Source organism: Falco biarmicus, chromosome 8, assembly GCF_023638135.1.
Source record: "Falco biarmicus isolate bFalBia1 chromosome 8, bFalBia1.pri, whole genome shotgun sequence".
Taxonomy (NCBI): domain Eukaryota; kingdom Metazoa; phylum Chordata; class Aves; order Falconiformes; family Falconidae; genus Falco; species Falco biarmicus.
The window spans coordinates 49,507,981-50,661,413 of record NC_079295.1 but is presented as its reverse complement, the minus strand read 5'-3'; the positions used below and the strand labels follow the sequence as shown (position 1 = coordinate 50,661,413).

At 39.9% G+C, this 1,153,433-nt stretch overlaps 4 protein-coding genes across 11 annotated transcripts; 3 read left to right on the top strand and 1 right to left on the bottom strand.

Annotated features, from left to right (window-relative positions):
* The first annotated feature begins 257,567 nt into the window (after window positions 1-257,567).
* Window positions 257,568-955,855, top strand: TENM2 (teneurin transmembrane protein 2). 5 transcript variants are annotated; one of them, XM_056349859.1, is made up of 32 exons: window positions 257,568-257,714; window positions 323,380-323,488; window positions 416,876-417,167; window positions 461,726-462,001; window positions 638,192-638,275; window positions 715,355-715,564; window positions 769,533-769,767; window positions 782,579-782,817; window positions 821,969-822,094; window positions 832,955-833,160; window positions 841,034-841,229; window positions 844,059-844,160; window positions 864,470-864,664; window positions 870,255-870,455; window positions 871,967-872,152; window positions 900,637-900,783; window positions 912,393-912,603; window positions 916,729-916,848; window positions 918,959-919,220; window positions 919,914-920,181; window positions 921,321-921,464; window positions 923,019-923,268; window positions 926,239-926,259; window positions 930,248-930,480; window positions 932,000-932,154; window positions 932,650-933,524; window positions 940,230-940,405; window positions 941,956-942,191; window positions 946,726-947,022; window positions 947,929-949,543; window positions 952,561-952,691; window positions 953,904-955,855. In XM_056349859.1, the coding sequence occupies exons 3-32, from the start codon at window positions 416,942-416,944 to the stop codon at window positions 954,663-954,665; spliced, it is 8,385 nt and encodes a 2,794-aa protein (XP_056205834.1). In that variant the 5' UTR covers window positions 257,568-257,714; window positions 323,380-323,488; window positions 416,876-416,941; the 3' UTR covers window positions 954,666-955,855. The 5 variants fall into 5 exon arrangements, with proteins under 5 accessions (XP_056205834.1, XP_056205830.1, XP_056205835.1 ...); XM_056349855.1 differs by having other exon boundaries at window positions 871,967-872,179; XM_056349856.1 differs by lacking the exon at window positions 257,568-257,714 and adding an exon at window positions 257,917-258,028 and having other exon boundaries at window positions 871,967-872,179.
* A 29,235-nt stretch (window positions 955,856-985,090) lies between these two features.
* WWC1 (WW and C2 domain containing 1) lies at window positions 985,091-1,059,037 on the top strand. Of its 2 annotated transcripts, XM_056349081.1 has the most exons (23): window positions 985,093-985,576; window positions 1,020,088-1,020,197; window positions 1,026,025-1,026,228; window positions 1,027,928-1,028,004; window positions 1,028,932-1,029,011; window positions 1,029,924-1,030,053; window positions 1,030,614-1,030,760; window positions 1,031,820-1,031,893; window positions 1,037,115-1,037,357; window positions 1,038,804-1,038,893; window positions 1,041,272-1,041,810; window positions 1,046,000-1,046,108; window positions 1,047,875-1,047,955; window positions 1,048,895-1,048,981; window positions 1,049,757-1,049,949; window positions 1,051,311-1,051,463; window positions 1,052,071-1,052,171; window positions 1,052,959-1,053,106; window positions 1,053,815-1,053,979; window positions 1,055,422-1,055,514; window positions 1,056,365-1,056,595; window positions 1,057,646-1,057,767; window positions 1,058,301-1,059,037. In XM_056349081.1, exons 1-23 carry the CDS (start codon window positions 985,458-985,460, stop codon window positions 1,058,365-1,058,367), a joined length of 3,363 nt encoding a protein of 1,120 aa, XP_056205056.1. In that variant the 5' UTR covers window positions 985,093-985,457; the 3' UTR covers window positions 1,058,368-1,059,037. The 2 variants fall into 2 exon arrangements, with proteins under 2 accessions (XP_056205057.1, XP_056205056.1); XM_056349082.1 differs by lacking the exon at window positions 1,020,088-1,020,197 and having other exon boundaries at window positions 985,091-985,576.
* Window positions 1,059,038-1,059,759: 722 nt separating this feature from the next.
* Window positions 1,059,760-1,078,524, top strand: RARS1 (arginyl-tRNA synthetase 1). Of its 2 annotated transcripts, XM_056349389.1 has the most exons (16): window positions 1,059,760-1,059,860; window positions 1,061,586-1,061,685; window positions 1,065,564-1,065,698; window positions 1,066,207-1,066,395; window positions 1,070,067-1,070,178; window positions 1,071,192-1,071,292; window positions 1,071,763-1,071,884; window positions 1,072,212-1,072,332; window positions 1,072,641-1,072,770; window positions 1,073,091-1,073,195; window positions 1,074,114-1,074,292; window positions 1,074,808-1,074,917; window positions 1,075,771-1,075,876; window positions 1,076,929-1,077,101; window positions 1,077,745-1,077,992; window positions 1,078,376-1,078,524. In XM_056349389.1, the coding sequence occupies exons 4-16, from the start codon at window positions 1,066,243-1,066,245 to the stop codon at window positions 1,078,483-1,078,485; spliced, it is 1,770 nt and encodes a 589-aa protein (XP_056205364.1). In that variant the 5' UTR covers window positions 1,059,760-1,059,860; window positions 1,061,586-1,061,685; window positions 1,065,564-1,065,698; window positions 1,066,207-1,066,242; the 3' UTR covers window positions 1,078,486-1,078,524. The 2 variants fall into 2 exon arrangements, with proteins under 2 accessions (XP_056205364.1, XP_056205363.1); XM_056349388.1 differs by lacking the exon at window positions 1,061,586-1,061,685 and having other exon boundaries at window positions 1,059,778-1,059,860.
* Window positions 1,078,525-1,078,668: 144 nt separating this feature from the next.
* Window positions 1,078,669-1,101,745, bottom strand: LOC130153914 (rho GTPase-activating protein 7-like). Of its 2 annotated transcripts, none has more exons than XM_056349386.1 (12): window positions 1,101,661-1,101,745; window positions 1,094,517-1,094,588; window positions 1,092,929-1,093,010; window positions 1,091,424-1,091,487; window positions 1,088,806-1,090,163; window positions 1,088,184-1,088,354; window positions 1,087,307-1,087,466; window positions 1,085,689-1,085,887; window positions 1,083,735-1,083,954; window positions 1,081,761-1,081,875; window positions 1,080,071-1,081,313; window positions 1,078,669-1,079,083 (listed from the first exon to the last, which is right to left on the bottom strand). In XM_056349386.1, the coding sequence occupies exons 1-11, from the start codon at window positions 1,101,683-1,101,685 to the stop codon at window positions 1,081,296-1,081,298; spliced, it is 2,484 nt and encodes an 827-aa protein (XP_056205361.1). In that variant the 5' UTR covers window positions 1,101,686-1,101,745; the 3' UTR covers window positions 1,078,669-1,079,083; window positions 1,080,071-1,081,295. The 2 variants fall into 2 exon arrangements, with proteins under 2 accessions (XP_056205361.1, XP_056205362.1); XM_056349387.1 differs by lacking the exon at window positions 1,101,661-1,101,745 and adding an exon at window positions 1,091,632-1,091,692 and having other exon boundaries at window positions 1,094,517-1,094,591.
* Window positions 1,101,746-1,153,433: the final 51,688 nt, after the last annotated feature.

The window sequence follows — 1,153,433 nt, the reverse complement described above, 5'->3', positions numbered from 1 at the left end:
TGTTACTTTCCATGATTAGTTAGTTTCCACGATCCTTCAAATACTTAGATGTTTATCTGTCCTTTTACAAAGACAGTTCAATTGTTTTATTTGCATTTAATAGGCAAAATTAAGCAAGAACATAGATTGCTGTGTTAGAGTAGCCTAGGGGAGCCTTCTGAAACACTCCCAGGGAATTAACAAAAGTTGATTGAGAAAGGCAAGCTATTTTCATTTGTAATCTCTAACATACCACCCCCAGTCTGTACCTATACTGGAAACTTCTGGTTTCCATAAAATTAAAAGATAGGCTCATTCAAGCCCCAAATTGCATATCTATTACAGAATGCACATGCATAAACCACACAAGAATTGATCATGAATAAAATCTTTGTTGTGTTTCCTGTACATCTGTTTGGAGGAACAGGGAATGGGGAAAAGCTGAAACATATGTATATATATATAACAAAATGAGAAATATGTTTTGGTGAAGTGGGCTAAATCAGACTATCTGCTTTGTTTTGGTTGTTTTTTGTTTTTTTTTTATTTGTGTTGTGAAGATGACCATAATTTGCTTAGGCCTGTGCCAAGGAAGGTTTTACCTTTAAGGTGTTCAGCTATCCCCGCAGAAAGGGCACTTTTTCTGGGGTTCAGAAATAATACAAAAATTAGAAACTAAAGTCTTTTACTATCAGGTTAAACCTGCCTTTAGACTGTAGCATTAAAACCAAGCTTTTTGGTCTAGCAGTCATTCATAATAATCTTTTATTAGATTCACTAGAGGTGTTCTGTCATTTTCTTCAGAAAAATGGGCATCGTCTCCAGTATAAATCAAAATCTTTTTGGTACCGCTTTCCAAATACATTATTTAAAATACTTTTTCTTGATGTAATACAAAGCATTTTAGGAAAAGTGATTCATGTCATTTAAAATGGTAAGAACAAGAAAATATAAAGGCTGATATCAACTGGTGGTGGATTTCTTGCAATTTTTATTATGGTTTTGAGTTATTAATGGTAAGTATGGTTAATGATCAGTGTTTTATATTAAATGCTTAATAGTTGATTAATAATTATGAATGAATGCATAGGTCTGTATAGCAATATGGAAAATAAACACAGGAATTGTTGAATTCAAACAGTCGGGTGGGGTTTTTTTTGTGAAACCTCTGGAGAAGTATCACTTTCAGGTTGGCTGAAATGTTTTGTTTACTGGTGTGAACTGGCTTGAGCCTTCTCAAACAATAATAAATGGCATTGCTAGCAGGCAACCATGGTAAAATGTTTACTGCACTGCTGTGCAGGTTACTGTTCTTTGTTTCCCACCTTGATCTCAATACTAATGACAGTAAGGGAATAAATGAAACATTTTCTCCAGAGTATGTCTAATTATGTTGGATTTTGTGTCCAGGAAAATTAAGATATAATAGTACGTCAGCAGAACTGAACCTGATACCACAGCGACAGTTTTGTTAGTATTGATCTCAGACCTGTATGCAGTGGATTGGGGTGATAGGAGGAATTGAATGAGTACGTCCAGGTTAGCACTGCTTGGCCCTTTGTATTTATTAGAGTGGTAGACCACTGGAGTTGTAATTACTGGTCTGCATCACAAATTACATCATTTTTACTCCTTGGAACTTGCACATTTCAGTGAGAGGGCTGTGAAATCATTTTTTTACGATGCTTGTTAGCACAGCTGTCTGAATCCTTAGCTTACATTAACAGTGATATCAATGAGGCTGTGCTCTTGCACAGTAGTAGCATTTGGTGGTTTATTTACAAGAGGTAAATTCCATTTTCTTGATGACTCAGTGGGTATCTTTGAGAACACATCTGTACTTCACTTGCTTCTTCCTTCTTGCCTCCTGTAATTCTAAGAAAGTTCCAAGTTTATGCTTAACCAGCCTTGTACTTCCAGGTAACTAGAAGTCAGTGGGATTGTGTCCTTCATGCACTGATAACTTCTATTTTAAAAGCATTTATGTAAAACCAGTAGAGATAAATTTGAGAACCCAGAACCCAGCATGCTGCATCAAAAACAGGATGATAACTGACAGCTTTAAAAACAGTCTAAATTTTGACCTCTGAAAATTGTGACATAGTACTTTTTTTTCCCCTTCTGACAACCTGGTATTAAAGTGCTTAAACCTGCCAGCCCCACCTACCAGTCAGTTCTTGCCTCCAACAAGCTCCCTGTAAAGAGGGTCCTCTGGCAAATGTAGTTCTAAACCACAGGAATTTTATTATATTTTTAAGGCACATGATTAATCAGCTATTTCTAAATGAAGGACTAACTAGTTACTTCATGCATTTCTGTATGTTCTTATTTTCTTATTCTTTGTGCTATGCTGTAAAAAATAAATAAATCATGGAGGATTTGTTTGTAGTAAAAAATAACAAAATGTCTTGTAACACCAATCACCTTTCAGTGTATCAGTTCAGGAATGGGATTGTATGGTTCTGTCCTGTGGCTCTGACGAACACAAAATGCTTACTGAAAGAGCACTCGTGTAGCAGAGACTGTGACTTTAGCACCATATTTAGTTGTAGTTCTGTAACTATTATTTAAAGACAAGAATAGCACACCCGTGACTGGGGATATACACAGCTCGCCAGCGCTGGTGGTTTTGATTGCTTTCATTTGAGTGAACGTGGGCTGGGACATCACAGAAGCCCTGTTCTCTTATTGCTTTATAATGCAGGATGCCTGTTAGTTTCCTGCAGTGTAAGAGCAGTTGACTTCCTTCTTATGTTTGGCTTGTAAGATCTTTGGGACTGTATTTTATTATGTGTGTGGGCATGACAATAAAGTGGTAAGATTTTTCTTATAAATGAACAGAGCTCCAGTAGGAACAAAAGGGGAATAGTGTGTGTCTGTGTACTATTCCCTTAATTAGGGCTTCAACCACAAGTTGAAGTCAGCAAAGGTCATTCGATTAGTTTCACTTCCCCACGTTTTTTTCATACAATTAGATGGGTGAAAAATTACTTCTTAAGAAAAAATGAAATCCAAGATACTCAGAAACTAAGGGGTAGGTTCTGCTAACAGGCAGGCAAGCTACTCCATACAAATCCAGTTTTAAGCCTTGCCTCCTTCAAAATTCATGACATTTCAAAATATCTGTAGAAACATTTAAAGTCCCTGCAAAGCCAACAATCTCTTAATCAGGACTAAGTGGCTGCATCTTTTATAAGTTCAGAAGCAAAGCAAAGTTTTTTACTAATTTGGGGGGGGGTGGGGGTGTGTCTGCAGTCTGAAGAAGTTAGATTGTTTCCCATTATACCAGTACTGACAGAATCATGGATCTGCTCAGGCTGGGAAGACCTTGTGGAGCCTGTGGTACATGTTCTGCTCAAAGCAGTGTCAGCACTGAATTCAGACCATGGTACTTGGGACTGTCAAGTCTAAAGCACCTTCAGGGGTAGTGATTCCACAGCCTTGCCATCAAACCTGTTCCAGTGCTGAACTGCACGAAGAGTGATTTTTTTATGATGTCCTTTTGGAACCTCCCCTCATTCAGATTATAGCTGTTGTTCCTCATTCTCACACCATACAGCTCAGGGAAAAGACTGGCTCTGGTCTTCCTGGAGCCTTCTCCTCTCCTGGCTATACCAGTCTCCTTCCCTCCGTCTCTCCCGCTAGGTCATGTGGTCCCGCTTTCTCCAAAAATGTACGATTTTTTGGAGTTTAGAAACTTTCATGACTAAAAAAAAAATAAATTTAAATAAATATATCAGCTCTATTTTCAGAAGGCTTACAATCAGTTAGTTCAGAAGGAAGCTGCAAAACATAAAGATGATCTTTTGCTTGTAAGTCACTTGAAATCTCCCAGCTGGGTCACCCTGCTGGAGTGCGATGATAAGTTGTGGTATTAAAATAGCAGCAGTAGAGCAGAAAGCTTAGGCAGTCGTACAGCCACGCTCCTGTGGCAGTGCGCAGCCAGCTATCTAGGGCTGGCGCAGTACTCTGCTTTTTAAAAAACATTTTTCTTTTACCATTCAACAAAGAGAATTAAAAAAGGAAACAGAGAATTCTGGAAAGAGAGAAAACACATTTCCCATAAGGGAAACCTGCAGTTATCTGGTATGATTCCTTCCAAAAAAAAAGAAAAAAAGCTCCAAGTAACTGATTTCCTCAGTAGCCCTCCTGAGTTCACTTGAGTAACTGGAACTGTGATTGGAAAAGACATTATAACTGCTTAGAATTTTTTTTAAAAGTAAGTTTGTTTCTCAGGGGAATATGGAAATTCATCAGAGAAGGTGCTTTGGCTGACAGTATTTTGCTTTTCATTTTAAACTCTAAACCTTTTCATAAAGGTGTGGCTTTCACAAAGTAAAATAAAAAAAAAAAAAAAAAGAGAACCTTTTCAAATGGTTTTTTTGATGGCAGTTAAGAGTTCTGGTCAGGTCACAGGTGACAGAAGAAGCATTTGATCCAGCAGAACCAGGTGGATGCTCTGCATAGTCACTTGCTTGGAAGATTTGGAGCTGGCCCTGGAGCTTGAATCCACCTGTGTCCTCAGAACCCACCTCAGGTCCTGCTGCTGGTACTCCTGGGTGTCTGTGTCTCTATACCTTACTGCACAGAAACTGGGAATCAAGTTTTTGGTTTCACCTGAATCTGAACTAGAGAAGAGAGAAGTGCAGGACAGGGAGTGTGTTTCTTCTTGTCTTGTGGAAGACACATTGTACCCTGCTAAAAGTTTTCAACATAGGTGGCTTCACAGCAACCCTAGCAATCCCCTCTGAAGCACCAGCTGCAGCTCCCATCACTAGCATCTCTTCATAACGTGCCCTCTACATGAAGGCAAGTAAAAAATCCACAGCATATAGTTCTAAATATTGGGAATTACAGAAATAATATTATTTGCATTTTCAGAAACAGTAATCGAGGTAGTCATATCCATTAACAGTCTTGATATAATACATTTTATTTTTTTTTCTCAGAAATTCTAGCTGTGCCTTGTACTGGGGAACAGGCACAGAAGTTGTACTGTGGTTAGAGAGAGGATGTTATGTTAGGAAAATTTATCCCTACTCGGTGCTGGCTGTGTAGAAAATTGTATAGTTAAAAGCTTTAGACAGGAAGACAACAAAATGTTCCCAGTACTCTGTATATACTAAGTATTCTCATAAAATCTCAAATTTAAAGTCAATAAAGGGTTAGACACTTTTATCATCCACAGTCATTTAGGTTTTGTGCTGAACGAATAAATTATTCCTACAATTTGTTACACTTCTAAAATGTTCCTCTGCTCTGGTTCTAATTCTCATTGAACAATTCTAGTTCAGTCTTCCAAATATTGTTTAAGCAATTGTGCTTACTTGACACCCCCCCCCCCCCCAAAAAAAAAAAAAAAAAAAAAAACCAAAAAAAGAACAAACAAAAAAACCCACATTGCAAGGCACAGGTAAGATGCACAGTAAGACTGTGTAGCTAAACAATGTGGGACTCCAGACTACCTGATCCATGGAAAATCCACACACAGGATATCTTAACAGTAATATAGAGTGAAGTGAAATCTGGGTATTTTTACTGGGGACATGTCATTTATACACAGTTGTTTGACAACACCTGCGACATAACATAGTTAAGCTCACTTCGCTTTAGCTGGCTGTCTTTTTTTGTTTGTTTGTTTTACATTATAGTCCATTCTTCTCACTGTCACACATTCAGTACAGCCAAAGATTTTGGCCTATGATAAAGATACCTATTCCAATAATGAGAAAAAAATAATATCTATAAATTTTTAAAGGCTAATTTCAAAATCAAGGTAGAATATTTAAGAATATTTCAGATTTTTAAAGCAATTTCTTGGGGGGGAAGTATTTTAAGACTTGAGGTCTTTCTATAAAAAATAATTTTGTCCTACTTAAATTTTAATTTATCTATAGTATATGCATAATATAAAATAATTTAATAATAATTGGATCAGAAATTAAAAAAACTTTAACATGGCTTAAGTATCGGAAGATTCTTTAGTATTTTCAAATCTATTATGATGAAATTGAAATGATCTTACAATATGTCATTATTGTAATGGAACGAGATTTTTCAGTGAATATTTGTTGATGTTTTCTGACAGGCTTTATTGAGGAGAACAAATAAAACACCAGTCCGTTGTTTCCATTGTTATTCATATAGAATTTCTAATAGTTTAATAATACATTGCACAATTATTCTGTATAATCTCTGTAGGAATCTGGTGAGCTATATTCCTCCAGGTACAACACTTCATAGGCAGGTTGTCAACTGCTGAAAAATAACAAGTTGACAACAGTTTGAAAAAGGATACTGAGCTAATGGAGCAGTGGCAAAAAAACTTGTGTTATTAAAAGCATGATATATGAGGGGAGGAAAGAATGGGCAGAACAGTGTAACATGAAAAATGAATGGGCATTTCATTATATAGGACTTCCGTGTTTTCAAACACATTGCTGCCTGCAAAATCCTGTGTGAATACTGAAAGCCGTTTGTTGGCACCACACAGAAATGTCAGATGCTTATACCTTTTCTTTGCAAGAAATTTGTATTGATGTCTCTCTGGTAAATTTTCAAATTGCAGAGCTAGACTAAATAAAATGTAATTTTCTGAATAAATTAAGATTTTATGCTGTCATCTGAATTACTGATGTCATCCAGTATAATATAATTTTTAAGCTTCTCTTGAGAGAGCCTCTTCAATTTTACTTACACCTGTGGCTTAATAAAGGACAGAAGGTCTTCCAAAGAACGTAGCTCCCAACGGAACAGTGCTGATTTTCAAGAAGAGGCTCGAAAATTATTTCAGTGTTTCTAGGTAAACCTCCAGGTCTTGTAGTTTTTAATTTGAACAGGCTTTTTGACATGCAGGTATCAGCTACCATGGGGAGCAGCTTTTGTTTTATAGCTCATACTCTTCACCTTGTAACCTTACACAAGACAACTAAAATTGGTTTAATTTTATTTGTTTAGTTTGTGTAACTCCTCCAATTTTCACAACTGGTTTGATGTACAGTTTATTTATTCCCTCTGTTGCTAGAACTAGTGCAATAGTCCATAGTGATCAGTGGACTATAGAAACATTATAATGAATGATTTGGTAAAATACTTGTAAGGGAGCTTTTTAAGGGTTGAAGATGTATTTTTAATTCAAGTATCTTGTCTCCCTCAAGTTAGCATGTTTATATGGAGCTTGTTCAGAACTGTTCAGAATTTACTTTTTTTTTGTTATTGTTGTTGTTATTCCTCTCAACTTTTTTCCACCCACATAATAGTAAATTAATGGATAATGAATGTATGGTGTGATGTCATAAATCAAGCAAATCTGTAGTTGAAACACCTCTTTCGGATAAGCAGAGAGAGAGAGTGATCTTTCACTATAGTAGTTCCTGAATTTGAGCATCCTTTCTCAAATTCAGCACTTCTGCACTCCTTTTGGGGTAAGCAAGAACTGAGCAATCCTTTCTCCATGGGGCATTCGTGACTAACAACTGTGGGAAGTAGACGAGGGGCAGCAGGTCCCTTGGCTGAGCATTTGCTAACTCGCTGGCTCCACCCTGCTGGTGTGTGTACACCAGGTCCACAATGCCTCTCTAGCAAAGCTGTCAGCCATCTACCTACCTTGAGGGTCGTACTCTTTTCTGGTGGCCACCATTTCTCAACCTTTCCCTCTAAATGGCAAACATATTCACCTTCAAATAGCAGCTGGCTAAATTCTAATGCTTTGGCTTCCAAACCAGATTCTTGCAGTGTTGAAAATGGCAGTCTTATCTCCCACATGGATGTCTTGGTAAGGCTGACAGATGCAGCCTAAGTGCTGTCATCTTACAAGCATGTTGTGACATACATGGTTTGAACATTATTTTAAATGTTTTTGCAGTTTCTGAGCAAAAATCTGAGGACAGATTTGGGAAAGCATGGTCACACTTTTCATACAAGACCCTCAAGTTAGAAACCCTTTCCTTCCCTAGACGGAAGCTTTGTGAAATCTTTAATTTTTAATTTCAGATTAATATCATTAAGGATTTAAAATATTTTTGAAGATAGGTGGCTAACTGCTACTGAGAATGGGTATTCCCTGGGGTCCTAACTCTCTGTTTATGTCTGAAAATGTATAAAATACACCAGTCAACTGGTGTGAAAACAATTTGTTTAAGCAAATGGCTAGCAATTATTCATTAGACTTCAAGGCTCAGAATGAAACTTCGCTTAAACACTCTGCAGTTCTATTTTAAACTGGGGAAAAGTCAAATAGGGGCATAGAAGAATAGAAAACATTGACCTCACGCTTTCTTTGAATGTGTGCTTCAAAATTGCAGCTTTTCACAGAAACATCATTCATGTCTCATTAATTTATGAAATACACTAAATATTAACCCAGAATAATCACGCTGGAGATCAAAGCATCAGATTTCCTGGAATTAATTTAATACTGGAAGTTTCTCTGAGAAAAGTAGTGTAAATAACATCCTGAGTAATTCTTTTTTACTAAAAAAAAAAATAAAAATATTCATTACAAATGAGTTAAATTTTCCAAAGAGTATGCTTGCCCAAAAAGTAAAGTTATTCAAGTGTCAGTGACTATATAGTATGGGGCTTATATACCATATTGTATTGTTTTGTCTGAAAAATGAAAGACAAAATCTATGGAAAAGTGAAAGGCTTAATTTGAACATTTTCTAGATTTAAACTTCCAGGGTTTCATTGCCAGCTTTTTTATTTGGTGTGGTTTGGTTTGGGGTTGGGGTTTTTTTTCGATTTTTTTGAATGTAACACTTTTTAAATTGTAACATTTAAACCTTCTAGAACAGGAAAACTTTGAAAAGGAAAGCATTTCAGCTGGAATTAAACTAGCTACTTTGCAAGTCAAAAAATACTTTCATGTTAATTTTGCTGAGAGAAGTGTGGGGAAAATAATTTCAGTTTTATCCAGGACTTTATAAAAACCCCAAACCAAACCCAAATATCCCTACCTTTATGGAACCCTGAAAAAGTAATACAGTGGAGTTGGGCAGGCAATCACGCTGAGAACAGGTAGGATTTTCAAGCTCACAGAGTTAATGCCTACAGACCAGCGTAAATCCTGTTTATCCTCTCAGGTGACGAGCTAGATCAGACAGATTGTATATAAAGATCTTTCCTGAGTCCTGCATTTAACTGGTTGGCAAAAATTGCCTTCCTTGAAAAGCTCATGGTAATTGTAGGGGTTACAAAACAAAGCAAAATGAAGTGATTAGAAAAACATCTAAGAATGAGGTGACTGAAATTAAGTTCAGTCACACGAATCTTCACAGAAACTTGTGTGGTTTGAGTTGTCACTTATGCAAATATATTCAATTTATTATTTTGTATTGTGGCTGGCTTCTATTAGTAAAGTTGTGTTAGTATTCATCCACTGGTTGGGTTTGGTTTTTTTAATATGGAGATATTGGCAAGCTCAGCCACCCTCGAATAAATTCTGTGGTTTGCAGTAGGCATGTAGAAGAATCAGCATCTATAAGCTCATGTATTCCAAGAAATCCACATACTGCTTTAAGTACCTGGAGAACGCCGGTAGTTTTATGTGGTGTGTCAGTATTGCATGCCGTATAAACTGCATGACTTCAGACCTTGCATATCACCCCTTTGTTGAGGATACTGTTGGGTGAATCAAACTGCTATTCAAAAGTGTCTGTGGTGGGTATCATTAGGAAAAGGCGCTACACTGGCTAAAATGCCGTTCAGCATGTAGATTGCTTTGGATTGGTCCCTAGCTCTGTTATTTGGGCACTTCTCTTCACCTGAGTTTCCATGTTCTAAGACAGGAATGCTGACATCGATAGTTGTAATGTGCCTAGAAAATGCCACCCAAGAGGTACGTAACGTTCAAAGACTGACAGATTTGCTAAGGAATTTTGGTCTCCACTGCACGGTTGGACACTGATAGTGAGTGGCATTAGAGAAATGAAGTTGGAGTACTAATAACATTTGTACCAATGGTCTGGTTAGTGTAGTGTTGCATTAAGGAGTTTAGCTGATTTCTAAGTTTACAATGTGTTTATAACAAAAATATTTTGATGAAATGGTTATCTGCTTACATCTTTTTTTAGCCACATCTTGAGCCAACTCAAATATCAGGCACAAAGGGAGTTAAAATATTATGTACTAGAGTTTCTGTTCACATAATTGTAAGTTCCAAAGACCATCTTAAATTAGAAAAGTAGCAACAGTGCTGAGCAGTCATTTGCCCACTTTTTTCAGAGTAAGCTCTGAAAATGTATATATGCAGATGAGTTAAGTCTGTTGAAAAAAAAAATTACTTCAAAGAAAGTTTCACTCTCACAGTTGTCACTCTCGCAGGGTGGCTATTTTGTCCATCAGAGCATAGATTATGCATGAAAGCTGCAACAAATGAGTCCATGTTTTCTTTCTGAGTGTTTGCCCAATCCTTTTGCTCTCATTTGAAGATATTCTCTTTTCTTTGATTTTTCCCATTTAGTTTTGGCAAGTATTAAAAAAAAACCCAAACAAACAAAAAGTGAGGTATCACCATAGAAATGGAGGCTATCAAAGAGTTTTTTACAGTGTTTCATCTCTTGGAGAGTTTTGAGTGAGCATCCTTCTCTAGACCTTTACTCTTGCAAATTAGACCTTGAAAACTTGCTAGGGATTTTGAGACATTTGATAGGATTGTTCCATTGGCCTGAAAATATCACTATTGTTAGATTTGTGGTCCAACAGAGGAAAATTTTCTAATGACCATCAAAATGAAAACTTCCTTTTAACCTGTAGGAAGGAGGGAATAGCTTTGTTACCCTTTTTGTTGTTTGCTTTTTACCAGAGCTAGACCCTAATCTGCCTGTCACCGAATACATGGTGTCAGAAGCTAATGTATTAAAAAAATGGCATTCACTTAAATATTATAAAAATCTATTCTTTTCACAATCACAATGTAATTTACATCCTGTTTTTTCCCTGAGAATTGCTAAAAGTCTTCGTTAGACTCTCAATTAGTCAATCAGTAATGTCCATTTCTGGCTATTTCATTTTTTTTCCTTTCACAGTTCTTTTGTTTCTAGCAGTACAACCCTGAGCACTTTTGATTATAAGATCTTCTGACTACAACTTATGAGCCTAATAGCCATCACCGTGTATTTATGATCCTATATCACACTTCAGGGGAAGTTTCTGTGGCTTGCTGGCTGGCTTTGTTTGCAGTACTCAAAGCCCTGGAGACATCAGCATTTAACTGTGCTTTGAAATTGCTGAAGTGTGTTGTTCCACCAGATTGGGTGGCCTACACAGCAACTCTAATAACAAATGGCTCTGGGTTTTTTTGTGGGGAAGTGACCGCACATGCATTGTGTTGGGGTTGCCTTCTGACTATTAGGCAGTAATTTCTGAAGAAAAGAGCCTGCTGTTCTCTCACTTCTGAAATGAAACATGAGTATAACCTGGAATGAACCCATGTCTTATGTTTTTATTCATTGTTTGTTGACCCTGTGGTCAACCCTCTGTCACTATGATTAATCATTCAGGCTCCAGTTGTCCAAAAAGACAATTCAAGCCTTTTCTGCAAGCGAAAACAGGGGTGGAAGGAAATAAAATAAAGTATTAATGAAACAAAATGGGTTAATCTTTGACATGATAATTTATACCTGGGCTAGCGAACCAACAGGAGTGCTCTTGTATGTGAATGATTAATAGCTGCTACGGTTGCATCTGTGACAAGTGATTAATAAAGTTTGTGATTAGAAAAAATGCTTCCTTTTCTTTTCCTTAAGTGTGCAAATCTTGGAACTCCACTTCTGTCTGCACAGTGGTTCAATTACAACACAGACCTATCTGTAATTCAGTTGTCACTCACCGTTACTTATGCAAACGTCTTCAAAATGAAGTTCACTTGATCTGTTAAGGACTAAAGAACTGGGAAATCCAGCATGTCCCCAAAAGACTTTCTAGCCTATGGGGAAAAAAAATATGTCTGAGATGCAGCTGTTTCTTCAGAAGCATGTAACCTATCCACACAGAATTTGTTATGTATAAAAACGGTATTCTGGGACTGTACAAACTGGTTACCAGGGGCAAATCGAAGCTGTGAAGTCCACCTGTATTTCATAGTTAGAACAATAATTTGCAGTAAATCTTCAACACATCCAGATATAGCTGTGGTTTGTTGGGTTTAGGGGTTTTTTTTCAGAAGTTAGATTGTGCTATGAAAGGTATGTAATCTGAATGGAAATCATTCACAGAGCTGTACATGACAACTAAGTACTGCTTTTTAAATCCATACATTCCCTTCTCCAAAAGTTAACAGTATTAGATGCAAATTTAGTAAAAAAAAATAAAAAATGTTTACAAGGCCCCCTGCAAAATGAAGTCTTTCAGAGCTCATTTTCAAAAGTATCACATACCAAGCCCTAGACTGTTCAGATTCTCATCGAATAATTAAACAGGTGTGTTGACATGCAATTATGTAGGAAGGTAGGAATGGCAGCAGCGATTCAGGCGGGAGGTTCAGTAACCTCTGCATCCAGCTCCCAGCAGTGGGGGTATGGTAGCAGATGCCTGGGGAAACAAGTGTGAGGGGGAAATGGGGCTTTCTTTGTTATACCTCCCCAGTTGCTAGTAATCTGGAGCCTCCTGAGCTGGAATTTGAATTCAGGCCATCATGTTTAATAGCTAATAGCATATTGTGAAGTCATGTAAGCATTTTTTTAACCCATTTCTATTTTGGTCCTCATGGCATCTTGTGGCAGTTACTTTCACAGTTTCAAATAAGAATTGCATGTTTTACCATTTTAAACTTACTGTGTTAGCATTTCTTTGCCTTTCCTTCTAGTTTCTATTTCATGAGGATAATGAATAACTGTTCTTTACGTTCTGTTTACTGTGCGTGATTTTGTAGACCTGTTTCATGTTTCCTTTAGATCATCTCTTTCAGGACAAAAACTTTTAGTGACTTCATCTTTTGTCTCATGAAATCTGTGGCACACATTCTAATTATCTGTTTTTAGATGGGGCATTCAGTATCTGAGATAGATCCATCATGGATTTACACAGCAGTGTAATGATATATCGAGGGTTTGCTCCAAATTTGTTTCTTAATAATTCCAGACATTCTTTTTGGCTGCCCTTAAGCCCAGAACTGGCATTTTCAAAGCAGCATCTACAATGACTACAGACCACTTTCTTTAGCAGTAATAGCCAGTATACATAATCTGAGAGGAGTGTTTTGTTGCTTTTTGGGTGTTATTTTTAATGCTTTGTACATTATTTAATAATTTTCAGCATTAATTTGCATCTTCCAATATTTTACTCAAATGTCAGTAAAAATGATGTTCAGTAATTTTATGTCTCCCTATTTATGGGTAGCATACTTATTTTTCTTCTCTAAAGACATACACTGCTTATCAGAAAAAAGAAAATTTAATCTAAAGCTCCTCACGGCACCCTCTTTGGTTTGTGTAATCTGCAGTTTAGGGCTGTAGATTTACAGGCTTTACACTTTTCTAGAAATCTAATAAGGTTGGACTGTTGTACTGGCACAGAAACCATATTAAAGGCCCTTTTCTGGAAATACCACCTCAGCTGATCATAATTCGTTGCAATAACATGAAGTGAGATTTGTCTTTCATGCACTTACAGATTAAAGTGTATACAGTAAGCGACACTTACTCTAAAGTGACAAAGTAAGTGTCTTTGAGAAATGTGTAAGAAAGCTAACAAATTATTTCTTCCTTCGTAGGCATTAATCTAAAATGCAAGAAAAGAACATTGTCTCCCTGATTTATGGTAATGTAATAGCTAGCTTCAAGGAGAGGTTTTGTGAACAATATTTGTTTTATTTGTTTGTTAATATGTTTTGGTTGTCCTGAAATGTGTTTTCAAACTATTTTTGACCAGCCAGCAAAAGTTATCTTGGTAAGACAAAACATTTCATTTGACATGAAACACAGCATTTTGTTTTTAGTTTTAATAATTTCAGAAGTAGGAATTTGGAAACTATGAAATTGAGAAAGGGAGATCTAAGAAGAGAAAGTTGTTGTTCAAAGTGTGTCAGCTGGTCCAGTTGCGAAGGGTATCTGTGTTGCCTCTGAGGTCCAAAGTCTAATCATCCTACTGTAATAGCACTTTTACAAATAATGATGTTCTCATTATCTCTCTGGAAAAATTAATAACAGTCTACAATTTGAAACACCCATCAGAAAAAAGGGAAGGACCCGAGTGTGAGTCACTGTTCCAATATGTAGCTTCTTAACTAAGTGTAAGAGCTTCAGGAAAGACATTTGAGAGAAGCAAATGTTGAAACAGTTGAGTAGTGTGCGCCGACTTCGTATTTCATCAATAAATTAATCTTCTATTATTAGTTTGTTTTTCTTTTCTTTCCTAAAACAACATGATTTCGACAACATAACCTCATTTACTTTGCAGAACGAAATAGAAGTTTTTGATGCCTTGACCATTTAAATATTAGTTGATCTTCCTTGTTCATTATCCTACTGAGCTGGGGAGAAAACGTTCAGTACTCGGCATAGTGGGCCTTTAGTCTGTGTGTTGAGAACTCCACAGAAGTTTATACCATCATTTGTCATTCGGATTTTCCTTCTGCCAGAAGCAGCCTGCCTCATTATTTTTTCAGTAAGGTATCTTCAAACAAACTGTGAAGTGGTATTAAACCCTTTATGGGTCCGTAAGTCTCTGGGCTCTTTAAGGTGTTTAACTACTGACAGTGATTGTGGAGAAACAAAGAGTGAGGAAGGGTTCCTTCCTTGCCCACCCCCCGTAGTAGCGGCATTATTTGATTTCCAGCATGTCTTTCAAACAAGAAACTGCCAGGAGTATTTCTTTCTTTATAAATAAACATGTGTCACTGTACTTCCAGAGACCATAGTATTTACATTTAGCTGTTGATATTTTAATTAACAATTTAAGCACGTTGTTTGCCCTGCAAGTTCAATGGGAAAATCTCTACAAATAAACAGCAGTTCCCTCTTGGACAATCACTCTGTAAATTAGCTTACTTTGTCAATAAAGCGCATGCCTATCAGCCCCTTCAAGGCAGCAGGGGGCAAGGACGTTCATTTACTTAAGCAGTAGGTTATACTATTAGTGTGTGTGATTGCTGTTAATTAGGATATGTGTAGATGTCTCTGTGCTGCACAGTTTGTAACGTAAAACCTTTAAGTATTCAGGCTATTAATGAAGTCAATAAATGGTTCTATTAGGAGACTTTTTTTTTGTTTTATTACTTCCTCTCTGTTTTGCTATTATTTATTATTATAATAATAATACAGTAGTCAAAACACAACTAAGGGCTATACGGAAACAGTAGAGCAGAGGGTTTGACTTGAAGAATCTGCAGGGGAAGGGACTGTATATACCAGTGTTCATCCTATAATTCTGAAAGAGGAATGCAAGTACAGTCCAGCTATGAATTATAAGTGACTTCCATCATTCCAATTTGATATTCAGTTCAGTGTTTAAATATGCTTTTCATATCCCTTTGACTTGAAATAATTTAAGCATTTGCTTAGTTTTCTAAATCCATCACAAATGGTCTCACTTGCGTTTTCTTGTAAACAAGGTTATGTGAGTATATATTTGAAAGACCAGACTGTATGAATATGCATTTCTAATTTAAATTTTAAAACCAAACGTCTATAGCAAATTCTGATTTAATAATATCTGGGCTGTGCCGTGCTATTAGCTACATATGACCTCTCCCTGACACCAGTAGCAGGGTCAATTCAAACTCTTGTCACAGTAAGCATGTTTTTCAAATATCTAATCTAAAGGCATGTTTCTGTTTACATGGAAAAGATTATTTGAAGGGAAATACTGTTCTACAAAAAAAAAAAAAAAAAAAAAAAAAAAAAGAGTTTTATGTGAAAATTCATCCATTACATGAAAACAAAGTCATGGCATTAGAAGTCTGGCATCCTGACCATGGTAGCATAGTATAAGCACCTTCATGTAAGTTAGAGTTTTGTTTGTCTGAACATCACAGAGAAGGAAAGAAAGGCAGTGCCATAGGTATTTGAACTAGCAGAAAAAAAAGTGTTTTTCTGAGCTTCTGGTGGTCATAATGTCTAAATGAGCTTGGAAATATATGCCCAGACACTCTGCCTTACTGCCTCCCAAGGGAGAATGTGACATGCCCCGTTTTAAACTCTATGGATGCAACCCTAGAAAAGAGTATGATGAAGTGTTTACTACCACCGTGGGTAAAATTCAGTTCTAACCGGGGCTGAGATTAAACCTTAAAGTTTTAATTCTGCCCTTAATAAATGCCCCCAGCACTACTACTCTCAATTTCACTGGAAATGGTGTGAAACATTAAAGGCCACAGTGGACAGAAGTGGGTTTTTATCAGCTTTAGGTCATGTTTTTATAGGAATTTTGAGCTTGGAATTGAATCTATATCAGGATTTTTAAGATGTCACAAAAGCTCTGTGAACAATGAAAATGTTGGAAGGGTGGAGCCAGTTTCCTGAATGTAACAACAATGTTTTGGGAAATTCTGTCTTGTTCTGTGGAAAAATCATTTCTTTGAATAAGAAATCACATTTTCTCAGATTGCTGGTAGTAAAACCCAGAAAAACAAGGGAAGAAAAAAAAAAACCATCAAAAAATGGAAGCAGAACTTCTCCCTTGGAGTTGTGGAGGGCAGACTAGGCTGTTGAGGAGCCTGGTTTACAGGGTCCCTGGGCAGGCAGCCCTGAAGGGCCAAGGGCTCCAGGAAGGCCGGACAGTCTTCAGGAAGGAGGTCTTCAAGGCGCAGGAGCAGGCTGTCCCTGTGTGCCGACAGACAAGCCGGCGGGGAAGACCAGCCTGGCTGAGCAGAGAGCTTGGGCTGGAACTCAGGGGGAAAAAAAGAGATTTTACCACCTTTGGAAGAAGGGACAGGCAGCTCTGGAGGTCTGCATGGATGTCGTGAGGTTATGGAGGGTGAGGATTAGAGAGGGGAAAGCCCAGCTATAACTCAGGCTGGTCACTACCATAAAAGATAACAACAACTATTTTTACAAATACATTAGCAACAAAAGGAGGGCCAAGGACAATCTGCATCCTTCATTGGATGCGGGAGAAAACACAGTGACAAAAGATAAGGAAAAGGCTCAGTTATGGTTGACAGTGGGACTGGATCTTAAAGGTCTTTTCTTTTCCAACCTAAATGATTCTATGAAGTGTCTCCTAGAAGTTGCTAGGCATCAGCCTTAGCAGAGCTCTTTTGAATTTTTCAGCCATTGCCAGGCACGGCAGCAGATGTGTTTGTAGAGGAAGTTTTCCAGCCATCAAGCTTTGCTGAGCTTCTACCTCAGCTGAGCTGCTGAAAAAATGCTGGGCTGAGCTTCAAAGCCATATTGTGGAATTCAGAAGATAAACAGGGCCTCTTTGAGCTCAGGAAGGATGACTACATTTCAGAAGACAACCAAGAACATTAAAGATTCCTGCAATCAGAGTTAAAACTCCATCCCTCGGACCTTGTGTTGAGACTCAGTGCTCAGAAACTGAAGAACATGACCATTGCGAGACAGAGAAAATAGAAATACTGTAAGCCGTCAGTACACTTGAAGAATGTTTTTTAATCTATACTGGTGGCCATTTAATTTCAACAGAAACAAAACCATGTCTTTTAAGACCCATATTTTTAAACAGTAGTTGCTCACCTTTTGATAGACTCTTTGAAGTCACAGAAGTAATTTACTTGCAAGCGTCACTCCACATTGAACTCAGCTGCTGGTGACATGCAGAGTGGCAAGTTTTGGGTTGTTTCTGAAAATCCTTTTCCATATACATATTTTGCCCAATAACTTTGAGTTTCCATAAACAAATGCTGCAGTATTGAGTCAGTGTGATCTACAAAGTCATCTTAGACTATGTATTGTAGCAAGTCCAGATATATCTGTACACAAGTCGTTACAGCATTGATCTTAATCTCTTAAGAAGAGATGTGTTTATACTTTCTGGGATGAGTGGTGAAATGATTTTTACATGGATCAGTGAAGATCTCAATAACTGCCATAAGGCTTTCCCTACTTTATGCAGAAGATGCAGGGACTGTTCTGACAACAAAAGAAAAGAAGAGATTATTGGAAACTGTTCTAGAATACCTTCTAACAACAAATTTCTTAGTATGTTTTCTTTGTTAAGAAATCTGGACACATGGGGAATCATACAGAGATTTTGGAAATTTTGCAAAGTCTTACTGTAGTCTTACCTGTTAGATCAAATACAGGTTGCTTGATTACAACAGTAAGCTAAAGAGTATTTTGTGGTTTTCAGTGTATTATTGACAGTTAAAAATCATAAATGTCAAAGACAAGTAGCTTTGTGTATTCACACAATAAATTAACTGTGCTTTAAATTTGAGGTAAGAATGATACTCTGTTCAAAAAATATTTTTTTTCTTCTGCTGTGGTTTCTCAAAGAGCATCAGTGTTTCAATGAAAACACTTTTCATTCAGCATGGATGCTCATTAAGAAACCACACCAGAAAAAAAAAAAAATAAAAAAAAAATCCCCAGATTGTGAAATAGCATTCCCAGTACTTGTACAGCAGTACTAAATGGGTGAGAAATGGTCCATTGGCTACTTAACTATTTTCATTGCAGCAGTGTAACTCTATTAGAGATGTTTGTACTAAACGTAAATTGTTTGAACTTTGACAGTGTATTAGCAGCTTATAATTTTATCTTTGAAAAACTGCCATCTGTATGCAAATATAAGGAAAATGGGAACACTTGCTCTTATCCAGTATTGTAACTTAGTTCATGCAATTTCCAAGGAAGGATGCTGTAGACAAGATAGCTTTCAAGATCAAATTCTATGTAGCCAAGTTTTCAATCCCTTCCCTAACAAAATAGTTTCAGAACTACAGAAGACATTTCATTTTATCAATCCTGAATATGTATGAACATTGAAGCAAGTCCTCAAGAAATGAATATAGGTGTATTCTTCAGATGAAATGGTCTTAATATGTTTTCCTAATACAGGAAATTATCTTCTTGACAACTGATCTCTTGCATATTTGTTATATTTTCACATGAAGCTTATTTTATTCTTTTTTTGTTTAGACTTTTCTCTTTGCTGACTCCCCATCCTTTGAGTAATGTGTACTGATTTTGTTTCTTTTAAGTCAGAGGAAATGAAGAGATAGAACTGATGTAAAAGACCAGGAGAATAATACTGAGCTGAAGGTTGTTGTAGTTGACTCAGCTGACATAGACTGGTAGACAGATTAATATATGGGTAGGTGGATGTTGTTGAATATTCTTGTAGCATTTCAAGGGCAAAATTTGTCTTTTGTGAAACACTGGGAAGCTGTGTGTACAAACTCACTCAGAAAGGACAAAAGAAGCTTTTGAATAATTACAGAGATGAATACACCAAATGGTTCTGTTTTCTCATGGGTCAGAAGGAGGAGGAACCTTACAGTTTCCAGGAAACTTGTTTGTAAGTTTTGAGCTCCTAAAGGAGTGTAGTTCTTGATTTCATATCCAAATTGTTACAGGTACACCGGTTCTTGGAAACACTGATCAAACAGATACCAAGTTCTCTGACCATAAAACCAGAAAAACTTATGTTAGGATTCTTCTGTATCGCTTAGATCCTACTTCATACATAGATTCCTATGCGGCTCTCCTAAATGCTGCGATGGAGAGATGGGATGCAGCCTGATGCAAGCAAATGTCAATTTATTGTATAGAAACACAGGTATATATATTTCAGAAGTCGCACATTTTAAACAGATTGGTCCTTTTGAGCTAAGCATTGCATACTAGGCAATCCCCGATTGGTGGTTAACTACCATCAATCAACAGCAAGGTGTTATCTTTCCTTGGCGCCATCCGTCCCCCACTCCCCTATGCTCTCTCAGCATGACTCATCATGTTAATTGTTGTCTAGACAAGCTCTAGCACATTCCCCTCAGCTAACTTATTGCCACACATGGTCCTAGTTTCCAGCCCGCTCCTGCACATAAACACTGTAATATTTAAGTTTCTTCCAGATACATCCATGACTTTAGTTTTCAGAGTCATTCTTCCTTTACTACTGCATGCTATCAAAGCAGAGGAAGTTAACATTACATTATCTGAAACACGATTTTCCAAGCCAGATCAAGCCATGAAATCCATTGACATAGATTTCTTCTTTAACTGACCAGTCCCTGATGATTCAGAAGAGTATGAAATATCTGTGATGCTTGATTAGGCCTTAGGTCAGCAAGTTACCTTCAGTCAGCATCCGACTTCAGAAGTCTTTGAGAATTCTGTGCTCAATATGACCCTAGCTAGCTGTTAATATTGATATTTTGGTCTAAAATTGAGTCATGCTTTAAGGCAATTCTGATTTGATGTTCTGTAATTTGCACCATAGTAATGGTTAATCAGAAAGTTAAGCACAGTAAATTAAAAAGCCTTAGAAAGAAGTCAACTCATGCTGTCGTTTGACAAAAATGTTTTACAGATCTCTTATTACTACAAAGGATTACAGTTTACTATTTGCAGCAGTTTGAAACCAGTCAGGAAATGGAAATACTTAACAGCTAACTTCTGAAATACAAGAAGCACCTGCTAATTGTATATTACATCTTCAAATGAAAAGTCACATTTTTCATGTCTTCTCTAACATTTGTGGTATTGAATTACTGACTTCATTTTCTGACCTAAAATAGGATGTCCTGACACATGGTCAGCTTGTGACAGTGATAAATTAGTATTAATGTACTTGTTTGGTGTTCTGTCAAGGATGATTGGGTATGGGCTGTTAAACTTATGATCTCCTGCTTTCACACAGGCCAGCACTCAGAGGGCAAATAGGAACATGGGGAAAAGGAGTTGTAGGTTTGCTTTGCTATATCTTAAATGAGTAACTGAGTAAGGGCTGTCAGAATTTTTTTTAATTCCATCAGAGTTTTGGGTCAGGTCTTCGTAGAACGTGATTCTGGTTATTTCTGCTATGGCAGTAAAGTCATCACACCGTAGAGGCTGAAGATCAGTCGGTAATCATCAGTAAATCAGATGTATTTGTTGCTTTTTATATCAACTCTCCTCCAAAGTTAAGAGTTCTGATTTCAGTCCTCAGGGTTGCTTTTCTTTTTTTTTTTTCTTTTTTTTTCTTTTTTCCCCCATTAAAATAGAAGCAGTATGGAAGAAGATCAGAAAAACAGAACTTGGAGAACCTATAGTTTATGTCTAGCTTTGTCATAGACCTTTTGCAGGAGTTTGCATCAGGCTTTTTCACCTTATAGTAAATAAATGTTGATGAAAAAGGGCTTACAGTCCCAGTTGTTTATTTCTACATGGCATTTTGGCTAAATTAGTTTAGTAGGACCATCTACATTGTGACTGTACATTTCTGTATGAAAATACTAAAAAGGTTGTTATCATCCTGAGGCATGCAAATGTACAACATCAATTTAGTTTCAAGATATTTTGTAAACAAATGTATACAAAGTGCTTAAAAGTCCTTGGAATATAATGTTTCACAAAATCTACAAAGGGGTGTATAATAGTTGTAATCAGTGTAGTATACATATAAGACCATTTTGTATAATATGAAAGCATGTTTTTCTCTTATGTTAGTCACCAAGAAACACTTGTGATAGTTATCAGCTTTCTGTATGTTTATTATTGTGCAACATTAAGTAAACTGCAGAAGGATAAAATCAGTTTTGAAAGACCCATTTTCAGATGAAACCATTAAGTTATGCTGATAGTGATCACTGCGTTCTTTTCTAATGTAAAAAGTCGTTTTGGTCTTGCAGTGTTAAAAGTATTCTCCATTCCCTTTTCCTTAAGGGGGCAGTGGGGGGAGGGAGAACAGAATCTTGCCCTTCATATTCCACTGCTATCTACTTCAAAAGCATAATCAGACCCTTGAAACAGCACTACCACAATTAAATTGTAGACTGGGTAAATAAAGTATATATCTCATAGTCATTACTGAAATTTCTGTGTGTAGCATGTGAAAATAGCGGTGATATTGTTCAACCCCATTTGAGAAGGACACAGCGACCCCGGGAAAGATTTGTGACTCTCACTAGTATTGTTTTGCTAAGTGGTTTAGTCAAGAAATAAACTGTCATCTGCCTGTAGCCTCCAACTTTGAAGCTTACTGATGTTTGTTTGGGATAGTCACAGGGAAATTCTGGATCAGATGTTGTACCATGTAAGCACCTGCCTTTGGGTATGAGGCAATGAGCCGTACTAATCACCAGTGCCGCCCTGCAACACCGGGCCTCGCCGTCTGCAAATAGTGCACCCAGCAGACCTGAACCCCTGTATTTCAGTTCTCTTAAAAGCACTTACTCTTGGCATCACCAAATCAGAAAAGGATTAAAAAGTGTACAACATGTAATTCTTCGTTGGTTTTGATAGATTTTTACGTAGAGGAGGTAACAGATACTTCAGATTTGTCAGGGCTATCACACTAGGAATAGATTAATTCTGGGGAAAAGGTTTCTTAAAAGCACGAAGCAACTTATACATGGAGATTGATTTGTAGAGCTTGCAGGCCTGCTTTACTTCAGCTCCACTGAACTATCTCCATGTATGACATTTTACTGTTCTTGACAGAGAAATGAGTGCTGATGGAAATGTAAATATCTTGGAAGAAACAGAAGTTGTTACAATTTGACAGAGCAAGCTTTAGAGGTGGAAGTGTCTTCTGCCTTTAGGCAGGTGCCCACGCTGCAGAGGGGGACCGCTCCAGGGCTACTGCTTTTCTGGTGCTTTTCTCATTTCACAAAATCGTGCAAATGGAAACGATTAGGTAAGACTTAGTGTTGGCATCTTAAAGTTTAGTTATGAGCAGCTAACTCATCATGAAAAATGTCTACTTAGATTTAAAAAATTATCTTTATAGTGTTTAACATCCTTTCACGCTGCTCAGTGTATGTCATTCAGCTCGTCATTATTCTGATTTCAGTCATGTGGAAGTGCTGAAGTTAAAACACAGTGCAGTCACAAAGATTAGTTGCTTTTCCATCCCCTCCTAAGAATTATGCTTACCATGGTCTCTTTCCAAGTGTACATGTACAACTAAATGCTCTCATGACTCAAATTCTTAAGAGTAACTGAATTCTTCTTGTGGTCCACTAATGAAAAATGATGTATAAATGTGATTCCTCGCTGGAAATGACAGTTGGAGAAATTGGGTCATTTGTTAAGCTAGATCTAGTAACCAGACCCAGACTTATTTTTCAGATGGTATAGAAGATTATTGTGTATCAAAAGAAAAATCATGAAAAAGAGGCAGTGATGGCAGGGGTGACTGTTACAGAAGTTATCATCTTCTGACTTAGAAGGCTGATTTTATTTTTATCATATTGTGCAGTCTCCTCTATCTGGTCTGTAACATCAGTAGAGAAGTTTCTCTCTTCTTCCTCATTGATCATCCCTGATACATGGTTGAACACCTTATTCCTGTAAATCCTTCTGAAGTGTTCCACAGTGGCCTCACCCCATTGTTAGAAAGCTGCTGTGGTGCCTTTGTGTTGGGATCTGAAACTTATCAAGAATGTGCTCCCCTCAGATTCTTTAATGTACATTGTGAGGGGCCCTTTTTATAGTATCTAATGAGCTGTCCCACAAATGTGCTGCACATTGTCATCAATCACTTCAAGGTGCTCCTTATTCACTTTTCCTTTTCCTCCAAGAGACAGTTAGGTGAGAATATTTGAGTCCAGCAAGAAAAGTGCTCTCTATGTAAGCAGCCTTTTTCAAAGCTACTAGAAGGATGCACATGATTTCTCTAAGACACCAGTTAGTTAGCGGGTCCTGCTTATACAAAGAGTAGTGCTTCATGGTCACCTTACCCTTATTGAGGAATTATCTCTTTGAAATTTTCCGACAGGCAGTCAAGCACTGAAGAGCACAGAATTTCATTCTCCAGATGTTGTGTCTATGTTATAACCAGTCATGATGATAGAGGAATTTCATAGATGTCAAAGGCTATAGGAGGTTGTAGTCAACAAATTATTTTTATTGTTGCAGTTGTGTAAAATGTTTGACACATTAGATATTAGCATTAAGTAAAACATAAAAACTCAGAAGGAAACTGTATCATTAATGGAACAATCCTCGTTTCTTCCCAAAATAAAGGTAAAACATGAAGTATTTCCATTTAATACACAGAAAAGTTAAAATTTCAGTCCTAGTTCTGCCATAGAGATTTCATTGTTTGGACTAAAAATTTTAATGTATTGCGGTTTAGATTCTTTCTTTAAAAGGAGGATAATACTTGCCTTGTAGGTGATCAAAGGAACATTTGCTTCTATAAAGGTGTAAGTTGTAGCAAGAACAGTAAAAGGACTTCCAGGCATGAGCTGCTGTTTGTATAGTTTCCTTTGCCTTTTGATGAAGGTAGGCAAAAAAGTGATGGTAAATAATCAGATTAGGGGAACATTTCTAAATCTGTGCAATTATTTGTGGAAATGAAACCATGGTGTGCAGACAGGGTAGTGAATGAGCATCTAACTAAGAGGCCCAGGTGAATGAATTCGACCAATGCGGTTAGGAAACTAAAAAGAAAACTGTCCTTTCTGTATAAGAACTGTTGATCTAACTGATGGCCTGCGTAAGAGTGATATAACTTAGTCAATGAATGAAGAAATGTTTGTCCTACAACAAAGCCCCAGAGCCCATAATTCATACCATTTTGTGCTGTGCCAACTAATATCAGATTTGGGAAAAGAAGGATACAGTCTTCATGTTCCTGGATGTTCTCTGCTTGACACCGTTGGTAGTCTTCTCAAAGAAAACAGGGCTGCAAGTCTTACATTTAAAGGAAAATAAGGCTAGATTCTTGCAATCATGGCAAACTACTAGTGATAAAAGTTCAGCTCTGTATATTGCTTCATGTCAAGGAAAGTTCTATTTTCATTAGTGGTCAATCTTAAAAGATTAATGGAGTTCACTGGATTCCAGATGATTATGGTAAAGATTTCATTTAGAATGGTGGGTCATCCGCTTATTGATGTTTTATCAGGCAATTTAAACAGTTACCATTTTTATTTGATTGTTTAGACCAGCACCATCCGTCCATTTTTCTCTTCAATGAATAGAATATTGCAATGCTGGTCTGGTATTGAACAGCCAGTAATAGGTATATCCAGAGGTAGCTGAATGACTGCTCATTTATTTAATATTTTATTTTGATCTTGTTAAGGTTTGGCACTTTATTTCAGAGATTACCATTCGGCAAGTTTCTAAGAGTTGTGAAATTCTCTGTGCTAAAAGATGATTTGGAAAACTTCCAACCAAGGATTGCATAAAAGGGCTGCCTTATGGATGTTATAGTCAGGCTTCATTTAAGGATATCCTGTATGTTCCTCAGTAGACCTTTAAGTGCTAGTTTTGTCTAATAAAATCCTACAGTTCTGGATAGCTGCTTGTTAGATTTATTTTTCTCTCCTTGCGTAGCAGAAATTAAGCTGATGAAGGATGAGCACAACTTCCTCATGCCGTTGCAGAGATGGTGGACCAATGTTACCTGACAGATGAGGAGAACCTTTGATACATAATAGATCGGTCCTCGCGCTTGATTTTTAATCACTATCTTGCAGTTGAATTAAGTTAAAGCATCTTACGAGCAGCTTTGATGTAGCATAGGTAGAAAACAACCACACAGAAAGGAGTTGGTTGGTTGTTGTGTTATATGAGCAGTTTCTATTTCACATCTTTATCATGTAAACACTTTTGAGGTCCTAAGTGTAAATTATGTGGATGGTTGATACTGCATTGCCATTCAAGCATGGATTATGTTTGTTACATTTATATTGGTGAAAGTACAAAATTTCTTCTAATTGTAGAAATAATCTACACATGTTTCCCTGTTTCAGATTGCTGCAAGGGAGTATTTTATTTTGCCTGAAAAGTGGTAACAGTTGAATTGAAGGCAGCGAGATCAAATGTGAGAAGAATATACCAGCATTATAAATGCCGTTTCTTTTTTTTCTTTTAAAGTGTTACATACATAAATGGATTAGCTAACAAAGACCATTGAAGTGTGGTTTGGGATGCCCGCCTACATATTGCGATATGCATCTTGGTCAACAACAACAACAACAACAAAAAGGGGGGGAGGCTTTAGTCCCTTAGGCAAAGCTAATGTTGATGCTCATTAATTCATGGACCTTGGATAAGGCCCACTTTCCTCAGGGAGGTATTTGTCCTCATTCTTCACTCCTATAGTTTGTATTCAAACTACTGTATCTTTCTGTCACTATGAACAAAGTTACCTTTAAAAAGTCATCTATGAATATCATCATGGAGACTGACTTTTATCTTAACCCTGTAGGTCAACAGTACAAAAAATAAGAGGATTCAGATTTAGGTCTCTCTGACCTTTTCAGACTACATGAATCTGCTTAATTTTTTTACAGCTGAAAATCATTTTGCAGGAGAAAAAAACAATTATTGCAGAACAGATCTAAGGAATGGAATGTGATTGTTGAAAACGGGAATATCCCCCTTCAATTACCATTGTCAAAAGAAGATTATTTCACTACATTGCATTATCTCCATGTGCTTTTTTCACAATATTAGTAACACCATTGTGATTTGTTAACAAAATATTACCAGGAAATTAACCTGCTAGGAAATATTCTGGGGGATTAGTGTGTTGTGTACTGCTGTCGGTCCTTACTGCCTCTGCACTCGTGCAGTACATGCTCAGCTGTAACTGGCTTTTTTTCCTGCCTTCCCTGTTGCACTTTGAATGGTGCTGTACCTCAAAGCCATTTCTTCTTCATTTGTATTCCACTAGATTATACAATTAGCTGGTTGGTGCATCCTTGTTAACCAGATAGATTATTTCCATTTGGATTCCATCATTTTACTGAAAACTCATGAAAATGCAGATTGAGAAGCTTGGCAGATGAAATAAATAAATAAAAGTAAAGATATGTCGCTTATCCATTGGGCACCTCCAACTAGCCTTGCAGCTTCTTCGGGGAATGCTCTCCCAGCATAAAGAAACTCTCAATCAGTTTTGGTTGCGTCTTGTCACAGACACAACAAATCCTTGGGCAATCCAGTTCTGCTTGGCGTTTCATAGTCAAAACAAGCCCTAGTGCACCAAAGGGAGCTGTGCGCGCTGTTAGCCGTCGGTACTGTGTCTCTATATGCTAAAGCATTTACTGCACAACAGTGTAATTACCTAGCCAGGTATATTTGACAGTATAATCGAATGCTTTCTTAAGGCTCTCACAAAAGATTTTGTTCTGTTAGCTAATTCACTGTGCACATTCATCCCGTGATTATCACAGAAGTAGCTGGTACACAACTCCCACATTGCATTAGGTTTCAATAAAGATTGGGGAAGGCGCATTTCTGCTTTGAAGAGAGCCCCGAAAGATAAATGTGTAAAATTTAATAAGTAACTTCATGTCTCCTGAGTGTTGTGTCGGTTCCTTTTGCTGTCCCTTGATTCCTCTACAGCTCATTCAATGTAAAATACAGAGGATTAATGAAATCATGTTCATTAAGAACTTAGAGGTAAGAAGCTGTGAAAAATATTACTTAGTAAATAGGAGCAAGCAAAGACTGCAGAATTTGGTACTTCTGTTGGCTGTTGTTGCCTGACTTCAGCATATGGAAGGAAGAGCAGGGTAGGGAATGTTGCACTACAGTTTCTCACTGTGAATCTACTGGTACAGCTCTGGGAGCGACAGCTACCGAGCTTGGCATCTTCACCAGCCCTAACGCTGCATCCCACGCATCCGCTGCTCCTTGGTCTCTCCCATGAGCAGCTAACTCAGAACGTTGTACTGCTCATGATCAAAGAGAAGGCAAAAAGAGGAATGAAAAGTAACAGAACTAAGGTGAAACGTAGGCATTTCTGGATCGCCTTCTCATTTCTCGCCCTGTGCTGCCGCTGGCCCGAGGCTGCTCGCGGGTGAGTCGCCCCATGGTCAGCTGCGGCTCTGCCGTGACTGGGGGTGGCACAGAGATGCCAAAACTGTCACAATCTCTTCAGGAGCCAGGGCCATCTAGGTATAAAAGCTAGTAAGAATCCATAGGTGTGCAGATTTGTCCTTTGAATAATCCAGTCATTTAGATTTGGTCTCTGGAGCTATTCTAGAAATTGAAACTGAAGTCATTAATGCATATTGCTGATAATACCGTGACTAAATTAATTTGTGAATAGATGTTCAGTAAATAAATAAATAAAATAATAACCTCTATCAAAGGAAAATAACATAATATAACTAATGTCTTCCATGGTATGGGGAACTCCTGGCTTAACCGCTCTTCATAATGTTTTTCTTGAGTGTGAAGGGAAGGATGATTCAACTGACTGGATTAATCATAAATTTCCGCGGTACATTTATGGAAGGGAAAGGTACGTTCCAAGAGCAGGCTGAGAAAAAATTCATGCGCTCATTAATACCTCTAAAGAACAACTCATTAATATCTCTAAAGAACAGTTCTGAGATAGAATGCTAGACAGTTGTTTTATGCCTAAGAATACAATCATATTTATTTATGTATTTTAATAAAATTCTGAATATACAATTCCATGTTTACTTTGAGCATGTATTATTGATATTGGGATATGGAATGTCATTGCATTAGTTCAACTACATTGAGAAAGGCAAAGACTTTTACTAATGAAAGGTATCTATTTTCTTTCAAGCACCTTTATCAGAACTTACAACAAAAATAGTATTACACCTATAATCCTTGTAGCCATAGTTTATCTTAAAAGCAAACGAAGGAACAAGAAACTTTGTGCTCCCTCACTTTCTGAGCCTGAAAAAAAAAATATTATAGTCATGTAGCCACATAATCTGACTTAAAGGAACAGGAATGAAACCAGCAGTCTTTCACCTGCGGGCTGCTTATTCAAATTCACTCCAGCCTAGGAGAGTCATAAAGTGATTACAAGGTCCAGGGGGTTGTGTTAGTTGCCCAGGGTGGCTCTGAGTCACCGCTGGCTTCCATAGGTGCACGGGCACCTTTGCAGCGCCCCCACTGCCTCCTCTTCAGTCTTGCCAGTTTCAGAGGGAAAACCCAAAAAGGATTAGTTTTGGTGGCTTGAATCATCGCTGCAGTTTTAGAGAAGAGCCTGTCACAGAGAGGAATTGCAAAGATATTTTCTCTCTTATTACGTGTGTTTTTACTGAACTTACAAAGCTGCCAAACCAATGACTTTGCTGAGCCCTGAAACTGTGTGTGAGCATGTGTGCACACATGTGCACACACAGCTTTTTTCCTTACAGATGCTGTTTTCCTTATGCTAGAAAGACAGTACAGCTGCTGTGTTGTCATTTTTTTTATCACATTGCTCTATACTTTGATTGCATCTTTTTCAAATGTCTCCTTCTTAGCACAGGAAAAAAAGGCATTTCTAAATGTATTCAGTTAAGGAATTATTCTTGAATCAAATAGTTATTTATATCCATTCCCTAAAGATACTACTGTATATAAGGCAAAGAACCAGAAGTGATGAAGACAGATATTGATTATAACCCCCAAAAGAGCTAGAAGAAAACATCAGAATCTGTCCAGCTGAAATCATACCATATCAGCTCCTGCAGGGTATTTTCATTGCTGCTGCTGTTCTTTCCCTCATTTTTTATTTTTATTTTTTTTTAATTTGTGTCTTGCACAAGTAGAGTAATGATGTTTGGTAAATAATATCTGATATAATTTACATGCTATAAGCAGCAGCCTCTTCATAGTTGTGTCATAACTGTTGTCTCAAAATGGAGGTGGAGCTGTGTAGAGTAATGAGGCTGGGTTAATTAGCATTGATAATATAAAACTGTGGGTTGGTTTCAGGGGTGGTGGGTTGGTCCATGTAGATAAGGTGCAGGTGTAGCTGGTTTTGTTAAGTGGTTGAGAGTCAACGAGGACAAGCAGCCGAGGGAGAAGCAGAGAGAGGAAGAAGCAAGAGAGGAGGGAGTATGCCCTGGATGAGGTTAGATGAGGAGAAGGCAGCAGAGGGACGGACATGAGGAGTGTGCTGGTATGAGATGGTAAAAGACCTTGTTGCAGCTGGCTAGTTTGGAGAGTGCTGTGACAGAGCTGGAAGAATGGGATTTGGGATCTTAATCACTCTCATTTTCCTCTTGTATTATAAAGTCTTTTAAATACTTACTTTGATTTAACACAGTCTGCTCTGCTGCCATAGGATAGATAAAGGGAGCAAGTTAACTTAGTCATAGTAAGGTGGGAAAAAAAATACAGTAATGACATTTAAATAGGCAATGACTTTATGGGCCCCTTTTCATTAAAACTGTTTAGCAGGAACATATACTTTACCTAGAGTACAGGTTTTTTAGTCTTTTTGTACTCTCACATTATCATAGCTAGAAAAAAAATTGGGGAATCATCTCCATGTCAGCATCAGAAGAACTACTACCACAGGTTGCAGGGCTGGCCACAGGTTTCTTGCTGTAGTAGGTACTGCAGTCCACCTTTCGACTGCTTTCTGTCTTTTCTTCACTCTCTGTCCTCCAGCAGAGACATCCACAGTTCCTTGTGGTCCTTTGGAGGCTCGGTGTGGCCCTCTTAGTCATGTGTCCACACTTGTGTCAGTGCACATAACATGAGTGTGTTAAACATTATTAGTACATATTAAAAGTAGTAAGGAACTAGTAGTAAAAGGCAATTAGGCAGATGTTTTCAGCTGCAACAAAGGCAATCTGATGTTCTCCCGGAATGTGAATGCTAGGGATTTTCATGGGGTGTTATATGGGAGATATAGATATAGGTATACACACACCTGGATGGTAGCTGAGGTGGTAAAACAGTAGATAAAGAAGGAAGCTGTAAAAGCCTGAGCATCTGAGAGAAGCTCCTATGAGACCCAGGGCTACCACTTTGTGCATGGGTTCTGCCAGGTGTCTCCTTAGCTTCTGAGAAGAAAAAAAAAAAAAGAAAACCAAAAAAGTTTCTGCTAATGTTCTCTTGTTAACTGGATTACTCAAAAATCTGAGTTCTGTCTAGCCGCTACTCAAAACATGTAGCGGTAACATCAACACTAGCTATCTGGGCTACAAGATTTCCAAAAGAGAGCCAGATGAAGCAACAGTAAGGGGGAAAGGGGGTTGCCTGTACTTCATCAGCTTTATAGCCCTATCATATCTGGAAACCTGGTCTTTTACACTATTTTTCCCAGTGGAGAGATGGAATCAGCAATTGTTATCAGCAGCTGGCTAGGAAAGTCATTGCCATTGCGATTATATAGATGTGCAAGAACTGCTCATCTCCAGCCTTGTTACAGAAATATCCAGTCCTGTGCAACAGTGATGTGGAGCTCCAGGCAAGTTACGCCCTGTCCTCTGGGATCTCAGCACAGGACGTGGCTAAGCAGGGCCACAGTCCTGCTGACAACACTTGCCAAAGTGCTCCCACTGCTATTGCAGTTTCAGATTAAGTGGTTAAAATAAGCTGTTGCATTCCAGCAACTTGGAGTGTGGAGCAGTAATCGACTTATACTGATGCTACGGTAGTTGTGGTTCCTTTTCTTTTTCTTTGTAATAATTTTCATGATTTTGTATTATGCTATACCTGGCACAGGTTCTAAGAGTTGGTAATTCCACTTCTCTAGTTACAGTCTCACATCAATTGAATGTGTTTTGATTGCCATCTTTGGAACAAAGGGATTAATTGTGCAATTGTTTTATCTCCACTTCATCTTGTTAGAGTTGCTGAACACAGAAGGCATAGAACAAATCGACAAACAAGAAAGGCCGAACTTGAGAAGTTACAGTTGTGTAGTTAGAGAAAATTGAATATGAGTGAAAATTCTGGGGCCTGCTACAAGTGTGTAAACAGATTCTTGGCTTTTCCCAGAAACCCGTGACGTTACTATGTGTATACATTGTTGTATCACAGATAGATGCATATGTGCACACACACACACCATTCCCTCCTCTCCAAACCATTAGGAAGTTGTGTATTTACACATATACATACACGTACGGAGTTATAAGCTCTCTCTGTTTTGATTCACAGTCACTCTCATACTTGCAGAGCCCTCAAACCTTGCCTATAGAACACTGCAGAAGTGATGCCCTAATTCTTGGCCCCTCTGTCTCCAGCCTGGGATTTTTCCAGTTTCTAGTCTCTTCCTGCTTGCCAGCTACTGCAGCTTGATTCAAGTTCTCATCTCATCAGGTGTCTTAAGCGCTACGCTGGGCCGTAAGTCCACACACAGAATCCAAGCCCAGAACCTAAGCCCTGTTTAACCTGACTCTGTCTCCAACCTCACATCTTTCCAGAACTTACTGGCTAGTCAAGCCTGCAATTTGCAAGAGAATCACACACCCACAAACACACTGGAGAGCAATGTTACACAGAAAATAAGTGGATGGAGTTTCATAAGACTGCAGATATCTGACACAGGGCTTGGTCAGAAGTATCCTAAACAGCAGCTTTATTGTATGCAACCAGCTTTTTTGCATGTGACTAATATTTTTTTATTATTTTTTTTTTTTATGTTAACCCTCCTCTCCCTCTTCCAATGCTTGCTTTTCCCCAGTTCACTTTGATCTTAAGCATTCGTTTGCATGTTCCAGAAGCTGTGTAAAACATCCTATAAATTTTGCACAGTCCCACAACCCCCCTGAAGTAAAATCAATCATTCCTCTGAGACCCAGTAATCTTGTCTCCGCTCCCTCTTATCAGTTCTTCAGGACTTCCGATGGTCCCTTCAATAGCCCATCATTCAGGGACCTGAGAGTTCTATCCTTGGTATTGCCTTCATTGTCTCCTGTTTCTTAGGGTTTGTGTATCCAGGTGTGATTTATTGCTTTTTCTGTCTCTCATCTTTGTTTTCATGTTGAATAGCCTTTAACTGGGTACCCTGTCAAGCCAGATGTCCTTACATACTAGGTTTGTTTTGGTTTGTTGTTTGGTTTTTTTTAATTTTATCTATTTATAGGAGCAAATTAGTATCAATTCAGATTTAATTTGTTCTTTCATAGTCAAAACAAAGCCAACAGGAAATCATAAAGCCAGATGTATGGTGAACCCTAGCTAATATGGCAGAAATGTGTATGCACACTTCTGATAGAAATTAGCATTGCATAAAGGTACAGGCTCAGTATGAATTAGGCTATGGAACCTTTCTATTTTCCCTGCGTGTCACTGAGCTTTATGTGTATGTCTCACAGGGAAAGAGTAAAGCAGGGCAAAAGAATGTGAAATGCTCAGATTTCGTGCTGGGTGTGTACATATGATTGGACTAAGATCAAGAGTAGAATCAGGCACATGTGTGAGTCCCTGGTCTATGAATTGCAGTGTAAATCAACTCTTCGGCTGTGAGTGGTCTGTGGGACTGAGTGCTCTTTTCTTTGGTTTGTACAGCACAGAATATGGTGCCATTAAAACCAGCCACTAACAACTACAACAGTAGCTTTATATTTTCTGCAATCCTGGTGGCTCCCCTGTATTTGTAGGCAGCCGCAAGGACCAAATGTAAGAGCAGTGAGTGATTAAGCTGAAGAGGAAAGGAAATGAGTTTGAATGTTGCATGAGTGGGGAGATGGAAGGGACGGTGCAAGTGGCTGAAGTGCAATAGGAAGCTTTTCAGTTCAAGGTCATAAATATGAATCTTTCCTAAGCTGGCAGTGACCAAAAGCCCTAACCATCTGAAAGCAACATCACCCAGTAATGACAGAGATTGGAAGCAGGAATATAGAAAGACATGAAAAGCTTTTGAAAGTGCCCTTGCGGGCTAATACTGTTACTTCAGTGAATAAGTCTCTTGAAGGCTGTGAGTCTGTGGCCATTTATCTGGTAGGCTTGCTATTCATCTCCTTTGAGTGTAGTGTAAATGCACTGTATTAGGGTCATGATGAGAGCAAACCTAAAACGTTTAAATATTAGAAATGAGTTAGCCAGCTATACAGCAGGAAAGCACAGACTATTGCAAGCACAAACACAAAGAAAGCAGGGAAACAAAAGATAACTTTTGGAAAGAGGTGGCTGCACTGGGACTTGTGATCTTACAAACAAGTCTGTTAAGGAGGAGGAACTGTTTGATGGTATATAAGACAGCTTGTCTCTTGCAAAATAAGCAGAAAATATTGAGTACTCTTTCAAAAAGACTTCTCTCTGCTTCCAAAATGTTTTACAGACAGAAAAAGCAAGAATGCACAGAAAGAAAATCACATCTAGATTGCTCAAATGTTTAAAATGTTGGTAAACAGGTAACTGATAGAACAGACTGAGGAAAAGTCATGCTGCTTCTGTTTCTGAAGGAGGAAATACTGAGAGGACGGAGAGTAGAGAGGAAAGGGAGGAAAGGGTTGGAATATAACACTCGGAGTATATTTTAGTATTGAGACATAAAATGATCCATATTGTCTTGCCTTAATGTCCCTAAAGAAAAAATGAGATAAGGAGGAAGAGCTTGCAAATAATACTGGCAAAAAGCAGGCATTTGTTTGTATTTCACCACTGAAACGCCTCTCATCTCTGCCTGTGATGAGGGTCTAAAACTGGACTTTAAATCCCACTATCAGTTTGACATTTAGAGTTTGTTTCTTCCTTAAAGCTACACACAGCATTTGGATGTATGAAATCCATATATAAAATAGGAGATAGACTTTTCTTCCTGCCTTCTTTTTGTGTGAAAGCAAGAGAGAATAATCAAAAGGCTTTTAATATTTTTAAGAAACAGTATCTTAGTTAAAACCTTAGAAAAAATTGCATTAGTGAGACTTGTATGAAAGAGGATATGGTGCTTCAGAATATACCGGATGCAGGTCTTACTGTCCTGTTCATTTCTGCTATGTTAAGGAAAGGGATCTTAGTTTAATTCTGGAATGATGGAACAGCCCACATTGGGAAGAGCCTCTGATGGTTGTCTGCTCCATCTTGCTGCTCAGAGTAGGTAGGGCTGAGTTAGCTAAGGCTGTCGGTGTCTTACCTAGTTCAGTTCCGAGTATCTGGAAGGATGGGGATACCACAGTCTCTTTAGGCAAATTATTCCAGTGTTTGAATGATGATGCCAAAGAGGAGTTACTTATACTTTTAATTGCAAATCAAAACTAATCTGGAGAAGGAGCTTAACAATGTTTGAGATCAGAGCCTTTCTCAATTTGCATAAAATTTGGATTTTCAACAAAATATATTAAATCTTCCCCATCATTGCTTGGTTTGAAGGCTCTAGTTCAACTGTGTCAGTAAAATTATTCTTTACAGAGGATGCAAGTTACTCTTGTTTCTCAGCTGGTGTAACATGTAGCAGTGCACATCATGCCTAATTTCAGGGGTGGTGTTGCTCCAGCCACAGAGTACAAGTGGTTGTTACTTTTCACTTACAAAGTTTTCTCACAGAACATGAGCTTTTCTTGGAAAGAAAATTCTTTTCAAACAGTAGAGCTTTTCTAAGCCACCCAGCCGCACACCACCACACCTCACTCCCAAGTATTTTAATACCTTAATTAAAATTTTTGCTGAAAAATTCCAAATTTTTTGTTCAAAGAATATTGGATTTTTTCATATACAACCACACACACACACACACCCCCCATAACAAAAAATTTATAAAAATTTTTTATTATATTTATAATTTGAAGACAATGGTGAACAACTTTGTATACAAAGTAAATAGTTTTATGTATAATTATGAAGAAAAATCCTTCCTGAAATGTGGTATTTTTCCTCACTTTCAATAAATCATATTTAAATGCTTTCATGATGTGACTTTTTTTTTTTTAATTATGAAAATGCTTATGCCTAGAAATCTTACTCCAGATTTTGCAATTATGTAATGAAAGTTATTTCTGTTTAAAAAAACTTAGAAGTACTTCTATGGAACGTCACAGACATACAAATGAATGAGGGAAATGCCTACCGATTTTCAGTGTACTGCCAATGCTTATGCAAGTCAAGGTTTTCAGGGTCCTCACTCATGGAAGATGTCAAGAGAATGTCAGATACCAGTATTCAAGCTATGTAAATAAGGTAAGTATATATTAAAGCTGTTTAATTCATTTAAGTATCAGCAACAGTGTTGTAAAGTTCTATCAGCTCCATATTTAAATAGTCTAGGCAGGTTGAGGCACTAACACAGCAATTTGGTTTTCAGTGACCTAGACACAGCACACCATTACACCACGTAGATCTGTTTGTGGTTGCAGAACGATTGAAAGTGTGAACACCAGAGACATTAATCTTACAAAGCAAATAAGAAGAGCCCTGAATATACTATATTTTAAATGTTCCAATGTAACAGCCACGGCTGCATTGTGTGTGACTTCTGTAAGCCCTCACAGGGTAGCACTTGTCTTCTATCTAGCAGAAGATGGACATGTTCTTAAGAAGAACATTTTATGGTGTATTTACGAATGTGAACAGAGGGATTGATCTCTGTAGGCTTCCACTGTAGAGAAAAGAGAAGCACAGGTTTTATTCAGAGCCAAAGCCAGAATCATTCTCTTGAGAATTCTCTCACTCAGTTGAATATAGAAAGGGGCAGGAGAGACATGGGTTAAAGTCAACGTTTACGGGTATCTTCCTGTTCCATTTTGAAGTAATATATTAAACCATGTAAACTGAGAAGAGGAAACCTATTCCTCAACTACTAGAATCATAATAATGTATTAGTTTTGCCAAGAAAAAGGGATAGGGATCTGTAAAAATGTCGCTCAACTTGAAAGAAAATGCAAAGCATGTTGAAGAAGAGCAGCACTGATGATTTTCTTCCCTGTGCTTTAAATGTTCCCAGCCTTGGGTTCTGTCTTTGCAACCTTTTGACTTTTCCAGAATGTGTTTAAACAGGAGGCTTCATGATCAACAAATAAACAGTTAGTAGAGTTTTTAATTTAATATAACCAGGCTTTTCACAACTCATATTTTTCAGTGGGCCATGTACTCACATTTGGTAAAACATTAAGTGAAACAGCACTCTCAGGTTCTAAGCTTGAAATCCTCAAAACAAAAATTACCACTACTCTGGACTGTTGCCAAGCTAAAGATTTTCTGACATTCTCTGATGTGATCCTTTTGCATGTTTTTCATGCATAGAGTGATCACAATCCTCTTGCCTCGCCTGTGATGGGCCTCTTGTCAAAGAGTTACTCCAATTTCTGTAACAAGTTAAATGGTCATTGAGTCAGAAAGAGAACTACTCCATAGTACAGCTCTACCAGTTATGGCCACAGAAAGTGGCAAGGAACGTCCCTGAAAGCCCACATCTCAGCAGATAGTCCCTTTCCTCATTTTCTGTCTACTTCAGGGACAAAACCACACCTTAAATAGAAGATTAGAAACAATCTCATTTATAGGCAGTGTTGAAACATTTATAGCCAGTGTTGAACAGGAATATTATTGAAATCTTGAAAAAGGTGGAAGAACCTCTCACATAGGAAGTTGTAATCATAAGGGATTGGTAAATCATAGCTGTAATCCAACAGTATATAGCTTGATTTGGCACATCTTTATTCAGTTTAAATAAGCAATTTATATAAACATTTAAATAAGCAATGCATATCACCACTGGCTGGAAAAAGTGCGAGAGATTCTCCTCCCAGTAGTGCGTATCAGTATCTTTCAAAAACTTCAAAACAATCTTGAGAATTTTGTTATGTGGATTCCTTATGGTATTCCTTTGGGTATATCTTCTTTGGAGATGTGCACAACCTGTATTTGCTATTCTGTTTTCTGGACAGCAGCTTTGCTAAGCTTTGAAAAGAGGATGTTAGCATTTTTAAAGCCTTTTTTCCCCTTTTTATTATATGAATCACTGTTCTTGAAGGAGTCAAAGTTCAATCCTCCTGCTGCATTACAATGCCTTTCAGTCTAATATTAGAGAGCGAGTCCCATTTTACTTTGTAATACGAAGCTTCACTTCAGCATTAATTTCATTCGGAAAGCAGCTGCACTTATAATAGATTCCTTTTAAGCAAAATGGAAAATATACATTTATCAAATGACTTTCTTCCAGTAATGCTGCAGCAGTCTTTATTGCATCAAAGTTGTCAGCAATCAGCCCATCTTTCTGAATAAAGATGTGCCAAATCATAGAAGCACGCTTTACATGGAATAAGCAGTAAGTGAATGCTATGATAGGTGGACAGACAGACACTGTCCGAGCTTTTACAATATGATGCGTGGAATTATCCCCACATCACATAGTTTAAGCAAATGCCTATTGGAGAGTATTTCCTACATGGCCATAGCAAGTGACATTATCAAAATAAAAATCATGCTTTTCAGTGTTTTTCCTAGGAGACTAATAACACCTTACTACAAATGAAAGATTGTTAAAATCAGCCTTAAGAGCTTTATCTTTCTCTGCTGAGACTTTTTTTTTTTCATCTAATGTGGTTGTTAAATGACTTACATTTTCAGCAGAACATCAGTTTCACAGTCTGGTTTAGCACAGTTTTGTTCTGTTTGTCTTTGTAACTAAAGCAATGTTTAGATTGCGTTTTTATTTGGGGGGGTTGTTTTTACTGCTAATGATGCTAGGGGAATATGCTAGGTCTAATTGAAATGTTCAATCAAAAATTTGTAAGTTTAATTCTGAATATTCTGTGGATTGGAATATCCATTTTTATGAAAACCCCCTATTGATATACTATACTATTCTTTGGTTACACAGAGTCACTAACATTACTCACTTGATCCTTTTCTGCTGAGCCAAGATTGTGACATGAAATAAAGGATATTGCAACATTTTTCATAGTTCATTCTATGGACTTCAGAATTCTGCAGGGTAGTGGTTTATAATCTCTCCTGTCTTTACATTAAACATCTTCAAGGACAATTATTCTTGCAAGAGTTATGAAGGAGGATTAGGCAGTGCTGATGGAAAGAATGGGAAGATGCTTTCACTTACTCCTGATGTTCAGGTTTTAAAGTTTTGAACCCTGCCTACTCCACAAGCCCAGAAATCCCACTGATCAGACTTACACATTTATGACAAAATCAATCTGAAAGTGTCAAAATCAATTTGAAACTGCTTAACTAGGACAGTGTATCATATTCCTATTACGATTTTTTTCCCCAGATATTTAACATGACAGTATCATTTTGGTTTCTGACATAAAATGATCCCAGGGAAGCAGCAGATGATAAACAGGAACAGATTTGAAAGGGAAATAAAGGGGGAGGAGAAGTCCACTATTCCATACATTTCTTCCTTGCCTGCTCGCCAACCAACATCTAATCTGAGCTGGAAAAAAATCTGAATATTGTAAAAAAAAACCCCAATCTGTAAATAAAAGCATACTGTCAACTAGTAATACATGAATCAAAATAATCACAACTGCATCATAATCTCTAGGTTTCAGAATCCAGTAGTCTGAATATTTCTCTTCGGATTGCTATGTTCACAGTAGTTATGTGGGTAGTAGGTAGGGATACCCCCAGGAAGTCAGCCACTAAAATCAATGGAATTACACTGCTTAGAAATCTTGACAACTAGAGTGGCCTAGGTCTCTTTCATCTCTTTAGAACTGAGAATCCTGCTCTGTTTAGTTTAATGTGTGTTTGCTAAGCCTTGCAACAAAACACTCAGGAATTTCAGCAGCAATTGGATGCAGCCTGGGAAACCCCACAATTAGGCTAAAGCTCCATTACCAGCTCTCTTCTAGGTTGTTGCATATTACAAGGTGCAGCAAATATCATACCCTGTTTTTTCACTTTACTGCGTAAATGAGTAGAAAATAAGACAAGGCAGAATTCAGTTAAACTGCAGTACTTTTCTGTAGTAGTGTAAGTTCCCAAACTGTGTGCAAAGCTTTGGCTATGGCTTCCTCCTTAATGAGCTCCATCCAAGTCTTAGAAATTACAGATGGGGGGAAAAAAATCCTCCCCCTCACCAAAAAGTCTCCAAACCCTTTGGTCATATTTGTGTGAGACTGGCTGATCTAATTCACCTCATCTCCCCAGGGAAGCTACTCTTGACTTAAGAGCATACCCACTTGTGTAGTGTCCTGGTATCTGGTAAATTTTACTAAGCAGGTCCATCAGCAGATTAGGGCAGTCCATAACTGATGTGCAGTGCTGAAACACTACTACACTGAGCTGCAGAAGCTGACTTTTTTCAAAAGCTACAGTGCAGGCTGGATTACAGCTGGCTGGGATAGGGCTTCTGTAATTGTGACTCGCTAACAGCAAGTCTAATCCTCATTGCTTTAATAGAATAAGACAAACTCCTCGAGTCTCTATAATTCATTTAGGGTTTTGCATATGGAAACGATCACTTTTTACATAGTGCATTACATAAGAAAATTAACTATGAAAACACTAAGAAAATATAGAGCAAGGACGCAATTATACCTATTGTTTAGGAAGGTAAAATAGCCTTTTCCTGTTGTATCGCCTAAGTACTCATTCAAGTGAGTGTGGTATATATGGGAAAGGACCACTATGTGTACTTGCATATGAATAATTCTGTGAAATGAAACTATTATTTTACTTAAGACACAAGGGATGTTTTAGCTAAATTACACTAGAGTAAAAAAATGAATGCATTTGAATACTCATAGAAACTGTCTGGTTCCTTACTAAAGAAGATTTATAAAGAAGATGAGGTCAAACATATTGAAAGTGGATTTAACTATTTGTATTTTCTTATGCTTCAGATGTTAACTATTTTTATAGAACTTCAGGAAGATAATGATCACGCTTTAAAGACCGATCATTTTAAAATTTGTAAACACAGCCATAACATGTGTGCATCCATCAAGTAAGTAATTTAGCTATGAGCTAAGAAACCAGTGCTGAATAGTTTTGTATTTGCTCATCATAAAAAGATTCCTTTAAGAGTAAATTGTTAGCTGAGTGAAGTAAGGCAGTTCTCTGTAATAGCTGTCTTATACTTGATCCAAATAAGAAATAGATGAGTAAGGGGAAAAATTTCAGAGGACTTGCATATTTATAACTTGTTTTTCACTTACAAAATTAGGTCTACAATTACGATTAGATCATACTGAAGATCTTGGTGTTCATTTGCAGAGGCTGTTAGTGGACCAGCACATAATTATACGAGGAGAGATTTTCTTATTTGGCTCTTCTTGAGTGCCTACAGCAAAGCTTATCTTAGTAAGAAAAATATTTTTTAAATAATTTCTTAGTTTCTTGCATAGAACTCTGCCACAGGAGACTAGGGTATTGGTTTGTTTATGGTTTGCCAGAGCTTATTTTCACTCGTTCCTTTACCATGAGGGACACAAATAACTATGTTTGAGTTTTCTGTGTGAAAGGGTAAGAAAAGCCTGGATCTGGCTGAAGGAACTCAATGAGACATGTATCGTATCCCTCTTCTTTGTATCCATCCCTTCCCCATTCCACAGGAAGAAGTAAAACAGATTGACCGTGCAGGGTTTTTATTTGGTGTTTCCATGCAAAATTATGGGTTTGAGACAACACAATTTTATGAATAGGAGTTAAAATCTTCACTCTGCCGGTGATGAGTTGTGTAACTTTCCACTAGTTCTCTGAACTATTCTTTGGACTACAATTAGTTTGGGAGGCTTTTTGATCAGTTTAAAACTCTCAGCTTTCTTTTTTTTTTTTTTTCTTTTTTTTTAGCATGCTGAGCTTCAGCAGTTCCCATTGACTTAGGCTAAAATTTCAATCTGTTAGCAGTACTGAAATTTACTATAAAAGCAAGTAAAATTCAACTGGGCTCCAGTTTGACCATAAACATTGAAAATATGTCATCTCTTTGCCTCAGTTTTTCTATTTGTACAATAGGATGTATCTGTTCTGTAGAAAATGCTGGAGGTAAAGATGAAAATTAAGTATGAATTATGATTGCCTGTAGGATTATACGAACATACTTAAAGTGCAAATAATTTAAAAGTACAAAAAAAAAAAAAAAGTTACTGTTTATTTGTAATACAGTTAAAGAGTTTTAACTGTTTTGTGCATTAAGGTTAAGTAATAGCAAATAAGAAAGTCTTTTTAAGAATTATGTGATTGTGCATGACAGCCAGCTGAAATTACTTTCAGGTGTGTAAATTCCAGCTTTTCTTCCCTTCCTTTGTCTGAGTTCTATCCACTAGATGGATTAATTTAGCTTTTCTGTTTGTTGCAAAAAACACAGGAATTAACAGATTGTGCATTTACTTGATAGGCCTCAATTCTTCATCCAGCATGTAATCTGCTTTTTAAAAACCACATATTTCACTTTCTCCACAGTAGAATGACTTTGGCAAGATTACAGTCTTGGGATATGAGTTCAAGGGGGTTTGTTTATTTTATTTTATTTTCTTAATTATTCAGTTCTGATGAGAAAAGGGAAGGAGCTAGGAAGCTTTCCTATATTAATTTTGCCATATATCAATTTTCAAGCAGAGGAATGGAACAGTATACAAATCATCTCCAGTGTAGCTGAAGTTTCAAAGTAGACTAATAAAGCCTCTGAATCAAGTTACTGAGGTCAGGCCACTTCCAGGAACTATTTACATAAATTCTGTTGGAAATATTTGATTCATAAAGTTCTGTGCATATATGTGTCTGGCAGGGGGGCCTAGCTGAGCATTTATTTTCCAGAATGTTGAAATTACTAGATGTTTTGTAAGATAAATGTGCTTCATTCTTACCTGATGTACTTGGTACAGATTTTCAGCTTCAGACTTCTAGAGTTTACCTCTATGGGAAAATGTGGTCTGATTTTTCAAACTTGTTAAGAGATACAGGTGTTGTTGAACTAACTGGGCATACCGCATTTTGGTGCCTGAGAATAAGCTCCTTCTGTAGATCCCCGTTGGCCTCAACTTGCATGTGTGTGTATGGAGATACTTTTTTCCTTCCACAGTGCACTAAAGATTACTCTGTGGGACTACATAAGTGTTTAATATGGTTTCTGTATAGTTGTATAAGTACTTATACGAATTTTACTTCAAATTAAAGACTGAGTGTGAATTTAGTTATTAAGTTCAATATTCAACATTTTTAAGTACTTCTGGAGATAGGTTATTCAAGGTGTTGTGCTGTGGTTCTGAACAAATAGCTCCATGATGTAAGGATAGTCATCTTCATGTTTTCAACTTGGAAGTACTGATAACAGTTTGGTTTACTAGTATATGTCAGAGAGCAAATTCTTTAAAAATACTGTATTTAAAAATGGTGTGCATGACTCTGTTGCAAGTGAGCAGAGAAAACCAGCTAGCTTTTCAGGCACACTGAAATAGCAAGTACACCTGATTAAAAAGAATTGTAGAATATTTTATTGCAGAGAAAATGTGGCTTGGGTATTTCAGGGTATTTGGCTTATTATGTATGTATTGACATTTTTTTCTTGTTTTTTATTATTTCAAATATTTTCAGGTGAATTTTATGCATGTGTCTATGCATTCTTTAAATGTATTCTCCTAAAGAGTATTTTCCTTTGCTATTTCCATGTTATTAATACTGTTTTCCACATATATTTCAGAAGGTATGAATGGGACCTAACAATAGTATCTACTTGAAAGGGATAGTTTTTATACTATAGTATATCTATATGTATGTGAAGACTTGGGCATTTGCTTCCATCATCAAATTAGTTGAAAGACTTTGTAGGGCTCAGGGATACAAGACTGGTTTCTGTTTATTTCACAAAGAATAACTGTGTGGTATTGAAATGCCACTGGTGGTACACATAGCACAGTGGAGCAGGCTTCGGTCAGGTACAGACTGAAATACAAATTATCCTGGCATCAAAGAGTGCATTTCCCATTGATCCATGTTCATGTTGTTAAAGTACTCAATGTAGAAGTCGGCATCAAGCCTCCATGCATCATGTATGTAAATAAATAAGGAGATTCATACTCTGTTAGCTAGATGATTAGCAAGACAGAAATGGTAATTAAATATGCAATGAATTCAGATGCCTTTAAAATATAGGTGAAGTAAGAACTTATCTGCCTCCTGCTTGAAGAGATGTGACTCTTCCTCCCTTAAAGCCCCCCTAGGGCATGATTATATTCATTTCACAATTCTGATTCCTAAAGAGAACTTCTATCAGTGGTGGCGAGAACAGCTGAAACTTTCACAATGCAATCCCTACCCCAACAAACAACCAGCCCAAAAAAGCAGAATGCTTTCAGACAGGGAACAGATGAGATTTGAGATACCTTTCAGGTTTTGTCTGTCTTATTTCACTCTTTCTTCAGTCCCACTCTTGCTCTGATCTCACTGGGGAGCTAAGCCCACAGGGATTTCACTTTGTGATGAAGATTGCAGTTGTCATTTGGAGCTGGGACTCCCACCTTTTTTGGATAATGTGGGTGGATTCCCTTCATCTTTCATGGGGGGAAAGAACTCCACAGCAAAGTCTAACAATCTCACTAACTCCATCTCTCCAGGGCCTCACAGATTCCCTTTGACTGCACACTGACAGCAAATCTGTTCCAGGACTGGGGAGAATAGGAATTAACATTAGCCCAAGGAAAGGGATAACGTAACATTCTTTTAGTCTTTTTCCTTCCATGCTTCTGGTGCTGTGATACTTTTATTAACGTTAAGAAATTGAGAAAGTAGGGATGTAGAGATGAAGAGGCTGATCTGAAGGTGGCAATGAGCAGGGTTTAATGCAAATGTCTGAGCTGTTATGATAGTATTGGCACTGCTTGGAGTTGTATATATTGAAAATCCTTAAATTTTCCCTATATAATAACTTTAGCACATTCCAACATACCTTTTTATTCCTGCAGTGGGATTGAGGGAATGGTTGTATATCAAGATCCAGCTGCTTGTGATGGTTTTGAACCCTGTGTTTTGGCAGGGTCCAAGTTGACCTGCTTTTTAGAGGTTCCCAAAATCACCTACACTGTGTCCTATTACTATGTTCTGTGCCATTCTTTACCATTGTGTCTGGCAACTTTGACAGCATGGGTTTGTTTGGGTTTTTTAAGTTACTGCTTTTACTATAAGCCTAGATGACAAACAAGCCATGTCACTATTCAGATATTAAAGCAGAGCTTTAAAACAACAACAAAACCTTATCTGCACAGTGGAAACTTAGAAACACAAACATTAAAGTCCAGGATTTGAGGATGTGTATTCAAACCTAACCTTATGTCATCCATTTTAAGTGATTTAACTGGTTTGGTTACATGTATACCATCATGCAAGGATCATGTACAGGAAGAAATGTAGACAGGCCAAACTCAATCTTTATCAGCAGAGCTCCAGCAGCTTTTGCTTCCCATGCTGTAAACAGCTAGTTCCTTATAACTGACTGTGCCAGCATGTTGAACCTCCACAGCCACTGCTATGTGGGGGCTTCAAAAGAACAGCATGGCACACACTGCAGTGCTGTCTTTCGATCTGTCCAAGGGATACAGCAGACCTGAGGTGAGCTGATCTAGCAGGCCTGCATGAGCAATTTTTCAGCACTTCCCTGAATTTCTCTGGATCATTAGTCCTGTAGTCTCTTTACTGCATACAAAACACTGTCTGTTTGCACTGACTTAGTTTTGTAAATACTAACACTGGTTTTGTACCTACTCCTAGATTACAGATGATTTAATAATGATTGTCTTACAACTGTACTGAATCATATGACTACTGCTTTCTGAAGGTTACAGAATGTTCTCGTAATGAATGCGATCTGATTTCATCCCGGTGACAGGCACGGCTCCATTTGCTTTTGTGGTATGTGTCTGTGGCACGTTGGCTGAGCTGTGAGTTGTAGCATGGGGACAGTCTCAGAGGCAGTTTTGTGCCCTTATACCCACAAAGTATCATTAATAGCTTCATAGACTGAAAAGCTTTTCCTGGTAGTTACAAGGTTATTGAGTTAAGTCTTGTGATGTCTTGGTGTGGGTTAACCTGGTAGGCAGCTGAGTGCCACACAGCCTCTCACTTACTCTACCTGAGCAAGGTGGGGGATGTGCGTTGAGATAAAGGCAGTTTAATAAGTAAAGCAAAGCTGCATGTGCAAGCAAAGGGAAAAAAGGAGTTGGTTCACTACTTGACCAGCTGGTCTGAACAGAGTTTGGGCTGGAACTCAGGGAAAAAAGGAGAGTTTACCACCTTTGGAAGAAGGGGCAGGCAGCTCTGGAGGGCTACCTGGATGTTGTGAGGTTATGCAGGGTGAGGATTAGAGAGGCAAAAGCCCAGCTAGAACTCAGGCTGGACACTGCCATAAAATAACAACTGTTTCTACAAATATATTGGCAGCAAAAGGAGGGCCGAGGATAATCTGCATCCTTCATTGAATGCAGGGCAGAACATTGCCACAAAGGACGCGGAAAAGTCTGAGGTACTTAATGGTTTCTTTGCCTCAGTCTTTATATAGCAAAACCGGTTATCCTCTGGGTACTCAGCCCCCTGAACTGGAAGGCAGGGATGAGGAGCAGAATGAAGTCCCCACAGTCCATGAGGGAAATGGTCAGTGACCTGCTGCTCCACTTGGACACGTGCAGGTCTCTGGGGACAGATGGGATCCACCCAAGGGCACTGAGGGAGCTGGTGCAAGAGCTCGCCAAGCCACTCTCCATCATTTACCAGCAGCCCTGGCTAACTGGGAAGGTCCCAGCAGACTGGAGACTAGCCAAGGTGAGGCCCGCCTACAAGAGGGGCAGGGAGGAGGATGCAGGGAACTACAGGCCTGTCAGCCTCACCTCGGTGCTGGGGAAGGTGATGGAGCAGATCATCCTGCGTGCCATCATGCAGCACATGCAGGACACCCGGGGGATCAGGCCTAATGAGTGAGGGAGAGGCTGTGGCTGGTGTGTCCTGGGCCTTAGTGAAGCCTCTGACACCGTCTCCCACAGCCTCTCCTGCAGCCACCGGCTGCTCATGGCTGCCCGGGGGGCTCTGCGCTGGGGTCAAAGCTGGCTGGGCGGCCGGGCCGGAGAGCAGTGGGGAATGGAGTCACATCCTGCTGGCGCCGGGCACTCGGGGGGTTCCCAGGGCTCAGGGCCGGGCCCGTCCCTTTAACATCTTTACCGAGGGGCTGGGCGAGGGGACGGGGCGCACCCCCAGGCGGGTTGCAGGGACACCAGGCTGGGGGACAGCTGATGTGCCGGGGGCAGCAGGCTCTGCAGAGGGACCTGGGCAGGCCGGGCCGAGGGGCCCAGCCCAGCTGGAGGAGGTTCAACAAGGCCGAGTGCCGGGTCCTGCCCCGGGGGCACGACAGCCCCCCCAGCGCTGCGGGCTGGGGCAGGGGGCTGGGAGCTGCCCGGCGGGGAAGGAGCTGGGGGGGCTGGTGGCCAGCTGGGCAGGAGCCAGCAGCGTGCCCGGGTGGCCAAGGAGGCCAGCAGCACCCTGGCTCGTAGCCGGGACAGCGTGGCCAGCAGGGCCAGGGCAGTGCCCGTCCCCCTGTGCTCGGCACTGGTGAGGCCGCCCCTTGAACCCTGGGTTTGGGCCCCTCACGGCTAGAGGGACATGGAGGGGCTGGAGCGTGTCCAGAGCCGGGCACGGGGCTGGGGCAGGGGCTGGGGCACAAGTGCTGGGAGGGGCGGTGGGGGGAACTGGGGGGGTTAGTCTGGAGAGGAAGCAGCTCTTCTCCACAGTAACCAGTGACCTGACAAAAGGAAACAGCCTCAGGTTACACCAGGGGAGGTTTAGATGGGATATTAGGAAAAAATTCTTCACGGATAGGGTGTTGAAGTATTGGAACAGGCTGCCCAGGGTGGTGGTATCACCATCCCTGGAGTGGTTTAAAAAGTGTGTTGATATGGCACTTAAGAGCATGGATTGGTGTTGGGCTTGGGCAGTCCTGGGTAAATAGTTGGACTTGATGGTCTTTAAAGTCTTTTCCAACCTAAATGGTTCTATGATTCGGTCATTCCCATTGGCAGGCAGATGTTTAGCCACGTCCTATTCATCATGTATATCAGTTACTTGGGATGACAAGTGCTTTAAGATTCCCCCTTCCTTCTTTTTCTCCAGCTTTTGACACTGAGCATATCATATAGTCTGGAATATCCCGTGGGTCATTCAGGGTCAGCTGTCCAGGCTGTGACCCCTCCCAGCTCCTTGTGCACCCCAGCCTACAAGCTGCTGGGACAGGGTGGGTCAGTGTTGTTGAGCTCTTCAGCAAAAGCTAAAACCTCCTAGTGTTATCAACATTGTTTAGGCCACATACCTGAAATGAGCTGCTATGAAGAAAATTAACTCCTTCCCAGTCAAAACCAGTACAGATCTTTTTCTGATATTTTATTCTATATGAAGAATAACTTGAATCACAGGAATGTTGTAGCTGTGCTTTATTCTGCAGCATAACCCAGACTTCTCACATTTAAATGTTAGACCAGCTTTCAAACATCTACTTTCTTTTCCAGTGCTATTAGCAGAATAGCATAATATACCAAGATACCTAGTGCAGCAGGCTTTGTATTTTCTGTTTTAGGGAAGAGCTCTGAGCCTTGTTTGAGGTTCCTGAGAAGTAGAAGTAGCTTTTACATGAAGAAATAAAAATAAAGAAATAAAGAAATCACAGAAACTTTCAATTCACCCCTGTTGAGCCTGTGTTTCAAATAACTAATGTTTAGGTGAGATTTTTTGCATACCCCAGTCGTCTTAGTAATTCTATGCAAGTTTTAAGCTCTGTGTAGAACTGGTAGTACTTTGTCTCAAGTGCCAGACCTGTAAGTTGCAGCTGAGTGCTATTAATTGTTCTAGAGTTGGGCACAGAAAAATTGTGCTTATTAAGCTAGTGACTAAAAGAAAAAAAACGACAGTTGGTTGTGCCAGCCAATTATTGGGTGTTAGAAGAACAATCTATGTTTGTTTAAGTGATTATTCCATAACATGATGATAACTGAAAGAAATATGAATAATCTTATTTATCTTTTTTATTTGACTCTCTCTCTTTGAAAAAATTAAATAAATGTAGTGGTTGAAGTTCTGAATCAAATTTCTAATAAGCTGTGATTGCTACTCACAGTGACATTTTTTCCCCTACTGGGAATAATTTTATGCATCTTTCCTTTTTCAAAGAAAAGGCTACAACAACTCCTCCTGATTTTCTGCAAGTTACTATGCATTTATTATGATTGTGACATTGAAGTCTATACTCTTTTTTTTGACGTGAAAAAGGAAAAAGTTTAAGTAAAATGTTTCTTTAAAAAAGTATTAAAACCAGAATTCTGACAGCATTGCACAATTAGCTTTTACATTAAGCATTTATGGCAGCTGCAAATTCATAGTGTGGTTTTTAAGCGTTGGTTCTCATGGAGGGGAACTAAAACCAGAATGAGGCAAATTGACATTTTACAGTCAGAACAAAGGATTGAAAGTGTATGGCTTGTATACAACTACTTATAAATTACATATCAGCCCCTTAAAGTAGAAGTGAGCTTAATATCACCTCTTAAAGAGGTTTCATGAAGTTAATTATTAGTAAATTAAGTCCTTCAATCATTCTGAAGGTTGAAGAACATTAAATTATATAGTGCTTACCAAATGATGGCCAAAACTTGACTTATTTTACACTCTGGAGTCAATGACGTTCAAGAGGCTGTGAATCAGGGCAGAGTCTGGCCCTCTTAATAATTAAAGTAGGATAAAAATGAAGAGCTCATTCAGGACGTCACTGTGAATCTGCAAAGCCTTATGGTATAGAACTGCACACATCCAGGAACACAGTGCTGTGCAGCAGTATGACAGAGAGGAGAGGAAAACTCACTCCACTTCAGGGGCCTTCTTGAGTAAAAATGATTTGTATGGATGTTCTGCAGTTTTGCTGTGAGCCTTGGGGAATGCCTTTGATGCACTTGATTAGGGAACAAGATCTCAACCTTGTAGACTCAGTAAGATCTTCACATGTTTAAATACAGATAATTAGTCTCAGTTCTCTTCTTTTTCTTTTTATTTTTTTAAACTTACACCCTCGTGTTCTTTTTTTTTTCCTTTCTTGTACTATTCATTGATTATAAGAGTTTGTGTTATTTCCAGTGCAGTAACCTTTTCTTAATTTATGCAGTATAAATGATCACGTCTAATTTTCATTTTGGAATATGTGATGAAATATATTTTAAAAGAGATTTTACAAAGGAATAGAAAATTCCTTCACATCTCTCTGTGTCATATAATGGAGTTAATGGAATGAAGTGCAGAGGTTCCTAATCTAGCTCCAAACATGCTGACATACGCAATATTATGGCAAGATAGTAGCTGAGGAGCAGCCTAGGCAAGCTGGGAAGTAGGTGTGTCCTCACATAACCTGTAAAAAGTATGAGCTTTTGCTGGGGCGCACATTTGCTACATCTTCTCCCACATGAGCTTTTCAACAGGATAAATGTGATGTGCAGAAGGCACAGTTCCAGTGGCACGGTTCACAACTATGTGCTGTATGTAGGGATGGGGAGAAGTTTGGTGGGTGTAGTTACCTGGGCATAGCCAGCGAGATAGAGGTCATTATTTAGGTTGTCTGAAAGTCATATGATGATCTCTGGGATTCAGTATGTGGTTATCCATCATGAGAGTGCTTCGGCCTACAGACTAATTTTAGTCCATGATTCTTTGCTGTCATAAAAGATGGTGTATTCTGCCAAATACTTACATGAATTCAACTATGTAGGTGGGTAAATATGTGTGGCTGAGCCTTTATTTTCCTGTCATCATGGATGAAAGCTTGATTTTCAGCCTTGTTGAGCATAGTTTTGCTCTGATTACTCAGCTCTAAAGAGGCATAGGTCCAAGGTAAATATTGGCCAAAGCATATTCCACCATATCTGGAAAATGTTCTGATAGTTTTAAATCTCTCTGTTGGCAGACAGAATGATCAGTTAGTGACTGGTTCAAATTATTTAACTATGGAGTTATCTATTTTCTATATCCATAAATAAATTCCCTTTCTCAGAGAGGTGTCAAAAAGGCAATTCACTCGGTTATTTCATGGACTTCAAACCTAAGGAGAAATATATGGAGTATATTAGTCTCTGATTCCTGCTTTTCAGTATGTGGCCATCTTGCATACGGAAAGAAGACGACTGCAGAAAGGTTCAGTAGCCCGGTGTGCTGCTGTCCGAGGGACTCTTTTATGAAGCCATTTCAAAGTGGTTTTGTAGACAATGTACTGTATCTTAACTCTATGTCAGAGCATTGTACAGGGAATGTAATGGGAGTTTATGGTGCATAGTTGTCTATGTGCCAGGATGTGTACTAGTGTTGAGGTGTCAAATCCACAGATCAGAGTCTTATCTTTAATCTCTCTACTCTGGCACAGGATTAAATAAAACAACACACCCCTCTTCCCCAAAAAACCCTAACGAAAACTGCTGGTTGTGTTCCGCTCTGATGCGCCAGTTCAAAATGGCTTTCTGTCTCACTCCACTGGTTTCTTGGAGGTGGGGATTGATCTGTGAATCTCTTGCATGATATGTTTGAAATATTTATCTGAGGTTGAACTGTCAGGTGGTGTCCAACTCACTCATTACTAGGCAGCAGAGGGAGGCTGGGCTGTCAGGAAGTTATCATTTTCATGAGGTATGGCTCTGTGTTGATATTTACGGACAGCAGGTTCCATGCTTTGTTAAACTTTGCAACTGGAAGAGCTAGTTCCAAAGTATTTGCTTTAAATGCTGAAAATGGCAAACTGAAGGTAACCGTAAATTATACCCCAACAATGTCAGCATTGTCATTATTTCTTATAGTCATGGTCTTTTTTTTTCCTATTTCTCTTCACACCTTTATTCTCAGATTTCTTTTCTTTTTCTTTCTTTTTCCTTTTCTTCACTTTCTTTTGGCCTAAGATTTCTTCTCTAAATATGTCAGCGACTGGTTTGCAACCCAGTGTAATTGGTACCTCATAAATGACCTGTCTTTTGTTTCTTGATCTGAATACTCCCTGATCTACCTGAGCTGAGTGAAACATGCCTTCAGGGTGCCACAAAGTTTGCCATGATCAAAGAAGCAAGGACTTTTCTCATGGTGCAACCAGGCACCAATAAACACTTGTCTTACCTCCTACGAATTGTAAATTCAGTTTTGCTGCAGATTATTAGTTAGAAATAAACCATCAGATGAAATCAGACCTGTCATTTTTCCTGTTGTGTGCTTTCTTACGCCAACATTATGCCATGATACAGTACTACTGTCTGTTTTGTGGGAACATGATGCTACATACAGCCAAGACTGAAAGGTTTCATTATGTTTTGGATTCCAGAACAGTGACAGACATTTTTACATTATACAAACTACCTAAAATTGTAGTTCTTAACTCTTTTCATTGTCTGAAAGGCACATCTTATAACTATGGGAAAGGAATGTTATCTTTAGGTCAAATTACTGTGTGCTGAAGCATGACCCAATTTTCAGTTTAATGTGAATCCTATTTTTGGTTCTGAAAAAAAATATACGAAGTATACATTCACTGTGAGGTGCTTATTTCAGTTTTATTAAAGAGCTGCTGATTGTAAGTTATGGGATGCTATAAAACTGAAACTGTTTTATTTAAAAGCATTCTTGCTTGTGCAACGGTATAAAGGTTGATTTTGTCACTGTGTAGATGCTGTGCGAGGTTATTTAGATAGTGGTTCTTCATCTGCAGGTGTTTTCTGTTCTTTCTCTTAAAAAAAGTCCTGAAACTTTTGCATTTTGACAGTTAATCTTTAATTCTTCTCCATACCAATTAACTGTGAACTATTAAAGAAACAATAAGACATGAATCATCAGCTGCAAGTAGGCAGAGAGCTTAATAGTCAAGAGATAGAGCATTTCTTAATCTTATATACACTCAACATCAAAGTGAATAAATCCTAGGTTAAAAAGAAAGGCTATCACGTTCCCCACTGGTTTAGAAAACAACTTACTTTTTTCTCTCTTGTTCATCTGCTAATACAACACAACAAAAGGAAGGACCTGATTCTGCAGTCTTTGATTTGTACAAGAAGCTCTTATTTCTGTATCAGTCACCCTAAGCAGAGTATATTAATAATAGACATTATTCACAGAATACAAATAAAATTCATGAGAACAAACAGCCTACTTCCATAAACGTTTAGTTCTGTGGAGAGTCCTCATGAAAATGAATACTCCCGTTTCAAAGGTATTATGTGTGGTAGTACAACTATTCAATTAAGAGCTTTGAAACCTTTAAAAGATTGTACTAACTATGAGCATATAAATAGTCTTTGGCCTTCTTAGAGTTACTCATCTACCAGAAGTTAGGCTGCAGTTCATCTGTATTGCTGGATCAGTGCCAGACTCTCCTGCATCTTGCAGAACAAAGTTACTAGATCAAAAGACTGAAGACATTTCTGTGGTCAGAACTACACGGGCATTGGGCTGCTTCATCTTCAACTTTTTGAAAATCATTAGTTAGTGTAGTACTTCCTAAATACAGTTAACAACTACAGAAGGTTATATCAAAATAATAGTTCAGATTATATTTAGAATTAAAACGGCTGCCACATGCTAAACAGAATTGGACACTATGCATTTTTAGAAAGCAAACTGTCTTTAGGGCAAGTGGCTGCATTTCAGACAGGGCAAATGCAATTGGAAGAGTTTTACAAATGCAGAGTCTATAAGTTGAGGGTTTTGTACAGAGTTGTAGAGCATTTCACTCTAATAGGGCTCCTGCAATGGAGCTGACTATCAGATCAGTGGGTATGCTCAGCCTGGTTGAAACTTCTTTAAAATTCTAAGTGAAGCAGGCTTAAATTTGGATTTCTTCACCTTCTCATGAGATCGGTAAGCAGAAGTAGGCTGGTATATTCTGGAGATTATTTTTTCTGTAGGAAAATACTTACTCATCAAAAGTGACAGTCTGAAGGAGAAAGGGGTAAATGAAAAAGACTGTTACAAACCTAAATTTGGAAATGTTTTCAACCATTAGAAGATATTGCACAAATAGTTTGAAGAAGCCTCACATCTGTCAAAATGACCCATTTTGGTGGTCTTTGAACATGTGATGGGAGGTGCCTTAGTTCAGAGTAATTTCTTATTTCATAATCCATACTTAATTGCCAAAGTTACATGTTTTACAGACATCTGTGCAAACAGTAACAAAACATTCAGACTGATATTGAAATAGGAGGAAGATTTAATTTAGTAGTTGGTATATCCAAGGATTATCATTAAGTGGCATCCATCTAGCTTCACAAAAAATTGTTAAGAGTTCTAATTTTATGTGGTTTAGATATTTTTAGTTTTGATAGTAAATGTTTCAGACAACCCTAGTTTTAATGCACCTGAGGCCAGTGCTGCTTCCTTACCATTATCTTTCCTTTCTCAGCCATCTTTAGAATAATTGTAAGAAATTCTGGAAGTGTTTCTTTGCTCAGGTATTCCAAGAAAAAAAAATAATCCAAAAAAACACAGAAATAATTAACATACTGCTACTGTTCTTTTTCCAAAGCAGTTTGTTGCCAATAAAATTTCCTCAATACTGCTAAAGCTTCCAATGTGTTTAAATAAATTATATAGGAGAATTAATCAAATTCTACTCTGTATCATTAGGAGCAATGAATAGCTAAAAATCCAACTCTGTTGGAAATGTAGAATTGCTTAATTCAAATTTCAGTATCAACAATGCTGATATAGTGGAAACAAGTAAAAGGTGTTAAAGGGCCTGTTAAGAATCATTATGTGATCTAGTTCCACAAAGATAAAAGAAAATGTTAAGATTGAATTTTATGTCCATTATATTACTAATTTACTGTCATATTAGTTATGAACCAGAATGGAAACATTCTCTTCTGATCAGAATGACAGTAATCAGAGTAGAGGCTTGGAAGGGACCTGAAAAGTTCCTCTGGACTATCCACGATCTCAGGGTAGAATGTTCTGGTCTCATATTTCTTTGAAATGAAACTTCCTTCCAGTTGATAAATTTTCAAGAAACCTATCTATTTAAAAGAACAAAGTTTGTTTTTTCTTTTCTCAAAAATCCCCAATGACCTGTTTCTCCAACAGTCTGAGAATATTTGTGATCACTCCCACTAAAAAACTCACCAACTCTCCAACAGTGTTTCATTTATAATAATCTTCCTTTAGCCTGCAGTCTATCAAGACTTATTCTGAATTACCAGTTTTACTGTTCGTTATTGAGTCAGAGTTCCTTTATTGAAAATATTCAAAAAAAAAAAAAAGTTTTTTCAAAGTAAGGGGAGCTTTGGAAGAGGAAGTTGAAAGGAAGAGTGGCAAGATGGTATGCAGTGTTTGAAGTAAACAGTGTATTTACATCAATTCTTTGCTTTGTGATGGAAATCCAGTGGGGAGAGCACAGGCATTATTTTCATCTTTAGGGCACACATTCTTCCAGGTCCATGACTTCTATAGTAAATGGGGATCCAAAAAACCCTTATTTAAGTTGTCTGTCTCAATCACAACTTTTCTTTTAAGGTCAGTATCCTAAGAGCTTTGTCTACACAGAATGACTAGCAGTTTCAAAGTCAGTGTGAGCACAAAATAGAGTAGGACACTGTTTCTTTTCTTTTACTGTCTGAATGGAAAATAGAAGACTATAGTTGGCATTACAAGATTATGAAAAAGAGACAAGAATAAATCATATGAAGGGATATGGAAGTAGTCAGTGTCCCTATCAATGTACTTTTATATTCTGGAAGGACAATTTCCATAAAACACTGGTAGAAAGGGAGGAGGAGGTGGAGAAATGAGTCCTTCAGGAGGTGGTCTGTGCTGTCAGAAGTTGCTGAAGCACTAAATACTGTTTGGAAAACACACTGAGAACTGGGCCGGAAACTTCCAGACCTAGATAAGAGAGATGCTACATTTTGTGTCAAAACAGTAAAAAGCTTCTATCCTTTTCCATCTTGCTTCAGAGACCTGTAATCTAAACTACAAGTGATGGTGATAACAGTGTTTTACTGGGGATTTTAAACAAATAGAAGGGCACATAAAAGAACACTGCAGACTAATCTGGAGTTACCAGCATTTTTTAAAATTTTGGTTCCCTAAATTTGATGGTTTGCCTTTCTGAGCAATGGGCTTATTCTCTGTTGAACTGTGAAACAAGTATTCTTATAAAAGTCAAGTTAATATTTTATTTATCTGTGGTGTTACTTTTGTGCAAGGAAGTCACAGAACAAACTCAAAGTAACATATTATTCCGCTCCTTAAAATATATAATTATAATAACTTTGCATTTCATTTCTTTTGAAAATTTAATAACAATAACACTCCTGTAAAAAATTTACATTTGAAAGAAGAGTTTTGAAATTTTGATGCATATTTTATACACTTTTACTTCTCAAAGAATACAGAAGTTTAACTTAAAAGTTATTATTTAATCAGAATATCTTCCTCGGTTATTCTTTTTCTTCTTTTTCTATATTTAGGATAGATATATATATGTACATACTGTTCTTCCTTGCATGTATAAAAACCCTGAAAACTCAGTATATTCTTTGATGTTTGGGGTTTTTTTCCTGATTTACTCTCATTTTTACAAATTTATACTGAACTTTTTAAACTTTCCACTGCTAATAACTGTCTGTGCTACATCTTCAGTCTTTTTAAGGGCCAGAAAAAGGTTTTAATCTAGAGAGTTATACAGTGGCTTGGCAATGGCGGATCATTTCTTGTTTGATTTGCTGACTATTTCTTCTTGTTTGCTATTTATGAAAAAAAAATTACTGTTACATGGATTTTTATTTTTTTTTTTTGCATGGAAAGTCCAGCAGTTTACAGGGAAAAGAAAAAAAAAAAAAAAGAATAAGTTTCAGTTCCTTAATGTGTCTTGTAGCTTGGATTTTAAACTCATGCGCTTTTTTTGTGTTGAGGGGCTCTGTCTTACTCCCCAACTAATGTCATAACGTTTAAAAAGTTATTGCATCATAATGACAGAAAAAGTTACTATGATGGTGAATTACTGGCTCTTTATTTGGGGTATTGCTTTTGTCACAGAAAGATTTTCTGCTTTTTTATTGAAGGGTTTACCATCTTGCAATGATACGTTAAGAAACTATGTATTTTAAAAATCAGATGCAGTTATACTTTTCATCAACATTCATGTTACAAGTTTTAGCAGTTTCTGAAGAGTGGTGGTAGACAGTTGGCCTGAGATGTAGAGCTACCTGCTGCTATTCAAGGAACAAAGATAAAAAGCTTTAGCCCATGTATTTCTGAAACGCACTTTTTACATAGTGATGCTCTGTCACTTCTAAAAAATCTGTCATCCTACCTTCCCTTTTCTCCTGGGGTGGTGTTACACAAAGTGCTTGAACTATAATATAATTTGTAATGGGATAGTGTGTGACATTGTATAAGCACTGTACACATTTCCTATCTTCCAAAATACCAGAAAATTATAGAAATGTCATATAAATAGAGAAGCTTAATGCAAGAATTTTCAAGTCACTGAAGAGACTAGGAAATGTCTAGATGTGATGATTTTCTGATTTAGCCTGACAAATCCCCATTTTCAACACCTGCAGTGTTACACATGGATAAAACATCAGTTGTTTAAAAAACCCCCACCAAACACCAAAAAAATTTAACAACCAAATGTAATGACCATGGCGGTTGGAGTTTTTGGTGCAGCTGCCACAGCAGTGAGCACTTCAGCAAGGCCTATAGAATTAGGATTTAGCACAATGATTTGGCAAATGCACTCTAATGCCATTTAAAACTCTGCCATGTCTCCACATCATGTTTTAAAGGAACCCAGTGCATGGCATTACAAGGTAAATATCACCCCATTCCATCATCAACTCACCAAGTCTATGCCTCAGTTATTAATATAGCTGAAAATGCAAAATTGGTTGTCGCTTCTGTTTAGAACAGAAACATACAAAATCAAAAACCAAAATGGAAGAGATGTAGAAGTTCAGCCAGAAGGAATTCTGCTGCAGTTGTCAGTGGAACCAACTGACTCCCATGGACTCCCAGCACATATTAAGTTATCTTCTTGCTACCTTATCATTGTCAGGTGCAGTACCTTTCTTTTGTATTTTCTTCTTTCCTTTTTTATGTTTTCTATACTCATTTCAGTGATGCAATTTCTGGAACAACCCCTCAAATAGCTGAAGACTAACAAATAGGCCCAGGTGTGAGAAAAAGTAATTGAAAAGCAGGAGGATGGAAATTTTTCTTGTTGACTTTCCCAAAAGAAAACATATCGTTACAACTCCCAGAGGGTGTCATTACTTTATTGCCATGTGAATTAGCACTTACTCTTCTCAGCGGGCAATTCACATCTCTGGACTCCTTCTGTGGGTTCTTTAAAAACACAAACAGGCATTGGTTATACAGGCAACTTCTGAGTATTTTGATTATTCTCTGTGCAACTGTAATGTTTAGAAATTACCTGTGCAGTTTTTAAAAGTAAAGCTGAGATTGAAAAGCAGTGCAATATCCCAACCTATTGCTCTTTCTATATTGATAAAAGGAACCTTTCTTACTCTTTGGGAAATTCTGCTAAGAAGAGATGAGTACCCATTCTACTGTATGCTGTTAGCATTTCCTAACCTTTGTTGCTGGCTAACACTTTGAATAGCAAAAGTAATAAGGAAAAAAAATTATTTTCAAATTTGTGTATGTGCATAATTGTGAGCTTGCAAAGGGGATTGAGAATTTAACCATATTCTCGACTATGAGAACTCAATGGCAAAGTCTACCCTTCAGCTTATATAGTTGCAAACTCAAAGTTACATTTCAATCCGCTTTGTACTCGTATGTCAGAGCCTGAACACATAATGAAACACGTGAATTTTAGCCCTCAGGGAGCACTTCCCTGTCTTCTTGGGTCCTGCAACACTTGCTTGTGATGCTTCATTAGCATGAAACTGTTTACAAGCAGTGATTCACTGTGGAGAGGAAGAAGGGGCAGTGGGCTGTGAAGACATCATATGATAAGGGCTAGAAGACATTGACATAGGAGCCGACATACTGGTGTTCCCTCCCAGGGCTCAAGCTTAGTCATTCAGTGAACATGGCTGCAAAGACATGACTGCTAGAGCTTCACTTAGTTTATAAGCATTGCTTGAGAGAAGACTGCTTTTAAAGTGAGAGACACAGCATGGTCCAAACGAGACCGAAGATCTGACATAAAACCTTCTGCACCTTCTCCTTTTAAGGCAGGCATCCCCAAAAGAACCTTGAATCTCTGAGGTGAAGTTCTGCTTATACATCCACTAGAATAATGTAATTGCAATCAGCTTGGTAAGGCAATGATCAGAGGACTGCACCTTGCAGCGGTGCTTATTTCCTCCATGCTTTCAGTCCAGCAACTCATTAACAACGAGTTCATTACATCTGTTCAGGTTCTTAGGAAAAGTCCCTTTATCCTTATTACTTCTGAGGCCTAGTTTTATTCCTTCTTTTATTTAGTAGTTTCCTCCTCTCTGCTTGAACTATAGATTCTATCTGTCAAAAAGTGCAAAAATGATCACCCAACCCCCCCACTCCCTCCAATCTCAGCTGAAAGCAGAGGAAGACCCATCCGACCCCCTCTTCCTTTCAGTGGGATACACCTGTCCCAGAAGCAGCAGCCAGAAAAACGTAACATGGCTCCCCACATTACCACCCATTCACATACACTTTAAAGGAGGATGACATATGATGTACAGCAGATTATAAATAAGCAATAAACTCATGCCATCTATCAAGGAGTGGAACATGAAAAGTCTTGCTAACAGAGAATAAATCAGAATGTTTATGTCCTGTCCATGACAAAGGACTGATCTACAAAAAGGGAAATGGTGAATTTTTGTAACTGTTTGCTTTTCTGACTCAGATACAAAATACACATTATGAAACTGAGCATTTTCTTCCTTTGGGAGAAAAAAATATGATGATATAAGACCAATATATATATATATACACCCATATAAGACAGGTAGAACCAGCTTCATTCCTAAGGATATGCTCTTACCAGCACCAAAAATAAATAATTGTTTGTAAAGCCAAATCATACAATCAAACCAAAGTAGCTTCCATGTTACTTTCATCACAACACATAGCACCTATGAATCTTCATCCAGATTGTCAGTGATGTAATATCAGTATAGATCTATCAAGTTCAGCAAAGGTTCTAGATTAACATCAGTTTAGCTGTGTATTGGAACTGGACCCATAGTAGTGGACTCCCAGACTTTTTGGGCAGTAGATCTTGCAGTAGAAAAAGTGAACCCAAAGTATATGTCACATTAAGTTTTGATCTAGCGCTCGCTCTTCTTTTCAGAAGTGGTTCTCTCGGTCTCCTAATCACAGTGTATTATGTGGCTGCTTCACAATCACACTCCAAATGCAAATCATTTCGTTGTTTCTTAGTGACAGCAAGCCCTGTCAGCAGTAGGTACTTTGAATATGCCAATAAGGTTTTAACTGCTTTCAAATGGTTGCAAGGGATGCTGTTTCAGGAGATTACAATCAGGGCATTCCGTCAGAGGGCTGGTAAAATGCAGTGCTTTATTTCCACCAGCCTGTATGCAATGATCTAATAAGTGATTACAGTCTTTGTATCTTTATGTTTGAGGACTAGGGTAGAGCATTTCATTCAGCAAACAATGATTGTGTCTTCTCAAGGCATATGTGGCTTCATTAATATTAATGAAGTTTGCATGCATGCATCAAAAAAGGTCTTATACCCTATATAATCACTATTTATCTAGGCAAATTTAGCTTCATCATTGTCTGTTTACTAAAAATAAGCTTTGTGGTGTTGATTTATAACATCTGCCTGGTTTGTGTTGCTACCATTGTCTTGATCTCTGAGACGATGTAACCACCTTCCACTCTTTTAAGAGAAGGAAGCTGTGACCTTTACAAAGAGGATGTCCATTTGGCACTTGTCTACCTGTCATTTGCAAAATCTGCAGACAAAGAAGGTGAAAGCTTAGAGATTAACACAGGTGTTCAACATGTTTTATTACCATTTTCCTGTGACTCTAGTTCTACGTTTTAAGTGTAGTGTAAAATGCAATGCATGAAGTTGCAGTGGAGATCAGAAGGGAGCAAATGTTATTCAGAGAACTTTCCACACTACAAGCATTTCTGACAAGCCCGTTCCTTTCATTCAGGTTGAATTGTTGGCTCAACAAGCTGAGCTTTTATTTAATTTAGAATTTACATCTGTAAAGAAGAGATGAGAAAGAGATCTTCCTTTAAAGTACTAAAAAGTGTTCACTGAGATCACAAGTTCTTAATATGTCTTCATATGTAATTGTGATAGGTATATACACACAAAATAATTTACATTCTTTTCACCAGTTTAATTATAAAAATATATTTATAATTAAAATACTCCCTCTTTTAAAATGAAGTTGAATATCAGCCAAAATTCAGAGAGAGGTATTAGAAAATTAAGTGATAGAAATTTCTGCAGTATGGTCAACTGGCTATATATGTAGCCCTTGGCCCACCTAGTGTAAACCAACCCATCAAGATAGTTATCTTAAGTAGCAAACTGTATAATATTGCAGGGAACAATTAGTTGAATCTCATCTGTCATTGCAATCTCATGGGAAAAAGGCTGTATGTAATTCTTGGGTGTATAAATAGAGGAAGACTGAGGTACAATATGTTGATACGTATCTTGTTTTCTGACTCTGAATAAGTTTCTTCATTATTCCACGCCTCAGCTGCCAATATTTAAAAGGGTTATAATATATTGAAACTAACCTCTTCTGTTTCTTGAAGTTCTGGAGTTTCTGGGAGTACAGCTCTGGGAGATTCTACCCTTTCTTAACAAATTCTTTTTAAGCAGGTGGTAAAGCTAGTGTAGTCCCTAAGCATGAGAGGCAGAAAACAGAATTTCTCCTTCAAATTTAAAGGAAGACTTCTGTGATCATCTGCTATTATTTCATTCTTCAAATAAACTTCTTTTAGTCCTCACTTATATAAGCCTTTGTTACACAATGAATAGAGTCTGACAAAATCGCGTGGTCTCTTGGATGAGTTGCTTTGCCTCTGGGTCAGTCAGCTTCAAGACTTCCAGGTTTCCACATCATGGGCTAATTTGTATCATTCCCAATTGTCCCAACCTGAGGCCATTCTTTCAGGGACAAAGGCTTTCCCAGCAGATCATCTAGCATAATTTTAAATGCCTTCTAGCCTTTTCGAGCACTTTGCTCCTTACAGGCCATTTGATTGAATTCCATATATCTTTTAAGTAAGTCTGACTACTTGTTTTAGCTGTCTTTAACAGCAAGACATTTTTCAGTTCATACTATTCTAGCTTTTCATTTAGGGAACAGACTCTTACTATGCCAATCTTTCCTGCTCAGCAGTTTCCTTCTGCAAATTCACACCCTTCTAGTTCTTTAGAACAATGTCCCTTGTATTAGTGTTCTTGTGGATAAACCATTCCTTATGTTACATGCATAACAGACAAAAATCATGTCTTACCTGCCCCCAAATGCCCTTGGTGTTCAAGTGTTCCCTGCAGCATCCTGCTATGAGAAAGCTTTCTTTTAATACAGCTTGACAGCTGGAAACAATTCCCGCTTTCTTGATCTTTGGCTTAGCCTGCTCTTTAGGATGCTTCTATAGATTTTATTGTCTATTCTCCATTAGGCATTTTTAAGAGCACTTTTTGATACTCTGGAAATAAAGCTAGAAACCCCAGCACATGGGTGCTTGGTGTCGGGATGTCCTGGTGCTCAGTTTGTAGATCTGCACACCCCAAGGTGAAGAACACCTGATTCTTACCTAATCATTTTGGAATTAGCCTTGACTCAAGGTAGGTTAAAGTCAAGTGCAAAGAAAACAAGTTTTTCACAGTATCCAAAACCCCCCAGATGTGTATAAAGGATGTAAGTGAAAAAATGAAACCAAGCAAAACAATAAATCACTTTACTTAAAACACACAGCCTAAAAAGTTTTTCCTGTCTTTATCCAAGGATTTTCTTCACACTGTAATGGCAGGGATAAATTCTTTCTACATTATTTGTGTCTTATATTGGTGTCATGATTGATTGCACCTTGAGCTAACGTAAGTCCAGGCTGCTGTGATTTTGCTCTCACACCTGGTCACGTTTGTGCATTGCTCTGGTACTAGTGTTTCTGCACCCCAGCAGGTAAGCCCAGATAGGGAGCCATGCAAATAAGAACCACCTTATTAAAAAAAAAAAAAAAAAGCATCTCTGAGAAACCAGAATCCTGTACTTAAAGGAATTGCTTTAGAATTTTTACTGCAGAAACACTGATCAAAGACTAATAGTCAAATTATATTTCAAGTTTGTAAAAACAAAAGACAAAACCACTGTTCTCATAAATCATGAGAGGGCGACACCTGCTATGGCATTTCAAGGTGGTTACCTAATAGTGTACCTAATGCTTAATTTTTCTGTGTTTTTTCCCAGTCTTTTTTATTTAGTTATTGCTTTACGTTCAGTCAGGAAAATTGGAATTTTGGACTTGTATCCAGATTTTCCATGAATCTAGTTGTTTCCTTTCATTTGACAATACTTGTGAATTCAATAGAATGATTAGAAGTTAAATATCTCAGAAATAATCGGTACAGGCAAGACTACGTATGTAAAAACTTACAGTTATGGAATATGCGCAAATAAGTACTATACGCTTTACATAATCAGCAACAACTAGTAGCTCCAGAGGTCTCGAAATTTTTCAAAACTCGGATGCAAGCAGACACTGCTTTGACTTACAAACTTTGGCTTAATTAATTTTACTAGAATGAGGTCACGTTCCATAACAAACTAGGCGAATTCATTGTGGGTAAGTGCTGCATGCTGTGCCTGAATCCACACAATCACTTTCCAGGTCTGAAAATAGATTCAGCCATGCAGGTAAGCTTGGAGCCATTATTCATCATTACTCTTCCTTTAATAGGACAGAAAAAGAGAACTGAGGGTCTTTATGTATGAGGAAAACACAATTCTTCTCAGGATTATTTACAGTCTAACATACAGTATACGCTGACAAAGGAGTGGCAGAAAAATAAAATGAATCTCTGACCTTTTCTGTCTGCTTTACTTTTTAAAAAATTCTTTGCCTGTTTTCTGGCAGGTCCTGAGCTTCCAAAAAGGTCTTCACCCTTTACGAAAAGCACCTACTACTAATCACTGCACACAAAATCTTGCATGTTCCCTGTTTCTTCTGTCCTTTATTTTACTTTGAGTATTTATATTGCATTCCCTTGTCATTCCACACTTTGGTAGACTGGAACTCTGACCCTTTATATTCCAGAGTTGGTGAGTGTTGACAGTTCTTTCTTGGTTTTGTGTCCATCCCTTTCTCTTATACTACATGAAGGGGACTGCCAGTATTAGAGATTCCACTGTGTTGGAAGGAGACTTAATTTGCAATGGTTCACTTAATGAATTTGAGACCAGTGCCACTTCTAACATATTACTTGAGGATTTCCTTGCAGTTGAGAAAGTTTAGTATTCCAGTCTGTTTTTTCTTGTTGCAGTGAAAAAGGCACAGCCCTGATATCGAAGCTGTTAATATTGAAGAGGTTTATTGTTAATAAAAACATATTAATTTAGGAGAGGTGTGGGGGTCTATTCAATGAGCTTACCCAAAGCTACTATCTCTTAGTCTGATACAAGGCCTTGACAGAGGATTAAATCCTTTGATCTAGTATTGAAACTTACTGCATAGTACTATCATCTTCTCTGAGCATTTTTGGGAGGAATTTACCCTTCCCCCCCCCCCCCCCCCCCCCCCCCCCCCCTTTCTAAGCTCTAACGTAAAACACACTGCAGTTCTTATCAAGACAGCACAGGTTCATTCTGAAATCAATACTAGATGTGAAGTGTCTTTCTAGCCACCTCCCTGTGATTATAGATCCCACTGCTTTTGACAATCTTCTTGACTATGGAGGCTAATGATGCTTGAAAATATTTCAAAATTTAGGCAGGAAAATTCATTGCACCACTGATGATCCTTAAATAAAATAAAACATGATCCTTACATATCGACAAAATCTTTTTTAATCTATAATTTCTCAGTGCTATAGCAAATAGGAATAAGTGGAGCATAGTTTTACAAACAGTGTGGGTTAGCTACTGATACTATTTCTGTAGTCATATGGTAGAAATAAACTCTGACTATACTATGTTATGCAATTTCAAGTGAAATTCCTAGTGAAGATTTTCTAGCAAGTGAAGTCCTAATTGGGTAAGGAAATAAAAGAGGATTCATCATTTGAAGTATTCAGAGCATTACATTTTGCATATTCTTGAAAGAGGCTAAACAAAGTGCAAAACAGTGAAGAAGCAGACCTCGCTGAGGCTGTGGGGGTAGTGCTTGAAGCTCTGAGAAAGAAAGCAGTCACTTTTCACGTGTTGCTTTTGTTCTGGAAGTTCTGCCAAAATGGAAACTGTGGACCAGTTGCTTTGAATCCAGAAAGCCAAGCTTAAGCCACAAGCAAGGTCTTCCTGCTCAGGGCCTCAGGCACTGGGAGACTGTGATGAAGAGGAGTCATCTAACACACGTTTTGGAGGAGGGTGTTTCCCAATGAGATAAGTATTCTTGCCTTGGTCATTCATTTTACAGCTGTGAAAAGAGAATTCAGTCTCTGCTGAATCACTCCAGCCCAGCACAGGAAATCTTGTGCTTTCCTTCAAGAGTTCAAACTTGCAGATAGGTTTCTTTCCAGATTATTCTCAGCAGTCACAGACATTAGTCTACTATTTACCCCGTTGTAATTATTGCAGTGGTGCAGACTATGACACTCAACTTTTGGCTAAACCTTTCTGCTGTTTTTTTTATCTTCACTAAATGTTAAAAAAAATTGATCAAGGATGGGTTTTAATTATAAAAGTGCTTTGAAAAGATTTTTTTTCACCTGTATAATTAGAAGACATTTTTAAAGAAAATTTTCCAGTCAATTAGTCCCTAATGAAGCTCAATTTGTTTTACAAATTAACCTTTTCTCAAAATAACAGGATGATTTAATGCAAGAGTTCTGCTTATTTCAGTCTATACTACAAGTCCTCTCTTCCACAACTGTACATCCCTCCTTAAGTCAGTAGGAGATAGGATTTAAGGTAATAGGTTTTTGTTCCCTAAAGCTTAACTTCAGTCTATATGTTGACTATGTAAACTGGAATACTAAGGCTGTTCCCAGAACGTTGATCTCTGGCTTCGTTCTCGCTCCAAGCCTTGTTGTGCTGTGGTCCTGAAATAAATGTATTGACTTTCCATGAAATTAGGGGTGCCGTACAAAATCTGGTTGCCAGTTTTTCAGGCACTTCACAATTTCGCGCCCTGTTTACTGGAGTCAGCCCTGCCGCACTGCTTAGTGGCCGAGCCTACTCTCCTTTGTGTTTACACAGTTCTGCCTGTGACTTTGATTCTGTCCTTTCTCTGGTGTAAAAAAGCTCAGATTCATTGGAGTTCGACAAGTGTAAGAGAAATTTGTATTGCAGGAAGATAGGACTGTACTTGGCTGTGGGTTATACAGATTTAAGTCCACAGCCCCCACAGCCCCCTCTTGTATACGCTGCAGCTGCAGCATGAGTCTTTCCAGGGGTGTCTGGGGTTTGTGCTGCTTGGCTGCTCTGCCCCACCACCTATGCTGCTTTGTTCTTTGAACTGACTTCCTAGCACAGCTGTCTGTTCCAATGAAGTGGGGAAGTGAAATGTTAATTGGTTTAAATGACTTTTTTCTTTTTAAATAACCATAGTTCATATTTTAAGATAGTACATAAAAATGTTTTGTTTATTATGAGAGCATTCAGTAGTACATCGTATTAATCATAGAGTGAATTAAATACTACAGTTAAAGTCTGCCTGCATCTACAGCTATGCATTTTTACTGCATTTAGGTCAATGCATATGGCTTGTGACTAAGAGAGAAAATCATAAACAAGAATAACAGCAAGTGAAATATTTGCCATTCTCAGCCAAGTTTCATGGCCGAGAAGGGGATTTTCAGAGGCAGTAAGGCCAGTTTAGCATCCAGTTCCTGTTGAAAATGCGTAGAAGTTGAATTCCTTAACTTTCACTTATTGTGCCTGGGAGCAGGTTCTGTTTAATATCACTGCTGAACACTGCCCATGCATATATGAGCCGTAACAGCTTTGAGGTCAGATTCCTCTCTTGATGGTGAACTCATGATGCTCCTTCTGTCTCCCACTGTGGTTCTGTGTTGACATGGAGGAGCGAAATGGGGAAGGACAGCGATGCCGTGCCTCTACTCTGATAAGGTGGCATTTTGGTTCACTTCAGATGCTTTTAATGCTGGAATACTGCTGGGAACTGAGTCTGGAAGAAAATCCTGGGGAAAAACTGATTTTGTCCTGCATTTGAGAAAATCTGCTGTGCATAAAAGGGTCCTAGGACCTGGACTGCTTTACTCATCTCCCATATCCTTACGAAAGACAGTATCACTTGACTGTAGCTGGACAACCAGGTCTTTCCTAAAGGGGTATCACACTATCTGCTATGAAGAGAGATGATGGTTGTAGGCAACCTGAATTCAGCTGGAGTTCAGCTACCTACAGGGAAAATGCTGACTGAGCAGGATATTGAAAGCACCTCGGGAAGCTCAGGTAAGAAAGCCATTCTGCATATTTCTCCAAGTTATTCTGAAGAGAAAGCCACAGCTAATGTTTCTGCTTTGAATTATCCCTTTCTGCAGCCAATGATAAATTTGAAGTGGCTTAGAATAAGAGCTGGCCTTTTTTCATTTACTTTTTTGATTTGTAATGGTAAGCCAGATTTGGGCATAGCTATGAGCAAAGTCTATTGAAGTGAGAAGTCTGGGGCTGGCTAGTAGTTAAGTGGACTTATTTACATTTAAAAAGTTCTGGACAGAACTAATGATTGGAGCATTTGTTTCTTTTCTTCCTGTCTCCTACAGGCATTAGCTTGTGTTGCTAGAGGAGGAAACAAAATGTGGGTTAACAATACCCTCGTTTGGGAAGTGGTTAAAACTGAAAACAGAAGAAGTATTGCAAAACTGACTGATTACAATTTAAAATATTTATCCAACGAATATAGTAATGCCTGTCATCTTAAAGATATACATTGCTTTTATCCTGTTCCTCCCACCATATTCATTCAGGGTGAGATTTCATCTGGCACATACGCCTGCTTATTTAGGGAAAGATGCACATGACGTGCCTGTCTGTCTTAGTATGCAGAGTTTGGTACTTTCCGGCTTTTCCCCCAACACTTTCACATTAGGAAAACTGCTGTATGTCTCTGCATATAAACCGTTCTGTTCTCAGCCGTGTCTGCCTAGACGCCATGCTTAGCAGAGTATGGATTGTATTTAAATACGACCTGACACAGTGTGGCCCTTACAGGTTCGTGTGGCTGGGTATTAGCATCATACCAAGTAAAAGACGGTGGCAACAGGCCAATGGAAACAGTTGCAAGTATATGCAATATATCTGTTTAACGATCTTATCTCTCCTGTGGGATCTTTTCCAATATCTTTTTAAAAGTTAGATTGTTCACAATCAAGGAGGAAAAAAGAGGAACAGATACAGTGCCTTTCCCTATTAAGGACCCAAGCTTCTCCAGCTTCCACTTTCTATTAGAAACTCCAGGTTTTCAGTACTGTGTACATTTTATTCAGAAATAAGTGCACTTTTCAGATTTTCTGCTCAGGGCCAAATATCTCTTCTGTTAAAGGACTGCAGTGAGAGTGGTGCTCCCTTGTTTCCACCCTTTCGGATTGAAGTGACTTTATATGCTGCATGCTGAGCAGTTACAGTTGGGTCAGTGCAAGGTTAGATATTTCACCGTGATTACCAACACTGATTTTTCAAAATGTGAATTTACCATGGCAGTCAAGAATAAACCAGCATGAAATATCATAATTTGTCTCACCAAAACATGCAGTTAAATGGAAGAGAAATATATGTCATTAATTAGGTATAGTTGATTTAGCTGACAGTGGTAGAAATTTGAGAATACTTTTATTATGCTCTAAATTTTCTATGTTCATTCTTCAATGCAAGTACTGTTCTTGGAACTAATTTTCATCTATTACACATTTCATAATACTATTAGTCTGATTAATTAATGCATAATACATCCTGGAGACTAATTTGTTTACTCCTAGCGGCCTCATTAGGACTTGCTATATGAATGTGAGATTAGATTTTAAAGTGAGCCACCTTCTAAAGATTGAATCATATGTCTGCTTTGCAGTAAACTGGCAAATGAAAATCTGGTAATCTATATCCCTTGGTGATATGCAGAAGCACGTTGAAAGTTTTCTGAAGCTAGGTGCATAGCTAGACACTTTTCACAACTTAAAAAAATATATTTCCTTATGAGTGGTATAGCTTGATTTATTATTTCAAACCAAAATACTGATTTATTAGGACAATTTGCCACTACTGTGAATTTGAATGGAGTAGTACATGCATTTTTATTTTGCATTCAAATGCATGCTGTATTCTCAAAGGGTTTCACCTTTGCTATTTTACTTTTTAATGATACTGTCTAATCAGAATGAATGGATAACTCTGCAGTGAAGCTAAACATTCACCCAGTACAGTAAAATCTGGGAGAGTTCCCTTGAGTGTTGTGAATCAGTCTAGATTTGTTGCCTTCTGCTATATAATAATGCCACATTGTTCTAAGTTTTTGACCAACTGACCTAAGAGGAACTTTCATTTTTTAAGCTCTGGGTTTTTTGTCCTAGCATGAGTTCTGAATGTTTTGTAATACTGATGCAAGCAGTGTTAGAGAATTGAGTATCATTACAGAAAGAGCCGGAGTGGTGGCTTCTGTAAGAGTATATATACTTAGGTAACTATATGTAAGTTCCCATATATATATGTGTGTGTATGTATATTTGTATAGTGTATATATTTTTGTAAAAATACCCTACTCATTACTACCTTCCTAGTTCTGAACCAGTCATTAAAGCTGATTTCTATTCTTTCTGTTTCTGTCTGTTAGCTGTTCCAAACAGAAGAGATAGCAGGTCAATGCTTTTCCAAAAGCTTTGTCTTAGGCTGGTATTCTCTGCAGACAGGTAATCTACAAATGTTCTTATGTTAGTTATGGTCAGTAACCACTAGTTCTGAAATAAATCATTACATACAAGTCTTTAATTTCCAAACCTTGGGTTGGAAAACTTCCTAGAACAGGCTGTGTAATGAAACTTCCTGCTTTCTGTCAGCTGTACCTTTCCTACTGTGGAAATACTCTTCACGGTATTGGGAACCTTATGTTTGAGCTCTGCCTTGATTAGGAAGATGTGAATCAACAAAATGAAGAGAATGAATTAACAGAGTTTTTCTTTCATCCCCCTTCACAAAGAGTTCCAGTTAAAATAGCAATAACTTCAGAGGGCTATAAATTGAGATTTAACTCTCTTTATTCTTCTTTCAGGAGGAATATTTACATTCCTCTTCACATCACTGTGAAATCATAGCTGGTGTTAAAGTTTTCAGGCAGTGTCTCCTTATTTCTTTTCATTTTTTTTTCTTCTTGTCACACAGCCTTCCATATCACTGAACAGAGACAACCTACAAATCAGTCTTTATACTGAAATCTTAGCTCTGCTGAAGGAATTAGGAGGTTTGTTCTTTATTTCAGAGTCTAGATTTCGAGTGTTAGCCCTTTATTGGTCATAAAATTCGCCACAAGGATTTGTGCCTTTCATTTATTTCATGGATGCTTACCAGAAACATCTATTGTTTACAGCAGATAAAGTAATCTTTTGATTCATCCTGGTGAGGTCAGCATATTGCTTTAGACATGTATGTTATGTGTTTTAGTAAATATGTTAAGTTTGAATTTGAAAGAGCTTCACCTTTCTGTTGTGTAGCATATGTTTTGACAGGCACATATATGAAACATAGTATCTGAATTTTTTGGTAGTTTTTTGGTGATATATTAATTGAATACACTGTGTAAATCTTTGGCACCAGTACTTTGTCATTGCACTCAAAACAAAATAGGTCTTGGGAACGAATGAAGTGTTTTTTGAATTATGGAAATTCAGTCTTAAGAAGGTGGTGATTAATATAGTTTCCTGTCTTTCAGGGATAATAGCATGAATGCTTTTGTCTTACAGAATTTCTCTTTCCAAGTTGTTGAATAAAGAAGGGTTGACAAACTAATTCTATCTTTCTAAATTACCTCAGTCCTCCTAAATCACTTTGTGAGCCTAGATGTCCTACTCCAGCAGGTGTTCTGTAATAGCCAATACAGAAGTAGTTCTGAATTTGTCATGATTACATGCATAACCCATAAACATGATCTGGTCAACACTATTTTATTCCAATGATTATACTTAAAGTCAATTAATCTAAAATTCAACTAAAATAATTGTGTATTTTATTTAAAACCTCAATTTTAAAAAAGTATTTACTTTTTATAAACTCTGATCCACATTCCTTATAGAAATACATCACTGAATATCAGCTGAACAATAACCAGTTTCTGGCATGTCAATCACTACACTCAAATTGATGGTCAGTTTGTAAAAAAGAAAATTTCTGAGGATTGTCCTGTGCTTGTTCCTCTGGGATATTATGCTTTAGGATCATTATAGAGGCATTTCAAGACTGGAAATATTGCTATTGTGCCAAGGAAATGTAAGGAATAAGCTTATCGCCTAATTACTCAATATGGTTCAAAATCTTGTGTTCATAAAATTCCCTTGTTTCTCACTGTCTGAACTCCAGCTTCAGTGACAGAGAAGTAAAATCCCACCTCTGCTCTGAGGTTTAAATTTCTACTATGGAACTGCTGTAGTATACATATGATCTTGATTTATGTTAACAATGAATTTTGGGACCAAGTTTATACACCTCTGATACATTGGCAGCTACCCAGCAAATACATCAAGAGGTATGTTTGGCTCTTTTAGATGTCAGAGTAGGCGTTGTGGAGTGAAAACTATTTCTCAGACGCTTCTCCGCGACAGCACTGTCGGAAACACTTAGAGTTAAATCTTGATCCCTAGAATGCAATAGAGTTTGGGGTTTGACTTCAGTGGGAAGAGAATGTGCCCCTTAAAGCTGTTAGTGGAGTGCCCAGGACAAGCTAATTTGCTTTGGTAACACAGCTCAGCTATGATAGAAAACACTTTTAATAAAGAACTTAACTTTCCTCTGGTATGGACAGGACTAATGAAACTCCCTTCAGAGCCCATCAGCACCATTCATTTGTAATCATCTGGAGGGGCTGCTGTCTAGTGGCAGGAAACACTGCCCGCTCCTAATGGAAACCAGTAGGATCTGCTGTGCGAGTGGCTAAGCAAAACCGACAAGCTAAGATGTCTTGAGAGCTCTTTTGCAGCAGCAGGTATTTGATGTGATTCAAAACAGGGTAGGCAAAGCTTGCCTTGATGAGTCTTTGGTGCCTGTCCTTATCTGTAACACCACGGGGCCGAGTGAAGTCCTTTACCGCAGCAATAGTGCTGCCTGTAAGTTCAAGTAATAAGACTCTAAAAATATTTCTTCTGTGACTGTTTTAAAGAAGTAAATTGTTTAATATTAAGCACTTGTTTCCAAACTGCCTGAAACTATGTAGAGGATAAGCAAAGCCTATAACTGTCCTTCAGCACTGTTGATTAAAACTTAGATTATTTCAACTGGTTAAAACAGTCTGTCTTGCCATTGATACTCCCGTGACAGACACCAGAGTTCATGTGCAGAAAGCAGTTCTAGAATCATCCAGAAAGCTGTGTTCAGCACTCGGTGCTCTGTGCGGGGCTCCCTGCAAACCATCCGGAAAGAAAGGGAAATTCAGCACTCTTCCTTTTATTTTACCAGTTTTCAATCTGCTATTAAATTACGTTGTATGTCATTATTGAGCAAGGAACATTCTTGTTAAGTGTCTTTGGGAAGCAGGTATTTATGTGTCACCTTCAAACATGTTTTAGCAAGCTGAGGGTTTCTACGGAGATGTATGTCTTGATTGCTAGCCTGTGAAAGGAATATTTAGCACCAGCTAGAGGGAATAGTGCAAAGAGGCTGTAGATGTGTAGTCACTTCGGAATGTATAATACTTATTCTAAGTATAATTTACAATGTTCTGGGAATCTTTGATCTGAAGAATTGAAGGATCCATAAGCAAGCGAGTATAGTGGGGTGTAGCACACTTCTGGCAGTCTTTAACCATTTGTATTGCTTAAAGCCTTATTGTTTCTACTTCTCATTTTGTGTCACTTAGAGTTACCTCAAAGACAGTAGACAGACAGTAAGAATAAGAACTAATAATCTGTTATTTCTTCTCTTCTTCATTTTGATTGACATGCAAACATCACAAATTTTTCAGCTTTTTTCTGCCATTACAGCTAAGAAGAAGGCATGAAACATACATAAAGGCTAGCATTGCAGGGTTTTTCTTCTTTTTTTTTTCTTCTCATTAACATTGCTGATGGAAAAATAAAGTTTGCTCCCCAGCTAATTAGAAGCTTGCCCAGTGTTATTTCCAGACTAGCAGAAGCTGGGAAGTTATATTCCCCTTTGGAAAGAAAAATGCAGTGATTAAATAGAATAAGAAAAAATTTGAATAATTTCTAAAGCAGCATATTTACCAAATCATGGATTTGGTTTTAATATTATGGCAATGTATGTGTATTATACTGATGGAGGTGAAAAGCTATCTGTCTCTAATGGGATGGAGGTGCAAAGGCATGTATCAGAGAAAAGGGAGTGTGCATTGTAACATATACAGTAGTGACCCATGTGATTAATTTCAGGGCACTAGCATATGCTCTTGGAATTTGAAATTACACAACTGACTTAGAAAACCACAGTCAATATTCTGCTAAAATTTCCTGTATTCAGAAGATCACCTGTGCAGATGATGAAAGCATGTGTTTCCAATGGACAATTATTCTTTGTGTTTTTTAAACAGAGGACAGAAAGTTGTAATGAGCATGTACACAGTAAATAGTTAATTTAATAGAGCTTCCATAAACATAATGCAGGATGGTTTCAAGGATAGTCAGCATTACCTCTGGCTGATTTTAGATATGTTGCATAAGATTAAAAAGACTTGATGTTTTCAGTAGCAATGTGTCTTAGGTTACAGTTTTATCACTGCTATCAGAAAAAGTAGTATCTGTTCTCTCCCCCCTGTTTTCCAAGCTGGCCTTTCATTTCAGTCTCCTCCCTCTGCCACTACGAGCATTTTGTATGGCTGAGTCATGCAAAGGATAAGGGAGTTACTGTAGATAAAAAATAATGTGGCATCATCTAATTTCAGAAAGCTTTCTTTTATTCATTTATCTTTTTTCTCATGATAGCAAGGCCTTAGAAAGGCATTGTCAAATGCAAGAATGTTCCTCCCCTAAGTTTGGACATGAATGCTGCCTCTGATATCAAAGGCATTGAATTTTGGCTCTTTCTGAAAGCAAAGCAGATTCCTTTCTATATTCTAGGGCATTTGTATGAAATTGTATTAGAAAACTTGTTGTTTAAATAATCGGTTGGCTTCCCGTCCTAGTTGACTTCATATCATGTTTGTCAGCAGTTGGCTTTTTCTCCTATTGCAGTTTCTAAAAGTTTCAACATATCAACACTTCAAACTGCTCCAAGTTACATTTCATAGTACGCAGCTTGTTTCCTTTGCTGCAGAGCATCAGCGCGTTGCTGTCGGTGGCTGTGCTGGATTCCTTCCAGAAGGTAGGGCACCGTGTGGCTGCGGGCACGGCTGCAGTGCTGCACATCGTGTGTATGTCACAGCACTTGTGCTGTAGTTTAAAGTTGCCTGAGAGCTGATAATCTCATGAGCTTGTTCTGTAGAATTATTCTGCTTTTAATTCAGATCGTATTCTGAATTCTCTCAACTGTCTTATAGTCATTTCACCTAGAAGACAAGGTAACGTAACAAGAGTCCACCCAATATTTCAGCCACAGGGGCGAGTTTATAGTTGAAGGCAGCATTACAAAAAGACTCTTTAAATTCAGACACATTTTGTACAAATTTCCTGACAATGTTAGTGCCTAGTATGGGTCAGACCTGCTGCCGTGCAGACTGCTGCTCGCACTCTCCATGTGTGCAGTCCCTTGAAAGCCACCGCGTGTTTTTGCTGGTAGAAAGTCGTGAGTGTCATGGTTAATCTAGGAGGTATTTCAGCAACGTTGAACACCATCACTGAGCTCTGGGGGAGCTGGGTGGACATCTGAGTAGTTGCCTTCCCTGAAACTGCAGAAACTGTAACAGGTGAATTGCTATGGCAATGAAGGGAAAATTTTCAGTCTGATGTAAATCACTGCAGTCAGGTATAACTGGCTGACTGAAGCCACTGCAAATGTGTCCATTTTCACCAATAAACACAAGACTTTTTCTCAACTCTTGCAGTCCATGTACTAAATTAAGATGACATTCCTAATGGTGCATCTAACAAGAAATATGACTTACGTGTTCTTTTTAATTTTTAAAGAACAGTCAGTTGAATCTGCTTTATTGCTTGATTTGCATTCTTTAATACATACTGTAAATTTTCCATCCTTTATTTATTTATTTATTTGTTTTACATCTGTTGGAGTCCTTTTTTACTCCATGTACTTAATACCTTCACCTCCCTCCAAGGCTGCCTTCTGTTTGTCATTGTGTGCATTGCACAAGGACAGCTTCAGAGGAGCAATATTCCCAGCTTTAAACAAGAACCTGCTTAAAAAATCTCTTTGAGGAAAAAACTTACGTAGAACATCATCCTTTGTAACCACATTAGTAAGAGACTAATTTCTTATCGCCTTTGCAAATTAGGTTTTTGTTAGCATGTTTTTTATTTCTTCCGAAGTTTGTGTTAATGAATACACCAATCTTCGCTAGTAAGAGAAAATCGTAGAAATTCTGTCAGGAGAATTTAATTACACTTAGCAGTAAGTATGCATGTTGACAATAGTATTTATATTTTTTCTACAGATAAACACTGGATGTTGAGGTCACAAGAAATAATAAAGGAATAAAAATGTGATTCTGTTGAGAATGATTTTTCTAAAGATTTTTGCATTTAAGAAATGTGAAGGTAGGCTTGTAATTTTGCTTATCAGCCAGATCAATAATCCATTCCTGAAATGATTTCCAATTTCCTTTACTGTGATGTTGATTTGGGGGAAAGCTGGCAGGAGCAGGAGAAGGAGAGCGAACAGAAAAAAAATATCATTTTTTCTGTCTGCTAGTAGACAAACGATCCTTGAATTTTCCATAAAATTACAAAACTGGAAACATAACACAGAATGTTCACTTTTATTCATTTTCTCAAGTACATGATTTATATAAAAATTTTACAATTTTTTTCATGGCAAAATACAAGGCTTATTCTTCTTACTCAGAAAAAGAATGAAAACACATTCATTTCAGAGGAAGCAAAACTGAGTCTGTATTTTTTTAAAAAGGGACATGATTTTTAAAGAAATCCTCCACCCATTAGTCTGTGCTTCCTGTGTGTGCCAGGAATGCCCTAGTACGATACTTGAACCTAGCTCAGGTTTTCAGAACTCACTAATAATTTTCTGTTCTTCATTCTTCAGACATTGATAACTAGGTGGGAAAACACCTTGATGCCCCAAAATGTGCAATTTTAGGTTATTTTTCTTTCTCCTCCCTCCAATATGAAAGTTTCTCACACTAGGTAAGGGGATTTATCAGTGGATAGATTTGCACATTGGTATCATTTCCAGAAAAATACCTTTTTTCGCATCTGCATGGACCAAAGTTGGCAAGATTAGATTGTAACATAACAGAGATGTTTTTCAACTACAGTGCTTGCAGTGAAAGGAGTGAAAATGCAACATGTGCAGAAACTCCCCAGGCTGCTCAAAAATGTGCTTTGGGTTAAGCCCTTCCCCTGCACCAGGGGTGCTTGCTGGTCTAACAGTGATTCTCAGAAATGGCTTCTTCCCACCCCCACCCCCCATATTCCTACCTGCATTGCAGCTTGTGGAGCTATATGGGGAGAGCATCCTGTTACTCTCTAAATACTTTGGCAATGCTGAGTTTCCCCAAATACTTTTCTGAAGCATTTGCGTACCCTCTTCTGCTCATGCAGGAGTAGTATGTTTCACTTTCTGTTGTTTTCACTTCTACTGAGAAATCATTCTTACTACAGACAGAGATAGTTGCGTTCATTTATAAAATCTGAAACCCTAAATCTTTGAAAAAGCCGTTGGCTAGGACTTGCAAGACATGCAGTTAAATTGTGTTCATCCAAAACCTAAATTTAAGAGGCCTGTCTCTGTCTTTATTGAGTTTGGAACTCATCAGCAAACCACCCCTATGGTCAGACCCTGTCTGGGTACGCACATACCATGCATCTGCTACTCGGGTTCAGAGGAGAAAATTACACGTTAGGCAAGCTATGCTAACCTTTACATCCTCTCGTTTCTTAGCGTCTTTGTTACATTTCACTTTGCTGATAAATCTTTTTTCCTTTCTCCCATTTTTTAATCCTTCAAAGATTTTCTTAAGCTTTAACTCAGTCAAAAGGCTTTGTTCCTTTTTTTCCTGTTTGCCCCCTCCTGGGAGTGCTAATACCCCATGAGCATGTCCAGTTGCAATATTGCATATCTCACCAGATGTGAAACAGGATCAGCGATTAATTGCTGATGAGCTAATGGCTTTGCAGTGGCTTAGCCAGCTGTGCAGCAGAGTGCCCTCCTCACGGGGATGGGTAGTGCTGAACTGAGTCAAGTCCTTTTGCATTCCATTTGTGCCAATAATTTCTTTATCATGTTTTATACATCAACATCTGGAAATAATAGTAAATTCAGATCTGCACATACACGTGACATGTAGATGCAGAGATACAGACATCTAAACAAGGTGATACACTGGAGGGATTGCTGGGAGGAGCATTAGTCTGCTAAGAGTTTGTCTGGACACTACAGCTGGTAACAACAGATTTTTTGCAAAAGGAAAATAGAAATCATAAGTAAACGTTATGTTACTATGAGTAATTTATCTGGAGCTTACATCAGAGAAACATGGGAAGTCCAAATACAAACACTGCAAAAATATTAATAATAAAAAATATTATAAATTAGGTACTACACCAGCATTCTGCTGAACAAAACCCTCCCAAAACAGAAGCTTTGCAGAAAATCCCAAATGCAAGGTGAAGGACAGACTGAAGCATGCAGCCTGCTGATCCGATGCTTCAGTGAGAACAGATGGTATTCTGAAACAGTCCATTTGTGATCATTCCATAATAAAGATTAAAGTTGCATATTCCCCAGCAGAGGTGCTTTCGGCAGCCTGCCAACTCACGAGCAAGTCCTGGGCCTTCCTCTTGCAGCATTTGACTCCTTTTTGTTTTTTTTCAACTTATCTGATTCATATCATTTTTCCAGTGCTAAATCTTCCTTTTAAAAGTCAAGGTAAAGAAAAGGGTTTATATTGCCTTTGTTTTCCTGTTATAATAGTCTATTAACTACAGTAGGAAACCGTTTTATTGTTCCAGACCATAGTCTTACAGTAATGTTTTTAGTCATACACGTGTTGGATCTGTACTCCGTTTCCAAGGTGTGTGAGGTTGATAATTACACAGTGAAAGCAGGACAATCTCTCATTGAACTTGTCCTTGTGAGCTAAGAAGTGTGGGGGTGTTATAACAAGGCAGCATCTGTAACTAACATTCTAATCACAGTCGGGAGTCTGATATAAGTTAATTTTTTTTGTTGTTGTTTTAAAGAAGTTGGCTGCAGACTGTTATTTTACTGGTTATAGTGGAGCTCATACCCTGATAGGCTGTATAGTAGCAGACAACCATCTGACAACCTGATACAGCAACATGAAAAAATAATAAGCTCCTTAAAAACACCAGGTATACAGGTATTACATCACACTTTTAAGCTTAATGTGATCTGAATGTTGATGCATTTCTTGTAAAGCTGGTAACTACATTTTCAAAGGTCCATTCTTTTCTGTTAATTTTTTATACAGCACGTCAGTTTTAGAACATGGTCCATCTATCATCTTCTTGGTATTAAATTTGAAATATCTATATGTATGCCAAAAAAAAGTTTCTAAAGGAACGCTTGAACTATGAATGCACATATCAGTGTAGTATGGTAATGCATAAACAAGCGGGTATTCAGGCCCTGATGCACTCAGAGTTGTTCAGAAGGCATCGAGTTCTTACTGTATTTTGACTAAAGTAGATGTTCATTAAAATTGAAACAAATGTTTGCTTTCACCCTTCCCCATGTACTTGCTGTACAGTAACCATTCAGATGAGGAAGATTTGTTTGAATTCTATAATTCTTATATCACTTGCTGGAATGGTGCCAGCCAGAACTCTATAAGATGCGGAATACTGATACATACATCTAGGGTGCAGTTAAGATTATGTCGTGGCTGTATGGGATGTACATAATACTACGTGTTTCTTTCTCTCCATAAATACTGAATTTCCTATTATGTTAGATAATGAATGTAAGTGCCTTCTTACTGTAAATACCATATATTACCGCTGAAGAGATCTTCTGCCTTCCACTATTATTTCAGAAACCATTAGAGGAACCTTTTTAACATTTAATACCTGGTTGCATTGCTGTGTCAGTTGCAGTGATTGCCTCATCCTTGAGATTGTTGGTTGTGGTGCCACAACTAAGAAACATACGGTAGGAATTTTGTAATTTACACTGATTAATATTTGAGAACATGGTCCGGCATAAAAAAAAATTTTCCAAATAAATATATTTGAAGATCTGAAACAATAAGTAATTAAGAATTCTGGATATTGTCTTTACTGAAAGAGATAAAAGGAAAATAAGTACTTGGCTTCTTCTACAGATGTTCTTGACCAGTATAGCTAAAATGATACCATTCGGTTATAGTGCATGGGTGTGCAGAGTCAAATGTCTTAGATTATGTTATTGGAAACAATTTTGTAGCTTGAATATACTGTGGTATGTTCATATCATCTCTGGGCAGGCAAAGAAATAATTCCAAGTAGGCCATGGCCTTAGAAACACAAGGTCACTAAGTCAGATTAAAAGATCTTTGAAGATAAGGTTTGAGTGAAAATTGTAATGCTTTGTGCTGTTGAAGTAAATTCTGTTCAACACTAATCAGTGTGAATTGTGACCATGTCAATAAAAACAGAATGTGATAATTTATTAGGTTTCTCTCTGTACTGTCATTTTCTCACCTAGAAGAAATAACAGTTACTTTAGGTTAAATGTTTGAAACTGCTCACAACAGCCAAATTTTTTCGCTTTGTCGCCATCCGGAGATCCTTCATAGATTCATTCGATAACTAGTTCTCCATTTATCTTCAGACATCATGTGAAGGGTGCAAAAGTGTGTCATATGAAAACAGACTACATGTAAACTGTGATGTTATATGAAACTAGACTTTGATTCATGATGTCAAGATTCTTGCTGTTAAGTGTAGCATCCACTACAAGTGCTTTCTTTTTTTTTCTTTTTTTTTTTTTTCCCAAGAGCTAAGGGTCCCTAGTAAAATTGCAATGAGCCACATCATGAGAAGATTTGATACATTCTTCCTAACAGTAAAAACATTTATAAATTTCTTTTTTTTCTGTAACACATATATTTCCACATTGTAGTTGGGAAAGACCTGAACTTCAGTCACTTTGACAAGCTTGTTAGCATCACCACAGTACTTGAATTTAACTGGCTTAGTTTGCAAAAGTTGTTGACTTTGGCTGACTTTGCAGTGCCTCAAGTATCAGTAACAATCTTCACGTTAAAGCCAGCACAAGCACTACCCTTCCAAATGGAGCACACTGAAGGTAGGATGAGTCTTTCCTTTCTCCTCTTAACTATGTGGTGAAGTCAAACTCTCACAGACTAGCACAGGCTGAGTACTTTCTAAAGGCTACTCTGATGGTTCCTATGAGTAGGTAAGTACTGCACTCTTCCCAGCTCTTGTGACAATGATAAGGTCATTGTCTTGTAACTCTGCCTAGAGAATGCTAACAGAAGAAAAGCTAGTGGTGCCTCTCCACCATTGCAACCTCTTTTAGTCTGTTTTAAAGTGCTTCTTCCTGAAAAGTTGTCCTTGTCCCTGTAACAGTGTAAATGAGCACATGTTTTGTTATGTGTCCCTGAGATACATCATGAACATCAAAAGGAATGAGAACTTATGTGTCCTGCCATGAGAACTGTGTCCTGCCGTAGCTTAGTCTCTCTGTGTGTCACAGAATACTCTGGTCTACAGGCTGAAACATTTGAATTCCTCCTAGTTATAACCCAGGAGAAATTCTGAAAATACCTGACAGCTCTCTTGGTCTATACTGCTGTAGCAGTTAGCAAAAGTTTCACATGAGGTTAGCACATGAGCTGTGTTACAGAAGCAGTATGTACCTACATATATGCAATGTGTGTACCTATGGGTACATTAATTTTTATTGCCAGGTGTGAAACTTGTATTTTTCTGTTCCAATTCAATTTTGGGGGATCTTCATGGTTTTTTTCTGCTTTTCTTTCTTGTATTTTTAAATCACTGTTACATTTTAGAAATACAGAATGCAGTACTGCAGGATCTTCAGCATTATGCTAGCAGCTAGAAACATTCTCAGTTTCTGGATTTGGCATTCAACCTTTTTTCTCGATTTCTCTAGCTGAGAACATTTGCTTTTGGAGAAAAAAGGAGTCATGTTGGTATCACATTAAATTTTAAGTATGGCAATATTGTTAAATGTAATTCCCAGAGGTGTGTGCAGTGTCTAAAGCCAGCAGTGATCTAAACAACTGAAACCTGGGTAAAAGCATGTCTTTGAAAATAGTGTGTAAAGATAAATAGTTTGACACATGCTCTGTGGTGAATTTAAAATCACTTTAAGAGCAGTAGCAGAAGTCTAGTAGAAACAGGTCTGTTGAAATGGTTTATATTTTTTGAGATTTTTAGTCCTGTGTGTTTGGTTTGGAGCGGGGGGGGGGGGGGGGGGGAGGGAGTCAGTGAAGGCAGTAAAATAAACTGACTCTCCACATCTTCACCTGCTGTTACTCAAGGGGAATGTGATGCTGTGACACCTCCCATACCTTATTTTGACATTCATCTGAGGTTACTCAGAAAAGAGACTACTGGACTATCTGCATCTGGGGGGATGGGGATGAAAGGAAGGTTCACTGTTAAAAGCAATTTTTTCCTGATTGTGCAAAAGAATTGCATCTCTTCTCATGCTCAAGCAGAGTTAGAGGAAGGGTATAAGATGGTCAGAATAAACAAAGTGGCAATACTAAGTGGCAAGAAAAATGTTTGAGAAATGCATAACTATGTGTTTGGTTGATTTATTTATTCTTTTTACTGCCTTATTTAGTATTTCAGTTCTCTCCTCTTTTGACTGATTCATAATTGGTATAATTTTTTTCCTAGTTTACCTCTCATTTTGCATTTTTCTTGATGTATACCTTTCAGTTGCTGATAGATGTAAAAATGATACAAATGATGGAAAGAGACATTTCTCACTGGATTTAGCGATCAGTTAGGCAAACGTTCATAGAAAGAGTACATGTATTCCTTCTGAGGTTTGTATATCTGTGTAAAATCAAGACTGGAATTTCTCTGTGCCTTGAAGTTGACACTGTTTAGTTACATTAAACAAAGTGTTTGCCAGGAACCTGATGTGAAGCTTTCCCCTGTGTGCTTCTTGTTCCTCATACAAGAGGTATGTAACTAACTTTAAAGCAAAGTGTTCTCACTGGGAAGGACAGACCCAAGCTGGCAGTGGGAGATGTCCTTTGGGCAGTCACTAAAACTAGATGGATTTTGTTGCCTTCATGTTTTACACTGTTTGAGTGTTAGCTACTGCAAGATGAATGGCAGTAGAAGCAAGACATTCCCTGTTGCCTCTTTCTTGTGAAAGCTATTAAACAGCTTTTGAATGTGCCTGCATCATTCTTCGTTTGTTTTCTTCTAACCTGGGCTCATTTCTCTCATCTCTGTGAGTTCATTACTACTGTGAGATCACTCTGTGCAAAGACTGATTTAATACAGGAAGGTAGATCTTCAGCTGGTGTAAATCAGCCTTTAATGTTCTTGGGATTTGACTGATTTATACTACCTTATGATTCAGTCTTTCACTCCAGTCTTAAAATTTATAAGCCAAACAATTTATATTGCAACCATTTCACACTAGTTTACATAAAAAAAAAAATATTTTAAATTCATGGTCTCCTTGGATCCAAATTTTTGGGTAAAGTTTTTAGTTATACCCAGGTAAATGACCACAGTCACATAACACAGCAACAGCCTTATTGAACGTATGCTTTTCTAGGCAGATTTTAATTCATGAAGTCTTTTTAAAGTAAAGAAGCATTGTGTTTGCTGCTGCATGCCTTTGTCCGCTGCAGCTAATTACCAAGATGTATGCATAAGAAAAAACATTTCTGTTCTCATCATCCTTCCATGGCTGTGATACATTCCAGGTTGCCACAATCAAGTATTTGTAGCATCACAGTTCATTATTGCATAAGTGAGTTTGATGTCACAGAATCATTGTTTTTTTCCCCGTGCTTCCAGTTGCAAAGAGGAACAGACTGTAATTAGGAGGGAAGTTGCTTCTGTGGTACATGTGCACATGTGTGGTCTTGGAAATTAACAGTGGTAAAAAAGAGAATACACAAAAATAAATAATTTTAAATAGAATTATTAAAATATATGATTTGAAGGTGATGACAGGGAAAATTATTTGAAGATGATGCTATGTGAAAGATAACAGGCAGTTCGTGTACCCAAGGTTAATTTTGTCCTAAAGAGATGAAGTAGGATTAAGAGTATTTATATCCAACTTGAATTAGCTGACAACTTGATTACAGAATATTTTGTTGAGTGATAGATATGATCAAAGATATTGAATTCCAGTGCTGAGGAAGAACAAATCCAAGAGTTGTAATGTGAGAAATAGTGGCGTGAGCCTGAAAACCATGGGGTATTTTCAGGTATGGTTCTGTGTCAGGGTTCCCTGCTAATTTGTTCACCCTCCTCGCCGTTGCGTTGGTGCAAGTGTTTATTGAGTTGCACTATAACCAAAACAACTGCAATTATTACAGTCAGAAAAAAAAATTTACTGTCTTTAGTGGCAAAAAGGAATGTCTGGAAATTTTAAATCCAGTTCCCATTACGGCCCCACAACAGCGCTGCTGGTACCAGCGAGCAGCCCTCGAAGGAGCGGTTGCCAGCCCCTTGCTTGCCTTGTGCTGGATGCGCCGCTGGCGTGGGCATGCAGAGCACTGCGGCGAGACCTCAGGCTAATTGCTGGGGAAAGGTTTCTGGCTTGGGTATTGGGTTCATTTGCAGGTTTCCCTTAGCAAATGGAAAAAATAAATGGGGAGAAAAAAAAAAAAAAAAAAAAAAAAAAAGACCTGCAGAGGCATGGCCCTGGGATGGGAGGTGGCCAAAGAGCGTGGCTGTGCCAGCCCTGCCAGCCCTGCCTGCCCCGTGCAGCTGCTTCCCCTTCCCCCTCTTCACCTCTCTTTTGCCCTGAGGTTTAAGGTTGTATTAAACAGTCATGCACAATCCGTCTTTTGCTTGGACTGCACTATTCCTTGTTAGAGCCGATAAAGGAACTAGAGGCCTGAGAACCAATCGGCTTTTCCCATGTGTAACCAAAGCCTTAGGTTACTAACCACACGGTATCAGGTGTTGAACCGTAGTGCTCCTTACTCGTGTTTACTGCTGTTGTGATACTGTGGAGTTTCCAATACCAGTAATACAAGTAGGTATGCTGTGTAATAGGTAGAGATATTTAGATCTTTTTAAACACCAAATTAAGGAAATTAAACCCCAAAATTTGCATTATTATGGCATCAAACTTGTAACTTTAATATTCAAAAGTCAATGTAAAAAATGTTTGGTATTCCAAACAGCATTTAACCAATTTTCTTCATACTATTCCGTGCTCAGTTATGACGTGACTACTGATGCAAATACTATTTTTTCAGAACCCTGTGAGGATTATATTATTCTTATCAGTGTTAGATATCCAAATATTAACTTTGAAAATGTCAGGAGATACACACCGTGAATATGATTTAATGATACCGAGAAGCCATAATATATTTAATGCCTGATTTTGAAGGTTTAAATTTTAAGTTGTCTTCATTAATGCCAGTTCTTATTTAATTGACATCAGGTTTTTTTAACAGCATTGCCAGCTGTTTTGCCAGAGTTGATGGCAAATGACAATGTCATTTAATTTTAGAAAGTTTTTTGCATGCATTATTTTCCTTTTCCTTTCAATACTTTTTTTTTTCCTTGAAAAAGACAACAAAAAAAACCCAGACCAAAACAAAGAAATGGTATCATGCTAAGCCTTTTTTGGCAATTTAAAGGGTCACTGGTACCACTAATAAACAATATGAGGAAATTTTCCAATATTTTGCACGCTAGCTGAAAGTTCATCAACCTGTTTTCTTTTGGTTCTACAAACAGGATAGAGTCATGTACTGATTTTTACAATCACTTCATCGGGCTTGTGATACCATGTTGAAGCCTTATCAGCACATTGAGAACTGTGTCTCAAAAGTTTAGGCTAGATTCTAAACTCAATAATTTTTGTTAAGGGCATCAGACAATTTCCATAAGGTGGGCTGAGACTCACATTTGATCTCACCAATAGAAACATTGTGGCTGAATGGGCCTTTTGTGTAAAATCAAGACTGGAAATTATTTTAATTACACCTCAACCACTCCAATGGCTGGAAAACTCCATATTCATGTCCAGGTATACTGGAAAATCATGAATATATTTCTAAAATGCTGTAGCACAGTTATTAAGAGTATTATTAATGACATCTATTTCTGTTGTTGTGCTACTCTTGTGACTCTGCGAGTCTCCATCTCTCGTTTTAATTTAAAGTCCCAGCTCTTGTGACAAAGTGATGATGAGCTGTGCCATAGGTAGTTGTTTGGTTTGTTCAGGGTAATGTCTGTTAAGCCCAAAATTTTACTGAAGCCCCACTAGTAACAAATGTGAAAATCTCAGTGGTCAGTTATGTGTATGGTACTAGTGTATTATATAATACAAAAAAAAACCCCAAAACGTCAACAAAATTTACAATGGTAATTAATTTCCCCGACTGTGCAGGAGAATGAGGCATTTGTTAAGGCATTAGAAAGCAGGGAGAGGTAGGCTGGTCAGTCCGAATATGCTGTTGATCAGTGTCCTTAGCATGGGCAGTTTTACTACTGGATTCAATCCCAGAATAATTTGGCTCTGTTTTGTATAACATAGAGAACTTCAGCTCTCTTCTCCTTGCTGTAATAGAGCCTTCCAGCGGCACACTTCTAGCTGGTTAACACTACAGACAAGGAAGGTGCACGTTTCTTAAGGATCCAGCTGTAGCAGGGCATATCACTAAAATGCTGCCTGCAAATTAAGCCGTCAGTATTCCTTCTTGTATATGCTACTAATTTTCCAAGGGTGCAAAAGATGATGAAACTGAGTTTGATCTGTAGTTCCTAGCAGCTAACTGGAGCTTTTCTGGAAGGTTTGAAATTTTAGCAGGATGTAAGATGGGAGCCTGCAGAGGGGGGAAAGTAGGAAAAAGGAAGGTGCAGCAGGTATTGAACAGCAATACAGGCTGACATGAACACAAACTAGTTCAAAGTTAGACCTCAGTAGGATCTTAAAAGTGATGTAGATGAACTCCATAAAAAATCACTATATGTTTCAGTAAGGTTCTTTGAAAATCATTCTGGCATAAAGTATACATTTTTAACACTTCACAGAGAGAGCAAAAGCAGAAGTATACAGCTTTTGAAAGGATTCTTCTAAGGTCAGATTAAAAGATTTCTCCTACTCTTCAACTAATCATACACTTATTTATTAAAAATCTATTTAAAGCCTTCCATTGTTCTCCATAAATATTCATGTTTATTTTAATAAGTGCTTTACAGATTTATTTTAATTCCACCTAAAACCCTCAAGTGGCTAGAAAACTTCATATTCAAATCCAGGTACACAAGCAAATCTGGAATGTATTTCTAAACATGCTGTAGCTTAGTTATTAAGAGTATAAATAATGACAGCTATTTTTGTTGTTGGTTTTGATGGTCAAAAGAGAAGCACAGAAGCTTGCAGATGGGATTCTTTGAAGCAACATTCTATTCTTTAAGAAGCTGTTATTTCAATAAAAACAATGAAATCAGTTAGCATAGGTAATAAAATAATTATAGTAATTTATTTTGACTATTAAGTGTTGAATCCCCTTAGCTAATCATGCACTTAAAGCTGTTACTCAGAGTGCCGTGGCTGCTTTTGCCTTAAACATCATGAATTCTTATTCACTGATTAATCCAATTTTAATAAATTCCTGCTGTGCATTTCTACAAGTGTTACTCTGAACACTATCAATAATGTCATGTATTGCTACCTAAAACTGGTAAAGGACATTTCCCATTGTCCCATCAATAAAAACAGTCATCCCTTGACTTCTTTGTACCTGGTTATAACGGTACTTGAAGCTCACTTGCTTGCAGGCAGAAAGAGCTCATTGCCCTCAAACAAAAGCAGCCTCAGAGGAGAGTTTGCTCACCGAGTGTTCAGAAAACCCTGGGTGTGAGCTGGGTGGGACACGCTTCCTTCCAACATGTGCATCAACAAAAGTGCCCATCTGCCAGTACAGGGGAAGCACGATAATTACTGCCCTGAAACCAGTATAAATTTCATTAATTTATACTTGGTTTCATTTAACTTTGTTGTGGTTTCCGATAAGCCCTTTACATAATCTAAACCAAAACCAGGAAAAGGTTAATTTTTGTCTTAATTCCAAAAATATCGTTACTCTTAAAATAACTCTGGGTCTTCCTTTCTTTTATAGAACAAGAGTCCAGGGAACCCATAAAAAGTCTGATTCTAACTCCTTTTTACAGAATGATTGTATTTATTTACAGAGATCAGAATTTGATCCTGCAGAGTGTTCTTGGTAAAGTATTGTTGCATAAATTAATCTTTATAGATTAACTGACAACAGTTAAACTCTGTCATCTTTAGAGAAAATACCATTTTTTTTGTGTTCTAATATCCATTCCCTTGAACTGACTCTACTCATTTCCTCAGACATAGGACAGTAGAAAGTTCTTCAGTGAAAGCTTTGAAAGACACAGATGAACAAACATATATATGGGGTATAGAATTAAGATACTATCAGCTGGTCTATAGAGGCATGATCCAAAATCAATTAAAATCACTAAAAAATGTTCCAAAGACTTCTGGAGTCTGACAGTCAGGTTTCAGGGGCCATGTTCAGCAAGAGGTACAAACACGACTAAATCCAGACATGTGAACAGTCCCAGTGAGGTTGGTTTGCCTTTGCATAAAGCAGCCTCGTTCCTTTTTTTTAAATCAGAGCCTTACAAGTGAAAAATTGTATCAGGAGCAACAGTCTATATTGAAGTTGGTACTATAATGGTAATTTTAGCAACTGTAGTTTATCTCTCAGGCCACAAAAAACGAGAGCTCTAAAGTAGTAAATCTCAAAGAAGAAAGCTGAATTTTGAAATAAGTGGAAAAGAGATTCCAGGACTGAGGCAATCCCGAATGTGGTTCCTTAGCTGGATGGCCTTCGTGGTGATCATAAGGCTTTGGAAAGTCTGGCAACTTGTAAAAAGGTGTTTGGGATGGCCGTTGGGTTTATCTGTTTGTATTTTGCCTCATAGGGGCGACTATTTGCAGGCAGTTTCACTGGTACTCCTGAGAAGTGCAGGGACAATCTTTCCATCCTCTGAAACTGATAAGAAGACATTGGCTTAGCCTGAATATTTTAAGGAAAAAAAATACAGTTTTGCTTCTGTTAGGTATCTCAACTTTTCACCCCAATTAAATTTTAAATAATCCTTAAAAGTAGAGCAAAAACTGTGTTAAGCTGTGATAGAATTGATAAGTCATTGAAACTATTCTCTATCTGTTTCTAAATACCGACTGACTTAAAACTCAGGATGCTGGAAGACTATTACTAAGGGATTTTGATATCCATATTTCTCTCTTTCTTAAGGGGTGCTTTTTGTTTTCTTTGTAACCAAAAGTTACGGTAGTTTCCGTCAGGGAGCAAATAGGAATGTAAACTCTGCACTGCATCATTTTTTTCTGTAGGAATCTCATTTTACTCACAGTGAAGAACCAAAAATTGCCATCTTTTATGAAAAAGATAAAATTAAACTACTCTGCATAAGATACTTTGACAATTTCTTATAGAACATACTGATGAGTGTTTTGCTAAAAATGATCTTTTTAAAGAAAGCCTTTAAAATATATTTGTTCTGTTTCTGCAAGACTTGAATGGATTAAATATACGTGATATCTTTTTTTTTTTTTTTAATTCTGACTTTTAATACCTATTGTGGAGTTTTCTTCTTTTCTGTCATGCCTCTAAATCAATTATTCACTCACATGTCTTGGTAGAGGCGACGTTGAGGTCTCCTTTAACATGAAAGTGAGGGAGTGGTGTGGTTACACGGTTATTGCCCTCCATGAATGAATTCTGCAATGCACAGTTTGAGATCACCTATAGCATAAAAAGCAAACCAAAGAAATTCTTCTGCACAGCTTTGATAGCCCTTATAAAGAACCTGAAATATCATTCTTCCATCAAAAGTTACTGTAAATAGACTATTAATTGTTCATTTATAATTAATGTAAATAAGGAAATGTTAAGATTTCTTGGAAGTATAAAAAACTCTTCCAGTAATTAGTTTGCTCCAAAAATGGAAATTTAAAGTCTAATCTGGTAAATATAGGTGTGATTAATGTTAGTAATTTAATTGCCTTCATTGGGAATAATAAAAAGTTAAATACATATACAATTGTTAATGACTTTAAAATATAATCCGGTTATTTAAACAGTTTACAGAATGCCTTTAATATTTTTTTATTTAATTTGTAATTTTGTCAGATTAAAAAACAAATATTTACTTTGCAGTAACAATACAACTGGCAAGAGAAAAGTTAGTCATACATTACACCATGTTTTTCTTAAAGCCTCTGCTCTAGAGATCATTTGATGACTCAGAATCACAGATTTCACGTGCATCAATAAGATTGAAAATGCACTCAAAATATTTTATAGAGGGGAAATAAATAAGATTAACAAAAAGAACTGTGTTAGAGATTGCACTTTATAAAGTCACTACCATGTTCTAAAACAGCTGGCTGACCGTTTTTGACTGCTTTTGTTCATTGGTATTTAATTCAAGGTTTCCTTTAAATCTTAGACCTTTATTTCCCATTTTGGGAAATGGGAAAGGCAGTAGGACAAGAAATACAAATTTACAGGCCAGAGAGTGTGTTATTGGGGTGGTCAGTTTAGGGATATCACTGTATAAAATCTTACATTAAAAAAAAATTAGAACGAAGGCACTCTCTGTGTTCATGGTCAGACATTAAAGTGCCCACAGACTTTTTTTCAGTCACCATGAAGCTTTTTCACTCTTAAAATGCAGTGAAATCTGCTCACTTAGAGGCAAGAAAAAAATTCTGTAAGTGATGGATTTAACACACTGGATAACCTTTTCATTAGACAATTATGTGTTTCAGTCCATGGGATATGAAGTGTATATTTTTTGTAGTACGTTTTCAGATGTCAATGACCCTATTTCATGGAATATAAGTCACACTGTGAATTTAAAGATCTGAAGAAAATCAATAGATGAGACATTGAAGACTCTTATATAAACTAAAAATATTTTTGTTTTTTTTTTTTCTCTCTCTTTTTTAACCTTCTTGCAGAAAGCTCAACCCAAACATCAAAAAAATCATTGAAAGACTTGGATAATAATTACTAGTCTTGGATTTTACTGTAAAGAGCTTTTGTATCCTAGCAGTATCTGAAGTCCTAATCCGGTAGGTACAGTACCTCTGGGTAAGACCAGTAATATAAGAGAGTTAATCCATTGAGCAGTAAAAAGTGTTGCTCTACATCAGTTTTAAAATCTCCTCTTACCTTCACAATCAATAAAACCCAAATTTTACAGACACAATTCACATTAAATTAATTATAGTAAGTAACATAATTACATTTATAATTACATATGCATGCATTTGGTGTTAATAGTAGGGGAGACAATTTCACAAATTTACCTTTCACTAGCACCTTAATTAAAGTTAAAGAAATAGACTATCCTTTAGTACGCTTCCCCCCTATAATTCCCACGTATGTGTGCAAAACAATCTCCTGGTTGCTGTCTATTTCTCTCCTTTCTCACAAATGTGAAAGTTCAGGTTTGGACACTTGAAATTTTCAGAGCAACCTCCATTCCCAGAAATGCATTATTAAGAGGTTAAACATACGTTTCTCAGAAAAAAAGACTGGACCACCATATGGACTGATTACATGTAATCCAATGGGTTTAATCCTGAAAAAGATGCCATTTATGAATACTTTAGTGATTTTAGGGATACAATTTTATATTCTAGTATTAAAGCTGTTCAGGATTTGCAGACAGGCAGAGTTTGGAGTTCTCTGCTTAGTTCTCTTGTATGCATGGATATAAACTATGAAAATCACTTTACCTGTGAAACATGAGAGGAAATGAAGAATACAACAAATTGGAACAACAGCCCAAATCGAACTGTCACAGATTTCAAGGACACTTATCCTGCCACTTAGTCAGAGGCAATAATCATTTAACCTTTTTAAATTGACAAAACACCAGCAAAAATGTCAGTTGCTAGTGCAATACAAATTTAAACAGAAAATTAATAAAAAAATAAATCAGTGCAGATATGCAGAGTAAATATTTATCAAAAATTATCCATTCACTTGGTTTCTACTCAGGAAACAGGGATTGTTGAAGGATTTGTCACAGATTAATAATTATATTTATCTATGATAAAGCAAAACTCCAGTTTATGTATGATGCTATTAAAGATAAATTGCTTTTATATAGTAACAGCTCAGAAGTTGTTGGTCATTTCTTACTTTATGTCTTTATGTTAATTTCCAATTAAAAATATAAATAGTAAACAATGAGGAGAACTACAGTTTACAGGAAATCTTTGCTTCTGGAAATATGTTTGTGTTTCAATTAGTGTATTTCTATTTTAATTGATTGATACAGTATTTTTGAAGTAGAATTATACAGATAAATTCATAAGTATTCATCTTAAGGCTGTGTTCAGCTTAATGATATATATGAAATGATTATACATCTGCAAAATTGCTGACAAGTTAATTAAAAAGTTAAAACACTAAAAAAATCAACTAGAACTCTCAGAATGAGTCAGCAACATTTTGGCTCAAAAAATTGTCTCTGCATTACTTCTAATGATGGCTAGTTTAAAGAAACTATTTGTATTTAACTTTCAGGTTTAATACAGTATTGTAACAATTTTGTTCATTTTATAATGTGTCACCCTGCTTCCAGGTACTTCAGACAGGATCTTAGAGATTGTGGGTTTCTGGTGAAAGGCCATTAGAGGTACAAGCAAGTACTTACACAAGGTGCACAAAGTTTAGTGCTGCAGATTCTTCCAGCTGAGTATTTATAATGCAAAACTTCACTTCAAGAATCAAATTGTATAATATGTAAGAAAAAGTTGCCCTAAGTTTTTAAATGCCATAAAGAACAATGTGAGCATCAGGCAAAAGTGCATAATAATAAATGATAATAACTCAATTATCTATGTGAATGAAAAAACTGTCACCAAGGAAGATGAAATAACTTGCTTAAGGTCAGAGTAGGGTTGGCTCTGCTGTGCATCATCACTACATTATACTTCTCACACAACATTTCCTAAATCTTATATGCCCAAGTTACCCACTTCTTCTTATTCCGTTGATCTAATAAAATCTGGATACTTTTCAGTATTGACCGGTTTAGGTGTGACTTAATGGCAGAATCATTACTTTTTTAATCTTGGAGCTGCCAACCCTTACTATTCTCAACTGAAATTCAGTTTCTTCGATTAAGGACTGCCATTACTAATTGTTTTAAAATGTTGCTCGGATGGTACTAATTCAAAAAGCTTAGTTCTTCAGCAATATCTTACAGTTCTGCACTCTTAGTAATTCATTAAAACTTTACGTTCTGAAGCATGACTAAAGCCAGAAAAGGTAAGCTGATAGAAAATCCTGGAACAAAAGCTAGAACTTAAATTTCAGAAAATAGTGGCTTAATGGCTTCCTGCACAGCATATGAGCTGCACATTTATGTCATAGAACCACAGAATGCTTTGGGATAGAAGGGACCTTAAAAGATGATCTAGTTTCACCTCCCTGCCAGGGGCAGGGACACCTTCCACTAGACCAGGCTGCCCGGAGCCCCGTCCAGCCTGGCCTTGAGCATCCCAGGGATGGGGCATCCACAGCTGCTCTGGGCAGCCTGTTCCTCACCGCCCTCACAGTGAGGAATTTCTTCCTAATACCTAATCTAAATCTCCCCTCTTTCAGTTTAAAGCCATTCACCTTGTCCTGTCCCTACAGGCCCTTGTACAAAGCCCCTCTCCAGCTTCCTTGTAGCCCCTTCAGGCACTGGCAGGCCGCTGTAAGGTCTCCCTGGATCCTTCTCTTCTCCAGGCTGAACAACCCCAACTCTCTCAGCCTGTCTGCACAGGAGAGGTGCTCCGGTCCTCTGAGCATCCTCCTGGCCTCCTCTGGACTTGCTCCAACAGGTCCATGTCCTTCTTGTGTTGGGGCCCCAGAGCTGAATGAGTACTCCATGTAGGGTCTCACCACAGCTGAGTAAAGGGTGAGAATCACCTCCCTTGACCTACTGGCCATGCTGCTTTTGATCTAGCCCAGGATACATCCATTCATTCCTTACATCAAACTGATGTGTGCCTGCTAGCAACCGTACCTGAGTTTGCCTACCTATCTCACATGTATTCATGCAGTTCTGGAGGAAAGGTCAGATAAGGATAATATGTCAAAAGGCTATAATTAAGATTCAGAAAGATTAATACCTGTGGTATTTAGTGAAATTGCCTTCTAGTGGAATGCTCATCTATTACTTTGATATTTAACATTTCTGCTGTTAAAATGTTAGTGCTTGTAAAAGTACAAAATTGGTGGCAGACATTTGGTTTATATACTCTTTTTATACCAAAAAAGAACTCCATAGGAGAAGCAATCAGGTAGGGGGGTGTTTCTTAACCTGAAATTCTTATGTGTAAGTCAGTATTTCCACTATAAATTCGTATTTGTTAAGGTTATTTAAGTTATGTCAATCAGCTTGGCAAGTGGTGTCAGTTTTAGGGGGTGGGGGAGAATATACCAGTAACAGTAGCTGAGATATGTGGAATGGTCTCTGGTGAAATGAAAATGATACATCTGTAGGATGAAGAGGAATAAATGTTATTTAATTCAACATGAAGAAAAAGATCTTTTTAACATGATTCAGCACATACTTAATACATAATTGAAAGCAGGTGAGTAGCCTCACTGGAGTTTGTGGTACATAGGAGCCACAGTTCCTCCAACTATCCCAGCTACTACACAAACACATAAAAGCTGGCACACTTCCCAAAAAGTTCAATTCAGATGAGAAGACTAGTGGAAACTGACTCTCAAAAGTAGGTAAAGTTAAAATAGTAACTAGACAGGTATGAACATAATGAAGTCATGACTTTTTTTATTCTTACTCAGTATGAACATTACAAATATTATTTTCTTATTCACATTCCCTTCAAATCTAAGACGATGTACACAGTATGATGCTGAAAATCGTAGCAAAACAAATTTGAAGGAAAATCTACACCATTTTCCTGAATTCTTGTCCATGTTATCTTTAGTTTCTAAAGTAAATGGAAATTTTGCTTTATTGAGAAATAGATCCTGCAAGACATTTAAATGAATCATCCTTTTACAAATGGAGCTGATAATTAAATGAGTCATAGGTAGAGAACTTCAAGATTTACTTAGAAAACCTTCTACATGGCTTTGCTACAGGTATAAGAAGTACAAGATTTTGAGTACTGGCAGTACTAAATGTGCCATATTAAGTGTTGTATGACACAACATATGTTACCATTACATTAAAAAATTCCTTTTAGTGTAATGATAGGATGTTAAACTGCATGCAAAGCAAGGAAATGCAGAGCTATCACTGGCATCACCACTAGAGTAAGTTATATAAGAGTTTACAAGATGACAGCCCAAATTTTCTGTGGTTCTGAAGGGTATAATTACTCTGAACATCATATCACTAATTCATTGGTTTTATTTTGGGTGTATTTTATTTACAAAATTACAAATTTGTTTAGTTCTTGTCATTAACAGCGTGTGTCTGTCTGTCTTGGCCTGGGTCTGACTGTGCTACCAGCTAAACACAGAAGGAGATTTGGATGGTTCAGAATACTTCTCTTTTAACAGAGCTTTCACTAGCTGTCTTCCAAAGATTTGGGAATGTCTCTGTAATCAGTTTTCATGTAGGAAAATAATTTCTTTATCTATTGGTAAAGCTTTAATTCTTTTCTTATACTGGGAAGAAGCATTCAGCCTTCTAAAACTGGAATACAACATTTTATTTTTCTTCTGATTCTGAAAGCTTTGTAAAGGTATGATAACTGCCTCACATGATCACATCCTAAGCCACTGCTATACATTTATTAAACAGCTAAGATGGATATAAATTTGACAAGGTGCTGTAGGAATTCAGAAGAAAGTATCTCTAGGAATGTTTAAACAAGTACATTATTTAGCTTATTAGGAGTTTCATTGTGTAAAGCTGATGGTTGAGTGTTATGTGATAATAAGTTCTTTTTCTGGTCATTGAAAACAGATGTGAAATCAGTAACCAAAACAATTACTTTGATGTCTTGTAAGATTCTCACAAAGCTAATAACTTTGTATTCCCAGCAAAGACAAGGTTATCCCTCAGGCTATTTTGAGAAGAATGTGCTGTTTGTTTGCAGTTGTGCTATAATTGTGCTATAAAGACTTGGGGTCCAGAAATACATTTGGAGTTGGTTTTTTTTCCTTATTTAAGTACATAGTCCTACTGAATCTAATAGAAAAGATTCGCATAAAAGTTTGTGGGATCACACCTCAAGATTTTTGCTGTTTTGTGTAATTACTATGTATATTACATTGTAGACTACACTTTATTCTTCTGTATCTTCAGATGGATCTTGCTGTAATCTGCAAATCTCCTCTGCATGTTTTAAACTAAGAACTGCACTCACTGTTACTGAGTATGTGACTGCACTTTAAACAGTAGAGTATATTTAGGGTTGCCTTCAGACCCCCAGCTGCTACTTTTGCAAGAGTCTTATTGAGTCCACAATTTAATTGACGTGTGTGTAAAATTTCCCATTAAGCATTGTTGTTTCATAACTACTAGACATAGCTTTGTTTAAAATTCATCATAATTAGTTATTCATCTTTTATGGCTTACTGGAAGAAAGTAGCAGGAAGGGAATGTGTATTAAAGACTAAGAGAAGAATGAAAGGAAGGAGAGGGGCTAAGCTGAGAAATGGGAGAGATGGAAATTAGTTTGGAATAAAAGCAGGTGTGTTGTTCAGTATTCTTGTAGCTGGATTCATGGACCATTGTGACTACAGAGGCTTCAATGGAGATCACAGCTGAGTGGGGGAGAAAAAGTGGGAAAATACTGGGGGACGAGGGATCAGCTGGAAAGGGGCCACGGCAGTCCTTACAGCTCAAAGCACACTTGATGTGAAGGCTGCTGAAGATAGAAGGAAGGTTAAAGGATTTGAAGCTCTTCTAGCTGCCACTCATGGCAGTGATTTTGGAACAGAAGGCAGGTATGAGAATGGGACTTAAGGGCCTGCAAACTGTTCTGGACTCTGCATTACCCCCAGAATACAAAAAAGGCCAGGCATGCCTTTTCCTTTCTGTAGCTGACCAGAAAAAAAGATGTGGAGCTGAACCTTTCTGGTTTTGACTTAACACCATGCTGCTCTGGAACTGCCAAATGCACATAGCAAAGCAAGTTACTAAACACCTTGTTGAGTTTTGCTTTAATCGTCAGTGCCTGATGGGAAAATATAAATGCTCAGTGTCATAAATCACTCATTTTAAAAATTGAAAACAATTCTGAAACAAAAAAGGTTTAAGATTCTTTCATTTAGTCTTTGGCAGAATTTCCAAAGAAGTGGGCAGTTCAGTAAGGATTGAGAGAGAAGCAAAAAATTTCTTTATTTTAGCAAATTTAATCCCTCTGAAAAGTAACTAAAATAGAAACTCAAAGTGAGTTTATAATTGTCAGATGATAGTAAGTTCTGTAGGCACACCTGATCAGATAATGGAAATTTTTTTTACCCTTCCCTTTTAAAGTAGAAGCAAGGAATAAAAGTACTACCCCATGCATCATATCCATTTGGAATCACGGATGCTTTACCGGCACATATGTAGGTTTTCTAAGTATGCAGCAATTGCTCTTTGAATTACTTGAGTACTTGCTGGTTTCCCATTGCCTGTATTATCTATTTAATTAACTAGTTGTGTCTCTTGACTTGTTATCAACTTTTTCTTCTACTTTTTTTTTTCTGATGGCAACAAAGGCAATTGCATTGAAGACTTAAGAAGCATGCAGAGGATTTTTGTCACTCATGAAGGCATGATTTGCCTTTGTAAACTGCAGGTATCAAAGCAGCTTTTCTATTCTGTTTGGACACACCGCGTAGTAACAGGGGGATGAGAGGCAGCTGTGCTTCAGACCACATGAGGTAATTTGCAGACACATTTTAATTGCCTTTTAGAGAGCATGAAGGAGTTCCAAATAGTCTAATGAGTTCCAGCAAACACCTGTGAAATGCTTTTAGACCACCATGTAAAAGAGAAATTAAGAAAGAAATAAAGCACAAATCTAGCATGTATATTCTAATGGAGGCTAGAGAGGAAAAATATCTTTCCTTAAGTACTCACCACATTTTCTAAGACAGAAATGAAGAAAACAGCAAGCATTTGTGTCTTCTCATACCAAAAAAAAAAAAGTTAAATAGATAATTTTCAGCAAATGGTCTTTCTGGTACAGTTAATATAGGAGCCTTAGGAGCAGAGGCTTGTTTGAGGTCGCATTGTAAATATTTTCAACGTATACATGCATTTTTATTCATATGTTTTAACTCAGCAAAGTGATTATGGTCAGTCTTAACTTCAAGTGTATGGGTCTGTACCCACTTAAATCAGAGGTGTTCCTAATTGCTTTGGCTTCCTTGGGACTCAAAAGTAACAGTAGATTCTCACTGCAAAGATTCTGCAAATGATTTAATATTCATTATATTTATGTCTCTGTAGTGTTCTGTATAAACATATTTTTATTAGAAATCTGGGTTGAAAACCTCTGATGATAATGAATTTGTTGTTTATGTTTACTATATAACAGTTTAATGGAAATAATACATGAAATCCACAGTGCAGTTGAGGTGGAGCATTGGGTTACATGAGTTAATGACCCCCATTATGCTTCAGCTCTATGAAATACTTGTCACCCCTATCAAGAATTTCGCAAGAGTTTGAATGTGCAAAGATAAGAGCATTCTCAGATTGCTTAGAGAAAATGTTCAGAAATTCAGAAAAATTATGTTAAACCCAAAACAACTGTAAACCCTACAGAAGGTAGACATTGTGGACATTTTTGTGGGGTGGCTTGTTTCTCAAAGTCTACACCAGAAGGATTTGAAATTTTTCAAAAATTTCTTTCTTTGGCCTTTAAAAAATGTCTAACAGTAACTGCCTTTTTGCCGTCAAGATATCCAGCAAGTTGATGGAAGTTATATAAGTTGTACATTAAATATACAGTAGAAGAATATCAGTTTGACAAGGAAAAGTGTATGTTTGACATTTTGCATTTCATCATTTGAACTTGCAAGACTGATTTGTGGCATGCAATAATGTTGTCTTAGGCCTCTTTGGTAATGCTATAGTTCTCAAATGATGAGAACGCTGAATGTTTGGTTTTATAGAGAAAGGAAGGAAAGTTTGCTGTTTGAATGACAAGAATGAAATGACAGTTCATCTCTAGAATAAGACATTGTGCTGTGAGGCTGCTATATCATTACTTCCTTAGCAATGAAAAATTCCATTAAAAATAATCTCTATCTCACACTTTGTCGTAACGTATATTCTTCCTCACTGGCAAGGACAAAACTCTTTAGGGTATATGAGTCGAAGGAAAGGCTTTATATGTAAGATGCATGCTGTTGCTTAGAAGGGATACTAAACTGAGGGAGAAAATGTGGAATATTCATTCCCCTCTTTTGATTAATCCTTCAGGATTAAGAATGTCCTCTTTTTTTTTTTTTTTTTTTTTTTTTTTTTTTTCCCAGATGAAGTTCAGACAGAAGTAGGAGATACATTAATCCATTTTTCATTTCTGACACAATAGAGGCAGAAAAGCAAAAAACCATTTCCTTATGTATAAATTATGCAATGGCTTAGATTTGGATGTTTTTTCTGGAACTATGTAAGTTTCCTCTGTTGTACAGGGACTAAAGGGGTACAATAGATGGTGTCAAGGAAGCTACAAGGTAGAATTGAAGTGGCGTTATTACAGTCACTGTGTTACAGAATTGGCAGCACAGTGTAAATAGCTGCCAAGTGAAGTCATAGGATAATCCAGAAGCCTTGGAATGGCATGGCAGCATGTGGTGACATGAGAGTGGAATTAAGGACATTACATATTAACTACTGAGCAGTCATTCCCTTTCAAATTACTATAAAACAGCAGCACACACTGCAATATCGGGAATAATCCCTTATGAAACCATGGAAACTGAAGGTGAACCTCAACACATTGAGTATCAATACTTCCAATAAAACTTAGAAGAGCCTAGCAAGAATGTGTATTTCTTTCAGAAGTTAAATGCCATGTCCTCTTTTGCATATAAAAAGGTCTCTAGAATTAAGAATGAGCAATGGTTTTTATTTTTGTGGAAAGAAAAAGAAATCTATATTGACTATCGGGCATGATTAAAAGTGTAGAATCCCTGCATTTATACAAAGGTATTTAAGAACAAGAATTTTTTTAATTATAATCAGCTCAAAGAATCTTCATGGAAAAAATTCTTTTAAAATACTATTTTGTTGAAAAATCAATGTTTTATAGAGAGTAATTATTCTGTTGAAGTTTGAAAGGGAACAATTAATCTGAATCACCTAAATTCCATTTAGTTTCAATATTGAAACATCTTATTTTGCTTGCAATATTTTAATATATTTTGTTTCATTTTTTAGTACAATTCTTTAATTAATATTATGCATCCTGTTTTATCATACTTCCAAGTTATTTCCGCTCAGCATTTGAGTCCTTCGTTAAAGTCTATTTAAACCTGACTTTTTAAGATGTTTGCAAAAATACTGTCAGTGATTTCATCATAAAAGCCACACTGAGTGGTATGGAAGTTGCAAATAATCAAAGCAACATAGTAATAAAGATTTGGCTGAGAACATTCAGAGTCCTTTAAGTTAAGGCTTTGGATGTTCCAGATACTTCAAAAACAGTAAATATTGCTAGAAATAATAATAGCTGGGGTTAATATTTTTATACTCATTCTATCCACATCCACCTCAGTTTCATTTCTCTTTCTTTTTTTCTACTTTTTTTGTCTTTTCTTTTTTTGTTTCCTTCCTTCCTTCTCTGTGCTTTAGAAAGATTATAGTGTACGAAGACTCCTGCCTGTTCTTGTTGAAGAATTGAGGAACTGTTATGAAAGATTCCTCTCTTTCATCCATACATTTCTTTTGTTTACCCCCTCCTTCTCTGGCATGTCTGAACATCTTTCGATGCCTTTCCTCTAGATTCTGTAAAGCATCAGAGCATGCTTTGCTCCAGCCATATCCCTTTATATCTTGAAGAATTTTCACCCTCTTGCTCTCATACACTTTTGAAAGGGCTAAACACTGTGCAAACGTTAAAGATCAGTAAAACTCTTCTTCAAAATTTCATTATAACATTATTCTAATTCCAAAGATAAAGAAATCCTGGTTTCCTGCATAAGGAAGCTGAACCAGGGAAAGATGAAATTTCAGCTTTAAAATTGCTATCACTTTGACATAGCCCATATAAGACATTTTACTATGGCTTTTAAAAATATTTAAAACTTACTCATCCTACTGATTTGTGTTAGAGGTTGCCTAATCATCAGCTTTGGAAATTATGCTTTCACTTCTCCTCTCTGATAATAAAACATGTTTTTGAAGAACTTGTCCGAAATAGCATAACCCTTGTGAGTAAAAACTATTCTATGTGCACCAAGGTAAAAGTCTTCTGAAAGGTTTTATTTTCATTACACGTCTGGATGATTCTTGAAGAGAGGAATGTGTCTTGCTTGCATCAGCTTGCTCACCATTTCATGAAGATGAGGGGTCTGGCTCCAGAGTAATCCTGAGATTCTGCAGAAATTCGGATCTACAGGATTCATGGAGCTGGTGGGAAATTTGTAGAGATAAGGTGGTTAACTTCTGATTTCAAAGATGACCCTTATCACTTGTAAAGTACCTGAGGGAGGCAGTTTTGTGAGGTAGTAACCTGATTGAAGTTATTTACTTAAATAAATATGCATTTTTCTTTCCTAGTATCTTCTAGGAGTGATTTGTCTATTATATTGCATACCCTGAAACATTACCAAACACCATTAAAAAACCATTACTTACCTTTGATAATGGTATTACCTCTTTTGAGGGTAGCCTGAAGAGTTCCTTGGAGCCTGAATGTCCTGGAATACTAAGGAAAGCTTTACATTGGTCTGTGTTTGCCAGCAAATTCTCTTTGTGTACGGTGACTTTAAAATTTTGTTTTATGCTGTCCATACTTGGATAGTCCTAAAGAGATTTAAGGGCTTTCAGTTTTAAAATGGTTGATATCTCCTAGTCATGCTTGTGAATAAAAATGGGAAGTTTAGTTTGAAACAAGCTTTCCCTTAGTTTTCCCTTTGAAATTATAGTAGAATCTCTGTCAAGATTTGATAATGGAGAAAAATAAACTTACTTGAGAACAGAGTTAAACAATAGTGGTAAGTATTTTGATATGCAAAAAGGCTAAGTTTTACAGTGCAATACATGGAAACACAGATTTTGCTTGTTCTGGCCTTGCAAGGGACAGTTTGGGCTATGCTATGAAAAAAAATAAATAAATAAATCCAAAACAATGTGATTTAGAGGGTTTCCTTAATGACACCAAGATATTTTGCATGTCTTAGTTGAGTCAGTGTTCAAAACTCGTTTACATTAGTCACTACTTTATAACAGAAGGATAGTCCTACTTCCAGAAATAGGTTGGGGCTGATGGCTCTCTGGAGTCAAAAAATCCCAGCAGATACACATTTTATAGGCATTGCCCAGGCTCTTCGCAGTTAAGCACTGAAGAATTGCTGTCTTATATTGGAAACCTGGTTTAGCAAATCTCTCTCTATTCCTGCTAAGTAGGAATAGAGAGAATTTCTACTTCTCAGGACTCATGAAATGTAGAGATGATTTGGGAGGAGGGAATACTTTTCTATTAAAGGAGGAGCTGAGAAGAGGAAAATTCACCAGTAAAGCCTTAAGTAAGGAAAGTAATCAACAGCCAAGTAAAAAATCTTCAAGATATTGTATACTTCCTTACTGAAATCTAAAGCAGTAAAGGATTTGTAGCATGGGGGTCTTAGGAGTAGAGTATTCATCTCATAGTAAGGTGTAAAAGAGGGAAAACAGATGGAAGACTGTAAGGAAAAGTAATAGTCTGTTATTATTCTGGGTACTCACCTATATAGTTTCTAGTGAAGGGTGCACAAGACTGGAGGTGGGGGGAGAGGAAGGAGGTGTTATACCATGTAATACTGAAGTTTAGGTTGATGTAGACACAGCATACTCTATATATGCATCTTTAAATAGGATAGAAATACTTGATATGTAACACTGCATAATTCCAAACACTTACAGCCTAGTCCAGAGGTTTGTATACCTCCAAAGAGAGTGCAGGGAAACACATCTGTTAGAACTGAAATTATATCATTCTTGATGAAATTTCCGATTGTGGTAAACTGAGAAAAATCTGCATTACTTGTTATGAGCATGCCTCACGTTTCATTTGCTTCTTTATTGTGGTCTACCTACTATGGAGTTGCCCAAAAAGAAATGTTAAAGGAATGTAGTAGGGAAGAGAAAAAAGAAAAAAACCCGCATTTGTCTTGCTTTGTTAAGCCATGCTCTCTACTTGGATTCCCTCTGGCTAGAATGGATTATTCTTTCCAGGGTTGAAGTCTGGCATCAAAGAAGATCCCATGTCCATAGTAAAGATAGGGGAACGGCATGAACTGACTAAATGACTGCTCAGGGTGTCAGTGAAAAGCTGACAGTTTGGCAAAGGGAGAGAGGTAGAAAATGAAGCAGAAGCCATCTGCTTCTCTTCACCGCAGGTGAAACAACCTGGTACAAGTGATAACCATGTTTGCTGGCCTTTGTATGTTCATACCTTTTGTATCCCTACTCCATATTTTTGAGTAATGAGTAAATAATGCTTTTCCCTGAAGATCCACGTCACTGCAAACTTGTCATGGACTCCTGGGAGGCAACCCTCACAGATGCCAAACCCCAGCTGGAACTTGTCACACGCACCATAGGGAAGTTCCTATGGATGCCAAAAACCCAACCAAGCCACTGTCATGAACGTGACTGGGATCCAGACAGGTGTATTCCTGCTTTGGAGAGTGCTTGGATTATACAGACCTCTGCTGACTGTGGCGTGTGAAGCCAAGTGTCAGTCTTCAACTAAAACGGAGCCAGAGAGGTGTGGTTTAAGAACTGCCGTTATACAGTCAATCTACATTAGGAAAAAGGCAGAAATAGGAATCAGGAATCATTCATCATGTTCAGTAAGGAGTTCAATCATCTGAATTTTAAAAAAATAACACATTTTTCTATTAACAACCCTTGCTAGCACAGACATACGTAATGTTTATTACAGTATTTTAGGATGTGAAGCCTCTCCCTCCACATTGTCTTTTTTTAAATGTACTGTCATTCAGGAGAACAAAGTAGATATTACTAAATGCTTTTAGTGAGATCAGAGTAAATGTAGAGCAAATGCTTAGAGATGTTTCACATTTTTATCACAAGGACTGCTTTTTACCTCTGCATAAAATGTTAAGAGCTGTAGTGCAAGCACAGCTGGAACACAAAGCAAGGTGAATTTTATTTTAATCAAGGTAGAAAATTTGAGCTTTCTAAATTACACAGGTAATATTGTAAAAAGTTTGTGAAAGTAGGTCACTGTGCTGGTTGAATTGGAGTCAGACCTCTGCTGCTGGCCTTCCACTCTTTTGGAATGAATCATCAAGAATTTACAAATAATTAATCCAAAGCAAATAATAGCCTTACATTGTCCAGAATGGGAGCCTTGTACTCGTATGGTCTTTATTTGTATAAAATAAGCCGTCCACATATAGTCCTCTACCCACCATTGATTACCTAATTACACAATCACTCCATCAGTAAATCAGCACAACATCTGTGACCCTACATGTCACTGCAGTAGCCCCCTCTGATTCCCCAGGAGCTTTGCCGAGGCGGTTCTGCTGACATAATATATTCATTATCCATTAGATCTGGCACACGCTCTGCAGTGCTCAATTACAATACAATCGAGCGGAGGGCCTGGTGTCAGCCGATGTAATGACTTTCTGATTATCTGTCTTTAAATGATGAATGAAATGAAAATGTACTATTCAAACCAAATGTAAGATTGCTAAAGAAGCTAAATGAAAATTTTACGTATACACTTTATGGAAAGAGGGATGAGGTTAGAGGGGAAGGGTTTGCCTCACATTCAAAAATAAAAAGGTAGGAATCTCTTCTTAAACCACTGTAAAACCATCTGGTGGAACAATGCTGCCTTGAAAGTTGTGGTCTTCTGCCCATGCATTTTATGACCATCTCGGGTGTTTTCAGTGTCCCAATAATTCATTGGAAGGATTTGAATTTCAATGATTTTTTTCAATTTATTTCATCTTTTCCTTATTTGTTGGACAGACTTAGTTACTTGAGTTAACTCTGTGTGTAATAACATTTCTTTATACTAAAGCTGATTATAATAAAGAGCTGTAATAATTAGTCACTTCCAACTTCATTTATTTTTTAATTTTATGATTTATGAAGGGAAAATTGCTCTACCTGCTTTCACTTTAAAATACATTTCAATGTGGAACTTTATATAGCTTACTGTTAGAGGTGTTTGGGAGCAACAGTCCCGGCCTCCATTTTATCTTCAAACAAGAAGATAAAAGATGTTCATGTAGTGCAATACCAATCTGTTAAATCTTAGGTAATGAACGATGTAGATCACTGCCAGATGTGATTTCTTACATCATTTCTTAAAATCACAACTTTAAACAGCATGTAACCGAGTCTCAAAGAGCAGGCTATTATCTCATAGAGTCAACACAACATATCAGGATGGGGAATAATATTTTAACTGAACAGTATCCTTCTCAGTAGACTAAAAACAAAATGAGAGATTTATGTATATGCCAGGACTATAAATAGATGGGAGATTCATAAGCATTCTGCTGTTCAAATAATTACGAAGCAGATGTTTGATGGTACAGTCATTTCTGTCTCTGTTTACATCTTCAGTTATTTTAGTTATAATTGAAAATCCCATAAAGCCACGTGTTGGAGCACTCTTTGAATCTTACTTAAATTATAGCTTCCCATTGTACACCCATAAGTTGAATATTTCAAGCTTTTGAGTGGTGTGCAGCTTTTCTGGGAAATTTAGCTCTATCCTTCCAGTCACACTGTGACCAGTTGCAGAGCTAATTTTTTAATATCTTTTTTTTCCCCAAAATACCATCCTGGAACTTATTTAACACATTTACAATGTGTCCAGATGCATTTATCAGCATCCTGATATCTCCATTCTAGTACTACTTGTAGTACAAAATTATTTTGACCAGACACACACCACGGACAAATTAATTCTGTTGCTTGTAAACATTCTGTGCATATTCAAGTATACATTATGTGAGTAATAAATACAATTGCAATACAGAATGGAAAAGAAGAAAGGCAGTGCTAGCCCTCTGGAATTTTTAAAGATGTCTAGTTCAGTTATAATACTTGATGTTGAACTGCAGCTGAAATAAATTTGTTTTTACAAATATTCTCCTCTTTGGGAAGCTTGAGGGAATGAATCAAAAGAAATATGGGTTCCTTACTGATGCTTCATGATTTATGATTAAACTTTAGATGAAAATAAGTCTGAGTTGAAGGTGTCATCCCAAAATGAAAAATTACCCAAAGATTTTGTTGCATTCAGGTGTGTATTTGTGGTTGAGTCAGCAGCCCCTTCTAGAAGCAGAACCATTGAAAAGATTTGTAGCCACTTAAGAACTTTGGAAACTTCTTAGTCCCCAGGCCCCAGGATCTTATTTTGAGGAGATATTTAATAATAAGCTTTCTGATAAAAAAACAGAGAAATATGCCAATACAACATGAGATAGAGACATGCTGTCAACAGAAAGAGGGACATTCTGCCCTTACAAATACATTAATCGAAACCAAGGGGCAAGGTTGTTCTGGACTGGTCTCAGGAATCCAGATAGATCATACAATCTCATGAAAGGAAATTGTGTAACCTATTAAATAAGAGTAGACCTGCTGGTGAAATAACTTTAACAAACACATTATTATTTTTCATACTGTTCGTAGGATTTTAATCATTATCACTGGAGCATTTTATGCCCCTTTTATTTTAGGTTTTAAAAAATCAAGGACTGGTCTTTTTAAAGTCAGTAAATTCTTTCAGTTGAATTATTTTGTCAGATGGCAAAATAAGTGTCTGTGTGCAAAGATTTACTTTGAATGATAAAGATGTTTCCAACACATTTAGTTATAGTCCAGTCCTGTCTCCCCTCTAAAAAATAAAATAAAATTAAAAATTAAAAATTCCCATTATTTTATATTTTCACTTGGCAGTGGAGCCAAGTAATTTAAATTACAAGCAATTTTTGTTTTCTTTGTTTAATTTTCTCCACTCTTTTCTCATTGGATATCATTGTCAGCAGATGTGAAGATTTGTTGTGTTAGGTTACAAGGCTGGGGTAATGCAGCAGAGTGCCAACCCTAGGCTGTTTCTTAAACACAAGAGAGAGATGACCTCTGGAAGAATAGTGCAATTTAGTGCTGCTCCACTGGATTTACTCCTGTTTGTGCTTGTTAGCATTAGAAGACGAAAAGCCAGACAGCAAGGAGGAAAAAAAAAAAAAAGTGTGAGGAAAGTCAAATAAAGGCAAATGTGCTTGAAAAGATTGTAGTAATTTAATGGCTTTCATATTAGATCAGAAAATTTCAAAGTTTACAATTTAATTGGCATAAATACACATCCTACAATTATTATAAATTGATATTGAAGGCTAAATACAGTATCTTACTGTTTATTCTGCAAATCAGGTGCTGATCTGTGAAAGAACTCTATAGAATCTCATGAACATATAGTTAGTATTTGTTAGTATTTTCATGTTAAAGACCTAGAGTGAATGCATGTGAGAATTTCGTCTTTCTAAGCAATTTATTTCCTCGCTTTTTCTTTCTTCCTTTGTATTTCACACTATAACTTTCCCTTACTGGGACAAGGTGCTGTCCCAGGTTGCCACCCCCATCCCGATGCACACCCTTTGTGCTAACATACCGCCAGTGATATGTTTGAGATAAATTCCATGGAGTGAAATTATGAAATGTAGTGTACACGCCAATTTCATTATAAACCCCAAGTGGTTTGGCAGCAGTGGGGAATTAATGAAGTACAGCCTCAAGAAGAACTTTTCTGCCATCCAGATCCTGACTCTATACCCACAAAAGAGCTCGAGATGTCGCCTTTGTTTTAAAGGAAGGCATCTAGTGCCTGGATTTATCCGAGCCTGGGATACAATTCCCCTTGGGTTTTGAATTACCTCAAGTGATTTACAGCTCATGCTGAAAGGCTCCATTATATTCCCAGGCTTTGTTAGTGGCACAGGCTGAATGATTTAAGATGGTGGTTATCAGAGGTTATTGTGTTGTCTGGATAACACGAGGAGCTTCCTGCTTGTGTTTCCCACTCATGTAGTTTTCTCAGCTTTTTATGTGCAGGGCATATAGATATAGCTTTCAGGGAATAAAAAATAATAATAATAAAAAATAACAGAAAAAAGAAAAAAAAAACATTGTGGCAACCAAGTGGAAATTAGACTAATCTTGTAGTGGTCAGCTGTTATTTCCCCTCCTTTTTGTTTAATCATACACGTGTAGAAATGTACTGCATATATATGGGGGTTTATCAGTTCGCGACCATCTTCCGACATCTTCTGGCATGTAATGCTGCACAAACAGGTAGGCTAAGAAGCACAGTCTTCAAGGACACTCTAGAAATCTTTAGATACCTGCTTTCCATGGTATCAACTACAGCTGCTGAATGACGCTGGGGTCTGAAATACGTTTTTAGTCTCCCATGAGTAGTTGTAACACATACTTATCCATTTCAGTGATATTAGACATCATCTGCTACCCTATTATTCTGCTTCCTAGTGATACAAGACTATTTATGCAAGTAAAAGCTACAACTCTAAAGACTTTCCCTGATCTTTGATAGAATAGTGACATGCACATTACTGACCTACACATGTGGGCACATTCTAGATACCCAGAAGAAATGCATAGGTGCTTATCAAAGAAGTTGTAACTTTCTACTAAAATATACACAGACATTGCTGGGAAACAAACAGGCTTTTAATTAGAAAACTTATATTGCTACTAATTGGAAATACAGATTCACGTCTAATAAAAATAACATTTTAATCTCAAGCCTATTACAGTAGTGATCAGTAATTTTAACACTCAGCAACTGGAAGGCCAATGCTTTTGCAAGCTCGGTGGGTTTTTTTTAGGTGTGTGTGCGTTGTTATTAGCTGTTCTCAGCAATCAGCACATTTCAAAGCCAGGTTTAAAACATTGTGCTGGTGAATCTAACCTTTCCTCTCCTGTTCATATTTGATCACTGGTTTACTTCAGATAAATGACAAAGACAAGTGGGCCAAATGAAGTGTTCTGGTTTCAGTTATAATCTTTTAATAACAATGCCTTATGATTTTCTAAACACAGAAAGCACGTCTCAGTAGCTTACAAAATAAAGCTGCCTGTTTTGAAAGTAGCAAAGATTTCATCCTCTCACTTGGTTGTCAGGTTTTGATTGACAGTGATTTTCCTACAGTTTTCACCTGCTTCAAAGTATCATGGGAAGCATATTATGCATTCCCAACCTGTCAGCTTTGGCTGCCTTACAGAGTGTTCAATTATGGGCTAATCGAATAGCTGCCCAATGTAGGCCACATAATGACTTCCTGATTATCTGACTTTAAATGATAAATGAAATGAATATGTAACATTCTTTTCAAATACAGGATAGTCACCGAGCTGAATGAAAACTGATTTTGTGCCCTTTTGTCTGAAAAAAAAATTATATTTTATTGTAATTCCATTCAACAGTTGTTCTGTTACTTGTTTTACCTTCATTAAGATAAACATGGAACAAGTTATCAGGAAAACATTAGTCTTCATTTGTGTTTTCAAAAAGATGCTGATGGTGTTAAACAGTGTTTAGATTGTTGTCCTTCCACTCTTTACGTTGACTTGTTATAAAAAGCAAGGTCAAATTTATATGATTCGTTCCTATTGGGAATATTTCAATACAAGCTGGCAACGCAACAAGTCTGTTTTGAGTAATGTATTATACAGAAAACATTAAGGTCTGAATAAATTATTTATTGGTGATAGTGCTAGATGTTTTTCATTTCCAGTCTGTGGTATTAGAACTAAGCAACCAACACGGCATTCGAAACCAAATAAACCTCTGCCACCTCACTGGAATAGCATACATTTATTATGCCCAAGTCAGAGCAGAGTCTCATAATGATCTTTCAAAAGCTTGTCAGGGAGATCCTCCAACCTCTTTACCCAACAGCCGATGATGAGCTTTTTTCTGAAGCGCTTCTGCTTAATTTTAGATATGATTGTTGGTGAAAAAGTGATTTGTGAAAAGTTGACTTGATATAAAGACATAAAATAAAACAACTCCTGATTTTTTGACACTTTAGCCTGATACTGGTGGCTTCTAAACCACTAGGAATATCCTGTGGTGTAATAGAAAAAAAGAATACTTGTGGTGAAGTTCAGCTCTTTTTGAACTTTGTTAATTGGCTAAAGCACTGGCAGTCCAGGATGAGCTCCTCGATGAAAGGTGTACTTTGACCTCATTCTGAACAATCCATCCATGAACTCAGTTAACTCCTGTACTAAGTTCTTTCTGATTTTCAGCCTAATGTGATGATACAGTAGCCATGTAAAATTCTCCAACTTGGCTGCAGCAGAGTTGTCTTTACAGTATATTCTTTTTGCCATTATTGTTCTTTTTATGAGGCAGATCATGGCGGGGAGTAGGATCTCAAGGCCTGCTTAATTATTTCCTGACAATGCTCTAGCGATTGAAATATTTGAGAGAAACATCCTCCCCTTTTCACAGGGTAGCATTTTTGGAATAGCCCCTTCCCCTCAGAACTAAACCCCTTTCATGGAGGAACTTGATTAAAATTGTGTAATGGACAGACTGATGGTGATCTAGTCATGGATATGTGTTAAGACACACCATGTCCCCCTGTACCAGATCAGGCAACAGAGGAAAGCTGTGCACACACCCACACCCTACACCCACTGTTTGAATTCCAGCTGTCAAGCATGAAAAATCAGGGTGCCCTAATGAGCAGGTCATTTTGGCAAACCAGCAGGTCTACTTTTGAAATCTCTCCTGTATGATTTTCTTGTCACCCAAAGTTTGCATTTCAGCATGGAGTGGGTACACTTTGCACACTTTAAAATTTTATCACGTAGTTTTTGCTCTATTGCATATTTATATCACAAGAGGAGCTGTGATGTGAGGAGGAATGCATTCAGGAGCAAGGAGCTGAGCAACCATTTCTATAGTGCTTTTGAGAGTAGGTGAGAGCGGCGTGAGCTAGGGTCAGCAGACAGAATAGAACCAATGAGATATTTCAGAAAGCAGGTAGAGAGTCTACAGATTTTGGCAAGAACTTCATCAAGTCAACAACCTACCATTAGGAGATTATAGTCCAGCTCACCTCAACTTGAAGCAGCAAAAGTGCCTTCCTGTGTTGTACAGACCTGTCAGAGTGTGCTTAAAGTTAATGCAGCTTCAGACTCAGCAGTATTCCTGTAATTTTTACCCAGTTATTCTCCCTATTCTGCTTCTACTGGCTGATAATATGTTTTGCCAAATTTGAGAATCAAATTACCTAACTAACACTATTTAAGGTTTGAAAACAAGGTGTTCTTGTGATTTAGTAGTTGGTGATTCAGGAGATCAAAACTCTTGTTGTAATTTTTCCCCACTGTGTCACAAACAGAGTGACATGAAAGAAACTAAAGTGATTTTTTAGGTATCAAATAACATCTAATTTGAAAGGAAATTTAAAAAATATCCCTGATTTAAAAAAGACATAGGGTTGCTAACTGAACTTCTTGGGGCTGTATTATAACAGTCTTTCTAACTACTATCCCACAGTTGGAACACACAACAGAAATAAAAGTAAAGGTACCTGAGCTCTCACACAGTTTAAGTACTTTCAGTTGCCTAAGTTCTCTTGATTTCATACTGCTGTGCTTGTGATTCTTTAAATTAGCTACAGCTGAGCTAGCAGCAGCTAATGGATAGTTGCTGTGAGTGTGGTTATTTCCTTAGTAGATATGAAGTGAGATGGAGGATATTTCTATTTTTTGATTTGGTAAGGTAGTATTTATACATGGAACAAACAAATTAATTAATTAGATCTGTATCCTTTCTTCTTATTTTGTTTCTTCCACCTCTTGTTTTTTCTACGCTAATTGTTATTATGCCAAACTGAGGTAGTTACAGTGTATGTCTATACTGTTGCAATGGTGATTCTTACAGTTATTATGCAGGCTATGTTCCTTGTCTCCTGTGCTCTGCACTTCAGTGCAGTCTAGCACCTAAGTATTTGCCTTGAGGTTTTTTGTTGTGGTGGTGGTGGGGTTTTTTTAACAGATAAAGCACATTTCTATGTAGCTGCTGTGTTAATTTTATCAGAGCTTGAGCTGCCTGCTTAGAAGGGATGTCTGTATGTCACAGCAATGCAGACACCCTTTATCTTTACTCTCTGAAATTCAGTAAAGAAAGAAGAAACCTTTTCTCTGTGGTTTAAAGGGTATTTTGAAAAACCTAAATAGTGCAATATTAAGAAAAGAGAAAGCTAATTCAGTCGGTTCTTAGTTCACCTATTGTAAACACCTCTTAACTGAGAGCATTCTCAAGGCAAGAAAGACTATAAATACAATTCTGAGAAATATGTTTATTCAACAGATGAGGGGAAGAGGAAATCGATCTAATATGCATTCTGTCTTATTTCGAAAGTTGCTGTGGGAAGAATGTGCCAATACATTTTGCTATGCTTTATGATGCATACCTTTTCCTCTCTTTTCCTTTCTTTCTTCCTCTTTTTCTCTAAACTGTCTATAAAGACAAAAAATGATGGGCTGAGGGGGACTCTTAGGTGGGTCTGAGCACTGCGGAGGGCCTCTTAATAAAGACTGGTCACTGCATGATATTGGTCAACCCTGCCTGAAAAGGAAAATAGGCAAACAAAAAGGCAGGGGTGAGAAAAGGTGTAGACTCTAGTTACTAGAGTTCAGGCAGAAAAATAGGTATTTTCTCTGCTTCCTGCCTCGTAACCGCTTTGCTAAGAGCAACCAAGTAATCTAGTCATAGGACTTTGCTATTTCTATACTCTAGATGACATAATATAAATCTGATTTAGGAAAACAACTGTGTTTAGCCAGGTAGCCATTTACACCATTGTTGCTGCATATCCCTTAAAAAGTAAAATCCAGCTGAATTAAATTTTCTGATCTGAACACAGATGATATCGTACAAGTTGTGTTATAAAATGTCCAGTTTTGAAGCTAAAGGAGACAAAGAAAAATGATGGTAAAAACTGATCCTTAGAGAAGAAACCTTTTTTAATACCTCTAACATTCTCTCTTCCCAGCCTTCTGTTATTTCTGCATTATGAAAACCTGTAGATAGTTCAGGTGGGTATTACCCTGATTAACATCTTATTGTGCATTAGAAAGGCTAAGTGAAGATGACGTACAAACCATTCAAGTCCAGACTGAACACAAAAACATGGGGAAATTTTTCTGAACCTGTAGTTAGATTGGTATGTGTGATTGGTATGTGCTCTAATGAAGTTAATCAGCTAGGCAATTTGAGATACATTTTTCATTTTTTAATCTTGATTGTGCAAGAAGCGTAGTTGGTACAGACAAAACAGAATGGAAACATCTGTAAAGGGAAAGATGACCTGTTGTTAGTTCTGCAGAATGAGGGTATATTGCTCCTTGATTATCAAGATTGAGAGATAAAAGGGGATCATTATTTTAAGAGTTATATTTGGCCTTATGTTGACTCTCTATGAATTCAGATGAGTTAAATGAAATACAAAACACACTATCGTGTCTACGTGTAGGACTCATGAATGGTGTGTAGCATAATGACTGACTAGTAGTAGGGGTATGTAGCATGACTGTCAGAGCTGTGTTAGTAAGTTGTGCATTTCTAATTCTAACAAGATAGTTTTTTCTCAGAGCCAATTACTCCATGGAAAATTGAGGTACAAGCAGGAGCTCCTCAAGCTCACACCAGCACTCCTTGAGGGCTAGGAACCAACGTGCAGCAGTTTTTCCAGCAGATTGCAATTGTTTGATTTTTCATATTTTTTCTAGTGTTGGTTAGTATGTAGTGACATGAAATTAATTGTTAACATTTGTGTGGATGGTACACAGAGTCCTCTGTGTTTTGAGGGATGTAAATTGTCTTGGCAGGTTTTGGATTCTCAGCAGGAATCATGCATTTGTAAGTAGGAGGTGATGCAGCATATGAGATGATGGTCTTGCATCCTCTTTGAGAAGTTTTTGAAGAATTTACTCTTGAGAAAGAGGGGGAAAAAGTCACGGCTGTCACTGAGTCTTGATGCATATGATAGTCCTAAGTTGTCTGGTGGTTTTTTAAAACAACTCTTAATAAATAAATAATAATTAAGACATTTCTAACTTAACAACTGAAAGCTGTTTTCTGGGGGACAATAGTGATGGTGGTTTTGATTGGTATTGTGACCAATATGGGTATTCAGTATTTGTCGCTGCACACGTGGGAATGTGTGTGAAATTGCAATGCTGAACTTGACTGAAAATCTCTAGTGTTTTAAAATACAGGAGGCCTCAAAATTCATTATTTATTTATCAAATTAGCAACAACTACCTGAAAACAGCACAGGTGTTGTGTAAGACAAAATGCACAACGCGCGGAGCGGTAACTGAAGGCACGCTCTGTTTTCCCACAGCTGCGTGGGCCCCTGGGCGGGCTGCGGGTCTCTGCCCAGGCTGTGGCCCCTCCCGCCTCCTGCTCTGGCCCTGCCGCTCACAGGGCTGCTTCTCACGCCTTTGCCTTCCCTGCTGGGTACATTTTGTCCTTCCCTGAGTGTTTTACAGGAGCTGCAGCGCCCAGCTGAGGGGATGAGCGGTGACCGGTGACCAGTGGCAGTGCTCACTGGGAGTGGCTGGAGCCGGTCTCTCCTCAGAGAGGGGCAGCTGCCCCGCACAGCTGCCATTGGGCACATGGCGGGATGTTGCCTGGCGTCAGGCCGAGGGTGTGACTTCTTGACATGAGAATCATCATAGACTGAGATAGTAATTGGCTAGGGGACAGAAAATGAAAGCGGTACTGGAAGCAGTAGGAGCAGGTTGTTTAAGAACAGGTTTTGCTCTGGTACTTCCGTAACTGGTGTAAAACTTGCCAGTGTGGGTGATGTTGGCTGGTATAAAAACATACGATAACATCATTCCAGCGTAGAGGAAAGTGGGATGACTTTGAGGGCAGCAGTAATAGACGAGGAATTTCCATCCAGCAGTATGGGATATGGGGTATGTAATCAAGGAATCTTCTATTTCTGCTGTGAGTTTGAAGCCCATCAGCTGGACGTACAAAGGCCTTGGTTACGGGCTGGCCTTGGGGGCCAGCTGGCCACAGTGGCAGCCTCCCACGGGGTGCCAGTGGTAAAACATTTGCTATAGACGGGAAAGTGTTAAAATGACCTTGCCTTGGAGTACAGTTTTTAAAATCTGGGTTTTTCATGTTAAATAAATGGGGGGGAAGGATGGGTCAGATACTGTAGAATGACAATTAGGATAATGGGTAAGCTGTCATGCAAATGAGTCTAAAAGGCCTTTAATTATTGGGCCTGCATAAGAAAGGATCTGAATTTATAACTGCTTGTTATAAATGTATTAAGAATAAATATTGGGGAAAGGAAAAGGACTATTTAACCTGAAGGAAGATGTTGTTCAAAGAACCAAAAAGTGCCACCTGGCCATGATTAAACTGGAGTCTGGCCTAGCTGCTGGAGAATCTAGAGTCACCTTCGAATAGGTCATCGGGGTCAGTGGAACTGACCTATTTTAAGACAGAGTGCTGTCAGTTTACAAAGACTATAACAATGGGGGTAATTGCAATAGCAAAGGATTGTTTCAGTTACCCAGAATTCCTTTTCCAGATGCATAACTGTTTCATCAAATCTTGAGGTGTCTTTTCCTCTGTAAAAGGACACATCTAAGTAAAGACATTCCACCTCCTTTTCCAAAACAGAAGTGTAGCCTTGGAGTATTGAATGTGGTGGGCAATTAGTGGGTAGCGTCTCTGGGAGCTGAGACAGGCAATAAATAATCATCATTTCCATGTGAAGTGCAAAGGACCTGAGAAAGAATGAGCTCACATATTTGCTTCTTTTCCCTTCAACCCTGTCACTGTTGGTATTTGACGTAAGGTAAGGACTATGATCAAAATGTAATGATTATAAGCAACAGCGAAATATATTTCATTGCAGAATAATGTTGGATGGTGGATTGTATGATAAGGTGTTAATGATATTTTGACTACCAAAAATCACTAAGACTGCCACTGGATGTTTTTTTTAAAGGGTGGACAGCATGACTTAATGAAGTTTTGAAGTTTGATTGCCACAGAAATTGTACATGTTCTTTTCTGACAGTAGCTAATGCCAGACATTATTGCACCTAGCTTGTGATAAAGCACTGGTATACATCTTACTGCCTTTGTGCTGTAATACATCAGTTATCTGTGCGGAAGTCATGTTGTGCTCTGTGTAGAGAGCCACTTAGAGAATAAATCTTTTCTATTCTTTATCTGATGGTCATTTGAAAAATGTTTATCCAGGAATATGTTGTTAATCAAAATGTTTTACATAATTACAATACTTGGAAGCAATTTGTCCAGAAAAACGCACAAGCTGTGAAGTAGTTGCATGCAGTAGATTGACATTCCTTAACGTTCTATGCTTCAAATCACTCATTAAAATGGTTCTACTTAAAATTGGAAGAGAAGATATGACTGTTCGTATCTGGGGTATGAAAATACCTGAGTATGATGGAGTTAGTACAGACATAGTTTTAATCTGAAAATTCCAAAATTTTTCAGCCATATATGCTTCCGTATCCTGGTTGGCTTATGAAAGTTTAATAGGTTGTTGACTAATTCATTAAAAGCTTCCATTTGGGGTTTTGGAAATGAAGATCAGTTCAGGGAGGAAATGCAGCTGGTTGTACATATTGCACACTTCCTAGGCAACCCAAAGTAAATCTGCCAAAGCTCAATTTGTATGTTTTGCCTTTAAGACCTTTCTTCAGAGAATGGGATGTCGTCTCCTAGTCCTTTCTAAGACACATACTGAGAAAAAACCATAGTATCAAGACACAGAGAAAAGAATCCCAGAAATCACTGTGATTTCAGATTTTCAAATTAGTAAAAAAAGTTAAGTCAACAACGTGATTTGATGTTTGTTTACTGAAGATAGTGGTAGCAATACACAGGCAGTTTGTACCATGGACGTTTGAGCTGTGTGCTGTTTGAACGTGGGCACTGGCTCTGCCTGGGCTCTATCTGCTGACTCTTCGCATCTGGCAGTGAGTTTGCCCCTGAATAAAGTCAACATTCAAAACAGCACACCCTATGTGGTTATGAGGGCTCAGAACTGAATTCTTAAAAGATCTCTAATGATTGTAGAACAGGATACGTGTTTTAACTTTGAAACATTTGCATACCTTCTCCTTTTATTTTTCCTCTCCTTCCCCTCCCCCCCTTCCTGGATGTACATGATAAATGACAGATTCTCTCGGATAATATTCATGTGGTACTCCAAAATAATTCTGCAGACATGGTAAAAGCTTTTAGAGACTGTAAAACTGATTATCTCTTCTGTAGCTCTTTTCATCTTCAAAGAGCTTACCAACATTAACTAATTAATCCTCACAGTGTCTCTCTGAGTTAGATATCATTTCCATTATACAGATGAAGGAATTGAAGCAAACACTTTGTGACTAGCTTATGATCGCCAAGATGATTGGTGACAGAGATAGAATTAGAATGCACAGACCTTTACTTCCAGGTTCTCTGCTTGAACCACCACACCATTTCTATCTTGACAAATGTACATATAGATATTAGTACACTCACTGTGGCTGAGTTTCTGTTAATGAAATCCTGTTAGGCATTGCTTTAATGGGAAATTTGTTTGATGTCAGACATTTATTTTTTTTTTTTAAACCCCTCTTCTGCAACTTTTTCCTGAATGGTCCCGAGTGCAAGTATGAATGGGTTGCTCCAGAAACAACTCACTTTGGATACAGCTACAGCTAGTTTTAAAATGGTTCAGATATTTACTGAGAATGTTTAACTCTTCAGAAACTAAAACTTGCATTTCTTGGTGTTCACTGAAAAATTTAAGTGAGAAATAACACTTATGATCTGTATCCATTCTGCTTTCTGTGGGATAAATTCCTTTGTAGGCTAACATGTCAGGTGTCCCAGGTCTGCTCTTTGCTGATTTCGGATGCATTAGATGAGCTCCTGGCTGTGCTCCATTACAAGGGAGCCTGATGAGGTCATAAAGAAAGATGAGAAAGGTGGCAACCAAATTGTAGCTAAGTGCAATGACCGTATTTTCAAATCAGATTATGTTAATTTTTTGTATATCCTTATGTGTTCTGATTTTTTTCACCAGTAAAATAGATAATTCCATGGGGGGGAAAAAATTGTTTTGCTGAAATTCTGTTCTCTGACCTCTAAAAGGTCTATCAAAACTCTGTTTTTGTGCAGCCTTGAGGAAATATTTACTAGATATAACATCTAGGTAGGCACATCTTTTATGATGAGGCTTGGGTGTATAGCAAATAGTGTAGAACAGGGGAGGTTTTCATCTGTGATTTTTCACAGGTTTTTATGAGTGATGATATCGGTGATACTTAAACTGAATGAGGAGGATCACAACGTGAACTTCAAGGCAACTAGTGAATGTGATGCTGAACATAGGTCAGTTGGCAATGAACACAAAAGTTACTTTTACAGAAAGCACAATTAAAGCATACAGCAGTGATGGCTGCCCAGATCTGCCTGGAAACTCCACACAGAAAATCCTCCTGCTTAAAAAGTGGAAGGGTTCCATTTTGCTAATGGTGAAATTCCTGTTGTCTCACATACGGAGTTCGTTAGCTGGTGTGCAAAGAGCCACTCTCACACACAGAGATGAGATACCTGCTTATTGCACATCTGTGCAGGGACGGGTGCTGGGTGATAAATCCACAAAGCTAGCACACCTCTGAACACATAGTAAAACATTTACACACTTTGAAAAATTGTTTACAATTTTGTTTAGTCACATACAACACTCATTGGTTCTTAGGAGCCTTGTCTCCATTTAAAGGTACAGTGTTGTTTTTTTTCAGCAGGCATGTTCTGAGGAGAGGGCCTTTGTTAGTAGGGGACTTTATTTGCCTCAGGATGGATATTTTAGTATGCTAATTAGGACAGTTTACACATAGTTAAAGTAATTTTCTGTTTGGTCTCATTAACAATTTGGTTCTCCTGGAGTCTATCTTGTTATGTCCCAGCTTGACCTATTTATGGTGTCTGTGCCTTCTCCCAAGGCCATGTCTTCTTAACTCTTTGTAATGGTTGATTAACATCCTCTGTCTTTCAAATTCTTTCTTGTTTTTAGTTATAGATATTTACTTTTTTTTTTCTAGATTTCAAGAGCAAACTGACCTTCTATTAACCACTTTTATGCATATGTCTGATCTAACACAGAGCCCGATGACTACACTCCCACAGTGGCTAATGCTGCTGCTACCCAGAGTGAAAATATATTGTCTTAAGCAGAAACTACCATTTGACATAAAATTTATTCTGTTGAGTAGAGGTTGCACAATGAGACTGGGAGCCTGGTTTCTTTAAAATCTGAATTTGCCTTTTGGCAAATCTCTGCTCCATGGTGTGAAAGAGCATTGAGATTTAAAATAGTGCAGCAGCACAGTCTGTGGCCTGAAGTATGTGGAAAGATCTAGAAGGCTGTATGACAGGCTGCCGTAGGGGCCTTAGTATGACTGAGGCTTTGTTGGGTTTTTTTTTTTTTTTTTTCCTTTTAAACAATCAAAATACATAAAAATCTTCAGATGTCCAAATCTATCTTTTAGAATGTAAAATGATAAATTTAAATCCTTAAGTTGTGAGGTAATGGTAGGTGTCAGGAGGAGACGTCAAAACGGTTTTGGTCCTTCCTTACATGTCTGTACAGGGTTGGTTTCCTCCACTACATTGAAAATACAGTCTCTTACTTGCATATTTTCTAAGAGTGGACAAAAGATTAAACAAATGTAAATCTCTCAGATTTTAACTCTATGGGAGCAGGAAAGCTATAAGAGTAGAAGAGATTTGTTTATTTTTTTATAAGTGGTCTAAAAATTAGTATGAAACATTAGAGCCTTGTAAGTTAGGGTATTACAAAGTTTGTTGAAGGATGAATCTTTCTTTTAGGATCACCACTTACTGACTGCAAACCTCATAATTACAGAGTAGCAATTGTGGTGTTTAGGCAAGAAGCAAAGATTGGAAAACAAGCCTCATTCCGCTACTCTCAACGCAGTGGCCAGTATATCAAAATACTTTGTATCAAACCCCATTAATCTACACTGTTGCTGTAATGAGATAAACTACATACTAGAAGGCTTAAGTTTTTAAAGTCCAGAGGACAAAAGATTCAGGTGTAGTTGAAGACTCTCCCACCTCCTTTAGGAAGTGTGTTTTAACAGTCCCTGAGACTGATGAGCACTTGGCTTGGATTTCTTTGATGTCCATGAGAGTATTTGCCATTTGAAGAACCCTTTGCCACGAGAACAGCTATTTAGTTGTCTTGGGGAGCAAGTACACAGAGTGGCGAGCAGATCTTGGAATTGTTGGTGCCGTGATTTTACCTCTTTCTGGCTGCCAGCTGTTGAGTGCAGTGGCTGGGGCTGTAGGTGGTCCCTGGCCAGTGTGAGGAGCATCACTTTGCTTTTCCGTGACTATAGAAAACTGTTCTGAGAAGGACAGCACAGGGTGGGGGCTCTGGTGCTGTCAATAAATAGTGCTCAAATTTCAGCAAACATGCTCTTAAAAAAATTAGAAAGTATCAAATTAATATTTAACCAGATTGCTACATTTTGTCTGCTTCATTCATTTTTAATTATTTTATGAAAACACTGTTGATGGAAACAATATTGACAGGGTGTGTTGTTTTGGTTTGGTTGTTGGGTTTTTTTAATATCTTCTGGTAAATGGAAACTTATCTTCCCTATGAACACAAACCATCTAACACGCCATATTGGGCAAATGGTCTAATAAGACAATAATTATTAGGACATGATGCATTACAATTTTATGTTGTTCATAACTCAGCTTTAAGAGATTAATAATGGAGATGTGAGGGAAATGCTGTCTTAAGTGTTTATGATTATGTTAATGTTAAGATGTACTGTAGGAAAGGAAATTACTTTCAGGTAGCTACCCTTTTTGTTTCTAGAGAGACCGTTCTGAAGGAAATGTTCTTTCCACTTTCTGCAAATAATTCTTAAGCAGTTCTTCAGAAATAAAGTGATAGGAGCAACTCTATGACTACAAATCCATAAGAACCTATTATCATCATTCTTATGAAATTAAAATTCCAACTCTTTGGTCCCAAATTATTGGGAAGCAAGAATTCCAGAATCTTAATTCATTTTGGAAATTTCACAGTAGTTCCTTCTACATCTGAAACAAATCCTAATGTGGCAGAACTCTGGTATAGTTTGATCTGTTAATTTGGATTGGCAAAGCCACTTCTAAACAAGAAACTGCCCTTTCAAAAGGCAGAGAAGAATGCTTGGAATATTTTGAGGTAGTATTTAATCACATACTGGAGAAATATAGTAAGGAGAAAGAAAAGCAACAATTAATTGTGGAAATTAGTGAGCGTGCAACATGGTGGAGATTTTAACCTTTTTAACTGGTTGAGGCTATAGCAAAACCATTCTGATAGCAGGTATTTTTTCCTAGCTCTTTTTTCAGTCTTAAGCAAATTCTGAGTATCCTCTCTTCAAGAAGTCACTGCAACAAAAGTGCCTTTTGTAGAAAAAAAATCTTTGCTGTTTATTAGAAAACAAAGCATCTCTTAAAAGTGGTGCTGCATTATTTTGATGCTGTAGGTAGAATGAATATGCGGTATTCATGTTTTTATAGAGTATTTCTGTCTGGTCCTTCTTTGTATCTATGTGTCTATGCTATCTTCACTAGGCTCCATTCTTCTGTGTTGATTTTTTTCTCTCTGCCTCTTCATATCTTTATCATATTTTCTAATCATAACCTGAACCCAGTAACAGTTGAGTTGAGCTTTTAAAATCATGAAGTGAGACAGAAATTAAACAATACAAGTTCACCTACGCAGGATTGCTCCTACTACCAGCAATACCACAAGCCTGATCAAACTTGGAAACTTATTTGTGTTTTCCTCCTGCTTTTAAGTGCCTGCACGCATGCTGTTAATACTCATACCTAATGTGTGAAACACACAACTGTTTATCACAGCCCAGCAGGCAGGATAGAGATATTTTCAAACAGCACTACTGTATCCTTATCTCAATAGTGCTAATATTATCCCCTGCCAAAACAGACATGATATATTGAAGTATCTGTAACCATTACAGGATCTCTGCATATTCCTTGAATTTAGCCTGCAGCAAGTCTGTCATCCATGGTGATCCTGATGTTGCAGCTGATGTTGCAAGAATCGGCTTAAAAATACTGTCAGAGCATTGGTGCTGACTTAAAAGCAGTATAGCCACTACTGACCTGTGAATTGAGACATGCCCATTAAGCTAGACTGCCTGTTTTTCTGCTTTCCCTACCACTTCTTAATATTCTGATAGCAGTCCCTTTTCACGTTTGTAACCATGTGTCAGATAGAGATGGGGTTCAGATCATAAGACCATAAGCTAGCTAGGATCACAGTTAGGGGCCAAATTTACCTAATTTTAAAGATGAACAGTAGATAATGAAATAGGCTGCAATGCACCACAGTCTCTGAGTTTTGGGAAAACTCTTCTTTGTTTTTGCTGACTGGATTAAACCCGACACCATAACACAGGAAAAGGACAAGTCTAATACTGCAAACCATCTTCTAGTTTGCTATATACAGTATTTGCAGACTGCAGTGGTCAATGACACCACAGTTGTGCAGCGATTCGGTCTTTGCAATGTAATGACTTCCTGATGATCTGTTTTTAAATGATAAATGAAAAGAAAATTCTGCCCTCTAGCTGCATACACGACAAAGTTTATTGCCACCCAAACCTGCTTTTTGTTCCTTGGGTGGGTGGGGAGGTGTAGAAGGAAGGTTAAAAACCTCTGTGTTATATTCTTCTCTAACCTGTCCTCATATGGTTACATTATTTGGATATATTCCCAATGTTGTTCAACCTCCCTGAAATAAATCTTCCTAAAATCCAAAGGGGAAAAGTGGCTGTATGGGGTTAATCTCAGGATTTTACAACAGAGTTTAGATCAAATCAAAACCCTTGGCTATTGGTGAACCACAGGGTCTTCTTGATCATGTAAGTCCCTCCATCACCCACTCCAGCATGGCACTTTTGAAATGCAGAAATCTGTCACTTCTGAGATAAACCCTCTAATCCACCTCTCTCCTTGGCATATTCTCTGTTCAGTGGGCAGATTTCTTATATGGATATTTCCTATCACTTTTGCCAGTGCTACCTCTGTGTCATAAGCTGATGGCTTTAACTAGTAATTTTCTGTTTTTCAGATTCAACAGAGAAATCCAAACACCTCTCTCTGAAGTGTTTTCAGAGTTTATCCCCTGCTGAAAGTCTCCTCTCAGGTAATGGTTATGAATGACAGCAGGCATATTGTAAACAAAATTTCTGAAAAATGTTCCTTGCTTATCCAAAGTGCTTGTGAATTCTGTAGTCTGCATTATTCCTCCCAGCAACAGCAGCAGCCTCCTCTGTCAGTCTGCTGGTTAAATATGCATACAAGTCTTTGTTCTGATTATTTTTGTTTAATTTTTTTAATCATGCTTCTACTTTCATGCTGTTGTCCAAATTTTGCAGTTTCATGTCCTTGCTTGTGCTATCTTTTCCTTTTTTGCAGTCATCTGACCTCAATAGCCTGCTTGAATTTTTCTCTCTGTCCTCTCTGAGAAGTCAACTTGATTAGTGCCTTTGGCTGTCCTTACTTCTTTGCCACACCTACTCAACTATTTAGTTAATTTCTCTATTAATAATATTTTTGGTATTCATTGTGTGTATGGTCATGCTAATGAGCTCACGCGCTTTATTTCTGAAATAACTCTCAATCTAGTTCTGGTATGGTTTGTATACAAGCTCATTATCTGTGATTTTCAAAAGGTTTTCCAGTGTAATGGTTACATTTGGATTCTCTGATGGAATGTCTGTATGTTCAAATCCTCAGGGTTGTTTCTGTGTCTACACAGATAAGTGCACCTGAATACACATTTATATGTGCATATATAAATATATATATGTGGGTATCTATATATACACCTGCAATTTTTGTTACTACATTTAAAAATATATAAATAAATGAATATATAGGTATATGTATATATGCATGCCCAAATCATTGAGTGAAATTCTTTCTTTGAGAAGAGAGGACATTGTGATGACTATAAGGCATTTATAATCTATTGATCTACTTCCTGAGCTGCGTTGATAGTTTTGGGCTTTGCAGAATAAACAACATCTATTGTATTATAGCACAGGCTGCAGTCATGTGGGTTTTTTAGATTCCTACTGATGCTCTTGCAGCAGTCTGCTTCCCTCTTCTTGGGCTTCTTTTATGAGGAAGTCTTATTCTTTTGGAAAATAAAAATGGGTATGTTATTCACTGCGCTTTGGCTCCTTGTTGAAAATTAAAGACAGGACACAATCATGAGTCTTTTCAAGTACTCGTATTGATTACTATTACTGTATTGTTTAGATTAGGATGCAGCAAGATGGTAAATTGCTAACCATGTATCAGTGTTTTGTAGTTCCCTGTTGTAAGGAATTACAGAGGAGGTTTTTCCTCTGTTCCTGTGTGATACCCTAGCACACTTTCCACCACCCCTGCCAGATGCTTAGTAGTGTGTTTTATAATATGGTTCTTTTTCACAGCAAAAAAAGGATCTTGTCAGCAGAAGATTATGGCACATATAAATTGGTGACCTGAGGGGTTGTATTTGTCTATAGCTTCCCTTTCCACTTTCCAGTCAGGCGTGTACTGAAAGACCTATTTCTGAGTTTTGAGATTCAACCTAAGAATGCTACTTCCACGATTTCAATGTTGGTTTGGTTTGGTTTGATATTTACAGCTGATCACAGGATTGCTCATGCACACAGGTTATTTAGAAGTGCCAGATGAAAAACCTGCAGTCTGCATAGGGTACAGCCAGGCAAAACATTGTGTTAGAGGACTGAAAAATTTGGACAGTGATTATTCATGAAAATTTAGTAGTTAACTTAGAGGAAATTAACCCACTTGTCAGGGAGAAGATATGGTCAGAAACCTAGAGAAGCACAGAGTTAGAGTAATTGACAATGGAAAATCATAATCCTCCTCTGCCACTTGACTTTTTTCATTTTGTCATTGTAAGTCCCCCCATTGCCTTCCCCCGATGACTGCCAGCCTCTGCAGTCCCAAAGATTCTGGAATTTGTTATGCTAATGAACCATAACCCATGAGCAGGTTGTTGGATCTGGTCTCTCACTTTCTTAGCAGCCACACCTGAAAGGTCATCAGTTTCTAAGCAGGTTTCAAATATTCAGGTGCACTTTTCGTCTATGAACTCAGCTCTTTTGCATGCGTTAATTATTCAGCACTGATAACTAGGGAAGAAAATCAACTTGAATTTTAACATTTTGTATCACAGGTCATCCCTTAAATTGTATTAATTATATTAATTCCTTCAAGTCCTTCAATGAATTGGTCAGGTTGGTCAAGAGGACAACAGTTTGGAGTAAATAGTTCTGTTAGTAGTTTTTAAATAATGTATGTGTTAAAAGGAAGCCAATGCAGTCCAGAGGATATGCCCCAAACAATTGTGTTAGAATATATAGTAGCGATCCACAGGGGATTTTTTTGCATACTGCATATTGACAAGGTGTGTTAATATAGTTTCTCATGAGATGGTAATTATGCTTAAGGAAAACGTAAGGTAAGTTTCAGCAATTCAAAGCCATATTCTCTGTTTCTTTATTGAGATTCAGTTAATTGAAGAGCTCATGGTTTATGCAAAATTGTTACTTCATACCTTTCTTCTGCATGGGAATTCTTTGCATCTTTAATGTCTCTAAATATGATCAGCTCAGTTTGGAACTGATGCCTTAGTTTCAATCCCAGAGTTATTTAGGTTGCTTAGGTCCAGAAGCAAGTTTGGAGGACAGTTAAGGAAGGGACTAGGTAGACAGCTTCTTTTGTCTCTGGAAGTTTCTACTGCTTCTGTCTTGCTTTGCTGCCTTGTATAATGCACAAAAGAACACTTCAAAAAGTTGCATATTTATAGAATTACTTTAAAAACTTGAAGTATATTTTTTGAAAGTATTGTATAATAGAAAAAAATAATTTAAATACAAATGCAAATATTGATATCAGTACCTGGAGGGATTATAAACCAGGATTTTTCCAATCATGAAGACAAAGCAAAGCTGCTGTAATGGCTGGTGTCCTGTGAAAACACTGGATAGAAAGAATAAAGAATTACTGAAGTCATTTTGGCTTTTCAATGGCAATCAATATTTACTCATTAGTGGTGTTGGCCTTCTTTTTTTGGCTGTGTGGTGCTTTTTTCAAGCTGTCAAATAGACCATTTTATAATAATCTTCAGCTAACAGCACTTAGGCTCTGTGGTAAACCATTTGGTGGGCTTTTTTTCCCCTCCTCAAAGTTTTGGGTTGGGTTTCTTTTGTTGTTGTTTGTTTGGTTCTTTGAAAATTTTTTCTTGTGTTTTCCAGTATATAAGTCTTTCAGAAAATATTTTACTTGTGTTTTACTTCTGCAAGCGTACTACCATTGGGGCAGGGCATTTGCTTTCAAGAGATTTGTATTAGTATAGTTCACAGCCAGCTACAAATACTTATAACCTTGAGGTTTCCTTTGGTTCTAAATCAGCTTTCAATTACTATTTTAGTTACACTGGAAAAAAAATTGCTTAATCATTTCCAGAATACAGCAAACTCAGGAGGATGCAGTTATTTTAAGGCATCTATTACTAATTGTAGCTAACTTAATACCATACATTGTTGTTGGCCTTCCAGAATGCTTGTTTTTATAGACTTAATCAGCTAGTGGATTAATTTTCTGAAATTTCACATGGATCATTGCACAACTGTTGAGATATTTATGAGAAAATTTTTGGATTACTTTTTAAATTCTATTCCTTCCTTTTGCAAGAGATAGAGCAAAACCCTGCTATTTGTTTAGTATTATAGTGAATGTGAGATCAAATTTCTGATTTGTTCATTGTCTTTCAAACTTGTGTCTTGAAATTCTCAAATGTCCTGGACATTATTTTTAGCAGGAATATTTGGAATACGTAGAGTCAGTTGTCATATTTTATGACCTCTGTAACCTCACTTGCAATGTAATGTTAAAAACATCGAACAACTTGGGCTGAATTAAGCAGGCAAATTATAAAAGGCTATCAGCATGAAACTGTCCATCCAACTCAATAATTAGACACACATTTTGCTATTGTAACCTTAAAGAAAACCTTTGATGCATTAAAAGTGCTGTATATCTTTTATTTGACACAAATTTTTGTATGTCAGTATGATTCAGGCTTTATTAAAATGTGCATATTTATTAAAAACTTAAGAAATATAAACTGCAATTGAGGAATCAAGTGATCAACACCATCTATCTGTCATGCTTTGCTTTTTTTTTTTTTTTCTTTTTTCCTCCCCAAATGTCTTTTGTGCTTTGATTTTATGATATGTTCAGATAAGCATTAGACATCAGGAGAAATTGAAGTGCAGTTGATCCCTAAGCTTCTCTTTATTATGTTTCCGTAAAAAAACCCAAACAAACAAAAACCCCCTAAACCTCACAAACCTAACAAAAAAAAAAAAAAACACCACCAAAAAAAACAATCAAAAAAGGAAACTAGGTAAATCTCTTTACTCCAGAAAAAACTATTAGCCTCATTCCTAGCACTGCGTTGTGAAAAATTGACCGGAAAGGTGGTATTATGCACACACTTGTAAATTAGTAGCAAGTTTCTTCTTAAAGATAGAAAGGCATAGAAGAAAAGATTTAATTCTAGCGTGGTAGGTAAGATACCTAAAATGAGTATAAAGCTCTACTATGTTATTTAGGTACTGCTCACCAGAAGGAAACAAACTCTATGCAATAGTAACTTGCAGCCAGAAAGAATGTTCTCTTGGAATCTTCTTATTTTGGAGAAGTTTATCAATCATTTTTGAATCTCTGTTTTTGGATTCGACAGCTAGTGTTTTGCTTGTTTTGCCATTTAGCATGCTCTAGCATCATCTCTTTCTTTAGTAATGTATGACTTGATTATGTATTTGTGTCATGATTTTTAATAATTCCTAAAGTTTAGCTATCAAATACTGTCAGATCTTCCTTTTCAGAAATGTTAATTTAAGGTGGAGGGAGAGGTGTTGGTTTGGGTTTTTGTTGGGTTTTTATATTTTATTTATTTAGCCACCTTATGATCCTGTTGCTGTGTGAGTAAACAACAAAAAATCCAACTTGATATTTTAACTTTCCCATATGATTAACCTTTTCATCAGATGAGTGTAATGAAAATCTAAATTAAATAGTTGTTCTTCTCTCCAGCATAATGTCCTGTATTTAATGCCAAACCTATCCTTGTGCCAACATCTTTAACAAAATAGAAAGGGGGCTGCCAGTATAGCTCCATGTTGAGCACTGATGATATTTTTTTGTCATTTTGCCAGTGGACTTCTTAAAAAAAAAAAAGTTGTTGAGTAGTATAATCTCTCTAAGACTCCTGTACCAAAGTCTGCAATGATTATTTTAACAAGTACTCCGCTAAAAGACAGGGCTATCACATTAATGTGGATGCTCCAAACTTTCTAATTTTCTCCCTATAATGTTTTCTTGTGCAATAGCGAGGTATCTTTTCGTGTCGGTAGTACAAGAACTTTACAGATAGATCAAAGGTTGCATTCACTTAATACTAGTCTCTGTTTTAAGTATAAAGAAGCCTGAAGTAGAATATGAAAGCACTGTGATGGTACTATAATCTTGCAAGGTGTTAATCAGAAAATGCCAGCAGAAATCTTGAAAGAGCAAAATGCAAATAAAGAAAATAGGGAGATAAAGAGTTGTGTAGAAGTGCCAGAAGACTGTAGGATATTTTTTTTTTTATTTTTTAAGATCAGGGTAAGTGCAAAAACTTGTTTTGGAAGGTAACCTGCTAGTTTTTAATGAAATAGCAAGCTAGGAGAAAAGATGGGTAGAGCAGATTTTTTTTTTTTTCCAAGAGGAAATCTTGGAGCAACATTGTTCTGACTTATTAGTAGCTGTACAACATCTGCATTTTGACTCTGAATTACTGAAAGTACCTGTTTTTCACCTACTGTTTCAGCAAATATCTGCAATAGTGTGACTGAGTGCTGGGTTAAAACTTGAATAAAAATGATGCTCAGTTGCACAGCAACTCTATTAGTTGTGAGCAGTTTTACGTATAGCATGTAGGTGCATTCATGAACACGCATCTGCACAAACAGGCATGGACATAGGTATTTCTAAACACAGCCATCAGCTTTCTGGAACTTAGAAAGGACATGTAGGTTAAATTTAAAGGAAAAGCATTATATACTTTTGTAATATTTAAGATTATTTGCATTTTAGTTCTTCCCTTTTACAAAGCTGGAAGTTTTCTCTAGTGATATTTATGTATTTGGATATAATTCTTTCCATATGTAAAAACTTCATCACTTTCTGTGAAGTGAAAACTCTGTGTTGTAATTTGTTGCTCCAAAAACTCCTACATATAGCTTAGCTGCAAGGTTGGTTATATCTCATGTTTTTCTTTAGGGATTGTTTACAGAAATATTTTGCTTACTTATCTATTTGTAAATGTGATATCTGCAAATGATGAAATAAATCTTTGCTCCCTTTACAGTACTGCTGTTCCTCTTTGCATTAGTAAAATATTAATGCATAAATATTCTTCAGATAATACAGAATAAACTTTATATCTGCAAATTTTCAGTTGTAGATTAATGCTCTTATGGTCAGTACAGGGTGATGTTTATTTCAGGTGTCTAAAAGGTATAGATTATTGCTGCTGGATAGTTATACCTTGGCCAGAAATGAATGAAAAAGAGACATAGAACTGATGCTGCTGTGTACAGATTATCTTATTGCCAGTAGAAAGAAACTATTGGAAACTGGGAAATCCACCTCAGAGCTGTAGCGAAGACATTCTTCCTTGGTAAGGATCTTGTGATTTATCCAAGAGACGTTGTATTACAATGTACTGGGGCTTTGAGGGACAGCTTGTCATAATCTGTGAGGCCATGACCTAACAGATTAAACAGAATGATGAGTTTGTATTGTCAGAGGAATACTGTCTAGTGGACAAAATATTTTATTTAGGGGTTAGTTTGATGGGATTAAAGCTTTGAATTTATTTACTTGACACACATAAATTTACTGCAAGTCGTTTTTTATTAAACCAGCCACTGGATTGTTAAAAGAATTATTCTAGGGCAGAATAGTTCGTTTAAATGAAGACTGAAGGATCAAAACCCTGAGAATTTATCAGTAAACTCAGTCCCTGCCATTCCTTTGCTCAAAAGCAACATAATCTTTTCTTATTTCATATTTCTTTTAATTTACAGACTATTTGGAAGAACTGGAGGTATATAATCTTGTCTATTTATTCCTTTTCAGCACTAAATAAGCTTGGAAAGCCACAAGGTATCTGAATAATCAGAAATACAAATAATTCTTAAGGTGGAGAGAGATACTGTCTCTTTTGTTAGAACACTTTTGACAAATGGCACAAATAAATAGTATCTATTATTTGTGGTCCTTTGAGTTATTGTTGCTACACAACTCTTCAGATTAAACTGAGAAATATGCTATGAAAGCCTAAATCCTTTTTCACAAATGCAATTTTTCACTCTAATAAAATTACCTACATATTTAAACAAACAGTTTAGTGAGTAACTTTTCATTGCCTTTCCCTTTCCCTGTAATGCTCAGCAGGTGTTTAAGTGTTTTCTTTTTTCACTTCAAACTATCAATGTGAAGGAATACTAATAAATGTGTTAGGTTTAGATAATCCAAATTTCCTTTTGTTCAGCTTTTTAGTTTATAGTTATCTGTGTGAGTTAGAAATCATTACCATGTGCTCATCTTTCACCCAAATCTATTCACCAAGCATCAAAACTCATCAGTGAGATGGAATAATGCCATTTAATTAGTCTTTGATATACAGTTAAATTAGGTCTTAATAAGGGGTAGTGCATCCTAAAATCAATTATCTCTCTCTTCTTAATAAGAGCAACTAATTAGTAGGTAAATCGCCACAGTTCCCCTTTTATCCTACAGTTTTTACAGTCTTCTGGAGGAGATTAGGCTGAGGAAATTACTCCCCAGTAGCTCAGAGAAATTTTAAGGCATACCTCAGAAAATGCTTTGGCAAGCAAACTGTTCCACAGAAAAGAAACAAAAAAAAAAAAAAAAGGGGGGGGGGGGGAAGTCCCATTAAAAAATGCTTAATTTCTTCATAATTTTGTCCAGATCCCTTGTGTCAAGCCAACTACCTGACAAAAGCAAACAGAAGCTACGTGTTGCTCTGCTTGCAGCAATCTGTCAATGTACGGTGAGTGTCTGTCCATGGGTTCACTTCAATGCAGTCACCAGTTAACCAAAATACCTATTTATTAATGCAAAATTGTGCGGCTGCAAACAAAGGATACTTTATGGGCCTTAAGCACAGTCTTTACGGAATATGGCTTTATGTGGATAATGACTTTCTTTTAAATGGAGAATCAGAATCCCAAAGAAGAAAAATAATTGCTACACCATAAGACAGAAGAGCACAGTGGTCATGGGAAAAGTCAGTATTTATTCACAGGTACCAAAACTGTTAATTGTTTTAAACACAAAGTGTTGCATTTGAGATCTCATTTTTTAGCAAAAAATTCCAGCTTCTTCAAATGGAAGTTTCTGCCATTTTTAAATCTATATTCCCATTTACAACAAACTAACTGCTGGGAAAACCTCTTGGGTACAAGGGGAGTATTGCAAGGAGCACTCGGGATATCTTCATGAGCTTCATCTGTCTTAAAATGCTACTAGACTTCTACTGACTTGGGCAGACCCTAATTTCATCCAGTCATGTGGGCTGCTATGCAGTGTATTGCCATAGAGTTGACAAATTTGATGGTGCCTTGTTGAGGTTTTGCTATCAAAAGATGGTGTCGTTCTTTTTCATTAATTAGTTATTTTTTTATTCATGGTCAAACGTTTGAAGAGCACTCAAGGACACGCTAGTGATTAATCGAATGGAGAGGCTTTTATTCATTCTTTTTCTGCTGCTACTACATCCTGCATATACTAGTCCCTTCACACTAAACCTCCTTGCCAAGCATGTCAGAGAGATTTTATAACTGTGAAAGTGTGATGTTATTGCTTCAGTTTCCCTTATGCTTATTGTTGCAGTTTTTCTAGACACTTTCTGGTGTTAGTCATTAATGACAACACAGTGCCCCCGTTTAGAGAGTCTGAGTTTGCCGTCTGTTCTTTGTTTTTCCTCTCTGCTGCATTACTCATGCTTTTTGTGGAAGAAAACGTTCTGAAGGCAGCCATTTCTTCCTGTGAGACTTGATGAAATTATGTATTCTTTGATATCTATTCCTGATTCAAATACTTCTCCCAGTAATTCAGTTCATGATCTTAACAGCACCAGAAAGCTGTAAGAAGCAGTCTTCCTATTTGACTTTTAACTGGTCTGGGATGGGCGATTATTGTGGTGAATATATGAATCTCCACACAGTAACATTTACATTAGCATTTCTGATATTATGTCAATGGTCTTTTTATTGGTGGTTGGCTTAAACAGCAAAGAAAACCAAACATGCTGTCCAGTTTCCTTCTGTGCTCTCTAGCTGTCGATAACCAATACAGAACCTGTACACAACATGTTAATATGCCCTAATATAGTGTGTGTACCAATATCTGCATGCTGTACAAAGGCTGATCAAATGAATCACAAACTTGCCGAGCACTTAGAGTGAGTTCCTCTGATGGGGGGGGTGGGGAGGGGAACCAACAAAAAACCCGAGTGAACACTGTATTCTGGCCTTGCCTTCGGGGCCTCAGATGAATTCTGAAACCTCTTTAGCTTTCCTGACCTCAACAGTGGACAGCTAAGTTGGGGTGGAGATTTTGGTGGTCCACCATAAGCATCTATGTTAAGCCTACTTCTGCTGATAGCCTCACATTTAACAGAACTGAAAGAAATAAAATGAACTTATGGTATGACTTCCTGACTCTGTTTTCTATGGATGTGGGTATCAAGTTTATGGATGGACATGAGTTGCAAGTTTTAAGCTATAATTTTAAAGCATTTACTTTATTTTTTTTTAATAAAAGTTTGAGTGGTGAATTAGACTAACTTGTAATTAGTAATGAATCACTGTGGGCAGTTGGGAAAAAGCTATTAAGTGTGTTCCTAGCATTCTTGTTTGTATGTTCGATTCCACATGTATGCAATTTCTTTAAAAAAATTAGGAATAATCAACAAGCTTTAAAACATAACTGGAGAATGTAAAATAATCAGGAATACTTCCATTGACCTCTACAGATTAGATCTAGCTCATAATTGGGACTAAAAAGTCATCATTTCCCACTCTCCCATTTCCCTAGCTGTACATCTTCTGTGAAGGCCAAGCTGGAACCCACAGGGGTCACAACAGTTTACCTGCGTTTCAGAAACAGCTGTGTCTTCATGACCCCAAAGCAACTTTTTACTATAAATATTTTTTTTTACTTGCAGCAGTAGGTTTGGATCAAATGGTTGACATAGTATTAACCAGCTGTTTAAGCAATAAGAAGTGGTAATTTTGAGTGAAGATGAATGTTCATTGCTATATTTTCCAATTTATTGTGTAGTCCTGTGAGAATTATTGTGCCAGTTTTACATTCTCTTCTGCATGTCTCACTACTTTTTCCATTTTGCAGTGGACATGGTTCAGGTAGGAGCCTTTGTTCTTGCAAAATACTGAAGGGTTCATGTCACGCAAGTCTGAGAAAATATCCAGGTTGATATTTTTGCAGTTAATTTTTCCTTCATGAAGCATAGCCAAAGAGAAATAAAAGTTATCTTTGTCTTCTTGTCTACTCCCTACTACAATAGTAATGCACCATATCTCTGCCAAAGGGTGTGGTGGACTCAGATGAAATTGCCAGACAGGGAATAATTTCATCTCCAAACACCCTCTTACTTTATCACTCCTTTAACAGCTTTTATTGTGCGACCCACAACTCTGTGAAGTGAGATGGGTTCTCCTCAGCAATATCCATCGATTATATGATGCATGTTTTATTTGAAACAAAAAAACCCAAAAATATTGGCTAAACTTGGCAACCTATGTTTGGTGTCAGGGAATTAACAACTGAGCAGGTTTGTTCTATTCCCTGTCTTCTTACGTCCTTAGAGGAGCTTGGACATTTTGTTGCAGTCACCTTGCTATGGTTATATCACAATTTACTGAAAGCAGTTTGACAAGTGGCAGTTTTGCTAGTAAACAAATCAGTGATGCACTTAGAGTGATTAACGGGGGTTGCCAGAGTTTGACATGGGGTTGGTGCCTGAAACAGTTTGCACTGTGCAGACTGTCCTGTTTAGGATGTCCCCACTGGGGGGGCAGGGGTGTGCTGGGGGTGGTGGTGTGTGCGGGGTTCAGAGTTAAATTTACCCTCTGGCTTCAGGTGTAATAGCTGTATAAAATTATTCATTACTTTGTAGGAAACTTTTGGTGTTGCCTGATCCACTTGTATTCTGTGGGTATTATTCCAAAGACTGAATCCAAAATTGAAAGCTGAGGATCCCTATCGAGTGAGATCTTTGTGAGGCAGTTAGTTGTTCATTTGGGTAAGTAAGGGAAAGAAAATGTCAGCACAAGAATAAATCCTTGTCTGCAGTTACGGCTATCACTTGATGCAGAAGGTGGAAGAACAGGCAACTTTCAAATTCTGTGACAAACTTATTTTTATTCTGTCTTTATTTGTTAAATGGATTTTTTTTTTTTTTCATACATTCCAAAGGTAACACTTTGGGCTTGTGTATGTGTTGTCTGCTGTTATCTCGAGGTAACCTTCCAGAGCCTCACCCCAGGAGGCAGAGGCATGCTTAAGAGCAATGATCTGACTTAAAGAAACACACAGATGCTAAATCAAAATGAAATTTGAATCATTAGAACAAAATCTCCCTGACCTTAAGTTCAAATGATCACAGTTGTGATGGCCTATGGAGTTGCTTATCATGAACTTTTCAGAATCCCACTCTTAACCTTATTATAATTCAAATTAAAATGTTATTTAAAACCACCAGGGCTCTTTGCAGGCAGAGACCAGTGACTTTAGTGTCCTTTTCTCTGTATGACTGTTGAATCATGCATCAGTGCAAAGTGAGTATAAAATACTACCAAAGAAGAAAGACTGTTCAAGTATTTAAAATTAACTTGGTGTTGATATAAAGGACTACAGAGAGTAACTTGTGATAGAAATCAACCGTAAGGTGGCTGCATCCTGATCTTTAATATTAACAAAGGGTTGTTAGTTCATCTAGAAATCTGTTTTTCTATATTTGCTACTTCCCCATACACACCTGTGTAATTTGTCTCCCCATTCTGTACCTCCTCTTCTTTGACAATGAGCTGTGCAGATTTAAAGGCTAAGATTGCGATCAGAACCATGAGATACCACAGGTCAAATGTTTTTGCGTATACATCTTTTCAGCAGGAATTTGATTTCTGTCCTCCCTCTCTTCTTTGAGATAAAGCCTTCTAGCCTCTCTGGGAGTCTGGGGAAAAACACAAATGTCAGCAGCTGTACAACAAATTATAAATTTCACCTGCATTTAAAATTTAATTTAAAATAATCTAACCTTGTCTTATTTTAAATACCAACAAGTTTGGCATTTCTTTTTACATTCACTTGAATTTACTTCCTACAATGATGGATGGTTATAAATATTCCTTACTCTATCAGCTGTTAATAATTTTGTTTCATCTCTGTGCTTTGGGGTAAACAGAATCCTGTAAGACAGTAACTGAAGAGTAATTTTTTTGTCCTGTTGCTCACTTGCTACTGCAAGTATTTCATTCCCAGAGTGTGGTTTTTTTTCTTCCTATCACTTCCCACTTATCTCTACATTTCTAATTTTCCTTTGCCCCTTCTCTTCATTTTCTCCTTTTACCTCTCAATTTCTACCTCCTCAAAACACACACCAATACTAGGACAAAAATGAAACAAGGTCCTTCCTTCTGACCTTTCCCTTTTCCTGCCCCAAGCATGGGCATTTGCCCTTTTCCGGAAGCAAAGCTCTTTACAAACCCAGGTGAGGGCAGCATGTAGCAGTTAGAGTAAATTCAAAACTCTTCTCAGCCTTTGTGGCTCCGGCTTTGGGGAGAGTAAGCTCAGCAGCACATCATTTTTACTCGGTGCAATTATAACAATGTGCCACCCTGCTCAGATTCCTTTGCCCTGGGGAGGAGACTGGGGGACCAGGACGGAGGATGACACAGAGCAAAGCTGGGAATGGAGATAGCTGCAGCAAATTATCCACTTAGTTTTCCACCCTCAACAGCCTTCTCTTATGCAAGTGTGTGCTTACCTATGACTACAGCTGTCATACAGCTGGATAAATGTGTAAATAGTAATTGACTTATCTTGACCCATTGTTCCATTTCAGAAACAGGTTATTTAACAAATGAATACCAAATGCTTTCCCCTAATTTATGAATTGTACTGCTACTGTGTGGGAAGTGTTATGACTTTGAAGTTAGAGTTTAATAACGAAGGCACTGTGTTTATGTTACCATCCATTATGGCCATGATTAATACTGGCTGAATACTACACTGCCACACAGGAATCTTAGACTATGCAACTGGATTTTATTTTTTTTCTTTTGGAAATAGTATTAACGGTGTGTTGTACATTGCCCTGTCCTGCTAGATGTCATGAGGACAGTGAGAATACTCTCTCCAGCTGCCATTCCTGTTTTAGCTTGAATGTTTCCCCTAGTGTTGTGGTGCCTTTAGACTTTCATTTGTAGAGAAACACTTATCAGTACAAATGATTTATTCAGCATTTATCACTTCACATTACAACTATGTTATCTGAAGACAGGATTACATAAAGTGCTATCAGATGTGAATATGGATTGTTTTGCTGAAAAGTGGCGGGATTGCATGTGTTTGTATGCTTGCTTTCATCAGATATGGGGAATGCAAAAACAAATGTAGAAGGGCAAACTTATCAGCCGTAGAACTTTTATCTTGCTATGGAATTCAGAAAAAAACCAAACTTTATTACTGTCATTAATGTTCTTAGTTTGATACATTTCCATTTCTGTCAGTAGCCAATTTTATCATCTGAGTGCCAAGACCAGTTACGTGTATACTTTTCTAAATAACATATATTTAGAGCTTGATAGTAATCTTTCCATTCTTGAAGACCTCAGAAATGTTCCAAAGGAACAAGGGGTTCAGGTCTGTTTGCACAGGACAAAGTCTCCCATCAATTGTTAAGCTTCTTTTGCCCAGGCAGTTGTGGCCTTTTATTTAGCTGGGTTCATGTGTCACTGGACACTCTAATAAATATTTTTCTGCCATTGATTTCACATTAACTGCACGACAGTACTGCTTTAAGCATTCTAGGCTTCTACTTTTTTATCTTTTGAGCACAGATACAGATTACACAACTTTCTCTTCTCTGTGCAAGCCACCATTTGTAATGGACGGCATGGCACAGAGAAGGGGGATACACACTTTGACTGGTCATGGGCTGAAAGTTTCTGTCACTCCAATGAACTTTTTAACCTGTCTGTGTATATCCAAACTCAGAAAGGAATTCCTTTAGTCTTCCAATTCTGATGACTTTGATTTCTTTTTTTGCTGAAGCTCTTTCTTTCTTCCTGTGTTGCGCTGCGTGTCGTTTTCAGGGTGTTCTGGTACATAACTGTGAGTTGCCTGCAGTGCAGGTCCTCTGTGCGACCAAGTGATGTTTATTCCTGTTTCAGTAATCTTCAGGCTATCATTGTGTTTGAAGAGGTTTTTACCGAAAGGGGAATTGCAGTCTCATATAATAAGGCTCATTTGGGTCCTGTTCCAAGGGAAATTATTATTCAGAAGCTCTAAAGAAATGACAGACGTGAAAGTATTGCTGTCCTCACTTGTACAAAGTAATTTTCATATATTTGCCCCCCTGACCTTTGTCTTTATCATTGTTGTTGGATTTATCATTGCTAGCTGCCCTGTCTGGAGTTCCCAGATTCCTTTAAATTTCACTCGACAATTTGACCATTTCTTAACCAAGTCTGAAAGGTCAGGGATTACTAACACATTGAAGATAATTTTCTCCATATATTTTAGGTCAGAATATTTCCTTTTTTCCTGCATTGTTAGTACAGGGTTTAGTGAGACAAAATCAGATACTATTTTAACACAGATAATCCTATGTACTATATGAACTATAACAGGCTTGAAATTAAGATTCAAATATTATGGTTTTATTTCTTTTTGTTGTTTGAGACTTAGGTGCGCCCGGTTCTAATTGTGTTTTCACAACCACAAAACCAAAAGACTTTAAAATTTCTAGCTTGCACGACTGATCTGTAGAAATAAGATTCAAGAAATAAAACCATCTACTTGTTGAACTTGCATTACCATTACAGGGGATGGGAAATGGGTTCTGTCCTGCTCCTTCTGCTGCAGTTTTTGTTTTACGAAATGAACAACATAAATGTGCAGGTCTATTTCTTTCTTGAGTAAAGTTTTACATCCTTTCTATGCTTACCTCTCCGTTAGGTTAACACCTCATGACAGCTTCCTGACTTTTTTTTACTTAAGCAAAATTTTTAACTGAGCAAAAGAATACTTCTTATCTCTTGTTTCTATATTCAATTCAGAAATATAATTATGAATGAAATTAAGGCAAATTATGTTTACAATGAAGTCTCAAAACATGGTACTATACTTATGATTTATGTAACACATTTATGCAAAACCTAACTATTTAAAATAATTTTGATATATTCCTCCTGTTTGTTGTCTAGAAAAAAATAATCCATAACTAAGTGGGATACTTAAATATCTCACCTTTAAAAATAAAGTCAATTACTATTGTTTATTTTGGACTGGGGGGTTTTGGTTTAAGGATTTATTTTTTTTTCTAATTGATTGGTTGGGTTTTAGCACACTTGATAACTATTCAAAGCAACTACACAAGAAGTCTACCCATTTAAACTGCTCAATTTTATGCATAACACTACATATGATACTGTTTTCTGTGTATTTCTTTATGGAATATAGCAACAAGCCGCTGAAAAACAAGCTGCTTTTGTCCAATAACTGTAACTACATGGTAGGTTTCTTCCTACCACATTTACCTGTGAACAGTCATAACAATCAAGGTCTGCAAATGGTGCTTCAGCAGATCGTGTAATCTTTGAAGTGCTTATTGCCATAAAATGGTCCCTTTTCTGTGCAAGCATTGCAGTTTCAAATTATAGACAATGAAATCAAGGATATGAAGGACTAAGTATTCTCTCTGTGATCATTGCCTGTGTGGTTGTGGGAAGATTTTTTCATTCATTAGTCAGTACACAATTTGTAGGAAATCAGTGATTTAATGTTCTTTAAGAAATAATTTATTATAAATAAATATAATAGAAATATGATATCTGTTTAAGTGATTGAGTTTGTGCGTAGATTTGTGTCCCAGTTTACAAGCTTTGTGTGTATGTGTGTATATATATGTATAAAATAAGATATTACTTCATTGTTATGGTAGAAATCAAGATACTGTCTGTCTGAACTAAGGAACCACCCCAGAAACATCAGGATTACCAATCTTTTCCAAAATAACTTTGCCTTAGTGAGATGTAATTACCTTCTCTGGTGATTTTTAATCTTTAAATATACTCATCAGATATACATAGCCTCTTCGTCAGTTTTATAAAGAACAAGGTACATGGTATCATAAATTTAATAGTAATCATGTTGACAATTAGTTTAATTGATTTTTTTTAATTATTTTTCCTGTAGATTATTTTGGCTTAAGGTTTTCTTATGAGGTAGGAAGATTCAACAGTGTAAGCTAAACATGAAGACAGAATTATGTTGAACAATGAAGGAACACTATCTCTCATGTCACTGTAATGAAAACAAAAATAAATTCTACTTGCACCTCCCAACTGGCTGTAATTACAGCATTGAATATGATTTATTTGAAGAAATTTGTTTTTCAAGTGATTTACCAATATTAATTATGACAAAAATATTTATGAAACTATTCAAGCAGCTTGGCATAAATGTGCCTCCTCTGATAAAGAGAAAGAAACATTATTACAGAGAAGTTCACATGATTTTTATGGTCTTCCTTTTCAGCATCATTGTTCAGGATTTTTTAAAAAATAGCATTTGTTGCCTTGTATATCTCGTTGATAAATTGTCTTAGTAAAGTTTCGTAATGAACATAGGAAAGTTCATCAGGGGAAAAAGAAAACTCACACAACCAAGAGGAAATGACTGTGAAGAAATAGCACTGAAAGACCTTGAGTTAATAGTGGGAAAACAAATTAGATATTAATCTGCACAGTGATAGACCTGCAAAATGGTCAGAACTACCATAGCAGCACATATAAGTCATCTCAGTTTTGTACAGGGGAAGAAGAGACCCTTTCAGTAAAACTCATGAAATAATAACCTTAAGATACCACATTACTGATAACTCTGATCAATTATAATCTGCTTAGACAAAAGTAAGACAGATAAGGGAGCGGGAGTCAGATTTAAAGACAAATAATGTTTGAGAAAGGCTTGGGAAATACTAGTCTCATTTGACATTTTAAGGGATATATTGTTCATTTATTCAACTACATTGCAAGAAAACTGCAAGCTTTGTTATTATAGCATGAGGATGCTGAAGGCCACATTTTTAAAGCTTTACCATGCTTAAATAATTTAGGCAGACTATGAGTTTCTTAGACAAGTAAAAGATGAGGTGCATGAGAGATACTGTTTTCATATAGTGCCCTCAGACTTACAATTTGCAGCACAGTGTGCAGTTACATGCCCAAGTGCCTTCACAGTTTTCCTTTCGTGTTTTAAAAAGGACAAAACTCATTTAATGTTGAATATCTGGGCCACTTACTTTCTTCTGAACAAAACTATGTAAGTAAAAACCACAATGAAGGCAACAGGTTATAAACACACACACACACATATATATTTTACATATCTATGCACAAATTAAGCTATCATTCACTCTTCCTATATGCAATATGTATCTTGTGCCCTTGCTGGAAATCTAAATCTTTGGAGTGCCATGTAACTGTATTCCCCAAGAGAATGGAAACAAACAAGGTCTGGAACCTATAAAAATCAAAAAAATTTACAATGTCACCGGAAGTATTTTGAGTCTCTTAACAAAGAACATAAAAGATAAGGACAACAGGGGTATTTGTTACCTATGAGACCAAAAATTTCTATAATCTTTTATCAGCAATCTCCTGAAAATAACATTGATTTTTCTATGCTATTAGCAAGAAGATTTAATCTCTTGGCAGCATCTCTGTTAGCTTGCTAGGCATTTCATCATGTCTTCAGTAGAAATGAAACTGGATCTGTTTGAGTCTGTCATATCCCATGCATGAGTTGCCTAGTGTTGTGTTATCAATTATGTTCATTGTAATCTAGCAATAGTAAACAGGAAACTCATTGACAGGGGATTCAGCTTCAGTTGGAGTACCGTAAATTGTTAGGTAAATGAAAATCACAGACAGGTTCTGGAAACATGAGACATGTAGCCATCAGTTCAAGTTCTGTTCATCATAGCAAAATACAGACTAATAAAACTGAGAGAAATGATGATGAATATGTCTGTATCCATTTTAGCAGCCATCCCAAAAAGCTCCTACTCAGTTATTTCAGGAGTGATTGAAAAAAGCTTGTATACTTCAGTGAGATGAAGGTAGCATTAGCATTGTGTGAGTAATTTGTTATGTCAGGTATGAGGGGACCATGTATAAGATATTGTAAACATGAACTAGACCTTAATATTTGAAAAAGCATTAATATGAACAGGAGGTATTTCTCCTGTTCTATTTGGCTGTAGCAAGAGAAAAAAACAAAAAACCTACAGAAGCAAACATGCTTGCTGTGTTTTTCTATTTGAAAATTGAAGAGGTTACAGCATTTTCTCAATCAGTGCTTCTGAAAAGTGAGAAGCAAAAATCTTAAGAAAAAGAAGGTATGAAAAGGCCCATTATACTATGTGAAAAAATATTCTTGTATAAAAACTTGTCATACAAGAAGCAAAGGGGCACAGGTTTCCCTTCTTTTTTTGCTGAAGTGATGTGTAAAGCTGTTAGATTAACTAGTAAGCAGAACATTTTATAGAAATCATTTTCAGACATAGCTGTTGCTTACTAAAATACTGGTTCAAAACAAGCTATGTTATATAAAACAGACCTGTAAAGAACAGAGACACTGTTGATCAGGCTTTATTAGAAAGGGACCAAGATAGAAAAAAAGCTTTGTGTTCATACCATTCTTATAAGAACATGCTTTATCTAGACTTTGAATTTTCATTTTTTTTAAAAAAAAATGAATTCTGACAGTAGAGAAGAAAACATGGTAATAAACACTGGGAATAAAAATCCAAATAGTATCTTATAGTTTTCTACTGCATCTTTCAAATTTAGATGTGTTGAACAGATTGCAAAATTAACACTCCTGTTCTGACCTTTCTTCCTTCACCTAATGTTTTTCTACCTCTCTGGAATGTTCCATTGACTTTTTTTGCAATATTAATCTTAGCCAAAATGAATGAGGCATTTAATCTCTCAGTACTCCTCCCCTTTCTTCTTCACCACTTTCAAATAGACAAGTCTTGTTCAGATTTGTGAGCTACCAGCTATTTTGGACTTTTCCTTTTTGCCCATTAAGTCAAAATGTCACAGTATCTCCCTCAACAAAATGTCTGATCTCAGACTTGCTTCATCCTCATTGTCATCAACTTTACTGATACAGCATTCTTTGCTTTGGCTTCCCTTCAATCCCTAATAAATACAACAAATTATTTGTCTGACCCGGCAATTTGTTAATGTTATCTCAATTCTGCAGATCTTAAGCTGTATGATAGCAGACTCAGCCTTTTCAAGCCCTGTGTTGCTATTCAACTCATTTATTTTTCTTTGAACATGCCCCATCTTTACTCATGGCACTTTCTTTTTTTTAGGTTTTTGGGTTTTTTTTTGCTTCTGAAACTTTGTCTTTTTTTTTTTTTTTAAATCTTTTGATAATTTGGTTGTACTACACAACTTTAATGTAGACAAACAACCTAGTGTCAACAACTCATGCTGGTGCCTTTGTCAGTTTAAGATAGAAAAGGGAAGAAGGATGTTCTCTCCTTATAGAAAGGTTCTATATTCTGTAACTGGAAGTGGTTCATTTCTATGTCAATGCAGCTGAGTTATAATTTATTCACTATAGCCATTAAGCCCCTGGAAAAAGAAAATAGATCAACACAAATTAATTATTTGCACATTTATCAAAATGAAGGACTTAAAATTGCTGCAGATTGAAATTACATAAATCAGTTTCAGAATTTTCCATTGAAAGCAAGGGAATGGACACAGACTGCATTGAAGTATCATGCAGAAAAACTGTTTTTATCTAATGGTTTAAGAGATCACAAAAGAAAACACCTCAAAACCAATACCATTCTACCCTGTCTGATTCTGTTGATCCAGATTTGCTCTAATATTTTTTTAAAAAAACAAACCCATGGTTCAGTGACTTAGTTTTAAACACCCTTTACTTTGTTCTAATTTTCAAATACTGTATCCATTTTCATTACTTTTTGAGAGATGAGGAAAAGATGGGTTGGGCTGAAGCAGGTAAGGTTTCGGTAACAGCTGTGAAGGAAGCAAAGACAATTTGAATATGTGATCAACAATCCTGTTTCACTCTAGTTTCTTTGAGTTTTTGGATCGCATGCATGCATACTCCCTGTCATCTTCCATATCAAGCCCAAGGGGTCTTAAACAATATTTTAGGTAATGTACTAGGCATTTAATTTTCTTTAGAAGAACCCAATTATGCTAGAAATTAATAATTAAAAATTATAAATAGAATAAAGAAGAAAACATGAATATTATATCCTACGGCTACATTTTTAAGCATGGTGTGCAGGGAATTAGGTGCAAAAATCCCATTTATGTTAATGGATCTTGTGTGTCTAATTCCTCATACACTACAGTGCAAATTTACCCCCTGGTGTCTTTGATGGTACAGAGGACTAGCACAGAGGGGGAGAAGAGTGACTGATTTATTTGATGATCTGTCAATCATAATGGCAAGCAGAGAAAATTGCAAAGCTGATTTTAACCTCTGTAGAAACAGCTAGTTAGACCATATGCTTTTTTTCTCTTGCCAGATGTCATCATTCATCAATTTCTCATTAAGAAAATGGCACTCTAAAAGAAAGAAAAAAAAAAAAAAGTAAAGGTTTGTCTATTTTTTCTTTTTAAAGAGTCCAGAAAATCAATCTGTAAAAACCAGGATGATGTAGCCCTTTTCATAAAGGCAACTACTCTGTGCTTTTAAAGTTTGCAACTACAGGTTCAGACTGGAGTGCTTAAACCTGTCACTATCTAGTTTTTTAAAAGGATTTTACATACTTACAATATTTTCAAAATTGGAGACCATAAAAAAAATAAATTTTCCATTTATTCTAACGATCCTTAGTCCTGTAGAGTAATCTAGATATTCAGTGTACCGTCTGAAGTTTTCATTTTCTTTTTGTCTCTTAGAGATGAAGGTCACGTGTATCTACTTAAGCTTATTCAACCTATATGGATAATAGCGGTCTTTTGGCTATTGTTCTGTGTTTGGTACTTAAAAACCAACAAACAAACAAAAATCACTGACAGGTAATAAAAACGTTAAAGTCAGAATAAGACATTATTTGTTCTTATTTTCTTGAAGGTTGTCAAAAGTCAGTGTACAAAGAAAGCCTTTTAGCTAAATTGTCATTTTTTTTACCACAGTGGTTAAATTTAAATATGGTAAAATAGTTCCTTCCCTTCCCCACCCCCCCCCACCCCCACCCCCTTTTTTTTTTTTTTTTAATATATGCTTAAAACATCCTGAAGAACCATAGGACATCATTTTCCAAATGTGACATACCCTCTCTTCTTGTATAAATAACATCAACATGTTGTAAGTGTTTGGTAGGCTGCCGTTAAACAGCTGTTTTGTTATTAATATTTTATTGCCCTACGTTTTCCAAGATATTTTGACTCTATTATTTCAAATGCAGCTTTTCTTGGTGTTTTTAATGGTTTGTGTATATCTCTAGACAGTTTCAAGATCTTGAAGCTGTCACAACATGTTAAGTAGGCAAATCAGCTAACACAGTAGTTTCAAGAAAGATAATTTTCTTTGCATAACTTCAATCTGCATCATTTTGCATGACTTATTAACAGGAACTGACTCATTGACAAACAAGGCATATAGCTTATGGAATAGAGAATGTTTCAGAGTAAATGTCTTTGAAAAGCAAAGCACTGATCAAAATTCTGAATTTCCAGTTGCTGACAGATAGTTCAAAATTTGCAGAGGCTGCTTACAGTTAAGGTTTTATTGGAAAGCTTTCCACAGGTATATTACAGTTTTGATATATAAAATGTTTAATTTTGCAGCTGTCAGATCTTTATGTGTGCAACCTCACTCAGTAGTTCAGATCTAAATTTCTAATGGTCATATGTGGGACTTTAATTGTTTTAACATTTTCATTTTCTTTGTTCATTTACTCCTTCCAGTTCTGGAGTAAGTGGGACAGTAGAGATGAGCGTAATGGTGAAAATGGAGAGTTCCTTTTATTCATATAATGAGACTCCATTCATCTGGTCAAAAATGTATGCTGTCATTACACTGCATTGCTGTTGGCCTCCATCTTTTTTCCTGATTACCCCCTCCTAGGATAAGAGATGATTAACAGCCTGTAATAGTTTAACACTGAGTCTCTGCCAAAGGCTGCCGATTGTTCTGAATCCTGTGTGATGATCAGTTTTCTGATACGAGCTACTATCACAAAGCAGAACACCAAATTCTGTTTGTTTAGGAACTTGTGTTAGACAATACAGCTGTCCTAGAGGTGAAAGGATTAGTGTTTTATCTACTCAAGCAGACCTTGGATGTACCTTTTTCTAAAATGAATTATAAAGCTAGTAAAGATTGAATAGTATTTTCACTTCTTGTGTTTAATACCAAAACAAAAGTTTGAAAGAATCATTGCTGTTTTCTGTCTGGGTTGTCATGTGCTGTGATAGTGACTTAGAAGAGAAGCTAGCTCTTCTCTCCACTTCTTAGCCGATGGTGGCTGTTATGAACACTCATACCAAGCTTTTGTAGCAACTCTCCTAAGTCTGTGTTTGAGAGTTTTCATGAAGAGCAAAGAATAAGCTGCCTGCATGCATTGAAAACAAATAAGAAGCTAAAAGTCAATGCTAAATCTTTGTCCTTTTTCAGGTAATTTCCATATTAACTTCAAAGACTGTGTGCCAGAGTAAAGTCTTTGGGATCAAAATGTTAGCAAATAAAGATTTTGATATTTATATCTCTTTCTGTAACTGTTATTTTGCTTAGCAGGAAGGAGGCAGCTTTTCTCACAAAATAAGATTTATCAGAAGGACTTTGAAGTTTAAAAAATACAAATGAATACATTTGACTTTAAATATTTGAACAGTTAACGTGACTTAAACTGCCTACGTGATGAAACTTTGACAAAAGAGAGGTTATCTTTTTCATATGTTTGCATTTTAAGAATACACATAAAGTCCAGTTTTTTATTGCTGTCTGGGTACAGTGTGCTGCCCCACTGAGACAAAAAAAAAAAAAAAAAAAAAAAAAAAGTCTTTGGATGTTGAGCATTTAGGTTTTGTTGGGTTTTTTTTTTTGCATTATAAAACTTCTCTGTAAGGCCCAGAACAGAAAACATTCAAATAGAAAAAGAGTGATAAAGGGTCTACACCATTTAAAAATCCCTGATGCCAGAATTGTCCTTTGCAGCTGTCAGTAGTTGCACGCCAGATGTAGCAGTTTGGGCTGGACTAGTTTTCGGTCCTCCTTGGGATGGTGCACAGTGCACAGCCCAGAGTTTCCTCTGTCATCCCCCATTCCTGACACAGATCCCAGCAGAGCTGTGGACTCAGCTGTGTGCTCACAAAGATGGGTGGGGCAGAAGAGCACTAAAGGAGTTGTTTGTAAATGACTTACTGAGTTTCATCAGCTGAAAGTATTTAATCTCGTGTATTTACTGAAAATGGGAATTAATAAACTCAGAAAAATGTGATGTGAAAGAGTAGCTCATGAAAGTTTGTGGGATGTTTCCTTCCATTGAGTACTTGCCTAGAGTTCATAATGAATCTGAATATACACTAATACAGACAGGCTTAGCAATCTGCTTTGTGAGAAGATTTTTAAAAGCATTAGGTACTGCTGAGCGCACAAATTCATGTTAATTTAGGAGTGGAGCCCTGCCTTACAATGTTTTATGCCCAGGAATGTGGCCTCTCAGAAGTAACACTGTTATTCAGTAATATTTGTGGTTATTCATCATTAACATTATCAAGGTTTTCATCCTTTCTTTTATGTCTATGTGATCAACAAGTAATTCAGCATATTATTGTGTGTAATAGTATTAATTGTCCTGTCTGATTTAAAGGGATCTGTCATCATCCCTGTTACATATGCTTGATATCTCTCATCAAGTCAGAACAAAGGCTACTGTCTGATCCAGCTCTGGTAGCTGGATTCTAGGCCAGGTCCCTAAATGCAGATTGGAGTAGACAGAAATCTTCATCCTTAAAAATGCATATTTACCACGGGATTTCACAGCAGAAAAGATTAACTTGTACACCAAGTCAAAAAATTTTCTGTCGCTGAAAAATGCACACCAGCTAAGCACTCTTTGCTAGACTTGTCTGTAAATGCATCATTACTAGGAACATCCCTTTCAAATAAGCCTAATAAATACTTAGCTGTATTCTTCTCTCTGGAGAGTAGAGAACAGTGGTAGTTACTCCTATATACATTGCAGGAATTTTACTCCTCCTTGGCCCACCCATCTCTTCATCTTCCTCCAGCTTCTCTTCTTCATAGACCTACCTGTATCCCAAAGGGCCGCAGCAAACAGCACCGGGGAGCTGCTCTCAAAACACATTACCAGGGGGATAGGAATTACTCAAAGTTCCTTTGTGCATAGCTAGACCAAGAGTAAAATAAAGTCCCACGACTTACCACGAGCACCTACACCTACTTACCAGGGCTCGGTAGCCCAGAGGGGCCGGCTCCTCTCTTGCCCAGCAGCCAGCCGCTTTCCCACCCGCATGGCCCGGGTAACGCCGCCACTGGGTAAGGAACACACAGTGCTGGGTAGCCCCACTGAGGAGCAGCTGAACAGCTTCTGCCCGTGTTTCTTATCTATATAATTCTAGTGGGGTGCAGGAAGAAAGGCTTTCCACAGCATGATGAAGAACAGAATGGTGTGAGTAGAGAAGCAGATATGTACTGTGGAGCAGCTAGGGCTGCACACCCGTCCTGGTGGTTTCAGTGAGGGGAATCGCAGCAGGCAGCACCTATGCATGATCAGGCCCACACTTCTAATCCAAATCCACCAAATCATGCTAAATATTGATTCCTTACATTATGTTATGGGGTCTATTTGTAGACCATATTTATGTTCATTATGAGTATTTTATCTTTTTATCTTTTTTTCTTTCCTCAAAAGCAGTGTTTGTGGTGAAAATGATGCTGCAAGTAGGATGAGCTTTTTTTGACATTTCTCTTACATTTTAGTAGAATTCCATCAGTCATGTCTTGAATCTGTTCTGTAAAATATTTACCAAGAAATCAATTTTGTTACCATAAAATCATGTCTGTTACTTTTAAACAATTTTGATAGTGGCTTAAGCAGCAATAAAAGGCATTGTGAAAGCCTTTTTCAGAACTAGAAATTGGTCCAGATAAATTCTATGAACGGAAGAAAGTATTAATACCTTACAGAACTGTTTTCTGTTTCCTAACTAGTTACAATTATTTTCTTACCAAGGTTCCATTTTATCCGAGCTTCATTAAAGGATCCTGTCCAGCAGGATGCTGAGCTTTCTGTCTTTAACTGCAGAAAAGATTTAAACAAGTTCTTAGCTGACTAAATAGTCTTGTTAATGTGAGTCTACAGATGTGCTTAAAGTTGAACACAAATATTTTGCTGGATGAACACTGACATAATATGATAAAATGGAGTCTTAAGTATGTAAGATAGAAAAACAAAACAAAACAAGAAAGCAAACAGAGAAAGTATCATTCCATGAAATATAAAAGTGTAAATTGTTTTTAAGCATATTAAATGCATTTCCCTAGAAATGGCTACTTTTCCCAGGTGAGTTTGACATTGCAAAAAGATGATGGCAGCCAAGGGCTCACTTGTGTCTGTTGTTCCTTGGATTCTCCTCTGAACATACAATGTAGCAAAGCACTTAGGTATGTATCTTTTAAAAATAAATGTGAACACAGTCATCAAAAGAGATGTGATACTTTAATAGAAGAGTCTGGACATCAAAGTTGCACTTGACCTTCAGAAGGTCCTTAGGAGCTTTACTAAATCACAAGCTCAGTTAAAAGATTCTTAGTTGTGGCATTAGGTTGGTCCTGTTGTCCAGGCACAGCTGCAGCAGGAATGGCATCACACTAAACTGGGAGCTGTACAATGACCCGTGGCCTGAGTTTGTCTGTTGGTTCATTCAGGCTTCTGAATAAGGATATGACACGTCATTGCGTTTTGTACTGTGACTCTTACCGTGCTGCTTTCCCAGGTTACTTGCAGTTTGTCTGCCTTAAAATTACTGCCTGGCTTTTGTTACCCGCCCCTGGATTTTTACAGTATGTATTATAGGCAAGTAGGTTGTCTGTAGTCATTTTGATTCTTGAGCATTTTATGAATCAAATTGTTATTAGAGTAGGCGGCAAGAAGAGACGAAAGGAGAAGAAACATAGTTTACTTAAAAGTAATGTGGCAGGCTTATAGAAACATTTGTTAGGCTCTTCATAATCCATCTATGGAAATAGCATGTTGGCTCATTAGCGTAACTGTGCAGTCTATTAGCCTCCCTGTTCCTAAAAAGTTCAGCCCAGTATTGATGTTCAGGTTTATGCTTTATTTTGGTGTGGAGACGTAAGCAGCTGAATTCTGTTTTAGTTCTCTTTTGTTGTCAGAAGGGGGGAAAGCCCCTCAAAGTTCCCAGTGTCCATTGGGATAACTCAGATAGAAAACCAGTTCAAGTAATGTAGCTTGCTGCTTGAATTCAAGAACAGAGAAGACTTTGGTTAATCAAGTGTGAAGTGTGTTCTGTGTTAGGTGCTTATATGAACAGAAGGTTCAACTGAATTTGATTATGTAAAATTTATGAATAAATTGTCTCATTAAAACTTTTTTTTTTTTTCGGGGGGGGCGGTAAAAGAATCAGTATTCTCTTTTCCTGGAATTAGATGTGCAGAGCAAATAAGCATCTCTTATATATACACCAGTCGATGTAACCAAGAATAGTAGACCTTAAGTCGTTACACAATTTTTGATGTCCCATTCCTTCCACTTACTTGCATGCCCACACCTAGAAATATCTAGTCTTTACACAGAGATTAAAGCAGAATCAATATAAAGCAAATAGAATAGCCATTTTCATCTTTTATCCCAACTCTTTTTCATTCTACTAATTTCAATGAATCACTTCTGAAATTATATTCCTGAAAGCAAGAAAGATTTTTCCTCTCACATTATTTTCTGAAGTTCATTGTTCTTGGGAGGTGAAAGGTTCAAAATACTATAAAGGAAAATATCACACCAAGAGTTGTAGATAGAGATAATAAACCTGATGTGGTTTCTTGGTTTGGTTGGTTTTTTTTTTCTTTTAATGCATTTTAGCTAGATATACTGGTACCTGCAACATAAAGATCATTTGATTTTCCATCATCAGTGACTCTTGAGAAACTTTGAACAAACGTGTATGCTCTCACTATCCGTCAAGACTGTTTTGTGATGTAAATTATTTTTGAGTGGAGTTTTGAGATTTAATAAGTCATTTGAGGTAAGAAACTCAGATGCCAGGGGTGATGAAGAATTCTGTTTCAATAAATAATAAATAATATTTTATGGGTAGTTTATGGGGTAGTAGATGCTCATTCACTCTCGACATTGTATCTCAAACTGAGGGTCATGATCACCAGAAGAGTTGTAAGGGATTATGAAGTGTTAGCTGCAGTCAAGAGCAATTAATTTCCTCCTGTGTCAGCAGTGGTTTAATTCCTTTAAGGAGGAGAGAGAAAAGACACGGGAACTGTTTAGTATTTTGAATTGCTCTCTGCAGCTGAATTTCTTCTAGATGGAAAAGTATCTAGTGGACTGACTTAGAGCCATGTTTTGTTGCCTAGCACTGGAGGAACTGGTTTCACATAAAGACACAAAAATGGGTAATGTTAGTAAAATAAATTCCTTGATACACAAGTTGTTTTTAACAGGATATATGGTCCATCATTGGGACACTTTCTGAACCCACAGCAGTATTATACTATCATAGTTTTAGTACTATTAACTGCTTCACTTTTCTTTTTCTGTGTTGGAGATTGATATGCTATGGCTGTCCCTGGTGTTCTCTGCCAGTCCACTTCCAGAATTGTCTCATGCTTTGAGACATGCTCCCCTGTTTAGTAGGTGAAGACTACCTCAAATGTTGTCTCAGGAGAGTGGCACACACCAGCTTAGATAAAGCCAAGTGACTCTCAGGGTGACCAGCCCTGGAATGGTCTTACCTTATTTTTTTCTCCCTTTAAGCTGAGGTTTCTACCTTTTCTGTATAGTGACAATCTAGTGGCTGGGTGTGGAGAGAATTTAGGGTATGAGTATTACAAAAAAATTACTGGGGAGGGAGGGTGGGTGACAGGGAGGGTGAACTACATCACTGTGTGCTTGTAAAAGCACAGTACTAGCCCAAGGGAAGGACACAAAAAGTCAGGGCAGGCTTGTCCAGTGGAATCCTTGCTTAAATTGACCAAAACCACAGTGCAATCTCATGCTCAGCATGTCAGTCCTTATATGCATCAGCTCAGTTTTTTCTTGGAGACTCAAGGGTAATGCAAGGACAGAACTGAGGTTTGCCCCTTAAGGAGATGAATATAGTTTCAGAACTATACAACATTTAATTGCCACCTACAGAATAGCATTTTCCAATAAAGAACACAGAATTGAACTCCTGCAATCCCAGTCTTGTAGGTACTCAGTGCATTGCTTAAAGAAGTAAAGCTGTTACAGACAGAGAACATGAATCCCCTGAGAAAATGAATCTCAAGCTAAACTGTAAGCTACAAGAATGAACCAGCAAAGCTGATTTGAAGGATGGTTACAAATAAATAAATAAATCTACATTTCTAATTTGCATGAGGGATTAATAAAAAAGCCCAACAAACAGCTTTAAAGAGATGAGGCATAGATGCAATTTTATATCTTGGGATTATAAAATTGAACACACAATGGAAATTCATCTAAAATTTTGCTTACATAAGGTGATTCAGTGCTGTGTAATCCTTTCCAACCCACATAATTGTAACTTTGGAAATATAATACTTACAAGGCAAAGATATTCATGTTAGTATTCAGAGCTCTCATATATGTTCCAATAATGCATTTGATTGAGAATACAGTTCAGTCCTTTTTAAAATAAAATAAAATAGCAAGCAAACAGTCCTTGAGGGACACTTGGGATGTGTGATACAAATTGAAAGTGGAGATTTAAATGGACGTATACTGAATCAGATATATTGTTCTTTTAAAGTCTCTGGATTGATCTGTGAAGGACAATATGAAAAATCTTATTTTTAAATGCTTTATTTTCATCCTAAATGAACTTCTTTTTCTATAACTCATCTTGACTATTGAATGAACCCAAGGGTAAAATGCAGATTCTGTTTTAATATTATTTTGCATAATACATTTGCACATTGTGAGTAATGGTACCCAGAAGGAAAGTAGCAGTGTTTAATTATATAATTCTACAATTCTTTCTGTTACCTTTCATATTTGGATTCTATTCATTTGCAACATGTTAACAACAAAGCCATGTTTTGAAATGTATTTGGGCTAATAGACACTCTTACCTTTCAAGAATACTGGTGTTAAGTGTTTGTAGACTTTCAAAAATGCTCTGCAATTTTTGTTTATTTTCCTTGCAGCCAGACAACATGAATGACTACAAATATATATGTATATCCCCTAAACAAGCATATGCATGCATATACATACTTTTTATGCACGAGATTTCTGTGGCAGCAAAGATTTCTTGATACAGTTTGACTAGATAGTTATTTCAGTCACTTAATCAGATTTTGAACAAGCACAAGAAAATGTGAAGCTGTATGAATGCTTCACTTTAAAGCTTTCCATATTTCAGACTAGCCAGTGCTGGCTATGTGCTTTTGCTGGAATATTTGCTGGTAGAAGGTACAGAATGTTGTCTCAGACAATGCTGGGAGCTGAGGATGTCTGGCACCTCACACGCTCCTTCTTTGGTAGCGTCAATGCAAAGACTGATTGTGACTGATGTGATACCAAACTGTTGAGACCAGTGGGACTCCAGTGCAATATACACTGCACCTTGAAGAGCTGATTCAGTAAAAGGGTAAGAATTTCCCTAGTACGATTAGGGTTATTCACGCATGGATGTGCTGAAATTTAAATGTGTTAGATACAAATATCTAAATTTTGTTCTGTTTTTTTGTGTCTTCAGTGAGTGCTCTATATGTGATATAAGGTTTCATAAAATTTTGAACATTTTTGACTAATGCAAGCTCTGAAACTGTTTGCTGAATGGAATCCATTAGGTCTAGGGTCCTCACACACACACTCATGATGTGCAAGTGTATAAAATTAAAAAGAAATTTGTTTTGCACAGTATGGCATATTTCAATTTTGGAAGCATCTAAAGAGTTACTGTAGTCTGATTTATTGTAGAAGCTCTGAAAATCAAGTTTTATATTGTCTTGAGCTATTTCAGTGGTGTTGCTGGCATGACACTATAATCCAAAGGACAGAATATCAATAAAGACAGGATGTAGAGGAATGTAAACAAGTCTTAGAAAAAAACATCTAACGGTTTGTTAAATAGAACACAACAAAACAAGTCCATTATTACTGCAAAAATAGCTCTGAACTTAGTACGTCTAATTATCTGAATAGCTTGGGAAAACATAATTAATCCATCGGCAATATTCAGTATTCTAATTCTGATATTGGATGGTGACGTTTATGTTTATTCATATCTCTATCAATATATTGGCGTCTCCTAAAGATGAATAAACACAAGATTTATTTTTTTTTCTTCTCCTTATATGAATCTTAGTCTGACTGAGTTTGGGAATCCCAATTTCAGTCAAGAAATCCCAGTGTCTTTTTTTAAAAAAATAAAATTAAATATTCTTTTTATTCAATATTGAAGAAGATATTTTTGCAGCTATCACTAATATTGTTACTATTTCAGGAAGCTTTCTCTGCAAATGTTTTGCTGCTTCTCCAAACATGTTACCTTTGTGTGTTGGATGTTTCCAAGTAATATACTTTGTTTACATTTCAGATATGCTAATGTAATGCAAGCATGTAGATGCTTGAGTGACTTGTACAGGGCTACACACTGCACTGCTGATTTCCATGAAATTGGGACCGCATCATAAAAGGTTGATTCAGCAAGTGGCTGAGAACAGGGCTCACATAATCAGGAGCGCTCCTTTTCAAAATCAGGTGTGAATGTAAACAGCATCGAAACCCAAGCTGATTAATCTGGTTCCAAGTGCTCTGCTAATATGCGGCAGGGTAGGTGTTGGAGTTATGTTCTTGAGTTACTGGGGCACCTGTAGCAGGGGCCAGGGCAGATCAGTTTGCAGCTCTCTGGGGCAGCACATGCTGCCAGGGTGGGATAGCCCTGCCGCCGTGCGCTACAGCCTTGCTGAAGCCCAACAGAGGAACACCCAAGCATAGAAAGCCAGCTGTCTTCTCATCCAAATTGTTTGCTTTCCTCCCTTAGACAGTGTGGGCAGGTGTCAGAGTGAAGAAATAGGAAGGTACGGTACCTTTTCTGAAAATATATATAGTTTCCAGGACCATACATTTTTCACTAGCTTTATATATACACCTATTAAACCTCTTCATAAGTCCTTTTAATTCTAGTTGGTATTCCAGGCGGTACAATTTTTACCATTTGCTCTTTCTGTTTCCTATCTTTTCATACTGATAGTATTGAAATACATTGATCTCTTAAAATGCAAACAGATGTCTTTGGTGTTTGTGAATCAAATAGTATTTGGGAAGAAATCAATATTTATGTTTCTCCAAGTTACAAAAAATGCCAGTCAAACCAATGCTCCTCGGGCATGTTTAAAAGTAGTTTTGGGTGCTTTCTTCTGTTTCCACTTTATACTATGCCCCTTTGCCTCTACTGTGCATATGTTATTGAATCTCATTGTTCTAACAGTAAGGAAGCACGAGTGAAAGTATTACACAATAGAAGTTTATTGTGTAAATAGATTATCTCTCACTTCACATTCGGTAATGATTACTTCGGTTCGGCTTGACATCTCTATATACTTCAGTCTTCTAACATGACTGGCTCTGTTGTGTTTTCCCGGAGGTGGGCAAGTTTCGTAGCCCTCAGCACTGTATGGTGTATAATGGATAGACAGTTCAGAAGAGCAGCAGCTCAACAAGGTTCAGCCTCTCCAAAATCAGCCAGCCATGGAGCCATGTGTGGTGATGACACTTCATCTTAGCAAAGTGTTTTCCTGGTGGTTTACAACTCTCATATCCGTAGGAGCCTTATCTAATTGCTCTGCTCAGAGTATCTGTGTGTGTACCTATTTCTTTCACCCCAAATATCTTTGCTAATGGCTAGTCCCTCTGTTTCTCAGTAGCAGAGACAACAGCATACTTTTGCCCTTTGCTCCCTGTGTGATGATTTGTTTTCCTGTGAGCTTTCTGGCAGTTGCATATATGATATCTTTAAATTGCAAACCTCTGTGAGGACTGAGAGCTTGAGGGCATCCAACATTAGAGCAAGCTTTTGTGATTTTATGTCAGGATCTCTCCCTCATCTTTCCCTATTCCCCTTTCCCTATTCCCCTTTCCCTATTCCCCTTTTCCTTGTTTTTTTTTTTTTTCTTTTTCATTTTCCTATCCTGTTATTGCCATTCCAGAAACAATCTCTTTCTTTGAATTTCTCTCATCTGTCCTTTTTGGCACTGTGAATATGACAAGTGTGGTTATAGAACAAGAATCTACACTATGAAATGATTGGAAAAAATAAGCAACCATCTTTACAACAAAGAGAACCTTGAAATTTTTTTTTAACCTGCAGTACTCTGTTAGTAGCTGACTTGAAGTTAGCCTGACTTTTTTAATAGAAGGCCATGTATTTCACTGAATAGATTCCTGAGGGGATTGACTCTATTCACCATTGCTGATATTCTCAATGCATTACCTGACTCTTGTTTCAACCTGTGGGTGACATCCTGGCCACAAAGCAATTAATTCAGGCACACAGTATTTTGATTGTTGCAAAATACATGTTTTCTGTTCATAACCAGCTCTATCAAACTCCTTTCAAATGCCAAAAACTGTATTTCATCCTACATGGATATCTCAACAAGAAGTAAGATTTCTCTTGATCTACTTCTAGTATTGCTTTGCTTAAGCCCAAGGAACTTAACAAGATTTTGGATGTTTCTTTTTAGACTTTGGATTTGCCAGCTGCAGCTGCATGGTTTCAAAAGCAAATACTATAGGGTTTGGGTTTTTTTTCATTTTTTACTTAGCTCTTGTTGTTAGAGTGACATCACATCTTAAAAGTACCATAAGTACAAACTGCATGTCCCAAATTGATACATGGTGATGACAAACAGGAGATTTGTATGGCCAAATTCACATGGCTCCATGACTTCTTTAATGGCAGAGAGTTTCTTTGCTCCTCTTTTAAAAACAAGACAACTTTGAGTCACCTATGTATGTCTGTAACATTTTAGTTTGTAAACACACTGTCATGTATCATCTGCCCTGCTTTGCTAGCCAGCTCCTTTACAGGCTGCCTTTTTTCCACAGAAATAACGTGTGTAGTATGCACCACTCCCCACGCGTTCATGGTAATAAGTTTGGAATAGCTTAGCCATGAGTGTGTTTTTATGATCCTTTTTTGTAACGTAAATATGAATTTATATTACAATGCATTGAAACAGTATCTCATCAATTTTACTCTATTGATCATCTGTTCAGCCTTTGATTTAATTTTGTGGAATTGCCTCTCTCATCTCAGGAAACACATGGACAGAGTCAGCTTCAGGCCCTGTCCATGCATGATGGAGTCCCACTCTGGCTCTTCCACCCTCTCACTAGGAATTAGTAGCAATAACTGTGTATATAAAATTTAACAGATAGAAAGGATTGGCCTGTAGGTGCTTTGGTTGAAAATATTAAAACAACACAACTCTTCTCCACTGAATGAATGTTGTACTATATAACCTGTGCTCAAATAGGAGACAAAGCTTTTTAAAGAGGCAGATTTATTAATTATGGAAACTGTACTGGTGTCTAAATGTAAGGATGAGGGTCTAAATATTGTGGGACTACTGTAAAATGGAAGAAAACTTTGGCAAACTTTTAAAAACTAACATTGTGCACTGAAAAGAAAAGTGTATGTGCGTTTCTCAGTACCCTGGTCCCTGGCAGCAGTTTAAGACTGTGGGACTGAATCTTTTAATCTAGATGATGGATGAATGATGAAAATATGATTCAGTTTAATTTCATTTAAAAGAATGAGTCAGTGGGCCTACTCTAAAAGATCCTCAGAATTAATTATGAAATATGATCAATATAATTTGTTGTTGTTTTTTCTTTTAATCTGGCAGTTTAACTTTAGAAATCTATATGTTAAAATGTTAGCATTTACAGACCCACAGATAATGTGCAAAAAAGTCTAACAGAGTGTGCTCTCAGCTGGTGTTCATATTCCTCATTTTCTATCCGGGGAAGTTCCTTTACTGCCTGTTTGGCTAGTAATGGAACATAATTTTTAAATTAGAAGGCAGCAAAGTTAGTTATGGTTTTACCTATTTGAAGTAGATTTGGTGTTATTTTAAGTTATTCCTGCCTTTTGTGTAACCATGGCTTGGCAGGTCTTTTATATTTCAGATACTGTAAAATTCATGGAAAACAAGTATTCTAGGCTTTGGAGAGGTTTCCTCCCTGAATGACAGAGGCAGGATTTCAGCTTGTAGTGAAAAGAGAAAGTAATGGTTATAGGAATATTTATACTTCCAGATGTTTTAGGGGAACTCTGAAATTCTGCAAGATCTTCTTAACAACAAAAAGTCTGAAGAGTACATTTTCTTTATTTTTATTTTGATAAACGTATCAGTGATATTGATTTTCAAATACATTTTCAAGTGGCTTTCTGTATTGTTTACATTAAAAGAATTTTGTAAATTGAGTCTTCATACCACGATCGTTTTGTGATCAAGGCAAAAAATACTCAGTATAAAAGCTTTGAGAAAAGGCCTAGTCCTTTAGCAGGCTAAATCAGGCTCCCACTAACACTGAGTTTAGAATAACACCTTGGGACACTATTAATATTTTAATTATTTTCCCCCTAAAGTAATATTAATAAGTTAGCATATACAGGAATAATTTTTATTGACTTTCAAAACCAAAATAGCAATGAATAAGCAATATAATGAGAGTTATTTTTAAATTTTGACAAAATCAGCAATCTATTATTAGTATGTACTATGTGTTATTTTATTAATATTTACTGTTAAATAATTTATTTTAGTGTTATTTACATTGGTATTACATGCAAGGTAAAGTTCTGTTATCCTCAAGGATAATATTAGTGTATCCTTGTGTTTCAATGTTTGTGCAGACTTCCATGAGAACAGTTTTTATATATTTATTTTTCTGATATCAAACAAATTAAATTCACCAAATGTCATGGGGGAAAAAATCATAATGCTAACGCATGCAAGCTGTGGATTGTAGAGCTCATTGTTCTGTATGTATCTGAAGATAATTGCTAAAATCTGTTGTCTCCAGGACTGGAAAGGGATACTCATCAATAGGATTTTACATCTCTCAAGAATATTGATAGCAGACCTTTAGTCTTTTCTAATCAGTTTAAATAAAATGAATTAGAAAAAACCAAAGCAAAACAAACTGAGGTGAAGAAAGAAAAATGGAGCAAAAAGAGTGAACTATAGGTCCTTATGTGGTGAATGATGTGGGGCATCTTTCCCAATTGAATGACTACATGTCAGTTTTATATAATGGAACCAGTTCTTTACAGCCTTCCCCTATGCTGCCTTACTAGGTGTTCATGTAACCAGTTGCACAGATGAACTGAAGAGTGGCTGGAATTTTCTTGTGCTTTTTCTTCACAGTAGAGCTTTAAAGTACAACTATAGATAGAAGATTGCAAATCAATATATTGTTATTCCACATATCATGCTTTCTCCTTTCTGCTGATCTCTGAATACAGTGATTTTAGGATTTGGTAAGAACACATTGAAATCAGCAGCAGCACGATACTTGATTTTACATTTAACAGAGTTGCTCATAAGACACTTGTTGCCATACTGTTGTGCAAAGAGAAATCACATGAGCATGGTGCTGGGATCTTTTTTCACAAAAGCATATTTTATTATTCAGTATAGGTTTTTTATACCCAGTAATTATGTACAAACCATTCATTCAGTGTTATCATGATTTTCAGAGCTGCTGAATACATTAATTTTTCAGGGAAACTAAAGAAAACACTCTGTTTTCATTATCTTCCAAAGTATGGCCCTGTGTGCACAGTGGAATGATATTACTGTACAATAGTGTTTTACTTTTTACTCAGATTTTGCTTTTTGCAGTTCACAAGTGGCTCTTGCTGGCTTATGGCAATTGTCCTGCAGGAAGATTTGAGCAGTGATCTGTTTCATAATTGTCGTTCTTTCCTAATTCATTTGCATCTGGGTTAAAGAAATCCTCCTTCTCTCTAAATATTCTGCAGGACATGTAGTTTAAAATCAGATATTGTCATGTTAAAGTGTGAATACCCACAAGTGAATAAGAGCACCAGTTCACTCTCTGCTTTATATCCAATCACATAGCATTTACTTAGCAAAAAAATAAAAAATCCCAAAGCCTCAAAATAAAAAAGAGACTCCACCAGAAAACAAAGGAACTGTCTGCATTATCCTTAGTTACATACCATGTACTTCAAAAACCATCCATAAAAATATCACACTAGAATTAGAAATAAATGAGTCCACATTATCTCTCTTACGGAATTAAAGAAATAGCAGTTTGCACAAAAACGTACAAATTTAAGTAGCATTTTAAACAGATCAGAAAGGGAAAAGCCAACCAGTTTCTTTTATATTGTGATATTCTGAAGATGAAGAAAATTGTAAAATACTTATTTCCTTTTTTGAACCTATGTTTTGTTTTCAAAAGTGACTTGAATAAAAAATATCTACGGTGTGTAAAGGCTTGTTAGTGGATTCTCAAAAGTGCTTATATACTAACTTCCTTTGAAAGAGATGTAGTCTGGAACTCCTGAATATCACTGCCATTGCCTGTGTGTTTCTTCAGAACTATCTTTAAAAAGATCTGGTCTGTGGATATTTAGAAGACTACTGCTTAAATCATTTGGGATGGAAGGAGGGGAAGACTTTGTCTTCTCAGTCAAGTGAATGCTTTTGATTTCTTTCTTTGTGTCAATAAGTACAGTCCTCAGATGTTTGTCTGTGATACAGTTTTCTACTGATTTTTTTCCTGTTTTTTTTTTTTTTGTTTTTTTTTAGTCTTGTTCTTAAAAATGAGCAGCTTGGGGTCTGTCTGCTCTGAAACTGTGTTCAGGATTGTCCTGGTTTCAGTAGAGATAAAGTTAATTTTCTTCACAGCAGCTGGTGCAGTGCTGTGCTTTGGGTTTGGTGTGAAAACAACGTTGGTGACACACTGATGGGTTCAGTTGGTGCTGGGTGATGTTTATACTAAGCCAAGGGCTTTGCCATTTCTCCGGCCCTACCAGAGAGAGGGCTGGGGGGTACAAGGAACTGGGAGGGGACACGGCTGGGACAGCTGGCCCCAACTGGCCAAAGGGATGTTCCATACCGGGATCAGTATATAAACCTGGAGTATATAAAGGTCAGTATAATAAAGTTCAGTATATAAAGAAGAAGGAAGCGGGGGGACTTTTGTAGTAATGGTGTTTTTCTTCCCAAGTAACCGTTAGGTGTGATGGAGCCCTGCTGTCCTGGGGGTGGCTGAACTACCTGCCCATGGGCAGTGGGGAATGAGTGAGTCCCTTGCTTTTCTTTGCTTCCACGCATGGCTTTTGCTTATCCTATTAAACTGTCTTTTTCTCAGCCCACCAGTTTCCTCACTTTTCCAATTCTCCCCCCTCCCATCCGTGTCCTGTCCTCCTGTCCGTGTCCCCGTCCCCGTCCCGTCTGTCATCCCCCCCCAAGATGTGGAGGGAGTGGGTGAGTGGCTGTGTGGGGCTCACACACCAGCCAGGGTTAAACCACAAAGTCACACAGCAAACTTCAGTGTAAGCCTGGATGAGAGTTAGGAAAGTTTGATAACTAAGAGTAGAGCTTCTAATTTTCATGTTCCCAACTGTTAAAGAATTTATAACCACAAGGTGTGTGAGGAAGTTCCCTGGACAGTGCCTAGAGAGTGGGACACCCTGGGACAGAGGTCGGTGGGGATTTCTACACTAGCCAGAAGATGAGGGTGACAAGGGCGTATCTTGAACATTTCCATATGGAATTTAGTTTCTCAATTGAAGGACGAATTTATAGTGACTTTGTCACATGAGAGTGGACAAGGGCATGTGTGCAAGGATCAGCTCCCATTTGCCCTCAGAGCTGTAGTGCGTGGCGGGGCCAGTGTGGCAGCTGCCTGGGTTGATATTGAACCTGGGCTGATGAAGCTGAGTCTTGATCAAAGTCTCTCCTTCCTCTTTTCCTGCTGCTGTCTAACACTTAGAGGCTTGTTTGTTTGCTGTGGGACTTATGTGTAGCCTGGAGAATTAATGAAATAACACCCTAGAAGAAACTTTAAAAATGAAAATTTAATAATTTAAATTAGTAAAAATATTTAATTAGGATATTTCTCTTTTATTATTATTTTTGGCAACTCTTCTGATGCCTAAAGAATAATTCAGAATAATTTCCCTTTAATCAACAAATATCTCTAAGAAAGAAAAAAAAAAAGAAATTCAAATAGTTCTTCAGCAGAATGTAAAAACATTGCATTCTAAGGAAACAAAATTAAACCTCCCAAAATATTTGTCAGGAAAAAATAGAACAGCCTTATATGCCTTCTTTATCAAGTATAGGAAAAGGGGAAATAAACATTAATTTTACTCTGTTATTTTATGGACTGTTATTTAAAGACAATTTAATGATGAAATTGACCTCATTTTCTCTGAAGCCTTCCACCATTACTTTTTCTTTACCATGACCTAATTCTCAAAAAGGAATCATTGTAAACGCTAGGTTTTGCATTGGGGTTTTTTCACACACAAAATAAGCTTATGTTTGTTTGTTTAAAGATATAGTTGCTGAACTTTGGCTCTTTATATTAAATACCATGATGTTTTCAGATTTCCAAATAACAACCTCATTCAAAATTTGAGCAAATACTCATCCAATGTGTTGAAGGATGTGCAAATAATGCAAGGGTAATTCAGTATACATTTGTCTCAGACAGCCATGCTGAAGACTTTCTCGAGTCAGCATGGCTTCAAGCACGTACATCTGTGATTTTTAAGTTTTCATCTTACTGTTTCCTTTGAATTTTAAATCCCTTCTTTCCTTCCCCTTCCTTCTTTCCATTAACAAATAAGGTAATATAGAAAAGTCACCTTTTCTGTGGGTTCTCCGGGATTATTTAGTTAAAACAAGATTGTAATTTCTGCTGAGGCGTTTTAGAACTAATGAAAATTATCAACATGTCACACAGCTGCATTTCAGTTTTGTTTGTCAGAGCCCAGAACAGAATTGATTTTATAAATAGATCCTAAATGTGAGCACAGAATATGCATACTGATGAGTTCATGATAAGACTTTGTTTAGAAATACTTTTACAATTCACCCATAAAGATGAAAAAGAATTATATGTCAAAGAGAACAATGTAAAGCAATTTTTCCCAAAGTCATTTATGCAACTCCATGTCCTTCACAAAATATCCTACATAAGTGGTTTTTGCTTTATGTTCATTGATGAGATAGGAGAAGGTTTCATGTGTATTAGAAAGAAATCACATGCTCTGGAAAATGGAACATCTTGTTTTACTGTAACACAGATTCAATGAGTCTGACAGGTTATTTAGATAAAGTTAATTAAAATCAAATTGATCTGGGCTCCTTTTCCCTACTTAAGTTTTTTACAATCATATTAGTGATGGTGAAGGAGAAAGGAGGGAAAGAGAAATAGCTCTAGTGAGAGGTCAGAGGTTTCCTATGTCCTGGGAACAGTCCTTTTCTGCCAGTGACCTTTCTCAGCAAGGAGGTGTAGTAGTGGCCTGTTCTGATGTCTGAAGAGCAATCACGCTCTGGTGATTTGAGTGGTGCTGCTTGCCTAGTTAGGTAGCTTATAAGATGTTCTGGTTGCACCCCTGTGTAAGCCTTTTTGCTTCATTGCAAACTGGCTGGAGTGCTGGGTCTCCTTGCTGTTCAACTGAACTCTGCAGGTTTATAACTGACAAGCACTTTGTCTTGCCAACCACCCGAGTTTGCATATGCAATAGGCAACTCTGCAGAGTCTGAACGTGGGGTGGCAATACAGCTCTTAGGGTCATGTGAAGGCCCTACTTTTTGTATTAAAATATTCCTCCCAGGATACCATCACTATAAGCAGGAGTTATATTAAGCTGCAGCTCATTTTCTACATTTATATACTCAGCCTGAAGACAAGAGTAAGAAACTAAAGATGCTTCAGCACGCACTTTTTGTTTAGGTGCCCATAGGAAGGTGAAGAGGTTTGTGTGTTACTGTGTGTGTCGCAACCGAGCCAAGGTCCCAAGCTTGTCGAGAATATCTCCTTAGGAAACGTGCTATTCACTGCAGCTGGCCAGAGGCACTCCCATGCACAGGATGGGCACCTTCGTTCACAAGTTGGTCCTGCTATTTAACCCACATCCTCATGGTTCCAGTCCTCACATACCCTCATTTTTTTTTATTTTTTTTTTTAACATCTTGAGTCGTTCTACTCTTGAGAATTTTATTGCATTTTCAGAATTGCAGTACAGCTCTTTTTTTCTAATATTTTAAAGCTTGAAACTGCCTGTCTGTGGAGCCATGACGCAGTCCACAGAGATCCTGATTTGGGGATTATGTTTTGCTTTGAGCAGAGGTGTGGATATTTGTAAACTAGTTTGGCAGCTGGAGCTGTGCTTCCATTCTGAAGGAACTTTGCAGAGGCAACCATCCCCCCATCCTTCTGGGGCTTAACATAGGCAAGACATTTGATTACATCATGCACTGAAAAAATTACTGCAAATGTAGAGGCTCCGTGAGTGCTCGATATGTTTTGCAGAATTTGTTCATAGACTTTAATACAATGGTTTTGCTGGTATCACATTACATTGATGAACATGGCTGTAGTATTTACATTTCTTTCTGCTGTTATCTAGACCTTTTTGCGATATCTATTAGGTGAAAGTACTTCTAGGTTTTGTGACTTGATTTCATAAAATCAGAGCTCTCTGCAGTATTTTATATTAGGTTTTGGCTGGTTGGTCCACCTTGTTTATGAAGCAGATGGCTATATCCAGCTCACCTTGGGTCTAATTTTGAAAACTGGTGGATCAGGATAATTTGGTCCTGGTTATCAAAGCCATTTGTATTGAATGAAAAGAAGGAAAAGTCAGATATATAGCACACTTTCCATCAAAGCTGAAATGTACTTTGCTGTTTTGAATTATAGATCAGGTGTAGGCCCACTATATGTCATCCAATTGCCAAGGTATGGCCTCGCTGAATACATAAAATATGACTTTAGGGAAACTCTGCACATGATCAACCTATAAAATGGCATGGTAGCAGAGCTGGAATCAGGGGTATCATTCTGAAGAGCACGTACAATCCACCTAATGCTGAGTGGCCTCTAAAGCTTGGCTGGCAGTTAAAAGTTATTATCTAAATCAGTGATTGTAATAACTATTTTTGTTTGTGATGTTCAAAAAAACAGTATTTGTGCTATAGAGCAGTTGAGGATATCTCTGAAACAATCAACATCTCATCACTGATAGGAAAGTAAAATTACCTGTTTAGATTCCTAGGTGATTATTTGTATTGAACATAACCAGTATGGCTGATGTTGCTAGTAATAACAAAATGAGCAAAAAATTGAGATACTTAAAACATTTGATCAGAACTGAAATAATGTTTGTAGCATGCATAAGTGTTGCAATAAAGCTAAAATAATTTTGCTGAGGTTTTTTGTTTTAAAAATTCATGCTGCTTGCTCTATTTTCCTTTAGTTTCCATATTATCCTAGCAAGAACAGTCAGTCATTCATTTTTCTTTAAATTATGATTTGTCAACTGTATTCCTCTACCAGATTATTCTGTCACTGTTGTGCTACATACCCCTCTTAAAGTGATTTACCTTTTTAGCAAGCACTCAAAACCAAAATGTATAGGCAAAATATTTTGATTCAGCTGCTCTGCAGAAGTGAGCATTGTCCAATGGCTTTGATTTTGACAAATTAATACTTCTGCCATATAGCTCTAAATATACTGTTGACAACATAGCTGATAGATTAGCCCTTTTCTTAATTCTGTTCCTAAAACCTCATTGCTAGCTAATGTGTTGTACATTAATATATAGAACAAAGGGTGTCAGAGCCTAAGTATTGGTCAAAGACTTATGCAGGTCCTTTTACATCAGTTTGTTTGGAGAGAGAAAACACGTCTTTTATTTTTAAGTTTTTATCTGCATCCTGTTTTTTAAAATATCTCATTCTCAATAGTTTAGGCCTGGGTGAGTAAGAGTAAATAGATGTACTGGTGCAAATCCATGGTTTGATTTCAAGTTGGATTGGTCCTTGAAATTCTGTGCCACAAATTTAACAGAAGGTGCCTTATACAAATTACAGCTTGTTCAAAATGTAGCTGCCAGAATATTAATTTGAACAAAATATTCACAACCCACATTTTTTCCAACTTCTGGATCTTTTGCTGAGTTTTCCAATCTGTTGATTCTATGCTTCTGCGTATTTCCTGATTAACTGGCAAGTTCTTGAAAAAAGCCATCTTAGGGATTCCTTGTGTTCCTCTGAACCCGGGCCGACTTCTGGCTTCTATGTCATGCTCTTTTGAACGTTTGCTTGTTAGTCCAGCACATATATCGGAGTGGTTGGTATGACTGTGTTTATTTGTGAGTTATTTCATTTTAATACAGACTGAATCAATTAATTCTGGCTGATATGCAAGACATCTTTCCAGTCTCACTTAACTGGATCTGGTGGCCTGACTTCAATTTTCCATGGGATTGAAGTGGTTTTAAGTGGCAGATCATGGAAGCAGATGTGACTTTCATGTCTGAGCTGGACATGGCCCCCTTTTGCATTCTCAGAAATACATTCTCCTGCACAATATCTCTGAGTATGGACCTGCTGCTATACCCTGCCTTCCCTTCTGTCCAGGCTTTCAGGTGAGACTCCTAACTTGTGGAGGGCTCACATAAAGGCTGTTTGAGAGTAAACTGAAAGTATAAAGAGGTTAAAGCTAAAGAATAATGTCTAAGTATCCATTGTAGACTGGCAGAGAGACACCTCTGTCTTCTACAGCAAAGTAACAGAAGGTATAACAGAACTTCCCTAGTGTGGGGTCTGTGCAATGGGACCTGACATACAGCTGCTACCTCACGTCTGTGTCCAGTTTCTTATAGCCTCTCACAAAATGACATTCTTAAACAGTTACAAAGTTGAAGATTACCTTAACAGATATCAATATACTGGTTTGATTGTATCTGGATTGCTTCCTAAGGAGAAAATGTTATTTACATTATAACTGTCAGAGAATGGAAGAAGAATTGCATTAACAAATGCATTACATCCATGTGTTTATAGATCCAGATTCCCTTAGGGAATGCTGCCAAACATGATATTCCTCACATTTGGTTTGTAAGTTGCATCTTACAGTAGAAAAATATATGCCATAAACGCATTATTATCCTCATAAATGAGCCCTTGATTAAATAGAAGATTTAAACACATCCTTAAATCTCACTGAGGCCAGGGGGATGTACAAATAAGCTGAAAATTAAGTGTGTGTTCGACAACTTTAATGACTTGGCTATATTCTGTTGCTGGGCCCAGAATTTTAAGAAATGTATTTTTGAAATTATTCTAATGTGGTGCAGTGTACTTATAAAGTAAAAGTCCTTTTTCTTTTTTCTTTTTTTTCTGAAATATAATCATTTCACAGGTTTGATTTATTCTTTCATACTGCTAAGTCTTTTTACTTTGGTATAATGGTGTCCTTTTTTCCAATAGGAATAGGAAATCCATGTGTAGTAGTGCTATCTTTAGGCCAGAACCTGAAATCTTCATGTGTCAAAAGGTGACTTACTGTTAATAGTACCATATTAAATCTGTCTTGTTCTCAGGATAAGGTATTTCTCAGTGTGATCAAAGACAGCAATATCTAGTGTATACATTATGAAAATACTACATGCTTGCGGAGTTTCATTTATTGTACCTTTAGAAACATAAGTTAGTCCAAGTAGCCATCTCAAGACAAGGCTCATAGCTCTTAGTGACATTGTCAAAGTCCCTGGGTTTATCTCTGCTTTTCTTACAGTTGCCCTTTTAAAATCAGATGCTGTGAAGGACATTTCCATAGAAGATATTTGGGGAATGGAAGTGGTTACCAAAGTTAAAGCTTCATGTCGACAACATGAGACTTAGTATCATGGAATGGTGATGCAATTGTCAAAGGTGCTCTAAAATCCAAAATCCAATTGAAGTAATTTTCCACTGTGAGATGAATACTAAAGTTAAGGAAATATGCATAAAGAAATCTTCTTATAACATGTAATTCAGAAAGATTCTTTACATAATTGATCTTTCCACATTGTTTAAATAAGATTTCCATATGTTTAATTAAAATAAAGTCAAGTTTGGAAAAAAAAATATTAAAAAATGCAACATATGAGTTCAACACTAGCTTGTGTAGGAGAAAACTAAACTGAAAATATAAACCCATTCTGACATAAACTTACATTCTACCAGAAATAAAAGTCCGTGTTTTACAGATATTGTGGAAGCCTCTGCTGATTTTCAGTCGTTCAGAACCTGTGCAGTAATTTAAAAGAATGAGGTGCTAATCTGCGTTTTGTATATTTGGTATATAAATATATACCACACTGTCAGGTGTTGCATCTCTGGGGGGTAAAATGTTTCTAAGAAAGAGTCCTGATCTCTCACAAGAGCAATGAAACGATGAAACAGGGTTTCTTCTGTGTTTCTCCTCTGGGTGCCCATGCCCTCCACCACAGTAACTCCTGTCACCCCTCTGTCCCCACGTGCATCACACTACTCCCTACTAGCCACATGCATGTCTGCCTTTGGATGTGTGTCCTGCTCGGCCATGGGCAATTTGTATGGCTACGGCAGTGCAAACATCTGCTCACAAAGGCACAGATTTCAGTTTTTCTCCACTGCTAGATGAAATTTTATAAAACTTACAGCAATATCATTATATTTGAAGCCTCACATTTAGCCAGACTTGGATCTAGAAACATATTAGAGACTTTTGGGGAGGAACAAAGGTGGCTGGCAGCTTTCTGCAGCTAAATGCCAGTGCATTATTGCTTCAGCAGCTGAAACTAAAGAAGGCTTTCCTGCCCTCTAATTAGGAAGTTGTTATTTATAGATGCTTAAAAAAAAAATCAGCTCTAAAAACTTGCGGGGCATCTTCTCTGTTCATCTTCCCAAGTGCTCTTTTCCTTATCTCACTTAAGACAACAGTGATGTATTAACGGAGTCAGCAGGTGACTTTTCATGAATTGCTGGGTAGTTTAAGGTGGAAGGAAACATCTTGAAGCCCTGCAAGGAAAACACATAGAAGCTTAAGGCAACTCAAATTCAGGCATGGAAGGTGTTATTGGGAGCTCCAGTCTTTAGCAATAAGGCCAATGTCTTCTTTTGGTTTATGGTACAAAGTGTGATTCAAATAATTTGAAAAGTGTTAACTGATGAATAAACAGCTTTTACTGGAAGCTTTTAATGTGAATTTTTCGATTGTGTATTGCAAGCAATGAAAATCTTGTAACACTGGAATGCAAAAAGCAAAGTACCTTATCAGCTTTTGTGAAAAATAAACCATATTACATGTATTTACACTAATTGTATAATTAGACATTCAAATTACAGTATGTAAATACTTCGTAATCAGCTGAAATTTGCTTTGAAAAACAAGATAATTCCCTCAACACAGGCTACCTTAAAAGAATGTTAAGTTAGGAGAAACCCCACGAAAATACAATGAGAAAATTAGCCTGCAGTAATGAAAACCTCAATAACTGGGGAGCAATGTGTAATTCCATCATTTCCTTTTGTGCACAGCTATATTTAACAATTCAAAGCTTAATCAGGTGATGTGCTGAGCACAGCAAAATAAATAGGAGTTCTCAAGAGTCTAATTCTAGAGCCTAGCTTGCTTTAAGGATTGGCCTTATTCCAGTGAAACTGGGAGAATCTCTCTTTTCTCTTTAGAAGACCTCTTGCTCTTTAGAAAATCTCATGGAGATACACAGAGGGAGAAATTTAATGTATCAGTGAGCTACATAGTGAAAGCACAGCCAAATATACTTAAAAAAAGGTGGTACCAGGCCTGGGGAGTTTTGCTGGGTTGACAAAACCCTTAATATTTGTTATGGTTATTCCATCTCAGCCTAAACCTGTTCTAGATACAGTGCGTAAATAAAAACATCTCTCCCCATGGAAACTTATTCTTTCAGTGTTAAATAATCAAGCATCAGTTTTGTAAATTGCTGGTTGTTGTTCTTGACTGACATGTTTACTCAGATAATGTAACAGTTTTTCTCAAAGAGATCTACTTAGTGTCTAGATGACATAAACATGGGGGGGGTGGGGGGGGGGTGGAAGAAAGAACTCCCAAGTGTTCTTTCTTTACAGTTCTGCCCAATTCTCTTTCAGGCTTACAGCCTCATTTAATATTTACCCTTCTTTTATTACTGTCTCAATTACAGTCTATAGTTGCCTGTATCTGGAAAAAGTGCACTTGGTGAGTCTAGGAATGGTGCCCACTTCGGAAACACCTTCCGCCTGTGTAGACTGAGCATCATGTATCAGTTATAGCCTGTGCTGCTGCTGCTGCTGCTCTGGGTTTTGCTGGCTGGCATGAGTGGATGTGATAAGCCACACACTTTGACAATGATCCTCCCTAACACAACCTTCCTTTACTTTTGTAAATGTGGCCCTTGCGGTAGTGAAACGAGAGGTGAGGGACTGCAGCTGTGTGACACAGATCAGCATGGCTGCTGTATGAGGAAGCGGTCTTCAGGTCTAGTGCCTCAGAAAGTGATGGTTAGATCCCGACCTGTGTAGGGATGCTTCTTCATTCTTCTGGTACGACAGTAAATGCAAGGAGTAAAGGGTTGGGACAAGCAGGAGATGTTGAAAATTTTGAAAGAGAGAGAGAATGCAGTGAGACTGTCATGAGAGGTACTCCCATGCCAGGTTTTCTTAGCAGATGGAAAGCCTTTAAAATTTAGTTCAGTATTACAATTAGATTTGGAACAGCAATAAAATTAAGCCAGTACAGTAACAAAGACCAGTAATGCTTTACTAAAATGTTTGAACTGTTATATAACCAGTATTATTAATTTATACTATCATAAAATAATATATTACCAGTTATTATTATAATTTTTGGTATGTAAAACCTTTATCTTGTTGGTCCCCAAGACCTAAATGGAGAGGTTTTGCTTTTTGTGACAAAACCGGTTTGTCTCAGACTATTTAACAGACAGGGAACAACTGTATGTTCCTTCGTGGCTATCCACATTAGGCAAAAGAGCCAGTAAATAGGGTGGTCAGGTCTCTTATCTCATTGCCTGAATTGCTGAGGAACCCCTGGCAGGTACTGCAGCCAAATTGGGTTTTCAGCCACTGAAGGGCAGTGTGCCAGACTGTGAGTTTCTTTCCCAAACATAAAGTGTGCTGGTAAAGAAATTTAGCAGGCAATGAGAAATGCTGCTTTACTCAGACTTAGGGTGGTAAGTGGATCAGCATTGTCGCCCAGCTCAGCTGAGTCTGGGCTGCAGTGGGAGCCTGGAGCAGCTGCTCGGCCCCAGCTCCAGCCCCACTGCGAGCCGTGGCTGCGCTTTTGTCCTGGCACCTGGCTTTCAGGTTGCTGAGCATCTGGTTGTGATAGAGCATAAGATTATGTGTAGTAACAACTTGGAAATGTTCAGTAATGGTCATCCTGATCAGCTACAGGCAGCCTGCTCTTGCAGGTTATGGTTACATACTTGCAGGTTATATATTCGAAAGCTTGAATTGGGTAAATTCACTGGTAAATTGAAGTAATCCAAGCGTGGCAAGGGTGCATCCTTTGTAATCCAAATACATGATCAGGATAACCATGAATATACTTTGTACCGAATACATAATACAGCAGCGTAGAATGTAGACTTGCTGTGAAGACAGCTGTGATGAGCAATTTTTGGACTACAGCTGGTGGACACTTAGACTTCAAGATTACTGAGAGTGTAGCAATACCTTTGTATTGTATTGCAAAGTTATTTTGCTTTGTGACTTGAGTGAGGACAACTTTAATGCAAACCAAGGAATGAGCTCTGTAGCCATGAAGTTGATCCAAGTTTTCTAATTGATTCATGGGAAGAAATTTTGGGGAAAGTAGTTGCTGGTGTAGAAGATGACAAGGATAGAGATGAGAGGCAGGAAAGCCTCTGGGCAGCACTGTGATCTCAAGATAACTCACAGAGGCTGACAAGACTAAATCATTCCACTAAAAAGCAGTGTAGTCACTACAACTCATAAAGACAGTAAAATTATTCCTTTGACATTTATAATATTTGGATTTTCCTACCCATCGGTTCTTAAAGAATAACCTTAACTTTATAAAACTAGTAGGCTTTTGTGTGCAATACCTTCATAGCAGTATATGTAGAGACTTGGTCACTTTCCCAGTTCTACTAGGAAAGAACTGAATTGTCACTCTAAGAGAGAGAACTACAATAAAGAATTGCAATATCCAAACGAATCCGTATGGGTTTCCAGGAAACAACAACTCAACCAAACAGTCAAGATGGCAGTGGCTTTAAAAAACCTCTGTCCTTCATTCCAAGATGGAAAAAATTTCCAAGACGGCAGTGACAGTTTCTCCAGTAGCTCAGTTGAAGGCAATTTAGATCATTTGATCTGAGACAAAAGAGCATATTTGAACATACCATAGTCACAGATCCAGGTACAAAGCAAAAAATGTGTCAGCTCTAAAATCCAGTGTAGTACTTCAAGGCTGTGCTCTTAGAGAGATTCTTGCATACAATATATTTCTTTTTATACCACCAGCCAACAAGTACCTAAACTGCAGGCTCCTTAGCTCATCACATACTGGAAATACACATAGCAAAATATTCCAATAGTTGTCAAAGATTTATTTAAAATTAATAGCAATTGAACAGTACAACAGCCAAAACTTACCATACTGTTTTATTTCTGTATATGAAACAGAACGTTCTGGAAGTGCTTATTTATGACCAATACGTATTATCATGTCAATGGGGATAATGGTTCTGTGTAGTTTTTCCCTATCTGAGGGGTTATATTTGATGAAAAATACTCTTTAAGCATGTTAACACCCTCTGTCTAAAGGAAAACTAATAGTTTTCAATCAGATCTTTTTATTAACCCAAATATATGGATGTTTATTAATGAATTTCCCTCAAGCTTTGCTTATTTTTAACAGAACAAAATACTTCTAATGATAGCAATTTGAAAAGTCTGATTCTACTCATAATTTAAGGTGTCTTCTTGTCACATATATGTATATTGACAAATACTGTTCAGAATTTGGATTCAGATCAGTTATATGAAAAACAGTGTCTTTAATATTTCTCCCGGCACCGTTGCTCCATTACCTGTTATTGTTTCTTCATGTACTTAGCTGTCAATGTTGCTGCTGACTAGCTTCTTTAGGGAGACTTGATTAAAATCAATAAGTTATTGGGAAGCGCTCAATTAGCAGCCTTTCACTTCTGTTGGCGATGCCTGCTAGGCCTCCTGTGCTTTAAGCACAATATTTCTGCACAACTTTTCAGTCCAGACGTACACGTTAATCACATTAAGAGTAAAACAAGGAACCCTGCGTATACTAATGTGTCTTTGATTAGGACACATGACTGGACAATGACAGGCAGAGTGGAAGTGGCAGGCTGAAACATTGTTATTATAAGATACCAATCACTTCAGTGGATCAATGAGACAGTAACTAGATCCCCACAGTAAATAAAAGAGAATGAAAGGGAGCCAAGTGCTTTATCCTTTACTTTCAGTTCAGTCTTTTGGATGTCCCCATCCCTTTTGTCTTTTATGCTTGCCCTGGTATACCACAACAGATTGTGGTATAGATTTAATTTTTTTTTTTTCTTCCACTAGGTCAAATTCCACTGTGAAATACAGACTCTTTTTTCAGTGAGATTAAATTTCAGCATTTTGATCTCATGGCACAGCCGTAAGGTGCTGCTACTAAGAATTCGTACCAGTTATTTGTACTATTTAATAATCCCTTTCTGTGTCACTGCACCCACGTTCCAACGCAAAATATTCTTTCCCAATTTCCCTTTATTAACCACACCCTAAACTTCATTCTAACTAAACAAAAAAGGACAAATTACTCAGAAATGCAGTCTCTGTCAAACTGTCAAGCGGTTACAGGAAGACAGCAATTAAAAAAAGCTAGAAGCAAAAAAAAGGCAGAGTTTCAGATCGATAGGCAAAGAAGCAATCAGCTTTCACAGACCTTTGGCTGGCCATGAGATGTTAACACTCTGTGCAAGGCAAGTGCCTGCTTTAAATTTTTGAGCATGCATTTTCTTTCCATGACTCTTGGGAGATGTTCATTACCTGGTATCAGGTCCTCTGTCTCATGAGATACTTGAGTGACACGCTGTTATTTTTTCCAAATTCTAGATTATATAGTACATGTATATAGCTAGCCATACTGGGATGGGGAAAACTGAGTATTCAGAATGAGTTATGCACAGTCCCAGCCAGTTTTCTCCGCAATGATGACATTTTTTTGTGAGTACCTCCTATTACCCCAGACCTGGAGAGACCCACTAACTGCTTATTTGTGGGTGTGGCACAGACTCATTTCAGTAGCATTATTTGGGGGCATTATTAAAAATTAAATTAATAAAAATAAAGGCTTTCAAGCATCTATGTGTACTTGTTTAGCTTATCAAAACATTAGCATTGCCCTGTTTTTGGCAATTTCCAAATGCGTTACTATGAAATGTGTGCCATTTGCTCGCTGTTTTGTAAAGTACTGCAGTGAAACGTTGAGATCAGTATGAAAGGTCTTAGCTCGGCATCTTCATCAGTGCCATTGCACCCCAGCACAGCTGGCCTCTGAGCAATTCCTGTGCATCCCTGCCAGCCTCAAGGCTTTCTGAGGCCCTCAGCCCACCTGCCCTGCTACTTCTTGAGTGCTCTTCTGGCACCTCATGACTGCACTTGCGGGTTTGGTTAAATTGAGGATCGAGTGAAAAGAAAAATCATGGTGCCAGACTGAGGAAGAGCACGTGTCCATTATACCTCCTCTGACTTAATGTAGTTTATGCTGAAAGGCAGTAAAGACAGGGACAGTGCATGGATCTTCTTCCTGGAGTCCCACCCCAAGGGTCTGAAAACCAGCTGCTCCAGGAAGCGTTCCCGATTGCATAGTCTTGACACAACCCAGCTCCCAAAGCCAAAGAAAAGATCACACATTTCAGAGTTGTTGTTGCAGTATAAAAATCACATAGATATGTCTTGGAAGCCTCAGGGATATCCCACAGGTTTTCTCATCGTTGGGGTAAAGGGGGGGGAAGTCACTGTTTTCTATGATGAATTACATTTGCGCTTCTCCTTTAACTGGAATATGTGAGGTTATATGTAGAAAGAAATCTTCTAAGAATTTATGTTCAGTGGAAATGAAAGATGTGTTTTAATTCAGATTTCATACCACTGTCATTTCTTTTGGCCACTTCATACTTCATCTTTCTCACTTGCGTGTTGAACTTCCCTGTTTAAAATTTTAGGATTCATTCTCTGTTCTACAATAACCTCTCCTCCAATAATCTGTCATTTTCCAAACTGATTTTTCTTTCTTCTTCTTTTATTACAATGCAACACTGTTTGTTGACAGTTTTGGTTTCTCACCATGCTTTTTTCCTTCACTTGCCATGTGTATGCCAAATGTTCTGTAACGTACTCATGCTCACAAACACTTTCTCTCTCCCCTTGTTTAATTGCTGTTCCTTCTGAACTCTTCCAATTCTCACCTCCCTATTCAGAGTCCCATATTTCATCTGTGCCAATTTTTATTACTGCCACTTTTATCCATGTCTCCTTCAAGCTTCCGTCACCCTTTGTGTTACTGCAAACTAATGATCAAGTGGGAACTGTATCTGCTCTTTTATTCTTTCCTCTTTCAACACCAGTGTGAATAATCCCAGTCTTTCGGACTGGCCCATGCAACGATGATTGAGCTGTCGCTCAGAGTTGCACCCTGTCTTACCACTGCTATGAAATCGAACTTCAAACCCTGAGAGCATTCGGCACTCTCAGGAAAATGTGAGTCAGTAATTTGCAAAGTGGCTTTGCATTTCATACACTATACAGAAAATACTCTGTAGCACTTATTAATGAGTCAGGATACAGCAATGCCACTACATTACATAATCTTGCATCCCTCGAGATGAATGAATTATGGATACAAAACCATTATCACTCCCTCTTGCCAACATTTTCGCTCTCTCTCATACTGTATACCTGTGACTTGTTGGCAATGCTTTATTTCCTCCCTCCCCCAGTATATTGCAAAACTCCTGTAAGGTTTGCATTTTTATTGTTTTTGTAGAAGTGCTTTAATTGTTTTTCCAGTGAATTCCATTTCCTTTTGCTATTATGCCATTAACCTCTTAAAGCTTGTATTTGTTGCTTTATTCATTTTAATAATTTTAATTTGATGAATGAGAAACAGCATATAATGCAAAGTGTTTTCAAAATCATAGACAAATAAAAGTTATACCATTAAAGTTCTTCTGTATTTATATTGTAATTTCTCATGGTAAAAAATCAGAAGTTCAGAGAAACCACAAGTAAAATGGCCTGTTTTCAAAAGTGTGAGTACTAATCTGAAATATGAACACGTGGTCCAGGCCTCCTTTAAAATTCTGCTTATGATACTGGAAGAAGAATCTTATGAAAATGAAACTTCTCTTATTTATAAGTGAACTAAATTTTTTGACATCTCCAACTAAGACTTGAGACATTCTTTCTTTTAATGCAAATGTCCTCTTTTTCTGATCAAAAAACCTATACACCCTCCTCATGCGTGAAGTTCCTTTAATGGCATCTTTTCAAATGTATCATAGTGCATATTCAGTATAATTTATAAATAATGTGGTGTGTTAGGTCAAATCATCTTATAATGTTACATCAAGAAATGGGGATGTGGCAACCTTCGAGGCAGAGCTCCTGTAGAGACAAGGCACTGTATTAATCTCTTTTCCTTTTTGATTTCCACTCTTCCCTCTCCAGCTTTATAATCCACCTTCACAAGCGTAGTAACTAAAATGAACAGAGAATGGGAATATACCTTTAAAAAGTACGGTGAATCAGTTTCTATTAAATCTCACTGTGTAAGAATGGGCCAGTGAAACTGGCACAAAGTCGGATGAGACAGAGATTAATTCATCTTCTGTCACTTCTGAGAGCAGAGTTCAAACCAATCCAAGGAGGCAAAAAAGTCTTTTTGCATGTGCGCCTAATGTGTATAGTTGTCAGCAGTGAGGTACTTCAAACTGCTCTGCCCTAGTTTCCAGTTTATAGACGCACTGCAACTCCAACTGCTAGGTCTTGGCTTTGGAAACAGCCTAGGAGCTGAACTCAAAAAGTTGTTACTTTTTTAGCAGCGCACAAGTAAGTTAAGGTGCCACTGCAAAGGCCTGGTTAAGGGATGCTTTGCCAGCAGACGAGCTTATTCATCCAAAGACTCTGAAATTATTATTCAGGAGAGGGCTTTGGATGTTGTGTGTCGGGAGGATGTCTGCTTTAAATAAAGCAAGTTCAGAAGAACAAATAAAAGTCATGTTTGTTAACTGGCTACTTGTTGACCACCCTAACGCAACCAATAACTTGCCATGTCAATTTGGCCGTGGAGCATTGACGATTTCTGAACAGCAGGATCGCAGCTGTGACTCTGACCTGTGGGTTCACTTATTTAATTCACTTCTTGCTGCCCTGGGGAGGTCTCCTGTGGCACAGGGTGCCTGAGGCAGCCTCAGCCAGCCTTCGAGTGGAGCAGTAGGGAACGTGGCTCTCACTGCACCTTTTAAAATTGTACAGGTTATGTGGGACCGGACGGGAGAAGGTAGTACTGTTATCAGTGCTGCTGTGCAGCTTATTTCCATTCCCTGAAAAAAAGCACTGGAATGTGTGTATACACAGAGAATATGTGTGTGTATACACACGTGTCCTCCAGGCAAGACCAGGCACTGCCAGTACAAGCAGGAACTGCCTCAACATTGCTGAAATTCAGTTTATTGCAATTTTGTGATAGAATCCTATAGAAAGTAATGCTTGATTACATAGCATTTGATAAAAATGCATTTGATAGAGGTTTCTAGAAATGTTTCTAACACATATAGAAAGCAGTTGAAATATTATTTTAAACTTTTTAAACTACAAGATATATTTCTGTATTACTCCTAAGGCAGTTTGTTAATGTTTTAGAACTAATGTCTATAGATTTAATACTTCACCTTTTTCCATTGTCTTCTGTAGAATGTTTGAATAAAGGCAGAGGGCAAGTTGTCCACTCTTTAACAGAAGCAAAATGGCAATTTAGAAGGAAAAATAAAGTAGAAGATAGGTCAGTAGGATTTAACTGGATGCCATGAGTAGCAGGCTAGCTTTTCTGCAGCAAAGGAGATGAGGCTGAATTTTTTAATTACAGCAATTGTAACATTGCCACTTTTTACAACTCCTACACAAGATGTAATCTTTAATGACAAATATCTCTAATACTCTGTTAGGACATTAGTTCAGTGTTATTTCCAAGAGAAATATGCTATTCACTGAATATCTGTAGCAACTTCCGATAACAATTATTTTGGTTAAAGCAAAAACTGAGGCAAGAAAAATCGGATTTTCACAGCGAGCCAGAGCAGTTACTCTCTCTGTACAGCTAAGGAGCTGACACAAAGCACTGACGCAGCTTTTGTTAATGGTATGTGGGAAGATCGGATGTTGTCTCTATATTTTAAAGTCCAAAGATTCCAGTTCTTTAACAACCCTTTAAGCATGATAGGTATCTTTTATTCTAATTTATATGTTGCAGACATGACAGCACAAAAAAAAGATAAATCTTGCATTTCTATTATTGAAAAAAAATGCAGTTTTTAGTCTGTTAACTGGTTTATGTTGAGCTTGGCTAAGAAGGCTGTGACGAGGCTAAGGACCCAGCAAAGCTCCCAGAATAGGGAAAATGCACAGGATTTATTCATAAGACATCTCTTGGAGCCATTCTTGCTTTATTCTAAGAACATCTGCCTGCCTCTTGTTTTCTTCTTCTTTTTGATATATTCTTCAATGATTACTTTGCTGGATTTCATAGAAGTTTCCTCACCAAGCCTTTCTGGAATTAATTTGTTCTTTCACCAAGAATTGTCAGATTGTGTCAGACAAGTTCAGCAGTGAGTCTGTGTATGTATTTCTGCTCAGGGTTTTGCCTGTAATTTTTCTTCTCTCCATCTGTTAATTATATGTACTGGCTTATAAAGGACTACATTAAAGCATTTTAAAAAATTGCTATGATAGGGGATACTATTAGTCACCATTATCACCAACAGGTGATAATTTTCTGCTCTGTCCCTTCTGTTTGGGGAGAATGGAGGGTGAGTCTGCTAACAGTGAAAGAAAATGCTGAGTAGATTAAAGAAATGTTGGACTTGATTCATTTCTCAAACACTGTATCTCCACTGATTTCACAGAATTGCTCCTGATTTATATAACTGCAACACAGATCAGTCTCTTAAACTATACTACTGTATGTGATTCATTTTGTGTTTTGTCATCCTATAACGTATATTTTGTATTTTTAATAATAAGCTACACATCTTTCAAACCACAATCACATTATATGTAAACTCTTAATTAAAATGTTACCTATTATAATGTAGTGATGTTTGTTAGTATTTTAGACATCTGTATGCTATGAATTGAAAATATGGTGGTCTTAATCTTTTCCGTTTTCTCTAAGACTGGAGATTTTAAATATATATATATATACAGTTTTTTTAATATTACTTGAGCAAAGTATATCATTCCCAGTATACATCAGGAATTCTGACTGATGAGAGTAGAGTTTGGTACTTCAAAAGGTCTGGTCTAATATAATTGATAATATAGAATGTAATACAAATATTTTTAAATAAAAGTAGAACTGCACTTTTCAGAACTAAAGAGATTTCTAAACAAGACAGATTATAAAGAGAGCTTTATGCAATTTTCTTAAGATTCTGTAATTGTTGGAAAATGTGAAAATTACAGATGTGGATAAGTAAGTAATCTAGTGTCGCACACTTTCCTGTAAAAAAAAAAAAAAAAGGCAACAAAAACCAAAAGCAAAAAACCCCCACAAAAAACCAACAAAAAACCCCACCAGACAGTCCCCCTCAGGTTTTACTCTAAGAACATTTGTAGTTAGAAGAGTGGGTATGATCTTAGGCTATTGCAGAAAGCCTCAGAAATAGTAGGCCCATGGAAAGTGTGTTGAAAAATTCTCTTTCTGAAGCCATGGTATAGCGGTCTAGAAAGAAACCCTAAAGCAACTGAACTATGTATGCAGTAACAGCTGTCCAACACGCCAAAAAGTTTGAAGAGTGGGAATAGGTTGGTGATGTATTAGACATCCCCAGTTATTTCTTCATTCAGCTTGCCTTTTACAATAGCATAGCAGGGTTTGCATACACATTTCATTCACACAGGAGCTCGAAGTCCTGAAGGGTCAGATTACCTTATGCTGAACTTGAATTTGACCTTGAGGCTAGCCCTGCTTTCAGTGAGGATCTGGACCAGATGATATCCAGATGTTCTTTCCAGACTGATTTATTCTATATGATAATATAATGCAGAGACTTGCTAATCAGCCTCTGTTGCCCAATTCTACAGGCAACATAATTATTAAGGTGCAACGTCCCACTGAAGAGCTGAGTACATAATGAAAAACTAATGATTAATTCACAAATTCTGTCTGAAATACAAATTGCAAAATATCGCTATGTGGATGTTAATGTACAGATGTTCCCAAACACTTCTTATGTTTCATGAAAATAGTCTCCTGATCCTAAAAGCGCCATAGATTTTAGCATAGTTACTAAACTGAAAGTCTACGGCGACTTTGACCTTAGATTATTTATTATTTAATCACATAGTTAAAAAAAATAAATAAAATCATGTAATGGAAGTGACTGGCTATTGAAACAGCAAGCATGCTATAGTTTGGAAAATCATAAGCAGTTTATGAAAGAGTGATTAAAAAAGGGATACATTTGTAATTGATACTGCTCACCATAAAGAGCTTTGACAGCTCCAGTGAAAAAAAAGGAAAGAAGCTATATTTATTATAAGGATTACACAGAACCAGCATACTGTACTTAAATACTCCTAATCTGACTTCCTCATTCTTTTCTCCACCAAAAAAACCCCCAAACCAAACCAAACCAAAAAGGCACAAAAAAAACCAAAATCCCCAAGAATATTATTCAACAGCTTTGGAAAAGTAAAACTGTACCTGCGTAAGAGAACAAAACTACAGGACGGAGTATTGGGTGGAGGGGATGAATCTGAGGAAGGAATCAGAAAGGTAAAGGCAACCAGTGAGGTGCCATTAGCAAACTATGTAAAAGGCAGGAAGAGACCATGCTTTTAAAATATATAAGAAGCCAGGGAATAACAAAAGGAATTGTCAGTCCTCTGCTTAAGAGGATGTGGAAGGGGAGGGGGGGGGTGGGGGAAGTTATGTAGAAAGCTGAAAAGCTTAATAGCTACTTTGCGTTAGCCCTTCACTAAAAAGATAATAGTTATAGGCTTAATGCACTAATAGTAGTAACATAAAGGTGAGATGAAATCAGGAAGGAACAGGTTAAAAAGTGCCTACCAATTTAAGATGGAACACATTAAAATAACCTCTGGAGAGCCAGGCAAAATTCTCCCTGGAGTGAAGTCGCATCAGTATCAAAGCCATTGGCAATTTAATTAGTGAATTCATAGAGGGGAGGGAATCTCACTGGGGCTGGAAATTAATGCCATAGAATGAAATCAAGTAGGTGTAAGATCCTCATACTCAAATTCCGTTTTTTCAATTCATATCTTTAGGCCCAAGGGAATATTCTGCTGCTCTGAAAATCCATTGTTTAATATGGTATATGGCCCTGACTGATAAGCCTCTGAACCTGGCTTCTTATTTTGGCAGTGGTCGTTATATATGGCCAACAGCCAGTCTTACAGGCTGAGGGGATGCATTCTGCAAAGATGTGGACTTTGAGTGGCAAACATTACATGGTACCATCTCCTACAACAACCAGTCAGCCTTCCAGTCTGCAACAGTACTGTCTGATTGATAACTCGTATTATTTTTTAAAGTTGAGGGACTTAACAATATTGTGCTAAACATACATGAAGAGGAAGCATGAAATCACTGTGGTTGCTGTCCAATTTTTTCTTTATAATTACTTCATAAGCTGCCTTCTGTAATTAAGTTTAAACTGTCAGTGGTTCCATAGCATAGTGGTGTCATTGATAATAACATGTACACAATTATATAATCCTTTCTTCAGGGAAACATCAAAAAATCATGGCCGAGAATACATAATGTTTTTTTTCAAACAAGAGAGCAGATAAAACAGAAATTTCAATGGACTCTTAAACCCCCACATTCTTATTGTTGGTATCCTTCTTTTATTCTTTTTAATCTCTGCAAACAGGATATTTTTGGATCTGGAATATTTCTACATTTTGTTTGTTAAACAATTTTCCTCAGTTAAATTCGGGTTCTGCTATTAGAATGGGAAAGCAAACAGCAGCAGAATGCAGGTAGGATTTTCCTTTCAGAATATTACATGTGTCATTTGCTCTGTGAAAATTCCTCCAGATAGTTAAGTCACCTACTTACTCCCTTTCCAGTCTTCCTGATGTGGAGGAGGTATTAAAATCTGTCGCTCCTTTGGGGGAAGCTTATGCAACCAAGCGCATGATTCTTATGACCCTTTAGGCTGTCTCTGTTAAAATGTTCCGTCAAAGCATGAAGCAGCTGTGTATCAAGCAACGGGAGAAGCATAGCAGCAGCTCAAAAACGTTGCTGGCCCTCCTCAGAATAAAAGAGCACGTTCAATAACGGGAGAATGACGAATTCCTCCAGGCACTCCTCACCCCTAGGGTGCCGGGGGGAAGTCTGCCATGCAGCCATGGTTTGCACTCTGTAGGCAAATCCCCCCACTGATCAGCAGATCACAAGAGGAATTAAGTGCAGTTTGCTTCTCTCTGTTTGTATAAAAGATGATGTAAAGATCCTGGTTTTATAGTATATACACAACACACACAATTACCATATATTTCAATATGGTATATATTGGTATATATTTATCCATATATTTGTAAAGTATCAATGACTGCAGTCTTTTATAGTTTCTGCTGCAACAGCTATATTGCATAAGTGACTCTTCCTCCTTCCCACCCTCAAGATTTCAGGCTAAGACTATTTGTATTCATCTCATCCAACTGTAGAGGCCACATATTGTCATATCCCAGAGTTGTGGTTCTCCTTGTAGATGGAGGAGTTTACGTTCCCTGTCCAAATAACAGAGGAAAAAAACCCACCTTCCAGGCTGTCTCTAGTGACATCGCAGCCTTGTGTCCTCTTCTAAGCAATCATTTCTGTCTGCTTCTCATTCTGTTTGTGAACCCATCTGGGATTACGTGTTAACATAACACACAGTTATATGTGTGCCAAATCCTTTCCAGTATTTCTGTAAGTGATACAATAAAGCTTCAGCTGTACGGCAGTGGCTCGGGACTGGCTGGGACGCTGTCAAAGGTGTGGAGGGACTTGGCCCATGTCATAGTGAGGCTGCCATTTACGGTCCTTGAAAGGTTGTGGCAAATGGGGAAGGTTCTTCACTGCGGGAAAAAGTGAATGTTACGCCCAAGTTGGTGAAAGATAAGGAGAGGGTCGCCCAAGGGAGATCTGGGGGTCCTAGTGAGAGGAAGTTGGCTATGAGACAACTGAGCCCTTCTTTTAAAAGGAGAATTTAGTAGATGATTTCAAGGTGACCTTCTAACCTCAATTTTTTCTATGACTTTTTGCATTTCTCTGACTTTGGTATGCATAGGATTCCCAGCTCTAGCCTTGTATAACCTCATGAGTTCATCTGTCCTCATGCCCCCCTTCAGTAGTTCCCACACAGGCCATTAGCCATGCCAGACCTGTGTGTGCTCCACAGCTAAGCCCGGGGAGCCCCACCAAGGGTCACTCACCTTGTCCCTTGCTGCCCGGCAAAGCTGCGGGGTCCATGAAGCCACCTGTGGTCTTGCTTCTTTGTATGGTTCTGCTGAAAGTGCTGAAAAAGCCTCTGGCATTTTTCTGTCCGCTGCACGTGGAGAAACTGTCATCACCTGCAAAATGGGCTCTGAAATACGGGGGCAGGGGAAGGTTCAGTCATTTGTAGCTCCAGTTGGATTCATCTGTTATTCCTGCTTGCTGATACCATAAATCTTGGCTGTAGACATTCAGCTCTTTTACTGCTACTTGGATGGGCACTTGTGTCGTGTAAGGGGAGCTGGATTCCAGAACAGGAAGGTTTTGAATTTGGTTTGTTTAATGGTTGTTGAATTTGCTGCCAGCAGTACACCAGTTTTTGACAAATGTTATTGAATATTTGGGGAGCGACTGTAGTAAAGCTTACCTTTTTTTTTTTTTTTTTTTTTTTTTTAAGGATGTAAAATATATATATGTGATATTAGATATGTGAGTTACAGGTTGTCATGTAGATAGCAATTTCCCTAGAGACAGAATGGGTGACTGTGACGACAGGGTGACCTGAAGATAAGGGATATCTGCTACCTTGGCACGAAATACTACTAGTGAGCATTTAATGTCTTTCTGCTTTCCCACTTTATTTCAAAAGCAGAATTAAAAGGGATTTGTTGCATTAAGACAAAACCTTTTACAAATTTATATCCCTGTCAATGCTTGGACTTCGTATAACTTCTCTAGTCTGACAGTGAACAACAGTGAGGGCAGATAATTTTTAGGAAATTGCTTTAAAGAAAAACAGAAAAAGAAACCTTGTAATAATTATAAACCCTGATTATGTAAAGTAGTCAGATATGGGCTTTTTTGCTTGGGTTGTGTGTTTCTCTCTTTAAGATGTCTTGTTTAGAAGCCCAAGTGCTGAAATGGGGGAATTTCATTTAACATTTAAAATGAAATCAAATATCTGCTTCCTTATTGCGTAGCACTCTACTTCCAATCTTTAGAGTTAGCTTATTTAGCTTTATATCAGCATTCCTGTCTGCTGTTTGGGTCTTTGAACCTCATTGCTCCCCCTCCTCAGTTCATCATCATAGAATTCAAAATAGTTGACAAGGGAAAGAACTTCAGAGACTACAGCACCATCGTACTTCTCCAACATCAAAGTGAGGAAAGACTCTGAGATGAGCCATCTTGACCAACATGAAACAGGACTTTGACATTTTAATGCATTGACATCATTCTTGTTTAATCTTTTTTTTTCTTCTTCTTCTTCTTTAAAACTTTTTTTATTTAGTACAGTAAAAAAAAGGATATCCAAAGAACACTTATGACTTATACAACCCATAAGTGAGCAGAGGTGTGAAAAGCAGCTGTAGCCCCACTTTGCTTTGAAAAGAGAATCAAATCTACCAAACAAAATAGAGGTTGCCTGGCTGAATGTCACATGTAATGCTCAGTGCTCTGATGTTTCCTTGCTGGCCACTAAAATATAAAACAAATTGATTTATTATATCAGCTTAGCAGTGAATAAGTAGCACTTGATGATGATAATACACTGGAACCTAAAAACGCACAAGCCTTAGGGTATGCCAAATAAATGTGACTTTTTTGTAAAAACTATTTTTAGTAATGACAAAAAAAATTTAAAATCTTATTCTTTGGTATTCTAAATTCATCTTCAGTAAGCTCATGACATTAATACTGAAAAATAGTTCCTTAAATATAAGTAGGAAGGTAGTTACTAGAATCATATTGTCATTATAGGAAAATTTATTTATTTAGAACCTGGGAAATATATGCGTTTGAAATGCAGTTCATGGAAGGCAGGCATTTACAGACTCAGGAAAGCTCTGCTTGTAAAAGAGTTAAATGCTCTGTACAGTACATGTTATAAATTCTCAGCTACTAGAAGACTATCACAAGTAAAGTTTTGTTTTAGCCTGCCTGAGGACAAGACCTCTGCTAAATTCTAAGTCATTTGACTTATTGTGCTTGAATGTATTTTGTTGTGATGATTCAAAAGATGAATATGCAAAATTGGTTTTTATCCTCAATGTGACACTAAGCAGCCTATGTGCTATATTTTAGAAGTGTCAAAGTATTAAGAGTAAGGTCTTGAAATAAAAAGAATAAACTGAATTAAGAAAAATGAAAAAAGAAAGGAAAAGCACATTGGGGTATTTTCCGATGCTGTCTGCAGCATGGCATGATGTTGCGTTGTTACTCTAGGTAGAATGTGAGCAGAGCTATAAGTAAAGATGAAGCAATTGCACCTGAGGAAAAAAAATAGAATTTTAGAATTATTGTAGTCTTAGTGTTTTGACTTGTTGTAATATTTAAGAAATATGTTTTATAAAAATATATCTTACTGACAGTAGGTCTAAAGTACGTATTTATGGACAAAATTATATTTACTGAACATTGAACAGATTGTATTAATGGGCATAGTATGACTGGTGTTATAATTAGATTATTATATTTTATTTATGTTAGGTACCTTATGGGGTTTATTATTAATTTATTTTTTATTAATTAATTAAAGTTTCTTTTAAATAGAACATGGTTTGGCATATATTGAATATGAAGTAAAAAGAGTCACAGTAAAATATGAATCCTTTAAATAAGAGTGTAAATAGCCAGCATAAGTCAGCTTAGAATGTGCAACCTTTATATAAATAACTAAGGTATTTTTTTCATGACTTTGTCTCTGAATGTATGAGAAAATCTCTCTAGCACTGTTATGATAAGTAATTACCTATTGAATCATTTAGAGCTAGCACAGTGAAAGTAGCACATAGTGTACTTACCTGGCAAAACTGATAGGGAATGCTTTATCCAAGTAAGGCACTGCAGAAAACTAATATTTATGCTCTATTTTTTAACAAGCAGCTGTCTTTATCTCACCATCTCCTCATCAGAATAGTTAACTTATATTATCCTATACAGTAAATTAGACACAATGCTGTGTATTATGACAGGCTGAAAAAAAGACATTAAAAGGTTATGAAATTAAGACAACAAAATATTTGAATTGTTAGTGATTACGGAAAAGGATATTACATCTCCTGTTCTCTCTGATGTAGTCAGGAACAAGCAAGTTCTGCTGTATTTCTGAAACAGGCTGATGGTTTGCATGGGGAGAAGACCAGCACGCTGATGTATAGAAAAGTGGTCACTGATTTTGCTTTTAAAAGGACTTAGAGCAAGCAAAGGAGGAAAGTCTTTTCCTGCAGTAATGCAGTGAAGTCTATTGTTGCTATGGTCTCAATTGGGTGCCTGGCAGCACTGATGTACGTGTGAAATGTTTTCATAGCACAAACATATTAGCAACTTACTTGATACCAAGCACAGAAAAAGAAACCCATACTGTTCATGCATATCCTTGCTTTCCTCTTTTTTGTACTATAGTAAAGTGAGGGTGGTATTGGCAGCCAATTTGATGTCAGGTCTTTCTGTGATTCTTTCTTAGTGCTCATCAGGGTGCCGATAGACTAAAGCCATCGAGCATGAAGAGATTTTTCACATCACAGTTGCAGAAGCAAACTACTTCTTGCCAAGCACAGAAAATACCAATAAACATTACATATTCACATTTCCCTTTTGTTGTTTAATAAGGGAAAGGTGTCCTGGTGATTGCTCAGCCACCAAGCAGGAAAAATTACAACTTCTTTTCTTCTCTTTTTGGTCTTTTGTCAACAGAGTCTCCTTTCCTCAGCCTTCTGTTGTAAACTATAGAGAGCATATAGAGTCTCAATAGGAAACAAAATAGGAAAATATGAAATTGCACAGCTCGGTTGCCTGTTGCAAATGAAGGCGCCTCTCGACTGTATGTGGGTTTCTTTGTTAGCTGGAATTGTTTTCCTGATTTTCAGAGGCTTGTTTATAGATTTGGGATACATCTGCTTTCTCCAAACACTCTACTGTAAGATTTATTAATGAGTTGTTTGTGTGCAACCTACATTTTTTTCCTTTGTCTTTTTAATAGAGTTTGGGTTTTCTGCAGTAAGCGCTGCCTCTTCTGCTTTGTCAGGTGGGGTGCGGCACTGCTCTGCCAAGCGCCTCCCAAATACACAGAGTAGTCTGAGGGGCTGCTTTTGAAATAACCATTAATTACGTGTGTGTGTGCAAATGGAAACCTTTGCTTTAAAGTCCCATTTGCTTAATTTTAGTGTCACCACCACGGACTGTCACCCTCTCCTTCTCGCTACTTGCGTTGCAAGTTTCTGCTCAGTGCAAGAAAGAAATTTTGCTCAAGCTTTCTTTTTTCCCCCAGAAGGTGACATAATCCAGATCCTTGTGCAAAATACCTATGGAAATTCCTCCTTCGTTAGGCTTGAAATATCTTTACTAATCTCTAAGTTTAATAATTTACTCTGTCAACATGAATTTGGGTCAGTTCCTTACAGGACACTAAACTACTGCCAAACTACTGTTACTAGCTTAATCTTTTTTTGTGTACCAGCAGTCATCATAAACCAGCAACAATAAATACCATCAGTTTACATAAATACTAATATTCTAGCATGATTTTCTACTTTTTGTTTTGTTTCATTCATAGTAACAAAGAATGACAGTTGAAATAAATATGAAGCCTCCCCATTATTTTGAAAAGTTTTGCCCTTAGTGTTTGTGGTCACTCCGTAATCCCTGTGGGAGGAGTGTACTTGTACTGCTCACTATGTGAGCTGAAGGGAGCAGCAAATATATATACTTTTACTTTCTTTTAAATGGTGACTCCAGGTTAAAACTTGATTTTTTTTCCTAGTACTTCGGGGTTATGTTATAGATGGCAAATTGTAAATGTAGAAAATGAGACGATGTTCCAACAGTGCTGTTCATGAGCAGTGCTCCAGTACTTTACTTAATATCCACTTCCATGTGTTCTTAAATGTACAAGCCAGGCACCACCTCCATTTCTGGAAGACCCTTTAGAAAGTATTACATCTCAATATTTGCAAAAGTATTGATGTACTGTTACTTCTGTAGCAAATGTAATATATTGTGTATAGTTTGTATAAAATTGAAATTTTTTCTTGTTACACCTCTAACAAAAGTATCTTAGAAACACATAAGAAACGTATAGACCAGCTTTCAGGGAGTCATCTAGTGTGCTGTACTTTTCTCAAACTCCAGTTATTTTCCCAATAAATTCTGATAGTAATTTTTTTTAGTATGCTTAGTTAGAAAGTTATCATACAAAGATTATGTACACTAGTTTATGTTCAGGATACTGGGAAGGATCCTTATGTAGCTCCATATTAGACTACAGTTTGATTTCTCTTTTCATTCTGAGATATGAATTTATATGACTGGCTGCTCTGGGAAGTTCTGGTAAAAGTTTTCTAATATATTGCTTGGCAAAATAATCATACTGTATTGAATGAATTCATACATTAGCATGACTCACATACAAGGCTGAGCAGTTGCACAGTTAAGCCAGCCACTTCCAGTAAATAGAATTCAAAATCTCATGTTTATTTTAATTTTTTTTTACTGTATTGCATATGCATATTTTCATCTTTTTCCAAGAAAACATGATTGCTCCCCCCACCCCACCCCACTCTCAAACTGGCAGATAGGAGTGACACCTTCTCAGATGGCTAAAAAAACCACTTTCACATTTGGAGTTATATTTTCCCCAAACTACATCTCTTTCATAAAACAGTTCCCTAGATGTAAATCAGTATGGAAAGACAATGTTGAAAACCTGTCTGGTAGAAAACAGTTAAAGCTGTTTGTCCAGAAGATCTTGTCAAAATGCAATTATTCTAGTTTCGGCTTCTATATTAAATTAAAAAAAAAATATTACAAGGGTAAGTAAAAAAAGGAAATATTAAGAGAGAGAAATTTGAGAAAAAAAAATCTCTGAAACCGTCCTATTCTCTTTCTGAAATAATGTAAGCCTTGTTGAAAGAAGCGCTTTTCATATCCCTGTATACAAAAAGCATTTGGATTTCAGATAATGAATTCAAATCTAAATGTTTTTCAAGATACAGTTACACTGAATCTCTTTAAATTCATTTCTGATTTCTTAAAATGTCTGATTTAGGAAATTATTCTAGTATTTGGCTTAAGCTTTTTACTTTGGGCATTTCTCTTTCCATTGAATTGGGCATGAGGGGTTCTCATGCATCTTCAAATATCCAGGTTTTTTCAGTCCATTGTCTCATATAAGGTGGGATGTTTATCTTGCCATCGTCCCCTCTTTACCATCTGCCCTGCTTGAAGGAGAGCTACAGGCCAGTATCTGGCAATCCACCAGATAGAAGGATGGATTGTAGATTTATATTCTGTATGGGTAAGCATAGCTAATGTGAGGGTGAATTAGGGTGAGCTGTAAATCACCAGACAGCACACCAGATTTACTTCTCTGGGATTACAGACATTCAGATTTATGCTTACTGTTTTGTTTTCAATAGTTAAAGCAAAGAGAAGTAAGGAGGTGACTTTTTACCTTCTGTGAAGTCTTTCATTATACTCTGGTGGGATTCCTGCATATTATTCTTCTAATAGATTTTTCCCGCTGTGCTGAAAAGCAAGCTTGTTAAATAAGATCATATGAAAATACAGGAAAAGCGGAAATTATTCACTAATTTTTTTTTAATTGATGGGTAGAGAGAATCTTTCACTGTAATGCACTTTAGAACAACACTGTGGAGTTTATGACACAATTCCTAACTGAAGGGGAGGTGCAAAATAGCACTGGAGTAGAGAAATCTGTAAGTTTCAGGAAACATTTTCCTGGTCTAAATGTATTATTGCTGGGGATTAGAAACTTGCATTTTAGTCTCCAGTCAGAGACTAAAATTACTTGTTTTCAGAGCCTTGTTTTCAGTTCAGCTACAGGTAAAGGTAATTTGGGGCAGTAAGTGCCATCAGAAACACAGATTTCTTAAACTTGCTTTTTGTTCATTTGCCTTTTGCCACAATGCATGGCATCTTGCAGGGGGGGTTGTGTCCATCTTCACGGTATCAGATAATAGCTTCACAGGATATTTTAGGCTGGAAGGGACCTCAGAAGGTTGCAAGTCCAAACCTCCTGGTTAGAGCAGGGGCAACTCCAAGGTCAACCCAGGTTGCTCAGGGTTTTTTCCAGCCTGATCTTGAAAACCTCCAAGGACAGGGACTGCAAAACCTCTCTGAGTAACCTGCTCAGTGCCTGAACATCCTGTGACCCTGCGAGGTTCTGCTATCCCGATGGAATTGAGAATATGAGAGGGTCTGAACTTTCTTTGCTGAAGTTAACTCAAGTTACAGTGTCACCTCTAACTGAAAGCTTCTCTGCAAGCAAAAACCTTATTTAAGAAAGCAGTTGTATCAGGAAATAGAAGATACAGATCACTTTAATGGAGTCCAGTAAGAACACACCATATAGCAATCAAATCAATTTATGTAGGGAATTAGTTTGCAGTGTGGTTGTTTCACTTGAACTTTACTGGAGATATTCAGATCACCTCTGTAATGAAGTTGTAGCCCAAATGACTAGTCCCGGATGACCTAAGAAACCAGGGACTGAAGGGAAAACACATTCTTTGGTTAAGAGTCTGAATTAAGTGTCTTAACCAGTGAATCAGCATATTCCTTTATAGCAGGAACTCTAATGGGTTCCTTCGTGGGGTTTGGCTTTTGGAAGGTTTCAAGCCTTCTCTTATCAGCAGAATTCGGAACAAATCAGAAACAATCTAAGAGAACTTGTACTAAGAACTGATAAATGTTGTAAAGCATTAGGACAATAGGGGAACGAGGAAGAGGAGTAACAAGTAGCCTAAGAACTATACAAACAAAATGTGCGAGAAGTGGTTTCCATGCTAACTATATTAAAATTATTTAGGAGATGCTTGTAACCTCATATTTAAAAATCATTTTGTGTATGTTATCCTATTATTTTTTCATGCCCTGAACTCAAAATGGACGGACCACTTTCTTATAGCAGGGCCCTCACCACAGTGTGCATTAGGCATGGTTTGAATGAGCTAGAGGCATCCATCCTCAGCGCCAAGTCCCAAAATTCACCCAAGGTGATTGATGAGCAGCCAGTTGATGCAAACCCTTCCACGGGCACATCGTGGCTGTAGCACCACTGTGTGGGTTATCTGCCAAGGTAGTTGTCAACACCTTCACCTGTCAGTAGCCAAAGTTTCTGTATTTCTCTTTCATTTTCAGTCATATTAAAAATTTATCACAAGCATTTAAAGAAGAAAAATGCATTGACTTTTCTGAAAGCAATTTGTTAATTAACATCAAAGGGATGAAATTTGCCTTGCATTGCCTGGTGAGTGGCATTCTTCCATCGTCCTGGTTGCTATGGCAATGAAGGAAGCTCTTGTTCCGGGTCACTCCTATATTTGCACATGAAAGCATTAGAGATTACTGCTGTCTAATCAAGTTATATGGAAAAGTTTAAAGGGAGGTACAATATTTTACAGCCAGCAACCCTCAACAGAATAAAGCACAATAGCTGAGAAAAAGGATTATCTCGTGCTTTTCAAAAACATACTGGGAAAGTTCAAAATGGTATGAAAGCTTTTTTAGCCAAACATCTTGATTTTTTAATGCTATTTTCTAAATGAGGAATGTAGAATCACATTTCTAATAGAGAATTACTGTATGCATTGCCCAATTCCAGGCCTGGATTCAGCATAATGAATAAGGCATGTGCTATGCATTCATTAAATGATTTACTTCTGAACTCGAGATTCATCTGTGTCACAGTCTTTGGTATTATCACATCACTACTGAAGTACAAAAAAAAAAATTGTTACTTTGAGTATAAATTCTCTAAAGCAAGGAGGTCGGGACTGACACCAAACTTCCAATAGGAAGCTTCAGGAGAAGCCCACACCTTGCTGCAGATACTTACTGGCAGTAAGGTCTGCATGCAGCACATGCACACTGTGTTGTTCTGTGTCTTTGAAGGTATTTTGTGATGCTTTAGGAAACAGCAGGTGCATACCATAGCAGAGACTACGTTCCTGGATGAGCTTGTATTTTCATGTATGGATTAGGGGGGTTTCTCTATGTTTCTTTTTTTTTTTTTTTTTTTTCTTTTTGGTGCCAATATTTTATTTCTTTTTGTTGATTATTAGATTTTTCATGACTTGCAGTTTCCAAATTATGTGTCAGTCATATTAAACGCTGTTTAAATGGAAAAGTCTAGAGCTTTCACAGCAGTTATGCAAACAGCTTCGTTGCGGAACAGAACATTAGGTTACCTTAATTCTTAATATTTATGATTTAGCAGTACTGTTCAGAGACCACAACTGAAGAAACATAATGAGTTCTTCAAGTTATCTTTCAAATTCAATATAAACAAGCATATAGCATCCTGTACCTTAATTATATATGAGGATATTCTTGCTATAAAATAGCATTGTTGTCATGGAAGCAATCAAAACTCAGCAACAAGGAAACGGTGTTTGATTGAACAAGGCTGGTTTTAACAATACAAAGTAAAAAAACGTCCATTTTAAAGTATCTGATGAAGAAATGTATCTTTTCAAATGTCAGCTTATTTTTCAGTACTAAACTGGTGTTTTTCAGTAGTAAAGTATAAGATATGTTCTGTGATGCTACAAATGAGTACCACAAAAATGCAGGAGACTGTGTGCATACATATGTCCTTACTAGAGAGGGATTAACTATAGTAGAACATTGAGTTATACATCTGTGTTTGTATATATATAAGAAAGTATCAATTAAGAATTATGTATCATTCTTAATTACATATATACATACATTTATTAATCTGTAACTTATTATCATCCCATACTGCTAGTAGACTCACATCTATACCTCTTGATTCTACTTCTGACCTTTGCTTCTCAGTATGAGATTTTTATGTGTGATTTCCTCCTTAGAATTTTCCTGTGGAGCAGAAATATGCTTATATTCTATATTAATCTGTCTGATCTAGTTGTCTGCTCTGTAACCTAGGTCCATATACCTGACGGTATTTGAGGAGTACACTCTATAAACATGATGCGAAGTGTTAGTCTGTGAGAGTTGTGAGATTGATGTTTTTTTCATGTCTCAGGTCAAATACAAAATTACATATTCTTAATCACACACTTTGTACTCAGTTTATTATATTTTGATCTGCTGTCTTCTACTTTCTACCAAAAGACTTCTTCGTTCCAAAGTTTCTAGGTTTTAAAGTATAAGAAGTGCACATATCCTGTCTTATACATGAGGTATAGAAATTCATCCAGGATTGCATGTGCAACATGGCAGACCACATAGATGTCTATTTTCCTTACCTTAGCATACTGAAGAAATCTGCTGTGTGCCAATATTGACAGCTGAGTAGCCTAAGATGCAGCCGTTGTGCTCTGCAGGCTCTCACGAGGGGATGCTGGTGGCTCTTACCCTCTGCCCAGCAGCAGAGACCCACCGTGGGGGGGGGGGGGGGGGGGGTGTCTGTGCAGCTGAACACTGGTGTTCTCCATCACTTTCCACCTTATCTAACCAGAACTTCAAAATTATTCCATTCCAATACCTGGCAAAAAGAGCATTTTACTGAAGACAATAGTATTCTTTTCAGCAGAGCGATTAAGCACCTCGCTAGATCAGTACTCCCAATATCACTGCCAACTCTAGTGAAGCCATAGTTAATCCTCATGTGCTAATATTTATGTGGAAGGGGACTTCTGATTCATAGTTCTCAAAAATCAAACTCAAGTTAATAAAAAAAGAACAAAATGAATGTAAAAAGGAAGGTTAGCTGTATAAATTTTTCTCTCAAGGTTTAGTGGTGACATTATCCATCTAACAAAAAACCTAAATGACACACATTGTTACCCATTTTTAGGACTCGTTATTTGTAATTATATACAAACTTGCAAACAAGGCTCATCGAATACTGAAAAAAAACCTCACAAACATTTGCATTTGAGAGGGCTTTTCTGTTCTTCACCTTGTGTTTTTAAACTGGGTTTGTTGGTAGAATGACTGTTCTTTGTATAAAAAGGGCTCTAACTACTTACAAGCAGAGATATTCACACATGAGTAGACATATTTTCTATTCTTCAGTTTAAAATTGTTCTGTCTACAACAGGAACAGAAGTGATACCATGATTTTAGCTGACCAATTGCACATCATGAATAATGCAGAGTAAAATGAATAACTCATCAGCAACTCTGATGCTGAGATATGTTCTCACCCAGGGTCCACTAATTGTGATCTGATTCATATAAAGTAGCCTGCTTAAAAATACATTGTGAACAGAAAAAAGAATACATTTTCAACAAACAGTATTTTCAATAATTTTACCAGCTTCGGTCACAACTTTTCGTTTCCATTCAAAATCCAGCTCCTTATGCTGTGCCTTATTTCGATTTGAAATAATAAGTTTAATTTCTTTCCTTATTCCACATTTAAAAAGCACCCATTTCCTAATTCAGCTTTACAGCAAACCTCTCTGTTGGTTACTTTTTAAACACTGAAGCAAAACAGTACTTTATTAAAGTGAAGTAAGTATCAGGACTAGATATTTACTGTGATTGTGCTCCCTTTCTCTGTGTTATGAAGGGGGGGGAAGAGAGAAATATGCTACATTCTCTTTAGCCCTTTTCATGTCCTTTAAATATACAATTTTATATATTAAGCTATTGGCATTTTTAAGAAAATACCATGGTTGTGAATAATGAATAATCGTTGCATCATGTTGCATTTTCGTTTTTATTTTGGAATCATGATTCTACACTCAAAACTGAGTATAGAATGGGCACATTTAATAGGAGACAAAAATAGTATTATTACTCCTAAATCCATGTAAGTAAATTAGAATCGTTACTTAATGAATGCCTTTTAGAAGATACATTGTGAAGGGATGGAACCTGAACAGCTTCCAAAACAAACAGAAAGCAGAAGAGATTTAAAAGTTATTGAGAAGAAAGATGGATTTTGAAATGTAAGGAAGAGAAAGCTGACAGGTGAGGGCCAGGTTTTCCTTTGAGGGACCTTCCGTGAGTGGCTTTTTGAATACTCGTATGGGAGACCGAGCGTGGCCTGAATGCCACCTCCCTTCTCTCTCCCTGTGCAATATTTTCCACAGTTGCAGGACATGGAGAGATTTTCCAGAGGTGTGGGTGGTCTTTTGGGGATTATTCACGGCACCCAACAGCAAGGGACTTAGCTGGTGAGTCTTTAAAGTCTGCTCAAGAATTGGTGGCACGAAGTAGCTTCCTCCAGAGGTCCCTGGGAGTATCAGTGCTTGGCTCCTCTGGCACTGAGGTTGGGGGATCAAAATGTATCTCTTTTCACAGACTTTCCACAGAAATTACTTAAAATGTTTTACGCTCCTTTCATCCCCTTCTGTCCCTATTCAGAAGAGTTTTCACAATGTCGCTGTGGATATAGAAGAAAAAAGAATGAGCGCATGTAGAGACCTTGTATCTGTGCTGAACGACACCAGCCTCTGCTGTCCCATCTTTGCACCCCCTCGTGGGTCCTCCAGCTGGAGCAGCTCAGATTGTTTCATTTCATCTTTCCCACATAGATGGAAATGCTCCCCACACTTCTGGTATTCTGAAAATAAAATGATGTAAGAGCAGTAATGTTAAGAGACCTTGGTGAAAAGTGACAGGTAGAAATGTAAGGATTTCTCCTTCTTCATTATTGTTTTAAAGCTGGTACAGGTTTGCAGCAATGTGAAAGTTCATTCCTAATAGGCAAGCGCTCACATCCCAAGCCTCAGGCTACAGTTAGATATAATTAACACCCTTTGACAGTCTCAGAAGGGAGTACAAAGACCATCTGAGCTAGGGAGGTTGAAAAACCCTGTTTCTGTTGCAGCCGAGATCTTCAAGGTTGAGGCACTTTGCTGAGAGAAGTGTGGAGAAGTCAGCACCGCTGCTGTCTGAGCTTTGTCTGCTGATCATCTGGATATTGGGGACTGTGACTGTGGAATCTTTCAGTAGCCAAAAAAACCCAACCTTTCCCTAATGTTAAGTGCAGGATTAGAAGAACAAAAATGTGGCATATAAATATCAAAAGCATGAGAATGTTCACAGTTCTTATTTAAATTAGTTTTGATTCTCTTAAAAAAAAAAAAAAACAACAACCAAAATAAAATAGAAATGGCACTGTCTTACAGCATGAAATCTTTCTGGCATTGGTGGAGCAGTCTGTTTTCCACCTCTCCCAGTACTCATTGTTTGTTTCAGATTCGTTACAGTAATATTGCTTTTTCCAGTGCTATATTGCTGTGATAAATGCATGCGTATTTTCTTCAGTCTTGATTTTGGGCTTCAAAGAATCGATTCAGACTGGTATTTTTCACAAATAAGCTATTATAAGAACTTCAGAGAGAGAAAATAATTTTAGCTTTCAAGATGAATTGGCTGCAGAGACCAGGAGCTGGACATGTCAGGTGTGGCACCTGTAGTTATCCTGGACTTTCAGAGTCATGTGCAGACATGGAAGTAAGAAAGGGCCTGACTTCCCGAGGTTCTGGAATTCCTGAGGGTTGTTAGCATTTCTGATAATTACATCTGCTTTATTTCTGGTAATTATTTTAGGACTGAATCTTTAGCTTTTGAAAATATTTTGCATTCCGTGTCATTATTGAAAATAATGTACAACTTAGCGCTTTGATTTCCTCTAAATGTTAATGAATTTTGTGAGACAGGCAAACATTTCCAAAATGCCCTGAAAACCCAAAATAGTCTCCAGTAGCTATTTACCTTCTGAAACATGTTATTTGTCTGCTACAAATCAGGTGGACTGTCCAGTTTTCTAAAGGCTTAATGGAATATAATCTCTAATGATTTGCTAATTTTTCTCTCAAGGATTTGGTTGTACTTCCAGCTGTGAGAATGACATCAACGGGAACAGAAATATAAGGCAGTGCTGTGAAGTGACAACTGTTGCTAGACTGTACTAGACATACACATACAGCACATGTCGAGTTTACTGTCAATGAATTTCCTGATTTAGATGTTATTTCACTTATTTTGGTTTCCTTAGTTCATTGGTCTGAAAAGTAGAAGTCAAGCATCCAGCTTTACGTAGTGGGAACAAGAATCCTAAGTCACAAAATACTGCACTAACTTTTGAGGTACTTCTATCTATCACATATATATGTCTCATTTCAGAGGCATCCTCTTTTTTTTAATCTCTTCTCTCTCTTCTCAGCTCATTCCTAATGAAAATTACTAGAAGTACACTTGTGAATGTTAATAAAATACAATATAGTGTTAAGAGCTAATCCAGTTAAATCTCCATTAGACTCTGTAATTCTATCTGTCATTCATGCAAAAGCAGATTTTACTGGCGTATCTTTTAAAATGCCTCAGGTTCATTTTATGCTGCTCCTTAGCTCATAGGCTCAGAATAAAGGAGGAAAAGTGCTGGTAATGTAGACTGAAATGAAATGTGTTTGTTTCTCTCAGCTTTTTTCTATACGCCGTGGCTCACAAACTGCTGTGTATTTGGCACTAAATCCACATGAGAAAGTAGAGTTATATTGTGAAATGGCAGCAGTTACTGCAGCATGGATTCAGGACAAACTCACAGCTGTCAGCTTTTGGATCAGTCAAGTGTGGAGTTAGTGCAGGGAAAATGTTTAGCCTCAAGGGGGAGAAAGCCAGCTGCCATGTCCATTAGCACCCTTTGTTGACCATCCAAGAACACCGGCGGCATCCAAGGCAGCTTTGTCCCAGCTCTCTTTGCTGGAGGAAATTATTGGAAGATGCCCAGTATGTGGGCAGAGAATGGGTAAAAATAAGGCAGAGGTAGACATGCATTTAGATTTTTGAGGTACAGGTTGTTTGGTTCTTTGGGTGTCCTCAAGTAGAGACTTAATTTGCAACTGTCATTTCAAGAAGAAGGGGCTTAATGAAACACGACAGCAGAAAAGACTGTTAGCCCCTTTGTCTTGCATGGTGAATACAGAAAAACAGGCCCCTCAAAAGGATAATCAACGGAATGTGCTAATATTTGAGCCAGCACATTCAAAATCCTCAATTAATTTTGGGGCTGAGGATATTGGGTGCTCAATCTGAGCACTCCAGCTGCACTTGAATTATCCGAGAGTATAGATGCTTGGGATCTCCTAAAATGAGATCCCAGCTGTTTCTGGTTGATAAGTATAAAATTAGTAATCATTTTTGACAATTTTATTTTAAATTAAAAATTAAGTGCTTTCATTCATTATTTCTATTACATCATAGCTCTTGGGAGCCCAGTCACAGATCAGGACCCTACATTATTCAGTACATTCAAGAGCAAAAGATTGTCCTTGTCCCAGAGATCTTACAGGTTAACTATAAAACTATGTATATGAAACAAAGTAAGGGGTACAAGGATAGTCTGAGATACAATCCATCTGCATTGTCTCAAAACAATCAGCAGTCTAAGCAGTGGCAACTTGTTCCTTTGTTTGTAAAGATATTTTTTTTATTTTTTTTTTTAAAGGCAAAGGTTTAAGGGAAGATTGCAAAGGAAACAAAACAGTAGCTCTTTTGGATTAGCCATCGAGCTATGCACTTCACACCCACCGAGTATACAGTGCTGCGGTCAGCATGGAGAGTTATTCTTATACCTGCAGTGAATGGGTGCCTCTGTGTTAGTATTTCAAGACACTAACATTTGTTCTTGTTTTAAAATTGTTAATGGATTCCTTTTTGTTGCTGTTGCTATTCTTCCTGGGACTCCAAGCAACAGATGAAGCATTATTTCTGTACAGTTTATAGTTGTTTAATCAAATAATAACATTTCATAAAGCAAGACAGAGATATAACTATTGATGTCCAGATGAATTCATATTCATACCCAATGAAAATTCTTGACTTGAAGAGTTAAGAGGAATACTAAGTAGAAAAAGGTACAATTGAGACTGTGATGAAAACTCACACAATAATCCGGTGTGTTTGTATTTTATACATAATCTCCTTATATAACTCCCATGTGTGTGTGTGTGTGTACATACAGTTGTGTGTTTTCCTGTATTGCATGAATGAATCAAAATAAAACACACACGGCAACTTTGAGTACTTTGTTCTCCTTTTGTATGCATGCTGCTATTATTCCTTAATTCTTATCATAAGACTGAAGCATTGCATTTCAATCTGTGAAAAAAATACTATTGTTTAAATAAACAATGTAGAGACAGGAATTTGTTTGAGTCATTACAGAGTGATGCATACACAAAGAAAAAAATCCTCTAGCAGGTAACTTTAGTGTGGTTATGTCAAGTCCTTCTAGCGTGGATGGTGCATCCACAGCGCTGTAAGCACATGGCAAATAAAGAGTATTTATATGTGTACTTACTCATGACAGAAGGAGAAATCGTATTGACAATGCAGACAAAGAATTTTTGAAGAGTTGTTTACAGTTTGCTGGAGTAACAGAATAGTACAAAACATACTATAAGATAGTAAACCTATACACTCACCATTTCTGTCAGCATTTTTACTTTTTAATTCATTTTTATTTATGAGACTGAGCCAAAGTCCTGAATCTGATCATCATATTTGGATGAGACAAGGAAACAGATGTGAATTTTTGTATTCAGATGTATCCTAGCTATCTGACTGGATGTCTGGTGGTTATTTTTTATAGTTTTAATCACTTCCTCAAGTACATGACATATTCTTGATCTGGGCCACCAACGTTTTTCCATCTTGGCATTAAGTAATAAGGAATTATTCCTCTGTGTAGGTGCAGGTGCAATGAAGAATTATCCTGACTGCTTATGGCTTTCTAATTCAAATGAGATAATCATAGAAGGTTGTGTAAATCCAGTAACAGCTGAGAATACCCCTAAAAATATCCATGTAAACATCTTAAAAGACGTTCTCCCGTGGACCCCAAAAGAGATTTTTTTAGATCTAGAAGTTTCTTGTAAAGTTCCATTTAAAATATTATATTTACTTCAGACTTTCTTGTCTTCTGCAGGACCCTCTAGCCCTGAAAACCTTTCTTATCCTCCTACACTCCATATTCAGCTTGTTCTTGATTACAGTTATTTTACCACTGTAAGAATTCTACTTCCAAAAATACATATGAAAGCTTTTATTTCTGTGCTATTCAGCAGAAAATAACCACAGCATGGAGGCCACAGAAAATTGTGGATCTCGTTTCCTGCCTATTTGCATTAAACAGTAAAGAACTAAGGCCACCAAACCATTTCTATCCACCTGTGTGTGTATCTTCTCTGGAGATCTGATATTGAGCTTTCTCTCTCTAATAAGCCCTTGTACTGGATTTACGAAGGCTGATCATGTCCACACTCCAAAACAATATTTTGTCTAATTACGTAGGCAAAACCCGACTGAACAGCTTTTACAAGTGTGGAGTTTATCCTAGTAGAAGGAAATAATAAAAGAAAAAAAGCAGTTCTGGCTTTAAATTCCTTGCTTCCATAAGCAAGATGGCCACAATCATTTTAAACTAGTACTCTTCTAGATTATCGAGGCTTTGCTTGCAGTCATGGCTGGTGAGCCTTGAGCCAGTCTCAACCCGTTTCCAGGAATGTGTACCAATGCCATTTGTTTTGGTCTGCTCCTTCAAATTCCCAGCAGAGAATGTTCTCTATTCATGGCCAAGGGGCCAACGAGTAGGTATAATATAAAACTGCCAAGAGAGCAGGTTTCTTTATTTGACCTTTTTCCTTCAGAAATGAGTATTTCTAGATTACCTCTAGCTGGTTGGTCAAGGAGGGGTTATGTTAGAGTCTGTTGGTAGAGCTGAAAGGAGACATTCTGTATCCTTGATTTCCAGGGAGTAGTTGTTATCAGCTCAAGATAAAACAAGTGTTAACAACAGGACAGTGTTTCAATAGTTAGATATAACTTTAGGAAAAGTTATTTTCAATTATTTTATTTGGGTGCACTTTAATAGAATTAGACTTCAATGTTTATTGTGAAGGTACTGTTAATATAACAAATGAAAAGAGAATCAAACTGCATGAAAATGTTTTTTTTAAAGTAGAGACATAGTAAGTGGGCGCACTTTTTTGGTTTGGGTTTTGTTTGGGTTTTTTTTGGCCATTCAACCAACCCTAACAGCAAACCTATCCCTTTCAAACTTTTTAAAATACAGACATTTTGCAGCAGTAAAATGAAAATGGTGATTTTCTTTACGGAGTTTAATTTTCGGCAGTTTCATAAGAATGGATGAATGTTTTCCCTCAGCATGGCTCTTAAGCAACATCATAGTTCAGTTTTAACAGTGCAAGCTTGATTTGTGATATTCGTATCTTTTAATATATAAAGAATTTTTGTGTAAGATCGTTTGTTTTTTCTACATGCATCACTTTGGAACGTTCATATTAGTCACCTTTGGAGCGTGTTAAAGACTTGCCCTTGCTCCACAAGCGCATACCAGCATTTCCAGAAAGTCAAAGCTCTCACCAGCCTTGCCCCATCCAGCAGCACTTCCCCAGCTGCCGTGGTCCTCTCCCACCACTCCACTGGGCTGTGGTTCACCAATTAACGTAGGCGCCACTGCGATGCAGAGGGTTTGCTGCATGAGGCTTTCTGTGACTCCGCTTTTCTGTATGCTTTGTTCATCATTTTGATGAAGTTGGGTAAATTCATTATGTCAGAAAGGTCATGTCATCTGATTTCTAGATCTGCGCACAGATAGGTCTTTATCTAATTACTCCTCTATAACAGGGATGACTTATTTTTAGAACAGTAAGTTTTGGAAACCCATTCAGTCTGGGTTTAAAGATTTTAGGAAATGAGAATGTACAAATTCACTTGGTAGTTCTTTCCAATGATTAATTGATGTTAATGTAACATGTCATTGAATTAGAAAAAGAAAAAAATATTCTGACATGACTATAATAGGAAAATTCTTAGCTTCAGAAACATTAGATATTTCATTCTGTTTAATTTTCATTTAATTTATGACTTGCTGGAAATTTGCTGATAAACTGAATAGGAATTGGAATAGGTTCTAGTAGCTCAAGTATTTAAAGAAAATTAACTGTTCTGTTTACTGTCTAAATAATATTAGAAAAAGGTGGCTGTGGATTCTTTTTGTTGTTTTTCTATTTCTAGGTTTAGAGTTTTGAGGGTTTTCCATTTTTGTTCTCTGTTATAGGAGTGATAGAACTGAGTGATATCTGTGGGGGTGTTGTATATTTTTTTAGGATCTTGTAGACACGTTTTCAATATAAGGATGCACATATTCACCAACACAAGATGTATATTTGGGAAACTGCAGTTTTCACAGAGTCCTTTGAGATTTCAAAATCTAAGTGGAGTGTTTTAAGTAATGCTTAGGTTTTGAACTAAGTCTTTGCACAGGATAAATCTCATTGCCAGAGATGTGGAACTCCAGGTGGAACTCTGGCATACATATAGGAGTGTTTAATAAATAAAATAAAATACCTTTATTGTGTCATTCATAATTTGAAAAAAATATATCGCAGTGTCAGAAAAATTTATTCCCTTACATTGTATGATGCCTTCCTTACAGACTGTTAATTTTTTCATTTGAATGAAAGATATCATGTATTCCCCCAATTCAAAACTTGTGAGACCAAGCAGTTTTGTGGATTTTCTTCATCTTCTCATCTTTTAATAATTTTCTTGCTGTTGTAGAGAAAGTGGTAATATAATGGGCAAAACATTATGGGGAAAGCATATAAAATTTCAAATGGTGATAGAAAACCCCTGAGGAAAAATATTTCCATCACAAAGTGTTCTCTTTTCAAGGGATCTTTGAAGTTTGTCATAGGACTCCACATTCAAAAATCTTCCTGCTTTGTTTCTTTTTTAAATTAATCATTTGAACAGTTTTGGGGGCTTCAAATGTTTACTGGGTGATTATTAAGACACTGAAGTACTGAAGAAGGCTCATGAGGCTACATATTCACCCTCATAGCCTTTTTATATTTTATTTTGACAAACCATCAATTGGAATTTTTAATTCAAACTATTCTCAAATGTTACAGCATTTTTACACAGTATATTATCAAAGTATCAAGTCCTTTGATAAGTGTAATTAAACATGCCAAGTTTGTTTCCATAGCCCTAAGTCTGCAGTTGCTTAGTCTTTCATTATGTTACATGACTTACTTCAGCTCGCTCTATTTATTTACAGCAAAGCTAATGGCAATGCTCCATCCAGTTCCAAATGGTGGTATATTTATCACCAGAGTTAATGATCAACAATTATTTTGGAATAGATAATAAAACAATGGACAGTAGAAAGTGCAATCACAGAGAAATACATGTCAGTTTTACATTGATTATTGATGAGAGGTGTCTGGATAGAACAGTAGTGTTATATATGCCCTTTATTTTGGGAGACAGAACAAGAAATAAAAAGGGCATCCCTATTTCTCAGAAAAAAATATTTTAATGGATTATACGAAACAAGAAATTTTAAGAAAATTAAATGTGGTATAAACTTTGTGGATTTTAATGCAGTTTAAATGTAAGTTTTGCAAGGTTTTACAAACCCATACCTGCCACATAGTCAGTATCGTGACCTTCATCTCCTAACAGAACCTGAAAATACCAGGTATGGAATATGGAAATCCTTGCTTTTGTGTGGTCTCAACTGTTGAAGCTTAAAACCTACTGCAAGTTGTGGCCATCATGCAGACAGCTTCTGCATGCACCCACTATGAACATTTGACTGTGGCAGAAAATTCGTATTTCAAGTATTCTTCACCAATGGTAATAAAAGTATATATCTGTTTTGAAAAAAGTTGAACTTTGGATTGGAACCCAAAGGTTATACTAGCGGCATATATTTTCCCTGTCCTCAAGTTGGCCCTAAGTAAAGTGGTTTTCTTCTTTTTCTAGCCAGGTAACGGAGAGGAAATCTCTAACACTCTTTGATTGTCTTGGTTTTGCAACATATCAGCTTTGTGACACATAGGCTGGCTGATCCTTTTTATTTTCTTTCTCTTTATCTGAGAGCATTGGAATTTCCTATTCTTCTGCCCTTGACTTTGCCAATGGAATACATCCTAGCAGAAATTTCAATTCACAGAGCAAGGTCCTCTTTATTTTAGATTTGTGTAAAAGTTAACAAACTACAAGTATTTTAATAAAGGCAGTAGTAATAGCTCAGGAATAAGGCTTAGACTTAATGTCTGTGCCAGGGAGTACATTAACTCTAGTCAAAAATAAAAGCATGTGAAATGGCATACTACTGACATGAGCTGATTATGATAATGCCCTAGTACAAATTTTTTAAAATCAGATACTATAAAAATATACCATTAACTTTATGTTAATAAAATATTTTGCTTGATGCCTTTTAAATTATTCATTTGAAGTAGTCTAAAAATATAAAAGAACTCTTATTATCATTCAATTTACATGATTACTTTAAGTTCACTTTTTTGGTTTAACATAAACAGAGTATAAAATTCCCATCAAGCTTTTGGATATTTAAAATGTATCATTTTTATGCAAAAATTGGAGCCTGTTAGGTTGTTAAGGTTGTTATTAGTATAAATATAACTTCAATTTCTGATTTGAAAGTATTTTGCACATAGAAATTACTGCGTTTGCTGATTTGACTCATTATTTCTGCTTTGATTATTCATGTGCTGTTTTGAAAAACAGTTTTAAAAAATAAAAGCTAAAAAGCTCTACAAATTGACTTAAAATCTTATGTGCATTTCTTGTAAGTAGCGCAGGAATCAAGGTAGCCACAGAAGGTGACATTTGGCTTATTGGATGAGTGTTATTTGTTAAGGAAGCTGAGCTTTGTGTGTACAGTGGCATTACTCCAAGCGTGAGTAAGGCACTTTAGGACTCCCCAAAGCAATTGGGGAGCCATGAAGCAGGTGTCTTTTCCTGGGATGGAAGCCTCCAGCAGCCCTTGTAGGGAGGCTGGGCGACCTCTCTGCGTTCTTTGCTGGAGGCTGAAACTTGGAGGAGGTGTTACCTGATCCTCCACTGCTCATGGCCATGCGATTTGCACAACTTTTTGTCCTTAATAATCACCGTTGTTTCCCAGAAGTAGTGGCAACCTCTAGACCCTCAGATGATTTTTTTTTGGTTTTTTGTTTGCCCTCATCTATTTCTATGTGACTGTAAAGTTTATTTCCTTAGACGGCAAAGGCAATTTTAACAGCGCAGACTTGTCATCAGACTTTTGAGTCTGATTTCAGCTGTCTTCATGAATACTCAGTCATTTAAATACCATGGCCCACCTGGATTCTCCACCTCAGTGCCGCATTTAAATGTGTACCTGAAGCGAGCCATCCTGACTTAGCAAGCTGCTACCCTGTGTACCCACAAGTACAGGCTGTTGCGTGAACCCAACCCTGTGGAAAAAGGCTGGTAGTTGCAGAAGTCAACTCTCAGCACTTAGTTTTATGGCAAAGAAGGGAATTTTATTCTGAACTTCCTACGGAGAGCTCTGTGCACAAAGGATTGCAAGATTGGGGAGATAAACCTTGGCAACTGGAATAAGGCCATAAAATGAGTAAACCAGCTTTTCAGGCATCCACATGGGATACAGCCTGAAATCAAGTCAGCTCTGGCTTGCCATCAGCCAGCATATGCAGGGGATTCTTGCAGCTGCTGTGCTCAAGCCTTGTTTATTGTAGGAGGTCACAGAAAATAGATGGTTTCATTTCTTATTTCTAAGAGTCATCTCCATTTTCTGTGCTATAGACTTAATCCACACCAAAGCCACTCTGGCTGAGAAACACTAGACAATGTTATTTCCCTCTGATTAGCACTTTTTCCCAAATGGTTGTTTAATCTCCATATCTAGGTTAATTTGAAATAGCAACTGAGAACACAGAGACTTCGAAGAAGGAAAAAAATATATTGCACTGCTTCACTAAAAAGTGAGCTTCACAAAGTAAAGGCATTTGGATGTGGTGTTTACTATTAAAAGGCACTTTACATGGTCGATACCGTTTGGATGAGCACCGTGCTGTCTTAAGCTCTCTTTCTAGAGTTACTATGAAAACTGGACAAAGCTAATATGATGGGAGATTTGCAGGTGGTCATAGAGTCTAATTTTAGGAATTCAGCTGCCGTTCCCTAGATAAGCAGCTTGTGTCACTGAGTATCTGCATACTCAGGGGTAGGAGACAAAGATGATTTTTTAAATGACTCAGTGGACTCTAAGTAAAGTAAGTTAAGTCTCTTCCACCATTTTTATTGCTCTGCAGAGGATCCAATGGGTCATTTAGGTGTTTCTATTGGATATAAGACTAAGTATAAATATTCCTGCCTCCCCTTGTTGCAGTTTGGCCATGAAGCACAATCGAAGCAGCTGATTTTTGGAGAGTCTTTGACTGATGTGCTTAGAGGTTTGTTAGTGAAACAGAACTTTCTTTGACAGAAAATTCGTTGGCTGAAATCACTTAAACCCATTTCATGAGCATGGCTGCTGTACTGAGATAATCCATGTCTTTAAAGTTTTGGTTACCTGCAGGACCTTGTAGACTATAGAACAAAGCCAATAAGCATTGCAGATTATCCTGTATATTTTCAGTTTCATTATATCATTATGTTTCTCTGGATTAAGTTGCTAAATGGTTGCTGGGTTTGATGACAGCCCATACCTCAAAGGTGTCAGCTACTACAATGCAATTTAGAACTGCAAGGTTTAGAGAAAGCTTTTCTCCTGACTTGTAAATACAGAAACCCTAGTAAAAGGATTTTTTTTTTCTAGGTACCATTTTGTAGGCATCCAGGTGAGGAACTGCCAGTCAAGTGCTTGATAGATGCATTTTCTCATTTCCTCAGATTAAGTAGCCCAAACTACAGAATATAAAAGCAATCTTCACTAGCATTTTAGCAAAAAAATGTGTTGTATTACATAGAAATATCAATAAATTTTTTTATCTGGTTACATTTTTGAAGATTTAACAGAACATACATTTGAAAATATTTGATAGACATATAACAGTTAGAAATTTTTCACTAGCTGGCAGTTTGGCACAGCTGTGGTTTTGGCCTTCCTGAGATCCACAGCTTCATACGCAATGTGGACATTAGTATGTCACAGCAGCAAGAAGGCAAAATATGCCTGATACCTAAGGCAGTAATTACTGACAAGAAGTTACAGGCAGAGACAATTCAACGTAATACCTCTTCCAGGTAGTAATTCCTATCAGAAGGGTTAGTAGCAAGTTTGTGTAATGTATGAGGCTCTGAAACTGATAGAGCCCTTTGGGGATCTTTTCTTTCTTTAAACTGCTAACTCATCTTGTGATGCATAGGATCAGGTCATGTCAAACAAACAGGTGATGTGACTTAATGACCACCAGTTCAGCGGCGTAAAACAAAGTGGTTTTCTTAAATTGCCTCTCATTTAACCTTGCTAAAAGTAGTGGTATAGAGAAAAGGAGTGTCCATTATTCAGTTTTTTCTACACAACCAGGCTAATTTTTTATTGTCACAAAATTCAGGATAGGGCTATTAGCTGCTTCCATTATTGTAGAAATTACTTGAAATGTGAATGTGATATTTGCAACCATAAAATCAACGTAGAGATGATTGTTTAATAGATATGTAACAAGTCTGTTGAATCAGCTGGAGAAGTGCTATGACCTGCCAGCATGTATCAATATAGCTCTCCTTTCTCAGAAAATAACCTACCTCCTTTCAAAATTTACACTTCAGGAAGAGTTAGGAAGTACAACTCTTTGGTCTTCTAAATATATCTGGCCTCTTCATTTACAAATGTCAGGTTTCAGTGAAGGGTGTGCCACAAAACCCTCTTCCCTCTGAGTTCATGTTTGTCACTGAGCAGGTGTGTGCCCCTGGGACCTCCTGGGCAGCTTGTGTTATAAAATTGGCTGAGGTGCGAATTTGTCCGTATTGCTTAACTTTTCTGAAGAACTAATTGTGATGGGTCTTCAGGGTTTCAGGGCAGGTGCTGCCTGCCAAGTCAGAAACATGATGCACAGGTCAATCATAAAGCTGTGCTCTCCCAGCAGCTGGTGTGGAGCGTTTTCTGGACAGCAGTTACTCGCTCCTCACCAAAAAAGAGGGAGATGGGGGGGGGGGGGGGTGTCTTTCACAGTACTGACCCTAACACATTCATTATGAGGAGCAACTTATGAGGACTGTATGAGCAGCTGCTGAGGGAACCAGGGTTGCATAAGCCTAGAGAAAAGGAGGCTCTGGGGGGACCTTATCGCTCCCCACAGCTGCCTGACAGGGGCTGTAGGCAGGGGGGGTCGGTCTCTGCGCCCAGGTAACAAGTGACAGGATAAGAGCAAACAGCCCCAAGTTACTCCAGGGCAGGTTTAGATTGGAGATTAGGAAAAATTTCTTCACCAAAAGGGTTGTCAAGTCCTGGAACAGGCTGCCCAGGGAGTTGGTCGAGTAACCATCCCTGGAGGTGTTTAAAAGATGTGTAGATGTGGCATTTAGGGACACGGTTTAGTGGTGGGCTTGGCAGTGCTGGGTTAATGGTTGGACTGGATCTGAAGGGTCTCTTCAAACCTAAATGAGTCTGATTATTCCCTGTGATACCAGTTTGGACCCATCAACAATTCTATCATATCTATTTCCACATTCCATTTTTATCTTGCATTGTACAGATGTCTTAGCTGAAAGTACAAAATGCTAAATTTGGCACTTGTGCACTTACTGCACTGTCTCGGCCAATATGTAACCTTACGTGCTGGAGACAAAGCAAGATGTTATGCAATGAAAACGGGTTTACTTTGGTCATTAGTTTCCAGCTTTAGGGTTGTTTGTTGTCTTTAGTTTTGTTTTTGTTTTTTTTTTTAAGTTTTGTTTAGTTTCCTTTTTAGCTCTAGTTTCTTTGTTGCTTTATTCTCCTTTTGTTTTCACCAGCTCTCACAAGACCCATACACCTAGGTGTGAAACGTTCTGCATTGTTTTGCAGCAACATTTGTCTCTCTGGGAGGAATCGGAGTTTGTTTCACTGGCAACTATGAAATCACCACTGGGTCTGTCATGTGGTTAAGCTGCAGATGGTTTGCATGAGTTGCTTGTTTCAACTGCATGAAATGTCCCTCTGGACTCTGCTGTGATTCTGAGGAATATATGCACTATCAGTCACATGAAAACAAAATCATGTTTTACTTTTCTGTGACATTAATCCTCACTAGCCATAGGTTTAGTTGTACAGCTCAGCTGCTGCTTCAGGTTAGGGAAGGAAGCCTCACCGGTGGGATGCAGCAGTAAGGTATAACGAACCTTTCACAGGCATCACACAGCCTGCTTTAACCTCAGGAGATATCACCGCTGATAGTCAGGGATGGATGGGAATGAAAATCCTCACATAGAAGTTTATATCAAATAGCATACCAGAAAGTAAACTCCCCCCCCCCCCCCAATTGATTGCCAACACGAAAATGTTTCAAATAAATATAATAAACAGGGTTTATTCCTTTACAGTAATTTTTAAAAGATAGTCTCTATTTTTTCAGAAGACTATATATAAAACAGAGGCTGTGGTGGTCAAGGTACTTCAGCAATGTAACATTTTTATATGCAGCCATGCTTGATGTGAAAGCCACAGGCAATGCTGCAGCTTGTTGTTGATGGTTTGTCATTCATCTAGTTTCCCTGGCACAATGTATGTATATGCAAATACAATTTCTTGTCATGCCGCTAGATATTTTAAATGTCAAAAAACTCTAGCTACCCTGTACAAGAGTAGAGGCTTACAATGCTTGCATGCACATCATGGTTCAGAAAGAGACTACAAATCAGCTGAAATTATCGTAATATTTCACACAGAAAATACTGAATACATTGAAAAGGAGAGGTTACTGTCTTTATGAATTTAAGGTTCATGAAAGGTGTTCAGTTATCACATCTGAAGTTTCATATCTAATTACCGTTAACCTAAGACACCAGCACATTGTAGTTAGAGACAGCAGGGCAATGTTTTCAAAAAGTTTGTTCAAAAAAAGATATGGCTGCACTTTCACATATTCTCATTATGTGAGATACTGACTGCTTTTGAGTGTCTACCTACAAATGGCAGGAAGGCTAAATCATTCTGAAAATCTCCCATTTACCTTTATTAAAGTTAAAAAAATCCCCAAATATTGAAGTTAAAAAAAATCCCCAAATATATAATATTGTTATTCATATTCATTATTTAGCTGGCTCATAGATTTTTAAATGAATATATTTTATACTACTTTAAAAAAGGTGATTAATATTTTAGATTCCAGAGATTGATGCTCTAACTAAGTATTGGGATGACATTAAAACGGGATGTTTAGTTTGACTTAACATGCATGGATGGTCTGAAAGTAGGAGAGGTTAGACTGGTCAGCCTCGAGGTAAGTAAGATGATAAAGAAACTACAAATGTATCTGAGGTGAACAGGACTTTGATATGTCAAGCTCAGGTTGTAGATGAGCCACAGAAGCCTATTACTAAAGAGTTGTTTTCATGAAAAAGCAGCAGCTTTGGGGTGAAAAACTGGAAGCCAGCATCATTATAATAGCTGGCTTCCCTGCCTTAAAAAAGTTTACTTTCATCCTGTGGCACAACACTGATATTGTAAGACTGTAAGTCACTTTTACTCCTCAGATTAACATGCAAGACCCAGCCTGATGCTTTCAGCATCAAGTATCATTTGTCTGTATCAGAGGGCGAACCGTGGTCAGTTGTCAGACCTCTGCGATGTTCTGCTGAGAGGATATGAAACCACAGGCTGTAACAGGTTACAAGACAGGAATGTTGCATCTTCCCTGTTTCGTCTTTCTCTACTTGAAAGACAAAGTTACAAACTAAATAGAAAAAAAGAGAACCTCTGCATTTTCCTGTGAAGTAAAAGTTCCTGACTTAAACTTTTTCATTTGTGAAACTGGTGTGGGGTGTGGAAGTCACTTTGAAGTGTTAAGCTTTGTCTTCCTGGGGAGTAACTACATGTAAAGGCAGAGCTGTGATATTGGGTTGCCGAGTGTCGTGCCACCTGCTCTCCGTGTAAGTGACCTTGGGACTGTAACACAGTCACACAGCAGTAGTCTGAGACTTCAAGTCGGAAACTGTTTGCCGATGGCAGCTTTATCTTATTTGTGTGGAAATTGCTCAGGTCTGACATTTATAGCAGGATTGTTGCTCTGCTCAGATCCTTCTCTGATCTATTGATCTGTGCTTTCTTTTCTGCTGACAAAATAGTCCGTACTCATTTATAAATCCTTAAAATTAGCAAAAGCCATCACCGTAATATTTTGATATCAAATATTATATTTACAGATTGCTGAAAGGTCATGATGCCACCAGGAAAAAATATGACCCAACCCCCAATCTTTGCAGCATTCATCCAAAAGCAGAAGTACCTTGTACACAAGCTTACCATACACGCTCACATTCTGATTTTTTATTTTCCCCTTTTGCTAGCAGGATTGGAAAAGTAACCAGATTTGGGGAAAAGTCTTGCACAGTGCTAGAGAATGCAGCTTTTGATTTCACCCCACACTCTTCTGGATGTGGAATATGAGAGGCTGAATCTACCCCTCATTAGCTGGTTCAGCTGGTAAGTCTCCTGCGCTGTACAACCACTAAGCTCAGCACAGGCAGGTCTGTCCTGAAGACTGTTCCTGCACTTCCCTCTTCTGCACCAGACAGAAATGTAGAAAACCAGATCATGTAGATATTAAACCAGCAGTCTGTATGTCTAAAACAATTATACTATGAAATATAACAGTATATCCAAAATCAGTCTGTAATTGATAAAAGAACTGACTAATAATTGCTTGTCAAATGTCAAATTTGTCATGTCAAACGCAGACCAAGTTGACAGTGGCTAAAATTTTCTAATTTCAGCACTTGAAAAGTTTAGTGGCAACTTGAAGTTGTTTTGGGAGCTATAGCCCGTGTCTCAGTTGAAACATGTCTGTTACTAATCATAATGACAGATACATTTTTTTGTATTTTCCAAGAACGAAACCAGAAAAGCACTCAAGAGTGATAGAATGATTTCCATTCTAATTCACACACCTTATCCTTTCACTTCGTTTGGAAAAGTGAAATTTCACACTCGTAAGAGACCAGGCTGTTGGGACTTACAAAATCTGTGCTGATCATGGCGATAACATACTGTGCAATACACAGAACAGTATTTTGCCAAAAGCTTCATTAGCAAAGAGATTTGTTTCATTTATAAAATTTCAGACTCAAGGCACTACTAATGTTCTCTTAAGAGAAGAGATCCTGTTTGAAACACAGCATGGCTTTATCCAAACAGCATGGAGAGTTAAGATGGTAGGAAAAAAGAGAAGTTTTACAGGAACTGTTTACTTATTAAACAAGGCACATAGCCTGACTCAGGTACTCTGGAAATGGATCAGACACGCTGGCAAAAGATCAAGGATCATACAGAAGCTTAATATGATTTGCCATTTTTATATAGGATTCTGTCTCATAACTATTGAAAAGTAGTCCTTGATTGCTGCCATAAAGGAGAAGAATGGTCACTCCCTATGAAGCAAAAATTAACAGTAATATGCAGAAAATATTGGAATTCATGTTGGATGCGAACAAGTAAGAATAACAAAAAAGCCTGACTGCATGAATAAGAACTTCTTATTGCTCTTTAAATAACACTTTTAGAGCAATTTGGAACCAAGTTAGTGTACCGAAAAATGCTTCCTGGAAACAGTCAAAATCATTAAGGTTTTCTGTTGTTTAAACATGTCAGAATTTTAAGGATAGAATGTATATACAAAGGGAATAATAATTAAGGAATTCATGCACAGAAAGAAGAAAAAATAGGGAAACTAACACTAAAAAGAGAAAACTAAAGAGAAAAAATCATGAAAATTAGATTGAAAACGATCTTTAGCGTTTACAATTTCTCTTAGGAACTTACCATTATTTCCAGCTGGTGTTTTTATTAAAGGCTCTGCACAATGCAAAACACTGGGAAAACTTGCAATGTATTTTCCCACTGTTTGTTCCTCCTAATTTAGTTTTTCAGTCATAAACAGAAAACGATGCATAACATTTCCCCATACTTTAGATAGAAGCAAAAATTGATGATTGGAAGAATTCTCATAGGGTATCTATCCTCCACCCTCATTTCCAGAGGATCAATAAAACTAAGGACATAAAAGAATCCAGTGGCTACTATAACTAGTAATAAAAATACTTTTGTGACTCTCAGTGACTTATTGTATCACTGGCTGTCAAGTGTCAGGTGCATAACAATTTCTCTTTTTCTCAGACTAATATACCCACAATCAACACTCGGTGTTTGTAGAGGGATTATACACCTTGCAGATCAGGTGAAACATGCGTGTAGGTCTCAAAAGATGCCATTCCATCTTAAAAAATCAGGTCCAGGATGAGCTTCACCTCGTGTACCTTGGTCTGAGGCATGCTCAGGGACCCCAGCTGTCTGCATTCAGTGACATCACAAACTTTTCCTCCGTTACATTTTCATGTCATGTTTTCGTACATAACTCCTTGTGAATGAGAAGGATGGATTTTGCATGAGTGATGGATATTATTCATCCCTTTGGATAATCCAGGTTATCCTGCCACCTTAATTGTCTTAGATACTTGTGCATTAGTTGTAATTCTGCTGTGCCTACAGTCCATTCTGCTGTCAGTGGAATAGATGTTTTGTTTGGATGTTAAATATTCTGAAAGGTATTTTCATCACCTTGGACTGAATGTGGTAAGTCCATTCTGTGTCGGAGAAGGAAGGACTTTCATAAATAACAAAAGAAGATGTAACTGTGATTTGAATAAATTCTTGGAAAAAAAAATTTGGAAGTACACTTTGTGTTAGCTACAAATTACTTCCTCAGCTCTTAATGTTGAAGTTCAGCTGCATATGGCATTGTGGTTTTTTTCAGAGAAGATTCTCATTCTTCCAGAAAGAATATGTATTAATTTTTAAAGTCATATTTACAAGTAACCTACATAAGACCTGCTGATGCCTTGAATTTTCATAAGGCATTCTTTTATGAATTACAGATTCATAAAATGTCTCAGTAATTGTAGCTGGGGTATTTGAATGTATCATAGCTATTCCTGGTGCAGTGCGTTTTCCATTATAAATAAGGTTGTGCTTACAAGGCCTGTCCCCAGGTAAACTGCAGTAAACAAGATACTGTCTCCATTTGAAAGACATTCAGCTTCAAAACAAAATGGATGATAGAGGCCCGCTTGCTTTTCCATCTTTTTTTCTTTTTTTCTTTTTTTTTTTCTTAAGTGGGACAAAATTTCTTATGCTTTATTTCTCATCCACTCCTAATGCACACCTAAAAACACTGAATTGCAAAATATTCAGAATTTTTTACCTGCATACAGTAAGCAGAATTCTCTACTTGAACATATAACTGAATATATACTGCTAAAACAGTAGCACTCAGGTGAGTGTGATAGCCAAAAATTACTTGTGCTGTTACAGTTCATAAAGCTTTGGGCATCTAATGAGGAAACCTTCATCATGAACTTAATAAGAGAGGAATCTAAGCTACTGAACATTACCAATCCCTTAACTGAACTTTAAAGAAGCATCTGCTTCTGTAGCTGTCTTATAACTTGTACCGGAATGGAATAGCCACACTCATGTATGTTCACTTTCTGCTTAATATTTTCACTTAATATATTTGAATGTGGAATGTGGTTTCTATACATTGTAAACAGTAAATAAACTGTTTATCAATTTCAAACTCATCCTTAGGTATGTTGAGGAAGAAAACTTACAAGATATGAACACAGTAATTTCAATTGCATATGCTACTGTCATCTACTTGCATGCAAGTTAATTTGCATGAGTAGTTTAACTGATCATTGGACTTTTTCAAACAGATGTACATACACTGTGTGTATGTCACAAAAAAATGAAAGTTCTCATTCCAGTTCTTGGAGCACTGAATGCGCAAATCTTCATCTGTTTCAGGTGGCCCAATTTTTCACATGCAAAGATTCATCAGAAACCTCCTGAAGTCCTTAAGTTCTTCTGTAAAATGTCACAGATTAATTTTCTTATTGTACACATTACTGCTCCAAATCAGAATCTCAGAAATTTATCCTTAATAAAATGACACTACAAAATTCAGGTTATTAAAATATTGTGACTTTGGGGGGAGAAAGTGAGATTATCTTTATAAGGAAAAGCAGAAAGCTATCCACTGCCTCCATATTTAGTTTACAGACTTTCTTTCTTAAGATGAAGTATCACTCTCCAAGAAAAAAGATCATTTATCTAAAAAAAAGTAGGAAAAAGAAAAAGGTCAAACCCCCCAGCTATTATTATAAGGAAAGCCAGAGAGAAGGGATCAAATTCTCACAAGTTCCAGAATTTTTATTAAATCTGCTAATGTCTTCTCTATTTAGATGCATATAAAATAAACAACACATCAAATTTAATATATGTATTTGTAACTGGTGATCTGATAAACTTTAGCCCTTATGTCAAATTTATACGCGTTATTCCACCTTTTATAATTATACTGATATTCTCCATTGTGAGACAAACACAATAGGAATCTCATATTATTAAAAAAAAACCCCACAACCTATCAAATTTGTAGAACAATTATTCACTCTAGTTGCCTGTAATCTTCCAGAATCTTTTTTCTTTGTGTGTATAGATACTTTTTTATAAGTACATTAATAAAGAATGAATCTAAACAAGATAAGAAGAGAAAATTGGAAGCCTTCTCAATACATTTTCTTCCCTACAGCAGGAATTAAAAAATAATTTTGTTTCTTTTTTCCAGTTCTTTGCTGTTGCCCAGCCAACACCTGAGGGATCACGAACAAACCTGGGAGTAAGTAATTAAAATTCAAAGCTTCAGCATTCAGATACTTTTTACACTTTCTTTTGCTTCCAACTAGCAAGGAATTTTCCAGACAGGCTTTTAATAAACAGGTGAGTTTAACTGATATATGAATTTTCTGTAACTGGAAAGGATATCAGTGAGAAGTATGGTAGGACTCTTTCATACTAGCAGTTTAAGACCATTAGTTTATTTGCACACTGATGTTTTTTATTGAATCAATTTTATTTAGTGAATAAATAAAATGGAAGATGTAAATGTTGGAAAGGGCTGAGGAGGAGTTAACCAGAATGATGACTAATTTTCACAGCACCTCCTAACACAACACTCTGCCTCAACTACACCTGCCAGAGATTAGCCTGCTGTCTCTTAAAAAGCAAGAGTGATGGCAATTCATAGGCATTATAAGCAACCTGTTGTGCTTAACTAAAATCTATGTGATTTCATTAGGTTGGGACTGAGTTCACCTAACTTTGCTTCCTAAAATACAGGTGTCAAATGGACTTGTCTTCCAGTGGGTGGAGGGTCAGAAGTGTTGTGGAACGCAATTTAAAATTAGAAGAGTCACCTTCTGTAGGTGGCAAAAAGCCTGGCTTCAAAATGCCTTAATTTAGACAACAGCAATGAATTTCCTAATGTTTAACATGAGTCTTCCTCTCTGCAATTTAAGACTGTTATGTTTTTGTGGGAGGTTTTTTGCTTACCAGGAAAATGGAATTTTAAGTGTGGCTTGGATTTGTGGGGGCTTTTTAAATGGTTCATTTCTGAAAGCAGACTGAAATATTGTGAAATCTGATAAGGTACTCTCTGTTATGAAGTCAGCTGTTTTAGAAGAGTCAGTCATGCTGTGCACTGGAGGTATTTTACAAGCTAGAGAAGCAACCAGACAAAGAGTTTCTTGTGTTTAAGATAGTAGTAGGACAGCACACATGTTTGTTCATAAAAATATTTATTTCCTCCTTCTTCATTACTGCTCTAACTCCACTTGAGTCTGGTGGGAGGGTTGGGGAGAAAATGATAGCACAGTGTAGTTAACATGCTCTTGATGCCAAGTTCCATATTTCCACCTTACCGCCACTCTTTTGGAGTATTTGTTGCCATATTTATTTGAGTCAGTATACTTACATGTATAAGCAAGTGATTTCTACCTTGAGCAAGAGTGACCTAATTGGGCATTTAATATTAAAATGGCTTGTAATAGGATTGTGCAAGCTCCTACAAGAATACGTATAATTTCTTGTGTTCCTATGAAGACAGCCTAGCTTTTCTCGGAGAGTATTTGATCTGTCTTTGTGAAATACAATCCTTCAAGGAAGAAAAATGTGGAGATTATTGCTTTTTTTTAAAAAAAAAGTGCTTTCAATGAGGTACATTTTTCATAATAAACATTCAAATGACTCCAGCCTTTCAAGCAATATTTAGAATCTCCCATTATATAATTCCTTGAAGGTAGAACTAAGGATATGGTATAATACAACATTTATTACATTTGTAAGGGAAGATCAAGCAGTGTTCTGTGCAAAAAATACCAGGTACACATTTTAGGAAAAATACCAAGCTGTTTTTCCAAAGGTATGGGTGTCCTTACAAGCTTCATTTTCTCTTCTTACACAGGCACTGAAATTGAATAGTCTTTCTGGGGGCTTTCTTATGCGATGGAAACAGGAGACAACTTTTCTCTGTATGTGTTAATAAGCAGAGGGCAAGGTGTCTCATACAGCCCACCTGGGCTCTCCTGGTGCGTTATTCTGCCTGTAGGGTAGAGTTTGTGTTGGTTGCACTCGGCATACAGAAGCTTCGCTGGTTGTTTGACAGTGAGGCAGAGAGGTTTGGGGCTTTTGGTTTTGGTTGTTGTTTTTTTTTCTATACAGTTGTATCTGTGGATTACTTGGAGTTAGCAAAGGTGAGAATTATGTTAATTTCCATTTAAGACCTCTGAAACCTGGGTTTAGGATGTTGCCTTTCTGTCCTGATGGCTTTCTTTTGCTTGATATCGATTAAATTTCTTTTTTTTTCCTATTCAACATATGTAACATGCTGCTCAGAGAGATTTGGTTTTTCAAGACAATTAAAAAAAAAAAAAACCCAAACAAAAAGCAAAGTGGGAGGAAAATGGTTTTGAAATATAATATGCTAATGCTACTTAACTCCATTTCTCAATATATGAAAGCCTGCCTGCTCCATGAAAAAAACAACTCATTTAATTAGACCCTCATTTCCATGATTCCCATAGTCCAAACATATCCTTTTGCCAAATGGGCTTGCCTTTATAACCTTGCAATCCATCACGGCTGTGTTAAAGAAAGGGATGTTCTAGCTAGAGAAGCATTTTGTGCTCCAATTCCTAGTGCCTACTAAAACAACTTCCATCATTTTAATTTGCTGCCTCTATTTATTTCTTTAGAATGAAACAGGAGCAATGATCCCTACAACAGAGCAGTACAGGTATAATTAGTATTGTATTCAAGCACATAAACTAAAAATTTGAGGTTCAGATAGGAACTTGAGAACTCAACTACCCAGCTAATTACCAAAACGCTTGTCTCCATGCACTGACCAGCTAGGGAACATGCCTCTTTTTTCTTCTAAAACAGATGGTGCTTTCAGCGTACTGTAAGGTCACCAAACTCAAGCTGTTACAAACCAAAAACCAATTCCAAAGTTTTGCAGCTCTCACAGAGATGGCTTTGCCAAGCAACCCACTCTGTTACAATGTGGAGGAACCGGTGTACTAGGCACACTAGCAGCAGAATGTCACCAAGCATCCGGGAGGCTGATCTAAGTCACTCTTTGGGACTGATCCAAGGATCAGAGAGTAAAGGCTTAAAGCCACCTTTAACTTCCCAGGAGCTGAATTGGGCATCATAATACTAACCCAAAGAGCTGGCTCAAAGCTTTATGAAATTGTAGAATATGTGAAATCAAGCTGTGAAGACTTAATCCAGATAATATCACAGTGGTATAACGATGGGCTGGGGCAGCAACTGGGAGATTTGGCAGGGGCTGTGTTGCAAAATGGCCAGCATTTCCTTGTTCAGGGTTATTATTTCTTTGTTAAAATAAAAGATAGGTTGTTAAAATAAATATTTTCAAAGTATTTCACCATATACTGAACAGTGAGTACTGCTGTATACTGAGAAACAAATTAATGAATCAAACATTGCAGCACTATCCACAGGGGCTCGTTTAAAAGCAAATGCATGACAGAGCTGGAAACCAGCTTAAATGCAAATAAGCCAATGTGATGAAATCTGTAATGTTTGATTCATTAATTTGTCTCTCATAATACAGCAGTGATCATTGTTTAGTGTGTGCTACTAATGAAAGACCCTTAAAGACAAGGGTTTCCAACTTTGTAGAGCTTTAACAGAGAAGTTCTGTCACAAAAATTTTACAATCGTGTGAGATTCTTGCAGCATCTGTACTAATTAGTTTCATAAAAAGTAATATTTAATATATATTTTAGTTTTCTTATGATGCAGGCTAGCAGATGGAAAGAAGGAGAGCCAGCCAGCATCATAAGATCTGCTTGCTTTCCAAAGGCCACCAGCAGCTAATATGTTATAGTTAAAAAGAGAAAAATACTGGCAAAAATTAAATCCTGGCTACGTGATGAAATAGAAAAGCACCCCTCCCACCCACCCCCCACCCCCCACCACACAAGTTTAGGTACAGTCTACTTTCCAGAAGATTTTAATCCACTGTAAAAACATGATTAAATGCCCAAAATGCATGGGTGGGGTGGTCAACTTTATTGTTTACCTTTTATAAAAGTTAAACTATTAAATGCCAGTTTTGATCGGTATTCTGGTAATGTATATTGATTCAGTCTCATACAGTAGTGACATCAGCCTCTATGTGTCAGCTCCGTAACTCTCAGCCTATAGCGGTGTCTCTGTTCTCAGTCATTCATGTGGCTACAAGATTGGGGAAGACAGGACAGAAGGGGATTATCCAATTAAATGGCCACTGTAAAGCATATCGTAAAATGTAGCAGTCTGGGCTCCAATAACAAAGAAAATTCTACCTGAGTCAGTCTCAGCATTTACAGCCACAAATACAGAAATTTGCATAGGTTTGTTTTTGTTAGGATTCATCAATATGATGATGGCTTTGATTAGTGAGGCTCTTGACATGTCATTTTTGAGAGGTGGGGGGCACTAGCCTTGCAGCGTACCAGGAAAAAAAAAAAAAAAAAAAAAAAAAGAGAGAGAGAAGTCTTTTGTAGTTTATCAGCAGCACATAATAAAAAATTGGCTCAGCCAGGATTCACATTTTTGAGATTCTTGTTCCAAATCCAAACAACATGCACTAGGCCAATCTGTCTGTCTATTTCCATTCTGTATTTACAATGGGGTGACATTTAGGCAAGTACAGTGCTAATTGCCTTGCAGGTGCCTCTAGGTACTGACATCTACAATTAATCACAAAGCAGGTACACTCTTGATTCAAACATACCAATTTATATCATGTCACTATAGAAATGTGGTATATTTACTAGATTCTGAAGCTACTTTTGTGGTAGGACAGTTTTTGTTCCCTTCTTTTTTTTCAGAGATTGCAAACTAAGGTGTCAAATATTGTCTGCTGCAAACCAGCTGGGTCTAGAGGGCAACTAGAGAAGGTTGTAATGTCATTAGTAATGACATATAAAGGATCTTTTCTGTGGAAATGACTGTCTAAAATCAAATTGTAGAAAATCTGGCCCTGCTGTAAACAAAATTTGGTTCTCATGGCATGCTATATACTGAACCAAAAGAATACACACTTTTTCAATGGCTGGCAACATTACTTGAAAAGGGGAATTGAAGTAGGTCTTTAGAAGTGTATGAATCATGATCAAGATTTTCTCAGTGAAGTTTCCAGAGTCTGCTGTCCTTAAATGTCCTTAGGTGTTGAGTAAGCTGCCAAGATGAAATTTTGGAAAACTAACCAACCAAAAAAAAAAGACCACCCCATGTGCAAATTCATTCGAAAGTAAATTCCATGAAGATCTAATTTCTTTTTTCATCTAGCATTGAATGTGTGTTAAACTTATTTTTTGCTTAAATTTCTTTTTCTGTCTATATTTTTCTGTGTGGTAGCCACTTAGTTTTCACTTTCCCTAGCACCATTTAAAGTGCCTTTCTGCCTGCAGTCCTATCTTACTGTAGATCAATGGTGTTATGTATCTTCTCTTGGTTCAAACTTATTTTGAAATTCCTAGGAAGAAAATAGCTAAGTCTCTAGTCCATTAATAGCGAGTTCTGTTCTGCTAAAGCCAGTGGAAAAAACCACCTTTGTGTCAATGATTCAGAACCAAGACCAAAGAACACTGCAATGTCTTTTGCATAAAGCCATAGCTTTACCTACCTGTTTTACTTTAATCCAATTAAAAATATTTGGGGGGGGCTGTTTCTGGATTTAGGAAACCAGTGCTTCTTGCAATAGCAGCATCTTCTAGCCTAGAAACAGTGACATTTAGTTACCTATTCTTTGTCCCTTTTTTGGATGCATTGTCTCCTGTTCTTTGTGATTAGAAATACAATATCGAGTGGGCTTTCCACCCAGGGCACAATGACGCGTGTGGCTTCTCTCTGAAAAGGCAATCGTGCACCCTCTGGGTAGGCACGGGAGCAGCATGATAAAGAGCTGGGCAATGCAGCGGTTGTGCCTTCCGCCGAGAAGCGAACTGCAAGCGCACTGTTAGCACACTTACACAGTGGGGTGAAACAGGGGGTGGAGGGTTTAAGAGGCAGGCTCGGGAGAGGAACTGCAGAGCTGACTGAAGGCAGCCAGCAGCTGTGGTGTTGAAATAGTCATTCCCTTTAATCACTGAACTGGTTCCACAGTGTCGGCACCATAGGGTTACCAGAGTAATAGCAAGGACATAGAATAAGTTGATCTTGTGCTTCATATGATTTCTTTGGTCTCTCTTCTTTTGTGGTTTTTGTATTATTCATTTCGGTCTATTAGATCTTTTCTAGTCTTTGAAGTCCTACCTAGCACACTGTTTTTTTCTTCAAAAACAATTTTTGCTTATCTTGAGATTCACAGCTTTGTTGTGGCTCTTATGTTGATGAAGCATTTTCTCACGGTTATGTTTATTTCCATTCACAAACCATTGTGGGTCTATTCCTTCACTTCTGAATATCATTCCATTTCTTAGCAGCCTCTTTTCACCATCGCTTTTAGCATGTCCAATCCTTTACATCAGTCTTTTGGATGGTTTAATTCCTCAATTCTTCAACTGATGGTATCAGACCTGTTTGTGTTACTAGGCACAGCCAAAGAATTATAACTTGTATGCGCCGTTCCGCTTCATGCACATGTTTATTAGTAAGCTAGTAATGTAAGAAGTTGCACTAGCCATTGCCTGATGTAGTGTAAAAAAATAACAGTACAATAATTCAAAAATGTGTTATCTCCAAAGAAGGTTGTGCTTATGAACTTTTACTCTCTATTAAAGCTACAGCAGGTGGTTTTGGCTAGCTAAAGAAAACTTTTAAAACTTTCTTTTTTAGGTTATTTTAAGATATCAGAGAAGCTTTACAAATCAAAAGGTGTTGTTGCTAAACAACTGAACTAGATACTTCACAAGTCACCAGAGATTTTATTTCAGCATTTCCCAAAGTGTTTCCTTTGAACAACAAAATGTTGCACCTTTCTTTTTACTCACATTCTATTTTCATGTTACGTAAAGTAGCTTTCACGAGTGACAGTCACTGCTCCTAATCCACAGTTTCTATCCAAGAATGTTTTTGGTTTTTCCTGTGTGTGTTTAGGAAGTAACATAGTTGAAGTATAGCCATGAGAAAACAAAGAAACTGGAAATAACAGAAGAGATTTAAAATTAATAAAAAAGTTGCAGTTGCTTAAAATTTTCCAGCATCACTGACCTGTATGTTTAAGATCTTGAAAGAGAAAGAACTGGCATGGTTGGAAGGCTCAGGTGTGGTCTGAGGGGTGCCCTGGTTACTGCAGTACCCTGCAGACGTGGTCGGTCAGAGCAGTGCAGTGCAGCACTTTCCGAGCTACCCGGGTGTCCGTGAGCACCCTGGCAGGGCTTCAGCCGCCGTGTGCAGCGCTGGCTGAGCACCACTGTGCCCTCACGATGTAAGGGACATTCTGTTAGCTAATGCTGCTGCACGGAGGCCCAAATGGCAGAGCAGTATATTCGTTTTATTCTTGTCAGGCTTTTTAACAATTCTGCACTAAATGGACTGAAGTATATGACAGAAAGGTTGAGTGAGTAGTTTGCTTGGAGCGTAAATAAAACTGGAACATGCTTTAATTCTAAGAAGATTTCTTAAATTGAAGCTGAGCTGTAAACACTCCTGAGAAATTCTATCATGGCCGCCTTCTCCGTAGCCACAGACATTCCTTGACGTAAAGAAAAAGTCCTCTCCCTGAGAACAGTCCAGCACTGGACCAGGTTGCCCAGAGAGGCTGTGGAGTTTCCACCATGGAACTTTTCAAGTCTGGAACAGCCCCTGTGTTGAGCTCAGGGTTGGGACAGATGACTTCCTGAGGTCCCATCCAATCCCAGTTGTTGTCTTCTCTGATTGTAAACCACATCCATTGACCATGCTGCCTTTGCCAGTAGTGAACCATTTAGAAATAATGGTAGCGCTTAACTCTCAGCACCTTTCCATGAAGGAATATCAAAGTATCTCTAAAAGGAGACACAGGTGATCTGGGGGGTAACGGGGACAAGAGGGTGCTGAAGCAGCTGGTTAACGGTTACCCAGCCAGGCAGTTCTAGAGTTGAGGATAGCCAATGAGCCTCCCGTTTTCCAGCGCTGTTCCCTTTACACACTGAACGCTCTGGCACAATTGTAGAGATGCATGAGCTGGCTGAAGGCATATTCCTGAGCCACATGGCATCATACCAGAGACCTAGCGCTGCTAGCAGCTGCTAGCACAGTCCTGTGTCCATGTCCACGCATACTGCTGCTCGGCAGGACTAGTTGGTCTGGAGGCAGCACCAAGGTGGCACAGAGAGACTGGTTCAGGTTCTGGGGCTGGCTGCCTTGGTCTGGGGTGACACGAGTCCGTTGCACCACACTCAGTTGTATGTCCGGGAGTTGCCTGCTGCTTTTCCGTGAGAGGGGCGGCAATGCCATTTGGTGTTCACATCGTAAAGAGGCCAATAGAAATTTTTAAATTCTATTTTACATAAAGTTCTCTGTGAAAACATGGAAACCTGATCAGTATTAATAAGAAAATCTGCTGTCTGTCAGAGAAAGCACGGGAGCCAGTACTGGCCTCTGAACCAGCAAGCTGAGAAGCTTAAACTGCATAAAGGAAACACTTACAAAGTGAAGTCTGCCATGAAGTTCGTAAAACTACATGAGCTGTAGCACCCTATCACATTATCCTTAGTGCCTTTAGATACCTCAGAGGAGTGCACAGGAGCTATGCGGTGACTGTTGCAAAGGCAAGTCAGCGCTCACAGCAGGTGAGGCAGCGTTAGGGTGAGCGCGGTTCGGTGCATGGGGCTTCTGAACGGCCGGTCTGACCCTTCCGTAAGTTGTGTCCGTCATCAGCAATAGAAATTGATCCATGAAAGTAGCATACATAAATAGATCAGTTCTGAAGACTAATTACCAGGATAAGCGAATATCATGGATTATGTTTTGTAATGTATTATTTTATTTCACTTTTAAATACCACATCGCTGATGAATCAACAAGCAGTAGCACTGTCCATTTTCCTCTTGTGTCACATTTCATTAAATTCCTGTGAAGAACCTTTAAGAAATAACAACAGGAACTGCAGAAAACATTAAAAGACATTGTACAGAAAAACCTCACAGACTTTTTAGTTAGTTAACTGGTCTTTCTTTAGATCCGGGTTTCTGCTCCCTCTGTTTTAAGACACATGACTAAACCAATTTGGTCTTTAATCCATAGAACATGCTGTCAGCCTCACCTGTCTGTTTTTGTGTCAGTGCTTACTTGGCTATGACTATAGATGTGGAAAATTGAATAGTAATAAGTCTCTTGCTTATATTTGATATGCGATTTTTAGATGTTTTATGCTATTTCCATATATACATTTGCTGAGAACTAGTCTTTAAAATTACTTTTTACTTATCTTCATGACTCTAGACTTTGAAGTAATACTTCAATGACAGCTGAACTGAGACATTTTAACAGTTTCTGAACAGGGTCTGAACAGACCTCTCGGTATTCTGTACCATGCTAAAGAACTCCTTCCCTCTTCAAAGTTTTATCATGTAGGAGGCTATTAATGTTATGAGTTTAGGCTGAGGCATGAATAAATCCTGAGTCTTACTGATGATGTCATTATAGTGGTCAATAAAATACATAGAAGCAAACGCTTTTCATGCTACTGAGATCAGCTAACCAAATCAGGATACACGAGCAATTAACTCTTTAATTAAGATGAATGGATGACATTAGCCCTCCTTAAACCCTGCTCGTCAGCATTTACAAATAGAAAAAGACGGATGTCTCCTTCCCAAGAAATCTAGCTTTTATTTTTCATTCTTTGACAGCATCTCATTCTTTCCACTTTGTAAACAAATTCACTGATGAACACTGCCGACCGCAGAGATTTAAGCGGCCCCGTTCAATCAGCACTATTTCTCATTCCTCAGAGCTAATGTATATGAATTTAATTTATTTTCTAGGCAAGTTGCATTGAGTGTATGTTTCTAATTAAGAAAAATAAAGGGCTTTTGAAGCCCAAATGTATAAGATCATATGAATTCTATCAGCATGACATGTTAGAGTCCGCATAGTTAAGTGCTATGAAACTTCTTGGTTTTGAACTGGGTTATTAGTTCTGACAAAGGTGTGTGTAAATTGAAGCAATAAAGTCTCTCCGTTCTTCATACTTGCAAATCAGAATAATCTGTCTGGAAGCACACAGATTATGTCTCCCTACATTTAATACACATATTGCAGTATCTTTTCAGAAACATTCAAATTTCCCAGTGATTGAGGTGTTATTGCCCTTCTGTAATCCAAAAAAATTGCAGGTTTCCAACCTATAAAGTCAATTTATTGCTACTTTCTATTTTTAATGATATGTGGTGCATATGCAAGTTGTGGAAAGGAGCAGTCTGTTTTCCTGCTACAGGTATTCAAATAGCATACCACACATATGTAGGACAGAGATTGGAATCAACATAACTCTTGAAAAGAGGGATTTAATATTGTTTTCACTAATAATTCTACATGTGTAATGTTTTGGATGCAGCTTTTATTTATATCGATATTACTGTTGGTAATTTTTGTGAAGCAAAATTTTACAAGGCAATATTAGGATATCGCTTTCTACTTCTGTAACAAGTCCTTTGTTCGGAGTCAGAAATGCTGAACATTTATTTAAACCCAGCCCCTCTGAAGAATGGAAGGTCTGTATAATCTTTCCTCCCATAGCTGCACCATCAACTGGGGAGAAAATAAAGTTCCCTGCATCTGGTATTTTCTGGTACAGCAGTACAGGGCTGCAGCAAATAAGCAGACAAGTTCTTCTTTGAGCAAGACAGATTTTCGCATAGTCCTTGGTTTAACAGCAGTTAAGAACAGTGATGTTTTCAGCTTTCATGTATGCTTACCCACACATGAAAAGCAGAAGTCTAAACGTTTTCCTGAAATAGATTAGCTCTCTGTCCTGACCTGACACATCTATATCCTGCTGCTGATGTCAGGTACATGAAATTACTCAGATAATTTCCTTGCCCTTTTTGTACAATGTTCTGTTAACCACAAGCCCTGTCCACAAGATGACTCTTAGGAGATGCTTTGCTAAGAATATTTTTCTTTCTTTTTATCAAGAAAAAAAAAATGTTCGAGAAGGTGGAGACATGTATATACATTAATAAAGTGGGAAGCAGAAGAATAAAGACCATAGCGAAGATTAAATATACGGTTACACATCATGTGTCTATACCTGGATGTGGAGAAGTTGACAGGAGTCAATGTCTCAGTGGCTTTATACCAGAGGTGTAACAGAGGGTCTTTCCCTTCAGGAAGTCCTTAATGGTTCAGATGCATCCAGAGAACTGGCTTTCACCTTGCTTAGCTAGGTACAGTGAAGGAGACTTGAAATTTTGCCCCAATTTAAACAGTAGAAACAGAATGGCACAATAGCAGAAAAGTATTCTTGACTCCTTTTTCTAGGTTCAAAAAATACGGAGGCTTTAATGAAATCATGTGGCTTTTTGATCTCTGTGACATGGTTACATGTAGTGAGGCTGGGTGGGAGTTGGGGGAAGGATGAGGCAAGGTGGGCAATGGTGTAATTTCTTATGTGTAAGCAGAAGTTCCCATCTCTTCCAGAGTTATATTCCCCCCAGCAGCCCCCCCTGCACAATCTCTAGCCTGCAGGGGAGGGATCCCTCTTTTCCTGCATAGGCAAGTTCTAGTGTTTTTCCTGCTGTGTGACTGCTGCCATGCAAGACTGGAACGTGGGGACACAATCCCTGCAAGCTATTTTTGTCCTGCTGCACTCGTGGCAGAAGGCCTGGTGGTACCTGCGAGATATATGACATTGTTACTTGCAATACCTGGAGCCTGAGGCAGTCACCCAGCGTGTTATCCAGCACTGTGGTCTTCAGTAAGACATTCTCATATACGATCAAAAACATCCTCACTTAGCAGTTTGTAGCCTTGTTCTCTTAAAGAAGAAGGTGCAAAAGCTTCCCTGCTCAGGGAAAAACTGTTACACAGAATGAAGTTGAAATGGTGAGGAGATCAGCTGAGGAGCTAGATGATGACAGGGAAATAGCCATCTGGGGTTCGAGCAGATTTTTTGGCTTCCTGACAGAAAATTGAAATAATGCAGCTATTTGAACTGCCCCACGATTCCCTTACCCTCAAGTCCCATCAAGTAAGATATTCCTTCAAAAGCTTCAGATGATCCAAATCTGCATGTACAGAGAAAGACATGGGGATGTAATTATAAAGGGCACAAGCCCAAACAACACAGATTTTAGAAGTGAACTCTTGCAGTTATTAAAATGTTTTGGCTTCGCGACAGAACACAAATCTGCAATTTTGCCAAAACCTAGCTGTGAGGCCCCTGCGGAGGCGACACTGTCAGTTGTTCCAGCTTTGGGAGCAGCCTGGTGTTCGGGGTGCTGCCAGCCCGGCGCCCAGCGGACGTGGCTCCCTTGGCGGGGGGTACAGTGGGGAATGGCGCTGGGGGCTCTTCTCAGCATACGCGCTCCTCTCTGCTTGCTTCTGTTGTGCCACTGGAATCCAGGCTACAGAACTTTCTAGCAAACTTTTTAGAATATGGAATGCAAGCAATGTTTTATGAGTATTAGTCACACAGGTACTGAAGGAAGGACATAAAAAAGGAGGCAGACACGAGGCAGTACGAAAGCATACAGCTATGCTGCAGTCAGCGAGTGCGTTACAGGCGGTAAAGGAGCACATGCTGCTCTTTATGCGGCTCTGGCCGCTGCTGCTGCTTGTACCCAGGCAAGTTTAAAGTTTAGCTTCACATCTCTGTGTTACAGTCACCTGCTCTTTGATGCACCCTGAGAGCTTGAGTCAAGTCCTGCAGACTACAGTGCAAGTTCTCCGACTCTGTGATCCTAGGTTGGATCGCTGGCTGCATGGGTATGGGAAAACAGCCGAGAGGGGAGGGCACGGGGGCCACACTGGCCCCGTCACTGCTGACTTATGGGGGCTGGACCCTGCACCAGTCTCAGCCTGCAGAACCGCACTGCTGGGAGCCGGGCTGCGCCTTCCCAGCCCTGAGGTGGGCACAACCAGGAGCCACAGCCCGCTCCTGCGCCCAGCCATGCCGGGGCAACCCCTGCACTCCCCTGCGCACGCACAGAGAGGGGCCGGTTCCAGCCCTCACGTGGCCACGGGATCCTGGGAAAGCTTCTTACCTACTGCACAGAATGGTTAATGGCAAGTCTGTTCCTTCAGTCATTGTTTCTGGTGTAGATGTAACTTTACAGTGTGTCCGTATGACAGCTTTTGATACTTTTAATACTTTTTTATAATTAAACTTAGCATCAAGTTCCCATGTTTTAATTATCATTTTAGTAATTTTGGGCATTAGAAGGTGTGAGAGTATTGCATTGGGATGTGAGAATGCTTTTCATCTCCAAGCCAGCCTTCTAGGCTGCCTCTTAACCTTCACGTTGCTTGTATGTTCTCAGGGGTTCTCCTCCTGGGCTGGTACATGTCCAGCTCTGCTGAAATGATGGGCTGACATCTGCATTGATGTGTTAGCATCGTTACTGAGAGCTCAGATATAAATGATGGTGAAGACCCGGCAGCAGGGACGGGTGCAGAGCACGGGCTGGCTCCCCCGGCACGCAGCACAGAGCCCAGCTGTGCTGGCATGGCCGGCGCTGCTGCCCGGTGAGGGGGACTGCCGCCAGCTCCGCTGGTGCCACCCACTTGCAGCAGCAATGAGGACAAAGGAATGATTTGGTAAAATAATTTTCTATAGTCGTTACTTTGCTTTGAATATTAAGCGCTGGTCACCGCTTCTAGTAAGGACCATACCTTCAAGCCTGGTTTGCAGTGTCAGGCCTCTATATCCATATAAGAATGTACATAAAGTGATCAATTTGCTAACTTCCTAGGACACCTAGAATGAGGTGTCTAAAGAACTTAATTCTTTGTTGTCTCAATTTGAAGTCATTCTGCTTCTTAAAGTCTTAAAAGGGAAACAGCTGGAAATTTTATGTGGAAACCTTCTTTAACAAAGTATCATTACTGACAATTAAAGACCAAGATGAGGGTGTCAAAGCCCAAGCAACTGAGGTAGTAAAATCTGTTCAGAAAGGAATGTAACCTATGCATCTGTATCTTAAACAATCTTTGACAATTCCATTGCATGTTGAAGCAGGTACTAAAATGATTTTCATATATACCTAAGCATATGGTGCTATATAGAGATGTAGACAAAATTATTTTCAAATACATGTATATATCTATTGTTATGGGGATAAAAAACCTGAACTCTTCAAATTTTGCATCCAACTGGTTGGGAAATTAGTGCTTAACGTGCTTAAAAGGCACTATTTGCCGCTTACATGTTTGTAAAAAAGTAAAGAGTACATAAAGATGGAAGACACGAAATAAATAAAAAGTCCATTGTGGAAATGGAAAATTATCAGAAAAAAGTTGATTACTTCATTTTACAACTGACAGTTCAGTGAAGTTTCTGTTTTAATATTATGTGCAAGCCAAACTGCCAGGTTTTATTTATCATCTGATATAACTCTAGCTGTAGTCCAGGATACTGGAAAACCTCTCTTGTAGAGTTTTACCTCTTTAACCTCAAATGAAAACTGGCATTCCATCTGGATAGTGTCCAATGTGTCACATTTTGGTAGTCATCAACCAGCTCGCCTTATAAATCAAGAGCACTGATTAAATAATCAAGATTTTTGAAATGCCTTGAGGGAGCTGTACGTTTTTTGCATCAGTGATTAGTATTCAGTGGTAATACTGAAATCTATTTGAGCTGCAGATATAAAGCTGCATTTTGCATACTAGGCGTAATCAGAGAGATTATATTCAGAAAGTGTGCTTCCCCTAAGACAGCAGAAGGTTATGACTTTTGCCATGGCTCCATTGTTAGTTTAAGTGAGCTTTGTCCTTGCTGTTGTACAGCCCTTCATTCACCAGAATAAAACCTTTTCTGCAGCTGTGTACTGGGAAAATGAAAACTCTAGGTAATAACTTTCATAGGGCAGCTGGTTAAATAAAACTCTAGCCCCTTGAATGGAAAGCAATTTTAATTAAAGATCTTTTCAGTTATTAAAACTTAGCTTATATTGTATCATTTCTTTTGTTGTTACAAGTAAGCATTTTGTCACTTAAATCATTCCCCTGAAACACATATTACTGGCAACAAGGGGGACTGGAGTTTACAAAAGAGACAATAGTTACTGGTTGCAAGAGAGACTGGCTATGAAATAAGTTATTTTTCATAACAAAAAATAGAACCTAAGCCCTAAATCCAGTAATGAACTCAAAGGAGTATAGGAATATAAATCGAAAAATACTTTCCTGAAAACCCGTGCTTAGACTGTGCAAAACTTTGCAGGTTGTGTCCGTAGTTTTTACTCCCCTCTTTCTTTCCAATGTGCTGGTCCTGTGTCTCCGGATACCTGCTTGGCGCTGAGTGATGGCAGCAAACTGCACAAAATGTAGCAGTGACCGAGTGCCAAGCTGCCCACAGCCTCGGAGTTCAGGTGCATTCCCCACAGTCCTGCTGCCAGCTATGAGGTTTTCCTGGGCAACACTGAGCATTGGGAGACTCTTCCTCCTTGTACACTCATCTTCCTAGCTGCCAGACTGACAAGTTTTGGCTAAACTAAAATGTATTGTGTTACCCTTTAGGTAGGCTGGACAGGGTATCTTGGAGAGTGCTACATTTCCCCAGGTTTGAGACCCCTGCTTTTGTCTGGATAGCATGCCCTGCTGTTAAGCAATTATATTTAAATTACCCTTACCTCATAAACTTACAAAATAAAAAAATATCCTTGCAACCGTCAAAAGAATGTTTGAGCCTTGCTGCGGAGCCTTGCTGTACATCAATCCATATATTGTATAACCTTGCAGTGTAATGTGTAATCACACCTAATACAGTCTGCATAAGTGGGCTTAATGCATGCTCATCACTGGCCTGGAGGTGATTAGGGATGATGATGTATAATCACTTGGAAGGGGGAAAGGAATGATGATTTGGGGTTGATCTGTCTGACTTCCTAGCCCTGTCCTTGATGGATACTCTGACAGCCTTCCCTATGCATTCACAGCCCACTGGAAGGCAACAGTAGTAGTACCAGTGCTCACCCTGCTACCAGCAAACCTCCAGAACTGAAAAAAAGGTGAGGTTTTTGCCTCACTGCACCAGTTAGCCCTCGAGAGATACTAACTTTTCCTTCAGACTTTGCTTGTACCCTTAGACCAGGGGTCCTCAAACTTTTTAACCAGGGGGCTGGTGCGCGGATGAAGTGGCAGGCAGTCATCTGCGGCTGCTCGGTTCCCCCCCAACCCCCAGGGTGGGGGTGGGGTGGGGTGTGTCTGTAAATACCGGGGATTGAGGACCCTGGGGGGCCGTATCCAGCCCACGGGCTGTAGTTTGAGGACCGCTGCATGCTTAGATTATCGTGACTACCACAATACCATTGCTTTATCTGCTAGAAAAGAGGGCGATGGGGGGCCTGAATTCACAGTCACTTTTAACGCTGGATTTCCCTCTCACACTCCAGCTGCAGTTCTGTTTTCAGCTTTCACACCTCTGCCCGGTTTCTGTATTTTTGTTTAATGGTTATTGGATAAAATGCATTCTATGAGGACAGGGGTCTGTACAGTAAGGACAACTGGACAGAATCTAGCACAGCCCCGTCTTCGTGCACACAGCTGGAATTCCTTACAGCCAGGAGAGGCTGGTGGGAGGGGGCTGCGGCCAGTGCTGGCAACGCAGCTGTGGGCAGGGGGGGCTGAGGGAGGGCTGAGTGACTTAGGCAGGAGCATGACAAATGCACTCCTGGCCGTGCCTGGCCCAGGTGTAACCTCCGCCTTCCTGCCTAGTGAAACCCTTCCCAATCAGGCGGGTACATATTCTACTGAATCCAGCCTGAAGGCAGGAAAGCACCATTGCGCACCCTTCCCTAGGTGTGAGTCTCAATTAAAGTGTGTGAATTTTTTTCCAATTCCTGGATAAAAGAAACTGCATAAAGGTGTTGTTGCTGCATTGTTTTGATAGGTATAAACACATAAAAATATTGATAGAGACACACGCACACAGTACTGGCTAAACCCAGGAAAAGGCTTAAGACAAAAGTGTCATTCTTAATTGCCATTCCTTCTTGTCCCATCCTGGGGGTGGCATTGCCTAATAATCCCAGCTGTGGTCAAATCATATAGTCTTTAAGATCCAGTATCTATAGTGCTTAAGCAGAACTTGACACTGGGTTAAAAAAAAATATAATTAGGATGTAAATATTCTGTAATTTTAAGCATAGACTGTTTCTTTCTAGGTCAGATTTATCGCTAATTCCACTGACATTTAATGTGCTAGAGTATGTGGAATGTGATCTCTGCATGTTCCAGCTGAATGCTTCTTCATTTCATACAGTAAATTGGAGATTAAAGATGTTTGACCCTATCATACCGTACTTGTTTTGGTGTTTGAGGAATATACTGTCCTTCAGTTGCTATGTTAGTGAGTTATCTGTTATTGATGTAGGCTTTGCTTGTCAACTTTTAAAGGCAGCTATATCTTACTTCCCATTTCTCCCTGATATTTAATAATAAATAGCATACCTTGTGAGAGGTTCAGGTGCTTACTTTTTAAGTTCACTGTTATTCAGGGCTGGCAACTTCTAAGCTACTGCAATTACCAATTTCCTCTTAATCAGTACAGTATCTTCTAGTACAGCTAAATCTTCCTCGTCTTTATTTTCATGAAAATAATACTATAAAATAATTTGTCATTGACCCTCATTTCATAGCATTGCAAGTCCCTTTCCTTTAATTAATTTCATCCTGATTCATACTGTTGGCATCAAGAAAAGGGTTGGGACTATTAGCTCTCGAGGTAAGTATTTTTTTGAACTATTTTTGGGGCAGATCTCTACAGACTTGTCATTTTGCTGCCCTGCAATGCCACTTTTCTATGTAGTGGTTCCTTTCCAGCTCCTGTTGGTCCAGTAGATCCACTGTCTCCTTCATAGGTTTGCTGCTTGGTGGCCTGGAAGCATTTCTTACTAGTTTTATGGCTGTGACTAATTGCTTTTCAAGTGTTCGCTCAGGCATCCAAATTTCAGTCTTCTATTTCACCTGAAATATAAGCACTTCTAGTTGGCTTTATTTGAGTCTCTTTATTAAAGACTAAATTTTTGCTTTGCCTTAAACTGTGATATTTTCATTCTTTAGATTTAACAGCTGGAGTTACATCTCGGCATATATAGAGAGGTACAGTACATGGGCAGAGAGCAGTCTTAGCAAAAGAAGGAAAGTTTTGTGGTTTGGTACACAAAAATCAACTTTAGAGATTTAAGGGCTCGTTTGCAGTGTACAATACATTATTAGCTGATCTTCTCAGAAAAATTCCCAGCTGGGTTTGTGAATATTTTGGCAGGAGCAAGTAGAGAATACTGAGCAGAGCCCATTGATGTGGGTATTTTGATCCATGTGCCTCTTAGCTTAATACAGAACATTGCTCTGCTGAAAAATTAGACAATTTCAAGGAAAATAGATACTTATGAATGGATGATTTGCCATGTTTCATCCTCTCCACAGCCAGCATGTTTACTATTCTGTTACTTAGAGAGTACAAAAAGTTCTCTGTGTTCTTCTACTCAGTGATGAACCTGAAATCTCATTCCCTTCATTTAGTGGTGTTTGTATGTAGAAACTTCTGACTCCACTTAAATTTTTTGGCCTATAAGTTCTCACCATTCTTTTGCATTATGCTTTAGTTGATGTATTATTTTGAATAAACATTTTCCAGACTTGATCCTTGCGGTATCTGGAGGACTTTGCCCAGTTCTGGGCTCCCCAGTACAAAAGAGATCTGGAGCTACTGGAGGGAGCCAGGAAAGGCCACTGAGATGATGAAGGGACCACAACATCTGAGGGAAGGCTGAGGGAGCTGGGACTGTTCTGCCTGTTCAGCCTAGAGAAGAGAATGCTCAGCGGGGATCGCATAAGTGTGTATGAACACCTGAAGGGAGGCTGTAAAGGCAGTGAAGCCAGGCTCTTTTCAGGGGCATCCAGTGACAGGACCAGAGGCAATGGGCATGAACTGAAACACAGGAGGCTCTGTCAGAACATCAGGAAATGCTTTCCTGTGAGGGTGACTGAGAGCTGGAGCAGGTGCCTCCGGGAAGTTGTGGAGTCTCCATTCCTGGAGATATTCAAAAGCTGTCTGGGCATGGTCCTGGGCAACCAGCTGTAGGTGGCCCTGCTTTAGCAGGGGGGTTGGACAAGATGACCTCCAGAGGTCCCTGCCAACCTCAGCTGTTCTGTGATTCCATGTGATTGTGTATAATGATGGTTGAATTCACCAGACATGGACAAATGTAATAAAACAAGTTGATGCCACTTTTACGTGAACATGCATGACTATATTAGAGCACCTGCAATTCACAGTAACATATGGCCATGCTGCAGCAGTTAATTTAATAAAATACCAGTTCCTAAAATATCATTTTCTAAAATGAACTTAAGAGATGTGGCATATTGTAACTAAAAGCACATGAAAGCCTTTCACAATGATATCATAAATATTTCTTGTTACAGGAAAACCACTATTTTTTGCTAATACTAGCGATAGCAGAAGCAGGAGGCAGTAACAAATAGGATTTGAAAGAGATGAAAAGGAAAACAACAGAAGTAAGTGGTCTGTGGTTTTTGGCTGTTCTGCCTATTGGTGGTTACGTGTAAAGAATTATCTAAGAAATAATATATTCAGCAAATGACACAACTAATTGAATTATACAAGGATAAAGTGCTCAGTTTCATCAAGGGTTGAACTCCATGCCCACTGAATGGAATTGCCAGACTGTCATGGGCTTTAGATCAAAGCTCAAATAAAACAGTTTGATTAGTGCTGTTTGACCAGTATAACAGCAAGTCCGTGTGAACTTAGTCTCATGCTGTGTTTATAGAATATTCAAACTGATTATAACATGATGACCAACATGCTGTATGCCTTCAGACTAATAAACACAGTGTATGCCAGTTTTAATTAACAAAAACACCCTCTTGTACTTATTTCAAATATTGGTGGATGTTTGGATCTCCTTTTTTAGTTCACAGGATACTCATTTTTATCACTTTGCAAACTGATGTTCTCCATGATAACCTGACCAGGCAAATTGTAAATGTGATGCAATAGGAAGCTTCTTGGCGTAAATGTCGCTGCTCAGGACATGGACAATTCCCAGCAATTCAGTCTCCTGGAATAACTAGGAGAAAATTCCGCAGGTTATATCCAGATAGTATACTGGCCACACATCTGTAACCGAAACCCATATGGGGGAAAAAAATACCCAAACAACTGATAATGTTTATAAAAAGATTGCAGTGATAGAAGACTAAACTTTATCAGTGTGCTCCAGACTGGCTAGTCACTTCTCTGGCAACGCTGCCATAAAGTGGTTTAACGTGTTTCTCTCTCTGAGAATCATTCCTGTAATAAACCACCATACCATTTTGTGCATTTGTGCTCACTTAGCGGAGTTGTTTCTCCACATAGAGAGGAGGGATATCTCACCTCACTTTCAGAACAACTGCACTCCAGCTGGCAAACACTGCTCTAGCTGAACAATTCTGACAAGTATTTATAATAAGCTATTGCAGCTGCTCCAACTCATTCTTTGCTTTTGTATATCAGATTTTGCATTTAGCATTTTCTTTTATGATTTCATCTGTTACACTAGCTAGATTCCTCACAGATTCACTCCAAATAGCAACAACAAATTATACCACCATTAAGGGAATTGTATTATGTTTCTACTAATAATGGAATATTTTTCCACAATTTAGGCCACATAAAGGGGAATAAACAGATACTCTGCTATTCCTTGGTGGCCTTGTTTCTTCTCTATAGGAGGCAGCAAGTCTTTCATTTCAGCACGCTGTCCTCAAAGTTCATGCCATTTGGAGGCTAAGCTGTGGATGACAAACTGCAAAGCTGACAGGAAAACATGCGAGGTTGATACATAAAACAAGCTACGCTGCTCGTGCTGTGACTGTCATCACTGCTTTCAGGAAAATAAATAATACTGCCTCAGTCTGTGCAACCCTCCTTTAGAGTTTCTTCAGCTTACATGGGGAATACTGCAAATTTATTTTGGATAAATTTGGAGTCTAAGAACTGCAGTTTTCTAAAACAAATCCAGAAAAAAAAATCCAAACAAATTCATAAAAGAAAAAAGCCTGTATAACTTGTTCCCAAGTTGAGCAAAGCTAACAGAAAAGTGATGGTCCCTTTCATGAACTGTGAAAAATGCTGTAGATATTTCTCTGGCTTAACAACCAAATGAAAACATTCTCTATTCACCACTTGCTCTGCAAATTTTGCTGCAAGCACCAACAGCTTTACACCAAGAAGACCCAAAGGAATTTCCCATCAAAGCAGAAGCCTGCACCACATGAGCAGGTGAAAATGTGATGGAGAAAGGTGTGATGTCTCTGTGTTTGCTATAAGCTTAACCCATGCCAGCCTTCATCTAATATACAATATTTTGCTTTAATCCCAAACGCCACTGGATTTAGTAGTTGAACATTATTCTTGTAAGAAAGTTACTATTTGGCATTCATGTACATAATGATATGCTAATATATACTTTAAAAAAAATGAGAATTCATCTTGTCTGTTAACATGCTGCAAAACGTACATGTAATAGAAAGGGCTATTTAAAACATCTTTATTTCATTATCTCATTTATTATGTTGTAGGTTAGCAACTAATTAGTATAGATATTTGAAGTTGCACATCGAGAGAAACTAAATTACTGTGCTATAATATAATTAATCATAGAAAACTTTTGTTCAGCAGCTAATCTTCTATTAGCTACTTCTTTGCTTCTTGTTGATACTCCAAACTTTGATTAAGATTTTTGGTGCTTTATTTAACATCATAGATTATTTGATATGAAGTGTCTACCTCCTCTGGAATAACATTCCCAGAAAGATTTGGAATGAAAAACCTCCTGGCACTAGACTGCAACAAGAAATAGCGTATATAAACCACCAAGGGTCAGTGTATGCCAGCAGTCCATCGGTGAAGAACACCTTGGGGTATCGGGCATTCTTCTCATTTATGCCCTTCCCCCTAGTTACTCTCCTGCACTTTCAGATGTTCAGACTATCAAGTATACAGCCACAGCTGAAAGTGGTGGAAGAAAGTAGAAATCCAAACCAAGACCGAGATTCTTGCTAGACCCTTTAGAAACCTACAGCAGAGAGACTGCAAGGGCAGAGCTCAGGGGCATTTTGTGGGTCTCCCTGAACAATCCTCATGTACATGAGAGTGTCGGATAGGCTCTGCACACTGTATCTGATTTAATGATTTAAACACTTCATTTTCCTTTACTCCTACAGTTAGTGCGCTGTTCAGCACTATCTCCTGTCCTTTCATTTACCTGGACAAATTATCTCTGAGAAGCAGAAATATCTGATAAGATTTCAGAAGGGAAAATAAATTATCCTGTAATAAATTTCACCAGAATTATCCTGTTGTTATGATTTTTTCAGGTGAAAAAGTGACAGGATACACAGGTCTATGTTATTTCACCAGCATAATGTATCCTTGAAAAAAAATAAAGCCCCTTTCAAGAAGCACTTGCACACACTTTAGTGTGTGCCTGTATTCTGGCTCAGATCATTTCAACAGTCTTGCTTTTGATAACAGGAATGCAGGAAGCTCTAAGAAACTTTGCATTTACAGGCACTGCTTTCTAGAATCTTCCTCACTGCAGCCCCTCTACCGCAAAGAGATCATGTCGTTTCCTTCTCGTTACGGTTACGGGTTGTGTCGGTCAGTGTTCGCTTTACACAGTCTCTGACATGACTAGAGATTTATCCCACATCTGTACCCAGGTCTGTATTTCTGAAATGGTTTTAAGGAAGATCCGCTCATAAATTCCTTTGGAACTATATGTCAAACATACTCAGTGAGCTATAGACTGTCCTGGTGTGGAAGATGGGACAATACCTTTCATTAGGCAAACTAGCATCGTTAGCTTTTGGTGGTTCAGGATCTGAAAAAGACTTGAATGCCCACATGCTTGTCAACTTTTTCAAACGTTTGCTGGTCTAAGTGAAAATACTATTTCAGAAACAGGCCTTACCTTGCCTACTTTCATCGCCAGTATAATTATAAAGAGGTATCAAATTATGAAACTAAATACGTAAATGCTTGACCTGTATTTTTTTTAATCTATAGGATTTTATCTAGTCAAATGGTTACCAATTGCAATACTTGACGTATGAATAAAATAGCTGAGCAATCCTTTAGAAACAGCAACTAAACAGGATGACAAGCTATTGCCCCGTCATCTGGGAAATGCTGTTTAGTCCATTTACTAAATGTTAGGGTAGTTAAAAAGTGAATTGGTTTTACTGGCATATGGCATTACTCAGAATACACCAACAGACAATAATTAGTTTTAAAATAGTACCTTTTGTTGGGGTAACATATCGGTAAACATTTTAAAATTCCTAGGTTTTCTTTTATTTCACTCTGTGTGTGTGTGTGTGTGTGAGTCTTTCTGTGTAATTTGACACAAATGTCACCTATATTCACACGCTAACTGTGCATTTATGTCAGACAGTTATTTGCAGTTCAGGCTTTAGTGGCCATTTATGTAGTTTTACTTATCATGTCAGCCAGCTTTGACACTATCATATGACTCCAATTTGCTTTAAATAGTGAATAGCAAATAGGCAAGGACTTAAGCAAAGCAAATGCTGTTTTAAGAATAACAAACCATAAACTTACACAGGAGCACTAATGTATGTATAGCAAATGCTTTAACCAAATCCACTTTATGGGGTGTTTGCAAATAGGAGGGAAAAAAAGGTATAAGACAGATTGTCTGCTAAAATAGTATTTACAGCTCAAATAATTATATTAATACCATTGAATGTGGAATTTTGTTACAGGAGATAAAAAATATTTAGAAAGCATAAGCAGTTTTCCTTATTTTATTTGGTAAGTGGATAATATGTTTTCTGGTATGTCTGAAGGGTTTTTTTCCCCCCAGATACCATTATACTGGGATTAATTACAGTAAGAAGTAGGAAATGTTATACGGATTACAATTGTGTACTGGTGAACAGCTTCAGGTATCTTTCAGGATTTTATTTTGAAAATTTTAAAAAAAATTGATAGTAAGGAAAAGCTGTTAAATCTCAACACCCAAAACATTTGTAAAAGCAGTATGATATACATTGTCTAAATGCAAGACTTTCCCTTCTATATATTCTGATAGATTTTTAATTACATTTTGTTCTTATCCAAAATTAAGGTTTGATATTACAAGTTTCTGATGGTGTTCTTTAGGCACCAGTTTTATATATGTACATATAAAATGAAATGCAGAAACATAGAACACTAAGCTCTATTGGGCTATAATACTTTATGGTTAGTGCTGTGTGGTATTTATATAGTAATTTACTACTATTCTTATTTTCTTAATGATGCTTGAAAACAAAAAGCTGCATCATTGTATGAAATACAAAACAAATGTACATTTTACAGATTCAGGAGTCAGAATCAGGAAAGTGTGAGCTCTGAATTGTGGTTACACGGTATTACACTGCTTGATTTCTTTGTGTTTGATTTGCATGGAGATCATCTGTGAATTGTTATGAGTCAACACATTAATGGACTTTTTCTTATTAAAATTCCCAGCGATCCCACCAATCCATCTCTAGTGAGAGCAATGATGCAAACAGTAACACATAGAAGAGTGCCAGAACTTGGTGCAAGTCTCTGGAAAAAAACATTTTTTTGGATGTTGCAGTGACAGCACCTGGGACTTTTCTGTTCCAGCTCTCTCTGCTGGTACAGCGAAGCTGCTCTGATAATAACAATGGTGGGAAACAGTAAACAAAAAAATGCATTTTATGCTTTCCCTTTAAGAAAATAAGAAGCCTGTTCTCCTCCTTAGGCCTTGATCTCACCATGAAATTAAAAATGTGCAAGTCATAATTCTACTTAAAGACATTTTTACTGACATCATTCATGGACGACTACCATGAATAATCATGCACAGGTATTATTACTGTGTATGGTCTCTTATAAATAAATCAATAGTAGTACATGAATTACAGACTTGCAGCAGGAGTAGGGTTTCACAGAATCACACGCCTTAAGGCCAAAGGGGATCATTAGATTGTGTAACCTGACCTTCTCTATAGCATATCGTGTAATTTCATCCATTTACTCTGCACTGAGTCCAATAACTTGTGTTTGACTAAAACGTCTCTTCTGTATTTGCCTTTATATTGAGTTTCTTGGCCAAAAATCCATTACCATTTTTGTCAGGTCTACCATCACCTAAAAGAACTTTTGAGGATTTCTTATAGTATATTAGAAACCTGTCGCTGGGAAGGTGGTGCTAAGTTCCTTTAAATGGCAGCGATTATCCTAGAGTCTATGGTTTTGCATGATCAGTAGTGTTTGTGTTGGGCTTTGGGATTCTTTTGACTGAAATACGCATCAAAAATACAGTACTACCTGCCCTATTTTCTTATTTATTGGGGTTTTTTGTTAGGAAGTTTTAACAGTTTTTTAAGAAACTGGTTACGTTAGTAAAAACTCAATGTTTCTGCCATTTTTGAAAGAAATATTATATGCTTAAAAGGCATTCTACCACCATCCAGATTGTTCCTTTCAATCTCTTCTTATCCTGTATAATTCATAACAACGTCTGACGTGTTCCTGCTGGCACTGTAGCGCGGATGATTAGAGAAAGATTTTTAAACAGGAAAGTGAGGTTTGGGAAAAACATCTATTTGAACAGTGCGGCTGTTGCTCCCAAGGTGGACATTGCCAGGATTCTTCAGCCTCCCAGATGTAAAGGGGCATGCTGAAAGAACGGGATTGTATTTAAACCATCCATCAACTCTAGGCTGTTTGGGATTTGTGTTCCCAGAATCTATTGTCTCTTTGTAGTCAATTATTTTTTTAATAGCTATTGCAAGACATAGCTTCACTTTACAGCAAGGATTATTCTTTGGTTTGTTCAAGGGAATTTTTAGGCTAAACACAAATTATTTCGGATCATTAATATATAAAACTACTTTAAAGCATTTCTGTAAATTTGATTCCTGTAACATGTTCCTTAAGGTATTCCTTACCTTCCTTGTAAAAAAAAAAACCCAAAAAACCAATGACACAAAACAAACAAACAAACAAACAAAACCAACGCCCCCCCCCCCCGCAAAAAAAAAACAACCCAAAGGAATTTAAAAAATCCCTCACAACAACAACAAAAAATAATCAGCAAAGAGCAGATACTCCTCCTGTAGATCTCCTTGTAAATGAAGAGAGGAGGCTTTATCTTGCAGGATATCTTAGTGCTTTAAGAGGATGCCCTGTAAAGGGGATGAAAACTTAAAAATACAGCTGAATCATTTACATTAGGAGCCTGATTCTCTTTCTCACAGTATAGCTTATGTTCCTATAGATATTGAAGTTCAAGCCTGATGGTGTGACTGCCGGTGTCGAGGCTGTTTCTGAATGCACTCTGATCGTACCCGCGCCCGCTTGTATGAGAGACACTGAAAGGACCACATCAAGTCGATGAATTACTTTTGCTGAATTCTTTATGCCTTGCTTCAACAGTCAGATGATATTTTCAACAGCAATATGGAAAACAACGGTAACTTCACACACAAGCTGTGGAGAGCTTTATCTTCACGGGTTAGCATACAAGTTTTAAGAATCTTGTAAAATTAATTGGAGGGGAACGAACGGTTCCTGAACACTTCTCATGCCTACCATTGCTTCTAAGATTTTATTGTGTTACTTATTTAAAGGTGATCATACCTTTTTGGCAAACCTAGTGCTTTCAGGTATTTTTAATAAATTCACAGTACAAAGTATCTGAAGTACAGAGATTTTATAATGAGCAGCAAAAATGAGAGATATTTTAGTAGGCTGTGTAACTACCACTTGACGATTACTTTTAATTGGTGAAATAACAAATTGCTGGTTTATCTCTTTAAGCTTTTGGCCTAGTAACTGCACTGTTTTTCATGAAACATCTCCTTTGGATGTAGCTAGAGTCTTTGTCGGTGGTTTTGTTCACAAACTTATAAATTGCTCTCTGGTATTACTTCATAGCATCACAGAATCATCAAATAGTTCGGGTTGGAAGGGACCTTTGAATGTCATCTATTCCAACCCTCCTGCAATGAGCAGGGACATCTTCAACTAGTCAGACTAGTTAGTAGGTAATATGCTTTTCTGTGTACTTATGAGTGTCTAGTAGCATGCTGCTGATTTTTTACAGCTTTTTGTTTGACTTTTCAAACAAACTAATCTTTTTCAACCAACTCCTAAGCACCACTTCACACGGAAACACTTGCATTGTTATGAATTACAGAGTAGTGTTAGTCCTGCCGGTTCCCTCTCCTCCTCCTCCCCCTTTCCTCCTCCTCCCTCCCCAGTCTTTGCCATGTACAAACAAACGATTCTATTTAAAAAAAAAAAAAAAAAAAGAAAGAAAGAAAGAAAAATGTCTGGACCATATCTTAATGTATTAATACTACTTGTTATGTATTATCATCTTACCACACAGTGATGCCGTTTCCATACAGATTTCTTTCTTGATGTTATACACCCCATCCAGGATGCAGGGTTTATCATTTATTCTCTTCTACTATATAACTGAAGAGCATATAAATATATATATATACAATCTGGTATCCCTGAAGGCAGTGGTGTCCAACAATCTGAGAAATTCAACCAATTGATATTCCTTAGCTTTTTTTAAATGTATCACAGTGAAGTCAGAGAAATACTGAGTTACTTTTTCAAATTATTTTTCACCCCTCAGACTGTTCCAATATTTAAACAGTATTCTGTATATTTTCTAGCTTTTAAATGAGACCATTGTTATTCATAACTATTTAATATGAAAAACTGTCCTCTTGAATTGGTTCTAATATAAAAAGGTGTACATGTACACTGATCTCTTTTCTTTGGCCAAAACAGAAATTATCTTATAAATCATATCCAATTGTTATGGTTCTCGACTTTGAAAAAGTTAGCCTGTATAGAAAACTAGGCTTCATACAACTGCCTCTATACAGATTTTCCTGACAGGGAAACCGTAGCTGACGCAGTCAGAAAAGGTTTTGATAGACCCGAGAAGAATGGATTTTTATCTGCAAAAGAGGACTAGAAACCTATAAAAAAATAATCCTTGAAGACATTATTTTAGTCAGGCAAAAGATTTTTCTCTCTTTCTTTATGCAGTCAATCTATATGAGTGCTGTAGAATTTCTGTGCAGAGAGGGAGTATAAACAAAATTCAGGTGTCCTACCACTAAAGCACTGGCATCTGGTTTGTAGTCAAGTGTTGCAGACCAATTTAATTTCAATTATTTATTTATTTATTTATTTACCAGTCCTTTGAGAGTGTCCTAGGATTTCCTTGTAGAAGGGCTTATTTTGAGGGAAGTAATGCGTTCATTTGTAATCCATGTAGACATTAGTCTGCTAATTCTCTCTTATTAGAGGGGAAATATTAGTACGAGACTAAAGGCAGAGCCAAAAAAACGATGAAACCACGTCATCAACTCTTTCACTTAGAAAGAATAAAAAGAACAGAAAGAATATATACCTAGATATTTTGTTAATATTTATTAAGGACTCAAGCTATCTTTTAAATTTTTACCAAAGTAACGACTGAGTACACATTTCTGGTTTAATGACTGTAAGAGTGACTGTTAAACATTCTTTTAGCTACTCCTTTTTTTGTGGATTTTTAAAAATAGAAATAGGTTTGCTGTTTTGTCAGTGTCCATCACTTCTGATTGGTTATTCCTTGCATGGCCAGATTCAGCCCTTGGGTAAGCGATATGGATTCTTCCAAATGAGGAGATTGCTCACTGATTTGTAGCTGCTGTGAGCTACACTGACCTGTTTCCATCTGCATGTGATGTTTTAGCAGGAGATTAAAAATCTTATTGGACAGGAATACAGACAGACTGAATCATAAGAAAAATTCTATTACCAGATAAATGTTTTTAGTAATGAGAGAGCAGAATACAGTCATGCTGGATGCTTAATCTGAGTGCCAGCCACTCTCAGATCACAATACATTTATATCGTTTTCCATTTCCAAACAATGAGCAATCAGACATTAGCTAATTAAAATGCCTTCAGTGGTGAAAGAAAATATAAAAATACATGAAATTATCAACTAAAAAAAACCAAGTGACTAATTTGTCAGCTTCACCATCACTTTACAAGTAGCAGGAGCCAAGTTATCCCTACACTGCATATCAATCAATTTTACTTTTTACAGCTGATAAGATATTCTCTAATTAAATTATGTTTTAATTGCCTTTGACTTTTAATGCAAGGAAAATGGCAATACACTCTCCATTAAAATACTCCCTACTCATTTCTGTATACTGTGGTTGTCATTATGCAGTTAGCTGTTGTTCCACAGTGGGACTGAGACTCCACATTTTCTCCTTAAACAAGGACCCTAAAATAAATGCGAGGTTATTTTATATATCCTAGTATAATTCTTCTAATCATTGGCAATATTGAGTAATGCCCACTTATACTCAGTTGTCATTCTCAGAGTTATTCAAATAGCATCTTCAGAAACATTTGATTCCATGTGTGACTGCGTTTACAATTAGAAATGCTGGTCCTGGAAAACACAACCTCCCTATTTTTCACACTGAGTTACTTACTAATTATCTTTCAAAACATTTGTTTTTTATAAGACTTTCATGAAGCCCGGAGACAGAAGTTGTATTCCTTTTTTATTACATTAGAGTTATAGTTACTTATAGTACAAAAACGTGCATCAGTAAGAATGTGCCTGAATGGGGACTGTAGATCCACTTCAGCCTCTCAGCACTGCTGTGGTTGTGCACACGATGGCAAGCATGCAAGGGCTGTACCAATTAATAGACCAGATCCACGATGTAAAATTTAAAGAGGACTCTTTTCCAAGTGTCTCTTCTGCATCTGTAAAGCAAAGGGTTGGAAAGAAGCAGGTAATTTCCTGACAGTTCCTATTCAGTTCAGAAAATACAAGGAGCGCTTTGGGGGCTGGTACTTTGGATGATTCAGACCGTACTTCATCTTAATTCAGCTCAGAATTAAAGAAAGGCAAGCAAGCTATAAACAGACACTGCTGCGAGATATGAAAGCAAACCCAGAAGAAAAAAAGAAAAATGAAAAAAACAACAACAACAAAAAAAAGAGACAGCTTCTTTCTCTGGGCTTTGAGATAACCAGACTGGAGGAAAAACTGAAGTACAGCCATACTGCACTTAGCTTACTGTCTGACCCAAAATTTAAATTCTACACCAGCTGCAAAAAAACCATCACCTCAAGGTTGCACATGAAGGCTTCTGTCCCACTGTCACACAATTACTCGACATTTAGCATTCACTCATTGCCGCATGGACCCAATACTATGTCCCTTCCACCTGGTTTACAAATAAAGGCAGAAGCGCTGCAGCTGTATTTTCCAGCCACCCCTTCAATGAACAGAAGGGATATAGCCAATGCTGGGATACTTGATGTGAGCAGTGGACATTTTAGTCCCCACAAGAGTTCTTAATCTCCCTAGGATCCACAGGAAGAAAATTATTTGATATGAGAACCTTTGATTTTACAAGTTGTATTTAACATTTCAAGGCTCATTTGAATCGGCTCGGCTCGCTGCGCTGCTAAAGCATACAGGACAACTCACCCTGCAGAGAGGGAAACCCACAGATGTGTTTTGAAGCCTAAAGGTATACTGTAAAACATCGTGGAAAAAATGAGCTGCCAAAGAAGATAATGCCCAAAATTTTGCTGGTGCCATTCATTTCAGAAGTCATCTGACAGCACAGGCCTGGTGCATCACAGAACCAGGGGGCAGGTGGATCAGGAGCAAAAACCAGTACTGAGACTTCCATGATGCACTGGGCAACTGCTGAAGACAGAAATTCTGTTGTGACCTGCAAACACCTGTAGAGCATGAGTCAATGAAATTTTGTATTGATGCAAAGACTAGTATATCATCAAATTGTACCATGATCCCTTTTCCCTGATGTAAGACATTAAGATGCTAGAAAACATGAGCTTTCTGTAGAGATACGCAGGCAGTATTGCCTACCTCCTGTGCCTTGGCAATGCACTAATGGCTATTGCAAAACACTTACTGCAAGTGTTCAGCCAGGTTTCTGCCCACAGCAGAAATAAATGAATAAATATGCTTTTACCCAGTTGTGCTACCCATGTTAACACATTGTTTCATAACCTCAGTATAAAATACAAAAAAAACCCAACCAAATCTTTTCAAGGGTTATGTATTTTGTGGTACACTGAAGATGGAATCCTAAACAGGAGGTTTTATGCCTTTAGAAAAAAAAAAAAACGAAACCAACCCTGTGTCTTTGTACTACTCAAAGTGCTTGCCTTCTAAGTATAGCACTATAAAAAGAGTGCTCTCTGCAGATCTGTTTTTTTTAACGAAGGATATATGCTGATAATATTGAACTGATCCTGAGGCTTTACTTAGGTGACATTCTCAGTGACCCAGTGGGACAGATTTGGCCGGGGGGGGCATTTCTGCTAACAGGCCTGGAGGATTAAGCTTGCATTTCATTTCAAAGACCAGCACCGTTTTGACAAGACACTTTTATTTCTGTTGGTGGCATGAAGTTATTGCAAAGAAAAGGCATGATATAATGTGCAAATTCTCTTCTCGCGGTTTTTCTTGGAGAGGCCACGTGGGTCAGTGGTCAAAGCACTAAAAAGTCAGAAAATTCAGTGGGAAAAAGATGTATTTTTAGAGGAAATCAAACTGCCTGATGCATAAGCTTATTTCTGTAGAAAGAAGGATTCTTTACCAGTAGGGTGGTACCTCCCCCAGGATGCATAGGAGGATAGTGATACATTGCCTAGTTACTGTAGGGGAAGGGCTGGTCTAGGCTCTCAAAAGTCAGTAAAATTGTCTGTGCTAATTCAAATCGATTGTGGGCCATGTCCTAGATTTATAATAATTACATTTAAAGTATTGTGATTAAAAACAAGCCCTAGTTCTTTCAGTACATATAAATACAGTGGGAAGTAACACATACCTTACAAGGTCTTTCACAAATGCTTTTAATGTGCATGTTTTTAATTTTTTTTTTCTTTTTAATACTAGGCAATACTCTATATCCAGAGGAAGAGGTTGCAATCTACAGGAAGCTGTTAGGTCAAATTTTAAAATTATATAAACTCTAGTATAATTAGGCTGACAAGAAAGATGTAAGCGGTAAGGTAATGAAACTTGCATTTACTGGGTATTCAGAGAATATGCAAAAATCATTTAAATTTACATACTGAGGGGGAGAAAATGTGGTTTAGCAGAGGCAATTAACATGAGAAAGTAAGACAGATGCTGTGCAAATAATTCATAATGAATAATTTCTTTGCTCGATTTTGTGTTTGCAAGTTTTCCAAACAAACTAGTTTTTCTGATGTATATGTTCAAACTGTTTGCTGAATAATATCTATGCATAATTTTTTGTCTGTAATTCATTCATAAGCAGAGCTTTTTGAATATTCAAGCTTTTTTTGAATGGGTATGTAGGTCATACAATACATTTCTCTTTTCCAATTGGAGAAACATAACTTACAGGTTCTGCTATGAATAATCACAATATTTAACAATATTTGCTTCATTATTTTACCAAACATTTCTGCTAGTAAACTCATTTGTTAAAATAATCATGGAAAAAGAGATCCAAACAAAAGCAAATAAATTAGTCTGGCATCCCGTCTTTTGTTTCTCGTTTGAGAAAAATAATTTGTGCTGTCTGTAATTCTGTTTGTCTTCAATTAAAATATAAGAGGAAGTTGAAAATAGAAAATCATAGTCTTAACGATACTCAGGTTTCCTATGGCTGTAGCACTCTTAAATGCAGAGTTCCTTGCCCAAATGGGTGTGCTCCGATTTCCTTCGTATGTTCCTGTAGGCTGGTTTTCTGCCAGCTGTGCAGATCCACGAAATGACAAACCAGCGTTTGGTGGCCAGGGTTTGCTCCCTGAGCTCGCAGTCGGAGTGATGGGTGTGACGGGCAGCTCACGCCTCCGTTTATGTCACGGCTGAATCTGCGTCCGGTCTGAGGCCGAACATGGCATCGGCTTCTGCTGTAGAGCATAAAGGAGAGACTTTTGTGTAGGAAGATAATGAAGATAAATATACTATTTGTTGGCGGTGAGGGTGATTAATCGCAAGAGGCAAACTTAATTATGCCAGTAGTAACAATTGGTGTCATGGACAGACACCAAGTTTTTAATGGCCCGTTGTTAGAAATGTGTTGAAGTTTGAATACAAATGCATTAATGAATTAGTACAAATTGTGTCTTCTTACATAACAGGCATATATTCTTAATTAAATTTAGGGTCATTTTTATTTGGAACGCTGGGAAAGTCAGTTTTTACTCTTTCTGTAAGTGAAGCAGGTCATCAGACCTGAGAGACTGCAGCATTCTTATGATAAATTGTGTATGATGAACTCAATGATGAGTGAATTCCATTTGCAGAATCTTATTAGCACTATAAAAAATGTATTTGATTTTATATATTTATTTTCATTTTGTACATGTTTTTATATTTAATACATTTATATTTCAGAGGGTTTATTCCAGTTTACTATTTCAATAATGGTAATTTAAAAAAAAAAAGTAATCTTGGTATTAGTAAGCTAAGCTTCACATTCCTAAGGAAAGTAGAAGAAATTTAAGTTTGGTTTTTGTGGTACCTTTCTATCCCATTTATAGACTGGCACTGAGGATCCGACAGTCTCAGCTTGCACTTTTTTTACTGAGATCAGAAATTAGCCTGGTAGTAGCTTATGACATAAAAAGTACAAAGAAACCCCAACACCTTCCTAACACTAATAGGACAGGAGAATGCAGCGAACATATACATACAGTTTCACAATTTTCGATTCTACAAACACGTATCAGTGTGAAAGTTCTGCCATTCTCGTGTTTTACACTGAATAATGTGAGAATACTGAGACAATTATTTCAAATAACTGATGTATACCTACCCATATGGCTTTGGAAGAGAATGGAAATAACATAGTAACTTGCTTAGTAAGTCCTGGTGTAGTAGTATGTTAATCAGCAATTACAATTTACAAGTTCCCTTGGGTACAAAGAAATGATGTCTTTAATGAGCACGGCAAACTAAACTATTGTCTGAAAATACAGAAAAATAACAATGAAGTGATATTAAAGCTAGAAGGAAGTTGTACTTCACTGATTTGGCAGATCTTATGTAGCAAATAGGACTTCATGTTTTAAAATAAGACAAATAAAGTAAGAAAACAACAGAAAAGAAAACATCTGTTAAACAAATCTGGTTGAGTATCTGTTCCCATTGTTCCTTGGGTTACTTGCCTTCTCTTACCTTTTCCAGCACTTCAAATTTCAACTTCATAAAACATCTAGCCATAGTAAACAATACAACTATTATGTTTGACATCTTCCTTCCTATTTATCTACAGTTCAGAATAACATGTTTTGGAACCTAGTTGTTTCGTTAGCGATTGCTGTAATACATTATTTTTGTAATCTTTAACCAGACATTGCAGTTTATACATCCCTGCAAATAGAATTCCTGCTTTAACTTCCCTTTCTTCTATGGCCGCCTTCATCTCTTCTTGCACTGCAGGAGTTCTTACTGGTAGGAGTGATAAATGAACATGTTTCTTTGCATTATACATATTTACAGCAAATAAACTGTGTATACCATATCACTTTATAAATCTATTGCCCAGTGTGGTTATAGCCAATGCATTAAATATTGGGTTTCTCATGGAGTGCTTACTGCAGTTTAACACAACAGATAATGAAAGGAGATCAGGCATGAAAATGTCCTCTTTATCTTGCACCTTTCGTCACACAAAGTAGCTGATAACAGGGAAGTTCATCATCCTTCTTTCATACAATATTCAGGAAATCAGGCACTTAAACCATGACCTTCACAGAGAAAGGATTGTGTCATCTTGTTTAGTCAGTAGCAAAAATGGGGCCCTGATCCTGAATGGACTTGTTGGATTTTCTCAGAAGATAAATAAAGCAAGTGAATACTTTTGTGTGCTTGTATGGAATTTCTTTTCAAGTAAAATATTTTGCATTAAAAGAAAAGAGGGTAGAATAAGGCACAGAGTATAAAAATTTATCATGTAAGATGGAGCTAAATTAAGGTTAAGCAAATCAAAAAGAAAACTGTTTAATAGCTTAAAATAACCGCCAGTTACATACCTCTATGATTTCATTATTTTGTTTAAAAAACCTATGCAATAACACAGAATTTATGCTGTTGGAAAAAAAATTACAATCCTTAGAGTTTTATGTTAGTTTATTATTATTTATTATTTCTTATTGTCTTGGTAATTCTCGCATACTAGGGAAATGAAAAAAAAAAGTATTGTTCTATTATATCTTCTAATGCAAGTGAGCCTATGAAAGTTAAAAGATTCACTGATTTATCACAGTATTTTTAGGTACCCAATTCAGCTTTTTCCCGGTCTAATTCCAGAGTGGTCTTACTTAAAAGGAACAAATGCTGTTAGTGAAGTTTGCAATGGCATTTATGTAGGGACAAAAGTATATCACTTAGGTGGCAAACTGTCACAAATTGCATACCCTGTTTTATATATGGTACATTTCTATTTGTACTTTTTCTTTTTTCTTGTTCTTGTAATTCTTTCCCCAATCATTCTTTGCTTTCTTACATGCACCTTCCAACACATGATTTGTCTGCATCCTTCTACATAGTTACTGCTGAAGCAGACTGCTAACTTAATGTTGCTTTTGAGTCAGACGTTAAATCTTGTACTGACTGAATTAATTTCAGTATTATGCAAAATAGCTACTGTGTCCTTTACGGGCTGCTAGTTTCTTTTTCTCTTCTCCTTCTCTGTGTATTGCACCAGATACATTATTCTACCACTTCTTGTGGCTAAAACAAATTAACTGACCTTTCACCTAGACTAGTGTCTACGTTCTGGAACTGTCTGTGTTGTCATTTACCTAAACTTAGTCTCATTTGCTTTTGTGGAAAGTATGTATCCATGATGTACCTCAAAAAGATACTTCTGATATCAGAAATAAATGTTGATTTTATCCTTAGTTCACTTTGTCAGTGAACTCATTGTTACTAACCAGGATGCTCCCTGACCTCCAATGTTTTTTATCACATTCACCTTGTAGTATTTTCTCCCAGAACAAAAATGCAAAGGCATTTCTACATACAGACAACTATGTAAAGCGCATACTTTCTCTTCAATGTAATGGCTACAACCTCTCAGTAATTACTGCAGGAAGACAAGTGAAACTGTTCATCCTCTGTGGTGTCAGAGTCATTAAAATGGCTAAGAGAATTAACATTGTAATAGCTTGCAATTACACTCAATAGCAGTCAGTAGCTTGCAAAACCAAACTAAGGACTAGTTAAGAACTGTATCTTCCATTTATGTTACAACAGTAGTAAGAATGCAGATTTCAGTATTCAGGAACTGGAATCTAAAGTGTGTATTAGAAACCAGTATGACTGGATGGACCAAAAGAAAAGAGACCTGGGTCCTGATCCAAGGGAGTAGGAATCACCCTGCTATTCACTCACTCAGTTTAGCATTTGTATTAGCCGTTTAGGATTACCAGTAAGCACTCAGCACAGTAACTACAGCAGAAACTGCATCTCACCAACTCTTCCAACAGCCATGCCTGATTTCAACACCCGCAAGGTGTTGTCTCCTGCGAGCTGGACTGTTTGAACACAAAAATTGTTCTCAGAGCCCAGTGAATCCCCCTCTTGATCTACCAGATGAGCAAAGGTTCATCATTTGCTTAGAGATGGCACGAGTCCACTGTAACAATAAGCGGGCAGCCATATTCTTCGGAATGCCTGTGAAATATTTGTGGGCAGTGAAGATACTATAGGAGAAAAGGGGTTTAGGTATGTAAGTCCAGAGTTTTGCTTACGTAGAATACACTGTAGACATGCAACATGACAGACAGGTGATATTCCACTGAATTTTCCATAGGGATGGGAGTTTCTTTAGGAATGCCTGTGCATACCAAATGTGCTCATTTGCAGACAGCAATTTCTTTAAAGAAAAAATGATCCTTCTTTCAGTACAACCATGTTCAGTGTCTATAAAATTCTTCACTTTTTTTTTTTTTTTTTTTTTTTTTTCACTTTCCACTGAGCCGGTATTACCTACAAAGACTTTCCATCTTTTTTCCTCCTCTTCTTCTTCCAGAAGTGCAAAGTTGTTGATGGCTTTGAATTGTTCAGAGACGTTCAAGCATATAGCAAGTAGCTTTCTACCTGCTCGGTGCTTCCATTTGAGCCATTTCAAAGACAGGCTATAATTCTTACAAGGTAGTTGGGCTGGCTGTAGAAGGGAAAATTAAAAGAAAAAATATCACAAAAAAACCACCAACCAAAAAATGGCTAAAGGGACTGGAAACTACCTCAAAACACTAGTACAATTTTGACACCTTTGTCTTCTTTTTGTTTGACAAATTACGGACAGGTTCTGGCAATATTTGAGGAGTCCACAAACTCCCTTATTTTAATGTCAGACACGCACCACATTTACTAAATTACCAAAGATGGTAATTCCAGCATATAGAAATTTTGTATCTTACTGCTCCTCCTCTGTTGGTAGCTCACTGCACAATACTTGGATAGTTCTCCCGTACTACTGTGTGATTACTTCCTTGGAACAGATACTCCCATGCGTATTTTTTTATGTTTTCATAATTCAGACTACTGTTCAAAGGATGTATTTCTTACTATGCAATTGCAGGCATAGGATTAAGAATGAAAATAGGGCATCTAAATCAGGTGCAAATAATGATATTCCAGTATATATAATAAATGTGAGGAATTGTACCAATTAATTAAAATAATCCTCTTTACAACGTGTTAAAGCATTTAAGAGGCATTGTTCAGTAAGATAAGCTCTCTCTTCTTTTGGAAGAGTTGAGTCCTGTGTTGTTATGGTGGATCATTGCATATCACGATTTACAGCTTACAGGGTGGACACAATTATGCCTATCAGCTGGTGTGACCTCTTCTGTAATGCCAGCCCGTGAACTTCACCCAAGTAACCACCCCACCAATCCCACAACTTAGAGATGCAACATATCTTTCAGAAAGATTTTCAGTTCTATTTAAAGACTCCAAGCAACACAGAATTCACATTCCATAGGTAAAATGTTCAAGTCATTAATTAGCTGCAGTATTAAAATTTCACCTTCATTGTACAGTGCATTTACATAGCATCACCTTCCCGAAACTGTCTTTAATTATACCTCTTTTGATCAAACTATAGCAATGTGAGTGGTGGAGCAGCTACATACTAATAGAGGAATAATGATATATAGGGACACATTGAAAAATCAGCAGTTCCAGGTTAGCAAATTAAAACACATGCTTAAAAGGCAAAAGGACAAGCATCCAGCATTTACCTCCAGAAAACTACAAATCTGTTTTGTTGTCTCTTTCTTCCTTTCCTTTCAAATCACACTGAAGGTCAATTTTTCAAAGAAAATTGAGAAAGGGAACCACGGCCCTTCTGAAAGTGGGCAAGACGTTCTCGTGTCAGCAGGTTCTGTAAGTGACAAGGTGATTCTGAGAGAGACTCCAAAGATATTGGGCACTGAAGCTAATAAAGCATGTGGGTTCTAGGCTGTGTATCACAGGCCTACCTTTAAAGCATCTCAGGCATGGAGCAGTAACTAATACAGCCAACGGGAAACAGGACGGTGATACGTCTGCAACCCCATTCCACAGGCACTTTACTAAAATCTGAAGAAATACGCTTACATTCACCTGGGATTCACTGCTTGGAACTTGTTCTTGACGGTAGGTGCTTACATTCTTTCCTCCAATGAACTAAACAGAGCTAAAAGATTTAAAATGTGCTAGCGCAGGAGTAGCCTGTGGTCACCACTTACTTACTAATCCACTAGTTAAAGAGTTCTAACCTAAGAAATGAGCTATTCAGTTTGTTATCCACAGCCTCGTGCATATTCAGTCTCATGTCTCCCATTCCTGGGAGAATACCCTCACCACCAGATTAAAGGGATGGGAAGAAACCTCTCTTCCATCGAAGCTGTATCACCACATCTAAAAGAATCCAAGATCAATTTAAATAGAGAACAAAAGGAAGAGAGAGCATGGTTTCCTGTCTTCTATTAGGACTCTCCCTTTAGGGAGAAGACAAGGCTGTCCTTCGAAAACATACATTATTTGTCTCTCAGATATTCTAATTTTCATATAGTTACCATTAATCCTAAGTGTGGACACACAGCCAGTATTCCCACGCTGGTCTTACTAATAATGCCTAGACATGTAGCTTCTGTTTAATTTTGCTTTGATACTCTGTCTGCTACCCATCCACTCACAGCTGTCATCTTTACTACCCCGTAACAGTGGGAGCGTATATTCAGTTATTCACCACGACAAACAAATGCTGTTTACTGCAAACTGCCTTCCAGAAAACAGTCTCCCAACCTGAAATGCAACCCACGTTCTTTTTCACTAGATACCTGACCTTGACTTCAACAGTTCTGTTGAACAAATGAGGCCACCTTAGCAAGGCATCTAGATCGGTCTATGCCATTAACCCGTATCCATCATAACTGACAATCAGCAAATCTTTGGCGTGTGGCATTTAATCAGGCATTTGTTTGTTCTCTCTCAAATCACTGGTATACGAAGTAGCTTTGTAATATTCTGTATATCGCTACTAGAAATATCCCAGCGAGATGAAGGTTTACAGATATCTTTATAGATTGTATGGGCTAAATGTATTTTGTTTTTTGCTAATTTCTGTTTAATCATCACAAGCATCAAGTCATGTGCTTTATGGACTGCTATTACAGACATTCCATTACATTTTTCATTGAAACTTAGGTTGCATCAAAATGTAGTTTGACACGATTTGTTTCCCATCTGAGTGTTAATTCCCAGTCTTTCTTTCTGATAGGGACAACTCATTACTTAACTGCAACAATCTTTTTAATACATCTCTAACATTCATTTTTGCAATCTAGTTTATTTTCAAGCAGAGAGATTATTTCCAGTAAAATTACTATCACAGTATCTCTGTACAGAATTCTCTCTGCAGAATCAAGACATCACCGTGCATATTACATTAGAATTTATACCACAGCATTTGAAACAAGGACACATCTTGAAATCTGTGAAATGTCACAGAAAAAGATGAGGCCATGGAGAAGTTGTGGCCATGTGGATCTTCACCCCTGTGAATAGATGCAGTCCTCAAGCTACAGCATTGCATGTAATTTACCAAGCTCTACTAGCATGCCCAGCTCTCCCCTCTTCTCAATTAACCTTGAAAAGCTGAGAGATACTTCCCTGCTGATTTCTGGATTGCCCCTTAAAACTCCTGCTCTTTGTTGACAGTTACAAAACTACAGTTGCAGTTGGAAAATTAACTCTGCTGTAGTTTCTCTCTAATCAGACATTTGCAGTACGCTTTTCCCAGTTACAGGTAATTCAAAGTGTTCCAGTCTACTTCATTTCTCCACACAGATTTTCTATTTTATGGAATACAGACATGGAGATTGTTATGTTTTAGCAGCACTGTTAGACCTGCTGCTGTGCACTATCCATGTCCAAGGCCCATTTTTGCCGCTGTTTCTGTATACCCTGGTTAATTTAAGGCGCTGCTTTCCTCCCAGCCTCGCCAAGAAACTGTAGAAAGTTTTATAGGTGTGCCTAGCAGTTCGCCCTTCTCTCCTTTCACAATCTACTTTGCCGTAGTGCTCCCTTCCTTGCTGCCATTGGTACCTGCACGGATGTCTGGCAAAGTGGGAGAGGCAATTTAAGGTTAAATAACAGTCGACATTTAATTACACTTTACAGAAAAACCAAGTATTCTGCAGAGTATTTGGAAGTAACACGACACAGAATGTGATGCCTGTGGCTCACCCGTGCCCGTTCACTGACCAGGGGAGGCTGGGGGCCGCCGCCTGCCCTCCCAAGTGCCCATCACCCTCCGCAAGCGCCTCTAACTTGTAGCTGAAGATAGAAGCGATTTTCTAACAGTTTGCTGGGGGTTTCCCACCGCCGCCCCGTGACGAGCTCTGGCCGCCCGCGGCTGCCTTTCCCCGCGTCGCCGGCCGCCCCCCGGGCCTGGCCTGCCGCAGCGGCGACCCGCAAGCCCAGCGGCGCCCGGGGGTGCGGGGCACAGCGCGGGGGGGGCAGCCGCGCCCGCCGTTCCCTCCGCGCCGCCGCCTCCACGGCTGCGGCTGGGCCCGCGCCCCCCCTCCGCTGTCCGTCCGTCCGTCCCTCCCCGATCCTTGTCCCCCGGCCGGGGCGACGGGACGGGCGCCGTGAGGCCGGCTTCGCCCGCCCCGCTGGCAGCGCCGTTAGCCCGGCTGCCCCGGAGGGAGCCCGGCGGCCCCCCCTCGCCCGCACCTCTGCGGCAGCGCTCGGCCGAGGCAGCGCGGCCGTTCCGCCGAGGGACGGGGCGGCGCGGGGCCGCCCGCTATGCGCAGTAGCGACCAGGGAGGCCGGGGCACCCCCGCGGCGTGACACCGGGGGCTGCCGCCCAGGCACCGTCGCCGTCCCCCGCGCCGCCCCGCGGCCGCCCCTCTCCGCGCCGCCGCCCGGCCCCATCCAGCGCGCGGGGGCCCTGCACGCGCGCGGCCGGGTGCCGAGCGCGGGGATTGGCTGGCGGGCCCGGCCGCGGCGCGTGCAGCCGGGGGCCGCCGGGGCTGCAGCCAGAGCGCGGCTGGCGCGGGCGCTGCTGCCGGGGCCGCGCTGCCTCCGCCGCCGCCTCTCGCGCCGCGCCCGCCGGCCGCGGGAGGGAGGGAGGGAGGGAGGGAGGGGCGGGGGGAGGGAGCTGAGGCGGCGGCGCCCCCGCTGCGCTCCGCCGCGCTGCGCCGCGCTCCGGGGGAGGGCCGGGCCGGGCGGGGAAGGGAAGGGAAGGGAAGGGAGAGGCGAGCGGCGCGAAGGCAGGGGCCGGGCCGGGCAGGGAGGAAGGAAGGGGTGTCCCTCGGCAGTGGAGGAATCCGCGCCGCCGCCAAGTTACCGCCCGGAGACGGCGCGAGGCGCTCGGGCTGCTCAACCTGCCGCCGCTGCTGGTAAATGCGCTTCGCTCCTTACTCGCCTGCACGCGCGGGCTCCGTGCTGCTCGGCAGCGGCGCCCGCAGCTGCAGCGTGTCCGCCTCGGTCGCTCCTTCCCCGCCGCCCCCCCCCCCCCCCCGCGCGGTCATTGCCATAGCGGAGTTGACAACTTCTGGCGCGCGGGCGGCGGTGCGCGGGGGCTCCCGCGGCTGCTCGCGCGGCGCTCGCGGGGGTCAGGAGTTGCAGGAGTTGCAGGGAGAGGGTCCGCCGCGCCTCTGCCAGAAGTGCTGCTGCTGCGGCGCTGCCCGCTAATTCGCATCCTGCATCGCTGGTATTTCTTTTATTTTCGTGGTGTTTCAGTGTTGCTTTTGCTCTTTAAACTGTTTTTTGTTGCTGTTGTTGTTCCCCCTTTTCTTTTTCCCCTTCCTGAGGGATTGAGGTACCGTTGTTTTTATTTTTTATTTTTTTCATTTTTTTCAACAGTGTGGAAAGGGATCGCTGATTCAGAAACTATTGTCCACAGTGCGTCTTGGTTAGGAGCAGGCAGAAATAAGGCAGGCATTTGTATTCCGAAAGGGAATTAAAAAAAAAAAAATGCTGCTTTGCATCATTGCTGCAAATTTGTAGGGAGCAGTAAGGGACAACAATATTGCGTTGTTTGCAAAGATAATAAACATAGGTTTGGTGTTTCACGTATAGCCCTGCGATTGAGCTGTTTGGAAATTGCACTTGATCCGTTCCTGGCTGTGGAGGAAGGGGCTGCTGGCACGGACTGCGTGCATTGCTCAGACAATGTACCGGCGCAGGCGAACGCCAGACCAAGTCCCTGTTAGACCTTACGTGGAGTGGCAGTTTGACAAGATACTGCTCAGCTTCTTGCCTACACCCAAACGGAAATTTAAATCAGGTGGCTTAATGGGTGCGGATTGAGCTCTTAACTCTTTATCTCTGAACCAGACTCCTTTTTCAACACTTCTTGTTAGGATGCTTGTAAATTCTGGCGTAAACCTTTACCTCTAGCAATTTCAGATGATTTAATATCATTGATGTCTTAATATGTGCTTTTCCTGGTTTGTGGTTTTTTTTTTTTTTTTTTTTTTTTCCTTATGTGCCTAACTGTTCCGTCCTTTTAACAGGCTCAAAATGTAATGGCAAGTATTGTCTCTGTGTATATCTGTGTACATAAATATTTATACATATATAATGTTTGGCTTGTACTTGTTTAAATTTACCAAATCTTGTATTACATGGAGAAAACAGGTATTATAACAGAACTGAAATGCAGGAACACAGAATTAAAGGGCATTTTGTTTATAATATTCAGTTGTATAGTTAAAAGGTTATGTAAGAGCAAAGAAATTCAAAATGCATATGTTCTGAAGAAGTGAAGCCTAGAGGTAGCAGTGTTGTAGCAATTTCAGAAAAGGAAGCTTGACCGAACCAATATGGAATGCAAAGTGTCAATAACTAAGTGTAGTTATCTAATATCTTCATAGAGCATGGAATTCTGTTTAAAATCCATTGTGTTTAAGAACTTAGTCTGTATTAAGTGCAGAGTTAATGAAAAAGTAGTATCACCTGTTAGTGCGCTTACTTTATGCAAGTTTAATAGTTAACCGTGGCTGTAGGGTCTCAAAGTTTTTCTTCAAACTTCAGAAGAATTTAGAGAGAGAAGATTCTTTCTTCAAGACATTTGTATTATAATTCAAATCAATCTGATTGGAGAAACTGGTGGATCTCCACCTTACAGAACAACGACAGGTATTTTTCTAAGGGGCTTATGTAAGTGCTAGGTAAAGTGAATTTTTACAAGGGGCTGATGACCTAAAGATAGGTGGCATTTCTTGTGTTGTCAAGGTTAAAAATAGATACAAACGATATGTTTGGGCATTGTTTTCCCGTGCACTGGCAAATCAGTAACCAGGTTGACAATTAATTTAGCTTGGCCCATATACTGAGGTTTCTAGTCACTGACTAATAAAAACCCCCTATTCATATATATTACACTGGCGTAGATTGTGTGGTATTCAAAAAGCCGGCTGCGAGGTCTAAGCTTTAATACATTTTGAGAGGAAAACTTTTTTAGCTGTGGTTTCTGAATGTCCTGGCAACATGTAAGAACTCATAGAAGAATTTTTTTTCCAAATGTTAATACATGTTCAACGTATTTAAAGAAAATAACAAAGTTTTGATCCAGATAATGTTTGAATTGCTATTCTGCTTATTTTAAAACATTTCCTACTAAGACAGTGCTTGTATGAAAATTATAATCTTTTAATTCTCTAGATGCTTATTTTTCATGTGGATAACGAAAGTAAAATAGTCGTGTTTCTGTGTCATTAGATTTCAGCTGTTTATGTAGCTTGGGGAAAATTAACACATGAGCATCACTTGTGATGTTTTTCACCAATTAAGTTGAACTGTATTTTCCTTTTTAATATTTCATTCTAGAAGTCAAAGCGCAGCATGAGAAACTGAGGAGGCACTTTTTTTTTTTTTATTAAGTGACAGAGATTAACAGTGGTAGAAGCATTGATTTGAAGGGCTAATAGTTAAATTTCTTTGCCTTTTTAAAGAACATTTTTATTTCTGAGAAGAGCAGTAATATGTATATGTATATCAGCTTGTGATAAATTATGGTCATTGCTTTGGCATTTTTCCACCAAATACTTTTGGTTTTGTTTCTGCAGTCAAAGAAAATGTCTTGTGAGCACTATTACTGTTAAAGTAATGGTGCAAGTTGTCTTAGTGGTCTTGTGCTTAAAATTATTTAGACCAACGTAGAAAAGGGAAAATGTTTGTTCAGTTCAATCAAGGTCAATGTCTAGACTTTCTTGTCTGAGAGGTCGAACTAAACTGAAGGTCAAATTAGATGGAGACAAGGCTCAAGCCACTGTACCCCTCAAGTCAATACACCGATGTTTGAGAAGCTGGTTTGTGTTTGTTTGCAGTTCACTGTGAATTTAATCACTCAATCCTTAATGTTTTTGGCAAAAGGTGCGCGTAGAAGCAGCACCACTGAAGTTCATGCTTAAAGATGAGACCAAAAAATTATTGGACTGATCCTTTAAGTACTAATATTCTTTTATATAAATGGATAGTTCTTGCTTAAAGATGAGACCAAAAAATTATTGGACTGATCCTTTAAGTACTAATATTCTTTTATATAAATGGATAGTTCTAAAAAGTCTGCCCTCCCGCGCCCTGGATCCGTAACAGGAAATACAACCTTAGAATACAAATTAAATTAATTTCTACTAAACTGATTAAGATAAGAGATGGTTTAGTCCTGACTCTCATTTTCAGAAGGTTAGTATTTAATGGAAATGGCAAGATTTTTCCAGGCTTTTTTTTTCTTATAATTTCACAAAATCTTTATCAGGAAGAATAGTTTTATATTGTATTTACAGCGCTACAATAGAAAAGATAGCATTGCTGATACTAAACACATGCAGAACGGGTCCATACTTTCTGACCTGAGGTGTCACATCCCGGAGCCTTCAATACCAACTGAGAGTGACTCATCCTCCTAACTTCTTACTGCACAAAATAGCTCCCGTACAGTGTACATTTAGCTTGTGTAGGAGACGGAGTATGGAATGACTCTGGCTGCATCAGACTGTTCCAACCACAGACTGGACCAAATTTGTGTCCTGCTTGGTTCTGTACCCTCGCAGAGCCCCTTCTTCTTATCCTTGTTCACAGTCGCTTAGCGGAGCAGCTGCAGCGACGTGTAGAATGTTTTCTGCAATTGAATCTCACCTAATCCAGATATGGATTTAAAAGATACTGTTGGGCATTCTCTGTTAGCTGAATTTTGTCTCACAATTATTGGTCTGCGTTGGGATCTCATAATGCTGTTGAAGTTCAAATACATTGTTTTAAATCCACCTTGCTGACTAACTCAATATTATCAGATAGACCTTTTGGATAAGCAGGAAGCGCACTAAGCTTAGATATTCACTTTTTATTATTTTTTGAATAGATTCTTTTTGGTTGAATTGATTGACGTTCAGTGCCAAACAGTAATAAATAGACTACTTTCAGGTTTATTGCTGAACATTAATAACCTAGTAGTCATCCAAATAGGGATGTAATTATAAGATTTTTAGCAAAAAGCTTCACAACGTTGAATTATAGACTTATGTTTAGCTGAGCAGGTTGCAAATGGATGCGTGATGCATATACTGGCTTACACCAGTGGCAGTATTCAGATGTGTTCTGGGGTAATAGTTAAGGGAAAAACTGATCTTAAGTCATGTTTTTTCCTTTAATTCAAGAACAGGTTTTGTAGAAGATATGTTTTGTTGTCTGATGAATGGTAAGCAAATTTGCATTGAGGTAGGGGGTTTCACTTTGGGGTTTGGGGATATTTTTTGTGTGTTTGGTTATTTTTATCTTTGTTTTGTTTTTTTTTTTTTTTTTATGGGTTGGTTTGTTGTTTTTTGTTGTTGTGTTGGTGTTTTTGTTTTGTTTTAACTATAATGCCAGTCAAGTAGTATGGGGAAATTAAAAACAAGGTGTCACCCTTTTTGGCTAATAAGAGTCTTCATTCTGGTTTTGCTCTTAATGGGCTTCTTTGGCTCAGTGTGCACATTAATATATCAAAGCCCTAACTGTAACCCTTCAGAACTACAAATGTGTGTTAAAACTGTATAAAATATAGGAGTAGCTGCTCTCAAAGGATTGTCATACTAGTTTGAGGCACGCTGCAACTGCCTTTGTCTTTAGTAGGAGTATTTAAAGCTTTCAGTTGGTCTCAGTTCTCCAGATTTATCTGTTGGGGGTTTTTTTCAGCCCACCCAGGCAAGGAAATCAGAGGGAGTATATGAGACTATAAAAATCATTAATGAACATATCCATTAAACACTTTAAGAGTATGGAATTAACTTGTATATAAAGTCCTTGTGGAAGGTACCATGTGAAGCGTGTGGAGAGGCAGCAGAGTTGCAGCCCAGTGCTGTACCGGTGCCCTAGCTGTGCCCGCAGCGTGGGCGGGGTGAGCGGGGACGGCATCCAGCTTGATGGTGATGTGCTCTTTGGGGGAAGCAGTGGAAGTGGTAGGAACAAAAAGTGCATCTCTCGCATATCCCTGCTCATGTAAGGCTTTTGTGGGCATGGTGATATCAGCTGGTGTACGTTATTCTGAACCACAGTCTGAGAGACGTACACAGTCTGAGAGACCCAGGGAAGCTTTTCAGTGTGGATACGAGTCCGGGTCTGCCGAATTTTAGTGTAGCACTGTGACATTGCGAGTCATCTTTTTACATCAGTCTGCATATGTACGAGAGCAAATGGAGCCTGTCTCCATGTCTGTACTTCTGTGTTTAGCTATCTGAGAATCTAAATGCCTCCTGGGAAGTTTCACATGTGTTCCCTTAACTCTGAATGTGAAAATCTTTGTTTTTTAAATTACTGTTTTTAGGGGAGAAAATGAGAAAGTTTAGGAAGGTCACTTTTCCTGAACTAATGCAGTTAGGAGCGTTGGTTCTGTTGTGGTTTTGAATGGCTCTGTACAGTGCTACATGTTAACTAGATCGTAGGAGATGTAAGTTTAAAGAGGTACAGATGAATGTACGTAAGTGGAAACTACGCAAATTCTGTTCTGAAGCACTTGTTACATAGTAGTGTTGGGCTGAAGTGTAAAGACATGTAAAAACAGTAAAATATAGAAGGTCCTATTAAATGTAAATAACTTATTTTTCCAAAGCTTTTTGCGAGTATGGATTGCCTAGTGACTCTTCTAAGCTCTCTTTAAATTGTAGCTCTCCACAGTGAAGTAAGCTATGGGAATGGTGTGCTCCAGCATTGTGCTGCACACTACAAAAATGGGAAGCACCTTCTTCAGCAACAACAAAGTTGAGTATTTAGAAAGGTAGAATACTTGATATTGAAATGTGAGTGTGTCACTAGAGACAACATTTTGGAGCTTGAAAATAAAGTTCATTTTACTTGCTACACTTACCTTGCCAATGTTACAGGAAATACTGTGCGTGAATCAGATTCTGGAGGGGAAATGAGATGTTGACTTTACACTAGTTGAAATAAAGTAGCAAACATAAATATTAAATGCATCATAGTATATAAAAATACTTTCTCTAGGGAGGAATGTTACATACTTCACACTTGCAACATTTAATGAGTTTTCTGAACCAAATTATAACAAGTGATATGCAGCTTAATACACTTAGAGAATATAGTAAAAAAAATCAAATTTCATTTAAAATGTCTACCAGTGCATGCTGTTTGCCTAGTTCTGCTGTCTGTGTAGATACCTACTTTCACCATCAGTGAAGAATTAGGCATTTAAAGAAAAGAACTTTTCATCTTAGTTCATATTTACATAGATTTCGGGTCTCGATGTGCATACGTGCAGGTCCTTGGTGCGTTTGGTTTTGGCTTTGTGCCTAGGGATGCTCAGGAGTTGGCAAGAGTGTATAGTCTGGAACACAGAACTTTCTCTTAAGGCATGTTTTCTTGTCTAGGTGTTTATTCTAACTTTTGTGCAGCATTTTGACACAGAGAAAATTTTTTTACCATTACCTGTGGTTTTTGAGAGAGTGCACTATGTCTGTTGCACTAGTTTTGCATGAGAACATACAAATGCAAACATTCACAAAAACATGAGCCCATAAAATGATAGGGGAGTAGTTTTCTCTTCCACTTCAATATAGCTGACTGGGCACTAAAACTGGAAGGATTATTAATGAATCTCACAGAAAAATAATTGTTTTGGCAGACTCCTTCCAATCATGGGGAAGTTTTAGACAAATCCTAGTGTATAGAAGAATATTCAAACGAGTGGAAACTTCATACATGTAACTATAACATTAAGTAAAACACAACAGTACTATGAAAGTGGATCTGTAGTTTTAATAATCTCATAAGAGTTTAATTTGAGTGTTTATATTACGTGTGTACAGTTACCTAAAACATGATTGAGTTTATGTAAATGTTTGTGTGACACAGGAAGGTCTGCTAGCAATAGAGATACAGAAAATTTCCACGGTGAATGGCTTTGATCAGTTCTTTCTGTTTTTGGAACATGTGGCCTAAATATCAGCTAAAGAACAGTGGCAAATGCTGCTGAGGGGAACTGTAAATGTGCAGATCGCTATTGGAAGTGAAGCAACAGAGAACAGATTTTTAAAGAAGGTTGAGTGTTTGGAGATAAGCAGGTGCCTATAAAATGATCAAAACTTCCTATTAGCTTTACTCGCTTTTAACACCCATTCTTAATGTCCCTCTGGACTTTATCCTGCATCTGTAGCTGTGGAAAATCCTTAAGGGAGGTGGGGGGAAACCCCTGCATCTAAGTATTTCAGTTAAGGCACCTTATATGTGTATGGTTGGTACTTAAGTCTTTTCAGGAAAGATTTATGAGAAGTAGACCATCAGGTAGGCTATTAATAAACCAAAAAGCAGGGTGTGGTAACAAAGATTTGTATATAGCCTTGGTCACAGAAGGAGCTAAACCTTTTTTTTTTTTTTTTTTTTTTTCTCCGGAGAAGTCAGCTGGCTTCAGTTGTCTCCCTGCATAGAGACTAACCTAAACCTTCTCCTTTTCCCTTTATCTCCAGCTGCTTGTTGTCAGCATGGAGCAGTCTGAGAAAAAGTCTCTTAGTGCAGTGCTAAATGTGGAGGTCACAGCTTTATTAACCAGTACTGAAGTACGTGGCATTCCAGTGCAAATCTTAGCTGACACCAATGGCCTCAGCTATGGAATAAAGAATAAGCTGTGCGGCTGTCTGTCTTTCAGCTTTCCTACCTGCTAAGGGATGCTGACTGAAATCCAGAACATTGTCACCTTCTTTCTTCTGTGGAACCTACTTGAGGTTGAAAGATGACACGAGAGCGGAGCTGCACAGAACTGATCTTTTCAGAAAATGATGTCAGTGGTCAGGACCGATGCCTGAGTGGCTCACTGTGCAGCAGAACTCGCTGCAGCATTTTTCTAGGGAATCAAAGTCACAGTTATTTCAGTAATCCTTCTAAAACAGGCTGTCTGGAAGGTGGAAATGTCTTCATGGTACTTTGACTGTCTCATCATTGCAGGGCAAAGGAGAGGAGTAGTCTCTTTCAGATCACAATGTTGATAACCAACGTGCCTTCCATTGAGAACTCATCATAACGTCACAGAAAAAAGCTGAAATAGTGAATCCTCAGTGGATTACTGTGGTCGCGGTCTTTCTCCTGATCCTTTAGGATCATTCCCTGCTTCAGGAGCCTGGCTATAAACAGCAGGCTCTTTCTCTCTGGGGCATGAAGAGGGGAGAATTAATGCAGAAAAAGTGTGACCTGAATATTGCCTCACCTGCCCTGGGGTGTGTCTTTTCTCTTTCACAAGTGTTCTCATGGTCTTTGGCTTCGCCACTGCATCACCCTTACTAGGGTGAGCACCTGCGAGACCCCGAGCCCTGTGTTCTGCCTCGGAGCAGTGGAGGGAAGGGCTGGCAGCTCCTTCTGGTATTGTGCTCCTTGTTGTATTACCAGTGAGGATTACTAACTAATGAGTTGAATGAAAGAGACCTTTCCCTTCACTTTCACAAGCAGCTGTCACTGCTGGAGAGAAGAAGTGGCAAGAGGTGAGAAGAACCTGTGGATTGCCTGTGGAGTATTTATTCTTCTATTGAAGCTCTAATTACCTAACTGAAACTCTTCTTCCATCTCTCCAGCAATCCCAGGGGCCTCCATAGGTTCCTGTAGTTCAGCTGGCATTCTGTATCAGCTACCTCCAGGCTTAAATTGCCTTTCTTTTTCCTACATTGTTCCTTTAAAGGAGCAGTAATCACTTCCCCCTCTGTTTCTCAAACCATCCCAAAATACAAGCCTTTAATAGATTGCTCTTTTACAGAGCAGCGTATGCATTTCCTCCGTGCCTCTCACCCTTTGCCCATACCCTTCATTGACTGTGCAGGTATTGGAGTTTACACGTGGTCAGTTCTGTAGATCTTGAAATTGGCATGTCTCACAAGATCAAGGTTTGTAATTCTACCCCAGTTAGTTTAAGGGTGCTGGGATAGGGAGAGCTGTGTCATTCGGTCTGCCTGCTTGGGGAAAGTCAGAACTGAGACTCTGGTACTCCCAACACAGATGTCATTCCCTTCTCTGGTGATGCCAGGCAAAGGAGATAGCCACCGTACGTTTTGATTCCCTTCCTCTTATAGGAAAGAAATGATAGGAGGTGTGGGGTTTAGATCTCTTGAAAAGCTGCTGTGATGGCTGCTTTGTACTACCTCTGTTTGCCACTGGGTTTCTACCTAGCCAGGGATGCCAAAGGGTGTCTGATGATTGACAATGACCTAGCTCCTAGAATGAAGTGTTAGAAGTCCAGCGTGCAGTCGGATTGGGTCAGTCCTGGTGTAAGGCTGAAACCTGGTGGGTAGTGCAAAAATCTTCAAGCAGTTTTCATGAAAACAAGTAATTCATCCCTATGAATTGTAGAGTAGGAGTGTCTTTAAATGAATGGAGGCAGTGGGTTGATTAGCATTGATGATATGCAGCTGTGGCGTTGCCTCGGAGGCAGTGGGTTGATGGACATGAATGATGTGCAGCTGTAGCTTGTTCCTGCTAGGTAGTTAAATAGCTCTGAGGAGTAGGGGTCGGATGGAGGAGTAGTAGCAGTGGGGTCTGACCTCTGGAGGAAGCAGAAACAGCACGGACAGTAGAATCTGACCAATGGTAAAAGCCTAACAAGGCTTTTGCAGCCTACTGGTTTGTTTGTGCTGCAGCAGTTATGATAGTTAAGCCTGAAGTAGCTATGTTTGAGTATTAGGGTCTGGTCCTGTGAGTAGTCATTGTCCTGCTGTTGCTCATGTGACTATGTGTGAGAAAGGATCACCTGCTTAAGGCAGGCTCTGCTGGAAGATGACTTTCCCATTGTCCTCCGTTTGCAGTTTAGTTTAGTTGATGCATTTGAAAAATGGACACTTAGAAGATGGTTAGGTGTCACTTTAGTTTTGCTAATGAAATGCTGTTTAGCACTTAGGTTCTGCTGTGCCAGTATTATGGCCTACTATCATTTATAGCTAGCAGGTTTTATTTTCAAACTAAGCACCAACAAACATATATATGAGCTTGAATTTGTGGCAGTTGAAGTTAACGGATGCCTCGCAATGATTGTAGTGACTTTGGATCAAACCTTGCTTATACATTCTACTTTTTTAGCTGGGTAGGGAGGATAACTTGCTTTGTTTCTAAGTGGTTTTCTTTAAAGGAAAAGAAAAAAGAAGGGGTTTGGCAGCACATGTTGCACGAACAGTTGCCGAGGTTAAAGAAAAGATAATACTTGGTTTAACATTGCTCTGCATTTAGGCAGTGCATACAGAAGGAAAACCAGGGACCCTCCTGGTAGTTCAGGAGCAGCTATGGCTTACTCCATCTGTGTCTCACCTTGTTTTAAAAAAAGAGCCTTAGTGGGCACGGCAGGCTAGAAGGACTATGGCCAGGGTGCTGCTACCTGGGTCCAGGTGGTGAGCCAGCAAAACGACGGATTCCAACCTCTCTTGCTGTCTTCCTCCTCCCTTCACTTACCTCTTTTAAACTTAATTCTTGCACAGCTGTATTTTAAGCTCTAAAACATAAACTCCATGACTGAGGGTTATTTGACTTGATTCAGTCAGTTCCTGAATATTTTGGAGTATAATTCCCCAGATGTGTTATGAACAGGTCTGCCCATGTCAGAAGTCACAGTATGCATGTCGCTGTGTATTTAAAAATAATGCTTTCTGTGTCAGGTAGTTGGCTGGTGAATTTATCCTGTTTATGCCATGACCCTAAAAGGGATCTCTTCGGTTGGATGGTGGCACTTCTGTCTTCCATCCTCCTTTCTCACCGTTCCTACCCTGCCCCCCTCAGCCATGACATTGATGGGGGCATTTTTACAGGTGTAGTTTAATGTTTGTGGTTGACTATTTTATTGCCAGAAGTTACATGAATACTTGGTGCCACTTCTGTAGTGTATGAAGTCTTATTTGTGTCTGTTACCAGTAGATTGTAGCTAAACAATGCATGTTATAAATGAATGTTTATTTCCACTTTGATTACTTTGGAAGTCCATAGGGTTATTATTCATCTTCCCTACTTAGCAGTTATTCAACATATCAGTTTGCTTACATAGTAAATCTGTAATAGCTTTTTGTATTATGGAAAACAATCCTTCCTTTAGTAGGGAAGCAGTGATGCAGGATAAGCTAATGCACTGAAAAATAAGTTTATTCTCCACTTAGAAAAAGGGCGGTTGCAGTCCTGCAGATAAGGGTCTGGATTTGTTGCCTCTGAACAGCAGACAAAATTCTGCTGGTCAGTTCACCCACTCAGTGTATCAGTTTTGTGGAAAGATGTATGTCTTTGGGTTTGCTTAATTGCCCACCTTTTGCTGTCGCCATTTCCCACACACCCCCACCCCCACTCCCCAATTTTTTCAATTAGAAAGTGTTTTGGAAGATGGTAGAAGTTGGATGAGGTTCCAGTAGCGTAGGAGGGAAAGAAAAGTTAATCCAATTTTTAATTTCAGATAAACAGCTTTATTATAGAAGCTATCTTCTCTCTTTGCGATTAGTGTGAACATGCACAAGAATCTTTTGAAATAACTAAAATGGCTATATTATATTTCAAATATATGGTAGCTAGGTGGCCTGTTCACTGATTGATTTTAGCACATTAGGGGACCATATTCTTCTTTCAATCATGGAGGCTCAGGCTCAGTAGGATGATGAGTGCCTGGTTTAGCCCTTCTTTTTAAACTTTAAAGACTGGAATCCTTTGGTGAGCAGGGCAGATCTACCTCACTGGGGTAGTCACTGGTGACTGTGAAGATGTCATATAGTGTAGAAGCACCTGAGCTTCTCCTGGATTAAAACTGGGTGGCAGCACTATAATCTGGCTGTCATCTTTTTTCCCATTTCCTTGCCATCTTTGAAGGTATGTGTTGACTAAAAGCTGAAATTCCGCAATACAGGAGCTGAGCTCCTCTTACTGCTAGGACACACCTGGCAAAGGACTATTTCAGTCGTCTTGTACGACTTAATCCATTATCCCTGTGAATAGTGGAATGCAGTGGCTCACAGTGGGATACAGCGTCTCAACGTGAAGCATATTTTCTGGAAAACTGAGTAAGTTGTACCTTGGAGCTACCTGCTTTTCTTTATTGGTTTATTTATAGATGTCTCTAAATCTGTTTTATGTGAGTTATTCAAGACTTTGCAAGATAATTTGCAGGGTTTTTTTGTGGAGAATAGCTTGTTTAATCATTAGATTGACATATGTGTCCCCTTTCTCCCCTGGCACTTGTGTGTGTGCATTACAGTTAAAGCTCGCTCCTTGCCAGGACACTTCTACCTTCTCTTTTAAGTGTCATGACTTACAACGGCAAAGACATTACACCTACATACGAAACAGTCAGGAACTCTTAACCTGGCTCCTAGATTCCAAACTACTGCTTCAACAACCTTTGGGTTCTGTTCATCTTAGTTTTGAGGTCCATAGGACTTCTCCTCAGACCATCTCATCTTTCTCTTTTCCCATCTCCCAGTGGGAATTCCAGCCCAGAAAGACTATTTGTTCTTTTCCACAGTTACCACAGCACTTTGCTTTGTGTACCCTTTATACAACCCTGCTCTCACTTAGGAATTATTTAAAGCTTGGATCGTTTTCACCAAGAAAGATTGAGGTTAGAAATGATAGAAAACAAACCAAAACCCCAAATCCGCTTTCACATGAGAACAATAGTAAAGCATTGGAATGGTGTCTCTGTGGAGGCTGTGAAATCCTGGCCATTACTGATATTACAGTACAGACTAGACAATATCCGTCTAGGATGGTGGCTTTACTGTTGATACTGCCTTGCAGTTAGGGGACAGGTTGGACAGCTTTGCAGTGGGCATCTCTCCCAGGTGTGTTCTTCTGCAATACACTGGACTTGCATTTTATAATAGGAATAGGTGGATCTAAACAGATGTCCACCAAAAACCCTCCATTTTTTTTTTTTTTTCAAGTTCATTTCTTACAGATTCAGTGTGTTTTTTCAAGTGACTGAACTGGAATTTTGAGTTAGGACAACTGAAAACCTGGATAATTTGCAAACGGTAAAGATGGATTATAGCAGTTAGTGCTATTTGAGGTTAAATAGGTGTGTGTGTATGTGTCTGTGCATGCATGTGTGTGTAAGGTTTTGCAGATTTGATACAAAAATCCTTGTGACTACAAGGCAGGGATCTTGTATTGTTTTTGTTAAACTGTTTTTCTCTTTCAAGGCTTCCTGTCTAAGCAAGCCCTTAATGCATGGAAAGAGGCTAAGATCATGAATAAGAGAGCTGTTTCGCTAAGCTGCTCTGTAAGTGCTGTAGCAACCTTCCAACTCCAGAGCTGAAATTTTGCACTATTAAGTATTTGTATATTCCAGGCGATTCATTTGGCATCATGTCTCTGAAGAATAGCACCCAAATAGCTAATGAGACTTCATCAAATACCGCAAGTATTTGTAACGAAAATGAAAGTGTCCTTATTTGGTAAACAAACCAGATGTGAGAGAAATAAAAGTGCAGAAAAGTAGATCATGCTTTAGATCATACAGAAATACTGTGAGGAGAGGATAATAGGGGCAAAGTCTTCATGGCAGACCCTAGAACGCACGTGAAATTGAGTGAGACGAGAGATTTAAGCTATAATAGCTTTGTGAGGGAATGCCCTGCCTCTCTCCTTGTTTCCCTGCATTGCATCAGCACTGATCTTTTTAAACATGGAAATAGGTGCCCTCTGTGACTACCACTGTATCGGTGCTATGGGACGGCTTTCTGAACTCTGGATTCTGCTGAGCTATCCCCAGATGCCCTAGATACTATTGAGGCTTTCCCTAGAAAAATAAGTGGTTTGGAAAAAAATGACCGATCATCCCAGCTGACATAACCTTCCTGCATGCTTTTATAATATAAATCACAGTGGAATTGGCGAGTAAAATCTTGAATATTGTCTCTTTTAATGCTATCCTTTCAAATTAATGGTAATGATGATTTCTCGGTTTGGGGAGCATGGTAGTGGCTTTCCAGTGACTAATAGCTTCAGTCAGTAATGTAATAGATTTTTGCAACATGATAATGAAAAAATTTCTAATGAAGGTCAGATAGCAAATGGCTACTGAATCATTAGTTTTAAAAATCCGTCAAACTTTGCAATATTTTTTTTCAGGTTTTGTTAAGCAGGCTTTTTCAGCCCTGACGACAGAGCCGTGATCGTTACAGATATTTCAGTGAATGTGTTGGAAGAACAGACCTAGTCTATTAGGCTCTTGAAGAAGAGAATTGATGCTGCTTAGTTTGGTGCGTGATTCAAAGCCCAGTTGGGTTTTCAGACTTTTTAGGTGAGATAGCGTTGTTGAGCCCAACAGTTAAGGCTGGACTGTGTGAAGTCACATTTTGCCGTTTTACTTGTTGAATAGTCATCACAGAACACCCGGTGGCATGATGCAGGTGAATATATCACTGGAAATAGTGAGTGCTTTCCACTAGATGTCTTCACCGTGGGTGACTAAATCAGTAACTTAGTGATGCAGGAGTATCTAACTTCGTGTAGACGCAGGTTTGGATTTGTAAATTTGTAGGTATTTTATTCATAGCTGTTGCAGCACTGGTGTTCTGCAGGGTGTAGTCATAGTTTTGTTGATTTGTGTTAGTTGCTGAAGCTTTTAGTGTTACACAGGTAGAGGACTTCTACAAGGGCATTGGAAGAAACATGCCGTGTCTTAGAACATCTTGTAAACACATCAGTAAATCGTGGATAAAATCAAATGTGTTTTCTTTTTGTAGAATTTTTTTCTCATTTGCATTTGTGAATCATTCATCTGTTTGTCATCAGCCAGTGATATTTCTGTAGTAAGTGAATTCCCGTTAGCTACCTACGAAGTAATTTTTTTTTTATGGCATACTGATTCCTATTGTGACCTACTTATGTTAGCTACAAAACATTAATCTACGAAGCATTAGATAACTGTGATTATTTCTTTGAGTGATAGAAAGTAAACAGAGAATAACAGTTAAAGAAATAGTCTCAAATCTTTGAGTATTGTAAGAAAAATGATGAAACTAGCTTTTCCTGTGAATCAGGAGTTTAAAGTGGGGTTAATGCTACAAAAGTATAGTTCAAGTTACGGCTTGGCAGACAATCTCATATAAAATCCTTGCTGCTCAGAACCTGTTTTGGAGAAAGCACAACACTATATAGGTTGTTGTTTTGTTCCTGTGTTGAGATAATTTTGTTAAAGTTTTGGAAGGATGTGCATGTATATGTATGATTTCATGTAGGAAATTAAGTTTGAAGTTGGAAGAGAAAGTCTGAAACAAGTTCTTATGAAGGAGAGGACTTTAACTGTAGAAGTGTTAAGGAATTAAATAATTCCTGTCTTGTGTGTTGTGCTTTTTCATACCAAATACATAAATTGTTTCCCAGTTTAAGATCTGTATATGAAAACTGGAAAGGAATACAGATACAGATTTTTATTTTTTTAAAAAACCCTAAATCTTCATCAGATACCAAGTCTTTTAATGATTGATCTGAAAAAAAATTCTTTTCAGTATATTGGAGAAGGGGGTTAAGAATTTTTTCAAAATTTAAAACCAAAACACAGTATAGTACAAAGCATAATATAGTACTTGAATGTACTATACATGCATAATTTTTTTAATGGTCTTTTTTTTTTTAAGTTAAAAATACATCAGGCTAGAACTGCTGTGGAAAAAATATATATGTGTACACCTCATTAGGTTGCATTTAACTGCTGTATTAAAACCAGGCAAATAAAGACATGCAGTCTGCAAGTCAAACTTACTGTGTCAGAGGACTAAAAAAACCCCTCTCTCTTAAAACTTTATTAATTTATTTTCTCATTTTCTAAAACATTTGGTTTTTTACTTTGCTTCTCTGTTAAACTTTCACAATCTGCATTTTCGGGGCAAAATCGATCCTAACAGGTTTCTCAGACATCTTCAGTGTAGCAATTATTTTTGTGCACAGTGAGTGTTAAATCCTTGATTATGTTATGGGAAAAATGCAATGAAGTTGTCTAGCACCTGGTTAGAGAAGGAATAACTGTTGTGGTGTTACTGTATTCAGTGTGGTGCTTACGGGGCTTTCTGGGGTAAGGTGGTAAGAAGGAAATTTGTCTGTTGTTCAGCTGCTGCACTGAAGGTAACAAATTCCGAGCTGATGCTGGGCACCTGTGGTTCTTGTGGCCATGCAGAGGGACAGGAATGCGGATTAGGGGGCAGCGTTGGTGGCCGTGCTGGCTCTGAATTGGTTGTGGTCCCAATCTCTGTGATGCAGAAAGCTACAGAACTTGTTTAGTCTGTCGAGCAGTTCACACTGCTTCCTAATGACCAACCACGTAAAAACCAATGGCATAACATGGTGTCATCATCTAATATTTACCATTTGCTGGTGCAACGTGAGCCAGGTATAGGTGCTGGTAGAAATGCTTGGGCCAGTTCTGTGTGACAGAAGGATTCACTTTATTTTGATACGTTGCCTTTATAACATGTGCTCGTCGTAAGAGAAATGGCTGCCGTGCTGCAGCTGTGGGTCTAGCCCTCCAATGGATCTCTGCTATGAAGTACTAAGTGAATGAATTATGCTGATTCAGAAGGGTAGGAATTCCTAGATTTGTTGTAGGAGTGAGTCGTATTCTTCTCTTGCTTGGTGCAACAGTGCTGTCTATCATCGTTTTATTGGGATGGTACCTTGTATGAGAAATTAAAGAGTGGGTGCCTAATACCCGAGGACAGATTTTTCATTTTGTAATCTGTGACAAGATGACAAAACATGAGAAAACATGATGGCCTTTCTGCTTCAGACATATCTATCTGTCTAGGTGCGAGTACCTTGTCTATGACAGCAGCCAGAGTGGAAAAAGTACATGCAATGGTTAGGTATGCCTGGATGTGCCTGTGCATCTCCAAATTAGATGTATGAAGTATTGCAGATGAACTTTTTAAACCAGTGTGTTGTCATAAGTCTTTCCTGAACCGGTTATAAACTTTTGGGCTTGATCTCAATCTGCTGGCACTTTGAATTCTAGGCTTTTGCAAGCTGCATGGAATCGTGAAGCAAGGCTTATTCCATTATTCTCATCTCTGTGTTCTCTAGGATTAGGCTTTGTTTATTGCATGTTCTTCAGAATGAGATATTGAAGCCCAGATGGTTGTACTCTGGTGCCCTTCCCCAACTGAAAATGCAAATTTCCTGTTAGCCGTGATTTCTCTCTGACAAAGGATGTGAAAAGTATAGCAAATACCATGAACAGGCTTAAAAATCTTATCTCACCTGCAGCCAACTCTTTTGATAGATCTGAAAACAATGAGGTATTTCTTCATCCTGGCCACTTGCAAGTATTTTCTAAAATTTGCATAGTAAGCATCTAATTTCAGAGGAGCTTGGCCATAAAATGTGGGTGGCTTATCACCTTGGTTAAAGGTGATGAAGTTCAGAAATAAGAAGTTACAAGATATGTGAATTCTGTGTGTGATTCACACTGCAAGTACTACGCATTTCTTTCATTCTTTCAAAGTTCATGGAAAATATATTCTCAAAGAGACTGTATTTCATAATACTTAAAAAAAAAAAAAAAAGGGAAGAAAAAGAAAAAGCTATGATAGCTATATTGGATTTTTTTAAGTCAGCTTTGATTCCTGCCCCGCAGAATAGAAATGAGCAGCCTAATGCAGAGTCTTCAGAATGCTCAGTAAGTGGTGTTCAAACACCCGGTGTTACATCTAAATATATGGCAAATAGCTCTGCATCAGAATCAAGGAAAATGGATTAAATCCAGTATTAAGTAAAGCACTACAAGATCAGACTTCCCTGTTCTTTGTGTATGAATAGTAAAGGCTAGGTCTACTCCCTTCTTGTAAGTTCTCTATTATGGTCTTCAAAGTCATTACTCTTAGATTTTTTTTTTTTTTTTTTCAGCATTACTGGTGTATTAATCTATTACACTTTTAACCAGTCTATTTTTTAAAAAGAAGGAAGGCTGCGTCTGCACCAGTTCTTGGCAACTTGCATCCCTTTGATAGCTAGGAATTGTGCATACTGTGTTAAAGTGTTTTCTTTTATAGCCTGTGTTTTGTGGAGATCCATTAGTAACCCTCCATTTGGGACGTGCTGCTTCTGACTTTACCCACCAAGTTCACCATTAATTGGAGGACATCTTTGCTTATGTGACTTGAATTCATACAGTATAAATGCCTTAGTGTTTTCAAGTCACTTTATTATGTACGATAACATTTTATTTCTCTTTCATGGCAACACTTCATTCTCTTCAGCTCTTTAATAGCCCATAGAAACAGAGCAGATGACGGCCACGCTCACCATTTGGTTCTTGGTTGCATTGTCTTGCACGCTGAGACTCTCCTCCAGACTTCTGCCGTTCAGTTCTATGGATGAGGTAATCTGGGATAACTGGGGAGGAACAGTTCAGCTTTAAGTCTGTTAAGTTACAACTCTGAAAATTCAGTAAAATCACACATCATAACTGTAGTTTTCATATTTTGTGGGCTAAATTTATTTTTAAAACCTCATGTTTCTTGACCTTCAAATGTCAACAACAGATGATTGCGTTGTCTCCAGGAAAACAAATGTGTATGCTCTCACCATATACAAGAAACTTCACAGTTTGATTTTAGCAAAGTAAATATGAAGTAATTTGATTCACAAACAGCAAAGAAACAAGTACTCATTATTTGACCAAAGAAACTGTACCAAAACATATCCTCTTATGCATAATTTGGAGAAACATATGAGAAAAAGTTTCTTTTTTGGATGTCCTTCCTAGTATTTATGAGACAGATGATCGAGAACCTAACGTTTCATGGCCTCACTATGCTTATTGTTTTAGAAGATTTGAAGGATTGCATTCCCATCTGGTCGTTTGATGGAAACTTTTTGAAGCTTTAACAGTCGGTTAAGATTCTACAACACATCACAGCTTTGAGAGATCTTCCCCAGCATTATTGTGCTATCTGATTGAGTCTGCCTATACTAGAGATTACAGCTGTGATTATATAACCAAGAGATAGAGGCGGATAGATAAAGATGAAAATCCTTTGTATTATTTTGCTTTGATTTTGTTTTGTTGTGGGTTGTTTTGTTTTTTTCTCCCAGATTCGAGTTGAATACAGAAACTTCAGAGAAAGGAGTAGAACACGCAGACTTGGGAAGACAGTAAAATGCAGTTAGAAACCATATAAATTGGGGTTCTTGAGAAGATGTGTCACCTTTACTGTGTATATATCTATATCTATATCTGTGTATGTGTTGATACATAAGCATGTGGAAAGCTTACAATGCAGATGCCCTTTCTGTGAACTCGATAATGCCAGTAAGAGTATTTTTTTCCTAAGAAACATAGGTTCTTCTTTGTTAATTCTTAAACTTTTTTTCTGGCTGTTTTTTATTTGGGTGAAGATGGTAGTGGTAAGTAGTTGCTTTGCAGTAGAAGAATTCAAACTTCATTAGCAAAATGAAAAGCTATCTTCTTTGCCATCTCGCTCTTTATGAAAGTAGGATTTTATGCACAGCAACATTAATTACAATTAACTATAGCATTCTAATTTGTTGACTTTATTTATTCAGAACTCTATTAGTGTTAAACAATTAATGTTAAGTTGAACTTTAAAGTGGATAAGAACGTCATTCTAAGCTGTAATAGCTTAGTGGATGAGCATATTGTCCTAAATTGGCTTAGCTACATCGTTAAATGGTTGCTGTATACAGTGTGCGTAATTATATGATGACTGAATGCCATTAAATGTATCACTCTTTAAAATACACATCACAATATTGTAGCAAATGTTTCTAAAAGTTCCGGTTATGAAAAATTGTTGTTTCAAGTACTATCTTTAAGTGTTCACTGAAAGAATTCTTGATTTACAAAGTTTACAAAAATATACAGGTTGGAGGATTTGGCTTATTACCTAAATCTGGTTTTGCAGGTGCGTTTGCTTTTTGACATTAATTTTCATTTGTTCTGGTAGAAAAATTATTTTTTACTTTCTCTTTCCATACACTTTAACTTATAGAGGATTTGAATTCATAACACATTTTTCCATTTAACATGCTTTATATTATGGTAGGAAGTGGTGTAGAGAAATTGCCAGGCTGTTTAAAAATTCAAATAACTACTTGTTTGTCCTGTGAGTTACATCTGAATTTGTACTTTATTTTTTTTTTTTTAATGCTAAGAGCAGTAAGGACATGATCCAATGATGAAGTAACCAGTTTTCTGAAATAAATATATGCTAGTGCACACACTTTAAAATAAATGTATGTAGGAAGGATATTTTCTCTTTACTTTTGTATTAATGTGTGTGGGAAGGATATTTTCTCCTTACTTGTGCATTACAACCAGATTCATGCACACAGACAGCTATTTATCTCTCCTGTATTTATAAATATAGGCTATTCCTTTCAAGCCATAGTAAGGCAGCGTATGTAGTGGGAGCACTCCAAGGCAGAAATAGTGTGACTGAAAACAGCTGTTGCATCCTGGTTCCCCCACTTGCTCCCTGCAGAAATAATATGTTGCTTATCTCCAGACAGTAGTTGATTATTTTCTCCTACGCTTCCTTGGCTGTTCGTGGGCTCACGGACGAGAGAAGGCAGAATCACAGCACCACGTGCCTCTACTTAGCTCCGAGAGTGAAATAGTGTCCTTTGTAGTCTGTTCGTCCCCGCCAGAGCGCCAGCAGTGGCCTGCACAGGAGAGCAACTAATTCGTGCTCCCTGACCTTCCTGCATGTAAAACAAGCAATATTATCATCCTCATTTGCACTCCTTTATTATTTACTGTGGCGATAAAATTGGAGGTCCGCAGACAGGTTTGAAGTGCTGTTGTCTTGGGTTCCGCACGCGTGGAAGCTGGCAGCGGTTACCGGGAGGATGGGCCTCCAGCGTGGGCACGGCAGCCCCCCGAGGGACCCTGGGGCTCAGGTGCGCTCCCTGCTACTGTGCTGGGTGCCCCGGTGCCGTGGGGCTTCACCCCTGCTCTCGGACCATGCTGGCTGCTCTCCTGCTCCCTGGGGTGCCAGCTCCCCTCCGGGGCTCCCATGCAGGCGCTCAGCCTCCGGCTGCATGGATTACCCTGTGGAATGTCATGGATTACCCTGTGGAATATCGTGCACCAGGGAGTTAAGAGGTGCCTTACCTCCTGCCCCACTTCATAGACTGCCGCAGCCTTGAGAGGGGATTATTTTGTGTTTAACCTGCTATCTTGAAATCACCCTTGAGCTCAGGTCAGGCAAAGGACAAAATGCCAACTGAAAGTAGTCACAGCATCCAAATGAAACGGCATGAGTGTTGCTGCTAAGGGTGTCAGTGAGGAAAAAGATTCGGAATCAGCTTTTCCTGAAATAAATTCAGGAAGTTCTCACTCGCTTTCCTACCATCAGCTGGCCTGTAGGGTCTGTCAGCAGTCTGTCTTGCATCCAGCATGTCTCCAGATGCCTGGTGCAATGTAGCATTTATGGCCAGTCCTGTTGTGAAGTCCTTGGCCTTAAAAGAGAAAGCTGTTTTCTTTCTTTCCAAAACTGGTTTTTTTTTGGGTTTTTTTTTTTTTTTCTTATACCAGAAAATAGTGCAGCTATTCCTATAAATTAATGGGTTTTGTCACTTTCTGGAAGATCCCTGTCTGTTGCTCCATGTTCTGTTCCCTGTACGTACCTGGCTGGTGGTGACTCCTCCCTTCCCCTTTTGGTGATTCAGTGGTTTGTTTCCCAGCATGATCTCTGTTGGTGTGTGTGGGTTTTTTTCTTTTTCTTTTTTTTTTTTTTTTCTTTTTCTGAACTTAGTATTTCTGTGTCTCTTCATCCTTAAACAAATGTAGTTGATAGAAATGTCAAAAGTGGGTGAGCGTAGGTGGCTCATTACTGGCTCCAGACTGAGACTGAGCGCCATGGTAATCACCATTTTTTGAACACCAGGGGCTTGGAGCAATTGACCTCCATCATCTTGCTTTCAGCAGCACAGAAACACAGGGTTTCGGAGGCTAGCCAGAAGCACGAACCAATGGGTCTGAATTAATTGCCATTTTAAATGATACCTTTTCAAATTGTCTTTGGAATCTGAACCTCCTTGGACTTTGTTAGGCAGCTATCCAGAGTGCTCTGTCAGTGTGACCGATGATGTTGAACATCTTCTTTACCATTGTGGTTAAATTGATTATTATGAACCTGTTTGAACAGATCACCCTATGAGTGCAGCTGCCGTCTGTTTTCAGTGATCTATCAAGACCACCTGCAATTAAGCAACTGTCTTTTTGGTCAAGGTTTTAGTGTGGTTTTTTGTTTGTTTTTCTGTTTACAAGTGGCACAAGTGCTCTGCTTTTTCCTTTGGACACATGTAGCATATTTTATAAAATGATACTCTTGAGAGTCAAGATTGAGCTGGTTTTCCCCCATCACACGTATTTGCTGGTCCAAAATCAGTCTGTTGATCTACAGTCAGTCTGTGGTTCTCTCTGTGGATTCATTTTTGAAGGAAAAGGCAGGCTAGATGTGGCATCATGACCCCACGCTCCTTTATTGCATAAGAGGGAGAACTAAGCGTGTGCGCTTGGAGGGAACAGATGTGGACAGTTAATTCTGTTGCCCTGACCAAGTGATTAAGGGAATTAAACCTGGCCCATTCCATTATGCTGAGTGTCCTTACACCCACTCCTGTTTAGAAGCAAAATGCTGCTTAAAGTGAAGAGTTATTGAAAAGCACAGCACAAAACAAACATTATCAATCACAGATGTGACATCTAACCTCTGTGCCTAAACACATCCCTTCATGAATACGAGATTCCATTGCTGTGACCAATTGAGTTAGACTATTCAAAAAAAAAAAAAAAAACAACAGTGAGACATCCATTTGAGTTGTGCGTTGTGATTAGATTTCATGAAAATTGCATCTATTAAAAAGGATAGTAAATGCACACAGAAAAATCACAGTGTGCTTTCTCCATAGTGTTGGGATATATTTTGTTACTGGTTTCAGAGAGCTTTGCTCTACACTTTTCTATCAAGTTTTGCCCTAGGGTGACGGTTTAGAATTTTTAATTTAACTTTGTCTGTCATGACAAATGTAGAGAACTAGACAGCTGGGTGAACTGTAAAAGTTGGTTTAAAAGGCAATTATTGAGTCCTCCACTCCAGTGGATTTAGCAAACCAAATTTTACAAGAACACTATTGATTATGCTTGCAGAAGTAAGAGCGTGGTCTTATTTCTAAAATATGGCCATGCTAATCATTACTAATTTTTCATAATTAAAGGGCCATAATATTGCAGAACTGTTCTCCTGTAATGTTAACAGAACATTAAAGATGGGCTGCAACCTTCAACTTGAAGCTTCGACTTCAATGTTTTGATCTTTGTGTAATGCAGTAAATAGAAGGGGAGAGGTTACCGAGAGCCTGACTGGGTTTTCAAGACCTGAAATGATATTAGTTAAACCCTGAATTCCAATAACTGCATAATGTATGAGTTGCTCTTATTTATTGGGATTGAAAATTGACATGCTCAGCCAAAAATAGATGAAAGGGAGGAAAAGGGTGAAAGTGGATGGCAGGTAGCTTTTAAAGCAGTACTTTATAAAGAATTTTACTACTTACATCAGAAGAGAGAGCGCTGTGGTGTTCCTACTGTGCCATACCCTTGGACATATCATGTGCTGTAGGGTCACCTCAGGCGGGTAGGTGTTCAAGAAATGTGATGGTTCAAGAAAAGCACAACGGCCTCTCCTGCTTCAGCTCCAAATCTGTGAGGATGCAAAACTACTGTTATATCATTACCCTCTCCTTCAACGCTTCCTGCCTATAATAGGCGAGGGCAAGAAAAGATAGATATGCTCTTCTCTCTTCCTCATGCTCTCTGCTTCTCTCAAGGAAAATTTGAGTCCAACCCCATGACTTTCTGAAGTAGTAGCTGCGGCATAAAAAATACATTGCAAAACCTCTGGCATGTTTCTGAACAAGAGCCATGAAACTAGTCTTTGCCAGTTGTTTCATTCTGATGTTCATCACTATCCCAAGCTACAGTAGAAGTGCTGGAACTGCCCGTAGACTGAGGAAAGCATGTTGTAGCTGTTAACTCTCTGAACTGTTAACTAAGTGCTATCATTGAAACTCCGTGGATAGGGGTGTTGGTGTTTGAATTTTACAGAAGCTGATAGCTTAGACCGCTGCTCACCAGGGAAGTATGTTCAAGTGTATTTTTCAAGTGTTGATACATTAGTCTGCTTAATTTTATGGTCCTGTGACTAATGTAATTAGTATTTTTAAATTAATTTCAGGCAACCTACTTAGCATTCTGTATTAGTAGGAATTAATGATAGTACCTATTTTGTGTTCCTACGTGCAATTATTTTGCAAATATTTGCTTTTGTCACTGCTGTTTGTAAACAAAATGAAAGCTTTTTATTTTAATTGAAAACAAAATATGCCTGTATTTCAAAACTAAAATAAGTCTTATGAGAATTTAAAATAGGAACTGTATTTCAACATTAAGAAACTTAAGAAAATAAAACTAATCTTTTTCTCCCCTCCCTTTGCTTGTGATATGCTGCAGAGTATTTAATGTCAACTGTATTTTTTTCAAGACCATGAATCATTTTGGTTCTCTTTTACTATGGCAGTGCCTACAGCCTCATTCTTTTGGGCATATTTTAGACCTCGTTATCATTATGTTATAGAGAGCTGGCAGTTTTGCCTTTTAGAGCTCATGAAGGTGCAATGTTATTTCTGGATCTTTGAATCAAAAACATTTATAAACAAAACTTTATAAACAAAACATTTATAAACAAAACACTTTCAGGTGCAATTTTTTTCTAACATAGTTGGGTTCTTGCTGATTTGGGGGCTCATCTGTTTTGATTCAGGCTATCCCTTATTTCTGCAAGTTTTGCAGCAGCACGTGTATTCTTACATGACCTTTCATCCTACTGCTTGCAGAAAAACTGGTAGAGTGAAGACTGAATTAAATAATGATGAATGGAAATACAGCAGGCTGTTCTCTCTGTTTTTAAATGGAGGATTTGTGAGACTGAATCAGCTCCTTTATATTCTTCCCCCTTCTTCCCTTGCTGTACCCATGGCTGGAACAAACGAGAGGACCCCTTGACTTTCCTGCCCTAGGTCATGAAGAGTGGGCCATGACTACCACTGGTTTCTGACAATGAAGAAGTCTAAAAGCTCTCCCCGTCCTTGCATCCGTTACTGCTTCCAAGGCGGTGGAGTATGCTGCAGCCAGTGGTCCCTGGCTGTGCTCCGAGTGAGAGGACCGGGGTGGTGCACACGTTCTGTCTGCTCTGCCACCTACGTGAAGACTAAGAGCAGGCAGAAGAGCTGTACAGGGAATTGATCAGAACAGGAAAAATCTGAAGCGAGATCAGGAAGTATGACTTCTGGGCGTTTCAGGGGTGAAACAGTATGGAGTTGTTTTCCTTTCTCCTTGTGTGGACATTTAGCTAATATTCTGGGATGCTTTCTGACAGTAGAATAACCCTGTAAGCCTCGCAGTGCCCCGACGGGTGCATGCCTCCCAGTTTCTGCATTCTCTGGGAAGGTGGGAGCTTTAGTGAAGCTGTACGTAATGATTTGTGTAGGAAGATGGAGATACTAGGAGCGTGCATTTGTGTGTGTGTGCAAATGTATTTACTTCTGATAACGTGAGCTGTCATGGAAAAGGTTAAAATTCTGTAGTATAAATTCAGGCATTTTTGGTGTAATTACCAGGTTTTTCTTGATTTCCTTACAAATTCACTTTGAATTAAGTGTCCGGCTGATTTTTACACAAGGATGGTTTTTCCTAACTTTAGTTGCTGTCTTTTGCCGTACAGTTGTTGGTGTGTTCTATTAATCTTGCAATCATTGCCCTTCTGGTGGTATGCTGTTTGATTTGTATCCTGCAGTATGCTGGAGAGAATGATAGAAGGAAAGACAAAATGCAAAGTTGTAAGAACAAGATGAAAGAAGAATTTTGGATCAAATGCTGCAATAGCAAGCAGCATTTTCTTTTTATGTCATCCTGAGTCAAACACAAGATAGAAATACCTGGGATACTTCTTGTCTAATAAACTAAACCATGAAACCAGTGTGGATCTATTAATCTGCTGCAAAGAGTCCTCTCTGCTGGTTATTGTTGCTATACTGGGAAAAGGAAGGAAAAAGAAAAGAGAAAATGCTTCATTTTTTTTCACTGCTGTCATCACTCATCCTAATGAGGACAAAAAAGGGTACCTCTGCTAGGAGCATGATGCTTTCATGTACTCTGAAACCCACCTGCTCACTTCTTAATGAGAACGTAAGGTTTGGAGATACTGTGATCGTGTTAGGTTATTTCTGAAATACATTACACAAGAAATAACTGTCAGCTGCCTATTTGGTAACCATGACTTTTTAAATTCAGACATCTTATGAAATGCTCTTGAAATAAATTTTGGAATCCTTTATTCTGACTGTTTTAGACCTTGTCAAGTGTCAGACATCAGCAGCATCTGTGTCTTGGGGTTTAGAGGTTACATTTTACATAAGCATATTTCACCATCTGCACATATCATATGTAATATATATGTATGTATATGTAAGTAAATATCCAGATCAGCACTGTGGCTTGAATTTAGAAAAGATCTGACAATGCCTTTGAGCAGGCTGTTAGTAAGAGGAAATGATTTTTCATAAGGTATTTTTGACATATCTGACCCATAAATTTCTCCTAGTCTTCAGCTTCTGAGTTTGTGTATGTACTTTGGAGTTGAAGCATCATCACCATCCTATGCTTTGCAGCTGGGGTGTAAGGGGAGTCTAAAATTATTAAGATGAGGTGGATATGGTTTTATTTTGAGATCAAAACCTGTGGGTGAATTTACAGAGGCTTTTTTTTTTGTTGTTGTTTCCTTCTTTTGGAAGTTAGGGCATAATGCATACCATGTTTCATATACCACAAGATATACAGCTTGTGGGTTTTTTTTCTGTACCTATTTGTTACTCCATTTGGTGTTAAGTTTATAAAACATAAGAAGTGCATCTGTAAATTTCAGTGGTTAAAACCTACTTGAAACCGATAGAAACAATGTTACCACCTCATTTGTGGTCACTTAAACAAGAAAAAACATCAGCTTTGGAGCTTTGTCAGCAATTGTAAAGTTCACCAGCTTTCTCAAGTCCTGACTGAATATATTTAAGCAGGTAACATTTTGCTCCAGTCTCTCCAGTTTGTCCATGCAAGCGTTGCCGCTTCTGAAAGCTGGGGGCGGTGGTGGAGCAGACACCCCCCTTCCAAGGCACTCCAGGCTTCTGGGGAAAGAGCAGCGCTTGGGCTCACATGTGCGTTTTTTTCTTCCAGTAAATTTGAGCTGAGCCTAATTAGTATCTTTGTGTCTGTCGGTCATTGAAATTAGGTAGTTCAGGGTTGCTCTTTGTACTTTTGCTTAATTTACTTCATCTGCTTTATAACCTAAGCTTGTGGCTTTCACTGAAACACGTTGTTTGTTTTTTGGTTTTTTTTCCCTGCTTCCTCAATAACAGGGATCTGTTACCTGTTTTTATTAGGGATCTGGCCATCCCTACCCAGCGCGTGGGGCATGTGTTTGTTTGATTTCTGGGTTCTTACATTGTGCATGAGAAGAGGCCAGCCTGCCTGGGGGGTGCAGGTTTACAGGGGCGATCAATTGCCGCCTTAACACAATGTGGTTCAGCTTGATGGAGGAATCGCCGAGGTCAATTTGTGCTGAATAGCTGTCTGTTGTCAAAAATTCATTATGGTCATCGGTCTGCTAATAAAAGCATAGAACAAAGTAATTTTGAGTTAGAGGAACAGATGTAGGCTCATTAGTGTCAAGGAGTTCACCATCAGGAGTTCAAGCTGAGTAATGATTAGCCAATGGAAAGTATGACTTAAAAATCCTTAAAATTCTGTTAACCCTTGCAGATACATACCTTGTGAGGGCCAAATTGACTTGCTGATCTGCAGCGCAGTTGGGGCATGTCAGACTCTACAAGCTACACAAGAGGTGACAGGTGGGGTTAACTGATCCCTGAAGAGACCAGGCTAATGCTGGGTGATGGGCGGAACAAGGGGAGCACATGCTCTTCCCCCCTCCTCCCCCGTTTTATCAAGAATTGGGAGGGAGATGCATACTCTTTATCTCTTTAGTTCTCCGAAGGTCCTTAAGCAGGAGCCACGGGCTTCACCCGCGCTGTGAAAGTGATCTGTCCTGTTGGGTTGAGTTTGTGTTTCATTTGAAGGGAGAGGAGGAACAGTGCTTACATGGCAAGACCTGCGTTTGACAGGGTTGAAAATCAGCCCTTGCTATGGTGGCTATTTAACAGATTTTTAGGCTGATTCCAGATTCCTGACCTCGTGTTTCTAGTACGAGAGCTCTTCTGTTGCCCCTCGAGTGTCTTGCTAGCTGTCCAACATTTAGAAAGAAGCATGCCCTCAGTGCCGGGGCTCCTGAGTCTGAACGGCTCCGTGGTGCAACATCTTTGCTGTGACCTTAGAATAACAGGTAAATGATTACTGTAGTGTGGTAGTTTGTGTCAGAGGGTATTAGCTTCCTCTAATAAGCGAGTTGTGCTGTTGGTCTATGTAGGGGAAGTTAAAAGGGCATGCATGGCATAATGCCTGTAAGTATAATTTTTTATTTTTTTTTTTAGTCACTTAATTCTGTTTAAACCAGGACATCATCTTGGAATCACTGAATGAAGAAACAAATGAAGATTTCTAATATTATTACAGTATATTCCCTCAGGTCATAATAGAAAGATTAGTGTTACATAAAGACTTTCATCATAAAAATTCATATTCTGATGAAAAAGAGATTGTGCTAATGACTTGAAACTACTGGAAGATAGTGCTACACAACGATATGTTACAGAAATGTAACATTTTATCCTTCAACTTGTTTTCCTTCCTATTGCATATTGTTAGTTCACTCTTACATAGATATTTTCTTATCTGATGGATAAACTTTAAAAAGATGTTTGATAGCTATTCATTGGGCAAAAATGCTTGAATTTCGGTAACACAAGCATAACTGTATCTTCTCATCTGCCTTTTAACTGTGATTTAGCTGAGAGTTGAAGCATAGTCAGTTCCATCAATCAACGCTGAATCAAGTCTGTAAGGTTTATACTACAATTTAAGTGTAAAAACCTTTATTTTAAAGCTTGCCAAACTCCACCTCTGAATTTTCTTTCTCCTGTAGCAGCTGATAACATCACTAACACCTAAGTAGAATTGGCACAGTTTTTCTCATGATTTAAGTGATACTGATAATCTCTTTGCTAGAGAAACAGAATGCTCTCAGCTAAGGTCTGAGCATAAAATAAAAAGAATGTTTCAGGTACACTGTTTGGAAATATGTAGGGTTTGTATTAAATTTTTCTTCTATAGGGATTTAGTGCAGAAACTTATTTTGGGCTATACAGGCTATAAAGCAATGATGGAGAGTGACATAGCAATGAGAGGTTTATTTGGTACTAGCTGAAAATGGAAATTATTATAGTTCCCATTATTAAAAACCTGCAAAATAAAACAATAAGTACATAGCAAAATACATTCGCTAAAAAAAGTGTTGTGGACTGCAACATAGATAAATATTCAGGATAGTCGTACATGGAGTTCACTTTTTTGAGAAAAAGGTTATCTTTTAGCCCAGAGATGTGACAAATGACATTATGGTTTCCTCTCCTCCACTGAACTGGTATGTCTGTACATATAAACGTATGTGCAAATATCTTCCTTTTAATGTTTTAATTATTTTTTTCTGGCAGAGTATATACAATGCTTTATCCACACTTGTGTCCCTATGTGGTCATCTACATGGCTTTTTCTAAGTCCTTGATGTTTCACATCTGTGACACCCATCTATATTGATTTATTATACAAAAAAGAATACTTACTATAAGATGACGGTTTTGTAGGAAGTGTCTGTTCTTCAGTCCACTTTATCAACACAGTGCAAATTAATTTTACATTTCAAAAAAGGCCATTTGTTGGCCCAGAATAAAACTGTCATAAGCACAGATGGTGATAAACATCTTTGAAAAAATAAGGCAGATCTTGATCTTTTCCACCTAGTTAGTGAAAACATCACTCCATTCATGCCACTGGTCTCTAGGTCTTCCTCTCCAGTCGCTGCTGTAAAACTGTAGCAGGATGGAAGTTTTATAGGACAGAGATGCCACTTCTCTCCCCCCCCCCCTTCTTTTTCCTATTTAAACTTTAAGTAGGCAACGTGGGAAATGTTAAGTAGGAGGAATTATGGGGGCACTGGAGAAAGTCCTGTGATAGTATTTTCTGATGTGAGGAAGTATAAACCCATTGTCTGCCAGGCATAACAAAAATCAGAAGTTAATTTTAACTGGTAAGAAATTGCTTTACTCTCTCCTCTCTTTTTAATTATTTCTCACTTTTGTGACTTAGGCTTTTCTGACTTCTACATCATAAACTGTTAAATAAAATGAAGAATAACATTAATGTACAGTATTATCATAATGTTAAATAATATTTGGCTCAATAAATGAACTATAATCCATTATATTATCTGTCAAAGATAGGGATGAATGTGTTTTGCCTACAGGTTTGCGTATGGTACTCCAAAGAGTATTTCAAACATCAATATGCCCAGATTTTAAATTCTCTATTTAAATATCTGAATTAGGTAAAAAAAAAAAAAAAAAAAAAGAGTACAACACTATTTTCAAGACATTTTTATAGAATAAACTTTCAACCTAATATTGTATATTCATTATTCCATTTTTATTAACAGAGAGAAGAGAGAGAACTCTGTAAACCACAGTTAGATGCTCAGCTTAGCCCTGTAAGATCACTGCTTCACAAGTGCACCTGAAATCCATATGCTCTGTGCTTACTTGCTGAACCTGTACTGCTATTTGTACTGTCTCTCTCGCCTGTGACATTTTATTTAGTTCTTATCCCTGCTATGCTCACCTTGGGGCTGCTGGGCAGATGGGAACAGACTCAATTTGGAAGGTCACACGGATAGAAAAGCAATCCTGCTTGCCGTTCTGCTTTTTTTTTTGTATGGAGGCTCCTCTTTTAAGGATCCTGCACTTTGCAGAACCACCAGACTGTTCAGTGACTGAAAGGGCCAGCTGCAGGGTGGGTTAGCTCTGGAAAGGTGGAGTTTTGTTCTATCAAAAAGTTGTTGGGGTTTTTTTTGATGATTGATTGGCAGATCTGGCGAATCAGATGGTGTCAGGAATATGCTTCTGGTCATCTAAAATCCGTCTGTGTTTGGAGTAGGAATAAACTTTTCGGAAAATTGCACTGTGGAAGTTCAAGCTTGAGATGTAAAATTGTCAAGGACTTGACAACTAATCCCACTTGTGTTTCTTGTCTCAATAGGACTGTGTATGTGCTGCCTTCCCTGGGCTTGGGGCTATGGCTGCTCTCTGAGGCAGCTGCTTCCAAATGCTCTAGGCTGGTACACACCAGAGCTAAAATAGACTTGCGTGCCCTACTGTAGCTGTCGGAGTTACCTGTGAGAGCGGGCTGTGGCCAGGGAAGGAGTGGTCTGGCAGCACGGAGCTCCTCAAGGATAAGTTTCTATTATTTCTGTGAGGAGGATGCTGTGTTGCTGTGCTCTGAAGCAACTAATACTGGATTTAGGTAATTTAAAGTTAGTACCAGCTACACTTGACTGTAGGCAAACACTAATGAAGTTATTTCCTGAATTCCTGCTCCCAGACAAACGTCCATTACAAATATATAGCTGTCCATAATGAATTTTTTTTCATATTGTATCCTTTTGGATACAATTTATTATATCTCTTTTTTTGGATAGATACTGGGATAAGTTGGGGCTGGAAGATGTTTAAAGGCTGTATCGTACTACATGGTGGACTTGTTTAGGATAATACAGAAAGGTTTATTCTCAGTTGCTTCCTTCTTTTAGCAGTCTCAGTAATACTTTTCTGCATAATTTTATGCTTGTCAGTTGTACTGTGCTGCTGTTTCATTAGTAAAGAAATTACTATTATTCTTGGTACAAAGAGAGCTGAAGTCTTATATGGGTCGTAAATCCTGTTGCAGTTTCTAGAATTCAGACGTAGTTGTCAGATCAAAACATTTGAATTCCACCAAGGTACTCCTCACCTCCTTAACTTTATGACTTCTTTGTTTTTACAAAGGCTGCATATATAGTCTAGTATCATACCAGACAGTTTTTATATTCTTTCACTAAATGCTGACGGTGATCCATATTAACTGATATTTACATATTTTTACTTAGATTTTGGTGATTATGTCTTGTTCACTGTTAATCTTTCTACTAACTAAACAGAGAAGTTTGTGGTTTAATGTTGCTTTATTTTACACCTTATTCAGCTTTTAATGTTTATTTTAAACAAATCCTTTCTTTGCTCAAGCAGCAGTCTAACAGTGTATACGATGTTATATAAATATAAAGCTAGTTAGGTTAGCCCAGTGCAGTAAGCTGTGAAAATATGTTCCATTTTCTGTTTCAACACCGTTTCTTCAAGCTATTAATAAACATAAATGGTATCGTGTTGTATTCAGTAGTATCACAGATTCACTGGCACAATCCAAAATCCTCCAGGAAATGAGTAGGGATAAACACGTTGGAAATACGAAATACTGGAGAACAGTTGAAGTCAACGAGCAGGAAATATTTACTGTTAGATTGTGTGTGTACATTTGCGTAACCTTGTCGATGGCTATCTTGTGAAAAAAGTAGAGCTGTCGTTTTTAAATGTGTGCTGAACTACTGTTTTTCTGAGAGGTCCTTTTGGTTGACTTTAGGAGAAGAACAGCCCTTTACCATGCCAACTTGATGGTGTTATGTCCTTCCTTCTTGTACGCGCTTTTGGAAACGTTAGATTTAACGCCGCAAGCAGCAAGTTGGCCGTCTGCCGGAATGTTACCGTCTGATGTAAGCGGTCGTGGCTGGGTTCTAGGGTGGCCCATGATGGAGGGGCTTGGGGCTCGGTGTGTGAGTGGCTTTAAAGTTCGGTGCTTCTGCCGCCGTCTGTGCTGCCCGTGCCTTTCTCTATAAGTGAAACAGTAATTTGACAGTCCAGTGACATTTGCAAAAGTCTGTACTAATTGGTTGTTAACACTGTATGCCAAAGACCTGTGGAACTTAATTCTTGCCACTAGAACAAAAGGTGCCTCTAGGACAGTTTTGAAAACAAAAGCATGTTTGCACTCTTCCTTCCTCCATTCAGGTATCTTTCTGAATTAGTATGGATAGTGCTTTCTGAGGAAGGAATGGGATTTTTAATATTATTTCTATGCTTAATAGAAAACAATTATTTAATAATTAAATTTTACTACTTGATTCCAAGTGCCATTTTTTTGGTAATATTAAAAGGGATGATGTGATCTCCAAATGAAGCAAAAAATGTGATTTGAGGTTGATACTCGATTCACTTCACAGTACTATGAATTTTACTTTTTACTTTTGTGCAAAACAAAATTGCTTAATTACAGGTAGAATCAAGATTAACCTCTCCCCCCATGATTCAGACCCCCCTCGTGCCTCCCTGCTCCCTATGAAAGTGTTCTTCTTACCGACCTACTCAAGAGGCTTTAGCTGCTCTGTGGTACTCAGCTGGCGGAGAAATGGTGCCTGTTGCTGAGCTCCTGCTGGATGTTCAGGCAGTTACGGGTGTCAAGAATACTCTTTGTTATTTGCAGTTGCCAAGAAAGTTTGAATTTTAACTTTGTAAAAATATTTTCTTTCTTGGTTGGTCATTCTTCACTTCCATAACAGGCAGCAACTAATGGAGGGTATTTCCCCAAGACATTACATTTTTGAATATCTAGAAGAATAAAATCCTTGGGTGGCTCTGGCTTTAATGTAAACAGTTAGGATCTCAGCTACCTCATAGCTTGATCTTTGTGTGTTTCTCCAGCGGTGGAAGTGCTATTCTTAATAGAACTTACAGCTAGTGGCACTCAAATGCCTTCATCTCTCCTATTTTTCCTCTTGTTTTACTTCTTTGAAAGTCCTTTGATCAAGAGAGCATAAAGTTCAGAGTCTGCTGTGAGCTTGCTCTTTCCCCTAATGGAGAGAGCTGGCTATCCTTTGGGAGGAGGACAGAACAGTCAGATTTCGGAGACCTTGCGTAAAATGTTTTCTGGCTCTGAGATGACTCTAATCTACTTGTCTTTTATGCTTAATATAACAATGCATTTGCACAAATATTTTGAAGTTAGCAGAAACGAATGTTTAAAAAGTAAATGTGGATTATTTATGATTAATAATTCTGCACTTTGTTAATAGTATAAGATTATTGGCATCTATTAATGAGGTAGCAAAGAAGAAAATTATATAAATGAGCATTAAATGATTGATAGAGATGTTTACCTGAAAGTTGTGGTAACGTATGTACTTTTTTCAGAATGAAGTTGTTTTCCTGATGAATTGAGATAAAAAATAGCCAGCTTTCTTTGGGGTTGCAAATTAAATATCTTACTGTTTCTGCTAACACAATGTGCTGTATTCAGCTCTGAAAGTTTACTGTACACTTCTGTGGTGCCCAGTATTTTATCTGAGCTTAATATTGTAACGTAGGTTATGCCGTTATAATTTTCATTATAAATGATTATGTAGAGATTTCAGATTTTCAACAGTGAAAGTTCAAGTTTTTGAATCACCTCTAAAGTAGGAGTATATATTTTATATATTCCTGTCAAATGAATACCTATGCATTAATGGCTCATTATGACATTAAAAAGAAATTATATATTTGGATATTTTACATTCTTAGAGTTTTATTTTGTATTGTTCTCTACACTAACCTTGTTAAAAGCAATGCAGTTGTGCGAAGCAGTTCTATTATGGTAATGCATTATGTTAAGTAATACGTATCTATTTGTTTTAGAGGAGTTGAGCTACTGAAGCTGTAGGTAGTTTTTCAGGCTGAAGTTGCTCGAGTACCTATGTATATGGCAGTGTACCAATGCACAGTCCTCAGCCTTGTAATTTTAGAATTCGGTGTCTTAATAGGATCAAATGGGTAATTACATACAGCTCAGTCTGCTGCCTTCACTGACATCGAGTTGCAGGCTCCTCCAGGATTGATTATAGGGGAGGAAGGTGCAACGCAGCATTAAGGGGGGTGGCATGTTTAGGGGTCTTTGTTTAAAATTTCAACAGCACTGAGTAATGGAAACTTGTTTATAACTATTAGTATCAATCAAATTAATCAAATATGGATAGCTTCAGGTTGTGGTGTTTTTTTTTCTTTTCATACTTACTAATGTTTTTACAGATAACTCCTTGTGCTGTTCTTGTTAAGCTGGAAGCGTGAATACTGTCTGGGAGAGGTGGAAAGGCAACAGCCTTGGCTCTGGCACGCAGCAGTCTGGTTTTAGATTGAGGGTGCAAATAGCCAAGTACTGTCATCAGGATCGCTACCACTAACCTTGGCTGCTGCCTGCAGGAAGATCAGGAGCGGGCTAAATGGGCTGCTGTGCCTGGGTTTTTTAGGTGGAGTGTCTCTTGAGCCATGTTGCTGGAGCTTTGGCATGTGCGTGGCCCTTTGGATGGTCAGTACCCACAGGCAACGTGTTTGATCCATGGGCTTTGTCTGAACAACACGTTCCTGCTGTGTATCTGTTTTTAACTTCAGCACGATTTAAGGTGTTCGCTTTGGCAGTTCTCTTCACTGGGATTGTCACAGCAGTATAGGAAGAAATACAGTGGCAAGAGATGACTAAATGGAAAATGGTACTAAAGGGCAGTATTTGGATGCTATTCAGCATCTGAAGCTCAGAAAACTGAGGAGCATTCAGATTCTTACAGAATTTATTGCTGAGTTTCAGCAGTCTCCTTTCTAAAGATGTTTAAATGCTATAGTTGCCTCTGTGTAGGGTTCAGAAAGTTTGGTCAGAAGGAGGAGGGGAACCTGTTTTGTCTGCAGTGGCCATGAACTTGAAAGGCATTTTTTTGTGTCCTAATTTCCTAAGACTTTACCCCAAAAATCATGTCATTAACTGTGTTAATTAATCAGCATGCACACCATGAACTGTTCTTACCGTGTCTGTTCCTGTTCAGGAGAGGACACGATAAGAACAGTTACTGGTAAGAACATGGTAAGAGTAGATATTCAATCTGTAGTTATTCCAAGTCTCTCCCTATCTCTCTGTTCAGAAGTCTTCTGTTCTGGAGGCAGACGTGGGGAGATTTGGAATAACTACAGACTGAATATCCAGACCTCAGTCCTGGGAAGGATATTGGGAATCTTGCAAAAGACTGATTTACCAAGAGATAAGCAATGGGGATGGAATTCTCAGTGTGTGCAGCTTTACAGGAGATGAAACTTGAGCAAGCTTAGTTTTGATATTTAAAGCAGTTCAGAGGTTTGGCTGATAAAGGTGAAGGTGTAGTTGTAACAGCCCTCTTTAGAAAGACAGCTTTTTGCATTGCATGACATTCCAGTTTGAAAAATAGCACTGCCCTGTATCAGTGAAGCACAAGTTAAAAGGATTAAGAACTGGCCAACTGACAAACCTAAAAAATTAGTCATAATAATAGAGTGCAGCTCCACAGGGATCAGCACTATGCTTGACACCATTTAACAGTTTCATCATTGATCACAGTACATGGAACTGTGATAAAATTTGCAACTGACACAAAGATTACCAAAGTGGTAAATAATGAGGGCAGGGAGTAATACAGAATTGTCTCTACTGATCCTGCCTGTATTCAAACATAATGCACTCTGATTCAGTCAGATGCTGAGCTGTACAACTAAAGACATATTAAGTGAAGCTAGTGAGATATGGAAGAATGAGAAACTTCAGGACTCAGGAACTGACAAATCAGCACTACTTTTCTGCAAATACAAGGAAAGGGACCAAACAATCGTTATCTATGTAGACAGAGGAATGGACTGATCTGTAAGCATTAGGATCAAGTACCAAAGACAATTGTGAATCATCCATCTCTCTGAATCTTTACATCAAGACTAGGAGTTCTGCCATAGTTTAACATGGATTATTGGGCTCAAACCAGAAGTAATCAAATGAAATGTCACAGCATATTGATGTACAGGAGGTCAGGCTATATGATCTAGGATTGCCCCTGGACCTTGCACTGTATCTATAAAAAGTGGTAAGTTGACTTGCAAAATTGTTTGACAGTCTTCTCTGGAGAAGCTGTTGTACTTCTTATGGGAAATTACTCGTCCCTTAAATTAAAGGTTGAAGCTGTATTTTTAGGCTCCACTAAAATGGGCTTCTTCCCACATACTAAATTTAGACAAAGTAAATTTTCAATTTTTCTGGCAGAATAAGATGGTAGTCTAGAATGTTGGGGATTTTTTTGTGTTTGTTTTTCCTTTTAAGTTTGAGGCAAAATGTGTAAAGGCTTCTCATATTAAAGGCTTCCCAGACTGAGATATGATTTTCGTGCTGCTTTTGTGGCTTGTGATAAGAAGACTTTTTGGCCTAAGAATGAAGCTTATTTTTGGCATAGGGAGGGAACTTCTTTCAAGACACGGGAGGTAGGAATATTTATTTCAAAATGTTTTAAGAGCAGATTTAGAGTTGAAACCTGAACACCTGTTGTCAGGCTTATACTAATCACCTGTGAACTTATAAGTAGGGTCACACAGTGCTGTGTCGTGATGTTCATGTTCTTAAAGAACAGGGACTGACATTCTGTTGTGGCAGTACTGGAAATGTGGAGGCTCGCTCCAGCCTTTTCTAACGTGCTTTGCAGTGGCAGATATGCTCCACAGATATGTCCCACAGCTCCTGCTGTTTCAGTATTTTATCTTTACTTTGCACTTTCTGTACATCAGTCCCTACGTGGAGCCTTCACAGTACCTGGGATTCAGCAGCATCGTTGAAGGACTGACAAGTCCCAGGCAAGTAAGTCTCAAGCTCAGCAGCACTCACTACCTTTGCAGTCATAGAAATGCCTTCTGAAGAGCTCTGAGAGAGGATCTGCGTGCTTTCCTCTCTTTTCCCAGTTACTTTTCCCAGTATACTTCAGTCTTATGATCCCTCATAGTGCTCAGTAATTCCTAGCATTGGGCGTCATTCATGTCCCCTAACAAGTAGCTGCCAACTCAAGTGTCCTTGCTAAAAGGTTACATTTTCTCCTGTAGTCTGAAATACTTCAAGAATGATTCAGACTTCAATGTAGGTTAAGGAAATATTCTTTAGAAATTTTACAGGGAGTTTAAGTGCCTGTGTCGTATCTTTCTTTAAACTCCTAACAGTTGTGTTACCATCACATCCAGTAGAAAAAGTTTTTTATTAAAGTAGGGGTTGTATTTTTAGATACAAAGATAAAATGATCTCATCTCAGACTTGCATTTTTTTTGTAGTCATTGAATAAAGCAAAAACAAAGGCTGTTGCTTTCACCTTTCTGCATGTTTTGTTTTGTTGTGGATTTTTTTGAAGTGTGGCCTGGATTTTTGTTTTCCAGCCCTGCCAAAATTTTAATTTCCTTTTCAAGTTAAATTGCAGTGTTCTTTCAAATCACCTTCCAACAAAAGGTTTAGTTACACAGCAGCTCTTCAGAGAGTATGTGTGTGGCAGTGGTGTTTGTGGAAGGAGGAGGGAGTGGCAGGGTGAAATGTGTTCTATTTTTATTGGGAGTTAATTTTAATCTTTGGTATAAGTAAATTTCCATTAAATGTGATGAATTGAGCTGCTATGCAAAGCAAAATGGTGTCCCTGCCTTGCAAGACTATTAGCAGAACGAGGGTGTCCCGCTGCTGAAAACCACAGGTGGAATACTGTGCAGGTGGAATACTGTGCAGGTATGCTACCTTAGTAGCATTTAAGTGAAGCATACAATACTAAAAAATGTGCTTTGTTTTCTGTAGAATGCAGAGATGCACAAAAAAGTATTGGAAGCCATAAGTGACATGACAAATACATGATGAGATTAGTATTATGTTCGGAAGAACAGCAAAAAAATACATCCCTCAGGAAAACTGGAGTTGCATAGCGTGAGACTGTAATAGAGCCATGAAAAAGCAGAGCCAAGTAGGAATTTTCTGCTCTCGCTGAATAAGATCTTTTATCTGGATCCAGGCTCGGGCATGTGATTATTATGCTGACTCACTTGGTAAGTCATATGATGTGAGGCCTGTGAATATTAACCCAGGCATGTAAAAATATGTGAGTTTGTCTTTAAGGTAGGGGAACTTGGCACATAGAAGTTGGTAAGAACAAGGCACCAGCTGTAAGATGAAGGTGTAAACTGGGTAGGAGAGGCCAGAAGAATGTGCTTGGTTCTTTTGTGTGAATTAAGGCAAAAAGAGAGAAAATCTTGGAAATAGGATACTGGGAATTATATCTTTGAGAAGAGTTCTTTTTTGTGGTATTCCAGTAAAGAGCATTGAGTAAATCTTTCCCGGAGTGCTTCTGCCTAACATAGCAGCGTGGAGGTGTTTGGAGTGTATTTTGAGAAATTTGTGAAATTCACGCCCAAACTAGGGGCTTGAAGGTCAAACACACCTGAACATCTGAAAATAAGACACACAGCGGGAGTAGTAAGAAGGAGGAATTTCTTTGTTTTACACCTGGAGACCCCAGATGAAGAAAGCAAATGACTTTGCACAGGAGAGCTGTGGCCCATGTCCTAACCGGTGTCACAGTCCGAACTGGTGAACTGTCTCTTATGTTGGCATTTACATAATGCCTGAAAGGCTGAGCACAGTATTTCACTCATGAGTACTTGAAAACCAGAAATAAAGCAGAAACAAACAAAACAGTGATTCACACCCAGTGCTGTTGTGTTTACTGTTGCAAAAATACGTGGTTGAATGTTGAAGAGAATATAGCGCTCTGCTGGCACACAGCTGCCTTCGTGTTCCACTCTTCCCACATCAAGGGTGTGGGGAAGTTAACTTTGAATTACTGCCATGGAGTTAAAATTGTAATGGTTGGTTTTGAAAAGAATTAATAAGTCATACATTTTTCTACTGATGAAAGCTAAATACTTCATTAGCGTCGGTGGGAAACAATACATACTTTTTACTGATACAGTAATTTTTTTAAACCTAAAGACACCATCATGGATTAGTATGATTCTGTGAGATACCAGACCTCACATGAGACGGTCTGATGCTTTGGAGCAGACCGAATTCTTAACCAGGTATGCGTATAACTGAACTGGTTTGGACCGAGATGAATCTTGTCAAAACCAAAACCCCCACCATTTCAATGCAAATCATTGCAGGAATTAAGGAAAAAAAGGAGAATAATCAGGTTTTTTGAAATATTTTAATAAAGGCTATAAAAGATTCAGTCTCTGCATGATTCTCTTCATAACTGAGAGATTAATGTGATAAACCTTCCAACCCCCTGCCACACGCACGCCCGTACAACGCTTTGAGAACGCTTTGAGACAGCGTAAAACCCTCACGCTGAGCGTGGGCATTTGACTATTCTGCAGATCAGGGCTGAGCCAGGAACGCGCAGGATCGTGTGTTACCAGCCAGCACCCTTCCCTGAGCTTTAGGATGTGGCTTCAGCAGGCTTTATGTTGGACTTTACTCGTTAACCTCTCTCCGCACGAGGACCGCCACTGGGTGATTGAGGGCATGCCTGAATGGCATCGCAGGCACGCGACCCACCGTTGGAGGTCAGGATTTGAAGGGCAGGGAGCTGCAAGCAAAGGCAAATAATGTTTGCAGTTATAACAGTGTCACACAATGTTAGATAACGTTGCAACCTCCAGCCAAGCAGAAATGATAGGATCATATAAAAATAGGTCTGGAGATGACTTTAAGAGGGACTCTGGCTCATGTCTTGCCTGCAGACAGGATACAGTCTCCTTAATGTCATTCTTATCAGGTATTTGGCTAAACCATTCTTACAGGCCTCCAACGATGGTGAAATCCATGAAACCTCTACACCACCTGCCCAAGTCAGTCTCTATCGTTAGAAAGTGTTTCATAATCTCGGCGGTCACTTTGGTTTGTGCAGTTCAATTTCTTACTGTTGCGATATTAATAACTACACGAGTATGAATAAAACTCTTGCTTTCCTTTTTGTTTTTGTATTCTAAGCAGCTGAAAGCGTGTTGTCTTGTCCCATCCCCTTCCTCCGCTGTATCAATTCCCCTTTAAACTAAACAATCTAGATTATTATTTTTTTTTCAGTCTGCTTTTATGTAGGTCATGTTTTCTTTGGTTATCCTTGTGGCACTCTTCTGGACCGTGTCTGGCTTTCCTCCTTCTTGAAGCGCAGTGCCGCAGGACTCTGTGCAGGACTGCAACTGAGCAGAGTTGGAAAGATTATTTCTGAGTCTATTTTCTTGTTTATACAGCCCTATATAAATATAAACATAATATATATTTAGAGAGTGAGGAACAGCACGATATTGATTCATGTGCAGCTTGTGATCTGCCACAGCCAACAGCTTTCTTTATTGCAGGATTACTTGTTTCTTATCTGTTTGTGTGCAGTTGAGTATTTTTGCATAAAGGAAAAATCTTGCCCTCTTTCTCACTGTTGTGGATTCTTTTTTTCAGAAACATTTTGCCCATATGTCAGGCTGAATTTTAATTTGAAACCTGTCCAGTAGCGCACTACTTTCTCATCTTTATGTTTTGGTTTTTTTTCTAGATTTAGATACTCCAGACTTGAGTCTGTAAAATGACAGAATAATTTAGTTGGGAGGGGCCCTTGGGAGGCTGTTTGGTCCGGCCCCTCGCTGCAGCTTCTCAGTCAAGGTGTTTGTTGCACTAGATCCAGCACACATCCCTGCAGATCTCGACACAATGCATTCTTGTATTTTGAATGTGATCCCTTAGAGTATTCTGGGATGGATTACTCTGGAAATAGCTTTCTCCCTTTACCCCTTACTTGTATAGCTAGATGGTGCTTCACCAGCTTGGCCCTTCTGTTGTCAGATAGAAGGTCAAATTGTGAAATTTTAGGAAGGAAAGAAACTCCTTTGTTTCTCACTACTACTTTACTTCAGGGTTAAACAAAAGCTTTAGGTAGTCTCTATAAGCATTAACAGGCTCATATTTTAATTTAGCTTTTCCCTGAAGCAGTACTTGGTTGTTAATTGCATATTCTCAGGGCATGGTCTTATTATTTTGAGACACAAAGCAATTTCGGCTGCATTGCGCACCAAGTTGGGGGAAGCCAGCTCCTTTCAGAATGCCAGGTTTTGACATTATGAGAGGAAAGGCCATGTGGAAAAATCATTATTGGTAGTAGTTGTCGCTATAAATCCCTCTATGTGATGAGGTAAATTTGGGAAAAGCTGCAAATCCTTATTTTCCTTGAGTGCCTATTTGTTAGAGGTAAATGGAGAGCTGCCTGATGGCTTTGGCTGAATTTGGCCTTTCAGAGGTGGGCACCGTGTTCTGTGGGTGGTGCACCAAAGAAGGGAGAAGCAGAGCTGTGACTGTGACGTTTCAGTCAGGCGAGCGCTGCAAGGAGAGGTTACACAGCTTTATAACTGCTGGAATAACTATCTGATATGGTTAACGACTTGAGGAAAGATTTGGCCACGTGTGCTATGATTGACTGAGGCAGCGTCTGTGTTAGGATCAGGTCCTGAGGGTGTGGGAGGCTGTGGGACCGGTTTTAATGGTGGTATCGGGCTGGATAACTGAACTCATTTAAAATCAGGATTTCATATTTTTTTAGCAAGTGTTTTAGAGCTACAGAATGGATTAAACCAGCGTCTATCACTGTACTTTTTTTTGTACAAAATGTTCTGTATGCTAAGCATGCAAAAGGAGCTTAATGGCAAGGTTTGATTTTAATTTTTTTCTTTTCTTTTATTTGATAAGGTGTGATTCATCTTTGCCATTCTCTAGTCTAATTAAAGATTAAAAATCTGCAACAGAATACGAACGTGTAACATCATTCTACAATCACAGAATTTTGTAGCAGCTTAAAAAGCATCATTACCACTACCAGTTCTTACCTTGTAAGTTAAGTATTTGGAGGAGTGTGATTACCCTGTATTGCACCATGGTGTGGCCTGCCATGTGCATATTTTTCACAGGCTAGATGGCTTGGTAACATTGCAACCGTCTTGTGTAAGTCCAGTGCACTTGTTGGAAAAGCTTTTAAGTACCTTGGGAAGTTTCGGGGCAGGTCCAAAAAGCAACACCCTTAGTTATGTTCATTATTGTGCGTTCAGAACAAATGGGTCTTTTCCTTTTCTGGAAACTTGGTAAATTCTTGCCAATGCAAGTGATAAATACCACCTCTGTGATGTTACCAGGTGATTTCATGTGAACCAGGGGCATGATGTATCAAGACCTTCAACAGCAATATCTGTAGATTTAGCAAAGCTCACTATTGATGTGGTTTAGGATTGGGGAGGAATGTTCAGAAGAGAAAAGGTAAGTGTTCTACTGACATTGTTAGTCTTCACAGCCTGTATCTTAGAAACACTGTTCTGAGAAGCTTAAGTAGTATTGTGTTTGCAGTGCTCTATTCTAGTGTGGTTGTAAGGAGATCCTTTCATGCTAATGATGAAATACTGAATTTTGTAGAGGAGGTCATCAGTCCTTGTAAATGAAAAGTTAGGTTGGTTTTTTTAATGGCTGAGTGGGCAAAAGAGCCAGAAATTTTTACTTTATTTCCTTTTTCTATTGCTTTTTTTTTTTTTAATGTTACAGATAGCAGTGTTTATCATTCAGCCACCCAGAGAGCCTTTCTACAGACATCATAACAAAAAGCCCCAATAATATTTTCAAAGCAGATTATTTCTAATCTTTCTGCATGACCTTGCCCAGGTGACCTCCTGCTTTGTTGCTTTTTAGTTGGGCACTGCATCATCGAAGCAACTTTTTGCTGTTTAATATGGTGTACGTGAAGTGGCATTGTACCTTTATCTGTGCTTCATCACCGGAGAGAGAAGTAAGGCAGTACAGTGCGCTGTGCAAAGTCTGCCTGCTTTGCGTAAAACACGTTTGGAGAGCAATGTCACTCGGTAATGATATGCTCAATGACACTGCAGCAGACAGGAGCAAAAGAGGAAAAAATACAAACCAGAGGATCTTAAAAACTTCTTTTAGTTTAATTTAATATGAACTCAATGTATAATTATTTAGTATGATTCCCTTGTTTACCAAGTAATTATAGCTTTAAAATCTGTTTGGGTTAGCATTTAGCTTCTCTCCATCCAAGGGGATCATAATATTGATGGAATATGTATTAGCCTGTTCTTGTGAGCAAAAGTAATTAAAAATATATCTTTATTATTCTCGGTATGATAGTAACCTATAATAAATTTTGAAATGAGCTGTTCAAACAAAATATCCAAGTAATGCGCTTCTCTTCCTTTGCATATAGAAAATGAAGTCAAACCTGCTTAGTTTTACAGGGTTTTAATTAAATTAAGGGCTTCTAAAATGACATAAATTATGAAAGTGAAGCATGAGCGGTTTAGTATTGGGAAAAAGAAGTCTTGACACCAAAATTTAAACAGTGTAACACAGACATTAAAGTGGCCTTCAACAATGACTTGAGGATTAGAACTGTGGGTATCAAGAATTAAAGGATTTTAAAGGAATAATCTTTCTGTTTTGATTATTACAAGCTAGTACTGATATATTTGACCTAAAGGAAAAGCTTTTTCCTCTAGCTGTGTACCCTCTAATGGCTTTTATTGTTGTTCTCATTATAAAGAGAATGTCTTTAAATGAGTGCTTCAATTTTTTTTTCTTTTTTGGCTGTAGTAGCATTGGGAGATAAATACAGAAAAGTAATTATTATCCCGAGTTAATAGTACAAACTTGTTTTTAATGTACACACTTTCTAGATTTCAGTAGATGAAGATTTATATTCCAAAACACTGATTGTTGTGAAACATCTTTTGAGGCTTCAAACATGATATGATATGTAAACAAACCAGAAAGCTACCTAATTGTGTTCTAACTTACACTGTAAGTAGCTGAAGGGATAAGGTAGATTCATAGATATTCTTATCTTCCTAAGCCCCTGTAATATATGGAATCTCAAAGTTCTTAAACTGACAGTAATTGTTTTACAATGATGTTCATATTGGGCTTTCTGAAGTGCTTTATTGCCCCACATCTACATATCAGAAATACAGGGGTGCTGTAGGAGAAAATTCTAAATATAAATCTTAATGATTTTTTTTTTATAAGCTGGAAAAATACATGAGGTTGGTTTTCTGACCATTAAAACTGAAGGAGAATTTGAGGCTTAAGATACAATTCTGAATATTCTGAGGAAGGAGAGTGTGCAGTCTATGGTACTTCTAGGTTTTGTGTTTTGTGGGTTTTTTTTCCTTAATAGTAGTGATTTTTTTTTTTTAACTACCTTTGTGAAATTTTTTTCTATAAAATAGGTTTTTGCTGTCTGAAGAACATATACTGTATTATGTGTATTTCAGAAGCATTTTTTTCAATCCTAATGTTTCAAAAAAATTGAATATTGACAAATATTTTAGTATCTCATATTTCTGCAGATAAGTTCATTTGTTAAGCACTAGAAAGAAGAAAAAAATGAGGAACTGACATTATACAAGGCGCTTACTCTCTCTCTCTCCCCCCCCTCCCTTCTCCCAAATATATGCTTAAAATGTCATCGTTGATGCTTCCTTTCTATACTGGCCTTCCAAAAAAAATTGAATGTCAGATATTCTCTGCATTTTGCCTGATAGTCAGGAGGTATACATGCAAATGAAATGATTTTGGAATGTAATCTTAAGAGTGATGACAATTTTGGTATAAACCAGCGTCATCTTTATTAATTTATTTAAAGTATAGAACATGTTAAAACCAGCTTGGTCCTTCTTAAGGTCAGTTTTGACTGGTTCATTATCAAAAAAGAATTATTCTTGTATGTTCATTCATGAGATACTACGTTTCAAATTTCCTGTAACTTTATGTGGTGTTAAACTCATGCACTTAATATTTTTTATGTATTTAAGCAAGTCCCAAATGTGACCACAAGATATTCAGGTCAGGAACTTTGTATTATGTATAGAAAGATGGATGTTTTACTTCAGCAGACTGCATCTTGCTCTTAGGGACAAATGACCTCATGCAAGTGTAGATTCGGTGATGCCTTGGGCACATGCTGGCCAGGGTTGATCATCCAGCGTTAAATAAATACATGCATAAGTCTGATCTCTGCTCGAGGACGTGGACGGATGCAGAGGTGAGGCTCTCTGAAGGCACCATGAACAGACGAGGAGGATCTCCATGGAGCAGCTGATGTCCTCCGTGGCAGCAGGATTGAGGAGATGGTGGCAACGGTTCCCATTGGTGAAGTGCAGCCAGTACTGTACTTCACTCTCCTGGTAGCTCTTGTAAACAGTGACTGAAGCACTAGAGATTTGGAGTGTGTGCATAATCAGGCCTTTGTGTTGCTCTTTTATTTTAGAAAGGGGGGTGGTGGTGGTGTTCATTTTTTTTTTTGTTTCCCATGAAGAGGGCTGTTGTTGATGGGGAAAAAAAAATAACTTCCATGTGAATGCGTAAGAAAAAGTAATCATTGTTTCTAGTGACACAGCAGTTAAAAAGTATCCTTAGTTTGTTTGTTTGTTTAATTTTCTTCCTTGGAGGGAGGTGGCAGAGACCTGAGCATTTAATTGTTATCTTTGCTGATTATGCAGTACCCAGCGAAGAGGAGTGCTCGGTAACTCTGTTTTGCTTATTCTGTGGCTTCCTTCCCTTCCCCCCCGCCCCCCATAATGATATTCAGGCTCTGAAAGGGTTGAAATATCAACCTCATATCTGAAGACAAATTTACATTTCACTCCAAACACCATAATTTAATGAAGGTTTTATGCTGTTGTGGGTACTTAATTATGCTAGAGGCAGAGCTGAAATTTAATATTGTTCCACATGCAGGGAAGATTTACTAGTAGCTTATTTTCAAAGGTCCTCTAAAAGACTATTGCTTATGCAGTCTACTCCTAGTTGTTTTTTTTTTAAAGCAGATTGGAGTAACCCAAACTTTCATAAATAAAATTTCATTTTAATTGCTCAATGAAGATAATGTATGTCTTTTTAGTCTGTGGGTTTTTGAGGAGATATCTGGATTAGCCAGCTTTGCAGCAATGATAATGCAACATTTGCTGCCCTGAGCAGCTAAACCTTGATGATCTACATGCAAACAAATGTAATCATTCAGGATGTGTAATGCTGCTCACACTCATCTGATATATAAATGAAGACGACAATTTAAAAATTATCGTAGAGCACACCTGTTGATGTCTCCTGTAATGGTTCTTCTCTGGCACAGCAGAAACCTGCCTTTTCAATCGTAACCTACTGTGTTCCTCATAATAAATGAGAGTACACTACTCTGAGGCATCGCTTCCTTGGCTTTGAGTCACGGCTCCACCTAACTTTGCACAGCGCCGCAAGTCGGCGGGGTAGGAGATGTGGTAGCTGTTGTTGTTAGGGGTGGGGGGGGTCACTGCGATGGGAGCTTTCTGAGACTGAGACACCAGGGAAATTTCCAGCCTTCAACCCAGTGTGTGTTTATGTACAACGACTAGGTCAACTATCCAAGAACAGTGCGAAGCATTACAAATGTTACTCAAGCAAGCCCGAGCTACGTGACACTGTGTGGGCTCTGGTGGCCGCTGCGTTTGAAATGTCCAGGCTGGAGAGCTCTTGGAGGAGCTGGAGCCACAGCGAGTGTCAGTACACATCTCCTGCATATCCAGCCCAGCCTTTCTTTTCTCCTGGGCCAGAATGGGTCCGGTGGCACCGGGATGGCTGTTATCTTCTGCCCATTGGCCACCTCCACCCCACTTGCTGACCAAGTGCTGCTCACCGCAGGCCTTTCCGCGGCTGCACGCTGGGTGCTGCTGGCATAGGTTTCCTGTGTTTATACGGTTATGCCAAGGTTATTTTGCTTCTGGCACTAAATGAAGCTGTCTTGAGGTATTGCGGGCCAGGGCAACCAGAATGGCTTAGAATATGTTAAACACATACAGGGCAGTAATGTGAAGATATAAACTGGACCTCTAATGGTGAATGTATTTATTAGTAGGATTTATTGCTGACATGTGCACAGTGTAGCTGAGAACTCATTGAAATGAAAATTCATGTGGTTAATGTCAGAAGTTAGTAATTTTACCTTGATTAAAAATAACAATTGCTGCCCAGTGCATCAAGATGCTATATGGAGTTGTCGGTTGTTTTTTTTCTGCACGTGTTGGCTGCTGCTGCTCTGTTAGCCACATAGTGGAGTGGGGTGTCTTGCCTGTTTGTTTTTCTTTGTTCAGCTGGAACTGAAAAAACTGAGTATTTCTGCAGTTCAGACTTTTTCTAATGAGGCTTTTAAACCAAAACCCACTGCCCTTTTTTTTTTTTTTTTGGGGGGGGGGGAGTGGGGTGGAACTTTTTTTATCCAAAGCTATTGTCTGATTTAAATGTGTGACAGTTTCCTGCCTGACAATATTTCTGGTAGTAATTCCCTATCACTAAGAACCCAAATATGACAGTTCCTGAGTCTTAGATGTCCGGTTTCTTGTCACTGGGTAAGAGATTTAGACTGAGTGACTTCAGCTGGGGAAACATCTGCTGTAGTTACGAGCTGATTGCTGGCTTTTGGCTAAGCTCAGCTCTAAATCATTCTGTACTTAAAAGAATCCATTCTGGTTATTTAGAATTGAAATCGTTACGTGGGTACAGAGTTTTACAGCAGGTTGTGTTTTTTTTTCTTTAAGGTGGGAAAACTTTCTGGCAATTTCATATATGTGTCGTTATTTTTGAAATCTGAGGGTTTCTTGGTAGAAGGCATTTTTCAGCACAGCAGAACTTGGAGTCAGTATTTCTTAGTTCACAGTGAGAGTCCCCAAGTTTGGTACAGCGAGGGAGGTGCTATTCTGTTTGGGCTGCATACCCCCTGCTTAAAAACAAATTTACTTTTTGCCTGCTACCAGTTGGGGAAGCAAATAAATTCTCTGCTAAATGTTTGGCTGTTGGTCTAAAACAGAAAGTATATGCTATGTGTTTCAGTTAAAAGAAGCCCTGTAGCAAAATGTGTTAGTCACAGGCAGAGGCCAAGTGTATCATTATTCTGTAGGAACAGCAGTCAAGATAATGAACGGCTAAGGACAGTGGACAATGGAAAGTGAAGCATGTCTTGTCAGTGCGCTGTCAATGGAGTCTGGGCATGCTTTGCATTAGAAAGTGCTGTGAGATTGCAGGGATGTGGCTGATCTGTGGAGAAAGAGTAGAAGGTTGCCTAATGGCTTGTAGTAATTTTAAGACTGATTTAATGCTTTTGCCACAGTAACCAAAAGACTTAAGAAAACAGCTTTTGTGTTTAATTCTTGCCTTGCCTTGAGACAAAGGGTTGTTGTTTCTGGGCTTCCAGTGTGTTTTACTTTGAAACAAAAGAAATTAAAATCCAAAAGAGACATAGTCTGGTATACTTTTCTTTCCGATGAAGTTTATCCCTTATGTAAACAGCTTAGGTGAGAAGCATGTTATATTGGAGTTGGGACTTCAAAAATTACACTGGAGAAGTGGCAAATCTCAAAAACAATATTACGTACATGATCAGCCTTGTAAATACTGAGCTCAGGGTTCTGCCGCTGTGTTGCAGCTGTTAAGAATCTTTCTAAAATCAGGACTGCAGAGCCAGCATTCCACTAGTGGGAGAAGAAAAGATAGCAGCACACAGGCAGCCTTGCAACAGAGAATAAACTGGTGAGTCTGGAAGATAAAAGAAAGGTGGTCAACAAGTAGAAAGGGGAGAGTAGCAGAGTGCTTATTCTGCAAGCTAAGAGGATGTGTTGTTTGCCAGCCATGCATATTATCTACAGATCTGGAAAAATTTGGAAACTGAAGGGAAATATAGTAATATTGTATTTTAACAGGTCACAAAGAGGTAGCAGGAAGTGCTGAAAGAATACCTATTTGAAAACCGATTTTAAAAATATATATTAATATTATCATACAGATTGCTGGAGCATGTAGCATGTTTGTCAGCTTGCCACTTGTCTCAAGTAGCATACTCGTCAAAACAGTAACGACATTATTTATCTCGAGCGTCTAACTTTTCAAAATGTGTTTGCACATTATTACAGTTTAAAACAGAAAACAAAACTACTGCACAATGTAATTTCTGTTCTGCTTAGAGGCAGCAGAAAGGAAAATAACTTTAGCCACATTTCCCTGCAGATGTTCCACTTGAATATAGAATGATATGGTGCACAACAGATATTCGTGGAAATAGTATTTGATGGTGCCACCTATTGCTAGAAAAGCAGAACTAAAATGAGTGGTTTTGTTACGTGTGTGTCTAAACAGCAGAAAAACAAATGGTACCTGGTCATCTTTTAATTATTTCAAGGTCATTTTAGTTCCGTGCATATAAGTTTGACCTTGGTTTTACGGCTATGAAATGGACTGTATTTTTTAAAAATGGATTTGTCATACGGCAGCATTAGAAATGGTGTGGTAAGTTTCTGTTCCAGAAAGCTTGCAACTATTGGCGCGTGGTTGTATTTTGGCTAGACCTATTAAGGCTGATTATCCACCCCCCACACCCTTTAACCGATAACATTAAAATCCACTAGAAGATTGATAGATTGATCCTAATAATCCTAAAACTGCCTTAGGTTTAGCAAAACACTGAAAGTTAGTTTTTTCTAGTGCTTGAGTATTACAATAAATGTGAAGAGAATAAAATGTTTTTTAACATGCATCAAAAAATTCTATACAAAGTAACTGGCTAATGAAGAAAATTATTTGAAGACAAAGACTTAGTGATCTGGATGCATCTTAATACTTAGTATCATTATCAGGACTTTCAGTTAGCAAGCATGAAAGCTGATTTCTCCACCTGCTCTTTAAAGGATGATGTTTGTTTTATTATAGATGTCTAATTAATTGTAATGGTAAGAATAATGTAAGATTTATGGGGGCAACCTGAGATCAATATTAAGTTTTAATTGTGGTTCTTGGCATTACTGATCCTTCTTACTACTTCCGTCCTGTTCATCTCTACTAGAGAAACACCTTGCCCTAAAAAAATACACATTTTTGGCTTATAATCTTTAAGGGAAAGAAAGCATGTCTTCTCTGTGTTGTTTTCCTCATGAAGGATCTAGATGGCAAGGTAAGAGCAGGAAAAGATGGAGCAGCTTAGGAGTAATTTGTTCTTTCTCAGGTCTAGGCAGGGGAGTTTATTGCAGCTTCACACAACTAATATTTTTTGGCTGAAGCTGGTCCTTCCTCAAAGACAGACAAGTTGCCCCTGCTGAGCTTCTGAAGAACTAGATTGTCACAAAGCTTAAGGGAATCAAAGAAAGCAGCTCTCAAATTTATAGGTATCTGTAGACCTAAAGAAGGTCCAGAAGGAGAAATAAAGGATGACCTACCCATCTCCTGACTGGAGAAATGATGTGGAGAAATCTGACTTCATCATCCTAGTTAAGCTCAGGGCTGAAATCTAATTTAGCCAAATGGAAAGCCTTTTGTGAATGTTTGATTTTATTTTCTACCTCCACCCCCTTCGAATGATATCTGACTTCCTTTTTTCCTAGTTGCGTCTTGGACCTGAATTTGACGTCACATGTCTTCTTTGCCCCTTTCTCCATTGATTTCTCTAACAAAACCTGCTTCAACATCATCTTTTTCCCTGTATATTTGTGTTTAGCCCCATTGTCTTTCTCATTCAGAATGCTGTGGCAGCCAAAAGCAGCATAAAGCCTTCAGCACGTACATCTCACAGTGTGGAGAAGAGGAAGGATGTAGCTGCCTAATGGTTTACTTCATGGATGGATTTTGTCGTGCTCTCTTCTTGAATTTCCATGCTGAATCTCTTCTGCAGTCTCTGTTGCTATACATTTAATCTCCTATTTTGTGCTACCCGTTCTCTTGGTGTTCCTTAGAATTGGTCTACATATTTTGTTGTTTTCCTGTTCATTCATCTCCCTGTCATCTATCCACAGAATTAGAGCATCTGAGCAAAGCCAACAAAGTTTAAATTCTTGGTGCAAATTTTAACCCCCCCTTTATAATTTTCCCTAATGCACATCCTGTTGATGTAAAAAGGAAAATTATTTTCAACGGTTAAATTAGATGTCTTTACAGGACTCGGTATGCCCTCTTCGAATGTGGTTTCACGTTTAAAAACAGTTACACACAAAAAGCAGGAGCCAAGGCACCTGGAACTGGGTCGGGTGGGTGATCAGGGGGGTCACCAGAAGGTGCGTCAGCTTGGTGATGGGAACGGTGCTGGCCGCAGTGATCTGAGTACCTCTGTGTTGGCTGTCTTTGCTTACACATGGAGTATTTTTTACAAAAAATGCTGATGAGAATCATTTAGGCAAGGGGTATTTGCATTGTGTTTGGTGCTTCGTTGACATTGTCTTCCGCAAACTGTGTGTCTGTGGCCAAACACTATTGTACCGTGGAAAAATTTGGGAACTGAAGGAGGAAAAAATGCTCCCCATCTAGTTCAAGTGTGACTTTACTAAAAGAAGTTATCCCTTTGTAGTGACCTTGTGTCATCTGAAATGGAATATACTAGTGTATGTTAAAGCCATACTTTAAAAACTTTTTTTCACCGAAGTGAGGGTTTCTGATTTCTTTTTAGTTGTGATTTGGTTTATTCTTTTAACTAAAAAGCAAGTGAAATTGGAGAACACTGCAGTCTATTAACTGGTTTTTGTAAATGATGGTGTAAATGACTTAACACCAAATAGTAATCTAATACCCCCTTCAATCCAGTGCCGGTATTGTTATCTTGTAATACAATACTAACATTTGATTATGTCTGCCATTAATGCATTTAACAGTAGGTGACAAATTTTATTAAGATAAGAAGGGCCTCATACCCTTCCATTTGCCCTGGTGTAAATCAGAAGTTACTGCCTTGAATCGAAAAGATTTGTTCTTGTATGAGAACTTGGTGGTGTAAATTAGGAAAGTCAAGCCTGACATGTGGTGATGTACCAAATTATATTACAGGATATTTAAATTCTGTCTCCCACTGTGAACAGCAGGATACCGTTTTTATCCTTCCTGTTGAATGCAGAATCACTTTTCCATTTATAAATTGAGCCTGAACAGAGTCCTCTCAGTATTGGCTGTTCCTCTGTTACTCCACATACAGAATATATTAAGACACCTGTTCATCCTTGTAAGGCAAACAACAAACAAACCAAAATACTTTCCTGTAAACAAATTGTTCTGTGATTAGTGGAACTAATGAAGCTTCACTGCCTGCAGATTTCTGTCCTTCATCCTGGATCCCCTCAGCAACCCTCCCACCAGAAGGATTACCAGCTTCTCTCTGCTCATATTCCCTATGATCTTCCCCTTGTCCTTTTTCCCTATAGTAATGCCAGTTCCTGTTTTCTTCCATCCTTTAAACCTTCTTGCAATACCTTCCATGTTTCCTCCTGCCCCCTGTCACCATCAGCAGCCATTCTGCCTAGCCCTGGGTGACTCGGGTGCCAAGTGGCAGTGGTCAGCTAGCAAACAGTTATTAGCCTCAGATTTCTCTTCTCGGGGGTGATGCTAATTCAAGCCTCTTGTGTTACTATCTGACAGATTTTTCTCAGAGCTCAGGGGAATTTAATACCTTCGAGATGACTGCCCTCTGATAAATTTCGTAGAAATGGATCAACAGATGTTACAAGCGTGTCTTTATTCCCTCCTCTTTGTTCCAGTGATTGGTCTTTGTTAGACTAATCTAGATTTATTTTTTCTAAATATAAGTAGGTTCTTTCACCTACTTTGCTCTCTTGTTTGCAAATCGAGTGCGATGGTGTCTGGTTTCAGCTGGGATGGAGTTCATTATCTCCTTAGGAGCTAGTAAGGTGCTGTGTTTGGGCTTTAGATGTGAGACTTTTCAGTTCCTCAGGCCTTGCTAGCAAAAAGGCTGGAGGGGCATGAGGAGCTGGGAGGGGACACAGCCAGGCCAGCTAACCCAAAGTAGCCAAAGAGGTGTTCCACGCCATGGGATGCCGTGCTTGGTATGTCTGCCGGGGGGGCAGGTCATTGCTTGGGGGCTGGCTGGGCAATGGTCAGCGGGCGGTGGGCCGTGGTGGCATGCACCACGTGTTCCTTTCTTCCTTTCCCTCTGGATGTTACTCTTTCCCTTCCCCTTTTCATTATAACTGTTATTGTCGTCATTGTCATTATTGTTATTTCATTTTTGTTCTGTTTCAACAATTAAATTCTTCTTATCTCAACCCTTGAGTTTTACGTTCCCTTCCAACTGTCCTCCCCATCCCTCTGGGTGAGGGGGGGAGTAAGCGAGTGGCTGCGTGGGACTTAATTACCAGCCGGGGCTAAACCATGACAAATGGTTACCACCTGGTAATGATATTACTAACTGGATAGAAAGCAAGCACAGATCAGGAAAAGTGTGCTTAGCCCCTTACTCTTTTTAAGGGCATGTATGCAACTTCCTTTAATAAACTTCTAGATCTTGCACTTGAGGACAGTATGAAATGATGGCCTTTAAGCAGAGCATAAAGAAGAGGAAGATGCATAATGAAAATTTTTAGGTTAAAAAGAAAAAAACAACAAAAAAAATCACACAATTACAGCATATAAATTATATTGAAATGTAAATAATAATGGAATGTATGAGGCTGAAAGGAATTTCTGGAGTCCTACCAGTTCATCCTGCTTCCAGAGTCCCTCTGGAGGTCTAGTCCAGCTCCCTGCTCAACCAGGGTCACCCTGAGCAGGTTGCTCAGGACTCTGGGCTGTTGGGTTCTGACTGTCTTCACAGATGGAGACACCACAACTTCCCTGAGCAACCTCTTCCAGCGTTTGACCACATGCACTGCCAAGCAGAGTTTAACCGGAATGCCTCTCAGCCTCTCCCCATACGCTGTAATACATAGAAAAGTGCATGGTGCACAATTGTGTCCTGAATGTAATTTGACCACCATAGTATTAAGGAGTAAATGTCACCGAATAAAGGCTCTTACTGGAGAAAGAACAGTTTGGAATAATAGCCTACATGTGAACATTTGCTTTTCTGATAAAAGCAGGAAAAGGTGTAAAAATCTGAGAGCGTCGCTATGTGAGAATAAAAATTGGATGACAGTCTGTCCTCAAGATGGTTTCTTGAAGAGTCTTTGCAAGTAGCATGATAATGTAGAAAATATTTAAAAAACTTAAACTCAGCTGACATTCAGCCAGAATTTGTTAGCCATAGCTACATAAGGTACCATGCTGGTATTTTTTTTTCATCATGTTACGAATGGTTAATCATTGTGTTTATAAAGTTTTGTACTTTGTGTGTCATATTTTTTTTTTACATCAGCAATACTTGGTTTGGATTACTGAATGCCTAGGTGCAATTCATGGTATCCTTTTTTAAACCATGTATGTTTCAGAAGGTCATTTGAAATTCTGTACTCTGAGATTTAGTTACTAATTATATTTTCTAGAGGTTTGCTACCTGGAGGTTGACTGGCCTACGTATGTATGGCTGCTGAAGGTTACCATTTTCATTGTAAAGGGGAAATTGTTCAAACTTGTTACCTATTATTGTTTTAAGATAGCAAAGCCAGGAGCAGTCAGTGTTCTTTTAAGCTCTACTTTATTCAGTGGCTATGTACAGATTCACTGTCTTAGCTTTTAATACTTGAAAATCCTATCTAAGTATATTTATGCTCACTTAGGTGCTATCCCAGTATTCAATATCTGAATGCCAATACTCTCAATTGAGGCCTTTAAGCTTGTTTGTTGCATTGGGTCTTTTCTGTGTTTTGTAGAAATGAAGGCATGCATAGTATTTTTTTATCAATGTGTATTTAATGAAAATGTTTGTAAGTTTTAAAATTGTCCTGTTTTCTCAGTACCGAGCACTGGCAATAGAAAGCTGGGAGCAGAATTATTACACTGTGTTTGGCAAGGGTTTTTTTTTTGCTTAACCTCACAGCACCAAATCTCCTGGTGAATATGAAGTTGTTTTCTTATGCATTACTTTGTTACTTTCCCAAAGGTGTATTAAAAAAAAAAAAAGCAGTAAATACACTTAAAGAAAAATAAATATTTAGACTGTAATGGTTTACCATATAAAGATGCTAAGCAGAAATCTTCGGCAAATGAATAAACCACAGTGAATCCTGTGCTGGTAAAGAAAGTACATGTGTCTTTTTAGGCACTAATAAACAAATGAATTTTTTTCCATTAATGAGGGAGTACTGATAAGCCATAAGCATTTATAGATATGTGAGTTTTCTTGCTGTGTTGTATCAAGGTCTTGGCTTAAGCCCTAAGCTAAGGAGTTGACAGGTATTGTAAGAGGCAAGAACTAGAAATAATAAACAGAACCTGCATAAAAAAAGCAAATGTGTCTTTACCTACAGTTTGTGAAAGTAAGTTGGTGTCAGTCTTATGATAAATATAACTCCTACCTAAAAGGCAACTGGGAACTTGCTTCTTAATTCTCTGAATATTTGGTGCTGCTTACTTTGAAATCATTTTGGTAGCAACATCTTATCTGTATGCCACATTTTTTTAATGATTTTTTTGTTGTTTGGGTTTTTTAATGAACTTTGAAGGCTCTTGCCTTTTCCACTTTCATAGCCGAGAGATGATAGGACTCAAAAAACTGTAATATTAAAATATTTTATGATTTGGAAATATTGTATTTTTATTTATGTACATCATTCTGTAAAGGTAATTAGGTTTAAAAAAAAAAAAAAAAAGACCCAATAAGAAGATGTATGAATTTCTCTAAAACTGCTTAATGAGGCCTAATATAAATCTGAATTTCAAATCACATTAAAGTTGTCGTATGGCCTAATTTCAAATGACAGTTCCGGCTTGCCACTCAGTTGGCCTTCTATTTTGTGTCACAAATTAACCAACCATGTGGGTTTATGTCACTGTTTTATTAGAGCAGTGCTTGCTTAAAGATGGGGAAATTTTGCTGCAGTAGTTTTGTTAGAACACAGGTCACATTTTGGGAAGGGGGAAATGAAGACAGTCTCAGGCCATGTTTAGATATTTTAAATATGGAAAAATATAGAGGAGTGAAAAATTCCTTCTAGTTTTCTGCACTTCCTAACAATTCTGTCGAGAGCCAAGTGCGGTTTATGCTCATTAGCAGCAATGTATCAGCATGAAGGTGCTACGTTGCACTTCTGCAGCCCTGGCCATTAATGGGTGACTAGGACTGTGTGTGGCAGAGGATATATTTACAGGTGAAACAGTTTTTGAAAATGTATGGTGATTGTGACACTTTGTGAAATAACATTTGCTATCTGTAATTGAAGAAAGAAAATCTACTAAAATCATGAAAGGACAAAAAAAGCACCTCTGAACTGTGCGGGTTTGTTGTGGGTTTGTGGGGGGTTTTTTTGTTTGGTTGTTTTTTTATTTTTGTTAATGTGGTGTTTGTTGAAGGAGATTAGCATCTCATAATGCCTTTTTTGTTTGTTTTTTTTGTTCTGTGGCTTGATTCTGTGCGTCTAAGTCATACCTTGTTGTGGGTATAAATAAATAAGGCAATACATAGTTTGATGCACTGACTTAATGTTCTGGGGTTGGATTAATAGTCTGGGGAAAGGTGAAAATATAACTTCTTGTCTTCGTTTGCCAGTGCAAAAGGCATTATCAAGATGAGCTTGTAGGTATCAAGCCAAATTATTCTTTTCTGGCTCCGTCTAGTGAGAGAGAGACACGAAAAGGAACAAGAAATAGAATATAGGCCATAACGGTGCAGATCGATGGCCGTAAGTGGATACCTGGGGACAGTAAAAGAGGCAATCATAATTGAAATGCCACTTACTCTTTCCCAGGCTTTCAGCCCTTTTGGTCCTGGGACTTCCTGAGCAGGATGTGGTCTCAGCTGCTTGGGAAACCTCAGTGGGGTTCTCTTTCTGTGGATCTTTCTTGCCTTTGCTTAAACCCTTGTAAACCTGTGGCCTCTCCAGCATCCTCCAGCGAGCGTGCATTTACTGTGTAAAGAACTGCCTTTTTTAAGGAGGAGGAAAGAAAGAAAAAAAAAAAAAATGTTTTGAACCAGACTACTGCTAGTTCTGTTTGATGTCCCCTGGTTCTTGTATGGAAAGAGTCAAGAAGGTCGGGATAACATACCTTGCAGCTTTCTCTGTGGCGTCCTTTCCTCTGAGTGCTATGACTTTGTCAAAGGGGAATACATTAAGTGCATTGCATGCTGTTTGCTGCATTGCTGTTCTCAGGGCTGTTCGTGGGGTGGGACAAGGAGGTGCTGCCCTGCGGCTTTGGGAGGGGGAGCCTTCCTCCTAGCTGCCCAGGCAGGGGAAGGTGATCGCTGCTGTGTTGCTCATTCTCATCAGATCTGATCAAAGCACACTGGGATTTTGACCATTTAATGTAAGAGAGCTGTGAATTGTGGTGTTCTTGTTATTGTGGTCTAGACAGTTTGTAGGAATGTGTGCCTGTGCAAGGTTAGGTACCAGGCTTTCAAATACACATGCCTTCAACAACTCACTTTAGCTGCTCTTCGTGTGTAGAGAGGGTTGTGGGTGGGTGGATGTATCCCTCTGGAAAAAAAACCCCACCATATATTTTTATTTATATGCATATATTTATGTTTGAATGAGAGAGATGCTTTCCTGGAGTTACTTTATTCATCCCTTTTAAAAAGACAATATACTGGTTATCTCAGCGTGCATGTAACTAATAGCTCTTATCCAAAGACAGTGCTTGGAATTGCAATTACTATTGATTTTCTATAAAATACTGTTGGAATAGTTCTTCATTTATTGGAATGCTAGGATTTGCTTATATCCAGACCAAATTATACTTGTACTTCTAGTGGTGCCTGGTGATGGTGCTTTGAATGGTTGCAGTTTCCTTCATTCCACCAAAACCATGTTTCTCAATGCTTGAAGCTGCTTCAGGTGCCTCTGCGTTAGCAGCTGGTGCAATGCAAAGAAGCAGAGGCCAGGACTTCCTTTGCAGGGTGTGTTGCAATTTAAGGCTGAAGATCTATTTAAGGTGTCGAACCAGCCATAACCATATGCCAGGTGCTGCTCCTAACAGTACTAAATGTCTGATAGAGACATTCCTTCCCCAGCTGATATTCCCTTCACTTTCTGGTAGCTCTCCTTTCCTTCATCCTCAGGTGAGCTGTGTTTGGCCTGACAGGGTTATTCACTACTTCTGTTCCCTCTCCCCCTCCCCTCGTGTCTGCAGCTTTGCTTAAGTAACTGCCTGTTGCTGTTTGAATCTGGTTACCGTGATGCCCATCTTTCAAGCTTTGCAAGTGGTTCTGAAAATTAGGGATCTTCTGGCATTTTCATGGTGAGCTTTATTCTTTTCTCCATTTTATTTTGTCCTTTGTAATTGAAAACTCTCAGCGTAAAGTAGGTAAATACAGTCTTATATTTATTTTCATGCTTACAAGCAAAGCTCCTGATTATTTTATTCTGGTTATTATCTACTTGATTGTTTGTTTGTATCACTTCAAGGAATCCATTGGACTTGGTTGAGTCACAGTTAGCTGTGGTGTTTGTACATGCATGTGTGTACACTAACACTTTGCACTTTTTAGTAATTGCACAGGTTTATGCTGTAGTCTGTACTCTAGAGTGACACTGATTAATGTCTTGCTTAATTGAGCTACTTTAAAAAGAAAAACTAAGGCAAAACTAAATCGAGAGAGAACGTTTTTGTTGTTGGTCATACAGATAGAGGCTTTACGGAGTCACAGGCTGTGGTGGGCACAGCCCAGAGTGTTTCTTGTGGTCTGCTGCACACCAGCGTGCTGTCCATGAATGTCGCTGAGGCACTTTGCCTTCTCCATCCAGCTCCTTTTTCTTCCTCTTGAGAAACTAATGTATTCTTCACAATTGGTCTGTTTCTCACTCTTCAAACCACTGATAGATGTTTTCTGTTTACCTACGCTTTTCCAGTCCTTTGTTTTATTTGCAAACAAGAAGTATAATTTTTAGGTGTTAAATACCTGCTGTCCTGTTCTTGACAAATTTCATAAACTTTCCTTTCAGGTTTTGGTGTTTTGTTTTTTTTTTTTGTTTTGGTTTTTTTTTTTTTTTTTTAATTCATAGGAAAATATATGATTTAGTTTCTCCTCTAGATTTTTGGGGTCTTTTTCTTTCAGGTTCTTCCCCTTTTCGGTTTAGGAACTCCTAATAGCCTGCAACAAGACAGAATCTTTGAAGTTTTTTATCCAGGGGTTTGTAGTCTATCTAAAGCACTGTTTTGTAACTAGATACAGACTATGGATAAAACACCCAGCAGTGGTGTTGAATGATATATTTTATTTTTTTTTCACTAAGCATAATTTTGCTTTATTAGTGTCAGCTCTCCTGATTCGTATGCTAGGAGAGGCTTCTTCCTGCAGGGATGGTACTACAGCTGCTGCTTGTTAAGCACCAACTTTTAGTGTTACTCCATTGTAGCATTTTTAATTCGTTTGTGGAATCATGGTCTCCTTTGTGTTTTGGATGACCATATTGCTTCGCTTGAGCTTCTACATTCTTTCTCCTTGCTCTTCTGGATACATATTTCAGTAGATATGTCACAAAGGCTGGTATATTTTTCGTTTTTACTTCTTTTCTTTTTATTTGCATTAAGGTTGCTGTGTCTGTGAAGATGTGAACAAAGTTACTTCTCTGGTGTATTGTGTTTTGTATTCTGCTACGATTCAGCTGCAAATTTCATTCTCTGCCTCTTAGAAGTAGTGCTATTAGATTTTTGCCATGATCTTTTCTATTACCACCAAGGACTGCATTCCCATTCATGTTGAATTTAGTCAGTATTTCTCTTGAAAATTTAAACCATTGTCTTCAGCTATTACTAATATTCATTAGAAAAAAGGATTATTTTTTTAAGCTAGAAGTTTGGAAAGATGTCAATTATCAAGTGGTACAGAACTTACATACTTGAGAAATCTGTAATTTCTTTTTTGTAATTTCATTTCTTTTTTGGTTCTACAGCTGTAATATTGAAAATCTTGTGTTTATAATTTCATGACTGTTAAAAGCTTTATTATTATTATTCATTACCCTAAATTCAGTCAATTTCCATTTACTAATTACCACTCTCTCACATCTTTTGCTGGCTAATAGGAAGAAAAAAATCTTATTTTTTCTTTCAAGTTTGGCCTAAAGCTCATAAACCTAATTTCCATTATATGTATCAATGTCAGGATGAGGAAGAACATGTCTTGAAAGTTTTATTTGTCAAGGGTGTTAGATTTTGATCAATATCACTTTCAGTAATTGGCCTCTCTGTTAGATATCAAATGTATACAAACTCTAGATACTCCCTGATCTTTTGGAATGTTTGTTATTTTATAAGGCATTACTTATATAAAGTTTTTTGAGGATTATAATGCTGTACATTGAATATAAAGTTTGCACTGTATGTTCAATGTGAGTTGATATTAAGTACTAGATTTCTTCATTTTTTTAAATGCTGTGTACCAGTTTTACTTGCAAGTGGACTCTCTGCAAGCATCTCTCTGTCTTTATTGAAACATGGGCTCCATTAGAGTGCTATTATTCAAATTGCCAAAAAAAGGGGGGATGCGAGGTGGGGAAGAAAAGCAAAAGGCTCAATAGGCAAAACTAAAATCTTGAACTTGAATTTGTCCTGGCCTTTGCGTGGTCGTGTGACGATATCTTTTCCTTAGAATGCTTGCTTTATGCAATATTTTGATCAGATGTTATGTAAGAACAAGTTAAATCTTGTGAAGCCAAGCATGGTGGTGTTTTTTAAGACTGCTGGTTTGTTTTGGGATTATTTTTTTTTTAATTTATTTATTTATTTTTTGTTTTCTGCTGGGGTGAAATCAATGAAACAGAGTTCAGGAGGAGGCTCATCTTATATAAGTGGTTGCATGTTGTCTTCTGCTACAGTTCCGCTATCAGTTGTGAGCACCTGACCAGGACATTCCTACGTGCTCATTCCTGCCATATGCACACACCCCGGCCCCATGTGCTGGCACTACATGCTTACATGGCAATACGCTGAGCCACATTTAAAGAACTGTTGGAGACTAAAACTGTGGCAGGAGGAGGCAAAGAAAAGACATATCTTGTCATAGGAGGAGATCAGGTTTGTCAAGCAGACCTGTCTTTCATAACCCCGCACTGGCTGGGCCTGATCCCCTGGGTGTCCTGCACGTGCCGTGTGATGGCCGTCAGGGTGACCTGCTCCCTAACCTTCCCTGGCACCGAGGTGAGGCTGACAGGGCTGCAGCTCCCTGGATCCTACTTCCCCACATTCTTGTGGATGGGTGTCACTTGGCTAGCCTCCAGTCTAGTGATTAAAAAATACTAATACTGGACTACAACATAAAGTATGTACCGACCAGACAAAATACATATTGTCTGTGCTGTATAGATTTTGCAGCTCCCCGGGTTTTATATGGTTGCAGCCGTGATATTCCATTGCTGTCATTACTGCATGTGTAATCTATAAACTCTAAGAAACACAACTCATTAATTAATCATTAACTAGGGCAAGACACGCAACAGCATGAAGTGTGCCAAATCCCCTCTCAAAGTTTTTACGTATTTGACTCCTTGTAGATACCATCTCGATAGTACTGGCAGATTACTCTATAAGGACCAGATCTTGCAGCGTATAGTAAATTTATGGATTTTTGTCTCGGTTACTTCAGTGGCACTCAAAGTAATTTACAGCCTTTCTTTACATTTAATTAACCCTCTTTGTACTCTCATTAGGCACACTGTTACTGTGGTTACTCACACTTGTGTGTATTAGCTGAAATTTCAATGGCAACATGGACTGTGGCCTGAGTGTGGTGTTCCAGGGACCCGCTGGAATTTTTGGATCTACCAAGTGCCTCATTTTCCCTAACGCTGGGAAGTGTGACAGACACGTGCAGAGTGGGCAGTGGTGGGGCACCTGCGGTGGGGTAGCCCTGCCTGGTGTGGGGCAGCATCAGCCTCTCCTCACAGGCCCCAGCGGCCCTACTAGTGCCCCTGCACCCGCATCCTGTACGATTACCAAGAATGTAACTGGCAAAATTACCCTTTTTACTTTATTTTCAGTACAAAATTAATTCTTATTTATCCTCTTCACTGATGAGTTGGCCGTTTGATGGCAATTTTTGTCATAAATTTGCGGTACAGCTGGGAAGGAAATGGATGGTTTTGCAGCTACTAGAAAGGTATTCTCCTGTTCTTCCTGCTATGTACAAAATACTCATCTCTCATCATTAGGTGCTGATAAATTAGAAGAGATACAGAGTCTCTCAGGCTCCAGGATGTTTAGTGTCAGTGACAGGCTGGTACATGAGACATGCCTTCTCTTTTGAGAAATAGTGTAGTCTATTTTCATGCTGGTTGCGTAGTATCTGCCAGGATTATCTTTAAATAATCTGGTATTATTTGTTATGATAAGAGAAGTCTGAAAGGAACAACTCCATCCCATCTATTTTATGCTTCTTTTCTTGCTTGGTTTCACTTATTTGCAAATTCTTGTAGATGTATAAAAATATTTCTCACCTGTCTTCTTACAGAAAGGCACATCAAGGTGAATAATTATTTGTTAGAATTTAAAGAGACATTTCAATTTATCAGACTGCATTTTTAGCCGGTCTTGGTAACAAGTAGTTTACTGAAAAACCCTATAATGAAACATGTTTTTGTTTGTTAATTAATTCACTAAGTGGAATTATTTTTTGGTGGGCTTTTTATTGAATCATAGCTAAACTGTTTCATCTTTCTTTGCACCTGACATGTGAAACAGGCCAAAAGAGAAACTGCAAACAGTAATTGTAACACTGCTGCATGTTTTTTTACAGTAAGAGGAGAAAGAAAATCAAATGGTTTTAAATCTCCTGTGAGTCTGAAGAACTCTGCACTTTAGTCTCCTCCTGAATTCGTTTTTGCATGTTCTTTTGTCTCTTCCCTACAACCTGCTGCATGGAGGAGATGAGGGCAGCAGACCAAGGAGGGCCAGGAGTCCTCCTGGGGTCTCGGCAGGAGCACTCTGTGCTCCAATTAGTTTGGCTTTCGAAGTCAAAATACTTCCTAACTTTAGCTGGGAGTGGCCATGGGTCTTTCTGTTAGCTGACAGCTCCGCATAATCACTTTCAAAATCCTATACAAGATGGTCTTTCTTGAGGATTAAAGTTGATCCCATGCAGCCGGTTGCCAGTTTTTGGATGAGCCTGATTGGGGCGGATTTTAGCTCTCACAAATTACTTAACGTTCTTTTTCTTGGTAGATTATCAGTGTTTGTATCTCAGTTTAAACTGATGCTACTCTTATGAATGTTTCTGTTCCAAATTCAGCAGTTGCTGAAATAGCGATATACAAACAGGGAAGGTATAAAAGAATTAGCAATTTTAAGCAAATACTGTAAATGGCACAGAATTACCAAAGCAGAAGCTGTGTAATAGAAGTGTAATTTGCATCGAGGCATAGGTTGAAAGGACTATACAAAAGAAAGTAACCATAATAGTGAAAATAAGGAGATTATGAAAGTAAAGACTGCATTCCAACCCCTAATTAGTGAGGTTATCTGTATTTCAGCTTTTTCATTTGTGGATTAAAAGCACTGGTATTTTTTCACATTGATTCATATTCTTAGACGATCTCACGCCATGATTCTGTCCTTAAAGATTTTACATGATACTAATGTACAATGTGTATCGAATTCTTTGTCTTATTTAAATAATTGATGCTTTATGGAAAGCTGTTGGCCTGAAATACAATTATGCCTATTCATTTCCAGGGAGATAGACCTCAGCAGTTAAGTAGTGCTGTTCATCAAGCTTCTTTTTTAGCCAAAAATAAGTACCATTAATTTAAATTCAGTGAAAGCAATAGATAAAGCTGGCAGTGTTAAATACTCTTGATGTTAAAAGAAAATTGCTTTAAAGTTACATGTGTAACAGTACAGAGCATTAACTTGTCTTTACAGGGTTTTGTATGTATTTGTGAAATATTTGTCTCTAGTGTTGATGGTTTGCTTGTCTGTTCCCACCTCCAGCCTGTGGAGATTCAGTATTTTTTGAGTGGGTGGTATCAGCTGTTCAAATTTCTTTGGCAGCATGACCAATCATTTCTTCCCCATTATTTCTTGTTGTTCGATTTTTATAATGCAAGGAGAAACCTATGGTTTTTCCAAGTCATCTTACGAGTAGTTGTGGCTCTGCCTGGATCGTTTTGTTGACCAGGTAAAAAATAAATCAATTGCTGAGGCTATGGGCATGTTGGGCGATATTTCTTTTGAGGATAACAAAAATTCTGAAGAAAATGTGGGAACCAACAGGTAGCATCAAGTATTATGTACTGAGAAAGGAAAGAATAAATGGACAGAGGAAGTAATAAGTGGCCTACGAAGTGGTGACATCTAAGAGTACTTTAAATTAACCAACTTGCAATGAAGATACCTAGAGTAAAAAGGCTATCATGTCTTTTCTTTCTTTGGGAATTAGGTAGAGAGGACATGGTCCGTTCTTATCTGCTAGTTTTAGCAGTGTAAAAATTAAATGACAGCGATCTCATTGTTTGAGTGTCTACATTTGCAGCGGGGAGGAGGGAAAATGAGAGGCATATGGAACGATGCATCTAGAGATTATCTTTTACATCCTGGAGTGGGCAGGTTGTGTTGCCCTTTCGGTAGTTAAAAACTGAAAAAGATAAGAACCAAAATACTTTTAAAAATCTTTTGCTTTATAACTAGTATTTTACAGGGGGGTTTACAGTTTACAATTTTTCTGAAAGTTAGTGTGGTTTTTTTTTTTTTTCGTTTGACAGATCCTTCTTGCTTTTCATTGCCCAACACATTAAGAATTCTCTCACCTGATGAGCTAAAGACTCGACCCATAACGACTGCAAAATAGAGCGTTGCTGACCTCCCTTTTCAGTGAGTAGTCACAACTTGTATGTTGTTTTGCTCTGAGATGTGTTTATATTGTCGTCCGAAGTGCTTCCATCTATGCTTGAAAAATGCCTTGAAAGATCTCTGCAGGAAAGTGTTTCTGTAGAGGAAAGCAATTTGTCTCAGCACTTTCCTTTACAGAATCTACTTCAGCCTTTTCCAGCCCAACTGAATTACTTCAGAATGCTGCACTAAAAGAAATACGCCTTTTCCTACCTATATGGATTTTCATTTGCTGGAGTTGCCCACCCTGACAAATTCAGGATCAAATGAGGATCTTAGGAATGTATTGCTTCTGGCATCAAAATTTTCCTCACTCAAGTGGGCCTTTTCAGATTCTTAACAAACACTGTTTTTATGAATGGCTGCATATCATAATGTTGTACATTTGCATACCCTATAATATATGCTGTGCAAAGAAAAAGATGGAGAGAACCACTTTTCAAATTAGCTGTTCTTTTGTGGTACCTCTAACTGCTGGACAGAATGCTCACAAGACACCCCATAATTTAATTAAATGTTGTACATATGCCCTGGGAATTCATGTAATTACATAGAGCAACACACTTATCCCAGTGTGTCCAGAAGTAGGCTGCCTTGCTTAGTAGTAGCTCAAGGGTAAAGGAAAAATAATCTTCATTTGATAGATTCCCATAAAAATTTGACACTTTTTAAAAAAATAATTTTGAGCTTTTTATTTTCTTGTGGATTTTGATTTTACTGAATACAGGTAAATATTTGTGATAGATCTGAGAACCCTTACTCAAGCCATTTAATTCAGTGGCAGTATTTCTTAAGAAAGTACTTCTAGATTGTGCCTCTTGTAAAATAAATCTTTTAATTAGAGTTGGTTTAAGATAACATTCTAAACTGTATCACATACCTTTCAAAGCATGGCAAAATTGTGGGGTTTAGGTATGGCAAGCACTGAATTCCAAAGGAATTTTCACTCACGCTGAAAAAATCAACACATTCTTTTGCATTGTTAGCAATGGGTCAGTTGGTTGTCATTATATATTTTCTGCTAAAATGTTACTTTCTGACCCCATGACTCCGTGTTTCTTCAAGTTTTAGACCACTAAGATCTGTGCTCCTTAGGTATAAAGTAAATTGTTCTGAGTGCCTGAATCTTTGACTTTTCAAAATGTATGTAGTATAAGAAAATTAAAATGAGGAAAACAGAAATGCTGCATATTGGGAAAGAAAATCCAGTGGGATTGTGGAGTTATTTTTGTGGGTTTGGGTTGTTGTTTTTTGGTTTTTTTTTCTTACAAGTCTGAGTTTCATGACAGTTTTCTACCCATTCTGTATAACTAGAAAAATGAAACAGGAGATTCCTGAAAACTGTTTTTACTTTTATAAATGTGTCTATATACTTTATGTAAAAGTTCATGTATTTGTTTTAAGGTATCTTTGTAGCCCATCTTCAAATAGTTAAAGAACAAATTGACAAGTACTTCTCACACTAAATTTGTGCAGAACAAACATTAAGTGATAAAAGGTGTTGGTCTAGAAGCTCTCGCTTTTGCTCTGTATCTCAACTGCAGTTTGTCAGGAAAAGGTTGCAGAAATAGGTCCTCTGTGAAAATTTCAAAACACCCTGATAGCTCAACCTCAAATCCCCTGCTGTAGTCTTAGTTTGTTTGGTTTTCTTGCCTATTTTTTATGAGGGAACCTGAGTAACACCAAGTGATCTCCCAAGGTCAGACAGCAGGTCAGGAGTAAAGCTGAATGTAAAATTGCATTCATAATTCCCTGCAGTAACTGAGGTTGAGAATGTGTCTATTTAAACCTTTCATAATGGTGGCTAGATCCTGTATATTGCTTTTTCACATTGCTCTGGAAAATATTGAGGCCAGGAAGGATTTTCAGGTACTGAGGAAAAAAAAAATTCCTTCTTACTGCTCCCCTTCACATATGGCTGTGGCAGTTACCTGTGGGTTTGACTGGAGTCAAGACACATGCTAGGAGAAGAGTGTTTAATGCAGAGATGTCCGTTAGGAGCAGAGCCTTCCTTCACTAGCAGGGAAGTCATTACTTATGAGGATTTCCACCAATTCCTCCAGCTTAGACAGGAGTCCTCACAGACCTCCAGGATGGGGGAAGAACATAAGTACCACAAGAAGATCACACACAGTATATTGCTTCAGCTGTCGTGCGGTTTTATTTTGGGGGGGCTTAGGGGTTTTGGGAGATGTTCTGTCTTTACATGCCACAATGAATTTTCCTTAGCTGTGGGTTTGGGGTTGGGAATTTGTCCTGAGTTCTGTCCCAGGTGCCACTGGCATCTCTTGTTTTCAGCTTGTTATAGGCTCTGGAGTTGACTATGCAGGGATCAACCAGTACCGTCCGCTCTTTGCTTTCCTCATTAAATCTGTGTTCCTGTGGATTTACTGCTGTGATGAAAAAGTGCTGTTAACTTCTCAGTTACTCTCCTTTTGTACTGTTTGCCCAGCCTCTGAGCCCTGCCTTATGATTTTTTTTTCTTTACACAACTGACAGAGACTTGCCATCAGTTTCCAAACAAATATTGAGACTCATTTCCCTCCATTGTGTCCTTCTCCAGCATCTTCTGTGTTGTTCAGGGGCTGATGCTGTCGATATTTCAGCATATTTGTTAGGTTTACTTTTTGTTTTGGGGCTTTATTTTTTTCCTTTTCAACTAAGGCTGCTATCATCCCATCATGGTGGATCAAAGCCTTTAGAAAGTAACTACGTTAAAGAAAAAAAAAAAAAAGTTTAACTTCTTGAACAAAACCATCCTGGACTTTTCCTCAAGGGAAGAGTCAGTTTCTTAGTTTTACACACCTTGACTGTAAATTCTCTTCTTCTGTGCGAGTGGGAAGAAAACAGCCTGTCAATCACAGCCATCTTCAGTGCTCTACTCCTGGGTCTGGAGGGTGCAAAATCTTTTGCACTTTTAGGGCTGCCACTCTGCATTAAAAAAACCAACATATTCTGTATGGTTTGAAAGCCACCTATAAACTCACGTTGGTATGAAGAATCAAAACTACCTGCTGAAGTAACTCTCTTTTTACTATCAAGCTTATGTGCCTCTCTGCCACGTTTGATTTGTTTCCAATTATTTTTAGAGGGAACAGAAGTATACAGAATGTTATGAAACGTTCATGGATCTTCTTCTAAGTGACAGCATCAATCACCAACACTAATGCTCTGGGTTTGAGCCTATATATCAAAGACTTGTTTGCCTGGTTTCTGCCAAGTTCCAGGGCCACTTGTGCCAGCCACACGTACCTTCCTATTCTGCAATATGTTCTGGCCAGCTCCTGGGAGGTACCTTCAGTGAGAGTTAACAGGAATTTCTAGTGTGCTTGTGCTTATTGCTGTTCATAATTGTTCACTCTAATAAAAATAAATGAAAAAAACAACCAAAAAACCCCATCCAACCAACCAAACCCCAAACCAAAATGCAACCACTAGAAAACACCCCTCGCACAAACCCTCAGACTCTGCTTCCATTGAATGGATTCACTTCCACATTTCTTTGTATCTTTAAAGATACAAGATATCATTTGGCTGAACTAGTAGTCAATAGATGTGAGGAGAAAGTCTATATTCTCTAAATATGTAGTGTTGTAAACAATTTTGTTTTTAAGTATGCTGTTATACTTTCCTAAAGCAAATTATTTCCTTTCCATTGATTTTTTTTCTATACTTGTGTTTTTGAATAGTTGCCTTTTATTTTCTAAGCAGCAAACTCACAATCAGAGCTTGATAAATATTTGCACTCAGAAATGGAACCACAAAACCAATGTAACTTCTGCTATTGACTTTTTTTTTTTTCTGCGGAACTATTTTGGCAGCAAAGGCAGAATACCATCCTGTGTAAGCATAAAACTTACTTAAGAGTGAATTACTCTAAATTATAAACTTACCGATAAATCAGTATTCCTACAGTGTTGTTATTCCATTCTTCACCCTTTGCCTAAAATCTGTACCCCAAATAAGAAACAGTACATTGGAAAATTGTTTTGGTTTGGGGTTGTTTTTTTTAATGAATTCAGTAAAATAGACGTTTCCTGGAATTACAAGCAGTAGTTCAGCATGATGAAAGAGCAAGGATATATATTCAATTAAAATGGATTGTTGTAATATGAATGATGATTACAGAATTGGAATTAAGATGTTGCCCATGCTTTTGTAAATTATGCCATATGACAAAATAATTGTTCTACTAAAATGAATTTAGTGGGAGATGAGGCAGTATTTATTTACATTTCTGTCTGTTATGGAGTTTAGTAGAATATTAGTGAGGTTTGACCTGTTTAGTTTTAGGAGCAACTTTAAATTTATCAGGACACATGCCCACACATTGGCCTTAGCACTGCAAAAATACTTCTTGGGAGAGAAATTTATTTGGCGGTATTTCTTAAGACCCAAGATTTGATTTGAGGAAATAAATGAAACGCTGTCATTTCTCAAGTCCTGCATGAATAGATGGGAAATTGAATCTTATTTTGGATAAATTCAGGCCTCTGTCAGATGTATGGAAGATGGGAATAATTCAAGCAGAACAGTAAGTCTAGGATGATTTGCCAAAAAAAACCGCAACAGCCAAACCTGTATCTTAAAATATTTTTAGTGGACTCTAGATACAAGTATTCAGATTGAGAGGCTGTAATGAGAAAAACTAAGTGTATAAAACCACAGAATTACCACTAAATTTCAAGTAAGAATGTACTTACAAAGAACTAGATGTTTGAAATTCTGGATTTTTGACTGATTACTGTGTAGCATACAATGTTGAATGTTGATAAATGCTGATAGTATTTTGTGTTTCATAAGGATTCTGTTGGAGTCAGGTACAGATTTTACTAACAATAATCATCCTGTGCCATGAGGTTGTATCATTCATATGCTTCAATGGGATACGAGCTTCTGTTTAAAAAAAGAGACTGGAAAAAAAATCAAAACAAAACATCTTTGAACTTTAACCTTTCATTTTTCTAACTAAGGGCAGGTTTTAATATATGTCATAATTTTAAAAAGGAAACTCTTATTTATAAATTTGTAAATTTTTGGCCTATGGGAATATTAGACTGTGGGTGAAAAGGTGGGAAGAAAATGCTGTAGATACTCAGGCTGACCTAGAATGCCAGCTTAAGGAAAAGATTAGGATAACTGTCTGACTACTTAAAGTGAGGCTGAAATGGAGAGATCTTGGCTAGAAACTCTGAAATGGCATTCTATGGCTGTCCTTGGAGAGGCCAAAGAAAAGAGTTAGATCTCATCACAGATGGTGCCCTATGAAATACTGCTGTGTAACCTGCCACAAGCACTGAATAAGGGTATCTGACATGAAGGAAAATGTAAAATCCTAGCTGCGGTGCTCTTGGTAATCTGCCTTTTATTTCCGGTTTTAGCCATTCTTTCCTGTACTGAAAACTCAGTACTAGCAATTCTAGATTTTTGTGGAAACTGAAGTTTCTGAATTCTTACTAGGAAACTTGGTGTTCTTTCAGAAGGAATCCTATGTGCTTAAAATGATGTAGTCCTTCACGTTTGATGATGAAACCTGACCTGAAATATTTCAGAGCTGCCTTGTGAAAAGGAAAAGGTTCGCAGTCAGCATCCTTCTTGGAAGGAACCCTGTTTTTAATTACTTTGTGACTGGAATTTGAGGTAGTGTGACTATGTAGGTGTCTGATAAATGTTTTTGGTGGAATAGAGCACACGTGAGGAATGAGTGGATAAAGCTGCTGCATTTCTGTTCCATTCATTGCAGTCCAGGCAGGTGCCTTTGGCCTTATGAACAACTTATTTTTGTGTATTTAAACAAAATGATAAAAAAAGTCTTTAGGAGAAGGGATTCTTATGTGACTAGATATTTTCTTCCAGGATTTTGCTTTGCACTGTTTATGTTTATAGAAATAACAGGTATAAACTGGCTCATTAGGCTTTAAATGCCTGTTATAAAATACACTCCAGTTCTGACTCAGTCTGAAATCAAATCAGAAGTTAATTTTTAGTCGGCAAGCTACATCTGCTTGGATAGGATCTTCAAAAATCAAGTTTTATACAAAAAAAAGCAGAAGTAGATAGAGCTAAACTGCCATCCCAGCGGGAAAACAAAATGTTCAGCGTTTACAGACATTTTGGTATTGGGAAGAGCTACCCCCTTCAGTACTCCATCTGACAGCTATGTATATTTGCCACTGAAGCTGGGACATGAATCAGTTACAATAAGCCTGAAAACAGGCTCAGATGTCATCTTGGAGATGGCTGCTGTTGACTGCAGGGAAGGAGATATTAGAGTGAGCAAGATACCTTGCAAGAATAAATCAGTTTTGCGTAATAGGGAGTCTTCCAAGGGTGCTAATAATGCAATAGAAAAACATGTCACTAGGGCATCAGGGAGTGACAAGATTATGCCATGCTGTATCAGCATTGCAATTCCAGCAGGTATATGAGGCAAGGTGATTCATAGCACAAATAATTTTTGTTCGACACTTTTATCCTTCTTCAAAATTTGAAGTTGTTTGCAAGGAAGGCTGTGGTTTGCTAGTTGTCTTCAAGCTGTTGCTTATTCTCAGTTTCACTGTGTCTTATACAAATTTGTCATTTACATAAACATTTCTCATAATGTTAGTAGGTTTACAGTGCCCTGAAATGGAAAAACATTATGACTACCATTGTCTTACATGATCTATTATAGAAAAGCAAGATATACCTGACTTTCAAAGTACGGGTTTCAGCAGAATAATTTAGAATTATATTTTTGGTATTATAAAATCAGTAGAAAGAGATTTTTTTTTTTTAACTTAGCACCTGCTCACCTGTTTTACTGGCAGATGGGCATAACTTTGCCTTTTTGAGCATGTACAGCAGAAGCAGCTTTACTTCATACAGGTCTTTACTGACCTAGCTTTTTATACCTCCTGACAATCTGGTCTGTCCTTGTACAACACGAGGTTAATTACAGTAATGTGAACATGTACATTAAAACAATCTGCTTACTGGTAGAGATATTTTTTGTTTTACAAGATTGCATCTCTCTTCTTATTTTTTAATATCAGCTTTGTCATAACTGTAATGTGGCACATTTCATGGACAGTTGAAGTTTCCCTCACTTTAGCAGAAATCTAGCTTATTATGCAGATATTTGCTTTTGACAATGAGCATCTGCAGCTACTCAAGATGTAGAGATGCTAGGGTATGTGTCTAGGCATCTTCATTTGTTATGCTATGTTGTCCCAGAATAAATATGCAGGATATATTGCAGTAGAATAATCACAATGCAAAAAAAGCAGCACGCTGGTGTTTTGTTATGCACTGGCTGGCTGTGCTGCTGGTTATAAAGCAAGTAGTTAAATCCAAGTGGAAGGAATTTTTCTTTTCTTTAAAAAAAATATTCTAAATATTTGCTTTATCTCATTTTTTTTATTCAATCTCCTTAGCAACAGAAACATCTGTTTCTTTTTTCTTAGTCATTACATTCAAAGAAAGTAGCTGCTTCAAAAATAATGAAAGCAATTTCTATGAATTGGGTAGCTATTAATTGTTGCCAAGATGTTTTAGTGTGATAATAAGACATGCAACAGTTGGCTTTTTTCTTTAATTGAAATATAGCTATCTAGTTAACCTGTGCTGGTTAGGTGAGCTATAATCAGCTCTTATGGTACACTTGTGTGATTTTCTGCATGACAGAGACAAGAGTGAGCTTAACTATTTCTGGTTTATTTAGGAGATACTTAGTATCAATGTGTGGATTGTTGTTGCACCTAATGTTTTATTAGTTTGCAACTTCAAAGAAAGTTGGTGAAGAGTTTGCCTTGAACATAGAGGACTAAATATGCATGACCTTACGAATATAAATTTTCGTATGTCAACCTACAATATGAAACAGGATCGTTAATTCAAAATACGGACCTTGGTTTATAGTGGTTCTCTTTCTCAAATTACTGTGTATTTTTCTGTGGCTTTTTATAATTCAATTTAAAGCTGTTTTTTTGGTTTAAAAAGGGCTTACTGTTCCATAATCTCTGTCTGTGTGGCTAAGAGTGCATTCCTAAACCAGAAGAAATTGGCACATTTAAGTGAGATATAGAAAGAAATGAGCTAGGACTGCAGAATGGGGATATGAACTAGTCCCTTGAAGCCAAGAGAAGCAGACTTACCTTTGCAGTGTTGAGAGTGAAGGACTTTTGCTGTTACCATGGTCAAGTGACTGTCATTTAGAGCTAACTGCACATGGATGGACCTGCATACGTGCTTGAAAACCAGTGCAAAGCATGAAACTTGTTTATTGATAGTGTTAACTTACTGAGCCCATCACGTGGAGATTAGTAACAATGTTGGTGGAAAAAGAAGTTCAGATGGGTGAAATTGGAAAGGCTTCTCAGTTGGAGCTAAACAAGGAAGGGCTAGCAAGAGTAACAAGCAGGGGTCTTACAGTAGTGTATGCTATTTACAAAAGGAATTTGTAGGTGTTGATGCATCCACTGATGGATGACGAGAACACTTAATGATGGACACTGTGCAAAAAGACTAAGTACCCAGTGCTGGGTTTGCCTTGCTCTTCACAAACAAAGTCTAATTCCAGACCTGTATGTGTACCATCTTGGTCTGAGGAGGAGAGGTGTAGCCACACTGATAAAAGGCGAATATTATGCCTTTTGTACATGACGGCCAGCCTAACCTCAGTCCCTGGAAAGATCATGATTGTACATTTCAAATCCCCTAGCAAACATGTCAAGCATGAGAAGGTAAGCAATAGTGCGGATTTACTGAGGAGCTGCGAGTGTTTTACCAATTTGATTATTTTCCACAAAGAAGTGAATGGCAATGTCAGTCATTTTACACAGTAGTACCAAATTCTTCTTTGAGTGCATTTACACACTGAAGCCACACAATAGGTATTCTTGGATGCTTCTGCAAAGTATACCAAATTCTTCTTTGAGTGCATTTACACACTGAAGCCACACAATAGGTATTCTTGGATGCTTCTGCAAAGTATATATGTATCTTGTAGATTTTCTTCTGTGTGCAGTTGTTTTTTTGGGGTTTTTTTGGGCGGCAATGCATATTCTCTTATCATTTGTAATGCTGTCTGACTATAGTATGTATGTGTACAGCAGGAAGAAGGCCTTTGACTTGAATTTTACTCCAAGAATCAGCAAAAATTTGAATTAGAGGAGGAAAAAGTAAAGCCTACTGTTATGTTACAGTCTTTAATCATGCTTGTACTCTCCCTGATGCTTTCTTTTTCTTTGTCTCTCTCCAACCCTAAAAATAATAATTCTTCATGAAACTACTTCTGGCACATGTAGGTGGCAAAAATGGTTTTGAGAAGCTTTACCAAAGAACCATCTGGAGCATGTATAAGGGCCAAGAACACTGAGAACTTCCTCCATGGAAGAACTGATGAGCTGGGTGGAGCAGCGAGCAGTAAACTATGGCTGTAATCCTTTTAACTGGCCAGCGCATCAGACAGACGGGCAGGCTGCCCAAATGCCATTTCCCTGGGAGTTGTAGACAGCAGGCCATACTCCCCCTTAGGTTTTGCTGAAGCAGTAGTAGAAGCCATCTGCACTGAAGTTAGATGTGCAGAGTAGTCCAAAATACAAACATTAAACCGTTTCTGATTCCTCTTTGTATCCATCATATGCTGAAAGTGGAGCTGGTTATCAGAGCTCCTCAGGGTGAGGTTGCTGTAGGTGAGCAAAGAAAGATGGTGTGGGGAAGGCTGGGAGGGGAGAGGCTTTAGTGAAGAGTGGCACCGTTATGTATTCATCCTCCTGTAACTTTTGTGGATGGGGGAAGAGGAAAGGTACCTGCAGGAGGACCTCAGAAGGGACCTCATTAGTAGCCGTCAGGGACGGCATTGCAAATCTGACAGGTATTGTTGCAGGGAAGGGCCTTCCAAAAGTACCAAACCCTGGTGTCTCGCTGTGTAGGCAGGGAGGAATCACAGGCAGCTGCAATGGATATCTGCTCCTCTGTAGGCAGGGTGTTCTGCCTGATGCTTGCTGCTAAAGTAGATGGTTATTCCCAAATGTTGAGTTTATTCAGTTTATTCCAGGTGAAACAAATATCAATCCTATAAAATAACAGTAGTTAAGTACTTGTAAACTTACTGCCAGTGTCATATTCTATAAAAGTAATTAGAACGGGTATGTGAAATCTGTGGTCATGTGTTTCATGTGCACTTGCACATACCGTTCATTAGGTTAGCTTCTGACTCTCTTCTAGCTGAAGTGTTGGAACAGGAGGCCTTTTCTTGGAAGCAGGAGATGGTGTAAATAATTTCACAATAGCTGCATACCAGGCAGTGAAAAAATACTTTGTCAGAGAAATAATTCAGTCATCAGTACAGTTATTTGCTGGATGCCCTAATTCTGTAGGAATGTCTGAATGGTTATGACTGCGAAGTGGAAAAAGTGTAAGTTGGTTTGAGCTAGGAAGAGCAGGAACTTCAGTTACCTGATGTGTTCTCTGCTGACCATCCAGCCATTTCAAATATGAAAGGGATTTTTTTCCTCTTGTTGCCTCTTCCCACTTTACCATTCACTGAAAGGCAAAATTTCCCTGGGCAACAGCTGTCTGTGTTTCCTTGATTTTGGAAAATCATTGCTTACATGTTGGTGCTCTTTCTAAATACATGTAGATGATTCCTATGGAGTATTTCAGATTAAACCGCACATTTTCTTTCATGCTTTGTGTTTAGATTTCATGTGCAAGCTATCTGTTACTGTCCATGGGTTTGTGTACTTGCATAGGGTAGAATTTATTATAGAGGAAAATGACTAATTCTTTTATCATTAAAGTGGAGTGCAAAAATAACACTGGGTGAAAAAGAAATAGCAAGCAGGGTGCTTGACGAAGATGGCATTCTCAGCAGCAGTGCTTCCATATAAGTATAATGGATATTAACTTTTCAAATACTTCCATAGCAAATGGGTGCCTTTTTAACCTTCTCGGGAAATTACCCCTGAAGGTAATAGCTGATAATTCTGCAGCTCTTCGTAGTGTCTATCCACAAGTTGATTTTAAAGACAGAACTCTCATGAAGAATATTTTTTTGATATTCAAAGAATGAATCCCAGTCAGTTTAATGCTAATGTGAATAAGACACAAATTTTCATGTTTCAGGTTCAATTCTGATTTAACTTGAAATTGTTACAGTTGGTAACAGAGAGGAGAAAATATACGTGAAGTTAATATTTTTTGTTATGATCAAGGTGTTAATAACTGGACTGAATATTCAAAATCTGGGTTTTTTTCTGAACTGTTGTCATAACTGCATGAAAACTATGTTAATATAATTCACTGAATCAATATTCTTGCAAGGACTGTTTCATCTGTGGTTTGTTAGCAGTTTTGGGGGGGTCAGGAGGGTAGTTTTTCTTTTTTGGGATTTTCTTGTTTGTTTGTTCATTTGTTAAAACTAGCCTAAGAACAACCTGAAATAATTCCCTGAGGTTGGATCTAGGTTCTGTCACTAGGTTAGAACATGTGTTCTTTGTCTGATAAAGTGACACTGTACTGCTGTAACAAAAAAAAAATATATTTCAGAAAGGAAGTAATGAAAAGTAATTGTCTTCAAATGTTTTGCAGTTACTGCACTAAGACCTCATACTTATTTTGAGTTGAGGGTAAATTTCCAGTAAAACTACTGCATAAGTTAAAATTACAGAACCCAAAGTTACTTAAATAATTGATTTTTTTAACCTTCCTATAATCATTATTCATTACTGTGACAGATCAGTCACTCACATACCAATACTGAAAGCCATTTTTAAATATATTTCAGGCATACTCTTAAAAAAAATCACATTTTTTAAAAGAAATTTATAAAAAAAACCCACCACCACCTTCATAGAACCTACTGTTGTGTGGAATCCATTGTGCTCTCCAAAGATGTTTAGAATCTGTGGAAAAATACTTTTCATCCACCAAAGGAAATAGGGTATTTGACAACACACATTTGTCTACAAAATGCAAAGCAATATCTGATGAAATATGCTTTGTCAATAAAATAAATTGCCAAACAAAATGTAATCCTTCCTCAAAATACGTTTAGCCTACACAGTGAAATAAGCTACTTCCACAAAGTGCATTTTGTTGCTTGAATTATTTTGATTTGCTGTCTATCAGAATCTGTAGATAAAGTGTGTTTTTGTCAGACGCTGTGTATCAACCTTATTTTATTATATATAGATAAAATACATTTAATTTGAAGGTAGACATTTGATAGGACACCTTAAACTGGTATTGGTTTAGCTGAAATGATAAACTGCAGACATGTACTGTTTGTGGTGTAAGAGGCTTGCTTCTCTTCCTAACTCTGCATATAAATTAACGCTTCTGTGGTTTGTAATTCAGACACTGTTGCTGTGACTTAGGTGTATTAAGTTTTCCTGTGGGAATAGCTTCTGTGAATTGTTCACTGTACTAAAGCAAAGTACGGGAATTGTTTGGCCAATTGATGCAAATGTCAGTCCTTGTTCAAATGGTCATGCTTTGTCAGTTGCACAGCTTGCATTGCCTATATCCACATGTGAACCATAGGTCTTCAGCTAAGCCTTTCCCTGACCTTTGTGGAGCCATACCAGATTGTCAGAGTAAGAATCTGCAGTATGGGAACAGGGAATGTCTAAGATGAGAAACAGTTCTTCAATTTCTAATGAATTAAGTTTTAATTCTGTTAGAGGATACAATGAATTTTTCTTTTTCAATGACAATTTCTTACTGGCCTCAAAATTTTTAGAATATCTTTACTGTGTATATGCAAAGCTACTTTTGCCCTTATGTAGTTGTCAAGAAAGGCATAATTGATTGCCAAAAACTGAAATGTCTGTAGAGAAATACAAGGCTCCTATTGAGTTTTCAAACATTAGTGTATGTTGAAGTTTGTACTATGGGGTCTAGAGTTAAGTTTTGTAACATAGTGTTCAGACAAAACATTACAGTTTCCTGTTTCGTGGTTCTTGTTAAAGTTAAAATCACATATGAGGACTCCAAATTTTCATGTAAAGTGGTGAAAGTTGTTACTTTGGAGACTATCTTTGTATCGATCTAAGAAGTGTTACTTGCGGTGATAAGTAAATGTGCAAATTGTTCAGTCCTAATTTGGAAATACAGAACTGAAGGTGAAAGCAAAGCAAAAGTCTCCAACCCAGGTGAAGTATTTGCTGAATTAGAGTGACTGATGGTTGTTTTTACTCAGAAAAAGTTAACAATATCATTGCTGTCACTGCTTGCTTTCCTGGTTGCAAGAGTATTAAAAGGAGTATTTACACTCTGAAGAGTGTAAAGGCTTTGGTTCACCAAAAGAACTGGTGTCTACTGAAAAGTTAAATTTGCACTAGAATATTTTGAATGAGTAAGGAATTACTTGTGAAATTAAAGAAAAGTTGAGATTTGTTAAAAATAAATGTATTAGGCTAAACAGAAAGTAATGCTAAGCTTTTGCATCTTGTGGAAACAAAAATATAAAGTGCTTCAAGTGGGAAACACGTTGCAGGTCTGTTTCTTTACCGTCTGTACAAGTATTTTCCCAGTTTCAGGAACAACTGCATGGGTAGAAATGTTTATTTTTATCATGTGTGACAAATTAGAAATTTCTTTTGTTTTAAAATGTTATTTCATGTACAATAAATTAGAAGCTCTATAACCATGAAATGCATGTGTACTTAGAAATGGGCAAATTGGATGATTAGTGTTATCTGAACATTGTGAATATTACCTGAACATTGTGTAGTGTTATAAAAAGTGCATGCCTCCTTCCTTTCTCCTTCAAACCAGTATGCTTCTGTTGTTAATGTTCAAAGAATGAAGTGCGTCTGCCTGAATTAAATCATTAATGTGATATTTGTTCAGTTGTTTTTACCTTAATTTGGAGGGCATTATTTCTTTTGTCCCTTTTGCTCCCATGTTTCTGAGCTAACACAATAATCATACATGATAAAATACACATTAGGTTGGGACATCAAAAGGATTTGACAGGGACCTCACTTGGCAGGAAGCAGACACATCTATATATGATGTGTAGGAGCTGTTTTTCTCTGAACAACTTCATTGCTGAAATAAGAGATGAGCCCAAGTACCTGAGGATAACTTGGGTAAATGTCAGAGCTGTTGCGTTTTTCTCTATTTTAATGTAAATCAGGATTGCTCCCTCTTTCCTCATGTGATTTAATGCAGTAAATCTTGATAGGAGCTGTCTAAAGATTAATAGCTGTTGTAGAAGAAACTATGTAATGGATCTTTAAATGATGTTTTTGAATTGTGTATCATTTCATATTTTTTACATAATTGTGTACAGCACAACTAATGAAATACCAATTTAAAAAATACTCTTGTTTTTTTGAGTATGTAGCTATTGAACATCAATCCATTCTTTTTAACTTGTTAGTGCACCAGGTGTTCTAGAGCTCAAGTGTGAAAGTGGCCTGTTTAATGTGGTTCCTCTTCATTGCTTAAATTCCTGTTTGGTCCTGTCATGTTGCTGCTTTCGTTGAAGATACTTATTTAGACATAGGTCAAATATCTATCTCTATTTTTGCATGTGTCTGTGTGGACTTTGAAGACAAACTTCTTATAATTGCCCCTTTGCAACCCGATGCTGAATTTTCCCATTTACATCTTGCCATGGATCTGGAGCCAGGTTATTCATGTAGTGTTTTATGCTTCTTGAAAGGAAAGGTCCTTGAGGGAGTTAGTCATATGTACTCCTTCTAGCTCGTTTCTGTTTAGGGACAGTAGACAAAGAAGGAAGATACTTAAGGACTAATAATGAAACATGAGAAGTTAAAAAATTAACTGCTTCACTGGGAGAACTCAGAGCCTATTGTGTATGTAGGGAAATACTACTGGAAGAATGAGGACCCTCTGCAGGTGTGAATGTGAGAAATAAGAAGGTACCATAAAAATGAGTAGTGATTAATATGCAGATAATACTTTTTCTACATGGAATGCTAGTTTGGTTGCAGACAGGAAGAAGTGAAATGCACAGAAAATATTTAAGTCTTTGTTAAGTTCCTGGAAAATGTTCTTTCTGTGCCACAAAAAAGAAGTAAAACTGGATGAAACGGTATAGTAGTAGAAATAGTCTAAGTTAGCTTTTGCAGCCCATTGCTTGAGTTTAATGCTAAACCTTCATACTGACATGGAAACTCAATGATTTCACTTTCTTTGGAAAGTTCTTATCAAAGAATGTGTAAAACAGGCTCACTCTTACTCATGAAGCCAGCAAAAGTAGGCATACAAGTCATAGTTATGTTCCTTTTTCTATTGAGTGTACAATTCACATTCAGTTTTGGAAAACTGGTGATTTCACAAAGCTACTTCTTGAGTGGTAAGCTTATAGTTATGCTTCCTACTTAATATATTCTGCAGTTTGGAAGAGCGGAGTACTAACAGACTTCAGGACTGAAAAATTGTTCTTGTGGCATTTTTAGCTTCTGTGTGTGATAACGAGGCTTATGAGATGGCGTTTTCTGCACCTCTGTCAACTTCTTCGACCTACATTTTTAACTTTTTCACTTCAGGATGACAGAGAACTCTTAAATGCTTGAATTACGGGGAGCTCTCAGAAGAGAGAACAGATTTCAAAATGCATCAGCTCTGGAAAAATGTCCTTCTGTGAATGTGCCTTGTATGGCACCAAAATCAGGTCAAACACAGACATATATCTTACATTATCAACAACTGCATTTCATTACTTTCATTGCTCACCGAATTAGTAGTTTTAGCTGAGAAATCAACAAAGCAAGGTTTCATAATCAGGGAGTTTAAAAACATACAGGTGTTTTTTTATAGTTTACACATCTTATTTCTAGAAATTGTAATACCAAATATTTTTCTCAAAATGGTTATGTTGAGTTTTCATGAAAAAATAACATAAATACTGGGAAAATTAGGTGAAAATCTGTATGGACCTGATAAAATTTGGTGAGGTTGTAGTGTGACTGTAGATAATTCTATATCCGGTCTCTGAGGCAGTTTCTTGTAGGCTGCACTATATATTTGCACTTAGATGAAGAAATAAAGTATCAAATTCTTTCCCATTGTACTGACATTGATTAGAGATAAACAATATTTGAATTTAATTAGTTTTAAGGAGGCCTAATAATTGGAAGCAAAAAATGAATGATATTTCAGTTCCAACGTTCAGAGTACATAGAAAATGCTGGAATTGTCACTAGGTTACATTGTATACTTAATTACTATTTAAGCACTCTAATTGTTTTACAAAGAGAAAGGAAATGCATGTTCATTTGGGTACATTCATAAGGTGGCATTATGTACAGAAAAATGAGTACGCTCCAGGAGTAAAATGCTCTACATAAATTTTTAAAATAAGTTTCTGAAATCTTGAAATGGTGAATATTAAGACAGATTTATACACACTGCTTTAGTGGGTTTTAACAGCTGGCTGAAGTGATATAAACCTTTTTTTTTTTTTTTTTTTTTGTCTGACGTCATTCTGTGTTTCATGTGCTGGCTCAAGGCTTTCACTGTCAGTTATTTCCCTGTGGCAACAGTTTCTTACACTTAGGTTCTTTTCTTTGAAGGAAATGAACCACCCTATTTCTCAGTGATAACTAGCTATATCTTCTGTTGATCATTGATAACGGCTCCATGAACTGTAGTATTAAGAATTGCTAATCCTGGGCATCGTTGCTGAGAGTGAGTGAAAAGCGAGGAGCAGTGGCTGTTGTTTAGTCTCTGCCTCCTGCATCATTATCATATATTCATGTAGTCCATCGTCAGCCAGTCCAAAATCTTTTCATGCCACCTCTAGGTAATGAGGATAAATTAACTTATAAATCTTGGTTGCCAAGTGAACCAGGATCTTGCATTTGTTTATGAGGGATAGAAACCACTTGTGTTATTCGGTTTCAGTTCAACTGCACTGTTGCCATGCCCTTTTGTGCTGGTTTTGGCTGGGACAGAGTTGATTTTCCTCACAGTAGCAGGTATGGGACTGAGTTTTGGATTTATGCTGAAAACAGTGTTGATAACACAGGGATGTTTCCTTATTGCTGAGCAGCGCTGACACAGAACCATGGCCTTTGCTGCTGCCCACCCTGCCCCACCAGCGAGGAGGATGGGGGGCACAAGGAGCTGGGAGGGGGCACAGCCAGGACAGCTGACCCCAAGTGACCAAAGGGATATTCCCCAGACCATATGACATCATAGACTCAGCATATAAAGCTGGGGGAAGAAGGGGAAGGAGGGGACATTTGGAGTGATACATTTGCCTCCCCAAGTAACCGCTAGGTGTGATGGAGCCCTGCTGTCCTGGGGGTGGCTGAGCACCTGCCTGCCCGTGGGCTGTGTGGAATGAGTCCCTTGCTCTGCTTTGCTTCTGTGCGTGGCTTTTGCATTGCCCATTAAACTGTCTTTGTCTCAGTCCACGAGGTTTCTCGCTTTTCCCTTCTGATTCTTGCCTTCACCCCAGTGCTGGGGGAGCGAGTGAGCGGCTGCATGGGGCTTAGTTGCTGGCTGGGGTTAAACCACCACACCTTTGCAGTTCAGGTTTGTAGAGGAATGAAGGCAGTGGGTTGATTAGCATTGATAACATACAGCTGTGGTGAAGGCAGTGGGTTGATTGACATGGATGACATGCAGCTGTAGCTCGTTCCTGCTAAGTGGTTAAATAGCCCTGAGGAGAGTGGGTCAGATGGAGGAGCAGCAGTGTGGTCTGACCTCTGGAGGAAGGAGATACAGCACAGATGGTAGAATCTGACCAATGGTAAAGCTTTGTTGTAGCCTACTAGTTTGTTTGTGCTGCAACACAGGTTTTGCATATGACGTTGCATTTCTTGTTGACCTGTCATCTTAAAAGAGTTTTTAGGATGTATCAAGCAAGTAATGCAGCTGAGATTGATGAGCACATTCACATGAGCACTAAAGCAATGGAATTAGACATCTGTGTTTGGTTTGTGTTTTTCTTGTGCACAAACATTGTTTTAAATTTGCAGAAGTCAGTTTGGAGGGTTAAGATATTCCCGCTATTGCCTCATCTCTGTATACTGAAATTGTTGGAATTAAGTATTTTTTTATTAATGTTCATAGGCTTGTAATGTAAAATGTTTGCTTAAATAGCTATATCTTACCATTTACTGCACTCAGAGAGATTAACTGATGGGAAAAGAATGAGATGTGAACATTTGTAGATACTAGCAAAGCATGTAACAGTGCTTTAGGGGTACAACATAACTTGGATTTGTGTGGTATTTCATAGAAAAGCCATGGTTATTGAGCAAGCAGAGGTGTTTCTTGGAGCTGCCACTTACAGATTAGAAAAGTTCCTTATTTTCAATTAAAAATTAGTCAGTTATTGAATTTGTTTATAGTGCTGTAAAAGTAATAACATTTCTGGATGGACTTGTCTCAAATTTTGCACTTAAAGGAGGCCTTTTCTCAAAGTCTTGGATAGGATAGGCATTGAAAGATACTGCGTACATACTGCTATGGGGTTTTTAGTGTATTTTTCATTACTTTAAGTGTCAGAGTCACTTCGGTCACTTAAACAATTCTGCCAGTTTTAGTTTTGAGTAGCTTTTCTCTGTAGTTTATTACATTGCTTCTTCCTAAAGCCTTCAGTCTGCTCTTCTAATCTGAGCTTTTCAATATGATGGTTTTATAGTTGCTTTGGACATGAACAGTGTTGACATGGGCAAGCTGGTTTTGCAGTGCGAGTCCCTACTTGCTCAACAGTGGTGGGCAAATAATTGGATAATATGGAAATTGTCTTATACTGTAATTTTTATATGAACTTTAAAAAAAATTTCTTCTTTCCTGTGACTGTGATGTTTTTTTGTCACAAAAGTTGTCAGGGACCAGTGGTCCTCAAAGCAATGAAGCTTAGTGCTTTGGCTTGCTGCTCTGTCTGAATAGGCTTCCAGTATCCATTGTGGATACAGGAATTATATGCCATCAAACTGGCACAGTGATAATACATGCCTTTTGAAATTCTCTCTTTCTGTATTGTACATGACATGCTTCAGTTGCTGCAGTTTTATAAAAAAAATAAACTGTGTTGTGGTATATTTGTGGCTGTTTTTTTCAAATGGCTTTTTTTTTTTTTGCTTTTCTATGTGACCATGTGTAGGAAGGGGGCCTGGAGAGCTGTGCCTTGTGACATAATGCGTGTGAATTCCCCTAACTTCCCTTATTTCTCCATGTTAATTGTCAGAGTTTATTTGGAAAGAGCTACCAAACCTAGGAATTATAGGCAATAAAACTAAGAGAGAACGAATATGGAACTTTTTCTGTCAGTTATGGGAGTCTGACTACACTGGCGTAAAATTATGTGATAGTTTTCCTAATATAAACCTTAGAATGTGTGGTGGGAGACAGTATGTTAGTGCTGAAATTCTGAGGCAATTAAATATGTTTCTGTTATATAAATATCCTTAACGTAAAAGGTTGGTAAAAAGTTGAGAGAATGTAAAATATTTATGGAAATAAAATGATCCTTGATAGAGCTGGGAGGATTCAGTTCTTGGGAAGGGCAATTGCAGTCCTAATCTGTAACACAAAAAGAAGAATAATTTGCAAAAAAAAAAGTCATAATAAATGTTCATTTAATTAGTTTTGCAGAGGAACAAAATATAGGAGAAAACATTGACATTAAGGAAAAAAGTATGATTTTAAATTAAGCTCTAAATGAGAACTGCAGTATTGATAAGTTGAACAAAAGCAACTGTCTAAGGATTCAACAAGCAATGTGTACAATTTATCAGAGTAAAATAGCTTTATGCAAACGTGTGTTTTGACAAATTATTTGAAGTGAGCATTATGAATGCTTTTTTGAATTGAGTAATATGCAAGCCTTCTTCCAGGAGTTAATATATCACCTGGAAAAAGGACCCAATAATCTCCATGCAATTCTTGACTATATGAATATAATTGCAGAAAGACTAAAACATAACCTTAAAATCAAGTCAGGGAGCTTACAAGGAAAATTAAACAACCAGAAAATAAACGGATTAGTAGAAGGGAAGAACTTAAATACGTAGGAATGGAAATAATTATTGCAGCTAACATAAGGTTGCTTATTGTATTAGTTTTATGATAATATGAGATTATTACGTACCGATTAGTATAAATGCTTGCTTATTTTTAAATAAGAAATCTGATCTGAAGGAGTTTCATTGACCTTATGTGCTGATTTATTGCCTGTTGTATTCCTTTAAATGTGAGAATATATGAGCAGTCTGATGCAAGCCTGCAGTTAAATTCTTGGGGAAAAAAATTTCTTAAAGCAAGCAAGACATTTTAGTAGTCCATTTTTAAAATACAGGGAGAAGTTAGCACATGGTACCACTTTATTCTTAAGTGAAACTTTGCATTTATCTTTCTATTCTGAATGCTTCAGTGCAGAGTGTACAGCAGAATTCTATGCGCAAGAGTTATTAAAAGTATGCTCAGGATTTATGATAAATTTAGAGCAAAGTCATGCCAAAGTCATGCATGTCAATGTGGTCAGATTTTTTCCATGATACCAAAGTCTAGATTGTCTGGATCACAAAGGAGAAAAGATTTATTCGTCTGTATGATGGGCTTAGAAGCTCCTCTGAGTTTGTTCTGCTTCCGACGAAGGGGGCATGAGAGTAAAAGCTATCAAGTGATGCAATAATTGTGTGATTATTCAAGAAGGAATTTCTTTTGTTAGGGAGACACAATATTTTTTTGATCTCTAAGGTATTTTTAAAATGTCATATCATAATCAGCCTATCAAAACATTCCAAAGTTACGTGTATATAACAACACCTGCAGTTCTGGTCCTTGCCATTTTGGTCTAGTTTTTTAAGATACAAAACCCTGTCAATATTTTTTATGTATAGGAGAGTCCAGATGTGTCCCCTGCATAGTCCAATGGATGACATGTTCAGGTGAAGCATCTCAGTTTGCATCCCTAATTAAAAATGAAATTTGGCCAACTCAAAATCAACTTCCTTATAATATGGATAATTAAGCTCACGGCTGCAGATGAGAAATACTCAACCAAACCAAGACATTTTTGAAGGTAACATATCTGAAATACTGCCGTAGTAAAAGGAAGCAATGAAATAACAGCTGCCCTGGATAATAGAAGGGAATGTTGCTTGAACTCTTGAAAGCAGGAGATATGTGAAATAGTTATTGATGTGAATGGGTAATTGATTGATCAGGTAATAACTACCCTAATTTAAACCTGACAAGGAAATTGATAGTTGATATTGTTAAATATCCTCTAATGAGGCGGAAAAGGGACAAAAGAAATGCTAGAGTTGTATGAGTATGGTATGAGAGTTGCTTTGATAAACAAATGCAATATGGAATGACTGGGAAACAATAAGAGATGATAAAAGGTACAATTTTCTAGTCGTTTTTCAGACTATAAGCATTATGTCTAGCATGTACAATGGAGGAAAATGAGGGAAATTACTGAAGCTAGGAAAACATGGCATTATCCTTTATTTGCAGTGAGATTGCGTGTGCCCTACATTGTTATTACATCCTAATTATTTTAAATGAGCTCTATAAAAGCGTTATGTCATTCCTAAATTTCTTGGGAAGTTTAAGCATCTGGGTTCTATGAATTCTTTGTTGTGTTTTGTTCAGTGTTTTTGTTTGTTTTTCTCACATCAGATACATGGGATTGGCAAATAATTAATAGATTTAACACATTTAACAGTGTCAGTATGTAATTTCCACTTCTAGGTAAGTTCTTGCATAGATCCCACTGTGCATGTGGAAGAGGTTATAAAAAACCCCACAACACAACAAACTAAATTCACAGATGATTTTTTTTCATTACATTATAGTTGGTGTACTTCTAAAATACTTAATTGAAGGTAGCAAAATGAAGATGTAGTTACTGCTTTTTGCAGTTGTCTAATATATGCTCGTAATTTGGTAATCTGCTCTCCTGGGCAATTAATAATGTACTTTATTCCCTGAACTCTAAGGGAAAACATCAGAAAATTGTCAGTAAAGTACCAGACTATGTGTATTAGCCCATAAAGAAGGGGAAATCAATTTATGGTTTAATAGCTACTGAAGATGCATTCTAAAAATATTCGCAAAATTAGTCTATCAGCAAATTTTTGTTTTCTGGATTTTTTTGTTAATGAAAATAGTTTAAAGACATATTCAAGTTAAAACTAAATATAATCTGAATTACAATAAAAACATAGTACTCTATTGCATAACTTTATGACTAAAAAGTCTGTGCTACCTCATAATTTGTGCTTAGATGGCAAAATGAAAAAGAACAGCCCTCTTAATTAAGATTATCTTCTCCTGTGTGGTTAGAATTTATTTTTTTTTCCCCTCAATGTAAATTCTACTTCCCTGAAATTGAAGTTTTGTGAGTTTCCAAAATAACTCAAAGCTAAGCTGTGTTTTTTCTGAGATAGAATAGTTAGCATGTATCACACTATAATTTTTTTTTAAAAATGAGTGCTTTAGAAAAATGAGAATTTTGAGTGGTTCTTTTAGGGTACTCCACTGGGGCTTAACGTAATTAAGAAACACCATTGTGATACAGATAACACTCTGTTATAATAGTGGCCATTATGGAGGTAGAGTATGCTAAATACAAAGTTGTTAAGCTCCAACCTTATGTTCACAGTAGAAAGATTAAATAGCATGAAGGCAGTACGTATACATACTATTTTGAAAAATTATTTGATAACCATGAAACGATGCTCTGATGGCAAAGTTACTGAAGATTTTTGTGTGTCACAACTTTACAATTTGGATTAAGAGTCTTAATATTTTTAGGAGTTTTATACAGAAATTTGTGTGCAAGAAGAACAAGAGGTTATAGATATATTTCAGAGGACTTTTACTGCAACAATTCTAATTCTGATCCACAAAGCAGTGAGTTTCCACTGTGCTGACTTGCATATATCCTGTGACTATTCAGAAGTAAATGGGGAGTAATCACAGCAAGTATGTAGAAGTCTTTGCGGGATACTAACCTGAAGTGTTTTCTTAGGGCAGTAAAAACACCTAGGCTATAAAGTGCCATTAAGATACTGTTGAAGACCCAGAGATTGGGCTCTTTATGCTTCAGGATTTTTGTACTGATAAAGTGATACTGAGTACTTCTAGGGGCTGTCAGTGCGGAGCATAAAGCCAGCTAGTTGCCATTTTCAGAACTGCTGGGCAGATGAATATCCTTCGACTTTTGCCCCATTTCAGGATATAAAAAGCTTATATAAAAGCCTGAAGATGCCTTTGCCAACTTAGAATGAGTGTAGTTCTCTTGTAAGGTTATGTATTACTGTGTGAAAGATCACATTGCTGTCACTATTATTTTCTTCTGACTTCTTTAGGAGAATGAGCAGCATGTGCCTGGTTTGTGCTAGATTTGTTATTGCACAAAGAGGCACTTAACCAAGTTCTGGGCGCAGGCAGAGGCACTATTGCCACAATCCTTAGTCACTATGAACCTTAGGCATAAACACAGTGCTGCCACACATACATGCAGAGAAGCAGAATCACAGAATCATAGACTCATTTCAGTTGGAAAAGACTTTTAGGATCATAGAGTCCAACCATTAACCCAGCACTGCCAAGGCCACCACTAAACTCTGTCCCTGAGTGACACATCTACATGTCTTTTAAATACCTCCAGGGTTGGTGACTCAGCCACTGCCCTGGGCAGCCTGGTCCAGCGCCTGACCACCCTTTCCATGAAGAATTTGTTCCTAATCTCTAATTTAAACGTCCCCTGGTGCAACTTGAGGCCGTTTCCTCTTGTCCTGTCACTTGTTACCTGGGCGCAGAGACCGACCCCCCCTGCCTACAGCCCCTGTCAGGCAGCTGTGGGGAGCGATAAGGTCCCCCCGGAGCCTTCTCCAGGCTAACCCCCCCAGTTCCCCCCGCCGCCCCTCCCAGCACTTGTGCCCCAGCCCCTTCCCCAGCCCCGTGCCCGGCTCTGGACACGCTCCAGCCCCTCCATGTCCCTCTGGCTGTGAGGGGCCCAAACCTGAACCCAGGGTTTGAGGGGCGGCCTCACCAGTGCCGAGCACAGGGGGACGGGCACTGCCCTGGCCCTGCTGGCCACGCTGTCCCGGCTACGAGCCAGGGTGCTGCTGGCCTCCTTGGCCACCCGGGCACGCTGCTGGCTCCTGCCCAGCTGGCCACCAGCCCCCCCAGCCCCTTCCCCGCCGGGCAGCTCCCAGCCCCCTGCCCCAGCCCGCAGCGCTGGGGGGGCTGTCGTGCCCCCGGGGCAGGACCCGGCACTCGGCCTTGTTGAACCTCCTCCAGCTGGGCTGGGCCCCTCGGCCCGGCCTGCCCAGGTCCCTCTGCAGAGCCTGCTGCCCCCGGCACATCAGCTGTCCCCCAGCCTGGTGTCCCTGCAACCCGCCTGGGGGTGCGCCCCGTCCCCTCGCCCAGCCCCTCGGTAAAGATGTTAAAGGGACGGGCCCGGCCCTGAGCCCTGGGAACCCCCCGAGTGCCCGGCGCCAGCGGGATGTGACTCCATTCCCCACCGCTCTCTGGCCCGGCCGCCCAGCCAGCTTTGACCCCAGCGCAGAGCCCCCCGGGCAGCCATGAGCAGCCGGTGGCTGCAGGAGAGGCTGTGGGAGACGGTGTCAGAGGCTTCACTAAGGCCCAGGACACACCAGCCACAGCCTCTCCCTCGCCCACCAGGCCGGGCAGCTGCTCGCAGCAGGAGATCGGGGCTGTCAGGCAGGGCCTGATCCCCTGGGTGTCCTGCACGTGCCGTGTGATGGCCCTCAGGGTGACCTGCTCCCTAACCTTCCCTGGCACCGAGGTGAGGCTGACAGGGCTGCAGCTCCCTGGATCCTACTTCCCCACATTCTTGTGGATGGGTGTCACCTTGGCCAGCCTCCAGTCAACCACCAGGACTGCTTATAAAATGGTAAGTGGTTCAGTGAACACTTCTTCCAGTACCCTTGGGGTGGATCCCATCCAGCCCTAGAGGCTTGTGTGTGTCTAAGTGGCATAGCAGGTCACTGACTATTTCTCCTTGAGCTATGGGGCTTTATTCTGCTCCTCGTCCCTGCCTTCCAGCTCAGTGGGCTGAATACCCAGAGAACAACAGGTCTTACTATTAAAGACAAAGGCAAAGAAATCATTCAGTACCTCAGCCTTTTCCTCATTCTTTGTCACTAAGCTTCCTTTCACATCTATTAAAGAACAGAGTCTTAGTTCTCTTTTGTTGTTAATTTATTTATAGAAATTTTTTTTTTTTTCTTTTACAGCAGTAGCCAGGTTAAGTTCTAGCTGGGCTTTTGCCTCTCTAATCCTCACCCTGGATAACTTCACAACATCCACGTAGCTCTCCAGAGTTCCCTGCCCTTTCTTCCAAAGGTGGTAAACTCTCTTTTCCCCGAGTTGATCCAGCCCAAGCTCTCTGTTCAGCCAGGCTGGACTTCCCCACTGGCTCGTCTGTCGGCACATGGGGACAGCCTGCTCCTGCGCCTTGAAGACTGTCCAGCCTTCCTGGAGCCCTTGGCCCTTCAGGGCTGCCTTCCCAGGGACCCTATCAGCCAGGCTCCTCAACAGCCCAAAGTTTGCCTTCCAGAAGTCCAAGGTGGCAGTTCTGCTGCTCATCCTTCTTACGTCTCCCAGAATCAAAAATTACCATTTCATTATCACTATGCCCAAGACAGCTACCAACCATCACATCACCCACAAGTCCTTCTCTGTTCACAAACAACAGGTCCAGTGGGAAACCTTCCCTAGCCGGCTCACTCACCAGCTGTGTCAGCAAGTTCTCTTCCACACACTCCAGGAACCTCCTGGACTGTTTCCTTTCCACTATATTTTATTTTCAACAGACATCTGGTAAGTTGAAATCCCCCATGAGAACAAGGGTTGGTGATTGTGTGACTTCTCCCAGCTGCTATAAGAATATTTTGTCTGCCTTTTCATCCTGGTTGGGTGGTCTATAACAGACTCCCACCATATCTGCCTTGTTGGCCTTTCCTCTGGTTCTTACCCTGAAGTGCTCAACCCTGTTGTCATGATCGTCAAGCTCCAGAAAGTCCAAGCACTACCTAACATACAGGACGACCCCACAGCCTCTTTCTGCTTGCCTGTCCCTTCTAAAGAGTTCATAGCCATCCATTGCAGCACTCCAGTTGCGCGAGTCATCCCACCGTATTTCTGTGATGGCAACTATGTCATAGTTTTCCTGCTGCACAATGGCAGGGAAGAGCTGGTGAGTTTTATTTACTCCTATGGTTAGACCACTATAGGGTGTGGGGTTTGGTATTGGTTCTTTAACTGAACCACGTAAATGCCAGTGTTATTGAAAAATTAATTGTGCTTATTTTAGTAGTATGCCATATATGTAAATTTTAATAGAAATACTCACGCAAGAGAAAAAGAGGATGTTCTTAGAGCAAGTGAAACAACTTCAGTGATGAAACACATGCTTAAATATGCACATCATTGGGAATTACATGAATGGGGGAAAATTGTGGTGATATATCAGTTACTTCTGTCAGCCCTTGGTCTGAAATAATTTTCTTCTATCAATGCATTTTTTCAGAGATAATGACATCTCTTGAACCAATCAGTTCCTATTGCCAGTAGCACTTAGCTCCTGTTAGCACTCTGTGGAACCATCAGATCAGATCAAGTGAATTAATCTGTGACATGCACAGTAAAGAACAGCAGCATTTATCATCTCTTAGGTCATTCCTCACAGCAGCATTCTCAAAGCAGCAGTCTCTTCTCATAGCAGGACTTTTCACTAAATAAGTGACCTTGATGGCCCATATGTTCCTCCTTTATTTGTTTCAGATGTATAGCTTTCAGAGCACATGACGATGAGGCTTGCACAGAAGTGGCATTGAAAGGTATTACAGTAGTGATGACATAGCAGAACAAACTGCTAAGAATAGCTAGGAGGTGGGTTTGGTTTGGTTTTAACATTTGGAATGGAATGTCCTGTTGGAACATGAATTCTTGGTACTGGAGGTCAGAAAATTCAGGCCATAGATAAAATGACATATCTTCCAAAACTGCAAGAGTGGGAATTAAAAAAAATCAAGAAAACTTTCTGAACATAGTAGAAAATACTACAGGTATGTTAGCTGACTTGGAAGGAAGGTAATATACTAGAATACCTAAAATAATGAGAACTAGTTAAATAGGCAGAATTGACATTGACTTGAAAAAAAAAAGTTTTTTTTTTAAAAAAGCATCTACTCACTAAGAAAGTTTTGTATTACTTTTGCTCAGCCTTGTAGCTGGGGAGCTTTTGACAGCAGAGGGTGAGGGAAGTTTATTTAATTAAGGATGTTTATCCTTGGGTATTAATATGATGAAGCTGGCAGTCTGTCCCTGTTTTCCCTGCTTTTGCCTCTCCCTTCTTGTCCTTACTCACTTTTAGACTTACTTCTTCCAAATTTGACAAAAGAGTGAATGTCCTAAAGAAGAATTCTACCAGGCTATAGGACAGACGATCCTATAAACTTGAAGGAAGACTGCCATTATTTTGCCCATTGCTGGAAAATAGAAAATTTGTAAGAACTTTCTTGGAAATTCTCTTCTTTTCTATTCTCTCCTTCTCTTTATGTGGATTTTGTTTCGGTGGATCTTTTAAGGCATCCTTTCTGTGGTGGAGGTTTCAGACATGTGGCATCACTGTGCCTGAGCCCATGATTGCCCAAGGTCAGCATCCTGTAGCCTGCAGCCATGCACAGCCTGTTCAGAACCTGCATAAAGAGACTTGCAGACCCAGAGCAAGGAAAGGATGTGTACCAACAGGGTTTGTTTTGTGGGTTTTTTTGTAAAAAAAAAAAAAAGTATTGACACTGTGCCACATTCTATACATGCAGTATATATTTCTTTTGGATGATGCTGTGGTATAAAGGCTTCTTTATCCACAGGAACCCTGGAATCAAGCCTGTTTTCCTGGATTACAAGCTTTCGCTGGATTTTTTTTTTTCCCCTTCTTTTTTGGGTTTTTTCCCTTGTTCTTGGAGCATTTATAATGTTTTCCTCTCAAAGGAAATGCCTGATTTTTCTCAACTGGAGAAGAAGAATCAAGTCTAATGTGATTATCATGATAGGAAAATCTGTGATTATAAAAGTGTTCAGTACCATTTGTGCTTAATGGTCTGCTCCTCTTAATGATTTCCTTTAGAAAAAAAAAATATAAAAAGAACAAAAAAGGCGTCTGCGTGAGTGTGCATAAGTTTCAAAGACAGAAATCAAACTACACTGTAATTTATTTATTATCTCCTATATTGCAGATGATTCAGTTGCAATGTATCTATCTCATTAAAACTATGCCTTTTGATAGAAATTTTAACATTTTAAATATAATGCCAGAATATAAGTTGAGGAAAACCTGTGGTAAAGTTACTATTGTTCTTGAGATTCTTTCTATGTTTTTGGCTTGTTAAGCAGGACTTCAGTGCAATGAGAAAGTAATGGACTTCTTTGGCATCTGTTGTTATACCTGTGCTTTTTCCTTACATACGTCGTATACAATGTCAGTATCTGTCTTTGTATATATTCCTTAACTCATAGGCTTTATTTCAGTCTGATGTCTAAACTAGGTGTTTAGTCTTTGTATTTATTTGCTCCTTCTTCCTTACTCAGCAAAAGTTTCATTGTTTGTATAGTTGCTCCTTTGATATGAAAGATGAAGGCAATCTGCAGCTTTTACAGAGCACTCTTGTATCTCACTCCTTAATGCACATCTCTGAATGCAGGTGAGACTCACAGAGCTGATAACTCTCTTGACCAGTAATGATATCTTATATGATTGGCCTTATAGGAATACCTATCTTTGTAATGATTTAATTATATTTTTGGTTAGGGTGTGTCAGTCAAGTGATTTGCTACTCTAATGTCAAATATTTGAATACTAGTTCAGTACCCTCTAAGTAGATAATGTCAAAGTAGCAGACTTGTAATCAAGCTGAATTGAACAAATTATCAAAATCAAGATGTCATTAAGTCACTCTGAAAAGGGACACTTACAATTCAGTTGTAAGTAAAAGAAAAACAACAAACCCACTAAAATTAGGCTGCACCAATTTTTGTAGTATAGCCTTTAAACAACACACTGCATTTGTATGTGCTTTGTTTGATTCCTGTGTTTGGGTGTGTGGGGTTTTGTTGTTGTTGTTGTTTGTTGGGTTTTTTTCTAAGACAGAGAATCTCTTTGACATTTGTAAGCTTTGTATCAGGGCTCTTAACGTTTGATGGTAGTCTGGCTGTTGCCTTTTCCAGGCCTCTGTTTTCACCCCCAGTTGCCAAGTGCTCAGAGATGAGAAATAATAGAAAATAAATGTTTCTTTCATATGTAACTATCTCTGGCCCTCATATTTCAATAACGTATGAAACACTGTGGCCTTTGGTATAGCTGTAGCTCGAATTTAACAAAATATTTAAGTGCTTTAAACCAGGTAGAGATGCCTGTATTCTGCAAAATGCTGAAACACGGTCTCAAGTATGTTTTCAGCAGGATGTTAACTCTGTTTGCGAGTTAACTGTTGTTTGTATGCTGAATAGAGTTTGATATAAATACTGGCAGTAATTACAGTTTTAACAAATGGATATATGATTTTGAGTGGGCTGATGCTGTATGGGTAAATAATAATGAAAGCAAATTGAGAAAGAATGGTGCCTCAGCCTGAATGGATGCAGTTGCTGTCATAGTTAAAGGAACCAAATGGAGCTGATTTATTTTGTGAGAACTTGAGAAGTGACATTGTTGTCAAAGTTTCCCTATACTGATAACAGCAATTGAAAAACCTTGCGTTGAGGCACCTACAGCCGAGCCCTTCATTGGCTGAAATATGAACAGTGCAGGTATTTTAGTAAAACTAAATCTAACTTGATTTTCTGCTCGTGAGCTTCTCAGATCTTTATTAAATGTAGTTATGGACTTTCTTCAGTAGTGCAGATAGCCTGGATTAGGCTCCTTGTCATGAAGTTGAGAGGGACATTCATTTTCTCTGTAATGTTTTGCAGGTTCGTAGTGATTCATCCCTCATGTGCTACAACAAAGGAAATAATCTTAAATGGTGTATACTGGGTTTAAATTAAATATGTTGGACATTTGTTTGAGTCAGGACATTTAATGCTTGCTTATTTTTCCTAAGCCTCTTGATGGGACTAAGCAGTCAGAGAGTAAAGGCTGTAAATACCAATTCTCTAATCCCAGCAGGATTTGCTTGGCCCTAACATAGGGTTCTCGGCCAAATGGCCGACAGCAGTTTAAAGGAAGCTATATACATCAAAAAATTTACATATATAAGGGCAGGTCACAGTTCGGGATTATTTTTAAATGTGTTTTGGGGTATAAATTATATTCCAGTTATGAGTTTGACATTTCAAACATATGATCAGTGTCTCAGGCAATGCTAAAATCACTCAGTCCAAGTTCAATAGAAAGAAGGAAGGAAGAAAATTGTGCCTAAAGAAGTCTGTGCTCTGCTGTCCAACAAACCTGATGCTGATGGGTGGTAGCTCCCGTGGGTTGGTATTTTTCCCTGCGTCAAGCTTGCCCAGTCTGCTTAACATCACTTCTTGCTGAGCCCTGGGCATAGATGTAATTGATTGTGCTCAGCCTTTTGCAGTTGGATGTCACCAAGTATGACATGTCCAAGAGGCCGTATTCAGTCAGTACCTGCTGTTGAATCCAGCCACATAATGAATCTTTTATTTCATTAGTGGATACTCAAACAGCTGTGAATGAGTGTATTGTCCTGTATGCCAACAACATGCTGTTTAAACAGTATTGAACAATTCTTGTGACTTTATGATTGTATTTGTGATTTTGCTTTGGTATGGCTAGGTTCATTTATATAGAACCATTTCATCAAGCAAACAAAGCATATGTTTGGCCACTTAAACATTTATGTATAAAATACTGAGGTTCATAACTAGGTCAGAATTGGCCTATAGTCTGTAAGTTGTATTCCCCATTTCAGGAATATCAATATCAAGCAGTTCCTGGCTCCTTGTATCTTTACAGAGATAAGTTCCCAAACATGTCTGCCTTTGAGCTGCTGCAGTATGTCTTAACAGCATTGATAAACCTAGGTATAATTGACTTCTGTCTTCTTTCTGCTATTTTATAAGTTTGAACAAGCAAGTGTTCATATATCCTATTAATTTCTCATAGATTAATTTCTGCAATAAAGGCGACACTAAGTGCATGGTCAAATGGAAGGAATGGTTAAATAAAGGGAAAAGCATCTAGGTATCAGGCCTAAATCAAGTAGTACCTGCTGATTTTGTTAAGGGTCTGATCAACAGATTCTGAGTTTTGACCCATCCTTGCTGAGGAAGGCAAAACAGAAATTCTCATGGTGCAAGAGTCAAGTAGTGACAACATAACTATCTGAAAAACTGACTCTCTTGCTATCAACTAGAAACCAGTTAGGTGAGCAAAGTCTTCATCATTTCTGTTAAATTTTACGAACTGGCCAATCCATATATCTTGCTGAACTCACTTTAAAAACATGTTGAGGTAAATGCAGTTGCCCAGAAAGGGTCAAGAAGACTACATGAAATAAAATAGCTTCTCTGTTTGAGCTGCATGTAAAAGAATTCACCCTCCTCCTTCTCATCGATCCTTTATGCCATTTACACATGCAAAATGACTATGTGAATTACTAAGCAATAAGACATGAATTCTTGCATTTGGAGTAATATTTCTTTTTTTGATGAAAACATTCTTCTGCCTTACAGGAAGATATTAGTCTCCCAGTTTCCAATGCTGGACGTGCATGGTCATGGACTCCCAGGAACCCATGAATGCCAGATTTCTAACTCTATTCTCTGAAAGCAGAACAGATAATCTGCTCTTCTGTTTTTCAGAAGAAGCATATGCACAGCACAAACCCCAGAAGGTTATATCATTGCCGGGGAAGCACGAAGTCTTCATTGACCATATGGCCCTGTGGGGACTTGACTGTTTTCCCTTGGATTATCTGTACAACTGTACTGCTTGTCCCACCATAAATTAACCTACCTTTTCTGAAACTTTTCCAAGTATATATATTCCTAGATTGAAGAAGAATTCTGGTAACGATATGTATTTTGTAATGCCTGCTTCCTTCCATGATTCTGAGCTTGTTGGCACTTCTTTAAAAGAAGGATCAAGTAGAAGCCCTCAGGCACATCCTGCCAAGCCTTTGATGCTACTGTCTGTCACAATCTGAAGAGCATACTGACATCCCTTTAAAGCAGGCCATGAAGAGGATCCCACACCTCTTTTTTCCCAGTGCTAGTCATTCTCAGATAGTGACATGCTTCCTTCCTGGCAACAGTGGCTCCTGCTAGCATTAAAAATTTACCTGGGGCAGTTGCTCTGAATATCTGTGGTTGTTTGAACATGACTTTTGAAGCTTCTTTTACCTCATGACTCAATAACCAAAGAGCATCTCTGTTATCCTGAGAGAAAGGAAAAGGTACTTAGCGTGGCGTTTAGCCTGAGTCTTAAGTCAGTCAGTATATAGGTTCTTCTACTGGGTATTTTTATTAGTGATCCTTTTGTCGCATCTCTTCCAGTCTTGAAGACTGTTGAGAGACTGTCAGGTTGCCCGTTTGCTTGCCTGCAAACAGAATATTGTTGGGTAATGAGCTGCATGTTGTAATCTCACTCTGTGAGTCCCACTACTCTTGTTTTCTGGCATAAAACACTGTATAGGAGCCGGTGACCCAAAGCTACAGCCTGGGAATATCTGGATGGCAAGAGGGGCCAAAGTCATTGAAGTTTACTGAGTATTGTGTATCAGTGGCATCCTGTAGTCTGGATTGGGTGGTACCTTGTGCTTCAGTTGCTGTACTGAGGCAGATCTCTTGCTTGAATGAGAGAGCAACGTGCAACTGTAGATTTTAGAAGGGCCTGAATTAATCTGTACTTCTTCAATATGAAGCTTTGCCAAAAAATCAAAATGTAATTGGAGATTTAGTCTTGGAATTGCCAGTTTTCCTTTATGACTCACTCTTATTTACTGTCCCCTGAAGAACAACCTGAAACGGACTTGCCATTCTCGCTTGTCTCTCTGGGCCATTGACACCCCAAGCGCAGACACCCTGCAACATGAATGCCACACCACTTCATCTGGTTCCTGGAGTGTGGCAGAGCAGAATGAGGTGCTCTGCCTCAGCCAGCTGTTCCTGCTGTCCCTGGCAGTCACCCACTTGCCAAACTTGCACTAGACAACTGTCCTTTGAAATCAGCAGCCATGCACTGCATATAGGCTGCTGTTTGTCCGAGCTTATAGAGCTATATTGCATATCCAAAGAAAAACGAATCATCATTTTTGAAGCACTGATAACTAAGACATGCCCGTTCTCTGAACCACCACTTGCTCAAGGGTGTCCCTATCCTTTTTTCACAGGCAGTTGCTGTGTTCAAGGTACATTTTCTCTTTCCGGCCTTCCATCCTTTCCTGCGTGCTTTCAAAGAGGACATAAGGTCGTGTTGATTGATCATGCTCTAGGAAAACATGTTGGATTTTAAAACTCAGGATAGTGCTCTTCCCTGAACTGTTACTTGTATAGACCAACTTACCCTCTCCAAGTACTTTAGTGTGATATGCATTGTATTCTTATGGGGGTCTTAAATACAAGAATCAGCAAAGGGGTAACCTGTGTGGCATAATTAGAAATACAGTTATACTTGCTGTTGTGACATTTGAAGAAGTGTGAGTACTGCTTACCTAATAAAAACTGGCAGCCCTGCTCTTGCTGTATTTGAGGTCTGTTTTACTTTAAATCAAACTGAAAATAAAATTGAGGTATTTGCCTACAAATATCCACAAGTATTTAAATTTCCTACAAATAGGAAGATGAAACTTCAGCTAAATTTCAGTGGCCTCACATTTAAATGTATATATTTTTTTAATTTGAAAGGGAGGGTATGGTCCATTCCTTGTAATGAAAAATACTTAAAAAATAATTTAAAAATACACCTGCTTTAAAGGATTAGGTTTCCAGAAAGAACATAAACTAACAGCATGTATGCAAATAAACTTATTTTCTAAGGGCCATGAGCTTTCTTATTAAGAATTAAATTAATTTATCACCTTTATTTAATCAGTCACCACTCTGTTGTGTCAAAGATTTTCTCGTTTTATTGAAGAAATATCTGTGTGAAGGTTTGTATACCTAGTTACTTTGTATGCATAGTCACCTAATTTGGTTAGTAATATCTTCACATAGAAATGTTCAAGAGAATTTTCTTTATTCTTTCTGGAGTGTTACAAACAAAAGTGCTCAAGGTAATATTTATGTATCATAAAGTTTCTCATACCTACAAGGATTATTCCAACTCCCCCCCCCCCCCCCAAAAAAAAAAAAAAAAAAAAAATGCTTTCAGGGAATCTTGATAAAGAGAATTACCTTATTTTGGAGCCTTAAAAAAAAAAAAAACAAAAAACAAACCCATAAAAACCCCAACCCAGAAAACAGTAGGTATTATTGTAGACACAACATAAACTCATTTTCAATCCTAAAAGAAGTACTGTATATTCTGAATGAAGATTGACTAGCATGGTAGTATCTCTTTAAGGTTATTGTGAAGAGTAAGAATGTATGAAAATGATTCCCCAGGGCTGCTGCTTGTCTCCAGGTTCCTATAACAGGGAGATGATCTCAATCTGCCTTCATGCTGTTAAAATGATGCATAAGCCTACCAGCATTCTCAAATGATGGAGTATTATTGCAGCCTCTTAAAAGTTGGGCACTGAGATAATTTGGCTGATGTTGGAGAAAGAATGTACCATAACCCCTGTGGCTCAACTTTCATTGAATAAATATGGCATGCTGCTGCTTTTGTTCTCCTTGTGTATGGAAGAACAATTAACATGTCAAAAAAGAAGAATCACAGAATGTTCTGGCTCCTTCCTGTAAAAGTGCAATTCCACACTGAGCTCTGTTTTTGAAGTTATTGAGCAAGATTCAAGTTTTTATCTTCAAAACATCAGAGGTAGTCAGTCTTGTGCTTCTTATGGAAAGATATGTTACTGAAGTTGGAAGAACTAATGAATACCATGTTACTTTAGCACCTATCATACGTTTTAAGAAAGGGACAAATTTTTATTGCTAGATGTAAATAGTATTTGCACTGTGACTACAGCGGTAGAGTTGTAAACAACAAAATGGTTTTTGTATGTATAAGATGGCTATGATCATTGTTTCCTTTTGGTTTAATGAAATAAAATTAAGCCTCATCAGTTACCCACAATAACTTGTGGAGACTTGTCAGTGAGCTAAAGATTTCCATTTCTCTCTTTGGCTGTAGGAAATATAGTAGGAGAGAGATTAAAAACTTTAAGACTTGATTACAGATTTATGTATTTTATGTATTATGTACGGCAGTTATGACCGTAACTAATTTTTTTAAAGTAGGAAATTATGACTTCTTTCTGTGTGTTCTCTTTTCCCCCTCCTTTTTTTTAATGTTTTTATTTTATTAGCCCCTTACCCGTTACTGTTGAGGGAACTTTGCTTGTGTGTCCAGTACTATAAAAAAGCTATGGTGAATCATATCTGTTTACAGTTTCTAGAGAAGTTTGATTTTTTCATAGTTCATAGTTTGAAATCTGCATGTGACAAGCTGTGAAGAGCAGATTCTTTAGGTGTTTCTGTTGAAAAACTTGTTAATTTTTGTGTGTATGTTTGTGACAGTGGAAAAGTTCTGCATTTCTGAGGATATGGAATCTTAAATTCAGTGTAACATAAAATCAATAGAAAGCAACATTTATAACTTCTTATTCTCTAAGTGAGAATGAACAGTGATTAGTTGTTCCTAGGGTGGTTTGAATTTTGTTGTCTAAACGAGATTCAGCTTGCCAATATGCAACTAGTGATTGGAAGCTAAGTGGTAATGGATGAGAAGCAAGCATAGGTGCATATTAGTATGTTTTGCATAAGGCAAGTGAATCAGCCTGGTTTTCGTGATTAGAGATTTCTAAAGCAATTTTCAAATAAAATGTTTATATAAAGTCCTATTTAAAAAAAATAATAGGAAATTAAAAATCTTGGCATTTGCAAAAAGGCAATTGTAGGTCATAGGGTGCAGTCACCAAACATTTATTGCATCTTTAAATAACCTGTGCAAAATGGTAACAATATCTAATTTGACACAATAGCAGTGTTGTAAGACAGTATTTCAAATAGAGTTTGTGTAACTTTGTAGCATACTCTTTTCTTTGATAACACCTCCCTGTCTTGAAGCATACTTTCTAAATCGTTTAGGAGTTCAAAGACAGTTTTCTTCTGATATAGATTATAAGATATATATTTTTTTTAAATCTTTATTTGTACTTGTGTCTGACAGGACAACACTGAGAGTCATAATTGCAATAAGTGAGAACATAACTTTTAACACAAATGTGCATGTATCTTGAGAAATGTTTGTTACTTCTTAAGGGTTTTCTTAGTGCAAGTGCAGCATACAGGTGACTGCAAAATGCCTTTGAGGCTGTATGTTGTGTCTTGCTACAGGTGAAGCTCAAGTGCATAGTGCCATGAACAGAGCAAGAGATAAGCGAACCCTTAGTTTATATTGTGCTGTCACTGAAAAAAACCCAAGATAAATATGTGCCTTTGTACTGATAACAAAGTGTCAATAACATTTACTCAATCTTTATCTCAACTGCTATGATGTACACTGATTCTTGGGCCTTACTCTTTCTCTGGCCCAAGTGCAATTCTGAAATCCAATAGTTTTGCCTAAGATGAATTGGGTAATGGTGAATTCCTGTGGCAACACTATAACTTCTGTTTTGTGAGGAAATATTTCCCATTGTACCATGTTTCAGTCTGAGGAGGAACATGCGATGATATAAACATGATGGATAAAAATTACTTCATCTTATTTTAGTAACATCCCTTTCTGCATCACATGCATGGTAAAAATCAGGTTCGGGAGCCTTCAGAATACAAAGCATTTGGAGATATTGTGATCATATGCTGTAAGATCCATTACTGCATGATCCACCGTGTGTCCAGATGGGTATACTTTAAGACTGCAATACAGTGCTTTAGAACAGCTTCGTGTTCCCCTTGCGTCCTGCTGTACTAATAGTCCTGCAGTTCATAGTGATCACATACTTCCTTATTTGCTTAGCAGTTTTTTGACAGTCCGGGCAGGTTCATGCCACTCATCCAAACTGTTCTTCTGAAATTGAGCCTGAAAACTCCCAGCCTCATAACTGTGCCTCAAAGTGTTGTGCTTTCAAAGAGCCAGGGTTTTGCTTCTTCATTTCTAGATGAATGTAAATTCTGAAGAGCTTCCTCTAAAGTCTGATCACAAATTTCTGCCTCACTGGATTTCTTGACTTACGTATTTCCCACCTTTGATTGCTTGGAGGGCAAATCTTGCAGCTGTTGGCACTGATTGGTTTCTAAATATAGGGAAATCTTGCTGCAGGAAATGTTGAGACAGATCTGATAAAAGAAAAGGCAAGAAACTCCTCTCTTATCAGAAAATGGTAGTTGAAGGTCAATTTTATGTGGGCTTCTGTAATTCATCTAGCTGCTACAACTTAGATGAAAGATTAAATTTACCGTTTCCTGCGTAGATCTCAAGTAATCAGTCTTTGGGTGAAGAATTAGACCAGATTTTCGGAGTTAGTATTTATCTTTTCACCTTTGATTAAGGTGCAATGCTAAGTAGCGTTGTAATTCCTCTGTGATTCAAAGGGTGAGTAAGACTGGTGATGACTCCTTTCCGTTTTCCCCGTAAGATCTTGCATGGCTGCATATCATTGAGCACTCACTTTTAGGGTGAACCCCTGTGTCATCTGTTCTCATTCGCCGCAAAGCTTTAACTCTGCATGAGTCAGTAATTTACAACTTTTTCCTCAGCGTGCTTTTTCCCCTCAGTTGAAGTCACTGCCCTTGCAGCAAATGTCTGTGGGGCTAATATTGCAGAAATGTTTAGTTAAGTGTGAAATCATTACCCCAATGTGATAATTTGACAATCTGTTGTGGCAGGAGAAAATCTTCTGTGCTAGCCCCAGTGGCTATGTTACATCATGCGAAACATGCCCTTCATACTGTGGCTTCTTCTCTGTGTTTCAGAGGTCTTGTTTTGCAAGTGAGAGACACCATTTATTCACAAAGAATAGATCAAAATTAAATTTAGATGGTTTATATATAGAAACCCACAACAATCAGGAGTTACTTTAGCCATGTCACAGCTTGGAAGCTTGATTACAATTCTTTACTTGACCACGAAACATCATCCCTTTATTTATCTTGTATGAGGGAAACAGAAGAATAAATGCATAAGTAACTAAATATTTGAGGACAGAAAAATATTCAAAAATGAGCCTATTGCATGAGGACTAGAATCTGCTCCTTCCTGGGTGTGGGAACTGTGACAGCAGTATTTTCTTCTGTTGCCTGCTGTAAGGGACGTTCACATCCAGCTTTTCAAACACAGAGACTTTTGAATTAGGAGCTTTAAAGCAGCTCGCTGTAATGGATCAGTGCAAATCAACCACTTTCTGGGAAATATAACACAAAGCTTACTCTAAGGGTTTAGAATGTCATGTAGCTTGAATTGGTGCTCAGGACAATTTTGATGTGTGTGGCCTTATGAAAGGTAGCCTTAATCAGAAAGAGGTGTCAACTCTCTGAAAGATGACTGGGATGAGAACTAGAAGATGAGGATTATGGTAAGGACTGAGGAGCTACTGCTGTTAGAAAAGCAGAAAATCCACGCACAGGGTTGATCTTTGGCTTTAACATTAAAGCTTGAAATTGGCTATCGTTTGATTAGAAATAGGCTTTAAAAACTGATACTGGTGATCTATGTGTTGCTACTGAGGAAGAGTAAAGCCAAGTTTTAAAAAAATCACTGGAATTTTTTATGAGACTGCTGGAAAATATTTAGATATGGTTCTTCATTAAATTGCTTGTTTCCTGGCTTTTAAATGTGGTGATTTTTAATTTTTTTTTAATTTTTTTTTTTAATCTAAGGATAAAGCAGGCTATTTTGTACTGTAATTTAAATGTAAATTCTTGTTTTTATTTTTCTCTTTATCGTTCAGTCACATGCCTTTTAAAAATATATTAGGCTTTCAATCCCTAATGCAGTTTCATTTGTTGGAGAGTAGAGGTACATTCTGTCTAAAAAGAAGTATAATACCCTCATAATTGAAGCAGTAATACAGACTAGAGGAGCAAGACTCATGGAAATGGTGCTATCCAGGTGTTTTTCACCACAAATTTCTGTATTTCTTAGTTCATATTTTTATTTAGAGAAATAAAAGGCTTCTCACATTTGCAGGGAAAAGGAGGGAAAAGATGTGTATATGTGTCTATAAATATGTATATATGAAAGACTCAGTTAAACTAGTGACAAGCATTGTGAATGAACTTCTAAGTAAAGCTTAAAATCAGGCAGTCGTGAGTGCTACCATTACTCCTTTCACATTGCCTTTTATCTTCCTTTTTTTGTCCTCTGCCAGAAATGTTTGGTACCTAATACTAGATCTTAATGATTTATTATTAGATAAAACTCTTTAATGTCCATAATGTTTGATGGTTTGTCATGACTGCAAAAGGCATGCAACACTTTGATTTAGTCACAATTTTGATCTGCTTCCTTTTTTGTAAATTTGTCCTAAACCCCCATGCAGTCCTTTCTGTGTATGTTTTTCACCCCCAGGAGCAAATGTTTCAGTGTTCCTTTTTCTGTTATAAAGATCAATGCCAGATGCCTGATGCTCATGAGCAATCCTATTACAGCAAACCAGTATTCACATACACCAGAAGAAAAACAGTGAAGGAAAGAAACAAATTAAAGTTTAGAGCTGGCAAAGGATTACTACAAACAGCATAGAAGAATAATTTGAAATATTTTTTTTCTTGTAAAATAATTACAAGTATCATAAAATTATTCCTTTAATATGATTTAAACATGGTATACATTTAATTTTGATGATCTACTTGCAAGTAAATTTACAAATGCTAGAAATGAGGATGCTTCTTTCAGTCGCTTGTGTCAATTGCAGGATAATTGGCTGATTCTTCAGAGGACTTGTGGGAAAAGCATTGGAGTACTGTCAGCGTTCGACTATGCTTTTTTATTTCCTTGCTCTAAAGTACCCATAATTCAGCATAAGTCGCAGGCTCTAACCACAAAGATTATTTTATGCTAAAGAGCCTCTAAAAGCAAGGTCAAAAAGCTGCTGTGTGGACTATGTGGAAATGTCAGCTACAACCTGTGTGAAAGCTGAAGAAGAGAGTGAAAATAAATGTTAACTAGATCCTCTTGCTGCATGTAGCATGCTCATGTTGACAAAATGAATGCATTAATCAATGAAACTATACATATGAACTAAGATGTATCTTTATTTTTACGATGTCTTGTGCTCTTAAGTGACAGTGATTGTTAATACAGCTAAAAAAAGAAAATATGCATCTCATCTTCAAAGCCAGATCTGTGCCTTGAAGGCAGACAGGCACCTACAGAAAATGTTGAGGTGTTAGGTGCTTGTGTACATGCAGTATGGCAAGAGCACGTTGGGTAAAGGTTACAAATCCGGACAGGTACTCTTGTTTTAATCTAGGCTCTTGTGTCTGGTGGAGATGGGGGTGCGGATGTTGCACAGCAGTAGAGAAGACCATAATAAAGTGTCAGGATGAATTTTTGTCCCTACTTTTATCTGTTTAAGACAGACCATTAATGTTATTTTAACATAGTGTTCTGTGGTTGAATGTTCTGTTACGAATGCAATTGAAATACGCTGTGATATAGCGTACGCTGGAAGAATTTGAAATGGATGGATAAGCTTGGCTACTCAGAAATAATCTTTCTTCCATTCAGAGCTGGAGAAGAATACTGTTAAATAAGGCCTTCATTAGCTGTTAGCTAATTTGGGACAAAATACTGCACTTAATATTTAGTAAATGGAAATGAAGGTGTCTCATGCTGATTGATTTTATTTCCCTCATCCATTTTGCCTGTTGCTCAAGCTGTGGCATTTTTGATACCAGCTAATTAGGTTCATTCTCTGTAGATGGACAGCCAAAGTGACTCAGCAGGGCAGAGGTAAATTACTTCTGTCCATCCTGCCATGCTCGTTAGCAAGTCATGAATATCCTGATAATGTTTTCTTATTATTTTATTTTTGTATGTTTCAGTATTTTCTTCAGAGAAATTGTGAATTACAGACTAAGAATTAGCCTACAAGAAGGTTTTAGATGTGTTGGAGGTGATTATCTTTTTCCTTGGAAATACCCTGTAAGCTAGCATTTTGCCTAAAGTGTTCTGATGTTCTAATACCTATACTGATGCATCAAAGTACGGCAGCTTTCTACAAAAACTCTTTGCGAATGTTTGCCATGTGAAGCCCATTAATATCATTAACTTGCCTTAGAATAAATTCTGTGTTTCCTAACAAAGTTTAAAAAAATGAACTGTTACAGAGTTAATACTGGGAAATCTTTGAGAACTAGAATCCTTTGGAACCAGGAAAAGGTGCAAAGGCAGGAGATGACACAGGTCATTCCTGTCTGTGTTAGTGACTCCAGGAAAAGAACAAGTTGTCCTGGTTCCAGCTGGGATAGAGTTTTATTAGGAACATAGCTAAACAGATGCATTTCAGGGACAAAAGTGACACAGTGTTTTTTAGATGTAATTTACATACACCAACTGGTCTTACAAACGAAGCAGTAGAGGCCATGCTGTTGATTTCTTTCTCATGAGAGGCTTTTATGGGTTTGTATTGTATTTTTCTTTAGTGTTCATCTAAAACAATTTCAATGTCTTGGACACTAATCGTTCAATAAGCAGCGGCTGTTCCAAATGAGTACCACTCCAACAATGTTAGTTTACATTTAACATTTCTTCCCGCATCTTGATAGCTAACTAATGATGATGTTTGCCAAGGACTTGTCTTGATTCTTCCATGTATTACCTTAAATATCAGTTGGGTGAGGAAAGCTGTAATGGTGCCTCAGATATTTCGCTGTACTGAGATACGGGTTTGTTTGTGGTCCATGGTAGCAATGGTAGACTTCTCTCTGACGGAATTTCCTGTGCACTTTAATTAGGCAGAGGTATGAAGTTAGCTGGTGCTCAGTGACTAATCACTGGTCCTCAGCATATAGTTACCTGTGAAAAAATCACATTCTGTTGATGGGATTTCATTATACCAAAGAATTTTTCTTTGAAGAAGGTTTTGGTTTTTTTTTTCCTGTTTTTTCAAGTGTGACTCAGTAAATTTCCAAAGCAGGTCTGTGTAATACTCAACCATATATATACACATACAGGTCTGTCTTAACCAGCATTTGCATGTCTGTTCAAGGCCTGCCTGATGGTCTTTAAAGGTGATGAGGGGGGTTGTTTTAAACTAAATGTAAAGCCACCTGAAACTATGAGCATAAAACATTTAATCAAACTTAAACGTCTGGTATGATAGATTTTGCAGGCATAAAACATATTTGTGTGGTTGCTAGTTTACATTCATGGGTAGAAATTTCCTTTGTTTGCTTGAAAATACAGGGGGGGCTTTGTGAAATTTTTTAAAAATGTAAGTTGTGAGATTTTTCTGTTAGTTAAATGTTAACTATTTCCAGAATCCTAACTTAAAGAAGTCCTAACTTCAAGAAATCCTAACTTCAAGAATCCTCAGTGAAAGTACTTTTTTGCACATCTCGAGCACGCTGGTAGGTGCTGATGGGTGCACATCTGCTTCAGAAATCCCTGAGTAGATGAAACATGGTTTCCTACAAACTCTTCAACTAATGGCTCTTAATATTATTAATCCTAGGTTGTTAAACATCTTGCTTACTCAGGGGTAGATCTTTCTCCTCTTTTTAAGAGGACACTGGGAAGAGCAAGAGAGGTCCACACAAAGTCACAAAACATGTAAAGCTTTGGATAACATAATTGAACTGCAGATACAGAAATTGAAATGGCTACTCTGCTCTGCATGTTTCAGTAGTTTGAAAATACTATCTTGAGTATATATTGAGCAACATATTTAGGAAATACTAACAGAAAGATAACTGCATTTTTTTCCCACTTAATCTTTATTTATCTCAGCACATAACCAACAGTAAGTATTGTGTTGGGTTTTTTCTCCCAATTTTCTTTGTTCCAGCAGGATTGATGAAATCTGATGAAACACTGCTCAGCCCCATTTCAGTAGTCAGCTTCTGAAAATTGCTTTGGTTACTAAATACCTGACATGAACTTTTCCTTTCCCAGATGGATTAGATTATCTAGGCATTGGGTTCCTTGTGAGCATTGAATTTTTCAGCTGATTTCCATCTTGATTTTAATGTTTTTGTAACAATGAATAAAGTTGGTTGAGCTGAAAATGATTGATATGACCAGAAGGATGTTTGAACCTTGGAGGGGTTTTTTTGTTTTATTTTTTAAGCTTTTTTTTGTCTTAAACTTCTTACTTGGCTGTATCAAAAATGTCTGCTAGAGTTAATGAAGGAAAAGTGAAGCTCTACTGCTTATCATATTAATACAGTTTTGGGTTTCCCAAGAGAGAATTTCTCATTTGTCTCAAGGTGTTTTTTGTGTTGTACTTAAGTTGTCTGAATGATAAATAGTGCCCTAGGTAAGTTGCAGACTGTATATGTAACAAAAAAGTAATATTGCATTTGAAAGTTTTCTGATAAAGTAGAATCCAATTTTACATTGAAAAGCTAAGGTGAATTTTAACCACTTTTTTGCTGAAATTTCATCAGTCAATCTGGGCTTATTAGGAAACGATAAATTATTCATTTAAAACTTCAGTGATTAAGGACTGACAAGATTATTTTATCAGAACTATTTTTTTCAAGTAAAGGTAGAAGTGATCCTAATATATTTCTGCATTATTTGGCATAAGAAAAACTTCAGAATAATTCCGAAATCTAATTGTTTGGGTGCTAGCTAACATTAGTATGAAATTATTTCAGTCATCAACATGTTTTTAGGTAACTTATTTTAATTGGTTCCACTTTGCAAAAAGATGCTGTGAATAGAGCTTTACTAGTATTTCTGACTTAGTTTTACCTACAGCACAATTATCTTCATAAGACTATGACATTCCGAACGTGAACTGTATCACAGATATAATTTTGCAGTAGCTCCGAAGAAAGCTACTCATGCCACCTGCACTTAGTTGGATGGGAAGCTTAATAATTGGCTCATAAACTGATAGTTCTGCATATCAGTGAATGACAAAATATTCTCTAGTGATCTGACAGCACATATAAGAAAGCATAGGGCAGGTTAATAAGGACAAAATTCTTCCATGTGTGCAATATCTAAATGTATTTCTCACAGCTAAAGCCAGCAAGAGAAGGAATATAGTAGCTGTTTTTACAACACTTAGCAAAAGAGCTGGGGTCAAAACCAACTTCCACTTCCTTTGCTACAATGGGGTGTATGTACTGAAAAGGAGTAAATGTGATGTGTGATGTAAAAATACTTACTTTTGAGCTTGAACAAAAGTCATCATCCTAACCTATTCTTTATTACCACTGTGTAATAAAAGCACTTACATATCTCATTAACAACATGCAAAATTTTTACATATAATTACACTTACTTTTCCAGGTTACTTACCAATTGTTCTGTGTAACTAGCACAAATTTGTATTAATAAGTCTAAATTCTTAATATGTTTAGAGCAGAAACACCTGGTAATGGAGAGGTCTTACAGGATTGTTGATTGCAAAACAAGGTGTGTTTCTTCTTTGGCATATTTACAGAAATCTTTGCTTTTGGAATAACAAAGTGGTTGACAGAAACACTGGGTACAGTGGGGAGAACTGAGGTTGGGAAACACTTCAGTTCACTGGGAAACATTTCAGTATTTTACCCTGGCTGACTGCCCCTGGGACTGGATGAATTTCTTCTCTTACAGCCAAACCCTAGAGGCCAATTCACAGCCCTTTCGTGCCAATGAAAAGACTCCTGTAGTGTTTTGGATCAAGTCTGAGATCCTGCAGGGTTGGTCGTTAGGCGAAGGGGCAGGGATGTGCTCAGTTATCACCCATGCTCAGGAGCAGTAGGGACCTTTTGGACTCCTGAGTCTTTAAACATCTCTCCATCTGTTCTGGTGTATGGAGATAATAGCTTGTCTATTTTGTGGCCTGAAGGGGGGAAAAAGTTGTTGCAGGTGCACACCCCAGCTGCTGGTTCCATGTGGTACCTGCTTGGAGCCATTGTAAATGGCAGCGCCCGATTCACTAACAATGGAAACCAATGAAATGTGTTTTTTTAAAAATAATATATTTGTATGTATTTGAAATGTTAAAATAAAAGCAATAAATTCAAGCTAGTATTTCAGAAAATTTCAAAAGTTGCATACGTTATCTGTATCATGAACAGATATGATGCCTGCATCATATAGGATTCATTCAGAAGGGTTTCTATCTGCTTAATCATTAACAAGGCTTTTCTCCAACAAAAAAGAATGTGCTTGGTTCGTCTTCCATGTTACTTGGACTTATTGTCATTTGCTGTTTAAAAGGAACAAAAAACAAAACCCAAACCCCACCAAACAACAAAACAAAAGCCTGCTCCCAACCAAAAGAAAGCAGCACAGAAAAAGGTTACAGTTCTGATGTCCATACAGGCAGTGTACGTATATCAGATAACCTTTCACATTCTGTAGCTTGATTTGAAGGTTCTTTTATCAAATTATTAACATATACATACTTTAAAACTGTGAAGTTATGGAAATGTCTTTCTAATATAGTTGTTCTTGAGAGTTTATCTGAAAAAAATATTTTTAATCCCTATTTTGGGACTTCGTTGTAATTACTACTACAAACTACACTTTGGTGGGGAGGTGAGGCAGGTGATGTTTCTTTGTTAGGCCTTTCATATTGCGCCATTTGCACCCTGTCACTTTCACATTTTATAACTTCTCATTCAGTGGCAGAGTATTGTCATTCTGCTGTTAGAAACCACTTGTAGAAGGTATAATGGACCTGGAAAAAAAATCAGCGCTGTACAGTCGTTCCCCACACACGCTTCCCTTTCTCCCCCCAAATGCTCGTGGCTCTGGCTGCCGTAATTGTCCACAGATCGCTGCTTTGAGCAAGGTACCCGTTGTGTCCAGATGCAGTTCCAGGTATAACATTGGGGAATTTTGTTGGTTATAGGTAAAGGTGGAAAAGGGAAGGGTCAACACATGTGGGTGATTGATTTGGCAATGTGGGAGGAAAAATGAAGATAAAAAAAGGGAAATGACAGTTCCTACAGTTGGTGAGAGCAGAGATGCATACTTACATGATAGCTTTCTGACCAGATTCAGTATGTTTAGGCTCTCTTGAGTTAATCAGTGTTATTTCCATTCCTCCTTTCACTCAAATAGCTTTGGCATTTGTCTGTCTCTCTCTCCAGATGGGTCATTTACTTTTTCCACCTGCTGCTATCACCTGGTTTTTTAATTCTTCTGCTTGCAATTTCATGCCTACCTCACTCCTACATTTCATTCTTCATTAGTTTGCACCATTGTAGAGAAACTCAAAAGAAGTTTCTTATCTCAAGCTCCAAATAGTCTGAGCAAGAATATAAGATACATATTATGTGCCACTTTTCAAGGACACACTGTACGAGTGGCTCACTGTAATCTGTTCTAGAATGCTTAAGTTTTAAAGGGCGCGAAGATTTTGATAGCTGATTGTGTTTCTATATGTGTGTATTTGTATTTCTAGCACATTTGATAAAGTACTGTTACACAACTGCCTCTTGACTTCGGTTTTAGTCTTTGAACCGATGTTTTTTAATACTTTGTGATGTAATTCCATAGCAATCTATGTGTATTGGAAGAAGGTACCCTTTCTGCTATACTAGCTGTCACCTCCACCTTTGTATCTTCTCTCTACATGTCAGTCCCTTCATGTCTGACTCGTTTAAAACACTTGCCCTAATTTCTGAAACTTTCCTCTCAACTGTATTTAAAACTATACGTTTTTAGCATCCTCCTCTTTTCTTCTCCGCTGACTTTGTTCCAGTCTTCATCTTATGTCTGACCCACTTAAGTCCCTGTGACTTTTTCCATGCTACAGCTTATAATTGAAGCTGTTTACTTCACTTTGTGACCAAAATACCCATGTCTTTTCAGATCTTTTTTCAGACAGCAAGATCCTTCTATACTTCTAAGTCAGATTCATCTGTAGAGAACTTGTCATCAGTGCAGCCTACTGGCCTCACCGAAATCACCTGCACCTGATTTCCAACAGCCCAGTTTGTGCTGAAATAGAAACTCTTTCATGTTATATGCTTGTATAATATCAAAAAGAGTTGCCATTTGGTAAAATTTATGGTAGTAATAAATAGCTTTCTGGCACCATACATTTTCTCTTTTTTTTTTTTTTTTTTTTTTTTTTTGACACCATGCTGCTATAACTAAAATTGTAACCTATATCATCTACACTGTGTGATGAAGCTAGGACCTGTGTTCAGCAGGGCTTATATTTTTTTGTCTTAATAAACAAACCCTGTATTTAACAGAATATTTTTTATTTTATGGCTCTTACAGAAAGGTAGCAACCATAGGGCAGGAAGAAGAGGGGAATTTTTACATGCCTCGTCTTGTTAGTCCATTACTATGTTTTAGCCCATTCTCCCAGTGGGAAAGTGTGAAGTGTAAGTGCAGGCAACAGAGTTAAGCTGGAATGTCCTGCAGAGATTCACTATCACAAAGGGTAATACTGCTTTATCGATCCTTTCCATACCATCTCCCACAGTTGTGTTAAGCCTGTAGCAAGTACAACCTTTACAAAACAAGATCAAGAGATATGCCTTACCATTTAAGTTGAATACTGGCTTTAAAATAGGATAAAAGGATGTTTCTTAGGCATGACATATTGTTGGCATTTTAGTATATATATGATAAAAAATCCACAGAGTAGAAGTTCACATTTATTGGAATAATTATTTATTTTTGAGCTCTACATTTGTTGATGTAAGTGATAGGGCCAACTTCTTTTTATATGAAGTGTAACTTTAAAAAGAAAAAGTATTTTCGACTTTGACCAAACAGCTTTCCTAAAGAATTCAAATTCTCCCCATATTCTGTGATATGCAACTTTAGTCATTATTTTGTTATTTGTACTGTAAGAGTGAACAGCAATTGTCTAAGATGTAGCGAAAGGCCATTCAACACATTTTCAGAAATATTTTTTGTGTTAATCCCACTTCTCTGTTACACACAATTCCATTGCTGCAGCAGTTGCAAAAGATGCTTATAAAATTTTTCACTAGTGCTTACTTAGAACAGTAGTACCCTCATCTTTCAAAAGCATGCTGAAGGGTTTTCAGTTTAGTAGTGGAGATTCTCGCTTCAAATGTTGGCCTGTACTTACAGAGAAATATATTAATATGATAGATCTTAATTTCTATTTTGAAAATCACCAGCAAAACCTGAAGTGCTGTAGATATGACTGGATGCTGAAACCTGTTATTCTGTGTCTTACTGCCTGCACAGTACCTTCAGATGATTGAAGCAGAACTGGGGTCAGAAAAAAAACCAAATGCAATTGGAAGACACTTCAGCTCTGGTGCTAGTAGTGCTGTTCTGTTGTGTCCTCTCCCCCAAAGCCCAAGTACCTTATCTCTAGAACCAAAGGGTATTTGTCCTTGAATGCAATGCACAGGCTTTGCTTTGTAGCTTTTGCTCGTGTGCTGCTTTGCAGGCATTCACACCTATGGAAGGAGCTATGTTACAGCTTTGCCTTGATGGTTCAGCCAAGCCTAAGTGCCCTGTGCTAAACTTCCGTTTACCTTAAAGTTATTTCAGTGACTGACTTGAAAAGAATGCTTAAAAAAAAAACCCAACCAAAAAAAAACCCCACAAAAACAACCCCCCAAACCCCCAAAACAAGAACATTAAAAAAAGACAAAAAAAAACCCAGCAAAAAAACCACCTCAAAACAACCAGCACCCCCCTGCCCCCAAGACCATTTCCTAGATACCAGTGTATCTTTATTTCTCCACTTTCTTTACTAGAATAATGTTACCACTTGTATTCTTGAACAATGTGCAAGCAAATATTATGTGACCTGTATTGTAAGGAAGTTAGGGATTTTCCTTGTTGATGATGTGGAAGCAAGAATACAAAGACTGCTGGGAAGTAGCAGAGTTGCAAATAAAACTCAGATCATCTCAGTCAATCCTGTGTCTTGTGATTAAGATGTTTTGTCCAGATGAGAAATTCAGCAAGTAATTGGGAAGCAGCCAGTAGTAACCTTTAGACAGGAGTAATAGGAAATACCTGTTGGGAAAGAGCGTTTCAGGTAACGCCTTCCTACTCTGCTTTTCAGGATGCTTCAGTCTTAGACTCTTCTTGCCTGTAAGTTTTTGTTAATGTTAATAAACTTTGAAATCCCTTGTATTCAATTTTAGATGTAATAAAAATAGTGAGGTAAGTGTGCAGTGATCCACTGAATGTGTTGTTTACATAGATTACTATTCACTATCAAAGCAATAGGATTGCAAACAGGTCAGTTGGTCTGATTTCACTGTCATTGAAGTCAGACTTAACACCATACTCTGTTCTTTTTGTTTCATATGGCATAGGTGTACTTTTAGAAAAATAAAATGTTCAAGATGAAACAAGTTGTTATAAAAATCAATTTTGAGGGCAACCCCCAGGTAATAATGATTTTTTTCCATTATTTTTGACATTGAATAGATTAAAAATCTTCTGTGGTATGCATATGCTACAAGAATGGAATTCACAGAGCTTACAAAATACAACCTATGCTATGAAGGATCTGATAAAATAATAGCAGAATTCTTTATTTCCTTAAATAATTTTAACACAATCTTGAAGCTACATAGAGCTTCATTGCTTTGAAGCTTCTGATTCTGTGGTAGTAATGAAATGATTAAATCAGTACTGAAGTATCTACCTAATTATTATTGTTGGTGTATTGTATGAAAAGAATAATGTTAGAAATATTTTATTTCTATGTTTAAGTAAAGAAAATATGCACCTTAATAAAGCTCTTCTTTTTTTTTTTTATGGTGGGGATTGCAGGTCTGATAAATACTAATATAATTAATTAAAGTCTGAGGATGAATCCAGGCCTGAAGGGTGTACTGGAGAGATATTTGCTTGAAATACAACATGTAGGTGGTAGATAAGTTCCTTGCTAATACAGATAGTTGAAACTTTTTAAAGGGTGGTTGATAGCAAAAATCAAAATCTGTTTATAAATAGACTACTAGCAAGTGTGGGTACTTATGTGAAAGATGTTTCTGAGAATGTACTCATTTTTACCAGTGTTTATAAATAACAAATGTTTGTTATCTCTTTCTAAGTTTGTTTATCTACCTGTGAAATGTAATCAAGAATATTTACAGAGGTGGAAAAAAGGGTGGTGGGCTGTTTGGATTGGTAAATTGCAGTGGGAACAGTTGTAGCCTTTGCTATTGATATATTGAAAAATTATGGGTAAGCCAGTTAATAAGAATGTACCTGAAAAGTAAAAATAAAACAGGCTTTTTGAAGTTACCAAACTTTATATAGACTTTGGGAAAAAAACCACTTTGTGGTAATTTTAACAAAAACAATTAAATTGCTGCCACTGTATTAAAAGCAGTTATACACTGCAGCATAGTCACAATATAGTCCAGTTGCTCAAATACATGAATTCAGGTCTTATGAAAAAAAATTACTGTATTATTATATATGCGTTTGGTAATGCACAGTAATGTGCAGTACTTTCTTGATCTCTTTGGAAGCTTTGTACCAAGCCATTAGTTTTTTTCTAGTGTTAGAGGAGAGCCGTGCATGAGAGTTATGTTGCTAATCCATGGCTGGAAATTATTCCACCTTAATGTATTTGGTGTATTGTACATATACACGTAGAATATACTGCACATCTTGTGTACTTCACTTGCTTTGTGAAAGACAGTAGCTGGGACTAAGTAGTTGACACCAGGAATTTTATCCGTCCTGTTCCCAGGCACGTTGTTTCCCAGAAGCTCATCGCCATCCCCTTGCAGTCTTGTAAGGGAGATGCTGTGGTGAAAGATGTCATTTGCGAATGGGCAGATACTGAAACCAGTGCATTAATCTGTACTTCTGACCTTCTCTGTCCTGAAAAAAAAAGCTTTCCAAGTGAAGATCGTGGGCTGAGATGAATAATTCCAGCAGACTGAAGACAGCACGTGTTCTACAAGTTAAGCACTTCTCTCTATGACAGTTGTTCCATGCCACTGACAGTGCTTCAACTGTGTATTTAAGAAGCAGTGGGGTTTACATGGAGCTAGGGTTTGGGGCTTGATTTTTTATTAATACTTATAACATTAAAAAGTGTTGATGATTATCTGATAAATTGAGAGGTGGTAATCACTGGATAAATGATATACTTGTGTTTCAGAGAAGCATTCTGAATAATTATTCAGTTCTGATATTCTGGTTAATTCCAGTTTGGGTTTTTTCCATCTGAATTATTTATAGCTAGCTCAAGGCACATCCTTTAGAGATATTCCAGTCTATTGTGTATATATTATGCTTTTAGGTATGAAAGGCACAGATACATTAATAATCCTTTAAATCTGTGTAAGAAGTATTCTATAGCCATATATTGAAAGAATGTTTTGGGGTTTGTGATGTGGTGGCTTTCAGAGAGGTATGTGTGTGTATTTGTATGTAAAGGATTGCAAAATATATGTCAGGTAAAGGAACTGACACATGTGTACATTTAAAGCTCATGCTGACCCTGAGTCAAACTGCTTTTGAGATTTGGAGGGGGAAAAGAAGTTCTGTATTATCATTTTTGCACAGCTTTGCTATTTGGTTCCATTAGGGATTGGAAATGTGGAAATATTATGGAATTGTGGCTGTCAATCTGAGCAAAACCTAGTAGTGGTGAAAATCTCATTAGCCTGTCTATCAGGTGAGATCTAAAACTGAGGTCTTGACCACTTGTGGTCATTAAAGAGCTCACTCACTGCTCACAGGAGTAAAGGTGTTAAATGCAGCGTCTTGGATAAATTCCAACTTGTGAAATTAGATTTGGTCTAAATTCCCTACCAGTTTAATTCTTTGCTTCTTTTTCTTAACTACAGTATAATAATGCTTTAGGTTATTAAACAGCTTCTCACTTGTATCTTAAACATGTCTGCTTTTTATTGATAGGAAAATTTTTATAACAGTGTATCTTATACCTTAATGAAGTAATACAGGAAAAAAAGGTGTAAGCAATCTTAAGTGGAAACTACAGTGGTAAAGCTTTAACGTGCAACAATTTGCTCATATATTGCCCAATATGTATATGCTGTGTTCATTAGGGGGCTCTTAATTTTTAAGCCAAACCCCACAGGTTTGTAGCAAGGCATCCTATCGCTGTGGTGGGGTTAATGCAGAACATCTCTGTAGCATATAATGCAATCTTACTCTCAAAACACACCCGTCCAGCTCATAGCATGTAAAAATGTATAATGGCAAGATCCATGTCACTCTAGAATACATCCATTTCCTAATGAGATTCACTTGTGTATCCTGCATTGCTCTCTAGGTCTGCCCGCAGAGCTGAACCGTTGGCTGCTACAGCCATCTGCAGCTTGGAACCTTCTGTAATCCCTGCTTAGGGGTGTCTGTATAAATTCTGTATCTGTAGAGATTAAAGATGTATTTGTTCATATATGTATTTGTGTCTACATAGTAACAGCAGTTGTTCTCTCTGCCAATTTTCCTTCTGTGTGTTCGTTCACATTTGTTGTACCATGGGGCTCGGAGACCAGCGGTACCTAACCAAGACATGTAGCCCTTCTCCCTGTGAAGGAGAATGAGGACAGCAGCAGCTCTTGGTATCTTCCAGTAACCTCACAGATTACAGTCGCACTGAAGAATCTTTCCAGTCCTCAGAGTAAGGCAGTCATAAATTATCTTTTTCCCACCTTTCAACTCCTTGGCCGATGGCAGTTAACTGTAGATGGGAATTCTTAGAGTGCAATCTGCACTCATTCATTTGTGTTTCATCCAATGTCTAAGGACTTCACCAGTGCTAAAGAGGTTTCGCCACCCTAGGTGTCCCATAGCAGTCTCAGGCAGAATCCTATTTATTTGGTACAGCGGTGAGGAGCAGCTTGAGCTGGGTGCCTCCGGAGAGGGACCCCGAACAAAGAATTCCCTGGGCAATCATACCTTTACCATCTGTTTTCCCACCCCTCATGCAGTAGTTTGGTCTAATAAATATATTGGGTCTGGGGTCTCCATGTTCTTCACTGGGTCTCTTCATTGTCTATGGGGCTGCCATTTCTTCTCTTATTTCTGAGGCTGCAGCTTCTGCTAACAGGGGTGCTGACCTTCCTTGCTTCCTTCTCTTGAGCTCTGGGGCCTCCCTTTACTTAAGCAGTCAAAAATTTAGCCTCTGAGTTGCAATTTCAGGGATTGCAGCCTAAAGCTTCAGCAAATTTGGCTGTCATTGCTAAGCAATTAACTCCAGTTTTGGTCCAATACTCCTTAACAACCAGCTTTTGGTGTGAAAGTGTTCATGTATTGGTAACACTGTCTTATTTCAGACATGGAGACCTGTCCTCTCCTCTGCCAAGGACTAGTGGAATAAGAGTACCTTGATTTCAGCTGCTTCTTTTTTTCTGTACCTCAGATAAGTTAGACCTATAGGAAAAATCAGAAGCAGCGTATAGTGAAGTGATGATTTACAAGTGGAAGAGCAGAATTACTGTGTTCAGGACTGAGGGAGTGGCATAACTGTGTGTCCTGGTTTTGTCTGGGACAGAGTTGATGTTCTTCGCAGCAGCTGGTGCAGTGCTGTGCTTTGGGTTTGGTGCGACAACAATGTTGGTGACACACTGATGGGTTCAATTGGTGCTGGGTGATGTTTATACTAAGTCAAGGGCTTTGCCGTTTCTCGGGCCCTGCCAGCGAGAGGGCTGGGTGGCACAAGGAACTGGGAGGGGACACAGCTGGGACAGCTGGCCCCAACTGGCCAAAGGGATGTTCCACACCATGGGACGTGGTGCTCGGTGTATAAACCAGGGGGAGTTGGCCGGGGCTGCCGACTGCTGCTCGGGGACCGGCTGGGCATCAGTCAGCGGGGGCTGAGTGCTGGTATTGTGCATCACTTAGTTTCTTTTCTCACCTCCCTTTGGATTTTGTTCCTCCCCTCTCTCTCCTTTTCATTATAACTGTTATTGTTCTTCTTACTATTGTTCTTTCATTTTTATTTTATTTCAGTTATTGAATTGTTCTTACTTCAACCCTCAAGTTTTACATTCCCTTCTGATTTCCTCCCCATCCCTCTGGGTGAGGGGGGAGTGAGCGAGCGGCTGCGTGGCACTTGACTACTAGCTGGGGTTAAACCACAGCACTGTCCCCCGGTATGCATATGAGCAAAGGGAAGAGCTGTCTCATTTCAAGTACCTAGAAACGTACCGAACCCACATCTTTAAGCATCATCTTGCATTTCATATCCACAGTTAGCATTTCAGGCATGGGCACATTAAAAGGTTATTGCAGAGAAAGTCAGGTTGTTTTCGCAAGTCATCTGTTCTGTGGTGACTGACTAATCATGTTCTTAGATATCAAATGTTTTTGTCACTTAAGGGCAAACTACTTCAATTTTTTTATGGAGTACAGGTAGTCACACAGTCATATCAGACTGTTGATGCAGCATGTTTACACCAGAATTTACTTTCCTTAGTTTGATTTTCTCTTTCCATTAGTTAATATGAGATGGTGTTTTCTTTCCTGTTACCTTGTTTTTTTTAAAAAAAGCCACATCCTCATTTTTCGTATGCTGCCTATTTCCTACATCCATCCAAATACTCTTTGTTTAGACTAGTTCTAACCTCTGAATTATGCATACTCAGCTTGTCATTCAGCACAGCACTTAGAACATTTCAGTAGAAATTACGTTTCTAAGTCCTTTCCTCAAAGACTTATTTCTGGAACATTAGAGTATGCTTTGAAATCCAGTGAGAATACACTATAGAACCAGGAAGGAAACACATAGATAAGTAAAACATTATGTATGAGCATTTGTTGTTAATAGTAGTAATTTTGCAATACTCATGGGAATCCATACGGTTGCTCCTCACATGTTTGCAAAATTTTATCTGTTTCCTTCTTAATCTTTCTTCTTTAATCTTGAAAGGTGTGCTTACAAACATACATTGTATATAACATATATTTTCTTCGATATGTTACTTTCTCCCCATCCCTTTTTACTTTAATGATATGGTAAAGCAGGCAAAATATAAGTCAATATTATTAGGAGAGCTATAAAAATATGATTTATTTATTTTATCAAGGTTTTACATTTATTTGCAATTCAAATACTACAGTTATCAAGTGGAGCAAATATTTACATTGATGATATATAGTTTATAAAATTACATGTATTTTATGTCTGCCACTGATCAAGGTAGTACAAAGGCTTTGTATTGTGAATGATGAGGAGTGCCATTTAAGACAGGAACGATGTGTCAGTAGAGTTTTGTCTGTGTTTAAGTGTTTGCAGGGTCAGCACTTAGATCTGCTTCTCTCTCAGACTCCCTGGGGCAGGTAACATTATGAAAACAACTTATTCCACTCTCAGAGGATTTTCAAGTCCTATCAAGGAATGCAAAAAAATTATCTTTATTTCAGTACTTTGCTTTTTTGCAGTAACTCAAATTTTTGCCCAAATTACATACATATTTTGGCATGTAACTTATTTAATTAATACTTTGTCTTATTAAGGCATTGTCCAGTAATACCTACCTCATGCTGATATACCTCAATCGAATGGGAACTAGTTTCTGTAAAAAGAAAGCCACATGGAATAAGAGCCTATTTCCTTTCTTTGAGTTTGTGTATGCCTCGCTGGTTTGGTTCAAGCATTGCGCAGGTGATGGGTATCAAACAGAAAAGAATCTAGCACATTTCTTTTTATTAGTATTATTACAAATGGGGCTACTTTCATAAAAGAATTTGCATGCTTTTATATGGATGCCAGCTTGCTTTCTTCTTTCTGCATGGCAGTTTGAGTTACCTTTTAATTTTACTTTTAATGTTTGAAACAAACAGGAGAATGAAGTAGCTGGTAGCTGGGGGGTTTAGAGATGGGAAGAATAAAAGGTCAGTGGCTCCTTTTTGCCTTGGCATGGGTGAATACTGCATGTCGTGACAGGTGCTGAGCTGGTTCACTAGCAAAATTGAGAATTACGGTACTTTTATTATACAGCAACCTGGCTACTTGGTATGCATCTCAAAGATATACTGGAAAACTAGGGAAACCAGCAGTCAGGTCTCCCTAAATGCAGTGAGAATTTTACTTTTCTGAGAGCTGGAAAATATGTCCCTGAATCTCTGCCCAGCCAGGAATTAATCGTAAGGGATCTCTGAGGAGAACTGCAGTCTCCTTTCGTAGGATCAACTCAGACCTTATGCCCATATTTTGTTGCTTTTAAAACTGGTACATTGTTAGAAAAAATATTTTCTTAGTCATTCCCTTTCCTATTTGGTAAGCATAGGAAATATAGTGTAAGATTTAGGAAACTGTAGGATATTTAAATCAGTGAAAATTTGTCTTGCTCGGGCATCTGTTCATTCACAACAGCTACAACTAGCTGTGGTGGGTTTCAATCTGCAACTCAAAAAGCTTCAAATTTACCAAAGGAGGTTTGGTTCTGTGCTTCCAGGGGCTGTTGTGTTACTGCTGATGTATAAATCATGTTGTCTACAGCCAAGCAAATGAAAATGTTTGCATATAATTTTTCAGGTACTCTGTTGGAAACCAGGTTTTTTTCAATATATTATTGATTGATTGATTTTCAATAACTGTCTCCTGATATATTTTTGTTCAACTGTCTGTTGCAAGAAAAAAAATCCTTTTTTTTCATTTAAAATTCCAGGCTATATGCAGGGTTTATTTGTTGAGCAAAACAATCTTATTTAAGCTAGTCTATTTAGTCTACCAGCTACAAGTTAAAATCGTATTGCCTTCCCTAAATTTATGAATAAAATACTGCCGTGGACAGATTTTTCAGCTATGATTTGCTAACACCTCTGAAAGCATAAAGATAAGTTGAATGTTAAAGGTAAGCAGAGTTTAAAACAAAAATACACTCCAAAACATAATAATAAAGTCTTTACTATTTTTTCATCATGTAAATCTATGAAGGTGATAAATGACAGTGTTACAACATAGGAATAATATTTCCAGTAGTTCCAATGCTAAATGATGGAAAGATGTTTTTATTAATTTTGCTAAATTTAATTTAATGTCCGGTACAGGAAGTAATTGACGATATGCTTAAGACAGTGAATAGTGCTGCTAGCTTAATTGGGACTATTAATTGATTTAAATTTCAAGAATATTCAAAAAATCAAGAGATATGTAAATTTTTATGTGATAGCATCCCTAGGCAGAAATAAAATAATTTGGCAATAAATTGTCACTTTAAAATGATGTGGTATTGAATAGCTAAACAAATTTGTGAAAATCTGGGAACTAACTCATTAAGACAAGAAAATGGAAATCTGAGACAAACCTGAAGTGTATTCACATGACTGCATGGCTGCAGAATTGGTGGGGTTGAAAACAAAATAGAAAAGAAGTTTTCTAGGCACCAAGAAAAGTGAGTCCTGTGAAACACCACTACAAAACTGCATTCTTCTGCCTTTAATCCTGGCTTGAGCAACTAGACACCATGTGTTGATGATTCCTCATTTAGTCCTCGTTTGGATCTAAAACACATCTTAGTTACACGAGATATTATGACACCTTCTCTTTAAGTACATCAGATATTAGCAGAAAACCACTAGGAGTTGATTTTTGAGACTTTGCTCTTTACTCTTGCGTGAGAAATGCTTTGGTTGTAAACAGCTTGGAAGAACCCTTATGTAAGTCTTCAAGGCAGGGACTGATTTACTCAGTAAGCCTGAATCTCTGGGAATTTGGCTTCTATTTTACCTTCCTTGCAATCGTTCTCTTGTTTTGATGTGCACTTTCCAGTTGCGTGTGTCAAATCCAGTTGGTGGTCTGTGTTGTGTCCCTGCTTGTACTCTAAACCTTCTCATGGTTCTGCTCCATATGAAATCCAGCATTAATTGGTATTTGGTGCTTAGGCAGACCTGTGGTTAAATGTGTAAGAAAATGGAAGTGTCTATTGTTTGTAAACAGATAATTTCATTAGATTAATGCTATTCGGTGCTGATGATGTTAGTATTCTTGCAATGCCTGCATTACTTCAAATTGCATACCTCACTGTGAACAGGTATTCCATGTTAGCAATTTCTGCTCTTAATATTCTCTTCAGAAAAAGTATCAGAGACAGTACAGGTAGAATAACTCTAAACTCAGATCTTGATTTCTGTTAGTAAATGAAATTAGTTAAATCCCTAAATGCTTGGTCTTGTTTGTCCTTACAGGAGATTGTACTGACCGTACCGCTGAAGCTTGCTGTTAACGATTTTGACTGTAGAACTGTGCAGTCTCAGGTCCACTGAAATGAAGGCATCTCATAGTTTTTCTGTGCAGAAAAATTCCCATTGAGGCAGAAATTCCAAAGATCAAGTAACTAAAGTAATTAGAAGGTATGGCTAGATCTCTCCCCCTCCAAGTTTTTGTATACATAGGGTGAATTATAAAGGTGTTACGTTATTTCACTTCTAGAAGTAGTGGAAACTGAAGGATAAAGGTTATGTCTTGGTTTTGCTATAACATCTGCAGACTAGGGTACCTGTTGTGTGGTTAGTCACTGAGATTCTTTGACTGATTTGGGAAATATGGCTCAAAGATTAGATTATGTGATGTAGCTTGTCAGTATCAGAGTAGTGAATCCCAAGTCTCTTCATTTCTTGATTGCACAACTTAGACATGGATTCAACAGGCCAACCGAATTATTTTAGCGCAGAATGGCAATAATGATAGGCTAATTTAAAACATATTAAATAATCATTAAATTCTGGGAATTCCATCGTGCTCGCAATCCATGTTTTCTCATCAAAACCTGAAATGGAAATTACATGGAATAGAGTGCCATTGTCATTAATTGCCAGCCTGTTAGGACAGTAGCTATTTGTGAACTGTGAATGGATGGACCAAGAAAGGTTTGAATGTGGCTGAGTTGCAAAACCCCACCTCAGGGACCATGTGTGGCGTTAAAGGTTGCTGGAGCTTCATGCCATCCCACCCATTCTGCTTCTTCTCCTGATTACTAAAGCTTTCCAACTTCTGTTTCTTACTTCCTTGCTACCCTCTTCAGGAGTTTGCCCCTTCTCGCTAATAATATCTATGATAGCACAGTTTACCTGGCTGCTCTCCACAGCAAACTGGCCACAGCATTTTTCTTTAAGTCTGTGATGCTTTCTGACCATGTCCTAAACTGGTGGTACTGTTCCATTAGATAAGTAACTACTATATGTTGTGTTGGATAAAAAAGTATGGTGGACAGCAGAAGGGAAGGCTGTATCTACATTTTCTGGGTGCAGGACACTAAGAAGGAGGAGAAGACGTGGCTCTGGAGCACCCTCCAGGTGAGCAGGTGCCTTTTTCTTGTGGTAAAACCAAGCACGCTTGTGTAAGAGGAGCTTACAGATCAGTGCAACTGTTGTAAATATTTTTTTTTATATTCAAAACCCCTCAAAATTTTACCCTGTTCCTTTTTATAACACGCAGTCTTTCTAGTGTGCTCACAGAAGCTGCACAAAGGTGCATTTCAGAGTGCAAACCAATTTCTGTCAGGCTCTTGGGGACTAATCGCAGGGTACATGTCTTCTAGCTGGAAACAACAAGTCAGGACATACACTTTCTGCTCATCTGGTAGCCTTAGAGATGCCTGATTTTTTTTCTTCTTTTTTTTTCTTTTTCTTTCTTCTCTTATGGTAAGCCATAAGCCCCTGGGCAAACTAAACACACAGACAAACTGCTGCCTTTGCTGGCATGATGATTGTGGTTGGGTTAGGTTGCAGTCACTGATGCTCTCCATTGCACACTACTAACAGGTTATGTGTTAGTTCAAGCTTGATCCAGGGGCTTGACTTACCTTCAGCCTCATGTAATCACTCTTGGAATTAATAAGAGCTTAGATTTAGTAATGACTGATATCCACCTATAAAAGAATTGTCAGTGATTACGCAGTCTGGAGGGCGATAGCTGAGCCTTGCCTCTTTGTCAGGCTGGCTTGTATCTGTTACTGTCAGGGGTCTTTTCCAAGTTGTGTAAACCTTACCTTTAAATTTCTTTTATGTCTATAAAATACTTAATGCTTATTATAAAGCTTGTGGAAGGAAGCATGCAGACAGAAAGATTCACGTGGTGATTTTTCTCTCTTACTACAGTTTTTTTTTTCTATACTATTCCTTGTACTACTCTGCCTTATGATGACTTAGACAAAACCGTGGGATGTCATCATGTGTAATGCAGTTTACACAGCTTTAGCCTGTATCAGATGATGATAATTTTAGTTAGGAAACAATTTGCTTTTCTAGAAAAACACACAAAATTATGAATGCTGATTGAGCATTTTCCTCTTCTTTAAGCAAACAAAAAAATCCCTTATATAAACAAGGTTGATATACGATACAAATTGTAAAGATAAGAAATTTCCTTTCCCTTCTCTTGGGGAGTATGTACAAGCAGATCCTGAATATTTGGCATTTAGCCTGATGTTTAAAAAGGCTCCAGAACATGTCAGAAAGTATTTAATAGATGATGGCTGATGACCGGCTGCCAGTCAAATGTACAAAACCCAAACCGAGCAGGCAGTAAACCAAGAGACTCAGTAGCTGTATCTGCATCCTCTTAGATTACGTTAGGCTAAATTCTAAACAGGAGGAGGAAAATAGATGTGATGGAATGGAACTTAAAAACTAACAATTAATTGTTTGAGGGACTTCCTAATTGTTTCCTATGTGTGTCTGGGTAGTGCAGCAGAAATAAAATCCTAGTTCAGAACATGTAGTTAGAATAGAAAATTGGATTTATTTTAACCATAGTTTTGATGCCTGTGGAATGAAAATAAGTCTGTGGGGTGTCTGTGATTTGAGGGGAGGGGCAGGAGGGTGATTTTCAGGCAGTAATGGTTTTTCAGTAATTATGAAAGGACTAGGATAAGTTATCAAAAAAAAAAAAAAGCTGGTGTTTTGAAAAATAATAGGATCTGCTATTAAATTGCTGCTCTACAGTGGCTTACGTTTTAAGATAAGAGAGTTTACCACATTTAAAAATGGTAGGGGAAGCATCCTGAAAGCAAACATATAAGTTCGTATTTTAATAGTAACAGCGCTGGATTGTCCCAAAAGTAATTCTTGTTTTGATTTCTCCTCCTGCTTTCCAAGATGTGGCATACCTTCTCATGGATTTGTACAGACTATATTTGTCCTCAGAAATGTAATATTATAAGATAAAAACCAGGATCACTAAGCATAACTTGGACAGTGGTCTGGGGACCAACCTGACCTAATAATTTTCAGGATGTCTTAAATGCTAAATAATTCCATTAATTTATGGTCCTTACAACATGTGTAGCATCTCTTATAAGGTTTCACAACAAAGAACTTGCTTTAGCTACAGTGGCAATTCAGAAGGAAACAGGGTAAAGATCTGATGCTCCTAAAGGGTTTGCAAGGGGTATTGTAGCTGTACAGTTTCTATCAGATGCAGTATTATCTTCAGGTTATTTTTGTGAGAGGTTTGTTTGTTTTGTTCTTCTCGTGTGCCTGTGTGTGTGTCTGTAAATGTCGGGGCATCATTTATGTATGCCTGTAATACCTGAGGGGTCCCTGGTTTTTGTCCTCCTTTCCTGCTCACTTCTACTGACTTTTATGTTTAAATATTGAGTATATTTCAAGGATTGCTGGATCAGAGTTTTTGAGACACATCAGTTAGCGATCAGAAAGCCAGTTACAGCTGATGCTTTGCTGCCAGGCCTGTTAGGCTTCGTGTCTTTTCATTGTTAACATGCTTATGAAATAAAACTAAATGTTTAGAAACTTGTAATTGGTCTTTCTCCTCTACAAAGAAGTTTTGCTATTGCCTTTTAAGGGAGGGTGGCATATTGCTCCCTCGGAGGCATAGTGGAACGATGGAAGGTGTCAGTGGTCAGGAAAAGGATGATCATCAATTGATACCAGATGTCATGGGGAAGATACCTTTGAAAGACTGATACTGGTGTACTGCTCCAAAAAGGCTTCAAAGTGCCCGACGTTGGAAACTGTAAGCTCTCTATATGCTTACAATGAGGTGCATAAAACATAAACCAATATTACTTTGTATCGTCACTGTTTTACAAACTACTTTGTCATACCCACCCCGAGCTCCAAGAGAAAGCTTGTGGTCCCAGCTGTCTCATTGATCATGTGCCACTAGTTGTTGCAGCACACACAATTGAATTGCTTTTCCCTCAGGGAAACAATGTCTCCAGGTGTGCTAATAATAAAATTAATAGCTTAGAGAAACTGCTTGCCACAGCAGCCATGGCTCTACAATGAGAGGATCGATTCCAGTGTTTAACTGTCCTAATTCCATAGTGGATACCCGACTCAGCCACCACTGAGATACGTTCAGTCTCACAGTTAATCAATACATCCCTGATTTAAAACAAAGAACCAAGATTCAGGATTAGAAGTCTTTCTGAATAAAAGGATGTAGGTTAAAACTGTCAACACCCTTCAACTATTACCATAACATAAAAGTTAGGAGTGCTTCAGCCAGTGCTTCCACAGGAAGTAAACATGATACTACTGAATATATCCTACTCATTTTGTGAAACATTAGCTTGTAAATATTAGAATGTAAAATGGCACTTAAATCATCTCGAGCTGGCATTTTGTAGAGCTTCATGAATTTTGATTGTAATTGATAATATTACTTTAGCGTGGATAATGTATGTAGTCATACACCCTAGTTATTACTCTGTCACATAGGGCTGCTGCCAGTAGCCACAGAGCTGACTGCCAGCAATGTGTCTTGAGGGGCACACATGCTTTTCATATTGGATTTTGAGGAGATTTCAATTCTGAATGTTTATAAATGTCAAGGTTTGGCCTGTGTATGGAAGAAAATACGCATTCTCCTAAGCTGATAGCGGGAAGTGAATGAGCATTAGACATTATTGTATGGGACAGGGGGCTGAAATGTCAGTGACAGCTTCTTAGTTGCAGGAGGAATGGGAAATTTGTTGAAAATCACAGCGTGTTTGCCAATGCCTTTTTAAAAAAAAAAAAAAAAAGTTATAATTTGTTCTAATGACAGCCATTACTGTTACTTGTCTTGCTTATACCCTTAGATGATTACAGCTCCACCGCTGCTATCTGCCACAATGTAGTCAGTTCGTGAGGGCGGCAGCCGAAGGGGTCTGAGGCGCTGCTGTCAGTCATTAGGCATGGCGGTTCCCTGCAGCGGGGAAATAAATTCACCTTCCCTCTCCCTCAGATTTCAGTGAAAGGAATCGAAATCAGCTCTCCCTGTTGCATTCAATATCACCGGAGGAGTGTGCCTTCATTTGATTCTTTAGAGTTTAAGAAATCTAAGGTGAACCATTAGAAGTTTGAGAGTGCTGCCCTAATCTGGTGCAGGCTTTGTGTAGGTAATGGGCAATTGGAGATGGTATCAGACCTGGAATAAATAAAGGAGTTAAGGAAAGGCTTATGAACATGAACAAGTAAGTATTAAAATGCTGTTCATAACCTAGAAAAGGTCGATGTATGTGATATGAAAAGCGTAGAGTTCCTTTCTTTGCGTCACTTGGCAGAGAGGGGTAGGGAGAAACCTCTCCTGGAACCAGAGGGTAACTGAGCTGTGAGCTGGACCCTGAACTCACCTCCCGGCAGGTCTGGCCACCAGTCTTATGCCTCAGCCACCCTCCGGGGCAGCGATGTGACTTGGCAGGGAAAGGTGAGAGAAATGTGAAGATCCCTTAAAAAAGCGTGCTTAAATGAGGACTTCAGCCACCCCCTCTTTCCACCAGCTGATACCAGACCACTTGCATGGCGGGAGGCAGCAGCGCTGGGGGGCTGGGGGGTTCACCAGCCTGGGAGGCACACACAGCCCTCTGTCTCAGACCTGGTGCTTTTTTCTCAAGACTCTGGCCTTTTTTTGCATATACTACAACAGATGTGAGAGGGGCCTGTGCTTCTGCTTTCACCAAGCATGTCTCAGTGACTTTGCTTCACAATAAATTGCTTTCATTTTTTAGTCTCTTAATGAATGATGCAATGTCCAGAGATAAAATGTCTTAGGATAAATAGTTTCAAGAGAGTATCTAAGGCCATGACTGGATCACTAATTAGCTGGTGGTTCTTCTCTTCTCTCTGTCCCAGTGTCACACACTTTGTACACAAAGGTTGAGGGCAAGAGATAAAGATAAATTTGTTAAGCAGCAACAAACTTTTTCCTAAATGGGGAGCATGGCTCAGTGATGAGGGCAGGTGGAGTCTGAGCATGAGGCTATATGGCATGTTTCTGAGGCAGTTAACTTGAAATGATTGCTGGGAGCTCATTGGTAGGAATGAAAGCAATCCTTTGTGGTTTTGATTGTTTGAGTACATAAATTTGTTAGGAAAAATGTGCTTTGAGTTATTTAGATACGCTGCTGGACACAGGCTTCCAATGGGGAAGCTCTTAAAGGTGCAAATTGGAGTTTGGTCTGTTCCTTCAATGCCTTTGCAAGTAGTGGGGCTGAGAGTCTGAGTAGTGTTATGAGATCTGTAGGATTGTGTTCTGGAAGAAGTCCAAGAAATTGTTTTTTTTTTCTGAAGAACAGAGTTCAGATGGGAGATTAAAGAAATCATGCTTCTCCTACCATATGAGGGTGTTGATCTGAATGAGGCTGGGGAAAAACTTAGAGGTCCCACTGATGGAGACCCTTTTCTTTTTTGCAGTGGTTGTCATTACAGGTGGAGTTTTTCATTGATCTGTGAAAAACTTGGATTGCTTTTTCAGTTTTTTCTTAACAGCTGCAAGCATGCAGCTCTTTATTTATTAAAACCTGTCATTTTCAAGAAATGACTGTATTCTACAGTAGTGTATTTAAATTGTCTGTTCTTCTGTGTTCTGAACTTGTGCACTGAGGCAGGAGTCCGGTTGACCAACTAATACATCATTTGCCTATTTAGAAGTGTAAAGTAAGAAAAAAATTCCTCATGCAGTATCACAACAGCTATTTTGTCCTTGGTTATTTCCATTTTCATTAGTTCTTTTCAGATCACATGCATTAATGAAATGTTCTCTAAAACTATGTCAGGTATGGCATACCCTTCCAACATATGACTATAAGTTTCTTGCTCACCCCAAGATATATTGCTTTTTGTTAAACAATAATATGCCTGTTAAGCATCCTAGTTACGTGAGTATAAGTTTTGTGTTTGAATTTCTTTGCGTAAGATCAGGTGGATGTTTCAGAAGTGGTAAGTCACACAGCAGTAGAGCCTTTTGATGGTATTGGCCTAACTATTTTTTGTTGCATTAGAAGATGCCATTGAGTTTTTTATTGTGTTTTAAAGTATATTCAGCTTTAAGAGAACTAGTTGCTTAAGCTGCAGAGGAGCATCAGTAACTGAATAATAAAGAGACACCATTTAGTTTTCATTAATATTACACTTACTAGATGAAAACAATGAATTTTTATTAAATAGACTTGTATAAGAAGTCATTTCGATTAAGATGCTGTCTTTTTGTATAATGGATGTTGGTTCCATACAGAGTAACAGATGAAAATTGCCTCTAGAAAAAAATAAAAAATGCGTAGAGAGAGAATGAAGCAAAGGTTTTTCTTCATGGCTTGCCAATACTCGCAAACATGATTTAACAATTCTTTTGTCTGCTTTTAATTTTACAGAATTAAGGGTTGGGTTGAGGTCATGATGTATATTTAATTTGTTAAAGTAGTTCTTTAGATGTTCTGCTTTACACCTAATCATTACGCTTATGTTTTTGAAAACAAATTTCAACTAAGTAGGGAGTTTTAATATTGTAGTGTAGTCTTGAAAGATGCTAACAGTATGTTTAAAATCACAACAAAAAACCCTAATGAGTTGCATTGGTACATTAGGATTGAGAGTAAGAATCAGTGTGTGAGTGTGCTTGGAAGTAGGTGTCAGAGAAATTCCAAAAAAAGGATAGCACATTGTATCATACACATCTGTAATGAACTCTATCAAGATTCTCGTCATAAATTGCAACCAGAATTTTCTGTGCAGTTGAGCTGGACTTAGGCTAGCTGGCAGGGGAGGAAGCTGAGGGAGCTGGACAGGCAGCGGAGCGCAGATGCCAAGCTCAGAGGATATGGGGGGGATCCCTCTCGGTCTCAGTTCCCTCACTGCAGTCCAGAAAGTGTGCTGCTTTGTGGGCTCTGTGGAGTAGGAAGAGCAGCTGGTGCAGCTGCTGGTGCAGAGATGTAAGTTCAGTTCTTACATTTCCAGTTTAGAGGAGGCAGCAGCTCTGCAGGAAGCTTTTTCCTACTCACTCTATCCATTTCTTGGTACCCCCTCTGCATTCACGGGGCCTCAGTTAGGGCGGCAGAGAGGGGACCTAGCTCGAGAAAGTTCATCCTAAATTGCCATTATTCCTGTTGTGCAGATATCTTCTGTGTGCAGCTGAGAGAAGGGGGTGGAGAGGGGGAAGCAAAAATCTGTACTAAAGCTCTGCTGAAACTAAATAAACTCTCATAAGGGGAAAAGGCGTGTTTTCTTTAACCCTTAGGCTATCTCCTTGATAAATTTCAAAGGTTTGCTGTGAGCAACAGAGGTGTTAGTACTTCCTAAGTAGCTTGTAAAATGTGAAGCTAAGCCTTGAATTAAGATGTTAAGCTTTGTACAAGTCGTCTTATCAATCCTTTCAGTAACATCCCAGTATAACTTCCCAAAATGGAAAGTTTTGATTTGTGATGGCATTAAAAAGATAGTGCCACACAAGTGCAGATTCCTGTCTTTAATTTTTTATTTTTTTTAATAATTTATTTAACAATAACGTAAGTGTCTTTTGTAGTGTGAAAGAACAAGTGTGTTGTATATAAAAGCGCATTTCCTTTCAGACTCGAGCTCTTGTAAGGAGAAGGTGCTGTCAGGGATTAATTGTAGTCATATTCAAACTCCCATCTCTTAAAAATTAATTCGACAAATGAATCCAAGATAGACAATATTTGCAGTCATGCCTATAAAATGTGGCTTTATGTTACCATTCAAAGTATAAATATCTATAAGGTACAGTTATAGAACACAGGCATGGAAAAGAAATATAAATGTATAATAATTCAAAGGCTGTGGTCTTTATTATCCTTTTAATGAGTAGTTGAATTACACTGAAAGTTTATAAGCCTTCTGTGAATATTTTGCTTTTTTCCACACTGACTGTTTAGTCTCACTTGACTTCAATGAAATTATGGGAGGTGAATCTGATTATTAGTTTTAATCTGAAATACTCTTTGATCAGTTTTGCCAGCTTTACTCTTTCTTGTGAGACAAACATGTTCCTGAGCATGGCTGTAATACTTTTATATGCTTGGGGTTTGGTTTTGGTGTTTTTGAGGGGGTTTGGTTTGGGTTTTTTTGTTTGTTTGTTTGTTTGCTTTTTGTTTTGGTTTGGTTTTTTTTGTTCTACACTTCCCTGTGCTGGAAGGTCAGGACTTAGGAGAAGGAGGAACTTCTCTCCATCCCTAATTTCTTTGCCAGTTGTTTTATCCTGTGATAGGCAAATGCTATTGCTGTATAGCACATCATAGCTTTTGTCCATTAAAATTAGGGGATGTGTAATACATACTGTGTGGAGTACAGGAAAAACAGCATTGCAAATATGGATGCTCAACAGGCAGAAATCAAAGCTGCTAGGTGTTGCTGCACTAAGTTACTAGGAAGATTCTTTTTTAGACAGTCACAGAAAGAGAAAAATGTACAATTAATTTTGAAAGAATAGTAATATTTATTAGATGATGTACAAAAGACAAGTCTGGCATTTATATTCCTAAGGTGGTAGAACATCAGCATCTTAGAATCATTTATGTAAGAGCTTTAGGTCATAAATGTGAAATAAACCTTCTCTCTGTCATTAATACCAGGTGATGTCAATCACATCTCTCATGCTAATAACTACTATAAATAGAGCAATTACTACATAAGCAGTCAATTATAAACTGTTGCATTGTGCAAAAAAAAACAACCCAGTACACTGGCTTGCTGTCATTTCCAGAAAGGGTTTAACCTTTTACTAAAAAGTAAGTGATTATGATTCAGTGGGAAAGATCTAGAAAAGCTGCTAAAATGAAAGAACAAAGTGGTGTTGCTTACACTTGCATAGGAGTTAGAGATTTCAGTGTTCATTTGCTGAGTTCCGTGTCATTCTAAGATTATTTAGATTGAGATGCTATGTTGACATGGAGATGCCTTGTCTTTGCAAGGCCACAGGGGCCACAATTACGCTTTGACTAGTGAGAGGAAAAGAGTTTTTGGAGAAAAATGTTCACAGCTGCAGTTTAGTTCCTCAAGCATTTGTTCAGCAGGGTGGCACACCACCAGGCATTACAGGGCTGACTCAGCTTTTCAGCAGATGTGGATTGTTTACAAACCTCTTTTTTTCTTTTTTTTTTTTTCCTTTTCTTTTAATTCTTGGGTGGGTTGTTTTTTTGTTTTGATTTTTGGGTCGGTTGGTTTGTTTGTTTGTTTTGTTTTGTTCCTGAGTGACTTTCCTGGTGTGCCTTAGAAGAATTGAAGCAGGCATGAAAGTTACTGAGTTATGACCCACAGCTGCAGAAATTAGCATTCTTATGTGTAAATGTTAATATAATACACCAAAATAGAACTGACTTCTCTATTATTTAATATTTCTGCATTTTATATTGATGTTACAGATAGATAGGGTCATGGTAACTAGTTCTTACTGTGTTCCAGTGACACAAGTTTCTTCACTCTGTGTTGTAGAATTAAAAACAACTGGTTTATGTATTTGAAACACGCAGACTGTGATTATAGAGGATTCATTAGACATGTTTGGAGACCAGAGTGTCAGTGCTCTGCAGTAGAAAACTTCAAAATAGACAGAATTTTCAAATAATAAAATGTGGAGCAATGGTTGAAACTGGAAAGAAAGAGAAACGTAATAAATACTAGAACATTAAATTAATCTCCTAGAAATAAATGGTAAGGTCAGTTAGGGAAGAACTTTGTTTACGTGGGCAGACAATGGAAGCAATGACATCAGGTGTGTTTTTAACTAGACTCAAGAACTTTTGGACAAGTTTACTTTTGATAGCGAGGGAGTAGCCACGTGTCCTCTGCTTTCATCTGTAAGTCTCAGTGCTGTGATTTTTGAGGTCTGTTAATTGACTACTCTGCTTTTTTATTGAGTTGGGACTCTGTACATCTCAGTTAATACTCTGTAATGAATACAGTAAATGTATGTGCATCATTAGTAAAATCTGGGAAGAGAGATTTGATACCTCTTCATACATAATCAGTGATTCTCAGGTACTTAACAGTCTGTTTCGCAGTCAAAACAAATATGTTGTTCTTGTGTTAATATTATAGAAAGAGCTCTTCTGTATCCCCATTTGGATGTGCGTTTAAATGAAGAAGAAATCCTCACTGTATTATTTACATACACTGCATAATATATAAGCAGCACTCACTGTTGAATAAGCTGAATATAATTGACATTGTATGTTATTGTAGTTACTGTAGTCATAACAGTGCTGAAACTTTTCCTAACAGCTTGCTGTCATTGATGCTTTCTGAATAGGCTGACTTGCCTTACTGGGGAAGGCTCTTCTGCCTTGTAATTGAAGTGTCTGTGTGAACTGAACAAGTTTTCCTTCTGGAAATAAACATTGTACAATGTGAGACACATTCCTAAAATTCTGTATAAGGAAATACGAGTAACTCTTGATCATCTGTGGTAGCTACAGATAATTATAACTACTCTGTGGTGAGCATGTAACAACTCGTTAAAAGCAGTAGCGTTTAAAGGGATCAAATGCTTAGAAGTGAGCTCTTCAATTGAATGCATCTTGAGACTAAAACAGGCTTTGAAAAAACCACGCTAGGCAATTCTGTTTCTCGGATGCAGAGAAAAGCGAGGTCAGAACCTATATGGAAGTTAGAAATCGTGTAATACCAAAGAATAGGGGTGTAATACTGCAGGGTGGAAACAAAGTCTGGCTCCTGCGTTGGGAGCTGTTTCATGTAATGCTGCTGTGCAAGAACACAGCTTTATGGATAGGAAATTTAATTTTCAGACCTTTTATGTATAAGCAATATAGTTCTTAGGAGGTGAAACGAAAGGGGGAAAAAAAGAGATCTGTTTGTTGTTTAAATTATTATTCAAAATGTTCGAGTTGGTTGTTTTGAAAAATGCCTGAAGCGAATGAGTGAAGAAATCTTTGGTGTTTAATTACACAGTACTGCCACCTAGCATCCACTCACAGCTGTGATGTGTCTCTACACTGACAACTCCGCCACTCTCAGGCTTTTACTGAAATTTATTTTTCTGTTGAACCTTGTTATGAGCTTTAAAAATATAAATGTCTATGCTGAAAAAAAAAAGATATTTCTTATGTAGTAAACCTCAGATATTAACATGAAAATCTTTTTGATTCAGACAAATGGTAACAGGAGTAGTAAAAGCTTTTTTTTTTGTTAAATAGATATAATAATTTCATAGCTAATATTAACGGTTTCCAAGTTTGTTTTCGTAAATGCCATGGTGATAAATGTTACTATTTTAGCAGCTCCCAACATAAAATGTTGCATTTTCAACTAGTGATGTCCTTCCAAAATCAAACACAAAATGGAAAATGAAGAAATCTCCTCACATTTTTAGTGCAGATACCCCAGTTTTACATGTTCCTAAAAAGGAAAACAGGGTCACAGTAATCAAGACATGACTGATTCGGTGTGTGGAAGCAACTAGATATTTTATATATGGAAATGTGTGAGATTTTTTGAGGTATTTCATGCTGACATTGAAGACAGTACCAGCTTTCTTAGTTAAATATCCTTTTAGTATAGCACAGTGTGAAGTCTTCCATAGTGTTACTCTCAAGTGTAGTGTGATGTTAACATACCAATCAAAAAGCTACTTTAACTTAATTATCTTTTAGTGCTTTGTTCTATTTTATTTCGCTTTATAATATGTAAAAAAAAAAAATAATCAAAGAAATACCAAAATATCACATTTAGATTGATGTTGTGTTTAATTAGTCCTTTATAGGATGTAATACCAAGTGTTAATCAATAGACATGCCAGAATAACTTCCAATACAACCTTGTAGAGTTTGTTAAATTAATTCTTATTAAAATTATTGACTTGTTGTGACTTAACTAGGGTTGTAACTGGAAGAGTTTTTCATCCTATTTAGGAGGTTAGGTTCTACTGCTCAAACTGCAGATAATAGTGTAATGATTGTCATCTTGAAACATAAAAATCAATGTGAGATACTATCAAAAACTGCCGACTGTCACAAATTATGGAAATTATTCAGGGTTTTAAAAATACTGCTAAATAGTCTTTCCTTTTATTCTTTATAACATATTCAAGCGCAGCTAATCAAGAGAATGTCTATTAAAATAAAGCAAATATCAAGTGGTGCTCATATAGTTAGGGACAGCTCTTAATCTGTGATATAATTTACAAATATTTTAGGAGAGATATGAAATAGTCTTCTTTTTAGTAGTATTAAAAATCAAATATCTTAGTACAAATTATATAGCAGGACTATATTGTAGTTAACACTGTGCCCTGTTTTCTAGTCAATTTCATTTGTTTATGCAATAAAGAAAGTGGAATGTGAAGGTAATGACCATATATGCACCTGTACCTTTCCTTCACTGGTAACATCACGAGAATTGGAAAATTTTAGGTCATTCTATAGATACGTATTCCATCTTTTCTTTTACTGTTTTCACACTGTTATGTCAAGGGGCAAAAATGAGAGAAAGAGGAAAAAAAATGTTAGTTGTCATTGGGGCTGTGCTTCAGTTAGAGGTTATTTATAGCAAGTTTGTTTTTAATATTTGATGTACACAGACCTTTCCATCTCAGTCAGGTGTAAATCTGAAAAACTCCTCTGCTATAATTGCCTTTGGAGGTCTATGGGAGGTTTTAAAGCCTCCCATAGATTCTGAAAATAATCTGAAGAGAATATTATCTATATATTCAGATTAAAAATCCATCAAGTGATAAAAAAGTTGTAGGGTTTTTAGTAAAACTACATTAAATATTTGCTTGTAGAAATAAATATCCAAATGCATGAAATGCATAGTTACAGAAGTGAACAAGATATATTTGATTAGTCCATATAAATTACTACGTCATTTTCTTTTCCATGCGCCCTGTCTGCAGAATTTATTCTCCCATCTTCTTATGTTCCATAATGAAAAGTGTTCTGCATTTGAGTATTTGTGTATGTCATGTGTAAGGGAAAACGAGCAAAACCTTTGGATTCTAAAGAAAACTAAGCTAAAGCTTGCAGGTGAATATTCACCAAGTTGCCTCTGTGTCGGTCGGTCCTTGTGCCCTTGGAAGTACTTTAAAGCAACTAATTTCAAGTTTTGTAATGAAGCATTACAGGTTCTGAGTCCAAATCTTGCATCTCATTTTGCATTTCCTCTTCATCATCTATGTACACAGGGAATTGCTGGCAATTCTTCATAATGGTCTTTTAAAAGAACATAAGATTTTAGAGATTAAAAAAACACAGAATCACAGAACAGTTAAGGTTGGAAGGGATCCCTGGAGGTTATCTTGCCCAAACCCCCATTATGGCAGACTTTCCAATTTTATTTTCTTTTTGGAGACTATTAAGAAAATTAAATCCATTTCAGGCATGTTCAGTCCCCACATGACCAAGTATGGGTTCTAGTTGAAGTTAAAATGAGCAAATGGAAGTGGTACTTCATACAGCAGGCAGCCTGGGCTGTGAGCCTCCATGCCAATACATAGTGTGGCTGCAAAAAAAATTGATGTAGGCTCCAGAAAAGACTGAAAAGTACTTTCAGCTTGAGTTACCTCACATCAGTTTGAGTAAATCCTGAGCTAAAAAGGCTCTGAGTTTGGACGTATCAGACCTACATCTTCTCTTCTTCCTTTTTCCTGGATTTCTACTTACTGCCACTGCTGCAAACAGAATGCCAGGTGAGATGGACCTGTCAGAAACACTTCTGTCCTCCACTGGGACTTACTGAGAAGCAGAAAGTAGAGGGGAGAAGGGGAGGAGGCCCCGTGCGTGGGAACTGCAGGTTTCAGATCTTGGTAGAATTGCCAGCTGCCTTAATTTTAAATTTCAGTTGGCTGTGCTCTAGCAGTGTCCTGTAGAGAGATAATTTGGCAAACTTTCCATTGCTGATGATAGGACAACCAGATCGTTTTGCTGTAGTTTAAATATATTTGAAGTTTAAGAAATGGCAGGGTCTTATACAGAACTGTGGACTAGGATGTGTTACCAATCTCTTCCCTGAGTTTAAGTTTTCTTAGATTATTATGTAAGGCAATGGAACAGTTCACAACTCTCCACATTTTAGATTTTCAAATGTGCATACACTCGAGTTTGCAGATACAATGTGAGCATGGCATATATGTCCAGTGGTACTGAGATTTTATTGTTCACTGTTGCTCAGACATTTAGAATCAGCTGATGTGTAACTGTACTATGATGCCCTGACTGAAATTCCAAATGGTGTATTTAAATTTTAATGCAAATGTATTTTTGGCAACCAAAACTTTTACTGGTATATAACTTTGTGTTTTCACCGGAAAAGAGCTTTCAAAGTGATGGTGCTAACCCTGCTTGGGGGCAGAAACTGGCAGAATTCTCAGCTGATGCAAATCAACATATCTCCATCAACTCAGTGGAGGTGAAGTGATTTATAGGAGCTGTAGAGCTGATAATCATCATTATCTTTGTGTGAAGAAGATAAAACTGGCTCTGAAGATCTACACAGTAGATTATGACATTATTTGAAAAGTGTTTATTAACCTTGCACTATTAAACAGAAAGTAGCTTTTGGTATCTGTTATAAGAAAAATATAAGATTTATAGCACTTGAAAAGGAAACAGTAACTTTAACCTTCTCATTAATGTTACTTATAGCTTAAAATACCTATGCCTATGGTTTTGTAATTATTTGGAAACATGCAGTTGTGTCCGTATTTGGATTCAAACCTGCAAACTGTGAGCATTAACTCACCTGTCAGTAATTCTTTGAACTGCTCGAATGATGAAACAGAATTTGTTGGAAGAAAGCCTCTTCTATCAGCATTAGTGCTATATTCCAAAACTTAGGGTTTATTAAATTCTTTCTAGTACAAAACAAGGAAGAATTGTGGCTACAATGATTAAAATCACATTAACACATTAAACACAGGCTGCTTTTCTCCGTTACAGTGTCAAATTCAATCCTCAGTGTGAAAACAAAGCAAAACATAATTTTAGTTAAATGTTTGTTGAGTAAGAAAAGAAATAATTTCCTTTGTAGACTCTTTAGAAAGAGTTACATGTTAGCACTGTCAAATACTGAATTATAAGTGAATTCAGTTTAAAGTATGTGAACCATACGTTCTTAGAAATTTGCCTGAAAAGACTCATTATAAAACTAATGCCATGAAAAAGCACTCCTTTTCAAACTGGGTAAAGCACCTGAATACTTTCTGTAAGTGACTGCACATATTTTGAAAGCATTCTAGTATTACCTAAAAACTTTCCAAAGTACCTTTCAGCCACTAAATTTCATATTTGACACATCTGTGTTCCTACAAGAATTGCAGTAATAATCAGATCGGTTAACTATACTTTTTTAAAGATTGATTTTAATGCTTTTATTGGTTTGAGGCAGATAAACTCAATTGGGCGTGAAATCTTATTTATTTTGGGACAAAAGGGAATTTCTTGGTAGAAAAAAGCTTACCTTCCGGGGAGGAAAAGTCTTTAGACTTCGCTTTTTAAGGCATGTTCAGCATACTTAAAAATTCATAATTTTGGTCAGCATTACTTGTCAGATATAGAGTTTGGTCTATTAGTGCATATTGGATCCAGGACAACTGCTGCAATAATTATTGAATGGTACTGCAGATAGGGGAATGGTGTATTAGTTATTTTTCTTTTATCAACCCATTTCTCCAAGTGACTTTTACTGGCTAGTAAGGATTACTTCAAAGAGTTGCATATAAATATACACAGTAGAAACTCATTAATTTTCAGTAATTTTGGAAATGCACATGAGGAATAGCTGAATTTTGAAAATCTGTGCTGCTGCCCCATGCTGCATTCATATATAAAGAGAATTGGAGATTGTTTCAAATGCAACTCCACCTAGAATTTGTGAAACCAAGAGAAATGAAGGAGTAGGATTTCCAGAAATGCAGATGGGTTTGGGGAACAGTGAAAATTAAGAAGCTTATAAAAACTGAGAGACAAAAATGGGTCAAAATCAAGTAGCTGAAACTCAAGGAACGTTAATGGAAGTTCTGATTATAAATGGAAAAAAAGAAAATCTTACAGTATTGTCAGTATAGTGCTGTGAAATGTGTGTACCATACCCTGACCTCTATTGATTTCCTTTTATTTCTTTTCTTTTAAAAAATCTTTTAGTTTTACCTGCTGCACTACAAGTTTTGTAGCTAGCTGTCCATTGAGTCTCTTTTGGGCACTTTTAGTGTTGCTTGGTTTGATTTTTGTCACACACTGATCTAGAGCTGCTGCCCCAAATACTTTTCCATTGTTGGTGGTCTGTCCTATATTACTCGTATTACACTTATACTACTTATATTACGCTCTAATGTGAGTCAGAGAGGTTTGGTTTAAATGTGGGGCTTGAACACAGCATTTGTAATCTATGGTGTGTTTGTTTTGTAGAAATTATGGGTGCTTTTCATGATATGACAGCTTGTTTTTCCATAGTTAAGTTCTTTCTGGGAATGATACAGAAACATGCTTTTGGTCCTGCTATAATTACTTAATAAAAGTGAGGATTATCCGGGTTCTACATAGATAAGTAGACTTATCCTTAGACTTATCTGATTTCTGGAATTCTTAGGAAGTATGGATGAATCTCTATATAAAGAAATAACTTTTAAAAGCATTCTTATTCTTCATTTTAAAAAAATCTAATTAACTGATATGTCACAATTTCATGTTGAATTACGGTTTTTACATCATACCCATTTGAAGCACTGATCTGACCATCTGTCTGGTGATGTACTTGCACAGTATCAGAACTAATATTAGTGCAGTCTAAATGGAGTCATGGAACTATGGACCAATTTGTATTTCATTTTGATCGCTCAAAACTCAATTTCTAGATGGGACATTTCCTAATTCTGTAGTCTTGATTATTGGAAAGTATTCCAGTTGCTTCATGAAAGTTTTTAAACCTGAATATAAAAACATTTCCAGTGGCTAAAGGACTTAAAGAAAGGCAGGTACCTAACATTTTTCACCTCTGCAAAATAGAGGGGAAAGTTTGCTTGTTCAGGCTAGAATTTCTCAGAAATAATATTATTTCTGAAAACTTAAGCCAATCCAACTGAAAGACTGAGGATTCCATCAAGATACTCTGTGAGTATATAGATTTCCTTGAAGATATTTATAGGAAATGGGATAGCTAGTTTTATTCAATACTTAAGAACTACTATTTTTGAATAAAGGTTATTCTACCAACATAAATTCAATTACAATTTAGGTCACTACAGGTCTTTCATTTGGGGAGCTGCCTGAAGTCTTGGGCATTGAGATTTCTGTGTTGTAGAATGTCTCCTCTGCAGACCTTGTAACACATAAATGTAACCACCAATTCTAAACTGCAAGTAGATAAACCTGATCTGCAAGCTGCTCTTAAGGAATTGTATTTCTTTTTCTTGCGTTCTTCTTTGCATTTAATTTTTTTAGTGTGTAACCGTGCTATTTTGCTACTTTAAAAAAAAAAAAAAAAAAGTTGAAAGTTGACCTGAAGCTTAAAAATGAAACTGGATTTTTTTTAAATTTTTTTTTAAAGGTTTTGAAGGAGCAATGGGTCATGCAAATTGTTTTGTCCTTGATAATGTTTTTTATGAGAATGAGGAATGGGACTTTTAGCCAAAGTAAATAAATAGCGTTTTTATTTATTTGGAGGAATACCCTATGTAAAAATTCAAGCAAGGAAATCTGTAAATTGTGTATGTATATCAGACCTTGACTAACGCTTAATTTTCAATCAAAATTGTGGAGCGGGATAGTCTTGTTAAATTGCTGAAGCTTGATTTCTGTTGCTTCTGCTGTCAGTTGTTAACTCTTAATGTGCTTGCTCTGTCTGGTGGTTGCCGTTCTTTTAGCTTGCCTTTTAGGAAATGGGAATGAAACAGAGTGATCTAAAAGGAAGCACCTTGCCCTTATGGTAGCAGAAATAATTAAAAAAAAAAAAAAAAAGATTATGATATCTTTAGTAGTGTTGGAATTGAAACCAGTATAGTGGTTTATTCACAGATTCTCAGTTTGGTTTTTAGACTAATTGCATATGATTGAACAAATACTTGTTTTCTTTTTCTGGTTTAAATTCTAGCTGCTTGTATAAGCACAAAACTCTTGTCCATAGAAAGTTGGCTGTATGGTTCAGGGAGCAGCTTTTTCTAGAATGAAGTCAGTATGAATTACTAATAAAGGAGGTATTATTGCTGCCTAATGCGCTATGTCCAGGTACGGTCTCCCATGTCAACTGTTATTCTGTGTTACTGGGAAGACAGAACTGGAGTAGTCCAGGGTCCTTCAAGAGTTTCTGCCTTGCATGAAATCTTTACGGTAGTGCTGTAAGAGACACCACTTTTAAGTGGCTTCAGCTATGCCACGTACAAAATACTCAAACATATACAGTCTTAACCACTGTTTGTGCAGAATTTGCTTTTGAAGAGGAACGTATGCATACCACTGAAAACGACGTCAAGAAAGAGATTTCTTCTCTCTGCGTTACTTTTTGCCTTTTTTATTTTAATAATTTGTAAAAGTTCTCATGCAAATTAGAAATTACTGACGTAACTTGGACAACTGAGTAAATTGGTAACGGTATATGGATCATTTTACCTGTAGATCATTGTGTGTCTCGGTATTGACCTAAATTTACGATCTGAGGGCTTTTAATATATATGAAAAGCTTTGTCAGGTATCTTTCTAATTCCATTTCCTAGTAAATTAGGTTAAAACTGTTCATAGTTTATTGATTTCAGTTCAGGGTAATAAAGCATGTATAGTGTTTGTTTCCAGTTTCCTTCCTGCTCTGAGAGGTACAGAGATAGGAGACAGTTTTTCTCACTGCCTGTAAGGCAGAACAACCTACTAAGCTAAGGGAGGCTTTAAATAGCAGGGATGCTCTGTGACTTTGCTCTTCTCTGCCTCAGTAACTTTATTTATGAAAATATGGGATTGCAGTGCTTTGATTTGTGAATAGGAAAAATGCTTTGAAGGGTAGAGCATTAGTAAAATAATTTGTGAAAGATGTAGTAGCATGTTACCTACAGTAGTTGTCCAGGGCATTAAGGTGAATGTGTGACTACTTTTAAGCCAGAGGTGTGTGTCTGGGTGATCAAGTTTCATGAACATAGAAATACATAGCTTGAAATTCTGGATCTGTCAACATTAATGGCTACTCGTCTCAGGCATAGCTGCAAAAAAGGCAGGTTACAAAAGAGAGGGTTAATTAGGACACTTTATTGACTCTGCACATCTGAAGAACTACCACCACTAATTCATGTAATAAGTATTTCTTCCTTCACAATTTCTGCTAGCAGAAATTGTCCCTAATCCTCCACAGATGGTCTGCAACTCTTTGAAGAACTTATAGGAAAGTTAAGATGCTAGGGAAAAAGGTTGAGTATTTAGTCAGTTTGCTTGCTTTTTACACTAAGCACTCACAACTCTTTGATGCAGTTACCATAGGGTGATGCTCTCTCCAGACATCAATTGCATGTTGGATTTCCTCAAGAATAAGGCTGTGCGGTGCGTAAAACCTGGAAAATAAAATGAACAAAAAACCCCAGAAAATTTCAGTTGGTTTTCTGATCTACTCAGAGGACATCAGTTTTTCCTTTGACAGTAACTAAAAAATACCTCTAGTAGCAATGGATGAACTCCTTTCTGATTCACCAGGACAGCTAGGTGGTCCTGGGGCACCAAACCTTTCCTGTATTAATCCCAGTAATGCAGTTATGACCATTCTGTGTGTATACTCAGACAGAGTAGCTTGTGTTCTCCACGCCCAGAGGATGACCCCTGCTTTGAATTAAATACAGTAGCCCACCCCCCAGTATATTGGCTAAAATTAACAAGCCTTTTGCAGTTTGGCAGATGGGATTTTACAGGAAGAGAAACCACCATTAACTTCTGTGGGGTCATGGGTTCATACCTACTATCTGTGCTGTATTCTGCAGTGGAAATAGAAATTGAAGGATTTGGTAGGTAAATTACTATAACAACTTCAGCTTTTGATTTTTTGTTTTGTTTGTTTTATGACAATCTATAGATTTTCAGGCAGAAAAAATGTGTCTGACTACACACAGCTTAAGTTGGTCATTGGCCACATATCTATAGGATAGGCACAGATGTAATCCATTGCTTGCTGGGCTGCCAAACCGACAAAATCCTCAGTGGAAAAAGAATATGTCTGCATTGATTTAGATTACATGGATATGTGGCTGTGACTGGTAGACAGTTGGACTCTTAGGTGTTAGGGTTACAGTTCCTTCTCATACATTGTTTTCTTTAGCGTTATGGTGGTGCCATTATAACATATGGCAGAGTTGTTTTCTTTTGGGTTTATTTTCATATTTTTAAAGGACCACATCAAAATTCAAAATGACATGTTTGGAAACACATGAGCTTGCCGTAGTGTCACGCAATCACAGACTGGTCAGGGTTGGAAGGATCCTCTGGAGATCATCCAGTCCAACCCCCTGCCCAAGCAGGGTCACCTAGGGCAGGCTGCACAGAGTAGTGTCCAGGTGGGTTTTGAATGTCTCCAGAGAAGGAGACCCCACAGACCCTCTGGGCAGCCTGTTCCGGTGCTCCACCACCCTCAGAGTAAGAAAGTTTTCCTCATATTTAGAAGGAGCTTCCCATGTTGCGGTTTGTGCCCATTGCTTCTTGTCCTGTCGCTGGACACCACTGAACAGAGCCTGGCCCCATCCTCTTGGCACTTGCCCCTTAGGTATTTGTAGGCACTGATAAGATGCCCTCTTGGTCTTCTCCAGGCTAAACAGGCGCAGCTGTGTCAGCCTTTCCTCATAAGGGAGATGCTCCAGTCCCCTGTCTATCTTTGTAGCCTCCACTGGACACTCTCCAGCAGTTCTCTGTCTCTCTGGAACTGGGAGCGCAGAACTGGACACAGCACTCCAGATGCAGCCTCACCAGGGCAGAGCAGAGGGGGAGGATCACCTCCCTGCCCCTGCTGGCCTCGCTGCTCCTAATGACCCCCAAGACACCACTGGCCTTGGCCACCCGGGTACACTGCTGGCCCACGGACAACTTGGCTGCCCACCAGATATCCCAGGTCTTTCTCCACAGAGCTGTCTCCCAGCAGGTCACCAGCCTGTGCTGGTGCCTGGGGCTGTTCCTCCCTGGGTGCAGGACCCTACACTTGCCCTTATTGAACATCATTAGGTCCTTCTCCACCCAGCTCCCCAGCCTGCCCAGGTCTCGCTGAATGGCAGCGCAGCCTCCTGGGGTATCAGCCACTCCTCCCAGTCTGTATCAGCCACAAACTTGTTGAAGGGATACTCCGTCCGTCCATCCAGGTCATTGATGAATGAAGAAGACTGGACCCAGCACTGACCCCAGGGGAACACCATGAGCTACAGGCCTCCGGCTCAAGTCTGCGCCATTGGTCACAACCTTCTGAGCTCTGCCATTTGGCCAGTTCTCAGCCCACTTCACTGTCTGCTCATCTAACCCACACTGCCATGTATGAGGCTGTTATGGGAGAGTGTCAAAAGCCTGGCTGAGGTCAAGGTAGACAACATCCGCTGCTCTCCCTTCGTCTACCCAGCCAGGCATTCCATCGTGGAAGGCTATCAGATTGGTCAGGCATGATTTTCCCTTGGTGAATCCATGTTGACTGGTCCCGATAACCTTCTTTTCCTCCACATGTTTTGAGATGAACTCCAGGATGAGTTGTTCCATCACGTTGCCAGGGATGGAGATGAGGCTGACTGGCTTGTAGTTTCCTGGGTCCTTCTTGCCCTTTTTGAAGACTGGAGTGACACTGGTTTTCCTCTAGTCCTCAGGCACCTCTTCTGTTCTCCATGACCTTTCAAAGAGGATGGAGAGTGGCTTAGCAATAACGCCTGCCAGCTCCCTCAGCACTTAGAGGTGCATCCCATTGAGGTCCATGGATTTGTGGGTGTCAGGCTTGCTTAAGTGATTTCTAACCTGATCCTCTTCAAGTGTCTTGTATTTATGATAGAGCGTGTGTTTGTTACTTTTGTTAAACTGTATGTTTAATTCCTGTAGATTTTTTTTTCACTCTAGAACTGCATTTTGGGCATTTTCTGTTCCTTCAGATGGTCTGTATTGTGAAACTGAAGAAGCGACAAAGCCCACTCTACTTTCTCCAGCATACCATTTCCCTGTGACTGTCTTTTGTTCTGTCACCAGCATGACTGCGCAAGGACCCCACTGCTGCGATGTTTGCCGGACCTCTGCAGGCCGCACATGTGCAGACATAATGTAGCATCTGCCTTATTGTGCTGCTGAAGCTTTGAACTCAGGTTTAAACCTGCAAGCTCAGATGCATTTTCAGCTTTAAAAAGTTCTGACTTTTTAAGCCTGTGTGCTCAGCTTACAAAGCTTTTATCATGTATTCACTTTACAGCCTTGTTTCCTAAATAAATATACATGTGTGTTGGTTTTTCTTTTAATGACTATGGAACTTTTCCTAAATCAAAAATGCCATAGACTCACAGGCCATCAAGGCTGGACAGGGCCTCGGGAGCTCAGCTGAGCCAGGCTTCAATGCTGAACTGAGACCAGGTTGCTAAGGGCTTTGTGAGGCTGGCTTCAAAACACGCAGAACTCCACAGTCTCTGTAGCAACCTCTCCCAGTGCGTATTTGTCCCCATAGTGGTTTTTACCCGCCTCATGTCTGATCGGAACTTCCTGTACTTCACTTTGTGCCCATGGTTTCTCACTTGCCCTTTGGTTCCACTCACTAAAGACCCTGGCTCCCTCTTCTTCATAGCTTCTGAGGAATAGGAAGGTCCCTGCTAGGTCCCAGTTAGCCAAACAAGCCCAGATCCTTCATTTCTCCACGCGGATTGCATGCTCCAGTCCATTGAGACACTGGTGTCTTTCCCTGGGCTTGCTCCAGTGCATGAACATCTTTCTTGTTTTGTTGGGGCAGAACTCGATGCAGTATTGTTGGCATCTGTAAAGTACTGTTAAAAATAATGATATAAAGAAATAATTTACATGGGTAGATAATACAGCATTAGAAAAAAGAAAGCATTTTAAGGCTTGTGTTTAACCTTTAAAAAGTTGGGTATGACGACAGAATTCTAGTTTCACAATGTAATTTTTGTTAAATTGCATTATTTATTTTTGTTCTCTGTACATAATAGAGAACATCTACTCTGTACATATATTAATCCTTAGAAGAAAAAACTAAGTTTTGGACCTCTAGTTACTTTTCTGTTTTGAAAAATGAAACTATAAATTTATCAATTCCACTATTTTTAGAGAATAAGTAATTTTAATAGAAATTTTTAAATATTTTTAATTCTGTGTACTGTGGATGTAGAACAGGATGTCCGTATAGCTGTACAGATAAAATAGCTACTTGGTTTAAACAAGCATCTTCACTGAATTTGCAAATTTTATTTTGCAAGAATCAGTGCTACAGCCAAATGTCATAGATGAAACATTTAGTTTAAATTTGCTTTAAATCTTTCTTGCCAGCTTCCCTTAGGTTTGATCTGTATCCTTGTCATAAAATGCTGGTGGTTTTGCCTGGAAAGTTTGATTATGGCAGTTGAAGAATGTAGATGGCTCTGCTCTGGATATGTGGCAATCTAGGCACCAGATGGCAAAATTGTGGGTGCTGGCTTTAATGCAGTGAGCTTAGTCTCAAGAAGAAATTGGACATTGCAGCTTTGTTATTGTTCTTTCTGTAAAATGGCAATGGAAAGAATGGACAAAATGGATTTCGTAAAGATCCGTTGCAGTTTTAAGAGTGTTTTTAAAGTGATTACTTTCTCGTGACTGATCTCGCTTTCTAAAACTCAGCCACGCGGGGTGAATAGGAGATGGTTGTTTGCATGTCCCATGCGGTAGCTTATCTGAGAATATCCCCGTGGGAGCTCCCGTGTTCTGTGCTGGTACAGCTTAGGACCTTGCTGTCCCCAGGTGCTTTCAGGCACTTCCCACTAGGTGGTTGGATGGAGATCATACACGGGGCTGAGAACTGTGGCAGCTGAGGAGCCAGGATGGGCTGGCTTCTGACGACTCAGCCACATGAACAGTGACTGTTGACAAAGTGACACAGAGGAAACCTCTTATCCACCAGCAAATGCCAAGCTTGCTGTGGAGACACCTGCAGATAGAGGATAGTAAGCCAAATAACAGTCCTATCCAAGGAAGGATATTCAAGTCTGCAGAAGGAAGTTGCAGCGTAAGCACATATGTTGGTTACATGTACACTGCTAAATGACTAGGTAGCTAACATGTCTTGAAGCATGTGCCCTTTTCTGTAGAGTGGCTTTCCTCCAGAGAGATGTGGCCTTTTTCTTTGTGATTTGGAGATGGAACAGAGGGTGGAGTAATGTCTGCACAGTGACTGGTATTATGAGATATTTGTGGCTTCTTGTGGTCTTGGACCAGTTGATTTCCTAGAAGTTGTTTATTGGTTTGGTTTGGTTTTTTAACTTATTAAAAGGATTTCCATTAGTCAAGATAACCCTTTCTGTCCTCTTCTGCTATGATAATATGCAAGCAAACCTTGCACTGCAGTTTTGGGTAAACCATCTTTCAGGGTGACAGGACCTCAGTTCATTCCCTGCCAACCCCTTGCTGTATGGACGCTGGAAGTTCACTCCAGAGATTTTGAGTTACAGTTGGTCATTTCATATGATGGTTGCATTCATTTTATCCATTGCTGTGAGGTTTATTCGATTTTTATAAAGCATTTAATTTTCCTTTATTGAAAGATGGAACAGCAGTTGAGATGTAGTTAGCTGAGAATTGTGCAGCCTTCTTACTTCATTATGCAGAATTTCATTGCCATCTGAGACAATCTAGAATTTCAAATGTTTCAGAAAATACTTTTATGGAAGCTGTTGGGATAGAATGTCGTTCATTCTGTGCGCCTTTACATGATGTTCCATTGTCTTCCATTCATATTTGTTTTTTCCCTTTAACTTTTTCTTAGCTTACCTTGAACCTATAAAACAAAGGATCATTTTAGGAAGTTGTTGTTTCTGATAAAATCTGTGCGTTTACAAAGGCAGAGAACTCCCAAGGAGTAAGGCTAATAATTATACACAAACAAAAGGGCTCTTCCCCACCTTGCCACCCCCGCCCTGAATAGAGGGCAGTATCAGAGCCTAGGTGAGTGGGTTATTTATTTGTGTAGTTGGGAACAGCTGTCTGGATTGAATTGAGTAGAACTGAAATTCTACTAAATACTACTAGGCATTTTAAAATATTGTTGCGTTTTCTTATGATGATGAGTTTATACAGACTTAAAAATAGTCTCTAGCAAAGCCTTCTTCAGAGAATATTTTGGTAGGTTGACAATGCTAGCAAGGAGAAACGTATTAAAGCATCTTGTTAATAAACATAGGAAAATTGTTAGTATCAATTTGAGGTAGGAGATGTTCCATGGAAGCTTTAAAGAAAGGAGTGTTTCTTGGACAGAGTGAGAGAATGATGTATATTTAGACTCAAAAGCACGTGGTGTTCTCAACTGAAATGGTACGTAAAGTTCCTAAACTAATAATGTTTGATGAGTTCCGAGAATAGTCTTGTAGAGGTTTGAAAATCTCTGAGAAAACTCCTAAGCAACATGATCTTCTTACAGTAGCATCCTCTGATGAGATGTACACAGGAGATCTGCTTGATCTCAGATTCTGGAAAAGTTCCCCCTTAACAGTGTATTCATCTGTTAAGAGTAAAGAAGAAATGAAAGGTGTGTTCCTGACGGTTTTCTTTTGGCTAATCTTTTACCCAGTGGTACAGCTTCTGTTTTTGCCAGCAGGAATGAAGGTGGCCAACACGTGTAGAATTACAGAATGTTTTAAAACAATACAGTGGAGAAGAATTAGGAAGGAACTGTCTTAAAATTCTTGGCATCGGACATGCTTGGGTACAAGAAAAGCACAAGTCATAGGATCATAGAATCATTTAGGTTGGAAAAGACCTTTAGGAACATCAAGTCCAACCATTAACCCAGCACTGCAAAGTCCGCCACTAAACCATGTCTCTAAGCACCACATCTACTCATCTTTTTTAACACCTCCAGGGATGGTGATTCTACCATATCCCAGGGCAGCCTGTTCCGGTGCTTGACCACCCTTTCCATGAAGAAATTTTTCCTAATATCCAATCTAAACCTCTCCTGGCATAACTTGAGGCCATTCCTCTTGTCCTATTGCTTGTTACCTGGGAGAAGAAGAGACCTACCTCCACCTGTCTACAACTTACAGGTAGCTGTACAGAGCGATGAGGTCCTCCCTGAGCCTCCTTTTCTCCAGACTAAAGAACCCCAGTTCCTTTAGCTTTTCCTCATCAGACGGGCTCCAGCCCCTTCCCCAGCTCCGTTGCCCTTCTTTGGATGTGCTCTAGCACCTCAATGTCATTCTTACAGTGGGGGGCCCAGGTCCTTTCATGTCAGCTACATTTCTCCAGCTTCATAGCAGTCGTGTTTAAAATCAAAACCCTTGAGTCTAATGTGGAAGCACAGTGCCCAGGAGTTCTCAGAGGTAGCTGATGGATTAGCCTGGGTGTGAAGGGAAAGGCTTGTGGAAACAAACAGCATTCAAATCCTTAACTGAAATTACAGGGATAAATAAAAATGAGAAAAAGGAAAGACAGAGGAGCCTGACAAAAGAACGGAACACAGGAAAATGCTGGTAAAAAATTAAATTAACTAATTACTCAGTGTTGGTGAAAGCAAAAGGGAGGGGGAATGGCTGGAGCACAACTTGTGCTCCAACCAGCTTGATGTTTGGCTCCATTGCTAGTAAGGTTAAAAATACCATTAACTTAATTAAAGACAGCATTCAGCCTAAGGAATAGAAGGAAAAAAGAGCATCACCAATAGACAATTAAATAAAGAAGTTGTCATTCATTGCATGGGCATTTAGCTATATCTCACTCCTGTAAATGTTGATCAGTTTGATCAAAGACTTAATCAAAATTATTTAGATAATTATTTCCTGATTCAAAAGTATTCTCTAGTGATAGGAAACTATTACACATAATCGTTAAAGCATGCTTAACCACATTGTGTTAATTATGAGATGATAAATTATTCTACCTTTCTTCATTAACAGCTTTTTAGCAGTAGATAATAGTATTGTTTGTTCTTACTATGCAGTAGAAGAGTAATAATGTTTTTTAGGCAATTATTTTTAGCAAACTTAGTCTTTTGAAGTGGCCAGTTCATATTTGATCTTTAAATCCATTTTTTGAACCTTTCAGCTACAGTAATTTTAAGTATTTATATTGATAAGTTGGCTTGTTGTATTTTTCTGTGGTGAACTTGATTCTTTTTTTTTTATCTGACTACATAGAATGATAGAAGTATGTAGACAACAAGTACACTGTGAGCAGGAAACCAAGAACTGGAAGTCAGGGTTCCTAGTGTGCAGCAAACTTGTTGTATGACCTCAGGTGGGACACTCAGCCTTTTGGCGTTTAACTTCTTCTGTAGAAAAAGGATAATACAGTTTTCTCTCTCATGGCTGTCCTGAAACCTCTTGAATATTTGTAAATAGCTTTGAGTTAGGAGTGGAAATATATTTTTCCCAGAAAAAAACCCCTCTTTTTATTATTATTATTATTATTATTATTTGGGCAGTGTTTGGAATGGGGGGGATATTAATGCCTCATTCAGAAAAAGAGGAAAACTGCTTTCCAAGAGGAAAACCTTGAAAACTTCACATGGCTGAGAAACCCCAGGATACAGAAATATTTTTATCCTGTCACTTTTCTTTACATTTGCAAACTCTCTACTGTTTTATCTCTGTGTATCTAGGAAGAAAAGTTAGATGTCATTTCAGCCTCATTTATATAGAAGTAGTGATGTACTTAGTACTAATTTGGGTGGATTTATAAGCCCTTCTCTGAAAAAGGAGTTAAACTTTTATTTGTAAGTGTGTGTACTTTTTTCATTGCTTATTTCAAATGTTTTTACAAAACATGGATGTCTTTCCTCGTCAGTGTGTTGCAATCTGCTTCTAGTGGCTGGAGTAACATCTAGGATGGGATTCAACATGATAGTTGACGTACTCTTCTGATGACCAGCTACTGAAATATGTAGGATGCAAATAGTATTTTAATGAGTTTAAAATAACCTTTCAAGAAAAATCATGGAAATATACACTATGGGCTAATCAAGGTACTACATTAGGTTTGTGTGATGAAAGTTTAAAGGCCAGTATTTTTCTTCCTGCTCTGGAATCTATCAAATGTGTTTGTGAAGCTTGCTGTTTCTCATGTTGTTGTCAGAAGGTGGAAAAGCACATAGTTCATAGGAGGTAAAATGAAAATGAAGACTTGGTTGGTTCATAGGTGCCGTGCTCTGCTTCAGACCATTAACGGTGGCAGATGGTTAGTTAATAGGGGGATTTTACTGGTACGGCTTCTGAATCTGTGGTGATCCCCGACTCATGAGGTTCATAAACCAGAAGCCACAGTAATATTTAAAAATTTGTATCTGAGTTTGTCACTTGATTTTTCAACTGACATAAAGTGCCTTTAAGAGAACAACTGCCCATTTATCCCCTGTGTCAATGCATTTCTGAAGCCTCTCGGTACAGATAAGAGGATGTGCTTACATATGTCAACCCTCACTGCCCCACACTCAGTGGAAAATAAGGGGTTAATCCCTTAGCAGTTAGTGAATGATGTGAGACTAAGACTGTTAGAAAGCTGTCTAGTAGCTCCTGGGCTTTTCAGCAGTTCTTGATGGCATGTTATTTTCTTAATGGGATGTTATTTTCATAATAGATTTAAACAGTTCTGGGATTTGTAAGAAGTTCCTGGAGTACAGAAATCTCAGAATATAGTCTGGAAATAAAATTATGTATATTTAAGTAGATAAAAATACATATATGATATAAATATTTGGCATAGTGTTTGATTTTGTTGTTGTGTTTAAAATTTTGACTGCCCTTAGTCTGAAGATATTTCCTATACTTTCAGTTTTCTAAAAAAAAAAAAAAAAAAAAAAAAAAAAGAAAGAAACAGGAAAAAAGGTGGTTTTGTCTGCACTAAAGCACAACACAGAATGCCTATAAGCACTTATGTCTTCTATTACTTAAACCTGAATCATTCATCAAAACTGTTCTGAAATAGCTATTTCACATGTCATACTAAATAAGTCTAATTTTCAATACAATAGTAAAAGGAAAATCTAGTATTTGGAGAGGTAAAAAAATAGAATATGAAAAATATGAAGAAAGACTTATCAGTGGAAAATGAGGTTACATTGTTACACCACATGGACTGTCCAAATATACTTCGATTTTTTTGCCCAAATCAAAACCAGCACACTTGTCATCAACATTATTTCATTTAACAAAGTGTATATGCTACAGTAGTGTTTCATTAAAATTCTGCATTTTATTTATCACCTTTTTTAAAAGGCAGAGGTGATCCAGAAGTAGAAATGTACTTTTTTACTAATATTAAAATCAGCAAAAAATACAGCAGTTAAATAACTCTTTTATTTATTCCAAAAAAATTTGTACTGTGCCAAAGCTGAATTACTGAATTTTCTCATTTCAAAAAAAGTCTTTGCATAAAATAATGAACAGCATTTGAATCTCTAAATCACAAGCTTATTTCCAATTGTTGTTGATGAAAGGGAGCACAGGCTTTTAAGAGACCTGTTTGTTAATGAACAGATTGGTACATGGTGTACTACTACTTTTTTTTAAAAAAAGAAAAGAAAAAAAAAAAAGATTGTTTCTTATACTGTGTGCACTATTGTAATGTTTTGATCTATTGTGCTAGGTTATTTAGGGGCACAAAGTAAATGTGAAGTGCTTTGTTTCCTCTTGAACTTCCAAGTGATTACTGCATTCTGTCTGTTGTGAGTGGCAGTTCTAATGGTCTAATGGTGATGTATGCTGTAATAGTCTAAGGGATCATTAGAAAACGCAAGAAATAAGCACATAACTTAAGTAAGATCAGTGTATGAATCAACTTCAAATTTAAAAAGAATTTTAGCGTAGGCTTCGCTAAGCCATTAAAATTCATTTTGAGTACTCCCTGCATGCCTCCTATTGATTTGACTTTGCTAATGCAAAAATAAGTGGTCAATTTTTTTAAAAAACCCTAAACAAAACCCTGTCTTTCACTTCTCAGATGCTCAGTTTTTTCTTCTCTATCTCCCTGCCCTCAGATCTCTCGCTCGCTCCTCTCCCTCCCACCTTTCCCTCTCCCCTCTCTCCCCAGGACACAGTGGTTTAATGCCCTTGGACTACCCCACATTACCACATACACTCTTGATACCACTGCTGTAGTCATGTCCTGGTAAATAGTTCTACATATGAACACAAGAAATCTTATATTGGGTGAATAGCACGTCCAAGGTTTATTAGGCATGTGTAACTTGAGGCGCATACAATATGTGTCTGTATGTCTGCAGCAATTGCAGCATGTCCCGTTTATTACTTTAGATTTACTCTCTGTGGAAGATCTGGATCAGCTGAGACTATGTACCTTTGAAACTCGACCAACCCTTTTGCAAGCCGTAAATACCTTATTCAGAAAGTTAGATGGGGGTCCTATTAGTGAAGTCAGTTAGTGGTTATACGACTCTGTAGTATAAGTGGGTCACTATGAGCAGCCTCAGTGCAATCCTTTGAAACAAAAGGAATTACTAAATCAGTTACTATTTAGGTCAATTACTCAAAATAAACCATTCCTAGAGTGCCCCTGAGACAGGCAAGTCAAAGAGTATCAGGAATTTTTAAACTCAAATTGAATCTTACTGTTATTCCTGCTTAACCAAAGCTATCACATTTTACCTTCCCAGGAATACATTACATAAAGATTTGACTGGCTCACAGGGAAGGTGGTTAGCATTGAATTGAAACAGTATTTCATCTATTCAAGAGAAGTATGAGGAAAATGAAAAACAAGTTTCTAGGAGTGTGTTACAACTTCATGTCATTGTATTTTAAGCCATGTATGGTGATCCCATTGTCTGAATTTTAAGAATGGTTTGTTGATGATGCTATGGAACTGCTTTTTACCTGACTTCTATTCATAGAAATCCCCAAAGCAGAGATGAAAATGAGAAAGAAATCTATGAGTTTGGGGTTTTTTGCATTTAGGTAGATGTATTTAGTCTCAGATGCTTGGGATTTGTCATCAAGTAATAGGAAAAACAAGGAATAAAAGTTAAAGTACTCTAATAGATATGAACATGTCATTAACAGCCCCCCTCCCCCCATTTTTTCCAAGTTATGTATAACATTTTTAACCACCTCTTAAAATGTAGTAAAGTACCAAAAAAATTGTATGGCATAGTGTTATAAAGACCAAGCTATTCACCAAATTACTATGATGTCTGATTCTTGTAACAGAATTTTCCTTAAGAATGGTCAAAGTAAAGCTGTTGGGACATGCTTATCATATTTCTACATGTATTTTCTTGTGTTAACCTGTTGGGCTTGTCATGGTAACGACACTACAGACGTTGCGCATTCCATTCTGCATGTGAGGGTGACCGAGGAACATTACTTCACATTATCAACAATAAAGCATTGTCTTACCATTTCCTTTTATTTTTGTATTTGTAGGGTAATTGCACAAACCTCTACAAAGGCATGTTTATTGGGGAAACAATTTCAAAAAATCTTGTCTGCCTGAGAAGATGCTTTAATAAGCTAATGTCATGGAAATACTCAGAAGTTTTATCTCAGTCATAGTAAATCCTTCTTTTAATTACAGTAACAAGGAATTAAATGTTCTTTCAGAAACAATAGAAATCAGGCCAGACAGCTTAAAGTTTAGCAATCATGAAAACAAAAGGCTGTTTGTTTTTCTGAACTTATAGACAATACCTTCATATGGAGTAATAGGCTTTTGTATTGAACAGTAGCGTGAAGACATCCAGCAGGTAATTGGCAGATTTTGCTCAATACTGTACTGTATTCATCTGTTTCTGTGTTTTATAATTGTGATATATTGATATCTGAATTTGATGAGATAGTATTGAACTGGGATCAAAGAGCCAGGCATTGTTAATCTAAACGATCATGTATCTTCTCAAACTTCAAGCAAGTGTTTGTTCCACCAGTGTTAACTTGCTTTACAGTTAACATGCTTTACAGTTTAATAAATATTACACGACCAAATAATTTGAACTGAAAAATTGAGATACAGAGAAGTCAGCTTAGCCACTAGATGTTCAGAGAGCTGAGAAACAGGAGTGTCTATTGAGTCTTCCTTTCTCTTTAATCTAAAAGTATAAAACTAACCCTTCCAGTTTTAAGTGCTGAATGTCTTCTGCCTTTGTTTAGGCTTTTTCTGCATGTGCTGTTTTGTGAGGGTTTTTTCCCCTCTCAGAAGTGTACCATCATAGTTAAAAAAAAAAAAAAAAGCAGAAAAAAGTAGGCATGTTTACACTTTTTATTGCTCACAGATTGTGGAGTACCTGTGGGTGGCTTAAAGCAGCTGTTTCTTCTGGTTACCTAACTTTCTTTAAAATACAGAAAAAAAAACCCAAAACCAAACAAAAAACCCCACAACAAGTCTAAATGTCAGAGTCTAAATGAAGCCAAGAAACCTTTTCTCAAATTCACTAGTTTCTCTGGCCAAGTGCATCTATTCTCTCTTAGGGACATAATTAATTCCAGCCAAAAAGCAATGATTTAGCCAATACTAACGCTAATATTATGACCTCTTCTCCTATGGGTGCAAACAACTACAGTAAAAGATGATTGCCCTCTGGGTTTTTTATCATTTTTTGCTGGAGTTTGTTACTTTGGTGGCAGAGGTGGCAGAGGCGTTGTACTGCTCAAGTGCTGTGGTGGTTTAAATGAAGACTCTGGCCTGGGACTGGGTGTAGGTGGTGTGCAGGATCCGCTCCCGTTCTGCTGGGGGGGCTTTGGAGTAGGCACCTGAACTGCGAGGGCATGGTGGGAAAGAAAAGGTCTTCAACTGCCCCAGCTAAATTTGCCAAAACCATTTCTTCACGTCCTTAGCCATGTATAGAAAAGCAAAGATATTTTTTTTCCGGTTTTTGCTTGTTAGCAAACCTGGACGGTTTTTGTGTGAAAAGATTTCATTTCCAGCAAAAGTTTTGTCACAAGGATTTCTCAGGACTAGTACAGACCTGGGCATAGGATGTCATGGGAGAAAGACATACACACAAATACTGACTCAAAATAATTAGTACCCCAGTGGTTAGGGTGCTTGTGCTTAGTGTATTTTTTGCTTTCTACAGTATCTTTCATTCTGCAGTTTATGCATGATAACTGTGCATATATTAAAGTATATATGCCACAGTAAGGGTGTTCTAATTAAGTAGACTTAGAATCTACCTCTTTCTGGTCCAGTAAGCAAGAATATATTCACACAATTTTGAAGACCTCCAACTGCTGAGATGGACAAACCGGTCATCTTGAGGGACTGTGAAGAAGAGCATTTAGTCATGTTCTGTGGTGCGCAGAGCATCCAATTCCCAAAGCATGTTCAGAGAATCATAAAAATGCAGAAATGTCGAGGCTGGAAGGAGAGGACCTCTGGAGATACCAGGTCCAACATTCTGTTGAGAATAGGGCCTTGGATTATGTTATCCAGGGGTAATAAAATCAGTTGCTGCTGCTTCTGAACACGTTAAAGAATAAAGTACACCTTTGTAATGCATTAACGCTGAATAGGAATAATCTCTATGCAACTCTCCTGCATGCTTCATTCTTAATTGCAAGCCCTCCTGCAGGAAGAACGGAAATAATTAAAGCTGGTTTGAGTCTGCTTTTCTTTGTACTGTTGTATAACAGGAACAAATATTATTCTTTCGGTTCCGCATTGTTATCAGTGCTCATTCAAAAAATTAAAAGATAACAGTGTTTTTGTTTTATCATTATTTTTTAAACTCTTCAATGAGATGATAATTTAGATAGAATTCAATTCTTTTAAAGCATTTGATTTTCTCTTCCCCCCCTCCCTGCTCTTTCAGGTAAATTATTTCAATTTCTGATGTTGTATCGTGTGGGTCTTCTCTTTTTTCTCATCTGCACTGCATTGTTCTTCAAGGATAAGTTGGGAAAAGTAGACTAAAACAAAATAGAGCAGCAGCATTGCTCATCTTTTGTTATCCTTTCCTGTTTTTAGGTGACAGTGACTGACCCCAAAGATAAGAGTAGGCTTTTCTGAAAACATCCTACCTGACTCAGAATAATGGATATAAAAGACAGAAGACACCGTTCTCTGACAAGGGGCCGGTGCGGAAAGGAGTGTCGCTATACAAGTTCTTCACTGGACAGTGAAGACTGCAGAGTACCAACTCAGAAGTCTTACAGCTCAAGTGAGACCCTGAAGGCGTATGATCATGACACTAGGATGCACTACGGGAATCGAGTTTCTGACCTGGTTCACAGGGAGTCAGATGAGTTTCCAAGACAAGGTATGTTTAAAGTCAGAACTGGTTTATTTTACAGTAATCCTTGGTAGACAAACTCTGTGGCTTGTTAAAGTATACCAGTGTTACAAGGAGTTTTAATGAAAGAACTATAGGAAAATGGATGCCATTTTATGGTTACTTCACCTGTTTTGTGTTAAATTAGGAAGTTCTTCCTCTTCTCAGATTTCTGATACTATCAGAATCCACTGCTTGTAAATGAGGCAAACCAGCATCCACCGTTCAAAACACCTGATAAACACAAATGCTAGTGACCCTTAACCAGATGTCGGCTGCCATGGATCTCAGGGCTGGCCAATAAGCTAACCTTGTATTTCATTTCCTAGGTTAATTTTACAAATAATAATGGCATTTTCACCTACACTTGTCTGTCTTTAACAGAGTACTTGTACTGAAAAGATAACTAAAACACTGTTATGGTAAAACCCCTTATGCCAACATATATTAATTATTAATCAGGTGCCTTGGAATTCCTTTGCTGTTCTTAACTGCTGTGTAATCATAATGTGGGGATGGGCATGCTGTTTCCTTTGACTTGATTTTTGTCTTTGTTTACCCTTACTGCTTACCCTTTACCTCATAAAAACTGGAAGGAGGAAACCCGTCTAATTACTTTTATAATTGGTTATAATATGTTATCACAGCATTGAGATCCTAGAACTAATATTTGAAATAACCTGCCTGTGTGAACTTGTAAGCAGGGTGCAGTAATCGTTTTTTTAATAAAATGTTCCTCCCTTTAAATACCTGTTACGTTCAATGAATTAATGAATTAATAATCTAAATGGTTTTAGTTGAAAAAAATGTGATTATGCCTTTGCACTATACGCGCACATAGTTTTACTCTCATTCGGGTATTTACGTGTCTCCATAAATCATAAGTGTGTTGAAACCATTAGTGAACATTGCTTCATAGGAACAGTGTTTAATCATCTGGTTAACTTGACCAAACAGCCTGATTAAACTGTGACTCAGTCAACAATTAGCAATGTTTTTTTAAAAGAAATTACTTGTTTAGTTTCAGTTGAAGAATCAGATATGGTTTATAGTAAGCAAAATATAGGCAGTTTTGAGGTATAGATGTATAGCCCTTTGTTCCCCTCTCAAGGGAAGGTAAATTATCTAGTATATCTTTAACTGAAAAACTTTACTATTTTATAATGTGCTTGTTAATGGCATATGATAGTTCTTTACTACACATTTCTAATATTGTGACTCAGGAATTTCTAAGTTATCACACTTCCCTGTGGAGATCATTCAGTGAAAGGGCATTTTTTAAGCTTGATATTTTGACATATTGACATAAACAATGCTTGTTTTAAGCATTCTGCCAGCCGTCGGCATCTGTTTTCACCTTTAAATCAAAATATCTATTAATTAGCATCACTGATTAAATCCTTGTTTAATTCCTTGTTTCTGTTGCATTTGTGTACAGACATTTGGAAGTGTTTGCATTGTACTTGGTCTATCAAACACCCGGTTGTATTTTCTGAGTAATCTCTGTTCTAGTAGGGTTTTTTCTTTGCTCATAGGTATTTACCTAGAGATAACGCATCAAACCACAACTAGCTCATATGAGCTACTGGAGCCATTTTCACTGTGGTTTGTTCAGCCTTTGTGTACAGGAGTCATCTAAATATTACTTTTCCCTATCTGGATGATTGATGCTTCAGCTCAAGTGCCTCATTTTAGTTTCCAAGTCATTATTCGGCATTTCATGAGGGTGTTCTTTTTCTCTTGATTACTGATTTGACAACTGTTCATCCTCCTCCTGCTCTTAATTTGTTCTTATCTGCCCTCTTTATGAAGGGGAGTGCAAATTGTTGGTAACTGAATTGAAATGCTCACATTTTTATTCTTTTCATTATTCCCCCCAACCCTGCTAGTCTCTGTTATGTCTAGATGAATGAAGTTTATTTTAGAAAGCCAAAGTAATTTTTTTGGTTAAATAATATGAGCAGTAACTCTTTATTTTCCTGTTAAGTTTAGAAAGCAAATTTCGTTCGGAAGTAAGTCTGTATGGTGAATCTTTGTGTTTGAAGGTTCGGTATCTTTCTGGTTTTACAGTTCCTCTACTCTCATGAAATTTGAAATGATGTAGCAAGTAGATCTAGATTAAGACTTGGTACATGTTCTCACATTCTACATTAATATTATGTGGATAAAAATGTGGTTCGTGTAGTAGGAAATACTGTTTATTACATCTTATGCGTGTGGTTTCCAGCTGCAGAAATCTAGGAATTTACACATGTAAATTTATTCCAAATTTGTGTGGGTGTTTTGATGGGATTAAATTCTGTAGGAAATAAGCATGTTTAAAACAGTCTTTAGAGAATTTTTGATTCTTCTATTATAAAAAAGCTTGACTTTTTTTTAAGCAATTGTAGATACTTTCCTCAATATCTTGCCTCTGCTGTTAGTAAAGCTATGTGCACTTGATTTATTGAAAAGTATCTGGTTTAATCATGGCACTGGAAATGCTCATAGTTGGTTTTAACTGCTGCCTGTTTGTATTGTTGCTCAGTTTTGGAAACCTGTTAAGCATAAGACCAAGTTATACTACTTCCATTCTTGCTTATGATGGTTCAACAGTGAAATGATAATAACAAAAAAATATATTCAGAGCTCAGAAGTCTGAAACGGATCTTTTTGGTTTGCTTTAGTATTTTATTGTCCTTCTGTTTTCACTTGTTTGTTTCATTCTTCTTGAAAAAGCAGATCTACAAAGTATAAATACATCTCTAAGCTAGTGTGAATAAAGCATTTCATGGGAAAGTTCAACGTTGATGGAAGTTTAACTCTGAGAATCCAACCTAAAAGCTTTGCACTCATGCATGTCTTGAAATAAGCTTTTTGTGCTAATCGTTGACAAATGCGCCTACCTAAGAAGGTTCCTCTTTGTTTTAGATGCTACTTTCTGGTGCAGTATTTGGAAGCTTTGCTATGAAGGCGTGATGACATGAGTGTATATTACCTGAACAACCTTAGTCTGGCATTACTTCTACTGTGCTTTTCCTAAGATGTTTGCCTGTAATTTTTCAGAGTAATAAACTTCCCCTTTTAAAGTCTGTTTTTAACATATCAGTAATATTATTTGTATAAAGTAGTTCAGAATAGGTATAGTATTTCTGTGTCAAACTTATTTTCTGATCATCCTCAAAGCAGGAGTTCAGGTTCTTGGCTAAAATGGCAGGTCCAATGCATGTGTGAGCTATTAATTTGTCTTAGATTTTCCATAATATAGATAGAAATGTATCTGTAATTCAATACCTGCACTGGATATTCATTAGTCAATCGATCTGAAAAATATCATCCTTCAGTGGAATTGAGAGAGCATTCAAACATTACAGGATTTATTTAAAGTTGTGGAGTCCTTTTTGAATGCTGTATTTTAAGATGAATAGGAACTTTTATGCTTCCTGCTAGGATATATCAAAAGCCTGACAATAGTTCTGACACCTCTGAATATTTGGAATATTTTACAATCTTCTGGTTATTCGTGAATTTCTCTACATGCCATGTATTTTTCCACCAAAAAGAACCAATTATCAAACTGTTTTTTTAAAAATAAAATAAAATACTTTCTTTCTGACTTCATCCGCTGACACAGCATGGTGAAAGTAGTTGTTTTTTTAAGACAAAAACTGAAATTATGGAAAACCTTTCTTCAAAGAGGTTGCTTTGAAAGGCAACTTTTCTTCAAGTATACTTTGTAACCAAATTGTGCTAAAAGAATACCCTACTGAGTTGTTAAGAGTTTTAAACTGGGTTTCGAAGGGGTGATTGCAAACCTTACTATTCCAGAGTTCCTCACTTGGCATGCATAGCTCATGGATTTTGTGTTTCTGTTTGAGCCAAATGCCAGGCTTCAGCCGATGCAAAATTTATTAGCCAGTAGTTATACTGAATTGACTGCTTTCTCATTCTCAGGTCAGATCTAGTTTAGTAGTAAATCTCTGCTGTGAAATGTTAGAACAACTAGACTATATGATTGAAGTTATTAAAAATAAGTCTGAACCCCACAATCATACTAAACTGCACCCAACAGCCTTCTGAAATATTTTGAATATTTTTACCGCAGTTGAATTGCTTTCTGTATGTCACAACATGCCTTTTTGTGTGGTGAGATAATTTCAGTAAAGAACAGCCGCCAATACGTTTCTGTATGTCAGCTCAAATTCTATATTTTATTCTTTTGTACTTAAAAATGTGTGCTTCTTGTATCCTGTTTAACACTCTAGGTATGTTAACAGGAATTAGAAAAAATTAGTAATTATGTTTATAAGAAATCCCTTATAACGTTCCTCTAAGATTGTCCAGTATTTTTATTAACATCAAATAGAAAATTAAGCTATTGCAGTAGAATTCTCAGAGGGGCACTTGCAAAGTGTTATGCGCTTGTTTTTCGTTCACATGGAGTTGTGTTACTGTGCCCTGCTACTCTTGGGTATTTCATGCAGCATCTTTTCTTCATATATATTGAATAGGTTTCTTGATGAAAAAAGAAAAATATCAATAACACACAGACACACACACACACAAAAAAAACAACCCCAAACCCCCAACCAACCCAAAGCAACCCAAACCATTTTGATGAATTTCCATTTTATTTTTTACAACCTACTCTAGGGCAGCTCTGATTCCTGAGGAAAAACTTACGTTGTTTTCTGTTCTTGTTCTTCCTCCCATCATAAATCTGTCACCAAATAATTTACTGAGACACGTTTGAAGAACCACAACACAGTAAGAACATTTTATGGGAGAGATAAGGCGGGTTCAGGACTAAAGTTATCGTGTCCAGGTATTCTGTGTTCAGCAACTGATGTGCTGCTGTGCAGAGGGGATAGTTGCTGTTACAGGTCTGCAGACTGACTAGACTTTGTCTTACTTCCCAGTAACACCAAGATGAGATTCTGGTCATCTTGTCATCCAACATGAGTCATACTCCACTTTTAGGCCCAAATTATTGTGTCCCTTCCAGATCCCACTGAGTTTTATTAATTTTAGTTTTAATATTTCCTTCTAGAACCTGTGACCTTTTGAAAATTAAATGTTTGATATATAGATTTGGATTAAAGACATTAAAGAAATCTTTTTCTTGTATTCTGACTAGAGTGGGAGCACATTCTTAGTTTTCCTTTGTCATGTTAGGTTTTGAGTGGCATTCTGCAATATGTTGGTTTTCAGTATGTCCATACACTTAAATAATCAAATAAAATCTGAGGTGCAGGCAGGTGGCATAAGCTCAAGGAGGAAGCCCTTAACATGGAATCAGATGTAGGGTAGTTTGTGTGGGGAAAAGGGCCTCAAGGCAAATTTCCTGTTGGAACTGGTATACACGTGTAATTTGCACTGCTGCTGAATCAAGATTTACTTTGGTTTTAATGGTTACCTGAGAGATATATGATCCCAGCATAAAATATTTATTAAGGTGAGACAACTGCATTCAATTTCTCTTCTCTAGAAAGCACAGCATTAGTGAGAAATAAAAGATTATATTATAATATGTATACCTTATTAAATGAAACACAGATGTTGAATAAAAACTCCCTCCCCTTCCTTCTCCCTCCCCAAATCATAAAAGATTATATGGGTCTTACTGTTAAGTGATTTAAAAACATGAAAGCACTTTTCATCTGTGCTTTCATCTCTGTTGATATTGTTAATAATGGAGCTATGTAGCAGCATTACTAGAATAGCAAATGAATAAAAGTACAAGCCTTTATAGCATCCTTCCCCAAATAAGCTTTTAGGAAAGGAAAATGTAAGAAAGTCTAACCCAAAATCTAACGTGCCTCCTTTCATTTATACTCTAGCAATCAGTCAAGTAGCCTTTTGAGCTGTAATATTAAGATCTGCTGATAAATAGGCATTAAATTAAAACTTTGTGTATATTAGAGCTGGCTTTTCAGGGAAACATCATGGAATACGCTCTCACTTTTTGGGGTACTTCCAAGTAAATACACATAAATTGTTTTCTCTTGCTCTTTTGTGTTTTGTTTGGGTTTGTGGGTTTGGTTGGGGTTTTTTTTCCTTTTGAGCAGCAAGCTCCCTGATTTGTAAATGATAATTGAAATCAGTCATTCTGATAATCTCTTACTTTCCACTTCCCTTTCATTCCCCTTCCATCCTCCTTTCTTGGTGTTTCACCATTTTATATCTTCACACATTGTGACTTAATTTGCCGGGTGCGGTTGGCTGCTCAGGCTGGCTGGAGCTAACCGTTGAGAAGTCAGGTTATCTAACGTAGGCTTGTGGAATGAAGGTGTAACTCTTGCTCTCCTACCTATTTGGCTAGCTGAGACAGCTTCTAGATCAGCATCTTGGCCATCGGGGTCATCCTCTGAGAGAGCAGGTACTGAGTTGACAGGAGGTGTATTCCAGCCCTCCAGTTCAGAGGAGCCGTTGCAATGCAGCGTGTTGAAATATTTAAAATGTCATTGCTGTGGAAAGAATGTAATCAGCTAGCAAGCTAAATGCACGGTGTAATCAGGTACAGTATCACTGGGAATCTGCATCTAGATGAACATAATAAAGATAAGGTTGGAGCTGAATGAAATACTGTCTTCTGAAACTTTATATAAAGAAGCTATGATGCTGACACAGGACCCCAGTAATAATTAATATGACCAGTGCTGAAAAACACAGTACTATTCTAATATTGATATGTAGTTGTAGAATAAACAAACAAACAGCTAGATATAATATGTGAATTCTGTGTACACACACAGTTTCTCTCAGGGAATAATTTTTTATTCTTGGCATTTTCTCTCTAGTGACCATTATTAAAAATCAGCATTTGTTTACATTTTAAATTACAGAATCAGAATGCAGGGATTTCCAGTGCAAATATATAGGTATGTATAGACTTATGCTCCCTTTTTTCTGAACAGTTATTTAGCTTTCACAAAGAGCTTCTGCTTTTTTAATACTGCTGCTTTACTGGACTCCTTGTTAGTTGATGATTAAGTTAAACTACCTTCTATTTTTTTTAAGCATTTACAAAGTTGCATGAGCATTATGTAAACTAGATATAAAAGGATAACTTCTAAAAAGTAGGCATAATCAACTCATGTAGTTAGCACCCGCTGTGAATAAAAGAAATTTTTTTTTAAAAATGTAGGTCTACACTAGAATAGGCTTAGTAACCATTTTAATGCAAATAACTTTTCAAAAGCACTTCAAAATTAATAGGAATTATATTTTCTATACTTAATAGTTACAAATTTGTATCAGGCAAAAAGATCTTCTGCTTCAAAATAGAGGAGTAGTGCTTGCTCACCTTATAATACCAAGGCCCAACAGAATGTTGAAGCAAACCTATTCTTTGTGTACATTTTCCCCCTCATCCCTTTACTTGGTTACGTAATAGAAGTCTAAGACTTTGGATACTGAAAATAATAATTTTTGATCATATAAATCCTTCTCCATTTCTTTATGCATGAGCATGTGCACACCCTTCCAAGATACCTGTTCTATTTAGGCACATCTTTCTGGGTGCTTTTTCTCATATTAAAATCCTTTGTACAGGGAAATAATGCACTCCAAGGAGATGAAATTATAATTTTCTTTTTAAAATAAGAAACTCTAAATGAAAATACTTATTTCTTGATTAATCCTACAAAAAAATTGGCTAACTTGTGTAAATCTGGAAATATTCCACCTTCTCTGGGTTTTTGTCTTCAGAAGGATCTGAAGTTTAATGTAGATATTTTTAGCATGTATTTTCCAGCGAGGAGAGTTTGGAAAGGAGGCTGATTACTTGTGAGTGTTCCCAAACTGATGAAGAGACTCAGATGCTTTTCTAATACACCTTTTACCATGAAAATCTCAGATTTAAAAAGATTTTATGCTTGATCTGGGTTTGAATTGGGTATCTTTGTCCCTGCATCTTAGGCATGTACCAGAAAATTAAGTCTTTAGAAGTCATGTAGTCCAGAATTTGCGTTAGTGAATATTGTTTTGTTTCTGCTGTGGACTTGGGAACCCTTCTAAAGCTTGTTTTCTGGTAAAGAGAAATTAGGCCATTTGGTTCTCCTCCTCCATTCTCATAATACAGAAAAATAGAAATGTTTAAATAAAATGGAAATATATACATTTTAAACTGACAAAAGTATTTATTTTGGATTATACATTGTTGAATGGTCTGATACCAGATGTTTTTAAGGTCCATGTCCTCAGGAGAATAAGAAAAGGATTAGACATTTTTATATTACTGGAGCGTGTGGAAGATGGGTTAAGCACCAGAGTGTATGCACTGCTCCAATGCACAAGGCAGTTTTCAGCTCAGGTAAGTTGGGAACATGTTTTACGTGTTTATTGTGTTTATTCTGTAATTTCCTTCTACACCTTTTTTTTCCCCCATATTCTTTTCAATTACATTACTGTTGCTGGGGACTAAATTCTAGACTCAATGGACAACTGGTTGTTGTGTGGTAATGTTTATATTTGTTCCTCTTTGTTCTCCTAATACCTCCAATGGACTACGTGATTTTTAGAAGCTTTTCAAATACTGTGACTGAACCCAAATACGCACAGTTTACATAGTAACGAAAACATAAGGAATTTTTCAAACAAACAAAACCCACCTGAAGCGCATTATCTTCCATAGAGAACCGTGGATGTTCTGGACTTGAGTCAAAGTGCTGATGACCAATTTGCTTAAAGCCTATCAAAGGGAATCAAAATTAGTATAAAAAGAAAACAGCAAGCAAGCGTAAGTGGGTAAGCAGGGCCCAGCATTTTTTATTCTTTTTGTTGTATATTATTTGTCTTTGGATTCAGCGTTTAAGGTCACAAGGCCTACCGGTTATCTTGTTCGGCCTGATATCTGGTTGCTCATTAACTTTCATCAGATTATTTCTACATTGACCTCGGTAATCTGTCCTTGAATGAGGCACTTTCTGGTGTCTTGAAAACATCAATAGGCAGAAAATCCATTTTTTTCACCGGTGGCCAGCGTCTGTGGGAAGTCAGCCTCCACGTTAAAGCAGACCCTAGCTTCTCTTTGGATTTTGGAAGGTGGCTTCAACTGCTAGCCATTAGGTCTGTCTGATGATGACTTTTCTGTTTTATTAGAACACCCATAATCCTCTTCTTTTTCTTTAGATTCAATTAGACACTGTAGTTAAGCCAGTTGTGTTTTCTGTGAGCTCTGTTTATCTAGCTAGGTAGAGATTTTCAAGCATCTGCCTCCTAGTATCTTCTGTCATGAATTCAGATTTATTGCTCATTTCTGAACACTCTCCTATCTTTTAGCTTTTCTCTAAAAGAAGCAAAATGTAACATAGTAATGCCATGTATGCTTCAGTGATGTGGGTAAAGACATGTTGAAAAGCCAGTGACATGTATAAAGAGAGCCCTTTCGTGCAACTTCCAGGTTTGTAAATCCAATCTTTAGATGAGCTTTTTTTTTTTTTTTTTCTGGTAGCAGTCAGTTTCTGTTGTGCTTTTGGTCCTTCAAGGTTCCTGTATTTTTTCAGAGTCTAGATATCTGACTAGACAAAGTAGCATGCAGATATTTTTATATATGGCCATTTTTTATATGAGTGCTTAGCTGGAAGTGTCTTACAGTGAATGCAAAAGTACATGTCTGTGAATGTAGACCATATTGGAAACAGAGATTTACTGTCCCAAAGTGTAATGCTTACTCAGCCATCTGATGAGATTTGAGCACTAAACAGTTTGAGAGGGATGCATAAAGCTGTTTTATTACAAGATGCTGTTATGAATTGTAGCAGCTTTCCTTATGGTATACTGCTGTTGCCAAACAAGCTGCATGAATGTAAGCAGTTTTATTTGTAATTACTTGCTTACATTTCCTTAGAATATTTGGGTTATAGCTGTTTGTGATTCCTACTCCTCCGCTGGTGGCAATCCCTACATCCTGTTTAATTCAGAATGAAAAGATATCTTTTAGAACTGTTTGGAGAAAAGCCTCTCTGAGGAACGCTAGTTCTTATACTTGATACAGAATGGGTCTCAGATGTTTGTATGTGTGTGATAGAACCTTGTTAAAATGGATGCAGAAGGCTTATACAGGAAAACTCAAAAAACCCAGTTATCTTTCTTCTTAATGCAGTGAAAATTAAAGTAAGAGATTTCATTTTAGCTGAATTGAGCAAGTCCAGAAAATGGAGAAGGGAATTACTCATGTAGAGAAACGTTATGGAAAACACAGTTGTTAAGAACTATTTTCTAAACTTTGGTCAAACTGGATGTTACAAACTGAATTTGACACTTGAAAATGTTTTTGCCCTAACACCAATAGCAGTGCCTGTTGTCTTATGATTCTGTTCTCTGAGCTCTGTGTAACTGCTGTTGTGTTCGAAGATGCTAGTTAGCTCTGTTTTCCTTAAAACAATCAAATATTTTCACAATTATTACTCTCACAGGGTAAGATATTTGCTTGAAGTACATTGCAAGAGAAGAACAGTTTGATCATCAGTACTGAAATGTCTTTTCAGTGTAGCATGTCCGGTGTAGTTTTGAAAGTCCAACCTTGATCTTCTGTTAATTACCATGCAAGATGCTTCTTCAGCTTAATAAAAAATTTTCTTGGACAATCTTACCAATATCCATTTTGTTCTATTCCTTTCTTGCATTGCTTCCTTTATCCAAGTTATCAGCCCAGGTATCCCTTGCTACTCCTAGTATTGTAAACATCTGTTAGCTGCACGCATGTCACTTTTATATTCCTTCTTTTCTTATCAGCTCTTTTATCCACTCTTAAGCTCTGAATCCTGGTGGTTGCTGTCACTGGGTTTCTTCTCTAGGTGTATGTTTTCATTCTAATCATGTGTGACCTAAACTTCATGGAAAGTTTCATGTGTGGTGGGTTTACACAGAGAGCTACAGCTGAGGTTTTTTTGTTTGGCTGTTCCACCAGCTGTTGTAGAATGTAAAGAAATGTCAAATGTTAAGAAAATTCAAACAAATATCCAACATCAGTAGTATTTTTCCCACTATTGCATGTGAAAAAGGTAGAATAGCATTTGGTCAGTTTTTACCTAGAAATAAGCAACTTGTGTGCTGACTGCTGGCCAGAAACAAGTTTAAATTTTTGTTATATGAAATAGTCAGTGCACAGTCGCAGGATGACTCATTTCAGTACAACTTTGTTTCTTGAATACATTAATCATTTCAGTTTGTGTAAGTATTGAAGTAGAAATTATCGGTATTTCAGATTTTGTGACTTAAGCCATAGGCAATGTTAAGTCCAATAATTAAAAAAAAAAAACAACCAAAAAACCAACAACAACCAAACCCAACAAAACTATCATGTAGAACAAATTGCATTAATTTCACTCCCTCAAGCAGATGGCCCATTCTGTGGTGACTGGTCTAGCACAATATTCTTGTTCTTTTGTATTACTTCCAGTACAATACTGTGATGTAAAGATGGCAGTTTAAGATAACATATTAAATATTATAAATATAATATTGGCATATCAAATGATGTAGTTACAGGGCTTAAAAAGCTTTACATAAGTAATATTCCATTTAATTTCATCGCGATATCCAATTGTCTCTTGGAGTTTTTCTATCCGGAAGATTTCAAGCATCTGAACAGTGTGAAAGCAAAGCTAAAACGGTGCTTAACCTCTGTGAGAAGCTATTACCTTCAATACACATTACTGTGTACTACACAGAAACTGATAAACTGGACACCATTCTTGTTTAAGTAATCACACCAACATGTTGGAGAGGTGGAAACAGTAGTGTTAGTCAAACAGTTTCTTGTTTTGGGAGTTTGGGATTTTGTTTCTAATGAGTCTGCTAAATTTGGTGCAGTTATATTTTGGCACTAATTTTAAAATCATGATAGTGAATAAAATTCTATGTATGAATATGGAACTAAGTGTGTATGCTCCTATTATTTTTTTTCTAAATTCTTACAAACACAAAAATAAAACTTGTAAGACATTATTGCCAATATCTGCTTCAAGCACTGAATTTATAAAGTAGATTGTTAATAATATGAGAAATGATACATCACAGCTGTAATGCTATGTCTTCCAAAGTTAATGAACAGTTACAATTTTCATAATGAAAAATTAAAATAAGGTTAAAGTGGTTTATAAGACTGCCTACAGATCTAGCAGCAGTCTAATTAGAAGAAAGAACATTAAATTTGAGGGACTTGGAAATATGTACTGTCTAGTATTGATAGAAGACTAAAATCCAGTACTTGTATTTAGGATTGTTTGAATGTGGATGCTTCAACCAGAACGCAGCACAGAAAAATGAAATGTTATTTGCTTTCTGAAATCACTGTGTACACAAAGATTGTGGTTTTAGATGTCTTCAGTACTTCAGTTATGTGATTCTCTCTTGTTGACTCAGTGCAACAATCTCTCATCTGTGTTTGCCTGTTTCTTTACCATTTCTTAAGTAAAATGTACCTTTGTGCTTGGTTTTAGTATTAACAAGGTATAATGAAACTTTAGTTACTGTGCATCAACTATTCTGGGGTAATTGCAATAAAGCAGCATAAGTGAGGTGCTGGCTTAATATATAAGGGTCTTTTTGAGTAAGTCCACTACCCACAACTGTTTGCCTTTGGGATACGGTATTTTCGGAACTGACCTGAAACTTCTGACTTGCGTGCTAGTGTTCAGCTTCAGACCACAAGAAGCTGTTGTGACATGTTTTCCATGTTCTTGCATTGCCCTGAAAATCGGTGCAGGGGTGGGATATCTGCTTGAACATTCTGAAGCTGTGAAACTGCCTTCTCTTCCCACAAGTGTTTGCCCAGGCGGGAGGTTGGGGAAATTCACATGTAGGGAAGCTTTGAGAGGTTGACAGCATAGAAACTGAGACAAGCATTGTAATACTGCACTTCCCTGAACTTGTTTTTTCATTTTGTGTAATCCAGAATGACTGTAATTGAGAGTATATTTGGAATAAGCAGGCTTTGTGGTTATCAAATATGTCAGCTTTGCTTTTTATGTTTATATGTCGGCTTTGTAACTCTTATAAGCTGTTATTGCATGACAGACTCCTCCATCTTAAATTCAGTCTCTTAAATTCATCTTCTTCCTTCATTTTTTGACAGCATAACAATGTTATACCTTGATCCAAGTATATCTATCCCACACAGGGGGTTTTCTGTGTGCCATTTTTTCTTTGTGGACATCACTATGCTAGGCAGAACAGTCCTTGTTAATAAAATTTCTCTGAAGTATTGTTTTAGAGTGAGTTTTCTGTTGATCTGTGTGTTTCCTCATTATTTCTACAGCTTGCAAAAACATAACGGGATAGGATTTATCCATTTTTTCTTCAGTATTTCTTTTAATGCTGAGGGTCTTAGTATCCAGTTTAAGAAAATGTATACCAAAAAAAAACCAAAAAAAAAATTCAGAAGTGTGGCAACCTATCCTCTTACCCTACAGATGTGATACGTATAAAAGAGAGACTTCGGCATTCCAAAATATGATGATTGTCTGTAGAACAAGATGGGGTATCTGTGCATAGGAACAACTTAGAATAAATACAATTACTTGGCATATTAAACAAACCCAAAATTAAGAGGTGATTTTCACAGTTGTAATATTGTGTCGTAAAATATACAAGTATTGTTTAATAGCACTGAGTCAGTTATTGAATCTAAAGTATCAATTTGCTCAGCTGTGGAGTAGTGGGCTGGGAGAACAGGAATTTAGTTTAGATTCAATTTTTTTTTCCTGAAAATTTTGATTTTCCTGGCATATAGGGGTTTTGAATGCTGTTCCAAGAATATTTTACCCCAGCATCACATATTTTGTATCCTCATTGTTTAAGCTATAGTTGGCAAGGGTGAAGTTGACACTCTTTTTCATAGAACCATAGGATGGTGTGGGTTGGAGGGGACGTTAAAGACCATCTAGTTCCACCCTGCTGCCAACCTTCCACCAGGGCAGGGTGCTCCCAGCCCCGTCCAGCCTGGCCTTGAGCATCCCAGGGATGGGGCACCCACAGCTGCTCTGGGCAGCCTGGGCCAGCGCCTCGCTGCCCTCACAGTGAGGAATTTCTTCCTAATACCTAATCTAAATCTCCCCTCTTTCAGCTTAAAGCCATTCACCTTGTCCTGTCCCTACAGGCCCTTGTACAAAGCCCCTCTCCAGCTTCCTTGTAGCCCCTTCAGGCACTGGCAGGCCGCTGTAAGGTCTCCCCGGAGCCTTCCCTTCTCCAGGCTGAACAACCCCAACTCTCTCAGCCTGTCTGCACAGGAGAGGTGCTGCAGCCCTCTGAGCATCCTCCTGGCCTCCTCTGGACTTGCTCCAACAGGCCCACATCCTTCTTATGCTGGGGGGCCAAGGGCTGCACACAGCACTCCAGGTGGGGTCTCAGGAGAGCCCAGCAGAGGGGGAGAATCACCTCCCCCAACCTGCTGGCCACGCTTGTTTTGATTCAGGCCAGGCTTTGGTTAGCTTTCTGGGCTGCAGGCACACATGGCTGGGTCATGTTGAGCTTCTCATCGACCAACGCCCAACTCCTCCTTCTCAGGGCTGCTCTCAATCCATTCTCTGCCCAGCCTGTACTTGTGCTTGAGGTTGCCCCAGCCCACGTGCAGGACCTTGCATTTAGCCTTGTTGAACTTCATGAGGTTTGCACGGGCCCACCTCTCAAGCCTGTCAAGGTCCCTCTGGATGGCATCCCTTCCCTCCAGTGCATCAACTGCACCACACAGCTTGGTGTCATCAGCAAACTTGCTGGGAGTGCACTCGATCCCACTGTCCATGTCCCCAACAAAGATGTTGGACAGCAGTGGTCCCAGTAAGGACCCCTGAGGAACACCATTCATCACTGGTCTCCACTTGGATGTAGAGCCGTTGACCACAACTCTGAGTGCAACCATTCAACCAATTTCTTATACACCAAGTGGTCCACAAAAAATTACAATAGTTAGTATATCTGCCAGGCACAGGAAGCACTTCTGTGCTTGTCTTCACACCAGAAATGTGCCCACATTCAACGAGTGGCTCAAACTGATAAGAGATTTACCTTTAGATCCTCTTCATATTACTTAATGTTCTACAAGCGAGAAAATATAGTAGCATATCAAACGGTGCTCTTACCAAAATGCATAGTAAATTTCCACAAAATGATTGAATAAATTAAGCCCCTGGACATGTTTACAGTACTGTTCTTCAGAATAGGAATTAAAATCTGTGTGTCTGGAGGTCACATGACTATTTAGCAAGGAAACAGACTTGTAGTTATAGGTAGCACCAAGTATGCTTTTTTAAAAATAAGAAGTATTGTACCTAATATGTTTAGCGCCTACATTTAAGTCCAGCAGTATAATTTACTTAGAGCTATGCTTATACAGTATGTCTGAAAAAATGCCAGATTGTTCGGTTTAAATTAATTTTGTTCATATGTAATGAGATGTTTAAAATGAGTACTTCATTTATTGTTTGCTCATGTGAAAGAAATTCTCCCCTGCAGAGATGACATATGTAAAAGGCCTTTATCACTTCAACTTTCAAGACGGAGGGTGAAGTGGAGCTAAATCTCTGCGCAAAATTTACCTTCCTACAGCCTTTTTATTAAAAGATATTTTTCTGTTGTCAGCAGCTCCGAGAGTATTGTGATTTAATTCTGCATATGATCTTAGGCAGCCAGAAACCTCCCCCCCACACACCCGAAAAAAACCCAAAGGAAATCTGTTAGTAGTTTGAGCAGCTAAAGTCTAATGAGTAGACACTGCTGCGTAGGAGGGCAAACTGTGTATCCTTATCATTTAACTTCCTCCCGTTCCACTTAAAAACATCTTTGTATGGACTATCTTAAATTTCTGATGACTCAAGGTTGTAAATTAACATACAGCATAATCTGAAATGCAGATGAGGGGAGAGAGGGCACTTGTGGAAAGTGGCTTCTTGTCTTACTGTCAAGGAGACTGTTATGCTTGAAGTTATATATTTCTGCTGAAATCTGTAGATATTTTTGGATGTGCAGGTGGTAGAGTATGTCTGTCATTTCTGGTTCTTTTTTCTCTCAAGGAATTCTTCGCAAGAATCTTTAGATTCTTGGCAAAATATTTTGAATGTATTTGTGGTTTTTTTTTCTTTTTTTTTTCTTTGCCATTCACCAATCAGTTACATGAATGCCTCATGTTGGTTGTCCTTTCTTAAGAACTCCTAAGCTGTGCAGAATGATACTGGTAAATAAAGGCTTCTAAAATCCCAGGAAAAAAAAAAAAAAATCTAGTGAAGCTAAATGAAGTGACAGTATCTTCACTGTTGAAAAGGCAAGGTAAATTTTGAGATACGAGGATTGATGTGGAAGAGCTTTACCAAGATAAAAAGAAGATGAATAAGGCTGGTCAGGAGCAATGCTGAAAGAGGGATAAACAAAGAAAGGTATCAGTATGGGCTTTAACTCCGGACAGAAGCAGCAAAAAGAGAAAGCATTAGAAGAATTTTTGGACGTAGCTCTTATCTGGAAAGTCTTATGAATAAAGTGGCTGTCCCAACCATGGAGAGAAGTGGATATATGGCTTTGCAAAATAACCTGGAAGGAGGTAAAAGGAAAAGCATGTGTAAGATGGTATCAATTGGCATTGCTCTGTACAGCTGGGTAGCATCCGCTGGTGGTGATGATACAAGATTGGGTTTTGCTTCTTGCCTGCATAGGCAAATGGCTATGGGCAACTTTAACACAGATCTGTTGGAAGCAAAAAGCATGGCTGTAGCTGGGGGCAGTACCCTGAAGCTCATCAGCAACATCCGTACTTTCAGTAACACAGGCAGTTACTGCTGTAGCCTCACCTACCTTCAGACTCCTGTTGGACCCTCCTCTTCTGTTATCTGCGGTATTTCTCTTTTGGGAAGTGGAGACCAGGAAAAGGGATTGTGTATTTTACAACCTGGGAAGCGTTATCTGACAATGTCAGGAGAAGTACAGAAGGGGAGGGTGTCTTCCAGAGGTTTCCATGGACCAAGCCCAGAGGAGGTTATGAGTGGTGAGGGCAAATATAATGGATGTTGACACTTCTCATTCTTTCCTCTACTGTTGTTGCTCAGTGCATACGGCACCGCTGATGCTTAAGGATGGCTGAAAGGTATGTGGTTGCCTTTATTTACCTGAAGGTGACGTGACTGTGCTGTGTTTAGCATTCCTTCCTTTCTTCAACTTGTGTTTCTAATTTAACAAGTGCTAACGGGCTTTTTCAAATGATCTTACTGCCAGCTCTCTTAAATTGTCATTTGGCTTTTTGTGTTAATTTGGAAAAAAAAATAGTGCAAAATGCCTTTACTAAAACCGTAGGAACTTTTCCTCTGGTACAGAGCCTTTTTAGTAATTCTCAGCTTCAGTATTGTCCTTTAAGAAGCAGTATTTACATTTCTAGCCTAAATATCTCAGCTGTTGTTAGGAAAGCCTCTTAAATCCATATTGCCATATAGCAGTTGTTTAATGTTTCAAAACCACAGACTGACTGAAGGAAAAATCAATGGTGCAACAGTTACTCGCTCCAAAATGCAGACAGCAAGTCCATATCTATATGGGCTACCTCATGTGCATGATTTCAAAATAACCCTATGCTAAACATACAGTTGTCACAATAAAACATAGCTTTTAACATAGCAGGCTTTGTCCATAAGTGCAAGAATGCTCTAACAGATGATAAGCAGAGAAAGCAGGGTCTGAGGGCGGGGGAATGGGGAACAACCAAACGACTTGCCCACAATCTGCAGCTCGCACGAGTGGTGTGCTGAGAGCAGTTTTATGGGGTGCCTTGGCCTGGGCTGGGGCTAGGTGAGTGGCTGCTGGCAGCTTGGAAGGGAGTTCCACCTAAGTAGAGTTCAGAAAAAAGCTTTCCTTATTAACTGTGAATTGATTAGACCATTAAATAAGAATTGAGGAGGAATACTCACTGTTGAACAGAATCGTATGTTTTACTAACACTGTGTGTTTTTCCCGTCTATGTCAACCAACAATGCAGTATAGAAAATTGAGGAATTAAAATATCAAAACATTATGAAGTAGGTATGATGATTCCACATTCCAAGTCATTGTGTGTTTATTTTGTAGGATAGATATAGCCAGGGGTGCTAGGCTGGTAAGTGGCTAAAATGCCAATGCATTAAAATGCTCTGAATATGCAAGTTGATCTGCTAAAGTAGCCCATAGGGGGAACATCAATTTGAAGACAAGGTTTTTGTTTTCATAGCCAGGTGAAGTTTCAACCCATCCTGCTGACGAGTGAAAAGGCCGTGATGTTTATATTATTTGGATATTTTTGTTTGTTTGTTTGTTTTTCAGAACAATTCATAGTAAGACTTTCAAAAGCAGTTTGGATCAAACAGTAAATTGGAGACTGGAAAAAGAAGAGTGGAATAAACAAAGCAAAATGTCACAAAACAATGAGTAATCAAAATGCTGTGTATACTTTTACATCAGTATTTTGTCACTGTGTTTTATCAAACCTCAAAGGTTCAGTCTCTTTTAAACACACTTTATGATCTGGGAGTGTGTTGTTCTTTAGCTGGATAGGGACTTTTGTGATCACCTGACACCCTTTTACAGGGTTCAGGGGGGTTTATTTGTTGTTTAAATGTCCAAGCGTGTTTAAAAATACAGTATGAATTCACATATAGTGATAAGCAACATAAAAATTAAGTTTGTGAAAGTGCTGTTGGGACTGGAAGATTGTACTGGTCAGTGGGTAAATATTCCCCCCCCCCCCCCCCAAAAAAAAAAAAAAAAAAAAAAAAAAAAAGCAATTGCTGCAGAATATATTTAAAGATGTTTTTTGGAGAACTTCAGTGCAGATCTAAATTAATATAGTACTGGTACTAAAAAAATAGAGATACCTGAGTTTATTGGAGGCAGAGTTAGTGTGTGGTGCGTTACTCGGCGCTCTTCTCTCAAGCTCGGGGAATGCTGAACTCAGTAGGCAGTGTCTGCATAGACTGCTATGGAGTTTGAATTGTTCCTGTAGTATCATCTTTTCCCAGGTTTTTTCCCCACTATCCATATTTGTCGTGTCTGTGACATCTCTGTAAGACTACTTCAGAGCCTGAGGTACCTCGCTGCTGCAGCGCCTATAGCTAGAATGCTACCTTTTTTTTTTTATATATTTCTTTTTTAACCCTTAATAATTAATAGCCATGGTAAATCCGAGTTCACTGTAAAAAGCAGCCATTTTAGTTTTTTCAGTTTTCATTATGACGTTATTAATGCTTGCTTATAATGATTTCGTGACTCTTTGGCCACCATTATTTTTAATTTATTTGAACACTCTGCTCACTTTACGGTTCTCCTTCATTGGGACTGCGTATAAAGCAGCTGTCACTTGCTAATACGAAGTGAAATTTCATGTCAGCAGGGCAATGATATGCTAAACTTGGGTTTATTTGTTTCAGAAAGATGTAATATATATTCTTAGGTAATGTACAAACATTTGAAATGTGTTAATAATGGAACTTTTATATAAATCTGTGAGATGCAGATGACATTTTTCTGTGAATTAGGACTGTTACATGCTAAGAGTAATTTTTCAGCTACAGTTCCCCAAAGTACAGTTTTTAGAAACATCAAAATGCATTCATATCATAGTTTCATTTATATAATTGTGGGGTTTATTTATTTTATATGAACATCATTCTTACCTTCAGAAAAACAAAGATGATGGTACTTTCCAACAATGAGCATTTATTTACTTGGAATGTAAATTTTACTTTCAAAGCTCTTTGATTAGAAAGAAAGAAAAGCAAACTGAGTATTATGAAATATAAAATTATTCAGTACTGATTTTATTAACCAGTAGATAATCCAGGGCACTTTAAGGTGCAATTTTTTTTCATCTTTTTAACAGGACTTTAAATTATAATGAACTTGTCTTGATGTGCATGTTAATTTGTGGTGAAAGGTGGTAAATGAGGAGTTACCCAAGATTTAAAGTCTAAGGAAAACAACTTGAAATTCATCTACTTCATCTTTTATGTAGCTAAGAGTGATATAAAATGGAGGAAGACAAAGACTCAGTTGAATGCTTAAGAGTGAAAAATGTATACGTTTTAAGTAATTCAGTTTTTTTTCCTGAAGAGAACAAAGGCTACAATTATATATGTCATCCTGATGTACCAAATCCTATTTAAATAATTATGAGATGTTTGGATTTTGGGTTTTTTTGTCTTACTCTAACTCACATATTATGCCATTGGGATAAATTACGTTGGTTCATTCCCATTTTACAAAGTGTGTGAGAAAAAAGATTAAGTGAGATGCTCAGGGGCATGAATAACACTGTGAGCAGAAAAAGGGGAAAAATATCTTTGCACTTAGATTAGTAACCCATTTTTATTTGTATTAGCTAGTATTTTCACTGTTGGTTTTCGCCTTCCTTATCTATTGTGTATGTAGCGTGTATTCTTAACTAATCAAAAATTATTTTAATTTTAAGCAAACTTTTCTGATTAGTGAAACTTCAACCCATCCATCACAAAGGAGAATTTCACTTCAGCTAATTCTGTGTCTTGCCTTCATCTAATTTTGTGGTGTTTCTGGCAAATACATAGTGCCTTTATCCATCACATAAATGTAATAATAATTTAGAAAACAAAACCAAATCCCCAAACTTAGAGTGCTTTATTTGTTGTTGCAAAATAGAATTTAAAAATATGAAGGTGAAGTCAAAAGCATGCTTTTACTGGGTTTTATTAACATAGGAATTACTCCTGTTCGAGCAGTTTGACAGCTTTATTAATATAATTTATTTAATAAAGAAGTCTGACACTGCTGGATTGGGGAGAACAAAAGATAGTTAAAGAAATAGGAAAAGTAGGCTTCAAGAAACAGAATAGTGGAGGATGAGTGAGTACTCTGAAACCTTAGAGATGAATGGTAAAAATAAAATAAGAAGGGGAGGAAAAAATGAGCTGAATTTGCCAAACTTTTTAGAAGTCATCTAACTCTCATTTATGAGCTGGAATAAGATCTCAGAAGTCAGTGATAGCCGTGTCTTTCATTGTCAATCAAAGCTCATTTTCTTACTGTGGTGACTCCTCAGAAAACATAAATACTACTTGACTGAGCATGTTTTAAGAAGACTTTCGCCTTACCAGCTAAACCCCATATTCACTGCGCAGAATCTTTTCCAGAGGTAGGATTTTTTGTGATTGTCTGAGTAGTACTCTAAATGAAAATTTACCACAGTCCTTATTACAGTAATGCTCTCTTACTTATTAGCGTCCTGTGGTGTCAGGAGATCTAATCATAAATCAGCATTCCATTGGGAAAAGGCAGCAGGCAAAATGCAGCCCCTGAGCTAATAAGCATGGATGTCCTTGCATCATGAAGGAAAAAAAAAATGTTTAACATGGTGTGGATATGACCCTTTCACACTTGTAAACCCAGAACAAATATTTCAGCCACCTTCTTGGTGTAAATCTGAAGGATTTTCATTATTCTAGCAGATGAGTGCTTTTGTGGGAGAAGTGCAGAAGGAAAATTGTGTTTCAAGTATGCTGTTGTGGTCACTTCATTCTTTGCAATACGGGTATTGGTAACTCACATTGCTTGTGCCAGAGCAATTTGCAGTCCCATGTGCAATATTTACAGTGTTTAGCAAAACATGAAGTAGCTAACACTTCCAGGCTGGCTTATTCAGATTATTCCAACCTTCTAAGTAATGTAAATCTTGTACTGCATTCATTAAAACCCTGAAACGATGATTTCTGTGTTTCTGAAATTCAGGGTACATCTCACTGTCAAAAATAAGTATTCCTTTTAGAGAATTATTTAGCCAACCTTCATTTAAAACATAAAGTTAAAATGCAGGGTTTGAGTTGTTGTGCTTTGCCCAAAAATCCTTCTCAGTCTTCAGGCAAGCACTCATTTAAGAGCTCTGTTTTTCTATCTGTAGCATGGAGGGTAATGGAATGAGTCTCTTCTACGCGTGATTGTTCAGTGTGTTTGCAAAAAATGATGCCACTTAAATATGGGCAGTGCTAAATATACATGTATAGATTATATGTGTGATGGCCAGCCTCATCTGTCCGTGGAGAACAGGAGTTTTTTACCCACCCATTTATACTGAGAAAGCAAAAAAACGTGTGTTACCCTCAGGTAACTGTAAAGTGCAGGATAAAGCCTTTAGAAATCATGGAAATTTAGAAAAAAATGCATGCAAGGAGTATTTTAAATTCCAGGTGATTTTCACTGTACATGGTTAATTAAAACAATCCCATCCATACATAATCTGAGTAATTTAAAAATCTGTTCGTAAAAGTTGAAACTTTTTATAGGGAGACAATGCTTGCAATTATTGGTGCCTCCAAGAAAATTAAACTATTGGTGTATCTAAATGAAGGCACTGAGAAAAAAATACTCATAGGAGTTTAAAATAGTAGTTAAACTGCATTAATTCACTTTGTGGGCACTCCTATTCAGAATTTTAGTGACCTTACTTTGGTTTCATTAGTTGATTTTTGGAAGCCATTACATCAAAGTAAAGCCATTACATTTCTAAAAATTGGAGTTTGCATAGGTATATTTATTAATCTTCACATTTTCTAATTAACATTTCTAGATTTGTGCTGTTAAATCCTTACCCAGACCATTTATATAGATGATTCAGATTTATAAAGGCTTTGGCTATCCTTAAGGTAGTGCCCCTCTGCAGAAGTCCCAGTGGAAGTCGAGCTCCTGGTCCCCTGTCACAGTCGTGGCTGCAAATGATGTTCATCTACAGAACTTATACCGCAGAATGCGGGGGGTGAATGTTTTGTTCAGGAGCTTCCAAATAATAATGATAAATTCTGAGTACAAGTAGATGCCCTATGTAAGTAAGCACTTTAATGGCACTGGTTTGTGAAGACCGTATGTGCTGACCTATTTTATAAGACATTTTATGATTTTTTTTTTTCTGTTCAGAACAGATGTAGCAAAACTAAGAAATCTAAACCAGAGTCTTCTGTCATGCCCTTTACATTGTAATTTACCATTAGTTTATCTTTTAGTCTGACAAAAAAGCTTGTTATGATTCCAGTTTGGAGGTGCCATTAACAAATTTAGGTCCAAGGGTCACTGTCCATCTTCAAGTCATGTACATGAAGCAGAAGGAATCAAGGCCCATCTGATACCATCTAGATCCAGTCCTACGTTAGTTTTGATTTGTGTGTAATACAGATTTAAATTCACAGCAGCCATTGGCCTATTCTTCCCTAGCCATGAAACTGCATCACAAAGAAGTTATGTTTCTCGTTGAATACTGAGCTCCCTTCCTTTTATGTCTTGAGACATATCCTGCATGTTATAGGTGTTTATGTTGTGGATCATTTTTTGTGTTTTCTCATGAACTAGACTTATGCAGCTGCTTTTTCCAGTCTTTCTTACGCTGGGATTGTATTTTTCTTGTGCTTACCATTTTCTGATGGACAGGGCTTAGGACTGTTTCAGTCCTAATGATGAACGTGATGTAGTTGTTCACAAAATGACTTTCCACACCACGTTGCTTTTAAAATGTATGCATAAGGTGTTGCCAGTTAGAAAGTTAGCCTAAACGTGACCTTTGGGTAAATGGTAAATCTGAGTAAAAGCTAATCTAATGGAGTCCTTATTTTTTTATGCCATGGTTTATTTGAATTCTAAAGCAGGAGTGAAGGCTTACATGGTGCCTGGTAATGTTCCTCCCAGACTTGAGAGGATGGCAGGTCAGTGGGAAGAGAGCCAAGCTTCATGCTTCTGCCAGCTTCATGTGCTTGCAGTTTCAGCTGGACTGTTCCTGTCAGGATCTCTTAACAGAGCAGATATTGTCATACATAAATGGGATTCAAATCAAATAGAAATTACTTTAGATTTTTTTTTTTTTTATCACTGTAATTCAGAAAGCTGAGTCCCTATAAAGTCCTATTAAATTTTGAAGTCTTTTTTCATGTATAAGCGTTACTCCATTTTTTTTATAATGGGAAAATGTTTGGGGAGATAACACAATAAGCTGTAACTGATCAAGCAATAGCAGATGAGGATTTTGTTTCCTAGTTGATTCACCTCCCTTTACCTTTTCCAGACAGAGAAATCTGTTATAGGTGGCTTGAGGGTAGAATGTGGCTCATTGATAGGGAGGATTTTGTGGAATTTATGGAGGGAAACTGAAAATGTGCTTCAACAAGTGGGGGAAAACAAGGCGCGTAAGGCAAGTAGACTGAGGTGTAGGAGTAGATGTGTCTTTACTTGGCTCTGTCCAACCGTTAATAAGTGCAGATTTCAGTCCTACTGGACTTCAATTAATAGCTCTTTGCTGTGAGAAGTAGACTCACTAAACAAGTGATTAAGAACTCGAAAGGAAAAAGAGCTAATCTGGCAAATATTATCTCTGTAGGCATACAGAAAAATAAATGCTTTGTTTTAAGAAACACACTACAACTGATTTGTGATCTTCCTTGATAAAGTAACAGTCTAGAGAGGTCATTTTTGACTCTCAAAACGAGTGTTGTACTGCCATCATTACCGCTTGTGCTGCAGTTCACAAGGCTTGTTTCCTAATTTAATTTTACTTAGAAATGGATTAAGCTATTCTTAAAGTTAGCCAAATGGAATGAAAGAGATATCATGCTCTTGTATTTCATAGTGTTACCAGGGTTCACCTATAGTTATACTAGAAAAAAAACAATTAGAAACCTTAATAATTTCATCTTGATGCAATCTCAACCACTGAAGCTTGACTAGTAAACACATAACACTGTATTTTTTATAACTGAAGATGATGTTCTGGTTGCCTGGCTTTATAGCTAAAGTAAGGCAAGGCTCCAGGTAGGCTATGTTCACTCTAACTGCATCATGCAAACGAGATGAGGGAAATTTACCCCTATATGCTTTTTCTTTTACAATACCTTTAAAATTCTTTTAAGAGGAGAAAAGATTTTATTTATTCTATTAAGAGACTGTATGGCGTGTTTTCTCTTTGTGCTTCCTTTTTTTGCAAAATATATTCCCTGTGCTTTTTCATATTTAGAACATGTTTCAGTTTGAAATGGAAGCCTAAAGGTTTTTCTGACGAATTGCTGGGGTCTATGAATTTGTATGGTTCGTTTGTGCTCTCCATAGGAAAGCTGAATTTGCTGGTGCGTAATTTGGTTGTGTTGGAAATGCAGTTATATTTTAAAGTGATACCTAGTCCGTGTAATATTTTTTCTATCAGTGTCAATGTATTTGGAAGACTGAGTCTCTGTAAGGTTGAAAAGAGTCACTTCAGGAAATAAAAATAAATTGTATGTAGAAGTTTGCGAAGGGAAGCTTCAGTGGCTGGTGAAGGCTGTTAGAGAAGTACTGAGGGGAGGAAAGGAGCTGTTTAATACTGACTTTTCCTGTAGCCTAACAATTTATTCATGCAGTGGACCTTGCAAGCCCAATCCACAGATGCTATTTTCTGCTCCTTACTGAATAAAACTCAGTGCTGGGTCCTGAGTGTAAAGATTAATTAGTCAGTGAGTGTTAAAGGTCTGTTAAAGCCATTATGGCGTATGTCCACAGAGACAAATAGGGGCTATAAAACATTGTGTTCGAAACCTAATTTTACATGTGTATTTTTCATTAATAATAATGATGGTAGTAATAACTATAGTCTTTTCATCCTGAAAGCTCTCAAAGGACTAAATGCATAGTGCAGTGCATACTGCGTAGGAAGGTTCATGCTTTCCATCAGTGAAACGCAGTCCTGAAGGCATCTTTCAAGGTACGTCGGGCTCAGGTTATTGCTGGCCGCTGCACAGCCAGCTGTGCAACGCAGATCATCCGAAGGAAGCTTTATTTTAATCCAAAAATAGCTGTTTCTGGAGTGGAGTGGACTAGGATATGCGTGTCAGTTTGTTCAAAATGGCAACCAAAGAAGTGCGTATTGTTAGATACATTTCACTTTTTTTAGTTTGTCTTCAAAAATGTATTCTTCCAGTTGGTTGCCAGCTTTCAAATGAGCTCTGAGTTAATCCAGTGTTGAATGTTTGACTTTTTACCAGAATTTTTTAGCTAATCTAATAATATTTAGCTAGTGGCATAGATGGGAAGAGCTTTTTGTAAATATAAGCATATGCATGAGTTGAAAATACTCTTGCTCATTTCTCTGGACTAAGCTGTGACTCTTCTGTGCATACTGAAAATGAATGTCTGCATTACCAGCAGCTTTAAAAGTGAAGTTCTCCTCTTTGCATGTTTTGCAGACTTCAGTGGGCTTTTGTGGCATTCTTGTGTATGTTTTTTTGTTTTGGTTTGGTTTCGGAAAACTGGTTGGTGAAGCTTAAGTCGATTTGGATAAGTGAAGTAGCAGATATGGCCTCTCTCTTACATTTGTAACTGTTCCAGTATGTAAAACTAGAGTTGGTTATAATACACGTAAAAGTATTCCTTCTTTTCTCTCAACCAAATGACATTTAAACAGGGAAGGAAGTCCCTATAGATGCTTCCAAAGTATGTTGTGGATTTGTTTACCCCATTATGTCCACCTGTGTGGAACTCGTTTGATTACTGTAAGCCTCATTTTCAAAGCTGACTATATAAAGTCTCTGTCTGGTTACAAATGAAAGAAATTGTCAACATGATTGGAAGGAAACTGCTTCTTCTACTTTGGACACTTGTGTTGTCTAGGATTTTCATCACAGTGCCATACTTGGATCAGAAGATAACAAGATACAATGTATCTTAAATGTAGGAGAAAAAAAGATGACATTGTTCATATCAAAGCAATGGGCTGTCGGGTCAGATTCCCGGATATTTTATGTCAGAATGCTTTCTGGACTCCTTGTTACACATTGATATCTTAGGTAATTTTAAATGTTTGTTGGTTCTTTCAGTAATGGAGGGAAAGGCTTGCATTCAACAGTATGTGCGTAAGTGTTCTGGGGGTTTCTTCCTCTCTTTTAATTTGTCTACCTCCTGCATTTTTTAATGGAAGTTTGTTCCTTTAGGAGCAACAGTAAGCTGTTGTGTTGATGTCAAACATGGAAAGCATGGACAAGAAAAGGAAAGATGATGTTTTGTTGAACAGGCTGCCAGTGCAAAAAAACACATAAAAATATGTAGAGATGATAGTTGCTTTAGTGTCTATGTTAAATGAAGCTATGATGCAGTAAGGGAAGGCTGTTCTTGGAAGGAAGATGAAAGACAAAAAGTTTAAAATTTAGTGGCTCTTACCAGATTTCTAACTGCAATTCCATGATTAATAACTAATTATATGAATATTTTGGAGCCTCCATGGATAGTCATACTGGAGGCTTCAAGAATTTAGCACTCTCTCTAAAGAAATTGAATTAATCACTCACTTTAGCAATGTATTTATATTAGCTAGTGAATGAAAGAAGTTAAAGGGCTAATAGATCTAGTGAGTGAAGCACTTGCTTCTCAGCTGTAGGTCAAGCAGCAACTGCAGATCTCTGAGGAGCACTTATCCTGGAGACAACTTGGTCTCAGCGTGCTGAAGTGACTGACAGAGCCAAGGGTATGACTGACAGCTGTATTTTTTGGACCTCATCAGAATACCTAATGCTGCTTGAAGCCCTATCCAAATATTTCACATCTTGTAATGAAAGCTCACTAACAGAGGTATAATCTCTTAAAATAAGATTAGTTTGTAGAAACACACTCTATTTCTAAAATAGCATCAAAAAGAATTGTTTATTTTAGGGTCTAGTTCTTTTTTTGAGTATCTAATTTTATTCATATTCTAATTAATTCAGTTGCATAGGAATTGTGAGTGCTACAGAAGACTTTCAGTAATTCAGAATATTTCAGATGCCTCATTTGCCTTTCAGTGCGGCAGTCTATCAACAGTACACCAGAATAATACGTGTATTAAAATTAATACTGGTGCATGACATTTTTTCAGATGTATGCCCATAATTCCTTAGTCATGTGTATAATAAAAGTCCCTCACAAATATTCAAAATAGTTACAAACAGTTGCAATTTGGGCCAAATATTTTAATATACATTGAAAGGACAATTGATAATCAAAAATTGCAAAATTGGAGAATGCTTGTTCCTAGTCATAATCTTTGATTTAGTTTTTGGCTTTTTCAGCACTTCCCCATTTTGCTCAGTATTTCTTGCAATTCATGTGTTTGTATTTTGATGTAAATATATATTGCTTACTCATGATTAGAAAAGCCAGTGCAGACTATTGACTTTCAAGATGTGAATCATCATATAGAGCAGAGAAGGAAAAGTGTTCACAATATATAGGGCAGGGTCAAAATGTGTTTGCAATTTGCAAACAGTAAGTAAGAACAGTAAAAGCTTTTAACAATAATTGTTTCAAGGAAAAAATAATGTCTTGGTAATCTCAGTCACTGGGGACTGAGAAGAAGCAGCAATGGTCTTTGCAGATGGACAGCGATACCGCATTGTGGCTTTTTTGCCTTAAACTTCTAAATCGCCATTTCAGCCTTTTGCTGCAAAACTAGGCTTGACTGTTTCATTATTTACATGTAGTATGAATTCGGTTCTTGTAATAGTAAGTCTTCTCACCATTTCATTGTTTCACTGCATGCTTTTTTATAGATTCTAGCCTTTTCATTTTTATTGGAAAAATAAAAATATTTAGAATACGACAAATTAAGCTAATTTTTTACTGTTGCTTTTAAAATCTTAATGATGTATGTATTATTTTATAAATTACATGAATGGCTCATGTCTAATGTTAATAATAACACTACCATTAACAAAAGAAAGTGGAGTTTTGAGTAGTGAATCTTGTATACCTCATGTATGGTTATTTCAGAGGGATTAGAGACTAACAAAAGGCAGAAACAATATATAATTTAATGCATACAGTATGGCTAGGAAGTAAAGTGCCAGAAGTGGCATCTCAATTTAGACAGAAATTTGCTGGATTCATTCTAAAAACCTCCACAAATACTACAAATTCAGGCTGTGAATATAACATTGTAGGGTAGCAATTTATAATACCATATTTTTTTTTATGGCGCTGCTGATTAGCAGTTTCACTGTGGTGCCTTAAAGCTCGACTTTTTGTGAAGTAGACATTTTATGGAATAGCAATGGCCAACAATTACACACGCCATAGTTTTTGTCGTTTTCATATGGGTATCATTTATTAACAGCAACATCTAAATTAGCATTTCAGAGATTTTTCAGGCTAGATTCTTTTAACTGCTCCTTCTCACAAAGTCTTAATCTCCTTCACAGCACAGACCTGTGAAGTATAGGAAATGACTACGGGGGAGCATAGATATGCCTTCTAATGAGGGTGGTCGCGATGTGGACTTCCTTGGAGTGACAGCATCCCCTCCCCTCTCCCTCCCCCCTCCCCCCTCCAAGATGAGACATGAGCCAGGCAGCAGAGGGGTCTGTGCGGCGAAGGCGCGAGGTGCAGGGTTGCAGTCAGAAGCGGCTTGTGCAGGCAGCAGAGGGAACACGAGGCTCGGCAGTGGGCTGGCCGAAGCCACGAGGGCTCACCTGTTCCTTCGTGGAGCTCTGTGAGGACCAGCTGTCCTGAACGGGTGGGACTGGAGCTCACAGAGGGACCCTGTGGGTGCGCGGGTCCCTGCGGCAGCGGGGTGCAGTTACCAGCTCAGCACTGGCTCTGCCGTCCTTTGTGTGCAGACCCAATGCCTGCATTGCTGCATCAGTGATAACCAGGCGAAATATATGTCTTGGCATCAGCCTCCTTTAAAGGGTTTAGGTGCTGGGGCCTCCTCGTGGCTTTGGAATCAATCTTTGACCTATGTCACGGTTGTTACAGTAGGTATTAATACAAAATAATAAATTTGTGTAGTGTTCAACTTTTCTGTAGCTGTCTATCAGAAAGTTCTAAAGTGGATTTCTTTAAAGACTCCCTGTCTCCTGAGGAAAAGGGGATAAGGCAGTGTGTCCCTGGACAGGATCTATGACTCATTATGTCAATCAAACTCCACTTCAGAAGGGAATAAAGAGATTTGTATCTCAAAGCTGTGCATAACGACTTCTTGGCTTTTCATTTCATATTTATGAGCGGTTTACTTTGAAGTGTTTATCAGGCAATACGCAGAAACATGAGAGAGCATTGCCTGAAACCATGTTCAAGTGTCTAATCTGTTAAATGCTTGCTGAGCAGGCTAGTTCATCAGTGCATGCAATGCAAAAAAGAGGAAAAAAATAAACTTTCTGGGTTTTTGAGGTTTTGAAGCAGAATCTTTATATTAACAATATAAAAAGGATTAATAATGCCAAGCATTTTGAAATAAATGTAATATATGAGACTTACAAAAGTTGGTTATGTTCTGTGTTAAGTAGATAAATAGTTCTTTGCTTGAAATGGAGCCTGACAGTACTTAATACCAAAACTATACAGTGCCACATCTGCTCTTAAGACAGGAGTATACAGTGACCACAAGATTCGCACTGTTAATTTTGAAAGCTTGAGGCATTCATAAAAGCAGACATCTGTAGGGTTCTTTTCCCCCTTCCAAAAAGGGCAGTGTGCTGATAACAGAAGTGTTAAAAACTGAAAAAAGAAGAGCAGTGGCATTAGCCCGCAATGGGAACAAATTTTTCAGCAGTATTACCCATTAGCTGTGTGCTGTGCCTGCAGTGGAACTCTGAAGAGGCAAGTATTGTTAAATAGGTCAAAGATAAAAAGCCAGCATTTTAGGTAAAGTGGAAACAAAATGACAGTGTTTTTCTCATTTGAATATAGCCCCAGTGGATTAGCTAGGAAACAGCATGTGCCTGATGATCATTGTTTCAGTTGCCTGTTCACAAATTTTCTGCTGCCAGCCCTCTGAAGTCAAGCTCCACTTCTGGCTAGATGTGACTCCTCAAGCCAGTCCTGGAAAGGAGGGACATGGAGACCGCAGTGGTAGCAAGAGCACTCCAGCTTCAGCCCCCAAAACCACATTGGAGAATTATGGGGTCAGTGCACAGTATTTACTTGGGTGAGCAGTTGCTGAGGACGTGTGGTACATGGTGTCCACGCACGTTATGCTGCATTTAATTTTAAAAGCAACTTTACTTTAGATCTCATTTTCAAACTTATTCTTAGATATTAGTAATTTTAAAAAGAATCAACAGGAAAAGTATTAGTGCAATGCTTGATTTTTACCAGACCATCTTTCATGCCATTTTATGATCTTGTGTAAATCATTTCTGCTTAAAAAAAAAAAAATAAAATAAAATGTATCTTTCCCCTCTACAGAGATAGTTGACTTTGAATGACTTGATTTGTGGGTCCCCCATTTTGAACTTCCTAAAGTTATCCCTAAAAAGTCTTAGAGGACCGCAGCTGATTAGTACTGTGCACTTCTGATCATCTAGCCTTTTGACTTTCCAGATCAAAAATCCTTGTAAACCTTTGGGTTGTCTACTGCTTTGGGTTGAGGTTCTTTCTTTTGGCTTCCCCTTTGCAGGGTGAAATGACTTTCTCCTTGATTATATATCCATGCACATTGTTTGCCAAACTCCCAGTTGGGGAAAAAAAAAGTATACCAAAAAAACCCCAACCAAAACTATAAAACATATGCTGTGGTCAGTTTCCATGACCAAAGTAAGTTGTAGGAGAACTTAAATCAAGGGTGGTTTTCCAACATGTATCCCTGCTTCCAGCTCTGCATTAAAGAGATGACAAAGAAAATAGAGCAAGCAAAAACCTTTGAGGACCACAAATCTGAAATTTAAATAGATGTGCTGGCAAGTTCTAATATGCTTAGTAGAATCAGAGGTTCATCAGTCTAAAAGTGATGGATAAATCTGTGAAGTCCCCAGAGCCTGTCATGGTAGCTTAAGCTGTCTGAAGCTACTGGCCAGCTTAGCTCATGTGCTCTATCACACCAGTAATGAGGAAAACTTTTTTTTTTTTTTTTTTTAAGATGGTGACTGAATGACCACAGGCACAGAGATGTGCAACAGTACCATGCAGCCACAGTGTTTCTGTCAGTATTCACATAATGGGAAGACTGGAGCAGAATGGGCAGGCTCTCTCATCTTGAGGTATCCTGTAAGCAGGAGATATATTTTTTTTTTCCATCCCTAGTCTTCAGTGCTGTCCTTACCTTCATACCCCATAGTCCCTTTCAAAACAAACCTGCTTTTTGGTTAAACAGTGCTTGTGACTCCCATATAGATGAAGAGGAGATACATGAATTAGCCTAAAATGCTTCTTTGCAAATGGTTGGTAGGTTAAAATGTGTGAACTGGTCTGGGGATTAATAAATAATCCAGTCTAATCTCCCTCTTGTTAAATCCAAAGAATGCTATAATTGGAGTCTGTAAAGTAAAAAAGAATAATAATAAACTTTAAAAAAATAATGGCATCGTATGATGCTTAGGTATACTTGACCTTTATCAGTGAGATGTGAATTTATCAATTCACCTGATCTGCAAGGCACTTATGAAGCAAGTAAAGGCACTTACAAAGTGAGATGACGTGTGTGTTAAAAATAGGCAGATAACACAGCCTGCACAGTAACTCTCTTTCAAATGAACCAAATTCTGGTCTGGCTGTCTTTATAGTATTTACTGTGTTATTTCCTAACAGTAATGCCTCACTAACGTTTTGGGTTTAGACTGATGATTTTTAATGCAGAACCAAACAATTGAGAAGGGCTAGGTAGTAAAATGTTTTTTATTACAACTGGGTTTTCTGTAGAACAGTTGACCTAGTGGGGGAAAAATCAGTTTTTTAAAATCAGTTTTAAAAAATCAAGGTTAACATTTTCCCACACATTTATCAAACTGCTTGTTTTAGTTGAGGTATCTCGATATCGCCTCTTGGGAGGACGCACACCACTACCTGTTAAATGCAAGGCTGAAGGTGATGGCTGGAGCTTAACTCGCTGCTTGGCACATACGCATCTCCGTTCCATCATTAACCAAATGAAAGTCAGTGCCAGAACTCCTTCACACCTTAGACGAAAATGGAAGGGAAAGGACAACAGAAGGGCAATAACTGGCCCTATTGTTAAAATGTAGTTTTATAAAAACAAAGACATCATTTCAAACAGCAGAAAGTTGGAATAGACATAATCTATAAGCTATTTATTGGCACAGACCACCAATCTTCACTTCTCTTCATTGAAGGAGAAGGGAAAAGTAATCTACATTAAAATTAAAACACTGGAACTGAAATTCTAAGCCACTGGAACAGACAGAAATTTAGATAAAACAGAGAAACAGACTGCGTTAGCCAAGCAGAGCGGTGCGGCTGGGGTAGAAGGGCACATTGGCACAGCAGGGACCTGCCAGCACAGCGGCCCTGCGGCAACAGGCTGAAATGATGTTGCACCTGGGGATACAGTGGCTAGCAAAAAGAAAATCAGAAGAGCAGCAGGTTTTGTGCGTGTGCAAAATGCCACTGTAGGGAAGGAAAAGAGGTGCATGGACGGAGATAATGTTTCTTCCTTCCATTGTACTGTGGAAGCCTGGTAAAAAACGAGTCGGTTCCAGTGATGGAACTGATGGGTTTGCTGCACTATTGCCTGTAGCATTGCAGCTGTTGTACATGCCTGAAGGGCCGGGATGCACTCAGTTTCTGTGTTCAGAATTGTATATGCAGTCCACAGATTATAGTCGTTGGTAGATAAAAGAAATCCTGTATTAAGGGTGTATATTTCATCTGTAGCAAAGTTCAGGACCAATAGCAATCTGAATTGGTGCCAACAGTTCCATTTATAATACCACAACTGACTGGCCGTGAAAATAACTAATTATTTTGCTAGGATTAAAAATGAAAAGCTGAAAGCAATTTATAATTCAATCAAATAAATAAAGACGTTTCCTGATCTCTTCATAAAATGAACACAAATGATGAATAAAAGAAAATGTGCTTGTGTCTGTTTCTTAGTAGGTATACCATCTCAAAGAGCCTAATCTGTTTCCCTTGATACTGAATTATAATATCTTTTTTTTTTTCAAAATTTCAGTGCTCAAAATAATCTAATGTCATTATTCTTTAAGTTAGGCATAAAGTTGTATAGATTTCTTCAATAAGCTTTTTTAATTCCTATAGTGCTCCATTTAAATTGTTTGAATTTTTTGGGGAGCTCTTCTTTCCATTTTAGATTAATTCCTTTATCAGTCCCCAAAGTTATTCTGATTGTCCACCTAGCAGAATTAGAAATGCAGAGTTAAAGGCTGGCATCTCTGGCATTTCTAAAACCTGTTATGAGCAACATCATTCAGAATGTAAACACAGAGGTTCTAAGCAAATAATGGTTTAAACTTCTTTTTTTCTACTGTACAGAATACCATTTACATTGCCATTATTTCTAGGTGGCATGATGTTTACAGTGAAGAAGCACCTTGTGACTAAACAGCTGACAGCTGCTAGTGCTAAGAAATCTTTATATGTGCCTGGGGACCTTCGTAAAATATAGAGTATCCATGTTCCTAACTTGTGTAGCAAGGTGTAAAAGAAAACAATTAAGGTTTTGTCTGTGATGACAGCTGATTCAGGTTTTCTGAGAGTTCCCAATTAAACAGGTATGAAAGATGAAAGCTTATTACCTGTGACTTCTACTGGTTTTTTGAGCACAGTTTATTTATCAAGTCATGAGCAGTGGTTTATTTTTTACTGCTTTTTAAATCTTGATTGAACAGTATAAAAATAAGAAAAGGCTTTTCATTAATTCAGCAAATTATCACCAGCTAATTTATCCCCTGGTAGTTTCCTACAGATTTTCATTATATATATACTTATGGCCAACTGAGGTGTATTGGGTTTGGGGTTTGCATTTTTTTTTTTTTTTTTTTTTTTTTTTTATGGAGACCAAGGAAAACTCTCTATCCTTTTCTGACATAACTAAAATGCTTTTACAACAGGAGACCAACATCTTCATGAGCTAGATTAGAATGCAAATGACTTGTATGATTTTTTTAGTGGTAGAAATGGTGATTTTAGATTCTGTGGTCTAATTGTTGTACGTCTTTGTGCCAAATGAGCCTAACTGCACTGCAAACATGGACAGTCAATACAGATACTAAATGCTAGGTCTATATGGGATAGCACTTTATTCTCTCCTCCTGCTGTCTTGAAGTTTGCATTTTCCATGGAGCTGTAGTTGCTGTTACTTCATAAGAAAATACTATGCTAGTGTGACAGGAGATACTGTCAGGTGTTGAGCAGGTTGTTTAACATGAAAAAGCAATTTGAAATTAATTATTTCTGTGCTCTTTCATGGTAGCTATCACTTTATGTACACAAATGCAGTATATTCTTAATCTTTCTTGTGCTTCTGTGATGAATTTTATTTAGAAATTCATGATCTCTAAAAAGGAAACAGGCCTACACCAAAATTATTCCATTGTTTGAGTCATTTTGGACTGGAATAGAAAATATGCATTTTAACACCTTTTCATAAGATTCTATCAAAATAAAAATAAAAATAAACACCCAACCCAAACCCCCTCCAAAACCCACTGTTACTTTGTTGGTGTTTGGAGCGGAGCTGGGAAGTTTACAGCAAGAACGTTATTACTTCCCACAATGCTTCACATTCTGTTCTTTCTCTGCTGCTTGTAAAAGAAAAAATAATAGGGACTGTATTTTAGACATTGATAACCACATTCTTCTTGGAGTCTATCACAGTACATAGCTGTGAGCAGGTACAGATTTTATCCCAAAAATGTACTGTCACTGCAAAGATTCGTTAGATCATTTGGATAGTTGTGTTGGCACAATGTTGTCACCTTACTTTACAGATGAAAAGAACAGAATTTGTGCTTTTTTTCCCCCAGTCACTGTTTTGGGGGGACGCTTCCAGTCTGTTTTTTCAGTATGTGGAATTTAGTTTCTACTAGTGCCCAGTGCAGCACAACAACCTAGTTGTTAACCTTGTACTTTTGTGAGTCCCTTTTGGCATGAGTAATGTGGCACAACTGATTTCAGGATGCTAAAACATCTACTGTCATATCTGCAGAAGCGTTTCCAGTGTGGTTCACATAGGAAAAAAGTGTATGGTTGTAGTTTAAAATAGAAAACATTTCTCAACTTTTCTTGTCACTTTAACAAAAAGTGCAGAAAATCAGATTAGAGTTGGTTTAGATTACTGGCCATATTCATTGTGTCGCTAGACACTAGGTAGCCCTAAAAAGAGTAGATTTTCTTCCCTTCTGCTGGAGGTTGCCCAGGAAGCCACCATTGACACGGACATACTTATGCAAATGTAGGTATGCATTGTGCTTGTTTAGCACACAAAACCCTGGGGATTTTTTAATTTGATTTTGATCACAAAGCAGTCATTGCCTTCTAAATGATAGATGGTGCATTTCATTAGAAATAAGTAGATACATGGAGAGGCCTGAAGTTGCTTTGAGAAAGGAAGACCTTATTTGCATGTTAATGTGTCGTGTATACTTGAGTTTACACACATTAATGATGGTAACACCTCAAAACTTTGATAGATGGAACTATTTAGGTTGATATTTGCCATGAATTTTGTGTGCTTTGGGTTGATTTCTTTGGAGACCAGGGAGTGTCTGACTGGTTCTGGGAATGATACTGGAGAAAGGGCATTGTTGCCTGCAGGAAAAGCATCACATGCCCACTGTATTGATCAAACCGAAGCATATCCATCCCTTGAATCAGAGATTCCATGTTGGGAAAAATCTTTCCCCGCTGTCTGTCTGTGCCTCTCTGCTGAAATATGGCAGAGTCACAGGAGGTTGGCTGCAGGACCGGTAAGAGCTTGTGTGTGAGCCGGCCAGTGCCAGGGAGGCGCAGCTCTGAATCTGCTTTCAGTGGCACCTAACGGGCAAGGAGGAGGAGGACAAGTGCACCTAGGCAGGGCATGCAAGGGTGAAGCAGCAGGGGAATTGCTTGGAGCATGGAGTACTTTTTTTCCCTGTCTTCTCCAGTTTTCAAAATGGACAGATCTATAGGAACAACACATCCCTTCGTAATGAATGAAGCTGTTCTCCTTTTAGTGGTTCTTGGAGCTTGGATAAGTTGGAAAGCTTACAATAAAAGAAAGACTGCCTACAAAAATAAAACATTAGTCTGAAGAATTACATTTTAACCTGGGCTGTATTGGGTACATAATAAATAGGAAGCATGCTTTCCACCTAGCTCTGTCCTCTTGTCCTCCCAAATCTGATTTTTTCCTTAAGCAACATCAGCATTTGAGGAGCAAACAATAAATGCATACTTTGCCCTAAACCCACGTATCATTAAAAAGAAGTTAATCACCATAAGGTGATGCCAGAAAGTTTTTAGATGGCAATTGTTCTGCCAAAATTATCCTGTGCTCTGGAAGGAGGCTCTTCTGTTCTCCCTTTCCTTAGTTTAAAAGCTATAAAATGGGGATGATAAAAGCTTACCTCACAAGAAGGTGGAGAGAAATAAAGTAGTGTTTGAGATGCTCTCAGAGACACTACATTCAGCACAACCATAAAAAATTTGTATGAAGTAATTAAAAATACCGTATTCTCTTTTTCATACATAAAGACTGAATGAGGAAGGTTAAAAAAAATATTTGAGAGTAACTCCACAGTCACTTCACTCAAGGAGGAAATTCTACTGAAAAAACAGTATATGATCACATAACTGAAGATTCTATAATATTGTGAGCTAGAGTGACATCTCATTAGATGCCTGGTTTTATAAACCTAATGTGGTTTTATTAAGTGGATATGAATCTGCTGGTTTAATACTGTCAGCAGAGTTTTTGTCTAAACAGAGAAACATCCGTGTGTGGTGTTAGGCTTGTGCTGTGCTTTAACCCAACCGGCAGCTCAGCCCCGCACAGCCGCTCACTCCCCCCACATCGGGATGGGGGTGGGGATCAGAAGGAAAAAATAAGAAAACTCGTGGGCTGAGACGAAGACAGTTTAATAGGTAACGGAAAAGCCACGCACGGAAGCAAAGCAGAGCAAGGGACTCATTCCCCACTGCCCACGGGCAGGCAGGTGCTCAGCCACCCCCAGGACAGCAGGGCTCCATCACACCTAGCGGTTACATGGGGAGACAAATGCTATTACTCCAAACGTCCTCCACTTCTTTTCCACAGTTTTATATGCTGCACATGATGCCAAAATGTTTGGGGAATATCTCTTTGGTCACTTGGGGTCAGCTGTCCTGGCTGTGCCCCCTCCCAGCTCCTTGTGCCCCCCATCCTGCTCGCTGGTGGGGCAGGGTGGGCAGCAGCAAGGGCCGTGGCTCTGCGGGAGCACTGCTCAGTGATGAGGAAAACATCCCTGTGTTACCAACACTGTTTCCAGCACAAATCCAAAACACAGCCCCATAGTAGCTACTGTGAAGAAAATTAACTCTATCCCAGTGAAGACCAGCACAGCTTGGGGATCTCCAGGTCAGAAAGAAGCAAGGCAAAAAGAGGATTATAAAAAAGGCAATTAAAGGATTTTGCTGTCATTGATGACAGAAGCTAGAAAATATATTTCTTATTCGAACCACATGTTGCAGTGTGTGTATGGATTTCTCTTTGCTGCTTCTGCTCAGTTTGCTGCAAAAGGGACTGAGGCTGCCAGAGTTTCACTTTTGAGAAAATAATTGTGCTGCTGTTGAATCCTAAAAATTGTCTGCATACTGCAGAATTTCACATTGTACGTGTACATTCTAAATTTTAGGATTCCCGGATGGGGTTTGTGTGTACGTATGCACATGTGGGCTGGGTGACAGCATGTCAGAGGTGGCCCTCAGGACCTCACTGGCATTCCCAGACTTCCCAGTAACCTCTCTAAGGCATTTTCTGATGTCTTTGTCACAAATGTGCTCTATGAAAGTAAGATTTATCATCATTAAGTGATTAAAGTTCCCATTCGCATAGTTATAAAGTGTTTAGCTTTCCTGACTGGCAATACCTGGAATTTAATAATCTTAAATAAAATATGTTATCTGCTAATAACCTTAGTAGGCGTTAACAGAAACATATAGGAGGCCCTGCTAGGGTTAACCCCCAGCTATAGATTTTAAAACCTAGAACAAGGTATAGTTTTTTCATTATTTTTATTTTCTATCTTCCTACTTCTCTGGTATTCTTAGTGTTTGATCAGTGGAGAGTTTGTTCCTCACTACCAAAGCACTGTCATTAGGGAAAGACGGTTACAGAGTTAGGAAATAGGAGTGTGAGGAGACTTCACGTAAACGGCTCAGTTTACGTAGTAACATGGGTGAATGTTTTAAAGGGGAGGGAAAGCTAGCCTGTAAACCTGCTGTAGGTAGGTGAGTCTCATGGCGAGAGTGGCAAGTATCTCCTCTTCTATCCCTGCCATCCTGACCCGTGGCATGTTTCCTTTCCAGTGCAAGAAGAGCCTATCTTTTCCATGTGCTTTTCTTTTTGAATTTGCGCTTTCTTCAGAAATGGAATATTGCAGTCATTGTAATATCAATGATGTTAAGAGAGAGAATTTTCCAGGCATGTTTCATGCTAATATTAAATTTGTCACAAAGTCTATTCATTGTGATTATGTGGTTAAAATTCCTGTGTGTTGCACAGAAAAGATGATTCTGATTTAAGTATATTTAAACCACCCAAAAGATGCAGTACATTTTATAATGATATATTAAGGAGGGAGAGGGGGACATTTATAAAAGAAAGGGCTAACACTAATACAATTTTTGCAATAATAAATTCAAAAAAATAAAATAACACACAAGTTTCAAAAATGCAGGAAGACAGTAGTATATCCCTCAGCTTAGGTTTGGCGTCTCGGGAAGATGAACAAAAAGGGTAAATGTTAAAAATCTGTACATAAGTGGATATAAAAAAAGAGACTGTAATCATCTATTCTCCCTGTCATTACAATAAATGAATGCATAAAGAATTAAGATAATTCTTAATTATAATAATGCAAAATTCCAGTTTGTTGAAAAGAATGACCTCTTCATATACCACAGATGGGAGCTAAATTGTGGTACTCATACCAGCAAAAGTGATTATAGCTGTGAACGTAATAAAAATTTGAGAAGGGATGGAATGTCTTAAATAAATGTATTCTTGTTATCCTTACTTCTTGTAATTGATTATAGTAGCAAAGAACATGCGAGTTATCCTTTTGATTTTAGACTTAGCCCAGTTTTGAACTGCTGATCCAGTGTTGAAGGCAAATTTATCATATCTGTGCATTACTGGTTTCAGATATCTTCCTCGGAGGCATCTTGTAGTGATCACAGCTGGATTAGATTAATCTTCAGAAGGGCAATTCATGCAATTTATAATTACTCAAATGAGACCGCTGCCTAGAGGTTAGGTGAAAATAACCTTTGCATATATGGTAATGCTTTTTAGTCTTAGCTGAGATAATGAGTAGCATTGTACATTGTTGAATTAAACACACTTTTAGTAAGTATTTATATACTAAATAAATAATAAATCTATGTAAAAGGAAATGTGCTCAAAAGATAATAATGTACTAATTAAAAGGAAAATATCTTTTCTACTCTATTGAGAGACTATTCACAGCATGTTGATTATGGGCAATGATGATCAAGTACATAACATATTACACTTCTAAACTGGTATACTACTGGTCTATTTTTGTATGAGAGACTACATACACTTTAAGGGAGCAGCTGGTTTTAATTGCTTTTCTTTAATGAGAACGATCCAGTGATTTCTGCAGGTGGGGCTGAAAGGACTGGGGATGGAGGCTAGTAAGCTCTGTTGCATTAAAAAGGCAGAAAACCTAGTGACATTTTCTTTTTTGTGGTGTGTTCTTTGAGAGAAAGAGGTTTCTTTCTTTTCCACCAATAAGGGTCTGATGTTACTTATCTCTTCACTTAGCATCACCAGCAATGTAGTAGAAGCTACAAGAATCTGAAAGAAAACACCCTTAAGTTTTAAATGTGCACGAATGGATTCTGCCTGCACATTGCAGTCTTACTTTGCAAGTGAAGTTTCAGTAAAACGCAGTTACTTTCAACTCCAAGCAAGCCCTAGAGATAGACTACGCTGTGTAACGCTGTAAGAAGCCATCCGTCTGCCTTGCCTGCTAGCGCCAGTAGTGCGGTTTAGCTCATGGACCAGATTTCTCTCTGTGAATACACAGCGGTACAATTCAAATTCCCAGCACATGGCAAGCAACAGGTACTGCTGCCCTCCTTCCTTCGCTTTTCTTCTGGGAGGTCTTGATTTGCTTAACCTCCTTATCCCTTAAAGAGCTGTGAGGAAGATACTTCTTGAAGGAGATGCTAAATCTTAAACTCAGATCAGCCTGTGTCTATGGGTCTTCACTCCAGCTCATCAGTGCTGTAGTTTCTGCTGGCAGTGGGGGCGAGGAAGGCTGCCTTGTTCTTGGTGACCTTTCTGTCATCACGATCCCATATAGTGTATTCTCACAGTATGAGTGGGTATGAAATAAGTCAGATTATTTTTTTCTTCATTATTGGTAAGACTATACTTTATTTACAAAGTAAGAGTAGGGTTCTTTCTGCTGTGAATTATTGGATAAATGATTTCCGTGCATGCAGAACTGCATTTATCATCTATATGAATTTACAAGTGTGGTCTACTAATGCCATTAATACCTTAATGCATAATAGTGGCTGAGCAAGTGTGATTATTATATTAATGAAAGCAGTTCATATGCTATTCAAGACGTGGTGGGCAGTTTCATTTTAGGGAAATGAGGTGTGTGGGAGAACACGATCCAGATTAAGAAAAGGTCTGGGGAGCATAACCTTAGTGTTTCTGTCTCCTTTTCCTCAGATATTACAGTAAGCTAAGGGCTATGAAGTTATCAGGTAGTATAATAGATAGATAGATAGATAGATCTGAAAAATGCTTTTGCATTTTTATGTATGTATAAAATCCATGTATGTACATAGATGTGAAAAACTTCTCCAAAATGTTCTTATGTCATTATCCATGGGTACCCAAGGACAAGTTATTCTGACGTTGTATGCTGTCTTACAGAACACTGTCAAATAAAATTTCACAGAAGCAAACACTGAAAATTAATAAATTAATTTAGAGTCTACCAGAGAAGAATATGTTCTTGCTAGAGAGGGAAAGCTCTAGAATATTTCAGGTCTATCATCAGGGTGCTTGAAATTTTCTGTTGTAAGACTGTAAGGAGATTTTGGAGAAGCAGCATAGAAAATCCTTTCCCAGAGGTTCTAAAGCAGATTCCATTTGGGCTTTTAAGTTTATCTGATCGACTCCTCAATTTTTTGAAATTTGGTCAGTTCTCAAATCTTTTTCTCCATGTTTCTGGAAGATGCCAAGTTCTCAGATAATAAAATGCAAAGGGATGAATGATTTCTGTGAATACTTTATTTTCCTCCCACTTTCAGTGCCTTTACCATTTTCCTCAGACAAATAAAGTAAGAATTTCTCTCAAGGTTGCTTTTTTGCATCAGATGTTATAGTCAGATTTTGACGTCAATACAGGATGCTAATCAGAGTGAAATCATCTGGGCTTGTAGTGGCTGTTAAAATCTACAGAATATCATTAAAATGTTTTACTGTGTATGTAAAACAGGTTAATTAAGCTAATATATTCATAATTGGTGTGTATTTGTAGACATCTATGCCACCAGCAAGCAAGAAAACTTGACAAACTTCACTTTCATGATGAGTTTGGTAATTTTGACATGTGTCTAATGTTGACATGCACTCTGCGTAGGTCAGAAATTGTGGGGCTAGCGGGCTTCAATTCACTGCATTTTTTAAATATATATTTTCTATTTTGACTTTTTTTATGAGTCTTAAGGCTAGTTTGCTAATACGGCTAGAACAAAACTAATCAGTTGAGCTGGCTTTGTTAGAAGTCTTCTACTGATGTTATACATGATTAAAATTTGCATTTTCATAACTTCATCTGGAGCTCTTATTAAAAAAAAAAAAGGCAAAAAATCTCTAGAGTGAAGTGCACTCGAGAAGCTCATTTTTTGGACTGTTCAGTTCATCACTTTAGACTAAACCACAATATTTCCAATTAGTAGAATAAATATTAGAAGGCAGGTTAAAATGTACTCCTAACTAGGTGGGTTCAGGTTAATTTAGTGTCGATGAAAGAGAACTGGCTTTTTTAATGTCAGACTTTTTGTATTCTTTTTAAACATTGCCACTAAATGCTTCATTCCTTTAGAAGCATCCAGTCGGTGATACCTCCTTACCTGATGTTGTTGGCTTCTCTTGCTGCTGGCCAGTTATGGCTTAACTGGGGGTGACAGAGAGCGTCTCCCTCTTGCCATGCTCAGTGTTGCTGTCTAGCCATTGGATGAAGATATAGCTCAGCCTTTCAAAACCAAATTATTATTATTTTTTTTTATTTGATAAGCTCTAGGAATAAATGTTAAGTAGAGCCCAGCTTTGCTTTCTGTAGGTGTGAGCGTACATCCCATATCCAACAAAATGCTTTAACAGCTCGGTGTGAGGCTGGGGAAGGCTGATACAGCTAGGTGAACCAGATAGATTTAATACTGTATTATATTGTGGAATTTGGAAAAAAAAAAAAAAATATATAAAAAAATCAATCCAATTCATATCTTAATTAATAGAAGACAATTAAGTGTGTTTATTATTTAGTGTATGAACTTCCAGTGTGTAGCTGAATTGTGATAGATACATAGAGGAAAAGGACAAAATATAAACCGGTTTCGGACAAAATAAAACTACTGTTTTAGAAACACAGATCTCGTTTCCCTGTGAATGAAGAAATTAATTAAATAATTGGCAGTTATCCTGTCAGCAATTTCACTCTTTGTTCTTCATTTTCAGCTAATGTAATGAAGCTAAAATCACTTTGCTTTTCAAAACCTTTGAAAGCCTTAGAGACCAATGAATATTTCCCTATATTTTTTACCATCCTGTTCATTACTGTAGGAAACAAATACATAAGCAGAAATCAGCCAGCAAGTCTATACTTTCTGAGAACCCTGGGGGACTCCGTGTGCTTTAAAAATGTATGAGACTGTCCACTGAGTTGTTATTAACTGCTAAAGGTCACATGTTTTGACATTGTTCCTGAAAGTTTTGTCTTTAAAGCCAATGACCTCCTGATTTTGGTATCAATGCACGCTTTCTTCTTGAATATGATGAAAAAAGGTAGAAAACAATTACAATGATTCTGAGGTCTGTCTTGGTTTCTATAGCAGACATCAAACGACCCATCTCACCAAATGTAAAAATGCAAAACTGGCGACGAGGTTTCGTGTCACGTCGCTGGTAGGTTTGTGTTCTTTCAGGTGATCCTTATCTGTAAACTGTTTTCCCAAATAATTGCTTATTTTCTATGAAATAGGAAACTGTGTGAAAATGAGAATTAAAACTCCTGTTTCTGGGAAAGACTTGTGCATGAGAAAATTAGCTTTGTAAGAAAACCTTTTTTCATGGAACCAAATGCTCAACTTCAAAGCTTACACTCTGGTCCTACAAATATAAGGTTAGATACATAATAAAGCAAGTCATGTCATTAGCAGTTGTCATGAACTTTACGTTAACCACATAGCTAAGTGATTAATATTTTGGGACCGAACGAGTAACTTAAAATTCAGAGACCTTTACTACCTTTGTTTTGTGTATATTATCCATTTTAACTATGTTCAGTACGTTTTAGGTAAGTCTTCCTAGACCTGCGCACCAGAGTGCTCTCTCTGTAACTCATTACAAAGGCTTGGCATACAGCATAGTATGATTTTAATTTTTATTTTTTGAATTGCCCTTCTAGGAACAAACTTCACCCTTGCAGAGCTAGGGATCTGTGAGCCCTCCCCCCATCGCAGCGGCTACTGCTCAGACATAGGAATACTCCACCAAGGCTATTCCTTGAGCACCGGCTCTGATGCTGACTCAGACACGGAGGGAGGAATGTCTCCGGAGCATGCCATCAGGCTGTGGGGAAGGGGGATCAAATCCAGGAGAAGTTCCGGTCTGTCAAGTCGTGAAAACTCAGCTCTCACACTTACTGACTCCGACAATGAAAATAAGTCAGATGAGGAAAATGGTAGGCCTTTTTCTTCAATATATTCTTAATGCACATGTATGAGAATGTGATCATACTGAAAAATACATGAGTATTCTTTAAAGTTTGACTGAGGCTGCCTTTTAATGTTGAGGGTGTTTTAGCATCAATATCAGGAAACTATTACATGTATATCTTACGATAGATATTGTGTTTTATCTTAGAATTTACTTTTCACACAGTGATCTTTCACAGAAGTTTGTGCTCAGAGTACATTAAACTTGAGAATCAAAAAGAAATCTGAAATAGTTTCTCATATACTATTTTTATAATCAGCTTGAAGTAATATTAACAATTACAACATGCTAGTAGCTGTAAAAATGGTACTAGTTGTAACAATCAGATCTAATTTTTTGTGGTTTTCCATGTTTTTGAAATTGTAAAAAAAATAAAATGTATTTGCTGTTTGCTTATTGGTAAGTACTGGGGGCTTTTAGAAAGCAAAGCATGCATCAGACTGAGGCAAAGCAATTCTATTTGGTACTGGTTATTCAGTTCATAGAAACGAGACTTTAGACAGTGCAACAATAATTTCTGGCAAAACACCTAGACATTGGTTGATTCTTAAAGTAAACTGCAGTAAGTCAGCTGTCCTTTCAAATGCCTTTACCCAGATTCACGTTCTTCGTACGTATCAGTTAAACATTTTTACCTGGGCAATTTTCTGGGCTCACATATTTTTAAATCGAACTGAAGAGGAAAAAGAGGAAAAATGGATTTGCAGGAATTTATCCTCCATCCTGCAGGGTGATGAAGGTGCAAATTCAGCTTAGTTACAAAATGAACTAAAGGTTTTGATAGTTGCCATTCTGAGAAGGTGAAGAGAAATCTTACCATTATACCCTGAGAGCAATTATTCAGGCAGCTGATCCTAGCTAATGAAACCAGCTCTCTGCTACGCATACTACTTGTGATAAAACTTAATTTGTTACGTTGGGTGCCTCTCAGAAGAGGATTTTCTTAGCTGTTTATCTTAGGCTCCTCCTCATACTTACTGACAGTTCTCTAGGTTTCAGCAAAATGAGTGTGCCAGGCACTAGATACACAAGCAACAAGGCAAGAGTGAATTAAAGTTCTTGTATTGATAGAAAAAAGTTCAGAAAAGTGCAATTGATTTTGTTAGTAACAGCAGTCTTTTTTTGTTGATTTAAATTGAATCTTCAAATAATATCTCCTCTGCGTAGACATAGCAGGATACATTTCTTTCTCAAAGCCAAAGAGGAAGTGTGTATTTACTAATAATGGTGTCTACAAGGAAGCCAGTATTTAAAAAAAAAAAAAAAACAAAACAGTGACTGAGTAATTGATTTTTCTTTTTTCTTTCTTTTCTTTCTTTTTTTTTTTTTTTCCTACTACTATTCACAGAAAATATGACAACTTACATTGACTTTAGTATAGTTTTGATAAGGCTACTGTGCATAACTGCAATTAAAAAACCTGACTAATGACATTCTGGCGTCATGGAACGATTTGGATTCATTTCTGTAGCATGAATTCCCTTCCCTGAAGGTGATTGTCTCCATTTCAGTGGAAGCACAGTGCCACACCTTTTGTCTGAGAAAATTTACTCTCAGGACCTACTTTCATAATACTGTCACAGACATTGATAAAAGAATGAATCTGTTTGCTTGCATCTTGTTTTCTTTCTTATAATGAGCAGATTGTTAAATAATCGGAAATACAGTGCAGTGAATCCATTGTGAACAGGTCATTTTTTCTAACAAAGGTGTTTATAAGAGAAAAAGGACGTGATCAAACAGCACACAAGAAGCAAACCAGTATGTGGAATTCATTTTTCCTTGGAAAGGTTTTTGTAATAAGGGTTTCTGTATGTTTGGTTGTTAAAAAAAAAAAAAACGAAACAAAACCTAAAAAAAACCATGCAAGTATGAAACAACTATTATATACAGAGACGTGTTAACTTCAGTAAACTTTTTAGTCTTACTCTCCCACAAATCCTGGTTAGCTCAAAAATCAATGGTTTTTCACATCACTGATTTTATGAAGTTTTGGGATGCATTATCATATAGATTGACAGTTGCCCCACTGGTTCAGCACCACAGTGTGGACACTTACAAAACCATCATTAATTTCTCACGCTTGTGCCCAGCAGTGGTTTCCTACATAATAAACACACTGTCCTTCAGAAGCAAATCGATAACCCGCCTAGGTATTCATCTTGAAGGGGAAGTCACAAGAAATCTGTACTTCAGGAGAAATGTGCTCTGTGATGTGGTTTCGGATTTGCAGGATACTAGCATAAAACAAGACGTGTCTTGGTATGAGAGTTTTATCTATTTATGCCTAACCTTGCAATAGCGAAGGGAACTCATGATGCATAGACAACTGAATTTATTTAAAGTACCATTGACGCTTTTTCCCCAATACAGTTCAACTGTTGTGTTATAAAACAGTCGTTCAAGTCTGAAAGGTGATTTTTTTTTCATTTATATCAAGATGTTATCGCAGTATCTATCATTGTGCTTTAAAAAAAAAAAATCAAACCCTAACTTTCACTTTTCTTGTAAAATTAAATCTGTTTTGTACTTTTAGTACCAAAAAAAAGTAGCATAGACAGAGGAGGCTTAATTTCTAAAAAATGCTCTAACAATATGATTTTCCTCCCATTCAAATCTATTTGACAAACCTTATGACCATTTTCTGCACTTCTAGATTAAGTATGATTTAATTTTATCATAAATTAGAATTCTGTGAACCTTGAAACGTAGCTGGTTTGAAATGCTTATAGATAAATTGAAATAATGGAAACACTTTGTATGAGAAAAAATGGAAATAACATATAAATTCGATGTTTTACTTTGTATACTAAAATTCTTCCTAAGAAAACACTTTATTGACAATCCAGTTTGAAAAGCAACACTTTTATTTTCACAAGTCTGATTAGTTTCTAAATTCTTATTAATTCACAGCTTTTACTACTGTCTCGATCTGGCCGTCTCTTCTGTAGAGATGGCAACGTGAATATATAACAGCACGTGTCACCAAATTGTTATTCAACATGATGTACTGAGTTGTGACATTTAAGTGAATAAATCTTTTTGTGATACACACAAATGTAAAAAGTCAATTAGCACTATAGAAACAGAAATATCAGGTCTGATGTCATATGCCAGCTTTGTAGAGATTTATTTGTGGGGACTCGCAGGTACGAAGTATAGGGGACATACGAGAATTCCTGAATGCTTATTTTTCTTTTCCTTTCATTAAATTCTGTAGGTGTTTACTCCAAAATATCATGGAAAACTTTTCAAAAGTAGTGTTTGTCATCAATTGTTATGTGTTCTTTCCGAAGCCTACAATATTCTTCTTTCCAGGGTAAAGCTTAGGTGCTGGTTATGTTTGGGTAGTGACCTTGAAGCAAGTACACTTCCAGGGCTTTAGTATTATTACTATTATTTTTAAAAGGAGAGCAGTTCTTTTTATTTTTATGTTGAAAATTACATTCTTCTCAAAAATACAAACTATTCTTTTAGTAGTATTCTACTGTTGTAGAATAAAGTAACTTTCCATTTAAAAATCCATGAAAACAGAAGACTCATAATTAAGAAGGATTTATGCACAGGACACTTTTGCAACAGATCTGTAGTCTTCTCTTTCCCTGGCTTCAGGGTTACCGAGTGACCAGTTACACAGGCTGTTAGGGAGGCAATTAAATTCAACTGACATTACGCAGATGACAGTGAAAAGCAGAGCAAACCAGTAATCCAGAAGAGAAGACATAATCCTAGATGGAAGAACGGAGAAGGGAAAAGTAGTGTGTAAACTCAGAGCAGATCTCAGTAATATTTCTGAGTGCTGAAATCAATTCATAGACCCAAAGAAAATCTGCAAGGAGGCCTTTCAGTTTGATGTGAATCTAGGTCATGTTAATTCTCCTGTTGTAAAAGAGAAAACATCTGGAATTATGCTGGTGACATATTTGGTTTTTGGTAGAAGGTCGTTACCTGTAACACTTTTTGTATTAGTATTGTTATTTTATATAATGTATAACATCACTAGTAGTATGTGACACAACAAAAAATGTTTATCATGAGATTTGTTTCTGTTTTACATTTGTGTGTCAGAAAAACAAACATGTCTTGGGGGAGGAGAACTCCCAGGACTGAAATCATGTTACTAAAATAACGCCAAACCAAAAAGATGATCAAGGAATGCTTTTATCTTAGTAGTAGGATTTCTGAATGGAGTGGCAAGACAAGGATGAATGGGAAGGAATAAAGCAATCTCAAACTTCAGCAAAACAAGGGAAGTGTTCAAGGTCATGCTGTGGTAACCTGTGTGTCTGTTTTAAAGAAATCCCCAATAAACCACTGTGATTTTGATAGCTCTTTGTAGGTAATGCCTATGGAAAGCAAATAATTTTGAATGTACAGAACCGTTTCTGTGTTGAGAGCCCAGCTGTACATTTTGAGGTGTGGAAACGTGGTGCATTACTGGAATGAACCTGGAGAGTCCTGACACTGAATCTGGTAGTGCCATGCACTTTCCCTTTCCTTATTTCATCTCCTTTTCTTCCGGGGGAAGACCTGCCGTACTCCACTGGAGCCAGCCTGCCTCCAGCACCAGGTGTGAAGGTTCAAGTCACGTGGAAAAGTGGTGTAGGATGCTTCACAGATATTTTCAGGTTCAATATCCATCAATATTTGCTATGCTAGACATATTTTTGACAAGGAATTCTGTTATTTTTTTACATTTCTTTGGGGTGTGGGGTTTTTTTGTTTGTTTGTTTTGTTTTTTTACTGTAGTAATTAAGGCTGAATACCAGACAATACCATGTCTGCATATCCCTTATTGGGGGGTGGGGTGGGGGTGGGGGGAAGTGCCATGAATAAGGTAACATGAAACTGGGCAAATTGTAAGATAAAATATAAGATACTGTATCTATGTCTTGTACTTCTGATTGAATCTTATGAAAAAACAGGGAAATTACATTTTCTATTCTGCTTTTTCCCTGCTATGAAATTTTCAGTGGTGATTTCATATACTAATTTCTCAAATGCACATGTAAAGTAAATCTTAAAAAGGCAAACAAAAAAAAATATCATAATTCAAACTGACCTCATATTTTATTGTTGCTTCAATTTTATGAGCAGTATAATCTGAGCTTTTCCTGGGATGCTGTTGAATAACAGACTTAGACTTACAATAGAAAAGGAAAGATATTATTGCATCGGAGGAGTTTACAAAGAGGCACCAGACAGATGGCAGCCGAGGAGTTTATTTTCTTATTTTTACTGTTTTAATTTTGACATGTTGTTCTCAATATTTTATTACTTTAATTTTTATTCAGCTTTTTATTTCACACTTCATAATTTGCAGAGAAGGTTATGGTGAAACTGTGATTCTAGTCTAGAGAAGATTTTGGTTTTGTTGTATGCATGCTAATGTCCCTGAGTGTCCCCAGTTTGAAAGGAGAAGGTTTTAACATTCCTAGTAATAGAATTCTGTTTGGGTTAAAGAAGTGGGAGATTAAGCTTCCTTCCTAAATATTCCCACTAAGAAATATTCACTTTTTCCTTTGGGAAATCCTTTGCTTGTTAAAATGGGGTGTTTAAACAATGGTGATACAGTAGAAGCAGATCTGTATAGTCTTTAATTGGGAGGGGAGGGGGGGAAGTCAAGATGCCCTTCTCATTTTGAGGCAGTATATCTGTGTTTCGTGTACCAGGAGAAGCAGGGAAGCTGTAGCCTTACTGTGTATTACATTGGAGAGTGCTAATTTCAGCTGTTAGTTCTGGCTGGGAGCGTTGCACCCATTTCCCTTCCAGGTCCACCCAGGTAGCTTGGAAATGGTAGGAGGGATAGACAGGAGAGAGGAAGAGCTGCCGTGGTTGTGGGATCTGTTCATAGCTGGCAAAGTGTCCAGATGGTCCCATGGAAATGATGAGATTTAAATGAAATGACATATACTCAGAAAATGGAATCGCGTATGTCATACATCAACTAGACTTCTTAAGAAGGAGAGCTAGGGAGGTTAGCTCGTGCATGGGCATGCTTCATCTCTTCTTTAGGAAGGCTTGTAAAGTACTTTGCAAATGACAAATTTAGAAAGTCATTAAGCATAGTATCAAAGCTCGGTTGCTTAAGTGGATCCAATTTTGATGTGCTCTCAAAACCTGAGGGCACTTCTGATAGGAAGTGGTTTCCTAATGAGGGAATTGACTAGCAGGAATGACTTTTAAAGGCTTAACTACACATCAACTACAATTTTGTCCAGGTAAATGTCTTATGCATTCGGTGCAGGGGGAGGCTAGGTGATGGGGTTAAGGACCAAAGATGGATATGTAGTACTGGCAAACCTTAAAGCCTTGTGGAAGGCAGGAATATGAAATGACAGTGTATAAAATCTTAAACATTTGTTACAATTTTAATATAACCCAATAACACTGCAGTGTAGGTTGGCAGGGTGATGCAATGGAAGTAATGCTAAACATACAGGTATGTTGAAAGAGCTAAATAAATACTATCTGGAACACAGTGTTTGGTGATATCCTAGAGAGTAAGGATGCAGACATGGCAAGTGAAAGCTCTTCTTAGGTGGTCTAAAAAGGTAAAAAAAATGCCATCATGATATTTGGTTGCTTGTAGCTGCTATTCAATAAGCAATTTGGCAGCCATTAGGTTTTACATTCAGTTCAGTGCTGACCAGAGCAATGTACACCAGGATCTCAGGTTTTAGTCTCCCAGAGGTATATGTATTTCTAGCCCTCATGATTATACAAGAAATTGCTGGTATTAAAAAAGAAAACAAAAACAAAAACAACCAAACAAAAAACCCCAAACAAGAAACCACCACCAGAAAAAAACCCAAACAAACAAATAAAAAAAAAATCCCAAAAAAACAAACCAAAGCCCCCCCCCCCCCCCTCAATCTATAAAAACTCCAGACCTCTTATGCATGGCATGGTGAGGTCTTATATCATGGGTGTTCGTCATTTTCTTGTCTATTCACTTGAGTCAGGGCTTCTGTGACTGTAAAATTTGTGAATTGCCATTTCTCCAAGGTGTTGCCGATTTCAGCTCAGCAGCCTGTGCCACGCTCTGGCTGGGGCCAGGATCGTTGTGCTGTTTGTCCACACAACATACAAGGAGCTGGCTGAAGCTTGTCCTGGTTTGCAGCCTCTCTCTGCAGAGTGACTTTTTTCGGTTATATGAATGCCCCCTCTATAATTGCATGAATCAAGGCAACTGGGAATGGAGACCTGGGAAATGAAATCCAGTATTTAGCCAGGAAACTGAGGAAAACAGAAATACAGGCTGGTGCATTAGGGCTACCTGGGAAATACTGCAGCAGCTGGGTTCATAAATTGCTGAGGCTAGCTGCCTTTTTCCTGAATTCATAGGGAAAGAGCTTTTGCATGCAGCTGTATCTACCTCATTGTGTGAAGGTCACGACATGAAGAACTTTAAAAAAAAACACCTCAAAATAACCATGAGATTTTTCAATTAATATTTTAATTATGAGCTTTTCCATCTACTAGAGAGAAATGATGAAACTATGTTAAACAAGAACTCCATTACAGCACATTCTTCAGTTTCTCAATTTTTAGTTTTAGTAAAGCAAACTTAGATGATACAGGTCACCCAGGTAAGCAAGCGGCAGCGCCTTTGTTCAAAGTGGAGCTGAGTTAGAATAATGCCTTTTTATACTTTTCTATAACAGAGATGTGTATCTGATAATGTTAATCCAGCTTGGTAATAAATGCATTGTGAAGGGCTGATGAGCGATAAAACCTTCGCAGGCAGGTTTGCCTCTATGTACATGGTGTTTAACAAAATTTGTCACGGTGAAACAAAAAAACATATGTATTTCACATTTGCCTTGTAAACTAAAGCACGCGTCACAGGAATCCATACACTGAAAATATTTTCTGTCTTCCCTTTCAAAAGACTTTGAAATTTTACCAAAAGCCTCCTCTAAATTTGTCAAGGCAGATACTGGCACCCTCTCTCATGTAGCATATCCTACTATTAATAATCTTCCTAATTACAAAGACTTGGATATTTCACTGATTAGTGCATAATCAGGTCAAGGTACATACTGTTTTTTCTAGTTAACCCTTCATTTATGCAACTTGGCCTGAGTCTGACCAATCAACTCTGATAGTCCATTGAATGCCTGTTTGCTCTATGTGTAAAACTACACACGTATATGATTACTGTATCTAAATATTTCATTTGATACGCTTTGTGTTTAAATTCTGCACACGGTTCTTTTCAAGTAATCCGGCAGCTTGTTGTAGACAATGTATTTGAATCGATTGTTCATGTGAGGTTGAAATGTAACATTTTGTTCAGGTAGAATAGAATTAATCCTCAGTTAGAAAATGGATAGGCAACTATAGCTTAGCTCTATTAGTGCCAAAGTTTTTAATATGCATCTATTCGAATAAAGAGAACTTGTCGAAAACTAAATAATCCCATAATTACTGAGTTTCAAGAGAGATTATTATTATTATTACTTTACTCTTTTATTAAGAAAAACTTTTTTTCGCTTAGCTCTTAAGTAGCAAATGATAAAAATGTGCTGTAAGTTCCATTCCTTAGATCAGAGGAGAGGAAATCTGATTCATGAGTCTGAGTTTTAAGTTTGTACCAATAAAGTTTTTTGTACGTTAACTTTTTGCAGGAGCTCCTGGCAGACTTGGACCTTTTCTGTGGGATACTATAGGAGCAATCTGGAAATCAACTGTTTTTACTTTTAATTTCATTATATTTCACATGGATTAAAAAGAGCTTTCAGCTCTGTTTAAGCTTTCCCACATTCTATGACAGTCTCCTTCCTTGCCACTGATAAGGGAAATACTTATATGTATTTGTTCAGTCTTTCTGTAGCATTTGAAATTGCTGACTCTGACGTTCTTGCTTGAAGAAGCTATGGGGATGAGTGGCAGTGCTTCAGAAAGGCTGACATTCTGCCTTTCAAATCGAGTGAAAGATTTCTTATGAGCAGCTGTTTGTCCACATCCAAAACACTTGCCTGTTAAGTCTTAGGCTCGCAGACCTCTCATCAATGTTCTTCAACGTCTCAAAAGCTGTTGGTAGCACTACAGAGACCATGCTGAAATCTTAACCATATGTGAACATGAAATCCTATCTATGATTAAAATAGAGGACCAGTTTTCCAATTTATAGTTTGGCTATCTGATGGTTAAATAACATGAGATTAGACTACAACCCATAAAAGGGAGCTATGATGATACTGGAGAGAGGGAAGCATTTTGAAGAACTTGCCTTTTTAGAAAAGTGTCCTGCTATGGAAGGCTAGTTATCATTGTTCTTAAAAATAACTGCCTACATTTTGCAACTTGCTGTAGGAATGCTTTCCATGTAATAGGTTTACGTGAAGCAGTTGCTTTAAATGTTTTTCCAGGCTGAATAATTTATCCTATTATAATGTGTTACTGTTTGTCACCAGAGGGTGCCATTGCTGTGATCTTCCACACTCTTGTGCTAAAACCCACTGAATTTTGGAAGCGGTACTGCTTCATAAGGGTACCTCTTCCATTAGTGGTGTGAAGCAATGGCAAGAAAAAGTGGTTTTATGGAGAATAATTTGCACACCTAGCAGCGGAGCTGTGTGTAGATTCAATTCCTCAGCTGCTGTTGCTTTCAGAAAATCAAGCTGTAGTTGGAACAACCAAGTCCTAAAAAGGGTCTGTTGCCTAGTTATCCACTTGGCTTTTTTACGTAAATACATTTAGCTAACAACACTTAACACTGTATTGTGTACTAACTCTACATAACTCATTTCTTACCCCAAAAACAACCTCAGGTTTCTAGGCGCTCGGTACTGAGCGGTAGAACAATGCTAGTGTCAGAAGAGGCAGTTTTACTTGCAAGTGAAGTAGCATCAAGAGGTATAGTTACTAAAAAATACGTTGCTGATGCACTCTGTGCTGGGTCCTTGAGGCATCCAGTTGAAGGTCCCTTTCCTACTAGAAAAAAATTGTAAGTGCCTTAGGCCTGTACATACTGTCAGCTGCCCGCCCCAGCCTGTGGCTGCACACTCGTCATCCCCCCGTGGGTAGGTGATGGGATCTGAGGGAGGGCGTTACGCCAGCTGGACTCCACGGAACTTGGTTGATTCATGGAACATAGCAGAGGTACAGGTCATTCACAGAATACGTCAGATTGTATTTACACAATATGAACTCTTATTTATACCTTCTGTCCTTTGGTATTTTCTTTGTGCTCCCAAATATACCATGTAGCTATCCAGGTAAATGAAAGAAGAATATGAGGTTATCGAGCTTCTTTTCCTATAGGCTAAGATGGAAAAGGAAGCTTTGGTAGGTTTTTTACTTTTGAATTTTTAAGAAACATCCTGGTGTTATTGAGGGCCTTCAAATAACATCTCTGGGATACATTTTACAGCTGAGCAACAATTCAGTGGAAAGGATGACATTTGTAATTTCTGAAGTTGTTATAAATACCTTGGAAGTCACCGACTGTTCGAGTGGTTCTAAGGCTTTCCAGTAGCGCGTTGCTGATACAGAGAGGAAGACTGTTCAGTTGATGGAATTGTATTTGCCAGGAAGTTCAAGACGCCTGTGGAAACTGATAGTTCCTTGCCATGTTTGCCCTATTGAAACTGAGATACCATCTTGTAAGAAGGCATAATATCATTCAATTATAACAACATGCCTGTAGGCAAGGCACAATATGTGAGCATCATTTGTTTGCTTAGAGCCATGACTGTCATTCAGAAATATTGAAAGGTAGCAGTTGGATTTTTTCACACAAATGGTTAAGGGACTTTTCTCAACATCAAATTAGCGTTCAAGAGTGAAAATATAGCTTCTGTTTCCTCAGATGCTGAGCTGTAAGAATGAGTAATCACGATTCCTGGGGGATATAGTTGTGGGTTTGTTTTTTTTTTAAAAAAAGAACCACACTTGAGTGGTACTAGATAAGAAATGGGTTTATCAGTTTTCCATAGATATTTCTATGTAGTAAACTTGAAATAAGATGAATTACAGTGAAGTTACCCCTCTTTCCAGTTTTCTTTCAAAAGAGGGGAAATATTTTAGAAAAGTTGTGTGCTATTTTTGTGTCTCCCACGTAATGCTATAGCTTTAAGCTCTATTACACAGAATGAATAGGGAAAAAAAACCCAAGCGAATGAATGTAACTGCTTAACAGAGTGGAGTTTGTCTTCTGTAGCACACTTGGGTTTTTTTCTTTTAAACTTACTATTCCTAATTAAAGCACATCAGTAACATCCTAAAATGTTGTTTCTGAATGTTCTGTACAATGCATATGAAGAAGCTGTGGGGTAGGAAGGATTAGGTAAAGGCTGAAATTGTCACCTGCAGTGCAAAAAGATGAGTGAAAACAAGTAGTGGGACATGAGGTGCGAAGGAAAGAGGAGTCCAAGGATGTTGCAGAGAACTCCTGAAAAGCTTAGCTTTAGGGCAGCCAGCAAAACAACACACCTGCGCAAGGAAGTAGTAATCTACCATCAAAAATGTTTTCACTTACCGTGTGTGTAATCTGCTTTTCAAAAAAACCCCAACATGCTATAGCAATACGGAGAATAAGTTTTGATGGTTTTCATCTATATATAAATGCCAATGTTCCCTTTAATAACCTATTTGACTATAGCAAACCTTCTAAGCTGTTGACCTTGAAGGCTTAATGCATCAGTGAATGCCCCAAGATTGCTAGGGATTGAATACTTGTATTTGCATTACGTGTTTGTGAATGAGACAAACATATGGAGTTTGGCTTTCTTTCTCATTTTTACACATTTCATAGTTATTTCTAAAACTAACAATATATGTAAATAATTTAGTTCATTTCCTTCCTTTGCAGACTTCTCTACATTTTCATTTTATTATTATTATTTATTATTATTGTGAAATAATAAACCTTATCTGCCCCGTTCGGTCAATATATCCCTGGGTAGCTGCTCAAAGACTCCTTGAGTCTCAATCATCTAGATTGATTTGTCGCCTCTAATTTTCTGGCTAATTACTGCATACTTCAAGACCACTTCTATTGTGATACTTAACCAGGTTGTATTCTTTGAGATACTTTTATTTCTTGACCTGTAATTTGACTTCCCTAAGAGTATCTGAAGATGGGTACCTGTATGGAGGTTAATTCAAAATTTTGGGATTGGATCGTGCTCCAAGCCTGTCCTCTGTCTGTCTCAATCAGGACTCATTGTCCTCTCCCCTGTGGACTCTATATTTGTGGACTTAATGAACGTTCTATACATAACGGGCCACTGTATCGGCTCTCTTAGATGACAGAATGTCATCTAATCCTGTCAAATTAATATTTCTGTTTTTAATTTAAAAGCAGAATTTCTCCTATGTTTTCAGATTTTTGTGTGGTTTGAATTAATTCATTACATTTTACTTTCCTAGATATCAGGACAGATGAAGGCAGCCTAGTGTGATTACAATTACGATATTTTGTGTGTATCTTTTTTTTTGAGAGAGAAAAAAGATAAATACCTGTGCTCAATGTTAGAAGACTGACGTATGACCTCAGCAGGCAGACATTAATAATCAGTGTTTTCTGTCTTATTCTCAGTCCAGCTATTTTGCTTAAGACCCTGAGAAAACATTGTGGGAGCAGTCGGTACTGCCACACTCAATTGAAGGCTAGAGTTGCGGGGGGAGGACCTGAACAGAATTCTGAGGACTTCACAGTCAGCATCACTAAAAAAAAAATATTGTACATGGTGAAGTGTAAAGGAGGTGGACCAGGTAGCTGTACACTTTCTACAGCTTTGATCAATGCCCTGGTAATTTTTATTAACCTTTTTTTTTTTTTTTTTTTTTTTTTTTTATATTTTATCTTTTACTGGTATTTTTCACCATATTTTTCCCCCGTAATTTTCAGTCTTGGTAAAAATATTATGGCATTTGCTATTCTTTGACGGTAAGACCATTATTCTCACTTTCTGCATTTTTAAAAAAAATATAACATAGTGCTTTGAGCTTAAGACTTTAATGTGGTTCCAGATAATCTCCTAGTTTTGTTTGACATGTGATGGCTTAAAAGCACTCTTTATAAAGCAGAATATTAAAGTCCGAATGTGCAAAGTGAGGGTTTGGGGTTTTTTTCCCTATGTATGATGAATTCTTTGCATGGCTTAAAAAAATAGAGGAACGGGTCATCTTACAGTAATAATGACCATCTTAGAAAAACGATCTGAAGAAATCAATATTTTTCTTTTCTCTGCTTTTGTCCCTTCTTATTTGAGTCTAGTTCAGGAAATAACCCCATGTTAGAAATGCTTCAAATCACTTCTGTGATGACAAATTTTGACACACTTTCAAATATTGGTTTTATGTATTTCCTTTTTGTTAGTTGTCTTGTGCCATATGTATTGCAATAGTACTCTCGTTTTTCTTAGCATGAAAGAAATTGTGGTTTTTTTAACAAACAAAAACTTTTCAAACAATTTTAAATGCGATTTGAAGCTCCTGAAGTCTTACTTGAGCTCTACTGTTAGTACTGTTAGGTCTCAGAGGAGTAAAACATACTTGGTAACTTCTCCAGAAAGATCCTCTCGAAAGAACATATTAAAGATGAAATATAAGGATTTTTAGATCAAAAGTATAATGATTTTTTAAAATCTTTACTATGTGATAAATTAATCAGAAGGTATTATAAAGATGTACAAACTTGCACAAGGAAAGAGAAGAGAAAGTAGACAGTGACTTTGAAATTAGTATAGATATAGACCTAAAAACATACTTTCAGAAGTTTGTTATAAACCAACAGACAAGTGCCAGAGCATATGCACTTGTTGGAAATCTGAACTGTGTTAGGGTGAGTGTGATGAGAAAAATTATTGATATGATCACAGATACTTTATCAGATATTTTATTGTATTTACAGAGTTTCTAGAATGCTCTGGCATAAAATAATCAGGAGGGATGCAATGACTGTTCAGAAGCATAGCGTTTGCCTTGGGTGTCAAGTCTTCCTATGCACTATAAGCTGTATACCAATCAGGGTGGATAAAACTATACCTTCTTGTAATTTCTTTAGAGGGGAAAAAAAAAAAAGTTTTCTTAACACTGAGAGAAATTTAGCTAACAGATAACACTATGTATATATACAGTATTTTGACAGGAATTATAACCAATAGACTTGACTCTGTAATTGTGAAAAAAATCTGCTATTTAATAGACTTTCATACAATGAGACATACATATCCAAGGGCAGATGCTGGACCAAAACACCTAATACTATGATAATTTCTGTTTCACATTTCTTATGTGAGAACGTATATGACTCATCTGTGCTTAAAATGCATTTGTGAATGGATTTGTCATTTGGATAGTAAATAATTTTTACATCAGAATACAAATATAGTGAAACTTGTTCTAACAGATCAGCTGCCACAAAAGCTAGCAGCAGGAAAGGGGAGTTTGTGTTGTAGCTTTCCATATAAGCCTTATCTGCCTGTCCCTCAAAAGAAAGATACACTGTAATTAAATTCATAGTCTTCATTGCAGTTCATCCAATTTTTCAAGATCTATTTTACTTCTTTATGGAAGGCAAGGTAAATTCCACAACTCTGTGAGCTGTTATGATGCTTATGTAAGCACAGTATCCTGTACTCAAGTTTAGTAAATCTTAAAATTCAAAGGAATTTTGCAGGAATTGGAAACAGAAAGCTTGGGTCTTCAAGTCCATTTAAATTTTAAATAATACTAATGGTATTATAAGGATTCTGAGAAATAATCAGAGAAGTAACTTCATTTTTATTATTATTCATCAATAATAATGAAGGAAAGTTTAAGTTGCATGCATGCAAATTGTGAATTTATGGCAATGCTATAAAAATATAATAATTTTAGATATGGAACCTAGAATAAACATGCACAGTTCTAGCAATGGCAAGTGTACTAGCTTGTAGGCCATGCTCCAATGATTTGTGCACAAAAAAGTATTCATCAATCTGGGAAATTTACAAACTGGGTGAAATTAGTTCTGTATACAGTGGTCTCAAAATAGTTGACACATCTTTTATGGAGTTTCTGAAGGGTGAGGAATGAAAATAACAAAGGTAATGTTTTTTACAGGCTTTTTCTTATGCTATTGAAACATAAAGTTAAGTAAGTGAATTCTGACAATTTTGTACAAGAATTTCTATGAAAGATCCATCCCGTTAGGTGAATCCATTTCAGCTGCTGTTATTAAAGAGATGTTACAAAGCCCTTGCCACGCAACCTTTATTTAGCAATAGCATATCATCATGCAAGGTAAACACGTGCTCGAGTACTCCAAATCATACTCCAGATCAAATATCTGGAAGAAAAATTATGTCATGGTAATTTTTTTATGTAAGGATTATTATCTGTCACCCATGCACGCTCTCGCATGGGACCATAACAGGCAGCACATGAACTGCGTTCACACCACGTGCTTGAGTCAAACCTAAAGCAGCGCCTAGCAAGCCTCCGAGCATTCCTGCTTTTTATGTCCTGATTAAGGATGCCCTTTGAGGGGGTGATGGTACTGCACAGCCCCTCGGCTGGTGCTGTCCCAGCGTTGCGCTGCACCTTGTCTCTTTTTCTCTTGTTCTGCATTAGAGGAGAGGTGCCTGCGACGCTCTGTACCAGGCTGGGCTGGTACATCACCTGTGACTCAGAACTCCCGGTGCAAGCAGCCGTGTGTGCTGGAGCTGAACCCCGGCTGAAGTATGTTTATTTACAGGTTAGGGGGGCGCTTGACAGACTGGCCAGTTTGAAAGTTCAAAACATGACTCTACTGGATCCGTATTCATTAGCAGTAAGCATCCAGGTCTTGATTGTGATTTGGTGCTGGCTGTGCGTGCGCAGGGCTGAGCTGCCGGCTGCCGGGGCTGGCTGGGAGGGTGGGGGCTGGCACCAAAGTCAGTGACTTTATCTTCCCCCATTTTTCTCACTCTTCCTCGGTGTTTTTCTGCCTCTTGTCCCCCTCTCCCAAGAGCAAGGCTCTCATTTGCTCCCAGCATAGTCTATGTTATGGAGACTTACATTCCTCTGGACACCTGTCCTGCTTGTTCTACAGCGCTCGTTCCTGTGGATTTTACTTCTGTCACGTCTTCCCCTGTGCCCCGTGTGTCCAGCTGTATCACAACCCTCCTCTTGTCCCCTATGAGGTTATGTATTATCTATGTACTTAATTTAACAGGGCTACAAAATGCTTCTGCGCTGTTGCTGCTGTGCTTCTCGCAGTGCCACGGTGTTAAATGATGTTCATACGCTGTTGCAAGTCATCCAGGTGTTACCCAGATCCCTTCTGTCCAGGTGGAGGGCAGGCATCCCGCCTAGGGGATACACCAGCCTCTGCTTTGGCTTTGTTGTCCCCGGACAAAAGAAAATTTTAAACAAGATTAGCCAAAAATGCAACTTCTAAACCATTTTTTTTTACATCATTGCAACCTTCATGTAACCCATTTGTGCCTGTAGCATGCAGAAAAGGGAGCAGTCACCATGGTGAGCAGGGGCACAGGGGCTGCCCCCCACCATGTGAGACCCTGTGAGTTAGGAGTCAGGCTCTGGTTTGGAAGCTGCTTTGGGTAATGCTTTGATTAATACAGCTGTTATAACAGCAGAAAAGTGTTGTACCGATAAATCAGGTCTGTAGTATTCATAGGTCTTGGGTGATAAAACCTGGCTTTTATTTACGTTTGGGTTTTTGCCACTTGTGGTTTTCCGCCATGCCTTTGGCTATATATAGGGTTTATTTTTGTTCAGCTCTGTTGTAAAGTAATGAACATAATATGCCCCAGAGTCCCAACTGAAGCTTGACGTGATTTAAATGAACAGTAATGCTCACCTTCTGAGTCAGGACCAAGCTGTGCAGTATGTCTGCGGCGGCAATGGCTGTGTTACCTTATTGCCCCCTCTGACCGATGAGGGGCCGGCAGCCCATTGATTGCTGCTCCTGGGCTTCTCTCCCACCTCACACCTGGATTTGAAAGGGACACTTGGTGACATAACAGGTAGATACATAATCTATACTTTTATCGGTGGGAATGAAATAATCATTTTGGTTTGGACACAGGCGAGTTACTGCTTCTGTTGACTCGAAGGCTATTAGCAAAAAAGATTTCCCTAGAAAATAACTAGACAGCAAAAATGAGTTGGCCTTCTGAGTATTTGAAGTATAAAATATGCAAATTACAAGAACTTGGCATACGGTCAGGCTTCCACTTTTTCCCTTGATATATAGAATTTGTGTGATCTGCTTGGTCCAGTTCTTATTTATGGTATATATTTTTACAATTTGTGAGTGCCTTCCTTTTTTATTTTCTTTTTTTTAATGTGAGCATTTTATGACAGTAATTCTAAGTCCAGTTTGGAGTATTATGCTTCAGACATCTGTCTCCTTAAAACTTGAGTGAAAATACAAGATGCCTATTTGAATAACACGGTGTCACCAACAGTGCTTGAAAGCGATGCAAGAGGTGATGGTGCTTCCTTATGGTTCTTGCATCGTACATCGTGTAGTACATTTGTGCATGTGTGTGGGTAGTTCTTTGAAAAAGAATAATAAACAGGTCCAAGATGTGATGTCAGATCTAGTTAATCAGTGTACTAGAAATACATTACCCTAAATCTTGGTTTGGAAAATAGTAATCAAAGTCTTGGGTTTCTTTTCTTTCGGGGAGACAGATGGCATATCTGCTTAACGGCAAATATCCAAAAGAATTTTTTTTTAAATCCTATCTTTCAAAACATGGCAATCAGAATCATCTTGGAAAGGAACTATTAAATTTAATAAGCCATATGTTCAGTGAATTTACTTATTTAGTTCAGAGATGTAGACATAAAATTCACCTCTGTGTCCTTTTGTGAAAATTAACTGCCTTATTCTCTGCCACACAATTAAGGTATTTAACAAAGTTCCAAATGTGCAGTGTATTATTAGCCAAATACAGCAACTACTTTTCATGTTGCTAAAATAAATGCATTTAGGTGAACAGTCTGCAGTTTACCAGAGTTCCCTCTGTGGAGTTCAGCATGTTTGAAGATCAGATTGACTGGCAGCTTCCTTGGTATACATAAAACAGATCTAAAATTATTTCAAATAGAAATTCTCTGAGGATTGTATCATCTTTGCCGTTCTGTTGTACTGAAGATGCAGATGTGCCAGACTGTTCTGCAGGATTATAAATGCATTAGTGAAACCCTAATACGCTCTCTAACAAATATATGCAGTGCAAGAGGTTTTCTTAGCCATCTTGTACCCACTCATTTTATTTATTTCATGTAATTGGCATGTTGTTCTGCTTTTATAGCTTGTTAAAATGAGATGTGAAAATGGCTGTAGCTAATGGCTGCCGGAAAATCTTTTCCCATGATAGGTAGGAAGAACATTTCAGAAAAAATACATTGCAAGTTTTAAAGCACAGTGCTCTCCCAGTGAGAAGCAGAGATTTAACAAGATGGATGTAATGCATTGGTATGTATAGTAGAAGCAACTTTTAATGACCTTGGTTATATAAACAAACATCATATACAAATGCCCAACTTTTGGCATCCTATTTAGGTGCAAAGACAAAGGTGTAAGCCAGGGCTCCTTTGCCTTGTGGTGCTAGTTCTGAGGCACAGGTGCGGTGTGGAGAGTCTGGTGGTAGCAGAGGTTTTATTTTTCCTTTCTTCCTTTAGAGGAAATGATAAGAAAATACCTGGAATGAAGTTTTCCAAGCATCTTCCTTCTCTCCCTTTCTAGCAAATAGAGTGTGTTCCTTGATAGCATTTTTCCCACCTCTCCTTATTAGATGCAAAGGCTTTGTCACCTGATGGTTCCTTAAAATCTGGCACTTGCTGCCAGCCATTAGGCAGCTGTGATCCAGAGTGGGAGTGCAAAGGAGTGATTTCTCTTGACTTTTCTGTGCAGTCTGACCTATATTCCCTTGCTCCACGAAAGTCTGTGTGTTGATCTGTTCTAGCACTACCCTTTCTTAGAGAGTTTGGTTTCTTGGTTTGCCAAGGACCAGGTCCTTCAGCAAAGTTTGTGGTTCAGGAAGGGGTTTTCTTTGTTGCTGCTGTTTGGGGGTTTGGGTCGGGGGTTTGGGGGGGTTTTTTGGTGTTGTGGGTTTGTTTTTTTCATTGTTGTTGTGTTTAAATTCCCCGCTAGTATAGCAAAATTGGAAACATGCTGCACAGATTTACTTTTTATCCTTCAAGAGTCTGCTGCCTTTGTATCTCCCCTTGGGTTGTTAAACCATTGGCTATTGGTGTGTTGGTGAAACCTGCCTGGAAAGGTTTTTGCTGAAGGAATCTGGGAGAAATGGACTCTGTAGATTGATGTTTTTAATGAAGTTATGTTTCCATATTATGGTCTCTCCACCCCACCCCACCCCACGCCCCCCACCCCCCCTTGTTTCTGTGTCTCTATGAAATTACTTTTAGCTGGACATTGACCTTCGGTTTTAAAAAAACTCAACTTTTCTTCAAAGGAAAATTGTCACAGCCCTCTCCTCTTCTGGGGGCTTTAGTCAACCAACAAGTTGCTTCAGTTCTAGGGAATCCTTTCCATAAATTACTGTGGCAGTGAACTCCTTCAGCTTACCCGACATGATAAGTAAAAACATTTTTCATTTAGAGAGAGATAATTATTATGTAACACACTTTGTAGCACTCACTCCTTTTCCCTTCTCTTTAACTATAAATATTTCCCACTTCCTACTGTCAAAATATAAATCTATATGTGGTTTGTGCAGAGAAAATCAGGACTCAGGATTATAGTAAGAATTGGAAGATAAAAGCATCTAATTTTGCTTGCCAGCATGTCATTGTGTTTTAGAAAAAAAGTGCTGTAAAAGAATACAAGAACCACTGCACAACAGCTGATTTGAGTGTGATTGCATTTCATATCAGTCGTTTGGAATTTCTTAACGATTGTTGTCTTTGTTTCTCTGTGTGTACAGTGCACTTGGTAGTCTGATGACTGTTCTGAAAGGAAAAGAAGGACCTATGGCCCTCCCAAACTCCAGAGCACTCTGCACCAATGTGTCTTCTAGAACAGATAGATCCTGCCCCCAGGAGAATTTTTTTTAATTCCTAGCACTAGATGATGATAGCTTGCTAGCAGAAGCACGAAAAATCAAATGCCATCACATATTTTAATAATGCACAGCATAAACTATATTTTAGCTTCACAATTAATTCAGAATAGCTTTAATAATAAATCTCCTACCCTAGGATGTTTGCAGTTCTAGTTGTTAGAAGTCGTACTGAAAGAGTTCACTGCATGGGGACTTGTATGTAGCAGTTATCCCAGTGCAGGCAAAGGCTACAAGGGCAGAAACAGAATAAATTTTCATTGCCTTCCTCTAACAAGGCCACGTAAAAGTGGCTTTATTTGCGATTCTTAAGCCACTCAAATTAGACCTGTGCATTTATTCCGTATTTATTAAAAAAAGCAACTAATGGAAATAAGTTCAAAACTGAAACTGAGTCAGCGCAAAACATGAGGCCTGACAAACCAAAGTCATGCAAAACCAAACACTGTAGTTTGTCGGTGCCTCTATGGGTCATTTATGGTTTGGTTTTATTACTGTAGTGGCGGGGCTCATTACGGACCAAGTGCAGCATGTAGTGGAATATAGGTCTAACGTAACTCAGAAAATGTAGGCTTGGCTCCAAGGAGCTCTGACAGGGTGCAGGTGGGCAGGGGAGCGCACTGCCCTCCCCCAGGGCCAGGGCACTCCAGCCCCTTGGGGCGGCAGCAATTAACACCTCTTCATTCTGCTGTAGCAATGAGCTGTTGAGGTATGATTAGACAGGAATCCGTACAGGTGCCCAGTGGATACATTACTAGTTTTAAAGAAAAGCTTTCTTGTTTTTCTCCTGGATTGCACTGTAGATACTGTCAGATTGCTTTCTGTGATTTGAATTGCTGTCAGGAGAAACACACAGTATTTCCTGTGATTCTTATCCATTTCGTCTTTTAGCTGTAGTGACATTAAAAAAAAAATATGATAATGCTGCACACCATGATTTTAAGCGGCCTTTTCAGTCTTTAACAGCTCATGGAAAATGAAAGAGGATTTACTTTCAGGATTTTGCCTTAGAAAGTGGAAGACAGCGGAGGAAGTCTGGTGTAGCCGTGGTGTCCCCTGTCACTAGGGGTGTTACACTGCCTTGCTGCCGGCTCACCATTTCATCTGGAGATTTGCCAGGCTGGCAAAATCTGGTGGTGCTGGTCAGCACAGAGGCACAGGAGGCTGTTTTGTTGCTGTTTGGGGGATGAGCCGCCCACTCACTGCCCCCAGGTGGGATGGGGAGAGTCAGAAGGGAAAAATAAGAAACCTCGTGGGCTGAGACAAAGACAGTTTAATAGGTAACGGAAAAGCCACACACGGAAGCAAAGCAGAGCAAGGGACTCATTCCCCACTGCCCACGGGCAGGCAGGTGCTCAGCCACCCCCAGGACAGCAGGGCTCCATCACACCTAATGGCTACTAGGAAAGGAAAACGCCATCGCTCCAAACATCCCCTCTTCCTCCTCCTTCCCTTTTATTCTATTGCTGAGCACAAGGTCATATGGTCTGAATATTCTTTGGGTCAGTCGGGGTCAGCTGTCCCGGCTGTCCCCTCCCAGCTCCTTGTGCCCCCCAGCCTGCTCACTGGTGGGGGGTGGGAAACGGGAGGGCTGGACACGGTGTGAGCACTGCTCGGCAGAAGGTAAATCTCCCTTTATCATCAACTCTGTTCAGGCCACGGGTCCAAAACACCGCACCATATGAGCTGTGATGAAGAAAATTAAGTCCATCCCAGCCAAAACCAGTACAATGATGAAGGGAAAAACAATTCTCAGATTAACTACGGATGACAATTGTTTTGACATATATCGAATAAGCAGTGACGTTAGCATTGTATAGAAAATATGGTGTAAAATGCTGAAGAGAAGCCACATTTAATGAAGCAAGCAAAAAAATTTTATATTGCCAGGTGTCTAGGAACCTGTGGTTTGTTTCACAAGAAACAAAGAAATCAAATTGTAAATTGGAAGAAAAATAAAACTTTCACTTAAAAAAAAAAGTGTACCTTGCAGAGCACTGGTTTTCTGGCTTCTTTTACAAGAGAAAGTTTATTTTGATACTTCAAAAAAATAATGAAGTAAGAAAAGTTTTTCCATTATTAAAATATCTTAGAAGTTGCTGGGAAAGGGCTTGTTTTTTTCTGTATACCAATATCAATGTTTTAGAAAAAATACTTGCGGTGTAACATTTGATTTCTAGAAAATATCATAGCACCTGCTAGATGTGTTACAGAGAATGATCAACTGTTGTGTGCCTGTTCCAGTGTAAAATATTGGTAAGATGAAGTATATCAAACACATTTATCTGCTGCAAATCAGTTTGTCTCAGAAAAGACTCACTTAAATTTTATGGAGCCTAATTTTGTTACTGATACACCTTCTGAAATCTATCTGATCTACTGTATTTTTCTTCCCCGATAGGTCAAATGAATCATCCTTTTCTTTCTCTTCCAGAATGGACGGCAAAAATAAAGCCACCGTATGCCATTTGTGTATAACTGGCATGATTTACTGCACGTCTGAATATAAAATCATAAAACTTACAGGACATGGTTAATACATAACCATCAAAATAACAGAGTGCAATTCTAAATTTATGAGGCTGAACTTAACACTGAATATCAAATAAGAACCACATTGATTTCTGTAGCGCATGGCTTAAAAACACATTAGGTGGCATAACTGCAAGACAGTACATTGATTTAAGCGTAAAATGCATAGCACTCAATACTTCACCACCTAACGTTTCCCAGTAATGAACAAAGCTGTTGTATATTGATGAAAGGAAAATTATTTGTTTTGTTAGATTATGGTACTCAAGCAGATGCCTTGCTTTTAGACTAGGTAGGCATAATTTGAATCGCGCTTAGTAACAAGTGACGTTGGGCACCTTAAAGAAAGAGTACGCAGTGATCTTTGCATAATGTGTTTTAAGAAATATGTATTTAGTCTGGCCTTAATGGAAGTCTGAATTCAGGCACCCTCATTTCAGGGAGAGTGCTTTGGCAGGTACAGAAGATTCATGGCATTTTGGAGGCCTCTAATCGCTTTTAAAATGTTAAACATTTGCCTTCCTGAATCATGGCCAGAGAGTAAGTCTATAAATCTCTATAACCCTTGCTCACTGAGTTTTGCCAAAATTAACTCTGTTTACATCGGGAAACACACTTTTGCCTTGTTTTAGGCCCCAATACACAAAATGCCTCAGCAAGTGAAGAGACTCATTGACTTTAGGCTAAGCTCCCCAAAAGATTAATTGGACTGACATTGGCAATTCATCTAGATTTAATCTTAAATAGGAAATTCTACGTGGGGGTTGAAATTGGGTCTGTTGGACACAGTTTCCTCACCGTATCCAGAGTGGCATCCTTGTCCTTTTTAACACTTCTAGTGCAAATGGGACTGGAAAGCAGCTCAGTCAGTGGCTTCAGTGAGCGTGGTCCCTGGCCACTGCCAGGAGGGAGCAGCCCCCCAGCCGCGCAGGAGAGCTCTGCTCTGCACCTTCGGGGAGCAGTACAGCAGGAGTACGTCAGGGATGAAGGGTAAAACTACTTGGAACATGCACTCATGTATGTTAGATACGCTTACACGGGCACGTGCGTGCACACGTAAGGATCTCAGAGTTGTTCTGTGTGTGACTACCCCACGTTAGGTCTGTGGCAGCTTGCAGGATGTGCCCTTCGGATTGTGGCAATTTCTTAGCTGAAGTGAGCAGATCCCTGACCAGAGTCTGTGTTGCATACATGAAAATGTCACAGGGGTGCTACTTTTGTCAGAGTTTTAGAAGCAAAAATTGGGTGCAGTCTGCATTTCAGTCTTGCCTGTGTTTTGGGTCCCTTTCTTTCTTTATCATACAAAGTTTAAGTATTAGTCTTCATGACATGCAAAATGGACTGCGATGTTAGAGAATAATGTTTTTAATCATCGCTGACATTTTCAAAGAAGATTAAAATTTAATAAAATTAATTGTCCATTTTTGAATGGCTCACTTTGCAGTTAATCATACACCTTTAGCTTCCACTACAGACATATATTGCTTTCCTGCGGTGGGTTTTTTTTTTTTTTTTTTACCTTGAAACTTACCTGCAGTAATTACAATCATTGATTAAATAGATGGTTATAATTTTTCTTCAAATTAATGCAGTGTAATTGTAAATTATGCTTAGTGTGAAATAAACCGCTTTTTTAATCTTGTTGAAAAAGACCTTTTCTAAACTTCTACAAATATTTTTTCTTTCCTTTCCTTTTAAAGAAAGATCTCCAGCTTACTAGAAGAATATAACTTACTGGGGTTATATTTAATGGCAAGAATACGTTGCTTTCATTGCTGTGCATCTCTAGTAATATAATTTGAAGTGCTAGGGCCCTTTGCATCCATTTCTGAATCCATTATTAGTTGATTAAATTAACTGGCTGGATCAGTACAGTGAGAAGAGACACAGTAATGATATTACAGAATTAGTATGCTATGATGAATTGTCAAGAAAAGTAACTGTGACAGCCCTGTGGCCATATGCACTTAGCCATGCAATTTATAGTCATTTGAAAAGCCAAGGACTTTTCAGTTTTGGTTAGGAAATTTGTTCTTGCTTTTGACAGAAGTTGAGGGATATGTGTGTATTGAACAAGAGGGGGTTTACAGTGCCAACATGAAAAGAAATCAAAGGCTCTCTTCAGCTGCTAGCATTTGGGTGATTTGCAAAGAGTAAGCTACAGAAAAGGATGACTTTTATTGTAGCTGTGCCAGCTCTTTTAAATAGATTACGATATGATAGTGCATAGTATATGACAGTGCAGTTCCTTTACAGTTGTAGAAAAAGTATTACTTAGGGTAAGATAAAAGTGAATGCAATCTTGTATCGCAATTTCAATAGTTATAGAGTACCACAAATTTTGGTACAGCAGCAGGGCCTTATAGGATGACAGTAAATACAGCTGGGTTTTATTCTTAAAACTGATTTGAGGCTATTTTAAATGTCGTCTTTTGCTTTTATGCAAATATTTGTAAGTAAAGTAAAGACTGCCAAACACCATCAAAATTGCTGGTGGTTACAGTAGGTGATCAGCATGGAAAAATTGACTCACGGCCAACATTACAGCAATTCCCACTCTTATCAGCTCGCCCGGCTGAGTTGCTGGACACTTGGAATTTGAATTTATTATCTTGCCACTTTAACATTTACCATATTGTGGGTTGGCACTCTCTGTAATATCCTTAATTATTAAAGCCAATTCTACAAATATATTTTAAAGTAGTAACAGGCAGAGCCTGAATATAAAAGCAAGCAGACTACACCAAAAGACAACAGATCGTGTAGTTAACTCTTTCTTTTTGTGAGCCTAATAAATGGTATATTGGTAGTACTATGGATATATTATCTTTCCTGAACATCGGACTAAAATTCTTGTTGAGCTTCTTGAAGTGAAGTGTTAAGACGTTTTTGTTAATATTGGTTATGTCAGTTAAAACTCTTGCAAAAGAAGCATGGAATACTCTGTTATATCTTTAGTAGTTATATGATGAGCTGTAAAAGGAATTCTTAATTTTATAGCTAACAACTACATAATTTCTGATCCCTCCTGGGATCTCTTCCTGGTACATAGGCACTGGAGACACTTCTTCAGACTTCTGTATTTGCTACCTGGCAGCCAGATTGCAGAACTGCTTTTGTCTTCATGTCAGCTCCAGCAGATTTTCCTTTGTGCATGTTGATAGGCAGCTTTAGGAACAAATACAGGGGTTTTTTTCATTTTCATAAAAAAATATCACATTCTAATTTTAAGTTTAGAGAAACATTTCCATAGCTGTGCTCTGAAGCAGACCTATGAAGATTACTTAGTCCATAGGCAAGGCATACCAGTTTATACACATGATGAAGACCTAACCACTTCTAGTCATCTTTCCCTCTGTTTTGCTCTTTGTCATTAGGAGGTTTTTCTTAATGTTTAATTTAAGTCTTTTTTACCACAGTTGCATCCCACTCTTTGTTGTTTGTTTTTTAATGAAGAATGGATTGTTCCTTCTGCTTAAGATTTTCTCTCCTCATGTAATTATTAGGTTCATTTCAAATCTTGTGTTTGAGTCATATACAGTAAATTGTTAGAGTTAATACATTAAGCAAAACATGTAGTATAATGTAGTCATAAAAATAATGTTCTCGACACAGTTTTCAGTAACGTGACCTAGCAAGAGTTTTGTTATTTTACTCGTAGAAGTCCTTAACACTAGTAAAGTGCTGAATTCTACTGTTAATGCTGGTGTTAATTAAGAAATTATTTGTATACTTATTTAGTTATAGCAAATAGTCCCTTGATCTCAATGTAAAATAGCTCAAATACTCAAACATTTAAAAGTTAGTAACATCCAAGTGTATTTTTTTAGATTAAGGTAATGTATTTGTTGGCTAACAAAATGAGTTCTTAGGGCTATGTATTTTTTCGGACTGACCTGGACAGAATCTTCCCTGAAGTTGGCACCTAATGATATAACGGTGGTTGCTGATGTTTTGGTTTTGCTTTATCTTTTACCTTTACCTTATAGATATATTACAAAAGAGAGTCTGGTAAGCTAGTGTTTCCATAATACTTGCATCTGTTTAGCTCTTCAGATGTGCATCAGTGCATGTTTCAGTGAAGTTTTGGCTTGGTCCTGTGCTTTATTCCTGGATCATTGTGAACTGTGAGCTGCTACTTGCATGCAGACTAGGTAATGAACATTACCGTCACACAGTAATTTCCTAATCTTTCTGATCTATGTACTGATAAAAATTAGTATTGCATTACTCTCATGCTTATTTGCAACAGTAAATTGTGAATATGTTTTAAAAGAGCCTAACCAACTAAACAACAACAAAAAATCCCCACACATAAATTATAAGACAACATAATATTTCTTTTGAGTTACTCTTTTTGCCATATTTACAGCATCGTTATTTTAAAATACTTCTTTTGGTATTACAATAGAAGAAACTTCCTCTAAGAATAGGTGCTCAAAAGCGGCCCTTATGAAATAAAGCCAACTTCTGTTGATTTCCCAGCATACCAGTGAGTATAGGACTAGATCCAATATTTAAGCTAAGTAGAACTGAAGAGATATATGAGATGAAAATAATTCTGTTTTTTATTTGCCTTGCTGTATGTGGCAGGGAGTTTTTATGATTTGGGTGTTTGATTTGGGGTCATGTTACACTTGGGTGAACTGGAGTGATTGAACTTGGGCTCTGATCTCTGAGTCACCCAGCACCTTAAGAAGATAAGGATTTAAGATCTTGCTTATAAGTGTGTGTACATAAGCGCTTGGTCCCCTTCATGGTGCGCAGCCTGGCTTCTGAATATTTGTGTTTGATGGGAACTTTCCATAGATGGAGACCACCAGCTGGAATAAGCAAAAGATTATTTTGTTTAAAAAGAAAACAAAAGAAGCTCTTTTAGTAGAAGCTGTTAGGAACATGGTCAGTGGCAAGCAGGGAGCTGTGGTTCCGTACCACACACCTTTTCCGTATTGATGGTTGTGCCTCGACCCAGAGAAGGGCTTCTTAGCTCTCCAGTGCCTGGACCACTATAAATATTCCTCCGAAACAGCAGCAAGTCTGAATGATCTGAAAAATATTGCCCAGAATATTTTGTCACTGTATTCTGTATTTGGAATCTAAAGAGCACTTAAACCTGAGCAGGATAACGATAGTTGCACTGAAGAGCCCACTCTTGCTGCCCGTGGAAATGAATGCCTTTGATGTCCGTTCACTGCAGAGAAACGCAGTAAGCAGCTAAATGCCTTAATGCATTCTGCCACTGAGCGATCTAAAAGCTTCCATGTGCATCGTGGAGCTTGTGCAGTAAGGTTTTCACTGTCAGCAAAGGAAAATGAATGCCTTTAGCTTTAAAGTTTAAATGCCTTGCTCAGCAGGGAGCCCAGAGAGATTTGTTCAACTGAAATGAGCTTATAATAAGGCTTTCATCCTAAGATAAGTAAGGACAACATTCAGTAGCTCTGTACTCCCTCACCAGAAAATACAAATAGCTTTCTCTATGTGTTATGATGCTGTTATTGTCTTTCATGTGATATGTTGCAATTCACACTAATAGACATTTTCCATCGTAGACTGTGGTAATGCCGTGTTGTAACTACATTTTATTTAGAAATGTAGAAAAATAAGAGTTGCAGCTTACATATTAATTTGTTTGTTTATTTATTTTAGCCCCAAAAAAATGAGCATTAGGGTAATATCTACAGAAAGACTGGTAATAGCAAGACATTTAAAACCATTTAATTGTGCTCAAACTTTACCGAGGTTCAAGATACATTTAGAGGGAGTCATAGCAGAAGAAAATCCACCAGTGGCTATTAAACATGAAACACCCCTCCTGGCTTAGGCGGTTCCGTGCGCTGCAGATTGCTTGAGGCTGAGAGAGTGTGCAGGAGCTATCGCTGTGCTTGCTGCTGGTGGAGGCAAGAAACCAGCCTGGATGGACCATTGGTCTGACCTGGTCTGGCTGTTCTTATACCCTCTACTCCTGTATCTGCTGATTTTCTAGACCCACCCCAATCATAATTATTTCTTATGCAATCAAGATGCGGTTTTTGACCTGCAGGTTTCAGTTGATTGTTCAAATAGAATTTATGACTGGAGTCTCTGTCCACTCTGTTTTCTTGTGGGTGGTGTTTGTTATAAGGGTTTCAGAGTCCCTAATAAGCTGTTAACAAGCTGTCAATTATAGTACTCATGCAAATTAGTGAAACAGACAGTGAGGGACTGATGTGTACAGTATGCTATCTCAGAGGATGTAAACTAAACCCTTCCAATTTTCATCACTGTCATTGCCGACGCCGTCTTCTTAATGTCTATAAAGCATTCATCTTGTCTTTTCCTTTATATCATGTTTACAAATTGAATACAGTAGTTAAATATCAATTAGTACAGGTCATATTTTGCGTTAAATACCAGGCACCTAAAAATAGAACAATGACATTTAGATACCAAGGACTTCAATGAATCTATCTTCATGATGGTTTAAATGTGTTATTTACAGTTTGCGGTTTTTTTGTAGTTCACTGGAATCATCTTGTTTTCATTTCCACCACCACCACCACCACTCCACTTTGTCTTTTCTATTCACTTGTTTTCAATACATCTTATTTTTGCTTGGAAATCCATTATTTCTTGGACTCTCTTTTTTAACTCTTCCCCAAGGATCGCAAGCCAGGTATAAGTCTCCATACACCAGTCATCAAAACTTCCGTCGCTGCTTATTTATTTATTTTCGAAGTAATTCTCAGAAATGAAGTCTCATAGCTCATACTTCTTATCTTAGTCATGGTTCCCTCAGGAGCATGCTATGAACTTAATCTCTTTCCAATTCTCCATCAAAATATCAACATAAATTTATTTGTGTCCCCCTTGGTATTCATTAACTCTTGGAATACTCACCAAATGTCATTTCGTACCCTGTGCTACTAGACTTGGCTGCGTAAGCACAGATCATTTTGACCTTACTAGTTCCAGTTAAAATTCAAATGCTTCTTTTTTTGTGCTTACCACTGCAATATTTTTTTTCATCTGTTTTGAGGAAGTGGAACAAAGTAGCAATTGGTTGACTTTGCTGTTTGACCGTTGAAAGTGAAATTACTGATGGAATACAAGTACCTAACATCTGACTGTGATGTTTAGCAAGATTTCTATTTAGTAAAAATGTCTGGAAGATTTTGAAGGGAACTGTATAAAAGAAAAGCTACTTTTCTGGTGAATTTTAAAGCTAAAATGATCATCAAAAGCCTTTTAAGTTGTGAGTTTCTCTTAAGTATATATGCATTTTTTAACTGAGGAGGGGAAAAGGTAGGTAACCCTTGATACAACTGTGAGCAAAATTAAGTCCATTCTTGATTCTTAACTCAACTGGAAGTGAAAAAAAAATTTATAGGGGGCTGCATAAATAAATCAGATTTTGAAATGCACAGTTCTGTCTCAGCTTTGTAAGGTTCTCTTGAACAACCAGTTCTCTTTCGTGGGCTTGTGCCAGGAGCTATCTAGATCTTTTGATTTATGTATGTGTTAAAAGGACAGTTGGTGTCCTCAGCTTAAGTCCACGTTAGGGAACCATAGAACAATTTAGGTTGGAAAGAATGGCTGGAGATCATCTAGAGGTCTCTATCTCACCCAGAAGGTGCTTCATTCATCCCGCCTTGTACTCCCCAGCATTTTATGGACTGTCCACTGTCTTCAGCATTGTGATTGCAGAGGAAGGTCCTAGACATCTCGGTGAGTAGAATGGTCTGATTTCCTTTACTCAAGCCTGTCAAGAGTTGCGTGACAGCTGGACCAGAAGGAAGTGATCTTTCACCATGTAATATTTGGCTTTTGCATTTCAAATATTTAAACCTAGTTCTAGGAGTGCATAGACATCTATTTAACTAGAGTTACATACCCTTCACCGAGTGTTCTGCAGAAACTGAGTGGGTTACGTGCCTACTGACTTGATTCTGCTGCATTAATATCAAGGACTGTTTTCCTTCTGTGAGCTGAATGGATTCAGGATCAAGTGCTAAGTAAAGTTAAACAGGCATTCATATTCATTCAGGAGCAGTACAAAGTATGTATTCAACTTGGTGCCATCATTTTCCTGTGATATCTGGTAAGCTTATTACTTAGCAAGAGCTATTAGATGAAGTTAGGTTCACAATTACAAGGGGACCCAATCAGGCTTCTGCTTCACAGAGCATGTATGACTGTAGGAAGCTGATTAGGATATTTGTAGGATATTAGTGGGAGGCTGAGGAGTTGTCATTCCCTTTTCTGCAAAGATGGTTTTATTCAAAAAGCTATCTAATTGGATAGATAATTGATTATCTGAGAAACTGTATTTTCAACAAAAAGCTCTCACCAGTCTGATAAAAAGCTTGTCCTTTACAGATTTTTGGAATATAAGATATAAGGACAGATGTCTTCCAGTTATAATTTCCCAGCTGGAACTCTGTAAGAAACAAGAGAGCATCATACTGTCAGGATGTGTTCAAATTTACATATTTTTTTTTAAATAGTCAACAACAACTGGCTGCAGCATCTGGCATTACTGTACATTTTTAGAATTGTTAATTCTACCAACTTTGGGAATGTTCAATCACATCTACAGGCAAAGGTTCAGAGGATTTTGGTTTATTTTTTTAAAATCTCTTTAATCCAAGCATTGCCATTAAGACAATGCTTGTGGATTTCTTTTTCTGTAAAACAAAGTGAAGAACAGGCAGATCTGCTTCAAAGAAAAAGAAATCAAGATTATTTTATAAACGTGTATGTTAACCACATAAAATTATAGAAATAGCATTACAGACTAAAACCAATACAGATTCTTACTGCTTTTCTTTGTGCATAAAAATTTACTTCATTTGTATTGGTTCAACTGTGCGTTTTGTATTTAAAACAGGAACCTTAGGGTTGCTGGTGTTATGTTTTGGGGCAACTGAAAAGGACCAGGAGTGGTGATAGCAATGTTCATGTGTAGAAAAAAGCAGCGGGAATTGTGTGTCTCCCCTCCTCCCTCCAGAGAACCGGGGCAGGAAATCGGTGGCAACACTTTACCCTGGTCTCGTAGTGCTACAAAACTCTTGCTTGCAGTAGGAATGAGTTTAATTTTAGCTGGTTTAATGTTCAATCAGCCTCTTGAAATGCTTTCTTCAATTATTGCCACTATGGGGTTTTGGGGAGGGGTGGTGTTTGGTTTTCAGGGTGCTGGTTGCAATGATTTCTGACCCTGCTAATGAGTTAGAACTGCACGTAGTGCACAACATACTGGAACTAAGCCTATGACTGCGTAGGTCTTGTAGTACTCTGCAAAAAAGAGATCAAATAATGCTTTGTTGGGGCATTCTGCTTCTCTTTGGAGTAATCCAGTCTCCCAATCCTGCTTATGATGAGTCTTTGGGGTATAATGCTGCATATTCTTACATTCTATATTCCTGTGTTACCTGGATACTTTTCATGCTTATTAGCTTACCCATTTTCATATCCAGCCATCAAATATATAGTTGAAGGCACAAATTGAAAGGCCAGATTTGAAAGTTTGGCTTTTTTTCCCCCCACACACCTGTTAAAGCATCAGGGCTGATTTAAAATGTCACATGTGGAGTCTGATTACCTTGCTGTAAATCAAAAGTAGCTGCATTCAAAGAAACGACGTTATGAATGGATGTTAAAATAACTAATAGCAAGCATCAAGAATGTTCTCAAAAAATGAATGTTACAGTCTCCCTCTAATTTTGCACAGAAGAGTACTTATTTCATAAGCCATTTACAAAAAAATACGTGAAGTTAACTTGACTACATTGGGGTTTTTGCATGTTTTACACTTCATGGACGTGGACTAAATCAGCTGTGCTAAACATACTTATTAGTATTCAATTTATTTCTCAGCCTCTTTTAAGGAACCATGCAAACGTTTGGGCTTCTTATTCTGTTTTGATCTCTTAGTGGAAAAGTGTATCCGCATAAGTAAGCATGCACTGAACAGCAATAAATCATTATTTCTCAGATGACCAATATCAGCGGGAATCTCATATACTTCACTGCTGGAGTTGATTTCTAAATTCATTGAATAATTATTGGTGCTACTTTTCATATGTGACAAACATTCTTCTCTCTGATTCTGGTAAGTCTTACAGTGATGTTCACACACACACACCCCCCCCAACATGCCAGGGTTGTTATTCTTAGGATGTGGGAAAAGGAAGGATTAGGAACCAATGTACCTTTTAAAAGATCACCTTACAAGATATCAGGAACTTCGTACTATGTAGTTTAACAAAAAATCTGATACAGGTTATTTTAATTACTTTTAAAATTTTGTGGTTTATCTTGTCAAGATGCATGTATTTTATTGCAATGTTAATATTCATGTAATGTAATGAACTGTTTCTGTCATGAAAAATAATGTTGTCAATTTTAAATTATCATAACAAAAATGCAGTGGGACAGGATAAAGTGCCTCTACTGAATACAGAATTTGGTGAAGCTCCCAGGGTTCTAGCAACAATTATGCAGATGGTACTGATCAATGGTCGCATTAAATTTTATCTTTAGCTGCAGATCTAACACCAATTGTATCAGTGTATTTTGGAGAACAGCATTTTTTTTTAATACTTTCTGGATGAGGAAAGCAATCTGGCTGCCTGCGGACCTGCTCTACCCACACAAGCTGTGTTGTGTGTCAGCGGGGTTATGGAGAAGAAGCAAGAGGTGGAGAAAGGTCCCTGGAGCTGGTGCTAAGGCGAACCCAGCAAGGATCTGAGGCATGTTGATTCACTTAGTTGAAGTTAATGTCACCTCAACAGCACCACTGATGATGCAATATCACGCAAATTGGGGGGGGGGGGGGGGGGGGAGGAAGTGATTGATACTCAAAAAGTGATTGATACTCAAAATAAAATTAATAGGAAAGTTATTTGTAATTTTTAAATAGACCTATTATACATGTTATTTAAGTCTACAACACCTTTGCCTGTCAGGACAGTACAACAAATAATGGTTTCTTCATCAAAGGGTTAATAGAATATTTAAATAAAATACTGCAGAAATTCTCTACAGCAGTGAGACATGAATTTGTTAGAGGAGGGAAATCCTTTAATAGCTTGTAACTTAAATAGTTTGCCACCAAAATGAATTTATTGGGTATTGATTGGCTCCCAACCCAGTTTTAGTACTGATTAAATATTACAGCTTCATTTCAACCTCCCTGCTAGCTTTTTCCTCTTTTCTTTTTTAATTTTTTCTTTTTTTCTTTCTTTTTTCTTTTTTTTTTTTTTTTCTCATATGGAAACCTGGGTAATTGGCTTCAATTAATTTTAGAAGTTACATTCAGGATAAAATAGGTGCACCGAGAAAAGCCAGTCTGTTTGGAATGACTTTTCTTTCTTACTTGTAGAAATATTGTTGTTTCCTTCTTAGCCCATGGCTGATGCCTTCCAACCAGAGATAGCAATTGTGCTAAGATTTCCTCTTCTAGAAGCTGCTGCACTCCAAATAGCTCCATATTTTTCCATTTTATTTACCATATTACCTTTTGCTGGTATCAAAGCCAAATCTTTTGAAACGAAAGGAAAGTTTAATTTTCTGAAGGCTCAAAAATGTTGTACATTTCAGGATTTTAAATTGACTTCCGTAAACTGAAACATTCTGGAGTTGGTTTGTCATCAGTTAATGTGTCACCCTCCTGAGTGACAGAGCTGAAATGCTTCAGAGGATGCTTGTTCCTGGGTTTTATTATCTCTCGCTCAGCTGTAGAGCCCATGTTGATAGCATCACTAGCCTGTATGCAACTAACTCATTAAGTAGCAAAAAATAAATCTTGTTTTATTTCTCAGACTGTTTATTGAATTTCCAAATGCAGCTTTCTAGTCTCTCTTTGGGAACAAACAGAGAAAAGAGAAGATATATACATACATAAGTATGTACTACATCCACACAGACACATCCTTGCCAGCTTCAGGCACGTTGTATCAATTAACAAAATTGAAATTAATTTTGCCATCTCACCTTCCAAAGCCCTAAAGCCTACAATGTCAGGAAGGTGAAAATTAGTCTCCACACTGCATAGCCAGACCACACCCTTGGTAATCCAGAAACTGGAGACCTTCTTGAGCTTTTAAATAATAAAAGCATACTGCATCTTAGTGTTGATGGGGATTGATCTTAATAAAATGTATGATTAACTAGATTGAGCTGAAATTCTACCAGTCTTGGTAAGGCTGGTTAATGATCCTGAGTACATAAAGTATGTGTCTTTTCTTCTTTGAGCTTTCTTTGTGCAAATGCATCCTCATTTGAAACACTGCTTTGGCTGTATTATACTTTATTAAAAAGTGGTAAGTACACAGAGATGGAACTGAGCTTCTTTTTCTTCTTTTTTTTTTTATTTTTAATAATCTGTAGAAGGCATGGATGTGTTTATTAAGAAAAACTGTAATTGTTAAAACATTAATTGAACCATACTTCAGTGTATTTGCATTTGATGGTCCATTAGGTTAATAATGACACAAAATGAATGTCATCGTTTGTTTCTTGGGAATTCAGGATAATGCGGGTATATTTTTTTTCTTCATCTGCTGTTCAGACTCCAAGATACACTTTTTAGGGTGGTTAAGCCTTCTGGTACAGGTGAAATAACTCATCGACGTTCCTATCGTTCTTTTTAGAAGAGGGAAAGGAGAGCAACGTGACTTAAAATTTGTTCTTTTTGCCCACAGATGATTGAACTGATCACACTGCTTTAGTGTTGCAGTCAGCTCAGTGGCTGACTATGCACAGATACCTGGCTGGGTTTGTGTTACCAACACCAGCTCGTTGAACCAGCTAAGAAGCTATATGAGGTGGCTAACAAAATCAGGAGCTAAATAGTCATGATTTAAGGCTTCAGGTTTAGTGCTGTGCTGTGCTGAACAGCTGTGTTTTACCTCTTCATGTGCTGTCATTCTGGGGGACTCTGTCTTCAACCAAATATTCTTGCATCTGGATAATATGGGACAGGTTAGCCTTACTGGCTGTGATCCCAAAAAGGTTTTTAAAATTATACTTTATAGCACAGGTTTGCAGGAAATTTTTTTAAACCTTCAGATACATCGTAACACGCGTCCGCTTCTGGCCACAGTACCTTGGTGATCCCATGCTGTGAGAAACTTGTATCTGTATAATTTTTATTAGATAGAATTGAAATATTGGGGATTCAAATAGCATTAGCTCATAGAATTTATATATATGCATTTATTGATGCCTTTTGCCTACGTTTCTATGACTGCATTTCCATTATACGTTTAATAGATTACCCCTAGATGTGGATTGGAAAGAGCTCTGAAGTAAAAGGTTAGCCTTACTTCCAGCAGCTTACAGCATCCCCTAAAGGGAGCCAGCCTTCCCAGGCAAGGTCTGTTGCTACTTCTTCCTTTGGCCCCAAAGTAGCTGCTAATAGGTTGTGGGATTTTTGTTTGTTTAGCTTTTGTAAAAGAGAGAATGAATATTTGCACATTCCTTTATTTCAAGCAGGCAGATAAACACATATCATGGCATTTCTTATCTCCTTTACATACAGCCGTATTGCAGACACTCAGTGTTCCTGGGATGTTCAGGTTTGTGATACTTTTGGAAATAAATCTGGCAGCATTTCTTCGTACATCTTTTCCAGTAACAGCTGCAGCTTCTTTGCCTGTTGTGTTTTCCTTCTGTGATGGGTTGCAGTCAAGTGTAGTTATGGGAGATGGCTGCTTCCTCTTGGAAGTGTCGAAGCCAAGCAAGTTTGGCTAAGTTTTTGCTGTTCGTTTTTGCTCTTCGTTTTTCTTCCTTTCTTTCTCATTCTCTCCTCTCATGTCTTTTGGCAGTGTGCTGTGGGAGCAGTAGCTATAGCAAAGTCACTATAGAGGAAAAAGGCAGAAGCTGCCATTACCAAGTATTACGTAGTTAATACCGATGTACTTTTCTTTGACCATGAACGTTCCAGGTGTTAGATCTGTCCTGCAGTTATAGGAGTATTTGTGGGTTTGAATGGAAGCTCAGGGTCTTTAATATTCTCACTTTTCTGTGGGTAGGACTAGATGCCCCATAGTGGATGCAAAACAACAGACCTGTGAGGCTGGTATATCCTGCAGGCTCCGTTCTTCACCGGGTTCCTCATCCCATGGAGAGAGAGGGATGGCGCGTGCCTGTGGCCGTGCTGAAGGGCAGCCGGTGTAGCCCAGTTGCCCGTGGGCTGCTGGTGGGACAGAGTTTTGCTCGCAGCAGAAAGCCGTGCTGGGTGTCTGGGCTCAGCCTGGGCGGTGTGGAAGCAGTGACCTTCAGAAGGGCACGTGCCCTTGGTGGCTGACATCTAGGGCCGTGTCAAGGTTGAAGGCAGGCACTGCTGCAGATGGTGATTTGCAGTCCCTGCTAGAAAGGCTACTTCACTCAAAATTTAATATCGGATGCTTTTAGCTCTGGAGATGTGCAGTTCAGCCATCTGTGTAAACCAGGATGATGACCTTCACGAAACCCGAAGCCATTAGTTAATTCAAACAAACGTAAATGTTTGACCAGTCATTAATACCACAAAGGTTGAATAGGTGAAAAGAAAGGAAAGGAGATTAGAAGCTTTATGTGTATATAGAAATCACCAAGTTTAGAATCTTAATGGTATTTAAATGGTTCATTTACATCCAGATGGAAAGATACTTCTTCTTTATGCATGATTATAAAGTTATTGCAACATACTGATTTATACCTGCAGGCACAGGTCTCACAGACAGCACCAGGTTCATGGTGTTTTTCATTGCTAGAGGTCTGGATGGTTTAGTTTTGCATTTTTTTCACTGAAAATACAAATAATATGTACAGAAATCTTTATCAGTGACTAGGGTGTCTCTAACGTTGCTGCAGTTTTTAATCCAAGAATTAAGAAATCCAGTTGTGTTATTTTTTTTACTTACATAGTAAGCTGATTATATATGAAAAAAAAAAAAAAAAACCAACCTATTTAAATATACTGTACCAGAAGACATGAAATCAAACTCACCTTCTGGTTCAGATTTAATGGTTTACATCAAGGTAAAATTTTCACAGGACTTAAGTGAGATTTTTACATACCATCAGATGCAGACAGGAATTTCAGACTCCCACTAAAATTGGTCCATTTCCAGAATGAAGACTGCCAAGTCATGTAAGTGCTTCAGAGTATTTTACCCTGTTCCTTCCCATACTTCAATTGTTCATGTGCAGTGACTTGCCTGAATAAATCTATTTGTGTGAATTCTCCTTTTTTCCAGAAAGATCTCTGTCAGAGGGCTATCTCTGGTCCGGTACCATTATTCCAAAGCAACTTCCCTCTTCCCTGCATAGCATAAAGAGGAAATATCTCTCCAGAGCCATGGCTTCAAAGCAGTTTGGACATATAGGAGCTGCCCTCCTTCCCTGTGTAAGCTCTGCCCTTTTTCACGCAGCTCTCCAACAGGGCAAAGCCAACAGTCTCCCTTTTTTCATGGTCACACATGTGCTCAGCTCCCGCTCTGTCACCAGTGCAGGCTGAACTAGACCAGTGGGTCTGAGCTGACCTAATGGCAGCAGGCAGTGGGTGTCAGGGAGCCCTCGCTCCCAGGGAGCCCCTGAAGCATCACAAGCCCCAACTTGCCTCTCGGGGTGGCCGTTCTCTGAGCTGGCGGATCAAATAGGCTGGATTCATCTCACGGTGGAGGAGGAGACGCCGCCTGTAGGTCTTCACAGCAGACCTCATGGGATGGGAGCTCCCAAGGCAGAGGTTTGGAATAACCGGTCTGTAGACTTTGCCATTTTAAGGTGGGCAGATACTGCAGTGATCCATGACTGGGAAAAGGCCGCACAGTTTCGATGACAGTGATGAAGGTATCTGGAAATTTAAAACAGCAGCTGCCTTTTACCTGCATTACTCTTGAAGATTTTGGCGACATAGATGATGTGATTACATAATGACTTGTAGAATTATTTTTTTTTTCTACGGTTCAGCTTAGTGTTAAAAAATTGTCCTTGATGTCCTTTAACTACTGTCTTTTTAATGCCAGTAATTCAATTAATTAAATAAATTATGCCTCCTAAAATAATTTTTTTCATATTAACATTGCTTTGCAACTGAATTTTAATAAATGTTACGTATTTTCTGACTTCACAAAACTAGCAGCCTAATGATAAGGAAATATCTTGAAAAGCCTCACAGTATTTAGGAGTCCTTACATTTTTTAGCAAGCTGTTTTCACTGTAATCGGTAAGTTACATTCTGCCTTTGATTTACTTTCTCTAACTACATTGATTTCTGTAGTCTAATATATATTTAATTCGCAGGGATGTGATTGCAACTAATATTATAGAGCTTTTAAAAAGCAATAAATTCCAGAGCGCATTTTATAGATTTTTATTATTTTTTCTCCTTCAAATATTTTAACCACTGAGGAAGGTATAATTTATCTTATTGTTGGACTTCCATGTGTTTGTTTCTTATTGTAACTCAAGTTGCATTGAGATTGAGTGGTGTGTTCACATCTTCCAGAATGTGCTCCAGCATAGTTCTCTATTTGTAAACTGTTATCTAATTTATAAACTAGATTGTAAAGCAAAATGTGTTGTCTTCCTTCCCTTTGAAATTCAGGCTGATACACAGTTCCTACAACTCTGCATAACTCAGTTGACTTCCAGAAGTTTGGTATGTACAGCTAATGTGGCCCTTCCTTGTAGGGAAGGAGAGCAAAACTACAGATAGTCAGAAAATAATTTGTCCTTTAGGTTGTTGTTTGGGATGTCACCTACAGGGGGGAGTTTATTCCCAAATCTAAAGAATGGTCAGAGAAAAGTGGAGGGAAATGTTGAACTACACTATCCAGGACAACTCTAACCAGTGTGGATATCCAAAGCCATGCCCTAAGGGCAGCAGGGAAAAGCAGCGCTTTATAGAAGGGACTTCAGAAGCAGGCACGCCATCTGAGACCGGTTCAGCGTACACTATGGTGTTTCTTCAGGGATGGTCATGGATAAGTGATTAACCTTCTTCTACCCACTCCTGCTCTCAAATGACAAAACCCAGGCAGGTGCACGCAGGGCTGCCATGGATGCCTTCCTGTGCCTCTCTAGCCTATGGTGCTGCCCACAGCTGCCACGTGGAAGGGTGTGGAGAAGACGAGGCCAGCCTGTTCTTCAAGGTGCGCACCTGTGGGACAAGGTGCAAGAGACACAGGCTGCAACACAAGATGTTTCAACTGATATAGGATAAATTTTGTTCAACATGGACAAATCCTGGAATAAGGGCTCAGAGAGGATATGGACTCTCCATCCTTGTAGATATTGAGAACTTGACTGGGCAGGATCCTGAGCAGTCTGGTCTTACTGGATCTGCTTTGAGCTGGGGGTTGGGTTAGATGATCTTCAGAGATCTCATCCAATATAAACTATTTTATAAATCCAGGGTAGCATTTGTACCAGCCGGCCTGTTTTGCTTAGTTTCAGAATGAGGTTTCAATTTCCTTAGTTCTGGCTTGTAATGCTAGTCTTTAGTTTTGACCATTCATACTGCGGTGGATCTAACAAATACTGTGAACTTGGCAGGGTATAATTACAATTTTATAGAATTGTACTGAAATTTTCATTTTGTAATTCACATCTCTTAGCAATAAGATAATGTATGCCTTAGATTGTAGATTCTCGTTGTATGTGAATTTTTATAGCTGTGTTGATAAATAGTGTTGACATAGGCTGAGTCTTTCCCTCTTAAATCCCTATGAAAGGATAACTGAAAGAAAGTTAAATATCCCTATCTGATAGCAAGAGAGAGTTCCCAATTGGGGGGCTCGAAGGAGCTTTGGAAGGAGGAGGTTTGTGATTTAGCATGACTAACGCTAATTCGGATTTATGGAAAGAGATGAGGAAGTCTACGCTAAGCAGAGTGGCTACACATGGCAAATGTACTAGATCAGTTATTGCCAAGTATGGTAGAGAAACTGAAGAAAAAAGTGGCTTAGAAATGTCTTTTCCCGTCTCTGCTTATCAACATGAAACATCTGCTTCAGCTGCACTGGCTCCCACTGACAGTCAACATCACTGATACGGTGAAATTCCTACTTACATGCAACACAACAAGGCTGCTTTTCCCTGAGCTGCATTGTAATAATTTATTATCATGTGCATGTGATGTAGGGTGTGTTGCAGGTTAAAATGTAAATGGTTCCAGTGCGCTTGGATGAGCATCGCATATGGAAATTAGCGTTGGCACAATTAATTTTTGTTTGTTATAGTCTTAATGTTGCTAAGCTACGGAAGGAAATGGATCACACTGAGGAAATCTACAAGTTGTGACTGTTTGCACAGAATCTTCTTAAATGTTACACTAATCGTGTGCTATAGTTTAGCATTTATTTAGTGTAAATAAAATGAGTACATTTTTTAAAGGCACCATCTTAGCTTTGAAATATTCCTGTCTTTACTTGTTTTGACAATACTTGTACCTATAAATAGCAGAACGGCTACTCTTAGATCAGCTTCTTCATCAAAGGAGCTTCTTGGTCAGACATGTACAGACGTGAATCTGATCAGCTCCTGTACAGCACGAAAGAACAATACATTTTTGTTTAAGAATTGCAGTTACTTCCATTTATATCTAAATAAAGTAGCTTCGCAGAAAACGCAGCCCAGATCTGTCCCCGCGAATAAATACAAGCTGAAATACCTCGTGTTAATAATATTGCTTTCTAAGTTGAAGTGCTTAAGTTATTCCCCCCATGAATTCCCAGGGCAGCCATGGATTATTAGAGCTTGAAATATAACAGTTAAATGCTTATGGTTTCATAGGCTGATGAGATGGCTAACACTGTTCGGAAGAGGAAAGGTGAAACCCTGACCTCGGGCTGGAATAGAAGCAATCTACAAATTCTTCTCTTGCTTTCTCTCCCCCTGCCCTCAGAGCGAACATCTCCTGATACTTCTGTAAAAAAAAAAAAAAAAAAAAAAAAAAAAAGAGGGGCTTGCTTTTCCTTGGATTTCTCTTCTTGCATTCACTATAGATTTAGTTTTATTTGCACAATAAAGCAAGTCGATTTGATGTTGAAGACTACAAATATTTTAGGGAGGGAGCGAAGGACAGAACTTTGATGATGCATTTTTACTTAATCCTCCTTGTTTTGAACTGTTTATGAAAACATTATAAAATCTTACTATAGATAGCAGAGTTTGTCATATGATTGTAAAATAAGTATAAATGCCTAACGTTTAAGAGTAGTAGTAAATGCATCAATTGTGTGAAATAGTTGTATTGTTTATACTTCTGAACAAAAGCAAGATTTGAGCCTGAAAGTATAGTGCTTGTTCTGAAAACCTCTCGCCGTTCCCAGGTCAAGATGTACAGTTTTCTTGCACTGCAGAGACCTGTAACTTTGCATTTTTCTGCTGCTTCAGCTCGCTTGGCCATGCCTTACTTTAGAGGACAAGGAGTAGTTTGAACAGTAACAGACTTTTCACCTGTATTTCCTGATTGAGAGTTTCATAATATGACAATTCTAAGCTAATGAGTAAAGTCTAATGAAATAGATACGATTGTGTTAAATTCTACAAAAGTATCGTTATCAGGCTTTAATTTTATATGTTGTGTAGAATATATGGGTTTCATTTCAGGGCATATTAGAGGAGATACTTAGATGGTATCTCCTCCAGACATAATTAGAATTATACTTAATATTAAAATCATGTATTAATTATTTCTAGGCAAGGTACTTCATTCTAAAATGGATGCATTTTTTTTAGCAGTGAAAAGCTATTACTCAGCAAATAAGGACTTGAAGTAAACCAAGTATTTATCATATAGCGAAGTATTACGAATCAATTATTTAAACCGTTGATATATTTTAAATCTATGAATATAATATCTTCACAGATGATTTATTTTACAGATGCTTAGACATGCCATTCGATATCACATGGAAGTTGGAGTCGGAAATCAATTTGTGGCTTTTAAATTTTAGATAGTTCTAATTTCCTAGAAGGAATAAGAACCCATATGTGCTAACAAATACATAGGTGAAGAGTTCTTGACCCTAAGGATGCAAAAAATCAGTACATGGTTAGCACATGAGATGACTCAGTCAGAGCCAGTAATGAACCCACTACACACACCGCATGGTTTCAATTACAGCTTTATATGACTAGACGGCATGGTGCCAGAAACAAAAGATTGAAACAATTTAAATGATTCTCTTCTTCATGGTTCAGATACTTGAGCCTCTGGTTTCTGTTCTCTTATTAATGTTCGCTTTTATCTGTGCGGAACTCAGACTTGGGAAATAGAAATTACTTCTTGAATATGTAGAATGTCATCTTGTTAAAGGACGCTATAGTATGATTCGGTAATATATCACTTAGTTAATTATTTGCTGTGCGATAGTTGCCTTCAAGGTTTATGTGCTCAAGGTCAAGAACTATTTCTGGAAATTGTCTAATTTGTCCCAGTCAAAATTAGAGAAGTTTTCCTAATAGACAGTTAGCAAAATAAAGGTCGTAGTCCCCTCTTCATATAATTACTTAGCGGTTAAATCATTTACACCTCCAGCAGTGTCATCTCTTTGCCACCTCCACAACATGAGGGAGGGAGGCAAGCGCTTGTGTCACTTTGTACGATACTGTAGGCTCTGTTCCTCTTGTTGAAGATGCCTCGCTGTCCGGTGCTCCTCTGAGAAATGAAAATCATCGTTGCTGTAGGCTGTGGGGATCCACTGGCCAAGCCTCGTGGCAGGGTTCCTCGCCGCTCGGGCGCCAGGCGCCAGCTGAGGCACTGGGCTGTGGTTTGCCTCGTGCCAGGGCAGCAGGCAGTGGCAGCAAGTGGCTGTACTGCTCCGCTTCAGCCACTGCATGTTACTTTGATGATGAGTTATGAGAAAGTGTGGAATTGTAACATCTTTGTGGGCTCTTTGCCCTGAACGACTAGCTTTTTCAAGCTTATACATCACCTACTTCTGTTGGTGTGAAGGGATACTGAGGTTGCATAGCAACTGATTTTTTGGCATCGCCATACACTTTATGAAAGAGACTGTGTGCGGAGCCATCTGTCCTAGGATGCCCGACAAAGAGGGACATCGTGGCATTCAGGGTATGCAGACGCGTCCTACGGGCCTCTTCTATACGGATTCATCTCTATTACAAAGCCAATGGCTGAGGAATGGAAAGAGAATGAATCACTTTATCAAGCACTATTAAACGTTTTCTAAAGCCTTTGAGCCTTTTAAAGGAAGCAATGCTTTCTAATATCCTCAGATTTTTTTCTTTTTTTTTCTTTTTTTTTTTCTTTTTTTTTTTTTTTTAATACAGGCTGTTTAGGCATAATAGATTTTCTTTTGTAAAGCTTATTAAAATGGAAGAATAATACAGTCAGGTTTCCAATTGCAACTCAACTGAATTATTGTTGTAATGATTAGCGAAGCAGGATTTGTAAAGTATTTAGTACTTTTCTTAAAATGAGACCATCTAATGTAATTGAAGGTATGCAGATGTGAGTGGAAGGTGTGCCTTGGTGTGTAGGTTGCTAGATTTTGCTTTACGTAAAGCTTATTTTCTTTGTACAGTTGGAACAAATGAATTAAAAAATACTGAAAAGGTAATTCCCTACTTTCCACCTGTATTAGCATTTTAAAACATTTGCTTTATATGATAAGCTGGTTTGATGCCTATTAAATCTGGTGATACATATTTGGGTTTAAAAAGTGATATTAGATTGTATTTCATCAAATTCATTTTGTCAGTCATTTCGAGTTACTTCTGTTTAACTGCCACCACTATAAAGGATTGCATCTTAAGGATTTTATAGGAATCGGGCATGTTTTGCAGTACTTCCAAAGCCATTCTCAACATGCATTCTATTACCACTGTTGCACTTGTTTGTCTTCTCATCCTGGAAGGTTCGTCTGTCATACGTAACCTATCTAGCATAAGCATTTGACATTTTTGAGCTAGCCTTTTTTGGACAATTTGCATCTTAACCCCATATAAAATTATTCCTCTCTTGCTCCTAGAAAGTCTTTGTTCCTTAAAATACTTCCCCACCCCAGCAGTTAAATATCATAAATGCCTGGATAAATATGGGTTTGGGGATGCAGTGTATTGTAAATGTTAATGCTGCCAAAAATAATCTAGTCTTTTCAATATCTGATTCCCATTTTATTAACCTTGCAGCAATATGCCTTCTTTTTAATATTGCATTTCTTTTTCCTTTTTTCTTGTAAGACCAGACCATAACCTGACATCTAAATTTTTTCAGTCTTCATTTCTTCTGTTCTTCAGTTATCACAATTATCTTTTAGTTGCTTGAATTCAAATCTTGACAATCAGTTCCTTGAGCTTATTCAGCTGTTTCTTAAATTGACATCTATCATTTTTAAGTACTGTAACTTCAATTTTATATGAATTGTTGTGTCTTGTAGTGTGGGATCTGGATGAGAACTGTGTTTCATCTTTGCTAATTTACACTAGATCCAACTGATTTTTTCTTGTTCTGCTATGTTAAACATAAAATAAGTCATTTAACTATGTGGTTCCTTCCTTTCTGGAAAGTAGTTTTGACTTCTGAAAAAGTTTGAGACTGAAAAAACGTAAGGTGAAATGACTGGTGGATCCTTGTGGAATAGGAAGTGCTTTTGGACTTAAGGCTTAAACCTTCATATCAAACTTAGGTCTAAACTTTCTACAAGTAACCTTCCTTTCACAGTATTTGTCACAGGCAGGCAAAAAAGTTCTACATAAAATACGTAATTCTCAGCTTATCTATAACTTTGGGGGGAAAAAAAGACACTTAAAAAAAACTTTATAAAGTAAATCATCGGTTTAATTTTTACTAGAAATATCAAATTAAGATAAAATTGATTCATCTGTACTTCCTAAAACAAAAGAGAAGAAAATAACAGAGAAACAAGTCTCTTTGTTCTGTGTGAAAGAGAATACTTAATCACACATCAGCAGAGAATTAAAAAACATAGCAGTACATTAAAGTATTCTTTTTTTTCTTCACTGAAGAAATTAATTGCCAGCAATGGAAAAAACTACAAAGTGCTGTTTAAAAATAAAAAATACATATCTTAAATTTAATAAACAGGAGCTAGCACAGCTAAAATGAAGCTCCAAGATTCAACTAGCAACTGGCAATTGGGTGTGGGTCTCATCAGCCTGAAATACATATCAAACAACTGTCTTGGAAAACCTGTTTGGAAAGAGTAGTTCTACATCATGATTTTTTGAGAGAGACCCATCGCAGAAAGGATTTGAGCTGCTGCAAATTTACCCCCAAACACAAGAAGTAAACAAGTGCACATTTTCTTAACTTTCTCTTTTTTGTTGCTGTTGTTGCTTGGTATGGCTTAAATGCTTATTTCTAACGTGGTACGGCTATTTTTAGCAGCATAGTAAGGGGATTTTTGCTCACTGTCATACTACATGGAGTCCATCAGACTGTAATAGATTGGAATAATCAAATCTATCCTAAAATTTTGTGCCAGGTTAGCCTATCTGAGATGGCAGTGTAATTGTCCTGAACCACCTTAATACTTGAAAATAGTAGTATATTAACAGAAAAAAGTATGGTGAAATGGAGCTTTATGTGTTGTTCACAGGCTGGATGACTAATGGGGATTCACCTTTCTGACTATTTTAATCTGTTTCTCTTCACTGAGCAACACCCATCAGCTTTCCAAGGTGGGTTTTGTGGTCTTCTGTCAATATTGTTTATAGCAAATCAAAATTTTATTGTATGGTTTAGTTTCAAGTACTTATTTTAAGCCAGCAAGTGAGATGGTTTTGACTTCCACTACTCAGGGCTGGTAGCAATTGATGAAAAGAGAGATTAGATTACTGCATAATGATGACGTCTTCAAAAGCCCTGGAGTGACTGAGGAAGATAAGTCCCACGGAAAATCAATGAAACTTAGGCTCCAAAGCCAGTTAGGCGAGTAGAAAATGTTGCTCTAATGACCTAAATGGTCGCGCTTTCTCATGGTCTCTCAGTTCGAATATACAAGAGAGAATGGGTCTGTGTAAAAATATCCGGCATCTCTGAACATTTTTAGGCTGAGTGCTAGGTATATATCCGATTACTGTCTCGTGTTCTTGCCTACCTTAAGCAGCAACGGGCTAAAGAATTTTTAATGTAGAAATTGGGGGGGAAACATGCGAAAAACCCAAACCGAAACAAAAAATACCCCTTTAAAGGAAGTAATGGCTATTCAGATCGCAAAGAACAAGTACGTGTTTTAAACCACAGACGTTATTAGCTAGTTGTATTCTTTAAGTTCTTGGCTTTATCATCCCTAAAAGGTTGCTTTTTTGATACTGATGCTCATTTCATATATGCATTTGATGTTTGTTCACCTCATGCAAAAAATGTGATTTTCTCCTACAACTTGCCAGGCATCACAGATTTCCAATTTCTAGGCGGTGGCTTTCAGTTCAATCCCCTTAATTATTTATGTGGTTATTAGGTTGCTATTCTGTGAAACCTTTTGGGAATCCGTTGTTCTCCTTTCTGGCCTCTTACGTATGAAGAATACGTGTTTGCTGCTGTTGGTCCGACGGCACAGCATTCAGGGCATGAGGAGGAGGGAGGGGACGGAGCCAGATTTCAGTCCCGGTAATGTTTTTCAAGGGCAAAATGATGACTCATGCGTACAGTGCTGTACAGCGATACACCACTTGTTACCTTGATACCCATCTCTGTATCATGAGGTGTTCCTTGAGCCATACTCCGGTGTTACAGAAGCTGAACAAATAATGGCTTAAAGATTTATTTTCCGTCCTATGATCAGATGGTCTAGCACAGAAACTGCTACTGGTCTTCCATGTTCTGCCAATTTCTCCCTTTTTCTTGTTTTATAAAGTTCATATATTTTTGTACCACGTTGAGTTTCTGTCATACCCAGTGGCTATTTGAGAGTACGTCAACCGATGACATACCTGACACATGGCTCTGACAAATCTGACACATGCAGGCGGAATTTAGTATCAGAGATGTAGGAGCAAGAGCCATCCTTTTAAAGGTACATAATCTTTTTTTTAGCAGGCCTTGTAGCAATTAGTGTGACTCAATGACAGAGTGACACATCATTCAGCTGAAGCTCTAACTTCAGTCAAACTCTGTTTAAGGCAAAGGACAAAGGACAGACTGGAGAAGCCTCACAGATCTGACCACTGTTCATGTAACACAGATGCCGTCTCTAAGCAAGGCAGATGTGCACACAGTAGCTCCATTTAGCGTGTCTGGAGCACATGACATCAGACTGTGAGAACTGAATTTGTTCGACCCTAATAGAAGACCTTGTTTCTCTTCACAACTACCTAATGGAAGAGCGAGGGGAGCAAGCCTCAGACGTGTACAGCCATAGGACAAGAGGCAAGAGCTGCAACGTTTGATGTGGGAAGTTCCAATTCAATACAAGGAAGACATTTTTACCAGGAGGGTGCTCAAGTACTGGAACAGGTTGGCCAGATAGGACCCCATCATCCTTCCTTGAAGAAACTGAGAACTCCACTGAATGGTGTCCTGAGCATCCTGCTGTATTTGGACCTGCTTTGAACAGCCGGTTGGACTAGACGACCTCTGGAGCTCTTTTCCAGTCTACAGGTTTTTATGAATCTTTGGTATATCCACGTATTTGAGGAAGGTTAAAGTCTAGATTTACTTATACTTGGCAGTGTGATCTTTTGCTGCTTTGGGTTAGGTTTTTTTTAAGCCTATATTTGAACTCATGCTGTGTGATTTTCTTCCATTACAATACCACAGGAAAGCTCAGTGGGCAGATATAATACAAATTCATTGGTTTCTCAATGGGGTAGAAACAAGGAGATGAGGCCCTTGCTGAGTAACTAGCTCTACTGGAATACCGGAGTTTGCATAAAAAAGAAATGCCCGTATGTGGGATGATAGTAGTCCCCGTTGTGTAGGAGTTAAATAGTATTGATATTAATGAATAATTCTTCTTTTAGCATCACTTTGGTGCTATTACTACGAACGCTCACATTACAGACTGGAGAGGGCGACAGAGTTATGGGGAGAGATTTGTCCAAGGCTGCGTGAGGCTGTCGTTGAGTTGGGAAATAAAGCTGCGAATCTTGAATTCCAGCTGAGTGTACTGCCGCTCAGAGCATTCTCTCTGTCCTTGGTTCAGACCAGCTCGGTGGCAGAATGAAACAACTGTATTTTCTGGCAGTGTTTTATGTATTTTTGTGCTGAACGTTCTGAAATGATGCTTCAAACAATAGGGGAAAGTGTGTGCAGCTACACAGATCAAACTAAAGAACTTGATGCATACAAGTAAATCTTATCTTAATTGCAGCTTGCTTGTCAAGGATGGATGCTTGAAATAGAATATTCAATGTCTGTTCAGGCGTCTTCTTTTTTTGCCTAGCTTGGTACATTGACCTTCTTATTCCTTTTGTTATGAATTCAAATTCAACTGGGATATGAATTGTTGTGAATATTGCAACGAATCTCATGATCTAGACAGTAGAAATCATTCTGTGTCATTACCAAGGGATGAAAGCGTCATAATTCTTTGTTTTAATCTGTGTGTGAAGTCAACTTGCTCCCTCAGTATTAGCTATGATACACTTGCTGTTATTGCATTGTTGCCCTTCTATAAAGTTTTATTTGCAGTTGTAATAAGGATACATGTGGTTACAAAAATGGGCACAAAGTGGAAGAAAATTTAAATAATTTTTTTTTTTTTTTTTTTTAGAAGAAATGCTTGAGCCTTTTCTTTCTGGGTTAAAAATTATCTTTATTTTTTGTTTGTGGGGAGAAAATTGTTTTGGGGGCAACTGCAGTCTATTGTTTCAGTAAAAAGGTGACTGGGCAAATACTTCTGGTGAAAGTAGGGATTCCTTTTTTATGAAGAATGTAAAAGCTAACATTTGTTGAAATGTAATGGTTCATTTGAATGACCAATTTTCTTAATAGTGGGTGGTTTTTTTTGCTAAGATCACAAAATGATTAATAGGTTGATCCAGCCTGCATTTATATTACATTCTAAGTCTGCATTATATATTCTCCCGTGTCAAAGAGCTAAAAGTTCAAATTGGACTCATTTTCATTATCAAGTTAGGGGTGGGGAACTGTAAATTATTCACCTCCACTGAGGACACCAGATTTATAAATCTGTTCTAAGGGAAGTGAAAAAAGGTTTCTAATATGTCTTGAAGATACTGATTCATATCATCATTTCAGTATGTGGAGTTTACAGCCAACAGCTGTTTTCAGGATAAGGCTACATATCCTTTCACCGTTCATATTCCTTTCACTGGTATCAGCAAGAGACAAATTTCTTGAAAAGCAAATTCTCCTAAAATGTCTATAATTCTGCTTTTACTGGAAATAGGAAAAACTAGTTAAATATAGTAAGAGAACCAGTATGGGTAGTCTGTGTGTGAGCAGGTCCTATGATCCATAACATGATCCTCTGTAATGGCACACCTTACAGTTCACATATGTAATGGTTTTCATGTGCCTTTATGGGGTTTTATGTACGTATAAAAATATGTGCTGTGAAAGTAGTAAGAGGACGAGCCTCATTTTGACAGTTCATAAGTCCTTTTAAGAATACCTGGAAGAGAAGAAATTAATTAAAATCAGAGTTTGTATGTGTTGTCCTTCATTTCCCTTGAAACATTTATCCTATTTTGTCATAATTAAAGCATAAGTTAAATGCTCTGTGTTCTTGAAAATCAAGCAAGCGAAGCACGCAGATCTGGTTTTCACCATGTACATTTTCTGACCAGCTGTCATCGACATGTTTAAACTGCATTTCATGTTGGGTTGAATTGGAGATTTTATTCATACATAGCAGTGAGATCCATTAGGCTGAATTCTGAGCTCAGATTTTTTTAAGACTTTGAATAATTCTGTTGATTTAATGCAGAAAATTCAGAGTAAATTTGACCACATGTGGATATTGTAGAAGTGTCCAAAGCTATGTAGAGAGGATATTTAACAGAACGATTAGCTCTGAAATAAAAACAAAACAAAAAAGACCTTGTTTTTTCTAAGGTAAGGTGAGCTATGAATTTATTCTTACATGCGTGATATTTTAAATACCTGCCTATTCAGCTTTATGAGACTCACTTAACTGTTCTGTTCCAGCTTTGAATATCAATAATGACATGTTTCCTGACATCTGGGTTAAGGTGAAGCTATTGTATCTGTCAGTTAAGCTCTTTTTTGTCAGCCTGCCATGCTGATAATTTTGTGTGTATGGTACAGCCATTAAGGTATTCTCTGTCCTCTGACAGAATGAAAATCTAGGTTTCCCATTCAGTATGAAGGCATTTTTTATCTTCTGCACAAATATGTATGATAGAATGCTTCTGATGTATAAACTGTATCCCAAGACATCCGCTGGAGACAATGCCAATTTGCCTACACATTTGCCTACAAGAAAAGTAGGAAGCATATGCCCTTTCTTACAAGTGATTTATTTTTTTCAAACTTTATTCCTAAGTACAGCAATAACTATTTATTTAGCAGATATTATCGTGAAAAATTCATTAGAGTGACAATGTTCATGAGGAAGGAATGTCATAAGTGCATTGAGAGGTATGTCATAAATAAATAAAATACTTGTGTCACTTTATCCTTGTTTTCAATGTATTTCACTTCTTTACAGCTTGAATGTTAAATTAGTGACATTTAAAGGGTGTTCTCCCATAGCTTGTGGCATCTTGTAGGTTATTTGGTTTAAAGTAATTATGCCTCATCACACATTTATGTTCCAGTCAGAGATTCAAACACTATTGAGCTCTACAGTATATGAATGATTGCAAATTTTCAAAAGAGGAGAGTTTTTGAAGGTGTCTGTGTGTTAAGTTAAATTTTTGAATTAATAGGAACATCAAAGATACAGCATCTGGGTCAGAGAAGGACCTCAACAGAACTGCTGTTTGAAGCCTTTCATTCTTGACCTCCAGGACTGTAATAAACTTTTAAATAATTTTCAAGGGCACTTCAGATACTCTGTCAATTAAACTGCCATGCAAGCCCTTTTCCTGTTGGCCTGTAGCCATTATTTAATATAGTCATTAAAATTTAGTTTTAGGAGATATTGTTTGGCACATGAATCTTTTTCATCAAATACCTTTCCCTACAAAAAAAGCGAAAATAAAGGGAGGTAGAATATTTATTCAGAAAAAAAAAATTACTGTGCTTGTTTAGGGGAGCATTTTGAAAGAATATACCTCTTGGTCGGTGACACTGTGCTTATGCATTCAGGTGCTTAACCTGCAAAGGCCAGATGCGATGAAAACCTGCAATGAACTTAGGAAGACAGGTAATACCAAACAGAAAAAAAAAATAATAATAAAAAAAAAATCGTGAATTCTTTTGCCATTCTGGAAATCCTTATATAGAGCATGTAATGCTGTAGACAAAGTCTAAGCTAGGCCTGCTGAAGACTTAGTTGTTTGGAGATCTATTTCCACTATTGCAAAAAAGAAGATTGTGATGAAACCAGAATTCTCTCTTCTGAAAGAAAAATTTTTATATGCAGTAGTGAAGGGCAGAAGGCAGCTTTGTCTCACAGGGGGCTGTTGCAAGAAATTATATTGACCGAAGAAGAGGAGAACTTGAGTGCTGTTCCTTGTTCTGTGGCTGTTGTGACCTTGGGGATATTATTTAGTCTTTTTTTTCCCTTGTCTGACCTGTAGGATGGCAGTAATAGTGATATCTGCCAACCACAAGAATGGTTTGAGCTGTAAGACATTTGTGTGTAAATTTGGTCAGTGTCCTTCAATGGAGCGTACTATTTATCTACACAATATAATTATCATTGGGCATAGCTAAAGGCTTCAAACACCATTTGCCATTGAGGGCTGATGTGCCGATGTGCTGGTTCCTCTCATAAGCCTGTAGTAGCTCTCTACGATATTGTAACTAAATCTTCAGTTCACCTTTGTCAGGAGGTAAAATTACTTCATCTTCAGTTCAGACACTGATGACACTATCCAAACAAAGAGGTGGGGACATTTGGTAACATCCCAGTGATGTTACCTGTGCTCCACTTTCAGCAGGAATTGGGTTTTAATGAGGGTCCATGTTGCATGGCCAGATAGCTCCATCCAAACAGAGAGAGAGGTGATTCAGTCATGAAGAGACTGAATAGTGTCATGTGGGACAGCTGAGATACATGGTTCAGCAGTTGTTCTTCTTGTCCTCTGGGGAAAAAACAAACAAATAAAACCCCAACAAACAAATGAACCACACGCACCCTGACAACACTGGCATTGTCTTGCTTTCAAGATTTAGCCTTAATTTCTCACCACAATTCACAGCATGTATGAAGACAGGTCTTACAAGCCTGTGCTCTGCCTTATTATCTCGGTAGAGTTCTTCACTTGAACTTAATGTTTGTGTTTATGAAGGCCACAGTTTCTAAACTCTAAAATCGATGAAGCTGTTCCCATGGTTCTGAAATAGCAACAGCTGATGTCCGGTTCATTTGGGAATGGGAGTTTCACATCCTTTCTGGCTTTGGCAGAGCTTTAGGGAACTCTTGGACCCTGAACCCCATTGCACTGATCTCCTGAGGTAGGCTTCAATGTTAAGGCCCCCTGTTTTATTCCCTGCACCTTACAGTGAAATTTGTTTTGCAGGATAGCAGAGAATATAGTCAAGATACCAAGATTTGTGTCACGTTGTTGTGCAGTGCTTCCCTTAACTCTCCCTCCTGTACACAGAGACTGATACTTGGCTCCTACTTTCTGGAGTAAGTTTAACCTTCAGTCCTTTGCTACACAGAAGAAAATCTGCTTAACACTGGATACTCCAGAGTGCTTTTTTTTTTTTTTTTCTTTTTTTCTTTTCTTTGCTACTCAGTCAGTCAACTGGTTGATTTTCAAAGAAGGAGAGTACGAAGAAGTGTCACTTTGTCCATATTTATGTATTTATTACTACTGGCATTAATATATCGCTTTGTTTAGTCTGGTTCACAATAGTCTGTCTCTCAATGAAGTTATCTTTCCTGAAGCGATTAGGTTCTGCATTCTGCTGCTTATTGCATCTTGAAAAGCACGATATAAATTCAAGTCAGGGACATTGTACTCCAGTTAAGGGACTGTGAGGATCGTAAAGAAAAATGAGAGGTATAGCAAATGTGTTTCCAATCTCTGTAGTACATATAATAGTGGGCTTTATTCTCCCATTGTCAGAGAGGATCTCATTAGAGTTCAGACTTTCCTGTTCCTGAAAAAGTTCTCACGTTGGGTACTTTAAAGGAAAGAGTTCACAGAGTTAAGATTTAAGGGCATAGGCTGCCTTCTAATCCAGGGAACTGTGATCACAATGGACTGAAAAGTTCATAAGCTGTTTTGAAGACAGTAGTAACGTGTACAATTTGCTTTACTCAGAAACTTCTTCACGATGCAAGTGCACCTGCAGAGCTGGAGAAGGAAAGAAATTTTCCATTCTGTTGTCATCTCCTGGCCTCCAAAGGCAGCTGCCTAAAAACAACAGATGTGATCAGTTGTAACCAATATATATATTTTTATTTTTTCTTTTTAATAAGAAACATCTCCAGGACAGGCTGAGGAGCTTAGGAGCACAAAACCCTCAATCTGAGTTAACCCAGTTGCAGGGAATTTTAGCCGCTGGTGCGTGAGGTGGCTGGAGCTGTCTGTTCACAACCGTCAGGACCCATACGCTCTGTGTTGAGCCCTTCTGCAGCGGCTGCAGGGAAGCCACGCTCATCTCTACACCTTGGAGAAGGCTTCCATAGCCTTCCGATTGTTTTGCTAGCTTGCACCCATTGCATGGGCCAAAAGTTTTAATAAGGGTGTTATTACATATTTTAGAAAACCAGGAAAAACTAATGGAGACATCTGAAAAATGTGTGTTTGGATCTTTCGTTCTAAGCCTGGCAACTGGAAAAAATAAATTGTCCCTTAGAATCTTCCTCCCAAAATTGTTTCAAAGAGAAACAGATGTTCCCAAACAGCACAGGTTTGAGTCCTTAAAATATTGTGTTGTAACATGTCAGTTAATACATAGAGACATAAACAAAACAAAACAAAAAAAAAAAAAAAAAAAAGGAAGTGTTGGTGGGAGTTTCTGGTTCAAGTTCAAGTAGGCTTCTAACTTTGGAAATTGTGTCTTCAATTTTTATCGCTGAGTCTACTGGTTTTTTTGCTTTCTTTTTCTGTTCCCTGTCTCTTCTATTGACCTGCTGAAATGGTTTATTCATAATATTTTTAAAATTTTATTTCTTAGAATATTTTTAATTTATATTCTTGAAAAGGCCAAAGTTTCATTCTTAAAAACCTTATTTTTAATGTTCAGAATTGTTAAAACTCTCTATCCCAAACCAGAATCACCTTTCCCAGGTTGGTGCAGGTTGGTTTTAGAGGGAAGATGCTTTGTGCTGGTGCCACCGTCCAAGAGACTGGCTTTTCCCAGGATCCGAGAAGCAGCTGGAGCACCGGCATGGCCCACGGCCTCCCAGTGCAGTGCGGGCACTTGGCCCACCCGAGGGCATCTTCATCAGAGCTTCGTGCCCAGGTGATGCCCCAGTTAGAGGTAGAACCAGAAAGAAAGGTGGAGGCTGCTTACCTTTAGGCAAAGGAAGCGCATGCTCGGTCTCTCTGCTTCTCCCCTAATACATTAGATCTTTTTTCCTTGGAAATTTCCCACTAGGCTTTTTTGTTTGCTTGTTTTTCTCCACAGTGATATCAGAGGTACCGGGTTCAGGGCCTATGGAGAGATCCACAGAAGGATTGAGACCCCTCTTTTCTCTTTCCTGCTGTGTTCTAAATTTATAGTTTGGAATTGGTTCAGATCATAACGCAGCAAAATATTACCAAGCAAGCTGGGTAGCTGGGGCTTTTCATTTAGTTTGGCTGTTCTTCCAAAAAACCTTTAAAATGTCCTTTTTCTCCCTATCACAAGCAACTTTATCAGTATGGTGTTTATTTTTCTCAACTGAAAATAAAAACAAAACCATACTTCTTTGATCTGCATTTAAAATTGAATATTCTTAAATTGTTCTTTCAGATCTTACACATACCATTATGTGTAATGGTAATTATGCATATTGGCAAACTCATTAAACCTTTCTAACAGATTAGAATTAAGAAAAAGAAAAAAAAAAACACCAAAAAACCAAAACCAAAACATTGAAATTGGTCAGATGTGGAGAGGCCCAGCAACTGGAGAAATTAGCTCGAGCCTGACATAGTGAACACTTACCATATGTTTGATTTTAAGGAACATTTTGATAGTTTCCTAAATGTATTTATTTTAATTCACAGATGGGTATCATACATAGCCAGTGTGAGAATAATCTTTGAAAAATCTGTTGCTTTTTAAAATCAGATTTCTGAATTTGACATATACTGACAACACATTAGACAGAATCCTGGAAGCTGTTTCTGGGAGATTAGGTCTTCTTGTTTTAATACGAAGAAAATTTTTTGAATTCCTAATCCAGAGTAATTTTGGGTAACTGTTAAATGCTTCTTAGGCTTATAGTGGGTTATCTGATTATTTACTTAGAGATAGCTGGTCCTCCTAACTGCAGGATGGCTATCTGTGAAGAGATTATTTCATTGATTTCTGAATTTCTAAAGGACAATTTTCACTTTTTTACTCGTGGTTTAATTACCATTTCTTGCCATAACACCTTTAAAACAACAGCAAAATTGGGGGGGGAGCTAATCTTGTTTGTTGTATGGTCATAGCTGCTGAGGTGAGTTGTCCTGAATATGCAAAATAACATGAAATATGGCAAGCTTAACTCATACTAGAAAGCAAGTAGTTGCTTCTGCCTTCTGGGTGGCATGAATGTTGGCAGTGTGAGCTGGAGCAGATTCTATTGTCCATTTCTAATAAACATGTGACAGTCTACTAGGATATGTCGCTTGTTTTCGTCATGAGTGAGACAGATGGTTGTGCAAACTGGGTAGCTCTGCTGGGAGTTCTCCCCATGTAAAATGTACGCATATATATCATTTGCATATAAAGACAGATGATATAAAGATCTTCCTTGCTCCATATTTCCTAATACTGCAAATTAGTCTTGAGTAGATCTATCCTTTTAGCTAAAGAAATGAAGTCTCAGAACATTACCGTAAACATTGTGTTGGTCAGCAAGTGTCAAACTCATTGCTATTGGAAATTACTTCTGTTGGTAATTACTAAATACAGGGAGAAGAGCCTGGAATGAAACCAAGATTGACATTTGGGCTTAATAATATAATGAGGCTTTAATAAGCCAGTAATAGACAGCCTCACAAAATGAAATGAGCAAAGATTACAAACACATAGATCACTTCCTTGGATCTTAAATACAGAAATTGTATTAATCTGTATTGATAAAAATTAATTGCTTATTTTATACGGTCCAGATGTAATTATAGATCAAGATAACATTTCTTAATAAGGCAACATAGCCTTTCAATTTTCAGATCTTATGTACTATGCAACCATGACGTCAGGAGACCTGGAGCACAAGTTCTATTTGCTGCGTTATTCTGGCTTTTTCCCTGCCTCTCCCCCCTTGTGCGGTGCTGATGCTCTTTCTGCCTTGGCTGCACTTGCTCTGAGTGGTCTCTGGTGTCATTATATTTAGGCCTGAGTTAAAAAGTCTCCCTGTTGGAGGTTGATGTCACAGTGACGTGATGGCTGTATCAGGCCTCCAGAAAGTTTGATTTTCAAGTTTCAGTTTATTAAACTGAGCACAGGAGCAGTCCAACTACTTCACTGCAAAAGCCGTACGAGTAAGCGCAGTTTTGTGGCTGGAAATCAGCTCTGTAGGCACAACTTTACCGCAGCCCCTCCAAAGGCAGCGATACTGCAATTCTCCCACACAATGGATCAGTGTGACAGGGTCTTAAATAAGCAAAAATAAGAAAAATGAGAATGGGAAACTTTTTTTATAATGCACTGGTTCTTCCCTATTAATTTCTGAAGGTCACCCGTCAGGGTTTTTTTAAGGTTATCTTATCATACTGGGTTTAGTGTGAAATATGGGACTACAATGTGAGCTTTAATTAATATTTTTAAATAACGCTTGTTTTTTTCTGGCCAAGAATCAAGTCTTCCAATTCAGGTCATCTGCTCCGTAGGTTTTCGTTTAACTGGGTGGCAACCAATGGGCTTGCAGATCGGCTTATCCTTTAAGTGTAGCTCTTGACAAACGGAAGAGGTCTTTTTAAAACAAAACATGTCCAAAATGTAGGTATTAATTTATACTAAATGGGTCTAAGCAGAACAACAGACAGATGCCCTACACAGGTTACTGAAGATCCTTTTTCCTCTGTGTTGCTCAGCTTCAATTTTCTGTGCAGTCACTGTTACACTTCTTTTCTGATTGCGGTAGTATTTTAAGCTTTCTGCCAAAATAGGTGCTAAAGATCTTTTGTGGAACAGAATGTGAAAGAAAAACAACACTTAGAGGTACACTAAAGAAGAAAAAGATCATAGCCAATACTTTTCCTTTGCTGGTCTTGGAAAAAACCCTTTTTTGTGCATGTTAACCTCAGTACACGGTGTGCAGGATGGATGTGAGTGTTATGGTGAGGTGGTATATTTCATAAGGCTGTGTCTGGAATTTTTGGCAATATGTATTTTACATGTAACACTCTTGATTTAGTGTGTTTCCTACATTTTTAAAAGCTATATCTGAAAAAACAGGTAAGATGTATCCTGTATTAAAAAAATAAATTCCTAGTTAATGTAATTTGGATTACAACACATGGTTCCAAAATTAATGTAAAAAGTGCATATTCATAGTCACGCATTTATTTCACATTCCTATTAGGACATCTTCATTGAGAAACACCGAAGATGTGTAACAAGGAGAAAATAGGGATTTTTAACATGACCGATACTTTTTTAAATTTGTAGAATTAATGTATACTTGGTTTTTTCTAACGTCTTGTCAGACCTCTCTGACTTCATCAAATAAATTGAGAGACATGTCCTGGGAAAACAAGAAGCTTAAGAAAAAAGAAGTGATGTGATACATGAAATGTACTTGTGAGAGAGGAGCAATTATAAATCACTGTTTTCACAGAGCTTTTTGCTTTTTTTTACTTGCCTGAACATACAGCTATTTTTTGTCAATGTTGTAACTAGCAACCTCTAGCATGCTGAAGCTGGCTTGATGGATTGGAGGTAAAAGCAGTGATCAACTAATGGTAAAACGGATGTATTTTAATGATGTTGGGAATATATAAAACTGAATATATTGTTGGCACAGGTCACAAATGCATCTCCTGTTGCTGTTTTCCTTGCTTTATTTTGTTTTTGTGGAAAATTCTGCATTGTTTCTTCTCATTAACATAACTGGAATAAGTTTCATATCACCATTCCCTATTCCCACTTGACTTGACATTTTCGTAGTTCAGATGAGGCTCTAATAACCTTTCTGAGCTCTGCTTGCTCTAATGATGTCCATTCAATAAATGAGATTTGAGCACTGCTGCCATGGTAAATAGTATACTTGTACCTAATTACAAAAAAAAAAAAAAAAAAAAAAAAAAAAAAAAGCTGCCATGAGAATGAATATTTAGCATTTTCGGCAAAAATGCAATCAAAATACAATTATTGATAGCAAGTACGGTTGCCTTGGTAGGTTGGTTTTTTTTCTTTGGAGCTTGATTGTTTTGCTGCACATCCCTATTTACCCTTTTGTCTTAATGTGGTGGTGGTCCAGTAAATTCGCTAATGTGATAACTCAGTTTCCTGTTGAAATTACCTTTGTCTTCCATAGCATAAGAAAATGGTGTCAGGAGGTTTTTTTGAGGTTTAGCCCGGCATAGTTTATGACTATAACTGCAGAGCATTGCAGAAAGGGTGATGAGACAGGCTAACACGCTGCAAGGTTTGCTTGTAGGGGTCGTGGATATATCAACATTATGGGTGTCACTAGTAAAAAAAGGAAAGGGGAGAGAGAGAGAAACAAAAGAAAAACTTCCCAGTGGCCAGCTGTGCAGAGGAAAGGCAGGGGCGCCCAGACCAGTGCCTTCTCCAGTGCAGCAGGTGGTCCCCCTCCATCGACCTGTCCCACAGGGACTAGCTCGTTCATGTCAGGACCCGCTCAAGCATCCCTGTGCTTGTTCCCACTTCAGATGCCCTCACTAGCTGCCACGCGTGATGTGACCAGGGCGGGTGTCGCACACCCTCTGGCTGTTAAGCTTCACGTGGGCACATTATGGATCCTGCTTCTCGCCTATTTAAATGACCATTAACTACCTTGTTATTCGTTAAGTCTTGTTTTCCCCTAAAAAGAGAAGCTACAAAACAAGGCACAGGAAAAAGGGGAGGAAAGAAGTAGTGATTTTCATGCCATGAGGAATGCAGCATAACAGCAATACCAGGCTTTGCAGCTGCAAAGCCATGAGAATAAGAGGACAGGAATGTCAGCCCGGGAGCAGGGGGAGACCTCTGCCCTGCAGCCAAGGATGAAGTCGCAGGACACCTCCAGACCAGCAGAAGGACAGCCCGTAGCATTGCAAAGGGTAAGCCCCATCGGGCCCGCTGGAAGAAGAGACCAAAAATTAGACTAGCCATGACAGGCAAGATACTCTAAAGGAAAATATAGTACTCCTGCACAATTATTTTTACTCTTTTTCAGTAATTTATAGTTTTTTTTCAATCCTTTGCCATGCTTTACTAAATGATGGCTTGAGGAAAGGCAACAAAAGATATTTTTACTGTACAACTAAATGCAGGGAGAACCTAAATGGCAAAGAATACTCCTGGAGAGAAAATGAGAGACTAGATGCTCCATCTGTGAGGATTTTCTTGTTTGCCACAGCAATCGCTCAGGCCTTTTATTTCTGCTGTTCTGTGTTTGTAAACTGGGAACTTTTTGCAAATCATTCAGTTGAAGCAAAGAACCCTTTAGCCAGTGTTTGTTTCCAAACAGCGGGAGCTGGTGGTAAGCATGTTGGTAACCTTTACGGGATCCTGGGGAAGCACAAACGGAGCGTTCACTGCGTGGCAAAGACACTGTGTAAGATACCCGGGGTATGGAGAGAAAGTGCGAAAGCATGCACTCCAGGCGTCTGAGCTGCAGGACACCCATGGTGCCGCTATTCCCTGCTCCCTGTGTTACTGTCGTAATGAGAGCTAAACGCAGGGAGGCTCTTACTTGGAGTGAGCGGCAGATTCAGCTCTGATGCACGAGGTGCCCCCTTGCCCCCATGGCCCCATTTGCCCGGCTGATGAGAGTCTTGCATGTTGCACGAGCCCCTGGGCAGCAGCTCCAGGGCACGTGCTCAGCCCCGCAGGCTGGTCACACTGCCCTGTGGCTCCGTTCTCCTGTGTTAGACAGCGCTTATACCTTTATTCTGGGAGCCCCAGCATTCATGGGAAGGTGCTCTCACTGTGCTTTCCAAATCAACAAAATGCACATTTACGTGGGGACTTTTCTAGCTCTGTTTGCTCTTCAGCCTCTCAGAACACCACATTAATGACATGTTGAGGAGGCAGAATGCCTCCTGTCCCTGCAGTCATGGAGAATTTCTGTAAACACTGGTTTTCTTCATATTACAAGATAAGAGGAAACAGACTTTTAAACCTACTAAAGACCACATTCCCTTCTGACAACTGCCCATATTAGTGAACGACAAATTGATAGTGAAAGCACCCAGCTGGGTGTAGGTCTTCACACATTTGGCTGCATGTGGAAATTTTGCCCCAGAATGGCTTGGTTTGCACCCTAGAGGAAGAATTTGATCCTAAGTATAATGATGTGAGTAGAAAACCTAGGTCTTATCTCAGCAGAATCGTTGCCAAGGATCAGCCGATTCCCATGGGAACTCCCAACCAGAAGAGCACCAGAGTGTGGAGAACTTGGTGTGGAAGCAGGTGGGAGGCTTCACCTTCTGCTTGCCATGGACACCGTCAGTACTGGGGGTGGAGGGGATGGTGGAGTATGTTCAAATTGTGAATTCCACGTATGGAAATAACCAGGGTAGGCACGATGTGGGGCAAACCCGAGCATGTTACCCTTTCGATCTACAACAGCACTCTCTGAATTTTGGTGGTGTTAATTAATTTGGGCTTGACTGGCTGTGTTTGGGTAGAATTGGGACACCAACGGGCACCTAATTATGTGAGGATCTCAAAAGGTATGGCAATATTAAGACAGACCTGAAATGGTAAGTAGTATTTCTTTGCAAAGAGAAAGACTCGGAGATAATTTATATGTTTGTTTAATAGAAAGAACAAAGCATTTTTAACAGTCAATGAATTAGTATCTTGTTTAGAACACAACTGGTTTTTACACCCTCTGGCTGGGCATGGCAGCAGCTTCTCCCACTGATATTTATATGTTAATAAAACAGTGAAATAATAAAACAAAGCCACAAGTGCATTTTTAACTTATATTGCTCATACTAGATCCTGCTCACAGACAGTTAATGTTTTTTTCCCTCTCCAGCTTTGTGCGTTGAAAGATAGTTATAACAATAAGAAGAAAGCTTCCTTAGATTTGTTTTTAGTAAGTTATGTTCACCTTTTAAAAAAAACACTGTATAATTTGTTAATCTGTTTTCCCTGCCAAACTGGCTGTCTTACTCAACAATAAATTGAATGCAAAGTTTCCCCCAGGCAGAGAGACAGAATACCAACCCCTGGAAGTCTGGCAGCTTAATTGACATTTGGTGGTAGCCTTAGGCAGAAGTTAATTTGTACCCTGTTTATATATACACATATACTTTTCATAAAGCATGCAGGCAGTACTGCAGATAAATTAAGACTAATTCATTTTGTAGTTCCCAGGTATGCACTTGTTGAACTGACGTGAAGTCATTTCATTTGACGAGTAAAGGAGTTCCTCACAATTAGCCAGGTCCGTCAGCCTTGCAGGGGCGGGGGGCTCCCAGGCAGCTGTACGCCCCTTCCAGAGCATTAGTTTTGTTCCCTTGCCATCCAGTGAATACAGCAGTCTCGAGGAGTAAAGCCAGGGGTTTCAGACCTTATTCCCAGATGTCCCACCGACCTCAATGCTGCTATTTATGACTGAGAGTTACCAGCCAGGCTGTTAGGGGAAGTGTAAACTTTATTCCTAAGAGCAGAGCGATGTTTGCCTAGCTCTGGGTTTCAGGCAAGTGCTGGGCAAGCCTCCTTAAGGGTGCGCAACCCACGGCTGGGTGAGAATGGAAACATCAGGCCCTTAAAACAAGCAGGAGTAGTTAACTAGTAGGATTGTATAACCATTATATAGATTTCCATCCCATCAGTGCTAGAAGGTTGGAAGTTATCAAATTAATATTCATGTAATCGTGTAGAAACGTTATTGTGAAGAAGACCAAGGGGTGCTAGCCCAGCCGAGCGCCCCAGCCTGCGCACCGGGCGTTAAAGGCAGGGTCTCCTCTTCGTAGCCTTTGTCTTTGGGTTTGCACGGTGGGTAAAAAACTGGCTTCTGAGACAACAGGAGAACTTTTTGAAATTATTTTATTTAAATTAGATTTTTAATTGTGTTCTCTTTCTTTTGTCTGTGTACGCTGAAGTCATTGCATGAAATCCAAGCTCCGGCAGTAAAACTTCTGACTTAGCAAAGGAATGATTTTGTTCAGTGCCAGCTGTGCAGTTGGTCCATTTCTCTTACTTTACCAGTCCTTCATATATATCTAGTGGTGAAAGTTCTGGCTTTGTGAAGGTGATCCATTAGAGCTATTTGATTATACTTATCACTGCTGTAGGCAAAGAAAATATTTATGAAACTAATGATCTGAAGTGCAGCATTTGAAATAGATGCATACGATTATAAAAACCGTATCAGTCACCCTGGTAGGGAAAAGTCTGTAAATCAAAGCTCAGGTTTTCCTGTAGTTAGTGAGACTGTGTAATTCTGAGTATGGAAACAACGGGAGGGGAAAAAAACCCAAACATATTTTTTCAAGTTCTTCAATGTACGTACCATTGAATATGGCACCCCGAAGTGACAAGCAAGCAAGTGCTTTGAATTGCCCTAGTTCTTAAAGTGAACTTAGTTTTTGCTTTGATTTCACAACACATATTATCTTGTTTTGAAAAAATTCTGTGCCAGAAAACTGTTTTGATGATACAAATCATCAGCTACAATAAAATTCTTTAAGGAAGTCATCGTGCGGGTTGGGTTTTTTTGAACCATTCAGGAATTACAAAAGACAGGTATTACAGGAACTCAGTAGTAGCATTGCTTTTACCCGGACGCAAGTCATGGAGCTGAAAATCTGCTTGATGATCAGAGAGTCAATAGTAGCAGATAATTTCTAGCCACCTGCTTGTAGGGAGAGTCACAGGAAACCAGGTTACACTTAAAGTGTGTTTGGCAGCTGGGGGGGTTGGGGTCTCCCGCTGAAGGCAGCAGGACCAGGTGCCATTCCACATGCAGCATCAGGAACTCAGCTACAAAGTGTTAACTGCATCACTACAATAAACCACCCTAAGTTCTCCTTCCGTTCTTGCTTTGTGTAACTCGCACGCTCTGATTATCACAGCATTTATCAGCAAACTGTTCTCGTAAGGTGGCACAGGACACAAGAGGAGCCGGGCGGTACCTACAGCGGCTGTGGCGTCGGCTCTGCTGTGAGGGCTCACTGTGTGTAGCCCTTTTCTACACAGGATACACAGGCCAGGGTGGCACAAATAGGTTACTCTTCCGAGTTCATGATGTCGGGGGATTTTAGTTGCTCCTCACTGATGCTGTTTGCCAAGGAAATGTGCCAGCAGTGCGTGTTGTAGCATGTTAGATGCACGGAGAACTACCCACAGCAAATCACCTGCAGGTAATCTGCAAAACCCTTCTATGCTCTATTGCTAAAATTAAGTTTATGGATAATTTATCACCTACTTGTCTCTTGAATAAATTACACATACAAATGAAGACAAAAAAACTATTAACAGGTGTTGCTTTTCGCTCTGGCAAATAGGCATGTGAGACTCTTATCAAATATCTCACAGACTGTTCTATTTAGCAGCTCATGATTGTGAAGAAGTGATTCATTCTTGTAGCTATTGTTTTTGCAGTAAAAACATTAAATATTCTTTCACTTCCATGACAACTTCAAAATTATCTATTATATTTGACATGTCACAACAAACTGATTTATTAAAAAAAAATAAATATCAGAATTTAGTTTCAGTGAAAATGTAGCTGTGGTTAAAAATTTCACAGTTATTTTGCTTTCAGATACTGTCATTTGCAACCTTCCAATGTATCTTTTATATAAAGATGTTACATTATGTTGTCAATATGATAGTTGTGGGTTTTTCCAGTTTCCTCAGTTTCTTCTCGAATAAATATTTTCAGGATATTGTTGTGGACTTTTTCATGCTTACAAATACGCGGATTTACCAAACGTAAATACTGGCAAAGGATCTAAATGGAATGAACTTTGGAAATTGCCACAACAATAATTGCCCCGTTGATTTTGTATTAAACTGCACACATACATTTTGTAGTACTGCATTAATAAATACATATATATATTTTAATTCTGCTTTTATAAAATCTTACTTTCTGTAGATATTCATGTGCTTCCCCTGAGAGTTTGCTTTAACTCCTTGGTCCTGCTCTAGGTCTGTCATCTATGTTAAAAGGCTGTTTGGAGGCCCCGAGGCGTGTTGAAATCTGCATGTGTTTTATTATTGTGCAGTCTAAAGATGAGAAACACAAAGGGAATGCCCGAGATTCTAGAGGTAGGCAGAAGATTGAATCCCTTTCTTTGCTGAAAACTTGAGACGTTTTTCTTCAGTTTGAAGATTTTAAAGAGTCTTTATATTGAAAGATTTTTTATTATTATTCTAATTTGATTGCCTTTGGCCAGTTCAGGTGTTTGAACGCTGCTGGACTGATGCTGTTGCCCCATGCAGTGCAACTCCGCCGTCTTGCTCCTTGCCAACTGCATACGCTAGTAAAATGCACTATTTCAAAGCTCTCAGCAAAGTTAGTACAACTGTTCAAGTGTACATTAACCCTCCCACTCACTCATTTCATTCCAAAATGTCAAAAATCATGGGGAGCTTAAAAAAAATAATTAAAATATATGCAAAGTTAATGATTAGTTTTCAAAAATTGTTATACTGTCAATGGAGCAGAGTAAAAAAAAGCGTACCAGCTTACACAACTGGAGCAAATGGCCTTAGTTTAAAGAATGTTGATCTTCCTGAAGTACCTTACACCATCATGTTTTCTTTCCAGGAAAAAACAAAAACAAACAACAAACACAACACAAAATCCAAGCAAACATTAACCAAATTAATTTATTAGTGACTAATACTCAGATTTTTAAGTCATTAACTTTTTCTTGTATGTGATTTTTGTTTGCATTTTGCATTTCACTCTTTTTGTGTTTTGAGAGAACATCAGTTTGGGTGTTATTTCTTATTTTTAATTCCTTTGCTCTACCAGGATGATGCTATGTTTGGGTTTGCAGTAGAGCAAGGGAATCTCACCTAAGATGATTCTATCAGACAAATCAATATCTTTTAGAAACTCTAAAGAATTCCAGGAGAAGTACTATTAATTCTCTTCACTTCAATAAAACAAGTTACCTTAAAGGTAGATTAGGTATTTCCTTTTCCAAAAAAAGTTTTTTACACAAGCTTTCTGCTTGGATGATTCTGTCTGCCCAATGCCATAATGTATAAACGTTCTGTTGATGGCTTCCCTTCCATGACTGTATTTAGATCATTCCTGATTTTTACAACTAATCTTTTTATAGCCCTTTAAGTAGACTGTAAAGCTAGGTAAAATTAGAACTGTTTACATCAGGTTTGATGACTCAGTTTTCTATTAAATAGACAGAAATAGAAATGTCAGGGTATGATACTTTTGACAATCTGTTTCATGGAATTCATTCAAAAGTATAAAGTGCATTTTATTTTTAGTTTCTTATTTTGATGTAGATTTTATAATATAGCTTAATTCACAAGTGGATGAGTAGATAGTACATGATAATCACACTTACTCAAAGTAAATATTTTTAAGCAAGAGGCATTGCAACATCTTTCAGAAAATATCTTTGTTATATTTTAATGTATGCAGGAAACCTGAAATTTTAATTTTTTATCATAAATCATTCTTAAAAGGAATCTGGAGATATTACATTTTTCCATGACTTAAAAATGTCATGCACTGATTTCCTATAGTAACAAACTTTTGTTAGCACCATCTGGGTGTTCAAGGTGAAATAATGTAATTACATATTCAGTACATCATTCTCTTATAGCACATTCTCAAATACAGTGAATGTTGTTAGACTGAATCTAAGCGTGTATCATCTCTTTTCAGTATCACTAGAGTTTTGTAAAGATTCACTAATTTGCTGTATTGTAAATGTGCTATATAGTATCCTGTGGGTATTTGAATTTGATAATGAAATACTGAGCTGAGGGTAGTGGGGGAGGGGGAGACTAGCAGTTTAAAAAAAAAAATCCAATTATGTGTCATTTGTATTATTGCCAATATAACTGTTATGAGTAGGATTTGAAGCTGAGCCCATGCAGTATGCTACAGTAAAATATAGCTAATACATTTATGTGAGAAAAGTATTCAGACAGTTTAAACTGTGCTGACGTTGATAATCATAAAGTTTCTAATAAAAGAGGGTTTAGTGTGGTAAGATTTCCTGAGCAGGAGTTAGTATAATATTTAGAAGTAGGGATTTGTCTGCTGAGGGGTTCGTGAAGCTTCTTCTGTAATGTAGCTGTAGTTCTCAAAATCGTAGTAATCCACAAGTGTAGAATCATCTAGGATTTTAATAAGAAACATAATACCAGGATTAAATCTGTCTTCATTCTTCAAGGGATGCATTTTCAAAAACAAATCAATGGTAACTAGCTGGTAAAAATACTAGTCAATATAACAGACAATGACTGTGATCTTTAAAACTAAATCTTGGTATGTTTCTTCCTTTATTTCATGATTATTTGAAGCTCATGTAGAGACTTATGCAGCCAATGTTGTCCCTTCTTCATGTAGGGAGGGAGATTTCTGTTACGGTGCATGGGGGGCTATCTGTCCTGTCCCTAAAAAAATTCCTGCCTGAAACCTGGATGTAGATGTTCTCTGTCTGTAAAGTGCTGTAAGTGCTTTGACTTCCCTTAGGATACTAAGTTTTAAAAAAGCAAAATGTCTTATACTAAGTGCAAAAGCTGCCATAAGATTAATGCAGTTTTAGGGTTGAGAAATTAAACAGGCCAGTGTTGGAGAATTCTAAGCTAATAGTGTGTTTAGCCTGTAACAGAGGCCCCGCACATATAACTATATATATATAACTATATATATATTTATATATATAACTATATCCTGTGTCCCTCTACAGTGTGTTTCTCAAGTGTCAGCATCTGAGATACATAAACTAGTTGTGTTGCTTCCTTCTTAATATTACACAAGTGTGAAATCTTTGTAATGTTTGTCTTAACTGCTCAGTCTGTCAAAGGAGGCACAAGCAAGGCAAATAAAATTATTATTTATTTGGGACTGTATATTATTTAAGCCAAGGATTATGCACAATATCCAGAGAAATATACTGCGGCAGTCACCTTGAGTGGGGGTAAGGAATGGTATCAGTTTCACGTACGTACCATTTCCATCAGGCATCATAATTGGGAATTGAAAACATCTAGGCAAGGAGAAATTATAAATTTTGCGCACACACCCCAAATTCTGTTTGCTCACTTTTTCCTCCTAAATAAAGGAAGAAATCCCACCAAGAAATCCTGACTGCAGAAGGCTGGAGCTCACGTAGCTCTTTAGGTAGAAGACCCCAGGCTGCGCACATTGCTGTACTTGCTGTGTGTAGACAGCCTTACACAAACCTTACACTTACAAGCCTCACAGCTTCAGCTCAAACTCTTCATAACCCATGCACATTAAAAGAATTTTCTCTGTATACATGGTTAGGATTTTCTCCTTTGTTGAAAGGATAAGTTTGCCCCCGAGAGGCTGGGGAAGCCTCTGTCCCCGCAGGTCCCAAATCAGTGACGGGAGGATGCCCCGGGCATCCCTCTCAGCCACCCGAGCCAAACCTGGGCTGAGCAGTGCCTGGGGGCAGGTCACCTCTGGAGATGCCTTCTGACCTGAGCAGTTCTGTAATTCTTGTATCTCAGTTTTGCCAATGGAAGAGCAAGAAAAAGGAGGATTGCATAATTAACAGTAAAATAAATCAGAATCCAAATCAAGTGGAAACATTGCAGTTCTTTTACATTGCCACTGTAATATGCTAATTGGCCTGTACCCAGTGAGATCTGCCCTATTTATCAATCTTAGTTTAAAGTCATTGCTTTTCTACGTGCTTCTCCATCGTCTCAATGAGCGACACTTTTTTATCTCAAACTGGTGACTTCTGCATTTCTAGTAATGTTTTTATGGGTGCTAGCATGAATAATACTGCTTTGCAATTCCTAGTCCTGTGTCTTTAGAAGGCTGTTCCATCACATGAAAATAACATCACTGGGCATCTCTGTCATCTGTAAAGACTGAGCTGGGGAATCCTCTCCCTAGAGGTCCCAAAGTTTTCTGTCTCTTTAGGCTCTACAAGATCTTTTTTCAGAGGCAAAGAAAATAGATTTGCATGGGACTTAACCCTGTGGAGTCCCTTCCCAGTTTGAGAGACAACTTAATTTCCTTCACCAAGACAAATGAAAGAAACAAATTTCAAAACAGTAGAGTAGGATCTCCTTTTACAAACAGCTCGTTGTTTTTCTGTTGTTGTTGTTTTGTTGTCGCTGTCTTTTAGTTTTGAGTACACTGAGTATAGCACAGCCACTGCAACCATTCCACAAGCTTTCCCACTCCCTCTGGCCTGGCTTTTTTTTTTTTTTTTCTTTTTTTTCTTTTTTTTTCTTTTTTTTTTATCTTTCCTTTACTCTCCAGGAGGAATTGGGACAGTTTAACCGTCTCACAGCCACAGCTTTGTGACTCGATGTCCTCGGGGTTTGCTGCTCCGGGCTGTTTCAGAAGCTGCTCGGTGTGGGCTGTCGTCACAGGGTGCTGGGAGAGCTCCAGCAGTTCTCCTGGATACCTGCCTGCGCTTTGTACAGTTATTGTTCTCTTTAATCACAAACTCTGCAATACTGACTTCACGTGCTGGATGGTGTTACCTACCACGTCTTCGTGTGAAATGAATCCATTACAAATCACTTAAGTGTGTAGACCATATAATTTGTTTTCTATTCTTGTTATCAGTTCAGGGAAAAAGGACTCAGGCAAAAATATCACAGAAAATGCACTGTTGTTAATGACATTGCTGTCTAGTTATGGGAAGTGCAGAACCTGGAAGATCACTGATGTTGGTGAATTTAATGTCTCGTGCCCAAGGTCTGAATTGAGGTGTGCACGACAGGTTATGTTAGAAATGGACCATCAGGTACAGAGTGCTGATTTCTAGTATTTGTTCTTAACAGTTACCTTTTCTTACGTGTTGTAACACCTTCACCTGTCTAAGAAATAAAGCTAAAAAATGCTGCAAGCAGGAGCAGTAATGGGAGTAAAGTGAAAGTGAAGAACATGAGTTGAGAAAGGCAAAGGATTTAGAAGATTGACAGAGAAATTAGTGGTCTGAACAGGCACAGAACAGAGGTAGGAGATAAGGCAGAAAAGGAATGTAGTTATGAGGCTGTACTTAGTACTCCATAACTTAGTATTGATGAAGTAATACTTTCTTTAGAAGCAATTATTTGTATGTATGAAAGTGTCAGCAGCTTGTGAGGTACTACAGGCGAATTTAGTGTACTGCTGATAGGAGTTAGTGTACTAAATTAGCCAGACAGAGCTGTATGCAAGCTGGTGTGACCTGTTTCTGCATTTCTTGTGGGAATTAAAACAGAGGAATAGTTGTAAGAAAATCTTTGGCCCCGGCATTGCTTTCATAATCAGCTCCCAAGTAATGGGGTATATAAAATACCAGCTCACAAGGGAAGAGAACAATAAACAAGATTTGTGTGTGTCACTTGTAACCATAGCTGTCAGGAATACTTTTTTCTGATTTCATTTCTGCTTCTCATTTTGAAGAGATTAAGTCGTCGTTAATATGTTGACATCTACTGCTTTATTTATTTTACTCCAGTACTTAAGCTACAAATTTCATCTCTCCTTCATCGTCTGTGTTGTCTACAGTGAAAACACTATTTTATAAGAGACCTTTCTGTTGTGTAATGCATTTCTGTATGGATTTCAGGACAGATGATTGAAAAAGTATCAGCTTACCTACTGTAATATAATCTTTCATAGGTGGGAACCAAGGTAATAATGAGTTGCAAGTTAAACTAAAAACATTGCTACTGTTTCTAGAATGTGTTGATTTAAGTTGCAAAATCTTAATAAATTATAATACTGTTAGAGGTTTACAGATTTAAAAAACCCACAAGCTATTATAAGACAAAGTGGAATTATGCAGCAGGACTGTATCTTGCATTTTTGGTTGGGGGATGGGTTGTTTCTGTGATTTTGTAGGGACTGTTATTTTTTCCCTTTTCCTGTTGCAGGCTTCAGAGTAGTGAGTAGTGTAGGTCTTGTTGCCTGGAGTTCTGTCCGTTGGCACATCACTGATGATGTTTGCATGTTTCCTCGGCTTGATGGTGGTAGAATAATGAATTGGGATAGATCAAATTCTTTGAGATTATTATTGGGTGAAAATAACTTGAAATACATTTTAAGCATCTCTTAAATTAATCAAGAACTCAAAAATAGCTGATGAAAATACCTTGCAATCTCCACATATGATTTAATAATCCTTAATGAGAAGTAGGTCCTTCGTTAGACACTATGTCTAGCTAATTGAAGAAATCAGTTTTGAATACACTCCAGAGCACATGAATGAGCGAGCATGGCCTATACATGAAGATGTTTATTACTTATTGATATTTAAAAGTTGCTAAATTAATCTCATTTAACTGACTGTGCACAGCCAAAACAGTGTTATGGTACTTGTGCTGTATAACTCGATGGGGGTTATTTTGCTACTAAGTAAAATTTGAAAGTTCAGTGTATTTCTTGACTTCTTTCCCTGCAGTTCATCATTCCTGTGTCTAATTCATCATGGTTACTTAGATATGCAGAACCTAAATACTACACAGCATTGTTTTTTATTTTTTTATTTATTTTTTTTTTTCCTGAATATGAAGCTTGTCTTAAAGCTTTAGTATGAAAAATTGTGCATCCTGCAGGACAGAATATTTCTTTAACCTGTTGGTGAGAAGCAGTGACTACAGGCTCCAGCTCGGCACAGGATTGTGGAAATACTGGTTAGACACACCTGAGAAACACCCACACATGCAATCTCAGGTTAACATCAAGATTTTATTTTTCTTCTGTGCCCATGCTTTTGATCAGAAATAATTGCCTTTGTGTTTCCTTTCCCCCTTGGTTGTTTTGTTTAATTGAATTCCATTTCCTTATTTCTTCCCACAACCATGTAGACTGGAAAGCCCAGTACATACTGCAGTATGGGGTTGGGTGTGGTATGGACATTTCTACATTCGTATGATTGTGATTCCCCCGACAGCCAGAACCCTGTGGCTCTGAGGGACAGGGTGACTGAGCTAGCAAATCCTAAGTCACAAAACGAAGAATTTTTTTAAACACGTGTGCACATGCTCTTTGCTGGGCTGGTTTACCTATCATTTGACCCGTAGTTTCCACTGGGAAGAGTCCTTGAACTCCTGATGTGAAAATGTAAGGTCGAAGAGCCAAGAGGAAAAAGCAATCAGGTTTTTCTCACCTCCCGCAGGAGTGGTGGGCAGGGGCAGGCCCAGGTGAGTGCCCACCTCAGGCTTTGGTGGCTGCCTGGATCATGCACTGAACCACTGGAGGAGGTGGCAGCTACGTGTGGCCTGGCCTGGTCTGCTAAGAGTAGCTGAAATTATGATTTAGAGAAATCTGTAGACTTCTCAACCTTTACTTACAATTGGTTTATTTTCTGCGTTTCTATTGAACAAGATACTTTGGTTTTGCAAAACCAGAGAGGGATGACTCAGCCCTGGGGTAAGAGGCGCATCTGTGCCTCTGGACTGATGGGTGCCACCCATGTCCCCTCCCTGAAACTGTCATCCTGCAGGCTCTGAAGTGGGCGAGGAGGGGCTTGGGGGACTGTCGCTGGCTCTTCATTCACGCCAAGATCCGCAACATGTGAGAAGTGCATCACCACCGTACCCTGAGCACGGGCACCTTCAGTGCCGGCTTTCAGCAGCGTGAGGGAGGCGCGGAGCTTGGTGACTTGTCTACAGGTTCTTCCATGAGAGATGACAGGATCTCAGCGCACCCCACAGTCATCTCCCAGTTACTTCAGTGTGCTTTGTGTAGTGGTTTCTGACAGGCAGTTTGTCAAGGGGAACTCCTCACACCAAGATTTTGAAGGCAGGGATAACCATTAACACCATTGCAGATGCTTCTTGTAGAACACTTGCACAAATAGTTAATAATAAACTAAGATGTATTGGGGAAACTATCACAACGGTTAAGCAAAATTTGTGACTACCGCAGGCAGTCTGGTATTTCCCTGTTGAAAAAAAAAAATGTAGAGGTGAGGTTGAGAGTTTAATCACATACAAGCAGTGGTTAAACCAAGATGCTTATTAAAATAGAATATAATTAACCTGTTGCAACAGTGCTCGTATCGAGCCTTATTGAAAAGCAAAACACTGTAACACAAAACAGTGCAAGAGTGAGAAAAACAAACCCCTGCTTATCCAGGGAAGTGCAGTGACCACACTTGCTCATGCAGGGAAATTGGGCGGCAGCAATGTTTTCCTTTTCTTCATGAGTGATTGGTACCTGAGGTCACATTCAAGAGCTGCATGTGCTCAGGGGAAAGGAGCCGAGCAATGAGCAGGCTCCTCTGCAAGGTGCTACCTTCCTTTGCCTGGAGGGGAATAAGCAGGTGGTGTTAATTACCTATTAATGTGCAAAGATTCTTCCTAGAAGGAAGAATTGCCAGGTCAATGTGATGCCTTGCTTCCCTTTCTGGTGCAGCATGAGGAAGCGCCGTTGCGTGGAACAGCTGAAAAGGTAGGCAAAGCAGGCAGCTTTGGCCGCTGAAGGAGTGTTTTTGAGATTTTGATGGGGCTTCCTCTGCCCTGCCGCTAATTGTCACTTCTAGCTGGCTCCTGTCCTGCTCTCATTATCTTGGCTTCCTTCTAGCCTTGCCTTGGCCTATTAATGCTGCTACTTTTCAGGGTTTCTCTCCTTTGCCTTCTCATGGCTATTTCCCTCTTAAATAAACCTCTGCCCTTTCTTTGAGAAGGAGGTCAGAGAGGAGTGTGGAGACCAGTGCTGGCCCTCTCTCTTCCCCCTCTCCTGTGCTGTGCTTCTCCCAGTAGCAACGTGACTTCAGGTGTGCTGTGACGGACATTTAGGTGTCCTGGTACAGGGAGGTATCACTGGTTGCTTGTTATGCTGCTTTTTTTTAATTTCATTTTCCATACATACAAATACATACATACAAATGTTGGGTGTTCTTCTGAGGTATGGCTTAGCAAAGGAGGGCCTCTCCTTTGTGCAGTGAATGGGTTCTAAAGTTACTCGATTCTAAGAAAATACCCTGGTGAATACGAATAGCAATGGCAGCAACTGGTAGTGCATGAATTATCTGGTATTTTTATTGACATGTAAAGCAGAATAGTGCCTGTAATTCCTCCCGCCCTCACACACTGCCCTCGGATTCAAGTTACCATTTTTCCAGCCCAGCTTTCATCCACGTGACAATATGAAGTACCTGCAAAGCTTTGTGAGAAATTGGGGAAAAGTTTCCCTTCTGAGATCCCAGAATAATATGGACAGTGAGTGTTTCCCAGTCCTTATTTGGATGTATTTTTTTGCAAGTGTTTTATTTTGGAAAGTCCTTATTGATCCCGCAAAAATAATGATGGACCCTCTGTCGAGGTTCTTCTGGTACTGGTTGCTCAGATTACTTATAAGTATGTAAACCTGACATTTTACGTGAACTAGGGTTTGTGAGAAGTCTGAACCAACTAGCTGTAATCATAATAAAGCTGTTTTCTAATCTGAAGTGTTTTGGCAAATACTAATTTACTTTGGAAAATAAATAAATAAACAAAAATAATCAAGCAACTGATTTCCTGATATCAAAATTGCTTCATATAACAAGAGTCAAGGATTCTCTTGAATACAAGGGATTTTAACAGTGCCTAGCTTGGTATTAAGATAAGTGTTTATATTCAAATGCAAAAAGAAGAGTTGCTCTTAAAGCTGCCAGTTTAATGGTTTTGTCTAATTGATTTCTTGTTTAATTCTTAGGAGGAAGAAGTGATTGGCTTAGGTTAATTCAGAAATCGTGCAAAATGTTACTTTTTGAAATCATTTTAAGATTTTACTTTCACATTTCTCATTAGCGTTTTGAAAGTTATACGTGCTCTTGATTCAAAATTAAGCAAAATAATGAATGCCAAGTTAAATTTGTTACGTTTGGGCCTGCACCTGTTTAATCATTCAGTCAGGAGATTTATGTGGTTTTTACTATATTTAAAATCATTATTTCATTGTTAATGTGACTAAAATGTTATTAAAACACAGTAAGTTGCTAGAAGTCCTTTCAAAAGATATTATTGGACCTTTAAAATAAAGGGAAAAGTAAAAGAAGTTGGGATTGTGCTCTGCTCGTTTCATTTCAGCGTAGTGAAGCCTGATACTGCTTTCAAGTAGGAAAATTGCTACTTGTCTCTGAAGAAGTTTCTAATACTATGAGAAGATCACCGGTGATAATGTTCCACTATTCACAATTTCTAGTACAGTGCCAAGAACAAGGAAAGGACAGTGAGATGGTGATTTTAATTACCTGTATAAATTAAACTCTTAGCTAGGGTCCTGTGATTGAAACTCATTACTCTCTGTTGTTTGGTTGTGAGCGTAAACTACAACCCAGTTAAATTAGAAAGGACAGCTTGATAGATGTTCACAATCTGAGGCTTTCAGAAGGGGAAAACACCTCTCAAACAGTGGAACACGATCTTGTTGGCTGTGCCTGTTTGTCTCTAAACCAAAACATGCTATTGGATTGAACATTTGCGGGGGGGGGAAGTTCTATGTCGCATAGAATGTGATGTAGTGGAACCTTCAAGGAAGTAGAATGTCTTGTTTTTTCTGTCTGCATGGAATTGTGCTATGTGTTTTTGTAAAAGTCTGGACGTGACCTTCTTGAATTGACAGAAATGATGACCCATTTGAGATGTCTCCAAACTTCACGTTGGTCAGCATCACATCTTTCTGTGTCATAGGAGCATGAAGCTCTGACATGTACCCTAGTTATCTTGTACCCAGTAGGGCTGGCCAGGCCATTCTTAGGGGTTTTTTCATATGTGTTTTTTTTTAAATATAAGTGCTACAGAGTGGTGCTGGCTTTGCCACCAATGTGTTCCATAAACCAGTACTGAACAAGTTCGCCTGGGTGGCTCCAGGGGTATACTGCACATCCGTAAGGATGTACGAGTGTGTAAGTACTTAGGGCATGTGACTGTTAGAAACCTACAGAGCTCCCCCTGCAAAACAAAGCAATAAAATAGACTGTGACCCCTAACAATCCATGGAAGTGTACACTCTTGTTCAGCTGGCAAGCCTGTCACTTATTTCAGTTGGCTAAGGAAGTCATCTGTCACCGTGGTCTTGACTCCTCTATGGGCTCTATGGGTCGGGTGGTTTCACTGTAGGGTCGATGAGGTCCATTTCTTGCCATATGTAGCTTGAGAACTACTGTGAGGTCCTTGCTTGTGCACAATTACACTGTGGATAGGTGTTACCTGTATGTATGGACAACACGCTGGCGTTGCAGATACAACATGGGATTGCACACACAAGTCATTGCTTTGAAAAGAAGCAAGATGTTGGCAAAGCCTTCTGCCACTAGTGTTATGGGGTGACTCGCACGGGCAGAGAGAGCTCCTCTCCTCCTTTCTCTCTTTCTCAGACCTAGGTCTTTGTCGACACCAAACTTTTAGCTCATCGCTTTTGTCATTCAAGTTGGAGGAGAATCACTTAAAAAAAAAAAAAAAAAGAAAAAGAAAAAAAAGCTGATTCCTTCCCTAGTATCTTTCTGCTGGAGACTAGTACCAATCCTTGTTATATGGTTGTAAAGGTATTTGAACTCCAGAATTCCTTCTTGTTAGACAAAAATGTTGATAATAGGTGGCTACACTCAGGGATCAGTTCATATGGGGTTCCTCTGCATGCAGGGTCCTCATTAAGATGCGATGACCACATTTAAACCTTGATCTTTGCTGGATATTGATCAAAGGAAGTTGCACCAGGCTTCTTTAGTTTCAGCCCAACAACAATAATTAAAAAATGTAATTTGTCACTCTCCTGAACACCTTTGATATGCCAAGCATATGTTTTGCATATGATTTTTATTTGTAGTGGCTTGAATGATGTAGCAATTTACTCATGAAATAAGTAGTTCAGAAATAATGAACTCCAAATACTTCTATAAATAAAAAGTACTTGGTTGTTTATGTAAAATGTTGATTTTAATGCTTTTTTCCCAGTCTGCAAACTTTCAAAGAACTTTTTTTTTTTTTTTTAATCATAAGAATCTCTGCTTCCTCGATGGATTCATTCTCAATCCCATCATCTAAAGTACTTCCATTTCAGTAGTCTTTTAAAATATGCATTTATCCTAGGCTTATGGGTGGGTTTATATATACAATCTCCCTCATATTCTAAACAACCTCTGGTACCCACTGCGTACTTTAAGGAATTAAATTCTCCTATGTGGATATGTACATTTTAAGGTAATGCTGGATATGTAGTTAAAAGAAATGGTTCCTAGAAATGACAGAGGAATTCATAATATCTAGTAACCGTAAACAGCTCAATATTGCAATTGTACATCCAAGAAACCTGAGAAATAAACTAATATTTTAAGTGCAAGGCCTATTTATGGCATTGCAGGAATGATGACAATAATTGCAGCAAAGAAAAATAATGGAGCCTATTATGGCTATAAACCAGTTGCAGCAGGAGTCATGGTAATATGCGTATGATGATACTTTGGGAAACAAAGCACCATTGTTTCTGTTTGAGTTTTAAGATTTTCTGACCGATGCTAATATAAGCAAGTAGCAAGGAAGACTGTGACAAACAAATGAGGCCCTTAGCCTGAAAACATTTACATTCTTCAGCAGGCTTGCTTAGCTCTGAGGAGTGCAGCCACGTGCAAACCTGGCTTGCAGCAGGGTTGCCAGGTGCTTTAGCAGTCAGGCCTCAAGTCTAGCAAAACAATTAAGCACATAGGGTTTTCCAAGCATTTCTGCAGTCCCTCTGCAGTTCGTTGTACACTCTGAAGGTTAAGCATTGTGCTTCTACACCTTGCCGGATCAGAGTGCCTGGGGTCTCTGTCTTATTCTTTCTCAGCCCTGTTGTCTCAAAGAACTTTGTAGCTATGTGTCTCTGTGCAAACTGTCCAGGATTTATCCTGCGTGGTGCTGTTCCAGCTGGAGTCTTCAGTGCACCAGTCAATAAAGCTAAAGAACATCAGCTTTCGTGATAGAGTTCATGGGTATTTGGATATAGCTACCTTGGCTTCCCGTTCAGTTCCTATTGTGCCCTGGCCTGAGAAACGTTTGTTGCACAATTTGTATTTGGAAATGGTGCATTGGTTCTAAACCCACTCCAGAAAAGCATATACTCCTTCGGTTTGTATGTGTGTTAGCCGTGCAGGATTATCTGAGCAGCAGGTTTAGGTTCGTCCTACATATTGAGGTGAAAATAAGAAGTGGGAAACATCTGACATTTAGGAGCAGAAAAGAAAATATGAACTTTTTAAATGCTAGCATCCATTGAGAGAAGGCAAGCTGATCTTTCTATAAATAATCTGAAAATATTTTAATATTTATTTAATATGTATTTCTCTGAGTTTGCTCTCGTGTGCTGCTTTTCTGAGTTTTCTACAGCTGAAAAATTGTACATTCAATGAAAATAGATTACAGCACTTGTTAGTATATGCTTTACAGACCTTGTGGATTTTTTTTGTAACCCAAGTGATAACTATAATTTGTCACTAAATACACAACATGCACTAATTAATGTACTGTAAAGTCAGTTACTTTCTCAATTGACAGTTTTCCAGGAGAGATGATAGAAGGTAAGGGAGGCCTATTTTCACTGTGTATTAGCTGCACACAGCAGTCTGTGCTGCTGTACACCAGCATTCACAGCCAAGTCCTGTCTTCACCCATTGCAGTCTTGATTCTCTTCTTCCTTTTAGATTCTTGCTGTGTAATTTTTATTAGACTTTTGTGCATACTTCTTTTTAGAGAGCTGGAAGATAATGAGGTTGTTCATAATTTCATTGTTGTGTGAGTGCTATGTCTAATAGTGAAGCTGGTCAATCTTGATCTCAATTCTAACGTGGCTTTTCTATCTGTCAGCTACCCAAGGAAGACCTACATACAATCTCTTTTGGAAGTTTTCACCTCATTCTGTTGCTTCATGAAGAATTTATTCATTTTATAAAGTATATCTAAGCAAGGCATCAGTAATTTATGAAGTTTCCATCATCATTTTTGTAGACTGAGGGCATGTGGGAAATACTGTTTGTGCCACTGCAATGATGCCCAGAAAACAAAACTGAATACACCTAACAGGCTGTGTTACAGCTGTTTCCTACTGTACCATTTCTGGCTGTAGTTCAAATGCGGAAATCCTCTGAAAGTTATTTGTGCTTGTAAATGAAATTGAGGGGGGCAGGGGGGGAAGAGAGGGGTGAGTTTTTACCTCTTACTATACATTTTCCTTCATTTAAGGGCAAAGTTTGGTGGATCATTTAGTGCATTAGTGACTAGAATAGGGAACTTTGTATGCTTACTAGTCTGTAGCCATTGTTACAGCAACATCAATGACTCTGTTGCCTCTGCCTCTTTTTGTAAGTTATTGAAATCCAGACAAAATGTCCTGCGTGGCCAGGTGATGCTTTGCCATGCCTCTCTGTGGTCCAGGGGGAGATCTGCGGGGGTCCCATTTCCCAGCTGAGCTGTACATCTCCCACCTGCAGCTCTGGGGGCTGGGCTGGCAGGAAATTATTTTATGTGGATGGAGGAAAGACAATACAGTTCTGATGTCAATTGTAATTGGACCTGTCTGGCGTGGGGTGTACTAGTTTTCACAAGATGAGCAACTGATAAATTTGATTGTTTTTTTTATTGATTCCAATAAATTGGAATGAGGTGTGTATTTGTGCAATTTTCAGTTTTATCATAGTGAGGAGGGGAGGAAAAGCTAAAGATTCCTTTGGGACAATTAAACATTTGTCTTTAGTTAAGTTTCCTGGAATAAGTGTTTGAAGCCATTGATTTATAGGTGTGTTCATGTACTGGTTATTGCCACAGAGTCAACTTAAAAACAAAATTAAAAATTAAATATATATGGTCCGTTTGCTTCAATTATTTGTTTACATGCTATGGAAGACATGGAATGAAATGGAAATGCTATAACAAGATTATTGCCTTGAAGATCTGAGCATTCTGAACTGAAGTAGGGAATTGGCAGAGTGTAAACTATGAAACCTCATGCATTTTAATTTTAAAGGGCCAGTGCACAAGTATTGTAATTTAATTTTTTTTGTTGTTCTCAAATCTAAAAGGTTAACTTTAAGTTACTGATTATTAGGTGTTTGCCACAGAAAAGCTATAACTAGATAATTAGATAATAATTAGAATAATAATTAGAAGGGTTATTGTTCTCCAACCGAAAATTTAGGCACTTAGTTATCATTTACTGACATTTCTTTGGCAACACTGTCAAACTCCTACCTGCTCTCTGTAGGCAAGTGATTAATATGCAACGTTTACAATAGAGCTATTTTAAAATGTAACTTAAATGGTATCTATAGCACGCTAATGCTAAAACTTCAGAATATTTACTTGCTCTGAGCCTGGACTTTACTACCAGTTATTTTTGTTGCTGAAATCAGTTAGAATACAAGCAAGTACACATTTTCCATTAAGCTGGTGTTAGGGCTTCCTTTCCTTTGATTCACCTTGACTATAAAAAACAGAAATGCAGAAGAAGTTGTTTTTGGATCAGGTTTGCATTTGAATCTGAGACTGAAAAAAAGTATGCGTGAAAGCCATCTGTTTATAATTGAAACAACAATATATTCTTAATGGCAATGGCCACACACTTTACCTGGATTATACTAATAGAGATTTTGAGAGAGCAGGGACTTAAGGGAAACAGGTTTGAAAGCAGGGACATTTATTCTCATAAAGAAAGCTTGTAAAATCTCAATTTGTATAATTCATTTTACAAATTGAAATAAAAAATCCTAGTGAAAATAAAGCCCGTCATAAAAAGATTTCTATGAAGCTTCTATTATTTTCATCAAAATTTAAGATACAATTCTAATGCTCATGTGTTCTGGCTGTGCATCTATGTAAATAGATGCCTTGAAAAAGTCCTGTATCCATAGAAATATCCAGATAGGAACTGTTGTTGAGATTCCAAAATACCCATTCAAGCTATCCTGTAATATCTTTTTAGAACATATATTTTGCACTAGATTGTGATGTTCTAACAAGTTCCACTTGGTGCAGAAATCCCTAACTATACATTAAAAAGCTTATTGAGAGAAAAATTCTGTAAAGTGCTCAGAGGTGATCTTGTGTTTGTGGCTGAATGAATATCCTTGGAACCACTGATCTTCAGTTGACTGAAGGGGGAAATCAGGAGCGTTAAAGAATTAGCTAAGGGTGCTTGGCAGTTTATAGGTTGAATACTTGTAATACAGATGTACCCACTGTATGCATTGTATTGTTCATGAGCGTTGCAAATAAGTCATATACATTGTATTTTTAGTGCAGAAATTGTGTTCAGGTCACAAGTTTTCAGCATCATGAATTGTTTTGAATGTGATTGGGAGAGGTGGGGGTGTGGAATAATTTTGAGGCATTCATCCCAATGTACTCATGTTTTTCCAGTTTCTTGTTGCAGCTTTTTCTTTTAAAGAAAGAAAGACCAGAGTATATGGCCAAGGAAAATGATACTCGCATTCACCTTTCCCACCACCTACATGTATGTTTTAAGCTATAATAATAGAGGCGTTTTATGTGTGGGCTGGCACTTCAGTGTAAGTTGGTGTCGTTTCATTGTATTTGTACTTACTAAGGTGTTGGTGCATACATTTGTAGGTCCTTCCTCTGCTTACTAGGATACAAACTGGAATTTCAACATACTTTCTCTTTGAATTACTTGTTTTCTTCCTTAATGATGTTTTTTCAACATCAGGATTTTCTTAATTAGGCTTTACCAAATTTATTTATATCGATTTCTTTCAAATTTTAATAGCAGGGAGAAGAAAGAAAGTGATCAGGAAACAGCCTTAAAGTTTTTATAAGATTAACTAAATACGGAGTAGTTTAATTAGACATGGTTCTAAAAACGTGTAAATCTATGCAGAAGAACTAAAACAACTCTGACAGAAAATAACACAAAGCATACGATATGAAGGTTAAAGGCTTAATGAAAGGATTAAGCCCCTCCTAGGTGCGTTCTGTAGGCACCTGCCCTATGTTTTACGAGCTCTGCTGTTGAGAATGCACTCCAGGTTGCCCCCTGCTAGAGGATATATTGTGTGGAAGCTGGGGCTGTCATTTATGTATCCGTTGGATATATAGTCTCATATACATAGAATATATATTCTCAAATACATATAAATTTATATGCACATACACTCTTTTATACATCCATGGGTCCACAAGGACGTCAGAAGAGCACAGTCCCCCTCTCAGATAACATGAAGCCACATTTTCCAGGCAACTTTTGACATTTTGGGTTTCAAACCTTGTCCTGGCATTCTGGATTTTTACACTCTCTATGTCTCTTGAAGGTGCCAGCCAGCCACACCAGTAAAGCTGGCAGCCTGGCTTTCCCAAGGGCTTCTCTTATTCAGGCTTCCTGCAAGTTCTCAGCTAGACTTCCTGGAGACTTTTCTGGAGTATCCCCATTGCTTGACCGTTTTGCCTTCTTTGCTTCAGGAAAAGTCAAAGCCTTGTCCCTCTCTACTGAAAACTAGTACAGCCCGGTTGATTGGACTGTTCTGCATTTGTATTCGAGGCTGGATTCTCATTCTGTGTTACAAATCATGTATACAGTGTCATCAAAAGAGATTGTCCATCGGCCTTACAATGAACCTTATGAAGGGAGACTACTGCTCTTTTTCTTGTTCTGATTTCTATGCCTGAATTTATTTAACGTAGCTCTTGCAGCAATGAATAGTTCCCTCCCCCTACAGTTAATGTTACGTCATTTCTCATTAGCTTCCAACGTCAGAAACCCAAGTGGATGTTGCTTCTAAGGCTGAGTTAAAGAAATCATCTCTGTGTAGAAGTAATTTTCTATGCTCACTTTTTGGAGTTTAAAAAGTAAACAGCATATGTCCAAGAGTGTGTGGGAGGCAAAAAATGCATACACTTAACAACTTGTGCACTTCACAAAGCATGGACTAGCTAGCTGCAGAAACACAGTACTGATACTGATAGTATGTGCTTGACAGAAATTTGTAGGAAGAAAATAACCTTAATAAAGTCTGTGGTTAATTAACAGCCTAATGGAATTATACTAAAATAGTTAATTCATATAAAGCAAATGTCATATTTTAGCTTAAAATATTTTTCTCTATATTTTACACATGTATTTATATCTGATGCAGTCCTCTCACTATTACTAAAAAGATCCACTCCTGTATTTACATCCATGCTTGTCTTTGAGCTCAGACATCTCAGAACAAATGCTTTCACAAGATTGAGTATATGTGCAAGTGCTCATTTAAACTGTGGGCAGAGATATGATTTTTTTTCTTCCATCCTTTCCTTTGGTTTAATCATGTGAGTAAAACTAACTTAAGCGGAATTGGTGTGGTGTCGGTTTGGAAGACCACTTTCAGTCCTTTCCATTCACGCCCACCCAGATGTACTCCTTTCAGTAATGCCCATGTTTGGTTTTCAGCCAGCAGTTTTGTTATCACTCAGAAAAAAACTTCCCTGAGATACCAGGCTTGCAAGAATTATTTTTTTTTTTTTCAAAATTACTTTATTCCTAAATGTCAATCACAGAATGTCTTTGTTTATAATCTTTTAAAACCGTTGGAAAGGTTCTGTGTGAATGTAATGATAGGAGCGATTGGAATGGTTATCTGATGTGATAAGGATGCTTTTAGCTCCTGTTTTGGGAAGGTCTCAGAGCTAGCGTCAGCAAGCCCACACAGAGGCTCTGTGCCATCTGCTGCTAGTGCAGGAGAAAATGGGGACTGGAGGCTGGATTAGGTGCTCGGCGAAGATTTCTCTACTATCATTACTGTAACATCAGACTGGACCTTCACATAGCCGAGCAAATCATTAAGAGATTTGCATGTTTAGCAGCAGGAGTCGGATGGACCGAAGGCAAAAATGATGAACCCCCTTTGAACCAGCCAACCCCACCTCTGAGGGGCTTGTCCGGAGCATCTGACTCCTCTGCCGCAGACCTTCTGATAATCAGCTCCACCGACGCCGTACAAAACCTGACTTAATGACTTTCTATATCACATTCACTTGGTGTACATTAATGAGGATTTTTTTAGTTGTGCTCCTGCTATTTGTCTCTTTTAAGACTACTTTCAGTGTTTTAGCATCATGTTCAAAAGGCTAGTCAGACTTCTGTGCTCGCAGCCTCATTAAAATTCTGTTCTGCACATCCTCTGACTCACACTTTATAATCTATCAGAACACCTGTTTTCTTTACAATGGCCACAAGGCAGCTCAAAACACTGTGGTATTTAGCATTTAATAATGAGCACAAGATATGTATTTTTTGACACTTAAAATTTCCTTTAGAAAAGTATATGGAAAAAATCCAGGTTTGAATGAATTATCTGAATTCTCTCGTCTTCCCTCCCCTCCTCCCTGTGTTTCATTATTTGAATTTTGACAAAACTCAATAATTCTGTAGCAAAAAGAATTCCTGCGTGACATTAGGTAATGGTCATGACTTGAACTGTGGCGGAATCCACTTGGCGATCGCTTTACCTGCAATATTAGCAATTTTTAAATTTGTTAAGGCAGGAAGCGATTGAGATTTGTGTGTACATTTAAATAAGAGCCCTTCACAAACAGTTCATTGTAACTCTACCCCAATGAGGATGCTTAGAAGCTTAAGTATATTGTTAACATCTGTCTCTTTACCATGTCATTACTTAAATCAATAGTGGGCATTGCAAACAATTTTTCTTTTAGTTGCAGGCTTTTAGAATTGTAGTATTTAGCTTAATATTAGCCATTTGATACAGAAGCAGTTTGAGGGCTCAGCATGGGGTGAAAAATGTGATCTCAAAGGGTGAAAGCTTGTCACTGTTATGTAAGCGAAGAATCATTTCCCAGTGGATATGAAATGCCATATCTTTAGTGCCCTAATAGAGGACATACTGCAAGTTGATTATTGTAATCCTACAGTGTTATCTCATCAGTGAGTGGATTAAGGGAGTTCTTTCTGCTGAGGGGTCAGAATAAACATTTTCATTTACTCCCTGCTGTGTCACAGACAAATAGAGGTGTTATCTAAGAAGGTTCTACGGCACATGGTAAACAAAACTATAGTACTGTAGCAGTGATTCTTCTTCTAGCTTTCCCGTCATAGAAAGTGGAACACATGCTGAAACTAAAGTCACGAACCTGTCATGAAAAAGGAAAAAGGGATTATAGTACTTAATGAAGAAGCTTGCATTCCTCTCTAATTAAATTAGCTCACCTTGTTTCAGGTGTGGGATATTGAATGTCATTGTTAACAGGGAAATGAGTTCACTGTCTGAGTTGGTCCAAGAATCAGGGATGTTGTAAAGTATTGTAAAGGAGTGAATTGAAAGGATGAGATAAAGAAAGAAATGTGCAAGTGGAGTATATAGGTAACACAGGCAGATTTAACATTCTGTCTGTTGAAGAAAAAAATTTCCAAGGAATCCTATGCTTAGAAAGGCCTTGTGCTTTAATTGCTTACTGCATATACTCTTCAAGGGAATTTTCATAAAATAACATGAAGAAATAGTGATTTTTCTTTTCCAGCTGAACGTTGTTCTTTTTGAAAACTGCTGCTCCCGGGATGAAACCTCCTTCTCTGAACAAAATGATTGCAGGGTACATTTTATTACAAGAACTGTTCTTGGTAAGCCAGCAGCCAAATTGTGTGTGGCATCAGGGCACCGGGAGGATCAAGGGTGGCAGCAAATGCAAAGGGAGAACCAGTATCACATTAAAGTAAAAGACCTGGAGGTACCTAATGCAGAGGGTTTCTAAGTCTTGTAAAGCAGGTGTCAGCTTAGCTCTGTGGTCTAAATCACTCTGTAGGTACTGCAGGGATTTTATAAATGGAAGAACCATTCTCTTAGACGACTGTGGAGTTGTTGGCTTCCAGTAATTCTCAGAATGGATTTCTTCCCTATATGGATTATATGTCTAAAAATGATTTCTAAAATAAATGGGCAATATTCATGGAGAAAACTTTGAGAAAAAACATGACCAAACCTGCAAAATTGCTACAGAATATTTCAAAGATTCCATAATCTGTAGAGTGTACACCCATATTTGTTCAAACACAGTGTAAAGTAATGGATGGATATCATCATATATACTGAACAAAGTATACAGAGGAAACAGCTCAAAGTTGACATTTCTTCTCTATAGAGGAAGAGATCTTTAGCGTAATCACCTTCTTTGGGGAATGTACAGGCTCATGACCTTTCACTTCTAAGATGCATGTTATCCTCCATTACCTTCTTGCCCTCCAGGCAGAGGTCTACAATAACGCTCTCTTCCAGCTAGGCTGATTTAAGAGCCACCTGCCTAGTTTAGTTCCTGCTCAGCTTCTCACTCCTGCCCCCTGTGACGGTTCCTCTGTTTGTGCAGGTGAAATTGCACAGGTGATATTTTCAGATCAGTTTATAAATGACACCTAGTTTGGTGTGTTTTGTTTTGTTTTTTTGGTGGCGTTTTTGTTTGTTTGCTTGTTTGGGCTTTTGGTTTGTTTTGTGTTGTTGGTTCTTGTGTGGGTTTTGGTTGTGGTTGTTTTTTGGTTTTTTTTGTTTTGTTTTTAGGCTAGAGCATTTACTTTGCTTAAGTCAGACCCTCAGCTAATAGGTTTGCAGTTGTCTCCCCTTCTCCTGCCACTTTCATCAGCATAAATAGCTGAGTGCTGCGCGGGGGAGAGCTGGCAGGATGGGCAGGGATGAGTGGGTGAGAGAGGAGGAGGGCAGGATCTGTTTACGCTGGGTTCACCACAGCAAAAATTACAGCATGGAACTGCACTCTCAGCAGACAATTTGATTACTGAGGCAGTGCTCCAAGCACATGATTTATCCATGTAGCTCAAAACAGACGTGAATAGAGCCAGTGTGCTAATGCAAAGTAAGAGTTTCAAATAAAGGTTCATTAGATGTGACAAAATAGAATATAGTCAGAATTAAACAAAACATGTGAGTGTGGTATAAAAAAGTGAACTTACAACACTAAATAGAATAAACCATAAAGTACTAGTTACATGACATACTAAAATCTATTTGAATGTGGTTTGCCACATGACAGGTTTCATTATATCATTCATTTGACAAAAACAAAGAAGTTTTCTCCAGAGCCTAAAAGCAGAAGTATTACCAAGGTCAACGTGTATTAGATTTGCTAGCGCAGCAGAGCATAGCCGTGACCGCTGGGGCTGGTGAAGCTCTCAGGACACCACACACGTGTTACTGGGGAAGTGCTGAGGCTCCAGCAACGACTGGCACAATAGTTCACTGTGTAACTTCTGTATCTGATGTAGGAAGCAAAACTTCACCTAAGCCGATCTAGCTGCCAGCTCTTGGTCTTCCCAGTTCCCATCAGAGCAATGCTTATGGAGTACTTGTGTTGGCATAAAACAAACCTTGTCAAGATATCTCTGTGTGAGATTTATGCAGAGTGAAATAAAAGTGTGACATGGACACCTGATGCGTGAGTCTTCCGTATGAAGCATGACACTTGGCAACAGAGATAGTGCTGAGCTCTGCAGACCTGCCAATTCGCACTCCTTTGGAGTGACTCAGTCATTTCTTCCTGTTGGTTATGCGCAAATATCTGGCTAAATAGCTCCTGAAGTTAGAGATTTTTTTTATGCAATGAAACATTTTTCTAAAGTATTTTTTAACAGTGCTTCTTTAGACATATGTTTTCCTTCTGTTCTTTAATCACACTGTTAGCCTTTCAAAACAAAATCTATATGCATTTTGAACATGAATAATTAAAAGAATACATTCTGCTTTTGCCTCCTCTTACAGAAGCATAAGATGATTTGGATCTTCTGTTTTTTGTTAAAGCTCACAGTTCTACTGGAGAACTGGGGACCTAACCTTTACTGCAGGTTAGCTCCTTCTTTTTATCACCCAAGTCTTTATTACAGAATCATTCAATCGTTTACATTGGAAAAGACCTTTAAGATTGAGTCCAACCATTAACCCAGCACTGCCAAGCCCACCACTAAACCCTGTCCCTGAGTGCCACATCTACGCATCTTTTAAACACCTCCAGGGACGGTGACTCAACCAGCTCCCTGGGCAGTTTGTTCCAATGCTTGATGACCCTTTCAGTGATGAAATATTTCCTAATACCCAATCTAAATCTATCCTGGCACAGCTGGAGGCCATCTCCTCTCATCCTGCTAGTTCTTTACCTGGGAAAAGAGACCCACCTCACTACTAGAAACACAACCGTATGTAAAGTCAAGAATTTATTGTAAATGTAATTGAAATCATAACAGGCTACTAAAAAATTACTGTTAGGCCAGATGTAGCTGTTACAGAAAAAGAAGGAAAGGAAGAGGAGAGAAAGCTATTACAGGAAAAATCTCAATAACAAACATTAAATAATACCAGTCTCAATAATAATGCAATTCAAATTGGTGCATGCAGTACCTAGCATCTACCCCTTCCTTTCTCTATGTTGTGCAACACTCCCACTGCCCTGAGTCCCAAGGCTGCGGTCCTCAGCCTGCGAGGGAGGTTTTGGTGAGTCGTTCATGTTGCAGGAGGGGCACGGCACTGCTGGAGAGGAGTTCATCTTTCTCTTTTGCTGGGAAGAGCATGGTGTTTCTGTCAGTGGTTTTTCATCCTCCTCACTCTGTCATCACGTGGGGCTTCTGTTAATTTTCTGACATGCTTTTGCACCTTGCTCCCTCTTCACTGATCTGCAGCTCTGTGTGACTTCTGCATTTACTGTATATGCACTGCAGTATAGACTTGTTCATTGTTTTCCTTGTTACCCTGATGAACAGTTTTGCCCGCCTCCCAGGTCTGTTCTTTAACTGACCCCTGGAGCATTTGTAGTGCTGGGGTTTCCCCCTGTGCCCCTCTCTTTGCGGTCACGCCTGCCTGCAGACAGAGAAGCACGCTACCTCGTTACACTAGGGCCAGAAATGGTGCTGCCCACACTAACCACTTGTCATCACAATGTCTTTAAATAATACAGCTATTTCACATGAGTATATAAAGCTAAGGAAAAGTAAAACAAATTAGGCAATAGCCGCTTGGTTATTACAAAAAAAAAAAAAAAATAAATCATTGTTAGAGCTAAAAGCAAAGCTCCGTCGAGGCCAGGACAAGTCCAGACAAGGGCTGGCGCGGCCCGAGGCCCGTGCTGTTGGGTAGCATAAAGCCTGGTGCCTTCACAGGCACTGGCAGTGCCTCTTTTACTGGCATCCACCACTACACTATTAAACAAGTCAGCAAGACATCTGCTGTCTGATCTTGGTACGTTTGTCCATTGCTTCTGTCTTCCCTACACGCATTTATTTAAGCTGATGATAGCATGGATGACAGTATGAGTAATAACAATGTGATAAGAATATTTTTCACAGATTTTTGCAGAGATGGAAAGTGAATGTATATGTTTCTTTAAATACAAATAATTCGTGAATGGAGACTGAGGTTAATCCTTTGGGTGCAGTGAATGTAAAAACAGTAAAGGAAAAATAAGTTTGAAATTGCAAAAATGCCATGAAAAATTGCTATTGATCATCTGAGTGGCTCTTTCAAAATCTATCACATTGAAGTTACAAAAGGAAAATCAGTCATGTTACAAGGAACATTATGTCAATATGGTTGTATTTTATAATCCTAGTGCTGCCATAACTCTTTTGTGCCGTTTGTAGCTAGTATCTATAGCCATGTCTACACAGCTGTTTTAGGGGCCAATCTTTGTCTTGTAATTTATTACCATGGGAATTTTACTGTTAGCTTAGGAGTTCCGTGCAACCAGTCAAGCTTCTTTTTCTACTAGTCATGATAGTGATTATGTCATAGGACTATTTAACAAATTTCTCTCTCTCTTTCTGTATTAAAACTATAACTATGTAGATTATTAAGTGGAAAAATCTAAGCCTTAGAGAGTTTTCAGTGGTAACATGAGGATTTATATAGTTTACCGTTTTTACTCTTTGTACTATTACTGCGATTGTAATTGTTTCTGTTTGGTGTTTCTGTATCAAGCAGATTTGAGAGTTCAGCTATTCCACCCAAGTGACAGCGTGGTGCCGGGTTCCACGGGGTAACAGTGCATTAACGTCAGTTGTTCGACAGCCACCTTGCAGTTTATTCAAGTGTCCCAGTCACTTGGGTTGGGTATATGTGTAAACAGGAGTATTCATCTGAACTCCCCATCTCCTCTGCCATCATATTTCCTATTATTAAGTAGCGATCTTTACCATTGCCTAGGCACTCTGACAGCACATCTATGCAATGGGTTATATGGGACTTTTTCATACTGTTACCTGCCTCCCCTCTCCAGGAGTTCAATCTCCCACAGTGGATTAACATTATCTAGCAAATATTACTGTACATCACAGAATCACAGCTTCTTAGAATGGTTTCAGTTGCAAGGGGCCTTAAAGATCATCGGTTCCACCCCCCTGCCCTGGGCAGGGACACCCTCCACCAGGGCAGGTTGCTCCCAGCCCCGTCCAGCCTGGCCTTGAGCATCCCAGGGATGGGGCACCCACAGCTGCTCTGGGCAGCCTGGGCCAGCACCTCACCGCCCTCACAGTGAGGAATTTCTTCCTAATACCTAATCTAAATCTCCCCTCTTTCGGTTTAAAGCCATTCACCTTGTCCTGTCCCTACAGGCCCTTGTACAAAGCCCCTCTCCAGCTTCCTTGTAGCCCCTTCAGGCACTGGCAGGCCGCTGTATGGTCTCCCTGGATCCTTCTCTTCTCCAGGCTGAACAACCCCAACTCTCTCAGCCTGTCTGCACAGGAGAGGTGCTGCAGCCCTCTGAGCATCCTCCTGGCCTCCTCTGGACTTGCTCCAACAGGCCCACATCCTTCTTATGCTGGGGGGCCAAGGGCTGCACACAGCACTCCAGGTGGGGTCTCAGGAGAGCCCAGCAGAGGGGGAGAATCACCTCCCCCAACCTGCTGGCCACGCTTGTTTTGATTCAGGCCAGGCTTTGGTTAGCTTTCTGGGCTGCAGGCACACATGGCTGGGTCATGTTGAGCTTCTCATCGACCAACGCCCAACTCCTCCTTCTCAGGGCTGCTCTCAATCCATTCTCTGCCCAGCCTGTACTTGTGCTTGAGGTTGCCCCAGCCCACGTGCAGGACCTTGCATTTAGCCTTGTTGAACTTCATGAGGTTTGCACGGGCCCACCTCTCAAGCCTGTCAAGGTCCCTCTGGATGGCATCCCTTCCCTCCAGTGCATCAACTGCACCACACAGCTTGGTGTCATCAGCAAACTTGCTGGGAGTGCACTCGATCCCACTGTCCATGTCCCCAACAAAGATGTTGGACAGCAGTGGTCCCAGTAAGGACCCCTGAGGAACACCATTCATCACTGGTCTCCACTTGGATGTAGAGCCATTGACCACAACTCTGAGTGCAACCATTCAACAAATTTCTTATACACCAAGCGGTCCACCCATCAAATCCATATCTCTCCAGTTTAGAGACAAGGATGCCATGGGGGACAGTGTCAAAAGCTTTGCACAGTCCAGGTAGATGATGTCAGTCGCTCTTTCCTCATCCACCAAAGCTGTAATCCCATCACAGAAGGCCACCAGATTTCTCAGTCATGACTTGCTCTCAGTGAAACCATGTTGGCTGTTAGCAATCGCCTCCTTATTTACCATTTACCTCAGCATAGTTTCCAGGAGGATCTGCACCATGACCTTGCTGGGCACCAAGGTGAGACTGACTGGCTTGTAGTTCCCAGGTCTTCCTTATTTCCTTTTTAAAAAATGGGTGTTATGCTTCCCCTTTTCCAGTCCATGGGGACGTCACTAGACTGCCGTGACCTCTCAAATATGATGGACAGTGGCTGAGCCACTTCATCCACATCTTCCCTCAGGACTTGCAGATGCATCTCATCAGGTCCCATGGACTTGTGCACCTTCAGGTTCCTTAGATGGTCTTGAACCTGGTCTCCTAGAAGAACAATGGGTGGTTCTTCATTCTCCCAGTCCCTGCCTTTGTCTTCTGCAACTTGGACAATGTGGCCAGAGTGCTTGATGGTGAAGACCGAGGTGAAGAAGTTATTGAGTACCTCAGCCTTCTCCATATCCTGGGTAACCAGATCTCCTGCTTCCTTCCGGAGAGGGACCACATTTTCCCTAGTCTTCCTTTTGTCACTGATGTACCTATAGAAGCTTTTCTTGTCCTTGACGTTCTCTGGCCAGATTTAATTCTACCAGGGCTTTAGCCTTCTTGATCCCTGGCTACTTGGATAGTTTCTCTGTATTTCTCCCAGGCTACCTTGCCCTTGCTTCCACCCCCTGTATGCTTCCTTTTTTGTGTTTGAGTTTATGCAGGAGCTCCTTGTTCATCCATGCAGACCTCCTGGCTTTTTTGCCCATCTTCGTCTTTGTTCGGACATATTGCTGCTGAGCTTGGAGAAGGTGATCCTTGAATATTAACCAGATTTCTTGGGCCCCTCTTCCCTCCAGGGCCATATTCTGTGGTAGTCTACCAAGCAGATCCCTGAAGGGGCCAAAGTCTGCTGTCCTGAAGTCCAGGGTAGTAATATTGCTGTGCACCCTCCTAGCAGTCCTAAGGATCTTGTACTCCAACATTTCATGTTCACTGCAACCAAGGCTGCCCTTAAGCTTCACATTTCCCACCAGCCCTCCTTGCTGGTGAGAATAAGGTCCAGCATGGCACCTCTCCTTGTTGGCTTCTCTGTCACTTGGAGGAGGAAGTTATTGTCAATGCATTCCAAGACCTTTCTGCATTGCCTATGCCCTGCTGTGTTGTCCCTCCAACAGACAGAGGGGTGGTTGAAATCTCCTATGAGGACCAGGGTTTTTGAACATGAGGCGACTCCTGCCTATTAAGGCCTTAATCTGCTTGGTTTAAAAGGGTAACCAAAGAACCAAAAAAAGTGAAAATAAATATGAAAATCATGAATCCTACAAGTATTTAGAGTCTGTTTAATAAAATTTTCAAACTCCTTACAGCTATACCTATTATCTAATGAACAACATTGAAATATTTTGTATCTTTTTTTATGCTCTGTACACTCACGTATGTAGATATGGTGTGAATGTATGTGGGTTTTATTAGGTTTCTCTTTTTCTCCAGAACAGTTCTTATCTTTGACCCTTCACTAAACATCCACCATCCACAAGAGTCTGATAGCATAGAACATTCTTACCAATCCATGGAATTAAACTGTGTGAGATTAGTCTTGGAAACAGTTGTGGCCATAATGAGAACAGAGAAATTTGTTTAATTTCCTGAGCACAGAACCTTTTTGCAACAATCTTTCTTAGGACCAGTGGAAGAAAGCATGGGAAAATTTGCTCTGTGGGGTTTGGTGATGATACTACTGTAGAGCTTATCAACCAGCTCTTTTCCATCATTCACAGAGGCTTTTTGGGTTTAGGTTTGGCTGGGCGCTGTTCAGGGTTGGGGGCGTGTGTCTGTGTGTTTGTGGTTTTGTGGTTTTTGGGGTTTTTTTAAACACATTCTTCATTTGATCCAGTAGGAGGAAAATTAAAGCACAATGTTCGGCTCATTAAGTTTCAGTCATGCACGACTCATTTCTGGAATAAAAGCTCATGCACTTGGAAATATTTGAAAAAAGATGTGAATGTAGAAACTTAAACAGTTCCAAAGTACAATGGAATTGCGTGAAAGACCAAAATCCATTTGATAAAAAATAGTAGGTTCCACGTGCCAGGAAACACTAGGAGAGCATGCAAATGCAATTGGGTTTTTAGGCTTTCCAGCAAGGTGTAGAAAGATCTGCAGCTACGTGAATCCAAGGCTATTAAATACTTTTAATACCTACTAAGAATGTGTTCCTGTTATTCTTTGACAGCTGTATAAAATCAGTCTTCTGACAAATTCTTCTCCATTTTTTATTTAGATAAAAAGTTCAATAATTAAACTTTGCCAATGAAAGTCAAATTCCAGTTAGTGAAAGAGAAAGAAAATGCAGAAACAATCATTTATTACACAATATAATACCATTTCATTTTCATAGAAAGTGAGTTTCATTATCTTAAAACTTAAGCTATTACTCTTTCTCCAGACATTTAAATGAATAAATGTTTGGTCATAACAGAAACACTTTTTAAAATTTGTTTTATTTAAGTAAAATTTTTTCTACTGTGGTTTTCTCTGTGTTCTTTAGGAAAAATTTCCCTGCTAGATAAGTGAAGCATAAGAAATTGGCCTTTCTAGAGATTCAGTTAATTCAGTATTTTGCAAGGAAATGGCAGAAATAGCACAGAAAGCAGTGAGCTGCTATGAGTTACTAGACCAAGCCTTTTCCTAAGCATATACATGATGGCTCGCGAAAACAGGTCTTATCAAAGATTGTCTTTAACTACTGGTGGGGTTTTTTCAGCCATAGCGAGGTTGATTAACCCTGCGCTGCAATCCCATATGTTTGTACCGTGTCAGGAAAGCCATTGAAATTAAAAGAATTAGATACTGAATATTAAATATTTTTAATACATTAATGAAACTTTTTAACGAGTTGTGAGGCTGATGAAAAAGGGAAGAACACAAAGGTGCAGGTTATTAGTATTCTACACATCAATGATGTAGGTTTTCTTTGAAGTCACCTATTAAAAAAACAGAGCTTGTTGCTTGAACATGTTCTCTGAAAATAGATACATTCTGCCCTTCCAAGACTTCTCCTATTTTTACATAAGTAAAAGCTTGAAGGAAAATCTGGTTTGCCCATTCATCATCCCTGGTAAAAATGTTTCTTACAGACTCCTTCAGGACAGCAGTTGCTACAACTCTATTGATGATACAGTAGGTAAATTTTAGCAATGAGCTTATGACCGAACTTTTTAGGGCCAGAAAGCTTTTTACAAGAAATAGCAACTTGTGCTTCCCTCAGATTGCAGTCTCATGACTTCACTTCTCACTGAGGCAGCTGCATAACTGAATTTGACTCTAAATGTATTGGCAAAACTTTCATCACAAATACACTAACACAGACCTTTTATATTATGTTGTAATACTTCAAAATGCCCAGTGATTATTTTCAGTTTTGAAAGCAATGTATTTGAATGAGAGTCAGGTTTAGTACTTTGTTGGAAAGATATCAGCTATCTGTTTGTACTTCCCTGAATGCAGCAACTTGTTAAAGCCAAGTGACTCTTTTTTCCCTAACAGTTTAAACATTTGTCTAAGTATCTACATGTTCTTGCCTTTTTTCTTCCTAAGTAAATACTGTAGTTGTGAAATGTTTGGCTCTAACTAGTCATTTATTTTGCAGATCAAAGAAACAAATCAGTAGTGGTTCTTTCACTCCTTCACACTATCAGCAGAGCACAACTAGATTAATATGTGCAGAAGACACAAATGTAAAATGTAACTATTTGCAAGCATTTTAGCTCAAGTTAGTTGGCAGCTGAGAGTGCAAACCCTGTCTTCCTCAGCCAAACAAGTCTTGAATCTTGAACTAAAGTGACTAACGGGCATCGTGTTTGTCAGCAAAGGGGCGAGCTCAATGCTCTTCACAGTGAAGTTGCTGGTGGTGACTTCTGCCATGGACTTCAAAGGAGAGTGATTCCTAAGGCAAAGCTGAGGAAGGTGTGGTGTGTCTAAGGGAGTGTGAACTAGGAACCCTGAAACTCTTGAGTCTGGTGTACCAAAATGCAAAAAACCAAAACCACCACCAACAAAAAAACCTATATGGTTGTACTGTATCACGTCATCTACATCTGTCTTGACTGGTTCTTGCTTATCTGTGTAATCATGAAAAATGTAGTCATCTTGCACCTCAGACTTCTGTCTGTCTCGGTGGTCCACTTGTATGTAGGTTTAATCAGAACTGTACTGATTTCCTTTGTATCCCTATCGCTGTTACAAAAGCAATCTTTAGGGTTGTGAATAGCAGTTTCAGTATGTTCTAGAAGTCAACCCATAATGTTTATTGAAGAAGGAACAGTAATTAAAGGCAGAGGGCACAGCTATTGTAGTTGGCATTAATATGTTTATATCTGTAAATAAACAAATTTAAGTGAAATCAGATTTTGCCCCTGAATATCAGTGTGAATAATATTGTGATGCTTTAATTATGAAAGTTAGATAAATGTATAAAACTAATATGAAGTATAAATTACTGTCTCAGGATAAATAGATACTGAATAACTTTGTCTTCTGTTGAATATTTAAAAAATGGAAAACATATATTGGTAGAAAAGGTGGTATCTATTTCAGAAACACCTTTTGTACTAATGAACGGCCTAACTTCAAGCTGAAATGAAGAAATTTCATTGAAAAAGTGTAACGCAAAATTGTGGCTTCACTTGCCATATATTATCTAGCCTCTCTCTGTTTTATTCTGGTTCTTAGAACTTGCCTTTTATTATCGTTTTAATCATCTTGATCAGTATTATTATAATCACAAAATGTCAGCCTGAGGAAAGTGATAATCTAGTAGTCATTATTATGTTTCAATGTCACCTTTGTCAATTCATGCTTAGCTACTATTTAAAATTTCGGTATCAATCCTGTGATTAGGTATCACTTGTGATATGGCCAGTATTTACAGGTTACAATAAAACAGCACTTCAGTATTCCTGTTCAAATTAACTTCCTCATCTGTAGTTATTCACCTGTCTCACACTAATCTTTTTTTTTAAAAAAAAAACTCATTCTTAGTTCTAAATATTAATATTCTGATAGATAAATAGTTTTGTATCATTAAATGACACTGTTAACTCTCCCTGGCGGTTTGGAATAATTTTCTGTTTGTGATCAAAGACAGATATAAATGTAGTATAAATTTTTAAGCTACTTTTCAACACACTATTATGTTTTAAGTATTCTAATATTCCAAAACCTTTCCTAGAAATGACCAGCAGAGATACTAATTTGATGTTCTCAGCATCTGCTTAAGAAAAAACTATTTCATCCCTTATATTTTATTCCAAACACATTTGAAATGAGATAAATTTAGCAAGATTATTCAGAAATGTTAAGGATTATTCAATACTGGTTTGCATTCTTAGTTTCAGTGCAATAAAGATAAACTATTAAAAAGAGGGACCAGTTAATGCAGCATAAAAATGATGCATGAAATGTGACATCTTTTTAACATCGAGAGAAAACACTTCCCTCCATTGAGTGCTTTACGCTAAATGCAAAATATTGACACAGCCCTATTATACCAAACAATAGACTTCTTTTAGAAAGATAATTTTATAGAAGGGGTAGTATCATGTGATCTTATTAATATTTATGAAATATGATAACAGAAAAAAGGGAATTGGGATAGCACTGCTATCTTTATAGACCCTATCCATTTCAGCTTCAAAATGTTTTTCATTTCACACATCAGACACTAATTAGCAAATATCTAATTAGTGTTAGAAGAGTAATCGCTCATGGGAGTTGTTGAGGCTTTGAGCTTTCATGCATGCAAAAATAGTGCCACTTTAGGTACATTTGTTAAGGTACAGTAACTTTAACTTTTATTTTTCTCTGAACTGTGTGAATTAAAATAAAAAGCAAAATTAAGCTCCAATAATTGGGGGTGGGAAAATGATGGTATTGATAGAGTGAGGCAAGATCCAGAAAGCTTAAAATACAGGTTTTTTGAAACTTCTGCAGATGCTGGCAAATTCACCATACAGAACAGAATATAATATTAATTTGATTTGTTTTTACTTTCAAGGTGAAAAACTATCTGTAATGTTCCTATTTAAAAAATACATAACTATATATACCCAAATCAGTTGAACACACAATACAGCTAAGGATGGAATAATCAAAATGCTATAGGAATTCTACCATTTTGAAGTTCTATAGTACAAGCATGTCATGTTGATAAGTTGTTATGATAGTTAACTATTAAGTCATGTGGGTTTTATTTTGCATTTTTCTTTTATGAGAGAGAAGAATTCTATATAAACAAAATCTCCCTTACTAGTGATTTTGTCACAGAGCAGATAAATGCATTTTGGCTAAAGCCATAGATAGTCCTCGGTATACAGCATTGTGTGTCTGTCAGCATCACAATTACAAACATGAAGGAGGAACTAAACCCAGCTGGTTTTCATTCCTGGTTTTCACTCCTGTTTTTGGCAACACTTCTGAGTTCACTCTAAAATAATATAAGCAGAAGCCCAATATTGAAAATAACCTTACTGTAGGAAATGTATGAAAATAACGTTAATGATAAAATACTTGTATGCTGTTTAAATATGCAACAAAATACTAAAAAGTGCTGGAGGACTGAAGAATTAGTCTTTTTTCATTCTATTGAATTTGATAATGCAACCCCTTTTGCTCAACTTTCTGAAAATGAAGTGTCTGTCATATCTGGGTGCCTTCTAATTCATATTCATAAACATTTTTCAATAACTGTTTACTATCAGTTTAATTTTAAAAATAATGTGGGTTTAAAATGTAGCTTTTGGATGGATAGAGAAAAAAGCAATTCATCTGTGATCTCCACTAAATTGATTTCCATTTCAGTGGAAATGGCTTGCACTGAAGTTTCAACTGTCCTCAGCAGAATGTTTCCTCCAAATGATGCAATATTTGCACAATATCTCATACTATCCAGAATCTGGTTCCTAAATATTAGAGAAATTGAGTAGTCTATTTTGTTGAAGGAACTGAATGGAAAACAGATGTAAATGAAGAGCATAAAGGCTGGATGTACTTAACTTTTTTTTCTGTTCAGGCAGCCAGATCTGCATGGGATTTACACCTGTATCCCAAGTTTATTAATAAAGCCATCACTAGGTCAACAACACCTACTATACCACAGGAGAAGTGACTATCAACCGTTTGATCAAGTGTCAGCTTTTTACAAATCTTATCCATTATACTGCTGAGCAAAGTATTTATTCCCCATAATCAATCCCAGTGAACTCTTAATTTCAGTTTTTTTATTTTATGTTGCTTTCTGTCTTAGCCTCTTTTTAAAACCACTGCATGTTCCTAATATGTGGGTCACTGAGTAGCGCTGAAATTTTTAATTGTGAATGAAAATGTGTGAAACATCATGCTTAGGTTATAAAAACTGTCTGAGGACTTACTTAATAAAGATGTTGGAAAATGAAAGTTTAGAAAGAGACGTCTGGAAAATGAAGCGTATTTAGGAGATGGTGTTTCTCTGCACTGAATCTGTGAAAATGGAAAAAAATGAGTGCGTTTTAGGGAAGCTTCCATGCATGGCTTAACGGCATTACTGGGAATGGACTGATTTACAACGGTATGGTCTGCTGATGTTCCTTAGAACTTAAGGGGGCATATCAGCACATCTTTTTCATCATCAAAATGCTGCACAAATAGTTTGCAAAATGGCAGTTTTCCATATATTGTGACTTTTCTAATTTCAACTACTGTTTACAATAATGATAGTTAGCTATAGCATGCAGCTTGTAATCAGTCAGTTGCAAACCATTTCTATAGAAAAGGTTAGTGTCATTATCTCCATTTACAGATGAGAACAATGAGGAAGAGGGAGGCACATGACTTGAAGCAAATTTGAGAATACAACCTACTTTTCCAAACTCCAGTTTGTTTCTCTAGTCACTTCTCCCCACTACTGTTATCTGTACTAGAAGTAAGAGTTTCAGAACCCTACTAAAATATTAAAGAGTATAGTGTTGGTTTCAGATAAACAATCTTGCTTTACAGGTTTTTCCTTGTTTTTCAGGCTGTAGTTGGTCAGGAATTGCTACACAATAGATAGAATACATAATGCATTCTAGCATTTTGAAATTTATTTATTTATTTATTAATCTGTGTGTTTAGTTTAAATTTAGTAGACGTATGGAAAAATTCAGCACAGGAGGGTTTTCTTTTGTTGATTAATATTTTTTTTGTGGTTGTAGTTGGGTTGTGGGGTTTTAGTTTTGTGGTTGTTGGGGAGAGTCTTTTATTTCTCTGGAATTCCTCCTGTTTGTCAGAGCAGGGCATGTTTGTCAGGACAAGAGTTTTGTCATACGTTTGCAGAACGCCTGTCTTGAAATACCAGTCAGAGGTGAAAAAAGAATCAGTTGATAGCGGTACTCTATAGGACTCTGTCTTTCTTCTTTCCTCAAAGACTAAGCTAATCTTTCTGTCAACTTGAGTGTCCTAATTTATAACGCAACACCCTTAGGCTTTATTCCTGCTCCCCTTCCAAGTAATTGACATGTCAATGAAAATGCAAGAGCAACCCCCCCCCTCCCCCTTGGGTAATAGGATACTGAGACACTGCTCTTATCTTCTCTTCAAAGGATCTCTATAAATGCCTTCAATTGATCCATTCCTGTATGCCATCTTTTAGATTCTGTCAATCCAGGAGCAAGGTGTGTGTGTCTGCGTGTTTTAATTTAAGCCATTTTTTTTTTTTTTTTTTTTTTTTGGTGATCAACGGGAGATGTGCTACATACACAAAGATTTATTGTTCTGTATTGATTTTATATAGCAGAATAATAAGCAAAATGAAAATAGTCAGTGTTGTTGAACCATTATAGTAGTCAAATCAAAAATAATAATAAAGAATACCTTCATTAGTAATGTTTTTTTCAGTATTTATAAGAAGTTTTTTGTGAAGTTAAACAGATGGTATCAAGGTTGTAAACATCAACTTATGGTAGGTTTTGCAGGAGTTTGACATCTGTCTCAAAAAATTGATGGTATTTCCACACAGCCTAATTAGCAAGGTCAAAAATCAAAGATGTGTATATAAAGCAACCGTGAACAGATCGTAAGTATGAATTATAAGCAGATTCTTGATATCCCATGATGATATATTTGTGTGAAAACTTAATCTCCATGTTTTTTAATTTTTCTCATTCCTATTGTAAAAATTTATTAAAAAAAAAAAGGTATTTTGTGCTTGACACGGTGACATAACATACTTAAGATAGGGAAGCAAAACCATTTTTTTAGGTTCTTTATTTACTCTATTTCCTACTTCTTAGGTTACAGTCTCCTTGTGTTATGAACCGTTCTCTGTTGTAAAAAGTGACTCTGTAAAAGCATTTTCCTAAATTTCAAAACCTTTCTTAAGTCACTTTGGGGTGTGGTGGCTTCACTAGGGAAAGAAATTTCATTCCTTTAACTCGGCTTTTCAGTTTTGATTCTTGAGAAAGTTGGTTTTTTAATAACCTGAATATACTTAGAATTTTTCCAATCTATTTATGTTAAAACAACAACAAAAATAAGTAAACAATTTTGTCTTCCAGAGTTCTTTAAGCTACAATTAATATTATTCAGCTTGTAGAGATTATGTGTTGCCACATTATTTCTTAAACAAAAAACGTGACATATTCCAAATTAACAGAAAGCTGAAAAGATCCAACCCAAATGCTTCTTTATTAAAAAAAGAGGTAAAACTGAGTCGGGGTCATGAAATAACAGGTGTCTACTTAGTAAAAGGTGATAAACGTGGTAAAGAATCCGGAGCAGCTGAATGTTGTCCTGGGAGGCACATTTTCCATTTTCAAAACTGCAGATTTTAAGTCTGGATTTGATTTCATAAATACATTGGCCTGCCACAAAGTATAGATCACAACTAGAACAGGTAAGCACAATTTATGTAAGCATATAAATCAGAGAATGTAATTTTAAGTACCCTTTCATGAATGAGATTTGTCTTATGATGTTTCTATTAAGCAGATAAATATCATTGATCCTCATAATTTAGAAATGAGGTAGCATTAGCAAACACACATTATATTTCAGTAACAGATTTTCAGGCTTGTCAGTTTAATGTTAGGATCTTTTCTAAATCAGTAGGAAGTAGTTCCTGATCTCCCACATAATTTAATTTCTTTACGTTCTGTTTCCTCTTCTGTAAAATGGGAACAATAATACTATATGAAAATTCAATATAAAAATGCACAGAACAAGTTTTTGCCACTTGTGAGATCCAAAATGGATATAGCCAACTGTGTTGTGCTGTTTTTAGGAAAAATTCTCCCTGTGTTAAACTTCTTTTATGCAGTATAACCCACTGAAGTCATGAAACCATCCAAATATTTTTTATGATGATGATTGAATCCCAAAGCTTCCCAAGACTGTAGGTAACTGTGCTAGCAACAACAGCTTTAGTTAAGCTATAGTTATTTCAGTTTCTTCTACAACCAATACAAAACCAGAATTAAACTCTTTTGCAGAAATATATATGAAGTATGACAATATACTCAACATAAAAAGACTTTTATTTAAGATATGCAAAACAAAATTAAAAAATAAAATTCTAGGTCCGTATTTAGCCATATGATAATTAGATTTGCAAGAATCTGTATGGCTTTTAAGAGATTATCTAATTTATTTATTTCTCTACTGTAACACTTTTAACGTATAGTCTTAAATAATGTTCTTATTCCAGACTATAATGTAAATGATAGTGTACCAATTTTATTATCCCTGGATATGTTTACTTGCTTGATCAGAAATACAACCAGGTGGTACCATTTTCTCATAACAATTTTACTTCCCTTTGAATGAGAATGGGTCTTTGAAGTTTGTGAAAGGCATATCCGTATGGAATTCATAGGACTTCATGTTGTGATACAGCAAGGAGACTCACTAGAAATTGCCTGTTTCAGGCTGATGATGCAAAACTAGACATCTGTTAAATTAACATCTACCTAACATTTTTGCCTTTCAGTCAAATGCATTCAAAAAAATTAAATCTTTTTTAGCTGTCAAAACAATCTGTCACAGATATTTATTTTTTCATATAATGGATTACTTAAGGAAAGTAGTATATGACTGAATGAGCTGCACCTCTGCTGCAGCTTTCCCCTATCTGTACTACCTATGAACTACTGGAAAATGTACATACTTAAGTGATTACTTTTGAAAATATAAAGAAATAAAGTAGAACTCTATACTTCTTAAACTATTGGATGCCTTTCTAATTTGCGTTTCAATCAAAAACCAGAACCAAAATTCTAATGTTACTTTTGGTAAAAAATTTGGAAAATGTCACCCTGCCTTTTTGTCTTAAAACAGTCCATAAGGTGATAAATACTTCCTTGCGATAAATCACAGTGTGAACAAGTCTGCTTTCACCTACAAGTTTATTTTTTTGCTTAATTTTGGACATCCGTTATTTCTGACATAGAGGAGGATATAATAATACATCATCAATTACTATTACATATAATTTTAATAAAAACTGCAATAATAGATCCTAATAATGACAAAAGCAAAAAAGCCTTCAGTGCAATATATAGCGCTGCATTGTGCTGGATCCTCATTCCATCAAAATATGGCTTGTGTGTCTGGGTGACATACTCGCTACGCTTTCATGTGCCCCTTTCAATCAAGTAGCAGTCTGCCCTGCCCTATTCTGCAAGACTACTACTGCAATTCTTTAAGATTAAATTCATAGTGAAATCCTGGCCTCATTAAAGTCAATGGGCCTGCTACCTCTAAGTCAGTGAAACCTAAATTGACTGCTTGCTGTACCGTATTTTCTAACAGTTAAGACACACTAGAAGTCCAGTGTTACAGCTCTTTAAATTATTTCTTTCAGATGAATTTATTTGTATACATTTCTTCTACTTTTAGGTTTTGATTTATGTACACTTGAAAAATGGGGCTTCATTTTGCCTTGCTTTTGTTAGTCCCATAGCACATAAAACCCATGTGTGAATATGAGATATTTTGCTCTTGGAATAGTCAGTAACTTTGCAGACGGGTGAGATTGGAAGTATTGAGGATGTGACATACTTCACCACTGGGGAGACAAAAAATGTGTCACCCCCACCACTACAACCCTTCAGGGAGCATCTTATGTTCCTCATTCATGGTGTAGTTTCAGATTTAGCTTCAAAGCAGGAAAATCATTGTATAAAAATATTGCAATAAGTCACTGTATTTCATTAATTATTAATAGATAACTTTAAAGTGCCCCGGAAGCAATCTCTGTGGGTTTCCATGTCAGTATATCTTCAGAGAGACAGCATTTGAACATTGAGAACATATGGGGACGCAGACTATGGAAATCATTCACTTAAATGTCACTTTTATCTTAGATTTGTCATCTAATTTTAATATGTTGAATGCCATGAATATGTTTAATTGTAGTTTGCTTTACAGTGAGCTGTATTTTTTACTACGAACTGCAGCCAAAATACATACATGTTAATTATAATGTTGGGTTTTTTTAAAGCTAGTTATTTTATTTTTGCTTTGAGAAATATGCAATGTATAAAATATAACAGGCTGCAGAAACTGTTTTAGGGTTTTGGGGATAGTTTAGATACAAGTTTACTCTAGTAAAGACTTAATTACAGCTAGATAGATGGTGCTAGTATGAAAAATGAAAACTTTTAAGATCACATTGTAAACTAGTGTACATTCCTAGAGCACTGTTGACTTCAGTGGAACGTAGAACATTTTAGGATGTTGGCACATAGGAAAAAGATAAATAACCCAGGCCACACTGGAGCATCACCAGCCTGCAGCACCATCTGTTTTCCCATACCCAGTCACAGCAGTCCTCCTTTCCAACCCCCTCTTCTCACCCCCAGTCCATTAGCAGGACACAGGCAGGCTGTCGGGTTTGGGGCTGGTTGTGTGCGGTCGGTACGTGCACACCAGTCCACCAGGTCTAACAGAACAGGCAGGTTGTGCCTAAAGTGTTCTGCCAGCAGGGACAACAACTTTGGTACCTGTTCTGTGCTCATATATTTTGTGAAACTTTTAGGAATTTCAGACCTTTGAGGTTCACACAAATTTGTTGTACCTGGCTGACTAAATATTTCAAGGAATGACTGACAGAGAAGCACATTTTCTCAGAGACAGAGTAAAAATGTACCAAAGTTCATGTTTGTTTTCTAAAGTCATTGGTCTTTGTTACAGAAACTAGAATTTCCTTTTTCCTCTTTATTATTGCTATTGTGTCTATTCTTTAAGAGTCATAAAATACTCTGATTGTATGATGATTTTAAAGTATTGATATTTTAAGGTGCAACAGACTGTTGCATGAGCCTTGCCTTTTCTGGGCAGAGGTAGATTGGCTATAATCTTTAGTAAAGATGACAATAATCATTACAGCCTCGGGGCTATACTGGAAGTCCACTATAGGAGCAAGGAGTGTAGGTATTAACTTTTTTTTTTTCTGCACAGCTTATTAAAATGAAAACTCTGCTTTTGTTTGATATGCTGATAACAATCCCTCTTTGTTTGTTAGGGACATCCTTATTATGTCAGAGCTTCATGCTGATCTGACATGGCTGTAAGCTAATCAACGGAAAGTTGATCCTAAGATCCCATGATGCAAGCGCTGCCAGTCTCCGTAAGAGTGGAGGGTCAGTGCCCAGCCATACATGCTCCTACCCTGGGCTGCTGCTGTCATCCCGCCTTTCTCATTCCTTCCCCCCATAAGTCTTACTCTGTAGCTTCATATCCTTCCCACCTCTGCAGAAGGCAGATAGCTGGCTTTCCTGAAAACTCCTCTGGGAAATGGATGGTGTTGGGTTTTTTGCCCAAGTTAAAACGGAGAACATATCATTCATAACTGCAGCCGAACACTCACTGTTACCTACAGCTGGAATTACCTGTGTTCTGAGCAGCAAGCTGCACCTAAGAGGTATATATATTTTCACTGGTTGGCTGCCCATAACCACCAGGACAGACCGTATAGGATGTGTTGTCCTTTAGCCACTGGCAGGCCAATCAATGGAATTTTTTTTGTTGACTACAAAAATGCGTTGGCCCTGTTAGGAAATGCTATTTCAGCTATTATAGGGTAAAACCCATGCAAATAGTAAAGCCCAAGAACCTCCAGTGTTTAGATGGGCGGGTAGTGTGCCTCCAGGCATAGGTACAAAACATCTGAAGAGTAAGAAAATTATTTTAAAGTGTTTTTTGCTTAAAATAGGTTCTTGGTTTTCCCTTTATCTCTCTCTTTCTTTTATTTTTCTTATCTTTTTTTTTTCCTCTTTTTTTTTTTTCTTTCTTAAATGAATACTGTTCTGAAGAAGCAGATTTTGGGAGCATTGTACTGGGAACAAAAGGATTCTTTCAAAGACTTGTTGCTCAGTTTTGTTTACAGGATTTTTCTTTTCCTGAAGCCTTCTAAAGTCTTCTCAATTATTTGCTTCCCTAATGTATTCATATTTGCTAGAATAAAACCTTGCTCAGTTTCGAGGAGGACTGTACCAAGTGCAGTGGTTCCCAGTCTTTTCAGGGTGAAACACTACCTGAGAAAACTGGCAATGACAATTCTTTCCCCAGATCCCTCTCAGTGTCCTCCCATTCTCACCAGGACTCCTGCTACTTCCTCACTTCTTCCCCTGTCTCAGGATTGCTGCAGCTGCTTCCGTGGCTGTCTGTGCTGGGACTCCTGCATCTTTCTCTTCGACCTCACCAGCTCGGCTGCCACCCAAGCTGAGCTAGCAGGTCATGATGCTAAGTCTAAATGATTCGGGCTGCCTCTAAACAGGGCTTTTAAAGGCATTTCAGAACTGTGCTTCAAGCATTTCCTTTTTTAGCATAGTTTCCATGCATTCTAACTTTTAAGGTGCCGTGCCATGCCTTTCCTGCCAGGTACCCATAATGTCGCACAAACATCATGCTTTGGCAGGTGAGGAACAACTGCACTTGTGCATATGGCATTAATAATAATTATGATCATCATAATCTTTGGGAATACATTAATATTTTTTCTCACATATGTATTAGGTTAACACTTAGCTAAATAATCATAATTAGCAACTTGAAAATTTTGTCTAACATTAGTTATTAGGCTCTTAAATGGGTCCTATGAGGTATCATTACCACCATTATATAAACAGAAAAAATTGACCACATCAAAGATGATTGTCTTTCCCAAGTTCCAGCAATGAATTACAAACTGAGATGTGATTTGATCTCCAAAGCTCTATTTCAGTCATGGGTATTGCATGCTTTAACACACTGACTCCCAGGAGTTCAATGTAACTTGCCTGAACAATAAAAATATTATTGTTTACATTCTATTTTCTAGTCATCACACAAGAAATAGGTTGTCAGTACTAGCCCTGTGTTTTTTGGGGGTCCCTATTGCAAACAGAAAAATATTTTTTCTATATATTCTATATATTTTTCTATATATTCTATAACTATATTAGTAACTGCAACCTTAGGTGTTGTTTTCTACTTTGAAATAAAATTACCGAAGCAAGATATTACCTAAAAAATGAAAAGCTATGTTAGAATGCTGTTGAAAGTTAACCCAAATGGCACAGAAATGTCATACATAGTTGATGATAATCATGCTTCTGTGTAGAATGTTATTTTTGTATATTGCTCTGGTCTGTTTGTAACCATTAAGAAGGGAATTATGCATAGTAATGTGTCTAGATTCCAAGGAAGTTATTTGGCCTGTACATTATAATTTTTATTTGTTTTTTGGCTGCAGGACAGCATATGGAGTCATTATCCACTTAATAAACAAAATAGATGCAACCTCCCTTTCCACTCGGTGAGTGTTGGTATGGGAGTAGGCAGCATCTGTCACCTGTGCAGGCAGACTGAGGTGCAAGTTCAGTCGGGGCTTTCACGTCTGCCTTTATCCAAGAAGGGTTGTTTGGGTTTTTATTTGACTCCCTAGAATAATAATCCTTTCCTAGGAACACGTACGTAGGTGATGCAATGGGAACATCCCTTTGCACCAGTAAAGAGAGCATGCTCCTGTCCCTTACGGCCCAAATATATGTAAGGCTCGTCAGCATAAAATGGATGGGATGTAGCGTGTTTAGAATCTGAGATACGCATATGCAAAAGTATGAAAGATACAACTGAGGAAATAAGCTCAATGTACTCTAAGGTCACAAGGGAACTGCCTGAGGTAAGACTCCAGTAAATGCTTTGCTTGAAGACTGAAACAGTCAAATATTGAGTGAGGTCTTTGTAGCCAGAGCAAAAACATTTCCATGTTTGCGTATTGTTCTTTGGAATATGTATGGATTCTGCGTGTCCCTGTCTCCCTCTGTTGTTCAATTTCCTACTCATTTTTCATGTGCTTTTAAACCGCCTTTTTGGTCTTGCTGAATTATTATTGAGTGGCTAACAGGGCAACTAAATTTTAATAAGGTGTTATTTGATTATAACTTAATTTAAAGCTTTCAGTTCTGATTGGACTCGTGTAAAAAGTAATTATTTTTTTTTTGCATTCAGCAGCGGTGTAGTTAAAAATTCACTGGAATCCTGTGCTTAAATATGTTAACCTAAAGTGAAGACTGTGCACCTTAATTTTTCACATTACTAGCAGCTATCAGTTGTGCTAATTTTGGGGTTTATGCATGAGCAAAGCCCACAGCCTATATGTGGCTCTCTAAGGAAACAGAAGATGTTTCTTCAGGCACCCGCAGCACCAGCCTCGTCATGCTGTTGACTGGGGCAAGGCAGGGTTGCCATCAGCCTTCGTCCTTTGGCATCTCTTTTTGATCAGCGAGCGCTACCGAGATGTTCTTCACACATCACAGCCCCAAGTGGCGTCCAGAGGCTCTCTGCTCGCTTCTTTCTGCTCCTCTTTCCCTCGCTGGGACGCTGCCAGCCGTGGTCTGGGCCCGGCAGTGCCCCCCTCTCCCCCAGCCGCCCCCCGCAAGAAGGCGGCCCTGGCAGGGTGCTCAGGCGCACCGCCACACCGCCCAACCCTGCCCCAGTCCGCCGCCACCCGGGCCTTGGGCTTGCTCCTGTGGCAGAGGATGGTTTCAGGGGTGGGGTCGGTTTTATTTTTTCGGTTGTTCCAAAGACAACCTGGGTGCTGGGACCCCCCCTCAGCCGGGTGTCAAACGGCGGGGCCGAGCGTCCTGGCACCTGCCCGCCCCGGCTCCCCTCCCCGCGGCGCTGCGAGGCGCCGCCCGAGCCGGCGCTGCCGCCCGCCCCGCAGGTGCCGCTTGTGAGGGGGCTGCGGGCGGCCCCCGCCCCCCCGCGCCTAACCGCCGCCCGCGCGCCCAACCGCCGCCCTGGCCGGGCCCCGCGCGGGGGGGCGGCGGCGGGGGCTGCCCCGCACCTCCCAACCCCCGCGGCCGGCGGCGCCGAGCGAGGCGGATGGCAGCGCGCCGGGGGCTCCCGGCCCGCCCGCAGGTGCGTGCTTCGGCTGAGGGGGCGCGGGCCGCCCGCGGGGGGGGTCACGCCGCCGGCTCCCCGGGGGCCGTTCCGCGGGCGCAGCGGGCCGGGGCCGCCCCCCGGGGGGTGAGCGCGAGGCGGCCGCGCTGCCGGGCGGGGAGCGGGGGCTCCGCCCGGGCCGGGCGCTGGGCGCGGCTGGCGCTCACGCCTCGCCGGGGGCTGGGGGTTCCGCTTGCGGCGGCGTGTCCCCGTCCGGGCTGAACAGAGCAGCCACCACCTCCCCCTCGGAAAAGAAAAAAAAAAAGAAAAACCCACCCCCCAGAGTAGAGCTCGGGGTTTCTTTCTTTTATCCTTCCTCGTCTCCTGGCTCGAAGAGATGCCGAGCCCTGACCCGCTGGGGCGGGGCCCCGGGCACCCTCACCCCGGCTGCGTGGGGAACGCGCTGCGGCTCCGGCCGTGTCGGCGGGGAGCGGAGGCAGCGGAGCCACAACGCGCCGCGCCCCTGCCACCCGCACGGCTCCGGCAGCGGCGCGGGGGCAGCGCGCCGTTCGTGGAGGGAACAGCTGGGGCGCGGGCACCCCCCTGGGTCCTGTAGTAGATACCGGGTGTCGCACCGCAACTTGTACCTGCGGAGTTGGCGCCGAGCGCAGCTCCAGTGTGGCGGGCAGGGTGGTGCGGTGCCCTGCGCTGGGGGGTGCGCACCCCCGCTCCCGCCCGGCCAGAGGCTGCTCGGTAGCACGGCGCGGCGCTCAGGGCCGCCTCACGGGCGGCGCCGGCGGGGCGGGCGGGCTGGTGTCCCCGCAGCGCAGTTGGCGGCATCCTCCCACCGCCGAGGGGAGAGTAGGAGAGAAAGGAAGGAGAAGGGAAGAGGAGAAGGCAAGGGAGGTGGCAGGCAGCTGGCCCTCGCCCACCCTGCTCTCCCGCGGCCTGGGGCTCGCCAGATGGGGGTCACTTCATGGTGTTTTGAGGGACCTGAGGGTGGCAGCTAGCTCCAGGAACACGGGGCCACAGACTGGTTTTGCATGGGCGTCATTTGGATAGGTATGTAAGCAAAACACATAGGTGTCTTTAGTGTCGGGTGGCTTAGCCCAAACTAACATTTTCTTCCTGCTACCGTTATGGTCAACATTTATTTTGTCTTGGGAGCTTTAAGCACCAGCAGATGCTGGAAGTGTTTCGGTAACTCCCTTGCAGTACTCTTAAAGGACTTCTTGACAAGCATAAAGAAATGTTTCCATTCTGGTGAATACCAGAATATGTGTTGGAACTACTAAGGCTTTGAATCAGACATTACCTATAATGATAGAATGGGTTTGGCCAAAACTTATCAAGCTGAGAAGTATTTTTAAAATGAAATTCACAGTACTATATGTTTCTTCACACTTGCCTCCACCCCCCATTTGTCATCAATTAATGCTCTGTGAATCAGGTTAACAGAAAATCTGTTAGTTGAGACAAAAACTAGGTGAAATGATAGAGATAAGCAGGATAACAGAATGTTTAAGACATCCTTTATGACTTATGCTTTGCGTGAATGCAGTCATATTCTTTATATATATAAAAAAACCCACAACAGCTTAGTATTGCTTTACTTCATTATAGTTACTCTGAAGCCTTAATCAGCAGAAAATCAATGATGAATAAGAAATAGGGTTATATAAAACTCTATCAGAGATCAAAAGGTTTTCCCGTTGAGGTCAGTAAGCACCGTTTTAATGGAGAAAAAATGTGGCATTTTGAGGGGGGAGGGGAAGGCTAAAAAACTGCAGTTTGTTCTTGGGGTTTGTTTGTTTGTTTTTTCAAATATGTTGATATTCCTCCCTGATCTCTTTAGTAGTTTTCAAAGTATCCTCACAAACCAGCTGTTATGACTATGTTCCCTTCATAGGTGGGATACTAAGTCACAGCGAGAGGAAGTATTTTTAAAAGCACTAAAAAAAAGAAACCAGGAGGTTCATGGAAGGGGGAAATGGAGGCTATTAAGCAATTCAAGCATTATAAGATAGTCCCTTTGTGGTCTTTTTTTTGTTTTTTCCTCCCAAGATTGGACCCTTTAAATGTCATGCTTTTGGTGGAGTACATTAAGATGAGTTCCAGGAAATGTGTGTGGTGGCTCCGTCATGTTGTATAATGGAGTTCGTATCTATTCCTCGTGGCTTCCAGAGGTTTTTTTTAGGTATTCAACATGTGAAATTTTACCGTTTTATTCCAGATTTCACAAGTAAGAATCAGATTATTGTAAAAGAGAGTTGGCTGATAAGTAAAGTTTAGTATTGCTTTTGTGATTGTCACAGGAGAGAGAAGGTCAAAAAATGGCAATGGCTGTAATAAACCATTTGGCTGAAAAATATTAAAAGTAAAAATAGTTAAACTTCTTTATTTATTAACTACTTTTTCACTTTGTCAGAAACTGTTTTCTGGAAAGTTTTTGCTCTGATGTCTCTGCTTTCATAAAGTTGAAGAACATTTCAAATAACAGCCAGGTAGTTCAACAGTGGGTTTAGTCAGCTGAGTGGAAGAAATGACCCAGTCTCAGTTGAGTTTCCATGGAATCAAAATGTGTATATTCTAAAGAAAAAAAGATACAGGGGAAAAAATAGACTTATTATTAAGTTTTGTTTATTTTTAAATACAGTGAGTAACTTGCTATGGATATTTTAAAGAGAATGAACATGCCTAAAAAAGCTGCATCTTGCTATTTATAATGTGATCTGGTTGCGTTTCAGAACTGTGGAACAGTTGTCTTAAAACTCAAACTAAAATGTGCATTTAAATATTATTTTTTTAAGTTTTAATAATTTCTAAACTAATGCCATCTTTGCTTTTTATAGAACTTTTATTATACATATGCTTTTTTGAACATTTATGTCACTTTTTAACAATTTTCTTAAAATACTATGTCTTAAAGTTCTCAAGAGTCAATCATGTCAAGTTCTTGCTGTTCTCAACATTCTGATCAGTACTTTACATTTACCAAATTTTTTTTAGTCTTTTGCTTCACTATGCGTTCTCTGTTATTGGTGTGACAGGGATAAAGACAGGAACAGCTGTTCCGGTTCATACCAAAGGTTCATCAAAACCAATATTCTATGTCTGATGAGAGCTGATGGCATGCCAAGAGAAGTGTTTTAAGGGTGCTTTTATATGCCTTGTCAAGCCTTCTTGGTAGAATTTTACTCTATATTCTGAACCACAACAGACGGATAGTAAACCAGACATTCTTGAAACTACCCACCCTTTTTCTTATGTACTCATTTCCTGGAGTCATATTATAGATACAGCATAAAATTATTTAATAAAAAAAAACCCCAAACCCCTCTTGCCTCATGTTGTAAGCAGGACTCCACACATACGCAGGCAGCAAGTAGGGTTTGTGCAGGTTTTTTTTATATACTGTTACAGCATTGCTTGTAGAGCAGGCTTTCCAGCATTTCTTACATCATCGCTACTGTGGTAACTTGGTGTAAAGTTAACTGCTCATCATGCATCTGTTAGAAGCGTGCAGAAATAGAAGTCTTTGGCATCCTCTAGGATGCCTTTCAGCTGACCTAGCACACTTGGTGGACTTGAAAATTTTGTTTCATGAGATAAGTGGAATTTTAGGTGTTCTATTATATAGTATATGACTATTCTACTTAATCATTACAGGAAGCAGTTTGAAACATTTGGTGAATTGTCAGGTGTTACTAGTAGAGTAGGACCTCATCCTGTAAGACCTTTGCATTATAAATATGAAAACTGCAAAACCTGTACATCAGGACGTGAGAAAACAGGGGCCAGTTGTAACAATTAAGGCTTTTGTCGCTATTTTCCATTCCCTCTGCTTTGCCCTGTATTAGAGATTTTTCTGTTTTCATCTTGGAACTTGGTTCTTTAATAGCTGTACTTTTTTCCCTTTTTTCATTTTTTGGTCATGTCTTGAAGGCTTGTTTTCGCTTCTTAGGGAAGCCTTCCCATCTGAGAGAGTTTTAAGTTTCCTTGGTACATGCCACAGAGCAAGCTCCTATTCAGGCAAGTCAGCAGGTCTTTGGACCCATAACAACAAATAATTTAAGGAGGGTTCTAGACTTTGTTCTTTGCTTCCACACTATCAAGGAAATATCCTTGTACCAAGATCAGCTCACAGAGCATGTTTTTTGATGAGCCCCAAATATTAAGGAACAACAGCAGTGGCCTTCTAATTTGTTGATATCCTTCTGCTTTTGTCATCTGTATCATAGCTGTAAAAGCAATATATATAGCATCTGGAATTGAATTCACAGCAGAAATAATCTCAGAATAGAAGTCAGCCTGAATATAGGTCAAGTTAGTGCATAGGAAGCCAACACATCTTCAAAGCTATGGCTCAGAGAAGTACTGAATGCTCAAGGGTATACTTAAGGCACGAATGTTGCATATTAATTCAGAGGACTGGGCAGTAAAACTAGGCTTTGTTCAGTTTTTAAGTGTGTTGCCCAGTGCTCTAAAATAAATTGTACGCTCTGTGAAGCTATGTACTCTTATTGACTCAGTGTAGGTTTGTACTTCATGTAGAGAACTTAAATTATCTAGTAGTGAAGAAAATCCTTTACGAGCCATACAGCTCTCTCCTGGAAGGTGGCCTTTGTCTTTTCAAGCAGAACATATCTCTACAGTGTGAAAGGAGCTCTCCGGCCACATTAGGAAGAAATCATGGCAGGCAAACCCATACCTTGTAGATAAGTTATTCTTTCCATCCCTAATGTTAATTGAGGTACAGGAGCTTCACATGAACTGGCTGACATTTAGGCACAGATGAAGGTAATCAGTTTACTGCTATTTTAAAAAATGTAAATCATCTGTGGAAGATACTTCAGGAATTGTTTGACATGCTGATGGCAGTCTTAAAAGACCTTAGCTTGTGAGGCAGTATTCAGAGTGATAGCAGGAGCAAAAATTTTAAACAGAAATGTACCAAGCAGGCAGTAGTACAAGTTGGTGCCACAGACATCTGAATTTTGAAATGTCATTTTAATGCATATTCCTCTATGATTTTACAAGTGAATACAATGGAGGGAATTAAATGTCCTTTGAAATTAGTACTCCCAAATAACCAGGAACATACTGATTATCTCCTGTTTTAGTTTTTCTGTCAAGCAAAATTTACAAAAGTACTGATTTCTATTCATTCATGAAATTACTGATTTCATAATATATTAACGCTTATGAAATAGTGAAAACTAAATATTAACTATGTAAACAAATAAGAACTTAGGTATTAGTTATTATCACTTATTGAGTTGACAGTGATAAGAATGAAAGATTATTTTCCATAGCCGCTAAGAAATCCATGACTCAGAGCCAAATTACAAGCTGCTTCTACTGGAGAAGCTTCTGCTGCTATTTTCTCTTTGTTTCCTTTGCATGGCACTTAGTTATTTCTTCTATCGTGTAACACCAGCAGTCACAGATAAATTTGTTCAGCCATGCATATAGTGACTAAGGTTGTAGTGTTTGGACCAAGTGGAGGCCATAAATGCTTTTAATTTATATTGATGCTATCATATGTATTTAGTTTGCTCAAAAAGCAGTATTTAAGTGGTTTTATAATTCATACCAGCGATAGCATCACATGTGTTCCTTCACCCTGCCAGGATGTAACACGTAGCTTATGCTTGTGCAAGGTCTTTAACTTGTGCCTCTCACAACTAACATAATGTCTGATGATGATACTTCTTTTACTGTACCATTTTCATTTCTTGTCATAAATGGAACACTGGGATGTTAAGTATAGACAATATAAGATACATGGGATTTTCTTGTTGCCTCTGTTCTAGCCGTTCTGCTACTCTGTTGTATTTCCTCTGAGCAGTGAACAGGTAACAGTCATGGGTACAGTGGTTGGGGAGGGATGAAGGGCCTCACAGTGCTGTTCTGCTTTTATAGTGGGTATGTAAGAGAAAGATCCAAAGGTATTATTGAAGCAAGGTTTGTAGAGGAAAAAGGTGGTATGTTTTATTAAACCAACCGATATAACTGGAAAAAGAATAGATGCTTTCAGAGATGGTCCGTCTTCAGGTCTGAAACAGAAGAAACAAAACCAAAAGGTTGGAAAAATTAGTTCTGAGTTCATGTCATCCAACTTGGTAATTGGCAAAGGCTTTGCTAGATGTAAAATACAGGAGGATATTGGTAAGTGAAAGTGGTCGTTTAGCTCTTTTGCATAGCCAGAAGCTTTCATTTAGCACCAAACAATATGTAGTCAATGAGTGTTTCTGGCAAGTAGTCCCATATAGACATGAGTACTTCTGCAGTCTTTGGCCACTTTATTTCCTCATAGTTTGCCGTCATGATGCTCCATGTTCTTGATAATGCTTCCAATGTGTTTTCCTGGCAGCAGGTTGTGGGGAGGGAGATTCAGCATCATTAAAACAATGCAATATGTTGAATGTTTTTAGCTATCCTATTGCTATGCAAGTTTTAAGTTGCAGGCATGGACTATGTGTTTGCATGCAGTCTGATGAAATTCTAGACCTAAAACCAACAGAATGATCCAGACTTCTAGTAGAGTAAAGAAGTAAGGGATCGGGAAGTTTTCTGTTACTAAACTTGACTTGGCTTCCCCAGGTAAGATTGAGGGAAAACTCTGTTTAGTTGTTTTCTGTGTAGTGGTGAAAGTATATATATATATATAAAAAAAAAAAAGGGCTGGAAATCATTTATTTATATCTCTGCGCAAAATTATATTACTCGTACATTTCAGTGTGTAGTTATTTTGTAATGTTTTATGGTGTGGTGCCTGTATGCTACTGGAGTACTCCTTGAGGAAGCTTACATGGAAGCACATTTAACAGAAGTAAAATACAGGTTTTGCATTCATGTTGGTCAAAGACCTAGCCTACTGTGTGGAAATGTGGCCGATTTATAGAATAGCTTACTTCCATAGGACAATAACTTGCTTTGCTCACTGGAGCTGTCAGTGCTCAAGCAATTCAGTGTCCACACATTTTTAGTTCAAACATGAGGTTGGTTCTTGTGGAAAAGAGTTTTAGTGTAGTATGTAAGCTTATGCTTAGTTTTACCCACACAGTCTTGTATGTTTAATGAAAATAAAAAAAATGCATGCATGTTCTGAAGTGTTTTGTTGACCTTTGATATAAATACAGGGTTTTGATTGCATTGTGAATTTGTAGATAAGCACATAAGAATGAATAAATACTTCCAGAAGTATGTATATATGTGTTTGCGTCTTTTAAAAACTGTTGTCCTGAATATAATCTAGTACATTGTAAGATACGTGGAAACTGCTTATCAAGACTTCTATAAGAAAAGCAATTTACCAATAAGGGTGAGAAAATACAAAATGGAATGGGAAAGAGATAGGAAAGATCTCTTCCCTAATTGTTACTCTTACTGATTTCATGTTAGGTGTGCACAGGCATGTGACTATGCACACACTGCATAGACAGAGTAAGCTTCTTCAAGGAACTTGAAACTTAACTTTTTTTTTTTCCTTTTTAAAAGGTAGCTGGACCCTTCCATTAGAGAGAGTATTTGCTAATAATATAATAAAAATACTCTGAAAAAATTTGCAATAACTGAACACTTGGTTCTCTATTTGTCTTTCCTCTTCCTGTCCCCCTGAATCTTCAGGTGGGTGTTTATTTCCTTCATGTCTCGAAGAGAAAACTGGAGGCCTTTAAAATAGCTACGCTGCTTTGATTCGATTCCTTACACCAACAGAGCAAGGAGAAATACTTGATGTAAACCATCACACAAAATGCTCCTTTGCTAGGTCAGCTAATGCTGTATTGATACACATATGGAGAGAGGTTTAAAAGCCCAGTGTTCTTATGAATATTTTTCTGCTTATGGTAAATTTTACTCTTAAGCTCATGTGGTGAAGGTTACTCAGGAAGATTAGTGAGAATCTTATTTTAATCGATCCGTATTTATGTAAATGTATTGCCAGTCCCCAGGGGATAAAAAATGAAAGGTGAACATCGAAGCAATCACAAGTTTAGCAGGAAGTGTGGGGTTTGGGACAGTTTGCAAGCTTAAAGAGTTGTTTTTCATATTTTACTTTACAAATACGAAAACTGGAGTCTGTCTGCCCAGAGCTTAATGTGACTGGTTGTGGTGAGATTCTAGAGGTTAACATTCATAGAAAAATGTCGATGCTTTTAAAATTGGTTATACAATAATGATATATATGTACTCAGTGTTGAAGGTGGCCACTGATTCTCTGATTCATGGGATTACATTCATGAACTCGTGTCCATAACCTTCTCTCTGGAATTGGGAAATCCTTACAAAAGAGGTTACTGAGTTATGCAGAGCTGTTAAAACATTTTTTTAAAACTAGCTAGGTATCTTAAGACACAGATGCTTGAACGTAGCACTATGTGACTAGCATAAGCTAATACTGAAATATGCTATACAGTTGAGATCTAGAGTCAGATTTCCAGAATCTTACACTACTGACATAGTCCTTCCTTTTCCCTAATAGTGTTGAGGTGCAAGGATCCAAGCAGAGGCCAAACTAAGATGCTGCAGCAAAAGGAAAATATATGTTCTTTTTCAGGTTTTTACGTTTCTACTGCCCTCTTAACCTCGCATCTCCATGTAATAGCCAAGTGTGATTGTGGGCTTGTGTTGGTTCTGCAGAAAAATATTATGCTTTTTGGCCAGCTGACCAATTGCCAGTTGGCTAAAAGCTTATTTACCTTTACCTTAAAAGAGTAAAAGGTATAAACAAAGTAAAGTACAGAAGCTGTCCTAATGTTACAAATGGTGTCTATATATAGTTAGAAAAAAACACAAACCAAACAAAAAAAACCCAAACAACACCCACACACACCCCCATCTTGCATGAAAATTAACCCTATTTGTATAAGGACTTAGCATGTGGACCTTTTCTAGATAAGTAGGAATTTACAATTATTTTTTTTTTGTCTTGTAACTGCTTTTTTAAAAATTGGAAATCTGATTGTCTCTCTGATGGGTGCCTTTAAAAATGTTAGTTCTGGGTCATGTTCTTTCTTCTACTACTTAGTGCAACTTCATACAGAAATAACAAGATTAATAGAAGAAAGTGTCTGTAATACCTCTCTTGTTTTGTTTTTTTTTTAACACAGATTTATCAATGCTAATATGTTTTGTTGCTATGAAAACTCAGTTATCAACATTAAACATTTGTTCAGTCATTTGTTTATCAGTGGCAGTTTGTTAGTAGTTATAAGTAGAATTCCATCTGCCAGTTAAACTATATTGTAAATTGACGTAGAATTAGCAGCTCCTGTTTTTTTGGGGGTGGGGGGAGGTGTCTTTCCTAATGAATATATGAACTTAATTGCACATAAATGCATCTCTGGAAGATGGGTGAGGGGAATCTCAGGTATACCACACACAAGTATGCCAATCAGGCGAAAACAGGCACACATTGTGATTATCTCAGTTTTCAAACCTGGAAGAGACAAGAATGTGTTGCTAAATGAGAGAGGCAGTATGTCATGCTCACTGAGATAAAAACAGAAGCTGCCAGACACTTTGGCTTTATTCTACGAATTCTTTGCTTCAGAACTCTCCTATCTTTTCTTCATGCTTATTCTCCCTCACATTCTCATTCTTTCTCTTTCTCTCATTGCTGTCTCGATCTCTCTCTTATTGTTCTCTCCCTCTTTTCCTGTCTTTGATGCACATACGTTGTCACATTTCATTGACTCTCCCCTCTTCTCTGTTCTTACACTTACGCCTAGTGGTGCTTTAGCCAGAGCTTGCAGCCTCTCAGGCGAGTTTTAGTCATGTGTGAAGCTCAGTTTGATCGAGCGCTCCTTTTCTGCCTTTTCACTCTTGCAAAAGATTAAAAGGTGGCGTCACATCGCTCCCCTGCTCTTTCCCGCAGGAGGGACTTAAAAGGGACAACAAAAACTAATCACTTTCAATAAGCGTTTTCTTGCAAAAAAGGGACTTAGCTGTGCAATTTGAGGCTGGTGGTGAGGATTGGGAAGGCTAGAGGATGCTTCATACTGCTAACAAGGGAAGGAAGCCTTCAACTGAAGCAGGTAAGAAGTGCCTGAATCCGAATGTTTTATGGAGTGGCTTGGTCAGAGCAGTAGATTTTCAGCGTTTTGTAACTGAGGCAAGCAACTGCAGCAAGAGGCAGCATCGGTGTTGTATCAGATTCCTTTTGTTTAAGATGTAAAGTATGTGCTATAAATTGGATTAGAAACGGGTTTGTGAAGATGCTGTATTCACACTGAATGATTGTTTTTTTTCCCCTTTATGTATCAAAATAAATCAGAGAACCGGTTTTTGTGCAAGCTGGACTTTGCTTAAGGTTAAATTCAATGCTTGAATCTCGGTATGAGAAAAGCTTTTGAGTCTTGTAACCTTCGAGGAGCTTGGCATTCAGCAATTTGGTTGCAACAGCTGAAATAAAATTTAATTGTAGTTATTTACTGTTTATTTAGTAAGGTAAAATCTAGCATTGAGTTTAGGTCTAGGTGAATATGGTTTGTTTGCCTGGCATTTCATCGGATGAATAGCTATACCCTTTTAGGCATACTGTAAAACCTATTTCGTGTTTATGTTTTGTAAATTGAGATTAAGTAGCATCCTGAATGAAATACGTGACTAAAACTCATAAACTGCATCTGTGTTTAGTAAAGCAATCACCAAATTAGAATAATGGATTTATGTCAGTTGTCAAATGGAGTTAACTCTGAAAGTGCTGTCCACAAGTGCACTTGGATTACAATAAAGGGCTTTCTGTTTAACAGTTATTGAAAGGAGCTAATTTATCACGCAAAGCCTATGAACTTAAGTCCTGTGATAATATAAAATTATATAGCTTAAAGTGTCTGTGGTTTTGGGAGACGTGCCCTTTTATTCTTTATAAAAATGCATTGAGGCTCTGTAGGGATTCCAAAGGCAAAAATAATTTTAATTACTTTTTAAATGTTACATGCCAATAAGTGCATTTTATTCACAAATGGAATATTGAGCTCTTGGGACCTCTGTTTCTGGTCTTTGCTGGCTTTGGTGCCTTTTTTTCTCTCCCTGCATTTCTGCACCTATATTTTACAGTTGCTCTCTGTATGAGCAAACTAAGACTCTAAACAGAAGGAATGGATTCTGAGCAGCAGTGATGCTCTGAATTTTCGTTGTCATACTGAAAAGTGAACAAGCAGTTAAGGATAGTTAGACTATTATTAGGGATTTAAAGGGAAGCAAATAATATTGCAGTGATCAGAGTTATTTGTAAAAGTAGAGTACTAATTAACTGGCTCCAAAAGCAGAGCTATGAAAACCTAACTTCATAAGCTGTCATAGAGTAAACATTGCTAGGTAGATTTTAGTGTTGCAGACCTACAAATGAGCATACTGCAGATAGAAATTAATATGTTTACTTGAGAACTTTGGTCTTTATGCAAGTTTACCCTCATGACTCAGTCCTGCATGCAGGCGTATGAATGCGCAGTGCTATGTACCTTGCAAAATTCAGTGGCAGTGCTTTCTGTGTACATTTGCAGTAGCTGATTTTACAAGATAGGCAGTGACAAGCCACCACACAGCTGAATGGGATCAAGCCCCCAGGGAAGCAGAGTCTCCCATCGGTGTAGAGGGACTTCAAGCGTTGCTACTTTATCTTCAATGGTAGTTAATCATACATATTCATCCTTATATAAAAGGATAGATTTTTTTTCTGGGGACTTAAAATCAGACAAAAGAACTTGTAAATGTTGTCACTGATTTATAGTGGACATTTTTACTTTTTAACTATAGCTTTGCTGAACTTGATATTGTTTATTATTTGGCATTGCCATTACACCTCCTTTTCACCTTTCAACATGCTTCTGTATGTTCTTCCAAGCTCTTTTTATGCTACAGATCTGTTTACATACAAGTGCTTGGGAGCAAACTAAAATTGAGAGTAACTTGTCTGACTGAAATGGAAGTCATGGATGTAATGTGGTACTTCATGTAATATTTTGTGACTTAAATAAAGTACATCTGAGTTAAATGGTAGGTGACTTTTGATATGAATTAGCCATAAAGAATTTTTTCGTTATGAAGTGGCAGAAAATTAGAAGGCTGAAGACGAGCTAACTTGATCTGTTTGAGCCCAGATGCTGGATCTGAATTGCAAATCGTTTATCTCTCCTTTTGGCATTTGCTAACTCTGCCCTACTAGATGTTAAATGGGTGATTAATAGAAATAGCAGCATTTTACTGATGTTCCAGTAGATGTTGCTGGAGAGCAAAGTAAAGATTACTTCATAGAGGAAAAGAAATGCAGTGACATTACAAAAGCCAAAGAAAAACCTCAAGGCGAATGGTTATACAGGCTGTTGGTAGTTTAATAATAATAATTTTTTATATCATCATCCTAGGTTCTAGTCAATCTGAAAACCTGAAAAGGTACACCTGCTGAAACAAGGCCCACATCGAGGCAACTGTATTTTTTTAAGGTTGTTAGTTTTCACTTGACACTTTTAACATTTTATCACCAGTGTTAACATTGTTTCACATGCATGTTTTCTCAGAGGAAGAGCTGAGAGAGTATACCTAGAAGTTGGGGGGCGGGGGGATGTTTTGTTTTTTAAATGCATTCACATTGTGCAAATATTTAATTATAAATTAAGAAATTAAATTCATGCAACCTCAAAATTCAAATTCCAATGCAGTGAAGTTGCTTTCCTTTGAGAACAGTAAGCTTACCAAATCGACACATAACATAAAAAGCAAAACCCCACCCTCTTTCTTAATGTGTAAGTTCTTTTTTTATTTGTACGTATATTTTTTTAACTACGATCAGCTGTGAGTTACCATCTTCTTATGTGCTTAAATTCTAAGAGAAATGCTATGATGACTGTCAGATTAATAAATTGTAGAGTAAGTAATGCCAAATGCATGGGTAGAAAACTGTGATGTCCTATGTGAAAACTACTGTTTTATTAATTAATCTGAAAAAATGATAAAGCAGTCCCAAAGGAGTGGAGAATTCTAGTATATAGGCACTAACTGATGCAATTTCAGGCAACCACTGACCTCTATCTGTGGGAATATTTATTTTTGGAGATGATTGTCAGCACTAACTGATTTCAAATTCAAAACAGCAATGTGTGTTGTGTTGTTTTTTTAATCCTAGCTTTTCATGTGAAGTAGGATAAACATGCAAAACTTAGAGCAGTCATAATAAAAATGTGATTTCTCTCCATTCAGCTGGTTTGCACCTATTTATACCTTAAAAAAAAAAAAAAAAGGAAAAACAAGAATTAGCTGAAAACCTTCTAGAGACTTCAAGTTTTTAGACTTAAAATACATGAATTTTGTAATACATAGCAGCATGGCTTTATTTAGTTTGCTACTTACTGTAAAGGAAATTTCAGTTTCTGCATATAATTGGAAAAAAATGCAGACAGAAAAATGTGTGGCAGATCTCTACAGACATCTCCCATGTCATTTGAGTTGTAGAATATTTACTGTAGTTTGGTTTTAGTATTTTTGTGGATTTTTGCAGATACGTGCACCAACAGTTCTTTAATCTGACGAGCTTTAGGTTGATGCTGTTTTCCCATATAGATTTGCTATTACCAGTAGGGGTTTTCTTTAATTTTCTGCTTCTTTAATTTATTGTTGAATTTGTGCATGCTTGCAACTGTGTACGTACTAAGGTTAATTCCTTCATGTTCAAAAAACTGTTTGCGTACTTTGTATACAGAAGTGAAATCTTCCTGTGTTTCATGAGTATAGTTTAGGAAATGTCAATGCTATAAATATTTATTGAATAGTCATGTGTAGTTTTTTGTGGTTGGGTTTGGCTTTTTTTTTTTTTTTTTCTATAACTTATAAGTTCCTAGGGCTTTAGAGACAATTAGCAATTAATATTGAACATTGTACATCTCAGCTGGGCATGACCAGAAGTTTATGAGCACTTTTCCATTTTCACAGTTCTATGTCATTCAGAAAAATAAGTCTGACTGTTACCAGTGAGAGAATATTACCAGATTTCTGTTCTTGTACCTTCTCTACTTCAGTTTACTTTCAGACTTGTCAGTTCAATGAAATGGTATGTAATTTAGTTTAAAAGATTGTAATATGTCATCAGTTTCTAAAGAGAATTCCCTGTTGAAAACATTGGCAAATTCAGTTTAAAGGCTTATGACACAATATAGCCCTAAGGAATAAACTTTTATTTTTGTATTTCTCAGTCTTCAAAGTCATGAAGAGAAAAGCGAGCATACTTGTATAGTGGAATTCTGTTTATGAGTATGCTATGAAAAGCTCAGAATAGCTGAATAGGGTAAATAATTCTGGCCACAATTGAATCTAGTGCCAATTTCTCAGTAGCAGCAATATTGTATTTCTGAGTTTGTCCATGGATGCTTATGTATGTATAAGCAAACACATAAATCCAAATCTATGTATTCTAATTTAAGCACATTTCAAATTTAAAAATACATACATAGTGTCATGTTATTGGAACAGAGGGGGAATGGATGTCTAGGAGTTTTTGCAGTAAGTTATTGAAATATAAAGCTGTAATGTGTACATAGGCACATGTACTGCAGATAATAATTTAGTGACTTATTTGGGAAGCTTGTTTCAAATGCATCTATATGATTTGTTCCATCACTGTGGTGGTTTCATTAATACTTAATATAAGGTGAATAAACTATTTTTTAAAAAAAACAACCAGAAATGGGATTTGGCAATGAAATTATCTTAAGGTTGTTACTTCTAAAGGAAAAGACATGGATATATATATTTTCCTCATTTATGCTGAAGTAACTCCTGAGTAACTTGAAATAGTGGATCTAAGTTCTCTTTTAGCTGTATGGTGTAAGATATGTTTAGGTAATACAGTTCTTACTCTGTGTGCAATTTTTGAAAGGTATGGGGTTCAGTTGCTATCTATAGCCTGTTGATTTAATAAAATTCAACCTGTACCTCATAGCTGATTCCAAATCAATTAAAATTTGTATCCTGTTATCACGTGCAATATGATTTATAACAGTGTAAAACACTGCATTAAAAAAGTTTATCCCCCCCACCCCCAAAGTTGAAGGGGGGGCGGGGAAAGTAGCTAAAAACTTCTTAGCTAAAGCTTTTTTAAGTAGGACATTTTTTTCAGTTCAGTCTTCTAAACTTATCTTTGTCTGAGATTCTGGAGTATAAAGTCATGTGAAAGTATCTTACGAGTGATCCTTCTCTATAAAACATCAGCAGTATTAGAAAACCCCTTGAATGTTTTTTGGGCATTTTGATAATGAAACTTAAAACAAAGTATTTTCAACTGGAAAATATGCCTTTAAATTTTCACGTTTATTTTGTATGTATTTGTGGTAATGTTTTTTGTTATACTTGACCACACAGTATTACCAAGGAATGGCTCATAACAACATCAGTTATGCTAGTGTTGTTATGGAGGAACACAGTCTTTTCTGTTCCCCTTGTTTATTACTGGATTAAGGTCTGTTTTGAATAGATTTTAGTTGACAAATTCAACTCCTTCAACCCTTTCTGTTTGGTCCAAATGTCAAACCCAACACAGGCTTTTGCGCGTTGTTTTCCGTGGCAGCAAAATGGAGACAAGGAAGCTGCTGCAAGATGTTATCATTTGGTGGGGGAGGAAGTGTCGATACTGAGTTGAGAGACTTGTCTTCTCTCCCTACGTGCAGTAACCCCTATTTTTCATTAACTAGGAGCTTCTGGGTTTGTGGCACTCCCTCCCCAGTAGGCATTCATGCTTAAATGAAACCTGGATTGTCTCCATATTTATATTGTTATTCATACTCGTAGCTTAATTATATACATAACAGATAAAGAAGACTATGGTGTGTTTGGGTTGGAAGAAGGACACAGCGAGGAAAAGGAAGAAAATAGCAAGAGATTCTTCATGTCTAGAAAACACAAGAAAGTAAATGTTTCTAAGAACAATTTTTGATTGGAGTAAAAACCCGAACATCAAATACTACATACAGGTTTCACTAAAGGCAATCTATTGTGACATTGCTCTAGTATGTGTACATGCATATAAATAATGTATATGTGCTATACATATATACATACAGTCTCTAGAGGTCAGTAGAATGTAAGGAATGGGCAGATGTTCAGTTTCCTAATGTGAGACTTCAAGATGCAGCGTATCAGTTTTTGCCACCTAGAAAAGATGAATATGTTGCTAATGAAATTTGGAAGTGAAGTAATTAATCAGAGTTAACAAAGAGCTGAATGAAAGAGAATCATGTCTGTCTTGTTGCAGAAATGAGTGTAAATTATTTGTTTTGGGCAAATTCCTGATAAATGCTCATTTACGTTGTAAGAAACTTGACAGAAATCCAAACTATGATTACTGTATTATAGTTCATTATATTGCATCTCCTCACTATCTTTTTTGAGAGGATCTTTTAGAATGACTGAAATTAAAATTGAAATGGTCTTTTGAGACAGCATATGTCAAATGCTAAGCAAATCAGGACTACAGTGCAGGCAACACTTGGGTTTTTTTTCATGTTTACCCAGTTAGTTTTGGCCAGCCTTAACAAATTAATCGTTTTATGCTTGTTCGCCGCCTTCTAAAATGAAATCTTCTGAATAAACTGATCACTTATGGTTGAAGGTTCTATTTTATTTTTAAAAACTGTTTTGATAATTTCTTATTACAAGCTGCAAGCTTGTGTGGCTTTTTTTTTTTTTTTAATATTCCATGAATTTATTTTATTTTGGTTTGTTTTCTGGGAAACTAAGCAGATGTAGAACTTTTATCTCTGAAGGAGCTGATTTGAATTCTAATTTATGCTGCGAGTGAAAAGGAGTTTTGTGTTTCTGGTGGTGTTTTATAGATCTAACATCAAAATTTAAAACAACTGTAATTTTATCCTAAAGAATTGTTGAAAAAGATAGGAAAGGGAGTTATAGATGGAGTGTGAGTTGATACAGTCCTTTCAAGGAGATCTGCATTAGAGCAGGCAAGCAAGGTATGCAGGTTTTAAAATTTATTCTTTATTTGTGTGGTTCACAGTTTTTGTGGTTTGGATGCAGAGTTTTGGATTATATATTGAAAAAAACTTAGACTGTTCTGAACAATAAAAGTGTTTGAGCTAGCTGAATGAGAAAGTAGATTATTTTTTTTTAATAGGTTTACTGATTCCGGAACACGTGTGAGTACATTGTTTTATGTTTCCACCCTTTCTGGAGGAGAATGATAAACTAGTTCATTACATTACGGGACTGATTTTTGTAGTCGGTATCAGACCAATAAGATGCTGGAGTCGAAGTCCACTGTAGTGAACACAGAAATAATAAGCTTTATAAATCTGGTGGCAGTCTGCTAGCAATTCAGTTATGTGTTGATTCATGGAGGTGATTCCATGATGGCAACTGCTGGGTGTGTTTGGTTTCAGTACTGTCTAGATTGTGGGGTTTTCTTTCTTTCTTTTTACTAAAATCATATTTTTTCTTCACATTTGTAAGAAACATCTGAAAAGAAAAAAAAAACACTTCTAGAACTTACTCATACTCACCACACATTAAATCACCAACCACTGATCAAATGTTTTTTCACCTTTAGTCCAAAAAGAAAATGTAATAGTTCTTAAAAAGTGCAACTGGGTAGTATGTATCCATAGCATACCCTTTCTTGTTCAATTTGATAAATGATTGTGCTGCAACATAAGTCCTTTTAAGGCATACTTGCATGGGAAAATGGACTAATGTAGCTTTAGCACTCGCTGTGCACTGCTATGGTTACGCATGGCTTTTAGTACCTTTCAAGATGCTTGCAGTTGCTGCCTAACCACACTACCTACACTTGAAAAAAAAATTTGATTATAGAGTCAGGCTTTGTTACACTTGCACATATATATTGTTGTATAAACAGTGCAGTTAGGCTGTTAAATTTATCCATATCTACAGATCCTTACAAATTATTGGTTTGTATGGTCTCTTTTTCTCTTTTAAAAGAGGCTATGTGTGTGGCATTTGATACCTTTGTTCTGTTCATGTTGCAGTTATGTTTTGTATTGTAAAATATTGATAGCACTATTCCTGTCCTAGACTTAGTTACGTCAGCAATTCCCTTTTTACTTGGCTTCCAGTTATTTCTGTTGTTTGCCTGGAAGGTATGCTTCAAAAAAATCTGTGATGTCCCTAGATACTTTGGAAGTCATCTTTCAAAACAGTGTGTGGAACATTTTTAACAGTGAGCTAAGCAGGGTTAATTGCTGCAGAAGCCATCCTGGTTTTCTTCCCCCATTGTTCTTTGAGTGTACTGAAAACTTTCTTTAAGCATTAGATATGACAAAGCAAAGAAGATGTGGAAGTGGAGCTCAAACTTCAGCATATCTGCTTTTGGAGGAGTGGGAACACCATCAACTCTAAATTTTCATGAACTGTATGCTTTTAACATAAACTGTGGCGGTAATGAAAGATGTACTTCATTATTAATAAGTTCTGATAAATAGTGAATATACATGGTCATTTTCAAAGTCTGGTGGCTCTCCACGTGAACAGTACAGAAAAGTTTAAAGATTAGCCTGGTCCTGGTATGTGTACTTGCAATATCTGAATATATGGAAACGTCACCTCACAAAAGAAGACTGGATCATGTGCCTGCATGGAAGAGGTCTAGGTGTGATGCCTTTGCACAGCTAAATATAACGGTTTCTGATGCACCATTGCTTGGCCTCCTAGCGACAGACATGCTGAGATGGGATGCTGCTGAGAAGGCAGGAGACTTGTGGAAAAGCCTGTGTTTTCCATCCATTGTAGGGAAATGTACAGTCAATTTGGCGTTCCTATATGTGCCTCCTTACTATTCTTCAGGGAACTGGTGAGGTGGGGTTTTTCAATAAGCTGGTGAGTTCCCACTCAAAGGAAATAGTACCTCACTGAAGTATGGGACAAGATGATGTTTTTATAATGAAAGCCAGGCTTAACTCTGTTTCCTTTGGATGCCTTGCTGCATTCTGAGAGTGTGACTTAGTAGGCAATTAATATCAGGAGAAAACTATCTTGTCCCCTCAGAATGTTATGTTGTGGCCTTTAATACAGGGTTATTTCATGTGCTGGAATTAATGCTGAAGAGCCTGATCTCAGAGTTTATGTAAGACTGAAGACCAATTGAAGCTGATAAAAACAAGAGAAACATTACCTCTGTACGTGGATGTTTATTAAAGTTCAAAAATGTGGCAAAGTTGTCAGAGCTATTGAAAACAAATGGTGAAGAATCAGTTTCCTCAGTTTGAAATGACTGCAGGCTTTTGGTTTTAGTTGGTTTATGTCCATATATTTTATTTTGCTTACCTGTTGTGTTTATATGCTTATCAGCTCTCAGGCATGAAATGATTATACTGTAATAGCACTAGTCCTTATATTCAGATACAGTGGCTCTTGCCTACCTCACTGAGAGTTGCATGAATGTTTGTGGGGGCAAAACTAAGTCCCAGAATTACCACTTATAAAAAGTGCCTCTGTTTTCATTGGGATTTTTTTTTCATCAGAATTGTAAACAAATGAACAGTGGCAAGTGGGGGTTTAGGTCCAGCAGTGCTTATGATGGGTATCTAGGTGAGGCATGTTTTTGGTTTCAGGAATGTAAGGAGTGGACAGGATCTTCTGTAGACTGTTCTTTATGCCCCCACTCAGTTACACAAGAGAGTGGGGAATAACTGGATACAGCAAAAATACAGATAAGATTCTGTGTTAAAAGCACCTAAGAAAGTATTCAGCACATCAACCTTTCAAAAAAAGTGTGTTTTTCAAGAATAGTGAAGATAAGTGGGCAGAGTAAGTATGTATTTTACACCCTACACTTCAAGGCATGCTATTCAAGAAAGATAGGATCTTTTGAATCTACAGCCTGTTATACAATCCATTTATAGGTAATTATAATATTAATAAATTGTCTGTGTGATTATCCTATGATTGTGGAGAACTTGATTTCATGACTCGGTCTCTTACAGTTCTCTGTTCAGTTTTATTTCTTTGTGACAAGAGGTGCATGCTTAGAAAACAGGACAGAAGTGCTCGCCTTCTAAAACAAACAGTACAGAACTCTGAGTGATGTGCAAACTTGAGTAACCACGACATTTGTACGTAAAGAAATCTGAAATGACAGTAATAACCAGTATCACTGTAAAATTACAAATTATTTCAATTTAAGTGGTTTCATTTTTCTACACACATTTTAAAGTCTGTCACCATAAGCTGCTGACTTCATCTCGAATGCATTCTGCAGTCTTGACAGTTGTTGTGGATTTGTTAATACTAAATCAGTAATTGTTGGCTTTGAAGAGGGATCCAGCATCTTCAGCAAGAGCTTATTAAACTGTAAAATATGGATTGCCTTTACCCTAATGGCCTTTGAATCCTATTACCATCCCATTAGAGAGTGTGGGATTTTAGTAATTCTGTTGTTGTTTCCAGTGGGCAGCAAGTACAATGGGGAAGGGCAGGGGTTAATGCAATTCGTCTCCTGTAATAGTGTAACAGTGAGTCCTTTATCATGCAATGGGAGTCTTTTCCTTAATGCAGGGAGAGTGTCTTCAACCAGAACTACCCCCACCCCCCAAAAACCACAAAAAGACCCTTGAGATTTCCTTCACTACCTCCACTTTATAAACAGAATAGAAATGAGTAAGTTGATAAATAAGCAAGTGCCAAGTAGGCTGCAGTCTAGAAAGGTTTTCAATCGCCATTGTTATGCCAAGAGGTCTATTGAAATACCTCTTCAGTCAAGATCATGATATTTTTCATTATTTAATTGCATCGATACTGTAATATTCTGATTGATTTCCAAACACATGAAAGCACCTTACTCCTTTCCTCAAAAATGTATAGTGCAAAAAGTGTAAAGCAAACAGGAGGAAGACAAGTGGCAAGAGTGAAGCTGTTGTACATGGAGTGATAGTTGCTTATTTTGATCTGTATAAATTACCTCCAGCGATAGTATGTCTTAACAGAGGAAAGATTATTTAAAAGTTCAGAGTAGGAAGGAATGGGAAGCCTTAATAGTTACTAGGTGGGAGTAGAAAAAGTCGTGTAGAGTTTCTGTCTGCCTTCAGTAGTGAATGAGGGCAGTATGTAAGTTTTTCAGCACCTGGTATGATTATTTTTTTTTAAGTGTTTCGTGGAGATTTATTTGACAGCTAAATTCCAAATGCTAGAGGCAACTTGCTTCCGATTTCAGAACAGGATCAAAAAGGGGAAGATTTCAAACCGATATTGCAAGATAAGTTGAGAGGGACTTGTCAGTGTAACTTTTCAGATAAACAATATCTGATATACTGATGTGCATACCATATTGAGTTGGGAATAATTTGATTCATGAAATGCTTCTAGCTAATACTTTTTAAATAAAGACAAAAGGGATTATTTTTCAAGGCAGTTACTTTACCATTATTTATTAATTTAAGAAATAAAAGCATAACTTGCAAGGACTGCAGTCTTCATAACTGTTTTTTCTTTTTCTTCAATGCTTATGTTTGGTTCTACCGTAGCATTGCCAATAATTACAAGGGTTTGCTTTATTATGACTAGATAGGATCTTGCGTGCAAGTAGTAAGAAAGGCCTGAAAGCATCAGCTAGAAGAGAAATTGACTGCTTTTTCTTAAAACACAATTAGTAATTGTCATGTGAGTAGCTTTTTATGTCCTACCTGTACTTATTCATGCCTCCTGCATGTTTGATAACAGCACCCAAGAAAGCAAAAGAGACACATCTTTACAGAAACACTCGAGTTTGAGTGCTCTATAAATATTAATTAATTTATCTTTGCTGTATTCCCTTGGTTAAGTTTGTGAGGCCTCGCATTTGTTACGCAGGCACACTTGCTTACATGTGGACAGGTGCTTAGATCTGTTTTCTGTCACTGGTAGTACTGGGTCATGGAGAAAAGAGGTTGGGTAGCTCCTTGTTGTCTTGCATTTGTTACTTCCCAGAATGGAATATCACGATTGCTCATCCTTCCTATGAATGTTGGAACGAGAAAGCCTGGATTCATATGCTGTAAGAATTACACCTAGGTAATCTGCTCACTTAAAATATAAAATCAGTAACCCAGTTTCTTCATTGTGGAATAGATAGGTTGTCTTCTCTTTTACAAGAAACAGCGAAATTTAAATGCCTTACAGTATGTTCTACAAGTAGGTCAGTGTTATAGCTGGAACCGTATCAAGTGGTTTGTCAGCAAACTATTTTCCCTGCTGAAACCACCCTCTTCTTGATTTACATTGGGTAGAGTCCGTATGTCTCAGTAGGTCAAAGCCTTGTTTTAAGTTCTGAGCAAACGTGGGAAGGGATCATCCATGCATTCTTGAGTTAATAATCTAATTATAACCTACTTACATAAAGATGTAGTATCTGAATATTTTAAGGTTTTTCTTGCTTATGAGCAATTTGAAACAAGATACTACTAACAGAAATGTGCTTCCTTTAGGAAAGGAACAGTAGGACTGTTCTACTAAATTTCAGAATGAATCTTTGTTCTGATCAGTAGGACCTGGATGGTAATGATAGAATGAGAGAGTATATATTACATTTCTTTATTTAAATTTTGTATTAATTTCAGAATTTTGCTACATCCTTTCAGAATATACTCAGTAAAAAAAAAATATAAAAAAATCAGTAAGTAGCAGTACTGGTACAGTTCCTAATTACTTTGTATACTCTGAAGTATACCAATGATGGAGGTCCATAAATAAGGTTTGGCAATACAGGTGTTGCAAAAAATTTTCATTTTAATCACAAAATTGTAATGAAGAGCAACGTTGCAGGAATTCTGCTGGCACTTTTGTGCAAGCAAAGATGTGCGTGACGACTGTCACAAGAGGAAGGAAGATTCTGATTCTGGAATGTGCAGGTACAGGCGTAGCGTAGTGCATGCACAAGAGAATTAAGTGGGGTGAAACAGGACCATCTGACAACTAAATGTTTTTTTTTTTTTTCAGGGAGGTAATGACCAGTAAATATATTAATTACCTAACTGCTGTTGTCTTTGGACCCTTTAGCCGTAATCCATTTGGGGTTTTTTTGGTGTGTATCTAACAGTATGGTTCAGCCGCTGTGTTTACTTGTGATGTATCAGTAGACTAATACGGTTTGATTACTTCCTGTGATACAACCAAGTTTTAATTTGAAAGCCTTACTTCACACTGGATTATGTTTTGTAGTGCTACACCTTGTTAGGAATATAGCTAGTAGAAGGCCTTTTTTACAAGAGGCTTACCATTACAACTTTTCTACACTACCGTATTTTTGTTTATATGCTTCTAAGGTGCTGGTTTAGAATGTAATGTAAACTGGAAAGTGCTAGCATGGATTTATGTTTTTTGTTGTTTTTTCAAATGCAAGTTTTATTTTCATTTAAATGCATTGTGATTAAACAGATTAAACAAACTATGTTTTATTTAAAAAACAAAACAAAACAACTTTAAAACAATTAGACTTACTCAGTTTTGGTTTTGCATTGGAAAGCTGACCTTGTACATGAGGTACTAAGATTAATCTGCAATTAAGATCATATTGTTTAAGTATTTACATATGCAAGAGAGGGGAAGGGGGAAACAACAAGCAAATAAAATGTCTGTGGGAAAGAGCTCAGTTTTACCTTGACAAACAACTTTGGCCTTTTAGCCCAAATGTAATTATAAGAGAGGTGAACCTAATAAAGCATGCAGTATTTTCATTTTAATCTGTAAAATAAAAGTGCAGTGCATAGGGGAGACACTCAGGGAAGGTTGAAGTAGCTAAACGTGAAAGTAAAGAACTGCATAGGGATGAATGAAACAACTTTCATGCAGGTTTAGTAGTCAGTTGTTAAACTCGGGGCTAGTAAATTTGGAGGAAGGCTGCAGTCTAGTTTCTATAACATAGTAAAGTAAAATAGTGTATCCAGCTGTTGAAGATCATTGATTCTACTTAGTAATTGTTCTTTTGAATTGAAATTTGATCCTCTCTGGACTCTAACACTTCTATTTTACTTGAATTTGGCTCAAGAGGAAGATAGCTATATGAAAAGCTAGTCTAGTCCTTTCAAACCAAAGCAAATGTTGACTGCTGGAAGGGGTTTTCTACAGCTAATGTTATTTTTCTGTATACTTCTGTTACTAAGCAGTTCGTTATTTTGAATGGCAAAAAATGTCTTTCCAAGTACAGTTTCAGTTGTGCAGGTTTGAATGAAGAATCGAGAACTAAAATGCATGAATGCTATGTGCAGAGGACTGTAACCTGCAGCATCCTTTTATATTTAAAGAGCTAGATTATGCCCTTTTGAGTGTACTTGGTTGAGTAATTGTGTCTGTGTAGGACATGTAAGCTGAGCAAGATAGTCTGTTCTTGTTTGGATCATGGGTTTTATCTTGGTCATATTGGAAATAGCTTCCTTAAAAGAACTAATTTGGAAAGGATAGAGGCGTGTTACAGGAAGCCAAGTAACCTGAAAGATGGAGCTTAATATCTAAAAATAACTATAAATTAATTAATTCTTTCTTGCAATTTTCTGATATTGGTGCACCGCATGGAGAAAAGCCAAGAAGCTAATTGAGTCAGGATTAGCTTTGTTCTAACTGTAATCCAGCAGATATTTCTGTTATTTTTCAGAAAACATCTGCTAAGCAAATGTCGGGAGGCCTGGCAGTCTGAAGGGTGCCACTCGCCTCCTGCCTCCCACCCGCCACTGCCTCCAGCCGCGGGAGCTGCAGTTTCAGATGAGCACTTGAAGAGTCCATCCTGGGAAGTTTGAGAGAGATCTTCTTGCAGGGATGTTTATTTGAAATGCAGATGTTTTGAGGGCAGAAAGTAATCATCCTGTCTATATTTCTATTATTAAGTAAGAAGCGGTGATTAGTTCTTGAGATTTGTGTGTGTGTGTATTGGTGACCAGCTAAGAGTCCTTTTGCAGTGATTTGCAAATTGTAGTCCTGCTGATTTCAAGTTAGCTGAACAGTGCGATCGGACCTTTTAGATAATTAAGGCCGGCATGGCAAAGGACAACAGTCTCTGTTCATGTTTTTCCATGTCAAGCTCCAGTAATTTTCAACAGGATATCACATTTTTTGTTACAGGAACTTCAGGACTGTTGCCTTTACCAGCCACACTTATCCAAGTGCAACTTGTTATATTTCATGCTAAAATATTCTTATGAGCTTGCATAAGCAGTGAGCCTCTTTCGACCTTGCTAGAGGAACTGGTATTACACATTGTGATCTGAATACATTTAATGTTGTGAAATGCAATATCCTTTTTGCAAAGTAGGAAAGCTTTCTATGCAATCTTGGCATTGTATTTCAAACTGGTACTAAACTGCAGGCTTTGTACTACGTGTTTGCAATACCTGTGTATTAAACTAGAGCTATCCAGGTATCAATAATTCTGTGTGGTGCCTTATAATGAAAAAAGAATCTCTCATCTACATCAACAAAAAGCCTATGTGCACCAGAATGTCTGCTTTTTTAATTAAAACATTCAGTTTAATTTGTGAATGATTTTGTATGCTGGGAGCATTGGTATTTGTTAGAGACACAAATGACGCTGATGGAAGCAAGTGTCTGATTCAAATTGAAGATTTGAATATCCTGGACACTTCTGACTCTGTTAAAGCCAGGCATTGCGTATGGCTTTTATGCACTGGGTGCCAACGTTCTGACCGCCAGAACGCAGGAAGTGGAAGAGTCACTGTTGATTCCCCCACTATAATCTTTCTCCTTCCCCCCCCCCCCCCCCAAATATATTTTAAGCAGGCGTACTGCTGCAACGTCATTGTAAAACAATGCCCTAACATGTTCCATTTACTTCCTTAACAGCACAAGTTAATAGTAACCACTTAAAAAATATTTTTGGGTGTATATGGAGTGGTACATACAAATTAAAAACCATATTTATAAGATAAGAATGGAGGGAACTAGCATTTTCTTTTGACATCGAAGTAGGCTAATTTGGAGTGTTTATCCCACTCAGCACTGTATGGAGTTAAATCCCTCTTTTGGCGTTTAAAATACAGCATTTTCATTCTTCATTGAATTTTAAATGCATCTTTCAACTAGTAGGGAATTAGTTTGTGGTTTTGTGTGTATAGGCGTTGGGATCATATGTAGCCTGTTTGTCCCCTCTGTCGTGTTTGCTGACTATAACGTATCAGTGGCTGGCTTTATACCGTAAAACAGAACCCCTGCAGTCGTACTGGCACTACATTAAATTTGAAGGGAAGGTGCTCTTTGTGTATATCTTGACCTGCATGGCTTAGTAGTACTTTCTTCTGGTATATGTTGCCTTTTGTCTGTACAGTACTTGGCCTTCAGGAGATAATCCGGTGTATCTCTGGCTTTTTGCAGAAAGGCTGGGTTAAAAGTTGGGAGCAGTACTGCAGTCACTGCAGTACATGTCATATGTATTACTACCAGTTCTGGTGTGATTCTGTGGTGTATTAGATTACTGATACAGTCCTGATGAAAGGCATCCCTTGTCTCCCTGACACAGACTGGGGGGGTGGGGGGGGGGTGGGGGGCAGGGAGGAAAAAGCAAAGAACCCCCAAACATGGGCATCAGAACTACCAGTTTTTCTGCATGTTGTGATTGTAGGAAAGCTTCACATGTCTGAATCTAAGATCTAAGGGGTTCTGAAGAACGCCAGAGTATTTTTTTTTCTCCAACTTTGTTTTCATGTGGGTTGTTTTTCTTTCCTCCAATGCTTTGGCACCACTTCCGTATGTATCCAGCTACTAACTGTAGGACCTTGCTTTTTTTGCGTAAGTGGATTTCACCTTGCAGCAGTAGACTCATTAGCTATTTTGTTTGTCTGTTTAGGAAACTGTATGCTTCTAGAGGTGGTGGGTTTTTTTAATTGAACTTTTTTAACATCAAATTAGCAAAAATAAAAGGTATATTAAAATCATTAGAAAGAGTGAGTTCCTGCTTTTACGTGAGCTCAATTTTCTCCTGTGCTAAGTCTCCTGAGATTTGTAGACAGTCAGTGCCAAGATAACATTGGCACCGTTTTCTTATTGCCATGGTGATCTTCAGCTCTGCTGAATACTCAAGGGAGACTATGGTATTTTAAAGCAAGTAGTATTTTGGTAATTAAAAAGGCTGGAAGGAATAATCTTTGTAAATTTTGCCAGCTTGGGTAAATAAGGATAATGAATTATGTCTGAATAGCAAAGTTATTAGTCTGCTTTACTTGATTAGTACAGAACGGTGAGAGTGGAGCGCGGCAGGGTGCGGGGCAGGTAGTGTCCCCAGCGTGCCAGCAGCGTGCGGGGCCGCCGAGCGGAGATTTCATTTCGCAAATTCTCCTGCGAAATGGCGGGGAGTGGCGGGGCAGCCGCGGGAGCAACGCGGCCCATGTTGGAGGGCGCGGGCGAGGGCTGCCGCCTGTGCTGGGAATTCCAGACAGGAATACATTCCAAAACATTTCCCAATTGAGTCTGTTGCTTGAAAATTGGACTCCTCCTTTGTATGCTGTTTTATCGCATACAAATTTTGCGTGTCACTGAAGGCAGTGCATTTTTCAGACTTTCCACCGTGCTCTCTGCAGTGGCCTAGTTTCCAGCTGGTGTGGTTACAGCATGAGTCAGCACTTCGGGCTGGCCTATGGCATCCTCAGATATTCCCTCTGCCTTCAGTTTTTCTTTCTTTCTTTCTTTTTTATGACCTTTTCAAGCATACCAGTCAGTGCACAAAGGCAGTCTAAAGCATGCTGAAAGGAAGGATAGTAAAGACACCTGCTATGCTAATATGTGTTGTTTTTTAAAAAAAATAATAATAAAAAAAAGTTATTAAACCTTTGTACTCACACGATTTCAACTTGTTATTTCAGGACAAGTTAGCCTTTCAGATATAGTAGCTGTTTTTTCAAAGCTGGGTGTTGTCTTTAACATTCACGTAGAAAATGCTTTTGGCAAGTAAATAAGCATTTAAAATGAAGCCTAAATTGTTTTGTTTTAAACTTCTTGGATATTTTATCAACAAATGTATCAACAAAGTGTCCATTCTTTTTAACTGCCTCTATCCACATGCATTTGCGCATTGTTATCTGTTAATACTGCTTGTAAATTGGGGACAGGAAGGCATTTTTAAATACTACTTTCATAATATATAAAATTTAAGTTGAAGCTGCAAACAAGGAAAAGAAAGTGGGATTCTCCTCCAGTGTACAGCTTAATCAGGTCACATCTGAAAGACTCCCATTATGCTTATGAAGTGTTAAAAGATATTCAGTCTATTTTGTATGTTAAAAACCAATTTCCTTATCAGGCCAGATTTTAAGGCTTGCTGCAGCAGAGCTCCCTCCCACTGCCCTGGTGACTGTAGAAATGTATACATGCAGTTACTTCAAAATGGGATCGGTGTACGTACCCCTCGTCACAGTAGTTAGTTTAAAAACTTAAAAAACTCCTAACTGGAGTGGTGCGTGCTGTTGCTCTAGAAGGAAATTCCTGCTGGAACACGTCAAGCTGGGGACATCGAGACATAGCTGAGCAAGTCATTGCTGGGACCAGTATTCAAGATAACTCTTGTGCCTCTCCTCCCTGCAGTTCCATGGTGATACTGTGAGGTGGATTGTGAAGAAAACAGATTTGAAAGACTTGAGATTAAACAGGAAATCTGTGCTTGGTGTCAAATAGGTACATGACTATTTACTGCTTTCCTTTCCTGTGTCTGTCAGTAAAAACAGCTGTACTCAGGACACAGACTATTCCTTCCTTTGATGATCTTCATATTGGAGCTATGGAACAGCAGTGCTACTGGGGAAGGAAAGGTTCGGTAGCTTTGCACGTTCTCCAGCATGATCAGCTAATGAAGAAAAATGTTGCCTTGCTGGGGGGAATACAAAGCAGGTGTTGTGTACGTGTACATGCACCCACCCTTTATCCTTTGTTCATCAGTAATCCTCCTGATTCGCATTGGACGCTAATGCCTGTTCCGATTCGGTGCCAATATGTGTAACAACACAATTTCACTTTTGGAGAGGTAGGTGGATTTGGACAGCTCTGTATCAATTCCTGAGAACACAGAGTAACTTTCCCCAAATGGTTCAGTCTCTAATTAGTGGGCACAGAGCCTTGCCAAGAAATGTGCTTCTGGCAGAGCTCTACTTACTTTCACTGGGTGGGTCAGGATTTTCCTGATTATTGTTATTAATGGACTTTATATGTGATTGATTTTGTTCAAATGAATGTAATCCTCTAGTTTGTTTTTTCATATTAGTGTAAGTGAAATTAATCTTTGGTGGGGTCATCTTTTGAGATTTGTTTGCTTGCTTTGTGGGTTTTTTGCTTTTGTTTCAGAGTTCGTTTTTTGCCTTTCATTTTTATGTATTTTAAAATGTTTTAATGAAATCAGTTGGTTAGGTAGATTAGAAGCATACCAGCTTTTATATTTGCATTTGGTTTTTATTCATTAAAGACCATAGCCTAACCATGCTCTAAATTTACCTTCCTTTAAAAAGGCTAAACTTGTTACTTACCTGGCTCTGAGCAAGGATTACAGTAAATAAACAAGCAAAAGTCTCTGCATAGTTATTTTTAGCTTAACTATACTTTTTATTTCAGTTCAAGATGAGAACTGCAAATAGCCTAAATTAGTCTGTAGCATTTATACCTTGTTAAGTTTCCTGCTTTGGAATATATGCAGGAAAATGATTATAGGTGGTATTCATCTAGAGGCTGATGAGTTTGTTATAATTATGAAGGTAGATATAATGAGATGAAAACATCTCTTTCTTTAGGCTCTCTGAGGAATTCCTTCTCTCCATATTGCTGTTGGGTTAACTATTTTCTAACCAAAGAGTTCTTCAGCCTTCACTTTGTGATATTTTGGGGAGTTTCCTCAATTACTGTGTAGGAGATTGATTGGCAGCTCTGGTATTTACCATTTATAGTTAATAACTAATTAAATTCTATATGCACATGGGCGGATAATAAAGACCCCTTAGCATCTCATTTATTAAGACACATTTCCAGTGTAATTATCATTTTACCATTATTTAGAGTGCTTAACAACTCCTCTGTGTCTGTTGAATAGTTTTCTTGTTCCTTATAAAATATAGACTGGACTGAGATATATCTCAGCTCTTCATCTTGTACAAAGTTACAAATTAGAGTTTTTAGGTTTGGTTTATGCTTTTATCTTTCAGAAAGTAAATTTTTGTTGTTGCAGCCTGAAGTTTTTCAGATAATTTGGTAATTCTTAGACTGTCTTCAGATGTTTAATAGATGGTATGAAGCATTTAGCTGACGAAACTGGAACATGTACATGGGTTCAGATGGTTACTACCTGTACAGGGAATACTGTTAGCAAGGCATCTGGGAGAATGAGACTACGAATATTTACTATTTGATAAGGAATGCTGGGTTTCCTTGATATCAGTGTAAGAGTAGATTAAAAATTGCTCTTTTTTTAAATGATGATTTTTGTTTGTGTGGTAATATTTTATTTTAAAGCTCCCAAATTCTTTATTACATCTCAATTTTAATTTTGTATTTTGGGGTATTGATCTTGATGATTGATATTGTATGCAACCATGAATCTTAAATACTTTTAGGTTTGTTGTCAAGTACAATCTCAAACAGTTCAACTTTTAGACCTTGAACTGCTGCTGTTTTGTCTCCAAAGCCCTCCCTTCCCCAAAGGATTCTCTCTGTATATTTTTTCCGTGTGCATTTATTTATGGGTTAGTAATGTGTATGTTTATATACAATTGTTCACATGTAATCTGCTTGATTATGTTTGAGACCTGGCTACGATACCCTTATTTTGATGTGAGGAGAGATCTGGACAAATTAAACTGAGACTGGCAGAAGGTTTCCATTGTTACGGTTGATGAACTTGAAACATTTTTACGATAGGGTTTGCATATAGATATTTCTATACATTAGGGAGATGTGTATACATAGTCATACCTACATCCTGAATGCGCAATTTCATTAATCTTTGCTGCAGTAAGATTGTTGCGATTTCCACCTCTGTGTGTTTTTATTTTTCCTGTTTCCTTTTTCCCCCATGCTTCTTCTCAAGTCCTTTCATTCAAGTTCAGCTGCTTTCTTACTTATTTTCTGTGCGCCTGCAACTTGAAGTACAGCAGAACAGATATTCTTCCCTTCTGTCCCATGCCTTTTGTTACTGTCATTTCACAAAGGTTTGGTTGACTTTTATGTTGTGATACCTATTTCTAAAGGAACACAGCATTTGGGGATCTCTTCCTGCTATTCTTTTGTATATCTCTACTGTACCTGTAGAAGTGGTAATTTTTCGAGTCTCATGCATCGTCTATTTCGGTATGAACTTCTGTAGCAGGTGTTTCACCTGCGATTGCAGCATGGCTCTATCTTTGTCTAATGTAGAGGTATTCAAGTTTTCAAGGAAGAAACAGCACGAGTTCTTCCCTTGCAAGAAATTGTATTTTCCCTTAACTGTATCCCTACGCACTGCAGTCACATTTTTCTGAAGCTTCCCAGAAATTTGACCTAGAATAGAATGGTTTTGACAATCTTAACTATGTAGATCGTTAGTCATTATTTACCTTCTATGCTTGTAGTACCACCAAGCCACAGTTTGCAGCCAAACACAGGCCTTCTGGCACAGAAGGCAGGTTTACCTTGTTCACAGAAAGTTGAGGTCCTGATCCGGATTTTTATTAAAGTAATGGTCGGAAGAAAAGCAGGAGACCTTAAAAGAGAGACCAGTCAAATATCCGAGTGGGTTTTTAACATGTTTTATATGAGACAGCGATTCTTGGGCTAGATAAATTTCTAAGTAAAATACAAACAATGTCTACCTTCTTTGGTTTATTGACTTTCCAACATCCCTTTTCCTTAATTCTTGAGTCGCTTTTGATGTGAAGTGATGATATGCCATAGACAAAGGGAGAGAGTAGGGTTGTTTCGGTGGTCAGTAAAACAGTAAATGTGTATTTGCTTTACAGGCCTAGAATGAGTGTCTACTCAAGGTAGAGTTAATGCTTTTATAGTACGTGAAGTTTTTATCAAACCACCTAGCGGTGCTCACAGTTTAGGATGTGAGTAGGTGTGTTGAGAGTGACTTTGCAGTAGTAGAGGTTTTCTCAGCCATTGTCAGTTCACCTGGGGCTCTGGGAAAATGCATAGCAAAAAAGGATGTAGTATCAATGTTTGTGAACTATACTCTTCCATATTTGCAATCCTTGAAAACAAAAATAATTGCCAGTGGGGCTGGGGTGGATGTAGCTGTGAGAGTAACTTTGTGCAGGGCTCCTCACACTGTTTGATTTTTTTGTGGTAGGCAAAAGATTACTGTCGTTTAATCTATCTCATTTTCTGTTATTACAGCTACTTTCTGCCTATGTATCTTATGTGATTTTTTACCTTGACTGATATTTTCGTACAGGCCTTGGTTTTTGTCAGTAAATACTCAACATCTAGAATAGAGTTGTAGGGAAGTGTGTGTGTGCTGATTTGTATTCTACCATGTGAACAAACTTGCATTATGTTTCTTTAAGTGGTAGGGATGGTATGACTTACCTATTGCATTCTGGGTTGATCTGTAATAGACTTTTTTTTCAGTAGGCTGTTACTTCACAAAGGCCTTTTCTATAACAGCTCTCACACCTTGCATTAAAGGTCCCTGACTAATTTCTCTTAATTGCTTAGTCGCTGAAGACCACTTTTTTACGTAAGTGACTGAACATAAGATAACTTGTTTTGTAACATGCATAAGCATCTGAATCTCATTGCTGTGTTTGTGTTCTTGAGTGTTGGCGAAAAAGAGAAAGTAATATTTTTCAAAAAAAGCATGCTTAAGAATTGGAGACTGCTATAATGCAAGAAGAGCTTGTAATGTGCTCCTAGTGACAATTAGTGCAGAAACAGTTACCCATTCTCTACATTTTATATGGGAGAGAATAAAGGTTCTACTTTTCTCTGTATTTCTGTATCTTTTGTTTTCAGAGACTTCAGTTTACTCAAAATTTTATGATACGCAGGCATATTTTATAGATTTGTCGCTTTGATCTTTTAATCATTCTTCCATACTGTGTTGTCTTTGTATTTTAAGATGTTCTGGTGGCAAAAGTCCTTGGATTGTTAAATAATTTTTAAACTAAGTCTGTCTTGTGAGAACCTGACAAGCAGAGATTTACAATAAGCCTGCATTTCTAAACCTCCAAATTTGTCTTAGCTAGCTGTGCAACTTCTGCTTCAATGTGCTTTTATTTTTATATTTTAATTTATTATTTGGTAGCAAGGGCGTTTTGCACAAACTTTTAAGGCCTGCTTAAAATAAACTAAATGCTGTGAAGACCAACCATTCACATAGCCAGCAAAGATGAAAATTTCATAGGAGAGTTCTCCTGTCCCTGCCAAAGTGACCTTGGTTGGTGGAAAGATGACAGAGTGCTTTCCTGGCTGCGCCTGACAGCAGTGCGATAGCAGCACATTTGACAAATCGCTCACATTAAAATGGGGGGCACTTTCGGCAGCACTGGCGTCCCTATCCATCAGTCCTGATTACTACACAAACGTCAGCCATGGCACCGAGCACATTTGTCAGAGGGAGTAAAAAGCAGTTGTTAGTAAGAGCGCTACCTGTCAGTAATGGACTAAAGCTTGCCATGTTCTGACTTGCAGGAGCCAGCAGATTTGCAAAATGGCTTGACCAGTACTTGGAGAAAATGCTTGCTCTTTGCAGACTTCGATGGGGAAATTAAACAGAATTAAAAATTTTAGGTATGGATGACTGAAAAGTTTCTGGAGTGCTTTGGCTGCCTGAAGCATATTTCAGAGACTGTATTCGATAGAATGCTTAATGCAGAAGGGAATCAGAATGCATACTGTAAAAATTCTTTCAGACACCTAGTTCAGGTGATTTGCAGGGGTTTTATGCTAACTGAGAAACTACAGAATAAGAATTAATTCAAAAATACAGGTAATTAAAGAATTGGATATGGATTGATATTTTCAGTTGTAACTACTTATTCTTGTATCTTTCACCCATCTTTCTTGAGGGCTTGTATATGCACATCCAACCATCAGAAAGTTAGAAACTCTATCGTAAAAGGCAGATTTCTGTATCATAAAAGATAAGTAAATATGGAACAGATATATTTTATTGGAAAATAGGTCTAACTTAACTTAGAGTGCTTGTTTAGTTTTGTCAAGAAAGATGTTTTGAATATTTATTTCCAGAATTCAACTTCGGATATCAGCCGGTGCTGCTTTGTTTTTCACCTTTAGTCTTCTTTCTTCAAAACCTAAATCGTTCTTCCTTCAACACAGGTCAAGTAAACTGTAGCAAAAATAAATGCATGTATAGCTGAACTACGTGCAGTATAGTGGATACACCAAACTTCACATGCAGATTGAGAGAGTTAGTACTTTTATTTCTGTCTCTAAGCATCAATGAATGATTGACATATCAGAAGGATTCTCTCTGTCTTGATTATAAGAATGTCCATAATCCATAAATAAGATTATGAATACCTTTAAACCAAGTGAACAGTATGGTGATTTCTTCATATGTTGGTCATACGCATAGTTCTAGTCTAAGAAGTAGAAGCCAAGGAGAGCATTTACTGAGTATTTTTTCTCTCATGTGAAGTAGAACAATTTTCTGTGGCGGCTGATGTGACTGGTTTGCTTTTACTTGGTTTTACTATTCTCTATAATTCATAAAGGATAAAGCTTCTAAAGATTTCTGTATCATAGCTAAGGAATTTGACAGAAAGATTATAATTTATAGTATTATTATAAATAACTGTGAATTGTGGTTTCTATACAGACCAACGAATTTTATCCTTATTCAAGAGGGTAGGACTATCTCATAAAGAAAAGCAGAACTGTGGTATGACACATATTGTCATATATATGACAATTCCTGCCATTCCTAAGAGATAATTAGAAACAGAATTATTCTGTTCTTCACTCGCTCGTTAGTCAGTATTCAGTGGATAATAGATTTAATAAACCTCCAAATATTTATTCCAGAAAGAGTGAGTAAAGTGTTTGGGGGTTTTGGGGGAATTCGTACTTTATATTTCTTGTAATGCCAATACTGTTTTCAACACAGCTTTTTCTACACAAGAATTTCTACTTCATATTTCAAATCTTTCATCTTGACTTGAAAAAGAATGCAAAATATGTGATGGAGAATACCTCACAGTGAATGAATGCAATATTGCAACTAAGAAATCTCAAAAGCCATCAATTGCTAATTTATCTGCCCATGTGGAGTTTTTGTGATCCCTTTTGTTGTTTTTTTCCCCCAGAAGTTTCACCTCACAGTTGTCCTACCCTAATTATTACCAATTTAAACAACAAAGCCTTTTTCTGAACACTGTAGATGCTGACAAAAAGCCTGGGGGAAAGCTGCATTTGATTCTTAGCTGAATGTAGGTTCTTGTGTAGGAAACCTTCTTAGGTATTAGTTTACTTTTTGTGGATGGTTAAACTTGCATTCATCAGGAAAGAAAAAAGGAAATTCATCTGAAGTGGGAAAGACATTTGTATTTCTGCGGATCTCCTGGAGATACTTTTGAGTTTGTATTGTGGGTTAACAGCTCGGTATCCATATGTCATTATATACATTGGCCATCTTTGAATGAATATTCACATGTAATTGATTGTTGTGCGTGCTCTCTGTTTTAGAGTTTAAACTCCTCTTCTGCTAAAAAGAAATTATCAGTTTCTTACATTGCACAATACACTCGGAGATCTCTCACCCTTCTTCCAGTACTTTAAACTACATTTAGAGCATTTGATGCAGTGCAGGATTTGCTACCAAGTTGAAACAATGGGCGGATGAGTTTGAAATATGAGCGTTCTTCTTTGGGATCTCTAGTTAAATCAAACAGAAACATTAATCTGGATCGTTAATAAATGTTTCTGGTGTGTTACCTGAGCACATCATTGCTTACTTGCTTTATAAACTTCTTGCTTTGGGAAATAGTAGCATGTTTATTTTCACTGTCTTAATGAAATTAAGAATGGATTATTAGACTCAATTTTTTTATTAAAAAGTAATTGCATTGTATTTCAAAATGTAATGATAACTCTTTTTTTTCAGTTAGTGACAATCCATTGAAACACATTGTTCTAAGCCTTTCTTATACCTGCAGATGTGTGGTAGTAATTCTGTACCAAAACCTCCAAACAGGTGGGTTTTTTTGTGTTAGCTTTACTATAAGGCTCTCATTAAAATTATATCTTGCTGGTGAAAAGTGATTACATAAGATTATTTTGAGCCTATGGAATTAAGTGAAAGATTTTTTAGATATTATGTATTTCTCATTTTATTTAAATATATATGCATGAAAATGTAATTTTCTGTGCTTCTGCATTAATAAAAACATGGCTTGAGGAGATAAATGTACCTTCCACTATCATGGCTTTATTGCTCCACCAACACTCTCTCTCCCCCACCCCCTTCTGACTAGGTGTATCAGCTGTATCTGTATTTACATTAACAAATGTAGGCCATGTTTAGTTCACCAAGCTGGATAAAGAATGTCTCTAAATGTTATTAATTGTTGGAATTTGCACACAACCAAGAACATACAACATACAGTGTTCACTGAGCTAAGCAAAATCTGCACTTAGCTCTTTGAATTTGATCTTCTTCCAAAACAGAGTGAAAAGTCAGGTTGTTTTTAAATTTTCTGGAAAATGGAATTTGTCGTAACATTTCTCTGCCCAAAACACACCACTTTGGGTAAGAAATGAAATTGCCAACAGTTTCATGACTACTGGGCATGAACCCTGAGGAGTCTGTCAGATTCTCAGATCAGCTGGTGCCTTAGGAAGGTAAGGTGGAGTTTGCAACCTGCAGGCATTTTTGGAGTTTTTCTCTCTTAAGGCAGCATGGAACAGTTTGTAAGGCAAATTCTGGCAGGCTGTCATGGAATCTGTTGAAAATAATGAACTGTGACAGCTGGGTTTTCCAACTAACTCTAATCTTCACTAGCAAACTCCTCTAGCAATATTTTTACTGCATTCCACCACATACTGGAATACAATTACAGAGATATATGAGGAACAGCTAACTTAATGATTGTTCTGTGGACTGTTAAAGAAGCCCTGAGGTTTATAGATTATAGCATCATTATGTCTCAGAAGTTAATAAGGGAGGGGTGTGGTCAATAGACCATTTCAAAGGCTTTTAAAGTAAGTTCACTAGTGCAGCAAGGAAACAGGATGGCAGTCTACGCTTTGAATTTTGTTAATGTCAAGTATTCATATGGCAGAAGAGGAATGGAGCTGTATGAAACTGGTCAATGCTATGTAAAATAGGGGGATACTTAGAACTTTTCTGCTACAGTAATGGGAGGAATCTTTTCAGGTACAAGCCTTTGTGTTAATGAAGTTCTACTTCATCTACTATCGATTTTTTTCCTTATACATAGTTTAGAGATGTTTCCATTTGCATACTTCATCCCAGTTTTGCATGTGTTTTATATATTTGCATACTCCTCATAGAATGCATATAGGATCATCCATTTGCATGTGGCACAACCAGCAACAGTGTGCTAAAACGTGAGGCTACGTTCACTCAAATGTCAAAACTAGAGAATTAGGCCTTAGCCGATCTTTCTTTCATTAAATCCATACATGTCTGCTTTTTCAGACTTTTCTATTTATATTAAAATTTCAAGGAGACAGGAAGGTATCGAATGTGTCAGAGTTCACTGCTAAAAATCAATATTTTGTAGAGGACAAGCCCTTTTTTCAATATACTACGCTTTGAACACGCACTAGTAGACTCATGAAAATTTGCACGCTCCTGTTACGTACATAACATTTTTTTGTTTCCTTGAAAGAAAGGTGCCTTTCTTGGAGGTCTCATTATTTAGTTTGGAAAATTCACTTGTCCTTTACCTTGCTAGTGTACTTTTCTTTTTGTAATAGGCTGACTGAAAATAGTGAAGCAATAGTCTCTGTAACTGTATGAGTTCAACTCCTCTTTAGGGTTGATGAAAAATACTGCTTGCTTATGTACAGAATTTCATGCTGTGTTCGAAAAATTCCTTAAAGGACTACTAAAGCAGACAGAGAAAATGCATGAGACGTTCCAAGCAACAGGTATATTCTCTAAACTATTTACATACTGGTCCTTAGTCACATTATATTAATTTTCCCTTTCTTACAACAGGGTAAGTTTATACTTTATGAACATGGTGAGTTAAGGAAGTTGCTAATGCTTTCTTTTTCTTGTACAGGTTGACCTACCTGATTAGATAATAGTAAGACATTCTTCACTTCAAGATATTCTATACTTTAAGGGGGTAAAATCAATAAATGCTTTATTAATCTGTATTTTTAAATGTATATATATGGAGGAAATCTGTCAAATTTAAGGTCCAGTGCCAATTTTGCTCTATTTTCATACTGTTCCAGTTCAAGTGTTATAGTACATTTTGTTAAAAAAGGGTAGGGGAGAGGCAAAGAGATCTTCAGAGATGACAATTGCTAAAAGTGGTGTTTGCAGTGATGGAAAATACAGCAGTTCCCCAAAGGAAAACCAGCCTTACAGTTATTTTATTATCTGTATATACACATCTGAACAGCTAGAGAAGAGCTTGAGTTGGGAATCATCACTTTTTGTTGATGATTGTTTTTATTTTATCTCTGTATTTTGAACTGCTGCTAACTTGCCCTTATCCTCCCCCCTTTCCCCCCTTTCCCCCCTTTCCCCCCTTTCCCCCCTTTCCCCCCTTTCCCCCCTTTCCCCCCTTTCCCCCCTTTCCCCCCTTTCCCCCCTTTCCCCCCTTTCCCCCCTTTCCCCCCTTTCCCCCCTTTCCCCCCTTTCCCCCCTTTCCCCCCTTTCCCCCCTTTCCCCCCTTGTATGGATATCCCCCACTCTGATAAAAGAGCATATTCTGGAAAAAGTGAAATGAAATTTCATTTTAATACTGACTACTTAAATATTCAAAATTAGTATTTTGCTCATCTTTCCTCTGATGTGAATTTGATAGACTTTTGGACATTTGGGGTGATGTACATTGCTGTGATAAGGTGTTGCTGGCTGTGGTATCCTTAACATTTGTCCTTGTTGAATCGCTACTGAAAAAGTCAGAGATTTTACGCAAAAGACTCTGAAACAGGTTTCAAGCAATATTTCCAGAAAAGAGATAATTGTAATCTTATATTTAATATAGGAATATTATATTGATAGGCTGTCTGTTATTAAATTTATGGTAACTCTTTGGTGCAAAGAATATCTTTCTGCATAATGAAAAAAACCTTATTTCCTCCTCCTTTCTGGTCAGATAGGTTTTTTGCTGTTGTGGTGTTGGGGGTTTTTTGTTGTTGTTTTTTTTACAACTACTTCTGTTCTAGTGAAGTTACGTGCATTTGCCCATCACAAAAGAGTCTGTGTTTGTCTTTATTTTGCCTAGCTTATATTTTTCATGCCATCAGGTCTAAGATTACTAAATTTAAATTAATTTTTTTGTGAGAACAATAAGGAAGTAAAATGTGATTGTTAGCTTAATAGAGTAATAATCTGTTAAGGATGCAGAATTACTTCTGTGCTGGTTTCTCTTCCCATTTGTTCCTTATTCTCTATTAGTTCTTTTCCTGACCATGTTGTAGGTGTATGTTGAAGGAAAAGGATACCTATAATATTATACACAGCAGTTGTAGTCCTTAAGTTACAGAGCTTTCTGAGTCTGTACAACAGCAGGAACCTGGTGGATGAAGTTATCTTGCCAATGAGTTAAATGACAAATCTTTACTTCAGCAGATAAGAACTTTGCAATTCAGTGAAGTTAGATATCGTTGTGGAAGTCTATGCTCTTTGCCAGTGTTTCAAAATAATTCCCAGTGGCAAACTCTCTTAGCTGCGCTGCTGCTTGGATTTGGCAGACTGGTTGTAGTGGAAAGGTGCTGGTGTGCAGTATGGAGTTAATGGAAGAGCCTGGAAATGTAGCATACAAATCGAGGTTACTCTTCATGAGCAATGCCAAACAGAAGGCTGTTCAGGATTGAGAAAGCTGATGCCTGAGTTTTTTTGTAAATGTTATCATGATAATTCTTATATAAATCATATATAAAGGGGCAGGTACCAGAAGAGTTACTTCATTTGTGAAAGCAGTGATGCGACTACAAGTTGGCTTTGCTATTAATGTGGAGTCATGATGGAGATTTTTTCAGTCTCCATATGATGTTACCTTTGAAATCTTGCTAAATTAAATATTTTCTTTAATAAAGGAAGATACTGTATTTTTGCAAAGCTCACTGTAGTACCTGCTCTGGAGATTGCTCAGTGGATGGAACTCGCCAACAAATGACATTGCTCCTGCTTTACCTGGAATAGCAAATGTCATTGTAACTGAGGCATCCTGGTTGAGTTAAAGGAGTCATTTGCACCTGGATGAGCAAACTATGACCAAAGATGAGTTACAATAAATACCCTCTTTTTCTTTTTTTTTCTTTCTTTTTCTTATTTACTTACACAAACTTACATCTCAAGAAATTGCAGGTGTTTAAAATGTGAAATTGAGGGGCTTTGGTTTTGCTTGACATTTAATAAACTAGTAAGGAATAATTAAATAGTTGGGTACAAGTGTGTCTCTAAATAAGCATTAAAAAGGTAGGGTGAGAGAAGTTTTTGCAGGTGCAGCATATTTCATTTGGTTAACAAACATCTATCTGTAACCATATGAAAATTCAGTTTTTCTAAACTCTTGTTGAAAACTTGTACCAGCTAACTTAAATATGAATTAGGTAGTAATTTGATTATGAATGAGAAGTTTTGATACTAAAGCATTTTAGTGCCCAGTTTAAACATAAGCATTCACAGCTGAACTTTGGCAGCAGCAGAGTGTAAGGTGCCAGCAGGGGTGACTTGCCTGTGGTATCAGAGTAGGGCAGGAGGATGTCACATTGACTCGTCTGAGACTCTGGATTCTGAAATGACATACGTATTCCCTATAGATAGGGTACTTGGCTGTGCAGTTTACATATTCCCTGCCAGTAATCTGAAAAGTAGCCATGACATTGGCTCCAGAGGGAGTTGCTTGGCAGCCTTCCCTATGTGCATGTGTGAGAGAGAGGGAAGGTGCTGTAATTAGTGACAATAGAACGTGGAGCGGGAATACAGAGGGAAAGGCTGAATTTTATTAAATTAAATGTTTTCATCAATAGTTAAGCAACATACCACTGTGAATTAATTATGGAAAATATTTGTTCTTCTACAATACCCTTGCTATGTAAATACTACTAACAATAGTAAAGTAAGTTCTATGTTAAAGACAGTTATGTATAACATTGCTATGAAATAAAGGTATATGAAAACAGAATAGTATAATTTCTACTCGATTTATTTCTCTTCTCAATACTTTGAAAATGAGAAAGTAAGCTTGAGACTCTTTGCCTTTCAAATATGGACACCACGGACAGTTATATGTATTAGATATGGAAGAGTTAAAGGGGGTTTTTGTTTGGTTTTGGGGTTTGGATTTTTGTTTTGTTTTCACTTTAGGCATGCTAAGTAGTACATGGGTGTTTGTCGATGTTTCCCCTTAGAGAAGTCCTAAAAATACAATCTTATTCATGACAAAAGCTGGCAATGATTTTCATGGTAGGAAAATGGAAATGGCTTGTAGGCTAATTTAGCATTAAAATATATATATTTTAGATTTAAGGACTGTTAAAGCTTTGGTAGTGATGTCATTGCATGTATGCTCAAATGTTCATCTTTTTTTTTTTTTTTTTTTTTTTCCTTTCTGATTTTTAAATACAGAGTGCATTTTATTAAAGTAACATTTTCACGGCAGGCCATGTATTTTTATGATTTCACTTCCCAAGCTATATAATGCTACCCAAAGGCATGCTGTGCTAACCTAGAAATTCACTTTTTATGTCTTGTTGTTCCTGAATAACTAGATGAATTAATAATAGCCTGAAAGTATATCAAAAGTGTGCTTAGGTTGAGCAAGGTAATGATGTCTACATTTTACTTGAAAATTTTAATTTGTGAATAAAGCAAATAAGTTGTAGCTAGGATGTTTTATAGCAGGACTTACGCAGGCTTCACATGTGCAGACTGGGTGCACAGCACTGCAGGAGAAAGGCGCTTTGCATCTGCTAGTGGTCTTTTCAGTGCAGTAAAGAAATGGGGTACTCATCCTTCGGAGAAAGTGTCTTTACCTTTGCATGTAGTTCTCCAAAGTAGTCTTCTATAGGTGAAAAATAAGTATAATCAAGTACTTAATTTGTGTGTGTGTGTTCTGAAATCAGACGGCATTACTTGCACAGCACTAAACTGCAAATAGAGTTGTGACATGTTTTTGTATGACCAGACCATGTCAACGAGCTAAGCTTGTTACAAAATATGGTAAACACCATTGAGTGTTCAAAGCCTCGACTAGGCTTTACATGGGATAACATGGCTTGTAGTAACTGTGCATTTGCTTATTTGGATGTTAGGAACTGGCTTCCTTTTCAGGCAGCCCCTTCCTCACTGCCTGAGAAAATGGAGAAGGTCACACACGTGGAACATCAGAGCGTCTCAGTTCTGTTCGGCACCCGATGTTTCGGTTTCTGGGATTTCCCATCCAGGCCAAAGTTATTATTTACCAGCACAACAAAGACTCCCTTAATTTGTGACAAATAGTATAATACAAACCAAAAATTCCTTACTACTGATCTCTGAGTGTACTTACAGATGTGGAGGGAAGCTTTTTCAGGATATTCTTGAAATAGTTGCTGTCTGTGCCTTTTGGAAGGATGTATTCCTCTTGGTCTGTTCAGTAACAATTTAAAAAATGTGGCACATCATCTGTTTCCCTGTCACTTCAAAATAAGTTTGAGATATGCAGGGGAGTGGGGATTGCTTTCCTTCTACAGCTTCTCCAGCAAGTCTCATTTTTCTTCATGTTTTCCCAAAGCAGCTTTTTCTTCTTTTCACTTGAAAATCTCCACTGTAAGAACTGTCATAAATAATATTTATATCATAATATAATATACATAGAGTATTTTTAAATACAGTGCATGTTTTGCAGTATGCATGATTGAAATGTGCACTTGGATTTTATTCCCTCTCTTTGAGCTGGGTTAGATGTTTACTTGTTGATTTACTGGGTAATTTCTGAAAGACTTATTGTCAATTTAAAACAACAACAACAACAATCTCTGTACCACATCTCTTAGGATAACCAGCTCTGAAGCTTGTAGTCCTTAAAGACAGAAACACTCTACAGACAGTGTCTTTCAGGAATGACTTGTTAGTCCTGCCTTAGGCCAGGCATCTTTTAATTGTCTTTTCATGGTAAAAATTAGATTGCTATAAAACATATCATCTGGTATGCTACGTTGAAATCCTTTCCAAGAGTACCACATCCCTTTTATCTAAAGAAACAAATTTGAATTGGTTCTTAATTCACTCGTAACAAATCTGTGTTGACTGTTGCTTATCTTCATTTCTTATCTTCACAAAATTCATGTTTAGCAATTGGTTCCATGTCATTTGATATCAGAGTTAAGCCGACAGGTCTATTAATTTCCTTTTCCTCCCTGAACCCTCACTTTGTAAAGGCAGATACTGCTTTGTGTTCCTCCGAGACACTTCGTCCTCTCCGAATGTTCTGAGATGATCACTAATTGGTTAGAGATTTCTTTTTTTTTTTTTTTCTGAAGTATTCCATTCAAAAGATAGGCTCAACTTTCGTTATTCTCAAAGTGAATGTCAGTGATACCAAAATATTCTTTAACTCATTGATTTTTTTAAAGATAATATTGTTGTGCACAATTTTTATTTCAATTATAAGTTTTAATTGTGATGCATTGCCTTTTTGATGATAAAAGCAAAGTCTATGTTTAATAATTCATCCAGTTTTAGCACCACTTTGCTTCTTCCCTACCCTTGTAGTTCAGGGTTTTTTTTTTCCTTCCTTTCCATTTTCTGGCTCATGTTGTGCTTTACGTTTCTCATATGATCATGAATAAAAGTAGGACATATAACCTTACTCTTTTATTAACAGAAATAGCATAAAAAATCCCAAAGAAATCTGGAACAAATTAATATATAAATTGTCAAGATTGAAAAGGGATTCCAGTAATTGCAGTTCATAACACACAGCATGAATGTATCAATTCTTCTGTTACTGCAGCTGACTTGATTTGATGTATATCCAAAAAAACCCTGAAAAATTAATTTTTACATGTTTTTCACATACATGAAATACTGTGTTATCCACAGTGGGGTTTTTTTGTACTCGCTAAAAACTTTGGTATGCAGTAAGAATAACTTTAACGGAAAGAAATAAACACTAGAAAATTATATTTTTTGAATTTGTATAGTCAAGTACAGAACATATGCATTTAATCCCCTTGTGATTAAAGCACTTAAACATGCACTTATCTTCGTATGTGGTTTTTTTCATTCTCTGAAATGAGGCTGCTGCTGCTTATGCTTAAAACCTTTAGCAAGGCCATATGAAAGAAGAGGGTTTGTTAACTAAATAGTACTGATTACTCCATTAAAATTAACTTGCATACAATGTCTTTGAATTTATGTCCTTATCGCTCTCATTTTTCAAATTTAAAATATTAAAGGCAAAAACATCTGCAGCCTTTAGAGTAAAGCAAAACAAAATAAACCTTTCATCATAAATATCGTTACTTCAGTTGTATTTTTCCATCCAGCTAGTAATTGAAGACAAGTAATATAACTCATGCAAAGGAGCAGAAGTGTTAAAAAAAAAATCACACTAGGTCAGCTGTATGATAGTAGTTTTAGGGTCATATTTTACAGATGTCTATTTGCTGTTTTTTAAAACTTACAATTTGTAATAAGCTTTGCATGCGGTTTCAGTGAGGTTTTACATGGCTCGGTTATGTGTCATACTGTACCCATTACTAGTTGAAATGTCTTTATCTTTCTTTTCCTTTGTTGTAAGGGTATGTTTTTAAAAAAATATCCTCAACAGTACTTGAGGACTTGGTGAGTGCCAGTTAGGCTTTGAGAAAGTGTTTTTGTTGTGTATGGAATAAGCATGATTTGTCATAGCGTCTTATCAGAAAAATATGTAGCATTTATTTTATAAATAATCTTTCAGCGTATTTACAAAGGAGATGTAAATAACTTATACTCATTTTTGACAGCATGGTTAGGTTTTTTTAAAAATCCATTCACTATGAAAGTTTTTGCATTAAGTTCTTAATATGGTTTTTAAAGTGTCAGTTTTTAGTAATTATATCCATGTGCAAGCTTATAAATGCAGTCCCTATGCTAGCGCTTTTCTGCAATAACAGTCTGAACATGTTAGTAATTTCTGTGTGGTTTTCCCCTTAATTATATTTTTCAGTTAGTCATGTTTATAATAATTAGTAAGGGTCTTGAAGTATCAGTGGTAAGAGCAGACTCTTGAGTAGATTAAACCAATATTTTATCACATGCATTCATGCAACTCCTTAAGCCGTACTATGGATTTTTTCTGTTCTTGGCCTATTCTTTCTTGCATGCTCTAAAGTTTTGCCTCAGCCCTGCCAACAGCACTGCACAAGGCCACGCTGTAACCTGAAGGGCTGAACTGTTGGGGTCTTTAGCTGTTTGCTAAAATCGGCTGATGTTCTCTATTGAACTGTGGCTTCGTATTAAACATTTAATTATGCAAGGTGGGTAAGACATCTGAGCACTAGCTGGAGGAAGTTAATCTCATGCTAAAAAAGTTTTTTCATAACTTTCCTTTTTATGGAATTTCCTCATGTTTAAGCAAAGATGCCTAGGGAGTAAGACTTCAGTTATGGTGGGGCTTACTTTCCTTGTGCTGCTGTACGTGCCTGCAGGTAGCAGCAACTCAGCATGATGATGACTGTTTCAGTATAGCGAGAGGCATATGCAGCAGAAGAGGTAGCGGACTCGTTTTGTACCACTCAGTTTCCTACATAACATCAAGTAATACTGATGGTGCGGGGAGAAGAAAGCAGTCTGGTCTATATGCCACTCAGGCACCAGATTGGTCTTGGAAAAATACTCCAGATCATGATGTGTAAACAATGGTATCACTGTTAGAAACCTCTTGGTCGTTCTCTTGTTTTGCAGTCTGAATTGTGGAACCATGCTCCTTAGGCATTCCACTTCCCAGCAGCTTGTGGTTGATAGTTTTATCCCATGTTCCTATCCAAAGCCTTAAATATTTTCCATAATGGTTTTGATTAAGGCCTGGAAGTAGATGATGTTTAAAGGTCCCTTGCAACTGAAACCATCCGATGGCTAGTTGTCTGAAAAGAGGTTCTTTCAGTTGTCAGTCCTCATCTCACTTCTGTTAGCAAGATACGAAGGACTTTGTCAGGAAACTGCAGGGCAAGGAAAAGGGCTTCATTCTCTTAAAACAGGCTTGTGCCCTTATGTTGTGGTGTCAACAATCAGAAATTCTTACACTTCGAGCAAGAATCAACGGGGTGAAAGAAGAGCACCGCTTTTGCCCTAAGATTTTAATCCCTGACGGTAAAATTGTAAATGGGATACAATTCACAGAGGAACAGAAATGACCACAAAATTTTGTAGACCTCTGTAAATCTTGTTACTTTTTCATGGCTACAACAGATGTTCGGTGGGGAAGTAACTTGTCTAGCCTACTGAATTTTAGAATCACTGTGTCATTTGGCAGAGCTCAAATGTCATTGTAAGGAAATAAACAGGAAGGTGTACTACAGAGAAGCAATATCGAATGAAAATTGGCTAAGAGGATATAAATGTAATTAGTGGAACACATTTTCATGACTAGTAAAATTAGCACCCATTTATACATGTTATACACTTGAACCCTTGTTGACACCTGAGGCTGGGAAAATATATCTGCTAATCAAAACATGTAATTATATCCTATGAAGCTGAAGTAACGCACTGAATCCTTGCTCTTCATGGTGTTAATGATTTGGGAAACTCATTTACCCGATCACCTCAGTTTGTCCTTTCTTGCTGTATTTCTGTTCCCCAAAATAGTAAGGTCAGGGACATGCTAAAGCAATTAAACATTACATCTATGGAAGAGTGAACATCGCATAGATTGTTAGATAGTATTGATATCATTAAAAAAGGTGCTCTCAACAGTGGGGAAAAAAACCTACCACCCTCTGGTTGTAAAATAAGCAAAGCAAGATAAATTAAGTATTAACTTGCTGGAGAATTAAAATTCCTACAGACCTGTAGTATAATTGGGGAGTTGATAACTTGTAATTTCCCACTGGCATGGCCTTAAGTAGCTGTGTTCAGACTCCGTATCTACATTTAAATGAAGAAGATGATGGTCTGACACAAAACAGAAAGAGGAAAAAAGTATAAATGATTGTTTATGTAAGAGTTTGGGCTTATGCAGGAGTATTACTGAGGAAAAATGCTTACTAAGCTTAATGATATGATAACAGATTATTTTGTTTTAAAGCCCAGTTCTAAAGTCGCATTGTGGAGAGGTGAGAGATGAATAGTCTTAATGTAGAAAACAATTTGTCTGCAAATAGTAAAGTACGTCACTGTCAATGAAAGTTATGCTGCCATAGCCATCAATACAGTTCTTTCTCATCTTCTGTTTTGTGTACGTAGTTAACACAAATTAGAACTAGGAGGGGCGGTGATGCAGTGGGTCATGGATGTAATTGTTTTGTGATGAAAAGTAGAACCAGAAATTAACCCATTCACAGTAAGACTGAAATAATCTTTATCTTTAGTTCTTGCGGTTTGACAGAATCTTCAGGCTAGTTAAATCATAAAGGTGATTGTAAAAAGGAGAAATGTTTCTGCTGTAGTACAGATGTTATCAGTCTTGATTATGCAGCTCTGGCAGGTACATCTGAATAATCCGTCCTAAATATTCTTTTTAATCACCCTGTTTTTCATATATCTAGCTGTCTTAAATGAACCAAACCAAACCAAAACCCCAAAAAAACAACTCAAAAGACCAAGGAGAGTTTGGAACAATGCTACTTTACCATTCCTCACTTGCATCTTTTTTTAGGCTGTGACATTCAATGAGAACATTTTCTTTCTATTTCTGAAAGCCAAGATAATTACAATTTAAAACCAAATGAACACAGTATACATAAATTTATTAACCACGAGATCCTGTGAAGAACACTGTAATATAAAAAATGTATTAACTAGTACAGATACATTAACATATTTAGTATTAAGATGATTCTTAGAAAGCTGGAAATGAGCAGAAAACTTACTACTTGTAATATTTGAAGGTAAATTATTTCAGCATCTTAGTTCTGTTGATGTAATCTTCCTTTGTATCTTAATTTCATGTGAGGAAGACTGCAGCAATATTTACGTACTGAATTTGCTACATGCAGTGTATTTACTGTACTGTCCTAAATTTCCTGCTTATATCCACTAATCATATCTTTAAGTGAAGACTCATGGAACATCATAGGTGTTCTGGGAAAATCCACACCTTAAGTCCTCAGAAATGATATCAAAATACCTCCTGTGCATACCTTGAAATAAAATCGGGCAGTCTAAATAAATAGAACAGATGTGATAATATATAATACTGCATTCAGTCTGTATGTATGCGTAGATAGTCTAGCACACAGATGTTCTGTTAATTACTGATATTTATATACTGGAATTGTAGTAAGTGTTCTCTCAGTGTATTCTCTGTGATGGGAATGTATGGCAAATCCTGTGTATTAGCTGTCACAATTACTCAACAGGTCTGTGTTAACCCCATAACAAGGTTCCACTTCTCCATTTAGAAAGTTGTTAGGATTTTTGTGTATGAATTGAAAATTCTGTTGCCCTTTATGTGCTTCTTACCTCAAACTGGTGATACGTTATGGAATCTGAATACCTGTGAAGAGTGGCCTTCCTTGCACGTTCGGAATCCAGGAGCAAAGCACCAGGAATTTGGTGAAAAGTAGTGGAAGTGGCTCCCTGGAAGTTTCTGACATATGAGGGTGTAGGCTCAGCCACAGGCCTTGAGTTCTCGTCATAGTGAAACGTTGTCTGGGCTGAATAACTCATACCTTAACACAGCCAAGGGTTGTTCATGCCTAGTGACATTTAAATTTAACATTTTTCCTTGCTGTATCAATTTATATTACCCAGTCATGCAAGAACTTTTTTTTTTTTTTAGCAAGGTTGTTTTTGTACTCTGTTCTGCAGATTAAAAGAACAAAGTGTCCAAAGCACGGGTTTAATCCGCATAATTCTGTGTTTAGCTTGTACTTAATGAAGCAATTTTGCAACTAAAGCACTTGATTCCAGTATAGAGTTAGCAGAGAGTAGATGCTTTTGGATACTAGCCAGAGGAAGACCGTTCTGTCTTGTATTCACTCATTTAAGTTAGGTAGACAAGATCTCCCTCTGTACACCTGCCGTGCTTAGTTCTCTCCACTGACTGTACAAAATAGGGGGGAGGTTTGTCCTCACTGTTGAGAGTTTGGGCATGGTGTAAGTTAGGTAAAGAAAACCCTACCCATGGCTTTTTTTAATGCAAGCTGGAGATGTTGACTAGTAAGTAACGGCTTGAAAGGGTTTTGTCAGTGTCAGCTTGTAAAAGGAAAGGTCATAAAGGTAAACTTTGACACACTTGTTTTTGAAAAGGCTACTTCAGCTGTAACATTGCTTACTTGCACCTTTCAGAAGTAGCATGTTCCATCTTGTAGTTGTGCCTTATGTGAAGTACTGTTGTTATAGATGTGATTTTCCTAATGGTCTCTATGTACCAAATGATCATCTAGGGTCTATTGTTACTAAAATATAGGATTTGATATGTAGAGACGTAAATAGTTGCAAATGCTTGTGGTGAAATATTAAGACTGAGTAATTCTAAAACAGCTAAGACAAAAGTCCTTTCAGTTGTGAAAGACTAATTAAAATCTGAGTGCCATTGGTTGCTTCATTAACAAATGTATGAATTGTATCATGCTATGCTGCTTTCTAAAATTGTTATGTCCAGAGTCAAATTGGTGCATTTGCAACTTCCTCTATAAAGCAGAAGTTCTGGTTTGTCATAATAGCTAACCTCTGTTCGCTCCCTACTTCAGCAAAGTGCTGGGTTTATAATGGAAAGTTTCTCTGTATTGGACTACTGTCAGCAGTTATATAGACTTTATGAACAGTAAACATTATTGCATACGGTAAAGCTTTGGGTTTAAATCATATTTTCTAATATATACCTTTACTCCCAGGTGATTGAGTATCTTTTAATGCACCACACAATAACCCAACTCGTTACACAGCTCATGAGCCACGGGTGACTGGTGACATCTTTAACATCCCAGTTTAATGACCATTCAGTCTCTAGCTAGCCACAGAGGTACTGTGGTAAAAGAAATGCCAGTTGGGGGGCGAAGAGGGTCCCCTGTGGAGAGTTGGCCATGTCACGACAATCACACCAATATGGCTACATGCTGTGCTCCCTTTATTAAACAAACAGGTCATATTTATAACTTAAACCGACCGCTCACATGACTTTACACACAGGTGATTGGATAAAGGTCTCTGGCCACGTGGGGTCTGTGTCGCTGACTGGTGAGCATGCTGCAGGCGCCTGATCAGAGTATGCCGGTGAGAGTGTGTTGATGCCGTGGTTCCCAGGACTTGCTCCACACCTGGCTTCTTGTTTGTGCATAGTTTGTTTTCCTTCTCCCACTGCTTGTTCCAAGGACAGTTTAAAGTTGCTCTGCAGCTTCAACTAACAGGCCTGGGTTGTCCAACCCAGACAATGGTAACATATATCCACGGTCCTTTAAAAATCCCTCTACAGGGGTGGTTACTGCTGGGCTGAGGCACGGTCTGTTGACTGTTGAGAAAACAGGTTTCTAGCGACCTGTTCACTCACTTGAATTGTCTTTGTCTGTGCTCTTGTACCTCCATATAGCCGCCTAGGAAGTCTGGAATACTTTCCTATTACCTTTCTCTTGTCTTTCCTGTGAACTCATGAACAGAAATCAGTGGTCAGCTTGCTGGCAGTGCTTAGGTAACATCTGTCTTTGGAAGAGTCCTGTTACTGCATGTCCTCATTATGCTTTGTCAACAATTATATAAAAAAGTCTGTCATACCGTGCGCATAAATCCCTTGTTCATTTTAGTGCACCGTATCTAGGAAATACATTTTAGTATGCCTGCTTCTAAGGGTAAATACTGTGTCATCTTCTCTTATTTGGAGATATTATATACATTGAAAGCAGAAAAATATTTTTTAAAGCAACTCTTCCTTTTGTCAGACTGATGTACATTAGCCTAATGCTTAGTGCTAAAAGAAAATCTAAAAGAAAATTACTGGCATGTGAAAGGTCATTTTATGATGTTCTTAGATTTATCTCCTGGCATATTTTTACATTACCTGGTGATCTAGAAGTTCCGTGTAGTATTTTATACATAAAACATGTTTTCTATCCTAAGGTGCTCTTTGAATCCACTGAAAGATCGTGATGCGTTCAGTGTTTGCGCCCAGCCCAAAAAGAAGGTAGAGGCTTGTACCGAGGGCACTGTGCGAGGAGTGTCAAGGAGAGGACATATATGGCCTGTATATAGGGCAGACCCCCTCCCCTGCCTCATTTTAAACAAAGTCTTAGTCTTTGAATGGTATCTAATCGTATATCTGAAAGGTGTGCATTGTTAAGTGTATTTGCCTTGCAGGAATAAAATGCTCAGCTACACCTCTTACAGTCTGAATGTATTTCTTCAGGATAGTCCTCTCTGTGTCTTGGTCCTTGGAGCTTTTGAGGGTGGTGGGTTTTTTTCCTAAATCTAACAGAATTGTAACCAATTATGTTTTCTCACCTATGCAGCTGTCTTTTCAGGTATGTTGACTTTTACTCAAACCTTTCCTGCAGTTTTTTTTAGTTTATTGCTCCATTATATGCCAGCATGGAGTGTGCAATGAACAGGCAGAAACTACCTGTGTAGTTTCTTTTTTAGCAGTTTTTTCACCAGGAAAACTAGCAGTGAACATGAGGCACAGGTTTTCTGTGAACATCTAAATTAATTTGGTGTATAAAGAGAGCAAAAGAGGAGAACAAGGGAACAGGATGTCTTGTTGAAGTATTTGCTGAACTTCTGTCAGTCACTGTGATGGCTAAAGTATTAAACTGTTGCACTTTTAAACAAACAAAACCAGAAACAGAGGTGGAAGGGATATGCTGGCTCAGATCCACAGAAAAGCATGTATACACGTGCTGTGCTAAGTGCTCTTTCAAATAGTTCTTGCTTCTGGAGCAGGATTTGGAGCCCTGAGTAAAGTGCTCAGATTCCTTGTGCAGTGGACAGTCAGGTGGTTAACAAGTTTTGAGGATCGCTATACTGAGCAAGAACTTGCTCAATAGTAAAACTTGGGTTTCTATTTACACTTAAGGTCATTCTGTGTGTATTTGGTTGTTTATTTGATTGGGTGTTTGGAATCCTTTTTCAGACCAATCATCCTCCATCCAAAGGTGCTATCCCTTGAATATTTCCCTGATCTATTCTTGGAAGCAGTCAGTGACAATGGCTTTACAAATTTCTTTGCAATCTGTTTCATTTGTTAAATAACCTCCTGGCTGGAAGATATTTTGGAGCGTTCAGTATTGATCCATCTTGCTAAAATTTAAGTCATTATTTCTTCTACTCTTAATGGGCATGTTGAGCGATTGATCCCTAATACAACTGCTTTTTTCCTAACCAACAGTTACAGGCTTCTCCAATCTAAGCAACTCTTTTACAACTTTTGTTTTATGAACACCTTAATGTTCAAGTTATTTTCTTCCACTTCTTCTAAATTAACTACATCATTAAACTTCAAATTTGAGACACGTTCTTCAGCTGAAACCTTTTTACTTTTGGTGTGTAATCATGTACGAACTTCTGTTAATTACATCCAACAGTACCTTCCTTGCAATGTTTCTTGGTGTTCAGTTTGTGGCTTTACCTTTACACCTTCACTTGTTCCTGCAGTACACACCAGCCTAATTGCTTTCCTTTACATACCTGAACGTAGATATCTTCTGCCTCACCTCTAATCTAGAATTTGTTTAGCTGCATTTTATCTTGCTTATCTCAGAGTATTTATTCCATTTGTAATATAATAGAGCAAAGATGTAAGTCCTGGTTTACTTTTACAGAGTGTTATACATGTTGAGGGGAAAGGGCTATAGCTAGGAGGTACCACAAAATGCTTCTTTTCCACTTTTACTCTTTTGTAGGTGTCCAGAATGGCAACTCTAGGTCAACCAATACTGAATTAGATATAGAATATATAATGGTTACTTTAATGAGTCTCCCATTGGTAGCAAGGTCTCAGTGCATAATGAGTGGTAAAAGGTGAAATCTTTTTCATTTTAGGCGACTGGCTAAGTTGACTTGAAAGAGGCAGAGTCACTCCATCCCTGATATGACTCCTTGACAGTCAGATATTTTGTTTTATTGGCAGAGCGTTGCTCCTGCATTAGTTTTAAATGCTTGTACTTCGTCTGTCTGTTCAGTGCCTGCTCGAGCTACTGGAGAGGCACAAGTTCTTTTCGTGGAATACTGGACCTTACTACTTTCTCCATGCTCTGCCTTGTGTGCTTCATGATCTAACTGGCTTTCTTCTTCCTTACCCTTCTAGGCAGACTAGCAAACTCAGGAGCAGCCACTCTACCACTAGTTTTAGACAGGTTTAACTGTCTTTTGTTGTGGGGATGAACAGGGCTGTCAAGCAAGAATAATGTTATTTTCCCTCATTTTCTCACTTTATAAAAATAATAGTAACTCTAAGGAAATGGGTTTAATCTTAAATAAATAGATTCATAAGAATGTTAAGTTTTATAGAAGTAAGTTCTCTGTTTTGGATGAGATATTCCTGGTGCAAAACATTAGAGAAAAAAACAAGCAAAACACTACCAAACCCACACAACTCCACCCCACCACCACCACACCCCTTCCTCCACCCCCCCCCGCAAAAAAAAAAAAAAAAAAAAAAAGCTCTTGTGGCTTATTCAGGAGTGCCCAAAGCCAGTGCAGCAGATTGCAGAACTGGGGTAGTGTTATGGGCGCTGTATTGCTCTTAACTATTTAATCTGGCACCCAGGCCACAGCTGATACAGTGTCCTAAGAACAGGGATTTGAGGCACAGAGATGGATTTTTCCTACACTCTCAGAAAGCGATTTGACTGTAGTTGTATTTTTGTGCTGCTTGAGCTACAGTAAGAAATCCAGCAGAGCTGTTTGTCCAATATCATTGTTAACTTTCGAAGTACTGTTAGCAGAAATAGTAACTACATCTTTATTTAATCTATTTTAGGTCTGTGTTTGTAATTTTTCAAGTCTTGCCCCTCACCAGTAGCTACCTGGGAATAGATTTTCTTCTGGGTTAATGAAGTCTAATTGCATGTCTCCTGATATCTTGCCAACCTTGCCTCTTCCTATAAATTGCTCTGATATGGACACTGATAAGATAATGAATTTTACCACATCCACAATCATATTTTCTAAATAAGTGTGTCAGACAACGACTGTTAGAACAATGAAATGAAGGAAGAGATAACTTTGGCTTAGTATTGAAAACAATACACGCTGAAAATAGACTTGTGAATCTGTAAAAAGTAAAACATCAAAAAAGAAGCTAAGGATTTTTATCTAGAATATGTCAGCAATGATAAAGGCAATGCTGAGTTTCTTCAAAAACTGATGAATGAGAACTATTTAAACAATACCCTCTGCGGGTGCTAGAGGAAGAGACAGTTCCATGAAGTAACCAATACACGAATATATGTACTTTAGGAGCTTCTTCTAGTGGAAAAACATGTACTTCTGTATACTTGCACCCGAAAAAGAACGTTACTGCTAAGCTAATAAAAAAGAGAGAACTAGAAACATCTGGTTATTTCCTGTAAAGCTGGAAAACATAAAAATTATCATTTATATATTTTTGAATTTTTTTGTTGATGCTTTTATTTCAATGTCCTTCATGTTCTACACATCCTGCTAATTAGTGTAGTTTCTGTGAGTTGATCAGATGTACTGACAAGGGTCGGTCCTGTTTAATTGTAGTAATCATCTTAGTCCTTTAGTACAGTCAGCCACCATCATTTTGCTCTCAGACTTTCACAGTTCTGGATAACCTGTTACGTCATGAAGTCAAAACATAGTCTGCAATATGTTCACAGATACCCAAATTCTTAATGCAGTTATGTGATGCAATGAAGTGCAGCATTTCATAGGCAGAAGAGATTCCTTTTGAAATAGTAAAAAGCCCCTGCTCACCTGTTCCAATATTTTTATCAAGCTAGTTGAGGATATAGGATATAAATGAAACTTTAATTCTCTCATTTGCTTTATGGTTTCTGTTATCTGGGACCTTAAGAATCATAATACAAAAATAGCTGCCCTTGAGAGGGAGTTGAGGAGTGTTGCTAAGATGCAACAGTCCTTTGTGTACTTCTAATTTCAGTTTGGTCTGTCAGAAAAGCAGTCTACGGTGCTATGAAACAACGTCAGACCGGCTATTCCCGAACTTCTGATTGATGTGTCTGCATGCTGTGATCCCATCTCTGACTTCTTCTTGCACCCTTACTCTTAACTCTAGCTCTGTTTCTAACCTCCTCTCATGCTAGAGTTGGCAATGAGACGTTGTTTCAAGGTAGTTTGATGTCTCCTGTTCATATTCTAGAGCTTTTTCTCTTAGTTTTGAGACTACTTTGGTCCATTTATTGATTTGTTCTTTTTTGCATGGCATAAATGGACAATGATGGACACATAAAAAATGGACAACAATTGAAAATTTTGTTTTCATATAAGGTCTGTTTTCAAATGCCAGCCTGTTTCAAATACTATTTTCTGTTAACCTCAACTGGTGCAGGAAATATTCAGCATTTCTAAAATTTATGTCACTACTTTGCCTTTTTCTTGCTTCCTCTTTAATGAAGGCTGAAACTTTCTTCATTCTGGTCCCTTTATATGCACAAGGGTTTGATGTAGCTTAACAGTGGATCTACTTTTCAGACTCCCTCCTTCATCCCACAGCAGGCCATGTGTAGCATCAGATGGCACTTATTTTGATCAGCTAAGGTATTTGGAGATAAGCTGCCTGCGCACGGTCTTATGCTTATGGTGTTTCCATGATAATAACTGTGGAGGGAGGGAAAACCATATTTATACTTTTTTCCCAGTCATTATTTGTCATTGTAAGTGAACATTCTTTCAGATAATATAGTTGATAACACAGTTAATGCTAAAAGGCAAGTTTGGCATAATCCCAGTTTTAGCCTTTATGAAATATCACAACACTAACACAGAGCAAGATGCCGTGAAGTTTTTAATTGCCAGGATTTATAAGAAAATACTTCAGTATGCGCTGATCTTTTACTATATAGAGAAATAGTGAGGTATGCTGTCATCATTTTGCATGTGTGTGTAACAGAGGCCAGAAATTCGTCTGGAATGTTTTGTGGGGAATCTGGTGATTCTGTGTAATAGCACTGTCTTCTGCTATGGTTTAGATGACTTTTATCTACCCACCAGAGGCTATTTCAAGATAAATTGCCAATGTGCACTGTATCTTTTTACTCAGTCACTGCTAGGTGCAGAGTGCCTGTAGTATTTCCAGAATAGCACTTATGATAAGGAAAAAGTAGGCATAAATGGGCTGCTGAGAATTTATTGTTACTCCTAGTTCTGTTGATGAGGAGCCTTGCCAACACAGTGACTCAACTGCCTGTTTAGGGAACAGGTAGAGCCTTTTCTAGCCGGTGTTTCTCCTCCTCAAAGATAAAAATAAGAGTTGGTGACTTAAGGATAGAGTGAACAGGAGCTAAGACAGCCTGTCACTGCTGAATCTTGTCCTGACAGCTGCCTTAGCAGAATGCATTTGATAAACTGTGATTGACAAAATACTTGAAAACGGCAGCTTAAAACTGAATTTGTGAGCATGTGAAAGTAGACAGGATAAAGTAAGAACAGTCTTAGGAGCACACAGAGCTGTCATTGCGCACATAACTCTCTTTAAAATTGAAAAATAGAGAGCTGTAGGGCAACCTAGACTATCCTAATATAACTATCGAGATTATTACTGTAATTGAGCCTTCATTTGTAGCTAGGTCATTACACAATATTTTGTGCTTGTTTATTATACAAAATCTAATGCAGTAAATTAATTCAGTGGTAGAGAAGGGAAAAAAAAAATATTCAGCTACTAATTGTTCTGAACTTTTGGAGTCCATACATACATTTTGAAGTTTTATGGTTCGTTTTGATACTGAAAAAAAAAAAATTGACAACAGTGGACCTCATTTCCCTGACTTCACATTTTTGGTTTGAGAACAACTAGAAGTTTCCACTTACGGCAAATTAAGCTGGGAATTCTCCAAAAAGGCAACCCTTCTAACACATCCTACACGATTTGGGTCATTCAGAGGGCTTTTTTCTTAGGTGGGTTGTCTTTTCTATTTCAAATCAATATTGGCTCCTTAATTCTTTACTAGTAAGTTTATATGCCATTCCAGAAGGTTATGGAAATGCATTACACTACTCCTGTATAAATACTAGGATGATTTTCAAAGTACTTTCACTTCTGCAACTGAATTTTATATAAGATACACAGAATACTGCTGGTATTGCCAACTGCAGAATGCTGTGGCAGTAAGCAGAGAGCACAGTAGTCTCCTTTCCTTTGTTGATTCAAGACATTTTACTGCACTACCAGTTGATGCATTTGTTGGTGTTCATTCTGTTTCACATTTGCATTTAAATTCCTGTGAAGGAAAGATAAGATAGAGGTAAACAAATGATGCTTATTTGCTCTTCAATTGAGCTCCTATTAGACATGTGACTTTGAGAGAGAACATTGGGGGAGAGAATTCCTAGGTATTCTTTACAAACCATCATATGTCCATTCAGTCTCCAGCAGATTTCAAAAGGACATATCCCTGAGGTTTTAATGAAAACATAAATCAACAGGGAATAACTAAAAATACCCTTAAAATGAAAAGGAAACTAGGTCACCCACCACATGACTCAGTATACGTAGCTTAGATAGAATATATTGCAGTGTTTTTCGTATCATAAATATCCTTCTGCTACATGTAGAAAGTATTTGCTATGTTTATTTACTCTAAAATGTTATTCCTTCTGAGTCATTGTGTCTAATGCTTTCTCTCTCTAACAGTGCAGAGCATGAACTTGTAATATATTTATGTATGTCCAGGCAATTCTTATGGCTCTTCTATGAACTTGTTTGTGGAAGCTGGGCAGTTGTTAAGGCTAGGTTCTATCTATCAGGAAACAGAGGAGTATATTTATTACTGGCCTACATTGTATGCAGAGGGAAGCAGTTACCTTGATGCGTAAGGTAAATGTACACTGTTACATAAAAGAGCTGACTTTCTCTGAATTTTTGAGTGTGTTACACCCTCCTCCTGTACTTTGCTGTTCCATTCCCAGGGAAAACTTTATTTTGGTGAGCTGGGAAAACAGCTGTGTGCTGAGGTGGTTGTTTTCTCTGTGCCAAATGTCACCCAGGGTAGTGAAGACACAGAAAAATTTCCCAAACAATCTCATGATTCTGAATGGGTGGGAGAGAAAATGTCAGGTGAAATTGATAATTGTTGAAGAAATACGATGGGCTCTGAATTGTCTGTTGTTATTTGGGAAAATTATGTTAGTGCAACAATGGACAATCCTGTGAAAGGATATCCATACAAAATTAAAATAATGCACACAACCCCCTTCTTACAACAAACAAGAGGAACCAGTGGGAAGTTTATATAAAGAACAAAACAGAAGACATCATCACTGCCACTGTATAAAGGTGTGGGGTGTCCGTACCTTGAACAGTATGTTGAATTCTCATTCTTCCATTTAAAGAATGATGTAGTAGAACTGTAAAAGGTAAGAGCCAGTGAGATGGGTTAGCCAAGATTGGCACAGTTTCCTTTTGAAGAGTGACTTTAATATTCTTCAGTGTTAAAAAAACCAACCAACAGCTGGTGACATGATTGGAGCCTGCGCAGTGGTGAGTGCCACAGAGAATAAGGAATGATTGTTCGCTGCTTTTTCCCCATACGGGGAGTATGCAACATCTAATTAGCAAATGGTAAATCCAAACTGAACAAAAATCTACTTCATATAACATTCAGGGAGGTTGCTGGACTTCTTTTCCATGGACTTTGTAAATTGTCATTTACACGGGGTCAAAGCCAGACTTGAGAAACCGATGGGAGAAAAATCCAAGCAGAGCTGTTGAATAAAAGTCTGAGAGACAACATCCAAGAGTTTCTGACGCTGTTCTGAAGGATTATTTCATATGTGTACTATAGTTTGATACTTTTCCTTACCCTACAGATGTGATAAAAGGTCTTTGATCTGGCTCACGACAAGTTGTACTTACATTCTTTGTCAAAGATTAGTGAGAATAATTTTATTTAAAAGCTATAGGGCAATCTCACTATAGAGGCTGAAGAGAGAGTTGATAAAATTTGAGATTTGAGATTGAAATCTTGTCCTTTGTAAATTTTTTTTCCCAACAAATAACACAGTAAGACAGTACGTTTGTCTGCTTGTCTTCTCATTAATTGCATGTCAGTTCTTCAAAACTGTTTACAGGCACAGATGACAAATTAGATTTTACCAACTAAATTACTTGAAAACTAGAATATGATTTAATTCCATTCCCCCCCCCCCCCCCCCCCAGTAGAACTTGCTGTAGAAGAGAGATCGGTAAGTAAAAGTAGGTCTAAAGGTGGTTGAGGCTCATCAATTAATTAACTTGCCATAACAATTGAAAAACAAACAGTAATTCTTAACAACAAAGAACATAATTGTATAATGAGGAAGTCAAATGCTGAAGTTATTACTTTAAAAACTGCTTTGTTTTGTAAGGCATTATTATTGCTAGAACATAGATCTCAATCTCCAGCCCCCTCAGAACATAACTGTGTGTATTTGTTTCAGTGTTTATATTTTTAGGGGCTTCCTTGATTTTGAATGAGCAATGAGCTACAGTGTTAGAGGCATATGGGGTGTTGTGGGGCTGATAGTGTTCAGGTCATAGAAAAATTACCTGCTGTATCAGTAGGATTAAAGGACACTTTGATCCTTTTTACCTTTTTTGGTGCATATGTCTTAGCTTTGCGCTGTTCTTTTGACAGAAGAAATCATGTTTTGGTGGTTTGCTTTGTTTGTTTTGGAGGAGAGGCAGGGTGGCACAGCACCCAATATGTGGTTACAATAATTTAGTCCTATCAGAATTGCATGCTTGTACCGGAAAGCCTTCTTTCCATTGTTTTATGAATCCCTTAATGTTTATTTCACAGCTGTCACAGTACTCCGTTCTGCTGACATTAGTTGATAAATTAAAACAAGTGCAATCTCATCAAGAGCAGATAAGTTTGGTTTATTCCCTTACAAAAGAAGCGCAAAGTATGAGCAGATAATTTTTACTGTAGAATTTTGGTTGACTTACTCTGTCTTTACACTTTCAAGCTGAAAAAGTACAGGATCATAGAAGGATAGAATGGTTTGGGTTGGAGGGGACCTTAAAGATCATCCAGTTCCACTACCCTGGCAAGGGCAGGGACACCTTCCACCAAGGCAGGTTGCTCCCAGCCTCGTCCAGCCTGGTCTTGAGCATCCCAGGGATGGGGCACCCACAGCTGCTCTGGGCAGCCTGGGCCAGTGTCTCACCGCCACCAGAGCAAATAATTTCTTCCTAATACTGATCTAAATCTCCCCTCTTTCAGCTTAAAGCCATTCACCTTGTCCTGTCCCTACAGGCCCTTGTACAAAGCCCCTCTCCAGCTTCCTTGTAGCCCCTTCAGGCACTGGCAGGCCGCTGTAAGGTCTCCCTGGATCCTTCTCTTCTCCAGGCTGAACAACCCCAACTCTCTCAGCCTGTCTGCACAGGATATCAACATGTATCCCACAACAAAGAGAAAAATCTTTCAAAGGTATTCTTTTTAGTATTTAAATTCTTTTTAGCCATCTCCGTACAGATTTTATTTCCAGGGATTTGTGTACTGCCAGAAGTGATGAGGAACAGCATGCATGAGCGCTTTAATTGGAATGTGCACTGGTTGTAGTGCAATGCAGATACCCCCCTCTAAATTTAAACTTTGCACCTGAGCACTTTTGTTGTAAAACATTAGTAAAACAAAAGAATGTGAATTTTGTCATCGTATTTATGTAGGGATACAGTGTTTAGTGATCCCCTCAGATCTGAAAAAGTGATACTTTCACTAGGAACTGTTTAGTTTGTACTTTGGTGATTTAAATTCTGCCTGTTACCTGAATTATTCAGGTATTGGTCTTTCCAGGCATTACATTTTTGATCTAAAAACATAGTCATTGGAACAAGGCTGAATTAATAGTAAAGTGTTATTTGGGAGTAAGACTTGCATGGAAGAGGTGTTAAAGAAGGAGAAAGCAACCTTAGAGTACCTGTAGTTGCTACTTGAGACGGAAGCTTTTCTTAATTTTTAATAAATTATTCCCACGAGAATTGTGGCTTGTGGTTTTATAAATTATGGGGATATTGACCTGTAGCTGAGTCATTGACCTGTATGGGGATACTAACCCTTTCCTAACAGCATGAAGTAATAGTTGTTAAATTGACCCTTACAAAACCAGAAGGAAAAAGCATGAAGAGAAAAAAAATGTTATGAAGTCTCATTTAGAATTTTTCTTTTTATAGGAGTCAATGATGGTGTTGAATTAAGAGGCAAGTATGAATATTTCAGTCGTTAGGGCTTTGCTTTTCAGGGGCATTTGAGAAGATTCATCCAAATTACCAGTGATTTAGTGGCGTGATTTTTTAGTGTTACAGTGAAATTGATTGAAACTCCTATGTAGACATATGCATTTGGACTTCAGAGGGCCTGTATTTAGTGTTTTTTTTTAAATAAGACAAGTAGAAACTAATTAATTTGACTAAATAAATCCATTCAAATTTTATTTTCAGTTCACTTTAAGTTCCTAAGTGTAGAGAGGCTTCTGCAGAAAGAAGTGGACACATCTGTGCATTCTACTAAGTGCCAATCTGAATTATGCATGTCCCGGTGATTCTTATGGTACTAGTACACCCTAATGCTTCTATTAGTCCACAGGAAATAAAAATACGAAATGAAAGTATTTCTCATTTCAAGTCCTGTACTGTTGTATCTAATGTAGCTAATTGCTTAGTTGATTCTGTATAAAAGACATTGGCAATGCACTTTGAAAATCCAGCTCCTGGTGCAGTAGATCTGTGGCTGGTCATGTTTACTAATATTTAAGATGTCAGAAATAGCAATGTGAGTCAAAAATTCTACCGACTCTCATTTCGTAACCTTACCTTGGGTAGTCTGAGGAGAGAGAAAATGGTGTATTTGCTGTTGGGGTTATGGAATTATAATAAGCTTCAAACAGACTTGTACTAATACTGGAGCATTTTCTTTTGTAGTGTTTGTTATTCTTGCCTGAATATTTGGTGGTGTGCTAACATATTTGTGTGTACTTGCAAAAGATAAAATATGTCTTGTGGATATTTTGTGTTGGAGAATAATTCTGTTTGAAAGCTGCTAGTATATTATGCAGGTAAAGCTTTTTAATTTTAATTGGCTTGGTGAATGTACTTCAGAGCAAAAAATGAATACAACTTCTGTAAAAGACAAAACAAAACATTGGATATAAAATGTGCAATAGAATGTAGTAGCGTTAAACAGCAGATAGTAATTCTGCCAAGAAAATACAGGAAAAGAGAAAATATGTGGTGCTTTTATTGCAGAATAGTTCATATTCCCATACTTTTGTGCGTGATTTTTGTATTACTTACTTTTTTATAATTTCTTCATAATCATTATTTCCCACCAGAAATGCAGCATGTATAGGTTAAGAGTACCACATGTGTTACATCTGTCCAGTAGGCTTGATCCAAAACGTTAGGGTAGAATGTGGTGAACAAACAAAACCAAAAAAGGTTATTTGAGGGAAACGCAGAGCTTTGACTTGCCCAGCCCTGAGGAAGAGAGTTCTGTCAGTTGTTACCAGTTTTGTCCTGTTCCTCAAAACCCTTAATGATCAGTAATAAATCTTGAGCAAATAGCAATGAAAATGTGCTAAGGTGCTAACAGAGGAGCAACTTCTGCTAAGTGAAAGCGTTCGATAGAGAGGAAATCAGAGAACACTGGGGGAAGCCTCAGCCATGTAGATGTGACAGGAATGGAGCCGTGTTCATTACTGGATGTTTTTGTGTGAATATTGGGAAGGAGGGGAAGCAGCTTGAGAAATTAAGGGTATTTGTTTGTAAGACCTTCTCTTAATGTTTCTGAGGTGGTAGTTTATAAAAATAACCCATAATTTTTACTTTTTTTTTTACTAGTAAAAATTGGGTTATGCCACTTTGGTAAATAGAAAAGGGAAGATAAGAACAGAGCTTGGGCTCTGGTCATACTTAAAATTCCACGGCTGTTTTCCAGATGAATGATAAAAGAGAGGCATAAGAATTATGGGTGGAGAAAGTAAGCCTTTTAAAATGCGAAAGGTTTCAGTACTGTAAAAAAGCCCACAAAACCTAAACAATGTGCTGTCATCTTAGAGGGTCGAGCATATACTGTGTGATCGGTGGCCAAGCGTTTAGTGATGCCTGTTGGGAAATGTTAAAAATTGAAATGCCAGGTTACCTGACTGAACTAATAAGGTTGAAATTTTGTAGTTCGTAGTTGGGAGCATCCATTCAAGCCGGACTATAAAGAGGGAAATTCCAAAGGAAGAAAACAACTGGGAATGGGGTGGTGGTGGTGAGGGAGTTGGAAGGGAAAAGAAAGAAGAGAGAGGAGTGATACTTGCTCTTGGAGAGGTAACAGTTACGGGTCGTTGTCAAGCCAGCTCGAAAGAGGAACCATGAATGAAAAACAACATGATGTTTGGTGACCAGCCTCTTTGTTGTGAGAGACATGTCCTGTGGGGCCCGATGCCCCACGGTGAGCTTCGGCTGTGTGGCACCGCAGAGTGCGGGGCCGGAGGGAGTAACTACAAACTTTCTTTGTCAGCCTTCTGTTTGGGGGCACGACATAGTGTAGGTCTCATCAGAGTGCCAGGCCTCATGGGAGACTGTTGGGGTGTGAGGGAAGTGGGGTAAATGTTGAAAAGTAATGGAATAGTGAAATAGAGCATCAGTTTCTAAACAGGCTGCTGTGAGGAAAGGAGAAGAAAATGAGTTTGCTGAATATCGTGCAGAAGACAAGCAGCTAGGCTGGATATCGTATACCTCACAAGAGACTGCTTTAGGGATCGCAGTATTTGTTTTCTCCCTTTTCAGAAAGTGTTGCAGGTATTTATACTATTATTTAAAATTAGCTGTATCGGCATTGATTTTTAACTTCAGCTGGGTCTTGAGACAGCAAGCCAAAACCTGCTACTCATTCGTCTTTGAAAGTAACGCATAGAAAGCGGATTTCTTTCTCTCCGCCACTCCCTGTAGGAGCAAATAGGCCTGTGGACATTGTGGGGGGTTCTGGTTTGGAAGGATGTATAAGAGCAAGGCACAGCAAATTCATACAGGTTCTGTTTCTTCCAGCAGTGTCTGATAGGGACTAAAATTAACTTAGTGATTGAAAGAGTTACTTACAAAAGATATTTTTTTCCTAATTTTTGGCAAGGCCAAAGATTGTAGGTCATAGTCTATTATTTTCTGTCTGATAATTGCAAAATCCATTACTGTCCCTTTGAGATGTTTTTTATAAAAGACTGTACTAAATCTGAATAAAAGCCTAATAAGTAGATTAGTTAGAACAATAGTCCTCATGAGGATGTTTGATTCCGAGTGTAGCTTCTAGAGATAACCCTAAATGCAATTAGGTTTAACTCCCTGTGAGTGTCAACGAAGGTAATAGTGGTGGAGACTTCCCTTTGAATGACACTATTTTAAAAGTATCTCAACATTTAAATTATTCTTTCCTTTGGGCATGGGTAACAAACTTTTTTTTTTTTTTTTAAATAGTTAGAGAAACAGAGCTTGGAAACTTATGTTTTAGCCATTAGTTTTAGATGCTTCACATCAAAAAGCTTCCTTGGGGGAAACAGTTTGTTGTCCTCATCTGTACCCTTTGTAGTTGTAAGGATCAAATGTCCCAAGGTGGCCACCGACAGGTAAAAAGGGAAAATAGCACATTCAGTAACATATACAAGTCTAAAGAATAATGTGATAAAATATCAATAGATAAACTGTTGATGAATTAATTCTGTTTTTTCCTCTTGAAAAAGAAATAAAAGCAAAACTTGTATTAAAACAAGAATAGAGTCAGTAAAGATTTCAAAAAATTACATATTATAGGGTATGATATAACAGAAACTGTAGAATTGCAAACTACTAAATTTGTTTAATTTAATTGTAAGTACCATAGAAGAATTGCACTGTATTTAAGAATGTGGTCCCATTTTCACATAAAAGAAGAAAAAAAAAACCCAAAAGCTTAGTGAAACAAATCCATACCTTCCATTTTGATATATTCCTGTGTATGCATATGTTTACTTATATTTAATTTCTCCTGTTTTTAAAAGATGACAAATATAAAAAATAATCTAATCAATTTTTACTATTATATTTTTGGGAAAATTGCTGGTGACACCAAAATGAAGGAATTTGCAATGATTTTTTTTTTTTTTTACTAAAGTTTTTGTATTAATAGTCATTGTGCTCCGCACTTCACATACCTTTGCTTCACTTACATATTGTTCTTGGAATTACCTTTCAGTGGCGCATTCCTGAAAAATCTTTTACTTTTCTTCCTTGCTTTCAAATCAAAAGTCTGTATCATCAAAATCAGAAATGAACTAATTAGACATGAGCCAAAATACCTGAAAATGACTTAAGGTCATAACACATCCAGTTTGAATTTCACATGTGGCGTTTTATTAAACTCTCTTTTTTATTGTTTGTAAAAGTATAACTTGTCCCTTAAAATTACTTTTTACCTCCAAAGCCAGCAATGTGAATGAAACTCAGGAGCTGCTGTTCTTTCATATTGTTTCTGTTGCAAGCATTTTAGGCCCAAAATATTTGTGTTCCTAACAAATAGCTAATTTGTTAGGAGCTAATTTATTGCCTTACATCTTTAGCGTGTGAAATGGTTTATTTTCTGTTGTTTTGGTCAGCTGTTTTTTTACCTTTAAGTGTCAAAGCATTGTCTTTTTTTGTTGTTGCTGTTTGCATGTAATAAATTACGGTGGTATACAGAACATATTTTCATTGTTGATTCTGGCGAGTCTTGGGTGCAAGGTTAAATTATTATCTTGTAACAATTACTAAGGATTTGAACCTGAGATGTACAAAGTAAAATAATTTCCCAGTGAAGCCTTAAAGGCAGTGAAGAACAAGAACTAAAGTGACCATATATTAATTATCAGGCTTCTTGTCTTTGGTTTGTGCAAGGAAATTCATGTAAACAAATAAAAATAGATTTTATATTTCCTGTTTACTACATCTGAAAACTCTCCTGTAACGAGATTCAGTAACAATTTTCAGTTGATGTTTTGCTTTTCAAATGGAAGAGGACTCCTTAATTACGTCATGTTCTCAAAATGTAGGTGTATTTGAATTAGTTGTAAAACCAAAAGAAGTCTGGGGTTTCTTTAGTCAAAGAGAAGAACCATGCTGAACCAAAGGATTCTTTCTCTGTGTGTGTATATATTAAAAACTGCCTACCTAAAGCTGGAGAGTTTTTGTGAGACAAAAAAGAAAAAAATATTGCCATCCTTGCAACACTGCAGTTCCATTGGTTCATGTCAGAGATGTAGCAGAGTGAGCCTGACTATTTTGATAGTCCATGTACAACTCACCATGCTGCTGCAATAAACATGTAAGAAGTGATTTGTTACGTCAAAAGTGTCCATTTTCCTTATGTATCTGAAGAGTCTTTTGAAGATAAAAATTATCTTTTAGAAGGATGTAATGATGCATACTTGGCTACAGGAATAATAGATAATACACTGAAAATAAATTAGTATGATCCTAAATACCTACTGTACAGCATGTATGGAGATTCGCATGGACTTCAAGTTAAATTGTAATGCACATGTTATAGCCAGTTTTTTATGTCCTCTGTCCTTTTACTGGTTAATGATACCAACCGTGGGTACATGTACCTCCTGCAAAGCAAGATTTCACCAGTACTACTGCTACTCAAAATGCGTTTTTATATGTCATTGAGAACAAGCTAAAAGAATCCTTAATCTCTAAATAACAATGAGTAATGTATTTTTTTATTATTCAGAAATGCTTTGGGTGGGAGGAGGTAAAACATTGTTGGCTGTGTTACACTACAGGTGAATGGAATGGAAGAAAAGGAGAAAAAGAGCCATCTCTAAAATGTATTTGTTTTATTTCATTTAGATTTTCACACACACCTTTCTGAGAAATTGAAAGACAGACAGACAAGCTGGCAGCAGCTGGCTGAGACAAAGAACTCTCTAATACGTAAGGTTTTTATCTTGCTTAAACTGTATTCCTTGTAATCTTAGAACCTAGTTTAGAATTTGTGGGTCTTGCAATGATTAATCTAGTTTTGTTTATGTTCTGTTTATTATGTGTTGTGAGATATTTTTCTGTGTTTGTTTTTTTCCTCCTGGGTATTTATATTCTGTTGAATAAACCTGATCTCTCTTTCCTACTTATTTCTATTTCATTGTGTTGAGTATTACCTTCCTGGTTTGATTGAACAAAGTAAAGCTGGGGTTTTATTTGGAGTCTTCACTGGGTGGTGAAGGAGCTGCATTTTCCTTGAACTGATGTTGCTTCATGGGATAAGGCTTATTAGATGGAGAGGAAGATGCGTGAGAGGTGTCAGAGCTGGGTACGCATAGGCATAATTTAAAAGCAATATGGTACCTGTATCTAGCAGTATTTTCACAAAGGTAATTACCGGTGTTTTAACCCATTGCTAAAAGCTTGCATGTGATAGATGTCTCTTCAGCAATTGGACTTTCTAAAGAAAGATGTAGTGATAATTCTGTTCATCTTTAGTCTTGATTTGAATTCTTTTGACCTAAGAATTTCAGATTCAGACAGTGACATTTAGTGTGTCGCTGAAGTTTTGTAGCTTAGGTGCTGTGCAAAGCAGTCTGGGGGTTTTGTTTTGGTTTTGTAGGGAATCACCTCATTGCTAGACAATTTATTTAAAAAAAAAAAAAAAATCACTACTCCCCACGCACACATATCTTTTGTTTCCCTGAGAGCAAAACTCCTTTGAGAGGAGGAGGATGTTCAGAAAAAAGCTTGCAATGAACTTTTTAGCAAAAGAAGAATTTAACGAGTTGTAGTAATATAAATTCAAAGACATCTTAAGGAATTTTAGTGCAAAGGTAATGATTCAGCAACATCTTCCTTTTGATGTTTCTTGAAGTCAAAACTTGGTTTCCATTCATTGGATATGTACACTTATACTAACTATAGTATCACTATGTGCTTTTACTAATTTAGCAGGGCCCACTTCATAAAAAGTCCTTTGCCCTCAACACTGCAATTTTTGCCTTCTATTTGATTGCTTAATGAGATGAAAGATATATTTTGATATTTCATTCTTTTCTTCAGTTGCAACTGTGACCTACTATGTACATGAAAGGCACCTTTCCATTTGGGATTTTCATTTAAGCACTTAAGTAAATGCTTTGCAAAATTAGGGCCCTAACCAGGAATATTATTCTCCTTGTTTAATATTTAAATAAGACATAAAACAGGGTTTTCTTGTCACCCCCAATTTGATTTTCTGATATCCTTCTTTCCATAATTGCTTGATTGTTGATAAAAACTATTGAATGACACTATGCTTTGAATCTCAAACAGTGTCTTAGAAAATACTGGGGCAGTTTCTTATGTTGGATTCTGGAGAGTACTGAGCATCTGTGACCATTTCATAGTTAATGCCCCCCAAGAATGCTTAGTGTGTTTTCAAACTGGAAATAAAGACTGTTGTTTGTATTTCCATGCTTCTTAGATGAGTGGGAGCCAGAGCATTTGGTAGAGCAATTAAATTTCCATAATGCTGTTATATAATGGTAAAAAATGTGCAGGGTGGTATGTGTATGGTTGGTAATAAAGATGAAATTAATGAAGAATGTAAATGGTCTTGTATATCTCTCTGCATTTCTGAAGCACTCATGATTACTTGTGTTGCGGAAAGGATTTTGGCACAGGTGCAATGAATGAGTTATGCCATTTGGGCCGTGCTAGATCTCAAAAAACAATACTTCTGTGATGCTGGAAAATGCACTGAAAAGTTTTGCCCTACAAACTGCATGCATCTGAATAATGTCTTTTCTCATTTGAAGCTTTGAGGCTTTTCATCAAATGTTGTTTCTCTTAGATTTAGTTGTTTTCCCTGACAACCTAATACCCTTCTCAAATCAAACAAGTTTGTTTCATATGTTGCTTTTAATATTTGGTATTGCATTTGTTCAGAGCTCTAGAAATTAAGAATGAGAATGTATTAATAACTATAACAGCAAGTCAAGAATATTTTAGGTTAGTATTCTCACCTCTGGCTTGACAGTAACATGCATGTAAGAAAATAACTTGAGAAAAGCAGTAGAAAAACTTGGTATTTTTTATGAGTCTAGTTAGTTGTACATGCTAAATCTGATGTATGTCTAGCAAAATAGTTGGTTGTATGCTCTAAATGTGATAAGAAAAGTACAGTGAGCTTATAGATCCAGATGTGCTGACTGGCATTGATGTCAGCCAAATCTATTATGTTAATAGTTTAAGGGAATTGACCAAACCCAAGCTTTATCTCTGTTCCTTTTAAAAAGTGCCATAGGATTTTTTACATCAGTCTGGATGGTGCCAAGACCAGACAGATGGCACTAACCTTGGTTTAAAGCTGAGAGTGCATCCAAATAGTGTTGCAAAGCTTTCAGTGTGCATGTTGTGTCAACAGAAGAGGGTTTTTTGTATCACCATAAGCAGAACCCTCAGACTTTTCATTTTAAAGGTACCCAATTATCAAGTGTGCCTATTTAGTGGGTGGGTTGCTTTGCAGTGTTCTAATAAAACGTTAGGTTTCTTGATCTGCTTTGCTTTGCTTTGCTAAGGAGAAAGATGCCACTGATGCAGGCCAAGTAGTAATGGAAAACAAGGAGGTTAAGTGCTGAACTTATGTTATAGTGGTATTATAGTGGCCAGTGCTTCAGAAATGCAGGCAGAAGGATTGTTGTCAGATCCATGTTTAGACTGTGGAAGAAAAAAGGATAACAGCATTCTATAGGAAAATATCTCCCCTACTTAGTGTTTGGAGTAGACCTAAATCTCACCTTTTCTGACAACTTCTTCTCTGGGAGAAGAATCCTTAATAGATGTTAAAAACAAACACACACACACACCCCAAAATCTACCTCATGCTAAGCATCCAGAATGAAAAAAACACAAACAAAGGAATCAAACCACCCTGGGTTTCTTTTTATAGCTGTAAAATAATGTAACAAAAGCTCAGAGGTTTATCAAAATCATTAATTAATGCTTTTAAAGCATTCACATAGTGTAATGTTGAGCAATATATAAAAGCAAAAGAAGAAATTCAAGTGTTCTGCTTAAGAGTATGATTTGAATAGGACACAGAGAGGCCTGTACTGCTCGTTAAATAATAAAGATAAAATGATTGGTTCCTTATATAGTGTGTGCAAGGCAACCTGAACATTAAGTGCAATAGAAGACTTAACAGGGAGGGAGAAAGGAGGGAGTCAAGTAATTAAAAATATGTTGAAGGGCATTAACACCAGTTACAGCTGTTGTCATGTGGTTTAATCATCTTTCCTGTTTGTTTCAACATGATGATCTTGAGTAAACTGTGAACATATAAAACTGGACATTGTAGTGGAGTCCATAGTTTCTGAATTAATGTATAATGCTGTCAATACCAAAGGGAGATTTGAATGATGCTACTTAAAAAGCTATGTATTAGATATGTTGTTGCAGCAAATGTCCAGCTCTCTCAAAGACCTATGATAATCTGTGATCTGCAAGTAAGTTCTTAAAGTAATTCTGGGATGTTATCAATTGAAATGTAATGTAATGAAGATAGGGATTGTGCCTTTTCTGAGGGAAGAAAATGGATTGGATTTTATCCTGTGCTTATGAGATTTAGATACAAAATGCAACCGGTTGTATGGGAATTTAATTTAGAAGGATGATCTCTCTGTGGCATGACATTTGAAATAATCAGTGAGAAGGGTAGACTGAAATCCAGTAGTGTTCAGATATAAGTAAGTTCTTTTACTTTGAAAAGTGTAATTACATACTGTGTATGGATACTGTTTATAATGTGTTTATAATAATTCTGTTTAAATCACAGTAGTGAAGAATTCCATTCAATGCTGCTTTTAATGTGGCTTTGCGTTATGGAGAATTATATGAGTTTGCATTTAATTTTTTGGGTTTCCATTTTAATGGAAATTCCTTCAAAAATGCATGAGCAAAACCTGGTTTTATAGTGGGATTTTAGCAATGATTTCTTTAAGTAGCCAAGTCCAGGTAGTACAATTGCTCTTCATGCAACATGCTGTTTAATTAAGAAACTATCAACCAAAGAATGTGAACTGCAAAGCTGAAGTGTGTGATAAAATAAAATAATGAGAATGTAGGAAATTCTGAGAGGGAAGTAAAACTCTTGTGTATTGGGTCCTAGAAGAAAACAAGCTGCCAGTTCCACCAGGTGCCTTTCCTAGGAGCAGACTTAACACTTATTACAGAATTTGTCTTGAAAATACCGGTATTTGAACTAAAGAATTTGCAGATTTGCTTGAGAAACAAAACAGATTGTGTGTTGAAAGACTGAGCTGCTAGCAAAATACTCGATCATGTCAGACTTATACAAACTGATCTCCTGTGTATTGCACCATGTCCTAGAAAACTGGAAGCCATGAACACAAGAACTTATATTTTAAGGAGTTTTGTGACAGCTTATGAAAAATAGCTTTTCCAGTTTTTACATGAAACTTCTACCTTAAAGAAGCTGATGAAATAGGTGGTAATTTTTAACACAAGCAGTGACAAAATAAACACCATCTGCTAGTGTTGACTTATTCCATAGTATTCTCATGCTGGGTGATTTTATTTCACTTTTTTTCAGTAATAGTTAATGACACATCTGCTGTGTGGTAGAGGTGCATTTTCAGTGATTAAATATGGATGTAAGTTTAGGGAAAACAATAATGAAACTTTTTCAGGGAAGTGAAGATAATATTAAACTACTAAAAGGAACTTGCAAAATATATAGCTGTGTTGATGCCTTTTTTTTATTTTGGTCTGATTAATATTTTCGTTCAAAATAATTTTGGATCAAAAATGTTAAGCTTCTATTTATTCTTTAAAAATACCTGGCTGTCATGGAAAACTTCTCATTTAGTCTTTTACCTAACCAAAAATCTTTCTACAATGACTTTGTCAGTCCTCTAAGCAAGCCGCGTTTTTTCTGTCATGCCCATAAATCTGGGGCTTTGAAGACAGAGCAGGTTCAAGTGTCGGGTGGGATCTGTGTCAGGTTTGTTTACACAGGAGAAAGCATTTAAGGGAGCATAATGTGCAGTGCCATCATTGCAACTACGGAACAAAATAATAAGGTTTATCTCAAGATCCACTTGACTACTGTACAATAAGAAATTCTACATACATGCAGAGTTGTTTACTTTTATAGAGTATGTCTTTATTCTGTAAAGCTCTGTGAAGCTATCTTTCCTCCCCGGCAAGGCTGTAAGACAAGATGTAATTATCTGGTGTCCTTGGGTTATTCAGACAAAGACATTATTCCATAATTTGTGGCATTTGGTGGTGTGGCATGTTTTCTTCCCTTTGGTAGAGCTTGGTAGTCCTGTTGTCCCTGAAGAGCAGTCTCTTCCCAAGTTACCCCGGTATGTCCTGCCTTTTCCTTCTCCGAAGTCTTTGTTGTGGGAATTCCTGTTTAGCACTTTACTGCAGGGGCATTAACATAGTCGTCCACTATGCAAAATCCAAGCAATTGGGCTGTTAAACATGTGTTTACCATGCTAAATCATATGTCCCTATGCTGTTAGCAGTATAAGTAGATTTTAACAAATCCACAAAACTAAATGTCTGTATCCCCATATGGATGGGTGGATATTTAATTTTAAGATTTTGACATAGAATTTAAAGCCATGGATTTGGAAACCGTAGGAGAAAAAGCCAACAACTTCAGTTACTTTAGTAGGTGAAAAAAACAGTATGGACTCCACAGAGACATTCATTTAGACTCTTTGTCTAAAACTTTAAAAATCTCACATGAAAACAAAATTAGTGTCTTCCCTTCCTGTCACCAAGGTCTGCATAATGCTATGAAATCCTTGTCCTCCTCTTACGGTTTCATAAAATGTTTCGACAAGTTATGCAAGTAAAACTGTATACAATATAAAAAGAAAACTACATCAGGAAAAAAACAGAGTATAAACAATTTTGAAAGGAATTGTGATTTGTTAGTTTGTTGGGAGTCTTGAAACATACAGTAATGAAATGAAGCTTTACATTACCTCCTTATGAGCACTGGCAACAGAAATATTGATAGAAATATGTTGAAGGGTAAACATCTGTACCTGTAGCTGTTTTAATACTTTTATTCAAAATTCATTCGATTTATTATTTTAGTAATGAATGCGTAGAAAAGCAGTGCCTGTGAAGTAATATGCAATTAATGTTAATTCTTCTGATAAAAGAAAAAAAAAGAGCAATCTGACTTAGTGGATTTTTGTCTTTACATTCTGCATAGTAATTAAAAATTGGAATGAGAATTCACACGAGTTGCACTAGATGTGTGTTGGGTATATTAGATAGTGAGCATCTGAAGTCATCCCATGTTCCTTAGCAGTGATAAACAGATTTACATAAGTTAAATACTTACATTTCAAACCTTTTGACTTGACCTGATCTGTGCAAACATTGCATTTATGAATTATCAAACCTCTTTGAAAGACAGCCTTATGTATTTGTATTATCATTTATGTTAATCTGAAACATTTCTCAAGCTGCTGTGCATGAAGTTAGGATGAAAAATCCCTTACTTATTCATACCCATATGTATGCTGTGAAACTTGAATAAGAAGGGAGACAAGAAAAAGTGATTTAAATATACATATATATATGTATTTTTAATACTAGTGCCATAATTCCGTAGTTTATGTTTACTTATATCCACTGCTAGGGTAAAAGTGGAGGGAGCCTGACCAGTGATTTCTTTGTGCATGTACGTAGCTTGCTTTTATAAGCACTTTCTTTTGTTTGGATTATGAACTGGGAAAGCTATGTGCTTTATTCCAAACTGGATCTGTGTCTGGGGCAAAATTTTTATAGTCTTTAATTGATTACAATATACATTACATGATACATTACATTATTTTTTTTAATATGGAAAAGCAACAAGGAAATTATGACAGTAAATTATTTTAAACATGTTACTTGCGAACTCTTCCCTGTATTAAAGATTTTTATATCAATGATGTGTAACTACATTTAGAAGCTGTCAGAGGAAGGCCAAGCATTTTGATAGAAAGGTAGATAGCTTATTGTATCTGAAGAATTAAATGTGTTTGAGATAAGCAGAGGTGAAAAGCCAAGACATACAGCACACTGCTTGATATCCATTTCCTTACTGGGACAAGTGGGTTCAGTATTTTCAACCAAGTTCACCATATTTCTGCTGCCAGTAACACTTACAGTTATATCTGGTAATACATTTTCATGCTTCTTCAAAATGTATTTCCTTAAACAGGATTGTTAGACGTTGGTATTTGATCACGATATAATTGTTTAGAACCTGAGTGATGGTTCGGTACAGTGACTGTGCCTCAGAGACAGGTTTTTATGTAGCGTACATGCCTACAGCCTGGCCAGACTTGATTGTACTTGGGTTATATTTTTATTTAGAATGAAATCTATGTTTCCTGGTCAGAGTCTGGAGTAAGAAAATACTGTGCTTCACATCCCACATGGCTTGAACTACTTTGTCCTGATTAATGAGAAAATTGAATGTGATGTTAATGCCAGGAGGCCCCCGAAAGGACTTGCTGAAACACTGATGTAATCTTTTTGTGACTGGTTGTTTTTTTGTTTTGTTTTGTTTTGTTTTTTTAATATAACATGATTTTTATTTGATTAAATAACATGTTGAAGTGGGAAATTGAGTGTGTTTTTGAAAACTAAGTGATCTGCAACTAGGAAAAAAAATCAGGTGGCCTCTGTCTCCTTAGATACCAGAAGTCTTCATCCGTTAGCTATCTAGCTTGCAAAATCTACACTCTGAGTGCTGTAATGTAATCATTGTTATGGCAGAACTGTACTGCTCGCTTTCTTTCCTCTTCCCATGCAAAGGATACTTGGTGATTCTCAGGATTAGTTGTGGATGTTGCCCCTGAGTTATGATTCTGAAATTTGACTGGGTATCATGTGATATCATTGTCATTTTAGGAAACTTATATTGGTGCTTCTTTTAAATAGCAAAACCAGCGTGTGCAACCTTCCTGACAGCTTATTCCACAGTACAGACTGAACAGCCACGTTGTAATTCACGAAGTGCCTGGTTTAGTTACTAGAATTGATATATTCAGAGTGATAGAAGTCATCTCTTCTTTTACCCACTGTAAGGCCTCATTCTCTTTAGGGAAGGCCTTGTCAAAGGTAACAGAACTGCACTGACAGTAAAACTTCTACTTGTCTTCTACCCTGAGCATTAAGGTTTGGATCCTTCATTTCATAGATTTGTCTCAGAACCAGCTTCATTTTAGGTTGGTTTCCGAACATTGTGTCTCATTAAAAGTTAGTTCTTTAAAAAAACTGCAGGTTCCTTATCTTCAAGGCAGTATTCAATAGACCTGCAATCTCTTGAATACAGGAAGAAATTAAGACTAAACCAGGAAATTAAGACCAGAACGGCCGTGACTGTGCGGTAGTTACATGTAGTAAAGGCTCAAGTACTTGTACTCTGCAACCAGAGGCAGGATTGAAATAAGAAAAGTATGTTTCAGCGAGGTTTAGGTGAATCTAAGGAAGATAGGTAGGATTGACATGTATTGAGTTCTTCATTTTCTAAGTCATGTCTGTGATATGCATTATTGACATCCCCTTTAAGGTGGCTCAGAGTTGGTCAAATTTGCAGTGTTAGGAAGCAATGTCACTTCAGGTATGCATAGTTGATCATATTTTTATTTAGAATGAAAGCTTTGTTTCTCGGTTGAAGACTGGAGTAAGAAAATACTGTGCTTCACATCCCACGTAGCTTGGACTACCTGGTCCTGATTAACGAGAAAATTGAATGTGGTGTTAATGCCAGAGGGCCCTGAAAGGGCATAGGTATGCAGAGTGGTTAATACTGCTACTCAAGTAATAAAGTATTAGTAATTTGAAAAGTAGTAAAAATGTTAATTATTACAAAAAAAATTAAATTATATCTGTTTTCCTTTACTGTGTTTTCAGATATGTCCTAAATCTGTGGTGGTAGTAAAAATCAAATTGTCTCAAATTTAAATGTGAAGGAATGGGAAAGGACAGAAATATATTTTTAAGTATGAGTACAGATACACTGAATACATGTGGAGATTCATTCAGACAAAACCTGGAATCGATAAAATCTAAGCAGTTGAGCTGCTTCCTATGAATTAAGAAATGTTATATAAAAACAGCTAAACAGCTGTCACTGTTCACCTTCAGGGATTTTAGGTGAAATCATTCCTGAGCAGGAGCACTTGGGTTGTAGCTGGTTTGGCTGAGGATATTTTAATTTTGCATTTTAGTTATGAAGTTCAACGGTTCATTGGGTCTTTACAGTGGTTTAGTTCTCCAGAGTGAGAAGCTGGGGTGGGAAGAAGTATTTGGACTGGTGAAACCTTAGAATAGTTCTGTGGTAGTTGGAGTAGATTGTTGGGGTACAAACTATAGGGTACTATAGCCTCAAACCTTCCTGATGTGATCATTCCTCCATGATTTAACTTTATTGTAACAATATAAAAGGACTGAATTTGATGTACTGAGGCTTCGAAGTAAATTTTAAGCTGGGGTTTTTTTTAGAAAATTTAGAAAAATTATGTTAACAAGATGGAGGCGGCATAATTATAGAAGGCTTCTGCCTCTGTTTTCCTTGTCAAAATTAATATAGAAATACATATTTTTAAAATCTGTATGCCAAATATGTGTACCTAGCTGAATTCCTTAGTCTGCTTTTAATTAATTTAAATGCAGTCCTAAATTTGGTTCCTTGACCAGGTCATGCTTCTGAGTATTATTTTATATGACAATCAAATCAGCATTTAGAAATTCCCTTTCCTTCACCGTCATTGTTCTCATTGTAGAAATACCTACTTCAATATTCATACTTTTTTCTAACCTCAGCCTGAGGTAGGAATTCCAGGTGAGAGTTCATGGAGTTCCTGTTAAATTAAAGTTTTCCAGAAGAATTGGGTGGTATTAGGTACTTGGACTTTTTCAAGTTCCCTCTGAAGTGTTGTCTGTTATCATTCACTTTCTGTTACATTGTGGATCTTGAGAAATTGTAATTTCTGAAATGTGCCTTTTTTTGTTCACCCTGGAGTGTGTTGCGGTGACTTGACTTCTCATTTGCAATGAGTTAGCCAGCTAAGGTTAGTGTTGGTTGTATTTATAGAATTTGATTAATAAATACTGACCTAAGTGAGAGTATAACCTCTGGCTAGACCACTGGAGTGTAGAGTGTCTTCAACCTCTGGAAAACTGTGCTGTTTTTAATAACATGTGTTTCCAAAAAAACCTGCCAAAAATAAACTTAGTAAAGACGGGGTTGTTTATTCCAAGCCCTGTTGACACAAGGAGTTATTAAGCCTCCTTGTTGAGGAGGCATGTAAGCACAGGATTCTATGGAAAGTTATTATTTATACACATTCTATAGGTTTAAAAGATACATTATGGCTTTTTTTCCCTACACGCAAGTCCTTTGCAGTGAGCTGTTTTCTGGAGTTATAAGGGCTTCTATGTTTAGTTTTCCTTCAGGTGCTGTTACTTGCAGAAGTGCCCTACCTAATATAGCAGGGATTCCCCCGAGAGAGTAATACAGGGCAAACCACTGTGCTGCTTTTCTTGACATAGTGACCTACTCTCCTTTTATTTTTCCCACATCTGCCGTGGATTTATACTGGCCAAGTTTAAGTCTCTTCGCATAAACATAAGCAAACTAGAAGTATGTTTAAACCTGACTCCCAAAGATGAATAGTGCAGCATGTGTGGTTTCACCTGTATCATAAGAACTAGAGATATGTGTACAAAAACTTTATTCCTACAAGCACCCTCCCTGGTGTTAACATCAACTGAGATTTGCAATCATATACTTTTATCAGTCACAGATATTTCTTTTGTCTTTTTCAGTTGCATCCATACATTTTTGAAAATGAGGGTAAAGCAGAAGCAATATTTTCTTAAAACTTTAGATTTCCTTTTTGTATTTGGTTTTGGTTTATTTTGTTCGGGCTGTGTAGGAAGCCATTTCATAGAGAGAGAGGAGGAGGTCCTTTTAATTGCACTGTTTAATGCTTTGGAGCTGAACAGAGGCAAACCTATAATATCTATTTCAGAAAATGAAAAATAATTACTTGTACTTGATCTTTTTGAAGATATGCAATTTCTACATTTAATCTGGAAATCCTGCAGTTTATTAAAATATCTACTTAGTTTTCTTCAACTGTGTACATACAGGTGTTTCCTAAACACTGTTCTTGAACTAGATTCTAATTAGCTATTGAGGCTGACTTTGAAAGAAACAAAACAGAAAAAACCAAACATATTTTGTACAAGGTTCCTACTACATACAATTGGAAAACTTTGAATGCTTCAGTTATCTATGTCTTTTAAACTCGTAATAGCAAAATATGAGAGAATTTGAATCCCTCTAACTTTTCCTACTGTACTTTAACTTTGTATACATTTGCTACAGGTTCCCATTTGCTTATAGTTAGACTTCCCAACAGAATTTCTTTAATTTATAGATGAAAAAAATTATGTATGTGCACATGACAGGGGTGTGTGTGTATTTGTAGTGCATCAAGAAGGTTATAGGCATAGCTGTGTCTCTGTGTAATACCTATTATTACATGTACAGAAATAGATCCTTGAATTATATTTATACCCAAATTTTGAAATACAGTGGAATAATGGGCACATCTCTGTGTCCGTGATCAGTGGGGCACAGGTCCTGCGGACTCCAGCAGGGCCAGCCCTTCAGCTGGTGTGTGCGGGGGTGGGGGATGGCAGCGGAGCAGTGTTTCATAGCTGGCTGTGGGGCTGTGGTTACAGAGGTACAGTCAAGAGGCCTCTAACATGTTGCATGTTTGAATGAAACACACCGTTTCTTATTGTGTAGTAGACAAAATGATTTCTTTAAACCTTTCTTTGCTTAGTCTACTTAAATTTACAGCCATTATTAAGCTAAAGGAGCATAGCCAATGAAGGTTTTGTGCAGAAAGATTATAGGTCACGTAATGATAAGAGACAAATCTTTTTGAAATGTAAAATTTAATAATAATAATTTGTATTTAATAAAATGAATCTTTTCAGGTAACATCTCAATCCATTCATTTTTTGAAGTGTCGTGTATAGAAGATCTTTTTGTCTTGCTTACTGTAATTCACAGGACTTGAATAGCCATATGTCCTTATCTTAATATCCATCTATCATCTGTTGCACTGTGGTGCAACCCTTTCTGAGCCTTCTTTACATTTGCAAGAAAGTCAGATTGTACAAACAGCATAATGTATATTGCTTTGGGTTGGTGTTTTTTGGGTGTGTGTGTTTTATTTTGTTTGAAACACTAGTCTGGTTGGTATTCGGATGTACTGTGTGAAGCTGTGGCTAGAACAGCTCAGCTTGCCTTACCGGCTTAGAGTAGAAAATGCAGGTACTACTCTGGAAGTGTTATCATTTAATAAAAGCGTGACAGATGACTGCTTATTTTAGTTGGAGGGGAATGTGTAATGTAATTTCAATTTCCTTTTATAGACACATCTGCAACGGGTTCTATTCTTCTGTTGTTTTTGATAGAAAAACATACAGAATGTAACTTTCTCAATTTCCAGAATGATGTTAACTTTTGAAGTTAATCTCTGTCAGTTTTTTCTCTTTACTCCAAAGTAACAGTATGTCTCTTTTTTCCTTTGTCTCACGTGGCAACTATTACTGTCTGTGATGTGATAAGTTAATTATGTTACATTTCATTTTAAGGGATATTAGCTGAAAATAAACAATTTGATTTCATAATCCACATCTTGGTCAAAAGTCAGGGTTCTTTTTTTTTTTCTATTTCACCATGCATTTTTAGATTCCCCTGTATCATCTTATAGCTGGGTATTCTCTTGCAAAGCTCAGCTGTCTACTCCTCTCCCGGCAGTGCATCTCACAAACACACACTTAATGCTGCCAGCAGACGCGTGGCTGTGGTTCACTGCACTGTTAATTCTTAATCATCAATTTGTTGAAGTAATGTTTGAACCTGTTGGCTTAAACATAGTTCACTTCTTAAGTATGTTAATCAAAAGGTTTGATTGAAGAGGTATTAGTAAAATTATATTGCTTTTAAACTGTTGCTTCTTTATAACATAGGGGTGTAAACCCAAGTTTTTCTTCTATAATGGAAAGAGGTTGCATTTCCAGAAACTGGGGGGCAAATACACTGAAAAGTGTTACGCTGTAGCAATAGGATAGACTGATGGAGCGTTTGGCTACTGAGAACTTAAGAGGAGCAATGACACAAGCTGTGCATGCTTCCTAAAGAGGACAGAATAGTTGAGAAAGATAAATTTCCAAGATCTTAGCATTCCTGATGTGTTCTTTCAGTTCTTTGATGAATATTATAAAAAATTAGTTTTCAAGTAAATTATGCTGTTCAACAGGTACTTTGCTGGAGGTTGGGGGAGAATAAAATTTGTGGTAAGCTCATGCCACCCTGTCATTACTAGAACGACTGTCCTACGTGGGCATGTTTTTGTTAGTTGAAAACCTACATCAACTTAGTATCCAAATGATTGTAAGCATAAAGGAAAACTGTGTTTCAAGTGAATTTGCATTTTAAAATAATAAAGATGTGCATGTACTGTATGAATTGTTTACGTATGCCTCACAAAATCCACCGCCTTCACAGTACTTTGTCGTTCTTGTTGCTAGGTATATTTCATACTATGCCAAAGTTCACAGGTGGTAGTGTGAGCAGATGTTTACTGTTCCAAAATGCACATGCAAGTGAAGGCAAAGGGCTGTAAATCTGGGCTGCAGCACAAGTTGTGCTTTCCTGAGTGACCATGCTAAGAGGCAAAGTGTATAATTAATCTATGCTAAACATGCACAAGATGTAGAGGAGTAAACTGAGTTCTAAACATACTCTAGCAGCTGCTTCAACATAATTCCTTTTCCAATAAGCCGAAGAATTCATTGAAAGGGAGTCCAGCATACACTCTGTATTGGATTCTTTTCAGCCAGTCAAGAGACTCAGCAGTTAGTACACTAGAGGCAAAATTAATCAAAAGCTAACAGAACTGTTGAAAGAAAGCATTTTATACTTAAACCAGTACCTAGGGATTTTTTTTTAGCTAGAAATATGACATACATGGTTCTTTTAGTTCAGTGTGAAAGCAAAGTACATAAATCAGTAGGATTCTCCTGGATGCATTTAAGGACAGCATCTGCCCACCCTGTATAATGCTGCCTAATGTAGTTTGATCTGCAGTTTTTCTGGTGCTCCAGAAGCCTCTGAAGCACGTGATATTTGGTTCCCATGAGTCTTAACTGTCTGCCAGATCTCAGTTATCCCAAGGTGTCTTGTTATTGCAGCTGGGTCAGGAGATAGTTTTCCTTGGCAGATTTTTTTTTTTAATTTTTTTTTTACTTTTTTTTTTTAATTTTTATTTTTATTTTATTAAAAAAAAAATAAAGCCAGTTAAGGTTTGACAGCTAGAGACATCTTTGAAAGAATTTTAAGTGTATCTTCATAAGGCATGGAATGGTTAAGAGACAAAATGTACTTGAGTAAAATATCCTATACTTGTTCATATGGTAAAATTGGAGGATGTCATGTTTGCTTGCTGTGTTTACTGGTGGCGAGAATTATTTATTCTATAAATTTAAAATTTGGGGTGGGTTATTTTATTTTTCTGTTGTCTTGTTTTGTTGGGTTTTTTTTCAAAGCACCATGGTAAACTCTAGCAGCTTGATTGGGGTTTTTTTTGAGAGAGATCCCAGAAGAAATGGAGGAGGCAGGTCCTTATTTTTAAATCACATTTTTCAAAGTTACTGTATGAAAATGTCTATTTCCTTAATATATGTTTATATCCATGTATGTTCACATTTCTTTCCCCACCTCATCCCCCTTGCATATCACATGTAGATTGGGAGAGTCAGGATTACTAGCAGACTTCTTGTTAATGAAAAGCGGTGACACTTGCTTTATTGTTCATTGAAGGCTTTCTTCTGACCAAGATAAATGACATGCTTGGGGTTACTGGGAAAATGTGATTTCATCATTGAGTGGGGGAGCGTTGAAACAGTCTTCCTGATTTACAAATAAGTTATGAATGTGCCAGATCTGACAAAAAGAAACATTTATTCTCCTGCCTGAAGGTCTGATGCTGAAGTCACTTGAACATTGTGCCTTGCAGTCATCTATTTCATATAGGTTCCAGTAAATAACAAATGTTTAAGTTCTAGAAATAATCTCCATTATTCATGTAAAATCACATTGCATAATTTGTCTAAAAAGAATCGTAGTGTACACAGAAAAAGTAGCTGAGTCTACGTGTGTGAGAGGATCTAATATGCTTGTGACAACAGAATTTAGACTTCTTATGTCATCAGTAGCAAAGGTAAGGGCTCTAAGCTCGTCTCTTCCTCTTTCTGCTCCTATTTGAGGCACCACAAATAGGAATCGGAGGTTACAATATGTGGGTATTCCTATAGAGAATGAAAATGAGCAAGAAGTTAACCTTACCAAACTTTGAGGTTGGCTCTTGAGATTGGTGTGTTGGAACAGATGGCCTCGGGAGGTCCCTTTTAACCTTAATTGTTCTGTGAGTCTGTATTAATATCTCAATGCATAATTCTGTGGCGTAGAAAGAAGATAATTAATTTGTATAAGTCCTGTACTTTGTTTCCTGAAGTCATAATAATCTTGACCTAAGTGTAGGCACTTATGCCTCTGAGTCTTTTGATATCATTTTTGGAACTGTACATCTGTTCAGAACCCGGATTATTGCTTGGTGCGCTGTATCGCTGTGGGTTATTCCACCGACATGAATAGCAAAGTAGTGGAGAGCTACCATTCTGCAGTAAGTGATGCCTGTATCCAAGATTTCTGATATTTCCTGGAATTGATCTTATATCATCAAAAAATCTTATCTGATCACAAAGTTCTCTGTTGCAGATGAGACAGCAGTACTTGAACTTCTGCGTTAGTTAAACGTTAAATTGTAGGAGGATGCCAGATGAGAAACAAGTGTTTTTCCTAGGTTGGCAGACTGAAGGGTGGGCCTGTTGTGGGGTCCTGTTGCTACTTGTAACAAAGGGTTTGTTGCCTTGTAACGTGATGTCAGTTCCGTGCTTAAATAAGAATTAAAACACTAGAAATTACCCTGTAAGTAATTAACAAGGTCTGAATCCTCCTGTACCTCCCATGTGTATTTGAGAGAATTGACTGTTCTTTCTCTGCATGGCATATATTTGGTAAATCTACAAGGTGCAAGGAAAGGTCAGCAGTAACAATTGCTTTACAAACTGGCGGACTGCCAGCACAGGATCAAAATTTTAGTCTCAGAATGTTTTGTGTAAATTTGCAATAGAGAGTCTGCTGCTGTGCTAGGTTTTACAAGACTGTAACAAACTGTTCTCTTCATTCCTCTATTAGACATGTTACTTCACATACCTGAATGTAACAGGATTATGTCAAAAATCACACATTTCTTGTTATTTATCGGACAACAATGCACAACTGGTAAATTGTCCTGTTTTTGTGCTTTCCAAAAGTGTTAAAATGAATGCCTAGGTATACTTTTGGAATATGTTACTGAAGAGATAAATTTGTCCATGGGAAATCAAAAGGTTGGCTGTTCTGCACATGTTCTTCACCATTACATTAAGAAGGTTTTCTTAGGTTTCAGGGTTTGGTGTGGCTCTTCGTAATGTATTTTATGGTTTCATTGTTATTCATTGCAGTTTCTTTTCATTTTCATTGAAATGAGTAGCTATGGTTACTGTATGGCTACTGCAGTCCCATGCAGTGAGGCTTTGAGGGTTTTTAATTGTTGTGTGATGTATGTTTTCAGACTGTAGTAGGAATTCTTCAGTTTCCAGCCCTAACTCTTTATTTCTTGGCAAAATAAAATCTGATCACAGCAGTTCCATAAGCCTGCCTGAAACAAGGGAATTAGGTAAAAGTTGAGGTTTGAATAATGATGTTAACCCTTTTGAGAAGAAGCATGCGTGCTTTTGGTCAAGGGAATAGAATTTGGAAAGAGAAACTGTTTTAGTAAACACTGTCATGGTTGCAGGTGACTATGAAAAATGGAAAATTTGCTCAAGATAAATGCTGTAGTGGTTACACTACAGCTGGCCAGCATGTTTGGGAGAACTCAGATGACATCTGACGGGGAAAAGACATAAGAGAAAACTGTAGTAAGACATGAGATATTTCTCAGTGCTGGGTAAGCTTGCTAGGTATTCACCAAGATAAAACTGGACATAAATTGTTGGGTTCATGTTCACCATAACCTAAGCAAAACAAGTGTTATGCATACTGTATGCAAAGGGGTTAGAATCAATTGTGTGAGCTCCTGTGTCCCGTTTTATATTTTGTTTACAGAGCCATGAGATCTATTTAAAAAGAAAATTGGGAATGTTACTTAAACCGCTAGGGCTTCTCAGCATTGCTTTATGAGCAAAGCGGCAGCAAACATCTAGTATCCATATGGGGTGCCTGATAACAGTGGCTATTTTCCAGGATTAGACATGTTCTTCCGTAGCGAGTGTAAGGCCACTATTCTGTGCCACACCGTTCTGTGCCGTTGTTGCTTCTGGCGTAAGGTGGCATGGCAGGGAAACAGCGTTTATCTGAGACTTGACAATAGCATGCTAATGTCTGGCTGCCAGACCAACTTGTCTGAGCTGCAGGAGTCTACATTTAAATCAAAGTCATTAGGCTATTTCACATTAGAAAAGAAGCTAGTAATTTCAGTGAATTTTATAATATTTTCACACTGTGTGTGTGCGCTCATGCAAAACTCATACTCATCTGGTTACTTTTATATAATTTTCATACATATTCCTGATTTTTATTGAAAAAAATACCACCTTAGTAGTTAGTATACATTATTTCATTCTTGTTCCCTAAGCAGTAGCTAAAAACCAGCAAAATGAAACAATGAGATTAACTTGCTTCTTTCTGATAATGGCTATTTGCTGATTTATTGGTAATCAGCAAAGCAAATATTAAAAAGTGTAATTGTTGACAAATAAGCTAAATTATAGTTTTGATGCATCGGTTCCTATGTAGTGCTTTGCTGCAGGCTGCCTGATGGATGCCTTCACTGTACGTTCTGGTTGTGGGTTTTTTTAACAAATGCAATACAATGAAAAAGGAAGAAATTGAGGAAAGGAGATACATGTAAGCTGAAGGGACATAAATAAGTTTGAGTTCACGGGGGGAATGACTGTTCAGAAGTAGGACATGTTGGATGTGGGACATTTTATCAAAGGTAACGGTTACAACAGCTATTGAAAAGAACACAAAGCTGACTGGAACAAATAATAGAAGGATTTTTATAGTGTTAGAAAATCTTGCCATTAACTGAACACAATATGCAGGAGCAAACATATGGATCAGTCTCATTAAGAACAAAGACAGTTGCTGGAGATGAACCTCAAAGGAAGAAGGGAAGTGGCATTTCACTTCGGGAAAGACAAAAGAATAATGGGGTTAAATTAGAGCAACATCACATTATCACACTGGTGGAGTTTAGACAAAGACAGAGTGCACAATAGTGGGTCTTGCTCTGCCTGGAAAAACAAGCAAAAGAAAGGACTGAGTCTGTTACAGGCATAATAAAGTTTTGTTTGCTTGTTTTTCAGTGTTTCAGTGTAGCAAGTTCTTTCCAGTTTTTGTGCTATGAGTCTGTGCAGCTTGGGCAGTGTTGGTTCCGTAGATGGTGCTGCCACACGGAATACCCAGAAGAACCCCTCAGCACTGAGTGTAATGAATTTGCTTTTCTTTTCCTTTCCTTTTTAAAGCATGTTGGTAGCTAAAACTTTTATATAATCTTTAGTCCTAATTCCTCCAGCTGAATGGCTCGATTTTAAGTGATGGACTGCAGGCATTCAGCTGTCTTACATGCTCTGCTTTTTCGTTACAATAGTGTGGACATGTTGGTAACCTGTATGTTGAAATGTATCAGCTGTCCTTTTTGCTGAAATTCCCGTTTCTGTGCCTGGCTGATGGCACTTTGCTATACAGTATATATACGCTATGCAGGGAATATGAGTGCATAGAGCATTCGTTAAGTGGCACCTTTAACACAAAGCACAAAAAAGCCCATGTACAGGTTAGCATCTGAATTTCGACTGATGATAACTCTGTACTAATTGGTTATCTGGATGTTAGTAAACAAAACAGGGAAAAGAAATAAGAAGATGAAATATAGGAGATGTTTCTGTGTCGTTTGTTTGGGGTTTTTTTCTGCTTCCCTTCAACAGGTCTGTGAATGCTGTTAGATGTTTGTAGGGGCACTGTCTTGGTTTGCTGCGTGATGTAAGACAGAATTTCTCAGACAGGTAGGCTTCTGTTTTTCACCTTGATCCCTAAATCAGGCAGACAGGTACTCTTTATCATCCTCTGGTTAAAATAAATAAATCAGTCACGGCTTTTTCTTCATTGTGCTTTTGAGCTCCCTTGTCAACAAGTCTGGTTATCTTCTATGCTGTGTTCCTTTCTTTTGTTGCATCCTAGTTCACTTTTCGTCTTTCTCTCCCATTCCCCCCAGTTGTATTCCCCTGCATCTTAAATAGTTCATTTAAGTAGCAGACTTCCAGAGGAATCTTGATATGATCTCCCATTATGGAGATTCCAATCTGTTACAGAACCACAATTCAATCTGTTAGCTAGATAAGACTTCAAGAAATTTTTTAGGCTTTAAGAACTTTGTTATAAAATGAATCAATTTAATATGCAGCTAACAATACGGTATAATATTTACAGTAATGTTTTAATAAAAATGTGATTATATGCCAAGGCAAGGTATTACTGAGGTGATAATTTAAAGGACCCAAAGATAAATTTACAAATTGCAAAGAAAACAGAGTTACATCTAAGCCTTATAAGAAATGGATGTTTTAATATTAAAAAAGAAAACAGGAGAATGGGGGAAAATAAATCCATTCTTTTAGGTGCTGAGATTCCTGTGATGTGCAAAATCACTTTTCTGTAGCCATGATCCTGTTGTAACATTGTACTACTGGGGTGCTGCATGCGGTAAGACTGCACTGTGGAAAATAAAGCAGAAATAACACCTGATTAGAAATATTTATAACACTGGCATAGGATCTGCTACCTGGCCTGAGATTACATTGTGACTGTTAGGAATGATAAAACTGGGTGGTTTTTTTGTTTGGTTTGGGTTTTTTGTTTGTTTGGGTTTTTTGTTTGTTTGTTTGTTTTGTTTTGTTTTTGCAAAATGTTATTTATTTATTTTAATTATAAAAAAAAAACCAAAAACCAAACCCCCAAAAAAACCACCAAACCAGTAACTTGTTGTTTTGGGAGTATTAAGCACAATAGGAGACTAACAATGTCAAACTTGATCAGAAAAAGTCTCTAAATGTCACTTGTCATCTTTTGCGAGTATAGAGTTGACATGATGGTATGTGAATGTCTTAAGTATGCGTTAAGAGATTAACATTTTATCATTTTGCTGTCTTAAGAATTAGTTGGTTATGTGGTTACATTGTCCCTAGCACATGAACAGATTGACAAGACAAACAAGTATTTAGATAAATAAACTTTATTAACCTTGTGTCAGAGTCAAGGACGTTCACAGTCCCTGATGAACCAGAGAGCCTGGAATCAGTAGTTTATCAAAATTCTGTTAAAAATTACAACTTCTGGAAAACTTCTAAACCAGATTAATCCAGAATCTGTTTCGAATTAAAAGGAAGCAGAAACAGAATATATCCATAATGAAGGCGAAGGCCAAGTCCTCCGATCTGTAGCCCAGAGTAATTGCTGAAGGTTAGCTGGTGACGGAGCACGAGCCTGGGAGGCGTGCGGTTCAGAGCAGGGTGCCAAATGATTGATCCTCGCAGAGAGGGAAAAATAAAGGAGTTCAGCTCTTGAAGTGCTTGTCTTCATTGTAATGCTATCTTGGTCATGAACATAAGGCCGCTCTGAAGTTACTCTATCCTCTCTCATGTTGCCCTCGCTGCCATGTATGCCTAGTATGTCTGGCGTAATGAAATGAGCTCTTCTAGGATTCCTTTCTGGTGGACTGATGGAGAATGTTGTCTTTCCAAAGAATATATGGAGAATTGCAGGGAAGATGCAGGGAAGCATTGGATGCCAGATTTAGGGAGTAAATACACTTTTTTTTTTTTTTTTTCTTTCTTTTTTTGTCAATTCAGTTGGAGCAGTTTAAGAAGGTATGGCTTCGGTCACACCTTATCCCTCGTCAGGAGGCCACCGCTACATCAAGCGTGGGGCACTGAGGAAGTATATGAATACTTGAAGTTTACTTCTGTAACTGATGAGGTTAACTCAGATGAAAGCACATTAAAAAAAGATAATCTCTTTTGCATATGTTATAATACATTATTGTTTTTAATGTATTTCAGCAAGTTATATGACTTGTCTATCCTGCATCTAAATATGTCATAGTTATTTTTCCCAATTTACTCTGTACCTACGGCCATTGTTATGCAGCAGAGCTAGAGCTTTTCTGCATAAGGGCACCGAGCTTCGTTATCGTCTGTTAAGTAGAATGATAAGCTTCATTTTCTTTATTGATTCATGAGACACTTTTTGAAATATTGTGATTTCTGTTCAAGCAAAAAATATTTCGATGACCATGTTTGCCATCCTCCTTATAATTCTGTCAATATGTATTGTGAGTTAGAAGGAAAAATGGGTAGTTGTGGCTGGGTCAGATAGCAGGAATTTACAGAGAGCTCAGTGTTCTGTGTTGCATCCAGCAAGGTCTGTCTTCCTTTGAAGCAGGAATGACCTCTCTGACTGAATACCAGGGAAGTTCAAAACCCTCTAATTTTCCTTGAAATCTATTTTTATCATGATCAGGGTGGGCAAAGTTAAGAAGTACAAGACTGACAATCCAGAAAGGAAAAAATGCCTTTACAGAATGGTGCAGATATTTTGTAGCAGAATTTAAGTGCCTCTTTTGGGGGGGCTTTGTCATTTTTATGGTGTGCAGCATGTTACTGAGGAATGCCTAATTATTCAATTCAATTTCAAATTGGAAATTCTAAAATAAATTATAATAATTTATGAATACCACTGCAAAATCATAACATTTGATTGGCATCAGTGACTGTTACTGTCATCGGCAGTACCATTAATATTGAGAGAAAAATGTACACTTAAGAAGAAGAAAATACCTCAAATATGAATTCAGAAGCATATATAAACTGTACAAGTAAGTGTGTGTAAGTATGTATATGTGCACTAGAAATATTTCATAGGAAGCCACGTGAACAACCCAGGGTATCTGGGTGAATTAGATAAAATCACTTTCCATAATTCATATTTTAAACTTGAGGACTGACCTACAGTACCAGAAACAATTTAGAGATTCTGAGAAAAATTAATGTAATGTCCATTGTGTGTAATGCCAAATGCCATTAGGACTTTTTTGAAAGTGTGTACAAAATCTGTTAGGTACAGTTTAATATTGCACTTCTGCTAATACTCTATGCTGCTCCCTAAAATAAAAATTGTTACAACAACTCCACTACAACAATAGTTGATGCACCGATCCTATGTCTATCCCAGATCCCTCTTTGGCTCGTAAAATGTCCCATCTGGAATTTGTGCTTGGATGGGAGAAAAACAGGAGCAGAGAAGAAATTGCTTTAACACTTAAAAATTTTAAAGATTTTTTCCAAGGTCTCATACTGCGAAGAATAAGAGCATTAAAGAAGTTAGGATGTTAAAAGATTTTCAGTGCTACCCCTGCTAAATCTGTCAATCACGTTGATTCTTTTCAGCTTTTTGCAGTTCTGTTGCATATTAAGAAGATAATATTTACACATTTTATATGATCCATCAACTGAGATGTCCCCATTGATTCCAAAAAGGTATTTGACCCTCAAAAAGCAATTACTGCTACTTAAAAGACAAGTGTGGAGGTGGTTTCATGAGTAAAATAACATTTTAAAACATTATGAAGTGGAGATAAGAAGGCAGCAATAAACACACATTTTAAAGACATATATTTTTAAGCACTTGTCAGAAACGTTAACCTGGTGAGATGTGGAAATGTCAGACGCATTACATGTGCAGGACGTGCATTTGGCATTTTGCTGTCAGCAGGGGAGTTCTTCTACAACTAATTCCTCAGGAACCACACGCTGAGTCTGTCTGCAGGAAGGAAGAAGGGCTAGGGGTAGAAGCAAGTATTGTTTATTTCGTGGAGGTGTATTACAGAATTTTTTTCTCTTTAAGGGAAGATCATGAGTTGTGTTGATCATGCTGTATGATAGTTTTCAGGAGTTGGAATAAAATCAGTGTTTTATGCAAAACATGAATCAAACCATGCAGCTCACTAGACTTACAGGTACAATTGGGCAAGTACTAGTATGCTACGTATAAAATGGGTTAAAAATCTCTTTCCTTGCAAATCACATGTGTTTAATAAAAATTACCTTCTGCTGAATTATTGACTGTTGTAGGGGGAACCTATATAGCATTATTTGATTGAGGTCTCTTCTTGGGCGTAAGAAAAGAGGGGTGGGGGTGGGAAATTGATTCCCTGGCTTTGCAGGTTTAGTTAATTTCTCTCTTCTCCCCTCAGTTCTGCCAGATAAAAAAGAAGACACCTGTTTGCTGCACTATTGAGTTTAAATGGAAATGTTGGCCCCCATGACATGCACTGTCCCAGCAGTACTGCTGCTGATGTTAAGGTTTTTCAGCTATGGGTGTTTACTTGGCCACTACTGGTATAAGGAGTAATCTTAAGAGCACGGTAGGGAAATGGAATTTTAGGTATGACTGTAAACTCAGAACCAAATCTCCTGCAGGATAGTATCACATAAAATCAATATATTAATTAATACACAGAATATAGTGGGTAGTTTAAGTTTATACACCAGTGTTTCCTATAGAGAGCTTCATAGGTACACCAGAAATGCAAAGATTTATGATTTTTTAACTTCTTTTTGACTCTAAACACTGGAATCAATATTATCCAAATAGAACAGTAGTAATAAATAGAGGAGCCACATGGAATGGAAAGTCAGATTCATAGCAGATAGTTTCCTCTCCTTATTGCATTTTTTCAATTTTTTAATATTTGTTATGGCATTTGATAGAGTTTTGGTTACTGCTGATAGATGCATGTTTTTATAATATGGTCAGAATGCAGTGAAAAATAACAGATCTAGTCTATGTTAAGAAAAATTATATTTGACATTTTAAGTATGCCTTTGTTTCAGGTAGATATGGTTTTAAATTTCACCCTGCATGACCAAAAATTATATAGACTTCAGACTTGGAAAAATGTCTTTTACAAGTTAGTGAGATGTGTTCTGTTACTGTTTGTTCTCATCAAGACAATGTTTTCTTACATGAATAAACTGCAGTAATTGAGTGCATCTTGTTGTTATGAATCCAGAGAAGACAGAAATGGAAAGGACTTTTTCATTCCATTTAAATAAAAGAATTCTGTCTCACTCCTCTAGAAAGAAGTCAGAACATTTTTTCACAAACCTTTGTGGAATCATAGTATTTTTAAATAGGAAAAGTTATTTCTGGAACTCAAGATCCTTAATTTTCTTTTAAAAGTGTGTTAAGACCCTTAAAATTCTATTAAAAATGTATAGTTTCCCTCATGGACAATTGTTCCATAAATTTTTTTCAGGATCAGGCCAAAATTCTGATTACTGTCCATTGCAGCTTTGCTGACAGCAAATTGTCGCAAATGCTGAACCACATTGAACCTCTAGCAGCAGTCATTGTTGGACGTTAAGTATTAGGCAGCAAGACTGTATTTCTCGTTCTGTGCCCTCAGCTGTAGCTTACTACACAGGGAAGACAGAAGTAGGAGATAGTGAAGTTCTTCTTAATCTTGAGAATTAGTTCATTAGTAGATGAAGGATAAAGCCTTCTTTTCAGAGGTTTCCAAAGCACGTATTCAAAACTTAGTGGACTACGTATGATTGTCGTAAAAGCTCAGTCATTCCTGTCTTTCAACTGGGAGAGCATAGGTGGGCCATATTAGTAAAAATGGTGTGTTTCTTCATGAAGTCAGCAGTGTGTTGTCAAGCACTGAAATTTTTCTTCAGCTGAAATCCCTTTTAGTGAGTGCCTTTGGTCCCCGTACACCAGTATTGCTGATCCCACCTCTGCCACGCCAGCATACGTGGAAAGTAACAGGGGTTGTGATGGCTTATTGAGGTGCTTTATCAGATTCTCTCTGTGAAACCTACACTGAGTATCTCTTAAGATAGGTGCATGTCAGCATGTCAGCAACCATCCAAATGCCCCCTTCCTAAGGTGGTACTGTATTGTTTTCAGTCTGTGCAGCACTTCTTCCCAGATTTGTATCTCCATGTTCTTACTACCATCTTACGTACAAGAGTGGCTGCATAGTGAGTATGCCTTCTAAGGCAAAGGTGACTCAACAATGATGTACTTAATTTTTATCTAGTATGTTGCATTTATAGATTTCTGAACAACTAGGAGTTTTGTACCATTATGCATTCAATAAAACTGAGCAAAGAAGAGTGCAGGACAGTGAAATACCTGATGAGAAACCCCAAAATTAAAATGATGGTGGAATGTTACTGTCCATTTCCTATCAGGGAGACATGGGGGGGGCGGGGGGGGTATTCTGTAAGGACTAACTGTTGTCGCTCAACTTGGAGGAAAAAAACCACCTTTTTTTTAACAGGAAAAATACTTTACCATGTCTGTGTTATTAACTGAAAACGAATCAGACTTTCAGTGTAATGCAATAATTATTTGTAGCCTTAGTAAGGAATAGAATTAATGAGTTAGAAAAATACCTTAAAAGATATCACAAATATCCTTGGGCTTATTCTTACATTTTCTTAAATGGAAAACAGTAATGATTATTAATACTTCTGATCCTTTTGTCGCATGAAGATGTCACACGATTCAAGCTCAATTGTGTAAAAAATTAAATGTAAAGCTAAAGATTATGACTAAATTTTTTCACTGCGTCTGAGCAGAGAAGGATATACATATACAATGACAGACAAGAGGATGTGGGGAAAAGATGTAGTAATCACATTTTATTTATAAATTTGTGGTTTCATGGAAACACATTTTAATTTTTTAAAAAATTGAAACTGCACAATTTTACTTTAGTTTATATTCTTTCTCAAATGAAACCTAAGCACCACTGTAACTAGTGCACTTATCAAGGAAAAATAATTCAACAGCTGTAGTTCTTCAGTGTGCTTGGGGCTAGCCTGAGGACCTTACTGTTCCTCTGAACCATACTTTGATTCCCATTCTGTCTGTTGGGTTGGGAAATGAAAGTCATATTGACCATTTAAACTTCTGGATAGAGAAAAGTCTTTATTCTTTGGTGTTGTAAGGAAGAGAGTATGACAGTTTTAGGATGCTTGTAGGGAATTTCCATGACACCTCTAGATCCTTTCACATTTTTTATCTTGGTGTTGAAATTTCTTATTGAAATCTTAATGTTAGTTACAATGTGTAAATATGATCAGAGTTCTATTAAGAAACAATTGGTAATATATAGGACTAGACTTTTTTTCAGTAATTGGTTCTAGTTGTTTTGGTTTGTTGTTTTTGAGAAAAATATTTAGCACTTCATTTGAAGGCAAAAGACTGTACCAGCTTACAGGCAGGGTGGCTTGGAGGTACATTTCTCCCATAATCTCACGTAGTAGATGATTTGTGGTGAAAAGAAAAAAAAAAAAAGGTGTTAGCTTCTTTCATTCTCTTCTTATTTTCCTCATTGGAAATATTTCAACATTCTGATACAGCTTTATGCCTCTGTGGTACCAGAGGTATCTGCATGAAGTTTTCACTTAGAACCAAGTTTGAAACATCCAATAGCGATGGTTAATAAACCACCAGTGATACTATGTGGCTGTCTGTATTTTTCATATTCATTACCAAGTGTTTGATTAACCCCCTGTAGAGCCCTTATCATTCTGTTTAAAGAACATTACCATGCATAGGAAAAGTTATGGAATGTCACAACTTCCGATCAAAACTCGGTATAATAAAAGCTCAAGTTGTTATACGGTTCATCTGTTTTCCTTTTACAATAAATTATTAAAATATCTTGGCTGAAGAAGAAATCTGCTTTCACTTCAGTTTTTTTTTCCTCTTCTGTAGTTCCATGATAGTTCATGGTAGTCCCAGAGCTGAGATGTTTAAACATGGACTCAAGCATAGCTTAGAAAGTTGTGCAAAATCCTCAAGTTCCATAATACCATTTTGTAACTCCCATACTGATGTATCAGCACTGCAGTGCACCAGTGCCTACGTGCTACTAATGGGAACTGAGCACCAATGGAGAGAAGGTACAAATGGAGAAGTATTTTGAATCCTTTAATGATAAAAAATAGTGTCATTTTCCTGAAGCTTTCTGTAACTGTTTCTGAATGATGGTCTGAGTCAGCGTTAATGGGATTTGAAGATGCGATTCCATGGTGCTCTAATTATTTTAATCCTGATTTTCAGACAATGTTTTATTAATAGATTGTGTTAAAAGCCTGTTAAGTTACTCTTAAGTGTGACAGGAAGAGGGGGCTAATTAAAAAAAAGAGACAGACAATTATTGTTTACACTGAAGATTTCATGAAGTTTTTTGGTGGGAAGCATTATCATTTAAGACATTCAGTGTTGGAGTAAAGGACTTCAGTGAGCACAACTTATCCCTAGTGCTTGATCTTTCACTTTTTTGTGCTTATGTGTCGAGTTGTCTCAAGTTATTTAATAGAACACTGGCCCAGCTTCTTTGTTCCTCCAGCCTCATGGTGCTGGTATTTGTTTTTTCCTTCCTTAGCTTTGTCTTTCTGCAACTTAGAATTTGCAGCGTTCAGCTTACCAGATGATCAGTAAATGTCAAACAAATCAAAGCGTTGCTGCCAGCAGAGCTATTGAAGTGCTGCATTCTGAATGTGGCTTTTTTTAATGGATTCCTGAGAGGTCGAAATGGGAAGTGCCAATGTATGAGCATCAGGGATTCATAGAAACGGGGCCTCAGCATTTCATTTTTTTTGTTCTCCATGTACTTATCTGTGCTTTCCTTACCTTGGGCAGGTGTGAACACCTGCCTATGCTCACGTGTATAATCACCCTAGAAACTGTTAACATGTAATGTAATTTTAGTTTTGCTGGGAATGAGCTTATCGTATACTTGGGAAAACATTTTGGGAAAGCATAGCCTAAAACTTAGAGGAGACATTTAGCTGAGTAGCGTGTATCCTTCAGAAACAGCAGGGCGTATTGCAGGCTCTGAGCCTCCAGCATAAGGTGTCACTAGCGGTCCTCCGCTTCTCCCTCTTCTCCTGCATTTCTTTACCCCTTCATCTTAGTGACGGCTGCTTTCTCTTTGCTTGTCTGTTGGGCTGAGAAGTATTGCATGTGCTACTTGGGCCATATTTTCTTCCTCTTGCCAATCTGTACTTTTTTTTTTTTTTTTTTTTGATAGGCCAGCTGTCAAGCAGCACACTCTTCAATGTAGTCATACTTGTGTGTGCCAGCCAGAAGATGGCAAGCACAGTCCCATCGGTTCTGCCCAGCCAGGAGATGTGTCCTGTAGGGCAACCCCCTTTCCAGTTCTGTGAAAGGTGACGTAATTGGGACTCAGCAGAGAAAGAGGGACAAGAAAGGAATGGCACTTACTATTCTTTACATACAGTGTTCTTTAAATTCATGGGAAATGGCTTCTACGTTGTTTTTTTTTTGTACAGTCATTTCAAGATTAACTCCTTTTCCTCTCCCCTAGCTCTCTCGATTCTTCTTTCTCTTTTAAATTGCATATATAATTTTGCTTTCCCCAAGGTCACAAACATACTAGTCCTAGGAAGTTCTAGTATAAAGAGACAAGGTTTTGACCCACTCTGCAAACATGATTCACGTGTTTTACATCTCACTTTGCAACCTGTCTGCAAAGTGACAGATAAACAGTTAATCACAGCTTCCTTACTAAAAAGTTGGTCAAATCAATTGGAGCTAAAATACAACTTTCGGTATTATACTGTGCTGCTTCCTACTCTGATTTATCAGAATAGTTATATTTACATGTCAGATACAGAAATAAGATGATCCCCAAAATCAGGCTTGCTCATCTGTATAATCATTTTTGAGCATTTTCTAATCAGCGATGCTTTCTGCATTAGCATTGATGATTTCCAGTTGCACTGATAGGTTTGTTCTGTGTTTGTGATTAATAAGCTGCTTGGAATATTTTTTCCACTTGACTGTGTTGAATATGTTTTCACTTGTACATAAAAAAGCATTGTTACACAGGTTCCAGAGAATGTCCTGCATTTGTCTGTTCTCGGTGATTTCATATTCCTGGAAAACACGTGGAAATCATGGGTTTCTGAGGGTATGTTTCACTACTCTTTGCTATTCTGGTCTCCACTTGCATACTGGGATGGAAGAACGTTGTCAGAATGCATATTTATGATTGCTGGATAAATGTTCATGCTCGGTGTGTCAATGGAGAGTTCTACCAATCCTATTCTATTTTTTCTGCAGCTGACTGATATGCGTATGCAAATAGATATGTAGATGAACTCTCCAGCTCTCACAGTAAACATCCACAGCGAGGTTTATCTACTACAGACATAGAATTATAAAGCTTTGGGAAATAAATTTTACCCACAGCCTGAGATTAACATCTTGGCACTGGTACAGTGTCATGTGTATGCCCAAACTCCAAAGGTGATAATGAAAGGAGCTGGTTTTGTATCTGCTGTTTTAGCAGATCTGCCTTTACACACAGCCAACATGCCTTTGGTACTGCAGGGAAGTTAGGCAAGCAATGGAACAGTGCCTGTCGGAAGCTTCCCCTCCCAGGAAACCAATTGACAGAATGGCCTAAAAATACACAGGGAAGTCACTAATATGGTATCATGCTAGCAGGGAGGTTACTGGAGAGAAGAAGCCCTCATCTTTCAATGTATAACACTAGTAAACATGCAAATTAGCTGTTTGTGTTTAGTCTAGATGATTCTGTGGCTGTCATCTTTCTTTCCATCAACAAGGTTAAAATATATGTATAGTCAAATAACAGGTCTAAAAATACGGAGAATTTTGAAGTGCAGGTTATGGGCTAAGTCTGACTATCATAAGCTTGTTTTCCATAAATGGATTCTTTTCGGAGACCTTTTTATTTTAAATCCTTAGGCTACACCCGCATCCTTTTAGAAAAAGTCTTTTTGTGGAGCTACAAGGATTGTAACGCTGAGGCTTTCAAATAATCGGCTCCTTCTAGGAGTGGGAGCTTGAAGCAAAATACAAAATGAGGAGGTTAGTCACATTAACAGAATAGAACATATGTGACTCAGTAGACATAAATAGCGCCAAATTCAACAGGGTAATAAAAAGTAGCATATGCTAATATGTTAGACATTAAAGGGAGGTGGCACAAGTGACATGCTAAGGCAGATTACATTGTTCTACCGTTCTGTAAGTTCCAAATAACCTCTGGCCCGAAGACTTAAGATTTTTGCTATTTGAAAATAAGAAAATAAAGATAGAATTCATCTTCTCTGATTTGTGCTAATATGAAAGGTATGCTGTAAATCAAAGTTAATCATCAGTAAAATAAGACAGACACTTACACAGTGATCCTTCCTGCATGCTTCATCTTAGGATGGCATGGAAGAAAATTCCCTGTTGCCATGTGTATTATCTCTGTTCATTAACTGCAGAGGTAACTAGTTGACTAGTTAAGGTTAGATAACTATTTTTTAATTGTCAGAATTAGTTGAAGCCCATCCTAAACATCTAAGTGAAGACAGAAGAGTGTGTTTCATTTGAAATTCTCTCACTAGGGAATTGCTCTGCTTTGTCTTTTGGCATCAGTTCTCTTGCTGCCACCTCTTCTCCAGGCAGGACAAAGGGCACTGGGAGACCAGAGGTGCTAATTTTTAGCTGCTGTCACTGGTAGGCTCCTTGGACACATAGCCCCAGTTTGGATATTCCCAAGACTTGTCTGGCTTTGCAAATATTCTCAAGAAACCGGATAAGAAACAGTAACCCTATTTGTAATCTTGCTTGACTTGGCTTTTATGTTTGATAAGTTTAACAATGACAAATAAACAATTTCTGAAGCAACAGCATTGCTGACCTAGAAATGGAACTATAAAAGTGAGGAAATAAAATACATTATTAAAATACTTCTGGACAACAGCATTTATCATGGTTGTCACTTAAAGGTTTGTTTGTTTGTTTGTTTTTTGAAAAAAAATCTTGACCACAGAAGTTGTATCTTGATAGTACTTCAAAAAGTACTGTGCTGGGGCACGGTCTCCACAGTTATGCCTTTCAAAAGAGAACTGAAGCTGATGCAAGTAAGTTCTTTTGAAGTAATTTTTTGCAGCTTGAAGACAGCATAGAGGCAAATAAACATTCTTGAGTTTATCTGAAAGTGACTCTCCTTGAGTTTTGCTGGGAATTCTTCGAAGAAGTATTTTCGGTGGTTTGGTTTTGCTTTGTTTTTCAGCTGTTTACCTTTTGGGTCCAGAAGTCAAATTGTAGTTAGGAACTCTTATTACATCATAATTGAGTTTGTTGATTTTCTGTGTCACTTATGAAAGCTTTGTGACAGAGTCTGTACCTGCCATCTAAGTAAAACAGGTGGCAGTTTGGGAATACAGTATGGCAGTAGACATCTGTCTGTCCCAGGTGCACACTGGAATCAAATTTAGAGGTCATGTGTTTATGGCACAGCACCTGTAGTATTGTGTTAGGAAGCACATTGCTTGGTGTGTACCACCACTTTCTGTATTAGTGGCACTTACGCTACTTTGTAAGTTACTCCCATGTTATGCCAAATTTAACAATTTTTGTAACAAAGTAGCACTATGCATGCTATGAGGAATTTGAGTTGATGGCATCCATGGAATTTAACTTTATTTTGTCATGATATATATTTAATTTTAGATTCATACACACTTATGTTTTGATGGATTCATACACACTTACGTTTTGATGAATATGTAAAGATTATTCTTTAGTGCCAGGGTTACTTGTTTTTATAAAATACATGTAGTTTTATATCTCATACGATTAGTATTCATCTCAAGCTCTTCTATTTGTAGATTTTATTGATGACTATACTTTACATCGTTAGGGTTTTGGAATAACTATTCTAGGCTTGTAAATTTAAGCATCTTAGATTCTAGATGAACAGCCATGCATCCTGCAAGGCCAACTTGTGTGCCTGTGCTTTGCAGGAAAGCCGCGGTGGGACGGGAGTTGGATGCCTTAGTGCGCTCCGTGCTTCCTCATGACTAACTCAAGGCAGTTTTGTGAGAAGCCTCCAGAGTGTTTGTTGCTCTTTCTGTTCACGCTTCTGAGTTATCTAATTCTTGCCATATTTAGCTATGGAAAATCTCAGGTGTCTAACTGGAAGCAAGTATTAATGGTGCTTAACTGCAAGTCGTGTGTCTGTTATTGCACCTGGTTCTAAAGAGCTAACAAAGCAATCGTCCGGTCTTTGGGGTCAACTTGAAAATGACGCCTGGTGGATATTGCAGAAACTAGTATTTACTAACTGATTGGTATAGAGGGCAAGAATTACATGCACTTAATGATTGATTATTTTTTTTTTAAAACCAACCTGCACACCTTTGTATTCCTATTAGGTTATGATACTTGAAAACTAGTTCATGTATTTTTTCCTCGCTTACTGAGAGTAGCAAAGAGGATTCTTACTTGTCTGTGAAGACTCAGGTCACAGAGAAGGGTTTTCTGTTTTTGATAGAACTAAAAAAAGTAGGCTTTAGTGAGCTGCCACTCAACTGTTCACTTCCCAGCTTGTACTGGTGCTTGGAATTATTCCACCACCTTTGGAGAACTCTTTTTCCCTGCACAACATCATGAGGCCTCTGTGGGCTGTTCCTTGAGTTTAAAGATTCCTCTGGATTGAAATGCTGCAATTTGTTCTGTCAGCCACTCCCGCAATTCAACACCAACCAAAAATACACTGACAGAGTACTCTCTCTCATAGTCCAAGTCTCTGATGAAGATACTGGTTGATATGGACTCCAGCACCCCTGCAGTACTTTGCTTGCTGTTGGATGCCAGCTGGACAGAGTCATTAATTCCTGCCCTTTGAGCCCAGCAGTTCAGCCAGTGGCTGGCTCACCAAAAAGTCCATTTGTCCAAACAGTATTTCTTCAGCTTGCTATTGGGAATGCTGTGGGAGGGAGTGCCAAAATGTTCGCTAAAAACTAAGTGCAACATTGGTTGCATCCTCTTTGCCTCCATAGCCAGTCATTTCAATGTAGAATGTAATTATTTTGGCCAAGCATGATTTGCCCTCTAGTAAATCCAGGCTGACTATACCCCTGATTATCTTCTGGTCAGGGGTATTCTTGGAAAAGGTTGGCAAAGAGAAACAGTTCAGGTTCTTGCCAGGCATCATTCTGGGTGAGACTGATCAGCCTGTAGTGCCCCAGGTTCTCTGTCTTGCCTTTCAGAGATGAGCACACTGTTAGCGAAGGCTTGCCTCCATGGCAGTGATTTTTCACAAGGGAATGTCACCTAACGGCAGTATCCATCAGGGTTTTTTCAGCGCTCTTGGCAAACCCTGTCCAATGCTGTGCATCTGCACCTCCTGGATGTAACCATCATGGCTGTGCCCCGGGACGCTCTGTCTAGCGATTCCTTCACTACACCAAAGCCTGCTCTCATTGTCAGTCCAACCTTTGAGCTGCCTTCTTCGGCTTTCTGAGGATCCTAAATTCAGTAATTTTTTGATCTCTTCAGACTGGTACTGTGTGCACTCAAGTGGTAATCCTTCTCTTTCTCATCCTTGCTTTTCCTCTGTAAATCGATGGTCCTTTTTCCAATCATGCATGCTCTTCTACTATGTCTCCATGATCATATCACAGATTTCTGAGTGAACTTAAATTTCCTCCTGATTATTGCCCAAACTCTGCACAGCAGCAGACAGAAAAGTGTCTGAATGCCCTCACTTCTGAGCAGGAATGTGGAAATTGTCTCGTTATTTTCCCTCTTGCATTCCTCCTCCACTTCCAGCTCCTCCTCCTTTGCTTTTGAGTTTCACTCCACGTTGCGTGCTTGTACCTGTACAGCTATGTTAATATATTCACTGACAGCTTTGGTAAAAATTTAGTTTTACAGATGTGTATAAGCATATATGCATGTATAACGTTCTACTGTGTTACTTCAGGTTTTCATTTTTTTCATTGTAAGCCTTGGTTTATCTACAAACAAACATATAGCTCATATTTGGCTGTCTGAAAAATTTCAGTTGCAATTGAAAAGCATAAATATTATCATCATATAATCTTGGCTATGAATTTCTCAGGCAGGTGTCAGCCATCGCTAGTCAGCATGCCTTCCCTCTGCCCTAACCAGCCAGAGCCGCTGGGTTTGAGATGTGTATCAGAAACAGTGACAGGATTCCCAACTGCTGCTCTGGAGCCTTTTAGAACTTAGTTAGATCACTGGGAATTAAGCTTTGAAAGTCCAAAGGAAAAATTGTATTTTAAAGTCTTTCAGTGCATATCAGAACCTGAAATAATTCTTTGCAGTTCAATAACAAATAAATATCCCTGCTTTATAAACCGACTTTGGGGGGGTTGTTTGTTTATTTCCTCAACTTTCCCTTTGAAGCTTACCACTTGATAGATTAGCCCAGTGCTAAAAAAATGCCCTTTTTTTATGTGTGGAAGCTTTGTAATTGCTGGAGAAAGATTCTTAGTGGCTCATAATATACATATAATCAGATTAGTTTTGAATTCTGTCTCGGCTAAGAATGTAGGAGTAATCCAATTCGTGGTTGTTTACCTCAGCTTTTGCTGATGCCTCAGAGGGTGCAAGCGAGCACGGCCACATCAGCATCTCAGTAAGGAGGGCAGCTAGATGCGTGGTGCAGAAAAGCAGTAGATTACAGCTGCTAAGCAAGACAACTTTGAAATTACTGAGACTAATCACAATGGGTTTAGTCTATAACTCTTAAAACTCGAACACCTGGTTGTGCAGTTAAGCTCCTAAATATAACACAATTACATAGTAAGAAATCTTTTCCAAAGCTGTAAGTGTATGGCTATCTCGGATACTTCAGTTGATTCCATCATGTAGGGCTTGTAACTCCTGCTCTTCAAGAGAACAGCTGTCACGTGGTGGAAGTGTGCGGATTTCCAGTATGCTTAAGCAGAGATTGAACTACTGGAGTTTCTGGACACTGTGGATGTAATATGGAAGAGTGGATAAAGACCAAACCCATGGGTTCTCAGGGTCTTTCAATAACACCATTTTCTACTACTTTCACCTTTCATGAGATTTACTCCTCTATGATAATAAGTAATTACGAGATTGGAGGGAACTCAAAAGGTCAGTTACAGCTTTTAAAGTATTTTATTTTATTCTCCAACTCCTTCAAATGACTCCCAGACTTCATTGTCGTTGAAACAATTTAGCAATTCTTTCTTTTAGTCATTCTCTCTCATCTTGCCCAAGCAGTCTTTCATTGTGTTTTGTTATAGTCTCAGCTTCATCTGTTGTAGCACAATGGGAGAGTTCATTGGTTCAGGTACTGATCTCATAATTAAATTAAATTATGTTCAGAGCAGAGGAGAGACAGACAGGAACTAGTCGTTTTAATATGATAGTGTGTATATATAATAGATCTAAATGAATTTCATATCATAAGTATCTAGTAATCATTAAAGATTCATCCTGCCTTCAGTAATAATCAAATACAGGTATATTTATTAAATGAAATATGTGTGAATTAGTATGTGCAGTACTTGTATACAATGAAGTTTAATGCCTTTTGGAACTTACATATTGGGAATCTTTTCCCACTATTCTGGTGTTACATCACAAGGAATATTTTTATATACTTGAAATATTTTTATAACTTTCTGTCTTTGCATGTTTTTGTAAAACATTTAATGACAGAATAGCTCTCTGGTTCTCGGGGTGTGACTGTGAGGTGTTCATAATCTGCTTGATACAGGTTATACCTGTACTAGCAAAGCATGCAGTATATGGTCTATTAAGACTTTAAAAAACCAAATATTTTCATATTCTTTATATTATACCTGTTTGCTAGAGTGCCAACAGGTCCTTTAGTTATAATCTGTATTTAATTGTAAACCATGAAGGTTTTTAATTTTTCTTGATCAGTAAGTTTTAAAACATTTAAAATTTTAGCTGCTACCAAGTGTTTGGCAGTATAGAAACAAAAATCGAAAAATACCAAGTTAAAACATCATGGGAAAGATCCACTTCATTGTGTTTGTTGTTCGTTAAAAGGTAAAAGAGGTGGTAAGGATAAAGAGTTTCATTGTTTCAGTTTATTTGTTATGCCAACAAAAAAAGTCAGGAGATACTTAAAATAGTCTTTGTGATGCAGTGGGAAGGGAGGTTCTGTAGCAGAATTCTGGTTTTGAAACTTGGTTAGACTGCTTGGATAATTTGATGTTATTTAAATGGGATTTTTAAAATCACAGAAATCAATTGGACTGTATTTTAAAGGTACCAGCACTACAAAGGAAATTACTGAAAGGAACCAACCTGTATCCAGCCTAGCAAAATTAGTTCAAGGTGTCCTGGGGTATTGCTAAATGGAAATGGTGGTCATGGTGTCACAGCACACAAAAATGGTATTAATGTTTTCTTTTTTGTTCAGAATGGAGGGAAGGCTGTAAAGGCATTTTGTAATGCATAGGAAGATAACTGTAAATGGTATAACTTCATAGACACTGGTTAGGATACTTGATGTAAAATCCCTTCTCCTCATTGACTAAAGACATGTCCTGATTTTCAGTCTGCTGGAATTGCCTTGTCTGACAGCGGGGGTCTCTTTTAGTAATCCAATATCTCTTTTCTTACTGAAGGATAAATTAGATCTTAGAAATAGTGATGTCTGCACAAGTTCTAGATGTGGGAAGCATTTTGGGGATTGGGTGAGGAGTCAGGTTTTGTGCTGGTTTTTTTTTTTTAATGAAGCCAGAGAGATGGAGTGATCTGCTTGATAATAAAGCTTAACTTCAATGCCAGCTCCATGCTGTTACAGCATATTACTAAACAGCAAGAAATGTGGCACAGATGTTGTGGCAGCCATATTTTACATCCTCCAAAAGGTCATGTCGCTTGTTATTACGTTCAGAATCAATATTAAGTGAGCGTTCCAAATTTCAGCTGTCAGTTGAATTTATTGCTGCAAACCAAGGCTGAAAGGTTTTCAACTGTGATTCGAGCAAGCTTACAAATTAATAATACAGAAGTATGCGTGGTGGAGCAGGTGATCCGTGTTCCAACAGAAAAGGAATTTTGATTGAAAATCACCAAAATCAGAGCTGGGATGTTTATTCCATTCCCTCTACTATAGCGGACCCGTGATATCTGCAAGAGTGTGTTGTAATGGTCACTGCGAGGGAAGGTTTGCAAACATTAAATTGTGTGCTGTGCCGCAAGATGCTGTGTTTGTGTGTGTGGTTCCTTGCAGCATCTACCTCGTGAAATACTTGGATCTCTGACATGCAAAAGTCATTCGCAAATTCCGATGTTCTGTGCATGTGGGACAGTTTTGCTGTTTTATCTTTGTCTCTGGTAACAACAACGTGAAGGGGTCCGAGTGCATGTGCCCAGCAGTGGGCTGGGCGAGCTGCTGCAGTGCCTGTGAGGCTGAGTTAGCACCTGGGTTTCCTCTGGGGGAAAGAGAAATTGCAACCTCAAAACACTTTTTGGACCAGAAAAGTTAACGTCATCCAGTGAGGATGGTCTTGTGGGAAGGGTTCTTGTGCTTTTCTGTGCTCACAATTCAAATCTTTCCTGTTTTGGAAGATACTGATATTTCTTAAAGTTTCTAGGTATTTGGTATTTTTGATGCTGCTTACAGCATCAGATGCTCAGAGAACAGAATGAGGAAAACCCCTTGTAGTGTGGAATCTCTCTTGTTTTCAGTAGGCATTAAAGCGACTAGCTAGATGAAAAGCATGATTTTAAATCTGATCTGTATCTCATGTTTTGTTCTTTCTTCTCCATATTCAGATAGTTCCATTCTGTCGGATTCACATTTGCTTAAGTGCTTTCCCACAGTAACTACAGTATCTCTGTGACATACTTTGTTGCTTTTCTTCCTCCTCTTCCAGAAATAGTAGATTTTGCTTCTGAGATATTTGTGAAGGAATTTCCTCCATTTTAGAGTACAACTGATCAAAATTACAGCTAATCTGCAGAATTTCTGTAATTCTCTTACATTTCGCTTATATTTGACATTCTTCATCCTGCTTAACGTAGGTTCTTCAGATAGGTTATCTTCAAGCTAAACGTGGGAAAAGAAGGAAACGTCGGCAAAAAAGCAGTCAAGCTGAAATGAGAGCAAAAAGAGGGAAAACATGTCTCCACATCTGCCTTTTGTGTACCTTTTCGCTCAGATTATGGGGTGGGTGGGTTTTTTTTTCCAACTTTCAATTTCGAAATACCTTCTCATTTGTGCTAGTGCCAAGAGAAAAGCAACAGTGCAGAAGTGTAAATACTGTTGTACCCTTCTGGCTTCAGTAGATATCCGATTGACAAAAAAAAAAAATTAAATCATTATTTTTCCTTTAAAATCATTGACATACAGGGAAAACATAACGTCAGTTTATTCAGTAAAGATTTTGGAGAAATAAGGGGTTAAGATGAAGGGGGTTAAAGACTAAAGTGAGGAGCAAAGGGGCAAATATATTAATATGCCAAAGGTATTTTGCTGCACCGCTGTGTACTATTTCTGGACAAAGCATAAATCAGGGTCATTTAAAATAGACTGTGAGGTTTACAGAGCTGATTGAAGTTATCCTCAGTCTACCACATGACTTATTATTGCAAAACAGAACTAGATTCCAGCTTTCCTGCTGCAAGGAAGATCCTTTCTGTCACATATCTTGTCTCTTGTCCTCACTGCCACTGCCATTCTTATTCTTCTCATTGTTTCTGTTTCCTCAGTAACAACTATAGCTATTTGCATTTGCAATGGTCTTTTGAGACTACAAGCCCTGAAAGGATCAGACATTTGTATGTACCTTCAGTTTTAGTGAAATGGGATTTTCAAAGCCATTGTAAAAATCCACATATTTGTTTTCTTCTAAAATGCAGAAAGGAAGCCATGGAGACAGCAAAACACAATCATTTTTTTGTTGATTTTTTTGTTTCCTCAGAACATGTCTGTATGGCTGAGAAGTTCACTTCAGTGCTTAAGTTTAAATGGTCAAACCATAGCATAAACTGATTTTATCTAGTCCTGTCAGCTTAAATCTAGATAAAAACTTCTTATATCCTTTTTTCTTTCTGTGTACCTCAGTGAAGCAAATACTTCAGGTTGCATGGCAGCCAAAATCTGGCACATTAAAATTTACAGATGGTAAAAGGCATGTCTTTTCATCTGCCAATGTGTGAATCAGATAGCACAAGCAGACTTCAATCCACTTGACCTCAATAGATTTGGCACAGCCTTCTTTCCCACTCTATTCCCAGGCTTGTTTGATAAAGCAAAGTCAGTGATGCTTCTGTGTGAAGAGGAAGTGTAGCTTTTTATATCTAAGGTAATTAAAAACCACTTAATAAGTATTTATAGGAAAGTTTAATTTTTTGTGTATGTGCAGTTGAATTCTGTGTATGCCAGGGAGTGTATGTTGGCAAGTTTAACGCACTGTCTTTTCTAGAAGATAATACAAACTTCTAAATAATTTACATGTCAGAATCTGAGATCATCAGGTACACATTAAAATGGATAGAACATCTTAATTCTACCAAATTAAGTCAGAGTTGTAAAGCTAAAACTATAACAATATCATATTATTCTATTTGTGTTGGCAGGTTGTACAATGCACGTTTAACCCTTTAAGCAGACTTACTGACATGACACCCTATTATGAAGCTACAAAAAGAAAACTTTGTTGTGTTTTTTTCTTTGTTTAAGAAATATTTTGAAAGAAATTCTGTGGAAACCCTTTATTCTGGGCATGTTTGGGTTTGGTTTTTTTTTTTGTCTGTATGTTTAGAAAAAAAAAAAGTCGTCTTAAGCACCGGAGGGTAAGCACATAGGTTCCTCTAGTTTCAAAGGACTCTGCACACCATAGTACATTCTTAGAGTCCTTAAATTCTTTTCAAAAAGGTCAATTTTTCATTCAGCAATGCACATCAGTCTCTATAGTCTGACATCCAGATTTGTGTTAAGGAATTCAAATTTCTAAGATGTAGACTTTTATTTGATGGAGCCCAATAGGGTGCTCATATCATGTAGAGCAGTAGTTCTCAAAATTTAAGAATCAGCATGCCACATAAAAATTCAGAAGTACTTATTATACCACCTGTAAGATTTTGATTAGTTTAATTATAAATCTTTCTTGTTCTGATTTTTACTAAGTTGATACAGGCTGATTGCAGCTCACCGGTAGCGTATGTAATACAGCAATATTTTGTACTCTAAAGTTTGATAACTACATTTACAAAAAGATCTGTCTGCCTGGTTTGGACAATTATATATGTTGGTAATCTGCTCTTTTTTTCTTATTGTTACTTAAATATCTGTAATAACAATGCTATTTTACTAGATCAGTGTCGTACCTAAGTGGCAGTAGGATCATGAGCAGGAAATTTTAAGAAAATGCAACTAAATTGCATTGCAAAAGGCAAAAAGCAGAAGGACTGTCATGTTTGCAGTCCTGGTCATGTTGAATCTAGGGGCAGGAACCAGAGTTCAGGCTGCTTCCTCTGTTTGTAGAGTTCTTGAGGGCAAAAGTCTTCTCCTTATGCCAACCAACATCTACCTTCCTGCATCTCCTCTTCTGTGTAAGAGCTATGTTGTTAATCAGTCCCCCGACCGTCTCCAAGCAAAACACCCATTTCCACCTGTTTCTGCACAGTCCTGAGGCTAGGAATTCCACCTCATCATTGGTGATGGCTAGTTTGTGTTTTGGTCAAACCATTTTGGCGTGGGACGGAATAAACACGACTAGGACTGAAGTGGTGTCATTCCAGTAGGTGCTGGACTTGAGTCAGGAATTGTACATCAACACTTTTTTTTTTTCCCTCCACTTTCTCTTTTCCCTCCTCTTCTAAATTTTCTCTGAAGAGAATCCAGGTACCACTTTCAACTGGGCTCTTTAGGTATATTCTGGAAGCAATTTCCAGTTTTATAGGTTTTTCTGAGAGCTAAGACTTGAATAACCCAGAAGCCTGTTGTTCACAGTAGCATACACTGCTTCTTGGTAGTTTTTCTTCCCTTCAAGAGTTCTGTGATTAAAGATAATTCTTTAGGAAGACTTGATAAGTGTGACACTTAACGTGGTCAGATTTGCAAAAGGCTTTCAAGTAAGGGATTCTATACTTGAATAACTGGAGAACGCACAGGTTTCAGAAAAATTGTGTCTTTTACTGCATGCCTCCGTGTTACATTCCCAAAAACATAATGAAACAGAGGAAAAAAACCTTGTATGATTAATGTCAACACTTGTGACTTATTTTTGTAGGCGAGGGTTTTTTTGTCGGTTTTTTTTCTTGTGCTTATGAGTTTCAGTGTTTAGACTCATCTGCTCTGAAACTTCTGTCTCTTGTAACCCACTCCCCTGCCATTGTCTAGCATCATTATGACAGTAGATGGGTAAGGGAGATCATAAATTTATGGGAACTTGTAGCAACTACAGAATAATCCAGAAAGTTCACACATGGATGACAGATAAACAGAAGAATTCCAGTTCAAAATTTTTATCTGGAGGGCCAAAGTGAAGAGCATTGCAAAAAGGTTACATTCTTGTAGCAGCATGTACATGAATTTCTATGATTTACTCTTTTCTCAAAGCTATGTGATTTATTTCCTTGTTCAAATTCTTTCTTTTGCTGTCCTTTTTTCCTCCCGTGCTGACTAATTCTGTCTTACTCCTTCCACAGGCTTTAGTTGGTCGAGACTGGAGAATTTTTTGGGGAAGCCTAAGTATATACTTGTCCTGTTGATATACTTTTTTCTAGACATACTTGCTGTTGAGGACAAGATGCAGTGTTGATGTGGTGTTCTGGAAGTTCCTATGTTTATATATTCCAATGTTAATTTTAAGTATTCTGGGTTTTTTTCATTTTTTTGTGGAGTTTTTGTTTTCTGTTTTCTCAAATTCACTCAATGTTTTCTCAACTAAATCACACAAACATTCTGCTTTTGACGATTCGGCACTAGACGTTCACCTCATTCCTTGAGGTGTTTATACGCCCCATTCTAAGCCAAGCCTCTCGCAGCCTGTGCTGTGGCAGTAGTAGCTTTGCTGCCAAAAGCTTCACCGCTGTCAGCCTACTGAGAGCAAGATGAGATTGCTCATGGTTCCCTGTCTGTAGGAAAGGCAGAGATCAAAGATCGCTGGGAGTGTTTGGAAGGAGAAAGGAAAGCAAATGGCCTTTTTTCAATTATAATTTCACCAAAAAAAAAGGATGCTAGACAAGAAAGAAGAGACAAAGGGTTTTTTTTACTAGAAACAAATAACTGGTGGAAAATAAAGTTGTCTCTTCATGGGGGAGTGAAATCTAGTGCTAGCTAGGACACTACATTGGAAATGGTCAGTTACCATTGGTTGCAATTAAACAGGAAACCTAATAGTGTGGTGGTAAATAAACAAATAAATATACGGTGTACAGGGAGGAGGGAAAGAGATCTATCAAAACCTCTAAGAAGTGTCTGGGGACAAAAGGGAAACAAAGTAAACTTACTGCCAGAAATGTTGTTATTCAGAGACAGTCCAAATTTTTTTCTGCCCCCAGATTACGTTAAAGGACTCAATAAAGCAATTAACATGTGGACTATTTTTCTAAGTCACTAGAAGTTTCAGCATCTAATTGCCCATTATGTAAGAACTGTAAGCCAGCAGATAAATTGCAAATTGTTGATGCCCTAGGATAATTGAAAACACTGTGGTCGTAGTTGTGTTTATTTTAAAGTAACAAGATTTAAAAATGTATGGACATCCCTTTAGTATGACTGTGTCAAATGATTCTGATTACCTTGGTGTTACTGGTTTTTGATCTTGTTCTAGTGAATTAGAACTGATGCCATGTCAAAATGGACTGCTCCTATAAAAGACGGGGGAAATGACAAAGCAACCATTAACTATTGCAAGTATAGCGTGAGAAATGTATTAGTTAAGCCTAATTCTACTGTTTTGTGCAGTTAAAAAAGACCGTGATAAGTACAGATGGAAAAATTTGTCAGTTCCAGAGTTTAAACAGAAAGAACTATTGCTGCATCAGCACCTAGAAAAACAAATTATGTGTATATAGAGATAGAGATAAAAGAATTAGCAGTCAGTTCCGGATAAGAAAACAGATTATACCGCCCAGCCACAGGTGGCTCTTGCAGCCGGAACAGGTATACATACAACTCAAGATCTCTTTTTTTTCATATCATATCATAAAGCGAGAAAAATAGTTTACATTTTGCTTTTGATCATCCAGGATTAGTCTTCTATATTTACTGGCCCTTAAGGTGTTTTTCTTTTGTCTAGTCTCTTTTTGACCTCAGGTAAACTCTGACACAATATGTTTTAGGAAAGAATTCTGCTACTTAGCTATCCGTACTGCTGGGAACCCCTGATTTTATTTGTTTTCAATTTCTCACCTGCTATTTTTATTTGAGAGGCCCCAAGTTCTTCCATACCTATGCAACCTCAAGCAGAAGACAAAAAAAGCTATAAGGAAACACAGGTTTTGTCCAAAATTATTAATGGCTGTTTTACAATTAAATATCCAGCTACTGTTTCTTACATAAAATGAATATTCTATGTATTTATATAATAGATATGCAGTATTATTATAGCAAAAACATGCTTCACAGGCATATATATATTTTTCATATATAAAACATATGATATGCTTATATAATACACATATATACATCTTGTATGCTTTATATTTATATGTGCATATATGCATAGTGTTGCCTATGAAAAGAATGGTTTACAAATACATTAGGGCACATCCCTGAACACTGTCAGTTTGCATTATGCGGGCTTTAGCTGTATGCCCATTCACATCTTAAATGCTGTTTTTTTTCTGAGCTGGTTCCTAAATAGTAGGACAGTGTGTAAAGTACAGCTTTCGCCGAGATAAGCATACTGAAGCCTGAGAAAAAGGAAAAGGTCCTCAATTAAAGACTCTGTAGACCAAATAGTCTAGAAAGGTCAAGGGCTTTTAATTCATCTGTATATGGTAAGTCTGCAACAGGTTGCTCTGGATCATGGGATTTAGTGGTTGTGGTGGAGAATGTTTCATTTCAAAGAGATTTAGACTGCAGTGTTCTGCTCATTGCAGTGCCTGCCATTTGTGAGGCACTGCAGAAGTTCCTTGTGTCCTAGAGTCCCAATTTTGCCTGGGATGCAGTTAACATTCTTCCCAGTAGCTGGTATGGTGCTGTCTTTTGCATTGAAGAACATTGTTAGTAACAAGCTGGCTCTTCAGTTGTGGCTGACCAGCACTTACATGAAGTCAAGGACTTTTCATCTCCTCACCCCACCCCACCGGCGAGAGGCTGGGGGGCACGAGAGGCCGGAAGGTGACACAGCTGGGACAGCTGACCCCAGCTGACCCAAGGGACATCCCAGACCACATGACCTTGTGCTCAGCATATGAACGAGGGCGAAAGCCAGCTGGGGGCTGCTGCTCGGGGGCTGGCTGGGCATCGCTCAGCAGGTAGTGAGCAACTACATTGTGCACCACTTGCTTTGCATATTCTAATTCTTTTATCGTTGTTATTATTTATTTTCCCCTTTATTTATGCCCAGTTAAACTGTCTATCTGAACCCATGAATTGTACTTCCCCCCCCCCCCCTCCCCCCTCCAAATTCTCCCCCATCCCGGTGGAGGTAGCTGCGTGGTGTTCAGCTGCCTGCCAGGCTAAACCACAGCACCTAGGTACCGGTCGTAGAATTACATTTACTACTTGAGACTTTCTTCCTTCTGAAGCAGCGAAGAAAGATTGTGTTCGCATTCTTAATATAGCACTTCATTACAAGAAGTGCAGTAATTTTTCCTACATTAAAGACAAACCAGTCAACTCTAGCTGTCAGATCTGATGGGGACTATTAAAAATACTCTTGATTTCTGTTAGGAGGGCTTTCTCGTAGTCTTCTGGTCTCTGCATTTGCATCTAAATCGTGTTCTACCTGACCATCTTATTTATTGATTAATCCACATCAATTTAGGGGTTTAGGAGTAGTTTTCTTATTGGTTATGTTTAAAGACATTTTAAGAAATGTTTGATTTCTCCAGTGCATTGCTTAGTCTTTCTAATATGAAGAATGTACTCAAAAGATGACAGGTAACTTCGATCTCGCATCAGCTTTTGCAGCAAGTTTAATTCCTAACATATAGTTATGGGATAGTAGTACCTTTAATTAACAAATACATTTAAGTTTTGTTGAATACTTGAACAGATACTCCAGCATCCACAGTTCTTCTAGGTCACCAGTGAGAAGTGCAATGTCAAGTTCAGCTGCCAGCAACTTGCTTTGCCTTGAGCTTTCCTAAAACCCTGCATAGGTTTCTCTGACCAGCTGAGACAGTGGTGATTACCTTCTTTTGTTACTTTCAGGTGTTACTTGCATTGTAAGCTCCATCTTAACTTAAGATTCACTTCTTTCATTTTTCTCATGCCTTCTATATTGCTTCTGGTTTTTATTCATTGTCTTGGTAAATGTTTAGCAAAAAAAGAGCATCTCCACTGCATGCTTTCAACTTTGTGTTACGGAAGTCTTATAATTTATTTTTTTTTAAAAAAAATGTCTATGGAACAGACTCTTGTCACAACAAAGGGACACTTTATTTTTGCTTTGGTCACTTTAAACTTACCTCTGCATTGGAACACAGTGGTGTTAATACTTCAGTATAACCTACTGATTTTGAGTGGGAAGCATCTGACTTAATGGAATTTGGTGAAGAAATGTTTTTGAGCTCCACGTGCTGGTCACCCAGAGAATCTCCTCCGCATTACCTGTGAGTTTGATAAGAAGCTTGGGTCTCTCTGAGTAAGTGTTGGTGTGTTCTAGCACAACTAGTGGTATGTGAACAAGGTGTGTGCCTGTCACCTGTATTCTCAGACACAAGAACAGTTGCACATACTAACTTTCAAATATGTTATAAGCGTTCATCAGCTCAACAAGTGAAAAATAGGAGACTTTTGAAGTAATGGTTAACATTTGTTGTAACACCCAAAGTCACTCTGTGACTTAACATTTGGGCTTGAATTGTATACTGTAGGTCAGCTGATGAAATCAGTTGATTCCTTTCTGCTTCTCCTTATTTTTCTTGCATCTTCAAACAATTGAACTTCCAAATGGCAGAATACTAATGGAAAATTCCCACTTACCTTTCTAAAGTATGCGTCATCTTACAGGTGTGATAGCACATTCAGAAGAGGCACAGAAAGCTTACTTTCTCAGGTTCTGAAGAGCATCTTCAACCTTCCTAAGCCAAGTATGTGTGAACAAGTGTATTGGTTTACTTGTTGATCCAGAGAAGTGCTGACGGATGTTGTGGAGAACAGAACTGGCATACAGTTTATTCTGAGAAATACATTATGAGGACAGACACTTACTCGAAGGAAAAAGCAGTCAGGGGAATAAGGTATATTTTTGAAGTAGCTCAGAATGGCCTAAGTGAATCATGGAACCATTACATTCCTCATTCAAGAGCTAAGGGACAGGAACTAGTGTAAACACATACTTTTTTTATTTTTTTAAACAGTTATTCCTGAAAGGTGTCAGTACTCACACAGCTTCCATCTTCGCATGCTATTTTGTCATCACCTTTGCTTCATCAAGGCAGCTAATGTACAAGTTCATGTTAATGTTCCCAGCTATGTCAACTTTTCATCTTATGACCTTGAGGGTTGCTGCATTATTTATTCATCATGTATACATGATTAAGTGCTTTTCAGTGGCTGATCCCTGCCCTGGTGGGCTTGTGGCTACATTAGACATAGGGACAGCAAGGAAGAGGACAGATTCCCAAATTACCTAGGAGCTTATATAATTGATTTTTGGTTTCATAGCAGAGTATCGGAAGGAGTTGTTTTACTTGTTTCTCCATTTCTTTGGTTTTGATAAGTGGTTTTTGGAAACATTTGTCAGTGACAAAGGTTTTAAAGGAAAATATTTTCCTCTTAAATAGGTGTTACCTCGCTGTATGTGGCTTTTTTGTCTCATAAAGGTGCAGGTGTGTTGGGTTTTTTTTACCTCAGTGCTATTCAGCAATGTACAATGTGAGTTATGCAAACTAAGGCCTGTGCAAACTAGACAGTCTGACTTTGCACCTACCAAACAGACAAATGTCTGAACACTGTAAAAACAACAACCTTCCAAACATGAGGAATAACTTGTTTTCTGTGGGAGTAGAAGAGAACAGAAAGAGCAGAGTGAAGGATAATTTAAAAAACAAACAAAAAACAAACCAACCCAACCAATAGTTGTTGCAAATGATTAAGATCCAGTGCAAGATGTGACTGTTTAGTTTTCTGCTGAAATACGTGAGTTGCTTTCTATGAGGCAGAGTAATAGCAATTTTTTAAACATAAAATGAAAATTCAATATTGACAAAGAACCTGGAGTTGTATTCCTCATTTGAAACGTTCCCTATGAATATTACAGTAGTTCCAACACTTTAGTATTAAACTTCTTGAGCTGGACTGAATCAAAGTTGTCCTAATGGTTTGAGTTCTCAGGATTTTGAGAGAGGCAGATGAATTCAGCTTAGCATTTGCTACTGGTAATAAATCCCAAATAAGCTTTTATTAGTACTAAAATAAAATGAAATCCTAATTATTAAATTTTAGGCCTAGAACAGTAAACTTGATTAAATTAACAGCCAAATCAAATTTAATTAATCCCTATATTTAAAATACAGGAGTATAGCCAACTGCAACCATAATACAGTTGTTCTGTACCTTCTTGGGGCTGCCAGACAGCAGTATAGGTTAGTGTTATCTTAGCCGTGCACATTCAGACAGACTATGGTGTTATGCTCAAAGGTGTACACATATAGAAGCAAGCTGTGAACTGTTCACGGAATAGTTAGCCCTATCTAAAAATAAGAATTTATTACTAGAGCAAGAAACTTGAACTTGTACTTATAGTGCATATGAAACCAAAACATATAAAGACAGTTTTGACATTACATTTTGAGTTGGTAGAGAGAGATTGCAATATGTAGGCAGTAAACATTCTCGGTCGTAAGCTGAGAATGATGCAAAAGAAGGGAATAAGTCCCTAGAAGCAAAATAAAATGCAGATTTGAGAAGGTTGAGAATTACTGCATTAGTTATACTGAGTGCCACATATATAAGTTCCTCTCCCGTATGTGGGTGGTGGATGTAGGCATGCAGGTCAGATCTCTGGCAGACAGCAACTCCCAGGAACCAGTAATCCTCTCTGTCACTCTTCTCTAAACACTATTGTTCATCTGAACCAAAACGGTACTAAATGACATGCTGCTGGCATTTAAAATATAAAGATTATCAAAAGATCTTAAGCTAAAGACTGGAAAAGATTGACAAGTGCAAAAGCACACATCATTCAGGATTCATTCCTCTAGGCGTTCAATCATGCACTATTTTCTATTAAAAGAACAAAACATAAGTTGACAACATGACGACAGGAAATGGCATGGATAAGCAAAACAAATGAAGCCCAAATTACCAAGGTACGTACACATTAATAGTGAGATCAAGAGGAACTGTGAAAGTATTTCTATATAAATCTTAGAGGCCTATATTGAGAACAGTTAAACATTTTTTGAAATTACAGTATCAGTCTCTTTGTAGGCAGATATGGGAACTGGCTTGACGTAAAGGAAAGAAACAGGGGGCTTTCCAGGTGAATCATAAGGGGCCAGGCTTGGGAAGGACCACCTGTGCACAGTGGGATTGGAACAAAGGACCTAAACGGCTCAGGAACTGGAAGACTAGTTCCTTCTGCATCCCAGCCAGACCGGTAAGCCTGCTTCTCAAAGTATAGTTAGAGATGTGTTGCATGTTACTGGAGAAGCAATTTTCTGACTTACAGTTTCAGGTCATGATGGGGTTGTAACTACCAGGAGGTTCTTTTGGCCTTTATCATGGTTTCACCTTAAAGGAGATGGAGAACTAGAATATTTATCTGTGTAATCTTCTTCAACAACAATGTACAGCACAGTCAATTATTTTCAAGATCTAGTTTTGAGCAGAAAATGAGTTGCATGCTAGTAGGTATAGAGTAAGGCCTGAATAGAATAAGGCACTTTTTTTAAAAAGGGATTTGTTGTTGTTTTTTTGATTGTGAACACTTTTGCAGAGGTAAGCAAGGTAAAATATGCACATATTTCTGATGATAACATCTCAGTATAAAGCCTTTTAGAGAAAAGTATGCCCTGTGTTTTTCTGAAGATTTTATGCCAGGAGAAGAAATGGGTAACTGCGTTCTGTTACCTTCCCATCTTGCTACCAGGGATGTCTCTGTGCAGTACAGGCTTCAAGTGACTGCAGTGCTAAGTAGGGCTTGTCAGACAGCTCGTTGTCAAAAGTTTGAACTTTGATGGTTAAAACCACCTAATCCAAATGCAAACAGGTTTCTCTGCTTCTTCTAGGATGCAGGGTGAAATAAACAATTATATTTTCACACTTTTTTTCTAACTGTGACACTAACAGCACTTTATCATTCATATGGTTCCTAATGAAAATATTAGATTTAATACTTTAAAAGAGACTTTCTTCCTGGGGGACACTTTTCAGTATCAAATCTCTTATCTTTTATTATGTGTCTAACAACTCCTTGCCGTATAGCTAATTATGTAATAGAGCTCGTATTCAAATTAAGTAGTCTCCCCTCTTGCTCTGCTCTTTAATACAGGAAAAATAAGGGGCCACGACAAGGCTGTAACACTTCAGAGTATATCCAGTATATATGTATCCAGTATCTGGCTCCCCATGTCGTCTTTTCAGCGTAAGTTTAGTGTGACTGTGACCACCGTTCCCTGCTTTACAGCTTTGAACAGGCTTGTTTTTAATATACCTCTTACCAGCTAAGAGTCAAGACATTGCAAATGTGAGATTTTGCTCAGATGATTAATGAAATCAAGTAATTTGGCTACAAAAATAATGCCTGTTAAATGCATTCTTTGAAAATTTAGAGGTAACAAGGTAACATTTTTTTTGCTGTCAATTGCTGTTCCTGTAGGAAAACACATTTCTTTCGGGATATTTTCCAGTTATTTTTTTGTAGTGTGTGTATATATATTTATGAAGCAAAATTTGTCATGATGAAATGAAGTATGACATTAATACCGAAATATTATTAGAAAAAAATTAAGGTGTTAATAAACAACGCAGCACTAGGAAGATAGGACTGGTCAGGTCTTCTCTTCATTAATCCACAAGGCTGTTTTGCATCCTTGACCTAGTCGTGTTCCTTTTTATGCAAAACTAAGGCAGCAAAATAAGCAAAATATACTTACCAGAGGGATACAGAAATAGCAGCACTTGAAAGACTTTTTAAAGCAGAAGAATGGAAACAGCGTCAGTACCTTTCAAACTAAAGTACCATTCTACTGCAGTACTTCAGCTGAAGAAAGGAAAAATATTTTTCTTCTATAAAGGGAGGAAGGACAGCAATTCTCCTTTCTGAGTAGAGTTGGTTGGAAAATTATGAAACCTCTTCAGTTAGCTGCCCTTTATGCTTTTGAATTATACTGTACAATCTCTTTGTTCCCACGTATTTCCAAGAGCTGCTACTAAAGAACAAAATCACTACTTCTGTTTCGTATTAACTGGTTTGTTAGTAGTGAAATCCAATGGATGTATTTTTCTGTGATAAGTCATGAAGGCAGTGCTACCAAACTTAGGTCAGAAGTTACGGCATAAATTTATGGCTTATACATGAGACGTGTTTCATTGTAGTCCACCTTCGATGAATCTTCCTACGCCTAGACTTCTTAGACATCCCTGCTTTATTGGTATAGGCAGAATAGGTTTTTTAGTGCAGAAAAGCTGCACATTATGTCCTCTAACAGAAGCTTATTGTAAAGGATAATCTTAAATTACTGAGGTAAGGGAAATGGGTGACACCAAGGAAAGAAAGCAAATGGATCCACTACATACGGGCTTTTCTTTCCCAGTCACGCCATCTCTCTTTAATTTTGCAAGGCATTATCAAGAATCTAGCTAATGCAAACAGTGTAACAATCAGTTAAAAAAAAAATATTAAAAATTAGGATTTTCCTTCCTGAAAACCAGGTTTGTGGCATTCTTTGTACAGATAGTTGTTATGTTTATGCTGTCCTTTACAGAGGTATCTGGAGGAACACTGTGTTCGTCCTTTAAAGTTTCAGGAGGAATTTTGGGTGAGCGAAGTGGAATCATTGTGGTATAACTTTAATTTGCCTCAGTCAGCCTTACAGATATAGAATGAGATATCTAAGTCTCAAGGGTTGTAAATAGCTGCAGAAATGTTGCAAAGATAATTTATTGTTGTATCATAATTAAAACTATAATTAACAAATAAACATTTTGCTAATAACATGCTAACATTTTCTGAAAGGTAATATAATCAGAGACTTCACTCTTATTTTTCATACCCTTTACAGTGGTGTGTTTCCATTAACATAGATGGAAAGACTTGTAGGTTTTTTGGGGTTATATATATATATGTATATTTTTCTCTTCATGGCTTTTTTTCCCATTAGTAGTAAACATTCTGTCTGTAGTGGCTCTCTGCAGACCAAAGATAGAATACAGCCTTTTTATGTACTTAATTTTAAAATTAATTTTAATTAATTTTCTGTTAAGTTTTACTTAACAGAAATAGAAGGACTAAGAATCTGTCTTGCACTACAATAATAGTATTTCAAGGTGGCTTAGTCAACTGACAAGTAGAAATTACCAGTCCCTATTAAAAAGAAAAGTGGGGTTTTCCAAAATATTTTTTACATTATTGTAATTTGAAACAGTAGAAGACTTTGATAACAAGATGCATTTGTACAGCTACTGCAAACAAATTGGTGAAACAGATTTTTGTGTGATACAGTATTACCGGATTTTTCACAGTTTATTTAGTTTTAAAAATATGATTCTTCAGTGAAGCCACTTATACCTTTATTATTAAGGTCTTTTATATTTCTAAATTCCTTTGATTGTAAGCAAGTTGGAGCTCTGGGAGTGTAAGGCATATCTATTAAACATTTTGGCTTGTAGTAAATATTTTTCAAAGGCTTTGTTCACCCACAACATTCTGAAAGTACATGCCAATAAAAGAGCACCATCCTCTGACTGCATGGAGCTGAGCTTTGTAACAAAAGAAGTGATCTGGAGTAATTAGAAGAGGTGATAGAAGGACATATTTTGGCTCCAAAGTCAGGGCTTCATTTTTAATTAAAAAAAAAAACATTAAACTTTTCACGTTTAATTTAAGGAAAGAGTAGAAGGCTGGGATTTATAATCCTAATGATTCTCTGTCAGTGCTACATGATGTTAGTGACATGCCTGCTGTACAGGCTGTGGATGTATAGAAACATTTTACTAAAAATGCCTTTCTTTTTGTTACTGAGGAAAAAAAGGAGAAAACAGCTAAGGCAGCAACAACAAAAACAACGCATTAGGCATGCACTACTAGTCTAGCTAATTCTAGGGGTGCTATTAGCAGACATTTAGGCAAATCTATTAACATTTAGCATCAGCACAAATGCAATTGCATTCCTGCTTTTCATGTTTCTGGCAAAATATGCATGGCCATTCAAGGGAGGAAAAGGACATTGAAGCCATTTGTTAGGTAGTTCAGCCTAAATGGGGAAAGAAGTTTTAGTGGAATTGTTAAATTGAAAAAGAAATTTGACTCAAAAAATGTTACTTAAAAAGGGAGCCAGCTATCTTAAAGAATAATGCTGATCAAGTGTTTGGTTGTCCTTTTCTGTGCATCACCACTGATTTTAACTTTTAAACAAGTCTTAAGCTTGTAACATACTGTTTTGTTAACTTTTTTTTTTTCTTTTTCTCTCCTTGGAATCTGGGAATACCTTTTGAAAAATGTATCCAAAGTAGTCTCTTTGAGGTACATCCACTGTGCAGTTCAAGTTAAAAATATTTGTTTTGAATTTTTTTCACCTTCTAAGATATACCAGACAACTCTACAGCAGACCTGGCTGAAGGGATAGCTACAGTAATTGTCTTATTTTTGACAGTGACAAAGGGCAAATGCTTTATTATAAGTCATAAAATATCAATAGTGTACACATATTGCAATGTGGTGCTGTAAATAGGAAAATTCTAACTAACGCTAGCTTAGGTTTTTTGTGGGTTGACTGATATCATAAATTACATGATAGAAAATTCCTCTTCAACTTTACAATTAAAATAAAATATCTTGAAAAAAGCTGCCGTGGGTTCTAACTATTACGATTTTTTTTTAAGTGCTGAAGTTTATTGTGTACCTTTTACTCAAGGGCTCAACATTATTTAAATGCCTGGCTGTATAGTCCTTATAAATATAGCATCACTGATATTACAGGGGTTCCCTGTTAAAAAAGGAAAGAAGCAAATCACCATTATCCAGCTATTTCTATTGTTTTTAAATTTCAGTTTGTAGTTTATTGGTTATCTTGTTCTTTGAGCTATTCAATTTATGGCTGATATTAGGAAGGAGAATTTGTGAACCAAAGTAGAAGAGGAGTCCCTATATCTACTTAATTATTATAGATACTTCTGGTACCTGCTCTGCCCACTCCCCTCCTCAGTTCCTCTGATGGCGTTAATGTGGCCTGTAGCCCCTTGGAGCCCCCAGAGGTGTTGGCGATGCCTGCTCTCTGATCAGGCCCTTCTGTGTTTTCCAACTGCGTAAAACATTAATGCATGGAGAAAAGATTTCTGGTGAAGTGTGGCATTAGTCCTTTTTCTATATTGAGCATTGTCTAAATTAATTTTTAGTGTTTTTCTCTGTCTCCCACGCCAGTATGTGGGTAGGCCTGATTTTCATCTCCATTTCAGGACTGTATATTGAGTTTAGTCGTACTGAACCAGTAGAGTTACAGCAAATGAAATACTAAGGCTGGTCTAATGTTTTTCTTATGTTGGTTTTGAAACACTTCTTGTACTAGGGTTGTGCTGTTAGAAGGTGTAAGGTCAATTACAGTAGAAAGTCATGGGTTTGACTGATTTTACAGCTCTGTGCTCTTGTTCTGTCCTTTGCAACTTCACTGTTGTGTTTTCAAGTCTTTCCCCCCAGTGCCCCGGCATCCTTCCATCCCTGAGGGAAGTGTTATAATTCAAGATAAACCAGGCCTCAAGAGCTGTGACCTGGCGTGGCCTGTGGCTGGGAAGGGTGACACCTGTGTGGGTCTCTGTTGCTTTCTCCCCCCAAGCCTTGGCTGCTTGGTCCTTCCTCATACCTGCAGGGTGTCTGCTTGGGGATGCGACTGCGGGGAGGAGGAGGTGGCACCTGATGCAGGGGACACGGGGGGCAGAAGCTCAAAGGTGTGCTGGTCGGCCTTTGCCGGTCCCAAGTTTCCTGGAGCCACTGTAGAATAAGTGGTGTTGGCAGCTGGGGACAGAGGTGAGGACTTGGAGAGGTCCTGAGCTGAGGTAAGGGGCCATGTGCTCCCTTCACCTTCTTCCATCTGAGCTTCCCGGGACGAGCCTCCTGCTTGGGTGTTTATTCAGCTCTTTGGACTTCTAGGCATAAAATTCCTGTAGCCATTCTAACATATTTTTTTTTCAGTAAATGCACTGCATGTGTTTAGTTATTTAATTCCTCTAGTAGTTGCTTTGTTTTATGCTACTTTTTTTTAAAAAAAAATAACTTCTCATTCAGTGAGGAAGGCAAGAATCACATTTGTATGAACCAGAAACTTTATTATACCAGCACATATTTTGTACTTAACATGTACATATTTAAGTGATTATTTATATAAAATGTGTGAGAATAAATTCTTCCTCTGTTTGTCTGTTGAGGCTTAAATTCAGGATTCTGAATTTTTCCACACGCAGCAACTAATGATTTAAATTGTATTGGTGGCAGCTTCAATCCTGTCACTGCTCAAGTGCTGCTACAAAAATACACAACCATGAGATAAATCCCAGATTGTTACTTAAAAAAAAAAAAAAAAAAAGTAAACCAGGTTTAAATGCTTCATTTCTCAATTACGTATTAATCTTTTATAGTGAACTGCTTAAATGTAAAAGAAGAGTAAATAAAGTATTCTTACAGAATTCTTTAGTGTATCTCTAAGATTCAAATTTAATCTGGAATATTAATGTTACATTTATGGGTTTGGGAGGATTTGGGACCTTTTAAAGCTGTCTTTTAAATTTTTTCCTCTACATGTTGGGAAGGCATAGTGAGCTTCTGTTGAAGGCAGCAGAATCTGAAAATGTTCAACAGTATCAAGCATGGTGCTAGAAAGAGTGCAAAGTCTTTTAAATGGTCATCATAAAAGTTGATCTAGAAGTCCCGTAGTTTTTATATTATGTTTTTCTGAGGCATATTTCACGTAGGAGCTGATTTTCTTCCAGCACATCATAATTTATTTCAAGGATTGTGCTGACAGCATCATAGAAACCTCAGAAATTGAAACCCAACTTACAGCATGGTACTGAAGTGATTGCTAGTTTTAAATTCTTTGGAGAAATAAGAAAAGACTTTGGGGAAAAATACTAATAACAGTGAGAATGCAGTACATGGGGCCCTCCCCACGCTGCTGGTCTCAGCTCTCAGTTAAACCTCTGCACGTAGGTTAATTGTTGACAGAGGGAGCAACAGTTTGAATTATCACAATGCCATAATGGCTTTCAGTTGCTCGCCTGAACCTACTGCTCGTCTACAGACAAAAAAAAATAATGTTAAACCAGTGATTTTCTTTTGGTAGAACCCAATGTATAAAACTTTAACTGCATGGAAGGTTTGAGATGTCAATTTGATTCAGTTGTTTAGATCACTTGGGGCCTGGGCAGACAAAAAGGTGGTGGTGTTGCTCTGTGTTGTAACGGCAGTTGTAACGGCATTGTGTACAGAGAGGGGGGTCAGACGCTGGCGCAGGTGCCCTCAGGAGCCGGCCGATGCCCCACGCCTGCCAGGGCCTGAGGCACCTGGACAGAGCCCTCAGCAACGGCCTCGGGCCCGGCCAGCCCTGCCCTGCCCAGGCAGGGGGCTCGGCCGTTGCTGTAGGGCCCTCCGATGGGAAGAGTCTAGTCTCTTATTCTTATGTTTAAACCAGAAAACAAAGGTTGTGCTAAATTCTCCAAAAGCAAGTTCTTTGACCACAGCCCCCAAGAAATGTTTACTCTAGGACTTGGAAGATGGAACCACCCTCTTCATGTGCAGTAACGTGGCTGACGCCATCCATTGTTAAGTGAAACTGTTGAATTTGTGGAGCACAGCAATGATTTCTGCTACGGCTATTTCTTCCTTGGTTATTGAAAGTAGATATGCAGTTTTGTATCGTCAGTACCACACATACCAATACAGCCATGAAACAGGTAGCCAGTGTCCCTGTGTGTCCAGCAGGAAAGCTGTAAGTTTTTCTCAGCCTGTGTGATGGGTCATGTAGCAACATCTTAGAACCAGCTGGGAGTGCTCCTCCGCTTTCAGTCACCCTCCTAATAGTGACAAAGCAATGCAATACCTTTAGCACATCGTGTTTTAAATAACTTAAGAAACAACAATGATTAACAGGCTAATGCAGAAAAAGAATCCCTTAGTCACTTTTAGGTTGCAGAAAAGCTATAAATGGGCTCGTTCCAGAAAAATGTTGCCGGTTTTAACTTCTTTGTGTAGATACTTAAATGTGAATGTTGCTCTGTTAGAGGTTGTTGAAGTTGATGAAACAAGCCGAGCTTTAACTTAAATCAGAACCAAACCCGTGCCTTATTTTGTCAACCTAAATATTCTAATACCAGCATAGTCATGCAGTCACTGATGTCAGCTTTTCCTCAGTGATGTACCTGTAATATTGAGCATAAGACCATTTTAATAATGAAGACTTTTCTGCCTGCTGTCTTTGAGCTAGCTGCTGTGCTAAGTCTGTGGTACTGGCAGAAGATAAATATGCATGAATAACTTCTATTAAAACTGGGTACAGAATGGAATGGATACTATCAACATTTTCAGTCCCAATAATTTCTGTAGGAAGGATATAGGAATTCAAGTAGCTGTTGATTAGTTTGGGTTTTTGAAACTATTCTCAGGGGCATCATTACTCTTAACAAAATTTTAATCAAGTCTTTCAGTGGCAATATTGAATTTTAAAAGTTAGTAGTTACTGGTTACAGCGTGACTTCGTTAGTGTACAGGAAAATCATTCTGTGGTGATTAACATCTATTCGCATCTTGGAATGCATTATGGGCTCTAAATTATCATAGAAATTAATGCAATCTTCTTAAAAGGGCTTAAAATATGGTAATAGATACAGCATACTAGCACCTGCAGCTCAAGGTACCAAAGTTATTAAAGTTGGATATAATTATATTTATTTTGCAAGCATCTAAATGAGGGGGAGAATGAGAAACAAAGTTTAATAAAAATTAAAAAGATAGGCACTCCATTTGACGTCAATTTAGATTTTTTAATATTTTTTTTTTTATTTAACAAGTATATTGCTATTTCTGATGCATATGAATTACTTTGTCCATTTTAAAGTTCAAAACCTCTGGCAGAATTGTGACTCCTTGTACCGATTTCACGGCAGTGAATTCAGACAGGTGGGTGGCTTGTGAATTACACCAGTAAATCAAGAAGGAGAGAAATTTGTTACACAAGTTTAATATTTCAAGGTTGCTGCTTCTTACCTATGCACTTTGATTGTATTTCTTTTAAGGGTCACTTGCTGATTAATTTTCTAGTAGTCCAGCAGAACATGTAGTATGAAAAGCAACATATGGCAGCTGCTTGCAACTCTTCTGGTTTATACCTGTGCAGGTACCCTGTAGGAACAGGCCAGCAGAGAACAAATCAGCGATACCTGAAAATGAGCCGGTACGATTAACTTGGGGCTGCTGCACCGCAGTCCTCTGCTCATTTAGAGATGCAGTACATGGATAAATAAGTAACTGATCTAAATTTGGCTCCAGCTCCCATTGTGCAATTAAACTGAGGGAGCTAGCCAAGAAATAAAAGTGCTGTTTTGCACAAGTTTATAATTTTTTTCCCCAATGTAAAAGAAAATAAATATATATGTGTTTCTGTTGAATATCTGTGGCATAATAAGTAAATATCTCCTTATTCCTTATCTTCTTATTCTTTAGATGTTTTATTGAATGAATCCCTGCCTATCTTTAAGATAACAAGAAGACATGCTGACATTTGATGGGAGTGTTCATTGTGCATAAAGTGAAGCGTGTACAGCACATTAAGTGCAGACTTGGAATGCCAAGAGAGATTTACAGATAACAAAAATTAGCAGAAAATGCTTCTTATTATCAGTAAAGAAAAGCTGGATTTTAAATGACAGCCAGATGCTTGTTTACTATGATTACAATGTTAATAATACTCTGTTCACAGTTGCGTGTGTGTAGCAGCTACTGGGGTCATGGGGAATTCTGGGGGACTTTAACCCCTACCTATTCCCACTCCCCTTTTTCTTCTTCTGAAGTAGCATGAGGAAGTTTACTCACAGTGCCAAACAGTATGAAGTAACTTTTAAAATGGAAGCTATTTAAAGAGGTCTTTTGTTTGGCTTGGGGTGGGAGGAAAATACGTGTGTTTTGCAAGACATAGTGTAGGAGAGCAAAATCTTTGCAATATCATTAGATTATCATTCATCAGTACTTTTGTTTGAATTTCCTCAACAGTTCCTTCAGCACTAGATGCTTTTAAGCATCTGTTGACATTGTATGATGATCTTAATGAGGTTGGAGAACAGGTTTTTACTGCATAGGAATTAATTCAGAATCTTTTTGTCCCATTTGGAATGAAGTTAGAATTACAATTTAGTCCTTATGTAGACATCCCTTCTCCAGTTCCAACATTTGAGATTTACTTTAGCTTTAAGTTTGAGACTAAAAGTATGTAGTGGAGGGCAAAATGGAATTTAAATGAGGGGCTTAAAAAAATACCAACACACCACACCCACCAACAGAACAAAAATCCCCAAGGAAAGTTAATAAACAGTGTAATTACTAATTCATTCAGGAATAGGAGTAATGGTTTTCTAAAGTGAAATGACCACAGATTGTCAGGGCAATAATAATGGTATTTGTATCACTTTTAATTGGCTTTAACCTTTCCCTTTGTGTGGAACTATTAAAAAATTAAAGGGAAAAGCATTTAGAGAGGCAGATTTATGTTAGCTCATGGTTTGTACCATTTTATAATGAGGTCAAAGCAATAAAGACTCTTAACAGGTCCTAAGGTCTGGACGATGAATGACTTGTCTTCCACTGCTGATTCACAGTGTTGTGCTCCAGTCTTTGAGTTGCTGTTTAAATATGGAAAAATAAATTTCTGCAGTTAGGAGCCATTCTTGAATTATTTACTTTTTCTCAGGAATATGTATGAAAACGTATTTCAATAAAAATGAAAGAAGTTTTGCTTCTTGGCAGGAGGAAGATTGAAGTGGTTGGATTACAGAAAATGTTTTTTAGGTGTGGTTGATTTTGAAATAAGTAAATAAAAGATGTGTGGACACATGTGTTCATATCTACTTAGGTTATTCACGCATGTCTCCAGTAAATTGATCATAAATCATATGTAGTAAGGTTATAATAAGAATTTAGCAATTGCTGAATATGCGGTTTTCCTAATGCAAGGTTACACATGTGGTGGGTAAGTAATTGGTAGTTTTAGTGGAAGCGTAGATAGCAATTATTGCCTATTGATCTTTCCTTAATAGCTTCATTTATTAAAGGTGTTTGTTTTATTTGGTTTGGTGGGACTCTACAGTGCATCAAGCTTATAATTGAAAAAAATCTTTGGGATTTTTTGGTCTTATTTTAGGCCTTAATTTTTGCTTGTTTTCTTTTAGTCCATTTTGTTCCCTTGAAAAATATTTGAAGTAAAAATTGGAAAGTGGACAGGCAGTGAGTCCCCTGGTTCACATCCACATGTGCGTTAAAGTTTATATACTGAGCTGCAGCATCTAAAAATAGAATTGGTGAAGATATGCATGATTGCTGACTGTATTCCTAAGGGAAACTGGAGTTGCTTAAGAAGGAATATAGCTCCTCTCCAACTTCGGAGCACTATGAGAAATAAATCCCAGGTAGTTACCTTCCTTTCACTAACAATATCTTCCCATATCATTCATAAGAGAAAAAACACTGTAAGAATAAAATAGGTGTTACTTTCTCTGACAAACAGCTGCGTTGTTGGTCTGAAAGTTTTATTAACAGCTCACATTTATATATTTTTATGATACTTTTAAAATAGTGAATTATGAACAACTGAAAATACCCTCCAGCTTAATTGAGAACCATTATGTCTAGTAATTGCCAGTGATTTCAGAAACAGCCGTTGTTCTCTGGCCTATTAACATAATTTGAATTTTTTATTGCACTTCATAATTATCTGTTGGAGTTAACAAACAGGCCCATTTACTGAAGTGTTTAAGAACAAAAGCCCCAAATGGACTGGATTGTGATGTATTATTTCTATTAACCTACCTTGCTGGAACAGTTTTGTACATCACTTTCTGATGGGGTCATGACTTCTGATAGAAGAGGAGTGTGAATTTTCTAGTTCTCATTTCATTAAGCATAGGTAAAACAATATCTTTTAAAATTGTCTTTGACTCTTTCTTACATATCTACTCCATTTAGTCCTCAGTACCCCTTTAACATGATCTCCATGATAGCTGCAGAGAAGCACTGTTTCAGCCTATATATTTAACACATTTCATCTCTTTGCCATGGCGAGTTAGCAAAGACAGAAGAAGCTTGACCCCTACATAGATTATAATATTTTTAGATCAAGATTCCTTTTTAGTTCTGTGATTTTTAGTGAAAACAAGCTCCTTATCTATCACTTAGATTTCTATGTACTGCAATGAAAGAAATCACTGAAACTCCGTTTGTTATTACTGAAGCCAACACACGATCACATACAGCATACCGTTGTTTCTGATACAAAAACCTGCAGTGACAGAAAGATTTCCTAGTTGTTTCTATTTCTGTCATTCTTTGTAGAAATCGTGTTAAGGAGGTTTTACTTCCTTGAGCATTTAGACCTCAAGCCTTTAGGTAATCTTCTCAATTAGTCCCTGGGGCTGTAGAGAGACGGGAAGGTGCAATTATTTTAGCAGCTAAAATTGCAGGTTCAGGTTAAAATTAAGGTTTTAAACAATCTGGTATTGAGGGAAAAGAAAAAGGATAGGAACAGAGAGAAACTGTGTACTTTTGGATGATGGTGAGGATAGTGAAATATGTGATCGACTTTTCAGAGAGAATTGTAACTAACTCTTGCTTTGTAACCCTCTGGCAGGTGATGCGTCAGACTGTGTACACTGCTCCTCTCCATATCGATCCTCTCTGTCCTACTGACTTCATCCACATTCCCCTAAAATCCGTCAGCTGTTGTGTTCAGGCTTGGTAGGAAAGTCAGAGAAAATTTGGAGGACAGAGGACCCAGTGGTAGGGGCAGGCAGGAAGGGGACAGCCCTCTAACCATTTTGACCTCAGTCAATGGCTTATTTAGGGTGTTCAGCTATCAAATAACTTCACCCATCATTTATTGCCTCTTTCTATAGCAGAAACATTTTACATTCACTTTTACATTCATAATCAGAAAGCATGTACCGAGAAATTGGTATAAAGGTTGGGAAAAATATGTTGGTGATGAAAAGGCAATCTTTTCTATGAGCAAAGAGAAATGGTTCATAAGCAGGTGTAGGGGTTTTTTTGTTTGTTGTATTTGTTTTTATTTTGGAGGAAATACCTTTCCAATAAATTGGCAGAGCCCAGCTGTACATCTACATTCCAGACATAAGCTTTCTGCAAGCTCTGAGTAACTTCCACAAAGCTGAGAGGACTGTACAAATACCATGCATGCCTTGGCCAGAGGCAGAGTTTAGATTTGAATAAGCTGAGAGCTTTCTGAGGATTAAAATGGCATATTTTTTTTTCTTCAGGGATGTTTTAGATATGTGAGGTGGAATGAATGGAAAATTTCTTAATACGTAAGTGTTCTATCATTGAAAATGATAAAATAAATGTTATATAAGTGTGATTCTTCGTGCTGTGGTGTAGGAGGCATCTTTTTTAAGGCTAGGCAAGAAAATCACCCATTATCTTTTGTCATTAAGCCACAACTAGAAATCTGGAATTGTCATACTACCTTTATGATAATTTCTACTGTGGGCTACTGGCTATTGTTACTGAAGTATATACTTATATCATGTTTGTACGAATCAGGATAACTGGTTTTCCCTGCAGGAAACACTTTTTCTCATCTCTGGCTTACAGTTTTGGTGTTTTTTGGGGTTTTGCTTTCAGGTTTTTTTTAGACATCAATATAAAATAAAACATGCATGTTCCTTCTCATGAGTAACAAGAATTTTTTTCTGAAAATAATGCGAATGTCAACTCTTGGTAAGGTCAGGGTTAGGACACCACATACCTTAGTATGTGGACACATATACTTGTGTGGGTACATATGTATTTGTATGTGTTTTTATAATATCCACATCTGTGGTATACACCTAACTCATGTATTACATGGATATTTATTTTTTTTCCTATTACTTGCACCAGTATAAAGGAAGATCTTTAAACCGGGGCCTGCCTCAGAAGGGTTACCTACAGCAACCCCCGAGTGAGGATAAACAGCAAAGTTCATCTTCTTATGAGGCTAATGTTCTACAATGTTTAACATTTCTTCTTTTATAATTAAACTAGTGCATTCTTTAATTAAAAGATAGTGAAACGCAACCACTTTTGAGTTGTATCATGCATTATGTTGGGATAACGTGTAAGGGTTTTCTAAATACTGCACAGGATAGGACTGGTGATTGTATACCCCCTGTAATATGCTTGCTTTATTTTTCAGTCAGTCTTTGACTCTGTTATAGGTGTTTTATGTATTTTATCATATATGCTATAGATTGAGAAGATATTAGGTCTCATATTAAAGTAGTAGCAAATGAGCAGGGATGTTCCTGCCATGCAATTTTACAAGGTGTTAACTACAGACAAATTTGAGACTCTTAAATCAGACATCCTTTTTAATAATCTAAGCTGTCCTTATACTTTCGTGATCACTGTAAATTATTGACCAGAAAAAGAACTGGTATTTTTTTGTCACTTTCAAAAGCCATTAATTTTCTAGCATATATGTATAGCAATTTATTTTCTCTCATATACATATGTGGTAGAAAATATATAAAATAGTGTATATTATATATATGCTAACATATGTATATGCTATTGAGCTTAGTGGAATTCGAATATCTGACACCTTTGCATTGCTTAAAAAGGGGAGGAATGGATAATCTTATTAATAAGAACAGTAACATAGCCACTTTGTTTGTCTCTCTGTTATTAAAGGAATATGTCCTCTGTTACTCTCTTAAGAGATTATTAATTGTGGGATCTTAGGGGTTGATCTGACTTTTCTTTTGTTGCTGTTGTACATCATTGGATTTACTCTATGTCGATCTAGCTAATAACGCGATTAAACTGATTAAATTGTTGTCGGTCTGTATAGTTCTAGCACATAAGTGCGTGCATCAGGTATTTAATTGCTGTTCTAACTCTGAAGACAGTAGTGTTATGCTCTGTCATTATACATGATCACGTGGTTAATTTTGCAATCCATGGCGAACCTGAAAACTTAACTATCATCATGCACAGTAGAGAAGTTGCGTAGGTATTGTTCGTTAGCCCACGTCCTACTGTACAGAAACAAGTCAAAGTTTTAAGAATTTTATTTACTAAGTGTTGTGGACCATAAGTGACTGTTGTTTTAGTTGTACATGAGGTAATATTAGGTATTGCAAAGGAAGTCGTTTCTGCACATTTCTCGCCATCACTACTTACACATGATGCCAGGGTAGTGGCAGAGCTGTGCAAGGTGTGACCTGGGGTTGCTGTGGCGTTGTTTGTCTGGGTGTGAGATGGAAGCTGTCAGTGTATTGAACATAGGAACAAGTTTTTAGCTGGGAGAATTGATTTTCTTCATACTTTTATTTGTGACATGCATTTATAAATACAGCAGTTGATCTCCTCCTTACCTTAAAATTCAGCATAAATGAATATTTGAAATAATTATCCAGAGTTAAGAAGTTCAGACAAGTTAGAAGTTGCTTTTATGGTGTGGAGACCTGACTTCAAGGGTGAAAAAGAAAGATTCCCAGATTAGTTAAGTACCTTTTAATGTTCTCTGTCTCCATTGATAGACTGAATATTTGACAGTGAAAGCATATACAGTTATATTCATTTCATCTTCCCTGACTGTTTTCTTCATAAGCCTTCAGCTGAGTTTAGTTATGACTTATAGCTCGAGCATGGCATTTAGGAAAAACAGAAAAAGCAGTATAAATGTAAATGTGAAAAGCTGCAGCTCATTCTGTTTTTGAAATTGTTGGTGTGAAAAGAACTCAACAGTGTTTTATTTAAACAAGGTCTGCTTCAACCTTGATTGACTTGCAGTAAATTGCCTGGTACGAGAGGCAAAAGGAAGTGGATAGAAAAATGGCAATCAGCACCAAATGTTTCACATATTGATTGACAAGCACCAGAGATGTGCTAGAGTAAGATAAATTGGCTAACAGAGCCCATCTTGACAGCTCCTGAGATGGGAAAATTGTTCCTGTTAATTTGCTGCTGGGACCTTGTCATTTATGGGGATATATATTTGAGTGCCTTCTAATGGTGTAAACAAACTTTGGATTCTTAAGTAGCATATTTCAGCTTCAGTTGCTTTAATTCTTCTCTGTCCATGTGTTTCTGAGCTGCAGTTATAAAGTGCTTTAGGACTGGAAAGGTGAGAGAAACTGTCATTATTTTAAAGATACAGTTCATGCTGAAATAATAGTACATTCAAGCTATTTGGTAGCCTGTTTGATTTTTGGGGGGAGGGGGGTTGCTTTACCAAAAGGCATGGAACAGAGCCCACTTGTTTTAGGGGAAGAACGTGTATCTTTATTCCTTCTTTCTGGCAACTTTAACTGTAACTATAATGAAAAGATTTCTTACCTTTTTAGCATATCTAATTTTGTGCTTGCAAATGCCGTTAAATCAGGTTACAGGTTTTCTTTCTGCAGAGTGCAGAGTGGAGCTCCCTTTTCCATATAGTAGTCTTTCATGTCTGCAATTTCTTTTCATTAAAAGGAAATTTTATCTTTTTAATTTCCTGTTCTGTTCTCCCAGTGTGCCATTAATTATGGTGATACACAGCAATGGTCAAATAGTTAATGGTCTGATAGCTGTTAATGTTGCAATCTGCCACTCGGGAAGGTTTTATTTTGGCTAAATCTTTTCACACAAAGTGAAATTTGACATAAGCCTTCTCACTTAAGAAATCAACATTTTTCAGCTTTCATATAAGCAAAGTGAGCAGATTCCAGTATTCATTTAAGGTGTGGCCCACAAACAATAAATGATATTTTCCTTACTTCCATAATTTATGGTTTTTCTTTTTTTGAGTCTACTTCCCCAACTCTGAACTTTACAAAGGAGGGAATATTTCAAACCTTGCTCAGTACAGGGGCTAAACAAAATTTTATCTGCACTTAAATTGCTCATTTGTAAATGGCTTGGCAGGTTGTCCATAATCCTGGATTTGGATAATTTCTGTATTTCATGTCTTCTTCAGGGAATAGTTAGCTCTGCTGGAAGACATCAGAGAGATTTTAATGGGCTAAATAGGTCTAGTTCCTTCTTAGTGATGGTATTTCGTTCTCCCCCTTGATTTTGAACTGCAGCTTAGCTCCGAGCTGCATTCCTAGATCTGAGCAGAGTGAACCATCCTGAATTGAATGAACAGCAGCAGCCTGGTATTCCAGTCGGGAAAATACCGCTGTTGGAGGAGCTTCTCTCTGTGCAAAAGCTTCTTAAGACTCTCGGGTGAAATGCTGGCTGTGTTGAAGGCAAAAATACAATTTGTATTGACTTATATGGAGCTGAGATTTTGCTGTGGTTTGCTATTAAATGGTGGAAGTTAAATGCTTACACGCTTTTGTGCTTTGGAAAACCCTGCCAGTGACATACATGGCTGAAAAGTAAAGCCTTTAGGTTCCTTGTACACCCAAAATTTCTCCTACTGTCAATACCAGTTGTGTAAGAAGTGCAAGATTGGATCTTGAGAAAAGAAACCACACAAAGCAAGAAAAATGTAAATATCAAGATAATATCATGTAAACGTAAGTATCAGTATCAAGAGTAATGGAAGATTAATTCCCATCATACTGATGCTTTACTTAGTGCACCTTAGTATCTCCCAGCACTAAAATACAAACATCTCCAGAGTGTATCGCAGCAGTTGTTCAGCACTGATTCAGAAGTGCATTCTACACATATTTAGAAAGCAAATAGGAACACCATATTTAAACTGTATGTGTAACTAAGAAAAGTAGACTTTAATAACCTGAAGCAGAATTAGCCAGAATATAGTACTGGCACCGTACTGTATGATAGAGCAGATTTTAAGAATAGTAGTTAAATTATTTAGCCATTCACAGCATACTGATCATGTGACGCCTTGTGTTCATTTCACATTTGTTCACCAGAAATTAGAGCTGCTTTTTCAGTAGGTTGCAAAGAGTTAACACAAACTCTCTAATCATTATCCAATTCCCACCAGTTAGTACTATCTATGTATGACTTTCACAGAGTTTGTTGAATAATTACAGGTCTGAGTTTTCTCATGTTTGTTCAAGATAGTGTTATTTTTCCCACCTATTAGTGACTCCAGGCACTTGAATCACTAAGTGTTGCAATGTTCCTGGAAATAAATTTCTCTAATAGAAATAAAGCCAACATCATTCAGGAGGATTTGTAGTGAAGGTGGCAAGAGTGGCTGTTTAACGGTATTTAGAATTTTAATAAGATGAAAGGAAACGAGAGGTGTTTGAATAGTGGAAACAAGTTTGTAGCACAGCATACTCTGAACTCTCTGTGTCACTAGAATAAAGATCAAATCAAGTAGATTTATCTATGGAAGTAGATTTCATAGGGTGCCTGGTAATTACCTACCTAGGGCTGAATTACAACCCTTTCATTACTGGAATTCCCTGGCGTGAATGCTTAGGTGATAAGATTGATAAATAGGAAAATTTTTTTCTTCCCAATTTTTAAAAGCTGCACATGTTATTAAGTTACTATAAAGGTCGAAATTCAGTTGGATATGATGATGGTTGTGAATCTTCCAGTAAGTTTCTTCTAAATACATTCCTAATCTTAGAATGTTATTTTTGTCCCAGAAGGAACAGGCAGTTGATGAGTTGTTATAATTTAATGTTAGTTAGAGTTAAGGAGGTCAGCAGGTCCTTTTTTAAGGGAATTAAGTTAATGCAATTCGTGTGAGTTAATGCTCACGTAGATTTGTCTGTTTCTTCTTGCTCTGATGTCACTAGCTAAATCAGAGGAACGGTAATATTAGAGAAGACATTTTGACTTTATGAGTGATGGGAAAAAATCATTGAAACAAATTACTATTTTCCAGCTATGAAGGTATCAAACATATGCCAAGTAATCAGCTTGCTAGTGTAATAGGTTCATGAAGGAAAAGGGTTTTCTAATCTTATTCACTGATGTTTTTCCCAAGACAGCAACAGCTTTTATAAAATGAGGCTTATAACTTCTCATTACAGAATCTAATCTGCCCAAAAGACATTGAACAGCTGCAAAATCCTAACATCTTCTAGCTGTAAATTGTTTTTATTATTTATCTTTGTTTAACTAAAAAAGAAAGGGCCCTCAGATGATTTAACAAGGCAAGAATTAAATGTCATTAGCTTTTGACAGCAGCAAATTATTCCTTTACATACTGAATTGGTTTAGATAATTTTTAAGTCATGACCATCTACTTATTTTTAATATCCAAATTCCATAAAACTGATATATTTTGTAGATGGATTGCTTAGGAAAATTAATTTAACTTTAATGCTAAAAGTCAAAAGAGAAGTGATTGATTTTCAAGTTAGTCTTATTCTTCTGCATAGATTTTAGTGATGATAGTATCTTGCATTGGTACAGTGATTTTCATATTCAGGGATTACACGTGCACAGTAATTCAGGAAATATTAACCACATGCAGAGGTCAAACAGTTTAATGAAGATAACAAAACTTGAACAAGCTTGTAGAACGGATCTGTAATAAAAAATAGACACCAGGACTTGCTGGTGGTTCTTCTTTTGTCCCTTTTCTATTATGTACAGTTCTCAAACTGTATTCCTGGGTGTGCAGTACATGGTTCTACATCATAGGACAGGGAAGAGAAACATACTGAATATGAATATATTTTAACATTGGACTTTTTTCTTTTTTCATTTTGTAACAGAAGCTGGTTGCAGTTTTAAATTTTTTCTTTTTTTCTATCACATGTAATACAATTTCTTGCTGTGCCAGCAAAATTTAACTGTAACTACAACAATGCTAAACCAATGAGACTTTATGCATTACTGTCACAAAGAATGTAGGATTATTTTCTTTTGTTTGGGATTTTCTTATTTTATCTCTACCCCCACCCCAGGATTGTTTGGTAATAATAATATAAATTATAATATGTACCTAAGAGGAAATAGCCTTGAGTTTTAGGATCATTTTATTTAAACAACATTTCAGCTTCTAGACTATTAAAATTCTATACCTACATAGTAAGACCATGATTTCTAGCATTACTTCTAAACAAATGCACTGTGTTTTCTTGTACAATGTGAATGTAAGAATCTTTCAAGACTATATTTTATGTTGTATCAGATCATCCTATGTTACTGTCTTTCATATTTTCATAAAGGAGGTAAAGATTTTGGCAGGAACATGTTAATTTCTTCAGTACCCTTTTCCTGAGGGCTTTGGTCCCCTAGAGTTCACAGGAAGGCTCTAGGAAACTGTGGTGTGGTTGAGAGAGGAGTTAGTTCTGTTGCCTGCTTGAGAGGGGAGGGATGGATGTTGCTGGCACCGTTTGCCTTCAGTATTATCTTCGGGGATCTTGCCAATGAAAATGCCTTCACTCACCCTGACCACACCAGGAGTGCGTACGCTGATGGTGTGATGGAGCCATGCCTCAGCAACGCTGCCGCTGGGCTCCCGCTGCTGCGGGGAACTGCAACACAAACCTTTCAACATTTCAGCTGCCTTGAAATGAAAAACCCACCCAAAAAAACAAAGGAAGAAAGGTCTTGGGGCATCAGCGGCCCAAGTGAAGCGTTCCTGAAGGGAAGTAGCTCCAGGGAGCAAAGGGGATAGTCACACTTGCATCTGCAAAGAGGTAGTTGTAGACACAACTATCGCGCTCTGCAAATGGTTCTGCCATTTCAAAGGTTACTGGGCAGAGCATAATCTGCAGCGTGTGGGTGCAAACAGCACGGCCGGGCTGCATGCTCCATGCAGAGCTGCGCAACTCTGCTCCCGGCGGGGCTGCTGGCAGGAGATACACATCCTTCCTTACACCGTGATAGAAACTGCCTTCTGGGACATATTCTTGCCTATGCCATTGGCACATAATTATAGTTATTTTTTACTGTCTTCACTCTGTGGGTGCTCTTGCTTAGACTGTGCACTTTTTTGCGTAAAGCATGCTTCAAAAAAACTAAGCAAGGCACGTAAGATGTCGCTCATTTTCTTAAATGGGAAAGATAGATACCCACAGCACCAATTTTGTCTTCACTAGTTCATTGTTATGTAAATCCCAGGTGATGACTTACTGTGTCTAGATCTCTTCTTTGGCATTCTCTTTTAATTGTTTCAAAGCCACCTTCTGGCCTTCCCTTGTATGATATGATGGTACCAATTTCATCCTTAGTCACCCTGACTGTTGGTTTTGATGCAGAGAAATACCTGAAAACATCAATACACAGGTCTGTGCAGGGGTATCAGCCCCACGCTTGTAGGAAGACCATATTTTCTCCTTTGACTCTTGTGAAATAGACTCGGTAAAAACCTTTTTTTCAGCTTGGCTGATTTTGTTAATTTGTTACTTTCAGAGAGCTAGGAGCTTCTGAAGCAGTGGAAGGACCTTTCTTCAGCGATAGCTCTGTCGATCTGTCCTTTTTGTGCTGTTTTGAAGCTTGTTTGCCTTAGAGAAAAAAGATGCAACAGGATTTTATAGGCAACAGAAAACAACTTGATGCTGACGAAAATGATCACAAATTGCCAGATTTCTTTCCCTCTTTTTCGTGCTTCCTTCGTTTTGGTCTTCGTTTCATCTTGTCACCCTGAAATGCAGTCTGGTGAATAAAGGGTTAACTGAGTCCTCTTTACAAATAGATTAGCATTGCTATTTGCTAGATGAGGTAACTCTTAGGTGGTGTGTCTTGCCTTTCTCCCGAGAGCTGGCAGTACCTGGGGGAAGATGGCTTTCTCCCTGAGGAAAGCTTTGCCTGCTGGGGCTCCAGGCTGGCCTCCAGTGCGCTGAAGTGCAAATGCTATTTTAGCATCAAAAATAATAGATGCTGTTCCAATCAGAAAATGGGTGATTTTTCCAGTTGTCAGGTAACTGTAGTAATTTCACCAACTAGAAAATACTTATATGCTTTATGCCAGATATGACAATATATATTTAATTTATTAAATGTGACTCTGCTTGAGAGTGCCGCGCCTGTTGGCGAGGTGGGATTTGCACACATAGCTGAAGAAAGGGTTTTTTTTCTGGCAGAAGGCAATTATTCTGGGGAGGAATGAGAGTCTGCTGAATGTGCTATACCTTGGGAAAGTTTCACCTTCATCAGCTGCCTGTTTAATTTATAGTGCTTTGCACAGCAAAAACATGCATCTTACATTATCTAGTTGTTTCCTGACACATTTAGCAGCATTTCTCACTGTTTAAAGTGAGTTTAACATTGCTGACAATGCAGGTGCTTCGCTTAGGCTGGCTTGGAAATGTAGGGAGAATGATGTTGTACTGGAGGAGGAGACGGGTGTGGGTGTTACCCCTGGCAGCAGGGTCCTGCCAGCGGCCCTCCTATGGATTCCATTCAGCTTTCCAGTTGTTTCCCGAGGTAAGGAAGCAAAGCAGGAGGAGAGCTGATCCTTCTGTTTTACCATCTCTAGTTAATGCCCAGCCGACACCATTACTAGATAGCCCAACCTGCATGATTTTAATAAATACAAGCAACACAGCAACTGCTGTTAATGATACTGCCCATCACGTAAGGCACTAACATAATTTTATAGGATTACTTTATATAGGGTTCTATACTTTGTGTTGGTGTAACATGAGTATCAGCTTCAATCAGTAAATGTCAAAGTCTTAATTGCCAATTAAGTGGTTTACAGTTTCTGTTCTGATGGCATCACTTATGGAGAAACAACTCATCTCCTCTCGGTTTTTACTTCCCGAGCTTCCTGCATTAATACTTGAATGCTACGACATCTTCCAAACAGTTGTTAAAAAAAAACACACAACCAAAACAGTTATCTTAAAGTTTCCCTCCTTTCTGCAGTCTAACGTGTTGAGGACTGCACAGTGGGGTTTTGGCTTGTGTAGATCTTTTCGGAGTCCTGGCTGTATGATCAGAGCTGTAGAACAATGCCGTAAGTGACTTTATTGATAGCAATTTACGTGACTAACTGTAGTTATTGCAGATCATTTATGTTTATTCTCTGCATGAATACTAGGTAGCCTAACTTAGAGAAGTACAAAATAGTTATCACTTCAACTTGATTATGAAGGTTACCAGCTGTTTAAAGCTACTGAATCTTAATTTTCCTTGTATAAAAGCCTCACATAGGAACATGCCTTAATAAATGTAATTTATCAGCGAAGATATGCTGTGTAGTATATGAAATTCTCACTGTGATGTGCTGAAAATGTATGGGGCTGAACAACCTACACAGATTTTTGCTACATATGCGATAACCTTAGAAATGACGTTTTCCTGATGAGGAAAGCTTTAGAATTCCATTGCAGGTACAGTAAGCTTTGAGATCTGTATTTACCAGCTCTGGGTTTCAGATATTTTCTAATGTCATTAGTTTTTATATTGAAATGGATAACTTTATGAGGGTGGGATGGCAACATACAGGTTGTGATCTTCCCCCCTGACAAAGATAATAGCAAAATGGCTATTAAGAGTCTTGACTGATCCTTTAGACCTCTTAAAAAAATATTCTTTTTTGGGGGTATTATGTGTATCTGTGTATGTATATATGTGTGTGGGTAAATATAATTAAATACATATATAAATATATATACTGTTACATTTCTTATCTCTTGTTAGGTCGTAATACTATACTATGTTACAGATAGATGAAAAGTTACTTAACATACTCTTCAAGATGTATTTTTGTAACACATATTTACACAGTGACTGCTCATGTGTCAAAATTCTTACATTCTGAGGGGTTTTGTCATGTTTGTTCTCTGTTTCTTGTCATGCCCTGTGGTGGAGCAAAGCAGCCAGGTTTCACACACAGGGGCTTTTGTCACCCACAGAACTCTGCAGGTCCTTTGCAGGAGCAGAAAGAAGGGAGAGTGCGGAAAGTGCATCTTAAAAATCCATCAGTAACTGATAAGCAGCTTGCTTCTTTTCTTTGATTGTGTCTCTTATTTATGTATATTCATGCTAGGAGTGATTGCAGGCTGTCTCATTCATTTATTTTTTTTTCCCCTCCGGTATCCTGATGATGGGTTTCAGTCTTTTAGGCTAACAGCAACCAGAGTATTTCTTTCCCAAATGTGTTATTGTGATTAAATGAACAGAACTCTTCTTAGCTGTCATAGAAGTGTCTGGTTTTGAGGCAGTCTTCTGTGTCACCCCTTGCTACATTACACTGTGACCACACAAAGCAGGGTCACGCTGGTAAGCTTGTGCCTTATTCAACCTCTGGCCCTGAGGCTGGCCTTAACGATATTAAAGGAATTTCTGACACCAGTGTCTGATCTGCATCCTCAGATTTGTGGATGTGAAGATGGTTGCAGAGCTGTGGCATCATTACCAGGCACAAGCGTGGCCTGATTTTTGAATGTAGATTCTACAGCAGATCAGTTTTTAAGCCTTAGGGACTTAAAGTGTTGCAGTAATTGAGAAATGGTTTCATAAAAGTTCCTGGGCTGATGAAGAAAGATGTGACTCTGGTGGGGAAAAAAATACGGAAATAATAAGTCTGTGCTGTCTCATATATAATCTTAGGGGACAAGGGAATATAAGTGATAAGAGGTTAAAAAAGGCCTTGCAGAATGAGGAAGCCCAAAGCTATCCCAAATCAGAATGCCCTTCAGAAGGACTTATCAAGTTTCTTCCTTCACTCTTAAGTAGTAAGATAAGATAAATGGCAGGAGCAAGTGGGGGGTGGGGGTGGTGGTGTTTTATTCTTGGCTGCTTGCTTTTTCAAAAAAATGCCTTACAAATACTGTATTCAGCATCTGTACAAGCCTTTGCCATGCATGAGTATATGCAGTATGAACTTGCATATGAACAGCTACTGGAAGAAGAACTAATATTAACTTCTACTGTTGAAATTGTAGTATATCAGCTTTAAGAGCTTGGTTTCCCTTTCAAGCATTTGTATCTGTTTTACGTTTCTTTGGGTATGTTACACAATTACATGATTGCTGTCACTAGAAGTAACCAACCATTACATAGGGTTGCTGTCAATGCACAGCTAGATAAAAAACTTATTCGTAGAAGCTTTATCATATTAATATACGAAGAGTAGACACAAATTGTGTAAACTGTTTACATTATGGATTTAACTTTTGAAAACAGCAGTGTAACAGAATACTGATGTCACCATACTTCACAGTGTGTTGTAATACTGTAGGGTATTGCAAGTCCCCTTGTGAAGTGATGGAAATTTAGAATCGTTTCAAGAGGTGGGAGGTTTCAAAATGCAACTGTTAAGGTATCTGCAGACACACGGGATGGTCTGGCAAGAAGCTCAGGTTTATAAAACCTGTAAAGCTTAGTCTGTTATTCTGAATGGTACATTGAATTTATTTGACCAAGATATTAGTATTCAGTAGTATGAATCAAGCCCATTATTTCTAACTTAAGAGTATATAGTAACAAATAAATTGCATTTATCGTGCTCTTTAGAGCCTAACTGAGTGTGTTCTCTTCTCTTTGGTAGTTTCACAACCATTCTTTTGACTGTGGTACTGCAAATAGTTACCCTTTAGATTCATTTCCTAAGGCAACAAAGCTTAATAGTGTCTCTTTCTGTTCCTCTTCAGTAATTTTGCAACTCACTTCCCACCAAATTTTATAAAATGTTGGGTGTCTTAAGATACTCTGTGTGTTCCAGGGGCTGGGGTGGAGAGCCATCCAGCGAGAAGTTGCTCTACCAGAGCTCGGCTACTGTAGACTGAAAGGCTGTACTGGGAGTTTAGCGTTTAGTAGATGCCAAAAATCAACTTGACAGAAAGATCAAGAATGCCTAAACCACAAGAAAAGTTTTAATCGTATTTGACAGTTTATTAGGAAATCTAACCACAGGACAGATTAGCAATAGGTTCTGTGGCTCACAGACATCTATGTTTTTCAATTAACATGTGCTCATGGACAAATCTTCCTCAGGAGCCAACTTCCCACCAAAATGATGCAACGTTTCAACAACTTGATACCTCTGTTTCCTCTAAGCTATAAACAGAGCTGTAGTAATTAGACATTTTGCATTGTCTTCAGGGATTTGGGCTGTATTATTGCATGAAGGTAACAATGTGATTACTTTCCTGGCAAAAGAATTTGTGGTTTTTTACATTTCTCAGTGTATTCTGCAAAGATGTACCTAATTTTCCCTGAAATACCCTAACCAGTTTACACAGAGGGGAAAAATCTTTTTCCCTGCATCTCATAACCTCACATGGCCACCATTTTTATAATATGCTAATGTATTTCCATATGATACTGTAAAAACAGATTTTGAATTTATAAAGCTTTTTTTTTTAACTTCTTAATGTTGAAGCAGAGCCAGAATATGTGAAAATTAAATACACACAGTGGGCACAGTGTCACATTCCTGTCTGAGCTGTGTCAAACCTCAGCCTTTCTGCGTGTTTCCAACACATTGCAAAGAAATAACTACAAACTGGTTTTGCTCAGTCACCTCCCTTGAATGTTTAGGGTATTCACCGTAGTATTTCGTAACAATAGCATAATCATGAAGAATGACAGTAACTATTCCTGTCATCAGTATTAGAACTATTTCCTTGTAAATGCAAGTCCACAATGAAAATATTCAATGCATATTGAATTTTCTCTAGCATAAAAGATGGTAAATGGGGGTTACTACGGAGCAGCTTACACCCATTTCTGTCATATGATAACTGGGTCATTTAGTCTAATCATCAATGTATTATCCAGTGTTAAAAATATAATAAAAAATAAGCATAATAGTCACTTGGCTGTCTCCAGGTATTTATTTTATTTCAAACTTTTTGAAGGTAAGAAAGTAGTTCATGCTATTTGCAGTGAAAGTTGTTTTTTTTATTTATAATCTATCCATACCTCTGGTTGATTGCTGCTCCCCAAATATAATTTATATGTGATGGCTGGGATTTTTTAATTTTCTTGATTTTCTTCCCCACCCCCACCCCCCACCCCCCCCCAGGCCCCTGTTTTGGAATTTGTTGTGTGACTCTAGAAGATTACCTATGGTATAAGCCTTGGTATCATTCCTATAAAGTGAGGGGTTCTTGATTCCAAAAATGAAGATGAAGCATATGAGAAAGCTAGTGTGTATTTGCTCTGCTACTTTTCTTTAAGAATGATGGAAATAGGGATGCACCACTTTATGTGATTTTGTTGTGGTTTAACATTTATAGCTAGCATGCAGCAGATCTCTCTATGCCTCACAGACTTTGGAAGTATATCAGAGGTCATATTTTCCTATGTATAAATTATTCATGAACAGTTCCACCAATGCACCATATAAACTTGCAGAGATCAGAATGCATGTTTCTCTTCTTCCTCGCATCCCTATATCTGGTCATATTCAAAGAGGCAATGCAAAAAAATAACCCAGAAACCCCCAAACCGCAAACCTGTCTTCATCTGTGTGCATTTGATGGAATGGATTGATATCAAGTTATGAGAGGAAGGTTCACAAAATCAAAGAATAAATAAGTATCAACATTTTATTTTTCTTGGCTTGATGCCACTAGTTTAGTTGACCAGAAATAAGTTGTTGCAGTGGGCTGAGGTATGTTATACGCAATAAAGATTGGGTGTCAGAGTTAAAATTAATCTGTCTGGTAAGCTAGGCAGGAAATTCTGCCCTTACAGTACCAGTGCAGAAAGAAATGGGAGTGAAAGGTCAGGAAAGTTTAGAGTTTTCAGACCAGATTCCAGCTTAGCTCGTCTCTACAAATTGAATAATTCCATTTCACTTCTCTGGTCTCTTATGTGTCAGATTGGTGGGCTTTGGAAAGAACTACAACACAGGAAGAACTTAGCTTGGAGGTAGCCTTCATATGGTTTGTGTTCTGTGCCTCTGATACACTCCTGTACTGGAACAATTTCACTGGCTTAAAAAAAATTTATAAAATAAAATTTGAACACTACCGTTATTTTAAGAGATGATTACAGACATGTGTGTGTTGTAATTCCAGGAATCAACTCATTATACTCCCCTTTTTCCCTGGTCTTATTTAGCCCCCAAAACCCCTATTTCTGTGAAAATCCTGCCAGTAAAATCCATAGCTGATGCGCTTGCATTTTGCAGCAACTGGGTGTGCAGCTCTGGGCCTTCCAGCGCTGGCTGTGCGTGTGGGTGCCCGCGCTGCCCGTGGGTGCGCAGGCACGCTCTGGCACCCAGCGCCTCTTCACCAGGGGAGGTACAAGCTGATGCTGTGGAGGGATTTTTGGAACGAGTTCATACCATAGCTGCTCGCAATGCCTTGAATATGATACAAAGGGACAGGTTCATACCGGTGGAGAGATTTTGTGGCTCCACGCAGCACTTATCCTACGTAACGATGGGTGGTTACAGTGCAATTACTTGGCTGTTTGGGGTTTTTCATTACATTCATTGCTGATCTTTGATCCCTGTGTCCTCTTTCCCAGGTCGTCCCATTCCACCTACATCCTCGTCTAGCCTTCTCCCATCTGCTCAGCTGCCCAGTTCTCATAATCCTCCACCAGTTAGCTGCCAGATGCCATTGCTAGACAGCAATACGTCCCATCAAATCATGGACACCAATCCTGATGAGGAGTTCTCTCCTAATTCATATCTGCTAAGAGCGTGTTCAGGGCCACAGCAGGCTTCCAGCAGTGGTAAGAAAATTGCAAACATACGGAGTTTGTTTGTGACATGTTTGTGCCAGTCTTATGAATTTTTTTTTTTTTTTTTTTGCAAATGTGTTCTTCCATCACCACAAAATTGAGAGCATTGACGGGAACAGGGCAAACAAAAAACCTTGCTGTTATGTCTCACAGAACATTTTTTGGAAACACCATACATCATATATGTTTTTCCTTTGTTTCACTATAAGAGAGCTTTTTGGTTTTAGGGGTGGTTTTAGCAATGTAAAAATATTATTGAATTCTTGTCATCAGAGGGACTTATTTTTCAAAGTAGGTTTTCTGCTTCTTGATGCACCTTTTAAGAGAGGTGCACGCACAATGGTTCTGCATAGGCTAGTCCACTAATGTGTCATATAAGAGATGAGGTTCTGTATCTAAAAACGTGTGTTGCTTCTGCCATTCTGTGTCTGTTCTTGTTTCATAATCTGTCTGATTCTCTACTCCCAATGTCACATTTAACTAAGATACTTCTATTTCTCAGCAAATTAATTCTTGTCTTTCAGGCCAGTGTTTTAAAACATTTGCAGCTTTGCTATCAGTCATATAATCTGTAGTGCTTAGGGTGTTCTTTCTTTTCTATTTTTTTTTAATTTTTAATTATCAGATGCTGACTTTTCATTATGACAGCCAAAAATTGAGGAATGAAGATGCAATGCCTTTTTAGAAATACGGGCAAAACAAAAGAAAGTTATTACAGCTCCTTACTTTTTGCCTTTTTTTTTTTTTTAACATCGATATCTGTTGTGCAATTCTTGTCTATTTAACGAAACACTACAGGTTTGTATTGTATATGCAGTTTCTGATGTGCTCAGGGTCACTCCTGTAACATTACGCATCTGGACAGTACTGGAGATGCTATGTGGTGTGGAACTTTTGGCCTTGGTGCGTGCGTACGGTACACTGGAACGGTGCCCTTTAAACAGTGCCTGGTGGTGTGTGTGTGGGGGGGTCAGACAGCGAGCAGAAGCTGAAACATAACACTCAGAGTGGATATAAAGGAAAACTTTTTCCCTAAGCATTGGATTGAAACAGGTTGCCCAGGGAGCCTGTGCAGTCTCTGACCTTGGAGCTTTTCAAGAACAGGTTGGTTAAAACCCTGAGCTGCTTGGCCTGACCTTGGAGCTGCCCTTGCTTGGCAGGAGGCTGGGCTAGGGACCTCCTGGGGTTCCTTCCATCCTAAATCATCCTCTAACCCTATGGTCCATTACTATATTAAAATATAATTACACAAAGAAGTAATAATTCAGGGACTGAGCATGCTTCCTTGCTACTTGAGGTTTGCGGGTGGAAAATTATTATACCAGTTTTGAGGAGTTTTTTTAACAGGTTCAGGGGTGTCTGAGGAGCTGCAGACCTCAACATCTGTAATGGGCAACTCAGCAGAAAAGGTAGAACTAGGGGCAGGGAGCAGATACAATCTATCTGTGATGGGTTGCTATAGCTTCTGTAAGGGTTGTCCTGCCTTAGAAACATTTAAAGAGTTCCTTGAAGAGGTCAGCCATTTCTGAATAAGGGTGATGTAGTTGATGAAGGGTCTTTGTATTTTCAAGGGTCTCAGCAAAATCCGTCACTAAGTGCTGTCAAGGAAACTAAAACATGCGGTAAGAGAGAAGGTCCCTGCAAGGGGGTAGTTATTTGAATGACAGTAAACAGAAATTGGAGCTCCCCAGTGCATTTTCAGGAAACATGGAGATTTTTGGAGAAGATGGTGAGCTGGTAGGTAAGAAAGGGAGCTGGTGGCAGGGTGCTAGGGATGAGATCAGTCTGTGGAGGATCACAAAAGGACCTTGTGAGTCCAAGTAACAGGGCAATAAAATGGCAGAGGAAATTCAATGCAGAGAAATGTTAAGGTGGGATATTAATGGAAGCAGCAGCTGTGGTTCACTGGTTAGTGATGGACCATTACCAGTCAGGAGTGAGTTGCTGGGGCGTGCATGCTTCGTCTCGGAACTCAGGAGCAGGTGAGTGTTGGCAGCTGAAGAGAGGAATAAACAGAGAACATTTTCTAAAGGATGTGGTAGATCAAACAGTTTACAAGGGTTTGAAGAGGAGTGGGAAAAGTAAATGGGAGAGAGATGCAATGGGAGAGGGTTGCTAAGTAGAAGAAAATCAAGGTCAGGGAATGTGAACTAAAAAAAGAGACTTGGAGGATACTTGAATACTTGGTACTTGGTATTTATAGCCGCTGTTGGAGGCTGAGTGAACCAGCATGGCTTTTCTTATGAAGCCAGATGAAGGAAGGTGCAGTAAAACATCTCAAAATTTGATAGAACTTTTGTGTTTCATTTAAAATAATTATCACTGTTTCCTTAAAAGCTTTGTTTTTCACACCTGTCACTGTGGACTGACCCAAGGAACCTTTTTGACATGCTTATGACCTGAGGAAGCTTTTTGGCATGCTCAGATATGCTTTTCTTTGTTTATAAATAGCTGATTTGTTTATTCTGTATTTCAACATTTTTTACACCAAATACTCCATTTCCTTCTTTAATAAACAGGCATATAATATCTAATGACTTCTAATTTTCAGGGTATAAGAAGCAGCTGTGTCTTTTCTTGATTTTTTTTTTTTTTTTTTTTTTTTTTGCCATATACACATGCATAATTGTTTGATTGTCACTGAGAGTGTCCTATAGCATGAGCTCTTCTGGACTTAATACAGCCTCTGGAAACTCATAAGCATTTTTTAGCGATGTCTTTTTTTTTTTCCTGTAGTTCTCACAATTTTTCCTTTAGAGTGTTCATAAGTCTATACTACAAATAGTGACATAAAACATAAATTGGAAAAGCTCACCCTTTTTTTGTGGCTCATCCTTATTCTTGAAAGATTTTCAGAGTAGCTTTGACCATCCACATGATATGGAAAGGTAAACTATGCTTTGGGTTTGTTTTTTTTTTTTTTTTAATTATTTTAATATTTTTTTTCCAAAATCTATTTTAGTTTCTATGGAAACTTAGTAAAATACATCTGGACATTTGGGAGAGAGTAAATAAATTTAAATATTTTGTTTAAATTTGGGGTTGGGTGATAAAGGAAGATTTGAAGATACTTAGACTGCAGGCTTAGATTCCAGATAATCTTTGATCGTTGATGAATCCTCGCTAGCACTTTCTAGGTGGTTCTTTAAACATTTGTATCAGTTTTCAAAGTACATGGTGAAAATGAAATATTTGCACAAGTCTCGTACTGATTACATATAAGTGTCCTCTTGTTTGTCTGATTGTACACTTATGCTTGCTTCAACCTCTACAATTACAGGATAGCTCCTCAACGAGTTTAAGATGAGTCTTCTTGGATATGAGGTGATAGTCATCCACATGTACTGCCCTGTGCCCTTCACGATAGCCATTCTTGATATATCTGGAAAACTCATTTGCCTAAAAAAATTACCTAATCAAATCTTCCAACAAATGAACAATCTATTGTTGATTTTATGAAGGCCTTTAATCTACAATAAATCTTTGTTAGAACTCATCAGAGCTACCAGTTTGAGAGAAATGTGATTATAGCACTCTTAAAATGACATTACATCATCAGGGTGATTGGTTTATCATTTGGAGAAGCGACATCAATCATAACTAGCATAACCACACAGTAAATGAATTCAACCTTTCTGCTGCAGAACAATGACACAATAATTGCTCAAAATCAGACTTAAAATGAAATCAGAAAATGCGCTTTCTTTAAATATGATGTTAACCTAATGGAATATATTATTAAAAATCATGTTTGAGGAAATTCTATGTAATTAAAAATATGTGAAAATGTATTCCTTTTTTCTCTCATTAGAACCTGATTTCAGTTGCAGAATCATTTTCTATGCAACAGATATTATGCTGTTTTTAATTGAACTCCCATCACTTACATTCCTCTGCTTGTATTTCTTAATATAATATGCAGCACAATTATATGTGATGAAGGACAAGAGGTTTTTGAAATCTGGTGCACCTGCTGATAGTATTTTGAAAACCACAAATATTATAGAAGGAAATGAGACCTTTTATCCATTAAAAGTTAGTGGATTATTTTTTTTCCCCCTTTTAAAAGAAGGTCAGTTCCTGTGACACTATTTTCTGGTGTGGTTTCTTAACAGCTAACAGTAGGAACGGGTTTATTTCTTTTCCCTGTATACATTGTATGTATTTTCTTTCTGATAATATAAGGTGACTCATCTTGTTGGAATGCCATTTTAATGCTTCAATCATGATACAATGTAACAGGCTGTTTTTCAGTCTTGCATAGAAAAAAAGATAAGGGGCTTTGTTGACAGCACCTTTGCCTTTGCTTTTTTATATAGGTTTTATTCCTATTAAACCAAATTTTGGAATCCCATCAGAAAAACTGTTTGTGGTTTTGGGTTTCAACTTCAGTAAACCCCCTAGGATATATGTATTCACACAATAGTTTGTGATATAATGCATCCATAATTGGATACATTCATCATCTTCAGCCATTCTAACAATGAGAAAGTAGATGCGGAATGATTTTTTGGAGTATTTTGATTTTGGGAAAATTCTGATCTGTGGATTAGATATTGTCATGATTCCCAAGAAATTACTGAAGTTTAACTGAAAGGGCGATCGTGCCCAGATTTTCAGAGTTGATGTGTCTTTTTGGCTCAGAGACAGTGATGCAAAGCATTTGGCTCAATGTAACAATATTTGCTCACAGAGTAGTTTGGACACTGCTTAGAAGACAGGGTTTGCTTTGATTTTTTTCACAAGCAGTTGTTGGCAGCGAGGGGAGAGGAGTGGAGAAATAGGTTGGCTTGAATGAAGTAATTGTTGTTGTTGTTCAAAGTTGTCCATGAGAGCTGAAATGAAGAATAAGACTCCTTATGCTTATGACCCTGGTTTGTGGTAGTAATTATGCAGTAATATTTTGTAAAATATAAATATTCATTATATTCAGGATAAATATCTAGAAGGATCTCCTGCGTTCAACAGATACTACCTGTGTATAGGATTTCATTATTATTAATGTATAATTACCACCAGCGCCTTGCAGTTTAACCCAGTATGTATTTTTTTCTGAAAGAAGCGAGAATTTTCATTAATGCACTGCAGCTGGAGGCCTTATTTTAGATCCTCTGCTGGGAGTGCTTGGAAGTGTGTGTTTTATAACCCGTGACAGTCTAACAGGTATTTCCAGTTTCTAGTCTGAAATGCAAACCTGTACAGAGGATAGTAACCTTTAAGAAATAAATCAATCCTATAGAAAAATAATTACATCTCCTTCAGATGTTAGGTATCACCCCCTACTGAGTGGAGAAAGTAGTTTCTGTATCTGCCAACTGATAGAAAACGAAGTAGCAGCAACAGAATTCTAGAATCCATAGCATTTATTACTTTTTTTTCTTCCTCATAAAGGATTGACTTCAGCTTACTTAAGAGACTAAATAAAAGAGTTTGGATATCTCAGTAGGTAGCACCTTCATCTTATTGCCAGAAAAACATGGGTTTAAACTGTAGATAACAAACCTAGGCATGCATAGCTGGCCCAGCATGATACCCCGTTGCTGGAGGAACTGTTCCCCAATTAACCAGGCTCAATACAGAGCATTAAACACTCTGATGGGAGTTCACGAAGTTCAACAAAGGGAGACTGGAAAGTCCTGCCCCAGGGGAGGACTAACCCCGTAGCAGTCCCTGCTGGAGCTGACCAGCTGGCAGCAGCTATGCAGGAGCGAACCTGGGGGTCCTGGGGACACAGGCTGGCATGACCCAGCAGTGTGCCCTGGGGACAAGGCGGCCAGCAGCCCTGGGCTGTGTGCAGGTGAAGGGGCACCATCCTGCTCCTTTGCTCTGCACTGGTGAGATACGTTTGGGGTGCTGGGTCCAGTGCTAGGCTCGCCAGTACGAGAGGTGGACTTACTGGAGCATGTCCAGGGAAAGGCCACTAAGGCAGTCAAGGGCTTGGAGCATCTAATGTCCTGGGAGAGGCTGAGAGCTGGGGCTGTTCAGCCTGAAGGAGTTGAAGCTCAGGGGGAGCTTAGCCCAGTGGGGAAGAGTAAGGACAAGGGAGACAGGCTCTTCTCAGTGGTGTCCGCTGACAGAACAAGAAGCAATGGGCTTAAGTTGAAATACAGAAAAACCAGTTTAAACATGAGAAGAAACTCTTTTTACCATGAAGGAGATCAAGTATTGGAACGGTTTGCTCAGAAAGGCTGTAAAGTCGGCATCCTTGGGAAATACTTAAAACTACCCACTGTGACGGCTTCAGCAGAGAGTGGCTTTCAGAGGTGTGGGAGACCTGCAGGTTCTTCATGGGGCACAAGGCTGGCCAGGACTTGGTGAGAAGGTTTATGTTAGCTCCTTGTGCAGCCCCAGCGGAAGGTACAGGTCACTCCATTCCAAACTCAACACTCTCAGAAGTTTTGTAGTTTCCCAGTATTGGCCCTTATGATAGTGAGATTTAATTCTGCTCAGATCCAAAACAACTTTCCTGTGGTGGACTCTTAAGTCCATGGGCATTATTTTTCAATCCACTCTGTACAGTGGCATCAGGCTTGTCTTGCTCATGTACTGTTATTACAGGTAGTAGAGGTCTTGCCCGTGTACTTGCACAGAAAATGAGCATAGAATACTTGATCAATATTTATTTATCATTTTACAAAAAGATTTTTTCATTTGGAAGTCCTTGTTCTAAACTGTTTCATTGGAATTGAAATCTTCCTCACCTTGCCAATATTATAATTGGGGCAGGGAGAGGGGATGCTCTTTTACTCTGGTGTTTGTTTACTTTTGGTTTTGTTTGTTTTGGTCTCTGCACATCATGCAGGGAGGAACAGTAATCAGTAAGAAAAGTTTTGGCCTTCTCTACCTTTACTTTTCTGCCCGAACCGCTGTATGCATTTGTTAAGATTTAAGCAGCACATCTTTCTGAAAGCTCTTTCAGATGAAGTTGTGCTTAAATCAGCAACAGTTAAAAGCAGTTAAGGTTCCAGGGTTCATTTTTCTACATTATTTTGTATGCTTTCTAATATCCGCCTTTGAAAGGCGGCCCTGTATTACATCTGTGTGTACAATTATGGTGAGGAACAGCACTTCCTATTCAATATATTCAAAGGGAAATAGCATAAACAGCTTTTTTTTTTTTTTTTTCTAATGTCATTTTACAACAGTGCCAGAAAGAGTAGCAGATTGATCATTTTAATTTTTATTTCCAAATTAAAAGTATATTATGTGTGTTTCTTTCTGGGTCCATGTCGTCGTCGTTGTTGACAATTTCAGTGCTATAGATTATTTTCTATCTTGGCACCCATGGCTGTTATGCACTGCCCCAGCAACAGACAAAAGCAACGTTAATTTGAAGAATTCTATCCTTACTGTTTAATGTGGCTGAAGAGCATGAACAGTGCTATTATTTCTTAGACTTCTCTTCAGCAGATGTCCAATCGCCAATATAGATTCCTCTATTACAGCAGATAAGATTGAATTGAAACTAAACCCTGTTGGTTTCTAGTGTTGATGATACAAAGACTGGCCTAACGTTGAGATTTTAAACAATGGTCTCTTTCTACACGTAGTGTTTTAAACAGTGTGTGTGTTTAGCAGCGAGGGCTTCAAAGAGCTTGTTTTGTTTTGTTTTGTTTCCAATTTGGTTTTAATACTTAAATTCTTAAAATCCTTAATGGCCAGTCACATCCTAATTCTATTGCATCTCTTGAGCACTAGGTCTAATTTTAAAGCTTTGGACCCAAGTTAGAAATGGAGGGAACAGCATGAGCTATGTGTTTCCATTGAAACTGAAGGGTGTACTTTTCCTTAAGTATTAGCTCCATGTTGCTGCAACTATTACTGATATTATTGCTGATGATGATCTCTGCAGCCTATGTTGATAATGCCAGCAGATGTCTGAATTTCAGCCAGAAGACGTGATTCTAGATAGTAAGATACTGCAGAAACATTGTATTTATAATTTTATGAACTCATAATCGTAACAAAAACCCTCAAACAGAAGGTTCTGTGGTATTAAAAATGATAATGTATTACAAAAAGCTATGGAATTGAGAACGGTTTCTATTTCTGTTGCTTCTGTATTTTTCTTAAGCTCACCATGGTTTTGAAAGCTGGGGAGACTTTTCTACAGCTGTTTTCACATAATTTTAGTGTAAAGCTTGTACATGTGTTGAAGAGAGAGGCTCTGTAGCAATAAAAGCAGCACAGCAAAGCAGCTGCATTACTGACTTTCAAAGGGTCCATTTCTCCAGCACGTTACTCTACTGTTTTCTGATGGCTCCCATAGTTGGGAAACAACTTAGTAGTTTTTTCTCATTACCGATCTTATCTTGTCTCCTAGCAGCTAGCTGGAGATCACCAATAAATGCCATGCTTTTGATGCTTAGACTAGCTACTGTTGCTTTATGCCATTGTGCCAAGAAAATGGGTGCCTAGACTTGACACCTTGCTTGAAAACTGAAAGGCACTGGGGTCTTTACAGCTGTAAGCAGAAAACCTTTTTTTTTTTTCATATGCTGAGTCCAGTTGTTCTTTGTGTGTAGGCAAGCCTAAAATTGTTCTTGATAATGCTATCTGCTGTAAGTCATGACGTGTGGAAAGAATTTCTCAGAATTTCTCTATTAATTCTATTTTTTGATAAAAGTTTTTAATCTTCTGAACCACATCTCCTATTTCATTGTCAATGACATAGTCCTAACAACTTCCATAGTTAATTCTGCTGCTGTTTGTATGGAGCATTTAGAAAACATTTCATGTTTTTAACTGTCACCAACACAATTTGGTAGTGAAGAATCAAGCGTATGTAAGCCATATGTGCTTCACGGACTATAAAATAGAGAACCTAATATTTAGCATTTGGGGTTTTTTTCAGATATCTTTGCAGTATTTGTACACAGGAAATTCTCTGGGTTGTTTGGTTGGTTGGTTTTGTAATAGCAAAAAGTTCAGTGTCTTCATTCTCTCTCTCTCTAAATCCAAGTAAGTGTTGTTGCAAACACTTGAAGGCAAGGAGACACTTTTCATCTGAGTCAGTATCTTGTCTGAGAGATTTCCTGATTTTGATAAAACAAAACCATACACTTCTGCTTTATTTAAATGATAAATTCTGCATTTATCTAGTGCTTAATTATTATTCCTGGTTATATAATTACCTGAATAAAGTTAAGGTTACATAAAGCCTGTTTCTAATACGTTTATAAATATTAGCAACTTATCAAACAAATCTGTTAATAAATCTCATCTATTGATCACATGAGCATCTCTACAAACTGAATTTATTTTCATATAAAGCATAAGTCAATCAATAGAAATTAGGACTTTTTTTCCTTTAGAAGGTGTCCAGTCTTATTCTAAAAACTAAAGGAGATGGAGAACTCACCACATCGCTGGAGAAACTGCTAAGTGGATATTAATTATTCTCACTGCTATTTTTTTACCCCATTCATGCTTGACTCTTTGCCTGACAGTTCTCCCATGCATGTGTTTTGTTATCCCTTCAGCAGAAACAGAAAGAAATCTGAACTATGTCATTTTACTCTGAATATTTTTCCCTTTCTGTTTACCTGCAGCAGCCCTATTGCCCTATGGGATTCTGTACACTAAAAGTGTTTGCACATACAGCTTTATTGATGAAACCCTCCACTGAAAACACAGCTCATCCAAGCAAAATATTCTTTCCTGTTACTTCCTAATCCAATTCCTGAAATGCATTAAGTTATGTGAAGAGGACTTCTTTGCTTGCATCACTGGATCTTCTGCTGGGTTTTGCTGATGCATGCTTTTGTAGACCAGGATTTTATCTTATGATTTCAACTTTAGCAACCCTGTGCAGCTGCTTTTACAGTGCAAATGTAATAAAAGCATGTGGTTTCTCCACTAAACAGCTGCTTTATTTTGATGCAGTTTTACAAACTCCTGTAGAAGGAGCATGATGGAGGTGCATGCCATGGAGTTTACGCTGGGAGGCTGAGCAAATGTTCAGAGGCTTTGATGTTGTGGGATGCATTCAGAGCTGAGCATGGCATTTCAGCTTCGTTCTGCCTGTGGTGATGCTCTCTACTTGCATCATGTCTGTCCTGACACCTTGCCTGTGTATAGCTGACACTACGCCACTCCAAGGACTGAGGAACAGAAGGAGTTTGAGTGCAAGGTTTGAACTGACCAGTTCCTTTGTTGGTTGTGTTTCCTAAGTTGTTTGTAATAATTACATACTGCAAGTACAGATGAGGGGTTATTTTTTCTCACATAAGCTAATCAACCAAACAGTATTGCCGCCTTTATTACATTACAAATATACGCAATTTATTTTTCTGCCAGATTCTTGCACAGAAAAAACTGAAGGCTTCGAATATTTGTGGAAGTTAATTGCCTGAGTAAATGCTTGGTTTTTCACATAACTAGGCATCAAGGCATAAAGGGAATCCTGTTCCATTTTGCCAGCTCCCCAAATGCTTCCACAGCTCAATCTGTGGCATTCACATGTGAATTTCATCTCACTCTGTATCATTTGTTTGGTTTCTGTGTTTTCTTCCAGTCTGTGGCGATGCTGCACTTGCTCCCAGTTCCCTAGGTTGCTTTTATTGCAGTGACCTTTTTCATCTACTTAGGGTGCTATTTGTCATTCAGCTGTCCTTCGGTCCCTGCCTCACCCCACCAAGGTATTGCCTGACTTGGCACTCCTTTACAATAGTTCCCTTCTATTTAATGCATTTGTGTTGGATATCATAGGGCTGTAACAGTGTGATTTTTCAGTAATGGAGCTTTTCTTTCCTTTTATTCAGGTCGGATCTAATGATTTGTGAAAAAAATAACTAAATGCATACATACAAGCAGAAACGTAACAGTATCTTTATGATTGTAGTGATATCTGGTACTTATCTTGGCTCTTACAAAAACCTAGTAAATTAAAAGGAAAGAGAGTTGGTGACTTAGTATGGAAGTTCTGTTGTTTTGAAAAGGCTCCTTGTCCTTGATGCTTTGTTAATTTAGGAACAATAACTAAAACACCAGAAAAGGAGAACAACTGTTTATAAATGATGAAAAGCAATGTGTGGGTATAGAAGCCTATATATACGAAACCCCTAAAAACTGGGGTCTCTTACTTTGCTGCCAGATCTTTCAAAACCTGCCAAAGAGAGACTGGTTGACTGAACTGCCAACTACCACGCCCCAAAAGTTCATTTTTAATAGCAGGTAAGTTCAGTGCTCAGTACTGAGTCTCATACTCCCTAAGAAAAAGGTTTATGACCTTGTTATTTTGAAAGTTCCTTCTTGGTCTTGAATCTCCAAACCTGCGAGCTGGTTGTTGGGTTTTGTAGTTTAACCACAGTCAGCAACTAAGCACCACACAGCCACTCACTCGCGGCCCCCACCCCGGGAGGGGGACAGAATCGGTGTGGTAAAAGTGAGAAAGATAAAGAGACTTTAATAGGACAGAGCAAGAAGAAAATAATAATAATGGTAATAATAATGATCATCATCATAATAAAAGAATTGGAATATGCAAAGCAAGTGGTGCACAATGCAATTGCTCACCACCTGCTGAGCGATGCCCAGCCAGCCCCTGAGCAGCAGCCCCCAGCCGGCTTTACTAAGCTTTCCCTCTCGTTTATACGCTGAGCATGATGTCATGTGGTCTGGGATGTCCCTTGGGTCAGCCGGGGTCAGCTATCCCGGCTGTGTCCCCTCCCAGCCTCTTGTGCGCCCCCCCCCCCCCCCCGCCTCCTCGCTGGCAGGGCAGGGTGACAAGATGATAAGTCCCTGACTTGATGCTAAGTGGTGCTTACTCTAATTAAAACCATCAGAATGTTATTGACATAATTCTCATTCTCAATCCAGAATGCAGCATGGTACCAGCTACTGGGAAGAACTCTATCCCAGCTGAAACCGGGACACTAGTATATAATAAAATGGAAAGTCACAACTGCAAGTTCACATGATTTGCAATCTGAACTTTAATGCTGCACACTGAATTAATTAAATCTGTAATGTGTAGGCCATGGTAATTGTTCTGAGTTCTACAACTCACTTCTGCTGGAATCAGTGGGAATTTTGCACACCAAACACCAGGCTGACTCCTCAGCTATGTAATGAAGTGTGAAAAGTTCTGCCTAACAAAACACAGCGTTTGAGTATTTTTGTTAATATTTATTCCCACAAACAGGTGGATAATTGTTTCACTTGACACAAATCTGTCCATTATAGGGACTAGGAAACATGAAAAGGTGTAAAATCTTTGTAAGTTTTCGAGCTCCAGATTTCTGAGAACATAATTTACAAAGTCAAGAGAAGGGAGTTTGGGGAGCTGGAGCTCCAGTGGTGAATGATGGCTCTGAATTACTCTATCAAGTGCTGAGAATGAGGACTGGAACTGGGGTAGTTTGGAAGGGCATGTGAATCCTTAGAGACTCTGCAATACAAGTTTCATCAGCTCCTGGCACCTTCGTTTCCAGTGTCGCTGAAAACTTGCTACAAAAGCAAAAAACAGTAATGTGGAGGCCAAAAAAATAATAATAATAATAAAGGCACTTGGTGAAGCTTATGTGGAATGAAAGAAGAAACTTGGACATTTTTAGAAACTTGGACTTTTTCAATTTGCAATTTGGTTAGGAAGAGCAATATGAATTACTCTAAATCTTGAACAAAATATGCGGTAGGGTTTTTTTCGTTTTAAGTTTCAACCTTCTTGTTTAATTTTTTTTTGGTGTGGATAGAAAAAAAAAAAACAGACACAAATCCTTAAAATGAAAGTTGCAAGCATTTGCTTAAAAATCTTCCAAATGAAATGGTTCATCATTTCAAAAATTAAACAATTATTATTTCTGCATTTTCCAAATCTCTTCTCTCTTCCTCTGTTATCATTTTCAGCTAAAAATGTAGCACAATTTAATTAGATATTTGTGAATACTTTGTCTCCTTGTGGTCTGAAGCAGGCACTAGGCAGAAACCTGTTAAAGCGTAGTTATTTATTCTAAAATCAATAAATTTAGTAGACATGGTATGGCTGGTTCAGTTATACTGGCAGTGCTCAATGCAGCTGGAGAAAAGGGCAGAGAGACAACCAGACCACCATGAAGAAAAGGAGGAATTTACAAGACTGAGTTTCTGATTTTGATACTGACTTTAAAGCATGATGAGATTATGGAGACTGATGTATGTGAAGAGGCTGAGAACTGGGGGTTCTGGTAATGCAGAAAAGCTGGTGAGGAACTGTACTTAATAAAGCTAATGGGAGGGAAAGGCTCAAGACTGGCTAGAAACCGAACTTTTAAAAAGTGTACTGTCAGCAACTGAAGCCCAGTCCCTCTACACAGGTAGCACAGCTATTTCTTCCAAATCACTTACAGAAAAAAAAGCTATATAATACAGATCACTGGAAATCATCATCCAGAAGTGTATAGATGGCTACAAAACTTACGTCTTCACTACTATTCCAACCACAGACCAGTTCTTGTGAATATCTTTCTTTTTCTTTCTTTTCTTTTTATTGTTGACAGCTGGAAAGATTCCATGTTCTTCAGTTCCTCTGAGATCATGCCAGAAACACAAATGCATTAGAGAATCTTGTTTCATTTTCTTTTTTTGGAACAATTTCCATTAATATCCTGCTGTCACAAAGCAACTGGTACTGTTTCACAGCTCTTTATCATGGCAGTTTTATTCTGGGGAGCTACAGCGATTGCTCATGGAGACCCAGAACCCCAACAGTGCAGCTGACTCTTCTGATAGCACCTGCTTAATGTTTAACACTTAAATCTCCTTGAAAAAATTAGTACTGGTGGATCCCACTGGATCAGCAGCCTTTGCTTTCAATGGTTTCTTCGTATGATAGTAATGGTAGCTTTACGGAATAGCATTTCTTTGTAGGATAGGCAGAATTACTTTGAATTTCCAAATTCCTAAGGGGTCTGCAGGTCCCAGTTCAGTCTCTGGGTAGCTGTTTGATGTTTGTTCTCTCCAGGAGGCTGGGCATTGTTTGGTTCGAAGGGGGAGGATGCATGTGGTTTGGGTTTGTGGGGGGTTAGCTAGATGTTTAAAGCTATACATTAAATACTTTTACATCTTTCTGGGAATTTTAATTTTGAATTGTATTTTAATAACCAGTCTGTTAGGTTCATTTGATTACAAAAAGTACATTGCAATTGGTTTGTTTAAGGTATTAATGCTCTATCGACTTCTATTGGAAGGATCTACAGAAATATCACCATTACGTTTCAGTCTGGGCAAAAATTCTGCAGTTTAATTGTTTTTATTCCCAGAAAATGCTCTCAGGTGGTTTTATGAGAAAGCATCTAAAAAGTCTGACAAAACTGTAGCAAAATTCCATCATTTCATATTTTGGTTTAAGTATAGTGTTATCAAAGAACAGAAAAAATAAAATAAAAATAAGTAAGTAGAAAAGAGAAAAAATAACTTTCCTCTCTCTACTTTTTCTAACCTCTCTGTGTGTTTCCCAACACCAAAAATCTCTGTATCTCCCCTCATTAGTCTTCAGTTTGAGCAGCAGTTACGCTTCTGTTCTTTTTTTGAGATAAAAGTTTTTATTTTCTTACTGCAAAGGAATCACAGAGGAAATGTCATAGGTGGAAGCAGTTAGTACATCCCAAAGGAACCCCACCATGAGAGCAGGATTCTTGGCTTGCTGGGCCACCGTGCTCTTAGAAATTTTTCTGTATGTTCTGTATGAAAGTTCTGTATGAAAATATATACATATTTTCATAAGATTTGATGCTTTCTCCATCTACAATTTGCATTTTGAAATCTGTTAAAGACACAAAACATTTTTTATTTAATGGCATAGTAACAATATGTGAACATTGCTAATTATTCCCATGAGTAAAATTCACAGCGATGGACACTGCTTAAGGCAGACGTAGAGCTGTTGTGGATGAGTGATGTAGGGACTCTCAAAGAATCACTGTCAAAGGTATTAGCAAAAGTAGGTTTAATATGAATTTAAGTGCAGCTTAACAAAGTTTGATGGCAAGGTTCACTCTATCACTGGCTACATGGATGAAGCATACAAAGAAATACTGAACTAGAATCAAGCTAGGATGATGCACGCTGAGAGCGGAGGTGCGAAAGGGCAATGGGGGTGCTCCTGTTGGGAGGGGACCCCCTTGCTTCCTGAACTGATGGAGCTTAGGTGTGGCTCGGTCCAGTCTTAGTCTGGTACTTGAACAACGGTTTATGTGTAAAGGAATTAACTAAATGGAATCATTAGTATTAATTCAGTGTGTGATGGGTCACCAAGAATCTGTTGAGATTAAGGGGTCTCTCCACCTTGGGTAAGGAAGGATCTCTTGGTCTCGGGTAGGGAATCTCAAACCTTGACAGGTGTCCCAGCTGAAGGGGGCAATCACTGGTGTGCGGTCCAGTTGCTATTTCGAGAAAGCTGGAACTGGACTCCTCCCAAGATCTGTCGTTGGTAGAAAGGTCTTTCTGCCTTGAGGAGCAACCCTGAGGGGTGTCCCAGCTCCCGAGGAGGTCATCACCATGCAGCTGCCGTGCCTAGCAGGGAGAGCTCAGGGAAGGCTCACTTATGCTGTCACACTTAGGGGATAAAGTGGTTGGCTTATAGTCAAATGGCATACAGTGGGAAGGTATGGGTGAGACCCCCTGTACCCACAACTTTCTTTCTTCCTTGAATAATGACTCTTGGAAAAACCACCTGCTATTCATGATTTAATCTCATGGTCAGTGTTCCAAGCCCGTATACATGAATTCCCACTGGGTCACTGCTCCTTTGTAGGTTTCCTGGAAGGTATTAGCCAGCTTTCCTGGGCCCCTCTTCCCTCCAGAGTATTAATCTGTGTTGTCGGAGGATGGTTAAAGGCTCTCTAATGATGCCTTGTTTGTACCCTATTCATCAGAACTCAGGTAATGAAACTGTTCTACTTTTATTAGTTCTTAAATCTTGTTTGAGCCACCAGCTTGATGCCTGGTGCTATTTTTAGTGATTTTCCATGTGGCAATCACTGTTTCACAACTACAAAATGTAAACCAACAAAAGGATGTGCTCTGTAGCTGCATTTTCATTGCTAAGCAACTTGAAGTAAGAATGTTAAAAGCACTTATACTTGACAAGTGATCCATATCAGAATATGGTTAGTTCTTCTGTGTCTTGCTGTAAACTTTAGGATTTTTTTGCAGAATTTTTTGTGCCACGGTTCTTTAGCTGAAACTGTTCAAAGCTTGCTTACAGGATTTTAAAAAGAATAGATAATCAAGGTTAAACTAGCAGTTACTTATTGGGCGGTCCACTGCAAACATTACATATTTAGTCAATGCATAGAGGCAGTACTGTGAAGAAGGTTTGGAATTTAGAATCAAACTTCAGGTTTCTGCACTTGCATTTATCTCTGATGAATCCTTTTCATGACACATTTGAGATTCGACACCGATAAAAACTAAATCACCAGGAAAATAAAAAAAAAAAAGTTGAATTTTCACAAAAATGAGACAAGTAGAAGAAATATAATGCTGTTGCTTTTAATGATAATAAAGTTAGATTGCTTTTTGAGTACTGGAAGAGCTCCAGAAAAGCCATTGGTACTCACTTTGGGAGTAGTTAAATACCAGTGACTCAGAGCGACATATAGCTCTGCTGTCATTATAGAGAATTGTTATGCCTCACATAGGTATTATTGGGCTAATCAATTCATCAGGAACTTGCATAGAATTAAAACTGCATAGTAAAGATTTCAGGAAATAGAATTGCTTATCCACTTACAAACACAATGCACAGCTGATTAAAAATAATAATCTTTTAACGGAGCAAATTAAAATGGGAGCAGATTTCTAATTTAACTTGGAATACCCAAGTTTCTTCCACAAAAGTAATGGAATTTCACAAGTGAAATTTACTCACATGTTTTGGATGAGCATCAATATGCTCAATATTACATTAACCAGCATATCACATGATGAAGTGTGCATTTTGTACGCTTCCTCTGGAGATTTTAAGGGGATAACCTGACAGCTGTCAGTAAAGCAAAAATTATTGTTCAATAGAAAAAATGAGCATTACAAAGAACAGTGTAATTAACACCTACGGTTATGTGCTCCAGAAAATTGATCCAATGGACAAGATACGTATGCAGGGGATGAGCTAGCAATTAAATAGGCACACATAAATATTGCCTTTATTTCATAAATAATCAAAATCTTACAGCCCTTCCTTTTTAAGGTGGTCATTAATTTAAAACTTAATATGATAGACTGTTTTGAAGGAATTGGAAAGAACCATCCCACAGAAAACAGAAAAAAAAAAAAAAGTGTCCTGTAGGATGGTTACTGTGTTAAAACATTCTCACTGTTAAACTTGCCAGTTAAGAATATGTTTGAGGAGCTGTTGTGGTTTAACGCAGCTGGTAACTAAGTGCCACGCAGCCACTCGGTCACTGCTCCCCACAGAGGGATGGGGAGGAGATCTGGGAAAAAGGCAAAACTTGTGGGTTGAGGTTGAGATAAGAACAACTTGTAATATTATTTTAATAACAACAACAATAATTGTAATGAGAAGGAGGGAGAGAGAATAAAATCCAAATGGGGGGAAAAAAAAAAAAACAACAGACCAAGTGATGCACAATACCAGCGCTCACCCCCTGCTGACCGATGCCCAGCCGGTCCCCGAGCAGCGGTCGGCAGCCCCAGCCAACTCCCCCTGGTTTATACACCGAGCACCACGTCCCACGGTGTGGAACATCCCTTTGGCCAGTTGGGGCCAGCTGTCCCAGCCGTGTCCCCTCCCAGTTCCTTGTGCCCCCCAGCCCTCTCACTGGCAGGGCCGGAGAAACGGCAAAGCCCTTGACTTAGTATAAACATCACCCAGCACCAACTGAACCCATCAGTGTGTCACCAACGTTGTTCTCACACCAAACCCAAAGCACAGCACCGCACCAGCCGCTAAGAAGAAAATTAACCCTATCCCAGCTGAAACCAGGACAGGAGACTTTGAGGATGATTCTCCAGTATGACAGACTTTATGGCGCTGACCTTATGTGTGGCCGTTAGCTTAGGAAAAAAAGCTGTTTGTTTTGAATATTTGAATATGCACTATTTTTTTCATGAGGAAAATCATTCAGTCTCTGTTTTTAAAACAGTAACCGCTGTTTATAATCCCATTGTTAAAGTATTACAAGGCTATTACAGTATTTTGCTATTAGTAATATTTCAGCAGATATTATTTAATAGATAGTTGTATTGCTAGATGTGTTTAGTTATCATCCATATCCAGCCTGGAGACCTGTATAGTTTATAGGTGATTTTCACATCGAACACATATATACAGGTGCACAGGACCCCTGTGAGCCCTGATCTCCTTCCCCTTTATACCAAGTGGGCTTGAGCTGCGTTACCCAGAGTGGGAGAAACACACTCTGCTGCTCAGTTTACTTCTCCTGTATTTTGTCAGTGCTCGGCAGATGGTGGAGACTGTATGTCTAAGTTAATGGAAACAAAAATTGCCTGAGAAATACTATGTCAAGAAACATAAAGTCACGTAAACTTGAAATAAAATAAATCAATTAATACAAGCCAAAAAATGAAGGAGAGCTGGGTGATGATTGAGACATTAGTGATGGCAGGACTTTGAGGCGCTCTTAAAAATTGTGTTCTGTGCCAGATTTCTCAGGACTTCCAGCTGTCATTTAATCACTCAAATCAGCTTCTGGAGTTTTAGAGGGTCAGAGGAGACAGAGTTACAGTTCATTTTGAAAACGTGCTGATTGTTCAGGTTACCAAAAGAAGCTCTACTCTTAAAAAACCTTACTCCACAATATTGAATAAGTGGAGATACGCAGTTTTCAGTTTTCTGCCTGAAGTAATCTTTGGAGGACTTCTCTTTTAATCTTATGCTGTTCTTTGTTGATGGGAATAGAATGTCTTATAAACCAGATTTTTTCATGCCAGAAATGGTGTGACATCTTATACATGTTTTATTTCCGTTGTCTGACGTTGGCTAGAAATTATATCTTACACTTGGTAATATAACCTTGAAATTCATTAGTCTGGTAGCTGGGAAATGTACAGATGGTGGGTTTGGCAAGCCAGTGTTTTTGGTAAAGGTCTTCTCTGTTTGAAGTCAGTGATTTGATCGTTGATTTATTTAGCACTGGTTTATTGTAATTTAAATGAAAACTTGATTAAGCAAGCTTTGATTAAAATTCCATACGATGAATATAAATGTTGGTAAATTATAATTACTCTCAGAATTGCTAAAGTATTGAAAATGCCTAGAATGTCTCCTATTACCTGTCTGGCTTCTTTTTTTTTTAGCAGTTCCTTTCAGACTCCTCCACTGTTTCTCAAAGTGTGTGTTTGTCTGATAACAATCTGTCCTACCAGATTATCAAGTGGCTTAATTACATACAGCCTCTTCAAAACCCAGGAGCAAACCTCAAATTTTAACAACGATATATATTGGTTCTTAGAAATTTCTGCTGTTCTCATTTGTCAAGTGTTTGAGCTCATTCAGCATCAATAAATGTAGAATCAGGGCTATAAATTTTGGGGTTTTGATATTTAAGTTTAATGATGGAAAGGAGAGCTAGAGGCTTACTGAAAGAGAGCCAACAACCTTGATTTTATTAGAGAGGAAGGTTGAGCAGAAATATGGAAATGTTGTTTGGGGCAGCAGGGGGCTGAAATAGAAAAGGTGCAGGGTGCATTTGTAATGCGTTTGAAGTTACCTCTGAGGATCAGTGAGTGAGTAAAATCCTTACACAGTGAGTACAACTTAGAGATATTTACTTTTATAGCTAGCATTGACTGAACCTGTATCAGCTGCAAATTACTTCTGTATGTGTTGCTGTACCCATACACTCATGTCCATGCTCACCCATTATAAAGAGATAACGGGCAGTAGACATACACATTTTATACATATATATTAGTATGTGTATGAACAAAAATGAGGGTGGAGAAATCAGTTGTTGTGTTTTTTTAAAAAATTAGGAAGAGTCTGGGTATTTGAGAAATTCTTCTGGACAAAAGCAAGGAAAAGGGCATTATCTGTAATTAGAAATAATAATGTATAATTGGTTCATTTGCCATATTTCTACAGTTCTGATTTAGTTGAACAATGTGATCATTATGCCACCAGTTTTCAATAGAGGTGTCACAATGAAAAATAATTGCAATATTCCACAATATTAACTGTACCCTAATTGCAAAAGTTTTGAAATATAATTACCATGAAAGCTAATGCGACAGGGAACATTAAGCATAATTAGTGTATTTTAAAAAAGGGAAAAACTGTTAGAAGCTTGTTATTGTCTCATAAGGTAGCTTCAAATTAGCTGGATGCAGAGCACTTTCATCTAGGTTTTCTATAATTTTTGTTATTAGCACAGACTGTAATAAATTTATTTGACATAGCCCACACCTGCTAACCCTGCAGGAAAGCATTTCTAATATGCAAGGGTCCCAGCTTTCTCGCAGAATGTCACAAGCTCCTAGGAGACAGCACTGGGTGAGATTTAGGTGTGGGTTGGTTGTTTTAGGTTTATTTTTATTGTGGGTTTTTTGTTTTTTATATATAAGCAGTTAGTCACGCTGCACTGCTCAAATTCCACTGTGTTTTAAGGAATTTCTGCAAAAAGATATACAAAAATACTATTATGAAGCACTTCAAACAAAGCATTCATTACACATCACAACCCCGTTCCGAGAAAATGTATAGTGTATTAATTATCTATTTTCTTTACCGAACAGCTACATGCTTTCACATAGAGCATGAAAGTTCACCCATATGATTAGAATGGTTTTTTTGAAGTAAAGAAAAAAAATATATTGCAGGACTTGGCTATTAGAAATGTCTCTGTGCCCACATAGCAGGGATAGGATCTAAGCCATAAGCAGCAACGATGACTTTTTGGTAACACTTTGCAGGTAAAAACTAATGTTTTTCTGGTTTTGCTGTGTTTCAAAATTACTGAAACATGTTTTAGAATAAGTTAGATCCAAAGAGAAATATACAAGGGAACACCATTAGTTTAAGTATTGTTAGTGGACACAGTTTTGAGACAGACTGCTTGGCCTTAGGTTACTGTTAACCATGTCTATTTGCTGCTATTGCAGATATGTTACAGATTTCTTTTTGGAAGGAAATCAGGTCATACATTAGATAAATTTTTGGATTCCCTACCACAATTCATTTTTCCCTAGAGTCATCTCAGGAGGAAAAAAAAAAAAAAAAAGACCTCTGATGCTAATTTTTGGAAGCATAATTTATGAAAAACTTTTGTTTTCAGTTTAACTCCTGTGATTTTTATATCTATCTGGTGCCTCTCTATCAACAGCTAATGCTCTAACATTGCTACTATGACAATTTAAGGTCTTATGGAAACTTTTAAGGAAGGTTCTTGTTTTTCTCCCTCAAAAGTAATTCTAATTTAATTCAAGCCCAGGACAGAGTTTGTTTCTGAAGAAGAGGTAATGGAAAGTTAGAAACTGAGGACAGATGTTAAGGTATGGAAATCCAAATGATGTTTACAATGTGCATTGTGGAAGTCAGCCATTTAAAAGCAAGTAGGAAGAATAGGAACCTGCTCTTCCTTTCAAAAGGTAAACTGATTCATTTATCCAACCTAACCCCATTTACAATAAATCTCTGTCCTGCAAGCCTGAGGTGGGTTTTTTAAGTTCTGTTAAACTGTGGACATGAAAATCCCTTTTTCTGTCCACAATCTTTCTGGGTGCTTTCATGGGTACTTCACTTATGTCTTGAAGTGCTACAGTAATTTGAAACATTTGCAGATATTTCTAAACAGCCATTTGGTGTCTATGTTCTGTAGGTTATCAAGTCATACTAGAATACTTCCAGTTAGGAGACAGTGCTGCAGAGCTATTGAACCAGGGGGCCAGGACCCAAGCGAGATGCAGGAGTGTGGGATGTAACGCTCTGAACCGATGGCCAGCCCACGGAAAAATTAAGTTAGGTAATATTAGGAAGCATGCTGTGTTCCCACTGATATCCATTACACTTACATAAGGAGAAGAGATTACAGACTGTTCAGTATTTTGTTTAAAGAAACTTAGCCACCCTAATTTTTAATTTATAGTGAAAGACAGCAAAAGCTATTGTACCTGAGGTACAGAAGAGTATGCTTATGCTATCTAAAACAAAAAAACATAAGCTCTAATGTGTAGGGCCGGAATACCTTTATTCCTTCATCCAATTGGATATATCCCCAGTTTATTTTATTAGTATGACACTTACACTGTTTGCCTCGGCATGTAGAAATCCAAACCCCGTTCAAAGGGCAGGTCTGCACAGCTCCTTGCCACCCGCCTCTGCCCATGCTCCTACCTGCCAGCAGCTGGGATGCCACAGCATGAAGATGCGTTCAGGTTAATCAGTGGTGCTGACAAGCAGCAAGCCTCAGATCCAGGCTTCTCCAAAGTGCCTCCGTTTCCGAGTGTCTCAGTAATGATGCCTATATTGAGAGCCTTTTCTTTTGATTATTCACCAGTGCTGAGGCTAATGGGCAAAATATTGCCTTCATTTAGCAGCACAAGTCAGCTCTGTCTTGGCTCAAAGTGAGCTGACTGCTGTGTGCAGCCGCAGCTGAGCATCCCTGTCCCTCTAGAAAAGGAACTGACTGACATCACTTCTACACAAGACTTGACACCTTTTTCTTAAAATCCATTAGTGTTTCTAAAGTAACTTGTTTTCATAAAAGTGATACACAGCTTCATGGTATTGCAAGTGCAGCCTGCGTGTGGCTCCTGCCAAAGTGCAGTACAATATTGGCCAAATATCACATTTGGTAAAGTAAGAGAGTCTTTATAATGACTTAAAGAGGGTGCCGTAGCCAGCTGTGAAAGAGTTCATATACAAAGGCTATTTCATTCTTAGTTTAGTGTCTCATAAAAACACATTATTATCCAACTCCCTTACTACTAAAGTACTTTACAGATGCCATAATTTATAATTATCAATATTCTATTATTAAATAGGGACTAATCTGCACAGTGAAATATAATATTAATTCAGAATTAAAATATTACTGTTTAACAAACCAAACTACTCAAGAATCAGTAAAACTGTAGAACACCTGGTGTGTGTGCGCACACATGTGTCTGAATACACCATTGTGCCAGTAATGTTTTTTTCTGCTTGTAAAAATGCATGAGGTCAATGGGGTTTCTAATTGTATGTGCTTCAGTCACAGGACCACTGGCAAAATGTTTATCCTTCAAAATGTGTTAGATGCATTCGCTAGAATTTTTATTACTTTTTTTCTTTCTTTCCCCTCCTTCAAACTATGATTAAGAGGACTCAGAATGTTCTTTGGAGGGCTGTGGAATACTTTTTTTGTTTGTTTTGTTAATGTTTTACTTAAAAGCCTAGGTCTTCCATAAATAGTGCTTAATAAAGCAAAGTGAAATAACAGCACATGTAATGAATTATACGTAATCTCTCACATTTTTCCAAGCACCTCCATGTGGTCTGAGAACTCCTTACACTGCTTCCCCTGACTTTGGTAGGACATCAGGCTGTGGTCTGATAGCATGCGCCATGGGCTGTGCGCTCCTGTCGCTGCCCCCACAGCGTATCATCACCAGAACTCCCAACAAAAGCGCTGCCCCATGGAGATGACAGGAAAATTAATCTCACCCCCAGGGAAAAAACCTAGTGCTTAGTGCACAGGCTGATAGCTCCTGACACAGATTCCCCCCAGCTGCACAAGCATTAAGCACAGTGCAGGAGAGGGTGGACTTTGGTAGCAATCCAGAGTTAATCCACTGTTGCCCAAGGAATCCCGTTGCTGGTCCATACTTTGGGGGGCATTTTCATCTTTGCTCACCACAGCCTAAGATGGCACTGCTTTCAAAAGCCTCAGCCCTGTTCTCCCCTGGCTTCATGCTGCTGCTGCTCTCCCTTCCTTTCTGCCAGCTCCAGAAACCATCTAGCCGTTGGGACCGTTGGAGTGCTCTGACTGGCAGCAAGGCCAGCCGGGATGGCAAGATCTGTTTTCGGTTGGATTATCATGCTGGTTTTCCTCAGAGCACGCTGGTGGTATCACTTGCCAACAGAAAGCAAAGAGGCCTAGGGGTGGGGGGGCTGGGGCTGAACTGCCTCTTCTGGCAGCGATCTGGACTTTGTCAAAACCAGCTGGAAAGCTGCACTCTTACAGATACTTGTGCAAAGATGAGCTTGTAATTACCTCTGCTTTGGGTCTGCTGTCAACGTCTCCTTTGCAGTATGTCATACTGTGCTGAGAGGTGCTGCTCCTTATTTGTCTTTTCATGTGTAAGTCTAGACCGTTCCTCATTGCTGAGCTCTCTGGGCCACGTCTCAGAAGCACACGCCTCTCGCCAGGCCTGTCTCTGATAAAGGACTCTGTACTTTATCCCTTCGCTTCTATTTTTTGCCTTTCTGCACTGTTTGCTTTTGGGTTTGTTTTTTTTTTCTTTCTTCCCACCTCCTCTTATTCTCCCTCTTGGTGATCAGTTATCATTAAACAGTGCAGTTCTTCCTTATTGCAGCCATGGCTGGATCACAGAGCCTTTTGCCAGCAGGTACAAAACAGAAGTGATCACCTTTCCCAAACAGCTTAGGGTTCTGCTTCATTTGTAAAGATCAGTTCTGATGTCTCTGTTCTTTTGCAAACGACTTTAAGCTATGTGTTTTGCAAGACTTGCATTGATTCATTATTCTGTGCTTACTATTAACTCCTGGGCTTAAGTCCTCTGTTATTTATTATATAAAACATTATTTCATTAACTAGATGGAAACAGATGAGAAAGGAGAACAGAGCTGACAGGCAAATTTAAATATGTATTCAATATCCAAAATCAAGCTCTAGATTTTCAGGAATTAATCCCCATTCAGGTTCCTGTATGAAAAAGAAGGATTTCTTCCTTGTTTTCCTTCACTCTTCAGCATGTATGCAAGTACTCATGCATACACAGAAGCATGTCAGTACTAAAAAGTGTAGTTGTTTTTTTTTTTTTTTTTAATAGACTGTACCTAGCATAGAGATTGGGCCTGTCATTACCACCTTGACAAAACATTGTGCTTGGTACTGTTCAGCATACCTAGATAGGAGACTTGCACGTTCTTGCCTTTTGGAATTGTCTTTGAAAGTGAACTTTATCAGTTGTGGTGCTGAGAGCTCATATGTGCAGAAAGATTGCTTTGGTGGGGAGCGTCTGCAAGACGTGGTGCCTGCAGAAATGCTGCAGCACTACTGCCGCCTTCTTGCATTCCCTCTTGGGGAATTTCTGTACAAACTGAAAAAAATGCATAGATCTGTATTTTGTTCTTGATATATTAGAGGTGGGTTGTGGATTTTTAACTGACTATATTTTAGCTTGCTCAGTGGTTTGGAACAGAAAAACGGGCTGGGGGGGGGGGGGGGAGGGGGGAATCCCCTTAGATCTGTGAATCAGTCACCTACACCTGTTGTTCCCCATGAAACTTTTACCAGTGGGTCACTGGGGATGTTCTTGTGCGCAGTTCCCAGACGAACTAACTAAAACTTAGGCATCTGAATCTTCTTCCAGCTCCCCCTTCTTTTGTCCCTTTGCTGCATCGTTTACATTGAGAGGGTATTAAAATAAGATGCCAAGCCCAGCTTGCTTCACTGTCTTTGTTGAGCAGGGAGAGTACCTTCATTAATTAACAGAAGACTTAGTTTAGTCATAGTAACGCTTGTGATTGAGATGAGTCTTAGCCCCTAAAACATACCAATATAAGGGGAATATCAGTAACTAATATGCGCTCTGTGCTTCACAATGTATAGGAAGGCACGTTCCTTTTCTCGTTAAGACTTTCAACTTATTTTTCATGTAAGTTTAGTCAGACATTTCTTGTTGGGGTTTACTGCCACCAATAGCTGTCCATTTTTTATTCCCACCAGCTGTGTGTTTGAGTAGCATGCAGCAAAGTTTATGACTCACTTCTCCTTGACAGATCATAACAGCCACAATATTCTGCCACATAGCCAACAGCAGCAAGCAGATGATATTAGCTCTTAACTCTCCAGAAAACTCTGTTGAGTAATTAAATGTTAAGGCTCTGATGCCTATCATTATTCAGTGCCAAGACCCTTTACAATACAGGTTTGCTATATTCAGGTAATGATATTAGAGATGATAATTTATTCTGGAAATGTAGCTATCTGAGAAGAATGAATTTACTGAAATCAGAATTTCATTTATAAGCTGGCTTTTCAGGACTTTTCTCCTAATTCTGACATTCACCATGCAGGAATATTTATTTAGTTTAAAAAATCCTCTGAATGTAGGATAATTGACAAAGAGTGATGAAAAGAACAATATTTAAAACTGTGGCACCAGTAGCAGTGTGTAATATAATGCAGAAATCTGCCTTCATTCAATAAGGACAAATGATCAGGCAGCATTTCAAGCTTTGGGCATCGTTTCCATGTTAATCTGCTCTGCTTTGGTGTCAACGTAAAATTGAGATCAACTCACTAGCTAACAAAGCAGCTCAGGAAAGTTCAAATAAAAATTCAAACTTATAACAAGTACAGCACTGCTGACAGAAACTGTGAAGTCTGTTTTCCATCAGTGTATGTACATAGCTCATTTAATATTTTTGTGGTGAGAAATAATAAGGATAACGCTCAAATAAATTAATAGCCGTGTGTTATTTGGTAGCAGCCACAGCTCCTGCTCACCAGCTGAAGCTGTAGCGCTCTGTTTGTCATTAGAAATTTTCTATTTTATAACAAGATGGCCAAAGAAAAGAAAACACACGAGACTTAAAGAGATATTAAGGGTTAAAGTTGCAACATCAAGCATATAGGAGCTTGCTAATTGTCAGAATTAAGGCCGTATATGCAACCTGAATTTGCCCAGTGTTTTACACAGTAATGCCGTGTAGAGAAAGCTGGAGCACTGGTGTGGCCTCCTCAGCCCCAGCAGCCTGGTGGCCAGCCCCAGCATGTGCCCCAGGGTAGCAGAGCTCTCTTCCCACCATTGTCGTGGTGTTTTTTTTCCAGCTTTCCTATTTATTTGGTACACAGTCTGCTTCTCTATCCAGTCCCAATTATCATCTTCCTTGCTCACCTTCTAGTATTTCTTAAGAGCTGACTTCTACTCTTTTCCTGCTCTGGCCCCGTGTGGGCTTTTTCTGTCGGGTTTTTTTCCTTCCTTCCTCAGTAGTTTTCAGTCCCTCTTCCCTTTGCTAGGAATGTGTCTCTTTTTCTCTTCTCTCTTTTAGGACTATCTTTCAGTCTTGTTTCTCCCAGTACGTTGATATGGTGGTCTCTCGTTGCCTCCATCACCCTGACGGACAGCTTTCCATTTCCCGGCTCCTCATCTGACCTCCGATCTTTTCTAGCCCTCAGTCCTAGACTTACCGTTCTCTGACTAACCAGAGACAAGTCGCAGCCCCCTTCAGGCTTGCGTCAGTGTCCTGTCCCTGCAGCCTGGCATCCCTTGGCAGCTTCTTCTGCAGGTTCTCACCCCTGTGTTGCATTGCACAGCAGGATCCGTTGTTTCTGCCCAGCGTGAAATGCTTTGGGAAGTGCACAGTGTGCAGCAGTGTCTTCTTCAGCACCGACATCGGGAAAAGTTTTGCATCACCACCAAGTCTTGTGATACCATTAGACTTCTTGGACAAGGGCTGACTGTGAATGGAAATCCAGGTCTCTGACTTTTACTCTCCTCTCCATAATGCTGGGTCCTCCCCGTCTCTTCTGTGGGTGGAGGTGTAGCAGGACTTGCTTCCAGAGGACTTCACTCCATGGCGGAGACTGCAGTCTAGGCTAGTAATGGGAAGCACTAATGTCGCCCCTCCAGGAGATGGCCATAGCTCTGCCCCAGCATCGCCCTGTCCGAGACCCTCGGACTCTGTGGATTCCACACAACCAGGTGCCCCTGTCAGCTGCAGTTGGTGGCTGGTGAGAAAGGAGTGCTGCTCTTTGAGCAGGTGGTAGCAAAAGGTTACCCACGTCCAGTCTTTCCTATCCATGCCGTCGCTGCCAGCAGAGATGCCTTGCTGGTGATTTCATCACCAGTCCGTGTGAGCAGAGACACTCACTGTAAGGCAAGACAGTGCAGAGGAGAGTGCAGGGCTACTATTAGCAGCTCCTAATGATTCTGAGAGCAGTTGTCATCGCGTGCGTTGAAAACTGTGCTATTAGTATGGTATTACTGTATTGTCAGTCATAAATGTAAGGTTTATGATAGCCTGGAGCCCTTATTGCAGGGGAAAGAAGAAAGCCCTCCTTTGATCCAGACAGGCAACCGACTGCAGACAGAGTCTTTGAAAATGTGAAGTTTTCAAAGCAGAATTAAGATGTGTACATGGACACAGGGATGGCAAGAAACATTTGCCTGAGACAGTCACCGCACTTCCACGTGCCTTATCTGCGCTGCAGAGCACAGGGTATTCTAACTGCTCAAACAAAATGTTCCTGTTTTCTTTCATACAGGCAAACCAAAATACTCCTGCTGTCTGTCTGCCAGAAAAAGTGTAAGCCTTTTGCTTGACGTTTTCCAAAACAAGACTAAGCCAAATGTTTTTTGTAGAATGCTGACCAGGCAGTTTTGGGGGTGTTCTAAGGAAGAAAAACTGAATATTCAAGGAGGCAATACAGGACAACATCAATAACTAGTGGAGTTTGTAGGGCATGGGATGTATGTACAGATGGAAAATTGTCAGAAATGTTGTGGATGTGTAAACTTAGGTATTTCTGGTTTTGTTCAGATTCTTTTATCAGTTTTATTAATCTTTAGAAAAATGGTGTAGGAGCAGCTACACTGAAATAAATCTTTAGTTACAGCTTTAAGAATAAGACAAATTAAAAAATCACTCTGCAGAAAATAATAGAATATTTACAAAATAAATAATATTTTTTGCTTGGAATAATGATGAATAGATCCAATATTTGGAACAGTTATATTGCATATTGAGGTTTCCTTTTTAAATATCTCTAAGACACAAGTAAAAATTACAGTATTGAAAATAAAAAGTATCAGTGCTGTTCAGTTGTAAACAAAAAGGGTGTTTATGTTACTAGAATACAGAATAGTTGTGAATGGAAACCTTATGATATGAGGCAGATTGAGCAGAAGCTTGCATTTCTAAAAAGAACACTTGAAAGAACAATATTATGTCTTTCATAATATGAGATTAACACAGCTAATTCTGAATATCCAAAAGTCAGTTTGGCATGCAAGATGTTAGGTGTTTGTCAATATAATTGCCTAATAGCAGAGTTTTGAAACAGTACCTTCCACTAGTTTTAGAGAATCTCCTGAAGGACTCGAATGCATCAGCAGTAATGCCATATTACATTATTTTAAATTTTTTCACCTAATGTTTAGAGACTATATTTCAAATAAGAGTTGCATTTCAGACTTGGAGACATAAAATGTCTTCCTGTAAGTTTCCATTCTTTCCCATCTCCTTTCCTCTCTGCCTGTTTGATGGTAAGAGTTGGAAATGTTAAACTTAGGAGAGTTGAGTCAACAGGGACTGTAAAGCTGGCCACTGCTGTCATTTGGAATTGCAGTCTGTGGCATGGCACCACCTCCAGGCACCGGGAATACACGATTATTTAAATGCACGTGGTATAGCGGTGGTTCTGTTAGAGCTATCATGTGTAATTACACTGACTGAATGTGTTTGTGTGTAGCTGTGTATGTCTGTATATGCACATTTTGGGGCTGATACGGTTTTGTGTTGGGTTTTGTTCACATCATAAAATTGCTGGTGTCAGGATGATGTGTCTGCAGACAGCCCCAAGTATGGGTCAGAATCACAAATGGGATGTCTCCCCGTTTGGCGGTACTGCGGAAATTTTTGTTGCTACACTGTGTTTTAGAAACCGATCACTAATGTGTAGCTTTTGATAATTTCATCTGTATTTGTGAACTTTTCTGTATTAGAAGATACTTAACCGTCTTAGGTGTCTCGTATTCTCATAACAAAATAAAGTTTAGGATCATCTAATGGTATCAGTAGAATGTGGCGGTATTACTACCAAGGACGACTGTGAGAAGTGCATTTTGGATGGTCTCTTATCAGATCTATGTGAGTAGTCGTTAGGTCACAGTTTGGATGAAATGAGTTGATATTTTTGCCAAGGCTAGAATATGCATAAGATTATTTAAATGAGCTTTGAAACCTTAACTCATCTGGCAAACTGCTGTGGGGTGCTAGAAAATGTTAAGGGGAAAAGGAGAGGAAATTCTGAAAGCAATTAGAGGAACCTTTTGACAGCTCTTTTCAGCAGATAAAAAGCCAGCTTCTTGGGAGAGCGAATCTCCTGGCATTAGTTTCAGTGTCTTATGGACAGTTGTGCTATGAATATGCAAATGCAGAATGCAGGGGAAGGCTTGTTGAGGTACTTGTGGATTATTCAAAATTAAAACAAGATTACCAAGAGTATAAATAAGACTTTTCCATCATATCTAGCAGTCACATGTTTTTGAAATTGTTCAGTATTTTACTTTGAAATCTAGTTTCTTGAGCAGTCAACCCTGTGATCTGAGTTTTCCATATGCATATTCATGTGTGTGTTTACATATTTGTTTGTTTATTGCATCTGGTACTTCAGTAATGTGTAATTTCTGTTTCTTCCTTTTGTCTGGAGGCCTCTCATATTACATTTAGATTGTATCCTTTATCATCCCAAATTGACATTTATGGTTTTACTGCTATTGTTTGCCTAGCTCCTCTCTGGTATGGATCAACAATTTGTTTTAATCTATGTCACTTCTCTTATCTCCCTCTACACAGAGATGCAGTCATTTTGCACTAGCGTACGCCTACGGAGATTGTGTTAGCAACAGTGTGGTGGCTGCCCCCTCCCCTCTCCAAAATGCCGGGGAACCTTAATTGCTTTTCCAGTTCGTTTATAAGAACGCAGAGACAACAGTATGCATGAGACCAGTTTTGACAAAAGTAATGGTATGCCAATGCCTATGAATAAATAAATCCGATTTACATAAGGGAATACTGTGGCAATAGAAGGGAAGTCATAGAATGGAAGCAAATGATGCTTTAAAGGTGTTATTCCTTATTCTTTGCAGGGAGCTGAGTAAAGTCCACAGTGCTGTAGGGTATAGGCTGCTTTACAGGTATGGTTGTCCTTGTTAACAATATTTTATGTTTTAATTTTCTCACATTACTAGCTTGAAAACTTTGAAGTATACTACAACATACAAATGAGAATTAAACAAGAAATGTTTGAATTTCCAGAAGCCTCAGGAAGCTGTAATGCTTCCTGTGGATTTTTTGCTTTCTAATAATCATTGTAACAGTTTGTGTTCAATTCCTTCCCTAAATCTGTTCAGTTAAAAGCTGTGATGTGGAATAGTTTAGTAGGTAAGAAATACTAGCATAATCTGTGTGTAGTGACAGATTTGGAGCTATAAGCAAAGGAAACCAGTCAGATTTACGTACTGAGTAATGAATATCTCTCTCTCTGTTGGAAAGAAGGAATAATGAGAGCAATCAGAACAGCCTAGCAGAGAGCAGGCATGGAGAAAGGGTTCTGCAGTACTCGATAGATCAATTTAGGTATGAAGGCTGATAATGGGAACCTAATAAAATAATCAGAGGTCAGCAGGGATATAGAAGCAAGATGGCTAGAGCTCCTGCCTGCTCCTTTTGTCCTGTCTGTAGCCCAGTGCCTGTGACCCGCTACACAGCCTCCGAGTACCTCAGCGACCCTTCTGTTTTGCTCGGGGTAAATTTCATGCACCATGAGTTCACCATTTGTTACAAACCATGATGGTGGTGCACAGTGCCTTCTCAGGAGGAAAATGTGCTGCGCTGTATGGAAGAGTGTAGTGTGGAAGGGAAAGGTTGTTTGTATTCGTGTACATCCCGGGATAAATGCCACCTGATTTGTAGATGGCAATCACCAGCTTGGTAGGAAACAGTACTGATGAGTATGGAGAGGAAACCTGTGTCAAAATTCAGCAGAGAAACAGAAGTGTCATAAGGAAGTGCAGTGAGCATTTAAATTGTTTATTGAGTTACTTGGTGATAGCAGCAGCATACATGTATCTATGTAGATATTAAGAGAAACAAAGAGAATATTCACCTGCCTGTTTGCTTCAAGTCTGGAAGCTCTACCTTCGTGAAACATCAAAACAAGTGAACACGTTTTGTGCGTTTCCTCCAGCGGTGTCCTTGTCAGTGACAGTTTCCCACTTGTATTTCCTTCTCTCTTCCCCGCCCCCCCCCCCCCCCCCCTTATTTTCTCATGTAACGGTTATTGTTGGGTTTACTTCATGAAAATAAATACAGTTTTGGAGAGTACATGATGTTTAGAAAGAAAAATAAAAAGGAAATAGGTTTTCCTTTTTCAGAGGTCTCTGTTCTGTGGCATGGGAGTGAAAGCAGCCCAGCAGTATGCCTGTGTGAGCCTGACAGTGACAGTGCCGGGTAGATAATTCAGGGACCACAAATAAACAATGAGCTATTTCTAGCTTTTATGAATTGTAAGATTCTTTTTTTTTTTCCACATCCCCCATAAAAACTGATGCAGACAGCATGCCTGTCTCTTACAGTCTTATCAAATGTGAATAAACAACGCCTGTAGCACTGTAGCTCTTTAATTTATGATCTAGAGAATCCTTATTCTGTTTTTACTGTGCAATCTCTCCTTGACCAGCAGCTTTGTTTGCAGTTGCACTGGGATTCTAATTGCTTGGAGTTAGAAAACCAGATGCGTAAATTAATAATGTCTGAAGATCAAGTGTATTATAGTTGCATCCGAACTAGTTAGTATGAGTCTTGTGAATTACCAAAAAATGAGAGCAGAAGAGTATCTCCTCTTTCACTGAAGAGTTATGAAGGGTTAGAAAACTGAAGACAATGTATTATTGTGTATCATTTATGATGGTAATGTAAGTACTTAGGCTGTGCCTGTGCAATGCCTTAGTTCTTACTTTGCTCTGTTGATGCTCAAGTTCATTTGAGCAACATATACCAATAACTGGCTTGACTCACGGGTGAAAAGAGTAATATATATATATATATATATATATATATAATATATATATATATATAATATATATATTGCAAAATAGCTGAATTGGACAGGAAACACTAACTTCATTCACGTCGTTTACATCCAGCCATAAACTGTGCTTACTGTAATGTCACAGGACTCCTCCATTTGGAGTCGGGGATCCCTCAGTCTCTTTGACAAGGTAGGGTTCTTTTGGGGTGAACCAGAGGGATGCTGAGTGACCAGATGTCTGCCACCCGGAGAGCTCAGAGTGCCCCAGCCTGGCCTCGCCTCCTTGCTGGGCACCAGCTCTGCACCGCGCTGCCTGCACTAGGAAAGCTGCAGGAGTGACAGATGCTGCACAGCCACACCTTCCAGGGTACGGTGATGCTGAACTATCTGCAGAGACGTTCAGTTCAGTATCACCCAGCCAGTAATCTGACCTCTGCACAGCAGATGTGTGTGCAACCTTTTTGAAACAACCCTGCATGCTTACAAAATATATGGGGCTTGATCAACGGATCTGTTACTGTAACCTGGTGTTTGGATTTCCCACCCAATTGTTAATATATGCCAGTAGAGAAATATGTTGCTGCCTCTTTTTTGGCAGTGTAGGTGGTCTCACAACAGACGTGCCCAGCTATGACTGCTAAAAGAATGCCTGTCTTTTTGAGCAGTGGCAGCGTACCTGCTTGTCAGGTCTGAAACCAAAGGGTTGTATTCATGGCTTCCTGCTGTGCTTGGGGAGGGAATCACAAGCCACCTTTTGGCTACCTGAGCCTTTGGGTAAGTTTCTTTCCTTTATTAGTCAAAGGCATATCACTTCAGCAAGCCAAATTCTGTGCTTTGCCACCTGATGGTGACACTACAGTCAGTGCCTCTTCTCAACTGCTATAGTCAGATATGTGCACGTGTCTCACTACAACACTGCTACAAGAATTCATAGGAAGAGTTAACTGACTGACTTTTAAATACTGACTTCACTCAGTCAGTATTTAAAGAGACTTGAGTGTCAAAAATGTGTGTCTGCACACGTGTAGTTTTCCCAGTTCTTAGTTCTCTAACAGAATCAGTAAGATTTCGTACCTAAGTTCACATTATATAGGTAGAGAGAACAAACCTTTCAGGGGCGTAGTCCATAAAGAAGTGGTGGATTTGTGTTCCTAATCCACAGAAGGAAATGCAGAGAGCTCTAGGGGACTTTGGGAACACATTTGGCACTGTGACCCTAGATACCAGACAGGGGGGCATGTTAAGGTCCCCCATAGTTCTGAGTTTCCTCTTCTCCCAGTGAGCATCGATCAGCTCTGTCTGCAGCAGAGGATGCTGTGAGGTTCACAATCTAAATGCTAATCTAAGTTTACAGACAACAGTTGTGTTATGTAGACATTTTAAATCTTTTTGCTTGTTTCATGATGCTAAGCATGACTGAGGCAGGATGGATGCAGGATAGCACGTAACACCTTGCACACAAGGTGAGTGAATGATGCTGTATTTCCGAACTTGGCATATGCGTGCATGTTAACACAAGGTGTGTCGTAAGTCAGCCAATGATTGTCTTTTGCTTCCGTAATAAGGATGCAGCATGCAATCACTTAATGTCAGAGATTAGCAGATATGCTGCAGTTTTATTTTCTTCCATTGTTAGGCATTTGGAACATTGTGCTGGAATATCTACTGTATTGCAGTTATTTTCATTGATCTGTTTCCAGAAATTCATCCCTCGGCACAGTTTTCTTCTTGGAGTTCATTTAGGTAGCTTATAGTCAATAATTAATAGAAGAATTTCAAGTTGCTCTTGTGTTTGTCAATACTGAATTGCATCTCCTATCCCACCACCTGTTACATAGCTTTACCTCCTTTTGAAGAACGACCTAGTATATTCTGTTATAACTATTTTTAAGAAAACAGAATAACTTTTAGGTGTAGCAAGATTTGTTCCCTATATATCTTTTCAATTTTCAAGACCTTCTTTGTTAAGCTCTACTAGACATTTTCCATTCCATAAACTTTTTCCAGATAATGAAAATACTTAATTCACTGTATGATTACTACCTTTTTCTTTAACAACCATCTATTCCTATCATCAATTACTGATCTACACATTTAAATCTAATTTTAGTTGGCATTACAGCTCCTGTATTGATACAGAAAAAGAGCTCCTTGATCTCCAAACTTCCCACTTTTTCATTGTTTATATGCTGATGCCTGTGATATATCTCTCCCATATGACATTATAGCTGATTTTAATTATTCTTAATTCTTATTGGTTGAGCACCTTAGCCATGTTGTTCTCAAACTTGCTCAGTATTCTCAGTTTTAAGAATTTGTAGGCCCTTTGATGTGTTTCTCTGATTATCAGTGGTGTACCAACTATGTTGTCTGCTCTAGCTTAGTTTATAATGTATCTTGAATTTTGGTCTTATACAGAATGCAATTTAAAAGGAAAAAAAGATTGTTGAATTCTGAATATTAGTATTTAGGAATTAAATTAATGCAATGCCTAATATTTTCCCTGTCTGTATGCTGAGGGAGAAGTACTATTGGAGCAAGTCACTGAAGTTAGCGAATGAAGCCGTCACATTAGTTGATCATGATACTGTTTCCTTATCATTACATCCATTGGCTTGCTCATGTCTGTCAAGTATATGAATTTACAAACCCCATATTTCGTGGCCTTCTAATATAAAACCTCATTTGGAACATGGAGTTCCTGCTAGATTTATTTTCCATAATATTTAACCTAATTTATTTGTGTTGTGGAACAATCTCGTGGTGTTCCTTGCATGTTTGACCTGTTACTGAGAACTGCTGTATCACCAGCACAAACAAAATCTGGTATTAACTCTTAGACCATGAAATATTTCTGTTGTTCCAGTCTACAATTTCTTCTCATAATGAAACAACGGCAGTGACAAACAAGAGAAGCGATTGCATTCTCAGTTTGACACCAGCAGCTGTATTAGACTCTTTGCTTAAGTTTGCATTTCATTTAACCGTAGAAGTCGTGCCTTGAAATACTGTTTGGAAAATTTAATTATTTTTGCTTGCTTCCTGTAATATTTCAAGTTATGTGAAAATGAATCACAATGGGGGTCATCAGATGCTTTTCTAAAATTTGTAAAGCTTGTAATGGGTAGATATTGCTTTTCTTGTGTTACACCATTTATTATCCTCTAGTCATGCCGTAAATCCTTTTATTTCTTCCATTTTGACTTTAGGAGCTCTGTGTTGCTTAAATTATTTTATATAAAACTTACTGTATTTCCTTCATCGGGTTTGTAATTAATCCTCTGTCTGCTTGTTGAGAAGTTTGGATTGTAAGCAGCTTGACACCACCCGTTCCGGGTGATACAGGACCCCAGAGCACGCTGACCCACAGTCCCATGTAGGGGATCCCATTTGATGGCTCCCTGCGAGCAGCTGCGGTTGCAGCAGTGCGGCATTGCGCCACGGTTCTGCTGCCCAGGCGGTGCTCCTGCTCCTGCTCCTGCCTCCCCACCTGCTGCCCCTCGCACCTGCCCCTTCACCGCCCTCCCGGCAGGAGGCTCCTGGCTGCTGGCAGGTGGGACAGTTCTGGATGCTGCCTGCATGTCCCGGCAGCAGCGGCAGAGCCACCGGAGGGCTGGAGGCTCCAAGCAAAGAAGCGAGCGTGGGGCAGGGAATGCTGGAAGGGAAGGAGTCGGGGTAAGGGTGGCAGGTATCAAACACTGGCTTCTCAGAACACTGCAGCGAGGAGGATAGAAGTCCTACAGGGTCCTTATAGCCACCATGAACTTAATATGAATTAATGTTGAAATGTCTTTAAGGAAAACTAGAAGATTTGTATGTGCAGCATATATAGGTATGTAACTTCTGGAGAGAAGAAGAGGGGAGGAGAAATACATTTTGACCCTAGGATTTTTTTTGCATATAATTTCCTACAAACAACAAACTGGAAGGCATCTTCTAGCCTAAGGAATGGAGTTCTCCCTGGTGGGAATACATGCCTTTGAGTGGGGAACACAGATTATGCACCAGGAAAGGAGGAAACCAGGTAAAGGGCATTTGTTAATCCTCATCAGAAACATACAGTCGTGATCAACTGAAATATTGGAGGCATATATAGTATTCATAGTTTGCCCCATCAATGCAGTTTCTGTGTTCAACCCTCAATAAAATTCCTTTTACTATCCAATTAGTTTTTATTTTATTTCTAGTGAAGATTCGTAATATTAATTACCAACATAAAAACAAAGATGCAGTGCAGTGAAACAAATGGATGCATTTTTATGTTTAGATTAAAACATTACTTGTAATTGTTTACAGTGAAATCTCCTTGCTGTCACAGTGGTGTTAACAGGGTTATAAACTTTTAAGTTCTTAAAAGGAAACAGAAAAGTATATTATCTCCTAGCTATGGTTTAATCTACCATTAGTTACCCAAATATTGCTGCATTTATACTGTATCGTCTACTTATCAAACATCTACATGACTCCGTAACTATTTCCAAAACAAAAGAGTCATAGTTTCATTGTTTACCCACTGTGAAAATAGCCCTGTGTTAGTAGTATTAGAAATCATTAGCTCTATTAAGTCCGTTATCAGCTATGCTAGCAGCTGGAAATATCCTGCAGCTCAGGAGGGCTCCAAAATGTTCCCCAGTCATTATATTCTAGATCACTTTGTTTTCCTGTACAGTGAAAACAGATTATAATCACATTCAGCCACAGGCAAAAATAGAAGCTGACAACACTGGTAGAAAAAGATTTATGAAACTTTTCATTGCTGGAGGCAGTATTTTGTAACAAGATAACAGCATTGTCCCTTAGATAGGAGCGTGAGTGAACGGTTCAGCTGTGTCTATCATCTTGGTGCACTGTGTCTCAAAATGACACAGTTATCACACCATAAATGCAGCCCAAAGCATTACACATGTCTATAAGCAGGATCCATATTAATTGTTAATGCATAAAGAAGAGACAGATCTATTTGTGTTAGCTTAGGAAAGAACAATCTATTTTTTGTAAGAGTATAGAATATATAGAAGTATCGATTTTGTCTTGTCATTACTTGCTTTGAGTAGGGTTGGCTCCAAAGATGGTATCTTGAAGTGTTTGGGTTAGAATAATTCTTTTATCAGTCTTTGCTCTTGGTTAAGTTGAGCCTTCAAACAGGATGTCTAGGTGGGGGGATTAAATTAATTTCTTTAACATGGTTTAAGTTCATGGGTTGTTTGGGGGTTTATTGTCCTTAGTGGAAGAAATTTTTTGCAAAAACTGCTCCTTCTTGAGAAAGACAAATAATTTAGTTTTGCAGGAGCTACAGTGTTGAAAGAATAATGATGAGTCCATGAAAGTATTTTTTTGATTTACTGTTCCCCAGTTGTATAGCTATTGGCTCCCTGTCTTTAAAACCCTCGGAAATAGTAATGAGGTTTAAGAAGTAGATGTCATAGGGCTTACCGGTAATGTCTTTGAGTTTGGCAACAAGACAGTATTAGTAGGACTAAGGGAAAAGGTGTACATTACACAAACAGCTGCACATTTGTAGCACTAATCAAAAATAGACGGGTGTGTATTTGTGCATAATCACAGGTGTAGGTACGTCTGTGGCAGCGGTACAGCTGTAGAGCTGTGCCTGAAGCGTGTAGCACAGCCTACCCTGCTCAATACCGCACTCCTGCCCACGCAGTTCCCCTGCCCCGTCCTTGACAGCTCTCCTGCCCGTTTCCTCCCTTTTAATTTACCCCCTGTCTTGCCTGCAGGGAGACGCAGACTGCCCTGGAGGAGCACCGCGCCTTGCCTTTCCCTCCTTTTCCAGCTCGCCTGCTCTCATGGTTGCCCATCTCCCTGCAGCTGCCTCTCACCCGAGGAAGGTGCAGCCACCAGCCTCTCGGGCAGGGGGCTCCTCGGGTGCCTTTGCCACCCGGCCCCCCTCCCGGCAGGGTCCCTGTGCCTGCCCGGCTCTACCACCCCACTGCCCCCTCCCAGCAGAGTCCCTGTGAGTCCCTGGCTCGGGGCCAGCAGGATTGATTTGCTCCACCTGCTTCGCGTTAGTTCCTGAGCAGGTAGGGATCATTTCCGTCTGTCAGGGATCATTTTGGTATATCATCAAGGTGTGGTCCTGTGCATTCCTGAATACCCAGCACCTGTACACGCCCAGATAACTGTGTGTACCTAACGCATGGTTAACTTGATATGTATCAATTCCATCGCTTCAGAGATTCTACTTTGCCCATGTTTCCTTTCTCGTTGATCATCTAGGGTAAATTAATATAGGACTGACTCCAACTGAACCTGTAACTCTCCCTGCTGTTCATGAAAAGAGCTGGAATCTGCATCACTTGAGTTCCTGTCTAGAGCATCATCTGAAATATTTATAGCTAAGACCCTAGAAATGTTACAAAGATGATAGCATGCCATCTCTTTTTATGCAAAACCGACTTTGGTGTGACATGTCTGGAGCAGTAGGAAAGGTTAAAATGTTTATTTTGCCAGCTGACCCAGGTGAACAAATAGGTACAGAAGGATTGGAGTGGGAATTGTTCTATTTTAGATGATGAATCAGGTTTTGAAACAGGCTGGGAGCAATTTGGTCCTATGCAGGGGTGTCAGAATTCCTACCTGTTATGCAAGATGTTTGAATCTTATGCAAGAATTGGAGTAACAGTTTTAAGCAGAATTATTTGCTTAGGAAAATATTGTGTCTTTCTGTGTTCAGCTGTAAAGATACTCCACACACATGGGGAAATAAGGGAAAGAAGAGTATGGCATTTAGGGAGGAAAATTCTGAGCAGTTTTTTTATTTAACTAGGAAGGAAGATTGTATGACATTAAGATGAAGCATCTGATTTTGCATTTCTGTCTCACCAAAAAATTGTGGACCTTTATGTTATTTGCAAAAGCTTCTCAAAATGTGTAGGACAAGGTGTGCCAGTGAGTGGAATTTCATATTTCAGCGGATGCTACAGAAAGGGGTTTCTTTGCTGTACATGTTTAAGGATACTGTCTTTAAAGAACATAAATCATACTTGCCACTAATTATGTATTTCAGCAATGGAATTATAATAAATCCTTTGTGGTGCTGTGAGATGTGGTTCATTGTTTGCTTTTTTTTTAGTAGGAGTTTAAGATGGATTGTCTTGGAGGATAGATTGTAAAAGATGATGAGCTGAGGGGTAAGCCTCCTGAACTATTGTAGAAGTGGCAGGACAGGAAAAGAAATAAAACTACAAAAGGAAAGTGTGAAAAAAACCCACAAGCTAAAGACAGTAGGTAGCAGAAAGAGAGGGATGAGAAGGAACGGAGCAGTGGTATTTAATGATGAGTTTTTCAGACACTTTCAGAGCTGGGCACTATGAGCCAGTCTCTTAGAGCAGAGCGGTGCTGTATTGGCACATACTGTTTCGCTCCGTAAAAGGCATTGCACCAAAGTGCTGTTTTTCTCTGCCCTTTTTTATTCCTTTCCCTTCTCTTTTTCCACCTCTGGAAGGCTTTCTGTGTCACTAACATCACAGAGTTCCTTTTCCTTTCCCCTAGCACCTGCACCACCACAGCCGTGAAGGCAGATTGTCCCCTCCCGACCACGGGTGGCTGTCCGCGGTGCAGATGGGCAATGCTCATGGGCAGCATTTCCACAGCACCTGCTCCTGAGAAGATCTCAGGCTGCTCATGAAACCTTCCTCTATTTCCCAACCCAGCGCCCCTTTAGGGTCTGCGGTGTGCTTTTCTGTTTGATAAACAAGGAGTATGAAGCAGGGGCATAGGGTGGTTCAGTGACACCAGCCTTGCTGCTAGATTCCGTGCTCAGCTACGGGCTTATTCCATACAAACAACATCTTCCCTTGAGTTTTAAGCTAATTTTGCTGTAGCTTGGCACAGCGGCACAAAGTGGCCCGGTGGCTGAGGTGGTGACCATCTGAGTTGGTGGCTCCAAAGTGCAGTAAAGCCACGGCACCTTTTTCCAAAGGCAGGGGGTGCACAGCTCGCATCAGGCGCACAGTGGTACCCAGCGTGTACCCACCTTATTCTTCACACAAGTCTGTCACTTGCTCCTAAATTTGACTCTGAGGCTGCTTTAGCAGTAGGTTCCCTCTGTTCAGAGGGTATTTTGCTGCCAAAACATATTTTTAATGAGAGGACCAGCTGTTCTCCCTCAGGACCAAGCTTCCACTTGTTCCTTAGTTTGCTTCTTAATTGTCTTATCACTGATGAATAATTTAATAATTTTTTCTTGAGTATTTCATAAATTCAGAATTTTTTGGAGTCTCAGTTAATAAAAAGACAACATACAGCAACAGAGAATTAGTTCTCTTCCCCTCCGTTTGTGGCACAGCTTGCCGTATCTCCCTAAGCTTGTATCAAACAATATGCAAGTAAATTGAAATAGTGAAACCTTATCAAGATGTCTATCAGCATCCTACACAGATGTGTAGTTTGGGTTTTATTCCAGACTACTTTTTTTATGATGCAGAAAATATGCATGGAACAGTCTTTAAGCGTTAACGATGATTGACTTGTGTGCCCTGTAGAGAGTAGCTTTTTGCTCTTACATTTCTGTTTAAAATGTACCAATTAGACATTAGCTTAAAAATGTAATCCTTTCCAATGGGTAGGCCTTGTGTTATGTATCATTTGGAAAATCTGTGATCAGCTGTGGGGTTTTTGGTTGGGTTTTGTTGTTTTTTAACAGCTAGCTCAAAGTTCAGGCAGAACAATGCTGCATTTCTAGATCTTTAGCCAGTGTAGAAGTTGCCCCGTTTGTTTCTGCTTACTGAAATACATTGTTCAAATACTCTGCATGAAAAAACCCACAAACCAAACCTGTATGAGATAACAGTGGGTATTAATATGCTAATAAGATAACAATGCGATAATACATGGGTAACTTTCTGTTAGCACCCACTGGAATTAGTTTTCACGTGCTTTAATTTGTTGTGCCTGGAGAAGTGATTGTGCCAGATGAGGAAGCCCTGCTGTAAGAAGAAAAAGACCAGGTGGAGACCAGGGGAAGAAGTCACACAATTCAGTATTAATTCATTGCTCCCTGTGGTTCTGTTTGTGTGCCTGTAAAATTCTGTTACCGCCCTGACCTTATGAGGCTTTGTTTATGGAGCACCTTAAAAAGAACACAGGACAGACATTTCGGAGCATGCTAAGTATTATCGTTATTATTACATTGTGGTTGTTCTTATTGATCGATTCAGTGTACGTAACTGACTTGCAAGCAGTTTTGACAGATAATACCTCCATAGTCTGTGTTTCCAGAGTACAAAGTTGCTGAATTTTACGATCTCTCTCTACACTGTGTATTACTGTTCAGTTTAACATCTCTTCTGCCTTCCCATGTTAGTGAATGTTTCTTTCAGAAACACTCACTTAAAATAAAATGCTTGCTATCTGGGCATCCATATGCCTTCCTGCCTGTGTCAAAGATAACCATCATTTTTGAGAGTCGTGTCTGATGAAAGGTCACGCGTGTTCCTGATCCAGGTGCCATATGTATGTACCCACCTGTGATACCTTTCTGAAGGTGTAGTTTGATTTTTTGTTATCGGAATAAATTTCCTCATTAGTGAAGTTGTCTGAGTTGATAAATGAGTGTAAATCCAAATCTTTCACACATACCAGCAGCAAGAAAATTACTAAAAATGAACTGACATCATAATGATTTATTTTTTTTTAAAACTGGTAAGGTAAATGTTACTGGCATGGACAGTCGCAGCTACCTAACAGCAGCAATTTAGCTAGATAAGGTTTATTTTCAAAAGTAATTTTATTTTGGTTCACTCCATGTTAAGTAGGGACACCTAATAAGTATCCCAATACCTAAAACTATAGAGAGCTGTAATTTATGGGTAGTAATATAATGAAAATAACTTCCACTTAAAATGCTAGAGATGCTTAGGAAAAAAATATTCTCTTGGCTTTGGAATTTCTTAAGCTTGACTTCTTCTCTATTTCTGAATGTTCCCTGGAAAATGTGGTTGATAAAAGGTTCTTGCAGAAAAGCCTTGGCATGTTGAGCATGTCTCTATAGATAGCTATGAAGACTTAGCACAGATTTTTCTTGCATATTAATTTAGAAATAGGAAGACTGTCATTCTGTATCGTAGTTGTGATATCAATCCAAACCAATGCTTTTCAAATACTGAATTACAACTTAGTAGATATTAAGTTACTAGTATCTTGCCAAATCGATGCAAATGGGCTCCCTCTTCCAGTGGGGACATGAGAGGTGGAAACAATGACCGGTCCATGAGACCGCTTCAAAGCACATGGACAGTGGAGACTCTTGATCCAGGTGTATCAAACTAAATCTAGTCCGAAATTACCACCCTACACCATCCAAACAGCACGTGATGTAGAAGAGGTTGTCTAGGACCTTCTGCTCTCATCTGCTGATCTGTTTGTATTGTGCCAAATTACTTGGTGGTTTGCTTAATAGCCTTTACATATAACACACATAATCATCAAGAGGCTTCCTTTCTATGCAGAAGACTACTATCATGCCACTTTAAGAGCCCATAGGATGTATTTATTTAGTGTCTTTTTCCCTTCCTTTCTGTGGACTCTTTCCTTGCCCGGTGTCTCAGAGAAGCAGAATTCTCTGACTGGCTTCAGAATCCTCTTAATCTCCTTTTCTTCTCTGTCATGATTTCACAAGTCAGCTTCAGTGTCAAAAAGTTTTGCCCCTTGGTCTGTGGGTTTTCTGAAATTTATCTGTTGCATTACAGCTGTAACTGCCGTGAACCTTTTCTGTCCAAAGGGTTCCAGCAGTCCACACGCATTTTAAAGCGGAGGTTTCAAACGTAGGTTTTTATTACTTCTCATCATTAGAAAAAAGCTGTTAGCAATTTTTGCAAGGTGGCAGATGTTTACCCAGAGGTTTTAGCCAAACTGCAATCTTGGTATTTAACTACTCTCTAGTATCTTGTGACTTTAGTTGGATAAAATATTGGGGTCATCCTCTTTCCCTGTTTTTAAATTCTCCTTTAATATTGCCACTATCATCATTATGAATACAGCATTGCACCTGAGAGCTGTTTTCTCTCTTTCTTTCACAGTACTAAACTCATCTTAGTACTGTAGCGGTCTCAGACATTCTGAAGGAAGAAACACTATCTAATTCAATTATCACAGCTACTTTTATACCTTAAATAGAAAATGGAATCTGTTCCCTCATTGCTCGAATAATGCCATGTTTCTATGGCTCTTTACTTGAGTCTCTTTGCATTGCTGATCTTTTCAGAAAAATAAAATCATGGCCTTGAGACAAAGAAGGACAGGTAAAGATGATGTTGATCTGAGTACCTGGGGTGAAGCTTGTGCTTTCAAAAATGTATGGCGTATAGATAATGGGTAGGACTGTGCTATTCGCGCTCCCCTTGACACTGGGAACAAGAGGCATTGCTGAAAGACATTGCAGTCCCTGCGTTCTGTTTGTTCAGTGTTTGGTGTCTGCCAGTATGATTACACAGTCTTTTCAGGTTGTAAATGCAATTGCCTTCTGCATGCTGGAGAAGTAAGAACGCTGCTTATTTAAAGTGGCAGCCCAAAGCTTATAGTGGCATCATAATTGTGGTATCTAAGACAGGCTGGGTAAACTGGGCAGAGGATGTCAGATAAGCGAGCCGTAGGGTCCAGGGTATGAGCAGTGACAGCGTTTCCTTTTTCACTGATTGTAAGTGATTAGACAGTGTATGGTATTAAAAAAAAAAAAAAAAAAAGCCTTTATCTAAGAGTCTCTTCAAGCTCACATGATAGAGAGTTGCACTGAGGTTTAACCACTTGAGGATTAAGTTTCTGCAAGATGTTGGTAATGCTATTTAGATAAGACAACACTTTGTCTTCTCCAGCTAGTCAAAGTTTTCAGTGGGCTGCTTCATTTCTTCATTTCTTTGCTAGAGGGCATTTTTCTAGCTTGCAGTCAATTTGTTCATGGTGAACGCAGCAGTAGTTAAGAATGTGATGCAGTGTTGTTGAGAGGATGGTGGGACAGCCTAAACTCGGGGATGCCTCAGCACGACGGTGTTAGGCTGTTCATTCCCCTGGGCTCTGAGCTGGCCCATAGCCAGCCGCAGCAGTTGGGCTGTTGGTGGGGGGCTGTGCCCGGGGCAGCTCACCTTGCCCCTCAGGCACTGGCAGGAGCTGGCGTCAGGTGGGTGTGCAGAGGTGTGCCCCCACCCCGGGCTGGTCTGGGCTCACTCTGCCCTACAGCCGGAGCCCTCGACCCCTGCGCAGTGCCCTGCCATCCCCTGCGCCGCGCCGTGCCCTTAGCTGCCACAGTAGGCATCAAGGACAGCAGTGTGCCAGGCACCCGTGCGGCACCGAGGCTGGTGGAGGTGGGTCTGGGATTGACCCCTGAAAGCCTGTCATGTCAGACAGCATTTTGAGACGTTCTAGCCCAGCTGCAGCACCCAGGGGCAAAGACCGATCCTTTCCATAGCTGAAACCCTCCTGGACTGATTTTTCTGTTTTATCATGTGTGATGGAGCAGGGTACAGCTGTTATTTGGGTTTGGGTTTTTTTCCCCCTTCCTACATTACAAACTCTAAAACTTTTATAAGAACTGCTGGCTTCATGTTGGCTTATTTGCTGCCGAGTGATAAACGGTGTGAGGGCTTTCATACACCACTTTATGATATCCAGTATTTCTACTCGTTAACCCATGGATCCATCTTCTCAATCACAGAAGCTGTCTGTGGCAGCTGAGGTTAACCTCTCTGGTGCCTTGAAAAATCAGGCAACTTCAACAGGGCTTCTTATTTGAATGATTTGTGACTTTTTTTTGTCTGATAGCAGCCAATAAGGAATTCAAACCAAATCCCACTGACTGTGGAAGAAATGCCAGTCATGTAGTATTGCAGCTTGCAGTACCCTGGAGGCAGACAAATAGTTGTTTCTTTGTTGTACTTATTTGTATCTTGCCTGCTTTTAAAAAGAGATACAACCTCTTAAAAAGTCTGATTCAATGCAATATATACGTTGCATCACATTTGCTTTTCTTTACTACAGCATTATGCAACATTCCTCTTACTTTTTCCATATAGTCTACACAAATTATTTTTACCTGTTCTACATGTTGGGAAACAGATGGTCCAACTAGTAAATAACTGGCTTCCCAGGAGCTGTGAAATTGAATTGTCCCAGGAAGCTCCTGGAGGAACCTTGTAATTACTGGTATATGTCAGTAAGTCTTCATGTTAACGATTCTTATAGATCAGTGTTTATTTCTGCCATTTGATTATGAAGTGGTTGGGCCTAAAGGAAAAAACATATTTAATTATTATTTTCATGCTTTCTTTGAACTAAGGGAGTAATCTGAAAAAAATGCTCTAACCCTACAAACCCATGGAAGATCATTGTAGTAAGATAGAGCTGGATTGGTTTTTTTTTTCTTTTAAACAAGAAAGTTAGTGTATTTTTGTTGATACTGCTGTTGAATGTACATTGATGTGCAGTATGCATTGCGGTGAATCATCCCCAGGCAGTGGTATAAGATGGAACAAGAAAATAATTCAGCAGTTGACAAAAGTTAGTGCTGGTGGGAAGTGATGATAATACTGCCTGAGAAACAGAGAAATTACTTCATGCTGAAAGCCATGTTCAATATATTTAGTTTCATTAACAGTTCAGCTGCCAAACTTCTCAGTGGTGAAACCTGACATTACAGACTCTTAGAACAACAGAAGGATTCAAAATCGTTACTCTGCTGATAGACCTTTCCTTCTTAAAGGATCTGCAGTACCTGGAAGGCTGATTTATAAAAATGCTCACCCTGGCATTGCTGAGATCTCAGTCTCCTGTTAGATGTTCTCTCTGACTCAGTTACTTTCAGTAATTTATTTTGAGACACTCTTTCTCATATATATATATATATATATATATATATTGAGGTTAGGTTGGGTTTTGGGGTTTTTTTTTGTTTGTTTTTTAAAAAAATATTATTTTGGACTATGTGTAATGTTCTGCGACGTTTCTGAAATAATCAAGATAATGTGTTGCATTAAAACACGTGTGACTAACATTTCTTTTGCTGCCTTGGAAAACGGCTTTGTGTGCTAGCTGCCTGGGCTTTGTAAAATCCAATGTACGGCTGTAACGGCTGCGGGGATGACTTTCTGTTGCACCTGACCCCAGACTCACAATGAAGTGGAAACTGCAGTACAGTTATTTTTATGTCACTATGAAAATTCTCAGGCTCCCCTTTGGACCACCCAGGGAAGCAGCAGGTTTCAAGTTGTCCTCCATTCGGGAAAATGTCGCCAGGCTTACACTACTGGCCTAAATATTGCTGTTGAGAAGTTTCTGGATGTTGTTCAGAAAAAGGTGTGGCTCCGTCTTCTCTTCGGTGTGATTCTTAGTGTGTCAAGTTGTATAAGCTTTGGAGAAGATTTGTGTAAGTCTCTAGATAGGGCTCAACTCTTTCCCACTCTGCAGAGCAGCATTTAGCATTCTGCACTAAAATGGTCCGTGGTGATGATGACTGTAATAATGAATTTCATTGCTTAGAAATATGTGCGTATGCTTTTCTTTTTAGTTCTTCTTTCAGCAGTGCCTTCTTCAGACAAAAGGCATATATCTAAGCTGAAGAAGATAAATACATCCTTAGTCGCCCTGAAATATGTTTTATATCTATTTAATTATTGGAAAACTAAATTAAAACGCTGATTGGAAAAGATGTGAAACGTGTGGATTGTTTTTCAGTTGGAAAGAAAACTCTTTAACTTCTCTGTGACTCATTTTTATGATATATAAAAATGGAAATAGTATGCCTACATTTATATATATATACGTATGTAAAAGTATCACAGGACACATAAAGCGTTCTTACTAAAACGCTGTGTTTTGCCATTGACTAGCCATTATTTTGTGCAGCCAGTGCACCTCATGCGGTGTGATAATAGATGTATTTCAGCAAATACAATTAGCACATACTATTTTATAGGGCAGTGGGGTTTAACCTTTTTGTCGGTGACCCTCACTTCACAAAATCGGTTATATGACTGTAATGCCTCAGGTTAGACTCCTGGTGAAGGGTCCTGATTCTTTGCCTTTGCTTGCATGGGTATGCACACTACGTTTTCACAACCAACCAACCCATCCAGCACAAAGACCCGATCTGCCGTTTCTTTGGCTCCAGCACTGCTGGGAACAAGCTGACATTGCTGTTCCAAGCGGGATGATTCTGTCTAGCTGCCCTTGGACATCCGCACAGAGCATCTCAGCACCTCTGGTTTTGGGAGCGTGACGGAGCAGCAATCGTGCTGTGTGTACACAGCAACAACTCCGGTTGGCAGAGTTAATTTGGTGGCTGCTACTGCTGCCTCCCGTGCGATGAACTCGTGCCCCGCGGGCTGGGAGCCGCAGACAAAAGCACCGTAGTGGCTCCTACTGCAGTAGTATCTGATTGCCTTGTAAGTGGTAGGGTAATTTACCTTCAGCACTCCCGCCAAGGATATGGATAAAGACACTTATAGATAACAAGTGATTTGTCCACAATAGCTCAAGGGTTGGCTCAGTCAGAGTGGGATATAGGAACTATGACAAAGTCCTAGACTTTATCCATGAAACCGCCTTTCGCCTTTTCTGTGATTATCTGGATATTGTGGGTAAGCAATGGGGTATTTTGTGTGTGGTTGCTTTGTTGTTTCTTTTTTTGCCACAGCAACATTTAATTTTCTACTCTAATATTGTGCTGAGGAGATGGCTGCAGTGCACTGGCAGAGACTGATAAGTGACTTACAATTTTATACCACACAGTTACTGAATTTTCAGTTTGAAATGTACAGTCCGGGATGACAGCCAGTCATTCGACCTATTCTTGCCTCAAACACTTTAAAAACATGTGGACAAAAGAAGGAACACCTGGCAAATGTTTTGGGTTTACGACAACAAGAGAGTGACTTAATTATATCCACAGTTATGAGTGAGATAACTTGCTTCTTTACAGCATATGTTGAAAACGTTTTCAGAACATTTAGATTCCATTTAACTATGGCCTTGCACAAAATAATGTAGAGAATTAAAGCAGACGAACAGAAGAACTGGAGCAGACATAGGGTAAAGCAGAGCCCTGGTCCCACCCCGGCAAACTCAAATGAAGGCTGAAATCCGAGGGGGTGGGGGTGGGGGGGCTGCCCATGGAGATGGCAGCTCCTGGTGATGCTGCATTATATTCCTTATATTCCTGGGTATTTCAGTGCTTTCTTTGCTCCCTGACTCTGAGTAATGTGATCTGCCTTTGAAGATGAATTTAGCTTGGAAGGTGGCCCTTTGGTTCTGTGCAAAACCTGTTACTCATTGTGATAGCAGATGATGTAATTTCCTTGAGAAACCAGTGTGGTAGAGTTATTTGAATAAACAACTGGGAATGCTGAAGACTGGTTAACACTGATTTTCTGTGGGTTTACTTAATTATTTTTTTCTTTTAGCACATCAGCTTTGTTATCTTTATGTGTTCACTGTTTGTATTGTTTAGAAGTTTAAGGAAATAGCTGCATCATTGTTCATTTCAGAAAAAGAATATATGTTTGTTGGGTTTTTTTCCAATTCTTTTGTGGAAAGGATTGATGAGGAGGTGTTTGTTGCATTTAATCATGGCACAGAGGATAATTCAGCACAACTAAGATACAATCTACGTTACTTTTTTGAGGTAGTATTGACAAAGAACTGGGATGCAGGGAAGCGATTGCTTTGCTTAGATTAGACATGCTGCTGATTCTGCTTTGAATTTTATCTCTGAGGTGGGAGATTAACTTGTTTTCCTCAGATCATTGTGTTGCTGGGATTTAGTGCATGTTAAGTGAGTGTACCAAAGCCTTGGAAGAACTTTGAGAAATAATTTGACCACGTTAAAGCAGATTTGCAGTTTCGCTTTGTGTTTCAGGCAACATTTGAACTGCAAAAGTAGCTGAGAAGTGATGGTAGGACGTGTGTGCTCAGCAGCATGCGGCCATCACTGTTGCCTGGAACACTGTGGCCTCAGGTGGCTTTCCCTGATCCCTGAGGTTGCCAGGCTTGGGACAGGATAATGTTCTGTTACGATGCAGCGGCACAGGCTCCTGAAGGATCGGCAGCGGCCACCCATCACACAGCGCTGCCCATGGCACCCCTGCTTGTACCCCGCGGTGTGCACAGCGGGGCACCAGCCACAGGGCTCTGCTTGGGGCTGCACATCCTTTACACTCTTGTGTATGCAAAAGAAAAAAGTGTGTAGTGACAGAATTTTGCTCAGGGTTGGTTTTTGACGGGGTGGTTTGTTTTGTTTTTATGGAGTCAAGTGCTACATTGCATCTTGTTTTAGCTGAATTCTGCCTCTGTACTAGCCTAATTTGTTCGATTGTTTCACTGGATAAAAGAATGAACAGAGTAAAGCTTCTTTTTTTCTCTTTTTTTAACATTTTACTTCAGATTAAACCCAAATAAGTCAATTGGATAGCTTGTGATTACGTCAAAGACATGTAGATCAGACTTTGTATTCTCAGTTTACTTAATTAGAACACAGTTTATCCTCATGCAGCTTCTAATTTGAAATGAACATTGCTGATACTCTTGACTGCAGTAAGATCTCATGGAGAATCACATGTGATGATCAGGTCATCAGGCCCTGATTTTTCAGAAGTGCTCAGCATAATCAATGTGTACTGAAATTCATTACAATTAGGTATGTTTGTCTATTTTTGAATTTAAGTCAATTTTAAAAGTAAAAAAAAAAAAAAAAAAAAAAAGCCAAAATATGGAGGGTACCGTTATTTCAGGTTTCCAGTTCTCTGATCTTCATTGTGCTTTTAAGAGACTTTTCCTTAAATCCTAAATGTTTGAGATTGTATAGTGTATTCTGGTGAAACTCGTTATTCATGGAATTATTCAGAAGAGGCATAATTTCCTCAGTATTTTTCCCAAACCAATAGTGGCAACCGCTGTGTCAAAAATCAAATCTCTTTCCTGATTCAAAAAGCCAGATGTACTCCATCAAAACACTTACTGTATTTAAGCTTCTAAACAGTGAAGCAATTTGCCAGAGGCTGCAGAGCATGTCATGTCGTAAGAGACGTCGTGCCAGTCCTGCAGGCTGCTGATCCTTCATTACGGGACAAGTGATTTACTTTTCTGAACTTCAGAGCTCAGCAGATTTGCAGGTACTGCTGTTGAAGTTTTAATTTAGGCAAAGATGCTCACAAAGAGGCACTCAGATGTTCAGATGTGAATCCAATTTTATATCCCTGGCAAGTTCAATAGTGTTCAGCTTCTGCTTTTGATTCATTTAAACAGATTTATGAAGAAGCAGCATATTAAGCTTTTTTTATGTCTCTCATATATACACACGAGTGTGTGTGCATGCTCCCTTGTTAGTACTTTTTATATATATAAGCTTTTATATGTTTTAATATAAACTGTATAATATCTATATAATGTTGATATTGGTATTTGTTTTATCATTCTTTATTAAATGCTACATTCATCTTATGCCAGATTTCTGAGGTTTTGCAGCTGAAGTATATGTTCAGTTACTTCTGCACAGCTTATTTTGTGCAGTACATTTTATTTGCTGTGTGGGAGCCGAGTCTCGAGGCAGATTAAATTAATTTGTGGGAACTTGAATTCAGTTCTTGCTTCCTTAACCTTACAGAAATTCTGTTCATTCTTATTGATGTGCAGTTGGCTCCCTTCTACGAACAGCCTCTGTGGTTTTGTGGCTGCAAGATTCGGAGTCTTTATTTAGCTGGCCCTACCGTGTCTCTTGGTGCAAAACCTTTTTGTTTATGTGGGTATGACTTTTCCTTATTTTTCCTGCAAAAGGAAAAGCTACATCCAAAGTCATTTGAGAAAATATGAACCATGTGAATCTTTTGAAGTAATTTTTAACACAAGGGCACACATTTGTACTTGATAACTCATAAATATCCACTTATTGAAATCCAAACACGCTTTGTTTAAAGCCAGTACACAGACAGGAGAGTAATTCCACTTAAGCTTCTACACGTGTGGATATTGTCCAAACACATTTTCTTCCCACTGTGTCTTACTGCACATGCTGTTGGGGAATGGCACAGGACCTAGCGTGGAACGGGCATCTGATGTCCTAGGAAGTCCGAGAGGGGCTGTTAGATGTAAAATTTTCTGCACTAAAGTCTCTTTCAGGCTTAGGTGGGACATGGCCGAGGCAAGGATAGCGAGGAGAGCAGCACGTACGGCCCAGAAATTTAGATGTGTTCATGAAAGGTGGCTTTGTGTTTGAAACAGTTGACACTATCACAGGGTGAGCCTTCAGGCAACAGACATTCTAAAAAGATAAAAGAAACTTCTGTGCAGATTTAAAGCCACACATGAAGGATGCAGAATTTATTATAATTCATTTCTTAAAGTTTCTTGTCATAGGACAACTTCTACTTCCCTTGCACAAGGCCCAGGAAACCTGGCTGTCTCATCTTCATTGGCCTGTGCTTCCCCAGGCCCACAGAAACACGTAAGAAAATTAATGAACATTGATAAGAAAAATAACATAATGAAAATTCTCTGCACAAAAGCCCGTCCCCCTCCTGTTCCTGGGCTGTAGTGGTGTGAGGGGCACGTGTTTCCAGTACTTCTCCCTGGGGTAGAGTGCCGGGAGAGGAGCCAGTCCCAGGGATGTTGCATAGAATCATGGAATCATTTAGGTTGGGAAAGACCTTTAAGATCATCAAGTTCAACCATAAGCACAGCACTGCCCAGCCCCCATTGGAGCCTGTCCCTACGCCCCACGTGTGTGCAGGTCAGCAGAGGTTGTTGATTTTTGGTGGGGGTTTTTTTATTATTATTTTGTCCTTAATTAACCTATCGTTAATTAATTGGTTCAGCAGGTTTTCTATACTACTTTGTTTCATATGAAAATAGATCAGTCTAGCTGCAAATGGTTTTCCCCATGATGTTTTCTTTTATTTGATTCATTAACTACAGAATGTGCTTCAGTTTCTAAAAACAAACATACATCATTATAATTATAATTTTGCTAATATTACTTTTTCTGATTATTGTTCACTAGAAAACTACTGTTCAATATAATGACTAAAGTATGCCGTTCATAACACACAGTATTTGTTTTCTTTAATCTCTTTAGCTATTTTTGTTAGAAGTAAATTATTGCAACATGTGGAGTTGCAGTCAAAATTATTTACCATTCTGCATTTATGTTTAGAAAAGTGACTATGCTAGAATGACATCTGCTTATTCTGGTTTTTTCCTCATGTGGTTTTTTTTTTAATCCACTTGCCTTATTGATTAGAAAAAAAATATTTTCATTATCAATGCAAACATGTCAGTACTCAAAGAATGAGAAAAGTTTATATCCTTTATCTCTAAAAGACATAATCATTTTTCAATGAAAGAGGCTGAAAGAGTAGCATAATTTTCAGATCTTGGTGTGAGTTTGTGGCATTGCTAAATAGAAAATTACAAGTAAAATCCTGATCACATGGAAGAACATGAAAGATATCATTTCATTGTTGCTGCTTTTTCATATTTGGAGTTTAATCTTCTTTCACAAATACTGTTCGTTAAAGCCTGATTGGTGAAACACAGTGAGTGAAAGCACACTGAGAGCTCTGATTAAGTTTTATAGAACCCTTAAAGACTGTATTCTTAAAAGCTGGTTTTAATCCATTAAGGTTCATCTCTTTAAAGTCCCTGATGGAAGCAGGGATGAGCATGTTCCTCTGGGGGGATGTACGGAACGGTCAAGCTGGACTGCTGTCCTAGCTCTCCCACAAATGAGCCTTTATCCAGGAAGAATCTACTTTATAAATAAATATTGTTAAATCTAAATATAGTCTTCATGAACATCCCAACTGTGAGACCTTAAATGCTGTTTTATATCTCTGATCTCTAATAATCACTGATGCGATTTAACCATGGTTTAATGCCCACAGGTGCTAAAGGCGTGCAGGTTCAGTCTCCCGCTTGCAGGGACAGGGTTTTTTTCCAGGCAGTTGTCCCTTGAAAATGCCAACAAGAACAGTATCACCAGCACACATTTGTGATTTATTTTTCTTTTCTGTTTTTAGGCCCTTCAAATCATCACAGCCAGTCAACGCTGAGGCCACCTCTCCCTCCTCCTCACAACCATTCACTGTCCCATCATCATTCCTCTGCCAACTCCCTCAACAGGAACTCGCTCACAAATCGCCGGAACCAGATCCACGCGCCCGCCCCGGCGCCCAATGACCTGGCCACCACCCCTGAGTCCGTGCAGCTCCAGGACAGCTGGGTGCTCAACAGCAACGTCCCACTCGAGACCAGGTGGGTCACGTGGACCAAACCCCCCCAGCGTTGCCACTGCACCGTGGCAGAGAAAACCATTTGGCTGGTTAGGGGATGGGGTTTCTTTCACTTTGTGTCTATGATGCAGCGCTGGGGGTTAGTGACAATTGAATACCCACTAGGCCTGGATTCGCTTTACTTCGGGAGGTAGGCAGGTGAGCATCACTCTTTTCACATGTCCTATTTTAAAGCCTTTTATTCATTTGAACCATCCTTGCGTACACAACTCGTGGTATTAGTACAGCGTATTTTATGGCCAGAGTCAGGGACAGCTTACTTATAATTCATATTGACTGTGTTGCTGAAAAATTATATATTTTGCCTTTCCTGAAGTCACAAATAGAGGCTCATTTGAAATTCTGCTTTTTGTGAGACCCTGAGAAACAATCCCAGATTCAAGGCTGATAGTACTCGAATTTTAATTTATATTTCATCCAGCATGCAAGCTCATTTTAATCTTTTCTGTACGTGTTAACAGCTCGATGCCCGGGGGGCAAACAGTTGCATATAAATGAAAAGGTGCAACACTTAGGCCTGCCAGATAAATAAATAAAAAAATGCCTGACATGCTGCCTTTCTAAATATTCTAGTTTGTTGTCATTTGGGGTATGGAATGTCAAACATATTTAACTTGCGCTTTAAATAGCAGAGCTGGCAGAGCTTATCTCCCAGCATTTAAAATTAGCCATTGTGCTGCTGAAAAAAGTTCTTGGAAAGTAGGGTGCTCTCGCCTGCCCGGAGAGCTGTAAACATGGTGCACAGGCAGAGGAGCTGGGTTGATTGTAATGCTGGCTCGTGCCGTGCTTTTGGCTGCTCGGTTGTCCCAGCTTCTGAGGTGTTGCCTTCGGTTTGCAACCTTCTGGAAATATCATGCCTCTCTGCTGGATTACACCTAGAGTAGCTAGGTGTGTTGTAGTCATACCACCGTTCAGTCTCAGCCCAGCCCCTCCCCAGAATCTGGTTAAAGATTGCCTTCTGGTTTGGAGCTCTGCAAGGAGTTGGCATGGCTGGACTGGAGTTTACAACAGCTAGGGGGACTGTTACTCAGTGGGTACTCGCTGGCTGTAGCACTATGGAGAGCAAAGGAGACCAGACAGAGCAGGGAGCTCTGTGTGTGTGCCGTGTGTGCTGCTGTGCCATCCGGCAGCGCTCACGAGGGACCTCAGCTGCACTGCCCTGCTTTGCTGAAATGGTGGGTGACATGGGTGCCGTGAAGAAGGGGGGTGGGGCTGAAAAACAAATGCAAGTTGTCCAAAACCTGAGATGTAAAAAAAAAAAAAAAAAAAAAAAAAAGGAAAGGGATTCTCGCTTAGTGAAGGTTTGGAGCTAACTTTGGCCAAAACAAAATATCCAAGAGTGAAGCTCAGCTCTTTAACTGCTGCTTATGTGAGAGCATGTGCTACTATTTTACCTCCATTTTGGTATTCTGAATTTGGTATTTATTGCTAAGAACTGCAAGATAAAAAATGTTGGCCTTATTCAGCCTGGGCCAGTCGTTGCTGTGTGATTTACTGCCCAGGATTATAACATAGTTTTCATTCTAGTGTAGAGTGACCTCCTACTGTTCCTTGTCTGTCTGGTTTCATATCAGTTTGTTCTTGGGTACAGCAGTACCTGAAATGTGTTATTTCGGATGGGTTAAGATCGTCCCAATCTACTAAACACTTTATATGGAGGGAATTCCCTGGGATATTCACAAAAGAATTGTAATACTGGCATCCCTGAAAACCAGACATGGGCATTTGCCTGCCTGTTTTTCTTTTACTGTCTGATTTTTGTGCCTATTCCCTGTCAGTGGAGATGATCCATACCATTACTAACTTTGGTTCTTTTATTTTTTTTATCATAAAACCTCTGGGAAGATATATATGTATTCGTGTTGATGAGAAAAGGTTACTTTATGAATACTGTTATTCTTGGGGGTTGCGAGGCACCTGGCAGTTAATTGGAGCTTTTCCATAAATAGGTTTGTCATAGGCAAGCATTAAGATATTAGAAAACATCCTGACAGGATTGCTGTGTTCTGAGACTATTCCAGAGTTGCTTCAGGATCGATTTTTCTTCTTTTCTGAAATTACACACCTGACAGGACTTGATGACAGGTTTCATCACAAGAATATTAACTGAGAAGATGATTTTTTCTTTCTGGTTTGCAGTGAGTTTTGCTGAGATTGATGCCTGCAGAATCATTAGAGACTTTCAGAATTAGTCTGTAATTCTTTCACTTTTAAAATGGTATTTCATCTACGTGGATACCGGTAGGAAAAAAACAAACCCAACCAAAAAAAACCAACCAACCCAAACGAAACCAAACCCACAACTAAAACCCCCCCAAAACCACAACAAGTTTTTGGTAACTCTCTGGTTCGGCCTTTACCTCATAGCTTTAGCTTGTTGTAAAACACTGTTCCCTCTTATACTGCCTATTCACAGTGCCTCTTTCACACTCTAATGTTTTTTCTTGTCAGTATATTAATCTCGGAAGCAGAGTGCTCAGGAGACAATAACAGCACCTGCTTTATCAGGAAAGTATCACAACTTTTCCCTTTTCAGTTGCCTTCAGTAGATTCTGCTCTCAAGTGGAAATAATGTGCAAGTGGTCACATTACTGATTATGAAACAAAAAAGGGTACCTGAGCTTTCTGAAGGGAATGCGTTCTGTCAGCACTATGGAACGCAGATCACAATTTAGATTCCAGGTGCCTCTTTGTCTAACAGTACCGAGCACTGAAATCATTGAATAATACAACGTGTGTCTGCGTGTTGTTATGTTTTATCTGGTGGGAATGTTATTCCCATCCCTTCTTTCTTTTGCTGTCTCAGGCAGTTTGGGTTAAATTCAGACTGTTCAGAGACAGCCTGTTTTCCACATACATTCTTTCTCCACCTCTTCTTTCAACTTTGATGAGGAGGGTGATTCACATGTGTTTTATGTTCTTTCTGATATGAAGTAAGCTTTTACTTCTTACACATGTTTTTTATGTACCCTCTTCAGGCAACTGTACCCCAAGCCTCCATGTACCCTTTGTGGTTCTGTGCTTTTAACATAGTTGTGCTTAGCTCTATTGCAGTAGCTTGTTGCTTTTAGCGGAGTTACAAGATTGCAAAATGCTTATACAGAGTTGTTAATTATGCTTCTTTAGAAACCTAGAAGCATAGAATGGTTTGGATTGGAAGGGAACTTTAAAGATCATCATCTAGTTCCAAACCCCTGCCATGGGCAGGGACACCTTTCGCTAGACCAGATTGCTCCAAGCCCCATCCAACGTGGCCATGAACGTTTCCAATGCTGTGTGCTTGATTTTAGTGTGCTTGTTTCTGGCTCAAGGCAAACAAATATGGACTTTATCTGCCCTAGTCTGCTGCTTCTTTATGGCTGCAACAGGCCTCCAGGCTGGGTACGTAATTGTTCTGTTTTCTATGAAATAAGGGTCCATAATGGAAGGGTTGAAATATCTTTAACTAAGGATGCAGTAACACATTGCTGTAGCATTTTTATGGTGCTATTTTTATGGTTCATTTCTGCTGTACTTAGCTGCTTTACCTTTAGGCTCGGAGCTGCTGTTTAATGCTCTTTAACTTTTATTGTCCTCTTGCAGTCTGTTTCAAACCATCTCCTCCTCCTCCTTTCCAAAGCACTGGTTTCTGTGTTTCCCAGTTAAGAGGTGTTCCTTTATTGCTTCTTTAATCATTGCTTTCGAAGAAGATGAACGATGAAAATACTACCTTTGAACATCCCAGTGTGGGTCTCATTACTTCCAGACAGCTAGAGAGGCAGCGCTCTGCTTTAAAGCTTGAAATGCTTTGAGGGCACAGGGAGAAAAGTATGGCTGTGCCAAGAAGGTTTGCATCGCTCTGCGCTGCAAGAAAGAGTCCTCTCTGGTAGGGGAACCTCACATGGGGCCATCTGCAGGCGCCCATCAGAGACGGAATGACTCATAAGTGAGGATAACAGAAGAGCTTTCATGGATGGATGTTAGACTGAGGTTGCCTAATGCACCAACACCTGTTCTGGTACTTCATATTGATAGTAATTTAGTTGGTACCATTCTAATGAATAATACTTAATCCAGGAGGAAAAAAAAAGACAAAATTAAATAGAAATGAGTCTTATTCTTTAGTCTCATAATTCATCTCATACTTTGAAATATTTTCAGTCCAAATCTTTTAGTTGCAAAGGTAATTTGTATGTTTGTCTATACTTACTTTGAGCTTGCTCACAAAGATCCATTGCAAGGCTTCAAGGAAGACTGTGACATACTAATGCTTCTCCTGTTCTTCTGGGGATTACAGGATGGGTTTCTTCAGATTTTGTGGACTGTATTAGAAGAGCAGTGGTCCAAGTCTGGGGTCATTTAAGCAAAGTTCAGTTTAATGATTGAGCAGTCAGAAAATTAGCCTTATAGGAACCCCCAGGATGCTCTTCAACATATTTGCCTGCTCCTGGGGTTCCAGCTATATTTCTTACTTCCCAGTCCAATTCCAGCAGTGCATAAACTCAAAGTCATGGGGCATCATAGCAGGGAAACATCTGTGCTCAGCATTTTTGTAGCTGCAGCCTTTCAGGCAGTGAAGGAATGAATGCAGTACACAGCCACTATGCACAGCTACGGCCTTGTGGCAAAAAAGCCAAGAATAGCGTACATGAAGAGCGGGATTTAGTGCTGAGGGGTTTTGTGGGTTGGTTTGTTTGGGGTTTTTTTAGAAAGAAATTCAATATCTGAAATTCTGTTAATACTGCATTCAGCTGGTGTGCCGTGTTAGGGTGTCAAGCTTAGCTGCAGAACTTCTGAACTGAATATGTAAACTTGAAGTTTCTGAATGTGTAGAAGTTCCAAGTTACAGCCACAATTGTCTGTCTGTTTTCAATGATATCTCAATACTTTGGTATCTTGATACACGATGCAAAATGTTCTGGAACAGAGGAGTGAAACGAAATTTATTTATTTATTGTTAATGCAAATTTCTAGGATGAATTTGGCATATAACAACCAACTAATTGCAATAATGAAATAACTCCTTACTCTAATTTTGTTTTGTCTTACCGCTTAAACTATATGGCCACAGTCACATGTGCTACAGCAGTTTAGCCATCTGAGTTTGAGGGCTGGAGCAAGAACCTACCCCTCCTTTCTCTTGTTCGTGCATGTGAAGGTTGCAGGAAGGTTGTGTGGACTTTCAAAAAAAATGGCATCTGCATAAATAGATTCTGGAGCTATCTGAAAATCAAAACCATTTTAAAGAGTCAAGTAGAGCACAGTCAAAAGCATCCCCAAGGACTGTGTGCTTGGAGGAATTCCAAAAACGTAGAAAGGTCATTTTTAGCAGGCTTCTATGGTATTGTTTTCATAACAAATGTAGACTCTTGATAGCAGAAAAAAAAGGGTGAAGGAAAACGCTATAAAAGCAGGATAGATAATGATGGTTCAGAAAATCAGTCTAGATATACTCCCACTCACATACACATAAGCAAGTTTTCACAGATTGCAGATAACTGTGTTTTCATGATCTTGTTGGTTTGCATTTTTAAGTTTTGGGTTCTGCAGAGTGAACAGGCAGCGTCAGTGACTGTACAGGAAGAGGCAGGTATGTTTAGGGCATTACTTTTTAGTTTTTTTTAAAAATTAATCTCAAATGATGTGATTTAGTTTTCAATGTTTTAAATTTACAGGTAGACTGATAACAAAAGTAATTTAGAGATTTGAGTTCAGTATTCTATTATTCTATTCAATTATTCATTGTCTATTATCTATAGACTTGCAATAGCACTGTTTTTTGGTTGTTCAGTGAGTAGTTGAATCAAGAGATAGTGAAGAGCTTACATGTATGCCCTTTAAAATAGAAGTGTTTTGAAATTATGGTCATTAGTTGATGTAGAAAGCTAAAAATGAACGAACCTATTGAAATGCAAAATACTGTTGTCATCATCACCACTACGGGAATAACAAATGTAGTCATTATTGGATTTCATTACTTCGACTACGTTATGCAACGTACTACTCAAAACTTTACAGCAGAAAAGACACAAGTTTTCCCACCTAAGAAGGGAAATCTAGAGTTTGAGCTGATTCAGAGCTGTCTAAATATTCCTATAGCTGCATTATTGATCCTGCTCCTATTTAATGTACATACATACGCTAAGTAACGGATTTTTTGTGTTTGTGTCTGTACCTATTCCTGTTACTCTTCACCAGGCATTAACTAGCATTTTCGTTGCTGCATTCCTGGAGCATATACAGTAGTGCAGGAAAGAAATGCATGAATTTAAAGGGCAAAGTGATTATTTGCCAGGTAACTCGCTCAAAAACTAGCTAGGATTTAAGCTGACAGGCTGAGTGAGTGTGCTCACCACCTGCTCCAGGGCACTCAGAATCTTTTTCCCTGTCAGGAAGGTAAGGAGTGGCCCCTGGAGCTCCCTGGGGTCACTGAGCTGCCGTGTCTCACCAGCTCCATCAGCACCAGCCATCTGACCCACTACATCCTTGCTGGTCCTCCCAGGTTTTCCCCGCTCAGATTCTATGCCTTTCCGTGTTGTGTTTCCCTCTCAAATCCAATCCCCACCGCAGCAATCCTTTCGCTCTCCCTATTTTACACCTCAGCTTCCCACAGACTGTCTGACAGCTGTCGGGACTTTGAGCTTTGTGAGCAGCCTGAGCCTGGGCTGCATGGCTGGGACGTGCCAGAGCCCAGCCAGGAGTGCAGCAGCAAGACCCCGGGGGAGCGTGCGACTGGGCTCACCATGGGGATGGAGAACAGAGAAGGTTATAAAAGTTTATCCAGTGATATCTCTATCAACATCTTCCAGGTGAAAAGCGGGTTGGCCTGCATAAAGGTATCCAGTACCTTTCTACAACGTTGGTGTGGTACAATACGGCTGGTTTGCCTTTTTTCACCCACTCTATTTTCAATTGCAGCTTTGTGAACATTGCCTATTTGGTTTTGTTTAATAATATGACAGATCAGGGTGCCCAAAGGCTGGCACCTGCCTTTTTGTACAACATCCTACCTTCCTGTCAGGCAGCTTTCAATTACCGTGCTTTTGTGCATTCGACCGTGTCTTTGTGGAGAGCGTGGCGATGGCAGTGACAAGCTAGTCTGGTACTTAAGGCAACATCCGTGACACTGTGCTTTACACTCTGCATTTTTTAGAAGACTTTGCCTGGGTAGGTGAAGAATGCAGCTTTTAAGGAACAGTGACCCTTTCAAGAGCTGGGCAGCTGGTATTAGTGCTGCGCTGGAAACTGGTGACTGCCACAAGGTTCGAAGTCACAGCACAGTGGATAGAAGTGTCCCACTGCTATTGATGTGTTTATTCTGAATTATTGTTTCCATGCCTAATAGTGTCCTGGGTTCCTGCCCCATGCATGGTGATATGCACAAATGGATTATCTGCAGCAGGCTGAAATCCACTGCGATAGTGTGCTGTCGTGACAGCTGTCCTCTGCTTGCCATGGGCATTTGGGTGGCAGGGTGCGCATGGGCACACTTGTGTGGAATGGCCAGTTCAGTTATGGAAGTGTGCTTTTAAATAGCCTTCCACTGAAAAATCTATCTTACTGAGTTTAGTCTGTAGACTTGACATGATCGAGACCATTTCTTGTAACTATAAAATTTAAACACATACAGATAACATTTCAAACCTTTGTCGCTGACTTTAGTACATTTGGGAAAGTCCCTTTGTTCTAGACACTAAAAAGGGTAGAAACTTTTGTGCAGTTTTACCAGCTCAGAGAGCTTTCAGCTGTGTAAACCTGGCTGAAATCCTGTGTTTCTCTGCAAGAACCTGAGAGCAAGGGCATGCAATTAAATCTAATTTAGGGAAAAGGCTGAGGCGCCCTTAGACAGGTAACCAAAGCTTGCACCAGTCTAACACTCAATTTAGCATAAAAGGCATGAGAACAGCGTGAAGTTTTCTTCATTCTTGGAGGGGGGCAGGTGGGGTGGTGTATAAAAGTTGAAAAACTGCCATAAAACTTCACTCTCTGAATTTAGAAGCCACTTCGAGGCTTCTGCTGTCATAAAATGACTCATGCCTATTTTTTTGGAGGACTTAAAAGACTACAGATTATTTTTCTTTGCCCAGTGCAAGCCAGCATGTTACATTCTTATTTTATTGGGGTTTTTCTGATAAGAATAAGTATCCAATGAAATTATACACTGATGTGATTTTACCACAACTTGAAGGTATTTTTTTATGTCCTAGAACCACTACACTGAGCTGTTACTAGTCTTTTAGTATGTATCTTTTCTATTTAATAATTACTAATAAAAACCTATGAAAAAAACTGAGGAAAGACAATTTAAGCATTACAGCTCTCTGTATTTCTTTTCTTCATACAGAATGAACAAGATAATATGAGAGAAAGAAGAAATTCATGTTAGAAAGCATCTCATTCTTCTTTTCTATTACAGGTTTTCATTGCAAAACTCAGTTATTATTATTTTTTCTCAACCGATTCTTGCAGTGTGCTGCCATGACAATCAGGCTAGAAAGGAGGAGCAGAAAAAAAGATTGTTCTCTCAAAGAATATGGAAGTTAATACAGTCTCTGTCAGACCACTATTCCCTGAACACAAGAGGTCCTTTTGACCTGGGGGGAAATAAATGCTATAGAGAGAGCCCTGAATTAATGAGGAAAGCAAAATACAGCTTTTTCCATTTACCATTAGCCCACAGACCTGTGTACAAATGTCCTCTCACAAGCTCAACTTTCACAGATGTCACCTTTCTTCTGGCATCAGTGATGAGGTCCCCGTCTGTGACCCAGCACATCGGCAGCACACGCTGCTTAAAACAAAGGGGGACACGTCTGACAGCCCGCTGCAGAAAGCTGCGGAGTGCTGGAGGAGAGCACTGAGCGAGCTACAGGGTTAACTCATTTGCTGTGAGCAGCTTGCAAGCTCCTTCCATAGCTTTCATGGACACTTAAATTACTGAGTCGTCATATACTGACAATCATTTTTTGTAATTTTCCAGCGTACAGATGTCTTCATAAGGCACAGAAATTAGGGAGACTGGGCTGAGACTTGGCAAATTTACTCCCATGTTTTCAAAATATAAATTGGGTTCCGATCTAAGTCAAATTATGCTAATTGTGAGGTAGAAAATATGTTTTTCTTAATAGTGTTTTATAGGTGAACAGGTAAGACACGAGAATATACAGGTGTTTTTAATTCTAATATGGAATGCATTTGAAATTAAGTGAATGGGTACAAATAAGATAATTTCTTTTCATAAGAAGTCATTGTACAATACCTCCCAGTCTTACTGCTGCGAGACTGTAATTAATGTTGATAAATGATCATGTTCTCTTTGTGCAGGTTGGGCCCACAGACAATTGGTTGTAACAGAGCATGTCAAATCCCACGTAAAAATATAGCTATAGATCATTGGGTTTAGGAATAGAGTTGAGACAAGTCAATTTATTTCCATTAGAGCTGAATCTAGACTTAAATTTCTGGGGGTCCAAGTATTTTGTTACATCCTCAGTCTTCCTGGTGCGCTTTACTATAACTTAAGGTATTTCTGCTAATCCAGTCTCCAACTTTCAAATGCAATTTTCCAAAATGGCTTGGTAGATATTTAACATATCTTTAGTTAAATATATTTTTAAAACTTTTGCAGGCAGGATTTCTGTACTTTAAGATACTGTGCTATCTTCCAATAGTTGCAATTTGTCAGAAACGCTCATATGGAGACAATAAATTTCCAGCTTTCAAAATACATGGGCAGGACTCGCAGGTGTGACAAAATTCAGTTTATTTATATGTTATTTTCTTCTTTTTTGCTTTGGGAATGACACCATTCCATGTATCCATTTCAATCAGCCTTTTTGTGTTCTATCAAGTTCTGATCAGTTTTAATAATGCAACAGAGGTGATGTTTGCATGGATAAGTATCTTGTTTTCTTTCTATACTGTATGGACCTCAAAGTGGATCACAGTGAAACTTCTTTTCTCCTACTTTTTTTTCTTCTCACATGAAGCAGCATATGATTGACATGTTCTATTAAAACGTATCTAGATATTCATTAATTCAATTTTAACAGGAGCAGAGTTTCAGTATATATTGGAGTTTACTTTAACAATGCTTTATATTAAAATTTCTGTTGGTACTGTAGCTGCCTTCTCAGCTAAAGAGGACATCAAATTCCTGGGTTTAAAAACCTTGACATTTCAGATAAAGATGGTGCCAAGGACCGCAATTTCCAGTTTGATTCTGTAAGATCTGCTTTTGAGCAGGAAAAAGGAAAGAACTGTAAGAACTGTTTGTTGTGGACTTAGGTCCGAACCTGCAAGGGCTCCTCACGCCACAGGGATTTGGGAGAAGGGGCTGCTGGGCTGAGGCAGACGCAGAGTTAGCCTGAACGGGAGAGCCGAGCCTTCCGACTGCCTTGGTCTCCCCAGATCTCCCTCCCTCCCACATGCTCCGTGTCGCTTCAGTCCCTAGTTCCTCTCATGGAAGTGGTATTGCGTTCCCAACACCAGAGAGCAAGCAGAAAGTTTCTGCTTCTGCTAATGAGTGTTAATCAAGCTTTACCCAGTCAAAAGGAATAGACGTGCCAGTAGACCTAGCCTAACACAACCAGCCTGGTAACATCATTTTCCCAACAGTTACTTTAACTAAACTGTTGTAAAGTAAACAAACATTTAAAGTAAAGTGTTGGTGAAATCAGACTTTCATTATTTCTTGCTTTCTTGTAACTGGAAGGTGTGTTTTTTTAGGCTGGGCAGTTTGGAGGGGGAAACCCTTTCCGCATTTGCCTTTGCTGTGTTTTCTCATAGATCATGTACAACATGCAGAAAACAAGCAATTCTAATGTCTTAACGAGCCTCACTCATAAGGAAAAAAGAAGGGCAGAATGTTTCTGTTCAGTCACTGGTTGAAATATTACCTTTTTATTCTACTTCTTTCTTTGCTTTACAAATACTGCATTATAAAAACAAAACAAAACCACATAATTAATCTGCATGAGATAGCTGGGCTTTGAAAGTCTCTTCTGACTGTGTACGTATGTCTGAAGTTTTTTTCTGCAGTGTCCAAAGCACAAAGAAAAAGTTGTGAGAGGCAATACTACCACTATCCTAGGAGACTGAAATATTTTCTGAAACAAACTACATCCTGATCCCTGTTGTAAGGGATGTACAAAGTCATGTGGGGTTTAAAACCAAAAAAGAAAAATAAAGGCAGTGTCAAACAAATTCTTTTTTTTCATGTTCATTCATAGTTTATTAATGACTGCATTAAAAACCCAAACAAACATAATTTCAGAGTCTCTATTCAAATGTGAATGTTTAATCATAGAACTGGGGGACCTAGCCAGCCTTCCTTTTGCTGTCTTCTACCTTTATGCAAATTGTAAGCAATTTATTGTGCTCTGGGTTTTACTCCACAACAAATGCTTTAATACTCTTTAAAATCACTTCAATTATGCCATATAATAAGTATACAGTAAACTCTGTGCTTGGAAGTATGCATATGCATGATGAAAATGTACTTAGGAAACACATTTCAGTTTCAAACTTCCAAATCATTGTTGTAATAAACAGTGACTGAAATTGATTCTAAAGTTCTAACAGGTGGTTAGAGTGTCGTACTGGATTCTGATCTGAATCAAAATGTAAAACATTTTTACATCTGAAGTACAACTTGGCTTATTTTAGGATATTGCTTTGAGTTTGGAGATCACTGAGTATTTTCATTCTCATTGATTTCGAGAAGTACCTGTTTCTCAGAGATGGTGAAGGGGCAGGATATGGAACGGATCTCTAAAGCGTGTTTGTCTAAAACCAAATTGGCCTTCCTGAAGGCCACGGTTGTTATGCTGTGCTTCCCTTTGGATCATTTACTGGGAACACGCTTGTAGACAGTTCCTCCTGACAGTGAGGAGTTAATCCAGTGAAGCTGGTGTTCTCGTTTGCTTTCTCCAGTTCTTCTGTCTGCAAAGTGTTGGCAGCATTTTGTGAGATTTTGTTAGGTGTATACTTTGTCCCTTATTTTCTTCTTAACAAATGTTTGGGCAGTTGAAGTATTATTTTTTTTTTCCTTTTTTTTTTTTTCCCCGCTGAGTCGTATCCTTTTGGCATTTGTCTTAGTTGTTCAAACCAAACCTGTGTACCATCAAAAGAATAATGATTAATTATAATACTGGCAAGATCTTTTCTTACAGGACTATGGGTTTTGTTCTATATGTTCTCAATGCTTTTTGCTGGCAGCTTTTTCCAAGAGCAATAATGAGACTTATAATTTTTATTTTCTTCTTAGAATATTTGTTGGGTAGTGAATCCCACAGGGAAATCATGTAAACCTGTGAACTGAGAAAGGATATTTTCTTGTAAAGTTAAGTGTTTTGTTATACTAATAAATGTTACAGGTATTTTGTAGTGGCATTAGTTGCTTTGTCCTCATCAAACACAGGCCAAAAGGAAGTGATAGCAATGTCACCTCTGATACTACACTGCTCGCACTTCTCACAGGTGCAGTCTCAACGTGCTCAAAGACACTCCATCAGTTGTACTGGTGTTTTAGCTACTATCTGGTTAAGTTCTATCTAATTACAGAAAGGATGAAACAGATGTCCTGACACTGTGTTTTAGTGATGGTTGTTAAGCTCTGGTAGAAAAAAGACTATGAGAATTTTCATCTCCCTGTTTCTTCGTAAAAAAAATCCTTTTTCCTTTTGGTTGAATTTAACACGCTATGGCAGCTGGAATGGAATAGGAATAGTATATATTCTTCCTTAACTACAGTTCTTGCCATTTTCAACTATGTTCCATTTTGTGTTTTTCAGGCATTTCTTGTTTAAGACGTCTTCTGGAACTACTCCACTGTTCAGTAGTTCTTCCCCTGGTTACCCGTTGACCTCAGGAACAGTTTATACTCCACCTCCCAGACTGTTACCTAGAAATACATTCTCCAGGAATGCGTTCAAGCTGAAAAAACCCTCCAAGTATTGTAGCTGGAAATGTGCTGCTTTATCTGCAATTGCCGCTGCAGTCCTGCTTGCCATCCTGCTAGCATATTTCATAGGTAAGGCTGTGTTTTCTCTGTCAAATCACATGGCTATGTCAGCAAAAAAAAAAATTCAGCAGAAAAAAAAGGATGGTCAATCTCTTTCACAGATTTATGCTCTTAATGAGCAAAGAAAATTATTATTCCTCGTATTGAGTAATGAGAAAAAATAAAATGTTCAGGTCCCGTTCACTGTCATAAGAGCAGTGGAAGCAAGAAATCAATTCAAGATTCTCAATGTGCATTGTTAACTTTAGGTGTCAGATATGCATTTCTTATGGTCCAAACAGAAGGTGATAATGATTTTTTGATGCACTATCATATGTTTAAAAAATATTTGGAAAAAACCCTGTGATAGGTGGTGCATCCATATAAGTAACAGAAGGTACTGACATTTGAATTCAAATATTACCATCACATGCTGCCTTTGGATAAAAACCACAAAAGCATTTTGATTAATAAGTCTCGGTCTATATCTGTCTGTCTGCCTAAATTCCAGGTGGTTTTAGATCAAAATAGTTAGGTAATTCCATTTTGTGGGCTGCTGTTTTCCATATTCCACAGGTTCTCAGAATTTTCTAAGAACAAATTTAGAATGGGAACTAAATGTTGTACTTATTTCCTGTGATTAATATATTAGTACTGGCCACACCATGTCCTAATTCTTTCTGTGGTTTTTCAATATTTTTTTAACATGCTTCTGTTATTTAGTCTTTCTTAATTTTAGTTAATTTCTGATTCCCACATGCCCCCCTCCCCCCTCCTTGTCTGTTGTTTTGGAGGTTTTCCAAAGTGCCTACACAGCTAGCTGTGCATTTTGCACCATTTACAGTGGCTTCAACGATAAGTTGGTGGCAATGACATGCTGCACAAACTCTCTGTCTTCTCTGAGTAAATGGCAAAATTATGGTAGCTTGTCGATATTTTCTGTTAATACTTTCCAGACCTATTCTGTGTGGTGTTTAGTTTGTTTCTGAAACTGTTCTCATATATAGTTCTCAAAAGACCTATATATGATGTACTGAATTCTCTCCCTATTCTCTGCGTCTGAAGAGAATAATTTTTTAGGTTGTTTGGTTGTTTGGTTTTTTTTTTTTGGGGGGGGGGGTGTCCCATATAATCTGATTTAACAGGATAGGCAGTGTTTTCTAAGGAAACCCCATTTTTCATACTAATGAGCTTTCATATGTAATTAATGTATACAGTAGTAAGAGAGAGCTGACTGGCTACTTTAATGCTGCTGTCTCTTTAGGCCAGGCCTACATCCCAGCATACTCAGTGCTCAGAGCTAACTATCCTTCAGTATTTCTCCTGCAGGAGACCTCAGAAGAATAACAGGCTTAGTTTGATATATAAATAAAAATATTGGAAAGCACATGATTTATTGAACTTGACAGTTATCATACAACAGCTTTCTGTTTGAGTGATTATGCACACGGGAAATGATATTCTGCAAGTTGAATATTTTAATCATGCACATAACTTTGAAGTGATGGATTATGAAATATATTTTTCCTTGGTATTTAGGTTACTGTAATCTAAAGCAAAGCTTTGCAACATGGTTATTTCTTGATACACTTTCATACACTAAGACAAGAGTGAATGTCAGCCAATGCATCGACCCTTAATAATTGATGAATGATCTATCATCTCAAGTAATGACGTGATACATTTTGACAGAAGTTTTTTGATGTCTTCTTTCCTGACTAAAGAATGATGAGCACAATAGAGTTGGCTAGGAACACAGGAAAGCAGGTTTTAGGAAGAGAGTGTTGGTTCAAGGATTAAATAATAAGCTACCTGACAAGCTTCGTGCCATACACAGTAAAGAATAAGTATATTGAAGAGTAGCTGTCAAAACCAGAGAATAGGTGCAATTAATCCTGTGAATAAATTTGATGGATCCACTGTGATCATAATTTAAAGCAATGGAAAAAGGAGAAAACAAAAGAAAACTAAAAAGTAGTTGCATTGCCTTAGGTGCATGAGAACAACAGGAAGATAAAAGGGATGTGCTTTGGTTAGGCCATTCGTTAATTTAATTCCCTCACTCTCAGGAAATCTCGTATGATTCATTCCACATGACAAAGAGCAGGCATAAGGCCATCAGCTATAAGCTCATCCACCCATCAAAGTGCTGGGACTTGCTGTCTTCCGAAAGCACAACTTAAGGTGCTAAAAAACACAGACACACACACAAAAAAACCCCTAGCCAGAACCCCCCAAAACAACTACAACCTGAAGCACCTTTCCTTGTTCTGCAGTTCTCTGGAGGATTAACTTCTGGGTATGTGCAGAACTTGAGTCCTGGGAAAACTAAATATCCTTTCTCATGGGGAAGGAGCAGCAATGCAAAATAGCGGCTGTCCCGCTCTTCTGCAGCTCTTTTGGAGCTCCTGACCTACTACTCCCTGAACTGCTGTGAAGACAAAGTAACTGTCTTGCTCTGTCAGGAGGAAAAATGTTTTTCTGTTTTCAACACAGGTGACCAGAATAATGTTCAGATCAGACCGAAATCCCAGTTCTGTCCTAATCATTGAGACAGTGGGAAAGTGAGAGCTGTTAATCTACCAGGAGAGCTGGCAGTCTTGGGACGAAGAAAGATGTTAAGTTCCCCCAAGACATGCAGGAGGAAGGGCAATACCCCATATTGCAGTAACTCCTCCTGATGTATTTTGCTGTCAGATCTTCAGGCTTAGGAGAGGCTTTAAAGGTGCTGATGATGGTTTTCTGCCATCCACAGAGAGTATTTCTTGCTCTCCACCATAGCAGAGGTTTTATCACTGGGGATACGTTAGTTAAAAGTAATAGTTACAGAAAAAGTCATCAAAATTTGCAGCAAATGATTCTGCTGCTTAGGTCTGTCAATACATCTAGGCTGTGTGAAGATGACCATATCAATGTTAATTAAGATTATTGCAGGACTAAATGAAAAAGGCAATCCCTGCCAGTATAAGGTAAATTATATCGAAAGAATGCTCTGAAGTTCTCATAGTCTTCAGGATTTCTAAATGAATTGTCCCATAATAAAAGAGATGGGGGAATTGATAGGGATAGATCACTGAAAACTTGCTGTCTACACATTTAAACATGGGACTTTCAGAGGGCTGCCAAAGATTATGGGGTGGCATGAAAAAAAATTCTAATAATGGGCCATTTAAAGAGACAAGCAAGAAAATTATCATAAGAGATAGAAAATAATAAATATTTTAAAAATCATTTAGGTGTTGCTGTTGCCTTTCTGATAACACAAAAAAATAAAAATACAGTGAATGAAATGAAAGGGCAGCATGTTTAAAGCTTTAAAAATAAATTCACAGTGCATAATAACCTTTGGAACTTTGCCACACTACATAGTTAATGTTAAATAAAGATACTACTGAGATTTTCAGAAGTTAAAACATTTGTCAAAATAATTATAATATGCCTTGTTAGAAGGAAAACTTGGAGTTTCTTTTCTTTTTTAAGATACGTGTAGACTGATGGTTTAAACAGCAAAATGTCATCAAAGTTTGGCTGTTTACGTAGCCTTTTCCTTTATAGAGCAGACAGTACCATTGTATCGGATTTTCCAAAATCTTCCTCTGAAACTTACCCTGGCTGATGTCCGGGAAAAATTCCTACAGGTCTGGGTGGCACTGGTCTGCTGTGTTGTGGCATGTGTATGTGCAAAATATGCTTGGTTTTGTATGGGTGCGGTTTACCATCTTAGATGTACTGTTCTATACCTGAATTCCTTTACCCTGATGGAGTTTCTGCAGAAAATTTGACACACATCAGTCACCAGGCTGAAAACAAGTCAAGTAAATTTGGGGTTATTTGTTAAAGGGATAGACATAGGCAAAAAAATTCTCAGATTGTTTTCATGAAAAAGAGCTTTTTAAGATGTTTCTGTGGCTGAGTGTTATACTATTTTTGACAGCAGAAAACAGGAAAAAATCACTTCAGTTAAATTTTTTCTTACACTGTATACAGAATGCTTATTTAATGCCAGGTTTATCACTTCTCCCCTGTTTCTTCAGTAGCCATGTGGAAATGCAATGCAGAGCATATGTTGCTAGTATTGCACAATGTTTTGGTAAATTCCAGCATGCAGTACGTAAATACAATTGTCGACAATCCTGAGACATACGTCATTTCACAAAGCCCAGGAGTTATTCCTATTATCCAGGGGTGACATATAAAGAATGTAGAACCAGCCATTCAAATTAGGACATCCTGAAGACATTGGAGTGGTGGCAAAACCCAGTTACAAGAAAGTAATTTATAAAGTGTCAAAAGGAAAGCATATACCACACATACTGTCTTTGTCAGTATTCACTTAAGGGGTTAAGGGAGTGATGAAAGCATTTGTCATGTTAAGTGAGTTTTTAGCTCTTAGATTCATGCCAAACTTGAAGAGGGGGAAAAAACAGAAAATAAGAAAGAAGGAAAGAAAAAAGTCACCTTGTGTTTTTCACAAAGTAATTGCTGCCAAACTTAAATACCGCATTTTTGTAAGCCTTTACACTGCTCTGATTTCTGCCAATCTAACTCTGAGCATCAAAGAACATTTGACCATCAACATGTCAGTATATTAAAAATGTTGTAATTTAAAGTATTTAGAATTTCCCTTGGAAAAAAAATAGTATCTTGAGACTCATACTGATAACTATTCGAGTACTTGATACTATTTTATCTACTCCTATCATGTGCAAGAAGATAAAGGAAAAATAAAAGGAAAATGACAGAAAGAATATGCTTGCACTACGTTTTTAGTGCATATGTTGCACATGAAAACATTATTACACATCTATTTTTCAGTGTTATTTGGCTTTAAAGGCACAAGGTTTTCTGCCTAAACTTAAAATTATACATTCATTTCTGTGCTATAGAAAAGGCTGAATTGCCAAAGGGTCTGGCAGTTAATTAAGAAAATGAAAATGTCTTTTTTAAAAATTTATTTTATTCCCTATATATATTTAAAATCAGAGCCTGAAAAATAGCTGTGAACAGAACATAAGGCAGATAGGCAAATAAACAGTTAATTTATTTGGTTATGCATCTTATACCCACAAAAGTATTAGTTTCTGTGACAGTCAAACGATAAAATGTATGGAGTTTGTGAAAACTATTAAGACTTGGAAGTGGAAGTCTCATCTTTATTCTGCATCAAATATGTGTATGTACCACATCTGCATAAAATTGTATTCTTCAGGTGTTGATATCAACTTGAATTACTTTATTCCCACATATGACTGAGGTATTGGCTAATTTAAGTGCTTGTATGAAGTTTCTTGCTAATTCATAGTTGCAGTTTCTTCCATTCATAAGTCCAGTTGTCTTTTTTACCGTAATTCTACAGAGCAGCATTCTCAAAACGGTTCGCTCAAGTATATAACTTATGTATCAATTGATTTTTTCTGAGTTGTTTTTGACAAATGGCAACCTAAGTTTCATTTGATTTCCTGTGTCGCATTTGTTGTTTTTGGCTTGTAGAGTCAGGAAACCACCGACTTTGTCTTGTCCACACTTCACTGAAATAAAATATGCCAGATATTTTGAAAACCAAGACTGAAAAAAGGGAAAGCCATGCAAAGATGGAACCTCTGAGAGGTAGAGGTCATCTGGCTGCCAGTCACTGCTATCAGATTCACTCGAAATCAATGTAAACCGAGGGAGCTCTGTGTCTTGCAAGATTAGCTGATGACAGAAGGTTCTGTTCTTAAATTTGCATTGAAAATAGGTGTCAGTTAAGGGGCAATAATTAAATTTTAGAATGTGCCTGTCATATTCTAAATGTCACACATTCAGTGATTCTTATTGACTTATATCAGTCAATCTGAGAGAGAAAAGAGGAGAAGTAACTCAGTAAGCTTGTCTGCCGCTACTGCTGAGAAGAGAGGCTTTGAGCCTTTCAGGGAAGAGCATCTGTCCCCATTCCATAAGAAAACTATGCACTAGTGCTGGGAATTGTGGAGCCTGGCTCCAGGAACTTTAGATGTGGCTTTCCAGCCTAGCAAGTGTCCTGCTTCACAGTTCAAAGCTGTGAGAGATTCCTTCAGCAAAGGAAATAATTTTCCTAAAGACAAAGTGCTCCAGCTGCTGTATATGCATAATGCCACAAAGAACGGGAGGACTTTTATGTGAAGTTACTGAGGTATAGTTTGCCTGTGCTTTTCCTGAGTCAAAGAGAAATGCTTGATTTACAGATTTGTTCTCAGAAAGCCCAGTGTACCTATCGTTTTGCCTAGCAGAGCTCTCGGAGCTAATGGAAGAAGCCGTCTTTCAGTGTGAAAGGGCAGCATGATCAGCCTGTTCCATTCTCTTTGACTTTGCTGAGGATTTTCATACCGTAAACCTCAGCACTTGAAACTAGACTGAGGCTAATGTTTCCATAACACACAAAGTGCTATCACGTGCTTAGCACTTGAAATGGAAACCCATTTCTGTTTAGCTACAACGCTGAACAAACTTACTCTGAAACCTTGGAAAGAAACAGGAGGCACAAGAGGATGTTTTCTTTTGGGGTGTATTATTGGTGTTGTGTTTGGGGGGGACACATTTTTATGTGTTTTTTAACGCATATTAATGCACAACACAATCTAGGATGGGTTGAGAAAACACTTTTCACAGATGCTGGTAGTGCTCCCCAGAAGCTGTTAAAATATATTGCTGTGAACTTGAGTCAAGTAACATCACTGCCTGGCTGATGCTAGCTATATTATCTGATGATGCACTGCTCAAAACATGTCGTGTGGTAGAGGTTAGCATCACAAAAATGAGCAATGTGATGTAATAGGGTAGCAATGGCTAACCTGGAAATTTTAGTGTGTTTAAAATTAGTAGTTTAGTACAATTATTATTTATACAGTACAGGTTTGGGCTTTTTCTACTCAAACCTGCAAGAATGGCTTCCTTGGAGGTGCTTCTGCTCCTCCTCCCCCAGCTCCAGTTGTGAAGTACATGCTGTGCTTCACATGCATTGTCATTGTCCTACCATGCACAAACTAGAAAATACCCTGGCTTTCATAATGGCTGTGCAACGGCGCCTATTCTCACTTTCATCAGTGCAAATACTGAATATTATGATTTTTATTTTAATTTTTTTTAGTCTAGGTTTTAATCCCAGAATCACAGGTATGAAGTCTTGTCAGGGCAAAGAGATAGCAGAGATAAGAAGATGCAAAACAAGTCTAGCAGCAAGTCAGGGGAGAAAATGAAGAAAAAGCTTTGAGATACTTTAGTGAGACATGCTTTATAACCTAGCCCAACATACTGAGATGAGACCATTTTTCAGGGGAAGGGTGAGCATAAGGGATATTGAAGATTAAATTTTGCTAATATGATGCCAAGTCAGAGATACCTATCAAATAAAACTGTGGTCATTCTCCCTGAAAAGTCAATGTTCAATATCAGTGTAAAATGTCTCATTTCTGTCTAGGGAGACATTGCTCTGTTAGCAGCTATTTATATTGAGATCACCAGTTGATAGTTTATGGATTCATTTATATTGATTATTTGTTGCTGTGCTTCTTTGTTAACTCACTGTGCTGTTTTGCATTTAACACACTTCTGGATTTTATTCATTTAAGTGTAGAAGTACATGTTTGCCTTTAGGAATATAACTGTTGCTCAGTGGGGTAATAGCAGATTGAAAGATGTGACATGGATTTTCTAAGTGTGGGTAATGCAGCTCTGACAACACTATTATGAAAGCCATGAAAAAAACCCAAATAAAGAAAACTTAAGCATACTAAAGAAAGAAGAGAATATTCAAGGAACTTGCAGGAAGAAAAAATATAAAAGTGGGAATTAAATTCAAGTTGTGAAAATAATAAGACAGGGTAACAGACTACAGAAATTATGGAGCAAAAGAAGTTGAACACTAGGAAGAGAAATGACACATCACTACAAAATGACAGAAAACTTTGCTCACCATATAATATAACATGGTGAGATTATCTTCTTTCAGTAATTTAAAAAACTGTTTATGAAACAGTTTTCAGATTCATTTCAGCTTCTGCCTATTCAGGCTTTAATTCTACGTAGTCTTGAAGCACCATGCTTTGAGCCACCTGCTCATGTCACTAGTTGGATAAAAAAAAAATCCAGCTATCTTATGTGTTCTGTATGTCCAGTAATAAAGTTGTTGCCTTGCCAAGGTCAGTGCATCTGAATAGCACGCCATATTCATGGGGTGTTGTGCCTTGTTATTAATGCCTTACATGATAGCCTTGCAGTTAAAATCAGGAAAAACAGTGTCTTCCATGACAGCCTGCCTGATCCCTGGGACAAATTTGCATTCCAGATTTATGTTTACAGGTTTATAGGATAATTCAGGTTGGAAGGGACTTCTGGAGATCTCTGTCTTCTGCTCAAACCTGAATCATCTCTGAAGTCCAGTGTGGTCTTGAAGACCTCCAAGGACAGAGATTGCACCACCTTCCTGGGCAACCTGTTCCACTGCTTGATTGCCCTCATGGGGAAAAAGTACTTCGTTATGTCTTGAACCTTGCTTCAATATATATTGTCTGTCCTCCTCTGGCCATGTACCGGTGTGAAGAGCCTGGCTTTATCTTCTTGATGACCTGCAGGTATGAGTAGGCTGCTTTGAAGCCCCCCACAGCTATTTCTCCCCCAGGCTCCATAAACCCAACTTCATGAGCCCCTCCTCCCAGCGCAAGTGCTCCAGCCCCAAACCATCCTGGTGGCATCTGCTGGACTTGCTCTGGTTTATCGATGCCTTTGTTGCACTGAAAGGCCCAAACCTGCATGCATTGTCCTAGAAGCAGACTAATGAGTGCAAAGCAGATGGGAATAGTCATCTTCCCCAGTCTTCTGGCCATGCTTCTGTTCCTGCAGCCTGGGATACTGCTGGCCTTGTTTGCTGCCAGGGCATGTTGCTGGCTCATGTTTAGTGCTCAGTCCACTGCGACCCCAGGGCCTTTGATGCAGAGCGACTCCCCAGCCAGTCAGTCCCCAGTTTGTGTAACTGCAATGAGTTATTCCCATTTCTAGTGACTTGAGGCATTTCTGCCTGAATGCATGCTAAACCCTTAAGATATGTAGTCCTTTGACTGAGTATGAGTGAGTGTTTGTTTTCCACAACAGAATTTGACCATGATGGGGATAGGTGAGCCAAAGCCTATTTTATGTACCAGATTAAGGGGTGTAGGAAGGAGAGGTTCCTTTTTTGACAGATGCATGTATACTTTCTTAATATTCAGGGAATTCTGTCCTACTTCATTCCTCATTTTTCTGACATCAGAAGCTTGAATTACAATGCCAAAATGAAGAATGTAGTTGGTTAGAAAAATCATGTTTTGGCTTGTATGTTGAGCAGATTTGATAATGAGAGAATCACTATTGAGCTCTACTGTGTGATTATTAGACACTGTTAATGTGTTTATCTTGGCTATTACTAAGTAATTACTAGAAAAGACAAGCATTTGTATTAATATAGCTTCTAAACACAAAAGGAATTTCATTCTCTTATGTTGATCTTGCAGAACCTTACCTAAAACTTTAAATATGCTCTGGGTTTAGTTTGTTTTCTTCTCTGGAATGGCCAGAGTTATCCCCCTGTGTTCTGTTTAATTTTTAAAAGGTAATATACATAATGCATAACAGTGCTGCAGTTAATTTAATTTTAAGCTTTTTTTAATTTGCTGGTTGGTTGATCAGCTGATTTCTTCCAACATTCTTCTTACTAAATACTTTCTGAAGAAAGCCACAGAGTAGAAGATGTGTTCACATACTAATGCCAGTGTGGCGGAATAGGTTCCCCATTTGCTGTGCTGTTTCTGCAGCACTTTATTTGCCTTGCGGGAATTGACCTGCATTAGGCAAGACTCTTTGAAAGGTCAATCAGTCTATTGCATATGTGCTGCTTGTACCTGGATGCTAAAGGTTGTTTTGCTTAGGTCTGAATGTACTGCACTATTCTTGCAGTGACGTTTTATGTTTTGTATGTTTGTATCTTCTCTTTGCAGTGTATTTATTTCTCCTGCAAGAGACTTCCTACTTTCTGTAAGATGCAGATGACTGCACATAGCTAATATAGTAATCGGAGGCTGAAGAGTTCTTTGAAGAAGGCAGGAGATTATCAGAAGGCCCTATCCACGTCTCCTTCAGCAGGAGCCAAGGCATGAACTGCTGAGTCTCAGTATCCCAGTTTGGCTGCGTAAACCAGCTTGAGCACTGTTGTACCAACAGCAAGTGCAAAGCCAACCTGCTACTATCAAAAGATTTGGCAGCGTAGCTGGAATATTCTGTGTAGTCAGAAGAACAACATTACAAATTTTCAAATTTTAATCAGGAAATTAGTGCTACAGCTATGCCTCCTAAATATGGAAACCATGAAACCCATGTGTAGTTCTAGGGGAGCTAGTCTGATCCAAGGCTTGCGGTTTATCAGCAAACTCAGGTTTTGCTCCTGGTGGTTGAAATCAGTCCTCACTGAATTCGACTTGTGAGGGTAACGTTTTGTTTGCAGAAGAGATACTTCTTCCATCAAAACGTACTATTGCTAGAGGATTTCTGTGTTCAGTTATGAAAAGTCTTTAAAGGAGAGGAAAATAGTTCTTGATATGCTGAGAAAATTAATAGATGCTGGAAAAGTCTTGGGAGTGCATAGCAAGTGTCTCAAGGTAATATAAGGGTAGATATGAACTTATGACATCTTTGCTGGTCTGTGGTAAATGCAAAATCAAGTGAAATAGAAGTTAAATAGTTTCACAGCAGGCATGCTAACAGTTACCAGAGAAAGGCAATACAACACTGTAGTCCCATTTACCTCTGCAGTAATGGGTTAGCGTGCCTATATCATATAAGGTCTTTTCCAAGGAGAGAACTGTACGTGTTTGTAAGAATGTGGTGCAGAGCTGGGACCTAAAAATAGACAATTGTGTTAAAACTGGCCACAAGGCAGCAGAGAGCATAAAGAGAAGAGATGCAATTTAGGCCTGTAAGATTTATTGAGCCAAAAGTTTATTTCACCTGTTATTTCTTTCTTCATGTATGTCCCCTTCTGCATCTTGAGACTCCATTAATCACTGAAATGCAAAACTCCAACCACATGAGAAAAAAGAAAGAAGAGCCCATAATGGAGCCTGCTCATTAAGAAAAGCTCAGGGATCTGATAAGTCTTACTTTTGCATGGCAAGTTTTAACTTCTTCTTTTTCTTTTTTTCTTTCTTTTTTTTTTTTTTAACATTGTTATGTCATTTTAACTCTTAAAATAATGTTATTGTCTTTACAGCCAGAATAAATGTCAATGTTCTCTAACATGGGTCAAGGTTTGGGGGCTTGTTCATTAAGAATATGAGGGTCTTTTTCAACAAAAAAAATTTTCCTGCACCTCTGGAGGCTTACTGAAAATCCTCAAATAAATAATAGAAAAACAGTGATTTAAAACCTAATTTCTAATACAAACCAGACCAGGCTGTCTAGATGAAGAATAAGCTTCAATAAATGGGAGACAGACGCAAGCCTCTTCAGTATGAAGAGTAGCGAGGATGCAGAAATAGAAATCGGTTTTTCATTACATGAGGGATTATGCTTCGGTCTGAAATGCCAAATATTCTGTGGACCGCAGCTGCACTTTCTGTCTGCTGTTGTATTAGCTGGTAATAGTAAAACAATGATGTGATGGTGGAGACAGCTATTTGTTCTCAGAAATACAGAAAAGTTGTTTTCCTTTCCTTTGCTTGGATTGCCATATTGTACTCCATGGCGTATCTTAAACCTCTATCCTTTTGCAGCAAATGGGCTACAAATTAAAATATACATTCTCCTTGAGCACCACCTGAGGATGCACATACAGCTGCTGATGTGCTCCCTTAACCAATTTTTCTTCTGTCGTTCTGACACTCCTTAGTCAATTCAGGGACTCGTTATTTGCTTGCACGCCTGGGTCACTGTAATTGCCTAAGCAGCCACGGGCAAGTGCTGCCAATTAGGCCTGTAGCTAAGGATGTGTGTTACTGTTACTGAAAGCAGTGAATTTATAAACATTCAAGAAAACAGCAAGATGCATCTTGCTACTTGATTGGTTTTCAGTCATTTGCTCAGCGCTGCCTACTCTGATATTAACAGCGAGACTGGAAATAGTACTGGTTTTCAGGATGTACTTTGGTGAAGGGTTTCACTCAGTCTCATCATAGAATATTTGTAAAGCAAAACTGCTGAGGTTGAAAAGCTGTGATTTTCATCTCTTAGATTTTATATGGCTCTCTGACAGAATGAGTTTTATCTTTTGCTCTGGGACAAATAAAGGTTTAACAACATCTAATACAGGCAGTTCTCTTCAGCTTTAGATTTTTTTACTTTTTTCCAGTCAAAAGTCTATGCATGTTCTTGCTATAAACATCACTGTGAAAATAGTCTGCTTAACTCTATTTCACCATGCAATGAAGTATTGTTTTAATATGTTGCTGAACTTTTTAAAGTGAGTATTCATAAATCATTCGTCTTTTCTCCCATATTTACCCGTAGAAAACTGTAAATTGTGAGAACAGAAAAAGGCTTTTAAATGCGGTGCAATTTGCTTACCATTGATTTGAAACTCTTGGAATACTAGACACACAGCAGGTAAACAGAAAGAGTGGGAATTTGCTTTGCTTTGCTTTTGGGTGCATTTGAAAACGTTCACATTTGAGTGTGGTTTCCATGATCTGAGGAACATATATTTAGCATGGAGTTGACCGGTTTTGAATTCCTGGATACCAGTTTCAAAGCTGTCCACATCCCAACCTCCATTTCTGACCCAAGTGTTTTGCTGATGGGTGGTCCCCAGTACAGTACAGCACAGCTGAGGTCTGGGTCATTGGGCAGGTGCAGCCTGCTAGAGCAATCCATGCAGTCCCTGCGCTCATTCTGGCAGCATCTTTTTCAAGGGCCCCAGTGACACGGGAAAAGAACGATCTGCAGGTTGTGGATTGTGCTACAGATCCTCCCCTGCCAGGCACTGGCAGCTCTATGGCCAGAGCCTTGGGCTGCCAGTTCACATGGTGGAAGCCTTTGCCCTGTACCTGTGACCAGTGTGCACTCCGACATTTCCCAGGGAAGGGACAGCACATGGCCTTGGACTGACTTCATAAAATCCATCCTATTTTTTACCTTTTGAATATGGAGCCTTATTTTGAGCACAGGTCTTAGCTTTTCCTGATGGAAAGGTCCAAACCAAAGCTCAGGGCCCAAAGCTTGGGAATTGTAGGTCTCTTAACACATGGATATTTTTTTTTTTCAGCTGTCAGCTGTCCTTTACATACTTTCAGCAGATTTCAAGTGCTCTCCATTACCAGCTTCTGCTGTGTGCTACAACTTGTATACTCTGACAACCTCAGAGTAGTTTGAAAAAGAGGTAATGATCACATATGCTGCGTACCTGGCTTCTTTCTTTAGTATAGTCATGATTTTTGAATCTTTTTTTTTTTTTTAAAAATATATATATATAGTTGTACAAAGCAGTTTCCTAAGTTCAGTATTCAGGGGTTTGACACATGGGTGAATCACTCAACACAGCAGAGCACCAGGAAATTTCTGTGTGGATACTTTTAGCCAAAATTTGCAAGTTTTCTTACTCAGTTTTACTGTGGGACCCCAAATCCCTCTTTTTTTATATACAAAGGACTTTTGTATTTCTCACGAGGCAAAACAAGCCTCAGGTACCGAGGGGTAAGATACCGGGTTTGGGAGGTGGCAGTGATTCGGTCTTACTTTGCACAGTAAGGTTGCTCATGAAAATCTTAAGGTGAAACATTCACAGGTTTGATCAGAGGGCAGGAGGAAGGCTTTGAAAGTAAGTTGATTCTTTTGAACAGTCATTGTTTAGCTAGTCTCAGCCGTAAGGGTTAGGCACACAGGTACTGGTTGGTACTGGTGAAGGCATACAGTCATGTGGAAGATAGCTGAAACTTTGTTTCCCTGAGCTGGAAGTTTAAGCACAATCATGTCCTTTTTTGGCTGAAGGAAAATACGAAGTCCTAGATGCTTTCTCCTCATCCTGTAGAGCTGTGAGCTTCTTCCTACCCTCTTTTGCTGGCGTATCTTTTTGTGAAATATGTTTTCCATCAACATGCATGTGCACTATTCAGCATGTGTTCAGTCTATAGTAAGCTGTTACCTATCAGCCAGCTGGGGACTGGGGGGGCCTTCAAAACCCGTATGTGTCACCTTCATGAAAATATTCCCTTTATCAGCTCAGGAACTGGAAGTCTTGCAATTATTACCCCCGGTTTTCAGTAATTTAGTTGTCCTGCATGCCATTTACAAATTGAGACATTATTCCTTAGTATAAAATGCCATTTCAGTTTGAACTCTCTGACTAGTGTGGTAAGATAAAGATAATATTATTCTATGATAGTTTTACCTTTTAAAGCTTTTTCTAAATATAAACAGAGTTCTTCCCTAAAGCATTTTCTTGAAAGTCAAAGGTCTGGATTGAAATGGCAAGCTTATAATAGAGTTTGGGCTGTAGATTATGGAAAGGCCAAATTTGTAGTAGAGTGAATTATATTATACATGTCTCTAGTCTGCTTATTGTTTGTGTTTATATGTATAGATGCCTACAAATTGAACAGATTACCACATATATATTATACTGATCTCTTTCGCTGCTTTCTGTTGTGTTACTAGATGCACTTACAACACAAAAGACTATGTACATATGTCTTACTAAAATAATATTACTATAAATTGACAGAAACAATGACAATATTTCCCCTATTTTTTAGGTTGCTTAGTTTATGCATTTGTCAGAATTTCACCCTAGGCCCATTCTTGAAAATATACCATGTGTATCTTTCTGATGTTTGTTGGAAATGCACCTGTACGTAAAGTTGGGAATGTGAAAATTAATCATAGGTTGTGTAGGCTTTTCTGCAGCAAGGGAGACATTTACAAAAATAGCTGAGGCAGTAACTGGAAATACCTTCATTTTCTTTGCTGAAATTCAGTTTCTCAAAGTGTGCAATGTTTTGGAGTACTCTAGTACATATTCGCCACCAACACTGATAATTAATTACAAAATTATACTCTTTTATAATGAGAAATGTGACTTAGACCCATTGTTGCTACAGGGTTGGCTGTAGTTCCAGTGCAGCAATTTGCGTAAGTTTTACTAGAGCATACCTAAGGTTCATTGAGCACTAAATCTAGACTCTCCCAACAGATCTACAGATAAGCTGGGTCTGCAGGAAACTGCTGTTGCCTGTGTATGTTTTTGTGAAGGAGGGCACTAGAGAAAGTCCTTAGGCAGAAGCCATTTAGGGCAAAGCAGTTTGTCCCCAGTTATGAAGTTGGGAAGAATCCCTCTAACTCTTATTTTGACAGTAAGGTTTGTTTTAAAACCAGCGGGCAAAACTGCAGCTGAAAGTATTCTTAGACACCTCTAAAGCTTTAAAGGAAAGTTTTCTCTCTGTTTGGCTGGCTGAAGGTTAGATGCAATCTCCTGCGAACATGGAGTAAGGGGGGAGGCAGGGGGGCAGTGCAGATTTTTCACTTCTTCTTCTCTTAATGTAGGATCATCTGGATTTGACCATCCATTTCTTCCCTGCCCTTGGCAGTGGTGCAGGCACCACTTCACAGTGTCTCTCTGGCACCATCAATCTGTTGTATGAGCTTGCAAGTCAGAAATTGGCTGGGATGCCATGCTAGGAAAACAAATAGCACTAGTGTCCCAGCCAAGGACTAACAGATGGGGCTAAATTCTGCTATCCTCTTAGTAAATCTGGCTAGAAAATTGATAGCCAGCTTTTTCAACTTAAATGGAAACAAAGTTTGTAATCCCAGGTCTACAAAAGGAATTTAACGTACCACCTCCTAGCACTTGCCTCTGTGGTTGAAGTTAGGGTTGACAGATTTCTTTTAATCATAGCATTTTATTTTTTTCTTCCTCCCCCAGCAAATTGTATTTCCTTATGGGCATTTTAATTCTTGCCCGTCTGGACATCTCTAGATGACCCAGATATTGCTGGTGTCTTTCAAGAAAATGCAGTATTAATTATGCACTTGGATTTTACTGAGGGAAAACACATAATCTGTGGTGTTCTCTTAATTAAACAAGAGTTTGTGTAGAAGCCAGTAGTCTAAATTTTAAATTCCTTAAGAAAAAGTGAGCATCTTATTTAGGAGCAATAAAAATTTTGTAAGTTTTATTTATTTGTAAAGGAATAGCTGCTGTGATTGAAATTAAACATGGAATCATGCTGCTTCTGATTAATTCTAGCACAGAGGAGCCAAAAAGAAAGGACTTGATCTTTCTGTAAATAGGCTAAAATAGCTTCTGGGAAGGAATGATAGTTGGAGGAATTGAAAAGGCAGACAAAAGTTTTATTTCCTGTCCAATGAAATTATTTATTCATTTTAAAAAAAATAATGCTTGAAGTTAAGGCTATGATTCACTGTTTTCTAGAATTGAGATGTTAATGCTTATACTTAATGCTAAGATAGTTTATAAGCACTTTACTGTGGGGAAAGTAAATGTTATTATTCCTACATTCTAGATGACTAAATTGAGTTTCAGTAATGTATATATTTTACATTACTGTAAAAAATGGATCTTAGGTCTGGTTTTGAGTGTATGTTTTGGGTAGTATCTGTCTCTATATTCTGGCATTTAATAGTAATGTAATAACTAGATCTAGTGAAGAGCTTTGGGTTTCAGAAGAAAAACATAGCACAAGGTGGTAAAGTATGATAGACATGCCATGCCTATTAAAACAGCAAAGCACGATAGACAATTTATGCCTATTTCCAGGTAGTTTATTGATAATCAAGCAGCTTCTTCACCCAGTGCTGAAATGATAACACAAGATTCACTACACTTGCTTTCCAAAGAATCCTATATGTTCACAGCACATTTGGAGCACTGTTTTAACATTGTTTTCCCTTACAGTAGGCAAAATAATTTGTTCTAGCTAACATCTCAGTACTTTTATTTATGAATAACTAAGATTTTGTTAGTCATTTTAATGAAGTATATCAGTATGCTGTTTAAGATGGGTTCTGATAGCCTATTAAAACTTAATATGAGTCAGCTAAGCTTTGGGGATTTGTGTGTCAGTGTTTTTCTCACTGTCCTGCTCCACCTAAGCACTAGTTCCCCAGCTAGTTTGATTTTCCCGGGTAACTTTATGCAAGAAGAGGGCTGTAGCCTTGTGTGCTACCAAGCAATTAAAATCTTCCTCTGGTCTTTTAGGATGCAGGGCTTGCTCTCCCAGCACAACCTTATCTATCCATCTTCATTTCAGAACCCCAAATTATTGTCCCTGTGGGGCAAAGCATTGTGTTTCAGGCTGTTTGCTGGGGAAACACTGCTCCTTGGAGAGGTGCAGTTGTTTCTGCACTTCTTTTCTTCCTGTAGGCCGAGCAGAGGGGAAATAGAAATCAGCATTCCCCAGCTCTGAGAAGGCTCAGGGGCAAGCAAGCCCATGACTTTAAGTAAATCCAGTTGTTGTTGGCAGGATATCAGGTATGATACCCTTTGCCCACACTCAGTGCTAAGTCACATTTTACCATTATTTTAGCTGAGGTATATTGTTTTTCCAGAATAGACAATGATAAAAGAGCAATTTCTTCAGAGTAGGAGTGAAGCTGGACCACTTGGGGAATCTTTCAGTGCTACTCGTATTCTGAGAATAAATGGCAAATATCGGATTCTGGGGCTATCAGTCTAGTCTTTTTTATTAGCAGGACAGTCATCTTAAAAATAAAATGAATTTAAGTACAATCTCACTTGACAGAAGCTGTAACAAAATAATGATTAAATATTTTACATTAATGCTCTGTTCTGAATGGAAGAAGACAAGTTTTATTCTATTTCCCATACAACTTGATGAACATAACTTTACGTGGCAAGGAAAAGGAGCAGTGTGTTATTTCTGCTTTCTGGTTGATTTTTTTTTGGAGGGGGTGCATCCCAGCCCCCCAGTGAAGCTTTCGAAATTGCTGTGTTTGCACAGTAATATGCCTTTTCCCACCTCTGGTTTACTCATCCATCTTCTAATGCTGATACTACACACTCCTCCTTTTGATCCATCGTGTGTAGGAGTTCTGTTTTGTTTGTGTTACTGTTAGTAGCGATAATGTGGTTCCTCACTTAAGAATCCGCAGGAACCTTGAGTCTGATTCCAAGGAAAGTAATTTGTATGTTACTACTGAAAAAAAAAAATCATAGTCTTGCAAAAGAAACAAAATATAAGGAGATGTGAATGTTAGCAGTATCTATTTGTTTGTGATGTCAACAACTCTGTTTGCCAGCATTCCCAAATCACTTTTAAAAATTTAAATAGTGGTTTTGTGGAAAAGACAGTGAATATTTTGGTCTTGACAGTAAGATCATGTTTTCATCAAAATAACCTGATACAGATTGATTAGGAGAGATGTAAAGCTACTTTAAATATCTTGTGTTTCTGCAATACAGATTAGTAAAACTTAGATTTGTCTTTCTTGATTGTTAAAGTTTGACTCTGTAGAATTTTGTTCAGTTTCTTGATAGCTTTTTATTCTTTGATTTCTCTGTGGAATTAGTATAGAAAAGTACAAATTTTGTTGTTGATGTATGTCAATTGAAACACAGCTGGGAATGTCTTATTTTACTGCTTTGAAGATTGCTCTTTAAGTGTTTGTATTCGGGTGCAACAGCAATGGTATGCAGTGTATTGTGCTACTAAAAAATTCAATAGCTTCAATCTACAGCATTCATATGCCACTGCCTGAGCATTTCTGCCAATAGGTCACAAGTGCAAAGATAGTCAGAGTCCTTCTCCTTCCTGTCTTTTCCTCATCCTCTCCACAGGTTCCATATATTTTGTCAGTTATCACCGCAGCAGGTGCTTTATGGCAGATAGAGGCCCAAAAACTGTGAATGGAGTAGCACATAATTTAGCAATTGATTTACAAAGCAGACACTAAAGGGAAAAATGCTTCTCTCTCTGATATCAGCAGGCAACCACGGAATCACCAGCCTATATGAATGCATACTACAGCTATCCATGAGGAAATTTTAAGGTAAACTAAGCTAAGCAGCACGCTGTGGCTAGCAGCTGGAAGATGTCGAAGACGGGTAACAGAGCGGAGCCTGTTCCAGTGTCAGGGTTAGTCACAGGGGCTGGATCCAGGCCGCACAGCGCCCGCCCGGCCATCCTCCCAGCACTCCTGGGCAGGCCCTCACCAGCCGGTCCTGCTTCCCTGTCACAGTCAGTCGTCCTTTGCAGGGCTTGTGTCAAGGAAACTCTTTAGTAATGACAAAATCAAATCTGTCTTTTGGGAAAAAAAGGAGGAAAACCAATGTTGTTATGCTTTATCTTCTCACTTGTGGCCAGCTCAGTCTCCAGCACACCAGGGCCTTAGGTACACCAGGGTAACGTTACTGTGGCCGCTTGAGGGCTGGTCAGATTTTGAATTGCAGCATTTCACAGTGTTTCTGACAAATCAAACGTGAGGATATTTAACACAGGCTGTTAATAAAGTAATATCTTAGGTGTCTACTGCATCAATATTTGCTGAATCACGCGCAGCCCTTCCCACATTTATTGTATGTGGGTTTGGTTATTGTGTTTCTGACATGGCAGAGACTAGCTTTCTCCCATTTTTCTTGGGAAACATGGAGAAATTGGGAATGATTGAGACAAAGCCCGTGTAGTGCTGGTGCCGGCGTGCAGGCCAGCGGGCGAGGTGACAGGGGGCCCCGCAGGCGAGAGGGCGGCGCCCCGGCATGGCAGGAGGCCACAGCAGGCCGCAGCAGGCCTCACAGTGCGGGCAGGAAGCCATGACGTGTGTGAGGAACAGGGCGGGTGACTAGGAACATCTGCGATGTCAACCTGGTGCTAACAAAGAAATTAGTTTCCCAGCTCACTAAACATTTGTTTTACCCAGAACAGATAAGGAGCCCCAGAGGCTCCAGCAGAGGGGATCTGGCCCTTTTTGTAGATGAGTGAAGACCCAGGCTTTCCTGAACTCTTTCGCTTTTCACAGTACTGAGCTTAGGGCTAGAAGCTTTAATTTAAAGTCTAAATCATGCAGAAGCTGATTAAAAGGTACTGAGGGAACAATCTTGAGTTAAGACTACAGGGTTTAACCCCAGATTTCTTTCCTTAGTCTAATTATCAATTAGACACGTTCCTGTTGACACTGCATTCTCCCTCATTTCACAAAGCTGACAGTGGCTGTACTCTTCATATGCAGAGTTAAGTTGATTCTTGGCTCTTACAAGGGAAAAATGCAGGTCACTTTAGTGTAAACCAGTCTTTCTTGCAAATACTAAGGATTTATTGCCATTTATCTAAAGATATGACAAAAACTGGTGTGGACTAGCCCCTGCACTTTTCATACAGTCCCACTGCATTCTTCCATGAAGAGATAAGTTCCATTTCACTGTTCTGCATGCAGCTGTTGAACTTCAGTTAGACAGCACCATGCCTGGCACTCTGGCAATGGGTCCATACTAAGGTGTAGCAGGCATGGGGTACTTTGTTGTCCATAGTTGGTCACAGAGCAGAAAACTGGTGCTGTGAAGAAGACCCAAGCCCAACATGCAGTGCCGTAGGGTATGTTCTTTCCTCCAACTCACTGTGGGGTCTGTTATGGAAATCAGTGGAAACCATAAAACATGTGACAAGTGGCCATGTAACACTTAAGCTATTTAGGCATACTTTTATTTTGATATCTACTATAATGAAACCTTAATATCCTTGCCATTGAATTTACATGACAGATCTAGTGAATAGCCTAGAAAATGATACCACTAATTAAGAGGTATCTTAAGGATTGGGTGCAGAAACAGGTAAAATGTATTCATTATGGCCCCATTCTGCAAAATTTATTCCCGCAATTATGGCCATCAATGCTGCCACAGCTATTCTCAAAAGTAAAGTCTGCATTTGTAGGTAAGATTTTGGAGGCTTGTTCCCAGTGTTCTGATATTTTAAGGGTTGCTAAGATACAGACAGAAAGGTAAGTTTATTTAATACATTTTTTTGAATGAATTTTATAAAATATTACTGCGATCTGTGGTTCACTAGGTTATATCTGAGGCTTTGCTGGAGTGGAATTGTCATGAAAAATAGTATGGACTTGATTCATGATTGCATTATTCCTTTTTCACACTGATATAGCTACATTGAAAATAATTGGCTTAGACCAATGGGGCATGAAAAAGATGCAGGGATGAATTTGGCTCTGTATCTTGAAATGGAATATGTGCCGTTTTCTGTTCAGCATTTGCTGTACCTTAAGAAAAATCATAAGGCAAATTGCATCAAATCACACTATTAAAAGAAACATTTTCCTGTTCTTTGCAGTAGAACTGATCTGAAACATTTATGTGTTCAGAATTTTCTCAAAAGCACAATCTTTTTCTTGTCCTGTATTTAAAAATTGATAACCAAGGGGAAAAGACTGTTGAGTTATAAAACCAGTTTTTTTCTTGTAATTGTGTCATCCACTGGTAAAACATAATTGAACTCAAGGTTTGCATTTGCAAATGACCTTGACTAAAGTTTTACAATTCAAAGAATTCATTTAATGACTTAGACTGTCTAGAACACCAGAATTACTTTATGGGGCAAAACCTGTGTAGCTCCCACTGAGGACCCTGTATACAGCAAAGTCAGAATGTAACTCTCGCTGCCTCTTATGGGACGGTTTTAGGCTCTGTTTACAAAGAAAATCAGTATGGGGCAGCAGTTCAGAGTAAGGCTGAGTGATCTTAGGAGTCTTATTCTTGCCTGTGGCTTGAAGAACTAGCTTGTAAAGTCTCTGGATGTACCTGGCTTGCCAATCTCCTGGAACCAGTAGCCCTTTATTGGCTCCAGCTTTGGGAATAATCTTCGCTTCATTGCTTTCTGCAATATGGAGGCTGGTTTATGTCACGAGGATGACATTTCTGGGTTGTGCATGCTGCATATTCCGAGCACTGAAATAGTTCCTACAAGGGCAAAGATGACTGTAACATGTGTGCTTTGGTTGTTGTAATTCCCTGGTTTACACTGCTGTGCTATATTGGTTATGGAAGGAATAAATAATGTATTTCTGTCTGTCAGCCCCCTTTGCTCCCTTCTCTCCTCTCCTCTCCTTTCCCAGATGGAGGCTGCAGGCTCAGGTTTTTCCCTCCATTCAAGTTTTTAAACTTTATTGGATAATTTTGAGTGCAAGGGGAGGGAAAAGAACAAGAGAATGATTACATACCTCTAAGTGCCTGAAGATGAAAATCCTGTCTTAATTTCTCACCTTTAAGCCACTATTCAATTTCTTCTTGAGTAAATACTTCCCTAGAAGCATTGGTGACAAAAGCAGTTGTCTGCATGGATGTCCCCTTGTAAGCATGCCTTAGATTTTATCCCAGTCGTGCTTACCCAGGTTGCGTCTGAGTATAGTATAATGCACTTTGGAGAGTGAATGTTCATTGCGGATTTGAAGTACAATCACAAGTTGATTGGAATAGATGTTGTTCTTTCTAACAAGTTCTTTATAGTTTATTCTTTAGGGATCTTTTAAAAGGCATAAGTCATTGGCTTATAATTGCTATTCAAGGTAAACTGTCTGGCTGTGTCTGGCAGTACCCTTCCCCACATTCCTCTTTTCTGCCTTTAACTCCCTCACTAAGTTGTATCTTCCTGCGAGTATACTCAGGTAGGATGACAGAAGAGGGAGAAGAAGAAAATAAAAATATTTTCTCTCTTTAGGAATACTGATCCCCAAATAGGGTAGTTATTCGCATAAATTTTGTGGGTGCAGTTAAAACCCATAGACAAGAGAAACAGGTACTAGTTGTCTGCTATAGTATCATTGCTCTGGACAGGGATGTATATACAGGCACAGGAAGGGCAATGAAACAGCAGAAACCAATATGCAGCTCACTGACTCCCTGTGCAGTGTGAAGTAAATGCGTGCAAGCGCTGGGCTGAGACCGCAACCACCTCAACACAGTTCTTCCAAAGGACTTTGGCTGACATGCTCTGCTTCCTCTGGCTGAGGCTCCTGGTTTGATAGCCAGCCAGGTATATGTCCCAGTAGTTTTTAAGCTTGTACCCGTCAATCAGCTGTATTCTAAATGGACCGTGGGTGTGGACAACTGGTAGGTAGGGAATTTAATCTTTTACCTCTGCTTGCTGGAAGAAGAATTGCATGGCATTATGAGTGGGGAAGCATTAGTAGTTTCCTAGCTGGCACATCTGGGTTATGTTAGCAGTGCATAATCTGTAGGAGATGCAGCTCCATGTAACTACATATGTCCCTGGGCATCAAGGTATCTTTTTTTAATTTATTTTTTAATTATTATTCTGCCCTTTCTGGATATTTACAGTTCCGCTGTTTTGTAAAAGCAGAGTTCTAAACAAGGAACCTTGGTCAAAATGTAGTACCTGCTTACTGTAGTCTCGCTGTTAGTCTCCATGTCCCTGCAGAACTTAAATGATGCTGTGAATACACATATTTCAGCACCATCTCGGGTGTTTAAAGGTATTAAACATGGCTAAGCAATGGGCATTAATAAAAACTTTACTTGAAGGGAAGGATGTTATAAATCATGCCTTTGGATTTCCTCCTTTAGGGCAACCCATGTTTTAATGACCTCATTGGAGTTTCGTAAACTTGACAACCTGCTAGATGCTGATTTCTGGATTTCTTACTACACCTCCTGGTTGAGAGTTCGTGTTTGTCATAGTCTGCTCTTTATCTCCATATCTCATATAAATGCTTTAAAACAGGTGAAACTCAATGATCAAATAAATGCTTCCTTTTTAACCTGGCAAAATATACATAATTTAAGAAATAATTTAAAATGGAACTTCCCATTATTACCAGTGCTATTGTGAGAACTGGGCTGAAAGCCATACAGTTCCTTCCTTGCCAAAATGGGGCATAACCAAGCTTTTTTAGCAGGCTTTTCATGAGTGTCAGTCCTTACATTGAAAGCTCCTATCCTGTCACCTGTTTTTAAATGCTTCAAATTTAGGAAGCCTGCTGCAGGTGGTATCAGTAGTTTTACTGATCTGAAGCCTTGGGCAAATTCATTTGAATTGCTTTGAAACTGCATATTCAGAATTCAATAAAATAAGAGGGTCTGATGGTGCAGCTGCAGCATATCCCCTCCAGCTGGGTAAGCTGAGATGTTTCAAGGCCCTGGACTAGCAAAGCCTGGGTGTGATGTATAGATTATACAGATAGCTGCCAGGGAACAGGTTTTGGCAGGCTGGGTGCAGCAATACCCCCTGCCAGCAGACTTGGGAGTAACAGTGGCTTTCATGCTATGTGGCATCTTTTGCTGGCTTTCCTAGACAGAAATTTGTTGGTGCAATAGTGGCGGCAGGCCAGTGGGAGGGGATTGCCTCAAGGGTAAAGGGATGGAATGTAGGAAAAACAATAAAATCAAAATGCTCCAGTTGTTTTGAAAGTGATTGGCTATCCTGAATGCCTTGGTATGGATCCAAAATGATCTGCTCCGTGGGCGGGTTTCGTTAAATTGCATTCAGAAATCATATTTGCCCTTGGGCAAATACCCTTGCTTTTATGCATACTAGGCAAGTCACGTGCATCAAAATGGAATTCACATGGTGCTTTAGTCAAAAAGCTAATGTCAGTCATCATACCTTTTATGCATATCCAGTCCCTTGGTTCTTTATGCCCATTTAAATATGCAGAAGTGCTTTTTTTTTTTTTTTTTTTTTAACCTTGCCTGTAAAGCACTGATATATAGATATAAAGATATTGGCCATGTAATTTATTGCAGTATAGACCCTTCTCTGCATATGTATTCAGCACCTACAAATATAAATTAAAATCATGAGGCATAAAATATTTTGGTTGTTGGGTTCTGATTTTCTGAGATTCCTGCTGTTAAACTGTGGAAGTAATTCCTTTATGGGCTGTGCATCCATGCTTTCCAAATAACTACTTCAGTAGCAGTACATGTCTTATCTTTGTAGTATTGTAGTGCTGGTATCCTTGTAAGCTTCACAGTTCTGGCACAACCAGCACAGTGCCTAAAGGTGAGATAATCAGAGAATACATGCAGGGATGTTATTTGAGCACCGTATCATTGGACTGCACAGTATGTCCCTAGTTACTGAAAGGGCTACCGTGAAATTTAATTTAGAATTTTACAGACACATTTTGAATTGGAAATCTCTGTAATAACTTTCCCTTTGCTCAGCCTTTTAACTGTGAAATTCAGTTGGGGAGTTTTGAAGCAGCAGGTAGTGTCGCAGCACTCTAGAGGGATTTTGCCAGAATTCAGCTAAAGTGCTTGCAAGTGTCATTTCCATATTTAACTAATTTCAGTTTTTAATTAGCTCCGTGTGAAAAATGAGAGTTCATGCTGAGCTAAGCTGTCAGCATAGAGTCTTGTTTCCTTTCTAGCCTCTCAGGACAATTACTGCAGCATCCTCTGTTTTTTTCAATGAGAGTGCTTAGCCACTGCATGTTCAGTCCTTCCCATTGTTCCCTGACAGGAGTCTGTGAGTGTGTTGTGTCTAGCTTGCTAAAATGGAGAAGATAAGTTCTGAAAATATTTCACATACAAAAATTGGGTTAGTATGTTGAAAGAACTTTGTGGGTTTGACTCAGAAATATACAGGAGAATTAATGCATTCCTTCCTCAGACCTCACGGGTACTGTGCAGTCAGTTATGCTGTTCAGAACAATATCTGATCATTTCAGCTTCATTACTTACTGCATTGGGTAATACCATGTGTTAGAAAGCACAGTGTGAAAGTGTTTTTTGTCATGGTGCTTTCTGCAACCTGAGTGCTAACAATGAAGTGCCCCAGAGACTGTTCCGTCCCAAAGGCCTGTGGTCCTCTATAAAGAGAACTGCTTTTGCATAAAATTCCATAATGTAGTATAGGGATGGAGATTTGTTAATCCTGCAGCTGAACTGAAAATTTACCTCTGAGGACTTGAATGCAAATGTTAAAATACTTTTCAAGAATGAAGTGAGAGCTGCAGTTTCTGTAAACTCTGCAGAAATCTGGGATGTGAACAGTTTTCTGAAATAATGTGAAGAACTGATAGCAATCCCGAGTTACATTTACATGACAATCATATAATACCATTGTTATTTTTGAAAGAATGCAGTCATTAAATTGTCAAAATCACATTTAAATGGAAAAAATGGTGAAATAACTTAGTAGGTGTTATCACAGGGTGTGGGGGGTTTTTGAACCTTTCCTAGAAGGCGAGATTTCTAAAGATTTATGAATAGGTTTGGTAGTGTCTTCATTTTAATTTGTTTGTATTGTAGTGAACTAAAGATTGTGTGTATTTTATTTCTCACTAATTAGTATGGACAGCCACTTCCAGTAGGCAGAAGCAGATTTTCTCTATTAGACCATAAAATCAAATGCATCTTTTTCAATTTGAGATGGATGGGAAAAAGTCTCAGCTGTAGCACTTTCCAGGTACTTAAATGTTAGAAATGTTATGAAAGAAAAAGATAAATACATTGCAGAAACTTGTCAGATACAGTGACACTGAGGAGTTTCTAGTAGTTTTTCTTTTAAGTTATCAAGGAGCAGTTTGATACCTGCTTCCAAGTTGAAGCAAGTTCTTGAAAGAAAAGAAAAAGAAAGAAAAATAAATTCCATAGTCAAGAGTGAGGCTAAAGTGCTAGATGGATTTTCTATATTGTTTAGGGGGGGGGTTGTGTTTGTTTATTTGTTTGGGTTTTATAAATACAGTATTTACTATTTCATCTGTCAAAGAAAAGAGAAATATAATCCTGGTTTGATTGTTGGCCAGCTGGGTGTTACAGACACAAAGCAGAACTTGAGCATTAGCTGTGAAGTACTAAGGCTTAGTTTTAGCTACCATGTATTGGGTTTTGCCCTTTGTAAAACTGTCTTCTTTTTGAAGGAGTTCCCAGTTATTTTATTGGTATTAAGTAATATTGTTACATATATTAAAATTTATTATATTAATAATTTAACATAATTCATTTATACTTTACAAAGTGTATGTCAGTGAAGCCAAAGGTTTTTGTGGGTGTGTAATCTACTCATATTTTATTCTGTGATTCATCAAATAATTGTATACAGTGATGCATATGCTAATACATTATCACTCATGTCCAATTCACCCTGCAATTTAAACTGTTGACTTTGGAAGGTAAAGTTTTTTATGGATTGCCTTGCTGTTGCCTTTAGAAAACACTGTGTTTTCAGGCATTGTTATGATATTCACAGTCTCAAATACTTTAAATAAATAGATGAGTTCTAAAGTGAAGCTCTCTCCACTGAAGTCAGTGACAGTTATGACCTTGATTACAATGGGCCTTGATTTTAAACAGCTCTAAACTGCTTGATGATGAGCATTCAGCACTGCTGACCTCAGACAGTGAAATTGGCTTCTGCACCATTTTATATGCAAGACAGAAAGCTTCATTACAACGATCAGGTATCAGATGCTCTGTACAATAAGCCGGCTTCATTTTTCTGTTGTGGACAGCAGCTCCATCTGTAACAGTGATTTGTACTATCTCTGCTGTGAATATCTTGTTATATCAAGAAGATCAAATTGAGCTGGTCTTAAAAAACCCGTTATTATAAAAGGCAATTTAAGACAGAATAAAGAGAAGTAATACAAATATTAATATTTAATTAAGTGTATATTATGATGATGTTCCTTAGATGAATCTGGACATAGGTATACAAATTAAATAGAATTGTCTTCCATTACGCATGGTGCACAATTCTTGAAATGGACTTATGTAGACTGGTGCACTATCATGATGTTTCTTGGGACTTAAAATACATATGTGAGCTTTTCTTCATTCCTATATTGGCTGATGAAATTGTATAACACAATGATTTGGTGATGCAACTGATAATCACATATGAATACACACACAGAGAAATTCCATGTAAAATGTGTATTGCTGCAGTCTGAAAACTTGCAAGTCTGCCTCTTCAAAATAAAGCGGTGATCTGAAACTAAAATCCTGGCAGCTTATAAACCCTTCATTGATTTCTCTGTTTTCTCATGTACTTCCATATTGGTGTGATCACACTGAAATCATGCCCTCACTTGCAGCTTGTGCTTCCTTACCTGCTCTAGAATACTAGACAGGAAGATGAGAAGGCATGGATGCAGAAGGGCAAGCTTTTAGTCTCTACTTTGTTAGAAAAATTATTTTTCCTGTGAAGACAAAATAAGCAAGCTTCAGACTTTGAAACCTGCCAAGAATAAGACAGGTGTAAGATTAAAAATAAACTATATCCCAGTTATAGTAAACACATAATGGGAAATGCTTAATAGAAATCATGTAAGGACAATAGAAAAAAAAATCTCAAAAATGTAACACAAGTCCAATTTGATAATTGCTTATTTTTAAAGAAAGTTACCATTAAGAAAAAAAGCCTTCAAAGGAATATGAGTTACAAGACTGTAACTGACTGGTTGTATAAGATATTTATCAAATAAAATCTGTATATCTGATTTTCTTATATGTTTCTGTTCTGGATCAGTAGGACATCTAATTCACAATACATTAGTAACATCAGCTTGGCAAGGCATATAGAAGGTCTCAATCTGCCTAGATACTAAATTTAATCTGTACCTTCATCTTAATATTATGATCTGATTTAGGCTACATTTATATGTACCTTTTGAAGAGTATCGTGAAAGAAGTATAAACAGTTTACAGTGTTGAAAATTAATGAGAAAATTTGGGAGAAGAAATCATATTTACATTTCATCTTCGGATTTATTTCCTCTTTGTAATAAACTTTTAACTCCAATAATTACATTGTGTACAGAGTAAAACTTCAAATTTTATCATTCATGCAAGGTTTTACAGACAGGTGATTAAATGAAACTATTCTGTATAATTTCTATTAAGGGAAGAATATAATCTGTGATTAGAAATTACACTTTTTCGCACTGTGGTCAGAAATTTGGCCTTGCATAATCATGCAGTTCCACTTCATTTAGTATATGCAAAGGAGTAATAAAGGTAAAAACTATTTTCTTATCAATATGGCTAACAATCAGAGGTTAAGTCAAGGTCTGACTGCTTTGAAACAGTTAGATTATGAAAATCTTGTTCAACATTTTTGTAGAGATTAGGGTGGTTGCCATTTCAGAAGATGAATGTAGTCCAATAAATGTTTGACATGATATCCCTTAGGGTTACAATCACTATTAACGGTAAAGCCGTTATTCTAATTCTTGTAAGTTCAGGCATCAGTGATTTAAGAGAGTATATTTGTGTCTGTATTCCTTGAAACACTAGTTTCAAGTCTCAGCTAGGTTATTCCTCCTCTTGCAAACAGAATAAAGACAAGCTGAGTACTTTCCTCATGATAATGGTGTCTTTTAGGTGTGAAATTAAAATTGGATTCAATTTACTTTTTATTAACATTAAATACTCAAATTTCTCCAAAAAAAAAAAAAGAAGTTTTTCCGTTGTGTTTTAGTCAAGAGCATCCCTTTCTGCTATTCCAAGCCTGTTTGAAAAGTGGTAGTACTTTGGCAAGGCTGGTGAAGTGGATACTCTATAGTGTGATTTGGGACCTTCCAGGCTGAAAGATGCTATATTAGGTAAATAAAAATATAAAAACTTTTCTTATTAGTTACAGCCATCTAGTTCAGATGCAAGACCAGAAAGATTGCAGCCTTGACTCTTAAAACTGCTGTATGAAGTGAGTTCATTTTATACAGTCTCAGGACCCGATTAATCTTGTGCCAGTTTTCTACGCTCCGTACAATCTAAGGCCTGTCATGAGAACAAATGAATAGTGCGCTCTATTCTGCTTCTCTTTAAGGTCTTTGTCATGAGATTCCAGATTCTGAAGGTAGCATGCAATGCTGTTACCCTTCTTGTGACAAAAAGATTGCTCAACGTGGCACAAAATCAAAACATTTCAGTAAAGAGGGCTGAAATGAGAAAAGTCAAAAAGTCTAAACCCAGGGATTTTTTCTCAGTCCCGGTCAGAATGGTGACTGGGGAATAACAGCCACCCCAGCTGCAATTCTTGTTCCTGCAGGCTGAAGCTCTGCTTGTTACCCTTGGGATTGGGAGCCAGGTCTTCACACCCCCGAAGTAACTGCAAGTGTGTATAAGCTTTTCAAGTATTTTTGGAAGTAGAAAGACTGAAGTTGGACATAGAGGAATGAACTTTCAAAGCATTGCATGGCAGATAAGCTCACAAATCACATTACTACTAATGGGATTTGTGGGTATATCTTTCATGGCGTGCTTTGAAAATTCATTCTGTTCAGTTTATTGACATGCACAGGGAAAGGAATCAGTCAGCTTGGAGGGGGGGTGTGACCAATTAAAAAAAAAACTGCTTTTTTTGGGTCCCCTATTTTTTCCATGTGAAAACAGTGGCAATGAAACATCTTATAGGCCTCCTTCCATCTCCTTTTTCATCTTCAATAGCATTTATTCTAAAGGAAGCAATTAATAATTCCTAGCAGAAGTTTTGCTGCTGATGATAACAATGCACTCATTCATAGATCCTTTATGGTATTTCTATAAAATGCTTCTTGGGCTGGATGCTTTAAAGCAAAAACCCTGTTCTAAACAGTTTATTGTCTAAAAGAGTTTACATGCTGAGGGTGAAATTATGCCTAAGGGTTGCTTTTTTATGTTTAAGATTGTGTGAAGTCAACTTTCCTTTCCATTGTGTTTGCAAAAAGGCACAATATCTCCTGTGTCTCCCTGGTGAGCGGAAAGAGCGTGCCTGACATTTCTGCCGTGGAGGGGAGGCACCGTGCTTTCCCCTCTTACACAGCAAGCGCTATCCATACAAAGAGTGCAGAAGCAAGTCCAAGGGTCTGCCTATGTTTCCTTCAGCTTATGTCCCAGAAAGTGAGGTGCCAAAATTCAAGTTTTTCTGTAACTGTGTTTATAGGATCTCTCTTGGACTAGGGAATCACAGAGCTATATTCTCGCTGCGGCTGTGAGAAGGCTAGCAGGAATGGTAGCCTGACATTTATTACATTTGTTGTTTCATAAATTTAATGGATACTCCATCCTCATGGCTTTCCTTCGGCAGTCAGAAAATACACTCTGTCTTTCTCTTTGGAAAGTTATAGGTTGTTGTTACATTAAGTAAAACTACTGAAGAGCTCAGGCCCGGTTAACAAGAGTATGAACTTGTAGATGGGTAACACATAGAAGCTTGTATGTGGGTAACAATATCAGCTTAATTCAGTTGATGGAGAAGTGAGAAAAAAACAAGTTACAAGATATAAAAATAGGCAGCAGTGCCATTATAGTTAATGGAGTTCTCTATTGTCAACATTGTAAACTAAATAAAAAAGGGACTCTGAGAAGTAAGAAGTCTTGTTCAAAGTTTTGTGTAGGATAAGTAAGGCAGAAAAATGGGTCTTTATTGTGCTCTTTAGCCATAATAGAGGCAAACCTACTGTTTCAATGAAAATAGCATGATCTGTTAATTCTTAAAGTTGTGTGTTTCGGTAATGTTTTAAATGGAGTTCCCAAATGAACTTTTAATTTGAGTTTATTAAGAAAATGTAGTGCATGACAAATAGCATACTGATGATTAAGATGATTTACTGAGAATGAATGACCTTGAAAGCAAGACATCTATTCATTGTTGAGCTTCAGTGGTCACAGTCAATAAGCAGTACTTTTTGGATACATTCTATGACAGTAATATTAAATTTAGATCAAGTGACCTTTTTTTGAAATACTACTTTAACCTTTTCTACAACAGGTGAATGCTCACAAGTAGAGGAGACAATATGATCAGGAGTATATTCAAAGGTTTTACATGAGGTCTGTAGGATTCTTAGTCATTAATATTACAACACAAGTTCATAAATTCTCTAAGTACTGGTAGTCTAGAAAATGTTTTTTTCACCTGATCTTTAATCTGTGGTATCAAATGTAAAAGTTAAATTCTTATTTCCGTGTCCCTGAGATCTCCACAAGTAATTTGAAAATATACGTCTCATAATTATAAGTGACTCAGCTATTAATTAAATAGAGTATTTCCTATTGTGCTGGTGAATAATTACACTAGGTTGAGAAACCTGCACAAACTTTGTGGCATGTCAGCAATTGCTATTTTATATACTACATTCTCAGCCTATTTAGATGTACTGAAGCTTATGCCCTGGGGGACCTAAAAATCACACTGCTTCTAGGAAATGCTTTATGACATAAAAATTCAAGGGTTTGCCTCTCATGTGTTGATCTAAACATTCCTTAGATTGTCTGGTCTGCTGGATAGGTAGAGACATCTGTGGTACAGTGTATGGGATAAAAATGCATCAAACACTTCAAGAAACATTGGGACTAGTGGATACACCAAGAAGCATCATATACATGTAGGAGCAGCTGTGTTGGGTCAGATAAAAGTCAAATAATCCATTAACTTATCTCCAGCATCCAAAAGTGGATGTCTTGTAAGAACAATCAAATCACATATGCACTTTTCCTTACTGATCTTCCAAACTCTTGTTCTTCTAGGTCTTTTCTGGGATGAGGGGAGGTAGCATAAGAATATTCCTTGCTTTGTTCGCTCTTCACATACTGATTCAATATTTGACTTACTGGAGATTTTCAATTTCACCAAAGTTTCCGTTCAGTTTAATCACAGTCGGCTCAGAGCTCGTTATTTTATATATGGATTAAGGTTACTCCTCTCCAGTGTATGTTATTTTGTCTTAACCGGGTTTGAATTTCATCTGCCATGTTATGGCCCAGTCACTGGGTTGCGTTATGTCCTTACGCAGCACTCAGCCCTCCTCCTGAATACTGCAGTACCAGCAGCAGACTGTGCCACCACCCTGCATGGACTGTTCTCTGTTTGGAATGCTATCATATCATACATGAGAGTTTTGGACTTTTTAAATACTACTTTAAACTTTCCTGTGGATAATATGTCAATAGTGGCAGACATCCACCCAGCAAACCATGTGGCTTTTGTTTTGCTTTTAGAAAAAGGCCTGGGAATGTAGTGAAATTTTGAGAGATCTCTGGGATTTGGGTGCCTTCAGGAGGACTCTGGCATCCTTGTCACAGTCACACTGGGTATTCAAGGAAAAATAGAAAGTTCTAGCAGTTAGTCCTGTATTTTAGGAGAGACAGTGTTGCTTCTCTAGCAAGGAAAGTTGCTACTTGTTCACATTATTTTAAGACTGCTTCTTTCAATTAACAAAGACTGATACTCTTTGGTAATGATTTTCCAAGCACTTTAATGTATGTTAAAATGGATGAATTGTGGATTAGAACTTCCTGGAGACACTGTCCCTTTCTGCTGGTAATAGAGTATGAAAGGGCATTAGTATAACTGTGAGTGCAGGTCCTTGGATGTAGCAGTTTTCTTCGACAGAACTGCCTGAGCTGTCGTTTAATACAAGGAGTCATGTATTCCGTTCTAGCTGCATACTGACAGCGCTTGTACTCCTCCTGCTGCAAATGCGGCTGCGGGCTGGCCAACAAAATTATCGAGCAAAGGATGGTGTCAGCCTCTGTAAAACATCTACAACTTACTGAAACCTGACTTTGTCAGGTGTGTTTGTTGTCAAGTCCAAATTTTGTGGGAGAGGACTTTGACCGATTGTCCACGATGATGAGGTCCCTTGTACATAAATAATGCTTGCAGAACTGCCCATCCGACAAAGCCTAGTTGTCCTCTGTGTTCAGCGTCTGTTAATCATAAGACGCGTTAGCAAAATGTGGATCTCAACTGAGATTTAGTTCAGCGGATTCTGATCGTGCGTATGTTTGTGAACTGCCTTGTAACCTCTTCAGATGTGAAAGGAGCTAGGGAAGGCTTTTTGCTTTTCTTGTTACAGCTGTGCAATAATCCGTGCTCTTCAGACAGAGGCCTGAAAGCACTAGTTAGAATCACATGTAGTGTTTTCAGGCACAGAGCAAGTTTTTCCCACGCAGTTCCTCCATTGTGCTCTTCTGACTTTCAGATGCCTGCTACTTCTGTCCTGGGCATCTCTTGAGGAAAGGAGATCAGTCATGATGAATTGTGCATTCATTTTGTAATGGGGGCAAGTAATCACTAAGAAATAGGCTTAACACACTCGATTCACTTTTGGCTTGGGTTGAACTTGAACCTATTTCTCCAGAGGAATAATAGTAAAACATTAAACCATTATGTTTCTAGTCTTTTAAGTAACTTATTTTATGAATAATAATTGAGTAAGATCAGTTTCTGGTATTCCTGGAATTCTGTTGCATGACCAAGAACTAGTAACTGGTAAAGAACCATGAGTCTCCGCTGAATAACATTTAATATAAGCAAGCATGGAATAACACTTAATTATTTTTATAATTTTTGGGGATACATTTACTCTTTTCAAGTTATCTGGGTTACCCATATATATGCACCCAGAAGTGTCAAACACTACATTTCTTTTGCTTCAAATATTGTGGTGCATTCATATGAAATAAAAAATGTGCAGATAGTTCTTTGATTCTATATACTATGAAATGACAAGCTGCTAAAATTTAGTAGGTACTTTTTGTTTCATCATCTGTGATTCCTTAGGCCTAATTTGGAAATCACACTGATGTTGCTCAAGACGAAGTATATTGGAATAACAAGAGTTATATCATTGTTCACCTCATGAGCGGATGGAAAGGAAACTTCTGGTATTTCCACTCCACTATAATACAATAGCCTACGTATAGCAAATGTACTTTTAGTGCTTATTTGCTAATGCTGTTCATGATGTAATGGACCAATTTATTTTTTCACTTGAAAAAAGGCTGGCCTGCTACAGTTAAACATAATATGACTGGATGTATCCTGACCAAGTGAGATCATAGTTTGATGGGTTCATTTTGGATGACAATAATTTAGGGTTTAATAGGCATGACAACTTGGAAAATTGATATGTGGAAACATTCTGAATTTTGTTCACTGTATGATTTGCTTAGGGTATACTGAATTTTCTAACAGGCAGGTGGTGCGTGTCTTCCAGGCCTCAACTGGGAAGGGGGAAAATGGTGGATAGTTAATCTGCATATTTCTCCCTTTAAGAAGGAATACCACAGAGTAACGGGGGTAAGTGCAAACCCTGATTCTGCCCTGCCTGTTGGCAGTCACTGAGTTGTACTGCAGGGAAATATCCAGCACATGAAGACACCAGAGGTCTCGAATTTTAAAAATATGTGGTCTAAAGTAACAGGAGAGCACAAAGGGAAGGCAAAGAGCTTTCTGAGCTTGGAAACCATTGTCATTAGACTAAACTCTGAATGGAGTGAGCATTGGATTTGTGGCCAGAATGAGAGAAGACTGAATGAAAGAGGAATGGGGGGACACTACTGAGTCTCAGAGAACATTTAAGAAAGTTTTGCATGGAAGTTTGACCATGTTTTGTGGAATTGTATCCCTTTTGTGATTTCTTAAAATAATATGTGATTCATTCTAGCTATCTCTATCTTATATAAGTCTTAGATTGATCCTTGACAGCTGTACCACCTGGAGTGATGAACTAGTTCTCTGCTTTTGTTCTTGATGGGCATGCAGGACCAGCTTCCAGGTGCTTTCACTCTGTGTGTGTGTGTGTTTGTGCCTGTGTGTGTTGCTGGGGTGGGAGTGAGAGGTTGATTATTATTCTTTACCTAAACCTCCAGGATTTCACTTCAAAATGTATAGTTTCTATAGTCAATTTTTTTTAGAGATTATGAATACACAATTCACTGTCCTGAGTTACTAGATGTTAGTGTTAAATTAAATGAACCAGAAGATTCTGACAAGCTCAGTGTTTGAAAACCAGGTATCAGAGAAAAGAACTTAGAAGCTATGCTTAAATGTTGAGGCAAAAAGCGCAAACTAACCCAAATAATACCTATAAAGCATACGTAAGTGCTCTGTAAAATGTGATTTATGAATACAGCATATATGTAACAGATAAAATGGCACTTTTTTGTTTTAAATCTTCAGAGATATGTTTGAGCCTGAATAATCTATAAACCATATGTGGAACTCTGGAAATGTGTTCAAGTTGGCTGTTTTGGAAAATCAGCGCTTATCTTAACGATCACCTTTGGATCTAGCACAGTATACCATCCTAGCTATCTGGTGAATATCCTTTGGAGAAAATGGGGCCAGTACTGTAATAGCTGATAAAAGTGTGTCCCTGGGGAAGAAGGCAAAGCCACAGCATCACAGATTATTTAGTTGCAGGTTTTTCTTTAAAAAAAAAAAAAAAAACCAAAACAAACCCCACACAACAAAAACCCCCAAAACAACAGAAAAAATAGGAAACAGGCACAAATTTACTGACCTAAATTTCTCTTCTGACATACGTACTCAACTTCTGAGTATGGATCCCCAAATTTCTAATTAAATGGGCTTCTACTTAGTCCTTTGCTGGAGGCATTTTTGTTTGATTAACAGAACAAAAGGTTAATCATATAAATTTGCCATCTCATGGTGTTCTGAAGCAGGGGACAACAGGTAGCTCCTTGTTCTCCCTGCTCAGCTGCCAGTCAGGTTTGCTGTATGCAATGCAAACACGGAACTTTCCCCTCAGGTCCCTGTGACATACTTTTCTGACGTATTCTTGGTAGAAGGTGAACATTCCTCATGTTTGTGACTTCAGCTGTCTTAGTGGAAGTTTGTAGATCACATAATGGATACGTGAGCTGTGCGGGAGATTGTCATCTTTTCTCATCTCTGTAAGGGACCATAGCAGACATGCAAATCCCTGTCCTGTTAGGAAGGAGCTCTAATTGCTCCCACCTAATGTGTATCTATGATTAAAACACAGAGCAATGGAGTTATTAATGAAATCATGGTATACTTGGAAGCAGATGGATCAGTTTTCCTTACTACCATGCTAATACTTTTATAATTCCTTGTCTGAATTTACCTGGTAATTATGAGTTAGGAACTCTAATTCTCTTGGACAGGCTATTAGTTATGAATTCCTTATCCCTTTGTTGTAAGGAATGGTTCACACTTGAAGCAGCAGATTTTCATCTCTGCAGGTGACCTACATTTATGGTTACACTTGCAATAAAATAAAAAAAATAAAAATTGCGACTTTGAATAGACACACTGAGAGTATAAAACACAAAAGTCTAATTCTCCTCTATGACTTGTTTCCATTTCATGGTTCTGAAATTCGCTTAATCTTTATGCGCTTTTTGCTTGCGGGGTTAGGTCCAGCTAAACTTTGTCTTTGGAACCCTGGTGTGTATCTACCGTGTGAGAACTGCTGACAGTTCAAATGCCACAAGCTGCCCTGCTACCTGGTGTCCCCCCGCCCTCTCACATCTACAGCACAGATGATGTCTCTCACTCGATGCGGAGGGCCTGTATAAGCTAGCAACTCGCTTGCTGTTTTGTTTGAGCTTCATGTCTAATTTTTCAGTTTCATTGCCATACTGAAAAGAAAACTAGTCGCTTGAGATTAAACTGTAAAGCCTTTAAAAATGTTTGTTTTGGACAAAACAAGAGTTGTAATTGAATAAAACATTTGATCTCACATAAATTTTTTGTGTATTTTCCAGGAATTCTTTCAAATTCAAATAAACTCCAGGAATTCCTCCAAACATTCCCTAGAAACACATTTTGAGTAGGTTCTTAGCAAAACATCCTTTTCAGGTTCATACTTGACATTTTTTAAAATACCAGATGCTTTAATATATTTTCAATTTTTTTTTTTTCTGAATAGAAAAACAAATTGAAAATTCAGCATGAATGCAAAATCTGGCAACTGCCCTCTTCACATAAAATGTCTCTGGATTTTAGTTACTATACTTAGACATCTGCTTGGTCCGTAGGTATGTCTAGGGGAAGGTGATGTTATGAAAGCTGTCTTGCTTCTCAGCTGCTTTTGTCAGAAATACGGAGGGTAAAGTCTGCACAGATTGTGTGCTGAGATAGATGGATTCTGGGGATGGGGTTTGCTTTGTTTTGTTTTCTTGGGGTTTAGGATTACGTACATGAATCGGTCACATCTAAATGGATCCCCTGTGTTCACAGATTATCCAAGTGATGTCTCAAGCACTGTAAATTGCAGTTCCTGTGACAAGTCACTTGCCTTACCTGTCCATAAGGTTTATTCTCTGATCGCTTGGCTGTGTGGCCACTGACGGTCCATTTGTAACCACACCAGCTCTTCTACAGATGCTTGTAACTGGATGCTGAATATCTGCTAATCTCAGGTGGATCTGACACTGCATAAGTGAACAGTTGCAAGGATGCCTATAATCGTATATTTTTTCTGCCCCTAAACTGACAGTGAATCCCCTCAAACACCATTTTAGTATGTAACTGAAAGTTCCTATGTGAACAGGAGGAGTGCTGATAGTGGATGTGAAGGAAGTGAATAAGAACAGCTTTGTGGGCTTTCCTGTCACTCCCTCACCACTCGTCGGTATTGGGAGGATGCCACAGGGATGACATGGTGAAAGTACGGAGATGTATTCAGGTGGCTTCTGTTTATACAAGGTGAAGAGGCACATAAATCCACAAGCTGAATGATTCAGCCCTGTCAGGTCTCATGCGTTATGCCCAGGACTTACCCAGTTAGCACACACACACACCACACACATCCCAGCGCCTGTGATGCCAGCATGGTGGTGCGCGGGCTCTGCCACGGTGAGGGCTGGCCACGGGGGCACGGCAGCGGTGTGGCCCAGCCCGCTCAGGGTCAGAAAAAATTGTGAGGGCGAATGATTGGCAAAGAGTGGGGTTTGTTGAGAAGGTTTAACCTACAGAATGCTAACAGGGGCTGTTAAATCTGTTGATTTAAATAAGTTGTAATAAACACAAAATAATTGCGTTACAATGTAATTAGGATGCACAGGGCTAAAGTTAATTTTATAATCAACATATAAATTATCACATCTAATTTAAACTCGGAGCCAGCGTTTGCAGCAGCACATTGTTTCCCGGAGCGCATCCCCCTGTAGTGTGTGCAGCACAAAGGCCGTCAGTCTGAGGGCAGCGCTGACCTCAGGGTATGCTGGGCCCCGGGCGTGTTTCCTTTCATGCGTCACTAACTTAGAAGATGCACTGTCAGGAAGAAGACAGATTTATGTGAGCCATCATGGCTTTCTTTGGGGTTTGGTTCGTGGGTTTGTTGCCTGCCTTTTAGCATTTTAACATTCCTCTGAGACGAGTCGCTTTACCGTGGTTTCCAACAGATGCCCAACCACAGTCAGCCGTAGTCTCTCCCCCAACAGTTTTACCTGTGCGTGGCCTACTGATGTTTCCCGGCTTTGTGTCTCTGGCAGCGATGCACCTCCTGGGGCTGAACTGGCAGCTCCAGCCGGCGGACGGACACACCTTCAACAACGGGCTGCGGCCAGGCGGGCCGGCGGGCGCAGAGGATGGGCCAGCAGTGCCAGCTGGAGGCAGAGGTGAGGCTGCGGCGCGGCGGGCGCTCGCACAGGGAGGGGTGGCGAAGCGTCACTTAAGGCTGGGTTGGGCATGGCTGGGGCTGTCTGCGCTCTCCTGCTGGTGGTGGTTTGCTGCTCAGCTGCTCACCTGCGGCAGTTCTTATTCTGGCCCTCTATGCATTAGGATACAAGTTAGGTAACTTCTAGAACCTCATCTACTAATGAACACGTGCTCTCTCAGACGTTAATCAAGAAACGTTCAGTCAAATAACGTACGTTTCTCTGGCTGTATGTCCCATTCCAGGTATAGCTTAGAGATCTCAAAGAGAAAAAGCCTGACTCGGTAGGAGTCTGCTTGAGATGTCAAGGACTTTGGTTTCCAGCCAGAGCCAAATCCCTGTTTTTAATTCTTTCTCAGATGTCATTCTAATAGAAAACATCAAAGACAGAAGAATTTGACCCATAGTAAGTAATCTGTCCTGTGATTCTAGTATGAGCAGTGTAGGTAATAAACAGATTCTTTTTCTCCTAAAGAAAACTGTTCCAGTGGAGGATGACAGACGGGGCAATGGGAAGAATGTGGGAAAATCTAGAAATAGAAATACTTTCTTAAACTGAGAAAGAATATATTAAAAGTACAGAGAAATTACATGCCATGAAAAGGATTTTAATCATTTAAATGGAATGCTTTTTAATGGTGAGGTTCAGGTGTTTTCTTTGCTACAGCACGATAAGGCTTTCCCTGGTTATTACAAAAATTATGATAAGAAGACAGAACAGAACATTTCAATTAGTCAAAGCACCTCACAGGTCTTAGTGTACAGTGAGGGTGGGATGGGATGACTGAAACAGAAGTAAGAGCTCCTGCTATTGCTCAGCAGAAGAGTTTTGTTTCAGAGCTGAGCACCATCTTGCTCTCAGGACCTGTGGCTCATGTTAAACTTAACAATTGATGAAGCATTAGAAACAAGTGCTAATACAGGATACTTGCATTGGACATACTGGAAAAGAATCAATTAAAATAGAGCTGGGAAAGGAAGCCGAGTTGTTCTTTGGTGTGCCCGATCATTTCATGGATTCACTTCTATTTTCAATAAATGATGCTGCTGCACCTCAGCTTCTTCACATTTACTGTGGAGGGACTAATTTTGACTTTCTCCTTTTCATGGAATCCTGCATCCTAGTAGCGGCAAAAAAATGTAGATTTTTCAGACAGTTGTTTGTCAGCTTGTCTTTCATCTCTGACTGACTGTAGGTCAAACCGGATGAACAGCACATCCCTAAGTACAATGCAGAATGTTTATATTACTGCTGAACTTCTTCCAGATTGTGCACAGGTGAGAGACCCTATGGTTTTAGGCAGGAACCTGAAGAGCTCAGGTCTGCAATTATGGTCACTTAGCAGACAACTGCAGTGTTCAACACCTTTCCAAATTCCCTCCCCTGCAGCTTTTTGTTGCCATCTCTGTGCAAATATAGGGCAGTAAGACTGTTGAATTGGAATGTGCTCATCTGCCTGGGGCACTTCAGTGCAAATTCTGGCAGTTTATCCCAGCCCCACTCTAATTAGCTTTGCACATTTGAAGAGGCTGAGATGCTGGCTGTTTTGGGAGTGGTAACCTCCTGTAGAGGAGACAAGGAGACAGAAGTGCTAGTTATGTCTTCAATTGCTGCAGTTAGCTTTCCTCAGAGTGTGCTGGAAAAGTTTACTCATTCTTCTGACATTTTGTAGAAGGTTGCTAAAGTGTTGATAATCTGGGAGGAGGGGAGAGAACAATATTTAGGCAAGTAATCTTCCACAGGGGAATAATATGAATGACAGGTTTGGGTGAACACAAGGAATATCTAAAAGACAAATTCTTACAGCTGGGAAGGGTGAAAAGTTTTTTACCTCACCTTTGCTTTGTTATGTCCAAGTTAATATTGCTATCCCAGCAGTTTTTAGGAAAGCCTCTGACAGCTTTTAACACAACAACCATTTCAGGGCTCAGGGCTCTGGCTGTGGAGAGTGACCTTTCTATAATTGACACAACTCAGGATGAAGCCATTCTTTTCAAAACACGGGTCTCCCAAAGAAACCTTTAACCCCTTGACTGAGAACGGCCACTTAAACCCAAGCTGTGCCTACTCAGCAAGCAAGGCATTTTAAAGTAAAGGAATTTAAAACAGGGGGGGGGGAAGACAGATTTTTCAATTGGATCTTCTTGTTCCTTATTAAGAGAATGAATTTTTGTATGAAATAATAAAACTGCAATTTAAGAGGAATGTAAATTACTTTGTCACTGCATTTTCCTATCCAAATAAAACCAAAATTCACTATTAAGATAACACAGTTGCAGGTTTTTGTAATTACACACTACATCTCATTAATACTGGGGATGCCTGAAAGGAGTAGGCATGTGTAACGGGTAGAAAAATCCTCAGTGCTGCTGTAAAACTGCGATTGAAGTCCACCATGTTCTGACTGTAAGCAAGGCACAAGATAGGTTTTCAGATTTGTCTTTAGGCTTTGGAAGTTGTGCTGAACTAGGGATTTAGAATAAGAGACAAAAGTAAAGAAATACTCCTTTCTTAACACAAATTACAAGGTAGTATCCCATCATAGTACATAAAACCCCAAAAGCTGATGCTGTCATGGAATTGTGGAGTTGTTGCAGGGATTGGATAGTGATGACATAAAAAAGAAAAAAATTTTCTGAGTGTGAAGCCCATTTGTCTGTTACAGTTGCATAAGGGTTAGAATTTTGGTGCCAGCAAATCTAAATTGTGTGTGGAGGTGGGGGGAGGCAATTTTGGGAATAATTACTTCTTCACAAAGAAGTGAGTTAGATGACTTTATGGGCTTTTCCTGTGCCTAGATTTTTAACCTATGCCAAAAATATATTCTACATTTTAAATGATGTGGTAGGCTAGACATACATACATCGCTATAAAATATGTGACTATGTGTGTGCTGTTTCCTTTCTAAATTGACAGAATATACTATAAAAGTCAACTTTAATAATTTCAGAGGACACCTGATAAACTAGCATTTATGTGGAAATATCCAAACTAACTTCAGCTGCAAATCCAAGTAAAGAATGCTTCACCACAGAGATTTTGTGGTGTGCTTACAAATTTAGCAGATTTTCTACTAAATCAAAATTTACACAGTATCTTTTATCTTGATTATTTTGTATAATCTGTAATACTATAAAAGTAAGACGTTGTGGTCTATGATCCTAGAAACCCACATTTTAAAAGACACCAAAGATAATTATGGGCAAGGATTGTGGACCTGAACGATCACCTCAGTTACCATAAATATACTGACTGAGTGGAAAAGGTAGATTTGAATTTGTGTTCTGATACTCTCATGATCCAGGGCTTGTGTCTCTTTGGACCAACTGGCTTGATCCAGGTTCATGCTCAGTTTAAGAGATACTTCACTAAGGCTACCACAGTGTGTGGATTTCAAAAAGACAATTACAGTTAATTAAATGGTAAAGTATTGAAGTGTCATGAAAAATACTTGTTTCCAGTTATCAAAATCAGCTTCTTTCCAATTATCAAACTCAGCATTTTAAATATAATGGCAATAATGAAATGAAGAAAGCTAAATTTGCTGTTAAATTGGATACGATCTTACTTGCCTGCGATGAGAGAGGGGAAAAATGGATTTTACTATTTACTAATCTAGCAGAAATTTGCTTTGAATAGATATGGCAAGCTGAGCTCAGCAGCCACTGTGAAGCCATATAGGTTGTCTTCAGCTCTCTCCAAATGATGTCGAGACCTTGGCCAGATGCTGCAGCTCTGAGGCACATTTTGGTTTGCACACAGAAATTATTATTTTCTAATAGTTAAGATATTTTATTAGCAATCCAGCAGACAGGCACTGTTCAAGGAACAACAAAATATATAAATGGGAAGATTTGCCACCCTTAAGTATTAATGAATTGGGGTTCAGATGCAAATAGATAGGCCCTGGCTTGACTGCCTGTGACAGTGGTGCTGTGTCCCTGATGAAACCTAATCCTGCTCATCAGATGGGAGAAGGACTCCAAAACAACTGGAGGGAACTCTTTGTCACTTTGCAAAAGATAAAAAGATTAAAAACTCATACCTCATTAACAATGTAAGCAACATGAGGCTTTTGGTTTCTACTGTTTCCTTTCAGACACCTTGAAACAGGTGATCAAAATGTAATAACAATCAATGTATTTTAAATGTCACTTCAGTTACCTTCATTCCACTTAATCAAGACCTGCCATCATTTTCCAGGTGGATTAATCTTATTAAGTAGTTACGTGGCTAATGTAGTGTAGATCTTAATTAACACGTTAGCAAGCAGAAATATTAATATGGATGCTGTGAAGTCTTGCAGATGTGGTCATCTGGAAATATACTAGGATATAGGACTCTCTTAGCAAAAGCAAAGTATTTGACTTCAGTTCAACAGAACAGAAGAGGAGTTTTACTTCTGTGATTGTGTTCGTGGTGACAGCATGAGTTTCTGTATTCAGAGTTAGGTGATGAAGTTTATTATAACCCATCAGAGATGATTGTTGTGTTGATGTGTAAATTCATGCTAGTATGCATTTTTTCTTTGTGAAATGCAGTGAACTAGTAGATCTTAATTTTATTTCAGTTATAATTTGCTTTTGATTCTGAAAACATTTGAATCTTATGAAGCCATGCCCCCATGAGTGTGAAGATGTGCCTAAATTTTTAGGTGTATCAGGGTATTAAGGCATGTTTATTAATTCCACCTGCAGGGCCAGATAGTTTGATTGCAGCCGAGCCAGAGCAGTGGTCTTAAGCAGACGCTCTCTTTGCAGAATTTCTTTCCTTTCAGCACAAAAGAAATATGGGATACTGACCAGAAAATTGAGACTGTGATTTTTATCTCAGAAGCTGTTTTACTGGACTCCTGAAAGCTCATACAAATTCTCAAGCTTCCTTCCTCCTCACTCGACAAAATAGAGCTCATTAGTACCTTAGCATCTTCAGCATAACTGAAGTTCAAGATGTGTCATAGCAACTTCTCCAGACAAACTCTCATTTCCTGGCTTTCTCCTTTATTGTAGCTGTGGGAATTTGTTTTGCATCAGCAGTCAGTCTATTGTACACATTTCAGAAAGAATCTGTTTCCACTTGGGTCCTAGGGCACTTAGTAGTAGATACTTTGAAGAATAAGTTCATATTGGAAGTGATCAGTGTGGTAATAGTACATACCACTGATTTGTCCACTGAAGAAATTTGTATAGAAATGACATTTTCTACTTTCTTTGTTTTCTTTTTTTTTTTTTTTTTTTGCCTGACAGTAAGAAATGTCTGGTCATTTGAGTAGCAGATTTACCTTGAAGAAAAAATCCAGCTATCATTGAAAACTATAGTAATTCCCACGCATTCTTTTTTGGCAAAAAGTCAGTGGAGCGTGTTTTTATATGGAATGGTTTTCTTTACACAACTGAACCATAAATTTCTTTGGAATTCCAAGTCATCTGTGAAAATCCCTAACTATAAAACAAGCAGCAACACAAAAATATTAGATAACAACATAAGGAAAGCTATGTCTGCAGCAGTGATTTATGGGAAATGCAGAGATACAGGAAGAAAAGTGAAATTCTCTTTAACCAACATTGGTGGTATTTATTACTTGCATTTAATTTGAAATTGTCCAGATTATCTTGGTAGTTCATTATGGATCTGTTGGAATGTTTTTTCTGCTAGATATTTTTCAAGAGTATTATCAAGACGCAATTTAGTCATCGCCGTTATAAAGGCACACAGTCAAAGCACTGGAGTTAATTGCTATTTAAATGTGATGTCTGTAGTGTGACACTGCTGGTAGCCAGATTTCATTTTTAGTTTTTAATTTTAACTACAGTATGGGAGAGGAGCCTATAATAAATACTCAAGTGAATCTGGTTTCAGTGTAGATACAGTTCTGCCTCCATAGCTGACACTGCCTAACATCAGTTAAATGAGAGGCTGACTGGGCATGTCCTACCCGCTGCCACCTTGAAGCTGACCTCCAGCGCAAAGACGAGGCCCACTGACAAGTTAGCAGGGGGAGTTTGTGTTGCTGCTGTCATGTATCGCCTGTTTGATAGCTTCAAAGGCAAATATACTTGAGTGCTAAAGCAGTCTTTTCAAATGTATATGCCAAAATAGTAATTCAACTGGGTAAATAACACAGCAGTTTAAATGAATAAGTGTTATTTAGTTGATAAATATGTGTTTGACTGAACGATTGAAATGGCTCCCCTGGGTAAGATGAGGAAGTATGCTTTTAAAACTCTGGTTTTAGATGTTTGTAGAGAGGAAATCACAGGGAAAAAATATCAAGTATCCATGGGCTTATGAAATAAACAGACGAAACTCTTAAAACATCACCCACAGCAGAGATAATGATGTTGGGATTTATTTGTTCGCAATCGTATGAGTTGTTTGGGTTAGTCTTTCTTCCCAGATTTGTTGGTTTGTCACATCTGTAACTTCACTTAAATGCAGTTTATGTTCTCTGAATGTGATCTGCAGTGGTCCATCAAAATGGAAGAGCTTCTAAAAGTAGCTGGAGGGGAGTGAGTCAGGTGGCAAGATACATTCTCTGCATTAGGAGGTGAAGACGGAAGGGAGCTATAAAAAAAATGTTTAAAAGTCTCTGGAGACAGAGTTCATAAGTGAAGCTGTTACTGCAGAAAAAGACATCACAAATATAAAGCTAGGATGGTGTTCTGCTTTTCAGGTTTAAAAAAATAAACTTAAGCCTATTACCTAAGAAAAGAGGTTCAGTGGTCGTATCTACTTTGTATTTAATTTCTGTATTTCTAACCTGGGGAGGAAGGAACATGAAGAAGCCAGTGTTGAGACACCTCCTATTTTTATGTGACTTCTCTGCATTACTGATCTTCAGAGTGAGTAACTCAGCAGGAATTTATGAGAGTATTTTTCAATAATGCATAATCTATATGCATTACTATCTCTGATAGTTTGCTGGACTTAAAACTTCATAAGCTGTTAGTTAAACTTGCGAATATAAAACTTTGATTTTAGTACAACTTCACGGGTTTCTCAATTTTGTTATTTCAGCGTTGTAATGTAGAGCCATAAAAACAGGATGTCATGTAGCAAAATCTTAAAAGCAAAAATAGGTTCCATCTCAGCGTGCCAGAGGTGAGGCAGCAGGTGTTTCTCACAGATGTGGCACAGGCTGGATATAGAGCAGAGCCATGCCATACTACAAAAATACAGACTGGAAAATAAGGGGTCATCCAGCTGTTCCACTTGTTCATCCATTCTTCACTTGTGATAGTTGCTCATCTAACCTGCTCTTAAAATCCTCTGCTGTGTTGAACCCCTGCAGCTGTCACAGTTCTGTTACCTAGAACGATTTTCCTGAGACACTGAGATGTTTCAGAAGGGAGTGGTTTGGACAGCTAGAATCCAGATCATTTATGTTGCATAGCAAAAAAAGACCATCTGTGTGAGATAATGCCAAACTGAAGTGAATCATTTTAGTATTAGGATCCTGATTCATGTCTCTAGGCTGATTGATAATTACAAATTCAATTGTCTTATCTGCAGTTTTCATCAATTTTTAAACTAACAACTTCAACATTTTTGTGAGAAATGTAAAGGAGTGGTTTTTTTCTAGTAATCTTTTGTTGGGAAAGTTTGACATGCAGTATATTTGTTTAACTGTGAGGTGCATGCTGAAGTAGTGTGAATTAACTCTTTGTAGCTTAATCGGTGTAACTGAAGATTCCTGACTTCTGAAAAATGCCCTTTCCTGGATAGAAATACAGACGAGAATTTGGAAAACGTAAGGAGGCTAAGGCTAAATTCAGCCAGAAATATTAAAATTTGAGCCTCCATAAGAGTGAAATTTATTTGCAAAGTTAAAATTCTAGGGAACATATACCTAGCGGACTTGGAAGCAATGTAATTAGCACAAGTCATTGATGGTGGTGTTTTGGAGCTGCTTCAATAGCCAATGAAACCATCATCTCCAACAGAGACTCTGGTGGTCTTACTGTTTGCACTTGCTTGCACTGGCTACAAGGGAGGTACAGTGGCTGAAGAAATATTCAGTATAATTTCTGCTTGATATAGATGAGAAACACATGACTAATTTGTAAAGCAGATGTATGCATGAGGGCATTCTAACACTATGTCACTTCTTTTAAGTGTTCTGACAAGGATCCATTTTTCTAAAACTTACTCTGTTCCATAGACTATTGATGTGTGTTAGTAGGTGTTTCAGTACTTAATAGCCCTCATATGTGTATGTTTTTATACATATATGTTTGTGGCATGAGGTAAGTGACTATAAGGTGCTTATTTTTTAACTAATTGGAATATTGGGTTTGTGCTGCTGATACAAGCCGTATCTCTGAATTTATGTGGTCACTGCTTCACTGAATTCTAGAACTGTATTAAAAAGTACAAGGTATTATATATATACTGTATTAAAAAGTATAAACATAAAGTATTGCTTAAAAAGAAACAAAACAAGAGGCAGATTCCAGCATCGGGGGGAGGCTACTGATTTCAAACAGATCTAAACTCCAGATTCCCCCCCATTTTACATGTGGATTTCAGAAATAGATTACACTTAATTCTGTCTGTCAAAGATTTGCACTAGCGTCCATGGGCTGGAGCAGCTTTGTAGTAGACATGTAACTAACCAAACTGAAAAAACTTATAATGCGCATAATTCATTGAGTATAAGGTGTCTCTGGACAGAGAATACTGGAAAAGTTACCGATCTATTAATCTTCCCACCTTTATTACTTATACAGCTTTTATTGTAATAATAATAGGTACTGTAGTACTTCCTGGAAATGGCTTTTTCTTTGACTGTTTCACCTTGACTATGGATATACTGATCCTGAAGAACAAGGTTCTTTAGAGTGTATCAAGGAATCTGTTCTCCGATTAGGTATCATTGATGTTCATTTAGGTGTGCACAGCCTGCTTCCAAAGAAATAATTTACAGCATACTTTTTAAGAATGTTGAAAAAAAATCATCATTTATTACCATAACTTGGAATTGCGAGGTGAAGTAAGTGCAATGTTGTACTCAAAGGAGATAAAGGGGCCCTCAGTCTTATGCTGACTTCCCAGCTCTGCCAGTGATTCCAGTACAGCATTCAACAGGTAATTTCATGTGCTCTGTGCCTGGTTTTCCTGTCTATGTGGGAAGAACTAATTGAGATTCTAGTGAGATGGTGCCTGACTTCATTGAGGTAGGATCTTGGAAATCTTCTGTTGCAGCAGTCCATTAGAAATGAAATAATGTTGTTTTTATGAAACTTTACATGTTTGAATCTGATTGATACCTGTGTTCTTGGGCAGCTCTAATGGTGTGTTGCTTGACATTCTCAGCCATTTTTCCTTTCTTTGCAGCCTCTCTTTGCAGTTTCTTCTGCTTTCTTTTTTTCTTAGTGCTGTTATTGTAGACCTATTAACATAGAAAATGAAAAAAACAAACAAGTTGCCAGAAACTGTATAGCAGTTGGTATTCAGAGCATTCTTTTACCATTTCAAAACATTGCCAACATAATATCTGTTTCATTATGTACCAGTGTAAGTGCTGCTAACATAGATAATTTGGAATCTATAATTGAAACGATGCTATTGCAGCTCTCTCAATTAAAGATAGTCAAGACAGAAAAGCTGTTATGTACTTACCTGCTGGAATTATATGTCATTCTGTGTCATCCTGTTACATTCATACAGTTCTGGAATATATTTCAAAATAACTTGCCATTTATCGAAAACAGCATTACACCATGAAAAAAACATGAAGTAAACATTGTACTGTCAGGTTGTATCAGGTGTCAATACCATCCAGTTTGTATTAATAGTGATATTACTGATATCTTTAGATTTTTGTGATTGTTAACAGGTATTTTCTGTGGTTTTCTGGTCTTTACAATGTCTGTTGTAATAGTTTTTAAATTGATTTCTCACCATGTTGTTTGGGAACATGGAACACAAAATCAAACATTGCTACATACTGTAGCTTGAAAGCACTGCTGACTCTTCATGTATCACACTCCATGTTTAAAACACATGTAGCCTCAGAACCATCCTGTTCACCTGAGAACAGAAGGGATTTGCACCATGTTTGAAAGGTTGACTGGGGCCAGAGCACTCAACCAGAAAGGTCTTGTATCTTGTCTTCAATAATGCATGCTGAAGAACCATCATATGATGGATTCTACTAACCACAGCACGAGGGAGAAACACTTGTAGATAGTCCTTGCTTCAGGCAGAGAGAACTTAAAAGGTAGTGCACCGAGTTGTACTTTCTTTCGAGAAGAAGATCCATGTTAAGAATACAGAAACTGTCCTCTAAATTCTTTCCTGTGCATTTCATTTCTTCTGTCAACTCTCTGGTCTATGACCTGGAGTTTATTGGACTACTTTACCATATAAAAGAAAGGTAATAAAAATTTGCAGTCAGTTCATTTAGGTTGAAGCTACCTCTTCAGTTCACCTTTCTGATAATTTTTTTCTATCCCGGCTTGCATACAAGATGCAACTGAAAAGAGCACAGGGAGGTTCGTATGTACTTAATTGACTCTCTAGTGTTACTATATTTGATCAGTAAAGAGAAATCACAGAATTAAAGGGTTGGAGGGCTTAGAAGATTACAGATGCTCCACAGAAAAAAATTCACAGTTTTCCTACTTCAAATATAGGGGTCAAATCCTTATGTGTATTGATTGAAACAGCAGGCAGATTGCATCAGAATAAGGAAGGAAAGTTACAGTTTGATTTAAAAGGTGCCATTGCCACAGATGTTTATCTTGAATAATAATTTTTTAAAAAGCCTGTATTAAAAGCAGTTATCTTATTTGATTTATATTTGCTTTCATTTTATAGGACCATGGGTCACTAGGAATAGCAGCATAGATAGCGGAGAAACAGAAGTTGGCCGCAGGGTCACCCAGGAAGTCCCCCCTGGAGTTTTTTGGAGGTCTCAGATCCATATCAGCCAGCCACAGTTCCTGAAGTTCAACATATCCTTAGGGAAGGATGCTCTTTTTGGTGTTTATATAAGAAGAGGACTCCCACCATCACATGCCCAGGTACTTTATCAATGTATTTGTTAGCTTTAAATGTCAAAATGCAAAAGTTGAGAGCATCTGTGTTACATTCATGTTGGAGCTTACGGAGCTGAAGTTTAGGGATTCCTGGAAATTACTTAATTTGTGATGTTTGACTGAACACTCTGATATTAAATTTCTAGGTTATTACATATCTCAACAGTACATTGATAAAAGAAGTAATTGATGATGTTCTTGCCATTCAGGTTTTTAAGATAACTTGCAGCCTGGCATTCAAGGTTTTAAATTTGTGACAAAATCTTGGCACCCATTGTGATAAACCTATCCAATTATACACCAGTCAAAAATGATGAGTGGTGTTGGTCAAACTCACACTGTCAAAGCACTGTATGCAGCTGGATGTGTTAACGTATAATTTTCTATTGTCATAAAAAGTTTTAATCTCCACAGGCTGTTGGAATGGCATTGTTGGGGTATGCAGCAGACTTTGGCATCACTGCTACCCAGCCACATTAGAGAACACAATGCGATGGCCATGTGTTTGAGAGCTTTACATTTACTGGTTTTCCCCCAAGGATGGTATTTAGATATAATATCTGACTCAAACATGAGGCAAGTCTTGCAGGTGGGAAGCTTCAAAGATGAAAACACTACATTTTTACATCAACCCTGTAGTATGGAGCTAAGGGCTGTAGGTAAATATAGTTTTAAAGTTAGTGAGACAAAACTTAAGTATCTACTTCTGTGGTAGGTGTTTTAAATTCTTTGCTGTGAGAAGATACAGCTAAATTTTCTGTTACAGAGAGAAATTTTGTTATTATATTGAAAACTCATTAATGTGAATGAAAGGATTCCCATTTACTTAGATTAGAACTGTAATGAGAACCAATATATTTCAAGTTACACATACTAAAAGGAAAGAGTCTCCATTCATTACAGTGCAAAGGAAGCAGAAATAGCAACCAGTTTTTGGAAAGGACCCCTTCCTTCATGCCTTTTCTTGCTGCTAAGTACAGGTTCATCATTCTGAAATTACCACCTAATTAAAAATGCCTGATTTAGTATATGATTTCCAAAAAGGAAATGTAGGACTCCATGATCCTGTTTGGGAAGGCCTCATTCAACATTTCTAGATGCCTTGCCCTGATTTACAAAGAACTGTTACTACTATTTTTTCATTTGCCAAAGCAAACTGCAATTACAGAAATGGTTAAAATGCATGATGTAAGCTAAAAGCCCAGAGGCTTTAACATAATTGCATTGCTACATATTGCCATATAGAGAAAGGTGTTCATGCTGCCTGCAAGGAGATAACAACCCTAAGTGAACTGTGTCCCTGCGCATGCACCAACTCATGGTACAAACAGTGAACCAACTAATTTTCTGGGGAAAGCTACACCGTACATCAACTGAATTTTGAGTCTGCTTCCCAATGTGAGGCAAATTTATGGAACTATTCTGCATTGCCTCTTGTTCCTTGGTGTTTATTCTTGCCTTTAGTCTGAACCGAGAACCAAAATCTTTAAACAGAGTTGGGAGGAAAGAAGAGGTTTACATGGGTTAATGGTCTCTCCTTCTAAGAATTTGTGATCAAGGAGCTTTGACTATCCAAACTCTATCAACTTATTGTAGTATGCTGTTTTAAAATGTTCTGTGAGTTATTGAATAGATATATCTGACTGATAAGAAATAAGATCAGCAGTCCCCAAGACAAGGAGGGGAGGGCAAGTAGTCAGTTTTCCATATAGCTAGAGGTCAGCACCTGAAGTTCTGTACAGACTAGATAAACTGGGGAAATCGTAGAGGGCTCTTGACTAATTTTCAGCCATTTCCAGATATCTCTGCAACACAGAAGTTATCCACAGAGAATATGTTTCAGGGTGGGAGGCTTTCTTAATAATGTTTTGATTTTGGCTGTAACACTTCAGTATGTTGTCTTGAGGGTGAAATTATGTCTATAGATCTTTAACTGTTGCAGTGATGTAATGGCATAATTCATTGACCACGTCTCGTATAAGTCAGAATTTTGGCGCTCACTTCCCTTATCATCCCACCATGAAAAAAACCCCACAAATTAGTTGAGGAAAGCAAACAAAAGTATAAATCATGAAGTGAAAATGATTTAGGGCAACCAAAGCTCCTACACAATCATCAAGGTTTTCTCTAAATGCAGGTTAATTATAATTGTCAGAGTAAGACATGATGGTGGTAGGCCTGTACCTTTTACAAGAAATCCAGTTGGATGTAACTGGTAATAAAAAATATTTTTTTTTAATTCAAGCTGAACTCTAATTTCTATGGCACTGCGATCAAATGTATTTGTTCTAGGTTTCATTATGATGATCTCATCTGAGAAGGCCATGATCAGGCAAAATTTCTTTTCTTTCTTGCACTCTTATCTTCTGTTGATAAGATATAAGTTTTGTGACCTTTCTGTCAAATTAAATAATGAGAAATATCAACTGTTTCCTCCTGAGCTGGGTTCCTCCCCAGAGAACCTGTTTTCTAGTCTTTAAAGGAATCTATGCCAACCCACTTCCGTAACTGAAGTTAATGAAATCCACCAGTATATTCTGCAGAATTCTTTTTCCATATCCATGCAGGGTCCTGGTGCTTGTCAACAGGGTGGTACAGCAGATGATCGCTTGGCATTTTTGCCCAGCAATCAAAATTCAGCCAAGCTGCTACCAAGAGAAATAATTTTAGAAAAAGAAAGGCAAGCTGTTACAGACCTCAGTTAGTGAAAAGAAGCCTTGTTCTGACAAAAAGGAGCACAATGGTTTTGTAGTAATGAAAATAGTCTGAAGTTGACACCAGATAATATTTTAAAATTGAAATTTAAAATCCTTGTTTCTGCAGGTTAGGGACATGAGCTGTAAAGCAGTGAACAACTCCACTTGACAGTTCATCACTGATCAGTGCTGATATGTCAAGCCAAGTAAAATCCTTTGTGGGAGCAAGTCAATAATCAGCAAATTAGGTACATGATTAACCTGAGACAACAAGATGCAGTTCCTGTCTGAGAGCCCTGCTGAGATTTAACCTTCTCACTATTACTGTTTAGCAAATATTCCAAATGCTTGGTTTAGTCAGTCAAACTGATGTAGCTGTAATCTTGTCTAGAAGCAGCCTTGTGTGCCATGTGCATGGGGAACGGAGCTCAGGAGGAGAGGTAAAAACGCAGTTTTGAGTGGCAAGCAGACTACAAACAGGAATGTGTTGCTTTCAAGCAAAATTCTTCCAGCCTCTGTAGTACTACATAGAAATAACGAAATGCACATTGTAGGCTTGAATGAGCAATAGAAAATTAGTAGAAGATAGTCGTATTAATAAAATTGATAATGTATAGAAAATGAACTGTAAATGTCAAATAATGCATGAAGTGACTTTACAGAGATTACAGCAATTATGATGTTACTACATGTTGGTAGAACATTCCAAATGACGCATGAAATAAGGTAACCTTATAGAAACATCACTGTGATGTGTGGAGAAGGCTGTACATGGAGTTGTAGTGTTTTCATTTCCAGCAGGGTTTTATACTTACAGATTTTTCATGTCAAAATTAAAACTGTTTATTAATGTCATTTAGAACAGTAAATGGCTTTATTTGAAACAACTTGAATAGCTGGGAAGCTTTGGTGTTACCTTGGTTTTAGGCAGTGCTCAAACACATTTAGGTGCTCTGACCACCTTAAAGTTACCTGATGGCAACTGTGCTGCATTGTACTAGTTGGGTTGTGTCACATTCAGATGCTGAAACAAAGCTGTTGGCTGTCACTGTGGGTATCAGATGTTTCATGGATGTCTTTTAATGAATAATTACCAACTTGATTTTATGAAGAACTAATTTTAAAGCACTTTGCAAACAAGTTTCCCTGACATATGTTTCTTGGCTGCTTAAGTCTTACAGGCTTTGGCATAAAGACGAATGCTAGCCACAATGCCAAACGTGGGTTTTCCTCCTGCCCCCTTCCATTTGAATATGTATCCATTATTAAGACAAGAGCTGTAAGAAATCTTTCTTTTCAATTCCTAATTTCAAACACTGTTAGGGATTTTGTGGAGGCATGCAAATAGTTTCAAATCCAAGAAAGAAACAAAGATCATGCAGGCTCTCTGCGTTCTCAGCCTTGACCCTGCGAGCTCTCCTTGCTTCACCGTGCTTTCACAACCAGTTCGCTTCCCGCATGCACCGCGCTCAGTCGCTCTGTGCTACATGGATGGCATTGTACAATGGAGTCACTACTGTATAGCTAAAGTTCCAAAACTGTTTTGCTGACTCTCCATGGTTGCTGGAAAAACAGTCCTTATTAGCCTATGAATAAAATGCATCAGAGGATAGAAAGCACTGAATGGAGAAATTATAAAAACAAATTGCCCAGAAATAACTTAGTATGAGATTTAGGTTTTTAAATAAAAGTATGCAGTAGGGTTTTGGTATGCTGTGTAGTAAAAATAAACAAACTCGCTGAAAATGTGATTTTTGTAGTTTGTTTAGAGAAGCAGGCTGGCAAATCACTTGCTTATATGGAGCTTTAATCATAGTAAGTACTCCCCCCTGCAAAATTGAACTCTGAAGACGTAGTCATTTGGGATTTCTGGTGCATTTTGCTTCTGAGCAGTTTTTGCCATTTTTGTGTGACTTTTGGTATGAAGCCACAGAATGTAAAGGATCATAAGCAAAAGAGTCAGTGAAACTGCCAAATTACTTCAGATTTAGTTTGGTTTGACAGATGCATCCCCTAATTCATGTGATTTAGTTGTCTTTTCCTTAGCAGTTGTGTGTGTAAAAATTCCACAGTTGCTTCTTAGTGATCATGAAAGTACTTTCATCCTTTTCCTAGATGGGTCTTCTAACCTATGTGTATCTGTCAATAAGAAGCTTTAAAGCAAGAGTGATATCTTCAGCACAACTTTATACATAAAATAATTAATCATCCAAATGCGGTAAATCAGAAAATCAACAGGGCCACAAGAAGCAAAATGATGATTCAGCCAATCATGTGAAGAAATCTCTGGTTACAAATTCACAGTGATGTCTTGGTGACCCTTCAGGCAGGGTTTTTAGATTTTGGGGTATATGTACATAGTACTTGCTGACACATGAAGATCTGTACACCCAGGGAACCACCACCAGCAGGTACATTATCTTCTTTTTTCAAAGATATTGAATTCAAAGAGGGATAAAAATGTATTGTTATATTCTGTATCAGTTTGCACCAGTACTTCACCATTCATAAAGTTAATCAGGTTTATTCATTTTCTTTTGCCTGACCGGGAAATACTTCTTCATAGTTTGATTAAAGAGGGGCAATACCGATCTTAACTTTACCAAAGTTAAAATTGTAGACTTATGGGGAGTCATGCCAAGGGACCTGTTCTCACTAGGTCACAGCCCGTCATTGTGAAAAAAGATTCTGCAGCTAAAACTACTTCAAGCAGTTTCAGCCTGAATACTCTTCCCCTTCGATCTTGCCAACTGCTGAGCCTTCTCTACTATATGAGGTAGAATCAGCATCAAACAGAGGGGAGGCAGAGGAACCTGCCAGCACAAGCAGAGATGAACAGCATGTTGCCAGTGAGAAATGTCAGCTTTTATTGCTACTTCCTTAGTTGACCCTTTGTGAACGATTGTTCTGAAGAGCAAGATTTCTTTTCCCAAGATGTTGCCCAAGTAATAACATTTCCCAAGGAGGTGATGAGTCTGTCCTTAACCTCTGACTGTTAGACGATAGGTTTTACCAGTGTTTCCAAATGTCATTGATTTAAAAGATAGATATATGTGTGTTTGGCACCTCTGATGCTCTGAAAGTTACTGGCATGCCAGAATTCTCCAAATCTCTGTCATGCATTGGCTTAAATGTACTAATTTACCTGATTTACCTTCTCTGCAAAAATCCTGTGTGACAAAAAAGATCAAGCAGGTGGCAATCTGATACTAAGTTTGGTGAAACTTTTTTATTCCACTTCTACTCTTCTGCACAATTAAAGGCATAGGAAAGTGGATAATGCACTTATGGTGACAGTAACTTCCAACATTAGTAGACCTGGGCTCAGATTCCTACCCTGCCCTGGATTTCCTTTGTGGCTGCATATTGGTGTCAGTTCCCCGAGTTTAACAGGAAGGTAATAGTACTTCCATACTTTTCCCTTTGTTGTAAGGCAAAGTGTATCGAGAAGTCTATATTGCTCATATATAACTGTTACAAAATTTCAAATAGAAAGGCAAGCTTTTATACGCCAGTTTTAGATAGTTGTGTAGCACGGCACTAAAGTGTTAAATCAGTTCCTCTCTCTGTCTTTTCAACTAGAAGGGAGAATCTTCATTATTTTGTCGCATATTTGGTATTATTTCCTAAAACTCGCTGTTGATGAGTGGAATACAGTATACAAGACAGCCCTCTGTGGATGTTAAGTCTGTCTAGGATGCAAGATTACAGTTTTCTATTTAAACTGAAAGCAAGTGAAGGTGTATGTTTTCTCATAGCTGTCTCAAGCACAGGCTGTATGTGCTAGAGATAACGTAGGAAAATGCAATGAAACTACTAGCAAGCAAGCACATACTATTACTGTGTATTATTGAACACATACATCTTTCTTTAGACATGTCTATCTATCTCTATCTACTCCTACATAGATAAATGTGTCTAAAAGAAGATGTGTTTTCATAGGGGACTTGTTATACAACTATCAAAAGATTAGATATATTGTTTTTGTTGTTTCTTAAGGGCTTCCCTTAGATAGGGACTATGAGAGCTAGTAAGTTGAGCATAGCATCAGCTTGAAACCTCCAGAATCACAGACATTAAAAGGCAGAAAAAAGCTTATTAAGACAGCTAGTCTGGCTGCTTTGTTATGCAGAGTTATTCCCTGTTGTAGATTAACCAATATTTCTTCCAGTCCTGTTTAATTGTGTGATCCAGTGGCATCTCCACTGGGAGGCTATTTACTGAGCTTAATAGATGGGAAACTTATCTGACATTCATCTTAAATTTCTTTCCTTCTTTTTTTAGTTTCATGCCATTAATGGGGCCATCCCTCTTATACTCTAAATAATCACTTGCTCTGTTTGATCCCTTTTCCAAAGATTAATGTAATGTTCTACCTTACTTGGAAACCATCCAACCAGAAATTCTCAGTTTTCCTTAATATAAGTTCAATTCCTTCTTGATTTGTGTTATTCCTTTCCATGCTCCCTCTGGTTTTTGTATCCTACTTCCCCCTGATTCTCCCACATACAAACTCAGGTAAGCAACTCTTACTCTGTAATGTAAAACTTGTACAGGGTATTTTTATCAGGTGCTGAGTTACCTAACATTAGGCAAACACATTTCCCGTTTGTGCTGTTTATGTTTGTTTTTATGTTCTAGAGGCTTCCATTCAATTATAAGCCTGAAGCTACATCTGAGACTTCTGTTCCTCTTGCAGCTAGAATGTATTGTTGGCGATTGCTTAGAAGAGGGGGTGTGTCTCATAGGTTGAAGGTTTCCAGCTTTGAAAGCCGTGTAGGAACATAAATTTGATGGGTCAAGTCACTGATTTCAACTTCTTTCTCAGAACCCAGCCTGCCAAGAAATACCATGCGTACATTTTTGATCCCCTATGCAGAGCAAAGATGCATAATTCTGTGTCACTGTTTGAGAAGGGATAAGACTGATAGAAGATCTGTATGTTCCATGGTCAGCTAGAAAATGTTAGTTTCACATTGACATATCTTCCAGGAATATAATTTTATGACAAGGTAGAAGAGAAAATATACTGTCAGATTTTGAGCTGAAATACCATTCTGTATTCAGGTCTGTTTGTTTGGGGGTTTGTTTGTTTGTGTTCTTTTTTTTTTTTTTCTTTTCTTTTTTTTTTTTTTCTTCCCTTTTTTTTTTCCACCCTGCAGTATGATTTCATGGAACGCTTGGATGGGAAAGAGAAATGGAGTGTGGTGGAATCCCCACGGGAACGTCGAAGTATTCAGACCCTTGTTCAGAATGAGGCTGTGTTTGTTCAGTACTTGGATGTGGGTTTGTGGCACCTGGCATTTTACAATGACGGCAAGGACAAAGAAGTGGTCTCTTTCAGTACAGTTATTTTGGGTAGGTATCTCGTTAAGCTGTGCATTTTTACTCCTTGTTTATACCTTTGCTTACTTAAAGTCATAATACTTTCTTACAGCCTTCAGTATTCAGCCTCTTTGTCCTTGTGGTGTTGTGCATTTTTTTTCTCCATGATACTCTGTCAAAAAATCTTTAATGGGGTGCTGATTTTCATTTCTCATTGCTCTTTTTAAGATTTTGGCATTCTCATAGATCTTGAGTTTAGTTCTGGAGAACAGGAGTCAGATGAGTTCAGTCTGGGTGGAAGCATTCCCCAGTTAATGTTCCTCTCCTTTATGTTTTGTCAGTTTTATACTTATTTGCTTCCCTGGAGAATCTTCTTTACACCTAGGTGGTATAGTATCCAACAACAGGAGAGCTGTTTAATCTCAGTAGAAAGACAGCACAAGAAACTGACACCTGCAAATGAGGTTATTGTTTGCAGTCACCCCAGAGATTAATTGAGTCAATTAATTAGCCATATGCTGTTTTACAGCTTACTACCCGCCTAATAGTGGGTCATCTCCTCAACATGGTAGTATCAAGAGCAGAAGAACATCTAGCCTCTGATCTGAGAAACCTGCAGTTCTGTTAGAAGAATAAGGTTACATTTAGTTGAAAATCAAACTGAGTCTAAATTCTCCAACCTTTATTGGAAGATTTGATGAACTTGAAGCATTTAATGAACTTTGCTAAATATCTTGTCACAGTGGCATAAAAAAAAATCTGAGGTAGGCTATGTGGTATTCTGTCCTGACTGGTGAAGTGTTAAATGGCACTATATTGTATAAGTCTGTAGTTCCTTTTAGTTTAGGGAAATAGAAACTGCAAAAAAGTCCAAATGAGTTTTTAAGCTTGATGCAAAATAGGTGAAGATCTTTTCTGGTCTTGCCTGATTGATGATATGAAGCTTAATTTTTTCCTCTTACACTAGTATAAAATTAAATTAGTTGGCTTGAGTCCCAAGGGTATAGGATAGGAAATACTGTGTCATTAAGTATAAATGTAATTGTTTCTGTTAACCTCAATCAAAATAAAAAAAAAATATTTTTCTTCCGTATGTTATATGTGGGTTTGTAAGAGTTACGAGGTGCTATGCTTATTGATATATATATATTTGCACATAGAAGGCTTTTTCTGCTTCTCCAAAAACAAGAACGTTTGTGTTTATACCTTGTTATGCCCCTGTTGTGCTTAGAAAACCTTCAGGTATGATAAGCTGTCCTTAAAAGAGTTGCCTGGTCTAGGCTACAGATTTCAAGAGCATCAAAGGTCTAATAGTCAGGTAGCCTACTTGATAGCGCAATAATAGTAATTGGACTGAAATGTAGAGAAAAGTATAGTGTTTTATCCAGTTCAGAGGTTCTTCTGCACACACCTAGTATCAGCCGTTTCATAATCAAAGGATCTGAGATAGGTGCAAGTTTCTCTGATGTGGAAGAGGAGAAAGAATAAGAGAAATGATGCTAACTCCCAGACAATATTAAATTTACCATGAATTTGAATACATAGAAAATGCTTTTGTGTGCCATGAAGCAAAATAATGAATAAATCTATAGACAAGCTTCTTCATGAGTCAAATTGATATCTTTGAGCATTACATTTCAATTTTTCCTTTCATTGTTTACATGAATCATTTCAAGAGGCCCAGCTAATGACATCTGTTTGAATATTTGCTTTTGAGTTTTTTTAGTGCCCTGCAACTGTGAAATTAGATTTAAAGTTTTGCGTGAATCTTTTTCCTCTTTTCCATTTAATTTGACAGAAAAATATTTTGTACAGTTGCGCTACTTCCAAATCCAAAATTCATTTTCTGTGTTGTACAGCTGCTGTTTGTTTGGTGTCTGGGACTGACAGAGCCATTTAGTTCAGGGCCACAGGTCCCACAACAATAGGGAGTAATAGTGAAGAGTAGCAACATTCTGATTAGATTTTTGTTCCAATAATTCAGTGTTGAAAATATGTTTCACTGAAATCCAACAGCTTTCAAATGAAAGCGATTTTAAGAATTAATTTCAAAATTGGGATTTTATTTCTAGGTTGTTATTATGCAAATTAGTGTATATATTATACAAATAGTAACAGATATTGTGGAAGATAAGTATTTTGGTACAGCTGAAATCATCAGGCTGGTGTGCTTACTCTTCTCAGATTATTGAAGTCATCGACACTTCAGTCAGTCACTTAAACTCTTGTGTTAAACCTTGTCCTCTGTTTTTACAAACCTCTTCTTCATCCCTTTGTGTAGCTACTTGCACCTCTTTCATTTTTGGGTGGGTTTTTTTTAGGCTAAAGAATATTTGGTAGAGCAAAAAGCTCCTCTGTCATGTTCAGCAGATATTTCTGTCTGCTCAATTAATGAGGCTTTAAATGTCTTTAGAAGGAAAAGATACACTCCTTGGGATAATCAGTTTCACATGGAAGAGTGGTTGTGCACGATCAAAGTCTTACTGCAAAAAAGGGAGACTGTTGATTTTCCTGAGGAAGCATTATGTTTGCTCCGTTACACGAATACAGACATAGCTGTAGGGATCTTAAGAGGCCGTCCTCTCTGCCTGTGGAACAGGGGACTTGAGCAGTATCAGAAGACTTTGAGTTCTGATGGTGCCCACAGGTAGCCGTGCTTTAGTATTGTCGCTAGATCTCTACACTTACTCATGCCGCTGTAAAACTCGGTACCTTTCTGGTTCACCTGAACTTTGTGGGGTTAATATTATTAGGGATTGTTCTTCTGAGCCTTGAAGACAAAATAAACTGAGGAAACATTAAGCAAAGGATTTGTAGCCTAAATAGGAACCATCTAATGTGCCTGTGATGCTTGTATTTCAGATTCAGTGCAAGACTGCCCACGTCATTGTCATGGGAATGGCGAGTGTGTATCAGGTGTCTGCCACTGTTTTCCAGGATTTCATGGAGCAGATTGTGCTAAAGGTATCATTTTCCCTATGTTTACAAATAACCACAGTGTGTGTTTGTGATGTATGGATCTACAGTGCCTGCTAGTTAGCATGGGTCCAACCTGGATTCAAATAGATCAATATGGAGTTTTTTCTTAGATCAGGTGGAAGTATTATTATGTTGCTGATGAGCTTCCATAACTACAACTTTTTTATTGTCCAAAGTAGTATGCAGAAATGGCAGAAAATATTTATTTTCTCTAGAAGTGGATGAATTATCAATGCTTTCTGATAATCATTAACTGGTCTGCAACAGAATACTGTTTATCTCATCGATAGCACGTAATGTATATTCTGGCTTGACTGAGCCTTATTTCTAGTACATAGCATCTTTCTTGCATATACAATTGCTCTTTGACCAAAGGAAGTTCACCTTTCTTAGGAAAGTAAGTAGGACTTGATAAAGTCTTAAAATAAACCTTTCCTTCAATGTTAATTGTAAATTTTAACAACCAAAACTGGGAGATGCATGATTATCAAGGATTAAGCAGATATCTAAAAGACAGCTTTGGATTGGCAGTATGTGTTTACTAAGTTTTTCTGAGAGTTTGGGATTGCTGCCACAAGGGAAAGGTTCATAAAGGAGGAGCTTTTTAGTTTATACAGCGAGTAGCACATATGTTGTCTAAGGTCAGTGACTTGGTTTTATTCCCTGCTGTTCCTGAGCACAGTCATAACGTTTCAGTTTGCTTCCTTCTCAGTTTGTGTGATTTAGGCACACTATCAATGTCATATGCTTAAAATTGTTTTCCATAGGGATAGGGTTATTAGTGTTCAAAGGGGGAAAGCCTGGTGTTTGAAACCTTTTTGAAATGCCTTGAAGGGCCTTAGAAATGTGCTCATTTCTTCTTTGACTCCTGATCCAGTCCCGAGGACAGTTTGTTATGCCCCACCTCTTTCACTGGTGTAACAGGGTGGCATCCAGCATACCTCCGTGTGTCTATGAAGTGCTCCGTGTACTGGAGTGAGTAATTTCCATTCTGTGTCTCCTTAAGGTGCCCCAGTACCAACAAAAAGCCAACCCCAAGCAAACAAACAAAAATGCCAAAACAAACAAACAAACAAACAAAAAAAAAAAAAAAACAAACCAAAAAAAACCAAAACCGAGCCCCCAAGGGTCTTGGAAAGCTACTGATGTTATTTCAGTGCTAGCCCTACTCATTTTAAAGACTGCTTCAAATACAGCATGCATGTTGTTTCATTACCTGAGAAATTAAGACACTTGGCAAATATATAGAGGAGATATCTGTATATTACAAAGCAAATGGTGTGATATTGTGTACCATAAATGCACACTGACAGTTATATGCATTTCTGTGGTGTTAACATGTGAAAGCATGCATGCAGTGACTATGTGCTTCACTGCCACCCTTCACACATACATGGCCATTAAATCAATTCATTTACATTTTGAGTTGTGGAGCAATCCTGCATTGTGTACTGAACCTCTCTGTGACACTGTATTCTATGTTAATGCTAGAAAATACTTCGTTCAGGCTATGTCAGATAAATAGCTTTTTTTATAGGGTACTTGTCAAACTGTGTCTGTCAGGCTTCTCCTACTGCTCAGTACATTCCCTCCACTTCCTGCCTTGTCCTTTCTGTGTTGTCTCTTTCCCCTCAAAAGCAGAAATGGTTTCTTGGAAGCTTCTTTCAACTCTTTTACTGTTTTCTTGTCAGATGTCATGGTATTTCTAAAGAACAAAGAAGCTTGAAAAACTCCATAAAATGACAAAACGGGTGTATTGACAGAATTCTTGTGTTTCTTTGCAAGCACATAGCTGCACATCTTTATAATATCAGACATAGCCAGAAGTGCACGTCTCAGTTAAGGTGTAAGGGCTGTATGCCTCACCCATTTCACAGGTACTGTCATGCCTGTTCTCATGACCACAGATTCTTCTGCTTACTTGAATGCTGATTATATGTGAGAGCAGTTTCAGAAGACAGAAATCAATATTGGGATTGTGTGCATGGTAAAAGAAAGTAAAATGAGATAGAGAATTAAAGCTTTTCCAGCGTATTATATGTATAGACACACGTTTAATACACATTTACGGTAATGTTAAATTTATATTTAAGTTGTCACAAGTGTGGAAGGATAATGATTTTCTTTCCATCTGATTTTTTTATTATTTCCCTAGCAACACATCTTTCAGTGTCTCAGTTCTCCACTGTAAAATAATTCGAGGCAAGACTCAAGTAGAGAAATGTGGAGAAAATGTGAACAGGCTCTTCAGATGACTTTTAGAATTTGATTCATGCAATAACACAGCAGTCTAAGAGCATCAAATTTGTTGAAACCCAAGTTTGATTCATATGTAGCATGGTCCTGTATACCAGTGATGACCCTGTTAAAAGGCTGATCTTAAGGGCATCAGAGGCAACAAATCTTTAGAGGAGTCATCTGCAAACTATTTGCAGGCAGTGCTCAGGTACCCCCTCTGTTTACTCCATTCATGTAGTTCTAAAAGATAAAAATTAAGGAGATCTATGAGAGACAGCACAGGTTTGGCTTCAGATCCATTAGCTCCAGAAAAATACCATGAAGATTATTACAAAGAGATAAACTTTTGGCCCAACCCACAGGATGAAATACAATTTTGTACCCTGAAGTGGAGAAAATTTCACCCTCCCAAACACTGTTACCAAATACTGGGAGGGGTTATTTCTCACTCTTAATCTGTGGAAATAACTTATTCTCAGGTAGTTAGTATCAACAGATTTACTCCATCCTTGCTCAGGCAAGATTCCCTTTGAAATCATTTGCAGTTTAGCGTAATTCAGAATTCCATCTAACACACAAAAAATGTAATGATACATTTAACCTCATGTGGATAAAACATGGCATATAAAGAAAAAGAAAGTCTGATAATCAAAAGGTAATTCAGTGGGTGGAGTTGTATCCTGTCAAAGGAAATATGTATAGTTAAAGCCAGTGGAAGATTTGCTGTAAATTGAACTTCACTGTGAATAACCTCCTGTCTACAATTGTCTGTAGGAGTTATTGATGCTGTGGCCAAGGATCAATTAAAGAATCAGACATGCAGTTATTATGTTATTTTGGTGTGTTGTCACTTTTTTTATATTCATCTCTATTTTTCTGTAATCTCTATGACATAACCACCCAAGTATATCAAGATGTCCTTCTTATTTAGTGTTCCTACTGTTAATGTCTGATAATAGTTTGGTCCTTCAAATGCCAAGTTCTGTGGTAAATCTGCAAGCAGGCATCCTTTGTCATGTCCTGCTTTTCACCATTTGTAGAGTTCAGTGTTACAATAAGTTGGGTTCCTAGACGTGACTCAGAGTTGGCTATAATTTCATTTCTTCTCATAATATATTTGAAGGGCATGCAACTCTTCCACTTCTTTAACAAAAATACTTCCAAAGACACTGTCATACAGTTTTGCAAATGTTCTCAGGGCCTCCTTAAATTTTGCATTTTAAAATACTAGGATTTGCATCACAAGCATATTTAGTTAATCTGAAAAGGTGAAACAATGTACCATCACATGGGATTTCTACACTGACACGATGAGCATAGCCTGTTAAGAGATGGTGTCCAATTTGTAAAAGGAAAATTGAGTCAAGTAGCTCATGTCAGCTGCCATGAAGTTGCCATTTAGCAGAAACTTTCAGTTGATTATGCAATGTAATAAGAAACATGTTTAATATTTTAATCTAAATTGATTGAAGGCTTTTGGATTTTTTAAACCAGATTTGTACCATGTTTGATCAGTTGACTTTTTAATCTGATTTTAAGAACTCTAATGTTTCAGATTTATGTTATTCGCAGTTTCTTTTCCTGTGTGGGTTTTTCATTATTTTATTTTCATTCTGTTTGTTTTTGGCTTACTGGCAAAGGACGGCGCCACTTTAATAAGTATAAAAAGAAGGGTAGGTTTTTTTAAAATTTCTTTTTTATTTCTTTTGTGACATCTATTTAGTTTGAAATAGTTACTAAGCTGTAAAGTGTAGTCTATCTCTTTTTAAATTTATTCCAATAGATTTGCTGTTTCTGATGATTGACCACACCACAATAAGAATTCTACCACTGCCATTTTCTTTGTTATGTGCCTACTGTTAATCTCTGTATAAAAATGTAAAAAACTGTCAATTCATTAGGTAAGTAAGGTATAATTTCTAGAAGTAGCAGCTCTTGCTTTTTCTCAGTTGTTATTCAAATTTCAGTTGTTTGGGACTCTTCTTCCTCTGAGGTTATTCAGAGGCTTATTGCTTGGGCAATAGTGCATAAAGTAATGGTGTTTTGTCCAGTGAATACTCTGCTTGCCACTATTCTCTTAGTGCCATGTCCAGAATGCTCCCAGGGGCTTAAGATATTTTGGGACATATTGCAGTGGGGAAAATGTGGATTTTGGAGTGCATCTTGCTGAATAATTCAGTACTTGGTTCATTGCTGTAGGGCACGTGGCCCACATGAATGAATGATGTATGTGAGTTAGTATTTCCTCACTATGTAAGGAAAACAGTATTTGCTTTCATAAACTGGCTAGAAATTTTAGAAACTGAAAATAGTGCAGGCACACAGAAGCTCACTGGACTTCAAAGGGAAGGGTGAGAGATGGTGCTGAATAGCCGTTCTCCTTTGCCTGTCCTGCACATGTTGGGAGCCTGACAGAAAAGGTTGGGCCTGTGGTGAGGCAGCACTTTGGGACTTTTGTGGCACAATCAAACTGGTGAATATGTGTCTTGCACTATTCAAGTGACTCACTGAAAATTTATGCAATGACAGATTATAGATCAGACAAGTGAAGTGGGTTAGATCAGACATGATGGTACCCAAAGCAGATTGGTTTGGCAGAGAAAAGAGCAGGAGAGGAACAATTGTATGGGAAATATGTGACGTTTATGTCATTATGAAGAGATTGTCGTGAGTAATAGTATTTGTTAAAACTGATCTATTGTGGTTAGTGCTTTACAAGCAAAAAGAATACATAAAACCAGTGCCTACTCCAGGAATTTACCATGTTAGTGCAAACTGAAAGGGAATGAATGGGAACCAATTGATAGATGTGGAGATAAAAGGAAAAAATGGGATAGGCTGTGTTATAGACACACTAGCAGTGTGACTGGGTAACACTGTGGTAAAAGGCAGTTTTAAAGAGGGATAATGGGGCAGATGGATAACATCATGTGGATAATGGAGGGCAAATGGGCCCTCAGAAGGAGACAGAGCATAGGGAAGAGCTCAGAAAAGCCTTTTTAAATTTGACTTACAAAAGTATTGTAAATCACAGAGAGGTTGAAGTCGGAATTCTAGCAGCAAGCAGTCTGGGGTGAAGCAGGTCTGTAAATGAAGTTGGAGCATGAAGTTCATGTTCCATGTGATAAGAGGAAAGTACCTGAAACAGAACTGGGAAAGAAGAGCCACATAGCTGAAGGTTAGATTAACTGATTAAGAACATGATTTTTGCAGCACTGTTGCACACAGACATCACTGCAGAAGACTGAATTTATCAACAGTGGAGAAAAAGGTGTTGATTTAATGTAGATTTTATTTGCTGAAAGCTAGGGCAAGAATTCTGACAGAGAAATGCAATGCAGAATGAATCTGTAAGACTTTGTCAAAGCCTTAATGTGAGGCAAGGAAACAGATGAGTCAAAAAAACATCCAGATTATGAAGCTTAATGACAGGTAGAAGGATGGTATTGCCCGCTGTATATAAGCAAGAATGCAGGGGAGGGCAGAGAAGCAGTGGGTTTGAGAGAAATTAGAGAAATAACAAGTTTATTAGCAAGCTTTTTATGTGCTCATAATCATAGCATCTCTTATCACTTACACAGTGCTCATTAAAAAAAAAAAAAAAAAAAAAAAGGAAAGAAAAAGAAGGGTGTTCTTTTCTTTGGAAATACCGCACTCATGACTTGTCACCCACACACATCTCATATCCTTTCTTGCAGTTGACAAAAAATCAGCATGTTCAGCTTCTCTCTTAGTATCTCTTTCAGGGTGGGTTTGTTTTTGGGTTTTGTGTGTTTATGTGTGTATGTGTGTCAACTTACGTATGTGTTGCAGCAGCAGCACAGCCCTGGCTTGTCACTCAAATCTTCCCTCACAGTGGGTGGAAGCATCATTTTTGATACTTGAACAGACAAGGCTGTCTTTGGCAATGCTCCTCTCCAGCAGTTCCCACCTCTCTGACTCAGTACCTTAAAATGCCTTTCTTATAAATTTTCTTCTTGTTTTCCCAGTCTCATATTTTATTAGCAGATATTTTTCATTCCTGGAAAACTGATCATGTCCTCTCTTGCCTTCAAGTGAGTTCTGTGTACAGGGCAGTGCTTGCCTGTCTGCACTCAGTTTTCAGAGTTTCATGGAACTGCAGTATGCTCTGGAAAGGGTTTTGTGCCATCAGCTCTGCCTAAAGTAATTACTGAATAAATAAATGGACATGTAACCTATTTTTACAATGATTGACAGTCATTGCTGTCTATCAGCTGCTACCTTGCCTGCATGAAGTGAGATCCCACAATCAGAGAATCATTTAGGCTGGAAAAGACCTTTAAGATCATTGAGTCCAACCGTCAACCCAGCACTGCCAAGGCCACCACTAACCCATGTCCTTAAGCGCCATGTCTACACATCTTTTAAACCAGGGATGGTGACTCAACCACCTCCCTGGCAGCCTGTTCCAATGCTTGAACACCCTTTCCGTGAAGAAATTTTTCCTAATCTCCAATCTAAACCTCCCCTGGTGCAACTTGAGGCCGTTTCCTCTTGTCCTGTCACTTGTTACCTGGCACAGAGACCAACCCCCCTGCCTACAGCCCCTGTCAGGCAGCTGTGGGGAGCGATAAGGTCCCCCCGGAGCTTTCTCCAGACTAAACCCCCCAGTTCCCCCCGCCGCCCCTCCCAGCACTTGTGCCCCAGCCCCTGCCCCAGCCCCGTGCCCGGCTCTGGACACGCTCCAGCCCCTCCATGTCCCTCTGGCCGTGAGGGGCCCAAACCCGAACCCAGGGTTCGAGGGGCGGCCTCACCAGTGCCGAGCACAAGGGGACGGGCACTGCCCTGGCCCTGTTGGCCACGCTGTCCCGGCTACGAGCCAGGGTGCTGCTGGCCTCCTTGGCCACCCGGGCACGCTGCTGGCTCATGCCCAGCTGGCCACCAGCCCCCCCCAGCCCTGACCCTTTTCCACTGGGCAGATAGTAGCTTTGATCCAGTGTCAGGTAGACAAGTAGAGCCACCATAAAATCCACCACTCTTAAATCTTTCTAATTAGCAATTTAAACAGGAGCCAAGAGCAGAAGAGGTGACTGGCTGAATTCTTTCTGTTTGTTAGTGATCAGGGCTCCAAAAGGGACTCAAGGCACACAGTCAGTACTGCGGCAAGGAGTGTGATGGGAACCATCATTTCTGGTCTGCAGCTTTTTGTATCAGTCCTCGTGAACTCATTTGGAGGTTAGAGATAAAATCAGGGCTCTGAGGAGTGTGGACTCCAGAATTCTACAACAGATATCTTTTTAAATTTGTGTTACAATACCCGTTATTTAGTGTCCTAACATTTCATTACGCTTTAAAAAATATGTACCTGTCCCTGTAGTACATTGCAGGTTAAATGTGAGGATTAGCAGATGTTTGGAAGGGAAATGCTATTAGTAACAGAATGGTGATGTAAGGGTTCTGAGATTACTCCCTAGCCTGCACCAGGCTAGAACTGATCCTTCATATCCTTTTCATTCTTTGTAAGGGAATATTTACAAAATTGCAATAGGACACAGGAGCTACTTTTAGCATTGTAAATATTTCAGGAAACAGACTTTAAAAATATGGATTTCAACAAAAAAAAAACCAAACAACTAACTTCTCATTATTCTTAAAGCTTTTATGGCTTCTGCTGATTCCAGCACTGAATTCAAAGTTATAAAGAATTTATCTACAGAAGAGCTTGTCCTGAGTAATTTCAAGTGGGGATGCTCCTGTTGTTTAGAAGCATGTCCATCCTCTGTATATTACAATCGTGCCTTTACAGGGCAGCAAAAATGCCTTAACATTTTTTTAAGATATTTATTTAATGTTGTTAAATATACCAAATACTTACATCTAGTATAGCAATTTAATTACCATTTGTTTTGTATATTAAAATGCCAGTAAACGTACAGCCAGATTTGTGCCTGTGCATTGCATTGCCCTTTCATATGTTTCTAAATGCACATTGCAGCATATGAACTTGAAATTCTGTATGACTTCTTTTCCCAAAGAGCATGCAGGATAGTGGTGCAGCTGAAAAGATAGACTTATTTCTGTAGGAGAGAATTTCAAAGACACAGCTAAAAGGATTAAGAAAAAGATGGGGAATACTGAGGAATTCAGTAATGAAGGAAGAAGGAAATAACTTGAGAAAAGTTGTTAATGCCACTGCTGGACAAAACATGATAGGTGAAATAAATGGGCATGTAAGTCATTATGAGTCTCTGCTTTCAGTGAGCACTAGCACATCTTTATCTGATGACTCATTACCCAACCTGCCAACACCAAGACCAAGGACAGAGCCAGAGGCAGTACTGTAGCTAAGGCCTATCAGCTGGAACCAAGTTTTATTGGCTTAGTATGATAAGGAAGTTTGCTTTGCTTATGTCCAAGATGGAAAGCATATGGAAACACAGTAAAATCTTATTAATGGGTTTTTCTTCAACAGCATTATAGTAATATTTTCATACTTATTAAAAGCTGGGTATATTCATTTGATCTCTCACAGCTGCTTTCAAAGCCTGCTGTATTATCAGTTACTTCACTTTATCTTTCTTCCCCTCTTATACATGTGCAGCAACAGCACATCCATTTGCACAAATATTTTCTGTTTCAATGGGATTCCAATAAACAGAATATTTCAAAAGGTTCCCAGTGCAGCAAGGCGGTGGACGTGCATACAAATACATGCAGGACGCAAAGCATTGTGCAGCTGAGTTTCTGGCAAGCTAAAAATTTTTCTTCTAATCTTATAATACTTCCATTGGTGGCTAAGAATCTCTTTGCTCTAGCTATACTCTGCTGAGCAGAATTGTGCTTACTGTGATGTATGCTTTGTAATTTGTTTTTGTGTTTAATTGGTTAGCTTATTTAATTGTGTTGCAATCTATGTTTTGTTTCTGGATTGCATTGTCTCCATGGACTTGTACTGGTATTTGTTTATTTCATTAAGTTCAAAGAGTTTGTCTTTGCAGTTGTGTTGGGATCATCTTGGAGTCCTTGCGATGATGGTAAATGTCATTGAAGCAACTGTGATTAAGTAGTACTGTAAATCATGTTATAGAAATACAGCTGTTAAGAGATCCTTAGACATTTGCCATCCCTGAATAACAGAAACAGCCCTGAGTCACAGTTTCAGATTTCAGCATGCATGACTTTTTTCATATCTATATTATATCTAGATTTGAATCTGTAATTTAGATCTTTTCCTATATTTAGACCCTGTTTGGGTGAGATTAAATTCAGGTAGCTATCATGGCCCTTCCCTTTCTCAGGCAAACAAAAAAGATTCTAATTTGAACATAGAAAAAATGTTTAAATATCTGCAGCTAATGTGGAAATGTGCAATTAAACACATTATGATTAAAACCTTTTCTGGTAAATTCAAAAAGACAAACAGCAGTAACTAAAATGAGACCAGAGTAGTCTGGGTTTTAAATACCCTGAATGCTGCAGCCTGTGGGCGCAATCCTACACCTTCTGCACTGCTGTTTAGCCAGAGCTAAACCATTACCAGAGAAGTAATAGTTTTTACACCGTTCACTTGGAATGGTGTAAAATCTTACCAAAAATATTTGAAGAAATATTTCACTTTTTCATTCATTTCTTTTTCTGGGTGCATAAATTACTTTATGCTGTTAGTACTTCTCTGTTATGAATCGTAACACATATGTTTGGAAGATAATGCTCGTATTTGGTGTTTGTCCATAGTGCTGCTTTTTGTGAGCTTGAAGCATTATCTCTTTGATTCCTCACTGGCTCTTTCCACTGAGATAGCTACTGAAACCTCTGAAATGGTTTAGTTTTCCCTTTCTCCTCAGTTTTTCTAGTGATGAAGTTATCAAGACATACAAATGAAGATCTACATGCTTTTCTCTATGACATGTTGATTTTAACATCTGTTTATTTCCATCTGTTGGTAGAAAGTAAAATCTATGTCTGCATGTTCTAGTAGTTGTATCAGCTTCACTGCTTGTTTCTAATGCAGGATTTTCACGGCTCTGATTCTGTTACTAGTTCCCACAGAAAAATAGTTCTGGTTTGCAAAGCAGTGTTTTCAGGACATTTATATCCACCATCAACATTTTCCTCTAGTGCCATGTATCATGCAGAGAGTTGAAAGAAATTCTTCCTTTTATTTTTTTTTCTTTTTTTCTTTCTTTTCAAAGGCACAAAATATATGACAAAGTGATCACTCACATTCTCCTGTGGTAAACCAGAATCAGTGCCGGGTAACTTCCATTTCCCTGGATGCACTGATATATATGAAAAAAAATTGAACTATGCTGCTCTTTAATGACATAGTAGATAGGGAGGGCCCTAACTGGATTGGCTGCCTGTCAACCTTCCATTCTGCAAATCATCTTAGTGTACTGCATGGAGAACTGCAATCTTTCTCGTAATACAGGTAGTAATAGTCACAGAGCTTCTGCAGTAGTGGAGGGGGAGCAAACAGGCTGACAAAGTGCTGAATCCAGAATGTACTGACAAGAGAAAGTCCTCAAGACATTTGAACCCTGGCACAGCTAGTTGATTTTTCAAGTGTCTAGCTGAACTCAAACATCCTCTTTTCTGTCTGTCCCCAATTTGTAGTTTGTTTTATAGCGCTTGAAAATATTTTTTCTATTCAGCTGTGGCTTTTCCAGTGAGACAGTATGGTGGCCTTTTTCTCTCCCCCTCAGGACTCCAGTATCTTTGGAGAACATCTTTGTTGATGGTTATGTAGATAACCTAAGCTCATCTTCGTGCTAGTAGTAATGGGACTTCACCCCTTTCAATCCACTACTAAATTAGTTCAAATGTATCTGACATTTGCTTAATTTTTATTCTTACAGACTGCATTGTCATTGTTATTAAAAATATTATAGGGGTCTATTCATGAAACAAAATTTTCTTGTACCAAGTGACCAACCCCAAAGAGTTAATCTTAAAAATTTGCTGTGGTTTTGGAAACTGCTGCTAGATAGTGTAGGAAAACATATTCATATTTCTTATATTTGTGTAATAGTTGTAAGCAAAGCAATTATCTAATGGAAATAGGCACTTTGCAGAATGGTGGAAGACGGAACAGCAAGTGTTGTCTTTTTGACAGATAAGGTCACTCTGAAGGCTATGAGAAAAACTATGACCTTTCTGATAAATTTTGGCCAAAGCAAAAGTTTGCTGAGTGTTCAAAAGAATGTAAATATTCATTGTGCAATTAATGCTTCTCAGTCACTTCTATAAAAATCCTGCCATTTTTTTTTGTAGAACAGCTTAAATACTTATTGATTGAGAACTTCTCTAACTCCCAAAATGGAGGCAACCCCCTAGCTCTACAGGTATTTTAAATGAATTGAATTAATCATATCCTTAAAAGTCTCTAGTGATCTTCGTTAACTTTCCTGGGTTTAATTAAAACATCTGTGCGCTTTTAATTTATCGATTCATCCAACTTATATGTCATGTTTTTAACACACCCCAGCATGCTCTGCATCATTTTTAACCCGATTTCCACTTAACTAAAGCAATTAAATTCACCCCGGATTAATTAAAGCATCCATACTTTAGTGCTTAAGTCAGCGTGTGCTGCTTTCCCCAAATGGTTTCTGAATGTCAGAGATTTGACACACCTGATGGGTTTTTTGTCCTTCTGGAAATTCTTCTGTGAATCTCTTTCTTGCTTACTAATGTGCAGTTTGACAGAGCTAGACAAGGGAGCTTGGCAAGGCTCCGGTTGGGGCAACCGAAGTAAGGATTGCAGGGCATGACTACTATGAAGGGCTGTACATTTCATCTTAATACTGACCTGGTGCCTGCAACCACAGAGCAACACTACTGTTAAATCATTTAAATTATTTGTGTGGTCTGTAGTCAAAGTAAACAGTTCATGAAGTAACACATAAAGCTTATAATGTTAGTAACACTTAATCATAGTTGTTCATTCTTCTGCTTCTGGGTGAATTTCTCTAAGGTGACTTCTGCTTGGAAAAGCACAAGGTCTTAGAGCAACCTAAAAGATGTTCTAGATCTTCCTAATTGTCACTCTTCTTAAAAACATTTCAGCCTGATGGAAGTTAGTGATCTCAGAAGAGCAGGCAATCTAGTCAAACACCATTTTTCCTGGCCACGCAAATATCATGTCCGTCAGGGATAAAGAACAGATGAGAGAAAATGGTCCTGGATTCATTCAATCTCCCATTCCAGAATGATTTTCTTGCTAAGTTGTCTAGAGGTGGGGCAGCTTCTTGCCAGGAAAGTAGCATAAAAATAGCATAAACTAGTAAAAGTGAAACAGCGTAAACTGTGGAGTGCTCTTAGAAGTTATTTCAGATTTCCATATCCATAAATCCACTCCAATTAAAGCTAATAGGCATGCAGACAAGTAGTGAAATGTGTGCCCAACTGATTAAAAGAGGTTTAAACATAAAATATTAAGGAAAGTGTTGTCAAACAAAATGGTTCTATTTTTTAAGAGTACTCATATATTTACTGTCTCCTAATTTTTAGAAATACCTTAAAGAAAAACATTTGGTATAACAAGGGATGTATTTGTTATGTCACGGTACTGTTTTATTTAAAGTAATGTTACTGTAAAGTCTGTAGCCCACATTTTGATTCAGGTTGTCAGAAATTAACGACTTAAATAACTGGGCAGATTTTCTAAAATTCAAATGTTTGCAATTCCTTTGGGTTTAGTAGTATTGTGGATTTTAAGCCATTTAGAAATTAAGATTGTTTATATCCAGATAGGTATAACTTCACTTTAGAAGGTTGACTGTAGGCAAGGACCTGGTTGTAGCTTTTGGAGTGAATCTAAAGTTATTCAGGACTTTGGCAAACAATTGTAGTACAATTCAGCTCTAACATCAGTAAAATACACCTTCACCTGCTTACATGTTAATCTAATTTGTCTATCGAAGGGAAAGTAGCATTTGTAGATTAAATGCTACATATGTGTCACCAAGATAAAGGCCAAAAAAAGAAAAAAACACTAGTACAATGTGATCCTATACATATTTTTGAGATATTTGGAACCAGGCAGTTGTTGATTACATTGGGTTTGGATCTTTCCTATATTTCTCCTCCAGTTTGGAGCAGACCTGGAATTCATTTATTGGTTTCAGATTAGACTGTCATAAACAGTAATCCATCTTCTTTATATACTGGCAAAATCATGCATAATCTCTCAGCAGTAGCAGCTTAATCTCTGCTCAAAGTCCAAGTGTGAGCTATTACAGAGTCTAAATTAATTATCCCCTAGAGGAGCTGCACCCAGGAGGTTCACTGGTGAGGTTCATTGGTAAGAAGTTTGACCTATATCTGTCTTCAGTACAGTTCCCGGTGGTCAGTGAAACAAAGAACTTGATTTCTATTATGCTAGTGTGTATTTCACTTTTTTTGTATAACTAGGAATTTGTACAACTCTGTCCAAACAGCATATCAAAACTGCCCAGTCTGTAGGCTCAGATGGTTTTTGAGAGACAGCTATAGAATGTTAATATGGTTGTACTAAAGACTTGAGAAACATTTGCTCTGTTTCATATACATAATGACTTCCCCCAAATTTAGGGACACTGGGCTGACTTGCACTACTAAGTACAGAGAAGAATTGTTTGAGCAAAACCAGACGCAAAAAATCTGGAAATTATTCTTGATGAGAAGACTCAAACCATGCCCACATATTTGAAAGTAGAACCAAGTTTTTGCCCGACCCCAAGCAAACTTTGTGTAAACCTCCACAAGTGCTATGCATGCCAGCATTAGTGCATACCCTCCCCTGCTGGATCATACTAGTTACACTAGATCAACCGGATGTACATGACCACATGTACAGAACAGGTGATCGTTATGCAGTTTTGTAAGTGCATATGCTGGCAGGCACTTTTCTTTTAATCTGTGTTCTTTAGCAAAAGTTTCAGGACTGAAACTCAATTCCTCCTCCTAAAGAGGAACATCTACACATGAAAATAGTATTTATTTCTCTTAGGTCTGACAAAGTTCTGTACAGTTCATTAAGAGCTGAATATATCTTGTGTGCGGGAGTATAAACAGTGTATCTTCGGAATGTTTTTTTCTGAATGTGTTTGTATAGAGGTTATATTACATAAGTGAAGCTGTAATGGCTCAGACGAAAATTCCATTTTACCCAGGATTTCAGCTCTGATGGTGGCATACAGCAAGTAGTTGAGGAAGAGAAAATTGTACCTGTCTTTGCTTCTGCAGTAAATGCTTTTGGATAACTTGTTTAGGACTTCCTATAGTAGATGATGTCTCCTTGTGTTTAGTAGCTTTTGTGGAATTACATTCCACAAATCTGTCTAATTATGTTTTCAGTCAGGGAAAGTTCTTCCATGAGTTTTAACTTTTCAGATAATCTTGTTAAAATTGGTTGATGGAACAGCAGTACTTAGGGTGATGTAAGGGCACTTTAGATGGTGTCCAAGTGCTCTGTTACTGCAGCCTAAAACTTGCACTTCAACACTCAGTCCTAATTTTCCTTACTGCTTACATTGTGAATAGGCAGTCAAGCTCATCTTTTATGCACGCCAACTTGTTGTAAGAAGGATCTGATTTATATGCAAGATCGGGGTTTACAGGCATTATGGATACAACCATTCTGGTACTTACTGAAAGATAGTGTACCCCAACAGGCTTGATGCAATTTTGTCCACCCAGAGCAGTGACTCCCCTCACCAACTAGCCATGAGCATCTCACCACAAAATTCTGTGGGACATACGTTGAAAAGTTTTGACTTGCAGTGGGGTGATTCCTGACAGCTTATCTGAGCTCTGAATAAGCCTGTAGCTGGCACAAAGGAAGCTAACCTTCTTATGCCCCATTTGCAAAGTTACGTTTAGATGTAAATCTGAACTGCCTGCAAAGTAAGACCAATATAAGGTCATTGCTTGTGACCTGGTCCAGGACAGGGAAGTATTGCAGATGCAAGTTCAAAAACCTGTCAAGTCTGCATATTTTTGTGCCCAGAAACTCAAATAACTTTCAAGAGAAGTATACCAATTTGTCTATTTTATGAGGAGGAACTGAAAAAAAGTCTGCAGTAGAGAACTGACAGCCTAGATCCTAGTGGTACAGGACTCTCTCTGCACCAGGGTAATGTTTGCTCTACAGCAAGAGGAACCAAGCCAGAACTCTGCCTTCAAATCCTGTTTGGAACTTCAAGTAGCAGGGGAAGGCCTCTCAACCAAGCAGCTGTGTAACTAAACCAAGTTCTGCAACAGCCTCCAAGAGTTTGACTCCTCAGATATCCTTTACTGGTTTCTTGTCATGCTCTAGAAGAACACCTCTGGTGAGTATGTAACATGTGAATACCATAAGGGCGGGTAAAAGGAGTGTGTACACAGACTGCAGCTGGGATGCTTGTGGGTTAAGTGTCACTGGAAAAAATGGTGGCTTTTGATGCCAGACCATTTGGGCATTATCCGTTACCATCTCCCCTCCTAGTCCATGCGTAACAGGCTGTTATCAAACCACCTTTCCTCATGCATCAGGGAATATTAACATTACTCCAAAACACCTATCCAAAGATATCCTTTAGAGAGAGGACTTTTAGAAGGATGTTTCTCTGGTCTTTCCTGCTTAACTCATGGTCTTAAATGTGTGCAGACTACAGGACCCAAAGGCTGTAGTATCCATTGATCAGCTGAGACCCATGTTAAGAACTTAGTCTGGTTTTGTTTGACTAACAGCAAAGGGCAGAATCACATCATCAAAACCACATTTAGGATTAAATATTAAAATTAAATATTACATTAAAAATTAAATAAGTGTTGTGCTTATTCAGATTTACTCAGAAGCTTAACTTTCGTTAAGCACCTTTGTGTTTAACTTACTTGAGCGTTGCCATAACTACTCCTGAAGACCTCTATCCACTTTTTGACAGTGCTGGTGTGTAGTATGCGGTTGTCTTTATGCAACCTGTCTGTCCACAGAAATGTGATGGGCCTTGATTGTTTCATTACATAAACCAGCCTTCCTTCACACTCCTTCAGCAGGCTTTGACCAGTCAGTCCTGTCCTGGAATAGGGGCCACCCACTTCACATAGGGAAAATAACCAGTCCAAGATGAGAACTAAAAATGACTCTTGAGTTGTTTGCCTATTAATTGAAGCCACCTGGATGTAAAATTGGAGTGGACTGGTTTGGGTCTCACACTGCAGCAATATGGTAATTGTAGCAGACCTCTTTTTAGACTGCCTGCTTCTGTTTTCTGTGGAAGAGCAACTTGATTCTGTCTCTGTTCCTCACTTGGGACAGCCTATAAACCTGTAGCAGAAACATTAATGGAGAGCTGATTATTTACAGCAATGACAAGCCAGCTTCTTACAACCTACATTTGCTTGCATTCTTGCTTACATATTTCTCCTGCAGTCTTACTGACATGACAGTCTTGCAAAGGCCAAAATCTGACCGAGAACCTCTGTCATTTTTCGTATTCTCAGGGTGATGTTCCCGTTACATAGTTTGTAGAATAACCCCAGCAGAGGGTTGTAGATTAAACTTTGTGGCTTTACGTTGCAAGTGTCTTAATCTTAACTATATTCATTTCATCCCTAAGGTTAAATGACAGATTGTCTCATTTGTCCAAAGTCAGTTTGGTGTCACTAACATCTTGGCGATGTGTACTGCGGGGCAGACCACTGAAGGCAGATTACTGTTCAACTTACGTACAAGCTTCACAAGGACTGAATAGATCTATGAACCATAGCAAGGCCTCTGACCTGGTAGAAATATGAAGAGAGGAATGAAAAGCTGTGGCATGGCTTTCAGGTTTAATTAGATTCCTGAAGCACCATAGCAGAGTACAGGAGAACTAAAAAACTGTGGGAGCTCTTTAGCCCAAGACCCAGCACCATCTAGTAATCTTTCTTCTGCTGTGCCAGTCTCTGGTGTCCCAGAAGTTAAACCCAGCAAATTCAGATCAAAAGTGGGAGCTAAGAATGGCCTTCCCATAGACCAGTTCCAAATAGCAGATGTACACCTCTTTTAGCTGGACCACAATTGCCCATTCCTTAATCAGACTTCGGGGCAAGGCGAGGAAAGAAGCTCCCTTACAGCAGGTGGCTCCAATAGCTGTACCTGGCTAGGTCTAGAGTGGTTGCTTGGGGTTTTTTGGTTTTGGTTTTTTTTTTGTTTATTTTATTAATGGATTTATTTCTGCTCAGTCCCTCTTGCAGGGGACTGTGCTGTTAACATAGAGTTAGTGCCTTCATTTGAGTTTTGACTCCAGAGGAGAGGTTTGCGGAACAGTCGTCCTTTCAGGTGTTGAGTGCCACGTTGACCTGTAAAACAACAAAACAGAAAAAAGCTATTCCTCACTTGTATTCAGCTTGCAAGTCAACTCTTAACTTTTTGTCTTTATAACTACTTGAACAAATGTGGTTTGAAGAAACTGTCTACTGCCTACTTGATTCATTTAGCTTTCCTGGGACCTTTTCCTTCTATGCAGCTTTATCACAGCATGATGAGGAGATTGATGGGCAAAAGCAAGCCATATGCTAGTGTGTCCCAGTGCAGCTGGAGAATCCACACTGAGCAACTGTTAATAATGATAATACTGAGTCTCTGCAATGGGTTGGAAGCATGTAGAGAATTTGCATCTAACAGTATTGCTTCCTTCTGTGGTGGACTTGAACAAAGGGACTGCAGGCTTAACCACCACATACAGGTGCCTTGTTCTTGAGAGATACTTTTGTGTTGAGGTCCAGATAAAGGGATAGTGTCTCTACAACTTGTCAGGGTGTGGAAGGTGACACCAAGAAACTTGCCACTCATGATTATTCTAGATCTTCAGGACAAGCTGTCTTCTGATCACAGACTTCCAGAACCTCTACACCATGGCAAGTAAAGAGAGCAGGACTGAAGTGACTACCTTTCTTACAGTAATTTGGGAAAATTTCTCAATCTCAGCCCAAACAGGACTTTTGAAATGGAGAGTTATGGACAAAGGAATTGTTTGTGCCCCCACGTCTTCGTAGCTGGGGAGCAGAAGTGTTCCTAATTTGACCCCTTTCTTTATGGCTCACCTTTATGACTTGCAGTAGCAGCAGTTAGCATAATTAGACAGTGAAGAGCAGTGTGTGCTGAGCAACTACGATAGACTCCATGATGTAATGTGTGCAGGCAGGAGTAAGAGTCAAGTATGGCACTCAAGCTGCTGCTAGATCAGTGTGTTGTATATCATGGAAGGGTGTTTGATGGTGACGTGCAAAGGGATGTAAAATAGGCTGTCCTAGAGTGCAGTATGGACATCATGGATATTTGTCTGTATTGTAATTCAGTCCAGCTGGTTTAGTAAACTGAATTCCGAAACCAGCTGCAAAAGGCAAGATCAATAGAACTTTTAGCATAAACTTTTTCAGTGAACTCAGTAAAGCATTTGTGAACATGTCATATCTGAAATCAGAAAGTTGCTACTGGAAATTATATTTTATTCAGATTTGTATTAATTTTTGGAGTGAGGAAGAAAAATAGTGAGAGAGAATGCCAGGAATTAGGTAAAATTAAGTCCTGTTTCTACCAAAAGATGGACAATATGGCCCTAAGACAGAGGAGGGGTATCAAGAAACCCCTGAACTTCAGCGTACTGGTTTTGTTATTATTCTACTGTAGAAGGAATAGTCTACAAAAGATTATGCACATGAAATGTGGCCCATCAACCTGTAGTCTTAATTGAAATAATTCTCAGCACTCTAAATTTTAGCTCAGGTTACAAATCTGAATTAATTTTTTCTGATCAACTTTTTCCCATTTCAAATAACAAAACTCTTGAAAAAATCTATCCTGAAATGTGTTTTTGCAGCAGATCAATGGAACAGCTAAGATTAATAAGGGTTACAGGACTGAACAGTGGAGAAGTTGTATAACTGGAAAATTACACATTTCTTTGTAGGAAATCAATTACTTGGGTTCTTCTTGATCATTCAGGTTAAAGGCATAATAGAAGCAAGAAGACATTAGGACCTTTCAATGATCAATAGTAGCTTTTGAGTATATTTTTGGCACTGTAAAACTAGGTGTTAGTTTCTAATTACTTTGAAGGGTGAAAAGACAGGGAAATACTTTTCTGTCTTCATTAAACTGCATCAGAGGGAAGAGCACAAAAGTGTACTTTTTCTCAAAGATCCACTTCATTACTTCCATTTTCTGTTATTCCTTATTTTTTCCATTTCTCTGGCTGGTGACCACACATTCAGTCTTCAGCAGGCATATAAATTCAGATTGCCGTGTTCACATGGGAGAAGTGGGCATATAGGAGTGTGAATATGCCTTAGCATAACGTTTATGTGCAACTGGCTTTTAATAAACCACTTGTTTCTTTCCATTGCTCTGCATATGTACAACATCTGATTCCTGGCATTCAAGACCTGCTGACTACCTGTATTATTCATAGGCTTCATTTAATTTGCATAAATTAATATTTGCTCAGTATGTGTCTTACCCCCTTAATAATACAAGAGGGTGGGTTAAGGGTTAATGGTGCTTTCTTGCCAATACACACAGGGGTAAAGCAGTCACTCTGGGATTTGGGAAAACAAGGTTCAGCAGGATTATTGGTGGCAAAGTGCATTTGTTGTAGATGAAGGCTTGTGTTAGATTCCTGTGTTCAAGATTATTACACTGAAAAAACCAAATCAAAAGGTCTAAAAATTTTTGGGGACATTACAATAAAAAGGTATTATGGAAGAAGAAAGATGCTATATAATAAAATGTTCTGGGGACTGAATGTTTTGTGTTCTGCTATCTATGAAACTTAGATGTTACCTAGTGGAACAAAGCAGAGTAATGTTGGACTCAAATCTGTTCACATTACTTCATTAGTTACCCCAAACACCATCAATAGTCTATAAAGAATAGTAATTGTATTCTCAGAATGCCCAAAATGTATGCTTTATTAAATAGTAATCAAATGCTTTCTTTGGGAAATTAAGAACTGAACAACTACAAATTAGCTTAGATTTTTTTTCCCCCAATAAATTAACTTATAAGTATTTGGTAGTGGAACTTTTGTGCACTTACATGAATACAGGTATAACTCTGTATGCCATTTTTCTTTCGTTCAATTTTCCAGCTGCCTGCCCAGTTCTGTGCAGTGGCAATGGTCAGTACTCTAAAGGCACCTGCTTATGCTACAGTGGCTGGAAAGGTCCAGAATGTGATGTACCCATCAGCCAGTGTATCGATCCCTCATGTGGAGGTCATGGTTCCTGCATCGAAGGGAACTGTGTCTGTTCTGTTGGCTATAAAGGAGAAAACTGTGAGGAAGGTAGGACATTTTCTTTCTATGTTGTGAGTTTGTTTTCTAGGTTTTGGAGTTATTTAATGGGTAGAAAAAAAAGGAAAGAACAGAATAAAAATTTGAATGTAGAACTACTGTAGCAGATTATTGTAGAAGAGGGTAAAAATGTAGTCCATCACAATTTTACTGATCTATCAAAGTTCAGACAAAACTTCTGGCCTTACGTATACATTGTTTTGCAGTATTAAGAATGCCTGCCACATGCAAACCTGAATAATTCCTTTGTTGAAGAATGATGATAAATCTTTTCATATGGATTATATTGAACAATTTAGATGTGAAATGCAGAGGAAAAAGGAGCAGCGGTAGACAAAATTGTGTAGCTGCAGCTCCACACAAAGCAAACTTATCAGTCAGTATGAAGACAAAGTTGATGAAACAAATTTGAAAGACTTAGGTATCCATGTTACTGACAGATTTAATGTAGGGGAAATTACTCCTGTCAGCTGCAATCATATGGGATTAAAGAAAGGTAGATGGCGCAGACAAACAATAACTGTCCTTTAAGTACAGAAAAGTTCTTTGTCTTGAAAGCGTCCAATTCCTTGTGTACGTAGAATGAGCAAATCTTAACAAAACAACCCAAGCAAAATGTGGTCATAGATCAAGTTTGATACTGGTTTTATTCACAGCGTTTTCTGTTAGAATGCACAACATAAATTGGACTGGTATTCTTTTTAAAATATGTTAGTATGATTTTAAAAGGGCATTTAAGTCCCCAGACAATTGCTAAATAGACAGTTCAGCACATCCTCCGAGCAGTAACAGTTCAAGCTGCTTTATGATGACATTCCAGAACTGTTTAATCCTCCAGAAGGAGGAGCGGTTTCAGGGCTAAAGTGATAGGACCAGAGCTGCATGGTTTTAGGGCTAAAGAGGCCCTCTGGAGTATTCTGAGTGGGATGCAGAGCTGTCCACCACAGGTATTGATTTTTATCTTACCCTACAGTAAACAGCTGTTTCTCTCATTAGAAGACAAAGGAAGGCAAACTGCAGGGATCTAAACCACTAAAGGTTTGAATCTTTGAGTGTGGACTGCAGTCACTGCTTTTTGGACAAGGTCTTGCATTAGTCTGAGTGAACTTACTTTGCTAAAAGTAAAAGAAAAAAAGCAAAGATTCCCCACTAGTGGGACTGGCAACACTGCAACTTTGTTCAATTCATTCCTGTCATCTCCTTCCAGGAAAGCTTCACAACACTGGTCATTAAAGCTCTAATCCAGAACCCAATTAAGTCAGTAGAGTTTTCCCACTGTTTTTAATGGGTTACATTGTAAGCTGTATCTGGAAAATGCTGTAATGTCCTTTTTGTCCTGAGTGTATGACAATAGGAAATATTTTAAAATTATCTGAAATGCCTTCTTGTAGTTAGCATTCTCATCAAAATCAAAGGTGGAAAAGACTGTCTTTAGCACGCTGTAAAGTATCCAGTCTATCCCCCAGGAATGCAGAAGCTCTATTTCTGGTACTAAAGTGCAACTGTTTGTTTAGTCTAATATAAGCTGTATAAACTTCATCATGTTTTGTACTGCGTATAAACGCTCGTATTATTAGAGAGACAATGGTAGATGGCCTAAAATGATCTTTCTTTCATTTGATTCTGTAAGTCTTACCTTGTAAGCTGTTCCTCCCTCACCTTGATTGTAGTTTCCAGCTACTTGCATGGAATTCTCTCTTCTCTCAGTTGTCTAGAATGGTTGTGATATATCTGGATTAGACGTCTTGAATCTCCTAAAGATGAGTTTATGAAATGGGTGAAACAAACGCATCACCAGCTGAGGTGATGTGAAAGGATATATGTTATTTAATCTACACTGTGTTTGAAAGGATACATTTTTTTCTTAAAAAAGATTAATGGATTACAAAGGCAGGAGATACTGACTGCAAACGTGGAAGAGGACAATAACATGACAAGAAAGGTCAAAAACATTTTGCATGCATCATTTTGCAATAAATAAGACAATAAATTAATTTGCAAATAAATAAAAAGCAACCATCTTGTTTCTACTCTAAAATTCCATTTCTTCAGTACATATTTCTGACATTAATTTGAGAGCTATAGGAAAAAGGGTATAATATGAAGCAGTGTTTCTTTAGTTGCAGGTAATCTGATCTTATTTACGGTTTTTGCATGAATTAACATTCTACCATTCTAATGGTAGAATGAAACAAATAAATATTTCTGTATTTATGTATAATCGATGAAATCTCCTCTATTGATTTGATCTTCCAAAAGGAATGGTGAAGGTTGATTCATTTGCTATTTTCCAACTAGGATATTGAATTAGAGCAAGTGGGTCAGCATTTTTTTCTTCCCGTTAGCTATTTATGTCTGATATTCATCATGGTCATATTGTTCAAACAATTTACCTGAAATGAAAGTGGCACCAAAATCAATATTTGTGATGCACAATTTTTGCAGCATAAACACTGTTGTTCTATTAACAAATTTGCACACAAGATGAAGTGGCATGTTTGTCAGGCTTCATTCAATCTAGTTTGGGGGGAGACAAGTGAAATTGCCAAATTAGGTTAAGTTAAGGGTGGTTTTCATGTCATTTTCATGGTCGAGTAATTTTTCAATGACATTTAACTTCGTAAGTGTAATTCATGGCTCTTTGGGGGCTTTATGGTACATATTGTTCAGAAAACTCCTTGACCTCCTTTTTTGTCCTTAAGGATATAAATTGCTTTCAGTACCTTTTTTGTCAAATCTACAGAGGACCCAATACTAAATGAGCTCTAATGATCTGAGCTGCCAAGGGGCTACAAGTTCTAACATACTTACTTGCTAAGGCGCATTCTCCTTTGTTTAAATACCAAAGAAGCTTCATTTATAAATCCTTATTAAATACCATTGTAAACCCTTCTAAGGACTTGGGGCCAGAACCTTTGCAGCATTAAGTCGTTGTAGTTCTATTGCAGGTAATCATGTTATGCTAATTTTAGCAGCTGAGGATCTGGCCCAAGATGATAACTCTAAGAGCATGTATTAAAATAGAACGAGATTTGAGTTCAAAGTAAAAACTCTCTTCAATTTAAACTGTGAAACCTATTACTTTAGCCATATGATAGAACAAAACAGCTATAAAGTATATTTGTCTAGAACAAAGGACAAAGGTGGTTAGTGTGTTATTCTACACAACAAGGGAGATTGGGGGCTTAGGGCTATTGATAGGCTTATTCAGTGGAAATAAGTCTCGGCTGCATGAATAATGTAATTCAGGAGAGAGGAAAGACAGTTAAGTTAAGCAGCACAAGGTGGTGTTTTTCATCTGGTCCACATTGTTTTCATTTGAGAAGGAAAATGATACATTTCTGACATTGAAAGTACATTAGGACTCATCAATATCTCCTTATGTTAGCTGTCCTGCCTCATACAATGTGATACCCTTTTAAAATTTCCATTAAAATATCATCATCTAGAAAATCATAATAAACTGAATTTAGGAGAAAAAAGTAACATTCATCCTACAAGTATATTGATCTAAATGTTTGTATTCTATATTTCTTTATTCAATCAGATTGTTTTATCACAGCTCTGTGTATATCGGGTTCAACAAAAATGGTACGAAAGACACATTCTAAACTTTGGACAGATTCTCATTTTGTTAAACATCAAGGAGGAGTAATAGTCCAGGACTAGAATTCTGGATAATTTTACAACAATTTATGTTTTTTATCTATTTTTTTTCGAATCTTACCTGAGCTGAATCACAAAACAATCTTGGTTTACCTATAAATATGAAATTGCATTGTAATATTTTCATGTCCAATTAACTAAGCATCAGATCTTAAGAAAAAAAAATAAATAAAACCAAACAAACAAAAAAAAAGCCACACCAAAAAAACCAAAGAAAAAATACAACCAGTGTCGTCATTAAAATGAAAATCTTATGAGGAATTTTACAGTAATTTATTTCTGTACTACTGTAATCTGAATTAAAATCAAAACTATTCTGATAACTCATGTTATTGCATCTCTAAATGTGCCTGCCTCAATCCTCTGTGTTGTATCTAATCTATATACTTACTTTAACTGTTCTGCAACGGCATAAAATAATTTGACAAGACTCTATGTTTATAGAAAAGTTGAGATTTGAAAGATCAAGTATTGTTCACATAAGGTAGAGTGAAAATGTCTCTGCCTTAATTTAGAAGGATCAATTTGGAAAAGATGAGAGATAAATCACTTTCATTATAAACTCAGATCTTCCTGGAGCTGCAAGAGAGAATGCCAATCATTCTTGGTCCTTCTGTTGTGAGCTAATATATACCAGTCATGAGATGAATTCATTTTATTTAGGACATGAATTTGACCTTGGCCCTCAATTCCACAGCAAAAGACGGTTGGTAGCGCCTCTATATTGGTATTTGCGGTACAGCATAGTATACTTACACAAATTCATGATATAAGATAACAATTTGAAAAACCATAATGTTACTGTTAAAGTTTATTTGAAAGACAGCTCAAAACATTCCTTTATTTATCAGGACTGAAAAAGCAACTAAAATTTCATTGGATGATTTTTCCATCATAATTGTTTTCATTTTCTTATATGGTTGTTTCTGAATTGAGAAAAGATTAAATCCATCTCTATACCTGGTTTTCTTTATTTCTTTAAGAGAAATTATCTGCTGCTTAGGATATGGGTTGAAGTAACTAGGACTCTCAATTTCACAGCTCAGCTACTAATGGACTACGAATCAAATATTCAGAAGTGTCTGAATAATTTAGGAGTCTAAATAAAAGCCACTGATACTTTGACTTCTAGGTATTTAAAGTGGCTATCACAATGTTACTCTCACAATGCTCTAACATTTCAATAGTGATAATAACAGTATTGATGAAGATACTCCAGAGAAAAATATCCTTTCAAAAGTGCAGTTTATTCATTATTTTGTTATTTAAATACGATGCTTCAGTCCTTGGAACCTGAATGTGTTTCAGAAGAAATATCCCTGGCTGAAGGCTTACCTGTGGAACACTTATTATATATACTTTGGTGTTATTGTAGTTGGGCCTGTAGCGATTGGACAAGGGACAATGGTTTCAGACTAAAAGAGGTTAGATGTTAGGAAGAAATTCTTTGCTGTGAGGACAGCGAGGCGCTGGCCCAGGCTGCCCAGAGCAGCTGTGGGTGCCCCATCCCTGGGATGCTCAAGGCCAGGCTGGACGGGACTGGGAGCAACCTGCCCTGGTGGAGGGTGTCCCTGCCCAGGGCAGGGGGGTGGAACCGATGATCTTTAAGGTCCCTTCCAACCCAAACCGTTCCGTGATTCTATCATTTTTAAGTCTGTGCTGCTTCACTACAGCATTCCTGCAGTAAGCTTTCATGTTCAATCACACCCTGTTTCATTTGGAGCTAGCAGAAAACACAGCTTACTTCGCACTTTCTCATTCTCAGACCAGGTGTTAATATAACTTGAAGAACTACATCAATTTGCCTTATTTATCACAGTAATACAAACTTTGCAGAGCGTGCATCTACATGTTTTCTGAACATCACATTGTGTGAACTGACCTTTCTCTGCCTTGTTTTTCTTTTCTTTTGTAGTTGATTGCTTAGACCCAACGTGCTCCAACCACGGAGTCTGTGTGAATGGAGAATGTCTCTGCAGCCCAGGCTGGGGTGGAATAAATTGTGAGCTTCCCAGAGCCCAGTGTCCAGACCAGTGTAGTGGGCATGGTACCTACCTGTCTGACACAGGTCTTTGCAGCTGTGATCCCAACTGGATGGGTCCTGACTGCTCCGTTGGTAAGAAACATATTTTTTCTTGACTTTGCAGTTGTGTTCCTGTTTTGTTAAAATATTAATATCTGTGGCAAGCTTGAAATGCAGATGGTTCAGTTGGGAAGAAGTGTGTATATATCTTGAATACTGGGTTTTGTGACATTCTTAATTTGGGACTGACAGCTGGGAAGCAAAGGGAATTGTGGGTTAGGAGTTTGTATTTTATTCTAATACAAATACCTTCATTTGGACTGAAACAGTTACTTAAGTGCTTCACATCAGTTTCCCAACTGTAAAAGAAAACTTCTGTTATTTATAAATGTGTTTATAACATTTGAGGAATGGAAAACACTACAGCAAAGTGCACTTGTGGGGTTGACTTTACTGCGCATCAAAATGCTACTCCTTTATGAAAAGCATCACAAACCAGAAAAATCTCTTTGCAAATAAAGGGTATTATTGCCTTTTCAGCTGTACATAGAATATTTTTCAAAAATAATTTTAGAGCAAGAAACATTAAAAGCAGGCACAAAAGTGTAGGCTAAAAAAATTAATTCTCTCCAAAGCTACAGTTGTAAAACTTGATTATTCTAACAGAAGGAGCTAAAGAGGGAAAAAAAAACAACCAAAAAAACCCCAAAAAACCAACCAACCAACTTTTTTGACAAGACAGCAAATGTTCTATTTGTGGTAAAAAATACTGGAATTTTGCATCTATATTGTGAGATGGAGCTGTAGACTATAAACAAGCTTCTAAAAATAATATTTATAGTTTTCACACTTATTCAGTTATTTCTTTAGATTAATGCCTTAAAATACCCCATCAGCGTAATGAATACTGAGATGTGTTTTTTCTGCTTCGTGCATCAGCAGCCAGAAAAATGAATGAATGGGAGCTTCACTGTCAATTTCTTTGATAATGCATAAGGCAAAAGACCCCTCTGCTGTTCCACAACTTCAGCTGGCAGAGAGCAGCAGAAGAGTTTTTTGGGTGAGACACCAGATAACTGACCCAGTTAGTAATAGGTATCCAAAAATCTCTCCCTTGAAAGTGTCTTTTACCCATCACTTCTAGAGTCTAAGTGACCCTGAATTGTCACCATTCTCTGCTGAACGAGTTTTAGGTGAGTTTGAGTCTCGTTCTTAGGAAAACAGTGTCTGGATCAAAATCACCAGAGGTCCAGGTTTGAGTAAAACTGAGTTCCCTGCTCCCCTTCCTCACTGCTGGCAAGTGTTGAGGAAACTACCTCTGAAAATCGTTTGCATCTGACTAGAGGATGCAGTTCTCCGGCAGCCTGTCCAGTATATAGTAGCTGATTTTATTTAAACAACTTTTTAATATTATTCAGTTTGTTTTTAACCACAAGGTAAATGCCGTTTTGACCTGACTATAAGCCGGCCAGCTTTTGACACACTACAGTTTTCAGCAAAAGCGTACCTGTCCTATCACTTTTCCCTTCATGACTAGGGTGCTGCTTCTGCCCCATCGCTGCTGCCACGAGCTCGCTATAATCTTTATTCTTTTCTTCTCCTAGAAGTGTGCTCTGTAGACTGTGGCACCCACGGGGTGTGCATTGGCGGAGCGTGTCGCTGTGAAGAAGGGTGGACGGGAGTGGCGTGTGACCAGCGTGTGTGTCATCCCCGTTGCACGGAGCACGGAACTTGTAAAGATGGGAAGTGTGAATGCAGAGAGGGCTGGAATGGGGAGCACTGCACCATTGGTAGGCAAACGACAGGCACCGAAACAGGCACATATTGCTTTCTTTTCATAAATCGTAGAAACATAGTTACTGTTGTGTATTGTAATAGGCTGTTCCTTTAAGGACCCTAGTGCTATCAAATACTGTCGCAGACACAAAATGTGTTGGGTGAAATGCAGATGAGCCCTTGGAATCATTTTAAATCAGCAACAAACTGATTTGTAGAGGAAAAAAAAAAGCCGACAACAAATTCCACAACAAATGAACATTAGTAAGTAAAGATGTAACAAATGGTCCATCACGGTATCATCTGAGCCAAGATTTTCAAACTTAACTAAACATTCCTTTGTGTGAATGGCATCTTTTTTAATTTCCTGGTCTGATGCATCAGTACTCTCCTGCTATTATACATCACATCTGAAACACATCACCACCATCACCACACAGAGCAGGGGTCAAGTTGTGGAGGAATAAGTGTTCCTGGTGTTACAGAAATAGCTCTCTAGCATTCTCCTGTGTTGTGCAGTGACAGTGGGCATGGTGTTTGCATATAGACAATCCCAGCATGGGAGGGCCCTGTCGGTACTGCAGCATGCTGCTGTACCCTTTCCTAATAGCGTGCTGCTTAGTACAGCATTGGCATCATGCAGAGTGCCGTGACTAACACGATTGCATCTCAGCTGTGATGTGTCAGCCTGGGAAGTTCAAAAAGGTTATACTTACACAAAGCAATGATGTTCTATCCTCTCAATTACCCGGCTTGAAAATTTATTCTGAAGAGGAATTAATTGTTCCTAAATGAAGTTCTTTATTTTGTCTCTACAAGCAGTCAGGTAGTGTCTTTGGATTATTTTGTAAAGTTACTGAAAACAAAGGAGAAAAGTATTATTTTCCCTATCCTGTAATCAAAAATTGGAAATTCTAAGTGATCACATCTCTTCTGAGAAGTCTAGTAAGATTCTCCGGAACGACGAGTATCCAACTGCTGAGACAATGTAAGATTCTGGCAAGTGTGCTTTCCTCCAAAGAATTTTTGGAGGACTGTGAGGTATACCTTGAAAGAAACTTAGTGAGTCCAAATCCAAGGTCATATTGTTTTAATTATCTTAACGTTGTAAATCTAACGAAGAAAAGGAGTAGGTCAATTGAGATTTTCATGGCAATCAGGGACCCTAATGGGACAGTCCTATTACAAGTGAATTGTTATTTCTTTACTTAAAAGTATGGTGAGATTCTTGCATCCCTCAAGCTGTTTTTCTTTTTCATTCCCCTCTCAATTTCTCCCTGGATATACAAACCATCTCCGATACACACATGAGTTGGAAACTAAAAGTATACTCTTATTGGAGAGAAGAAAAAAAAAAGACAAATAGATACGTATTTTGGGGGCATATCCTTTGATGTTGTGGTGCTGCATGCTTCCACCACACTATGCTAATACAATATAAATCAAAGCTTTTATGACTGAACACTTTGTGACCAGCATAGGTGCAGAGTGTTTTTTCACAATTGCTTTCTGACTTCCATCATATCAACATATCTCTGCTAGATTAATCCAGGCATTTTGTTTTCCTATTAAGTACTTCCCAGATCTTTACAAAATGCCTAGTATATAAATTTTTCTTGCATTAAATTGTGGAATAATTGCTTATTTTAAAAGCCGCTGGTTTGTGCAAAATCTGTTTTGCTGTATAATCTTTTAGTAATATGCCTATGTTTAGAGGTAATTTGTGTATTTGAAGTCTTCATTACTGTGCATACAAAAAAATGCCTTGTATTGACATCTTAAAAGAATTCTGAAAATTACCAGCTGAACTAGTGAACTCTGAAGTGAGATTTTTACTCTAATTTTCAGAGCTGTGAAATAAATATTTTCCCTATTATTGATGTATATAATCAATTCTTCTTTTCAGAGGAAGGGTGATACTGCTAAAGAAGTTAAAATATGCATAAGCTTTTTTTTGTTTGGTATGTATTAGAAAGATTTCCTTGAAACTTAATGCAGGCCTGCCTGTGGCAAAGATGAGACTAGGGCAAAAAATTTAGGTTTACCCTTCTAGTTATATTAAATTTGTGCAGTCTTAAGTTGCGTGTTGTATGTAGACAGATATATATATATGATAGGCCTGTCTAAGTAAAAATTTTCATATGCTCATATCATGAGGTGGGATTGTGAGGCCATTTAAAAAAGCACAAAGCAGTTCGAAGGGACAGCTCAGCTTGATCCCAGTGGTTCATGTTACGTGGGGCTGAAACAGAGAGAAAGTTTGGAGGGTAAGGATGGTAAAAGTAATTTTTGCCAGTATTTGTGCAAAAAATGCCAGACGTTCCAACTGCAAAATTTGTCCTTAAACTGATACTTTTGAACAAGGATGAGTTGCTCAAGGTGTTTTAATGTTAGTGTGAAGAACTCAAGTGTACTTAAATTTTACAGAAACTCATTTTAATTTAAAGTACTCCTTTATGGTTTTGCTTTCTACTGAAAGGTTGACAGACCATTTAATGTCAGAATTACTAGCTTAGTGTCCACCTACAAAGATAATATTTGGGAATGCAAATTTGATGTATTCCAACTGAGATTTTTAAATTGTTTTAAAATTATTTTTTTATTTCAAAGCTATTGTTTTAGTTCTATTTGGAAGGTACCTGGCAAACTGCACAGTGTTTATCCAAAGGCAAAGCCAGGCCAGAGCAGAGTAAAATTGCATATGAGAGGTTGAATCCCTCGCTTCCCTGTACATAGTTTGAATATTTGAATACCCACATTAAGTGGTTCAAGAGCAATGAATGGCCAAGCTTACCTCACAAGATATTTGAGAAATACTCTGTATGGACTTCAAGCAGAAAAATGTGAATCCCACAGGAGGGTTTGTTTACTTTGAATTTCCATTTATAGCTACACCTAGTCTGAAATCTCATGAAGTCAATAGAAAAACTTGATTTGATTCGAGTGACTTTAGGCAAGCCCACTTAGAACTAATCAATCTAATTTGTGAGAAGCCAGGTTTCTGTATACAAACCAAAATAAGATTTCTTTTGTTTGTGTTTCATTACCAGTTTCACGTGCTATATTCACATGGCAGTGGAAAAGAAACCATTATAGCAACCTGTAGGTATCCAAGTTAATTCAGGATATTTTATTCTATTTAATATCAAATTAGGCCTTTATATGTAGTTGACAGAGTGCACACTCTTTGGCATTTCAATGCTGAGTATCTAAGCTCACAAAATTTAACAAAAATGCAGTTTCTTTCTGCAGTCTCTGCATTTTGGGAGAAGCACTCTGAAAAATCTCCCAGGATGCCACTATTAGCTCAGTGTTAACAAGCTGTGCAAAGCGGCTTTTACCTATGTGCAGCGATAGAATTACATATAAAAATCAGTGAATGTAAATTCCAAGTTTCACAGATTTTGATAAATCTGTATTCAAATAATATAAAAAAGAAAGGGGTGGTGTCTGGTCTTGCTCAAATGCTGTACGTATCAGAGCAGAACTCGATGCCAGGCACTACATTTCACTTTGCTACTTCAGGTAAGAAGAAAAATTGCTTACTGGAGTGATGATAAAGAAAATTAATCTTTTCCCAGTACAAAAATAGACCTGCCAGGATATGTTTATTAAGTGATTACTATTCATTGATTGTAATTATGGAGGAAGTTATAACTAAATAATAGAGGGTAATCTACATGAGGAAAAAATACTGGGAAACTAATAACAAAGCAAAAGACTAAGATACAGCAGTTGCTAATGCTGAACCAATTTCATGCCACAATTTTATGATACAGGATCTAGCTTTTCCTTGAATCATCTGAGTGTTGTTAAAGCATGCTGTTATAAAACAGATCTGTTACTTTCACTGAAAATAATACTTGGATGTTTACAACTTTTGTGGAGTATGCTCCCCATATAAACTGTCAGGATAGTGTACTAAGGACAGTGTGATATACACAGAGATCTGAAGAAACAGTGAAAAATACAAATTTAAATGTGTAATTCCATCTGTAATTCATATCCCTGCAGCATGAAATACGACTGTTATTAAGTCATTGGTAAAAATCTTACTGTGAGACCAGTGAAACCAGGATTTAATCTAAATATTTACGAGTAAAATTTAAAAGTCTGCAAACATACCTTGTAAGGTGCTCTCACCAGAAGACGATGTTTTCTTTGTGCCCCCCCGTCATATTCCTAAAGCCTTGCTCTTAGCTGCTCACATCCTACATTAGATGTTGATCAAGCACTCCTACTTTTAGACAGAAAATGGCAAAAGTTTGTAATCAAGGGTATTTGGTAATATGGATACTCTGCTGCAGGTTATGATCCAGACAATTCATATATTTTTCTGTTGGCTTTATTTACTGTTTTTCAATGCAAATGAGTGTTGAAAGCCATAGAAGCTGGACCTCCAACTATCTGCTTGCTAGGCAAAACACAAACAGGGGTGATGTGTGCATCTCTGCAGACTCTGCTTAGAATCATTTAGGTTGGAAAAGACTCTTAAGGTCATTGAGCCCAACCATTAGCCCAACACTACTTCCTGGCCTTAGTACTGCCTTCCAAAATCCAGCTCCAGAGGTGGGGATCTGCTGCTCCCTTTGCCCCATTGAGTCCTTCACCTCTGTACTGAAAATGTCAAATGGTAGGACATTTCCTTTAATAAATAAGGAATTTGGAAATCTGTATCAGCCCTATACCCTATCTTCTGTGTTTTCAGCCCTTGAATAAAGAAGAAAGATTTGAAAGAACCAGGATCCTGCCACCTACATGGTGGGAAATAACCTAAAATTTTCAGATACATAAAAATGTGCAGGAAAAAGAGAGGACTTTGTGTCCAGGATGGTTAGGATAAGAAGTTCAAGTTACAATAGAGGAGATTTTGGTTAGATGTTAGGAAAAACACTGTAAATGGAAACCCGAAGTAGGTTGTCTGAGCAAATTGTGGAATCCTCATCAATGGAAATTGTAAACAACAATTTAGACAAACCTGTCAGGAATAGCAGAGAGGTAATTAATTCTGCCATGGAGCAGCAAACTGACTAGAAAGCCATTGAGCTATATGAGCTCTCTCCCAGTCTGATTTTAAATTAGCTTAAACAGAAGCATTCCTTTGAAGTATTTTGTAATGGCCTATGTTAAGATTTGTACTGTCATCCCCTTTAAGGATCTAATGCCACTCTTGGAAGTAGAATTGATTATTTATCCAACCAGGGAGGCTAACCTGTGGGTTCTGTATTTGCAGAGCAATGGGTTGCTAATGTATATATTGAGCCACTCTGAAACATCCAAACAAAGAGCAAATAATACACCCAGTAGGTAAATATTTCAAATCCCCTCCCTTTAAAGCACCAAGGCTCACCCAGCTGAGAACTAGATGGATATTATTGCACCTCTGTTTTTACTAAAATGAATGTTTACTAATTTTTTTTTTCCTCCAAGTGTTTTGCAATGACCGTGACCTTTCCAACTGTTAGACACGTTTATATTTTTTGTTGACTGGAAGGAATACCATGTAAAGTGTAAAGATCTAGATTTTTACCTTATCATGAAGTCAATAATTGATAGAAACATTAACAATGCAGCATTGTATTATCTTTGGATACAGCAGGATATTTTTGCCCCCTGATAATGCTCTTTGTGTCAAAGATTTTTTTCTTCTACTACTGATTTTTCATGTTGTAATTACAACAGTAATGATTCAAAGATGAGGCAATTTTCAGGAAAGATGGAAAGTGTGTGGGAGGAGATAGTGGAAAGCCATCGTATCTGACAAAGAGCAATTTAGAAGGCGCTAGATATATTAGATTTCTCCAATGCACTTCTAACTTAACATTAATCTGTAACAGTTTATAAGCTATCAAGGCATAAAAAAACCTCTAACAACGATGATAGAAATTTAGATTACATGCTCTCTTCCTCAGAGGGAGGAACACATTTTTTCATTTCATTTTTAAAATGCACAGAATATTTGGGTCATGGCCACTTTTCATTATGATGATACAGAAATACATTGGTAATGTATATGATGACATGACCAAAACTGTTAGAGACATCGGCTGTTCCTGTATCTGCAGATTCAGGTTCATCACCTGTATAATACAGTTATCCTGTTGTCTTTACACCTGGTAGCAGGTTTCCTGAGAAGCACGTCTGTGATGCAGTCTTTCAGTTAGGTGGCATCAAGCTGTCATTTGGAGTGCGGTGGGGTGCTTTCCTCCCGTGCGTGTCTTCAGTGAAACAGAAGACTAGCAGCCACCTTACAAAGTAATCTCAGAGATTCTTAACTATTTCTGTCATTCTCTGCACATAATTTACATTTTTGTTTCTGTCATGCAAGCGTAGAGAGGCTCCTAAGGTAGGAGTTTTCCTTATAAAGTGACGTTTACGTCACCTATATTATATTGTATCGTGTTATGTTTTATAACCAAAACCAAGGAAATGTACTAGGTACGAGTCAATGAGACAAGTGGTTATATAGTCCAACATCACTGTGCTTCAGTAAAGATGCATGTTCCTGGTAAATAAGCAATTAGAAATGTCTTCCTGGAAAGATGATGCTTTTTGTCTTTTCCATCTACATTTGCTGTTGGGGTGCTTTGTTGTTTTTTTTAAACATGTGTCTTTCCTTCCACTTCCAAAACTTCTGAATTAAATCTCTTGGTTGTAGAGTCTCCAGAGTACGTGCAGTGTAAATAGCCCTTGTTTTGGATTTTTGTTTCTATTTTGTTACTTTGTAAATTCCTATCCCAATAACTAAAATATACTTTTACTTTTGTGTATCATGGCTGAGTAAACTTTTTAAACAATTTTTATAGCACTAAGCAATCCAGAGCTACCACATGCATCCTCTTACTTTATCATAGCTGAGACAGCTGGCTGTATGTATTTGGAAGGAAACATTCTGTGCAGAGATTTGTATACAGTGAGAGTGGTTTGACTTTCAGGGAGTTTAGAAACAGAATTCCTTTTCATTTGCAAAATTTACATAGGGCAGCTGGGGATTTTTTTTTGGCTAAAAGGCAAGCTTATTCGTGAGGAAGAACTTTCCTGTTTGCATTCTTTGCTGAGGGCTTCCTGTAAATGATTGAAATATGCCTCAGTGCAGTGTCAGAACACTTGAGTCTCTTTCTTCTTTCTCTTTATATAGGATATTTGCAGCACATGACCTTACTACTTCCCTTTCTAGCCCCCAAAAAATTTAATGAGTGTGTTTTCAGCAAGCTTCCTGCATTTTGTCTGGTGCTTCAAAGATGCACCCAGCAGATACCGGTGAATAGCTGCCCAAACTAAAATCACATTTCTTTTTTCTCCTTTTGGAGGGGCTTCTACATGAGTTATATTGATTTTCTGGCCAATTCTTGAACTCTTAAAAGACCACAAAAAGAGGGGTAGGGCAGTCAATCAGGCAGCTGATCTAACTTTTGAAAGGGCAGCGCTGATTTTGCTGTTCATAGGAGTATTCCCAGCATCAGGCAATCTTCTCTTCTTCCACAGATAATGTTTTCTGTGTTATTTTGCACCCTATGGTGTCAAGCACAGCTTCAGCAAGTGAGGAAATTACGTGGTGTTACTGGACACAAAACAAGAGAGGCACGGGAATGCTTGTGAGAGGTCAATGACATAGATTGTACAGAGATAGAAAGGTACTACCAGATATTAGGAAATATTTATGTGTATACATATATATAGTATTTATACTTGCTAAGAAACAAATACAAAGGAGAACTATCTCTGCCCATCCTTTTGAGGCCTGCTGCTAGTGTTCTTGTTAAAGATATCTTTTCTTTATCGCTTGCATTCTTGCTTATACATTCTCAAGGTAGAATTCTTGTATCTTCAATATCAGTTCCACATGATCTTTCATGCTTGAAGATGCAAATAAAGCCAAATGTGTTTTGCCTGACTGCTGCAAACTATGGAATAAGGCTTTACCTTTTCAGTTTCTTGTCAATTCAGTATCAAATTAACAGCAGGATGCATTAGAAGTTAGAGGCTTGTCTTCCTAAGGTATTTGTTGCTTTCAAAATTCTCTATTTAATATTTTCTTAGTTTAACGTTGTATTAAAAATATTAATGTCAGAAAGAAAAAGGGAAAAAATGGTCTCCGTAGCATCTCTGAAGTGTCATTTCAGGATTTTGCTGTGTGATCTATTTAGGGCTTTGGGGAAAAAATGAAACTATTGAAAGCTTTCTCTTTAAACTGTCAGTTATCTCTTATGCAGTAACTACTCACTGAGGATGAAATACAGGCTGATGTTGAATATTGATACATACTTCTTTCACTAAAAGCCCTTACTTTGGCAATTTTTTAAAAAGATCTTAAGGACTGAACACGGGGACTTGTTCAGGGTACCAGTTATGAGGTGGCGTGAGCCATTCTTCCTGAACAGAGTTTTTACAAAATTTATGTTATTCGGCTGCTTTCTCTTGTTCTTTCTTTCCATCTCTATTCTGACCTGCTTATGAAATGCTTATCAGGGTAACCTCACTTCTGGAGATTATTCTTGTGAGTAGCCTCAGTCTGTTTCATTTTAGATACAGTTATTCTATACATATAAAAAGAAGCAAAGTTTTCTTTCCAACAGAAATCATTATGTAATTTAGTATATCTCATTTGCCCAAAGAAATTACAAACATCATTTAGGTAACTGCAGTGTAAGAACCAAATACAAACTTGAGTGTTCTTGAAGGCATCCAGGTCTGAGGTTGTGGTCCGTGTTCATCTCTATATGTTCCAAGGGCAGACAGAGTAATACTGGGGTCATTATCACCTGATTTATAGCTGCCATGAAAATTGTAAGTGTGTAGATTTCTACAGTTTCTAGCACATACTGCTATAGTGTTTTTAGTGATATTGTTGATTGACATATAACCATCCATCTCGTTCTGTCAGTTGTATTCAAAACACATCCGTGCTGTGATAGATCCTAAGCAGTACTGGTGTCTCATTAATCTGGCAGCAGTTCGCAGTCGTAGTACTAAAAGCCGAAGGAAAAGTGGGACATGAGAAATTAAGGTTACTGTATTTATCCTCATTCTCTCTCCATTCAGTAACAGGATTAGAGCAGAAAGGATTCATTGTCCAGCTTTTCCTTGACAATTTTCAAATCTGAGAGCTGACCCTTAGCACTGGGCACTACACACTTAAAATATTTCACTCCAGACAAGTACATCTCTTAAACAGTTGAGCAGTTTTCATGGAAAGTAGTAACTTTTGCTTTCACAAAGACTGGAGTGTGACATGAATCATAACATTATCCCTAATGAAAATTTAGGCAGAGGAGACATGGCTGTCTGCTTACCCATGTAAAGCTTTTCTCCCTCTCATTCTCCTAAACTTTTACTCCCGCCTTACTTTAATCTGCCAGTTCTATGGCCCATGACTGATGTCTAACATCTGGGACTCGCTGCCTTTTCTTGTGCTGTCTCATTGGTTATTGGGAGCCATGCAGTGAGTCCCAGATGTTCAAGTCTAAAACAGTTTCTGCGTTCTCTCAAACACAGTTTGCAAAATGGCACCTAAGTGCTACCCAATTCCTTTGTATTTTCTCTGTTGTATGATGCCCTTTAAAATGCTCTGGGTTTCCTGCGTTCTGTAATTTGAGAGCCATAATTTTGACAAACTTCAATCAATGTCAGGTTTTATTGCTTTTTCCTAATCCCATTGTACTTTTAGTTTCTGTTCAGAGTTTTTAACAGTCCAGTGTGGAGCAGGTTGATCAACTCAGTTTCAGTAGTCTGTGCCCTGCTTCTAAAATGCTGTAAAATAAGATATCATACCCAACAGCTGCAAGGAAGGGCTGAAGTATTTATTCTTAAATATTCTGGAGTGATTAGGGTAGACTGAACTACACGAGCTGATAGTTATTCATACAACTAAATTGTACATATACGCTTTTAACAATTTAGTATGTTTTTACAGAAACCCATATAAAGTAAAAATTCATCTCTTCTGTATTTTTTCCAGTTAATTATAAAATTTCAGACGAGATTTTTTTAAGGTAGATGTTGAAAGAGGAAAGTTATTTATGAGTGTGACAAATGGGTAAGATTCACAATGCCTCTAGCCCACATATGTTTTAATTTGGCTCAACACAGTGTTTTAGGCCATTGAACAACTGAGCTGAAGAACCACAGTGCATCAGGATGCAGTCCTTGCGCTGAACTGAAAGAGTAGTAATAATAGCTTTGTTATCTAAGAAATAAATATAATGGTGTCATCATGTTTAAAAACTGTTCTTTAAATTAAAAACTAAATCAGTTTGTAGTGAAAATTATTACTAGGTTGTGATTTTAGGCTGGAAATGATACTAAGAGGACACTTACCTAAAAGACCAACTTAACAGCAACAAAAATAGATCAGTTTAGGAATAACATGTTTGCCTAGAACATCATGACTTATTGATCTTAAAAGTAGTAGTGCTTCATATACTGTGATTTTTCCAATTCTTAGGAATCAAAAGGGACTGCTGAGCTTCTTGTGGAAGTCATTCAAGTTGTTGTGGAAGTCATTCATTGTTGAAGTCATTCAAGAATAGCACTGAGCTATTTTTGTAATTCAGCACGCACAAACGTAAAACCCTAAATGTCCCAGAAGATGCTGATTCTCCTAAAACCAGAGACACGTTAGTACAGAGAGAAGTGACTTTCTGTTTTAATCACTGGGAATACCACAGAGTAGAACTTAGTTCCTAATATAGCGTGTTGCCATCCACTTTTCAGCATATTTTAAGTATAAACTGATCTGACTTCTTTGCTTTCCATTTAATAAAGCAAGGCAAAATGTGTATATGCTGTGCTACAGATCACTTCTCTCTGAAATTAATAAAGAAATTAGCATTCTAGCATATAGTTTTACAATGGAAGATAGCGTGCCCAGAATTAAACATTTATAGGAAAACAAGTTGGGTGTCTCTCTCCCTTTTCCCTATTTTCTTCTATTTTAAAATTGCAGAATCACTTGCATTTGAACAAGAAAAATATTATGGAAAGCAAGCAGCTGTGGATCATTATTTACTGCTGAAAAGTGAAATCACAATATGAATTTGTTAAATGTTAACAGATTCTGGTTAGTTTAGTTCTACTCCTTACTTTTGTTCCTTCCCCCTGCCCCCCAAGAAATTAGATAATTGTACAAGAAAAGTAATGGTAATGTGCCTTTTCTTGTTGCAAAAAAAATTGAAGAGATGTTTTGGACTTAAGACAGAAGATCACTGCATAGCAGTTTGTTAGGAATATGCAATGAAGGTTGACAGTGCTCACCATGTAGCATTGTTAACAGTTAAATTTGGGGGGCAGGTAGTGGGAAGTACAGTGACACAGATTTTTAGGTCTAATTCATCTTTTTGTTGGCTTTTTTGGAAACTAGGGGTAAAATTGCTTTTTGATACTGCCTCCCTTGGATCGTTATTAATTAATTCTTTATCATGAAGCCAATCCATATCTGTCTTCATTGTGTCCTGTGAATGTTTGAACTTTTTTTTTTTTTCAAAATAAGTCAGAAATATTGATTTAGAATGGAGAAAGCCTTCCATATTTAGAGAACGGGTTATTAGAGTCAAGGTCAGTCTGTTTGTGAAAGCTGAGAGGGCATCAGTTGCTTGAAGGAGATACTGGCTGAGTGTTACCCTGTAGAAAATGTTAAGCTTGTATAAACAGGTCTGTACTCATTTTTTCTACATTATTCCTCTACAGAGATGTTTATGAACCAGAAGCCTAAACAATGCATATACTGTGTTACTCTTGCATCTATAGCTAGAAGACTGAAAGGGAAAATGAAAAAAAATCTATATAGATGCCTAAACATTAGCTTGCCGTTGCAGCTTTCCTTAATTTAGATCCAGAGGGGCCTGCAGATGTTACTAGTTTTATGATTTCTCATTGGGATCTTTTGTTATATATTCTATACCAGTTTTGATTGCTTACATGCTGAAGAAAAAAATGAATCAAAATCCGTCAACTCGCCCCTTAATTTCAAACAGTAGTTTGCAATACTTTATCAAAAGACTTAATTACAAATGAAGTATCACTCAGAGAGCAAACTTTGTGGCTACACTGAAGTGTCCCCTGAAATTGTTAATATTTTCATACCACGTGAAATTTTGTTAAAATCAAATGAAGACAGTGCTTATTAAAATCTAATGATTTCCCCATTCCTTTTAATCTTTCAATCAGAGAATATGATAAAGTCTGTGTTCTTTGACCAGTATTTTTATTCTTAGTTACTGTGAAATCCTTAAAATCCTTATTACCTAATTTAGAAGTGTTACTTCATGGAAGGATTTAAGTATGAGATGCTTTATAGAGGGAAATATTTATTCAGCAGAATTGGGGTAATTTACATATTTGCCTTCCATTTAAGACTGCATCTGTTTGTTCAACCTTCATAGTTACAGTTCCCCCTAATACACAAAGAGGTTTTGTCAGCATTTCTGAGATAAAATACTGTATTTTAAAAAATTTCTCGCAAGTTTTATATATCTCATTACTTAAGGTGAATGTTCCTATCGATATTAAATGGAAGCTTTCTTAAAAGTTATTTGCAGAATGTGCCCCTAGATCTTAATTACTTGATGTGTTTTATTGCTCTAGATAAAGATGTTATAAAATGTGAGGAGAGATGTCATTCAAATGTGAACAAATGGCAGTGAAGTGAAATGGCAGACGTCTGCTCCATTCAGTGTTGCTTCTATTTTTTTTGTCCTATGACTAAAAATTACAGGTTTATTAAAGATAAACTTTCACAGGGCTATTGCTACTGATCCTTTACTTGAATTAGGTAACTTCATTTCAGCTTAGGCAATAATTAAGATTAGTAAATTGTTTCATTCAGAATGAGAAGCAGGTATGCATGCTGGAAAATACAAGCAAAGGTCCTCAGTTTATTGATGTGTACCTTGAGGGGAAAGGTTATGTCATTAAACTGTAGGATTGTTTTTCCAGTGAGTGATAGCCAGTTAAAAAGGAGTTTTGCAAAAACTTACCAACTGCTTACAGAAGTTATTGCAGTAAATTGGATGTGCACTATGCCTGATTAAGCATATTCCCACGTACGTATTTACTCAGAAACCTAAAGCTGTTCCAAAGTTCACTTTGCTTGATTAAGACCCGTGGAGGTCTCATAAACTCAACAGAGTCAAACTGCATCAGTCCTCAGGTGAGAAGACCTTCAGCTAACATTCTGGTGTTGTGTTGCAAGGTGTTCTTTTGTTAGCCGGTTGTGGAATAGAGTGGGGAATGATGGAAGGCCTCTGCGGGCTGCGTAAGGGCAGTACTTCTCACTTTCTGCTGTGAATGGAGGAAATACGATGATGCAGTGGAAAAGGCTTCTATATACTACTTGGTTTCACAGCTTAGAAAAAATTGTTGATGTCTAAAGGAAAGCCTAATAAATGTGTGTTTCTAGAATGTTCCATAGAATGTGGTAACCGTTCAACTGCCTATAAGAAATGAAAAATGATACTATACCCCAGTGAAATTATGGGAAACAGGCAGAGTAAGGTAACCTAAGTTACAAATTTTTTTGGAACACTGAGGGTAAATAATGCTGGTCTTCAGAGCCATCTCATGTTCTGGTAATTTTCCCCTGAACTTGTCTAAAATAATTAATTAACTGGGAAAGGAAACAAGCTTTGTTTCTTTGATGTGTGTTTGATATGTTTAGAGATACTATTAGCTACTCGTGACGTATTTGCAGTGTCGCAAAGAATCATAGAATCATTTAGTTTTGAAAGGACCTTTGAGATCATCAAGTCCAACCATTCACTCAGAGATGCCAAGGCCACCACTAAACCCTGTCCCAAAGCACCACATCTGCGCGTTTGTTAAACGTTTCCAGAGATGGTGATTCCACCACCTCCCTGGGCAGCCTTGTCCAAGGCTTGACCACCGTTTCTGTGAAGAATTTTTTCCTAATCTCCAATCTAAACCTCCCCTGGTGCAACTTGAGGCCATTTCCTCTTGTCCTGTCACTTGTTACCTGGAGAAGAGACCGACCCCCCCTGCCTACAGCCCCTGTCAGGCAGCTGTGGGGAGCGATAAGGTCCCCCCGGAGCCTTCTCCAGACTAAACCCCCCCAGTTCCCCCCGCCGCCCCTCCCAGCACTTGTGCCCCAGCCCCTTCCCCAGCCCCGTGCCCGGCCCTGGACACGCTCCAGCCCCTCCATGTCCCTCTGGCCGTGAGGGGCCCAAACCCGAACCCAGGGTTCGAGGGGCGGCCTCACCAGTGCCGAGCACAGGGGGACGGGCACTGCCCTGGCCCTGCTGGCCACACTGTCCCAGCTACGAGCCAGGGTGCTGCTGGCCTCCTTGGCCACCCAGGCAATTGCACTAAAACTTTAATAAATTGTCCTTCAGATTTCCCATAGATCTTAGATTTGTTTCTTTTTGTTTTGTTATTGGAAATTCTTTTTTACTGGTCTTTGTTTCTAATCAAATTAAGTCTGCTTTTCCCTGTTTTTTTTGTTGTTGTTGTTTTTTTTTAAATTGAAGCAAATATCATGAAAATATATAGTTGTGCACCTTTTCTCCTGACATGAACCAGTGAGTAACATGTATTAATCCAATATATTGATCGTACAAGCCTATTGCAGCTAAGGCAGAGCGATCTCTAGGTTCCTTGGCTGCATCTCCAACCTGCTTAGATAGCGTTTCTCTCCCCAGAAGACGCTCTCCTAGCGAACAACCTCGTTATTGCTAATAACATCCTGCCTGTCCCAGCGTGGCTTAAAAACTGTCAAATGTAGATGCCAGGCAACCAAGTTCAATGCCTAATTGGTGCTTGTGATGGCTTCAACAGAGAAATGGAAAAGAAATACTCTGTTTATAAGCAGAAAGACTTAAGTGTTTGTTCCAGAGAGTTGAGGTCACTTCTAGTGAGGCTAGGGGAGGAGCAGAGCTATATGTTACCTGATTGTAGATATTTTTAATGTAAAGCAAGCAGAGCTTAGAGAGTCCTTCCTCTTTCAGAGTTCTTAAAAGTGCAGATTAAATAGTCTCAGCTTCCTTGGGGGTGAAATGATGAAGATGATCTCCCTAGTCAATCAAAATCAGTTTCCCAGATTTATTTAGTATTTAAATGAAGGCAACTGGCTATGTTTGAAGGATAATGGGGGTTTTTCCATCACCACTTAGGCAAATAAAGTAACAAAAAGAGAGCTATCTTACACTTCACCTGTGCCTGCAGGATTATAAAACAGTTTATTTATGAAAACATAATTTTTTTTTCTGTAGCTTTTATTAGTTATTTGTGCAGTTGGTAGATATAGAAATTGGAAAATTGCATGATATTCATGAGGCTTGCATATACTGAAAAGTGATGCACAATGGATGCCTAGCACTTTAGTATTAAAGGTATGTTGATAAAATATATTTTATGTAGTGAAATATTCATCTTCTATCCTGCGTCTGCCAAACAGCTCAGCATACACAAATACATAACTCAGAACACATTGTTTATGTAGATTAGTTTGGTTTACATACATTGCCTGTGTGACAGAATACTGCTCCTATGTCATGGGCATTATTTCATCCTTTACATTTGTGCATATTTAAGCTCTATAAATTCTAGCTTTAAAAAAATGTGAGGTTATTTATTTTAATATTCAAATATCCATTATTTTTTGTCACTTCTAATCATATTTTACTGTCGTGAAGATTTAGCATTACTGCAAGCCAGAAGGATATGAGAAGCATTTAGTGTATGTTATCAAGGCTTTTTTCATTCCAAACTATCCCTCAATGCTCCTTAAAAATTTTTTTTCTTCAAGTGCTTTCTTTTGGTATTCCTTTGGGACAGCTGAAATGTTTGGTCTCCATAGTCTGAAACCGTACGTGTGCAGCCGTTTATTGGATTCCATGTAATTAATACTTTAAGAAGATCAGCTGCAAAATATAATACATCTCTCTATATAGTACTTTTCATCCTGAAGGGATTCCGAAGTTCTGTACCACATTTAAGGGATAGAGGCTCATAGAGCATACTAATCTGCTACACAGTAAATGGAGGAAAATGTGTACTTACGTTAAGGTTCATATTTATTCTTCTGCTAGAGATAACCTGCACACTTAGACAGGATCTGCATTTGCATACCTGAAAGTTAATTGCTAAATTATAAATTCTGTGCAGGCATTAATATCTGATGAATAGAAAGTAATTATATTTTAATAATGTCTGAGAAAACTGGGATTCCCTGCCCTGAGAGTTGTGAATTTTAAAGCTCTGAAACTGAAGGGATCGTAGGTAAATCAGTTTGGAAGGATGTCAGGAGGTCATCTAGTCCAACCTTCTCCTCAAAGCAGGGTTAGTTATGAGGTCAGACAGACTCAGGCCCATAGTTTTTAAAGCAGACTTTCTACAGTCCTCTGTATTGTACATCGATAGGCTGTCACTCACCACTCCGCACCCTAGCTATGCATCTTCTATAGCACAGTAAGCAACATAAGTAATATGTAATATCTGCTTGTTCTCACTACAGGACCCTACCTGTGTATGCATGTGTGTGTGCACACATCCCATTCCCCCACATCCCTGAATTCAAACAGGATTAGAAATACTGGTGTAAACTACTGTTAAGTGGTACTGGCATAAGGGAAGCAGCTCTGGTCACTGTAAGTGCTGGCTTTGCTTACTAGAGCATTTTGGTTCAGTTAAACTCCTCTGCTTTGTAAAGCTATTTGTGTGTTAAAGGAGTTATGGTCAAAGAAATCCAATTTGTACTGGGAGTGAAAGGGGATCATATGGGATTTATTTTTATATATGTGTATGTAGGTTCTTATTTATAGAGTGAAGGAATTCATCCCTTCTGTATGCCCTGTGTGGAGGATTTGTGAAGTGAATAGAAGTATTCTGAAGTAATGACTGAACTGGAAACTGTGAGTATCTTCCCCAAAAATGTCAAATTGCATTAGGTCTAGAAAGTTTGTGTAGTTTTAGTAGGACTTTATAAAAATGTCTGGAAATGGGAAATTTGGTGCTAGTGGTATTTGGCTAGAATGGATACATCCAAGGGTTGCTTCTTCGTGGCATGGTCGCGCTGATGCCAGTCTGATGAGAGGGACTCTCTGTTTCCGAGTGATTAGTTGCCTTTCAGACAGGAGAAGCACTAGTCATGTGTGGCCCTTTCAGGAGGCAGGAAGGGCTGTAAAACCACCAGCAGCAGTTTATAGTCAAGGGGTTTCACCATGCTTGGTAGTCAGTTAACACATAGAAACCAGAGAAAACCCACACTTTTCTGAAGAAAAGCCTCTGTGAATTTTAACTATTATATGAAGGGCCCAGGTGCAGCAAACTGCCATGAACCTTGAGGCTGTACAGTAGCTGACTGAAATCCATGTAATTCTGTTGAATTTGATTGAATTTTGCCAGTGTGGACTAGTTTGTGCCGTGGCCCTCAGCTGATACAACCGAGAAGGATGAAGAGTCAGTCTGGTGAGCGAGGAAGGTTGTGATCCCAAGAAGTCTAGCCACTTCAGATTTGACAGTTGATTCTACATTACAGTGTGCCAGTTTCTCTCAGGCAGATAAAATTTTCAGTATTTTCAGGATACCTTGTATCGACAGGGCTAATGCCAAGGCCTGGTCTGTAGTGTCAGCTTTCACGTTCCACACAGCAAACCTCTTGGTGGTTCTGGTGTTCTCCCTGTTTCTCTCTTGCATTGCTTCTGCAGAGTCCGGAGCCTTATGATTATTTTGTGTTAGGCCATCATTTGATGAATGTTGGAAACAACTTTATTGGTATCAGATCTGATATAGAGGCCTAGATTTAGATGTAAATATGTGAGCACAGCAGAGGACAATGTTTCATGCTTATTACATATATCCTGTTTGTAGGATAGTTTTAGGTCTATGTAAGTCCTAAAAAATTCCTCTAATGTTTTATTATTATTTATTATATTTATTTATTATTATGACCTTAGCAGAACATGTCTGATTTAACTTGACTTGGTGTTTACCTTCTCTGCCTCTGCACTGAAACTGTGTTGCAACAAATAATGTTGCTTAAACATATTTTCTGAGCAGTAAAGCTAGTGATTGTGATTTTCCTTTAAAATTTAAAGTAGAAGAAAGGCTGGGTGGCATTTGTCTCTTGAGAAAAGCTAACCAGTGTCCATGTCTCTTCTGCTGACCCATCAAGGCGTTCATAGAGAAAAAGAAAATATCTGCCTTTCCTGGAGGGTTTTCAGTCAAATGAGAGATCTGGGAGCACCCTGTACTACCAGACAAAGCCACGGTAGCAACAAGAGATTCTGCCTTTTTCAAGCCTGATCTTCTACTTTTTGTATCAGCAAGGTCTTAGATTTGTGATAATATAATATTTGAAAATTAGGGCCTGCATTTTGGGATTGTGATATATACAGGGAATTTAGAAGTTCAGATCTGAGGAGGTGAGGGATCGGGCTTATCTCTAATTTTATCCAGGCTGCATTTACAACATCATTAAAGTGGGTTCAACTCTGGATAAGCACAGCACCATTCCAGCTCCACCAGCAAGCCTAGTCTGCCTGGGAGCGTGGGATGGTGTAGCAGCATCCTTTGTTATCTGGGCTCTGCATGAAAACTGCATAAGGGAACATGGAACTAGAAAATCCTTTAAAACCACATGAATTCATTATTTCCTCCAAAGTTAGAATAGGATACTACAGGTACTTTAGTAATCTGGGTACAGTTCTGAGTTTATACATTGTCTTAGGTGTACACAATAGTAAAATTAGGGCTTTGCATTGTTTTCTGTCTGAAACAAGGAACAATTAGACCATTTATGTTGAATTTTATAAATTTCAGTTAGCCAAATGAAACTGAGCTTTTGAAATCTCATGTCTGAGATTTGACAGCACAATATCAAATATCCTTTTGCCAGATACAGATCTCACGTAACATAAGAATTACATTGTATTTTTTCCTCTTTGTCTCTCCCTGTGACGCAAAGAGGGTAGAATGGGTAAGGAGTGAGGAAATGTGTCACAACTTTTTGCATCAGCATATGTGAGATTCTTGAAGCTTTGTAGTTAATATCTACAAGTATACCAACACTTAACCAAAAAAATTAATCAAAAAGTTCAAATGCATATTTTTGAAAAGCTATGACTGCCACATATTTCAAATAATAGAAAAGCAAATTGCATTCTGTGCAAGGAAGTTGAGTGGTGATTACCATGTGAATCCTAATTTTTATGAACAAATGACTGAAACTGCCTGCCATAACACTGATTAATGTAGGGATTTTAGTTATTACATTGTAATTAGGTTATATATTCTTTTAAATATGGGGTCAGTGTTTTGCTTGTTACTCTTCAATTGACTGAATTTACACTTCTTGTCTGATAGGTCACTTTATCATAACACTGCCACTAAACTATTTATATAGACGTTATTTTAGAGATAAATCCAACTTGAGAAGGCTTCTTTCTTAGAAATGCAATTACATATTACAAAGGATGATGCCGGTTCTTGTTTCCGATATCAGAAACATTAATACAATAAAAGATTATGGTTGTGGTACTGGTTTTATGAATGCAATTTCACCTGGAATTATATTCTAAATGGATTTTGTTACAGTAAGATTAATTTGAAAGAACTGGCTATCTTAAATAGAAATTTTACTGCATCTTTTATGTATCTTTTTATTGGATATATGAATAGGAGTTGAATATGAGTCTTGTTTGAAAAGAATACACTGTGTAACTTGAATGTGCTGCTAGGGTTGTATTTTAGCTCTTGCTCAAAATCTCAGCAAATAATCTGCTTAGGATATAGAAGAAACTATGTTGTAGCTATACTGTAGCTTTTGGGCTGCAACAGTGTCTTTACTTATGTCCAAATGTTTTGTATAACTACTTTGCTTATGCTGGTCCGCATGCAGAACTATTGTCACCTGATCGCTGATCAAGCCACCACGCAGAGTTGGTTTCTGTGCAGGATGTGATGCTCCTCGTGTTCAGGTTAGCAATGTAGGGCCATGCAGGCAGCACACTGCCCACGCGCCGCACCACACTCGTACAGTCCCTGACCCCTGCCTGCAGGCTGGGGAGGATGTGGGGTTTCTGAGGTGGCACAGGATCGGGGACATCCCACATTTTGCAGGACTGGATCTGGGCTCTTGGTGACAGCAGAACACTTAGATTCAGCATTGCAGAAGCTTCTCTGTCTAATGACTAAAGTTCCCATCAATGCAGTCTACCTTCATTCTTGAAACTGTCTTTTTTATATATATAAATAGCCTAAATTCTTGGGCTCCAATGAAGGTCTTTGTCTAAACCCAACCTTCTGAGCAGATGTGGGTTTTTTGATTGATCTGTTTGGTTTCCTCAAGTCTCAGGACAGTGTAGCGCAGTGTCACCCTCTTTTCCCTGCCCAGCTGTAGGCAGCTTGAAGAGGGGTCACGCTAAAAGCTGGTGATAGCTGGAGAATTCTGTTGGTTGTGCACAAGAGGGAGACCTCGAGGGTGTGTCTCCCCCCAAGGAAGTAATGGGAGCCCACCTGCTTGAGTCACTGAAAATGAAGTTGGATGAAATGCAGTGTACTGCTGGGAACAATCCCTTGTTAACAAGGCCTGATGCTTTGACATTCATGGGGGGTTTGTTTTCAGTCTCATATTTTTGTGACCTCTATTGCAACATGAGCTTTCCTTTGTTTTGCGGTTGTTTGGGGTTGTTTTTTTTTTTTTTGGTGTCTATCTTTTTTATAGCTTTTTTGTCTTCAAAAAGATGCAAGTGACTTTTCTTGAGACTTTCTTTTTAATACTGACAGTTCCCCTTTGTGTGAGGTTTACTTCTCTTCTAAACAGTAACATATGTTTTTCTCACTTTTTCCTCCTCCTTTTGGAAAGCTGGATGTTCTCTGAGTTCCTGCCTTTACATGTGGAAGACAGAAATTGCATAAATGCATAGTAGGTAGAATTTAGAAGGAAATTCTGTTATGACATAAATATCCCAGGCAATTTAAGGAACCTTGCTTAATATTCATAATTGTCTGCCTGCACAGAAGGTGGGATTCATGATTCTTGAAACTTCTTCGCCTTTCCATTATTTTCAGCCTGTTCAATACATAAAATTGTAGCCAGCCCATTCTTTACTTTAAACTCAGGCATGTGTTCATCTCCCCCAGCACATCTGCACACAGTTATTTATTTCATACATTCCTTTCATATCTAGCTTTAAAAAATATTTAGAGCACTGGATAATTTTTTAAAAAATGTTTTCTCTGAAAAATAAAAAGGAAAAAACCCCAAAGAAGCAAGGAAGCCAGTCAGAGCATCTTGGTGACAAATGCTCCAGTGCCACAGAGAAGCTCCTGCTCTGTGTGAGCACTTTCTGGACATGCAAGCATCACCGCTGTGAGCACTGAAATCGAGCTTTTTATTACACTGAAAGGCTGGGTTAATTCTTAACAATTTGTCAATCTGTGTGACTATCCTGCTTTGAAGACATGCGCTAGTGCTTCTGCATGGCTCTCTAGCCTGTTTTGGAACACCCAGACCCACTCAAAGGGACCTCGCCTCTCACTCAACAATGCTATATTGCTTTGACATGTTTAGTTACGTATTTTGGATTTGAGTTTATTTAAAAGTAAATAGTACACTGTAGAAACTAACTTGTGGGTGCCTACCATAATTCTATGTGTCATTTTTATTTGTATACCCTTCCTTTGGCTTTAACTAAGCCTTGCAGGCTTTGAAATTGAAGGATTAAAAAATAACAATAGCAAATAAAAAGCATAATTTTATTTTCAGTGTTGCTAGGTACCTTGTTCTATGTACCTCATATATTATTTGCTAGATAGCCATAGGCATACCAGCAGCTCACTGGAGGAACGAACAGAAAATATGAAAACAGTGATTATCCTCTAAAATCCAAATTAAACTAGCTATTATCATTACTACTTTTATGTCATTTCTCTATATTCTGCAGGTACACCATATCCCAGACTACTTTTATTTGCTACAGTTCTGTAGTTAACAGCTGTAATGAGAAGAGAAGGATGTAAATGCAATTTAAATGTTCCCCTTGAAACGCAAGTGTATTCTTTGAGCAAAAAAACCACTCTGCTTTACAACATACTCTTTACTGCAGGGCATCTTCACCCGTAGGACCACCTGGTCCAGCATCAATTGAGGTTAGTGAAAAGACTCCACTGGCTGCCAGTGGACTTTGTATAAGGATGTGTAAAATGAACTTAGGCAGAAAGATAAACAAGAGAGAGTACATTCCAGGCTATAGGTGCACTACATGTGCACTACATGGGGAGAGGTGCTGGGAACCCATTCTATGTGCTTGAAGGTATTGGTTGGAGGAATTTGGAGGATAGATGGCTGGTAGACACCTTTGGATAAGGACTTGGAAGATGTAACCTCTTGATTTACATTGTCATTTTCCATGTACAAACTGAGTAGAGGCTAAAACCATTTCCACTCCTCTTAGCGGTTATGAGATATCACCTAGAGAGATTTCACATTTTTCACCCATGTCCCCTATTCCCCTTTTTCCTTTAATTATACTGAGAGGCTACCTATTCCATCAGAGTTTGAAAATTTTAAAAATAACAATGTTTCTCTAACTTCTCTTTCCCTGGCTGCCCTCTTCTTTCCTTCTTTCCCAGAATGATTACTCCTACCTTAAGTGGGAGTCCTGATCATTATTAAGGTTTAGACTGAAACCACAAATTAATTGGACAGTGTGTCTTTATATTTGGATTTACTTAAAATGTTTGTTTTGGAGCTTTAAAGTAGTTTATGCAAAGAAAAATCTGCATATGCCTGGGTAGATGGGTTCACATGTATTTGTATACCTGGAGTTTGTGAGTATCAGTGAAATGAAAACGAAGTCTGTGCAGAATGTACCCAAAATTGGATTTGAATTTTTGGTGTACTGCCTAGATACTGGAAATTAATTTGCTGAGTTCAAGTATGAATTAATCACCTTACAATTTAGTCACAGAATAATTTCATTGTAGATGAAACCTGTGAGTATTCTCTCGTAAATATACCCAGCACTATCACTTTCTTAGATACAAGCTCTGTCCATATTGATTTTCTTTACTATTCATAATGATTCTGCAGACTTTCTTGTTAAATTCAGCTTTTCATAAATCTCTTGTAAGTTTTGAGAATATGAAATGATAGAAATAGATAAAGCTTACATAGGTCTGGAGGAAGCAGTAGACTTAATATTGTTCACAGTGACCTCGGTAACAGCAATGTTTGTTGTTTTCTAGACTCACTATTTATTTTTCTGTTGTTGCTATGCAAAACTCCTTAATGTGTATTGTTATAGCATCTTCTTGGCCCTATCGTGGACTGTGGCAATGTGGAGCTCCAAAACCAAATAACAGAATAAATAGCAGAATCTAGTATTTTAAGCTCTTTTTGTCTCCTAGATTGTAAGGGCTTTCAGACAGAAGCTTTCTTTTCCTATTTTGAGTATCCAAAGGTCTTGAACCTTTTTGATCCCTCTCCAAGAATATTGGTAATGTGACATAAGATGAATGTAGTAATTGTGTGTGTATATAGTAGTAGTTGACTGAATACTCCTCATCATATTGACATGTTCTCATTTCTCGCAGTGTTTTCTTAAATAGTGTCCTGTTCTTCTGATACTACATTACTTATCTAGCATCAATACTAGATCCTAATACCCATAGTCAAGAGACAGAGATCTAATTCATTCCTAGAAGTAACTCAACGATTTTATAGCACAGATACCAAGGTAATTTATTTTTTTTCTTAAGCCACAGTCTTCTCATTTTATTATTCAGTAATCATTTGTACTATGTATCACCACAATTCCTTTCATTTTAACATACTGTCGTGATACATGCATAGGAATGGATAAGCTGAGGAAATAAATGTAAGTGAAGGGCTTTCAAGTGCTAAGAAACAATGTAGATATGAAGGGGGCTAGTGTCCTTGTCCACGTGGGAACAGATAAATATGCTGAATCTTTGCTTACCAAATTGTAGAGTTATAGAGTGTCCTCAAGCCCTTGTGATCCATGAGATTCAGCGTTCTTGTGCTACTTACCAGTGTAGATGTGGTATGATATTAACATGCCAAGAAATAAGCTTTTTAAACTATGAGCAAGTTAAGAATGTAACGGCCTGTTTGAACAAAGAAAAGAGAAACACCGTGAAATCTATTCATGAGTTTGTTCTGTCACTCCAAGTTAGCTGGGTAGTTGGAAAAAAAAATAAGAGAGGAAATAAATTCAGGCATTAAACACTAGTCATAGTGTTTCAGAACTGCAAGATTATAGAGATTGCTCTGTTCAGTGAGAATGCTAAAAAGTGTTTTGGGATCTCATACATACAAAACACCAATTTACATCATTCTCTATTAGATTCAGAGGTATAATGCCTTTATTTTCTCCTTTTTCTTTACCACTGTCTTCCAGCATTCACTTTACATAAATGCTGGGCATTTTGTCTGTGTGTGGTATGGAGAGGAATGAATTTTAGTCTTTTGATTTTGAAACATTCTCTGACTTTGATGATCCTTCACAGTACTAGTCACAGACTTCTAAAGCTAAAATGCAAAACGTACTGAAATCTTTCTTGCTGTTTTAATTGTGAATGCATATGTATCTGTACTAAAACTCCCCGTTCCCAGTCCCGCAGGCAAGCTGGAGACTGAAAGAGAAGGGGGGCTGCATTAGTGTTTCACCTCTAGCAGCAGCAGCCTGTGCAGAGACATTGCTAGAAAAGTGTGAGATGCTTGAACTGCTGTTGTCCATACTCTGCCTGCTCTGTGAATAAATAGGTTGTCAACCTAGCTCTTTAAACAAGCACTTTCTTCTTCTTTAACCTAGCTTTTTGACATTTTCCATTAAGCATACTGTAATAGAAAAGATGAGTAGAATTTCTCTACGCACCTGGAATAGCAACCTGTCTGCTTAGCATGAAGGGCCCTTTTCTGTGCTGTGGCTGAGAGCTTCATACCATGGTGGATTACTTCTTAAGGTTATATGTTGATAGCCCTTCCCTCTGTGACTACTTTACTCTCTCTTTGACTAGCTTACTCTGTGAGTGAATTGATGTACAACACCCAGGAGGCTATACACTGCTCAGTGGGAGCTAGGACTGCAGAATGCAAGCAAGCTTTAACAAAGCACTTAGTGGTAGGATATGCTTTGTACAGTGTGCGTTTCCAGCAAAGACCACATGTCCAGCTGTGAGCACTGAGTGTTTGCTGAGAGTCTGAAGGTTCCTCAGTTAGGCACTTTGTGACCTTCTCCACTGTCCAAACCCATTGAAGGCCATCAAGGCCTGTTAGCCACGTGCAGCTGCTGTGTGTGCAGATGTTCATCGGTACTAATCACTGCATACATGCACATGTAGGAAGATTTAAATAAAGGTATTCAGTGCACTGCCTAAGCGTAAACTTTTTTAGAAGAAAACTTGTTATTAATAGATCATAATGGAACTCTGTTGTCTAGTTGGCCAACACATTGTTAAAACAAATTTTGGTCTAACAGACTATAATGCTATGTAAATATTTGCTTGAAGAAAAACAGACATAAATAGAAATGCATATATGCACACATGCATGTATAGAAACACATAACCATGCAAAGTACCTAAATAGTTGTCCATTACTTATGCCTGGTTTGAAAGTTAATACATCATTAATTTAACAGATCTTTTAAGTAAGACATTGTTGCCAAAGTACTTGGATCTTACCGTAGTCTACTGTTGTTTTTTTCCCTTCCTTCTGATATTTATGTTATTGAAACACAAAGTCTGTCTTTGGTAGGCCACAGTTAAATAAACCCTATGGAGGTAGCATAGTGTTTCCTAGCAACACCATGTCTATACCAGTGATGCTTGCTTCTCTCTTTAAGCTAAACGCAAAGTCATGTCCATTAATCCCCAGCTGCACGTAAAACTTTTCAAAGCTTTCGCTAGCTCCCTACTGTTCATGTTTTCATCTTGCTCATATGCTGCAAAGCAAACTGCTTCAGTGATTTAATTCTCTTCAGTGCCTCAGTGTAAAGCCAACCGTGTGTGTATAGTCACAATTACTATTTGTTTTTCATTTAAAACAAATAATTTGTCCTCCTGTATGATGCCTCCCTTCAAACATTATCATTCTGGTCATTCAAACAACCTAACAAATGAAAGAGATAAAATAAACGCCTTGAAAACATATTACCTGTGCTGAAAAAGTAAGTGCAATTTTTTATAACTAAGATATGTAATTCCAATATAACCTTACATTTAAGTAAAAGGTGCACTTTATTTTTTTTAATACACAACAGCACTGAAAAAAAACCTCTAGGACTTGTTTCTATCTGCTGATAGCTTTCTGTGTAGAATGAACTGAATGATCTTGGCCCTGTTCACAGAGGTCTGGTGTCTTACTCCACAGAGCTCTGCTGGAGATCAAGCTGCTGTGCCAGTGCTAGAAATGATGCAGGTTCAGGCACCTTGGTAGGACAATGCACAGAAACTTTGGTTGCTGGTATCTATAAAGAATCTTTTCTGTGGGACAGCTGAGGTCTCAGAGGTCTCAGTCCAGCACCTTCCACCAACCCAGCATTCATTACAAAAAAAAAAAAAACAAGGGGGGGGGGGGAACTTTCAGAATTACATTGAAAATTAATGTGGCTGTGAACTACTTAGTCCTATTAAAATTTAATTAATAACTATGAATGTATCAAGTAACAATCCAATGAGGAAAAGTACAAGTGAATGCTTACATACTGTGGTACCGGTTGTGTGAGTACCAGGGATACAAGGCAGCTCACTTTCCCACACCGGGGGGCAATTCCTGCAGCAGTGTGAAACCAATATGGGGTCAGAGGAACTTCTGTAACATCACCTGGCTGCAGCAAAGGCAGCTGGGAAGAGTAGGAAGAGACACAAAGTCAGAGCTGTGACTTTCTGAACAGGTTTACAGAAACACGCAGGCATCTAAATTAGTGATTTCTGGAAGGCTGTTCAACCTCTCAGCCCTAGCAGGAAAGCTGCGCTAGTTTGACAGTTGATCCTATTCCCAGTCACCTGCAGAGGCCAAGGGGCACAAAGCTGACACACTGTCATCTTAGTCCTTCTCCAGTGCTACACATCTGAAGTGGTGCTGCTCAGCCAAAGAAAACATATTTATTTGCTTTCAGGATATTTCCCACTGCTGCCTTCCTCACAGCTGGTGAAAAGAGTATCCACACTCTGGTAGGGTGCCTGTTAGTTCCTTGGTGCTCTTAAAATGCCTGGGGAAGGGAGTGGAGTACTTAATTAATAGTCACAGCCTGGGGTCACGGTGGCAAATGCAAAGGACTAACCCAGCCAGGCGATGAGATCTGAGAGGGCTGCAGCAGGTCCCTGCAGATCTTGATGCTGACAGTGACCACCCATCACTGCTGGTGGAGGGGATAATGAGAGAGCATGAAGCTTTGTGAGCTGTTTAGAGATTAAATTTTCTGCCCAAAACTGACAGCAATGAGATTAATTGTTCTGTCCTCTGGTGGTTGTAGGGATGGCACGATTAGACTGTATTTCCAACCCAAATGAGAGAGCTTGTGAATGATTGGGATCCAACATCTACTGTCAGTATGGCAACACAGCCTTCTCCTCCTGCTCAGGCTAATGAGGAGGTGCTATGAGAGGTCTGCTGCAGGACTCTCAAATCTTCTGTTGCCTCCACGGGCAAATACACATGCTTGTGTGAATTGGGTGTTGATGGATTTGATTGTATATACCAAGGCTGGAATTTGGTTTTCTTACCTTTTTCAATAATGAATATTCAGTAAGGTACAGTAGTGCCTCCTGAGACTCATTTAGTTTCAGGAAAAAGTAGTCAAGGTATTCTGTTACCTTGGACATTTTGCTAGAAATGTAAGCCCCTTGGCTAATTAGTGGTTTTGTTTCTTATTCAGCTCTTACTATACAATGTTGCTTCATTTCCATAGTCAATTCGAAATATGCATCTTTAGTGGGGTATCTCTTCTAACGTGTCTTTCAGAAAGCATGAAATGTTACATCATAAGTAAAGTTAGTGTTAAATAAGTATTTTAAAAGACCAAAATTACTGTTAAAGGAGGAAAATATTGTCAAAACTTACTTGTTTAAACTTTGTTTAGAGAAATTCTGAAGAATTATGCCGTGCACAATATAAAAGGCACTCTGAACATTGACATGCTTTTTGAAGAGGACATTGTCCATCATATATGTGTATATGTATATACATATATGAAATGGGGGAAATACAAGGCTGTGATCTTCTGTCAGCAGACACTAATTTCTAGCAGGTCAAGGTCTGAACCTTTACAGGGTTCTTAAAATGTGTTATGGCTGACGGTAGGACTCCTCCTGCCTTTTGGCTTGAGGTAAATCCACTTCCCTGAGGCATGCCCTTCCTTTACTCTCCTTCTCCATGCCAGGGCTGTGGCTCTGGGCCAGGAGAGCGTTTGTTCCACCAGCAGGAATGAGCCTTTTTGTCTGCACAGTAATATTGTCAGAAGTCTGAGTGGCGCTGTGAATGAGTGTGTCTTGTACTTACCTTCTCCATTTCTTCAACCAGATGGCTGCCCTGATTTGTGCAATGGCAATGGGAGATGCACGCTGGGTCAGAACAGCTGGCAGTGTGTCTGCCAGACCGGCTGGAGGGGGCCTGGATGCAACGTTGCCATGGAAACCGCCTGTGCTGATAACAAGGATAATGAGGGAGGTGAGCAAAAGTCTTTCAGTTCCCAGTCCCTAAAGAACGGCGGGTTATACACGCTTTCTTCGTGAGTCATTTTCCTTCAGGAGGACTTTGTCATTGTTGTCAAGTGGTGGTGTTACATTTCTTCTGAAACAAATGAGACTGAGCAAGCTGTGGCCTTGTGGAGAGATGTGGTGACCCACAATGCCTGCGTCAGGAGCGGACGGGCAGGCTCAGTCCCACCCTGCATCCCACTGAAGCCCACGGTGGGGAGCATGGCCCAGTAGACCAGAACTTCTTCCTATGGGCTCTTGGCACATGTGAATTGCAAAACAACTTACTGTACCCATGTGCACAAGCATAGCAGCTGATGGAGCAGGATATTTAGCAATACTTTTTCTGCTCACTGTTAGAGGCCCGGGTCACACTTTCATGTGCACAACCTGTGGGAATGGTTGTAGCTTGCTGTCACGTTGCACAGTTCACATGCCCCACTTGGACAGGCTGATGGAGGGATGCTGAGTAGTCATCTGTGGGAAGACTCTGACATCCATCTTCAATTTTCCTTCTCCTTTATCAGACATATCCCTATTAAATATAGAATTTGTGTTCTGTGTTTACCTTCAAAGATGGCTTTAGTTTATCTTGTTTCATAGAGCCTTCCATGGTGTATTAGGCTATACTGGGCTGAAAGCAGTTCTGAGAAGTTGTAGCATCTAAACAAGATTGCCTAAACTATCTTCTTCATTTGAAATAGCTTTCTTATTCCTTTCACTACAATGTCTTTAGTAAGTCATGTAGATTCTTTTTCATGAGCTTCTGCTCTTCATTAAAAATCAAACATCAGGCACATCTTTCTTCCTTGAGACTCCTTAACTTTTCTTTGGCCAATAATTAATCTAAAGAGCACATCTCTTTGCTGATTAAGAAATGTTTTACGCTTTTTTCTAAAACTGCAAAAAAACATCTGGCTTATTTGAACAGCTGCTTCTAGGGTAAAATTTTGATTAGGATGAGTGCTTTAATTTTGTGTAAGATTTCAGGGTATAGAAATTGTTGAGAAGTCCCAAACTGAGGAACAGGTATATTTGGTTTTGATTATGTGATATTAACTATGTCTGAATAGCATCCACTAGTTTTAATCTGTAAATCTTCTGTTGGTTCCTTGGTTTCACATGTGATCAGTGCTTACGGAAATATTTTAAATGTGCTGGAGCCAATTCAGTTTCAGAAGACTGGAACTTGCTTTATAGCTTTACTGAATTGTGAAGAGCAGAATCTGACTACCAAATTACATTAGTTGGCATTTAATTGTACAACAAAACCCACTAAACTTCTGTTAATATGCAGTGTAAGAAACTAAAAGGTGAACTGCTTAGGTGTGCCAATTTTACAGGCTCTGAAGATAATAAATGAAAAACTGAAAATGGATGTATCATCAGGTTTTCCACAAAACAAGGAATAAGTTTGGAAAACATTATTAGAAATACTGGAATAAGGTGCTTGTTTACCTACCCAAGACAATATTTTGCACTTGTAAAACAGACGGGCAAACAGGGGAAAAATGACCAGTGAGACCATTCAGCTGTTCATCCCAATTTAAAATCACAACATTCATGGAAGACAAATAGTTCATTGGAGTCAAAGAATACATAGAATAAATATGCCACACAACAGACATAATTTTAAGGTGCGTGGTTTCTGATTTACCATAGTTGCGCCTGAAAGAAAACTGTTTGGTCTAGCTGAAGGCTAGAAAGATTAAGAGGAGAACTCTTCAGGTGTTCTCAACACTTGCAGGTGGAAGTAAGTTTTTTTCCAGAGGCCAAAGGGGTTACTGCTCATTGCTTCTTGTGAGCATATAGGTAGTTTGAAAATCTATGCCTGTTCCAAGGTCCCAAAGAACCTGAAAAGTCCACTTGACCTGCACATTTTCACATAGGGATTTTATGATAAAGATAGAAATTAATCTCTTTGTTTTACGACCTTTAGCTCAGTACTTTAATCCAACAATCGTTACTACTCTTTAGTAGTCTCATCCATATTACATTTCTGTAGAGTTTTTCTATAAGGCAGCTTAGGTGTTCAACACCTGTTCACCTAGCCCTTTCTCCACACGCTTGCAAGGTATACCTGAAAAACCGAACACTTTGATTCAATTCAGCCAGGCTGTGCTTTGTACAGGGTGCAGGTGGCACAGGCTGAGAATTAGCCACAGGCCATGTGGCGCTGCAGCACTCTTCGGTCTCTGGCATGTCTTGGTGATTTTGGCTGTTTCAGTTTGCTTGATGGTATTTTGAGTTTCAGGTTACTTTCAGATGGCATGGGATCCTTTCCAATATGCGCTGGAAAGACAATCATTGTCATTCCCATCAGTTTGTCAAACTGTCGGTCAATAGAGCTACAACAAAACTCAAAACTGAATATAATGTCACTTAATACTTAGTCTCTTAGAGTGCAGTTCTGCCTTTGCCTTAAGCTGTACTATTCTTTACGTGTCTGGTTCACTGCACGCCTGGCCAGGAACACGTCCTGTGACCTAGCTGTTTATTAATGCTAACAGGGAGACCACGGGAGTGTGCAGGAAGGCAGAGGAAGGGAGGGATGCATGCTCTGTTCTTCAGGCTGCCCTTTATGTAATTGTAGAATCATTTAGGTGTGAAAAGACCTTTGAGATCCTAGAGTCCAACCGTTAACCTGTCACTGCCAAGGCCACCACTAAACCCTGCCCTGAGTGACATGTCTACACTTCTTTTAAATACCCCCAGGGATGGTGACTCAACCACCTCCCTGGCAGCCTGTTCCAATGCTTGAACACCCTTTCCGTGAAGAAATTTTTCCTAATCTCCAACCTAAACCTCCCCTGGTGCAACTTGAGGCCGTTTCCTCTTGTCCTGTCACTTGTTACCTGGAGAAGAGACCGACCCCCCCTGCCTACAGCCCCTGCCAGGCAGCTGTGGGGAGCGATAAGGTCCCCCCGGAGCCTTCTCCAGACTAACCCCCCCAGTTCCCCCCGCCGCCCCTCCCAGCACTTGTGCCCCAGCCCCTTCCCCAGCCCCGTGCCCGGCTCTGGACACGCTCCAGCCCCTCCATGTCCCTCTGGCCGTGAGGGGCCCAAACCCGAAGCCAGGGTTTGAGGGGCCAGCGGGATGTGACTCCATTCCCCACCGCTCTCCGGCCCGGCCGCCCAGCCAGCTTTGACCCCAGCGCAGAGCCCCCCGGGCAGCCATGAGCAGCCGGTGGCTGCAGGAGAGGCTGTGGGAGACGGTGTCAGAGGCTTCACTAAGGCCCAGGACACACCAGCCACAGCCTCTCCCTCACCCACCAGGCCGGGCAGCTGCTCGTAGCAGGAGATCGGGGCTGTCAGGCAGGGCCTGATCCCCTGGGTGTCCTGCACGTGCCGTGTGATGGCCCTCAGGGTGACCTGCTCCATCACCTTCCCGGCACGGAGATCATATTGTGACTGTGTATATAAAGAAACAGGTAAAATTAAGATTTCTCCGTAGGCAAAGCTGAAAACTGTAATATGGGAATCAAAGATTCAGCTAGTTACCAGAACTCCATATTTCACATAAAGTGCAAGATTATTAAAAGTTAAAGAAATCGCCTCTCCTCCCAGTCATTCTTTTCATTTGAAACTCAGCCATGTTTATTTGCAGCAGAATGTTGAACTCATTTGCTGCCCCATCACGAACATTGTTCTGTTAACATAAGCAAGTAGTTCTGGACTAGTAATGATGATGCAAGCTGTCTTTCAAAAGGCATTAGAGTAGCTAAAAATACCATTTTTTTGCCTAAATGAGGTCCTTGCCTGAACAGCTGAACCTCCTTCCTTCCTGTCCATCTATTCACGTTGTTAAAATGCAGTTGCTTCAGCATGTCACTGAAACAGAACTGTCATTTTCTGTCTTCCCTTCTTCCCCATGCAGCAACAGATTTAACATATTTTGGAGCTCTTCTGCTGTTCAGCCATTCTTATTATAATTGTATCTCACAATCAGATTCAAAGGCCTTGGGCCAAATCTTCATTTCATGGATGTCAAGAAGAGCATTGCCACTGACTCCGAAGGGATTCCCATTTGTCCTGTTTTGTCTTATTATCTGCCACTATGCGAACTCTGTACCATAGTTCAAAAAGAGAAAAAAGGAATATTATACTTAATATTTTCTTTCCATTTTAGATTAATGCCTTTTAGTTGGTTTATTCCTAGAAGAGGCAGATGTGCCCCTGTCTTGTTGAGACTTACAAATCTTCATTTTAAATGAGATGTCAGTGTGTATTACTCACATAAATAAAATGGGATTCCAGAGCAGAAAGAAGGGTCCAAAGCTGTTTTCTCCTCTTAGGGCTGTTAAGTAGAACTGTGCATGATTCGAGGTAGCACTGGGAAATTCACCTGTATTTGTCCTTACCATCACGTGTCAAATCTAGATATGGGCTTAACTGGGTCTTTGTTACAAACCTGTTTAGGGTTGCTCTGGTGCATAGGCTACTTTGCTGAAAAAACTTGAGTCTCTTATTTATCTGTTTATTTACTTATCTTTAAGGAGGAAATCTAACTGAAAGGTAAGGGGCTTTTGTCATTGACTCACTTCTAAGATCTTTTAAAATTGTAAAATGCTTCTGTTTTCCAAAACATGTTTGAATTGCCTAATTTACTCACTGTGGCCACTTCTAAATCTAATCCCTTTCCTTAATCAGTCCCTCAGTAATCTAATAGTTATTAAGCATCTTTTGGAGGGATTAGAAATAGCTTTATTTTAAGACCCATAATTGTGATTACAATGTATAATCCCCCCAATAGACATGTATAACCCATTTAATTCACCGTGGATTTATTTTAGGAAATTAAAGGATCATAGATGATATTTTGAGGAATAAGACAAGGTACCTTACTTTTTTAGTTTGTATTTTTTTGGACATATTGCATAAGGAAAACCCTACAGTGGCTATTTATACCCATCTTTTTACAAAAATTATTTTGTAATAATTTGCTTGTTCCTAAATTGGAATATATTTTTAGTATCTCGGAACAGTCTTCATAAATTGTGTATGTTTAACTACATTTCACCTTAGACCTTACAGTGCCTTCAAGTAAAATGGACCATGTAATGCATAGCAAAAATCGTATTTCCTTTCTACAGAATAGTTTCACTGAATGTTAGATGCAGTTGATACCAGGAGCTCATGTTTGAGGGCCCTTTGTCCTGAACTCAGTGGGATAATTTGGGAGAGGTGTCCAAGTACAGACTCTGGCCTTTGCAGCAGCAGCCCTGGGAGAAGTCCATACTGCCCACTGATGTTGTTCTTTCTAGGCTTTTCTTTTCCTTCTTCCTCTCTAAGCCCACCTTTTGCATCCATTCAAATTTACTCTCCTCATGTTTATAATTTTTATTGACAAGACGAATTATGTAATTTCAGAGAAAGAAAAGCAGGAAATAGCCAAAATTTTGCTGAACTGCTTTGTTTTGGATTTGATCAGGATGGAAAGGATAGGAGGAGGCAGGTAAAAAAAAAATTAAAAGCAACCACTGCTAATATCACTTCACAGATCACATTTCTTCTCTAAATGTAATCATCTAGACTAAAATTGGGTGGGGAAGGAAAAGAAGCAACCCATAGCAGTATAGAATACTAAGGTGAATTGAAGGAGGAATTCCTTGTTATGCAAAGTGGGACATTCTTTTTAAAATACATTTTAATTTATTTCCACTTGGCTTTCAAAAGAGAGTTGTGCATATCTCAGAAGGCAAAATTTGCCCTTCAGTTTGTTACTATATAGCTGTAACCCCACCAAGAAGTACAGTTGGCGGTAATTCTCTTTGGCACAATACATTGAAGATAATGAATGAGAGAAAGCTAGCTATCTGCTTCAGTATGACTTCTCTTCAATTCACAAGAAAAATACATTTCTAGAGAAGTTCACTGTCAGGACAGTGCACTTGACTGATTGAAAGGCTGTTTATTTGAGTTGTCTTAGAAAACTCATCTCTGAAATTAGACAGAAAGAAAATAGAAAGAAAAGAGAAGTGTCTCCCTGCAATAAACATTTAGAAAAAAAATGCTTTTAGAAAATTACAAATCCTGTGACTTGATACTGCATCAGGCTCGTGACATTTAAGATAATACAAGTATTTCACAGCACAAAGGCAAATCATGTAATTTAGCTTGCCTCAACAAGCCTCAGCAGGGGTCTCTAATTCAGCACAGACAAAAGACTTTATGAAGTTCTCAATATAAATACCCAGAATACTCATGGCACAGAAAAATACATTCCCAGAGCCTGTACAATAGTCAGTTTTAGAACATTAAATGTAATGAGTAGTTGAAATCTATTGTGGATGGGGGCCAGAGTGACTCATGTAAGCTCAAGTATAAAACCTGTATCAAAACTAGACATTATGTAAGTTTGACAAGAGCTAATGAGTATGCTTGTATGTGATTTTGTTAAAACTTCACGTCAGCCTCTAATCGCCTTTACACACATTAGCCAGCTTATCCTTACACTGTCCCTCATGGGATATGTTACTACAATCACATGCTCTTATAACCCATGGAGAAGCGAAGGCAAGAATTCAGTGACTGCAAATTTTTATGATTTAAAAAGCCATTGGTTGCTGTGTAGGTATCTATGTGTACACTGGAACCCAACAAACAATTATTTTTTTGAGGTTATTTTCATCTTGGAGCCCTCTAGGTCAAGTCTGCTCTAAGCTATGTGTGGTTTGAGGTTGGAGCATCCAAAACCCACCAGTATTCTCAAGTTCAGAAGGAGCACCAAGCGCTCAGCGCACAGCTGGAGCTACACCTGCAGTAGGTGATGCCAGCTGGAGTTGGGTTTTCCCAGCTGCCAGGGCTCTGCGCAGCACAGGGACCCTGAGTGGGCAAGGGATGTGGGATTCTTGCTCTGCCGATGTCATATTCCAGGGTACTCATCAGGGTTTGGGGTTGGGGGGGGGGGGGGGGGTGGGGGCATTCAGAGGCACACCCAGCTTAAAAGGAAGCCAGTTTTCTTCTGCTTTACCACAACTTGGGATTTACAATCCAGGTTTCCCTTGAAAGGCAGCTTTGGTTTAGGATTATGGTTCTGAAAATACTCTGTTGTGCTCACAGTTTGTTATATGAGCCAGTGGTATAATGGAGATCCTGACAGGTTACGGAGAGGCTTTCCAGTTTGGCTAATTGAGGAACAGGGCTGGAACAGGATTAGAAGCATTTCCTTTCTTGTTAGCAGCAGGAACTTTGGAGGAATTATTTTGAATGATGTATGCCAAAATAGCTAACAGTAATTAGATCAAACTACAAAAGTTAGAATTTGGGTTATATATTAGATAAAACTTCCTGGCAGGAAGATACACTGGGCTGTGGAATAGCCTGTCTGTGGAAACATTTCTGCATGCAGTTTTAGAGCTCAATTAAAATATTTCTGTGTTGGCAGAAAGGCAGCCTACTCTTTTGATAATCTGATAGAGCATCTCTAATTCTTTCACCTTGGGTATATTAATACTACACATAATTAAAATCGGATCATGATAAATTAACTAATTTGCCCTCAGAGTGATCAAAGGCCCTTTTGCCCTCAGGGTTCATAGTAGCTGCTGTTCCCCCTCCTCCCCGCCTCCATTTTAATCATCAGTCTGAAATGTTTATTGGAAAAAGAAAAATTTCCAGGAATTATGCTCTGAAAGTCATCAGCTCCTGAAGCTAGTGAAGTGTAAGGATGCCCTCTACTGAGCATGTGCTCAGAAGTTTTGTTTTGGCAACAAGATTTTCCCCTGCTGGGTACAGAAAGGGTTTTCTCAAGCAGCTGGATGTCAGGTCAAAGTTGACTCATTGTAACGTGCATCATGAATTGGACCTGAAGGACAACCTGCAAGTGTTTGATGAAGAGTGGAAGCTAAAGAAAATTTACTTGTAGGAGTTAAAAAAAAGCTGAACAAACAAACAATAGCTCCATCATCAACTTTCCAAAGAAAGGTGTAGCACAGCTCTAGAATCCGTCACCTGCGTGTGATGAGAAGTACGTTCAGTGGTGAGGGAAAACTGATGATGAGGGGTTCTAAGTACATTGGCACTGAAATAAATCACTGTTTCTACTGATAGCTTTTTAGGCCTTGTAATGATGATCAAGAGAAAGACAATAAGGCCATCTTAAAATATGGCATGCACAAGCAGATTATTCTATTCTACATGTAATACTTTAAAATTTTCTTTTTGCTGTGCGGTTAAGTCAGCCAGAAAGCTTGTGGAACAGTTCACGGAAAGTCAAGAAATGTGTGTATCCATTAGCAGAAGTGAAGTCTTCAAGAGGAATACCATGTCACTTGCTTTGTTTCTGAAAAGATTAGGGAATTTGGAAGAAGCACGAACAGCAATGGAGAGCTAATTCTATGCTGCCAGTTTAAATCAGATCAAAATTTCCGATTTCTTTCTTCTCAGTTAAGGCCAAGTTGGGTCTTCTTTTGGTCCCAAATTGTTGGAGGACGTTCAACACCATCTTAATTCCCTCTAGAGTCTCGTTCGTTTAGCTTACAGAGTTTCAGAGGGCTGCCGACTGGCCATTCAAAACTCTGATGTGTACACTGTGAAAATCAGCAATGTCTTGGTGAGGCTAATGGCGAGGTATTTGTCATTGAATTAACTGTATAAATAATTCAGTGTACCTGAGGAAATCTGGAAGACGACAAGCTCTGAAATATATATTAAAAAAAAAAATACTAAATTCTAATTAAAATTCATGCTTATGGCAGAGTTTTCTCTTACAGAAGGTACATTTTTTTTTCTAGCCCTTTTTTTAATCAACTAAGTCTAATACAACTAAATAATTCTGTAGCAATTTACTTCATACGTAATGCTCTGATATGGCTGGAAAAATGGGCTGATAGTAACCTACTGAAGTGCAATGTCCTGCACCTGGGGAGGAACAACCCCAGGCACAAACGTATGCTGGGAAACACTTTTTTATCATGGGGGTGACTGAGCACTGGAGCACATTGCTCAGAGAGGTTGTGGAGTCTCCATCCTTGGAGATGTTCAAAAGCTGTCTTGGCATGGTCTTGCTCAGTTGGCTTTTGGTAGCCTGGCTTGAGCAGAGGGGTCGGACCAGATGACCTCCAGAGGTCCCTGCCTATCTCAGCCATTCTGCAATAATATTTCCAGATAGCAAATTAAGCAAACATAAATAGTTTTTCATACATAGTCAGAGATTTCAGAGCAACAAAATGAATAATAGCAGCAAAGCAACTATGAACGCAAATAGTATAGCAGTGTCTAAGTTGGCATAAGGTAAAAATATCCTAACTCCCAAATCCTGCCATCTGGGAATAAATTAGTATGGGGGAATATAGGCATATATTATAAGTAATAATGTTCCAAACAAGTAAATCGTGTATATTTATGTTGCGGTATATGCCTGTCTTTTCTAAATATTCCTGTAAGCATCTGAAACTGTGCATGTCTGAATTCGCACAGCTGCATGAAAGCCTTCCTACCTGAAAGGAATCATACACAGGTTTCTCCCTGGTATTGAATGGAGATGTTTCTAGCCTCTCAGGTCCTGAACTGGCAATTCAGAGCAGTTTGATTGCCTGCTTGATTGTTTGTGAGATAACGGTGAGATTGGCAGTGACAGGGTAATTTACTGAAGATTGCGATGTCAGACTATATCCAAGGGGGCTTGTGAGCATAAAGATGTGATTCGCATGACTGACAGGACGCTGAGAGATTGATATGCCAATTGAAAGTTCATGGTGTCGTCAGAAGTGTTTGGTCACAGCATCCCATAATCTGCTGCATGATGAGGTCATTACAGACATAACGTATGCTCACCGCTAATAACAGGTATGGCAAAAATACAATGCAGCTTGAACAGGTAAATGCAAATTTGTCAAAGGGAGTAATTTATATCCTGTGTTTTGCTTCTGTTATTTCTAACGTGTTGATAGAATTCTCTTGACTGGTGGTCGTCTGAGTAAAAGAACTGAGCAGACTGAACAGTGGCAGCTTTAAGTTCATAGTTGTAGAGGTGTCACACAGAAAGAACACAAGATGCTGAGAAAAAGTTCTCAGAGCTTAATAGGAAATCTGCCTTGAGTTATAATCTGAAGCTAATGATGTCCTTACAATGATTATATAAAGTGGGTGGAAAATGGGCTGTAGCAAAAAAGAAAATTCCTACTGCCACGTTGGAAAGGATTTCAAGACGAATGAAGCTCTTAATGTGAATAGGCACCTGACCTTCAAGCAACATATAGCTCTTGCAACGAGGTAGTTTGTCTGACTTAAATTTCCTTAGAGGGCTGAATGAAACATTGTCAGCACACCTCAGCAATTTTGTTTTTAAATCAGCAGCAGCCATTTCAGCCACACGCTCAATCCATTGGGCATATAAGGCTAATTGTAAAATAAGAAAGATTTTTATAGGTTTGGGGTTTCTGTTGTTGTTGTTTTTCCAGGTATCACTGTGTAGGGTAATGCTGGTTTGTTGTGCATTTGAAAATCTTGAAAATACATGCATCATGATCTTACTTTAAGGTACTTTCGTCAACTAACCTGCTGGAACGTTGTGTCTTGTGTATGATACTCAGTGTGTGCCCCGGCCATATTTGTAATCGAAAATCACGTTAAGATGCCTTGGGGAGTCTCTGAAAGTTTACAGACCTGAGTAGATTGCAGATTGAATGCATGGCTCTTGCCAGAGTAAATGAACAAATGTTTCTAAATGGTTAGAGATGATAATATTTTCAAGTCAATGGTTATTAATTTCTAAATTACAGTAAAGTCCATTGAGAGAACATATTTCAGTTAAATTATGATACCAAAGGAAAGGATGATGCTAGAAGTTGTTACTGTATGTGCTAAAAATAGTCAGTTGTAATTTATCTAAGTATACAGATCGATCTCCCCGTTGATGATTCCATATTAATTTCTGGTGTTTAAATTCCAATTTTTCTTTAAAATACTTCTTAATAAATATTCTTGATGGACAACTTAATATGTAGTATGATGACTGAATCCACCAGTTTTGTGAGTGATCCTTCCTTATCCAACCATGTGAACAAATTCTGATTCAGATATCTATGGAAGATGGGAGTTCCAGGAGCACTTCCCTATGTATTGCCAAAATGGGTACAATATAATTTTTATTTTACTTAGGTAAAAAGAACTTATTCTGTCACCCCATCTCCCCAAATGGAAGAAATGAAATTAAACAGTATAATTCTCAAGACTCTTATAGCCCAGCAAGGAAATGTAAAAACTTCGTAAAACAGCTGGAAAGATTTAAAAGCAACTCACAAGATTAAAAAAAAAAAAAAATCCTTAAAGAAATAATCCTGTACTCCTTCCACTATTCCTGCTTTCTAATTTCAAGCCTTAACAGATTTATTTGGGATTGATTCTCATCTAATACTGGTTTAAATTAATTGAACCAATAATGGTGTTTAACCACCAATGTACTTGAGAAAAACTCATCCTCACAGCATTATTGGTTCAACTACCAGTTTTATGACATTGGGATGTTACAAAGAGTAAGCATTAATATTTTTTTCCTAGTGCCTTTAGATGTCCATTAGGTATTATTGCTTGATAGCAGAGTGCAGCTGGCTGAACCTTGATGATTCTTACCTTTCAGACGGCTTGGTTGACTGCCTAGACCCAGACTGCTGCCTCCAGTCTACTTGTCAAAACAGCCTGCTGTGCCGGGGCTCACGTGATCCTCTTGACATCATACAACAGAGCCATTCTGGTTCACCAACTGTGAAGTCATTCTATGATCGAATCAAGCTCTTAGTGGGGAAGGACAGCACTCACATCATCCCGGGAGAAAATCCCTTCAACAGCAGGTAGCAGCTATAAATATGACACTGTACCTGTGCGGTTGCATTCTATGGGAGAATTTCTACCAGACATTCTATTCATGTTTTAACATGAGATGCTGCTTTCAGGTGCTTCATGTGTTTGCATTTTAGGCAACATTCCCACTGACAGCACTCTGTTGTGTTTTATGATGTGACCTTTATTTTATAACAGAGTTTTATTAGCATTTTAAAATATTGGCAACACCTAGAAGGTTCCTTCCACAGAGTAGGAGCTTCCAAGGTCTATATTTTATGAAGGCTGCAGTCTAGAAATGCAGGGAAAATGCAAAGTAGTTTCCAGTTAGAAAGGGATTGCATTTTTTTTAGTGTTGTTAACACAAGTTTAATAATGGAATACCATTTCAAATTATTCTAAAGATACGCTAACTTAGGAGGGGTTTATTCCTTATATGAAACTGTTTTACTTGCTGGTTTACTTGCATCATCAATACATCTGACGAAGTTTCCATTTTCTTCTTGGTTTTCTTTTCCTATGTTCTTCCTATTACTATTTATTATATATTTATAATGACTCTAAAAGCTAGCACATCGTTAATTGATATTTGATGCCTTTGTATGCTTACAAGAAGAGTGGTGTTCTTATTTATATATATTATTTAAATTTGTCTCTGTGGAAAGATGCTGAGAAATTGATGATATGTCAATTATGTTCATATTGCCAGAGTTAAAATTGAAGCTCTGTAAAAATAAAATGGGGGAATTCTTGCAATTTTCTGCAACGTTGCATGAAAAGGAAAACAAGACAAGAGATAACCTTACTAATTCATGAGGCTGAATAATCTGTTCAAAAAGGAATACGGGCTACAGCATAAAAAGCATACAGTCCGCAAACTGGTTGGTACATGCTGCTCTGTATATGTTACCGTCAGCAGAATTTCCTTGAGTGACGAGCAGCAGGCAGTTTCCTCTTACACAGTGTATGCAAACCAGTGCTTGAGCCGTTGCCTCATTAAGGCACTCAGAATGAAAATGAGTGTACCCCCTGTATCTCTATTCCACTATCATCTGATAACGTTTAGTTGTGTTATTAACGTGATCCAACACTTTATTCCTAGATCTTGAAGTGTTTTACAAAAGCAGGTGATTATCATTCCAAATTTCAAGACAGATAGAGTGATATGCAGATATTTGTGCACCATCCAAGAAATATTAGCAAATATATTTAAAATAATCAAGCTGTTTATGTATAGATATGAGTTGGAGCCTTCAAAACAGTCAAAGAATTAGAGCTTTAGAAAAAGTGGGAGCTGGGCATTTCTATCCCCAAACTCCTTTGAAAAAATCTCATTGGAAATTATAGATATTTTTTTAAAAAATTATATTTTCTAGGGTTCCTGGTGGCAGAAGTCTTAGTTCTGTTTTATTCATCTGAAGTATGTCACGTATTTTAACATATCTTTGCAAATGGCATATTAATGACATTTTAAAATTGGCCTTAGCCTCTAAGTTGTGAAGGTGCTTTTGGGAATTCTACAGCTCAACTGTTATTTTTTATACCAATTTTAGGCAAATCTAATGTATAAAGTCAAATTGAAAGTTTTACAACTAAGGTTTTTGACTTTTAAAAAATACCACAGGGTTAGATTCCAAGTTTCACGTGTACTGAAGCTGCTGTAGTCTCAAGAAGTGGCTACCATGAGAGATAATGGCTTCTTTCTTTTCTTAGCTCAAACTCTCATTCCATTGAAAGAGGTGAAAAAAGTGGGACAAAATAGTGGTTATGATTTTTTTTCCCAGTACTAGTATAAGTAAAAAAATATTGTTTCCTACCCTGCTAAAGCAGTAAATAACAAAATGTACTGATTGCAAAATTATTGAGAACACACTGATTGTTTCTGTGCAGAAACAAGATAAAATTAAGTTTTCAGGAAAAGCTACATGTTTTTACACATTTAACTTCTGTGATTAATAAAAAAGGACTTAATGTATCCGCTTAATTTGTCAGTTACAGTTTTAAAAGATTACCAAAAAAAAAAAAGATTGCCCAGTGTGTGACTATTAGTCAATGCATTACTTCTTATAAATCCAAATTTTAGCGATAAAGTTTTAATATCCATCTTGTTCTGTATTCTGGCATTTTAGAAATAAAAGGGAAGATTATTAGCTAAATGTTCTTGTTCAAGTATTTCCTGAAATATTAAGACTGAAAGTAGAAAAAAATTGTCATGGACATTATTAGTTCTCTTCTGCCATATGATGATTTCTTTCTAAGTCTGCTACTGTTCCCCTGTAGAGGCTTGAGTGACTATCTTCCTACGACTACTTCTGTGTGTTTGTAACATAAAATAATTAAAGCTAAATGAATAATGCCAAGACAATTATCTTGGTCCAATGTATTCCCCAGTAGATTTTCTCAACAGGTATCGATTTCTATTACATTCCATATTCGGTTACAAAATGTTGATTGTGCAAATTAAAATTTGACCAGAAAGGTCAAGAAATGGTTAAAAGCTCTAAAAGAAAAGGAACAGAGATGGGTCATTTTGATTAATTAGGTTTTTTATGTAACATTGAAGAAAATATTACACCTTGTTCAGAATAAAAATATGAAGAAGTAGTTGTTAAATAGCCAGTATAATGCAGTTGGAAATTTACATCATAGCACCTTGAACATTTCAGAGTTAGTAGAAAAGACCTGAAAACAACCCCTGCTACTCCTAATGAAAACAGATGTTCTCTGATTTAGGGCTGATGCAGGCGTTCTAGCCATCCCAGTATTCAACTGCATTTTGTCAGTTTTCAGCAAAAACCAGCTCAGGTTAATCCCCTTGTCCTACAGCTCCGACTGCGTCCAGCAGCCTGTGGTGCCGGGATGCTGTGGCGGTTGGTGTGCCTGGAGCTGCTGAGGTTCAGGCACGGCTCCAGTCCTACCAGCACCAAGTCAGTTCAGAAACAGGGCTTTTCATTTTCTGGTGCTCTCTGTAGCTGCCTATGAGAGTTGGTGGCTCATGCTGGAAGCACATACTGCTGAAGCAGAAATCTTTTCACCTAGGACCACGGCAAAATGAAATGTTGCTATCCCTGAGATATGGGTTGCAGCAGGATTTAACTGTCTCCCTGTTTCCCAGGGAGGTTTTTCGTGTTTCCAATGCAGAAATGAAAGCCATATACAAGGAGCTTCTCCTTTTCCATTTCCCTTTTACCATGCAGCTTTCCCCGCTCACCAAGCTGCTTCTCTCCGGGTACAGGGAAGAGGGAGGGGAAAGGAGCCAGGGGATGGAGGCTCCTCCCCAGCCGGGAGAGGAGAGGAGAAGGGCAGGAACAGACTGGCCATGCCAGAGGGAGGAAGAACAGGGAGAAGTGGGGTTGCTACTTGCAGTGCTCTGGAGGCTGAGAAGGCAGCCAGGCAGGCAGCGGCAACTTCTACCCACTGTGCACTTCGCAGCAGCAAAGCGCTCTCCGGAGAGAAAGAGAAGAGGCAGTGCCTCTTACAGGAATAATCCATCTTCATCTCCCTTAGGTTAAGCTAACCTGTTGGCTAAGAGAACTTTTTCTTTTGCCTGTGCGCAAAGCTGGCCTTAAAACCAAATCCTTTCTCCTGTTGACTAAGTGAAAAAGCAAGGGTTATGAATCAGGACCAAATGCAGCATACAAACATCAGCCACTCCGAGATGAAGGAACATGAACCTTAATTTGGAAAATCGGCTGTGTAAAAAAGGGGTATGGCATTACACCCTGTTTTTGAAGTGTATTAGACATCCACAGACACGCTATTGTACCCAGGGAGGGTTTTGAGAAGTGCCCAATCGTGATTTCAGTAGGACTTCAGGGTCACAGTTCTGGCTTGGCTGAATGCGAGAGAGCGTTCTGCTCTGCAAAGCCTCATTAGACAGACAAAGCCTCATTAGACAAGGAAAGCGCTACCACCCAGTCTGTATACACAGACCTCACTGCATAGATAAGCAGTTTCTTGATTTAAGTATATAGAGGGATCTGGGCAATATTGTGGTATCTTCAGTAATCAAGCAAGCTTTGGAGTAAATTGGATTTAGAGTACATGAGGCATAAGTGTTCCACTACTCGGTTTATAAACAACGTAACTTTGCTTTGTAACTAACTTTTATACCTTTAATTATCTTTCTTTTTCAGTCTTGTGTCTCTCATAAGAGGCCAAGTGGTGACTACAGATGGAACTCCTCTAGTTGGGGTCAATGTGTCATTTGTCAAGTATCCAAAGTACGGCTATACCATCACTCGTCAGGATGGCACGTGAGTTTGCTTGCTTCATTGAGTCCCTATTTTGTATGTAGTATCTTTGCTGATTAACAGATGGTGTGATCTAATGGAACCATGTGGTATCATGCATCGCATTCCTCCCAGGGCAAAGAGCTATTAAGTAAACAGAAAAGTAATTTTTCACATGGTATTTTGAATACTAACCACAAGTAAACATGAAAAAGCTGACTTCTGATAATGACATGTTAGCAGGCAGACTCCCTTCAAATAAATTGCTCTGTATCTGTGAAAACATTTGTGGTCTACAGTAATATCCAGCTAAGACCAGAAATATTTTATTTTGAAACGCAAGGCAGGCAAACACTGCTAGGGAAAAAAAAAAAAAAAAGTAGTGTCATTATAGAATAGTATATTTAGTTAAAAGTTCCCTTCTGCTTCTCTTTCCTTTTGAAGATCCACTATCTTTTGAGTTTCTTCAGGGTAGAATGTAATCAAAAGATTCTAATTGAATATATTTAGACAATTTCCTGCTGTGCAAAAAAAGTGCTTTTTCCCCCTTGTATCAGCTGATTTGAAATGCACACAAATGCAGATAAACAAAATTCAATGTGTCATGGTTTATCTAGTTTACTGACAGTGGTAACTAAAACAGTATATCTGTGACACATGCATTGTAAACATTTGCCATTTTATCTTGATCTTGCATGCAAACAATTGAATTGAAATAATTATTATGAGTCAACTGAACTATAGGGAGTATTTAATTTTCACATTTCCCAGAATATTATTATGTTATAATAAAAGTATAATGTTGTTGATTTCAGTGGTTCAGTATTACAGTAAATGGTGAGCTGAACTATATTTAGATTTGAATAGATTATTGAAATTATTGACTAGTTTGTTATGTTGCCAACATTTACATGAAACAACTGATACCTGCTTCTGTCGTCAGACCAATCTTGAAGTATTCTACTCATTTAGGACTTTTTTCAAAATGCCTGCACAGCTCCATGTTACTGCTATGGTTATGTAGGTAATAGGGAATAAATACCTAATCTTTCTGAATAATGATAAATCAGTTATCCTGGGGATAGGAAGCAGCAAAACTTTTCATTACTATTCTCTTCTGCCACATGTCCCGTTCTGTCCTTGATGGACAGTACCTTTTAGGAAAGGGATAATTCAGTGTTCAACTCAGTATGAACTTGGCTTCTCTGCTGATTCTATATATGAAGATGACTTGTAATAATAAGTGTGGTGATTTTTGTTTGGGTATTTATAATTATTTCATGCAGATTTTATAATATATAGGAACAAGGTTTGGCCGGGTGACTTCGAATCATTGCTTGTCTTGGCTGGATTTCAGTTGTTTAGTTGCCAGAGGTTCGCATCCCATTACTGATAATTTGAAACATGACACTTAAAATGTACTGTCATGGTTTAACCACAGCTGGAAACTAAGCCTCACACGGCCGCTTGCACACTCTCCCCCAGTGCGATGGGGGAGAGAATCAAAAAGGTAAAAGTAAGAGAACTCATGGGTTGAGATAAGAACAGTGCAGAAACTGAAATAAAATAGAAGAAGATGGAAAATAACAAAAAGAGAGAGAAATAAAACCCTTACTAACAAAAAGTGAAAATAAAAAAAAAAAGAAACAGAAGCGATGCAAATGAAAAACAGTTGCTCACCACCTGCTGAGCGATGCCCAGCCAGCCCCTGAGCAGCAGCCCCCAGCCGGCTTTACTAAGCTTTTCCCCTCATTTATACGCTGAGCATGATGTCATGTGGTCTGGGATGTCCCTTGGGTCAGCTGGGGTCAGCTGTCCCGGCTGTGTCACCTCCCGGCCTCTTGTGCCCCACAGCCTTCTCACTGGCGGGGCAGGGTGAGAAGCTGAAACGTCCTTGACATGGTGTAAGTGCTGCTCAGCACCAGCTAAAACATCAGCGTGTTACCAGCATGCTCATCCCAAATCCAACACACAGCTCTGCACCAGCTAGCGTGAAGAAAATTAACTCTGTCCCAGCTGAAACAAGGACATATACCTATTGCTATAGGTGTACCTATATACCTATTCCATTAGCCAGGAATGTTATTACTGGAATTATTCAGTCTTGTCACTTCTAAAGCCCACATTTTTCTAGGTTTGACTTGGTTGCAAATGGCGGAGCATCCCTAACGTTGCACTTTGAACGGGCCCCATTTATGAGTCAGGAAAGGACAGTATGGTTGCCTTGGAATAGCTTCTATGCCATGGACACTCTTGTGATGAAGACAGAGGAGAACTCCATTCCTAGCTGTGATCTAAGTGGTTTTGTCCGTCCTGACCCCGTCATCATTTCGTCACCACTTTCAACTTTCTTCAGTGATGCTCCTGGCCGGAATCCCATTGTACCAGAAACCCAGGTAAGAACTGTGTGAGTGGAAATGGTATAGAAATCAGTGGTCAGGTGCTAGTGCTGACCTGAGTGCTTACCACAGTCACCATTTGTCCCCTGGAACTGCTGTAGCAAATGCCTCTGCAGAGTTCATTCTGACAGCAGGCTTTATAATGAGGTCTGCAGCAGATATCCCAGATTCATGTCACCCAGACACATTTATCTTTGACTACGTTGCACCTTCTCGTTATCATACAATACACCTCTCCATTTCAGTTGACAGCTTAGGTGTTTCAGGAGGATTTTGCAAAGGCTTGGTGTGTGGCACTTGGTGCAGGCTGCTTTCTTGAATGTTATTTAGGACAAAGGAAAACTCTCCTGGTACTATTGTTTCACTGCTTTATTCAGTTACCCTTTATACTAACTGTTAGTAGAAATTGCAGGTTCCTATGACTGTATTTCTTATGTTCTCCTTGCATATAACTTGCAGTAGAACTACTATTTGCGTTTTTACCAGCAGTGGGCTCTTAAAAAGAAGCTTACACAGCTGCCAAATAATTATTTGTCCAGAAATGTCAGCTGAACTGCATCACTGCACTGATTTGAGGATAACCATTCCCAGCAGTAGAAGTTCATAAGTTCATAAGAATATGCAAGGCAATATTATTCTAAAAAAATAACAAAACACTAATATAAAATGTTTGATCTTTTTCCTATTCAGGTTCTTCACGAAGAAATTGAGATCCCTGGCTCTAGTATAAAGCTCAACTACCTGAGTTCCCGTACTGCTGGATACAAATCCTTACTTAAGATCACCATGACTCAGTCACTTGTGCCGCTGAATCTAATCAAAGTTCATTTGATGGTAGCGGTAGAAGGGCATTTGTTTCAAAAATCATTTCAGGCATCTCCCAACTTGGCATATACATTTATCTGGGACAAAACAGATGCATATGGTCAGAAGGTTTATGGGTTGTCAGATGCTGTAGGTAAGTCAACATATATAAGCTCCAAAACTTTCCAAATAACACCTGTAATTCTTAGTAAGGAAACTGCAAAGATTTTTTACGGAGAAGCAAATATAGACTAAACAGTTCTTGTCTTCCTGACCCAATTTGTGTTTGTATTATGTTTCTTTTTACACATTAAAGATCACATTCAAAAGGTCTAAACTCCCTCAACATGCCTGTTTCCTGATCGGTAGCTGACTTAGATGGTTTAGACCAGACAATGGGAAAAACTGGCCACAGGAACTTGGGTGAAACCTAGTCCATCACTGTGTTTTTATTTCCTTTCAGCTAACAAATGAACCTCATGCAGGACGAGCCAGCCTTCTTTCGTGCATTTGGGTTTTCATGCATGCCGTTATTATAGCCTCTTCTGGTATAATACATTTGAAGTGAAAATAGTGTTTTTCTAATGCTGTTCAGTCTTCTAGTTCGACAGCTATTTTTAATTCACTCGATTCTAGTGGGTGGGAAAAAGAGTGATCATCATAATATTTTTTTCATTTTCATTTGAGTATCAGAATAATTGTGATACAACAATGCTAAAAATGGACATCAGAGCTGTGCCAGTGTGGAAAGAAAAACTTATTTTAAAAATCTTACTTCTTTTCTGTTTTTTCTAAAATCATCTTTGCTATAGTTTTTCTTTCTTACGTTATTGCATAGGATATTGCTTTCCTGAGTAATGCTTGCAGTGCATGTGTGCTTTTAAGCACACAAAGTTTCCACTGCTTCTTGGTATATGATATGTAAAATGAACACACCAAATAAATGCTGTGAACGTCTGGCAAATTAAGAGTTTGATCTTGTCCTGTTATCTGATAGAATAATTTTATTATATTTTTAAAATTATATTTCTCACTCTCACCAAACCAGTCACTTCCCAGTGCGAGCTATTCAAACAGAAATGATCAGATCCCTGCAGAGTACATGTGAATGAAGTTTCAAATTTGTGTCTAGTCAAAGGTCTGAATTTAATATTGTAGAATAAAAGAGAGGAATATAATCAGTCCATCTTCTTGAGGGGGCTGAGGAACTGGAATGCTGAATGATTTGGATGTGCTCTGGACGTTTAATTCAGTGTTTGTTCAGCAAGTATATTAGATTTTATTTTATTTCAGTTTCTGTGGGTTTTGAATATGAGACTTGCCCCAGTCTCATTTTATGGGAGAAGAGGACAGCACTGCTGCAAGGATTTGAACTAGATCCTTCAAATTTAGGAGGATGGTCTTTGGATAAACATCATGTACTTAATGTCAAGAGTGGTGAGTTAGTTAAATCCATGTGTTTTCTGTGCTATATGGAGTTTTGTCTGTGAACACCTTTTATTTGCATTATATTTACACTTTTAAAAATGCAATTTCTCCACTCTTTTTGTTTCATCTTTAGCTTAGTAAGGTATGAGACATGTTTCAGTTGCCAGAAATTTTTTTTAGAATTTCAACAAAATTTTACTGTTCTGCACAGCATGGCTTTTCTTAAAGTCCAAATCTTTATCCTCTATTCTGTTATTCGTTTATTCCCTTGTAATGTCTTTCTGTCTTCCTTCCCTGTTTTTCTGATATTAACCGCATCTGTCCCTGGTTCCTTTTGTTTGACCTTTTTCCCTCTAATATGAGATGGGGCTTAAAAGGAGTATGAGTCTGTGATGAGATACTGTCTCGTTTGTCTTTTAATTTTGTCATCCGTTTGTTTTTTTCCTCACATCTCTTTGTCTTTACATATCCTAAGCTGAACGTTCCTGATCTTCATATTTTACCAGAGACTCTTAGGGAGCGGAATGCTTAGCATATATTTCTTTGATCTCTGCCAAGTGTTTTCTACAGCCTTCTTGCTGATCCCCACATTAACAAATTGCAAAGTATATTGTTGCTCAAGAAATCTAAAGTAGTGTTCAGAATAGGCAAGATCAAGCAATTGGAACACACTTAAAGTGCTGTGCAGCGGAACAAACACTGTAGAGAGAGCCATTTGGATAGTGCGTGATAATCACTGTTGTCACCAGTGGGGAGCCAGTGACATTAGGATAGTACACCTGTATTTCCAATAGAACACAAGGCTAAAAGTTTATGGCCAGATAACTACAATCTTTGATGGCATTGAAAATGGTCACTCTTGTCAGAGAAACCACTCCCTTGGAGCAGGAGTCTGCTCTTTGAACAAATATTTTGAAAAAAAATCTGATCTGAAAGGCATTTCTTGAAGCCTAATAAAGATCCTTACCACTAGCTTCCCTCTTGCCTTTTATCATTGATCCTTAGGAGCCCTGCTAGGAGCTTCATCTCTTTCCTATCTTTTCATTTTCTGTGCTGTCATCTTCTTTGGCTTCTCCATTTCTCATTTTTCATTTTCCATGAAAAACACGTGAAAGACTGAGAGGTGGAAAGAGAACAGTGAGGTTGACGAAATTTCAAATAAACTGTAACATAGGAAACTAGAGTGAGAAGATCCAGGGATACAAATAAGGAGCACCTCTTCCCCACTGTTTGCCTTCTCACCTCCCAGTTAATAAGGCAGTTGAAACCATTGTGCCAGGCCAGAGAGCTGCATGGCAATGTTTTCTTCACAATGAATACCAAAGGACTCAGGGCTTAGGGCTGGGTCTGTGGCTGTGTGTGTGTGTTTTAACAGAGAATATTCACTCCACCTTTATTTTTACTACTGCAGAGACCTTTCACTCTTTTTTGCACCGTTGAAGAACCAAATGCTGGAGTCATTTCAGTGTACAGTCCTTAACAGCAGCTGTTGAAAAGAGAACTACCTGAAGTCCCCTGCAATGTATGACAGTAATAACCACTTCTTCTCCTCTTTATTGTTAGGTATATTGCACAAAGGCAATGGAGAAAATCAGTTTCTAACTCAGCAGCCAGCTGTGATAACCAGCATTATGGGGAATGGGCGCCGAAGAAGCATATCCTGTCCTAGCTGCAATGGTCTGGCAGAGGGAAATAAGCTTTTGGCCCCTGTAGCACTGGCAGTGGGTATTGATGGAAGTCTCTTTGTTGGAGATTTTAACTATATTCGGCGTATCTTCCCATCCAGGAATGTTACTAGTATATTGGAGCTGAGGTAAGGTGTTAATCTTAGCACTTCATTTCTGTAGCCTGTGCTCAAATCAGCCTTTACCATTACTTTTTATAATTTTGTAAAACATTGTCACTTTCAACCTATTTAAATTCCAGTGGAGAAATGGGGCACAGAAATGCATAGTTCAAAGTCTGTAGCTTATCAGAGCAATGACTATAAAGAAGAACAGAAGAGTACAAACCAGCTTGTACAAAAAGTACAAACCATCTTCTTTCTTGTTGGTGATCATTTGATACAATCTCCCCTCAGTACTATATATAATTTAGTTTTGTCTGAAAACTACAGAATTGACTGCCTGTAGGTATTGAGCCGCAGTGATAAGCAAAGGTGTAACAACAGTCTTACGAGTTTAGAAGGAAGGTTTTCCTAGAAATGGTTTTGAGAGCCACTTTCCCATGCTCATAAGTCTGTTTCTGTAGGTTGACGAGTGCAGTTAAGATTGACATGCAGAGTCACTTTGCATCGTCAGAACTCTTTAAGACTGTATCTCTGTCCCCCCGTCCTGCGCCCTCCCACCTCCCAACATTAAGATTTGGTCACTTAATAGGGAAGGCATGAGTGTAGAGTGTACCACTTCACCCATTTCTGTTCCATCTCCTTTTTTCATTCTTCTAGGAGAGGCAAGAGCTATTGCTTCAAACCATAACTCATGTAACTGGGCCTTATAGTTACAGCTCTGTTGAGTATTTGCAGAAAAATGAGGAAAAATAGCATTGGCTGTCTTCTGATACTTCTGCAGCCCACATCGGCGATAGTACTAGGGCTCCTGTAAATTGGATATAGCTGCAAAATACATTGAGTGAATCTGGGGCATTAGCCTTGTTTTATAATGATATGGCCAATAACCAATTCCTCTGCTTCCACTGTACTTTTAAGTTTTAATTAGTGGGGAAAAGTGCAAAATCATTGGACTGCTAGAGAATAGGAGGCCTAGCTCTATTTTACACCTCTCTTCCATTCATGTCATTCTGTTGATGTCACTATTGTGGATTCTGATTTTATATAAGAGAAAAGAGATCCGATTCAGGCCAATTCTACTCTGAAAACACTCTCTTGACACCTACCTCATACACCATGAGGCTGCCTTATTATATTTAAAAAAAAAAAAAAAAAGTCATATATCATCCAGCACTTTCTGATGGCAGCTCACTGTAAACCACAGAAGGTAGCTGGTATGGATGTGTGACCTGCTATAAATATTTATATCAATATACGCTATAACTCTGTATTACATAGAATATGCTGATTTTTTTTCCTAATTTCATCAGTTCTGTTTAGCTTTCTAGTAAATAGGACTGCAGCTTTATAGGTGAAGAGCAATGTTTTCAAATTAGGATACTTAATATAAGGCATTTATATGCACCTCACTTCCTAATATCAGCCAGTGACAAAAGTTTCCTAGCACACCTGATATTTGAAAGTGTTGTCTCCAAGTTAACAACAGTATTAGTCCGAGTACTTTGCTTTCTCTCTAGGTAAAAGAGAGCTTGGGCTTTTCAGCACGTGGGGGAAAATGGGAAAGGACATCAATAAAAAACTAGATGATGGACTTTTTAATCTGCTTTTGTCCACTTTCTCTTTTCTTTTATGAAAGTCTGTTTTCCATAGCATACTTTCTTTAGCTTCTGGTATAACCATTAACAATGAAGAGTAAAGCTATTGTATTTTGAGTGCTGTTGAACAGCTGCAAATGACTTGACACGCAGATTTTTTAGGATTTGCAGTGATGTCTTTGCCCCCTGTTCCTCTAAAGGGAATTAAGGTCCAGTCCAGCAAACATCATCTGTAGTAGTAATTCGGATTCATCGGTCATCTTAAAATCTGTATGAGTTACATGGGTAAGAGTTTGAAGATTTGAGCCATTTAAGTGTGAACAATAGCAGAGTCTTCAGCTAGTATCAAGTAGCTTGAATAACATTGCAAATAGTAGGTCCATATTTATTACAAACCAAATACATCACTTTATTTAGATTTTACAGCGGATGTAATTTTGGTTTTACATAAGCCCATGTAAATCTTAGATAACCTTATTAGTCAGAATATCCCAGTGTGCATATTTTCTTCACCCTGTCCTTTATGAAGGTACCTGATCTGAGTGACTCATCAGAATTTTGACTCAGGAGTGTTGCATGCCACACTTAACATTGGTATTGCAAGTTTGGGGCTGTGCCTTGAGTGCTGCAGCTCAGGAGTAACGCACCTCTCTGTTTCGTTCAGTGGATATTCCTAAATGGAAATGACATAAACACAGTGAAACACTGTGGTGTGGAGAAGGTATTAATTTATTCTTGGAAGTAGAGGACACTTTTCCTTTGACTTTGTGTCTAGACAGTAAATTAGAGATCAATCAACGCTATAAAACTCCTATTGTACAGTATCTTACTGCTCACTTACAGGGTGGGGTTTTTTCCCCTAAGATTTGCTTTGATAGTCTTAAATAGATACCAGGTAGCATCCAAACTTACTTTAAGCAATTAGAGAGTGGGAGGAGAGAAAAATAAACTGCGTAGTAGAAACTTGTTTAGAAATAGCCTGTTTAATCAAGTCAAATTTAATTTTTATTAAAGAGATTGCCCCCAAGTTGCAGACAATACCCAAAGCCCAGTGCTTCCCCCTTCCTGGTTCTGTATTCAGAAAACTGCCAGTTTCTCTTGCTCCTGGCCCACAAGCTACACATATTTCCATGCAAAAACCTTTCCAATCGTCCAGCAAGTTTCCTGTAAAATATATGGGGGGTTGGGGGGTGGGGGCATGGGTCTCCTACTAGGGAACTAGCTTGCAATTCTGTCACTCCCAGTCCCTCTTCATCCGTAAACCAAGCTAAGGCTAGTGCTGAAAAGAGGTATCTTCTCCTGTGTCCTTTTGTAAAATAAAACAAATACTATGTTTGCTTTACCATCTATTCTTCAGCTAACTGTTTGTTCTTTTTTCTTCTGTTCCCTTTCTATAAAGAAATAAAGAGTTTAAACATAGGTAAGACACGAGCTCTTTCCCATATAATTTGATATGGTTTGTTTGCTTCATTGTGTTTGCTTTTTGTGTTGTGCTTCTTGTGTAATGTTATGTTCTTCATGTACCACATATAGAAACATTTTTATGTGCTAATTGTGTGTTATGAATATGATAAGCATTAGCAATTATGAAATGCAGTCAAAAAGCAACCAAATAAGTTCTGACAGTAATTAGAAATTTCTAGTAGAATGCAAGTATAATGAACCCCAAGCTAACTTCTCTATAAACACTTCTCCCTGCTGTCTATAATTGGTCTAAATGGTTGAGGTAAACTACAACAGCAGTTTTACAAATGCCAGAAAGGTTCACAAAAGCACTAATGACTGCAAATAGGTCAAAAACTCATTTTCCGGTCATTAATGATTTTCTGAACCCTCTGTCCTTTTTCATAATTTAGTGTCTGTTTTCTTTCATCAAATACATTTAACAGTCAGTCAACCTGTGGGGCTGGTTGTATGCAACCACTAGATGCAGTCACTGTAAGATTCATGAGGGAGAGGCATAACCTTTCTGGATGTTAGCAGAAAAGATTTTTAATCATCTCACCTGAGCACTGGATGCATCCTTCTGGATGGCAGCAGCATAGGAAATGCTCGTACCTTCTTCCATGCCACACCTGGGATGGGGAGGATGTTCCCCCGGGAGAATATCAAGGGCAAGAACAAAAAAGAGCTGTTGTAAACTATTCCATAGTGTGCTGTGCATCACCCTTTTAAAGCCATACTTTCCATTTCTGTAATACCAGTTAGATGCAGGAGATGGTCTGGACTAAACAGTATAATTTCCCCTTCAAAATACAATTTGGTATAGCAGGTGTAACGCTACTACATTTTCTTATCTGGATTAATTCATTCACAATTTGCTAATGATTATTGGTGATGCTGGAAGCTCCTTGTTTGTATTAACTAAGCTTAGTTAATTTTCCAGGTGCTTAGAGGTTTGCTCTGGGCAGCTTGTCCTTTTTGTTAAATTTCAAGAAAAGCTGTTGTTGCACTGTCATGAATTTGATACGCATATGAGAAGATCAGGGAGGACAGGTTGATCCTGCCTGCACTCCCTGTCAGGCATCGGGCTCCTGCACAGACAGAGTAAGGCTGCACCTGGTGGTAACTGCTGCATTTGCTGGGGAGGGCTGGAGGCAGAGACTTTATTGACAGAAGCCTCTGAGCGATGCCGAATGTTATGGAAAATCTTTTGAAACAAGGTACATTCCCTGGCTTCCTGTAATTTGAATAAAAGATTACAATGGCGTAGAGAAAAGAGAGGCAGAGGTCTTCAGTTGCTCGGGTGCCGCTTTGAGAAATATTTACTACTCATTTATAAAATACATCCTTGTTTGAGCTCATAATCTCGCTGTTTCTCTGGGGACGCGGTGAGTGCATGTCACCTTTCAACAGTCATTTTCTGCCACAGCCCCCCAAATGTTTTATGTGGAGACACTTCCACTCTCTGTCCCCTTACCGAGCTCGGGAGAGGGTGAAGGGGTAAGCGGCAGGGCTGCAGCGCCGGGGAGTTGCTCCCTGGTCTGGCAAAAAAGCTTGTGGCTGACTCCTTGGCAGAAGTCGGGAGAGAGAAGAGAGGCAGGGCAAGCTGCACGGGCACAGCGATGACTGCAGAAGAGGAGAGGGAAATAAGCCCATGTTCTGCCATTGCTTTTTACGCTGCCTTATCCCTTATCGTACCTTATCCCGTCCTGGTAACGGGGGACATACCTGGCGCTAGCTGTGGGCAGAAGGGGAGCAGGGCCGTGCTCACTCAGGAAGGCAAGCACAGGCCAGCAGAATCACATCGAGAAAGATGCGAGGCCCCTCCGGTGTCACGGAGCGGCTGCTGCTCCGTGTCAGGCAGGTGGGCAGCCCCCCCAGCAGCTCCCACCACCCAGACCGAGCCCAGCCCCTGCCTCCGGCAGCAAGCGGCTGTGCCAGCACAGCTCCGGTCTGCACCGGCCTCGGGACCCCGTTGGCCCAAGGTGGGGGGCTACGTGTCTTAGGAGGGCCAGGCAAAGGGCTCTCCGAGCTGGAGCCCAGCAGAGAGGCAGCAGCCAGCCTGCAGCTGCAACACACCGTTGTCGGCTCATCTGCCACTGTTGCAAAGCCCTGAGCTAAATTTGGGTGGGTTTGTGAAGTAGGGCGCAACGCTACCATCACAGCAAGGTTTGGCCTTCACTGTGAGGGAAAAGCATGGTGGAAGAAGAGAGAATTCAAACCAGTGACAAATGTGCAGGTGTTTGTGTCGCTCAGATACACAAGAGACTGAGGAAATTTGTAAGTGGAAAGAAATCTTTTTTCGTGTGGCAACAAAAAGATTGAGCCTTGTTTTGGAGGGATGAGAAGGAATGTGATAAGGGTCTAGTCAAGAGGTGCAGTCTGCTGCTGAAGATAAGGAGAGGAACTTGGGGAATAAAGAGATTGTGCTCTAATTTCAAGCATGTCACTAGTCTCCCTGCATAACTGTCTACACCACTTAACCTCTCTGTGCCTCAGTTTCCTCCTCTGTAAAATGGGTGTAATACCCATCTTTTTAAAGTACTTCGAGATCCATGCATGAAATAAACCTGCCAAGTATTTTTTGTTTATTGTATTTTTTCATCTCTAATTTCTACACTCCTAGACTTCAGCAGATGGTATTACCTCTGCCTACTGAATTTTGATCAAACCAGTCTCCTTCCTACTTTCTACAGTTTTAAAACAAACTATTGATGTAAAATCATGACATGTCAAAGACTGGCATAGAGGAAGATAACTGTAGAAAGTGATATTTTGGGGCCTACTCATTCCTCCAGATCTGGTCATGACCATATGAACACGGTTGTCTTTGTGCTGCTGATAATCCATCTGCCGAAAGTGGCCTTATAGTTTCAAGCAAGTCTGATCAAGAAATGGCTTATGTCCATCATAACTTACCTCTGTGTATCCTCACTCTTGGAGATGGGCACTTTTGCCACATGTAACTAGGAGTGTGGATATTTGGAGGCAAATATCTCTGGTTACTGGTAAGTAACCTTCATTTTTTTTCTTCCTGTCTTCATTTGTCTTCTATGCTTTGAAACCACCATTGATCTTATTTACGCTCACCCATAGGCTCCAAAGGCTGGAAAATTCACATCATGCTTAAAATCCAACTAAATTGAGTTAAACTAGCCAGGCAAGATTTTGAAAATATTTCTGCACTGCAGTTCTGTGTGTGTGAATGTATATATATCGCAAAGATTGACATTTCTCAATTTGCAGATGATTTGCTAAAGTAGTTCCAAAATGTGACAAGCTGTCAAAAAGCATATATTTCCGAAGAGAAGTAGCTTTCCATATGAGCACCCATTCTAATCACAAGCTGAGGACCAGTTTTTCAATAACAGAAGGTTTGGAGTTAAAGTCAGACACTTGGGGTCCCTGTTTTGAGTTATACAACCAACTTCATCTGCCGTAAATGAGATTCTTGATAAGAATGAATGAGAACAAATTTGCTTCAGGAATAAATTTGCTATGCCTCTGCCTCCTATTTATGCAAGGACTCACAAATCTTGTGGCATAAGTAACTCGGAAGCTGATTCTTTGATCTTACGCCTATGACTTCTGCTTTCAAGGGAAGTTAAAGAAGATGGTGGGAGGAGGGGCAACAGGTAGAGATAAGCCAGAGAATTGACCTGCAGCAGATCTGAAGGGCTGAAGAGGGAAGTCTGCGGTGCAGCTTTGGCTTACGGGGCTCTGCTGTGCAAGGGTTGGTGTAGCAGGATGAATGAGATTTAAAATTACAATCCTTCTGAAGCACTGACCAGGTCCTAATCAAGTTAGCTCCTCAGATGGTAGTCCTTCAGACCCCACCTCTGCATGAAGGTGTCAGACTTTCTTTCCAGATCTCTCTGTGCCTGATGAGTGTCCAAGCTCTGAAAGCCTGTGAAGTTTCTAGACTGCTCAGCTGTTTCTGTTTTATGCTTTCTTTTTCTCTAAAGCAACAATCCCGCTCATAAATACTATCTGGCCGTGGACCCTGTTTCAGGCTCACTGTACGTATCGGACACCAATAGTCGACGCATATACAAGGTCAAGTCCCTCACTGGCACGAAGGACCTAGCTGGTAACTCGGAAGTGGTAGCAGGAACGGGAGAGCAATGCCTGCCCTTTGATGAAGCCAGATGTGGGGACGGAGGGAAGGCAGTGGACGCAACCCTAATGAGCCCTCGAGGTAAAGTAGGAAAAGAAGCTGGAGAAAATGACTGTCTGAGGCTAGACTGGATGTGGAAATAATTATCTGGCAATTAAATCACTCCTTGCTCGGTAATTTTTATTCTGGGCTTTAATTACAGTGGATTGGCAAGTGTTCGTGCTTTGTTTAGTTAAAGCAAACTTTATTACCCCAACACTAAATGCTGCAAAAGGAGAACAGAACACAAATTAGCAGGGTACTGCTCACTCCAAGAAGCAAGCATGTAAGCTGGGGAACAAATTACTGTTTGAGATATGGTCTTTGGGGAGAAAAACTGCCTGCTGTGGCTTTTTTCCTGAAGTTTTATTCTATGTATCCCCTTTTTCTTCAGCAGCAGAGGAAAAATGAAAGGATCTTTGCCCTTCCTAGTTTCTAATTTTTAACAAAAAAGTTTTCAAGATGATGTAGAGATTTGGGGATGTGTTCCTTTTGAAGATTTTTTTTCCCCATTGTTTCGTCTTAATTGTAAGGATGAATTAAGCAGGTGTATTGCCAGGTGTTTCAAACATCTTTGGGGTTTATTTCAATGGTTGAAAATAACTAGATGATTGTAAAATCAAATAAAAATGAAAGGTCCTGTTTCTTTGTATAGGTAATAGTTTCAGTTCGTACATCCGGAGTATATCAACAGAGCTGCTTGCATGGTTTAAGTTAGGTCTTGCATAGAAATTAAGAAAATAAAGCTGTATCTTCTCTTGCTGCCCAATAGGATGAGCACTGCAACTATTTGAAGACAAAATTTTTAGATCAATATTTTATTTTCAGCCCAAGAAATGGACAAGGCAGCGCGCCAAATCAAAGCGGGAAAAAGCCTGCCCTCCTTCACAACAGGCAGCAGCATCCTTCTGTTCCGCCAAGGGAGCACCCTTTCATTCTGTGCCTTTCCTCTCTAAGGACTCCCAATGTGACAGGCATTGAAACTTTCATTTTTTTCTAGGCTGAAAACCCTTGTGCCTTCATCTGGAAACACCAGATGTTCTTCCCATATTCCTTACTGGAACAGGCCAAAGAATTAAACAACATCCTGAAAGAATATATTGTCCACTTATTTTTTCAAGATTTTTAAGCCATTTTTTCAAGATTTCTAAAAATTCTGCATCCTCTTTAGATCCTTCCGACGAAGAAAGCGACACATCAAATTTCTGAGATTAAAATTTAGGAGATAATTTTTCTTTTCTTACTGGTTTATGTAATGTATCCTACAGAGTTTGAATTTAGAAGTAAACTGATGCATTCTGCTGGCTCTCTGGCATGTTTGGGAGATTTCTGTAGGTTTTTTTTCTTTTAAAGCCTCAATGGATAAACCTGCTTGGTGCCATTTATTCAGCAGAACTAGAGGTACTTGGAGGGTTCCAGGACCTCTGCTCAGCTTGGAAGGGAGGAAAGGACAGGGGAAGTGAACAAATGTCACCATCTTGTTGACTTGTTGATAAGATGAAGCCTGCCTTGAAGCTAGGAGCCTAACTGCTTCACTGATGCCTGGGTTTTATATTTGCAGGAATTGCAGTGGATAAGTATGGCCTCATGTATTTTGTCGATGCCACTATGATTAGGAAAGTGGATCAGAATGGAATTATATCAACCCTGCTGGGCTCCAATGACCTAACTGCTGTTCGACCTCTCAGCTGTGATTCCAGCATGGATGTCACCCAGGTAGACTCTTAACTGCATTTATTTTTCTCTCTGCCGTAGAAGAGATGGGCATCTTTTTTGGATGACTGCCTGGCCACTTAAGAAATACATTGTGCAGCACAAGATGATAGCATATTTGATTCATTACTGAAATGAGTGAACCATCCTTTTACTGTGGCTAACACAGGTTATTTATGCAACTATAGAGAAATAAGGTTGAGATAACGGGAGTTATTGTCTTAATTGCCTGTTTTTCTGTAATTATTGTAGAGCTTGCACAACGTAGCGTTCATTCTTTGCACAGAAACACAATTAGCCAAAGTTACCACTGCACGTAGCTTTAATATTTCCGAAAAACAAAGTCATTGCTTGAAGTAGTTGCCGTTCATGACTTGGTTTCATGATTTACGCTGATAAACCCCTCACTAATTTTCTGTTGTTACACATGGAATTTTAAACACTGGAAGTGTACTGTTCAGTTATGAGTTTTACAGTAATAATTTGTGCAACTCATAGGTACGGCTGGAGTGGCCTACTGATCTCGCTGTCAATCCCATGGACAACTCACTTTATGTCCTAGAGAACAATGTTATTTTACGGATCACAGAAAATCATCAAGTTAGCATTATTGCTGGACGCCCCATGCACTGCCAGGTTCCTGGTATAGACTACTCTCTTAGCAAACTGGCTATTCATTCTGCACTTGAATCAGCCAGTGCCATTGCCATCTCACACACAGGAGTTCTTTACATCAGTGAGACAGATGAAAAAAAAATTAATCGGCTACGCCAGGTAACTACCAATGGAGAAATATGCCTTCTTGCAGGGGCAGCTTCAGACTGTGATTGCAAAAATGATGTCAACTGTAATTGCTATTCTGGGGATGATGGGTATGCCACTGATGCCATCTTAAATTCACCATCTTCCTTAGCTGTGGCCCCAGATGGTACCATCTACATAGCTGATCTTGGAAATATCCGCATTAGGGCTGTCAGTAAAAACAGGCCCATTCTTAATTCTTTTAACCAATATGAAGCTGCATCTCCAGGAGAACAGGAGCTGTATGTCTTCAATGCTGACGGGATTCACCAGTACACTCTCAGCCTTGTTACCGGGGAGTACTTGTACAATTTCACCTATAGCAGCGATAACGATGTCACGGAGGTGATGGACAACAATGGCAACTCCTTGAAGGTCCGTCGGGATGCCAGTGGGATGCCCCGCCATTTACTGATGCCGGATAATCAGATTGTCACGCTGGCTGTCGGCACTAATGGTGGACTCAAGCTGGTCTCAACACAGACCCTGGAGCTCGGATTAATGACATATAACGGAAACAGTGGTCTCTTAGCAACGAAGAGTGATGAAACAGGATGGACAACATTTTATGAGTAAGAATGTTTTTGGCTATATTAAGCGTACATTTATTTTTCAAGCGGTAGTGAGTAAGCCCTAAACTGACCCTACTGAAATTGGTTGTAGGCTTGTCACTGATTCCGAGTAAGGCCGTTACACCTCAGCCTAATGTGATACTGGGGATGATTTAGTGGCTTCTCGATTTCATCAGTTTTGCCGTGTCCTTTGGGTGGGTACTGAACCACCCAAATTCCTGCCCGCAGTCTGAGACCGGTGGGGCAGCTGGCCTCCAGCTCCAGCACGAAGGACTGTGTGCCACGTTCTGAAACGCGTGTTTGATTTACCAGTTTGGGCCCCGCTCTTAGCCGTCAGCAAGGCAGCAGATAACCCCATCCCGGCCAGGCCCCAGCGCTCCGCAGCCCCTGCCGAGCTGCCTCTCTGGGAGCCCTAATGCTGCAGCCTCCCGTGGAACTCAGATTGTGTATTGTTCTGTTCAGACTCGTATATTGCTCGTGGTTGTTAAAATGTTGACTAACTTCACTGAATGTTCATTCTTGAGACAAGTGAGGAAGTGAGCTCCCCAGCTCTCTGTCCCAGCCCTGGTGTGACTTCGGTAATTTGTCGATAACCCAAAAGCACACTGGTGTGTGAGCATGTAGAGTAAAAAGACAGAACTTCGTCTTTAAATGTAATACATCGGAGATGAAGTTCAGAAGTAGACTAAAAAGCTAGAAAAACTAGTCAGAATTTTATTAACAGTTATCCTATTCTTCATAGTCTTATTGCCATTTATTGATCAAAACAGATTTAAAAATAGAAGGTAAACAATGTATCCAAAATACATATAACTTTTAAGTATGGCAAGTCTGATGCCACGTATTTTGTTTGAATTAGTTAACGATTACTAAATGCCATTTCTCAAAGTAGCGGTTAGTAAGTACGACTAGGGCTTTCTATTTCATTTGAAATTGTAGGCTTATTTTTAAGGTGATGACAAACACCGGTTTAGATTTATTAACGCCTTGATTTGGGCCGCCGCTTGCTTTCTTTTTGAGAGAAGACGTAGGTCAGGCAGAAATGCAAAGGACTGTGTTCACCATCGGCTCAAAACACACGCAGAGCGGCGCCGCTCAGCAGCTGCTGGCCGCGGTGCCTCGTTCCGTAGCAAGGAAAGCAGCGCCCTCTGGTGGTCGCCTCCGCTCCTGGCCCTGGCGAGGTTTTCACCCAGACTCTGGGTCGAGATGTGGAGGGGGTTTTCTCCTTCGTATTTTGCAAAGACTATTTCTTTACCCCACATTGGCTACAGAAATAATCCAGTTATGGAATTCCTGAAAGATGTTACCTGCGGATTACAAGCTCAAGTAAAAGCTTTTTTTTTAGTTAGCAGTAAAATCGCACGTTATCGTTGGTGAGCTACGGGTCCCCTTCTAGGTAGGTTTTTTGGTTGTTTTTTCCTCAATAGCTAGCTCAAGATTTGGATCAGAAGTCATATAAACTAGCTATTTCTCAAAACACCAGTAATTAACTGTAGAAAATTTAATAGCAAAGTAATTTAAAACTCTACAGGAAAATCAATGAAACATTAAAAAAGGTCATCAGAAAGTTGCAGGTTACAAAACTGGTATAACTAGTGGCTGAGAATCACATGAAGGACTAAATTAGCACGATTTATTAGAAAAATTTTACTGTAATTCCTAAGTAAATACAAAAGGTAGATGCTTTGCTGTCTTACTGAGGTGCATCTAAAAATATAACAATGTATATATAGTCCTGACATGTCAACTAGATGTTTTTCCAAGATCAAATAAGAAATGATGCACAACCCTTGCTTCAGATCAGTGGAAGTTAATTACCATATTTAGGTTGAAATAGTACAGCCTGAGGTACTTGCCTTAGATAATTAGTAACTTTGATGAGGCAGCAGAAATAACTTACTTTCTCCCAGATTTGTACATACATTCTCATAAGCACAGAGCCCATAGATGAGAGGACAGCATAGACATTTTTTTGCATGAAAAACGCATATACTTTATAATGCATGTATAAAATAAACTAGACATGATGACTGTTACCTAGGTTAGAAAAAAAGCCATAAAATGCCCTTCACAAAGGTATTAAAAGAAGCTGTGTGTCTGTAGGTGTTTGTGGAAAACCTCATGTGAGGACTAGAAGTTAGCTATGTGCACTCAAGATACTCATTAGAAAATACCAGAAAAAGAGAGAGGCATCTCCTTGAGGCTGATCCTAAGCAGCTGACTCACAGTAACTCCTTAATATGCTTTGTAATCTCATGTGCCCCCGCAGCTGAGGGGTTTATTAATAAGATTACAAGAATTTACAAACCTAAACTATCACAGACCACAGTAACTCAGTACTGGGTTTGAGTTTCTATTTGTTCTTCAAAGCCAGATCCAAGGGGAAAATTCTGTATTCATCATTATGCCATGCATTTGGGTAGCTATAAGTTAACATCAATTAAGATGAAAGAAATACTTAGCCAATGATAGTTTTTATAAGGACAATAAAACAGTTTTCTGTGCCACATTCGTACAGAAATAATAAGTATACCCCAAATTGTTAATATGGCAGCAGAACTGGAAAAGAACAAATGTCTTCTAAGTAGTAAAATACTATATGAGCTAAAGTTCTTATGAAAAATTTATTTCAGTGCATTTATATCAACCAGACATTGAAGTGCCATGCTAGCTTGTTGGGCATATTCCTTTCTTTTATCTGAAACTGTACTCTGAAAATGCTCACAAAATTCAATTTGTGCAGCATCTCTAGGTATGCATGTGTATAGGCAGAGAAATGCATACACGAAATATTTTTATATGTGTACACATCCCATACTTATATATATAGTGCATGTGTATATGTGTGCAGTTTGTTTGCAGTAGGAGCAGGCAAGGCTCTTAAATACTGTAGCAGCTACCAGCTGGCTCACGTGCGGTGGTTTAAGTTTGGGTTTGAGCATGAAGCACAGCTCTTTGAAGTGGCTCCTCAGTGGCAGTCCACTTGGTCTTGGGAGCATCCTAAAAGTGTGCTGCCATTTTCTTCTTGAATCAGCTTTGGGTTTTATAAGGGAGAGCAAATAGGGATATATGTAAGTGTGTGTGGATCTGGACCTTGCCCTGCTCTATGTTAAGTCAAAAGCTGCTGTTACTCCTTCTGCAGTACGTGTGTAGCACTGTCCTAGCTACTCCCACCCGCAAGCTGTTGAGCGGCACACGTCTCAGACCTCACGGACCAGAATGCTAGCTATAAAAATACATCGCAGGAGATGTAGAGGTGCCATAATACTGGGCATGGGAGAACAGCCTTCAGTGCGTTATCACAAGCCTGCTGAAGGGATGCACAGCTCAGGTATCTGTAGCTGAGAAGGTGACAGAGAGGTGCTCAGCTGTGTCCCATGGTGCGGTCGGCTCCGAGCCACCAGGCAGCCGGGCACCATCTCCAGGCTGCAGGCAGAGCCAACGAGCAGCTTCAGTGTGGGGCGGGGGGCAGCGGCTGGTCTCACCCCGAGCTGTCCTGGGAACTTCGGCCTTGGAAAGCTTTGCCTGCTTGGGCGGGCTTGGTCCCGGTTACCAATATATTAGCGAGTTAGCAGTGGTCACAGGGAGATGCTGTTTTTTTAAGATACTGGGATTAAGAAAGGATCACTCCACTTGTAATTTTATTGGTAGAAAAGCTTGGGATGAAACCTTAACTGAAGGAGAGAAAATTCTAACTGAAAGCTTAGGAATTTCAGTGTACCCAGACCCCTCCTGATTTGAAGATACAAAGGTTACCTTATCAGATCTGACTCATCTAGCCTGATGCTGTGTCATAGACTGTGATAGCGAGTGGCTGCTTCTGAAGATGATACCAAGAAGTCCCAGGTTGATTAATATATTTTCCATTGCAAATTTTTTTCTTTTACTTCATTAGACCCAGCTTCATGTCATTAAGAAGAAAGATACATAACCATTTAATTCCTATATAGCTTGATTCTTATTATTCATATAAATGTCTGGGTGTTCTATTTTACTAAGCACTTGCTCTCACATAATACATAAATTTAAAAAAAAATCTCAAAAAGATGTCACTTCTAGATTTTGTAATACATAAAAGGTTTCTCTTTTATTAATTTTACAGTTTTTAGCCTTAAGGTATTTTTAAAAATAGGATTTCATTGATGCAATGGATAAAGTAGAAATGCCTTCATTATACATTGGTGTTGCAGTGTGTATATATTATTTGAGTAGTGGATTTTTGATATATCTAGCTTGTAAACTAAGTGGTCTGCAGATCTTCATATAGAATACTTTTGTATGTATCAGTTTAAGCCTGTCCATCACTTGCTTATAAACCCTTTTAATCTCTGCCATTGCTGATTTCAAAACCTGTTACCAGCACTGGGAAACATGGCAGGGGGCAAAGCACTGATTTCTAGAAATAACAATAGAATGTTTTAATTTTTCTGGTTTGGTCTCCGTACAGCCTCATCCGTGTTTGCTTTTTAGGCTGCCCTTGTACTTTGAACGGAGATTTTCAGTGAGTAGCCCACAGCAATCCCCTGGAATTTTTCCTGGGTTAATTAAAAACCCAGCAATGTGAATGAAGAGTTTAAATTAATATCTCATTTGCATTGCCTAAAATATATTTGCTGATGGGGAGTTTCACCAACCATTTTTCTGGACGTCCACCAAGCTCTGTGTAGTCATGCTGAAGCCACTCATAGATTTTTCTAGTTTGTCCTAAATGACATTGTCTCTTCTATAATACTTGACACCTCAGCACTCTCTTCATCACTCTGCTAATCACTAAACACACCAAGGAAGTCCACATACAGACTCTTAGGGCATATCTCATTATTAACTTCTGGGATTTTGAAACTGTCCATTTTTTGCACTTTTTGTTTCTTCTTGCTAGATGGATGCTTGACTGGATCAAATTCTTCCCTCATCTATACTTTATGAGTATTTTTCAATTCTAGTTTGTGAAGACCGTTATATAGACTTAACCAAAGCCCCCAGAGCCCCTTTCATAGATTATCTCAACAGAATATCTTTTATCCAGTACCTTAAATTATATATAAAATATATATACATATGTATATATGGGTAGAAACTTGTGAATTTTACTAAGAAGATCATGCTGCTTAATCTTTATTTGATCCTGCAATGCTTAAATGAACACAGTATATTATTGGTCCCTCTTAGGTCACGTGAAGCTTTGTTTTATTGATCTACTTCTTTGCCTAATGCTTCCATTGGTTCTGGTAAGGCTTGTTGCTCCACAGGTGATTTTTTTCCTTCCTCCCCAATATTCAGTTGAATGGGTGCAACCATTTGCAATGGAGCTGAAAGGCATATTTTATATTTGTCTTAACTGAGGAGCCAATTTGTGTATTAATTTTGGAAATACACTATACAGTTCAGGTGGCCTACTTTGAGGTTTCTGAGTGATTTAATTGTAAAAAGTCATGTTGAAAGCACTGATTTTTTTTCATCTTTACAGCTAACCACGATGTACAAAGAACTCAGCTAACTCTGTGATACTAAACGTGCTCCTCTTCTCTTCTGTTACTCTCAAGCAGTGCAATGGATTTACCAGTTCTCTTCCAGGCTTCCTGCTCCCTGGATTTCTACGTTCAAAGGATGACCAGTTGGTTTCAATCTCTACCTAAACTTTTCCCTTTATCTACACAGGACATTTTTTTCTTGCCTTTCTGCTGATTAGAAGTATGTGCGCTTTGGTAGCAGCTGGGTGAGAGACACTTGCACAAGTAGAGAACTGCGGCAAGCAGAGTGTCAGACTGGAATACTGATTTTGTTTCAGGTCCCCATTTCTTGCCCTTAAGATCCGAAGGATTGCTTCTTTAGCATAAGTGTGCACTCAAATATAGCATACTAAAGGAAAGGGAGAAACAGTCTGATTTGATTTCAGGCAGCATTCCTTCTTTCCCCCCTCCTCAGGCTTTATACCTCTAAATAAATTTCACTCAATAAACTCATGGAGAGCCCTTTTTCTTTTTTTCTTTTCTTTTGGGTTTTTTTTGGTTTGGTTTTGTTTTTTTTTTTTATCTTTATGCCTCTGGAGCACTTAATTCATCTTCAAAGGTATATTCTGAGTGCTGACTGCTGCCCTTTGTGCAACTCCAACCTATCCTGTACTTTAACTTCTCATTATTCTTCTTTATGAGCCAAAATACTGACCCCAAAATGCAGTTCGATACCACAGATAAGATCTAAATGAAATTATTGTTTTCAAGTTTATGTCTTTTTTAATCTCTTATGGCAAGTTTATTCCTTGATATGTCACTTAAGGCCATACTTAGTAGTTTCCACTGAGTATTCAATTGCAAATGTGCAGTGTATGCAATTGATATTGTAGTATCCATCATAAGTCCACTTCCTTAGAGTGAAACGCAACTATTAAAATGCAGATGAATTTACTAATTATAATTGTTTGAGCCAAATATCACTCTGTGTATCTGTAATAATTTAATTCATTAATAATATAAAAGATGCTAGCCTGGATTTGCACTCATGTAGTTGAGATCACTATCTCTGAAAATTATTATTTCATCATTATAGACTCTTTCAAGAACAGAGAAATAGGTATGGCCAAGATGTTCTTGAAAATCTGTTTCATTCTGGGGTTTTTTGCACAAATGTGGTGCATTATTAATACATTGGGTATTGAAATGAACATATATCCTCATGCTTTTTTGCTCTCACTAACTTTTCTATTAGCTATGATCATGAAGGGCGTCTGACCAATGTAACACGTCCCACCGGAGTGGTAACTAGCCTTCATCGAGAAATGGAAAAGTCCATTACCATCGACATTGAGAATTCTAATCGGGATGACGATGTCACGGTCATCACAAATCTCTCCTCTGTGGAGGCTTCCTATACAGTTGTTCAAGGTACCAAAGTACACTTCTCAGCACATCTCCTAACCACACACACAACTTGAGAAAGCAATTCGCAAAAGATTTGTGCCATTAGTACACTTATGAGCAGGGGGAAAGCGTATAAGTGTTGCAGGAAAAACTCCCATAAAGCTCATTCCTAAGTGACAGGTAAGAGACATTTCACAATCACGCTTTCTGTCAAATACATATGGTCGTTACCTGCTGGTGTAAGTTAGCCCTTCTGTTACCTCTTGGGTCAGGGTCACTTTACCCACTCGCATATTTCTCTGTACTTCACTGCAAAATTGGTTCTGACTTCAGTGCCACAGAGATGCAGTCTGCTGAGCGTTGGCTGTCTGGGTAGAGATCCTTGTGGAGAGAGAGGATTAGGTAGAGTCCCACTATTAGAAATTAAATCTTCCAAATTAATACACTGCCATTAAATAAAATGTAGAACCGTCAGGGCAGTGGATGCTCTTGTGCCACAGTTAGCACTTCCGAGGACAGCGTTACAGCCCCAGCCTGGCAGGAGAGATCAGTAACAAAGTGGTTAAATGTTTGCACAGAGCTTTCCAGCACCGCCCAGGCATTGTATCTGATGAAGCAAAAACAGTCAGGTATCAAAGAGAGACTGAAAGGAATTTGACGAGTGATGGGTTTTTTTTAAATTAAGATACAATGTCACTGGAATAAGAATATCATCATTGAACAATAGTATCCTCCTGACATAAATGTCAGCATTTATAGACTATTATACCGTGACACGTCTGGTTATAAAGCCTTTATTTCTCTTATACCAGATGATTAATTACATAGATGCTGTCCTTCTGTCAGACAAATTGTGATGCTTTGGTGACAGTTGCACACTGTAGCGCTCCATCCTGGCTGAGAATCGGCTTGGCTGTGTCAAACAGCTGGAGAACTACAGGGTCATAAAAGTACAGGCTGTTTTTGTAACTCTTCTCCGACAGCCACAGGGCTGGGTGGGCGCATCAGGCTAGTGCACCTCTGGTGGGGTGGCAGGGAGCCAGGCAAGCAAAGGGCTGTGGCTGCCAGCTTGCACACCTTGAGGATTTAAAGCCAAACTCGAATTCTGTACAAAGCCTCTGCTTGGAGACAGTTTTTAAACAGAGGGAAGAAAAAAAGAAGAGGCGCTTACCTCTTCCCACTCTTTTTTTTTTTTTTTTTTTTTTTTTCCCCTGTCCTGGAGTTTAATGGTTTGTTGTTTATCCAGCAGGACAGTTTTCAGGAGTTTTTGTTCATATTAGAAATAAATTACATGGTTGAACACATATCACTGTGCATTTTGATTCATAATTAAGACTAAAGGGAAAACATAATGAAATAAACACAGTATCTCTCTGCAGGCTCACTGCTACACTACTGTTCTTTACATGAATCAGTAACATCTGTAATTTCCACCATAGTACCACGTAAATGGTAATTGCAGGCTGACTTCATTTAACTTCAACAGGAGTGCAATAAAAAACCAATCAAATTAAGCTATATGTTTTCTTTATGACTGGAGTAGCTAAATTATTTTCTTTTCATTATTGCTGTAGATCAAGTGAGGAACAGCTACCAGCTCTGTAATAATGGTACTTTGAGAGTGATGTATGCCAATGGCATGAGCATTAGCTTTCACAGCGAACCTCATGTCCTGGCTGGGACTGTGACTCCCACCATAGGACGATGTAATATTTCTCTACCAATGGAAAATGGTTTAAATTCAATTGAATGGCGTCTGAGGAAGGAACAGATTAAAGGCAAAGTGACTGTGTTTGGAAGAAAGCTCAGGGTAAGTAGAACCTGTCATTACAATAACAAACTTTTCTTCTGTGGGCAGAAAGTTAATTTTTCAGTTTGAAGGACATCTTTCCTAGTTTTGCTTGTTTTAAAAATGTACAGCCCTGGGATTGTCTTTGGTATGATGATCTTTTCTTTGTGAGGTCAGTTAACTGCATGGGATTATCTGCTGCACACAGCTACAGGAGCTTCATTACTGAAAGTATTCCAAAAGAGGGTGGCAAAAATACCCAGAATATTGGTGCAAGTCACTTTGCTTCTGAAGGTAGAGAAAAAAAAAAAAAAAATGAACTGCTCGCCATTTGTAAAAATGCTATGGCACACTTACCACAGTTAGTCCTGGGGAGAAAACACAATTACAGCTTGAGCGGTTACGTTCTGCTTCTGTAAAATCCCCCTACAGATTCATTGAGACAGGCATATTGTGTTTATTCCCTTTCCCAAATGGCACGATTGGAAAATAATTGCCATAATTACAAAGTCATAAGCATAGGATAAGAAAGACACTCAGGTCGTGTAATCCATCCCCTGCCAAATTAAAGATCTGCTGCAGCCGAATTAATCCCATTCTGTGTTTAGCTGGCCTGTTTTTCACCCCTTAAGTATCTAAACTTTCGCTGACTGCCTCAGTGTATACAGTTTTGGAAGGGCTTTGAGATACTGGGCAGGAAACAAATGTAGCGCTGGTTAAGGCCTGGTTCTTTTAATAATTCTTTCAACATCATTGGACATGAGATACCATTCTGTGTGTTCAAGATGAAATACTAAATGCAATATATGTAAACAATTATTTAGTAATTTACAAAAATTATAAGACTCTGATGTTAAATTTTGGTATTTTCCTATTGCATAATATCTAATTCATGAAGTCTTTCCTTATTCTCACAAATGCTCAGGATGCACATTGGGGAGAGGGGGAAGGCTGGACAAAAAATGGAATGAGATTAGCAGCTAATCCTTAATGACTAAATTTCATGGCTGTGTAATGGATTTTTGATGTGTTGACCTGCAGAAGTTGATTATAAGTAGAAAATAGATCAGCTCTGCATTTTGACTAGGTGTTCAAAATAAAAATAAATAGGACCCTGAAATGAAATTGCTGTAATCCTAACTCTCAATACTAAAAATTTAATAGAGGTACTTGTGGTAATTAGCTGAAGTTAAACACGTCTTAGAGCTGAAACCTTGCCTGAGATGGGTTTTCTTGCATCATGTTTATGCAAATCAAAACACTGCTTTATCTAGCAACACCTCAACATTTAATTGTCTGGTGTTAGTTCCTGTAACAATAATCACATATCCATTTAGCTCTTTTAAATGAAAATCACTGTGAGATTATAACAGGTTGAGTGGACTGAAAATGAAATTTGAAAATGAGGGAGAAAGCATGGAATTTATTTGCATCTCATTTATTCTAATTCATCTTCATAAATTCTTTAGTGAATGAAACAGAGCAAGTGCGTTGGAGCATTGGGGGGAGCAGGTGGCAGACAAGGTAGGCTACGGCAGCTGGGACAGCTGTGGCACGTAGCCGTACAGATGGGGGGGCACTGCTGCAGAACGAACGCAGCGCCGGCACAAGCAGGGAGAGAGCATGCGGAGCCATCTCCTGAATCCCCAATTCAGAATCGAGCATGACTGAAAGGGATTGTTACTGTGTGCAGTTCACTCATGAGTACTTACTGGAGCCCATGCCCCTTCTCCTCAACACTTAAAGGTGGCTTGTAAGAAAGATGGGGACAGAATTTTTAGTAGGGCTTGTTGCGATAGGACAAAGCATAATGGTTTTAAACTGAAAGAGGGAAGATTTACACTAGATATAAGGAAGAAATTTTTTACAATGTGGGTGGTGAAACACTGGGACAGGTTGCCCAGAATGGTGGTAGATGTCCCATCCCTGGAAGCATTCAAGATTGGGTTGGACAGGGCTCTGAGCAGCCTGGTCTAGTTGAAGATCTGATTGCAGGGGGAGGTCGGTCTAGATGACCTTTAAAGTCCTTTCCAACCCAAACTATTCAACTGCTCATCATGCTGTGGGCACGCCTGAGCTGTACATGTCAGCCTCTGTAAACATGTCTGGACAGACTTCATTAAGCCAAGAAAGGAAGACCTGCTCATCACCGTTATCCCACTTACAGTCCACAACTACTTTGTGCACCATCTATTCAGTGTCTCGGGATAGTTTCAGATAAAGTCTTGGTAAGATTCTCTTCTGAAGATTTTTTGGTGCGGCATCATGTTAGTGATTTTTGTTTCAAGACCTTTACCCAAGGCACAAAGGGCTTGTCCCTGCAGCCACGGGAGAACCAGATGTCCCTCTAAGTAGTGGAACAAAGGGGAAAGAGCTTGTTAGGTAATCTTCAGTCATGATACTTGTAATAGTGTTATTAGCGTTGCCAGGAAGAGTGGGAGTTAGTAATTTTGTTTGGGTTTCTATATAATTAATATGACACTACAATTACACTTAGACTCTCTGGTTTTACTTGTTTTACAAATTAAAATGATGTTACTGAATTATCCAAGCAGGTGCTTCTTTACTCTCCAAGTGATGTTTGTGTCTGTGCCTAGCTCTTGTCTGTGTAAGCATTAAAAAAAAAACCCTAATACTTCCATTTTCTATGACAAAAAAGCGAATAACCTAGTTTTTGAGGAAAAGGAGGGTACCTGGAGTCAGGCTTTCCGACACACAGGTTACCGTTGCCGTTACTGTAATGGAGAGAAGAAACCCCAGAAATCCCAACTGCTTTATGAAACTTCTGAAATTAAAAAACAAAACCAAAAAACCCCACCCCAACCAAAAGCTAAAATTCAGTTTGTAATCTTTATGAAAGTCTTTTGTTGGCTTTTGCCTTGAAGGCAATCTGCCTGTCCTTAGGAAATTGGGACCTTTCAGTCACTGACCCTTTGTTGCAGCAAAATGTTGGGAAGTCAGAGCTCTCTTCTGCTTCCCTACCGGCTCTGTGGAGCGGGGCGGGGGTGTCATCAGGATGGAGCCTACGCTTACAGAGCTAGAGTAACCAGTTCAGGAAGTACTGATGCCAGGTTTGGTGTCCCTCGCTTTGTTTCCATTACACTGGGAAAGCAGGGTATGATTTACTGTGCCAAGGTGTTTTAAAAATAATACCCTGTCTTTTCCTTGAGTCACAGAAGTTGTTGCTGGGATAACCTTCAGGAAAACTTACAGAAAAGAGCTTTTTCTAATAATTGCCCACTGAGGAAATGCAAACTGTTAAAGAGCTAAATTTTATTAATGGAAAAAATTAAGATAATGAGCGATAATTTGAAATAATTATTTCTTTACAAACACAAAATCGTGTTAATTTTAAATTTGCTTCCTGTATAACTGAATTCCTGCAGAGTTGGGTGGGATGGGAATTGGGTTTACCCCTCCCAGCGAAAATATCTCAGAATAACTTTTATGTCCTTGAGAAAGGCTCAGGGTTAATTTGCATACTGTTTGATGTGCAGTTTAATTTTGGATAAGAGAAAATGTTGCTTAATCAAAGCTACTGTAAAATATAAGCTGGAGAACAAATCCACAGAAACTGATGAATACTTTTTAAGTAGTCATTGCTCTCAAATTATATCTAATTTAAAGACTTCTACTTTATTAATGATGCATCTACAATTAAATTACTTAAAAGCTTTATCAGATTACAGCATTAGCCTGAATTCTGTGGCTTAGCCTCCAGTGTATATGTTTGTGTATCTCTCATTATAGCACTCTGACTAGAAGCCTCTCCATTTTTATTCTTCTGTTCCTTTATTGCTGTTTTGCTCTTTTATTAAAAAATAATATCGAGCACTGAAACACTTCATGCTGTACTTTGATTTGGAAATTGTAACTGAAAACAATGGGAAAAAAAGAAAAATTATTTAACCTAATTATTTAGCACTTTTCTTTCTCAAAACTAGAAGTCCATCTTTCCCAGCCCGTATGATCAGGATTTTTAATCAGAAGAAATAAAACCTATGCCAAGTGGTCGGGTCCTGCTGAGGGATCTATTTGGAAAGTAAATGATGGAATCCTTAAATGAATGAATTCATAAGCAGGGCATTGCAGCTACAGAACCTAAGTGGCTAAACCTCAATGAAGGCACAAAATTATAATTTCTTCTGTTTTTCTTGGAGTCATTGTAAGGAAAAAGGCTAAGAACTACTGATGGCAGAAGTAGAAAAATTACTTCCTCGCAAAAGAATTTGTTTCTCTGCTAAGTGCTAACACTCTGCACTTTAAGACTCAGGCGTGCTGCATGTCTGTTCTGTCAATAAGGGGAGCCTTTCTCTGTAAGATTACAGCTCCCATGTTGCAAAGAGATGGGAAATATCCCAGTAAAACACTCAAAGTTCCGTATTTAAATACACTGCGAAGCTGATAGCAAAAGCTAGCTAATAGGAAGACATCCTACACTTTTAAAAAACGTGGGGAACTCGGGTTCTCCGTCGTGCATGCTATTTGCATGCTGAAACCGCACGGAGGTGTAGTGCCTACTGCTCACTGAATGCAGCCTTCCTTCATTCCATAGGTGCACGGAAGGAATTTACTGTCCATCGATTACGACCGGAACATACGCACGGAAAAAATCTATGATGATCATCGGAAATTTACACTGAGGATAATTTATGATCAGCTAGGACGGCCTTTCCTTTGGCTGCCTAGCAGTGGCCTGGCAGCTGTCAACGTGTCTTATTTCTTCAATGGGCGCCTGGCGGGCCTTCAGCGGGGTGCCATGAGCGAAAGAACAGATATCGATAAGCAAGGCAGGATCATATCGCGCATGTTTGCAGATGGGAAGGTTTGGAGCTACACCTATCTGGAAAAAGTAGGTGATGTGGTTTTACCTTCTGGCATTAGCTACAAGGAAGTCAAAGTACTATTTGGCTTCACTTGAAACTCTGTGTGTAACATACACACAAATTATCTAAAATTTTATGTATTCCAGCTGTTAAGAAATACCTGGTCTCAAATTCCTTATTTTTCAATTAGTCAACTAATTTGACTAATTTTTAATGGCAAATACTTTGTTCAAGGTGTGTATCTTCTGATACTTTCCCAAAAGCCATTAGGCTGCCATATAATGGTATAAACTACCACAATGAAATGTGCTTTAAGACCAGAAATGCATGACTAAACCTGACAAAAGGTCAAGGTAGAAACAGGTAATTCATCTGTAATAATTATTTATAAAATGAAAATAGGGTAATGCATTTTTACTTAGTCTAAGACACTTCATTCATAGAAGTGTCTTAAATACTTCAAAATTGCATATTGTTTCCCCTTTCCCTTCTTTGAACCTATTGTTTCAAGCAAACAAGAGCTGATGTTCTCGGCTTAGTTTCTCACATTTTTCACAGTAAGAGTTGTGAATTGCAACTGTTAGTGGAAAGGTAAATCTAGTCATTTATCACACCCCTCTGCATCCCTCAGTAAAAAAAGAAAAGGAAAAAAAAAAAAAAAAGTCCTACTAAAGGGAGGGTAGCTAATATGCTAGCTAGCCAACCTACACTCCCTCTGGAGTGTCAGCATATTGATTTCCAAGTAGCAGATCCTTTCATGCGGCAATCTGACAATATTCCCGGGCAGCTTTGTGCCCCTAACTAATGTATCTAATTCTCTTTTTATTTATTAAACAGCAGTGCCTCTGCAGTCAATTTTTCTTTTCTTTAATGCCCTCTCAGAGGTCACATGCTGAAAGCTAGTAACTGTGTATTCATTTTTCCCCCTGTAGTCCATGGTACTACTGCTTCAGAGTCAACGACAGTACATCTTCGAGTATGATTCTTCAGACCGCCTTCACGCCGTGACCATGCCTAGCGTGGCTCGGCACAGCATGTCGACTCACACCTCCGTTGGCTACATTAGAAATATTTATAACCCTCCTGAAAGCAACGCATCCGTGATTTTTGATTACAGTGATGACGGGAGGATTTTGAAAACATCATTTTTAGGCACTGGCCGACAAGTCTTCTACAAGTATGGAAAGCTATCCAAATTATCTGAAATTGTTTACGACAGCACGGCAGTTAATTTTGGATATGATGAAACTACAGGCGTCCTAAAAATGGTGAATTTGCAAAGTGGAGGGTTTTCCTGTACAATCCGCTATCGCAAAATTGGCCCTCTTGTTGACAAACAGATCTACAGATTCTCTGAAGAAGGTATGGTCAATGCGAGGTTCGATTATACGTATCATGATAACAGCTTTCGAATCGCAAGCATCAAACCCATAATTAGTGAGACGCCTCTTCCAGTTGATCTTTACCGTTATGATGAGATTTCTGGCAAAGTAGAGCATTTTGGCAAATTTGGAGTTATTTATTATGATATCAATCAGATTATTACTACAGCGGTTATGACACTGAGTAAGCACTTTGACACCCATGGGCGCATTAAAGAAGTTCAGTACGAAATGTTCAGATCCCTGATGTACTGGATGACTGTACAATATGACAGCATGGGAAGGGTAACTAAAAGAGAACTGAAACTTGGTCCTTATGCCAACACGACAAAGTACACCTATGATTACGATGGAGATGGGCAACTGCAAAGTGTAGCAGTGAATGACAGGCCAACCTGGCGTTACAGTTACGATCTGAATGGAAACCTTCATCTCCTGAGTCCTGGAAACAGCGTCCGATTGATGCCTCTGCGCTATGACCTCAGAGACAGGATTACGCGCTTAGGTGACATCCCATACAAAATTGATGATGATGGATTCCTGTGTCAGCGAGGCTCAGATGTGTTTGAGTACAACTCCAAAGGACTCTTAACGAGAGCTTATAACAAAGCAAACGGGTGGAGCGTTCAGTACCGTTACGATGGACTCGGCCGAAGGGCTTCCTGTAAGACTAATCTGGGGCATCATCTACAGTACTTTTATGCTGATCTTCACAATCCAACAAGGGTAACTCACGTCTACAACCATTCCAATTCAGAAATCACCTCTTTGTACTACGATCTGCAGGGCCACCTCTTTGCAATGGAGAGTAGCAGCGGGGAAGAATATTACGTCGCCTCTGATAACACGGGCACTCCGTTAGCTGTGTTCAGCATCAATGGCCTCATGATCAAACAGCTTCAGTACACGGCGTATGGGGAGATTTATTACGACTCTAACCCCGATTTCCAGCTGGTCATTGGGTTCCACGGAGGGCTGTATGATCCTTTAACCAAACTCGTCCATTTTACCCAAAGGGACTATGATGTCCTGGCTGGACGCTGGACATCTCCTGATTACACCATGTGGAAAAACATTGGTAAAGAACCTGCTCCTTTCAATCTGTACATGTTCAAGAGTAACAACCCTCTCAGCAACGAACTGGATCTAAAGAATTATGTAACAGGTGAGACTTCATTATGTTTCTTATAAATAACACTGCAGTTTGGGAGTTAGTTGATTGGGGAAAGAAATCAGACTTCTCTTTACGAGCCAATTGCTGAACGCTCCCATCAAGTCTGGCCATCTTCCTTTTTGTGCTGTGAAAAGGGCTGGCTAGTCCTGATTCTTTGATACTGCTGCTTCCTGAATGAAGGGCACTAAATGAGAAGCCATAATGAGTTATGGAGGCAGGTAGGAGGAAAATGCCTTAATATTCCATTTCAGCACAGCCATAGTGCTCTTCCTATTGAACTAGTATGAAGATGAGTTCATTCTGATTTTGTACAATAAAAAGCAGTGTCACCTACAAGAATCACCAGCAGGTTAGTTGCAGAATCGGGAACCAGAACTCCTCAGCATCTCTTCCCCTTAGGGCTACTTTCAGAATTAACTGCTAGCGGAGCCCATGGGCACATTACAAATTAGTACCAAGAATGGATTTAATTAAACCTCTTTCTCCATTTAACTTTTAATATGCAAACAGTCTTTAGTATTTAAAACAAAAATCTTGATGTTTTTGAAAATTATTTCCTCCTGAAAGACTTAAGAAATTTTCTGGAATGTGTAGAGCTAAGAAAGAGAAACAATAAAATAGTTTTGATTGCGTATGTTAGAATTGGGCAAAACTTGTAACCCCTTCTTAATCAGTAATAATTTTTCACTTAAGATCACACAGTACTTGAACTAGCTGCTGGCAATTTCTAAAAAGAAAGGTAATTAATATGTCTTCAGGAAAAGCTTTTTTCAGAATTGAATATGCAATATACAGTAATTAGAGCAGTGATATCATTTTTAAAAGGAGCTATCTTAATTTCAGCAGTAATTAGAATTTCAAGAAAAGTGTGCACTTTCTTCAAAGAAAACCATAGCAAGTTTCATTAGTATGTTGGGACCTAGATATATGTGCAACACCCCATAGTTTCTACCGTAATACTTTGCAATTTGAAGATAGTGTGAAACTTCTCTGATAGTACAAAACTACTGGGGACTAAAATTACCTTGGGATCAAAACCTGTTGTCCTAAATTCAACAAAATTCCAGTTTTCATACAGCACTGTTTGATGTAGATTTTCTGTGTCATCTTACAATATTTTGCTATGTTCTGAAATTGCATTCATTTAATTTATCCATCCACTGGATGAAATCTAGGAGGATATATTGCATTTTGGTATAATGCACACCTTATAGTCTGTAAAAATACTTCAGTGGTGATGAAAATATTTGTTGCTGTATGGAGCACAGATTAGCTTGCACAAGAAGAGATTATGGTGGCACTTTGGCTGTCATAGTTTAAAAAAATACAAACAGAAAAAAATACTTCCCCACCCCAATCCATTCTTACTGTTAACCCCTGGCGCTGCTGTATTCACAGCTGAAGAGGAATTCCTGTAGTAAGGCCAGTGCTGCAAGGCATGTTGGCTAAGCAAAATAGTAACTACTTGAAATCTAGGTCCTCCTCTTTTTTTTGCAGAATTAGGGCAGCTGAAGTGAATTGTTCAGGAGATACCGTTATACTGTAAGATAAATGGAAGCCTTAAAAAGGAGCAGTAACCATGTGCTGGCCAAAGCTACAGGGAAAAATATGGTCAGGACTGTGTGATGGGCGATACATACAAATACCTTCATAGAAGCAGAGCATTTCACTTATTTCAGTGTCAGAATGGCTCAGAAAAGGCGACTTTCGCTGTCAAATGTCCTCAACCAAGAAGCATTACACTTTTTATAATGTAACATAACCTCTGCTAAAGCTTTGGGGGAAACAGGCTTTGCAAGAGCGAGCAGGTGCCATGTTGTGGCTGAGCATGTCCTGGGGGTCTGTAGGTGTTCAGGTGGGTGCTCTGCAGGTCTCTGCGTGCCCGTGGGCAGCAAGCAGAGCCCGCTGTGCACCTGCGTGCTGCAGACACCATGCTTAGAGTGGCCTAAATTCAGGCAGCGACCCCTGCATCGAGCGTGCCTTGCCACAGCCATGTCTCCTGTCAAATGTGAAGTTTGGCTCACGCAGAGAAGCAGCAGTAGCAGCGTCAGAAGGCGTTGTAGGCCAGCAAGGGGAGAAGGCTACTTGCAGGAAAAGGCAGGAGTGATGTTTGAACAGGAGTCCTCATGAACATAGGTCCAAATCCAAGTCCAAAGCACAAGTGCCTGTGCTTCCACACTGCTTCGATCTCTGCGATGGCCAGAAAAGAGCAGCAGGAAGCATAAATGTAAAACGGGGTCATGGGGTTTTGGTAGGGTATTTTTTTGCTTAAAAACTTTATTTTGATAACTAAAATACATCATTAGTTCTTAATACCTGCTGAGTGAGAATTACTGTTATTCATTCAGTGGCACAGCTTTTTCAACTAGATATGAAGCCAGAGGTTTACTGGTCAGAGCTGGAAGTTCCCGAAGCTCCCCCCAGAGCTGAGCTGTAACCCACCCATGCAAGTCTTACTTTTCCATACAGCCTGGAGGCATGGGAAGGACATTCATGGTGCCTAAATTTAGACATCTGAATTACAAGTCCAGCTTCTCACTGCATTTAATGGAGCCTCCCGAGACCTGATGACAGCTAATAGAAGTAGGACATAGAAGAGAAGCCGTGTATTTTCCCAAAGGACTTTCCAGATGGTTTTAGGAGTACTAACCTGATAAAACATCATTTTACAATACAGTTTGTAGGCTACAGTAGCCACAGCAGAAGGTGTCAGAAATGGAACAAGTAGTACGTATGGTAAAATGTTTGGATAATCCATGTGCTGTCATGTAAGAAGAATGGAAAAGGTGGTATATCCCTGATGAACTATTTAGGATAAATTCAAAGCAACATGTGCCTGTTCATGGTGGATTACTACAATTCTGCAAAGTGCCACACTGTAACATAAATTATGAGTTTCACTGCTACTTGAAATTAAAGAGGTCAAGGATGGATTTCCTCATATTTTTATTTCTTGTGTTTATTATCCACATTTATTTCTCACTTACCTGCTTACTTTTGATTTTTAGATGTCAAAAGCTGGTTGGTGATGTTTGGATTTCAGCTTAGCAACATTATTCCTGGTTTCCCTAGAGCAAAAATGTATTTTGTGTCACCGCCATATGAGTTGTCTGAGAGTCAAGCATGTGAAAATGGACAGGTAAGCAGAAACATGAAGTTATTTTTCTTGATAAATTTGCCCCACTTTACAAATATAACTGCTGGCTCTTCTGTAGTCACAGCAGAAGGCCAAGTATTTATTTCAGTGTAAAATGAAGTGAGTAGCTAGGTTTTATACCAATAACATATGCTTTTCTTGCCAGCCTTTGTTGTTATCATAATTACAGTGTCATTGGTTTGTCTTTTATTGAGTTCTTCCTTGATTAACAAGTTGTAACTCGATTAACTTGATTAGCAATGACAAAGGCAGACTTTGTCAGGGTAATTTATCATCTGTTGTACCTTTGGTAAAACCATCCTAATAACATGTGTGTTGCAATAAACTTAGGTTGGTACTTGCTGTACTGCTACGGAATGGTTCTGCTTCTCACCCTGTAATAGGATTCCTCATCGTTTCTGTCTGATGCTTTTCACAATTAGAGGCTTTGGTTCGCTACTCCAGTTACCACAGTTAACTTCAGTTACAGTATGCTTACTTGTCAGGTTAAGGGTGGAAAAGGGTATGTGCTTCAATGTTTATAATAAATTCCAACCCATTTCATAAACTTAAAAAGAGTACTAGGCCAATTTCAAACTTAGTCTTTGCTTGGCTTACTTCGCTTTTGTGGTAATAGAACAGAAATTATCATATAAACCTAGACATACCACGTTCACAGGCTTTTAAGTAATTTGAGGGTCTAAATGCCCTCTTCAGGAATTGCTTTGGAATTTTGGAACCCAAATCTCATTGGTTTTTAAAAAGCCTTACATTCATAAGCATTTTAGTCATAGATACTGGTTGAAATCTCTGGGCAAAAGTGTTCCAAAGTTAAGTGCCATCTTTTAATAGATGGATTCTGTTTGTTTCCAACTCTGATGAAAATCGTGCTGGGCTTGGGTCTTACTTATTCTTGTAATGGACACTATATAGTTTCCCAAAATTGAGATTTGTGGTACATATATGCTACAAAGGGTGATGAAGGAGAAATATTTTTTCCTATCAGTAATACCAAAGAATAATTTGCCAAATGAGTATTTACCTGATTCTAAAAAGGGTATGTATATGGTGGTCCTTCCATAGCACAGAATTTTTCACTGCATGGTTTTCCTTTAAAAAAACAAAGCAAAGATTAGCATTAGTCTCTGAAATTAGTATTTTCAGCTCTGTATCTTCTTTGGTGGTTTTTGTTTTACTTTGTTTTGCTTTCCCCAGCTAATTACAGGAGTTCAGCAGACAACGGAAAGACACAACCAAGCTTTCATGGCTCTTGAGGGACAGGTCATATCTAAAAGATTACATGCCAGTATTAGAGAAAAAGCAGGTCACTGGTTCGCAACAACCACTCCTATCATTGGGAAAGGAATCATGTTTGCTGTGAAGGAAGGCCGGGTAACCACCGGCATTTCCAGCATAGCCACAGACGATAGCAGAAAGATTGCCTCTGTCCTTAATAGTGCTCACTACCTGGAAAAAATGCACTACAGCATTGAGGGGAAGGATACCCATTACTTTGTCAAGATAGGCTCAGCTGACAGCGACCTTGTCACCCTCGCGATGACCAGCGGGCGGAAGGTCCTGGACAGCGGGGTCAACGTCACCGTCTCCCAGCCCACTCTCCTCGTCAATGGCAGGACTCGAAGGTTTACCAATATTGAGTTTCAGCATTCCACCCTGCTGATCAACATCCGCTACGGACTGACCCCCGACACGCTGGACGAGGAGAAGGTGAGAGTGTTAGACCAGGCTCGGCAGCGAGCCCTGGCATCAGCCTGGGCCAAGGAGCAGCAGAAGGCACGGGATGGCCGAGAGGGCAGCCGCGTATGGACAGACGGAGAGAAGCAGCAGCTTCTGAACACGGGAAGGGTTCAAGGTTACGAGGGATATTATGTCCTGCCCGTGGAGCAGTACCCAGAGCTAGCAGACAGTAGCAGCAACATCCAGTTTTTAAGACAGAATGAAATGGGAAAGAGGTAACAAATTAACCTGCTGTCATCCTGTGCTGGATGAATCAGTAGTCATAACTGTTATCTCCTCTCCTAAGGAGATGAAGACCTAAATGGGGGCACTAGGCTGAGCTACTCTGGGATAGTAAGTGGCAAAAAAGCTCATATTTTTTGAGTTCAATGCTACTGTTCAAGTGATTAAAAACCACATCCTGAAGTGGACTAAAGCCAGACTGAAAACTCTAACCATACAAATTAAAAAGTACCCCTGAAATATTACCCACTTGTTCTGGGTCTAAAGAAAAACAAAAAGAAGGCCTCGTATTGTATTACCTCACTCCATTCACACGTGAGCAAACTAAGAAATCCAAGTGGGCCACTTTCACTAACCAGCTGATGAAACACAGATGATTCAGACTGCTTGTTTGATAAATATCCAAGAGGTTTTCATTTAAAGCAAAATACAGGTGCATTTAAAACATGACTTTGGGGTGATTTGTGTGTAGCAACTGGAGGACAATGAGAATGCAAGTGAGAGCGCACTGGAAATAGTAAAGAAAAATATATTTAAAAGTAACAAAACCACACTTGCACTCTGACCCTCCACTTGTCTGGCCTGAAGCTTAACTTATTCAAAGAGGGCAGAGTGTAAAGTTACATTCAAAATGGTGGCTATAAATCACTACAAATAAATTTCATACTCTGTTTGTCTTTGAAGATTTCCATTGTGGACAGTATAACACAGTTACAGGGTGTAGTCTGTTTAGATTCAGTAGTTTGTTGGTATCAGTTCCAGTAGAGCTGTGGGCATTGTGTTACACTATTGCAAATGGGCACCACGTCAGATCACCCTGTACATACATCAGCCAGAAGGCACAATCACTGTTTCAGATTTAAAAATTATTAGTGTGTTTGTTTGGTCGAGAAACTGAGACAATCACATTACAGTCACCACAAAAAAATACAAAAAAAAAAAAAAAAAAACCCACCCAAAAAAAAAAAAAAAAAAGAAAAGAAAAAAAGAAAAAAGTCTAATAAGAACTTTGGTACAAGAACTTTTTTGTAATATACATGTATGAATTGTTCATTGAGTTTTTATATTAATTTTAATTTGCTGCTAAGCAAAGACTAGAGACAGGCAAAGATAATTTATGGCAAAGTGTTTAAATTGTTTATACATAAATAAAGTCTTTAAAACTCCTGTGAATTACTTGTCTTCCATTGTTAGATCTTTTAAAAATGAAAGATTAGTGTCTTACTGTCACCTAATGCACACGGCATCTTACATGTCAGAATGGCTTCTGTTGTTGCACTGTGGGTTCTACAGAGGGCTGGTCCTTTGCTCTCTGGGTAAGCGAAGTCCTACGCACGCATCACCTGGAACTCCGCTTAGGACACCGCAGAAAACTGGTAAATGCTTTAGAAGTTCCCCCTCTGCAGCTCATGACTAGCAACCCTCAAACTGCTGTGTTTCAGTCCTGGAATTATTTTAATCGCACTACAGTAACCTCCAAATGGTTTGAAAATGCAGTAACGTAAGATTAAATGGAACATGGAAGGCCGTACTGCGAGCCAGGAAGGCTCCATGAAATCTGTCTTCTGTGGGAGATTGCTTATTTCTGCCACAGTTAGGCATCGCAGGTAAGATCAAAGACCCTTTCCCCAGCAAACAGTCACACATGATGTTAAAGGGGAACCACCCATCAGCCAGAGCCCTGCTGCTTTCGTCTCATTTAAGTATGTAGCTAGGGAGCTCTACTTAATTTTGAGAACAGTTTTGCCTTTGCAGTTTTGCAAATGAGGTTTTTAATGACTCATGATACCGATAGAGATGCTCGAGTTGATTATGGGCATTAATTCACTCTGGGGCATTTTTAAAGCAGAACAGTTCAGTGGCTGTGTTGTGTAACACCTAGAGCACTCAGAAAGTGCATCTCATTTTTGCGGTGCCAGCAAGAACCGTCCTGTTCTGACCAGGGCGTTGTGCCTGTGTTTGCCCCACGCAGCACACGCGCTGGAACCCCAAGCCCCATCACTCATCCTCTGAAGGAAGAGTCTGGTACATTTTCAGATGAAGTCCTGTATGTCTATCACTGCAGATGTTTTTCTGTGCTGATGGACTTGAAGTGCCGTTATGTTATCAGACTGTTCTTTACAAGGGAAACCTCTTAGAGTATTGTTACTTTTTTTTAACAGAGGCATAAACCATGAAATCACAAGGTGGAGGCGCTTTTCACTATCAGTTTTTTCTGGATTACCCTTGCCTAGTATTGGTAAGCTTCTTAGGTCATGTTTTGGAATGGAATTTTTCTTGCAGTTGGGAGGGTTGAAATGAGAACCTGTTGCACAGTCCCTGACGCCCTTCATTCTGTTACCATTCTCCTAAAGCTGAAACTCTTCAGAATGAGATTCTGCTGCTTCAAAGGGAAACTTAGTTAAGCTGAAAGTGAAGTACCCTTTTTAATATTAATTACTATGGGAGGAGATGTAGCAGATTTGCAGGGGATGCACTCCCTACCTAGCTCCTTTGCAAGTAACATACACATCATCAGCATGTTCTTAAACACAGCTTTTGAAAGCGGCCCAGTCACACTTGCAAAATACTCACCAGGGACCATCTAGCCAGGGCTACCCGTGGTTCCCAGGCCTGTCTGCAGCTTAGCACAGGTCCCGTGGAAAGCCCCAGCAACAGGCTTGAGCTCTTAGACCCAACTAACTGTTGTGCTGGACCTGACCAAGGTCATTCCCAGCGTGACCTGGTGGCTCTGCCACTGGGGTTTGTGTTTCCCTGCGGACTCCTTGCCGCTTTAACCATGTCTCAGCAGGGCGCTCCCCCAGCCTGTCCTTCGGGCAAGTAAACTGTGGCACGTCCAGCTGCTTAGAAAACCCTTGTGTGGTGCATCGCGGAGATGAGAAGAATTCCTGTAGTTTGTAATTATGACAAAGAGGTAGGTGCTGTCATGTCTGGAAAAACCAGCGGACTCTGAGAGGCCATACTAAAGAGCTCTTTTTCACATAACAAATGGGGAGATAACTGGCCTGATGTGGCCGTGGCCAACCGCCAGCTGCCTCCTCTCCTGTGGTCCCACCTGAGTTTCCCATTCGCTGAGGTATCTTGTTCTCCCTTTTCCTTTCTACAACCCTCCCTTCCCTCAAACTGGTATCTCCAGTCCCTCTCAAAGCCCTTGCTTTCCCCCTCTCCTCCTTGCTACACTTTTCTGTTTGGAATAGACGACCAACCGACAGCAACGCCCAGGAGGCAGGAACTGGGCTCCTTCATATGGGAGAGCAGCGAAGCAGTGGCTTTAACAGTGACACTGTGGGGGGCTGTGTCCCCAGCAGCATGGCGACCAGGGCAGGCTGAGGGCAGCCGTGCAAGGACCTGGCTGGAGGAGCGCTCCTCGCTGGGGGAGGCGCAGCGCATGAGCCAGGCCAGCCGTTAGGTTTGCCCTTGTAACTCACCTGAGCACAAGCAGAGGTGCCTGCAGAGCGAACACCGCTCCGAGAACAGGCCTCTGTTTGCAGCTAAAACCGGGTGAAGAATCGGCATTAGAGTACGTTTCCATGTTTCCCATTGGATTGCTGTAACTGAAGGGATTTGGTATTTATAACCTTGCATTTCAGCTTGAAAAAAACTGTTCTGCTTCTTGACTTAGCCCAAAGCCTGGGACGTGGCTGGCAGTGTAGGCGCGTGTCTCGGCACACCCTGCTCCTCACCACCACTGGTGTGTTCCCTCTCGAGGTTGCACTCCACAGCATTCGGCCACGTGATGGCAGTTCTGCCCATGAGACGCTCAGAGCTACCAGCCTTTGCCTCCCTGACCCTGCAGTGCCATGGCAGCCTGCCTTAGTGGCCTCGCTGTGTCCCAGATAAAGGCACCAGCAGACGCTCCTCCTAAAGCTGGGCCAGGCCAATGGATCCACAATACTCCCATGGGAACAAATGTGGGGAAGGAAGCGTTCAAAGCCCTTTTTTTTTCCCTTTGCTACCTGCACTGCAAGGGCTGACACACCTCCCACTGGGCTCCAAGAAGGTGCAGAACCTGCCTGAAGCCTGCATGGGAGCCGGGCTCCGGTACCGTTCGCTTTCACCTCCCATCCCTTGGGTAATGTAGCCACTCAGAAGGTTCCTGCCAGAAATGACTGTGCCAACAGCATTCTACCTCTGTAATATTACCCTGTAAGCCCCTGATCATTGTGTAGCCCAGCTTTATCATTTCTGGAGGAGCTGAAGAGCTAAGTACCCTTGTCTCCTCTGGACATGACCGTAGCACCTCCTGCCAAGGCCCTCTTTTGTCTGTTGGTCAAGAGCTTCCTGCGCAAATGAGCACCAGCCTTCCTGGGAATCCAAGAAAACTACATCAGAACTGAGTGCCAGTGAATAATTTGCATTAACTCTTTTGTACTATAATTTCGGCCAGGTTGACCCTTTTGCCACCAGCATGCAAACACTTCTAAAGCGCTCAGTGATGATCAAACCTGGGAATATGTTTGACATTCAGCTTTGAGGCTACAGCCCTAGGAAACTCCAATGGTATTTTGTGACCCTGTTGTACTGTCCTGCACTCATCTGGTGATCTTGCATGAGAACTGCATGTTAAAGTCACTCATATACTCAGGTGGCCTTTGTTTCCACTGTGCATCGGTTCAAAAGCGAGCTCTTGCCTTTCCAGCTAAGGTAGGATGGCCGTGCAAGTCCTACACCGCCCAAACATTACGCACAAGGCCCTTAATCTTAGGACACACCAATTTATCTGGAAGACAAGACCTTCTATAGCTGTAATTTTTTCTCTAAAGAAGAACTAAGAGTAGCTGTCCCCAGGCAACCCTGAATGTGGGAATGGGGCGTTACTAGCAGATGTAGAGTCTAACAGGCTCCATGGCTGGAGCTGAGTGGGACAACAAAGAGGTACTGGGACCCCTCTGCCTCTGAAATTTCCCGCCAGCAAGGAACGTTCCTTCCCGACCTCTACAGGTACAGCCTGTGGCGTAAAGGTTTCTTATTCACAAGGATCACTTAGTTTAAACCTTATTTGTTGTAATCCGGCATTCCTCTGGGCTCAAACTCACTTTTCCTCAGCGGCACCAAGTGCCGAGGGCTGCGTGCTTACAGAAGAGATTAAGATGGGGCCATCACTTGCCACAGTGCAGTTGCTGAGGCAGGTGCAAGACATGTTACTTGCCAGATACCCGAATTAGCAGAGAGAACTTTGGGCCCTGCAGTCCCTTTCAGCCCACGGAACCCAGTGCAGGAGTGCTGGCTCTAGCAGGTGCTTCCATGGGGCAGGGGCTGTCACAAGAGGTTCCTGGTGTCGGTAGGTATAAGTATACCTGCAGTATAAGCTGTAACGGCTTGTTTAGGTCCGTAATATCTAAATTCTCTCTCCCTTGCCATGTATGTTTGTCATCTCCCTAACAGGCAGAGTTTTATGCAATGCTTGAACATGACCAAGAGCTCTAGAAAGGCAGCTACTATTGCCACTGTCAAAGCACAAACTCCCCTGTGTTGATAAAGCCTTTTCTGCTTCTGCCTAACCCAACGCAGCCGTGCTGGGCAGCTCTAGGGTCACAGTCATGAACGGTGCGTATCTACAGCAGCATCCGATGGGTGATTACCTGAGCTACTAGGAAGAGCAAGCGGTATTTAACAAGCAGCCGCGACTGGGTCACACAACAGGCATCGCAACATGCTTTGCAGCACCCTCACAGCTGGACCCATCACACTAATGAGCTAAGCTGGTAATTTTAACCTCAGCTGGTCGAGAGATCACTATGTCAGCTCAGCCTCATCACCACCACCCCCCAAATTAAATAGAAACTGAGAGGTGGAAGCATTGGTGTGGTGTGTTCAGGTACCCAAGGCAGGCATTCAGCCAGATGACCCAGGCAAGGAATGAGAAGGCAGAGGCTGGACCCTGCCAGCCTTTCCCACACATTGTTTGGGTGGCTGCCTGCGAGCACCATGCATGCTGCAGGCCAGTCAACTTCTGCAACCATTGGCTCCAGGAGCCACTTCTTAACCTGAGGAACGTGTGGTTTGCATCAAGGCAAGAGCAAGTGCTCCCGCAAGTGCTTTGCACCTACCTATGTGCTTCATTGGCCTGCAGGTGCCACCAGCCCTGCCCAGACTTCCCTGCCCCTCCTGCAGCAGGAGTGAGGTATTCCACTTTCCAGAAGTTCTGCAGTAGCTCTTCAAAATACTTATTTAATGTTAACAGGTTAGGCTTTCCCTTATTGCCTTGTTCACTGAAATATTTGTGTAGCATCTTAGCCTCTACTAAGGATTTAATAGTTCTGGGGTTAGAGTCAGGCTACTTCTGTGGTGCTTCTGAGCCAAGGGGGGCGGGGGGAAAGCAAGTAATAAAGTAAAATGTGGTAAAAACACCATGGGAGAAAGCTGTGTGCCAGCTTTTAGAGAGAAGCAAGTGAATGCAGCCAATTTATAAATCCTTAACAAATAGGATTTACAATGGAAGTGGCAGTTAAGCCATCATGAGTGCAGAAGGTGGCAGGCAGTATGCTGTAATGCTATCTGTGCTGTGTTACAGCAGCTCAACAGCATTGCTATTGGAGAAATTATATTTACAGAAGTTTTACATCTTTAGATAACAGCTTCTGGCAGGCTTTAGTTTAATTTTGTGGTAGCATATAAAAGGAAAATCTGCCAGCAGACTTGTGTTGGCCATACTGCTGCCTATACTGCTAAAGGCCAGGCCTTGTGACTGCTTCAAACACCTCTCCCTCCCCAAACTTCGTTAACTGAAGCCATCATCTAAATGAAAGTAAATTACTGAGAAACATTATTCAGTGCTATAAATCAGGAATGCCACTATTTCATTTCTAGTGGTCAGCAATAGTTGATTACTCAGTAGGTGCTTCTTGAAAAATCAAACCTGTTTCATCTGTCAGAAGTTCTTCCTAGAGATAAAAATCAAATTCCTGTTTGCCTCTGTGGGCTATAGTGCTTTGTGAAGACATCCCTGCCTTAATGCCTTGGTTTCTGCCCAGGTGGCAAAGGCAGGACATTAAAAAGCCCATCACAAAGCACCTGAGAGTATTTCCACACCTGACACAGCAGAGGGCCTTTATTAAAAAGGGGGGGTGGGGGTGATGGGGCTGATGGGGCTGGGTTTGGCCTCCAGCTCCTTTCTTTAGGTTTTGCAGAGCCATGGGATGGGTGAGGTTAAGCCACTGCTAAAAGCAGGGGCTCAGAACCATGTCCAGCTGGGTTTTAAACATCTTCAAGGATGGAGACCATAAACTCTCTGGGCACCCTGCTCCACTGCTCAGTCACCCTCACGGTAAGATTAGTTTTCCTTATATTTAACCAGAATATTCTGTATTTCTACCTGTGCCCGTTGCCTCTTGTCCTGTCACTGGGCACCACCAAGATGATCCTGGCTCCCTTGTCGTTACTTCTCCCCTCCGATGTTTGTGCATGCTGGTAAGATCCCCCTGTGCCATGTCCTCTCCAGGCTGAACAGTCCCAGCTCTCTCAGCCTCTCCCCCGCTGCATCAGCTGCTCTAGTCCCTTCATCATCTTAATGGCCCTTAGCTGGGCCCTCTCCACGTGTGTCTGTGTCTGTCTTGTACAGGGTCACCCAGAACCAGGCTCAGCACTCCAGACGTGTCACTAGCACTGAGCAGAGGAGAAAGATCCCATCCTCAGCCTGCTGGTGATGCTCTGGCTAATGCAGCCCAAGATGCTGTTGGTCTGCTTTGCCACAAAGGCACGTTGCTGGCTCACGGTCAACATGTTGTCCCCTAGGCCCTTACTGGAAAGCTGCTTTGCAGCTGGGTGGCCCTCGGCGTGTGCCGGTGCTTGGGGTTGTTCCTCCCCAGGGACAGGACTGCACTTCCCTTGGCTGAACTTCATGTGTTTCCCATCAGCCCCGTTCTCCAGCCTGCCCCCCTGGACAACAGAAGACCCTCTGGCTTACCAGCCGCTCTGCCCAGAACCTCACCCTGTTGCCAGGACCCTTAAAAGGTAGCAGGGAATGGCCCGGCAGCGCCATCGGCCAGCTCCCTCAGCTCTCAGAGTGCATCCCAGCATGTCCCAGGGACTTGTCCATGCCCCGAGTATTGTTCCCTCACCTCACCCCCTGCCCCTGAGGGTAAGTCCTCCTTTTTCCTGACTCTCCCTGGGCAAGGTGAAGGCAGATCTTACTGGGAAAACCCTGAGGCCGTGAAGGCATGGAGTACCTTGGCCTTGTCTGTGTCACCAAGTGCCCCACCACAGCTGGGCAGAGGGTTCCTGCTGCTGTGCTCACCTTGGCACAAACACAAAGCGCCTGTGCGGCCGCATTGCCCCACGCCGAGCCTCACAGCAAAGCACACAAAGCAGCTTCAGCGGTGGGTGGCCGGGAGCCACCGGGAGCTCAGCCCAGCTGTGGCCATGCCGGCCTTCGCTCCTCCCGGATGGGCACAGAGCGGAACCGCTGGGCGGTGCCGGGCACCGTGGGCAGTGCGGGTAGGGCTGGCAGTGCCGGGCATCGTGGGCAGTGTGGGTAGGGCTGGCAGTGCCTGGGCACCACGGGCAGTGTGGGTAGGGCTGGCAGTGCCGGGCATCGTGGGCAGTGCGGGTAGGGCTGGCAGTGCCGGGCACCAGGGGCAGTGCGGGTAGGGCTGGCAGTGCCGGGCATCGTGGGCAGTGCGGGTAGGGCTGGCAGTGCGGGTAGGGCTGGCAGTGCGGGTAGGGCTGGCAGTGCCGGGCATCGTGGGCAGTGCGGGTAGGGCTGGCAGTGCCCGGGCACCACGGGCAGTGCGGGTAGGGCTGGCAGTGCCGGGCATCGTGGGCAGTGCGGGTAGGGCTGGCAGTGCCTGGGCATCGTGGGCAGTGCGGGTAGGGCTGGCAGTGCCCGGGCACCACGGGCAGTGCGGGTAGGGCTGGCAGTGCCGGGCATCGTGGGCAGTGCGGGTAGGGCTGGCAGTGCCTGGGCATCGTGGGCAGTGCGGGTAGGGCTGGCAGTGCCGGGCACCAGGGGCAGTGCGGGTAGGGCGGGCAGTGCCTGGGCACCACGGGCAGTGCGGGTAGGGCGGGCAGTGCCCGGGCATTGTGGGCAGTGCGGGTAGGGCTGGCAGTGCCGGGCACCAGGGGCAGTGCGGGTAGGGCTGGCAGTGCCGGGCATTGTAGGCAGTGTGGGTAGGGCTGGCAGTGCTGGGCATCGTGGGCAGTGCGGGTAGGGCTGGCAGTGCCGGGCACCAGGGGCAGTGCGGGTAGGGCTGGCAGTGCCGGGCATCGTGGGCAGTGCGGGTAGGGCTGGCAGTGCTGGGCATCGTGGGCAGTGCGGGTAGGGCTGGCAGTGCCGGGCACCACAGGCAGTGCGGGTAGGGCTGGCAGTGCCGGGCATCGTGGGCAGTGCGGGTAGGGCTGGCAGTGCCGGGCACCAGGGGCAGTGCGGGTAGGGCTGGCAGTGCCCGGGCATCGTGGGCAGTGCGGGTAGGGCTGGCAGTGCGGGTAGGGCGGGCAGTGCCTGGGCATCGTGGGCAGTGCGGGTAGGGCGGGCAGTGCCGGGCACCAGGGGCAGTGCGGGTAGGGCTGGCAGTGCCGGGCATCGTGGGCAGTGCGGGTAGGGCGGGCAGTGCCCGGGCACCAGGGGCAGTGCGGGTAGGGCTGGCAGTGCCCGGGCATCGTGGGCAGTGCGGGTAGGGCTGGCAGTGCGGGTAGGGCTGGCAGTGCCCGGGCACCACGGGCAGTGCGGGTAGGGCTGGCAGTGCCGGGCACCACGGGCAGTGCGTGTAGGGCTGGCAGTGCCGGGCACCAGGGGCAGTGCGGGTAGGGCTGGCAGTGCCGGGCATTGTGGGCAGTGTGGGTAGGGCTGGCAGTGCTGGGCATCGTGGGCAGTGCGGGTAGGGCTGGCAGTGCCCGGGCACCAGGGGCAGTGCGGGTAGGGCTGGCAGTGCCGGGCATTGTGGGCAGTGCGGGTAGGGCTGGCAGTGCCGGGCATTGTGGGCAGTGTGGGTAGGGCTGGCAGTGCTGGGCATCGTGGGCAGTGCGGGTAGGGCTGGCAGTGCCCGGGCACCAGGGGCAGTGCGGGTAGGGCTGGCAGTGCCGGGCATCGTGGGCAGTGCGGGTAGGGCTGGCAGTGCTGGGCATCGTGGGCAGTGCGGGTAGGGCTGGCAGTGCCCGGGCACCAGGGGCAGTGCGGGTAGGGCGGGCAGTGCCGGGCATCGTGGGCAGTGCGGGTAGGGCTGGCAGTGCTGGGCATCGTGGGCAGTGCGGGTAGGGCTGGCAGTGCCGGGCACCGCAGGCAGTGCGGGTAGGGCTGGCAGTGCCGGGCATCGTGGGCAGTGCGGGTAGGGCTGGCAGTGCCCGGGCACCAGGGGCAGTGCGGGTAGGGCTGGCAGTGCCGGGCATCGTGGGCAGTGCGGGTAGGGCTGGCAGTGCCGGGCACCAGGGGCAGTGCGGGTAGGGCTGGCAGTGCCGGGCATCGTGGGCAGTGCGGGTAGGGCTGGCAGTGCCGGGCACCAGGGGCAGTGCGGGTAGGGCTGGCAGTGCCCGGGCATCGTGGGCAGTGCGGGTAGGGCTGGCAGTGCGGGTAGGGCGGGCAGTGCCTGGGCATCGTGGGCAGTGCGGGTAGGGCTGGCAGTGCCGGGCACCACGGGCAGTGCGGGTAGGGCGGGCAGTGCCGGGCATCGTGGGCAGTGCGGGTAGGGCTGGCAGTGCCGGGCACCAGGGGCAGTGCGGGTAGGGCTGGCAGTGCTGGGCATCGTGGGCAGTGCGGGTAGGGCTGGCAGTGCCGGGCACCACGGGCAGTGCGGGTAGGGCTGGCAGTGCCGGGCATCGTGGGCAGTGCGGGTAGGGCGGGCAGTGCCGGGCACCAGGGGCAGTGCGGGTAGGGCTGGCAGTGCCGGGCATCGTGGGCAGTGCGGGTAGGGCTGGCAGTGCCGGGCATCGTGGGCAGTGCGGGTAGGGCGGGCAGTGCCGGGCACCAGGGGCAGTGCGGGTAGGGCTGGCAGTGCCGGGCATCGTGGGCAGTGTGGGTAGGGCTGGCAGTGCCGGGCATCGTGGGCAGTGCGGGGTAGGGCTGGCAGTGCCCGGGCACCACGGGCAGTGCGGGTAGGGCTGGCAGTGCCGGGCATCGTGGGCAGTGCGGGTAGGGCTGGCAGTGCCGGGCACCAGGGGCAGTGCGGGTAGGGCTGGCAGTGCCGGGCATCGTGGGCAGTGCGGGTAGGGCGGGCAGTGCCGGGCACCAGGGGCAGTGCGGGTAGGGCTGGCAGTGCCGGGCATCGTGGGCAGTGCGGGTAGGGCGGGCAGTGCCGGGCACCAGGGGCAGTGCGGGTAGGGCGGGCAGTGCCGGGCATCGTGGGCAGTGCGGGTAGGGCTGGCAGTGCCGGGCATCGTGGGCAGTGCGGGTAGGGCTGGCAGTGCCTGGGCATCGTGGGCAGTGCGGGTAGGGCGGGCAGTGCCGGGCACCAGGGGCAGTGCGGGTAGGGCGGGCAGTGCCGGGCACCACGGGCAGTGCGGGTAGGGCTGGCAGTGCCCGGGCACCACGGGCAGTGCGGGTAGGGCTGGCAGTGCCGCGCACCAGGGGCAGTGCGTGTAGGGCTGGCAGTGCCGGGCATCGTGGGCAGTGTGGGTAGGGCTGGCAGTGCCGGGCACCAGGGGCAGTGCGGGTAGGGCTGGCAGTGCTGGGCATCGTGGGCAGTGCGGGTAGGGCTGGCAGTGCCTGGGCACCAGGGGCAGTGCGGGTAGGGCTGGCAGTGCGGGTAGGGCTGGCAGTGCTGGGCATCGTTGGCAGTGCGGGTAGGGCTGGCAGTGCCCGGGCACCACGGGCAGTGCGGGTAGGGCGGGCAGTGCCGGGCACCAGGGGCAGTGCGGGTAGGGCTGGCAGTGCCGGGCATCGTGGGCAGTGCAGGTAGGGCTGGCAGTGCCCGGGCATTGTGGGCAGTGTGGGTAGGGCTGGCAGTGCCGGGCATCGTGGGCAGTGCGGGTAGGGCTGGCAGTGCCGGGCACCAGGGGCAGTGCGGGTAGGGCTGGCAGTGCCGGGCATCGTGGGCAGTGCGGGTAGGGCTGGCAGTGCCCGGGCACCAGGGGCAGTGCGGGTAGGGCTGGCAGTGCTGGGCATCGTGGGCAGTGCGGGTAGGGCTGGCAGTGCTGGGCATCGTGGGCAGTGCGGGTAGGGCGGGCAGTGCCGGGCATCGTGGGCAGTGCGGGTAGGGCTGGCAGTGCCGGGCACCAGGGGCAGTGCGGGTAGGGCTGGCAGTGCCGGGCATCGTGGGCAGTGCGGGTAGGGCTGGCAGTGCTGGGCATCGTGGGCAGTGCGGGTAGGGCTGGCAGTGCCGGGCATCGTGGGCAGTGCGGGTAGGGCTGGCAGTGCCGGGCATCGTGGGCAGTGCGAGTAGGGCTGGCAGTGCCGGGCACCAGGGGCAGTGCGGGTAGGGCTGGCAGTGCGGGTAGGGCGGGCAGTGCCTGGGCATCGTGGGCAGTGCGGGTAGGGCGGGGCAGTGCCGGGCACCAGGGGCAGTGCGGGTAGGGCTGGCAGTGCCGGGCATCGTGGGCAGTGCGGGTAGGGCGGGCAGTGCCGGGCACCAGGGGCAGTGCGGGTAGGGCTGGCAGTGCCGGGCATCGTGGGCAGTGCGGGTAGGGCTGGCAGTGCCCGGGCACCAGGGGCAGTGCGGGTAGGGCTGGCAGGTCCCGGGCATCGTGGGCAGTGCGGGTAGGGCTGGCAGTGCGGGTAGGGCTGGCAGTGCCCGGGCACCACGGGCAGTGCGGGTAGGGCTGGCAGTGCCGGGCACCACGGGCAGTGCGTGTAGGGCTGGCAGTGCCGGGCACCAGGGGCAGTGCGGGTAGGGCTGGCAGTGCCGGGCATTGTGGGCAGTGTGGGTAGGGCTGGCAGTGCTGGGCATCGTGGGCAGTGCGGGTAGGGCTGGCAGTGCCCGGGCACCAGGGGCAGTGCGGGTAGGGCTGGCAGTGCCGGGCACCAGGGGCAGTGCGGGTAGGGCTGGCAGTGCCGGGCATCGTGGGCAGTGCGGGTAGGGCTGGCAGTGCGGGTAGGGCGGGCAGTGCCTGGGCATCGTGGGCAGTGCGGGTAGGGCTGGCAGTGCCGGGCACCACGGGCAGTGCGGGTAGGGCGGGCAGTGCCGGGCATCGTGGGCAGTGCGGGTAGGGCTGGCAGTGCCGGGCACCAGGGGCAGTGCGGGTAGGGCTGGCAGTGCTGGGCATCGTGGGCAGTGCGGGTAGGGCTGGCAGTGCTGGGCATCGTGGGCAGTGCGGGTAGGGCTGGCAGTGCCGGGCACCACGGGCAGTGCGGGTAGGGCTGGCAGTGCCGGGCATCGTGGGCAGTGCGGGTAGGGCGGGCAGTGCCGGGCACCAGGGGCAGTGCGGGTAGGGCTGGCAGTGCCGGGCACCAGGGGCAGTGCGGGTAGGGCGGGCAGTGCCGGGCATCGTGGGCAGTGCGGGTAGGGCGGGCAGTGCCGGGCACCAGGGGCAGTGCGGGTAGGGCTGGCAGTGCCGGGCATCGTGGGCAGTGTGGGTAGGGCTGGCAGTGCGGGTAGGGCGGGTAGTGCCTGGGCATCGTGGGCAGTGCGGGGTAGGGCTGGCAGTGCCGGGCACCACGGGCAGTGCGGGTAGGGCGGGCAGTGCCGGGCATCGTGGGCAGTGCGGGTAGGGCTGGCAGTGCCGGGCACCAGGGGCAGTGCGGGTAGGGCTGCCAGTGCTGGGCATCGTGGGCAGTGCGGGTAGGGCTGGCAGTGCCGGGCACCACGGGCAGTGCGGGTAGGGCTGGCAGTGCCGGGCATCGTGGGCAGTGCGGGGTAGGGCGGGCAGTGCCGGGCACCAGGGGCAGTGCGGGTAGGGCTGGCAGTGCCGGGCATCGTGGGCAGTGCGGGTAGGGCGGGCAGTGCCGGGCACCACGGGCAGTGCGGGTAGGGCGGGCAGTGCCGGGCACCAGGGGCAGTGCGGGTAGGGCTGGCAGTGCCGGGCATCGTGGGCAGTGTGGGTAGGGCTGGCAGTGCCGGGCATCGTGGGCAGTGCGGGTAGGGCTGGCAGTGCCCGGGCACCACGGGCAGTGCGGGTAGGGCTGGCAGTGCCGGGCATCGTGGGCAGTGCGGGTAGGGCTGGCAGTGCCGGGCACCAGGGGCAGTGCGGGTAGGGCTGGCAGTGCCCGGGCACCAGGGGCAGTGCGGGTAGGGCTGGCAGTGCCGGGCATCGTGGGCAGTGCGGGTAGGGCGGGCAGTGCCGGGCACCACGGGCAGTGCGGGTAGGGCTGGCAGTGCCGGGCACCGTGGGCAGTGCGGGTAGGGCTGGCAGTGCCGGGCATCGTGGGCAGTGCGGGTAGGGCGGGCAGTGCCGGGCACCAGGGGCAGTGCGGGTAGGGCTGGCAGTGCCGGGCATCGTGGGCAGTGTGGGTAGGGCTGGCAGTGCCGGGCATCGTGGGCAGTGCGGGTAGGGCTGGCAGTGCCCGGGCACCACGGGCAGTGCGGGTAGGGCTGGCAGTGCCGGGCACCACGGGCAGTGCGGTTTGGGCGGGCAGTGCCGGGCACCAGGGGCAGTGCGGGTAGGGCTGGCAGTGCCGGGCATCGTGGGCAGTGCGGGTAGGGCGGGCAGTGCCGGGCACCAGGGGCAGTGCGGGTAGGGCTGGCAGTGCCGGGCATCGTGGGCAGTGCGGGTAGGGCGGGCAGTGCCGGGCACCAGGGGCAGTGCGGGTAGGGCGGGCAGTGCCGGGCATCGTGGGCAGTGCGGGTAGGGCTGGCAGTGCCGGGCATCGTGGGCAGTGCGGGTAGGGCTGGCAGTGCCTGGGCATCGTGGGCAGTGCGGGTAGGGCGGGCAGTGCCGGGCACCAGGGGCAGTGCGGGTAGGGCGGGCAGTGCCGGGCACCACGGGCAGTGCGGGTAGGGCTGGCAGTGCCCGGGCACCACGGGCAGTGCGGGTAGGGCTGGCAGTGCCGCGCACCAGGGGCAGTGCGTGTAGGGCTGGCAGTGCCGGGCATCGTGGGCAGTGTGGGTAGGGCTGGCAGTGCCGGGCACCAGGGGCAGTGCGGGTAGGGCTGGCAGTGCTGGGCATCGTGGGCAGTGCGGGTAGGGCTGGCAGTGCCTGGGCACCAGGGGCAGTGCGGGTAGGGCTGGCAGTGCGGGTAGGGCTGGCAGTGCTGGGCATCGTTGGCAGTGCGGGTAGGGCTGGCAGTGCCCGGGCACCACGGGCAGTGCGGGTAGGGCGGGCAGTGCCGGGGCACCAGGGGCAGTGCGGGTAGGGCGGGCAGTGCCGGGCATCGTGGGCAGTGCGGGTAGGGCTGGCAGTGCCCGGGCATCGTGGGCAGTGTGGGTAGGGCTGGCAGTGCCGGGCATCGTGGGCAGTGCGGGTAGGGCTGGCAGTGCCCGGGCACCAGGGGCAGTGCGGGTAGGGCTGGCAGTGCCCGGGCATCGTGGGCAGTGCGGGTAGGGCTGGCAGTGCGGGTAGGGCTGGCAGTGCCCGGGCACCACGGGCAGTGCGGGTAGGGCGGGCAGTGCCGGGCACCAGGGGCAGTGCGGGTAGGGCTGGCAGTGCCGGGCATCGTGGGCAGTGCAGGTAGGGCTGGCAGTGCCCGGGCATTGTGGGCAGTGTGGGTAGGGCTGGCAGTGCCGGGCATCGTGGGCAGTGCGGGTAGGGCTGGCAGTGCCGGGCACCAGGGGCAGTGCGGGTAGGGCTGGCAGTGCCGGGCATCGTGGGCAGTGCGGGTAGGGCTGGCAGTGCCCGGGCACCAGGGGCAGTGCGGGTAGGGCTGGCAGTGCTGGGCATCGTGGGCAGTGCGGGTAGGGCTGGCAGTGCTGGGCATCGTGGGCAGTGCGGGTAGGGCGGGCAGTGCCGGGCATCGTGGGCAGTGCGGGTAGGGCTGGCAGTGCCGGGCACCAGGGGCAGTGCGGGTAGGGCTGGCAGTGCCGGGCATCGTGGGCAGTGCGGGTAGGGCTGGCAGTGCTGGGCATCGTGGGCAGTGCGGGTAGGGCTGGCAGTGCCGGGCATCGTGGGCAGTGCGGGTAGGGCTGGCAGTGCCGGGCATCGTGGGCAGTGCGAGTAGGGCTGGCAGTGCCGGGCACCAGGGGCAGTGCGGGTAGGGCTGGCAGTGCGGGTAGGGCGGGCAGTGCCTGGGCATCGTGGGCAGTGCGGGTAGGGCGGGCAGTGCCGGGCACCAGGGGCAGTGCGGGTAGGGCTGGCAGTGCCGGGCATCGTGGGCAGTGCGGGTAGGGCGGGCAGTGCCGGGCACCAGGGGCAGTGCGGGTAGGGCTGGCAGTGCCGGGCATCGTGGGCAGTGCGGGTAGGGCTGGCAGTGCCCGGGCACCAGGGGCAGTGCGGGTAGGGCTGGCAGGTCCCGGGCATCGTGGGCAGTGCGGGTAGGGCTGGCAGTGCGGGTAGGGCTGGCAGTGCCCGGGCACCACGGGCAGTGCGGGTAGGGCTGGCAGTGCCGGGCACCACGGGCAGTGCGTGTAGGGCTGGCAGTGCCGGGCACCAGGGGCAGTGCGGGTAGGGCTGGCAGTGCCGGGCATTGTGGGCAGTGTGGGTAGGGCTGGCAGTGCTGGGCATCGTGGGCAGTGCGGGTAGGGCTGGCAGTGCCCGGGCACCAGGGGCAGTGCGGGTAGGGCTGGCAGTGCCGGGCACCAGGGGCAGTGCGGGTAGGGCTGGCAGTGCCGGGCATCGTGGGCAGTGCGGGTAGGGCTGGCAGTGCGGGTAGGGCGGGCAGTGCCTGGGCATCGTGGGCAGTGCGGGTAGGGCTGGCAGTGCCGGGCACCACGGGCAGTGCGGGTAGGGCGGGCAGTGCCGGGCATCGTGGGCAGTGCGGGTAGGGCTGGCAGTGCCGGGCACCAGGGGCAGTGCGGGTAGGGCTGGCAGTGCTGGGCATCGTGGGCAGTGCGGGTAGGGCTGGCAGTGCTGGGCATCGTGGGCAGTGCGGGTAGGGCTGGCAGTGCCGGGCACCACGGGCAGTGCGGGTAGGGCTGGCAGTGCCGGGCATCGTGGGCAGTGCGGGTAGGGCGGGCAGTGCCGGGCACCAGGGGCAGTGCGGGTAGGGCGGGCAGTGCCGGGCATCGTGGGCAGTGCGGGTAGGGCGGGCAGTGCCGGGCACCAGGGGCAGTGCGGGTAGGGCTGGCAGTGCCGGGCATCGTGGGCAGTGTGGGTAGGGCTGGCAGTGCGGGTAGGGCGGGTAGTGCCTGGGCATCGTGGGCAGTGCGGGTAGGGCTGGCAGTGCCGGGCACCACGGGCAGTGCGGGTAGGGCGGGCAGTGCCGGGCATCGTGGGCAGTGCGGGTAGGGCTGGCAGTGCCGGGCACCAGGGGCAGTGCGGGTAGGGCTGGCAGTGCTGGGCATCGTGGGCAGTGCGGGTAGGGCTGGCAGTGCCGGGCACCACAGGCAGTGCGGGTAGGGCTGGCAGTGCCGGGCATCGTGGGCAGTGCGGGTAGGGCGGGCAGTGCCGGGCACCAGGGGCAGTGCGGGTAGGGCTGGCAGTGCCGGGCATCGTGGGCAGTGCGGGTAGGGCGGGCAGTGCCGGGCACCACGGGCAGTGCGGGTAGGGCTGGCAGTGCCGGGCACCAGGGGCAGTGCGGGTAGGGCTGGCAGTGCCGGGCATCGTGGGCAGTGCGGGTAGGGCGGGCAGTGCCGGGCACCAGGGGCAGTGCGGGTAGGGCTGGCAGTGCCGGGCATCGTGGGCAGTGTGGGTAGGGCTGGCAGTGCCGGGCATCGTGGGCAGTGCGGGTAGGGCTGGCAGTGCCCGGGCACCACGGGCAGTGCGGGTAGGGCGGGCAGTGCCGGGCACCAGGGGCAGTGCGGGTAGGGCTGGCAGTGCCGGGCATCGTGGGCAGTGCGGGTAGGGCGGGCAGTGCCGGGCACCAGGGGCAGTGCGGGTAGGGCTGGCAGTGCCGGGCATCGTGGGCAGTGCGGGTAGGGCGGGCAGTGCCGGGCACCAGGGGCAGTGCGGGTAGGGCGGGCAGTGCCGGGCATCGTGGGCAGTGCGGGTAGGGCTGGCAGTGCCGGGCATCGTGGGCAGTGCGGGTAGGGCTGGCAGTGCCTGGGCATCGTGGGCAGTGCGGGTAGGGCGGGCAGTGCCGGGCACCAGGGGCAGTGCGGGTAGGGCGGGCAGTGCCGGGCACCACGGGCAGTGCGGGTAGGGCTGGCAGTGCCGGGCATCGTGGGCAGTGTGGGTAGGGCTGGCAGTGCCGGGCACCAGGGGCAGTGCGGGTAGGGCTGGCAGTGCTGGGCATCGTGGGCAGTGCGGGTAGGGCTGGCAGTGCCTGGGCACCAGGGGCAGTGCGGGTAGGGCTGGCAGTGCGGGTAGGGCTGGCAGTGCTGGGCATCGTTGGCAGTGCGGGTAGGGCTGGCAGTGCCCGGGCACCACGGGCAGTGCGGGTAGGGCGGGCAGTGCCGGGCACCAGGGGCAGTGCGGGTAGGGCGGGCAGTGCCGGGCATCGTGGGCAGTGCAGGTAGGGCTGGCAGTGCCCGGGCATCGTGGGCAGTGTGGGTAGGGCTGGCAGTGCCGGGCATCGTGGGCAGTGCGGGTAGGGCTGGCAGTGCCCGGGCACCAGGGGCAGTGCGGGTAGGGCTGGCAGTGCCCGGGCATCGTGGGCAGTGCGGGTAGGGCTGGCAGTGCGGGTAGGGCTGGCAGTGCCCGGGCACCACGGGCAGTGCGGGTAGGGCGGGCAGTGCCGGGCACCAGGGGCAGTGCGGGTAGGGCGGGCAGTGCCGGGCATCGTGGGCAGTGCAGGTAGGGCTTGCAGTGCCCGGGCATTGTGGGCAGTGCGGGTAGGGCTGGCAGTGCCGGGCATCGTGGGCAGTGCGGGTAGGGCTGGCAGTGCCCGGGCATCGTGGGCAGTGCGGGTAGGGCTGGCAGTGCGGGTAGGGCTGGCAGTGCCCGGGCACCACGGGCAGTGCGGGTAGGGCTGGCAGTGCCGGGCACCACGGGCAGTGCGGGTAGGGCGGGCAGTGCCGGGCATCGTGGGCAGTGCGGGTAGGGCTGGCAGTGCCGGGCACCAGGGGCAGTGCGGGTAGGGCTGGCAGTGCCGGGCATCGTGGGCAGTGCGGGTAGGGCGGGCAGTGCTGGGCATCGTGGGCAGTGCGGGTAGGGCTGGCAGTGCCGGGCACCACAGGCAGTGCGGGTAGGGCTGGCAGTGCCGGGCATCGTGGGCAGTGCGGGTAGGGCTGGCAGTGCCGGGCACCAGGGGCAGTGCGGGTAGGGCTGGCAGTGCCGGGCATCGTGGGCAGTGCGGGTAGGGCTGGCAGTGCCGGGCACCAGGGGCAGTGCGGGTAGGGCTGGCAGTGCCCGGGCACCAGGGGCAGTGCGGGTAGGGCTGGCAGTGCCGGGCACCAGGGGCAGTGCGGGTAGGGCTGGCAGTGCCCGGGCATCGTGGGCAGTGCGGGTAGGGCTGGCAGTGCGGGTAGGGCTGGCAGTGCCGGGCATCGTGGGCAGTGCGGGTAGGGCTGGCAGTGCCGGGCACCACGGGCAGTGCGGGTAGGGCGGGCAGTGCCGGGCATCGTGGGCAGTGCGGGTAGGGCTGGCAGTGCCGGGCACCAGGGGCAGTGCGGGTAGGGCTGGCAGTGCTGGGCATCGTGGGCAGTGCGGGTAGGGCTGGCAGTGCCGGGCACCACAGGTAGTGCGGGTAGGGCTGGCAGTGCCGGGCATCGTGGGCAGTGCGGGTAGGGCGGGCAGTGCCGGGCACCAGGGGCAGTGCGGGTAGGGCTGGCAGTGCCGGGCATCGTGGGCAGTGCGGGTAGGGCGGGCAGTGCCGGGCACCACGGGCAGTGCGGGTAGGGCTGGCAGTGCCGGGCACCAGGGGCAGTGCGGGTAGGGCTGGCAGTGCCGGGCATCGTGGGCAGTGCGGGTAGGGCGGGCAGTGCCGGGCACCAGGGGCAGTGCGGGTAGGGCTGGCAGTGCCGGGCATCGTGGGCAGTGTGGGTAGGGCTGGCAGTGCCGGGCATCGTGGGCAGTGCGGGTAGGGCTGGCAGTGCCCGGGCACCACGGGCAGTGCGGGTAGGGCTGGCAGTGCCGGGCACCACGGGCAGTGCGGTTAGGGCGGGCAGTGCCGGGCACCAGGGGCAGTGCGGGTAGGGCTGGCAGTGCCGGGCATCGTGGGCAGTGCGGGTAGGGCGGGCAGTGCCGGGCACCAGGGGCAGTGCGGGTAGGGCTGGCAGTGCCGGGCATCGTGGGCAGTGCGGGTAGGGCTGGCAGTGCCTGGGCATCGTGGGCAGTGCGGGTAGGGCGGGCAGTGCCGGGCACCAGGGGCAGTGCGGGTAGGGCGGGCAGTGCCGGGCACCAGGGGCAGTGCGGGTAGGGCTGGCAGTGCCCGGGCACCAGGGTCAGTGCGGGTAGGGCTGGCAGTGCCGGGCATCGTGGGCAGTGCGGGTAGGGCTGGCAGTGCCCGGGCACCACGGGCAGTGCGGGTAGGGCTGGCAGTGCCGGGCATCGTGGGCAGTGCGGGTAGGGCTGGCAGTGCCGGGCACCAGGGGCAGTGCGGGTAGGGCTGGCAGTGCCCGGGCACCACGGGCAGTGCGGGTAGGGCGGGCAGTGCCGGGCACCAGGGGCAGTGCGGGTAGGGCTGGCAGTGCCGGGCATCGTGGGCAGTGTGGGTAGGGCTGGCAGTGCCGGGCATCGTGGGCAGTGCGGGTAGGGCTGGCAGTGCCCGGGCACCACGGGCAGTGTGGGTAGGGCTGGCAGTGCCGGGCACCAGGGGCAGTGCGGGTAGGGCGGGCAGTGCCGGGCACCAGGGGCAGTGCGGGTAGGGCTGGCAGTGCCGGGCATCGTGGGCAGTGCGGGTAGGGCTGGCAGTGCCTGGGCATCGTGGGCAGTGCGGGTAGGGCGGGCAGTGCCGGGCACCAGGGGCAGTGCGGGTAGGGCTGGCAGTGCCCGGGCACCAGGGTCAGTGCGGGTAGGGCTGGCAGTGCCGGGCATCGTGGGCAGTGCGGGTAGGGCTGGCAGTGCCCGGGCACCACGGGCAGTGCGGGTAGGGCTGGCAGTGCCGGGCATCGTGGGCAGTGCGGGTAGGGCTGGCAGTGCCGGGCACCAGGGGCAGTGCGGGTAGGGCTGGCAGTGCCCGGGCACCACGGGCAGTGCGGGTAGGGCTGGCAGTGCCGGGCACCAGGGGCAGTGCGTGTAGGGCTGGCAGTGCCGGGCATCGTGGGCAGTGTGGGTAGGGCTGGCAGTGCCGGGCATCGTGGGCAGTGTGGGTAGGGCTGGCAGTGCCCGGGCACCACGGGCAGTGTGGGTAGGGCTGGCAGTGCCGGGCACCAGGGGCAGTGCGGGTAGGGCTGGCAGTGCCCGGGCACCACGGGCAGTGCGGGTAGGGCTGGCAGTGCCGGGCACCAGGGGCAGTGCGTGTAGGGCTGGCAGTGCCGGGCATCGTGGGCAGTGTGGGTAGGGCTGGCAGTGCCGGGCATCGTGGGCAGTGCGGGTAGGGCTGGCAGTGCCGGGCACCACGGGCAGTGCGGGTAGGGCTGGCAGTGCCCGGGCACCACGGGCAGTGTGGGTAGGGCTGGCAGTGCCGGGCACCAGGGGCAGTGCGGGTAGGGCGGGCAGTGCCGGGCATCGTGGGCAGTGTGGGTAGGGCTGGCAGTGCCGGGCACCAGGGGCAGTGCGGGTAGGGCGGGCAGTGCCGGGCATCGTGGGCAGTGCGGGTAGGGCTGGCAGTGCCGGGCACCAGGGGCAGTGCGGGTAGGGCGGGCAGTGCCGGGCATCGTGGGCAGTGCGGGTAGGGCTGGCAGTGCCGGGCACCAGGGGCAGTGCGGGTAGGGCTGGCAGTGCCGGGCATCGTGGGCAGTGCGGGTAGGGCTGGCAGTGCCGGGCACCAGGGGCAGTGCGGGTAGGGCTGGCAGTGCCGGGCATCGTGGGCAGTGCGGGTAGGGCTGGCAGTGCCGGGCACCGTGGGCAGTGCGGGTAGGGCTGGCAGTGCCGGGCAGTGTGGCCGCTTGTGCGCACCCCTGTGCAGGGAGCACCCCTGTGCAGCAGAGTGTGGGTCCGCTGTGCTTCCTACAGCCTCTTCCTCTCCATATGGTTTGGCGCAGGTAAAGGCAAAATATTGTTTGCAGTCATATTTGATATGTGGTAACATAACTGGAAAACTCACTGTAACTTATAATCGATGCCTGTTTGCCTGAGGGTGCGGGTCCAGTTTCTCAGGTGTGTAGTGTGCTTCCACCAGCCACGCTGGCCGCCTGCAGCCCCCGGCAGGTATTTCAGCCGCTGCATAACCCCAGTCCAGCCATCCATACCTGCTCTGAGGGGTGAAGGCACAGGCAGTATTAAACACCAGCTGGGCAGGCTGGCAGCAGTCTTGTGGCTTTTTTTTATAATTGGTTGCAAACAGGTGCTGAGGTACAAACAGACTGTCTCCTGTTCTTACCTCTGCTGTCAAGAGTGGTTCCAAAGAATGTTTATCGATATGGTGATAGGCACTTTATATATATAAATATAAAAATATATACATAAACCCTCTGACCACTGGCTGAGGATGAATGCTGCGGACATAGGTCTCCCCTGGCTTCACACGAAGTCTCATCCTCGGTACTACGGGGCCTTTGAGAGGAGAGGTGGGTTGGTAGCCACACCAGGAACACTCAGGGCTGTGCTACCAGTGCAGCTGCAAAGCAGCACTAGGATTACTAAAGCATGGAATAAGCAGTCCTTGGAGTCCTAGCCACTTTCTAAGTATTTTCTAAGTGAAACCAGGCTGCTTTAAATGGACAGTTGTTTCTTTATTGTCTCTGATGTATGTAGTTAAGTAACAAGGTGGGGTTTGTTGGCTGTGGGGTTTTTTCTTTCTTTGCTGCTGCAGCTGTGAGGCCGCTGTGCGTGGGGCAGGAGCAGTGCTCTGGCCGCACAGGGCTGCGGGCGAGCTTTCACCCGGCAGCTCCATCTCTGCTGCACGGCCACACGGCCCTTCAGCCTCTCACCCCATGTAGCATGGGGGATAAATCCCTGTGGTGCTGCTGCAGGTCTCGGCACTGCCTTGCCACCTCTGGATCTCAAATTCAAGTCCATATCTGACCAAAACAGCATGCTGCTGAGTGAGATGCCCATAGGTGGGAAGGGAAAGCCTGGGAGAACTTGCTTCTGCCTTTGAGTTACTTTGCCCTTCACTGGTACAAGTGGTCTTGTCCCTTTGGGACCTGCGGTGCCACGGGCAGTGATGGCACTGGTGGTGGGCGCATCCCAGCGCTGCTCCTGCACTTGGCAGCTGTGGGCACGCTGCCAGACAGACTGCCAGGGAGAGCAGCCGGCTCATGGGAGCAGCCTTGGCGTCCCTCACTGGGCCACTCCCCACTTTGAGGGGGGGGGGCACCTGTCCCCTCACCAGACATTGCTGCCAGCTGCTGCCCCCAACCTGGCTGCTGGAAGGGTTCAGTGATGCTAACGGGAGGCAGCAGTTTCTCAGTGCCTCGTGCTAGACAACAGCAATCCCACCTGCAGCGCCCTGTTGTCACTATCGTACTGCAAAATGAGCCCCAACAGAAAAAAAAAAAAAATCGTATCCATCAGGTTAGAAACAAAATGTCTGTTGGCAAAACGAAATATATTTTGCTCCCCCTGCCCTGGGTCAGGCACATGTTGCCATCCTGGCGGTGCCAGGGCAGCTCCAGTCCACAGTGGTGCCTGGCCAGCTCGCTGTGATGTGGCATGACGATGGCACAGCGGTGTTTTTACAGCTCCAGACCAATTACCGCTATCAGTGCACATGGACACGTTGCCTTTTACAAGTGTGTGCACGTGCAGGCTGTTCCCTCCCTGCGCACAGCAAAAGGCACTCGTCACACTCGATAAGAACCAGCTCTGGCTGTGCCATGTCCTGCGCACCCCCACCACCCTGCATGGTGCCACAGGACGCCCCCGCGGGGCTGCAGGTGACGTGGGGTTGGGGAGTCGCATGCCACGCTGGCAGAAATGCGAAAGTTCACGTTTCCAGGCCAGAAGGGTGGAGGGCTGTGGCGGCTCTGTGGCTGGTGAACTGACAAATGACCATGAGAAATGTGCTGCTGGGAGGAGGTCTCCCTAGCTCCTGAAGAAATAACGGGCCAGTAGGAACGACATTAATACTAAAGCAATTGATTTTCCTGTCATATGTGTTCTCTATGACGGGTTGATGGAAATTTCTAAACTTTTTTTTTTTTTTTTTTTTTATAACCGAGATTGTTTGACCCCATGCCTAACCACCACCCGCAGCAGCAGGTGGAGGAGCTCAGCACTGGTGCTGTGGCCTTGGTTCCTGCCGAGCTCGGCAGAGCCCCACACAAGCGGCTGGGTGGGTGGCTGAGTGGCAGCTGCCAAGAGCAGCTGTGGGTGGGCACAGGGGGCACGCTGGGATCGGAGACTTTCACCATTATGGGAGCAGCTCCAGCAATGCCGGGGTGGCCTCCTGTTTAGGTTAAGCAGCTCCCAATTAGTGCAGGATAGAAAACACACATTTGGCTCCTAGTGTACATTGCAAGGGATGTCCACATGCTTGGGGAAGACGGAGGCCCAATCTTCCCAGCAAAGTCAAGGGAAGATTGCAGTGCAGTGTTTCCAGTGGGTACACAAGGGTCTAATAAAACAACAGAGATAAGGGGTTATTGGGGGGGGGCGGGTGTCGGAATCCTGTTCTGTTTGTAGGTGAAAAAAAATCTCAGAGCACCCAAAGGTCATAGTTAGGAATTTATTCTCTCGCTGCAGGCTTGTTTGCTGAAAGATAAAGATCTTTGGTGCAGGTGTACAAAGTGCTAAGAATTGTGAAGGCAACCTGGACTAAACCCTGGCTGAGTGACGTGCTTGTGGCAGTCCTGACAGCCCCGGGAATTGCCAGGACTGCCCTCGCAGGTGTCCTGCAACGCACCCCGCTTTTCCGAGGCGAGCTCAGCTGACGGAGGGTTTTCCTGCCTTTGGGGGTTAAGGATGCTGCTGAGTTACAGCCAGCCTTGCCTGTGGCACGGGGTGGCCGGAAGATTTGTGCTGGTGTAAATATTGACCCGTGGCTCAGGAGAGCCCTGATTCAGCAGTGGCTGGGGACTGTCCTACGGACCACAGGACCTTGCCATTTCCAAAACAGTTCTGTGTAATGGCCTCACCATGTACTCACTCACAGCTCCCAGTTACGGGCAAACTAATTCTAAACAGAGTAACTACAAGAAAAAACCCAACCCAAACAAACAAAAAAACACCAAAAAAAAATCACACAAAAAAACCCCACAAAAAAAACCAGAGGAAAGGATTGGAAAATAATTATTTCAGACCTGGCAGGCTGTTGCTTGAGTGTGCAGTCATGCAGCTGTAGCCCAACGAGCAGCTGGTTACTGTAAAAGCCTGAGAACTCCTGTGTCGTGTGAGGTGGTCAAGGCTTCCAGGCTCGCCCCTAGCTCTCTTGCCTTTACCTTTCAACCTTGCTGCAGCTGCCATGTGACGTGTTCTTGATTTTTTTTCCTTAGATACAAAATTTTATCGTAAGTGCTCACCAAAGCAAGTAATGTATTTACTGCTTAACAAACAAGTGTGGGGGATTCTGCTCGAGTTTTTCAGTGCTGAGGGTAGCGTAAGGAACTGTGTTATGTTTACTAATGCAGTTCACGATGAACAGCATGACAAAGGTAGCTTGAAATTTAACATTAGAAATCCAGATCTGCTGCCTGAGATCTTGATAAAAGAAGGCTGAATTAAACTGTCCTCTTTGTCAGAAACATTAATTTAGTTTGATTGACTTATGATGAGTGGGTCTTAAACCTTCCCATGCTTATTTTCCAGCTATCCTTTTTATTTTATTTAGTATTTAAACTTTCTTTATGGATCGCTCTTTCTCTTCCGCCCTCTGCCAGCTTCAATGCCAGCCCACTGAAGAAGCCTGTTTGGTTTAAGTAAGTTTGGTGGATGCTTCCCTGTGCAAGTGCCAGTGTCTGGTGGGTCACACTGCAACCTGGCATGAGGGGATAAAAGCAAAAATAAGCAAAGCCCAAAGGAGAGGTGAGAGACCAGGTGGCTTGTCTAGAGGAGTGGCCGTCCTTCCTATACACAGCTGTGCCAGGGTGGCTGGAGCTGTTGGTAAGGCTGAGAACAGAAACAAAAGCTGGAGGGATTGGAGCTTCTTAACCCTGTGTCAAAGTGCTGCCACCAAAGCCAGCCACCGAAGGGCTTGTGATCTCCTCATTCAGGAACCACAAAGCTGTCCCAGTCCAGTTTCCTGATGCTTGGTGTGACCGGCGCTTCTGTACATTTTAAGCTTCTCCTTCTATGTAGGAGTCAGATACGAGAGCCTTTTTACACTAGAGTAGTTATGTTCAAGAATATTTGCTAGCAACTACTTCAGTGTTTTCTCCCCCACATAGACACCTAAGAATGTATGAAACCATAAATCAGAAAACAATAAAAGATGAGAAGTGGGTTTGTTTTTAATAAAGCGGAATAGTTGTACCCTCTCCCAATATACTTTGGGTAACTACTGAAATCCCCTGGGGTTTGATCAGTGCTCCCAGCTCTGCTCCTCAGTAATGTGAGGTGGGAAACAGGAGGAAAACCAAAACTGTCAGAAATCAAAAGACCTTAACTATAGCCTAAAGGGACAAAGTATCCCGGAGCTTTGTTTTCCATACAACAAAGTCTAAGAGTTAAGCAGCTTTGTTGGATTACTAAGGATGTGCCCACGTAGCAAACCAGACCAGAGTAGCATCTTCCTGCTTGGATGGACTTTGAGGGAGAGCGATCAGCACGTTTCCTAAAAAGCAATTCCCAGGTAAATTATTTGTTCCAGACAGTGCCCAGTTAGGGCACAGTTACACAGGGACATGGTGGTAGACTTGGTAGCACCATGTTAGCAGTTGGACTTGATCTTAAAGGTCTTTTCCAACCTAAATGGTTCTATGATTCTACAACATCTTATTTCACAAACAAACTAGTCGGGGACCTCTTGCAAGAGGCCAAAGCTCAGCAGAAATCCAGCCAGCAGGCTTCCCTGGGGTAGTGGGAAACCCAGCCTGCTGCACAGGTCCTATTCAGCAGTCACCTTACTAGATGAACCTGAAACTCTCACCATTCCTCACATTTCACCTAGGCTATGCGGCGCTGTGTGTGAGGCAGCATTGTACCAAACGCCGCGTGCGTACAGAACAAAAGGACAAAAAGGACAGATGCTTCAGCTGGAACAAGGGGTGCAGGGACCAGTGGCACACTGGGCAGGCGCAGCCACTACCTGCCAAAGCAACAGGACAGCTTTGCAGATGTCAGCTGCTTTTTGTTGCCTTTTTTTTTTTTTTTTTTTTTTTATTTCTGAAGGCCTCCAGCAAATGGGTCTTTTCAGGAGCAGTTTGAAAGAAAACAATGAAGCAGCTTTGCCAATGTTTACAGAAAGTTCCTTTCATGTTGGGACTGGAAAGTACAGCACGTTGTGTGCACTCTTCCCTGTCTTGTGGGCACCTCTGTCCTTCCCACCAGGCTGGAAACGGCTTCTGAAAGCAGGAAGGCTTTTTGGTTACTTCCAAAATGAAATGTTCCATCTTTGCAAACCTGTTTTTGACTTCTTAAAAAAACTAAAATGCCATTTGGAAACTGAAAAAGAAAATTGACATGCAGTTTGGGGTGGGCAGGGTGGGGAAGAGGTTTTCTAGAAGGATAAGGTACCCCTCCACAGAAATGCTAGGATTGCTTGAAGTTGAACAATGCTGGAGGTTTTAACCAACGTGTGGTCTTTCAGGTAAATGCAATTGTTCCCTGGCGATTGAATTTAAACCCATTTTTTCCTCCTATTTCATTTCAGATACCTGAAGATATTGGCTAAGAGACCAATATTGTGCTCTAATAGCTTTTGACATCTGTGTTCTCGTTATTTGCAGTCAATTAAGAATAGAACTTTCAGTGTTGAGTGCAAAAGTACAGACTTTTGAATGTATTAGGGGAAAAAAAACCAACCCAAGCAGCAAGCAACCAGCTGCTCTGAAACAGAAACCACCAACAGAAAATGTCTGCTGTTGTTACTGAATACTTTGCTACCCAGCCCATTGTGGGCTCTGCAAAGCTGGATGGGACAGCGGTGTGCAGCACCTGAGGTCGTGCTGGAAGGGTTGACCCCAGGGCAAAAAAAAAGAGGTTTCTGCAGACTTTGTTCTCTGCTCTGTTCTTTTTGACATAGGTAAGAGCTTACCTATGAACCAAACCTTCCGTTTCTTTGCTCATGAGAAAACAATCACCTGTTTGTTTATTGCTTTACAAACAGACTCTGATAACACTGAATTCTTTTGTTGTGACTGTAAGTGTTAAAAGGGAGTAAGTTACCATAGGCACATTCCTGATTACATTCATAAATTCTTATGGTTCAACGAGAGGGTTTTTTTCTGAGTTAAGCTGAAGAAAATTAAGATCTTTTTACTTGAGTCAGAACTACCTGCAAATATTTTCCAAGGTATTTATTTGAAAAGCGATTATCAAAAAAATGACACAATGACTTCCTTCATAAACACAGTTGATGACACCCGGAGAAAAAAAGATATTTAGTCGGCTTCTTCACATACAGCCTTTCTTTGTATAATCTACACATGTCCTGAAAATATGAAAAAAACATTTTAAAATGAAACATGCTTTTTTGGAAGTATCTCTGTGCTTGAACATAGGACCACAAAGACAGGATACACATTAATTTGTTACCATTTTGTTATTGGCTTCTTCTTGTAATATTTAAAAATGTTAATTGTTGCTGATTTTTTTCCTGTTGTTACAGTTCCCACTTTTAAATATCTTAAGTACTTTGCTGAGTGTTTTACCATTATCCACAAAATTAAAAGCAGTAAAGAGAAAATGACAGCCGCAGTGACTAGCCCAGTGCCCTGCAGAAATCCATTGCACACCACTGGCTTTGGCCCAGGACTCCCAGCGGTCCTGGTGTCTGCTCACTGGAGCGGCACTGCTCCCGGTGCTCTGAGGCTTTGCTTCCAAAAGAAACCACAGGCTTTATTTAGAGTGTGGACAGATACAGTATTTATTCCCTTATTCTTGCTTTATTATAAATTTTAAAGCCTTGTGTATGGTCCTGTTCATAAAGCCAACACATGCAGTGGCCCCCTCTAAGTTAGGCTTCAGATAAAATGGGGTTAAATCAGGCTATTTTCCAAACGCCTCACTTTCAGTTTTACTTGTCTTCATTTTCTTCCCTGCTCAACCACTTCACCAGCCAACTGCTACCGCATTCTGATTTGGCCTCTGGAGAATTAGCAGTTCTGACTCCCAGCAGGTTGTCAGAAAGCCTGAAAGAAGTTATCCTTACCCTCAAAAACTGGCATGGAAATGAGATGTTATTTCTAATTGTCTTTCTTGCTTTTACTTCTCCTCTCCAGCCCTTCAGGGCTCCCACCTTCCCATCCTCCAGTTTCCTTTTCCACCCCTGTGCTTGGCAGGGATCCCTGCTCCATTCTGCTGTTTCAATAGCTGGAGCTCTACAGAACTTCTTGCTTTTTCCCACCCTCGACAGTTGGAAACTGGTGTCGCTTGGTGCTCCCCAGGGGAAAAATGCCACCTCACGCAGAACGCCCCTCATCGTCGTGCTGTGCAGGTCACCCGCGTTAGCTCACGGCCCGATCGTGTGCCGGTGCATGGGCTTTTGTTGTGACATTTTGTCACGGGCAATCTGTTCAGGCCTCAGTGACCGAGGTCTGGGGACAAAAGGCAGGGGAGGGCATGTCCCCACAGTTCCTTCTATACTGCACCACAGCTACGCTGGAGCTGTGCTCTGGTGCTGGCCGCTGCCGAGCCACAGCAGCAGCTGCTCTGAAGGGTGACGTGCCCCACGGTGCCGCCACCATCGCCCAGCCTCAGGCTTATGGCTGCCTTGTGCTACCCCAACCTCATTTTTATAATCCTGCCATCTGGTGATGGTCTCACTGCAGCTGCACACCCGGCTGCAGAGTCCTTCCACTCTTTTCACATGAATGGCGAAGCCACCGGCATGACCCCCTGTGGGGCCCGGCATGGGCTGTTGGCTCACTGCCAACCAGTGGGGCCCAGCCATGGTGGCCTGGCCCAGCGGGCAGCACACCGGGGCACCACACAGCGCAGGGATGCCTGCAGTTGGGGAAGAGTTTCTGCGGTTGCCCGTGTTAGTGCGGGCACTCTGATACCCAGCGGCCATGGCTCCAGGCGCACCAGCGGACCCTGACCTTGGGCCAGCCTCGCCCTGCCCTCCACCTTTTGAGCTGCTCCTGGGGGGGGCGAGCCGAGCCCCAGGCCCTTAGGTGCGAGACAGCAGTTATAACCGCAGCCCTCCGGTTTTGGCCTGGTAGCTGCCGCCCTGTGCCCGCCCCGGGCACCCCAAGCCCGCCGCCCCCCGCCCGGGCCCACGGCCGGTGCCCCCCGCCGGGCCGCCTGCCGCAGGAGGGGCCCCGCCCTCCCCGCCGACAGGGGGCGCTCTCGCGCGTGCGGCGGCGGGGCGCGGCGCAGCCCGTAAGGAGGCACCCGCGCCCGGGGCGCCAGTGGTGGGCGGGGCGGCCCGAGGGGCGGGGCCGTGGGCGGGGCCGCCCCGGGACACGCCGGGCCGCCGCCGGCGGAGCAGGAAATGGAGGCGTAAGGGGCCGGGCGGGCCGGGGCTTCCCGCGCCGCAGGGCTGACCGCGGGCCGGGCCGCCGCCCCCTCTCGCACCGCCCCCGCCGCGGCACGGGGCCCGCCTCAGCCCTGCCCGCCTGGGCCCGCCTCAGCCCGGCCCGCCTCGCCTCGCCTCGGCTTGGCTCCGCGCTCCGCCCCCGCCGCGGGGCCGGCATGTGAGGCTGCCCGGCGGCGGTGCCTCTTGCGCGGCTGGGCCGGCGCGGCCCCCGCACGGCTCCTCGCTGCCCGCGGGAGGGGAGGCCAGGCCCGGCCCTGCCCCGGGGCCGGCCCTCGCCGCCGCCGCCCCGGAGCGGAGCGGTGGATGGGGCAGCGCGGCCGGCGGTGGGGACGATGCCGCGGAAGGAGCTGCCGCTGCCCGAGGGCTGGGAGGAGGCGCGGGACTACGACGGGAAGGTGTACTACATCGACCACGGCAGCCGCACCACCAGCTGGGTCGACCCCCGCGACAGGTGGGCGCGGCGGGGCCAGGGGGCGGGCAGGGCCGCTCCGGGGCCCCCTTCCCCCTTCCCGGGCAGAGGCGTGCCCGCCGCCTCCGCTCCGCGCGCCTGGCCCGCCGGGTCGGTGGCTGCCGCCGTCCCCGGCTCCGGCCCGGCTCCGCGGGAGGAGAGCGCAGCGCACGGCCCCCGCCGCCTTCCCCCGGGAGGGCAAGGGGCGCCCGGCGGCCCCTGGGGGGGGGGGTGCTGGCGGCAGGGCGGTGAGTTCGGTGCTGCTGTGTCCCCTCGGCTTCTTACCGCGCTCCTCCGCGCCCGGCGGGCCTGCGGTGCGCGCTGCCCGGGGAGCGCGGCTGGCGGGGGCGGGCAGCCCCCCTGTGCACCCGGCAGCGGCGCTGCCTCAGCGGGGGGGGGGGGGGGGCGGTGAGGTGCAGGGGGGTCGTGGCGTCTTTGCCCACCGCTGTAAGCCAGTGCCAGTGGCCCACCTATGCAAGCCACGCTGCCATGACGGAGGTCACTGACTTGGGGGTGTTTCTTATCTCCCCCGTCTGCCTCCTGCTTACGGCCCGCTCTTGCTGCCACTTGCTCTGCGGAGCTCTTTCCTAATACCGCTCACTTCAGAAAGTAAAGAGAAGCAGCAGAGGGTCTGCTGTTCGGGACCCGGGTGGTTTGCCCAGCCACGCTCTGACCTAGCACGGTCTGGTTCCACACAAGGCAGTGACGGTAAGGCAGCGTGTGGCAGCTCAGACGCTGCATCGGTGTTGAAATCAGAGGTTTCTAAATTTCGCATTTAATGCTTTGTTAGCTGAAGTTCTGGGACGAAGCAACTCAAAAATGCGTCTTGATGAGCTGGAAATGCCAACAATCTCAATATGCAGTTTGTCGTTGGTAAATTTTCCCCACTTCCCCCATCTGACTGTGGGCATGCCCCTTGTTATGGGGCAGCTGGTGTGATTTCTGAACTTGCATTCCTTTTCCCCTTGGCCCAGCAATCGGTTCCTCAAAGGGGCTTCCACTGTTGGTGAGATGTCAGTACTTTGCCTTCTCTCCAGTTCTCCTTCGGTGTGTTTTTGTGAAGCATGGAAGTGAATGATTGTCCAGTTTTATAAGATTTCAAGGAGTGTTCTGCATTCCAGGAATAATCCCAGTGTGTACTATATGCAAATGTAACCTGCTGCCAGGTGGGGGTTTGGAACTCGTTTTGGGGCTTCTGTTTCAGTAATGTGGTTGAGAAGGGCTAGTAATGCAGGTGTTTAAAGGTGTGGGGGTTTTAACCACCGTAAATTTCAATGCGAACTTACATTAATGCTTGCCTGGCATCATCGTTTTGTTACAGAGATTGAAGAGAAGTGAGAAATCAAATGGGCCTAATACAGGCTTATAAAAATTCTCATATGTCCTTGGTTAGCGATTAAAAAATGACAGAATTAACTAAATGGGTGCCTTATTTACACATGTACTGAGCTGTCACAGAGCCACTACCTGCTCACCACCATTAAAGGAGAATATTCAAACACGTACTGATAACTCTTATCACATGACATATTTGTTGTGCACATAGAAATACACCTGAATACACATGGCCCTGACTGAGCTTTGCATCGAAGTCATCTTCCAGTAGTGCTACCAAGAAAACGAGCTGTGTTGGACACTCTCCCTGAAAACCCTCAGGTTTTTAAACAGTTTATTGGTCCAAAACTAAAACAGCTATGTGACACAGCACTTATCCATCACCTGGGGGGCCATGTGCTTGTAAGAGTTGAAACCCTGCTCTGACAACCAGGAAATAAGTTTCTCTTCCAACTAATTACCACTGTCTATGAAAACCAGCTGATGGGGAATTTCAGATCAGCTCAAGTCATGACTACTCCCTGCAGTAGTGAACTAGGTTTTATACAATGTTCACTGAAATTTATCAGTGTAATTTAAATATTTGTAAGTTTAGTCTTCTAGAAGTCATCTATAAAATTGCTGCAGCTCAGAGGTTGATTTCTGTATTTGCTACAGTGCTCTGTGTGCTGTGCTTACACATGCTTGTCTTTTACTCAGCAAAAAGCGATAGATACTAGGAAACGTGCGCGTAAAACTGGAAGTGTGAGGGATGTGGAGGAAGATGTATGTGTTGGGGCTCCTTCTGAACCCAGTTGCTTGTCAGTGAGGCTGCACCTTTGTGATACCTCATGGGTTTATTCAGGCAGCAGCAACTGGTAGCTAAAGATAGGACAAGAGGTTTTTAAACCTTCCCTAAATCTTTCATTCTAGCTTAATTTAATGGAAGTAAACATAAGCAGGGATACCATCTAGCTTCAGGGCATGGGCTTGCCCTTTGTTTTTGTGACAACAGTTGGTGTCAGGGTTGTAGTCCTGCTCCCTGAGGTTGGTTCGATACGCTGCTAGGGAAGCAGGCCTGGCTGCGGGTGCGTGCAGCGGTGTCGGCAGCAGGGAAGGGGAAGCGGGGGGTCTAAGGTGAGACCTCAGCAGGCCTCGGACAGTGTGAAATCCAGAGTTGGGCTGGTGAAGCTGGTGGGTTTTCCACCTCTCATGTGATGCATGACACCAGTCCTGCAGATGGGCTATCGGTAAGCGGTGCCATTAAAGTTTGCCACCACGAAGTCATGGGCACCTGGTAGCATCGCTCCTGTTAAGCTGACTTGAGTGATGCTCAGATGCCTGAAATCTTCAAGCAGCTCTTGAATCTTAGAGCACTCTTATCTTGTAACTTTTAAGGGTATACTAGACTTCAGGGAAGTCCTGGGAAGCCTCTGGATGTTAGTGCATTTTGAGATGCTGTCTAAAGTTAAATAATCTGGAGAAATTTGTGATTTAACTGTTGCTGTACCTGTGATATGGTGTAACAGAAAAGTCTCGAGGTACCTTGTAAGCAAGAATTCTGGGTTAGAAAAAGCTGTAAGGCTGTTCTGGTGACCAGGTGGGGGTGCAGAAAAATTCAATGGATGCTACTGTAGTTTTCCTTGTGTAAAAGGAATCTCATGTAGCTGACTTCTTTGTAGATTTGTTTGAAACTAGGTATTTCAGGACTCGGATACAGTGTAATGGGAGATCAGTCCTTACCGAGCTAGGGAAAGAAATTTGTCATTCCTAGTTTTGAAAGCAAACATGATCTTTCAGGTATGCACCACTACATACCATTAAGTAGAACATGCCAGCGAGTTCTCCCAGTTGCTTTCTTAATGCAGAGGGTGCGTCTGCACTCTTAAGCTCCTGTGCTGTTGACCAAACAGAAAGTGAGAATAGTGTCTCAAAACATTAACACCAGCTGCTGGCTGTCCTTAAACACTACTGTGAACACCACACAGAAGCGCCCCGAATGAGATTCCTGCTCTCGTCAGACATGAGGGTTAGCGGTGGGTATCTGGCTTCCAGTGGGTATGCTGTCCTTGGGTTCGTTGGGTTTAGAAGCTCTACTCTCCCTCAAACTGTCTTGGAAAATGATAGTTGTGGCTTGGTTTTTTGGGGTTTGTGGTTTGTTTTTTTTTTCCTTGCCTTTCAATTCAGAAGCTTCCTGAGCACTGAGGATTTGGGGATGCCTGATAATCTGCCCCATTCTCCAGTGTTTGTGTTCTTGTGCTGTGCTCTTCCTATTGGCATGGTGGTCTAAGCAGTTTTTTCTAGATTGTTTTTGGTGGAGCTGACTGAACTTCTCATTTTACCCCAATCACAGACTCCTGTTGAGGGTGAAAGCTAGTGAAGAGGAACACTTCTAGCTTAAATTTGGTGAAGGTACTAAACAGCAGCAGGCGTTTTCAGTTTTGGTGGGCAGCAGTTGATGGCCCTACATTTCTTGAAGGCTGTTATTGATATAAAGGGTTGGAGGTGTTTATTAAATGAAAGCCCAGATTCTGCAGTTGCTCCCTGAAATCCCTTCATACTCTATACGGAGGTTTCTCTAGTCTGAACCTCCAAAGTAGAGCTTTTGTAAAGAGAATTAGGGAAGAGATCTGCCAGGGTTCAGGGCCAATATGTGCTTATGTATGTTTTGTCACATGAAGACCTTATGCATTTAAAATAGTTAGGGCCACCTATTTACTCGGGAAGGTTCAGGTTTGCTGACACTGAGGATCTTACTGAAGAAAAGCTGGGCATGTCATATAGAGAGCACAATCGTCTAACCTTGCCCCTCTAGATCTGCCTTCTAGGCTTGGTGTGAAATACTGCAGAGTATTTTTTTCCTATACATTATTCTAATCTTCAAGGTTTTAATCTTCAGTCTGCTCTGCAGAAATGTGAGCATCGTGCTAAAATTTCATGTGTAACTGCCCGTTACTTGGATTGTGTGCCTATAGCATACCTATAATCACTGATATAAAGCTAAATATAGTTAACTTAAATGTGGGAGTTCTCCAGAATAAAAGGGGCTAGAAGAAGGGAGGGCAGTGAAAGGCAGCAAGAATAAAAGGAGCTGTGCTTTTCTGTAGATGAAAATCAGTAAGCATAAGGAGAAGAAAGAAAAAATTCCCAGAGATGGAGCATTTATCTTCCGTAGGTGTCTCTTTCATCGCTGGCAGCAGCATAGGTCATGCAGTTGAAGGCTGCTAGTTTGATGCCTGCTGTTGCCTTTCTTTACTGATAGCTAGGCAAACACCCTCTCGTATATATGTGAATCTGCTGCTTTCTCATGTGTATACGTTCCCCAAAATAGCTGATTATTATATAAAGAACAGGCAGTTCAGCGTGTGCCCATGGAAGCTATTGATAACCATTTTACGTGAGTATAGAAGTAAGTGATGGAAACGTAGTCTTCATAGCCATCTAAGTGCTATCTCTGGGAACAGGTGTCTTAATGTGTAGGACTTGTGCTGTTCTTAGGTTGGGTTTTTTTTTCCCACAGTAAATGAAAATGAATTGGTTTATATAAGTGCTAATATGTAGGGAGACAAGGACAGCAAGTAAGATTATTGTGACACTTGTATTTTTTTTAATGTATTTATATCAAGAGTCTTTCAAGAGGAATTAACACAAGCTGCACCTGTAATTGGAAAAAGTGGATTGGAACTGAAATCAATCAGACCTCTTAAGTTACAAAAAATCAGACTTCGCTGTTTTGTTTTTTGTTTTTCCTGAGACTCCCCAGACAAGCCTTGTGGTAGGCTGTATGGGCCGCTTTGAAGGCTGCATGGACTGCCTTCAGAGCCAGTGCGATTCCTCACTTGTGTAAACTCGCTTTGTACTGGGGAAGGTAGCTGGAAACAACAGGTATGATGCTTTGTAACAAGGACATCACTGCTAAAGGTGTGGTATGCGCACGTGTGTGGTGTCAGAGGATGTTGGCAGTGACTTTAGAACTGCTAAAAGCACCATCTTACCTTACTTCCCTGTGGAACATGAAAAAAAAAAACTGAAGCTTTGTTCAGCTCAGCAGCTTTTTTAATGCGTCTTGGGGAATTCTGAGTCTTAAAAGATCAGAATTGCTTTTGAAGAAATCTCTGTAAATCACACTGTTTAGAAATATGTAGGTTGAGCTTCATCTTCTGCTCTGGCAAGGTCATTTTACTCGCAAGATTAGTCCTTTAATTTTGCCTCGTAGACTGACAGCTTGTGAAGTTAGTGACACTGCCACGCACTGGAAGCTTACTTGGCAAGGGGATCAACAATTTCATCCCTATGTAGGTCATGTATTTTCATATCAAGGTAGTTACCCTGATCTCCATCCAGTGGAATGGCAGAAAATTGGCTGGTAAATCCCAGAAGACGTGGGTGTGGTGGGTGAGAGATGGCTGCTGTGTTGGTCACCTGGGGTGGGTGTCTGGTGGTGTTGCTTATGGGGCACCTTAAGCTGCTGTTAAAGTTCTGTATCTGCGCAGGGAGTGAGGTCCAGAAGCAGGTCTGACTGAAAAATGTCGGTTTAGTGTCTGGCTTTATTTTACAGAAGCAGTTGATGAAGACTGTGTATGCTCATGCAGAAATTTGTGCTGGCACAGCTAGGGCTGAGCCGGAGGCTGGGAGGTGTGGGAGCGGGGCTAGCTCTGGTGGCAACCCAGGAATGCTGCTGAAGGTGTGCTTGTGAAACCTTCCCCAGGCACTTGACCTGGTCAGGCCCTCTGCCAGCCCAACCAAAGAGGTGTTCCCAGAGCTAGAGGTGCTTAGCTTTGTCCCACGATCTCTGAGTTTTACAGGGAGAGTGGATTTTCACTTGCTGGAACCCAGATGAAACCAGCAGTGGGTACAGAGTATCTCCTAAAGTTTTAATTTGCACTGGTGTCTTCACAGCTAGCGCAGTTATGGGAAGATGAGTTTGCAGCAAACTTTTCCATGTCTGAATCTGATTTAAATTACTCTAGCTTGTGCCAGAAAATTTATTGGAAGACATGGGAAGACTTGTCCAAAAAAGTTTACTGAAATAACTTGTTCCTGAAGAAGTGATGCATGGCTGAGGGTGGTCCTGTTACTGACCTGCTATATCACCTTTTCAGACTGGGCTCTGCTCTTATCTCCGTTACTGAAGGAATCTATTAGTAAATGATTGATTCATACTCCGGGCTCCTGAAGGTGACTGCACGTTGCCAAGGCTAGCCTTGCACTCTGCTCAGCATGCCAAGGAGCGTCACCACCCCACAATGCGTTCCTGCACATGTTACGGAGACTGCTGATCCGCCAGGATTGAGATGTTCTGGGCTTGACTTGACACTCAGTTGTGTCAAGTGTGGGAGAAATTCAAGTCTTTCTCAAAGAGGGGGAGAGATCATCCAGCTGGCTTGGGAAAGCCTTGCTGATGTTCTCTCTTTGCTGGGGCTGGCTGCCTGAACCTGGTGGCCTTGAGTGCCTCACCAGCAGGGTAGGTGGTAGCTGAAAAAATAAATTAATAAAGGGTGGTGGCAGCAGCTAGGCAAAGGCAGGTGGAGGTATGTAGACTAGTGCTTCTATATACACATATATGAGAGCTATGTAGATCGACCACTTCCTTGGAGAGCAATACTTCTTATGCTGGCTGGTTGTCATTCATGAGACCTGTTTAGTAAGGTTACGTGCTTTGCTTGTGGTAACGAAGACTTAGCATTAACTGCCCAAATAAAACCCAGAGTTCCTGTTCACAGAGCCTAAGGTTACTGCCCCCCCCCTCCCTTTTAAGCTACATGCATAGATAATTGGCTGAACAAACAACAGACAAAACTGCTCCCAATAGAATAATAACTGCTTTTCACTGCCACTCATGCAGTCAAGTGACAGCTGGAAGACTCTCTGGATAGTCACAGGAGGTTTGGTGTGTAACAGGAAGATGCAGAGAAGCCAAATCCTACAGCTGTCAGCGTTCTCTGGTTTTTCATGCTTTTGGGTGGATTCTGCTGGCTTGGTTTGTTCTCTGTTTATACTTGTACTTACAGCTTCCACCCCAGCCACGATGTTCTGCAACGTAAGTACCCAACACATTTAAAAAGCAGATGAATTGCTTTCTTAATCTTATAGAGGTGCTGTGGGGATTAATTAGTTCTGACAAAGTGCTTTCTGGCTGAGATGTCAAGCTGATGTTTCAGGACTAATGGTATTGTTCAGTGAAACTAGTTTTCCTCAAATGCCTAATCACTGTTTTAGAAGAATTTACTCTGTGGAGGAAATCTTTATTGATTTAAAGCACGCAATGAACAGTATTGATTTGCAAGAGGCAGTCATTCATATCTGCTCTATGTGGAGTTGAGATGCAAGGTGGTCACGTAACTATTTTGAACTAAAATGTAAATGAAACTATTGCTTAAATGATCCTGCAACGACATGCAAATTTCTCACAGGTGAATTACAACTGCCTTAATAGCCTTGTACTCAGAACAAGGGCAGTCCCCTACTAAGGAAAGGGCTCTCCGCTATGTCATCCCTCACAACCCTGCCACAGGGAGGATGCCCTGCAGAGGAACAGCAGTGGCCAAAATAATCTTCTGGACCCTTGGAGCAGCACGGGACAATATAGGTAGCCCCAGAACTGCTCTGTAAAGGTGGGCTGTGCATAACTGCAGCTAATTTTGCTTTGCCCAGCACAACTTTTGATTTCATGTGGCATCTGAGCCAGCTAAGCCTCTGCAGCTGCTAGAAGACATGCTGGTGGCCCAGCCGTGCAGGCTATCTGTCCCCTTGCCCATGCGGCTTCCCAGCCATCCAGTGCATGAATCCTGCGGGATGTCCTTCGAGGGGCTCAGGCAGCTTGGCACCACGGGTTGGCAGCAGCAACCTGTTGGGCCGTGGCACCTGACCCCTGAGTGAATGGGAAGAGTTGTCTCATGGACAGCTTCATCCTAGACACTTAAAGTTCTTGTAGTTGAACTGTTTAAAAGATGGAGTATCTTTCTGAGCTGCTTATCCAAATTACTTCAAAGGGAAATTGGGTGGGGATGGTAATGGAAAGTATTTGACTGTCACGTGTGGTGCAGCTCTTCCGATTATCCAGTCTGTTTCCTGTGAAGTATCTTGGGTTGGTGGCCTGTCTTTGGGTGGTGCTGGGTCAGCCAGTCTGATTCAGGCTACAGAGAAGCTTGTAGTAACCCCATCAGGAGGTGGAGTTTATCATACTCATGTGGTAGAATTGGCTTGCTCTGCAGCTGCTGAAATGCAAGGGAGGAGGTGCGTGGGTGGGCGTGGGGAAGCAGGCAGCACCCCAGGAATGGGGCAGCGCTTGTCCCGGGCTGGCAGGGATGGAGCTGTGCTTCTCGTTGCCCGCATTGCAGCGGTGCACCTGGGTGTCTCATGGTGCTCCCAAGCTGGAACCTCTGCGCGCCGCAGTGCTGCTTTCCCCTGAGGGGAAGTCTTCAGCCTGTCTCCTGCCTGCTCCGTAGGGCTCCTGTGGTTCACCAGGGGTTTGTTTGGATGTCTGAGGGAGCATGTGTGTGCCGTGCTTCTGCATCTGACATCGCTGATCTGGGAGATGTGACAGTTCTACTGCAACAGTGCACACGGGCTAAGGTCTGTGCTCAATTAGTGATGCTGCTCTATTTTTTAACAGCTGTTTGATTGTTGCAGGGCTCTTTGGACAGGCCTTCGCTGTTCAGACCTGACCTTTGTTCAGAGTGGTGCCACTTCTCTTCCTCAGCAACTGATGTGACTTTGGTTCAGTCTTCTGGTTGCTGCTTATGGCTTTTGCTGTTTTGAGAGAGGTGCTCAGCTAGCCAGAGACTTTTTTTTTTAGAAGGTCTCTGCTGCTGCAGCAGCTTCTGTGTTCTTTTTAGGGCTTTTCCAGCGGCTCCCTATGACTAGTGGAATGGTGCTAATGATGCTGCTTCATTGACTGCTGTTGCTCTGAATAAATCCCCATACAGCGGGGATGGAACCTTTCCTCAAGGGAGTACTTGGTATGAAAAGGAAGTCTTTTTAAGGTAAAATGGTAAGGCTTATCAAAATTGGGATGACCTATACTGTATATAGTGTTCCAGATGAGTTTTTTCTTATTGAATTCTGTATAACATTTTTCTGTTGCAGAGTTTTGGCATGGTTAAATTTGAAATCAAATAAGCACTTGAACAGGCTTTTTTGTTGGAGCATGTATGTGGTGATGCTTGGGTGTATTTGATTAGTGGTGTGTGTTAACCCTGCAGAGAATAAGGAGGTTAGACTCTTCTGTTCTGTATATTATTCCACATTTCTCAACATCTGATCTCTCCACTCAGTTGTCAGTTCACCCACTTGTTTAGGTTTTTCTGAAATTCCTTGAAGTTATCTCTACATCCAGCTAATCCAAATAGCTTGTCAGCCAGCAAGGCAGTAAGCCAGACTTGCAATTTGTCTTTTCTTGTGTCACTAGTATTTCACACCACAAGATCTAAGCATCAAAGTTAAACAATCTGTTGCCTTGATGGGATACTGACTATTTAATTTTACGTGGACACATACATAGAAGGCTTTAGGCTGTTTAACAGCTAATTCTTAAAAAATAAGCTTTCCAATATTCTAGACATAGGCGGATTTGTCAGGTGAAGAGATCTCCTTACAGCCCTCAGTGAGTGTTATTCTGCCTTATTTTAACCCATATAAGCAGGAAGGGGAAATGTCATGGCTGCCACCATGTCCCGTGGCTTTCTGTTGCGCCAGGGTTTTGCAAGATGTCTTAGATTCCTAACTTGCCTGTTTTTTGCTTTTTAAATTTGAATGTGGAAGCTTCCAGATTTAACTTAAATCCAGTTTGTCAAATATCAGTGTGATATCTTCTCAGTTGAGGTGGTTTATAATTCTCAATAAAGGCAGATATATTGTCATATGTCATCTGTTAATTATTCATAGACCATTGTACAGCATTGCCCATGCAACTGGCTGGCTACTAATTAAATTTAGAAGATATTTTCCATCATGGTCTTTGCTTGATGCTAAGAGAAGCATAACCTGAATATAAACACTTTCTTGAAGCACATGTTGTTTGCTTGCCTGATCTCTTATACTCCTAGGGCACTACTCCTCACTTCCTTTTTAAGATTTATTTTTAGGAGAAGAGTGTGTGGGTGGAAAGGGAGGGGTATGTGGCCAAGGAACATGGCTTGGTCATTTGCGAAAGGGTTGCATGGATAAAAATCTCAGTTTGCAAAGACAAATTTGCAACTGAACTGGTCACACAGAGTCCTCCACTTGGGCTTGTTTTCGCACATCCTTTGTGAATGCCACTCTTATCCCTAAAGCAAATTTTCTGTGTTGAATTTTCTCATCTTTATTCTCTATTTGTCCAGTAGTCTGTAGCTAATACCCCATAGTGCTTCCTGGTTTATTTTCTATCTGCTTCCCAGACGCAGGCTCTTGCAGTTTTGGATGGTAGTTCTGAACAAGTTGTCTTGCATCTTCAGTAGCTTCAATGGCTGGTGGTCCCTTTTAGTCTGGCCACTATGGGTTTTGAGTCAGGTGCTGCAGTGGTTCTTCCTTCCCATCAGAAAAAGATCCCTTCATTATCAGAGGAAGGCATGACTGCAGCTGAATAAACCAGTTCACAGCCTGGTTTAGACGTGTGAACAAGCAGTTGACTATTTGGGGGTGGGAGGACTTGTGTCAGGCCATGTCCCATCATGTCTCCATGGCTGCTGCCAAAGCCCTCGTGCTCTATCGCAGGGCAGCAAGATGGGGGCTGGGACTCGACGGCTGCTCCTGTTTTCTGAACAGAGCCAAGTGATACCAGGCCCTTGAAAGAGGAAGGCAGCTGGTGCAGTGAACTCATTGATGTTTAGGGTTTTGCTGTGCAGTAACAAAAGTGAGAACAGTCCAAGTGGTAATTCATAGCCGTAATCATTCTGCTTGTAAATCAGCTTGTGACAGTTGCTTCTGATGGGGTGCTGCATGTTGGTAAGAGTTGATTTACAATCAGATTTATCACAGAATAGATTTGCAGTGAAATAACCTAAATTAAACCATTTCAACAATGACTTTTAAAGGCGTTATTGTTTGAATTACTGCCCTGGAGTAGCTGGGCAGATGTGTGGCACCACCTCTCTGAATGGCAGTAGTGCCTCTTAACAAATACATCGTTGAAGACAGTCTGAAATGCTGCTTTGATCCAGCTGTTTTGTGACCAGCCTAGATACCTGACAAAAGGTATAGGGAATAATGGAGTTATCTCAGTATGAATGAAGGATTTTACAGTAGGTGTTTTATTATTTATGTTGCTTCCTAGATGCTTGTGGAAAGGTTTACTTTCCCTTAGCTAGTGTCTTTGCAGTCAAAGGCAAACTGTTGACCTGTCATTTCTTGCCTTTGTGTTTCCAGCTCTGATGCTCGGAGCGCTCCTTTTTGCAGTGATTGTTGCTTCTACTTTCTCCCTCACAAGCTGTATAACACTGTTACTTAGGTCTCTTATGGCCATGCTTACAGGGTCTTTTAAGCCTTTCATAAAGTAAGCATTTTGCCTGATGGGTGAAGGAGGTTTACAGAGTGGGTGGTTTGTTTTTTTTTTTTAAAAAAGGCAAGAAATACACTGTAGATAATAGATTCCAAAAAATGCAAATTTGTTTAAGCAACTCCTTAAAAAGAAGGGAGGGAGGAAGGAATTGAAGATTAAAACCTGTGTTTATATACATGTAGAAGCTGGAGGCAAAGCAATCCATTCATAAATATACAATAGGATTTATGTCATGGTGAGAAGTGCTACATGCATATTCATGTGTAATTTGCAAATCCTTTAGCGATTAAATACTTTACTCCAAACTCTAGAACTAAATAACCTTCTTGTTGAAATGAGATGTCCAAAGGCTCTAATGCTTTTCCAGTGGAGGGAAAGGCTGGGTGGTGTAATAGATCTGATACTCTAATTTTCACTCTATTAAAAGATTTTTCGTGTGCTTTGGGCATTATTTTATTAGGATAATCAGTAAGTCTTGAACAAAACATGTGATGTAGAGACTTGCAAGAAATATTGTAAAGCTTATGCTAAGAACAGCACATAGGCTTGGAAATTTGTTAGGATGTTTTTCTCAACAGATTGTAATGTCAAATACCTTTGTGTAAACTTTCATATTCTGTAGGTAAGGAAGGATGCAGATGAGCAATAAAGCTTGGAGTGTCGGTGTCTGAAAGTAGCCTTTGTACAAGTGAAGTGAATTGGCTTTTTAAAGGATGTAGCCTCAGTTCTTCTTATAACTGACATACAATGCTGATGCTTTTGGTTTTCAAAAGCTTTGAAGTATTATAGATGAGTATGTACCTTCCAACATCATGAATGGGAAAAATACTGCTATAGAATAATGTTTCCTGCAGCTTGGGTTGTTATGGCCGGTGCAGTTTCTGGATAGGGTGAGGTGATGCAACTGGTTTATCTTGCCCTTCAGTCATTGCACTAAATGATACTCTGCAAACGGACAGCAACTGACAGGTGTCCTGCTGAAAAAAGAATTCAACGTATGCCTCTGATACTACTGTGATAAGATAAGGTTGGGACTTGTCATGTGATTGTGTTATATGCTCTGTGCCTGCCTTCATCTTCCTTGGGATCCTTTCCTCTAGATTCACCAGCTGCTTTGCTTGCACAGTAGACTGGTGGCCAGGTAGTATTGGACTTCTGTGATAGCAGGTGTTTCTGTATCGCTCTGGTCAGTTAATAAAGAACCACAGTTTTTTGTATTAAAATTCTGCTCAGGTCTTAAAACTGGACCTAAGCATATTCAGTTACATAAACCTAAATTCTCTGTTTATGCTTTGGGAAAGTTGTGGTTTATCCTTGTATCTGGACCATCACAAGTTGTTGCTTACTGCACTCTTCCCTGGTGTTCCTGATGGCTTGTTCTGGAATTCCTCATTTTGTAGCTTTAGGAGCTCTTTCTCCTTTGTGCATCAGTTTTGCGTTGGGAAGAATATAAAGTACATCCATGCTGGATGGGAAAAGCCAGCAAAGTTCTTGCATTCTTTCTTCCCCGCTGAGGTTAGTCCCTCCTTGAATGCTGTGTTGTCTGATTTGGCTTTCCTGCTCCTGTTCTGGGATGCTTTAATTCAACTGACAAGAGAGCAGGGCAATGCACTCAATTAATTAAGGACTATGTGTACATTTTTCTGGCTGGCACAGGTGTAACAAATTGCCCTTTTAGTCCTGTTTACTTGTTTTATGCAGTCAGTCACAGGTAGGTTCTGCTGCTTGGTGATCAGAGAAGAGCCAGCCCTGGATTCCCTGTTGCTCCCTTGTGTTGTGATCAGGGAGGCAGGTAGCAGAGGTGATGTCCCTTTGGTGCTTGGGGGCTCTGACGTACAAAGCTGTACTTCAGTTGATTTGAAATAAGGTTTGCAGGTAACGGAAAAGTTGTTGCTTTTACAATGAGCCCTGAGACTTTGTTGTTGTCTGCCATGTCAGAGTATCAGTGTGTCTAAACTGGTGGCTAGTCACATAAGGGGATGAAAATGCAGCACTGGGTACTTGAAGAATATGAATTGGTGTAGTTCCATGGAAAGGGCAAAACAAATCCAGTCCTTAAACTGACCCCAGAGTGGGTGATTTCTTGGCTTTATATGGTGGACACTTTGTTCATCAAGCAGTTCAGGTGCCGATGAGGGAATAGCTGATGCGTGAGGCATGATGTTTCTGATTACTGTGAGGCTGTATGAGCTAGTTTTATGCCCATATTTTGTATGATATGTTAATGAGGAAAAATAGAAGGGATGAATAAATTAACAAACCTCACTTTTTCGATGAGCGCTGCTCAGGTACAGGCTGGATGGAATGTGAATTTGATCCCCCCCCACACACACTCCCTGTTAGTAACCATAAGTGGTTGCCGCTGGCTCCCTCTCAAAAGAGCACAGTGAACCATTGCTTACAGTATTGGGACCACTTATGCATTTGCTGGTGTAAAAGGGTAAAAAGCTTCACCCTAGAGCTTGGTTGTGGCTGGAGTCTATAGTTTAATCTTGCCTTCGTGCAGTTAGCAGTCTGGCTGTGGGCCTGAGCACAAGCCCCACTGGCAGGGCTGCAGCAGGCTGAGGAGCTGCCTGAGCCTTCCTGCCAGGGGAGGTGGCTGTTCCTTCAGCCCTCTGGTGCCCATCCACCTCCTCACCAAGCTTGCTGGCACACAGAAAACTGCTCCCTCTTTGTCTGGGCCCAGTTTCTGCTGCTGCAGTAAGCTGAAATGGCCCAAGGACTGTCTTTTGCAGCAGTGACCTGCTGGGTGGGAGCGACCTTCCTGCAAAACATGGTTCTCCTAGAAGTCACAGCTTGCTCCTGAGCTGCAGTCCATGCAGTTGTGCTGTGCTTGCCTGGCACTGCAGGTGGTGAGCATGGGTTCAGCAAGGCAGCTGTGTCACTTGTAGTTTGTCTTTCAAAGCAGACAGCGTAAGTATCTGATGCTTTCTCAGTGCCACGCTGTGGGCTGTAATTCCATCTGCTGCGACATTGTGAAGGTGACACCTAAAAAGGTATGTGCTTCTTTCTGGATGTCCTCCCTGCATCTGCTGCATGCATAGCTGGAGGTGCCATTTTACCTGCATGTTGGCCTTGCTCAGCTCAGGCGCCTAGCAAAACACTCACTATTTTTCTCCGAAATGCTCTTAGAGTAGTTTTGAATGTCATATTTCATTCATCCTAAGCACAGCAGTTTCTTCAATATCGCTGTCCTTTGTCTTCTGTGGTCTGGAACAGTAGTAGAAACATCTGTTTATGCCATTGATTTGGCAATTATTAAAAGGACATTGAATAAAGGAGGTTATTAATGGAAAGGAGGAGTGTTCAAAGACCTCTGCCAGTAAGCTCTGTTTTCAATAGTTCTGCAGATTCATCACTGATTTTGGAACTTGATAGTAAGTTGATTCTCTGGATCAGTCTGTAGGTTAACTTAAAAGACACCAGACAAGGGCAACAGGAGTATTTATTTTGTTTCCCAGAGAATTTCATCTTGGTCTTTGTGGATGAGCTGAACTGTGAATAATGGTTTATTTAGCTGAGCAGATGGGAATAAGTTGATACACATGTTGAGAATTCTGCATTGATGGTGTAGATCAGCGTTTGAGTAGAAATGAATAAAATGGATGATACAGTGAAACTATTTCCTGAAAAATCACTAGCATGGGAGTTTGCATTTCATTCAGGTGCTGATGGTGAAGTAGTACTTAGTTAAGCAGCAGATTTCAAACCTATAAGCTCTTGTGATAGCTTGCTTAAGACCAGATGCACAGTGCTATAAGGCACAATGTCAGATCCATTAAACACACATCCTTGACTTAGAGAAGGATGAAAATGAATAGCTGAGATATTTTAGGTAATTGCCTTGAGCAACAGCGATGGTTGTATTCCAACAGCTCCAGTAAGTTACAAACAAGCTACAGCTGAGGCTAGATCAGGGAACTGATAGTTTGCACAGTGCCTGGCGTAATTTTGTTGGGAGAGCAGCACACATGGTGTGTGCAGGCTGTACTCCTTGGTGTCTGCCCTGAGCTCCCTTACAGGAGGTGTCTGCGCCCACAGAGGTCTGGTTCTGGTAACACTTCCCACTTCCCCGGCTGCTTTAGTTTTACCTGAAGTATCTTACCACGTATTGGTTTTCACTGAGTAAGCCTTAAAACAGGGTTTCACTCATTCAGCTGCTTCTTACCCTTTGGCAGCTATAAAAACTACAAAAACTGATAGTTATGGAGAAAAAAATGTTATTGAGCGGTCTTGGAACAAAATGGTATTTTACACGGTCTAAACAGCCACTCTCCCCTAGGTTTTTCCTTTTCTTGGATGGGTGGAAGAAGGGAAAACCTCATGAAAACATGTGATAAGCTGGACAAGGATGTCTTTAACAATGTCAGCTGTACAGGATTTGGATTGTACATACGGAAGACTGTCTTTGAAATACATAGTTTTTCAGAACCTTGCTCTCTAATTTCAAGGAAAGGTCCTCTTTATGGTAACTGGAGATGAGAACCTAAAGGTATAGAGAGACATCCTGTTCTGCAGTTTGACATCTCTTGACATATGGGCATCTCCTTGTGGAGGTGTTAGGTTGCAAATCTAGTAGCAGTGATTTAAATAGTCAAATTTATCAGTACTTTATTTTGTGAGCAAGGTGGATGCATAAAAGAGTTGAACATAGCAGTTGAGTTGCTAATTAACTTGGCTCTTAAGTATGGCTTTTTGGAAAGTAATGCTGCCTTTTGTTCCATTCCTCCCAGAAAGGCAGGGTGTGCTCTGGCTGATGTCTCTGGTGACCTGGGGCATGAAATGCCCCACAAGAAAATCACAGGAGTGAAACGTGTTGTGCCTTAAAGTGCCTGCAGATCCTGTGACTTGTTTGCTGGGGTGCTCTATAAGGAGGGCGTATTTTGTGAGGAGAGCGTATGTGTATCTATACCATCTCCTTTTCCTGGTTACATCCCCTGCATTGAAAACTGAAAAAGAGAAAACATCCTGTTACAGACGAGCAGGTGCTGGGACTTGGTATGGTATAAAGATAGATGTGATTCCCTACTATACCTTGCTACATTGGTGTGGTGTTTACTAGATGTTGACCATCTCCCATTTTCCAAGATGAACCTGAAACTCTTAAAGAGTTTGTGCCTTCTCCTGCTTCCCCTGACTTGAAGGGCAGAGAAACGTGAAAATGGAGGTGATTTGGCTTGACTTGTTATGAAGCCCCTGAATAATATTTTGCATCTTATGCACCAAATGCTTAAAATCCTTCTGTTTTGCAGTTCATGTTAAGTAATCAGGCTGAACAGCAATGCATAGAAGGTAAAAATGGAAAATCCAGTGCCGAGTACATCCCTTTGAAAATATAGCGTAGGGTATAGGTATATGATTCCTTGGTGTATATATATATAGGGCTTTCCGTGGGATGGAGACATGCTGTGTAGACTAAGCCAATTGCATTAGGGGGGATGGAAGTCACCTGCAAGTAATGTTTGGATATTTAGAGATCTGGGAGGCTGAAGTGGAATCCTCAATGGCAGAAACTCTTAAAAATTAGGAGTGCCAGAAGTGTCATATAAACCACAGAAGACAGCTATTGCTCTCAGTTTTTATATGAAAAGCACCTAAAAGCTTTGTTAATACGTACAGGAATAAAAGGAAAAGCCAACTGAAGTGCTGAGCGCAGGCAGAGCTGTGTGGCCCGGTTTAGCCTTGCCAGCGGCCGCTGTGTGGGTGCCACAGCGTGGAAGGGACCCGGCCTGAGCTGCAGCCCGGGGGCCGCTGGGCGCCTCGCGGGGGGCACGCTGCGCAGGGCACAGGCGTTGTGCTGGATCTGCCCGCCATCAGTGGGAGCAAAACTGGGCACTGGTAAATGGAGACAAAATGACTGAAGCAAAGAGATGGCACCTCTGATGAGCCACGGTGTTGTCTGTCTGGCAGACACCTAGGACTGGGATCTCCATCTGGTGTGGGCTGGGCCGCCGAGGAGCAGCTGCTGCCATAGGAGCCAAGGTCCCTGCCTGCCGGAGTGCCGGGGCCCTTCTGCCGGGATTAAACCCACAGGCAGCCGCAGTATGGCCGGCAGAGCCGCTGGCTCTGGTGGTGAGCTCTTTGTCTTCACAACCCATCACCTGCATGGCTGCTTTTTCCTCTCTAACGTCACTCGTACAGCCTCAGGATATGGCTTAAACGTTGTGCTGTACTCTGCTTTCAGATGCTCGGAGTGGTAAGAAACAGAGTAAGGATTTTAAACACCATTGGGGGAGCAACATGTGCAACTGGGGGTCACACGCAGCCAGCCAGACTCTCGCAGGGCTCAGCTTTGTATTCAGATGCGCTGGCCTGGGAGCTGCAGACATTCCAGATACTTGTGTTCATTTTGGCTGTATCCAGGCACGCACTCACAAAGAGCAAGATGCGTGCAGTGAAGTATAAATCCCATCCTCTAATGACTCAAAGCACTGTTGTGTGCGCATACATGCTTAACAGATTGTATAATTAGCTGGCTTTGTAAGCAGGCAGCATGTATGATTCTTCAGTAGTTATCTAGAAATCTTATGTCGTGTAAGGAGTGTATGCAGGTCCTTAAGCTTGTTGTATCCACGCAGCAGTGACTGCTGGGCAGAGGAGAGGGGGCTGCATCCCCCGTGCCCGGAGGAGACGGGCTTCCCAGGCCCAGTGCCATCACCTCTGCCTTTCCCCTGAGCCCCGGGCTGGCAGGCAGCTCTTCCCCCTTGGCTGCCAGCGCTGCTTTGGCTGGCTGCTCTGGGGGTGTGGGGACAGAGTGGCAGGGGCTGTCCCCAAGGGCAGCCTCCATGCAGCGCCCTTGAAGACGGGCTTGCCAGATCGCGTAGCCGCCTGCTTTAGCCTGCACAACGTGAGCTATGACTAGAGCCCTTCTCTTGGCCCACAAGTTTGGTTAAAATCATGGAACGGTTTGAGCTGGGAGCGGACTTAATGATCATCGAGTTCCAACCCCCCTGCCATGGGCAGGGACACCTTCCATCAGTCTTCCAGGCTTTGGCTTGGGCTGCAGCCTGTTTTTATATCAAAGATTTAATTCAGAAACGTTAGTCCTGGAGGTCGGGAGCCTGGTTGCAGAGTTACCCTGACCCTGCAGCACTGGCAGTGCCGGGCCTGCTGGCAGAGCAGCTGCTGCTGCGGTGCTGTGCCTGCTTGCCCTTGGGAGAGGTGTCGCTCCCCTGGGAGCCGGCTGCCAGCGAGGAGGAAGGCTGGCGGAAGGCTGGCATTACTGCTGCGGAGGAATGCGACAGGTTGTGCCGCTGTCCAGGAGACGCAGAGGGTGGGAACGCGCACCAGGGCCCAGGGCTGCGTGCTTGGGATTTCACTGGAGCCTGGGAGGAGCCGGCAGGGAAGCGAACATGACCTTGAAAATCCTTATCAAGATGAAAAGGTGCAGTCAGCGAGCGCATTCCTGCGCTGGCCACGCTGCGCACAGTGTGCGGCCTGGCTGGGCTGACAGCGGGCGCTGCGGCTGCAGAGCCCCAACAAACAGCTCCTTGTCATGTCTTCAGGGGAGCGCGCCCCGCAGCCGGCACAGGCGTCCCTCGCTGCCCCGCAGGGCTGGCGTGAGCGAGGGGGGCGTAAATCTGAGGGACCAGCTTCTAGGCTGACAGCTTCTATGCACTTCATTTATAAGTAATAATGAGTCTGAAGGCAGCAGCAAGGCGAAGTCTGGCAGCTGGAGAAGATGGGCCACTGGAGGGGACCAGTTTTAATTATGATTCCATGGCAGATGAAGCTCATCTACGAGTTTGGTGCCCAGAAATCTGGTGAGCAGCCAGACAGCTCATCACAACCAGCGAGAGAGGGGGTGCAGTTTTCCCCAGCGCTGCTTCTGTTCCTAACACTCCTCTGTCGCTGGCATGCTATTGACTGCAGAGTCCCCCTAACCCTGTAGGTAAATTCACTTGGCAGAAAAGTCTGGGTGCTCTGCTGTAGTGTTACTAAGTGGAGGCAGTCTGTGGAAGGGCTTGGAGGGTGCAATAGGTGAGGGCAGAGCTGCTGGACTGGGAAGAGGAGCAAGGAAAGGGTGCGTAGGGTAGAAGGTGGTAGAGATGCTTTTTGTGGGAGCAACAAACCATTAGCCTGGCTCAGTCGCTGATGTCTTTGTGCTGCAGATGAGACACAAATCTCCCTCTCTCCCCTGTACTAGGATATGTCCTTGTACAGTCACATGCTGATTCAGGTTAAGAAACTGCATCGCCTAGAAATTAATCCTTTTTTAAAATACTTTTTGGGTGCATTTAATCCTGAAGTATGTCCCAGGACAGCATCATGGTACAGATAGAGAACTGTTGTAGTGCAAAAAAGAAATCAGCGCTTACTACTATGACTATGAATATGTGCTGCAAAATGATAAATGCTTCATTCCTGAAGAAATTGAAGTGCTGTTACAGCTTGACTGTGACAGTGGCGCTTTTATTGCTGAGACTGCTGCAGCTTGGGGAGCAGATACTTTAAAATGCATTGGGCTTTTTTAAATCCTCTTGACAAGGATAGAGTAAAAACATGTATCTCTCTCTCTCCATGGCTATATGAACTTGCTCTTGCATGCTGTGTGTTTTTTGTTTGGGGAATTCAAGTGTTCACTAGTGTCTTTTAGATAATTCCTTTCTAAATGCTTAGCTTAGAGCATGTGGGCAAAAATCTTGTCTTGCTTATCAAATTCAGATCCTTTCCAGTTTTAGAGGGTCTAGATGTGTGCTAGGAATTTGGATGTGTGCTAATGATCTTGGGAAGTCTGCTTGTAGCTACTGTGGAATGGTGTGGCCTCTGCTGAGAGAGGGAGCTTGGCTCACTCCTGCTGGCTGGGGCAGTCCGTGTGCTGTAGTATGTGAAGACTTGTCTCGCAGTTGGACGAGCTGAATCAACTGGTTGAGGAGTGTGATGAGTCTTGCTGTCACCTCCGATGATCTTGTGGAAGTACTGCTTGGTCCTGTTGAGTGGCGGAGGTGTCGGAATTGATAGACTGGTGTGTGCTGTGTCTAGCTGGGTTACAGAGAATATGCTGCATGTCCACAGGCTGCTCCTGGGCGAAGCACAGGATGGCATGAACATGCCATTTCTCTCAATACTGGTGGACTTAATAGCCAGCTGCTTTGTTGGTCCGAGCTTGATGTCATAACCCCAGCTTTTGTTTACTGTGATAGTTAAGATGAATGCAGCATCTTTGTTTTTTTCTTACCCAGCTTGAAAGGCTGGGTTGAAATGCAGCCTGTTTGTTGTGATTCACCTCCTTTGCTTCCTAACATGGAGCAATTAGTATGGTGGTAATGAAGCTGGTGTCTCTGCTGTCATACCAGCCAGGAACTTGAATGAAGTGCAGAACCTTCAGAGATTTTAAGCTAACTTTTTTTTTTTTTTGTCAGGCTATCATAATAAACCTTGAAAGCACTAGTAATGGGACAATAACCACCAGGCATTCTGTTACAATTAAAATTGAGGGAGGTTAAATGCCAACCCACCTACTAATACCCAGCGCAGAGTTTGTGACCTGGGTTTCTGAGGAGTGATTTGCTTGCAGGACCACTGGCTTGCTCTCAGCTTGGCTCTAGCAGAATGTTGGTTGTCTTCTCACAAGGACCTACATCTCAGTCACTTAACATGGATGTAGGAGGTCCTGTGTGTTCTTGTTAGCTCTGCCACTTCCAACGGCCAGTACTGTTGAGGTGAAACTCTTTCCTGTACTATTGCATTGATGTCGGTAAGGTTATAAATGTCGTTACCAAAGCCAGAATTTAGTCTTCTTGGGTTACTCTGATTGTATTGTATTTTGTTTTATGAAAAGTTGCAACCTTTTGCTCTTTCCTGAGAGGGAGTGCTATAAATCTGGACCTTTTTTTTTAAATGTGGAAGAAGATTGCTATTTTTTTCCAAAGTTTGGAGGCATTGCTAGCAGAGTTGACTCTCTGGAAGGGTGAGAGACTGACTATGGTGAAAGATGGTTTTTGTAACAGTAAGAAGCTTCAGCACACCAAAGTGAAGATATATGCTAAGACCATTGACAAATTATTTCTTTTGTCTAGAATATTTCTGATTATGAAATGTATTTCTCATACATTTCAAAGTATGTTTTATTGCTTCTGAAGGGAATTAGGGTAGTTTACTTAACTTTCATGTCAGGACTTGATAATCTTTCAAGGTCCAAGCAAGTTTTACACATCTGTTGTATAAAGAAGTAGGGATGGGATGAGTAGGAATACAGTGATATCAACAAGGCATAAACAGTCTAAGGTGTTTTTTAGTCACCTTCACCGGAGTGTATTGGAAAGAGGAAGGTTGTTCCTTTGGAAGAAGGTTCCAGTTCTCCTTTCTCATACAATAAAGTAAATTAGTAGCTAAATATTAGTAGTAAGACTATGTAAGGTGTGTCTGCGGCACATACCTAGACCATAAATTGTGCACAGCAGTGGTGAAGTGGTATGTATGCTGTTTCTTCACTTAGTGGAAAGAAATGCTGTGCATTTTGATCTGAGGAATAACTAAAGAGCTTTTCATTCCTGATACCTCTGTAAATGTGTACTGGACGTTAAAAAATAAAAAGTATGGTACACTGCATTAGGTAGCAGCTTGGTTAACTACCTCAGGCCAAACCATCTAGCAGTCTTCTCCACAAGGCCTTTACAACAAAGTAACTGTCAGTCACTCCGTGGTAAAAGATGACACTTTTACACACATGCATGCTCATGTTTAAAGATGCCACCTTGCAATTTTGGCAACCAATTATAATTTGTGATCAGGATATCACTTATTGCTTGTTCTTAACTGCTGAGCCCTTCTGCTTACATCCTCTTTAAACAATTGATACCGCTTGGATCCATGAGCTTGTGTTCATAGAGATCCTCAGATAATACTCCCTGCGATGATATTTGAGTTGTAAACATTCTTGGGAAATGAATTTTTCATAGGGAGTTCTCCCTTAAAATCTGAAAATGACATGTTGCTTCTGGGATTTGTCTAAAATTTTTTAAATTTTGAGTAAGACTGAAATGCTTCTCCTGGGCAGGAGACAAGGCAGCCCAGTGTAATGAAACGTACTGAATTCCAGAGTTACTGTCCCCTTTGTCTCATACACCAATCTGGAATGCTTTAGGAGAACTCATTTATTTTTCCTGTGGCTGTGTAAATTCTGTGCAAAGAAGAGGGAAAGGGTCTTCTATGAGCCCGGTGTCCCCGGAGGAGACAGTTGGCTGTGGGCTGGTGTTTCAGGAGGGAAGGGGCAGCCCTCCTCCAGCTGCAGGCGCCCTGGGCGCGGGGGTGTCCCTCGCCACCCCCAGCCTGGCAGCTGGGAATTGCAAGGGGTGCTATGAGTAGCTGCCCGGTTTCAAGATACCATGGTGCCGGTATGTTTGGCTTTGCCTGTGATTAAGTCCACGTTTGTCTGGAACCTGAAGAAGGCTTTCACCTTAGTGGTGGCACTGGTTCAGGGTCTTGAAAGTAGAGAATACCAAAACCACGGTCTTTCTCCCAGTTTGATCTGAGCTGTGGTCCCTGAGTCTCTGGCCTGCGCCTCTCTGCAGATGGACTGTTTTCTGTCTTCCTGAGCCGAGTGCTGGGATTGCAGATCTTCGGCAGGCTGCTTGTGTCGCTTCGGAGCTGGCAGAAGGACTGGCAGTGGGCTCTGAGCTGCACGAGGTAGTTGGGGAAGGGTAATGCAAAGAGCAAGTGGCATAATAGCTTCTGTGTTAACACAAATTTAATCTGTTTGCAAAATATATTGATAGTGGATCATTTAAAATAAACGATGTTTGTAAGAGTAAATCAATTAAACTCACTTGGTGATGCAAATCTCATTTTTGCTGTCCTCAAATGAGCGAACAAACTTCAATAGTTGTTGATTTCTATTGACTCCCTTGCAATGTGTGAAGTACTGAGCTATGTTTTGTGCTTTGTACAGTTCTGTCTATAAACACAGTTTGGAATATTTTTTTTTAATGGCTTAACTACATAGTAAATCAAGGCTTTGTTACTTTGGATGAAAAGTTACTAAACCTATTAGCTTTATACTCGTTATCTTACGCTTCTAACTCTTCACATCTCCTAAATCCTTACTATTCTGAGGTTGTTCTAGACATCTGTTCTTGTTTTGACATTTCTGTTTATTTTTATACAGTATGACTTTTCAGGAACTGAGGAGTTATTGCATCAACACTAATAGCCACAGTAGATAGTAAAGCTGATAACTGTGAACTCCAGCTGCTTATGTGCTTCAGCAGTCGCTGCATCCATGAGCCGAGTGCTGCCTAACCTGGGCTTTCTCCTCTTTGGAGCAGAAGTGAGGTGCCATGCCTTCATTTCCAAAGGCTGTCCTCAGTGCTAACCTGTAAGACTGAGTCTGTTGAAATACTTCTGGCTTGCTTCTCTTGAAGAATGTGGCATGGGTTACAGTTTGCAGGGCAATGCTTAAGTACGTGTTCTGTATCTGGAATTCACAGTTGCTTTGCAACTGGAGGGAATTTTGTTGTTCTGTGTTTTCCGCTGCTTGACATCTTGACCAGGCATCTCCTCTGATTCTTACAGGCAACCAGAAATATTCCTGCTCATACCTGGTACTGCTGAGTTTACAGCAGCATTGAAGGGGGCCCATGTCCTCCCTGTGATGGCACTTGGGCTTCTTTGGGGTTCGCTTCACTTTGTAGCTTCCTATGTGTAGCTGGATTAAGCTCTATCTGGACAAGATCTCCAAGTTGAAAGGCTGCTGTCAGATCAGAAAGCAGTTAAGTAATGTTTGCAGAACTGACCTAGGTATTGCATAAAAGCTAAGTGGCTGCATCCGATCTTAGGGCAAAGAGCAGAAGAGGCTGTGGTGATGGTTTGCTGCTTGCCTAGACTATGTGCTGCAAGTGATGGAGGGCAAAGACCCTGCTCATCTTGCTCTTTGGGACTGGGAACATCAAATAGCTATATAACTCAGTAAGAATGTTTATAATGCAGAAACAGTGAGCAGGCAGTCCTACTGAAGCGGCTGTGCAGTTAGCAATTAGCCCAGTGCTAGTGGGAGGTGAACCAGGGGGCAGCATACAAACCACGTGCATGTAAAACCAGCCTCCTGTGCTTCCCTTGCCCTTTTTTAAATACATTTCCATACCAGCAATGCTTGGTTTGTATATTGGGTAGACTAGGGAACCTGGATGAGTCTAGTGATGCTGTCCTAGAATTGTCTATTTTCCCACTTCAAATACGATGTGCATAAAGGGCACAGGAGCTGGTAGTGTTGCAGGAGGTATTCGCTGTCATATTGCTCTTTTTCACAGTAGAACATGCTGATGAGAAATACAGCAACATCTGTTGCTTCTGTTAGAATTAAGGTTTTCATTCACCATTCATGAAGTGAAAATTCAGTGCCCGATGAAGTCTGTGGGGTAAACCACAAATCTGTTCCTCCTTACAGACATGCAAACAGTCAACCCAGTGCTCACTCTGCTGCCACTGCCTGTCTTTGCATGCCATTGTCCATGGGATAACGTGTTCCTGAATGTGAAGGTACAGCAATCGTTCAATACTTCCCTCATTGCCAAAATCTCAAATATTTATCTTTTTCTGACAGTAGCTATTGGTTCCCTGCTACAGTAGCTGTATTGTGGGGGGGGGGGGGGGGGGGAGTCTCTTATATACCTCTTTATCTGGAGGCATCTTGCCAATGTAAACTGCTGCCACCCACACTATAGGCAGCCTTTCAGAGAAGTAGGAGTGCAAGCTGTAAGAACAGAGACAAGCCTTCCAGTTCATAATCTCCCAAATATGTCAAGAAACTAGTCTAACTACTCTGTCTGGATGTTTGGCAATTTACCCCTTACTGTGAAGTGACCAGTCCCCTTCTTTGAGAACAGTTGAACCTCTGGGTGAAGGGAGAGCTGACTTGGGTTTAGTTAATCTATTCAGGCTGTGCAGGTGGCAAGCTGCTTCTCATCCTAGAACTGAAGTCAAGCTTAAAAAAAACAACCTCAGCTATTTAAAACTAGAGACATTTGAATTACTTGCATAGTTAAATTCCAACTTTTGCATGCTTTTAATTTAGTAGTGCTGCACTCTTCTCATCAAACTGTACCTTACTCTTTTATATTGTTTCTGCTTAATCAGTTCAGGAAAGTATGCAGGATATACAGGCTGGCAGGCAAGTTAATGTTGTGAGAAGCCTCAGCTCCCATTTCCTGACTTTTTAACCTTGAACTATCCCAGGAATTTTGTATTTGAGTGATTAAGAAGGTATGACTGACCTCCTGCCTCTCTCCTGCTAGCAGAACCAGTTTGTTAATCTCTGGGAATGATCTAAAAATCTGTAAGTGGTTTTTGATAGTCTTCTTGCAAATAGCTTAGTAGTTCTTTGCTTCCAGGAGTAAATGATCTGTACTGTAAAGAAATGCATGGGCAAACAGACTGTCACTGTGTGCAAAGTAGAGCTTGTAAACATGCAAGCATTTTCAGAAGTAGATAGAACAAGCAAGCAGCTAACTTAGGATGAAACGTACTAGGCATGCTTGTTCTGGCTGGTGGGGTGGTAAATTGTGTATTATATAGCTCAATGCTTCCATGAATCTGTTTGAGTAACAGAAATGTATTACTATTAAAGGTATAAATGTATTTGTTTGGAATGCTCAAAATACAGGCTGTTGCCTGACTTCAAGTGTCTTTGGTGTCTCCTGATCTGCTTTGTGTAGCACCTACTTGGGCAGCATGTGACTAATTGCTGTCTAGAAAGAACAATTTGGATGTTACCCACTCATGTGAAAGAAGTAGAGGGTCTAAATTGGCAAATTACGTACAACTGAAGATCACCTTAGTGAGGTGCAGGGGTTGTTCTCATGTCCTGGCCAAAGAGGGCATCACTGAGTTCTTAAGTGTCAGTAAAACTGATTAAAATTATAATAGCTTGGAAAATAAGCCATGTGTTTAGATGTTGGGTTCGCTTATCACAGAGGTGGCCTAGTGCATGGAGTGTCAGGGGCCAGGAGGAGACACCAGATGAAAGAGATCTTTGGGAGGCTGAGAAGATGCTCAATAACCATGGCAGCAAAGGAAACCACTTCTGAAAAGAAAACAGCTCTGCAGTCTGAGTTGCTTGAGATGTTGTGTTGGCTTTTTTAGGGCGTTGCTATTGGTGATGTTTACATTGTAATTTAAGTAAATTTGTTTGGTTTACAGCAACAACTTAAAATAAACTGTTTTTCTCAGACTTGATTCCATTTCTAGTGTCAGGGGTGTAATTCTGTTCTTAGTTATCCTTTATCACAGCAAGGCCAGGACCAGGCTGCAGTGCTGTAGCTACTGACAGTCATTGAAATGATATCTCTTTGGGGTAACTACAAGTTTAGGGTGACTGTCCCTTTGTGTGGGTTTTGGAATAACATCCATCTTCCAAAACTTTGAAATACCGTATTTGATCTCTCATCAGACTCCTTGAACCATAGTTAAGAAAAGATCACAAATTTGAGAAGCTTCTTAAAGGCTTCTCCTTGTCACCTGGGAAGCACGTTCCCATTCATAGTTCTTGTCTGTTTATGGTGGTCCTGAATGAACTTCTTTCTGCTCTGCCTGCTGTGGAGGTCTCCCCCTGTAAACCCACTGCAGCTGCTGAGGTTTTGGCACAATTGAGGGTGCTGTTTGGCCAGAGCTGCCTGTTGTGTCACGGCTGAGGACGCTGGCTGCTGGGGATATGTTCTCATCACCTTTTCCCTAAATTGCAGTTGGAGTGGGAATCCAAGGGAGTGTTTAGTCGTGCCCAGGTGTGCGGTGATGGGGTGAGGAAAGCTTTGCCAGCAAGGTCGTAAAACGGGGCCTCTTTACTGCCACACCTTCAGCCTCCAAAGGCAATTCTCCCTGCTGTGAGGGAAGATGCTCCCAGGGAAAATAGTTACTATAGTGATGAATAGCCCTGGTGTGTTTGAGGGCTGGATCACCAAGTTGAGTAATAAATGTGTAGGAGTCTATTTTTGAAAGCTTTTGCGAGGAGGAGATTGCTGTAGTCCTAGAAAATTTGTCTGCAAAGTGATAGGTTTTTCTATGCTAAAGTTTAAAAATAATCATCTGTCTTGAGAATGGGATGACCTCATTAAAAACAAAGAAGCTTGTATGTTATTGTGTCGAGCCTCCTGGCAGTGATTCTTGCAGCAGCCTTCTGAGTTACAGTAGGAGCTGGACCTATTAACAGGTTCCTCAAAACTCAGACCCACGGGGATCTTGTGTGCAGCTACCCCAGCACTGCAGCTGGAATCGAGGTGCTTTGAGCCCATTCTCTGCCCTGGTCTGTGTAGCACATCTTGGCTTCTCTCACAAAATGCTGGGTTTAGAAACTGTTTGGTTGTGTAAGGGAAATGGTGGGAGTAGAAGTATCTGCCAGGAGTCGTAATTTGTTACCTTGCCTGACGTCTTGCCCATGGAACCTGTATGCGACATCACCCTGCACTCACAGGTACACAGCGAGTGTTGAAGGGGAGAAACAAACGGAGCTGTTAAGCTGTTAGCTCCGGTGGCTAATGCTGTAGCTCTGTGAAGAGCTGACATGAAGGTCCTGAGTGATCCAGGTACTACCTTTGTTCCTTCTGCTGTGAGCTGCTGCTGTCAGTACAGTAAACTGTAGGAAATCCCCCGGTCTGTATTTTCACCCGTATAGAGTCATGAAGGATTTTGTGTAAGGCCATGTGATCTGTACTGAACTAACTAAAATAAGTCTGTACTGTTTGTATGGCTTTACTGTGTTAGGGGGTTTTGAGGAACCCTGCAAACATAGGGATTAAGTGGGTTTATGTACAGCATAGAAACTGGCAAACCACTGTTGGTTTGTAAATGCTTAAACGCCTTGGTTGACCCAAGCACTCTGCTGTCGGCACATATACGTACATGCACATACGTACTTAGAGCCATGAGCGTAACTAAAAAGCTGCATGTGGGCTTGCTAGATTGCTGTAGGCCGCCAGTTGGCACTGAAATCCAATAATTTCAAAAATAACATTTCCTGGTTTAAGAAGTTCAGAACTGATTTCTGTTACCTTTGTAGTATTAACTCCAGATTCCTAAGTGGCACAGTTCACCCATCTCCTGCTCCCGTCAGGAACCTCTGTACAGCCATGTTTAACAAACCTTCTGTCAATCAAAAACTTGTTATACAAGGATTATTTGCCTTCAGTTTCCTGTGTAATGAGGTTTTTGATTGACAACAGTGGAGTTGAAGACTATAGAAAGGATTTCTGAATCTGAGATGAGCAAGTTTCCATTTAATAGTGTTTGCACATGATAACATTGGCTTCCAGTTTTATCTGCGAAAGAAGCTGAAGGTGATAGATCAAAAATAAGAAATATAGAAACCCTTCTCATTTAAAAATGATGTGACTTACAAACTAGAGGTAGGAATCTTAACTTTGTTTCCTGCTGTGGGAGCAGGATTTGAACATCATTTGCTGTACAAATACTTGAGCTATTGGGGGCAAACGTTTTGCAAAGATGGAAGTGTCTCGGTACGCTTGCTGGCCGGTGGGTGGGCAGTGGCTTTTCCCTCAGCCTGCTTCTGCCTGAAGACCAAAAGGTACTTCTTGGGTTAGGAAGCTGGGTGATGCTGTTATCTTCTACCTCTGTTACCAGGATTAGTTTCTGAAACTGTGTCCTTGACTTGCTGTGTGCGGTGGGTGCTGAGGGTACCCAGTTTCCAGGGGTCCTAATGAGCAATTGCGCTTGCTCATGTAAATTTGTATTTCTTGAATGAAATCAGGTGAAAAAATAACATATTGGAAACTAAGAAAGTATGATGGAAATTGATAAATCTAGGTTGATGTGTCTTTTTCAAAATGTTCGCAAGTGTTCCTAAAAATGACCCTGGTTAAAACTTAGGTCATGGGGGAAGGACAGTCACAGGTAGGATGAACATGAGGTACCGGTGAGTTGGTAGGAGATGAACACGTGAGTTACTTCTTGGTGAGCTAGAAGGCCAGAGTTAGGTATGATGTACAGATATCTTCTCTAGCTCAGGATGGCTTCTCTTGTGGAAACTCCACACCAAGTTTAGCCTCCAGCTTAGAAGCAGATGGAGTGCTTCAGGGGTAGTTCTGGTCCGCAGAGCAAAGCGAGCGTGGCTGGAAGATTTAGACTAACTCATGTGTCTGAAAGTGTAGTCTCTTAACGCAAACAGTTTGGGTTTAATAAAAAATGCTATACCTACAGACATTTTCTGCATTGGGTTCCCTCTTTGTGACTGGAGATCAGCAAAGTCAGGATTTTCTGAACTTTTGGGTACCTTGCTTTCTTTTGAATGCTGGCTGCATGTATCTGGAGATTTTCCTAATGGAGAAGGGTAAGGAATGTATAAACCATTTTGTAGGTTTCCTTCCTTAGTTATAAGCGCAGTGGATGAAGAGGGTCCGTTCTTCTAGATTGCTGCTTTGAATCTAGCCTGCAGAGCAGACCTCTTATATGATAACATGGTTTGACTGAGTTGATGAGATTTTTCCAAGGCTGATAGGGGGCTTTGTGAATTGCAAAGGAGATGTTTCAAAAGAAATAGTTCTGTAGATGTGCCCTAGCTTTAACTTCCCAAATGCAGAAACAGGCCTGTTTTATGCAGAAATAATATACTAACTGAATCATGTTTTGCTGTGAGAAGGAAACTTTACCTTTTGCTCGTTTAATCTGTCATGCTACTTTGTGAGCGTGCTTAGGGAGATGCTTGATTTTAGACCCCTTTTGGAATATTGATTTGTTTCAGTCTTCATAAAAACCCCTAAAATCATATCTTAAAAGAAGGAAAAAATAATCTCCTTTTCCTTTTTATGCTTTATTTATATGCTGACTACAACACATATTACATGTCTTTTCTCTGTAATTGTAGCATTGCTGCTTTGTGCCGGTTTTTCCCACAACAGCAAGGAGCAGGAGTTTAGAAGAGTAAGTAACTTGGTTATGAAGCTGCAGTTATTTGGGGAAATAGGTATACAACATATGTTGCCTGTAACAAATGGAATTACTCTTTAATTCTAAAACTAATTACTCTTCTGTTAGCTAGTTGAATGACAGATTTCTCCTGTAATGAGTACTTACTCCTCTGTACGAATGGAATGGTTGCAAGGTTGCGAGCAGCCAGGGAGGACAGCACTAGTCCATGCTTGGTGGTGGGTGCTCCTTGTGAGATATGCTGAAAATAGGAATCTCAAAGGTGAACATACTGTCAGTTTATAAGCTCTACTAACTGGCAATTCTCCAGCTGGCTTGTGTCATTGCTGTAGCAGACTGATCCTGCCTTGCTTTTTCTCCCGTTTTTCCAAAACTCCAACTGAAAGAACTGGCCGGATGCAGTTCATGCATTGCACTTCATGTGGGAAAATAGGAATATGCATCCTTCAATTGCTTGTTTCTGGCTTCCTATCAAGTCTGACAGTTCCTGAGCACATCTAGAAGGAATTCAGCTGCTTCTAGCAAAATAGGAATGGACAAAAGCTGAGCAGAAGCTTTATGAGTTTGGACCTTCAAAGCTGGCACTACAGTGCCATTCCCTGATGAAAGTAGTCTGAAGTCCTGGAGCTGACAGTGCAGCTCCATGGTGGTTATAAAAAATAAAATAAAATAAAGAAGTTTGATTTTAATCTTAGCTGTGATTCTTGAGCAGAATTCTGCTGCAGAAAATACCACTCAGTATGTAATACCAAAGTACATTTTATACCTGCAGCATACACTCACGTAATGTACTTTAAGTATGGGTTTAATTACTGCTCCAAGTTGAGGGATGTTTGTTTGGATCAATCGCCAAAAATGGTGCGCACTGTAGCTGGGAAATGGGAAATGCATGGTTTCTGGTTTAATTAATCTGTAGGGCTGAATGGAAGCTGGTGCGCAAGGTTAGAGACTGTGCAAACCCAGGATGAAATTACACCTCCTCTTACAAAGCTCTCTATAGAAGTAGCAAACCAGCAATCATTCACAGCAATATTTTCAGTGTTACTAATCAAATGATGCACTGGAAAAGACCACTTGGACTTTGCGTGGCCTAGATAGCACACACTACTCCTGACTTTAAATGTGTTTTTACAAATAAATACCAACCTTTCCTCCTTTTCCTTGTCCCAGATGACATCTAATAAGCGCTAAATCTAAGCTTTATCATAGACTACAGGTGAAAACTTTTCACTGAATTTTTTTAAATATTTGTCCAAGGAAGAACAATGCTGTGCTTATCAGGGCAATCAAATAATTACTACAGCACAAGTCCTCACCAGTTATGCTGAAGTATCATCATGCTGGTTTTCCTGATGTGTGTGAAGTTGAGACCAGCCCTTGACAGCTTTTGAAAATCAGCTTGATTCTGAAGTTGCAAGAAAATAAGTGGAGACCAGTTCTTGTGGTTGTCTTTTTGCTTTATTTTTCACAAATGCATGGCTGTCCTGAAGACACTGAGGTTTTTCTGCGTTTGTTTTGGTGGGCTTGCAGGAGAAGGTGCCCTCAGGAGCATCTCTATGGGTGCCAGGACAGAGAGGCCACTGATGTGCCGCTCCCTGGGGTGGGTTGGCACGTGTGCTCAGGCATTGTGCAGGCAGTGGTCTGCAGCACCATGCTGTGCCCACAGCAGCTCAGCTGGTGGCCGTCCCTGCGGTGTAGCACAGCAGAGGTGCTGGGCACTGGGCAGGGCCAGCTGTGTTCCCCATTACCTGTCGTTGTCCCAGCATGTCTGTGCCCCTCTGAGGGATGGGAGCAGGTCCTCCATAATCCAGTGTTCAGCACTGCTCCATTCCTCTCCTCTCCCTGGCCTGTGTCCACATGAACTGCTAATGTTGAATAAAAGGAGATGCCATTTTCAGAGAGGTGAAGGTGCTAATCCTAATGTTTTAAGTTAAAATGGCCGACATGTTTGCAACAGCACTTTCCATCTGTAGTATCTCTAGAGAGTTGCTTGTGCCTGACGTTGCTCTGCATTTTTACCCTTGTACATCTTTGACTTGATCAACTCGGAGCAGCACATACTGGGTACTCAGGCTGGGGAGACAGCTTGGTCCACAGGGAAAAACATGGGATAAAGGATAGCAATCGGAAGTATTGAGATTCTATTTTATTTTCAGGTAATCTCTATTTTCTAGACAAACATGCTTTTGGTACACAGTCTAGATTAAAAATAGTAAAAATAACCCTTTCAGTGAAAATTTGTTGAGAAAGTTGCACAGTTCTGTGTTGTGAAGCTCATTTTTTTTGCACTGCAAGAACTCTAAATTAAATTGAAATTTTCTGAGAAAACAGTAGTTCAAGCACGCTGTAGATGGCAAAGGCAATGTGTTAAAAGTGAAATGCAACAGCAGGTAAGTAGAGATCTCAGTGGCTTACGTAGGCCTTACAGAAATGTTCCCACCTCGTTCTTACTGTGTACCAGACTTCCAGGTCATGTTTTGTGGGAGAAATTGTTAGTCATTAAACACTGATTTTATGTTGAACCTCTTATGGTTGGAGGCTTTTTCCTCAAATTCCCCTGCTCGCTGATGAGTGACTGTAAGTTATTAATATGGGGCTACCAGTTTGTTGCTGTGTGTCTGCAGATGAAGCATGCTCAAGTGTGCTTAAAACTTAATAAAACTCTTTATCTGCTAGCCCTGCTGAATTACCTTTGGATATGAAAGACTTTCCACAAACCTGTTCAGTCTCTTGCAGTGGGTTGGAAACTTGTCCTCTTAGCCACCTTACCTTCCTGGGGCATGCTGCTCGCACGTGGCACAGTGCGATACAGCTCCATGGCTGCTTTTATGACCCAGTTGCTCATAGTATGTGCAGCGTAACTGCTCGAGAGGGGCTGTGGTGGTTCACAGATGTCCCGTGCCCTCTGCCCAAAGGTAGTTCAGGCTCATGGGCCCCAACGCGAAGTCGTGGCCCTCCTTCCAGGTACGCCGCGTGTGGTGTGGTGGGGCTGTGGGCCTGTGGCATATTATGCTTTTGGCAGCTGGCTATGTGAGATACCTGCCAGCTTAATCCTTCCTGCCTTGTGCCTCCCTGCAGTGCTGTTGTCGGTTAGTAGTTTTGTTAGCACAAGCTGAACCTCGTTAGAGTCAAAGGGAGGAAAGGGGTATGGTTGTGGTGACTGAAATCTGTGGGGTTACTCAAGGAGTAGGTACTCTAAGCTTTTTTTTTTAGCCTTACAAGCCTTCAGGTCATTGCTGGATGTGGTCTCTAATAAAAAAAAAAACCTCATCAGAGCAGTATTGCGGAAATACTTCCTCATTTGGACAGAGTGGGTTACACTTTTTTGTGATACTGAGAAACTAATCTAGTTTGTCATTAATGAAACAGAACATATTGCAATGCAAATGAGTGGAGTTACATGACAAGTGGTCCCACAGTCCTCAGCACTTGCTATTGATTCTGCAGTCTTAATTATTCATGCTATGCAAATTGCATTTCTCATCTTGCTCCTTCTTGTCTACATATTTTTGATACAGGACTTGCCTGCAAACAGTCATCTTGTTCTTTCACTTGAGAGACGAGGATTGTTTCTGGCAAAGTTCTTAATGTTCCTTTGTTGAGTGAATACTGGCCGAGCCAGGCAAGGCTCGGCAGCTCTGTCAGAATGAGTTCATCTTGCTGTAACTTCAGATGAAGAAAGGGAAGAGTTTTTGCAGTATTATTTGATAAGAACAAAAGCTTTAAAATAGTTTTCAACTTTCTTTGTTTTCTACAGTGAAGCCCTTGTGGTACTTGCTTTCTGGTCAGTTGTTTGGAATAGACATATGGGACTTCGTTTATTCATCCAAAATATTATTTTGCATTTCAGGTATACTAAACCACTAACCTTTGCAGACTGCATTAGTGATGAATTACCATTAGGATGGGAAGAAGCTTATGACCCTCAGGTTGGAGTTTATTACATAGACCACAACACCAGTAAGTGACACATTATTGTATTTTTGCGGAGTGATTGTTTTGTGCCTGTGTTAAAATATACTGAACACAAAACCACAAAATCGCTAACAGTGTGTTTTAGGGTAGATGAGCTCTGCAGCTCATGAAATCAGATCCTGTCCTTCTCCATTGTACAAGTTACTTCTCTCTCTACAACAGGAATTTGAAACCTTTTGGTTTGCAGTCTTCAGATCATCAGTCATGTTCAAGCTAATGCTGTGGGACACACCTCTGCAAGATTTGGCTCTGCTGAGGAGTCTGACTAGGTGACGATGATCTGGAGTTTGTTCTTAGCCTGGAATGTGTCCTTGTGGCAAGACCATTGGAAACAGTGCAAAGGTCTTGTGTTAATTCTCCTGGCAGGGATAACACGAATGACTGCCTGAGCTCCCTTTGCTGCAGGGGTTTGCACTGCCTTTACTCAAGAGGAAGCTCTCGAGTAGGCTTGGGATATCCTGAGAGGTGTGCAAGTTGGAAAAGAGTTTAGTTCAGGCTATTAATGTTTTTATATTGTATCCTCAAACTAAGCCACCGCTTACTCTCTTTGTTAGATTGCTTGATAGACCAGAAGTGTTAGGCTTTATAAGCTCTTTCAAATTATAAGAAAATACAGAATTTGATATATCAATACAGACATTGTTAGGAAATGTGTATTGGGTTTTGCTAGAACAAATCCCCTTAAAGTGATGAAGAAAACAAATCAGTGACTATGGTTCTCTTTACAGAACAGTTCCAATTGCAGTCCAGAAGTTCACAGCAGAACCATTCCCAGGCCTTTCTGGAGGCGTTTGTAATTCATGCAAAGAGAAGAACTTTTTAAAGGCAAAAGTGCCCTGAAGTTGTGGTGTGGTTTTTGGTTTTGTTTTTATTATTTGTTTTGAAATTTTCTTCATGCCCTTCAACTGAGAACTTAAGCTGGTTTTTTTCCCTGCAAGTTACAAGATCTTTTTTGAAAATAAAAATGTTGAAATCTGTTCGGGGGGGGGGGGGGGGGGGGGTGGTTGGTGGTTTGGGGAGGGGGGTTTCCTTTCTTTTGGCTATCTTCATACCCTTCCCTTTTTCAGAAAAGCCACGTTTTCACTTGGCCTGAGGCTAAAACCTGGAAGGTGCAGTAACTTCTCTTGGGTATTAAAAAAGCAAAGTGAAAAAAAACTATTCTTAAAAAGCAGACTGACTGCCTTCTGCAATAGAAGGATCAAATGTCTCCAGATGTGAAGGTGATACAAATATTTTTTTTTTAGAGCTTATGTCATCCCAATATCACAGTATTTACATATCTTTAAATGGCTTTATCCTAAATTTTTTTTTCTGTGAGGTGGGGGTTGTTGACTTTTCCTTTTACAGGAAGGTATAGCGGGGAAGAAAGGGTAGACAAGCCTACAGGGGCACGCAAAGGAGATCTGCAGGGGGGAGGACTAAACAAACTTTGTTTGAGAAGCTGCTAAATTGCAAGACACAAATTGGGGTCTCCATAGGTCTGTGACCATGTCTTGTGTCCATTTCACTTCCACAAGAAAGCACTCATGAGAGTTAACGAGGTTGCTTTTTAAAGACAGTCTGAATCTTAACGCTTTTTCCAGTCTCATTTGGGTCTTATGCCTGTGCTGACAGTTCTTACACCTTTTGTAAGTGCAGAGCTTAGAAGTCTTGCTAAGATTTCTTTTTAACTTCCTTCTGAATGATGTAATGTTTTCATGACTGTGCAGCCAGAAAGAAGAGCCTGCGCAAGCTCTCCAGAAGAGTCTTAAATACAGTTGGACTTCCCTTCCCTCCTCTGGTGTTTGGAGGTTTGCTATATCATGTGCTGGAATGGGAGATGTGCTTACCACGGTGCTCCACGCCAAGAGCAGCCCAGAGACAGGAGCATGCCACCTTCCAGTGACTCTGAAGGTTTTTGCTGTGTTAAGCAGCAGTGTTGGATTAAGAGGCTCCTGCCAATTCAGTTTTACCTGTACAGTGCTTCTGGGGAAGCTGTTTGTTCCCTGTCCCTTCCCAGTGAAACATCTCTGGGGCTTCGTGGTTTTTTCCTGTGATCAGTTCCCTCCTCTGGTTTACCAGGCAGTGACATGGACTGTGGCAGTAGCTGTAAGCCTCTGCAGCTGCTGTGCGAGCTGGCATTGTCCCCAAAAGAAACAATATTCAGCCCGTGTTCTGAAGCGAACATCAGGGTCACCTCTGACCACAAGAAAAACTTGACTCATGTAAAATGGGTGAATGTTTCCAAGAGTCTTTTCCTTGTCCCCTCAGAGCTTTCTTTCCAGTGTGAGATGTATTTTTATCTTCTCATTTGTCTTCCTTCCCTGCCCACACCGGAGGAAGCTGGGCGCTTGTTGTCACTGTGGCCCATCCTAGCCAAAACTGGGGCATTAACTTATTCCACCGGTGTTTGCCTAAACAAGGATGGCTAGCTGTGGTCCTGGGGGACACAGATCAAGTACAGGAAGAATAACCTCATTCTGAAGCCTGCAGGGGGACATGGCAGCTTGTCAGACCTCCTGAGTGATTCAGCTAGCAGAAACTGCACTGTGTACATGGGACAAACCAAACATGATCGGAGTTGTACATTTGAGTTGCCCCCAGGATGAACGTGCGAAGATCTGGTGGCAGGTCTGAGCCCTGGGTGGTCTGAGGCAGTTACCCCTGGTCCGTGCCACTCAAAAGCACCACAGGCTTCAAGGGCGTGCAGAGAAGGCTTCAGACTATGCTGATACCCGCTTAAAAAGTTTCACTTCTATAGGATGCCAGAAACTGGAAGACTTGACCTAGAATTTCAATTAAAAGGTTAAAAAGAAGAGAAACAAAATCATGACCCTATTTCTTATGCCAGCTCTAATCCAAATCATGATAAAGCAAACCATATCCACTTACCTTCAGCTAATCAAGAGGCTCATCTTTGTGGTTTATGTTAAAGTATCCTCTGGAGAGTGTCCAAAACCTTCTTCCTCTCCAAGGTCTCTTGCAGATTCCCTGTGCAGGAAGGGACTGTCCTCAGCGTGTGAAGGGGGTGGAAGCATGTTGGTTCTTGCTGCACACTTGAAGTATTTGAGACTAATTATCAGAAGCAAGCCCAAGGACAGACCTAAATTAAATCTAAAGCCAGGAGCCATTAAAAAAAGGGAGATGGAGCACACTTCTAACCTTGTCTCTGAGGCAAAATAAATACAATTAAATTAAACTGAGTACCCAGAATTTTCCTAATACAGTATTAATGCATAGCCCTGAGTGTCTCTCTCTGGGAGAACTTCTTTGGCATTTGATTTGCACAAAAAAAATTATTATTTTCTTGCCAGATGCTGATGCAAGCACAGTAAGACTACATTCTTCAAACATGAAACAATCAGGTTTATTTATGACAAGCTCAACATTAAATTAAAAATTCACTAGACAACAGAAGATGTAATAACCTGCATTTCTGTAGTCGTTTCATCTGACTTTGGATGTATTTTGCATTACTCAGTAGCTGGGGCAGATCAAGAGCCCTTGGCCAACGTTTTCTTAGATTGTTATTATGTGTTTGAAAATCAAAGCTGCAATCAAGGGGATACAGTTAGTGTGGTGATTACTGAAAAGGTTGAGGTGAATAGTTAGAAAAATGGGAACAAAACAGTTTCAGTACAAAAGTGTGTTGCCCGTCCTGCCAAGCCTTCACTTTGTCAAGTGGTTTATGTGCTTGGGGCAGCATCAGTGTTTCGCCACCTAACAGAGGTGCTCAGGATTGTAGATTTTTGTAGTCTTCCTCCTGGTTGCTTGTAATGGAGGGATCGCCCTGCAGCAGCTTCTGCTGCCCTTCTTGCAACTACAGGAGGAGTGGGCTGCCCGTTTAAGGCACAACTGGAAATATCCAAGAGTGAAGAAGCCATAGGTACAGGTAGACTTATGACCCAGTGTCCTGAATTAGACATTGAGAGTTGTGGGTACTTTGCCCACATACTCATTGAGCTTGAAACCAGGTCCTGAGTCCTGGTTTCTGGCGCTTGGCATGCGCTCTGGTCCGGGGAGGCTGCGTGTGTGGGGATGTGGGGGCAGCCTTCTGGGAAACTCGTAGCAGGCTTTCACCTTCTGGTTCAACTGGGCAGTAAAAGGAGTTCCTCCTTCTGGGTGTGGATAATGGTTATCTGGAAAATGGAATTTGGGAGCAGGAACAGAGATATGAGTCTGGAGTTTTCAGACTTTACAGCTGATATGCTGCTGTGTCTTCCTGACTTTTTTTGCTCCCTCTGAGAGAGACCATGGTGCTGTCTGGGAGGGCATCAGCACCTATAGTTGGCACAAACAGCTGCTGTTTCCCCGGGTTATTTTGGGGCAGTTTTGCAGGTCCAGGCTTAGCTTTAGTATTACAACAGCTGAAATGTTACTTCTTCTAGCAGGATCCATAAAGGACGTTTTGTTGAAATGCTTCTACAAACTATGTAAAATGAAATGTCATGTGTTCTTTCAGGTCTTGAAATACTGTTAAAATAAGTTATTGCTGGAGAATCCTTTTAATTTTCTCCTCAGCATGATCACAGATAGCTTGTGAAGATGATTGAGTGGCCATCCCTTGGGTAAAATCCTTTATTACTAGTTCTGCTCCTAGGATTATTATCAAACTGTTCTCTTCCCTACATTGTATGTGTTGCGGTGTTAGCCTTATGCCTGACTCACTTAAGAGCTGCTCATGCCTTCCACCATGGCAGCTTTTACTAAATATTTAAAGAGGCTCTTAAGATATGCAGATTAGATTCCTACTGATAGTTTCAAGCAGCTCTTTTTTATTAATTATTTATTATGCGGCAATAAGGCATCCTTATTCAAGCACAGTAGTTTAGACAGTTTAGAGCACTTAGTCGACTGAATATTGGAACCTGTTCCAAACAAGAGCATATAACAGCCTTGAAAGATAAATGAAAAATATTTTGGACACTTCTTCACAAAACCAAGACAATACTGACAATAAATTTGCCTAATTAGTACTAGGAATAGCTGCATGTCTGTGACCTTATGCCCTTTTCCTGACTAGAAACCTGAAAAGCAGTGTATTGGTTGTGTTGGGTAATGGAGATGGAAGTGGTGTAGCTGTTCATGACTGCATTGCCCATGTTACCGAAAAATATTTTTCTTTAACTCTGTAGCATATTTTTTCTTAAATTCTGCAGTGATTTACTGCTGTGCCTGCTTTGAGTGAAGGAAATGTTTACTCCCTTCTGAGATTCTGTTTATATAATGCAATTTGAGATGCTTTCATGAATACATTCTGTGATTTAATGGGTCTTTATTTTTACTTACCTGTGGAATCTGAGTGAGGTTTTCTTTCCCCTTTATAATAAAAGCCACTTGGCAGCCAAAGAGGGCAGGCAGAGTTGTGATTGCTTTCATGTTGTCAGATGCAGTATAATGTTGTCATGTGGCAATGATGTTTTCTGAAAATGTTTGGTTTTTATCAGTGAAATAGTAGAGGTATTTTATTAGCAGTGTTATAAAACAGTTGCAATAAAGATAAGTCTTAACAGTCGATGTCAGTATCTTAGGGCTTGTGTGGATGTTGTAAGAGGCAGAACCAGGATGGCTTCAGCAGCAGAGGATTTGAAGACCTGTACAATGATTTCATCATGAGTTGTTCTATACAGTGTTTCAGCATGGCAGAGCTCGTTGGGGTTTATTGTGGATCAGTGGTCACCTCCTAAGAAAAAAGGAGAATGTCCTTATTCCACTTCCTCTACGAGATGGGGCAAGGGGCTATTTTAAAATACTGACAGAAGTGGTGGATCTTCTCCAGGGAGCAGTGCAAACCTGCATTCCATTCATCTTGCCTCCTCTTTTCTCTCTTCAGAAACTACACAGATAGAAGACCCTCGTGTGCAATGGCGGCGGGAGCAGGAGCACATGCTGAAAGACTACCTTGTCCTGGCCCAGGAGGCGATTGCTGCGCAGAAGGAGATCTATCAAGTGAAACAGCAGAGGCTTGAATTGGCCCAGCAAGAATATCGGCAGCTGCATGATGTTTGGGAGCACAAACTGGGCTCTCAGACCAGCTGTGAGTAGTTGGTGAACTCTTACCCAGTGACTTTCTCAGTCGTGAACCCGCTAGGACAGTACACTGCTTGAAGCTGGTCCTGTGATAGAGCACTGGGGTGTGTTACACCATGTCACTCTCCACATTTGCTCAGTTTGTCTTAAAAGCAATAGCTGCCTAGCACGTATTTGGTAAAGGTTAATTGTTATGAAACACTATGGCGGTTGGCTCAGTCACTAGAGTCAGCGTGCAGGTTTTCGGCATGGGCTTCAATATGTGTGAAAAAATGTAGTGGTTGGCTTAATGCAAAAAAATGAAGTTATATGGTGTTTTCCTTGATTCCCTTGTCCAAAGTATATAAACAAGGCAAGAAGGATCATCTCGGATAGCATTTCCAGGCCCTTCTGGAGCTTACCATCCCAGGTAGCTGAGTGACTGTCCTGTGGAGCTAAGGATCTGTATTTTATGCTACGTAAAAGCTAACATTGGTGGATTATCAATTAAACAAATCATTGTCTTGTACTCCATATTCTTTGTCACACAGGAAACATCAGTACTTATTGCTTCAAGAGCTGGTGTAGAAATGTTTATAGATGGCCAGATTTCCTCTTTACTGTCCAGAGGAGAATTTATTTCTTGCAAGTCTTCCAGAACTTTTTTTATAATCCTTAGTATTGCAGACTTTTTATGTTCTTGCTGGCCACATCAGTGGACTGACATCCCCCTGCTTTGCTCTTGCTGAGTTATGTCTTGTGGTGGTGAATTTCACCGGCTAATCCTGTGCCTGATGTTAAAACGTTTGTAAATAGTTTTCTGTCAACTGAAGGATTCTTAATTTGACTAGGGTCCCATCCATCATCTCTGAAGTACAGGTTTTGGCCTTTTCTTAAGAGCACTCTACCTAAGTACTGGTATAGCAGAGCAGTACACTAAAACTACTGTGAACGTGAATTACGTTGGCGTGATGTGTTCTGTCTTTAAAAATACAACCAAACACAAAGAACTAGAAATACTTTCCCATGTTTTATAGGGCATAAACTGATGGCTGTGAGGATCAAAATATCTCCCTTGCCTACAGCTGCTTCTAACAGCATTGCACGTTGGGGAGCTTCTGTACCTTCTGAAGCAGAAGGGTTTTAACCACTGCTTAGAAGAGAATTCTGCTCTTAATGGGACATTGATTTAATCTGGAGTGACACATTCTATGATTGGTCATGTCTTCAAGGCTGTGAGAAGGGCTTGCATTGCATTTTGCAGTTTCTTCTCATTCTTTGCTTTTCTTTGTTTCTAAACATTCAGTGGGTTGTTTACTCAATGAGAAAGTCTAAAAAAAAAAATAAAGCAAACCTTTATGCAATGTCTGTCCCTTCAGTTCTGTAAATGCCTTTGGAAATGCAGGAAGCCACACTACTGAATGGAGTGAACGTGTCTGGGAGTTTGAGTTAAGTGCGTTAACTTGGAACAAATCCAGACTTTGGAGATCCAGGACATGCTCTGGCCTCTTTAGTATAGACTTTTCGTGGAGTACTTGACTGCCCTATTGCCTTTCCCTGCCTTTGAGGGCTGAGAAGAGATCTGAAAAATGGGTAAAAGGCCTACAGCAGCAATGCGTGGAGGTCTGGGTGTGCAGGAGTGATGGGAGGTCTTGATTTGTGGTGGGGCTGGTGCAAGAGTAGGGAGGAAGGTAGTGCTGCTGAACTGGGTGTTGTATTTGTTCTAGTGCTCTCTGGCTCATCGTCAAGTTCCAAGTATGACCCGGAGATCCTCAAAGCAGAGATTGCTACTGCAAAATCCAGGGTAAGTAGTATGAACAGACCTTTGCTTGCCACGAGTAATCTTCAGATATTTCCAGACCTCATGGCAAATACTAAAAAGAGATGCCAAAGCAGTTGAAAGAGCTAATGTTGCCGTTCTTAATCTAGGAGATAATTTATCAGAATTCTGAAATGTTGCCGTCCTAGGAGTTTGAAACGCTTTTTTTTCCCTTAGACTTTAGACTTCCTTGGAAGCTGGCAGTACATACTGCTGTACCGGTACGCTGTGGGGTGTTTAGCTGCATGCTGGCTCCTCGGTGTGCTGCAGTGCTGGAGAGCTGCGAGTTCTCTCCAGAGACTGGCAGCTGTTTTGTCCTGTGCGGGTTGTTAGCAGCGGCAGTGTGCGCTCTCATGCAGAGCTCAGTTTGGGAAGAAGAAAGGACTAAAGTAAAGTAGGTCAGTCTGGCCTCTGTGGAGGAATATAAAACAGCAAGCTGTAGGGTCAGTGGATTTACAGTATGTATTATCATCCTGCTGTGTTACTCATGCAGTGGGGCCTTTTAGTTTGGTATGTCGGAGGATGGCTTCTGTCACTGCAGTGTAACTCCTGTCCTGATGCTTAATGTTTTCTTTAATGACTGGGAAAGTTTTAAACATTTCTGAGTAAAATTGACTTGTGTTTCATTTCTGTCTCTCTTGATTTTTTCTCGGCTTTTCTGCTTAGGAGGTTGGAACTTCCCTTAAGCCCCTTATAAAGTGTTGTAATATTTGGGTACTGAGTAAAGACCTAGCTAGTGATAATATCCTGGTGAGGATGCCATCAGGACTGTTAGCTGCTGTTGAGATGAACTGATATTCTGGTAACTTTGTTTAGAGCACTGTCTGCAGTACTACGTTTTGAATTGAAGGGTAGAGCTGTACCTAAATATTTACATAAAATGCCATTCTAAAAATGTACATCTTGCTGCAGGTTAATAAACTGAAGAGAGAAGTAGCTCACATGAAGCAAGAGCTCCAGTACAAAGAGCATGGATTTCAAACACTGAAGAAGTAAGTTTGTTCTCGAGATACTATTTTGAGTGTAGAATATCTCTGGCTTGTAATGCATCCCCCTCTATATTTATAAATAGCTGCCTAAATAACAGAAGCTGAAATATGTTGCTGCTGGTATCTTTAGGCATATGCAACTGAAAGCAATACACAGCCATGGGGGCAGATTTCTCAAATCGGTGCCTGTGTGTGATTGACCGCATCAGAACTGACTTCATGGCAAAAAGATTTTGAACCAGGATCTTGTCAGTTAGATGGTACTCTGTTTTCCTCAGTATTGCTCAATACAGATGACGCAGTACAGCCTGTTGTCTTACTTGTAAGAGCCATTGTTTTAGGGCACTGAGGAAAAATTTGGGGTGGAGTGGAAGGGGATGAAAGTTTCAGGTACTTACCTTTGTGTGACTAGACATCTGGCGTTTTAAATAGTGTCACTGGTTAATATCTTATTTATTATAAATAGCAACTGTGGTAGAATTCCTTTGAGAAGAGGGAAGGATGGAGTGGCTTGTAATTAGGTTGTGCAAGTAAATACATCCGTGCATGTGAGGTCTGCGGCTGGTTTTCAAAATAATGACTGAAAATAAGGTACTTCTCATAGATGGCTAAGTTTATCCTCTCTAGGTTAGAAACAAGGTAACTAGCAGCAATCTGCCCAGATGTACTGTTTTGAGGGGGTTTTGTACATCTTTGCCCTCCATAAGGAGTCAATGAGATGATATGGCTAAAGTCAGAGTTCTGAAGCTTAATGTACTTCCGAGTGGATTAACTTCTGTGGTGGTGTGGTGTTCTTTGTTGTGCTTCAGAGTGTGTTTTTCTTAAAATGTCAAGGTGCATGCATCTAGGATGATTAAATCAGCTGGACTTAATAAAGTGTTAGCTTTCCGTATTATTTTTTTTATTTCTATGCAGAATTGACATGAAAATGTCTGATACTCAAGGTGGCTACAAACTTGATGAGGCACAAGCCATTTTAAGTGAGATGAAAGCTCTCAAGAAGGCCATCACATCAGGGGAGAAGGAAAAACAAGACCTCATTCAGGTATTGAAACAGGATGACTTTATAGCATTTTGTGTTGCCATTGCTATCAGATTGAATTTCTGAGAAGTGATTTAAGTATTTTCTATTTCAAGATACGTAATCCAGAGTTTTATTAATATAAATGAATTCTGTATTGTGGTTGGACTACAGCCTTTTTGTTCTTCAGATCCTGCAAATAAGAAGTATAAAATGCAGCAACTAACAGTAGTAAGCAGTCGCTTAGAGTTGAGTGTTTGTCTCAGGGTTTATTGGTCAAGAGTGAACCAGTGTGACTGTACTGCTGTCAGAGCAGACCTGGAGAAGCCATGAAAACACTGTGGCCCATTTCATCTGCCATCTCTGGCAGAGAGTCTGCCTGTCTAGGCGAGATGGTGTGCTAATGCCTGTGGGCTGCTTTGTGCTGTGGGAGGTGCAGTCCAGCCGTGCCTGATCTCATGCCTGCAGAGTCTGAGTGCACACAGTAAACATGGTCAGATCTTAATCATGTAGTTGGGGCTAAAGCTACTGCTCAGGTACTTTGAGCAGAAGTGAGCTCACCTCACGACTTTTTATGGTTTTAGAGCTTAGCCAGGTTAAAAGACAGCTTTGTGAATGACAGAGGTTCCCAGTCAGACCTGTGGACCAGCAGCGTGTCTGTGGAAAGCTCCAGCCCCTTGTTACCCCGGCAGTACCTGGACGTCAGCTCCCAGACGGATGTTTCAGGAAATGTGAGTAAAACGTGAGAAACCCAGTGCATGTGGAGACGTTCCTCTGAACTACATGTAGTACTGCCTTTAGTAAGAGTTTCCAAGAATGGGCAGGTATTTATGAGATAATTCCTTTTCCTCATGTAAACTTCAGCATGACCTTCATTTTTCTGTGCAATGTTAATGTATCTCTAAAGGCAACCTAACCTGCTGATTCCCCACGCTAGCTCTATTAGAAAAACCCAGGTGGGACTAAAAGGGAAGGAAGTCTTATTTTGCCTGTAGGTGTAGCTTCTTCTGATACAAATACTCCCTTAGCTCTTTATAGCAGTGATATGCTACTAGGCAAGAAACATTCAGCAGCTATGTATGGGCTAAGCGGTAATGAGGACTCTTCCCTTAAGAGTGCGTTTGGCTCTTAGCGTGTTATGAGTGAGAATGATAGCGTATGTGCACATATTTTGATGCTATCAAACGTGTCGTACTCATACACCTTCAGTCCCACATGTGCAACAAGATCGCAACTGTCAGGATGGTGTAAGCCTCAGCAAGGACTTAACCAGCACCGTGGGTACATCATATGTCTCAGGACATCACAGAAGACTCTCCTGTGAACCTTGACTTAAACATTTGCAGCCACTTAAAGTCAGCGCCGCACATGTGACTGAAGATCTGCAGGTTTGGGCATGATGGGATGTCCCTTATCTTTAAGACTCTACGACCAAAGCAAGATGCCATCCAAAACAAAATGCAATACAACACTTAAAGGTTGCAAACAGCATTGAAGAAGAAAGATGACAAAGCTATTTATGTGTGCATGAAAATAGAAGCCTGAGACAGATGTGGTAGATTTTTGTTTTTAACTAGGCCAGAAAGAGCCTCGTAATCTTAGAGGTTTTTAAGTATTTGAAGAAATCATGAAAAAATCAATCAAAGTCAGTATTTTCTGATTCTGTCATTGGTTTAACTAATAAATGAGTTTGACGAGAGCAAGTGTAACTTGTAACATCATCAATTTTAACAGGGCAGATCAAAAGAGGAGTGGTTACTAAGTTGCTGATGTTATATTTTGTGTCTCAGTTCATTACCAGCAGCAATAACCAGTTGGCTGAGAAAGTGAGATTACGCCTTCAATACGAAGAAGCAAAGAGAAGGTAATTCTTTGGACTGTTACACCTTTTGGCTGTCACACAGCTTATTCTGAAGATAGGTTTCACTAGAAAAGGTGCCACTCAGATTGAAACCCACCATTACTGCTAAATAAACATGGTAATTTTTGAGCCAGTGAGGCAATAGGCTGTCTGGGCCAACGTTATCATTCAAGAAATAAATAACCATCCTAGAAATTACTAAGGAGTGATTAATACACAAAGAATTCAGTCTGGCCACACCTGTGGGGACATAAGTGGTTTTGCTACCTGTTGCCAGTGCTTCCCCATTCCTCGTAAGGAGACTGTACTGCAAGGCATCTCCTTACCTTATTCAAAATGAAATGAATGTTTGCATGGCTTTAAGTCTGATAAGGAGAAATGTATAGTGTGTTAACACCTATCAAAATATGGTCAGTGTCTACAGTTCTTATTACAAAGCTTATCTGCTTATCTGTAAGAATGTAAGTTCTCACCTTTGCCTTCTGATCTGAGATGAATGAAGAATAGATTATAAAAGTTGTATCTACTTAACAGGCCAATTTAAGCAAAAACTTTCTGGGATTTTCTTCTTTTAATAGATTATAGCTAACTCAGCTCAGTTATGAGAAAGCACCAAGCATTTTTATTTAGACTTTGGCAGGCCTAGTCCTTGTTCAGTGATGTACCACTGATCACCGGTGGTGACTTCAGCTTTAACTGCTCTAAACGGACTTTGCAATTCCAGAATAACAAACTGCAGATGCGTGGTGCAATCTGTACTTGGGATATATGCAAAGAGAAGGAATTTTCTCCAGTCTCTAGTTAGATATAAGAGCTTTAAGGCTGAGGTTACTCATAATGATCTTGTTTTAGTGTAATGGCATGGTCAATAGGCCGTGTTTCTCAGTGGCATAAAATTTGATCTGTATCAGAGGCAGTGTCAAAAGATTGCATGTGCCCAGCTGCTTTTGACATGAACTTACACTTTTCTTCCTAGGTGAAGCAATTTTATTACAACGGTCTAATGTGTCAGACTGCCTTGACGTTCAAATCATTCTGTGACTTTTAAAAACAACATTAAAATTATTAATCCTCCAGATGCAATGGTTAATTTTTCAGTGTTAAAATTGCTTTTTACTTTTAAGCTTAGCTGAAGACTCTAATTTAATTTACACTTTGCGTCTTCAGATTGAAATGGAGCACTTTTACTTTAGCCTGTATCTTTTCCAAGGAGGGGTGAGTGAATAATGACAAACCTGAGAAGATAATGAGTATGCTCTTTAAAAAGAGACGGAACTTTATAAATGCAGCACAGTAGTTCATTTGAAGTAATGAAGGGCATACAACACAATCTTGCAGTTAAAGGTTTGATACCTCATATCTGTCTTAAGTTGTCTAGTTTAAAAAACATTATTATGAGGAAAGATGGGTCTGAATGGGCATGAATAATTGATAAAATGAAAAGATCTCCAGCGATCAGAGCACTGTGGGTTTGGCATGGTCTTTGGTAGGAGCTGCAGAAACAAATACCTTGACTGGTTTTAAGCTGGAACAATACTATGGATATAGTGACTCACAAGGAACCTTCTGCTCCTATGAAAATTACTCCTTGTGATGTTAGAAGTGTTTCCTGTCCCTACAGCAGCATATTTACATGCTCCAAAACCACAATAAAAGAGTATTTTGCCCATGCACGTATTATGAAGGGAGCCAAATGGTGGAAATGCATCTGTCTTACTAGCTCTGCATTATCTGGAAAGGTAAAACTTAAGTCTTGAAATCAAGGTGATCCCATATTAATTAGGTTAGAACTATTAGATTTATAAGGGGTTGATGATTTTGCAAGCGGACTGTAGCAGACACTGTCCACACTGTTGTTGTAGACCAGGCTGAAGGCATAGCTGTAGGTGAGTATCTTGCTGAACTTCACCACACCAGAACTGTCAGGGTGCAATTCTGCATGTTCCCTTACCCACCACCAAGTCTTATCCTTTCATGGCGCGGTGAGACAACAAGAACTCTAGAGCAGATAACGTTAAACCTGCAAAAAAGAGCAAAGAGCAGCTGCAGTGACAAACCTTTAGCTTAATTGGATTGGAAACTGATAACAGGTATCATGTCAAGCGAGATGTCAGTGCCACATCTCAACAAGGAGATTAGCTACTGCAGCATATATGTAATCAGAGATGCAACTAAATTATGCCGTACAATTCCAGACATAGAATTCCAGACCAAGTTGCTTAGCACTTGCTTTCTGTGCACTGTTTTAGTTCCTTCAAGAGTTAAATTTTCAGCTTGGGTTTTGTGCGACTGGTGGTAACTCTGGGATTTTAAAAGTATGTTTTATAATCTCCAAAACCAGAATATTTTAATGTCACTTTTAGCAGCATTGCAACAACAGTAGGTATTTGACTGGTCAGTTTTTAGACCACACCTCCCACTGGATATCTTTTGGGTTTTTACCTCATGAAGAGAGGAGGCTGATCTGATCTAGGATTGCTAATTACTGGTTGTGGATACACACCTTAATGTATGCTTCTGTTCACAGCACTTGCATCGCCACAATCTACCAAGAAACTAAATATTTTACATGTTATACCTATGTTACAGATAAGTACCAGCTTTCCCCAGTTAAAAAAAAAAACAAACAAAAAACCACCAACACAAAACCACAATCAAACAAAAAAACGAAAAAAACATTGATATGACAATGAAAAAACCATCTCACTACCTTTTCTAGGTAAAAAGAAGACAGTTAAATAAAGCTTGAGCTTCCTGTTCAGTCTTGCAGGCTGGTGGCCGTTCAGACTGACGGTATGGCCTGAGCCCAGTGTTGCTGGGTTCCTTGCAGTGCAAACCCAGCACGGCTCGACAGGGACGGAGTTCAGACTTGGTCAGCAGGCTCAAGGGCTGGAGTTTTCAGCCAAACATCAGACAGTCTGCAAAGCATTTCTTTTGTAACGATGCTGCTTTATTGGAAAAACAGAATGCGTAAACCTCCTTTTAACTGAGAAGGGGAAAAGAATGATCATTTGCAAGGGGTAAAACTTAGGTTAGTTTAACAAAACCTTTAGACTCGGAAATGCATAGAGAACAAATTCCAGTGGAAAACCCATATCCATGTAAATGTATGCCAAAAGTGATCAGATTAATGCCAACCAATCCTCTTAAACTCATATCCCTTCAAAATGCACAGAGGAATTCTTGGATTATGAATTAATGCCACTGTTAATTCTTCATTGGAGCACAGCATTGCACTTAATCAGGCACTCAAAACAACTCCTACTAAGACAACCTAAAAATAGTTGAGCTGAATACTGTCGGTTACGGAACTTTAATTAGAGTAAGCAACCTGCTGTGGGAAATGGGTTTACAGAAAGTGAGGCTTCTCTTCGGAAAGGTGATCTCTGGTCTGTCTCTTGTGATGGAGGAGGCAGGTCAGTCTGCGTGAGCCTAATCCTTCACAGGCTCTCTCAGGGCTCCAGTTCCTCTTGGCCTCCGGAGCTTGGAAGACAAAGCGTTATTCTTCAAGGCCATTCAGCAGTTGTGTAGCTGCTGCTGCCCAGATCTGCACCTTATTACTTACTCCATACACTTTGATTTTGCTAGCTGGCATTGATTTTGCTCTGTGCCTGCATGTGTGCAGGTTTGCTGGAGGAAGCGTGCACCATCCTGTGCACTTCTGTAGCATTAACCACGTTCTCAAAAGAGATGAATCCAGATCAGCAGCTGCAACTATTTGCTGTGCCCAATTTAAGTCCAGTAATTCTGTCACCAGATGACAAAACCATTTTCAAAGGGAGATGAATATTGGACTCTCATTTTACATGTACAGCATTTCACTTCTATTTCTTAATGTATTTACTAAACCTGAGTGAGAGATTAACTTGAGTTAATCACGTGATGGGGCATGTGTGCCTTGACTCTTTGGTCTTCAGTCAGGTGAATTATTTTTGGAGATATCTTGCTTTATATTGCAAGATGCTTTTCCTCTTTGTTTGCCTTCTAAGCTTCTGTAGTTTCTCCACCCAGTGAGTTCTGCCCTCCTCATTCCCTGCTCCCCACTGAATCATTTTTTATGGTGTGAGTTCCAAAAATGCGAGTCTTCGGTAACTTATTCAACCTTATCTGTGCTTTTGTTTCTCACCAAACTACCATTATCACCCTGTCTGTTCATGAAGAGTTGTAGGTCAATGACTCCAAGGGATACAGCTTCCTTTGGGAAGACTGACATTACTGCACTTGTTTTTTTATCCTGGTGTTGGTTTTTTGCTCCTCCCTATATGTTGCATAGCAGCGCTGACCATTTGTGGAGCTAACTGAACAGCTCATATATCTGGGAAATTGGGAATGGGCAGACAGTTGGAGTGAGCAGCCTCCTTACCTGCCATGAGCTGTGCTCTCCTCTCCTGTCAGTCAAAGCTCTTGCTAAATTCTATATCTGTATTGTTACTGCTTTTAGTAATCATCTTCCTCCCTGAGATAACGTTGGTATGGTGCTGAAGGATTAGCGATACAGACTTTAGACTGAAATCTGGAATGATACCTCTAATGAAAACGGACTTTAAACTTCATGCAAATAAGTGGCTCTGGATTTGGGTTGGATTATATTGCCTCTTTGACTCCTCATGTGCATGATGCACCAGAAGTAGCATAGCTCTTTAACGTGTCCAGAATGCTCTGTGTCGAGTCAGTAGTTGGATTCTTCCAGTAGCAGCATGCATATGATAACTTCCTCATTGTTAAAGGCAAAAAATATTTTTCAAACTTTTGAGTAACCACTGATCTTTATCAGACCATCAGAATCTTATGTGGAGAGTATGCAGTTCGTTGCCATAAAACTGATTAACGATCAGATATTTACCACATGATACCCTCCACGCCAAGTACCGTGAGGTCGTTAGCTTTAAGGGATATGAAACACCTTATAGCATACCTGACTGCTTTTTTCAAGATGCAGAATTTCTGTTACACTGTTCCCTGACTGGTGACACTGCAGGTTAGCTAGAGACTTGGCTTACCATCGGGAGCAAACCTGAGTTAAAATCCTGTTCCATGTGCCCACGCCCCAGTGGTGCCATCGCTCAGCAGCTGGTAGGGAGGGCGTGAGGTCAAGGGCAGCTGTCCCTTGGCTGAGAGCCTTCAGGGCAGTGGGAGATGTAGTTGGTCACAGGGTGCCTTTGTGTGTCTGGAGCAGTAGCTTGGACATTCCTTATGGAATAACTGCTTTTTTTTTTTTCTGCAGAATAGCAAACCTGAAAATACAACTGGCTAAACTTGACAGCGAGGCCTGGCCTGGCGTGCTGGACTCTGAGCGGGATCGTTTAATATTAATTAATGAGAAGGAGGAACTCTTAAAAGAAATGCGATTCATTAGCCCCAGAAAATGGACTCGAGGAGAGGTGGAGAGACTGGAGACGGAGAGAAGGCGCCTGGAGGAAGACCTTCAGGCTGCTAGAGACACTCAGAGCAAAGCTCTCACCGAGAGGTAGGTCGCTGGGCATAGGGCAGCACATCCCTTGCTGGACGAGAGGTGATGGGGAGCAAGCGGCAGCATCCCCTGGCTGAATGCTTATAGCAGTGTGCCCTCAGATTTCCAGGAGACTTTCTGCTTACAAGGTTTCTGAAATCATCTCCCAAAAGAAACCACCTGCATGTGGTCTCACTCTCCAAGTAGGGAAACGTGCTTCCTACAAATGGATCCTTTATGAGAACGTAAGAGATGCTCAAAATAGCCCAGTGTAATGTTAGTGTACTATAATGTTTCTGTATGCAGCCATCATCTTCTGTGGTTGCTGTGTGGTCTGGAGCTAGGTAAATGTCAACAGATGGAATTTTAAATTTTTAAAATTTGTTGTTTGTTTTGAGCATCCTTGTATGTGATTCCTGTAGGAACTGGTATTTGACAGGGCTGTGGGAATTGCATGGAATATCCTGTGAATCTAAAGCAGCTGAAAAAAATACCAACTATCCTCCCTACTTTTACTTGTGTTGCAGGGAGAGATCTCATGGGAATGTGCAGGGAGGATGAATACTGCATTAGGCATTGCCTACAAGCACTTTACAATCTGGATGTATTAATGTGGGTGGCTATGGCAATGTTACTTTTAGCTGCAGTTTCTTGAATATACATGGAATAGGTGTGTTGCATTCACTCTGTGGCTTTCTATTTTCATTTCTTCTACGTGCTCAGTGTCCAGACTACACCAGTTTTCTACGTAGTCTTTTCATGGGTTTATCATGCTGGAAAAAATGTAAGCATCTCAGATGTTTCAGCTGTAGGACTTTTACCAGTATGCAATATCTGTGATTTGACAAATGTTGACAAAAATACAACGTTGCCATATGATGATCACGTTCATTTGTGATTTTTAGGAATATGGTCCTGTTCTAGTGTGCCAAAGAAACAGCATGTTACTGGAGAAGGATTTCTTATCCAGAGGCCTGTTAAGTTAGGGTATGAGCACCCAAGTGCACATTTCTGTCTCAAACCAGTTCAGGTGTGAAATAAAACAGATGTTGCTAAAGTCCATAATTCATGTAAAGCCGTAATGAGATGGTTAATAACTAAATCATGTAAACCTTAGTCATCCATAGACTTTACTGAAAGCAAATGAAAGCATTTAGACCTTTATTAGCACAGTAGGTATAAGAATGCAGTAGTGTATAACGAATAAAATCTGGTCCTAGAAACATGAACTTTTGTAGTACTAGCTGTGATTATTTTCCCTGAAGTGAATGTTTGCAGAATTGAATTCCATGTTGTAAGAGTATTGGAAGTTGGTAAACACATCTTGACCAAATTCTGTCCTACGTTATACTGGGCATTCTTAACAACTTTTGTAGAATTTTATAGAAAAAATAGACACTTCTTTTACACCTCATTTTAAATAGTAAGTGCTGCTTTAGCTCATCTTTTTCTATCTTCTCTTAGATTGAAGTTGAATAGCAAAAGAAATCAGCTAGTCCGAGAACTGGAAGAAACAACACTATTAGTTGCGATGTTGCACACCCAGCTGAAAAGGTATGTAACCTTTTACAGAAGCTGTACGTGCTTTCACTGCACGTGGTGTAACTGCCTTTCTCTGCTAACAATTTCATCTCCCAACTGAGAAGTCTAAACGGCCTTTCAGTTATAGTAGCGACCTAAGACAGTGGCAAGAGAAGGCTCGAGGATTATACGTCCCACTTGGTTTAGATGGATGCTTTAGAATGGGATAAACAGCCTTGTGGCAGGGTTTCTGTCTGACAACAGTAGGAGTTTGTGCAAACCCTTCTATTTTAGACATGTAACATTTAGGATACTAAGGACAGCTGAAAGTTTTTTTACTAATGATTGAATTACTGCAGTATTACATTAATGAAGTACGTTAAAGACAGCTTAACACTCACACAGCAAGTGAAGTGATTCTTGGTAATGCAACTACATGTTAATGTATGAATGTCATGATAATATTTCTCTAAATTAATTCCAACTGTGCTGTTGCTTGCAATGTAGACAATGTATTGACATATCCCTGAATCTCTTGGGTTCATATGGTATATAGAAATGTTTCTGCAGTCTTAATGTGGTCTAGTTGTTCAGGCTGTAGTTTCAGAAGAGCATGGGATTGCTGTTTCCAGACGAATGCCTGCCTGCAGGCAGAAAGGCCAAATCATCATTAGCTAAAATTACGGGTTTATCTTTTTTATTAGGAAGAGAGTTTGGTGGGATTTTTGTTTGTTTGAGGTTTTTTTCTATCAGCGTGTACTGAATTTACTCTGTTTGTAGCTTCTGCTCCACTTGGATTCTCTTTCATTTTGTGAAGATGACATCGAAAAGACTGGAAAGAAATCATAGTGCAAGACTGATATGTAAATAAGCCACCATGGAGAATAGCTCTTATGTGATGCTCTTATGCAGTGGAAAGGCATCATATTTTCATTTCATCTAGCTGATTAGGGATCTTCTGAGGTGACCAAGAAGCATGTGAAACTAATTTCTTCCTAACTATGTGCCCAGTGTTCTTGGCATGCTCCTGCGTAAGAATAAGCATTTGTTATTAACCCCATAATACAAAATGTCTGGCATTCAAAGGTATGCGTAACATGAAGCTGAGTCCAGCTTGTTGATAGGGGAAAGATTAATTAAAAACCCTTCCCTTTTCATAGTGAAATACACTGGAAAGCTGTAAATTTATTAGTCCTTGCCAGATCTATATATACTGCCAAAATGCAAAAGCATGTATAATTTTTCAGTTATGTTTCACCCAAAAGCTTTTTTGAACAAACGTGATGCAGTGCACATCTGTCATACAAATGCAGAAGACTTGTTGCGCCAAAATTGTACTAAATTCTGCATGCTTGCCTTTTTCTCATGAGGTCACGGGCATAATTATACAAATGCAGCTTCTAGCTTTTACCACACAAATAATAAATAAGGGATTATTAGGCTTATTAACATCCTCACTGTTTTTCAGTGGGGCAACTTAAGCCACTTATACATATGCAGAAATTTTTCAATAGCTAATCCATATCTGAAGTGATGGTTAAGGGTCTTTAAACAGTCAGTAATGAGCAAAGCATTTAATATCCAGAGCAGGAGTGTTGGTTTAAATGGAATTTCTAGGAACAGTGTATGTTGTAGTCAGTATTGGAGGATATGTTGGGTCTTCCGACCAGAAAACAGCATGCTCTGGTGTCTGGGCTTTCTCGTCTGAACGGACTTCTGTTCAGCACCTGCTTAAAATTAATTCTGCTGTCAGTTATCTTCTGAACCTAGATCTCTAGAGACAAACAATTTGTGTGAACTGTTTTCACAGCCCAGCCCGAACTCTTCCCCTTGTTCTCCTGGCCCTGGATTCCATGTAGCCGTCTCTCACGTAGATAAATCCTGCCAGTTTTCTATTAACTGCTGGCTGTTGTGATCTCTGAGGGCCAGTTCCAGGCAGCTGTGATACTGCCTTTTGGCTGTGGGTCCAAGATTAGATGCAAATGGAAGAACATTTCCATACGGTCAGACAGTTCATTGCAATAACTTCATCTTCTTGCATGGGCCTTGCTGGTTTTTGTGGTCTGCTTCAGAGATTAACAGGAACCATAGATTATTTTTTTCCAGACAAATGTGGGAGGAGAATGTTGCCACTAATTTTAATTGATTTGAAACTGTTCATTAGAGTTGTTTTGGTTGAATAAGGATTCTTGTGAGGTTGGTATGGTGAGTAGAAAAATGAGTATTGAACTATATTATGAAAGTGACCCAACCGGGTAGACTGTGGTTCTCGATTGTTGTGGGCAGTAATGCATACGGCCTGAGCTAGCGCAGCAAAATGCACCACTGGGGCTCAGATTTGGTGACGTTGCAGTGCTTTCCTGAGAAATCAGGAGATACAGTATAATGGTTTTCTGACATGTTTCCTTCAGTCTCTCCACCAGCATGCTTTCCCTCTCCTCGAGCAGCAGCCCTGGTTCTCTTGCATCTAGCAGAGGATCTCTTGCCACCTCCAGCCAGGATTCGTCCACCTCAGCCAGTTTCACTGATCTCTACTATGAGCACCTGGAGCAGTTGGAGCAGTTGGACTCAGACTATCAAAACAAGCTTGACTTGCTCTTAGAGGGAGCCACTGGGTTTAGACCATCAGGCTGTATCACCACTATTCACGAGAACGAAGTAGCGAAAACTCACAAAGCAGATACCACCAGTCGCGTACAGGCTTTGAGATCATTGTCTGGTACTCCTAAATCCATGACATCACTATCTCCAAGGTCATCTCTCTCTTCTCCATCTCCACCTTGCTCTCCGCTGGTGATAGACCCACTCCTAACTGGTGATGCCTTTTCAAGCCATATGGATTTCGATGATGCAGAGATAAGTACAAGTCTCTCAGAACTTACCCTGAACACTGGGAGTGGCAACTGTAGACTGGAAGAGCCTAGAGCAGAAGATAAACATCTAGGTCAAGGTATGGTAACGAACTATTTGCATGCACATGCATGCGTTTATTTTTAATGTAGTTTATAAAGCATTGAGAAACAAGTATTTCAAAAGCTGTCTTGTCATCTTGATATCTTTGTGTTGAAAAGTGTATTCAACTGTGTGTTCTATCTTGCTTGGGAGAAAGGGTTGGCATTTTAATTTGTACACAAAAAATACTGCTGATCTGATGAGTTTTGCAGAAGACTGTATCTAAGTGTGGTTTTAGTGTACTTATATGCTTGTGTACACAAATCACAGGGATTTCATGTGCAAATATCAATGGTTGTGCTGGGATTCCTGGTTTAATTTGGCACTAAACTATTCAGAATGTAACCTAGTGTTTTGGGGCTGGGAGGAGCATAATGCCATATTGACACAAACTTTTTGGGCAAGCTTTTGAGGAAGGCTGGGAAAGCCATTTTTGGCTTAATATTTAACAAATGATAATAAAAATCCTTCCCTGCCACCTCGGCATGCACAGTGTCTTGCTCTGGTTCCCAGTAAATCAGTAGCAATGAATTTATTAACTTCAGCTGAGCAGACACGTCAAGGCTGTGCTTGAATTTCTGCTGTTTTGAGGGGGATGGTCTCTTAGCAACAAAAACGTGTTTAGATTGTGAGCATGATAAAGTAAGACATTTAGAGATAGTGGATGTTCTCATACATGCATATGGCTTATTGGGGGGGGGGGGTGGTGTTCATTCTTTTTTGGAGTGATGGCTGAGCTGACGTGGATGGAAAGCAGCAGGCAGCGGTCAGGGCGCTCGTGCTGGGGCCTGTGTGAAGCCCTTGTGACTGTGGTCAGGCTAAATCCGGCGGAGATAAGTGAGACGGCTGGATTTGTAACTACAGCGAAGGGCAGCTTTAAAGGCAGTATAAACTTGCAAGCTGGAGTTGTAAGAACCAGCAGTGCAGTTGGTTTCTGTTTTTCATAGGATTATAAACCAGCCTAAATACAGAATAAAGGGAACTAGCACAACGTTATCGCTGCCTTCTTCGTTAAGAAGGCTGATGCTATTTAAAATACAATAAAGGACATGAGTGCAGATCTTCCCCTTCAAGCTGCCATTTTCCTATGAGCAAGAGGTATTAGGCATTCGAGTAGGAAACGCTAGTTACTCTTACTAGAACTGGGCGCCGATTATTTTTAACCTTTTTCTCTCTTCAAGTTTTGTCAAGGCTGTTAAAAGTGAAAGCTCAGGTGTTAAGCAGATTAAGTGATTATTGCTGTTAGTCAGTCAGCAGACAAAATAATCACCATAAGTAGTTTATTTCAGGGCAATAATGAGATGAGATTTTACTCCTCAGGCATTTTAGGTGGGGGTTCAGTGTAACTCCCAAAACGCAGTGGCTGGATCTGGGGTGGTCGGTGCTTGGCCTCACGGACAAAGCATGCTCACGTGCTCCTGTAAGTAGAGCTGAACAGTATAGATCTGAGGGATTTGCTCTTGGTTGCTGTTAGAACAGGACCTCTACTACCTTTGAGGCTGAAATAAGGTTTCCTCTCTCACCTGAGTGATACCCGAGCTAGTAATGTACGTCAAGCTAACAGCAGAACCTGGAATGTGGCAGTCTGGCATTCTTTGAGGAAATGGTGTGGATGTGAGGACAATGCGTGATGTGGCTTTTCAAGGCCTGTTTCACGGCATGTTCAGGAGAGCCTATGGAAGGGAAAATAGCAGAAAGTGAAGAGCAAACTTTAAATTCTTGTTATGAGTGAAAAAAGTAGTGTAAAGAACATAGCAAGTGTTACCTGCCTGCTTGGAAATATAGAATAGAGTTGAGTTCGTTCTGAACTCTTCCATGAACTTTCTTTTTAGTGTGATACTTCTTTAGAGACTTAAGGCTTAAACCAGAAAATCTAAATTTTGTGTTTAATTAGCCACATGAAAAGGTTACAGATTCAGTGAGTGTGTAAGAATTGCAGGGCTGAGCTTCTAAGCCCTTAGCAAAAAAAAGTAAGGAAGAGGATGGCTGCATGATGAATCCTTTCCAGAGAACTGTTCATCTGTGTTCAGGTTTACACTTTAGCATGCTGCTAGGCAAACAGGTACTCACTCCATTGCTGGGTTCTGCTCACCCTCTTTTGCCCTCTGGCTGCAAGGTGCTTGGGTGAAGTGGTCAAAAATGAAGGCTTTCTGGGCTGAAATGGCTCGATGGCATTGGTAATTGAAGGAGAAAAAGAGGTTAAGTGTGTGGAGACCAACCTGCTGTGCCCTTCCCAGTAAACAAGCCTCGTGCTAAGGGATTCCCAGAGCGGCATTTCTGGGAGCAGTGTGTAAAACTCAAACAACTTGATCTAGAAAGCCAGCCAGCGGGAAAAAAATTATTTTTATATTAAATGCATAGAATAGGAGGCACAAAGCAGCAGTGGGGAAAGAAGAAAGAAGAAACATAGTTTTAACCTTGTCCACATACCTCCAGCATAGCCTGTGATCAGGCGTGCAGCAGGGGCCAGGCCCTTGCACTTGGCAGAAGGGAGGATGGATTAAATTGTGAATGCCAGTATTAAATGGATCCATTTGTTTCAGTTAATGACTGATATATTGTGTTACAGATGCTTTTATTCATGTGGTTTGGCCTATGGAGAAAAGGTCTGGACATTTATTTCTGCCCAAGCGTTTCATGGGAATACTAAGATGAAAAATACCATTCAGTGGTGGTGTCAAGAAATAGATGGTTAAATGGGCACAAATTGCACACAGGCACTCAATACGCTGGTGTTACCTGTGGCACCCTCTGCTGTTGGCTGTAGAACAAGTCCTTATGTTATTCCATAACCCTGTGTTGAGCTTGCACACTTTTTGCACCGATGTTTTTCGAAAGCTACTTTTAATTCTTTAAGTGGCTTTGTGAAACTGGGAGGCGGGAACCAAATCAAACACAAACTAAAACCAACACAAAGTTGCTTTGTAATAAAGAAAATAGGGAATGGAAACTGTGTGTTGGTTTGTGAGCATGTGCTTGCCTCAGGCTATGGGAAAGAGGGACCACTTCTGAAGGACGAAAACCCCTCGGAGAGGTGTGCATTGCCACACTTCTTCTAGGACGTTACAGCTGCGCCCGGCGTGCCAGCCTGGCACCTCCTCGCTCTAGGAGTGGGTCTCCTAAAGCCCTGACAGGGAGCTAGAGCTGAGAGCTTGGCAGAGTTCTCCAGGCTCTCGGCTGAAGCATATCTCTGCAGAAGTGTGATGGTCAAGTGAAAAGGTGCAGAATTTGCAAGTTTCCAGGGCATATCTTTTCCTGTTCTGTAGCACAAGAAATTTATGTGAGGTAACACCTCTGTGCAAAACTCCTTGCTACAACTTCCTTGGTTTCTCTTCCCTGTTTCCTTTTCCCTGTATCCCTGCATGTGGCTGCTACTTTAAATCCTATAATTTCTTTTCCTCTCCATGTTTAGTTAGTTAACCTGGCCTTTCTGGACCTGTCTTCTGTCCTGTGTGCACTAATCTTTTGGGTTTAGGGGTAGGTGGGTGGTGGCTTTTTGCTGTTCCCCTTCCTTGAAGCCACACTTGGTGTAAACTCTCCAGGCAGGATATACCCCTCCACCTAATCCGTCCTTGGCCGAGCCTGGTCAGCAGCGAGCGCCCAGCTGCAGCTCTCTGGGTAGCTAGGGCCAGAGGGAATACTTAAGGCTTAGGGTGAGTTGCAGTAGGAGCTGTTTGATTGATTCATTTTTATAACTTCACTAGAATTTAGAAGTTCTGCTGCTTCTGCACGTTGCCCATCTTGCCGTGGGTACCTCGCTGCCTTTCCAGCACTTTGAAGGGCTCTCCTTGCATTGCCTGCCACCCATGGAGGTGCCCGGGGGTAGCCAGCTGTGATGCGCTCAGCACTGCCGGTGCATAACTCTCAGCCCCTGCATGCGCTGCTGCAGGACCCAAGTATTCAATGGGCATTGACTGTGCAATTGACTGTGCAACCTGTTCCTTTGGTCGTCCAGGGAAGTCGGGCACCTTTTCCTGAAGCACTGATTTTGTGGTGGCTGTTGAGCACAGCCCACCCTACCTGTGTTCTCGGTCTTCAGAAACGTGCTTTTGCTTCACAGTACCTGGGGGGGGAGGGTGGAGTGGGAAATGCAATTCAGTGGGAGGATAAGAAAAAAAAGCTGGTCCTGATGCAGACCGTTATCACTAACGCCTGTTTTTTATTTTTCCTCTGTGCTTTTCTGATAGGTATAAATACAGCTGGAGGGACGGCACTGAAGGTGGCGTGTGTGTCAGCTGCAGTGTCTGATGAGTCTGTTGCTGGAGATAGCGGGGTATATGAGGCGTCTGTACAAAGGTAGACATCAGATCTCTCTCTAGGAAGAAGCCAGTGACTCAGCTTTGCACACAGGAGTCAGCTGGAATTACTGCTGGTTATGATCCTTTTTTATAACTTGGTGGCTAAAACTCTCAATCTCAGATTTCTTAATAATTCTGAAAAAACTGTGAGCAGGTTGAATTTGATCATCAAATTGACCCATGCTTCCCGTAACAGAAGTAGCTGAAAGCAAGCTCACAGAGAACTGTTTGAACAGCTGGTCTGTTTGTGAAGGTGCTGGTAAACTGTGACTGCCGTCTGGCAGGTGTAAAGTTCCCCTCCTGCCCGTCAGCTGTTCTGGTGTCAGTGACAGCCCTCAGTCAGCGTGGGAGGACTTTGGGATGTTTAAGCAATATAGCAGTAGCACCTTCCACTGCCTCATGGATGTGCACGTGCTGCAATGCAGTTCCCGAGTGCTTGGATCCAGTTTGTGATTTCTGTGGGACTTCTACCACAAGTGCATAGCTCACAGCCAGAGCTGGGCGTCACTGCTCATGCTGGGTTTCTGGACCTCCCTTACTGCTTGCTAAAGCCGTCTGGGGTTGTTTGACAAAAATGTTCCCTGGAAGGTACTGATGTTATTGATATCCAGTCTGGCTACATCTAACATGGGGTTTCCTACTGTTTTATTGGCATTGAGATGAATTATGGGGTCATTTGTTGCAAGACATGACTGTAGAGGGGCGAAAATTGCCCATCTCATATTCCCCCCATTTATTCATTGATTGTCTTCGTTAATTCTCTAGATAAATGAGTAATTTCTTAAGTTTACAGCACAACTTTGACAAGAAGGTGCAATGTTTCTGTAAATAGCCCTCATGAGCTCAAGCCAGGCGGTCTGACAGTTTGGTGTCTTTGTGCCCATGTCCCCTCGATGGGATAGGCAGCTCTGCGGAGAGGGGAGGAGGTGATCAGGTGTGACAGGAGGCCTCCCATGCACACGCGCACGCCTGATGTTATTTAGCGTTGTTTGGGTTGTTGACTTAACCAACCTGTGTAATGACTACAGTATCATTGTGATGACTGTAATAACTGTTGAGGGCAGGATGAGCAATACATTTCTCTTCTGTAGCTGAGACATAATGAAATGCAAGAGAGTGCTAAGTAATACAGAAAATACTTAAAGAGAAGAAGGCTAATCCTGTTTTCATGTGCTACACCATAGCCTCTGAGTCAGTTAGACAATGAATGTAATTTTGGGGACTTTCGGTGCATAAAACTTTGGAGGAGGAGTACATTGGGAGGGAAATGATGCGGGTAGCTGTTTCAAGGAAGACCAGTCAGTGTACTCTGTCACTTTTAATGTGCTTAGGGAAGTTTGATTTCTTAAAGAAACAAAGGAATGACTTAAACCTAATCAAACTTGAGAATTTTTGCTGTCATGATGCAGGACAGGATTGCAGTTGTTAAGTCTTATTTCTGTTGCTGGGCAGTCAGCTGTGTTTGCTAAAATCCAGTCAAGGGAACCCTCCAAAAATCCCCCACTGCCTTATTTTTGCAGTCTTTTGTGTGGCTTTTTTTGGCAGTGAAGGGGAAGGCATATGACTTTCTGCTGATAAGCACTGTAACACATACCTCTAAGGATGATTGCACTAACTTCTTAAATGGTCTTTCTTTTAGCTGCTAATTTTACAAAATCCATATACCAAACCCCCAAATGGAAGGGAAAAGATCTCGTATCACCTAAATGCAAACACTTCAATAAGAAGGAAAAGAAGTCTTTAATTGTCTTTGATTTCTTTCAGACCATGTGTGTCAGAAGTGATGGTGTTTGACAGTGATGATACAGAAGCAGTTGGGACAGCTAAAGTGCAAATTGCAATGAGGTAAGTGTGACACATTTTTATTGGCTTTTCCTTTCAACGGAAAAAATTACATATGGCATTTAAAAGAGAGTGCTTTCTGTTCTGTTCTCTTATTCTGTTTATCCTGGTCTATTAATATTAACTAACTAATATCCTCTTTGTAGTGTAATTGAGAATTACACATGTCTCCAGGAGGTCCTTGGCCCAGTTATCCTCTTTCATGTCAGTGGAAATCAGCTGGGGATAGTGTGGTATGAGGGTGCAAACCAGCAATGAGAGCACTGGCAGTGCTGAGCTGGAGAAAGCATTTTGCTGGCTTGTCGTCTCCTTTAGTGTGCAGCCTTGGGGCGGGGGGCAACAACTGCTGAGAGTAAACATCAAACATAACCATTGACCGCACACGAATCTCACAAGTGGTGGGTACAGCGTAGGAAGGTAGGCACAGAGGCATCTTCCTTCAGTGACTTAGTGGAAGGTTATTTATGATTTGGGGAAAAATAAGTAGCACAAAACTTTCATCGTGGCCATTGACAGTAAAACAGTGGTTGCCCATAACATCTTCACTGTTGTATTTCAAGTAGTTCTACTTTTAACTTTTTTTATATTACAGTCATTATATAAGGCCTTCCAAACGCTTTTAGTTACAGTACGGGGATTTAGCTAGACCCCCAGAAAAAGCAATGTATGTTAGGTCAGATCTGTAGTCCATTGTATCTGAATTCCAAATTCAGATGGATGTTCTGGACTGTTCTGAATTCTGAATGTTCTGGTAGCAGTCATGTGACATGAAACTGGTTTTGGTTTAAGCTATAGGCAAGCCATAGTCCCATTATTTTGTCTTGTTTATAAATTTGCAATGTTGCTTGTTTTCTTAATGAAACAAGTGGAATAATCATTCATTAAATCCAAGGCAGACCTCTAATAAAAATAATAATGATTTTTTGTGTCTTTCCAATTCAGATATGATGACAAAAATAAACAATTTGCAATACTGGTCATCCAACTGAGTAATGTTCCAGCACTGCTGTTACAACAAGATCAAAAAGTGTAAGTGTGTGAAGTAAACATGTTTGAAGTATTTGCAATTAAACATCTGTTTAATTGTCACTGGAGTCTGGTTTCATTTTTTCACACTCTTAAAAAATTTACCCTTTCTGAAGTGCTTCTACACTTTGTTACATGTAGCCATGTTTATGAACTAATAAACCCACAAACTGAAATAAGGTGCAGGTTTTTCCTCAGAGGTCTGTATTTGCTAGGAAAAGATTTGCCTGGAATTAGCTACTAGCCAGCAAGGTTCTGACCTGTAGCAGCGCCCAGAGCAACTGCATCGCGTGGAGAGGGGGCGTTCATTCTGCTGCAGAGCTTATCCTTGGACACCTGCACAGGTGCATGTGTGGGGAAGTGCACAGCTCCTACTAGACTCATTCTAGGCACAAGTTTTTTAAATTCAGCTGTGGGCTGCATAAGATGACAAAATTTGTTTCATTTTTGTGTAGCTGTTCCTACCTACAGAAGAGTACGTTTGCAGCGTGACAAGTTGCACAGATGTAAACAGCCATGTAAAACATCATCCCGTGATGTTCGATTACAAGACTCGGAAGATGAAGTCTACAGCAACGCATGCCACTTCGTGTCTCTGATGTTGAGACAAGATGTACCTTTTTTCTCAGTTGACTGATACTCCAAAGAATAGGATAGGACAGTCGTGTCCACAGTGCTTAGGATGAATTGCACTTACAGATTTATGGAACTGTTGCGATGAAGGAACTGCAAACCTGTACAGTAGCACTGACTGCGACACTTGTTTTTTTTTCAACAGGAACATTCGTGTGGCTGTCCTGCCCTGTTCCGAAAGCACAAGCTGCTTGTTTCGCACGAGACCGGTGGAAGCTTCAGACAATCTTGTGTACAATGAAGTATTTTGGGTTTCTATCTCTTATCCGGCTTTACGCCAGAAGACTTTAAGAGTCGATGTTTGCACTGTAGATAAGTGTCACCTTGAAGAATGTTTGGTTAGTATCAATCCCTATTTTAATACCTTTGTGTTTGTTTCCTCTTTTTAATTAGACAAAATTTTAAACTCTGAAGTGTGGCAATTTCTGTGAAGTTTTCTTGGTAATCCTTAGCTATGTGATCTCTACCAGTAGAGTTCTTCGCAATAAAAATAAAAAAAATTATCAGGATATTTAGTAGATAAATGTTTTGTTAGAGAACTACTGTTGACTTTGTCAGACCACTAGATTTCCCTTCTCTCATGATTTAATGTGAAACCCTACCTGTTGTTCTTCCATTTGGAAGCATTTGTTGTAATGTAATTGAGAGTGGACTTCCAGGAATTTGGAAGCCACGGTGGAATATTAAAGATGTCTAAAGGATTATTTTTTTTAAACTGCTATTAATCTACACTATTAAAATCCATATGAGTATAGTCTTTTGAATGCTAGCGTTGCCATAGCCAGCTGCCTTCTAATGTTAGAAGAGCTTTTTTTGTTGCTCAGTATTACCTGAGCAAGCTGATTCTAATAGAACTGTTTCTGGTGTTTTGTACTCCAGAACATGAGTAGGGTGTGTTGAGCTGGGGCATAAGCAACCCATAAGTTACAGAAAAGTTGACATTTTGTCCTGAGTGTTCCACAGCATCAGCCTTGGCTGGAGGGGTACGTGTTTCATGGTGTTTCTGCATTTCTTCCTTCACTTGCCTTGCAAAGCACACTTTGGTTCAGGAAAGCATCTGTTTTCCAAATGGGGTTTTTCTCTTTTGGCAGCGTGTGCACATCCTGCAGTACCCGAGCTGCAGGTGGGAGCGCATGAACTTGCAGGAGGCGTGCTCAGCATGCAGTCTGCCGGCCTGGGCTGGTGCAGTGGAATCCACTCAGACGTGAATTAAATAAACTGCAAATCAGGTTTACTTTGGTTTTGAGTATGTCAGGATATGTACTAAATGTAATGCAGTAAAAAATGACAAGGCAGATGAAGAGGAATGGAACATACAAAGCTAAAGCATCTCGGTCTGAGGCAGTGATTTTTGCAAATTTCATGAAAAGGAGTCTTCATTTTCTGTTCCTTTCTCTTTTTCTTTGAAGCTCTGGCTGTAATTTATCCTGGCTGCAGTAGTGCTGTTCGTATTTCTGGATTCTTGTACACAGCAGCTGTAGTGAAACGCTTGCTAACCTGGAAGCCCTACACAATGTTAAAAATAATGAAAGATAAAGCATTACTAGTGCTGTTGAAATGGGGATAAACACAGCAATTTTTCTTTTTGTCAAATTTGCCAACATCAAATTGTCCTGGATTTTCGTTCTTTTTTCTTCTGGTCGGAGAGGTAGTCATTCATTTTAGTACTACACTAAAACTGTGGGTTTGCTCTCGACAGGGTGGAGCCCAAATTAGCCTTGCTGAAATATGTAGATCCGGAGAGAAATCAACCCGTTGGTATAACCTCCTTAGTTACAAGTATCTGCAGAAGCAAAACAGGAAAAGTAAACAAGGAGACATTCACTCTGAAGTACCCTGCACTGAAAAAACAGTAAGAATAACTGCTTAAATCTAACAAATCTCTTCTAAACAGTACTAAGAGAGGGTTTATGTGGCTGAAAGACTGTTACAATAGACAAGAAGTGAAGGCTGGTGTGTTCATATTTAGAACTTGAAAATGTCATAACTGCAGTGAAATAATTAATGTGTTGATTACAGATACGCCCTTGTCCTGGGCTAAATACTTACTGAAATCTGCTCCTCACGAAGCTGAGGGATGTGGTATGTGGTCTGGTGTAAGTGATGTGTGAGCTCTTGCCTTTCTTCCCACTGGACAGTTCACCTTGCTGCAATGAACTTGCTGAACTAGTCAAGATACAGACTTACCTCTGCAGGTGCATGGCATGCAGTATGCTCAGCCTGTAGCTGCACACGTGCATATGCTAGTGCAACTGGGGGAGGTGCACCAGGTGTGGTCACACAGGCTTGCCTGAGCACTGTATGTGCAATAAATAGGCTGCTTGAGCAGTGCAGGTGTGGAGACTACGACTCTCCTGCCACCAGAGGAAAGCTGGTTGGGGCTGTTCTGACCAGAAAGGTTGGACACTTTGCAGTTTGTGAGAGTCGTATCTTCACAAGAAGCCTCTTGCTCTCCTCAGGACTCTGTCTCAGCACTCTTAGAGCAGACAGCTGTTGAACTGGAAGCTGTGGAGAAGAAACTGGAGGAAAGCAGAAGCACTTTAACTAGTGGAGAGAGCTGGTAGGTAGCATCCCACCATCTTAGCGTTGTGGGATGATCAGAGCATTTGGGGATTCATGTGCAGGGAAAAAAAAGCAGATGATACAGAGCTGTGGGAGGCTTCTTCTGTCTCTTTCTGTTTTGGTGAAAACCCATGTTTCTTCTGTTCTGGAGGTTGTGCTTGGGAAGTGAGAGCAAAGCTGATAAGTGTTGAAAATAGTCATAGTACTATGCTAATTTTGTTATTTGTACAATGTTCTGTGGATGTCCGTGAAAGGTCTGCTTTGTGGTGCAAGGCTTTACTTGACTATTAATGCTGGCTGTTGTTTACATGGTTCAGATTCAAATTTTATTAATCAAGGCCAACATCTGAAATAAAAAGCAAGCCTGACCAATGAGTTTGATGGAGAAGCCAGCTGTGAGTTCAAAGGAGCTGAAAAGGATGTTAAAACAATGCTTCAATTTTGTCCAGCATCAATTTTTAAACAAAGTGTCCTGAGAGCTCCCCTTAAGATGCACTCACCTTAAGCTCAGACCACGTGGCTGTACCCTCAGCTTGCTCCTTTCCAAGATCAGTGTGAATTTTTTTGGCTGTAATGGTTGCATTCTGGTGCAGCTTCACTTCAGTTTCAACAACTCCCTTATAAACCTGTGTTTGTGTGATCTCAGTGGCTACAGGACCTGCCAGGTACAACTGATTGCCTTGGGGATGTGTTTCTGTCCAGCAGCTTACAGGAGGTAACTCCTGCTGCAGCACCAGAGTATTGTCCACAATAGGCCAGTTCAATAACTGAGCTGTTCTTAACAGGCAGGACGAAGAGGTTCCTGATCAGGAAGAACAGGACGAGATCAGTGAAAATGAAGCAGAGGAGGAGGTAGAATTCTGTGCTGGAAAATCGCTGTGGGAAACAGAAGAAAGTCTGAATTCCCAGCTGCACATGGAAATAGCAGTGAAGGTAAAGTCAAGGGCCTTTTGGAGGGACAGATGAGTTGAAGCTTCCCATTGCTTAACTGGCTGGGTTGCTGTTGGGCTGAGCAAAGCTACAGCAGTTATTTGAAAGTTCATCACTGACGTTTAGATGTTTATCTACGTGAAATACTTCTAAATAACTCTACGTGACCATTTCATCCCACAGTTAATACAGCATCCTTTCATGCCTTCTGGTTGCTGCTCATGAAAACAGTTTTCACCAACATGACAGTGGCTTTGACCTTGGTCAGTTCTGAATGTAGTTGCAGCCTAAGAAACGTGTGCTGTACACGTGCCCTCTGTGCATGTACATACAGCGATTTGGATCTGTGCTGCAGATGCACAACAAGTAAGGGAATGGTCTAAAATCCTACCTCTGTTCTGTGTGAGAATGCCAGGTCACATTGACGTGCTGGATCAACAGGCAAAGCTCGTTGGAATCAATTGTGTTGTGCAGCGATCAATGGATGCAGAGCCCTTAGGGAGCGATACAGTTAATGTAGCAGTTACCGAGTTCAAAGAGTGAAGTGTCAGGACATCCTGCGTGAGAAGACCTAAAGAATACCTGGGTTTTAATGCGATGCCTTTGGGACTGAAAGCAGAGACACATCACAGGTGGCTGTCAGACAGCCCTGGGTATGCATCATCGGTAAGATGGCAAGCTGGCATTTACGCTGCAGTATCTGTCTTTCAGGTGGATAAAGAGACAAACACAGAGAGCCTTGCACAGTCTTCTACTGTAGTTCGTCCGAAAGACAAAAGAGCAGCAAATCCACCCCAAACTCAATTTGTCAGAGGTAGCACTATCATCCGCTCAAAAACATTTTCACCAGGACCACAAAGTCAGTATGTGTGTCGGGTAAGGAAAATGCAATCCTGGGGTTATAAATGCTGGGTTTCGTTAATGAATGCGTGATATCAATGTTCTCTTAGTTTGAACCTTTCCCAGAGACCTGATACTTCTTTCCCCCTTTGACTTCGGAAGTTGCTCTGTCCTCACCTCCTAGACAGTATCTTCCCTTGAAACTAATAGTATTAAGCACAAATTTATAAAATACATACGTGCCCATATGTTTGTGGTACATGCAGTGTGTTGAGATGCCCAAACTAAACCTGGAAGGGCTGCAGTAAGACAGCGATAAGCAAGCTGCATATCAACCCCTTTCCTGCTGCTTTAAGACTGTTCTGTGCTAACTTCAACTGAGTTAGCTGTGTCTGCCTGACTTTAAATGAGGTGAACCTGAAAGCTTGATAAAAGTGGAGAGGTAAGTACCTGATAGTGTCAGCAAAAAACCTGGAAGCTTGAAAGTCTCCAGCGTGCTTTGTTTGAAGGTAACTGAACAGGCCGCGTACTGGGTCAGGATGCCACTTCCACTGCTTTGAAATGATTGTTCACAATTATTTCCTGGATTGAGGGTCAGCCGAAACTATAAATAACTCGTCTTTTAAATTGAATTGGCAAACAAGCAAACAGTGTGTTCTATCACGCATGACCTGTCCTAAGTGGGCATGCTCTTAATACAGCTGAGCTGGATTTGATGCGCAGGTTTTCTCTGATTCAAAAGCAGGTGCTTCCATGGAAACAGACCTTATTTAATTTGCAGCAGTGGCCTGTGCTTGGGTGGTAGAGGTACTGTGTCCCAGCACACGCAGATCCCACATGCCTGTTCCCCCCACCCCCAACTCTGAGAAGGAACCTAAGAAGGGAATTAAACCCCTCTTGAGCTGAGCTCTTTTTAAGGGTCTAGGCACAGTCACAAAAGGCAGCAGGCTGCATGTGTGTAACGTGACAACTCTTCAGGTGAAAACCCAGGGGATAGCTTACAGGTAAACCTACCTCTTGCACCGCTAGCTTAAAATACAGGTGACTGGAGAAAACAGAAACCTGTAATACATTAGTCCCATGTTTTACAGATGCTAGAAAAAACAATATTTATTTTTTTTATTACTTAGAGCTCTTTTTTCTGGGCTGTTTTGCCCAGCCTAGTTACTTTCAGAGGAGAAGGGCAGTGGGATAGAGTCCCATATTATACCCTAACATAGTGTCTCTCTTTCCACGCAGTCTGTTCCCAAAGAGGGACAGAGTTCAAGGCTTGTGGCAGTATCTGGCCATGCCAAAGGGATTGCATGTTGTGCACTCAGATTTGGGTGGCAGCTGTCCGCTGTAGCCTTTCACAAAATTTAATAGTTCTGCTTGCATCACTGCTTATAGTCACTTGGAGAACCCTCTGATCTTGCTAATAATGCCTGTATGCACTGCTTGTATTTCTTTCATGAAAAATACGTGGTTTTCATTTTCAGCTGAATCGCAGTGATAGTGACAGTTCAACGCTATCCAAAAAGCCCCCCTTCGTTCGAAATGCAATGGAGAGACGAAGTGTCAGAGTCAAACGGGTAAAAAAGTCACTGCTTTGTGTTTGTGTTTTTTTCTCTAGCATAGGCACTTGCAAAGACCAGAACATTTTTTGAAGGAAGAATTTGCAAAGATAAATCAGTTGCCACGTGATTTCATTCACAACCTTTTCTTTGTGTGTGAGAAGTCCTTCAAGGCTGCTTTTCTTTGACATATCAGAATGATGGGAATGTTTGCACTTGGAACTCATTTAGAAAGATGGTTCCTGGTATTTTCCATCTTGTCAGAGCCGAAGTAACACAGTTTGGCAGTGTTTATTGCTGCAGGATTCTTATGTACTTACAATAAATGCGAGGAGCTGGGGAAGAGGGTGAGGAGAATGATGTCTCAGATGCTCAGGTGATGTTGTAGTGACTCTGTGGTGCACAATGAATCCCTGTGCCTGTTGTGATGGTAATCACTGAAATTCCGCCCAGGATACTGATGCTGAGCTCCTAAGGAGATGGTTTTCTTGAGGCAGCTTGTGTTTCAAACTAGCAGAAGGCAGCATAATATGTTACTGGGGAAAAAAACAAACACAGGTTTTTCTTTTGCTTTGTGGATTCATCTGAAGATGAGACATTAAACTTAGGAGCAAAGTGTGCGAGTAAGACTTGTTTGATTTGGAGAAGCTGCCAAGGGAAGTTTAGTGGAAACACCAAAATCAAAAGGTTTATCTATAAGACTTGCTTGTGAGTTTGTGCTCTCTGTCTTGAGACAGATTGGAAAGCAGGATCAGATTTGTGGGAAGAAAAGTGTTGGCAAACTGGGTCTCATGATATATTTGACCCTTCATGGGGGAGTGGTCGGGACAGTTCTCATCACTGTGTTCATACACGCCTCCTTTTCTAGCCTTCAATCAAGTCCTTTGGTACAGAGCGCCTAATCCGCACTTCACTAGACCTGGAGCTGGACCTGCAAGCGTCAAAAACCTGGCATGATCGGCTGGTTCAGGAGATCTCGGTGCTGAGGGAACTGAAGGAGCAGCTGGAACAAGCTCAAAGTCAGGGCGAAAAAGAGTTGCCACAGTGGGTGAAGGATGATGAGAGATTTCGACTGCTGCTGAGGCTAGTGGAAAAACGAGTGAGTAATACCTGCCTTTGGATTTTATTCAATGTGCTTGAGAAATATCATTTGAGAAACATGATTTGAGAAACAGGGGACTTTGGGCAGGTAGGAATTGAAGCCTTAGCACTACAGTCACTCATCCCTTCCCATCAAGCAAGCAATTGATAACAGAAGCTGCAGTCCTCGAGTGTCTGGCTGCTCTCAGGTGTATTTACAAACTGCAGCCTGTGCCTGTCTTCCCACGGGCAGGAGGGCTAGGAGGAAAGCAGTTATGTCTCTTGCTTCTTCTAAGAGAAATAATGGCTGCATAAGTTTTTGCTGGGATGACACTTGGCTTTAGGATAGGATCCTTATGCATATGAAGTGAATAATATAAGTCAGATGATAGCAGACTTTCTAGTTTTAAAAGCTTAATAGTATCTATCTTTCTGCTTATGAAGGGTAGGCTGCAGGGCAGGGAGGGAAAGGAGACACACCAAGAATTTCAACAAATAGTTCATTAAACAATTTTGTTTGCTTTTGTGAAAGTTGACTTTCATTGTGTTACCACTTTTGGGGAAAGGGTTTAAATAAAAATCATGAGCTTCAAATGGAATGTGTTTACAGATAAGGCAGGTGAAGCTTCAGAAACATCTGAATAAGCCTGAAACAGCAAAGTCAGCAGCCTTCTGTCACATTTGGGTTTTCTTTTGTTTTTAAAGTGTTACTCCATAGCTGATTCTCTTCATCGCTTAGATGCTGGAATTCCTGTCCTTTACCTTCCTGTAGAGTTCAGTTTGTCCCGAACCCGTGCATTTACCAGCACAGGCATTTCCTGCCTTAGAGCAAGTGTAGATGCAAGAAGTCACAGGTGCCATCCGTTTTGTCACGTGCAGCCTCCCGGTCTGTAGTAGGTGTGGCATGTCATGGTTGGCACTTCCCTACCTCTGTCTGCATCACACTCTCCCTCATGTACAGGGCTGCGTCTCAACTCCCCTGATTTATTGGGGCACCAGGCAGAAACACAGTTGGGAGAAAATGCTTCTTCCTTGGCAACACAACAACTCTTTCCCATTATTTGTTTAGGTGGAAAAAACAGAACACAAGTGTGAGCTCAAGGCCGATAAAATGATGAGAGCTGCTGCCAAGGATGTCCACAGGCTGCGAGGGCAGAGTCGGAAGGAGCCTCTCGAAGTACAGTCATTCAGGTAATTACAGGTCACTGGTAAAGGAGAGGAAATATTGACTGCTACTCTGATTTTTCTGTGGATGATTGAGATTCTGATGAGGGAGCCTAATCTTTGTAGTAGTAGTTAGCTGTTCTGCTTAAACAAAAATTTTTGTATTTATATGTCAAAAGTATCAGGACTGAGAGTTAGTGAAACTACCTGCAGTGCTGTACCAGGTCTCAAAACCACCAGCAGTGCTCCAAATCATTCCCCACCTGGCAACAAATTCACAAATCCTTTGTTTAGTATAGAAGCAGCCTTTTGCTTCCCTAAGTAATATACCTAAAAAGGAAAAAACCCGAGCCTTTCTGGAATGGCTTTTTGATAAGGTCAGTTTTGTGAGTTCAGCTGTAAGGATGCCTGGTGTCTGATATGTAAATAAGAGGTGTAGGTTGTGAGAGGATGTGCTGCTGCTCCTTGTGGTGACAGCTGGTGAGATAAATTTTAATGTGGATGATGGACATTTCTGGCAAGACTTCTGTTGCATTAACAACTGATCATCTTTTTTTTAGAGAGAAAATGGCGTTTTTCACACGGCCGAGGATAAATATTCCAACGCTCTGTGCAGATGATGTGTGATCACCATAAAGTATTTGCTTTCTGGACAATTCTACAAATGCAGTTTGGGTTTTGAAGTTATTTATGTGGTATTATGAAGGTACCAAGGCATTTGTATATTAGAGCTTTTGTCAGTATGTGGATGTTTTGAAGATTTTTAGGTTAAAGTTATATCATCACAGAAACCAGCATTAAAGTGAACAAGATTGTATAGTTTGTATATTTAGGAATGTATTTTTGGGAAATAGAATTTTAAATAAGAGCAAATGCAGCGTAAGGTGCTGTTAAATAATGCTGTTTAGACTTTTTGTACAGCTCTACCTTTTAGAGGTTTTACTGCAATAAAAGAAATTTGAAGGAACCTCACCCCTACCTTCTATGATGTTCTGCATCGGACTCTCCCGAGTGATGTATTTTGTACCCCGTGGGGAATGCAGGGAGCCGGTTCTGACTCCCAAGCGCTGTGAACGAATTTTCTGTGAGCTGTGGAGCGTTTGTGTTTCCTGCCAGGTCATAAAAGTAGGTGTGAAGTTCGGAATACTTGCACTTTTACTGTTTGTACTGCAGCTCATGTCTGTGATGGGTCTGGTAAGGTAATGTGGGGAGCCCGTTGAAACCACGGCTGTGGAAGGAGGGCTGCAGGTTTTAAGTCCATTTTAGGTTTTTCCAATAAAGTGACCTTTCTGGACAAGCCTGCCTTCTCGCTTTTTGTCCTTTGTGAATCTTCTCATCACCTGGCACCTAAATTGGGCTTTGTTTCTGTCCCTAGCTGGAAGTGCATAGCTTTTCACGTGTCAGGCCTTCAGACCAGGCGCTGTGGGAAGGGGGAGCACCCTCGGTAACCCGGGTGCGCCTGGGATCTGCCCTTTTGTTCGAAATACAGCTGTCCCTGAAGCTGCCGGAGGGGAGAGAAAAATAAAATCCGGGGTAAAAAAGGCAGTAAAAGAATGTTATTGCCGGCAGGGCTGGGTGAGAGCCGCCCGCCGCATGGCCAAGCCCAGAGCGTCGTGCCCAGCTGCGCGGGGGGCTCCCACCGGAGGGGGAGGGGAGGTCCCACCGGAGGGGGAGGGGAGGTCCCACCGGGGCGGAGGAGGGCTCCCACCGGGAGCGGCCCCCCCCCGACCCCTGCCCGGGAGCTGCCGCCGCCCCCGCCAGCGGCGGGACAGCCCCGGGCGGGCGGCCCCTCGCCAGCAGCCCCTCGCCCCGGCGCATTCTGTGCCCCCCGCGGGCGGACGGGGGGAGCCTCGCCCTCCGGAGCGGCACCGCGGCAGCCCCTCCGCAGCTTCGCTCTTACACGGCGGGGGCCGGCGGCGCTGACAGCCCAGGGCTCCCCTCGCACGGAGGAACCCGCCCCCGCCCCTCCGCCACCGGGGTCCTCCCGGCGCCCGGGGGCGCTGCCGCCGCGCCGTAGCCCCTCCCCCGCCGCCGCGCTTCCGCTGCCGCTGCCTGCTGCTTCCGGCCGCCCGAGGATGGAAGCGCGCGTGGCGCAGTCGGCAGCTCGGCTGGCGCGGCAGGTGCGGGGGGGCACGGCCGGGGGCCGGGAGGGGGTAGGGCACGGCCGGGGGCGCGGCACAGCCGGGACTGGGCCCTGCCGATAGCGGCTCCCTGGAGGGCCCGGTTGCGCTGCAGGCGGCTTCGGCTGGGGCCGAGCGGGGCACGGCCCCTGGGCCGCCGCGCCGCCGGGGAGGGCCCTGGGGGTCTCTGCGGGGCAGAGGAGGCGGCGGCGGCGGCGGTGGGGAGGAGGCCGGGGCAGGGCCGGGCGCGGGCCGCGGCCGAAGCGCCCACCCGGCGGCTCCGGGCTCGCCCGGGACAGAGCGGAGCAGACGCGCCCGCCGCTCCCCCGGAGCCGAGTCGTGCCGGCGGCCGGGGCCTGCGGTTCGGCTCGCGGCGCTTTGCGGGGGGACGGTCCGAGGGGAAGTTCGGCAAAAAAAAATGCCCAGAAAACCAAAGGCAGCGGGGAGCCGTCCCGCGGGGCTTTGCTGTTGCCGCCCGAGCGCGCTGTGCCGGTGCTGTCGCTGGCCGCGCGCTGTGGTGGCCGTGCGGGGCTCGGCCTGGAGCCGGGCGCGGCGCAGGAGGGTCCGGGGGGCGCTGCCCGCGCGGGCCTGGCTCTTGCGAACGGGATTACAGCAGGTGTAAGGTGCTTAGGGCTGGGAAGAAGGATGGGGACAGCCATTTCCCTTTGAAAGCCGTGATTATAATAATAATTAAAAAAAATCAGTGACCGGTCTGTCTTAGTCAATGATAGGTATTGACAGTAGAGTACAGAGGCAGCTTCAGGAAAACTTTGAATCCGACAGGTAAAATTCTCATATATTGCCCCAAGAGCATGTAACAGAGATTCTGGCTTGTGCTTTTTGCCTGCCATGCACGTGTGTTCTTAAGCAACTTTTCAGTACATTTCTACTCACAATTCAACATATGGTAAGCACTGCCCTAAAATACTGAGATAATAAATCTGGCTGTTGAATCTCTGCAGCTCCTTTTTGCCGTTGTTTTTTGGGCTTATCTTTTGAGGCTGCTAGGACAGGAAGGGCATCTCAGATACTCTGGCAAGGCAGTTGGCTCTTTGCTGTTAGTGCTGTGTGATCTTTAGTTCATAAACGAATTCCAGTCACTTTGGAGCAAAGCAGGGGGGGCAGTGTTCAGTTTTTCGGCTCCAGGAGGCTGAAGGAGGCCATGTGGAGCCTGAATCTACCTGTCATCTCACTACCAGCCACGTGCTCCCTGGGGCCAGGTCCAGTGTGCCCTGGAGCCTGTTGTGAGCCAGATGCAAGGAATCGTTAGCTCATCAGGAAAATAACACAGCAAAGAGCGGAGTGTGTGCTGAGTTACTGCATTGAGCCTCAGGAAAATAACACAACAAAGAGCGGAGTGTGTGCTGAGTTACTGCATTGAGCCGGCTCAGCAAAGGCTTGGCAGAGCAGGAGCAGAGATAAAAACATGTAGGAAGCAAGAAGGAGGTGAAAGAAGAGAGGTGCTCTGGTCCATTTGCCATACTTTCTCAGGCCATGCTCTCTCTCGCTTCTGCTCGCTCACTCATTCTCTAACACACCCCCCCTTTTTTTTTTTCAAATATGATGATGAGAAAATCTGTATCACATTAAGTCCTAGAGACAGAAGCCTATGCAATTTTTGTGTTATCTCAGTGGGATCTTTGGAAGACATTCTTATGTGCTAAGGGAAAATGTAAGGATGATTTTGGTCCTATTGAAAAAGCTGTAGTTTTTTTGTATTCACAGGTGAGGGGAAGATTTCTAGTACTCAGCTGACCAAAGAGCCCTTGGAGATGTCAGCATGGCCTCATGTAATTCCTGCAGCTTCTCATGAGGTGGTCATCAGGTATGACCCTTTACTGACAAGTTGTCATACGTCCAGGGCTGTGCAGGTAGATTAATCCAGGAGGTGACATTTTATGTCCTGAACAGCAGCTTCTTCTTTCCTTCTCTCAGTTACACGTTTTATAGATAAAAACTGTATTGACATTGTCTCCCTTCCTTACTCGGATAGTTCTGTGAGAGAGGAGTTACAAGGGGTATCTGTAGTCTAATGTAATAGCTTGTTTTTCAGAAAGAATGTAGAATTTATAGTATCCTTTTAATAACATCTTAGCATTCACAGATGGTCATAGAATTATAGAATGAATCATAGAATGGTTTGGGTTGGAAGGGACGTTAAAGATGATCTAGTCCAACCCCCCTGCCGGGGCAGGGTCACCCTCCGCCAGGGCAGGTGGAGGGCAGACCCAGCCCCTTGCAGCCTGGCCCTGAGCATCCCAGGGATGGGGCACTCCCAGCTGCTCTGGGCAGCCTGGGCCAGCGCCTCACCACCCTCACAGTGAGGAATTTCTTCCTTATATCTTGTCTACAACATCCCTAAATACCTTTTTCCAGGCGAGCTTGGCAACATGGTCATGGGTGTGGGGGTCATAGAGGCATAGCATAGCTCAAGTTGTAAGGGATCACAGACTCCCACAGGACTACCTAAAACTAAACAACATGGCTAAGAGTGTTGTCCAGACACTCCCTGATCTTTGACAGGCTTGGTGCCATGAGCCTGGGAGCCTGTTCCAGTGACCCACCACCTTCTCAGTGAATAGCATTCTCTTGATGTACAGTCTGAACTTCCCCTGATGCAGCTTCATTCCATTTCCCATGTCCTGTCTCTGGTTCCCAGAGAGGGGGGGTTGTGAGAGGTCCCATCCTGACTGGCCCATGAACCAGGGTGCCCTTGCTGCCAGTTTTGAGGCTGTGTGGCTGTCCCAGCCTAGCTGTTGTGATCTTAACCCCATCGATTCTGGAGCTTGGTGTAATCATTGATGAGTTCAGGCTTTTCTGCTGAGTGGTTTTGAATGAAAAGTTCATTTCATTATCTGTATTAGCTGTTGATAAGCACAGGAAAGGAGACTTAAATGGCAGCAGCAGTATTGGGGTAGGCAACTAGGTTGCCGTGGTGAAACCCCTTGCTTTCAGTTCCCACTCAAGTAACATAAGGACTGCTACTGAAACTTTCTGAAGAAGAGGAACGCAAAACATGATAGGAAAATGTGGCAGACTGGGCTGACACGTTGGGCTTGGCCAAATCTGAAATGGGGCCAGCCTGAATGCCTCCTACCTGCAGGCACCTGTGCTGTTGAATTTGCTGGTTTGGTGCAGTCATGGGAAAGTAGATGAGACTTACTGAACTGTGACATTGTTTCAGAGTTTTTTACCTCCTGGCCAAATCCAAGCAATTAAGATACTAATTGTCACCCTGTATTTGTGTGGGAAAAGCTGTTTGGGCCAGACGTCTGCCCCAGAGATCAGCGATTCCTGAAACCCCTTGTTCTGGGTTCTGGCCGTGCATGTGGATGAAGCTCTTTCCTCATCCTCTCTGGTAGCCTAACAATATGGAAAGAAGCTCCAGTAAGATACTGGTCATCTCACCTCCTGCAGGTCTTAACTTGGGTAGCCAGAGGCATTTATGGTTATGGAGGAAAATCCAAATTGAACTTCTGTTCTGAAAAGTTTGCCAATGGTACTGAAATACTTTGGCAGTTATTGCTTGAGAATGGGGCGGGGGGGTGTCTTTTAATGCAGGAGGAGTACGTGTGAGCTGCTTGTGGGCTTGGATATGTAGTGGGTTTAATTTCAAAAGCAGAATGCAAATTTCTGGATCTAGACAATGTTTGTCCTCAATGCAAAGCTCTCCTAAGGGGGTTGCTAACCTGAAGCTGGTGACTGCTAGAGAGAAGGTAGTACTGGGTGGACAGACAGTTTAAAGATAATGTGATATTATCTTCTTAAAGCACATTCTAGGGTTGGGAGGCGTCAGTTATTCGTGTCGCTGCTCCAATGTTCCTTTAAGTCAGTTTTGTGACAATAATGATTACTTAAACTTACAGTGAAATAACTGTAAAACATTGCAAATGAATGCAAAAAAAATGAAATCTCTCTTAAACTTGAAGTTCAGTCTGAAATTTTTTCAGATGTGTTTGTAAGTTACATTAAATGCTACCAGATCAGGTAAGAAAAGTCAAAAATAAAAAAAATATATTTTCTGTTGGCTTTATGGGGTAAGGTATGTATATGTATGTGAGAGGAAAACAGTCTGATTGGGGAGGGAGGGGTGTGTCTGCCTTGGTTAAAAAAAGAAGTGATGGGCTGCAGAAGGAAAAGCTGCAATGAACTATTGGGAGTGAGTTAGTTATGAGATACAGCTGTGCTGTGCAATTATTTTAGTTGGCCAAATGCCAAACCAGAGATTTTGAGAAAGAGGGTTTTTTCCTCAAAGTCCTCTTTCTTCAAATGTGAACCTGCAGGAAGCATCCTGTAGCAGAGGAGACCTTGAAGCTGTAAAAAGAAGTGCACTGGAAGCTGAAGTGCAAATGCAGAATGACCTGAAAGCGGGGATTTTTAGCTCGGTCCGCAAATAGGCTGATCTCAAGAGTGTTTTGGCTCAGCTTAGGGTTTTTGAGCATCTGCAGGCAGTTATAGCGGCATTTGTGGGAGCGGTTGGGTTGTTTAGGTGGACATATAAGACCAGAAGGTTTGATGGCCTTTTTTTTTTTTTTTTTTTCTCTCCTTACTTCTGATTGTTTCAAGAGCAACAAAGTAAATGAGCCCTTTCTGATAAGGTTTGGTGGCCTGTTTGCCTACAGAAGGGCCTGAGCTGCCTCCTGCTGTGGGAGTGGTGGTAGAGGAGAGCCTGAATGAGTCAGCTGAGGGGCTGGCCAGCCAGGGTTGGGGGGATGCTCACAGCCAGGGTAGGCAGCCAGGGTAGGGGGTGCTCACTGCCCTTCCAGCTGCCTCTCCCTCCTAGCCGCACTGAGTCCATTTTCAGTAGCCTCCGGGCACCTATTTGTGAGCCAGGTTTGTGGCTGATGGGCACAAAGCCTGTTACGGGGTGGGGGGGGGACGACAAGAATCGGACAACAGAGATGGAGTTTCAGATACTTGGTTTCTGTAGGAGGTGGGGTGAGGGAAAGTACTGCTCCTTGCAGCAGCCTCCCACCGTTGGGCTAAGGCTGTTGGAACGTTTGCCGGTGTCCCGGGCTGTGAAGTCTGGAGGGATATGGAGAAACGCAGGGAAATGTATTTGGAGCATAGGGGTCCACCTGAAATTCCTGATGCCTCTTGAATGCCTCATGTCGGTTGGAAGGGAGAAGCCACGTTGGAGGCAGGGAAGGAAGGGTTGTGTGGAACATGGAAGTGAGTGGGCATGGCAGAAATGGCCCGGTGAATTCCCCGGTGCAGCAGCACGCGGTACTCCTGGGCATTTCTGTCTCCAGTTGGTGCTTGAGTTTGCTGGGGTTGTGTGAGTCATTGTGGTTTCATCCTCTGGAAGAGAAACAGTGGCCTGTGAGATGGTGAAACTGGCAGACAGAGGCTTTAGGGAATTTTGAGTCAAATCCTTTGACATCTTTATTAGATTAAAAAAAACTGGAGAAAGTGCTTATTTTAGGAATATATTTTATTAGGATGACGTGTTGTCTTCCTTGTACTTCTGTCTTAGTGAGATTATTATCTTGCTGACTCTTCTTTAAGAATATTTCAGAATCTCTGTTTTTGACACAAATAGAAACCACCTTTGAGCATTAATTGTTTGGATTTGTTCAACTTAAACATCATTGCTGTAACCTTTATGAGGCAAAACTAGAACTGTATCTGAGATCTTGCAGCAGCTCACCTTCTTCCCACCACTCCAAGAATTACTGTGTGACAATTTAATTTGCTTTTCAGGAAAACGAGATCAAGTTGTTAACTGCAGAAATCGAGCGTTTGAAAAACTTTGGATGCTTGGGAGTCTCCCCGAGTTTGGAAGGCTTGCGAGACGAAAATGCAAAACTTAAGTATCGATTAAATTTTCTCCAAAAGGTAAGGGAACAAAGAGTTAATGCTGTAGCATGTGTGGTTTTGTCCTCATTAAGACAAGCTAAATAAACGATGTCAGCTTGTTACAGCTGGTGATGTGTGACGGCGTGCTCACTCTGCATTCTGATGCCTTAGTTGTTGGTGGCACATCAGATATTTCTTGGTTTCTTAAACAGAAATCTACTTTATGAAAAATGTCAGTAGGTTAATAAGCCCACAGTGTCGAGTCTTGGCTAGTCACATAAGGGGCAGCCCAGCTGAGGCCTCCACCAGGATCACTGACAAAGGTGTGAGAAGTAATGCAGCCCTGCGTTCAGGGGAGGTGTTTGTGCTGGGAGGTTCAAAGGGAGAAGAGTCACATGATTTTTGTGTTGTGGATGTTGTCGCTCCTGTGCCTAGAGGTGTCGGTCAAATCTGTCAGCCATGCTTTGCCAGGCAGCCAAGGAAAGAAGTGGGATGTAACGGCTCCTCAGATGTTGCGAATTTAACCTTCTGGATTTTGTTTTTTCAGAGCCTTCAAGAGGAAAGAAGTAAAACAGCAAAAAGCATGATTAATATCAACAGCTGTCTTCAGGAGATCTTTGGAGCTGCTATTCAAGCTGCCTACCCAGATTTAGAAAACCCTCCACTAGTGGTGACGCCAAGTCAGCAGCCCAAATTTGGGGATTACCAGTGTAACAGCGCCATGGGCATAACGCAGGTATGTCTCAGTGATCTTACAAAGAGAAGAAAAAACGGGGATGCTGTCTGTTGTAAGCTAGGTGGTAGACAGTGCAGTGAGGGTTGCAATATTGGACCTCTTCCAGGCTTGTTGCCTTCTCTGGGCTGAGAATTCAGTGAGTATCTAACAGCTCATCGGCTCTCACACAGTAGACCTTTAAACCTCTTTATAGATGACTGGTATGAGAGGGTAACTTGTCACACAGAAAGATTTCTCCGGTCATGGGATCTAAATCAAAATAGGATTTAAGTGCCACATCGATTTACTAATGATGTGCAATTAACTACTAATTGGTAAGCTATATTTTGGAACTAATATCAGCAAAACAATAAATTACAAGTCTAGGCAGTTACAAAATGGTGATAAACACCTGCAAATCTCTAAATGCTCTTCTGTAACACCAGGAAAGTATAATGTCCCCACACACACTTGTGCACACACACCCTTCTCACAGGGCAGGTGAGTTCTGAACATCTCCAGGAGTGAGGGTTCCCCTTTCGCGCACGCATCCTGCTGGTGCTGCAGCTTCCTGACGCAGCAGTGGGAAGGGGCCCTGTGCGCCCGGCTGGGGCACAGGTCCCTGCATGCTGCAGCCTGAGCTGCCCTCTGTCAGCTGCAGCATGTGCCACTCGTGGCATCTGGTGGCATGGGTCGTTTTCTGGCCAGCGCAGCTGTGGTGCGCATGAAGCACCTCACAGCATCCAACCAAGTGTAGACCACTGCTCAGCGGCCGTCCTTCATATTTCTTTAGCTGATGCCATTGTTTCAAAAGTCTCTTTGTAATTCCCTGGTTACAGGTGAATTTGCCTGATCATTGTACTCCTTTAAGCATTTTCAGTCCCGTGGCAAATGCCCTTTCATGTTTGAGCGCGCTGTTCCGTACAGTGTTTGTGCTCTTGTTCTTATCCTATTGGCTGTAGTTATCCAAGCGTTTGCTGAGTCGGTGTGGGCATCCCCCCGTGTATAGTTGATGGCAGCTGTATTTTCTTTTAAATGAGCAAAAAGCAGGAATCATGGGGGTTTGTTATATTGTTCTGATCTTGGAGGCTTTTAGGCAACTCTAAGAATGGCTCCACTTTACAGACACCTGTGTGTGCGAGGAAGGGGTGGGGTTTTGTAACCTGGCTAGTATCGGCAGTTACTTTGAAAATTACGGCGTTGCTGCTTTCTGGAAAATGCTTGACTAAAGAGGACCCGACAAGAGTAGGAGACACTTCAGTATAGTCACTCAGTGGGCTGGGACTGTGCTGAAGTAAAACCAGGAGGTGGGGTGAAAGAAGTAGTGCATTCTAGCTTAGGTGCTAAAGCACCCAAACTTCCAGTGCATTGATGCCTTTGAGTGAATAGGTAGACACTTTATAGTTACGGATCTTTTATTTCACAGTCTCAACAGAAGCAACATTTTTTTTTTTTTTTTTTTTTTTTAGCATTCTGTTGTCAGTTCACCTTTATTATCTGTTAGCCTGGTAATTTTGACATCAGACTTGCACCAACATGCGTGGAATTTACTCTCCCAGGTTGTCATCTGGAGCCACTATGTCTGTTGTCCTGCTACAATGAGTTTGACCTCCAGGCAGCATCGATACGTGCCAGCCAGCAGGCTCTTGGTCTGAAGTGCCGAGGTGGCAACAGCCCTCACAAATATGTGTCATCTTCCCTTGGTTCATTAGCATATTGTGACTGGGCTGCAGCCAGAGGAGCACCCTGGGTGACTGCACTGACACGGGCTTTCAGAGCTTTGCCGTGCTTTTGACTGCTGCTTTACCCCAATTAAGTCGTGGTCGGGATTCTCAAGCAGTCCTGTCTTCTCAGCGTTGACGTTGTTTGCATAACTCAGTGTCTGAACAGTCCCCTTCAAGCCAGGGCGTCAAGATCCAGACTGTCAGCTGTGCTGCTGAATAAGGGTTCTTAGTACTGGCCTTGGCTGGAGAGCTTGTTCCCTGGAAAGGCATGCTGCGTAGGCTGGGCCAGAGCTGGGCGGTGCTCACACATGCAGCACACTCAGTGTATCAGCACAGCCAGGGGATGCAGTGCAGTCATTTGCCTCTGAGAGCAGCAGGTGATGTGCTTTCTGTCGGCCTGAGTTTAGAGACTGACTGCGGTGTACGTGCCCCGTAAAGCCTTGCTCCCTTGGGGTGTCCCCTGTGTAGAGCTGGTCACCACGACTGCCAGAGGAGCAGGAGGTGCCCTGACTCAGGGCAGCACTAGTACGTGCCAGGCAATAACCTCTCCCTGCAGTGCTCCCATGTGGAAACAGCCCTCACAAATGCATATTGTTGTCCTGGGAGCTCGTTAGCATATTAATGCCTGGGGCTGGAGCCAGGAGCTCTGCTTGCTCCTTGGAGTAATAGGAGTACGGTGACTGTTCCTGGAATGGTTCAGATGACGGGCCTGTAACCTGGTATGACATGCCCATAATCTGGTTTTGCATTTATTTTTCCTGTAGTTTGCACTTTGAGTAGCATTAAAGGCTACAGAGGTATTCTTTTCTTGCCCATTCTAAGCCTTTACCATCTTGTAAGGATCCTGTTATGGTCGACTGTATGACAGCCTAAACAGGAAGCTGAAACTCAGGTAGAAGTCACATTTAGCAAACACAGGCAGCCATGAGTGTAAATTCTGAGCTGGCAGAGCGGTACGTGCTCTTTGTGGCTTTGATGGAAGTGAGGTGATAGATGATTTTCAGACACATCACAGAAAAAATGGAAAATCATGTGCTCAGAAACAAATAGCTGTGGTAATCTTTTACAGTGTGAATGAAGTGTTTTGCAAAGGATGGGTTGGGCTAGCTCACAGAATCCTCCTCAAGGGTGTTTTTGTAAGGTTTGCAGAAAGCTCTGTGAGAAGATGCTTTGGGAACAGACAGAGAAATTTTGGATTTGGACTAGATGATCTCTGAAGGTCCCTTCCAACCCAAACCATTCTGATGCTGTGTGTGAACTTGCATCGTGTTCTTTGAGTTCCTCACAGTGGGCAATTTATGTCTGGAGGGAAAAGGAGATCTACTTTACCAGCAATTTTTCTGATGCTCTTTGAAGAAAATTGGGCAGCGGTAGGATTATCTTTCGTTCCTTCAGTTGTTGGATTTTATTTAGTTATTAAGTCTGAGTCTAAGGTAGGACTGAAGGCAGTTTGCTTTGGTTGCTTGTAATCATAAATCAGCAGGCTTGCTCTGAAACCACACTCAGCATCTACTGTAGGCACGGTTCAAAACTTGAAATGTGAATGCTGGCAGAGCTCAGGATACCCGTGAGACTGGTGAACAGGATTTTGAAGCAGTGTGAAGGACTGTGCCAGCTATGTTAGTTTTTAAAGAGTTTGTCCCTTTTAGTAGCTTAGAGAAATACAGATTTCCCAAACCACTTCACAGGTTTTGAAAAACAGCCTAGAAAATTTTCTTTTGACTTAGGGACTTTTTAAATGCTCTTAGCAGAAGGCAGGAACATGTTGGGTCTAGTTTAGACTTGTGCTGTGTAGAGAGAGTTGATCTAATCTAAAATTTGCTAGAGAAGTTTTTCTTCGTGTGTGTCTCTGCATTATGAAGCTAAAGGATCATGAGGATCTTTCAATGCTGCAGTAGCTATGCTTTCTGTTTCACTCTGCAGAATGTTTTGGAGGATTGAATTTTACTTTATCTTCTTGTGTTTCAGATACTGCTCAAAACCAAGGAACAGAAGGTTAGCCCAAGAGAAATTGCTGAGAAAATATCAAAAAATATTCCTGCCAATGAGTGTATTGAGAAGGTTGAAATTGCCGGTCCTGGTAAGATAAGTTTCATGTTGCACACTTTGTATGTTTTAAACCTGATAGGGTGACTTTATACTGGTTAGTGATCAGGGAAGCTGAGTTGAGTTTAACTGTTTCATGATTTAAAACTCCACTTACAGGGTGAACTAGCTTTTTCTATCTTGGTGAGTTTTGTAGCCCTCGATGCAGCAATAGAAAATGTACCTCTGTTAGAACTGGCAAGTGCGATCGTGAACCCTTTAATTAGCAATTTTTCCACTGATCCTTAAGGGACCAGCTTTTTCCCTTCAAATACTGGTGATGCATATCTGGCTACAATCATGAAATCACAGCAAAAATCAATATGCCCTTCTCGCTGTTGCTTGCTCGGAGAGGATGTCTTGTCCTCTCAGCACGGAGATGCTGCAGTAGCATGGAGGTTATTCATTGCTGCATCTGTTTTGTCCCTGTGGCCCAGGAAGAAATACAGGGGCTCATATTCCTCAGGGCTTCAATATAAACACAAAATTCACATGGCACAGCTCTTCAGGTGCTTGGGCACAAGCTCATCCATTAGCTCTGTGAAGCAGGAGAAGTAAAACAGTGTCACCTCGCAAGCATGGGTTATTCCAGGTGAAACTGTGTTTTAGGATAACAATTCAAAAAAAGGGACACAAAGCAAGATCCGGTTCTGCATGCTGCAAATCCTGGCAAGATTATTTATTTTCTCAAAAAAAAATGTTTTTATAAATTCACCTTTGAGTGACAGTGTGCATAAAGGAGTTACTTCAGTAGACTTAACTTGCAGCATCTAACTCTTGCAGTAAAGGCTACAGTGGTGTGAAACAAGCTTTTGTTATCTGGGAACAGCTAGAAGACTAGCTGTCTTCTAGTGACGGCTTTGTTGTCCTGTTGCTGTTTTGTCAAGCTAACTTCTTATGTCCTTGTCCTTGATGTGAGGAAGCAGAAATCCAAGGGGGAAGGAAACAAAAAGTGGTTTGAGGCACCTCTGCAGCCCCAGCACTCACTGCTGGTTTTCTCCTCTAAAGGTTTTATCAATGTCCACTTGAGAAAGGATTTTGTGTCGAAGCAGCTGAGCAGTTTATTGATGAATGGCATTCAACCACCAGCTGTTGGCAAAAGGAAAAAGGTACGGCAGCGGGCGCATAGGCAGCCTGCTCCCATATAGATGAAACGTGCTGGACTGCAGGTAGCTTTGGAATTCGCCCCGCCATGATTTGTGCAGCAGATGTCCTTGTCAGCTGGTTGCTACAGCAGGACAGGTGGGATGTGACTTACGGACCGGGGACCGTGGGGTAGGCCGTGCTCTGGTGGGTGAGGGACAGGGCTGCCCAGGGACGGCCTGGTGTGCCAGGCTCAGCTTGGGAGCGACCCCTGACTGCTGGGTGGGTGCAGCGGAGCCCCAGGCTGGATGCCTGCTCTGGTGTTCCCCGCTGGCCCTTCCTTGCTGCGTGCTGTTGGCGGCAAAGGGTGTGAGGGTCGGTGGAGGTGAGCTGTGTTCCCACGTGTGCCCCCCCCTCCAAAACCCAGGTTAAACACTGGAGGTGTGGTAATGGCTGCTGCCTTTTATTCATTTTTTCCTTTGGTATTCTGTCCAAGGTGGTAGTGGATTTTTCATCCCCTAACATTGCAAAGGAGATGCACGTTGGCCACCTGCGATCTACTATCATTGGGGAAAGTATGTGCCGACTGTTTGAGTTTGCAGGTTATGATGTTTTGAGGTGAGAGTCCATTTTTGGGTGTGGTGGGCTTTTTTGCTGAATTTGTGCAATACCTATATCTGTGCTTTGGTCTGTATTGGTCTGTTCATAAGCACATAACAAACAATCCTTTGTGTGTAGTAAAGTACTAAGCTGAGGAAGTGTAGCAGGGTTAGAAATCAAAACGGGGAGCAGCTTCATTGCAGTGAAATTGCGGGGGCGGCTTACCTGGTTTTGGTTCTGATATTGCGTGTGTTCCTTCTTCTAGAATATGTATTTTTTAAATGCGTGTTTTTTAAAGTATATGCTTGAGAAATCATTATTACTGTTCTCTTCAATTGCTTTAAGGTTAAACCATTTAGGAGATTGGGGCACCCAGTTTGGAATGCTCATTGCTCACCTCCAAGACAAATTTCCAGATTACTTAACGGTTTCTCCTCCCATTGGGGATCTCCAAGCTTTTTACAAGGTATTTGTAGCAAAGAAGTGTGATAATTATGTCAACATCTGAAGAGCAGATTGAGGACCTTTACAAATTGCAGGCTAGTTTTGGAGAAACAAGAGTTGAATCACTGTTACTAGTGATTGCAGTAACCTGCCATGGGTAAGGCGCTGCGGTATGTGGTACTGAGTTGTCTGCAGGGGGCATGATCAAAGGGCTTTGTGAGCGTGCTGCCTCTGTCTCTTGAGACGAGTGTGCTTGGAGAGCCTGTTGGGAATGTTAGCTTGGTTCAGGCTGGAAGGCGGTGCTTTTTCATGTGGTGTGTTTTACTGTAGGAATCCAAGAGGAGGTTTGACACAGAGGAGGAATTTAAGAAACGTGCCTACCAATGTGTGGTGCTGCTGCAGAGCAAAAACCCAGACATCATTAAAGCATGGGAACTGATCTGTGACGTGTCGCGGAAAGGTGACTGTCAGATTCAGAAACATGTCTCGGCAGTAGAACAGTGGGGCTTCCCTCACCTTTATGTCTGAGTCCATCCTCTTTTATTTTGAAAATCACTGCCACACTGCTATCAGAAGCCTAAAGAAAAGAGCTAATACAAAGTACTGGGCTGTCTGTGGAGGCTTTCAGCTAAATCTTCTGTCTCCTGAGTCCTAGTCTCATGGCTTGACCAAGAGATGGAAGATGCCTTTAGGGACTTGCTGTGCCCACTGGTAAACATATGCCACTAATTCCACTGTGTGCATTTAATGGAAGTATTTTGTTATGTTTCCCTTGTCAAGAGTTCCAGAAAATCTACAACTGCTTGGACATCACACTCATAGAGAGAGGGGAATCATTCTACCATGAGATGATGAAAGACATCGTGAAAGAATTTGAAGATAAAGGTGAGGATTTTGGTCTCAGAGTCAGAAATTCTGCAGCTGTCCGGATGAGTGAGGTAACCTCACTCCTGTTCAGCGAGGCTTAGGACTGGTGGTTTTGAAGTTGCATGTTCCCCACCCTTGCTCTTTTCCTCAGCCACGTGTGCTGGGTGGATCTTGTGTGGCTTTTCCTCACAGAGGAGCATTAGCAGAATTGATTCTTACATGTTTCATTCCAAAAAGCTTGGATCTTTCTTGCTGACACAAAAAGCAGTTTGTTGGTGATATTTTGTAGGCAATAGCGTAAGGTACTACTGGAATTTATTGCATCCTTAGTAAATGGTCAAGGAGTTATGTATGACAGACTTCCCCGTCTTAGTGTTGTGACTGTGTGGGAACATTGAGAAATCTCTGTGAAAACCATGGCATTTGAGTCTGGGAAGAAGCCAAATGGAGCGTAAAAAGTCTCTAGTTCTGTGTGTTCCTGTCTGGATTTGGCAGTTCGAGTCTCAACATCCGAAGCATTTTGACCGATCTTACCTCAGAAATACTTTGTGCAAAGTCCTCATTGCATCTCAGTAGTTTCTGCTGCCTTTAATGACATACTTTGTGATACTGGTTTTGCAACTGTAAAGGTGAACCTGGATGCCGGTGGCAGGAGTTATTAAATCCAGTTAGGTCTCTTCTGTAAGGCCAGATCTGTACAGTTCCACTTCCTTGTGCATGGTCTTGAGTTCTGGAAGTGCAACATAAAACATGACTTGGTTGGTGAGGGAGTTCTCATTTAGATTTTTTCATATTTTGAGCCATTAATTATTTAATTATGTGCGGACATGGCCTTTTCTTTCTGGTATAATCCGGGAAGGGAAGTGCATCTGCCTGGGCTGGCCCATAAACCTCCCTATACGATACAACACAGAATGTTTTCCATTGCTTTTCTAGGATTTGTCCAGGTTGATGATGGCCGAAAGATTGTGTTTGTCCCTGGTTTTCCTGTCCCATTGACGATCATGAAATCAGATGGAGGTTACACATACGACACATCTGACTTAGCTGCTCTTAAACACAGGTTGTGTGAAGAGAAGGCTGATATCCTTATTTATGTTGTCGACAGCGGGCAGGTGAGTATGCCAGTCTCTGCTGTCATGGACCATCAGAACGTGTGTTAAATGAAGGGTGCAACAGTAATGTAGAAGTTTTTTAGTGTGGTTGGTATATTTACTCTTGTCCTTATTGGAGTAATGGTGTTTGGTGGCTGGCAGTCTCCATGAAGAGCCCTTAGAACTGACTAGAACAATTAGGGACAGACCCAGTTACCACTGAAGGTGGGTGAAGCCTGAATCTCAACAGATGAGTCTGGAACGAGATTTGTACTGTTTAGACTTGGGTCCCTCCTTACCCGAGGAAGGTTGTCAGCTCCATATCTGAGCAGTGATGGGAATTTGCCACTAGCTGCTTCTGTAAGCCAGGAACACTCTTTAGAAGGTTGAGCTGTTGGAAGTGGAATTTGACTGTGGAGCTAAGAAACATTTTAAGTCTCGTTGTGAAGGAGATAAAGCTGGGCAGAAAACTACTGGAAGGAGTGCTACCAGGAGGAGTGGGTTGAGGACTAGCTGTTGGTATTTGTTCCTTGCAGTCGGTGCATTTACAAACAGTGTTTGCAGCTGGACAGATGATCGGCTGGTATGATCCCAAAGTAACCAGAGTAGCCCATGCTGCATTCGGAGTGGTGCTGGGAGAAGACAAGTAAGTTTGGGGCTGTATTTTTCCCTTTGAAGAGGATGTTTGAGTGAATGCAGAACACTTGCTCTTGTTTGTTGACAAGTATGTATGTGGCATACAAAAAAAAAAAAAAAAAAAAAAAAAAAAAAAAAAAAGCACTATGGTTATTTGTAACTGTGTGTCCTGGTCCTTGATCCACACAGTCACTGGTGCTGTGGTCAGGTTCCCTCTTGGGCCTGGCTTCTGCTGCTTGGCATTTGGGGAGGGGCACTGGGAATGTCTGGTGGAAGTCCGGTGGAAGCTGATGTGGCTGCTGGGAGATGGCAATGGTAAAGGCCATGATTTCCATTATTTTCTGCCTGCCTCGTTGGTAAATGAAATTGAAGTTGGGAAAAGAACCTCTGGTGGCCCTGTGTGCAAGCCAGGCCTTTGTGCTCTGGAGTTGTTCTTGTGTCTCTGTGAAGGTGTGGCTAAACCGGTGTGCGCTGCAGGTCACGTGCCATTGCAGACTGGGTGGGTTTGCTGTTTGTTACAGAATTAAAGGTGACTTGCTGGGCTGGGCAGGGGGCTGGCACTGGTATTGTGTCCTGACTGATGTCTGGAAGTGGGACAGTTGTGGTTGTTGGAGCCTTCCTGGTCACCCCTCCCAGCCACCCGGCGGGTATTCTCTTCAGATTTGTAGCTGTCTGTGTGATGTCAGTTTCCTCTATATGGAGGAGTTCATGGGCATGTGCTTTTTTATTAAGCCATAAGGTGTGAACAGTGGAAATCCCTGCAAGAAGTTCTGACGCATGTCCTGGCACACGTGGCACCCTAGGCAGAGGTTGGACATGTTCCACCTCTTATGCAGGTGGTCATTTTGGCTCTGTGTTTTCAGGAAGAAGTTCAAAACTCGTTCAGGGGATACAGTGCGTCTTATAGATCTGCTGGAAGAAGGGCTGAAACGAGCTATGGACAAGCTGAAAGACAAGGAACGGGACAAGGTAGTTGTGACAAATGGCTTATCTTTCCCGAGAACTTCCCAGATTTGTTCACAGGCTCATGGTTTTGCAGATTCTGGATGCGAGCTGAGAATACGGACACTGCCAGACCACCCAGGAGATGCTGTGGGTTGTGTGCTCAGTCAGCGTCATTATTTGATTGTAGTTCAGCAAGATGCTGGCATGGGGAAAGAGCAGTGTCCCCGAGTACATGGCAGTGAGAAAATGTGAGCTGTAGCCAGCGTGCTGGCCAATGGCTGGTGCTGCAGAGCTTTTTGAGGGTGGGACTGGAGAGCTGGGCCTTGCAGGTACAGTCCAGGTCTCCCTGGTGCGATGGCAACAGCTGTGACTCCCCCCCGCCGCTGCAATGCAGGAGGTGGAGGCAGAATATAAAGCTGCAGCCTTGGCCTGCTGGGCTAGCAGTGACTTCTGGGGACGGATGCGTGGGGATCTGCAGGGCACTTGGCTTCACCCTTTCCCTTGGAGGCTGTGGCTGAGTTTCCTGGAATTCCTTTGCTGAATGAGATTTCTGTCTGTCTTGCATCTTGATAGCCTGGACCAAACTGGGCAGAAAATCTCCCAAGGCCTCATGGGAGTCAGACACAAAGTGCTTTGCCATGCTGACAGGGCACTGTTCCACCAGAGAGGGGTTTTGTGAGTGTTTGGACTGTCCAAAATGCTCTGCAAGGGTAGGAGGAGGGCCACATGTTTGTTCTGTGTACACACAGTTGTAAGAAGCAGTAGCACAGTATAGTCGTCAAGCCTGTATGGCAGATAGATGGTACGAGCTGGGGCACAGAGGTCCTGTGTATTCTCAAGGCCCCCGGGCAGGGCTGCAGTGCCCTTTGACTGCAAGAGAGGCGAGGGGTGGATGTGAGGCTGTCTGGTGCCCCGAGGTGGAAGAGTGGGTGTGAGCCTTTCACTGAGTACCACATGCGTAAAACCCCCTCAGCAGCCTGGGCTTTCCTCTTCAGCCAGGCTGAGGGGCCAGGGCTGTTGTGGTTTGTGATGCCAGTGTAACGTTCTTACTGTTACCTGTTTTGAAATTGCAACAGGTCCTCACACCAGAAGAGCTGAAAGCTGCCCAGACATCAGTTGCTTTTGGATGTATTAAATATGCAGATCTCTCCCACAACAGACTAAATGATTACGTGTTCTCCTTTGACAAGATGCTGGATGACCGAGGAAATACAGCTGCTTATTTGCTGTATGCTTTCACACGGATCAGGTAGGTTGAGTGCGCAGGGAGTTGCTTGGAGTTGTTTTTTTACGTTCTCTGTATCTTCGTGGGAAAGGGGTGGCTTAGTCGCACCAGTGCTGTTAGCTGTCTTTTCTTACGAACCACCCCTGTTCCGGCTTAGGCAAAGGCAAGATTTTATTTGTCATTGGAAGTGGTGTCCTCTGCTAACTGAGACACGGCTCCTCTGTGCAGCTTACCTAGGCTTTTAGGCAGCAGGGAGGAAACTGGGAGTTTCTGGTAGTTCCATTAGAGGATCTGGGTGGCTGGAACAAGGGTGAGCCAGCGTTCCAGCAGCTGCTGACCTCGGGTTTTACCATACCCCACACAGTTTTTCTGGCACCCTAAGCCCTGGTTTGCGTGGCAGCACCAGCAGCCCTTGCCGACACGTGTGCCCAGAGCACACCCCTGGCTCCCTGTTCCTCTGCTGTGCCTTGCTGCATCGCTCCGCAGGGAGCGCCTCCCCGTGCGTTCCCAGGGATGATTGCTCCCTTCAGGCCTGGTAACTCAGCACTGGGCAAGTGAGAAGGTCAGCAGGTGGCCTGGGCCAGGCACGTGACCAGCTGCAGGCTGGCCCTGGGGCAGGCGGAGCGGTGGGACCCTCACCCGCAGACCCTGTTTTGCACCATTTCAGGGCTATTGCTCGCCTGGCCAATATTGATGAGCAGATGCTGCAGAAGGCAGCCAGGGAGGAGGTGCTTATCCTTGACCATGAGAAGGAGTGGAAACTGGGCAAGTGCATCCTGAGATTCCCTGAGATCCTGCAGAAAATCCTGGAGGACCTGTTGTTGCACACGCTCTGTGACTACCTTTATGAACTGGCCACCACCTTCACCGAGTTCTATGACAACTGCTACTGCGTTGAGAAGGACAGGCAGAGTGGTGAGTGTTGCCTTAGGGGTGTTGTATGTGCCTGTGTCACATACCACGGTACAGACAATCTGCAGGGTGTTTCCCTGTGCTGGGAAGGTCATTGTCACACTGCTTGCTGCTGCAGAACAAGTGGTGTCCATGTGGGAGGACTGAGGGTGGCTGGCGCAGCCGGTGTATCGACTGCCTGGGAGCAGGAAGTTGAGTAGAGAGTTGCAAGCAGCCAGGCACCTGGAAGCACAAGGGCCGGTCAGTCTGCCTGGCCTGGGGAGAACGGGAGGGGGCTCAAGTGTGCCCAGCCCCAGGGCCAGGCTGTGGCTGATGGGGTTCCCCTGGGGAAGGCAGCATTCATTGCTCTGAGCAGCTGTTGCATCTCTTGTGTTGGTGTTTTGCAGGCCAGATTGTGAAGGTGAACATGTGGAGGCTGCTGCTGTGTGAAGCCACTGCCACTGTCATGGCCAAAGGGTTCGACATCCTGGGGATTAAGCCGGTGCAGAGGATGTAGCTGTTCCCTGTGCGGTGACAATAAAGGCACTTAAACAACTGGAGGTGTTGATGTCCGTTGTGGTAAGGGAAGATACCCTAGGGGAGCAGCACTCCCTATGTTCGCAAGGAGGAAGTAAGGGAAGAAGAAAAGGAAAAGGCGGGGGGAGTAGACATAGGAAAGTAAAGAAAGGAGAGAACAGGAGCATGGCTTCAGAAGACAAAAGGGGCCATGGGCACAGCTCAGAGCAGTTCTCTACAGAAACCAAACTCTGCAGACCCATGCCCAGTGCTGCTCTGCTTCCGTCTGTAGAGTTTAAGGACTGAGAACTCAGAACACCGAAGAGCACCTCCAGGAACCCCTGCAACCGCAGTACTGTCACCCACACTCCCAGAGCCAAGCTTATGCTGATGTCCTCTGCCATCCTCTTTACCTTATTTGCTAGGTGGCAGCAGGTTCACCCAGCTTTTGATGTCATCTCTGGCATCACTCAGCAGAGCACAGAGCGCTGGGGGGAGCCAAGCAGTCTCCTCCCAGCCCAGCAGTGCAGGACCCTGGCGCTCGGGATGCTTGTCTCATGGAAGTTGTTAGTGAGCTGACCAAGGCTGCAGTCAGCTACCTGCAAAAGAGATTGAACATCGCATTCGAGGCCTGAACTTTGATGTAACACACCAGGGAGACGTGAAACAACTCATGCTTACCAGCACAATGGAGTGCAGGCTGTGGGGTGTACCACCTGCAAGCAAGCACAGGCCTGTACCAGCCCTTCAAAAAGGGGTGGCTGGTGGCTTCCCAAGTGCCTCAGGACAGCAGTCGGGCTGTGCGCTGTGGGCGCAGCACCATCAGCTGCCAGCAACTGCTGTAGGCAGGCAGCGGTTTTTTACCTGGAGGAGCAGGAAGCCCAGGGGAAGAGCAGATCAATTAACTACATTCCCTCAGAGGAGGACACAGGGGAAATGCCTTCGCTCACAGCAACAGTGTTTGAATCCCTACAGAGTCAGCAAACCACTTTGCTGGGTGCGTATCGATCTCCAGTGACTACAAGGCAGTGGGCCGTGGCTCCTGCCTTTGCTTTGGGATCTGTCAGAAGCCTGTGCTTGGTAAAGCAGCACAGAAACGCAGCTTTGCTGCTGTCAGACAAGAGATACTGCACTTGATTTAGGTGTTTGCTGACATATGCATACATATATACATCTATAGAGAGATATAGATAGATATAGATACAAAAGATACACGTTTCTGTTTATCCCAGGTTCTTTCCCATACAGACAGCTCTGGGGAGGGCTTGGCTGTGTGAGCGAGACAGCACCAAGCACACAAGGGTCTGGCCCTTAAACGAGCACATGTGTGCAAACATGCCCTCCTGCTGGCTGGCTGCACAATGTCCCCAACGGAAACCTGACCTAGTTCTGGTGACAGCCATATGTGCTGGGGGCGTCACCAAGCGCCCAAACCACGTGCTGTGCTACCTGCCACCTGCCGGCAGGAGGCCAGGCCCCTCTGGAGGGTCCCACTATGTGGTCAGGGAGCAGCAGGGGCACTGAGCACAGTACCATGCAGCAGGGCTGGGCAGTGCCTCACCAGCCGGGACCCCATCCCACCGTACCTGAGGGAGACACAGGACAGGCCTGGGCATGGCAGTGGCAGCCAGCCGAAAGTCCCCGTAGCAGGTGCCGAGGCCAGGTCAGGTTCAGTGGCAGTAACAGCATCAGCCGCAGTCCAGGATGGCCAGCAATGGCCACAGTGACCAGGCAGGGCGAAGCATCAGAGTCCAGGGCTAGGTCCAGAGCAGCAGGTGTGTGTCCAGGCATAGGCATGGCCGAGGCCACCCAAACCAGTTGCTGCAGCTTCTTGTGGTCACCAGCAGCAGGGGGAACAGCTGTCTCCAAGCGGTCCCCGAGTCTCAGCACCAAACCCCTCCCCTGGCAGGGCAGGGGGCACATCTGCAGCACCCCTTGGCGAGGGGCAGCCCCACAGCTCACAGTCCTGGCAGCAGTGGCGTCGAGCCCATCGGGGGGTTCGCTGGCTGCCCTGCCAGGTGAGGGCGGCGGTGGGGAAGTGCCCTGGTCACAGCAGGAGCGTTCAGACTGTCCAAGGGCAGCTCCAGAGTCCCTGTGGGGCTATACTGGGGGGGGGGGACGGCAGGGAGACACGGACGGACAAGCAATGCAGCCAGGGATGAGGCCAGCTCCCATGTTGCCAGGACTGATTGTCGGACGCAGGGCAGGCAGTAGGTGTCAGGGCACCCCAAGGGGCTTCAGGGCTGGGCAGAGGGGTTCAGGCCACTGCTGAGGAGCTGGGGACCCATGGTCACTTGGGAGCCCTGGCTGGGTTGGGACTGATGCCACAGACAGGTCGGACCCCAGGGCTGGCGTGGGGTGGGTGTCACTCGGAAGTCAAGTGCCGGTTTGGGGGGGTGTCAGTGCTGGGGGAAGCCCTGGGGCAAGGTCATGTGTCAGTTCAGAAGAGCCGTGGGACAGCAGCCCCTGCCCAGCCGTGGTGCTGCAGCGGAGCACAAGAAGCCCCAAGCTGACTGTCAGGGTGCACCCAAGGGCCAGCGGCTGCCTGAAGGAAAGGGGCTGGGAGTCAAGTGGGATAACAGGGCTGGCAGGGCAGCCGCCCGGCCCCACAGTACCTGAGCCAGGACAGAAATGGCAGCCAGGGTCAGCTAAGAGTCCAGATCATCAGACGCATCCATGGTGATGAGGTCGGAGGTTGAGCCAGGAAGGTGAGTCAGCAGAGGAGGTCAGGATCAAGTCCAGTGACAGCAACCAGGGTCAGCCAGTCTAGTGATCACCAGGCAAGTCCATCATGACGAGGAAAGGCCGAGGTCAAGCCGGGAAGTCAGTCTGTGGGTCAAGGCCCAGGTCCAGGTTACTGGGGTCCACGGCCAGGCGCAGCTGTTGCTCCAGCCAGGCCCCAGCAGCAAAACCTCACCTTCCACCCTCTCCCACACCAAGGGATGGTCAGGGCCTCCCTGCACAAGCATAGTCCAGCCTCTGCCTCACAGGTACTGAGATAGCCCCAAGCCTGGGGAGTCAAGCCCCCACAGCAGTTAGTGGATGGAGGGGGAAATGGAGGAATGCTCTCACAGCCCTTAAAAATCCTTGCAGTAAAGTCTGCAATGACAGTCATTTTTCTTGTTACTGCAGTCAGCTGGAATCACACCTGCCACATGCTCAGAGAAACAGCTGGGCTGGCAGGGACCTCTGCACGGCTCTGGCCCAAACTGCTCAAAGCAGGCCACCTACATCAGGCTGGTCAGGGCTTTTGCTTTGCTACAGCAAGCGACGTACCTGGAAGAGTCTGTTGCACTCCGTTATCATGTGGGCCAAGCCTTGCGTTGCTGCCAGGTTCTCACTCAGCTCCCTCTGGTCTGGCTTCCCCAAGCTGCACTTCCTCTGACTCGATCTACAGAGAGGGGTAGGTGAAAGGATGGCTTGTGAGCAAGATGCTGTGAACCACAAGTACAAGGTGCCTACTCAGCTAGCACCCCTGCGGGCTGGAAACCAGCAGCTTACACTGCTTTGAAGGACCCTTACACACCACGTAGGGGCTCACCGTTACATTGCTGCAGCAAGGTCCTCGGGCAGCATTCCCTCCCAGCACATCCCAAAAGCTCCCAGGGCAGTACTGACCAGTAGGAACAGAACATATGCCCAAGAAGTCAAGGCTTTTTATTCCCCAAACACATCATCACACACTTGGCCATAGACGGCAATGACTGCAAACTGGTTTGTGCATAGCTTTCAAATATCAAGCTCCTTTAAAACCCTGCAAAGCCCATGTAGAACCTTTTAAATCCTTTGGCCCAAACCACACCAAACACGTTTCAGAAACAGTCCCCTCTTTTTATTCATAATCATTATATGACTTCATTAATCCCAGCTTCTGATACTTTTATCTATGTGCATTCCTGCCAAATGACTTGAAAATTGGGTGGAAGATAAGAGTCCTCAGAGCTGCTCCTCAAAGTCAGACCTGTCAGCTTCTACCCTTTGAAGTCGGAACCCTGCAGTATAGCATTAATGCCCAGTTAGAAAAAAGCTAAAGCTTCAAAGCATCCTGGCTTCTAAACAGTGACAACAAAGAGAAAACTGTGTTTCTATTTTTGGTCCTAGTATTTCAGAGTAATGTTCATGTAAACCAAAGAGGTACAACTCTCAAAGTATGACTCCCAGGAGCTCAAACACAGCTGCAATCCAGGAAGGACCTGCTGCCACTAAAGCTCCATCGCATCCCCAGCTGCCCTCGCAGTGACCACAGGGCTCCCTCACCATGTGCTGGCTCAGCCCAGGAGAGCTGTGAGCAGCCCTAGGCTGTAGGTACACATCCGCATTTTCAGATGGTTTGTGCCATTCAAAAGAAAAGTCCTGAGTGTTTTCTATCCAGAGCCTGGTTACCAGCCTGACAGATGCCAATAGCACATCTGACAGCTTCTGCTGCAGAACTAGTCCTCATCTTTAGATCCCCAAGTGAAGTGATTAACTTGCTACTCTGATGGGTGCACAGTGTTTCCATCAAAGTCAGCTGTCCTTTTCTACCCTCATATGCCTCTGTCCATACCCAGCAGCATGGAGTAAAGCAAACAGCCCTGCCTCAGGAGACCAGATAAGGCATGAATGCTCTGAGATTGTCTACTTTGGCCCAAGGGCACCTTCCTCCCTGCACGTACAAACAGGGGTTGTTATGCAACCCAGATACTTTTACTTATTAAGATAATCTACAGAATCCCTGTGGCTCAGTCCTGGAGGAATGATCCCCTTATCACCCAGCAGAACCAGTGCCAGCAACAGCTACAATCTGCCAGATATCTGTAGGCTGCACCTGGGCTTATGTTGCCAGTGCATGAGCTACATTTTCAATGGCCAGCACCACCTTAATGCAAACAGTGGGCCATGTGCTGGATTCCTGGGTAGCCGGACCTGTGGGCAACCGCAAAGAGCACAGCAGTTGTGAGGGAGGCAGGCTAGCTCGCATGCAGGCTGGTCAGGGACGTGGCAACGGGGCCTTACCACTGTTCTCTACACTGGACAACTGAGCTGCTGGGTCGCTCCATGCATTGTGATCAGCTCCATGCACTGTGGGCAGCTCCACACATTGTGCTCAGCTCCTGCTGGACCTGAACAACCATATTTGAGACAAACCCCCAGACAAATATGCTATTTCCCCCTTAAAAGCAAACCCTGATCCTAGGCCAGCTACAGAAAGCATTGTTGCAGCAAAGAATACTATGGACAGCAGCAACACCAGCAGTAAGATGCTAATACCTTGTGGAGGTGGAGGAACTATCCCGTCTCAGGGTGTTGAGGTGAAACAAAGAAGGTGCAAGACAGACAGCAATGTTGGTTGGGGTCATCTGGTTTTCCTCAACAAAAGCAACCACATCTCGCAGGAAGAACAGGAGGATTTTCAAAGCTTCTCGGTTTTCCTTTGGAAGAAGAAGAATAGCAGCCTGGACAGCCTGAAACTGCTGATCCTTTGGCACGTCTGAAAAAAAGAAAAAATTATGAAAATCGCACTTGACTTGCAGAGGAATCATCTATCAACAGAGTCCTGAGCAGAGCATTGAAACTGTAGGTTCATCCATTTTCCTGTCACACTAGCTCACAACAGACAAGGCAAAGGCCATTATCACAATCACATCAAACAAGTACAGTTTTCTCCTATTGCCCATCAAGATGAACATTCATACCCAGAGATGCTGGTGCTTGACTTGCAATTTATCTTGAACACCATGCTAATGAACTTATCCTGAACCAGCTCTGGTTACAATCCAAATGAGGGCTTGTCTCTCCATAAAATACTACTCTGGAATGATACTTGAGAGCAGATACCTACTCTACTGTCATTTCCTTTCAGCTTCAGGCATGAAGAGGACAGATGCTCTCAGATAACTCAATTCAGAGAACAATGTTTTGCCAACAGATTTTGATCCACACTAAAACACAGTGAGACCGTGTGCCCAAACAAACAGCTCCTGCAGGAGAGTAGGCGTGCTGCATCCTGCACACACCACCCTAGCATGAAGATTTTACACCACTACAAAGAGTAGATCACTTCTCTTCCCCTTCAAGTAGTACATACACAGAACATATAAAACATGCTTCTTGGTGAAAGCAGCACATTTCCTATATCCAAAAGATGGTAATTTAATCTGAGCACCTGCTCAAATCACATGTGGCAGAAGATTGGTGAGTAGAATTCAGTCATTTACTGCCTCTACCCCAAAACAAGAGGCAGGAGGCAGACACTGGCCAGGTTACAATAAATGGAAGAAAATGGTTCCACACCCATTGGACATAGGAATTGGGGATCTCCTTATATAAAGGATTTGTGGATGCAAAAAGAAAACTTACTTCAAACAAATAAACTGTTTTCAGACAAAATTCTAAAAGCCTGACAGGTTAAATAATAAAACCCACCCAAACTTTCAGGGACCTACACCATACACAGGGCAGTAGCAGCAGCTCATTTATTCATGTCAGTAAGTGTCACATAAAACAGGCTGAAATCCAGCCCACTCAGAAATCTCCTATTTCGACTTTCAAAACCTTTTCTCAAAAGAAGAGGAAACTTGCCTATAGCAACATCATCATAAGTCTCTACAGCAAGTTCCTTCCCCAACCCAGGTGCTTTTTGAGAGTTAATTCCTTGAGGGTCAAGTACTGGAAATGGAACCTGTTTAAAACTATATGCAATAGCAGATTTCAACTTCACGTTTCCTTCTTTTTCAGGTTGAGTTTCAAGGATAGTAACAGTGAGAGCACAGGCAAAAAGCTGCTGGCATTTCCAGGCAAAGATGCTGTGTCACAGCAACTGTGATTGGGCACCTTCATAAAGAAATTTCATCAATATAACATGACTTCTTGCACAAGGAGCTGCTTCATACCATGAACAAGGGGACTAGATTCTCTCTTAATTTTGCATAAGGAAATGACCATTCAAAAAACACAGTTTGGAAGGGCTGCTGCAGCAACTCTTATTATGCTCATCCTTCAAAGAACATAAAAGACACAATATTAGGAAATAGCTGGCCCATAAGATGCAGATGTGAAACTTTTTAAGTCCAGAGCTGCAATGAACTCATCTTTTCAGAAACAACCTGCCTGTGTCCTCTGAGTATAAAAGGACAAGGCACTAGCCCTAAGTCTGGCCACCGCCTTGTACAGCTCAGTATTAAGACATTCAAGGAATCAGAAAACTATAGCTTTTGTTACCCACATTGGTAGATGTGGAGGAAGGATTCACAGAGCCTGCTAGTAAATATAGGCTCGGGAAGGTCTCGGAAGTACTGCTTCACCATATCTGCCACATCAAACGCTGACTGCCCTTCATAACATACATTGTTTGGGTTGGTTTCATTCATTTCTCTTAAAGACAGAATCCTGGATTTAACACCGGATTTTCGGAACAGGCCAACCTGCGGGTAAAAGAAAATATCAAAGAGAGGAGTCATCAGGAATCAACTTTCTGACAAATAACCAATCCTTCACCTTCCTTATGATAGATATCTTTGACCCTATTGTAGTGGGATCTAACACCAAAATATTTTGTATCATTAGAAGCCGCACAGATATTCCTCCCAGGCTAACCAGGTCCGATGCCCACAGAACCAGCTGTCAAGACATACTGATTTTCACATTTGTTTGCTTGCTTTTTATTTAATGCAAAATGACTCTTTTGATTTTTAAAACCATTACAATTACCATCTGTCAGTTTGCTTGAGCAGGCTATGTTCACACATTAGAACTGCAAGATTATAATGCACCAATTGCATTTATCCAAAAGCAAATGTACATTGATGCCTATCCCGGAGCAAACAAACTCAGACTGTGAGATCCACAAGGTTCAGGTTTAACATCTGATACATCTAATACGTCTACCAGTTGGCAAAGAGCAATTGCCATTCTGAGAGAAATTATGATTCTATTTTTAATATGAATGTCAATCGAGTTTCAGACAAAACCCTAGATTTAGAAGTTTCTCACAAACTCTACCTTGACAAAGCTTCTGCTGAAATTTTCACTGTGTGCCACTGAGACAGTATTTACATCCATTGGCTTATTTGTATTAACTGATGAGATACCATGGTCTCAAAATGAAACACACTGCCTCCATAAGAAGCCAACTGCTCACACTCCAGTATGTGCCACCGAACTACATTGTAGCTTCACAGGATGCACACACACATTTTTGTGCTTCAGCATAATATCACACACCTATGCAATTGTAAAGCACAGGGGGGAAAATAAGCCCTTTCTTTAACTAATGTGTCTCATGTCACAGGGTCCCCCATTTCTGCAACTATGCTACAGGAACAGCAGCATATGCAACACACTTTCATTGCCACGTACACATCTCTACTTAGTGGATAAATACGGATTTGGATCCAGAAAAGATGTTAAAGGCACTGCTCTCATGTTTTATCTCTGCTTAGTGGTACATTTCAGCTGAAACAAGATTAATTATCACATTAGCTCTTGCACTATCAGCAACCACAGAACAAAGGGGAAAATGACATTGTGTGGTAGATTTACTTTCTAAGGGAGCAGAGACATGCTGCTCACCAGAAGACAGCTTGACTGCCTGCACCAAGAGAACCAACTGGAAGATTTCAGCAATGCAAGGAACAAAAATACAAGACAAGACTAAAGGTGTTCTCAGCAGGAAACAGTGCTGCTATTTCCTCACAGGCCACCTGCTCAGACCTACACCCTTTTGCCTATTCAGAGCCTTAGGAGGTAAGAAAGTCCCTCACAAAAGCTGGAAGCAGAGACTGGTTCCCTGGAGCAGATCCGTTTACGGAACAGAGCTGCTCTGGGCTGCCACAAGTTCATACCTGGTCAAGAAAGTGGTTTCTTAAATAGTCCAGGGCTTGCAGTATGCCATTAGGCAGCGGGTGACTTGTTCGCTGAACATTCAGAAGTAAAGGAACCCCAAACACATTTTTGTCCTTGTAGTCAGAGGCTTTTATTTTTTTAATGAACTTCGGTACAGTCCTGAAAACAAAAAACAGTGTATGCAATTTATTAGCTCTCTAGCACAGTTCTGCCTGCTGTTTTAGTTAAATGCATGGGAAAGGATGTAGTTACACTTGCCACAACCCCAAATTTTGCCACATACCTGTATACATGGCATCATAAGATAGAGAGAAAACCATTAAGGGCAATTACAAGAATTACTTCCTCACTTCAAAACTGAAATCAGCTTTAATAAAGCATCCTCATGTGAAATACAATCCATCCCTTTAGGACACTGCAGGCTTTTTTCACTTCATTCTATATTCAAGCACTAGATCCCTATCACAAGACGCTAACCGGTATGTCCAAGTCCTCTGGGTGACTGACTTTGTCATGGCTTTAGTTCAAACAGGGACTTGGTGCTGAAAAGGATTCTCAGCCCAGTCAGCTCTCACCTCAGGTCCTGCCATCTCTGTGAAGGACCTCTAACAAAGCCCTGCAAATGGGCAGATTTAAAGAGAAACAATAACGTGCTTTAAAATCGGTAACAACATGACCACCAGCGAGGAGCGAAAGTGCAGTCCATAGCAGAGGAAATCCTGGAGCCATTGAAATAACCACAGAACTGCCAGCGATTTAACAGGATGAAATTCCTCACCTTGGACATGTGTAATCTAGACAGACAAGGAAATTCACCTGCCTACATATCAAATCCTGTCTTTCTAACACAGGTTGCTTTAATATTAGACAACTTACCAGTTCCAGCCCTGCCTACTGGAAGGGGAGTATCTGTCCATCAAAGCAGTGAGTTTCAACAAAGCCAGCTTTTGTGTCCGGGCTAGCTGGGCTGCTGACTGGCTGTCGGTCTGGATGGGAAGGCTTTCCAAGTTCACGCTCTCTTCCACAGACCAGTGTTGCTTCCCATGCCTGTGGGATAAATATTGTTTAGGCTTACGACTATTTCACTGCCCTCGTTAGTTTTCTGCCTGCATCTGTGGAACACCTAACACCTAAATGACCTGCAGTTCCCAAACACCATATGGTTAGTTGCATTTAAACAGGGTACTTATCATCCAGGAGGTGCTCTGGCAATACAAAATGTTTCAATAAGAAATACAGCAAGGCAGCGCTGAAGTCCCATTCCAAATGTCTAGAGTACTCATGCTGATTATGAGAGCCCTACTACAGAGGTCAGAGCAGATGCAGATACCGAGTGTCTACAGACCAGCAGTACCTGGTACCAGCAGCGCAGACCCTGCTACCCAGAACAGATTTACTTAAGAATCCTTTATTCCAGAAAAGCAGTTATGAGAGGAGAGAATCAATGGGGAAAGGTTCCCAAGGGACAGTCTAACAGGGAAACCCAAGGACAGCTAACCTGTTGGTCTTTTTAGAGTCTGTCATGTATGCCAGGCCTGCAGAACTCATCTCCTTGCCCAGTTCACAGCTGCTCTCTCCCTCAGTGGCTGGGAGGTCTGCTGTCTTATCTTCTGAGCCCTCCGTTTCAAGACAGATTTCTTTAGGTAAGGATGGATACAAAGAGGTCAAGTCACTGGCAAAGTCCAAATCCCCACCATCTGAGAACTTCTCTGTCCACTGATCAACCAACTTTTTGAGACCATTGACATCCTCTATAACATTGTTCAGTTCTGAAAAAACATCATCATCACCAACTTGTGCTGCCTCCAAATTATCAAGTTCGATATTGGGCATGTTGTCATACACACTTAGCCTGTTATTTGTGCTTGAAAGGGGACTCCTGGGGGCTTTGGCATCCTTGGAACTGCTTCTGCTCCGGCTCCTCCTGCACCCATGTAAATTCCCAGTTCTGCAGTTGACGGAAGAGTTGTCTACTGGCGACAGGGAGCTATTTGTAAGTGCTTTGGGGAAAGTGCCAGGTTTATGGCCTTGTGGTATTTGGAACACCTGGTTCATTTGTAACTTCATGTCATTTGTTAGGTTTTGCTGAGATAGCTCACTCCACAGCAAGAGCTTGCTAGAATCAGAGTCTTCTGCATACACCCCGCTTCCTTCACAGTGGCTTTGTGGTTTTTTAACAGGACTTGGAGCGCTCACTGTGCTGCTGTTTTCAGACTGGTTGCGGCTATTGCAGTTCTGGAGAGAAAAAGAAGAACTGTCCTTTGTTTGGATGCCAGAGAGGTCGGAAATATTTACGCAGTTCAGCATCTTCATTTTTTCTTCATTAAGCCCCTCCAGAAGAACAGGTTCACTTATTATGGGTTTTGCCTTTGACTGACCACTCCTTAAGTTGCAGCTCCTTAAGTGCAATTTCTCCATTTTCTTTAGAAGGCTCTTCCTCTTTTTATATGGTGACTTACCCAAAAGCTTCTCCTCACTGGTGATATTTAAAAATTCACTGGGGGGAGAACAACTAAAAGCAGAGTCCAGTGAAGCCACCTTAATTGAGGAACATCTTGAGGAACTCATGCTGGTTTCCACATCTTCAAAAAGTTTTGGGAAGCTAACAATGTCACTGTCACCACTGCTAGTACTGTGAATTGAGGACACGTCATGTTTCTCGCCATAATCCAGAAAGAGAGTATCCTCCTCCTTGCCGATGTTTTTCAATATTGGACTGCCTGGGACTGATGCACTAGCACCTTCCTCTCCTGGGAAACCTTCTAGGCTCTCAATACGAGACCATCTCTGACTGCACCTCTCATAAGCCCATTTGTTACTTATTGCACAAGGTTCATCATCTTCAGAGTCATCACTCTTAGAAGGGAAAAAAAAAAAAAAAAGTACAGTTCAAGGGCAAAGTTTGGCAACCTTTAAATTACCAAAACATGTAACAAAAAAGCAGACTTCAATTTTCTGCCTATCCAAAACCCCCAAGACCAACATACAGAAATGCAACTTAACACTTACTGAAGGTCTGCCCTGAGCCCTATTCTGTTAGTTGAAGAACACACTAACAAATTATTCCCAAGCATGCTGACAAATCTGATAAGTTTACCACAGCTAAAGATGACAGATTTGATTTGAGGATGAAAAATTCTGTTTTGCAACAAATCCAAAGGTTTTGAAAGATAATTGAATTGTACTGAATTTACATGCCCTTTTCTAAAGCCAACCAAGTCAAATACTCTTCCATGCTTCTGTGACCAAAACTCAACCATTTTCAGGTAAAAAGGGTATTTGACTGTGGGACTATAGCAGCATCAATATCTGGTGCACCCTCTTGGGACACCTCGGTCTCACTGGCCGTTTGTCCCCGTTCCAAGTAAGTGCCTGGCCAGTGAACTGTTAGAGAGATGGGAACGACCCGTCTCTTCTCTGAGGACCCTCTCTTGCCCCATTCTTCCCTGATGGCAGAGTGGAAGCTTCCAAAAAACCTAGACATTTTTCCAAAAGATTACATTATTTTCTTGCTAGTCCTGCAGTTAATCCATGGTACCTGTGGTAAGAGGCTTTACAATCCTGGTGTTAACCAGCCAAGATGTGGCTATAGCAACTGGTTTAGCTACGGTACTTTTTTGCAGGAGAGGACAAAGCCAGCACAGATAAAACCTATCCAGCTTTTATTGGCTGGACATTTGACATTGGCTGACACTATCTGGATTGCCCGTTTCAATTGCTTATCCTTCATTTAGTCACTAAGAATGAAATTTCGCTTTCAGGCCTTAAATAAGGTGTGAAACTACTTAGGAAAGCAATAAAAGACATGCTGAGGTGGGGCCTTGGTGCCACACTATTGGACAGTAATGTGCATCAAATTATTTCTAAAAACTGTTTCAAAACCCATCCCTAACCTACCTTATAAAGTTACAAAATGAACCTTACATAATTTCTATCTCCATCCCTATGTTTTTCAGTGGAAAATGCAAATGGAAGAGCTTTGCAGGATGGAAGAGAATAGAAAGAAAAGTTAATAAATTGCTAATCCTTTATATACCTATTAAAAACAGATTTTTGAAATAATAGCTAAACACATTTTTAATGAGAAAATTAATAATATTTCACAAACAAACATACCCGTTTCCTCTGATGGCTTATTTCTATTTTCATTGATGCACACTTGTTCAATGTGTTCAACCGTCTAGGGTATAAGAAAAAAGATGTTTTAAATTTAAACTGTTTAATTTCTTGAAAATAAACATGCACCAAAGTAGTTGCAAACTTCTACCATGAAGCCTTCATTATTGATGTCAAAGACTGACATTCTGTTAGAGGTTCTCCATACCTTTTGCCAAAACCAGCACCAACTAACAACCCCATGATGTTCACAGTTCCAGTTCTGCCATCTTAAAATTAGAGAAGAGGACCATAATTAATCAGTTAATTAAAAATCATATAATGAGCTTTAATGATTGTGAAAATTTGTATATTGGTAACTCTTAATTTTGAAAATGAGAAAGTCTGAGTGGGCTTCTTAAAAAAAATTTAAAAATGAAGACATTAATCTGTATCCTTGGAAGGACTTTATTATCTATCATTCTAATCAAAACTTGTGGAACCAATAAGGCCCCAGACTAGACAGTCACTGCTTAACTGTCAAACAAATATGTGGCATTAACAGGGAGGCACACCGATAGCCTTTCAGGAACACTCAGGACAGAAGTCATATCAAGAATCAGAATATATCCAAAGTTCTCTCTATCTGCTGTGCATTAGAGATGTATACACAAACAGCTTCTGTTGGTGCTCCTGTTACAAGCAGAATTTGAATTCAGGTGACATAACAATACAGAAAAAGACCAAACCACTTTGCCAGAAGAGGAAATTTTCAGTCCTTTAAGAGTTAGAAATTCTTATTGCATCCCTTGGCTTGGGCAAGTGGTGTGGCATGGACAGCCTGGAGTTCACTTCACCTGCTACACAATCTCATAATGAGAAAGCTTCAATAACTGCAGTAAGTAGTAAAGTAGAATGCCTCCTCACTATCCTGGCACTCTTACACAGGGAAATTCCAAAGAGCAGTGAGTTTGACTTTGCACTGATGATGCAATTTCACTTGTGTGCTATGAACAGCTCTGGCAAAACAGTAATTTCAAATCAATACCTTTGCTTCTCACTCAAAACAATAACCAGGGAAACAAAACAATAAACATATCCCTTGTGCAGATAATTTTTGCTGTTCACCTCCTGGAACAGCTCTGGGGAAGCTCACTAGTCAGAGGAAATCCCTGAGCCCTGTAATACGCGATTCTAAAGAGCAAACTGTCATGCTATGATATGCTTGCAGGGAACTGATTATTCTCTCAGCCTGCAGACATTTCACATTACAGAAAAGATGGATTTGATGCTTAGTATAATGTCACTGAGACCTTGGCTGATGAAGACAGGCAGGGACATGCTTACTCTGCTTTTGAACAACCAACTTCAGTGGTACTGAAGTATGTGCTTAAGAGATTTCCTTCAGTCGCAGCATTAGTGACTTTGTAAGTCTCTGACAAAAACTAAGGCGTGAAAAGATGAATGACAAATAACCACAAAGACTGGAGGCTCTATATTAAAGGTGATTCATAATTAATGTTTACCTGAATAATGACTCAATTGCATCTCCATCTAAAAATTCATGATCCTTCCTCACAGTTTTTACATCAATAGGAAACTGCATATCTGTAAACAAAGAAGCTGAACCTGAGATCTGGGTTATAATTGCAAAGACTTTGGATTTTCCAACATCTTTATCATAGGTGAAATAAATCTAAATCTATTTCTATAACTATATATTCACACAAACGTCATTGAAGTATATGAGGACAACCTCCTTAGAGCAAGTGGGAGAACATGTGTAGGTACCTACTTGCTGTTACCACTTACAGGTAGACAAGCGTTTGTTGCATTTCCAGGAGCTTGCAGTGACAAAGTACTATAGCCAAGAAATACCAAATTAAATTTTTGCTTTGGTTAGGTTCTCTGCGCCTTCTGCCTTCAAGTACAGTATAAAAGTAGGAGATTTTTACATGAGCTTTTGCTGATGGTACAGTAGAATGCAGCACATGACATACACTCTTTGAGGTGTAGTGAGCCTGACAAACCATGCTGTTTGACACTGATCAACACACCAGCCGAAGAGTTCCATGTTTCAGCTCCCGAGATTTACCCTTGCAGAAAAGGGAACCAGCAAAATCCATCACTATTTCTTTCCTTGGCTTACTTTTTAAGCATACTTTTCCTAGTCAAGTCAGGACACTGCATAAACAACAAAGTAATGAAAAGGATTCATTTTCCAGAAGCATGACAACGCACATTTCCAGCAAGCTGTAAGGCTGACAGTATATACAACAAAATCTGCTGTAGTCAAATAGGAAGCATTTCCATAAGCTACCATGTTTCATAGTATACAGCTTTCAAATTTGGCTCTGTTGCTTGACTTTCAATTTTTAATTTTGCAATGAACAGGGGTGGTAGGAATGAGAACAGGCAGAAGTTACTGTTCTTTTAACTGTACTTCTTCAATAAAAAAAAAATATTTTTAAAAATAGGCTAGGTTTATTTTACATTCAATACCTGTAACAATGAACATACTTTAAAGAACAGTTTTAAGGTATAAGCACAAGTGTCTGAAAATTACACAAGTTTCAAGAAAGCCGTATCTCCCCCACAAGTCACAAGCATTCCTTCTAGCTTTAACAACATGAAAATGTGCTGAAATTGCATTGTTTGACTGGCTGGCTGCCTCCGAGCATCTGTTTTAAAAACTTACAATTGCAAGATGTTTTTTCCAACATTCTTTTTCAAAACACCAATAAAACAACCCCGCTCAAGACCACAGGCTGGAGAGCCTTGGACAAATTTAGGTTGCAACCAGTGAGTCAGAAAAAAGCCCCAACACTCAAGGAAAAGAGCCTGAGAAAATCATAAGCAACTAAAAATGACAAAAGCAGAAATTTGGCTGAGTTACAGGCTAACAGTAACCAGGAAAGATTTGATTCTTCATAGAATTCTACGGAGGCCATGCTAACCTAATTAAGATGTTCCTTCTGCAAGAACACACAGAGGTTTGGATGAAGATATTACAGAACTTGGCAGTGCCTCTATCAAAAGTATCAGGTTCTGAAACATTGCTTATGTAAACAATTTACTCTAATACAGCTGCTTGACAAGACACTGGGATCATACCTTCAAATAGCTGAGCATACTGGGGGAAACCGGCAGCTCTCAGCCAGTCGCAGGCTTCTCTGGCTTCAATTTCTGCAATGAGAACATAAAATTGTACACTTTCAGCGTTCACAACAGCTGCTGCTTTCACAGTAAGAGCAAGCTGATTTTATCTGGTGGATTCTCAGAGGATCTTGTATATGAATATTTTGTTAGTATAGTACTAAAAAGACAGACATTCTTGTATCCAATGCACTTATACATACATAGCTCTGAAGTAGTCATTCCAACATAGGATAGATAGCAAACATACGAGAGTCTAGATATGAACACATACTTGAGATGTCATACTTTGGTGTCCATCAACTACCCCTGAGATCTGGACAGTGAAGCATCTGTTATATGTCGAAATGAGTCACCAGAGAAGAGTCTACGATACAGATGTCTATGCCCTCGCACAGCAAAGCCCATTCATGCGTTCCAGTTCTGAGAGATGGTGATAAGACACAAACAGATCCTATAAATAAACTTAAAATGCTATCACAACATTAGTAACACTGGACACAGCCTAAGCATTCCCAGAACAAGAGTTCTCAGGAGTACCTGTTGCTAGGGTCTATCAATATTTATTTCCTTGCCAACTACACTGCAACTTGGCAGTCACTTCAGCACAGCAGATGTCAAGAATTAACTGCTCATTTTGTGACAACCCATAAAGCCCTATGGCCAGTACTGTAACATTCCCACAGGAGCAGAATATAACCACACAGAATCACAGGACACTCACCAGATTCCTCAAAAACATAAACATGTTTAGCATAAGGACGTGCCAGCAGGGTCTAAACTCTGCAAATACTAGAAATTACTGGGTCTACTGAAGAGGAGATGATTCCCATACTACAGTTTTTGAATGCCTGTGTGTACTCCAGAACACATAACAGACAACAACCAAAAGGCAGACTCCTTTGAAATAAGCATTTTAAAACTACTTTAAAATCGAGCATGCTCAGTAGAGAAAAATGTTTTCAAAGCACCTTAAAATGTAACATGCTAGGCTAGAGAAACAGACCTGCTTCTTAAAACTATTTTATTTGCACGTACACTCAAAGATTAGGATTCCAAGGCACTTCACATACATACCTATTCAAATTCACTGCTTGCTTTGCTCTAACCTCTCAGTTGTAAATCATCAGTGCAACAGACTGAAGAAACAACAGACCTTACAGAACTGCCATGATTTTATTATTCTACTTCTAAACTTTAAATTATTTCCATTATCACTTGATTAATTTGGACAATGCCATCCATAACAAAAGCTTTCCTACACAAAACTCCATGGCTTTTTCCATCTGAGAATAAAGCGATACCACAGGATAATAAGGATATTTCTACATAAAACAGATGCATGACTTCTCCTTTTTTTCCCCTCCAAACTGCAGAACAGAAACTAATTTCTTCCACAATAGCCTATATACACTATGCCTACATTTATTACTATACTTTGTGCCATAATTTATCATAATCTTTATCATAACACAGCATTTACTTAATACCAAGACAGGGGACTGGCAACACAGAAGCATTGCACTCACAGAGCAAAACAGGAAAGAAAACAAGTCTGCAGAAAAGAGCCAGGAGGTTGACCAGTCTAACACTAAAGGTCTTCACAAAGACAAAGTGGTTTTCACTTAGAAAACCCCAGCAGACTCACTCAACCAGCTCAGCTGGGAGAAACTATACCTGTCCTCGTTCCAGACCTCACTTTAAACTAGTCAACTTGAGCCTGTGCACAGCTTTCCTGAGCTCGGACAGCAGAGCAGCAGAGTGACTGGGTAGGGGCTGAAGCTTCCCCACTTCCCAACATGTGAAAAGTACACCTCTATTTTGTGAGTGAACCAAGCTGTGAATAGTGAATAGGCTAGAAAATATTTTGCAGCTAGTTATGACATTTTCAAAGATTATTACCGAAAATACAATGGCATTCTCATTCTCTTCCATAGGACAAGGACACAGGGAGTTGGGGCAATTTTCTTTGCTAATATAAACCTTCAGGCCTTTTACCATACCTCTGCACAGTCACATATTCCAATGTCCCTGCTGTGTCAGGAGGCAACACGTGAAGTACTGGTAACTTCCTGGTCTGCATGTCTACAATTATTTGCCAATAGATTTGCTGAAATTATTTAATTGCTTAAGTAACTACCTAAAGGGGCCTACTGATACCTCTATATTTCAGGGATGTCTGTGCTGCCTCCTCTCAACACTACTGGAAATTGAAATCATAAAGGGATAATGGATGCCTAGGAATTTCACTCTGATGAAAGGAAATTCCCTGACCAGCCTGTATTAGTATGATAATGATCAATATAAGAGGAGGAAATAAAAAGGAAATAAGAAATAATTGCTCAAAAGGAAATAAGTGCTCTCAGTAGGGCTGCACTCAGTACTGACGTGCAAGACTGCTTTACTTTTATGGCCTGTGCAGCATGAAGGACAAGTGAAAATGCATTGGATAATCATGGCAGAATACAGATGAGGCACCACAGCAGTGCTCTGTCAGGGACCCTGCAGAGTTGTAGAGCTCTGAATAACAGATGAAAAAGAAGAGCAATAATCATGAGTAGCATTAACGGCTAATACTAACACACCCACCTTGGGCAGCAGCTGTTATAATGTGCAGCAGACACTTACGAATCCTGCCCTAACAGAGGTGCTAAGTAACGATCAGGGTCCTAGCAACTTGCATGATGCTTTAAGGCATGCATTTAAAAGTGGCCAAAGTTCAGTTTCCTATGTAAGATTCCTTCAGAGAAAGCAGAGACAATATTCTTGAAGACTCTTTGGGGCTAGTGAAATGACCCTCGCACTATTTTTTTGGCAAGACAAATGGCATAGATGAGCCACTTGTGCAGAAGACCCATCCCTAGCTTCTGATTCTAGCTTGGCTTTGCAGCCTATCTACTCCACCTTGCCATGCAATGATGACATGCACCTTCCCAGCCAGCCTCACCAATGGGTTAGAATTTGCTTTCCCATTTCTGTAGTCGCACAGTCACTACAAAGAAGTCTTCCAGGTTTACTGGCCAACTTTTAAAACAGATATACTCATAAACACAAGCTGATAGCAATTGCTTAGTTCTTCTTGACATTAGAATAACTGCTCAGACGCTTGCTGGAAAAAAGTTAGCTCTTCCTGAATAGAAACTGGAAATGGGGGAGCTTGCAGAAAGCCAGCACAGAGCAGCACCTCCAAATACTATTGCAATTGCAACACATCTGCTAGGGAGCTAGTTGCCATACAAAAGGATAACAATTTTTTAATAGATCTTTTGGGCGTTACCTGCATGACTGAAATAGCAGAGCAATTTAAACATGTCACCCACCTCCTTCTCGTGAACTGATTTCATATTTTAATTAGGCAGATAAAAAAAATCATTTCTTGCAAAGCTTAATATTCTACCTTAGGTTAGAGGCTGCCAGCAAAATTTCCACGGCAAGCCAGCTGTTTCCCCATGGGCTACGGGTGATAGGTTACTACCAGATGTTTATGAGAAGTAATACGCAAGCACATGAATTGTGCCGTCCTTTGGCTGTACTGTGTTACACAGGTCTGTTCTGAAGACAATTCAGTCTAGTCCCACTGAAAACAGCATCGGAAACAATGGCTGTGCCACAGCCTGCCCATCCCAAGGGCCCTCATCACACCTTGCCCTCATGCCTGCTTCCTCTTTTTCTCTGCCATGGTGCCACCCTGTGCTTCACTGCCTCCTTCCCTCCAGAGCCCCAGTACCTACGCGAGCTTGGCTGACACCTCCTCTCCTTCACCCACTTGGGCTTAAGCCCTGAAAAAGTGCATTCCCGCATCTGAGCACTAGCCTGATTGCAGATCGGAGAGCAAACCCAGGCTCATCAGGTACTTTGAAACCAGGTGCCACAACGTGTATTAAATCCCTATCAGAATGAGTACCAGTGCTAAGAGGAATAAGGAATTGCAATAAGGAAAAAGCATCCATGCTGAGATTTAGGCTTTCTCTCCGAGATGTTTTCATCACAAGCAGCAGCACCTTCCTATCAAGGGAGAGGCTGTATGTGAAACAAGCCAGTCAGTCTTACTACATGACCACAAACTTGAGCTAAAGAAGAGTGTCAAATTGTATCACAATTTTTTAAAAAAACTTGCTCTACACAAAATGGGAGAATACAAATTGCTGTTTGAAAGCACAAGTACAGTGAACCTTCTTCTCAGGATGCAACATGACTTTTCAGCTGCACAGATCCACTGCCAAAGCAGGAGTCCTGTTTCTTTCCTCTAACCGCATGTTCCTCCCCATCCTCACAGACACGGCTGAGCCTGTGTGAGCAGGCCTGGCAGCGCGACTGGCAGGAAACGATTCACTTCTTTTGGCAAGATCAGATTTGTGATGCTTTAGCTCTCTGAATTGGCTGCCACACGTTCCGATGAGCACCAGTAAGGAGACAAGGGTAGTGGTGGGCACATGGAGGGAAAAGCATGGAAATGCACAGTTGCCAGCAGCCCTTAGGGCAGCTCAGCCCACTATGAAACCTTAGTCTACATGCATCATTTTTCACAGGGGTGTCTCAACGCAGCCGTCTTATTTCAAAGTAATTTTTTTGCATATTTTTAAAAACCATGTTAGATACATTACTTTTACTTCTATCTTCATCGAAAACAGTTTTCCAGTTTTGACAGGTGACAGTCATATGGTGATCAGGTCTTAATTAATTAAAATGATTTGTGTTTTAAATCTGACTTCCAAAACCATGCCAGCGAGCAGTTTGAGAGGTTTTCTTGCTGTTTGCCACACTCCTAAATTAGTTACTCGAGGACTGTACTTGTCCACTCTTGTGTAATACGCAAGTGCAGTGCTTGCTTACAGGAACAGATTTTCTCAATGTGCCCAGCTACAAGGCACTCACACAGCCTCTCCCGCCCATGCCATGGCGAGTACAGACAAGAGAATGGAAAAGAGGGGAGAACCGACTTGACTTTGACTACATATTACACCAGTCTAGAAGGAAACAGAAATAAATTCAAAGAATTTTGTTCTTTCCCAATTGCTGTCATTATATAGGAAGATTTTTCTCTTTTTCCCCACGTGGCAGTAGTCCTCCTACAACAGCAACAGAGCCCCCACCTTGAAACCTGCTTGATTAGGCATGGCACAGCCAGCTGTTCCAGCACAGTGAGATGCTGCTGCCTCCTCTCGTCACCGACGACCCCGAACTATCGTCCCCCTCAGCCTCCTCCAGAACTGCAGTCAACAAGCACCAGGCATGCTTAGCAGCTGCATGTCAAACTCTGCAATGCATTTTTCCTCAGCTGTGAGCTGGCAGGTCCTTTATGCAGTGACTTAGATCCTATGATTACTGGTTTGTGCTGGCAGTGATGGAAGTGATGAAGCTTTTTCAGGGTCCATTCGAAGGCAAAATTATCAGTTTCCCATTGCATCTTTCTGGTCTGTGCATCTTCCTGGGGTTATAAAAATTTGTATTGCTTCCCTATGACTTACAGCTGCTAGTAAGGTATTTCATTTTACACACACTCTGTGAAAAATGCATTTGCTGCACTAAAACTATGATTTCCTGAGGATGTTCAGAACTGCATTATACCTGTGACAGGATTTTCAAGAACTATTTTTTCTTATCGCCTCTTACTTAAAGAGAGAGTCTGGCCATGTTGTCCACTCAGTGTCAAAGGCTCGAAAGCAATGCTTTCAAAGCAGGCTTTTTGCACTGACCAGGATAAGCACTCAGGGAACTGTAAAACTGTCAAACTCTCCAAAAGCTGAGATGGATCATAAATAAGTGGAAATGTTTATTCTGATGTCCCTTGTGCAATGCAAAATAGCAAAGCCTAATGTTACTTTATCAACCCATTCGAGGAAGAGGAAAAAAAAAAAAACGATTAATGCTTGGAATTTTGCCAGGATAATTTAGGCTCCATGCAGATAGTGAATATAAATGTCTGGAAAATGAAAAGGCCAAGATATTTGTCCTTTCGTTCCTACTTTACTATCATGCTGGTGTTTGGAACTGCAGCCAATTCTTCAGTTATCACAGCTGGGAACTGTAATGTATCCCAGTACTTTGTGGCAACCTTAATTGCATCTTTATCCAGCTCCTTGGCATTAGCTTCCCGAGCTAATTACCAGGACTCCCAAGCTGACATTAGGATCTTTACTCAGGTCCTTGTCATTAGCCTCCCACGTCAGTTACTGGGACCTAGACAAGTTTAAGGGCATTTTCGTTGCAGACCGCATTAACTAGCTTGACAGTACTGGCTGATCTTTTAATTGTTCCTACGTAAGTTAGAGAGGGTAGTATCTGCTCTACGACACTTTTAAAGGGCTCAGGGGAATTTGGTATTTAACTCCCATGGACTTGAGGAGAAATGCGAACATAACTCTCTAATTTCCAAACCCACACCTGAAAACTGTTATCCAAGTTGAGTGGGGCAAGAGACAAGGGATTTATTTCCATGCGATCTAACCCCAGATACGTTGCTTCTCCGTGCTTTGCTCCTGCTGGCTGTAGAGCAGGAAGAGATACGACATTTCTCTGACACACAAGCTCCGTATGGCTGTTGGTTTTACAGGACCCTTGTATGTGATTGAAAAATATTTGATGCAAAATTCCTAGGAGGCACTGTAACAGAAAGGGCACTGCTTGCTTCCAGCACAGCCAGTATCAATAAACCTATAGCACAGAAGCAACAAAACACAAAACAAGTGTACTGTCTGTGTAGCACTAAGCTTCCCTCAGTTCTGCAAAATGCCAGTAACACCACTGTGTGTGATGCATGTTAGGAATTATTTGACCCAACAGAGGCTGGCCAGTAAGTGATTGTATTTAAAAGAATGCTAGTTTATCAGGCTGGCTGTGGGTATGCTGTGCCAAGCCTGATTACAGCTGCTGAGCCCTGGTCAACAGACAATCTTTTACAAACCCTGACGAAGCTTGCTGATACTCAAAGGTACACAAAGTCTGAAAAATCTACTAAGCATTACCTAAACGCATCCAACTATGAAGCAAAAGCAACAGCTAGTAGAAGAGCATAATCTGAAGCATAGACAGCCCAGGGACTATCATCATACTAATAAAGCAGCAATATCAAAGAGGAAGGGAAGGTCTCTGCAGCACCCACCTGAGCTCTCACCCAAGGATGTCATCTGCTACAGCCCGCTGGCTGAGCCCGCAGTTGCCGGCCTCCCCGCCCAGGGATGGGGCCCAGCCTGCACTGGTCTGACCCTCGCGTCCCAAAGAACAGCTGCCCTCCTCACGGCCCAGCTCTGCCCCTCCTCACACCCTGCCCCTCCTCACAGCCCAGCCCCGCCTCACCTCACAGCCCAGCCCCTACTCACAGCCTTCTCCCTCTTCACAACCCTGCCCTTCCTCACAGCCCTCTCCCTCCTCACCTCACCGCCCTGCCCCTCCCCACGGCCCGGCCCGGCCCGGCCCGGCCCTGCCTGACTCGGAGGAGCTGCCCCGGCCCCTGCCCTCCCCAGCGGTCGCAGCTCCACAGCCCAGGAGCCACTGAAGGCCAAGCCAGGCTTCAGGGCCAAGTTCCATGTTTTAACGTTTTGCCAATACTGTTTTGATGGTTTACTGACATTTTTACAGAACTAGCTGCTGCTCCAGGTCCTTCCTTCCTGACAAGCACCTGGCACAGGTGGTGTCTGGCCCACACGCAGGGCGAAGGCCGACAGGCACCAGCACGGCCGCTGCGCCCTCGGCTGCACCAGGAGAGCTGGGGCTGTGTGCCCTGCGTCCCACCCCAGCTCCCTGCCGGCCCAGCCGTGCGGCCGTTGTGTCGCAGCGTGGTCCCCTGCCACAACAGTTTTCATGGACCAGATGGAACCTTTACTTTTGATTTTGCTTATATGGACTCAGTCTAGACCAAAAAATAGTTTGTGGTCTGAAAAATTCATACGCAGTTGAGCAATGAATCTGTGTGCTGAAAACATCAGCGCGCTTTGTGACCTTCGCAACCAACTCCATTCCTTCACGCTTGCAGCAGTTCATTGCCCCATGATTTTATTTTCTGCTTTTAATGATGCTGTTTCACCGGCCTATGCTAATATAGCCCCCTCCCTCCAAGCTCTAAATGGTCTATTTTGTCACATTAAATGTATTAAAATAAAAAAAAAATTGAGCTGATTTTTAAGCCAAGATGAGCAATACAAAATTGTTGATTTGTAATAAAAATACACGATCAGCCTTTACAACCTGAACAACCATTGTACAGGGTTATTCGACAAGGTTCAGAGTGTCATGTAGGCTGGCCTCAGAAAAACCTATTAAAAGCATTAATACATTTAACATTATTTCCCTGGAAGTTAACTTCAAATCACTAATAATGTTCTATCTGCTGGACTGTTAGGCATTACAGTTCTACTGGGCAGACACAAGGGTGGGATGCCGTGTTAATTTACAGAGGTTGAAAGATAATTCAAAGTCTATGAACCACTCCAGATAACCAGATCAGGCTCTAAATTTCTGTAGGACAGCTTCTTGTCATGTATAGCCTCTTAAAGTTTAGAGCTTAAAACAGCAGGAAAAAAAAAGAAGAGACTAAATGCAGTGGCTAAGCAAAAATTTCTATTTAAAACAAGAATTCTGCATGTGGCTGGGTTTTTTTCTAAATTAAGATTTAAGAATGAAGTAATGCATTTCTCTGTTCATTTAATTTACCCCAATCACATTTAGGATCATCATACCCTAATAAACTTGCAATTTATGGGTGTGGTTTGCTATCATTATATTTTTCTGTGCAACAACCAAATACAAAATTTGCACAGGCTTGTGATTTATTTTTTGTGCAATTGGTTCCTAAACTGGCAATTTGTATGGCACAACAAAAAAGATGTTTGATATTGGCACTGAGCTACACAACACAGAAGAAATTAAGGTAGTGTGAGATATGGCATATAGCTATGACTGCCTAAGAAAATGCTTTTTGCCAGAGCCACCCAAAGCAACACAAAAAGTATACACCCTGCACTGATTAAATTCTCAGCTATGTGCTTGGATTAGGGAGACAGAATGCATAATTTAAATCGGGGGATAACATCAGTAGACTGCTTCCACATGACAGAAATGCTCCAACTAGACCATGCAGTTTCTCTTTCCCACTCACATTCCTTTGGGCATTTGCCACGAGATGATGATGCACAGCCCTAAAATGCTCATATTCTCTCGCTTTTAGGTTACTTTAACAATAAACTGACGGCAAGCTTTCTAGTGTTGTATGGGTAACTGGTCAAGAAAAGGCCTACAGAAAGTCTTATGGGGCAACTACCTCTGTGTGACATAGCATTTAAGTGAAGCATTTCTGAAAGATTTTCAGGAGGGAAGCACATTCCCCTCTCTTGATCATTTTACCCATCCTGTAGCACAATGAACCTGGGGATCCTTGCATCAGCCTCTGACTAGAGGAGGTTCAGCCCACAGAGTAAGTTGACACTCTACAGAAGCTGGCCCTTAGCAGCTATATGTGAAGTAGGAACTATGGTTTTCACAAGGATGTCTGGAATAACGATGTCTCACTTTCAGAAGAGATATCTGGGTAATTTTGCAGTGTGTCAGACCCTCCACACCCAGCTTCCTGGCTGCGGACTTGTGGGACTGCTGGTGGAGCTTCCCATGCCAAAGGGAAAGATGACAAGAGACTCTATTTCCCGCTAACCTGGGCTTTCCCATTCTCAGCTCTGCAGCTCACCAAGGACCACCCAATAACATTACTAAAGCCCCAAAGCATATGCCATTCTTTGGAACTGAAGCCTGGAAAACAGGATCTTTTCCCCAAACAGTCATTAGTGCTTGATTTCCTCTTTTTTTGAAACCGCGTACCCTTGCTGAAGACTCTCCAGAGCCTTTCTGGCAGGTTGCATTACTAGCTGACTAAACTTGACCAAAAAGCCCAGGCAGCCATCAACCTACTGTAGGTCAGCACACGTAAGGGTCCTGTCTCCAAACCAGTTACATTCCACCTTGCTCAAATACGGTGACAGACAATCCCAGAGCAGGTCATTTTAAACAACGTCAAAAACTACTGCATGAACAAAATTAATAGTTTTTATAAATGACCTTTTGAAATGACCCTAGAAATGCTTCTAAATCCCTCACTTATACTTAACCAAAACTACACAAAAGGCCCAAGTTCCTGAAGTTCTCTGAGCCAGGCACTGTGCCAAGAAACGGAGTTACATCTCATGCGTTATTTTAATTCTGATGTCACCAGAATATTTCCCATGCAAATACATTTACCAGAGATCACCTCACTCCTTTCTTCCCATTGCTCCCTTTCACTGCCTCCCGCAACAGACGCTTTTTATGAATAAAAGATGAATGGAATTTCATTTCTGACTTTCTCTTAGTAAGATCCCAAAGTAATTGTTTTCCATTTGCCTTGCTGATGATCTTGAGTTAACACAGGAGATCAAGAAATCTAACTCCAGCTATAGATATAATAGTAGGCATCAAGAAAGATATTTCTATGGAAACAAGCTGTTCAGTAAAAAGCTGCATGATTAATTAAGGAGTTACACCAATTGGGAGGAAAATACGCAGAACAAAACACAGGCAATACATTAAGACAGAGTTCAAAGAGATGAATATTAAAGGCAGTGGGGAAAAACTGTCGGTTACAAAGACAAAAATTAATAAGCTCAATAGAAAAGGATTTTAAATAGGAAATCATCAGATAAAATTAAGAAAAAAACAGGTTAACAAACCGAAAACCTTCCTGACAAGGAAATACATTGATTGAAAAGTATTTTCCAAAGGACAAAGACTGAAACTTTATCATCTATGATGCAAGGCAGATTAGACAAACTGCTTGTATGTGTATTTCAGGGAGCAAGATGTATGAGCGAAAACCTGGGTTGCATGACTATTTTTCTTCTCTTGTGACAACAGTGAGCTGAATAAAGTCTTTAACCTTGCTTAAGAAGAGGAAAATAATAGTGTTAAAAATAGATTCTTGGATACACTAAAGTGATGTTGAGGTGAAGGCAAAACATTAATCCATCATATTATACAAGTAGCATCTAGTTATCATTCTGGTCTTTGTGTCAGAAAGCATGTGTGTGAGAACAGAAGCATGAGAAAATAAGCATATTCAATGACCCCCTGGAATTAACAGCAGATTTTTCCCTAGAAAATGAAGATAAAATGGTGTGGCTCCAAGGCAGTCAAAAAGCTGTTGGATTACAGCAAACATACCCGTATGGTTGGTCCGGGCTGTAGTCATTCATGACCACTCAGACCTGATTTTTAGTCTTCACCACTGAAACCTTAAAATACGATTAAAATCTTTTAAATAGTTTTCATAGCATTTTCTCCAGCTCCCAATGAATTTTGCCTGGGTGCTTTCAGTGGGACCTTCCAGTGAAACCTGCAGCAGATAAAGCTCTCACATTTCCAAGCTCAACAGGGAAACACAGACCTGAAATCTAGAGGTAGTCTTGCTATGAATTTTGGTCCCCAACAAAGTCAGGTAATCATTAATTCTTATTTTTATGCCTTCCTTTCCAAACTCAGCCTTCACCAATTAGGTCATAGCATCCCACAATGGTAGGAAATGTACCCCTTATCCCTCCTAGAAATCCTTGTGAAATAAAAACCAGGGAGAATTCCCCTTCTAACACCAGATACCAGAACCAAGAGAATAAAACACAAACCCTTTTTTTTAAAAGGGAAAGGTGAAGCATGCTTATTATTCCTGCATCCCTTAGAAGAAATTGGTCCTTTTATATTGCTGTTTACCTGCTGCTACAATAATCACAACTACTCTATGTTTTTACGAAAGGAAATATTGTGGAATCGCTGATCCTGGAAAACAGCATGGAGTGTTGCTTTGTCCAGCAGGTGACATGACTTGGTTTGATCTTCACTCCTTTAAACCTCTATGCCCCTATTTCCATTAAAATTGTGCAATCTGCTTCTCATCGGAGCAGGTCAAATCTCAAGTTGGAACTTAGCTTTTCTCTTCTGTTGCTAAAAGTCAAGCAGTTTTTAAAGAGGAGAACACTATGCTATCATAATGAATTCCAGGGGTTTTCTCGAGGAACTTTTATGGCTAGACTAAACAAACCGAAGAATTCTTCCAGAACTAGTGAAGTTCCTAAAATGTGAGTGAGAGATTGTAGCAACAGAACATCTTGTTTCACAGATTCACCAAGAGCATTTAACTTAAAAAAGCTCAGAAGAAATGTCCCTGTAGTGGGTGCATGGGCTTCCCCGAGGAGTCTCCCCCCAGGGATGTACATTATATATCCATGCCAGACCTCCCTGCCTGGGAATAGTGCAGAGAAGACTGTAAGTGCTCAGTCCAGAGAACAGGGTCCCAGAGAAAAATCCCAGCCCTGGCCCCCAGCCAACCGAGAAAAATGAGTAGGGTAAACACTTTGGTTTTTGCATTGACTTATCTTTTTCTCCTATTTCAGGAGCCAGCCACAAAGGCCAGGGTGACACTAAAGGCAGAGCCACCAACACTTCTGAAGTCTCGGCACAGAAGCATTAACACCAGAGGGTATTGGTCAGGATGCTTGAGGAACACAGCGCCACAAAACCTGTTTTCATGAACAGCAGTTTCTGAGGAAGGATAGCACTCTATTGGTAATGCAACCTTGAAGGCTTCGTTTCAGTTCTTTCTATTGAAATTCGGTCAATGTTTTGGATAAATAGAGCTGGACTGAAAGCATACTGCAAAAATTCAAATGAATGCTAACGTCTAACTGTTGAAGCTTAAAAAAATCATTTTGCATAGGTTACAGAAAAAAGTATGGTTGTTGCTTGTAATGTCTTGCCTTTCCTATTCCCAGTGAAGTATCCTCTCTGAAAGGTTTTGCAATGTCTGCTATTAAAGTGAATTCCTAGAATTGTAAGAATACACGTGCTTGGTTTATCACACTGCAGCTAGAGGAGGCCCTGCATAGTGGAACAGACAAGCTGTGGAAAAGGTCCTAAGGAAGCTTTTACATCACACCCATTTATATTTGGACCTGAGATATTTGGGAATAGATGACTTAACTCTTTTCACATGCACCACACATAGCCCTTACATATTCACTGTCATTAATGCTTGTTTTTTATTCAAAGTAGTAATATTTCACAAATGACAAAATGCTTTTCCCAGCAAAGCAATCAGGCTGGGATCTGGCAGAGTACATTGTTGAAGCCACATGTTTCCTAGAAGGGAAGGCTAGGGGGGTTTCATGTGAGAAACAAATCCAAAAGAGCAAGCCATGGCATAGCCTTGGGGATGTGGGCCAGGTCCTGTTCAGGCACTAGTGAATAGTGTCCTGCCTTGGACAGCAGTGATCATTGACGAAGGCATTGCATAAAACGGGAAAGTCGAACGATCTCACAGAGCAGACAGAATCTCAAGAAATATACGAAGCTCCTCTATTTGATATGCATGGGATTGTATGGAAAAGCATCTTCTTTCAACTCTCCCCACATAAGAAGCCAACAGATTGTAATTAGCTTTGATTCACAAAGCCTTGTTTCACAGCCCCTCTGCCCACTGCTAACTACCTCCTTGGATACAGCATCTGCTTCTGGCAGACAAGATCGAAGGGACGCTGACATGGAAGTGGCGACGAGTGATTTGCCAGGCACCTGGGCATGCCGGTTCTGAACACCAATGGGTAGTGCTGTGCTTCTCTGGCAGGACTGCTTTGAGAGAATGCCCCACTGCCTGTGAAAATTGATTGTGCTGGTTATGAATTTGTGTCCACCAGACACAAGTTTTTTTTTAAAAAAAAAAAGGGAGAAGGAAATCCAGCAGCAAGTGGTCGTTCCTGCCAGGTTGCCAAATTCACTTTGAGTACCTAACAGAGACACACAATTATAAATAGTACTTAACTGAGGGGGGTGGAGGCAGATAATAAAAATATATCACAGCTTCTAGTGAGCTAGATGGAGGTCAGCACAGCACTCATCTGCCATTGTTCAACATTTAAATTTTACACAGAGGAAGAAGCTCAGGAAAGAAACATCTCACCTGTGCCTGACATCTGAGATGCAGCCTATGGTCACTGATGTCCCATGTCTTCTGCAGTGATTCTGGAACCTGTCCACCCACTGGCTCTTCCCAGCCAAGAGCACTTTTTTTTCAACTTGGAGTGACTGTCAGGACAGCAGCGCATAAAAAGAACAAATTCACCAGGACATATTCAGCTGTTTAAATAAATAAAACCAGACTGCCCGCTCTGTCTTACCAACATGCCTCCAGAATGGCTGACTTAAGCATGAACGGATGAGCCATTCTAGAAGTGACACTTCGACACCTGGGAAATAAAGCTTTGCATACAAAATAACTAACAAGAACCTCTTCCATGCTGCTGTTCCCCTCTGACACACAGACCAGGCCTGAAGGAGTAAAGTTGTTCAAAACTCCATTCCAAACGGTTCCTTTCCCAGCACAGAGGCAGCGGGAGCTGCATGCCGCCAGCACTGATGCTGTGGAGGCTACATGCAGCCGCTGACCCTTTGGATGGCAGCACCGCCACTACACCGGCCTTTGGGCTTGGCACGTAGGGAAATGATCACAGATGAAAACTGCCCAAGAAATTGCAGCGTGCCTCATCAAGCAGGTGATGTAACATGCAGACTGACAGACAGCTAAGGCTTTCCCTCTGGAGTTCAGACATTGCTGTGATATTGCTCTGAACCAAGACTGAGTTCAATAAGCTCTGCACCCAAACTCAGCATCCTCTCTCCGTCATCATTCCTGAAAAACAGCTGTTTCTTGCCTGAATAGAAAAGCGGAATAGTACCTTGCACTTATTTTTCTTCCTGTCTTCTTTGTATCTTGGCTGTTAGGCAGAATGGCTGGACAGAGGAATCCTCAAAGATCCAGTGGGTGCTCATTCCAGCCACAAATCAAAGCAGCTGGACAGGTCAATTTTTTGACAATCAGTCCTAATTTTAGCAGAAAGATTTTGCACACGAAAAGACAGTTGTCTCTAACCATATGTCTTAACAGCTCAGGAAGCAGCAACAGGCAAGTGCCATACTAGATCAATGACTATCCCAAGCTTATCTGTAGTAAACCTATAGTAAACGTCTGAAAATGCAGTTGCTGTTTGGAAGTAATAATAGCCAAAAGATTTCAATAAATAGCCTCAATAAATTCCGTAAGTGGATGTACCATTTCCATCTGAAAAGCAGAACAGCTTGTATCTGCACCTCAGAGAAGCTGAGACTCATTTTAAAAGAGAAGAAGAATAAAGCAACCAATGGAGGGGGGGTGGGGGGGTGGGGAGAGACTACAGATCAGAATCTGTAAGGCAGAGTATAAAATTACAGTAGTAACTTGTAAATCCATTTTCCAAACGTACAAAATGTGCTGTCTAGACAGGCAGCTACAGAGGATCTCCCATTGCAGCCACTATATGGATTGTGACAAGAGCCAAGAAACAGGCAATGTTCTGAATGCTTGAAAAATCATTTCCTTTGCAGTAATTCTAAAAAGTGGGAAAACCCTTGGAAAGATGACAGTGGCGCTCTAAGCATGTATCTCATTTTTACAATAGGTCTGGAATTGGTGTCAAATTGATTTAAAGGCAACATAAACCCAGATTCAAGTGTTACAGTAGGCTCAGCTTCCTTAATAGTCTATAACGTATCCCAGCAATGCCTCATAGCTTATTTTAATCTCTACATGATAATTGTTTACTGAGAGAATACACTTCACATTTGAAAGCAGCTTTTAAAACATTTTATGAATATTTTAAAGCTCAAAAAATAAATATTTAATATAATTAATGAATAATGTCAAGCCTTCGCATCTATCACAGGAATCCCATTTCCCCTCTGTCCAGCGCCCACCTATCCTGACCTGAAATGCTCTATCTAATAATACTGAGAGGAAACTGCTGAAAGGCCTTAATCACGGCTGGATTGCAAATTCATTCCCTTGACCTTCCTAAAGTTAAGTTTTCTAAAAATGCTGAAGGGCACCAAGCAGGGGAAATATTAAGAGAGCCTAACTAGCTCAAATGTGGGGCAGGGATGCCTGGCAGCCCCAGCACAGCCTGCCTCTCCTCCGGGTGCCAGAAGGCACCCCCGCTCGCACAGAGTGCTCCCCCAGCCCCTGGGCACGCCGCAGCCCCGGGCAGCCACCTCCTGCCCAGCTGGGGACCTGCCGCAGGGCAGCCCAGCATCCTTCCAGCCAGGCTCCGGGCCAGCTGTGGCTGCTCAGTGCCACTGACCCCCCTCGCCGCAGGGCCCCACACCCACGGGGGCTTTTCAATGGGGAGCTAGTTACGCTGTGTTTTATGGATCCAGCGTGGCTCTCGTCAGAATTTAAGTTGTGTACATAACTCGTGCTGACCTCTTCCTTCTTCACTGAAGCGCTCGTCTGAGCCAGATATCTGCCGGGCGTCACAAGGCTGCTTATTTGACGCACTATTTTTAAATAACTCACAAATATTTAAACAACATTTCTATCAGCATTACATTTAGAAGACATCCAGAAATGGCAAGAGTACCCGAGGTGGCTGGCTCAAAGCGAGCAAGCACTGCAGCAGCTGAGTGGCCTGAGACCTGCGCAGCTTGTGCAGAGCCCCTGGCAAGTGTCTCCAAGGCTTCGCACCCCTGCAAAAAGTCCTTTGTGAGCCCAGCCAGGTACTCACAGTGCTGCTGGCTGAGACACCAAGCCTTGATCGCGGTTTAGTTGTGATTTGCATTTTAGGGAATAGCAAAGAACCCAGTGTTACTACCGAAGACATCAACACCCAGGTTTGGGTCTGTGATCTTTATCAGGTCCTTCAGCCTCCCCCAGCTCCTTTCCCAGAGGAGCTGAAAGCTCCCATTCTGGTTAACAAACCTTTGCCAGCTCTAAGAAAGAACTGAAGACTAACTGAGCCAATGGTCCTATCACACAGCAGTATGAAATGAAGAAAGAAGTCCAGTTGGATGTTAATTCTAATTTAATTTAATATACAATTAAGAGACACTGCTGTATCTTCCGTAACATCTCTAATTGAGCGCAAGGTCTCCCATTCCAGGTGATGGGTGCAAAAGGCATCTGCTATCCAGATGCTACTGTAAACCAATTTTATAACCAGTTTCTGTTTTGGTAATATACCAAGGCTGGTAAAGCTTAGTTTTAAGACCCTCAAGCCTCTGGGTTGGTTATTGAACTACTTTGCTGTAACAGACTTCCAAAATGCAGAAAAGTATTTCACACATTTTGAATCTGAATGAGATTGCTGTTAAGATGTTCAAAAAAGAAATTCTGACACTAAACCACCCAAACCACTGAAGCCTGTTAATAAAAGCACTTCAGATCAAAAGACCTTCGTTTGCTTTAGATCACTTCAGATTTCAGCAGGACCCAGCCCTTCCCTAAGACTGAGGTTGTGTACATTCTTGTTTCTATCCAGGTATAACACAACTCCTACCTTATTGAGCCAAACCATTTTTCTTTAGGGTGTGTAGGCGATTATAGGACATGGAGTTGACAGGTCACAACAATCTGTGTTGTCCTGAGAGAGGGCTGGCAAGAAGTATGAAGCAGACTTCAACTCTTCACGTTCCTTTTTAAGCGATGAGGCAGATAAATGTGGTTGAGTCAGCATGGTAGAAAATATACGTGCCATTTTCCTCTGCTTGCTGTATACCCACAAAATTACCTGAACCGAATGTCATAGGCTGCTGCGGAGTTAGATTTGGGAAGTAGAAGGTACACGTTAGCTACTTAGGCAAGCTAACAAATCAGTTATGCATTCCACATGTAAAAGGCTTTAAAAGGATCAAGAAAAAAAGTACATTATTCTGTCAATAATAGGATGTCAGCACATGCAGTCACCTTCTAAGTTGTGCCCTGCAGAAGAGCTCAGTTTCTTGCTTTCTGCAAGACATCTTGGCCTAATATTTTGGATAATACAAGCCTTTTACATATTTCTCAGTAAGATCTAGATCTTTTTTGCAGAGAAGATACCATCTCTATGTCTACCACTGGCGATGAAGTAAAAGGTTTCAGGCCCCCTGATTCCAAACGCGCTTTCCCACACACTGCCCCTACATACAAACTAGGAATCCAGATTTCAGCCACAGTCAGTTGTTAGATGTGCCATTTTCTGCAGGTATAAACCTGCCAAGAATGAATGGGTGGGCAAGCGTGCACTGCAGTTCATGTGTTGCTAAAAGTTTAGGGACATTTATCTTTGCCTAAAAAGCACTGCCACATATTTCAGTGACAGGAGGATTTGTCTTGTTCTCCCACATTTAAGAATAACTATTGCTGTCAGGTTCCAGCTGGACCCAGGAAACGCTGTGCAGTTCCTAGCTGTGGCATTCAGCTAGTCCTTACCTCTGATAGCACAAAGTGAGGGAGCGTCTGGGCTGATAGGACCCGATGGGTTGGTTTACATCAATATCACTTACTCGACTTCACCATAACTCTTTGCAGTTCTTGGAAAGGAGACAGTATAGAAATACAAAGTATTCATACCCTCTGTCTTTTCTCCTCTCCAGAAATGTCTGGCTTCATCTTTAAGAAGTAAAAAGAGCAAAAGAAAAGAAAAGAAAAAAAAAAGGCACCGCTCCCTTGCAACATCAAGCCAGCATAAGCAGTGACAGCACCCACATGAAATATTTTACCATTAATGGCTCCAATAGAAATCCTTCTGGATGATCTATGGAAGCCCTGCAATCAGAACTATTATAAGCTTTGCTCAGCCCCATTTCAAATTGATGGTTCTCTGATGAGAGGGGAGTTGCCCTCACTTGTGCCATCAAATTTAGAAATCCATTTAAGTCCTGATGTTATTTGAATAATCACTTCTGTAAGGTTATAAAAAATGCAGCTAAGCCCTATTTGTTTTTTCTGCAATGTTTGGAAAGTGTAAACACTTAAATCATCAACCAAGTGCATATCATTCATATTCACCATACCTTTTAAAGGCATACTTAGCATACCACTGAGAAAGATTACTCTGCTGACAGAAATCAAGTGTCTGGATTAATTTAAAGGAGTGCATTTCACAATCCATCATTCCAGAATAGGAGAACAAGGAACTGCTCAGCTAAATTAAATGGTGAGTTACTCTGGAACAAATTAAAGGAAATTCATCTCTGCACTGTGTCTAGTCCAGACGTGTAATTCAGTGCTGATGCTATTAAAAGCCAAGCAGTCTCACTGGATTTCATAAAGACTGAATCATTTTATAACCAATATTTATTTATTTGCACTCTTGCACAACATGGGAAGTAGAAAGCTTTGTGGCTTGTAACAGGAGCTGCCAGTTTCAGGCCAGCACTCTTCAAGGACTTTTTGAAGGAGAACAGGTGTGCGAAACCAGCCTGGGAAGAGCAGGGCAGAAGCAAAACCCTCCCCAGCCAAGTGGAGAGCAGAGAGGATGCTTGCTGCTCCCGCTGCAGTGTGTTTGACCTGGCAGCAGGGCCTTCCTACAGCAGGTTCTTTCCCTGGGATGCTCTGGGGACCATCACTGACTGGATTTGATCCATGTCTGTCGGCTAAAGGGCTCTCCATTACACCCTACCCAGCCCATGGCAGTTCTGAAGGGGTTTTTTACTTCTGAGAAAAGGATTTACTTGATAACCGACAAGTCCACATGCAGAGATGATGGGGCTCAGCAGAACATATAATCTACTGAAATGACTTTACAAACAATAGAAGGAATGAAGAAACTTAATAGAAGAGCGTAACAAGGAATATACATCCGTGTAAAATTCCTTCTGGCACCAATTGGCTCTAGCTCTGCAGATATTACCCAAAGCCAAAATTTCTCAAAGTGTAATTTTAACCTTTTCCTTCCCCCTCCCCCCTTTTTTTAAAAAATCTTTAAATAATAATTTTCTATCAACTCCTTAATTTTCACTTTTACTTTTCAACTTTTTCTCTGTGAGGCTGTAAAGATATATTTAACACAACCTTCTAATAGCAGAAGAAAGAGTAGTTTGAATAAGTATGCTCCAATGAGATGCAAACGCCTTTATGACCATTTACTCTTGAAAAATAAATTTGAATATTATCCTCATAGTGCTATACCTGACAACATTCCAGGTAAAACTTCAGCATATTTCATTTCCATTCATTTCCCTAACTAGGTCTCACTTAGGCAGAACAGCGGAGGCATGACAGTACAACTGATCATACAGAAAGGCAAACTGGCTCTGCACACTTGAAGACCTTGAAACCTTGGGAAAAGAAATGCTTCAAAATAGAGAGGAGCTCAGCACCTTCCAGAAACCACAGGCACTGGTGACTGGGATGTGGCTGATACAACAAGATGAGTTGTTTCCACATGGCTTTGGCGCACTGGCAAGCCAGCATCTCACAGTGCGCTGGGTAAGAGCAGCCCCACATCCCAAATCTGAGACTCCCCCTCCCCCCTCGACCTTAGTGTCCATTTCCCTTCTGGCCACAGGCTCCCACCAAGGGCTGTGGCTGTGTCCCCCAGGGAGGAATCCTCCTATTTTCCCATCTGCTTTTGCTCTCTTGCTTCCTTTTTCTCACCATGCAAAGCCAAGGAGCAGCAGGGAGAGCAAGCAAGGAAACGCACACTCACCCTGGTGCAGAGGCAATGCTTTGCACCCCCACACCTTCCCTATCACCCTGTGGGTGGGCAGTGGCTGTGGCCAGCCAGGAGCTTGCTGAGGAGCAAGGACACGTACACCTACCCATTAGTGTCTCATGGGAGAGCAAGACTTCAGCCAGCTTGAAGCATTAGAGGAAACCTCAAAGCATAAAGCTCCCTTTTTCCAGGTGAGGCAGACATTGGAAGGACAGTGAAGCTGTCCCTTTGGACTGGCAAGGGGACAGGTCTGAGGAAACAGCCAGAGATGAAGTGACCTGCCCAAAGGAACCCTGCCAGGGAGGCAGCAGCACTGCTCTGGCTTCTCTCTCTGGAGGCTGAGGCTGCGTAACCTTTCTCCATAGCAATGCATGCCCACAGGCTGGTGTGGTTTTGAGAGGCTGTGTCTCCAAGCTGACAAGTCAGCTTGTGAGTCATCCTCCTACAACCCTGCAAGCACAAAGTAACAGCCACAAGGCATTACCAGAAGCTTGTCCAGGTGCTGCAATTCGCAGGCCTGCCAAGGGGATTTCGTATGTTGTAGCAATAGTTTATTCCTCTGCTTCCAGCCTGATCGATTTAGGCCTATCTCATAAACCTCACACACTAATCAGCTTGAGAGTTAATAATTTCAGTAAATTCTGATTTTCAAAGTACTGTGTTTCACCATAGCAAAAGGGGCTTTTCAGTTCCCCAGGGCCAATCTGCACATTCCAGACAGGACCAAAACACAGGGAGAAGGTGCTGCTGTGAAGAGCTTTGCTGAATCGGAGAAGGCAGAGCGAGAGAGGAGATACACTGCCATTGCACAAGGTCACACCACAGATGAACGGGCAATGCAGAACACAAAACCTCCTTACAAACCTCACCCTCTAGGGCCAGCTTGTTGCTGCACACTGTCTTTTCTGAAATCAGCATGGGATATCATTTCCATCATCTTAGTGTGGTTAATCCCACTCTGTCTTAAATGGAAGCTTCTGTTGAAATTCCAACCATTTGTTTTTATACGTTTGGCAAGATACCTTTCCCTTTTATTGTTTTGGCCAAAATCAGCCCAATCTTTCAGGTTGATTGGGCATTTGGCAGTAATGTACCTAAATGGCTCTCTACTGCTGTATGATAACCGAGCATTGGCACAGAAAGATTTACAGCAGTGAGCCCCAGGTAAGGATGCTCCATTTTCCTGCAGACTGATTAGTACTGTCTATTCCAGTGATTTAAGTGTTTTTTCAAAGAACACATTTGAAGAGCTGAAATGGATACATATTGTCAGCTTCTGGCAGTTTAAGTGCAAACAGCTGCCCTGAAAGCTCTGTGCGGTACCACAAAGAGATGAGCCTCTATGAAAGCTAGTCAATCAAAGAAGATAAATCTTTGTGTCAGTTCCAATTATCGAGATACTCCAGTTAACACAGGGAATCATAGACATTAGACTGGCTTTAAATGCCCACGTGGTTGGGACCATACCATTGCTCTTGGGAGGCAATTTCACTATCTGACAGATCAAGAGGCTTTTCTCAGCTAGTTAATTCCAGTTAAGTTTTTCCTCTCAATTTCATCCTGCTATCCATTATCCTCAGTCAGCTGCCCTTAGCAATTCCTCTCCTGCCACACTGCTCATGCTAAGAGTCCTGGAAATGGTGACATTATTACAAGTACCTGGTGATGACACCCATGAGACCTCCTAGCGCTACAGCCTCAGAGCAAAGATGGTTTCTGTCTTAAAGAGCTTATTCAGCTGCTAAGGCCTTTAAATAAAGCCATACACTTTAATTTAGGTATAGCAGTAACGCCCCCTCCTTCTGGTTTGCCTCTTTTGTCCTCTGATAAGCTTTGTTTCTTCTGGATACCCTGACTTCAGATAGGAATCAAGGTGCAAAGAAGATGGGTTTAGATGGTGTAACACTAGAAAAGAGCTGCTGCAGAATTATTGCCTGATATTTTTCTAGAATTCTGCAAGCACTGGTGTCCTAGAAGACGTTGCAAGCATAGATAACACAATACAAAAGATGGTATTTTTCTGGCATGCTACTGTGTCATGAACTACATAAAGGAAAGTTACAGGGGATTCCATTAAATAATTCTGTTCCTCGCCTCTCCAAAGTTTAATAGGAATGGCTGCACACTGAAAGTGGATGGGATTCATCGGTGTCTGATACCGAAATGGGCTGGTCGCACAGCTGCCCGGCTCCCCTTCCCTTAACTGCACTGCTGGCTCTTTCACATGCTCAGGAAGACAAATGGAATTAAACCATCTGTAAACATATTCCTCCAGCTCAGGAAGGTCAAGGGTTTTGCAAGTTTATTTCAAGAAATCAGAGGAAATTGGCCCCTTTTTCAACACAGCAGTGAACATCAAAGGCTGGCATGCTCCCCCTTAGCAGCAGGCGGGGCAGGGGGAAGCCCAGGGAAGCAGGTTTGAGGGTTATCGAGGGTACAGCATCCCTTCGATGGGGGCAAGGACCAGCGGGGAAGCCAAGCATCTCAGCTTCCCAGCTTTTATGCCTACTCGGGAGGACACAGAATTGTGTCAGCTGATCTGGCATGAAGAAAAATAACGAGTTTTCAGACTGGCTCTCAGAAGTTGAGCGTGGGGCTGACTTTTGTCAGTGCTGTCACTGGTCTTCAGACCATGGCTGGCGGTTCTTGGCCCACACACTGTGTGCTCCCCGAGGGCCCTCGCTGCTGCCCAAAGCTCAGCCACGCAGCAGCAGAATCTAAAAACATCTAACTCTAGAAAATGGTCAAAAGAGAGTGTGTTGGATTGGAAAAATGTCTGAAAACTGATGTTTCTTCTGACCACACCCAGGGGAAATCCCGGAGGGATGCCAGAACACCAGCCCCTGTGCTCCCCCCCGCCCAAGCCAGCTTCATGCCATGGTTAGCATGCTGCACCCTGGCCTTGGCATGCCAGGCAGCTCTCAGGGTGGCAGAGAGAAGGCAGCCTGACCTCCTCAGCCTGGCAATGCTTTGACCCAGAACATGGACCACAGAGCAGCCCCCAGCTGCCCAAAAGCTCTTTCCTGCTGCCAGTCTTCTAGACTAGCCAGTCCTCTTTCAAGTGCATTTTTAGCATCTTTGCTTAACCACCAGTAGAATTTGAAATTGGCCACCATATGATCATAACTCGTCTCTAGCATGCTCCCACCACATCTTAAATATTCACTAGTCATCCTTGAATCAAAAGGCATGGGCTTGGAGAGAGAAGTTAATATAAGGAGGAGATAAGTATTCTACTCATTATCTGCAAAAAGAACATCTACTTTACTCATTCCTTATGCGTAACCAGTTCAGCAGCAGAATAAGCTGATTATGAAACCTGTAGGTATTTTCTCTGGCAGGACAGAGAGACATACTACTAAATAAAAGTGGAAGGATTTCTAATTATCATTTTATTACCAAATAACTGCTCTTGGCTAGAACCTCCATGGTGGGTACAGTAGAATGCACTGATTCAGCCTGCATTGCACCAGCTAAAGTCCAGGGGAACTGCTCTGAGGGCATCTGAAGTAAAAAAATTCAGAACTGGCAGAAGTCCTGCATAGATTTACACCCATGATTAATTTTATACCACATGCTGTCCTGCTGAGATCCCAGGGATAAAGCGTGTGTATGGTCAAGTCAAGGTTTGAGCTCCAACCTAGATTTACACCAGTGTAAAGGAAAGCACTACCCAGCCCAGTATTTATGTTATTTGGGCCAAGGAAAAAATGTAGTGGCAGCTGTGAACAATTTAAAAATCAAAACCCTGATGGGAGGACCTTCATGCAGAGGTTTGGTTTGTTGTTGCAGCTGACTCTCTGCATCTCCTTTATCTTTTTTTTTCTCCTTTCAGAGATATTTGACCTTAAATGCAAAAGGATAACATGGGTCAGGAAGAGTGTTTATTATGTATGAGCTATTTTTCTTTCATGTTAGCAAAATCCTTTTGTAAAATTTGGCAGAAGTCCCTTTTACAGCTAAATTTCAGACCCATGGGTGATCTGGAATTTAACGTTATTTATGTCTCAGTATAAAAAAAGCAATGAAAAGGAAGCAAATTCAAAGAAAATAATCAGAACATAGCTGAAGTCTGGTAGCTTTACTTATTTAAACCGTTCAAGTCTATCGCCGCCCTTGTCTTCATTGACGCCGGGTAACTGTTTCAGTGGTTTGATTGCTTGCTATGTAGAAACTGGAGTATCTGTAGCAATTACACATCACACTTATTTCAAAGTTGTTTCACAGGCAAGGAGCACGAAGCACTTTACAGATTCAAAGAACTAACCTGCACGGCAGAGCTTCTACGTACAGGCATGCTGGCACTACCTGCTCACAACACTAATGCATTGATAGCGGTGCCAAGATTTTGCACAAGTGAAATCTGTTGCACCACAGCTACAGAGGGGAACACTGAGCGGGGACAAAATCCTGCTGTTACTGAGGTCCTTCTCCAACCTCTTGTCCCCCAGCTCATGTTTTTTAATTGGGCTGGGGTGACAAGCAGCCAGGCTCTGCAATCCTCACTCACTCTATGTGGTACATGGTTTCTCAGCAATTCACCTCCTGGCTCCAAGGAGCTATTTGTACCGTAGGAGTAACTGCTCAGTATGAACCAGAGCTGAAGTTCAGCCAGCTTTGTCCAGACTTACATCGTTGCAGAGAAGATTGCAACGCCACCCTTCAGGAGCAAAGGCACTTTAAAGGGTTATTTGTCTTTGCTTACACCCAGAATTGTCCCAGGGACAAACACAAACCAGCTGCTTTTCAAAGCCTCCTTTACTCTCAATTAATATACACAGAAAATGGAGGTACAAGTTCTTAAAATATACAGAAAACAGGCTTGTTTCTTGACCATGTTATTTCACAGCAATCTTCCAACAAAGTTAAAGAAAAAACCACAGTTGCTCCTTAAACAAACATGCACAAGAGAAAACACGCGCAAAAACCTTGTATCGTCACAGTCAGGGGCCAGTCCTAGCCACGGGACAACCTCTGTCTGCACTTCTCCCTTGGCTGCTCCTTGTTCCAGAAGAGCTGTCTTCAAACAGACCCCACTCCCTGACTTAACAGCTCATCCCTCCAGCACACAGAACATACAGGTGACTAAACCAAGGAAGCCAGCAGCACTGCACAGCCCCTCCAAAACCCCTCCCCGGAGCTAGGGGAAGCTGTTATTATTATTGGGGTTGAGATGAGCTATCTGCGTTTTGAAGAACACATTGAAATGCACAATAGTTTTCACTTTGAGGCGTCCTCCCCCTCCAGCGTTAGCAGACATTAAATATGTGCATACTTAATGCCTTGCAAGCTCCGCAGCAATCAGGTTGGATCAGCAAAGGGAACTTGCCTTAGTAATAAAGGTGTCTGTGTAATGTCAGACCCTGGAGGTACAGCTAGGGTGACATTTTCAGAAGTATCTACATTTCTTAGACTCTTCAAGCTCCATTGAAACTCGCTTGAGGTGAATTTGGATGGAATTTAAGCTCCCAAATCTCTTTTCTATTTTAGAAGAGGTTAACTTCAGCTTCTGTCTTTAAATTTCGTAATAAATAAAAAGCAGACTCTGCTTGGAAAGTTGGGAATAGAGTAGGAGTTTGGATAGCATGATCATAAGCATAAATGAGCACATCTCCTTTGAATATTAAAAGTATCTTTAATGCGGTGCTCAAGGTCACACAGCAAATCAACGGGCAAAACTGAATCATAGCCCTAAGGGCATATTACTTACAATCAGATGCAGGAGTAATCGAGTAATTGCACAGACTTAAAAGCAGCATTACATCAACTTAACATATGGCCAGAAAGGGGCTTGGGGAGGTTCAGTGATTTGCTGAAGGGGAGAGAGAGTCAAGAGCAGGGCTGACATCAGATTTGACCAGCTAATTTCATCACACAGGTAACCTGGCACTGGAAAGTCTACAAATAATTTATCCTCCACAAAACTTCTTATTTAATGTCAGTTTTCAGCATCCACTGCTGGAAATACTAACGGCCCCCCACTTGAACGACGCATCTTACTGACTGTCGGCACTATGTTGGGAGAACCGGAGATGATAGACACTTGGTGATCTGGCTCCCACATCCAAGCTGGCACAGCAGCAGCAGCGAGTGCTGAGCAGGTATGTCCCGGTGCACGGCAGTGAGAACATGTCTCTTGGCTGCTGAGCTTCAGCATGAGCTGCTGGCCCAGCAGCGAGCTTACCAGCCCTACCTGACAACCACTTGCCTCCCATTTCAGTTGTCAAAATTATATTTATGCTGGTGCAGTATTTCCCGTTTCCTTTTTTGGATCGTTCTCTCAGTCATTTTTCCACTAAAATGATCAAGAATTTTTTTAAAACATCTAAACAGGAAGAGACCTGACCTCTCCTCCCTGAACATCATGTGCTCTCTTCTGGCAACAGAAGATCACTCCAGTGCCAACTGCTGCAGCAACTCCAGGACAAGCCGAGGGGTGGACCCCATACCTTGGGACCACACGTGGGTTCTGCTGGTGTGTACTAAACAGTGTGCACAGCTTGTCTGGAAATGTTCAGTAGTCTTGGGGTTTCAGTCCCAAGTCCTTCCAACTGACACCCCTGCCTTCCCGCGCGTGCCCCCCTGCTCACTGCTGTGCCTGACCGTGAAGATGGATCCCGGAGTCTGGTTGGCAGCTCATGGAAGAGCCATCCCACGGCTCCGAAACCAAAGGAAAAATGCCCGTTGGCTCAGCAGGCCTGATGTTGTACCAGATACTTAATTCAGGTAGGTACTGGGCAGCTCCTCTTCTGGGCACTGTCACCCAGCACAGAATGGTTTTGGGGGTTGTTTCCACTTGCAGACTGGGGGGCATCATCCCTGCCTCCCCATCTGCAAAGGGACAGCCTCTGAAGCAGAGCCATTGTGCTCCCCACCATCCAACTGCTCCCAGTAAAGGCCCCAGGGAGGAATTTCTCCTTCAACCAGCTCTACACTTCAGGAGCCTCATCTGTGCTTGAAGCCCCTTGCCTTGAGATGACGGACGCGGGTGGCGCAGAAGCAGCAGGCACCAAGCACAGCCCCAGGAGGGCTGCAGGACCCACGGGGGCACTCAGGGTGCTGGCAGCGGGGCCCAGAGGCACTGCCCACCGCTCGGCTCCAGCCCCTTCCCCAAAGGGCGCTGCTGCCCTCAACAGACACTGCTCACCAGAGGACTTGGATGTGGCACGCTGCATTATACCATTAAAACTCTGGGCAGCTCTGAAGGCAGAGCCCAGAAGCAAACTGAAGCTGCAGCTCCCTCCCAGCTGGCAAGAACAGCCTCTTCGGGGGCACTGCGCTCAGCCACAGGGAACCAGCACCAGTGTGGGCATCCAGCCAACTGGGAGCTGGATGAATGGGAAAAAGTCAGGTTCTGCCTTCAGGAGGAGGAGAAGCTAATGCACTTCACTTCCAGGAGTATTCATAGAGCCTTAGGAAAGGAGTGCAGCAATGCTAAAGCCTCTGCCAAACCATCTAGCTGTGCGGGTGACTGCTCGGGGCTACCTGCCGGGACAGTGAGCTACCTGCCTCGCAGCCCCCGGTGCCGGCACTGCCCCTCACCGCCCTCCCAGCAGCTGCCTGGCACTGTGCTAGCCATGCCGCTCTTCTGTTGCGGCACTCTCCAAACTAGCCAGCTGCACAAGGTCTTTTACCATCTCATACCAACATACCCTTCATGCCAGTCCCTCTGCTGCCTTCTCCTCAGCCCTTCTCAGCCAGGACATGCTCTCTCTTTTGCTTCTTCCTTGGCTGCTCTTTCTTCATCGGCTCTCAACGCCTTAACAGAACCAGCCACAGCTGCACCTTATCTACATCGGCCAACCCACAGCTCTATATTATCAATGCTAATTAACCCAGATTCATTACTCTACAATTCCCCCCTTTTGTTTTTAACATATCATACCTTATGTTTTTAACAATCACTCTTCGAGGGACCCCAGGCTTGCCTGGGTGAGGTTTAATTGCCAGGCTGCAGACTCAGCTTTTTCACTGGTGCAGCAAATCAAATGCTGACAAATCTGAGGGTGACAGAACAGCACAAGAGTGGAATAAATAAATAAATAAAAACCAGGTAAAAAACAAGTAGAAAAAAAAAAGTGGAAGGAAACTTGGGGCTCTGCATGTTTCTGTGCCCACACATTCCTCCTGCAGAGCGCCTGGGCCAGCTGCCTCCCAGCCTGCGCCTTAGCTGCACCGTCCTTGAGAAGCCCTAATGTGTCCAGAAATCAGATTTAATATATACACTAGTATATATTAAACATACAGGTGTGAGGGCTTGCAGCAGTTTGGTCATGCTGCAGAATTAATCTGAGTTTGGTAATAACTGCAGAAAATTAGATTTATGTTAATTTTTTAAGCATTGGGGTTTTTCTTCTAAAGAGTTGCTGTTAAGTCCCAGCACCACCGTGCAGAAGCCAACCTGGCTGACCATGCCACCCTCCCACGCCACCCCTGCCCCCACGCAGAAGGCTTCCTTTCTCCCCCACTGGCAGTAACGAGGCTCGGGCAGTGATGTGGGGCTGGTGCTGGGCAGCTCCCGCTCGCTGCAGGGATGCTACGGCCACCAGGCTGGGGTGTTTCCTCCTGGGCAGGGGAACACAGCCCAGGCCAGCCCCTGGGCCCTGCCAGCAGGCCACAGAAAATGCACTGCCTCCTCCGTGAGCCCAGAGAAGCTTTTGCTGGTTTTCTTGGTGTTTCTATGCATCTCACCTCTCTGCATGTACCCTGAGCATCCATCCTCCCACCCCACCGAAACAGGGAAGCGATGCTTTTCTGAGATGGGTGAGGCTACGTCATTTCCCCAGAACTGAACCTGGACTCTGACCTCCTGGCACGGATGGGTGGCCCTTAGCCAACAACCCCTTCTTCTTCTCCAGAGGAACAACCTGGTCTACACAAAGCACTTGTGCTGTGATAGTTGCTGTAGGTGGAAGGAACAATAAAGTGGCTCAAGTTTCATTCTCTAAGGAGAAAGCAGCAGAGTAAGTATTTTGGGACTCCTAATATTAAGGCACAGTCACTAAGTGTGACTATGTAAGATTTGTCCACGTTGACTGCTGCCATGGGCGGTAAGGAAAAAAGAAAAAGGCAATCCCAGACAAAGCAAAATGATAATGTGTTATTGGACAGAAAGATTCATGTGGTGAAAATTAATAGTAGCGAGTGGTTTGCAGCTATACCCCATCCATCTTGTCGGCTGCAGAGAGAACGACTCCTTGTTGTATGTGCAGCACAATGTCTGACATTCAGGTCACAAGCTGTAATTTAAATTTCTCTAAGTTCTTCTTTGTTTAATGTCCTAGCGGTCTGAAAGCAGTTCAAGGAAAATCCCTGTGATTTCTCCTTCCAGCTGCTTTAAACAACTCTCTAGCTTCTGTAATTAGTAGCCTAATCAGTTAAAGCATTGAACATATAGAGCCTTCTGCTACGCTGGTCTGATAAGACACACTGTGTCCACAGCCAAGAGCGAATCTGACACAGATTGAAGGGCAGTGAGGTTCAAAATGAATTTTCCTTCCAGATAACTTTTGAAAACTGCGGGCTTTTTAGGAATGTTTTTATTAAATTATGGACCCTTTCGAAAAACCTTTGCACCCTATGAGAGCATCTTCATGTGCTGACACAGCAGGTGGAGCCAGCATGGGAACAGCTCTGTTTTCTGGACGTGAGAAGGATTGGACCCATACATACACTTTTAAAAAAGCATGATTTATAAAGTAAGTTATTGCTTTACCTTTTCCCTCTTTAGTAGTGGTGTCTGACAGGGAACTGCTCATTCACTCAGAGGGAATGGCCACTCTGGGAGCTAGCTGTTCGGAAATACAAGTCTACTACTCATATGCCCATACTGCCTTAGGTAGCTCTTCACAGACTCTGGGGCACCTAGATTAGTAAACTCTGCTATTTGTGAAGGTCCCCAGATCTGTCCTGACAGCAGTGGCTTACTTCCCGGCACACGTGGGGCACAAGCCCTGCCTCCCCTCTCAGCGTGCCCACATCCACACAACGTTCCTGTACCTATGGAGGGAGCAGGGAGAGAGCACTGTCCTGTCCAGGGAGCTGCTCTCCAGGGCGAAGGCCAGAGTTCAGAGCACGAGGTCCCTGCTCAGGGTGGGCAGATCCTGGTCTCAACATCAGAGATGCTACTAAACACAAGGAAAGAATACCACTGTCCATCCCAGGTAACACCTGCATGTGTCATTTGTTCAGATTGTCAAAACCATGCTCATTTCTGACAGCAAATAGATGCAGAAGAGTGCTGCCAGCATGGCTTCAGAGCTACACTTCACCAAGAGCTGCCCCGGTATGGGTGGTGGTGTGGCCTTGCCAGCCTGGGGCTGCACATAAATCACTTCCACCAGGAGGTTTTAAATGCTATAATTTGTTATTCAGCAAATGCATCACACTAATCGACTTCTAGTCTTTTAACCATACAGCCATTTTTTTACAGAACTGTAACAAGTTTAGAAGATGACTTGCCTGTCCCATCACCAGCCCACCCAACCCTGACCACGCATGCATTCTACCACAGCTCAGCACAATGTTCAACAAAAAAAGCACACAAAGGTAATGGTCCCTGCGCTGCCGAGCTGATTAAAGATTCAGCTCAGATGAGAGGCAGCAGAGAGTCCAGCACAGGTTCCTGTGCACCTATAAAGAGCAGTCCGATATGGTTTAGCAGAGGTCAGTACCAGACAGCTGCACGAGCTCAGGCCTCCACTTGCCTCATGCTGGCAGGAACAGGACTGATGGCAAAACGTGTCCCCCTTAGAGCAAGATTTGAAACACATACAGTGTGCTCCTGCTAAATTAACTGAAGCTAATCAGAGTCTGCCGTTTGCTGCAGTGGGAGAAAGGCCACTGGATACACCTGCCAGGGAGGGTGCCGTTGGGGTCACCCCTGTGGGCTGGCAGCAGGCGATCCTCTTCAGTCACCTCTTTAGTCTCTCTGACTTTGTTGAATGACATACAAAATCTAACAATGTTTCCGAAACGCTCTCAAAGAAAAGAACAGACATAAAGATGCTGTTTATGTCTCAACAGAGGGACTGCAGGGAGCAGCTTCGCGCTGCTCCAGGTGGGTGGGTGGGTGTCCCTAGCACCAGTGGCATGCCTGGTCCCTGCCGCAAAGCCAAGCACGCTGTGACATCTAGTGGCAAGTTACCCCGAGAGCCCAGAAAAGCTGTGTTTGACAGGTCTTTCTCGCAGTCCCTGGACAGCCAGGTACAGATGTGCCTGCTTTATTGCACACCCTTCAGACACATCTTTATGCATAATTATATATTTATGCGTAGTGGCAAGTACGACAGCTGTTTCAGCTTAGGCCAAGATGTGCTGGTGAAAGGGACAGGATATCCACCTCAGCAGACAGCTTTCATCTTCCTAGCACTAGGAGGCAAAGGTCCCATCCTCCTCCTGGCCCAGGTAGCCATTAAGTGAACTGCTTGGCATCACCTCCCGAGCCACAGCTGCAGCTACACAGCACACAGGAGCTACCTAGGGCTGGACACAAGCTTGGCCATTCACTATTTGATGTGGTTTCCAATCTGTGTCCCCCAGAAGCAACCAGTGCTGGTGTTTGACCAGCGCAGGTGGCCCTGCCAACACTTCCCAGAAGCCGAAGGCACGAACAGCCTGCGTGCAGCCGGAGAGGTGGAGCAGCAGCTGCAGCACCATGTAACCTTATTGCACATTCAACTCCACCTCCTTCCCATCCTTTGGCGAGGTTTATTTAATACTTCACCCTTTTTTTTCAGACTCTGTTCGATTTCATGCACCATCATCAGTGACATATTCCATATTAGCTTGAATAATGATACAGAAATTAAATCAATAGGCTTTGCCTAACAAATAGAAAGGCCCCATCATGCAAGGCCGAGCAGCATGAGTCAGGGATGTCATCTGAATTTGTGAACGAAAGGAGGAACAATTACCAAATACAAGGAGTAAAATGAGGGTTTTTTTCCTAAAAAAAGGTCAAATTTCAAGAGGATCCTTGTTCTTGTGTGAGAGTTTGGAGCTGGGAAGGAAAGCGGGAAGCTGCTTTGCAGCACATGAGCACCGGCCTCTTTGCATCACCGCCCTCTGTGCACCTGCTGCAAATGCTCTGCTCCTGCCCCGTTTCTGGAAAATGATGGAATCAGCAGTGAGGTCTGCAGGGCCACAGCCCCAGAAAGCTGAAACCAGGTTGCCCAGAACCATTCCTGCTTCAGATACTTAAGGTTACTGAACCAAACAGAGATCCACAAGTGGTCCCCAGGCTCCAGCAGCCAGAAGACACCAGGCACCACAATGAAAACTCACTGAGCTGTCAGCAGGGTTTTTCCTTCGTGTTTTGCCTTTCATGAAGCTTTATTTTAATGCATAAACCAGCTACTTAGTTGATATTATTTATTCACTAGAGAAGCCAAGTTCCCTTCCCACACAGGCATGCCTTCCAACAGCTCCAGGTCCTGCCTTTTCCCAGGAGCATCAAGGGAAATGGGAAGCAGCAGAGGAGGGATGGGTGCAGCAGGCAGCCTGTGCGCTCAGCCCATTTCACCGGTCTTACCAGACCCCGAGGACCAGGTTGCTGGCAGGTGCCAGATAACACTGACCATTGAAGTGTTCCTGGATGGTGGACTCCAGAAGCTGGAATGGCAAATTTATACTAAAAAGAAAAGCAATCCATATGAAAACACTCCCAGAACCACCTCCTCGTCTCTTAATAGCTCTCTGACCACAGGACAAGTGCTGGGGACTGGGGGGTACCTCTGCTTATGGCCAGGACTGCTGACCCCAGCAGCCCCTCACTCGGGGTCCTTTGCAGCACCCTGGCAGGTTGCCCCACCACTACCACCTCCCGAACGGGCACTGCTAGGATCTGGGCCATCCCATTGCCTGCCTCAGGCTTGTGCTTTGTGCCAGGCACTTCTATCAGCTTTCTAACCAGCTCTCACCACTGAATGCAATGACCAGGAGAGCAGACAGATGGTGGCTTGTCCTTGCCCAGCACCCCTGTGACACAGCAGCCATGAGGCAAGGTAGGTCCTTCCCTGCCACCAGATGTGGCCAGGTGTGGCATGACCAGCGGCTCAGCCCCCGCTGCCCTCCGGCAGCATCCCTCCGGGTCGCTTCCCACCACTCTTGTTGTATTATTACTCAAGTGCGTAATATTCTTATGGTGAGTATCTGGCAACGTAACCCATCCTCATCTTAGGACTTTTAGCTTGTGTCAACAATTTATTCATTTCAAAGAGACAAGGAATTTTCTACCTTTGAAAATACACCTTTTCCACCACCTGAAAGACCTGCACGTACCAACGTATGGATGTTCAGCCCTGGCCTCAAATGCAGCAGACTAATTGTGTTTCTTCTCAGCTCTTGTGCTCGGCGCCTTGCCAGGGTGACACAAAGCAATGAGAAATAAATTGACTCAAAACTTGGCTGGGGAGCATCAGCAAACAGAGGGTTGAAAACTCAACTTGATTTATTTTATAGAGAGGCAAAGGACAAGAAATGCAGCGTTATTTCCAGTTGTGGTCCTGGCGAACAGTCCTCAAAGCCCACGCGAGGCTGGGCAGCCCCAGCGGCCGTCTTGTCAGGGGAACATCCCTGGGAAGGGATGACATGACACCAATTCTTTTTTCGAAAATATTCACTGTAACACTTCCATCTCCTGCCCAGAGAATACAAAATGTTTTACAGGGAGCAATAAAATAAAAGCCGGCACCTGACATGCCGACACTCAACACCCTCCGACAGACCCGTCGGAGTTGCTGTAGGATTTTTTGAGCGTTACAAGCCTTTGGCTCCCGCCCAGGGCCCCAGCTCTGCCCCAGGTACCCGGTCGCTGTGCGGGAGCCACGGCGGGGCCAAGCCAGCTGAGACGGGCGGGCAGCTGCCCCCGGCCTGGCCGAGGGCTGGCGGTGCCCAAACCCCCTCCCCTCTCCGGGCAGGCGCGGGGCGCGCAGCCGAGCGCTGCCGTGGGGCTCAGCACCCGCTGCCCCGGCCAGGCCCGGCTGATGGCGGGTGCGGGCTTAGGGCAGCCGCCCCAGGGGTGTCCCCCGGCGTCTCTCCTCCCGGGTCCCTTCTGCCCTGACTGTCGGGAGGCGGCACCAGCGCCCAGGGCAGGATCCCCCCCGCCCCCCCCAGGGCTGACACACGCTGCTGCCGCGTCCCCATCGGGCGCGCAGGGACGGGGCTGCGGCGGCCGCACTGAGGGGCCCGGCGTCACCCTCCACCCCGTGCCCCCCCGGGCCCACGGGCACGGCGAGACACAGAGGTTTTGATCTAAGAAACGACACCCCACCCCCACCTCCCCGCCCACCTTTCTTGGGCGGCGCGCGGAATGTCACCACCCGTGAGAGGCGTAAGGCGGCACCGGTCCCCCCGCACACCCGCACCGGGACCCCGGGGGTCGGACCGGGCCGGCAGCCCCGTGCGGGACCCCGGGGATGGGGGACGGGGGGGTCGGGCCGGCAGCCCCGTGCGGGACCCCGGGGATGGGGGACGGGGGGGTCGGGCCGGCAGCCCCGTGCGGGACCCGCGGCGGCAGCGCGCGCAGCTGCTACCCTCTAGAGGAGCCGCCGGTGCCCAGCGCCCAGCGCCAGCCGCCCCCAGCGGGCCCGGACCCCCGCGGGCAGGATCTGGGCAGCCATACGTGCCTGTGCGGCACCCTCAGGTGCTACAGCATTACACTGCAGATTTTGCGAAAACTACTTTTTCTTTTTTTTTTTTCCTCAATCCCAAATTACATTTACCGCTGTAAAACTTTGTTTTCCGTCTAAACGAGCCCCAGCAGAAGCAGCACATCCCCGGAGGGAACAGCCGGACCCACACCTTTCCCCTTCCATCCCCCGAAACGGCTCACGCCCAGTTTTCTGGTAATAGCGTTAAAGAAATAGAATCATCAAGGAAAGAAAATAAACCTCCTCCAACCTTCCATGGGGAAAGTGAACTGCCAGGTGTCGCTGGTCTGTGCAGAAGTTACTCCCGTGTCCCTGCAAGCGAGCGAGTCCTGCCCAGGGCGGCTGAGCTCCAACCCTCCGGCTGGGCTTTAAGCCGGACGGGCGAGATCCCACCCAGGACGGGGTGGAGAATCCTCCCCGGGAAGGAGCAGCTCGGTCACAGCTCCCCGCAGCCGCTGGTCGCATCTCGCCGGGGCTCTGACAAGCCGCTCCCCCCCCCGGCACCCAGCAGCACCCACCGCCCGCAGCAGCGCCGGAGGGGTGGCTGGCACGGGCCCCGGCCGGGGCACCAATGCGGGATACGCGTAGTTTAAACCAGCTGCAGGGCGAAGGTGAACGAAGTGCACAGATGTACTCGAAGCACTGAAATTACGGCAGCGAGAAATCCGTGATAAACCGGAGTGTGGCCCAGCCGAAGGAGCTGGGTGCAGAGCAAGTCGCCACACACTGTGGTGCCCACACCACCCCTGATGCTCTGCTCTGGTTTTGCCGGAGGCTATGGGAAAAGTAAGCCAAATCTAGTGTTTTTACACTGAAACTCTTTTTACACAGTGAAGGTTACTGTCTTTAAAACAATCTATCAGATTCATCCCAGCTGGAGAAGAGGCAGCTGATCACAGGTTGAATTTATTTCGCAGCGAGCAGCACATGGGGGGAGCGTGGCCAGGTGCTGCTGCTCAGGGGCAGGGGGCTCCTACCCAAGGGGCTACAGGAAAGCAAAGGCAGGGGGGTGAGAGGCAGGCAGTGCCCACCTGAGTGCTGGGAGCTTTGGGGGTCCCTTAGGTTTTCAGGTGAGTAGAGATTAGAGGATGCTAGTAGCATATTTGTGCTTTAATGCGTTTATTGCCCACCACGTACATTTATTCAGTTTTGGATCTATCCCCTCTTCGTCTGAGACCGAGCAGCGCAGCACCAGGCAGTTCCCATCGACCCAGGCAGAGCTGCCAGTCCCTGGCTCCCACCACCACTGGCTCGCGTGGGGGAAATTTAAATTCACAAGTACAGGGGAGAGATGGAGAAACCAGGTAGCTACAACAGCAGAGATCACTGCTGTTATTGCTAGGGGACCAGAGCTGATCCCTGCTCTCTGCTTTCAGCTGCTCACAGCACATGGCAGACACCTGATGGGGCACCAGCGCTCATTAACCCTGTGCCGCACAGTGTCGCACCTGGTAACGAGGTTAAGCACTAATGAAGGAAAATCCAAAAATGTTGCAGGCCCTCGTGGCTGCCAGACATACACAGCACACTGAAATAACTCCCGAGGAGGGTTCTAGCTGCAACACACTTCTGTATCACTTGTGGAGGGAGACATCCAGACTCAGTTCCCGGTTACCCTGACCGGGATGCTGTCCACTAGTATGATGAGAACAGAAACTAGCTTTTGACTGCTTCTGAAATAGGATGTCCAAAAGAATAGTCTTTTCTAACTCCAGAAATCAGAGGAAATGGAGACACAAGCCTCACACAGGGTGTCCTTCAGAGAAGGGGCCCACAGGACAGCGCTGCCTCTAGCTGACTGGGGGAGGCAGCGCCTGGAGAAGGCAGCGTTCCGCAGGACACTGGTACCTGCACCACTGACCCCAGTGCATGCAGTGATGCAGAAGAGAGGATCCCTTCAGAAGAGCAGCAAAACCAAAGCCAAGCTTTGCCCCACCACCCCAGACTGTCCTGCACTGGGCTGCTCACCCAGCTCTGGGCTTTCCGAGTCACATCTCCTGCACAATTAGCACTAGCATGAGGAGAGCTGGCACCGCTAACTCGCCAGGGCCGGGGCAGCAGGACACCAGTGCTGTGTCTGGCATGTTGGGACTCTTCTAGCCAGCCCCCATTTCTGCAGAGCTGGAGGGGACCGTCCCGTGGCTCTACGCCCACGTGTGATGCCTGCTCCCCAGAGGCGGCCTGACCCCGGCTTCCTTCCCAGCCTCTCTGAACTCCCGGGCCCACAGAGGAACAGCACCGCGGTATTTTTAGCCTGTTTACAAAGGCAGAGCAGGACGTTTCTGTGCCGCTTGCAGTGAGCAAGCACAAGCTGTGTAGTCGGTGGGTCAGCTGGCAGCCATCTGGGCAACGTGGAGGTGGTTTGCCAGGGTAGATGATGGCATCAGAGAAGAGAATGAGGAGCACCAGGAGAACATGACCATTTTGCCTTTCCTTTAATAAACTTTTCTTCTTCTGAGGGTCCTCCAAGTGCCAAGAGTTGCAGCCTCCTTCCATCAGCAACCTGGCTCTGCAGGAGCAGCAGTGTTGGAGCACCACAGGCTCCTGCTGCTCCCCTCTGCCATTGCTGGAGACCATGAAGCCAGAAGGAACTGCAGGGATCCAGCAGCTGGATCTTTTACATGGTCTCCAGTGAGAACATTATCCACCTTATCAATTTCTTTCTTGAACGGTGATGCTTGGGCTAAACACAGCAACCCAGGAGCAATGGCAACTGATGTCAGAAAAGCAACCAACCTTCCTCAGCTCCTCCTTGAAGTCGCCTGGCGTTTGCACACACAGGTCACATTAATGTTTTGGCCATTGGATCACATGCCAAGCCGGGTATTGTCCTCCTCTTTCTTTGCAGATCTTCCTAGGGTCACTGATGCCCTTATCCTCACATCTTAAGTACTTTTTAATTGAAGCGGTGGTGTCATGTGTGCTGTTTGCATACAGCTGTGCTTCTGTAGCCTCGGAGTCCCCACACCTCTGTGTCTGGCTGGGGTTGGGTGAGGACCCCAGGCAGGTGCCTCCTGCTTGGAGTGCAGTATGAATACCCTGAAGCTCATGCTGTAACACCAGTGAATACCACTTGCCCTTCTTCCAGCACTTACAGGCTGGTGAGTTTTTGTTCCAGTTAGCAGGTTTTGGTATGGACAAAGTTACCGATCCTTCACCAAGTGCCGCTTCAGCCCCATAACTCCCACCCGTGTTGCAAGGCAAGGGGCTGCACGTGGCTCAGCACCAGCTGGTCTTCACCATACTTCCCTGCTCCCCTGGCCTCAGGTCCTGAACCTCTCCTTAGAGCGAACAAAGGGTACCTGCAGGCTTCCAGCCAGGTACACACCAGGCCTGCTGCACTCTGCAGCTGGAGGCGGCCCAGCCCAGTCAGCCACCACATGCTTTTTTTCACAGAGTCCCGGGCAAGCCAAGAAGCAGCTGTATTGGAGCTCATGCATCTGGTGCAGGATAGAAAACACTACCCATGGCTCTGTCCCTTATATCTAGGAAAAATCTGTCCATGCTGCTTTCTGGGAGCCCAGTGTAACTTGCACGCAACTGTTTGTTCTGGAAGGTCGCCCAGGTCAAAATGAGTCAACACAAGATGTTTCATCTCAAAGCAGGGCTCGGCAGAGCCTTCCGTACTTAGCAGAGGCCAGGCTACAGGCAGCCCATAGGTACAGGCAGGGAAAGGGTGTCTTGGAAGAAGGCTTGAGCCAAGACCTGTCTCTGGTGGTGACTGCAAGACTAGAAAGGTGGGGAAATCTCAACCCAGAGAGAGCCAAATCACTCTACGTTCCCTAAAGGTGATGTCTGGAGGGCCTGGCTCTAAAATAGCTGGGCAGGTCAGAAGTGCTTGGTGCTGCACAGTGATGAGCAGGAGCAGCAGGGGCTCAGCCCAGGGGAGCATCTCCCCCCACTTGCTCAGCCACCCATAGCAGAGCTTTTTCCTGCTCAGCAAGAGCCCCAGGAGCTCCTTCAGTGAGATGGTCACTGCTGACAGAGGAGGAGCGACCCGGCTGAGCAGGGGGACAGCCTTGTCCCACTCCTGGGTACAGCTGAGCACTCCAGCCCAGGCCAGCCCTCACCTCCCTGGCACTCCCACCGGGCATGTTCAGAGCTCCAGGCCAGGGCTCCGCAACACACCCTACAGAGCTGCTGGTGTGGCAAACCCCACTGCTCCTACCCCCTGTTTCATACAGACAAGGCAGGAAAAGAAATGCCTGGGGGCCAACTCCCCACACCTAGGGTCTGTCACACCCCCGGAGAGGACCTTGTGCATGCAGCACTGCCGGGGAGCTGCACAGGGGGTAAGCATCTCTGCCTGGCCTAGGTGGGCTGCGTTAGCCCAGGGATGGGGCTGGGCACCGCTGGAGGAAAGGGCAGCAGCACCGCACAGACGGGAGGGACCCCTGCCCTCCCTGCCCTTCAGCCAGCACTGCCTCCCAGCCACCAACTGGCATTGCAGCGGTGGGCAGGGATGCAGCACACACCACTGCATGCTTCGGGTTTTGGGGATTACATATGGCTTCACCAGTCTTCGGGCAGAAAGGCAGGGACTTCCAGCTCACTGGTGCACATGACAACACTGCAAAATAGTTGTCGAGGCAAATGGTGTTCTGGAAAACCTGACAGACCAGGGGAGGAGAGCCAAGGGGTGCACCTGGCCCCCCACTGCTCCTCAGCACAGCAGATGGGTGTCTTGGTCTCTCTGCAAATCCTGGGGACCCCTGGCATGGAGCACAACCTGCCTGCCATCCAGGGAGAGGGAAAGTAGCCAGCCCCAAAGAGGCTGCTACATCTTTACTTCTCAGCCTTTCCTACCATGCAGCAGCTGGACTGGCACAAAGTTACTCATTTCAAAAGGCTCTGGCTTGTCTCCCCCTCAAAATCTTTCGGTGTGATTTATATTATGTCCCAAAATAGAAACAAATGGTTGAAAATGCAGCTTGCTGCAGGAGTTTCTTCCCTTTCCAAATGCAGCCCAGACTTCAAGGTGCAATGGAGGGGCACCAGGACCAAACACTGCTCTGAATGAGGTGTCACTCAGTGCATCGCTGGGCATCCTGCTGGGCTCCCGCATCTTGCTGAAGGATCCCCATGGCTGTGCTTGCTGCAACACCCCATGCCCCCAAAGCCTGCTGGTGCCAGGGGATGCACCCACTGGGAAGGACTGGCACACCTCCCCATCCCACACCCAGACAAAAGCAGGTCTGATACCATCCTTGGGGCTTTATTTTTTTTCTTCTCCTCTGCATAGACTCAGAAATACAAGATATCTGAAGAGTTTCCTAACTTCTTCTTTGGAAAGCCTTATCATGACATTGTTTTTAGAAGAGAACAAATGCAATAATATTACGCAGAAGAAAACGTACATTCTGCTCTACTGAATAGGGTTGCTGTCTTGATGTTAGCTTTGGTTTTAACACTATTAAGTAGAAAAACTAATAGTATCTCAGGCATGATTGAACTCAGTCACAATAACTTACAAAGCCTTTGTTATTGTACAGAAAACAATACAATTAGACTCTGAAGAATTACTTTGACAAAGTCAGAAGCTCGTCATGCCTCATTTCCCCCAGCTTTCTGTAAGTCTATCAAACATACTGTATTAAAAATAACTTTTCTCGTCTGTCAAATAACAGACGATAGTTAATGTCTGCAGAAACCTCAGCTCTAAGCCACATGACCAACAACAGCATACCAGCACAGCCCCTGGGACGAAGGTCTGTGCTTCTGGGGCACATGAAATGGCAGGAGGGAAGAGCTTTGGCCAAATGAAGTGCTAGAATGGCTGTCATAAAAGGCTCAATAGAATTAAAATACCTTTAAGAGCAGAGGTCCAGTTTGCCAAAAGCCCACTAGCTTTGGAATAAGAGATGATGTCTGTGGGTTTTGAAGTACCACCTAAATTGCATCACCCTAGTAAGGGACAGGCTGAGTTCAATCAGAAACATGCACTTTTTCATCAGAAACTATTGAAAGAGTTTCTATTTGTTGAAGCATTGTTTCCTAAAGTAAAAAGTATTTTGATATGCCATTTCTCTCAAGGTCTGTGCGTGCATGTGCATATGTTTTCCAACTAATATCAGGACTACTATTTTACAACTTATTTCTGAGAAACCCAGAATTGCAATAAACTGTGGTCCTGATTTCTGAGCTTTGTGGTATGCCCTGCACCAGAAGTGGGAATCTGTGCTTTTACAACACCCGAGGACAGAGGGATTACGCAAACCTTCCTGAGGGACAGCAAATGCCTGAGCAATGAGCTCCTTGAACGGCTTTCCTGGTTGTGCTAAGCCTTACTCATACCATCCTGAAAGGCTGTAATTTAAATTCTGGCTATTGCTTTACAGAAGAAAGAGACCATCCATCCACCTGGCAGAATTTGTGTTACTTCTGCTCCTCAGTGGATAACGTTCATGCTCAATACTCCTATGGACCAACACATCTGGTATGTACAAATGACAGAACCCTTACCATTTCCAATGGTCTGTAAGGCGTCTGGCACGATGGGCTCCACAACTCAAGCATCCAGCTCAAGGGCCTTAGTGCTCCAATGCGGAGGCATGGAGTCATGACCAGCCCACAAGAATTAAAGCTAGGAGTTTCAAAGTGGTTTGAGGACCTTGGAGAACCCCAAATCATAGCTCTTACACACAGATACAGTTCCCAGTGCCCTATTGCTCCACTGAAAGTCCCCAATGAATCTGACGACCCCTTTGCTCCATCCTGGGAAGGAGTGCATCGTGCCTCACTTGCAGCATCAATAAACTTCCAAACCGAAACATAACCTCAACCCAAAGAATAACTTGCTTCTTATTTTGAAAGAGGAACGGGGATATTCGCAATAACAGTCAAGCCCCTTGGCACCTCTGAAAGGTCTTCTTATAAAAAGCAAAGTACCTGTAGACTCAGGGAAAACATGAAATACCTCAGTTTGGTGGTTGCAGCTTCAACTTATTTTGAACACCATCTCAGTGCTGGAGAGAGGGATGCCCTGCTGGCAAGGGATCGGCAGGTTGCTGGGTAGAACTAATGCTGCAAAATCTCCTGTCTCTGCAAGATGAATGTAAGCCACATGTGGAAAAAGCTATGCGCAGCCCACTGAGCTTCTTAAAAAAAGAAATAAAATACCATATCAAGAAAGCCATTTTCAGTAACTAGAACATGTATCACTCTTGCCCTATCTGGGATGCTGCTAGCTCCCTGCTGGGGATGGGAACCACACGCTGGAGAGAAGGAACACCACGGGCACATTGCTCAGCCAGCCCCCCGCCCCCCTCTGCGCTGGGCAGTGCAGGGTCCCCACCATGCCAGTGGCTGTCTGAGGGTCTGCCTGCACCCCCCTGCACCGGCTAACCCACTGCCCAGGAGGGTCTGCCTGCACCCCCCTGCACCGGCTAACCCACTGCCCAGGAGGGTCTGCCTGCACCCCCCTGCACCGGCTAACCCACTGCCCAGGAGGGTCTGCCTGTGCGCACCCACTTCGGTAACCCACCACCTGGGAGCCAGGAGGGTAAGACATGTGGACAGGTAGCTGGACAGATTGGGGTATTATTTTTGACATCCTAAACACCCATGCAGGTTCGAGTTCATACTTTTCTGTAAACACCAAAAATGAAGAGGAGCCCAGAACTGACCCTTGGCTCTGCCAGCTGGGGCCGATTCCCCAGACAGCGGTCACCCCAAAATCCCACGTTGCACCAACCACAGCAGCCCCGGATTTACTGACAACGTCAGGTAGAAGAAAAAAGAAAAAAAACCTTTAGGAAATGGGCTTTGTGGCAGTCGTCCTGAAGAGCTTTCCAGTTATGCTTTGGGTTGTAGGTACCGATTACATGTCAAGAAACACCGAGGCAACACTAGCGATGCTGAGATTAAGAAAGGAAATGAGAAAATCTGAAGTTCAGCACCCTGAAGGTGGGGACAGATTCTTGGACCCCAGACACTATCTTGGACCAACCTAGTGTTATTTTGATTTTTAAAATTTTCTAAAAATAAGTAAATGTTAAGGCTAATAAGAGCAATCTGCTGTTTTTATTTATTTGTTTGTTTTTAAAGACGAGACAACACAAAGACAAAAATGTGGATTTAGCCAGGGAAGAAAACTATTTCTATGGGTTTCTGCCATGCATTTGCATCTGTCAAGATCAAGAAATTTTCAGTTCCAGCCAAAGAAAACTTCATGTATATATTTTTGTCCCACAGTTGCAAGTGGCTGTTTCCATATGATTTCACTATGCAGTGTACCAGGAACCTTCCTGCAAAGCACAGGCACCAGACAAGCCTCATGGGGGGTGCAAACCACGTGTGCTCCCAGGTGATACTTGGCACCAAATCCACCTGCCTGCTCCTCCCAGGACTTTCTTACATCCTGGCAGTGCTGACGGAGCCACGCTGCAGCCCTGCCACCCCCAGCAGCGTGGCTCCCACTGGGCGCGCAGCAGACCAGTCTGCCTTTGCAGGGCACCCGGCCAGCTCTGGCAGACATTAAACGCTGCAAAATCCAGGGACCCTGGCATTTAGCTCTTGCTCTAAACTCTTCATGGTACGATTGGAGCAGCCTCTGATTTTGCGCAAATATACAGAACAGCTGGGAAGCTCAGATCTAAAGTTGAAAGCTGACCTTCCCCACATGCTAAAGGTTGGTTTGACCCAGGCTTTGGTTTGGCCTCACAGCTGGAACAAAGTCACTAATGATCATTGTGGAGTGCCAACAGAATGAGCCTGGTCAGAGCTGTGCCCTGCTTTCCTCGGGATCGCCTGCTCCTTTACACCCTCCTGCAGGCATCCGCCCTCAACCCCGGTACTGCGCTGACAGCACGGCTTTCCAGACTGAAAGGATCAAACTAGAGATTTCATGTTTCACTTGTTTTAGTCAAGCTACTCCCCACTACAGACTCTCGTATTTTTGCCCAAGTTGTTCACTAGAGTCCTTGTGAACATCAGCAACACCCAAGAACATAATGGCAAACAAACACCAGCACGAAGAAAATACAAACTGGAATAGCAGTTCCCTGTTTGACCTTACATAAAATTGGCTCCTACTGTAGTCAGTGCAGGCAAAAAGCTGAGTCGTAGATTTTATTTTATTTTTTTAACCCCTGTCCACTAAAAACTTTGGAGTTCAACTTAAAAATAACCTCAGCACTGCCTCCCAGTGCTGAGCTGCCTGCAACACTTGGTTCACAGGACACAACAATACTTTGCGCACTCAGAGATGCTCTGGAAAGGTTTAGCTCCATCATACCTGGGTTTATCCAGAGTTTCAGTATTGACTTCACTCTGAAAATCTGCCAGATCTGAAACCAAAGCTCCTTGTATTCACCTAACTAGTAATCCACACTGCTCCTAAAACCACAATGTACCAGGCTTAAGGTCCCAAAGGTCCTTCCAGCAACACCGCAGTTCTGGAAGGAGGTTTTATTTACTGTGCATTTCATAAGCACTGATTTCATCCTGCTATACAACACTCCCCAGGGACAGGCCAGCAGCGTGTTATCCCGTGCACTAACAACTAGTATCTCAGAACATGAATTTTTTTCTATATTGTCTTGAGTTCTTCATGTATCGTTACCCCAAAGCTGGCATCCAAGGGTATATTCCTTTGTTTACTCCCTCAGGCTTATGTCTGGGCTTGTGCTTGCAACTGCTTGTGGTCATACAGCTTTAAAAACTACTCATGTGCCTTGAGAAGAAGCTGCTGGGCACTGCGCAGCTGACTGACACCTTCCTGTTTTAAAATGTCTACAAAACTCCAACCAAAGAAAAAGCATAAAAATGGAGAGCTAGAAATCAAATTCTAGATCAATCTGAATATTTGCAGCCCCATATACAAACCGTCAGTTCAAAACACCCGCTTGGTCCAGCGAGTGAACCAAGCAGCACAGGCAAAGGCAGGCATGCTGCTGTGCCACGGCAGCACGACACACGACCCAGCGGCATTAAAAGGAGTGCACGTGCCAAAAAAGTAGAGGCATTTCCAGTCTTTCATCAAGGCCATAGCCCTGACCTTTGATTCACACCAGTAAGGGATTGAATACACCTTTGGACTGATCTGTGAGGCGTTTCTCCCTTGCCCTTTTCCAGAAGGCACCCCAGGCTCTGCTGATGGAGCCCCCAGGGTGCTTGCTGAGGCAGCGTCTCAGATGGGGCTTCCCCGGCGCCTCCATCCTCGCCCCTCTGGATCCAGCGCCTCGGAGAGAAAAGGCAGCACATTAGGACCAAGGCAAATCCATCCTCCCAGCTTTTTATTCTCCTCTGAAGCTGTACTGAAAAAGTTTCTGCACAGGAGAAGTCTGCGGGGAGTTTGTGAGCATCTCTCTGGCAAAGCGCAGGGGGCAGAGCTAGGGGCAGTGGCCCCCGCCGGGTCCCCACCATGGAGCACGGCCCAGCTCCGGCGCTTGGCAGGGTAATAAATAAATAGTGAGGCTACGCATCCCTGCAAGTGCTGCACCTTGGCGTTGCCAACCGCGTTGCACTAACCGCCTGTGTGACGGCTCCCTCCTCCTCTCCCAGCCCTCCAGTTTGCAGTTTCTGCATGGCAGGTCGTGTGCTGGCCATCTCCTTTACTAGGATGCAGTTGTTTGTCATATGGGATGGGCTTTGTTCGGTTTGGATTTTTTATTTTAATTCATTTTTAACAGAGCATCCTGATCTAGGAGTGGAATGGGGCGTTTCTCCTGTGCTATGGGATTAACCTGCAGGAAGGTTTTGTGCAGAGACCACTCAAACAGAAAAGGTCTCCAGGACTTGGATTAATCAATCACCTGAGGACTATCCCCAGAGAAACCCTGCTTCAAAGGTGCTTCTCTTCCATGCTAACCACTCTCTAAGCAGTGAGAGGGACACATGAAAACCCTCTGCCATGCCCCCATTCAGCCACACGCCTGGAAAGTGTCCCCATAAGTATGCTCTTACCAGAGTATGCTGGAAGAAGTAGGGGTTTCCTCCCCATAAGAATGAAACAGCTTCACCGTGGAAGCCACTGCATACGTGCAAAAAGCAAACACCCAACAGATAGGTCGGTCCTGATGACGCTCCTTGGGAAAATCAGTCCTGGGAAAGAAAATAAATTAATGGGGAGGTAACCTGAATGGAAGTTTATTACGGACGACTGCTGGCATTACATACAGGCTTCACACACTCACCATTTCTATTTCTGGCAGCAGGTTTGGGTCTGATATCTGACAGGAACAAGCTTTGATGGTATTTGTAGAAGTTTTCTCAGCACAGAGCAACATTTTCCAGGCTGCTCCAGCACAGACATCAGCGACGCATGCACTCACCGGTACCTCAGCTGATACATCACCCAACCCCACAGATGGATGCTCCTCACCGAGCACACAGCTGCATCCTGGGGAGGTCTGGGAGCACCCGGGGACTCTTTAAAGCTGATTCCTTATGTTGTAGACTGATGCTACAAGCCTGCATCCCGATTAAGACAACTTAATTAACGTCCCCCAGTGGAAGGAAATCCAAGGAGTGGAGACGCAGCTGACGACAGGCACAGCGACTGCTCTGAGGCGGTGAGCTGCAGCATCCAGCATCCCCCCATCAGAGCCACCGCCTGATTCAGACCTGCAGAGCCACAGTAGTGCACTTCACACAACAAACTGATATGCACAGCTGATGGTTTTGGCCTCTAAGACACTTGAAGTTAGTATTGCGATGAAGAGAAAATGGTGAGTAGGCTTCCCTTTCTAGAAGTGTTTTGGGTTTAGCCAAGTGCAATCCCTGGGTATAATTGCAGGAGTATTTGGGTCACACGAGTAGCTGTTCCCCAGTCCCCCCTGCCAGGGAAAGGCCCGGAGCAGTGAGCTCATCCTGCACAGGATGGCTTGCAGACACCTCCCTGGCCACATTCAGGATGCGTGAATGACTTTTCCTTGAAGATGAGACTTCACCTGATGAAAGGCATTTAGGTTTAAAACTGATGTAAGCAGCCACCTGTAGAGTGACGGCAGACACACATAGCACAACTTGTGCAAGAGGCTGGTTTCCATCTGAGTGCCTGGTGAGCTGCATGGGGGGACACAGAGACACCCCTGAGTCCTCCAAGGGTGAAGTGGAGCTCCTCACCACCGGGCCCACCGCCCCTGGGCATCACACAGCCCTAGGACATGCTACTGCTCAGAGGAAGGAAAAAGCATCACGAGCAGTTGGGACAGAGACAGCAAAGTAACCAAATTATATCCATTTTGGTTTGCTTGAGACGTCTAATGTCACCTCTCCCTGTAGCTACGCTGGTGATGCTGCTGACCAAACCCAGGACTTCTTAATATTAAAAGGCTGTTAAATGCATTTTGTGCCACCTGCAGAGCTCTGCTTTGAGCCAGGTCTGGGGAAGTATAGTTCTCCTTCTGCTGATGAGAAAAGGTCATGAGAGTTTGAAAAGAGCAGGAACAAGCCATCAGAAGACTACTGATCATCGCCGACGTGCCTGGTCCCCGCAGCAGCTTTGCTCCCAGACCCATAACGTGGCACGAGCTGCCAGCAGCAGCTCTGTGCAGCCCCTCCGCTGCGGGCAGTGCCAGCCATGGCTGCTGCCTGCTCCCAGGGCTGTGTGCCCTTGCATGCTCCCGTGGGCACCTGCCACCTCCCTGGGTGGAGGCAGCACGTGGTGCTCCCCAGAACGCAGTCCCAGCCACGGCAGCGCTGGCATGCTCCTGGCACACCGCACAAGCTCATTTTGCTTTGTTTTATTTTTAATTTGACACCTAATGAGTATCTGGCAGCCACCTACAATTTCACGGAGATATCGCAGCTGTAAAAAAAGAAAATCTGTGTCATAAAGCCAAAAAAAAAATAATATCAAGAATGAACAGTCAGGCTATTCACATAAAGGAACTCAAGTACCTCCCGTTGTCTCCCAGACATGGCCCTTAAAATGAGGCATGCTAAAAATAAAGCTGTGGCTAGGAAAAAGCAGAAAAATTGTTCCACATTCCTAGAAGCTTCCCAATTCACATCTCTGCCTTGGGACTCCTGCAAGGGCCAGAACATCAGGCCATTTCAAGATGAAGCAAATATCCTCATTCAGCAGATGCATTTAGGTAATGCTGGCATTTTAAAATTGCCCAGAATGGTAAAACAACATATTTGAACAAATAAAGCCAACGACTAGCCATTAAAGCCCCAGCAAAAATAATCTGAACCTGTCCATAGTATTGAAGGCCAAGATACAACTGTTTTTATATACCATTTAGCATCTCCCTTGTGAAGAAATTGAGCATTTGGGCATCTGGATTTCATCTGCACCCAAATAAGACCATGGGTGTGATATTTTAGCCTCAGCTGGCTGCAGCTGGTAACCATGTGTTTGGATACTGCCACTCTCTCTCAGAAACACGTACATGGATGTGCGAGCACGTGCATATTGGTATAAAAGATAAATAATGATTTAACAGCTAAGGTTAAACTTGAGTCATTCTTTTGCCCAAAGAGACAGCTTTATGAGCCAGCACGGAGGAGTATTTATTCGTAGTCAAGTAAAAAATATACAGTTTGAAGATAAGTGGCTTATCACGTAGCCAAAAGGCCTCTTACAGCATTCAAGACACACTGTCAGAGCGAGCCAAGAAACACCCTGCGCCTGCCTGCAGCAGGCAGCGCTGGGCATTGGCATCAGCATCAAGATGTGCCAACAGCCTCAAGGAAGAAGGATGTCTGATTTTTCTTTCCATGCAAAATCTAGCTGTTTCAACTGCTAGATAGCAACGTAAAGGCTTTCCCTCCCATCTCCAACTTCACAGCTAAAGCTGTCGTTTCCCAGAACAGCCCGCGCCAAGGGCGAGGTTCCACTAGCAGGGGCAGGCTATAACCAGACCAGAAATCCCCAGTTACCGCTCACGCTCAGGGCAAGGAGCAAACCTGCTCTGTCATCCGCAATATTATATACAAATACCATGATGGTAAAAGCAGCCCATATCTCTTACCCGCCTGGAGGTGGCTTCTTTCTTCCTCAAGAGAAGTGTTTAACCAAGATTTTAGGCTTAAGTATCTAAGGCAGGAGCAAACAGCGCTGTGTTACAGAATGGGGACAGATATATTGGCAGTTGTGTTTTCTTGGGTAGGTCGGATGTCCCTTCCGAGGGCTCCCTTTACAGAGAAATTAAAGTAGCAATTATGTTTTAAACCAGTCTGAAACATCCGTAGGAAGGTTTTGGTCACCTGTTGTAAGCCTATTACACCGAAACGAATACATGTCCTCCTGTGCTGTGGCTGCAACCCCCATCAGCCAGCCACCTCTGGGACACTGGTGCTTGCCACCCTCCGGACAGACCTGGTGTGGTGGCAGGGGCTGGGGTTCTACACCCATCTGATTGCTCATGTCGGTATCTCCTATTTCAGATTCATTGCTTCCAAAAAAATACAAGCCAGCACATGCTGTCATCCCAAAGTAGGGGGGATGGCAGGCATCAGCAGAGAGCCTGTGGAGAGCTGCAGGACCTAACGGCAGAGTCACAGAGGCAGCCACACAGAGGCTATCTTTCCCATTTCTTCCCAAGCAAACACTTGCTGGCAAAGGCAAGAGACCTTCAGGGAGCAACAAGCAAGAACCAAGCTACTGACCACAGCAGTCACAGCCCTCCCAGTTGTGGTACCTCTGCAGGGACCAGATGTTTCACAGCAGGGCAAGGGCAGACCTGCATTCGCTTTATTCCAGGGAACACACAGCCTGGAGCACTGACGGCTGGAAAAATGGAGTCCTGAAAAGGCCTAAGGCAAGATCTGCTAAATGAGGAGCAGGCTCAGCCCATCCACATGAAAGACCTGCCAGCACTGGGAGCTTGCAAAGGTTTGTCTCCCTGCCCCAGGATGAGCTGCTGCCCGTAACGCCTCTCCCCACTTCCTCTGCTCAGAAAAGTTTATGTTACATGTTACATTCCCAACATACAGCACCTGGAAATAGCATAGTTATTCGCAGTTCATATGAACAAAGTTTTAATACTTTTGTGGAAAAATTGTGGAGATCAATGGAGCTTCTACAGTGGAGCCCATTGAAGACAGGGTACTCACCTGATGGACAGGTAGTACTTATCAATTTTTTTTTTTTTCAATCAGCTCGTTATTCTGACACCCTGAAGTTATGGATTTCCTTTAAAGTGATAACTGTCACAAAGGTTTGGTTATTTAAAATTTTGCTTTACCATAATTGTCCTGTGGAACATATGAAACTTCTGCACCAGGAGAACAGCAGACAGCCTTCCAATAAGGCTAGGAGTCTGTGCCAGCACAGGGATTTTCACGCTATTTTAAGCATTTACAAGTTGTCTCAAGCCTTAAACGATAAAAACATCAAGTAGTGAGAGTGCACTGAACTCAATATTTTGCTATTCAGCTAGCCTAGTGGGAACACGCTAGTGCAAACATTTAAATGTAAGCACCAGCTGGAGGCATTTTCTTCAGCTGCTGCCGCAAGGCATTAACTGGGTGTTAACCAGAACTGCTGGATGCACGCGAAGGCGAGACCCAGGAGCAGCTGCCCTAGAAGGAAAGGTATTAGCTGCAGCCAGGGTGCCGTTACGGGGAAGGAACACAGATCCGCTTTAATAATAGCACCAGGGCTGAAGGTGACAACAGATGACTTAAAAGGACCAACGGCAGGTTTGGCAGAAACAATGTAGAGGCTTAAGGAAGATTTTGTTAAGCCTAAATCATTAAAGAAAAGTTCTTTGGGCAGTTTCACGTCACCACCTTACCTCTCCTCCCAAACCCTGCCCTTGGCAAGTACAGAAGAGCCCATCAGATATCTGCGATACCTCCTGCTGCTCTTCTAGCCTTTTTACGTGCATCACATCAGGCTCACAAGTGCTTTTACTGACACCACTGGATGGATAATTCATTTGTGCGTGATAGAAACACAGACATACCAAGCACATGGGGCATCAAAGGGCATTTAGTCCTGGCTAGACCAGCTCACCCACCTGCAAACGACGCTCAGCCCATCTCAGCCCACCCCCAGGCTCGGCCGCAGCCCGGCTCTGCAGGCACCACTGCAGGTGCTGTGAGAAGCTCCGAGCTCCAGCTGGGCCAGATCTGAAGCCAATAAAATGCGTATGGGCCTGAGGAGCACCAAGTTGTGTGCGCTGTCAGGGCCACGCTGAAAAAGGCAGCGCTGCAGGCACTCAGGCTTTCAAGGAGTGTCTACAGATAGAGATAAGAAAGTGGAACATACGTGGTGCTCGCCCGACCCACACCAGCAATTCTGCATGCTGAGGAATGACTAGTGACATGCTGGGGGGAGGCTGTGTCCTGCAGAGCCACTCCATGGGGGTGCAAGGGAGTTGGTTGATAAAAAAACCCCACAAAACAAACCAACAAACACCACCTTTTTCAAAAAATAGGGATTGGAAAATAATGTTTAAAAGATGAAGGTATGTTTTCTAGCAGTTTACCAAAGATTATCCATAGCCAAATAGCAGGGGAAGCAGAGTCCAGCGCTGAAGGAATGATTAATTTATTTTTAAAATAAGATGCTCTCAGTTTCCCAGGAGATTCTCTGAAAGGACAACATAGTGCCAAAACCTCCAGCTTTAGTTCTCATAGTCTCAGAACGACCCATTTATAAGCCTATATCAGGATAAAAATTGACAGCTCAAGAGGATCACCACGTCTCTGAAGACAGAGAACGAAAAGCCAAGAAGTTATTAGCGCCTGAAAAAGATATTCTCTTTGAGAAAAATGCTGCTGTATGCGTGTGAGTAGGACATGGTAGGACAGCAGTCTCGTGTTTCTTCAGAGAACACACTCATTTCAATGATATCATGAATGATACTGTAACCGTAGTTCAAATAAATATGTAAGTGAAAAGTGTTATTTTAAAATGTCTAGTTTCGTATCTGTTGAAAGAGCCGTTAAGAAGCCTCTCTCAGAGTGCTGGGATGCTTTTGTTCCAACAACACTTCCCACCAGCGCAAGCTGTGACTGGGCAGGAGGCTTTTAAGAGCTACATTTCTTTTAGTATTTTGTTGACACCCTCCGACTCAGAAAAATCTGTTACAAATCCAACGATCCAGTAACTAAAGTGACTAGAGACCAGTGATGTGTTAATCAAACATTGCCAGGAGCAGCCAAAAGCCTCACTGTGCCATCAAATCGCATTGTCCCGTGGGTTTTTATGTGAAATGGCAAGACCTAAACACGAGAGCCCGCAAAGTGTGAAACCCAACTTTAACCTTCAACGTTGCATCTGCTCATGAAAGGTAACCCCGGTGCCAGTGTGTCCCCTTTCAAGAAGCGAAGGCTTAACCTCTCCTCCAGAGCTGCCCCCTGGGTTTATACTCATGCCACGTAGAACTTGCTGACAGCAGGAAGACGAACAGCACCACACACCGCGCTGGCCTGCACGGCCTGCCGCAGCTGCACGAGCCTTCTCTGAAGAAAAAATAAATGCATTTTTTTAAGTCACTTCAGGTTTCTGATCACACGCGCCCGAGCAGGATCATTACTGAGCACACGCTGCTGTCGACCGCTGCCGCTCCTTTGCCCTGTGCCAGCGGCGGTGGGTTGGGGGCACAGCCAAGCCCCAAAGCCAGGGCCCATGGAAACGCTCCCAGATTGAGCAGGTGTCCCAGAGTACTGTCTCAGTTGGATAAAACCTAGTTTAACAAAACTTAGCAAATATATTTAAAAATTACCCTAGAACTAAGCCGAGATAGGTTCATGTCTTTAGTGGCTTCAGCCGCCCAGGAACCAACCACCACTTCTAGGAGAAAGAGCTGCCTGCAGAAGCAAGCAAAGACTAACAGGTGATCATTAACAGTGACCAAAGCAGGCTTGGATTTCCCTGCTTCAGAAGAGCAAGATCACCCTCTGCAAGTATACATAGGTGAAGGACACGCACATTTGGAGGGAGAAGCTCTTAGAACTGGGGTTATAGCGGTGACTCCTGTTGCAAACGTATGGCTTGGAGTAAAACAATCAATCAAACAGACTCTTGCTCATCAAGAAACTTAAATGTAAGTATTCTTTCTGTACAAGACATTTAATCTTGCATTTTCAGTCCCATGTACCACTATTAGTCATCACCTGCAAAGGTGATGAAAACCCGGGAAGAGGCAGTGGGATTAGCTCAGGCATGTGAGGCTGGCAGCCACCAAACACACAGCCCGGCACTATCACCCTTCCGTGGTACCCACTGGGCCTGGCACCAGGAGCCTGCCAAGGTCCGTGCCATGCTCCTTCAGGCTGGCACCACAGGTTTCCTGTACAGCGCTGCCTGGGCTTCCCAGCAGAGGCCACGGCTCTCGTACCAAGGCTGTATGCCCAGGATCCAGCTTGGAACAACCATCAGCATTGGGCCTGCAGTAGCACCTGCTGCAGCTGCCAGAAGCCAGCGTGCCACAGACCAGGGTTTGTGCTCAAAGCAGAGGCAGCCACCTATGTTTTGCAGCAGGCAGCTAAGCTACTGAAGCCATGTGGGTTTTTTTTTAATATATTTTTCTTAGAAGAACCTCTTGGAGCTATTTGGAGTCACATGGGACTGCTCGAAATAGCAGGGTAGTGACTACTTGCCGTGCCTTGGCCCCTCTCAGGCGTGCAAGCTCTGCTCACACCATCCCAGCTGAGCGCTGAGACCGTCTGCGCTATTTCAGCTGAAAGAGCGCTCACCACAAAGCATCCCATGTCAGGGCCAAGCTCGGGCTTCAATATTTGCTTTAAAAACACACATGCACACATATATATATATGCATAATATGTCTATACAATATTCACTTGAAAGAACATATAAGCTCAGCTCCAATACTTATTGCAGCAGCCTAAGCCCAAAATCACTGCCCTGTTGGTATCAAAGCAAGCCAGGAGATCACACTTATGTATGCAAGACATGCTGCTGCATCGCATCCATTTCCACGGAAGCAGCACGTCAGAGCCTGAGTTAAGATACATCTCCAACAGGAAAAGGTTCGAAAAAAATATTTTATTTTTGATGAAGATGCAGAAAGTCTTCTCTTGCCATCCAAAGTGCTGCCAACTCTGGAGAAGCAGGAGGTACACACTGAGAACACAGGGGAAACTCAACAGAAAAGACTTCGCTTCCAGATTTCACAAGGAAGAACTTAAAGGAAAACATAGAATCATGGAATCATTTAGGCTGGAAAAGACCTTTAAGATCATCAAGTCCAACTGTTACCCTAACGCTGCCAAGTCCACCACGAAGTGCCAATTCTACCTGATAGAAAACCACATGGGATGAGCATCTAGCATCACTGTCACGGGCTACAGGCAAGAGGGGACTCTACCCACCCTGACTAACTGTACCCAGTTGCAGGAGGGGGGGATCACCACACCGAGGCAGCGCCCGCAGAGCCATCGGTGGGAAACGAGCCCTTACTTGTGTGTCAAGGTTAATTTGGGGTTTATTAGTTGATGCAGAGGAAATGGACACAGAGCCACAATGCAATCACAGCTCAGGAACTGTCCCCAAACAGCTTAAGATTAATCCTACACTAATTTCCCAGGCTGAGACGCTGCGGAGTGCTTTGTACTCGTATCTGTGCAAGCGGAGCCTCCCGCACGCTGCGATGTTTGCCTAAAGCTCCTCGCTCAGTCTGGCAGAGAAGCTGTTTGTATTGGCAAGTCTCCTCCCTCCTTCCCCGTGGAAGATCCCAGTCCAAGGAAGGAGAGCAGCTGAGCTCACACACCTTTTTTGAGATGCCCTGAGATCCCGTTCTCACCCATCACCGCAGAGAGCGGCAGCATTCGGTGTGAAAGACACTTATAACTGTTGCAATACACTCATAGCAGAAGCTGGAACTGATTTTTTTAAAACTGTCTCATAGCAGAACTTAGTATCTACTTGTCTGATTTTTTTTACTCCATCCTTCTCCATGTCATCGGTTTTCCTGTGGTAGCAGAATCAAACCCTAATCCATGTGGGAACTGCAGGACTGAAGTGTTTTCCTATCTCATGTAGGTCTCAGTTTGAGTAGATAAACACCTGCAAGATGCCAGAGACAGCTGGGGGTTTAACTCCCAGGTAGTCATGGATTAACTGAGAAAAGCCAAAACAGCTACGGCCTCCAGCTGCCAGCTCTACAAATGTAGCTGCCAGTCTCGTGCAAATGATGGCTAAAGAGCCTGGCAAGCTTCTGAACTAACCCCACATATAATAAGCAAGATGTCTCGTGCTGTTGAAATCCATCACCTTTCCCAGCTGATCAGAAGCTGCTGTCGAGCCTCCGGCGCAGGGCAGGACCCCTGGCCAGCAGGCCCTGCCTGTGGCACCCCCGCTGACACCTGGAGGGGACGCACTGGGGAAGGGGGAGCAGACTGCTTTCCAGGGGACAGTGAATGAACGGTGACTGTCCCAAAAACTGGCTGCTACTAAATACCCCATGATACTGAAAGATGAATGAATTGCCATTTTAAAATAAATAGATTTAACGGCCAGAAAAGTGATTGGCTTATTACATGTTGAACAACTGCAATTCCCCTGGTACCGACTGGCAAAGCACAGAGTCTGGCTGACCACGGGCCTTGTTTTGTTTGGGTTGTGGCTTTTTCCTCCCTTACCCTCTCCAGTGAGTACAGGTGGGCTCTACTCTTGGAGTATTTGCGCACATCATTAGCTCAGCAACATGCCCTTCATGAAAGGTAAATCCTTTACTAAAGTCTTGCTTGACCAGGGGGCAAATAAGTAACAGCAACATACTCGATGGAAAGAAGGAAAAGCAGCATCCATGAGCAGGATTGTGCTGTCCAGCCCCAGCTAAGTCCTACAGCTGGCTTCAAAACAGCAGTTCAGCATTCCCCATACCTGGGTGCAGCTCTCCAACAGTGACCTGAAAAGTCCTCTTCGTTTTACATTACTGATGTAAACCTTTGTACCTCCAACATGTCCCCTGGGAAATGGTACCGTCTGCTATCAAATTGCATCAAAAACTCTCCACAGATAGAAAGCCAGACAAAAACCTGCGATATAAAAAGTACCTGCACAGATTACATCTGAGGCAACTTGATAATTTGCATATCTGGACACACCTGGGTTCCAAAAGACTCACAACCTTTCCTACATTTAATACAGCCCCTGCCGAAAAGCGAGAACACCGTGTTACGCACAGATCGCAGGCTGACCTCCAAGCTAATAAGCAGCCACAGATCTTCATGAAGGTTTTAAATCAGATTCATCCATTGCAGAGTGTTCCTCAAGTGAAACAGAATTCCACAGAAACTAAAGACAGACCTGAGCAAAGCCTCTCAGCTTCCCCTAGAAGAGGTTACACTTCTCCAGTGTACCCACCAGCCTGAGATGCTGAAACAAAAAGTTCTTTCTAGTAAGGAAAGTGACAGACAGGTAGGTGATAGGACTGCTAGGGATTGTCCTGGAAAGTGGTATATCTACCCAAAATGCGAAAATGCAGGATGCTCTGGTTCCTGTTGTCCTGAGCTGACTGTTAAGGACACATGGCCTCTGGCAGGACCTTGCCACAGAATTCAGGTGAAGTGAATAGCTGTAATAAATTGATCACAACAGAAAAGCGATAAAGGGCTATAAACTCAAGCCAAAGTCAAATACTGCAGATGACATCAGTTCTGGAGTTAACAGCTAGTGCTGCTTCCAGGTCAGTGACACTCAGAGTACTTTATCAAGCAGCAAACTGAATTTGTGGCATCCAGTTCCTCCCGTGACACCCCTCTCCTACATCTCTAATGCCACTGATCTGGGTATTAGCTCTTTGCATCTACTGGGCAAAGCCCCTCTCCTTGCATTCCCTTGCTGCCACCAGCCTCTGACCAAAACTCAGGGCCGTTCACCTTGACACCCCTCACCCTGATACAATGGTCTCCTTCAACAGAACCACCCTGTTCTGTTGGTTAAGCCTCGTGAACCCAGTAACAAGAGACACGGAAAAGGCTACAGAAGTTGGCACCTTCTTTGCCTCAGTTTCTCAGTTCTAAGGTTTGCCCTCAGGAGAAGTGGTGGGAGCGAGGCATTCCCCACTGGAGAGGAAAACAGTTGAGGAACCCTGGAGCTGGCTGGGCACACATGATGCCATAGGACCCAACACGCTGGCCAAAGGCAAGGGTGGAGCTGACCACTGGCAGGTCATGGCTACCAAGGATGGTTCCTGATGACAGAAGAAAAGGCAGATGTCACACTCGCCCTCAGGAAGGTCTATGTGGGGTACAACAGGCTGGTCAGCTTCACCCCAGTGCCCAGAAAGGCTCCGGAGCGAGTCTTACTGGAAGACACATCCCAGCGCACAAAGCACAAGGCAGTGATTAGGAACAGCATGGCAAATTCTGCCCGACTGACCTGATGGCTTTCGGTGATACCTGGCTCTGTAGCTAATGGACGAGCATTGGGTATTGTTCATCCTGAGTTTCGCAAGGCCTTTGGCATCATCTCCCACAGTTAACTTTAGAGCCAAACTGATGAAATACAGAGTAATAGATGGAAAATTGGCTATAAACCCATGAACCATACTCATGCGCACTATGACAACCAGCACAGAAACAACTCAAAATTTAATTTGCAAGTAATTTCCTTGGTTTAAGGCTTGCTCTACCTTAACATCACACAGGCTGCAGGCCCTTTACCTTCCAGGACTTGTGGATTCTACAGTCTGGCTATGAATCTTTCCTCTGTATATCCTCCACCTCAGTTGATGGAATGTATTTCATCATCTGCTTGAAATATGCTGTCGCTTTTGATGTCTCCTCCATTTGGATCTCATCATACAAACATCTGCTAGAACACTTCCCCTATTCATTACTCACTGTGTAAGCAGTTTTGGAGGAGAAAAAAAATATGTAAATCTCCTTTATAACTACATAAAGAAAAACACTGCAGAACACTGCAATAAACCATGGCCAAAAGCTTCTCTCAATCAACACTGCTCAGCCAGAATCTAAAGGGTTGAGAGGATCAGATGTTCGTACACCACAGAGGTATCTGTCCCCACGTTAAAAATTTGCCGAGTTGCTCATCAACTCAGGCACGTTTCTGAGACCTTAAACACGCTCAGTGCACGTTTCCTTTCTGCATGGCATAGCTTTATGCTGTTCCCAAGAAAGGCACCTTCAGGAACAGAAGAGCTTTGTTGCATCCTTGGAAGAGAAACTTTCACCTACAGAACCCGTAACTGCTTATGACCCTGCCATAACGGAGCTGCCCTCGGTTATTGCCCTTTCTGCATCCAGCTCCCAGGGACCACGCGAGGAGCTGGGCCAGTCCAGGAGCTACTGCAGCCGCCCGCAGACAATTTGCCCCATGACCCCGTAAGATTAAGAAGCAGCCACGTTGCCAAGTGGACTCAACTACATACTTACAGGTTGTATAAAAACTGTCTCCCCCTCCTGCCCGCAGACACGGAGCAGCACCAGTGGCCCTGTAGCCCCAGCGATGCACCGTCCCGCGGCAGAGATGCTCGTGGTGCAGCAGACGCAGTCCTGAGCCCCCAGGCAGCCGTGCTCTGTCTGCTCCATCAGACTGGGAAGAGGAGAACCTGATCAGCCGCGCTGGTACCTCCCGCTTGCTGCAAACAAGGTGACTGCTACTACTTTTTCATGCTGCAGCTGCAAAGGCAGAAAGTGGATATGCTTACTGAACACCTGCTGATGGACCAAAACGCCTTCAGAGCAGGGAGGTTTCACTCTGGAACAAAAGGAAAATTTCATTTTTAACCCATAGTTCTAAGAAGAGGCAGGTTACAAAGATTATTAGAGATCTGCATTTCTGAGTCCAATAAAAATTCAAATATATCTGGCTGTAGAGTCTT

What these genes read in the sequence shown, in the direction of transcription:
- TENM2 (XM_056349855.1), top strand. Translation starts at nt 416,942, where the DNA reads ATGGATATAAAAGACAGAAGACACCGTTCTCTGACAAGGGGCCGGTGC. An exon ending in AATAAAGAGTTTAAACATAG is followed by an intron (nt 926,260 to 930,247) that starts GTAAGACACGAG and finishes TTTTCTCTAAAG; the next exon opens with CAACAATCCCGCTCATAAAT. An exon ending in CCAGCATGGATGTCACCCAG is followed by an intron (nt 932,155 to 932,649) that starts GTAGACTCTTAA and finishes TGCAACTCATAG; the next exon opens with GTACGGCTGGAGTGGCCTAC.
- RARS1 (XM_056349388.1), top strand. Translation starts at nt 1,059,816, where the DNA reads ATGGAAGCGCGCGTGGCGCAGTCGGCAGCTCGGCTGGCGCGGCAG. An exon ending in CTGTGACGTGTCGCGGAAAG is followed by an intron (nt 1,072,771 to 1,073,090) that starts GTGACTGTCAGA and finishes TCCCTTGTCAAG; the next exon opens with AGTTCCAGAAAATCTACAAC. An exon ending in GAAAGAATTTGAAGATAAAG is followed by an intron (nt 1,073,196 to 1,074,113) that starts GTGAGGATTTTG and finishes TTGCTTTTCTAG; the next exon opens with GATTTGTCCAGGTTGATGAT.
- WWC1 (XM_056349081.1), top strand. Translation starts at nt 985,458, where the DNA reads ATGCCGCGGAAGGAGCTGCCGCTGCCCGAGGGCTGGGAGGAGGCGCGG. An exon ending in AGCAAAGCTCTCACCGAGAG is followed by an intron (nt 1,037,358 to 1,038,803) that starts GTAGGTCGCTGG and finishes ATCTTCTCTTAG; the next exon opens with ATTGAAGTTGAATAGCAAAA. An exon ending in TATGAGGCGTCTGTACAAAG is followed by an intron (nt 1,046,109 to 1,047,874) that starts GTAGACATCAGA and finishes GATTTCTTTCAG; the next exon opens with ACCATGTGTGTCAGAAGTGA.
- LOC130153914 (XM_056349386.1), bottom strand. Translation starts at nt 1,101,685, where the DNA reads ATGACATCCTTGGGTGAGAGCTCAG. An exon ending in CTTCCTCCACATCTACCAAT is followed by an intron (nt 1,083,955 to 1,085,688) that starts GTGGGTAACAAA and finishes TCTTTTTTTCAG; the next exon opens with ACGTGCCAAAGGATCAGCAG. An exon ending in AGTTCCTCCACCTCCACAAG is followed by an intron (nt 1,081,876 to 1,083,734) that starts GTATTAGCATCT and finishes CCCTCTCTGTAG; the next exon opens with ATCGAGTCAGAGGAAGTGCA.